The sequence below is a fragment of the Lepidochelys olivacea genome (assembly GCF_965140295.1).
Source record: "Lepidochelys olivacea isolate rLepOli2 genome assembly, chromosome: 6".
In the NCBI taxonomy this organism is placed as follows: Eukaryota; Metazoa; Chordata; order Testudines; family Cheloniidae; genus Lepidochelys; species Lepidochelys olivacea.
In genome coordinates, this window is record NC_140416.1 from 105,647,232 (window position 1) to 106,800,664 (window position 1,153,433).

Sequence of the window (1,153,433 nt, forward strand, 5' to 3'; positions counted from 1 at the left end):
TATATTGATGCAAGTGATTTTAGGTGATGAACTGAAAGCTCTTTCAAGATGCATTTCAGCAGGATCAACTCCAAAGGCTGTTCTGGAAAATATGTGGACAAATAAGATGAACACCCTCTTTCCAAATGCTTTTGTTGCTCTACGCATATTTCTAACACTTCCTGTAACCAGTGATGAGCTGCCAGAAGCTGAAGAACCAGTTCCTTCAGTCGCTCTGGGTCTTCGGCGGCATGTCCTTCAGTCGCTCCGGGTCTGCGGCGGCACTGAAGGACCTGCCACCGAAGGCTCAGAGTGCCGCTGGGTGAGTAAAAATTCACAGGGGAACCTCCCCAGCCGAGAGCTCAGGCGGGAAGGACAGGACGGTCCCGCGGGGGGCACATGTGGCCCACGAGCTGGAGTTTGACCACCCCTTTAACAACCGGTTCTAAACCGGCTTCAAAATTTAACAACCGGCTCCAGCTCACCACTGCCTATAACAGTTGCCAGTGGAAAATGCAGCTTCTCCAAGCTGAAGTTAATAAAACACATCTACGCTCCACAATGACACAGAGGCTGGTTGGCCTTGCAACCATCTCAATATAACATGAGCTGGCCCAGACTGTGGACCTTCAGGAAGCAGTTCAAATCTTTGCAACCAAGAAGGCATGGAAAGCACCACTTTGATTATTCAAACAGATAAAAATGCCAGTGTTTACTATGCAGACAAGAAAAGTTACATTTGCTGTTCAGGCGTTAAAGTTAAGTGTTACTTAAAATTTTTGAATGAGACATTTTAAGTTGTTCTCCTTTATTGGGGTAGGTAGCAGAGCAGTACCATGAGAGGAGTAGAACAGGAAGAAGGCAGAATTGAGACCTTTCAAAGTTTTGGCCCAAGCAAGTAGATATGGGGGGGTCATTTGAGCTCCCAGCCTCAGGTGCCAAAATGTTGTGGGCTGGCCCTGGATTTGGTAAGAGGCAGATATTTTGGTTGGCTGGGATGGCTCACCAGATAACTCCTCACACTGAAGAGCTCCTCCAGAATTTTCTCTGCCTTCAAAGGCACAGCAGGCTTAAGAGTCAGGTCCTCTGATTGTGCATAACCTGGTTAATTTTGTGATCTTTTTCTGAGGTTCCTTTTTTAACTCCACACTCCTCTCTTGCATGGGGGTTACTGGGTTTTTTTAAGGGCTGTGCAATTGAGGGCTTAAATCAAGTGATCCCCTCCAATTAGCTCTGATAATGGCTGAAAAAATATAACAGAAGGGGAAGGGCAGGTCTGTATCCTGTGCTCAACACTCTTAGGCTGAATGCATTGAAGGAGAAGTGTGTTCCTTTCATGCTCTCAACCTTGGTGCTACCACAGCTAGAAGGTAGGCTGTAGCACTGCTGAAAGTAGCAGCCTGCCCTATAGGACAGCACGTTGGCGGTTGCTAGCAAATGAGGGACCCAGTAAGTCAAGGTGCTGAAGGAAGAGCCCAGGAGAACTGGGCCCCATCCATAGCCACTGATTCAGACCTGGCCCCCACTGCTGGGTATTGCCCCACAGGAAGGTGCACTAAGGAGGTTCCAGTCAACAGAGCCAGCTTGTAAAACACCAGAGCCCCAGTCACCTTTCCTCCTCTCTTCCATCTGCCAAAGCATCGTGATGGGGTGAGACGTGTTTTTTTGTTGTTATGACCCTGCCAGCGGGTTTGCTATGGCCAGGACAACCCTTCAGTTTCTCCAGGATCCCAAACTGTTGGTGGCACAGAGAAATCAGTTTCCTGCCTCTGCCTCTTCCTCTTTTTTTGTAGCGAGGTCATGGCAGCCATTTTGGTGTCGGGAGCTCGTGTGCTACAGCCAGGAAGCCATTTTAGAACACGCTCCTGGCCTGTCTTTTCAGCAGCCATCTTAGAGTCCCCTCAGCAGAAGAGCAGAGGCATTTCTCTCCTTACTCCTAGGCCCCCTCTCCCGTTTGTCTTCCCTCTAAGTGGAGTAAAGGTCAGAAACGGAGACATTCTCCTATAGCACAGGGCGGGGTGTGCAGAGATAAAAACGACCCCTTTTGGGGGAGCACATTCTTTGCTCCTCCAGGGCCCCTGTACTTCTCCCTCCTAACTACTCCTGCCACGGGGTACTCTGTACTTCCTGCACCATCTCCCCCCTCAACTGATCCCTTCTTTCTCTGCCCCACACCCAGAGCCTCTGCTCACTGCCCCACTACTATTGGTTAGGAGGATTCTCTCTGTGTATCATGGAGTGGGTGAGCTCTGGAAAACACTGGCTCATGCAGGAGGGGATCCAGCTGCCCAGCGCTGCAGCTAAGAGTTCTGCCTAGGCGTGCACTGTGAGCAGACCTCCAGTACAAAAATTGGGGGACAGGTGCCCCCCACATCTGAGGGTCAAAACAGCTGTCCGCTCCCCCCACAGTTCCTAGGCTTGAGGAGCTCCCTCTACCCCTGCAGCTGCAGGCAGGGGAAGCTTTGTGCCCTTAATGATTATTGGGGGGGGGGGAGACTGTGTCCTAGGTTGTCTTCTCTTGTGCCCACCCCTGCAACAGGGTTAGGGGACAGAAATCTTCTAGGTCCTCCTTGATGGGCATTGGCTTTATTTAAAAAAAAAATCACCTCAAGCATTTTCTTTAGGCTTGGCTCTCCTAAAACTCTTGCCTTGGGTTTGCAAAAATTTCACCTAGAGCCTAAGCCACTCCCATCTCCCTTGTATGTCATTGAGGCTTCCTGCCTCTACATCTAGAAGAATGAGGTGTGTGTTGAACAAGTGTTAGCTAACATGTTTGGTAATCACACACCACTTAACATAGCTAACACTTCTTTGTCTACACTAACGCTTTAACAACTTATTTGGTTAACATGTTTGCTAAATACACCTCCCCTTTTTAGAGTCTAGACAGGACCCAATGAGTCATTAGAACCCACTTAACTCTTTCCCAGCATTATCAGTGCTTGCTAGTGGGGTGCAAATACTGACACCCTGTCACAAGCGACTATCTTGCCCTTTAACAAAAAGGCGTTCTGTACAGCAGTACAGGTTAAGGCCCTGATTTTACTACATGCAGCTTATCAAGCATTTTCTTATTGGAGGATCACATTTCAATATTCAGTCTCGTGAACAATTCGTAATCCCACAGACAGCCTTTCTCTCCACTTCCCTGTGTCATTGTTAGCAGTTGCTCAACTGAAAAAGTAATATTAGCAAAGTCACAGTGCCCTTCGAAAACAGGACCCTGGCTTTCCATGACACCCAATCTCGAAAGTTGGAGAAATACACCCCTCTGGCCAACACCCTGAGAGGGTGACGAGGTCCAAACTCACATGCTGATCATCGGAGCCATGGGTGCATGAGACCCCAGTAACGAGTGAGTGCTGAGAGAACGTGGAGTCGGTCAATGCTACACTCGGCTGTTGCGGCAACTTATGGTGTTGGATGCCATCAGGTGGTTGAGGGACATCTACACAGAACACCTCACCGGACATTGGCAATATCTGGAGGAATGACCTGGAGTGCCGTAAATTCATTCACCTACATTTGGGTTGTTGCTGATTATGTACGATATGTATCTTTTGACTTTAAAAACAAACTTTTTATTTGTGGATAATATAAGCACTATACCCAGATGTACAGACACTCTCTTCTCAACCTATGTATTATATAATTTTAACATTTGTTTTAATAAAATTTTTAAATCTGTTTCTAATTATAATTTTGCTTCTTTTTTCCAGGTGCTAAATTAGCGCCATGTTATCTACCAGCTTTCTGAGGACTGTTGGCCACAGTCCAAGACACTTAATGCTAGAGCAGTGCATGTTAGCAGACCACCAATTTTTTACCCTCTGGATTCCCAACAAAAGGCCCAAAAAACTCACCAGATAAACTTCAAAGTAAGTAGCTTGTACATTGGTGAGCTAGAACATGCTGCCAGGCTACTGGAGTGGGAATGTTTGGTTGTAGCCATTTTACCAAGCTAACACATTTTAATTCAGACCAGAGCAATTTATGTAACCATCCAGGAGTCTGAGGCCTGGTTGTGAAACTGAAAAACTACTAGTTCCCTGTCAGAGCAAATAACCGAGCACCAATGAGATGCCATTAGCTGGCATTAACGTGTGCTACATCAGAGGCTGTGATATCTGGGTTCACTGAAAGGAATGCTCGAACATGGAAGCCAAACTACTCTACTCTATTTCCACAGACCTTTGATAGGCAACTTCGTGGTATTTGGCTTTCAGCAAGGGAATCAATGTGAAACTGGAAAAATTGTTGCTTTCCCATGCTGTTCTCCCTTTGAGTGTTAAATGGGTATTTAAGGATCGTCCTTGCTATGGTTTGTACCTAATATTTAAGGTTAAGATTTTGTCATGGTAATTTTTAGTAAAAATCACTGAGGTCATGGGCAATAAACACATTCACAAGAGCCCTAACTTATCCATGACTTTTAGGGAATGACACCTGGACCTCCATAGGGGTGGAGGTTGACAGCCCCAGCCTTACTGCCATATAGGGAGGAGGGGGCGGCACAATCCTGTTCCAGACCCACTGAAGCCACAGGGCTGAGGCACTGCCCCAGCTTGGGCTGCAGCAGCGGGGCACAGAGAGGGGTACATGGCCCAGAGGCTGCTGACAATTGAAGCCAAAGTCCCAGAGGTCCAATAAAGAACTCAATCTCCACTTCTGGTCCCAAACTAGTTTGAAATAAGATGATTTTGCAATACTAGCTGACCAAACTTAACTGTGTGATATACTGATGTGAGGCTAGAATGGGAAACTTAAAACCCATCTACTCAGGGTTCATAACCCAGCCCTTGCATATGGCACCATACCACCATGGCAGTAAGTGCTGACCTATGCATGGTTATAAATAGTACATCGCCTCCTCTAAGTAATATGTTGAAAACCAGTCTTGAACTAGTTATACTATCAATCATTTTCACGAGAAAAGGAATCCTTGCCTGGTTCTGCCCAGTCTGTTACCTTACTTGTATTAGGTGAACAACACTTTTGTATTAGGTACACACTACTTTTGTTGTTTTTCATGCATTTTCAACACGAGCTGTACAAAATAACTGTAAGAGTACAATCTTAAGGACAAGGAGGAGATGAGGATGGCTATAGAGTAGTAGTGAATCCATGATATTTTGATGAAAGATCTGATAAGTGAGTAGAATTCAGCCAGGACATTCCACAGCTGACTGCCAAATGCTTCATGAAATATAGTACTTTAGGGTTCCATCAGTATTTTATTTTAGACAGGGTGACTTGTCTCAAAGAACTGTTATGTACAATTTCCAAATTAAACTGGTTTAAAAGACCTCATCTGTTAAGGTCTCTGGACAGACTGGTCTTTTTTTAGTCCCACCACCACTTTGGGTGATTCTCTTGCATTAACTGTAGGTACCTGTTGCTGTTGTATTCCATCAAAAACAATAGTAGTATCAAGGAACTGTTCTCTTGGGGGTTGGAGGAGAGGACTGGGAGTTGAGTCCTAGGTTTTATTTCTACCTCTGTTTGACTGCAGTGGGTCCTTGACACACAAGTGAAATGGGCTCTGCTTCTCCCCTTCCCACTGTAAAACAGGGATAATTACTTACCTATAGGCCAGGGGTAAGGAAGGAGGTCTGTTAGAGCACCTTAGAGCAGCTTTCATCTAAGGCTACCAATCTACACAGCAGTATATTCCCTAAACCCAATTTGAGATTTTACTGGGATAGAGAAACTTTTGAAGTAGAAATTTGTTAAAGTACTGCCCCAACACATGTTCTCATCCACCTCCTCTAAGAGCTACCTTTACAAGGGTTAAGGATCTGACATTTGTATTCCCTTTAAATAAGGAGCATCCCAACAATAAGTCATAAGACAAATGTGCCATTATATTTTGCTCAATAAGTAAAAATGGAAGTTGAGAGCACCCCATTATCTATAACAATGTTTGAGGGGGCCTGCTTGGCCTTTTTGATGTCCACTATTGGGTCTTGCTTACTTAAGAGTGTGTATCTGCCTTATGTTAAATGGCTGAAAGAAAGGAAATAATTCCAACAGTTGCATTCCCATGGAATGAGAGTATAGGGTTTCCTTTTAATTCAGTTTTGTATCCTAAACCAGTGCTTAAATTGTTCCCTTTCTTTCTTAAAAAGGGGGTCAGTAAGGTGCTAATGCTACTTATCTCCTCTATAAAGCACTTTGAGATCTACAGCTTAAACTCTATATAAAAAGGTAGGTGGTAGTATTTGCTTTAGTGGCCAAAACCTAAACTTATTTTAAATGGAAATTCTGTCCTCCCTCTCACCCATTTTGTTACACTAGGTTGCAAGGGAAAGCTAATAAAAATAGAAGAGAGAACTAGGGACAGTGTTCAACTACTAGGAACTGTTTATAGGGGAAAGATTAATTTACACACAATTCCAAGGACTCTTAGGGTTTCTTTTAAACAATTAGAGCAATGAGCTATATTCTGATGTAGACCTTGCATGGGCTTGCTGTTAACTGCTGGTGCATGTCTCCATCTCAGCTGGATGAAGGCACACAGTATGCTATAGGTGAGATGTGTGCTCAATTATCTAATAATCCTGATTTACTGCTTGGTATGTGAACACCTGACAGGAAAATGAAACCATTTGTGACACAAATACCATGAATCCCCTTGAGAGGACTTAAGCTGTTGCCTAACTTGCTTTAATAGCACAATGTTTGTCAAATAGCTACCCTTGTGTGCATTGTTGTAGTAGCCCTGATGGTCCTAGGACACTAGAGATAAAAGATATTACCTCATCCACCTGGTATTGAGCAAACTTTTGAACCTCCACAGAGCTGAAGAAAAGCAGCAAGGTTGAAAGCAGCACTCTCTCACCAACAGAAATTGGCACAGTAAATGGTATTACCTCACCCACTCTGTCAATTAACTGGCATTCAAGATGGATTGGCAACTGGTTTCACTGGAGCAAGATGGCTGCCTTCACCACCACAGTAGTAGCAGTATTACACTTTTTTTTTGGAGTTCTATTTCAGTTTTTATTCCTAGAGGGCTTTGCAAGTGTGTGGTTTGAGTAGAGTGGTATGCTGTCCCTTCAAACCACCTCCCTCTTGCTTCTTCCCTGCTACTTCCAAGGTGCTACTGCTGTGATAACTAAAGCAATATGGCAGCCTGGACAATAGTTCAAAGATCATGGCTGGTTCCTAGAGCAGTAAAGGGAAAGGAGGAGCAGTTCTAGTCAAACTGGTTAGTAATGAAAAGGAACAGTTAGTCTTCCCAACTACAGATGAATTGTGCTAAGCCAAATGTGACCCTCCCTTTGCCAAGCATCATGAAATATAAGGAAATGTGAACAGCCATGGAGATAACTCCATTGCTGGTAGGAATTATTAGATCATGTTCCTTTTATAGGTCAGATAACATACATCAGAAGCCTGCTCATCTCAAGAGGATCTCTTATCCTGCAACATCATGCCCTTTTTCATTTCCATGAATTGCAGCCTGTAGTCAGTCAGGTTTTTAGCCTGTAACCAGATCTATTTTTCCTTTAGATGAATGTAAAGAAGCTGTGCTGAGGCATTTTAATTATTATACCATTAAGTGTTGGGAGGAATCTCAGTAACAGCATGTTCTAACTGTATATATCCCTTTTAAACACAATTATTACTTCTGAAAAAGCAACATTACTGAGTTCTCAGTGTGTTTCTTCCATGAGTTTGCTTCACTTTACTAGAAAAGCTTTCACGCCCCCAAAAAATGACTAGCCCTGCACATGAATCTGGAAATCAAACTTATTTCTGGCTCACGCATCAATACCCCTGATTGCACAATCAGAACTTAACTCTGTTCATCAGCAAGCCTACATCGCTCTGGAGAATTAACACAGCTAACAAGACTAAGGAAATCAATAAAACACTGAACAGTAGGCCCAAAGCTGTTGTGTAAGGAGGTACTGTGTACCCAGTCACACTTGCTAACTAGTCACCCTACAGATGAGTGAAAGAATTGGGGGGTAGGGGGGAAGAAGAGAGATGGTGTAGCTGGATCTAAGATAAAGCCCTTAATATCAGGGCTTCTCGTCACCCTACTCTTCTGGCCATAAAGAAAAAGCAAAGTTAGTAAGCAGCTTGAAACACACCTTAAAATGTTGCTGTTTTAAAGAGATCAGTTTAGCTCATCTTTTACACTCATGCTGAAAACAGCAAAAGCTACGGCAATGGGCTATCAGTAGCATGTGTGGAAAATAGCTTCCTTCAGGCAGAAAAGTGCATCTTTTACTCCTTTTGGAAGCTAGGTATATTAGACACATCAAAAGGGTGTTTAAATACAGAAGTTAATAGAGGTTCACTTCTATTTATAAAAAGAGCAGAGGACTGGTGTCAAAATTAAAAAAACTTTTATTCCCTAAGTTTATTACAGTAAATACAGAATACTGTACAAAGGTGTAAATTGTCTTTGCTCTGAATTACGCATATACAGCTTAGACATGTTTCACATGGTTTGAATCTCAGTGCAAGTAGGCACCAAAACATCCAACATACCTCCAAGGTATAAAGAGACATACCAGTTTTACAGGTTTCTCCAGCATATTTTGTTACAGTACAAAATGCTATAAACTGAAAGTTTCTTCTTAAAAAAATAGAAATACATATTGCACCTGTCCCAAGTAGAAGTGTAACATGTTCAACATCCACTGAGCAAGCTTGATGCTTTTAACATGCTTCCCCTCCATCTGTTTGTGCCAAGCAATCGTGGTTATTATCCAACATGAATAGTTTTGTTTAAAGCAATCCCCTTTTGGGCACACTGCTATAAATATAACACTTGGTGAATGTTACAAAAGGTTCTCCAGAACCCTTTTCAGTATGACTTTATTCCAGTGTGCTGTAACCAAACACACAAAGTAAATCAGGACAGTGTAGTATAAGAACTTAATATAATACCATCAAACCCTAATCCCCTTTTAGGCATTTCAGCATAACACCTTTATCCATCACTGCATGGTGTGGAATGGAACCTCCACCTCTATGCCACTGTGTATTTTCACCACTATATATTTAAAAAAAAAGTGACTATATAAGTGATGACCCAACAGTTTAATACATGTAACAATTTGAGCAGTAACAAAGAATAGACTTTGTATTACACATCACTGACTGCCATATCGCCTGTTCTGAGAATGGCCAGCAGTGGCATGTAATTACATAAACCTCTCCAGAAGAATGAAAGTTGCTTGCACTAAAGCTAGTTAACACATTCCATGCACACACAAAAATGAATAAAGTTGAAGGTAAAAGCAAATCATGCCATCAAGCTCACTTGCCTTGAGTCTCCTTAACTCTGCAATTTAAAGAAACAAATGTAGGTGGGATTCAAATGCTCCTTTTAAGTACAATGAAAAAAGAAATACATGTGTGTATAGAAGGAAGGAAGTGAGAAGTTATGGAACAGATCAAGTTTTAATAAACTAGGCTGGCTACTTAAATAACTAAACTGAAATTTACAAAAGCCAAGGGGAAGAAAAAAAAAAAACCACAGCTAGCTGAAGGCTACTTCATGTCTTAAACATTTAAGCCTTATCTCTGTAACATCTCCAGCATAATAAACCATGACTTCTATGAAGGCTACAGGTGTCCCTGTCAAATAAAAAAATGCTCTTTTGTATTCAAATATGATCGACTTGGTCATTCAAAACACGATTGGAAGAAAACTTGGTTTCTGGTACTATAAGATTCTCCAGACCATAAGTAGCGATATAGCAGCACTGTCTGTACAGTATGTTTCTAAAGTCAGATCCCTACATTGCCTGGATTAACACATTTTGATCATTATAAAGGCAATAAGCTGCTTACAGGAGTGATGAGATGAAATTCTAAGTAACAGCCTTTATACAGATAAAATTTATTTACACAATTTCTATAGATAAAATGTTTACAAAAATAAGCCAAGTAAAATTAACTCCAGAAAATAAACATGCAACAGACGTGTTAAATCACTGAACAATGAATTCACAAGCTTGAAGGCTGCTGGATTGCTGGACCTGCCTCACAGTCACGTAGATTCTCCTCTGACCTCATATACATAAGAAACACCGTGACAGTGGCAAAAGTAGCTGCATTGACAGGGAAAGCTCGGAGAAGTGTAGAAGTAAGACCTCTTGTAAACACCTTCCAACCTTCCTCATGGTAACTCTTTCTAACGCAGTCCAGAATTCCATTGTATTGAACAACTCCTCTGACTCCATCTGCCTGAAGCCGGGACTTGATCACATCCACAGGATAGGTAGACAGCCAGGATACAATTCCTGACATGCCTCCAGCCAACAGCAATTTGGGGATGATGTAACTGTCCTCCACTTCACAGCCTAGGTATCTGGTCAAAGAGTCGTATGTCAGGAAGTAAAAGCCAAAGCTCGGGGTCTCTCTTAGGAATGTGGACACCATGCCCCTGTTGATACCTCTCAAACCTTCCTTTTGGTAGATTTTAAGCAAGCAATCTAGAGAATTCTTGTAATTCTTTGACTTTAGATTGTATTCACCTGTTCCCTGAAGTTGCATTCTTGTCTTAGCTAACTCCATAGGGCAGCAGATCACACACTGAATGGCTCCTGCTGCCGAACCTGCAAGAAACTGGTTTAGAGGAGTGTCTTTTCCGAGAGCACGAATTGTGTTTCCCTGAACGCCAAACACAAGTGCGTTAATGAAGGTAAGTCCCATCATTGGTGACCCAATACCTTTATAAAGTCCAAATGCCTAGGAAAAATTAAAAACAAAATGCTGTTTAAGAATAGCGTTAATGATTTTCTAAGAAAATAAGCTTCTCTTCAGCTCTTGTACAACTGTTGCTTTAACTCAGAGGTGGGCAAAGTACGGTCTGCGGGCCCTTGAGCTCCTGCCCAGCCCTTGAGCTCCTGGCTAGGGAGGCTAGCTCCCGGCCCCTCCCCTGCTGTCCCTCCTCCCCTGCAGTTATGCCACTGTGTAGGCAACATGGCTGACTCCGCTGGGGCTGCGAGCTCCTGCTGCTCTGAGCTGCATGATAAGGGGGCAGGGGGTTGAATAAGGGGCCGGGGGGGGAGTTAGGGGACAGGGGGGCAGTTGGATGGGGTGGAGGTTTGGGAGGGAGGGGGGGTTAGATGGGGGTGGGGTCCCCAGGGGCCTGTCAGGGGTGTGGATAGGGGGCAGGGCAGTCAGGGGACAGGGAGCAGAGGGGGTTGGATGGGTCGAGGGTTTTGAGGGGGGTGGGGGCCAGGCTGTTTGGGGAGGCACAGCCTTCCCTACCCGGCCCTCCATACAGTTTCACACCCCGATGTGGCCCTCGGGGCAAAAAGCTTGCCCACCCCTGCTCTAACCTCTCAACAAGGTGGCTGGTGGCAGACAGAGAGATTCCCTACGAAGTACAACATTTTCTGTTTGCATTAAGCAGTAATTTGATCAACAGCTAGAACTCCAAAAAGCATCTTTCAGCATAAGAACATGGTCAGTTAAATGTTTAAAGTTCTCGAATTTACTTAATGGTCGCAAGTACAATTATGATAATCTCATCTGATTTTCTGTATTATACATACCACACATTTCACGCCACTATTTTTGTATCCAGCCCAATAACTTGTGGTTGAATTAGAGCATCTTGCAGAAAGACATCATGTCTTGTTTAAAGACTGAGTCAGTGGTGTCCAAATTTTTCCTGTCACGCTCCCCCCCCTTACTAATAGTGGGCTCTGTCTACACCCACTCCATTAATGCAGCTGGCTCAGCAGAGGAGCTACACCTGGGGGCAGAGCAGAGCTGCAGTGGTCCCTCCGCACCATACTGTGGGGACTGGCCCAGAGGCCACAACATGCCTCCCTGAAGTTTCTCCATGCCCCACTAGGGGGCGCATGCCTTACAGTCTGGGGACCACTGCTCCTAGTGATTAACCCTCCACAGGGATTTAAAATGTTACAATTTTTAAAAAAGGAAATTAACAATTGATCTTATTTCCAAAGCGTTAACTTTGTTGACTTCAATTTCCAAGCACTGGATCTTGTTTATGCATTCGACATCTGGATTACAAACCATTTCAGGGCTTTGACAACCAGGTTTGAAAAGTTTTGGTGCAAATTCTTAACTGTTTGGAAGATCCAGAGATAAACCTGTCCTGATGTGAAACTCTCACATTTCATCTGGAGCTCAATTAAGATCAATGTAAAACACTATCATTTCATAGTTTTTCTAATCGCATTAAATACATTATTTATCCTTGTATAAAACAGCAATTAGCTACTTACTGATTCATGCTTTATGATAGACTGAAAGCAATGGTAGGTCCCACGGTAGAGAGGTTTCTCTACACTTTGTACTTGAAGACGCACCTACAAGAAGTTTAGTGAGAAGAAATTATTTGTATGGCAATATTGATGTAACTGGTACAGTAGTGTTGGTACCTATATATGGAGTTACATTATAGTAATGTCTACACAAAGCGCACAGTAAAGATTCCAGAATGCCATAACGGCAATGTAAAATTGTTTTAAAGAGATGTTCAGAGTTGATTGCTTTTGAGATGATGATAAAACCTGGGGGGAAGCATTCATTAAACTAAGTCCTTTTTACAAAACAAATGGGAAATATTTAGCCAATTTGAAAGTGCAATACAGTGAAAAGTGGCTATAGATTTAACCAACGCTAAAAACCAACGCTTTCTTAATCTAGATGTTAATGATTTGTCAACGCTTTGGGATGTAACGGAGAATTTTTATAACTGATCTACAAATTAGGCATGAAATGTGGCCAGTGACATACTAACAGTCCTCAAATGAACAATTTTAGAATGTCTGGATCAAGGTTTTCAAAAAGTGGCTAGTGTTTGTGGATGCCCAACTTAAGACACCTTAAGAAGGTCTGATTTTTCTCACAGGTGCTCAGCACTTTCTGAAAAATCAGGAACTGCTAAGGTGTCTCAAATTGGGCATACCCCCCCCCCCAAAAAAAAATCACAAGACTCTTTAAATCCTGGGCCTGCTTTTCTTTTTCTCCTCCTCTTTTTTTCCATAAAGGCAGAATGCTAACTTAAGATTTCAATAAGCTTTATAAAGCATATTTCTAAGCTACAGTGCTCTAAGTGATCTTTATTTACTCTGATTTGTATATATATATATATTCCCTATGTAACATGCACTTTACCCTTAGTATATTTTTGGTCAGGAAGATGCCACCATAACTGTGTGTGGAGTGAGATGGGGTAGGGTGTTAGAGGAAGGCCCCATATTCTCATGTATTTATAGGCCACTCCTTTAAGGCTTAAATTATGGGTGGAGTGGGGGGGATCAAATGTGTCTCCTGCACTTTAAAAACATTTTTAAACTCAGATACACACATGTAAAAAGCCATATTCCAGTAACTAACATTGATTCTGGCTAGAATGATAAAGCTAGAACTTTGTCTTTGTTTATCAGAGTGCAGGGTTGTGAGCATTTTGGGGAGGGGATACCTATAAGCTATCCAATATGCTGCAATTTCAAAGCAAAACATGCTTTTTAAAAGAAGTTTTAATTCTAGATACTGTAGTTCGCCAATTTGCATGATGGATTATTGACCCCCATAACTGTTCTCCCTATCTGCTTAAAGCTCCCACTGGTGTCAATGGAAGACCCATGCATACAGCAACAGCAGAATATCTATGATAGTGAAGGCAACATACGGGTCAGGAAAGGATATTGGCCTTGTTAGTTTTTTGTTCAAGTTTCATATTTAGTTTTCACTTTTAAAGAGACAGTAAAATTTACTTTCAAAGTTAAATATTAGTATTTTCCTCAAAGTAAATACTAGACCATGTAATATGCAAACTAAATGTCAAGGGTCACTTTTTAAAAACAAAAGATGGTTTGAACTATCTAAGCACAAGAATACCCTTTTTTGCCTGCCTTATGGCAAGACAACTCACTCCAGGGAAGAAACTGTTAAAATACTGCAGTACAGAGTGAGATATTGAACCAGTTACAAACCACCCTCAACTAAGTTTACAATGTGATTTAAAGAGATCATAGCCTCTTAATTTCCTACAGATTACTGAATAGGTGATAGTGTGGTATGAAGGATTTATCAGCCTGAGTTTGGGATTGTTAAAAGTAGCAGAGCTGTTAAGTGGGCTATGAAGCTCATTGCAAGCAGTGCCAATAAATTGTATACTTCACTATCATGAATAAGAGAGCAATCAGTTTAATTTTATTGGTTCTATTTTTCATATCCCCGGCTGTAAAGCCAAGTTGCCTTGTTTACAATGAGTCCCAACTGTATAGGCCTTGGAAGTAAAGAAAATAACTTAAGTTTAAGACCTTTCATTGCCCAATAACTTTTTTGTACGTAAGTGTTTGCAGTTAAAAGCTACCAAAAGCATGCTCTGTATCCAAGTTGGAACCCTTGGTATAAAGCTTCAGTTTCTAGCCCTAACTGTGAAATATTGGATCTTGAACCGATCACTGGACAGGACTGAATACTACCTCTCAAACCTTAGGCCAGTATAATTGGGCCTAAAAACACCAAATCTAGAGGTGAAGGGAGGGATTTTGTTTGTTTTTTAAATGGCAGCCTTTTAAAGACACTTCAATTGTTAATGTCAGAACTAGTCAGGGCAGAGATGTGTTAATTGGCATAGTGGAGGTAAATGCTTGATAAACTGCATTTATCTATGGCTCACTGCCACATTTTAATATTTTGAGCAGAAAATAAAGTTTGATGCTTTTATGCTATGTAATTTGGCTTAAAAAAGTCTGTGCAGAGGTGGATTTTATTACAAAATTATACTGTCATTAATTTGCTGATAAATTCTTCTCCTCCTCCTTCCTGTATCTGACAGTTCATGGTGATTTAAACAGGCTGGCCCAAGAGTAACTTCATTTCACAATTTCAAGTTACTGAAAATTTGTTTTAAGATACCAAAGAGTGAGCAGCAAAAAAAAGCGTGCAAATATTTAGTATGTACAAGTTTGGTGCATTTTAGATACGTCTAAGCTAAACATATGCCCTCCAAATTTAAGAAGCAGATGAAACAGATCAATTGAAAGTGTGCCCAAGATCCAGTTTCACAACCACTTTGTGCACAACCTTAAGCACCTGGTGAGAAATGCACACCAGAAAGTTTCAGAAGAAAACAAAAAAAAACTATAGACTTAAATGTTCCCATTAAAAAGGGATTCTCATACCCCACTCCCTCCAATTCAGAACACTAGTAATGGGACACATCAGTTTAAAAACTATATAAGGTTGTCTGTTTGAACTAATCATACATTTTGGAATAAATTAAGACTGAGAGAAACAGAAGTGTTCACCTGGTCTATACTTACTAGGTAACTCTCCAGTGATGAGGCTTATCTGTCATCTACAACAAAGTAACACTTTTGCTGTTAATGAAGACAGCCCCTAGCTCAGAAAGTAAAGGCAGTTAAAAGCAACAAAGCAATTTTACATATTACATCAACAAACCAGGGAAAGGGAGTTTGCCACTTTTGAGATTAGACTCAAAATCAGTTTGATTTGTTTTAGCATGATTTAGAAATTAAATTCTTTATCCTATGTGTTTCCACCATCCCCTCCCCCGCCATCCCACCTTCCCTCTCCCCCATGTTTTTGCCCTTATGAAGCATGATCACTGGCAAAAAGGTTGAAAAGTTGAGAAGGAAGCAGAATTCTGGCTCTACTGGAGCAGCTTCCTCATTTTGAAGCTACTGTATTAACACTTTAGTATAGTTAAAAATAAAATAAATAAATAAAAATAAATAAATAAAGGCAATCCAATTAATCATCTAATCCTCATCAGTCCTATAGAGTTAATCTCAGAACACACAAAAGACAGCATTTTATAAACAGTTCTCTTTTTAAAGATTGGTTACAAATTCTTAGTTTTCCCCACACTTTACTAGTGTTTACACTGGCTGATTATACAAATACTGGTTATATTGTATTCTCCAGCATGGAAAAGATAGGGAAGGCTATTTCCTTCTACCACTCAGAAAATAAATTACCCTGGATTTAATAAAGCAACAACTATTAAAACAATTACAGAAATTGACAATACTCCATTGAACTGTCATGCCAGTTAGTCTACGGCCAATCCAGCTCTCACTGTGCATTAAATAATGCTTAATTTAAAAAAATTACAATATTCAACACTAGAGCATCAATCCTTCAGACTTAAGCACTTGCTTAAGTCAGTGGAACTACTGAGAGGATATAAAAATTAAGCATCTCCCAAAACCTGAAGTTAAGCATGTATTTTAGTAGTTCCACTTTTGTCAATTAAACTAGACACAAGCCATAAATTTAAGCATGTGATTAAATCTTTGTAGGTGTGGGGCTGTAGTACTTTTCCTCTGGCACCAACTCTAAAAATAGTTGCAAATCCAAGTAATACAATCAATGAGAATGTGTTTAGTGAAATTCAGCTGACTCTCTTTAATAGCGAAGGTTAACATATCCTGAAGTATTTATATTAGAACAGCTTGCATTGGATTTATAGGAACTTAATACCCAGTAATATGAGAGCTTTTCAATAATAAATAACCATGTGGCTAAAATAGGGTGATGCACACCCTTAATAGCAGTCAGATATTTCCCTTATTTATTGCATTTAGATATCCAGCTTTGTCCTGAACTTAAAAAGTATAATGTTAGATGGCATGCTCTGTAGAGGAGAAAGTTATCAAGTACAGTATGTTAATTTAGTTCTGGGTACATCTTCTATTGGGAGACTATATTCTGCCTTTACAGGTGACTAGACAGAGTAAAGCTCTCAAAGTGCCTATATCCCATTTTGAAAAGTGACTTAGACACTTAGGGCAGGTCTTCACTACCTGCCAAATTGGCGGCTAGTGATCGATCTTTCGGGGATCGATTTATTGCATCTATCGATCCCCGAACACGCTCCCCATCGACTCCCGAACTCCAGCTCGCAAGAGGCGGAAGTGGAGTCGACAGGGGAGTGGCAGTGGTGGAGTCGCCACCGTCCTCACGGCCAGGTAAGTTGATCTAAGATACGCCGACTTCAGCTACGCTATTCACATAACTGTCGTCGAATCTCCCCCCCCATCCCCCAAGTGTAGACCAGGGCTAAGCCTCATTGACTTTTCAAGAGACATAGCCAATTCTGAAAATACTACCCTTTTATCTAGTATGTCTTCTATCTCAGCCTATCTGCATACAATACATACAGCTGATAATCATTAGTGTCTCAAAGGAAAATCAATTCTGGCTAGGAAAGGTAAAAGGATTCCTTGAAGAGGAAGAAAGAAAAAAAGCCCAAAACAATGTGTCAAATTGTGAAACTGCTGCTTCATGCAGATAATTGATTTTGTTCACTAATGATAGGACTATTGGCCAATATAACAAACAAATGAATGCTTTCAGTGAATAGGAAAGCTTTTTTTTTTTTTAAATGAAAAATTCCAGCCCATAACAAAATAAGTTTAAATTACAAGAGAGGGTACAGGCAGTTTTAGATGTCAGTGATAAACAGCTGCAGGGAAGCAAGCCTGGATCTAAATTCTTAAGTTTAAACCCTGTCCTGTTACTGGTTTTAATCTTACATTGAAATGATTTTCATTTGCTTTAAAGCTCTGGGACTTCAGCAAGTCTAGAAGAATACTTGAAAAGGATTATTTCAAGATTTGGACCATCAGGCTTACGCTTCTGAAATGCCGGTGTTTGCATTTTTTCCCTTGTAAATACTTTTGCACTACTTTCTGCCTGGAGTGTGCAGAAGTTAAACCTGTTTAAAATCAACCCACCTTAACAGTGTCAAATGGATGTCCTACTAGCACCCCAGCAGCACCTGCAACAAGATAAATGGCAGTTTTATGGTTGTACAAGCTAGTATTTTTTCCCCTTACAGCAATCCAATGCTATAGCAGATAACTCTAGGTATAACTTTAGGTACACTTTGTTACAGGCAAGCCACACATGGAACAAATTACCAGGGGAAGCAGTGGATTATCCATCTCTTGATGTTTTCAAATTAAGACTAGATAGCTTTCTGGAAAATATGCTTTAGTCAAACAAGTCACTGGACTAAAGAAAGGGTGAAATTCTGTGGTGTGCTACTCAGTAGGTCTGGTTATTTTATCTAATGATCCCTTCTGGTCTTAAAATCTACAGTCAGTCATCCCCAGCAGGCAAATATTGTGGTACCACAGGCATGTCCATGTAGAAGTGACTGTCTTGAAGTGGAAGGGACTGTCAGGTATATATGATCTTTACTGGGTAGGAGCAAAACTGAAACAAACATTCTTGTAAGAACAGGCTGACATTAGTCTTTCCAGATGTGGTGGAAAATAGTGCTGCAACACAGTACTCCTGACAGAATTTGCTTGAGTCCTAACTGAATGAAGTGAAGAGATCTCACTACAGCGTGATTAGGCCTGGGCATAAGGTTCCTTGCCTACTATTTTGAAGCACGTAAAGTATTTTTTTCATACTTCATCACCAGAAACAACTCAGCGACAAAGTTCTTTAAAAATGATTGATGGCTTTACCCTTACTCATCTAGTTACCATTAGACATTAAGGGCTTGCCTACACGTCAAATGCTCCTGCAGAGCAGGCATGGTGATAGTGAGTGTTGCCATGCCTAACCCGCAGGTACCTAGAAAGTCACTGGGATTCACAAAGCCTGAGCTTGGTGCCTAGGCTTCCTATGCAATGAATGGGGAGAGACAGGCGCCTAAGAATAGGAGTCACAAAAACCCAGCATACTAGGTGGCTCTTCACTTAACCTAGCCAAGGGCCAATCCGAAGCCAAGTGCCCTGTGATAAGCTCTGCCCCTTTCTTGGAGATAAGGGCCCAACTCTAGGCTGCAGTAAGACACCTCCCTTTGTTTGGGATTCTCAGCTGCCCTCTCTTGGTGTTAGGTGCCTATGCTGTTTTAGTAAGAAGCAAGGAGAGAGAACTTCCCTCATTACCTTAGCCACTGGGCTAAAAGTTCTCACCTGGAATGTGGGAGACCCCTGGTTCAAGTCCCCCTCCATCTGAGGGGGAAAAAAGAATTGAGAGATCTGCTACCTCTCAGGCGAATGCCCTAACCACTGGGTTACAGGACAGTCTGATGTGGGGCTACCTCTCACCTGTGGTAAGATATTCCATTGTGGATAAATATGAAAGAATCACTGGGTGAGAGAGAGAAAATATATGACTCTGTAGCCTGGTGGCCTTATTGGCAAAACCTGGGACGTGGGACCCTCACAATCCAGTCCCAAGCACTGATGAGTCTTTCAGTAGTTATCTACAGTGCAATAGCTTCACCAGAAGAGATGGAGGAAGCCCCACATCAGAATATACCCTAGGTCACTGACTAGAGCACTCACCTGAGAGGAGGGCAGATCCCTGTTCAAATACTTTCTCTAAGTGAAGGGGGACTTGACCTAGGGGTATCCCACAGCCCAGGTGGGTACCTAACCACTGGCCTAAAAAACCCTTGCTGTTTTGTGTAAGCTTCCCTATAGCGGCCGGACCTGGTAGACAAGGTCTGGGCATGCTTTACCAAATTAGGCCAGTGGCAATGTAGGATAGGAACATCTGCTGCTGGTCATAGCATTGCACTGAGGCTTAGGTGTCCAGGTGCCTTGGTGCAGCAAGCAAACACAAAGGCAAAAACATAGGCACCTAGAGAACTTTTACTGCAAAAAGTTAGGTGCTGACTCAGGGTGGATTTGATTTATATCAAACTGAAAATTCAATTTAATCATGGATTTCTACATAAAAGTGCATTGTTATACATATTCTTCACAACTCAGAGACAGAGGAGACCCAAACTGGGTCTCTTTTAAGCCCTGCTACCATTTTGGTTTTCCCTTCTAGTGAGAGAATCGTATGGTAGATCTCAAATAAATGAAGGCTACACTCAGAAAGACCTCAAGATTTCTGGAATATTCTGCTCAAACAGGTTTCAGAGTAACAGCCGTGTTAGTCTGTATTCGCAAAAAGAAAATTAGTACTTGTGGCACCTTAGAGACTAACCAATTTATTTGAGCATAAGCTTTCGTGAGCTACAGTTTATGCTCAAATAAACTGGTTAGTCTCTAAGGTGCCACAAGTACTCCTTTTCTGTCTGCTCAAACAGTTTCACTTTTGTTTCTACTGCCTGCCCCTCCCGTTTGTCCAGATCTATTCCGCCTCCAACAATCTTCTATTCATTGAACTTTTTGAAACTTTTCACTTTTAGAGAGGTAAGGGACTGACTCTGTACACAAATTTGCAGAGGGACAATAGGGTTGAGGTCTGTTATTTCTCACCTCTATATATTTAAAATAATTTTTGCTGTTAACAAGCATGTTATCTCTGGAGACACAAATCCAGAGTCTGAGAACTGCAAAACTAAGCATCTCAGATAGTATCTTCTAGACTTAGCACTGAATCCCAGTGGGTAGATAGAAAGATTAACATAAATAATCTATACAGAAACCCCTGGAACCTCCTAAGATTGGGTCCCTAATCCATGAACTATTGGAATTCATTTTCAAAAAATTTCTTAAACATTACATGAAGATATTGTCTCATATTATAGAATTAGAATTTATAATCCCCATTCTATGATGAGATATCTTTGAGTTATAATGGATCTTAATTAAAACCATCTCTAGATAGGTTTTTTCCTCAAAAGGCATTTTATCAAAAATTCAATTCAATAAAATAAAAAAACAAAACCACATTTTTTTTTAATAATTGATTTTTCTCCACCCTGAGTGCTGAGTAATTGTAGGCTGCTACAGGGTTAGGGGCCAGCTGAGCAGACATTTTGTGAATCCCACTGGAGCCTTGTTGTGGGTTAGGTGTTTAAGTCCTTTTGTGAATCTAACCCTAAGTATTTAAATCCTGTATAAAATTCTGATGTATAAAACAGGAGGTATGGTGCTAAATATCTAGCACATCCCCTACCGCATGACTATATACTTCATTTACAGAGCAGTGGATTCCAATAGTGTTTTCCCCTCCCATCTCTATGTTCTATGTAAAGGTTTTACTACCGTGAGTCAGCTAACCATTAAACATCCCTTCCAAGGGAGAAAGCTAAAGGTTACACTTGCACTGCTTTATTCAAACAGATGGCGCATTGATCCTTAGTCAACTTGTTAATGAAAAAGCCTCTATTCTTTCTTGCAGAGATAAGATCTCTTGCTCTCTGGAGTTCACAGCTATAGCCAGAGGCAGGCAAGCAACTCCCTGCACAGATGTTAGGGGCTGCGCACAACTGTGAAGAAACATAAGTACGGATTGGCAAGCGGGTGCCATACCCTACCCCCTTGCAGGGCCTCCCCCTTACATCCTCTCCTGGGGAAGTACTTAAGGTTAAGAAAGCATCTAATGCCACATCTAGGCACGTTTCCCATCAATGTGATGTAGCAGGAATGAGAGCTCCCTTTGTGTGCTTTGTACATGTGGTCAGGCAGTGGAAGAGCTACACGGGGTGTGTATCGCTCACAAGGAACACCTGCAGATTCAGCACAGGGGTTTGCACGTTGTGGGGTGGCTGGGAGGGAAGGGGGAGTGGTGGCCGTTCTGGGGGGGAAGGGAGGTGAGGGGACTCCTAGGACGTGCGCCAGAAGTGGTGACCGGGTTGGGGAGCAGCTCTGGAGAAGAGAGTGTGATGCTCAGTCCGCGGGGAGGGGACAGAAGTGCAGCTCATTGTTCGAGCTCCCCCCTTAGATCTTGGCGGCCCCTGGACGGAGCAGAACTCGCGTTTCCGCGAAGAAACCTGACTCCTGGGCGCTGACTCACAACCCTGCTCCTGCACCAGCTCCGCGCACGCTCCAGCCTGCAACCGCGGGCAGAGACAATGGCCCAGCCCGGCCCCTACAAAGAGCCGGAGCCATTCAGGGCGCGCGGAGCCAGCGGAGGCGTGAAGCTCCCGGCGCTGGCAGAGCGAAGCTGCCACGCCAGCAGCCTGCAGAGCGGGGGAAGGACCCGCCAGCGCTTGGAATCCTTCTCCCCAGCCGGCCCGGCCCGGCGCGGCGCGAGCCTGATCCACCCCCGCCTCCTGTGCGCCCCCATGCCCACCCACTGCTCTGCGCCCCGGGACCGGGCACGCTGCCCCAGCGCGTGGTCCCTTCGCTATGCGCCCCCGGCAGGGATCAGGCCCTAGCGCCCCTGGCTCGGTTCCTGCCCCTCGCTGCTGGCAGCCGCTTATGTAACCGGATCACTGCAGCAATCCTCGCGCGGAGCCCCAGCGCCGGGGGAGCCTCGCTCCTCTCTTACCGCCAACGCATCCCGCTAGGAAATCCAGCGCCATCCTGCTCTCCGCGGCCCCCCTGCTGCAGGCCCGGTGCGTGCGGCTGCCGCTCCCCCCTCGCTGCACCGGGCACCACAGCTGCCGCTCCGGCAGCTTCCTCGGGCCTCCCGAGTCCCTCGGGGTTGCAGGGGCTGGATGTGGGGGTCGGCGGCTCGAGATCAGGGACTCGCGAGGCCGCCCCCGGGCAGCGCTAGCAGCAGCGACCGGCCCCCGGCGCACGTTCCAGCCCTGCGCAGCGCAACCTCCTCCTCCCCAGCGCCGCTCTCGCCCTTTCTATTTCTGACGCCGCTGCTGCGAGGAGGGGGGAGATAAAGCCTTATGGGGAAGCGGAAGCCTCCAATCAGCGGCAGCGGGCGAGACAACACCCCTCCGGCCGAGCCCTCCGCCTGGCTGCCGATTGGCGGCTCCTCGGGGGTGGCTGATGCCTTGGGGAGGAGGGTGGAAGTGGCGGAGACAAAGAAGCCGAGAGGCTGGAGGGTGCTTCGTGTTCCCTCCTCTCCGGGCTGGGGCCCGGCGTTCAGCCTTGGGGCAGTGCCTCTCGCTGCCGTGCAAGATGCCAGCCGGGGCGGGCTGACAAAGGGCTTTTTTCAGGCTGGTCGTTCTTATACTAGTGCAGCAACTGCTCCGCCTTCGCCCCGCCTGCCCTTGAGTCGGCCAAGGCCGCGGTTCTCGAGCCTTATGCAGTCTGCTGATCACCACCCCGAATTGCGCGGGGGTATTAGACAACCTACGGGCTGGTAGTGGTTCACGCTTTTTAAAAATCTCTTGCGACTGTATTGGTTTAGGAACGGATACAGCTAAAGCAGTACGGCCCCCTAGTAGGGATGCTTTATACCAGTAGCGCATTCACCATGCCGGCACTAGAGGGCTGTACCGATTTAACTGGATTTGTATAAAATCACACCCCTAACCAAAAGATGGTGTAGACCAGGCCTACATGCAGAATCATTGGTTCCAGAGAATCAATGGCAGATTGTTATCATGACTTAGGCCCTGAAGGATGTGATATGTGTGTCTTTATAAAACACCATGCAGACATCTATGGTATATATCGGTATTAGCGATATGCTGCTGCGAATTGCCTCTGTAGTGCTCCTTCCGCTGCTATGCAGGTTTCAGAGTAGCAGCCGTGTTAGTCTGTATTCGTGTTAGTCTGTAGCTCACGAAAGCTTATACTCAAATAAATTCGTTAGTCTTCTAAGGTGCGACAAGTACTCCTTTTCACTTTTATACAGTTTTTCCTATTCAGATTCCTAGGGTTCTAGTCAATATATTTTTTCTGGGTAGAGAAGGAGGATTTATCTCGAGTTATGCACAATGATGTTTGCACAAGACCGAATCCCGTTAAAATGGCATAGCTTTTTAAAAAATTTGTTAAGCGTATTCAGTTTCCCTCTTCATCAAAATGTGGACTCTTATCTTGCAAGTGGGGCCAGAGAAAAGCCTCGCTAACGTCAGCTGGGGGGGTCTGTTCATGTGGTACATGCAGCTTCAGATAAAAATGTGATTTTTCAAATTGATAGCTGGCTATCTTAAAAAGGTTTCCTGCCTACATTGTTCAGCCCAGTCTTCCCTTCCCTTGTTTTTATAACTATTTTACAAGGCAATTACAGGTAAGGGCACTATTGAGACCTGGTACAATTCCATGCTCTGCCTTAGAATTCCTGTGTGGCCCTTGTCAAGTCACTTAGGCACTTCTGGAAATTTTACCTAAAAGTGACTTAGGAGCCTAAGGCCTTGTGTACGTGGTAGGGAAAAATGTGCTCTATGGAGGTGTGATTTCTAAAGCACACTAATATGTTGCACATCGGTTGGCCCTTGTAAATTCTGCTGGAGCACACTAAAAGTTCCTTAGTATGTTTCTTTAATGTAGTACTGTTTTAAATAGCACTATGTTAAAGTGCACTGGAAGGGTCTATGCCAACCAGTCACATGCATCCAATGAAGTGGGTATTCACCCACGAAAGCTTATGCTCCAATACGTCTGTTAGTCTATAAGGTGCCACAGGACTCTTTGCCACTTTAACCAATCACAGTGTGCTTTAGAAATCACACCCATGTAGAGTGCATTACTGCAGTGTGTGGACAAGCCCTTAGTCATGCTTGAAAATGAGATTTAGGGTCCTAGAAATGTTACCCTTTTTCTATGTCCTATCTGTTTCCCTATCTTACTGGGGTTTTGTGTGGATAAACAGATTAACAAGCTGCGCAGATACCATGGTAAGTGGGGCATTTAAGTACTAAGACAGATAGAAGATGGTACTATTGTGTACATTACAGGCATCTGGTAGTGATCACTGAAAAGGAAAGCGTTTTCTATACAATTGTTGTCTACTGGCATTAGTAATGTACTAGAGTGTAAATATCCTCAATTCCTAGTATAACTGTATGAATTTCTCAGTTTCACCTGGACCTGCAGACTGCTGTTCATAACAAACATACACCTGTTTACATGTAATACTTGTTATATATAACCTTTCTTTCATTTAACAGAAGAACCCTTCGCCCATGAAACCTGCTCTGTCGATGTATTCCCTGTGCTCTGAAGCTCTAGAAGGTAAGGTTCCCATTTGTTGGTGCACAGGGGGAAGAATGGCCAAGTTGCTGTTTCATCTGTATAAAGCTATTTATCTGGAATTCCAGGTGTACAGAAACTCCAAAGGGGAAGGAGCTCTCTGCCATCTGTTGATGAACGGGAGGGAAGTATGGCTACAGAAAGCTTCCTTTGAATAAGAATTCCTCCAGTGACACTTGAGGAGTCACCATAAAGATACACAGCTCAGAACTGGTTGGGTAGTAGAATTGAACTGAAAGAAGGGGAAAGGGCTCCTATCTTGTGTAATAGAAGGAAGGGAGCCTGGAGCACGGGTCTGGTGCAAGGCCTGATGCCTGAACCAAAGTCAGCAAGAACCATGCTATGAATTAAAATATGACCCTGTCATAAAGCAGATGCTTGCTTACAATTCACTGTCCGGTACATGAACGTGGCAAAAACACAGCTAGCGTTGCAAAAACATAGGCAGTCCTAAGAAGTACTAGGTACTGGATATTAATATAAATAGATTCCAGAAGGCTAGTATAGGGGTGACACTCTGTACCTCAAAATAGCACCCTGGAACCCCCACGTTCACCACTGTGATATGAGTATGGTATGTTTTGTACAAAATATGCCCTGTGAGGTATAATTTGAGAAGTCATGAGTAAGGCTGCAATTTAGTCACGGCAATCACGGATTCCATGACTTTACTGGACCTCCGTGACTTCTAGGGCTTCAGGAGGCGGAGGCAGAGGCAGGACTGTATGCTGCTGCACTGCAACTGAGGCTGGAACCAAGAGAACCCTGCAGCCCCTGCCCGGCGACTTCTGCCGCGGCTGTGCACCCCAGTTGTGTGGTGTCCAGGGCTTGGGGAGTGCAGGGCTGCAGCAGGGGCTGTGCGCCCTAGCCCCGCGGTCCCGGGCTTGGCGGGGGCTTCAGTCGGGGCCGCATTCCGCCAGGGGCCACTCACGGCTTCCCAGGGCCATGCGCCCCCCTCCCCCCCACACGTCTGGGGCTGCAGTGGGGCTGTGCACCCTTGTCTCGTAGCTGTGGTCAGATCCAGGGTGGGGTTGTGTGCCCCAGGGTGGCCTCTGTTGCTGGAGCCAGGGCTGTGCCCCCCCCACCATGGCGGCGGGCTCGGCTTGTCAGTCCCTCCCCATGGGACTCCATTCCCCCCCCTTACCTAATCCTGCCCCCCCTCCCCCACCCCCCGGTTATTTTTAGTAAAGTCAAGGACAGGGTACGGGCTCCATGAATTTTTGTTTATTTCCTGTGACCTGTCTGTGACTTTTACTAAAAATAACAGTGACTAAATCTTAGCGTTAGTCATGATCTGTTGAGCATTACTATCCTGTTGAATTATGTGTTACCATTGTATCTGAAATTATGAAGTTTTGCTATGGGTGTTCAACTGAAATATGTTGAGTCTGGGAGACGCCCATAGCTGGCCTTTCAATGGCAACAAAGCCAACGCCCTCAAGACAGATTTACAACAGAACTAGCTGGCCATCTGTTGATGGCCCATTAAGGAGAATCCATTCTCCCAGTGGGACCTTCCTGATGCACATAGACAATGGGGATTGCTTAACCCAGTGACTCAACAGGGGACATAGAACATGTGATCCCTGACTTGTTTAAACAATATCTTTCCATGCACATGGATTGGAATGTATAAATTGGAGTCTGTGACATCAGCCTTGGCCTCTCTCCTCCCTCACCTACTCTGAAGGCAACAAGAATGTTTGGAAGAAAAGACGTTGAACTGAGGAGATTCCAGGCTGATCAAAGAATTTAGCCCTTACCACCTGCAACATCCAGTGGGGTGAGAAAAGATGTTCGATTCAAATCTTCCTTAGTCTGATAAAGTTTAAAATTTAGACTGTGATTTTATTTTTATTTCTTATGCAACCAACTTTGACCTCCAACACTTATAGTCACTTAAAATCTATCTTTCTGTAGTTAATAAACGTATTTTAATGTTTTATCCTTACCAGTGAGTTTGTCTAAAGTGCATGGGGAATCTGCTCAGATTATAAAGGCTGGTGCATGTCCACTATCCTTTGATGAAGTGGCAAACTAATTAATGAGCATGCATTGTTCAAAAGAAGGTCTTGAGCAGTGTAAGATGGTACATTTCTGGGGTGCAAGGCTTGGAGCTAGGGGTATTTGCTGGTGTCTCTCTTATGTATAGTTCCTCAGTGGCTTACAGAGTATTCATGCCAATTAGCTGGGTGTGTCTCTGCATGCTCTTGGCTGAGAGATCACAGCACCAGGAGGGGTTTGCTGCTTGTCACTAGCATGACATTGTAAGGGACAGCCCAGGGAGGAGAGTTAAGGGAGCACAGCGGTCCCACAGTTCCAGGTTTTCCCCGGGGGTATGTCACAACAGGTAAACCCCAACATAAAGTTGTGGCATAAACACAACTCTGGGAGATGGTACAAGAACACTCCAACCCCGAGGAAGACAAGGATGGGAGGACAGGATGATGGATAGAGATGTTTTTGTTGGATCCATCAGGTACAAGGTGTAGGGTTGGTAGTTAACCATGTCAGAAATGTAATACATAACTTGTTTGTGTCAATAAATAAAAAAGAAATCAGAAGAGGGGTACCTTTCTCCAGCCAAGGGGACAGCAAAGAGTCCTGGTACCATTGTAACAAGCATACATGTGTGAGCTTACCCGTAGACAAGGAGCCAGCGAACTAGTACCACAATTCATTGACAATAAACCTGGCCAAGCGCCTTCGCCACTGATCTGTGTCGTGGTCTTTCTGGGTAGTACTGTCACTGTCTGCTAGGCCTAGCTGCACAGAGCTGGGACAGCACACAGAGAGAAAACACGCACACCAGCTGACAACACCTTGTAGCAAGAAATGCATCTCTAGTAGCAAAAACTCTGTGGAAAGATCCTGTATGCGTTTCCTCTTTCTCTTCCCCTCCCCCCTCCCGCGAGATTCTGTGCCATTAGGTGGATTCTTCAACGGGAGGTGAGGCAGGAATAGCTCTGACACAGACTGAGCGATGGCTCCTCAGCGGGGTGCAGGGCTGAAGCCAGGGAGGACAGCAACAGAGCTGAGTGAACGGCGATGAGACCCCCTCCTACCCAGCTTCTAAATAAAGCTGAATTCACCATAGCTAGTTTACCTGGTGGAGCCTGAGGATAGGAACAGGCGGTACTTCCCAAAGGACTGGAGACAGGCTTGCTTGAATGCACCTGAGAACGCTGGGAGTACACTACCCACTGGCATCAAACCATGAGTAGGGTTTAGCAGATGGGGAAGAGGGAAGTGATGTGATAAAGGGACATGTGCCTAGTATAGGATGTTCACTCTGGCAGGTGCTGATCTCAGGTAATGGACTACTGCCAAAGTTACTGTGGGGCAGTGTTTTTGTCTCCTTCATATAGATAGTGCTGCCGTGTTTTCCCAAACTGATCCTGTTTCTTTTTCCCCCTAAAAGTTTTCCTTGTTTCATACACACACACACACACTGCTTGCGGGAGGGGAAGTATGCCTGTTAAGAGAGCCCCGGGAAAGTATTGAGGGAAGTGATGTGATAAAGGGACATGTGCCTAGTATAGGATGTTCACTCTGGCAGGTGCTGATCTCAGGTAATGGACTACTGCCAAAGTTACTGTGGGGCAGTGTTTTTGTCTCCTTCATATAGATAGTGCTGCCGTGTTTTCCCAAACTGATCCTGTTTCTTTTTCCCCCTAAAAGTTTTCCTTGTTTCATACACACACACACACACTGCTTGCGGGAGGGGAAGTATGCCTGTTAAGAGAGCCCCGGGAAAGTATTTAGGGAACCCAGAAATTCTGGGTGTGGACATGAGCCAGTGATGTTTGTTTTAAGATGGACCCTGGGTATTTGAAGCTGGCCTTGCGTCTCTTGTGGGGGTGGGGTATAAAATAGCATGGAAAAAAGGTGAAAGGTGATTGGTAGAAAGAGTGACATTGTAGTGAAACCGGTTTAGTCTGTAGCCTTAAAACAAGCAGCGCCATATATGGGTATAGTCTGTCATGCTGAAACAAAACCTAACCCTATCCTGTGTTAATATTGGTTCAAAGCTGATTCATCTCTGAATTATGGCTGGGGAAAGCCTTTCTTCAAACCCCCAGTGCAGATGCAGTTATACGATTTAAAAGGGCCTATGCTGGTATATCTTTTTCCCTTGCCCATGCATTCCCTCTGTTTGGTGAAGTGTAAGGGTGCAGTGGAGTGCGAGTCAAAAGGGATGTGCTAATTCTTATATCTCTCAGGTTCTTTATAGTTATCTCAGCTGAAGGAATAGCACTTGTTGAACATGTTCATCTCCATTCTGCTAAATCAGATCAAACATAATCTATAACAAACTGGGACTAGCGTGTAGATAGGAAGTAGTAGCTTTCTCTGGCTTGGAATGAGGACAAGCCAGGTAAGACTAGAAGTGGAAGGAGTTAGTGCCAGTCTGGGAAGTTTCTGTGGTTCCCAGCCCTTCCTGTAGTTGGAGCAGTAACAGTAATACCACCTGATGGGAGGGAGGGGTGGAAAGTGTCCTTTCTTAAAGATCCTGTTCCCTCAACAGTTATGCCTTCCTTCTCAGGAAGAGGGGAAGAAAGAGCTTCCTTGTTGCTGACTAAGGAAGGGGGAAATCGAAGAGGAGATCCAGTTACAACCAGGGAAATTATTGAACTTCTCTTCACATTTTGAACCACTTGTTAAACCTGGGCCCAGTTCCAAATACCCATGAACAATGGAAAAGTCTGATATAGACCTGGCTCTTATCAGCAACCACCACCAAACTTTGGTTTAAAATTGGACTTTGTGGTTCAATTCCTCTCCAGTCTGGATGAATGTCACAGAAAGCTCTTAAGTCAGTTCCAAGGAAATATTTTAAATTTTGCCAGGCTGGGATTTAAATTCCATTAACCACAGAAAGCAACGTGGGGCTTGAGGAGCAAATGATCTTTCATTGCTTGGCTAATGACCTAAAACAGGATGAGACAATACATAATTTACATTGGTAGAATAATTGGGACTAAACATTAGAACAGTATAAAAGAAAAATGTACAAGTTGAGGGCCTATTGCTCAGCTGCTCTGTGGAAACTCTCATTGTCTTACCCCATAGATTCTTTTCTTCTCCAAGTGAATCACTGAGCGTCTTTAAGGAACCTCATTGTGTGAGTTTATACCCATTTTCCTAGATTTTCTAGCCTCTGTTGTATTTGTCACCCCTCTCAGCTTCATACCATTGGCCAATGCCCGGAAGATATGTCTGCACAGCATTTTGGAGTGAATGCGACTGAGCCTTCTGCCCGGGGCCAACAGTCTCAGGCTAGCAGGGCTTGGGCTAGTGCTTTGAAAACAGCTGTATAGACAGTGCTTTGAAATTGCTGCTTGGTGTAGAGCCCTGGCTCTGAAGCCCACCCACCTCCAGAGGCCGAGCTCCAGCCCAAGCTGCAACTTCTAAGTCCTGTCTGTGCAGCTATTTTTAGAGCACTAGCTGTCAACGTGGGCTCGGCAGCTTGCTTCTGCTCACCCCAAAATGCTGTGTAGACATACTTTTACTGTATTAGGTTTTATAGGTTAGAGCAGCCAATGCACAGTGAGACAGTACAGGTCTCTTTTGTCCATTGATTTGGTGACCCTAAATAGCCTCTGTGTGTTCACTGAAACCAATGGGACAATAAGATCGAAGTACCATATGACAAATATTGAAATTAGAAATGTTGAAATGCCTTGATAAGGCCAGGGTTTAAGAACCTGATGCTGCTTCACACAGCAAACTCCAGTGGAGGGCACGTCTCACTGAAACAGATTTTGTTTACAATCTTCATCCACAAGGACAAGGGAGGCAATGTTATAGCCTTTGCTAAGAGGTTAATCCTTGCAGAGGCAGCGTCATGCCCTTTAAATACATACTCCCTCCGTACTTTACCAATTGCCACGTTTGCAATGGAGAACTTCTGTAATGTCAGACAGGATTTCTATACATCCTGGTCTTTATGTAGTGTGAATGCAATCACTGATATTTGGCCTCCGTGGTCAGACAGAGACCCTATTTATCTGGCACCCACTTATCCCCAAATCCCAGCGATCTGTAATTGGACAATGCCCACAGAAATACGTCCTTCATGCTGAAATGTCTGTCCCTCCTTTATCTGACACTGTCTGTCTGAATAAATTCCAGGTCCCCTGTCATATTCAAATATATGGGCCCAGTCTATCCCGTCTGCTGTGTGACTTTAGATGGCAAGCTCTTTGGGAACGGGATTGTAGAGTGCTGAGCATGTCTTTGGTGCTAAATAAAAAGTTTATAATTCAACAGATTTTCACAAGTGACTAGTAGTTTTGAGTGTCCAACTGGAAACGCCTTAAAGGGACCTGCTTTTCAGAAAGTGCTGTGCCACCCACCCTCTGAAAATCAGGTCCTTTCAATGTGTTTAAAGTTGGGGACACCCAAAAATTTTAGGCACTTTGGCCACAGTTTTCCAAAGCAAAGGTTTGGGATTCATGAGATGTGGATTTTATTCCCAGTTCTGCCTCAGACTTCCTGTGTGACCTTAAGTGCTTACAATTTTGTTGCCCCAAGTTCCTTCTAGGCACAGTGACTGTAAGAGTCCTTTCCAGCCACACAGGAGTGGGTGAGACTTGAAAGATGTTTTTAAGAAGTTTAAAATACTCCAATTTGAAAGACATTAATCTTCAATTCTGTACATGTGGTTATATTCCTTTAAGCATCTGTTTTTCTTGTTAATGCACAATAGAATTCCAGTTGTTTTAATGTGCTAATTGCTATGGGAATTGAGTGCAATTCCCAGGGTTTTTTAATATCTTATAATTACATTCAAATTTTTAAAATGGAGAACAAACATATCTTAAGAAAATGATATAGAAAATGGTAATAAAATAAAATTTCAATCAAAAGCCTTGCCTTAAAGCCATGTGAGGAAAATTCCAACCTTCTTCTTTTGTATTAAAACATGATGTATCTTGCAAGTCTCTATTTTTAAAAGCAGTGTGACTTTGACTCTATGCAAAGATTGCACAATTCAGGGAGGATATTCTTGGGCAAACAGATCACGGGTATAAAATTCGTTATCACACCAACAGGTTTTGTTACATGAAAAAGGATATTTTAGGAGAGCAAAAGTAAAGTGTCTATAGATAACTAACATTTGATAGCCAAAGCTGTGATTTCTGAGGCTAAAAGTCAGAGAAACACCTTACAGAAAGGGAGTGGCTTAGTACTTTAGTAGAAGGTATTTTGTGAATAAAGCCGTCTGGGCTGTAAAATACTACAGTAAGTTTGAGAGCATTTAGGTTTGATTCCTACAACATGTACACCAATGAATGGGGAACAACTATAGTAGAGAGAGAGAGCATGGGGTCTGGTGAAAGGCCTAAGGCCTGAACCAATCAGCAAAAGCCAGGCTATGAGCAAAAGTCAGACCCTGTCGTAAAGCAGCTGCTTGCTTACAAGTTCACTGTCCAGTACGTAAACTTGGCAAAATCGTGGTGAATTTTGCTAAAACACAGGCACTCCTAAGAAGTACTAGGTATTGGGTATTCATGTGAACACATTCCAGAAGGCTATTGCAGGTCCACCCCAACATAAAGTTATGGCATAAATACAATCATGGAAGATGGCACAGGAACACACTGACCCCAAATAAGACAAGGGTAGGAGGACATGATCGTGACTGGAGATGTTTTGTTCGAACCAACAGATACAAGGGATAGGGTCGGTAACTACATCAGGAACATAATCCATCACTTGTTTGTATAAAAGAGGAATCATAGGATTTGTCACTTGTCCAGCCATGGGGGCATCAGAAAGCTCTGCTGTGGACTGAGCTGAGTCCATTGTCACAAGCAAATGTATTAGTGTACCTTTAGAGTCTAGGGGCACTAGTACCGTGCTTCATCGGCAATAAACCTAGCCGAGCGCCTTTGCCACCAAACTGAGTGTGTGGTCTTTCTGGATAGTACTGTTGAGGTCTGCTGGGCCAGCTATCTGAGCAGAGCAGGGACAGCACATGGAGAGAACACGCACATGCATGCCAACTGACAACAATCACAATCTTTTTTACGCAGGTCCCATTCCTTTCCTTTCTGTCCTTCTTCCTGTCCCTTCAGCTTCTCTTTCTTTTCCATTGTCACTAAATATAGATTTCTACCAATGGCAAAAAGGACATTTTAAGTTGAAGATAGCATTATATTTTATTCTGTGCTCTAAGCAGTGGTTCTTAACCTTTACTGCAGCCTGCACCCCTTTGGTTCTCAAAATATGTTCTCTCACCCCTTATCAAAAATCGTTGAAGTAGATCAGTTCTTTAAACCTAGATATATTTTTGTTTGTATATTACAGTAATCGTTAAAAATGTATAATGTTAATAAATACATAGGTTTGATGAAACAAAGTAGTTGTACTTACGTGCCTGTGCTTAATTTGTGTTTTCGATGATTTACCTTCTAAAAAAATCTGGCATGTCTCGCACTCCCAGAAAGGGCATCTCGCACCCCCAGGGGGTGCGTGCACCCCAGGTTAAGAACCACTGCTCTAAAGGTTCTTATCCCACCCTCATCACAGTAGTATCTGAGCAACTTCCAGTAGTTCAATAAGGGTAAGTGACTAACATTAGTCACATGGGGCTTGTGCTTTCTCTCTTCTCTCTAGGGAAGGAGAGAAATTCCAATTCATACTCAATTGTCTTACCTTGGTTTTTGTTTAATATGACTGTACCTTGCACACTGCTTGTACTCTCTAGGCTGGTGATCTCTGTACATTCCTGAGAGCTGGTAGGCAAACTCATTGGCTAGAGAGGTAGACTAAAGTTCTCAACCACCATCTAGTCAAAATCCTGTCTTCAAGCCTGTCTCTATTGTCACCTCTTCATTTTATGGCCAGGCCCCTGTGGCTGGTTTATGCCTCTGCCAGTGCGGTGGTCTAAAAGTAGAATACAGGCTCTTATACAGAGGGAGAGTTTTAAAATTAGGTTGTTCCCCTCTCACTTATGTATGGGCCCATTTTTTAGTCATTGCATTTTGGTAGGAGGATATTAATTTAACATAGATCCCCTCGTGTGGGAGTCCATTCCACTTGTTCCTCATTCTCTGTAAAATAAAACCTTCTTAAACGCTTTTGTAGAAAGCCCCTCTTTAGGTAAGCTCAGAATAATGCCAGTGCTTAGAAATATTTCCTTCTCCTGAAAGCATTTGTGAAAGGCTGCCTCTAAGTGCCTTTGCCACAATCTTTCCCATATGATAATGAACAAACTCTTGGAGAACAATGCTTTATAATTTCAGAGATGGGTTTCCTTCCAAATTTTCAGATGCTATGCTTGTCCCAGAGCCACAGGATTGGTGCTATGCCTTCAGTTCTGGAACAATCTTCTGTGTGCCAGGATCTGACTCTTCCTTCAGGTTAGGCCATGCAGCCTCAGTTCCTCCTTAGACTGACTCTCTGGGGCTTCATCACTCCTGCTTCACACCATAAACTCTGCTTAGCAAGTCCAACTGAGAGAGACTCCTGGTAGAGACTTGTACACTCTTCAGAGATCAACGCACCTCACTCAGTATTTGCAGGGACACTCAAGCAGTGTTTTCAAAACAGTCAGGTTTATTGATCAACTGGAGCATAGCATAGTCCTTAGGTTAGCATAAAGAAATAAAGATTAAAACATAATCAATTTGGGTCAGCCCGGAGAAGTTCACCAGCCAAGCTGTAGTGAACTCTATTTTCAGGCTCTGTCTCTCTCTCTCTGACTTCCTTCCTAGTCAGTTCGCAGGTGAGAGAGCCCAAACTTCTTCCACAGCCCACGTTTATCCCCCCACCTCACACCACACAGTCCTTTGCTCTCGAGCTGGAGGTCTCTGCTCAGATTCCCTGCTGAGAGGCAGGTAAATCCTTCACCCTCTGGGTCTTTAGTTGCTAGGTGTCAGTGTCCTGGTGATTGCTTTTTCCCTTGTCTTCTCGGATTTTCCATATGGGTGTGCCTTGGCCAGCTTATTAACGACTCTATTCATTCCACCCGTACAGTGTGGTGACGCACACTCCTAGGTCTCTTGGCCTGCTCTGAGAGCAAACGTAATCCTTCCCTCTGCCCCCCTCCCTCCTGGGTAGCAATGCAAAGCATGGGGGAAACTGAGCCACACATAAGATTAATAAAAAATTACAAAAAATTCCCACTTTATCTCAAAGCTTCAAGGGGATCTCAAGTTGATGGTTGTTGACACATCAACAGTTAAGGTGGGAAGATAGGATAGTCATCAGAATTATCTGATTTCAGGCATGAGCTCAGGAGATTTTTCAGTGGGCAGAGCAGGTGCACAGAATCATTTGAGTTTGAGCATGATACAGGAGGAGACAGAAAGTTATTGGAGTGACTGGAAGGGGAAAGCAAGGGGGTGAAAGCATTAAAAGAGCATCTTTGCTACGTGCTAATGGAGCTGCTGCTTCTTTAGCTCAGCTCGTAGAAAAAGCCTGTTTTTGGAGCTGAACATCCTGGATTCTATCCTGGTTGCTCACCTGGGGGCAAGGGCACTATATTTACATCCTGAAAGGCAGATCCAGTATGTATCCTCACCAGATGGAGAAACTGAGCCACAAGGATGACGATCTTGGCCAGAGGGAGTCAGTGTCAAAGCAGAATGTGGGAATTCTTGCCTCCCAAATCCTGTGCTCAGATCACTAGACCAGGCATACGCTTCCCACCGAGTGGTAAAATGTGTACTAGAAATGCTGGAAAACTGCCCAATTATTGTACTGTCAGATAACTGTCCTGACAGTCCTTCCCTGCAGGGCAGCCATCACTCCCTTTCAAAGTGTCAGTAATATAAAATCAAGACTCCTTAGAAAGAGTTAATTGAGGTGCTCCAGCATCCATTTCCCCTCTGTTTTTTAAATCTCAGTACAATAGATGCTGAGATTAAAAATGGTAGCAGGATTTAAAGGAGTAGTTTGAAATAAACCATGCAAATGACATCATCAAGGCATTTTCATATTTTTTAAAATACCTTTTCTTTTTGTTTCTCTGTAATACTTTGTACTCCCATATCACCTTCCACCTGAAGATCTGAAAGTGTTTCACAAACATTATTGGCTGCTGCAAGAATGAATCTAAGTTCACCCCCATTTTAACAGGTGGGCAATTGAGGCACACAGAGGTTAAGTGACTTGCTCTAAGTTATCCAAGAAGACTGTGCTGGAGCTAGGAACAGATCCCCTCATCTCTTGAAACATTCTATCACCATCCTTCCTCCCTTTGGGAGTGTGAGATCGGTGGCATAACATCAGGATAAAACATAAGAGCGCAGTCAGCTTTTTCTTTCTTTCTTGGCTTTGTTGTTTGTCCTGGCATACAGGCTCATAGGTTTGTCATTGTAGGGCTGGATTGTCAATATCTGGGCTCCTACCTTATTATATTTGTTTGTTTTTATTACTTAATTAAAGGAGAAATTAAGCCTTTTGTTTTGAAAAACCATTGCATGGACTTAGTAAAGAGATTCCACCCCCATCCATCCAGCTGCAAGCCAAGTTTTAGGCCTTGCCCAGGCCCACCGACAGCAATTCTGTGCCCCAGGGCAGAACAGGCAAAGGGGCTTCCACAGGCCTGCCCGGCTGCCTTTGCTGTCGCCAGTACCACCCCGTGTGCACCTAGGAGTCCTGTGGCCTGCCTGGGCAATTTAAAAGGGCATGGGGCTCCTGGCCACCACCGCCATTACCACAGCAGCGGAGGTGGTGGCAGCTGGGGGCCCCCTTTTAAATCGCTGGGCCCTGGGCAATTATCCGCTTCCCACCCCCCTGTCGGTGGCCTGGCCTTGCCAACTTGACGGCATCGCTGTAACTCTCACTTGTTCTGCATCTTGCAAACAGCATAATGACCTACTACTGGGCACGTTGTCTGGTATGTCTCTTCAATCAAGGAACTGCCAAAATAAAGTAGACAGAAATTAAACTGGTCTATGTATGCATCTGATTTTATCAAGCACAAAGGCCATAGAAAACTGGGAAAGTTTTCCCAGTGAAGCTGGCCTTGAAGCCCCAGCAGATAAGGCAGAGAGAGATCAGAGACTAAAACGTGCATGATGTTCTTTCTCTTTGCAGAGCGAATAATGGTGCTGGTATAGTGTCCTGGGAGTGGGGTTCTTCTTTCCTGGAAGAGCCTGGTGCACTCAAGTGCCTCTGACACATCTACATAATCCTGCCCATCCTCCAGCTGCTCTAGTGTCAGTTTATTCTCACCCATATCCCCTTTGCTCTATATGCTCTTCCTAATCTTCTCACCTTACTGCTGTCTTTGGCCTCTGATACTGCATGGTGCTCTTCCTAATCTTCTCACCTTACTGCTGTCTTTGGCCTCTGATACTGCATGGTGTGCTGCACCCACACTGCTCACACTGTTGCAATTAGTGCAGTGGTCTATTCTTCAGATCCAAGGCAGAATTGGGGCCTGTGTCTCTTTGTAAATTCTATCATCTTTCCCCTTCTGCCTGAAGCAGTCTCCCTGCCCAGTCTTCATCCGCCAAGCAAACTCCTTGCCTTCTCCTTAAAACCCTCCTCTTCCAAGCAAAAGACTTTTAAAAAAATTGACTGATGGTATTTACTGTAAGATGAGTTGTTGTTTCTAGTGAAATAATCTCCCTAGAGCAGGCTCAGCACATAAATTCCATGTGTCAGATTTCACTGAACAGATTTTTCACAAATCAGTAGAAAGCATAGGTACCGACTCTGTAGGTGCTCCGGGACTGGAGCACCCACAGAAAAAAAAAATAGTGGGTGCTCAGCACCCACTGGCAGCCCTGTGGATCAGCTCCCCCTACCCCCAGCACCTCCCGCCGATCAGCTCCTCCCTTTCACTCCCAGCATTGCCCACCTGCCACAATCAGCTGTTCAGTGGCATGCAGGAGGCACTGTGTGTGTGTGTGGGGGGGGGTGGAATGGGATGAGAAGAGGTGGGGCAGGGGTGGGAAGAGGGAGTGTGGAGGTTTGGGGGAATGGGTGGAGTGCGAGTGAGGCCTAAGGATATCCAGCACCCCTGGGGAAATCACAAAGTCAGCGCCTCTGGTAGAAAGGCAGGATTAACATCAGAACTGAAGGTATTTGAGCATTACAGCTATTCATTGCATAGACTTGAGCTGCTCCAGTCCTCTGCTAGAATCATAAGTAACAATCGTATCTATCCTTAGTACATAGTCTTTGCATACCATGTATGGAATGAAGTTATTAAAGTTTGATCAACTGCAGGACAAACTTGAAAATCTTCCCACAATTTTGAAACTTCTGTGTTTGTTTATTTTATAGTGTAGGGCAGGGAGGGGCTGGATTTCTGAAATGTTTCTAATGGGATGATGCCTGGGGCTCATAAATATTTGAAGCCCCAAAGAACAGAGAATATGACCAAGAAGACTGTGTGTGTGCGAGAAGGAGCTCAGGTCTTACAATGACTCCATGCTTCAGACATTTTTATGATGACCCCTGGGAGAGGCTGAGTCATTGGATCATGACCTCTTTCTCCTTTGGGGCCTATTTATATTGGGTATCTCTGGCAGTATAGCTACACTGTATCCATTTGATTTAGTTAGTGTTACTGAAATCTGGTGGGATGATTCACACAACTGGAATGTTAAAAGCAATCGTTATAACCTATTTAGAAAGGCTCAAGTGGAAAAGGAGCAGGGGGACTGGCACTCTGTCAAAAATGGCATTACCTGTTTCCAGGTCATCAGTAACTCTGAAGAAAATGATCTTGAATGCTTATGGATCAATGTGCTAAGATAAGGTACAAGATGGGGTACTAGTTGGTGTGTGCTATAACCCACAAAATCACACTTGGAAACAGGATGATCAGCTCCTTATGCACTTATCTACAATGTGTGGGGTGGGGAAAAACGGTATGTGATCATGGAGGACTTCAATTTGAGTGATATATCCTGTGGAGGTTTCATGTGGCCAATACTAAAACATACTTGGAATTTCTAAACATAACAGATGACAATTTTCTAACTCAAAACATTTTGCAGCCAACACAGGGGATTTCTATATTACAGCTTGTCTTGACAGATGAAGAGGAACTGATCATAGAACTAAAAATTAATGGTAGCTTAGATACAGATCTGACTTGTTCGCATTTATTATGTGCAAGCAGAATAAAGTCCAGAGCAGTCATATCTATCTATCTATCACAAAGCAAAAACAAATATGAGCCAAATCAGCGGGAGGAAGAATTTAAACAGAAAAATGTGAATGATAATTGGGAATCATTAAGAACATCATACTACATGCCCAAAAGCCACAGTTGAGGAAGAAGGCCGTGCTGGTTAAAAACCTGACTGGTTTAGAGGGGAAGTGAAGGCAGCTGTAAAAATAAATAAATAAATACAAATAAATAATATGTAACAATTGGAAGAAAGGGGAAGTTAATAGTAATGAATATAAATCAGAAGTTAGGAATTATAGAAAATTGAAAAGTGAAGCCAATGGATACAAGGAGAACTGTATGTCCAGCAGACTAAAAGACAATATGGAAAAGTTTTTTAAAATATATTAGGAACGAAAAGAATCCTGACAGTGATATTGGTCCATTAGATAGAAATTGTATAATTCTTATTAATAATTCAGAAAAGGCAGAAGTGTTTAATAAATATTTCTCTACCATATTTGGGAAAAACAGATTATATAGTCCCACCATATGGTGATGATAACGTGCTTTCCATTCCACTAGTATCTCTGGGCCCTGGTCTACACTAGGACTGTCGGTTGAATTTAGCAGCGTTAAATTGATGTAAACCTGCACTCGTCCACACGATGAAGCCCTTTATTTCGACTTAAAGGGCTCTTAAAATCGATTTCCTTACTCCACCCCTGACAAGTGGATTAGCGCTTAAATCGGCCTTGCCAGGTCGAATTTGGGGTACTATGGACACAATTCGACCTCCAGGAGCTATCCCAGAGTGCTCCATTGTGGACAGCACTCTCAACATCTGGACAGCACTCTCAACTCAGATGCACGATTGTTTGCCGTTGCTCTGAAGCAGGAAGGGGCGACCGACAACACGGCTTACAGGGTTGGCTTACAGGGAGTTAAAATCAACAAAGGGGGTGGCTTTACATCAAGGAGTCTTTCAGGCAGGACTTCATGGAGGGTTCCAATAAGAAATGGTGCACCTAAGTTATTGTTCTTATTGGAACAAGGAGATTAGTCTGGCCTCTGATTGATACATGGCTAGATTTACCTCGCTGCACCTTCTCTGTGAGTGACTGCAGTGTGACCTAGAGGAACGAGTCCCCTAGAAGGGGGGGGAGGGAGGGTTTGCAAATGAATACAAAACAGATCTGGTCTATTTCTTGTTTTGATCCACTCCATCTATCTTTTACATCTTTGGCTGGCAGCAGACGGTGCAGAAGGACTGCATGCCATCCACATCTCATGGCTGCTCGGCAGAAGATGGTACAGTAGGACTGCTAGCAATCCGTATCACCTGCCTGCTCACCATAAGATGGTTCAATAGGACTGACTGCAGGACTAAAGAGAATGACCTGATCAAGTCACTCCAAATTTAGTCCTTGCGCCCATGTCTGCCCAGGCGCTCCTGATCGACCTCACAGAGGCGACCAGGAGCACCTCGGACATGACGATGACGGCTACCAGTCCTATTGCACCGTCTGCTGCCACAAGGCAATGGGTTGCTGCTGCTGTGTAGCAATGCAGTACCGCGTCTGCCGGCACCCAGGAGACATATGGTGACAGTGAGCTGAGCGGGCTCCATGCTTGCCTTGGTATGGCGTCTGCACAGGTAACTCAGGAAGAAAGGCACAAAACGATTGTCTGCCCTTGCTTTCACGGAGGGAGGGAGGGAATGGGGCCCTGACGATATGTACCCAGAACCACCCGCGACAATGTTTTAGCCCCAGCAGGCATTGGGATCTCAACCCAGAATTCCAATGGGCAGCGGAGACTGTGGGAAGTGTGGGATAGCTACCCACAGTGCAACACTCCGGAAGTCGACTCTAGCCTCGGTACTGTGGAAGCACTCCGCCGAGTTAATGCACTTAATGCACTTAGAGCATTTTCTGTGGGGGGACACACACTCGAATATATAAAATCGATTTTTAAAAAACCAACTTCTATAAATTCAACCTAATTTCATAGTGTAGACATATCCTAGGGGACGTTAAACAGAAGCAATTAAAGTTACACACTTTTAAATCAGCAGGTCCAGATAAATTACATCCAAGAGTTTTACAAGAGCTGGCTGAGGAGCTTGTGGACTATTAATGTTGACTTTCAATAAGTCTCGGTCCACTGTGGAAGTTCAAGAAGATTGGAAAAAAGCTAATATTGTGCCAATATTTAAAAAGGGTAAACGGGATGACTCAGGTGATTATAGGCCTGTCAGTCTGACATCGATCCCGGGCAAGATAATGGAGTGGCTGATACGGGACTCAATAAAGAATTAAAAGGAGAGTGATGTAATTTATGGAAATCAACATGGGTTTTTGGAAAATGGATCTTGTCAAACTAACAGGATATCTTTTTTTTTGGTGAGATTACAAATCTGGCTGATAAAGGGAATAGTGTTGACACAATATACTTACACTTCTGTAAGGCATTTGACTTGTACTGCACGAGATTTTGATCAAAAAACTAGAATGATCTAAAATTAACATGGCACACATTAAATGGATTATAAACTGGCTAAGTGATAGGACTCAAAATGTAACTGTAAATGGGGAATCTCCAGTGGGGTCATGCAGGGAGTGGTTCTTGGCCCTATACTATTTAACATTTTTATCAATGACCTGGAAGAAAACATAAAATCATCACTAATAAAGTTTGCAGATGACACCAAAACTGGGGGAAGGGTAAATAAGGAAAAGGACAGGTCACTGATACAGAGAGATCTGGATTGCTTGGTAAACTGGGTGCAAGCAAATAATATGTGTTTTAATATTGCTAAATGTAAAGGTATACACCTAGGAAAAAATAATGTGTGCCATATTTACAGGACGGGAGACTCTATCCTGGGAAGCAGTGACTCTGAAAAAGATATGGGAGTCATGCTGGATAATCAGCTGAACATGAGCTCGCAGTGTGACTCTGCAAACAAAAGAGCGAATGTGATCCTGTGATGCATAAACAGGGGACGCTCCAGTGGGAGTAGACAGGTTTTTTATCTCTGTATTTGGCACTGGTATGACCACTGCTGTAATATTGTGTCCAGTTCTAGTGTCCACAATTCAAGAAGTATCTACAGGGGGAACAAATATTGTATAATGGGCTCTTCAATGTAGCAGAGAAAAGTATAACTTGATCCAATGGCTGGAAGTTGAAGCTAGACAAATTCAGACTGGAAATAAGGTGTAAATTTTTAACAGTGAGAGTAATTAACCACTGGAACACTTTCCCAAGGGTCGTGATGGATTCTCCATCACTGACAATTTTTAAATCAAGACTGGATGTTCGTCAAGTGATGTCCCCATGGGTGCTCCCCTGTAGGTGCGGCAGCACCCCCGTGCCTGTGATCAGAGATCTTTGGCAGCAGTGCCTCTCGGACCACACATGTGCACCTCCCGCATCGCAAGCCGTGAACGGGACATACGTATATAGCATTGTGTGGTACAGCCAGACCCCAGTTCCTTCTCTGCTACCTTTGGTCTGAGGTACAATCTGCAGCAGAGCCCACTTCTTTTTGACTAGATAGTGCCTTACCTGTCAGTTTTAGTTTAGTTAGTACTTCCTTCTTTTTCTTTCCTCTATGTTAAAAAAATGTTTTCACTTTACCCTACTCATTACTTCATAGGTTAGGTTTTCATTTCCCCCCTTCCTGCCGACCCGACCGGGAAGCTTTTTCCTTGCCCTTTTGCCCGGATTAAGAGGTGTGTCTCTTGCTAACTCACCTTCCCGGTAACAGATGGCTACCCACAGTATATTCGCTGTCTGACAGAAGGACAAAAATGTTCCCACTGCCACGACTTGACTGCCAGAGTTAGAAAAGACTGGGACATTCTCTTCATGGAGAAATAACTGCATCCAGCATTGGACCAGGGTTCAGACTATCCCCATATGCAATTTTCCTGCTTTGATGAGAAGAAATGAGCTTCCTCATCACTCCCTGAGGCACTGCCCGCTAGAACACCATTCCCTGCAAGGTCAGTCACCTAGACATCATTGGACAGGGGACATAGCTTCAGGGCCTGTCCAAATACCTCTAGTCCTGGAACAAAACAACAGTCTAAAGACCCTAACCGGGCAGACCTACAGCCCTTGGCACCGTCTGTCAGCTCTGGAGACCAAGACAGACCAACTTTGGGAACTAACTGTTGGCACTTATGAAGCCGTCGGCACTGGGCAAGTCTCCAGCTCCACCTGCTGGCTGCTTAAGAGACTGTATCTCTTCCTCCGCACTGATTCATGCATGAATGCGGATGATGTTGCTACCTCCTCCTCAGGAGTTCAGATGCCCTAAAAAGCTACTTGTATCTGACGTGCCTGAGTCACCACTGCTCAAACACGACCTCTACCACTTCCACCCTCCTCTCTGGGCTCATGACATTCTTTCCTTTTCTCTTTGAGGACTACAACTCCTTTCCCCAGTGAGAAGGAGGAAGAAGAGGAGGAGGAGTGCTCCATCACACCCTCTTGTTTGAGACCAGAACCCTGGTAGGGACCACTGTGGATGCAACCCCGAACATTCCACTTCCTCCACATTGGCCATATTGGTTCCCCTGGTCCATGTACAGAGCCCAGTTCAGGAAGCCTCCCCTGGAGCAAAGCCATTAACTTACACCTTTGCCTTCTCCACCAATTTCTCTTCAACCAGAGACCAAGCCTCCCCTAGTAACAGATGAAGAGGAAGAAAAGGAAGAGGAAGCTCCACTACATTTCTCATCTTCTTCCCTTGATGAGGCTCTCATGCCTTTGTCTCCTACTGCTGCTGATGATTTCAAGCATTTTCAAGAATTATTTCGCAGGATTGCAGACTCCCTCCAGATTCCTTTGGAGGAAGTGCAAGATCAGCAACATAAACTGCTCAATATCCTGCACACACCCTCCTCCACAATAGCCGTCCCAATTAATGATGCCCTTCTTGATCCCACTAAACTGCTTGGCAGACCCCGACATCCATCCCTCCGACCTGCAAATGGGCAGACAAAAAATATGATGTCCCCACAAAGGATATGGTTATTCAGTTACACAGGTGATGTCTGCAAGTGGGGCTACGTATAATATATGTCCCTCACAGACACAGCCTGCACAAACACTTATCCATGCCCAAGAAGTTCAAGGACTCACTACTGTGGTGGACACAGCCCAAGAATGTCTGTGTAAGGATTCCTTTCCATCAACCAGCACCCGCCGACCATGATTCCAACAACTTTATTCGGTTGGGGAGCACACCTTCACACTCATACAGTGCAGGGCAGATGGTCCTTAGTTGAACCCACCCTACACATCAACCTTCTAGAGCTATGAGCTGTCCTCATTTTCTCTCACTGATCTCACATTGCACCATCAGAGTCATGACGGATGGACAATTCATCTGCATGTTTTATATCAACAGGCAATGAGGAGTGAAGTCCCACTTTTTTTGGATGCACTGAAATTATGGAACTGGTGTATCCAACACGACATCACCATCTCAGCCACATACGTCCCTGGACACTGGGGAACAACACTGAAGGCTCACTGAACAGGAGATTCTTCCATGCTCATGAGTGGGAACTGGATATGCAAATCCTTCAGTTTATCTTCAACCACTGGGGATTCCTCACCATAGATGTTTTTGCCACACTGCAAAACGCCCACTGCCCTCAATTTGCTCCCAGGTGGGACTGGGACATGGATCTCTGGGAGACTCATTCCTCATCACATGGGATGTGCCACTACTCTATGCCTTCCCTCCCTTTCCCCTTCTGTTTCAAGTGCTCCACAAGAAACAGGAGCACTGAGCCCTTGTCATCCTTATAGCTCGGACATGGCCACGACACATCTGGTATACTTACCTCCTTCACATGATGAGATGCCCTCCGATCTCTCGCCATCTGAGTCCGTGACTCCTTTCACAGGTTGTGGGTTGCATCTTCCATCCCAATCCACAACTGCTCCACCTGAAAGCCTGGCTCCTTCATGATTCTGGGATTCGGAAATAATCTGTTCGGAAGCAGTTAAACAGGTACTCTTGAATAGCAGACGCGACACTACTAGACACACTAACTTCCAAAAATGGACTAGATTCCCATACTGGTGCGTCTCCCATCATGTCGATGCAACAAGTGCTCCATTACCACCTATCCTGGACTTTATTTTAAACCTTAAACAACTGGGATTATCCACTAGCTCCATCTGTGTGCATTTGGCTGCCATCACAACCGTCACTGCCACATAGACAGCTACTTTGTCTTCACACACCCACTCAAGAAAAGTTTCCTGAAGTGTCTTCAAAATCTTTACCCTCACATACAAGATCCAACCCTGGCCTGGGACCCTGGCCTTGTCTTACGCTCTCTTACTAGGCCTGTGTTTGAAACAATGGCAATGTGCTCCTACTTCACTTATCTATGAAAACAGCATTTCTTGTTGCTATTACCTGTGTCCAATGGACTGGTGAAATTGGAGCACTTATGACATGCCCCCCCGTATACACTTTTTTATAAAGACCAAGTTATGTTATGTCCTCACCCCAAATTTTTTACCCAAGATACCATCTGCTTTCCCTCTTAATCAATCTATCCACCTGACTTGCTTCTTTCCAAAGCCTCATAGCAACCAACAGGAGGCAGCGCTGCACACCATTAGCTTTCTACCTGGACAAAAAGAGAACTAAACCTTTCCGAAAATTGCCACACTTATTCCTTTTAAGGGCCAAAAGATCCAAGGGTGCAGCCATCTCTAAGCAACGCCTTTCCAAGTGGATCTTGCAGTGTATACATCTATCCTATCAACTACACAATTGACAATCTCCTCCTGGAACTAAAGCACGTTCCACTTGCCACTTCCGTTGCTTTTCTCAATAATGCCCCAACTGCTGACATTTGCAAAGCGGCCACATGGGCATGAGCAGGCACTTTTCCCCATCACTATGCCATCGCTCACACCGCCGCCACAGATACTGTCCTAGGGCACGCTGTCCTATCATCTGCAGGAAATGCTGCTCCAAAGCCCCAGCCTTCCTACTAGGGGCACTGCTTCCTAGTCACCTGCAGTCGAGCACTCAGAGGCCATCATTCGAAGAAGAAAAGAAGGTTGCTCACCGTGTGCAGTAATTGAGGTTCTTTTAGATGTGTGTCCCTATGGGTGCTCTAGTACCTGTCCTAGAATCATAGACTCATAGAATATCAGGGTTGGAAGGGACCCCAGAAGGTCATCTAGTCCAACCCCCTGCTCGAAGCAGGACCAATTCCCAGTTAAATCATCCCAGCAAGGGCTTTGTCAAGCCTGACCTTAAAAACCTCTAAGGAAGGAGATTCTACCACCTCCCTAGGTAACACATTCCAGTGTTTCACCACCCTCTTAGTGAAAAAGTTTTTCCTAATATCCAATCTAAACCTCCCCCACTGCAACTTGAGGCCATTACTCCTCGTTCTGTCCTCTGCTACCATTGAGAACAGTCTAGAGCCATCCTCTTTGGAACCCCCTTTCAGGTAGTTGAAAGCAGCTATCAAATCCCCCCTCATTCTTCTCTTCTGCAGGCTAAACAATCCCAGCTCCCTCAGCCTCTCCTCATAAGTCATGTGTTCCAGACCCCTAATAATTTTTGTTGCCCTTCGCTGGACTCTCTCCAATTTATCCACATCCTTCTTGTAGTGTGGGGCCCAAAACTGGACACAGTACTCCAGATGAGGCCTCACCAATGTTGAATAGAGGGGAACGATCACGTCCCTCGATCTGCTCGCTATGCCCCTACTTATACAAGTCCTCCTCCACTGTGCTTCGAAACTGAAACATAAGCTCAGCAGGAAGAAACTGGGTGGGGGTGGGAGGGGCGGTCAGGCTGCCCAGCACTAAAAATATATGTCCCGCTCACGATGTGAGATGAGGGAGGTGTGCATGTGAAGTCTGATGGCCACTGTTGCTGCTGATCTCCGATTCCAGGTGCACGGGTGCTGCTGCACCAACAGTGGAGCACCCGTAGAGAAACACATCTTGAGGAACCTCGGTTACTGACAGGGTGAGTAACCATCTCTTTTCTAAAAGCTCTGCTCTTGGGATTAAATTTGGGAAGTTCTACGGCCTGTGTTATACCAGAGGTCAGACTAGACGATCCTAATCAGAGGCGATGTGTGTGTGTGTGGGGGGGCATGCAGGGTCAAGTGCCCCTCGATTGGCCTGCTGGAGGTGGGGAAGGAGAGGAGGTCTGTTCTTCTCTCCCTGCACCTCTCCCTCCTCACGTTCAGCCGCTCTCCCTGGCAGCCGGGCAGGGAGCAGGATGGAGCCATTTCTGCCTGAGAGAGCCTGGCTGGGAGGCAGCGGCGGCCCGCACCCTGCCAGGGCTCTGCTGCTGGGGACAGGGGTTGAGCGAGCCGGAGCCCCCTGTCACCCACCTGGCATGCTCAGCCCCTGTCCCTGGCAACCGAGGGAAGGGGGGGGGGGCAGTTACATGTCCAGTATGGGGAGGCACCAGTCATCTATGCTCCTAATGGTCCGTTCTGGCCTTAGAATCTATGATTCAAGAATAAGCTGCAATGTTGCAGCTCCAGTTTACACCAGTTCAGTGTGTATACACTTGGAGTTTGCACCAGCATAGATGCTTTGGTATAGCTATGCCAGTACAAATATCTGTAGTCTGTCCTGCAGAAAGAGCTTCTTCTTGGGTAGCCTTTCCCAGCACTAGTGGACATTTTTCAAACCCTAAAGTAATTTTCTCTAAAAATGGCTTTTTTTCTTAACTGGATTTTTTTTTTGGGGGTGGAAAATTGTCAACCTTATAAAAATGTTCTTTTCTCATGATATTTGTTTTCTCAAAATGGTGAGTGAAAACCACTATCAGAATGGTTTTCAAAATTCTTTCATTTGTCATAGCCCTAGTTTCAATCACCATTTTAATAAACATTTTGATGAAAATGATTGCAAAAAATTCATGACAAAATAGGCCCATTTTTCACCCTGTGAGATGAGAACAGCTTCAACATTTTTCTTTGCCAGAGGACGTTGTGAAGGTCAAGACTATAATAGGGTTCAAAAAAGAACTAGATAAATTCATGGAGGATAGGTCCATCAATGGCTATTAGCCAGGATCAGCAGGGATGGTGTCCCTAGCCTGTTTGCCAGAAGCTGGGAATGAGCGACAGGATGGATCACCTGATAATTACCTGTTCTGTTCATTCCCTCTGGGGCACCTGGCACTGGCTACTGTCGGAAGACAGGATACTGGGCTAGATGGACCATTGGTCTGACCCAGTATAGCCATTTTATGTTCTTCTGTTTTCCTGAGAGGGAGAAATCACATTTTGACCATCTCTATTCACAGTTAATAAAGGTAAAAATCCTTGATTAGGCTTGTACAATTCAAGGGTGACATATTTGTTAGATCTAATATTGATGACTTGATATCTGAGAGTCAAAAAATTTCATTAGATAATATTCTCTCTCTCTTTGCTATTTCTAGGTGCTGATACTGCTTTCAAAATGGTGGCAGGGAGGTAAGTGACAGCTCTTTGATAGCAGGAATAGAGTGAATTTTTTCACTTGCCCCAGGCAGCTGCTTATGAAAGAATGATGGAAGGAATGCAAATGAAGACACCCTTTACCATACTTGGAAATGTTTGATTAATCACATGGACTGTGGGTGAAGCACTGTTAATAAATCATGTAGTGTTACTAAATATAAAAAGGGATGGCTACTGAATAACTCAGCACATGTGTAGCAGTTACATTGCTACTTCCCTAGGTAATATTTTACTTTTCTCTTTGCGTTCATGCTGTATTATATTGTGGAGTAAAAGTTCTCTTCTCGTTGGAAAATAATGGCCCATCTGACAAAAAATGTAAATTTGATATAAATCTTTTGAATAATCTTCAGTTCCCATCCACTCCCCACTTTCTGTAACCTATGATGCTACAAGGGGACATTGATAAGTATGTTTATCCAAACTATGTTCTTTGAAGTGAATTTGGTGCTTGTGAAAAGGATGAGAGCCATAGCACTGGGGACTAAAGCTCTCAGCTTACCAGTGAAACAGGTATGCCAGAAGGAGGGGCAGTGCAATTATCCCCTCAGGTGGGTCTGCCAATGGGTTGCCAATAGTCCCTTATTTTTTTCATTTCTGTACAGCAAGATCAGGAGTTGCTGAGTGCTGCAAAAAGCATCAGGAAATACCCCTGGAAGATGTAGGTGAGTAATGCTTATTATTAATTATTATTATTATTTATTGATAATAATGATAATAATAATACTCGGAGGAGAAGTGGGGTAGGGATGCTAAGAAAATAGTCACTTATTTTTGAAATACAGTGTTGGCAACCCTATGTGACCTGGTGCAATCTTTGTTAGAAATGTGTGATTCAGGCCTTGATTCAACAAAGCGCATAAATACATGTGCAGTCCTGTTGGCACAGCACATGCTTAAGTACTTCGCAGGATCAGGACTTAGGTTTCCATGATCATTCAAGAGGAAATCCAGCCCGCTCCTCCACAGGTATGGATGCCACCTGGGCCTCAGAACTGGTGCAGTTCTACTGTGCAAAACAGGAGGCTGTATTTGGGGATGTATCACATGAGCTGACCCCTCTCCCTCTTTGGTTTCCCCTTTCCCCTCCTGTAGTCTGAGGTCAGTCTTCCATGTATAGCACAGAACAGTCACCATCCATTCACAGGCTGTTACTTTTCCACTTCCAACTAACCTTATTGAACTGTTTACATTGACAATGTTTAGTGTTGGCTTCTCTTATCTCATTGAACTTTGCTAGCTATGGGTAAATTTTCAGAGATTAGCTCCCTTGGCCCCACAGTGTCTGGGCATGGAAAAATTACTGGCACCAGCATGCATCTTTATTAAAGCCACTCCTCCGTCTCCCCCCAAATTAAAATAATTGGAAAACAAACCAACCCAAACCCCAGAAAATATTCAAAGTGTCAAAAATGATAAACAATTAACTGACAGTAAAATTCAGTTTGCATTTTCTAGTTCAGAAAGGGCACTGGACCAAAGCTCCACTGTTTTGCCTGATTAAGCAGCTGATATCAGTGTTGTTACCTTTGATACAGTCTATTTGATCAGCCAAAATAGTCCAGGTTTGATTTGGGTTATGTTTGTTGGTTTGGAGGACTAGATGACTCGGGATCAGAAATGAGATACAAAATTAACCACCTCTAAGTCATAAACATCAATGTTGTCCAGGTAGGAAATAACTGGCAGTTTCTGTTACCTGCTGGCTCAGGGGCCTATCTGAAAAGAGCTGATGGTCTCAGTCCAGTTCCTACTGGACAGGTGTGCCTGTCGCAGTATAACCTACCAGCATTGCACCTGAGCTGACCCTTTACGCAGAACGGCAAAGGAATGGAGGATGGGTAACCAATTCCCTAGAGTTCTAGAGATGGATCCTCTACAATATGCTTTTGCAGTAAGAAGACATCCCCCCACTAAAACCTCCACTGACTGCTCATTTAAAATTCCTATGGTATGACTTGGGTTGCTTCCCATAGGGAATTCCTTTGATGGACATGCACAATTGGTCCCGCAGAAGCTGCTCCGGTTAGGTTGCCTGTGGTCAAACATTGTGTAATGGATCTCTTAGCTTGCTAGCCTAAATTCAGGCATAAATTTTACATATGGAAATGTCAATGCACCAGTCTCTCTGGATAGACCAGTCATACGGGATGTTATTTGGGAAGCAGAGAACAGACAAAACAGGCATCTTCGGTGGAGATGTTGAGTGTACTTAGCTGAAGGCCAACAGGGAATGAGATCACAGCACAGTTTGCATTGTGGTCCTAGTCTAGGTGAAAAGGTGTTCTAATTGGAATGCCTTAAGCTTCTATGCACTTGCAATGCTCTGTGCTTATATATGATAGGACATTTTACAAGCACTAGTTACAAGCTTGTTGCAACCCTTGTGCTAAGGAGCCAAATTTATCTCTAATGTAACTCAACTGACTTTTGATGAATTATGCTTGGGATGAGGTTGACCCAAGTTCCTTAGCTCAGATCCACCCAAACCAATGCAAATTTAATCTGTTTCTCCCCAACGTGGTCTGGAATCTGCAAGTGTTCTAGCTGCATCCACTGATCCTCTAAACCCCATCCCGTGATCTGCAGATTCATAGATTATAAATCCAGAAGAGACCACTGTAATCATCTAGTTTGACCTGCATAATACAGGCCATAGAACTTCTCTGAATTAATCCCTGTTTGAGTTAGAGCATAATTTTTAGAAAAGCATCCAATCTTGATTTTAAAATTACCAGTGATGGAGAATCTACCACACCCCTTGGTAAACTGTTCCGATAGTTAATTAGCCTCACCGTTAAAAATTGTGCTTTATTTCCTGTCTGAATTACGTTTAGCTTCAGCTTCCAGGCATTGGATCTTGTTATGCCTTGCTTTGTCTGCTAGACTGAAGAGGCCACTATAGGTACTTATGGTCTGGGATCGAGTCACTCCTTAGATTTCGCTTTGTTAAGCTAAATATATTGAGCTCCTTGAGTCTATCACTATAAGGCAGGTTTTACGATTCTTTAATTATCTTAGTTCTTCTCTAAACCCTCTCCAGTTTATCAACAGCCTTCTTGCATTGTGGACACCAGAACTGGATGCAGTGATGTAGTGCTGTTTGTGTGCACGCGTGTGTATGACCAACATTCAACAAGTCGTCCTGCAGATTTGGTTCCCTGCTCCCCAACAGGATGGGCAGGTTTGTGGGTGGGAGGGTGGCAGCTCAGGAACTGCTTCCATGGAGCTCAGGAACTGTGGAGCTCAGGAACTGCTTCCATGGAGATTCCTCCGTCCCATTCCTTCTCCCCTAGAGCTCCCACGTGAGAGGTCACCTCCTGTAGCTCCAGAGTGCTCCCCCTTTCCGAAGCTGAGCTCCCTGTGTTTATGAGCACCACTCAGCCATGGCCAATCCCTTCATATATAAGTGTATCCACCTCTGTTTTTAAGAGTTGGCAAGGATGAGTTAAGCGCTGTGCAAGGCTGAAGACCCAGGGTCGTAAGGAGGAAGGTCAGGATGAATGGCAAGGGAAGAGGGGGTGACATGCTTTGCCCTGGATTGGGAAGGGAGTCTACTTTGAAATAGTGCTTGTGGGGGACTCTCCCAAAATCTCCACTCCTCTGTGTGTGTGTGGATGTACCTGGGCGAGTTATGGAAGAGACCATCTCCTGCGGTTAATTCATACAACAGGGATGATGTGGCAGCTCCATGTTCAACATCATCATTGTTTTATAAGGCCGGTCACCTAGAGATTTGCAGGGTAAAAGGCACTGGAATAGAGGTTTCAGGTCAATGTTCTGGTTCACCTCTTCATGGGATTATTTATTCACAATATTCTTGGAACCAATTCAATCTTTGTCTCTCCCTGCACATGCATAGTTCATCAAATTTCCCCAGAGTACATAACCTCTGGAGGAAGGTGGAGTTAGCAGGGTTAGCCTTAATATATTACGAACTATATAATTTCCAAAGGACTGAAGCTGGCTTGTGCACGGAAAGGCTGAATTTTCCTCCTTGCCTCCTCTACAATCCCGACATTTGATCAGGCAGTCAAAGCAGCAGACTTTGTGCAGATGGATTTCATTGCTGGAGCCATTGGAGGTAAATAAAGAAATAAAATGGTGTATGATGAAAGCTGTTTTTCCTGTTAATTTAAAGGCAGCTCCTAATGCCACAAATGGCAATGCTATAGTTGAGGGTCTTTCAGTGATTTACTGAGAAATCTCTTTTTTTTTAAACTTATTCTAAATTAAGAACCAGCAAACTTACAGAGCTGTTAAATGAATATAGTTAAACATATGGTTAGCTAAAGTTATTGCTCTGCAATGCCCAGTCTAATTCCAAAAGTATTAAGCAAAACAACATGAAAACCCAGACGTGGAAGCAGGAGACAAGAAGATGGAACAAATTGAATGCAGATACTGGCAGACACTGCTGGTGTGGTACAGCTTCAGTTATCTGATATCCTAGGAGTACAGCTAGGCAGTAAGAGTAGGAAGAACTGAGGTCATTTTCAGTATAATTAATAGTGCGGAGAACTGACTGTTTCAATTAACAACAATTATCCAAGGAGGTTTGGATTAGTGACATTTGGATGACTTTAAGTTGATCTTTATTTGCAGTTTCAGGAGTTATTACAACGCAGACTTGTTGCATAGCAGAAGTTGATCTGGGAGCAAATTGTTTACCAATTTTTTTAAAAGGCACCACTTAGTTTTAGATTTTTTCAGAGTGCTTGTACATATGAAAGCTTGCTTTGTTTTAAACAATGAAATTCGGCAAGTGATCAGCAAAGAGTATGGTCTAATTACCTGGGAGATTTTGAAAGAGAAAAGCACTAAATGGCTAAGATTGATCAGAACTGGAGAAATGTAGTGTCATCTTTGCTAGCGAGGGTCAGACAAATTTGGCATATGGCTGAGACATATGCTACCAACAATTCCAACCAGGCTTCCAGATCCTCTGAACTTTGGCAGCCCTTTGCTGGTCAGTTCAGGAGAGGCTCATTGCCCATGTAGAGTTTTAAGTAGGAGAACATACTTAAGGTCTGCCTCTATGTGATAATTGGGAGGTACAGTGAGCCCTGGGTGGGATCCGGAATTACTGCAGGAGCAGGAGAGATGGATTCAGTCCCTTCATTGTGGTTCCCTTCCCTTCTCTGTACTCAGTCACCTCAGACTGTGTGATGGTTTGGGGAGCCTGGGCATTGGTTGACAATGACAAGTTGGGGCAAGGCTGTGAAAGAGATTCTTTAAGCTTTGGTTCTGACTGCCACATTGGGCAGCAGCTGTGCAGTAAGTGTATCTGTGGGAATGGGAATGGAAGGCACTCAGTACTTGTTGGATCCTGCCCTACGCAGATGCATTGCAGGAGTGGGCCATCCCTCTGAGGTTGTAATCAGAAATACTTTTGGTTATTTTAAATGCACCACATTGCTATGCATACAGAATCCTCCTAGCTGCTACCTAAGGCAAACTCACTGCTTTTCTATGATGTGCAATGCCTATAGAAAGCAAGTTCCTCTGAGATATTTTGTCCAGTACCCTAGAGAGTTTGAATGTAAGTCAGTGGGAATTTTGTCTGTGCAAGGACGTCAGGCATTGGCCCAATGCCCATCATTACCAGTCTGATGCGGATGATGCCATTATCTCTTTGAAGGGTGTTTTCCAGATTAGAGATTTCTTGGAGAACAGACATTTGTGGTTGACTTTCTCTGAGCCTTGCAGTTGGTGTATGGCTTGTGTTTGATTCTGACAAATGTTAAAGAGTTGAAGCAGTCTTGTCTTGTGTATTTTCACATTTCCAAATATGTTGCAAACCCAGACAATTTGCATCAAAACAACTAAATGGTGACACAGCGTTTCTGTTTAATTAACTGCACTCCTAAGACCTTGATGTGTTTTCGCTTTTTGGAGAAAACACTGCCTGGCTCCTATTGGAGAATAGCAAAGAGTCACAGCCCCCTTAAAATCCTGGCTGATGTCTATGTTGAAAATATTCAAGGTGATAAGTTATCTACAAGCACAAACATGCACAGAACTATTGTGCAGCTCCTCACATGTGCACACGCACACACACACACACACACACACACACACAACCTACTGCACAGCTCCTCCCACTGCTGTTGCTTCTAAATGTATCAGAATCAAGGGAAGCTTTGAGTGCACAGTGACACAGTGTGAGACATGCCTGAGAGAAATCAGAGGATGCACAATACCTGCACTTGTGACACCACACGTTGGCAACATGAAACCAATGTAAACATGTCCACTACTCAGAAAGATCTTCAGTAATCAGGACATGGGCTGGAGGTGCTAGAAAGCTTATCCCTTCATATATAAGAGGGTCCACCTCTGCTTTCTGGCCTGCATATTGCAGGTGCCCAGGCCAGGGTGGAGATGACGGAAAGGGCTCTTTTCTGCCTGAGGTATAGAGACCTACTGTTCTCTTAGGCAGAAGGCAAGCTGTGTCCACATTGCTCTGTAGCCTTCAGGGAAGTGTGACCAGTCAGCTGTGGACATGTCCTGGCTCCCCTGCCAACTGCTACCATCAATAGCTGGTGCTATATAAACCAACCACACGCTGCCCAGGGTTAGAAAAACTTCCCTTATGGGCAGGTTACTCTATAATTGTCCATAAAGATGATCAGCTGAACCAGGGGTCTGACCTGGTATAGCAATTCCTATGCTCTACTGCTCCTTTGCAGAGCAGCCAAAAGGAGTTCTTCAGAGCTTATCTTCCTTCCCCAGCACCCATGAGCCAGGGTGGTTGCTTCTCTATGTGCCTCGTGCTAGCAAGGCCAGGATTTCATGTATAGCTATTGCAGTCAGTTGTGTTACTATAATTATAATTTGTCTTCCACTATGTTATTTTTTCATTGAAGATTACCTGCACAGTTTGCTTCTTCTCGATCCATATCCTCACAGGCCCCCCAGCTATGTTTCATATCAGGAACTACTGGCACAGGGAAACACAAGCTGCTGTGATAACTGTGTACATCCAAAAAAAACCCCAAACAAAAAAACCAAAAAACCAGCCAAATTGGGCACAAAGACAGGAACTCAGAAGACCTGCGTTCTGTTCCTGGCTTGGCCACTGGGTGATATTAGGCAAGTCACTTCACTGCTCTGTTACTCAGTTTCCCCATATGTAAAATGAGCATAGTGATACTGGTCTCCTTTGTAATGCGCTTTGAGATCTACTGATGAAAAGCTCTATAAAAGAGCTAGGTATTATTAAAACCCAGATGGGTCCTTAACTTGATTTCACTCTTTATCTTCTATCCAATTTACAGCAGCCAGGCACCACCTTACTGAACAGAATATTTTTATAGGTTCTGCCTCCCTTATGTGTTCTATACAGAGCTGCTCTTGTTTGGTTCTGCTGTGTAAACCAGGGGTCTCAAACTCAAATGACCATGAGGGCCACATGAGGACAAGTACATTGGCCTGAGGGCCGCACCACTGACCATGTCCTCCCCGCCACTGCTGCTCTGGCTCCGCCCCCACTCCACCCCTTCCATGAGGCCCCGCCCCTGCCCTGCCTCTTCCTGTCCCTGCCCCCATTCCAACCCCTTCCCCGAAATCCACACCCCAACTCCGCCCCCTCCATGCCCCCAGGGGGTGCGGGGGGGTGCAGGGTGTGGCAGGGGGCTCAGGGCAGGGGGTCGGGGTGCAGGAGGGGTGTGGGATGCGGCAGGGGGCTCAGGGCAGGGGGTTGGGGTGCAGGAGGGGTGCGGCAGGGGGCTTAGGGCAGGGGGGCAGGATGTAGCAGGGGGCTCAGGGCAGGGGGTTCAGCTGCAGGAGGGATTTGGGGGGCAGGTCCGGCCCGGGAACGGGGAACCGTGGCCAATGGGAGCTTCGGGGGAGGCACCTGGAGGAGCAGCCAGGGCAACACGCAGACCCCTGGGCCCCCCGTTTCCCCAGGTCCCAGCCGCTTCCTGGAGCGGCGCGGGGGCAGGGCAGGCAGGCAGCTGGGTTGGAGCCGCTCTAGGTAAACACTGGGGAGGCAGGGGGATCGCAGGGAGCTGGCAGGCGGCAGAAAATAACCCCGCGGGCTGCGTGTTTGAGACCCCGGGTGTAAACAGTACAGCCAGCTCCTGCTATCGCTGTCCAGGGCTATTTATAGAAAGTGACAGTAGTTCACAGCATTGCAGCTTTCCACAGCCTTTGATAAACTTGACTGGACACCTCCGATGGGTAAAAGCTTCATGCCTTAGGTGCATAATCCCTTCTCAGGAGAATAAAAAGCACACCTGGAATTTGGTAGACTTTGGGGCTTGTGGCCAGGGCAGCAGTCACTCTGGCATTGAGGAAAAGCTCCCGGCCTTGCTCAGATTTGCAGGCCCGTCCCCCGGCTCCCTCCTCACCACACTCGGGTTCTGCGGCTCCTGGGCGTGTGAGCCACTGCTGCCGCTGCCCGTCCCGCTGCCTCAGCACCCTGCGCGGGAGGGGCTGTGCGTGCGGCAGCCGGGCAGCGTGTTTTGCCTCCACGTGGAGCCAGCATCTGACCGGCATGGGCATGGTAAGGGGGGTCCCGGCCGGGGGGCAGTCAGGGAGCGGGGGGGGGGGTGAGATGGGTTGGGAGTTCTGGGGGTCCTGTCAGGTGGCGGGGAGTGGTTGGATGGGGCGTGGGAGTCCCGGGGGTCTGTCTGGGGGCGGGGGTGTGGGTAAGGGTTGGGGCGGTCCGGGGACAGGTAGGGGGTAGGATCCTAGGGGGGAAGTTAGGGTGGGGGGGAGTCTCAGGAGGGGGCAGTCAGGGGACAAGGAACAGGGAGGCTTAGGTAGGAGGTGGCGTTCTGGGGGGCAGTTAGGGGCAGGGGTCCCAGGAGTGGGAAGTCAGGCGACAAGGAGCAGGGGGGGGGAAGTTGGGGGTTCTGGGAGAGGCAGTTAGGGGGTGGGAAGTGGGAGGGAGTGAATGGGGGCAGGTCTAGGGCGGGGCTCTCCCCCCATCCTCTTTTTTTGATTGTTGAAATATGGTAACCCTAGGCGAGGGGGGAGCCTGGGGGCGCATCCGCTGCAGCCTGCAGGAGCCCCCGGGGGGTAGGGACGGATGCCAGGCCGCAGCCTGGTCAGGAGGGGCGGCGCCTTTGCAGGGCTGCTGCCCCCTGCGCTGCGCTGGCTCCTCCATGGCTGGGGCTTGCCGCCGCCGCAAGCGGGACACTCTGGCTCTCCGGTGCCTCCAGAAGGCGGCTCCTCCCTGCCGAGCCGGGGCACCGCTTTTTGGCACCCCCAACCACTTGGTGCCCTAGGCAACCACCTAGTTTGCCTAGTGGTTGCACCGGCCCTGACTGCATTGGTTATATGTCAGGGAATATTTTCAAGCTTTTCTTACCAACCCTGACGGCTAGAAAATACTTTTTTTAAAAAACAAAAGCATAGATTATGATGTAATTACAGAACGCCAAGAGCTCTCAGACTAATAGTGTCTATGTCTTATTCTAGCCCAGGGCAGAAGGAGTCAAGGACCAACACAATATGTACCTAAACTTCAGCTTAATTTACAATGTATTTGCCATTGCTGCTGTTACTCAGAGGAGCGAAATAGGAGAGAGTTTATGAATGTTCCATGGCCTTGGAACAGCATGAGGGACTGTTGGGGGGTGGAGGTGGTGTTATGCAGAGCTGTCTCTTGTATATCCCTAGCTCCGTAACATTTGCAGGCCACTTCCTCTGTCAGTCCCTCAAGCTGTTTTATCCAGAGGGACATGTAGTAGTAACAGCCCTGTAAGAGGGTCTATGTGTCTGTTTTTTCATTCGGCATATTTTTATGTGTGACAAGGCTGATTAATCCCTATCAAGATGCTAAATATACCCAATATTAACCCAAATCCAAAAGGAAGGCAGGAATTCACTGGTCTCTGCCTGTGAGCCAAGAATGTATCACAAAGCAGCAGGGAGTTCTTCCTTCTTGAACGCAGTGGAGCAGCCAGAAGACTACGTTTTAGCTCTGCCACACACAAAGATCCCTTTCTTAAAAGGTCTTCCAGTAGCCACAAGTGCCACCTTAAACCACTGAGAAGCTTGCAACTCACATAAAGCCAAATCCTGCCCTTGATTGAGGACATGCTCCTGCATGGAGGGAACACTGGGTGTGAGTGAGGTCTGCACAGCAGAAGGGCACAGTAACATACTCACTGCCATGCCCTTGCTTTCCAGGAAACCCTTCTCCCCAGTTTAGTGATCTGCCATGGATACATTTGCAAGAGGCCAAGGCTGGAGGCTCTGTCAGTGAGCAGGAAAGCCAGGCTGGCTGGGGCATGTTTTCATTCTGTGCACACTCTGCTACCTAGACTGAATAAGCTCCTTTTTTCCCCCTAAACTCCATCTTTTGCCTGTGTATTTTTCTTTACTGCTCTAGATATTCCTTCCCCTTCCCACAATGTACTTTACTGTAGCTTTTACATACAAAAAGGTGTTTTCTGACCTATTTGTTACCGCCTATTGAGCTTTCCCACTGCACAGATTTGATGGAGAGTGTGGATGGACCGTGCATAGCAATTAAAATAGTTTTTTTTTGTTTTTTTTGGTAAGTGAGCAAGGATCATGTAAATCTTGTCCAGTATTGTCTACAATGCACTACAGGATTCGCTGCACTACAGGATTAGCTGTTGGGAACCTTGGTGACTCAGTCAAACAGATGCTGTTTACTTCACCATGTAGTAGGGCTAGTCAGTTACCAAGACGACCTTGTTATTTCAGGTGAAAAGTGTCTTGTGCAAACACTACAGCACCCAACACTAACTTTGTGAAAGAGCTAAATTACAAACACCTTTTAATTGGTGAACCTGTTGTACCAATAAAATAAAAACCAGCAGGATCTTATTAAAGGGAAAAAGGCAAAATACCACATTTATTGTGAATACAGAAAGAATCATAGTAAGCAGTTAGTTATAGCTATAACATTCCATTCAATCTCCTATTTATTCACACATTCATTCATACAAACACACACACACACATACACACCCACACACACAGGTTCTGCAAGGTTGTTATCATAGTTACCAGCCTTAGAGTTGCTCATGCCAAGTCACTGGCCAGGTGGCCTGGACATGAGGAGGGAGCAGGGCCTGTCAGATGCTCATCTGATGCTCCTGGAAGTTGGTTTGCAGAATCAGACCCCAAAGTTCTCACTTTCTAGAGTCCATTTTTATAGGAATTTCTTTCTATGCCAGTCTATGGGAATTGCTTCATCATGCTGTTGCTGAATCAATCAGCAGATAGCACATTCCTGACGGCTCCAAGATGTTATCTTGTTCTTTGGTTCTCCCATTCTTGAGGCTGTTGGGTGGATTCCAGTCTGCCCTCCGGGGGCGGGGTCCTCTGGTTATTTCCACTTGACTCCTTCTTCAGCCGATGGACACTGGATTCTTAGGCTGGCACCTCCCTGATCATTCAGTTATTATCCACACCAAGCATCCATCCACATACATCCTCTATCTCTATTTTAATCACAATTGTTAATACAACAAAAGGGCGGGGAGTCTCTGGGTACTGTTTCTGTTGTTAGAGTATTGCTTTGAGTCTCTCTCTCTGTGAATTGCTTTGAGAATAGACTCTGTCTTAGAATGTACTAACACAGTTAGCAGCTTGCAAGTTTCACACATAGAGGGAGAGAAACAGTACCAAAAACCAAGAGACCTCTTAATTAGTAATACCCTGGAATTTAAACTCTGGGGAATCAAACTCATTTGTGATTTTAATACAGAACTTCTTTAATATGATCCAACAAACCTCCAGGAAACAGATCTGTGTAATTTCCCTGCTCCCTGAAAGGGCTTATACAATACATTAAGACAACTAAATCTGCTTTCAAAACAACAGGACTGGCCGCTATAAATGTCCCCTTGTTAAGGCTCCATTGTTACTGAGCCAGATTTCCTTTGAGGTCACTTGCAGTTCATGTATTAACCAGAAGTTAGCCATTAGGTCAGCTGTAATATCAAAAAATACTTTGCATTAATGTAGTGTCATTTAACAGAGGAGTGAGACATTTAGAACCATTGGCTGAGAAATATGGTGGCCATAATGACAGTAATGAAAATCTATTTGTTTTTGTTAAGTAAAGAAACCTACATGAAAACGGTGTGTCTTGTCACTGCCCACCCTCCCAAATTGTGACAGCAACTTTGCCTCCTAGAATGATGGAGCTTCCATCTCTAGTGACTATTTTAAGATCTAGAAATGTTCCCGTGTGTCTATATTTGGGGCAGATAAATCCCTGTTGAATGTTAAAAGCAGTCTTTGCTGTCACACCATGGTAATAAAGGTCAGCTTGTGTCCAGACGAGCTTTGTTGACCAGCCTGACTTTGGGCATACCCCATCATTCGACTTTGGGCATACCCCATCATTCGTCCTCCTCAGTACTGTCACAGTGGGGTGACACTTTAAGCTTGCCAAAGGTGAAACAACAAGGGCAGTTTAGCCTAAGGTCAGCTCTGCCATGTTGATTTGCAAAGCAGACATTTGGCTTGTGTTCTATGTTGTACACAGCATTACTGCCCTGACATTGCATCACATCACAGTGCAGGGATTCTAAAATCAGCTTGGCTCCTTTTCAAGGGGTGTTTCCTGGTTAAGCATTAATCCTTTGTTTTTGTTCACCTTTCTTTGCAGTGTAGTGTATTTGTTCACTGCACATGTAAAACACACAAATGTGACTATTGCTTTATGGGCTCAATCCTGGAAGGTGTTGGGTGCCCTTAACTCCCATTGAGTAGTCTAGTCTAGGGCTTCATATGTAGCTCTTGAAGAGTGCCCAAAATGTGCTCCAACATTGCCCTATGAAGTTATAGAATGAAATCACTGGCTACCTCTGCTTAGATCAAGATGGCGTATTGCTGGCTGGAACCTGTAGCCTGCAAACCTCGGTTAATATCTGAATGGCTTCATTCGTTATTACTTACTACTTCTGCTACAGTAGAATCTAGAGGCTCCAGTAGGGGTTATTCAGTAACATCTAGAGGCCTAGATGTTGCCAATGAAGTGGAGCCACAGTGTGCTATGTATGAAGGCTTGATTCTTGCCCCAGAAAGCTTACAGTCTAAGATGAGAAAGGACATGCAAAAAGCAGGGGAGTAGGAAACAATCAACTATTTTCTTGACATGTGCTGTTAAAACTCCAGACACAACTAAAGTCCAATGTCAACAGGGCAGCCCACAACCCATGACATTAGCACTGTGCATGGCAACACTTGTTACTTTTTCGTTTATAAACCTGGCTTGCATTATGCTTCTGTTACCTCTGGGATGTTTCCTTTGCCACTCCAAAGTTTTTCTTTTGATTTCTCTCAGCTCTCTTTTTTGCAACTTGATCTTTGGCTTAGACTTTCTGGTTACCTACAAATTAGAAATATGGTATCAAAAACAACTTGACTTTCTGGAATTGAATTTCACTGAAATTCATTTAATGACTTCCTTTGCATAAGGAAATTGGTCCTGTAATTATGTACATTCTTAACCTTGTTTAATAAAATATCTGTTTCAGGTGGCTTAAGTGCTGTTGTGGGTTACCCACTGGATACAGTAAAGGTATTTGTTTTAACTTTACTTCTAAAACTTAATTTTTTGCTCTTGCCTGTTCCTCTACATTTCTCCCCATTTGGTAAATCAGTGATATAACTGGTTTCAGAGTAACAGCCGTGTTAGTCTGTATTCGCAAAAAGAAAAGGAGTACTTGTGGCACCTTAGAGACTAACCAATTTATTTGAGCATAAGCTTTCGTGAGCTACAGGTCACTTCATCGGATGCATACTGTGGAAACTGCAGAAGACATCATATACACAGAGACCATGAAACAATACCTCCTCCCACCCCACTCTCCTGCTGGTAATAGCTTATCTAAAGTGATCACTCTCCTTACAATGTGTATGATAATCAAGGTGGGCCATTTCCAGCACAAATCCAGGTTTTTCTCACCTGCCACCCCCATACACACACGAACTCACTCTCCTGCTGGTAATAGCTCATCCAAACTGACCACTCTCCTTACAATGTGCATGATAATCAAAGTGGGCCATTTCCAGCATAAATCCAAGTTTAACCAGAACATCTGGGGGGGGGGGGGGAGGAAAAAACAAGGGGAAATAGGCTACCTTGCATAATGACTTAGCCACTCCCAGTCTCTATTTAAGCCTAAATTAATAGTATCCAATTTGCAAATGAATTCCAATTCAGCAGTTTCTCGCTGGAGTCTGGATTTGAAGTTTTTTTGTTTTAAGATAACAACCTTCATGTCTGTAATTGCGTGACCAGAGAGATTGAAGTGTTCTCCGACTGTTTTATGAATGTTATAATTCTTGACATCTGATTTGTGTCCATTTATTCTTTTATGTAGAGACTGTCCAGTTTGACCAATGTACATGGCATTGCTGGCACATGATGGCATATATCACATTGGTGGATGTGCAGGTGAACGAGCCTCTGATAGTGTGGCTGATGTTATTAGGTCCTGTTATGGTGTCCCCTGAATAGATATGTGGGCACAGTTGGCAACGGACTTTGTTGCAAGGATAGGTTCCTGGGTTAGTGGTTCTGTTGTGTGGTATGTGGTTGTTGGTGAGTATTTGCTTCAGGTTGGGGGGAGAGTGAGTTTGTGTGTGTATGGGGGTGGGGGGTGAGAAAACCTGGATTTGTGCTGGAAATGGCCCAACTTGATTATCATACACATTGTAAGGAGAGTGATCACTTTGATAAGCTATTACCAGCAGGAGAGTGGGGTGGGAGGAGGTATTTGTTTCATGGTCTCTGTGTATATAATGTCTTCTGCAGTTTCCACAGTATGCATCCGATGAAGTGAGCTGTAGCTCACGAAAGCTTATGCTCAAATAAATTGGTTAGTCTCTAAGGTGCCACAAGTACTCCTTTTCTTTTAGTGATATAACTGAATGCTTTAAATTTTTCTTTCACATTCTTTATGCAAATATATTCTATAATTAATATCTGATAGTATCTGCTGTCTGCTTGAGAACAAGATTCTACTGCAAATAAAATGGTATGGTATTAATGTATTCATTAATATTTTCTGAATATGATGTCCTTTGTTGAAAGGTGAGAATTCAGACGGAGAGGAGCTATAATGGAATTTGGCACTGCATTCGAGAAACATACAAAGCAGAGAAAGTAAGCACATCTAGTTTAATACATTACATGTATCATAAAAGCGAGTGTAACAACCGGAATAATGATCCTGTGAACCCACTTGTTAGCAGGTGATGAACTGCTAAGTGTGTCTTGCTGATTCACATTGCAAGCAGCCCATCAATTCCACTCTAGGTAGAAGGGAGGAGAGATCTCAGAAGTGACCAAAGAAAACCGAGGGTCTGGACTGGCCAACCCTGAATGGGGACTGTACAAACAGCCAGCCCTGGGGAGAAGACTTAGGTTGAACTTAATTTTATTGTTAAATTGTTAAGAAAGCTAACTGCAGGCTGAGGGTGACTCTACAGTGAATGGATTGCATTTCAGAGCAGACTGGATAGGGCACTTGCATAAGTACAGGCTATTTCCTTTCTAATCCATTCTTTCTCTCTCTCTCTCTTTCAAACTAGGCATGGGGATTTTACAAAGGCATGTCACTGTCAGTCTCCACAGTGTCGCTTGTTTCTTCTTTTTCATTTGGAGCATACAGAAACTTCCTTTATAACATCTGCAGATTAAGATATGGCACTTCAGATGTGAAGCCATCAAAGGTGGATATTTCTCTTGCTGGATGTGCTACTGGTGCTGTTCGGGTAGGTAAATCACAAAAAAGACCACAAAGAAAGGTCCCAGTTCCATATATGTGAGGCTGGAAAGAGAGTGAATAGCTTTTGTTCAGTCCTTATAGGAAGGTCATTGGAACCCACTGTTTATAATAACCCTTTGGAATCTTGCAACAGAATTAAAAAAAAAAAAAAGTAGTTCTACTCTTCCTCTGTTGTGCCCACATGCTGGTTTGGTTTGGCTCAGTATCGCTGGGCACCTGACATTGTTTTTATTTTAGAGAAGAAGTTTAAAGTATTCAAAAAACACTTATCACGAGTTACATGTATATGTTTCCTTGCCCCATCTGGTGGACCATTCAGTAGATAATTTTTCATAGCAGATCACATTGTATAGAGCAATTTAATGCCCAGATTAATTCAGGCAAATCAAATAGCAAAGATTTCTCATCTCAGTTTAATTTCTAGTATTGTTTATGACAGTGGTTCCAGCCCACTGACACATGTACTAGGACTGGTATAATGTATTGTTAGCTTAGGATTCCCTCCTTTCTTCCCTAATGGCCTGACTGCTTGTTCCTATTCTCCTATGCCTCAGTGCACCGCTTTTGCCTGCCTCTCATTCCACTGTGTGCTCCTAACTCACGATTAGGCAGCTCCAAACTTTAGTCTTGCAATTGCTCTGTGATGATTCAGAGCATGCTCAGTTGAATTGGAGGCGGCTGGGACTGGCTAGCCTTAGGCTGTAAAACTGCTACTGTTACCTGGAAAAGTCAAGTGTGAGTGATTCATTGGCTCAGGAAGGATAATGATGTTAATCCAAACACTGTGAAAGTTTAAAAGTTATATTTTCTTTTAATTTCCCAGGTGGTGCTAATATCGCCTACCGAAATAGCTAAAGTTCGAATGCAAACTCAGAAGCAATCACATTACTCAGTTACGGCTCCTCATCTCCCCAAGCCGAAGTATCAAGGACCTGTGCATTGTCTGAGGATGATAGCAAAAGAGGAAGGTTTTGGGGGTCTGTACAAAGGTTGTTCTGCATTACTGTGCAGGGACTGCCACTCATTTGCAACGTATTTCCTAACCTATAATATCCTGTGTGATTGGTTTACTCCAGCTGGAAAAAATAAACCAGGTATGTGGAGAAAACAGTTCAGGATTGCCTACAAAAATAGCTTCATTTATATTGCATTAACAGGGAAGGTATATTTTGAGTATACATTCCTTTTATCTATCTCCTTGGAAATTTTGACTCATAAAAGGTCCTTATTATAGGCTGTTGTGCATTGGTTTTCAACCACAAAGCTTACAATTATTGCATTTACATAGTACCATTCATCCAAGTGGCTCCCAAAATGATTTACTTACTGAATGCACAAACTATACATAGTGAAATCTGTACGAGGTGACTATTTTAAAGTATCAACAAGTCTTTCAGTATAGTTTTGATCACCCTTTAATTAGACCCTGCAAGCTAAGCAAAGTAGGGTGGGATTCCTTGAATAAGTGACATGTAGTGGTTACCCAAAACAGGTTTCCCAGTCAATAGGAATCACATTGCTTAAGAATAAATTGCTTCAAGTTGCAGTGGGGGAGGTCTACGTTGGATATTAGGAAAAACTTTTTCACTAGGAGGGTGGTGAAGCACTGGAATGGGTTACCTAGGGAGGTGGTGGAATCTCCTTCCTTAGAAGTTTTTAAGGTCAGGCTTGACAAAGCCCTGGCTGGGATGATTTAGTTGGGGATTGGTTCTGCTTTGAGCAGGGGGTTGGACTAGATGACCTCCTGAGGTCCCTTCCAACCCTGATATTCTATGAAATGCAGCTACCTCTGGGATGAAACAGGACACAGTTTTAAAAATGCAAAACAATCTGACTAAAGTCGTTTAGGATAAGAAGCAAAGATTGTCATATTTATTTGAAGATGCAGAGGCTACTTACTATAAGAAGAATGGAACTGAAATTTGACTAAACATGTTGGGGATGACACCGCTACTCTTAGATAATATGCCGTGCAGTTTTTAATGACTGCCAGGGGTTGGAACCATTCAATTTATGGTAGCACAGTGTCCTGCAGTAATACATGGGGAACTGGTTCTGTACTAAGGGGTTAATCGTATGAGGTGCTGAGTGGCCTCAACTCTCATTTGAATAAACCCTTTAACAAAGGATTTAATTCAATCAGAGAGAGTGGCAGGCCCTCAGTCCCTTGAAAAATTGGGGTTTTAGAGAGAGGAGGGCCAGCTAGTGTATCATATCCACCACTTCTTGCAGGATATGAGTCTTCCTTAAGCAATTTCCCATCTGGGTGGTGTTGCCCTCAACACTGCTTGGATTGTGAAATCAGACCAACTTCATTAGGCGGTAATTATTCCATGCATAGCAATCTCTTCTGTACACTTGGAATGCTTCGTTCTCAAGCCAGGCACCTCCTCTTCAGATAGCGATGGGGAAGAATTCCAGCAAGTGAGACAGACCAAGCATTCCACAGCCCGCAGCACTGCAAGTGCGACGTGCCCAGGCTGCAGTTTGAAAACAAAGGCCTTTGAACTATCCCAGACACAGAAACAAAAAAAGTCTTAAGTTTCCTAATAGGCCAGTAACCCCAAGATGGCTACAAAATGCCTCCCACTTGGGCTAAGCCCTTCTGTGAGCAGTTTCAGCAAAGATTATTTTTGGTGAGACAGTTATATAAGCAATTGGAAACAGGTGGTGGGCTCCAGCTGCAGAGGAGCTGAACACCTTCAGTTGAGGGCATTCATCACCCTATAGTGGCAGGCTCCAGCTCAGCCTTAACTATAGTGTCTCAAAAACAAACGCCACATGAAAATAGGTAAGGTGGCCCGAGCCACCTGTCTTGTTGCTATATGAAAAAATCAATATGCTGTGAAATCAAAAGGTAGCACATTTAAAATATTGGAAACATTGGAACTATATAGAATATACAGGTGCTAGATATCCTGCAGAATTTACTGCTACAGGCATTACAGGGTAGCAGGATTGCGATCTAGAGAAAGACGTTACAAGGCACAGTTTTGTTAAGAACACAACTTTGTCTTTGGGCAGAAAGGAATTCCTTCTTCCCCTTCCTGAATTGCATAAATGGTCAGGTTCATTGTAGATTTGTTTCACTTTATTTCAGCATAAGGTCAAGCACTGGTCACACCTGGAGGCAGCATCTGAAACTTGATGGTGTGTCAAGAGTGCTGTTTGAATGGTTATACAGTGTAAATGGACTTGCATACTGTAGTGATGGGAACAATACAACCCCCTAGAATGGTCTGATATGGCATGACAAATCCAGTAGACTGGCTGAGGTTGCTAGAACTCTAGTTGAAGTTAATGAAAAGTCCGCATGAAGAGACTCTGAGCTCACTTATACGGTTGTAATGCTACGACATCAGTGGCGTTACTTCTGATTTGGACTGTTGTGAGGTCAGTCACGCTGTACAAAACTAATTTTTAGTAAAACAGTCTCTTTCTGCAGTTTTTCCCCTTCTCCTAAAACTGTTCACAGTGTTAGATTTGAACGAGTAGCTGGAAAAAGTCTCTCTGGAAATGCTTACTACTATATCATTACCATGCTCTGGTTAATTACTCCTACTATTGGTTCTCTTTTTGCAGACATATTGACTGTGCTTATTTCTGGTGGCTCTGCTGGCGTGTTTGGGTGGGCCGTAGCTACTCCTATGGATGTAATTAAATCACGGCTGCAAGTAGATAACTTGGGACAATGCAAATACAGAGGACTCATACACTGCATCCGAGTAAGTGTGAAAGAAGAAGGAATAAGAGTTCTTTTCAAAGGACTTGGATTAAACTGCATTCGTGCTTTTCCAGTGAACATGGTGGTGTTCGTAACATATGAAGGTGTAATGAGACTTGCAGACCATCTTATGAAGTAAAAGCATATTACATCACTCGGTTCTAAGGTGGCTGCTTCCTTTGAGAAGACTTTTCATATAACAGAACACTCAAACAACAGTCCACCAATGGAGGTCTTGGGTGAAATCAGTAGACTTATGGGGGCGTGATATACAGAATTGGAGAGAAGTAGCTGATTACTAATACATTTCGTCCATTTAGTTGTCTTGTCAAGTTGTCTCCTACTTTTGTACAAACTTGATCTAACTTGTGTAGCACCTCTCTTCACCTGGTTACCTGTTTTAGTGGAAATACCCTTATGGGTTTTGATGGACAGGCCTGTGTTTTTCTGGATCCTGCCTCAGCTCAGTAGGATGTAACTTCTGTATTCCCATATGAATTTATTTGGCGGTGCCTCCACCCCGCTTGCTTCTTCCTGGCAGGGCAGGGTCACCAGGGCAGCTTGGAAGTAAAATTCTAACCATGGGTAACCCCCACTTACTTGCCAACTCCCAAGAAATAACACAAACACACACAATATATTCAACACAGTAATTAGATTAAACAGGAAGTAAATATAACAGGGTAAAACACTACTCTCAGGGTCACCGGTGCCCACACTGATAATATCCGTCAATGTCCCCAGTCATGTGACCTGATACAGCAAATGTAAAATTAGCGGCCGGTTGGTACGCGCATTTTATAGGGGTCCTTGACCGCGATATTGTCTGTAGCAGCAATTAGCAACTTGGCTTAGTGCAGCCCAACAGACTCACACTTGGGATAAGGCACTAAGCTCCTCCACAGGTTAATAGGCAGAATTTTTCCCAACAAAGACCTCTAAACTGGGAGTTGCCTCGAAGAAGGGGCTAAACTGAGGGATTTTGCATCCAGGTCCTTAGAGACTGGATTCACCAGCTCCCCACACTGCGAGTTCTGCCCTTTTTGTGGCTGGCTCCAGACTGCTCCAACATAGCTCCTCCCTCCCCTTTCAGGGCTCCCAGGGGCAGGCATCTCCCTTGCTATTGGTGCAGCTAGTTATTCTTCCTGGGCTTGCACTTACCAGTCATTTGACTCTGCCGCCCTCCTTGCTCTCTGACACTGCCCCTCCTTGTCAGCAGGCACCCTGCTGTCCTCCCTGGGACAACAGGGGCCCTGGACACTCAGTGTCTCTCCTCTCTGTTGCCTAGCAAAATAAAAACTGGTCTTCACTTCACATGCGTGATTAATAAAACAACAAACAAACAAGCCCACTTTTGCTGTAAGTCTAACACTGTACACTATGTATGTACCACAGACACAGGTAAAATGCAAATACACCAAGCAAAGTGTTTTTGATGTGTGAATGCTGGGATCCAGGAATTGACTGTTCTGCTTTGCTTAATGTTGCCTTGACCATGAGCTATTAATTGCAACTTTAATTATCAGAGAACTATTTCTTCTGATAAATTATCCAGGCTGAAGGCCAGTCAGCACAAGGAAGACAACACATTTGCCATGCTGATTACCAAACACTTTTTGCCAGAAACTGCAGCTTTCTGTGTAAACAAGTCTCTTTTGTACCATGAAGTGAATGGCTTTACACTTAAAGCAGTGTTGTGATAGAGGGGCCAGTCTGTGGCATATATTTTTTGTCTTGCCTTTTACTTCCTGTTTCTGAGGCAATGTTCTCAGCTATTGCCATGTGGTTTCCAGGGTGCATCACACTAAGAAGTGAGGCAATTTAGCGAGGCTAGTCACAAGGAGTATTTGTCATTCTGAACCACCCTTCATTGCTGGAGAGCCATATTTCCATTTTTGAGTTCCTCTTGTTATACCAAACCTACTGAGACACTGTGGCAATAGCTTTGATAGCTTTCATACCTTTAACTGCCCCCACATAGTTCATCTGTAGATAGCTCTCTAGCTTTACTGCCCTGTTATGGGGTGCTGGAGACTAACTCTGAGCTCAGGTCCACCTGGCAGTATGCAGTGAGCAAAATCTCTTGGAGGAATCCTTAATTCACAGGAACTATAGAGGATCCAAACTTTTGGGGGCAACTTCAGGCCTTGCAGAGTTTGGACAAGCAGTATCTATGAGTGACTGATCCAGTCTTTGCAAGAACAGGGACAGGGGATAAAAGAAGTGTGATATGAAAGTAGATGCCCTTGTTAAGTACCGGGAGCTGAAAGAAGAAATTAAACGCAGACTTATGTCAACTTGATCCATATTTTTATTATACTGAGACGAACAAACTACCAGCAAGTCAATGTAAAGTTTGTCAGTTGATCATTATCTGACAAAAGCTCTCAAGGATTTTACTGAAACTTTTGAAGATTCTGTTCTCCCCTGACCTCTGGGATTTGTTGAGTGACATTTTCCAGTGGAAATTTGAGTTTGTCAGTCTTGTTCGGGAAATATTAATCTTGCTGTTGTTATATGTAAACTTCAGTTTTCAGAAACATTTTTTTGTAAGAAATTACTGCAGTACTTTATTAAAGCATTATATCAGCAAACATGTTTAATTCATTCTGTTTTCACATTCCTTTCTAGTAATCTCCAGCTGGATTTTAGATACTTAAATACAAAATAATTCTGTACATCTGAGTTAAAAGTTACAGAATTGCACACACTGTTCCTGTTCCTCCTACAGTAATGTAAGTTTGTTGAAACAAATTAGGACATATTGCTGCACTGCCTGGGAAATCTGCACAAACAGAAGAAATTTGCATTGGAAGTTCTTTAAAGAAATTAGAAAAATATCCATAAACCCATAATACCCTGCAATATTGAGAGTGTGGATCAAACATGGTTAAAGTTGGATTGTGGGAAGCTAGAAAGGTCACCATTAAAAAGTCCACATTAATCAAACAGTTAACGTCTCACGTACAGAGGCATAGTATTTCACCTTTCTCGTACAGGGAAATACTTTAACGTCTTTAAATAGGAGAGGATGGAAGTCAAGTTAGTTTGCCTGCAGCCTGGGAAGGAAGATAGATAGAGATTTAATTTTTAAATACTTGGTGGTGCTCGGATACTATGGTGATGTGATGGACTATATAAATGGGTAGCTGTTGGTAAAGTTGACTTCAGTGTACTAAACCCAGTGAGATTTTATCTGTGACATCAGGCCACCATATTTTAGGAGAAAAAACTAAGCACTTTGTTTTATAGCCTGTTTTGCTAACTCTTATAACCCTAGGTCAAAAGCACTTACGTTAACTATTTAGGCTTGATGCTAATGGATTACACCTCATACTTTTACAAATACTTATACACTTTATTTCCCCTACTTGCATTACAGCTTTATTTATTTTTATTATCAACATTTTTAAGCTTCTTAGTTTGATTTTAGGCATAAACCTCCCAAAATCAGGTCAGGGGTGAGAGGTCAATAGTTTTCAGCACATAAATAATGAAGTTTAAACAAGTGGTAGCAAGATCCCAACTTTAACAAGTTTCCTAATTAACCCCTGGTCCCAGGTGGACGTGTCCGTGTCATACTAAAAAACCATTCAACATACTCCTCAGCAGCAGCTGCCGCCAGTTGTGCCAAATTGTGAGACTGAAGGACCCGAGTGCATTGGCAGAATTCGGAGGATGGGAAGGGAGAAATTGTGCAGTGTCTGCTAGCTCTAAGCAGGATTATTGAATTAGTCCTTCATGTTCTTATGCATTAAGGGCCTGATTCAAGACCCATTTAAAGTTAATGGAAAAGCTCTCTTTGACTGCAATGGGGTTTGGATCAGATATTAAGTTCAGCCATTAAACATCTCCCTCCCTTCCCACAATAACCCACTGTGACAGGATCCACGGGGCGCAGCCTGAGGCTGTGGGACCGCTGTGCTCCCTGAACTCTCTCCAGCCTGGGCTGTCTCTCACAATGCTTGGCTAGTGACCAACAGCAAACCCCTCCAGGTGCTGTTTTCACTCAGCACAACCGCATGTGGCAACCCCACAGCCAGCTAGATTGCACGAATGCTCCCAGAGCCACTCATGAATCACACAGAGAAAGGCACCAGGGCTGAATCCCCCCCAGCTCCCAGTACTGTATCTCAGGAAAATAGCGTCTTGCACTGCTCAAGACTAGCAGTGCAAATTTATTAATTGGTTCACCACTTCATCAATGGAAAGTGGATATACACCAGCCTTTGCAAACCTGAGCAGATTCACCGGACACTTCATACAAACTCACTGGTAAAGATAAACAGTAAAAGAAATGTATTGACTACAAAAGATAGATTTTGTACTCCTCTGTCTAGTAAGGTATGAAAAAAGTTGGGAGTGTACCTTTACATAGGGAAAGGACTACTAGGGCACTGTTCACTGTACAAACACCACAGACTTTGGTTTGCATGTACCCTGGTTCTATCGTATAGAAGGCCTGGCAAATTGATTTTTCAGGGGTTCAAACTGCCTATCACCTTTCTTACCACATACACAGTTTATTGAATCAACCTCTAATGGATGGAATCTTACAAACAGTCCTAGCTACTTTCATTTCACTTTAAATGAATGTCAAATATTACAACATAACACTATTTTCTATCAAGTATCAGAGGGGTAGCCATGATAGTCTGTATCCACAAAAACAACAGGGAGTCTAGTGGCACCTTAAAGACTAACAGATTTATTGGGACATAAGCTTTCATGGGTAAAACACACTTCTTCAGCTGCTCAACTGTATTTCCAATTCTATCATCCAGACAGGTATGAGTTATAAATACACATACATTGTTATACTTTAGATCCAGTCTAACGAATAACGTTTTCAGCACTATCAAAAATGTCAGTTGCTTGTTTGTATGGCTACTGCATGTGTTGCACTACAGATTGTAATGGTCTGTTGCTTAAAGAAATTGGAGATGGAAATAGTTTATGGGGTATTTCAAGGAAGTAGATTTTGTAACAAATGCACAACTTAAAAAGAAATACCTTAGCATAGGAGGTTTCTTAGCATAATCTGAGGCATTTTAGATTCCGGTAACGGAAAAGTAATTCGCACTTCTATAGTGTCTTCCATTTGAGGATAAAAACTTTACAAACATTAGTGAACTTGGCCCAACTTTACAAACATTAGTGAACACTTACCTTGGGGAGGTAAGTATTACCACTCCATTGTTACAGATGTGGAAATGAAGGGAGAGGAGGTTCTATGACTTGCCAAAAGGCTGTGGCAGAGTCAGCGTGACTCCCAGTTCTCTGCTTTAGCAACAGAGATGTGTATTCTCCTTATCCATTTAACATCTGGAACATATTCCTGTACAATTTACCCTCTAAAACTCACCTACTATGTATGTGCAATATGTCCCTGAGCAGCCACCATTATAACCCAGTCCATTAAGCTGAGCACCACAGATAAAAAAAAGTTGGATCTACTAAGAATTTCATTTCTTTTTGAGATATGGACTCTTACTAGCATATCTAGAACAATTTATAAGTTAGACTTTGGCATTACAATAGAAATTTTATTATATTTTAGTATTTTCAACTTAAATACAGTAATAGGGTCCTCTGTTAACATGGTTCGCCATAGAATCTGGCAGCTCTGACATTTCTGTTACAATGAAACTGATACCTCGCCTAACAAGTTTTGGTTTTTTAAATACAGATCTGAATAATATCTTAACAATTCTTCCAAATAGTCACTAATTGTACACTGAAAATAACTTGTTAAAAGCAACATTCATAAAGCACTGATTGCAGCCTTTGCATAATTAAGGAGTGATGACATACAACAGAAAACAATTCAGTCTATTTCCTATCTATTGATAAATTACATCTACATTATTAAAAATCGAATGCCAGTTTCCGTGGAGTCATAAATTGTTTCACCATTTCATCTGTGATCTGTTTGCGTCTCTGCTGATGAGCTGCTATCAAGGGCTGCAGTGTTTCAATAAGCACCTTCTTTAGCTCTCCTGTGAGCAGTGCTCCGCTTGCGTAAGCCTGCCAAGAAAGTGTCAGTTGTTAAAAACTAATCCAGTAATATGGAAAAGAGCCTCAATGTTGAGCAGAATCTCTTTAAGAGCACAGCTCCTGGCAAATAAAGATTTGCACGTATACTAAAATTATATATGCCAGAAGACCACCTGATATCACACTGGTAGTGTAATCTGCAACATCACTCACTGATTTTTAAAGGGTTTATCAACACAGTACAGCAAGTTTTTTTTATTGAACATGCTTATGTGACTAAACTAAGTGAGCAGAGTTTTAACTTGAAAATCCAGTTACAGTAAAAGCTGTTTTATCTGGCAAGTTGGGGAAATTGTGGGGGGAGGAGGGGAGAGGCGGGGGTGCCAGTAAGTGAAAAATGCTCGTTAACTAAAAGGGAGGGAGTTTGGGTGCAGGAGGCAGTGAGGGGTTGGGGCACGGGCTCTGGGAGGGAGTTTGGGTGCAGGAGAGGGCTCGGTGCAGCAGGTAGGAGCACGGGAGGGGGTGCAGGGTGCCGGATCCTGGGGGGCGCTCATCTCGGGTGGCTCCACGCAAGCAGCGACCTGTTCCGGCTGCTCCTAGGCAGAGGTGTGGCAGGCGGCTCTGCGTGCTGCCTCTGCCCCCACGCGCTGCCCCCACAGCTCCAATTGGTCACAGTTCCCAGCCAATGGGAGCTGCGGAGCTAGTGCTCAGGGCAGGGTCGGGGGAAGTGCACGGAGCTGCCTGCCGTGCCTCCATCTAGGAGCAGCCGGGACAGGTCGCCGCTTGAGGGGAGATCTCCTCAATGACCATTTTTTGAAAGCCTCCGACTATCTCACTACAACTGGCCCAGTTCCATTTGTGCTAGGCTGGCTGAAGTATTTTTGCCACCGTGTTTTCTAACCTGGCTCTGAGACAGCGTGGTGGCAAAAATCCTAGCAGAAGGTCTACGCGTGCACTGGCCCTAGGAGAGCTGTGCTGTTGCTGATGCAGTGCTAGGAGATTTTCAGGAAACCACTCAGCCAGCGTGTCCCACTGTGCTCCTGGAACACACAAGGACTTGGCTGCAGTATTCCAAAAGGATCAACAACTTCCTCAACTCTGCTTCCTTCCCTGTTCAGGGAAAGTTGGGTGGGGAGAGATAAAGAGGAATTGGCAGCTCCTGATCTTTCTAACAGCTATTCTGAGTGGGGAAAGTCAACAAACTAGTCTTGGTCCAGTTGCTTTCAGTAGCGAGTGAAAGTACTGCTTTCCAAAGAACACATGTGCTGCTTAGACCCATCAATGACCCGTACGACCCTTACCCTGCCACCAATCCCAGGATGAGGAGTTCTTGCTAGATAGGTTTTAGAGGGAAATTACTTATATTAGTGAGATCTTTTGTGTGGACTTCATTGTATATAAATATAAACATGTCAAAAGTTGAGTTAGTCCATCACGACTATCAGCATATGAAATAAACTTCTCACTAGTGTTGCCGGCACCCAGTGCCGAGAGGCTGAACAACAGCTTGAGTTGGTTTGTTACCCGGTGTGCTGCACCCAATAATTACAACGGGGTGGAGAAGCAGAAAAGTTTATTTGAAGCTTCAAAAAGGTACAGGGAGATTTGAATTTTAAATTCTGTACAACAAAGCAGGAAATTACACAGGCTTTTATATATATATTTTTTTAGCATATTTATTTAATAGCAAGCTGCTTTAAGTATTTATATAGCCAGCCAATTTAGTTCCCAGCTAGTTCCCTGATTCTCTGTATTATTTGTTAAACTATACATAAAGCTGCTTTATTCAGCATTTTTTTTTAATATTTTTTTTGTTTGGCCTTGCTTAGTTTTAGGCAGTCTGACTTTGCAACATACTGTTGCAGACTTTCAGCATAACTGCTGTGTGTGCCTCCAGGCGGGGGGGCCAAGGACACTTGGGCCTAGCACGCAGAGCTGCTGCGAGTGCCTCCAGGCGGGGGGGGGGGGGGGGGGCAAGGACACCGGGGCCTAGTGCGAGGGGGCTTCATCGACACTCGTGGTCTTCCATCCCCTCGAGTTACCTAGTGGCCATGCCCCAGTGTTCCCAACACTAGCTTTAAAAGCTACAAAGGGTTTAGAGACATTGCACACTACACAAGTAGGGTTAATATGCACAATATACTTAAAACTTCATGAACACATATAAAGAAAAGCCAAACAAAGTAGCATAATTTAAAAAGGGGTAGAGGGAGGGAAGAGATCCTCCTACACAAGACCTCATGAAAATATAGGGGGTTGTCTTTCCCCACTTTTTAAAAAGAAAAAGAAAGTGGTACATGTGAGGAGAGAAAGCCACAACCATCACACACAAATCTTGATCATTTGCAGAGTTGAACTAGAATAGAGAAACCCTTATAAAGGGAGGATACAGCATTATATCATGGATATATTCCATAGGAGGTTCAAACAGGAGGCCTTGATTGTAGCTGGGTCCCTCCCCATGAAAAGATAAATAGTAATGATCTTTAAGTTGGCTCCTTACCTGCTTCATTTTTTCAAGTTTGTCATCATCTTCAAGGAAGAAGGTAAGATACATGTAAGAGACATCAACCTCACAGTTACCCCCATACTTCCGGTGTTCTTCAATAGTATCTTTACCTCCAGAGAAGGCATGCTTGTTGATCTAGAACAACATAATTATTTGATGGTATAACATCTGTCAAATGGGGATTACACTATAAACAGTTGATATGGAAGGGCCATAAGCACTTATATCAATATTACATACAAATATTACGAAAAAAAATCGGCCTTAAAGACTAGCGGAGGTGCAAGCAGGAGGAGACTTGTGCAGAGCCTTATGCAGAAGGTAATGGTGGGACATGACAAGGGGAGTGACAAGCTGTGAGCAGCAGGACAAGATGATGACGCACACAATCAACCCATAAACAGGTCCCTTAGGTCTAATTAAGTCGCATCAAGAATTTGCCCAGATTTTCATTAAGAAAACCTAGTCCTTTCTGCTGCAGTTGTCACCACTTGTAAGGAAGGCTATGTATTATTATTATTGCACAAAACTATCTTCATACAAACAACAGCAACATTGTTAGGTATATCCTATATTCACCTCACTGAGAAATTAACTTTGAAGGAGAATGGAGTGGAGCGGACAGATTTTAGAGAGGTCAGAGAGAGAATAAAACTGGTAGGATTTAGCAATTACCAAGAGCGACGAGAGAAGGAGAAGAGAGGAGCTGAAGACAACAATGGCCAAGGCTAGAAAGAGACAGTGTCCAGCACCTTCATTTTTGCTATTTGCCCTTTTTCATTTTCTTCTGTTTACAGATGAAATCCTGTTTGGGATTTACTGTATTTGCTCTAACTGGGTATTCTTAGTCATAAAAATATCTACATTTGAATGTAGAATGTCTACATTTGAATCTTGCTAAAATCTGGATCTTAAATGGTATCTTGGGGCAATGAGTTTCATGGGTTAATTATTCACTGTCTGAAAACTTAAAACATTTTTTTTAAAATCAATTTTGAATTTGTCACCTTCCAATTTCATGGAACGTCCCCTTGTTCTTGTGTTAGGAGACAGGCTGAACAGCCGCTCACAATCTGCCTTTTCTAGAACACTCATTATTTTATATATTTCTATCACGTCTCCACTCCTCTGCACCTGCACAGTAAGGCAAACTATTCCAGTCTTTTGACTCTTCAAATAAGAATTTTCTCATACTCTGAATTGTTCATGTTTTTAATCTCTGAATCTCATCTAATTGTGCAATATACTTGCTGAGAAGGGATGACTAGAACTGAAAGCAAAATTCCAGCTGAGGGCATACCATTGTTTCATATACTGATATATTCTGTATAATTCTTGCCCTCGTTTCTTAAGCATGCAAACATTGTGTTGTTTTTTTTTTGACTGCTTCTGCACATTGAGCAGAGGGTTTCATTGAGCTGTCCACAATGAAGAAGGTCTTTTTCCTGAGCTGATTAAGTTAATTTAAAATCCAGTTCGATGTATAAGTAGTTGAGATTATTATGCTATACATGTATCAGCAATTAATTTAATGTACCATAGTGTTGCCCATTCACCCAGCTTGGTTAGGTCCCTCTCAAGCTCCTCAGTCTTCCAATCTTGACTAATCTAATTAGCCTGTGCCATCTGCAAGTTTTACCACCTCACTGCTCATACCCTTTTCCATATCATTAATAAAATTATTAATAAAATTATTAAAAATCAGTTCTAGTAAAGAATCTTGTGGCACCCTGCTGTTAATCTTTTGCCATGTTGGAAATTTGCCATTTATTCCTACTCTGTTTTGTCTCCTAGCCACTTTTTGATCAACAGACAGTACTTCGCCTTTCTCTTCATGACTTCTTAATTGCCTCTTGGAATAGGCTTTTTCAAAGGCCTTTGAAAGTTTACATCAATATTAATTAGTTTTCCTTTATACAAGATTTTACTGACATGTTTAAAAAATTCTATTCCGATCCATAATTTTCCTTTGTAGAAGAAATGCCTATCATATTGTGATCTGGTGTTTATAATTCTACCTTTAATTATTGTTTCAACCAGTTTACTGGGTGCAGAAATAGGATTTATTGGCTTACAATACCTTGGATTGCCCCTAGAGTATATTTGATACCCTCCAAGAGACAGGAGGTAAACTACCAATATTGTATTTAAATGCATATCACTATTTTAAAGCAAGGGATTAGAATTTTTTTCCCTCTCCCAATAAAACAGAAGAGTTAATCTACCTACTTAAACCAAAACTCTGCATAATTGTGGAATTCTTCCCACACAAATGCAAGAGGACGCAATGCTGAAGTCGTAATTATAATTCTTAAACAAATACTGCTTCCTCAAGACACACCCAGAAGTTCACATGCAGGACACTAATTGTTCACAGAAAAAAACCATACCAGAGATCCTAGCTGCTACATTCCATGACAGTTTGTCAGACATGTTAGGAATGCTGCCTAACCAGCTATAAGACACAACAAATCTTTCCTCTGCTTTGACTGACAGTGATCCCCACCAATCAATACATGGGCTGAACGCTCCTTTGCTGCATACTTTCTAAATACAAGGAGGTTTACCTACATGTAGATACCCTTGATTTAGGGGTTGGGTATCGTATGCCTAGAAGTCAGGTTTCCTCTTGTCTAACTTCGTAATGTTTTCAGAATATTCTAAAGATGATTCATTCTTTATGCAAACTCCATAGTGCACATGTCACATGCAACAAACCTAGTCTAACTTAGTCTCTTGTCATTATGAATGCATGATTTTCTTTAGGATTAAGAGGAGTTATGGGGATGCACTGGAGAGGAGATAGATACTCTTTTTAAAACCAAAGAGAAGGTTAATGTAATATTTCTGTTCACAGACTAATTAGCTGGAGAAGTACATGGCAGTAGCAGATCCACTGAGCCGCAGTGAAAGCTTGGCCTGCCTAGCAACTGTCACTGTGTAACACGGTGGTATTCGGTGCCATGGAGTAGTCAATAAAGAACAAGAGCTCTTCTTTTGATTTACATCACAGGATCAGACTAGGTTAGTTATGTGTCTTACTCAGTCCAACTCTGAAAGTACATTAGAATAAATTATAAAAGGAAAAAGGATGTGGATTTGTTTAAAAAAAATGGTCAACAAAAACAAAACAAAACAAAAAGAGGGCTTATTGTAACACTCGGTTCTTACCTTTGTCTTGATCTGCTTGGGTGTGTCAGTGAGGAAGATGGAGGAGTTGGGGTCACTAGCACTCATTTTTGTCTGTGCTCCTTGCAGCGCTGGGAAGAAGATCGAATGCAATAAGGCTGGTTTAAGATATCCAATCCTTGGTGCTACATCCCTTGTCATTCTAAAATAAGGATCCTAGAACAACCACCAATAAAAGCCTTGAATAAAAGTGAATATACATAGTTCAGAACCGTTTGATTACAACTCATCTGGTTCAGATTCCAACCAGCGACAAAACGTCTCATAACCTATTTCCAATCTCCCTTGAAAAATCCCTTCTTATATCTCTGGTTTCTTTTTAGAGCCCATCCTTTCATAACAAACCATGAAGTTTATTTAAGAAGAAACCGTGTGAACTTGGCACTTATGAAAATGAAGTTTGACTGCTCAGGAGATGGAAGTCTGCTATTTATCAACAGGACACTAAGTTCTGGGCAAGAGCACTGTAAACTTCTTATCAAAAGTACCCTGAAAACATACACAGCTTGTAAATTAGAGAAACCTCCTCCAGGATAGAGTAGGTAGTGCTGCCTTCATGCCTGTTAGTTTCTTGATCTCTAACAAGACTTTCAACAAGGGAGCCAACAGCAGTGGTTTTACAATGTTGATGTGTGACACAGGGCCAGAAAAGCTTGCATAACTAGCAGGCTAATTGACCTAGATTCAACCTTTAAAGACATATTAGTAAATAATGTTTGTGTTTTGTGTGTCTTTACATATATATTGTTAGAGGTTGACAATGTAACCAAACGGTTCCTGTCTTTTGCTGTATTCTGTTGATTCGGAGAGCAAAAGTAGATGTTCACATTTAAATAAGCTGTGAATGTAGTGATATTATCGTCCTTATTTCTATTTGAAGTTTGTAGTAAATTACCTGTAAATGGCTGATGATGGGTAATTACCTTATGTTAGTCTATGTAGCTAATTACAGGTGGTGCTTAGGAAATAGGAGGTTACTTCAAAGACACCATTCTTCACCCAACGAACACCTGCTGTTAAGGGATCTATAAAAACTCTTGGGCCCTGATCCTTTCATCTCAGATCTACTTCAGCTTTATAAGGGGAAGTTTGAGTTGCAAGACTGAAGTCTCCAGTTCCATTCTAGATCACCCTGATATTGGACATTGGACTATAACCTGATGAACTGATTCTGGAAAGGACTCATTGCAACTCTAAAGCTCATAATCTCCACTAGAAACTGACCTAAGACGTCTATTCACACCTGTATATATAATGCTCTTTTAACCAATACTCACTCTCTTTTCTTTCTTAATAAATCTTAGTTTAGTTAATAAAATTGGCTGTAAGCGTGTATTTGGGTAAGATCGGAAATATTCATTAACCTGGTGGGTAATGTGCCTGATCCTTTGGGATTAGTAGAACTTTGTATATGATGCACAAGATTTTCAGTAATCCTCCTCATATCTGGCTTGGCTGTCTGGGTGGAGTTCCAAGCTGGGTTGCTTTAAGGCAGGGGCAGGCAAACTTTTTGGCCTGCTGGCCGCATCGGGTTAATGAAATTGTATGTAGGGCTGGTTAGCGGAGGTTGTGCCTCCCCAAACAGCCAGGCATGGCCAGGCTCCCGCACCCTATTCGACCCCCCCACCCACTTCTCAGCCCCTGACAGCCCCCGCAGGACTCCTGCCCCATCCAACCCCCTGTTCCCTGACGGCCCCCTGGGGACCTCTGCCCCATCCACCCCCCGCACTCTCTCCCCTGACCGCCCCCGGACCCCCACCCCTAACTGTCCCCCACCGCCCCATCCAACTCCCTCTCTCCTTCCTGACAGCCCCCCCTGCCACATCCAACCACCCCTTCTCCCTGTCCCCTGACTGCCCCCGGAACCCCTGCCCCTGAGTGCTGGCGTATCAAACTCACAATTTATATAGGCTACTGACCATCTCCAGAAAGGTCAAGAGTAAACAATTCATAGAGCATATTTTGATTGGAACATTTTTCAGTCCAAAAATTTAGACCAGTTCTAACTTTAGATTATAGGCATTTATAAGGCCATACTGTCCTTTACACCACTCTGGCAATGTAAAGGAGCCTAAAACTTTTACACCTGTTTTATACTCCTGGGGGAATTTGTTAAGAACACTGGGAACAATTGACTAAGCAGACAGTCTGTTACATTCTGCACTGCCTGAGGGGGACTGAGCCTGTCCCATGCCTACCTCCTCAGAAACACCCCGAAGCCTTGCCACCCATGCCAGGCATGCTATAATAGCAAGTAAGAGGGACAGAGCCTCTCTTGCTCGCCTGCATACACGCTCTCCCCGCCTCCCGCATGTGACTGACGTCTCCCCATGCATGCATACCAGCCCAGCCCCAGGGGTTATTTACATTTCCACTGGGTGCTCCGGGCACCCGAACTGACATGCCTGCTGGGGAGAGGGGCATGACCATTCTTGCAGTTTCCCTTTGCTTCCCCATCAGAAGACATTTTTCTGGAGGGGGACATTAATACTGCACATGTGCAGTGCTGCGGAATTCTCACCCATGAGTAATATATAGTGTGGCAGTGTGGTCTAGTGGAAAGACCACCAGACTAGAACTCAGGAGACATGAGTTCTATTCCAGGCTCTGCCACTGACATGCTAGGTGATCTTGGGGAAGTCACTTCCCTTTCCTGTAGCTCAGTTTTCCTACCTGTAAAACAGGGATAATGATACTGACTTTGTAGTGCTTTGAGATCTGTAAGAGCCACATGTTTCATGCAGCCATTATACATTCATGTACACTGGGGACTAGTCTGATACCATGACAGGGTCAAGATTTAATGGGAATCAGTATGAAATTAGTAAAGTGCCTACTGGGCTGATACAGCCTGTATTATTCCTATCAGGACACAGTTTAAGACCTATCAGTATCCTCAGAGGACTTCTGCCTGAGGAGATGGCCTGTGAGAAGGATGTTTTCTATTTTTTTGGTCACCTCATGAAAGTCTGATGGGTGCATTTTAAAAATCCCAAAATAAAATAAAATAAAATAATTTCTAACCTGATCAATGGCACATGGGATAAGACACTGAATGTCTTTCTTGTCCTTGAAGATTTGTGGAAATGATGAGCTAAAGGATGGAGCAGCTTGGATAGCAGGAAAACTGATCTTTCCTAGGAAAGAACACATTTTAGAACATTTTTATTTACCCCTTGCCAGTTCAATTACATCCAACACATGCGTCTTTAACACTACAGTAAGATAATTAAGAATTGTATTACAGAGATGTATTTAGTGTATCACCACATAGAAAAGTGCATTATTCAGTTCAGCAAGATGAGAATAGCGGTCTTTCTAAAAGATATGTTTTAAACCACCTTCTGTGAGCAATTCTGCAGCCTGTGTGAGGGTGGGGCGTTAGCCTGGACCCTTCTGGCCTTGGAATCTGTGAATCCCCCTGTTCATTCCCTTCTTTCACAGGCCATGGGGAGAACAGAAAGCTCTGTACTGCCATCAATATGCTCATTCTACATTAAGACAGTAACTATCATCAAATCTCATGCTTCAGACTCTTCCTTTTGCCCTCTACAGAAGGGGCACAGGAGATGGGGTGTATGACCTCCTTGCCCGTCCCCCATGACAGAGATTCATGGCCCAACTCCCTCTCCAAATTGAAGAAGGGCTATGGCGGATTTTCCCAAACTGGTTAAGAGTGCTCAGTGTCCCCACAGAGCATAAACAACAGTGGCTGTTTATAACAAACATGTTTTTTTTCTATCCAGAGCCCAGCCAGTATGTGGGAATCATATCCCAGAATGTAACAACATATTCTGAGAAGCTATAAGAGAGACCTGACCTAGTAGTTCAAGAACAGGGCTGGGAGCCAGGAACTCCTGAGTTCTAATCTCATATTTGAGCCCCAAGCCATTTTGAAGCTTATTGTGAGGGGAGTTAAGCATCTACAACTGTGTCAACAGACGCTGTGGCTGCTCAGCACCTCTGAAAATTAGGCCTTTAGGACTCTATTTTCCCATCTGAAAAATATAGATAGTATACCTATAATTTATCCTAAAAAACCAAATAAACCCAAAAAAGTAAGACTTGGAAAATGCATTTAAGGTAGAAAGTGCAATAAAAGTGTTATTATTAGGTATTAGTTGTAGCAGTAAATTACACAAAGAATTACTCTTTACACTGTGGACATTGCATGCAGGTCAACAACTCCTGTATTTCATAATTCATTGCCATCATGGCCATAAACAACAGCTCTTACACTGGGAAAACTTACAGTGGTAGCTAACGGTGTTCTGCCTGTGTAAAGACTCCAGGACTATGTCCTACGTGAGCAGTTTCAAAATATTAATATTTGTGCTTCTCCTGTCAGTTTTTCCAATGAGCAGCAGGTGCTAGTCTGTTTACACAGTCAAGGTGCCTTTGGTATCACACAAAGTGCAAACAGCAGTCCTTTCCAGTAACTCATATTCATGCTCTTACCAATGCAATCACTGTCTGTAAAGCCAAAGATTCCCTTCACTTGGTTAAATGTAACATGCTTCTGAATCTTTACAACATTCTTGTAGAATCCTGAACTTCTCCTGTAAAAAAGGGGGGAGGGAGTCAAAAGGGAGAGAATTTAGTGTTAAAGAGGGGAGACTACATTTCTGTAATAACATCTATACAACATGGGTATATTGTCATACCACCTTAAAAGCACTGCTTCCTGGTATTTATTAATAAATTTAGAACACAGTTTTTTAAAAAACAAGATTAAATAATTTTGGAAGTTTATATTTTTTTACACTTGGTCAGTAGGGCTGGTCAAAACTGTTCTGCCAAAACTGGTTTTCAATAGAAAATTGGGTTTTTAACAAAACGAAGCGTTTGAAATAGAAAATTTCAATTTTTTGTAAAAACCAAAACCAAAACCCAAATGTCTGAAAAATCAAAATATTTTGATTTGGAAATACTAGTGAGGGGCCTCATGGGAATTGAGGTTCAGTCACATCCTGTACCTGTTCTCCTCCATGGGCTGGGATTCCTGGCAGACTAAAGCTCCTATGATGCACCTTGGCCAGGGACTTCCATGATGCATCTCCTCCCTCTCCAAGAGGAAGACTGTGGTGTATCATGGGAGAGACCCCAAGTCAGGCTGGCCAATAGGGAAAAGGAGCTTGAGGCACCTGAACTACAACTCCCATGAAGCACTGCAGCAAGATACCCAGAGAGACCCTTCTGCAGGAGGACAGGCTTGGAAGTTCTTTTTGCTACAAGAAAAAAAACCCAAACCAACAAAAAAGAAACTCTTTTTCCTCCAGGGAAGCAGTAGGAGGTAAGGCTAGTGAAAACCTCCAACACGGTCCTCAAAGTCACCAAGCCCTCCCTGGACTATCATAGTTTTTAAATGTTAGTCATCATCACCATGGTACCTGAACACCTAACTGACACTTCTTCCCTAAGCATCCAAGCGTAGATTCTTCTTCTCTTGTGGAAGAAGATCTATATATCTGAATTAATTTTATTCAAAGTTGGCTTGATTTTCAGGTCTCATTAAGACATAAAACCTCAGGTTTCACTTGAAAATTGCACACTTCATTGTGTATAAGTTTGTGTAAGAAATTCAAGTTTGTGCTGTATTTACAAATAATTCTAGAAAGAGCGCCCATATTTTGCACAAGCACAGGGAGGGAGAGTTAGGCCATGTCTACACTAGCGAGCTTATAGTGACACAGGCATGCCAATGCAGCTGCACTGCTGTAAAATTACTCATTTAAGTTCTATTATAGTCATAGATCAACATGAAAGTAACTTGTTTATCCCTAACAGAAAAAGAATACAGCCCAAAAAAAACTAGGACATGAGACTATAAAGACATCTGAGGTTTTGATAGCATCCTAAAGAAATGAAGCTTCAGTCTTGACGTTACCAGGAGACCTATGTACTCAGTTATTTTTATAATATTCTCTTTATTACATACTCATATTTAATATATAAAATATTATGTATATTTTATATTGTTATAAATACACACCCACCCACCCACATGTTCATACATTGCAAAGATATATAAACATGGACAATACGGTACTGTGTGAAGTAGTGCAAAAATTGCCTGGAAGGTTTCAGATCTAGAGACATTAGTCAACTTGTTTATATTGCTAGCTGTTGCAAGATCACAGAGATTATCTGAAAACTTTTGATCATGAGGTTTTACAGACTCTTATAACCTTACCCCAAGTAGTCAAGATCAGAAAAGATAAAGGTTTTATTGATGTCAAAACCACAGGCTATGATGTCCTTTGCATTTTCTATAGCATATTCATAAGCTTTCTGAACGGTCAGCTCTTTCCACAAGAATTTCTCATCATCAGTCAACTGTATAACCAAGGGAACATTAAATACTTCTTGCAGCCATCTAATAGAAATAAAAATATTTTATTTTGTAGAACAACTTAAAGCAAATGGGTTGCACAGCCAAAATATTTAAATGAGTTCAGGCAGTATAAAAGTTAAGGGGCTTGATTCTCCACTGCTTTGTACATATGGTTATCTAAAATGGATGGAAAATTCTACCAAATCGGAGTTCTCCAGTCACTCGCCTCAGGATTAGTGTTTTACATGCATGTGCCACAGATGTAGATGGTTACCCAGGGCAGTGGAGAATCGGGCTCAAGGTTTCTGTTGCTATGTTAGGGACCATACTGTACTTTTTGCCTCTTTGATACCTATTTAACAAGAAAAAGAAGAATGGAGAATAATGTGTGTGCGCCATGTGAGAGAGGTAACAGTGGTGTAGGGACAGCAATAGACTTGCTTTAACCAGGCCACTGCAAGAGTTTCATTAAGAAGATTTTTGCATTTAATTTTATATGCAGCTGATATAACATAGATAGTGGGTATGATGTACAGTTTTTATAGCTTTAAATACTGTTCAATATTTCAGATGAAAATAATAATAATAAACTAGCAACCTAGAGGCAGAAGCTACTTACTTTGTGAAAATAAATGGGATAAGATGACCAACATGCATTGCCTCTGAGGAGGGGCCTCTACCTGTATAAAGGTAAAAGGACTTCTTATTTTCATACGCATCGAGAATTTGGTTCATATCTCTAGAAAATAAAACAGAGGAAACATGGTATGACTGATAGAATTTAACCAAAGACAACCAATGTAGGTAAATAAAGTAGCTCTAAAAAGGAACAGCTGGCAAGCTACAGCAAAAATTTTGAATAGAAAAGTGGAAGCTGAAGTTATTTTAAAAAGAGAAGGTTTATTAGCTGAGCACATTTAAAAGATTCAGTTTACAAAAAAGCAAAACAGAATTATTTAATAGAAAAATGTAGGTCCTGTATATGGACTGTATGATAATAAATTAAGGCCCCACATGTCTATTGGGATCAAATGATGTAGACTCATGTGTCTGTGTTGAGTCTCATTGAAGTCAACAGGGACTCTGCATGAGCATGGAGGTCTATGCCAGCAGATCCCAATACAGAACTGGGGCCTAAGCATACGGCCAGGTTTGGAAATTAAACTATGTTCAACACTTGAAAATGTTCACTCTTGGAATGATAACTCTTTCCTTCTACCAACAAACAAAAACACCACAACACAACAAAAACCCAGCCCCTTCCCCACCCCTCTCATTTCTAACAACCATACAAAGCTTTGAAAGAAAGTTATGTTGGAGCCCAAGCAGATTTATTTCTCCAGATAGTTTATAATGCTCCTCCTGAACCCAGTTCTGTTGTTGCTACATATGTGGAATGCTCAGTGAAGTCAAAGAGAAGTCAGTGCATGGGGAACCGCTGAATCAGACCCTTTGATACTGGCAAGCTTTTTGAACTGGCAAGCTTTTGAAACCCCCGCACTTCCTTGATTACTTAACATGGTCTAATTTAAAAAAAAAAAAAAGCACATTCTGGCTCACATTTTCCTTAATGACTAAAATGGATGCAAACAGTTTTTGTATAGGTAGATAATTTAAAAATCAACTCCTATCATGGCCATGAATCATGCTAAAATAAAAATGCAATTTACTTTTTAGAAAGCTTTTAACTTTTTAGTACCTAACTTCAAGAGGAAGTATGACCCTTCAGAACTTCTAGGATTTCTCCCTAGACTTCACATTTCAGAAGAAACTGTCCTTTGTTAAATCAGTGAGACGAAAGAGTACTCATACGCTTAACTGTATTTCCACTTGATATCTTCCATGTTATTCATTTATTCAATCACAAGTCCATACACAGAAAGTGCCCTTTCTCATAATACGAGGCTGAATGAGTAAGAGGATAAAACAGCAACGGTTCCCCATGCATTTTTCCCCCAAACTTCCCCTACCATTTTTTGGGCCAGGTTTTGCTCCCAGTGGTGATATTGTAAACTACGAATAACTTCATTAATTTCAAGCACTTTATTCTGGGTATTTATTGGTGTAAATGAGAGTAGAATACGGGTCTCTGTTGGACACAGGATGCTCCAGCTGAGATTAATGGAAACTGCATAGATCCTGATCCATATGTTTCTGTGTTTACTTGTCTCTGAGTATTACCAGAGGAACAAAAAGAAAACCTCACCCACCTGTGAGAAAAAAATATGCCTCTGCGCAGAAAGTGGTGAGGTGTTTTCCCAGTAACTCTCTCTATCCGATTGATTAGCTCTTTATCAATTTTACTGCTTCCAAATCGAACTGAAAGAACAAATGCACAACAAATTATACACACTGCTAGCTGAAACCCACTCATGGATTTAAACAGAACATATTGCTTAGACAAAATGGCAAAGAAATATAAAACCAGAAGCATCGATCAAAAAGAATCTGGACAGTGGTTAACTGATGTGCTTGTAAAGCATACAAACATTTGCTTGTTCTTGTCACTGTTAGCAGGCGAATGCACCTCTCACCTCTCCTGGTCACATCAAGTGCACCCTCTCCTAGGTCTCAGACCTCCAGCCACCACCTGGCTCCAAGTGGAATTGTGTGATTCTCCTACTTTCAGACTAGGCCCTGGGTTGCAGTCCCTGGTACTAACCATGATGACCTCAGCAGGCCTGACTTATCCTCAGTGCCCACAATTCTGTTCCCTCTGGGAGCAATGACAGCGGTTAATACAGTGACCAAGCAGCCTCCTTTAAGCCAGGTATTTATTTAGAACAAAAGCATTTCAAAGGAAACAGATCTTAAAAACAGTCAGATAAGACTGTAAACATATTAGGTGTTCCCTAAAGTTTACCATTCCCTGGCTCTAGAAAGGCCCAACTTCTTCTGACTCCCTCTGCAGTCTCTCTCTGTGCCAACCTGTCTCCCTAGACAGTTTCTGATAACTGACTGCCCTTTAGCTCCCTGAGAGGGCTTTTAGCTGTTTATTGTTCTTTTGATCTCCAGGCACCTTGTTTTAGCGAAAACAATTTATTGGGGACAGCATACAGGTTTCTTGAAGCTAACAGCATGCCCCATTTTCTTGCAAGTCTGTGCTTGAGGCTGTTTATCAAGATCTAGTGTGTGGCTTTCCTGTCTCTTCCCACAGTGCCCTTATTAAGTTAGATCAATGCATTCATACACCTGCCATGTTTATACAGTAACTTTACCTCACTAACCAGATTACTTACAGCATTCATGACATTATTACATATCAGTATTCATAGATTAATATATAGCATCTTCTCATCCTCCTTAAATTACAAATCCTACAGAAGCTTTCCTGCAAGGTGCTTCAGTGAAGAAAATCTTCATTCCTTCCTAGTAAGTGCCTTTGAAAACTGCATGTAGTTTCTACAGTTTGGCTATGCAAGTCTGTGCATATTCAAGACAACTATGTGAGAAAAAGGTTATTCCACTGAATTATACCTTATTTCTGGCACTTTTGTTTCTTCTGTCTAAAGTAAACATGAGTAGTATGTCCAGTTTTGGGTACCACAATTTATCAAGCATGTGGATAAACTGGAGAGAGTCCAGAGGAGAGCAACAAAAATGATCAAAGACATAGAAAACCTGCCCTATGAGGAAAGATTAAAAAAAAATACGTTTACTCCTGAGAAAAGACAACTAAAGGGCGACCTGATAAAAGTCTTCACATATATTAAGGGCTATTATAAAGAGAACAGAGCCCAATTGTTCTCCACACTTGACTTTATCTGTAGCAAGGAAGATCTAGGTTAGATATCGAAAAAAATGTCTAACTCTTAAGGATAGTTAAGCACTGGAATAGGCTTCAAGGAAAGAAGTTGTGGAATCCCTGTCAGTGGAGGTTTTGAACAACATGTTGGACAAACATCTGTCAGGGATGGTCACTCTAAAGTTTTTACTTGATGCTGCTTCAGAGTGCGGGGGAAGGACAAGATTACCACTCCAGGTCCCTTGCAGCCCTACATTTCTATGATGGGACTGGTGGCTATCTCCGATAGTGCTGAAGAATATAGATGTGACCGTATGCCCCCATATTCTTCTTAGAAATATTGTTATGATATGAATATGGCATAACGAAGATAGGTTTTATGCAAGATGGGTCATGTGAGTTATCATTGGAAAGGTTATAATTTACTGAATGTAATTATCCAATTTGTATGCATGTATCATTTCTGTTCCTGACTATGTAACAATTACAACTGTGTGTGTACTTGGGGAACGCCCACCAGACAGTATGTAATCAGCCTGAATGGGCCATAAAGGTCTTTGAAGATGCTAATCTTCCATCTTCCTGGAGTTCCTTCCTGTGGATGTTTCAAATAAACCTTGTCTCATGGTTGCTTTAATACAGCAAGGTCATGTGATGATGTCACCTGGTATGAAATACCATCTTGGACACTGCTGGTACTTTTCCACTGAAGAAGGGGGATGGGGATCAAGAAGGGAAACAAAAGATTCTATTTAAGGCTGGAGAGTGAGTTAATCAAGGTCACTGGTTCTTCATTGAATCCCCACCCAGGATAACTGCTATAAACACCTAAAGACTGATCTGGGGAGAAAGGACTGGAACCAGTCTGAGACAGAGGTCTAGCCTGTGAAGAGAAATACCTGGAACTCTAAGCTGTAGAAACTCTGCAACCTACCCAAAAGAACATTTAGAGTGAGAAATTACTATTTGTAACCAGTTTCTTTAGTGAATTAAGCTTAGGTTGCATGTTTGTTTATTTTGCTCAGTAATCTGCTTTTGTCCTGTTTGCTACCCCTTATAATCACTTCAAATTAATCCTTTGTAGTTAATAAACTTATTTTGTTTTCTAAAACCCCATTTGTGCAATTCATAATGGGGCGGGGGCAAAGAGCTGTGTGTATCTTCCTCCACATTGAGGGAGGGGGCGATTTTCATGAGCTTATGCTATATAGATCTCTATACAGTGCAAGACAATATAATTTTCACTCCAGAGGGTATGGGCACAAGAGTGCTGGGCAATCCCCTAGTTGAGTCCTCCCACAGAGACCTGATCGCAGACTGTATGATTCTACAGCTGGGCGTGTCCCTACCTGTGTGTGTGCTGGAAGGAGGTTTGAGAGCCTGACAAAGCAGCACAGAGTGGGGGGGACCGAGGCTGGTGGGCCAGGCGGGGTCAGTGGGACTCTAGCACACCAGGTGGCACCCCGGAAGGGGGGTCCAACCCGTCACAATAGACTTTTGAAATAGCACCAGAAATTCACTCTACCCTGAAGAGGGAAACTGCTTGTTATTAGAATCCTGGACATTACGATTTGTATAGAAAGGAGTAGCAGAAAGTTAATATGTATTAATATGTTAATACAAACTACCACCTTTTCATGGAGCGCTCAGTATTCTCATGAAGAAAAGCCCACACTGTTTCCAAGAAACTTAAAGGAAACTGCTCCCTCCCAATCTACAATTACAGTACGACAGGCCAAAAAATCAATGAGTGTGCATGTACACAATAAGCAGCTGAAGCAACACAAGCTAATTACATTGTTCTAATACTAAGCCCCATTATTCTTTAATATCACTCCTCATTTACAATATATTCAATGCCAGTCATTGTTATATCAGGCAACTGATACTCATAAATCAAGGGATTATGACAGTAGAGATCTCTTACCCTCCCCACTTCTCTATTTCCTCTCCTTGACCAGGCAAAGTGCTAAATAATATAAAACCACCACCTAGAGACAGCCCAGATGATATAAAAGGTCTTTCAATCTCTAGATTCTATTATTCCTTTCCTTTTTCTCTTTTCCACCTCACATCTCTCTCTTTATACCTCTCCCCTCCCAATTTAGAAATATATTCTCTCTCCTCTGCATCTTCCCATCCTTAGAGTTTATTTCCTCTGTAGGTTGCAGCTAGTAAAAATCAATACATAGGAGGATGGGCAGACTTGTAAAGCAACACACAAATGCTGGGTTAATGCAATGTTAAGGTTGCACAGTTAAAAAAGTAAGGAGATGCAAAATGTTAAATGGACACCATCACACCAGTTTCAAAAAGCAAGTTAAAAGCCTTTTCAGGTATTGCATGTACCCGTGGGTGCCCCCAGATGATTTTGTTTTTCCACAACCCCATTTTCCTATTTAAAATGTTTTTCTCTCTCATGTTTCTATGTGACAGACCCACATAAACAGGGAAACTAAATTGACTACACACAAAGTAAAGAAATATTTTTTCTCTAGCCTCTTTCAATTACTCTTATCTTACAAATTATAAAAATAAAAAGTAAAATGCTTTCAATTAGATGCACATTCTTTATACGGGCTGCATTCCTTCAATTCCAACAGTACTTAACCTGGCCATGGCTCATATACTCTCTGACAGTGCAACAGCATGATGACCTCGTTTCAGAGCCACTGTAACAGTGTTACATGGGCCCCTCTCTGTCCAAGTCCCAGGAATCAAGTTGGGGGTCAACTGAGGGCAGGGAAGACACTCAGGCATGGCCACAGCACACTCCATATGTTCTGAAAGTTATTACAAAACAGTGCAACCTCTTCAAAGCACTTTCTAATTACATAGTTCTCATAGGAAAATAACATGTACCACAGCACTTGTGTTAAAGAAATTAAATATATGAATGGGAAAGATAAGTTTAAAGGGGGGGGGGAGAATGGAAGGACTTTTGCTCAAATTTTAAAAAAAGAAATTCATAAAGTGGAGACCAACCCTTGAATGTTTTCAGGCCAAAAGACGAATGCTTCAGAAAGACACTAGCGTGTAAAGACACAATATAATGGAAACTGGTCCCTACCACCTCTCCCTGTTATATTTTACATTAATAGGTTCTTGTAAGTGACATTAATATCAAAGTGACACAAGTGAAACATCCTGGCAACATAGGCTCTATTTCAAAATGAGAAAATATATTAAAACATTTGCTATTTTTACAATCATTAGAATAGTCAGACTCATCTTACAGATGTTACATTTTACTAACGGTGCTTTTTAAAATGAGAGAGTAGAATACCTATAAGTTTGTCGTAGTCTACGCCTTTCGCATTGGATGTCTGCACCGTCCAAGGGTCTACAAAATCCTCATCCTGTGTAGTAGTTGGACCATTATTGCTTACTGGTGAGAAATCTACTGGAGGAGAACCAGCCTTGTAATCTTGTCCTGTTGCTGTTTTATAGGTCACTTTTAATGACAATAACAGCTTCACTGCTGCATCAATTTCATCCTGAGCAAAGTGAAAACAATTTGAAGATGGAATGTGCTTCAGACAAAGTGTGTTAGTACAGCCTTCCTCCTCCAACCACTTACACACATGCATTGACTTCAAGGGGCCTACTCATGTGCTTCAAGTTAAGCAGGATCAATGTCCAAGATAAAAGAATAGGAAATGGCAGGTGGGACAGTTTCTTAACACTCCCTGTACACAAATCATAAGAATTTACTGTATAAACTTGGGCAAATCACTCAAGGCATGCCCTATGCCTCACTTTTCCATTTGTAAAACAGGGACAAAGATATTTACCTGCCTCACAAGGAAATGGTGAGGCTTAATTCATTTAAGTATAAAGTTTGTAAATATGCTTAGATAGAAGGTGCTATAAAATTATTAGTTACTCTAGAAATACTCCTGTAGTAGTTATATTTAACATTTTGAGTTTGCAGGTAAGACTTGATAACTGTAACACCTTCTTTACTCCTCACATAGTTATTTTATGTTCTATATAATTTAATGTTATTGTAACAGCTCATACATGCACACAGTCCCATGTGATAAGATTTCTTATCGAAGTTTCACTTGAAAAACAAATCTTAAGAGCCAAAACCTGTAGCCAGTCCCCATGTAGCTCACCTACTGAAATTAATTCTATTTGCACACAGACTGATGACAGGATCAGGTATTTAGAGGCAAATGCTGATCCCACTTAAGTTAACAGAAAATTGCCAAATGACTTCCACAAGACTAGGAATTGGCCCTCAGTGCACATACACTGAAAACCACATTTCTAACAGGTATGATAATACTTTTATATAGTGCTTCGCATCCAAAGATCTCAAAATAGTTTAGAAAGGTCAGTATTACTATCTACATTTTAAAGATAAGAAAACCGAAATGCAACAAGACTAATTGACTTAAGCAAAGCAACGTAGCAAGTCAGTGGCAGAATTAGACCTTAAGTTTAGTGACTCCCAGTTCCTGCTCCAGGAAAAACAACTTTGGTCATTTTGAGTGAGGTAATATTAATAATTCCAAAGTTTGTATTTTGGACAACAAAACATTTTTAAAAGAAAAGATTCTTTTGCTACTGGAATATAAAACAGCATCTCAGGCCACAAAACTGTTCAATGTGTTAAAAGAGAACTAAGCTGCAAAATGGAAAGAGTTCAACAAATGAAATAAAATTACCGTTGATGCTTTCCCTGCTTTCAGTGATCTGACTTTTTCTCCTTGTGCAGTCACTCTTTCAAACAGCTCGAGTGGACTTGAAGAGCAAGAGTCACAGTTCTGAAAGTCTGCCATTTCACAATATAGAGTATTTTATCCAGCAGATTCAAAATAGCTGCAGCAACAGACTGGAGAAGGAGAACTGTAAAGAGATAACCAGGTCACATGTTTTATTTTATTGTAATTAAAACAATTTTAAAGACTTCTGTTCAAATTCTTATTCTACCCACCTGAAATAATATTATTTAGTTTGACCCATAGCAAGTAATAAGTTTGGAGAGTCCGTTTTTTCAGCACTGTTTTTCAGAAACCAAAGACAATGAAATAGTTTCATAGCAGGTGTTTAGATGTTTGTACTAGAAGATGGGCACTGCTCTGAAGGAAAAAAAATCAAAGGTTGATTCATAATACTATTCCTCTAAATATATGTATGTGCACTAACTAAACTATGCTGGCTCATTTTATGTTTCAATGTACGTTATAATTCTCCCATCAACACACCCAATCTTGCAACAACAACAAAAATAATTAAAAAAAAATCAACAAAATACATCATGAGTTCATCATATATCAGGTAAGGTTTTAGTTTTCTTTTTCTCCTAAATCTGTTCTTTGTCCCTTTTAATATTTATGTTTCCCTTTATTTAGCCGTAGTCCACAAAGGTACAAGGAAGGTGCTTTAACAATTTGCAAAAACAGACGTTCACATTGTGCTGGTTATACATTAAATTCTTAACTCCCACTTGGTTATATATTCTCTGTCTAAAGGACCACCTGAGCTGTAGGTGGTCTGGCCTTGTGGTCACAGCTGGGCTGAGGTCTGCCCACCAGGTATGGTTGCCAACCCTCTAGGATTGGCCTGGAGTCTCCCAGAATCAGCACTGATCTCCTGGTGACTATTGAAAGCAATCCAAGAGATTTTAATAGGATATTTTAAGAAAATGACATTATGTTATGTTGGGCGAAAAAAATCTCCCAGAATAGCTTCAGAGGTAGCACCAGATTAGAATTGAGAGGCAGGAATCAGGGTCAGAGTCAGGCTGGAGTCGGAGACTGGAGATCAGGAGACGAGGTGAAGTCTGGTATTGCAGCAGGCCAAAGTCTGTGTGGTTGCCCAGACAACTTACTGGGCTAATCCCTGAGGTTAAGTAGGGGCACACAGCCAATCAGAGGGCCATGGGGTACTGTCACTCTGGGTCTCTTGAACGGTACTTCCTGTGGTATCTGCTCTCCACAGTGCTCCCTGGCTGTGCCTCTCATGTGGCACTCTGGGAATATCAAATACCCCAGGCTCTGCAGACCCATGTTCCAGTCCCCACGTTCTGATGTCACCTTCTACTACTGGAATTTCTTCCATCTTTTAGGTTTTAGTCTTTAAAGACAATTTAATTAGAGTAACCTTTTTACAGGTGCTGCAGGATTGTTTATTCTAATAAAGGGTTTGCATTTATGACTAAGAAATGTGGCAACCTGTTATCCATTAGCCCAATTATAATGAAAACATGGTTGGGTTGTGGGGATAGAGCTTTTCCTATGTGATCCTGAAAGAATTGTTAATATTCAGGAAGGAATATAATAAGCAGATCCTCAAGCAAAAAATAGGTTAAGGTCATAAGAATGGCCGTACTGCGTCAGGCTAAAGGTCCGTCTAGCCCAGTATCCTGTCTTCTGACAGTGGCCAATGCCAGGTGCCCCAGAGGGAATGAACAGAACATGTAATCATCAAGTGATCCATCCCCTGTTGCCCATTCCCAGCAAATAGAATGCAAATAGCTTTTAAAATAGTAATGGTGGTTATGTGTAAAAATGCAAGCACACTAGTATAATCAATGTTCAGGCATCAATCAAGGATTTATTTAATCTTGTAACTTGATAGAGAAAAATAGAAGATTAAAAAAACCATGTTTACATTTACAGTGAGTTCTCAATATTGACAAAGAAAAAAGATTAGTGCATTGGAAAAAGAGGGGATGTCATAATTCAGAGAAAGCAACCTTATTGGGTGAGCTGTGATTGTCCCAAAGAAGACCTATCATACATCTGTGATGAACACAGCATGAGCGCAAGACACAGAGAGGGATTTCTAGCAGAGAGTGCTCGATTTGAAATGCACTTCATTCATATGTGATGGATACACAACAAATGGAAGACTAAATTAGCCTTGTAACAGTATAGCTACCATCAGTGGTCAGTTTGAAAGATGCACCTCACACCTTAAGTATCCCTTACCAGACTAAGACCCAGAAGCCCATTTGGCACCTCACTCACTTCAAAGGGACGCGTGGACATAGAGGTCTATCTGCATAGAACAATTTGCAGGATCAGGGACTAGAAGATTATCCCTAATGCTACTGAGGGGCAAATCTGCTTTGAAGATTGATCTTAACATGCATCCAACTATTCAAGAACTCTTAAAAAAACAAAAAGAAAAGGAGTACTAGTGGCACCTTAGAGAATAACCAATTTATTTGAGCATAAGCTTTCGTGAGCTACAGCTCACTTCATCGGATGCATTCCACTGAATGCATCCGATGAAGTGAGCTGTAGCTCACGAAAGCTTATGCTCAAATAAATTGGTTAGTATTTTCCACTGAATGCATCCGATGAAGTGAGCTGTAGCTCACGAAAGCTTATGCTCAAATAAATTGGTTAGTCTCTAAGGTGCCACTAGTACTCCTTTTCTTTTTGCAAATACAGACTAACACGGCTGCTACTCTGAAACCTATCTTAAAAAACAGATTCCTAAAAAGCTTATTGACGGAATTCTGTATAGGATGCATAATTAGAAATGGATTTACAAGACCTAACTTTAATTAATCCTAAAAGAAAGTTACAAAAAATCACCCACTTGATTTCACTGTTCCAGAGTTCCAAAAACAAAGCCTCAGTACTCACACTAGCTGTTCAACACTATATAGTCTTCTTCCTGCAAAGCAGTCTGATCACAACTTGGTTACAAAATATACATTTAGACTGTCACCATACTATGAGCCTTTTGCCTGCTTGGGAAACATAAAGAGGGATTGCCATGGTTAACTAAAATGTAGCTAACCATCAAGGTTCTGTTCCTTAACCAACTGCAATGTTTCCAGGTTATGGAACAGCTGAGCACCAACTACAGCTAATGTTATCATCTTATCAGCGCACTACTATATCAAATTCTTATTTTAAATAAAACTGTCCTGATTAAGGGTACATGCAGTTTGAATGGTCACTAGTTTTGATTGATTAGTTCAGTAACCCTGTAATAAGATGTTATTTAAATAACAGGCCATTTAGCCTTATTTCATTCAATTATGTTACGACTTATTTAACATTTAACAGTGTTTCTTCCATAAAGGGAAATTCTTTTACAAACTCCTACATAACTTATTTTCATATTCTATTTTGGAGTCTAGTATTTTCCTTGTTTCTTTGTAGGTAAAAAATGTTTGGCTGGATAAGGAAATGACATTATTAAACCACAAATCCAAAAAGGTTTTTATATAGTTTTTTTTATACAGCATCCTTATGTGGGGATACCATGGTTATATTATCTGGCTTCAAATTTTACAATGTATGAAGTTAAACACCAGCTTTTTGTATGAACCGTTAACATGGATGCGGAGTTTGAGCTAATTTAATTATTCTATTTGCCTCCCTATTTGCAGCACATCTCCATCCTGAAAGGTTGAAATGATACAGCCTGAAGCTAATGGGCTTCAGTAGTACACTAGAGAAGACCACTCCCTGTCTGAGAAAAGTAAAATCGGATGACTCTTGAAAGAGGACTAAAGTAGTGTTATGCTATTCAGCTGAGCAGAATTGCATAAAGAAGGTTGAATTTTTGGAGGAAGCAAAGGTAATGCAGTCAGTGCAGTGAAAGATGCAGGCAGTGAGAACTGCAGGTTGCAAAAAGTAACTCTCCAAAGCTAAAATCTAGTTGCCTGAGCTCAGGATGAAGTGGAGTGTGGCATCCAGCTGTGTTGATGAAATGGAGATTCAGGACACCACCACCACAAAGATGGACAGCATTCTTCACTGAGCTCTGAAGTTGAGGAGAACTATTATGTTGAATTATTCATAAGAAAGAACAGGATTTATCTCATATTTTGACCTGACACATTCTTTTGAATCCTTTTCAGGGTTAAGAATATAAATAGTCGCAAAACAGAGTGTAGGATAGGAATTTGTTTTGTGACTAAGAACATTCAAAACATCCTGATACCCATAACCAGGAATGTTTTCAGGAAAATAATATGCATTGGAGTTTGAAAACAGACTACCCAAGACATTTAGCCTTTGCTTCTGACAGTGGACAATGCCTGATGAGTCAGAGAAAAACAATAACCATTATTATACAAAGGCTTTAGCAAGCTGATAAGCCAACACTTTAGAAGATGAGGCTCATTTTCCTTTGAATCATAATTGCAAAATGCAATTGTCTTAATTTTCCATAAGCTCATTTGTATTAACTTTTTCTATGAAACGTTGAGCAATGACAAAGCTTCCAAGATGAAATGAAAAGAGAAAATAGAATATGGTAGTAATAAATTAGAACCTTTTTCAAGTGTAACTTTTGATCTCAGATGCAGCCAGAGAGTAACGGGTGCTATAACTATTTTTACAGTCACGGTCCAACAGCACTGGTCGCAGTACATATCCTTGGGGGACTCAACTATTCACCTCTCTCCACTGTGAAAACTGATCATTTATACCTACCCTTTGTTTCCCATCTTTTAACCAGTTACTGATCCATGAGAGGACCTTCCCTCTTACCCTATGACTGCCTACTTTGCTTAAGAGCCTTTGGTGGGGGACCTTGTGAAAGGCTTTCTGAAAGTCCAAGTACACTATATCTACTAGCAAAAAGAAAAGGAGTACTTGTGGCACCTTAGAGACTAACCAATTTATTTGAGCATAAAATTTATTTGAGCATAAGCTGTAGCTCACGAAAGCTTATGCTCAAATAAATTGGTTAGTCTCTAAGGTGCCACAAGTACTCCTTTTCTATATCTACTAGATCACCCTTGTCCACATTAGCTCTCCACCAGTCATCTGGTACAGAGGCTTACACAAAGTAAAACTATTTCCCTATGTTTATTCCCCCACACTGTTCCTCACACGTTCTTGTCAACTGCTGGAAATGGCTCACCTTGATTATCACTACAAAAGGTTTTTTTTTTTTTCTCCTGCTGGTAATAGCTCACCTTATCTGATCACTCTCCTTACAGTGTGTATGGCAACACCCATTGTTTCATGTTTTCAGTGTACATAAAATCCCCCTACTGTATTTTCCACTGTATGCATCCGATTAAGTGAGCTGTAGCTCACAAAAGCTTATGCTCAAAAAAATTTGTAAGTCTCTAAGATGCCACAAGTACTCCTTTTTTTTTTCCCCTCAGTATGCATCCGATGAAGTGAGCTGTAGCTCACGAAAACTTATGCTCAAATAAATTGGTTAGTCTCTAAGGTGCCACAAGTACTCCTTTTCTTTTTGCGAATACAGACTAACACGGCTGTTACTCTGAAACTTTTCTTTAGGCTGACTTAAGTGACAGGTTATATACCACAGTTAGGAGTTCTGTGATTTCATGTTTGATTTCCTTCAGAACATCTGATAAATTAAACAGTAATAAGTCAGCAGGACCAATCTGTTCCAAAACCTCTTTTACTGACACCTCAAATCTGGGACAGTTTCTCAGATTTGTCACCTAAGATGAACAGCTCAGGTGTGGGAATCTCCCTCATCTCATATACATTGAAGACCAAAGAAAATAATTCATTTAACTACTCTGCAATGGCCTTGTCTTCCTGGAGTGCTCCTTTAGCACCTCAATCATCCAGTTTCCCCACTTATTCTTTGGCAGGCTTCCTGCTTCTGATATCCTTGAAAAAAATGCTTGCTTTTAGTTTTTGAGTCTTTTACTAGTTGCTCTTCTAATTCTTTTTTGGCCTTCCTAATTATACTTTTACATTTGACTTGACTTTATGTTCCTTTCTATTTTCCTTAGTAGGATTTGACTTCCAATTTTTAAAATATGCCTTTTTCTCTTTAACCACCTTTTTTCAAAACTCTGTTTAGCTAATGTGGAGTTTTTTCGGTCCTCTTATTGTTTTTTTAATTTGGAATTTACATATCATTTGCAGCTTCTACTATCATGTTTTTAAAAAGTGTCCATGCAGCTTGCAGGGATTTCACTCTTGTGACTGTTCCTTTTAATTTCCATTTAACTAGCTTCCCCATTTTGTGTAGTTCTCCTTTTTGATGTTAAATGCTACTGTGGTTGGTTTCTTTGGAATATCCCCCCCTACAAGGATGTAAAATTCAATTACTTTATGGTCACTATTGCTGAGTGGGTCAGCTATATTCACCTCTTGGATCAGAATCTGTGCACTACTTAGGACTAAGTCAAGAATTACCTCACCCCTTGTGGGTTCCAGGACTAGCTGCTCCAGGAAGCAGTCATGAATAGTGTCCAGAAATTTTCTCTCTGCAACCCATCTTGAAGTGACTATATCAACTCAATATGGGGATAGTTGAAGTCCCTCATTATTATTGGGTTTTCTGTTTTTGTAGCCCCTCTAATCTCTCTCAATCATCATCACCATCCTGGTCAGGTTGTTGGTAGTATATTCCTGCTGCTGTACTCTTATTATTCAAAAGCATGGAATTTCTAGCCATAGAGATGCTATGGTATTGTTTGATTCATTTAAGTTTTTATTATATTGGACTCTATGCTTTTTTTTTCACATATAGTGCCACTTCTCCACCAGCGCAACTGACTCTGTCATTCCTATATATTTTGTACCCTGATATTAAGCGTCCCATTGATTATCATTGTTCCACCAAGTTTCTGTGATGCCTATTATATCAACATCCTTATTTAATACCAGACACTCTAGTTCACCCATCTTAGTATTCAAACTTCTTGCATTTGTATACAAATACTTATAAAATTTGTCAATATTTAGTTGTGTGTCTTCATGTGATGTAACTGAATGTGACTCTTTTGTTTGACAGATCCTCTTCAGTTGCTATCTGTACTCTGATGAACAGAACACAAGAACAGCCATAAGGGGTCAGATTAATGGTCCATTTAGCTCAGTATCCTGTCTGTGACAGTGACCAGTGCCAGATGCCTCAGAGAGAATTAGCAAAACAGGGCAATTTCAAGTGAGCCATCCCCTGTCATCCAGTTCCAGCTTCTGGCAGTTGGAAATTTATGGATACCTGGAGCATGGGGTTTCTCCCCTGACCATCTTTGTTAATAGTCATTGATGGTCCTATCCTCCATGAACTTATCTAATTCTTTTTTGAACCCAGTTACATTTTTGGCCTTCATCCCTGGCAATGAGTTACGAGTTTCACAGATTGACTCTGAATGATGCGAAGAAGTACTTCCTTTTGTTTGTTTTAAACGTGCTCCCTATTAATTTCATTGGGTGAGCCCTAGTTCTTGTGTTATGCTGAAAGTTAAATGACACTTCCCTATTCACTTTCTCCACACCATTCGTGATTTTATAAACCTCTATTATGTCCTCCCTTAATCAATTCTTTTCTAAGCTGAACATTGCAAGTCTTTTTAATCTCTATTCTCATAGAAGCTGTTTCATACCCCCAGTAATATTTGTTGCACCTTTTCCAATGCTAGTATATCTTTTTTGGATGTACAATGGATTTATATAGACACATTATCAGATTTTGTATTAACTATCCCTTTCCTAATGTTAGTGTTTTTGACTGCCACTGCACATTGAGCAGATATTTTCAGAATATGCCTGCATTGTACAGCTGCGTATGCAGAGCTGTTGCAGCTGTGTTAGCCGCAGGATATCAGAGAGATAAGGTAATCTCTTTTATTGGACCAACTCCTGTTGGTGAGAGAGACAACCTTTCCAGCTTACACAGATACCTGAAGAAGAGCTCTGAGTAATCTCGAAAGCTGGTCTCACCATCAAAAATTTGGCCAACACAAGCTATCAGCTCACCCTCCACACATGCACCCTGTCTCTACAAAGCTGGTGACAGCTTATGAGCCCTCCTTCTCAACAGGGGATAGATAGAGGTCTTCCAGGGGGTACATCAGCTCATCTAGATATTTGCCTAGTTTTACAACAGGCTACATAAAAAAGCACTACTGAAGTCAGTACAAACTAAACTTTCCTATGGACAAAATGAGACAGGAAGCGATTTTTCAGCAATAGAGTGCTATGACATTTTGTATGTTTGGGTCTGATTTGGTACGTTTTTAAAGGAGGTGAAACTTGGGGGTACGCAAGCCAAATCCAACTCCGCAGAGGGGTACAACAGCCTGGAAAGGCTGAGAACCACTGCTCCACAGCGTGTCCAGACAGCCTGTGCCAACGCTGGCCAGCTCCGACGGCTGATGGCAGCGCCCTGCGCAGCCACTCACCCCCCGCCCCGTGGCTGCAGCGGCCAGGGAGGCTGATGTCTCCCCGGCCGGGGACCGCACCAAAGGAAGTGTCGGGCCTCCGCTCCGAGGCGTGACTCTCCCAGGCCCCAAAAGGGCGATGGAGATGAATGAACATCCCGAGCGCCCACAGGGGGTGAACCCACACGAGAGCCCTCCCGCCCAAAGGCCATGGCCATCCCCACCGCCACCCCGGAGCCGCCGCCGCCGCCGCCCGAGCGCGGCTAGGCCCCCTGTCCCCTTACCCGAGCGAGGCCGGCTCCCCTTCTCAGCGCCTCCGCCACCGTCAGCACCGGGCACCCAGACCAGCGCCGGCTCGGCGCGTTGCTCAACCCTGCCCGGTCGGAAACGCGCACCCGGGCCGGAACCATTCGCTATCTGGGCAAGCAGGGCGGCCGGGCGCGCTTCCCCAGACCAGACGTGGAGTCGCCTGTCGTGGCGGACGCTTGACCACAGCGCTGGGGTGGCCTGTGGGGGATTTACACGCGGCCGGCCGCGCGCTGGGGCTGTTAGCAGAGCAGCCCCTGTTTCCAGCCGGCTCGCTTTGCGGGCGGACCCGCCGCCGGCTGCCTTGGAGTGTTTCTGGGAAAGGGCCTGGGGAGTTTCTTCCCTTCAGCTAACTGACGTGGGTTCCCCGCATAGGTAGGGCACGTGGGGCCCAGCCTCGCCAGCCTCAGGAGGGGCTTTCTCCATAGGAGGAGCTGCAGGGTCAGGCTGCCCCCGGGAACGAGCCGCCCCGTGTCCCTGGGGGGGGAGGCCGCCCCCGGGAACGAGCCGCCCCGTGTCCCTGGGGGGGGAGGCCGCCCCCGGGAACGAGCCGCCCCGTGTCCCTGGGGGGGGCTGAGGGGAGGCTGCCCCCGGGAACGAGCCGCCCCGTGTCCCTGGGGGGGAGGGGGGCTGAGGGGAGGCCGCCCCCGGGAACGAGCCGCCCCGTGTCCCTGGGGGGGAGGGGGGCTGAGGGGAGGCCGCCCCCGGGAACGAGCCGCCCCGTGTCCCTGGGGGGGCTGAGGGGAGGCCGCCCCCGGGAACGAGCCGCCCCGTGTCCCTGGGGGGGCTGAGGGGAGGCCGCCCCCGGGAACGAGCCGCCCCGTGTCCCTGGGGGGGCTGAGGGGAGGCCGCCCACGGGAACGAGCCGCCCCGTGTCCCTGGGGGGGCTGAGGGGAGGCCGCCCACGGGAACGAGCCGCCCCGTGTCCCTGGGGGGGCTGAGGGGAGGCCGCCCACGGGAACGAGCCGCCCCGTGTCCCTGGGGGGGCTGAGGGGAGGCCGCCCCCGGGAACGAGCCGCCCCGTGTCCCTGGGGGGGCTGAGGGGAGGCCGCCCCCGGGAACGAGCCGCCCCGTGTCCCTGGGGGGGCTGAGGGGAGGCCGCCCCCGGGAACGAGCCGCCCCGTGTCCCTGGGGGGGCTGAGGGGAGGCCGCCCCCGGGAACGAGCCGCCCCGTGTCCCTGGGGGGGCTGAGGGGAGGCCGCCCACGGGAACGAGCCGCCCCGTGTCCCTGGGGGGGCTGAGGGGAGGCCGCCCACGGGAACGAGCCGCCCCGTGTCCCTGGGGGGGCTGAGGGGAGGCCGCCCCCGGGAACGAGCCGCCCCGTGTCCCTGGGGGGGCTGAGGGGAGGCCGCCCCCGGGAACGAGCCGCCCCGTGTCGCTAGAGTGGAGTGAGGGGAGGCTGCCCATGGACTGAATTGCCCACGGCCTCAGGCACTGGGAGGGTGACCCCAGGTTGCAGTGAAGTGGAGGTTTCCCCCTTCACAAGCATTCTGGGTAGTTCACATTTAAGAAACTATTTTTGTTATCTTAGTGGGAGCTGGGGGGAAGAGGGGTTGGGGGATATGAAGGATTTTACTTTTTGTCTTTAACTGAAACATTAAAATAAAAAAAAAAAATTCTACCTCCTACCACTCTAAGCACCTTCAGAAGGAGAGTGTTCTGGATGGTTTTAATCTGCCTGTTGTCTAACACTGTCATTCTGAATCTGAGGTGCCTTTCTCTTTTATGGGCTGGGGTGAGTTGAACAAGGGGAGATTTTATCGAGTTAAAATGTGCACTGAGATTTTGAAGGGCCTGATTATCAAAGCTGAGAATGTGCAAACACACTAAGTGTTTGTGCAGGTGGCCCACTATGTGTCTTATTGGCCTTTTGTGTGTGCCCCATAACACAATTTGTATGCTGCTTCCTATCTCTCCAGAGTAATTAATGCTTATTCATTAGGTACGTGCAATACATATACTGAGTTTAGATGCTCAGTGTCTAGTTCTCATTAAAAAAACATGCAAGTAAACTTTCCTCATGAAAAAGAGACTGGAGAAATACTTAAGCTGCACTGTCAACTTAAAAATTGTATGTTGTCAACCCATGCTACAAATGCATAATGGTTGAAAAACCATTCTCCTAGAGTAATCATCAATGGTTCACTGTCAAATTGGGAGGATGTATCTGCTCGGGCCCTTCAGATGTCTGTCTTGGGTCTGATACTATTATATGTTTATGAATTGGATAATGGAGTGGAGAGTATGCTTATAAAATTGTGGATGAACCAAGCTGAGGGGGCTTGCAAGTACTCTGGAGGATAGGATTACAATTCAGGGTGACCTTGACAAATTAAAGACTTGGGCTGAAATCAACAAGATGAAATTCAATAAAGACAAGTGCAAAGTACTACATTAGAAAGTAGTACTAAAAATCATGTGCACCTACAAATAGGGAATAATTGACTAAGCAATAGTTCTGCTGAAAAGAAGTGGGCATGTTTAGTCTTGAGAAAAGAAGACTGAAGGGGGATCAGATAACAGTGTTTAAATATTGTAAAGGCTTGTTATAAAGAGAACAGTAGGGATGTAAAATGTTAACTGGTAAGCATTAGTTTTACCAGTTAACCCGCCTTAACTCCTGGGCAGCCCTGGCCCCAGCCCCAGTCCCAGCTGTGCCGGCCACCGGGTGGATTGGCCCAGGCCCTGTTTCAGCGCCTGTATAAGAGCATTTTAGATCAGTAAAAGTGAGAATTTGAAATCCGGTGGATTTATAACTGTTTTGTCTACTTTTTTGCACTTCTCTTCAGTTTTAACAATGAAAAATAAAGAGAGAGAATTTTGGGGAATATTTATTTGCTTAAAAACAGATGCTTTCACTGCAACCTCTAAACAAAATTTTGGAAACATTTCTATTATTTTCACAAAATGTAAGGCCTCAATCTTGCAATTGGCTGTGTGCAAGAGTAGGCATGCACACACTGTCAGTTTCGGGACTGGGGCCTAAACTTAGCCAAATTTAAGTTGACAGTGTCCTTTCAGTCCTTAAAAAGTGAGGTTTTTCTCCCAGTGGATGTGAATTGAGGCAGGTCCGTTTCACGCACTCAGTTGTGAAAGCATCTGTCTTCCACAGCCTTTGTTGTTGTTAGTTATAAAACAGAGTTATATTATAAAACAAAAATAAAATCTGGTTTTTTTGGTGGTTTTGTTTTGTTTTCAGGCCTATTACAACTGCTATCCCTTCAAGAAAAGTGTTTTTCTCTAACTTAAAAAGAAAATTCCCATCAGTAGTTTGGACATCCTATTTCAAGTAATCATATAAAGCCAATTTTTATCTTAGAGCACTAAATCAGTCTTTTAAAGTCTAACAAAATTACTTCTCTTTCCTCTCTCTTTCCCCCCTCCCCCCTTGTCTGTCCTCTCTGTTTATACTGTAAGCGTTTTAGGGCAGAGTCTGTGGCTTACTACACATTAGTTCAGTGCTTAGCGCAATGGAGCACCAGTCTTGGCTGGGGCCACTACTGTAAAACAAATAATTTAATATCTGTTCATTGTAGTTTCAGAGTAACAGCTGTGTTAGTCTGTATTCGCAAAAAGAAAAGGAGTACTTGTGGCACCTTAGAGACTAACCAATTTATTTGAGCATGAGCTTTCGTGAGCTACAGCTCACTTCATCAGATGCATACCGTGGAAACTGCAGAAGACATTATATGCACATTGTTGTTGTTACTTTTAGCAATGGCTCATAAGCAGCATTTTCATGCATGGATTTTTAGAACCCAAATGTTTGTGTCAGGAAAGAGCTACATTATCCACTCAGGGACTTTGTCTTTAAAGAAATTCAGTTATTAACTCTGATAAATTGACTTTTATAAGCGATATTACAAGTAAAAAGTGACCTGGATGAATTTTTATGACCCATTTTGTTTTGAACAGGATTTGATAGTCATGCTACCTTTTAAACGCTTTTCCAATTTTTCTTCTCTCCTTTGCACAGGTGGAATCCCATTTAAATCAACAGTGTTTCATGATGTAGCAGAAATGAGTTTGGCCCCTTCTTATCTGGTTTTGTTGTTGTTTATGAAATAGTCCCACTGTTTTATACTATGATAAACTTCAGATAAAGACATGGGTTGCCCTCTAGAGGGAGGATTTAATGTTTTTATACTTAGCTCTATGCTGCTTTTTTAAACTTCTGCTAAATATTTAGGTCACTCTCCTGCAAAGAGATTTGAAAGTATCAACCTGTAGTTCTGGATAGAGTCTTGTTTGCTTCAGTGGGACCCTGCTCAGGAGTAAGGGTTTGTGCTTGAGGATCCTATTGTAAAATAGAAGCACAACCTACAATGTAAAGTTCTTGTTGCTTGGAATAAAATGTGCATATTTGAGACTTGTTCTATTTATACCGGAGGTTTTCAAATTGTGAGGTGTGTTCCCCTAGAGGGGAACAGAGGAATGTTTGGCAGTGACATCAGGTGGGGCTTCCCCTCTCACCTCAGTAGGCCACCTAGTCTGTGGGTCAGTCTCAACAGCCACGGCAGCTGCGCCGATTTCCGCTCCCAGCACCCTCTGCACCCAGCGCTGGCTCCACTCTCAGAGATGGTTGCACGTTCCTTCCCCCACTCAGAAAACCCGAGGGGGGGCAGTATTATGTCTATTTTTATCTGGATTGGGGGTGGGGTGGGCCAACCAAAAATTGTAACTTGGGGCGGGGAGGGAACTCAGCTCAAAAAGTTTGAAAACCGCTGATTTATACTAAGGTCTGAATCCTGCAAACACTGAGTCCTGTGAGTAACTTTGTGCATCTAAGTAGTCCCATTGAATTCTAATGGACTGCTCACATGCATAAGTGTTAGTAGGACTGGGATATAAGCTGCTGATTCTGCAAATACTTGGGTATGTCCTTAACTCTACTACTGTGAGTAGTTCAATTTCCACTTTTTTTTCAATGTGACTTCGCAGAGTAATAAAGTTAAGCATCTGTGTAAGTGTTGGGAGGATAAGGGCCTAAGGTTGTAAGGGACACAGACCATATCTTCAAATATATGTGAAGTGCTATGCATATCCCTGGTGTCAATACACAGATGGATTATTATCAACCCCCAATTTCATGAGCATTCATGGCCCGCCATACAATTTCCATACCCAGATGTGGCCCTCGGGCCAAAAAGTTTGTCCTCCCCTGTGCTAGACCGATCTCAGCTTTTGTCATTGACTACATAAATGGCTAAAGTTAATCAAATCATATTTTTGTATGAAATAAGTAAAAGCATGTATGCTTTTATTTTCTAGAGATATTAACATGGTCAGTGATTATTATGGCTTAAATAAGCCTTTGATGTAAAACTGAAGATGATGCTGAATTTACTATGTGGGTGTGGTTAGATTTACAGATTGCACTTTTAACACATTCTGTGATCCACTTAGTAATTCTGTGGTTGTGTCTTTTTTCTTCTGTCACTTGGGCCACATTCATGCTCTTTTACAGTACCAATGTGGTGGAAGAAAGACTCTGTCATATTGGCTCCATTTGTAGTTGTTCCTCTGCATAAAGTTACACATCCCCAAGCTACAGCATAATTCTTATTATTCTGTCAGGATAGACCTGGTGGCAGGTCAGGTTAAAAGTGTGCTATCATAACTGCATGCATAAGTCTGTGCTTTCTTTGTTGTAATCCTTTGCATCAGTTTTGTGGAATGCAGCTTGTTATCTATGCAAAATGTAACTAATGTTTATAAAGTGCTGAGAGATCCCGAGATGAAAGATGCTCTAGAAGTGCAAGTATAGGTGTGTTGAATTAAAGATTAAATTGTGTGGGTAAATATTCATACAAGAGCATACTTATATTTGCAAAAACTATGTTTTTAAGTGATTAGAACCTTAAATATTTTAAAGTGAAACATCTTCTGAATTATTGATTCCTTTAATTGCAGATATTCATCATTTTGGAGGATTTCAGCACAGAGATTATTGGATTTTGCCATATCTGACCAGGATGAATTCATCATTGGTTGCTTATGATGATTCAGATTCTGACACTGAGACTGGAAAGACTGAAAATCTCAGTCTTCCTGGCAGAGAAACCAGACTTGCAAGTTCTGCTATGAATCCTATTCAGTATTTTGCACCCAGTGGATTAGGCACAAAATCTACATACAAAATGCAGACTGTTGAGAATACTGCCAGCACTGGGACAAGCATTATTTGTGAAGGTGCTCCTGCATATAAGGTACAGGCTAATAACAGGGATTTGGCAGCTGTTTATCCTTGGAAAGAATATTCTAACCAGGCTGAAACGCTTTCTGGAAATGGAAGCTTCTCTCAGAAGAGAGTACATCAGGACAAGATTGTTACCATAAAGGGAATTAGACCATATATCCCTAAAAGACTTCGACAAGAAAAAACTTCTAAAGTGTATGAAAAAAAAGAATCTGAAAAACAGAGAGAGAGTTGTGCAATACCAGGAGAGCAAATTTCCACAGAGGTTTCTGAATTTATTAAGCCATATTTAGCGTCTAAGTACAAATCAACTGAAATCCCAAGGAACTTGGTGTTTCAGATGTCCAAACACAGTGGTCCAGTTAATAAAGTCCAGTGGTGTCCTGTACAAGGATGGAGCCATATGCTTCTTTCCACTTCCATGGATAAAACTTTCAAGGTAATGTACTTATATAGTGGAATGTTTTGTGTTATGTAGCACTCACTTTAAATAGTAAAACAGATGGGAATGGGTTTTTAGTCTGCCTATATTTGATAATTGATCCCATGTGTGTAGTACCTACTAAGACCTTGATGAGATCCTTTGCCAGACCAGAGCCTATTGTAGGCCCCAATACTGCAAGCCTTCTCCATTTTTCCAGTGGATAATTAAGGATTGCAGGGAGGTTGTGGAATCTCCGTCACTGGAGGTTTTTAAGAGTAGGTTAGACAATCACCTGTCAGCGATGGTCTAGATGATACTTAGTCCTACCTTGAGTGCAGGGGATTGGACTAGACGACCTCTCCAGGTGTCTTCCAGTCCTATGAGTCTATGTTTCGTCCCTTTGCATATTATATACCAAAATAAAAGCTTGCGGAGATGATTTAGAATTCATATTTCTAAATCAATTAAGCTACTGAACGTAAGCTGTTTTAAAAGTCTATAGACTATGATAATGGTGCTTGTAGGACTTCTACTAATGTTGTTAGAATTTACAGAACAGTGCTTCTATATTAGACACACAATAATTTTTGTTTTTAATTGAAGAAGCCAAATACACAGTAGTCTGCCTATAGCTCTTGGTATGAAATAAGGAACAGATTTTGTATAAATTCTATTGCTCTTATATTTGATCTTTTAAAAAAAATTTTACTGTAATTTTCAATATATATATATATATATATATATATATATATATTTGTGGTAGAAGAATACATCTAAATCCTCATGTATATTAATGAAGGACTGTTGCCAGAAGCTGGGATTGGATGACAGGGGATAGATCACTTGATATTTACCTGTTCTGTTCATTCCCTCTGAAGCACTTGGCACTGGCCACTGTTGGAAGATAAGATATTGGGCTAGATCGACCTTTGGTCTGACCCAGTATTGCTGTTCTTATGACTGTGTATTCCAGAGAATATCCCAAAGAGATTTAAAAAAAAAATACTGGGGTGGATATTGGTTGTTTTTTAAAAAAAAAATCTTACATGTTTAGGGAAGGAAATGTTTAATGATTAGAAAGGATTTGGAGTTGGAATTCCTTAAATGGAAGTTGCTTGTTCCTACTAGTTGGGAGGGAAAACAATAGGCAACCCTGGCTTTTATTTTCAACTCTGATATTGATTCACAGTGTCATATGAAAGTCACTTAAATGTTGTAAGTCTGAGTTTACTAGTCTCTAAAATGAGTATAAAAATTCTCCCCATCTCGTGAGGGTGTTGTGAGGTTCTGAGGCTTGTAAAGCTCTTTGAAAACCCTCACATAAAATATGATACTGAAGTACATATTATTACTGTGGGGGGGATTTTCAACTAGATCACTATATTTTCAGCAGTTAATTATTTGTATTATTTTTTTGTTTGCATTTAGCTATCACCCAAAGACCCTAGTCTGGATGGGACTCCCATCATACTAGCACTGTACAAACACATAGGAAAAGACTATCTTTGCTCTGAAGAGCATTCAGCATAAGGCTTTGATCCTCCAAACTGCTCTGTGTGGTTGAACCCCTGTACCCGAACAGAGTCACACTGATTTTAGTTGGGCTACACATGGTGTTAGGGGTCTACCCTTGCAGAACTATTTGCGAGATCATGGTTCAAGGTTCCACTCCTGCAGTTGGATGTGCATGGACAGACCCTTAGATTGGCTATATGACTGTTAATGGGAAACATGACTGTTTACAGATGATACAAACACATAGGATGGAGAGGAAGTATTTAGTATGGCACGGTGGGGCATAAGTGAGAAAAATTAGATAAAATAAAGAAGGAAATATTTTCGGTTGACTTTCAGACTATAATCAAGAAAGAGGACAGCTTTTTAGTTAACATACCATCTGGTTCAGTGGTGCAGCAAAAATAATTAGAAATGAAAAAGCAATAGATAACTAAAGGAAAAAGGGGGAAATAGCAATCAATAGAAATTAGAAGTTATGAAGGCAGAAAATTGATAATTGAAGTTAAAAAGCAAAACGTTTGTGGCAGGCAAGGGCTTAGGACAATAAGGAGGTTAAGTATATTAGGAACAAAAGAAATCCTAGCAATTGTATCAGCTCATTAGTAGTTGGAGGTAAAATTATTAATAATGATGCGTAAAAGGCTGAGATGTTCAATAAATATTTCTGTTTTGTATTTGGAAAGGAGCAGAATGATGTACTTGTATCATATGAGGATGTGACATTAGTAGCTGAGGAGATGTAAGACAACAATGGCTGGAGCAGGGGTGGCCAACCTGTGGCTCTGGAGCCACATGCGGCTCTTCAGAGGTTAATATGCGGCTCCTTGTAGAGGCACCGACTCTGGGGCTGGAGCTACAGGCACCAACTTTCCAATGTGCCGGGGGGCGCTCACTGCTTGATCCCTGGCTATGCCGCAGGCCCTGCCCCCACTCCACCCCTTCCCGCCCCCTCCCCTGAGCCTGCCATGCCCTTGCTCCTTCCCCTCTCTCCCAGAGCCTCCTGCATGCCATGAAACAACTGATTGGGAGGTATGGGGAGGTAAGGGGAGGTGCTGATCTGCTGGGCTGCCGATGGGTGGGAGGTGCTGGGAGCAGGGCGGGGGAGCTGATGGGGGGGTTGCTGACGTATTACTGTGGCTCTTTGGCAATGTACATTGTTAAATTCTGGCACCTTCTCAGGCTCAGGTTGGCCACCCCCGTGCTAGAGATAAACATTTTTCAATCAGCACGCTCAGATAACTTGCACTCAAGAGTCCAGAAAGAATTTGCTGAGATTTATGGCCCTGTAATGTTCATTTTTAATAGATCTTGCAATACTGGGGAAATTCCAGAAGACTGGAGGAGTACTAATGTTGTGCCAATATTAAAAAAAGGGCAAGCTAGATGACCCAGGTAACTATAGTCCTATTAACCTGACAGCATTCCTGGGCAAAATAATGGAAGAGCTGAGATGGAATTCAGTTGATAAAGAATTAAATGATAGGAACAGAGCTGTCCCTTGGGTAGGGAAAATTGGGGCGACTGCTCCAAATCCCACGGGCCAGTGCGATTGGCTGGCATGGTCAGTCCTGGAAGACATAGGCACGGGAACTAGGGGCATGGGGGGTGCTGCGAAACCCCCGGGCTCCTGGCTGCCAGCTCTGCCTGCCCGGGGTATTGGCTCTAGGGGGCGAGGGGGAGACAGGGGTAAGGAGGCTGGGGCTTTCAGCACCCCCGCTATTAAAAATGTTCCAGCACCACTGCCAGAAGACGAATCCATCACTTCCGCAGGGCCCGCCATCTTGTTGGCAGTTAGCGGAGACAGTGCCTGGCTCGGCTGCCCACGTTTTGATGTAGTGAGTCCCCCGCCCCGGTTGGAACTCTGAGGTGCTGTGGCACTGTTGCTAACAATAGCCCTGCGGTAGATGCCAGCAACTGCCAGCAGCAGCAGGCTGCCCAGCACCATGCCAGATCCGTCCCACCAGCCCAGCCGCCAATACAGAGTGGGGGACCCGCAAGCCAGCGGGGGCTGATTTGTCCTGGGCCCTGCAACTCCCTAGGGATGGCCCTGGATAGGAATATAATTGATGCCAGTCAACTTGATTTTATGGAAAATAGGTCTTATCAAACAAACATGATTAAATTCTTTGAGAGTACCTTTATTAATCTAATTTTGTAGCTGCAAAGTCTACACTTAGGGTATGTCTACACTATGAAATTAGGTCAATTTTATAGAAGTTGATTTTTAGAAATTGATTTTATACAGTTGATTGCGTATGTCCCCACTAACTGCATTAAGTTGGAGGAGTGCGTCCTCACTACCGTGGCGAGCATCAACTTACAGAGCGGTGCACTGTGGGTAGCTATCTCACAGTTCCCGTAGTCTTCGCTGCCCATTGGAATTCTGGGTTAAGTTCCCAGTGCCTGATGGAGCAAAAACACTTCCCAGACCAGAAAATTACCATTGGGGATGTTGAAATGCTAATAGTTATCCTTATGGACCCAGCCTACCCCTTGCTCCCATGGCTCATGAAGCCTTACACAGGCAGCCTGAACAGAAGCAAGGAGCAGTTCAACTATAGGCTGAGCAAGTGCAGAATGGTGGTAGAATGTGCCTTGGACATTTAAACGTTCGTTGGCACTGTTTGCTGACTAGGTCAGCGCAACCAACATTCCCATTGTTATTGCTGCTTGCTGTGTGCTCCATAATGTCTGTGAGAGTAAGGGGGAGACGTTTATGGTGGGGTGGGAGGTTGAGGCAAATCGCCTAGCATCCAATTTTGAGCAGCCAGACACCAGGGTGATTAGAAGAGCCCAGCAAGGCATGCTGCACATCAGAGAGGCTTTGAAAACCAGTTTAACGACTGGCAAGGCTTCGGTGTGACAGTTGTGTGTGTTTGTCCTTGATGCAAACCCACCCCCTTTGTTGATTTTAATTCCCTGTAAGCCAACCACCCTCTCCCCTTTGAAATAAAGTAACTATTGTTTTGAAACCATGTATTCTTTCTTAATTGTTTTAAAAAATGAGATAATGGACAAGGTAGCCCGGGTGGGGTGGGGGAGGAGGGGAGGACGGACAAGGCCACGTTGTTTATTGTAGCCACACTAAAAATCAAACTGTTTGAATGACAGCCCTCTGTTGCTTGGGCGATCCTTTGGAGTGGACTGGCTGGGTGCCCAGAGCCTCCACCCCGTGTTCTTGGGTGTCTGGGTGAGGCGGATATGGAACTTGGGGAGGAGGGCATGCAGTTATACAGTGGATGCAGCGGGGATCTGTGCTCTTGTTGGCTTTCCTGCAGCTCCAATGGACGCTTCATCATGTGCGTTTGCTCCCCCATTAGCCTCAGCATTGTGTCCTGCCTCCGATCTTCATGCTCACTTAATTCTTTCCTGGCTTCTGCCACTGAATGCCTCCATGCATGAAGCTGTGCCGTATCAGTGCAGGAGGACTGCATGATCTCAGAAAAGATGTCATCATGAGTGCGTTTTTTTCACCTTCTAATCTACGATAACCTCAGGGACGGAGACGATGGGGGAGCGTAGAAACATTTGCATCTGGGGGGAGATAAAAAGGGAGAGTAAAATTTAAGATGATACATTTCTGAGAACAAAAGGGAGACTCTTTCACAGTGAATCAAGCAATTCACAGCAGAGAGCACATGTGCTTTAGGTACAAGGTCACATTTTGCCTTTTATATTGGGCACCTGCCATTATGGTGACACATCACACGCGGCTGGGCAACAGAATTCAGTTTCCAGGTAGCCATGGTAAGCCTTTTGGTACCCAGGGTTGGCTTCTTACATCTTCATAACATGTGGGAATGTTTTCAAACTGCAGCTCCCTCCTTTCCCAGAGCAAGCAATGGGTTGGGTTTCACATTTAAAAGGATCTGCAGCACACATCTACCCCCCACCCCCACCGCATGGCTATTCTCTGGGATGATTCTTTTTAGCCAAGCGCAAACAGCCCAGCATGAACGGGGTCCTTTTACTGTTCCCTTACAAAAATTCCCCTATTTCAACCAGGTGACCATGAATGATATCACTCTACTGAGGCTAACACAGAAAGATATAGACCGAATGTTGCTTGAATGTGACCAAAACCCAGGACCATTCGCTGTCATGTTTTGTGCTGCAATGATTCCAGACTACTTGCTACTGGCTTGGCGCGGTAAAGTGTCCTACCGTGGAGGACAAAATAAGGCAGCCCTCCCCAGAAATCTTCTGCAAAGGCTTTCAGAGTACCTTTCAGGAGAGCTTCATGGAATTGTCCCTGGAGGATTCCCACTCCATCCCCAGACATGTGAACAGACTTTTCCAGTAGCTGTACTGGCCACGAATGCATCCCAATTCTTCAGAGTAAATCAAACATTAAACACTATTGCTTTTAAACCTGTACTGTAGTTACAAATGTGCACTCACCAGAGATGTCTTCTCCGGCTTCAGGGTCGGGGATCCCGCCTTGGGACGGTATGGCTCCAGGTGATGAAAAGGTCCTGGCTGCCGGGGAGAACAGATTCATCGCTTGCCTGCTGCGCATTCTCTCCTCCTCCACAAAATCCTCCTCCCTGTTGCGTGAGACTCCCCCCTTGCAGGTGTCCATGGACAGTGGTGGGATAGTGGTAGGGTCCCCCCCTAGAATGCCATGCAGCTGATCATAGAAGTGGCATGTAGGGGGCTCTGACCCGGAGCGACGGTTTGCCTCCTTTGTCTTTTGGTAGGCTTGCCTGAGCTCCTTAACTTTCATGCTGCACTGCTGTGTGTCCCTGTTGTAGCCTCTGTCCAATGTGCCCTGTGAGATTTTGGCAAATATATTTGCATTTCTTCTTTTTGATCAGAGTTCAGCCTGCACAGATGCTTCTCCCCATACAGCAATCAGATCCAATGTCTCCCTTTCGGTCCATGCTGGAGCTCATTTGCGATTCTGGAGGGACTGCATGGTCACCTGTGCTGCTGAGTTCGCCCCGCTGACCAAACAGGAAATGAAATTCAAAAGTTCCCGGGGCTTTTCCTGTGTACCTGGCTAGTGCATCGGAGTTCAAAGTGCTGTCCAGAGCGGTCACAATGGAGCACTCTTGGGGGGAGGGATAGCTCAGTGGTTTGAGCATTGGCCTGCTAAACTCAGGGTTGTGAGTTCAATCCTTGAGGGGGCCATTTAGGGATCTGGGGCAAAAATTGGGGATTGGTCCTGCTTTGAGCAGGGGGTTGGACTAGATGACCTCCTGAGGTCCCTTCCAACCCTGATATTCTATGATAGCGCCCGGAGGCCAATACCATCGATTTGTGTCTGTAGTACCCCAAATTCGACCCAGCAAGGTCAATTTTAGCACTACTCCCCTCGTCAGGGAGGAGTACAGAAGTCATTTTTAAGAGCCCTTTAGGTGGATGGAACGGGGTTGGTTGTGTGGACGCAGTCATTTTTAAATCGACCTAACGCGGCTAAATGCAACTTAACTCCGTAGTGTAGACCAGGCCTTAGACTTTTGTAAGGCATTTTATTTAGTACCGCACTACATTGTGATTAAAAAATTAGCATTATACAAGATCAATTGAGCACACATTAAGCTGATTAAGAACTGACTAACTGATAGATCTCAAAAAGTAATTGTCAATGGAGTATCATCACTGAATAGTGGGGGTCCGAAGAGACTGGCAGTGGGCTCAGTGCTGTTCAATGTTTTTCATTAATTTTCTGAAAGTAAGTATAAAATAACTGCTGATAAAATTTTTGGATGACACAAAGATTGGTGGAGTGGTTGATGGTGTGGACAGGGCAATCACAGAGAGCGATTTGGATGGCTTGGTAAGCTTCGGCGCATTCAAACAAAATGTGTTTAAGTACACCCAAATGCAAAGTCATACATCATGGAACAAGGAATGCAGTCCATACCTATGGAATGGGAGACTATATCGTGGAAAGTAGAAACTCTGAAAAGGTTTTATTGTTCTAGAGGACAAGTAACTCATTGTGAGTTCCCAGTGTCATGCTGTGGGTAAAAGGGCTAATGTGATCCTTGGCTGTATAAACAGGAGAGTAGGGGTCTAGTTCTGGTGTCCACATTTTAAAAGGATGTTGAAAAATTGGAGAGTATTCAGAAAATAGCCTGTGGCAGGGCCTGCTTGCTCCTGCCCTTTGGGCCTTAAAGTCTATGAACAGAAATCAAACTGAGGATAACCCAATGACTTCCAGACAGTGAGATGTTGAATGGTCCACAAATAGCTGGTAAAACACCCATTGCAGTTTATTTACAATATGGGTTTCCACTACCATAGAATCATAGAATATCAGGGTTGGAAGGGACCTCAGGAGGTCATCCAGTCCAACCCCCTGCTCAAAGCAGGACCAATCCCCAATTAAATCATCCCAGCCAGGGCTTTGTCAAGCCTGACCTTAAAAACTTCTAAGGAAGGAGATTCTACCACCTCCCTAGGTAACGCATTCCAGTGTTTCACCACCCTCCTAGTGAAAAAGTTTTTCCTAATATCCAACCTAAACCTCCCCCACTGCAACTTGAGACCATTACTCCTTGTCCTGTCCTCTTCTACCACTGAGAATAGTCTAGAACCATCCTCTCCGGAACCACCTCTCAGGTAATTGAAAGCAGCTATCAAATCCCCCCTCATTCTTCTCTTCTGCAGACTAAACAATCCCAGTTCCCTCAGCCTCTCCTCATAAGTCATGTGTTCCAGTCCCCTAATCATTTTTGTTGCCCTTCGCTGGACTCTCTCCAATTTATCCACATCCTTCTTGTAGTGTGGGGCCCAAAACTGGATGTAGTACTCCAGATGAGGCCTCACCAATGTCGAATAGAGGGGAACGATCACGTCCCTCGATCTGCTCGCTATGCCCCTACTTATACATCCCAAAATGCCATTGGCCTTCTTGGCAACAAGGGCACACTGCTGACTCATATCCAGCTTCTCGTCCACTGTCACCCCTAGGTCCTTTTCCGCAGAACTGCTGCCTAGCCATTCGGTCCCTAGTCTGTAGCTGTGCATTGGGTTCTTCCGTCCTAAGTGCAGGACCCTGCACTTATCCTTATTGAACCTCATCAGATTTCTTTTGGCCCAATCCTCCAATTTGTCTAGGTCCCTCTGTATCCTATCCCTGCCCTCCAGCGTATCTACCACTCCTCCTAGTTTAGTATCATCCGCAAATTTGCTGAGAGTGCAATCCATACCATCCTCCAGATCATTTATGAAGATATTGAACAAAACCGGCCCTAGGACCGACCCTTGGGGCACTCCACTTGACACCGGCTGCCAACTAGACATGGAACCATTGATCACTACCCGTTGAGCCCGACAATCTAGCCAACTTTCTACCCACCTTATAGTGCATTCATCCAGCCCATACTTCTTTAACTTGCTGACAAGAATACTGCGGGAGACCGTGTCAAAAACTTTGCTAAAGTCAAGAAACAATACATCCACTGCTTTCCCTTCATCCACAGAACCAGTAATCTCATCATAGAAGGCGATTAGATTAGTCAGGCATGACCTTCCCTTGGTGAATACCCTACCCTTAGACCCTGTATAGCCTCACCCCTACTGTCCTAGGGAGCCCTCTGCTTCTGATGCAAGCATAGAAGAGCAGTCTCTCTCTTTCTGCTTCTTCCTCTTCCCACTTCCTACCTGTGCATTTTGCATAATCTGCCCGGTGGCCTAATTAGCAGCTTAGTTCTCCTCAGCCCATCAGTTAGGCCCAGCTCTTTTTAATGAGGTCTGTTCTGGAGTAATTAATTAGAGTTGCAATGAGCAGAGTCCTGGCTCAGCTGCTGTTGCCCAGCCCTCTGTCACAGAGCCCCAAAAATGATTTGAGAGCTGGAGAAAATGCCTAATGCTGAGAGACTTTAAGAGCTCAATCTGTTTAGTTGATCAAAAGAAGATGTGAGAGGTGGCTTGATTACAGTGTATATAAACCACCTTCTCCCCCTTATCCTATTGTCTGGGGTTGGGCTGTTGTATGAGCATCTACCATCTTCATCTGTCTAAGGTAGCACTAAAGTCCACCTACTTATTATTTTCTTTGATGCAATCCATCCATAGCTTCCTTGGCTTTCCTCAGAGTCTCTTTCTTACTAACCTCTCTTGCCATGCTAGCCTCACCAGCTTTCTCTTCATTCATCCTCTGTATGTGCCCAAACCAGCGAAGTCACACTTCCTGGATTTTGTCAGCCACATCATGGACTTTGTCTTCCATCCTAATGCTTTAATTTAGAAATCTTTCTCTTTGTGTACTCCTTTTATAGTGCAAAGACATTCCATCTTGAATACCCATAGGTGTTGAACCTGCCGTCTCTTTACAACCCATGCTTCTGCACCATACAGCATTGTGGCACGCACCGTTGTGCTATACAGATGGGATTTCAGTCTCAGTGACTTACACTTATCATGCATGACACCTGAGATGATATTCCACATTCTTCCAGTGCTCCCCAGTCTGGAATGCATCTCACATTTAAGGTCACTGTCTTCTGTAACCCCGCTGCCAAGGTATTTAAACTGGTATCCAGTTTCCCTGTGGCACCTCTACTGACCCTCATGATCTCAATTTTAGTCATGCTCATTTTCATCCCATACCTGCTGAGCTGGTCTTACCACGGGTTTACTATTTCCCATAGGCCTCCTTTTGAGGACAACCTTTTTGCTATGTCGTCTGCATAAAGTAGCTCTCCACCTTTTCACATTGGTATCTTCCTGGTGATGTAGTCCATCAGTGTGCTAAACTGCAACGGACTGATGGCCAACCCCTGACACAGTCCAACTTTCACTTCAGAGGGCTTGTCTTTCCAAAACATGTTCGGAACACTGTTTCAGGCAATCTGTATAGTACATTCACCAGAGTTATTAAATGCTCAGAAACTCCATGTTTCCTCAGCACTGATGTGAGCATTCTTCTATCCTCTTTATTTTATACCTTTTCTAGGTCTATAAAGACCCCCACATATCCTGTTGGTACTCTAGCTGCTTCTGTATCACTTGCCGAATTACAAATGTGGCATCTTTGGTTCTTCATCCTTTCCTAATGTCAAAGTATTCTTGTTCGAGGAGCGGTTCAACCATTCTCCTAATCTGAGCATCCATGATGCATTTCTGTATTTTCATCCATGGGATAGTAACTTTATCACTGGATAGTTTCCACATACATGGATGCTTCCCTCCTTATATATTGGGACCAAGATAGACTTGCACCAATATTCGGGGATTCTTTTGTCTTGCTATAAAGTTTTAACTATTCTGCCTCTCAATTTTATACCTCTCTTGCTTAAGACTTCCACCAGATCAGCTGTCATTTCATCAGGACTTGGTGCTTTACTACTTTTCATTTTTTGGTACTGTTTCTCACCTCCTTCTCTGTTTTGTCAGATTCAAGCACCACATTAGGATCACATGTTGGCAACTCTGCCCACTGGGATTTTGCCACATTTAAGAGACTCTGAAAGTATTGTTTCCTCCTCTCCTTCACTTGTTCAGGTGTTGATAGGCTCCCCATGTTACCATTTACAAATGATGTTGCAATACCAATCTCCTTCCCTATGCATCTCATTTTTTTGCAGTGCTGTAGATTTTTTTGCCAGCCAGCTGTAGGTGATTCAGAAACTCAGTGTACAGGTCATCTAGGGCATTCTCTTTTGCCTTCCTTCCTTGCAGCTTGCTTTGCATTCTTTCATTTGTACTTGGATTAATTTATTTTTCTTTAGGTGCCATTTCTTGTTTTGGATTGCTACCTGCACTTCATCCGTCCTCCATCACTAACCTCTCTCCTTTTGGTTTTCCCCATCTGCATTGTCCATAAACCTTTTCTGCAGCCGCAATCCACGTTATTTTCAGATAGTTCCACTCCTCTTCAGTCAATGCCAAATCTGTTTTCAGGTACTTATCCTCTACTGCTTGCACAAACTTCTTTGTGGCACTTCTCCTTGACTTCACATACTTTTAATCTTGTTTCTTTTGAGCTTAATTCCCTCCTTGTCCAATGTTCTACCATAATCTTTGCCACAACAGACTTTTGCTGCAGTTCTACCATCTCCTTAGTTATCACTTTGCAGTCCATAAATTGAGTCCACTGAGATTTCTTCACCAACATCGTGTCAATCTGGCTTTTGTTTCAACCAGTGATGTATGTGATCCAATGACTTATCCTCTTTTGAAAGCATGTATTGGCTACCATCCATTGGTTTGCAATACATGTCTAGTAATGCTTTCTCTTCCTCATTTATGGGGCTGGGGCTGAAATTTCCTAAGCACATTTCATATCCCTCGGGATTTTGCCTGTGTGTGCATTCATATTGCCAGCACCAACAACAGCTGTCTTCAAATTGCTGTTGGTGTAAACTCTCTGTCTCTCGTTTGTCATGTCCTTATTGAGATGCATACACAAACAGAGCATTCTGTTGGGTTCATACAGCCTGTCACTTCTCTAAAAACATCAATCACCACCTTCCTCAGTTCTCCTCTCACTTCCACCCCAACTCTATTATCCCCATTTTGTCACCTACATAGAAGAGTTTACAACCTAAATTCAACTCTTTTGCTGCATTCCTTGGCCATCATGTTTCCTATAGGCATAGAACATCCGTACCTCTCCTTACTATCATATCCGCTACTTCCTTTACAAGTCAAACTGGATACATTCGGTGTTGTTAAATTTATAATATGGGGTTTTTCTGGCTGTTCAGGTCACTGCTTTTCACCTGGCTTTTTGCTCTGACCACTAGTCCCCCTGATCCTGTAGAGGATAGCTCAGATTCTGGCCACCAGAAATCCTATTGGCCACCGGCTTGAGGTGTGCAAACTTCTAGCATGGTGCTGAGATGCCCTCCCTTCATTAGCAGTGGTCCCTGAAAAGTACAGCGATTGAGAAGCATCCATTCCACTCTTACCCTCACCCTTCTTACTACCAGTATTTACTACTGCTCTTTGGCAATGCTCCAAAAATACAAAATTGCTTGCACCAACATAGTCACCTTGCGCCAAAAAAAGTATAGTGTATCGCTTGGTATTCCTGACATACACCACAGTGAGAGGGCCTTTCTCCAGTTGAACTAAGTACATGCCTGCTGTCTTCCACATTGTCGTGGTAGATTTGACGGACCGTCAACAGGTGGTACTGGTATTGATGCTGCCCGATATTAGGCTTCATTTGACCCAGGGATGGAAGTTTGAAATCAGAGTTTTCCTTTTCCTGGGTAGGCTGGCTTCCTGGACTGAAGAGCCCCACTTGCCCTGAGCTGTCTGGTTATTTTTAAAAGGTGCCAGATACCTGCCTTTCACACACCTATTTTTAGTTTAAAAACCAAAACCAAAAACCTACACCTCTGCCACATGAAGGATATTTTGTTGGGAACTTTCATGGAGAGAAAATCTTGTGTACTGAAGGGCTTTTCAATTTAGTGGAGACAGGTATAACAAAAACCAGCAGCAGGAAGCTGAAGTCAGATAAATTTGTCAGAAATTAGGCACAGTTTTTTGGGTGTTTTTTAAACTGAGGGTGATTGTTCCGACGGTGACTCTACCAAGGGTACTGGTGGATTCTCCATCTCTTGATGTCTTCAGATCAAGACTGGATGACTTTCTGGAAGTTATGCTTTAGTTCAACACAAGTTCTTGGGGTCCATTCAGTGGTTAATGGGTGAAAATGGATGATGCACAGGAGATCAGTCTAGATGATCTAGTCCCTTTGGCCTTAAAGTCTATGAACAGCAATCAAACTGAGGATAACCCAATGACTTCCAGACAGTGAGATGTTGAATGGTCTTCCAGGAAAGTAGTAGAAGTGCCATCTATTGAGACCATTAATAGAGTGTGCAGAACAATATAAAATATACTTCAGGGAACAATCCTGCATGGACGGTGAGATGGAATGCATGATTATAGAAGGAATTTTCCATGGCTAATTTGTATGATTCTATACAAAGAGCACAACTTATGGTTGAGAGTCCCTTGTCCAGTTGAAGATTTGTACAGTATCCAGCTATGTTAAGTGTTTGTTAATAATTTTCTACCACTGAAACATATACTAGAACCGTACAGATGTAATATTTCTAACAATATCTTTGGAGAAATTTTGGATTACTAAATAAATCTGAAATAAATGTAAATGTTTCACAACGCTTTGACTGTTCTGTTTTCATAAAGAGAAAACAATTGGTGAATAACTCAAAAGGTTCAATGCTAAGGGCAATGAAACAAAAACACTTCATTTCAAAATAGTTTTACAATTGATCTTTCAATTTCTGATTTTTTTTATTTTTTGTTGTTTTTAATTCTATTTTTTTTAAAAAAACACCGATATGAAACTATCAATTTGGTCCCCAGTTATTGTGGCCTGTTATAACAGTGATTTCTTTTCCTTTTGTAAAAAGCCTGTCTCGCTGTATTGATTATAAACCATTGCTCACAAGATAACCTTATAATTAAAGCCCTTTAGATGTTTACTGTAATGACCTTGCCCAGAGTGATAAGGTTCTGGTGTAAGACTCCCCACAGTGCCGTGCTTCTCATTTCTTCTGCTAATTTTTCAAAATCAGTAGTTGAATACTTCATGTTTAGTCAATGTGATGTCTTGTTTTTACTTTCCCTAAGGAAATTGCGTATCTTCCCACAAGAGGGACGATCGCTTTCGTATGATTCACATTAGAAATTGCCACCTTGTATTAACCTTCCAGTTATTTAACTCGTTGTAATGATCAGTGCAAATGGCACTTCACCAATAGGTGATGCTGTATCTGTAATTTAGCAAAACAGGACAATTTTAAATTACTATGTTGTTGTCTTTGTTTAGGAGAGAGGAGATGATCTAGAAGGAGTTTAAGTCCTGCCTGTGTGTGCTGGAGTTACTTTCAGTGTTCCAATAAATCTTTCAGTGACTGTGCCACCACATACTTTGAGGCGATGTCATGTGCTATCAAAAAATAAAATACTAATCTCCAGCTGGTGTTTCTGCCTGTGGGCCTTTCAGGTCAAACTCTGTGAACTCCCAGGGCTTACTAGGATGGAGCATTTCCTCTAAAGGAGTTCTGCCATTCCTTTCTGATGCTTTACAGGTAAGTCAGGAAAGTACCTAGTACAGCCATGCCCAGCAAAAAAATCTGGAATCACAATTACATTAAAGAGGCAAGAAGAAAAACAGGGCAGTCTGCAAAGTGTCTTTGATGCCTGTATACCAATGCAAGGAGTATGGGGAACAAGCAGGATGAACTGGATGTTATGGTATATGAAGAAAATTGACTTAATTGGCAATACAGAGACTAAGTGGGACAACTCCCGTGATTGGAGTACCAGCATTGAGGGATTTCGCTTGTTCTGGAAGGACAGGTCTGGGGAAAAAGGAGGTGGTGGTGCACTGTATGTCAAGAATGTATATGCTTGCTCTGAGGTCCAAGAGGAAGTGAGCGACAAACCTACTGAGAGTCTCTGGGTGAGGACAAAAAAGGAAAAGAATGGTAACAATGTTATGGTGGGGGATCTATTATAGACCACCAAATCAAGAAAAGGCAGTGGAAGACACATTTTACAAGGAGGTAGCTAATTTTTTTAACACACATGGGCTAGTATTAATGGGGGATTTTAACTTCCCTGATACCCGTTGGAAGACTATTGCAGCAAAATGTAGTATGTCCTGCAAGTTCTTAGCATGTGTAGGGGAAAACTTTCTGATTCAGAAAGTTGAGGAAACAGCTAGGAGGTCATCTATTTTTGGATCTGTTTTTGACCAACAGGGATGAATTAGTTGTGAAGGTGGTTGGGAACTTGGGAGGAAATGATAATGATAAGTGCCACATTTCAGGAAAGATGTGGACAAACGGGAGAAAGTCCAGAGAAGAGCAACAAAAATGATGAAAGGTCTAGAAAACATGACCTATGAGGGAAGATTGAAAAAATTGGGTTTGTTTAGTCTGGAGAAGAGAAGACAGAGTGGGGACATAAACAGTTTTCAAGTACATAAAAGGTTGTTACAAGGACGAGGGAGAAAAATTGTTCTTCTTAACCTCTGAGGATAGGCAAGAAGCAATGGGCTTAAAGTGCAGCAAGGGTGGTTTAGGTTGGACATTAGGAAAAAATCCCTAACTGTCAGAGTGGTTAAGCACTGGAATAAATTGCCTAGGAAGGTTGTGGAATCTCCATCAAGGGGGATTATTAATAGAAGGTTGGACAAACACCTGTCAGGGATGGTATAGATAATACTTAGTCCTGCCTTGAGCACAGGGGACTGGACTAGATGACCTCTCGAGGTCCCTTCCAGTTCTATGATTCTATGATCCAATAGAATTCAAGATCATAAGGAAAGGAGGAAATGAGAACAGCAAAACAAGAACACTGGACTTCTGAAAGGCAGATTTCGACCAATTCAGGAAAATAGTAGGCAAGGTCTCATGGAAAGACCAGTTAGGAAGAAAAAGAGTTGAAGGGGCATGGAAGTTCCTAAAAGATGTAATAGTAGAGGCTCGATATCAAGTTATTCCAATTCAGAGGAAAGATAAGAAGAGCCACAAGTGGCCAATGTGGTTGCATAAGATGCATTTTAGCTATCTAAAAACCAAAAGAGATACATACAGGAAATGGAAGGAGGAGCATGTCACCAACGAAGTATACATAAGAATAGTGTGAGTATGTAGGGACAAAATCAGGAAAGCCAAGGTAAAGAATGAGTTATTGCTGAAATGTTGGCAACAACAAGAAAATGATTCTACAAATATGTCAGACAAAGATCAGGGATGGTGTGGGTCCACTGCTCAATGGAGAAGGTGAGCTGGTAATGGAAGATGATAGGAGGGCAGAGCTGCTCAATGCCTCTTTGCTTTAGTCTACTCACAAAAAATAACGTGACTAGACAACTAGTGAAGTTACCAAAGACAATAAAGGGAAAGGGATTCAGATCAGGCTAAGTAAAGAACATGTCAGTGAACTAACTTGACTGAATTCAAGTCAGCAGGGTCTGATGTTATTTGCCTGAGGGTATTGAAGGAATTAGCTGAAGAAATCTTGGAGCCACTGGCAATAATATTTACAAACTTGTGGATGACAGGAGAGGTCCTGGAAGACTGGAGAAGGGATAACATAGCACCTGTCTTTACAAACGGGGAAAAGGAGAAGCTGGGAACTATAGACCAGTCAGACTGACCTTGATACCTGGGAAGCTACTAGAGTAATGTATGAAACATTCAATTTGCAAATACCTGGAGGATGAAGGGGTAATCACTAGCAGCCAGCATGGATTTACTAAGAACAAATCATGCCAAACCTGCTTGATTTCCTTCTTTGGCAGGGTAACTGGTTTGGTGGATAGGAGGCATGTGATGGACATAATATACCTGGACTTTTAGCAAGGCTTTTGACATAGTCTCTAAGGTGCCACAAGTACTCCTTTTCTTTAGGCCATTAATAATTACTCGTTGCTTGCGGTTGTTTAATGAATTATGTAACAGCCTGCATTTCTCCAGTCTACTTATTAAAATGTCAGGTGGGACTAACACATTTATTTAAGCATAAGCTTTCGTGAGCTACAGCTCACTTCATCGGATACGAAGTGAGCTGTAGCTCACGAAAGCTCATGCTCAAATAAATTGGTTAGTCTCTAAGGCGCCACAAGTACTCCTTTTCTTTTTGCAAATACAGACTAACACAGCTGCTACTCTGAAACCTATTAATGGAATGATGTCAGATTGGAAGGAGGTCTCAAGTGGGATCCCACTATTCCAGGCCCGGTGTTGTTTAGCATCTTTATAAATGACCTCTATGTAAGAATAGAGAGCATATTGATCAAATTTGCAGATGACACAAAGCTGGTGGGGGTTGCAACCACTTTGGAGGATAGAGTTAAAATTCAAAGAGCTCTTGATAAATTGGAGAACTGGGCTATAGACAACAAACAGAAATTCAAAGACAAGTGTAAGGTGCTAAGGAAGAAAAAACAAATGTACAAATACAGAACGGGGGATAATTGGCTTGGCAGCAGCACTGTGGAGAAGGATCTGGGAGTTGTGGTGGATCACAACCTCAACATGAGTCAACAGTGTGATGCTGTTGCAAAAAAACAAATGCAGTTTTGGGTTGCATTAACAGAGGCACAGCATGCAAGTCCCGGGAGGTGAGAGTACTGCTGTGCTCGGTGCTGGTTAGGCCTCAGCTGGCATGGTGTATCCAATTCTGGTCACCAATGTATAGAAAGGATGTAGAGAAACTGGAACAGATCCAGAGGCAAGTGAGAGTGACAAAGATGAACAAAGGATGGAATGCAGGCCATATGAGCAAAGGCTGAAGGAACTGGGTATGTTTCATTTGGAAAAGAAGAGATTAAGGGGAGGACATGATAGCAGTCTTCAAATACTTGAAAGGCTGCCATAAAAAGATGGAGAAATGTTGTTCTCTCTTGCCACAGAGGGTAGGACAAGAGGCAGTGGGTTCAAACTATAGCATAGCGGATGTAGAGTAAGTCTTAGGAAAAACTTCCTAATTTTAAGAACAGTAGGACAATGGAACAGACTGCCTACAGAAGTCATGGAAGCTCCTTCCCTGGAGGTTTTCAAAAAGAGGCTGGATAACCATCTGTCTTGGATGGTTTAGACACACAAAATTCTGCATTTTGTCAGGGGTTTAGACTAGATAACCCTTGCAGTCCTTTCTAACCCTATGGTCCTATGATTCTAATGTGTCTCCTCAAGTCTCCATTGAGCTTTTCCACAATAACAATTAGGGATGTCCAAAATGATGTTGATTGTTGATCAGGCCATGCTCCATCAAGTGATTTATCTTCTTTTTCACTGCTGCCTGGCTTAAACACAATCTGTTGTTTCACCTCCTCATATCTCCCAAGCTCTTTATTGTTTTTGAAAATCACATTAGCATACTATAAGAGCAGCTGTTTTAATATGGCTGCTCCTATCAAGTCAACCCCAAGCTTTCACCGACTGGGATGCTTCACAGCTCTTTGTCTCTGACCCTGTGAGAGGTGTTGAGACACCAGCTACATTGAGCACTGTTCCTATGATCTGCTTTTTTCACTAAATGCTTTCACTGGTCAGTCACATTATTGGTTTGTATGCAGAACTCCCCCTTTGGTCCAGCTTGAAATAGAGTTCTGCTAAACAGCAATCCTGAGTGGATACTTGTTACATTCAAACACTCTTACAAGGGATACCAGCAAGAATAGAAGTCATGGAATTCCACTCATTAGTATGATTCTTAGCTTGTAATAGTGTAATTTTTCCAGGGCTCTGGGTTCAGATAATGTTCTTCTGGATTGGATTTGCACAGGAATGTATTTTTGATGGGAGAAATAAACTTCTAGAGAGAGCATACAATGTAATGTAGTATGTACTGTTATTCTAAAACTGCTCCTATTAAAATACAAGCCTTTGTTTTTGGTAAGTTACCTTTACAAAATGAAGAAGAAAGGCCAATATTTTGTAATGGATCATTTGAAAAGAAGAATACTGTAAAATAGGAAGAGCAGACTCTAGTACCCAGCATATTTCTAACAAGTTAAATCAGGGAAAGGAACTCCAAAACTGAGTTTGCATTTTCATTTCATTTGAGATTGTACTTTCATTAGAGTTAAGTTACTTACACAGGATTTATTAAAATTGGGATTTTGACCTTTTTAGCTACTTTCTTAAGCAAAAAGGAGGTCTGAAAACATTGGGTTTCTTTTTGTTTTTAAATTGTCCTTGTTTTTTGTCTTAAAAGCATCATGACCAGTCTGGTTTTACCTAGTTTTTCTGGAGGACTCTTTGGCATGTCATGAGATATGCATTGTGAGTTCTCAAACCTTCAGTGAAGCAGTGGGAGTCTTGAATCTTTGAGAAAAATATGTTTTCTTCTAAATGCCCATTAGGCATTGGTGTTTACAAACATAAAGAGAGCTTTAAACAGTTTGCCTAAAAATTGCTTCCCCTCTCAGTTGCTCAGTTTTGAGTATCTTATGCTGTAATAATATCACTAGTTGTCTAGTCACCATAGTCTTCCAAGCAGACAAAATTTGAATTCCTAATTTCAAAATGTCTTTTTGTCAAAATCCTTTAAGGTCTTCTTTATATAAGACGAAATGGAGACCACAAGCCAATATCACACCCCCCCCCCCCTTTGCAAGGCAGCTTTAACACTCTAAACAGGGTCAGCCCTGGTCAGTACTTGAAGGACAAGACTTCTAATGGAAACCTCGGAGTGCTTCAGGAAGTGCTGCTGGTTATTTTGGTAAAGTTAGCACTAAATCTGCCCCAGTATGAGTGGGGATGAGTCATTGGCATTGTGACGCTGGAGATGCTGATCAGTTTCAAATGGAAATAGTATTCTTCACTTCAGTTTAAAGTCAGATCTAATAAAACCAGTTTCAGCTCTAGTGTCTTCAAGAGGTCTAAATTTGACCTCTTGTCCTAAACTGTTGTGCCGTGTACTTAGTGGTTGAGTACTGCCCCAGAGTTGCATTTCAATGATGGGTGAAATGAATTATATACATATTAAGTTTGGTAAAGCACTTTGGGATGAAAGTTGTTATAGCCATGTAAGACTGTTATTAATATAAGATCTTAACAAAACTTGTCATGTTATCCATCTTGTCCTTTTAATAGAAAGAAAGGCTAAAGTTCTGGATATGGAGGGAAAAAACATAAAATCTAGAATCATCTTTCACCTGGAGCAATCTTAAAACACTAAGCTGGTATTTTCAAATGAGTTTAAGGGAGTTAGATGCCTAAATCCAATTGAAATTCAGTACAAAAAGGCCACATACTCCCTTAAGCACCTTTAAACATACCAGGCTAAATATTATCAAAATAATAATTTGACAGAAATGAAATTACTATGCAGAACAGAATTTTAAAAATGTTTTTAAAAAATGTGCAAAAGTGCTTTCCTGAATAGGGATGGACTTAATCATGTACTCAAGTGCTTTCCTGAATTGGGGCCACAGTGCCCAACCCATTTAATGACCAATAATGCAAAAAATGGTGTTCTTAGTAGCTCTGCAATAACAAATGCAAAATAAAATTGACACTATGAAGAGGTTATAAATATTTAAAATAAACCTGCCCCGGAGAAGAAAATTAAAATGTTCATTATAGAATAATTCTCAAATGTAATATTAAAAAAGAAAAACTCCAGTTGTGAAAGACTTCTGAAATATTTTAGATATTAAATATTTTAAAAAAACTGAAAAAAGTATTTCACAGTTATTCCTCAAAAGTAAATGCAGGTTTTTAATAGTATGTTAGGGTTGCCACCTCTGAGATGTTGAAAGCCTGGCCACTGACACCACCCCACCAGCAGAAACAGGCCATTCCCCTACCAACAAAAAGTGTCCTGGTGTCAGCTATAGCTAACTATTACTAAAATGTTTGAAATCCATTTTACACACACATGTGCCATATGTGTATTTTAATGTTGTTTTTCTCATTTTTCCTATCTTACCCTAACATGGTGCCAGTCCCAGACTACCAGGGTGTGAATTGTAGAGCACTCTAACATGTGCCAGGTGGGAACTGCCCTACCATTTCCCCAGCATATTAAATGTTTTAATCAACAAAGCAGTAAAAACACTGGCCAGGCCAGCTGAAAACCAGATAGGTGGCAACCCTATTATCTGTAACATCTTTAGCACTTACATACTTTCTTGTATGCATCCTTCAAGCCAGTAGGGGGCACAGTTAGATTAAATATGGGCATTATAGGGATCTGAGACTAATTCTATTAAGGTTTCACTGTCACAGGCCCATGAATCTCCAATCACTGTGGAAAGAGTACTTTGTAATTTTGGAAATCAGGTAATGGTGAACAGCTTAAGGAATTTCTTTCTTTCCACATACAAGTTTTTTGAAAAAGTATGTGACTGAAAATAGTGATTTGTGTTATAAAATGTGGATTTTTCTCACAGTGCCACTTTTCTTTGAAACTATGAGGTATCAAGAAGCATGTAAAGTGCTTATGAAAAGGTCGCATGTGAATATGAAGAAACATTTGAGATCTCTGTTAAAGGAGATACAGTGAGTATGTAACATGAAGAATAGACATCCAGAATGGATGATTTATTAATCTGAGCTTCAAGTTTGAAACATTTAGTCTTCTTGGAACCCCAGGTTTGAATCCTAGCAATGCTGACTCAGTCCTTTTTCCTTCAATGAGAGTATTCATGGTACTAAATAGACAATTTGTCTAATAGTAAATATTTGTAGGATTAAACCCATAGGCTTCAGTCGTGCAATCTGATCAACGCAGCCGCATCCTGGTGTTTGCATTGTCCCACTGAAGTCAGTAAGGCTTCATGTTAGCACGGGGTCCTGCCTGTGCAGATCAGATTGGCCATGGCTGATACTGCATCGTTTAGAAGGCTTTTTTTTTTTTTTAATGAAAATAACCATACGATCATAAAATACTACTATTATTTCAACTTCGTATCCTGTGAGAATCTGCAGGCACATAACTTTGCTGCATTATTTCCTAAATTAAACAATTTTACATCTTTTTTTTTTTTTTTTTTTTGATTCATGTACGCTTGAATACTCTGACCTTCTTAAATTGTTTTTCATCACAAACTAAGAATGTTCTACTTGGCTGCTTTGGGGAATGATCTATTTTATTAAGAAAAAATAAATGTATAGTACTTCCAAATTTTAGATCAGGCTTTATATGGGAAAAAAGAAAAATTGAATAAAGTGTCCTGTGTATTATATTCCACATAGGAATATATTCCTATAATATGCACATGGAACTTACTACTTTTGAAGTAATATGTGGAATGTGATATGCATTCTGTGTTTAATCAGGAACAAACACAGCCCACAGGTCATGCGGTTCCAATTTAAGGACCGTGCATGGTGTCCTTATCCACGTCACCCTTACAAATCAGTGTTAGAATCTACTACAAAATTTGTAAAGGTCAGGGGACAGTTTTCAACTGGCATTTCACAACAAAATAACAAAGCATCAGAGAGAGGAACTGTTTTGGGTAACGTATAAACATTTTGAATATTTAACAAGGGATGTTTTTCATTAAAAGTAGTTCATCTAGATAAACATTTGTTTGCTTTCTTTTATTTAGTAATAAGCAATCATTGATAATTACAGTACAACTTCATGGTTATAGTTCCTTTTTATAATCATTTCTACCAATAGGTGGGGCTATTCAGCACCTTAGAGAGTAAAACACGAATTAATATTCTGTGAAAGAAGAGAAAATGTGAAGGTTGCCTCCAATTTATATGTGAAAAGGCAAAATGAAAAATCTTTTGTTCATTTTTCTAGATAGAGTATGAAACAATTTGGAGGGAGAAAGAGCTCCAGGAAAAATAAAATGTCTAAGATTACATCTATATTTATGGTGTCATGTAAAGTAGATTTCAGAATAGCAGCCGTGTTAGTCTGTATTCGCAAAAAGAAAGGGAGTACTTGTGGCACCTTGGAGACTAACCAATTTATTTGAGCATGAGCTTTCGTGAGCTACAGCTCACTTCATCGGATGAAGAGATGTAGGGATACTGCACGCTCAGCTAGCACTGATATAAATAGCAGCATAGATGGTGAGACCCGTCCTACATGCCTCAACCCCCAGGGTATATACCTTACAAAGCTCTTTATGTGCCCAAGTCTATCTGCTATTTTTAGCTGTGTAGTGTTCTGCTGCCTCCGCACTGCCGGAGCCTTTCCCCACCACAGTGAAAAGCTTCAGCAGTGGGAAAGCCTCTGCCATTGAGGGAGACAGTGCGGAAAGGCTCTGGCAGTGGGGAGTTGGGGAATCTTTTCCTGCTGCCACCTGACTGCCCAAACCTTTCACTGCAGCATATAGCTACACACAGTAGAGCAAGTGTGGATGCAGCCTGACTTTCACTGCAGTGTGTAGCTATATATGTAGCGCCTGTACTCTACATGCTGCCATAAATTTAGACATAGTCTAATAAACCTTCACAGAGAACTGGAAGGAGGTTAGAACTTCACAAAGGAAAGTGATTTTAATGTGTATATTACAAATAACTTAATCAGTATAGTCATTTCCCCACTGTGGAGCATTCCAATTAAGAATGGCTATTCCATGCTGCTTTAAGAATGGCAGGGAATGCTGACAAATTTTAAAAAAAGGATATATGGCCCATAATTTAGTAACACTAAAGTGATGAGGGAAAGAGAAATAAATTGAAATGAATCAGGAAGGCCATTTAATCAGCATAGATGCATTGCATAACTACCAGATTACTGGGATGTGTATGACTTGTATTTTAGGAAACCATTCTCAATGTGACCATGGTATTTGTGATAGTCTCAAAGCCATGATACACTACCTTCATATGGCAGCTAACATGCTTTTGATTAAGGATATTGTGTAAAATACTTATGCCAGCCCCTGTAACTTGTTGTTTTAGGTTTATGCTGTATAAAGTTGGGTGGGAAAAATTTGTTCCTAGTATGAGTCCAAATATTCCAAATTTTAGAACAGAAGGATAATATTCCAAAATTTAATGTCAAAGTTCTATCTGACCAAAAAATAAGGAGGTTGTATTGAAGTCCCATCTCAACCTTAGGTAGAGTTACTGCATTGCTATGATAAGTATACAATTCCCCACCCTGTGTGGGAGGTTTCTTCATATTGTTAATGGAACCGTGCTCCATTTCCTCTTGTTTTAAGCATTCACCCTTTAGGTTCTCTATTGCAGGCTTTCAGCTGAGGAGTGGATAAGACTTCCTTTAGAGTCCACAACTGTTTTCTCTTAATTGGCCAGAAGAGCCAGTCCTGATTGTCAGAGTCACATCCTTCCTGCAGGCTCAGTTGCTGTTTTTGTAATACTGTACTTCTAATTCATGGAGCTAGAAGTGGGGCAGGAAGTTTAACTCAGGATGGGGGATGGAGAGTTGGAAGTTTTTCCCATGGCAGTACAGAACACTTTCACCTCCAATAAACCAGCTAAGTTTGTAAAGCAATATATACAGTCCCAATTTGGGGAGTATTTGTGTGAGGGATGTGGGGATGTGGACACACAATTGTCTCCCTGAACTGCTATAGTATGAAATCTCCCTTTCTTCCACTCTTTAGGTAATAACATTCTTATATATCCCTCATGTTGAATTTCTGCTTTATGTAAATTCTAGGAATGTGTGATATATTTAATATTAATGCCATGTATTTTTGCCTTAATCTTCTAAGCCCAGTAAAAGTGGCTGAGATTTTCAAAACTGAGTAGTAATTTTTGATGCCTCCATTTTTGGGGCCCAATTTGAGATCCTTTTAAGAGGCCTGATTTTCAAAGGGTGGAGGACGCTCAGCATTTTCTGAAAATTAGGCCCCATTGAGGTGATTCAAGTTGAGCAGCCAATAATCATAGAACCCCAAATCACTAGTCACTTTTGAAAATCTTGGGCATTGTCTCTATTTTAGGTGCCAGGATAGATGGAAATTGTTCCGTGAAAGATAGCCATTTTAACAGGTGTACTGAAAATACTTCTAATTCCAAAGCTTCGGTGTCTGTTAGCAGGAAAATGTCATAAACATACAGTACCATTGAAGAGTAGGTACCTTTTTGATAGTTTCTGATAGTTTCTGATGCTGTGCTGCCATTTTTTCTGGAACAAGTGTTGAACAAACAAACAGACCCACACAAAAACCCAACATTCCCACATTCTGTATTTCCTTCAAAATATTTCAGTCAACAAAATTAAATCAAGTTAATGTCTTTGCTATCCTTGTTTTTAAGTCTTTGGCCCTTATTCCTCATTTCCATCAATTTAGCCTGTTCTTCTTCATAGTGTTGGCAGCGACAGCAGCTGTGTTTCAGTTCTTGCAAAACACACTATTCCCTTTTGGTTTCTCCCATTTCTGAGCACATGGGACTGAGCCTAAGGAGTGCAAGAACTGTACGCTCCAATACATAAGCCATTCAAAATATACAGTAAATGAACTGGTGAAACAATAACAGTATATATGATAAACTGACTTTATTTCTGTTAATTTCTGATGACTTTTCATAATTCACAGAAATCGATCGTATTTTATATGCTCCATAGATGTATTGACTTTCCTTATTCTGGAGGGAGTATAATCGTGTTAGAACTGGTGACCTTGGAGTTGGGTTTTGTGTATTCTTTTCTTTTCTTTACTTTACTGAGATGCTGTGTGACTCTGGACAAGTCACTTAAACTCTTCATATCTATGTTTACCTATTTGTAGTACTGGTGTAATAATGCTAACCTCCTAAAGTACTGTGAGGTTTCATACTTGCAAAGCACCTGGAAATCACTGGATCAGAAGTTCTGTATTAAAAACATCATATTATTCATACCATCCAGATTTAATGTACAGGTTTCACAGCCTGCAGTACATTTAAGTACTATATGAAGCCATGTTTATATTCTGATTTACAAAACTTTGTTTTCCCTATCTGTCTATGCTGGAGAACAAAAATAGCAGACTAAGGCATATATCTCTAGAAGTTTATTCCTGTAGGACAAGCTTCCTGCCTAAATCCTTTTGTGTCAGACTGAAAGGAATGGAAACGGAAGTCTTCTGTTCATCTATATAACGAGTGTAGCATGGACAGTACCAATGCGAATTTCCTCAAGGCTGTGATTTTACCCTGTTCTGGAGGGATCGCTTCTAAAGTTATTTCAGTCTTGACGCCAATTCGGTGCTTGGTGTCTCTGATGAAATATCCAATATAAGTGATAATTCTGAGTATATGTTTGTGACATGGATATATGTTTACTAGGTAATGAACTGAGACTGCCAACTCATTTCACATAAGTCCGTGGACAGCTGTTAATTGGTATGACCTTGTCACTAGTGATCTGGGCTAGATTCAAACTGGTGATATAGTGGTGAGAACCTCTGTATCACATTGCCAGTCCTCTGAGCTGTCTACTTTCAGTCTCCTAGAGCAGATTCATTTTAAAGTCCAACAGTCTTGTCAGTATTCCTTTAACTGCTGCCAGAATATTTCTAAGATGGATGCTTGATGAGCTTTTTCTCAGAAAATTTCTATTACTTTAAATGTGAAAACTCTAAAAAAACAAAAAAACAAAACCAACCTTGTGGTCTGTGGAGGTCAATTTTTAATACTTCATTTCTAAAATAACAAGAAGTTGCATCCATCATGTCTTGCTTACAACACTCCTGGGATGTATTTGAAGGAGTGTTGTAAGCAAGACGTGAGAAGTAATTCTCCCACTTTACTCAGCGCTGGTAAGGCCTCAGCTGGGGTAATGTGTGCAGTTCTGAGCACCACACTTTGGGAGAGCAACAAAAATTATATAAGGTCTAGAAAACATGACCTGTGAAGAAAGATTGAAAACATTGGGATTGTTTAGTCTGGAGAAGAGAAGACTGTGTAAAAGATTGTTATAAAGAGGAGGGTAATTAATTGTTTTCCTTAATCACTGAGGATTGGACAAGAAGCAATGGGCTTGAATTGCAGCAGGGGAGATTTAGGTTAGACATTACAAAAAACTTCCTAATTGTCAGGGTAGTTAAGCACTGGAACAAATTACCTAGAGAGTTTTTGAATCTTCATCGCTGGAGGTTTTTAAGAACAGATTAGACAAAAACCTGACAGAGATGGTTGAGATAATACTTCGTCCTGCCTCAGTGCGGGGGACTGAACTAGATGACATACTGAAGTCCCTTCAAAAAGAAAAGGAGTACTTGTGGCATGCATCCGATGAAGTGAGCTGTAGCTCACGAAAGCTTATGCTCAAATAAATTTAGTCTCTAAGGTGCCACAAGTACTCCTTTTCTTTTTGCAAATACAGACTAACATGGCTGCTACTCTGAAAAGAGGTCCCTTCGAGTGCTACTTTTCTGTGATCATCAGGGGGCCAGAGGAAAACCACTCCTGATCCTGTTATTAGATGTGCATCTGATGGAGTGCTGCTTTACTGCTCTTGTGAAAATAGCACCATCTCCTTACCATCATTACAGAGTAGCATGGGAGGCTAGTGGCGGGCAAGCAGACTTTCAGAATGATTTTACAAGTGATAGAGAGGCAGGCTTCATCTCTTCCTAATGCTGAATAGAACTTCAATAAATAATCCTATTTAAATATCAATGAGCCTACTACTTGCCTGAGTAACTGCTCAACATATGTAAGGGTAGCAGACTTAAACACACATGAAGGCGGGGATTTAAATCTCTTCTTTGGAAAACTCTCCTTATGGGGAAGCCATAATCAATTTAAAAAAGATTGATAGCTGTGCTGTAGAATTCTGATGGATAATTAAAGAAACCTAAAGAAGAGATGTAATTCTGTACTGAATTCTATAGGTTTTTAGTGTGTTTTTTTGTAGAACCCTAGTGGCTTCATCTCCATAAATTCTATAATACTTTTCCACAAGTGTCAAGCTCTTTTTTAAAAAAAAAAAAAAATCCCTAAAAGTAAAAAACAAACAAACAATGGTCTTCTGTATCCCTACATAATTTTTTTTTTAAGGAGGGGAACAAATTTCCTCCCCTTTCTAAATCAAGCTCCACCACACTCGTCTCTGCACCCATCAAAGTGCATTTCAGTACTGTCCTTATTTCTTTCCTTCCAGTAGTGCGTTGTTAACAGAAGGGTAGGAACAACTCTGTGACATCAGTGCTCTACATTCCTATTGTTAGGGGAGGGGAATGCTGCCTATGCTGAGAGCTGGCATTACAAGGGTCTTGTGAATGTAATTACTTGGGCAATAAAAATACTTTGCTGCATGGCACTCAGAGTTGACACACAGGCTGTCAAAGTGATTAGCACACTACACTTCGATAAATAAAGCAGCATGTCAGAGACTCTGTCATAGAAAAGTAGGGCTAAAAGGGACCTCACGAGGTCATCTTGTTTATCTTCCCATGCTGAAGCAGGACTAAGTTTACCTAGACCATTCATGGAATGCCCATGCATGTACAGATGCAAGAAGGGCCAAGGACAGGGCACTTTAAAGAGAAGTCGACTTTACTAGTTCAGAGTAGTGAGTCTCGAATCCTATAGATCTATTTTTTATTTAGTTTTTTTTAACTTGGTAATTACTAATATATAGGCTCAATAATATTCAAGTTTATTTGTAGAAATGTGTATTAATACATATTTGCCAACCACTGAAAATGATGATTTTGTCCATATATTTGAAATTTTGCCATTTTAAAATCTGTTAAATGGGAAATATTCTTTTGAATACTCATTCTATCATATATAAAATGAGCATTGCGTAGGAAGGAATTTATTTGACAACCAAAACTTCTGACTTTACTGGTATCCAGATAATAATATTGGTCAAGACTTATAGTCAGTTGTTATAAAAGAAATTTTATAAAAGCCAATATACACGTCAGCAAAGTGTAGTTCTTGGGTGGTAAAGGTGCTTGGCTTTGGCCCACTTGTCACAGAAATGCTTGGAATGTACAGGTGTCTGCAGCTTCCTGTTATAGTATGTTACTGCTTAAATATATTTGAGATTTTTCTTACAAAGATTTACTTTTTAATTATTTTCTCAGTTGTTTCTGGCAATGTTGTTGTCAAGGAAACAAAAATTCTTGTAATGCCTTGCTCCACTGTCTATCATTCCTTGACTGGAGATGACTTGCATAGTATTTATCCTGATTTAAGTAATAGGCAAGTTCTTCTGCCTCTAAATGACCTTTTTGAAATGAGTTTGTTTCCTTGATTATGAATAGCATGAGCCTGACCTTTCCATTGATAGTAGGTAATTGTTCCTTTTTTTAAAGGATCAAATATTACACATGCTCTTTAGCCTCTAGAGCCCAAATTCATGTACGTTCCAGTATGCAGCCCAGCACAAAGACCAAGGTGGGGGGTGGGAAGCAGTGCACCTTCTCTGGCTTAGGAATATGCTAACATCTTACAAGCCTGTTGCGATGAAGACCTCATCTGTCTTGATACACCTCTGTAATGCCTCCAGGGTTGGGGCACCTGGGGGTTTGTAGAGCAACATGCCTATATATGGGCTATTCCGTGAGAAGCTGTATGGCTGCTTCATGGCCCATTTTTGATGGCATAGCTGTCACAAAAGGATTATAGGGCAATAATGGAGTGCTTCCTCTTTCTCCGCATAAAAGAGCTAGGAAGTGAAGAATTGCAAGAAAATAATGTGACAGAGTAAAAATATATTCTTCACTTCATTCACTTCATATACCAAAGAACATCCACTACATCATCCATGCAAAGGGATACCTGTGAGATACTTTTAAAGGTGGCCTGAAATGAGTGGTAGGGCCAAAAACCTGGATTATGTTTTTTTTATTTATGATATACAGAATAAAAGACTGCAAATAGGTGTGTATGTGGTTTAAAGTTTGATCTTCCTTGTTTCACTGGAGATCTCGATGGGAGCCCTCTCACCTCTTGCATCTCAGACTTGCTTGAGGGGATGATGGCATTAAGTTTTTACTAGAAGAAAGAGCTTTTCCTCTAGCTGTGTGCAAGATGTCTCAGTTAAATAGGTGTTAACAGAAACAAACAAAGAAAAATCTTATTGAACAGTTTGTATAAAAATAATTCCCCCTCTTAATTTATCAGATGTCACATCCCTGGTATCTGTGATGTCATAAACCTACTCGTTCTTCAGTTATCCATAGACTCTTTCAGGAAAATCAAAATTGACAAGATCTGAAAAAAAAGGAGAGGAAAATTTTATTTTTTGCAAAATCCTTTCAGACTTTCATGTAATCATGAAAAAATGAGATGCACACATCTCATTATATTTTCCTTTACAGGTCCGCTTCAAATCAAGTAACGTAGAACAGTCCAGGGGAAGAAAGTATATTGTTTTCTTTTTCCTTGTTCTGGAGACTTAAATAAGAGCTTCTTAGAAAGTGTCATGACTTTTAAGCTTTGAAAAAATAACACAGTCTGAAGGAATAGTTCTTCAAGTGCTGGCATATGTCCGTTTTACTGTTGGTGTGTGCTTGCCCTTGTGAACCGTTATCGGAGAGCTTCTTCCCTCAGCAGTACTCATCGGAGCAGATTGAGCTCCCTCTGCTGGCACAAACCACTGCATGCTGGCATAAGAGAGTGGGACTGCCCCCAACCCTCCCCCCCAAGTTCCTTCATACTGCCAGTGACAATTGTCAGAGCAATCTTACGGTAGTTACTGTGTTTCCCTGATTCCTTGTATATAGTACCATCTCTTGTTGTTTCTAGTTAGTTAAGCTAGATAGGATAGTTATCCTAGGTTCTTTGCACTAAAATTTTGTTCCTTGGTACTTGGCTCGGTACTGAAACTATGCCACGCTAACCAAGATTTAAGTCCTGCAACATTTGCACTAAACCCGTGCTCAGTGACTCACCCCCGACCTGTTTAAAGTGCTTGGGAGGATCCCATATTAATAACAAATGCCACATCTGCAAGGTATTTAAGTCCCACTCAAAGAGGGATAGAGTAGCAAGATTCAAGTGTTTATTCATGGAGGCAGCACTTCGGCCTCTGCCAGAATCCTCTCATGTGGAGAGCATCCTCAGTATTTTGGCTTTGGTGCAGAGCACACCAGAAATGTCTGTGCCTTCTTGGTCCAAATCATCAGTGCTTAAGAAAAGGCTTAGAGCTTTCTCAGGCTTGGTACCATGCTTGGCCAGGTCGATACCTAAGCCTGGTAGAGCCAGACACTCCAAGAAACACGCTGGAGAAAGTCTCTCAGTGGAGCAAGTTCCAGCTAAAAAGAGGAGTTTGCTACCTCCAGAACCTGTGCCGGTCCATTGAAGGCATCCCCAGAAAAGTCTCTGAGGGATGAACACAGCCCCGAGAGACCTGCTTTCCCTCTCCGTACCAGTCTCTCTGCTGGGGCAAGAAAGTTTGCATTCAGTACCATTGCATGCAGCTCCTATCTCACCATGTCAGGACATCACTGTACTGTTACCTACCAAGCCTATTCAAAGATCAATGCAGTCTAAGTGCAAGCCTATGAGGATTTCCCCAGTACCTCCTTTCCTGGGCTTGAAGTACTTGTCCCTGATACCGACTGGCTTTTTGCACTGTTTCCCTCTACCCCCTACCCCCCTGGATGTCTGATGGTTCTTACTCTTCATCCTCTGACTTAGAGGTATGTTTGCCTGTGTCCCCTCCAATATAGAAGTCGTACCCTTTGACTGACACTTGGGAGCTGTGGGCAGTGCAACAGTCTCAACACTGGCCTGCTCATACCTTCAAAGGACAATGGTCCAGTCAAGGTTGGGTTATCAGCAGCCTTTCTGGGCACTGTGGGGCATTCTTTCCCCCACTCAGTCTTCCTTGCAAGCTGCCTCGTTCCATCTCACCAAGACCTCTATGAGGTTACTGGCACAGAGAATATGATTCCGCAGTAGCTGGTACCGTCATGAGTACCAAACACCCAGCTGCATCTCAGACAGTTTCCCTGTCACACATCATGGAGCAGCCACCTGCCCAGAATCCTATGTGATCCTCTTCTTTGTCTCCACATGAAGAAATGCGGACAGTAAGCGATTCACCACTGCCAGAAGACCGCAGGGCTCACCAAGACCTATTGAGAAGGGTGGCTTCTGTTCTAGATATTCAAGCAGAGGAGTTGAATGAAAGATCACACAAGTTGGTGGACATTTTGGTATTGGCAGCCCCTTCCTGGGTGGATCTGCTGATCAATGAAGCCATCATGGAGCCAGTCAAAGCATTATTGCAGACACCATTTTTCTTGCTTCCCACAGCAAAGTGAATGGAGAGGAGGTATTATGTCCCCTCTAGAGGATATGCATATTTGTATTCCCACCCTTCCCCAGATTCCTTGTTGGTGGTGGCTCCTAATGAACAGGAGAGACAAGGACATCAGGCATCCTTCTCCCTGTGCTGGAAAACTCCCCAAGTGGACCTGTTTGCAACCAGGGTAAAGTTTCTGTCCTAACTCAAAATTTCTCTCCAAGGTAGTCTCTAATTTCCATGTCAATCAAGCAATCTACTTGCCCCATGCACATAGAATACAAGGAGAGGCTTCATTCACTGGATGTGAGAAGGGCTTTAGCTTTCTACCTGGACTGTACTTAGCACTTTAGAGCCTGAACTCAGTTGTTCATTGCAGTTATGGATGGGATTAAGGGCTAACCAATCTTGTCCTGGATCTCATGGTGCATTCGTTTATGCTGTCAGTTAACTGAAGTAACTCCACTACCATTGGTGCATTCTACTAGAGTGCATGCAACCTCAGCGGCCTTCTTCGCATACATGTCTATCCTGGATATTTTCAAAGCAGCAATGTAAAATCATAGAACCATAGGGTTAGAAGGAACCACAAGGGTCATCTAGTTTAATCACTTGCCAAGATGCAGGGTTTGTTTTGTCTAAACCACCCAAGACAGATGGCTGTACAGCCTCTTTTTGAAACCTCCAGCGAAGGAGCTTCCACAGCTTCCCTAGGCAATTTGTTTAATTGTCCTCTGTTTTTACAGTTAGGAAGTTTTTTCCCTCAGATTTAATCTAAATCTGCTATGCTGTAGTTTGAACGCATTGTCTAGTCTAGTCTCTAGTCTCGCCCTCTGTAGCAGGAGAGAGCAATGTTTCTCCATCTTTTTTATGGCAACCTTTCAAGTATTTGAAGACCACTATCACATCTCCCCCTCCCTTAATCTCCTCTTTTCCAAACTAAACATACCCAGTTCTTTCAGCCTTTGCTCATATGGCTTGCATTCCATCCTTTTGATCATCTTTGTCACTCACCTCTGGATTTTCCAGTTTCTCTACATCCTTTCTATGCAGCGGTGACAAAAATTGGACACTGTACTCTAACTGAGGCCTAACCAGCTCTGAGTAGAGTGGTACTGTTCACCTTCTGTGACTTGCATGCTGTGTCTCTGTAAATGCGATACAAAATTGAATTTGCTTCTTTTGCAATAGCATTGCATTATTGACACATGTTGAGGTTGTGATCCACCACGACTCCCAGATCCTTCTGAGCAGTGCTGCTGCCAAGCCAATTATCCTCTATTCTGTATTTATGCCTTTGTTTTTTCTTCCTAAGTGTAGCACCTTAAATTTGTCTCGTTCATCAGTACAAACTTTTGCTTCACATTATGCCATTCCCAGAGATGATGCTAGCTTCAGACAGGTTGTCTTATAATCACTATTCAAGTAGACTCCAAACCCACCTCCTTGCATGTTTTGCTTGTGAGTCAGAATTAAAAGTCGAAGAATTAAAAAAGTTACCTACCTTTCTGTAACGGTTGCTCTTCGAGATGTGATGTACATGTCCATTCCATAACCTACCCACTTCCCCTCTCTATCTGAATCTATACCAGGGGTCGGCAAACTGTGGCACGCGTGCCGATTTTTACTGGCACACTGCTGCCAGCCAGGGTCCCATTGGTTCTATTCACCCAGGCCAGCAGCGGCCAGGACCCCGGCTGGCAGGAGCCGGCGGAACCCCAGACCGGCAGCAGGTGAGCCGCTGCCGGTCTGGGGTTCTGTCTGCCACCCCGCTCAGCCTACTGATGGTCTGGGATTCCGGCCGCCAGCCCCCTGCCAGCCGGGGTCCTGGCCGCTGGCCTGCTCAGCCCGCTCCCAGTGTGGGGTTCCATCGGGGCCCGTGTAAATGAAAAATTTATTACTGGCATGCAAAACGTTAAATTAATGAAGACTTGGCAAGCCACTTCTCAAAGGTTGCCGACCCCTGTACATGTACAATACAAAGGAACTGAGAGGGGTTGGCTCTGCCCTTCTTTTCCAGCGTCCAGTGGCCTAGCCAGCAAAGGGAGCTCGAGCAACCCCATCGGATGCCACTGAGGGGAAATAAATTCTGATAACTGATCACGAGGGTGAGCACACACCTAATGTAAAATGGGCATAAGCAGCACATCTTGAAGAACAACAATTACAGAGAAGTAGGTCACTGTTTTTTTCTGTTCCTAATGTAAAGTAATACATTTCAAGAGTGCCTCACTTAAAATCTTTTACAGCAGTTGCAAAATTTCCAAAGGCTTTTTAAATATATATATACACACACACGTGTATGTGTATGTCATAAATGTAAAGGGAAGGGTAAACCCCTTTAAAATCCCTCCTGGCCAGAGGAAAAATCCTCTCACCTGTAAAGGGTTAAGAAGCTAAAGGTAACCTCGCTGGCACCTGACCAAAATGACCAATGAGGAGACAAGATACTTTCAAAAGCTGGGAGGAGGGAGAGAAACAAAGGGTCTGTGTCTGTTGGTATGCTGCTTTGCCAGGGATAGACCAGGAATGGAGTCTTAGAACTTTTAGTAAGTAATCTAGCTAGGTATGCATTAGATTATGATTTCTTTAAATGGCTGAGAAAAGAATTGTGCTGAATAGAATGACTATTTCTGTCTGTGTGTCTGTTTTGTAACTTAAGGTTTTGCCTAGAGGGATTCTCTATGTTTTGAATCTAATTACCCTGTAAGGTACCTACCATCCTGATTTTACAGGGGTGATTCCTTTACTCCTATTTACTTCTATTTCTATTAAAAGTCTTCTTGTAAGAAAACTGAATGCTTTTTCATTGATCTCAGATCCAAGGGTTTGGGTCTATGGTCACCTATGCAAATTGGTGAGGATTTTTCCCAAACCTTTCCCAGGAAGTGGGGTGCAAGGGTTGGGAGGATTTTGGGGGAAAAGACGTGTCCAAACTACGTTTCCCAGTAAACCCAGTTAGAGTTTGGTGGTGGCAGTGGTTATTCCAAGGACAAAGGATAAAATTAATTTGTACCTTGGGGAAGTTTTAACCTAAGCTGGTAAAAGTAAGCTTAGGAGGTTTTCATGCAGGTCCCCACATCTGTACCCTAGAGTTCAGAGTGGGGGAGGAACCTTGACAGTGTATATATATGCACATTTATAAAATCTGCTAAAAAGGTGCAATGTATTTTACACTTGAGTTTCTTTACCTCTCTGTCAGTGATGTTGTCAAGGAAACCCAAATCTTTGAGAAGCTTTGCTCTGCTTTTTTAGATTCCATATAAAAAGAGAGATTATTTCTATCCCAGTGTTAGTAACAGAAACAAATTTGCATTACGTTTCTGTTCTTTCTAATGTGTTCATGTACTTGCTTATTTTTTATTAGAAGCAGATTTTGTTTCTAGTGTAACATAAAATAACTACATAGTGAAGGTCATAGTCTATGGGAATATACTGAAGATGTTTAGTTAACGTTGGTTTCTTTGTATCAACTTTAGTGTAAGCAGCATTACCACACAAAAATATGTTTAAATGTCATTAAGGCAGAGCTAACCTTTGAGGTCTTGGGGAGCTGTTGTCTGCAGGTCCCCCTAATTTAGGGGAACAAGAAATGCAATGAAAAATTTCCACATTCATTAAAAAAAAAGTCTAGCCCCTTGTGAAGTTAGCCTTCAGAATACAAACCAATCATTAGAGTTGAAATCTTGTTCGTCATTTTTTCTAAAGATCATAGATTATTCAGTTTCCTTGCTGCTACGATAGAGAAAATACCTATTCATTCTGACTTTGAGTAGGAGTGGAAAAGGAAGCTACAGTACAAAGTCTTGCCGCAGTAATTCAGACTATTATAATTGGAAAATCTTATTTTGGTCCAGTGCTTGCCTGTGGCACAAGGAAGATGAGCAGAAGCATCCAGCATGGTTCATTCGCTGCCAGCATATGGAAGTGGTGCAGTTGAGCTGTTTGTAGTCTCCTTGCTTACTATACTACCTAGTATCTATGACAAACCTGGACCTGGTCCCTGAAATGCAGCTGTGCTCAGTCAGTCTACTGGCAGATTCACCAGCTCAGCTGGCTGGGCTGTGAGCTACGTGAGGAGTCCAATCTGCCAAGATTTTCAGAAAAAAGGACAAAACAGTTTCCTTTAATAGGAACAGGGACAGGCTCTGAAAACAGGGAAATATTGTAATCCTATATTTTGTAAAAATGAGATCTTGTTCATTCATCTTAATGGGCAATCTGTGATTTTGATACGAGGTGGGGGAGTAAGTAAAATATATATATATATATATATTGAAGGGGCAGGATGTGTGTGTGGAGTTAGTGGCCAAGTATTTCAGAGTTTTGACCCCCTCCCCCCAAATGCTAAGGTTGGTCCTTCTTTAAGGCCTTGAAAAACAAAAAAGGAAAAAAAGAAAAGAAATGATCTTGTTTGGTAGTTCTGAGATATTGGTAAGCATATGTGTTACCCTTGCACTGAGGTTATTCTGCTGCATAAGCTTCCAGTTACTATTGTTCGTTAGAGATCTGCTCCTGTTTGAAGTCCATGAGTGTTTCGTCATTGATTTCAATTGGATTTGGTCTATATACGGTATAGTTTATATAGTGCATTTCACCTAAGGCCTTTATGAGCAATTAAACCTGTCAACACTCTTGTGAGACAAATAAACAGTAGTATTCCCAGTTTAATGAAAGGGTGAATATTGATGCACAGGTCTGCTATTTGCCCAGGGTCACATAGTGAGTGAGTAGCAGAATCGTAAATAAAGCAGAGGACTCCTAGCTCAAGAACACAGCTCTAATCAGTAGACTACACTGTCTCCCATGTTTAAGTGACATTTCAAATTAATTTGGGCCATTAGGACAAACTGGTTATGTTTTTTAAAGAGTCAACCAATGGCATCTCCAGGATCTAACATTGGAGGTGACAAAGAATCCCCACTTCCCCCAGATAAGGTGATTTAACCATAATCAGATTTGATATCCAGTGTGCCACCAAAGCTAAAATGCTGCTATACATAGTACGCATAATTAGATAGCACCTTTTCCCCCATCCCATGAAAACAAAAGGAGAAAACTAAGGTAATATATAGTTATTCTCCCACTTGAAAATGGCTAAGACTATATTCTTTAGGAAGCAGAGCATAGATGCTAAGATTGTAACTACGCTCTGCATAAAATACTGAGTAGACCACTTTTGGTAGTATTTAGTGGCTAGATTCTGCAAGGTGTGAATACTTCCTTCAAGGTGCATATCCAATGAAATTACCAACTACTCAGTGAGGATTGAGGGCACTCTGGGCCTGGCTATGATAGGAACCAAGGCCCCCTTCCCAAATAGAAATAAACACAAGGTTTCCCTTATAAAGAAAACAGCTCTTTACTGAGAAGAAGACTTTTCCCTTTGCTGTACACTGACCTTCTACAGCTTTCTTCCCATCCCTCCTCTGTCTCTTGGAAGACTTTTTTAAAGGTCACAGGCTGCCTTTAGTTGTCCATAATTAACCTGAGGTAACCTCTTTCAGTTTATAGGAAAAAGGGCTTTAATTATTCTACAGAAGATATTCTACAACCTTTTCAGAACTGTCAAGTCTGACTTTGTCACGGGAGCTAATTAAACTTCCTTGGAGGACTCTTTTTTATTTCTTGTCCAAAAATATTCTGGCCACTGTTAGAGAGAGGATACTGGACTCAGTGGCCTACTGGCTTGATCCAATATTATATTTCCTATGCTTCTTTGTTCTTCAGGTTGCAAACGTCCTAAATGAACAACATGTATAAATTTATGAGGTACAACACTATGTCCATGATCTATGTAAACAGGCCAGGAGGCATCAGGTCATCCATTCTCCAAAAAGCCAAATGCCTATTGTCTGGAGCAGTGGTTCTCAACCTTTTTACAATATGTTATATGGGCTGCATCCAATACTACCTCTATGGCCATGAGGATATCAGAGGGGCTGCAGCTCTGTGCTGATTGGGCCGCAAGTGGCCCGTGGGCCACAGATTGAGAATCACTGGTCTGGAGCTACAAAAACCCTACATGCCAGGAGCTAAAGGAGCTCAAATATGAAACTGAAGAACTACTAACTGTAGTATGTAGCCTATCACTTAAATCAGCCTCTGTACCAGATGACTGGTGGATAGCTAACATCATGCTGGTTTTTAAAAAACGGGTCCAGTGTCTGGTAGATCTAACTTCAGTACCACGCAAATTGGCTGAAACTATAGTAAAGAACAGAATGATCAGACACACAGATGAAAACAATATGTTGGGGAAGAGTCAACAGCTTTCGTAAAGAGAAATCATGCCTCACCAATCTATTAGAATTCTTGAATGGGGTCAACAAGCATGGGCGATCCAGTTGATATAGCATACTTGGAATGTCAGGAAGTCTTTGACAGGATCCCAAGCCAAAGGCTCTTAAGTAAAGTAGGCAGCCACGGGGTAAGAGACAAGGTCATCTTATGGATCACTGACTGGTAAAAAGATAGGGAACAAAGAGTAGGAATAAATGGTCAGTTTTCACAGTGGAGAGAAGTAAATAATGAGGTCTCAAGAAGCTGTATGGGGACCAGTGTTGTTCAACATATTCATAAATGATCTGGAAAAAGAGGTAAACAGCGAGGTGACAAAGTTTGTAGATGATACAAAATTATTCAAGATTGTTAAATCCAAAGCTGACTGTCAAGAATTACAAACAGATCTCACAAAGCTGGATTATTGGACAAGAAAATCGCAGATGCGATTGTGTTAATAAATGCAAAGTAATGAACATTGGTGAACATAATCCCAACTATACATATGACATGATGGAGTCTAAATTAGCTGTTACCACTCAAGAAAGAGATCTTGGAGTGTTCTCTGAAAACATTTGCTCAGTGTGCAGCGGCAGTCAAAAAGCTGCCAGAACGATAGAAACCATTAGGAAAGGGAGAGCTAATAAGGCAGAAAAATATCTTAATGCCCCATCGATATCCATGGTATGCCCATAGCATGAATAGTACATGCAGTTCTGGTTGCTCCATCTCAGAAAAGATATATTAGAATTGGAAAAAGTACAAAGAAGGGAACAATAATAATTAGGGGCATATGAGGAGAGATTAAAAAGACTGGGACTGTTCATCTTAGAAAAGAGATGCCTGAGGGGGGATATGATGGAGGTCTATAAAATAATTAACGGTGTGAAGAAAGTGACTAAGGAAGTGTTATTTACCTCTTCACATACCACAAGAACCAGTGGTCACCCAATGAAATTAATAGGCAGCAGGTTTAAAACAAACATAAGGAAGTACTTTTTCGCACAAAGCAGTCAACCTGTGGAACTCATTGCCTGGGGATGTTGTGAAGGCCAAAAGTATAACTGGGTTCAAAAAAGAATTAGGTAAATTCATGGAGGATAGGCCCATCAGTGACTATTAGCTAAGATGGTGAGAGACACAACCTATGGTCCAGGTGTCCTTAAGCCTCTAACTGCCAGAAACTGGGACTCAAGGCCAGGGGATGGATCACTCAATAATTGTCCTGTTCTGTCATTCCCTATGAATCATATGGCATTGGCCACTGCTGGAAGACACGATACTGGGCTAGTTGACCAGTTTAGCCATTCTTATGTTCTTCTGATCAGAGTACGATATAGTAGAATTGGTTCAGCAGATGCACTTTAGGACCTATCAAATAGAGCTTAAACATATCAGTCTGCCACCTTCTATTCAGTTGCTCCAGTGATCAGTTTCTTAATTTCCAGGTGTCATAAAAATAAAGGGAAGGGTAACCACCTTTCTCTATACAGTGCTATAAAATCTCTCGTGGCCAGAGGCAAAACCCTTTCACCTGTAAAGGGTTAAGAAGCTAAGATAACCTCGCTGGCACCTGACCATAATGACCAATGAGGAGACAAGATACTTTCAAAGCTGGAGGGGGGGAAACAAAGGGTCTGTCTGTCTGTGTGATGCTTTTGCCAGAACAGATCAGGAATGCAGTCTCAGAACTTCTGTTAGTTAGTAAGTAATCTAGCTAGAAATGCGTTAGATTCCTTTTGTTTAATGGCTGGTAAAATAAGCTGTGCTGAATGGAATGTATATCCTGCTTTTTTGTCTTTTTGTAACGTAAGGTTTTGCCTAGAGGGATTCTCTATGTTTTGAATCCTATTACCCTGTAAGTTATTTACCATCCTGATTTTACAGAGGTGTTTCTTTTACCTTTTCTTTAATTAAAATTCTTCTTTTAAGAACCTGATTGATTTTTCATTGTTCTTAAGATCCAAGGGTTTGGGTCTGTGTTCACCTGTACCAATTAGTGAGGATTTTTATCAAGCCTTCCCCAGGAAAGGGGGTGTAGGGCGTGGGGGGATATTTTGGGGGAAGATGTCTCCAAGTGGGCTCTTTCCCTGTGCTTTGTTTAACACGCTTGGTGGTGGCAGCATACGGTTCAAGGACAAGGCAAAGTTTGTACCTTGGGGAAGTTTTTAACCTAAGCTGGTAAAAATAAGCTTAGGGGGTCTTTCATTCAGGTCCCCACATCTGTACCCTAGAGTTCAGAGTGGGGAAGGAACCTTGACATGGTGGCAGAGCGGTGGGATCATTTTGAGATCATTTTGAACCAGAAGCACAGCAGGATTTTAAAAGGTTTTGTAAAAGAGAATTGCAGCTGTACATTCTGTGTCTTTGCCTGGAGACAGAGGTGTTTTTTTATACAAAGGGATTTTTCTTTTTTGAGCTGGAGTTTTCTCTACCTAAAGGCAGGGTAGTTAACCTCCTGCAGGGAAATTCACAAGTTTTTCACAGACCTGAAGAGGTTTTTTTTTAAGCTGAGAGCAGCTAGAGGTTTTTCTGTCTATTTGCCTGGAGATAGAGGTGTGTGTTTTTTTTTTTTAAAACAAAGGATTTGTCTGTAGGCGGAGAATAGCTATCAGAGAACATAGGTATCATGTTACAGCACAATTTTACAAACCAGGTTTTTTGGTTTTGTTTTGTGGTTTTCTTTCTAACTCTCAGGTGTAAAGTTTGTTAAAAACAGAGAGGCTAGGATGACAGAAACCAAGGCACAATACAAACTGGAGTTAACCAGACTGGAGGCAGTGAAAGAGGCAGAAAAAGCCCACGAGGCTGCCCACAGGAGAGCTATGGAGGCAAGGGAAAAAGAACTGGAAGAAAAGGAAAAAGAGAGGAAGCATGCACTGGAGATGGAGAAGGCAAAGGCTCAACAGAATATACAGGATAACCCTAACAAGAGCAATGTTCATAATGAGCATATAACCAGTTTTCCCAGCCCCCGATTTATGCCTACCACATTGTTTATAGCATTATATTTGGGAAGAGGTATTATTGAGAAGAATTCCATCTTTGTGTTTATGTGATTTATTCATTCAAAAATGCAAATAAAAATAAATCTAAAAACTAATACAGATCTTTCCTGTGTGCATAAACTGTAGTACTATCAACTTCATTACTGGGGAAGATTTTAACAAAGTATCATGGCCATCAGCCGCCTGAATTTGAGAGCAACTGGTTAAGTGCAATTGGTTTAATTTTTATATCCACCTGTTGGTGGAGGAATTCACACCACAGAGTTGGAATTGAATAGGAGCAATCAGAAAAATTAAGGACCATTTTCTCTACTCAATGAGTAGGAGTCTCTCTACACAGTTACCTTTGGCATTAAGGGGAATTTCGTTGTGAAAACCTCTCACATAAGCTAGTATACATATCTCTATAAGAGCAGGTAAGCAAAGCCATCTTATTTTACAAAGCAACAAAATACTTGATTACAGGTCTAATGATAGTTTAAGAGGTGTTTTCAGATCTGCTGGAATCAAGGCCTTGCAGCAGATGAATGTAATTATCTTTGTGAATATGCACAGTCACATTATGTGCTTTAAATGTCACATTTGGAAATAGTGCCACGTTGCTAGTTAATTAACAATAATTACTAAAGGCAGTGGTTATGTTTCTGGAATTTCTTACCTACTGTGCAAAACATTTTTTGTATGTACAAATTTAGTCATTTAAAATCTAGAATTTTTAACCCATTCTTAAAGTACTTCTATTGCTTAGTCTCTGAGCATTTCATCTTTGGTTTCCTTACAAAGATAATCACAATAGTTAATAAATCGTAACATTTTACTTTGCCTTCTCTCTTTCAGATAGCCAACAGTTTCAATGGCTAAATCCCATAGTTTATAACTATTTTCTCTTATAAAATTCAAGTAGCAGAGCTACTTCAGCTGCTTTGAGACATTCACTCATTCAGAGTCAAGCCACTAGGAATTTTATACTCAACCTCTAGGACTGGAGATCTGAGCTAAATTCTGGCTACAACTCACAGTGCTGTTGTGGAGGCATGCTACCCAACTGGAACTCTGGCGGAGTGTGGCCACTGAGATGCTTCTCAGCTGCAAGAGGGCAGCTCACCTACACAGGACAATGGTTCCATCACACCTTCTCTCTTTTGGGGGTTTTAATGGTGTCGCCATCACAAGAGATCCAGTGTCCCTGAACTAAAGGAACAAAAGGTCAAGATTATGGCTCACTTCTTGCACAGGGCAATGGGAAAGGTTTCTTACACTCTTTCCCTCCTGTGCTCTGTATACTGATATAGGACCATTGTGGTGTTTTGGTTAAGGCATTGTCTTGTGAGTTGAAGGTCAGGGTTTTCTACCTGACTCTACAAGACACTTCCTGCATCACCCAGGGCAAGTCACTAACCTTTTGATGCCTCAGGTTTCCTCTTTTGTAAAATAAGGATAACACTTCCTTGTTGCTCTTGGGTGTTGTGGGTAAATTAATATACGTGGCATGCTCAGATAAAACTATGGTGTTGAGTGCCACAAAAAAGTCCATAATAGATAAAGTCTAGGCCAATATGATTTAGTTGTTGCCTTTTCTCCCTCCTCACCCCCCCCCCCAAAAAAAGAAAAGAGGTTGGGAAAGGTTTAAAATAACTAACAGATAGCCTTAAGCTAAGAAATTGTTAATTGGACTGAAATATACAGGCTGGCTGTTCTTTCCACCCTGGGGGGAGGAGAGGTTCTGAATTACCTGCATGAACAAGTAATTTCCATTGAAGTCTTAGCAACAACATGTTCACTGTACAAATTGTTTTCATAATCTGCTTATCTTTTAAAATATATGAATTGACTAACATTTACAGTAATTTTTTTATCTCAGATTATATCTGCAGCACATGAAATACATGATTAAATTAATAATGTTTGGGAATTGGAAAAAAATGAATTCAGAGGGGAGCAAGAAAAACTATTAAATGATTGGCGAGACTGAAGATTAATAGAACTATTTATGTATGCTTAGTACAATTGCAATTAATGGGGGTAATAGTAACTATATACAGGTATTTGAAGGCATAACACAGGGAGAGGTTTAGGATGGTACAAGAGGTTATAACTATGGAAATGAGGAATGAAATTTAAGATGAGTAATAGGAAATTGGAATCATTCTATCAATCAGATTGTGGAATAGTCTTCAATTTAATAGATGAAAAGCACAGTGGAAGTGCTAAGTATTGTATTGGAAAGAGCTTCCAAACAGTGAGTTTTGTTAGTCTTCAAGGAGAGTGATGGAAGGCCTTATTTCCTTCAAGTAATTTGGGCTTGAAAAAGCACAGGAGTCTATAATGTAGGAAACAATTCTGTATTAGAAAGAGTGGTGTAGAAGGGCAAATAGGACTTTTGTATGTCTAAACTCTGTTTTTTATGAAACTATAAATGGACTGACACTGAATAGAACTTTGTTAATTTCTTCTTTACACCAAAAGGACTAGATTTTTTCAAAAGTACCTCAGCAACCAAAAACTCCCATTTAGGTGTCTGAATACATAGCCAGATGTACCAAAATGCTTAGTAGCCAGCAGCTTCCATTGTTTTCAGTGACAACTTTTGAAACTGTGACCAACTCCATTTAGGAGCATAAAAGTAAGCTGAGATCTGAAAATCTGCCTTGAATTGTGGGTGTGGGCGCTGCTGAAACTCTGGTCCAGAAGGTTTAACTATTTTGCAAAATCCTTTGATTGGTGTTTTTCAGATACACACAAACTAGCTCAAAATAGTTGCAACATTGTTTGACTTTTAAAATTAGATATTTCATCCTGCTGTACCAAAGCCATAAAATAAGGTGAACTCAATTAGGATGAAGTAGTGCTTTTGAAATCCTAGGAACATCTGCTCTATAAATGTCATGGTGCTGTGAGAAACATTGAACCAAATTCTGCCCCAGATGTGTGCAAAAATTATTTTATTTAAACATTTATATTTTAGTAGCATCTAGAGGTCAAGCAGGATATTGCCCTGTTGTGGTAACCACTATTTAAACATAGTAAATGACAGTCCATGCCCCAAAGAACTTGCCAGTTGGCTTCAACAGATGATGTGTCCAAGTATGCATGCACATCAAGCCTTGTAAAAATGTAGTGCCTAATCCTGCAGACACACAAACACATGTACAATTTTGCTCACATCAGTAATACCATTATGTGCCAGGTGATATTGCATTTCCAGTTCTGTTATTGCCCACCAGCTGGTAACCCTTAATTGTTAGGGGTTCAGGACTTTATCAGTATCTTATCTCATAAAGCAATTTTTATTTGATGCCAAATCTTCAGCATCATTGCGTACTGTTTTGATTTTAGCCCTGAAGACATGAAGAATTCAGTTCCTATGTAACAGCTAAGGTTAAGATTTTGTCAGGTTTATATTTAGTAAAAGTCATGGACAGGTCATGGGCAATAAACAAAAATTCACGGAATCCCACGATGCCACCTGTCCATGACTTTAACTAAAAATAAAGGGGAGGGGAGGTGAGTTGACCAGAGGGACGACTGAAGCCCAAGACCTTGGTGGGGGATTAGAGCCATGAGGGGCGGGTTCCAGTGGTGGCTGACAGCTCTGGGGCCAGTGGCTTGGAGCTCTGGGGCTCCTGCCACCCACCGCAGTTCGGAGCTCTGGGCCCCTGTTACCCATGGCAGCTGAGAGCTCTGGAGAGGGTGGCTTGGAGCTCCAGGGTCCCCAACGCCCGCAGTGACTCAGAGCTCTGGGGCCAGCAGCTCAGACCTGCAGGAGCCCCGGTGACTGAGATCTCCATGGTCCCTGCTGTCTGTGGCAGGTGACAGCTCCAGGGCCGGTGGCTCAGAGCTGTGCGACCCCCGCTGCCCGGGGTGACTGAGCGGTCTGGGGCTGTTAGCTTGGAGTTCCAGGGTCCCTGCTATCCATGGTGATTTGGAGGTCTATTTTTATTTTTTGTTTTTTAAAAGCTACAGTAAAGAATAGTGAATCAGTAAATTGGTTTTATTCCTCCAGTGAAAGTCATAGTAATATTCTGGTGAGTCAGCATATTTTCTTTCAACCATTTGTCTCTCCAAAAATGTTTTAAAGGAAGACTGTCAAGGTTTAATATCTGCATTATTTGAACTTATAAATTTTAAATAAAAAAAACCCCCAAAATTCAACTATAGGACATTAGCAGTTGTGGAAGGTCAACATACATTCTTCAAAAACACAATTCACATTTTAAAAAAGTATATGAAAAGCAATCAAATTATTGTCCTTGAGTAAATTATAATATGATTAATCATGTCTGGTTTCATATGGAACCCTTTTTACTTGTGTAGAAACTCAGCTTTCTTCATGTGTATTTATATGGTATTTTAGGATGTAGTGAAGCACTTTCATTTTGTAAAAAACATTGTCTGTAATCCTGCAAACACTTATGCACATGCTTAACTTAAGCAGTTCCACTAATTTCACTGGATCTACATGTGTGCTAAAAATGAGGCACATGTCTAGGCCTGGGCTACACTTGGGGTGGTTTTGAACTAAGATATGCAACTTCAGCTATGCTATTTGCGTAGCTGAAGGCGAAGCATCTTAGTTTGACTTAACTGGCCATCCTCATGGTGGCAAGTCTACAGCGGCGGCTCCCCCGTCGACTCTGCTTACTCCTCCTGCCGAGGTGGAGTACAGGTGTCGATTCAGGGATCGATTTATTGCATCTAAACGAGATGTGATGAAATCGATCCCCGATAGATCGATCACTACTCGCCGATCCGGGTATTTGTAGTGTCAGGGCCCTTATCAGTGTGAGTTTGGAATGAAAACATAAAGGACTGGCTGGAAAACAATTCTGTTTCGTGAAAAATTTTGAGATTTCAAAATTTGTTTTTGGTCCAATGCAGAACAAAAATGAAACCCTTGGAAATTTTTTGTGGAAAAAACTGGAGAGACAAAGAACCACCCACCCCAGAATAGCTGATCACCCAGTAATTAAGGCACTCATTTGGGATGTGGGAGAGTCTGTTCCGAATCAGGTAGAGCAGGAGGATAGGCTAATCTGGGATTGGGTCTCTCCCTCTCCTCTCCCCACCCCTCCAGAAATTCTGTCCTGGACCTGAGAAACTCTCCTGCCTAGATTTTCATGAAAACTGATACGTTATGGAGTCAAACTATTTTTTACATTTCTCTGACTGTTAATCTCAGTTGTGAGTTCACTTAGGCAGGGCTCAGAAGAAACTAATACAGATTTCTGAAAATGTACAAAAAAAGCTCCTTCCTCTTGGATATTCTGTACTCATCCAGACTGATGCATTTCTCTATAATTCCTATATTTGAAAAATTAATATTTTTTCCCAACTGATGATAAGATTCTTTAGTAGAAAAAGATTTTTGACATGAGAATTTACTTGGAGTATCTTTATCTGTAATTATATGTAGGGGAAGACTAGTGAAGTAATGATCATGTAGGTCAAGGTGTCTTACAGCAGTTCTATAATACATTTTGTTTAATTTATTTGAGCATAAGCTTTCGTGAGCTACAGCTCACTTCATCGGATGCATTCAGTGGAAAATACAGTGGGGAGATTTATATACATAGAGAACATGAAACAATGGGTGTTACCGTACACACTGTAACGACAGTGATCACTTAAGGTGAGTTATTACCAGCAGGAGAGCGGGGGGGAAAAAACCTTTTGTAGTGATAATCAAGGTGGGCCATTTCCAGCAGTTGACAAGAACTTGTGAGGAACAGTGGGGAGTGGGGGGGGGAGGGTAAACAAGGGGAAATAATTTTACTTTGTGTAATGACCCATCCACTCCCAGTCTCTATTCAAGCCTAAGTTAATTGTATCCAGTTTGCAAATTAATTCCAATTCAGCAGTCTCTCATTGGAGTCTGTTTTTGAAGTTTTTTTGTTGAAGAATTGCAACTTTTAGGTCTGTAATCGAGTGACCAAAGAGATTGAAGTGTTCTCCGACTGGTTTTTGAATGTTATAATTCTTGACGTCTGATTTGTGTCCATTTATTCTTTTACATAGAGACTGACCAATGTACATGGTTTGACCAATGTACATGGCAGAGGGACGTTGCTGGCACATGATGGCATATATCACATTGGTAGATGTGCAGGTGAATGAGTCTCTGATAGTGTGGCTGATGTGATTAGGCCCTATGATGGTGTCCCCTGAATAGATATGTGGACATAGTTGGCAATGGGCTTTGTTGCAAGGATAGGTTCCTGGGTTAGTGGTTCTGTTGTGTGGTGTGTGGTTGCTCGTGAGTATTTGCTTCAGATTGGGGGGCTGTCTGTAAGCAAGGACTGGCCTGTCTCCCAAGATCTGTGAGCGTGATGGGTTGTGCTTCAGGATAGGTTGTAGATCCTTGATGATGCGCTGGAGAGGTTTTAGTTGGGGGCTGAAGGTGATGGCTAGTGACGTTCTGTTGTTTTCTTTGTTGGGCCTGTCCTGTAGTTGGTAACTTCTGGGTACTCTTCTGTTTCTTCGCTTCAGGAGGTGGGTATTGTAGTAGTAAGAACGCTTGATAGTGATCTTGTAGGTGTTTGTCTCTGTCTGAGGGGTTGGAGCAAATGCGGTTGTATCGTAGAGCTTGTCTTTAGACAATGGATCGTGTGGTGTGGTCTGGATGAAAGCTGGAGGACTGTAGGTAGGCATAGCGGTCAGTAGGTTTCCGGTATAGGGTGGTGTTTATGTGACCATCGCTTATTAGCACCATAGTGTCCAGGAAGTGGATCTCTTGTGTGGGCTGGTCCAGGTTGAGGTTTATGGTTGGATGGAAATTGTTGAAATCATGCTGGAATTCCTCAAGAGCTTCTTTTCCATGGGTCCAGATGATGAAGATGTCATCAATGTAGCGCAAGTAGAGTCCAGGGGCATTAGGGGATGAGAGCTGAGGAAGCGTTGTTCTAAGTCCGCCATAAAAATGTTGGCATACTGTGGGGCCATGTGGGTACCCATGGCAGTGCTGCTGATTTGAAGGTATACATTGTCCCCAAATGTGAAGTAGTTATGGGTGAGGACAAAGTCACAAAGTTCAGCCACCAGGTTTGCCGTGACATTATCGGGATGCTGTTCCTGACGGCTTGTAGTCCATCTTTGTGTGGAGTGTTGGTGTAGAGGGCTTCTACATCCACAGTCGCCAGGATGGGAGAACACTTCAATCTCTTTGGTCACTCGATTACAGACCTAAAAGTTGCAATTCTTCAACAAAAAAACTTCAAAAACAGACTCCAGCGAGAGACTGCTGAATTGGAATTAATTTGCAAACTGGATGCAATTAACTTAGGCTTGAATAGAGACTGGGAGCGGATGTGTCATTACACAAAGTAAAACTATTTCCCCTTGTTTATTCTCCCCCACCCCACACTGTTCCTCAGAGGTTCTTGTCAACTGCTGGAAATGGCCCACCTTGATTATCACTACAAAAGGCTTTTTTCCCTCCCGCTTTCCTGCTGGTAATAGCTCACCTTAAGTGATCACTCTCGTTACAGTGTGTATGGTAACAGCCATTATTTCATGTTCTCTATGTATATAAATCTCCCCACTGTATTTTCCACTGAATGCATCCGATGAAGTGAGCTGTAGCTCACGAAAGCTTATGCTCAAATAAATTTGTTAGTCTCTAAGGTGCCACAAGTACTCCTTTTCTTTTTGCGAATATAGACTAACACAGCTGCAAATCTGAAACCTTTGTTTAATTTGTGGAGGAATAACATATTTCAAAAGAAAAAAATAAAGTGATCTTTGAAGACTTAAATTTTATGAGGAGTTATTTTTGAAGGCAGCTATTAAGTATAATTTTCTACAATTTTCTTTGATTTAAAAAAAAATGGCCCAAATAATGCTTGGAATTGGAGGTCTTCTCAGTTATGTTAAAAGCTCTATACTGGAACACCGTAAGTCAGTAGTTTATGGTTGCAGGGTGGGAATTAATATAAACATTTTATTTAAAAACAGTGGAACCATAAAGATCAGTGCTTCAGTTGTGTTGTTTTATTTTTTAAAATAAAGACTGTGTGGTTATGGACCCTCCCAAATCCTCTTGTAATTAATAGTTTCCTCTTTCAGGTTTTAGCCTTTTACTTTTAGTATTAGGATTTCTGTCTATATGCGTTTGTCTTGTGCAACAGATTATTTATGTTGCGATGTTGCAATTTGCGTCCCCTTGTAATGATAGATGCTGACTTGTGCGACATCGTGAGTTACTGCGGCAGTGTCACAACGTACAGATGCCCGTGCAGAGTGAACATGCATGTAGCTCACTCCTAACACAGGTAAGCAGTAGCATAGGCGGGGGGAGCAGAACAGCTGTCTGGTCCCTTTGCTGTGCTGGAGCTGCAGGAGGAACAACCGGCTGAGAAGCTCTGCAGCTCATGCCAGGGACTGGCCCACAAGACAATGCCGCTCTGCCTGTCAGCCCAGTCCAGGCCTGTCAAATATTCATCTCACATTATTAGTTGCTGTTGAGATAAAAGTGGATTTGCGAATTAGAATCCCAGGACATTGAAACACAAACATTTATGAGAAGTCAATTGTTTAAGGACTCCTAAATGGCCCACAGATTTTTTCCCTAAAGATTTTTAGATAAAAATACAGCTGCATTGCCATCTGCAGAATACTTCCATTCTAGCCCCTAATTAAAACAAAATGCTTTGTAGTTAGCTTCCCTTTACATCAAATTTAAGGTAATATATATTTAATAAAAGGAGCTCTGGGATTTTTTGTTAAAGCATCTTGTTGGTTTTACCAGGACCAGATGCTATTCATCCAAGTTTTCTGAAGGAACTCAAATATAAACTTGCAGCATTATTATCTGTGGTATGAAAAGGAGTACTTGTGGCACCTTGGAGACTAACAAATTTATTTGAGCATAAGCTTTTGTGAGCTACAGCTCACTTCATCGGATGCATGCAGTGGAAAATACAGTGGGGAGATTTTATATACACAGAGAACATAAAACAATGGGTGTTACCATACAGACTGTAACAAGAGTGGTCAGCTATGGTGAGCTATTACCAGCAGGAGAGGAAAAACAAACAAACAAAAGCCTTTTGTAGTGATAATCAAGGTGGACCATTTCCAGCAGTTGACAAGAACCTCTGAGGAACAGTAGGGGGGAAAATAAACAAGGGGAAATAGTTTTACTTTGTGTAATGACACATCCACTCCCAGTCTTTATTCAAGCCTAATTTAATAGTGTCCAGTTTGCAAATTAATTCCAATTCAGCAGTCTCTCGTTGGAGTCTGTTTCTGAAGTTTTTTTGTTGAAGAATTGTAACTTTTAGGTCTGTAATCGAGTGACCAGAGAGATTGAAGTGTTCTCCGACTGGTTTTTGAATGTTATAATTCTTGCATCTGATATGTGTCCATTTATTCCTTTACATAGAGACTGTCCAGTTTGACCAATGTACATGGCAGAGGGGCATTGCTGGCACATGATGGCATATATCACATTGGTAGATGTGCAGGTGAATGAGTCTCTGATAGTGTGGCTGATGTGATTAGGCCCTATGATGGTGTCCCCTGAATAGATATGTGGACATAGTTGGCAACGGGCTTTGTTGCAAGGATAGGTTCCTGGGTTAGTGGTTCTGTTGTGTGGTGTGTGGTTGCTAGTGAGTATTTGCTTCAGGTTGTGGGGCTGTCTGTAAGCAAGGACTGGCCTGTCTCCCAAGATCTGTGAGAGTGATGGGTCGTCCTTCGGGATAGGTTGTAGATCCTTGATGATGCGCTGGAGAGGTTTTAATTGGGGGCTGAAAGTGATGGCTAGTGACGTTCTGTTATTTTCTTTGTTGGGCCTGTCCTGTAGTTGGTAACTTCTGGATTCTCTTCTGGCTCTGTCAGTTTGTTTCTTCACTTCAGGAGGTGGGTATTGTAGTTGTAAGAACGCTTGATAGAGATCTCGTAGGTGTTTGTCTCTGTCTGAGGGGTTGGAGCAAATGCGATTGTATCGTAAAGTTTGGCTGTAGACAATGGATCGTGTGGTGCGGGTTAGGAACCTATCCTTGCAACAAAGCCCATTGCCAACTGTGTCCACATATCTATTCAGGGGACATCATAATAGGGCCTAATCACATCAGCCACACTATCAGAGGCTCGTTCACCTGCAGATCTACCAATGTGATATATGCTATCATGTCCCAGCAATGCCCCTCTGCCGTGTACATTGGCCAAACCGGACAGTCTCTATGTAAAAGAATAAATGGACACAAATCAGACGTCAAGAATTATAACATACAAAAACCAGTTGGAGAACACTTCAGTCTCTCTGGTCACTCGATTACAGACCTAAAAATTGCAATTCTTCAACAAAAAAACTTCAAAAACAGACTCCAACGAGAGACTGCTGAATTGGAATTAATTTGCCAACTGGACACCATTACATTCGGCTTGAATAAAGACTGGGAGTGGATGTGTCATTACACAATGTAAAACTATTTCCCCAGGTTTATTTTCCCCGCCTACTGTTCCTCACACGTTCTTGTCAACTGCTGGAAATGGTCCACCTTGATTATCACTACAAAAGGTTTTTTTTGGGGGGGAGGTTTGTTTTTTTTCCCCTCTCCTGCTGGTAATAGTTCACCTTACCTGATTACTCTTGTTACAGTGTGTATGGTAACACCCATTGTTTCATGTTCTCTGTGTATATAAAATCTCCCCATTGTATTTTCCACTCCATGCATCCGATGAAGTGAGCTGTAGCTCATGAAAGCTTATGCTCAAATAAATTTGTTAGTCTCTAAGATACCACAAGTACTCCTTTTCTTTTGTGGATACAGACTAAATGGCTGCCACTCTGAAACCTATCTGTGGTAAATCAGCCTCTGTATCAGATGACTGGTGGATAATAATGTAACACTGATTTTTTAAAAAGGCTCCAGAAGTGATTCTGGCAATTACAGGCTAGTAAGTGTATCAGTATTGGGCAAATTGGTCGAAAGTATAGTGAAGAACAGAATGATCAGACGCATAGATGAACATAGTATTTTGGGGAAGAGTCAACAAGGCTTTTGTAAAGAGAAATCGTGCCTCACCAACCTATTAGAATTCTTTGAGGGCAGTCAACAGACATTTGGTCCAGCATGATCCAGTACATATAGCGTACTCAGACTTTCAAAAAGCCTTTGACAAGGCCCCTCACCAAAGACTCCTAAGTAAAGTAGGCAGTCATGGGATGAAGAGAGAAGGTCTTCCCATGGATTAGTAACTAATGGAAAGATAGGAAACAATAGTTAGGAATAAATGGTCAGTTTTCACAGTGGAGAGAGGTAAATAGTGGAGTCCTCCAAGGATTTCTACTGCGACCTGTGCTGTTCAACATATAAATGATCTGGAAAAATGGTAAACAATGAGGCAGCAAAGTTTGCAGATGATATAAAATTACTCAAGATAGTTAAGTCCAAAGCACACTGCAAAAAGTTACAAAGGGATCTCACTAAACTGGGTGACTGGGCTAGAAAATGGCAGATGAAATTCAGTGTTGATAAATGCAAAGTAATGCACATTGGAAAACATAATACTAATTATACATACAACATGATGGAGTCTAAATTAGCTGTTACACTCAAGAAAGAGATCTTGAAGTTTTCTTGGATTGTTCTCTGAAAACATCAGCTCAATGTGCAGTGGCAATCAAAAAAAACTACCAGAATGTTAGGAATCATGAGCAAGAAGATAGATCAGGGGTTGGCAACCTTTCAGAAGTGGTGTGCCGAGTCTTCATTTATTCACTCTAATTTAAGGTTTCATGTGCCAGTAATACATTTTAAGGTTTTTAGAAGGTCTCTTTTTATAAGTCTTTAATATATAACTAAACTATTGTTGTATGTAAAGTAAATAAGGTTTTCAAAATGTTTAAGAAGCTTCATTTATAATTAAATTAAAATGCAGAGCCCCCTGGACTGGTGGCCAGGACCTGGCCAGTGTAAGTGCCCCTGAAAATCAGCTCACGTGCCGCAGGTTGCCTACCCCTGGGATAGATAATAAGATAGAAAAATATCATAATGCCACTTTATAAATCCATAGTGTGCCCACACCTTGAATACCACGTGCAGTTTTGATTGCTCCCATCTTAAGATATATTAGAATTGGAAAAGTCCAGTGATTAGCGGGTATGGAACAGCTTCCATATAAGGAGAGATTTAAAACTCTGAGACTGTTCATTTTAGAAAAGAGATGATTTTGGGGGGATGTGATAGAGATCTATAAAAATGAATGGTGTGTGGAAAGTGAATAAGGAAGTGCTATTTGCCCCTTCACATAACACATGACCTAGCAATCACCCAATGAAATGAATAATGAGCAGGTTTAAAACAAACATAAGGAAGTACTTTTTCACAAAAAGTAGAGTCAACCTGTGGAACTCCTTACCAGGGGATGTTGTGAAGGCTAAAAGTATAACTGAGTTAAAAAAAGAATTAGATAAGTTCATGGAGGATAGGTCTATCAATGGCTATTATCCAAGATGGTCAGGGACGCAACCCCATGCTCTAGGTATCCCTAAACTTCTGACTTCTTGAGGCTGGAACTGGACGATGGGTTGGATTACTTGATAATTGCCCTGTTCTGTTCATTCCCTCCGAAGTATCTGGCCCTGGCTGTTATTGGAAGTCAGGATACTGGGCTAATTTGACCATTGGTCAGATCCAGTATGGCCATTCTTGTGTTTTTAGGTTCTAACGAAATGCAGGATTTTAATTTTATGTAGAACTTCAGTCCTTTGTGTACAAAGCAGGAAAAGAACTTTAGTTTAATGATCCTAGGTATATGTTCCCTTTTTGCAGTGAATGCTTTATGCTGTTGGTCTGTCATCCCCTATTATATATGTTTTGTTCTTCAATGTATTGTGAGATTTGCTGATTGTATAAGAAAAAGGAGAGCAAACCACATATACTGTAGTTTCTCATTTAGGCTAATGTGTCTGCCAGAACACGTTTTCAAAAGTAATCTTGCAAAATAAGTAATCTTGGCTGGTGTCCAAATATTTTTCTAAAGAGTGTGCTGTAGTACACTAATGGATGATATTGTACCAGTCTCTCTCACCTCACATATCTCCTGATCGTGTTTGCAAAAACTGTGATGTTGGCAGACCAGATATCAGCTTATGCAAGAGCCCCAGCCCAATTCACGTGTATGGTAGTATAGAGCAAAGCGATTGTTAAATGTATAAGAGTGTATTTGGCGTTTAACCTAGGGCTGTCAAATGATTAAAAATTTAATCACAAGTAATCATGAGATAAAAAAATAGTCACTATTAATTGCAGTTTTAATTGCACTGTTAATAATAGAATACCAACTTAAATTTATTATAAATATTTTGGATTTTTTTTTCCTTTTCAAATATACTACTTTCAATTACAACACAGAATACAAAGCATACAGTGCTCACTTTATTTTTGATTACAAATGTTTGCATTGTAAAAAAGTTAAACAAAAGAAATAGTATTTTTCAGTTCACCGCATACTTTAGTGCAATCTGTTTATCATGAAAGTGCAACTTACAATTGTAGAATTTTTTTTTTACATAACTGCACTCAAAAACAAAACAATGTAAAACTTTAGCGCCTACAAGTCGAATCTGAAGGGGCATACAAATGTTTAACATATCTGACACATAAATACCTTGCAACGCTGACTACAACAGTGCCATGCGAACTCCTGCTCTAACTTTCAAGTGACTTTGTAAATAAGAAATGGGCAGCATTATCTCCCATAAATGTAAACAAACTTGTTTTTCTTAGCGATGGGCTGAACTAGAAGTAGGACTGAGTGGACTTGTATGACGTGAATTGAAAAATACTTTTTCTTTTGTTTATCTTTTTACAGTGCAAATATCTGTAATAAAAATTATACTATAAAGTGAACACTATACACTTTGTATTCTGTATTGTAATTGAAATCAATATATTTGAAAATGTAAAAAAACATCCAAAAATATTTATAATACATTTAAATTGGTATGCTACTATTGTTTAACAGTGCGATTAAAACTGTAATTAATTGTGACAATTTTTTAATCTAGTTAATTTGTTTTGCGTTAATCGCATGCAGTAACTGTGATAAACTAGTTTAAACTTCATGAAAACTAATGGGATGTTCTTTGAATTGTTTTCACGTATCTGTATCCTGTTATAATGTAACAGCAAACATTTACGTTGTGTATAAACCTATAACTAAATAACCGATCAAACGAAAGAAGCCTTGTGGAATGCAAATGAAGAACTTTAGCAGAAAAGTGCTCAAAGACTCAAAGTGCATTCGTCACTTACCATAATCCAAGGAAAAGCCCACATGGGTAGTGACAGTGTCAGCTTGTTTTCTGGAGAAGAAGCTGTAATCATGGATTCAAGGAAAGATCCTGGATCTCTAGACAGGTTGGACTCTTACAGGGAAGTGACCAGATGTGAAGCGGAAATCTCCAGAGATAATCTGGGAACCCTGAAAAGACTTTTGGAAAACTGGCAGTTTACTACATCACCACCACCATTTGCAATTACAAACTGTGGCTCATCTGTACATATATTTTACCTGCTTTAACCTCTTAATAACTCTCATTTAGTTTTCTTAGCTAATATACCTTTAGTTAGTTTACTATAGAATTGTCTGGTATCGTTGTCTTTGGTGTAGGATCTGGAGTAGCAGCTGATCTGGGGTAAGTGACTGATCTCTTGGGACTGAAAGCAACCTGGTGTGGTGTGATTTTTGGTTTAAGTGACCTTTTATCACAAAGTTCAGGTTGTCAGGGTGGCAAGATAGACTAGAGAGTATAAGGGGACTGTCTGTGACTCCATGGTAAGATCGTTATGGGGATCCAGGAGTTCACATTTCTTACTGGCCTGGTGAAATATAATTACAGAACATACCACCAGTTTGGGGTGTCTGTCATGTTTTCTGACAGTCTACCCTGAGTTAGGCAGTCACAGTTGTGAACCACTCCAGACAGCGTGACAAAAACATTTATTCATACATTTTTGTTAAAATTCAAACCAGTTTACACTTCCATGTTGAAGTAATACTTGCCTTCTGAAGAAAGATTTAATAAGTGGACAACCCCTGGAAAGAGAAATATGCCCAGGTAGAAAGTTGAGTATCAATCTATTGTAGGAAGTGTGCATTAAAACATGCAAAAAGAAAAGGAGTACTTGTGGCACCTTAGAGACTAACCAATTTATTTGAGCATGAGCTTTCGGTTGCATCCGATGAAGTGAGCTGTAGCTCACGAAAGCTCATGCTCAAATAAATTGGTTAGTCTCTAAGGTGCCACAAGTACTCCTTTTCTTTTTGCGAATACAGACTAACACAGCTGATACTCTGAAACCTGTCATTAAAACATGTCAATTCATGGAAGAGTATTTTCAGACAATGCAGAGAATATGAAAACAGGTGCAAGGTTACATACATTACATGCAAATGAATTAGCACAAATGTATAGAAAAAGATGCTACATTAAATAGTTATGACCTTTGTATTGTTTGGAGAGAAACTGAATAATCAGTAACTTCACTGAAACCTGCTGGTGTTTCTGTGACATCCGTCGGCCTTGCACTGTGGACTTTCAGAAGGTCTTGTTTTTCAATTATTTTTTAATAATATTGTTCGGGGGTTATTTAAGTTATATTTGTCCTATGTGCTAAAAGCTAATGCTGTCAGCACTCTGACCCTTTTCTGTAAAATGAGCTGATGTGAGTGGTCAGCTTCCCAAAGTCAAATAATGCTTTTATGTTCTGTGATCCAGGTCAGAAATTTCAGACTAAATGTTATTTCACTATTGGGAACTTTTTCTGTATATAATAGGCTTTCATTTCTAAAGCTTCAGGATTGAGAGATATCAGCCTTTAAAACTGTTGCTGGTCCAAGCCTGAATATTGCATACCCTGTACCCCAGACAATGGTTGAAATGGTTTAAATATAATCAGAGTTAGGAATCTTTCATTTCAGCTGCTCATTTCCCGCTTCCATTTACATTGATAAGAGTTGTAAACATATAATGAGGGAAGAATATACCCCACTGCACTGCTTTTTCTTGAGGATATGTATATCCTAGATCAGGGATCGGCAACCTTTGGCACGTGGCCTTCCAGGGTAAGCCCCTGGTGGGCCGGGCTGGTTTGTTTACCTGCTGCATCCGCAGGTTCGGCTGATAGCAGCTCCCACTGGCCGCGGTTCGCTGTCCCAGGCCAATGGGAGCTGTGGGAAGGGGTGCGGGCTGAGGGATGTGCTGGCCGTCGCTTCCCACAGCCTCCATTGGCCTGGGATGGCGAACTGCAGACAGTGGGAGCTGCTATCGGCCAAACCTGCAGATGCGGCAGGTAAACAAACTGGCCCGGCCTGCCAGAGGGCTTACCCTGGTGGGCCGTGTGCCAAAGGTTGCTGATCCCTGTCCTAGGTTAAAGGGAAGAACGTGACTTACTCGGATGAAGTATAAATGAATGTGTAATAAGCAAGAAAGGGATATATTGACACATGTCCTTCCTTTTCTTATATTCCATCTATTTGTTTGCTTCCTTTGTCCCTTATAAATGTTGGCTGACTCTATTCCTTTCCACCATGGAGTCACACTTTCACTTCTGCTGCACCGTTTGTCTGGATATTTTCCATCCAGACCATTGAATCAATTCCTCACTTTGAATCACATCTTAAAACTTTCTTTTACTCTTCAGTCTACTATCAACTCTTTTTTTGCTGTAAATTGTTTTACTGTATTTCATTTTAAGGATGATTTATATAGAATTAAAATATATTGTGGAGTCAGTGTTTTCGGAAGGGGGTTCTGTACAATTCTCCCCTATTCAATCTGCAGTTGGTCGGAAAGGCTCCAGTGAAGGGAAGTTGGAACCAGCTCCCTTCAGAGCCCATAGGTATTTCTCCTTTGATTTGGAAGAGGGGTTGCTAGAGAGGCCTTTTGAAAACTAAACTCATTGCTTCCTCTGTGCTCTCAGCTGCTACCAGCTTGACCCTATGTTGCATTGCTACTGCACCAGTGACCAACATAGTGGCTCACACTGGAGCTTTCAAACAAAGGTTTGCCATGCTTCCCATGCATTATAGTTGCATGGGCTCATGAATGTTATTTTTGGGAAGCCACTGTGTTCTACTGGTTAGCATATGGGGCTGAGACTCTACCTTGTATTACTGACTTCTCCACTGTGTGGCCATGGAGAAATCATTTAACATCTCGGTGCTTAAAGTTCTCCATCAGTGAACTGGAGATAATACTTGTAAGTCACTTTGAGCTTTTTAGATGAAATGTGCTAAATAAGTACAAATTATTAGTCTTAATTATTCTTTATTTGTATTTTTGTAGTGCCTAGAAGCCCCATTCATGGACCAGAACCCCATTATGTTAGGTACTGTACAAACGCAGAACAAAAAGACAATTTCTTTCCCCAAAGAGATTAAAATCTATAAGACAAAAGACATGAGTTACACAAACGGGAATAACAAGGAAACAATGGGACAGTACTGGTCAGAATTATAGGCAGTGATCTCAGCAATGGTAAATATTACACGTACCTGGTTGTTCTTTGCAAGTAATAATATTTAGCACATATTCACTCAAGCAAAGCTGATTAGTGTAAGGAATATTTGGCCAGCTGTAGAAGGAAATGTTATAGTGGGCCATTTATACTGCATTATCTAGACATAAAAGCCAACATTTTCAAACTTGGATGCCTAGAATTAGTCACCTAAGTTTCTATTTGGTCACCTAACATAAAAACTCTAATTTTCAGAGGTATGGGACATTCAGAACACCCCTTGGCATTAATGACACTGGTAGGTGCACAGAACTTCTGAAAATCAGGCCACTTAAATTTAGATGCCTAAATAGGAACTCTAGGTGATTAACCTGGTGTAACCAAATTAAAGGTGTCAGTGAAAGGGTAAAGATGAGGTGCTGTGGTCGTCTTAATGTAGAATATCCTTGCTTTTGTGATAATTTATGATTAAGTCATTGTTTTTTAATAAGAAGGAGTCCGGTGGCACCTTAAAGACTAACAGATTTATTTGAGCATAAGCTTTTGTGGGTAAAAACCCCACTACTTCAGATGCATTGTTTAGCTTTTGTATTCCATTTTGTTTGTTTTTAAAATGATAATATGATTTATAATGAAAATAGTTTACTGTTGAAATTACACATCATAATGGTCCTTTAATGGCATCTTAATGGCATCCCCCAGGATTTACATTGAAATGGTTACTTCACAGTGGCTTGTAATGGCATCATTTACAAGTCTCCATAAATTTTGTATTGATTTAATTAATGTACCAATGATTTCTAAGTCTAAATTCCCATTCTTGGGAATAGAAAGAGAGCAGTGTTGGGAAAAACTGCTTGATATACATAGCATCTGTTTTTCAAACAAACATTTCAGCTGTCTCAGTATTAGTAAGATACTCAGTATTTATAAGATACTAATTTACATTTATAAGGATATTGTCAACATCAGTAGATCACCAAAATCCACGTGCATTAAGTTGATTTTCTTTCCAGTTAGGAAGATCAGAATTCCTTTTTATCATGACATTGCTGCAAGGTGTCCAGTATTACCATAAAATAATAACTTATTGCGCAACCTATGCTAATACAGTATGACAGTGTTAGAGGCTTTAAACTGTATTTAAGCCTATCACTATAACTTATGACTGTCTTTAAACCTATCACTACATTTATTTGAAGCAATTATGCACTATTTATAAAACTATCATAAGCCATTTTTGTAATTCAGTGCTAGATACTACAGTGATTGCTAATATATGGTAAAAATACTTAAGATAGATACTAATGCTGCCTTTATTTCAATGTGCTGGTGATAAAGCTGACAACAAGACTAAAAGTTACTATAATAAGAATACATGGTCTTCCCTCCGTCTGAGTTGCCCCTAGGGAATGACGAGGAGAGGGTCATGAGCATTCCTTCTTGCACTGGTCTGCAGGGCAGCCTAAACATGCCTTGGAGGGAGCAGATTGTACCATCTGAAGATGGATGCATCTCCCCAAGGCACAATATTTATCCAAGTGCTTGCTGAGCTAGTGCAGCTCTATATGACCTCAACACAAAATGTTTCTTAAAGGCACAGCTTCATTCTAAATAGACAAACCTATGGGTCTGGGTACAATTTATTCCATTGTTTGTATACAATTCCTGTGCCTAACAAATAATAAAAAAAAAGCCTACCTCTTACTTAAACTCTACCTTCAATTCTCAATGGGCTGGACTGATCCTTCAGCAGCATATGTAATAGCTGGTGTGCCACACAGTCCGATGTTTTGAGTTGTTGATGGTATGAAATAATTTTCCATATTATGAAATGAAACCTGGATCCAGATCCAGAACTGTATTCTGGCCAAAACCTCTAGATCCGAGGGATGTGCTGTCTGCTCTTCCTGCAGCCCCCACTGGCCTGGAACCAGTGGGAGCTGCGATCGGCGGAACCTGCGGATGCGGCAGGTAAACAAACCGTCCCGGCCCACCAGGGGCTTTCCCTGAACAAGCGGCAGCCCTAGTTTGAGAACCACTGCTCTAGATGGAAAAACCATGACTTGGGGCCATTATGGTACCAGTAAGGTTCTTTTAGTTATATCTGTCAGATTCTCTCTTTTATTGTATTTGAAGAGGATAATAGTGTCTACACTGGCAACTGAATGACAAATTTTTTGTCGTTCAGAGGGGTGAAACCAACACCCCCCCCCCCAGCCGCTGACAAAGCTACTAAAGCTCGTTGGGGGGGTGGAAGTTTGTTTTTGGCGGGAGAACTCTCTCCTGCCAACAAACAGCAGCTACACTGTGTGCCTTTTTGTGGCATGGGTATAGCAGCACAGCAGTGTCACTAAAAGGTGCATAGTGTAGACAAAGTCTAATAGACCAGGGTGTTGGAACAATTTGTATAGTGGGGGTGCTGAGAGCCATTGAACCAAACTGTAAACCCTGTATATAATGGAAACCATTTCAAGCCAGGGTGTGATGCAGCAACCCCTAGTATCCCTAGTTCCAGCACCTATGCTAATAGAGAACAACAGAGGATCAGGCAATGTAAAACTAAAGAAATTCTAGTGGCACCATACTGGACCAAAAATCATAGTTTTAAAATTGAGGGATGCATATTAACCATAAAACTGATTGGCAATGGCAGAAATATGGTATAAGCTTACTGGACTGGAAAAAGTCCAAAACCTTAAAGTTCAGTTCATTCAAGTAAAAACATTCTTTAAATTTCATCTGAATCTTGGCATTGTGTTGCCTCAAAATATTAAGTTATTAGAGACTAATCTATAGACAAGTTTGGTTTCCTGACTGAAAGAACACAAACAGTATATTTCTTTAAAGCCTGAGAAGAGGTGTTTTTTACTGTTGTGTCAACATTTCCATTATAACTACAGAAGTAGGAATAATGCCAAAGTAATAAAAAGAGAGCCATTTTCTTTCTTGAGAAAAAAAAACCGAATAAACAAACTTTATGAATAGATAAAAAGATTATTGTTCATAATTGAAATCATGTACTGTCACACTGTAAAGTAATATTTTCAAAGTAGCACCTTGAAGTGTGTGAGTTTAAGTTGTTAGCTAAGAAATTGAAAATCCAGTCCACTGTCATGGGATAAAAGAGCGAACTTAGTTTAAAAAAAACAAAACAAAAAAAACAAAACAAAGATGTTTCTGTGTTCCACCCAGTGATAATGCTGAGCATCTTAAAAGATTTAGAGTTTTGAAAGAATGTGGCGTGTGACACCTGCTTTAAAAATAGCTTTCTGTGTCAAAATAGGTAAAAGGAATCAAAGATAAATTCTTTCCAACTTTATAGCTTAGATTTGCATGATTGCATGGAATTCCATAAGATTAAATAGGTATTAATATATATGTATCAAGGAGTATGCATATCTCAGTCTCTATTTTTAATTGAGTCCTTATATTCCCCCCGATTTTTGTTCTTTTTATAGATTTTAATATGTAAAATCATGCTCCATATACAGGCAGAAAAAACTTTTCTCCCAAAACTTTGCCTGAAAAATGCAGATTCAGATTGACTGAAACATTACGTGAATTCGTGTTGAAAACTATCTCCAAAGAGCTTGACTTTTGGATATTTACGGATTCTGCTTTGTTCTACTCCGTTGCCTCAATTTTTGTTCTGTATATTATACTGCACTCATCACTGTAGTATTTTAATGAGATGTCTTCCTAGAAAAAACACTGGATATTCTGCTTGACGGGTTTGGAGCGCGCAAGATAATATTTTATTATAGGTAGTATGCTATGTAAAAATTAATATATAACTTATAAATCACATATCATATGCATAATACATTGTATTTTTATAGTATGGCAAAAGAAAAATCCCAACAATTCATTGTTTCGTAGCAAAAATTAATCGGAATAAACATTTGTAAATAAGTATATATATAAAAAAAGCAGTGTATTAAACAACATGACTAACATCTGTGATGTTTGTTCTCTAATCCTCTCCCCATGCATTCATTGGAGTCTCTTGTTTTGATAGGTTTTTTAAAAAAAATACTATGTATTGATGTTAGTGAAATGCATCTTGCACTGGAGCAGTAAGTGCTGTGGTTTGTGATAGCCCTTCATTGTGGGGGAGCTCATTCCACAGTTTTAGACCTGCCCCCAAGAATGTCCTGTCTCCTGGCATTGAAAATCAGTGGTTTGTGTTACATCCTTGCCCTGTACCCAGTCAGGCCCTACATGCTTCCAAGCCGACTGAATCTAGGTAGAGTCTAGTCACTGTTTCTAGCTCTGGGACTCTAGGACAGACTCCCAGGCTCAGACCTGGCTATGAAACCCTTCCTTGTGTGTCACTGCCATTCTAGACTCCAGAATCAGTGTCTGAGACCTCCTGAGTCCTACCGGTCCCTAGCACACACTCCCCCAGAGCTCCAGCTAAGCTGTGGGCACTCCAAACTTCTAGTTAAGCTCCTTTGAAGAAAACATGGTGGGAAAGGAAGGAACACAGGCTTAGCAAAGGAATTTCATAACCACAGAAACTTTATCCCTAAAACACTCGAGAGTTCCAGATCATTGAAAAGAAAACAAAAGTCATGAGACACACTTTCCCCTGGTCTGATCTCACCCCCTCTTGGGAGTCTAATGTTTGTCAGCTTTCAGGAATAGTCAGAGTACCTCCTGCTCTCTCACCCTCCTGCAAGTCTTTCATGTGGCGAGGGTTGATCCCCCTGTACAAAGCAGAATCCTACTCTTTAGTTAAGTCTCTCTTTCTCTGCCATGTCCTCCACGGGGAAGCTCCAACCCCCCTCAAGGCATGCTTACCCTAGCCCCCCATAAAGGCTGCTTAGTAGAAAGTCCATTGTCTCATTATCTCACAATAACCAGCCCCTCCCAATCAAAGTTGATGATTGCCGTCTTGATGGTTTCTTGGTGATAGTCCTTCAACGTGATGTCAAGCACCTTTCTCAGGTAGGACAGCTATCCAGAATGCAGTTCAATAAGTTGTATTTGGGCATGTCCAGACTTATGCAGTCACAGTATCCAATACTTCACACAGCAAACAAGATAGAGTTAATAATTTAACTCAGATATATCTCATTCTGTCACAGTTGGTCACGCATAGGGTGATCGGACATCCCGATAAAATCGGGACTGTCCTGATATTTAGTTCGTTGTCCTGTGTCCCGACTGATGCACGGTCGGGACGCCATTTGTCCTGATATTGCAGCTTTGACCGCTCCGGCCATTTTATTTATTTATTTATTTTTGCTTTGGCAACTCTGCTCTGGCGGGTTTTTTGTTGTTGTTGCTTCCCCCATGTGTCCTGATATTTTGTCTATTTCATCTGGTCACCCTAGTCACGCATGACTTTCAACCTCTGAATAGTTTACTATTCACATGGAAAGTGCACAACTAGTTTCCTTGGGCAGCCTTGCCTTGACTCGTGAACTCCAGGCTTGTTCCTTGATGCCCTTCTCTGTCAGTGGCTTACCTTAGTATTGTTTTTCATATGTATGACTACATCATTATAATTGGTGTTTTAGGGGTTCCCCATGATATCACTGGTCTCTTTGGTAGCCTCAGATTCTTGTAAACAATAGGCCATATTTTTCTTCTTCCACAGGCAAAGGCATGCTTACATTAAAACTGGTGAGTTCTTTTGGAAAAAAATGCAGCATGCTATCCTTCCCACAGCAGGGCAGAGAGCTGTGTCTAGCCAAAACCATGTAGGGAAGCGATTTGTAGGCAATTCTGGAACAAACCGTAAGGAATTTTGTTTGACATGGAACATCCCTTTCTGAGCCTTTCCTATCATTGCCCTACACATAACATTGACAACACTACCTGATCTATTGCCTTGCTTTTATTATGCGATCTCTACATTTTTTGAGCATCTCTTAAAGTTGGGTGTGAAGGCACAGTAGATGTTGAACCTATCAGCATTAACTAACAGCAACATCTCCTGCAAGATCGGGTTAATTTGCATAGGGTCATGCCTCCAAAAGCAACTGCATTCTAACTCCACCTCTCGTAACTGGCCACCTAACCCCTAAAAGACATATGTTCCAAATCAAACATTATTTAAGTTTGATGTGCTGCATCTGAAAGTGCTAAAGGAGTTGGCGGATGTGATTGCAGAGCCATTGGCCATTATCTTTGAAAACTCATGGACATCGGGGGAGGTCCCGGACGACTGGAAAAAGGCTAATGTAGTGCCCATCTTTAAAAAAGGGAAGGAGGAGGATCCGGGGAACTACAGGCCAGTCAGCCTCACCTCAGTCCCTGGAAAAATCATGGAGCAGGTCCCCAAGGAATCAATTCTGAAGCACTTAGAGGAGAGGAAAGTGATCAGGAACAGTCAGCATGGATTCACCAAGGGCAAGTCATGCCTGACTAATCTAATTGCCTTCTATGACGAGATAACTGGCTCTGTGGATGAGAGGAAAGCAGTGGACATGTTATTCCTTGACTTTAGCAAAGCTTTTGATATGGTCTTCCACAGTATTCTTGCCAGCAAGTTAAAGTAGTACGGGCAGGATGAATGGACTGTAAGGTGGATAGAAAGCTGGCTAGATTGTTGGGCTCAACGGGTAGTGATCAATGGGTCTATGTCTAGTTGGCAGCCGGTATGAAGTGGAGTGTCCCAAGGGTTGGTCCTGAGGCCGGTTTTGTTCAATATCTTCATTAAGGGTCTGGAGGATGGCGTGGATTGCACCCTCAGCAAGTTCGCAGATGACACTAAACTGGGAGGAGAGGTAGATACGCTGGAGGGTAAGGATAGGATACAGAGGGCCCAAGACAAATTAGAGGATTGGGCCAAAAGAAATCTGATGAGGTTCAATAAGGACAAGTGCAGGGTCCTGCACTTAGGATGGAAGAATCCTATGCACCACTCCAGACTAGGGACCGAATGGCTCAGCAGCAGTTCTGCAGAAAAGGATCTAGGGGTTACAGTGGACAAGAAGCTGGATATGAGTCAACCGCGTGCCCTTGTTGCCAAGAAGGCCAATGGCATTTTGGGATGTATAAGTAGGGGCATTGCCAGCAAATCGAGGGATGTGATTGTTCCCCTCTATTCGACATTGGTGAGGCCTCATCTGGAGTACTGTGTCCAGTTTTGGGCCCCAGACTACAAGAAGGATGTGAAAAAATTGGAAAACGTCCAGCGGAGGGCAACAAAAATGGTTAGGGGACTGGAACACATGACTTATGAGGAGAGGCTAAGGGAACTGCGATTGTTTAGTCTGCAGAAGAGAAGAATGAGGGGGGATTTGATAGCTGCTTTCAGCTACCTGAAAGGGGGTTCCAAAGAGGATGGATCTAGACGGTTCTCAGTGGTAGCAGATGACAGAACAAGGAGTGATGGTCTCAAGTTGCAGTGGGGGAGGTTTAGGTTGGATATTAGGAAAAACTTTTTCACTAGGAAGGTGGTGAAGCACTGGAATGTGTTACCTCAGGAGGTGGTGGAATCTCCTTCCTTTGAGGTTTTTAAGGTCAGGCTTGACTGGGATGATTTAGTTGGGGATTGGTCCTGCTTTGAGCAGGGGGTTGCACTAGATGACCTCCTGAGGTCCCTTCAAACCCTGATATTCTATGATTCTAAAGCAACTGACAGAAGCTTATGGGGTGGAAATGGAAAGGATGCCATTTAGTGATTTTTCTCTTTCACGCAGTCTGTAATGGTTTACATCCACAGGTGTAAAATGTTTGCTCCTTTCCATAAAATGGAGGAGAACATAAAGCACAATCTGTGTTAGAGAAAAATGTGTATTATACAGATTTTCTATTCTTAAACCTAAACCATGCAATGCTGTTGAAGCTTGTTTTACTTTTTCTTTCTTGAGGAAATTGATTTTTCATATTTAATCATTAAAACATGATCGGGACTTTTTTTTAAGCATTTACCACCTGTTTTTCCTTTCATCTTGATTCATTCAGTAGCTTCTTCATGCTAAAATAGCTCTTGGACATAATTAACTCCCTTTTTTGTATAGTAATGATTGTTAAAAGTTATTAAAGGATGATAGAAACTAATTTCCAAAAAGTATTTTAATATTTTTTTCTTGATTTCCCTGCTCATAGTTAGGGTAGAAAAGTTAGGATACAACTTTTGTGAAGCCTGCTTAAATGACCAATGGAGGAACTAACAATAATTGGTTGCTTATCAGAGTAAAATTATATTCAGTACATGATATGGGGATACTTTGAAGCAGTGTCATGAGACAGAATGTTGCCTGTGAAGAGTGGTCTGTTATACAGGTAATGTTGTCAACAAATCCTTCCCAGATAGTAACCCCTTCTAGTCCAGTAAAAAGAAAAAAATGGTGAAGGACATAAAAATAAATACCAAAACATTTTTCTTTTGCTGTTTTCTTCTTACAGCTCAGTGATCCTGGTCTACGCTGTAATTACAATGAAAAAGACAACCAGTCATGTGTTGACATTTGCAGCATTCATTTTGCCTTTAATACACATTTAATTGTTTTAAATATAGAACCATAATCAACTGTATCTTACTAATTAATAATTGAATTCAGTGGAGTTGCTTGGCTGTAAATAAGGGCAGAATCTGGCCCTCATGTTTCTTAGATAAGCTCTTTGAGGCACTGTCTCTTTTCTATGTTATGTAAATTGCTTAGCACTTTCAACCATTATATAAATAATAATACAGATCAAGATTTAGAAAATAAGTAGTTAATTAGGATAGGAAAAATAAAGACGGTCTTTGGTGAGCTCACAGGCAACTTTTGTTTGAAATATGCAGCAAGATTTAGGCTATGTCTACACGACAATCTTAAATCAACCTATTTTAGGTCGAGTTCCAGCCACCGCATTAGTTACTGCTGTGGCTGATGTCCACACTACCCTCCTTCTGTTGGTGGTGTGTGTCCTCACTAGGAGTTCTTCCACTTACTGAAGAGGGGCTGTGTGGGAGAGCTGGGAGTGGTAGGGGGGAGCCATCCAGGGCTTCTCGCCTTCGGCAGGGAGATCCACACCTGGAGTCCAGATGGCTGCCATGCTCCTGGCAGGGAGCCAGCACCCCAGGAGACAGTAGGGCTCTCAGCGGGGAGTAGGGAGCCCAGGCAGCAGCCAAAGCCAGGAGCCTGGGTGGCAGCCTGGCTTGGAGTGGAGACCCCAAAGCAACCTGCCTCAGGAGCTGAGAGCCAGTTTTCTTGTCAATTTCATGGCTCCAGTGGATAACAGCCAACAGCCAATGTAAGGACCCCAGTGTCTACACAGACGTGCCACCCTAACTACACTGAAATAAGCCCTATGCCTCTTGTTGAGGTGATTTTATTATGTTGGCATAGCATATATTACATTGCCAGGAAGAGCATTTCAGTGTGTACACCTCCCCTGTTTTATCGACAAAAGCTGACTGTTTAGTGTAGACGAGGCCTTAGTATGATGGTAATATATTGACAAACCACAAAGAGTCTTATTATTTCTGGTATAACTTTAAGCCATATACCATCTGTCTTTCAATTTTCAACCACAAATGCAATAAAATTGTTATCTAGCACCATTAAAACGTTGATCTTCTTGCACTACTAATACTGGCAGTGAAAACACATTGGGGTTCACTAGCAGCTAATTGTAGTATTTGACTAAAAGCCAGATAACTAGAAAAAATAGTTTTGCCTGAGACAAATAATAGATATAGCAATAAATGATATAGTCAGATTGTATAAGCCTGTGTTAATTGCAGCAGGATATTAATAATAAACAATAATATCAATAGTTAACCTAATCTCAAATCTGAACTTCCTAGACATTATTTTTCACATATAATTTAATAAATTTTGATTGTCATAATATATGATAAACTCTGCATATAGAATGTGTGCTTTTGATTAATGAGGTGTACTGCATATTTGATCACCCAAATCATAATTAAAAATAGTTAATAGTTGCTATAAATACCTTGTGACAACTACTTTGTTTCAGAAAATCATTACTTCTTCCTTTATCAAATAATTGTTTTTGTTTTTAGAATATGAACTAGATTAAGACATTCCAGAAAAGTTAAAGATTGAATACGCTTGTTTTTCCTAATGATTAAAAGATTTAAGGTAATCAGTAGAGGTGGGATTTTCAGAAATGTTCAGATTGGCCTAACTTTGCTCCAGTTGAAGCTAAAGAATGTACAGAGTTAGGCCAGTGCTGAGCACTTTAGAGAACCCTACCCAAGTCTCCATGACAATATTCATATCTAGCTCTTAAGCAAAGTTTGAGAGTGGCACAATGCTGCATGAAATTAGTATCTGCAAGACTGAAGAATCAGTCCTAGCCAACATATAGGCAGATCTCATGTCTGTAATCTGCCAGGGTTCTTGTTCACTACCAAATTGGGTTGATTACAGGTGAAGTATGTGGGAGAGAAACAAGAGGGAACAAACAGGAGTTGTTGGGGTTGTTTCTCACCATGGAAGGAGACGAGGGAATGGCAGTGGGAAGATCTGACATGAGCTGCCACTGAGAACAGTTTGTGAATTCTCAGGAAATTATGCCTGCCGCAAGAATGCTTATTGTCTTTATTCTCTTGCTAATAAGGCTTTTGACACAGTCCCTCGTGACATTCTTATAAGCAAACTAGGGACATGCGGTCGAGGTGAAATTACTGAAAAGGGGGTGCACAACTGGTTGAAACACCATATTCAAAGAGTAGTTATCAATGGCTTGCTATCAAACTGGGAGGGTGTATTTAGTGGGGTCCCACAGGGGTCAGTCCTGGGTCCAGTACTAGTCAATATTTTCATTATTGACTTGGATAATGAGTTGAGAATCTGTTTATAAAATTTGCAGATGACACCAAGTTGGGATGGATTGCAAGCACTTTGGAGGACAGGATTAGAATTCAAAATGACCTCGACAAATTGGAAAATTTGTCTGAATTCAACAAGATGAAATTCAGTGAAGATAAGTGTAAAATACTAGACTTAAGAGGAAAAATCAAATGCACAACTACAAAATGGGAAATAACTGGCTAGGTAGTAGTATTAGTGAAAGAAATCTGGGGGTTCTAGTGGATCACAAATTGAATATGAGTAAACAATGTGATGCTAATATAATTCTAGGATTTATTAACAGAAATGTTGTATGTAAGACACAGGAGGTAATTGTCCCACTGTACTCGATATTGATGAGGCCTCAGCGAGAGTACTGTGTCTGGGTGCCACACTTTAAGAAAAATGTGGACAAATTGGAAAGAGTCCAGAGGTGAGCAACAAACATGATAAAAGGTTTAGGGAACCTGACCTCTGAGGAGAGGTTATAAAAACTGGGCATGTTCATCTTCAAATCTGTTAAGGGTTGTTATAAAGAGGATGCGGATCAATTGTTCTCCATGTCCAGCACAAGAAGTAATGGGCCTAATCTGCAGCAAGAGAGATTTAGGTTGGATATTAGGAAAAATTTTCTAACTATCAGTGTAGTTAAGTTCTGAAATAGGCTTTGGGAGTTTGGGGAATGTCCATAATTGGAGGTTTTTAAAAACAGGTTGGACAAACATGTCAGGGATTGGTTTACTTGGTGCTCCTCAGTGCAGTGGACTGGACTAGCTGATTTCAAGATCTCTTCCAACCCTACATTTCTATGATTCTGTAAAAATATTTTCATAATTTAAGGGAGTGCAGTATTACTTTAATCCCATCCTCACTGCAAAATCAAATCTGTTAAAATATATGAAGCTTTCTCAGATGGGCTAATTGATTTGCTCTTTATCAGCAGGTTGAATAATTTATTTACTGGTATTTTTAAATTTATATTTATAACTGTCATTATGTTTCTTTTTAAGATATGGAATGCTGTAGATACAGGCTGTTGTTTAAAAACATACTCCTGTCACAGTTGTGCTGTTCGAACTGCTGAGTGGTCTTTGTGCGGAAGAAGAATTCTCAGTGGAGGCTTTGATTCTATGCTTCATTTAACAGATGTTGAAACAGGTAAATGTAATTTAAAGTTACATTTTTAACACTACTTTCCAGCTCCAGCCCGGATAGTGTGGCATGAGACTATTAGCCCAATTCTCCCATAAAAGTGGTTAAATCTCAAAATATCAAGGCCAAAATTCATACTTAAATGTAGTCAATTATATCCACATAGAATCATAGAATATCAGGGTTGGAAGGGACCTCAGGAGGTCATCTAGTCCAACCCCCTGCTCAAAGCAGGACCAATCCCCAATTAAATCATCCCAGCCAGGGCTTTGTCAAGCCTGACCTTAAAAACTTCTAAGGAAGGAGATTCTACCACCTCCCTAGGTAACGCATTCCAGTGTTTCACCACCCTCCTAGTGGAAAAGTTTTTCCTAATATCCAACCTAAACCTCCCTCACTGCAACTTGAGACCATTACTCCTTGTCCTGTCCTCTTCTACCACTGAGAATAGTCTGGAACCATCCTCTCTGGAACCCCCTTTCAGGTAGCTGAAAGCAACTATCAAATCCCCCCTCATTCTTCTCTTCTGCAGACTAAACAATCCCAGTTCCCGCAGCCTCTCCTCATAAGTCATGTGTTGCAGACCCCTAATCATTTTTGTTGCCCTTCGCTGGGCTCTCTCCAATTTATCCACATCCTTCTTGTAGTCTGGGGCCCAAAACTGGACGCAGTACTCCAGATGAGGCCTCACCAATGTCGAATAGAGGAGAACGATCACGTCCCTCGATCTGCTCGCTATGCCCCTACTTATACATCCCAAAATGCCATTGGCCTTCTTGGCAACAAGGGCACACTGCTGACTCATATCCAGCTTCTCGTCCACTGTCACCCCTAGGTCCTTTTCCGCAGAACTGCTGCCTAGCTGTTCGGTCCCTAGTCTGTAGCTGTGCATTGGGTTCTTCCGTCCTAAGTGCAGGACCCTGCACTTATCCTTATTGAACCTCATCAGATTTCTTTTGGCCCAATCCTCCAATTTGTCTAGGTCCCTCTGTATCCTATCCCTGCCCTCCAGCGTATCTACCACTCCTCCTAATTTAGTATCATCCGCAAATTTGCTGAGAGTGCAATCCACACCATCCTCCAGATCATTTATGAAGATATTGAACAAAACCGGCCCCAGGACCGACCCCTGGGGCACTCCACTTGACACCGGCTGCCAACTAGACATGGAGCCACTGATCACTACCCGTTGAGCCCGACAATCTAGCCAACTTTCTACCCACCTTATAGTGCATTCATCCAGCCCATACTTCTTTAACTTGCTGACAAGAATAGTGTGGGAGACCGTGTCAAAAGCTTTGCTAAAGTCAAGAAACAATACATCTACTGCTTTCTCTTCATCCACAGAACCAGTAATCTCATCTTAGAAGGCGATTAAATTAGTCAGGCATGACCTTCCCTTGGTGAATCCATGCTGACTGTTCCTGATCACTTTCCTCTCATGTAAGTGCTTCAGGATTGATTCTTTGAGGACCTGCTCCATGATGTTTCCGGGGACTGAGGTGAGGCTGACTGGCCTGTAGTTCCCAGGATCCTCCTTCTTCCCTTTTTTAAAGATTGGCACTACATTAGCCTTTTTCCAGTCATCTGGGACTTCCCCCGTTCACCACGAGTTTTCAAAGATAATGGCCAATGGCTCTGCAATCACAGCCGCCAATTCCTTTAGCACTCTCGGATGCAACTCGTCCGGCCCCATGGACTTGTGCATGTCCAGCTTTTCTAAATAGTCCCTAACCACCTCTTTCTCCACAGAGGGCTGGCCATCTATTCCCCATGTTGTGATGCCCAGCGTAGCAGTCTGGGAGCTGACCTTGTTAGTGAAGACAGAGGCAAAAAAAGCATTGAGTACATTAGCTTTTTCCACATCCTCTGTCACTATGTTGCCTCCCTCATTCATTAAGGGGCCCACACTTTCCTTGGCTTTCTTCTTGTTGGCAATGTACTTGAAGAAACCCTTCTTGTTACTCTTGACATCTCTTGCTAGCTGCAGCTCCAGGTGTGATTTGGCCCTCCTGATTTTATTCCTACATGCCCGAGCAATATTTTTATACTCTTCCCTGGTCATTTGTCCAACCTTTCACTTCTTGTAAGCTTCTTTTTTATGTTTAAGATCCGCTAGGATTTCACCGTTAAGCCAAGCTGGTCGCCTGCCATATTTACTATTCTTTTGACTCATCGGGATGGTTTGTCCCTGTAACCTCAACAGGGATTCCTTGAAATAGAGCCAGCTCTCCTGGACTCCTTTCCCCTTCATGTTAGTCCCCCAGGGGATCCTTCCCATCCGTTCCCTGAGGGAGTCGAAGTGTGCTTTCCTGAAGTCCAGGGTCCGTATCCTGCTGCTTACCTTTCTTCCCTGTGTCAGGATCCTGAACTCAACCAACTCATGGTCACTGCCTCCCAGAATCACATCCACTTTTGCTTCCCCCACTTATTCTTCCCGGTTTGTGAGCAGCAGGTCAAGAAAAGCTCCCCCCTAGTTGGCTCCTCTAGCACTTGCACCATGAAATTGTCCCCTACACTTTCCAAAAACTTCCTGGATTGTCTATGCACCGCTGTATTGCTCTCCCAGCAGATATCAGGAAAATTAAAGTCACCCATGAGAACCAGGGCGTGCGATCTAGTAGCTTATGCGAGTTGCCGGAAGAAAGCCTCATACACCTCATCCCCCTGGTCCAGTGTTCTATAGCAGATTTAGGACACTTAAATGAGTGTGCTAATTTTCAGATTTCAGAGTAACAGCCGTGTTAGTCTGTATTCACAAAAAGAAAAGGAGTACTTGTGGCACCTTAGAGACTAACCAATTTATTTGAGCATAAGCTTTCGTGAGCTACAGCTCACTTCAGAGGTATTGAACACCTAGAGCATATTATTTCATGTAGTTAGGGCTCCATTTCAACAAAGCACTGAAATAACGTATATAAGTCCATGCTTATTCAGCAGAGCATTAAGCATATGCTTAACTTTAAGGTTGACATCAGTGAGATTTACACATGTGATTAAGCATATGTTTAAGTGGTTTGCTAAGTAGGGATAGACTTAAGCAGGTGCTTACAGTTTATTAAGTAGATAATGTGCCTTGCTCAAGAGGTTCCTAAATATTGGATATAGATTCCTAACTTTAGGACTGAAAGTTTGAAATTTTTGACTTATTAAAAAGTGATTTGTAGAATCATGAACTTGAGGTTGGACTTCACTTTTGTTACCTCATTGCTCTGGTTGCTAAAATGCCATTTTTTCCCAGGCTGCTTCAAGAATTGGAAGGGCATATTTTGTGCATCTTCCAGATCTCCCCACATTCTTTGTTTAGTAATTATTTCATGAGTCCTGCAATGGCATCTATGCAGCTGAATCCTTGCACTTTAATGGAGGCCCATTGGCTTCAGTGGGCTCTGCATGAGTACAGGCATCCAACTGTGCCAATGAAATTTTGCAGGTTTTGGGCCTAAGATAGCACCTTGCCAGCTGAAGAGATACATTTTAATAAATCTTGGCCATTTAATCTACATTGAAATATATTTAACTGTTTTACAAAGTAATTTATTTTATGAGCATATAATTTTATATCTAAAAAGGTTATATTTATAAAGTAGCATTTATCTAGTAGGTTTGTTTCCTGATGTAAAATTAAAAATCATCTTGTAAAGTGAGGTCTGATGTCTTTTGGAGAGCAGAGTGGCTGCAGATTAAGCATGAAATGGTCCTCTTCTAATGAATTAGGAAGCTGCCCAAAAGACTGAGAAAACTGATCATACAAATGATTAAAGAGAAAGTTCCATTCCTTATCATAGGAATCGATTTCCCAAGATCTGTCATGCCATGTGATTTTAAATTCAGTCATGGCTATAAGTGGGTTGCTGTATGCCGAGACTGTAAAACACATATCTAGAACTGGAATATTGATGTTTCTGGAGTATTCAAGATTCACACTAGTATAAATGAATTTTCTTGGATGGCATTCTGTGGAGTTAATATACCAACTTTTTCATTTCAAATAGACTTTATTATGTCGTCTTTTTTTCCCCACAGTCTCATTTCAGTGTTATTTTAGTTTTCATTTTCATTCTAATTTGAAACTAACTCTGATTAAACCTAATGAGCTTAAATTCCGGTGCAATGCTCAGGAAGTTATGCACACAATGACTGCTATTGCTAATGGGAATTTGACATAAAGTACATTTATTCCAGTGTTCTAAATCAATATGGATGTAATCGCTGCGTTATAAAATGTCAATACAAATTCCTAAGAGATATAATTCTAAGATTATATAGTAATATTTTATGTCTTCTGGCTGCTTGACTTACAGAACTATCATGAATCAACATTTAAATATAATTCTTTCTTGGATTAATTATTTTTAGTATTTCCTTTGCCTCTAAGGGTAATTTTAATAATAAAATATTGCCAGCATTTTGGACTGTGGCAGCATGAGTGGCAAATGAGCTGATTTAGACCTCAGTATGCTAAGTGGAAATAGTATATGTCTAATCTGTTAAGATTTATGCATCTCTGGTATCTTTTAAGGGCCTCATTTTAAGAGGAGGATAGCTCCTGTTGATCTGTAGTGTTGGTACTCAGAACTTCTGAAAATACCAGGCCCAAGGTAATAAACCTCCAAAACAATACAGGTAATATGACCCCTTCCATGCACATCCAGCCCAAACTTCTCATTTTCCTGCAACTTGTAAAGGTACCCTCTTTCTCTCCTATATTTTCAGTAACTCTTTCAGAGAAACAGGGCAAGTAGTTTGCAGATGGAATCCAAATCAGGTTGATATAAAAAGCCTCATTTCCATTTGAAAATACAAAGCCAGTTACTAGAATCTGCATTAGTTCACTGAACCATTCACCCCACCCTACTCTTCATTACTTCTGAGATGATTTCATCTTTGATTAACTTCAGATAGATGTTACAACTATATCTTCATAAAAGTGACTCATTCTTTTTTGGGCTTTTGTTCTTAATTATCTTTCCTTGCTAGGCCGAACTCACTGTCACTACATTTAAATATAGTTAATGCACACCCGGGGTGCCATATAAATAATAATGCCATCTGCAATTAGTAGCTTAGCCCTCAACTCTGTTCCCTGTGCACTTTTTCCCAGCTATGTTTATTGAAATCTAATCTCGTCTGTCCTCATTTTCATTACAGTTTTTGTGTGTAAATTGCTAGGTTTATTTAGAGAATGGGAGTATAATAGTCCCAAATTACTTATATCATGTAGAATCCCTTTTAAAACTGTAGAAGAGAACTAGCTTTAAAAAAAAATCCAGCACATTAAAATTGTATTGATTCTTTGGAAATTTTTTTTATATATTTTATATATTTCTTTTTTCTTTCACCTAAAAAAAAGTATTAAGACTAAAATTCTGTGAATTCATATTTAGTACAAAATTCTTCTTTAGAAGGATATCTAAATTAGTCTATAATGAAAAAAAATAATTATATTCTTTAGTTTATTGAAACACAAATTTTATGTTTAAAAATATTTTGAGATGGGGCAAATGATTATTGATTATGGAGCAACAAGTATGTTGACAATCCTGTAACGTCCCTCCAAGACAAATATCTTTACCACATACAGTACCTTTATCTCTAAAAGTTGCTAAAGTAAACTTTTATGGTAATTTCCCAATTCAGTACTGGAGTATTATGTTACTATGGGCAAATTTAGGGTCAGATTTTAAAAAGCTGATGCCCTCTACTGGATGCAAAAATATATGCACACATGCAGTTGCAGTTGCATGTGCATTTTCTGCAAATGGGTGGAAAAATTGGTTAAATGCATGCAGAAAGCAACATAAACATCTAACTAGTCGTGTGTGCCTTGGTTTATTTGATCTCCAAGTACACAGAAGCAAAGTAATTACCTTGTGCGTGTGTGTTGTTTTGTTCATGGACCTCTGCTGCTACTCAGTTTGGGGATGGCTATAAAAACGATGTAACACTTGCAAAGTTGCAGAACTGTCTCTCTTTCCTCTCCTTTCTATGTTTTTTCTTTCTTTCTGTTAGTAATCTAGAAATTACGACACTGAATCAAAATTGTGCTCCCTGATTTTGTGCTAGCTGATTGTCCAGTCTTTGAAAATGGGTGGTATCAAATATTTCAAAGGAAAGTGTTAGAATACCTGGAATAAACAGTACTAGAATAACCTGTCTGTGACTGTGGGACCTCTTAATGTCAACAGGCAGTGTTCTTAAAGGTTAGCGGAATCCCTGGGTCTGGTATTTATATTCGGGTTCTCCAAAGAATGTCATGTGAGGTCTCTAATAAACGTCAATGTCACTCTGGATATCAGTATCATTGTGAAATGTATGTGTAGATACTATGTAAAGAGTTATGTATATATACACTGAAAATTATGCTCTTAAGGTGTGCAGCTGGAAAGGTGAAAAGGATGTTTTTTCAAGACTCAAAATGTTTATCCATATGTATGTATATTTATGTGTAAATTGAGTATTGTCTGGTTCACAGTGGGCAACCAAATGCTAATGAAGAGCTGGCAGGAACTTAAGAAGGAAACTAACAGGAAGAGGTAAATAGTGGAGGAGGGTGGAACCCTATCTTGAGGTGCACATCAAAAGTTTGTTCTGGTATATTTGGGGGACAAGGAAGACACCTTGTCATCGTTCAGTAGGAAGTAAACGGACAGCAAGGTGCTTCATGAAAGAGTGGTCTCAGCCAGGCTTGGTTGAAAATGCTGGAGACAACTTTGGGTGAGATATGCTTCTTTAGACAGGAGGATAACATGTTAGTTAAGTCTCTGGAAATCATGTTATGATTTTGATTTATATATAACCATTGATTTCCAGTATTCTTACTCACTGTCACTTGAATCTCTGGTCTTTGATAATAAACTTATTCTTGTTTTTGCTATATCTGTGTGTTTAGTAGAACTTTGTTCTAACTTATAACTAATAAGCTGGTGTTTACTGTTCCTTTGGGAACAGCAGGCCTGGTAAGTCTATGAGTGGCCAGTGGATGAGGGGCTAGACTCTACAGGGAATGCTCGGAACACTTGGGAGTTGATATGTGCCTATTGCGTACCAATATGGCGAGAGTGAGGATAGTGCTTATGTTGCCAAAGGCTGATGGTTTCAGGGAGCTGACCCACAGCAGGCAGACAAGTCTCGTCACGCTAAGAGCAGATGGTGGGAGAGGTGCCTCACAATCCTCAATACCCCTGGGGAGTGTCACTTTGTCCATAAGGGAAGTTTCTTCCTAATCCCTCTAAGTGTTATTGATTGGCTTATGCCCCAAAGCACGAGGGTTTATTAGTTATGGAGATACTGTATGTCACAGTTTTAAAATTTGTTTCTAAAATTATCTGCTACTTTTCAAATCTGAGGTTTTGCACATGCTAAAAACTCAGTTGTGTGTGTTCAAACTGCATTTGTGCATGCAAATTTAGTGTACTCACACAAATCAAAGTGACTTTACATGCCAAAACATTGATGTGGAAAATTGCAAACAGTTGTGGAGAGAATGTATTGACATTGCTTGGAAATTTGGCTTTGTGCATCTACAAGATGCATTATATTTAATAACCTACTTTAGGTTTTTCTTAGGTGCCTATCACCATGTACTTCTATACTAAATTCATAGTATTGATTAAGAGTGGATTTGAGGAGTCTGTTTGTGGAAGCCTAAAGGGAGAGTGGAGAAGAGAAGGAAAAGGCGAGAAAATAGTACACTAACTGATGCATTTTAATGTTATTAAAAGTAATTTGAGTTCTTGAGAGGAAAGTCACTGTACAGTATACAGTAAGTGCAAAGTATTATACATAGTACACTTGAAGGGGGTAGAAAGCTTTGCATTTGTTGACATAGAAATCCTCTGTACTTGCTTCAGGAAATGGAAATGACAGACATGAGATAATATATAGCCCAATCTTGCAGTCTTAATGCAAGCAAAACTCTCTCTACATTCAATGGAAGTTTTGCATGTGTAATGGTTATAGGATAGAGACCATGGGATGGAGAGGGAGGTTCAATTGATGAGATGCAAGGAAAGTCAGTGCAGAGATCAGTCCTGCTTTAGTGAGTTTCAAAATAGAGCATTTGCTTCAATTTTTTTTTTAACTCAGTCTGTCTAAAAGTTGTCCATTAGTCTGATGTCAAAATGATAGTCTCAGACTTTTAGTATGGCTTTCTTTAAAATTGTCATTCATATGCTGTAAAGTAAGGGCTTGGTCCCACAAGCCCTTAAATAGCAATTTATTTGAGTAGTCCCATTGACTTCTATGGGTATATTTGTGTGAGTAAAATTATCTGTGTACTTAAGCTATTGCAGGATGCGAGATTAATACTGTGCTGTAAATTTTAGATCTTTAATATTAGATCAAAAATACAGCTGAGCTGCTCTATTACTCTTTGTCAGTGTTTCTTAAATGCACTTTTGTCACCTTTCCAGATTTTTCAATGATATACAAAACCTACAAAAATGGTTATATACAAAAAAAGGCACTTCTGGGACAGCCATATACTTCCTGCAAAGTTGTTTTAAAACTTTACTGCTAACTTTCTGGAAACATAACCTTTGATGCAGTCATAGAATATGTGGCTATATCTATGTAAATTATGGATGAACTCAACTGTTAAGGGGAGGAACGAAAAATAGATACAAAATCTACAAAATCTCAAAGGTTCTTTATTGCTGTTTTTCACTGCCCTATTTTAGATATAATTTTTCATTATAAAAATGCAGCTCTTCTGTTTGCTATACTAATAATATCACATTTGTGAAACCTTTACATATTCTATGAATCAGTTAGAGAAAATGTTCTGGTTATTCAATCATTCCTTGCTGCTATCTACGTTTCTTTCCTCCCCTTAACAGTTGAGTTCATCCATAATTTACATAAATATAGCCACATATTCTATGACTGCATCAAAGGTTATGTTTCCAGAAAGTAAGCAGTAAAGTTTTAAAACAACTTTGCAGGAAGTATATGCCTGCTCCTATATATCACTTATTATTTACTCCTCATACACTTTTAAAACTACTGGCCATTATTTTTAATGTAATTCATATGCTCAGTAAACTTTAGTCATGTCTGTTTTTCTTTACATTTCTATATCTGTGTGTTTATGCACAGATATATATATATATATATATATAAATGAATATTTATATATTAGCACAAGTCATGAAAGGAATACTGCAATCACATATGTAGAATTCTAGCAAAGATAACATTATTTACATGCCATGGATACCATTCAGTCCTTCATATTATGGCAGAGACATTGCTCCAGGATCTTCGGGAGAATTTACTAAGTGCACTTCAAATTGCCTAACATAGCTATTACATTACAGCTCATTAATTTAATATGCACCTCCCTCATAAATACATTGGGTCACTTAATACCCTGGTTTGTGCTACTAAGATTACATCTAGCTTTAAAGGAAAATATAGATGACTTAAAGTAGTTCTTTAAATTTGATGGATTTTTTTTGCTTGTTTTATTTTATAAAGCCATGTAGAGTCCCTCAGTAGTAATACTTTGCACTGCCAAGTGGGGGACCTAGTATTGATTTCTTGTCTTGGTGGTCCTGCTGACATAGTTTATTATTATTTATTTTTTATTCGTAAGCGTGTCAGTTTTAGAAGTCACAGGTGATGATCCCAGCAGGCTTGATATAGCTCTCCATCTTCTTATGAAGACAGAATAGTGTGCAGTTTACTGTGTAGGAATCTTTCAGATGATACCTCAAGAAACAGCAGTGTGATTTTTGAAAAGGTACTCTGCGCCTTTGAAAATGAAGCCACAAGATTTTTAGTAGTAGGGTTTTGTCTAGGAGTCCTTGACAATTTTTTTTCCTCCCAGCCATTGTTGAGTACTGTTTATCTGTCACCCTCCACTTGAGATGTGACTGCCTTTCATTAGTTTTGTATACAAAGTGTGTAAAGTGCTTTGTGGAAAAAAAAGGATGAAAACCATGGAGTTATTCTGAAGGGTGTCCAGCTCCTCAGCTGGAAAAACTATAAAACATATCCAATATTCAAAATTTTAGGTTCATTTTAAAGGTTAAAAAGTTTTAATAATTTAAATCCAAATGGATAGCTGGACGATAAGCCTTTGTCCACATTTGGCAGGATTTTAAAGATGTACAGAATCTAAGACACATTACCTAGGAAGTATTTCCAAAAATGTTAAACTATTCTTCAGCAATGTAGTATGGCCATTTGAAATAACTCTCCAGAAGTGGGTTTTTCAAATATGCTGAGCCTCGGGCTAATTCTGCTCCCACTAAAGGCAATGAGACTTTTACCATTGATCTCAGTGGGAGCATGAATGTAAGAGAGTTCTCTGAAAACATCCACTCAATGTGCAGCGGCAGTCCAAAAAGCTAACAGAATGTTGGGAATAATTAGCTTTGCTAAAGTCAAGAAACAATACATCCACTGCTTTCCCTTCATCCAGGATCCCTAAATCAATTCAGGGAAGTCCTATAGTTTGTGCTATACAGCAGGTCAGACTAGGTGATCACAGGGATCCTTTCTGGCCTTATAATCTATGAATCTGTAAACCTGGGCCCATAAACTATTGAGCAATATAATAATTGGATTTCGTTTCCTACAGGGAAGGGAGGAGGGTACTGTCCTGACACAGGAAAAAAAAAGTCAGATGGCAGTCGAGACTGAGAGATCTACAGACATGAGGGAGGATCTTGGCAGTCTAAGAGGATGTGAATTGGGTCAGTTCCATTCCAGTAATTTAAGAGGAAAGCCTATCTACCTCAGCTTGTAGTGAAGCATAAGATTAGATGAGAGACCATTTATTTTGTTGTCAAAATGGGAGCTGAGTTCATTGAAAATTTTGGACATTATTGTTTATTATAATTCAGATTCTCATTATTGCATTCTCATAGAATCAACCAATATTTTTCCCAGAAGTACTTTTTAAAACTTTTTGGTTTTAGCAATAGTTAAATATTTAACAGTTTTGGAGACTAAAATCCTTTTTCTGCAAATATTAGTGGTGCAAGCTTTCCCCTTACTATTCTTCTAATGTGCTTCAGCCTGGATATGGAAGATCCCCATGGGAAGAGAAGCCAGTTCAGTTTCCTTGGTTTATTCCATTGTTGGCGCCTCCACTGAGACTACCAGAAGGGTGCCAGTTGTGATGGAGTGTTTGTTTTTTAATGTGAATACGAAGCAGTGTAGAGTTAGAACAGCGTGGAGGCAGGGCTAGAGGGTCAGGCTGGCAGGAGGACAGTGCAGTTTAGGACTACGCCACTGCCTTTCTATGAACATATTTCACATAGCTTGTCAAAGAACCATCAGGCTCCTTTCACTTTCAGTCACTGCTATTCTTTTTTGGATATGAATTAGAGACCTAGAAGCATTTGTATCATTTTACCAGTGCCCTGAGCCTTCCAGTCACCAATGAGTATAAGCAATTAGGAGAATCAGAAATACGTACTACAGATATTTTAAGCTTTCACTAGGCAGTTTTATACACACATTCATTGCATGGTCTCAATGTGACAATATATAACATGAGAAAACAATTTTCTTATTGCAAAAGCCTACTTTTACTTACTGTGTAGACATTTCATTTCTTGCAGGAAAATTGGTAGTTCATTTTTAATGCTCTCAATTTTGAACAAGAAAAGTTGGGAAGAAATACTTCTATATTCCAGAATATTCCCCCATCTCCTCCACTGTTGCACTTCAAAGTATATTTGAACAAAAATGCTTTACATTTCATTTATTCAAAAGCAGAATCCTTTTGAATTTTACAAACAGCCATTTTGCTGCTTATTAAATCTAAGAAACTTCATCTTAATAACAGCTTATATTTCTTTTATTTTAAAAAAGGCAGGAGACTTCCAAACTCTGCATTTGCTTTGTCATAAAAATACTGTAATAATTGTACTTGTGAACTGTTTAGTATAGGTAGATGAAATAGTCTCAATAAAGCTTGCCCTTATCTCAAAGAAGAATGTAGGTTTTCTCTGTGGAACATTACCAGAAATTGTGTCCCAGTTCAGCTAAGAAACAAATGACAAAATATCTTTGTTAGGGATCAACAAAGGAGATTAAAAAAACCCTTCTGCATTTGGTTTAACAAAAGACAACTTTTCTCCATATAGGTAGTGTATTATTTAGTAAAAGTTGGACTTGGGAAGAATGGAAATGAACTATATATCTTTTTCCCCCTGAAGTTGCTCATTTTGGGTATGAGATATGAAACCTTCATTGTAATATTGTATATTTTATTTTTATATTTTCATAGTCTTCTAAAATATAATTAACAAGATGTTGCTAGAAGTCACAAAATAACTGACCACAAATCGAAAACCTATTCTTAAAATTAGAGTGAAATGTTCCAAAAACAAAAGTTAAGTTGCCTATTGTATTTATGCAAAAAGTACACAAAATTGCATATAAAATGGAACAGAATTAAATAAAAATTCCCAACTCTTTTTGTTTATTTAGTTTCTTGTTTTAAACATATCTTAATAAAGTGAATATTTTGCAGGTTTCCTCTTCTTGTTTAACAAAAAAGTTCATATTCAACTTTTCCCACTTTTTAACCACTTTGAGATAAATTTCTTATTTTCCTTTTTTTGTTGTCTAATAATTTGCTTTGTGTTTTATATCTGACAACATTTTAGATATCTGATTATTAAATCATTGTGTATTTGTTTTATAGCAACAATGATCCACTCTTATTCAGCACATTTAACCGGAGTTGTTAGCTAGCTATTTTTCTTCCCATGTGTTGGAAGGTTCTGAACTCAAGATTCCACACTAATCAAGATCCTTCCGAGGCAGAAGGTCAAGCTGAGGGATGTAGCAGCTATTAGATCAAGATGATGGCCTAGATGAGAGTAATCTCCTGTTGGTACTGCTACTGTCCTCCTTACTTATGAGTATCTCTTCTTTTCCTTCTCCTGTCCATGGGACTATTGCAGGTTCCCAGGAGAAAAAGCCACTAGAGGTGGCATGTAACTTTGGAAGGAAGGACTGCTGGCCTGCTAACCACCCATTCTTTATTTTATTTTATTTTATTTTATTTTATTTTATTTTATTTTATTTTATTTTAAAAAAACTTTTGTAGGATGGATGCTCTCCCTGTCAGTGTTTGCAGGAGCCCTTACAAATTTTGAATTGACAATCTGTCAGGCAACAATATGCAGCCATCCAACCCCCGCAGCTGCAGCAGGGAGCAGCACATTTTGTTTTGCACTGTTTTGTTTTTTTCTGCTTTTCTGCTCTGGCTCTGAGTGAGCATGTGTAATGAAATCTCACTCTTTTTCAGAAAGTGACTCAGAATGGCTTCTTGTAAAACCTAATTATCATGTAAAATTGGCTAATCCAATGAGGGGGTCAGGATCAATTCCTATGTCAAAACCAACCAGATCAGCTCCAGAGTGAAGAAAGTAGTGTGAAAATTTATTACATTTTTACTTTCAACCTAATAGCAAAAAAGTGTTCACATCATGAATTTTTATAGAACAAAAAATTGTTCATTATTAAAGATAATTTGTCTGAAAGTCCGATTTGCTGTACAACTGGTGAGATGCACATTTTTAAGGTGTCCTCATCATATTTTAAGGTGCACAGGGGCCCTTGACTTACTCAGTGATCTGGTAAAGTGTGAAAACAGTGAAGTGGCAAAGTTTACAGACAATACAAAACTACTCATAGTTAAAGCCAAAGTTGACTGTGAAGAGTTACAAAGGGATCTCTCAAACCTGGGTGACTGGGCAACAAAATGGCAGATAAAATTCAATGTTGATAAGTGCAAAGTAATGCACACTGGAAAACATAAACCCAACTGTACATACACAATGACGGGGTCTAAATTAGCTGTTACTGCTCAAGAAAGAGATATTGTAGTTATCATGGAAACATCTGGTCAATGTGCAGTGCAGTCAAAAAAGCTACCAGAATGTTAGGAATCATTAGAAAAGGGATAGATAAGAGGATGGAAAATACCATAATGTCAGTATATAAATCCATGGTATGCCCCCACCTTGAATACTGGGTGAAGTTCTGGTCACCCCATCTCAAAAAAGATATATTAGAATAGGAAAAAGTACAGAGAAGGGCAACAAAAATGATGAGGGGTATGGAACAGCTTCTGTATGAGGCGAGAGTAAAAAGACTGGGACTGTTCAGCTTAGAAAGAGAGACGACTAAGGGGGGTATGATAGAGAGCTATAAAATCATGACTGGTGTGGAGAAAGTGAATAAGGAAGTGTTATTTATTCCTTCATGTAACACAAGTTCCAGGCGTCACCCAATGAAACGTCTTGATATAATGTACAGTCAACCTGTGGAACTCATTGCCAGGAGATGTTGTGAAGGCCAAAAGTATACCTGGGTTCAAAAAAGAATTAGATAGGTTCATGGAGGATAGCTTGGCTATTAGCCAAGATGGTCAGGGACACAACCCCATGCTCTGGGTGTCCCTAAACCTCTGATTGCCAGTAGCTGGGACTGGACAGCAGTAGATGGATCACTTGATAATTGCCCGGTTGTGTTCATTCCTTCTGAAGTATCTAACACCAGGCACTGTCAGAGGACAGGATGCTGGGCTGAATGGACCCTGTATGGGTTCTGACTCAGTATGGCTGTTCTTATGTTAGTGCACACCATATAATATATTCTCAATGTATGTGGTTGTTATATATTCTTGAATGCAGATACCATGTGTAATACAATAGAATATAAAATGTGAAATTGTGAAAACTTAAATGCATTTAGCTTAGAATATGTTGCTATTTCAGAATAGTATTGTAGTGAATGTACATTATAAATTTGATAAGTATAACAGCAATGAACTGAAGATAAAACCTACAAATTCATGTAGCTGAATTTCCTATGGTATTAATTTATGAATCATATAATTTGGAAGTGTTGTTTGCAAGCCAATTACTATTAAGCCACAGGATCCTTTGAAGATTATCATACACAATTAAATTTAGAGAACAGCGTATCCATGGGAACAGATATTGCCTTAGAATGAGAATATGCAAATTATTTTCTGTTGTAAGGGCAAAATTCACCGCTCCTCCACAAAATCCAAGCAAGCAAAATCCAAGCGAAAATGTATGTGGCTGGTCAGATGGAATTCCACTCCCTGCAACATGCATGCAGGCCACTGGGTTTCAATTCAGCCCCTTCTCTAGCTGCTGGAATAACTAGCACAGCTCCTCTGCACAGGAGTACCCATCCGTGGGATCTGCATATGTAACTCCTGCATGCTATCCTAACTGGGACCTTTGTCGAACCCCCATTCACAGTGTGCAAGTAACTCAGAAGTCTCTCTGCATATCCACTCTGCCCTGTTCTTGTCTGTGCAAGGGCACTGCCCAGCAAATGGCGTAGCAGGCCAGGAATAGGATGAATTTCACCTAAATGGAATAAAGTTAATTCAATTCCAGATTTTTTCAGTAAGGCAAAACAATCCCACATGTTTATGCTACCATTTACATATTGACTTTTGGCAACCTACATTTTATTTTAATATTTATTTGCTATATAAAAATGCAATATTCTATTTAATGAAAGTATTATTCATGTTCAAATTTTAACCCTGTTGTTTTCTTTGTATTTTAGGGACACAGGTATTTAGCAGCAACAATGAATTTAGGATCAGCACACTGAAGTTTCACCTTTCTGAGCCTAATATTTTTATTTGTGGAGGATTCAGCCCAGAAGTTAAAGCCTGGGATATAAGGAATTGTAAGGTAACAGATGTCTGATTCATTCCTTGTTCGTCAGATTATTTTAACTTGTCTAATATAGATGCATTCTGCAGGGTAGCGAGTTGGGTAGCTAATCAAACTTTGTTTTGGAGGGGTATGGGATTATTGGAAAATAAGAGCATGTTTTTGTCACTCATTCTTGCTGTATGTTAAAAGGGAACAATAAGTCAGTGTTCGTGCTCCGTCTTGAGCAAAATCATATGTTTAAAAAGCATTTCTTTAAAAGAGTCTTTTCTTGTTCTGAGAACTGTACAGTACAGTGGCTGTGTGAAGGCTGAACTGTCAGAAATTAATGAGTAATGCATTTTCACTAGTAACCATAGGGAAAGGCTGCCATCATAGCCTGTAATACCTATTAAGTTTTTTTAGTTGTTTTGTTTTCTCTTGAGTTGTGAGATCATTTACAAAAATCTATATTCCTGTCAGTATCTTTGATGAAGTTCGTAACTCTATTTTCTGTGTCATATTGTCATTCAAGTCACCTAGGATTTAGGATGTACCCGAAGTTGACATTTCTGTGCAGCATGAAAGGGATATAGTCCCTTGTGCCCATCTCTAGTGACTCTCCATTTGGAAGTTAAATGATACCCTTTTTACTCTCTTTGCAACACTGTTAGGGAAACTATGTATACAGTTAACCTGATATTTCTTACTTCTACCACTGTAGATAGTGTACAACTGAATTAAGCAGGGTCACCAGCTTGTTTGAAGGTAAGGTGGTAGTAATTTTTGAACCAATGGAAATCGTTTTATATGTATAAATAAAAATATAATGTCTGTCACGGAGGTCACATAAGTCAAAACATTTATTTTAATTAACCACTGTAAATTACTAACAGATCAATAGTTGAGTTTTTCTGTCATTTGAAATTTATATTCTGATGTCTCTGTTGTGGGATTCAGGCAATATTTATGTTTTCACTGCCTACGTAACCAATGGGGCTCTTTTAACTCTTCCATACACTGACTCAAACTGTGAGACATCATCAAGTGGGTCAGGAGGTGTTCATGTGCACCTGGACCAATGCTTGTTCTCATTTGAATTCCACCTTACAACCCAAGAGTGCTCAAGAGCCTTGCAGTATGAGCTTTTCCTTGGAGGCTGAGAATATTCCCACTGTGATGTTTCTAAGTACAAGTTCTGAAGTCCTTTGGTCTCACTTAATGTCTGATTTCCTAACAGGCAGCACATTTTACAGCCCACAATACTGGATACCATGAAGTTCACAATAGCTGAATGATGTATTTCTGTGTCATTAGCTGACCATATTTTTTTTTCACCAGTACTGGAGTTTCATGTTTAGAAGCTATTTTAAGTAACGTGTTGAACAATGAAGAGCTAAGAATTAGTACTCTTCATAGACTGATCCCGAGGCAAACCATAATAATTGTGAGAGATTTTGTGCACACCTTTTTTTTAGTAGTCTGGCTGTAATTAAGAGATAATATTACTCTCCCACCATGTTAACAGGCAGTAATCCAGTTCCCAGAAATCATTAGTTTATTGTAAAAAGGGAAATTAACTGTTGTAAAGCATTTTAAAAATTGGCATTCAGGTTTTAGGCTCAGAGGCACACCAGGACAAAGGAACTTGTCTACACCTGCTCCTAACAAGCACTGTTTTCAGATATGTTTATCTGCTTTGTTCTCTGAGACTTCATTAGATATGTGTGGAAGTTCTTCAGTCTGGAAGGCACCTGAATAAGCAATTTGTTAAAAATATCTCATTTTAACTTGGAACATGCAGCAGATAATCAGTGTTGAAAGTGTAAGGAGTGGCATGGGTCAGAAATGGATATTGAGCTTCCTGTTGGAATGTTTGTTTTAAAACCTAAGCTTTATGTTTATTGTCATTGATTAAAAAACAGCAATCTGTAGTTTACAGTCCTATTCGTGCAACGGTCCCAGAGTGGACCGTCATAGTTTCTTCTCTTTCCTATTGATTTTTAAATGTAGTGCTTTGAATTAGGGAAGAATGTATGTACTGGGTGATGTCTTGATTAATCACAACTGAATGGTGCCATGAGCAGTCTGAGAGAGGAAAAATCAGGGACGAGCTCTGTGTTTTTGATTGACAATGAGTAGGGCTCCATGTCGGTCACGGAGGTCACGGAAGTCATGGATTCCGTGACTTTCCACAACCTCCGTAACTTCTGCAGTGGCCAGTGTGGCTGACCCCAGGGCCGCCCAAGCAGCTGGCCCCAGGGACAGCCACACTGGCCGCTGCTGGAGCGTCTCTGCAGCCAGCTGCTTGGGCGGCTCCACAGCCAGCCACACCAGTGCTGCTGAAGTGGCCCCAGGGCCAGCTGCACCGGCCAGTGCTTGAGGGCTTCGGGCAGCTGGCCCTGGGGACCGCCTGAGCAGTGACTGGTGCGGCTGGCTCCAGGGACTGCCTGAGCAATGATGAATGGGTGGGAGCAATGGTGGATGGGTGGCCCTGGGGGTGGCCGGAGTAGCCACTGCTTGGTTGCCCCCCCCCCACAGCAGTGCTCCCCCGGAGCAGCACACCCTCCCAGCCCCCAGCTAAGATTTAGTCAGGGGTATTTAGTACAAGTCATGTACTAAAGAACCCATGACTAAATCGTAGCCTTAACTATGAGCTTCCACTTGTAGCATAATATCTAATGTCTAATAAATACAAATATAAGCATCATTGTTGCAAAGCCTCCAGTTACTTTTCAAAGTGCCAGTTTGCCATAAAACAGTCTGTTGATTAAACATGAATTATTAATATTTAATAAATCCTGCCCCATAACATTTGATATTTCAATACAGATTCCTTTTCACATATATTAGCTTCTTTATTATTCATGTGAGACAGTAAGCATACTCTCATTTTCTTTTCTGTCTTGTACTCTTATGATCTTATTCAAGATTGGATAAAGTGTCCTGCCCAGTATTTCACTTTTTGTTCTATTATAATATGTTCCATTTTGTCTTAATTAAAATAGGTGGCTGGAACCTCTTCCCACCTAGTTACAATTGTGATGCAAAGGTCCTGCAAATCTGTACAGAGTTTTCATTTTCATTCATTATAAGATCTTTCCATGGTATTCTTGGTCTTACAAATTTGCTGCAGCTTTGGTCCTATTTTGCCTCAAATTGTATCTTCAGGTATTTCAAATTGTCATTCAGCTTCAAGGAGCAGCTGATGGCTGTGTGGATGAAGAAATGATTTTTTTTTTTTAACGTTTCCTTCATTACATCCCTGATAGCCTTTCCAAGAAGAAATCTTTTGTCAACCTAGCCACTGCCTCTCAGAAAGGTAGTTTTACTACAGTGACAGAAAAACCTCTTCTGTTGTTGTAAGTGTCTACACTACAGCGATACAGCAATGTAACTACAGCTGTGCCACTGTAGTATTTGTAGTCTAGAATACCCATATTATACATTGGAAGCTCAGTTTTAGTGGTCATTCTTCAGAGCGTACTGTTTGTGTTTAATGTGCTGGCTTTTCCATTTATTTGCACATCTTAAACTTACATTTCCTGGGCCAAATAGCCATCTTATTTTGAATGTTCTTAACACAACCTGAAATTTATCTGACTCCTGCACCTGGAATTTTGTGTTGAGCTCTGGGAACATATTACAGGAAGAATACTGACACAGTGGAGGGTGTACAGAGAAGAGCAATTTATGAGGAAAATATTAGCTAAATAGGTGTATAATACATATGACAAAGGGATTGTCCTTTGTGAGAATAGCTTTAAATATGATTTATTATTAATTAATTGTCCAAGAATTAAAATTCGTCTTTTGGTATATATTAAGTTTTAGAAGTAGTAATATATAATGACAGGTTTGTTGCAGTCTTTCACACACTGAAACCTGGAGCAATAGATATCAAGCTGGCTAACTAGAAACAAAAATGTCAAATCTACGCTATATCAAAAAAAATATAAAACACTGAAGGACAGATTTTGCTGCTCTTGTGTATGTTGAGTAGTACCTTTCTCCACAAGGCATCTTATTGATTTTGAGTGTAGGGTAAGGTACTACTCAACATGAGTAAGGCTGGCAAAATCTGGCCTTTAGTTAATATGTTTTAAAGGCAACATAAAGTGAAAATCTTCAAAGTAGAGCCAACCACTGTTTCATAGAGAACTGCATGACTGCAGGCAGCAGCTTGTTTACTGCTTCATTAATGGTAAAGTATACACACACACACACCTCAGAAGTGCACAGGCTAGTTATCCAAGCTCATATAGTGAAGAAAGAACAAAGAGGTACTGATGCAGAAGTTAGAGAGTTAGTATACAGCTATTTCATTCTGCTGGTGTTGAACCAAGCTTTGTCTATGAAGAACCGATTTTTCAAATTACTGTATAAATTGTATAATGGGCTGATTAAATAAGGCTATGAAACCGTCGGAGAACTTATAAAGACTTCACACGGAGACTAGAACATTTCAAGATTAATTTTTTAAAATGAGCTGCCATGTCAGAAGGAACACAGAGCTGTGTTTTGTCAGCCAAGAAGACTACACCACACTGAACGAAATGGCCCGTCATGGAGTTTTCTGTTCACTTCTGGGATGCCTCCTTGTGGCTCTGTCTGGGGAATAGCTCTGCCTGGTCTGACACCCCTTTCTGTCTCTCTCTCACAGTGAGACTCATCTCACGCTCCAGGAGTGGCAGTGCCTTCTCTTCCTGACTCAGGAATGAGACACTCCCTCTTTATTGCTTTGCCCTCCAGCCAGGTCACTATAGTTTTTCCCTTCCCGGGGTATCAGAGTCTCTCTGTTCAAACTGTCTCAGGAAGTCTTCCAGTTCACTGCCTAGATTGCACCACTTCCCCAATGGCAAGTAGGGGAACCCAGGCCTGCCCATTATTCCCGGTTCCAGCTCAGGACCCTCAAATCAGCAGCCAAGGTCTGCACTGTCTCAAACCTTGCTGCTGTTTCTCTGAGCCTTTTCCTACCCCACCTCTCTCAAGCTTGCTTCTCCACCACTTCTCTGAGTATGACCTTCCCTCAGGGCCAGGATCCCAGAGCTTCTACTGTCCCCATGGGTTTTCTCTTTTTCCCTCTCTAAGCCCAGAGAGTGACTACAGGCTTCTATACTGCAACCTTCTTCTGCCCTCACTGCTTGGCCTTGTACCAGCCCTGGCTGCTCCTGCTCAGCTTGCTTCCATCCTCAGTCAGGGATTGCTTATCAAGCCTAATACTCCTTCAGGTGTGACCTAGAGGTTACGTAACCCCTTCTAAGCCAGACTAACCCTTTTTGGGCTAGCGTGGGATGAACATCATGTCACAGGCAACACAGGAGCTTTGCAAAGACCTCAGAGCTGAAGCTGCCAGAACAGAAGGTCCAGAAACCCCCTCTCCCCCACAAACATACAGTAATCCAAAGAGAATTTAAAATATAAAACCATTAGGCTTCCTGTTTCTTTACTTGGCTATGAAAAGGCGATTCAAGAAGCCCAGCTCACATGCCAGTTGGATTGCCTCATCTCCTTATAGGAAGCATACTCGATGTTCAGTGGTCCACCTATTTACTCTGACTAAAACTTGATATCATCACTGATCCATCTCACAGGCAGGAAACGCCTGGATAGAATAAGGGAGTGAGACCTGGGTACTTTGGCTCGGCTCCAAGGGCCCCTTTTATTCTCAACAGCAGACTTCTCACAGCTGGGTTAAATCTTTTTCTTTTAGGTTCCTGAGGGAACACAGTGATAATATCAGAACAACACTAGAGCTGTAATACCACTTTCAACTAACACTACTTTCAACTGAGCTGAAGTTTCCACCTATCTCGAGAGACCAGCCATTGTGAACGGTCAGACTGAGCTGAGGAATTTATTTACACACATTGGTTTCACTTGATAAGTAACAACAACTTTATACGTTGTCAGGTAGGAGAATCCCCACCCACCTCTAAGCAAAAGCTACACACTTGTTGTAGAGTCAGGAAGTCACTTCTTAATCCCAAGAAGTAATTCCTAAACAATGCTCCAAGAACTTCCCTGGGCCCAAGTAAGTGCAAGTGTATTTGTTTAAACTTTGTAAGAATTATCAAATAACTGTATTTTGTTTTCTGCAGTGTAGTTGTAGCTGTATCGGTCCGAGGATATTAGAGAGACAAGGTGGGTGAGATAATATCTTTTATTTGATCAATTTCTGTTAGTGAGAGAGACTTGTTTCGCTTACCAACAGAAGTTGGTCCAATAAAAGATATTTTGCATTTACCTGCTGTCTCTATTTTGTTTTCTGTAATTTCTCCCTTATCTTTAAATTCTAAGAAATGTTTATCTTTCTGTATGGCCATTGTGAATTGTGTGCCTCACAATGTATGCCTATTTGCATACTGAGCCAGATGCTGATTAAGAGATTGCAAAATCTACAAAGGCGTACACAGGAAAAGAACAACTGGCAGGGAGGCGCCCTGTTTATTCATAAGAACAATAGATTGTTCTGATATATCTGGGGTTGCAAACAGACATCCAGGATATTTCACTGAGGAGGCAAGCTGACAGTGTGACTTGTCTCATGAACAGAACATCCCAGCTAAGCTTGGCTGTAAACACTGGAAGGACTTTAGGTGAGCGTTGCTCTATAAGACATGAAAGTATCAAGTTAAGTAAGTTGAGTTTCTAGATTGAGTGTTATGATTTTATTGTATATGTAACCATTTGTTTCCAATAATTCTTCTACTTACAACTTGAATCTCTATAGTTTGTTAAATAAATGTTTAGTTTTTTGCACTATAAACATATCTAAGTGCTGTGTGTCAAGCAGAATGGTGATCTGAGGTGAAACTGCTCAGCTGGGGTGTATTGCCTCTTTTGAAGCAGTGACTCTGTGAATACTGTGAATGTCCAGTGGATCGTGGCTGGACACTCCAGAGAGACGGTCGGAGGGCTCAGGGGCTGGAGTGTGCCTATCACTAACCTGTAGAGAGAGAGAGCAAGGCCCGCGTAGGCTTCTGTTGCCCACGGCTGGAGGAGTTGTGGAGTTGACCCATGGCGGACACAGACAAGGCTTCCTTATGCTAAAGGGAAGTGATAGCGAAATTACCTCACAACCCTGGGTACTCTGGGAAGTGCCACAGTGGCACATTTATAAGAATTCTGAAGTTCTCTTAAGTAAACTGAAATTCAGTGAATTTGTGAGAAGCCTCATATAGTTAATAGGTCAATTGAATTACTTAACAATTGTGGGATAGCTTGCATTGAGTCCCTAACTATGATGGTGTATCAGTGCACCATCGCGGGGTCAGAAAGTCAGAGTTCTTTCAGGGCTCCCTGGCTCCATAGGAAGTGGAATAATTTGTTACATTCATTTAAAAGGTGTAGCATATTTCCCCCTAATGTTGCCAACCAACTCTGCTGACTAGTGTGTGGCCTTGTCTACTAGGGTTGCCAACCCTCCAGGATTGGCCTGGAGTCTCCCAGAGTCGGCATCCATCTCCTGGTGACTATTGAAAGCAATCCATGAGATTTTAATAGGATTTTTTAAGAAAATGACATTGCCATGTTGGGAAAAAAAAACCTCCTGGAATAGCTTCAGTCAGAGTTGGCAACTCTATCGCCCACACTTGTGGTGGCATGTAGGGTACATGCAGCAACACACTGCAATGAAAAGCAGCTTGAGTTCACACTGTGGTGTGTAGCTATGCATTGCAGTGAAAGGCTCTGGCAGTGGGGGGTAGAGAGGAAAGGCTTCAGCAGCAGGGAAGCATTGGGGACACTACACTGCTAAAAATAGCAGTGTAAATGTGGAAGGCACTGCCTGGGGCATGTAGAGAGCCATGTACAGTACATACCTTAAAGGTTATGGCATCCCTTTATTCTGCTTGCCTAAGCCATTCTTCACCATCTGTACTGCTCTTTATACCCATGCCAGGTGGCGTGTAGTGTCTGTACTCTATACGCTGCCTTAAGTGTACACATAGTCTGTGAATGTGGGTTAGTGCCTTGGCTTTGTCTACTTACATTCCTCTGGGAGCAACTGCGTGGTATCTGGTATAGAGCCTTCATGCTCCCACAACACCAGCCAAGCTTTATCCAGCCTTGCAATGATGAGGTGGAATCCTTCATCAGTCCCACTTCCCTGCATGGCCACATAAGCACTAGTCATAATCTAGCCCTGCATTTTGTATAATGTATATATCCTCATGTTCTTACAGTATATAGGAGCGTAACTAGAGTTAAAGGGATGAAATTCAGAGGGAATATTTAGGTTGAAATATATAATTCAAAAACTCTTTCTGATGGTAAAATGTTCTAGGCTGTAGAATAGTCTCTATAGAGAGATGGTGGAATCAGTAATGTTTGGGACTTTTAAAACTAGACTGAACACAATACTAGAAAATCTATGGAACAATGGGAACAATTCCCCATTAGCACAGGTATGGACGAAATAACAATAGAGCTTTTCTTTTCTATTTCTTTAGTCTTTGCTTCTATAAAATGATACATAGTTACACTTTTGAAGCTTAAGTCAAATAATCTATAGCTATATGTGCAAGAGAGAGAGATTATTCATAGCATATTGTTATTACAGTTCTCAGTGTTTGAATCTCATTAAAGGACTGTTAAAAGGTAATAAATTTATAATGTGCAAATGCAGTGCAGTTTCCTTGGAAACATTCTTGTACAATTGCTTTATGATGAACCATATTCATTTTAAGAAGTGTGTAGTTAGGAGCCTGTATAAACTGGTAGAGATGTTTGTACTTACTTTTATTTATGTGATACTTTGGGGGGGGAAATCCAAAGATTATTCCTCTTTCAGTGACATAAATCCTTACTGATTCTGTGGGTAAGATCTTCAAAGGAAGATGAAGCAGGGGCATTTGCTAATCAATAGTAGTATTTGTGTATAAGTGTCTTAATGTACCCAGTGATCCTTTCTGCATATGAAAATACATGTTTGTATTGGGTACAAAAGGTGCCTGCACAGCACTGAACTGTTTACTAGGAAAAGGGAGGGCAAATATGGTGGAGTAGCTTGCCGGATCAGAATCTTAGGGCTTGTCTACATATGGAGTTATTCAGTAGCTGTTCCTGAATAACTCCTTGTGTAAACAAGCCCTTAGTTATTAACGTCTTAAGATATAACTTGTAAAAATGCATAATGAAATGTTGCTTAATGGGTCCTCCGAAGGTTACAGCATTCTGTAATGCATCATTAACAGGGAAATAAAAATTTTCTTTCTCCCCCAGTTTCATTAGCCTTTCCAAAGACAGTGCTTAAAACATGCCATTTCAGGATCTTTATAGTGTCTCAACCAACTTGAAGTTTATCCATTTTTTCTTTGTCTCTGTAACCTTGAAACATTTCATGGTGAATGCCAGATTAAGCATTCAACATTTTATCAACATCTGCATATTTTTTAAAATGCCTCAGTAGTCAAGATTTTGTCTTTCAAAACAGAAGAGAATTAAGAACAGCAGCAAAGAGTGATCAGAACAGAAAAGAGAAAATAATGTATCTTCAGTGGCATACAGGAAAACCCACCCTGGGTTCATGGTGTCGTACTCTAACCCAAAGGAACATATTTTTGTGGAAGATAAAGCTATGGAGTTTCTGACCTTTCTGTCCGTGACATTACCATCTGTTTCAGTAATTAAAATCGCCATTAAAATGCGTTCGATTGAGAACAGAAAAATAAATGGATTTGTCATTTGTTCATTTGCTCTTATAAAGTGCTCCATTCTGGTCTTAAATGTGATGAAAGGTTAAGAAGGCAAATAGGGTTTTGCAGTCACAACAAAACATAGGAAAATTTAATGTTGGTCTAGCATATGATTGAAATGAAACATTTCACATTATGAGAATATATCATTTAAAATGTACTGAGGTAGCATTTCATTTATACTTAATCATTTGACACAAACGCGCCTATACTGTGCAATTTAACTTTCTTTTATGCTGAAATGCAGTTTCTTGTTTGTATGAGTGCAGCATCTAGAAGTCTCAACTGAGATTAGGGCCACATTGTGCTGGGCAATATACAAACACTAATTAAAAACAGTCATTTCCCCAAACTGCTTACAGTCTAAATGGACAAAACAAAGAGTTGAAAAAACTAATTTCCCTTTTTTACAAGTGGTGAATTGAGGAACAGAGAGATTAATCCTTAAGTGACTCACCCAAGGAGGCTGTGGTAGTGCTAGGATTTGAACCCAGATCTCTCCTAAGAACACCACAGAACCATTCTTCTTCCTCATCGCTTACATAAATCCTGAGTAATAAGACTTTATGAATGTGAAATGCACGTACGCTGTGGTGGTCACTCTGGGGCCAAGGTGTGGGGCATGACATGCAGTTCACTTTACTTGAGGCTTGGGCTTTTAAAAAATCAAATATCATTATATGTCATACACTGCCTGTACTTCATGCAAAGAAATGCTATGGACCATCAGTACAAAAATAAGACTCTTAAATTTAGCTTTACTAAATGCTATTCATATTACCAAGACCATTAGAATCTATTGGAAACTGCTTTCATTTGCTTAAATTACTTTTCTTGAGGAATGCCTGAACTCTGCCTTTGTAAAGGATTTTCATTATGCTAGATTTTGTTGACATCAGAAGCCATTATGACTGCCTTTGAATGCAGCTCTCTTTTATCCGGAAATGTTGAGACTGTGCTAGTGGACTGTACGTTTTCAAAGGCTTGTGTATAATAAACCTGCACATGGAAAAGCAGCAAAAGCTTTAATTAACAAATGACACATAGTAGGGTAGGCTAACTGACATTTTGCCTAAACAATGGGGTGTCCGTTGGCACCTTAAAGACTAACATTATTTGGGCATAAGCTTTTGTGGGTAAAAAGCCCACTTCTCAGCCACAAAAGTTTATGCCCAAATAAATCTGTTAGTCTTTAAGGTGCCACCGGACTCCTCGTTATTTTGCCTAAACTGGCATCCTTGAGCATGTCATAAATTAATGGTCTAAATTAGAACAAAACAAGTTTAATTATGAGTGCTCATCATAGCAATGATATTACAGTTATTTATTTTTGCAAAAGATGTTTGCAAAATGAAATTGAAATGTATATATACCTTGATCCCAATTACAAACCAAAATATTACTTCATTGGTTCTAGTGATTGAACAACACTTCTTAAAGTAAAAAAGCAGCTTTTTATTACATTTGTCTTTGTAGTCTGTCTTATAAAAAATTACATGCATATTTTGTATATTACTATATCCTATATTTCATAATTTCACTTTTTGGTTTGATATTTTTTAATCTGGGTGAAGAGGGTAATGTCCTTTCTCTGTGTTAGTAAGTGAAATCATTTTGATGTGAGGCACTAACCTGTTGCTCAGTGAGATGTAAATCCAGATTGCCTCCCCCTTTTCTGACCACTATTTATTGTTCAAGCCATTTAAAATAGTTGAAACTGGCCCTGACTGGTCAACCGAGAATTCCCCTGCCATAGGAAAGCTCCCAGCTGATGTAAAGCAGTGTAGCCTGCTCTTATGCCAACTACCCCCTGCCTCGGATATAGGGCATGTTGGGGGAGATTACAGGAGTGGGAGAGAGTTCCTGGGGAATGAATTTTGGCATGGCATTTGTCCTCAAAGATGAATGAATGTGATTTCCCAGAATAGTGTGGAGAGGAGGGGAAAATCTGGTCTGTTTGCAGCAGTAGCATGATGAGTTGGGAAAGGGAGCTGAAACACAGACAATTTTAGCAGGGCACACTTAAGGTGGTGGTATATGGTTTATGGTGATTGTTTTAATGGTGAGGTGTGTCCCTCTGGGAAGAGAGAAGGTATGTATTGTTAGATACCTTAATTTTTCATCTCTTTCCTTTTGTAGCTTTCCATTATGTATGTTATGTATAGATCAATCATAGCTGATACACAATGTAGTGCTTTTGTGGATTATTCTATATAGAATAGAAGTTAAAAGATAAAAGGGTCAAATAGAAAATATGTGTCCACTTCAAAATAAATTGACAGACAAAAGCAATATGGCAATTGCTCTGTTTCTTTCTGAAGCAGATACCTAAGATTACAACGCTGGAGAAGAAGTTAGCTCTGTAGCAAGAGATTTTGCTTTTGCAAATCCAGTTTGAAGAGCCATGTAAAACAGGAGATATCAAATAGCATTTGTCATTAAGCAACATACAGATGCATCTATTTTTAACATTCACCAATGAACATGTAAAAACTGATTAACAATTAATTAATAGGAGTGTAAACTAATTTTTGCCTAGATTTACAAATATGTGCATTTTAATTATTTGCCCACTTTTTGACCTTTCTAATCATTAAAGTGATGCTATCTTACTGTATGAGTCCCAAAAAGTATGTAAAGAAAATTCCATGTGGCTCCTCTGGAGTATGCTGTACTTATGTTCTGTGTAAATATGTATATATGTACATTACAAAGGCTTCAAACAAACATTGCGTTGCTGAGGACCGAAATGTATTTGAATTTAAGCCTAAAACACTTTAAAAAAATATAGAAAACTGCCTCTTTGGATTACTATTTAAGATTTTCATTCATTGTCCCCTTCTACACTGCATTAGCCTTTGCCCTTCCATGCAGCCTCTCTCCTTCCATGTCTCTGTTTTGTGCATCTCCATCCTCTGATCTTTCCAACTGTCATGGTTAGAATTGGACTCCTCTTTAATGATTCCTGTTGCTAGGTAACCATCTCATCCATTTCCTGTTCTATCTGGATGTTAGAGCGCCCCTTTTGCATTAATAGCATCTTGATTTTTCTGTTACATGATTTTCCCTTAGTTTAAATTATTCCAAGTTTTGCTGCAAGCCCTTGAGATTCCTTATATTTATCATTTCTCATTCAAAAGACAGCTATAGTATATAGGAGTTCTGAAAAATGGTTTGTTTCTTTTTTTACTCCTAACAGTTTACCTTCCTTTGTAACACTGTACAGAGTTATGCAGGTATAGTTTTCACAGAATTATAAAGCAAAGGCTATATATACAATTATCACTTCGGGCTTTAAAAAGTCTAATTGTTTTTTCTATTGTGCAAGATTCCTAGAAATTTAAGTTTGAAGGGAACACTCTTACTTTTTTGCCATCTAAAAAGGCAAGCGGATTGCTGAAAATTATGTAAATTTCGCAGACTTCAGGCTTATATCTTGTTGATTTTATTACAATGTGTGGGCACTACCTGCATGACCAAGGGTCTACAACTGATTGCAAGCATTACATTTCCAAACTGATGAGACAGGCAAAGCATGTGAACAATTGGAGTAACTGCTCACATATCTGTATGTAATGAGATGACAAGTATCCAGGCAGTCTCATAGTTTTTCAGGTGGAGGCAGTTTTATTCTGGGTATACTTGATTTTCACCATTTTGTTTAAAATGTGGTCAGAGATGGTTTAGCTGGAGGACTTGATTAATACTCGTCACATTATTTTCGAACATTTTAAAATCCTTGTTTTTAGATGTTCAATATCAAAGGAAACAGAGCATGTGTGTTGGTTGACCTACACCATCTGGGAGCAATACAGGGGCTAATCAGTTGAGTCACTGCTGTCATTCTAAATTTTCAGTTGGGGCATCATTCTCTGAGCAGTCAGGGCAGTAGTTTCGCTGTCCATTATTACAAAAATATTCAAAGTTAAGATGACAGTAAGGATCTTACTCAAAATCTGCTTTAGTTGCTTTATGTCTAACTGTATTCTTGACTCAGAGGTTTAGTGGGATTAGTTAAGAATGAAATAAGATACTTCCTTTGTTTTAGAGTAACAGCCGTGTTAGTCTGTATTCGCAAAAAGAAAAGGAGTACTTGTGGCACCTTAGAGACTAACCAATTTATTTGAGCATGAGCTTTCGTGAGCTACAGCTCACTTCATCGGATGCATACCGTGGAAACTGCTTTCCTTTGTTTTGAGACCCATTCCATCCTTCATTCTGAATTTCCTTGGTTTTATGAGTCAGCCCCCTAATATTATTCTATAGTAGTTTTTGAAATTGTTTTTAATAAGCCATAAATATGGTTAATGGGTCATAGCAGATTTTCACAGCTGATAGGATTGGAAGGCGCCTCCCTGGGCCATCTAGTCCAACTCCTTGTATTAGCACAAAGGATTCTACATTATGTTTTTCAGTTTTTAAATTATACATTTACATTTATATTGTTCATTTCAATCAGCCAACCAGTTCAAGAGTGAAGGAGGGAAAATTTGGGCAAAGACACAGCAGCAAACCCTTGTGAACAGTACCACATATCTTTAAGGTCAACAAAGAGCAGACCTAGACCTCAATGAAAGAGCCACCCACAGTGTTCAACTTAGCCACAGAAGGAGAAGGAGTTGAGGAGACCTTGCCTGGATTCAAACCTGTGGTACCATAGAGTCCAACTGTTTCACACTTGATGGCTAATTCCATATATCACCTCTCTTGCTTTTCATACCAATGCATTATAATGGTATGAAAAAGCAAGAGAGAGGTGGCATATAGGAGTAATGCATTGTAATGGAGTATTTTTTGTAGGTTTCTGACTCTACAAAACTTCCCTGCAGCTGGAGACAGGTTTTTAGATACCTTTACTGTGCTTCTCATTTCTGCTGGAGCACCTCTAATGAGTTTGCCTTAACTACCTCATAGGCAAACTATCCCACTGACTGTCATTACGGTCAGAAATTGTTTCTAGATAGCTAAGATAAGCTGAAAAATTTGAAGATTAACAAAATTATGCAATAACTAACTATTGGACTTCTTTGATATAGATTTTGTCTTGGAAGTGAGAAAAAACAATCTTTCTGTAAATGGAAAATCAATTCCATATCCCACAGATGCATAGCATGGCTCCTGATATATTTCTTTCCTCACAGAACATAATCAGTGTTGTAATTATTTTTTCAAGGTATATTTTACTTTTCAGTTCAGTTGCCGCAGTTCTGAAAGATACAGGTATTTCCTTTCTTACTATGAAGTAAGTAGTCTTCAAGCTGCTGTGCTGTTGGATTGAGGACCTTTGAATGAAAGTCTTACTCCAGAGCAATGGGACTATTCATCTAGAGTCTACCACATACCTTTCAGAAACGAGCAAGGAACAGTAGCATGAGACCAGTGGAGGTTAAAGGCTTAGGATAACTCTTCTGTGCACTGCCCTCAGAGTTGCGCATAAAGTTCCCAAGAGCAATTAAAAAGGTATCCCTTTGTTTCTCATAAATCCATTTTCATTTAAATTAGGTCTCTCATGCATCATATCCAAGAACTCTGGAAATAGTACTGTCGTATTGGATTTTTTAAATAATTTTTTCTGTGGGTTTCAGTACAAAATAGTGCTCTGATCACACAATCCATGATGTTTGCTTGTGTAGAAATTCATTACACTCTCATAGCAGCAGCAGCCTTTGGGCATATGTAACACATTTAAAACAGTTTAGCTACATATATACACAGTATTATTGGTGTGAGGTAGACACCAGTCTATGTCCCACCAATGGATTGAGAATAATTCCTGTTTTAATACTTTGCATGGTGACAGATTTCAGAGTGGTAGCTGTGTTAGTCTGTATCAGCAGAAAATACGAGGGTTTCACTTGTGGGTTTTAGCCCACAAAAGCTTATGCCCAAATAAATTTGTTAGTCTCTAAGGTGCCACAAGTACTCCTCATTTTTTTTGTTTTAATACTGTGGATCAAATTGTGGGCCTATGTCAAGATGCACTAAAGGTCATAGGAGCTGTTCACTTCCATGTATACTGGTTCTGCACTGGACTGACTAACCTTCACAACAGTTGGTCCCAGGGAATCAAAAGGGAGAAGGGTGGAAGGAGGGGACCCGGAGTATTTTTACCCCAGTGGGTTATTTCCTTGTCTTAACTGACAGCTGTCAGCCTCACTGTCTCCACAGGACTCATCAGTCTCCACAGAAATCACTTATTTGGGGAGCAGTTCAACCTGTTCCTTGGAAGGCGCTGTTTCTTTCGATGCCAGCTGTGAACTCCCTGGCTACCATATATGGTAGTTGGTAGGTGGAGTCACAGACACTGCTTCTTGGAAGAGGGCGTGGTTGGGCCAGCTTGAGAGGTTCTTGGCCCTCTGGACTAGTGTTGGATTCCACAGCTCCAGCTCTTGAATACTCTTTGATGCAGTAGCTAATGATATGGAATTTAACATTAATTTATAAAATAAAGTAGTGCATAAACTGGTGCTAACAAGTGTCCCTGTATCCTCGTTGCCATGACAAAGAGGCTAATTTCTTAAGGTGTTGGATAGAAGTTTATAAGAAGAAAATAGTGAAATAATACTTCCTTTTATATATTGTTTAATTTCCCACGGTGTGTCATTAAATAAATATCATGTGATGTTATAACAGTGCTTCTTTGGTAAAACAGATGTAATACTGCACCATTTAAAAATACTAGTGTGCTCTCTATTAATCATTTATCTATATTTAAAAATATGCTTTATGTGGCTTTAATGCAGCAGTGCCCAAACTTTTCCTGTCCTGCCCCCCCACTACCAGTAATGGAACCTGTCCATGCTTCCCCTCCATTATTGCACAGCCAAGGCTTCCTCAGCAGAGGTGCTTGGGCTGAAGGCAGAGCTGGGAGGCAGAATTGGGATGGGGTGGAGCTGAGGCTACCAGGTGGAGCTGGTCTGGGGGCGGAGAGGGAATGAGGGCAGAGCTGGGCTGGCGGTGGAGCAGGGGACAGAGTGGAGTTGGGGCTGGGTGGTGCTCCCCCCCTGCCCCTCATTGGGGGCTGGCCCAGGCCCCACCGTGCACCCCCCCAAACATTCCTCAGTCCGTCCCCCACGTGGGGGGCGTGCCCTACAGTTTGGGGACCACTGTTTTAATGAAATACATGAGTTTGTTATGATAATACAGTTGTCACAACTTCAAATGACCTCATTTACATTGTGAAATATAATCTGTCCCAACATAATGGGTGTTCTTGTTTCATAGGTGATAAAAGTCTATAAAGCAGCAGTACAACAGACCTTGGATGTCCTCTTCCTTCCTGAAGGAAAAGAATTTCTTACAAGCACGGATGCAGTAAGCCGGGACTCAGCTGACCGTACAATCATTGCATGGGATTTCCACAGCGCTGCAAAAATTTCCAATCAGATTTTTCATGTAAGGTTAACACTTACTATTATTAGAATGCTGATTTAGTATATTACATTGTGAGCAGAGTAAAAAGCTTTTGATTTTTCCTAAACCGCTGTGAGTTATTGATCAGTTTTGCTGCAAGTAGGGATGCATGCAGCTTATATTAAATTACAGTACTTCTGTATGATTTGAAATAAGCCATTATAATGTTACAGAGTAACAGCCGTGTTAGTCTGTATTCGCAAAAAGAAAAGGAGTACTTGTGGCACCTTAGAAACTAACCAATTTATTTGAGCATGAGCTTTCGTGAGCTACAGCTCACTTCATCAGATGCATGCCGTGGAAACTGCAGCAGACTTTATATATACACAGAGGAGGTATTTTTTCATATTCTCTGTGTATATATAAAGTCTGCTGCAGTTTCCACGGCATGCATCTGATGAAGTGAGCTGTAGCTCACGAAAGCTCATGCTCAAATAAATTGGTTAGTCTCTAAGGTGCCACAAGTACTCCTTTTCTTTTTATAATGTTACTGTGATTTGTAAAATGCTACTTACTAAAAAGCAAGAACTGTTTTTCTATTTTAGCAACCCTTACTTATTCTCTGTAACTATAAGTGTGAAGTGGCCTAGAGAATTGTGAGTGCCCTCCTTGGAAAAGTATTTCCGTTTCACTGCCTATTCACTGACATATGAGCTAGGTTTAGGCAGGTACACAGGTAGAAATGTCAGTGTGTCCTGCCAACTGTTTACCAAAGTATTTGTTACAGTATCACGTTTCCCGCTCCAGTACCTTTCCCAGGACAGCAGAAGTGATGTATTTGGGGTGATCACAGGTGAAGGATTTGAGCAATAGCATGGTATATTCATGTAAATACACAGCAAAGGAAATAGCAGAGGCAAAATGGTGCTGGCAAAAAAATTACTTTAGCAAACACAGGTGTAACATTCCTTACAATATGTAGCAGTCCAACCAAGTAATTCATTTACATGCTGAATTATCAGGAAAGGCTGGCAGCTTCACAGGACAGTTAGTGAGTTAGTCCTTGCTCCCTTAGGCTCCTTTGAAAATCCCAGCCTAATCGCTTATGTAAGTTAAAGAATGCATGAGTGAACTGGGTTCAGGTAGTTCTACGTTTTTACTGGAAAGAACTGTACTGGCAACAAGATGGAGTGGATGATCTAGTAAGACACTTGTATCTCTAATTTCCACAATGATGTCTTTGTTCAGTTTTGGAGCAGCACACATCCTGGGTATGCAGTTTGACAGCATGCTAGTCTTTTGCTCTGGAAAGAAAATGCTTCAGTGAATAAACAAACTGCAAAGCAGGCATGTTCAGTGTACTGAGAAGTTTTAACAAGACAATTCTTTTGGAAATAGAGCATCACTGAATGCGGCAGTTACTTCACTCTTTAATATGGGAAATAAGTACTCTTAGTTTTGTAATATTCAATTTCTAACCTTCAAGATGGGAGTGTCTGGACTTTACTACTATGCTAGAATGTGGATGAAAAACACATCATCTCACTACTCATGAATACACATTAAATAGGCCAAACTATCTATTTTTAATGTACTTTGTTCTGCAAAATAGCTGAACCCTTTTTGATCAAACTTTCTCCCAAAATTTGACTGGAAACGGGGTTCTCATTTTTCACTCCTACATCTTTTCTGCCCATTCTATCCTGTTTTACTATCATTTCCCAAGATTGCTTAAGTTTTTCTCCCTGTGCCTTTCTTTTGTGTTTCCTCTCTCTAATACTCTTTACTTAACCGAGGGTTTGTCTATGTGGAGATTTAGTGTGTGGTAAGCCTGGTTTAAATCTATAGCGCGCCTGGTTGCTGTACACTAACTGGTTGTGTAGATCCTGCTACTGTGCACTGAAAGTCCCATAGTGCAGAACTGTGGAACTTTTAGTGCTTGGTAGGAGGGTCCACATGGCCAGTTGGTGCACAGCAAGCTGGTGCATTGCAGATTGACACCCTAGCTTGCCATGCACTAAATCTCCATGTAGACAAGCCCTCAATCCCCTAAGACTTTTTTCCTCTTGTCCCATCTTCTACTTCCTAGTAATACTTCACCATTTCTCATTTGTAAATTTACCTTTAAGCTTTTATTTATCTTTTTGCTGTCCAACATTTGAAAGAACATAGCATTCCTTTTGCCCAACACAATAATCTCAGATGTTTTCACTGTGCATAAACTGTGATTTATATTGAAACATAAAGTTGTACATTAGAGCTAGAGATGAGCTAAAATCAGAACCTCTATTCCAATCGCCCTCCTCCTTAGAATTTCAGGGGTGGGAAGTTTGTATTTGTATCCCTGGATCTCAACCTGCCCCTGTGACTTTGGCTCGATTATGAAATCAGAGGAGGCCCTTTTTCTCACTTTGGTTTGGATTTGGCTCATAAAGTTACCATCATTCACAATTCTAAATACTGGCCTAAGGCTAATGTGGATCCAAAAGTCACCTCCTTAGTCTCCATCTCTTCCTACAGCTGAACATTTTGAACTGAAAATAGTCGTGTTGAAAATTGACATCATTTGTGACTTCTGACGTCAGTAGGCTTAGAAAGATCAGTTGTAATTAACAAACTGTTTTCTTCATGATACAAGTAGCAACAAAGAGGTATTTCGTACTAGGGGGTAAATCTTGCCCCTGCCTCTGTAACCAGAGTAGATTCTCTGGCAGCAGAACTGGGAGGGTTTAGGGAGTTAAACTTGGACTATGGAAGGGGCGTGGGAGTAGGACTAGACGACCCACTGCTACATGGAACCTTTAGTCTTCCTCAGGCCCCAGAAGCTGTTTGAGTGCTTTTGGGCTGAAACTGCCTTTTTAAAGGGGAGAAAGGGAATATTCCTTCCCTATGCATTTGCCCAGCTCCTGCTCAGCCCAGCTAATTAGGGTAGATACCAGATTTAATATTTGCACCATGTGAACTTTCAGGAGAATGTGTTGAGCAAAGTGGACATGGATTCCTTTTAAGTTTCTTCATGGTTACATATCTAAAATACGTCAGTTCTCACCCATCTTCTAATCATTCAGATATGTTAGATCTACAAAAGATTGCCTGATTAATTTGAACAAGACTGTATTTCAGGCAACAAAAATATAGGAATGTTAATCTTCTCAACTATTTTTTAGGAGCGTTATACCTGTCCGAGTCTGACTCTGCACCCGAGAGAACCTGCATTTGTTGCTCAAACAAATGGAAACTACATGGCATTGTTTTCTATCCAACGACCATACAGAATCAACAAAAAGAAAAGATATGAAGGGCATAAGGTATTATTCTTCACCGGAAACTTAAAGTATTCAAGACTATAAGTAATATAACCAATTTCTCTTCTGTTAATGTGTCTGCTGATACTTTTGATTTATAAACCAGGGTAGATATTAATTGACTTACTTCTTTTCCTGTCTGGTTTCCTGTAATGTAGTTAATTTAGAACGATACACATTATGAAGACAATGGAGATTAAAATAATGGAAGACTTTGTGAATTGTTAATAGCTTCACCAATTATTGATTGACTTGTGCTAACAATTTAAAGTCGTAATAAGTCTGTCTTAATAAACACTTGGGGAAATAATTAGAGCATATTGTGTAAAAGAGATATTTTTAGTACATTAATGCATTTTCAGGAGGTTACATTAAATTTCCCTAATTAGCATATTGATTTACTCTTATTCTTGACTCTTTACAGGTGGAAGGATTTGCAGTGGGCTGTGAATTTTCTCCAGATGGAACACTTCTAGTGACAGGAAGTTCAGAGGGCAAAATATTTTTCTATAACTATCACACTGCTAGAATTATTCACACTTTGTCTGCACATAACCAGGCTTGTGTGAGTGCAACCTTTCATCCAGTCCTTCCGTCAGTTCTTGCAACATGTGACTGGGCTGGAGATATCAAGATCTGGCAATAATAAAACAGGGTTCCCTTTCAGAGTGAATCCAGTTAGTCCACATTAAAGACACGGATGCTGGTGTTTCATCATAAATAAACCAGTGTATGCAATTTGAATTTTTCTTATGAATATGAGGGAATCTGTTGTCATTTTGTATCTTCCATCCAAGCCTTCTAAAAGTAGGATTTTCAAAAGTCCTTCGAGCTGGTTTAAGTCTGGAAGTCAATAAGAGTTAGGCTAACACTGCGTGTTTTTGAAAATATCATCTAAGCTTTAAGCCTAAATTTGTTTTTTATCAGTTGATGCCTAATGGGGGTAAAAAGGAGGCTTAGTGGTAAATATTAAATTATACCAAAAATTAAAAAAAGACTGCAGCTTGCTGCTCTTAGTTATCTTAACATTAGGGTCAGTGTTCAGTTAATATAATAATATTTTACATTTATAACATCATTTTTCAACCCAAAAGATCTCTACTTCCATGCAGTTCAGGATCACCATGCAGAAGAAATCTTCTCCTAAAGTGCAAAGGAAAAGGATCTCGTTTTCTACAGACCTCTGTTAATTATTTAAGATCCATATGACCAATTATATGGTTCTTCTTCTTTAACTGGTATAAATTGTCATAGCACCATTGAAGTCAATAGAGCTATAGTAATTTAGACCAGCTAAAGATCTCTCCAAAATATTTTTACATAGTCAATTGTGTGTACGAGAGAGAGAAAGAAAATTCATCTTGTGCCTTTTAGTGTCAACTTTGACTCACAAGATATACTAACTCTTTAAACATATACATAGATTATTTAGAAGTTGTCTTTATATTGTGATGATTATGTTGAAAAGATAAATATGTCTCGTGTGTCAGAGTAAAGACTGCTGCCAGAATGTGTGAGATGAATTTTCACATATCCGTATTCTGGTTAATTGATTTTAATGAACTACAGGTGTTACCGAATATTTATGTCCATTTTAACTGAATATTTCCAGATTTTTTTAACTAGTATTTTTTATGACAAAGCTGTTGTTTGCAGATGCATTATTCTGTGATCTAACTCTAAATTAAGGAAGCATTTTGTTTGAGACTATCAACTAGAATAGAAGAGAGCATGTGCCACAGAAATGAAAGGGGGGAATCCTTGTTCTAATGAGACAAAGACCTGAATTTCAAACATGTGGTGGTCAGAACTGTAGGATAGTTAAGCCACATATCCACATTTTGCTATGGACTAACTAGAAAAAAGAAAGTAAAAAGAGATGGGAAGGGGAGCATCCCATCACTTTTTGCCTCTAATTTGTTTGCTGCCATCATTGGCATATCAAAGCTAGTTCTCTCCCTATTAATTCCATTATAGTATTTCAGTCTATGAAAAAGAACTTTATTCAGATACTGGTAATATTGTAGCTCCATATTAACCCATGTATATTGCTATATCATAGAATCATAGAAATGTAGGGCTGGAACGGACCTTGAGAGGTCACCTTGTCCAGCCCCCTTTGTGCTGAGGCAGGACCAAGAAAACCTCAACTATTCCTGACAGGTGTTTGTCTAAGATGGTTTTAAAAACCTCCAATGACAGGTATTCCACAACTTCCCTGGAAGCCTATTCTAGTGCTTAACTACCCTGATAGTTAGAAAGCTTTTTCTAATATCTAAGCTAAATCTCCCTTACTGCAGCTTAAGCCCATTATTTCTCTTTTCTTCAGTGGATGTGGAGAGCAACTGATCAATCCCCCTTATAACAACCCTTAACGTTTTTGAAGACAGTTATCAGGTCCCCCCTCAGTCCTCTTTTCTCAAGACTAAACATGTCCAGTTTTTTTTAACCTTTCGTCATAGTTCGGGGTGTCTAAACCTTTTATCGTTTTTGTTGCTGTCCTCTGGACTCTCTCCAATTTGTCCACATCTTTTGTTTTAAAGTGTGTTGGACATAGGCGCTGACTCCATGGGTGCTTCAGGGCTGGAGCACCCACGGGGAAAAAATGGTGGGTGCTGAGCACACACTGGCAGTCCCCCATCAGCTGTCTCCCACCCCATCCCCCAGCACCTTCAGCCCCCTAGACCCCATGGATCAGCATCTCCCCCTCTCTCCCTGCACCTCCCACCCACCGCAACCAGCTGTTTCGCAGCATTCAGGAGGCTGGGAGGGAGGAGTGAGGACGCAACGCATTCGGGGGAGGGGCTGGAACTGGTGGGAAGAGGTGGGTCGAGGTGAAGCGGGGGTGGGAGGAGGCGGGTCAAGGGTGGGGTGGGAAGAGGTGGGACATTGGGGGAAGGGGTGGAGTGGGGGTAGGCTGACCAGCAAATGTGAAAAATCGGGACGGGGGTGGGGGTTAATTGGCGCCTACATAAGAAAAAGCCCCAAATATTGGGACTGTCCCGATAAAATCGGGACATCTGGTCACCCTAAGTGGGGGCAGGGTCTGGGTTGGAGCCGGGGGTCAAGCACCCCCCCGGCACTTTGAAAAGTCGGTGCCTGTGATGGTGGCCAAAACTGGAGATATATATCTTTTAATGTAGGTACATATGATATATGTTTGTAACCTACCTGGGTCTAAAAAAAGTAAATATATAAATAGTGTATATATATTTATGTATTTAAATGCCCTGACACAAAATAAGACTTCGTGTATGATATGTATTCATTCAAATAGCAAATCATCTACTTACAGAGAGAAGCTAAATAAAATGAAAACCCAACCACAGCCTCTGAACTGGTAAATAGAGAGCTGCACAGATATAAAATTTGGATAAACATCCATCTGCAATCCGCAAACATGGTCCAAGGATATCTGCAGATATAAAGCAGATATCTGCAGGTTTGCAGGGCTCTACTGATGAAATATTAAATTCTTAAATCATTAAAAACCACCACCCTCTTGTTGAGCTCTATTGGAATCAAGGTGAGCTGAAATGCTTTTTAAATACATATAAAATCTGATTCATTAAGCACCAAGTCCTCCTTATCTTTAGTCACGCAGGTAGTGCTTTGGGAGTCAATGGGATGACTCACTTGAGTCAGACAAGTAAGATTTAGCCATCAGATAATATATGGTTAGAATTAAGAATTACAAATAAATGCTTCTATTATAAAATATAATTATTTAAAAATAATGTATCCTTTTATTTTTCCACCTTGGATTGAGTGCAGGGTTCTGTGTTTCAAATGCAAGAGTTGATGTCATCACTATCACCTATAGTGTGCACAGCTTTATTCATATGTCTTTACCTGAGACGTTTGTAATATGCCCGTCACCAGAGCTGATGGAGTTAAGGCTAGCACCAACTTTTGCAGTCAAGGCCGTGGTTTACTTTTAAAACGCATTAATTTATAATAGTAATCTTGTGCCTGTATTTTCTTGAGCCATAGTGCTCCAAAATGATCCAGGCCTGTGCAGAGTCCCACTAATTTCAGAAGGACTCCACATGTGCTTTGCAAGATCAGGACTGTAGGGCCTTAACCTGCACCACAGAAGTCAACAGGATTTTATGTCCAAAACAGTTGATAGTATTCAGTTTTATAGAGCAGTTCAGTACCATCTTTAAGGTTTGTTTCGGCTGTTGGTCTTGAGAGTCTGTTTATTCATGTTTGTGTTGTATATTTACAAATAGAGTGTTAAGGTTCCCAGAGCAATTTAACACTCTTCTTTGTGTTGGTAATTTGAATAAAAAGAAAACAAATTAATCCATAGAGTTATCTTTGGGCGTCTTATTTTGGACATGATATTTCCATCATTCTTCCTATTTGCTTAGAATGTTGCATATCTTCTTTATTCTTCATGACTCTATAGTTAAGGCTGAGTTCCATTTTGCACTTAAAGAAGAGATTTATCCTCTTGTTGTTCATCTAAAATATTGTGTATCCTCTCCAAACTTATAGCATTTACTATTTGAGTAAAGAATGAATATTCTGAGAATTTACAAATAAATCCGTTACTTTGAGTTTGTTAGTTTTAAAATAATTCCTTTGAGAAATTTAGCCTGTCAGTCTTTTTGACCTGAATGATCTTAATAATGGAACAACAGACTCAGACTTTCAAAATCTTGTGCATATGCTGTATTTGAAAATAGGCTGTAATGAAGCTAAGTTATTAATAATAGTTGTAGCTAATGGTTAACTCAAATAGGCTAAAATAGGGTTCAACAATTCAGGTAGGGGTATTGTAACATCAGAGGTAATTCAACCAGTCATCACTCTTCCTCTGTAACTAATTTGCATGCAATAGCTATATTAGTTGTAATGAGTAAGTGGTATGAGGGACACTGGAGATGTGTCAAGAATTCTAATTGGCAGATGCACTGCTGCCTCAGCTCCTCTGTGCACTAAGGCAGCCCTGCTGGGAAACTGAGAAGAGTGCATGGATGGCCAGAGTCATTGGGACCCAAGGAATGGGTTCCCCTCACCACTTCACATAGCTCTCAGTAACAGCTCTCTAAACCAATACATTGATGGCAAATTAACGACCCAATTCATCAGTACACTAAAGTTGCTTTGTGTTGCTCTGGTGTACTGGTGAATCTGCCCTCTAAAGTTCAATAAATATATTAATTACTTAAGGTTGATACAAAATACCCAAAATCAGTAGAAACATTGCACAATAACATTCGTTTTGGGTCTCTTGTTTGCGTCTATGTATGACATTTTTAATAATTTTTGAAAACCAAGGAAATTTTCACACAACAAACTGCATTAATATCAAATTAAGGTTGAGAATACATGTTAGTAATTTAAGAATACAAATAATTACAGATATGTTATAATTATACCAAACCTAGGCATTATAAACTCAGGAAGTTCAAAGTTAAAGTGACACAAAAAATATTCAAATATTTGAGGTACGGAATACACAAGAAAGGTACCCAGGCAACTTCAAATCTATCCTGTAGGCACACCATGAAAAGAAAAAATATAGGGAAATGTCATTAAAATCAGTTTAATCTAATCTGGACCAGAAACACTAAAATGCCTTAGTTTTTATGCAGTGCAGCTAAGATTGTTTGGGTGCCTTAAATGTGCATTTCCATACCATTTCTTTGAAGTGTAATCTTAACGCTGAATTTCCTGTGTTTGTGTTACTTGGTTTTGGGACCCTAGCTCCATGTTAGCATAATTTTTTGCCTTTGAATAAGGATTGTGAATTTGGTTTGCATCTGTCAGATTAGGAAAGTATTTCAAATAATGCGTGATCATTTTGCACAGTAAATTGTCTCTCTCAAAAATACTGATGCCAAATCCATAATGCATGTATAACAGTAATTGTTTTTCACATGTAGCCGTGTTTTATTCTGCTGATTCAATCCTCCTTGACACAAATATAACAGTTCATTACCATTCTTAAAAGGCTGTATGAGAAGCATCTGTCCATTGTAACATTCCAGTGAATGGCAGATTTGAATCAAGAAAATCACAAAAAACAGAAGATGGTATTTTAGCAAGCAAAATCAGTTATTTTTATTTGCAGTTCAGAACCATACTTGAGGTCAAAACACTCCAGAATTTTTAGACTATTTGAAATCTGGATCCAAATTTTGTGGACTAAGATCTTCTATAGCTTTAATTTGCTTGCCAGCAGTACCAACAAATGGTTTGCAAATTGAACCAAGGGGCTTGAATTTGAGCAGACCAGACAACATATAGTAACAAGCAATTGTTCAGAGTTTTCTCAATTTCGTGCTGCTTTTTAGTGCAAGCCATTTCACAGTGGCATGGATTTTTAATTTCTTTAGAAATTTTATCAATGTGCCACCATATCACAGGGAAGATTGGTCCAGCCCCAGCTCTGACTAATTCACTGCTTCCCAGCTGAGGTGTGGGGTTAGGATGTCAGGTGATAGCCATCAAGAGTTTAGTTGAGCTGAAGAGCTGCAGGGAGCAGGTAGGCTCCTGTAGTAGGCTGTGGAGCAGGGGAAAGAACCCTGCTACAAGGTACAGTGGAGAGTGAGAACTGCAGGGAGATTCCAGTGTGTTGACCTTGGACCAGAATAAGGACTGGAGGAGCAGAGAGAAGATGTGGAAAAGCCCCTGGGAATGGTAGCCCATGTTGGGCAGAGGAACTAATTTATTTTGTCTAAGTTTCTGCATAATCCATAAGGCCCTGAAGCAAGGGCCTGAAATGGACTGGGGAGCTAGCTAGTAAGTGTATACCCCATTTTGACAATGTATGGAAAATGGTTTAAATCTTTTCAAAGGCAGCATCCGATTTATCTACTGTAGCTTAATCTATGTTCTTTTAAGAAATGAAATATCAAAATGTAGATTACATTGGCATCAGGTCTCCAAGAATGGCTGGAGTTTTTGATTCTTGTAAGAACTGTGTTACATTATCTGATCTTTTGACTGGTTATGTTCACAACATTATCTTGTGAACATCTTTACTAATTTGGAACTGAAATTTGATGATTGAATATATCTTAGCACTGTGACGTCAATTAAGTTGTCAATATGAACCAAAGACAAGTTCTCTAATCAACTCACATTCTGATCGATCCATCTCTCGGGTAAAAAGTACTATCTGGGCTGCAAACAAGGATTGATGTGATCAGCTGAAGCTTTTGAAACACAGTGAATTGTTAGTGAATTTATTTTATTCATAATACAGTAATCCAGTGTTTCCCAAATTTGGGACACCACTTGTTCAGGGAAAGCCCCTGGCGGGCTGGACTGGTTTGTTTATCTGCTGCGTCCGCAGGTTCGGCCAATCACGGCTCCCACTGGCTGTGGTTCACCGCTGAAGGCCAATGGGGGCTGTGGGAAGTGGCACGGTCCGAGGGACGTACTGGCTGCCGCTTCCCACAGCCCCCATTGGCCTGCAGCGGCAAATGGAGCCGCAATCGGCCGAACTTGCGGACACAGCAGGTAAACAAACCAGCCCGGCCCGCCAGTGGCTTTCCCTGAACAAGTGGCATTCCAAGTTTGGGACACACTGCAGTAATCAATACAGGTCTTAAAGGTGGCTGTGGGAGAGATTCCGGTTTACTAGGAAGATCTACAGAGTATTATGCATTACTGCCAAACCAGATGATCTATTGTATCTAAAAGGAAAGTAGCTGTACACTGTGATTAAATTAGCAAAAGTTTGAAGTGACCAACACTGTGTGGATAAAACAAGCCCACCTCTTCATATTTTTATTGCTTTATTTCCATGTTTTTTTAAAAGAACAAATGATGATTGCATTCTCTGTTAACAAAGGCATCATTTAACACAAGGGTGACAAAGGAGCTACACCATTCAGATCCTCTTATTCTTCTCCCTCTGTCTTTGAAGACTGGGAGATGGTCACTAGGATTCGGTAGCCCACTCCAGCCCTTCAGGTGCAATATTGACTATGGAGGTGTTCTGCCTCAACTCTGCAGCCTGGATTGGAATAATAATGCACGTATTCACATTGCAATGACTGTGTTTCACAGCAGAAAACAAAGATTGTTTAAAATGTGAAGACTATTGCAGAACAAAGCAAAACCAGCACATGCCAAAATCATGGAATCTGTAGTTTTCTCTTATCCTGATGATAAGACAGGATTTGTTTTATGAGAATTTTGGAATGTTTTAATGAGACATTTACAGTTTCATTCAGCTAGGCCTTCAGTTTGAAGTATCTGTCCTGGTTTCCTGAGCTAATCCCTCCTGCGCATCACTCTTGTTTCATCCTCAGTGTCTTCTTCATTGTCCTCTTTCATTACCTTCCTCTCTGCATTAAAACACATCATAGTCTTCTACATCATCTTCACTAGATTATACTTGCCTCGCATCCCTCCTTCTCAGTAGCTTTGTACTCAAATGACATGACTACTCACACTGTATTCATTCTCTCTCCAGTAACTCTCTCCTTGATTCCCTTCAGTCTGGTTTTTGCCACTTTCATTCTATTGAAACTGTCATTACCGAGATAGTCAAATCACAAAGCATCTTGCTCTATCTGCCACCTCTAATATGGTTGATCACGACCTCCTTCTGCAAATTCTTCTCTTTTTGTTTTCTAAACTCTCTTAGTGGGGACCAATATCAAATCCGGAACTCGTTGGAATTTTCCCCCCTGCAAAATATTTTGTCAAAAAACAAATATTGAAAAAATTCAACCATAAACTGAAAAATGTTTGGTTTGGCAGATTTTGGTTTTCCAATGAAAAATCAAAAATTTTCAAGGTAAACAGAAACTTCCCACAAAAAGTTTTGTTTAATCAAAACCCCAAAATTCAACCATAAGAATGGCCATAGCTCAGTGGTTTGAGCATTGGCCTGCTTAAACCCAGGGTTGTGAGTTCAATCCTGGAGGGGCCATTTAGGGATCTGGGGCAAAAATTGGGGATTGGTCCTGCTTTGAGCTGGGGGTGGGACTAAATGACCTCCTGAGGTCCCTTCCAACCCGGATATTCTATGATTTCATAGAGTCTAAACACATTGTTATAAGTTCAATACCCATCTTAACCATACTAAGACACAGGTGAAACAGACTGGTTTCTAGCAATGAATTTGTTGGTGCTTGGCTGAGGCCTAAAGAGCTGGCACCTGCTCTGCCAGCACCACATCATGCTTAAAAGATTAAACATTTTTATAGTAGTGCACAGAGAACCTTGCATAGAGAGTGGAGCTGCTCAATGTAATTTATGAATTTGCTGATCTGGTTATCATAGGACTGTAAGGGACCTTGAGAGGTCATCTAGTCCAGTCCCCTGCCTCGTGGCAGGACTAAGTATTATCTAGACAATTCCTGACAGGTGTTTGTCTAACTTGCTCTTAAAAATCTCCAATGATGGAGATTCCACCACCTCGCTAGGCAATTTATTCCAGTGCTTAACCACCTTGACAATTAGGAAGATTTTCCTAATGTCCAACCTAAACCTCCCTTACTGCAATTTAAGCCCATTGCTTCTTGTCCTATCCTCCCTCCCCAATTTTTCTCCCTCCTCCTTGTAACAACCTTTTACGTACTTGAAAACTGTTATCATGTCCCCTCTGAGTCTTCTCTTTTTCCAGACTAAACAAACCCAGTTTTTTCAATCTTCCCTCATAGGTCATGTTTTAATCATTTTTGTTGCTCTTCTCTGGACTTTCAATTTGCCCACATCCTTCCTGAAATGTGGTGCCCAGAACTGGACACAATACACCAGTTGAGGCCTAATCAGTGCAGAGTAGAGCGGAAGCATTACTTCTCGTGACTTGCTTATGATACTCCTGCTAATACATCCCAGAATGATGTTTGCTTTATTTGCAACAGCGTTACCCTGTTGACTCATATTTAGCTTGTGGTTCACTATGATCCCCAGATCCCTTTCCGCAGTACTCCTTCCTTGGTAGCCATTTCCCATTTTGTATGTGTGCAACTGATTGTTCCTTCCGAAGTGGAGTACTTTGCATTTGTCCTTATTAAATTTCATACTATTTACTTCAGACCATTTCTCCAGTTTGTCCAGATCATTTTAAATTTTAATCCTATCCTCCAATGCACTTGCAACCCCTCCCAGCTTGGTATTGTCCGCAAACTTTATAAGTGTACTCTGTATGCCATTATCTAAATCAGTGATGAAGATATTGAACAGAACTAGACCCAGAACCGATCCCTGCAGGAGCCCATTCGTTATGCCCTTCCAACGTGACTGTGAACCACTGATAACTACTCTCTGGGAACAGTTTTCCAGCCAGTTTTGCACTCACCTTATAGTAGCTCCATTTAGGTTGCATTTTCCTAATTTATTTATGAGGTCATGCGAGACAGAATCAAAAGCTTTACTAAGGTCAAGATATACCATGTTTACTGCTTCCCCCCATCTACAAGTCTTGTTACCCTGTCAAAGAAAGCTCTCAGGTTGGTTTGACATGATTTGTTTTTGACAAATCCATGCTGACTGTTACTTATCATCTTATTATGTTCTAAATGTTTGCAAATTGATTGCTTAATTGCTCCATAATCTTTCCGGGTGCAGAAGTTAAGCTGACTGGTCTGTAATTCCCTGGGTTGTCCTTATTTCCCTTTTTATAGATTGGCACTATATATATATATATGGACTCTTTATTTTCTTCCTGCTTGTTTTTCCTTACAGCTCCCTATTAAACGAAATTAATATATAATATTATATATCTATATCTATAGATATATAGATATATAATATATATTAATTTAGTTTAATAAGGAGCTGTAAGGAAAAACAAGTAGGAAGAAAATAAAAGCTCAAGATAAGATACAGCTCAGCAAACAGTTGAGGGTTCTTAAGGATCAGTGCCAGACCCATTGGCTCTGAGGACTTTGGACCCAATGGCTTTCTGAGCCTACAGGACTGGCTTGAACCAGAGGGCCAAAGGCTGTGAGCACAGAAGAACAAAAAGCTGTGACAGTTTAAAAAATCTCTCTCCTCAAGAAAGTGGGTAGCTGTTCAGGGGCTGAGACACAGGTGTCTGCTGGGTGTCTGAAGAAGGTAGGCCTGCCTAGGCTGCCTCAGGGCATGGTAAGCCGTTAGGTAAGATGGACATGTGTGTAGACTGTTTTGTTTTAAAATCCTTTTTCTCTAAATGCATTATTCTTTGTGTTAAAATAAATGGTACTTTTGGTTTCAGAAGGCTGTCTGGTCACTAGTTACCAGTGGTCGCAAACTCCCAAAGGCGAGAATCCCAGGTCTCCAACTCAGTCAGACCTGCCAGCTGGAAAGCATGGTTGGTACACAGGGTGCTTTAGCCCAGGGTCTGGTCTAAGACAGTGGTTTTCAAACTTTTTTTCCGGGGACGCAGTTGAAGAAATTGTTGATGCCTGCGACCCAACAGAGCTGGGGCTGAGGGGTTTGGGATATGGGAGGAGCTCAGGGCTGGGGCAGAGGATTGGGGTGTGGGGGTTAGGGCTGTGGGGTGGGACTGGGAATGAGGGGTTCAGGGTGTGGAAGGGGCCTCTGGGCTGGGCAGGGGGTTGGGGTGCAGGAGGGGGTCAGGGCTCTAGGCTGGGGGTGCAGGCTCTGGGGTGGGGCCAGGGATGAGGGGCTTGGGGTGCAGGAAGGGGTTCTGGGTTTGGGGGGCCTCAGGGCTGGGGAAGTGGGTTGGGGTGTGGGAAGGGGTCAGGGCTCTAGGCTGGGGATGCAGGCTCTGAGGCGGCGCTGGGGATGAGGGGTTTGGGGTCCAGGAAGGGATTCCAGGTTTTGGGGGGCATGGGGTTGGGGCACGGACTTATCTCCTGCCACTCCCAGTCAGGGGTTTAGAGGCAAGCTTCCTGCCTGTCTTGCACTGCGGACCACACTGCACCCCAGAAGCGGCCAACAGCAGGTCTGGCTCCTAGGTGGAGGCACGTAAGCGGCTCTGCACAACTCTCGCCTGCAGCGCGCGAAGCCCCGTGGCCCCCCCCACCTCAGAGTCGGACCCGCTGATGACCACTTCTATAGTGTAGCGTGGAAAAGGTGGGCACTAGCCTGCCTTAGCTGGGCAGCACTGCCGATGGGACTTTTAACATCCCAGTTGGTGGTGCTGACCAGAGCAATGTGACCCAACGCCTTACATGCCATGACCTAGTAGTGGGTCGTGACCCACAGTTTGAAAAATACTGGTCTAAGAGTGGAAGACTCATGGAATTCCACCCAAGAGATCAGATTGATCAGGAAGAGGATAACCATGACAAACCCATTCAAGATCAGGACCCTACTGTGCCAAGCACTGTATAATTGTTTTGTATGGGACAATCCCTTCCTTGATGAGCTTACAACAGTAAATAAACTAAAGATGCAAGAATTATCCCCCTTTTACAGAGAGGGAACTGAGATGCAGAGAGACGTGACTTGTCCGAGGTCACAGAGGAAGTCTGTAGCAGGCAGTGGGAATTAAACCCACATCTTCTGGGTCTCAAATCTCATTTCTTAATCACAAGATCATCCTTCTTCTTTGTAGAATAGGAGAAATTCAAAGCTCAGTGGAGAGTTCTCTTAGACATTTTAAGTAAATATATTCTGAAACATGTATTTGTCAGGTTCAAGGTTCTGGTGTCCCTGGCAATAGCTGCCTGTATTAGTAATAGCTAAAGTAAAAGAAACAATACAGCTTCCTGCTGTCTGTTTACTGGCCCAGGGAGTGTTAACAAAGCTATCAACTGGCATGACAATAATACAGACCCCAAAACTCAAGGTCTTGGCAGGTGAGTGTGTTTTTGAGGTCACCTTTAATAAGCAAACAGCAGTAAAGCAGATAGATGAGCTTACCAAGAGCACAAACAAGAAATCAAGTTTATTTGGCACTATCTGCAATGCTAACAAATGTATTTCATCCGCAGCAGCCACTGAGTTAGGGAGCCAAAGTAGTTCAGGGTCTTTCTGAAGTGTGATTTCATGTACGTTATTGTGTTTCCGCACCACAGGCGATGGCTTTATGGACACTGAGATCACAGTAATGAGCTATCTACAGATAGATTCTTTCAATTAGGCTGTTCCTCCATGATTAACAACGGCTCTTCTCTCCTGCTATAATGATTCAGTCTTTGGGATTTTTTTCCCCTCCCGTGACAAATGTCAGGTCATTGCAGGAGAGACTGACACACTCTAACCTTAGCAAAAGCCACAGCGTTGTTGCTTTTGTTACATTATTTTTTCTTCCCAATACAGAATTGTATTTTTTAAGAGAAGGCAAACAAAGGAACACAGGTATTTGCGTTGCTAAATGCTCTTTTCCAGAAGCGTTTCTCTGATGTGGTTTAAAGAGCAGGGTGACACAATAAATATTGTTGACTATATTATAGTGATGCTGCAACTATAGTCCTGGGTGCAACTATAGTCCTGGGTCTGCTTCTGTGCCATTGTCAACTACTATAACTTGTCAGGAAAAATCAGACTGGCTCAAAATAATAATCCACAAGGTCTCAGCTGGGGAGCAATTATTTTTGTTCTCAAAGCAAACTTTGAAATAAAACCAGCTGTTTTTTATTATGAGCACAAACTTTGTAGAAATGTTAGTGATTCAGATGCTTTTATGTGTTGATGCATTTTTGTGAATTCTTGTTCTTCTAGTTCCCAATCTAGTCTTCCTTAATCTCAGATGTCCATGGGGATGTAGGACTGGAAGGAGCCTCCTGGGTCATCAGGTCCAATTCTCTGCTACTGAAAGAACCTCATCGTATTATCCTATTCATGAACTTATCAAGTCCATCTTAAAACCAGTTAGGTGTAGTGGGGGCAAACAACCTGTCAGAAGGCTGTTCCAGAACTTCTCCCCATGATGGTTAGTAATACATATAGTATATTATCATAAAGGCTCTCTAAGAAAGAGGGACTTCTGTATGGCAGTGTAGGAGGAAGGATGGTCCAGTATTTATGGTACTAGCCTGGAGGACCTGGGTTTGATTCCCTGCTTCTCCAAATGCTTCCTGTTTGACCTTGGGTAAGTCACTTGCTCTGTTCCCCATCTGTAAAATAGGCATAGCAGCACTGCCCTATTTCACAGTGTTGGTGAGAAGATAAATACATTAGAGATTGTGAGGTGCTCAGATACTGTGATGGTGAGGGCTATATTTAGGTAGAACAACCAAAGCACAGTCCAGTGAGTCATGTACCCTGATTTGGCTCCCATCCATTAAAGATTGCTTCTGCATTAGTGGGTATATCGCTAGTCCTCTGTCAAGAATGCCCCTATCTCATTCACCATCAGGTCAGGGAGTCTCCTCCAGATATGAGATCTAGATGGTGACTGGAACCTTGACAGATGGTGTCCCCATCTCAACCTATGGCAGAAAGCTTATTTACTGAATAATATGAGCTAAAGTAGCACCATACCAGCCTCCCTGCCACAGCCACCAGCCTGGCACAATTTAAATCTTCTTGCGCAACATTCCAGCCAGTTGGTGTGCATTCTGTGAGGCTCTCTTACACATTGCCTCTGAATTTAGCCCAGTGCCTGATCCAGAGGGCTCTTTGAGTATGTTTACACTGCAATGTAAGCCTAGAGTCAAGTTAGTAGACTCTGGGTTTGTTAACCTAGGTTTGAGAGTCTACATTCATTGGTAACCCTGGGTCCAGCATTTAAACTGATTATGTGGGCTTGAGTCCAACCACCTATATCCCAGACTTCCTAGTGTCTTCCCAAAACATGGCCACTCGAGTCCTTTGTTCATGGTGCAGTGTGAGAAAATTTGATTGTCCAGAGGACAACGAAAAGTTGACCCCATGAGAATCTTTTGGCAGATTCTCAGAGCACAAGTCCACCAGGGCTGTGTCCACATTACAAAGCAATAGGGCTTGAACCCTGGGTCCTGACTTTACTCAGGCTCAGACCCTCCACCCCCAGGGGGTTCTGGGACCATGGTCTGAGCCCTAGATTAGTTCAATTTGTGCATAGTTCGAACCCTGGCCTTTGTGACATTCCCCTCTGGTGTTATCTGGATCAGTGATCTGCTAGGCCACTCCAATCCTTGACTCTGGGAGCCAGCCTTACCCTGCTCTGCTGTGAGAACCCCCACTCCTGGGCTGTTCATGCACAGCCTCTGGCATGTAAGCTGCTCCCAGCTACTTGGAAGCGAATGATACTAGCCAATATCTCCGGTCCCAGACACAACCCTAGGAACCTCCATCTTGCAGTGCCCAGTTCTGCCTGCTGGACCCTGCAAGCTTATATGAGTTCGCCAATTTAACAAAGAAATTGATATGTACCAGGCTTGCTATCCCAAGAGAAACCTCTGACATACTTCAAACCAAGCACACTGCTTCAGATAGAACAAACAAATAAATTTATTAACTATAAAGATAGATTAAGTAATTATAAGTCAAAGCACAACAAGTCAGATTTAGTCAAATGAAATAAAAGCAAAACACATTCTAAGATGATCTTAACACTTTCAGTGTCCTTACAAACTTAGATGCTTCTCACCACAGGCTGGCTGGTTGCCCTTCAGCCAGGCTCTCCCCTTTAATCAGTGCTTCAGTCGCTTGGTGGTGGGTTCTGTAGATGTAGGTGGAAGAGAGAGGAAGAGCATGGCAAACGTCTCTTCCTTCTATTATGTCCTTTCCTCCCTCTTGGCTTTGGCCCCCCCTGCTTCAGAGTCAGGTGAGCATTACTGAGTCTCTACAAGCAAGGTTGAGCAAATCCCCTGGTGTGGCCTCATGTAGGTGAGTCACTGCATTGTCGCTCCCTTGCTGGACAATGGCTGTTGATGGGTTGTTTGACACCCTGCCTGGGCGTTGGTTACTTTCATAGAATCATAGAATATCAGGGTTGGAAGGGACCTCAGGAGGTCGTCTAGTCCAACCCCTTGCTCAAAGCAGGACCAATCCCCAACTAAATCATCCCAGTCAAGCCTGACCTTAAAAACCTCAAAGGAAGGAGATTCCACCACCTCCCTAGGTAATGCATTCCAGTGCTTCACCACCTTCCTAGTGGAAAAAGTTTTTCCTAATATCCAACCTAAACCTCCCCCACTGCAACTTGAGACCATTACTCCTCGTTCTGTCATCTGCTACCACTGAGAACAGTCTAGATCCATCCTCTTTGGAACCCCCTTTCAGGTAATTGAAAGCAGCTACCAAATCCCACCTCATTCTTCTCTTCCTAATCATTTTTGTTACCCTCCACTGGAAGTTTTCCAATTTTTCCACTACTTCTTGTAGTGTGAGGCCCAAAACTGGACACAGTACTCCAGATGAGGCCTTACCAACATCGAATAGAGGGGAACGATCACGTCCCTCAATCTGCTGGCAATGTCCCTACTTATACATCCCAAAATGCCATTGGCCTTCTTGGCAACAAGGGCACACTGTTGACTCATATCCAGCTTCTCGTCCACTGTAACCCCAAGGTCCTTTTCTGCAGAACTGCTACCTATTCGGTCCCTAGGCTGTAGCGGTGCATGGGATTCTTGCGTCCTAAGTGCAGGACTCTGCACTTGTCCTTTTTGAACCTCATCAGATTTCTTTTGGCCCAATCCTCTACCTCTCCTCCCAGTTTAGTGTCATCTGCAAACTTGCTGAGGGTGCAATCCACGCCACCCTCCAGATCATTAATGAAGATATTGAACAAAACCAGCCCCAGGACCGACCCTTGTGGCACTCCACTTGATACTGGCTGCCAACTAGACATGGAACCATTGATCACTACTCATTGAGCCCGACAATCTAGCCAGCTTTCTATCCACCTTATAGTCCATTCGTCCAGCCCATACTTCTTTAACTTGCTGGCAAGAATACTGTTGGAGACTGTGTCAAAAGCTTTGTTAAAGTCAAGGAATAACACGTCCACTGCTTTTCCCTCATCCACAGAGCCAGTTATCTCGTCATAGAAGGCAATTAGATTAGTCAGGTATGACTTGCCCTTGGTGAATCCATGCTGACTGTTCCTGATCACTTTCCTCTCCTCTAAGTGTTTGAGAATTGATTCCTTGAGGACCTGCTCCATGATTTTTCCAGGGACTGAAGTGAGGCTGACTGGCCTATAGTTGGATCCTCCTCCTTCCCTTTTTTAAAGATGGGCACTACATTAGCCTTTTTCCAGTCATCCGGGACCTCCCCCAATCGCTATGAGTTTTCAAAGATAATGGCCAATGGCTCTGCAATCACATCCGCCAACTCCTTTAGCACTCTTGAATGCAGCGCATCCGGCCCCATGGACTTGTACACGTCCAGCTTTTCTAAATAGTCCCGAGCCACTTCTTTCTCCACAGAGGGCTGGTCACCACCTCCTCCCCATGCTGTGCTGCCCAATGCAGTAGTCTGGGAGCTGACCTTGTTCATGAAGGCAGAGGCAAAAAAAGCATTGAGTACATTAGCTTTTTCCACATCCTCTGTCACTAGGTTGCCTCCCTCATTCAGTAAGGGGCCCACACTTTTTTTGACTTTCCTCTTGTTGCTAACATACCTGAAGAAACCCTTCTTGTTACTCTTAACATCTCTTGCTAGCTGCAACTCCAGGTGTGATATGGCCTTCCTGATTTCACTCCTGCATGCCTGAGCAATATTTTTATACTCTTCCCTGGTCATTTGTCCAATCTTCCACTTCTTGTAAGCTTCCTTTTTGTGTTTAAGATCAGCAAGGATTTCACTGTTAAGCCAAGCTGGTCGCCTGCCATATTTACTATTCTTTCTACATATCGGGATGGTTTGTCCCTGTAACCTCAATAAGGATTCTTTAAAATACAGCCATCTCTCCTGGACTCCTTTCCCCCTCATATTATTCTCCCAGGGGATCCTGCCCATCAGTTCCCTGAGGAAGTCAAAGTCTGCTTTTCTGAAGTTCAGGGTCCGTATTCTGCTGCTCTCCTTCCTTCCTTGTGTCAGGATCCTGAACTCGACCATCTCATGGTCACTGCCTCCCAGGTTCCCATCCACTTTTGCTTCCCCTATTAATTCTTCCCAGTTTGTGAGCAGCAGGTCAAGAAGAGCTCTTCCCCTAGTTGGTTTCTCAAGCACTTGCACCAGGAAATTGTCCCCTACACTTTTCAAAAACTTCCTGGATTGTCTGTGCACCGCTGTATTGCTCTCCCAGCAGATATCGGGGTGATTGAAGTCTCCCATGAGAACCAGGGCCTGTGATGTAGTAACTTCTGTTAGTTGCCGGAAGAATGCCTCATCCACCTCATCCCCCTGGTCCGGTGGTCTATAGCAGACTCCCACCATGACATCACCCTTGTTGCTCACACTTCTAAACTTAATCCAGAGACTCTCAGGTTTTTCTGCAGTTTCATACCGGAGCTCTGAGCAGCCATACTGCTCTCTTACTGCTTTCCTTGCTGTTGCTTCTGGGGAACTAATATCTGGTTGATTCCTGCAACTTACAGTGTGTTTTTGTGACCACCATACTACACAATTCTCATAACTTCCTATGCATTAATGATACACATATATGGAGAGAGAAATGACTTTCAGAAGATCATAACCTTTCCCTTGATGCCTTACACGTAAGATCACGATTATATGAAAATGAGGAATATGGGGGTTACAGCACGCTCCCTCAAGGTATAGAATGTCACAGCCTCCCACTGTATTGTAGACATTCAAAACATGCCACAAGGGTGTGTTGGTGTGGCATAACAGGTAGCTGGGGGATGGTAGGGGCTGATGACAGCCATTGGTGAGGAGAATAATTAGTCTAGGACCTGCTGCTGTTTCTATTTTTAAATCCTAGAACTGTCATTGTTAAGCTGGGTTTAGCAGTTGGGAGAAATATCATTGCAGCTCAGTAGTTCGGATGCATCTGCTCAGATGTGTAAATTACAAGGAAAAAAGCTAGTTGAATGGATGAGATTAGCTATAAATTCATTAATGTTAAGTTTTTTTTTTAAACCAGAAGAACCATATGCATGATGATGAGTATAGTACGGTATTAACTATAGCTAATTAGGCCTAAAGCCACACACTGAACAATGAGGATAAAACAAAATATTGAATAGCTGCTCATTTATTGAGCACTGTCCATCCTGTGCACTGAATGAGGCAGGGGTCCTGTGGAAAATAATATGTGGTCGTGTAATTAAAGACTGTATCATAAGGCTACTCACAAAGGAGCCAAGTTAAGCTTGCACAAGCAACCTTAATTCTTTTAGATATAACTGGGTTTTTCCAAAAAAAGGGGGAGAACAAAACCCCCCAAAGACAAAAAGCACAGAAAAATGAAGGGAGAGAAAAGAAGGTGGGGCAGGGTGCTGAAAGGAGAGTGATATCTCAGTTACCATCCGCTAAGAGTTAATAAAAGATTTCTAAAAAGTCAGTCCAAATCTGTTCAAATTTGTCTGAAGTCCCGCTTCTCTAAAACATTACTCGCTCTTCAGCTGCCAGGTCAGCCAAATTGCTGTGCCAAGCTTGCGTCCCGGAAAGGAGTCTGCTCTTCCATCTGCAATATAAGTCGTTTGTCTACAAGTGCTGCTTTAAAAAACCAAGCTTTCCATGAGGTAGAGAGTTTCCAAGCTGATGGGATATATTCCAAAACACAGTTCTGGGAAGTAATTTTTAAGGAGGTATCCATTATCCTATTAACCCTCCCACCTGCTTCTACTCAGCCACCTGCTGTTTGAGACAGAGCGATGGTATGTCCAGGGATTCTCAGCTTTCTGCCTCTTACACAGCAATTTTTTTCTTAGTTTTTCTTTCCTTTTGTTATTTTATTTGTTCTTTAGTCTCAGTTGTGTTTGTTTGGAAAGGGTGTTAAACCCCACCCCCCATAAAACCCCTATTTTGGGGGCATTACCACCCTGGATTATGCTGAAGACCCCAGGGTTTAAGCTCTGCCAGACCTGCTACAGGTCTATTCCCTGTAGTGACAGGCATTAGAGCGGCCTTCACTGCCTCAGAGACACCCATGTCTTGTCTAACTGTAAGGTGAGTACAGCGTTTAAAGGCAGGTCTCAGAAAGGCTAGACTGAAGCACCTTCTAAAGGAGTGTTCATTAGCCCCAGTGGTGTCCGCTTCCCTCTCCCCACCCACCCTCATACATCGGCCTCAACATCCCAGGCTGCCCCCCATGGCAGAACCTCTGGTACCTAGGACTTCTAAAAAGAAGAAGCCTCTCTCTCCTTTTGGAGAGCCTAAGAAGAGGGGGCGGTCATCCCACAAATCCCACTTTAAGGAGACCTCCTGTCCAACAAGGGGAACATTTGAGGCTCCATCTGTGCATGGTACTGAGCCAGCACTACTGCACATGAAGCACTGTGTAGACAAGTCTTCTAGCTGACAGCACAGGGAGGAGCCTGCCTCGGCACCAACTGACAATTCCAGGCACTGAGAGATGCACAGACCTCCTTTGCAAGCCCCAGTACCGTCATCTACCTTTCAACAGGGATTCAAGGTTAGAGAAGCTCTACAAGCCTCGCTGGTACCATATTCACCATCTTGGTACTGCCAAGCCTCGGTCCTGACTCAGTCTTCTGGATACCATAGCCCTCCAGATTTGTTTTCGTGGAGGACCTCCTTATATTGGAGCATAATAGAGCTGGACTCACCTGGCGGCGCCTCCTGCTCGTTGTCCTTGGGAATTAGCTCGTCAGCCTCTGGAGCGCTGTCTGGTGATCCGCCTTACCGCCGGCCCCAGTCCCTCCCAGGACCCGATGCCTCCTCCCACTGGGGTGTTGCCCCCTGGCAGTAAACCCCAACAATCCCTGAGGGTCTGCCCTCCCCGGGGAACCCCCACCCACTACCCCCACCTTGCCTCAGGCTTGGCTACTGCCAGTCATCGCTTAGCCCTGCTCCCTGGGGCAGACTGCAGTGTATCAGCCACTCATCACAGGCAAGGGGGTTTGGACCTGCTGCCTCTGTCTACCCATGGGCTGCCCCCTTGCAACACCAGTACCTAATAGGCCCTAATCTAGGCCTCGCAGCCTGGGGGTTTCCAGCTCCCCTGGCCTTTCCCCCTCAGCCCGGCTCCACTCTAGGTATTCCCTTAGGTCCCTGCACCAGGCCTTTCCCTCTCTGAACGCAGAGAGAGAGACTGGCTAAGCTTCAGCCTAGCAGCCCCTTCATAGGCCCAGCTGCGGCCATCTCCCCAATCAGCCTAGCTTTTCTTACCCTTAGCCCTGGCTGTCTCCCAGGGATGGCTTTTAAGCTCCACAGGGCAGGAGCGGGTAACTACCCTGCTACATGGAGGCACCAGAGTCTATCCTTCAACTGCCTTCTATGAGGGCCCATTCCCTGGTATGGCCTAAATGGATTGAGCCCCATTTGGACCTCCAGTCTTCAGTACTAGTGCCTATCTCTGAAGTTTCCCCTCTTCTACCCAGGGGAAGATTCTTCTTCAGACTGAGGTCTTGGTACAGGGCTCCTTTTTAGCACCTCACCACTGCACTCCACTGAGCCAGTACTCTGAAGAAGCTCTTCCAGACCCCACCAGATGTCCTACAGTTAGGGTCTATCACTATCTATGGGGACCCTTTCCCTATCCACCCACCCTGCAAACGCTTCTTATGCAACTAGGCACTGAACACTACCAGTCCTTCCCTTTGGAGTCTCCAGGGCTCCAAAGGTCTTTACAAAGCTTCTCTCAGCAGTGGTGTCCCATTTATGTCAAAGGGGAATAGCAGTATTACCTGCTCTGGATGATTGACTCCTCAGGGTTGATCAACTCTAGAGATCCAGTCAGCAGTCTCTAGGGCTCTAGTCCTATTTCAGTCTCTGGATCAATGCACCAACCAAATCTACATTGACCCCAATCCAAAGATAGGCTTCATCAGAACCACTCTAGACTCCCTAATCACCAGATCCTATCTCCCCAAGGAGAGCTTCTCCACTCTGTCCAGTCTAATCTCGACAATACAACACTACCTGCAAACAATTGCAAGGACTTGCCTACAGCTCATGGGCCATGTGTTGGCCTCCATAATGTCACACTTCACATGGGACTGCACCTAAGGTGTCTACAGACATGGCTAAGGTCTGTGTACACCCCAAACAGACAGTCTTTTCAACAAGTCACGGTACCTCAGAAGGTTCTGGACTCTCTGAAGTGGTGAAAGGACCCTCTGAACGTCTGTGTGGGAACCCCGTTCTCACATCCCCCACCCTCTCAGACCCTCACAACAGATGCTTCTTTTTTGGATGTGAGGCGGCTCACCTCCAAGGGGCAAACAGCCCTGGGCAAGTGGTCTGTACAAGAGATCACGCTCCACATCAGTATTCTGGATCTGAGAGCAGTTTGTTATGCTTGCCAACACTTCCTTCACAGCATACAGAGCCACTCCATCAGGGTGATGCTGGACAGTAGGGCTGCAATGTATTACATCAACTGATAGGATGGAGCAAGATCCCAGTCCTTATGAGTAGAGTAGCTAAAGCTGTGGAACTGGTGCATTTCCCATCAGATGTACATCTCAACTGTGTATCTTCTAGGCCTCCAGAATACAGTCGCAGATTCCCTGAGCAGACACTTCCTTCAGGACCATGAAAGGGAGCTCAGTTATTCTGTCTTCCACAGCATCTGCCTGACCTGAGGTTTCCCAGAAACAGACCTCTTTGCCATCCTAAACAATGTGAAACGCCGTCCTTTCTGCTCCAAGGGAGGACATGGCTGTAACTCATTGGGAGATGCCCTGATAATGCTGTGGCGCCATACCCTGCTGTATGCTCACCCACCTCTACTTCTGATCCTCAAGATCTTACTCAAACTACATCAGGAACGAGCAAGGGTTATCCTCATAGTGCTGCCCTGGCCCAGACAAGTGTGGTACTTGAACATTATTCACCTCTCTGTGACAGCACTTTTCCATGACAGCACCTCTCCAACTTCCTCTCAAGAGGCATCTCCTGTCACAAAACTCGGGGACTTTGATCCATCCCAACCTCTCCTCCTTGAACCTCAGAGCATGGTTCCTAGATGGTTCTTAATCATGGAGCTAACCTGTTTGGCTCAGGTCCAATCAGTTCTCCTATCTAGCAAGAAACATAGTATTCGCAAAACTTACCTTCAGAAGTGGAAATGCTTCCACTCCTGGTTTTCTCTTCACTCTTCCCATGCCTCGGAGGTTTATCTTTCAAAAATCCTGGACTACCTGTTGGATTTAAAAACACAAGCTCTGTATATAAGCTCAAGCCAGACATTTGGCCACCATTGCAGCGTTCCACTCACCTACTGAAAGCTTCTCAGTCTTTGCCCACCTTACTACAGCTAGATTTCTCAAGAGCTTACATAGTTAGTTTCCACCTGTACAGAACCTGGCCCTTCAGTGGGACCTCAGTTTGATTCTCGATGCTCTGAGGAACTGATGGCTACCTGCTCTCTCCTGCACCTCTCCCTCAGGACTTCATTCCTGATAGCCATCACTTCAGTTAGATGAATGGAAGAGCTCGGTGCTATTATGGCTGACCTACCGTATACCATCTTTTGTAAAGACAAAATTCCCATCCTTGCTTCCTCCTGTAGGTCTCTTTGGAATATCACATTAATCAAGTGATTCGCCTGCCCATGTTCTACCCAAAACCTCATGCTTCCAGAGAGGAAACCAGCCTCCGTATACTAGTTGTCAGAAAGGCCCTCACCTTCCACCATGAGAGGACTAAGACCTTGCAGGCCTCTCCAAGGCTATTTATGTCATTTGCAGAGAGAACAAAGGGTCAGCCTATTTCCACTTAGACTGTCAAAGTGGGCTCCAGGTGGCATCATAGCCAGCTATGTATCCACTGGGATGCAGCACCCTCTCAGATTTTACACAACATTCCACAAGAGGTCAGTCCACATCCATGGCTCTGCTGAAGGACAGTCATAACAGAAATTTGTAGGACTGAACTTGATCTTCCATGTATACCTTTGCCAAGCAATACACCATCTTACCTGCTTGCAGAGATCATACTGCCCTGGTCTTGCCTCCTCAGCACCCACCTCCTCATGGAGTTACTGCTAGGGAGTCTCTTACAGTGGAGCACCCATAGGGGCATATACTCGAGAAGGAGAGGTTATTTACTTACAGTAACTTGCATTCTACAAGCTGTTTTGTCCCTCTGGGTGCTTCACCTTCCATCCTCCTTCCCCTTGGCTGTGGTGGCTCTGTTTTGTGACCAAGAGAAAACTTAGTGGCAGCAGGCCTGGGCCTCCCTATAGGCCCTTAATTAGAAGCACGTGCAGGCCCAGGTCAATGGACACTGCTTTGCATGCTGTGGTTGAGAGCGCACGCACCTGTGCACCTGCTACCATGCAGCACCCACAGGGACAAAACGTCTTAAAGTCAAGTTACTGTCAGGTATGTAATGTCTCCTCAAGCAGGTGACAGGAAGAAAGACAACAGTAAAATATCCCTTTGAAGAAATTGGTAACTGATCTCTGTCCAAGCCTTTGTTATCAAGAATTTAAAACTCTGCAAGGGTGATCTTTGTAACCAGTGTCAGAGTCAAGAAGGCATCCCGAGTTCTGTACTGATGCTTAAATGTTTAATACTGTCTTTATTTTGTAGAGAGGAACAGTTTCTTTTTGTTAATCAGTGTTGCTAGCAAATCTGAAGCTGTTATCTGCTGAAATGCATTTCGAGTAGCAGATAAAAGGAAATGGAAGAACCCTAAAGGCATTCTAAACCAAATGAGAGGGCAAGCCAAAATAAAAGAGCTGTAATACTCTGCTCTCACCTCAGGTCCATTAGGACAGTGAAATGCAAGTGGAAATCATGAGAAGACAGCCTTTTATTACAATCTCTTTTGACGCCGTTTATCTGCTGCATCTTAAAAATAATGCAACTTCTACTCTTCCAGTCAGTGGTAAAGATAACTTTGCAATCTAGGTTTTGAGGCTGAAGCTAAGTAATTTAATCACAGATTCTGCTGGAATAGAGTTTACTGAAATGCTGTACCCAGATTATTCACTCATATCAACAGCTGGCATCAATAGTGACAACACTCCACTGCACAAGCTGGAGCATTGACTCCCAGTGGGCCTAATTCTCTTCTGCACGCTGGACCCTCTCTACCATGTAGAGAGCAAGAGAGGGAGTGGATCTGGTCTCAGGAAAATACTCCTCTGTGTAAGGTAGTTCTCCAGCCACTGTAAAGCTACCAGAATGGCTGTACACTGGCTGCACTGCCAGATCCAGCATAAGTGGCAGGGACGTGATGAGAGAAGGGGTGAGTCTTTGCACTTTGTCTATTCTCAGCTGGCATAGAGGACCTTTATAGGCACAACATGAAGTAGTATACCCCCAGGGGTGCTCTAACTCATGCTGGGGACCAGGCAGGCCCTTTCAATGATACAGTTTGGCAGTTGCAAAGATAGTTTGGTGAGTACAGGAACAAAGGAAGGAGAATTGGGGACATTATCTGTATGACTGTAGCTTGTGAGCTCACTGTCTGCTACCCTTGCATGCTGTGGCATGGACTCCACAGCCCTGCTGCAAGCTGTCCCAGTTGTGGAGAAGGTGTGGCTCAGCCAGACAACTGTCTTAGGTTGCAGGGATTAATTTACAGCCAGTAGCTCAGGAAGGCACTATCAGATGGGAAATTATTAGATGCAGCTGTTTTGGCTCAAGACCTTAAAATATCTTCATAAATGATCTGGAGGATGGTGTGGATTGCACCCTCAGCAAGTTTGCAGATGACACTAAACTGGGAGGAGAGGTAGATACGCTGGAGGGTAGGGATAGGATACAGAGGGCCCTAGACAAATTAGAGGATTGGGCCAAAAGAAATCTGATGAGGTTTAACAAGAGTCCTGCACCTAGGACAGAAGAATCACATGCACCGCTCCAGACTAGGGACCGAATGGCTCGGCAGCAGTTCTGCAGAAAAGGATCTAGGGGTTACAGTGGACGAGAAGCTGGATATGAGTCAACAGTGTGCCCTTGTTGCCAAGAAGGCCAATGGCATTTTGGGCTGTATAAGTAGGGGCATTACCAGCAGATCGAGGGATGTGATCGCCCCCCTCTATTTGACATTGGTGAGGCCTCATCTGGAGTACTGTGTCCAGTTTTGGGCCCCACACTACAAGAAGGATGTGGAAAAATTGGAAAGAGTCCAGCAGAGGGCAACAAAAATGATTAGGGGACTGGAACACATGACTTATGAGGAGAGGCTGAGGGAACTGGGATTGTTTAGTCTGCGGAAGAGAATAATGAGGGGGGAGTTGATAGCTGCTTTCAACTACCTGAAAGGGGGTTCCAAAGAGGATAGATCTAGACTATTCTCAGTGGTAGCAGATGACAGAACAAGGAGTAATGTTCTCAAGTTGTAGTGGGGGAGGTTTAGGTTGGATATTAGGAAAAACTTTTTCACTAGGAGGGTGGTGAAACACTGGAATGCGTTACCTAGGGTGGTGATGGAATCTCCTTCCTTAGAAGTTTTTAAGGTCAGGCTTGACAAAGCCCTGGCTGGGATGATTTAGTTGGGGATTGGTCCTGCTTTGAGCAGGGGGTTGGACTAGATGACCTCCTGAGATCCCTTCCAACCCTGATATTCTATGATTCTATGACAGAGAAGGGGGTGTTCTCCCCCAGGCTGGTGAGAGACAGGGAGCAGTTATGGAAAAGCTGCTGGGAAAAGATGCATCTGATCAAAGGGTAAAGACACCTCGCCCAGAAAGCACAGATCACAGCCCTCTAGGGGGCAGGAAAGGGCTCTGTGCTGGGATGGGGGAGGGGGAAACACAGGGTAACCCCAAAAGGGGAGCTGGATTTTCTGCATATGTACAGTCCTGGGGTTGGAGATTACCCTGCAAAGGGGAAGGCAATGTGCAGGATCCCCCTGAAGACCTATCTTGCTGGACCCTGAGGCACCAAAGTTCCAGAAATATGATTAAATTAAGAGCCCACAGAGAGGGGAACACTGGAGGGAAAGAAAAGCCAGTGATTGATTACATGGGAGAGAGTCAAAGGAAACCATGGGTAATGAACAAACTAACCTCAAACAAGAGACGTATGATGTTCTGTACCTCGTGGGAACACCCTACACCCCCATGTTCATCCTTGTAAAATGATTGGGTGGTATCCAATGCAAAGTTTGTCATGTTGGGTGTCTTCAGAAGGCTTATGATGCACTGAGCATTGTTGTTATAGTGATGTTATAGTAATTGTTGTTACAGTAATGTTATAGGTTGTAATGTCATGTATATAGTTATGAGGCTGAAAATGTGTCCACATGGCTTAAAACAGGCCCAGAGCAGAGGGGCAGTTCACACCTCATCAGAGCATGTGTGTGACAAATCCAGCCTAGCCTCACAGGAACAAAGGACACTGGCCTAGGTAGCAACAAAGGATCTGTTGGACACTCGAGTGAGTCACCCCCCTTTCTTTGGTCAGTAGGGACTACAATGATGTAATGCTCACCTGACCGTGAACAAAGCCAAGAGGGAGGAAGGAACATGATAAAAGGGAGACTGTTTATTCTGCTCTTCCTCTCTCTTCCACCTCCATCTACAGAGATCGCCAGCAAGTGACTGAAGCGGTGATCAAAGGGGAGAGCCTGGCTGAAGGGCAATCAGCCAGCCTCTGGTGAGAAGCATATAAGCTTGTAAGGGCACTGAAAGTGTTAAGACGAGCTTAGAATGCATTTTTCTTTTTATTTCATTTGACCAAATCCAACTTGTTGTGCTTTGACTTGTAATCTCTTAAAATCTATCTTTGTAGGTAATAAATCTGTTTGTCTATTCTACCGAAAGCAGCGTGTTTGGTTTGAAGCATGTCAGAGGCTCCCCTTGGGATAACAAGCCTGGTACATATCAATTTCTTTGCTAAACTGATGAACTCATATAAGCTTGCAGTGTCCAGTGGGCATAACTGGACACTGCAAGATGGAGGTTCCTAAGGCTGTGTCTGGGACTGGAGATATTGACTAGTATCATTCGCTTCCAAGTAGCTGGGAGCAGCTTACATGCCAGAGGCTGTGCATGAACAGCCCAGGAGTGGGGGTTCTCACAGCAGAGCAGGGTAAGGCTGGCTCCCAGAGTCAAGGATTAGAGTGGCCTAGCAGATCACTGGTCCAGATAACATAAAAGGGGAACGTCACAGGGATGGAATGTTGTTTTTTTTTTGATGTCATGAAAATTTTGGCTGGATGAGAAAATCATTTCCCATCAAGCTCTTATAGTCTTCCAGCATAAAGGGAAGAGACTGTCCCTATAGCTATGCTTTTACTTCATCCAGCACACTGAGGCCTGGATCCTGTTTGTGGACTTCAGGCCCTGCTATAATATAAATGTTTGTTAATGACAATAATGAGGTAATTGGTGCAAAGAAATTTGAGTAATTTAAATCTGCACATGGCAAAGTAGTGGGCAACATATTGTAGGGAACAATCCAGCAACGATCCTCAGGAGATGGACCGGATGAGTAAATAAGTGACAATTTGAGACTCTGCTGGGGAGACAATTAGAGCTTGGTGGGAAATGATTTTCTCATCCTGCATAAATTTTCATGACATCAAATAATGCACAGCAGTCTCAGATATATGCCCCAGCATATATACATACAGAGGGTGAAACAGGAATTTAGCCTCTTGAGGCCTGATCCAAAGCCCAATGAAATCAATATGAATCTTTTCATTGACTTCAGTGGGCTTTGGGATTGGGCCTTTGGAAGCTACTGCAGAGGACTTGAATGGCCTGAAACAATGGAACTGGATAAGAAGGCTCACAACCAGACTAGTTCTGCTCTGCTGGCTGAATGACAACAGGACTGGTGTGGCTCAGTGCTTGATGCACTCCAACAATGGGTTCCATTATTAGTTTGCAATTTAGCTCATAGTAAGGGGCAGTACATTGTTGCACTGCCCTGGGAGCAGCCTGGGAGGAGGACTGTCACTTGGGGAATCATAGGCTCCCTTCTGGTCTTCCTGCTGCTCCAGGGAGGGAATCAACTGTGAGGGGTCTATTGTAGTGTATGCCACCTGATGTCTTGGTGTAGCAATGCTGCTGGGTGCAATATGGAAGGTGGAGTCAAGGCGCCACCCACTCCCTGCCTCCTCTTTTCCCTTCCCACCAGCTCTGCAGAACCTGCTTCCTCCATGCACAGGAAGAGGTGGTGTGGTGCACTGGTGCTAGACAGTAATGAGGCACCTTTCACCCTTTCTACTTCCTTTTGCCAGTGGACAGGATGGACCACTATCCAACCCAATGATAGCTGTAAAAATATAAAGAAAAAGAGGGAGACCTCTCTGCAACTATATTGATGGAAGATTTTCAGGATACACATTTTTAAAGTCATTAACATACAAGATGCAGTGGTTGCCATTAAAAAGTCAACATTTCCCAAGAGTTACTTACCACACAGTGTAATCTGAAATTGTCACAGTTTCCCTCTAAATTTAGAACTGGTGATGTCTCAGTAAGGTTCCTGTATGGTAAAGACGGTCTACCCACACCCTGCTCCTCCCAACCACTGGTTAATTTTAACAGGTAAATGGATGAGCTAGGCAGCCACTGTACTGTGTCTGAATTTCCATCTACCATACGTTAGTTAACTGAAATCTTCTCACTATCATTTGACACATTTAGCATACTGTGCTTAAATCCTTTAAGAGCATTTGTTCTTTTTGACAATCTCATTTCGCTGCACAGATTTTTATTTTCCCTATAATTCATTTGACATCTCTGCCTTCATATTTGTAGTTAACCTTTTGGATGCCAGTATAAATCTATTTGTCTTACTGGGGTGTTTCTTATTTCTCAGGTGGATTTCTGTTTTCTTAACTACTTTGAGCACACGTTTTCTTGTAACCCACTTTTGGTTCATTCCAGTCCTCTGTGAGTCTTGTACTTATTAGTGTCCTGCCCCATTAACTGCTTTGGCTTCAATTTCCATTTGCCATGATGGCTTTTTTGCATGTCCTGCTCTACTACACTGTTGAACGCTCCAATTTGTTTCTCCTCCATTATCGCCTGTGGTGATTTGAAAGTATTAATCAAAGTGAAAAGCCTGATCTATGTACATACAAGTCTTTCATGCAAGCTTGAATTCCCTGAACCTTTGCCATAAAAGAGTCTGTGCTGTTTGATGGTTTCCCACATTAGCAATTCTATTTCCTGTGGTAGAAAATTAGGTTCATTCCTAGCTTGGAAGGAGCCACTTTGGAGCAAATCCTCTGCTACTGGACTTCAACAGAGCTATGTATGTACACAATGTACACCAGCTGAGGAGCTGCCCCTTTGTGTCTCTGGATTCACATGATCTTGCAGTTGTAGCAGGAACACCATGCCCAACAAAAATACCAGTCAAAATCTGATTTGCAATAATAAAAGGATGAAAATAAGATGCTTCAGGAGTTATTCTTTTTTTAGAGACCATCCTGACTTGTAAGTGTCCTTGAGAGAGCGAGCATTACATGTATTGTGGACCCTGTTTATAGCAAACTAGTTGAATATCCATTTAAATTCAATATGAGGAGATACACCATGACCTCACAAAGTACTAAGCATGCACCTCTCATAGCTTACTCTATTTTAGCTAGTGTTAAAAATACTTAGCCTTCTAAACCCTTAGCAGCTCTTAGGTCTACACTTAAGTCATGTTCTTTGTGTGATGAGAAAGCACAGCATTGCTAATATCATAGAGCATCTGATGAACTGAGTAATTAATCTGTAGCAAAACCTAAGAAGAAAGAGTTTTGAAAGCAGCATAAAGAAAGTTGTTCAGTTACCTTTAGTGACCTCTAACTGCATACACCAACGATCTGTTCATTGATAAGGGGTTCTCAGGTGATTTGATTCCAAGCTAAAATAAATAAGAAGTGAAAATATGCAAAAAACAAAACAAACAAATGAACATAAAGAAAAACCACCAAGCAGGCATTTACTGGCATCCCAACCTTCTTACATCTTTGACCTGTCATGGATCAATTGCTAGAGAAGGGAACCTCTTAGTCAAAACTAGAGTTGGTAGAAAAATGAAAAAATAGTTTCATGAAAAAAATGCAATTTTTGACGAGTTTGAAATCAACCCATTTTATATTAAAAAAGTTACTGAATTTTTAATTTTGTTCTCAATTTTTTTATTTAAAATTTGATCAAAATGGTTATCAACATTTTCTATTTACTAAAAATCTGGTTTTCAAGAAATGAAAAATGGCAGGAAACTTTTTGGCAACATTTTTGATATACGTTTGATAAATTCAGCTGAAAATACCAGAATTTTGTTTTTGCAAAAATAAGAAAAATGTTGATAGTACTGACAATTTTGCATGAAAACATTTGTTTTAAGAAAAAAGGTTATTTTATAATGAAAAAAATATTTTGTTCAAAATACGTAGTCCAAAACTAGTCTACAGTCTTGCATACTAGCATGTATAAACCGTGACCAAATATGTTGGAGGCTCCTATAACACATTTGAATGAGGTATGTAAGCAAGCATTGACACCGTATTAGAGTGAAAGCATAGTAAAATCTTTTAAACAAGCAGGCACATAAAAGCTTGCATAGCATAAACCTAATTGTCCATAAATTGCTAAGGGTAGTAGTTACATAAGTATCAAATGAGGAATGATAGTAATGAGGAATTAATAAACTCCTGGCTTCTGATTCAGTGAACATGAAGATTTATTGGCCTGAGAATTAAATATTGACTTGACACAATGTAGAGGTCAATTTTTACCTCTTGCACTAAATCTTCATATTCACTGAACCAAGAAATCAATATATTGTCTCATTCAAATATGTTATCACCATTTTTAAAGACTGGCTGCAATCCTATATCTCTGAATGAGCTCGCAGTAAGAATTTTTTTCAGTTTCCATTAGCCTTTTAAGGTTAGAGGGTTAGAAAACTTATTATTCACCTTGGGCCTAAGTTTGTCACACTTATTCATACTGGTCACAGGGTACATTATGCCATGAGCAATTCGGTGGACTTCAATAGGTCTATTCTCAGAATAAGGTGCTACTCAATATGAGTAAAGGTGGCAAGATATGACAGCCCCCAACAGCAATATTCTTGACCTTCAAAGAACAATGGGAACTTAGTGCCAGATTTTCTAAAGAGCTCAGCAAATACTTAGGCACATAAATAAGGGGCAGTTTTATAGAGCTGAGAACACAGAGAACAATGAGGTCTGTTGGTGCTGCCTGCTTGAAAACCTGGCCTTGAGTGACTCATCAGTTTTCAGCCAGCCGAGACAATATTTTCTTCTAGTATGTAATATGAATTACATCCGATGAAGTGAGCTGTAGCTCACGAAAGCTCATGCTCAAATAAATTGGTTAGTCTCTAAGGTGCCACAAGTACTCCTTTTCTTTTTGCGAATACAGACTAACACGGCTGTTACTCTGAAACCCATCATTAGTTAAGTTACCCGAGAAGTATTTTAGCTTTCCACTCTTAGCACATTGGGTATTGGGCCTATATTACACTAAATAAGGGTCCTCTATTCAGGGGCACCATAAAAGTGTGTGGGGTTATAAACCATATGAGATGAAGTCTGTGGATATGACTGGTTGACATAAGGACATAGAGCCATATTCTGCCACCCTTACTACAGCATCGAGTCATATCTTATTCCATGAGTACTTCCATTAAAGATGAAGGTGAAGTCCATGGGACCCACTTTCATGAATCCTTTTCCTCTTCTTGTTTCTTCTATCTCCCTTCTGCTACTCTATGAACAGTACATTGTTAAGTGGAGGGATTGCAACAAAAAGAAAATTCTTAGGGACAAATGCAAAAATTACGAGTGAAATCCTGGCTCCATTGAAGTCAATGGCAAAACTCCCATTGACTTCAATGAGCCAGGATTTTACTGTATGTCTTTAAATGTTTCTATCTTTGAAAAATACTGAACCACACAAGAAAAAAATATTACCTTTGGGTTGCATCCAGTCATGGAACATGCCATCCCCAAAGGAATTGGTTTGAGAAAGTCGTAATTACTGAAGTAGGTGTTTGAAGGGGGGGGCGGGGTTGGTTTTCACCACTAACTCATTATCAGTGCACACTGCACTATCCATCAAATCCTATTTGTACAATTCAAATGAATATTAAGGACCAAATTCTCCTCCTCAGCGTGTACATCCTCTCCCACAGCTGTTTTGTCTTGTCCTCTTTCAGGCCGTTTTCTGCTGCTTATAATGAAATCACCCTTGCTGCAGTCATCCCTATTTTGTGGAATAACTCATCTGTGCCTGAGATTTTCATTCTTATAATTAAAAAAGGAAAACAAAGAGAGAGTGCCACAAAAGCAACTGGTGAGGCATACATTTATTGGATTTTATATTATCTGGAGATTTTCCTTCTTTAGGGTTAAATAGGGCCTGATTCTCTGATACTTTAAGGTATTGAGTAACCCCAGCAGGGTGCTGGGTGCCCTCAACTCCCACTGAATTTAGTGGGGAACCCCTTTCAGGATTGATCCCACAGAGAACAACTGTGAATAATTGCATCCCCCAGGATATATTTTAAAGAGGACAAAATCAAAATATTTCCACTGGTGTCTTTTATTAAGTAATGCAAAATACAGTACTAATTATGACACTTCATGCATTTTAGACAATATAAATGCAAGCCTACAGAAAATATGTGACCAAGAAACCCTCAATTACTTTGAGGTAGTATACAAGGGAAAGTAGGAAAGCAGAAACACAATGGAATAAAAGAAGAAAATAACTGTATTATTTTGTGTGTACATTTTTCACTCAAATACATTTGTATGAAAGAACTTAGGGTTCATTTCTGTTCTCATTTAAAAATATACTTCTTTAAATTCACCATTTTCATACACTTCAGCTTCACTTGACACAGAGTTGATGGTATCTTATCGAGTGGGTTTGACTTTTGTCATCACAAGGATGATTTTACCCTCTTCCTCCAAGAGTACAGGCACTGATGGCCTCATGCACAAAAATAAATAAGAAACCTGCTTGAAGGAAAAAGGTTGCTGCTCAAATAGCTTAGATTAAGGATAATCTAATAAATACCATTTTGATTATAAAAATATTTCAGGTTTATAAAAGGGGGGAAAGGATGATCTTCCAGGGGGAAAGGATGTTGTGTGAAAAATGCTGTGCAATGGTTTTGTACAGATTGTTGTTTTAAACATACAGTACCATTTTGAATATATACTTTATAATAATCCTGTTTCTTAGAACCCTGTCATTCAAAAGAAATGTCAAACGTTGTTTGTTTTTTTCTTATTGCAGTTTTGGAAGCTATTTAATTTAGAAGGGTTCCATATAACTGTGCTTTTGTAAGACTGTCCTTCCGACTCAAACCCGTACTCCCAGTCCGTTGAAACTGCTGCTGTTTGCTGTGAAGACCTGAATGGCTTCCTTGCTCCTTGGAAGACTGATGGATCTCTGAAGCCTCCATTGAACTCTGATTGAGGGATTCTGCTGAGCTGTTTGGGCTTACATCAACGTATTCTCTTTTCAACACGGGGCTACTCTCGATATTTTTGCTACTGCACAACTGCATTGTGATCCTGTCATTTTTTGGGTCTCTTGGTTCTTTTGTTTTGTAAGTGGGCAACTTGTCCTGTTTACAGCTAGTGCAGATGTCAATGTTCAGGCCACTGTCTGTTCTGAGGAAGCAAGAATCCACAAGTCTATTTGGACAGATATCTTCTCCCTCTGAGAAGCTATCTCCTTTGTAACCAGCATAGATGGGGCTTGTTCGGCTCTCTGTTTTTTTTACAGGGCTGCTGTAGTACTGCTCCGAAAAGCTACAGGGTGATAGTCTGCCAGCGTTCCTATAAGAATATGCACCAATGTCCTCTACGCTCAGCTGCCTCCACCGCCCGGGTAAGTCTTCTTCTGAAAGATGGGTGCTCATGCAGTCGTTACGCATTTTCTGAGTTGCCAATGCCTGTTGCGTCGTTATGGCTGAGAAATGAAAAGGCTCATTAGCATAAGGTGGCAGAGTCCTAGTAAAAGTGGGAGAGTTCTCATTGTTATCAGCAAGTTCCATTTGCTGTACGGACTTCGACTTGGCAAACCTAGGACTTCCCTGATGTTCATAACTAGAACATGACTTTCTTTCAAACATTTCATCTCTGCTGCCCAGGTAGATTGCTTGCTGGGAGGCAGTCAGAGTGCTGGCCTGGGCATTCTCTTTTTCCTCAGAGGTAACGCTGAAACTGGAGTAGGAGCTTGAGGTTGGTAAAGAGGTAACATATTCCGGGAAGGCTTCGTGAGAGAAGCTAGAATGGAAGCCATCTTCTTCTACAGTGCTGTCAGTAGAGTTCTGGGACCTCAAAAACCCCACATCTTTTACTTGCATATCAACACTTTGTCTCCTCTCCCTCCTCCTCTCCTCAGGGCAATAAAGGGCAGTGTCACTGCAGTAGATGTCAGACTTATATTGGGGCCTTTGGCCAAGCTTCCCAACAGAATCTTGAAAAGAGTGATCCCTTGCAGATGTACTTGACAAATGTGAAGACAAGCTGTTTGGGTCTGGTTTCTCCAGTACCTTAGCGATGACGCAAGTTGGTATGTTGTCAGCAAATGATGTGTGACACAAGGGTACAGAAAGGCTGCATCCGTGCTTTTCCAGATGGAGGCTGACTCTCTCCTGAAAGTCAGATGGCAGCTGTAACATAGAGAAGTGGTAGGGGGAAGGAAAATAGGAAGAAAGTCATTAATGGTGTCTAGCTGCGCTTATGGAACACAGGTGAATGAGTGGACTAGACAGTATTATTTATTTCAGTGTGTACAAGGTGTAAATCATTGTAGCTCCATTGATGTCAATGAGCTGTGCCAGTTTATACCAACTAAGAATCTAGCCCTTGGATTCGTACTTGACCCCCAAACACTGAACCTTTTGAGATTCACCCATCACTATTCACCCATACTTTTTTACAACCACGACCAAATACCAGAAATAAAATTCTTCTGCTCCTTTATATCAGTTATACAGTGGTCACTCTTAAAAGCTTACCAGTTGCATTATATCATTACATAAGATCATTACTAAATAAATAGCTGTATTTCCTACAGTAGCATAAAGAGTACTGCAAATATTGAAGTAAGCATCCCTATTACTCTATGGCAAAAAGCTTTTAAGAGTGAGCACTGTGGATAATGATTCCACATTGTATAATATATGGTTCCTCATTTTCCAGCTTCACTTGTGAGCTTTTATACTTGGTTTAACCCAGAGACCTTAAAGCATTCAAAATATGATGTGATGTGAAATGGCAAGCCTGTTAGTTTGGCGTAAGATGACCGTCCTTTTTAATCTATACACCTTCCATGATATTTTAAGTTAATTCACATGTTGTTAATTTAATGCATGTATCCTCCATTTGAAATAAGGTCTGTAATATTGCTGTTACTCTGGCAGATAGAAATATTAGTAATAATAATTACAGATGCAACAAAGATTGAAAGAACAAGTTGTAAAATAAGATCATGTAAATCACCATAAAGGTGTGGTTACTATTGCAAAATAAATGGATCATTTAGCGTGAAACTACTATGCTGGATAGGTGCCATTTTTGTGAGAGCATACTGCAATAATTACACTACTGTTTGATCTATTTTATGCATTATTTATATATTTATATCCTGAAGTATTTTAAGGAAAAAAAGAACTATTGACCCCTTTTTGGCTATCATTCACTGAGGCTGGAATTACTAAAACGGTATTGATATCATGTTAGTGGTACGCCATACCACAGCTCACATTCTTGTGTCATCTAAAATTGCTTGTTCATGGATTTGTCAAGGTATTCAATGTTTTGCAATGAATCCACTTATTTCATCTTTTTAAAGAAATAATTGTTCCTCACAATATACTCAGAGTTGCTGAGTAATAAATGCTTGCAGTGATAAATGGAATATTTGCCTCTTCAGCTGAATAGATGACAGAGCTTTTGGAAACTAGGAGGGAAAAAACAAACAAAAACCCAACTAACCAACCAACAAAGCCTCCACCACAACACACCACCCTGGATACTTTTCAGTAAGTGTTGGGTATATGTGGGGCCCAGACCTGGAAATGCTTGGGACCATATACAGTGCTTACCACATTGTTCTCAGCTGCAATCATTTGCAGGATCAGGACATTGGAGAATTTGGAAGCTCTGCCTCTGTTCCAATAAATCATTGTCCTTATTGACCAGGCAGCCTCAGTTACCAGATGTATTTAATATCTGTCAGCATTATACTGATATTGAAATAGTGAGTACATTTAGTATTTAGTTTTGCGCTAGTCTATCAAAGAACTGCATAAATGAGGCAATTTGAGAGCACTGTGCTAATGAAACTGCTAGAAGAAGTTGGTGTGTTAGTAGCAATAACGTCTGCCATACAAACATACATCTTGGCGGTGCTGCCCAGTGTAAGACCGTTCCAAAAGTTGGTCTAGAAAAAGACCAATCTCCTGCATTGAGAAACCCATCCATAAGAATGAAGAATAGACCGGTAAGTGCCTGATCCAGTGCCTGTTAAATCCCATTGATCTCAGTGAGAGTAGGATCAGGCCGACAGTGTCTCAGAGGTCATGAGATGATTTAAAACCCTGGGGTGAAATCCTGTCACCACTGAAGTCAATGACAATCTCATTGACTTTAGTGATTGGGGCCAGGATTTCACCTTAGGTTGTGGGCATGTGGCTAAATGTTCATATTTTTTTCCTTATGTTTTGCTATGATTTGTTCCATGCCATGACACAAATACAGCCCTAATCATGATTTTTTAAACCATTTGCCTCAACTTGAAAGGGTCAGTTTCTCTAACTTCTGCTGCTTGGAAAGTTTAGGGATAAGTCTAATTTAACCAAAGTTTACACTCTGGAAATCAAAGAGGGTTTTCTGTTTGCCTTAGAAAAAGATATCCTTTCCCATTAGCTTGTTTTAAAATTGATTTTTGGAATATAGTTGCAGGTGCTGGGAAATAGCTTAATGGGGAAAACTGATCCTGGAAAGACACCTTGATGGAAAGACACCTTGATGCCAGCAGGATCTCATTGTTTCTTTTATCATTTTACATTATAGTGGCCTGAACATTCTTAGCGCTTTGATTATGCTAACATTTTTCTTTTTGCACAAGATCAATGCAGGCCCATTCCAATCCATACCAGCGCTTTCGGAAAAGAATATATCATCCATTTCATCTGAAGCTGGGATTTTGTTAACAATTCCCTCAGCTGAAGTGGTGTTGGAACAATTTGTATAGTGGGGGTGCTGAGAGCCATTGAACAAAACTGTAAATCCTGTATATGATGGAAACCACTTCAAGCCAGGGGGTGCTGCCGTGCCTTCAGCACCATTAGTTCCAGCACCTCTGCTCAGCTGTACAGAAAACCGACAGATATATACATCCCTTTCTGTTTCTTAAAGGAGAAAAAAATCAGAGCTATAAAGGCAAACAGGTTTGGGGATTGATCACGCATGAATATTCTGTTTTCCAAGAAACATTATTTCTTTGTATATTCATTAAGTTTGATCACATTACCTCAGAAAGCTTATGTGCCCTGTCGTAATTCTTGCTGCCCTGGAGCAGCTGAGCAGCTAAATTGCAGTCCTTTCTATAGAGCTCCTAAAAAACAAAAAAAGCCTGATTTTTATGGCTTGCAACTAACCTAAGGCTTTGATTCTTGTTCCCATTTCTGGACAAACTTTGTATGTTTTACCCTGGGAAAATGCAGAGCACATTTTATTTTTCTAATTCATTAGGTTTCTGTTTTTCTTACATGCTCCTGAAATGTTGCTTTACTGGTTGTCAAAGGAAATGTTGGAGGGAAAAATGGACCAGAAAGAGAAATTTTAAACTGTATTACTTAAAAAACACTAGTCTGCAACTTAGCGTATTGGGTGAATACTTACCATGGGGAACTCAGCATTACATAGTAAGCATGCCTGAGAGACTGAGTTCTATAATAAAGGTGAACTCTACAATGAAAAGGAAATTTGACCTAAGCATAAATATTCTGTACTGAATATCCCTCCAAATCACTTACATACCATTTTAGAGATACTTAGAATAGTCTCATCAGGTTGTAGGGGGGAATTCATCATAGATATTGTTTTAACGTTTTTTTAAAATTTTTGTTGTCTCTTTCTTCCTTGTGTGAATTCCCCTTGGTACTTCCTGGTTCACTAAAGATATCCCAAAATGCCTCATTTGGTGACATCAAATACTATGGCTTGCAATGAGACTTAAGATATTTGCAATTTCGTTGCATTCTGCACTACATTTAATGAACCAGGAAGTAGCAAGAGGATTTCACACTGAGGAGAAATAAATGGGTTAGTTATGTTCTTTCTGTGCTGATTGGCTCGTTCAGCCTGTTTAGTGGGGGAATCCAGAACAGAAATCTGTGCTTAACTCCATATTCAGTCTTGCTTTGTACTATTTTAGCACACGACTATCCTCTGATGCAGCATCTATAGGGCCACTGATATACAACCTATGCAATGTTCCACTCTGTTAAGGTGTGATTACTGATGAAGCTTATTTTCAGAAGTAAGCCTTATAGTTGTGCAAAGATGTGTCACAGAAAGGATTAAGAACCCTACAGACGCCAGGCCATGTAAAACTTGTAAACATTTTATAATGTTTAGAGAGAAAACATATTTGTGACTAAAACAGCTTCATTTGTTTTTCTGGGTGCTAATTCTGTAATTTCATTGCACGCAGACTTCTCCTTTTTATTTATTCTCTTAAAAAAACGTCAATTTTCTATAAAAGAACAAGGGGGAAAAGTCTCTTTTCTGAATACCTCTTTTGAGAAAATATAGCTAATATGCAGAATCAGTTCCACAAGAAGCTCCTGGGATCACCTTGCTATGAATGTGGGAAAAGCCAAAGTAGATTTTCTTTGGTCCTGTTGGATCTACATTGGCAGACTCAAATGCCCTTAAACAATATTTGCAAACTATGATGCTTTATTTTATTTTATTTTATTTGGCTTTCTATATACCTCTCACTTTCTACCTCAATATATATATATATATATATATATATATATATATATATATGAGTAAACAACAGTTACCAGGTAATTCTGTTTTTAATTGGATGTTAGTGACTCAGACCCTGACTCTGGAAAACAGATGCAAACAGTAGGAATCCAAACATTTAATTTAAAAACAAAATCTCTGTTGCATGTGCATATGGTTCTGGCAAATTTTACGTACGTATCATACTTCCAGCATATTGCTGCACAATATAAAACCAAAGACAGCTACTTTAGATTCCTAATGGCACAATTTGGCACTCAAGAATTAAATCATTCCTATGTCTCATCCCTTATTTCAAGACTGGCTGCTTTACTGTCTATGAAGACATGGCCATAGAAAGTGTAGAACACATTTTTGAGACTTTTTTTTATATTAAACATCTTCAAAAAAAATGTATGAAGAATGTATGTAGAAAATTGCATTAGTTGAATGTAGTGGATGTACCTTATCCCCAGCATGATGGGATACACTATCTGACTGGGATCAATCATCTCTTTGAACACAATATTAATCTGGATGCGAACAAGCCAAGAGTGCAGCAAGTAGAGCAATAATCAATAAGTGGCATCGGAGGGTGTCTCATATTCCATCACATATTTTCTGAATTTAAGGTATTGTTCACTAGTGATCCCCATAGTGTGGGGGGAAATATCATCCATTTAAGAAATGTCAGCAGGGCAAGGATATGCTCTTTGTCTCATAAGGTGCTCAACAGCTTCTCTAGTTAACAATTATGTATAATATGGAAGATCTATGTGGTAGTTCTTGAGCACAGTACACTGGACCAAATTCATCCCTGAGGTTCACCAATGCAGCTCCATTATCAGAGGGCAGGATTTTGCCCAACGTGACTCCTCAGGTATGAGGAGATGAGTACAGGCCTCAGTCTTGTCTGGGGCCTATAGGCTCTGATATAATACAAATACTGAATAATAATAGTGATAACAACAACAACAGCTTCTTGGAGGATGCTCCATATTCTAGTTCAATCCAATATGACTATTTTTAAATCACCACAATTGAAAACTGCAATTGGTTCACATGTGGGATCAAATCCTGCTCTCATGCAATCCCATGGATGTCAGTGGAGTTGCAGGGGTATAACTGTGGGCAGATGTTTACCCAATTTCATTTATACCAGTGTAAATCTGGAAAAATTCCATTGACTTCAGTGGAATTACACCATATTTACATCACTATACTTGTAACCAGAATTAAGCCTATTGCACTTACAGGGTTCTTTTAGTTACAGGTATTAGAATAGTGGGAATAACAAATGTATTCCATTTTTCTGATACCCTTATTGCGGTACAAATTAAGGGCCACATTTTGAACTCCTTGCTCCCATTAGTAAGATGTTACTTGTATGAGTGCTCCTATTAAACTTAATGGGGCTATTTGTGGAATAAGATACTCTCAAATATGACTAAGGGTTCATAAGTACACATATGGGACCATACAAGAATGTCCTAAAAAGACTAGAATGCCTTCTCTAGTATAAGTATTTTTTTTAATATCTCCATCTGGGGAGTGGGATTATAATGAACTAAACACATGCAATCTGTCTGTCTCTGCCAGATACTTTGAAGTTTGTACAGGAGAACAATTTCATGAGCTTGTTTGCCAGTTTCAAAATGCATGATAATTTTCAGCAATATTTAATGAGATGCATGACAGTTGCAAAGGACATTTCATGTTTCATTTCATACAGAGATAGGTACAACACTACACCATGAGCTAGCAGGGGAAAACCTAAATTCTGGGTCTAAGGTGGGTCAGTCCTGCAACCATTCCTTGTGCGAACAGCGCTTACTAATGCTAGGAGTCCCATTCCAATGAGTAAGGATTGGCTGATCTGATCCCTTTTGTGAGATGAAAAGATCAAATGAAAGGTAGCAACATTTAGGGCCATATATCGAGACCATAATCATCTGTAGAATTCTCTTTGATGCTCATGTGCAATGCAGGACCTTCACCATACAGTACCAAGGGACATATGCTTCCATCAGTCTGCCCAGTGACCTCCGCTGAATCTTACATAAAACCCAATAGCAGAATAACACCTTTTAAAAGTATTTAGAAAGCTGCATTATAGCTTTGTTTAAATTTAGTGTCCCTAAATCCTTATAATTTTTTGCATAGAGGAAAAACCTGAAGGAACAGTCACACCAACACAGTAACTGAATTGTAAGAAAAGCTAAAATTATACAGTGAAAGAAATTCCAAACATAGTAATGTTTCTGATCCTAGAATTGACAAGTCACATTTACTGTAAATAATAGGTAATGATTCTATAATTACATATAAAATGTATTGCCTAATTCACTTTCACACATAATCTTGAGACGTATCCATAATTAAATACTTACATTATCTTCTGATAACTTATCTATTGTCACCTTGGCTTCTATTAAATGATTATTGAGCGCTATTATTTCATGGCTTAAAGCCCTTTTTTCCTCTTCGTAATGTTGACCCTGTGTATAAAAAATGGATTGGTCAGTATTTTTCCCCCTGTGATATAATTCCTGAAAAATACTCATAGCATGACGCCATTTTCAAAGCCAGAGGGATGCACAGCATAAACCAAGTATGTTCCCTACTGGCTGCCAGATAAGCTGCTACTTTCACTCAGCACACTAGGTGATCTGCTGTGTAAATATGAAGGCCAAATGTATTCAGAAAAAAAAATTTAGACAATGGGAAATAAATTGCAAATGAAAGACTATCTGGATTGATCATCCTCTACTATCCATAGGTTGCACTTGGGTTTCCAACCTGGAGAGGTGGATCAACCCTGGCTTTCACGCTAACAAATTCTCCAAAAAAAATGTTCCAATCACACCATTTTCTTCCATCTTCACCAAGCAGGAGGAGCAAATAGTCACAGAAAATAACAGGACCATTTACTTTTCTGGGAGGTCCCAGAGATAGACAGATCAGGTTGTTTGTTTCTAAAGTTCATTTCCAAGGTGAGTGGTTTACCTGATGAGCGGAGAGTGGAACATCTGGAGTAAGAGAAAAAAATTTGAAATGATGGGAACTTTTTTCTCCCCACTTTCTTTTCTGCTCACTGGGCTGATCACATTGCAAGGATACCCATGATGTTTATAGCAACATTTTGTGATTGAAAACAAATCAGCACAAAAGATGAGGTGTAACTGGCCCGTAACCTATTGTGTCACCTCTTAATACTTCAGCATTTCTTCTACTATGTAGAATAAAAATACTATCTTAATTCTATAGATGGGGCACACAGATTAAGTGACTTGCCCAAAGCCACATAGATTCTGTGGCAGAGATGGTAACTGTGAACTCAGATTTCTGAGTCCCAGTCCAGTGGGCCTTTCGTCCTTCCTCACTAAGGCTCTGAGTCAAAGCCCACTCAAGGCAATATAGGTATGTCTTCACTGCATCAGGAGTGAGCCTTCCAGCCCGGGCCCACAGACTTGTGCTAACGGGGCTTGCACTAGTGTGCAAAAATAGCTGTACAGATGGTGCTTTGACACTGCAGCTTGGGCTCTGAAGCACATCCTCCCTCTCCCTCCCCGCCTCCAGACTTCAGAGCCCAAACTCCAGCCCGAGCCACAACAGCTACACACCTATTTTTAGCTCACTGGACTGAGTCCTGTTAGCACAAGTCTGTGGAGCTGGGCTGGGAGACTTTCCCTTGACTTCAATAGACTATGGATCAGACTCTAACTCAGACAAAACTGACTTCAAAGTGAGCTTCGCCTGTGTAAGGACTGCTAGGTTAGGCTCTTGAAGTGGTGGGGTGAGAGATTCCAATCACAGGAAGTTAGCTCTTTTGTTGTGATCCCTTCAGCATAGCTGCCTGGGAGAAACATGCAAGACAAACCTGAGATGTTGGGTTGGGGAAACTGCTCCTTCACCAAAATACTGCTCACAGCAATTATCTAGTAAGATCTTTTTTAAAAAGCCACACAGCAAATCAGAATACCAAGCAAGTTAACCATTGACCTACTTCTTTTCTGCTTTGACTCCTCACTCTAGCCATGGGTCCAGGACCTGACTTTTCACTCTAGATTTCTTTTAAAAAGTTGTGAAGGATTTTCTCCAACAGGCAAACTGTATTAGATAGTTAAATTTCCCAAGTGCCGTGTGTGTCAGTGTGACAGAGTCAAGGAAAAAAGAAAAGGAGTACTTGTGGCACCTTAGAGACTAACCAATTTATTTGAGCATAAGCTTTCGTGAGCTACAGCTCACTTCATTGGATGCATACTGTGGAAAGTGTACAAGATCTTTTTATATACACACACAGCATGAAAAAATACCTCCTTCCACCCCACTCTCCTGCTGGTAATAGCTTATCTAAAGTGATCACTCTCCTTACAATGTGTATGATAATCAAGTTGGGCCATTTCCAGCACAAATCTAGGTTTTCTCACCCCCTCTCCCCCCCCCCCACACAAATCAAATCCGCACAGACACACCCCTGGAACCCCGACCTGGGATATTCTATCTACTACCCAAGATCCATAAACCTGGAAATCCTGGGTGCCCCATCATCTCAGGCATTGGCACCCTGACAGCAGGATTGTCTGGCTATGTAGACTCCCTCCTCAGGCCCTACGCTACCAGCACTCCCAGCTATCTTCGAGACACCACTGACTTCCTGAGGAAATTACAATCCATCAGTGATCTTCCTGATAACACCATCCTGGCCACTATGGATGTAGAAGCCCTCTACACCAACATTCCACACAAAGATGGACTACAAGCCGTCAAGAACACTATCCCCGATAATGTCACGGCTAACCTGGTGGCTGAACTTTGTGACTTTGTCCTTACCCATAACTATTTTACATTTGGGAACAATGTATACCTTCAGATCAGCGGCACTGCTATGGGTACCCGCATGGCTCCACAGTATGCCAACATTTTTATGGCTGATTTAGAACAACGCTTCCTCAGCTCTCGTCCCCTAACGCCCCTACTCTACTTGCACTTCATTGATGACATCTTCATCATCTGGACCCATGGAAAAGAAGCCCTTGAGGAATTCCACCATGATTTCAACAATTTCCATCCCACCATCAACCTCAGCCTGGTCCAGTCCACACAAGAGATCCACTTGCTGGACACTACAGTGCTAATAAACGATGGTCACAAACACCACTCTATACCGGAAACCTACTGACCGCTATTCCTACCTACATGCCTCCAGCTTTCACCCTGACCACACCACACGATTCATCGTCTACAGCCAAGCTCTGCGATACAACCGCATTTCCTCCAACCCCTCAGACAGAGAGAAACACCTACAAGATCTCTATCAAGCATTCTTACAACTACAATACCCACCTGCGGAAGTGAAGAAACAGATTGATAGAGCCAGAAGAGTTCCCAGAAGTCTCCTACTACAGGACAGGCCTAACAAAGAAAATAACAGAACGCCACTAGCCGTCACCTTCAGCCCCCAACTAAAACCCCTCCAACGCATTATTAAGATTTTCTACAACCTATCCTGAAGGATGACCCAACACTCTCACAAATCTTGGGAGACAGGCCAGTCCTTGCCTACAGACAGCCCCCACAATCTGAAGCAAATACTCACCAGCAACCACATACCACACAACAGAACCACTAACCCAGGAACCTATCCTTGCAACAAAGCCCGTTGCCAACTGTGCCCACATATCTATTCAGGGGACACCATCACAGGGCCTAATAACATCAGCCACACTATCAGAGGCTCGTTCACCTGCACATCCACCAATGTGATATATGCCATCATGTGCCAGCAATGCCCCTCTGCCATGTACATTGGTCAAACTGGACAGTCTCTACATAAAAGAATAAATGGACACAAATCAGATGTCAAGAATTATAACATTCATAAACCAGTCGGAGAACACTTCAATCTCTCTGGTCACACGATTTCAGACATGAAAGTTGCTATATTACAACAAAAAAACTTCAAATCCAGACTCCAGCAAGAAACTGTTGAATTGGAATTCATTTGCAAATTGGATATAATTAACTAAAGCTTGAATAGAGACTGGGAATGGCTAAGTCATTATGCAAGGTAACCTATTTCCCCTTGTTTTTTCCTACCCCCTTACCCCCTCAGACGTTCTTGTTAAACCCTGGATTTGTGCTGGAAATGGCCCACCTTGATTATCATACACATTGTAAGGAGAATGGTCACTTTAGATAAGCTATTACTAGCAGGACAGTGGGTTTGTGTGTGTGTGTGGTGGGGAGGGGGGGGGAGTGAGAAAACCTGGATTTGTGCTGGAAATGGCCCAACTTGATTATCATACACATTGTAAGGAGAGTGATCACTTTAGCTAAGCTATTACCAGCAGGAGAGTGGGGTGGGAGGAGGTATTTTTTCATGCTTTGTGTGTATATAAAAAGATCTTCTACACTTTCCACAGTATGCATCCGATGAAGTGAGCTGTAGCTCACGAAAGCTCATGCTCAAATAAATTGGTTAGTCTCTAAGGTGCCACAAGTACTCCTTTTCTTTTTGCAAATACAGACTAACACGGCTGTTACTCTGAAACAGAGTAAAAGGAAAAGGAAAAGGCTTCCATCACTACAGGCTCCGCGTTGTCTGATAATTGACAGCAGTGGGAGTTAGGTGTCCTGAGGGCACCGAACAAATAGCAAGGTTAATTATCTGGTTGTGGAGCAGGTGGCTACCATAAAAAGAGCTTATAAAAGCAGAGAGTGGCGAACTTTACATACTAAGCAGCGCTTCAAAGAAAAGCACATTCTAAAATCATCAAAGGGAACTTGGTTCTTGTTTTAAAAAATGTCAGGCTGACTGAAGCTCCCTTCTTATCAACAAACAGGGACAGGACAGGCAACGAGAGTCCAAGAGTCTCCAGATTGTGTCGGCTTCTTCAGACTTCTTCTTCGGAAGAACCCAATGCACAGCTACAGACTAGGGACCGAATGGCTAGGCAGCAGTTCTGCGGAAAAGGACGTAGGGGTGACAGTGGACGAGAAGCTGGATATGAGTCAGCAGTGTGCCCTTGTTGCCAAGAAGGCCAATGGCATTTTGGGATGTATAAGTAGGGGCATAGCGAGCAGATCGAGGGACGTGATCGTTCCCCTCTATTCGACATTGGTGAGGCCTCATCTGGAGTATTGTGTCCAGTTTTGGGCCCACACTTCAAGAAGGATGTGGATAAATTGGAGAGAGTCCAGCGAAGGGCAACAAAAATGATTAGGGGACTGGAACACATGAGTTATGAGGAGAGGCTGAGGGAGCTGGGATTGTTTAGCCTGCAGAAGAGAAGAATGAGGGGGGATTTGATAGCTGCTTTCAACTACCTGAAAGGGGGTTCCAAAGAGGATGGATCTAGACTGTTCTCAATGGTAGCAGATGACAGAACGAGGAGTAATGGTTTCAAGTTGCAGTGGGGGAGGTTTAGATTGGATATTAGGAAAAACTTTTTCACTAAGAGGGTGGTGAAACACTGGAATGCGTTACCTAGGGAGGTGGTAGAATCTCCTTCCTTAGAGGTTTTTAAGGTCAGGCTTGACAAAGCCCTGGCTGGGATGATTTAACTGGGAACTGGTCCTGCTTCGAGCAGGGGGTTGGACTAGATGACCTTCTGGGGTCCCTTCCAACCCTGATATTCTATGATTCTATGATTCTATGACTGTCCCATCCCCCTGACCTGGAATGGTCATTTATGGGTAAAAAAGGGTAGTTCAGTCTCCAGGACCATTCTGGCCTTGGCCTCGCCGAGCAGACCGCCAGTCAGACCGGCAACTAGTGCCAGTGTTGGTGATGGCTTGTACATATGCCGTGGAAAAGCCAAAGGATAAAAAGCTCCTACATCTTATTTTTCAAAAGAGACTAAGGCCGGTAGGAGCCTGAGTCCCACTGCCTTTTCATTAGTCGTAGGCTCCTAAGGGACAGATTTTAAAAGCTATTTAGGTGCCTAGCTCAACGGAAGCATGGTGCCTAGGTGCTTTTGTAAATCCCACTAAGTACCTTTACAGATCTGGTTCTTAGTCACTTTAGGATTAGATTTTCAAAGACATTTAGGTGTCTAAAGATGCATTAGGCATCTGGTGGAACTTGCAAATCTGACCAGAAAATCAATGGGAGTGAAGTGCCTAACCTGCTTTGGCATTTTTTAAAATCACAGTAGGTGCCTATCTGCATTTTTAGGCATCTAAATACCTTTGAAAATCTGGCCTTTGGCTCCTAAGTCACTTAGGTGCTTTTGAAAATTTTACCCAAGGTCTATTGTATGCAGATTTAATTTTTAAGATATCCCAGTATACTATAGACACATTGCACTGAATACCGCTTGCAGCTGATGAATTCTCAACCAGCTGCGTTTCCATTTGCTCTCAGTCTCCCTGAATTCAGTAGTTGTTACTTCTGTGCAACAGAACTGAATTGGGCCCCATTATATTTTCCAATGTTGGAAGGTTGTGGACAAACTAGGATTTATATCCTGTATCGATGGCTGCATATGAAAAGGACTGGCAGATTAAAGTGGTCTGGCAGCAATACCTTCCACTACATTGAATAATACTGAATATGGTTGAATAAAGGTTTCCATTTTAATTTAGTTACTGATAGCTTGTCACTCTGACATTTTCCAGCCTTGGTGTCTGCCCAAATGCGACTGATTTATTAAAAAAGTTTCATAGATTCTCATAATTAGAAATGACATAATTAATGTCAGCAGTCCTGAGGCAGAGAGATAGGGACAAATTCTCTGCTGGTGTCAGTTGGCACAGCTCTATTGAAGTCAATGGTGTTTACACTAAAAGGGGATTTGGTCCATAATATCAACACAACACAGTGTCAAGGTTAGCAAAGAGGTGTGAGGTGCGGTGTTTTAAGTATGCTGATGACACCAAATCCTGCATGTCTGACTTGGACAATGCAGTTCAGTGCCTCAGCCAGCATCCAGCTGTGATTGGGGCATGAATAAAAACAAGCTGATTGAAGCTCAATCCCGACAAGACTGAAGTGATGCTGGTACCACTGGAAGAGATGGTGGAGGTATTATCAAAGCCTTTGACTGAGAGAGTATGTCCACTATTTGTTACGGCAAGTTGCAACTTAGTGGTGATTTCAGACCCCCAGTAACGCAATCAGCTTTTTACCACTGAATCTAGTTAAGAGATTGTGACTTTTCCTTTCAGACATGGACCTTGCCACTGGTATCCAGGCCCTTCATAGAATCATAGAAGATTAGAGTTGGAAGAGACCTCAGGAGGTCATCTAGTCCAACCCCATGCTCAAAGCAGGACCCACCCCAACTAACTCATCCAAGCCAGGGCATTGTCAAGCTGAGTGTTACAAACCTCTAAAGATTCCACCACCTCCCTAGGTAACCCATTCCAGTGCCTCACCACCTTCCTAGTGAAATAGTTTTTCCTAATATCCAACCTAAATCTCCCCCACTGCAACTTGAGACCATTACTCCTTGTTCTGACATCTGCCACCACTGAGAACAGCTGAGCTCCATCCTCTCTGGAACCCCCCTTCAGGTAGTTGAAGGCTGCTATCAAATTCCCCCTCACTCTTCTCTTCTGCAGACTAAATAAGTCCAGTTCCCTCAGCCTATCCTCATAAGTCATGTGCCCCAGCCCCCTAATCATTTTCTTTGCCCTCCGCTGGAATCTCCAGTTTGTCCACATCCTTTCTGTAGTGGGAGCCCAAAACTGGATGTAATACTCCAGATGTGGCCACACCAGTGCCAAATAGAGGCAAATAATCACTTTCATCGATCTGCTGGCAATGCTCCTACTAATGCAGCTCAATATGCCATTAGCCTTCTTGGCAACAAGGGCACACTGCTGACTCATATCCAGCTTCTTGTCCACTGTACCCTCAGGTCCTTTTCTGCAGAACTGCTGCTTAGCCAGTTGATCCCCAGCCTGTAGCAGTGCATGGGATTCTTCCATCCTAAGTGCAGAACTCTGCACTTGTCCTTGTTGAAGCTCATCAGATTTCTTTTGGCCCAATCCTCCAATTTGTCTAGGTTACTCTGGACCCTAATCCCTACCCTCCAGGGTATCTACCTCTTCCCCCAGTTTAGTGTCATCTGCAAACTTGCTGAGGGTGCAATCCATCTCATTATCCAGATCATTAATGAAGATGTTGATCAAAACCGGCCCCAGGACTGACCTCTGGGGCACTCCGCTTGATACCGGCTGCCAACTTGACATTGAGCCATTGATCATTACCCATTGAGCCCGACGATCTAGCCAGCTATCTATCCACCTTATAGTCCAGTCATCCAATCCATACTTTTTCAACTTGCTGGCAAGAATACTATAGGAGACCATATCAAAATCTTTGCTAAAGTCAAGGTATATCACGTCCACTGCTTTCCCCATATCCACAGAGCCAGTTATCTCATCATAGAAGGCAATCAGGTTGGTCAGGCATGACTTGCCCATGATGAATCCATGTTGACTGTTCCTTATCACCTTCCAGTGCTTCAAAATGGATTCCTTGAGGACCTGCACCATGATTTTTCCAGGGACAGAGGTGAGGCTGACTGGTCTGTAGTTCCCTTTTTTAAAGATGGGCACTATATTTGCCTTTTCCCAATCATCTGGAACCTCCCCCGATTGTCACGAGTATTCAGAGATAATGGCCAATGGCTCTGCAATCACATTATCCAACTCCATCAGCGCCCTCAAATGCTTTGCATCCGGCCCCATGGACTTGTGCATGTTCAGCTTTTCTAAATAGTCCTTAACCTGTTCTTTCACCACTGAGGGCTGCTCACCACCTCCCCATACTGTGCTGCCCAGTGCAGCAGTCTGGGAGCTGATCTTGTCTGTGAAGACCAAGGCAAAAAAAGCATTGAGTACTTCAGCTTTTTCCACATCATCTGTCACTAGGTTGCATCCCCCATTCATTAAGGGTCCCACACTTCCCCTGACCTTTTTCTTGTTGCTAACATACCTGTAGAAACCCTTCTTGTTACCGTTCACGTGCCATGCTAGCTGCAACTCCAATTGTGCTTTGGCCTTCCCCATCCCTGCATGTTTGAGCAATATTTTTATATTCCTCCCTAGACATCTATCCAAATTTCCACTTCTTGTAAGCTTCCTTTTTGTGTTTAAGCTCACTGAAGATTTCTCTGTTAAGCCAGGCTGGTCTCCTGCCATATTTGCTATTCTTTCTGCACATCGGGATGGTTTGTTCCTGCGCCCTCAATAAGGCTTCTTTAAAATACAGTCAGCTCTCCTGGACTCCTTCCCCCTCATAATAGCCTCCCGGGACTCTGCCCATCAGTTCCCTGAGGGAGCCAAAGTCTGCTTTTCTGAAGTCCAGGGTCCGTATTCTGCTGCTCTCCTTTCTTCCTTTTGTCAGGATCCTGAACTTGACCATCTCGTGGTCACTGCTACCCAGGTTGCCACCCACTTCTACTTCTCCTACCAATTCTTCCCTGTTTGTGAGCAGCAGGTCAAGAGGAGCATGGCCCCTAGTTGGTTCCTCCAGCACTTGTACCAGGAAGTTGTCCCAAACACTCTCCAGAAACTTCCTGGATTGTCTGTGCATTGCTGTATTGCTCTCCCAGCAGATGTCAGGGTGATTGAAGTCCCCCATGAGAACCAGGGCCTGTGATCTGGAAACTTCTGTTAGTTGTCCAAAGAAAGCCTCTCTTACCTCATCCTCCTCACCTGGTGGTCTATAGAAGATGCCCACCACGACACCACTCTTGTTGCTCTCGCCTCTAAACTTTGGGTTATTTACTCTAACCCAAAGACTCTCAACAGGCTTTTCTCCAGTTTCATACTGGAGCTCTGAGCAATCATACTGCTCTCTTACATACAGTGCAGATCCTCCATCTTTTCTCCTCTGCCTGTCCTTCCTGAACAGTTTATACCCATCCATGACAGTGCTCCAGTCATGTGAGTTATCCCACCAAGTCTCTGTTATTCCAGTCACATCACAGTTATATCAAGAGTATCCTACTGCACTGCACTTTCATGGGTCCATTCCTTTAAATCATTTGGAGGTTCAGGCTGATGCAGAACTCAGTGGGTTGTTTCTTGAGTGGGACACTTCACTGGGAACATGACACCAGTGCTCTGGGACCTGCACTGGCTGCCTATTGGTGTCTGGGTAGAAGTTATGGTGTTGGTTATGACCTATAAAGTCCTAAAATGGCCTAGGGATGGCCTCCCTGTGCCATAATGCCACTGCTGCCATCAGCACGGGTGTTCAAATTGCATCCCTTTTATTAAAAAAAGGGAAGGGGTAGCTGGCAAATCATTCTTGGTGAGGGTGCCGAGACTCTGGAACTTGCTTCTTCTTGGTCCAAAATAGAGAGAATTTGGTACCCCTGTTGGCATGCTGCAAAAGACACCTGTTCCATAGGGTTTTTGAAAGGGCTTTCCCTAACAATAAAGGGGTGGAAATGAGTTTCTGTAGGTGTCTGACTGGCTGAGTTCATCACATTGTATAATTAGCAAAGGTGCTAAAGTGCCTAGAGCCGAGGATAGGCATCTTATTTTTTAATAAAAAATAGTTTAAAATCCAAATAAATAAAAATCATTCTTCCAAGTATGGAGCTGGTCAGTCTACTGTCATGGCCTGGAGGTTCCCGTTCTCAGCTCTTAATTCTTCTGCTCCTGACCAGCAGCTTCAGTCTTCTGATTTGGAGAGCTGAGGAGATGCCCTAGGTAAGGGGTTGCTCTAGGCAGGATTTCTATGGTTACAGCCTGAGACCCCAACCGAGAGGGTTCTAAATCATAGTCTCCCAAATCACCCATGGCCATAGACTCAGAGCTATGCCTGGAGCAGCATCGGACAGTGTTCTGGCCATGGGGAACCTATGACCAGTAACGATGAGTCAGCAACCAGAGACTCACCCCACCCAAGGGATAGCAGGCAGGGGAGCCAGAGCCCTCATCACCAGAAATCAAGGGGCAAGAAGCAGCCAGAACTTGACCCTCTTAGAATCTGGCAGCCCAGCCAGAGCATCCTCGGCAGATGACAGGATGCAGCCAGATCCCCCTTCCAACCCAGAGCAAGCAGCAGGCAGTACAAGGGCTAGCAATCTGACTGCAGTCCTCCACCCAGTGCAGGACAAGGAACAATCAAGGGCAGAGTCTCAAAGAGCAGCCTGAGTTATCAGGGCACCAACCCAAAGAGATTGCAGAGTCAACCAGGAACACCACATTTCCTGTGTCTCTAAAGCTTGTTTCATGGCGCAGCCATGTCAGACTTAAATTCTGCTATCTAGGACATTTGCTGTCACTTACATAAATGAGGCAGTGCATAATAATAAAACATGCAAATTTTCAAATTAAGGCATTGAGTCATTTGCATATAATCTCCAGATTTCTGGACCCTGAGCCTTAATAGGTATGAAAATACACTTTGTGAGGCAGAAGTACAACATACCACATCCTTGTTATAGTTTGATAGATTGTTATAGTATATGGTGGGAATTTCAAAAACACTCACCATTAGCCTCATTATGCAGTGGGAGCAAAGATAGATCAGTTTTGAGAGTTTTTGAAAATCTTATCCATATTATTCATAGGATATGAAGTGGCCAATTAATTATGTAAATGGAAAGCAAACCTTAATAGACATATAACTGTCAGTCATTGTGCAGCAGAGACCTTAGACTACAAAGGGACTGGAACCACTTCAGGTTATAAATAAGCAGGAACCTTCAGGTCAAAGCCCAGCTCACAGTATGTGCAAGGCAACCTCACAACTACCAGTGAACATTAAATCTGGCTTCTAGCATCACTGTGCAGTGCATAAATGATTATGGCAAATAAAAAACCCCAAAACAGTGTTTGGGTTTGTCTTCAGATTAATGAACCATTTATGTTTGGTGGGTTAGAATAAGGACCACCATATTTAGACTATCTGCTTCTGGCTTTTCATGTGCATAACTGTGAACGGGCATAAAGAATTCAAGGGATTAAGAATATAAATGAGTATCAAAAGCTGAACAAAATGACCTACTTAATACTCTAATTGCTTGTCAGTGGATCTGTGAAGGCTCATACTATTGTCCTTCAAAGTCAGCCAAAAAGTTATCTCTTTGATACTAACTTTTAGACTCACTTCAGTGCTTTGAAGGACAATGATTTCAGCTGTTGGAGGAATTCCTCCAATAAAGTTCTGTCATCCTCAGAGTCAAGATCACTTGCTGACTTCCTTGCCATCCATGGAGAGCTTTGAGGTGTGCACAGACCCTTTGAAATCAGTCTCATTGATGCAAATGAAAGGGCTTGCTTGTGGAAATGTCACATTCAGTTTGGCAGGTATGAAAATCCTGTTCTTGATGTTCCCTTAAGGGGATCATGTTGCAAACCTCATTTGTGCAGGCATTCTATCATCTCTCAAAACTGAGCAGTGATTGATGATGTCCAAAGCTTGCTAAAACTTTAACGGCATAAAATGAGATGAAGAAAGGCAGCTGGTCAACAGCCTGCTCTTTAGCCTAGTGCTTAGGTAAACTGGGTCAATCGTTGTGGATTTCTTCTGAAGCATTTGAACATTTTCTTAAAAACAGCTTGGGGTTTGGACTGTAAGACGTTAGAATGAGCTGGCCATCACTACATAACAATCTATGATTGGCTTTTCCAGAGGGTGACAGGTTGAACCCTGATAAATCTTGTTGTGTGTTATTAATACTCAATTACTTTTATATTGCACATAGAGATGGTATTAGGTAACTACTACACGGAATGAGTCTTTGTAGGAGGAAATTTGCAGAGGCAGATGACAGATAAGCATCTTAACTCTAATTGACTTTCAAGGGGAATTAAATACCTAACTGCCTTTTGTCTTGAAAATCTCCAGCATAATTATTAATAGGGGTAAAACACTTTGTTCGTGCAAATAATTTGCAGTAATGTTTAGAAAGTGAAAAAACAGTCTCTAGCAAGTAAGTACCAATCAATTCACTTAGGGCCAGTTTCTAATACATTTACTTATACTTTGAAGTTAATGGGTCTTGCACTCTTAAGACACTTAGGCACTTCTGAAAATCCCACACTTTGGTGCCTTCAGAGCCTAAGTACAAGCATGGACTTCAGAGCCTAAGTACAAGGCTCCTTTTTTGAAAAATTTGGCTGATGAATACATGGAATAAGTTTGTGGCTGAATATGAGTGAGGGTCTAAGTTGTGATGATGTCTAGCAGGTTGCCTGTGTTAGATCAGTTCAAAGGGAATGTTAATGGCATTGTCTTCACTTATCTATAAATCTGTTGATTGCCATCACATTACATTATGTATAAAGAAAAGGAGTACTTGTGGCACCTTAGAGACTAACAGATTTATTTGAGCATAAGCTTTCATGAGCTACAGCTCACGATGCATTCAGACATTACATTATGTATGTCCCTGGACTTAAATAACCCTAGATCCAAATGTGAGTATATTCAGGTGTTAGAACTTCATAGAATACTAATGAATGACAGTCGAATTGCTTCACTTATCTATCCCTCTTATAATGTATTGGCAGGCAATTGCATTATGTATATCACTGTAAATAAATTACTTGTGAATGCCAGAGAAAAGAACACTAACTTCAAAGCCAGGGTCGTTGTGTGAAATTCACAGACTCAATCTGCAATTGCTATTCATCAAAACCCATGTGGCTAAAGACACTGTTCAGATTCTAGATTATGGAGCAGGAACTATAAATACTGGTTTAAGGGAATTATCCTGCATCTCTGGACTGATGGATTCTGACAGGGTGGAATACTGAGCAAGTGGACAGAGATCCCCAAGGTTATTTTGGGTAGCCCTGAGAGACTTATGGAAAACTAGCAGATCACTACATTTCTGCTATCATAGTGGATTTATAAACTTTGACTCACCTGTTAAGGTATTTTATCTGCGGTAGCCTCTCAATAACTTTCATTTCTTTTTCTTAGTTAATAAACCTTTAGTTAGTTTACTAGAGAAATTGACTGTCAGCGTTTTCTTTGATGTCAGATCCAGAGTATCTATTGACCTGGGGAAAATGACTGACCCTTTGGGGTTGGAAGTAACCTAATGTGAGGTGATTTTTGGTTTTAATAAGCTTTCATCACAAAGCCTAGTTCGTCCAGGTAGTAAAGAGGGGTTGAAGAGCTTAAGGGGATTGTCTGTGTCTCCATGGTAAGACTAATAAAGTAATCCAGGAGCACACATTTGTTACTGGCTTGGTGAAATCTAATTATAGAATATACCAGCAGTTTGGAGTGTCTGCCCTGTTTTCTGACAGTCTGACCTGAGATTGGCACTCTTGGGTAAGCCATACCAGTGTGACATAAGTATTGGGCCCTTTCTGAGCAATGCTTCTATTTACTGCATGATATTTAGATGCACTGACTTACAAATGGCAGCATTACTTTAATTAAATAATAAAAATGGATCAACAAATTTTCAGTTATGTTTTTTAACATTAAGTAATTTTTAGGAAGCACAGTTAAACAACAATAGAATTGTTTTACTTTGCCTCCGTGGCTATGAATCACTAATATTTTAGTGTAGTTGTACATTTGTAGGCGATAACTAAATGCCCCATTCCCACCCTCCACTCCTAAATATTTTCAAATTTCAGCAGTTACTCCCTAGTTTCAGGTGTCAAATAGTCCGCAGAAGCATATGAAGTATATTAAATTAACCTACTGTTCTTTCACCTCTAGAGACCTGGATTTGACCTTAAGTCCAGATCTTGAATTTATTTACCACCAGTCAATGGGACTATTTATAGTATTAAGAACTATGCCTGGTAGCAAATGTCTGTAGAATCAAGCCCTTGGTTAACAAAGGGAAATTGTTTGTCAGCTGGCATTAATAACCCCTCCCTTTTATATGCACTATGGGTCTGATCCTAGTCTCATTGAAGTTGTTTGCAAAACTCTTATTGACTTCATGGAAGTAGGACTAAGCCATAAATATAACAATGTTACTTAGAACTGAGTGCTTTCATCCTAAGACCTCAGACAAAAGTGAGGAAGTACCATTATCCCCATTTTACTGAAGCAGAAACTGTGATGCAGAGAGGTTCAGTGAATTCCCTCAGACCACACAGCGAGTCAGTGGCAGAGCTGGGACACTTAACTCCCATTCCCTTGCCCTTCCAAGTGGACCATTCAAAAGGAACAACAACAAAATGTCCATATTTTTGTGGAAATTATGATCAATTTTCAAGGAGACCTAATCTGGTGTCATCTGAACCAGCCATTCATTGCGGATTGGATTGCACAGGGTCACCCATAGTCAGTCACTACCTGGGCCATTCAAACTTTTTGCCACTCCCACAGGGCATGTCACAATATAATTTCTGTGGAAGGAGGAATCTGGGATATCAATTTGGGAGATCTGTGGGACTTCATATGTGATATTCAAAGGATCTTTATAGTATTTCCACAGTTCACTCATCAGCCCTTTTGTTGAAATCATCCTCAATCCAGCCATCTGTTTTTATGGAAAAATATGGGCTCTCCTTCTCACTCTGCTCTGTATTATATTTTAGTGCAGTGATTGTAGCAACTAAAATAGCCTCCTCTTTGAATAGTTACTATTTTCGTATTTAAATTCTATTTAAGGAGCCCTTTAAGTGGGATATAAGGTGACAGAGCAATAGCTTCATTTCCTGAAATACAGACTGAGCAAGGAAATCTGTGAATTTGTTGTAATAAATATGCCAACCTCCTGGAAGCATTTGCCAACATCTCACTGAACGGGGGGATGGATTAGTAGAGAGTTGGGAGTACATATATTAGTCATAGGAACATTATAAAAGCAACATTACATCAGACAAAATATATTGTAGATGCACTGCGTGAAATCCTGGCCTGACAGAAGTCAATGGATATTTTACCACTGATTTTAATAGGCAGAGATTTCACTATGGGTCTGTGCAAAGTCAGGTCATAGGAATTTGTGTGAACTCTTTTTTCCTTTTTTGTTTGCATGGTTTTGCAATCGTTGAGTTATGCTTAGACTTTAAGGGATTGACTACACTGGGAAATCACATTGTGTTAGACCACAGCCTTAAGCAGTCATGGTAGCTAACCCTGTGTCAAATATTCAGTGTAAACAAGGACTCAGATGGCCATGATTAACCTGAATTCTTAAGAGGACAATGTTAAGCATGAGAACACTCAGTGTTGACAGGGACTGAATCACGTTTAATATTGTGCTACATACCATAATTCTCAGGTTTGTGTTCTAACATGATGCAAATTTTCCAGTGTAGACAAGTCCCTAGATTCATATAAAATCCTGCTTCATTCAGACTTTCAAAAGAAAACAAATAGCCAGTATTCTGTCTGGTGTGGAAACCAGAAAAAAACATTGAGTTTCATGTAATTTCTACTTGGAAACATAAATCAATCCAAAATCCCCCTAATCAAATGCCAAACTCTCTGGGCCTGGTATCTTATTGGGCCTCTTTCTTTGAGACTATAGGTGCAGAAAAGACTGTCAGGTGGTAACAATTGTTAAAGTGCACTGGGATGAAAAAGTTTCTGATCACCTTATCTAATATAAAACTGGACCTAATATAATTCCTACTAATATAGATTTAAAAACATTCTTGGCAAGATCCTTCGCTCGTATAATTTGACATAGCTCAATTAAAGTTAATGGAAATACACCAGTTTACAGCAGCTGAGAATTGGGCCCCCATATTTAAAGTATGAATATGAAATAAAGCTGGAAACAGCTTGATGACATCTATCAAGTCTGGACATCAGACACGGGAGACAAAGGGAACAGAAGGAGTTTTCAGCAGCTCTTTTTAGATAAGCTCTGTATTTTTTTCTGTGGTTTAAAAAGATATCATTTTAGTATGTATGTTCATCTTGTGAAAACCAGATGTTCAAGGGTAACCAAAAGAGCTGTAGAAAAATCCTGCTAATCTCCATGTGTCTGATTTTAGCTCTGATCTTCCTGCTCTGATATACACCATCAAAGTGTACTTCCTGTTGCTATTATCATAAAAATGGCAGCCATGGGGATTACACAGCTGCCCAACTCATATTAATAGAGCTTTTGAAACATTTTCAGGGAATTTTAAACACTGTTTTGAAGTTTCTTTGTTCAGTTTACATATCCTGAATAAGTACAATTTTCTGTAGCTACCGAGAAGGAAGAACTAAAAATCACTGTACTGACTCACTAACCTAATTCATTAGGACAATGGGAGAGTCACTCAATGATTTTAAGGTTAGCCCTTCTATGGGGATCCTCCCTTGCTTAAACTCAATATAACTTGTAGCAATACAAGTGTGTCTTTACTCATTTTCCTTGTGGTTGTTGATGCCTCTGCATGCTACATAATACACATAATGACCACTGAGGCAAATCAACAGCATTCCTGCTAATAGCCACAAAAAGCACTAAGCAGATGTAGTTCTTTCCAGGGGAGAGAGATACACAAGCTTTGACAAAAAGTATAGTCCATGTCGCCTTCATGTAATATGTACCCTGCAACCTGCACATGCTGGCAGAACTAGTATCACTTACTTGATGGGGAATGTAAGTGGGATTCTTTTTTTGGCCTTCACTATTAAGAAAGAACGAAGCTCTGACAGAAGAACTGTTCCCTAAAGGCAACATTTTAAAAACTGTGTGTACATTTTTAGCATGTTTCCCATTAAAATCATGGAGACTGTGAAGGACCTAGAGAGAGCTGCTCTGTAATGTTTTATGAACATGATATATGACTTTACTATTGGGATAGTAACTGTATGGCTATATGGGGTCATTGGGATGTTTACTGTATGCATTTTTTGGTTTAGTTTAATGCAGGCAGTTGGCAACTAATGGCTACAGATAAAATACCTCCCAGTAACCACTTCAAGGGTTAAGAGAGAAAAGCCTGAGCTATTAACTGTGAAGACTCTACTTCTTTGGCTCCAGCCACCTTACAGAGCTTATTTTGCTGAGACTGGGAACCAAAAGATAAGGACAATAAAGAGTTAAAGACTCCCTCTGACCAGAGGTCAAGCAGTTTTTTGGGAGACATTCATGGGAAACATGAGGCACAAAGACCATGCTAGAGAATCTGGAGCCGGTAGGCTTTCCTAAGCTTCCAGCACTGGGGGATGGTAAGCCTCAGGTAAGTAAGACTTGCATATTGATTATTTATTGTTAAAATCTTTTTTCTCTTATGCTATACTTTGTTCCTGCTACTAAGATTAAACAATACTTTGGGCTAAGGGGCTGTTGCTTAGAAGCTTCCGAAGGGAAGAACTGCAGGTGCAAACACAGTTGATCCAAAGGGTACAGTAGCCCAGGGCCGGGTCTAAGAGTGGGAGAATTGTGGAATTCCAGCCTGAGAAAGGTACAGACATGGGCCTGAGGGGATGTGCTGAGAGAGACTCTAGAGGAATCAGTGCGGCTGCTAGCCCTGTAACACGATAGGGACTTTTGACACAAAGACAGAACAATTTACCTGTAGGAGAACTAGATGCAGCTATAATTATGCAAAATAAGTACTCAATGTGTAAGAAATAAACCTTACAATCCAAATGAGGTGGATTTATTTTTGCACAGAGAATAAATGTGTGGTATATATGGAATAAACACGAGATGAATTTGTTCCTGATGTAATGCCCTGGACTTCAAACAGCTAATGAGTGCAAGGGAGTGTAGCTCCTCTGGGTCAGTGGAATTGCACCTAATTACTGTTAACTATGAATTTGGCTCCAAGACTACACACAGTGTTCACTGTAATCACAAAAGCCAGAGATAAGTGCAATACCTAGAAGGAAAGAAAGGATGGGTCTCCTAGCCAGTGTGCATCCTCATCTGTTCTGTGTTGACTATTCAGTGATACATTTTCAGTGTTCTGTGGAGATTTAATTTTCTTTTTTTTTATAGATGCTGTTAATACAGCTCTCTCTTATCAAGGTGAAATCTAAAGGAAACCAGTAATCACTCAGTGAATTGTCCATTGGTAGAGTATATGTGTGCTCTCTCACAAGCTCCACCCACCAGATTTGTATACATTCCAAAAGTGTGTGGGGGGGGCAATAAAGTAGTTCAGTTCAAACTTGTGCACCCTCTAATTCCCATCCAGGTGCACCATAATCTCAGTCTGAGCACAGCACAACTTTGAAATGCTCTGCTTGAATCAAGGGACAGCCTAGCTAACTGGCAAAGACTTAAAAACAAACAGAGAAGGGGAAAAAAAATAGAAAAGAAAAGAAACAGGCAGGCCAGGGGCATATCTTGCAATCTAAACAGAACAAGAACAAAATCTAGTGGTGGAAATAAAACCTCTTTTTATTGTAACTCTTTAAGTTAACAGAGATTCTATTCACGATGCTTCCCTAAAGGCCACACGCCTAGTGTATGTGTTACTATTTTACGCATAATCAAAATATTGTTTAGATTTGTATATTTTACTGAGTATTCACTGCAGTAATTCAGTTTTACTGGGTATTTGCTGCAGTAAGTCAGTTTATACCAGTTGAGGATCTAGCGCTGAATATCCCCCCACCCTATACACCCAGAAATTGTAATAAAAATATGGTGACCTGAGAGACTGAAACCAACAAATAATGACACAAGTATTTTTAATGAACATCGGAGTTATGTCAATTTATACCAGCTAGCGATCTGGCTCTTGGAATGTGAGATTCAGTATTGGTCATTTATACACTGACATTCAAAAAGCATTTTTTTACTTCTTTGTCTAATATTTTTCTATGGGGTTTCAGCAAAATTGGTACCCAGAAAATCTGTGTATTTACAAGTGCATTCAACCAGCAGGGGTCTAGTTAAAGAATACACATCTTAACTGGCAATTGAAAAAACATAGTCAAATTGGTCTATTCATTTACTGGGTATTTGTCAAGTTACAAACAGCAAAGCGAGAACTTGTAGAGACCGGTACACAGAACGTGACAGCCTCATGATTGCGCTTTTTGATGTATCACTGTGTCATCTTGGTTTCCCCCTGCAATAATTCCCAGGACATTGATCCTTATTTCAACACCTCTTCATAATGCTAATAAAGCCTGGCTTTCAGAAATACCATTACAATTACGGCAAAGAGTGATTAGTAATTCATTATATTTGTTCTGCGGCATATCAGATATTTGTTTGAAGTGGTTTACTATTTTCAGACTGCCAAAGCCACAGGCAAGGCTGTATTCTGTGGAGACAAATTTACACCATTAAAGATGTTAAAATATTCACTTTCTGGGAGGGTCAGAGAAAATAAATTGTTAATCTGTCTTGTGCCAGAGGGCCCTACCTATTGCAGAAACTGAGTTTTTCCACTTAAAGACGACAGGGGCAAGAACTGTGTTTCAAGATAAACAGTCTTTGTTGTAAGCTTTCGTGAGCTACAGCTCACTTCATCGGATGCATACTGTGGAAAGTGTAGAAGATCTTTTTATATACACACAAAGCATGAAAAAATACCTCCTCCCACCCCACCCTCCTGCTGGTAATAGCTTATCTAAAGTGATCACTCTCCTTGCAATGTGTATGATAATCAAGTTGGGCCATTTCCAGCACAAATCCAGGTTTTCTCACCCCCCCTCCCCCACCACACACACAAACCCACTCTCCTGCTGGTAATAGCTTATCTAAAGTGACCACTCTCCTTACAATGTGTATGATAATCAAGGTGGGCCATTTCCAGCACAAATCCAGAGTTTAACAAGAACGTGTGTGTGGGGGGAGGGGGTAGGAAAAAACAAGGGGAAATAGGTTACCTTGCATAATGACTTAGCCACTCCCAGTCTCTATTCAAGCCTAAGTTAATTGTATCAAATTTGCAAATGAATTCCAATTCAACAGTTTCTCGCTGGAGTCTGGATTTGAAGTTTTTTTGTTGTAATATCACAACTTTCATGTCTGTAGTTGCGTGACCAGAGAGATTGAAGTGTTCTCCGACTGGTTTATGAATGTTATAATTCTTGACATCTGATTTGTGTCCATTTATTCTTTTATGTAGAGACTGTCTAGTTTGACCAATGTACATGGCAGAGGGGCATTGCTGGCACATGATGGCATATATCACATTGGTGGATGTGCAGGTGAACGAGCCTCTGATAGTGTGGCTGATGTTATTAGGCCCTGTGATGGTGTCCCCTGAATAGATATGTGGGCACAGTTGGCAACGGGCTTTGTTGCAAGGATAGGTTCCTGGGTTAGTGGTTCTGTTGTGTGGTATATGGTTGCTGGTGAGTATTTGCTTCAGATTGGGGGGGCTGTCTGTAGGCAAGGACTGGCCTGTTTCCCAAGATTTGTGAGAGTGTTGGGTCATCCTTCAGGATAGGTTGTAGAAAATCTTAATAATGCGTTGGAGGGGTTTTAGTTGGGGGCTGAAGGTGACGGCTAGTGGCGTTCTGTTATTTTCTTTGTTAGGCCTGTCCTGTAGTAGGAGACTTCTGGGAACTCTTCTGGCTCTATCAATCTGTTTCTTCACTTCCGCAGGTGGGTATTGTAGTTGTAAGAATGCTTGATAGAGATCTTGTAGGTGTTTGTCTCTGTCTGAGGGGTTGGAGGAAATGCGGTTGTATCGCAGAGCTTGGCTGTAGACGATGGATCGTGTGGTGTGGTCAGGGTGAAAGCTGGAGGCTTGTAGGTAGGAATAGCGGTCAGTAGGTTTCCAGTATAGGGTGGTGTTTGTGACCATCGTTTATTAGCACTGTGGTGTCCAGGAAGTGGATCTCTTGTGTGGACTGGACCAGGCTGAGGTTGATGGTGGGATGGAAATTGTTGAAATCATGGTGGAATTCCTCAAGGGCTTCTTTTCCATGGGTCCAGATGATGAAGATGTCATCAATAAAGCGCAAGTAGAGTAGGGGCGTTAGAGAACGAGAGCTGAGGAAGCGTTGTTCTAAGTCAGTCATAAAAATGTTGGCATACTGTGGGGCCATGCGGGTACCCATAGCAGTGCCGCTGATCTGAAGGTATACATTGTCCCCAAATGTAAAATAGTTATGGGTAAGGACAAAGTCACAAAGTTCAGCCACCAGGTTAGCTGTGACATTATCGGGGATAGTGTTCTTGACGGCTTGTAGTCCATCTTTGTGTGGAATGTTGGTGTAGAGGGCTTCTACATCCATAGTGGCCAGGATGGTGTTATCAGGAAGATCACTGATGGATTGTAATTTCCTCAGGAAGTCAGTGGTGTCTCGAAGATAGCTGGGAGTGCTGGTAGCGTAGGGCCTGAGGAGGGAGTCTACATAGCCAGACAATCCTGCTGTCAGGGTGCCAATGCCTGAGATGATGGGGCGCCCAGGATTTCCAGGTTTATGGATCTTGGGTAGTAGATAGAATATCCCAGGTCGGGGTTCCAGGGGTGTGTCTGTGCGGATTTGATCTTGTGCTTTTTCAGGGAGTTTCTTGAGCAAATGCTGTAGTTTCTTTTGGTAACTCTCAGTGGGATCAGAGGGTAATGGCTTGTAGAAAGTGGTGTTGGAGAGCTGCCGAGCAGCCTCTTGTTCATATTCCGACTTATTCATGATGACAACAGCACCTCCTTTGTCAGCCTTTTTGATTATGATGTCAGAATTGTTTCTGAGGCTGTGGATGGCATTGTGTTCCACACGGCTGAGGTTGTGGGGCAAGTGATGCTGCTTTTCCACAATTTCAGCCCGTGCACGTTGGCGGAAGCACTCTATGTAGAAGTCCAGTCTGCTGTTTCGACCTTCAGGAGGAGTCCACCTAGAATCCTTCTTTTTTGTAGTATTGGTAGGGAGGTCTCTGTGGATTAGTATGTTGTTCAGAGGTATGTTGGAAATATTCCTTGAGTCAGAGACATCGAAAATAGGATTCTAGGTTACCACAGAACTGTATCATGTTCATGGGGATGGAGGGGCAGAAGGAGAGGCCCCGAGATAGGACAGCTGCTTCTGCTGGGCTGAGAGTATAGTTGGATAGGTTAACAATATTGCTGGGTGGGTTGAGGGAACCATTGCTGTGGCCCCTTGTGGCATGTAGTAGTTTAGAAAGTTTAGTGTCCTTTTTCTTTTGTAGAGAAGCAAAGTGTGTGTTGTAAATGGCTTGTCTAGTTTTAGTAAATTCCAGCCACGAGGAAGTTTGTGTGGAAGGTTGGTTTTTTATGAGAGTATCCATTTTTGAGAGCTCATTCTTAATCTTTCCCTGTTTGCTGTAGAGGATGTTGATCAGGTGATTCCGCAGTTTCTTTGAGAGCGTGTGGCACAAGCTGTCAGCATAGTCTGTGTGGTATGTAGATTGTAATGGATTTTTTACCTTCAGTCCTTTTGGTACGATGTCCATCTGTTTGCATTTGGAAAGGAAGATGATGTTTTTCATGCTTTGTGTGTATAGAAAAAGATCTTCTACACTTTCCACAGTATGCATCCGATGAAGTGAGCTGTAGCTCACGAAAGCTTATGCTCAAATAAATTGGTTAGTCTCTAAGGTGCCACAAGTACTCCTTTTCTTTTTGCGAATACAGACTAACACGGCTGTTACTCTGAAACCAGTCTTTGTTGTGATAGGGAGATGCCAGGGCAAACAGGTGAAGGGAGAGATGGCAGCCATATCTGAACTGGATGGGCTGAGATGAGATGTGCTTGCTGTTTGTTTTTCTTTGGATTTTCAACAGTGTACCCATCCAATGTTCAATAGCTAAATATACTTACATGGCTATAGTCAAATGAATATAGTTCTCTGTGTGTGGCTCTTTGAACAGACCAAAGTAAGTTATAACTATTATGCTTTTTTCCTACTTTATGTTTAATAAAGTCAAAAACCTGTGCACAGTTTAGCTTCACTTTGATGGATGGCATGGCTGGAAGATTCCGGGGGCTAGGGCTGAAGTTGGTTCTTCCAAAACGCCAAGAAAATAGGTCTCCAAGTCCACTATAGCTGGGCAGGAAACAATTTTCCCATTCTGCAAAAGTTTTTGAGATTTCAAAGATTTTCCCATTCCACATCAGAACCTTTAAAAATTTTGATAACATGCTGAATCAAGGACTTGAACCTGGTCTCCCACATCCTAGGTGAATACCCTTACCATTGAACTATCAGGTATTCTGGGGTGTGGCTTCTCCCCCTCCCTTGTTTTGTTAGAAAATTCCCAACCATTTCTACTATGCACCCTGCCAGGCATCTTGGGTATCTGCCCTTAGTATTATCTTCAGGGGGAAGGTCTGGTGGCCTGACAACCACTAATAGTTGTCTGCTGGGGCTGGGAGCTTCTGAAGATGAAAGACGGATTCATGCCCAATTTTCATTCCATCTACCAGCCAGCTAACTGGAGTCTTGTTTGAATACAGCCCATTTAACTGAGCCCTGCAACTCACAGTTCCTTGTGTAGTACACATCCTCTTTCTTATTATAAAATATGTTGTCATGGCAATGAACAGAAAAAAAGGAGAGAGTGAGTACTACACCGGGCTACTGCAGGGTCTGCACATCCACATTTGCAGCTTTAACTTTATATAATGGCTGAATTACCAAAAATGTGGGGTTCAGCTACAGAGTTACATCTGACAAGTTTGGGAGTCCTTGCAGCTGAGGTTTTGGCTTGAGACTTTGCTTATGTGGGGATGTGGAGAGACATTTGGCCGTTTCTCTGAATAAAGAAGTGAATGAATTCGGAAGGAACTGTGAAATACTGAACTTTGGAACTTGCAATTCATTAATATTTATCACAGATCTTGTTAATATGCAAATGCATTTTAATTAGATTCAGCTACAACAACAAGGGTCAACCTCCCATTCTAACTAAACAAAACCAAACCCAGAATATTTACCACACTTTGTTCTGCTGTGCGGTTGTTTGGATACTCATTTCCCAGCCCCTTTTTGACATATATTTTTACTAAGCAGGTGGGCAGCGGGCAAATAAAGCTCTCCCCTGATTTTTCCTCTAACTGCTGCCTCAAAATAGACTGTTTAGCTGAACGCTCTCTTTGATGAGCAGAGATATTTATTGTTCAGCAAGCACTTTTCTCTTGTGCTATGACTGATGCCAATCTGCAGTAGATCCCATGCTGAAATTTCCTCCCCATCTATGGACTCTCTCTACATCCAAACTCAAAGGGCCACTGTTAGAAGAAGAAGGATGATCTTGTGGATAAGGCATTGCATGGTACCTGGGAGATCTAAGTTCATATTCTTGATTCTGCCACAGACTTCCTGTGTGATCTTGGGCAAGTTAATCACTCTCTGCCTCAGTTCCTTGCATATAAGATGAGAATAATAGTGCTTCCTTTCTTCCACCATCTACATTGTAACCTCTTCAAGGCAGGGACTAGCTGTTACTATGTATATGTGTACAGCATGCTAGCATGAAACTGCTAGGTGCTGTTGCAATATTATTATCAAGTTGTTTATTTCTGCCTTTAGACGACACATAAATACACCTTCAGAAACCATCCTTTCTTGAAACAGGCTCATATGCATATGTATAAACCTTTGCATGTGCCAATATCACCCATGTATTTAATATAAATTTGAATATCCAGTGGAAAGATTTCAAATCTAGTTTACATATTAGCAGTGTGAATGGATGTAGAATCTCCAGGCTGCTTAGTACAGGGAACATGCTAGATGCATTTATGAGTCTTTTCTGTGTGAATTAGCCCCTCAAGTTTTATTTTTGTTTTTTCCAATCTCAGTTATCTATTTTGAACAGCCTCACTTCAGATAGTACTGTTTAAGATCCCCCCCATCAACTTAAGCTCCTTAGAATACATAGAAGAAATCCCCATAACCAGTTGTTTTTCAGTGGAGAGCAAGGAAAGTTCATTAAGGTAAACTGCTCCATTGAAACCTCCAGGCTCCGCCAGACCCTTCTAAACATAGTAGCTTTTTTTTAGCAGTGCTCCCATTCAAACCTCCTATTGCCAAGTGTAATAATGTTAAATAACTAATGTGGAATGTAACAGTGTAAAAAAGGAAAAAGCCTCATTATGTAAATTGCTTGAGTGTAGAGAGAATTTTGCTCTGAAGTCTGTTTATACATTACCCATGTCTCATTTTCTTCCTAATTCAGCTTTCCCCAGAGCTGTTTCAGATTTAGCTGTCTGTAATATTTTTCCATGGCTTTAATGCTGGCACTTAGCTGCTGCTGGGTGGATGGACTGATTAAACCAATCTCACAGAAGACTGATGATATAGATTAGGTTATCAGTCACATGGGGCTTTGCTGGATATAGCAATACAGTAACATTGCAGCCACATTTCAGGGTCACTGCTTTTGCTGAATGCTATTCTTGTATAAATGTGTTCTTCTTATCCTAAAGGAAAGTTGCAGAATTGGACACTCGGTAGGTTAAGTCTTGCTACAAAGAAAACAGAACATGATTTCTGGCCTGAATACTGGAACCCAAGTCCAGAGAAAACAAAATGCTGGATCCATTTATGCATAGGTTTGCATTGCATGTGGAAGCCAATTTTCATATCTGCTCCTAAAGTTATATAGACCAACACCTAGTTCTGTCTACTCTTTGGGCAGTTGTCTGAATTTCTTATAAAAGCTTTTTACTTTGACAGAGCTGTGACTTAGGAATACCTTCCTCTCTGTGTTTTTCCCCCTTTCCTTTGCCACAATGACTTGTAACTGTGTTGAAATGGGGTGGAATGAAGATTTAGCTGCATTTATTTGTGCATCTGACCATAAGAACACAAGAACAGCCATACTGGGTCAGACCAAAGATCCATCTAGCCCAGTATCCTGTCTTCTGACAGTGGCCAATGCCAGGTGCTTCCAGAGGGAATGAACAGAACAGGTAATCATCAAGTGATCCATTCCCTGTCGCTCATTCCCAGCTTCTGGCAAAGAGGCTAGGGACACCATCCCTGATCATCCTGGCTAATAGCCATTGATGGACCTATCCTCTATGAATTTATCTAGTTCTTTTTTGAACCCTGTTACAGTCTTGGCCTTCACAACATCCTCTGGCAAAGAGTTCCACAGGTGGACTGTATGTTGTGTGAAGAAATACTTCCTGCTGCCTATTAATTTCATTTGGAGATCCCGAGTTCTTGTGTTATGAGAAGGAGTAAATAATACTTCCTTATTTACTTTCTCCACACCAGTCATGATTTTATAGACCTCTATCATATCCCCCCTTAGTTGTCTCTTTTCCAAGGTGAAAAGTCTTATTAATCTCTCCTCATATGGAAGCTGTTTCATACCCCTAATAATTTTTGGTGCCCTTTTCTGTACCTTTTCCAATTCCAGTATATCTTTTTTGAGATGGGGCGACCACATCTGCATGCAGTAGTCAAGATGTGGGCATACCATGGATTTATATAGAGGCAATATGATATTTTCTGTCCTATTATCTATCCGTTTCCTAATGATTCCCAGCTTTCTGTTAGCTTTTTTGACTGCCTCTACACATTGAGTAGATGTTTTCAGAGAACTATCCAAAATGACTCCAAGATCTCTTTCTTGAGTGGTAACGGCTAATTTAGACCCCATCATTTTATATGTATAGTTGGGATTATGTTTTCCAATGCGCATTACTTTGCATTTATCAACACTGAATTTCATCTGCCATTTTGTTGCCCAGTCATCCAGTTTTGTAAGATCCCTTTGTAACTCTTTGCAGTCTGCTTTGGACTTAACTATCTTGAGTAATTTTGTATCATCTGAAAATTTTCCTACCTCACTGTTTACTCCTTTTCCCAGATCATTTATCAATATGTTGAACAGTACTAGTCCCAGTAGAGACCCCTGTGGGACACCGCTATTAAATGCTCTCCATTCTGAAAACTGACCATTTATTCCCCCCCCCCACACCCCATGGGATGTTAGATTTAATAATGTTATGACCACTATTACCAAGTGGTTCAGCTATATTCACCTCTTGGACCAGAACCTGTGCTCCATTTAGGACTAAACGTAGAATTGTCTCTCCTCTTGTGAGTTCCATAAATAGCTGCCCCAAAAAGCAGTCATTTGAGGTGTCCAGAAACTTTATTTCTGTATCTTGTTGTGACGGGGTAGTTGCCCCTCACTGGCAGAAAAGGGATTAAAAGCAGCTCTAGGGAGGCTGTGCAAGGGGCAGCCAATCAGGACCAAGCAGGCCCATATAAAAAGGGAGATGCAAGGCAGAGGAGTTCAATTCTCTGCTGGGAGCCCAGGGAGGAAGGACTGTGTCTCTGGAGGGTTGAGAGAACTGCCAGCACCCTGGATAGAGCAGTGCTGCTAGCAGGGACCGGGGGAGTGAGAGACAGCTCCTGGCTGGCTGTTGGGGTTTGCAGGCAGAGGCCCTGAGGAAGGGCAAAGAGGATGCTGGGGCCACGAGGAAGTGGCCAGACAACTTGCTGCAGTAGCCACTAAGGGAAATGATTGAACAATGGACTGCAGGTCCCCGGGAAGGGGGGAGCACATTGTGTGGCATGGCCGGAGTGCTGTGTTGCTGAAAAGGACACCACGGTCCTTGGAGAGACCTGGGTCCTAGAGCAGGAGTGATGGCAGCGAGGCACTACCCAAAGAGGGTGCACTAAAACGTAGAGCTAATTCGCAAGACAGCCAGCAGGAGGTGCCACAGTGGTGAGTGAACCCTGTTACACCTGTCCTGAGGTGACATGTATGCAGTCAATATGGGTATAGTTCAAATCCCCCATTATTTTTGAGTTTTTTATTTTAGTAGCCTCTCTAATCTCCCTGAGCATTTCACACTCAGTATCACTATCCTGGTCAGGTGGTCGGTAATATATCCTTACTGTTATATTTTTATTATTAAAGCACAGAAATACTATCCATGGAGATTCTTTAGTACAGTTTGGTTCATTTAAGATTTTTACTTCATTTGACTCTATGCTTTCTTTCACGTATAGTGCCACTCCCCCATTAGCATGACCTGTTCTGTCCTTCCAGTATATTTTGTACCCTGGTATTACTGTGTCCCAGTGATTATCCTCATTCCACCAAGTTTCTGTGACACCTATTATGTCAATATTCTCATTTAATATGAGGCACTCAAGTTCACACATCTTACTATTTAGGCTTCTAGCATTTGTATATAAGCAGAGTCCGAATGAGCTCTCCCCTGACATGTAGTGATGACCTGTGGAAGAAGACTTCAGGAGCTGATCTCATTTGCATGGGCACACCCACCCTGTCTAGATGCTCAGTATGATGGGATTGCTTGCCCAAATAATCACTGGTGTTGGATCCCCAGTCTCCTTTGTTACTGAGGCAGAAGTAATAAAGTATTGTTATCCTTGTTGTGTGGCTCAAGGGCAGTAGGATTGTACTTGGCACATCCTGATTAAGGGACTCATCCTCAACTAAATGACACTCGCTAGGTAGGGGACATGGGTTCCAAACCCCAGTGAGCTGAGAGAGGATGGGCCTTGCCTAAGGGTTCCAGACACCATTTGGCCCATCCCCTCATCACTATATAATAACAGAGCTAATTTAGACTCAATTGAGAGTCTTGTTACCCACCGCAGAGCTGAAATCACTGATACCGGCAGCATAGGTGCAGGAACTAGGTGTGCAGGGAGGTGCTGCAGCACTCCCAGGCCTCCACTTCCCAGACCAGATCTTGGGTCCTGCTCCCAGGGGCCCAGCCACTGGCCCTGCAGCTTGGGCTCTGCTACTGGCCTTGCATGCGGGGTCCTGGCTGCGGGCCCCGTGTCTGGGTCTCTGCTCCTGGCCCTGTGCCCATCCTCAGCCTTTGCCCCCTTACTCCTCTCTGTGTCCCCCCTCCTAGAGACACGGCACTGCTTCCAGGCCCAGCTGGGTGGGGGTTGCGGACAGGGATAAGGGAGCTGGCATTCAGTACTCCCACTATTAAAAGGGTTCTAGCACCACTGCCCGGCAGGGCAGCTGGCGAAGGGGAGTGCCTACCGAGTGTCTGGGCAGTGGAGCAAGTAAGATGCCTTCTTACCTCCCCACTCCACGAGGGCGGGAGGTGAACTCTGCAGATGCACCTCTGGGTCTGCACTGACCAAAGACAACAACTGTGAGTGGGGTTCAGAGAAGGGACAGGCATGTTAAAAGGACTTTTGGTTGCTGGATTTAAGAACCTGAGCGAACAGGACATTGCCCATCTTACTTGAGGGTGAGTCTTTTGCTCACGGCTTTTGAACCCTGTTTGTGGTGTTTTCACAAATTAATGCTGCGTTACTTCCATCCTTTTATTAAAAGTTTCTTTTCTACACTCAGACTCTGCTTACAAGAGGGGAAGTATTGCCTCTTAGAGACACCCAGGAACCAATCCCTGTAACAAACCCCGTTGCCTACTCTGTCCCCATATCTACTCTAGCGACACCCTCAGAGGACCCAACGACATGAGCCACACCATCAGGGGCTCATTCACCTTCACATTCACAATGTGACATATGTCATCATGTGCCAGCAATGCCCCTCTGCCGTGTACTTTGTACTTTGGTATTTCAACAAAAAAACTTCAAAAACAGACTTCAAAGAGAAACTGCAGAGCTACAATTCATATGCAAATTTAACACCATTAATTTGGGCTTAAATAGGGACTGGGAGTGGCTGGCTCACTGCAAAAGCAATTTTCCCTCTCTTGGTATTGACACCTCCTCATCAGCTATTGGGAGTGGACCACATCCACCCTGCCTGAATTGGCCCTGTCAACACTGGTTCTCCACCTGTAAGGTAACTCCCTTCTCTTCAGTATATTTATACTTGCATCTGTAGTTTTCACTCCATGCATCTGAAGAAGTGGGTTTTTTACCCATGAAAGCTTATGCCCAAATAAATCTGTTAGTTTTTAAGGTGCCATCGGACTCCTCATTGTTTTTCCAGGGTGTGTGTGTAATTGCCCCAGGTTACTGAGTGGGGGCTCAATCTGTTTTTGTGTTGTATTGTTGAAGAGGAACCCCTAGATATTGAAACCAGCCCTTGTTGCTGCCAATTCCAACGGGCAGAAGGGTTTCATGAAAATAAGCACTTTAAAAAATTGTCACTTTTTGCTGTCTGCCATCTGAGTTTGATTTGATTAATAGCTGTACTTGAAAGGGAGCTGTTTTAGAATCAAACAATAGTATTATTGACAGTTTAAATCCAGCATGAAGGGAATAAAATCTCCTAGATCTATTATTTAGTTGGCAGATCTGACAGTGTCTTTGTAAGCTGGTGGGCTATATCGCAAACCTAGGAAAGTACCAGTACTATTCCTGCATCCATTTCAGGGCCTTACAGCAGGGCTCAATTTATTGTTTAACTTATAAGTTGCACAAAACTTATAAGTTGCACAAAACCAAAGAGATTCCCTTGCACAGAGGCTATTCCCCTTGCCTCTCTCCTCCATGGAACGAGGACCTGCCCCATCTTTAAATCCTCCGCTGAGGCATGTGTGGGGAAGGTAGCCTTTAACCTTTTTCTATATGCTTTATCCTGCCATTTTCTCTCAGTAAAAAAGCCATTTATCTGTTTTAAATCTAGAGCTGGTCATTACCGTTCTATTCTCCTCATTGCAGTGATATGAATAGAGCATGTGCCTGAGCCAGTATTATTGAATGGGATTTGAAAAACATCCTTTTTACAGAAAACTAAGGGGTTTCAATGCACTGGTATGGGTGTGTTCACCTTGGAACCATTGTTGGGCGGCTATCAGCAGGGGAAGCAAAGAAAGCAGAGTGGGCAATTCAGCAGTGTATCTTCTAGAATAGCGGTTCTCAACCGGGGATCTGCAGCCCCCTGTGGCTCCATGAGCCCTTTCAAGGCAGCTGCAGGGCCCTGCGGGGCTGAAGCCCCGATCCCTGGCGTCCCCCTGTGTGACTGAAGCTGGGAAGCACGGGGCTAAAACCTGGAGCCCCAAGCCCTGGTGCTCCCCCTCCCTGAGGTACTCCCCTGCCTGCACACAGCCCCTAATACCCCTCTCCCTACATGCTGAGCTACCCCCTGCCTCCACACAGCCCCTAGCCACTTTCCTCCCTGCACCCTGAGCTACCCCCCAGCCCACACACAGCCCCCGCTACCCCCCCGTATCCTGAGCTACCCCCATGCCTGCACACAGCTTCTAGCCCACCCCCTCCTTGCACCCACAGCCACCCCTGTATGTGCACAGAGCCCCAGCTACCCCCTCCATGCACCCTAAGCTGTTTTCAAACTTTTTGAGCTAAGTTCCTCACCTGAGTTATAATTTTTAGTTGTGGCCCCACCCCCCAAACCAGACAGGCAGGTGGCCTGCTGAGGTGAGTCAGGGTGTGGAGCTGGTACTCCCGCCCTGGACCCCACCATGTGGAGGTGGCTCAAGTCCTGCTGGCCCCCGCCCAATAGAAGTCAAACCACACCTATGCCTAAGGCCCCTGCCGGGCCCTGGAGTTTTTATATCATGTCAAGGGGGGCCTCAGAGAGAAAAGTTGAGAACCCCTGTTCTAGAAAAGGTTCAGGATTCGGTCAGTAGAGATGTGGGGTTCCTCCTTTGAGCAGCACACACGCCTTCCCCAAAACAAGCTTATGAGGATGCAGGTAACTGGAGAGGTCAAAGAGAGAACAGGGATCCTGGTCCATCTTCCCTATTTGATGCTCAACAAAGTGTGTGCATTAGTATCTGTCACAAGCTGCCCAAAAAATACTGTGACAAGGTACCTTCTCGGCCTCATCAGCCTCAACTATTTTTACCCTGGTGAGATGGGCTTGGGTAAAACAGTCCTCCTAAGAGGCACAGGGGCAGTCCGTTCCTTCTCTCAGCCAGTCTTTTGGGCTTGTTTTTCTTCCCTTATGGGAGGGAATGCAGCCTCCCCTCCTGGTGAGGCTTGATGTCTTGCTGCTCCTAACCTGCTGGCAGCTTGACTCCATCTCTCTCTCATCCTCCCCTCTTCTCCCAACAGGGGAGGGTTTAAAAAGGTCTCAGGCAGCCCTTAGTTGGAATCAGCTGATCGTAATTGACCTTAGGTAACTCACTCTCAGCTGATTTTAATTGATTCTCTGGTAACCCCTTCTCAGCTGTACCTGATTGACCTGTAGTCACTCCTCCTCAGTTGATAGGGAGGAGGGCCTTTTAACCTTCTGGGACTGTTTTCTACCTGCCCCTCCCTTGCAGCTGTCTGTCCTGAGTTTATCACATATCCCTGCCCCCAGAGTTGGGCTACTTGGGTCAGCAAACAGTGCACCCTCGACAGGCCATCTGCGTTTCCATGCTTGATTCCGGACCTATGTTGTACTCTGAAGTGGAAGTGTTGTAGCGACAAGAACCACCTTGTTACTTTTGTATTTCTTTCTTTGTTCTTGTGCATCCACTTCAGAGGGGCATGGACTGTGACGAGGGTAAACCTCCATCCGCGTAGGTAGTAGCGAAGGCTTTCTACAGCCCACTTTACTGCCAGGCATTCCTTCTCTACTATGGCATATTTACATTCCCTGGGCAGGAGTTTCCTACTGAGGAATAGGACTCGGTGGTGGTCTTCTCTGACCATTTGTGAAAGAACCACTCCCAACCCAACCTCAGAGGCATCGGTTTGCAAGATAAATTTTCTCCCAGTCTGAAGCTATCGGCACTGGGTCGGTGCAGAGGGTGGTCTGCAGATCTGCAAAAGCCTCCTCGGCCACTCTGGTCCATCTTACTATGTCTGGGCCACGGGCTTTTATTAGGTCTGTTAACTGGCATGCCCTGGTGGCAAAGTGGGGGATGAACCGCCTATAGTATCCAACTAGTGCCAGGAATGCTCTGACCTGTTTCTTCCGGACTGGTCGGGGCCAATTCTGTATTGCCTCTAACATGTTGAGGTGGGGCTTCACCACGCCCCTCCCCACTATGTACCCAAGGTACTTGGCTTCTGCTAGCCCAATCGCACATTTGGAGGGATTTGCAGTCAGCCCCGCATTCCTCAGGGTGTCCAGGACTGCTTCCACCTTCTCCAAATGTCTCCCCCAGTCTGGGCTATGTATAAAGACGTCGTTGAGATAGGCAGCCGCATACTTGCCATGTGGACGCAACAGTTTGTCCATGAGTCATTGGAGAGATACGGGAGCCCCATGTAAACCAAAAGGGAGGACAGTGTACTGATACAGTCCCTCTGGTGCTGAAAAGGCTGTCTTCTCTTTGTTGGCCAATAACCCTTGGTCAGGTCAAGGGTGAACAAAAATCATGCTTTTCCCGATCGCTCAATTAGCTCATCTATCCGGGGTATAGGGTACGCATCAAATTGGGACACTTCATTCAGCTTCCGGAAGTCACTGCAGAACCTCATACTGCCATCAGGCTTAGGTACTAGGACAATTGGACTTGACCATTGGCTATGAGATTCTTCAATGACTCCTAACTTCAGCATTTTCCTGACTTCTATCTTGATCTCTTCTCTTTTTGCCTCCAGGATCCGGTATGGCTTGACATTCACCTTCACTCCAGGCTCTGTGAGGATGTGATGGTGAACCTCAGTAGTCCTGCCTGGCTTTTCTGAGAATACATCCTAGTTGCGTTTGATCATGTTGATCACTTCAGTTCGTTGTTCAGGGGGTCAATTCTGGGGATATTCCCACTTGGCCGGGACGGTTGCTTTTGGGAGTTGGCAACCCTAGGAAGACCACATGAGCTTCTCTGTCTTGCCAAGGTTTCAACAGGTTTATATGATAGATCTGTTCCAGCTTCCGGTGACCAAGCTGTTGGACCTTGTAGTCGACTTCTCCAATGGCTTCTATTATTTCATGTGGCCCCTGACACTGGCCAGGAGCTTGCTCTCCACTGTGGGTAAGAGCACCATTACCTGGTCTCCCACCTGGAATTTTAAGATTGTTGCTTGGCGATTGTAGCATGTCTGTTGGGCCCCTTGTGCCCTTGCCACGTGTTCCTGCACTATGGAAGGACTTGGGCTATCCTGTCTTTCATCTGCAACACGTGCTCGATGATGTTTCTCCCTGGGTTCGGCTGTTCTTCCCAATGCTCTTTGGCAGTGTCCAGTATGCCACGGGGGTGGCGACCATATAACAGGTTGAATGGGGAAAACCCATTTGAAGTCTGAGGAACCTCCCTTATAGCAAACATTAGGTATGGCAACAGGGCATCCCAGTTCTTTCCATCCTGGTTCACCACCTTTCGTGTCACGTTCTTTAATGTTCTATTAAAGCGTTCGACAAGGCCATCGGTCTGCAGCTGATAGACTGACGTCCTTATGGTCCATATGTGGAGCATTGCACATAAATCCTTCATTAATTTAGACACAAAGGGGGTTCCTTGATCTCTCAGGATCTCTTTGGGTATCCCCACTCTAGAAAAAATTTGAATTAATTCCTTAGCTATGGTCTTGGACATAGTTTTCCGTAGGGGTACGGCTTTGGGGTATCGGGTGGCATAATCTAGCACAACCAGTATGTGCTGATGGCCCAGGGCTGATTTCTCCAGTGGCCCTACTAGGTCCATAGCTATTTGCTCGAATGGGATTTCAATAATCGGCAGAGGTACCAAAGGGGCCCTTAGGTGTGGCTGGAGGCCATGTAATTGGCATTCAGGATAGGAGGCACAATATCGTCGGACTGCCGCATAAATTCCGGGCCAGAAAAACCTCTGCAGAATTCGATTGAGGGTTTTATCTCCCCCTAAATGCCCCCCGAACAGATGGCTGTGGGCTAGATCCATCATGCCCCTCTGATGCTTCTGCGGTACTAAGAGCTGTTGCACAACTTGCTCTTGGACCCGGACTACTCTGCATAGCAGATCCCTCTTTATCATATAGTATGGCCCTGGGCTCTTGACTCTCCCTTCCACAGGGACCCCATTCACCTCAACTACTTCTTTGCAAATATTGTTATATATTGGATCATTGGCCTGATCCTGCCCAAAATTCTCCAGTGAAGGTCCAATTTGCCCAAACTCAGGGGGATCTGTTTCTATCTCTCTCTCGGGGGGATTCCCGGGGAAACTGGGTCCGGCTGTGGGTTCATTGACCGCCTGCATAGTCCCATTGTCAGTTGGGCCAACTCTTTCCCCTACAAGTGTAGGCTTCTGGTTCTGGGCCAAGATTCTCGTTCCCCTCCTCTTATCTGGCCTCCTTTCTTGCCGAGTCCTCCTGGGCTTCCCAGGAGGAGAGAACAAAGCCTGGGCAAATTCATGGAAGACCGGGGGCATGCTAACTATTGGGGTCATCCCATTGCTCTTGGGGTTATCACCTTGTTCTGACTCCTCTCCGGGGAGTAGGCTGCCAAACCCTGGAAAGTCTCGTCCTATGAGGACTGGATAGGGGAGTTTCGAGGCTACTCCCACCGTCACCTTAGTGGGGTTTCCCAGGACTTCTATTTTTACTGGGATAGTCGGGTAGTAATTGACATCCCCATGTACATAGGATATTCCTGTGTGCTTGGCCCAAGATAGTTTGTCTTGCCCGATCAGCTTTCCCGAGACCAGAGTGACTGCACTTCCTGAGTCCACTAACATGGTGGTCTCTATGCCATTCATTTTAACTGGTCTAGTATATCTATGAGACACCATCGCAACCCTTACTAGATTTATTAGGTCGCATGGTCCTCCTATATCTCCTAGGTTGCATTGCATGGTCTCTTCTAGGTTTGGGCATTGGGCAGCTATATGCCCTATTTCCTCACATGCATAACATCTGTACCCTGCTTGGGGCAGCCCCCTATTTTTTGGGCTGTTGGGCCTTACCCCCTGAGTCTTTCTCCCCTGGTCCCCAAGTCTCTCCATGATCTCTGGCTGCTCTTCAGCCTCCTTCCTCCCCTCCATAGTTCTGCCCGGGGCGATGGCAACCCGGGCCCTCAGTGCAAAGGCTTGCATCCTATTCTGGCGCCTTCCTTCCCCAGGGATCCGAGAAAGTTCTTGGGCTGCTAGGTGTCTCTCTACGACGGCATCTAGCTCATCATAGGAGGGGAGGGATCATTTTGACTGACCCATCCTTGTATGTCTGGTGATAGCCCTCTCATATACCTGTCCAAAACTATGATTTCTATAATTTTCTCCGGGCAGTGGGTCTCAGGGCACAGCCGCTTCCGGGCTAGGTGGATCAGGTCAAACAGCTGGGACCTCGGTGCTTTGCTGTCCTAGTATTTCCACTCTTGGAACCGCTGGGCCCTTATGGCTGCCATCACATCAGACCTTGCCAGGATCTCCGCCTTCAGCGGGGGGTAATCTGTAGTTGTTTCTGTTGTCATGTCAAAATACTCTTTCTGGGCCTCCCCACAAAGAAAAGGAGCAAGGATACTTGCCCACTGGTCTGGGGGCCAGGCCTCCCGTAGGGCCGTTCTCTCAAACACGAGGAGATATGCCTCTACGTCATCGTCCATTGTCATCTTCTGTAAGTAGTTGCTTGCCCGCAGGGGCCGGGTCCCAGGGAGGCTGTCTATCCAAGTGGTCAGGGCCTTTAGCTGCTTCACAACCTCATGCCGGGTGGCTCGATCCTGGGCCGCCTGGCTCAACAGTAATTGATTTGTCTCCTGCTATATTTGCACTGACTCCTGCTGGGTAGCCATCTGAACCCTGGTAGCCTCTTGTTGGGCTGCAGTGGCCTGCACCAATGCCTTCATTACCTCCTCCATTTTTTCTTCTTCTTCTTGTGGGTGATTTACCCTGCCCTGATATGGTTTGCCACGAAGTCTTGCTCACATATCCCAGCCAGGACACCACATGTGGCAAGGTACCTTCTCAGTCTCACCAGTCTCAGCTGTTTTTACCCTGGTGAGATGGGCTTGGGTAAAACAGTCCTTCTAAGATGCACAGGGGCAGTCCGTTCCTTCTCTCAGCCAGTCTTTTGGGCTTGTTTTTCTTCCCTTTTGGGAGGGAATGCAGCCACCCCTCTTGGTGAGGTTTGCTGTCTTGCTGCTCCTAGCCTACTGGCAGCTTGACTCCTTCTCTCTCTCATCCTCTCCTCTTCTTCCAAAAGGGGAGGGTTTAAAAAGGTCTCAGACAGCCCTTAGTTCGAATCAGCTGATCCTAACTGACCTCCGGTAACTCCCTCGCAGCTGATTCTAATTGATTTTCTGGTAACCCCCTTTCAGCTGTACCTGATTGACCTGTAGTTACCCCTCCTCAGTTGATGGGGAGGAGGGCCTTTTAACCTTCTGGGACTGTTTTCTACCTGCCCCTCCCTTGCAGCTGTCTGTCCTGAGTTTATCACAATACCCATATGTCAATCCCACAGCCCATCTGGCTTCAGGTCTTGATGTTTTCTGTCTTGGTCAGTATAAATGCTTTAGTGACATATTTTATTAGTTGAGGAAAGTTCATAGGCCTCAGGTTCCTCTTTCTCCATCTCAGCTTCCATTCAAACAAGAGGGGAAAGCCTTAAAATTTTCCTCCAGGACACTGGATAGGAAGATTTCCATGTTCCAACTCTCCCCCTGTGTCCGATGACTCCTGCTGACATCAGTGGAAGTGAGCCTGCAGTGGGGGGATATCCCATCCCCTTTCACACATTTCCCAAAGTGTCCTGAAATTACTTCAGATCCTGGGCCAAGGGTTTTAGAACGCTCCAGGATATAAAACAATGTTCGCCTTATCTACATTTTTAACTTGGCCCCTCTCATTCTGGTTGGAAATATATTTAACCAGCACAAAAACAGTTGCAGCACCAGTATTCATAGTGGTTTGGGTTAGAATAAAAGCATTCTGTTTGTGACATCTGATGTAGACCTTTTGATTTTTATCTTCATTTCATGGTTCACTAAGTGTGTTAGTCACGTCCCTGCCTCACTAATAAATTTATGCAACTTGCACTGGTCACATCATTGTTTCTTTGTGCTTGTTAGCCAGTTAAAAAAAACGAGTTCAAAGAAACTAAAAGGGGAACAAAGAGAGAGACAGTAAATGCTCCTAGTGAAGAGCTGCTGCCAATTAACTGTGCATTTTGCATAATGTGTAGGAATAACCCTCTAATTTCTGGATGGCTTCTAGACCTTGAGCCTATAGAATGAACTTTTTAAGGATGACCAGTAGTATGGTAAGAAGTGGAGGTTTATGAACCCATCCCTTTGGGAGTGTGCTCATTTTTGGAGCACACAAAGGCAACACTGCAAAATGTCAAGTCTTATCTATGAGGTTTGCAGCTAGAAGATTCGAGGTGCTCCGTGGAGTCAGTCCAATGATGCCCTATAGGCCATACCTGAGACCCAAGGATGAGCTATGTGGGTGGACCTTGGAATAGGTTAACCAATGTGTATCTAAGAAGGTCTATCTGAGACAATGTAGTGAGCCTTAAATGGATTGATTGGCAGTAGCCCTGATGTTTCTTGAGGCTGAGACTCTTTTATCTCTCACAAGGGTTATTCTGAGACAACCTGGTCTGATAAATCTCTCTCGCCTGCCCTTTTATTGAACAGTGGGAGCCTGATGGATCCATACACCTTCCTGTGTTGGACCACAACTGACAGCAAAAGAGAAATCGGTCTCCAGAAGGGAGTGTCCCAAGAACTCTACCTTTTCATTGCAATGAGTAGACTATATCTGCCTGACATATGTGGAGAGTGAGATTCTCACCCACACTCCAGCCGATGTACACCAGGTAAAGGGGATGGAGTGTTGTAGGGGAGATCAAAAAGCCCCAGATCTGTCTGACAGAGAATATCCCTAGCATAGGAACTGAGCAAGTTAGTGGCAAGCAGTCTCTGAAGTCAGTCAGGCAGTGGGTACGTCTGAGTGGGAGTTGGCAGGGCCACAGCACATAGAGCTGCAGAAATTTCAGGTGAAATTATTGGGGCTTCTCAGTGCTGTAGCAGTAGTGTGCTAGGTGTACTGTGATGCAGAGGCAAATGCGATAGGTGATTCAGCAGCTAGGCCTTGCATGCACTAGCCCTGGTGGGTTCCAGTAGCCACTCAAATGCATGGCTAAGAGAGAGGGTATTTTACTAAGGTTGGCAGGAAAAGGATAGGTTGCAAATACCCTTGGATACAAAGGCTTAAAAAGTTATAGTTCAAAGTGAGCCGTAGCTGTTAGACTTCTATAGGACATTTGATTTTTGTACCTCACAGCACCTTGATTAAAAAAACTAGAATGATATAAAATTAACATGGCACCTGTTAAATGGATTAAAAACCATCTAACTGATAGGTCTCAAAATTAATTGTGAAAAGGGAATCGTCACTGGGTGGATGTAATTCCAGTGGAGTCCTGCAGGGGTCAGTTCTTGGTCCTATGCTATTTAACATTTTTATCAATGACCTGCAAGAAAACATAAAATAATCACTGAAAGTTTGAATATGATATAAAAATTGGGGGAGGGGTAAATAAGGAAGAGGCCTGATCACTGATTCAGAGTTATCTGGATCTCTTGGTAAACTGGGCACAAGCTAACAATATGTGTTTTAATATGGCTAAATATAAACGTACAACAAAGAATGTAGGCCTACTAATAGGATGGGCGGGGGGACACTATCTTGGGAAGCAGTAATTTGAAAAAGATTTGGAGGTTGTGGTGGATAATCAGCTGAACATGATCTCCCGGTGTGACCCTGTGGCCAAAATGGCTAATGTGATCCTAGGATGCATAAACAGGGGAGTCTCAAGTAGGAATCGAGAGGTTAATTTACCTTTATATTTGGCACGGAGCACTATTAGTCTAGTTCTTGTGCCCACAATTCAAGAAGGATGTTCATAAATTGGCGAGGATTCAGAGAAGAGCCATGAGACTGATAAGAAAACAAGCCTTATGGTGATAGACTCAAAGAGGTTAGTCTGTTTAGCTTAATTGTGAGATTACAGTCTATAAGAATCTACATGGGGAGCAAATATTTAATAATGGCCTCCTCAATCTAGCAGAAAAAGGTATAACATGATCCAGTGACTGGAAGTTGAAGACAGACAAATTCAGACTGAAAATAAGGCGTAAACTTTTAATGGTGAGAGTAATTAACCACTGGAACAATTTACCAAGGGTCATGGTGAATTCTCCATCACTGACCATTTTTAAAATCAAGACTGGATGTTTTTTTAAAATCTGCTCTAGGAATTCTTTTGGGGAAGTTCTATGGCTTGTGTTATGCAGGAGGTCAGACTAAATGATCACAAGGGTCCCTTCTGGCTTTGGAATCTATGAATTAATTCTTGTTTGGACTCTACTCAAAAGTCAGGGGTCTTCAGGCACAGTGCCTCGGGTGCCCTCTTCAGTCCTATCTCTATTGTGGCAAAATGGAGCTTCAAGGTTTCTGAGTCAGGCTCAGTTAGTGTCTCTCACTGGGGCTTTCTGCACCGTCTCTCCACTGCTGCACCCCCAACGCCTCAGGCAGACCTGCACCCAGCTGTTATGTCCAGCAACCACAACCAGTTCCACAGGCAGCTCTGCATACAGTTTCTGGGAGATCCTCTGTGTAGTTTCTGCCTTACTATCTGGTTGCTGCTTTCCAACAGAGCTCAGCCTCTTCCTGGTTCAGGACCTTTCCCTTGCCTGGCCAGAGAAAGGGGAAGTGCAGTGGGGTGGTGCTGTTGGGACCTGTAGTCCCCTGCTTAGCAAAACCACCACACTGTTGTTGTTGTTGCCCATAGCCAGCCAGGGACCCCAATACTACAAGGATCTTGTAAGTCTCCACTGTGAAGTGTATAATGTACTTTCAATATATGTCTCTGCGAAGCATAGAAGAGATCATGGAAACCATATTTATAATAAGCTTTTCACTATCATTTTTATATTCATGAATTCTTCTTTAACCACAGTGTGTGTTTAGTGACATCACTCTGAGGGTTAATTACTGCTTTCAGCTGATTCATTTATTTCCAGACAGCTCTTCGGGGGAGGTGGGAGGGAATGTAACTTCCCAGGTATATACACTGTGTTAATTGAATTGTTGTTCATTTGTTCTCAGTGTAATCTGTTGTTTCCTTTCTGTACAGTACATGCACTTCAGTTACAAATGCTCAAATCATTTAACAGATTCTCTCTCTTCCTACAGAGGTAAGGCGAGGCTGCATGTAGGCTGTAGTATATCCTCTGGCTTCTGGAAAATGCAGTTTAGATACAATAATCACCCCAGAGAAAAGTCCAGGCTGTTGAAAATAAAACCTGTTTAGAAAATTGCTTACTGAAATATGTAAGTACTGTAAGAGCTATCAATCATGGAAAAGGTAGGAAAGCTTTGTTGAATTGGCTTGACAGAAAATCTTGCAGTTAAGAAATGCTTTGGTAGCTGTCTATGGTTTTACTCTCAGTACAAAAGTGCACATAAACTCTGCTTAGTGTGAGCTATTCTAATGATGATGTTTTGGGGAAAATGATTGAATATAAAAAAGGCAAGTTTTTGAGCTAGTCAGTGTAAATTGCCACAGGTTCGTTGGAGTCAATGAGCTACCCTGATATATAACAACTGGGGTCTGGCCCTGCAAATGAAAACCCTACATTTCTCATAAAAGGGGCTGCCCAGATATAGCAAATCCTGCACAGTTTTTCACAGGAAAGGAAGCCTTTAGGGGTAGTGCTCTTGCTTACTGTTTGAAGTCCACCTGTCACCCTATGAGTGTCTGCACTTCACTGAGGTGTGGAGTGATCCCTGTATGTTGCTTGAAATCAACTTTGTGGACAAAAGACATTATTCTAGTGTCAAGTTATTATTAATAAGTGAAGTGCTGTGTGTTTGTGTTCATGTTAGATGCCAGCTACAGGCTCTTAACTTATTATCCCTTTTTGAGATCCCACCTCGGGGTGCCAAGAGCTGAAGGAGGAGGGTCATAGCAGAGCTTTGGAGCTCCTATATGTGCTTTTTGTTAGCAATATCTCCCGATTCCCTTCCACGGTATGGGTTGGCTATGTGCAGCTCTTGAGAAACCTAGAGCCTTAGTCTTAACCTCAGCCATACCCTGGTATCTAATCCAATCTGTCTGGCTTCATATACCTCACCCATTAGCAGTATGTCATAGGTAGACTGCAGTATCCGTTATCCTTCCTTTATCCCTCTGTATTGTGGGCTGGGTATATGCATCTCTTTGGAAACACAGAGACATTGAGCTCAGGTAAACCTTATTATCTAATCTAATCTAATCTAATCAATCTGGCTTCTCCCATCACCTTGGCATCTGTCTGCCTGCTATGGCTTCTTTTCCTCTGCCTCTTTGTACTTTCAAAATGGTCAGTCTTGGGGTGGGATGTGCCAGCTTGTGCAGCCTGGAATGCTGCATTCTATTTTCGTACCCAGAGGTTGTATCCAGTTTATGGGTCCTTTTTCTGGCTTCTTGTAATTTAATTTCCTGTCTAAAGTGCTGAGACACCATTTGCTTTTCAGCCTTTCAAATCTCTGTATTGAAGTAAATGTGCTAGTGTGGAGGGGTGTTTAAGCACTGTAATGATTGTGACTTGTCATAAGTAATTTGTGTGACAAGGGTTTAGGCAGTCATCGATTGTCAAATCTATTATTTTATTCTTCTGTCAGCTACATCTGAGAATCCTACCTTATGTCCTATTCTAGTCTGTCACTCTAAATAAGAGAGTGAATACATTCTACATGTGTGGATATATTTATCAGGTGAATGAGAGGCTAACCTCCAGATGACCTAACAGCGTAGGAGCAACAATGCATGTTGCTGCACAGGTGCCAAGGTTCAGGAGCAGCCATAGGTCTCACTATCAGGGCTATTGGGTTGTCAAGTGTGGTCTGGATCAAAACAAGTTTAAATGTCACTCAAACACTTGAAGTCCTGCAGTGTCTGGCTGCCCTGAGTTACATGATGCAAATTCTGTTGCATTATGTCACATAAAGTGGTTTGGGGCAATCAACGACAATATGTTCCTCTTTCCTTCTTACCTCACATGCTATTGCTTTAGGTAAAAATAAGCTAATATAGATTTTTTTTTGTTCATTGTGGGCTGGGAGGGAGTGTCACCCTAGGTGTAATCCATAGCTTACGGTATCCATATGCCTTCAGGGGTCTAGTTTGAGCTGCTTGCTGCAGTGAGGCTAGGCTATGCAGTGAGATGCCATGGGCATTTTCTTCCAGAAACATTTTCTTCTTTTGTCTGGTTTCTTTCAATGTGGGCATTGATTTCAAAACCCATACTTTCCAGTTGGTTGAAAACACCAGGATGATTTTGAAATAATGGCCTAATTGTCGTAGGAAACACAAAAGGAATGCAACTTGTGAACAAATCACGGAAGTCTGGGTTAGATTTAGGACCTCTTGACCCCTCTGGCACAGAAATCCACCTTTCAGGGATATTTTGGAATGAAACCTCTCACTTTTTAGAGATCTAGTAACAAGAAGACGTTGGGCTTGTTTTTCACAATTTTTGTTTTTAAGGGCAGAAGGGACTGTTGTAATCGTCCAGTCTGAGCTTCTGCATAACACAGGCCATGGAATGTTACCCAGGTACTCCTGTAGTGGAGGCATTCGTTCTTCCCTGACAATGCTGAGGATCCTTGTAAGTTAGAAACTGATCTGACATTTCATCAGGAGGTTGTTACCACCCCGAAGGCAGATCCTATATCTGCATATTCAGGGTGCAGATGCAATAAGCTGTGTTTCTCTGTGTGAGTAGCTGAAGATGGTCATCTGAACACCTTGTGCTCCTTGGGCTGGGTATGCTGTGAAAGTGGGGCACGTAGCCTCTCTGTAGAATAGAACTCTTTGGTTGCTTGAGGGACCCCCCTCTGATCATCCTTTGGAAAAGCTTTCAGAGGTGCCAGAAGACAGACAGGTTATCATGAAGCAGGGCCCTAAATGAGATCAACAATGGAGTGGGGAATGGGAGTGGAGGGGAGGGAGAAGAGGGGAAATGGAGCTGAGACATGATAGTTATGTAGAAAGGTGTCTAAATACATGTTAATTTTCACTATTCATCACCACTGAGTGATCACAGACTTGCTACAGATTCAGAATTGAGAGCCTGAAAGCCTTCTCTGTAGGAACAAAAGCAGTTGAATAGTGCCGCAGTCTAAATGGTTCCTTCCACAATTGACTCTCTTTTGCTATTCATTACATAAAGGGACCTATGATATCAGCCTGCTAGTATACAATCATAATCTATACTGACCTATTTAATTTGAGTTTTTACAAATCCCTAATTAGAATTGGTAACCTCTGGGAACAGCCATTCCTAAGGCACTTTAGCAGCGATGCTCATCTACATCTAAGCTTGTGGCCCCCGTCAGCAGCCCATTAAATGTACATCAGAAAAGATGGCAGCTGATTTTTAATTTTGGATAATGAACATTAGAATCGTATTTGCATGACTAATTTAAGTAATGACATTTCAAGAGCATCTGAGCTCTACTTTACGGAATTGTCTCAAAGAGCTGGAGCAGAGTCAGACCTGCAGGTTAAGAAGCTGTTCAAGTGTTCTGTGAGTAGGAAAGGATAGATCAGACCAGCACAATACGAAGACCTTGATCAGCTGCTAAAAGAGACCAGGCTTCATCCCTGTCAACATTTAAATAGAACTGTGATTTTGTAACCAGCTTGTGGCACCCATGTAACCCAGATACAAGAAATGTGGTTGAGTTGTGGCCACGCAGCAGACTGTTTTCACAACACCACCATATAGCTACTGTGCCTTCTGCAACACTGAGGGCTTTTTTCAAGCTATGGAAGTTTTGTGCTTCTTTTTCCTGTAGCTAGCCAGGTTTAAAAAAATGTGGTCAGAACGTTTAACAGTGAGAAGGCTCCTACCCTCTTTGCACTCTACTTGTCCATAATGCAAAAACAGCTGAAGAGATTTTGCTCAAACTTCTAAAAGCTTCCTTTCAGGTAGAGAATAAACATGAAAAACTGCAGGTCCAAGGATGAATGTTTCAAAAAGTTACGAGCAGGCAAAACAGGGGACAATGGTAGGATCAGTTTTGCAAACTTAACTTTAGAGGGGACTAGTAAGTGCCTGCTATACAAACTAGTTGCACAGCACTTCTTTGAAAGAGAATTACTTAAAAAAACCCTCCACTGTAAGTACTAAAATGTCACTGCACAGATAGTGAGTAAACTAACTTATCAAGCCTGTTCTTTTGAAAATGAACAGGATTTTTCAAATAAACATGCAGTAGAAATAAAACTTATACAAGATGATATATAAACACACACACGCCTATATACAGAATATATGCATGTGACATTGTGTTCAATCCCCACACACTGATGTGCTGCATTCACACTTGTTCTCCCAGTGGCCATGATTCAGGAAAGCACTCAAGCATGTACTTAAGTCTATCTTTATTGAGCAAAGCACTTAAGCACAGGATTGAGACCCAGTCAGACGTAAGCATATGCCTAAAGTTAAGCATGTGCTTAAGTGTGTTGCTGGATAGCAAGGGACTGCTAAATTGGGGGTAGTGTGAATATAGCCCTGTGATGCTAGCATTAGTCCTACAGATATTTTTTAGCATTGGAGGTAATGAGAGCAGAGAGGCAGAAAAGTATGAATGGCGATAGTGCAGCGGCATAGTAATGGGAAGAGAAGCTCTTGACTGACATTTTAAAATTTCACTTTGGCCCTTCGCATCTTTCATCTACGCAGATCCCAAATGGAAAAATAGGCAACTCTTAACCAAAAAGCAGGTAAGCCTGCTCACAGCAGAGACGGAAATCCAAACTGATCTAGCTCGCCTCTGTACCACATTGATATATATGAATCCTCTCTCAGTTGTAGCTCTCATGGAGGGCCAGGAACCCCATGGTTCTAGAACAAGCCATAGCATCAGGGGAAGATCCATTGCCCGCCCCTTACATGAACATGTGTGTCACAGTGGAGCACACAAACCTGCTCACGAAAATACCAATGTTCAGATACCTGCCTAAGACCTGTAATATGAACCGATACTAAATGGCGGGAACTAATGTCATCTGTTGAGGGTGAGGAACCCCAGTGGGCCACTCAAGTCCCTTGGTCCACCAGGGCTATCAGCTGGTGGCTCCTCAGTGGAGCCGTGAACATGGGGATGTATTTTGTGCAGTTCACTCCTGTCCCTGAAACCTGCCCCTTCTGCAGCATGAGGGAGACTCTGGTGCACGTTTACCTTGAGTGCGCCAGGTTGCAGCCCCTTTTCCAGCTCTTCCTCGACCTCCTTTCATGTTTTTTGCTGCACTTCTCCCTCCACCTCCTTATATACGCACACCCTATCCATGGCCCCACAAAGTTGTGGGACCTCCTCGTCAACTTCCTCCTAGCGATGGCCAAGGTAGGCATCTATAACACCAGGGAGAGGAGATTGGCTGAGGGGGTTCTCTGCAACTTTGGAGTCTATTTCTGATCCTCCCTCCATTCACGCATCCAGGCAGAGTTCCTCTGGGCGGCGTCCACTGGCTCCCTTGACACTTTTGAGGAGCAGTGGCACTGTCCGGGGTTCTCTGCTTGGTGCCCCCTTCAGGTTCCCTATTTTTGACCTTTTGACCTTCACACCCATCCTTGTTGGGTTTTTTTCATTGTCCCCATAATTTCTTGAATTTTCAGGCTCTGTGGATTATCCCCATAGGCTGGGGGAGGGTCCTTTAGCTTGTGGCCGCCCACCTCCTTGGAACCCAATAGGACCTGAAATATGAAATGATGTAGTTCAGTATGGGATGTTGCTTTCTCCCTTTATCTTCTGTTCTTTTGACATCACTTAAGCAAGGAAGGCTCCAACTGTAGCTGTGTATCAGGGACAATATTTGAGTTTTACGCAGGAATAGTTGCCAGCAACAAAGCCTCTTTTCGGACCAAAGACTTCCATGAAATTACAAAAACCACCCGTGTCCTTTGAAAACCAGGGAGCATGTGAGAGCTGCAATGGGGGATACCAACCCCAAACTGAGCCAGCAAGGGTTAACAAGCTGCTGTAGGTCTACTCAGCTGTGCCCTGCTACACCGGGACTTGCTGTCAGGTGATGAAGGGGCAGTTAAAAAAGGGAAGAGAGCAGCTCTCTAGTTGGTAGATGGTTGAGTAGAAAGGAGAACAAACCTTTTATTCCTCCTTTCCTGGGGGAAAGGATCAGCTTAGAAGATCTGCAGAGACTGCTTGCTGCCTGAGCCCCTCTGGAGAAAGGTAGGCCTGGCACTAGATGGTTGAGTTTGTTTTCTGCATGGGACTTTTTCTGTATTTTATTATAAAAAGACTATAGGGCTTCCTGGGAGAGCCCTGAGGAGCCTAATCAGCCCGTTACAAGGAACCCCTGCCCAGGGTAGGTGTGGGGCACTCCCACAGTAAACTCTGTGGACTCCTGTACTCTACTCAAGTCTCCTCTTAGTTTGTCTGGACCCTGAAGAGCATGGTCACACAACCGTGGGAACCCGTTTCCTCATCAACAAAGTTACCACTGTCCCGAACAGTGGGAGACAGTCTGCAGTAGTATGGCACAGGCAATAAAATACAATAACCTGTGGAGATGAAACACTGTTCTAAATAAAAAGGCGTTTATGAAGTGCTCTTGCACTTAGACCTCAAATAGAAAAACACAATGTATGTGAATGAGTAGGAAGGCGACAGCAAGGACAAAAATAGGATTCAAGATTCTATTCTACATGGCACCCAGATCTGAACTAAATTTCCATCAGTATCACTCATGGATGGGTGGCATTTCTCAGGTCATTGTCCAGATAACTGCTTATATCTAGAGGAGGTTGATAAGCAATTTTGCCAAAGGTTTACAAATTGTTTCCATTTCACAAGGTTTAAACTAGATCCATTTCCCATTTTGACAATTTCCATGACCTTTTAACTGTAAAGTTAACCAATACTTCTATTGAAATCACTTAAACTTTGTTTCCCAAACTGTCTTCCAGTGAGAAAACACTGGTTTTAGTAAATAAAAAATTTCAATTAAAATAAGGGTAAAATTTTTGATAAAAAACGAAGCAGAAAAATTCCCCAGAAGCTGAACCCTTTAATAATGTCAAGATTCTTTTTCTAAAGTTTTTTTGGAAAAAGGTCACTTTTTATGACATCCCTCAAACAAATACTCGCTGCCCCATTTTTCAAAAGAATAGTTGAATAGGTATTTCCTTTAGACTGTTATACAAGCTTCTGCTTGAACGTATGGGAACTTGAGTGACATAGTCTTGGATTGCTGTGATGGAAAAGGTTAGTGCTTCTTAAACCTCTTTTCCGAAAACTGGTGCTTATATGAAATCAAGACAATTAAAATTCTCACTCTGCCTTTTGGAAAGCTTAAAATAATGCCAGTAATGATCAAAAATGCAAACTCAGAAAAAATACAGATACAATAGAGTGTTGCAGCCCTGCAGGTGCAGTATGGGTCTGATCCAAAACTCACTGAACTTAATAGGAAAACTCCCACTGACTTATTCTTTTATTGTTTATTTGTATTGCAGTAGTACCTAGAAGCCTCAGTGATGGTCTAGGACCCATTGTCCTAGGATCTGTAAAAACACAGCAAAAGAGATGGTCTCTGCCCTAAAGAGCTTGCCATTGGTTTTGGATCTGGCTCTAAATCACTCATAATATGTATGTTGGAGGGAGGGTTACATGTAAATTACTCTTTTGCTAAAATTAAAAACCTTTCAAATCCTCTTTTGCTGTTTTTGTTTACTGAATCTATGTGGCACTCCCTACACCTAGAACAGCTTTTCTAACACCGGTCTATCTTCTTCCCCTTCAAATTCCTCCTTAAAACGCACTTCTGCCCAAAAAACAGTAAGCTCTTGTCCTTTCCATAAAAAAGTGTAAGTGTTAACAAAACATCACACAGAACTCAAAAATTAAAACAACATATGAATAAAAGCCATGTAACTTTTTATGAGACGTGCTAAATCTGACCACTCAATTGCTTTGCTTTTCATTGCATCCCTACCCCCATGTTTCCGCAGCATGCTGTTTAGATTGTAAGCTCTTTGGGGCAGGGACTGTATCTTTTTTACTGATGCTCTGGGCCTGATTTTCAGCACACACAATCAGGGCTAGATTTTCAAAAAAGATCAGCCCGCATATAGACCCCAAAATGTAGAGCCATATTTTCCAAAGAGCTTAGCACACTGGTAATAGAGGGCAGGGAGGGGGCAGAGTTGGGGTGGGGACTTTGGGGAAGAGGTTGGAATGGGGGCAGCGAAGGGGTGGGGGGGGGCAGGGTCAGCATGGGGGGTGTGTGTCAATGATGTGGCCCTCGGGCCAATGTACTAGTCCTCATGTGGCCCTCATGGTGATTTGAGTTTGAGATCCCTGCACCAGACAATAAACTGGGGATCTCTGGAGCTGAGAGCCTGAGGTGGAGAAGCAGGCCCTGTAGTTAGGGTTATACCTCCTCCAAGGACACACACTGACCAGTGATTGTTACATATAGTCAGTTGGGATTATTTAGATCAGAGGTGGGCAAACTATGGCCCGCGGGACCGTCCTGCCTGGCCCCTGAGCTCCTGGCTGGGGAGGCTACCCCCGGTCCCTCCCCCGCTGTCCCCCCTTCCCTGCAGCCTCAGCACACCACGCTGCCAGTGCTCTGGCCCGCCGCTCCTGCTGCTCTGAGTGGCATGGTAAGAGAGTGGGGAGAGGGGGAGTTGGATAAGGGGCAGGGGGTACTAGGGGGCAGTCAGCGGACAGGGAGCAGGGGGCAGTTGGATGGGGTGGAGGTTGGGGGGGAGTCAGGGTACGGGGAACAGGGGGCGTTGGATAGGTGTGGGAATCCCGGGGTGGGGGGCTGTCAGGGGGTGGGGGTGAGGATAGGGGTCAGGGCAGTCAGGGTACAGGGAGCAGGGGGGGTTGGATAGAGGGTGAGGTGCTGGGGACGGTTAGGGGCAGGGATCCTGGATGGGGGTGGTCAGGGGACAAGGAGCGGGGGGTGGGGTTGGATGAGTTGGCAGTTCTGAAGGGGGCAGTCAGGAGATGGGAAGTAGGAGGGGGCGGGGGCCAGCTGTTTGGGGAGGCACATCCGTCCCTACCCAGCCCTCCATACAGTTTTGCAACCCCAATGAGGCCCTTGGGCCAAAAAGTTTGCCCATCCCTGATTTAGATGCTTAAAACAAGGCATGAGCCGGAGTACTTTGTTGACTGTAGAATCATAGGGTTAGAAGGGACTGCAAGAGTCATCTAGTTTCTAGTCTATTCCCCTGCCAAGATGCAGGGTTGTTGTGTCTAAACCACAGAAGACAGATGGCTATCCAGCCTCCTTTCGAAAACCTTCAGTGAAAGTGAGCTTTCACAACCTCCCTAGGCAGTCTGTTCCATTGTCCCAGTTATTACAGTTAAGAAGTTTTAACTACTGACAAGCTCACCATTCCTTCTTTCTTACCACAGATGGTAAAGCAGCACCTTGGAGGCTTCTCCTTCATAGTGTAGGATTAGCTAAACCTGAATGAGACCTTTTTTCCCTCTCACCATATTCTGAGCTGGTTTGCTGAAGGTAATTTTTAGCTGGTTGTACCATATTAAAACAGTACTGGGACTCCAACTAGCTTTATAGGAACTAATTAACAGGCAGTGTTTCATAAACATGCCACTGAAAGCAAATATTTATCCTTAACTTTGTTTCTTTGACAAAATTTTCTTTTATCCTGATTGTGGGGGGAGGAGGGAGATTCAGTTACTAACTGATTCCCTGCATCTCTTAATTAGGCTTCTAAAGGTTTAGATCAAAAGCATTCTGTTCCACAGTACAGTCTATAGGGATTCATCAAGATGAGATTAAACCTTCTACGGATAACTAGCAGCACTAGCTTTGAGGCTTGTAATGAAGGATGATCTCTTAAACTACCTGGAAAATTCCCTAAAGAGATGCTTCACAATCTGAGGATTAATTTGGACCGCATATTTCAAGCCCACTTGAATTCTTTAACCCTTTGCTCACCAGACTAGATAATAACTTTCTGTTCAATTAAGGGGCCACATAATAACACACTTTAAAATTAGGCACTTCCCTCATTTGGAGGGCCTTTACAGTTCTTTTACAGCCTCTGTGGGCTTCAAGCTCATAGGAACTTATGTACAGTACAATCTGGTAGTTTAAGTAGGGTTGTGGGAATAGTGGTGGGAAAGACTGAACAAATAAAATGGAACTAGTTCGTTCATCAGTTTAATAGCACTTATCTTGCCTCATAAAGAAAACTGCAGCTTTTATTGCTCAGCAGAGAACTTATGCCATTGTTAAAGATGGATGCTTCAGCTGCTTCCTCTATCTACTGCGGATTGCAGGGAAAACTTCAGTGTCCTGTATTCTATTTACTACCTTCTTGGTACCATCTAAATACTAACTGAGAGAGCAAAGGGTAAGGGCAATGTTTGGAAACAGGAATTTTAATATTTAAAATGTGCTGATAGAAAAGGGACTGTGCATAACGGCACCTTCTTGCTCAGCAAGTCTGGCTCCTGTATGTCTTTTGAGCCAAAGGTCCCACTTAGGATAAGGGTTTCATTGTACCTGGTTTTGTACAAACTAAGATATGAGCACTACTGTGAAAAGCTTATCAACTAAATGGATAATGCAGACAAACAATAGTGGACAACATATAAACAAAATATCAGTGAAATATCTTGTTACTTACATTCCTTCCCCAATCCCTCTGCCTATGTGCCTCAGCAAAAATGCTGCCCTGGTTTTTAACTTGCCCTCCGTACACAAATAGATTCAGGGTCAATGTTGTGGGGGTGGAGGAAAAAAAAAAAGAAAACCAAGAACTTTGGGCTGAAAACTTTAAATTTAAAACTTTCACTTCAGACATGCCGGTGTGGTGCCTTCTGGGAACTGCAGTTCAAATGCCACAAGCTGCCATTCTCTTCCATGAATTGGGCTCCAGGGCTGGAGTACATCTCCCATGGTGCACTATGATATCCCTTGCCGAGCTACTGCAGTGCATCATGGGACACCTTGGTCATGGTGCATCATGGGAGATGTAGTTCAGCTGGGGAACCCAGCCAATTGAGGAGAATGGGGGGCGTGACACACCCAAAGAATTCCACTGAGGCACAGTGGTGGGATTTTTTGATTCAAAAGTTTTTTTGGTTTTCAGCTGAAAATAAAAATCTTGTTGGCTTTGGGGTGTTTGATTTTTTTTTTCTTAAAAAGTTGAAAGTTTCCTGGAAAGTGGATACCTTTTGCAAACATTTTCAAATAGGAAATTTTTGACAAAAGGAAAAACACTTTAGACAGAATTTTTTTCACCAGGCCTACTAAAGGTCTCATGGCCTCTCCTGCCCTTCCGCAGTGTTTAGTAGGGGGAAGCACAGAGGCAGTTGCTAGGGAGTGGCGGGGGATGGGGAAAGGCAGTTCCCTGGGTTGCTTCCTGGCATAGCCTCTCCTGACCCTCTGCAAACCTTACTGGTACATGCACCTTTTCTCTATCTCTGAAGGAGCTAGTGTGGTTCCAAATTCCATTGTGAGGGCTACCATGGTCCGTAGTAGGGACTAGCATGGCCTCTGCTGTCCTTGCCAGCAGGTCCAGCCTCTCTTCCTCCCCATCCCCACTCCTCCCCATGTAGGGGTGGAGACTCCCATCTCAGCCCTTCTTAGCTTGTGGATCTTTTTCAGGCTTGTGCATCAACAGAATTTGTGAAATTCCCCTGGTATATTTTCTTATAGCAAAGTCTTTTTTTTGAATGTAAGGTGCCAAATGAAGGGGTGATTGTGGTGGATGTAGCTATAGGTATGACTTCATTTTCTCTGTATTGGTTCCTTGCATTTCTAAGGAGTGTCTGCATGGAAATTTATCATGATGTAAGGCAGAGTTGGTGGAGCACATTAGAGGAGAGACATGCATGGTGCTCTCTCGTACAGGTTTAAATTTCCTGTTCTTATTTTCCCATAAGAATGGCCATACTGGGTCAGACCAATAGCCCATCTAGCCTCGTATCCCATTTTTCAACAGAGGCCAGTGCCAGATGCTTCAGAGGAAATTAACAGAATGGGGCAATTTCGAGTGATCCACCCCATGTCATCCAGTCGCACCTTCAGGCAGTTGGAGGTTTAGGGACACCAAGAGCATCGGGTTGCATCCCTGATCCTGTTGCCTAATAGCCACCGATGGACCTATCCTCCATGATTTTATCTAAGGCATTGGCTACGCTACAGCTTCAATCGGCATAACTTATTTCACTCCGGAGTGTGAATCAACCATCCCCCTGAGCAACGTAAGTTACACTGACATAAGTGCTAGTGTGGACAGTGCTATGGCAGTGGGAGAGCTGTCTCCTGTTGGCTTAGAGCAGCTACATTAGAGAGCTTGCAGTGGCAACTCTCTAGTGTAGCGTGCCCTAATTCTTTTTTGAACTCAGTTATACTTTCGGCCTTCACAGCATCCCTTGGAATCAAGTTGCACAGATTGATTTTGTGTTGTGTGAAGTATTTCCTTATGTTAATTTTAAACCTTCTGCCTATTAATTTCATTTGGTGAACCCCAGTTTTTGTGTTATGTGAAGGGGTAGGTAACACTTCCCTGTTCCTTTTTTCCAGATCAGATTTTTATAGACCTCTATCATATCACTCCTTAGTCATCTCTTTTCTAAGTAGAACAATCCTAGTCGTCTTAGGGCATGTTTTAGTCTCTCCTTGTATGGAAGATCAGGCCTTAGTCTCTCCTTGTATGGAAGCTGTTCCATACCCATAATCACTTTCATTGCCTTTGTCTGTATCTTTTCCAGTTCTAATACCTCTTTTTGAAATGGGGCAATGAGAACTGCATGCAGTATTCAAGGTGTAGGCATACCATGGATTTACTTATTGGCATGATGATATTTCATTATCTGTCCTTTTCCTAATGGTTCCTAAGATTCTGTTAGCTTTTTTGACTGCTGCTGAGTGGATGTTTTCAGAGAACTATCCATGATGACTCCAAGATCTTTCTTGAGTGGTAACAGCTAACTTAGACCCCATTGTTTTGTATGTATAGCTGGGATTGTTTTTTCTGGTATGCATTACTTTGTATTTATCAACATTGATTTTCATCTGTCATTTTGTTGCCCAGTCACCCAGTTTAGGAAGATCCCTTTGTGACTGTTTATAGTCTGCTTTGGACTTAACTATCTTGAATAATTTTGTATCATCTGAAGTCTCAAGAGAGTAAGGTTGTGCGAGGAAAAGCAACCAAGGGAGCAAAGAGTCTCTTCTACAGCTCCTGTTGCTTAGTTTTCCTGATTAATCCCCTTTGGCATGCAAGTTATCCAGCTTGTGCTTACTGGGCTAAACCTTTGTCCATTGAAGTTGGGGAGTTTTGGCATTGGCTTAAATGGGAACAGGATTTGGCTCAGTGGCACCAATTTACTGATACAACATGTATCATCATTTATACCACACTGTACATTTAACCCCAAAACTTTAAGTTCCCTATAGCATTGGACAAATTATTAGAGTTCAGCAAATGTATAATAATACCTAACTGGAGAATCTCTATTATGGGTGATGACGGGACGGAGCCAGAAAGGACACACCTTGGCCTTCAGATCACAGGTTGGGTTTGCAGGGCTGGCAGTTAGAAAAAATACACCTTAGACTGAGAAAATTAGTCTAGAAACCACTTAAAGTTAGTGACGATTAAGCCCCAGGATGTTATTTTTAAATGTTTTCCCATTAGTTGAAAAATTACAAATTTCATTTTGTAGGAAAGGTGTGAGGCTACCTCTGGCTTCATAGGTCAAGACCAACTTGTTTAAACTCCACCTGGAAGTCAGCTGGCTGCCAGTGCAGGTCCTGGGGGCGAGAGGGGGTTGGTCCCAGAGTCATGAGCTTCATTGAAGACTGCAAAGAAGAGATGTGTACACCTAACTTCCATTCCTTTTTTGATGGTTTTAATTTTCATTTTCACTTAATATTGGGAAAATGAACAAATGGCAATAAGAAACTTATAACACACCTTGCCCTTTAGGGACCGGTGTATACATTCATAGGCTCACTTCCCATGGTTGATAGCGCAGGCTAATCTAGCCAAGCTGATTTTCAGTGGAAGCTTCTTTTTAGGTTAGAAATCTTCCTGTGAGAGGAAAAAATAATGAAGCCTAAGCAATTAGGATGATATTCACCCCAGGGCAAAGAGCATGCACAAGGTTCTACTTAGCACTTAAGCTCCTGAATTAATGACTTACAGGGTTATTAATGGTGCACAGGGCTTTGTTTGGACTCTCTCTATATAGTGCTGAATTATCCCCATTAAGCGTGTGAGTGCTTGCATTGCACTACAGAGCTCTTGAATCATATAACAGACATTTCCTGTACCAGAATAGCTGATGGCATCATCTCGGTTCCTGATGATATGAAACTTTTTAGGAACAAGGAATGGATTAGCTGTGGAGTATTGAAGTTCAGAGGTTTATAAGACTGTGCAATAATTCCATTTAAAAAAAAACTTTCTCCTTTAATTTTTTTCTTAAACATTGGGTAAGCACGGTAGCTGAGAGATGATGGAGAATCAAAGGCTTTTAAAAATTAGCTGCACAGTGAAAAACCCCATGGGAATCAATATACTACTGGGACTTTCCTCTTAGTATTTTAATATCTTAAGTAATGGAAGCTTCTTCCATTAGCCCGTACTTCTACTACAAAAGCTACTTCACACTCAGTCACTTGAGGGTTTTGTAAAGTTTCACAGAAAATTTTTGCATGTGTTACTAAAATTCACCATAATCACTTGTTTGTCTTTCTCACTGTGTGTGCTAAAAAGTCAGTGCACAAACTAAACTAATTCTCCGTTTAGGTTTGTATTAGCGGTGGCTTGAAGGGTTTCAGACAATGAGTCCTATAATATTCTATAAAAAGAAAAGGAGGACTTGTGGCACCTTGGAGACTAACAAATTCATTTGAGCATAAGCTTTCGTGAGCTACAGCTCACTTCATCGGATGCATTCAGTGGAAAATACAGTAGGGGGATTTTATATACACAGAGAACATGAAATAATGGGTGTTACCATACACACTGTAAGGAGAGTGATCAGGTAAGGTGAGCTATTACCAGCAGGAGAGCGGGGCGGGGGGGGGAACCTTTTGTAGTGATAATCAAGGTGGGCCATTTCCAGCAGTTGACAAGAACGTCTGAGGAACAGCAGCGGGGAGCAGAATTGGCACCCTGACAGCAGGATTGTCTGGCTATGTAGACTTCCTCCTCAGGCCCTACGCTACCAGCGCTCCCAGCTATCTTCGAGACACCACTGACTTCCTGAGGAAACTACAATCCATCGGTGATCTGAAAACACCATCCTAGCCACTATGAATGTAGAAGCCCTCTACACCAACATTCCACACAAAGATGGACTACAAGCCATCAGGAACAGTATCCCGATAATATCACGGCAAACCTGGTGGCTGAACTTTGTGACTTTGTCCTCACCCATAACTACTTCACATTTGGGGACAATGTATACCTTCAGATCAGCGGCACTGCTATGGGTACCCACATAGCCCCACAGTATGCCAACATTTTTATGGCTGATTTAGAACAATGCTTCTTCAGCTCGCATCCCCTAATGCCCCTACTCTATTTGCACTATATTGATGACATCTTCATCATCTAGACCCATGGAAAAGAAGCTCTTGAGGAATTCCACCATGATTTCAACAATTTCCATCCCACCATCAACCTCAGCCTGGACCAGTCCACACAAGAGATCCACTTTCTGGACACTACGGTGTTACCAACTACAGGATAGGCCCAGAAAGAAAACAACAGAATGCCACTAGCCAACGCCTTCAGCCCCCAACTAAAACCTCTCCAACGCATCATCAAGGATCTACACCCTATCCTGAAGGATGACCCATTACTCTCACAGATCTTGGGAGATAGGCCAGTCCTTGCTTACTGAAGCAAAAACTCACCAGCAACCATATACCACACAACAAAAACACTAACCCAGGAACCTATCCTTGCAACAAAGCCCCTTGCCAACTGTGTCCACATATCTATTCAGGAGACACCATCATAGGGCCTAATCACATCAGCCACACTATCAGAGGCTCGTTCACCTGCACATCTACCAATGTGATATGTGCCAGCAATGCCCCTCTGCCATGTACATTGGCCAAACTGGACAATCTCTACGTAAAAGAATAAATGACACAAATCAGACATCAAGAATTATAACATTCAAAAACCAGTCGGAGAACACTTCAATCTCTTTGATCACTCGATTACAGACCTAAAAGTGGCAATTCTTCAACAAAAAAAACTTCAAAAACAGACTCCAACGAGAGACTGCTGAATTGGAATTAATTTGCAAACTGGATACAATTAACTTAGGCTTGAATAAAGACTGGGAGTGGATGGGTCATTACACAAAGTAAAACTGTTTCCCCATGTTTATCCCCCCTCCCCCCGCTGTTCCTCAGACGTTCTTGTCAACTGCTGGGAATGGCCCACCTTGATTATCACTGCAAAAGGTTTTTTCCCCCCTGCTCTCCTGCTGGTAATAGCTCACCTTACCTGATCACTCTCCTTACAGTGTGTATGGTAACACCCATTGTTTCATGTTCTCTGTGTATATAAATCTCCCCACTGTATTTTCCACTGAATGCATCCAATGAAGTGAGCTGTAGCTCACAAAAGCTTATAGAATCATAGAATATCAGGGTTGGAAGGGACCCCAGAAGGTCATCTAGTCCAACCCCCTGCTCAAAGCAGGACCAATTCCCAGTTAAATCATCCCAGCCAGGGCTTTGTCAAGCCTGACCTTAAAAACCTCTAAGGAAGGAGATTCTACCACCTCCCTAGGTAACGCATTCCAGTGTTTCACCACCCTCTTAGTGAAAAAGTTTTTCCTAATATCCAATCTAAACCTCCCCCACTGCAACTTGAGACCATTACTCCTCGTTCTGTCATCTGCTACCATTGAGAACAGTTTAGAGCCATCCTCTTTGGAACCCCCTTTCAGGTTGTTGAAAGCAGCTATCAAATCCCCCCTCATTCTTCTCTTCTGCAGGCTAAACAATCCCAGCTCCCTCAGCCTCTCCTCATAACTCATGTGTTCCAGTCCCCTAATCATTTTTGTTGCCCTTCGCTGGACTCTCTCCAATTTATCCACATCCTTCTTGAAGTGTGGGGCCCAAAACTGGACACAATACTCCAGATGAGGCCTCACCAATGTCGAATAGAGGGGAACGATCACGTCCCTCGATCTGCTCGCTATGCCCCTACTTATACATCCCAAAATGCCATTGGCCTTCTTGGCAACAAGGGCACACTGCTGACTCATATCCAGCTTCTCGTCCACTGTCACCCCTAGGTCCTTTTCCGCAGAACTGCTGCCTAGCCATTCGGTCCCTAGTCTGTAGCTGTGCATTGGGTTCTTCCGTCCTAAGTGCAGGACCCTGCACTTATCCTTATTGAACCTCATCAGATTTCTTTTGGCCCAATCCTCCAATTTGTCTAGGTCCTTCTGTATCCTATCCCTCCCCTCCAACGTATCTACCACTCCTCCCAGTTTAGTATCATCCGCAAATTTGCTGAGAGTGCAATCCACACCATCCTCCAGATCATTTATGAAGATATTGAATAAAACCGGCCCCAGGACCGACCCTTGGGGCACTCCACTTGATACCGGCTGCCAACTAGACATGGAGCCATTGATCACTACCCGTTGAGCCCGACAATCTAGCCAGCTTTCTACCCACCTTATAGTGCATTCATCCAGCCCATACTTCCTTAACTTGCTGACAAGAATACTGTGGGAGACCGTGTCAAAAGCTTTGCTAAAGTCAAGAAACAAATGCTCAAATAAATTTGTTGGTCTCTAAGGTGCCACAAGTCGTCCTTTTCTTTTTGTGGATACAGACTAACACAGCTGCTACTCTGAAACCTGTCATCATATTCTGTGCAACCAACCTCTTTCTTTATGAGCAAGACTAAGCACAAGGTTATTCAACTGAAGGTTGTAATTTCTGGAGAACTCCATCCACAGAGAAATTTGTCATCTATAAAGGAAGACTGAAATGTAAGCAAATATTTGGGTTGTGTGCATTTATTTTTTATTTTAAAAAATATAAAATTAAATATAATGAGGTCTTTTGGCCTTAAAGTCTATAGTCTGATTTCCTGTAAAAGATAGGCTATAAAATTTCAACCCTGTATTGAGCCCAATAACTTGTGTCTGACTCAAGCATATCTAAACTATATGCAAAATGTGTTATGCCTCTGTCAAGATGTTAGAGTGGCTCTTGGTGTCCCAAAGTATGTTCCAGGCAATATGTCCCTGAGCTTGTTCCCGTTGAAGTCAATGGTGACAATCCTATTTACTTCAACAGAGCAGGATCGGGCCCTATGAGAATAACAATATTGCTGATTTACGTTCAGTCACTTACCTCCTCCATACACAATTTTGTTTGTAATTGAATGTGCACCAATTTCCCTGGACCATGGATAGTCCTTTTGGAAGCTTCAGTTTTAGCAAGACTTAAAGCTTATATTCACTTGCATTCCTGGAGTTGCGTTTCCAATTATGTCTGTCCTCTCTCTTTCACCTACCCCCTCAATATCTTTTCATGGAGGAAAAAATAAATTATGCACCTCTACAGTGTGTGAATTCCAGTTAGCTATATTTTTAAATTCCTTTATATGGTGCCACTCTTCAACTAATGTTCTCTTTCTGAGACCGATACGTGGGAGGTTAGTGGCAGGGGTCAGGAATCAGAGCTGAGGGTCAGAGCCACATTACTGGAGTGAGGCAAGGCAGGAGAAGGGCTGGAACAAGCAGACACAGGAGATATTGCAGCTGGTGAACAACTCCTGCTGCTTTTTATATTTTATGGCAAAGCAGACTCATCATGGGGAGGGATAGCTCAGTGGTTTGAGCATTGGCCCGCTAAACCCAGGGTTGTGAGTTCAATCCTTGAGGGGGCCATTTAGGGATCAGGGCAAAAATTGGGGATTGGTCCAGCTTTGAGCAGGGGGTTGGACTAGATGACCTCCTGTGGTCCCTTCCAACCATGATATTCTATGATTCTATGATCTACTGCATCGATAACTGCCTCCGACTATATTCTTCGAACATTCATCTCACTACACTCTCACCCTGCTCTAGGCCCTTAAAAATACAATAGACCTTTTTTTAAATTTTACCACACTTTCCAGATACTCTCACTAAACTTCTTATAGTATATTCTGTCACCTTAAAGTATCTAAATTGCATAACAAGGATATCTTTCCTGGGAATACTCCCTGCATTCTCATATCAGGTGATCAACATTTTTTTTTTAACCTTACATATGTCTCATAACTAAGGCTAAGATTTTGTCATGCATATTTTTAGTAAAAATCACAGACAGGTCACAGGCAGTAAAGAAAAATTCACAGAAGCCCTGTGACCGATCCATGACTTTTACTAAAAATATGCATGACTATCCCTGGGGGCCTGGCTCTGAGCTGCGGGGCATCCCCACCACTCATGGCTCCGAGTTGCAGGACACCCCCGCTGACTGCTGCGGCCAGGGGACACCGGCTGGGAACTGCAGAGCACTCCTAGGGCACTCTCTCCCCAGACTGCGGCAGCTATGAGCTCAGGGTCCCACAATTCCCGGCCACTATGGGCAATGGGGGAACCCTGCAGCTCCCAGCCGCTGCAGGCTCAGGTCATGGAGGTCTCTGGAAGTCATGGATTCTGTGACCTCTGTGACAAAATCATAGCCCTATTCATAACGCATCTTTGTGCCTATTCAATCAATATAAATTATTATGCAAACACAATGACCAGTTAAGTCTAAATATGAGCACTTCTCTGATCCTTTTATAGCTTTGGAGTAGTGCATCTTCCTCTATTTTGGGGCATATTTTGTAGAATCTTCTTCCTCTTTTCTCCTTAGTCCACAATTCTTGCCATTCCTTTTAAAATCCTTTTAAAACTAAACTTCTAAGTTCCTGTGTACTCAAAGGAATCTTTATATCAACTTCATTTTTTTAAAAAGCATTTTTCGCTTCCTTATCGACCATTTCATTGCCAAGTATCCCAGTATATGCTGGAATCCAGGCTAGTACTATGATCACAGCCGAGCATACTAACTCTGTTGTCAAAAACCGTGTTTCATTGATTAGAGCACTCCTGCTTTCTGAGGCACCCCTTGTAATTGTCAGTAGAACTGATAATGAATCCAAAAAGATATTCGCTGTGGTAGGCTGTATATCCCTCCTCTAGTTCAGTTCTAACATTATTTCCACCAATTCAGCTGTCATAATGGCTACGCAATTAGATATTCTTCTAACTCCCATCTCAGGGATGCAAAAGCCTGCTCCCACTCTACCTGTTTTTTCATCTTTAGATCTGTCAGTATATATTTGGCAATGGTGACTCTATTTACCATATATAAACCTTATCTGTCATATAGGATGACTTTCTTTCCCTTCATTTTATTATACAATTCTAAATCCACGTCCAGAGAGACTATTTTCCAGGTATAATTTACTGTCCCATAACCATAAATTTTAGTCTCTTCTAGTTCTTCCTCTTCAGTTAAGACTTTTTGTTAAAACCCACCCACATTTTAACCCTAAGAGCATGAGGGACTTTATTGTGCCTGGCTATGTTTTGCTTGCTTAATTCCCAACATTCCTCATATACCTGTCCAATATTCTTGTCTCCACTATTTCCTTTGACTTTAGCCCAGAATGTCAGATCTAACGTTTATGCTCTTAAATTGATAGGCGTTTCTCTGGAAGCTACCTGCATTACACTCAATGGTGTCATAAGAAATGCACCACATGCCATCTGTAGCACTTGAGCATGAATTGATTAAGCTCCAGTCTGGATTCAGAACTAAAGGCTTGAGACCCATAATCTATGACTGATCTCTCTAACGCTGTACATGCTTTACTGCTGGGCTTAAGAGCTGGTTTGCTGACTCTGGCTGCACTACCTGATTAGTAGCAAATCAGGCAGCCTACAGGTTAGCTGTGCTCATTAGGTTGCCTAGAGACTGGTTTTGCTGCAGACCCTGATTCCTGACATTGTTCTGTCAATGCACTAGTTCTGCTGTTTATGGGAGGGATACAGTCGAGGCTGAATGTATGCTATAGGCTTTCTGCACAGGGGGATACAGAGTAAACTATACATTTGTTGACACCACTGAATTCAACAGGGTTCAGATACCACAGAAGAGCTCTGTGAAAGCTCAAAAGCTTGTATCTCTCACCAACAGAAGTTGGTCCTATAAAAGATATTGCCTCACCAACCTTGTCTCTGTAGATATGTTCCTAGACCAGGGGTGGCCAACCTCTGGCCCCGGAGCCACATGCGGCTCTTCAGAAGTTAATATGCGGCTCCTTGTATATCCTTGCGACTCTGGGGCTGGAGCTACCGGTGCCAACTTTCCAATGTGCCGGGGGGTGCTCACTGCTCAACCCCTGGCTCTGCCCCAGGCCCTGCCCCCACTCCACCCCTTCCCGCCCCCTCCCCTGAGCCTGCCGTACCCTCACTTTTCCCCCCTTCCCCCCAGAGCCTCCTGCATGCCATGAAACAGCTGATCAGGAGGTGTGGGGAGGAAGGGGGAGGCACTGATTGGCGCGGCTGGTGGGCGGGAGGCACTGGGAGCGGGGGTGGCGGGGAGCTGATGGGGGGCTGCTCACATATTACTGTGGCTCTTTGGCAATGTACATTGGTAAATTCTGGCTCCTTCTCAGGCTCAGGTTGGCCACCCCTGTCCTAGACTTTCTTCCTCCTCCTGCCTAAGTTGGGAGCTACAGTGATGATTCATGCTTTGATCACTTCAGGGCTTCATTATCATCATTACTAATTTTACAGGCTTCCGAAAAGAGGTCAGTCCAGACTGCATCCTGTATACAATGTTGCCTTGAATGTTTCCTACTGATTATTAGCATTTCCAAGATATTTCTCTAGTCCTGCAGTTCTTGCATTGACTCTGCCAATCCCTATAATAACCGTATATGTATTTAAAAATCTCAGCACCCCCAAATTCACTATCATTCAGAATTTCTTATGTACTCTAATGAGTCCTGCTTTAATGTCTAATTATATTGGCCTTTGGTGATCCTTAACACTAGTGATTAAGTCTTTTTGGTCAAGAGCTTTTATCCCAAGACTCAAAATTCCTTCTTGTGTAGCACAATCCTCCTGAGAAGCTTATGATTTAAATCCTCTGTTCAATTTGACTCTTATGTAAATATTTGTGCTGTTGAATTTTAATTCTTTGTACAGTATCTTGCCTGAAAGACATTGTAGAGCGGTAATCTGAATGATTCATTTGGCTTCTATAAAATTGCCATACACAAATGTTTTATATAAAATTCTAAGAGAACCTGTTATGATCATATTAAATTGTCCTGGTTTCTTCAACAAAATCATGTCAAAAATTGACAGTAATTAAACACATTAGAACTACAAGATAACAAAAATTAGCATGTTCTCTTCCCCTTGGCACCTTTCTTTGGGATAGGATGGGGTTCAGATTATGGCTGATGCCCATATCAGGAATTTTAGCAAACCCATGCCAACAGACCCTGACCACATTCTTCAATTTCACCATCATAAAACTGTAGAGCATATACAGCAGTTTATAACATCATTCTGTTCCTGCCTCATTCCTACTGGCAATTCCCTGCCTTTCCAACTTTCCTTCAAATTCCCAATCTGTTGTGCTTTTCCCCCACTTGAGACCAGCCTTCCTGCTAACAAACTTAGTGTGGACATCTTTTCATGGCAAAACTATTGCCTATTTCCTTTGTGGCCATCATTCCTCCATGTTGGAGGGTAATATGTGTGACGCTGGCAAACCAGGGGCCAACTCATGTCAAGGACTTTAGGTCTCAACTGAACGCTTTAGGTCTCAACTGAACAAATGCATAGCTGGAAACCAGCCTGTCTGACCTGTGTGCTAGTATTATTAAGATAGGTACTGGACTTATATCAATGTGTTTATGTAACCCACACACCTCCTGGGTGTGGTGTTCTGTCCCATCTAGTGGTGGGGGGAGGGAGAGAGAGGCGGAGGGAAGAGAGAGAAGAAAAAAAATCTGCTCTACAACCTTAGCTAACAGCCAGTTGGCTTTGAGCTCATGCGGTAGAGGCTCATGCACTAAGCTCCAGAGGTCCCCGGTTCGATCCTGCCCACTGATGACCAGGGTCTGTTGGCATTACATTTAGACTTTATGAAATGCTTGTAAATTGCTGCATGCATGAATGTCACTTAAAACCTCTCTATCCCATGCTATAAAGTAATAATTAAATGTTTGTTCTATAACTGTAAAATGTTTGTTCTGAAACTAAGTAACTCACCAAACAGGAAAAAAAAACAAACTTCACCTAATGCAACATACTGGATTCCTACAGAAAGTGTGATCTCCTGCCCATCAGGAAGGATTACTGAATCCAAATGGGCCTTTGTGGAACCAACACTTTGTTGATTGCTTTGACCAGAACCCTGCAGAGGTTATGTACTCACGCCCTCTTCCCATCACAGCTTGAATGCTGCGGGAAGAGAATAAAAATGCCTGTTAAGGAGAATGTATCATTCCTATGCTGTTGAACCCTGAGGGGCTAGGATTTCTAAGCATAAGCAGGGAGTCCCCAACTGTTTAGCTTGGGTCAGCCCTAAAAAACAGATAGAGTTTGCTTATTATAAAAATTTCTATTATTATTTGGAATGTAAGACTGTAACTCATTTGTGTGTGTGTTGCCTGCTTTAATCTTGTAAATAACTCCTTATTTCCTAGTTAATAAAGCTTTGTTAGCTTGTTACAGGATTGGCTACTATCCTTGTCTTTAAGCTGTCTAGGTACAAATTGACCTGGGGTAAGTGACTGGTCCTTTGGGGCTGGGAGCAACCTGAATATAGTTGTATGCAGTGTTGTTGTATCCATGTTGGTCCCAGGATATTAGAGAAACAAGGACAAATTTCTGTTTGTGAGACAAGCTTTTGAGTAGTTCAGAGGCACAGAAACTCTCTAAGGAGATCTTTTCAGGGATTGTCTCCTTCTGAGCTCCCTCCTGAAGGTTTACCCATGGGAGAGGATGATCCAGGCCCTAGACCACTTGCAAATCAGAGCTCATCAGATTTTCCTTTACAAACCACAGGGCCTGACTACTTTCAGTTTCATGCCACTGAGTCACCTTCCAAGTTCTGCAGAGCCTTTGTACAATTAGAGTTAAGTCTGATCTCTCCTTTAATAATGGAACAAAGATTTTTATACTCCCAGATCTAGCTACAGTAGCTTTTTTTACTTTAAAAGCCCTGCTGGAATTACATACAGGAGGCAAAGCATGGGATTTTGCACCCTGCTAAGTTGAAAGTGACTTTTAGTAATGATACTCGTGTACTCACAGTTCTGTGGCCCTATACTCTTACCCAGAGGTGGAAGTAAGCCCCGGTACGGCATACCGGCAAGAGCCAGTGCACCCTACTGGGACCGCCTTTCCCAGACGGCGATTTAAAGCCCTGGGGTAGCAGCGGCGGCGCTCTGGGGGGGATTTAAAGGGCCCGGGAGCTCCAGCTGCTGCTACTGCCCTGACCCTTTAAATCCCCTCTGGAGCCCTGCTGCCAAAGCCCTGGGGTAGCGGCGGTGGGGCTCCAGAGGGGATTTAAAGGGCTGGCGGCGGCTGGAGCCCTGGGGCCCTTTAAATTCCTGACAGACCCCGGGCGCCGCTACCCCAGGGCTCGGGCAGCAGGGCTCAGGCGGGGATTTAAAGGGCTCGGGGCTCCAGCAGACACTACCGCAGTGGAGCCTCAGGCCTTTTAAAGCTCTGCCAGAGCCCTGGGGTAGCCGTGGCAGCCAGGAGCCCCCAGGGCTCCTCAGTGATTTAAAGGGCCCAGGGCTCCACTGTGGGAGCAGCAGCTGGAGCCCTGGGCCCTTTAAATCACCTCCAAGCCTTGGGGCTCCCAGCCGCCTCTGCAGCTGGTAGCTCGGGGGTGATTTAAAGGGCCCGGGGCTCCCAGCCGCCACTACCGCAGCTGGAGCCCCGGGCCCTTTAAATCAAGATTTAAAAGGCCCAGGGATTTAAGGCCCTGCCTCTTCCGGTTCAGGCCATGCCTCTTCTGGTTCAGGCCATGCCCCCTGCTCAGGACTCCGGTGTACTGGTAAGTCCTTTAACTTACTTTCACCCCTGCTCTTACCACAGGGTACTACCCTGTAGCGACTCTTATTGAGGTCAGTAGGAGCTACTCATACCTCCAGAGATGGATATTGCCCATTGTACAAGCACAAATATTTAGACAAACTGTATAAAGAAAAAACTACTCCCCTCTCACCATGAGCAATATTGGCTCACAGAAAGAACAGCTCGTTATCTTCATACAGCTTCTGATTTAATAGTGCTTGACTGTCCAGTAAATACAAAAAACATATTGTAGGAAAAGGAGAGACAGTTCTGTCCTTTGACGAAAGTTGGCATCCTCTGCCTGCACGTTTTGATAATGATTCTTAGATTGGGAAATATTTTAGAGTAATTATTAAAAACAATTTAATTACATTGGTTAGGACTAAAGTTACAATCAGTCTTTTCTTCTCAAACTATCAACCAATAACTATATTTTGAACACGTCTTGGATACCACTAGATATTTAGCTGAGTAGTTTGTTTGAATCATCTTAATATCCAGAAGCTTCAGAGTAGACATGTGGGGTGGAATATTTCCAAAGACCTCAGTCAATGGTAAAACTCCCAGTGATATGAGGTCAACATTGAGCCCTTTTGATAATCCCAATCCAGCTCTTCATAATAATACCTGGCTCTTATATAGCACTTTTCATCAGTAGCTCTCAAAGTGCTTTTCAAAATAGGTTAGTATCATTATCTCTATATTACAGATGGGGAAACTGAGGCAGGGGCAGTAATGTGAATTGCCCATGGTCACCCAGAAGGCCAGGGGCAGAGCCAGGAATAGAATGCAGTTCTCCTGAATCTTAGTCCAATGTGCTTTCCACTAGGCCAAAACTTCCGCAGATAACCAAAGACCATTTTCTTAAAAACATAGAGGCACACGATTGTGTGCCTAAAACAAAGTGTGTATTTCAGACCTCCTTTTGAGAAAAAGCCCTTGGTGTCTAGTCTAGTCCTCTTGGTAGCCATCTCATTAAGGGTTTACATAAGTTATAACTGGGCTGGAATCTCAGCTGGTGTAAATCAGGAAGTCAGTGAAGCTATGAGAAAAGGAGGACTTGTGGCACCTTAGAGACTAACAAATTTATTTGAGCATAAGTTTTCGTGAGCTACAGCTCACTTCGTCGGATGCATGCAGTGGAAAATACAGTAGGGGGATTTTATATACACAAAGAACATGAAACAATGGGTGTTACCATACACACTGTAAGGAGAGTGATCAGTGAAAGAAAAAAAGCCTTTTGTAGTGATGATCAAGGTGGGCCATTTCCAGCAGTTGACAAGAACGTGTGAGGAACAGTGGGGCCGGGAGAACATGGGGCAGCTGAGATTCTCTTCCCTGTGCAGTGTCTGCTGTACAGAACACATATTAACTATCTGATGCTTGAACCTCATTTCTCTTGCTTTGCACATCATGTTAGACTCCTGTTTGACAGAACACACTGCTTTGAGTTAGGAAGAGAATATGTATTAAAAATTCATCAGCTAGATCATGCCAAAAAAAAAAAAAGCCTTACTCTTCTATTCAACCCCTTGGCTATGGAGTTAAAAATGCATCTGCACACATATAAAGCCACTCTCTGTGGCTTGCTCTTTGTCCTCGCCTGTCTTTTGGTCCAATTAGCTCTTGTGTTTAGAATTTTTCAAATGCTGGAAGTCTTTGGGTTTTTACCCTTTTGAGTTGGCAGTGTGCAAGGAAACGGATCCAATTCATTTGTTAGAGTCAAAGCTTCCAAGCTTTCCTCCTCCAAAAGTGTAAGCTCATTCTTCATTTCCTTAGCACATTAAGATTTTGCTTCCTGCAATATACTTCAGTGCTTCAAAATATGAGTGATTTTTTTTAAAGAGGATGTTCATAATGCTATAGCATTTTGTAACTTGTGTAGCGTTGGGTGTTCATTACAACGGGGCAAATCCCTCCCTGGCACTAAGCGTGGGTAGCTAGGTTTAATATGAGGAAGACCGATGAGGCTTAGGGTTGCCAATTTTTTTGGATGTATTCCTGGAGATTTCATCACATGACATAAGCTTTAATTAAAGACTAATCTTTAATTCCTGGACACTCCAGATCAATCCCAGAGGACTGGCAACCCTAATGAGATTTGAGAGATAAACCACTCTCCTCCCAGGTCCAGTCAGAACTATTTTGGGATTTTAACTAAATTTCTAGGCTGCAGTGATACTTGCAGCACCAGTGTACCTTACATGGTGGAGAATGACCAGCAAATTCCTGAGGTCAGACACTCCCCTAATTCCGCGCTGTGGCTATGAACAGGAAGCCTTAGTGGAGCTGAGCTCCTTGCTGCACATGTGACACCTTGTACACGCTACCATTCGTGTCGGTATAACTTATATCACACAGAGGTGCGAATAGGCCACACCCCCTGAGTGATGTAAATTACACCAACCTAAGCACCGGTATGGACAGCACTATGTCTGCGGGAGAGTTTTTCCCACTGATGTGGCTACCACCTCTCGTGGACAGGAGAGCTCTCTCCTGTTGGCAGAGCATCTTCACCAGACTGGCTGCACTTCTAGTGTAGACTAGCCCTAACACAGACCCTCTTAATGGAAAAATCTAATCCTGTCTCCCAACCTTGTGCAGCAGAGGAGCACTGACTGGTTTTAGTGCAGTCAGAGTCCTGCAAGAAAGCAGGATACTAATCTGTTTTCAGACAATCCAATGAAGAGGTAGGTAATGTATCAAATCCTCCTTATTTCTATTCTCTTCATCCTTATAATTGCACTAAATCAACTCAAAGGAGAGTAAATTTAGAAACTCAATATGTACATGAACTGTCACTAGTGGAAATAGCTAGCAAATCTACATCCCTCTTGCAGTCTGACCAATATATGCTGAGCTAATATCTATCTGTCACATTATCAATATGTATTATTCACACCTCATATAGTAATATGCATTAAGCACATAATATCAATATAAATGTGGTGTGTGTGTATATATATATATATATATATATATATTTCTAGCAGTTACATGGCCTGAATTGGCCTATGTCTTTCTATAATCCTGTTCACTTATGCTAAGCATCCCATAACACATTGCAAAGCTGAAGTCAACTTTGGTATTAGAAAATAAGAAACTTGTCAAAGTCAAAATACATTTAATGTTCTGCCCCAGTACAAGATGGGGAGGTACCTTCAAAGACCTGCAGCTGGAATGCATGTGTTCAAATCAAAGAGATAAGGTATAAACCGGGGTCCAATAGAAAGAAGGCAGAAAGATATTTGGTTAAATCTAGCCCCAGATGATGCATTCAGTACTTTGTTACTTATAAACAGGTTGGGTGTAAAAAGGCTAGATTTATGGGTGTATGTCTGGAAGCACAACTCCTGCATAAGGTGAATTTAACAATGCTACATAAGACTGCTTCCTGGAAATTGATTTTTCCTGTACTACACTGTGGTCAAGCATCTGACTACAGAATTTACCAACAAGTCTTTTCTCGAGGGCTCCTGGCTCCTTTTTTCTTTTCCACATGGAGCATTTTCTAGCTCTTGTTTTTTCATCTTTGGCTATTTATTCAGAGGGGTGAATTTGTAGAAGCTGAGAAAGAGGAAGCCTGAAGTAAGGGTTTCATCAAAACCTTATTTGAAGAGAGAAAACCAATTGCTTTTTTCATCAGCAGGTAAAACAAGCCTCATTCAGAGGAATATCCTGTCTCATAATGTTCCTTTTAAAAAATGGTACTTTCCACTGCTAAAATGACGGTGAGAACTCGTAGTAAAACAAAACAGGCCCCAGTGGGGAGGCCTCTGACAGGGGACACTTCTCCAATTGTGAATGAGCAAGGGGGCAGCGTTTATCCTTGGCCTAAGTGCCTTTGAGCTAGGTCTGTTGGTGCCTTTCATTTGGCTCTTACCATTGCAGGCACCAGCAGCAGGATATTCCCCATGCCCACTCCTCTCACGCATGTCCAAAGAGGACATATGTAGGCAATAGGAGACGAGTGGATGAGCTGAGACACTCGGTCTAAGAGTGGAGCAGGGCATGTGCTTTTATCCTTAGCCTGGCTAAGGATCAAAAGCTCCTCCCCTGCTCCACTCTCACTGTGGAGCCATGGGAGTGGCATTGATGTGGCCCTCACACCTTGCACCAGTGGTGCCAGAAGGAGGCTGCAGCCAATATTCCAGCCATAGACTGGAGTAATGCTGCATCTGGTCCTAGTTGGAGTAGATGGTTTTTACCTCTCTTGCACTTCATCGGCATAAAGCTAGATTACTTGAGCTTTATGTGGAGGAAACAAATGTTACCATAAAACATTCACCATGGCAATCCTTTCCTATGTCATTGTTCTAAAGAGATTGTTGCCTGTATTGTGGATAAAGCAGAAATCCCCTCTTCCCGTGACAATGTGTGTGTCATAAAAATAAAGGGAAGGGTAAACACCTTTAAAATCCCTCCTGGCCAGAGGAAAAACCCTTTCACCTGTAAAGGGTTAAGAAGCTAGGATAACCTTGCTGGCACCTGACCAAAATGACCAATGAGGAGACAAGATACTTTCAAAGCTGGAGGGGGGAGAAACAAAGGTTCTCTCTGTCTGTATGATGCTTTTGCTGGGAGCAGAAAAGGAATGGAGTCTTAGAACTTAGTAAGTAATCTAGCTAGATATGCATTAGATTCTGTTTTGTTTAAATGGCTGATAAAATAAGTTGTGCTGAACGGAATGTATATTCCTGTTTTTGTAACTTAAGGTTTTGCCTAGAGGGATTCTCTATGTTTTGAATCTGATTACCCTGTAAGGTATTTACCATCCTGATTTTATAGAGGTGATTCTTTTATTTTTTCTTCAATTAAAATTCTTCTTTTAAGAACCTGATTGCTTTTTCATTGTTCTTAAGAGCCAAGGGTTTGGGTCTGTGTTCACCTATGCAAATTGGTGAGGATTTTTATCAAGCCTTCTCCAGGAAAGGGGGTGTAGGGTTTGGGGGGATTTTTGGGGGGAAGACATTTCCAAGTGGGCTCTTTCCCTGTTATATATTTGTTAGACGCTTGGTGGTGGCAGCAATAAAGTTCAAGGGCAAAAGGTAAAATAGTTTGTACCTTGGGGAAGTTTTAACCTAAGCTGGTAAAAATAAGCTTAGGGGGTTTTCATGCAGGTCCCCACATCTGTATCCTAGAGTTCAGAGTGGGGAAGGAACCTTGACAGTGTGACTCTCTGATCCCAGGAGATTAGTATATATGCAATGGTGTCCCCTCAGCTTCTTACTGTTCAACAGACTCAGATGTCTAGGCTGCCCTATAAACATTTCTGAAATTCAACCAGTTCTTTCCTTCTCACTTAATTTTCTGGGGGGAAAAAATCTGCGAAACATACAAATGGTGCGTTTCAGTACTGCCAGTTGGTCTGTGTATCCAGTGGTGTTCCCAGGATATTAGACACCCAAGGTGGGTGAAGTAATATCTTTTACTGGACCAGCTTCTGTTGGTGAGAGAGACAAGCTTTCGAGAGTCACAGAGCTCTTCTTCAGATCTGGGAAATTAAATCAGAGTGACACAGCTAAATACAAAGTAGAACACCTTGTTTAGCATAAGTAGTTAACACAATTCAAGGGACCATTCTAGGTAAAGTGGCCTGTTAGCACCCTTCCAGTCAGGGGGAGGAAACTGGGGGGGGGGTTTGTAAGTGGCTACAGATTTTTGTAATAAGCCATAAATCCAGTTTCTCTGTTCAGTCCATAATTTTTAGTGTCTAGCAAAGTGATAGAGTGCTGCGGTCTGACAGGTGGGTTGGCATGCTGATTACTGAAGCCTCAATTAGCTTCTCCAGTGACTGCCAACTGAGCAATGAGCTAATCAGTAGGAGAGGCTGGGGAGGTAAGGAACTAATTAGCCCTCTGCTGGCTAACCTGATAAAAGCCAGGAAGGAAGCATGATAAGCGGGGAGCACAAGGCTAGCTGAGTCTACCAAAAGAGCCCAGGCTAGAAAGATCTTTAGGCTAGGGCACTAGTAAAGAAGGACTGAGTGATGTAGGGATTTAAAACTGTGAGGCACTGGTGGAAGGGTTTGGCATAAAATGCAGACTGAACCCTACAAGAAAGTGGGTCTGAGCAGTTTCTGGAGTATCAGAGGATGGGGACTGAGCACTGCCACATCCCAGTCTGACTGGGATACTTAATGGGACTTGTTTAGGGGAGGTGGCTCAAGGGCCTGATTCCCCCTGTAACATTTCTTATATGAATTGAGCCAAGGGTGGTGCTAGTCAGGAGATTGGTAGAGCTGAAGATCCTCTAAATGTTAGCTGGTGTGAGACTTCAATGTCCCCATGATGGATTGCTGTAGTGTGTTGCCTCCTGCAGTGGGAGAGACTCAAACTAGAAGAAAACCTTAGTTTGCCTAATCCCACGAGTGTATTTCCTGCAGAAGTGTTTGGGGCATGTTGGGACCAGGATGAGGGTTTGAGGGCAAAACCCTAAAGTGGGTAATTAGGGCTATTGGTACCTAGAAGTTTAGGCCTGCATTTTCAAAAATGTTTAATGCTGACTACCTTGATTTTTTTTGGATGCCCAGTTTGATATATCGAGTCTTCAACAATGTTAATCAGCATAATTCCAGCTGGAGTTCTTCAAGCCTGAGATAGCTGAAGCATCCCAAATCTGGAGCAACCAACGTCAGTGGCAACTTTTGAAGACTTAGACACTTGCTTCCCCTTCGCTCCCACAAAATATGAAATCATCTCTTCCTCTAATTACCTTTAAAAATAGATAGGCCCGATAGATAGACCCAGCAAACCTTGACCATAGTCTTTTTTTTTTCTTTTTTAATTTAATTTAATTTTATTTAAATGTCTCAAGAATTTGTGGCCCTGATCATTGAGTCCATCTGAAGTGTGGTTGGCGTAGAACCCTGGTGTGTTGATGGGAGGCTGGAAGGAACACACAGTTGATTTTACGCTATCTTCCTCCTCTTTCAATCGCTGGGTTGCCAGGAGCAGAGAGCTCCCCAGCATAATTCAGAGCACCCTGAGACTCACAGGAGGCTGCAGGCTCTGGGGATTCCTAGCAGCTTCAGCCAGACCACAGAATGTACCACAAGCCAGGGACTATGGGGAAAGGTAGGGTGTGGCTCTACATCCCCAAGAGAGTTCCTGTGTCATGGGAATTTCAATGGAACTGTCTAAACTGGTTTTTAGACTACTTTGCACTGCTGGAGCAGAGTTCATTTAGCCCCATCTCTTTATTTTTGGAGATCTAATAAAACTGAAATCATCCTTCTGTCTGCTCATTAGTGATCTGATTAGGGGATTGATTCCACCTTATTTAAAGGAATTTAATAGTAAATTCATTTGATAACTTGAACATCTTTGATAGCATTTGATCTGCTTTCCTTACATCTTGTGTAGGAATGATATTTTTACTTCATTTGATGTCTCTTATTTTTGCATGCACTCATGTTTCTGTATACTTGCTCTGTGAAATTGAAAGAAAATCATTAGAATTAAATAGAAAATTATGCAAACTTTTTAAAAAGTAGTGTTTAAATATCAGGACAGAACAAGTGTCAGTTACATTGTGCCATATTAAGTTCAGTTTGTTCTGCAAAATGTAACATTAACTTTTGTGGCAAAACAACCAATAACTGCTAGTTAGATCACCTAATATTAGGGTAAGAGTTTTATACAACCCGCTAGTGCATAAGATTCATTCTGTAAATAAATTTCAGTTTACATCTTCTATTGAGAGACCTGAGCTAAATTTGTTAGGTATTTTCATTGATTTTTTTTTGGTCAGTACTTGGATAGCTTCTTTATGGTTATGTATGTATTTGATGCTTACACACTTGACTGACACCCACTAATGTGTTTTTGATTTAATAATCACATCATCCTTAATTGAATTTTATTTAGTCAGACAGAACATATAATTAAATCATGTCTTTTCTGATCCCCATCCTGCCAGATGGTGCTGTGCTATGTTTACAAAGGTAGAGTCAAAAAATATAAGCCCCCAGTAAACTGGTTCAAGTTAATTAATCTTTAAGTCCTCCATTATATTGTGAGTTCTTTTAGGATGAATTTGGAATCACTACCATACATTTCTTTGAACATGGGTTTTCATTCTGAAAACGACTGTTGAACTTTTGGGATATACTTACTTATTTATCAAAATAAAGAGAATATTTTCACTTGAGTATGCCCTGCAATGATTAGGAAGTGCAGCATTGCTGCAAATAGGAAGGCAAAGATTTTGAGACTGCCAATACACAGCTGCTTGTGAAATCAATATACTCCATGACCACAAAATAATTAGGCAAGTTACTTTAGATGTGATTCAGAAAGGGAAGTAATTCTAGGAGTTGTTGAGATGAGTGGGGATAGTATGGAGATATGTTAGGGGGATTTAACCATTGTAGTTTTGAGTTGTACAGTGTCTTGGTCAGGGGTGGGCAAACCCCTTGGCCCGAGGGCCACATCTGGCTAGGGAAATTGTATAGTGGGCCAAGAATGATCACGAAATAGGGGTTGGGGTGTGGGAGAGGGTGAGGGCTCCGGCTGGGGGTGTGGGCTCTGGGGTGGGGCCAGAAATTAGGAGTTCAGGGTGCAGGAGAGGGCTCTGGGCTGGGGCAGGGTGTTGGGGTGTGACGGAGGGGGCTCTGGGCTGGAACCAAGCAGTCTGAAGGGCGGGAGGGGGATCAGGGCTGGGGCAAGGGGTTGGGGCATGGGAGAAGGCCAGGGGTGCAGGCTCCGGTTGGCGTTTACCTCAAGCAGCTCCCGGAAGCAGCAGCATGTCCCCCCTCTGGCTCCTGTATGAAGGTATGGCCAGGTGGCTCTGCATGCTGCCCTGTCCACAGGTGCCACCCCTGCAGCTCCCATTGGCTGTGTTTCCAGGTCAATGGGAGGTGTGGGTGCAGCGCTTGGGGCGGGGGCAGCATGTAGAGCCCCCTGGCTGCCCCTACGCATAGGAGCTAGAGGGGGGACATGCCACTGCTTCCGGGAGCCACACAGAGCCACAGCACGTGCGGAGTGGGGCAAGCCCCTGACCCCATTCCCTGGTTGAAGCTCGAGGGCCATATTAAAAGGTCTGATGGGCCACATGTGGCCCACAGGCTGTAGTTTGCCCACCCCTGGTCTATATCCTTAAGAAAGAGAAACAAATGGCTGTGTGCATGGGCTTTCAATAACCATTGTATTAGGGAACCATACTGTAGCTTGAAAATGTTACTTGGATGATCTCACGTGTGTAAGCAGCGTCAGGATGAGCTCCACCCTGACATCTGGTGGTGAGGTGTGGCAAGTTGTGGAAAAGAACTTCAGGGGCCAATCTCATTTGCATAGGCACACCCACCACGCCTAGAATGAGACCATAGCTGCCCAAATGGTCACTTTGGCTGCTGTGGGATCCCCAGTGTCTCTGTTATTGGGGCAGGAAGAATAAATTGTTATTACCCTGATTATGGGAACTGTGCTTGGAACTGCATGTGGCCTTTTGTTATGATGGAGGGATTCACCATCAACTAAGTAGCACTCGCTAGGCAAGGGTCATGGGTTCCAAAACTGTGTGAATGGAGAGAGGCTGGGGACAAGTATTAATACTTGGTGGCATGGGCCCCTTGGTGAGGGCCTTACATGCTAATTGCTCTTCCTCCTCTCTCCACTGTGGAATATCAGAGCTAATTTTGATTTCATTAGAAGTCTAGTTATAGGCTGCTGAGCTCACTTTGGGCTGACAGTGCACCAGCACTGGGGCTCCCCTATTATAAGCTGAATTCACCTAAGAGCTGAAATCACTGAGTGTTGTGTTAAGTAGTGGGGGAGCCTGAAGATATATGGTGGAGCAGTTTGCGGGACGGCTGGTGAAGCAGTTCGACGCGGCGCAGTGTGTGGATGGCAGGAGCTGCTTGTGGGCCATGGAGCTGAGTGAAGGAGTTCGTGGGGCGGCTGGCGGAGCGGAGCGCAGCTGAGCGAAGGAGTTTGTGGGGCGGCTGGCGGAGTGGAGTGCCGCTATGGAGCTATGGGGCGGTCAGCTTCAGATCACGTAAGGTGCCTCTTACCCCTGTCCCATTTCCACCCAGGTTGGGAGGTAAAGCTCCGCAGATAAACTTTCGAACTCTGGGGCTGCCCTGACCAGGGACAGAGACTTTTGGGGCATTGGACTTTTGGGACTTTGGGTGATTTGGGGTTGCTGGACTCAAGAACCAAAGGGAAAAGGGCATGCCCCAATTTGCCTGGGGTGGGTTTTTTTTGCTCATGGGTTGTGTTATGAATCCTGTTGGTGGTGTTTCCCCAACATAATGCCACATTGTTTCTCTCTGTTATTAAAAGACTTTTGCTACACTCAGACTATGTGCTTGCGAGAGGGGAAGTATTGCCTCTTGGAGGCGCCCAGCGGGGGTGGTATATATTTGTCCCAGGTCACTGGGTGGGGGCTCGAGCCGGTTTGCATTGTGTTATTGGAATGGAACCCCTAGATATTGAACCCGGCCCTTGTTGCTGCCAACTCTGACGGGCAGAAGGGTTACACGTGTAAACACTGGTAACTTCTTATTCAAAAGAGAATGCTAGCAATTTCAACAGAATTGCTCTCTGAAGGCCACTTTTTTTAAACCCTTGCACAAGGGGTCAGTGCACTTCCCATTGCATAGGAATAAATCTGTATTTAAGCAAGTAAATCAGGTAAATGCAAGTGCAAATACGTAGTTGTCCATACAATTTGCACAGCTCATCTGATAGCTTTAAAATCTGTTTTCCTTAATGTTATACAGCAGCATGGAGTTATTGAACTACTTGTCCAAATCTGCATTCCTTAGAGATTCAAGCTACAAAGTTGGAATTCTGATCTAGAGTCAAAACCCCATGGAGTATGGGCATGTTCAGGTGTACCATACTTGAAAATCTTTATTAACAATAGGAGGACCTGGATGGAGTAGATTTGATGCAAGTTCACTTTCTATATCCCTAACACATACTATTTTGCAACATAGGGACATGTAAACAAAGAGGGAAATAATGCCTCAAATCTGAGTTACTGACCCAATCTAATTGTGGGACAGGGTGAGTGAGGTAATCTCTTATTGGACCAGCATCTGTTCGTGAGAGAGAGAAACTGCAAGCTCAAAATCTGGTCTCTCACCAACAGACATTGGTTCAATTAAAGTGATTACCTCACCTACCTTGATTCTAATATCCTGGGACCGACACAGCTACAACAACACTGCATACACCAATCTAATTGTGTCCATCAGAGTTAAATTATAGAATTTAATCTTCTTAATAATAACCAGTATGTCATTTCTTTAAAAATGACCTTGGGCACAGTCGGATTTATGTTCTCTATATCTAAACAGTACAGCATTATTTAAAGGTATCTTGGAAGGGTCTTAGTGATTTATCTAAGGCTTTGGCTCTCATGCTCTGACACTTTTTAGTGGAAGAATTACTTGCTCTTCACTTCATATTTAACTACATACTAGAAAAGGCCTCAAAGGTTTGTTTCCTTGACTACCAAATGTCACAGATTCAAAGGTTAATTTGCATGGTGTATGGTTAAAAAAATTGTGTATAATTAATAACATATCACAGAAAGAAATGGTGTTATGGAAGTGCTAAGATGCAGCTTGTTAAGCAAGGAGCTTGAATAATATTGAGTCACTCTTTGTTTGCCCTTGTTCTGTAGAAAAGTAGTGGTGTTAAGTGTTCGGTATTTTTCCCATAGGGTGCAAGCCTGCTTGTACTGAAGTCCAATAGGAGCTTTGTCATTCAGGAGTAGGATCTGGTCCTCGTAGTTTAGTTCAGTTACAGAGAAATAATCCTAATTTAATGTTACACTGATCTCATCAGGAAAATAGAAATATTTCATGTTAGGTCAGGTCTGCTTGAATTGAAACATTTTCTTTTGTCATCTCTTCTCAGGCCATCCAGAGTTTGGGTGTGCAAGACAAAGTAGGCCCTGTACCCTGTTTTCTCTACTTCCTGTGGGCCAGTTGTCTCCACCTCCTGGAGAAGGATATGTGGAAAGGTGATGTAGAACAAGCAGCAATTAAATGGTGCAAAATAAGGAAACGTGTGCACCCACTGAAAGTCCACTGGAGGTTGGTTTTTTTGTTTCTTTTTTCTACACTCTTCTGTTTTTCCCCAGTCCTAGATTAAGACTGTAGCATTCTGTTAAAAGTTCCTTTCCTGTTTATAACTGTTTTGGCCTGTTCTCACAGGGCTATTTCTCTGCAGAACTAGCTGTTTCCAGCTTTAGTTATGTTTATAACTGGATGTAATTCTATTTTCTATCCTACATAATTTTTTATACCACACGTATCACTGTGGTATCTGGGTGCCTTCCAATACTGCATTAAGCAACCTGACAACACATCTGGAATGTCTTTCTCCTATCTTTTATTGGACCAACTTCTGTTTGGGGAAAGACAAGATTGCCTCTCTCACCAGCAGAAGCTGGTCTAATAAAAGATATTACCTCACTCATCTTGACTCATATCCTGAGACCAACCCAGTGACAAAGTACTGCAAATACCTTTCTTGTCTCCTCCTCTCTCCAGAAAGAGAAGCATGTGTCTTATTTTGATTTTTTTTTCTTTTGCATGCAAACTATACCTACTGCCATGTGCTTATAGTACAGAAAGAAAGGTCAAATTGCCTAACCTTGCCTTTAGCCACACCATCCAGATAAAACCATCATATAGTCTTCATCTGACACCACTTTCCCACCATTGTTACTCTGCTTGAAGAAAGACATACTCTAATTTTCATCTTATTAGTAAGAGTCTTTTCTTGAACCAGCTGGTCTACCTCCTGGTCTATGCGGCCACTGCTTCTAATTACAAGCAAATTTTGTTAATTTCATTTAAATCTCCCTGCATATCAGTGAATTTAAATGAACAGCCTGGATTCCGAGGGTAGAGCAGTGTTGGGTGGTAATGTACTAAATACATTTTAGCTGGAGGGACGAGAGATGGTGCTGATCCATGATAATCCCCTTGTGTCAATTTAATAACATCTTCCGAGAATGTTGCAATGACACTAGCTTGAAAGAAGAAATATTTGTTTCCTGTAAAAGAGGCAAGTAACTAAGTCTATAGTGAACAGAGAGGATGCTGCTGGAGACAGTCACTGTAATAATAAAACTGACAAATGTCATAACAATAATGATTCTATATACGATTCTGAGTGTACAGGATTCAATTATTAGAGGTCCAATATTCAAGCTAACCTTTCTCCCTCTTTTTTTATATGTGCCTCCCCAAGTCATTATCTTCTTCCTATCTCGATTAATTTCATACTCCCTCCTGCGCAGTCAAAATTACATTGTTTTGAACTCTGTAGCTGCTAGGCTGTCTGTTTCTGTGAGGTGTTTCTTCTTTCATTGAAAAATAGATTTTTTGGAAACAATTGGTAGAAACCACTTCTAGAGACAGGGAACCAGACTAAATGGATTCCATTCAGGTATGTTCTTAGGCTATGACAAACACTGCCTGTCTATTTTTCATCTGTATTTTAAAAAAAGTAGGGATAAAAACTGGTGGAAAGCTGTCTCATCTCCAACTGTGCCTGTCATCTATCAATATCCTATGTGGTCCAGTAGATAGGACACTGGACTGGGACTCAGGAGACATGATTTATATTCCCAGTTCTGTCACTGGACTGCTGGGTGACCTTGGTCAATTCACTTCACCTTCCTGAATCTTAGTTTCCACATCTGTAAAAACTGGGTTGCTGATTCTTGTCTTCCTTTGTGAAGCATTTGAGATGACAAGTGCTACATTAGAACTAGGTATTATTCTTAGGTTTTATTCTGGGATGAGGTGCACAAACATTTGCTGGCAGCCAATCTCCTCCTAGTCAAGAACAATGGGCAAACATCCATACTCTGGGATTTTTCTGAGCTCTAGAGGGGGTCAGCAGTTACCCATTCAGTTGGTTATAATCCTTCAGCAGAGGCTGACCCTGGATGATCACAATGGGCAAACACATCTTTGCCTCCAGAACTCTCACTCCTGGAATCCCACAAGACTCCATTCGCTCCCTCATATAATTCAATGTGTACATCAAACTACTGGACATGGTGACTGTAAGACATCAAAGCCTTTAACATCAGCTATATTCATGTGGCAGCCATCACTTTAAATGCAAGCACCAGGTCCATGAATGAAAACAGAACCTGGATGATGAGTACTGGCTGAAGGTAAAGCTAGGTAAGACACAGGTGATCCTAGCAGGAAGAGGAAACCTAATATCACTTTCACTAAAGAGTATTTGCCCCCTTTCCTTTATCAAAATGTTATGCAGCCTAGAGGTCTTCCTGGACTCCTCACTAATAATGCATTCACAAATAATGACAATGGACCCAGGTTGGTGTTTTTAAAGGAGCCTAAGCGTGTTAGGTGCCTAACCCCTATTTCATGGGATTTGAACACATAACTCTCTCATGCTTCTTTTGGAAATTCCAGCTGAAATTACCTTCCACCTGCTGGCCAGGAGACAGGCCCTGTATTCTGACACAGACAGACATGGACATGGAAATTCAGGTACCAGGATGAAATGGATGGCTTGAAAAACTCAGTAAACAGGAACATATCCCAGGATATTTAAAAACAACTGTTACTAGAATATTCCCTGAAAATTGGAACCGTCTGGTCATTTTACCTGGAAGCAGAGAGAGTCCAAAACCCAGGCAGATGCTTAGTAAATATAGAGCAATCACAAACTGGAAATAGAAACCAGGAGACATGCAGCATGTTGGAAAGCAAGGAGGACCTACTCTGTTACAAAAAGAAAATTGAAAGTGAGATGTCTTCTGTCGCCATACAAAACAGGGTGATGAGAGAGGTTCTGTACGTCCTCAGGCTGTCAGAATTAGTGAAAGATTTCCTACTGGGGATGGGGAGAGGAAGAAAAGTTCTGACTTTGGCAGAAAGGAAGGAGACTTTAGAAACAGCCTCCCATTTTGTTATTTTCAGCCACTGAGTCAGAACTAGCAAGTGCTGCAATATGAAATGGACATGTGGGATCAATCCATCTACTGTGTCCAGTTTTGGGCCCCACACTACAAGAAGGATGTGGAAAAATTGGAAAACGTCCAGCAGAGTGCAACAAAAATGATTAGGGGACTGGAACACATGACTTATGAGGAGAGGCTGAGGGAACTGGGATTGTTTAGTCTGTGGAAGAGAAGAATGAGGGGGGATTTGATAGCTGCTTTCAACTACCTGAAAGGGGGTTCCAAAGAGGATGGATCTAGACTGTTTTCAGTGGTAACAGATGACAAAACAAAGAGTAATGGTCTCAAGTTGCAGTGTGGGAGGTTTAGGTTGGATATTAGGAAAAAACATTTTCACTAGGAGGGTGGTGAAGCACTGGAATGCGTTACCTAGGGAGGTGGTGGAATCTCCTTCCTTAGATGTTTTTAAGGTCAGGCTTGACAAAGCCCGATTTTAGTTGGGGATTGGTCCTGCTTTGAGCAGGGGGTTGGACTAGATGACCTCCTGAGGTCCCTTCCAACCCTGATATTCTATGATTCATCTATGCCATTACTAGTGGAAAACTAACTCCTGTACACAAACACACAGAATGAAAAATGAATCTGTGCCTGTTCAAATCATGTGCACAGAACAGCTGATGTGTACGCAAGTCTCAGATTTGTGCATGGATATGCATTTACATCTCCACAATGCTGACAAGTGCATGCAGCTTGGGCCTGGGTAATTCATGTGTGCAAAAATGCAATTTCGGGCCTGGGCTTTTAAAATTTTGGTCTTGTGTGTATTCATCTTTGGCAACCAGGGCCGGTTCCAGGCACCAGCTAAGGAAGCACATGCCTGGGGTGGCCCCTGTGAAGGGGCGGCACTTCGGCAGCTCACCGGCCACCTTTTTTTTTTTTTTTTTTTTGGCTTGGGGTGGCAAAAAAGCTTGAGCCAGTCCTGTTGGCAACAGCTGAATACTTTGTCATGCTGGTGAGGTTACTGAAAAGGATTTGGACAGAAAAAAACTGAATGTAGAGTGAATTTGTGGAGGGAAGAAGGTGTGTGAGAGCAATAGCTAGACATGGGTTTTGGGAGTAAAGAAAAGTGGCTCTAAGATAAAAAGAAAAGGTCTTAAAACATCTAGGAAATTAGATTTTTCAATAGCTATTTTTATAAATTACTTGGCATTTCGAGTAATTTTGTCCCAAAAAGAAGATTTTTAGGAATTTTTCTTGGCTCTCAGAAACACACTTTCTCTGGATTCTGCCCTGACTGACTATCCCTCTAAATGTCTCTGAAAAATTCACAACTGTCCTCACTGAATGTGAGAAAATGAGCCTGTCAGGTAGCGCTGACTCTAAATTTTCTTGTCTTTGGGATGCAAATCCCTTAAAGTATATTTAGGTCACCTCCATTTCACTTTCATCAGGCATTCAGCAAAAAGAAAAAATGCAAGTGCTTCTTAGTGCAGAAAAAAGAGGTGCTCTAAATCACTCCAACTGCTCAAAGTCACCTTCAAAGTCTTCATTCTTTATGCAGGAGCAAAATCACATGCTGGGTTTTCGGAGTCCTTAGGTATAAGTCAGAAATAGCCTGACATTTCCTAGTTGTATCCATCTTCCACGTTTTTTATCTAAATACTAATGGCTGATTGGTAGCTGTCATGGGAAAACCAGGTACAGATTTTTATTCTAAAGTCCATGCCTTGGCTCACGCAGAGAGACAAGGTAGGTGAAGTAATAATACTTTTTTACTGGTTTATTGCCTTGGTTGAATCCGTTTGTTAGACGTTTATGAAAAACTGAGGTTTCCAACCAGATTCACCAACCCTTCCCCCAACTCTTCAGTTCCATTGCCCTGGCCTCTCACAAGTTGAGCAGTTTTGGGGATTCTCTGGCAATTCTCAAAAACTGGGGGCGGGGGGGGGCGAGGAAATCATTTCAGGTCAAATGAAATGTTGAATGCTTTATTTTTGACTATTTAAAAGCATTTAATTTAGTTTTTAAAAACTAAAAGGAAATGTTGAAATGAATTGTTTTGAACTGAAAATTGAAATGCTTTATTTAAAAAAAGTCAACTTCTTCTAACTTTTTTTCATTTTTTCTCCCAACTGAAACGATTCTGTGAAACCAGAGCTGTAACTAGGCATTTTGGTGTTCTGGGTGAACAAGCATATTTGCACCCACTACTGTTTTTTTTGAGTTAGGATATTATAGAGTAATAACGCATTTATTTTTGCGTATTGGTACAGTAGGTAGACAATAAAAGCTACTGTATGATTCTTTTAGGTGCCACATTCATTTTCACATCCTTTAACATCCTTATAGCATCCTATATATCCTGTAAGTAAACTCATTGTTAGGCACCGAAAAACAACATGGACTGAAAATAATCATAACATAAATATGGATTCTGCAATGACTTAATAGCATAAAACATATTCAGAAAGACAAAAAGTTGCTTTTCTGCTTATAAAAGAAGCGATACTGGTGGTTTTCCATCACCCTGCAGTGAGACTGTGGCTAGAATAAACAGCCACTTCTCTCAGTGACACAGTGGAGAATAAAAGGGGCTCAAGAGTAAACAAAGAATGAATCTACCATGGAGGAGGATTATCTAGCAATTGAATTCCCACCATAGCATCTGACTCTGTATAAGCAGAAGCCATCCTTTCTCTGGCCTTTATATGATGGAGTCAGCCATTTTAGGGTGGGGGAGGTTATAAGATTTGCTTTTTACCTTTTGCATTGTGATTTTATTTTTCAAGAAGAGTATTGATTATTGTTTGCTTCCTAGTACAATATTATGGTTGGTTTATACCTGATCATTTCTCCTGCTGAATCCTGCCAAGCAAATTGTGATTGTCCCTTTAAAGGTAAAGGATTATAGCAGCATGGCTTGTTTGTATAAGGCCAGTGTGGGAAGTAGCATTTAGTTGCGGAAGCTAAGTTGTGATAGCTGATAAGAGGCATCATACATCCTGCATCTTGGCAAGAGGTTAGATTAGATGACCGTTTAGGGTCCCTTCTAACCCTATGGTTCTATGGCATTTAAATTCTGGCCAGGCAAGGCCCCTCACACCTAAGTGTGGGGACAGAAGAGAGTATATGGCTGTGGTGATTGTGAAATCAGATTATACGGTGCTTCAGTGTGAGACCATGCCAATGCCATGGTATAGCGGGGTGGTCACCTGCTCCGGGCCTGAAAGGATTACAGCCAGCCCTGGGAGAGGGCTGGGGCTGTGAGCCAAAGACTAGGCTGATGGGGAAGGCAGCCACAGCTGGGGCCATGCCCCAATGAGGCCACAGCTGGCCCTATAAAAGGCTGAGAGCCAGGCACTCAGGCAGTCTCTTTCTAACTGTGGAGAGAGGTGGGACTGGCTGCTTGGGAGCTCACCAGGGTACCTAGAGTGAAGCAGGGCTGGGGAAAGGCCTGGGGAGCTCCAGGCTGGAAAACCCCCAGCCTGCAGGCCTTGCTGAAGGCTTAAAGCAGGTATTGGGGTTGCAGAGGGGCAGCCTGAGGGTAGGCAAAGGCAGCAGGTCCAAACCCTCCTTGCTGATGATGAGTGGTACAGACTGCAGTGTGTGGGGGCTAGATGAGAACTGGCAGTAGCCGCTGAGGCATGGTGGGGATTCCCCGGGGCGGGGAGACCCAGAGACTGCCAGGAGACTGCAGAGGGCAGAACACTGAGGGAAGGGGCACCAGGGTCTGGGAGGGACACTGGGGCCTGAAGCAAGTGGGACACCAGCCTGCAGAGGGCACTCTGGAGGCTGGAGAGCTAATTCCCAGGATGACCAGCGGGAGGCACTGTGCTGGTGAGTCATATCTTGCCACACATGGTTATAGTGAGTAGATGGACATATCACCAAGGTGATGGCCCTGGTCTAATAGAGAAGGGTGTCAGGAACAGACTGGCTGGATCACAGCCTAGAATGCTCCAAGGACCGGTCACAGTGGACCTGTTCCTTTGCTAGTGCATATCTCACCAGCAGCCCCAATTCAGATTTGCACCTAGTGCAGATTTCCCTGTTGGTCTCTTCACCTGTGCAGTGAATGGCCTGCATTTTTATCTGTCCGGGCACAACTGAAAATTGTCCATAGCCCAAAAGTAGAGACCTTCTAAAAGAAAAGCCAAGGTGTGTTCAGCATCCTTGACCAGTTTGCCCTGAAGGTGTCAATTCCCTGATGTGTGAGTGCACCTTGCTGGCCAGGGGATGGAGCATTATAACAATGGGTCAGAGGGAGGCTTCTTATTCTGTTCTCTGTAATAACAATTGAATCAGGCTGGGGCAGCAACAGGTAAGGGTAGGTCACAGTAACAGGAAAACACAGCTCAAGGAGGGAGCAGGGCATGTTTTACTTGTGCAGTGTTTACTTTCTTTGTTTCTACTGTTGCTTCCCCTAACTGCAAATCACAAGTGGCCCAGGAGGTCTTCGTTTTTCTTGTCTGAACATTTTCTCCTAAGCATGGAAGGTCCCCTCTCTCCTCCCTCCCCTTTTTTGCCAAGCAGGGAAGGTGGCTCATCCCACCGGGGTAACTGATACCCGCTCTGCCCCATCCTGTGCTGGGGCTTCGTCCTCTGCCACCATGTGGCAGTGCCTCACCCCAGATGAACTCTGGCTCCTAACCCCTGTTATTTTGCTCCTTTGCCCCTCCCCTGCCTCTACTTCCAGCTGTTTGCTCCCCCACCCCCATGCAGTCAGTTTCCACCCCCTGCTCAGACTCTACCTACCCCCGCATTTGCTCCCTTTGCCCCCCTTTAACTTTTTAAATCCCCAGTGAGGGCAGCGGCTTCAGCAGACGTTACTGTGCAATGAGCATGCTCCATAGGAGCCAAGCAACACTCAGCGCACTGCCTGCCTGCCACCCTGCCCAGGGTCCTAGTGCCTGGGAGCCTGATCCAGCCGGGATCACTGGGCCCGCAACCTTGCGGGCAGAGGAGGCCCTGAGCATCCTTGGCTCCAGCCAGACGCTGCTGGGCCCAATCCTATGGGGGGCCCTGATGCTGCTGGGCCTGATCCTGTGGGCTGCCCCATTTCGTGCCCCTGGCAGCTCAGCGCCCTGGTCAGCTGCCCCACTCACCTTGCCCTAATTATGGCCCTGTATGAAACTGACACTAATTTGCAAAATGTTGCAGTATCACAGAATCTACTTTTTTGACATGAAACTTCTTCCAAAAATTTTTGCCCAACGAGACCTGTTTCTTTTAAGTGATATCTCCATGACAGACTCACCTATCCTTGAGCTCTGGACATTGCTAAACTGTAGTCCTATTTCATTCATCTGAAGGTTCCCCTGTTGGAGATGTTGGAGAATGAATTATGGACATGAGACTAGATAAGCCCCAAAACATGCGAGATTTGAATAAAGTAGTGTCTGGAACCCCAGAGCTCTGCTCCTCACTCATAGACAGGAATCAGAATAACCACCAGTGGAGTGCTCAAGTGTCTTAACACATTTTGTGGCCTGACATTCATTTATACTGATCTCTCTTTACAATGGGTATAAATGTAACTTCTCTCTATTTTACATTGCAACAGTGGCCATAATATAAATGAGAATCGGGTCCTCCTGGCATACTAGTACCTGAAACCCTAACCCCGTTCCCTGAAAATGGCTGAGAACTTAAAAATTGGACAGAAGCAGACTGCAGTTCCCACTGATGATTGAATCTGGTGATATTCTGAACCAGTGTTTCCCAAACTTGGGACGCCACATGTTCAGGGAAAGCCCCTAGTGGGCCGGGCCAGTTTGTTTACGTGGTGCGTCCGCAGGTTTGGCCGATCGCGGCTCCCACTGGCCGCAGTTCGCAGTGCCCGGCCAATGGGGGTTGTGGGAAGTGGCGGCCAGTACGTCCCTCGGCCTGCGCCACTTCCCGCTGTGCCCGGCCAATGGGGGCTGCGGGAAGTAGCGCAGGCCGAGGGACGTACTGGCCGCCACTTCCCACAACCCCCATTGGCCGGGCACTGCGAACTGCGGCCAGTAGGAGCCGCGATCGGCCGAACCTGCGGACGTACCAAGTAAACAAATCGGCCCGGCCCATCAGGGGCTTTCCCTGAACAAGTGGCGTCCCAAGTTTGGGAAACACTCTTCTAAACAAAAAGAGCTCTCAGTTATGCTTGTAGCTGTCCTCAGTGCTTCACACCAATTCAACAGATATTCTAGGTTTCAGGGTGATGTTTCGGATTATTGCATATTCTGTGTGGGTATTTGTGTGGAGGGTGTGTGTGTGCTGGGAGATTTGTGTTGATTTGTGCAGGTGGACCAAGTAATCCACCTGTGCTATCTCCTTCATACAACCAGTGAAATTGTTGCATGCAAATTTGCTGTAGATTAAGGGTGTTGGTTGGTTGAGTTTCCTCTGATATCCCAATGTATGGCATAGATAGATACATGCCTTGCTATAGCTGTAGACCACATGGGTGTAATTTCTGAAGTCAAAATGGTGAAGAACTTAAAAATTGGACAATAAAGACTGAAAATCCCAATGATTTGAACCTTGTGATATTGTTTGTATTTTACTTCTCTACAAGTTGATGATGACAGGAGCATGCAAATCTTCTCCAAATCCAGATCTTGACTATGCTATGAACAGACGTTTGTAGCAGCAGAAGCTGAAGTTCTTAATCTGTTAGCTTCTGGTGTAACATGAATTTAGTATGGTAGTGCTTATTTAGACCATACTAACATTGATTTTTTTTATCTGAATAAGGACCGCATGTTTCAACCTTTAGCCATGTTCAGCAGGGATAGTATGGATTACATTTTGGTTTTGGACTTTCAGTTGGGCAACAATACTTGGCTAGAGTCACAAGGTTGTTAAAGTTTTTTTTTAAAAAAATGTTTTATAGGTCAGTATTTAAAAGCAGGCACAGATTAGGAGAAAAACAACCGATACACAAAGAAAAATCTCAGTTTTTTTTTCTATTTAATGGAACTAATTTTTACGCCACTTTTAACAGTAGGCACAAGTGAATTTAAAATTCCAGATTCCTCCAAAATAGGGCAGTTACTAGATTTGGGTTTTTTTGCCTTGTCCACCTAATATTTTTCTTTTCTGTTTTTTTTTTTGGGGGGGGGAGGATAGATGCAAAAACAAAGCAAATTTAGGCCCCAATCCTGCACCAGCAGAGAAGCATTCAGGGCCCTTTGTCTGAGCAGCATTCCTTTAACTTCAATGGGACTCCGCCTGCAGACACGCTGTTGTAGGACTAGAACTGTAAAAGTATTGCCTTTGTTCCCCAACCTCCTCCCTGTTCATTCCATTTGGATATGTTAACTGTTCAGTACCCAAATATGAACCAAAATATATAGGCAAAGGTAAAGCAAGGCTTGCATGAGTTTGTTTTTTGCCTATTTTTAAAGTTTATTGGGATTTCTATAAAACAGCACCATCCATCCAGAGGCTTTAAATGCTTTTGAAATACAGTGAAACACAAACTGACCTAGACAACAAAAATCCGTCCCGCTGCTTCCCCAACACAGAAAGTGGGGGGAGAAAGACCTCTGTGATCCTAGCCTACAATAATAGCCAGCTCAGCTTTTAATTCACCCCACTCTTCCGAAAAGCTTGGGCTTTGCAATGTGCGCTGAAAATCAAATGATTTGGGCCATTTGAATCAAGCATGGCACCCTATCTGCTATAATCCTCCTTGTTTTTATTAGTTTCCATTTGATTTTGTCTGGTTTTGCCAACAGGTTCTCCTGTCTCAATGTTCAGAAGACAAAGCAACTCTGAGATTAAGTGCTCCATAAAGCCTTGGAGATCCTCTTCAGTTCCTGTGAATCAGTCTTCACTTCCTCTCATGCTGGAAGGAATAAAGAAAGGTGAGGGTCTCCACTGGGACCATGTCCTGTTCCACTCATTGTGAGATTCTCTTCTCCTGCTTTAAAGCACAGATTCTCTTGTGGGTCTGAGAGCTCATGTTTATTTCGAAGTATCTGGTATGACCTAGAAAACTGACTTTCTATGAGTGCCTGGAGTTACCCCTTTCTTTCTTTTTGTTTACCAATTGGAATTTTGAAGTGTCATTATTTAGTTGCACTGTGGTCGCAATGACAGCATGCTAGATGCTATCCGAACACAGCTGGAGACACAATCCCTGTTCCAAGGATCTTACAATAAAAGAAGAAATGAGCATATCATGGGTGGGGGACAAGGATATAATCAAATATATATAACTTAAAAACAAATCTGCTCACTGTCTCCATCATTGCTCCTCACTTTATCAATTGTTTTCCAGTTACTAATGTCTTGATGTTTTATTAACTATGGATCACATCTTGCATCCTTTATTTGCACAAAATTCCTGGGATATGAATGGGTCCAAGGATATTTGGAGCCTGGAGGAGAAATCTTCAGATTTTAAGGTTCTGTTTCCAATTTTCGGTTTAGGGCTGGGGGTGGGGAGGAGGGCTTTAAATTGTGCATTCCTGGATTCCCTCCCTATTTCACCCTCCAATGTCTAACAATCCATTTCCTGTCGTCCTTTTTTTCTAAATCTGAAATTCCCTCATCTTCATCAGGCACATTGTCAAGCCCAGTTTGTTTTGCATAGCTCCAGTCTGCCTCTCCATTCAACTGTTATATGCTATTCTGTGCAATATGCCCCAGGTGTTGCACTAGCATCCTTAAAGGGCTGTGTCAGCGTTAAGTATGTATGTGCATGCATGAGGGATTGTTAAAGGACCAGAAAGGAAGGTGCGTTGGGAATGGATGGTTACAAGGTTGATGTGAAGGGTCCAGGAAGGGTAAAGACCTGAAGACTTTCTGAGATCCAGGCACTGCAAGAGAATTCCTCACAACACAATGTTTACAATTGTTGTTCCATGCATATCCCTCCTCAACATCACACCCACATTTCTCTTTAAAATCTTCCTAGAAATGAATATTATGTTAAAAGTGCATTAACAAATAAGCATCCCCACTGATGAAATTCCAGGGTATTTTTACAGCTCCAAGCAGAGTGTGACTGTATGTTCATGTGATTTATTCATAATGCTTATAAACCTAGAGGCCCATACCTGGTGCAATAATTTCTCCCCTCTTAGTTACTAACTGGCCTATGGCAGTAGGACCAATGTTGACACAGAAATGAATATACTGAGACTGACTGATAGTTATGACAGAATATGAAAACTCTCCAAGCTCAATTAAATCACTTGATAAAGCTGAATGAATGTACCAAAGAGCCATGAAAAAATTTTCAGTTTGGTCATTTGGATTGCCTCATTTAAATCTTTTTTTCTTAATTAAAACCTAAATATTACAAACCTAAGGAAAAAGAAGATATTAACCAAATTAACCAGAATTCTTTTAAAGCCAAACTTGTCCAGCCAGATCATCAACTGATATAAATTGACACATCTTTGTTGAAGTTAATAGAACTATGCAGATATACGCCAGCTACAGGGCTGGCTCATTAGATTAAGTCATGCTCCCTGGTTTAGTATCCCCTTGTGTACAGCACAAGCTTAATCATACCAGTTATGCAGCCATTTGTCCTGTAACTTAAGAACCATAAAAATATATTTAATTTTTAAAAAAAAACTTACCATCCTGTAAAGTTTATCTTCCAAGTCCTGATTAATTCTTTGTAAGGCTAGGTAATTGTTTTGTATCCTAAAACAAAGATGAGATGATATAATTAGAAGGTTTGCATATTTCTTTTTACCTGTATTTTTGCACCTCAGCATAAACTTGGGCTCCCATTTAATATTAAAGTATATTTACTTCTGCTGCTTATCAATAGTTAGGAGTTTAATGACTGGAAGATAGCTAATGTAACCCCAAAGGGCTCTAGAGATGATCCCCAGCAATTACAGACCAGTAAGTCTAATGTCCGTACTGGGAAAATTTAGTTGAAACAATAGTAAAGAATAAAATTGTCAGACACATAGAAGAACATAAATTGTTGGGCAAAAGTCAAAATGGTTTGTGTAAAGGGAAATCATGTCTTACTAATCTATTAGAGTTCTTTGAAGGGGTCAACAAACGGGTGGACAAGGGGGATCCAGTGGACATAGTGTACTTAGATTTCCAGAAAGCCTTTGACAAGGTCCCCCACCAAAGGCTCTTATGTAAATGAAGTTGTCATGGGATAAGAGGGAAGATCCTTTCATGGATTGAGAACTGGTTAAAAGACAGCGAACAAAGGGTAGGAATAAATGGTAAATTTTCAGAATGGAGAGGGGTAACCAGTGGCGTTCCCCAAGGGTCAGTCCTAGGACCAATCCTATTCAACTTATTCATAATTGATCTGGAGAAAGGGGTAAACAGTGAGGTGGCAAAGTTTGCAGATGATACTAAACTGCTCAAGATAGTTAAGACCAAAGCAGACTGTGAAGATCTTCAAAAAGATCTCACAAAACTAAGTGATTGGGCAACAAAATGGCAAAAGAAATTTAATGTGGATAAATGTAAAGTAATGCACACTGGAAAAAATAACCTCAACTATACATACAATATGATAGGAGCTAGTTTAGTTACAACTAATCAGGAAAGAGATCTTGGAGTCATCGTGGATAGTTCTCTGAAGACGTCCACACAGTGTGCAGCAGCAGTCAAAAAAACAAACAGGATGTTAGGAATCATTAAAAAAGGTATAGAGAATAAGATGGAGAATATCTTATTGCCCTTATATAAATCCATGGTATGCCCACATCTTGAGTACTGTGTACAGATGTGGTCTCCTCATCTCAAAAAAGATATACTGGCATTAGAATAGGTTCAGAGAAGGGCAACTAAAATGATTATGGGTTTGGAATGGTCCCATATGAGGAGAGATTAAAGAGGCTAGGACTTTTCATCTTGGAAAAGAGGAGACTAAGGGGGATATGACAGAGGTATATAAAATCATGAGTGGTGTGGAGAAAGTGAATAAAGAAAAGTTATTTACTTGTTCCCATAATATAAGAACTAGGGGCCACCAAATGAAATTAATGGGCAGCAGGGTTAAAACAAATAAAAGGAAGTTCTTCTTCACACAGAGCACAGTCAACCTGTGGAACTCCTTGCCTGAGGAGGTTGTGAAGGCTAGGACTATGACAGGGTTTAAAAGAGACTAGATAAATTCATGGAGATTAAGTCCATTAATGGCTATTAGCCAGGATGGGTAAGGAATGGTGTCCCTAGCCCCTGTTTGTCAGAGGGTGGAGCTGGATGGCAGGAGAGAGATCACTCGATCGTTATCTGTTGGGTTCACTCCCTCTGGGGCATCTGGCATTGGCCGCTGTCAGCAGACAGGATGGACCTTTGGTCTGATCCAGTATGGCCATTCTTATGTTAAAGCCCAAGGCTTTAGCAATATATTTACCATCCACTTCTTGAGACAACCACTTTGTCATACTTTCTTACTATATTTAGAGGCAAATTGTGCCAGAAGCCCCGAAAGCACAAGAGCCAGTGCCATTCCCAGGCATAAGTATGCATAGAGCACCAGAATGTGAGAACCTGAACAGAGGGACTGTATCCTGTGCACCATGCTAAGGAATTTTGGTGGTGGAGCTGGGGGAGAGGCATGGTCTGCAGATTATCAACTGCATGGATTCACAAACTTTTCAAACCTGAACATTAAGTTCCCAATGGCCCCTACCTGCATACAGAAGGGGCCACTGGCAACTTAATGTTCAGGTTTGAAAAGTTAATCTAAATGCTTCTCAAATCTCTGCATTGGACATCTTATGGGAACAGACCTAAGGCCTTCTTCACTATGATGTCCTAGGCAATGGACCCTGCTAATAGTGAACTTGGATGTAATGAACAACTGGGCCTAGGCTGAGAAGTTTGAATCTGAATTCAGCTTCCCCAAAGTACAGTGGGCCTAGAACCAATGGTTTTGGTTTGACCGATTCTAGAGATAGGGAAAAGCTTTGAAATGAGGACTGAACTATGGATTCAAACTGCCCTAGAATTGGGTGAGGGGATGATCAGGCCTATCTCTGATTTAGAATGAAATAGAATGGCATCTCAGACCTATTTCCACTGCTTTGTGCTGTAAAGATTTTCCTTCCAATTATATGGCAAAATTCCCCATTTAGAGACTGCACCAGCAGATCATAATTCTGGGATTTCGCTTTCCCTATCTGCGCAGAATTATTCTGGGGTTGCAGGGTAGGGAGAATGGAATCTAGGTGTTAAGATCTGTGAGGAAAAATTTTGCCCCTAGTAAAGCTGTGGAAAAAGGAGGACTTCCCTTTGGGTGAAACTCCCACCGGGGAGGAGGGGTCAACTCAAGGCCCTTGAGCCCTATTTTGAGAGCCTAAAGAGGGCTAAGATGCTGTACTGAACTTTTGCTGGACAACTACACAGAGGTGAACTTCACCCTAGAAAAGGGCTCTGTGGTAATGCTGTCTGCCAAGTGGATGACCAAATTGGTGAGAGAGCGTGTACAACGAGCCCTTGTACAGGACTAGAGGTCAGTTCATGAAATCACCAGCTGAACTGATTACATCTCTTGATGTCATTGTTACAAATTTCTAGGTGATTAAATGGCTTGGCTGGAGTTCACAGATCTCTGTATCTTCTCTATTCCTATCACATGCAGCAATTCATATTAAGCCTCCATATAGATGTCTGCTTCTGCAGCCACTATATATGCTGTCACTGCTGCCAGATTCAGCATGACAAAGAAAAGTCTGAGGCTGTATTACACCCTACCCACCTTCCTCCAGCAAAAGCAATAGAAGAGAGAGAGAACAAATGCTACAGGTATGTCTACATAGCAAAGAGAAATCTGTGGTTGGCCTGTGCCAGCCGACTTGGGTTTGGACTGCGGAGCTGTTTCATTGCTGTGTAGACTTCCAGGTTCAGGCTGGAGCCGAAGCCCTAGGACCCTCCCATCCTGCAGGGTCCTAGAGCCCAGGCTCCGTCCCGAGCCCAGAAGTCTACACAGCAATGAAACAGCCCAGCAACCCGAGCTTGAGTCAGCTGACATGGGTTTTTCTTTACTGTGTAGACATACCCTATGAGGCTGCCTGTCTACACCCTTAAGAAAGTTGCAGGCATAGAACATGACCTAATGCTTCTCTAGCTTGTTAGTTATCTATGCTGTTCAGATGGGGGCATACGATGGAGAGTAGCTGATCCCTGGGGCTTTGCTCCTAATCGAGCACAGGCCTGATTCTGCACTGTTTTGCTATTGACTTCAAAGAGCACAGGAGCACATTAACACAACTCTTCCTGTGACACATAATAGCCTCCTGTGGGCTGTAATATTTTGGTCTAATTTTAGTTGTTGAGCTTAGTGTGGATGCTGGGTAGTGTTGGTGGTCTGTGATATACAGGAGGTCAGCATAGGGCCTGGTCTACACTAGGAATTGACACTTCTGAGCAATGCACTTAAACCAACCTAACCCTCCGGGGTAGGCAGTGTTAGGCCGACAGGAGAATTCTCCCATCGACCGAGCTACTGTCTCTCGGGGAGGTGGATTGCCTACGCTGACGGGAGGGTTTCTCCTGTTGGTGTAGAGTCTTCACTGGAGCATAGAGGCACTGCTGTGCCTATAGAGGCACTGCTGTGGTCGCACCACGGTGCTGCAGTAGCGGTTTCTGTGTAGACAAGCCCTAGGTGATCTGGTGGGCCCTTCTAATATTAAACTCTTCACTCTGACAGTGCCCCCACTCCATGGGGTTCAGTAGGCATGTGCCATGGGCCACTGCTCCCTGCTTCTCCTACTCTTAACTCCCTATTTCATTTCCATCCAGTTTTGCTCTATCCACATGAGTTTGTGGCCTGTAGCATATAAACCCTAGCTCTCTGAAGTACTCCTTTTCAAATCAAATTTTTAGAAAATTAACAAAGCTCACTAAACAAGAGCCAAACCTCAACAAAACAGTGACAGCTGAGGTGTTTAATGCCAATTTTGTTCAGTCTTCACTAAAAAGATAAACTGTGACTAGATAATTAACACAATTAATGTTAATGACAAGGGGGAAGGAACACTAACCTGTTCCTTTCCTGTTTTGGCTTAAGGATACTTAGATAAGTGAGATGTATTCGAGTCAACAAGGCCTGATGAAATTCACCCAAAGGTATTTGAAGGAACTAACTGAAACAATTTTAGAATCATTAGTGACGATCTATGAAAGCTCATGGAGGATGCGTGAAGTCCCTGAGGACTGGAGAAAGGTACTTAAAAAGGGGAACCAAGAGCATCTGGAGAAGTATAGACCAGTAAGCCTAACTTCGATGCCTGGAAAGATACTGGAACAAATTATTAAACAATCATTTTGTCAAGTCCTAGAGGATCATAGGACTATAAATAAAAGCCAACATGGATTTGTCAAGAAGAAATCATACCAAACCACTTTAATTTCCTTCTTTTGCAGGATTACTAGCGAGTGGATGGGGGAAAGCAAGAGATGTGATACATTTTTATTTTAGTAAAGCTTTTGACAGGGGACACATGAACTTCTCATAAGCAAATTAGGGAAATGTGGTTTAGATAAAATTACTATAAGGAAGGTGCATAACTGGTTGAAAGACCAGAGTAATTATCAAGAGTTCACCAGCAAACTGTGGGAATGTGTCCGGGGTTGGGAAGGGGGCTTGCCGAGGTCTGTCCTTGGTCTGGTACAATTCAGTGCTTCTACTCATGACTTGAATAATGGAGTAGAGATTATGCTTATGAAATCTATGGAAGACATCAAGCTGGAAAGGGTTGCAAGCACTTTGGAGGACAGGATTAGAATTCAAAACAACCAATGAGAACTTAGAGAACTAGTCTGAAATCAACATTATGAAATTGAATAAGGTGCAGAATACTGTACTTTGGAAGGAAAAATCAAACACACAACTACAAAAAGGGGAATAATTGGCTAGGCAGTAGTGCTAAAAAGTATCTGGGATCACAAATTGCATATGAGTGAATATTGTGATGCAATTCTGAAAAAAGGCTAATATAATTCTGGGGTGTATTAACAGAGTGTTGTATGTAAGACATGGGAGGTAATTATCTTGCTCTATTTGACACTGGTGAAGTCTCAGCTGGAATACTGTGTCCAGTTCTGGGAACCACACTTTAGAAAAGATGTAGACAAATTGGAGAGTTCAGAGGAAGAGATACAAAAATGATAAAAGGTTTAGAAAGTCTGACCGATAAAGAAATGATAAAAACACTGGACATGTTTAGTCTTGAGAAAAGAAGATGGACTGGGGGAGAGGACGAACCTAATAACAGTCTTCACATATGTTCCCTATGTCCACAGAAGGTAGGATAAGAAGTGATTTGGAATAATCTTAATCAAAGGAGATTTCCCTAATATCTAAGATAAAACTTTCTATCTATAAGGATAGTTAAATACTGGAATAAGCTTCTAAGGGAGGTTGTGGAATCCCCATCACTGGAGGTTTTTAAGAAGAGGTCAGAAAAATACCTGTCAGGGTAGTGTAGGTCCTGCCTCAGTGAAGAGGGCTGGACTAGATGACCTCTCAAGGTCTCTTCCAGCCTTACATTTTTATGAAAACCCCCACAATATAGAAGGAGCTGAGCTTCAGAAAGAGTTTCTATTGAGAACTGTATGCAAAGGTAGTCAAAATAAAGTAGATAAACACACGCACGCACAAAACCCAAACTGGAAAAATAAAAGACCCACGGGGCCAAAAGAAGTGTCAGTACTGTGAATGGGGAAGGGGAAATGGACCCAGAAATATATATGGAAAAAAGCATTAAAGGTATGAAAGGAAAAGAATATAATATTAAATAAAATCTTTTGGCAATACATTTAAAAATAAAGCAAGAGTGGGGAAAATTAATCTGAGCTGCAATGAACAAATGGTAACATAACCCCACTTGTAGAAAAAGCATTCACCCAGATTGTCTGTCTGAATTTTGCAGTGCCTAAGACTTTCAAATTGTAAATCTGGCAGCTTTGTAAATTTCAGTGGTAATTGGGTTGACTGAGCTGTGAATTGCCTTTTACAAAGAATGAATTATTTGATGTGACCCTGTTCATTTATTATGTTTTTGGTGCCTTCTCTGTGTCCTGTAGTAAATTCAAATTGTACGGCCCCGTTGTGCTCTGTATGTGTGGGTATGTGCACCCATGCAGTGCAACTGCTCATGTTTCTGAGGGTCTAACAAAAAGAATTCTGATCATCACTACCATTAAATATCTATGTGGTCTAATGTAGCAGAAAATACCTTCCCCTTGCAAGATAAAATTTACCCCTGTGCAGAGAGCTCATACAAAGCATGTGCACTGAGACCTCAAAATGTTGGTTAAATGGAGCATAGGCCTTGTTCCTCTGCGCAGGAGGAAATTTCACCTAGATAGCAATGCTGCTTTGAAGAGTGACTGTACAAATGGCACCTTCTTATTCAACAGGTTTGTTCCTGGTCTGTTCTCTAAAGTTTTATCTACTTTCTTACAAATATAAGATGCTTTTTCTCCTACTAGCGCTGCAGAGGAGCCAACACAGCTGTGAGGCCCCTGTTCAGGAACCCACTTAAATACAGGCGGAAGTCCATCCCCCTATAGTGAAGCACTTAAACACACATGTTTAAGTGGATTTTACTCCTTGTGCAGCAACAGAATTCTATTCTAAATTCCAACTGGAGATGATGGGTTTTGCACAGTTGTTACTGAAGACATAATCTGAGAGTTGTACAGGTGTGGGCGTGGGCCTAATTTGACCAGCAGAACCTTTATTACTGTTTGGAGTACAAAAGAAGGAATGATTCCAGCAGGGCTCCTTGAGCTCAGTTTGAGTTTTCAGGACTGGTAGTCGAAATGCATGGTGTGCTTTTTTTTTTTTTTTACTCTTAAACTGAGCACGCTCTTAAACACAACACAGATTAGATATTGGGAAAACCTTTCTAACTATAAGGGTAGTTAAGCTCTGGAATAGGCTTTCAAGGGAGGTAATGGAGTTCCCATCATTGGAAGCTTTTAGAAACAAGTTGGACAAACACCTCTCAGGGATGGTCAAGGTTTACTTGGTCCTGCCATGGCACAAGGGGCTGGACTTGATGACTTCTCGAGGTCCCTTCCAGCCCTACATTTCTATGATTCTGATATGGAAATCATTGCGAGGCACACGGAACCCCGCAATGCCATTTCAGCCACTTTTCAAAGCAGAACTATAGTTTAAGGGTGGGAATTTCAAAATTGCTCAGCACTGGCTAAACCCCGCTCCCTCTGATGTCAATGGAAGTTTTACCATTGAATTCAGTGGGAGCAGTTTAGGTCAACATGGTGTGCTTAGAAAATCCTACTCCTTTAGAGAATGATAGGTAACCAAATCATCTAAATGTACCCTCCCTAAACAGGAGATCGTTGTGTTTAAAACAAACAAAAAAGACAGTTTGTTTTGGCATTACTATAGATTAAATGAAGGGTGTGGGAGGCTTTTGAAGCAATGGCTAATGGAGCTTCCAGCCTTCAAGGAGAATGCTGCTCAGAGCAGCAGTACGAGTTTAATGACTGAAATGTTTTTTAGTGTACAAGTGGGACCATGTTACTCTGTGCTTATCTAGAACAGTTGTTCGCATTTACCTTTCTCTTCCTTTAGAAATGAACAACGTGGGAGATAAATTCTTGGTGGTGTTATATTGCTCTTACTGTTCTTTACACACTGATCTTCATACAGTTATTTTTACATGTTGCTGACACTCTTTTGGATCATACTTTTGATTAAAATGTTTGTTTCCAGTTTGGGGATTTCTAGGTGTTTATCTTGCCTCATTTTTTTTATGTTTTTGCTATTCTCAATAGAAACGATTTTTAAAGCTCACCTTGTAAAGTATTTTGGGCTTTCCACATGATAAGTCTTCGGAGGAGAAAGCACCTGCCTGGAACATAATTTTTTTTGCATAAATTTTCTTCGTAATAAAAAACCAACTACCAAGTAGAGTATTAGAAAAGCTCTTAGTCATTTGATTTTAATACTTTCATTTATTGCAAAGAACATTATCAATGGAAACACTTTATGGGCCTGATTTTCAGAGGTTCTGAACATCCACAGCATCCACTGAACCTGATCCATTGTGCACTGATGTCAACAGCAGTCTTTCTACTGATTTCAACAGGCACTGGATCTGGCTCATTGACCTGAACTGAAGTACTAGGTGCTCAGTGTGACCTTACACCCCATATCCTTCATAGAAATATTGTTATGATATGAATATGGCATAACTAAGATGTTCTATGCAAGATGAGTCATGCAAGGTATCATTGGAAAGGTTATGATTTACTGAATGTGATTATCCAATTTGTATGCATGTATCATTTACGTATCTGAAGTTAGAAATATTGACTATTTAATAATTACAACTGTGTTTTCACCTAGGGAATGCCCACCAGAAATATGCAAACAGCCTGGATGGGCCATTAGAAAGGATAATAGGACTTTGAAGATACTAATCTCCCTCCTTCCTGAGAAGTTTCCTGGGATGCTGCTTTGACACTGCAGGGTCATGTGATCATGTCACCTGGTACAGGATACCATTCTGACATGCTGGTACTTTTTCATGGGAAGGGGGTGGGAGTCAAACTGGGAAACAAAGGATTCCTGCCATATACAAATCCTATTTAAGTCTCAGGAGTGAGTTAATCTAGACTCTTCTCCACTGCCTCCTCACCCAAGAAGGAAGACTGCTGAAAACACCTGAAACAACAAAGGAATTAAGCTGGGGGAGTCAGGCGCTGAGCACAAGGAAGAAAGGTCAGCCTGTGAAGGGTATACCTGGAGATTTAAACTGCAAGCGGTGCAGTTTACCTTCAAGAAACTCTGCAACCTGCCTAAAACAACATTTAGGGTGAGAAATTACTTTCTGTAGCCAATTTCTTTAATGGATTCAGTCTAGTTTGCGTGTTTTGTTCTATTTGCTCAGTAATGTGCGTTCTCTTTGCTATACCTTATCACTTAAAATTTACCTTTTGTAGTTAATAAACTTGTTTTTTGTTTGTTCTAAAACCCACTTTGTGCAATTCATAATTGGAGGGGCAAAAAACTGTGCATATCTTCCTCCACATTGAGGGAAGGGGCGAATTTCATGAGCTTACAATGTATAGATCTCTATACAATGCAAGACACTATAATTTTGGGTACACACTCCAGAGCAGTAGTGGGCAACCTGCTATCCATGGGCCGCATGCAATCCATCAGGGTAATCCACTGGCAGGCCCCCAGACAGTTTGTTTAAATTTGAATGGCTGACCGCAGCTCCCAGTTTGCCATTCCCAGCCCATGGGAGCTGTGGGAAGTGGTGTGGGCCACAGGGATGGGCTGGCCGCCACTTCCCGCAGCTCCTATTGGCCAGGAATGGTGAACCACAGCCACTGGGAACTGCGGGTGGCCGTACAAATATAAACAGTCTGTCTGGCGACCCGCCAATGAATTACCCTGATGGGTCGCATGTGGCCCACCACTGCTCCAGAGGGTATGCGCACAGGAGTGTGGGGCAAGCTGAGTCCTCCCACACAGAGCTGATTGCAGACTGTGTGATTCTACAGCTGGGTGTCTCCCTACCTGTGTGTGTGCTGGAAGGAGGCTTGAGAGCCTGTTACAGCAGCACAGAGTAAGGAGCACCCAGGCTGGTGGGACAGGCAGGCTCAGTGAGCCCCCAGTACATCAGCTGGTGGCCTAGAAGGGGGGTCCAACCCATCACACTCAGAACTTCTGAAAATCAGACCCTACCTATATAAACAACCTGTCTACAGACCTAATATTGCAGTTTTTACTCTAGCAAAACTCCCACTGACTGCATGATTAGTCTTTTTATAATGTTCATGGCTCCTTCTGAGATCCAAATGTATATTATAAATAAGCAGAGATGGTAGGGAAGAAATTATATAGTCCTGATGGAAGGTTTATTGCACATTTTCTAAAAGGCAAAGTTGAAGCGGGTTTTATGGCAGAAGATGGTTACTATGCTTAAATACAGAGGCATGTTCCTATAAGTATTCCAAGCATAGTGAACGAGTTACCTGGATGCGCTTTTAAAAGTTGTATCAAAAGGGAGCATCTCTGATTAATTTCAAGTCTGAATACACATTTTGTGGGAGTTTTTTATAACATGACTGAAATATCTGACTTACACTTTAAGCAGGATGTGCCTGAAGTAAAATATTATTTCAAATCCAGAAAGTCCCAAATATTCCCTGTTCTATACCTGCGCCTTTCACTTGCCCTGCAAAATGTACTTCTTCAGGAAAAGTAATTTAATGTACAGTCAGAAGGATGGTTAACATGGCAATTTATTGGAAAACAGTGTGAAAGGGTTTGGAGAAAACTGTACTGAGAATGGAGTTACTTTGAACAGCTCCGATGTAAATGAAGCAATAGGAGAGAGGGGGAAAAATGTGCTGTAGACAGAAGTAGTGTGGACAGCTGACTGCCTGCTCTATGTAGAAGCCAGTAGATGGCAAAATCATGTAAAGCAGTCTATGCTGTATCTCTTGATTTAGGCCTTGATTCAGGAAACCATTTTTCTTAATTTTAAGCATGTGCTAACCTGATTTCCTGTACTGGTGTCTTAAAATTCAACCTGTTAAAAATTCTTTATTTATAGCAATTACCTGTTATCACTTTTATTAATGCTACAGTCCAATTAAGAAACGTTATGCACGATTTCTGTTTCTACTTGGAAAGGTACTTTTGTACCTGCATTAGGTGTGATTCACTGTCCATTTTCCTACATGATGATGCCTTCAGGAAAAGTTCAACTGCATTTTTTCATAAATAAATGAATCTTTTGGTTCAGAGTTTTTCAAAAGTAATGATTTTAAGAGTCATGTACACACTTAAGGCTAGAGCCTGCTCCCTTTTAAGTCAATGGGGACTAGATTATTACGATTATTTATACTGATTGGGCCCTAAATTTAGAACAGGCCTGTGCCTTATTTTCTGCACAGTTTGTATTATTTTTAAATAGAAGGCTTTTTGTTTCACGTCATACTTTTTGGAAGTAAATGTAACATGTTTTACCATGCCATGATATGAAACTACATAACATTTCATACATTGAACATAAATTTTTCTCACCTTTGAAAAACAGGGCCTAATTCTGCTCTCACCAACGTAAATGCAGCATAACTCAACTAATGTCAATGCAGTTACACTGTATTTACTAAAGAGAATATAAATATCCTTTGTGTTTATGATAGGTGTGTGTGTATATAATAATACACACACACACACACACACAATGTATATGTCATTAATTATATAAAGATTATATAACATACAATACACACTATGCACACACAAATATACACACATGTGTGTGTGTGTGTAACACACATAGACATATCTATATATATATATGTGGTATGTAACAAATATGTGTGTGTGCAATGTGTACTATAAACATGTTTATATAATGAATGGAGTGCATATCTATACATTGTTAAGTACAATAGTTTGTATATTCCCAATACAGTTTATTTATTAAAAAAAAATACCTTCTCAATTTTTCGGTTACTTTTTCAAGTTCTTCCTGAGCACGTCTCAGTTCAATTTCAAGATATTGGCGTGTAGAATCAAATTCTGTCTCAAGCATTTCCAGTTTGTGGGTAGTGTAGGATAGGCGCTTCCGTAATTCCCCCTTCTGTTCTTGCAAAGTACTGGAAGAACAAACACGGCAGTTATAGCATTTAGAAGTTCTGGAAGACTCTTTAATGATCCACTATTTTCAAGTGGCCTCATTATCCATATTTCCAAAAAAATTATGGCTTTTGTAGCAAGAAAGAGAACAGTATTTATTCATTTGTTAACTAATTTTTGTTATAATTTTATTTAAAATAATCATGTTGACATAGAATCATAGAATATCAGGGTTGGAAGGGACCCCTGAAGGTCATCTAGTCCAACCCCCTGAAATCTCTCTCCATCCATCCTTTCTAGCCAAATGCCATCACCGGACATCATTGGTAGCCAAATGCCATCACCGGACATTTTGTGGAAGTATCCTCAATAAAAATATAATACATTTTAGAATACATTAAAAACCAAATTTTGGTTTTATGTGATGTCTTTCATTCTGAAATGATTTAAAACTACTTTACGTAATGCTATGTACAAACAGCTTCAATTCCCCATCTGTAAAACAATAATAATAATAATAATTTGGCTTTGTCTATTTAGATTACAAACTCTTCATGTCAGGGATTGTCTCTTACTTTGTCTGTACGGCGTACAGCAAAATGAGGTCCCGATAAAAAGTTGTTATGCCTAGCTGCAACTGTAATGTAATAATAATACAGACTCTGCTAGTACTTCATTGCTATGTTGGCTTTGAGCATGAGCTCAGGTCCTGATATGGTACTTGAATACATACACTATGACATAGTGGCATGAATGTTACCAAATGAATCACATTGTCACCGTAATAAGGCATCTTGCCCCTTTAAGAGCCCAGAGCCCTTGGGCCAGTCAGCCCTGTTCAATCAGCCCTGCTCTGCTACACCTGCACTAGGTGTTGGAGGTAAGAGGAAGGAAGCCCAGCAGTGGGAAACAAACTGGAGAAGAGTGCAGAAGGCAGGCAGAGGCCTGTGGAGGACTCCAGGTAAGGAAGCCTAGGAATGGGTCCTCAAGAAAGAGCAGGGAGTAACCTGAAGGAGCCCAGGGGGCCTGAGGGCAGAGAGGGTAAGCTGCCCACGCAGGACAAAAGCTGAGCACAGAGGGTGGGCAGAAAAGTGAGCCCTGTACAGTCACCTTGCTTACTTTTGATATATGCTAAATATAACATTTGATAAAATAAGGGCCAAATCCTGATTCCTTTGACGTCAATGGCAAAACTACCATGGATGTCAAAGGAGCAAGGTTTTGAATGTAAACACAGCTTATGCCTGTACCTAAACTTAGTGTGCTGGGGCCTGAAACAATGTCAAGGGGCTACATACCATTGGTTAAAGGCCACATATAGAATTACCAGTCTCAAGAGAACAGAATCACCCAAAATCACGAGAGTGGGGCCCAAAATTTTGATTTTAAAAGCTATCAAATCATGTTTTTTAGGCTGTCTTTTGACTTTTTTTTTTAAACTCCCCTCCAGTCCTCTGCTAATGTGTCTAAGATGATTTAGGTTGAAAAGTCAACCTTAACGGTGTACAAAAATGTGTCTCCTGGTTGGTCGGTCAGATGGAGACTCCACTTACCCTCTCCTCACCCCTGAGGTTGGGGACCCACCATCTGCTATCAATCCCACTCCAAGCTTATTTCTTTGGGGAAAAAATGGGCTGGCTTGAGACAAACTGACCTAATATGAGTCACACTCACACAGAGAATTTGTTAATGTGTAGGGTTGATGAGTTACATATACACAGATTAAAGAACTTTTTAATTTATATCAATCACTCATAAGTGATAATGTCTCAATAGAGAGACAAGATGAGTGAGGTAATTTTACTGGACCAACTCCTGTTGGTGAGAGAGACAAGCTTTTGAGCTTACACAGAGCTCTTCTTCAAGTCAGGTTAAAAGAAAAGGAGGACTTGTGGCACCTTAGAGACTAACAAATTCATATGAGCATAAGCTTTCGTGAGCTACAGCTTGTTTAGCACAAGTAGTTCACTCGTATTTCATGGGACCATTCAAGATGAAGTGGCCCATTAACTTCCTTACAGTCATGGGTGGGGAAGGAAAGGAGGCATTGGAAAGGCAGCTGTGGGAGGACTTGGAGGGTTGTTACTGGGTTATAGAGTGTTGTAATAGGTGATAAATCCAGTCTCTGTTCTGTCCATGATTTTTAGTGTCTAGTAAAGTTATGAATTTAAGATCCCAGGCTTGTCTTTTGAAAGTGTTGTGCAGGTTTCCTTGAGGATGGGGACTGATAGGTCAGATATGGAATGATTGCTTTGTGAATAGTAAAGGAGTACTTGTGGCACCTTAGAGACTAACTAACAAATTTATTTGAGCTCAAATAAATTTGTTAGTCTCTAAGGTGCCACAAGTACTCCTTTTCTTTTTGCGAATACAGACTAACATGGCTGCTACTCTGAAATTTGTGAATAGTGTTCACCCACAGGTGATATTGTGTTCAAGCACACTATGGCTTTGTTATGGGATTGGGTCAGCTTTTGCAAGAAGCAACAATTCCCTGAATCTCCCCGCTACTACTTCTCTGCCCAAGACTGGGCAGTTCTCTCTGCCTCCCACCCACCCCTAATCTCCACCCCTCCCTACTGCCCCTGACATCCCCTGCAACCCATTCCCCTGTAACTCCTAAATTGCCTCCTGTTCCCCCATGCCAACCCTCTCTCACTTGTCCCATCCACCTTTCATAGTATCCATGCTGCTCCTCACAGTCTATGTCCCGTCAAGCCCCCTGAACCAAGAGGCAGCCATTTTGCCTGTGGGTGTGTCTTCAATCTCATTGAAAATAGAGGGGGGTGGCAGCCTCACTTCCACAAACAGGTAGACAGTAGGGAACAATGGCCATCTTCAGCCCCGTTGGCAGTAATAGGAGATGGTGGCCAAACTAAATCAAGGAAAATTCATGAGTTGGTGCCTTTCATCATATTTTCATGAGACAGGTAAAATCTATTCCAGAATTGCTAGAGTCCAGATAAAATTTTGAGAGTTGGCAATATGATACTTATTTGACTTGTCTTTAATACACTGGCTCTCATTAGTATCTCTTCTTTTTGTTACAAAAAGAACCTACGTATATTAAAGGAAAAAGCTTTAAAATTCCTGCTTACTGTAACAGAGTAACCTAGACCTTGGAAATAGCCTAATGTTTTGCCAACACTGTTTCTGTTTTTATTACTTTTTTTTTGCACGATTACAGTTGTACTTGGCTTACCTCTAGTAGTTACTTTATTTTAAAAATAATATATCTTAATTCAGAGAACAAATGCTTCTCGGCTTAACACAGTGGTTAATTTGATTTCTATTTTTCCACTTCTTACTAAAGGATCAGTACCTTGAAGGAACTATAAGCCAAAGATAGGGCTGGATCCAAAGTGCATAGTGAATCTATCCATGGACTCCAGTGCATTTTGGAACAGGTCCATAGTGGTTGCTTATAGGAAAGTATCTTTAGAAATATGCATACAGTTATAGTCGGCCTTATAATTATTACTATGATACATTACTCTATGAGCATGTTAGGAAGGCGAAAGGAGAAGAAGCAGGAATACTGTGTTAAATGGAGACCCATTTGTTGCTTATGGCCTCAGTTCAGCAAAGCATTCAAACATGTGCTTAATTTTTTGGCAGATGCTTTAGTCCCCAAGAAGTCAGCTTTGAAGGGTATAAGTACTTACGTGCTTTGCCAAATAGGGTGGGTTATTCACCTGCTTAAAGTTAAGTACATGCTTGAATGCTTGGCTGACTTAGCACCATAGGCAACAACTATAACTATGTAAAATTGAATAGAAAGTGTTGATAGAACATATTTAAGCTACTTTCAAGACCAGGGTTACTCTGTTTCAGTAAGCAGTGATTCTGAAACGTGGGGCTGTCCATATACTGAGAAAAGGAGAGGACCATTTCTAGAGACGTAACCCAGTGACCACCTTTTTGACTAGAAAGACAAAATTGTCCAACATTTACCTTCTAGTATCAACATTTAAAAATGAATTAAAAATTAACAACTCCTATTTAACATCCATTTTAACTCATTCTGATAGATAAACTGGATTGTTTTTTAAGTTTCTTTTTAAGAGTTAAAAAGTATACAAGAGAGTTTACTTTAGTAACATGCAGTATATAATATATTACATTCAGGTTAAAAAATTGATGATAGGGTCAAAGGTGTGTGTGTAAAATATATATATAATTTAAAATAAAATCTATTAATAAAAACTTACAAAAAGTTTGAAAGCTGAGAAATATAGAAATAAGATTTGGGGGTGGGTGGGCAGGAAGAGAGGGAAGGGAAGAGAGAGAAAGAGTGGGAATGCTGAAAACCAGGAAACTCTGCCAAATGTTCACAAACAAATACACCAATAAAGCCCCAATTCAGGAAAGCACTTGAGCATGTGATTAAGTCTATCCTGATTCAGGACAACACAATGTACATAACTTTAAGTGTGTGCTTAAGTCCTATTGATTTCAATGGGATTTAAACACTTTCTTAATTCTCTTGAATAGGGATTTTTTTCCTGAATCGGGGTCTAATAAATCTCCAGTATTGGGATTAATAATGAAAGCAGTGATGGATCCGAACGTATGGTAGCATGGAGAAGGATTATCTCTGGCTGTATATTTGTGCATGAATGAATCACCATACACACACCTTACCAGTTTCAAGTAAAGGCCATTGCTTTTTTTTTTTTTTTTGGCTGATTACATGCAGGCTTTACTTTGCTTCCGGTTGTCCATGGAAAAACACAGGAAGCAACGGTAAAACAACAAGAGACAGAAACAACGCTAGATAAGGGAAGAATATTTTCTTTCAGAAAGAAAATGTAATAGGTCAAGTTCAGAACTCACATAACTCCAAGAGAGTCAGTGGAGTTCAGGGATGAATTTGGCACAAATTTTCTTTTTCACAATTTTAAGAATACTTGACATGCTTTCCTGCATTCTACATATGGGGTGCAGCTCTGAAACCATTTCCCCTCACTACTGAGCACTTATAATCCTACACAGTTTACTGCTATAATTCTTTTCCCTTCTGCTTGGTGATATAATGTTTTTGCTCTACAAATCTGGTGTCTATAAAAATAAATGTATCTTTTTGGATAGTTTCCATGGTGTATCGCTCTGATTTTTTTTTGAATGGTAATCCATACAATGTTGGAAAGGGTTCACTCTGTTTTGATATAGCACTGTCAAGAAGGTATGAGAGAGAGATTGATCAAAGGTGGATTTTCAAGCAGTCATGTCAATTACGTTGCATTTTTTCTTTCCTCCTAAACAATGACCTTCCAAAAGCTCTTCCATTTAATACAAAACTGCCTTTCTTTTCCAGTTGTCATACACCAATTCTGCAGAGGCATGATGACCATACCCTCTTAACTCTAGAGAATCACTACATTTTAATTCAGGATTTACTATTGCCAACATGCATTCACAGTTCTTCATCACATGGCATATATTCTATATTATAATTAAAAACACAGGAAAATGATTTAGTGGGGAAAATAATTGAATGGACTTATCTCTTTCTCTCCCCCCCCCACTTACATTAAAGCATCAGGACAAAGATTTAAAAAAAGAAAAGGCAGGAAAGGCACATTTGCTAACAACTTCAAAGACCATGACCATGTTTACACTACAAAATTATGTTGACCTAAGTTACCTCAGCATACAGCTGCTACACTTATTAAATCACTTGTGTGTGTGTGCGAACTTGGCTCCTTGAGTTGGCAGCATGCTTCCTTACCAGGAACACTTGCATCAATGCAGAATGCAGTGCAGTGTGGGTAGGTATCCCACTGTGCAATTTGCCATATTCCAGAGCAACTTTTGGGAAGTTCTTGCAATGCCTGATGGGGCCAAAATGAGTTGCACAGGGGTGACTGGGAGCATGGGGTCAATTTCCCATAATACACTGTTCTCCATCCCATAATTTCATCTGCCACCCATAATATTTCATGCTTTCTTTTCAAAGTCCCACAAACCCGCACATCTGTCTTTGCTGTCCACCATCTCTGACAGGAGTACTATTGTCATAAGTGTTGCAAGCACAGGGCACCTGATCCTGCAGTATTTGCAGAGCTGTAAGAGGAACTGCGGGAAACATAATGACTCCTTGGAGGCTAGATTGCTGTGGGACATAGGAAAAAACAATACAAGGCTGTTGGTGGCATTCATGAAGCAGCTGGAGATGGTGGAGCACTGGTTCTGGGCTCAAGAAACAAGCCCCGACTGGTGGGATTGCATTGTCATGCAGGTTTGGGATGACAAGCAGTGGCTGCAGGACTTTTGGGCGCACAGGCCATATTCCTGGGTCCGTTTGTCAAACTTGCCCCAGTCCTCCAGTGCAGGGACACCAAAATGAGAGCTGCACTGACCGCTGAGAAGCGAGTGCTGATTGCACTGTGGAAACTTGCAATGCCAGAGTCGGGAATCAATTTGGAGTTGGAAATCCACCCCATGGGCTGTTGTCATTCACGTGTGCAGGGCCATTAATCACCTCCTGCTACACAGGACTCTGACTCTGGGCTATGTGTAGGACATAGTGGATGGTTCTGAAGTAATGAGGTTCCTGAACTAGGGTGGGGAGGAGTGATAGATGGCACACATATCCCTATTTTAGCACCATACCACCTTGCCACAGAGTACATTAACAGAAAGGCTTCTTTTCTATGGTTATGCACATGCTGGTGGATCACTGGGGATGCTTTTACCAACATCATTGTGGGCTGGTCAGCAAAGGTGCATGACACGTGTCTTTACAAACACAGGACTGTTCAGAAAGCTGCAAGCAGGAACTTTCTTTCCCAACTGGCAGATTACCATGGGGAACGTTGAAATGCCAGTAGTGACCTTGGGGGACCCAGCCTAACCCTTGTTCCCCTGGTTTATGAAGCCATACACCAGCCATCTCGACAGCACCAAGGAGCGCTTCAACTGCAGGCTCAGCAGGTGCAGAATGACAGTTGAATATGCCTTTGGTCATTTGAAGGGTCATTGGCATTGTTTACTTAAAAGGTTGGACCTCAGTGAGAAAAATATTTCAACGGTTATAGTTGCCTGCTGTGTCCTGCATAATATATGTGAAGCAAAAGGGGAAAAGTTTCTGCTGGGGTGCAGGGCAGAGGTGGAGCGGCTGTCTGCTGAATTTGAACAGCCAGATACAAGGGCTATGCGAAGAGCTCAACATGGAGCTATATGGCTCAGGGAAGCTTTGAAAGACCATTTTTATAGTGAGCCAGAGGATTGTGTGTTGCTGTAGTGTGCTCTACCTGGCCTTGCTCTTTTGTGGCCCAGAATAAATTGTGTAGGGATTGTTATGTATGTAGGAATCTAACATTGTCAATACACCTATTAATATTGTTTGTGAATGATGTTATGAGTTCTGTGACACCGTGCAGTAACAGGAAATTGATCACTGTCAGACCTGCTCCTCACCAGCCAGCATATGTTGTGAACTAATGAAGATGAATTGTGTTCCAAAAAAATAGACTTTTATTGTGTAACATGAACCAGGCAAATAAAAAAGACACTTAGCACTTAATAAATTAAGTAAACAGAACTTACGAAGGGGAAAGAACAGTCTTTTTCATTTCAGGTACAAAAAACAAGCTGTGTCTTTCACAGTAATGTCTGTAAAGCTGTTATTTTCTTTAGTGTCCCCCTGGGTGGAGGCAAGCCAGCTTACGTCAACCTAGCTGTGGAAGTGTCTTCACATAAATTGCACAAACCCCTTATGCCACATGGAATGTTGAGGGGGTGTATAAGGAGGTCCCAATGCAGAGTTTTATATGGGCTGCAGAGGAAGGTGACCGTGGCATTTTTGAACCTGCAGGTCTAACAGAGTCTGAAGCATCTCTCTTTTCTGTCTGAGAAGCGCAAGCATCTCCTGCTGAGTGTCTCTCTCCTTTTCCTGAACCTTTCTCCTCTCCACCCTCTTTGTTCAGGCTTTTCTGCAAGGATGATCCTCCAGGCCCTGTGCTTGTTCTCTGATGTAGCACTGGTTTTCAGGATCTCCTGGAACATGTCATCCTGAGTCCTTTTCTTTCTCCTCCTTATCTGGCTCAAGTGTTCTGCAGGTGTAGAGAGGGAGATCCTGACTACCGCAATGGCAGCAGCTGCAGATACAACACACTGATGTACCATTGTCAGTGTATTCACACTGGAAATCAAAATTTAAGATGCTGATCTCACTCCCCTTGTTCCTCAAAATGTAAACACTACATTTTCACTTCTGCTTGGGACTGATAGAGCATAGTGTCAGTCACAGCACCAGCCATGGTAAGTATGGCCTATCAGGGGGTGAGGGAAATGTAGGGTGAATAGCTTGCTAGCATGATTATAGTTGTATAGGGCAATGGCACTGAATACTGGCACCATTTTCCACCGGTGGTGGTGATTTTAGCTGGTATCTCGCTCCTGAGGGTAACAGAGGCAGAGAGAGCACAGCTGCTGCTGGTGTCCCAATGCCGCCTGTGCTCATATGCTGCTAGCCTGTGTATGGCAATGGTGCCTGCTGAAGTTATTGCTGAGTGGCTTGGGAAGGTGTCCTACAGTGGAGGAAGATATAAGGCAACCCTCCCCAGAAACCTTCGGCAGAGGATTGCAGAGTCCTTCCATGGAAGTTTCTTCGAGATCTCTACGGAGGATTCACGGGGCATTCCACTGCATATAAACAAACTGCTCCATGTAGCTCCCACTGCCTTACTCTAGAGGGGAATGAAAAGCAAATAGCAACTCTATCTCTCGGTTGTTTCACTACCTCTTCTAGCACAGGTTAAAATGGGCAAATCAAAAGATGTGTCCTGCTACTTTGGGGGTGCCATCCCTGTAATTTCAAAATAAACAGCACACTTACCAGAGGTTCCTTCCCTGGCATCAGACTCACCAATGCTCGACTGTCAGGACAGGCTGGATTGTGGTGGTGTCAAGAACAGGTCCTGGTTTGCTGCACAGCTGGATTTTCCAGTCACCTGTCCTCCATACTCCTCCTCCACCCCCTCCTCCTTGCTGTTCATGGCAGGGGCCTGGGACTCAGGCTCCTCAGAAGAATCTATGGTGCTCTTGGAGGTAGTGGTAGTGTCTCTGCCAAGGATGGCACGTAGGTTTTTGTAAAAGTGGCAGGTCTGCGGTTCTGTACCAGATCGATTGTTGGCCTTCTGGTATTCCGGCCACAGCACCTTGGCTTTCACTCAGCGCTGATGCTGGTCCCTGTTGTAGCCCTTTTTCCTGCATCCCCTGAGCAATCCGCTCATAGATGTCAGCGTTTCTATGGCTGGTGCGAGCTCTGTCTGCAAAGCCTCTTCTCCCTACAGGTCCAGGAGATCCAACGCCTCCTGTGTACTCCAGGCAGGAGCGCCTCTGGAGCATGTAGCAGGCATGGTCAGGTGGGCAGTTCCACTCAACAGTGGAGAACTGTTAGGTGTGCTTGCCAAGCCAGGCAACCAGGAAAAGGAATTTCAAAAATTTGCAGGGCTTTAAAGGGGAGGGGAGCTTCCTGTCTACCTGGCCAGTGAAGTACATAATGGTGACCGAAGCGGTCAGTATGGGACATTGTGGGACAGCTCCTGGAGGCCAGTAACAGTCGATGTAAGTAATGCAGTGTCTACACTGGCACTGTGGCAATCTAATTACATTGACCCTGACTCTCTGCCACTCGAGGAGATGATGGTATTAAGTTGGCATAGCAGGGCATTTACGTTGGCGGGAGCCAGATTTATGTGAAGACACTTCCAGAGCTAGGTTGATGTAAGCTGCCTTGCATTGAGCTAACCATGTAGTGCAGACCAGGCCTAAGTGGAAATATGTAGCCCCTTGTGCAGTACAGCTCAGAAAGGGTCTAATCCTGCATTTCCTCACTTCTCAAAACTCACATCTTCTTCAGTAATAAGTTTCAAAGGAGCAAGGAATGGCAGGATAGGACCCAAAATCCAACAAAGAAATAACTTTTGCATCAGTGGTTCTTCATTTCTTCTAATGATCTCTAAAGCACTTCTGCTGTGATAACTAATGGTTTTTAAGCTATTATTAATTTTGATTAACTAAAATCTCTCTCTAAAAATATGAACAGTCAATAAGATTCTAAATATTTATCCTATCTTCAGGGAACCTCTCACTGCGGGATGTTTTCACTTTGCCTCATTAAAAATGTGTTTGCAGACCTTTTATCATGTTGTTCTCTGCAAATTGATCTGTTCCAAAATTTAATACATATTTTATTGGTTTGCTTATATGACTGTAAAGCAGACATGAAAAACTACTTTAGCACTGTCATGTGTGTCCATAAACAGTGTGACTACCTATACTTGGCCAGTATTGGACCAGGCCTTTTGGGTACCCTAGAGGAGACAATGAATCATAGAATATCTGGGTTGGAAGGGACCTCAGGAGGTCATCTAGTCCAACACCCTGCTCAAAGCAGGACCAATCCCCAATTTTTGCCCCAGATCCCTAAATGGCCCCCTCAAGGATTGAACTCACAACCCTGGGTTTAGCAGGCCAATGCTCAAACCACTGAGCTCTGCCATTCTCCTCTCCAATATCTGCCAAGTCATACTATTGCCTGTTGTTTCACAGGTTAATTCCTAGCCAAGATCCTGAGGCAACTCAAGGACGCAATAACGACTGGGAACTGACTGCGTAGAAGGCTGTCTTACTCTAGAGGAGAAAGACGAGGGTTGTACAGACCATGGCAGAAAGCTCTGAGGGAATGCAGGAGCTGCTGTATGGTCTCTACTTGTCTGGTGGTTACATTTTTAAATGTTCTGCTTGCAAAGCTAATGCCAATCTGGGTTAAGCCCACTCGGGGACATAAACTGGTAGCTCCTTCATAGGGACATGAACACATGCATGGTGTTGGCATGGTTCATGGAGTCCCAACATTTGCCTCTTCTGTGGCATGGGAAAGCCATGGTGCACATCTGCCAAGAGTTGAAGCCCCTTTTCCTGTGCCTCCAGAATCTCATATTCTGGCTGCACTTTCCCCCACATCTCTGTATTTACGCACAGCCTACCTGTGGCCCCACAACATTGCAACCCCCCTTTGTGAACTTCCTGCTAGTGCTGGCTGAGATGACTATCCATCAATTGAGGAGGAAAAGACTCAACAGGGTGGGGAGGAGTGCTGTGTGACTGTGGGGCCTGCTTCTGTTTCCCTATTGTTTCATGCATCTGTGAGCTAAAATGCGAACCAGTCACAGGGGAACTGGATAGTGAGACACAAACTACCAACCAGCACAGGAAGACTGCAGACCAGCAAGGGGAAACTGAGGTAGAGGAAAGCCTGACTAATGAGAGGGAAAAGCAAATGCCTACAGTGCCTATCCTAATACAAATATTAAACAGCCCAAATGGGGGCAGTGTAGCCATTCAAGCCTGAGGTGGTGAAGAGAAAACCTCTGACTGGGATCAGAGATGTGCCAGTGCATTCTGGTTGTATTGGGAACAGGGGCATTCTGGCTGTGTCAGCAACACAACATTGTTGAGAACTTTACTCTGAAAGAAAACGCTCAAGATTTTTCCAAACGTTCTTCAAGTTATTAAAAAGGTCCCAAATGAAACAGCAATTGTATTACTGTGTTGGGCAGGTTTTTTTGGGAATAGAATATCCTATCTCACCAAGTATCAAATGATCAAGATGTTATTTTGGATAGTAAGGGGAAAACTTGCAAAAGGGGAATGCAAAAACCAAGCTGCGACGTCTGCACTTTTGTGAACAAACTGATTTGTGCACATGTTAAGTGGAGAGATGGACCCAAACTGCAAAGTTTGGATCCACATCTGAACTTTGCCTCATTCAGGAGGATTTAGGTATGGGATTCGTTTCAGCCCATTCTAGAAACAGAGGACTACTGTAGTTTAGATCTGGAACCCAATCCATACATCCCCAAAGATTTGAGGTGTTCAGATTAGGTTGTTTGGACCCAAGTATAATTAACTGCATGCTCAAATTGGTATTTGAACAGGTAAATATCCAGTATGCCCCCTACCGCCTCAGACCTGAATGTTGGTGTGCACAGACTTGAGCTCCTCACAAATTCAGTCCTTGATGATGGAGGGCCTTTTCCTACATATGACCTTGTGACAATCAGGCTCCAGACACCCTGAGTGGAGAACAGGGGGGTCTGAACTTCAAAGAGGAAGCAATTTTATACAACCAATTGATTCGATGTTTGTGTATATAAAAATAGGTCAAGTAAGTCTTTTATGAAAGCTTGTCATGCGCTGAACTTGATGGTCATTACGAGATGTATACAGACAGTATTTATGTGGATATAAAACTGTGCTCATAATTTGTGCTGCAACAGTCAGCTCCACCTCACAACAGCGAGCTGGTCAGAGAGGCAGGGAGGGGTTGCCTCCCCAACCAGCTCCAAGCCCCTAGCATTGTACATACCCAGGAAGAGACAAACCACGAGCTGTTGGTGGTAATGGGAAAACATTAAGACATCCTGGCTAGAATTTTCCTACCCTAAATAATGATGAGTTGCCATACCAGGCAAAAATAAAATAAAAGGGAAAAAAGCTCATGAGGGAGACTTGAAACTGACCTTATTTGACATATTTTACACACAATAACACTGTATACATCCAGGTTTCAGAGTAACAGCCGTGTTAGTCTGTATTCGCAAAAAAGAAAAGGAGGACTTGTGGCACCTTAGAGACTAACCAATTTATTTGAGCATGAGCTTTCGTGAGCTACAGCTCACTTCATCGGATGCATGCCGTGGAAACTGCAGCAGACTTTATTTATACACAGAGAATATGAAACAATACCTCCTCCCACCCCACTGTCCTGCTGGTAATAGCTTATCTAAAGTGATCATCAGGTGGGCCATTTCCAGCACAAATCCAGGTTTTCTCACCCTCCACCCCCCCACACAAATTCACTCTCCTGCTGGTGATAGCCCATCCAAAGTGACAACTCTTTACACAATGTGCATGATAATTAAGTTGGGCCATTTCCTGCACAAATCCAGGTTCTCTCACCCCCCTCCCAAAAACCACACACACAAACTCACTATCCTGCTGGTAATAGCTCATCCAAAGTGACCATTCTCCCTACAATGTGCATAACTAAGGTGGGCCATTTCCAGCACAAATCCAGGTTTTCTCACATCCCCCCCACCCCCATACACACACAAATTCACTCTCCTGCTGGTAATAGCTCATCCAAACTGACCACTCTCCAAGTTTAAATCCAAGTTAAACCAGAACATCTGGGGGGGGAGGGGGGTAGGAAAAAACAAGAGGAAATAGGCTACCTTGCATAATGACTTAGCCACTCCCAGTCTCTATTTAAGCCTAAATTAATAGTATCTAATTTGCAAATGAATTCCAATTCAGCAGTTTCTCGCTGGAGTCTGGATTTGAAGTTTTTTTGTTTTAAGATAGCGACCTTCATGTCTGTGATTGCGTGACCAGAGAGATTGAAGTGGTCTCCGACTGGTTTATGAATGTTATAATTCTTGACATCTGATTTGTGTCCATTTATTCTTTTACGTAGAGACTGTCCAGTTTGACCAATGTACATGGCAGAGGGGCATTGCTGGCACATGATGGCATATATCACATTGGTGGATGTGCAGGTATACGAGCCTCTGATAGTGTGGCTGATGTTATTAGGCCCTGTGATGGTGTCCCCTGAATAGATATGTGGGCACAATTGGCAACGGGCTTTGTTGCAAGGATAAGTTCCTGGGTTAGTGGTTCTGTTGTGTGGTATGTGGTTGTTGGTGAGTATTTGCTTCAGGTTGCGGGGCTGTCTGTAGGCAAGGACTGGCCTGTCTCCCAAGATTTGTGAGAGTGTTGGGTCATCCTTTAGGATAGGTTGTAGATCCTTAATAATGCGTTGGAGGGGTTTTAGTTGGGGGCTGAAGGTGACGGCTAGTGGCGTTCTGTTATTTTCTTTGTTAGGCCTGTCCTGTAGTAGGTAACTTCTGGGAACTCTTCTGGCTCTATCAATCTGTTTCTTTACTTCAGCAGGTGGGTATTGTAGTTGTAAGAAAGCTTGACAGAGATCTTGTAGGTGTTTGTCTCTGTCTGAGGGGTTGGAGCAAATGCGGTTGTATCGCAGAGCTTGGCTGTAGACGATGGATCGTGTGGTGTGGTCAGGGTGAAAGCTGGAGGCATGCAGGTAGGAATAGCGGTCAGTAGGTTTCCGGTATAGGGTGGTGTTTATGTGACCATTGTTTATTAGCACTGTAGTGTCCAGGAAGTGGATCTCTTGTGTGGACTGGACCAGGCTGAGGTTGGTGGTGGGATGGAAATTGTTGAAATCATGGTGGAAATGGCCCAACTTAATTATCATGCACATTGTGTAAAGAGTTGTCACTTTGGATGGGCTATCACCAGCAGGAGAGTGAATTTGTGTGGGGGGGTGAAGGGTGAGAAAACCTGGATTTGTGCTGGAAATGGCCCACCTGATGATCACTTTAGATAAGCTATTACCAGCAGGACAGTGGGGTGGGAGGAGGTATTTTTTCATATTCTCTGTGTATAAATAAAGTCTGCTGCAGTTTCCACGGCATGCATCCGATGAAGTGAGCTGTAGCTCACGAAAGCTCATGCTCAAATAAATTGGTTAGTCTCTAAGGTGCCACAAGTCCTCCTCTTCTTTTTTGTATACATCCAGTTGATTCAATTGCTTACTCTTTGGGGTTCAGACTCCCTGTTCTTTTCCTAGGGTGTCTGGACCCTAATTGTCATAGGCCCTTCTTTGTCCAGTCTGATAGGCCTATGTTTTTCAAAGGGTTTGAGCATCAGAGAGTGTATTGTGCATTTGATGAATTACGTGCTGATTTTTCCATTCATGTATGGAAAGCTGCTGACAAGTGAGTGTTTGTGTGGGTGGGAGGAAATGTATGTGCTTTAGAATAAATGCTTGAATGAGCTAGATTTGGATGTCAAGTTGCTTTTATAGCTCCCAGTCCCCATCCATACACACACACAAATGGAAGGGGTCCCTGATTGTAGTTCCAACTATACCTAAAGAGCTCAAGCTAGCGTACCAACAGCCATCAAACACTAAGGGGTCACATGAAAGGGGAGACAGAAAGGAGAGCAAGAGATCTTTTTATTTATTTATATCTATAAGTACTATAGTATTTATGGTCCTAAACACTATGAGCCAGATGTAAATGGTCCCACTTATGTGAGTTGAAGATCTGGACCAATATCTTACAATAGGACTACTGCAGCATTGGGGTGATTACTTTACTTTTGTTCTTTGTCCCCCAGGGTACAGACAACTAATGCAGAATTTCTCTTTCTGGGTTATAATTGTGTTAATTCTGCTAAATATACCTGTCTGAACCGGGCTGAAATCATGGACTAGCTCATACGAGGGCAGAACCGTTGCATCCCCTAACTTAAAATAGCTTGAAGTCACGTTTTGACTGCATCAGCCTAACAGTCTCTGGATTGAATGGGAATTATTCCTATTCCAGGATACAGAGGCAATGCGGGGGAGGGAGGGAAGGTGTGGAAGGGTGGAGGTGGCTTGTGGGGTCACATCCTCCTCCCAGATTTCTGCCAGGGTTTGCTGGCCATATTCAAACACTTGGTGCAGCCAGGCCCCCTCCCTGCATGGTAGCTGCTGGAGTCAACAAGCTACGAGCTGCGCCCAATGGGGAGAGGCAGGAGCAACAGCTGGGAGCTGCAGGGAGGCGCCGTGCGTTCCAGGAGGGGAAACTGAGGGTAAGTGGAGGGGCTGTCGTGGGGGGGGGGGGCATGACTGAAGCTGTTCTGGGGGTGGCTGAACCTTTAAATTGTGCCCCCTGAACTATCAGCAGGTATGGGTCATCTCTGCTGTGGCAAGTGTGTGAGGGCCGCAATATGCAGGTTAGTGGAGAGAACATAAATTCTGAAAGCCTAGAACTTCCCAACACATTGAATTCAATACAAATATCATATGAAAAGATGATATGAAGATGAATAGCTAACCTTAGATGTGCAAAAAGTCCTTAGAGGATCAGCTGCCAGCTGTTATGTGCAGTGAATGCCATTATTCTCAGTAGAAAATGGTGTGTTTCTTGGCATATGTTCATACTATGGCTATACAACATCTCCTCTCTTCCAGTGGTATCCAACCTTTTCTCTGCCGCGGCGCACCTCACATTCCAGAGGCTCTTTCCCCCTGCCCCCCGCTAGTGGCTGCAAGAGGGAAGGGGAGGGGCAGAGGAGCTGACCCCCTGGCTCACACAGGAGGGGCGGGGGAGAAGAAAGGGCGATTGAGCTCTGACCGGTCGCTCTGCCTCTGGAGGAGGCGGGGCAGTACGGCAGATGGCCAATCAGAAAGCAGCTTTCCTCCCCTTGTTCTCAAATGTACTTTTCAAAAAATTCCATGGCACACCTGTTCAGGCCGGACAGCACACCAATGTGTCAAGGCACACTGGTTGGGAATCACTGCTCTATTCTGAATGTACTATCAGTAACCAAAGGCTCTTTTTGGGTCAAATTGAAACATAATGAATAAAATTACAGCTTTCAGGAATAGATTAAAACTCCCGAGTTATTAAATGAAGTCTCTTCACCAGGCAGTCAGGTTTCCCTGAGGTGCTGAAAACTGCAGAGACATGACTTACCCAAATAACTGTGAACAGTGGGGAATCCAAACCTCTATTTTGGGGAATATTCTATTCTGCCGAACACGAGGAATCCAGGATGCAGCATAGTTGATGGGAAGGAAATAACTTATTGCTATAAATCAGGATACCCATACTGTAACATAAGCAGCACTGCTAGCTATGCCAACCTCTGCAGTTTATATAATTCTCCTGCATAGAAAATCTCAGTCAGATCTCTGAAGAGTGATTTAATATTTCTGTTAACTTGATTTGTATCCGGAGTCTTCAAAATGCATTTGCAGCTCTTATTAACAAGATAGCCAATTTTGCTGAAGAGACACTTTTGAGGGGTAAAAAGAAAAGGAGTACTTGTGGCACCTTAGAGACTAACCAATTTATTTGAGCATAAGCTTTCGTGAGCTACAGCTCGATGAGGCTATACATATGAGAGAGAAAAATAAATGTGCCACACACAAAAATCAGAAGGCTAGTGGCTTAAGCCAAAAGCGACTAAAGACATCTAATTAGAGAGACAAAGTGGGTGAGGTAATATTTTTATTGGACCAGCTTCTGTTGGGAAAGAGACAAGCTTTCAAGCTTTCTTTTGAAGAAGAGCTCTGTGTAGCAAAGCTGCTCTCTTTTCCCTGTGTGACAGGGTATACAAACACCACAGTAGGAGTAAAAGGGTCAAGGATCAACTCTAGGCCTAAACAACCCCACCCCACCGTCCCTGCTGAGCATGCTCCAGGTGGAGGTGGGGCTTAAAAGGCACCCAGACAGCTCAGAAGGCAGGGAGAAGGACCCTCCCTGGGAGCTTCTGAGGAAGGACACAGAAGCTGCTCCTCTAAGCCCTGGTCTACACTGGGGGGATCGATCTAAGTTATGCAACTTCAGCTACGTGAATAACATAGCTGAAGTCGACGTAATTAGATCGACTTACCGTGGTGTCTTTACCACGGTGAGTCGACTGCTGCTGCTTCCATATTCTGACTCTGCCTGCACCTCTCATGGCGCTGGAGTACAGGAGAGCACTTGTGGGGGGTCGATTTATCGCATCTAGACTAGACGCAATAAATCGATCCCCGCTGGATTGATCGCTGCCCGCCGATTTGGTGGGTAGTGAAGACATACCCAAGAAGAGAGGAACTGCTCCGCTAGAAGCCAGACTGACTTAAGGCACTATGTTTGTTCTACATTATTTTGGTTACAGACTGAAAAAGCTTGAATTATAGAGTGGAGGGGTAAGAAGTGGTCCAGGGAGGACTGTCTTAAGGTGCTCAAGGGTGCCTGACCTTGGCTACCCCCACAGGGCTCTGGGCCAAATCCTGATGGAGTAGGAGAGCCTAAGCTCCCATACCACTCTCTAACCACTAGCTGCCACTCCTGCCAAGTGCCAGCCATTGCACCCCAACAGAAGTTGATCCAATAAAATATATTACCTCACTCACTTTGTCGCTAATCTCCTGGGATCAACACAGCTACAACAACACTGCAAACAATAAGGAAGTCTTAGTCAGTATAGAGGAAGTCTAAACTATCATAATCTATACTTTCTTTTGCCCTCCCTCCCCCCCCCCCGCCAAGCTATCCTAATTAGATTCTCTTTCGAGTCTAGACTGACTTACTTATCTAGATGCAGCAATTTTTAGAGCAACTGACATATTTAAATAGACATTAGCAAAGGGTTGTAAGTAGAGCGGGTCAAACTTTCTATCAAATGTGAAACTTGATGGAAACTTTTTTCCACCAAAAATGCTATTATGTCAAAACTGAAATGTTTTGTGGAAACATTTAGATTTCAGTGGAGACATTGCTGAGCTCCAGGATGGAATTTCTTTAGGGAAGGTGTGAAGAGACTATTCTACTGCAGAGTAGCCAATAGCCTAGTGTACCTGGCTGAGAACTGGAAGACCCATGTTCAAGTCCCTGTCCTCCCTGATTAGGAGCAGGGCCTTTAATTTGATTTCCCACATTGCAAGTGAGAACCTTAACCACCAGGCTATTTGCTATTCTGAGATCTCTCTCTTGCTTTTTCATGAAAAATGTCAAAAGCTCTTGTTTTTGTTCCACATTGGAATAAAACTGTATTGCAAAACCTAGATATTTCTCATGAAATGGAATTGTTTCCTAATTACACATAGGTCTAATAGAGTTTGAGTAAAGGCGTTTAATTTATATCACTTTTGAATTTGTCTGTGTGTTTGGGGAAAACATAAGGGTGAACAGCTAGAAAAGATGCAAGAGAAGAACAAAATGCAGAGCAAAGAGGTGAGCCTGCTTCCTATCTCTTACTAACACTCTCTGAACATGCATTCAGATTGTGAGTGGTTGTTTGTTTTGCCCATTTGCAAATATTTGTGTAACTGGAGAACGACTACACTTTGTTCATGTGTGATATTGGGTTTTGTACAAAGGTATTCTCTTCTTGTTGTTTACTCTTCTCTATTCTCCTGTCTTAAAAGTTCCAGTCATCCAATCAGGGAGAAAAAAATATCCATGTGACTTAGATGACCAATCACACACTGAGCATCACAACTGTTCACTTCAGTTATTTGCTAATATACCAAAGGCTGATATGTGTTTGCATAAACTATTTAGTAAAAGCATGTGAAAAACAAAAATACATTTGCAGTCATAAGCATGATTCAGAAAAAGGTCAGATCATTTATTTGTAACAAATAGTTCAACTTGCCTAACAAAGACTGTTGAGAAGTTGCCTGTCAGTGTAGCAAGTCAGTTTAAGTTGTGGCAAGAACATTGACTACTTTTTATATCCTGCAATGTCAGAAAAAGACCCAATGATCTGCCCTCTATTTTTCTAGGGAATCCAGGCTAGTAAGTCATGAATAATAATAAAAAAATATCAAGGGAATAAGAAATGGGGATAGCAAAATTAGAGGTAGACCTCTATTTTACCACTACAGTTTGGAAGCAAAGTGGAAGCTCGCTAGGCAGTTCATAAAGCATCCCTAAATCACACCAGATCACCTTAACACAACTTCTGGGAGGGGGGGAGAGGGGGTGTCAATGATTGCTTTGGCTTGCAGTTAAGAATAAGTACTTCCTCCACTCCCTCAGGCTATTACTAAGGAAGACCTGCCACATCAGCTCTCATACATATAACAGGTTTCAGAGTAGCAGCCGTTAGTCTGTATTTGCAAAAAGAAAAGGAGGACTTGTGGCACCTTAGAGACTAGCTTATGCTCAAGTAAATTGGTTAGTCTCTAAGGTGCCACAAGTACTCCTTTTCTTCATACATATAACACTATATTCTAATAATGTTAATGGTTCCTGCTTCTTCATCTACTTTCTTTTCTTTTTTGTTTATTCTTGATCCATCTAGAATAGCTTGACAGCCACATTCAAACACTATTATGGCTTTGCTAAGAGGAAGCTCATTTGATCACCCACACACTGCCCCATTTTGTTTTGTGCCTGTCTTAAATGTTCATTTTCAGTATCAGAAAGGTGCGTGGCTGTCAGAATACAGCACATAGTAAGGATCAGTGAAGTGCCATGTACAGAGGCACATTGAATCTTTTTTTATCACTTCCTTTAAAAGGACAAGGAAGACCTATGGAAAGATGATGTGGCATAAGGAAAGAGAATCAGTTCCTGTCCTACTTCAGATAAAGCAGTCAGATTCAAAGAACCTGCTAGATGGAGGGGTACAATCTCTCTCTTCACATTTGGCAACTTCTTTCCCCTCTGTTTTTTTCTCCTTCTTGTTCCTGCTTTCTTTCTTTTGGTTTAAAGCTCACCTGCATTGGGCTGTTTCTCTAGGAGCTGTTGGTTTCATGACAAAATGGGTGAGGTCATATCTTTTATTGGACCAGCTTCTGTTGGTAAGAGACAAGCTGTGGAGCTTACACAGAGCTCTTCTTCAGGTCTGGGAAACGTTCTCACTGTCCAGACTCGAAGAAGAGCTCTGTGTAAGCTCAAAAGCTTGTCTCTGTCACCAACAGAAGTTGGTCCAATAAGATATTACCTGACCCACCTTGTCTCTCTAATAGCCTGGTACCAACACAGCTACAATGACACTGCATACAACAATGGAAGATATCAAATTTTGTTTCATGCCAGGCATTTACAGAGGGTTTGTGTTAACTGAATGGAACAACTATGTATATATTCTTCTGGCTCTGGGAGAAGACATCTTAGGTTGGTTCTGGAAGGAGGAGTTAGAAAGAGCAATGTTTCCCCCTCCCTATACTCTGTATGTAGTGTATATCTATATATTAACAAGTTTCATTAACTGATTGTCCTTTTTTTATGCACACTTGCACTCTGGTCATCTTTCATGGCAAAAGTCACACAAGCAATTTGTGTTGTACCCAAAATGGGAATATACAGGGGCCAACCTTTAGAAAGTAAACATCTGCCAACAGTAATGGGATCAGAGACAATACAGCTGTTACCTATAATGGGAAATAGCAGTGGCATTTCAGATACCTTCGGTGGTAACTGCTGAAATTCTACTGGCAGCTGCTATAGGACTGTTCTTTGACATTCTATACTGTCTATCACACAATGGCTGTGTTCTATAGTCAGAGCAGCATGCTGTGAGAAAGAGGATGAATAATAATAGGGATTTTTGTGCAAGGTTTTTGGCAACACAATATATCTCCAGTGTGTAGATGCCAGGAACACCAACGCTTGATGGGGTGAGTTAAAGAACATCATTTAGCCTGAACAATCTATGTCCTGTAAATGTAATTCAGATTCCTTGGGAACTAATGCTGCTCTCAGTTACATGTGCACGATACTTATTGAGTGGAATGGGAGTACTGAGAGCTTTACCTGAGGGCAGAAATGGCCCCTAATGTTACCTGAATGAAATTTGTGTAGCTGAGTATTTAAAAATATCTTCAGTTTCCTGACATTTGCAAATGATTTTCAGCTGGGTGATTAACTTGCTATTATGGCAAATCAGATATGTGCTGTCGTCATTAGCTCTTTATTTTGATCCTCACCTCTTTGTTTTAGATGCTGCGCGGCACTATTTTAGGACTTGCAAACTGAGAAGTTTCCTATTCCGCAAGAATCTAAATGAGTACACCTCTAGCAAGTCTGCCATTGCTCAGCATGTTGTGAAATCAGTTCAAACAACTGTTCTCCCAGTTCCAGTGTCATGACTTATTAGCTGAGCAGAGGGTGGTTTTATTCTACACGCTCAGCTGGCTTTTCAGCATAGGGCTAAATTCTGTCTTCTCCTTTGTGGGTACACTAGGGAGAAGGAGGAGCAGGAAACCTCCTCTCCTGCCCCCAAAACTCCTACACAGGGACTCGTCAATAGCTCTCCCTTAGCAGTGCAGAGAGCCAGGCTAGGAGCAGGGGATTGTTGTACAGCATCAGAAGGGCTAACATCTGGCAGCAGATGCTCAGGTGAGCACCTGCAGCACTGTTCAGCAGCAGCTGTGAAAAGCACAGTACAACAAGCTCCTGCGCAGGGATTCTGTCTGCATCAGCCCTGCACAGCCAGCGGCTTCAAGAACTCATTTACGGATTAAAGTGGCTTTAATTTTTTTAACAGGTTTTTATTAGAGACTGACTGAAATGGCCTGAATTTGCCTTTTGCAAAGAGATACTTACTACTTAAGTGCAGCCTACAGTACTGAACCCAGTACAGGGGCCACTTTTATGGTCTCTGAAGTGAGAAAGAGATTTTTCTTTATGAAGTGACTGGAGTGGGGTTTTTTTTTTTTTTAAAAATCATGGAGGAACCAGGTTGGATAAAATTCAATCTGCCCACATTTTATATTTTCTGAAAACTTTTATAGGCAGTATCTTTCATTTTCACACACCTGTGCACTTCCTGGTCCCACCCAGAAGCAGAACTCCTAAAATACAACCAGAAAGCCAATTCTGGTGAGATTTCCAGATATGTTTTGAAGAACTAAGAATTTTGAACAGTTTGCATATGGTTTGGGTGTATTTACCTTGGAACTCATAATTATTTTTAGGTTTTATCATCACAAAATTATTTTTGCATGGTTGGTTCATTTTGCAGTTCTTTTTCAGCTGCTCATGCAATAATATTAGCATAATCTTTTAAGCTTACTCTGCTCCATTTAAAAGTTGGTAAACATTTTTGCAGGAACTAGTAATGCCTGATCCAAAATTCAGGATCTGAATACCCTAAAACTTTGGAGTGTTTGAAATCCAGCCGATATTTTTTCCCTAAATGCAAGCTCATTTTTATTAGGAACTAAGGACTACAAATGGACAGTGAATGAATTTCAGGTGTGCTTAGCAGGCATTACAAGAATAAAACCATTTAGAATCATAGAATATCAGGGTTGGAAGGGACCTCAGGAGGTCATCTAGTCCAACCCCCTGCTCAAAGCAGGACCAATCCCCAATTAAATCATCCCAGCCACGGCTTTGTCAAGCCTGACCTTAAAAACTTCTAAGGAAGGAGATTCTACCACCTCCCTAGGTAACGCATTCCCGTGTTTCACCACCCTCCTAGTGAAAAAGTTTTTCCTAATATTCAACCTAAACCTCCCCCACTGCAACTTGAGACCATTACTCCTTGTCCTGTCCTCTTCTACCACTGAGAATAGTCTAGATCCATCCTCTCTGGAACCACCTCTCAGGTAGTTGAAAGCAGCTATCAAATCCCCCCTCATTCTTCTCTTCTGCAGACTAAACAATCCCAGTTCCCTCAGCCTCTCCTCATAAGTCATGTGTTCCAGACCCCTAATCATTTTTGTTGCCCTTCGCTGGACTCCCTCCAATTTATCCACATCATTCTTGTAGTGTGGGGCCCAAAACTGGACACAGTACTCCAGATGAGGCCTCACCAATGTTGAATAGAGGGGGACGATCACATCCCTTGATCTGCTCGCTATGCCCCTACTTATACATCCCAAAATGCCATTGGCCTTCTTGGCAACAAGGGCACACTGCTGACTCATATCCAGCTTCTCGTCCACTGTCACCCCTAGGTCCTTTTCCACAGAACTGCTGCCTAGCCATTCGGTCCCTAGTCTGTAGCTGTGCATTGGGTTCTTCCGTCCTAAGTGTAGGACCCTGCACTTATCCTTATTGAACCTCATCAGATTTCTTTTGGCCCAATCCTCCAATTTGTCTAGGTCCCTCTGTATCCTATCCCTGCCCTCCAGCGTATCTACCACTCCTCCCAGTTTAGTATCATCCGCAAATTTGCTGAGAGTGCAATCCACACCATCCTCCAGATCATTTATGAAGATACTGAACAAAACCGGCCCCAGGACCGACCCCTGGGGCACTCCACTTGACACCGGCTGCCAACTAGACATGGAGCCATTGATCACTACCCGTTGAGCCCGACAATCTAGCCAACTTTCTACCCACCTTATAGTGTATTCATCCAGTCCATACCTCTTTAACTTGCTGACAAGAATACTGTGGGAGACGTGTCAAAAGCTTTGCTAAAGTCAAGACACAATACATCCACTGCTTTCCCTTCATCCACAGAACCAGTAATCTCATCCTAGAAGGCGATTAGATTAGTCAGGCATGACCTTCCCTTGGTGAATCCATGCTGATTGTTCCTGATCACTTTCCTCTCATGTAAGTGCTTCAGGATTGAATCTTTGAGGACCTGCTCCATGATTTTTCCGGGGACTGAGGTGAGGCTGACTGGCCTGTAGTTCCCAGGATCCTCCTTCTTCCCTTTTTTAAAGATTGGCACTACATTAGCCTTTTTCCTGTCATCTGGGACTTCCCCCATTCGCCACGAGTTTTCAAAGATAATGGCCAATGGCTCTGCAATCACAGCCGCCAATTCCTTTAGCACTCTTGGATGCAACTCGTCCGGCCCCATGGACTTGTGTACGTCCAGCTTTTCTAAATAGTCCCTAACCACCTTTTTCTCCACAGAGGGCTGGCCATATATTCCCCATGACCATTTAGCTGGTCATAAACCAAGACTACTATATATTGTACCTTATACCATAGTCAAGCCCTCCAAACTCCATGATAGTAATCCATTTAAAAAGAAACACAGGTAAGATCACACTGAATGGTTACACTATGGGAGGGCAAACTAGTTCTGATTAAAATGAATTCCCAAACATCAAGCCAAATTGAAACGCAAACTCTTTTTGTAAGGGTGGAAATATATTGCTTTATCTTGGTTCCATTGGTCACTTCCTGGTTTCAGCCAGGACAGGAAGCAGAGATGCCATGAAGCAAAGATATTCTCATATCTGGACCATGGTAAAAATAGAAGTCATTTGCAGTTAATTTAAGGATTAGAAAATATGTACTGTAATTTAAACCACTTTCCCAGTACATGACATGTCCGCTGCTCATGGAAGTCTACTTCTCTCCAAATGTCGAATGGCTCGTCCCCCTCTTCAGCACACTCTGTAATATACAGTGTGCCAAGAAGTATCTGAAGAATCCTATATATATATATATTTTCTTTCTTGTACTAAGATCTCTGTAAGGGTGGGAAACCACAACACTTCTCGGAGGAAAATCTGCATATTGCAACAAGACACCCTAAGGGCAAGCCTACCGTTATTTTGTTGTCTTATGAATTTTCCACTTTGAATATTTGTCCCAGTGAAAATTTTATTGGATGAGTGAACAGTATCACTTCTAGGTACCTGCAACTTTTAATGATGTTGGGTGGATACCAGCAAAAGGAACAAAGGAGAAATCCGTGGAGATAGTAGGAGAAAATGAAAGACAAGTATGGGGAAAAAATGGAAAAAGTCATTAGTTTAGTTTACTTTGTACTACGTTCTACATAGGAACATCAAGCTAAAATTAATCATGACTGTTCCATGTAAGCCTGTCTCCAGCATATCCTTTCATCATCTATGCACCTATTACTTTGAGAGAACCTGATTCATGGAGCCCAAGGAAAAAAAGACCAAAAGAGATCTAGAAATATATAAACATTGGCAATTAAGAAATGTAACCTGGTCAAATTACTGTTACATCAATAATGGGTGAAATGTGTATGTATTTTCATAACCACACTGACTGAAAAGCTAACAACTAATAGGAATCTGAAAATACTGCAGCTTTTATACATACTGGTAATAATTACTACAAGCTGCCACAAGACAATCATCTAGAATACTATCAAATAGATTTGCTGCTACTTCCCTGATTCAGAAATATTGTATAGCATTGTATAGATGTGAGTAACTAAAGACTGATGTGAAGAATAGAAACAAATGATTGACATGAGAAAGTTAGAAAGAAAGCATAACTTAACAAAACATCAGTTTTTAATTACCTGTCCCAGAGGGTAGGTGAAGATTTTGCGAGCCTGCCCTGGAGAATTCTAGGTTGCCATAGGCAGGTTGGCACCCAGGAATTTCGTACCCTGCAGCATGAATAGAGGATAAACCATGGCTAGGTATGGCTCATAAGACATCTGAGTGGAAACCTAGCTAGACAACCTGGCTTACTAGCAGGTTACGACATAATTTAGATATTCAAGTAATGTATTGAAATTCACACTATATTACTTTAAAGCAATACTAAATCTACACACAAGATGTTGTTTCAACCCACATCTTTGTTGGTTATCTTACATGAGACCTGTTGTAGGTCACAAAAAAGATTTGTAGGACCAAACTCACCCTGGGTCTAAATGGGTGCATCCTCATTGACTTCACTAGAGCAGCACCCGCTCAGTAATTAGGTCTTTATAGTTGCACTGTACCACATCAAGTTAAACAGATTTATATTTAGTATCAATTGGGCCAACAAAGTAACTTTTGTGCACTGTGGCAGTAGTACGTTTAATTAAATCTGGGCTGAGATTCAAGTTCTGCATTCCATGTACTGTGCACATCCAACAGCAGCAGAAAAATAGCTGTAAAATGTTTGCTGAAAATGAAAAACACAAAAGCAAATAAACCCGAACAAGCAACATAAACCATAATTAACACTCAGCAGAAGTGGACTCAGAGCCAACAAAAGGATAACAGATAGGCATATCATCAACAGGAACTCCTGTACAATATTTAATCACTGCCCAACATTAACATCAAGCAGTACTGGGAAGACTGGATATTTCCCAGAATTCTATTCAGTCCTTGTTTAGGCAAATTCCTACTCAAGTCAATGGCAGGTTTTCCTGAGTAACATCTGAGTAAGAACTATTGGCTCTGGCCCTACAAGCTGAATCCAGATTGTTTTCCCGCATGCCTTAAAAATGCAGCCTAATACTTCTTGGCATGGAAACAAATACCGTAATTTTGTTCACCTAATTACTATTCATATTTAACAACCAAGAATGTTTATATAGCTTGTAATGTATCTGATGGCTAATGACAACGTGTACAGGATATCCTACTTTCCAGTGTTCATAATTAATGAGTACTTAGTCTTATAAGGAACAACCCATCAGCATGTGTTTGTACAGGCTTCTCTAGACATAGTGGGATGCATATTCAGAACAGGGTGTAATTGCTGCACCTGCATAACCCTGCACTGAGAATATCTGAACAGAACTGGAACAATGATGTAAAGGACAACCTTACTGATTGCTGCAGTTACGGTAAAGTGAAGTTGGCAACAGCTACATCTCAAAAGCAAGGGATACCTAGATGATGCACTTTGAATACCCTGAGGAACAGCATTGTGTAAGTGCACTTTATTATTGTAGTAGTAGCTTTGTGCCAAATCCTGAGGATCTAAACCCTTCCTCAGATAACTCCCAATGAGGACCACAGCAAAATTTTGCTCAGTCAAGTCAGTGAAATCATTCCAGATTAACGTAGATATATCTGAGAACAGAATTTGGCCCAACGGGATGTTGCCAAAGCAAATAATATAATTAAAGAAAATAATCCCTCTGGATTATAATACCCATTAAAGATACTACTATAAGATTTACCCACATTGACTAATACCCTATGATAATAATAATAATTAATACCCATTGTTTGAGTGTTTGGGTAGCAGAATGATGCCTTTACTTGGGAAAATAAGGGCCACAGCCTGCCATTTAACTTAGAATTTAAATGAAAATTCCCCTTTTGAAATTGAAGAATTATGCAAAACATCTGTTAACCCCTATACAAAAATGCCAACTATGCATCACCATTTACAAGAATCCGATCGGAGAGTGCTTTAAAAGAACCCTGAAAAATCTATATGATCCATAGATGAGGGAATAATCTTACTGATGTTCTAATGTAACCTATACACCACAGGACAGGTTTATATGCACCTCACAATTAACAACTGATAGCAAAACTACAAGCGGTTTCTTCAATCTTGTGATGAGGTCTGGTCTGCTTCCAATACTCTAGCATCTTAATGAATAATAACTCAAATGATGCCTTGCTGGAGTGTTAAAAATTAAATACCCTAGTGTAAATAAGAGAAGAGCTTATTAGTTTCTAGATATCATCATGCTTCAGCTGTTGATTAATCATTGAGAAGTTTATCATTTTAGAAGATCAGCTGAGGTTTCTTGTTTGAGATAAGTGTTGGGGTGCTATGGCTTAGCCACCAGTAACGCATTTCAGGCAAACTTTCCTATTTCTCTGAAATCTTGTTGTGATTAGTTAGGGATAGATGATGCTTTAGGCACAGCCGTGAGCAGATGGTGATACATAAGCTGCTCTACCCCAGGATTGACTAGCACTGGAGGTCTTGTACCTCAGAGACATCCCTCTGAGGCACAATTGAACCCTGCCCCCCTCTTGTTCTGAAAGGGGAGGGGACTGAGGAGAAAGAGCGGAAATGGGGTAAATTACAGCAGCCTTTGAAAGGGTGTAATTTACATTCCTTCCCTCTCCTCTCTGCACATGGCTGGACATCTACTCTGGCCAGCAAGAGGGTGGAGCCACAGGAATGTCCCCTCTCCACCTCTTTGCTCAAAAAAGGAAGTATTCAAGACTTATGCACTGGTTCTGCACCAGACCCAAGATCAGGGTATGTCTGTCTTGGCTGAGCAGGATTGTATGTATGCTGGAGAGGGGGCATATATACCTTGTTTCCCTGCTCAACTGAGTAGGAGACGGGCACAGTCTACTACTTACTTGACAGTAACAGGGTTTATAAAAAGAGCAAAGCTCACCGCCTCTGAGAAGCTTGTTTTCTCTCAGTTTGGCATCTGACATGGATCACGTGTGGGCAGATATCCATGAGGATGTAAAAATAAGGGATAGGCTGAGATTCAGTGGATTTTTCTCCATCACACTAACTTACAGGTTAGATAAACCTGAAAATTAAAAAAGGAGGCAAGGAAAAATGTCTAATTTCTACTGTACATTTGTGCTGAGTGCTTTTTTAGTGAGCTGTCAATCTTATGTTTGATAGTTTCTGTCCTTGCCTTCCTGCTGTGATTATCCAGCCCATTCTGTGCCTCTTAACATATGTGTAATTAATTACTTTATATACACCAACACTTATGGTTCTTCTTTCTGTGCTCACCTTCTTATCAAGTGGTGACTGGAAAAAAAAAACCTGTAGAAGTACAAATTAACTTCCTGAATTTCAAAGAGGTCTCAGTGCAACCTCCATTTTGTATCTGCAGATCTATAGGTACATAACTGGAGACTGCATCTAAATAACTAGCTCCTTAATGTCTTCCAAAGGCAACAAAGAGAATTCAGTCAAAGATTTTTCCAAAACTAGTGAAACTTGTTAAAACCAATGAGTTTAATAAAAAAACAACAACCCAACAAAACCAAGCAAAAAACCCCACAAACGTTTTTCTAATGAAAGAGCAAGTCTTGCAAGCTTCACAAGGGATCACAGAAAAGCAATGGGCTGGATTCTCCAGTTCACAAAGTGAACTTAAATTAGCCAGAGATTCAGACTGGAGAATTCTCCCTGAGTAGGGAATCCCCTCGCCTGCCTCAATGGGTGGCGGAACTCAGTGAGGCTGGCGGTGAAAGGGGGACAGCCTCAGCAGTGAGGGAAGAAGACACTTGCTGTGGGACATCAGACAGCATAGGGCAGGGGAGGAGTGTGGAATGGCTAGTATTACTTAACTCCTAGCATTACCTAGCTCCCAGGTGCCACGTGGAACTTCTTCTGGCTGTCAGTAACCATGGGAAAGGCTCCTTCTCCAATTAAGAGACGGGTTATGGAATTTGTTACTGAACCACCCCAACAAAAAAGATGCAACTTATTTATAAAATGGATTTTTTGTCTGGTTTTCAAATCTTATGTGGGAATGAGGTGCCATTGCAGGGCAGAGAACTTGAAGTCCATTAAAGGCTTTGAGCATATCATAAGGGCAGAGAGAACCACAGAAGTGGCAGCAGGAAGAGTGATAGGCCCCTTCTCAGGCTGGAATTGTGCATATCTCCCCGAGGTATGGTACTGAAGAAGGTGAAGGGGGAATACAGGTTTATTCACTACTTGTCTTACCCTTGGGGCTTATTGGTAAATCACTATATAGACTCCCAACTGTGTTGGATGAGCTACTTCTCATCTTATACAGCGGTAGCCACAGTCAAGGTATGTGGCGCTGGGGTGACGTTAGCTAAATGCGACATCAAGTCTCCATTCAGGTTGCTTCCAGTGCATCTCAGAGACTGTAATTTGCTTGGGTTTCAGGTTGAAGGTGATTACTATTTTGATAAAGCCATGCCCATGAGGTGCACAGTGTCACGCGCTGCTTACAAAAGAGACATCTCCATGTTGGAGTGGGCAATTGTATACAAGATTGGCCTGAATCACGTAGTGCACTATCTCAATTACTTATTATTTGCAGGAAAACTTGGGACAGACAATGGTGAGTGCATGCTTCAGGCATTTCTGAACCTAGCTGAGTGCCTCAGGGTTCCCCCGTCACCACTGAAAAAACAGAAGTTGTAACATACCTGGGCATTGAACTGGACATAGTTTGTTGTGTTTCTAGGTTCCCTGCAGAGAAGCTGGAATCGGTCAGGGCACTGATAGAGGCTCTTAAAGAGGCAAAAGAAATTACACTGACGGAACTTCAGGTGGTCATGAGGCCACCTGAGCTTTGTGTTCTGGGTAGTGGCTTCTGGTTATATGTCGCAATTTAGGGCAACTGCACCTATATTTCCCTTTAGGAGTTCAGCAAGGGGACCCACACCTAGGTTTCTGGTTCCACAGTCATTGCCTCTCTTGGGTGGAGTGTCTCACTCCATTTGGACTGGGATATAGTCTGGCTGATCAGTTCCCTGCCTTCACTGTGTTACTTCTGGCAGAGACAGGCTGCTGAAACAGACTTGCTTGAAGCAGACGCTTTTCCCTCGGTACTTTGTGGGAAATCCACTTCACACATATTGTTCCAAAGAGTCATTTGGGGTTCCTCACACTTACATTAGGCAAGTCCATAAGGCTGGCTTGGATATAGCAGGATCACTGTCAGACTGATGCATCACCTCCCCTACAGCAGTGGGTGTAACTAGGGTGCTGATCGGCATCCTAGGGAAACACACTGACTTATTGCCTAGACAGGTTTATTCTCTGGATAGCCCTTCTGCCATTACCTTTCATAAATTTATATGTCAACTATGCACTGGGTAAACATTCTGCTAGCAATCCAGTACACATCCTTCAAAAATCCATACAAAGTCATTTTAACCTATGGAACTGAGCTTTTACATGCCCCCTTCCTCCCCCGCAGCTACCTCATTACAACCCAAAATATTTGGGTGTAAACTTGAGACTTGGTTCTCCCACTCCCATCTCCCTCCCAGTTTCTAGGGAGTGTGTTTGTGGTATCCCCGTGGCCCCAGGGGGTTAGCTGCCTCCATGATGAATTGAGCCCTGTTCACCCTAGGATACTACAAGCAGCCATTCTTTGGCACAAAAGAAGAAATATGTCTGGGCTGCCTCCCTGTGGAACAGCTCTCAACCATGCATGGATCCATGGTCCATATTCTAAATAGACAGTTGGCTAACTTGGGTAAGGAGGCCTCCATTTTACACTGACTCTGTTTTAACATCCTTTTTCTTGCAATTGCCCGTCCCAGGAGTGGATAATGGTATCTGCCGATGCTTCGTCTTGATTTCAGATTGACAGATTCTGGGGGCTCACCCAGTTGTCAATAGGGATCTGCTTGTGATGGCCCCAACAAGTCTGTAACCCTGGCTTGTGACAGCTGAAGGACTAACTGTGGGCTTGGTAGCCCCTTGTAGTAGGCCCTCCGAGTCTGATTTGCCTGGCGTGCATTTGTCAAATGGAGGTGCTGTCATATGGGGATGGAATGTGTGGGAAAGGAATGGGCAGGAATTGTGATACCAGGTGGCTGGTTAGGGGTGTGTGTGACCAAGCTAGATGCTGGTGCCCCCTTTTGGCCAGTTCACAATGTGGTTAAAAGGATAAAATAAATGGTTCCCAGAAATAAAAGAACTGGGATTTTGCTGAGGGGCCTTAGGCTCATGAGATTGGGTGAGACCTCATGGCCCTTGCGGGCTTGGGTGAGACCTTGGAGCCCTCATGGGCTGAGGTCACCATCTTTCTGGCTGCGGGGAGGGTGGCAGGACTCAGAACAAGGTGGGTTCTGGGGTGTAGGCTGAGGAGAGCCTACCCTGAGTTATGGGTTATATGGTAGGCGCCCTGTCTCCCTTGCATGAGTTACAGGTTATATGATAGGAACCCTGTAACCCCCAAACTAGTTATGGGTTATATGGTAGGACCCTGTAACTCCCAACATAGTTACGGGTTATATGGTAGGTCCCTGTAACTCCTAATCTAGTTACAGGTTATATGGTAGGAGCCCTGTAACCCTTGTACTGGAACCACCTAAACGCTTGGTATAGGAGATTAGAGGTGATGGACAGGTAGTGCCCCTCTCCTGTATTTAAATTTAATAAAAGTTGCAGCCTGCCGCTTAAAATTCATCCATGTGTCTGCATGAAAGCTGCTATGCCAGTGTATGGAACAGTCATGCTGGGATGCTGGGGTGGGATTGGGACAGAGGCGTGGTGAAACAGAGCTCTACTATGCCTGCTCCCCAGGTGACCCTGTGCCTGCCCTTGGAGTTTATGCCTGCAGGGAAAGTTAGACTAACTTCCGCTGTGGCTGGGTAACCGATGATCAGACGGCTATAACTGGCTTGCTGCATCCTCCTGTGCTTGAATGCAGTGGAGAACTGGGGTATGACACGGTGTTCAAACCCCACATTGACAGGGAAGAGGCTAGGGAGGCGCTATGTGCTGAGGTCACCCCACCCCTCCAGTCCTGCCAGTTGTGCTTGGTAGGGAGGAGGGCTTTAGAAAGAGGAAGCTGCAGTGCACAAAATATGGAAACCCTGAGCAGGGAGAAATTAGAATGGCTCCTGACACAGCAGGAGGAACCCTCATGCCAGGAACCACCCCAGCTCTGCGAGGAGTCCAGCAACTGCAGGGGCAAGCCCAATGGGATGGGGCTGACTTGGTTAACCAGCCATAAGGATGCCAACAAAGCTGCTGCTGAGGCACCCTTGAAGTAAGGCAGTGTCTTGGACTTTTTTTGCCTTTCTATTGACCCCAGGAGGGGCTTGGTTTGCGTTGATCTGAACGTTTGCTTTCCCCTAACCCAGAAGTAAAGTAAGCAGCCCCACAAAGGCGAGGCCACTATTATGACTAAGAGGTTGTGGCCTGTACTAGGTCAACCCTGTGGTGGAAAGTGGGTGCAGGGAGGAGTCCCAGCCCAGCTAGGGAGGTGCCCCAGAAGGACTCTTTTCACAAAGTGATGGAGAGTGCAGGCAGTTGGTTGGCCCTGCTGAAGGGGAAAAGGGGGAGGGGAAAGAGGTTCAAAGTTGAGAGGTGCCTGACCAAAACAACCTTAGAATGGATCTGGAACAACTATTTCAATGGCTCAGAGAAAACTAGCAGCAGCAGGCCACCCAGCCACAGCTGGTACAGCAGCAGCAACTGATGATGACGGAATTAGCCGTGCACCAACAGGCATAACAACAGAACCTGGTGTAACAGATGCAACAGTGCTTCAGCCCCAAGGGACACTTAGGGTTCAGAGGCCGTGAACTCTGCCCCCCCACCCCGCATGCCCATAGCTCTGAAGCTGGCTAAGATGGGCACCCTGATTGAATCTAAGGCACTTCTCACTGCTTTTGAGCAGAAGTCTTCCTCTGCAGGAGCACTGGGCCACACTATTCGCAACCCAGCTGTTGGGATCCATTCAAGCTGCATACTGTGAACTTGACTCAGCAGGGGTGCAGGATTATATGAGGGTCAAAGAGCCATACTCAGATACTTAGATATATCCCAGGAGACTCACCATAGGCATTCCCAGGAGGAGAGGTACTCACTGGGCATATGCCCTCGGGCGATAGCCCAGAAGTTAAAGGACCACTGCTGGCAGTAGCTGAGGCTGGAGTTCCGGATGGGAGAATAGGTGGTGGAATTCATTCTCACTGAGCAAGACCTTGCCTGCTTCAGGTTGGGTGTTAAGGCATAGGCCTGAGACCTTGAAGGAGGCAGTGGGTCTTATGGAGAATTATCTAGTTGCTGATAACCCTACTGAGACACCCAGAGGCTGAACGTTGGCAGACAAAGGAACTCACTGTGAGACAGTGATGTGTTGCATAAGACCCGACTCACCCCCACTAGGATCCAGATTCCCGGAAAGGAGGCTGGGTCCCCACAGCAGGACAGCAAGGAAGGGAGACAATCTGAGAAGGAATCCCCCTCCCTTGGCCCTATAGTCTCTGCCCAGTAGGGATCATGTTGAGACGCAAGCGAAGTCAGGCTGACAGAAGAGCTTCCCGCAGTGCCCGCCTCCAACGTCTGCACTGTCAGGTGGGAAGTGTTTGTCCTGTGGATAGGCAGGTCATTGCTGCAGAGACTGCCCCAGCATGTAGTATGACTGGGGGAAGCATGGACTGCAGAGGCTAGGGCATGCAAGAAAAGCCCCACTAAAGTAGTGGTCCCAATGTGGGTAGATGGAAAGGAGGTGATGGGACTGGTGTTCTTGGGATTTAGCCAATGTTGGTGAGCTCCCAGTCCAAGTTATTGGCCCAATGGCAAGGGGTTTTTAGGTACTGTGTCAGATAGGCCCCGTAGATTATGAGGTATGGCACCCAGGGAAAAGGAGAGAAATCCAAATCTATCATGTCAACTTACTCAAGGTCTGGCATGATAGGGAGGCCCTTTTTATCACTCCCCTTGCCACAGACCCTGAGTTATGCCCTGAGATCCCAACAATGGTAAAGACCAGCTCTGTTGAGATTGGGGAGACACTAGGGACAAGCCAACTCAAGACACTCAGCTGGACCAGCTGACAGAAGCAGTGTTCTCAAGTCTACTGTGATACAGTCACTTGACATATCATTATACTGAGATACAACCTGGACAAACAGTAAGACAGACTGCTTGACCCTTACGGGAGGATGTGGGACACTGTCAAGACTGAACTCTGAACTATGCTGGTCCTGGGTGTGGTGGAGGAGTCACTCAGTGAGTGTTGAAGCCCCACAGTTCTCATCCCAAAACCTGATGGCATAATGAGATTTTGCATGGATTTCCATAAAGTCAATGCAATTTCCAAGTTTGATGTATATTCCATGCCTACGATAGATAAGCTACTGGAATGTCTCGGGGCAGCAAGGTACATATCTACATTTGATTTTGCAAAAGGGTACTGGTAGATTCCTTTCATTCCGGACTCCAGAGAGAAGACTGCATTCACCACACCATTCAAGCTGTATTACTTTTGAATGATGTGTTCAGGCTGCATCGTGTGGCAGTGATCTTTCAAAGACTAATAGACCGGGTTCTCCTTCTGCATGGGCGATACTCTGCTGCCTATTTAGGTGACATAGTTATATATAAAACCAAGATTGGGATAGTCATCCCAGCCACATTACCACAGTAGTACAGTTCATCACCAGCACCAGCCTAACTACCAACCCAGTTTAGTGCAGGACCGGAAACCATGAAGCTACATACTTGGGATACATGGTGGGAGGTGGGCAGACAAGGTGCAGGCTTTGGCCAATTACTTGATGCCCATGAGCAAGAAGCAAGATAGACAGTTCCTGGGTTTGGCTAGGTAACACAGTGCTTAATGCCAAACTTCGCAACTATTGCAGCCCCTCTTACTGACCACATGAAGGATGGAAGACAATGGAAGGTACAGTGGTCTGATGCTTGTAATAAGGCCTTGTGAACATTAAAAGAGAGCTTATGTTGTGAACCAGTGCTCTGCAACCCCCACTTTTCAAAGAAGTCCGTACTCCAGACAGGCACATCAGATGTGGGGCTTGGGGCTGTACTCACAGACCTTCAAAGGAGAGGAACACCACATCTTGTATCTGTGTTGAAAATGATTGCTGTGTGAAAAGGCATACTCAGTAATAGAAAAGGAAGTGGATGCGAGGATCATGCACTGGTACCTACCTCTACAACCATACAGGTTCTAGGTGTCCCACAGAGTCAGCAAGACCCATAAAAACGCCTGTTTCTTTTCTCAGAGGGCAGACACTACAGCTGCCAAGGACAGCATGCCCACCACAGAACACAACTCTCTGGGGTCATTTTTGAGGGGCAGGGTATGTGATGAGGTATTTAAACCCAGCACTGACTGGGAAGGAGCTTGGGAGATTCTGTGGGCTGAGGTAGCCCTGCAAATCATGCATGGTAAGAAGGAAGGCTTTAAAAGGAGGAAGCTGCAGTATGCAAGGCGGAGAAGCCCTGAGAAGGGAGTGACTAGAGTGGCTCCTGAAACAGCAGGAGGAATCCTTATGCCAGAAACCACCCCCGTTTTGTGAGGAGTCCAGCGAACCCAAGGGGCAAGCCACATACAGAGGGACTGACTTGGCTATCCAGCCATAAGGACTCCAGCAAAGCTGCTACCCAGGCATCCCTGAAGTAAGGTGGTGCCTTGCAGTTGTTGACCCCAGGAGGGGCTTGGTTTATGTTGACCTATACTTTTTCTTTTCCCCCACTCAGAAGCAAAGTAAGGAGACCCACAAAGGCGAGGCCACTACCACAGGTAGGAGGCTGTGGCTTGTACTAGGCCAACCCTATGGTGGAAACTGGGCATAGCGAGGGGCCCCAGCCCAGCTAGGGAGGCGCTCCAGAGGGACACTCTTTACATGGGGCCTTTGAGTTTTGCAATTCATATGAACCCAAAACTCGGAAAAATCTGACTGCCAGAAATCTATCTATATAGCTAAAATGCACTGGTAAGTTTTGCCAAACCTGGTGTAAAATGAAAGTGATGTAGCATTAGCATCCATGTGGGAAGATATCCTACCCTAGGAATGCTACGTCCATGCATTCTGTACTGCATACAGCTAGCAGTTTTCATGCAGATATGCTTGCCAAAGCATATTAAGGAAATAAGCAAATTAATATTCTGGTACACAATGGAGAAATATTAATTTTACTCTCTCTCTATTGCTTCTCAGTGCCTGTTGTTTCTTGCTTTGCTAGTAAGTCCTCATATACAAGTTAATATAGAGAAATGCTCTCTGCTCCAAATATGACAGATCTCAGCTTACAAAACTCCCCAAAAGGGATTTAATAACATCCTGTCTCAGATAATCAGTGTCAGTTGTAGTCACTCTAATCCAATTCGCAAGTGCAAGGTTGAGAGATAATGAGTGATTATACAATTTATTTATTTGCCTGGCATATAAATATGAAAATGAATTTAGCAGCATTCCTGACTTACGTGGGAAATTGTGTGCTCTTCTAGTCTGCCAGTGATAACACATACATATGTTTTCTGTCATGCATTAGAAATTATAATGTGGGGGGGAATGGAAAATGTTATCAGTTCAGTGACCATTTTTTTCTCCATAAAGGACTAGCTGCTAAAACAATATAACCAGCATGGCCTGCTTAAAAGTAATATTTTTATAGTTATAATATACAGCCAGTGTTATTTCCTGCATGAAAAATGTCCTCCTCTATAAATAGCCTGATTAAATGCCGATAAAACCTCCTGATTGCTGTTTTGGAATACTGTATTATTATACTGTATGCTGACAATATCATTCATCTTTCTGAGCTTTCTCTTTTTTCATATCTTTATTGATTCTTAATGTTTTCAGGCTCTTCCACACAACAGTTTCCTTAGCATCCTGCTCTGTGGGTGATGGAACGGAAACAAATTCTGATGTCAAGTGAGGTCTTACTCCATGCATACTACTGTAATAACCTTTTTTCACTTATTCTACAAGGCAAACTATTGGCCTGGTATATTCAATATATTACTTTGAATTTAGTCTCCAACCAAGCTGTCAGGAACCACACTTACTTTGAGACCAATAGTCACTTTGCAAACAAGTCCAAGATATTTGCTCGTTAACTATGCACAATACATCAATTCACTGTCCTGCAAGAACAAATAGCTGCTTTTCCGTTTATTGAGGGTGGCAGATGACAGATCCTTTTATGACTGGGACAGATGCAGAAGAGCTGCTTTGCAACTAGCATATTTAAGTAATAATGTTTTGGGAGAGGAAAACACAGTGGAAAAGAAAAAGAAATCCCCAGTTTTTGCAGATGGGTAAAAGCTGAAGCAAAAGCGGAGGCTTCTGCTAAGCATAAATTTGGCTCATACACTCTTCTTCCAAAAACACTATTCCTGGTATACAAGAAGAGATGTGAAGATTTTTACAAGCCAGAGTGAAGATGATAGATAGTGTTTCTCCTGCCTCCTGAGGGTTGGACATTTCACAGCTGTTGCTTTCTCAGACTTTCCAAGGCTTAGGTGAATAACTGTTTGAGCAGACATACCCAAAATGAATAATACTTGGCCTGATTTTGCCACCCTTGCTCTTGCTCTTGAAAGGAATAGGGAAGTAAGGTACTAGTCACCAGGAGTAAAGATGTCAAAATCAGGCCGTATATTAGGGCAGGGTTAAACTGACTAGCTTTTTGAAGAGTGTCTTGAAATGAAGGGGCTCTGAATGGACACATACATTATCGGGAAACATCTGCTACTAGGATTATCCAAGCTCTGACATTGTTATTTATATACTTTTTATACAGCACTATTTATGTCCTGTAAGACAAGTTAAAGCATAATTTCTGCCATTTTTGCTTTAACTAACACTGGTCTGCTACTTTAAGTGCATTTATTCAATTTGATAAAGCATGTTAGATCTGTTTCCAAATTTTAATACAAACTTGAATCTTAAAATGACTTAAATAGTAGATATGCCAAGTTGTGGACACCTAGGCCCAGATTCACAAAGGTTTCAATGGAAATTAGGAGACCAACTACCTTTCTGGATCTGGGCCCTAGTTTCAAGTGTTAATGTTTGTTCTGTTTTCTGGAGCTTTCTGAAAGCTATGAAAGTAGAATAGTTTAGTTTAAGATCAAAGGTCTTCTGAGGTGTTATGGGGAAAGCTATTGTGATGAATTTGCTGAGCTGTAATGAGTCACCAGCAGGCAATGTGGTAAATTTGCTAATGCTGAATATGCTTGTTTCCTCCTGCGAGGAGGGTTCTGAGTTGTGAGGTACAGAGGATTCCAGGGAAGTTGCGAGAAATGGTACTTAGCATTTTTCTAGTACTGTATATTGTTCATAGCACAGCACCAACTAACTTCAGTTGCAGTTGTGAGCGCTCAGCACTTCTGCCGATCTGGTCCCAGGTGTCTCACATTGTGCACCCAGAAAACAAAGACCATTCAGTTTAGTGACCTGCTGTGGAAGATTTTGGTTTAAAGGCTCAGCTTAAGTGGTTATGTTCAGAATCTTATAAGAACTCTGTGGCAGGGATAGAATCCAATTCTCCAGCACGGCAGTCAACTGCCTTAACTATCCTTTCTCTTCCTGTAGCGTCTTGCCTCATTCGCTACATGCCTTCCAAGTGTCACTGTGTCTATGGCCGATCAGCAAGAATTCCTGGGCAGCAAGTTCCCTTCTGCCTGGAGCTCGATTGGAGTGTGTCTCCAAGCCCCAGTCAGACAACTGCTTCGTGTGAAGTCAACCAGTCCAGTTCCAACAAGATTGTTTGAATGTAGATTGTAGTTATGGACAGATTTGGGTAGCCAAATCCAGAGCCTGCAAGAGGGGATCGGAGAAACTGGTGGTTCTGGTATAGGTTAATGGGGTCAGTGTCCAAAACTTAATAGACGTGGGCTGTAGTCAGACAATGGTCAGAGAGAGCTGGGGTGAGAAAGAACCTTTGGGCACTATACTCCTTCAGTACATCCATGGGGATGTACATCCATACGCACAAGCTAAGTCCAGGTAATGATACAGAACCATACAGCTACCACTCACATACAGGTGGCCCTGAATTTAGTCTACCCGGTGATAACTGGGCGAGACTGGCAGTTCTTCTGGGAACTGATGGGATTAGGATGAGAGGAGAGGTCCCAGAGGGGAAAGAAGGGGGAGGGATAGCTCAGGGGTTTGAGCATTGGCCTGCTAAACACAGGGTTGTGAGTTCAATCCTTGAGGGGGCCATTTAGGGATCTGGGGCAAAAACCGGGGATTGGTCCTGCTTTGAGCAGGGGGTTGGACTAGATGACCTCCTGTGTTCCCTTCCAACCCTGATATTCTATGATTCTATGAAGAGGGAGAAGCAGATGACACAATGAGAGGATGCCCTCAGCTTTGGTGGACACAATGACCCCGGGGAAGTAATATCAACGTCCTCAGGTAATGGTCCCACGTCACCAGTCAATGACCCTGCTCATGTCCTGCAGTGGCTTGAGCTAAGGACCAGCATACTCCACCCCCGACACAGACCTGCTTTTTGAGCCAACCTGACTTCATCGCCGAGTAACAAAGTGATTTGACATTGAGTCAGGCCTACGAACAGCTCACGCAGGTCAGTGATGAAGTACAAGACCCATGATTATTGAAACAATGGCCACACTTTAAATTACAAAGTAAAAAAATCTACCAGGTGATGAAAGACCCACAGACAGGGCAAGTTTGGATGTAACTCCTTATTCCCCAAAAGTTTTGAAGGGAGGTGTTAAAGCTGGCCCATGTGATACTCTGTGGAGGACATCTTGGGTGGGGAAAATCATTGGAAAGGGTGACCCTAAGATTCTATTGGTATGATGTCCACCAGGAAGCGTGGGACTAGTGCGCTTCAGGCCCCAAATGTCAGTGGAAAAGCCGGAGGAAGGTCTCTTAGGCCCCTCTAGTACTTCTTCCCTATGGTAGGTCCCCATTCAAAAGAGTAGGAATGGATTTAATAGGCCGTTTGAAAAAAAAGCATAGCAGGATACCAAATATCTTAGTGATAATGCACTATACTACACACTACCCTTAGGTGATACCTCTCCACTCCACGAAGGTGGCAGTCATCACCACCGAGTTGATGAAAGTATTCACTAGGATAGAGTTTGCTAAAGGAATAATCACATACCAGGGAATCAATTTTATCTCACGATTACTGAAGAAGCTATGCAACTTGCTGAAGGTGAAACCCCTAAGAACATCTGTTTATCACCCACAGATTGCCAAGCTGGTGGAGCACTTTTAATAAAACTTAAAAGTGATGCTAAATAAGTTCATGACCTTCCATCCTTGTTTTTGGGATCAGCTCCTAACCTCCTTTCTGTTCTCCATACAGGAAGATTGCCATGCTTCTACAGGATTTTCCCCGTTTGAGTTTTTGTATGGGAGACAACCCTGGGAAATATTAGATCTGATTTGTTAAATGTGGGAGGGGCAGGAGTCAAAGTCCACCAACTCAATACAGTATGTATTACGATTCAGAGAGAAGCTAAAATCCCTGGGCGAGTTTGCAAAGGAGAACTTGCTGAAGGAGCAACCCAACAAGAAGAAGAATTACAACAAAGGCGCCTTATCTGAGAATTCCAACTGGGGGACCAAGAGCTATTTCTGCTACCTACCGCTGAATCCAAGCTGTTGGCCCACTTTGAAATAGTGAAGTTATAAACTTTGCCAGCCTCGGAAGAGGAAAGCAACCCAAATATATCATGTCAGCTTACTGAAGGTATGGAAAGAATGGGAGGGACTCTTCATCATTCCATTCCCTCCTGAGCCTGAATGTGGCCCCTGTGCCATGATGGTTTCTCAGTTGGGGGACCAAATCAACTGGGTAAGGCTTATGACCTTAGCAGGAAGAGAAGATACACAAACTCATCAGCACGTTCATCTCTGCGTTTTTGGCAACTACCAGGCCACATGTACCCAGTGTCCCACTGTATAGAGACTGAACGCAGCCAGAAAGTGCAAGAAAGCATGCAACCATTAACCAGAAAAACGGTGGGAGACTGTGTGACAAGAGCTACGGAACATGTTCGTCACGGGGATCATCGAGGAGTCACACAGTGAGTGGCAAAGTCTGATAGTGCTCGTGCCCAAACAGGATGGCTCAATGTGGGTCTGCATTGACTTTTGAAAAATGAATACAATATCCAAATTCAACCCCTATGCTGTGCCACAGGTCGATGAATTGCTGGAGAGTCTGGAGGCTACCCAGGCACATATCCACCCTTGACCTAACCTGAGGGGAACTGGCAGAGCCCCCTTGCTCCTGAATCCAGGGAAAAGATGACCTTCTCTAGCCCTGGGGCTTATTCAAGTTTAGAATCACGCCCTGCAGTCTGCATGGGTCGCGGCTACATTTCAGAGGTTAATGGATAAGGTATTGTGCCAACCTAGCATGCAGCTGCTTGTGTTGATGATACCATCATCTACAGTGGGACATGGGTCAACCACATAAAACACCTCACAGCAGTTCTACAAGCATTCTACGAGGCTGGGCTGATGGCTAACCCAGATAAATGTCAATTAGCCAACTGGGAAGTGAACTACCTGGGATACACCATGGGTGGGGCAGGGCGACACCTATTAGTAGAGAAGGTAAAAGGCCTTGTCAAAATACCCGATCCCCTCTGTAAAGAAACAAGTATGATGCTTCTGGGGCTAGTGGGGCATTATAGGTGGTTCATATCCAATTTTGCCACCATAGCCACACCCTTGATGATCTAGTAAAATATGTTTCACTTGGACAGATCTGGTGGACCAAGGCCTGTGCCAAGACCTTCCAGGGATTAAAAAAACACAGCTGATGAAGGAACCCGTTTTATTTCACCCCGACTTTTCAGAACTTTTCACTTTACAATGGACACATTGGATGTCGGCCTTGGAGCCATACTATTGCAAGAAATAGGGGGAGAGGAACATCCCATCCTATATCTCAGCAAGAAGCTGTTGTCCCTGAAGATGCCTATTCGGTGTCAGAGAATAAGGCTCTTGTGGTAAAGTGGGCTGTGGAGACCTTACATTATTCCCTGTGGGGCCAACCATTCCAGCTAGTGACAGATCACATGCCCCCACAATGGCTACAGTCCATGAAGGACCATAACCCCTGAGTCATCTGGTGGTATTGGTCCCTGCAGCCATACTACTTTGAAGTACTGCATCAAGCCAATAAAGACCATACAAATGTGGACTTCTTTTCACGAGACCGGGGGGGACTGTCAACCCAAGTAGACCTGGTGACTCGGAAACTGAGTGGGAGGGTGTGAGATGGGGTCTAGAGGCCCTGCACTGAACCAGGGCTGGGCTAAGAAGGCCCCACCTTTCAACAGGTGCAGGGCATGCTCCTTGTGGAGGAACAGTTTAAAAGAACACTGGGAGGCCAGGAAAAGGGGGGGCAGGAATGAGCTGCATATGGCACTGGGAAGCAAGGTTGATGCTGAGAGCTGTGCCAGGAGCGGCAACAGCTTTGTAAAGGCTGCTCTAGCAGGAGAGACTTGATAGCTTTGCTAGCTGGAAACCCTAAATGAGATTGATTGAACAGGACACTAAAAGTATGTTTCCTTCCCCACCAAACACATACATCTACACGGGGATAAAAGACCTGTGACACAGCCGCAGCTGGCCCGGGTGAGATGACTTGGGTTTGTGGGGCTAAAAAACTGCTGTATTGATGTTCGGACTTGGGCTGGAGCCTGAGCTCTGGGACCCTTCACCAGCGCAGGGTCACAGACCTTGATCTCCAGCCCAAGCCTGAACATCTACAAAGTGATTTATCAGCTACAAACCCTGAGCCTCATGAGCCCAAGTCAGCAGGCCCAGGCCATACGTGGATCTTTTTATCCCTATGTAGACATACCATAAGAGACCCAGGAGAATTTACTAAGCCAATGACCACACCCCAAACTGAGGCATTCCAGACTGGTAGGAAGTGTCCCAGGGAAAAACATAATTTGGAGTAGTTCAATAACTGAGTTGGACGGGCGGAATGGATGGGCTTGAGTCACGCTGCCCCACCTCCACCTGGTAGTGACCAAACCTCTGGAGGAGCAATCAGAGCACATGGGGTTGATTCAGGGGCCCTCTCTGAGATGTCTAGCTTGGTAGAAACTGTAAATCCACGACCTGACAACTAGGCCAGTTGGTCATTGGACCTTCTGACCAAACATCCAATCTCGATTTTAAAATTTCCACTAGTGGAGAATCCACCACAACTCTTGGATAGTTGTTCCAATAGTTAATTACCTTCACTTTTAACAATTTGCACCTTATTTTCAGTCTGAATTGTCTTGCTTCAAATTCTAGTACTTGGATATGTTATACATTTGTCTGCTAGACTGAAGAGCAAATTATCTAATTTCTGTTCCGCATGTAGGTACTTATAGACTGTGATCAAGTCACCCCTAACTTTCTCTTTGGTAGATTGAGGGTGTGATCCACCAAGGTACTTAGGCACCTAAGTCATGTTTTTAGGCACCATTGTGATCCACAAAACTCCTGGCTGGCTGCCTCCTCACCATGTAGGTGCCTAAATTAATTAAGCACTGCTTTTTTTCCTCTGGGCATTTGCATTCCAGCCTTTCTCTAGGCACCCAGCCACCTATCTCCAGCCTGAGTATGTGCAGTGCTGCCTCGTGATAGGCATCCAGATGCCTATCTGCCGCCTAAAGCCCAGAGCAATTCGCAAACCGGGAAAGACAGGCATTCATCCGCCTCAGTTGTGTACAGGGGCCTGATCCGCAGTGTGGCCTCTGAGAATGCCTATGGGATCAGGCACCTCAGGTGAGCCTACATGAAACAACCAATGAGGGGAGAGAGAAAAGAGAAGGAGGACCCCCCCAACCTTTCACCTACTGGGTTAGGGTATTCACCCAGGATGTGGGAAACCACAGTTCAAGTCTTCTCCTGAGATGGAGAAGGGAGTTGAACAGGTATCAGTCACTTTATAGGTAAGTGCCCTAACCAGTAAATGATGGAATAGTCTGATGTGAGGCTCTGTCATTCTCTCCTACTGAAATTCTTTCACTTTAATTAGATAATTACATATTAATTGAGCCAGTGAAAGAGTTAGAAGGACTCTATAGCTTAGTGGTTAGGGCACTTACCGAAGAGGTAGCATGTTGCCTGTTCATACCCATTCTCTCCCTGAGACAGCAGGGGGACTTAACCTGGGGGCCTCCCACACTCTAAGTGAGTACCACAACCACTGGGCTAAAGGTCATAAGGGAATTGCTCCTTCCTGCCCCTTTTGTTTTGTGCCTCACATGAAACATAGGTGGCTGAGCACCTGCTTTCCTGCAGTTCATGGATAGCTAGCAAAGCTAGGTGCCTCCCTGCAGCCTGGACTTAGGTGCCTATCTCCAAAAGAGGGGGAGGCTTAGAAAACTCCTCTGGTTAGCATCTCCCATTGCCTAGTTTAGGCAGGTCCCCACCTAGGGTGCTGGCCTTGTAGATTACAGTCTAAGGCATCTACTTCTCCCCATTCATTGTATAGGGATCCTAACAGCCTAATTCAAGTTTTGTGGTGCAGAGTTGTTCCTGTGACCTTTGTATATCCCACGCTGAGCTCCTTGAGTCTTTCATGATAAGGTATGTGTGGTAGGGTGTGTAAACCCCACACTCGTTAATCAGGGTCTAACAAGTGCCTGAGTACAATTAGGCCACTGGGAGGCACAGGGAAGGGGTGGTAGGCATAATTAGTGATGAAACACAGCTGGAGAGGAGTTGGGACTTCTTAAAGGAAGGAGCAGAGGGTAATGGGAAAAAGAAGGCCAGGAAGGTGATCCTAGAAAGCAGGTTTTGGTCCTTAAGCTAAAGGTAGAGCGATGCCTGGGAGGCCTGGTATTAGAACTGGAGGGTTTTGCGCCAGGAGGCCACCTCAGAACAGTGAAGCCTGTGGGTGGAGGAAGGTTGGTGTGAGGTAGTAGGAAGCTGGAAGTGGTGATGCTCAACAGTGAGTGACAGTAAAGTCCAAGGAGTCTTTGGGCTAGAGTTTTAGGGACTGCAGGGAGAGATGTGTACCTAGTCAATGTCTGGTGCCCTGTGTATGTTCCAGTTGGGAGTAGAAATTAGTGGTAATTAAGCATTTTTTTTATGTAGCTTTGCTTAATTTCAAAAAATGTACCAGATCTTTTCTCTGAATGCAGAAGAACTCAAATAGCAGGAGACAACTTATTTTGCTCCCAACATCAAGAGCACACTCTTCAGCCTGCATCCCTGACACAAAACCTTCCCCCTAGGTTTCTTCCAGGGTACTGTGCTTTTAGCTACTCCTTTTGGCACGTGTATGTGTGCATGCCCTCTCTCCTGTCTCTTCTCAGTTTCTTTGTTATGCCTGCACAAACGCTCCTATCCAAAACAATACTCAGCAAAAACTCCTGGGTGGGATCACACAGCCCTTTTGTCTTAGAGGCGGTTCATGCTTACAGTTATGTTAGGTATGAACTCACTCTTCAATTATCAGTCTTAATCCTATAACAAGGTTTAACCTAACTCATAAGAGAGGGAAGAACTCTGCTGTCCCTCTCTTGGCCCTAGAAAGCAGAGATACCTGGAAGGTGCAGGACTGGAGAAAGCTCCTGACACAAGAATAGGAAGCAGACCTCTGGGCAGAAGCCCTGGGAGGTGCTACTTGTTACAAAGAGCCCAGGAAGGGACTGGGGGAAAAGGCCTGAAGAAAGACTAATGGTAGGCAAGAGTCCAGGTGGGCTAGTGGCAAGGCATGTGATAAGCAGACCTTACCTGCTGCTTCGAGAGTCACTGGAGAGGAACATATTGTCAAAGGTGGGCCTGGGTTCCCCTACCAGCTAATGGGAAGTCCCCTAATAAGAGGGGATAAGGGAAATTCAGAGCCCAGAGAGAAGGGTGTAAGGACTTTGGGGGCTGGAGACCTGATGCAAGGCCTGAGAAAGTCCAACAAATAATTCTGTCCCCCTAGAAGTAGAGAGATTTTAAAGTGACCTGACCTGGAGGGCTGAATCATGAGAACAGGCAGACCACCACGGACCAGAGTGACCTTGACATGAGGTGCTGGACAGGAAAGAGCTGCTATGCTATGACTGGTCTGAGGGGTGCACCAGTAGAGAGTCCACCATTCTATAGCATGTTTTGCAATCCTTTAATATTACTTTTGGCTCTTCTCTGAACTCTCTCCAATTTTTCAATATCCTTGAATTGTGGACACAGGAATTGGACACAGTATTCCTGTAGTGTCTGCACTAGTGCCTGATACAGAGAGAATGTAACCTCTCTCCTACTCAAGATTTCTCTGTTCACGCATCTAAGGATTATATTAACCCTTTCGGGCACAGTGTCACAGTGAAAACTCATGTTCAGCTGATTAATCAACATGAGCCCCAAATCTCCTTGAGAATCACTGCTTTCCAGGATAATCTCCTATCCTGTAAGTATAGCCTACACTCCTTAGATTTAGCTTGAGCAAAATGCATATTGTTTGATTGTACCCAGCATGCCAAATGATCCAGATTTCTCTGTATCAGTGACCTCTGTCATCTTCATTTATTACTCTCTCCATCTTTGTGTTGTCTATAAAGTTTCTCAGTAATGAATTTTTGTCCCAGGTCACTGATAAAAAAAATTTGAATACCGTAATAGCCCTGCTTTGAAACTTGCTAGAGGTTATCATTAGGGTAACCAGGTGTCCAGTTTTTGACAGGAACACCTGGTCGAAAATGGATCCTGGTGGCTTCGGTCAGCACTGCTGACTGGACTGTTGACTGTCCGGTTGGTGCAGCAGGGCTGGCAGACTCCCTGCTAGCCTTGGTGCCATGGCACAGCTCCTAGGATGCAGCTGGCATGTTGTGTTCCCCCCCCCTCCAGCTCCCGCTCCTATGCGTGGGGTAACCAGGGAGCTCTGCACCCTGCCCCTGCCCCAAGCGCCACCTCCGCAGCCCCCATTGGCCAGGAACCGTGGCCAATGGGAGCTGTGGGGGCGGCGCCTGCAGATGGGGCAGGGTGTGGAGCTGCCTGTCTGTGCCTCCATGTAGGAGCCAGAGGGGGCACATGCCACTGCTTCTGGGAGCTACTTAAGGTAAGTGTCGCCTGGAGCCTGCACCCCTGACCCCCTCCTGGGCCCCAACCCTCTGCCACAGCCCTGATCCCCCCCCCCACCCTCCAAACCCCTCGGTCCCAGCCCAGAGTACCCTCCTGCACCCCAAACCCCCTATCACTCCCCCCTGCACTCCAACAGCCTGCCTCAGCCCTGATCCCCCTCCGTACCCCTCAGTCCCAGCCCAGAGCACCCTCCTGTATCCCAAACCCCTTATCCCCAGCCCCACCCCAGAGTCTGCATCCCCAGTCAGAGCCCTCACACTCCAATCCCCTGCCCCAGCCCAGAGCCCCCTCCTGCACCTCAAACCTCTCACCCCAGAGCCCACACCCCCAAGCTGGAACCATCACCCCCTCCCACACCCCAGCCCCCTGAGCCAGCCTGGTGAAAGTGAGTGAGCGTGCGGAGAGCAAGTGACAGAGGGAGGGGAGATGGAGTAAGGTGGGTGGGGCAGGGCAAGGGCGTTCGGTTTTGTGTGAGTAGAAAGTTGGCAACCCTAGTTATCACTATGCATCAGGACTGGGGCACACTGGTAGGGAGATGTGGAGCGCTTAGGGACACACCCTGAACCTTTTTCTATGGCTAAATAGGTTCCAGGTTGTCCATCTGGAACCTTTAGGTGCACCAGATTTACTAGCAGACCTGAAGAGAAGTGGAATTTAACAGCTAGCTGAGTACAATTTGATTAAATTTGGAGGAAAAGAAACAAGTTCAGAAAACCATGCAGCTATAGAAAAATGTGGTGAAAACCCTAGTCATACCCTGTATCTGATTATTTCTAGGCAGATACTATTAATATTCTCTTTTGAGTATTGTACTTGTAAAGCTGATCTTTTGCATACTATGAAAAGCAATAGCTGGTTCACTTTGCTTACAGCAAAGAAGCCTTTATTTTATACTTGCTGGCACTGTGGAGTAAGGATCTCCAGTCTCTTAAGTAATCATAGATCATTTCAGAGCTATCTTTTCAACAAGACACTGTACTCTTGACAGTTCACTTAAGCCAGTGGTGGGCAACCTATGGCCCGTCAGGGTAATTCGCTGGCTGGGCCATGAGACAGTTTGTTTACATTGACCATTGGCAGGCACAGCCGGCCACTGGGAGCTGCAGGCGGCCATGCCTGCGGACGGTCAATGTAAACAAACTGTCTCGTGGCCCACGAGCAGATTACCCTGATGGGTGGCAGGTTGCCCACCACTGACGTAAGCAGTTAATTCTTAGACTCAATACTAAATAATATATCTTAATGGTTATCTAGAACCCTACAGTAACACTTAAGAAATACTCTATTGTGACAAAGAAATAACAATGTTAATTATATAATACTGAGCTATTTTTTTATTACTCAGATTTTACTTTTACTTCAGCAAAATCTCAACTGAATAATCATTTTGGGATTTAATCTATTTGCTGGTTACAGCCTGTTCACATATTATTTGTGCTGTTTTAATATTCTCAGTAATTTCTTGTGAGTAGCATATTGTTGGTGCTGTAGTTAAAATACTGTAGGGGTGTGTGTGTGTGATCTGTGGACAAGTTCCACTGGAATTGCACTTAGGTGTTTGATACCTCCTCAAAATCTTTCACACTTTCTATATATATAAGTGGGTATGTGGGTAGTTTGTAAGCTCTTCTGGACAGGGCCTCTTTTTGGTTTGTTTGTCCCCTAGCACAATGGGACTCTTGCTCAAGATTGGGCACTCATAGGTGCTACTGCAATGCATAACACAAATAACTGCTAAAGATCTGTTTTTAAAACACTAGTTTTAAAATTTAGCTAATATTTGAGGCTGGAACCATATGCCACCCAAACAAATGGAGATAGCTTTAAGTTAGCAGGGTCTGTTTCCTGTGGAAGGTTTTTAATTTGAAAATCAGTTTATTGTCCCTTGATTGCATAGAGTATAGAATGATTGATATCTGTTTTCTGGGTAGTAACAGTAAGTTTGTTTTTTATAAGTCCAACTATAACCATCTGCAATCCACTCTTAATACACTTGACCTGCCGTGTAGCCTTGGGCAAGACATTTCACCTCTGTATCCTCTCCCACCTTTTGTTTGTCTTGACTATTTAAATTGTAAATTCATCAGGGCAAGGACCCTGTCTCACCAGGTGTTGTGACATATGGTTTTTCATACTGCACAGTCTCAGTTGGAGACTCTGGCTACTATGATATAAAGAAATAATTACACAGGAAAAAGTTCTAGAAGAGTCACTGTGATGTGTGGGAGACAGATTCTTCTGAGGAAGCAGTGAGCAAAGCTAGATTGGAGAACATCTGAGAGAGGGTGGTCCTGGAGATGTCTAGGGGGAAAAGTTTTGGAAGCATCATGGGTCAAATTGATCCCCAAGGAGCATGAAGACTGGGTAGTGGAGGAATTTGAAATGATTCTGGATACTTTCCTAAACTAGATGAAGTGGTTGGTGGTGGATGTATTCAGATGAATAACAAGCCTGTAGGCCACTTATATCAGGGGCTGAACCACTTACTGTATCTGGATAAAGGCCAATACTCTCTGAAAGAACTTCAGCAAAAACTTTCACAAAAAACTACCACATGTGAGCAATCAGTGCACAATTAAATCTATTATGAACTGCCCGAATTATCTGCCTTTTTTAAAAAAAAAATCCAAACAAACCAGCTGTTGTGGAACACCTCTTATTTAGCAATTACAAAAAATCTTTGGTCAAGTGGGACTTACTACTGCTTGGTTAACTCCTGTCATGCTGATTTGTAAGCTATCTTGAACAACAGAACTATATTTGCAGTAGAAAAGAGTTTCAATCTTTATCTTGATATAAATTGTGGAGCTCATGGATGGCAGGCAGTTTATTCTGTTTGGACAATATCTAACTAAAACTACATTAAGATGTAAACTGTTAAAATATTTAAACACACCTTTCCAACAGCAGCTGCCAAAGATTAAATGTTAGGTGCTATTTTAGGTACAACACGCTATTATTAACAAAACTTACATTTTAGAGAGAATCTTTAAATGTGAAGGATTTCCGGAGCACGCTACTAACTACACTTCAGGGTAGCATATGCCATGGGAGTTTGGATCCTGCAAAGTGCTGAGCACCACTCAGGAGAAGCTCAGCCATTTATATGCTCAGGCCCTAAACTCAGATTGAGTTTTCAGGATGCTGAGCATTGGTCTAACTCTTGCTTCCATTGAAGCCAATGGCACTTCTTACTGTTGACTTCACTGGGAGCATATTTAGGCCAACACTGAACACTACTGAAGACCCCATCCTTAAATTCCATACTGCTGCCCCTTCATGCTTTTTAGTTCCTTGGCTTTCTCCAACACACTCAGTTTGCTCTGAAATTCTTCAGGTTTTGCCTCAGTCCGAAGATTTTGAAAAAAAACTGGGTTCAGCTGCTAATGTATTCACACATGAAGATAATACACTGCTCCAAATGACATTTTTGCAGTCCAATAACTCAAAAGAATGGCTGTAGTTGGAAACATCAAAACGGGCTTGCTCTTTTACCCTCTTTCAGAAAAGAGAAAAGTTTAACGTCAGAAGAAAATTTGTTTAGTGTTTTTAAAAGGTACTAATCTCTGAGATCAGGGTTATAACTGACGCCCTGCAGAGTGGGTTGTAGTACATCAGCCCCCAGTAGGTGTCTGGTAGCATGCTCAGAGGCAAGTGCTGTAGATGTTCTAAGTGTAACCTCCACTTCTGGAACTCTGGACTGAGCCTCTCGGGGGGTCTTATGGATTACAACAGTACCAACTAACAGAACCATCTGACACCATTTCCCAGCATGCTTGGAGTCAGGAGTGAGGACAGAATGGACCAGAAACACGTGCAGAGTCCAGTAGGGAGGCTTCTGCATTGTATGATATGGACAAGCAGTTTACTGGGCCAATGATGAGCCAGGGCTGCTCAGCCCCTCAGTGGTAGGGGACAGCCTGACTCAAATTAAACCTTGTCTGTGTCTGAGTTTGGAGTGGAGAGGAAGCTGAACAGCTCAGGGAGTCTGTCTGACTCCCCACAAAGTGAGTCTGGGAACTGCTGTGGGATCTAGTGCTTGGGCCAGGCAGTTGGGCTACCGAGAGCCACAGATCTCCAAACCAGGGAGACAGGAGAGGACGCTGCTTCAGCCAGGGCCAAAGATTCTGTAAGAGGACCCCTTTTTTTTGTTTAAGCTGGCTGATGTTCACAGTGCTGCAACACTCATCTCTGAACTCATCCTGAGCCTACCATGTGCCTGGGAAGATGCCAGACAGGGAGCTGGTGGCTGGGAAGAGTTGTGAGCAGTGAGAAATTTGTTCAGGTTTTAGTACTTATTAGTTAACACTAACTCTGTCCTTATTGGGAGCAGGAAGATAGAATTTTGGTAATAATTTCTTCGCTGGGACTTTTGTTGATGTACCCTGTTTTGTATGTACTGGATTTTATACTCCTTGTCAGGAGTGGTAGTATTACTCACTTCCCAAGGGACAGTATCCCTTGTGTCTTGGACACAGAGAGGCATCACCTTGGGTGGAGGCACCTGATGCTGCACAAGAACCCAGGACCCAGCAAAGGGGAGAAGCCACTCCAAATAACATGCACTGGGAAGGAGACTTGAGCCACACCATGGGGAGAGGCTGCACAAGCACTAACGGTCAGATTTTTAATGGTATCTAGGTGCCTAACTCCCACTGAAGTCGGGAGTTTAAATATTTTTGAGGATCTGGGCCTAGATCCTTTTCTTTCAACTCAGCTGTGATTAAGAGAAGGTATGCACTAACAAACCAGCAGGTTTATTACTGTATGTTTAAGCTCACATCTTAAAAATATAGTCTGCTATATGGTGTAGTTCTTAAAGTTAGTATTAGAGTTAACAAATGGCAAAAACAATTTTGATACTATTTCCATTTCATAGATTTTAAAATGAAACACTTTTTTCACTTATTCTTGGGGAACTTTACATGAAATAGTTGAGACAATCTAAAATTTTGAAGTGTTGTCATTTCCTCCTGTTTTGCTAGTAAATGCAATAAGATAGGTGGGGTCCTGACTGTATGTATTTTTACACCTCCCTGTCCCCTTCCTTTCTGCAACTCTGTTTCCAATCATCTCCACGTTTGGGAAAGGTAGAATGGGAAAGTTGGTGTTTCATTCCTCCAGTCTGTCACTTTTTTCAAAGACGGACAATTTTAAAAATGTACAAAGTGAAAAGAGGAAAAATGAGAGAAAACAGTGTCTGGGGGAAGGCATTAGACATGCAATCTATAGCGCATTCAGTAGCAACAAACAAAAGCTTTTCAAAAACCAAAATAAATTTCAAATTTGAAACACAACTTGAAAATTATCATTTTTTCCCCGTGGGAAAAATTTAATTTGGAAATGTTTTTTCAGTGTTCAGACTCTGCAACCTCTCACCCCCACTTTCCCTATGTGAGTTCTTAGTCCCAGCCAGACTGCATGGGAGAAGGAGTAATCAGCAATGACTCCCACATTGCAGTCCTGAGTTGCAGTGAAGATAGGGTGGTGGTAGACATGAAAAGACCCCTCCCTACTATCCAGCCTCCTTAGGAAGAAACATCACATTTGCTAGGCTTTCCAAAGGTGCTCAACTCTGGGGTGCGTCAGACCAAAGGAGGAAGTGAGAAGAGAGTTCAGGGCCCTCTGAGAATGCTGACTCAAGTACGCAAATGTAGAAAGCGTAAGTCTTCAGTTATGTAGTTGTTATAGAGTAGTTTTTGCCATGCATTAAACGTTAGTTTTCCAATAATCCAGTAGATTGCATTTCTGTTCTGGAAAGAGTATCTGGAGGCGGTGGGTTACCCCTCTTCCCCAGTTTCTCAGACTTTGGTAGTGTGCTATATATGATGGATACAAATAATTCCTATTTTTGGCTTACAATATCCTGTGACCTCTTACGTTTTGTTTAAAAATGCTCCTATAAGACTGAGTGACCTAACTTTCATCTGTCCTCTCACGTTATGCCTAAACTATATAGGAAGGATCAGAGTTTTCCACACCGTTGTAAGTCTGTTGCTGTTCAGGCAATGAATTCTGGCACAGTGTAAAATGTTACAATAGCCATTTTAGGAACCTCATTGTTATGACAGGTTTCAGAGTAACAGCCGTGTTAGTCTGTATTCGCAAGAAGAAAAGGAGTACTTGTGGCACCTTAGAGACTAACCAATTTATTTGAGCATAAACTTTCGTGAGTTACATCCGCATGCATCCGATGAAGTGAGCTGTAGCTCACGAAAGCTTATGCTCAAATAAATTGGTTAGTCTCTAAGGTGCCACAAGTACTCCTTTTCTTATTGTTATGACAGATGCTGCTGTCAAGGGGACTTCTCTGTGAGAAGCCAAGTGTAAAGCAGGGGAATAGTCCTGCTCTTGGGCGGAACTTTCCTGGCTTCTGCACTATCCTGGTGAAGTGGGCTAGCGAAAGGATCTGAGTCCTCGCTCCCACTTCCTTTACTCAGTGGCCTCCCTGCCCTTGAGGACTCCCCTTCCACTCTCCTGTCTGGCAGAGTCCTCGTAACCCCAACAAGGCTGGACCCAGGATTCCTGGGGGCCTCGACCCCCAACCCTGCTGTGGTCACCTAGGACAGGGGCTAGGGTGTCCCCACTCCGGGGTACTCTCTCTGCACTGGGCACTTCTCTGATCCACTGACCGTTACATACAAGTTAAAGCAAATGCAAGTTATTTAATCAACAATTAAATTTAAAAAGAATAAGAAAAAATGGGAAAGGTTAAAGGAAACACATCACCCCGCTCTGTGGCAGGGAGCATCACAAACAGTGTCTCTGGAATGTCAGGGCAGTTCACAGTCTGTTCCTGGTAAGTCCCAGGCCACCTTCTCAGGCCCTGGCTTTGCTGCAGGGACGCTGTGGGTTGGACACTTGCTCTGGTGGTGGCCACATGCTCTCAGGCTCTAAGTGGTAGGACCCTTCTTCCCAGTGTCGCCCCCGCCCTGTCGGGGTTACGATCCAAGCCTGGCCTGCAGAGCCTCTTGGCTGAGGCGTCTCCCTGTGCTGGGCCTGCTGCCCAGGGTCCCCCTCGCTCTCCCCAGCTGCTCACCACACCCAGCTCCAGACTGCTCCCGCCCTAGCTCCACCACTCTGTCTCTGCTGCTGCTCTGCTGCCAGCTCCTTGGGCGGCTGCTTTGGCCCCTCTACCTCTGGTTGCTACAGCTCTGCTCCCAGGACAGGTCCGCTCTGCAGGCTGCTTCTGTGACTCTGCTCCCAGCACTGACCTGCTTCCTGGGCTGCTTTTCTGGCCCCTCTGGCTCTGGTTGCTGCAGCTCTGCTCCCAGGGCAAGTCTGCTCTCTCTGGGCTGTGCCTCTGGCTTTGGGGCTGCAGCTCTGCTCCCAGCACAGGGGCTGCTCTCTCTGGGCTGTTTTTCTGGTCCCTCTGGATCCAGCACAGCTCTGCTCCCCAGCTCAGCTTGAGCCCCTGGTTTCTCCTTAGCTCGGCCCCACTCTGTGTGACCCAGGCAATTCCAGCTCACGCAGAGGACGGGACCTCCCTGGCCTCCTGACTCCCTGATTAGCCTGCCCGCCCTGTCATTCAGGCTGACCTAGAGCATTGGCCTCTCCCCATTGTTCCTGGGGTCTGTCAGTCTCAGGGTCCTGATTCCCCATTGACCCTTCCCCCTTTTTAGTACTGGGAGCCAGCCAATCAAAACACCCCCACTGAACAGTCCCCTTACACAAGCACCCTCTCTTGCCACTGAAGTCAGTGGGAGATGAAGGTGCTAAGCACCTTGTGGGATCAAGCCCCAAGTGAAATATCCTTTTGATTTACTCACATCACATTAGGGTATTGATAGCTCAGGCTGGGAAAGTTCCTTTGTCAGAAGGCAAACCACTGCGAAATGTGATTGAAATGAAGGTGAATTAAAACCAGCATTTCTGAGTCTCTTGCTGATAACTGCAATCTTGCTGAGAAGTGACATCCATGTGTGGTACAGGGCTCAGTGTCCATGTCAAGGTTCCTCCCCCACTCTGAACTCTAGGGTACAGATGTGGGGACCTGCATGAAAAACCTCCTAAGCTTATCTTTACCAGCTTAGGTCAAAACTTCCCCAAGGTACAAAATATTACACCCGTTATCCTTGGACTGGCCGCTACCACCACCAAACTAATACTGGTTACTGGGGAAGAGCTGTTTGGACGCGTCCTTCCCCCCCAAAATACTTCCCAAAACCTTGCACCCCACTTCCTGGACAAAGTTTGGTAAAAAGCCTCACCAATTTGCCTAGGTGACTACAGACCCAGACCCTTGGATCTTAAGAACAATGAACAAACCTCCCAACACTTGCACCCCCCCTTTCCTGGGAAATGTTGGATAAAAAGCCTCACCAATTTGCATAGGTGATCACAGACCCAAACCCTTGGATCTGAGAACAATGAAAAAGCATTCAGTGTTTTACAAGAAGACTTTTAATAAAAAATAGAAGTAAATAGAAATAAAGAAATTCCCCCTGTAAAATCAGGATGGTAGATATCTTACAGGGTAATTAGATTCAAAAACATAGAGAACCCCTCTAGGCAAAACCTTAAGTTACAAAAAAGATACACAGACAGAAATAGTTATTCTATTCAGCACAATTCTTTTCTCAGCCATTTAAAGAAATCATAATCTAACACATACCTAGCTAGATTACTTACTAAAAGTTCTAAGGCTCCATTCCTGGTCTATCCCTGGCAGAAACCAGCATACAGACTGACACAGACCCTTTGTTTTTCTCCCTCCTCCCAGCTTTTGAAAGTATCTTGTCTCCTCATTGGTCATTTTGGTCAGGTGCCAGCGAGGTTACCTTTAGCTTCTTAACCCTTTACAGGTGAGAGGAGCTTTCCCCTGGCCAGGAGGGATTTCAAAGGGGTTTACCCTTCCCTTTATATTTATGACACGCCCCCCAAATCTCAGCTAGGGTGAAACACTGGCTGGGATTTCTTCCTGGAGCTCTAGGAAAAACGGAGTTAATAAGACACATGCATCTCTAAATATACTACCAAGTACATAAAGACTAACAATATTTTCCACATCTCAAGGACGATTTTAACCAGTTGATTCTGGGAAATTTTCACGGGAGAGTGCATCAGCCACTTTGTTAGAAGCTCCTGAGATGTGTTGGATGTCGAAATCAAAATCTTGGAGAGCTAAACTCCACCGAAGAAGTTTTTTGTTAGTTTCCTTGACGGTGTGAAGCCACTTCAGTGCAGCATGGTCGGTTTGCAGGTGGAAACGCCGTCCCCAAACATATGGGCGTAGCTTTTCCAGAGCGTAGACAATGGCGTAACATTCTTTTTCAGTGACTGACCAGTTGCTTTCCCTCTCACAGTTTTTTGCTGAGAAACACTACAGGGTGGAATTCTTGATCAGGTCCTTTCTGCATTAAAACTGCTCCCACACCACGCTCGGATGCATCTGTGGTTACTAGGAACGGTTTGTCAAAGTCTGGGGCCCTTAGTACAGGGTCAGACATGAGTGTCGCTTTAAGCTTGTTAAAGGCCTTCTGACACTTTCCGGTCCACTGAACAGCATTTGGCTGTTTCTTTTTGGTTAGGTCTGTCAATGGGGCAGCGATTTGGCTGTATTGCGGTACAAATCGTCTGTAATAACCGGCCAAGCCTAAGAAGGATTGAACCTGTTTCTTTGACTTTGGGACAGGCCACTTTTGGATAGCATCCACTTTGGCCTGTAGGGGGCTGATAGTTCCTTGACCCACCTGGTGTCCAAGGTAAGTCACTCTGTTTAGGCCTATTTGACACTTCTTAGCCTTAACAGTTAGTCCTGCCTCCCTTATGCGCTCAAGGACTTTTTGTAGATGTTCCAGGTGGTCTGCCCAGGAATCCGAAAATATGGCCACATCGTCAAGGTAGGCGACTGCATATTCTCCTAATCCCGCTAGGAGACCATCTACAAGTCTTTGGAAAGTGGCGGGTGCATTTCGCAGCCCGAAAGGGAGTACATTAAATTCATACAGCCCGAGATGTGTGATGAAGGCTGACCTTTCCTTGGCAGATTCATCTAGCGGTACCTGCCAGTACCCCTTGGTTAAGTCCAAGGTAGAGATGAACTGGGCCCATCCCAGTTTCTCTAATAGTTCATCTGTGCGTGGCATTGGATAGTTGTCTGGGCGAGTTACAGCATTTAGCTTACGGTAGTCCACGCAAAAACGTATTTCCCCATCTGGTTTGGGAACTAGAACCACTGGAGATGCCCATGCACTTTCAGAGGGGCGGATTACACCCATCTGTAACATATCCTGGATCTCCCGTTCTATAGCAGTTTTAGCTTGAGGAGACACCCGGTAAGGGTGGACCCTAATTGGGTGAGCATTACCTGTGTCAATGGAGTGGTATGCCCGTTCAGTCAGTCCTGGGGTGGCTGAGAACGTTGGCGCGTAGCTAGTGCACAGCTCCTGGATCTGCTGTCGCTGCATACGCCCAAGGGTCATGGAGAGGTTCACCTCTTCCACACCACCAGCACATTTCCCTTCGTAGTAGACACCTTCAGGCCACTCAGCGTCGTCTCCTCCCTGGGCTGTATACTGACAAACCTTTAATTCTCTGGAATAAAAGGGCTTTAGAGAATTAATATGGTACACCTTAGGCTTTCGGTTGGAGGTGGGGAATGCTATGAGATAATTAACAGCTCCCAGGCGCTCCTGGACCATGAATGGCCCTTCCCACGATGCTTCCATTTTATGGGCCTGCAGCGCCTTTAAGACCATGACCTGGTCTCCTACTTTGAAGGAACGCTCTCTGGCATGTTTATCATACCAGGCTTTTTGCTCTTTTTGAGCATCCTGTAAGTTTTCTCTAGCAAGGGCTAAAGAGGTTCGGAGGGTGTTTTGTAGGTTGGTTACAAAGTCCAGAATGTTAGTTCCTGGAGAAGGTGTAAATCCCTCCCATTGCTGCTTCACCAACTGCAATGGCCCCTTAACCTCACGGCCATATACAAGTTCAAATGGGGAAAACCCTAAACTGGGATGTGGTACAGCTCTGTAGGCAAAGAGCAACTGCTGCAACACTAGGTCCCAATCATTGGAGTGCTCATTTACGAATTTACGTATCATGGCCCCCAAAGTTCCATTAAACTTCTCCACCATGCCATTTGTTTGATGATGGTAAGGAGTGGCAACCAAGTGATTGACCCCATGAGCTTCCCAAAGGTTTTTCATAGTTCCTGCCAGGAAATTAGTCCCTGCATCTGTGAGGATGTCGGAGGGCCAACCTACCCTGGCAAAAATGTCTGCTAGTGCCTGGCACACACTTTTAGCCCTGGTGTTGCTTAGAGCTACTGCTTCCGGCCATCGGGTGGCAAAATCCATGAAAGTCAGTATGTACTGCTTTCCTCTGGGTGTCTTTTTTGGAAAAGGACCCAGAATATCCACAGCTACTCGCTGAAATGGAACTTCAATGATGGGGAGTGGCTGGAGAGGGGCTTTGACCTGGTCTTGGGGTTTTCCCACTCTTTGGCACACCTCACAAGACTGGACATAGGTAGAAACATCCTTGCCCATTCCCTCCCAGTGGAATGATCCCCCCAAACGGTCTTTGGTCCTGTTCACCCCAGCGTGGCCACTAGGGTGATCATGGGCTAAGCTCAAGAGCTTGGCCCGGTATTTAGTTGGAACTACCAACTGTCTCTGAGGATGCCAGTCTTCCTGGTGTCCACCAGAAAGAGTTTCCTTGTATAAAAGTCCTCTTTCTACAACAAACCTGGATCGATTAGAAGAGCTGAGAGGCGGTGGGTTGCTCCGTGCCGCCGTCCAAGCTCTCTGGAGGCTTTCATCTGCTTCCTGTTCGGTCTGGAACTGTTCCCTTGATGCTGGAGACATCAGTTCCTCATGGGATTGTGGACCTAGGCTTGGTCCCTCTGGAAGCGATATAGGGGATGGAGCTGTTTCTATTGACTGTGAACCGCTCTCCGCTGGTGCACTATGTTGGGATTCAGGCTCCGGCTGAGCCTCTTGTGTAGGGTTATCGGCTGCTGCCAGTTCAGGTTCAGTGGGGCCCTCTGGTGTTGAGGTTGCAAGTATTGGATTCAGTGCTGACACTGGGTCTGGTGTTGGTTGTTCGGCTGGTTCCGGTTCTGGGACTGGTTCCGTCTGGGTCTCTGGAACTGGATCCACTACTGCTGTTGCAGACATTGGCCTGGGGTCCGGGTCCATCACCTCTGACTGGGTCCTGATAGAAGTTTCCGGAACAGAGCTAGGCCTCATGGCTTGTTTAGCCTGGCTGCGGGTGACCGTTCCCACCCTCTTGGCCTGCTTCACATGATTGGCCAAGTCTTCCCCCAACAGCATGGGGATAGGATAATCATCATAGACTGCAAAAGTCCACATTCCTGACCATACTTGTACTGGACAGACAACTTGGCTGTAGGCAAATTGAAAGAGTTGGACTTGAAGGGTTGAATCGTCACTTGGATCTCTAGGTTGATTAAATTGGGGTCCACTAAGGAAGCATGGATAGCTGACACTTGTGCTCCGGTGTCCCTCCACGTGGTGACCTTCTTCCCACCCACACTCACAGTTTCCCTCCGCTCCAAGGGTATCTGGGAGGTATCTGGGCCTGTGGACCTCTGGTGTGATTCCGGTGCAATGAACTGTAATCTGTTGGGGTTCTTGGGGCAGTTGGCCTTTACATGCCCCAGCTCGTTACACTTAAAACATCGTCCAGCTGACGGGTCACTGGGGCGAGGAGGGTTGCTGGAGAACGGGGTGGTGGGACGATAAGGGGTCTGGAGGGTTCTTTGGGAGGTAGGTGGGGCTTTGGGCGGCCCCCGGTAATAGGGTGTGGTCTGGGGTGGTCCCTTCTGGTCTCCGCTCCAACTGCGACCAGTTTTCTTCTTCTCTGCCACCTCCACCCATCTGGCTCCAATCTCTCCTGCCTCGATTACAGTTTTGGGTTTCCCATCTAGGATGTATCTTTCTATTTCCTCAGGAACACCCTCTAAGAATTGTTCCATTTGCATTAGGAAGGGCAAATTTACTGGAGATTCAACACTTGCTCCTGATATCCAGGCATCCCAATGTTTCACAATGTGGTAGGCATGTCGGGTAAATGACATGTCTGGTTTCCACCTTAGGGCTCTGAACCTCCGACGAGACTGCTCGGGTGTTATCCCCATTCTGACTCTCGCCTTGGATTTAAACAGTTCATACTTGTTCATGTGTTCTTTAGGCATTTCAGCTGCCACCTCAGCTAAGGGTCCACTGAGCTGCGGCCTCAGCTCTACCATGTATTGGTCAGTAGAGATGTTGTACCCAAGGCAGGCCCTTTCGAAGTTTTCTAAGAAGGCCTCAGTATCATTACCTGCCTTGTAGGTGGGGAACTTTCTGGGATGGGAAGTGGTACCTGGAGAAGGATTGCTAGGGTTTGTTGGTATATTCTGCTGGGCCTTTATCCTCTCCACCTCCTCCACATGCTTCCTCTCTTTTTCCTTCTCCTCCAGTTCTTTGTCCCTCACTTCCATAGCTCTCCTGTGAGCAGCCGCTTGGTGTTGTTCTGCCTCCCTTTCTTGTTCCTTCTTCAGCTGCATGAGTTCTATCTGTCTTTCATGTTCCCTTTGTCTTTCCTCAGCCTGAAATTTGGCTAATTCGAGCTGTAGTCGAGCCGCGGATTTTGCCATTCTAACCTCTCTGTTTTTACTAACTTTACACCCGAGGTTTAGAAATAAAACAACAAAACTTGGCTGTAAAATTTTGCTGTGCTGGAATAGAATACCTATTCTCTGATAGTGATTGTCAGCCTACAGAAAAAGACAATTCCCTTGTCTCTGCTCTGGGCCCAAATTAAAGCAAAAAACCTCCAACTACTTGGAAACCTGCTTACCCAGCCCAAAGAAAAAAAAATTCCTTTTCAAACCTGTGCTCCTTGTAAAACAAAAAAAAATCAAAATCCTAAAAAAAAAAAACCCTGCCACTTTTGTCTCCAGGCAAATGGGTAGAGCACCCCCCCCCCCCTATTTACTTTTAGGAAGAAAAGAAAAAAAAAACTCTGGGTTGAAAAACTGTGAATTTCCCTGCAGGAGTTAAGTACCCTGCCTCCAGGCAAGAAAACCTGCAATTCACAAGATAATCCCCTTTTGTCTCTGCTTGGCCACAAAGCAGAGAGAAACCAAGCTGCTTTCAGTTTCAAAGCTGCTTTCTGGATTTCCTAAAAATTCCTTTTTAAAATCTGTATTTCTAGTTCAAAAAATCTCAACTGGATCTCAAAATGATTTCAGGTTAATCCCACCACTGTGCCACCATGTCAAGGTTCCTCCCCCACTCTGAACTCTAGGGTACAGATGTGGGGACCTGCATGAAAAACCTCCTAAGCTTATCTTTACCAGCTTAGGTCAAAACTTCCCCAAGGTACAAAATATTACACCTGTTATCCTTGGACTGGCCGCTACCACCACCAAACTAATACTGGTTACTGGGGAAGAGCTGTTTGGACGCGTCCTTCCCTCCCAAAATATTTCCCAAAACCTTGCACCCCACTTCCTGGACAAGGTTTGGTAAAAAGCCTCACCAATTTGCCTAGGTGACTACAGACCCAGACCCTTGGATCTTAAGAACAATGAACAAACCTCCCAACACTTGCACCCCCCTTTCCTGGGAAATGTTGGATAAAAAGCCTCACCAATTTGCATAGGTGACCACAGACCCAAACCCTTGGATCTGAGAACAATGAAAAAGCATTCAGTGTTTTACAAGAAGACTTTTAATAAAAAATAGAAGTAAATAGAAATAAAGAAATCCCCCCTGTAAAATCAGGATGGTAGATATCTTACAGGGTAATTAGATTCAAAAACATAGAGAACCCCTCTAGGCAAAACCTTAAATTACAAAAAAGATACACAGACAGAAATAGTTATTCTATTCAGCACAATTCTTTTCTCAGCCATTTAAAGAAATCATAATCTAACACATACCTAGCTAGATTACTTACTAAAAGTTCTAAGGCTCCATTCCTGGTCTATCCCTGGCAGAAACCAGCATACAGACTGACACAGACCCTTTGTTTCTCTCCCTCCTCCCAGCTTTTGAAAGTATCTTGTCTCCTCATTGGTCATTTTGGTCAGGTGCCAGCGAGGTTACCTTTAGCTTCTTAACCCTTTACAGGTGAGAGGAGCTTTCCCCTGGCCAGGAGGGATTTCAAAGGGGTTTACCCTTCCCTTTATATTTATGTCAGTCCACTTGTCCTGTTCCTATGTGATCCATTTTAACTGTCAGAATCAAATTGGCAGCAAGACAGAGCCTAGCTCTGAATCCAGTGCATACGTGTCTTGGCTTTGTCTAATTGTGCCCTTGTGCTTCATGGGTGAGCAATTTGGGGGAGGGTGCAAGAAACCCCCTCTGTTCTCTACCTTCCTTTTCCCATTAAGCTCCCATACAGCAGCCAGCTACAACTAATTCCTGAACTCCCTTGAACATAGAGACTGCTCCCTCCATGTACACCCTGGTGTGCAAAATGCTCCGTGCAGTCAGGGAGAATACAGGGTGAGAGCCCTCCCTCTACTATACAACACTGGCCACCATTCTGGGGAACTCTGGAAAGAATTCTGCATTTAGGATCTATAACTGGCATTACATTGGCCTGTGCCTTAAAGGTGTAATTGAAGCGATAGGGTAAAATCCTGGCTCTAGGGAGGTCAGTGACAAAACTCCCATTGACTTCAATCTGTCAGGATTTCACCCTTGACTTTTATTTCTTTCAGTCCCTGTGTGACTTTGAAACAGAGCTATAATCACTCTCAGAAGGTTTCCTCGCTTATATTTTTGATAATTGGTCAAATTATAATTTGATAATTTGATAAACTGTCCTCTCAACCTACAAGGATCACTTCTTTCAACTCTTATTCCCAATTAGAAACTGCTTTTTCTTTTCCCCCCATTTCTTGCTCCACCAACCCAGCCAGCATCCGTGAGGCCAATCCTGGAGGTTCCCAGCACTCTCACCTCCTTCCTTTGTGATGTATTGAAAACTGTTTAATATTACAGCTATCACTTTAAGAGTAAGGGGGTTCCTGGTCCTGCTTACAGCAAGGGCTCTGCAGGGAAATATATGATCAAAGTCAGTCTACAGAGAGCCAGCATAGAGTAAGGTGGAGTGGAGTTGTAGCTTTCTGTTTCAAAGAGTAGCCTGCTTTGTCTCTTTCTGCTTTGAAGTTCTTGTGTGGTGGTCTGAATTCTAAGAAATAAAGTAGTTACATCCAGCCTTTCAGATGGAATATTCTACATTTTTATCTAACTTCTGTTTGTATGCTAAGAACACAAGATCAACCAGGCCCCATATTGCTAAAAGAAACATCTGAATTGTCACTGAGGTTGATGTCATGCGGAACGTTGATATTTTTAGACGGGGAAAACAAAATCGAAAGGTTTTCAGCCCAAGCTCTTGTCTTAGAATCAGGCTAAGAAGGATTAGAGATAAAAGTCAAGGAGATGGAGGGAGGGGGACTAATTGATGGGAGAGGAAAACTAAATAACATTTAATGAAGTGTTCAGCTGATCATTAGCTTCACACAGTTCTAGTTTAAAGTGAGTTTCAAAGTTGAAGATCAATGCCTTGTGTTGTAGTAGGGAGCAGGAATAGCTCAGAATACACAAGCCTGTATTCTGTAAATCTTCTAAAATGCTGTGCTGTCATTTCAAGCATCACTAAATATTTCATTAAATTTTATGTACATACAAATAGAAATGAAATGTTGAGAAAGTTTATCCTCCTTATACTAGAAGGCTTTTTATTTCAGAGTGGTCTGTCTTGTCAATTTCGATGGCTAGGGTGAAAGCACTGATATAATTCTTCCTTTTTGCCTCCAATGTTCAACTTCAGGTTCTTTTCAGTACTTTTTTAAAAGAAGACAGTAATTTGCTGCAGGAGTTCTTACCAAGCTGATGTCAGTCAGGTTACAATTAACCATATGTCTTTCTCTGGGGGATGAATGGAGACAGCACAAGTGAATACACAGGTTTAAAACAAGCTGAGGTCTCACTAAGATCCTGTAAATACAAGGTTCATTCTGGGAAGCTCGGTGGCAATTTTACCAAGTGTTCCACCACTTTTCTGGTCATTTTGACCTGGCAAGGTAAACAAGGATTAAAAATCAAACAGGAAATATACAAGAACATTTGTAATCACCCAGCCTTATTGAGCACAGTTGATAGGGCTGGAATGATGTTTGTTTGTTTGTTTGTTTGTTTGTTTGTTTAAAGTCCATTCTGTTCAGGCGTGCCATGATACATCTCCCAAGGTCCATATAAATGAATAAAAGAGCAAGACCTTTCTTCACTGTGTATGGGAACAGTGTATCCTAAAACTAGTTTGCCTGTTGCAATGCAGATGATCATGTACATTGAAGAGCTCACTCTTTCAAGTGAATTTAGATATCAGCTGAAATTGACAGTCCTCTTAGTTCAGAGAACAGCAGTGCAAAGCTTTTCAAAGCTCTATCCTTACCTGGAGAGGTGACTGTTTTTAGGAATGGGAAGATAGGTCACCACACATGTTCTGCAGCCCTTGGCCTCTGCTTAATTATGTGTGGGCACCTCCTGGGGAACTCTGTTGTGCATGCACAGTCCTACCGTTGTCATCCTCTGGTGACGGGAGTGGGGCTTATTATAACTGTTCGGTTTGGGAAGGCTCAAAGCTGGATACAGGGACAGGCAGGCTGTGGGGGTCAGGGAGACAGTGCTCAAAGAGAGCATGTATGGGGAGAGGGAGCTGGAGGAAGCCTGTAATGGATACAGTATCAGCAGCTGCTGGAGGGGAAAAGTAGCCTGGAAGAAGCCCCTGGCAAAGGCTATGAAAGCCAGGGGAAATAGGAAGGGCCTGGAGAGCTGAGCTGCTGCTGGGAAGAGGGGAGGGCTCAGAGAAGGCAGCTGAAAGGGGTGATAGTAGCCTCAGCATCCTAGATGAGTGCCTTGTGTGTGCGCAGTTGGTGAGAGAGAGGGTAGGCAGTTGGTGAGTGAGAAGATCCCTATGGGACACACAAACATTAAGGGAGGGGAGCCATGACCTGAAAAGGAAAGGAGAGCTCAGATACCCAACCCATCAACATTTCACTAGGTACTTATGCTCCTCATATGCTATGGTGGGGTATTCACAGCACAGGGCACTCTAGACAGCCAGCGAACTCCAGATGACTCCACGTGTGATGTGGAGAGTGAGCAGCAGGTGCACAGAGCTCTCATTCTCTCTACCTCCCTGCAAGGGATCCCACCAAAGGAAGGCCCCTGCAACTGTAGGGTGTCAGAACTAGCATTGTTCAATTCCTCTCAGCATGAGATGCTATGAGCCATATCCTCAGCTGGTGTAAATGGCTCCATTGGAGTCCATGGTATTGTGCACCATTTAGAAATATGAAGGGGCCAGGTAGCCCCACCTCTGCCACTGATTTTGTGCAGAAGAAATCAACACAAAGCATGGGGAAACAATTCAGCTATGTGAGGTTGTATAGAAGTTCTTGGGGAGGAGCGCAAGGCAGGAAGAATTCGTGGGAGGAAGTGGGTTTTAAGGAGAAATTTGAAAAAAGAGGGTGCTTGGAAAACCTGAAATTTGACTTCCCCCCTCACCTCTTATTTACACCAGTGTAAGCGAGGAATACATTCTTTGTAATTGGGGTTACAGCAGTAGATGAGGTAATTCAGGCCCATGAAGCGAAAGCATAGGGAAAGCACAAAGCCAGGAAAACAGGAGCGATTGAAGGAGTGAAGGGAGCAAGAACAGTGATTTGGTGGGGGGTCAGTTCATGAAGGGCTTTGCTGGTGTGTGTGTGTGTGAGAGCTTGAATGTGAAGAGAGGAGAGGCAAGAAGCCAACAGAAGGATTCTAGAAGGGATGTGTGAGGCATAATCAGAGCGAAGGAGTTCTCTACCGAGAATACTGACCTTTTCTATTTGGGATCCAGGAATTAGCTGCTCACTGGAAGTAGAATATGTAGGATATACATATATCTCTTTGCTGGAAAATCAGCAGTTTTGGTAGCTTTTACTCAAGGTTTTCGTACAACATTTTTCATCTTCAGAACACACTAGAGAAATTAACTCATTCATTCTCCCAATACCAATATGATGTAAGTTTTAAAAAAAAATCTTCTCCATATACAGATGAGGGAACCAAGGCAGAAATATTCCCTGACTTGGCAAGGCCACTGTCAGACCCAGGATAAGAATGAAAGCCCAGATCCTCAGAGGTATCTAGGTGCCTAACTCTCATTAATTTCAAATGGCGTTGGGTGCCTAGTACCTTTGAGGATCTGGACCTAAAACTTCCTGCCCCCCAGTCCTGTATTCAGCCCTGGGACACTCCTTTTCCTAGCCATTCTTCTTTGTCATGCTTTGCAAGTAGGCCTGGAGGCCAGCCACAGTGAAGTTCTGTCTGTTTTAAAAAGGCATCTCATAGAAATTATTCCCCTTAGCCTGTAACACATCCTCTGTACCACAAGCCCAAGTGCTCACACAAAGGACAGATGGGGAAATGTATTCACTTTTTAGGTTGTGTGTGTGTGTTTAGTTACAGTTATTTAAAGTTTTAGTTTAATGAAGGAGGTAGCAGCACAGAACAAACTCATATTGCATCTCCTATGAGGTTTTATGCTTTACTCTTGATAAATACACAATACATTTACAGCACAGGGTTCAACTTGTATAACTTGAAGGTAGGTGGGTTGGGTGAGGACCTCAGAAGAGGGGCCTCGGGCATGGCCCCTGCAAAAAAGCTTCTGAAAGTAATTCCCACTTGATTATAAACCAGTCCAATCCAAGGTAAAACTCTGATCTCCTGAAGTATTTTTGGGAGCCCCAGAGATTGATTAATCTCTGATGATAATGCTGTAGCAGAATCAAGACAGGCGGATTCAAACACAGAGAAATCATCCCGATCCTTCTTTACGTTTGCTGTTGCAATTCTAACAAAGGAGATTTCATGGAACCTCTCTAGCACAACACTGGCATGGCCAGAGTTTCCTTGGTCACTGGGAATGCCTGGGGGTCTGTGGGGTGTGCTCTGGCAGTCATGGAGTGTAGTTATTTGTTCCCAGCAGTTTCACTGATTGCTAGGGTTTATTGACAAGATGTTCTCTCCAGTCAATGCCTGTTATTTTTAGACTGATCTTTGAATCTCAGTGGGCTTGTTTTGACAGTACATTTCATAATGCATGTGCGCAGAAGCTTGTAGTAATGTTATTACAGGGTAAAACACTTATGTCTCCACTTCACCTACTGTAAGGTGAATTTAGAATCAGGATTTTCTGGATTATGGAAATAAAACTTTTCTCATTCTTGGAAAAAGGCAGTTTTCTATTAAGGCATAAGAGCAGATTGGATCCACAGTAAACTAAATCCACATTAAGACTTGATCAAAGGAAAAGATTCTACCATCCTAGGCTTTCCTTGAAGGGGAGCATTGATTGGTGTCATGGAGGGAGTTGAAATGAATAGTTGGGGGATTTTTTTTCTCATCCTCTCATACATTGACTTAGTGTCACATTTGTGTGTATTTTCTAAAGCATATTAGATGCCTAGACTTCCAGATTGGGCACTCTTCATAAACTGAAGTGCATCTTAAAAAATACAAGAGACAAAATAGGAGGAGGGTAAGAAGACACAGCTATGGAAGTCGACATTTGTGTTGCAAGGCTTATTGCCTAAATAATGTATTTAGTTCAGTGTTAAATCTTTTCGCACTTTGTGCAGGCTGTCTTGTAACCCTGACTTGGCAGGTTCTTGCCTGTACATCTGGGTAACAATTACTTGAAGTAACATTGCATGCTGCTGTTAATGATTTTACATGGACTTTATACACTGCTTGGTGTGGGAGATGTATTTTACAGTATAAACTCCTTGAAGATCCTCCCTGTTCTATAATGGTACGGTGATGAATATCCCTTCCCTTGGTAATGGTGGCAAAATGTTAGTGTTAGCAGAAGTGACAGAAGAAAAGGAGGAACATCTCATATGTAGGAGAACAAGAGAGGATAATGTCACTGAGTTCCAAACAATAAACTATTCCATGCAACTGCATGTCATAGCAATTAAATTTCTATCTCGCTCTCAGTTCTGTCTAACCTATTTATCTAACATATGCCAGTTGTAATGCAACTATTGCTGTAAGTGTTTAAACACTAATACTGCATAACAGAATGACGAGGTCATATTATGTTTCCTGCAATTTAAACACTTCCGATTTTCAAATTGGTACGAACTGAGAAAGGTCTGTTTGTTTAGCTAATTGAATGAAAATACAAAAAGCTCAACAACTATAAACCAAAGAGGGTAAAAATAAATTAGTAGAAGAGTAGCACAAAGTGCTGGAATAACAAAGTTTGAAGTGAAGTTTCAACAATGATGCACTGGGGTTCCTGTTGAGTAATTATATTCAATAAAGGTGATTTAATACAATTTAGACAATATTTAGTAGAATACAATGAATTCAAGGGCACATCATGATATGCTGCCACTTTTTTTTTAATACAAGAGGCTCCCACAAAAATGCTAACCATAGATTATGGTAAGGTGCTTATGCAGGTGCAGAGGAGAGGTGGGAGTTGGGAATCTAGTTGCTCTTCAGTAACGTTTTTATGACTCAACAATAAGCCATCTCTGGCAGGAATAACTTACAGTATCCAGAGACGGGATGACTCCATCTGAGCTGGGAAATTGCACCAGCCCTCTGCATTTTTGTCTAAGAACCTTAACCAGTGGCTTCTAGAAGCTCTCAACTCCTTTTACTCCTCCACCCCACATCCAAGCAGCTGATCATCCTGGGTTTGATCCAAAATCCAGTGAAGTCAGAGAGGCTCCCAAAATACCTATTCTGGGGAGAAATGACACTCTGCTTAATTCTCATATGACTGAACTTCACCGCTCTATTCAGAATAACATGGAGATAAGATTGAAAGCTGTATTTCGATTTAAGAGGAAACATCCCGGCAAAAAGGCTTGTGTTGCAGCATACATTTTTGTCTTGTTCAGCTCCTTCTTGCCTTTGTATCCCTGAAGAGGATCTTCCCCTGTTGGCACTGGGTATAGGTAGGGGAAGCTCGCAGGCCCCAAGAGGACTTTCTGCCTAAGATGCAGGAAGCAGAGCAGATGCCCTGCAATGGTGGAGAAGAAGAGGGTATGTATCTAGAGTGCTGCATAGTAGAGGAGAAACCAACTAGCCAGAGAGGCATGTGCCTACCCTGGAGCAGACTGGCCCCACTGTCCTCTTACACAAGTGGCATTGTAATTAAGGAATCAACCTATGGTTGTAAGAAAGCTCCCAGAGTATGCCTAAATGTACTGAGTTCAACTGTATTGTCCCTTTATAGGATCACCTCTGCTAAGCAACCCACTCTTTGATTTCTTGAGAGAACAGTTAGACAGATTTAACTAATTGCTTTTGTGTTTAGTTATTGGGGCCATATTCTGGTCTTAGTTGCACCCATACAACTTGATTGACTTTGGTGTGGTTATGGATGTCCTCAAAACCAGAATTTGGTTCTTCATATTTATACGATGAAACTGGAATTTTATTTAATACACATCTCAAGAACGAAATCCTTATCATAAAGATTAACCTTTATTTAAAATGAGTGAATGTACCAGCATGATTGGGCACAGAAATCTGCCTGTTACTGTGCACCAAATGGGTAATGAGACACACAACTGGCCATGTGCACAAGCAAATATTTGTGCATGCATTTGTATTTGTGTGTTCAAATTTAGCAGTACACTTGTATCTGCCCATCCCTGACAGTCCTGCCCATAATGTCTCAAAAGGTTCTAAATGAAACTAGAAAAGCCCATCACAGTTTTCTAGATGGAAACACTTTATTTCTTTCTCAAGACCAGTTTTAATAAAATGAAATATGATTATAGTTTTTTGGTAACACTTATTGAACTGGATGTTTGTCAGAAATTACTCTGGATGGAAACTTTTGGCACAAAAAATCATAAATATCTGTGTCCTAAATAGAATTCTATAACATAAATTGGATCAAATCTTTGGTTCATCCAAGGCTCTATCCTGTAACCTCAGGACACCCGCTGAAGTCATTCGGAGCTCCAGTCCATAAAAGGCTCATGGGATTGGGTCTCTAGTTCAGTATCTAGATTCTGACTGTGGCCAAGAACAGAATTAGAGCTGGTCAAATAAATTATATAATTATTTTTTGCAGGAATTTTTACAGAGGCTACAAACTTTCTCATGTCAAATTTCTGATTAGTTCTATACCTAGTCAAAAACACCTGCAAATGTTTTAAATTTTTTTCTTACTCTCAGGTTTTTCAGTTGAAAATTGAACTTCCAAGGAAAAAAAATTCAAACTCAAAATATGGAAATTGTTGACCTACTCTCATTAGACCCTTTAGAAGATGAGGTAAAACTTCAGTGATGCATCCAGAATAAATGTGCAAAACTATATCATGGGGGTGCATTTCTGAGCCCAGCTGATGATCGTGTGTCATAATAACTCTTATAGTAGCCGTCTAAGTGCAACTTTTGGACCAGTCAAGGAGAACACGTTTACTACTATCCTCCAATCTTGAGCTGTTTGTTTAGTTCCTCACTCAGTGTGGCTGCAGGATTTATTCGTTCTCCTTCTTGGTTCCATCTCTTTCAACTTCTTAACTGGCTGCAGTGTTGATCACGTGCACTTGTTGCTGATGTGTCTCCCGCTAGAGCAAAACACTACATGCACACAAGGAGCCAGCCTATTAAAAAACAAGGGTTGATGCTAGCAGAGCTGAACTGCACTCACACCAATCATTCCATATTGGACTGCCCCAGAAAGACACTTCTCCCATCCCACCATTTAAGAGGTGGTGGGGCAGGGCTCCCTGCTAGTGCTGCAGAACTAGACACCGGAATGCCGGCTGTTGCTCTGCACTCTGGCTTTGAAGTGGGCTTGGGGGATCTCTTTCAAAAATGTATTTTTAAAGGAGCCTGGAGGCAGTTAGAAATGGAGGGATGTGTGTATGATACATCTCTACTTGTGACCTCATCTTGGTATCCAATGAGAATCCAGGAATGTCTACCTTGAAGTCAAAAATTTTAGGATACAAGTAGGTGTCTTTACGGAAAACAGCTGAAGGTTGGGAGGGGCTGGGTATGTACACACATGGGAAGGGAGGTTGCAGTGTCACTCTTCAGTGGGTCCTTAGAGCAGCAACCGTGTTCTTACAGGCTGGTCCCCTATGGATGCAGGGTTCTGTCTACCAGCAGTGACAGCACCTTGCGTGGAACTACCATATATATACTGTACAGTCAATCTAGTTTTTAGGTTAATCCAGGCCAGTGCAACTGCAGATACTGCTCTAATTCATATAAATGTGCAATGCTATTTTTGTTTTAAATTCCATGCCTAAAATGCTCCATTTTGAATCTGTTCCAGGCAAACTTACCAAGACTAATTTCCTAAAATGGCAACTGATATCCTTTTATTTTAGAATTAGCACTCAAACAGTATTGCTGTCTGGCTGAAGAGTCCCTTGAACCATCAGAACGCCTATATATTGGAGTACCATATCAATAATGGCTTTTGATCTTTCTGTATATCTCACTCCTGTTCTTGAACATTTCTTGGAATTTTTAAGAAGTTCTCTATTGTATGCAACAATCAGAGTAAAGCTTATAGTTTCTCAACTAAGTATGTGTAAGAAGAGAACTCATAGCTCAAACCTACTTTGTCGGTGTATGGAGTGCAGAGAGCATTGTGATATTTCTCACAGATATAACATCATTATATATGTTACATCAGTATAATGTGCCATCCTCACTTAATGATGCAATGTAATAGCCTAAATGTTAGGTCATTGTACCATGACTATTTAGATTCTTATGCCACACCCATGTATCTAAGATATTTATATGACCGCTATGACTGTAGCATGAGAGTGACTCCCAAACTTTAATGTATTTCTTCTCACAACACCCCTATGAGGAAGGGAAGTGCTATTATCTTCATTTTATAGATAGTCTCTGTGCCTCAATTCCCCAAATGACTTGTCTAAGGCCACACAGGAAGAAGGGGGTAGAGTCAGGAATTGAACCCATGTCTCCCACTGCCCAGATTAACACCCTAAATACTGGGTCATCCTTCCTCTCTGCCACCCATTGACCACCATAACTGTCTTCTCTTCTTAGCTGGCTAGCATCAGACTTCAGCGGAATTGCTTAGGCCCCTAGGACTGAATTCAAATTCTGCACCACAGCTGTGAATGATACGTGTCCCATAGCTGTGGTGCTGCAGCTAAGAGAGTGCCCTCAGGTAGAATATATGAGGGGACATGGAGTCACACAAGTCAGATCAAAACCATTTGTTGAAGGTCCCCATTGTCCACATCCATTTAAGTCAGGGGAATCAAAAGTAGATCGGAAGAATTGTTAACAATTTGACATGTGACTATTTTTTTCAAATGGGCTCCATCCAAACTTCCTGCTGGGATAGGATGTTTTTAGATGTTTAGCCCATCTAATGTTCTTGAGAGGATGGAAGGCTGCTGGGTAGATCTTCCTCCTGTAAGCTGAGACAATGGTTCCCAGTGAGGAATTCCTCAGGGCAGGGAGTAACTGACCAGTGGGGCTCTCCACATTGCCAGCATCTCCATGGGGAGCTCTGCCTGATATGATGTCATATCTGCCATGTACATGATATAATGCACAGGTTAACCACTATTGTAAGTTGTTGGTGTTCCTCTTTTGCCCCAAAGAGAATCAACACACATAGTATTAGTCCCGCACCCCCTTCCTGGGGTTTGGCTTTGTTGAGAAATGAAATAAAAACCTCAGCCTAACCTTTCGTCCCTAGCTTGGCTGTTTCTAGAGGTTTCCCTGAAGACATCTGTACCAAGCCCTCATTCCCATTGACCAAACAGCTCCTCCCTCCTGTCTTATATGCAGCGTGGAGTTAATGAGCCATATGTGTCACAGTGAGTCAGCATTTTCTGCAAGATTTCAATGCCTTTTTAAAGGGTAGCATGCTCCAACGGTGCAACCCCAGTGCAGCTGCAGTCTCCTGTTACTGTAGGAGAGCCCTGCCCTACCTTGTTACACAATCTAAATCTACATCCTACCTGTCACCCTCTATTGAAGAAGGCATGATGATGAAAGTTGCATTTTATTAATATCTTAGTCCGCCCAGCAGTCCTTTATCATTGGCTCCTCTTGGAGCAGCCCATGTCATCTAGCTCCTGTCACTAACAATTATCCACTTTCCTAGGAATGGATCAATAGACTAGATAAGCTTCAAAATTTGTCTTTTGTCCAAATTTTTAACCAATAACCCTGGCCGTTCAGCACCCCAGTGGCTGAGAAGTTAAGGTTTTGTTTAATATGCACTTGCAAATTAAACCTTTGGATGGTGTGCGGCTCTAACATGTTGAAATATCTTAAGCCCTAAACACACAAAAATCTAGAGACAGTTCACGCAGCTGTTGCTGCTGCTTGAATGTGGGGTCAGGATCATGGTAGAGACAAGCCGTGTGCTGCCAGACACACCAGCAATTAGAGAGGTATAAATACATCAGGGAGAGAGGAGTATGGAAAAGGGATAGCTTGAGCAGGGCAATTCTAATTTTTTGAAGTGATATGAAAGGAAAGTGTATGTAACTACACTCATAACATTACATCACCTTCATCACATGCTATTTCTTCTATTCCCTGATTGGTTGACTATAAATTTAGTACACAGGAAGAGGCAGGAATAAATCCTTAGGGCTTCAGCTGTGTTAGAGAGCGAGAGGGTGCCTAATTCACCACTGAAATAAACAGGAGTAACTTTATTGGCATTAGTAGCATAGTGCCCATTGACATCAGCAACTTGGCCCTTTGAAAAACTACAGAATAGTTATGAGCTTTCCCATTAAACAGTTGAGCCTAGTCCTGTATTCCTTACAGCTGTGAGTAGCCCTTACTCTTACAAGGGTTCCCAGGGACTACTCACCCCCAGGGATGGATTAAGGAAGGGTGTGTGCACCTGGGCCTTGGCTGAAGGAGTGCCAGTAACCCACAACATTTGGAAACAAAGATCAATGGGGAGGAGCCTATTGCCATAAGAAAGTGTTGGAGTCTGTCATGAGGACTGGGGAAAGGAGCCAGGAATGCCAAGAGCATTATTATTTACTCTTAGGGGAAGCTTTGTTTGGTGTGGGTCTGAGCTCTATTTACCAGCGTAATGTGGCACTGCTCATTTCAGTAAGGATTACTCTCATTAGTAAGGTTGGATTTTTATTTCTCTCCTTCAGATACAGTGGTAGTGAAGTTAGAACCAGAAACTCCTGAATTCTAATCTTGGGTCTGACCCAAACTCCCTGTATGATCTTGGGCAAGTCACTTAAATCTTCTCTGCCTCAGTTTCCCTATCTTTAAAATGGAGGAAAATAAGTGCATGAGTCAGAGAGGAGTCTTGAGGGGTGGCTGACGGTTTTTAAAGTGTCATGAAAGTTTCTAAATAAGTGCTAAACATTATTGTGTCTACCAAACAATCCAAACCATGCTGCATATTTATTTAAAATTGCAACGGCAATACTTCATGTAACATCTACACTTAAATATCATACTTCGTACTTATTCTGCTACGATTCTGCATGCTGATCTAGCATCTTTCATCTGATGACTGTCAAAGCACTTTACCAGCATTGATTAGGTAAGCTTCCCATCACCCTTGTATTGTATGTAAGTTTTATCTACACAGTAGGGGTGGATAAACTGAACACAACAGCTGACTGGGCTTTAGAATCCTTAATAACTTGACCTTGCTGTCTTTTGTTCATACACCTGAATCTGATATGTTGAAAAGTCAATAAGGAAAAAATGTAGCACTGTTCTGTTAGTGCTCCATTTCAACAGAATAAACTACAAGAAGTATTTCAGTAATTCACTGTGGTAAATGTTCTCAACAGCTCCCATATTTGAGCTATTTTGTGCTCCAGAACGAATATAATTATCTCACTAATTTGTCTTTGGACTATTAAAAATAAAACTCTGTTAGACACTCTTCGACTAGTCATGGAATGAACCTTCACAAAAAGGTCTGTCCAACATTTCCCAGAAACAGATTTTTTTTTCCTGTTAGTTTTCCCCCCCAGAAACCCCTGAATGAATGGGATCAGGTGGTGATGGGGGTGGGAACGCAAGGAGATTCTCTCAACTCTTTTATAGCCCTCAGTAGTAGGTGGCTGGAATCCTCTTAGCAATAATAGTTCCCATTGCTTCCTAATATCTCTCTGGGTAGCCATGCAAAATCAGGCAGGGTGAGACATGGTCTGAGTTGTACAAATAGGAAACTAATGAACCACTTCCTCAGAGCTGGATTCCTTTCTCCCTTTCCAACAAGCCTCAGAATGCTTGTAAAGGTGTATAAGGTAAGAAGATTAGGAACAGTGCTGAGTAATGGGAGGTGATGAGGGTAGTGAACGTTCGCCTTTGAAGTTTGATTACAATGAACCCTAGTTAGAGTTCCATGAACTACCAGTGCTAGGCTTGCAAATTTCTACTCTAGTTTGTTTCAATGGCATTACAGTGGCACAGAACAGAAGTAATAAAGCAGCGAATCCAGACCCATTGTTCAAAAATATAATTCCCGCTTTTATTCACAATTAGAAATATCTTGCAGTTTTGAGCTTTCAGAGTGCTAGGCTGTGCATAATGGCTCCACTTTTCCTTTCAAACAATTCCTGTATGCACTATAGTTCTACCAGTCAAGGTTGGTGGTTCTTCTTTTTTGACTACAAACAAGTTTTACGTCCATTTACATGATTTAAACTACAAGTAGGAGCTTTGCTACCTTTAGTTAGCAGATCCAAATCCCATTGTACTTCCAGGTTGTAAATACAAGTTTTGAAGACATGCTCATGGCAAGGACTTTTGCTGGTTACCATGGCAATATGTTAAAATGTCAGATGCAGAATTAACAATTCAGAAAAAACACAATTATAGATAATATTTGCACTTTGACAGAGCTTTCCATTCAAAGATCTGCAAGTGCTTTAAAAGCATTGATGGATTTAAGGCTCTTCAGTGCCCCAGTGAAGTTGGTAAATGTTTTCACCTGGAGAAACATACAGAATTTTTGTGACTTGCCTGAGGTTGCACAAATTTTTTTTGCCAGAACTTGGGAGTGAATCCCAATCACCTGACTGCTAGTATTTTGCTTTAACCACAAAACCATCGTAGTCTTTACAGTATAAAACATTGGTTCACGTTTTCCAGTGTCCAGCTGAAGTCAATGGGTCCTGTGGATCCTCAGCACCTATGAAAATCAGGCCCTAAGTGATTAAAGTGGGCAAACTCAGTGGACATTTTGCTTATACTAGCATCCTTTACACTTTTTTGCTATTACATGATTGGTCTTAATTTCAGTAATTAAAGCACGACCGCAAGCCAATGCCCTAATGTGCCAGTGCTGAAGAAAACTGGCAGAGTAAGAATGGAAAGTGCAACCAATTGCTTTATGTAAAAGAGCTTCCCCAAGTAAATGGATGGCATCTCCTCTGTTTGCTGATTCTGCCTGCTGGCTATAAGGTCTTCTGTCTTAGTTCACTTTAATTTAACTAACCTCTAGATAAATCTGGTGACCAATAACAAAGAAATTAGTTAACTATGGTCTTGAGAGTGCATAAATTATTTAGCAAAGACTTGCCATACAAAACTCAGATTGGTTTGGGCATACTTTAGTGTGAGTTCCAATTCATACATACACTTAACAGGCAAGACTTCAAACTGAACAGCCGTTACAGATACAGACGACAGAATTACTATATAGAAACGAATACTCTTTATTTTTGTATTTTTAGACAGTGATATCACACTGAATCCTCAGATTTGTAGTAACTTTTCTTTTAGATTAGGAAATAACTTGGTTTCTGGAGTCCTTTTCACCTTATGTTCTGCACAACTGTAGTTGCTGATCTCAAATTAATTTTGTGTGGTCTGCACAAGTCAATACTTTGTTTGTTTGTTTGTTTTTTTAGCTAATTTGTACATAATGAGCTAGATATCCCATGACAAGTAGCTGTCATTCTAGGAAATAATGCGGAAGGCATCTGAGGATGTGGGAATGATGAATCATGATTCTACTATTTTGAATACAGCACGGTCAGGATACCAATATATAATAAAAGATAAATAAGGAGCAGGGACACTTTCAATCCACATTGGCATCTGAGTCAGAAATGCTAGCTCTGCCTGTCATCATTATTAGCTCACAGCTGTAGGAACTACAAACAGAAAAACATTGGCAAATCTCATTTTTATATTGTAGCGAGATTTAGGGATTATTTCATGGGATGGAGATGGGAATGCAAAGACTCAATAAGGTAGGTCAGGTCCACCCAGCATTTCCAGAAGTGCATTCAATGGAATTTTAACTACAAAACTATTGCCAAAGTCGATTTACAGTCACAATATCTACAATCTTACTTGAGGGTTTCCTTCTAGTCGCATCAACCAGTGACAATTAACTGTTGTCTGCCACGTGTTTCTGGATTATAATGATTTTTTTTAGCTAACCTTTTTCTTCACTGTTTTAAACACCTGTACAACAGATTTCAGTTTCTGAAGGAAAATGCTTCCAGAGTGGAAATCCACAGCAATATACATACAGTTCCGCTAAAAAGGGATAGGCACCTTTTTGTGATGAAAGCTCCAACACCACCACAGAAGATATGCCAGAGTTAAGGAGACATCTGTCCTGAGGAATGCTTTCATTTTTATATTTAGACAGATAACATGCAGCTTTATAGTCTATGAAGGAAAACCTTTAGAAACTCCTGGCATGTAAAAACAATCTGTGTTTTCCTAACTAAATGTCTTGAGACTTTGCCAAGTTTACAAGTAGGCTACGGTAAAAGGCTAGCAAATGAGTCTATGGTTACAGAAACAGGAACATCAAACTGTAAAAGGATACATTCCTATTAACAGGATGTACCTATTACCCAGAATTGCTTGTAATATATAGAATATGCAAGACCCACTACTTCTTAGCTGGGGCTGATCTAGATGGATGGCACTTATTAGCAGTATCCCTCTTAAGTGCTGTAGCCTCATATGTATTTGCTTTCCCTGGAAAGGATATTGAGCTACAGTTTCTCTTGTGGGCTCAGTGCAGGAAAGCATGGAGGGAGTAGGGGTTTATGAGCCAGCTGTAACTCTAATACCCTAGGCTAGTCTGTACTGGCCCTGGCTTGGAGTTAGGGGTTTTTCTAAGTTACTCCAACTGCATATAGTCCCTAAATGGCCATACACCAACTGAGAATCAAGGAGCCCTGCCCTGCCTGCTGTCTTCCCCAACACACTCCTTAAGCGCGGTGTAGGAGCCAGCTCCACCACCTCCGCACCAAATGACAGCTGTGCTTACTGGGAAGTTCCAGATCTGGCTCCTCTACACCACCTAAGCTGTGCAAAGGAGTGTGATCAAAAACGAGAATCTGGTCCAAAACATCAAATTAATTCATCTCCTCCCTCACAGACGAGCCATGACATTTGAGTTTGGCTGTTCCCTCCCCATCGCATGGGAGCTGTGATAAAATGCTCAACAATATTATACTGGCAGGTTTCAGAGTAGCAGCCATGTTAGTCTGTATTCACAAAAAGAAAAGGAGTACTTGTGGCACCTTAGAGACTAACCAATTTATTTGAGCATAAGCTTTCGTGAGCTACAGCTCGCTTCATCGGAAAATTTACTCAGGAACACTGACAGTCCTCTCACAAGGGACTTACAATCACCATCAACCCCTCTGAGCTGAAGTCACCTGACAGCCCTGACTAGCCCTTGAGGTATTCTGAACTGCATGAGCCAGTTCACCACAGAAACAACTTAAAGACAAATCTTTGCATTCAGAGTTCAGCAAAACTCCTGAAGGGAAGACGACTCAGATTTTTTTCTAATGTTGGAACAATAGTACTCCTCTCTAAAGTGGTCAGGCATAAAGTGAGTAGCCAAACTGGATAAAAAGCCCCCTACCCAAGCTTACAAACACTTTTTCAACAGACATCACTTGGAGAACTTCTGGCTCTAGAATCTGGTGACTGCTTTGTGTCACACTGGATGGAGGAAAAAGGATAGAGAACTCCAGCTGTTTTAAAGAAAAATAATTAGTCGTACAGATCATATGACCTTTGAGACAGACAGTGGAAAGTTCAACAGAAACAGTCGACATTGACAGTTTGTTCTTCAGAAAAAACAGTCAACAGAGAACTTTACAAGTGGCTGATGCAGGAAAAAAAAGATGACTCAAAGATTTCAAGCCAGCCACAGCCAGTTGTAATGAATGGGCAGCCAAATGACCAAGTTGTTAGACGTTTGGGTTATATAATTAGAAAACCAATATGTTTCAGAGATGCATAACAGACTGAATCATACTGAACTTCAAAGATAGTGGGATAGTTAAGTTTTACATTCCTACTATTTATAAAATTTAAAGGGCGAGATGTAATGCTAAACTGTTTTGTACTGTTCCACCATTAGGTGGAACAGTGTGCAACATGCTTTACCTGATCTGGTAATAGCTGGAGTGATGAGTACATTGTCTTAAAGAGAATACACCTTCATGCATGTCTCTGGGGCAGGAGCTCTGTAATCAGTCCATATCCAGTACATGACAGGAACACTAGATCTCTCACATCAGGACTGATTCTGATACTTCCCTGCTATAGGTTTGTCTGGTAGGAAGATTAAAAAGATTCCAAGGTGAATGGGTCAACAGAAAGGGGAACAACAAATAGCTCACAGTTGCTCTGCAACTTGAGAAGAGAAAAGCTACGATGGGGCTGGGACAGCACAGGGGTGTGCTGCAAGAGAATTGACAAGAAGGTGGGAATGTCTGTCTAGGTCAGTGGTTTTCAGCCTGTGTCCACTTGCATTTGAAAATTTTTAGGGGTGCTCAAATGAAAAAAGGTTGAAAACCATTAGTCTAAGTACCTGTGGCCCCCATTTCCATAGCCCATAAGCACCTCACAAACTTTGATCCATTTTTCCTCAACACCCATGTGTGAGGTAGCAAAGTAGTATGATTCCTATTTTACAAATGGGAAAGGGAGAGACACAGAGATTAAGGACCAGATTTTTAAAGCTATTTAGGCTTCTGAAGATGCAGATGGGTGCTTTTGAAAATCCCACTAGGCACCTAGGTGTCCACTCCCATTGGGAGTTTGAAATCCGACTATGAGCCTATTGGCATCTTTAAAAATGCCTTTGAAAAATCTGCTCCTCAGCACTTTGCTGAAGGTCACACAAGAAAGAACAGAACCCTGGTCTCCTGAGACCCAGCGCCTTAACCACAGAACCACCCTTCTCTCTCAATGGTATTCAACTTGTCACTGTTGAAAGCACGTGTGTTAAGGGAGCCTGTCAACATAGTGAAGAACCTGCAGGTGATAAAATCCTTCAGAGGACCAGGAGCACAGAATACAGTTGAACTGCTGTACGGGAGGAAGGACTGAGAAGAGGAGAGCTCATGCACTGCTTATGGAAGGGATCTCAAACTCAGATTACCAGGAGGGCCGCATGAAGACTAATATATTGGCCCAAGGGCCGCACCACTGACACTGCCCTGCTGCCCCTGGCCCTGCCCCCGCTCCATCCCTTCCATGAGGCCCTGCCCCCATTCCAACCCCTTCCCCAAAGTCCCCACCCCAACTCCCCCCCTCCCTGCCCCTATTCCAACTCCTTCCCCAAATCCCCGCCCCTGCCCCACCTCTTCTCCTCCTCCTCCCCTGAGCACGTGGCTCCCCGCTCCTCCCTCCTGGAAACTGCTAAGTGCCACCAAACAGCTGTTTGGCAGCGGGAAGCGCCTGGAGGTAGGTAGAGGAGCAGGGATGAGGCATGCTGGGGGGGCAGTGGGGGAAGGGAGCTTGGCGGCTGCAGGAAATAACTGGGGGGGTGCAGGGAGCTTGGCGGGCCACAGCAAATAGCTCTGCCCGCGGCCCACGTGTTTGAGACCCTTGGCTTATGGTCTGCTGAGGACTGTGTTGGAATTCCAATCGATCACTTTGTGTGGGAGGGTTTCCTTGTCTTGCTTGCAGGTTAGGAGGCTCTGGAGCAAGGTGTGCTAGCAGAGTCAGTCTGCAAAGAGTCATCTTAAAGAAAGGTAGCGTGAATTATGCCTTAGAGAGCAGCCTGCATTATCATTTTCATTTCTAAGAAATAAAGTAGAGTTAGATTGCAACCTTCCAGGAAGAGTATTTCTGTTTTTATCTAACTTGTGTGTGCTCTGAACATAACAGTGCTATCTATGTGCTGAGGAGCTAAACTCTGCAGTGGCTCTGTACAGGAGTGTGGATGGAAGACAGTGGGAACACTACAGGATGGTGAGATTGGGGCCAAGTACAGCACAGAGCTTCTGGCCTAAACCTTGTATAGAAAGGAAGTAGACTAGAAATTATTTTTATCATCACTTATCCCTGGGTGGGACAAGGGCTTGGTCCAGCAATGTAACTCATGTCAGTGAATCCCTACATCCGTGTAAAGGCCCCACTGATTTCAAAAGGACTGCAAAGAGGTGCACCCATACATTGCAGGTTCTGGGCCTTGGATTTCATACGTAGCGTTCTCATGGGGAAAATGTGGTTGTCCCAGCTTTTAAGCTGTGGTCTCATTTCCCCTGAGTAAGTCAATGTGAGAGATGATTGCCTCCATGGCTTGGATTATTATACCAGTGTTTCTCATTTTTATTCTCCTGCTTTCAGTGTGTCTGGCTCTCACTTGATCTTTCATATTTAGGTTTGCCCTCATGTCAATGTAAATCAAAACGATAAAGTGCCATTACTGATAGCAGTCTGAGACTGTGAATCAAAACTGAGAATATGTAACTTATTTAAAATCAATGAAAATCTCCCCACTTTAATAACACTCTGGATTATAGCATCATAGAAATGTAGGGCTGGAAGGGACCTCAAGAGGTCATCTAGTGCACTGAGGCACTAGACCTAAGTGTACCTAGACCTTCCCTGACAGCTATTTGTCCAACCTGTTCTTAAAAACCTCCAATGATGGGGGATTACACAACTTCCCCTTGAATCCTCTTCCAGTACTTAACTAGCCTTATAGTTAACTTTCCACCCCCTGATATCTAACCTAAATCTCCCTTGCCGCAGATTAAGCCTATTACTTCTCCTCCACCTTCAGTGGACATGAAGGGTAATTGATCATCATCCTCATTGTAACAGTACTTAACATATTTGAAGACTATTAAGTGTGATTAGATGCAGCAACTTCCTGTAATATCCTTTGCAAGGCCTTATTGGATTGTGGGCTGGGATTGTAGGTAACCTCTCTAGGGGGCAGAGGTGATAGATGTGAGATCTGAGTTCAAAAGACTATATGGAAAATGTGCCAGACCAGTATGCGTTAAGGGACAGTGAGTGTTAAGTGGACTTTCTGGGGAATCTCTATGGAGAAGTTAATGCAAATTCTCCAACTTTGACTATGCAATAACCCAGCCTTTTGAAGCTCTACCTTGAGGAGAGGGCCATTGTCTGCTGATTACCTGTTACAGGAGGCCAAGATTCAAGGCCCGAGCAGTATAAAGATATGGGTGATCTGCCCAGTCTCTGGTCTGGTTCTGGATCTAAGACAGAAGAATTTGTAACCATGGAGGAAACCGAGTTGGGGGTTTTGAAGGACTAAAGTCTACCACAGCCCTAGGCTGGAGTTGGGAATGATCTTGGGTAAACTGTCTAGCTTGCATGTAGGTTCTTTTATTATTTAAATGTTTTCTTTGTAATACTTCTACCTTAAGAGAAAATGTGCTTGCTTAGAAGAACCTGTGTGGTGACTTATAGCTACATTGGTCATGGCCCTCAGAGAGAAAGCAAAGTGAAGGCATTAGCCATTTTAGGCAGCCTGGCTTGCTGAGGATATCACAATGTAAGGCAGAGAGCTGTGTAGCCATAAGATTTCTGGTCAGGCAGGAGAGACACACAGATCTCCACCCAAGAGAGGTGACAGCTGGGAGCTGGAAACCTAAAGTGGATGCCCTTAGTGGACCTCGGTGGGGAGTACAGCTGCAGTTGCCCTGAAACTGTGACAATCAGGTTTCCCCCCTCAATCTTTTCTCAAGACTAAACGTGCCCAGTTTTTTAACCTTTCCTCATAGGCCAGGTTTTTTAAACCTTTATTTTTGTTGCTCTCTTCTGGACTTTCTCCAGTTTGTCCACATCTTTCCTAAAGTGTGGTGCCTAGAACTGGACACAGTATTCCAGCTGAGGCCTCACCAGTACTGAATACAGAAATACAATTACTCACTGTGTCTTACATACAACATTTCTGTTAATATACCCCAGAATATTAGCCTTTTTAACAACTGCATCACATTGCTGACTCATACTCAATTTGTGATCCACTATAATCCCCAGATCCCTTTCAGCTGCACTACCACCTAGCCAGTTATTCCCCATTTTGTAGTTGTGCATTTTATTTTTCCCCTTAACTTTGAACCTTATTTAATTTCATCTTGATTTCAGACCAATTCTCAAATTTGTCAAGCTCGCTCTGCATTCTAATCTTGTCCTTCAGCATGCTATCAACCCTACCAATCTTAGTGTCACCCACACATTTTATTAGCATACTACTCCCTCCATTATCCAAGTCATTAATGAATATATTAAATAGTACTATACCAAGGACAGACTCCTGCTGGACCCCATTAGATACATCCTCCCAGTTTGACAGCCAACTGTTGATAACTACAACGATATAGTCTTTCAACCAGTTTATGCATTCCATTTAAGTTTTATATCCATCCACTTTGAAATCTAGCTCTGATCATGCAAAACAGTCCTTGCCTAAGTCCTCCACTACTGTTGCTTGCTATTGGGTACTCACTGTGCCTGGGTTCATGAATAATTTATTTTTTTTTTTACTACTCCCACTTCTGGTCACTAGAGAATAATCCAGTGGGGTTGTAAAGCATTTATACTTGGGTTGTCCACATACATCTGTATGAAATCTTGGAATATGCTTTGTGTGTATGTGTATGCGCTTGTTTTTTATTAAATTCATTGTGGAAAAACCCATGTTCTACAACTTCATTGCTACAGAATGAGAACCATATTTATACCATGAGTAATGCATCCTGATGGGCAGGTGTCCTGGTGGTTAGAAATTCTGTTTAAAGATACATGTGTAATGTCCTTTCTAGTGCATCTGAGTGCCTCTGAAGTTGTATTTAAAAGCTACCACTGATGTAGCACTTTCTCATCTTCCTCCTTACTTATTATCTATGTTAAGTGGCCTAGCAAATTGTCTGTGTACTTTACTGTAACTGCTCAATGTTCTCTATCTTGTAGACCACTCTGGAATCTAAGCTTGGAAGCCAGGTTAATGTTGGCTATAGCCTAGAAAATCTAGCATCTACATGTTAAATGCTACATTAAGCATAAAGTTGTGGGGGGGGGGTTTCCTGCAGATTTGTCGCTAAAACCCCATAAATAATGTTTAGCCCTTCAAATTTCCCATACCTAAAGCTAATTTTTGAGAAGGAAGAAAGGACCAGGATTGCCATTCAGTACTGCATGGCACCTTCTAGCTTTTACAACATCTCTAAGAAGAGATAATCTTCTTAAGATAGAGACATCTGTCAAAATGGTGATAAACTCCATCATGAAGTAAAACATGCTCACCAATTTGCCTGTTTGAATCTCCGAAGAACGCCCCTAAATTAAGCTACTTCCTGACTCAGTTACTGCAATATGGTGGTTCCAAATGGAGGACTGCCAAATGATCATTTTTGATACATGGTAGATACCTTTGAGGCATGTATTTTCAGAGCTATCAGCAAAAGCTTGAAGATAGCATAGTATTTTGGGACTTAAATGGTAAAATTTAAATGGTTCAAAATAAATTCCAACTTTTAAAGGTATAGTCTTTTGAGATCAGAATAGCAAGCCCAACTTATAGTTGATGAACTTCACAAATTCCACTTGTGGAGTGTCTTGTTCAAACTTGACCTTTATGCCACTTCACGTGGCAGTCAAGAAGGGCTCTTCAGCTAAATTCAGATCAATCAGTTTTCATTTGAGCTTTTCTCCCTAGATCACCAGCACTCCTAAGTGGTTTCCTGTCTTTTGTATACTAGCCACCCCCGATTCCAAGTATATAGCAACAGAGTACAAGTCCCATTTTGCACAAATCTGATGTAAGCTGATTCTTGGTCAGCTATAGAGCTGTCAGTGGATCCATCAGCAAGTGCAGTAAGAAACCTAAGAACCTTTGAAAATGCTTTTATAAAGAATTTCACACCATGAGTTAGTATACAGTGATCTGAGATGAAGGCCATTTTTAGCTGGTTAGCAGTAAGACTGTAGAACTAAAATCATGAGTGGTGTTAAACAAGTTGGAAAAACCTTTTGGTATCCTTATTTTTAGAGTAATGTAGTAACAAGAGCTTTGTCTGGCCAAAGTGACACACACCACCTGAGCAGCAGAATGGTCACATACTTGCAGGGAATCAACTTTAAAGGTCCTATAGCCACTTACAAGAGTGCTGCCCTTAGTGAAAAAAACATTTCATGCTTTGTTCAGTTTTACACACACTATTTCATCTTTCAGACATAAATTCTGGAAAGTGTGTCTATACCTGATTCCTTAGAATATTCTCCTGTGCTGTGTACTATACCCTTATTTGGCCTTGAGCCTTCATTATAACCTTAAATAATTTCAGTCCTGTTTGGATTTTATTTTAACCCTCCCCCACCCCAAAAAATGGGGGTGGGTGGCAGGTTGCTGTATTCTGGACTAAAAAAAAAAAAAAAAAAGTCAGTCCAAGTGGACATATTCAACTGTATTTGAATAGTTGGTCTGTAAATCACAGATCAATTTGCAAATTGAATTGCCTAACCCTTGCCAGTGACAACTAGAACCATGTCTACACTGCTCCTCCACAGTTCAGATTTTGGGAGTGTGAACAGCAATGCGCAGCAAAGTGCTGCATTGTAACTCCCTCGTGTGGACACTGTGAGTGCAAATGAAAAGTTTCCTAGCTCACATTAATGGAGTCTGGTTTGAAGAGGATTCCGTTAATGCGAACTAGGAACCTTTTTAGTTTGTGCTGGCAGCATCTGCTCACGGGACTTACAGCACAATACTCTGGTGAGTGCTGCTATTCACATGCCCATAGAGCAAACTGTGGGGTAGCATAGAGGTGCTTTTAAAGTTGCAAATGTCGATGGCTGTAACAAAGTAGTAGAGCCTCTCCCTCTTCTAATCAAATTGTTTTGTAGCAGCAACAAGTAATTACATCATCGTTAATAGTATAACAGCCTACTTTGTCTTGGTTAGCAAACTGGACTGTTACTGCCTTTGAACTGACTGTGGGCCAGAGTTTGCAATTTTTTCCTTAATAATGTTCAGTTGTGGAATAATGTACCTTCCCACTCCTCTATCCCCAGGCATTACCTGTAAGGCTGTATCAAGGAGGCACACCCCTTTCCTCTGTGACTCACTGTAGTGCTCCACTTGATAGGAGATTAGCAGTACAAAGCTCACCCCTGAATCAGTTCAGTTCTTTGTTCTACTCCTAGTCATTTCCTGTGGCCACCCTCCCCTGTTCTACCTGGTATCATTCAACCAGGCCCCATCCTGTCCTGTTCTCCTGCTGGACGCTTTTAATTCCCTTTCATCACTTCTGCTTGTTCCATGTTTCCGGGCAATAGGATTTTTCCCAGCCATAGAGCAACAAACTGCAACTGCTATCTCAGCAGAGAGGGTAACTAACCATTTGAAAAATTTGTCAGTCCTGGAGAATCCACGATCCTCGGTGATTTTTAAATCCAGATTGGGTGTTTTTTTTCTAAAAGCTGTGCTCTAGGAATCATTTGGGGGAAGCTCTATGGCCCGTGTTCTACAGGACCTTGGGCTTAGATGATCAAAATCATCCCTTCTGGCCTTGGAGTCTATGGGAAGAAAAACTATCTGCAGCAGTGACCGTGTAACAGCTTAATACATTCTGTTCCTTCATCCCTGTGAGGCTTTCCCCGAGCTCTCAGCCTGTTTAATGTCTGTCATGTCTCCTTGAGGATTTGGTTATAAGGGGGATAGTTGTGTCAGGGATGAGACTGAGAGAACGGAGTAGTTCAGAACTCCGGTGAGCAGGATTAAATGACAGCATTAGGAACACCAGTGGCTTCAGAAGCTTGTCTACACTAGGTCTCTTACTGTCGCTATTGCTGCTGGTGCTGCCCGATGGGAAAATTCTTATTGTTTTTAAAAAAATGAGGGGGGGAGGTGGGAGAAAGAGCAAACCATAGAGGAGTCAAGGCAGACTGGAAGGAACTTAGTGGCAGGCAGGCGTATGCATTACCATGTGAAGAGAGCTGTAACAAGTGCTGGGAATGCAGTGGACATGCATGTGTGTTCAGTTTTTTTACTCAACTACAATAACAGCGTTCCTCCAGTGCTCTGGGTGTCTTTGCCTATCTTTTAAAATTGCACTAATCAATAAGCAGACCCATCAGTTATCCCAGATCAGCTCAAATATCCAGCTACAAAGCACAGTATGAGAATTCAAGAGAGAGGTTCTATCACCAAGTGTGAACTTTGGGCAAATCCGTTCATCTCATTTTTGTCATCTTTAACATGAGGATCAGACCTGCTCCCATCACAGGGTTGTCAAGACTTTTGGCAGTTTACAGAAATGACTTACTTGAGTTCCTCTGATGAATTGTCACAGAAGTCCTATTACTTTTATAATTATTACAACTAACACTAAAGAGAATGTAAACACCTCAATAGGGAACCAACCACTGCTCCATGCACTATGATTAAACTAATTACTTGTCATGATCTTGCTATACCACTGATGTGAATAGGAGATGCAAAAAAGGAATTAGCAGGGGGAGTCATCTATTTAAACTTCCATATAGGGAGATACAATAAATCCTGTTTCTGCATTGTGTGGGTCTAGAACTGATTCCTGGTATGTCTGGATTGCCATTTTAAATTTAGGGATATACTTTGATATTTTTACTCAGTTGAACAGAACCCGACTGAACAAATAGTCCTATTGACCTCACTAGGATTACCTGGAGAGAAAAATAGCTTTTCCCACACGGGATAGTATCAAAAACTGAGTTAGGGTTGAAAACAGATAAAATAACTTTGTATTCTGAGGTGGTCATCTTCTATCCAAGGATCTGAAAGGACTTTTTAGACTCAACTTCACAACCATTTCCTTGCAAAGTAGGAAAATATTATTACCCTATAATTTGAAGGGGGATGAATCTGTAGCTTACTAGGCAGTAGAACCCCCAAGTCCTGGCTCCCTGTCCTGGTCATACTTTCTATCAGTTTTGACCTCTGGATCTGCGTGCACAATCTTCAGAGTGGCCACATTTTGGTGCATCAAAAAACATGGATGTGCAAGGCTGGAAGCATGAAAAAACCAACTAAGTAATGCTAAATAACATTGTATTTAATTTATGCTAAATTTTCTAGATCACCCGAAAAATCTGGCACTCAGCTCCCATATCAGTAACCTAAATAGAACAGAACATAATGTACATTTCAAAACTCTACTTTGTTACATACCATAGGTCTGAAATTTTCATCCCTTCTTGGTAGACACATTTGAGCAATGAATCCAAAAACTGTGCTTTAAAAGGTTGTATTCAGTAGTAATTAATGTTTTAAAGTGTCTGGATAAACATGCACACCCAACCTAGATAAATGCTGATCCCCAAGAGGTTTGTGATTAGTAGTTAGCCTTAATTCCTGCCTAATATATTGGTACCTCTAGCTATTGTAAACACTACTCTATACTGCTAAGAATTAGTCACAGCATGAAGATTTCATTTAGCAATTATTTTTCTAGCTGAAATTTTACAGAAAAATAGCATGCTTCTATTTCTGTAGGAAGTTCTCCACATGCCAGAATAAATTCTGAAAATCTCCCACTCTCCCCTCCTCCTCCCCCTGTGCAAAAGGACTCTGGAACACCACTGCTAGTCAAGTGCTCTGGGCCAACAGAACACCGCAATAATTCCAAAGTGTGGTAGATCCCTGGGTCAGCAGTTGTCTGTCTTATGGAACCTACTGCACCATTCCTCAAGGCCACTTCAGATGCATCGGGTTTGCTCAAATACAGTAGGACTTCTATAAGAACAGGTTTTAAAATCTTCAGATATTTGGCCCTGTGGCGTCCCAAGCGCTGCTGTTTGAGTGGGCCATATGAAATGTGGAGTCCCTGTGCTTATTTTTGATACTTAAAAGGCTCATTTTTTAAATGGAGAACAGAATGCAAGAACCTTTTTTAACCTTTAGCTCTCACCCTGTGGAAGCTCAGACAGATGAGATCCAGATGAATGTGATTCTCTCTCTGTGTCCTGGTGTAAGCCCCTTCCTCCTGCTTTCTCAAGTCTTAGCTCTGTCTCAGTCACCCTAGTTCCAAAAAAGTGCAAGTGGCCTGAGGCTCTTATTCTCTTCACTTGCCTTATCTCAGCTGCTGTTCACATGGCCACCAGCCCTTCCCAGCTGCTGATGTGTATGACACCTCCCTCTGCAGCTTACCACCCAGTGGATGTGGCAGGAGCTGGTAGCAGAAGATACAGAGCACATCGAGAGTTCAGTGTGTGCACAAGCCAGACAGGATAGGAATGGCTCCCACCATGATACTGTACTTTTCCCCACATGCCAGCCATCAGAAACCCTCCCAGCTACAAGCAGTACTGCCTTGTAGTCCTGAGGAAACCAAGGGCACTGGCCTTAAGGTGTTGAGCACACTCCACACTCTCTGTGAGAGAGACTTTTACAGCTCCTGAAGGCAAGATCTTACAGGGCTTGTGAGTTCACCAAACCTTTAAAGTGATGGTACTGTAGTATTTTAATGTTTCATTTTTCAAAATGCTGAAGGTGGATTTAGTTTGTGTTCAGGTGTGAGACAACTATGATTGGCATGAGCCAAGCAATGTTCAGGTTGCAGTAGTGCAGCTTACCCCCAAGTAGCTCTGCCAATGACCACCTATCTTGGCCTACTGTTCTACTCCTGAGCCCCTCTTGGGCAGAGAGTGCTTATGATGAGATATGGAATGGGAACAAATGTCTGCTTTGTAAAATACTGTATACAGCAAGTGTAAACAACAAGCTATAAATATCAAGATGCTAGCATACAGGCTGACCCTGTTCCCACTGAAGTCAATAGTAAAACACCCATTTACTTCAGTGGGGTGACATTGGGCTGCTACGGTTTGACTTTGTAGCAGATCCATGCACAGAGTAACTAACTTCAGTGGAGTCTATGTGGATAGCAGCTGCAACATCCGTTCCCCAAATGTTTATATCCTTATGTTAATATTTTCTAGTCAGCTGCTAAGTATCTCTTGTCAAAGCAAAATTTTGCCCTTGTTGCATATATTTCTGAATTCATTCTTCTCCTAGGCTCCACAGCCTATTATTGCAAATACAGCCAGAGCTGTGTTTGTTAAAAGCAGACACCAAGATCACTGGGGGGGGATATTTGTAGAGGTTCCCATATCTGTGCACACAAGTACATAAACAATTATTTGCTTGCACTGTGAACCAAGTTGTGCATGAAAATATGGGTGTGCATAGTCACAGATGTTTGTTTCAATATAGTCAAAGTTTTGTTTAATACTGGGCCAAATCCCAAGGTTCTTACTCAGTCTTTACTCAGGCCAAACTCGCATTGACTTGAGGATTTGTGCCGTTTATTTATATTCTTTTGTATACAAATAACCCCACTATATCACAAGTGTCTTATCAAGCTGATAAATTATACCACTTTGATTCTCATGAGACAATACTGCATAGAAATGTAAAATCAGCACTAACTTAATTAATAAATTATACCAGGAACTTCCAAAACGTGCATCTTGATCAAGTGTACTGTAAGAGTTAATCCTTCCCACTCTTTTCCAACTAAACTCCAGCAAGGGACTTGTTTGTGGTTCCTGCCCAGAAGTCTCCAAATGCTAACTTCAAACCTCTGGGTTCTCTTACAACTGAGCACTACTGCCTTTCCCTAGCTGTTCCCAGAGTACTGCAACTTCCCTTCATTTGCTTAACAAACTTAGTAGCCTTTTTAAAGTTAATAAATCTAAGATTTGTGCTTTATCAGTTAGCCCTGCTGTTCAAACTGCCTCAGTAGGTCCTGAGAAGGAATTTGGGCTTGCTAACTGAAAATAAATTGAGAGTCTAGTAGATATAACTGGACATGAAAATAAGCCTTATAAAAATACTTTAAGGATAATCAATAGTTAAGCATTTCCATATATCGGTTGATATGGTTTGTGGATTGTATTTAGCAGACTGTATTTGATTAAAAATGGCTACAATTCATGCTCTTTTTTCTTTGCAACATGTACAAAAGCAATATCCCCCCCAAAGCAGGCTTACACTCAGACATGAGATGGGGCTACTTATGTATTTATAAAAGCCATCTCCCTTTGCTTAAAGCAGAGAGCTGTGCTCAGAAACTGTACAGTATAGCAACATTTGAAACACAGAAGACACCAGATTTATCTGGGTAGTCAAGAAATGAAATGAACACCACTATTACAGCATTACACAGAAACAAACCACAGTAATTAGATGCTTTGAATTCAAGCCTATGTTTTCTTTAGATTTTTCATAAATTATTGATCCACCTTTCTCATGAAAACAGAATGGCATACTTTTGCAGTAAATGGACAAGTGACTACAACATTTATATAATCAAATATACTCTGCATTTGATAATGAAAACATGTTTGTGTGTAGAATACCCCTTCTGAATTAACATGTCTGCAAAACAAATTTACTAGCCAAACCACATTCACTTCCTATTGTCTCTAAACCACGGCTCTCCTCTGCCACATCATCATGCAATCCAATATTTCACACCCATCATATTAAGCAAAATATTTTTTCAAGACCCTATATCACCTACTGTGCAATAGAATATTTCTTGACTATAATGAGATGTACATAAACTGTCTGACTTACCTTATTTTCTCCATTTCTGTCGCAGAGGCCTACAAGAAATCAAATAATAGGAGCAAATGAATAAAGGAAAACATTCACTGTGCAGATTTATGCATAGTTTAGGCTTTCCAAATGGCTTTTGACAAGTGTCTACAAAGCATCAGAAAGCGAACCCCGCAACTGCATTAGCAGAAAATAACGTGGACGGATTAACTCAGATATAATGCAGCACGCTGCAGAAACACTGTATACCCAGGAGCCATAGGCAACAGAATGACTCAGTTGTAGCGCTGAGGCAGAAAATGAAAAAGCAAGTAACAGGTTACTGTGCCTATTGGATTTCATAGGAAAAAGTTGAAATGCAGAGCTAGTCTGTGCATGGTAAGCACTATGGAAGGATTCTGCTGGCTGTTGAAATCAAGTGATTTAATCTTACGCTAATTTGAGTTCAATTAATCTGTTTCACAGATATCTTGCCAGATGGAATGGCCACAAGCATAGCATCCTTAGCAGGAGTTTTGGGTAATCAAATTAGTTTTTCCAAGTAATATTCTGTCTTTACAATTAGCAGCTCCGTACATGTATCTTGGACATTAACCCTTTCATACCTGCTGATAACGCCTAACCCTTTCATACCTGCTGATAACGCCTTTGATTCCCATTTACCATATTTCTAGCACAGAATTCTATTAACCCTTTGATTTCTCTGTACCATAGCTGTAGCATATAACCTGTTTGTTAACCCTTTGATTCCTGCTTACCATATCTGTAGCCTTGAACCATATAAAAATGTGATTCATGCTTACTACATCAGTAGCCTATAATTTCATTAACCCTTTTGATTTCTGTTTACAATATATATGCTCTAGGACATTGTTAACCCTTTGACTCCTGTTTATTCATAGCATAGAATCTCATTAACCTCTGATTTCTTTTATTGTCTATAGCATAGAATGTCATTAGCCCTCTGGTTTTCTAGTCATCATTATCTAGTATTAGACCCTCAATAACTGCTTTGAATCCTACTTGCCATACCAATAGCACTGAACCTCATTAACCCTTTGGGCTCATGTTTATTGTAGCTAGGGAATGAAAACTCAGAGCAGTTCTGCAATCCTAAGTTTCTGAGATTAATTTTACTTAAATTTCAGTATCCTAAAATTTCACACTGAAAGCATTACCTATTAATCATGAGTTCTTTAAACATTACTGAGTAACCGTTGTATTAAATATAAAATGGGTAAATGCAAATGTAACGGTTAAATGGATTTACTTGTCAAATAGCCAGGAAAACATTCAAAGTGGCAAACTGTTGGTTACTCTGTGTTACTCCCCCCCCCCCCGCTCATATACTTTTGATTTGCCCATTACATGAAGCCATTAGTCATGTCCATGGATACATAATAATCTCTGATGAAATGTATGAAGAATCATAGCGAATCCAATGATTCATTCTTGACTATATCCTGGTGTACAAGATGCCAGCTGCAGGAAAAGCCCTTTCTAGCTAAATTCTCATGGATGTAATGCACATAATGCAATCACAGCATGTTTCCTGGAAGCCTGGGACAGTCAGTGGTAAATCCCAAATTGTGAGATTAAAAAATTACCTTGGGGTCCAGAATTGCTTTTTTGTAATCATATCTTATTAATAGCCCTATGATTTTTCAGTTTGCAAGAACTGGGTAGTTTAAGTGGCACTGGTTTAAAGATTAACCTCTGGAGTTTTTCTTTGGGTGTGGAATGCTGGTGTATGGGGTGGTGTCATATGGGGTATCACTTGATTTCCCACACCACTACCTCAAAAGAAGACCCTGCAGACAAGGGAGACTGGACGCAGCTCCTTTCAGGGCTATTCAGTGCTGCTGTGAGTGTGAGCTGGAAGGGTCACTGCATGCCACCAGGGGCTGAGTTCATTGCTTCCATTATGCTTCTAGTTTTTGCCGGCATCAGAGGAAAATGACTGACCTTCAGACACTTGTCTGGTACTTTGTTTTCTAGTTTTATTCAAGAGGCTGGGGGGATGGTTTGTGTAGTTTAAAATGAAGGACTGAAAATAAAGAGTTCTGGGCTCTCTTTCTGGCTGTGCTACTGAGCTAATGTGTGAATTTAGGTGAGAGACTTACTTACTTTGTTGTGTCCCAGTTTCCCTTATCTGTAAAGTGGGAATAATTACATTACATTTAGAACATAAGAGCATCCATACTGGGTCACAAAGGTCCATCTAGCCCAGTATCCTGTCTTCCGACTGGCCAATGCCAGGTGCCCCAGAGGGAATGAACAAAACAGGTAATGATCAAGTGATTCATCCCCTGTCGTCCATTCCCAGCTTCTGGCTAACAGAGGCTAGGGACACATCCCTGCCCATCCTGGCTAATAGCTGATGGACCTATCCTCCATGATCTTTAGTTCTTTTTTTAACCCTGTTATAGTCTTGGTCTTCACAACATCCTGGCAAAGAGTTCCACAGACTGACTGCGTTGTGTGGGAAAAATACTTCCTTTTGTTTTTTAAACCTTCTGCCTATTAACTTTATTTGGTGACCCCTAGTTCTTGTGTTATGAGAAGGACTAAATAATACTTCCTTATTTACTTTCTCCACACCAGTCGTCATGATTTTATAGACTTCAATCATATCCCCTCTTAGTCGTCTCTTTTCCAAGCTGAAAAGTCCCAGTCTTATTAATCTCTCCTTATATGGAGGTTGTTCCATACGCCTTATAGTTTTTGTTGCCCTTTTCTGAACCTTTTCCAATTCCAATGTACCTTTTTTGAGATGAAGCAACCACATCTGCACACAGTATTCAAGATGTGGGCGTACCATGGATTTATATATTTCTGTCTTTTTATCTATCCCTTTCTTAATGATTCCCAACATTCTGTTTGCTTTTTTGACTGCCGCTGCACACTGAGTGGATGTGTCAGAGAACTATCCACAATGACTCCAAGATCTCTTTCTTGAATGGTAACTGCTAATTTAGCCCCCATCATTTTATACATATAGTTGAGATTGTTTTCCTCTGTGCATTGCTTTGCATTTATCAACGTTGAATTTCATCTGCCATTTTGTTGCCACCTCACTATTTACCCCCCTTTTCCAGATCATTTATGAATATGTTGAATAGGGCTGGGCACAGTACAGACCCATGGGGGAACACTAGTGTTTACCTCTCTGCTTTCTGAAAACTGACCATTTATTCCGACCCTTTGTTTCCTATCTTTTAACCAGTTACCAATCCATGAGAGGACCTTTTCTCCTGTGACAGCTTACTTACTATCCCCTAAGGCTTAATCTGATACTTCTGTGAGCCAGTTTTGAGATGCTCAGACGGAAGGGAACAGAAAAAGCACCAAGTATGTATGTATGTATGTATGTATTTATTTATTACGATGGATTTCAAATTACATAGTAAACTTTGTGAATTCATGTCCCCTCGTGTATTTGTATAATGTCAACCACAACTGTCCCTGATACTGACTTCTGGAGCTGTGGTTGCTACCACATTACTACTGGTGAGAATAGTAGTCATCATTTAAATCCAAATGGTTGAAAAGCTTTTGTGCATGGAAATTAGGGCGGGTTGCTGCAGACCTTCCATGTTAGCAAGGAGGTTTGTATTAGAAGGTCAATAACAAAGATGACGTTTAGGTTAGACTATTGCAATGTCCGCTGCATGGAGCTAAACATTAAATTGATTGGCAAGTTAGAACTGATGCAGAATATGGTTGCCCCCAAAGGAGCCTGATAGAGAACACACAACACCTATGTTTAAGGACCTGCACTGGTTACCTGTGAGTGCCTGTGAGGTAGGTTTTAAGATGTTGGTTTTCAGTTAGAAGGCCTGAGTCCTCAGCATTGCAATGCCTAACTTCTAGGCACCTAGGAAATCACAGGAATAAAATCGCGATACAAAAAGCCTGATTTAGGTGCCTAAACTCCTACAATAAATGGCGACTAAGAATGGGAGATCCACAAAAGGCAGCACACTCGGTGTGGAAACTGCCCAACTAGCCAATGGGCGATGTGGACCACACAGCTGGGTGCTAAACCCCAGCCCCTCACAGAGTTGGGTGTCTGTCTCTGCTTGTAAATCCAGAGCTGGGAACCCCTCTATTGTAGTCAGGCAGCTTAGGTTGTATGTAGGTGTGTACGTTCCGCATTGGTGCCACTGCAATCTACAACAATACTGCTGGGCTGCCGCCTAACCCTGTAGGTGCCTAAACTCACTTGGCACCTACATTTTCACTGTCAAAGTTCCCTAGATGCCTAAATTTCTGCCTCTGGGCATGCACGCTGCAGCCTCATTCTAGGCATCTGGACACCTTATCTCCTGCCTAAGCTCCAGAGCGATCTAGGTAGGCGAATGCCTATCTCACCCAGTTTCCACGCTATGTATCCGATGAAGTGAGCTGTAGCTCACGAAAGCTCATGCTCAAATAAATTGGTTAGTCTCTAAGGTGCCACAAGTACTCCTTTTCTTTTTGCGAAGACAGACTAACACGGCTGTTACTCTGAAACCTATCTCACCCATGTTGCTCAGAAGCTGCCTAGCAGGGTCCCTGCCAGATTTTGAATGTAGGAGGAGGTGCCCACCTTATTACTTCATGGCTAGATCACTTCCTGTGAGGCCTACATTCAATTCCCTCCTCAGGCAGAGGGCCATTTTGGGCCACCTTTTCATCTGAATGTGGCATCTCACTGTAGGACTGGGAGAGGAGGAGAAGTGGGGAGGAGGAGATATTCTCTTTTGGGTGGGAGAGAGGGATAATATAGGGCATAACTGAAGTCCATGGGGGAAAAACTCCCTTTCCAATTTAAGGGACATAAGATCACGGATATAGTCTGAGTTGCTGCCTAAGTGACAAGAGCACAACGCTGGGGGGAAGAGGGAGAGAAACTCCCTTAAATGGGCCAGTATTTGTCTGATGGTTTTTTTCCTTTTTGTTGTTGTTGTTTGTTGAGGAGGACACTGGATTTTATTTCTGTGATGGTGAGAGTAGTAAACAAGGTGCCACTGACAGACCTTCCTGGCACATCATCTGTTAGGATGTTAAACCTGTGGGCGACTATCAATTTAATTTCAGCATTTCCATTGTGCTCATAGTCGGAATAAAGATTTAGAGAAGCCAGTGTAGCCTTTTTTTTTAGTTTTGTTTCTATGGGGCATTAGTGTCACAAGGTTTAACCCTATCTGATTATAGACAGTCTGTGTATTGTGTATATATCAATTTCCAGAGAATTATCTATTCAGACTACAAAGTACCATTCAAAATGTCCTCAGGACTAGACTGAACTTTAATCCATGTTAATTTTAATAGAACCAGATGAAGTATACAGTTGCATTTGGTTGGTCTCACCATACTGAATGCAATGGATGAATCTGTACCACAGAAAAAGTATTCCCATGAGATTTTCAAGGGAAAATATTAAGAAAATTCAGCTTTTAAATGTGATATTTTGGGCACATCCAACAAGAATTGATTTCTTCATCTCTTTGTGAGCTAGGAGATATCACATTGTATAAGAATTCTTTGCCACCAAAAGTTTATTTCTGTTATGACTGAATAATTTAAGGATCGAATTCCTCTCCTAAGAGAAAACCGAGGATATCTGAAGCTTTCCTCTTGAAACTTGGGAAGGTCTAGGAATTCCCACAGCATCATAAGGTAAAAATGAATTTCCAGTATAATTCTCACTTTATAAACCTTTCTGTCTTCCAAACCAAGTACCTCAAATCTATATGAGTGTCAAAGAAATCCGAAGGGAGATCATCAATATTTTTCAAATGTAACCTACGGTTCTCCCCCCGAATACCTAGAAAAACTGTAACATTTTCAGGTTGTTTTAGCGCATAATGTTCTCAGGATTTTTGTCTTGCTTTCTTAATGGAACATCATCTGGATGGGATAAATTGACCCCCGAGCACTCTCCTGTCGACTCCTGAACTCCACTGCCTACGAGAAGCGCAGGCGGAGTCGACTGGGGAGTGGCAGCAGCCGACTCACCGCGGTGAAGACACCACGGTAAGTCGATCTAGGTACATCCACTTCAGCTACGTTATTCACGTAGCTGAAGTTACGTAACTTAGATCAATTTCCCTCTTCCCCCTCCACCCCCCCAAGTGTAGACCAGGGCTTTAAGTCTCAGGGCCAGATCATCAGCAGGTATATATCAATATAGCTCCTGTGAAGTTGAGCTTTGCTGATCTATGCCAGCTGAGGGTCTGCTCAGTGGTGACTCACTCAGTGAGTTCAACTCATTCCCTTGTTACACTGTACTCTCACTTTTCCTCATTGTTTTCAATCTGGGTTATTACCGAGCAGATCCTCAGCTGGTGTAAATTGTGCTCCATTGACTTCAGTTAAACTATATGCCAATTTATGCTAGCTGAGGATCTGCCCCTGTGTTTCTGGTTTTACTTAGCAAACAATCCAGGGAAACCTGCACAAGAGGCAACCCATATTAGACAATCAGCAAATAGTGCCCTCTTAGGAGGCCACTTTAGGGGCCCCAAAGGTTTTGAGTACAATTATGCTTCACCTTATAAGCAGACCATCTCAGTTAATCAGCTTTTATACATGCTGTACACTCTCTTCCCAAACTCAGACTTCATCTGTGCTGTATTTGCCTCCTCTGGCTTGTTAATCATTTATTATTTGGATTACACTAGCACCAAGAGGGCCCGGTTGAGACTGGTGCCCCACTGTGCTAGGAGGTGTACAAACATCGAGTAAGAGGTATTTCCTTCCCTGAAGAGCTTGTAATCTAAAATGTAACCACAAACAGATGTACACTTACACTGTTTTCACTTTCTTTACCATGCTGGGATACAACAACAGAGCTTGCATTTGGTTTGTTTATTGTCATTCAGTGTCCTCCTATGCTCCAGGACTACAAAAGGCTAAAACCAAAAGGTGTAACAGCATTACATATCCCAGTCACCATTCTACAGTGCATTTGCAGCAAGCTTGGTTTCAGATTGACCCCACAAGGTACAATGCATCTGAAAATATTGTGAGTAGATGCCAAGGAGCAAGAAGGAAATGAAATCAAATAGACCACTTGAAGTACTTATCTCTTAAGCTAGTACTTGACATTATTTACCTACATTGCTAATATAGTTGTGTGGTTGTATATAATATATACATTGTTAACCCAGAAGTGAAGTCTATAATTACATCAAGGTATTTCAGCACAGCAGTTTAAAACATTTTAAAAGTTTGCATTTGTCAGAAGGTGTACAAAGAGGTGTCTGAGAAGTGACTAGGAAGTAACTATGGCATTGCAAGTACCACTGTGCAGTAACTCTTGGCAGATATTGACTTTATGGATGGCCATTATAATATCCTCTGTGAGCAAAGTCTGAGTGAAGCATAGCAACATATGAGTCCTAAGATCGCTGAAATAAACTCATTTATGTACATGTACATATATATGATTACATACTGGAGATGAATATAATGGAATAACTTATTTTCCCTATTTGTAGATAGCACTACAAAAATTCGGAACCCTATATTCTTAAATTCTTGGCTAATACGAAGTGTACATTTTCTTATTTATCTATAAGTGTACTCACATCATAGTATTGTTATGGCATGAGTCACTACGTGCTGCTGTTGAACATAGTCTAAAAAGTTATTTTTCTTAGCACATGAACACTGTTCAGTCTTTGAAGAAATAATAGTATTGTTTTGTAATGTTCGTTTTGGGGGGAAGCTGTGGCAAGCAGCAAGAGAATTTGTTTTTTGACTTAAATTCCTAATCAGAATCCGTTCTCAAGGCAAAGTAGCTTCCAGGGAACTGTGCAGCGGTGTTTTAGCTGAGATTCCTGGAAGAGGGGGATTGCCTGTGGGCTATTTGTGATACACCTGTTCAAGGACTAGTGTTTATAGTGCAATATAAACAACTTGCACTAATAATATATCTGGATGCTATGTCACTGATGTCTCCTCTAAAAGGAATCTGACGTGCAAGGACACAACACCTGCTGTCGCACAGCAGAGGGGTAACAATATGCATTTGATTCACATTCTCTTTATCCCAGTCCCAACCAACATTTATCATACTTCAAAGCCACGCCAATGATGCTATGCTTATTTCTGGAGCAGTGGGTGCTCTATTTAATTAAAAAGCCATTGGCCTGTGATACACCATTTGGTTTGTTCCTGCAATTTTTTAAGAAAAAACCTTACCTAACAGATGAAAGAATGAGATCAGAGATTTAATATTAAGGAGATCTTTGATCTTCTTCGTCCAATCAGTCTCTGCTGGTGGTGGTGTGTTTTGTTTGGTTTTTTTGTTTGTTTGTTTAGATATGCTCTAGTTCAAAAGGAATCATTTTGGGGAAGTACTATAGCCTGCGTTTGTATGGGAAATTAGACTAGACAATCATAATGGGCCCTTCTGGCCCTGGAATCTACAAAGGGAACAGCATTATTGTCCAGACATTATGGAAGAGATTTAAAACAAAAAACCTCTCCAATTCTGCAATTAACTGGGAGGCAGAAGTGCTAGGTTACCTTAATTAAGGGAAATGGTTCAAATTACCTCTCTGGCAAATGTGTCGGTAGCATGAGGTAAAAAACAGAGGATCGAATTTCTAGAAGTGCTGTCAATTGATGCCAGCACTGTTTTCACTTGTAGAAGTCAATTCTCTTATGTATATGGTTGCCTGCGGAAGCCGGGGACTGGACTCAATAACCCAGAAGTCCCTTCCAGTCCTGTGTCCCTCTGTTTTGTACATGTAATCCCCATTAACATTAAAGAGAGTAGATGTGTGCAAAAAGGAGAGAACAGGCTGGTTGTTCATTAAGATGGTTAATATGATATTTGTAGTCTTAAAACTATGTGAGTAACATCCAGTGTTAAAACTTGAAACTTCAAAACTCATTTGGAGGCTTTATAGCAAGACTAGGTCTGCCTGGTTCTATTTTGGACTCTGCCACTGACTAACAATTTGAATGTGTGTAACCACACTGGGCCCAATTCAGCATACCACCCCTATTTAGAAAAACTTTAAACCTATTCAAATCAATGGGACTTAAGCATGTGCTTAGTTCTGCAAGTATGTGGGCTTCTGTGCCTTGGTATACTCAGTTGTAAAATAGGTTTTAATAATACCCACCTCAGTGGGTCGTTGATGCTCATAAGACCGATTAACTAAAGTTTGTAAAGTGTCTTTCCCTACCCACTTGAAGGTGTCTGGATGCCTAGGGAACATATAGCTACTTATAGGACTCCATTGCTGTAGAGTCTGAGCACCTCACAATCTTTACAGTATTGTTCCTCACTACACTCCTGCGAGGTAGGGAAGTGCTCTTATTCCCATTTTACAGATGGGGAGCTGTGGCACAGAGAGGCTAAGTGACTTTCCCAGGGTCATACAGGAAGCCTGTAGCAGAGAAGGGACATGAAGCTAGGTCTCCCAAATCTTAAACTAGTGTCTTGATCACTGGACCATCCTTTCTCTTCATCTCACTTTAGGTAGGCTGTGCAAGTGAGAGATGGTCTTCCTGCCCTCTTCCCCATGCACTCTCTCTCAAGGGTCAGCCACAATCTAGCCCTAATGTTCTAGTAAATAATGTGCTATCTGTTTAGAATGCACAAAAGTCTGAAAGTCGCACACATTAATTACCAAGGATTTTTGGTCTTTTGCAAAACTGCAAGGCTAGTCATTGAGTCCTGTAGTGTCTTTGTGAAATGTTTGAGTAAGGTGAGCTCTGTGCTGGACTTAGATGGTATCTTAATTACTACAAGGTCATAAGAGGTCTTTTCTCTTCATATTCAGTATGTTCTGCATCAATGTTCTTCAGTGGTGCTTTTTTCCTGTAAGTTTAAAGGAGTCTGTTCTTACTCTTACACTCGAGTTGTTAAGTTTTATTGTGGATACATGAAATCAGACTCTGGAGATTCCTTTGTCAAAAAGGAAGCTGTATTGTTAAAATTACATCTGGTTTCTCACACATGTCATGTTTCTCAGGAACATTTAGCCAGTATTATCTAGCAGTTTCACTTGCCTGTCTTTCCTTATGCACCGCTATTTTTGGATAGTTTTGATCCAGTTAGATTTAAATAGTCTAGTTTTCAAGGCAAGAAAAAGAAGATGATTAAGGTTGAATTTGTCAATGATTCAGCCATGCTTGTTGTCACTAATGCTATTCACAGTCCCCACAGTGCGGGACAGATTGCACATTCAGAATGAGGGACACAGCTGTAGTATAATAGTTGTATTGTACTATGGGATTTGAGAACTAAATATATATCCAATATAATTATAAACCAGCCAGGATCATTAACTGTTTGAGAGGCATTGTCAAGTGAGTTTCTCTGAATACTGTGAGGAAAATCTTGCCTCCTTTGCAGTCAGTGACAAAATTCCCATTGACGTCAATGGGGTCAGGATTTTATCTCATATCACATTTTTCATTCAGCTTCAGAGTTTTTTGCATCTAACAAGCATAAAACTACGTGAGTAACTTAAAATAAGCACAGTAACTTAAGATAAGCACAGTATCCAGGGCCCAATCCAAAGCCTAAAGATAGGAAGTCAATGGAAAGACTGACCTCATTGGGTTTTGGATGGTGTGAAATCATAGAATATCAGGGTTGGAAGGGACCTCAGGAGGTCATCTAGTCCAACCCCCTGCTCAAAGCAGGACCAATCCCCAACTAAATCATCCCAGCCAGGGCTTTGTCAAGCCTGACCTTAAAAACTTCTAAGGAAGGAGATTATGTTGAGAAATCAAAAAGTCTAACTCCTAGAGTAATAAAAGCTCTTTTATGCCTTTCTGGTCCATGTGGAACAAAGAACCTTCACCACTGCCTTCCTTCTTTGGTGGTCTCCTGCTGCAGTCCTAGCTTCTTCCTGGGTCATTTTGATAGTTTTCAAATATGCTTTTATTGTGCATTTCCATGTCATTCTTGGTCTTATTGCCTCTTGCCCTCAGGGTTCCAGTCTAATCATTGTCTTACTATGTTGTTCAGATCTTTCCTCCATACATGTCCAAGCCATCCCCATTTTCGTTCTGTAATTCTCTGTCTTATCAGTTTCTGTTTTGTCCTCCTCCAAAATTCTTCATTTGTGATTTTTTTTCTGGACATCTGATATTGAGGATTTGTCTAAGGCAGCTGTTTATGAGAACATAGAGTTTAGATAGTAACGTCTTAATAAGTCTCCAAGTTTCAGTGCCATATAGTAAGACCGACTTTACAATGGAGTTAAATATTCAAAACTTTGTTTGGAGGGCAAGATTTCTGTTTCTCCAGATTGGCTTTAGAGTTGCGAAGGCATGTCTGGCTTTCACTATTCTGGCTTTAATATCTTCATCCGTTCCCTCTGTTGTACTTACAATGCTGCCAAGATAAGTGAACTATCAGACCTCTTTCATGCCAGTCCCAGATAGTGTTCTTGGTGGGTCTTGTCGGTGTGTTGATTCTCACTGTTTTAGTTTTCTTGGTGTTGATTTTTTCCATCCTGGAGATCATTTGTTTTAGCTTGGATGTCTCTCTGGGTATGGGATAGCATGATGACGTCATCTGCAAAGTCAAGATCCTCAGACTTCTCTGTGGAAGGCCATTGTATGCCCTTTGGTTGTTCTGTACTCTCTCATTATCCAATCTATTACCAGTAAACAGATCATGGGTGACATAAGATGTCTGACACTGTAGTAGCATCAAATGGCTTAGTCAGTTCACTGTTATGTATTACTTGGCATGTTTATATTTTCATAGAAGCACTGAATGATGTTCACAAATGTAGGAGTGATTTCATGCAGTGTAGCAACTTCCATAAAACTGTTCTATCCCCTGTATCAGAGGCTTTTTGGAAATATATAAAATTCATATAAAGCTATTGGTTTGACAGTCCTGTGATGATACGTAGGGTTAGTATTTGATCTATGCATGATTTCTCATGTCTGAACCCTGCCTGTTCTTGTCATAACCTTGAATCTATCACTTTCTTTTTGTCTAGAATAATATGTATAAATATGTTACTTGGGATAGACAGCAATTGAATGCCCCTCCAGTTTTTACACTGACAAAGGTCGTCTTTCTTTGGCAGCTTCACTATGATGCTTTTCCTTCTTCCCATATCTTTTGTAAGAGACCTATCAAATGTCTACTTAAGTTTGCTTTAAGAACCTCCACTGAAATATTATCTGGATCTTTCCAGACTCCTAGAGAAATAAATGCTCTATGTCCCTTATTAGATAAAGAACGCATTATCTACATCATTAACATATAGGCCTCCAAAGTAGTCCTAAAGTCACAGTACAGCACATAGGCACATGCATAACTTTTGAGCACATGAGTTGTGCCACTGAAGTTAATGAGTTCTCATGTTTAGCACAATTTGTCAGAGTCACAAAGAACACATCATCATCAGAAACCTAGCATCAAATCTTAAACATGAATTCTGAGGGGAAAAAAAAATCTTTGTGATTAAGGGAACCAGGTAATAGAAAGCTCTGATTTAGAAGGCATTTGACTCCACTACTTCAGCGAAGCTAAAAAATAGGAAACGTGGTCAGTTAGAGCACAGAGCTCCATAATGGCAACTGAAAACATTTCAGTGGCATTAGTCTGCATATGCTAGGACCTGTATCTGCATGGAAAGAAATGCATTTACTGCCTTGGTGGTAATAACTAGCGAGGCACATTGAATCTTGCAATGAGCTCTGTGTGGGTGAACCCCCTGCAGGATCAGGGCCATGGTATGTAACATGGGATTTGATATTGCAATTCTGATGCAGGTGAAACTCTCATTGAAGCCAGTTGCTCCTAGCTGACTTCAGTGGGACTCTGTCTCCATGAGTACTGCAGAATCCAGCTCAATATGCTTAAACAAAGCTTGCTCCGCCTCGCTAAATCAAGTATCAGTGAAGAAACGAATAATAGTCAAGTATGGACCATTTAAAGAATGTAAACAAATATGCACTTGGTGAAATTAAACTAATCTGGCATTTGTAGAATGCCTGTTTGTTAAAGTTACTCTTCTAGTTCTGCCAGACTTGAGTCTAATTTTTTTTGCCAGGGTATTATATGCAACCTGGAAGATTTACAGGATTGAAGTAACAGTCTCCTAGCAACAACATGTCCTCTGACTCTCTTCTTTGATAACCATTAAAATATATGTTAATGGCACTAGATATTACAAAATGAAATGTTGAGTTCCATAACTAATGAAATGAAGAATTTTGATTTACATCTTCAGTTCAGAATAACAATGCATTGGGCTGGAACTACAACATGGTTACTAAGATACCTCCATGTAGTTTATGTTGCCAGCAATTTGCTTAGTTACTCATTACTGGGTCCCAATACTGCAAACACTTTCAGGCACCTAAGTACACACATGAGGAGCCCCATTGAACTTGGCAAGACTACTCATGTGTTTAAGTGTTTGGAGAATTAGGGTCTTAATGTCTGCACGTTGGCTTGTATGCATTCTAAACCTCCCCCCCACCCCGCCTCTCTTAATAGGAAATCCTTTTTTGACAACCTGAGAACAGGGAGTCAAAGAATTTAAATCCTAATGGCAAAATTCTGTGCTCAGATCCTCATGGGAAATTTTGACTGATATAATGCTCTCCCCTGGAATTCACAGGAGTGCCTCAACCCTATGAAGTGCAGTATATCACTCAAAATGCAGCTATGAGATCAGGAGTGCAGAAAAGAAGGAACAGACATGTTAACTGAAAAAAAAAATCTGCAAACTAAGTCAGTCTATACAAGGAGCAGCTATAGTAGCTTGCCAGTCGATTTCAAAAGGGGTGCACAGATGTAAGCCAGCACAGAATGCAGGACTCTGCATTTAGGGTAGGATCAAAAGAGCATGATGAATTACTGTTTTTAATAGGGTGAAGCAAGAAGGCCCATGACTCGAGAGAGTACTGGTCAAAATGTTTTGAAATCAAAGATTGACACCCCTCCCAAAAAAAAAAGTGGGTGAGGGGGGAGAAAGGAGAGGGGAAGTTTTCTTCATGAAAACTTCAGCAAAGATTTTTCTTCTGTATTTTGACCATCTATTTCTAACTGAGGAGCCCAGACAAGGAAGTACTGAAAGGAAGAAACAAAAGAAAATAAGGTTTTCATAAGTGTAGATTTTAGAAAAATTGATTATTCCTGTGGAAAAGGGCTACAGAACTTAAAATAAAATATCTGCTATAGAATTGTATAGGAGGTTTCCAAAAATTATTCAAAAGGTACCACAGAGAGGAAGGATGGTCCAGGTCTAGGCAATAGCTGATTGCCATATTTGGGGTCGGGAAGGAATTTTCCTCCAGGGCAGATTGGAAGAGGCCCTGAAGGTTTTGTGTCTTCCTCCATAGCATGGGGCACGGGTCACTTGCTGGAGGATTCTCTGCTCCTTGAAGTCTTTAAACCATGATTTGAAGACTTCAATAGCTCAGACATAGGTGAGAGGTTTATCGCAGGAGTGGGTGGGTGAGATTCTGTGGCCTGCGTTGTGCAGGTCGTCAGACTAGATGATCACAATGGTCCCTTCTCACCTTAATATCTATGAGTCTATGAATAGCCTAGGATCTAGGAGATTCATGTTCAAGTCCCTGCTCCATCACAGACTTTCTAGGTAACTTTGGGTAAGTCACTTAATCTATCTGTGCCTCAGTTTCCCATCTGTAAAATGGGGGATAATAGGACTTCCCTACCTCACAGGGGTGTTGGAAGGATAATTAAGAACATAAGAATGGCCATACAATGACAGACTAATGGTCCATCAAGCCCTGTCTTCCGACAGTGGCTGCTGCCAGATGCTTGAGAGGGAATGAACAGAACTGGGCAATTTATCATGTGATCCATCACCTATCATTCAGTCTCACCTGCTAGTAATCAGAGGTTTAGGGACACCCAGAACATGGAGTTGCATCCCTGACCATCTTGACTAATAGCCATTGATAGACCTATCCTCCAGGAACTTCTCTAATTCGTTTTTGAATCGAGTTATACTTTTGGCTTTCACAACATCCCCTGGCAATGAGCTCCACATGTTGACTGTGTGTTGTGTAAAGAAGTACTTTGTTTATTTTAAACCTGCTCCATATTAATTTCACAGGGTGACCCCTGGTTTGTGTGTTCTAGGAAGGATTAAATAGCACTTCCTTGTTCACTTTCTCCGCACCACTCATGATTTTATAGCCCTCTCTCATATTTCCCCTCGGTCATCTCTTTTCTAAGTTCAACAGTCCCCATCTTTTTAATTTCTCCTGTGTGGAAGCTGTTTCATACCCCTAGTCATTTTTGTTGCCCTTGTCTATACTTTTTCCAATTCTAATTATCTTTTTTTTGAGATGGGTCGACCAGAACTGCATGCAGTACTCAAGGTGTGGATTCATATAGCAGCATTATGATATTTTCTGTCTTATCTATTCCTTTCCTAATGGTCCCTAATATTCTGTTAGCTTTTTTGACCACTGCTGCATCTAAATACCTAAGATAGATTCTATAGGTTTTAGAGTAATTTTTACAGAACCCCATTAAGTATCTGCAGAGACCCGTAAGGTTCATCCTTATTAAATTCTGTAGGACTTTTTTTTTCTGTGAGGAGCTGTCCTGCAAAGAAGATGGATCTGTTGTTTTTCTTACACAGAAAGAGTAACCATACGTTTTTGGTCAGAAAAGACAGAGCAAATGTAAAGTCTCCATGAGAGAGCACAATTTGTTTGCCCCAGAGTGGGCTGCGTCTGACCACAAAATGACAGCTGCCTCAGCAGCAGGTATTTAAAGGTGCAGTATATAGAAAAGAGTCTGAACTGAGTTATACACACTGCAATGTACATAATTAGTAAGTGTGGTACAAGTAAAATGGACTGGTATTATCCAAGCAAACAAAGTCCAATAAAATGTCTAATAGAGGTATGTCATTATTGTTCTGCTATAGGTAGGTCCTAGAAAGATCACAAGCACATCTACACTGCCAAAAAAACCCACCACCAACCCTAAACAAATCACAGCAGCAAGTCTGAGACCAGGTCAATTGATTCGGGCAGGTGCTAAGGGGCAAAAATAGCAGTGTAGATATTCCTGCTTGAGCTCTGAGACCTGCCCCCTCCCGGCAGTTTTCAGAGCCTAAGCTCCAGCCCAAGCTGGAACGTTTCCAATGCTTAGCCCCATAGCATGAGTCTGAGTCAGTGGACACGTGCTCTGAGACCCACTGCCGTGTGTGGGTTGTTGGGTTTTTTTTTTCTCACAGTGTAGACGTGCCAGATCCTTACCACCGTAAAGAAGTAGAGTACCTATGTCTGATCATGTGCTGGCAGGGCATTTTGCCATTCAATATCCTGTTACAATAAAATTGTAAGGGAAAGTAAATTTTCCTTTCATCAGCTCTTTTGAGTATGCTGTCAATAGACTCAGCCTGCCAACCGCTTACTGTAATAGTGTAAGAGGAAAGCTACTTACAAATTGGATTTGTAGGTATTAAAACAAGACCATAAACAGGCCTAAAATGTTCCTGACTCTGTATCCTACTGCTAAAATAGCTAAAATGATGGAATTCCATGACTTTGAGCAAGTTCTTTTCTTCCCCATTCAGAGATTCTTCCCTCCTTTAATGCCTATACCATTATTTGATTCAAAAGTAAGATTTGTTTCTGCATCATGGAAGCAGTGTGATTTCTTTAGCTACATCGTTAGTCACATGCCAGACACTATGCACACACTCTCCTTTGGGTCTCTGCCTTACCTAGACTTTGAGTGACATCTGAGCCACAGACCATATGTGAATCGATGCAGGTGCAAGAGATCGTTCTTCCATTCACATCTCACAGGGCTGCAATAGAGAGAACTGGAACAGAAGGCTGAAACTTAAGTAGAGGCCATAAGGAGGCTATGGAGAGAAGAATGGGAAATTTCATACGATGACATCCTATACCAGAAACTAACGTTCTGTTGTGCTTGTGAACTGTGTGTGTTAGTGTTACGTTAGCCCCTTAGTGACGCATCTCCCAGCACCTTGTTGGGCTAATGGATTCTGATGTGTGCCAGCTTTGGCATGGAATGTGGCGTGAGAGGATCTGCACTTGCTGCAGGGATAGGAGCTGCAAAACCATTGGAAGGGAAGGATTCTGGGAGTTGCTCTGCATGAAGTCGATGGCCCCCAACCCCCAAACGGGCCTTTATATCCTAACCCTCTTTCCCTCCTCCTGAAATTGCAGAAGGTTCTGCCATAATCCCATTATCGCTCCTTTTGTGGTGAGTGAGAGGGACTGGAGTGCACTCCCTGAAGTTGTTTATTTGTAAGGAGGGGAGAGGGCGTGGTGTCACTGGAATTGTTTTTCTCCCACAGCGAGCTGCTCCTCGCTGCTTATTGAGGATGGGCTCCGGTTTGGTTCAATCCTGTGAGCTCTCTTATTGGAGTTGTCAGCAGGGGGTTGCTCTCTGGGTGATGGCTTCAATGTGGCCCATATGATCTCCTCAGTTGCTACTCCAATAGGAAGGAACCTGTCCCCTCTGCCAACACATTATAGAGTCACTTCCTCTCGTGTCAGCATGGGCTGGGGCCCTAAGTGCAATATAGCAGCTGGTAGGATGGAGTCACAGAGGAGATGAGGATGGGTGTCTGCACACTTCTGAGCACCTGATCAGGATCTGTGCAGGCATTCACATCTGCAGTGCCTATTTTACAGATGGGGAACGGAGGCACAGAAAGGCTAAGTGACTGGCCCAAGGTCACACAGGAAGTCTGTGGCAGAACTGAGAATTGAACCAGGTTTCCCACAGGCAGATTTGATGGAGGAGAGACATTAAATTAGGTTAGATCTGAGAAAATGGTTTTCTCTCTATTAAATATTGTTGGATAGCAATTCAATATCTTCATAGAAACTACTCTCAATTACTATTGAATTTAGTAGAGGATGGGCTCATGGCTTTTTGGACCATCCTGTATAATCTGACAACATGGCAATCTCTCGTACATTCTGTAGGATACTTCTAAAAGAGACCTATTAGAATGATTATTGTTTCCTATTAAATTCCATAGGGCCTTTCCACAATGATATTGTACCTCTAGAAATTTAAGGACATTAATGTGAAAAATACCTGGATATTTTCAGAACAGGCCCTGACCTAGTGCCATTGACTTCAGTGGTGCAGGGTCAGACACTTGGCTTGGACAACACAGCTGCTTTCATTTGGAGGGGTGGTGAATATCTTTAGAACTGTACTGTATTCAGCATCACCACGAGACTGGCTCTGGGCATCAAAACAATAGGTGCGCACAGAAGAACAGGAATAACTCGTTCCCAAGATCCCAGCACAATGCACAGGTTTGGGGAATAGGCAATGTTTGACTGGGAAGCTAGTAAGCTAATAAATATTTAAGAAACACTGTTTATTTTTTGTTGCCACTCACTTTCAATTAAAGGTGAAAACAAGGAATGTTTAAAACAAAAGTTTCTCATTTGAGAACCAAAATTGGAGGAAGAATCAGAGGATGGTCCTATGGCTAAGGCAGCACAGAGGCTCAAGAATCTGGGTTCAGTTCTTGGATCTTCCCCAGATCTCCTATGTGATCTCTAGCACCCCAATCCTGCCAACACTTATGTATATGCTTAACTTTACTCACATGAGAGGTCTCACTGAAGTTAAGTGTTTGCTGGTCGAGGCCTTACTCTGTACCGCAGTTCCCCATCTGTAAGATGGGATACTCCCTCTCTCCTGCCCTTTCTTTTATATTTACCTGCCCCAAATAGTTTGCAGTCTCTTACTATAGGCTTATAAAGCATCTTGCACAACGGTGCCCCAATCTCACTCCTTAGAGCAGTGTGTAGATTACATACACTGCATGCTCCCCTGGCATGGTTATAAGCAGCAGCATAGGCCGTGAGGCAGTGCTTGGGCAAGTAAAGATACACCTGAACACTGTGGAGGACATACCCTACATGGCTCTCCACACACCCAAACAGTGCCTCCCCTGTCTGCACCGTGTAGTGTCAGCTCCCTGCTGCCAGAGCCTTTCCCCACTGCCTCCCAACTGCTAGAGTTTTTCACTGATGCATCTGGCTACAGACCATAGTGTTGCACAGATTACTTTTCACTGTGGCATGTAGCTATATGTACCCACCAGTGGTATGCAGTGTAGACATACCTTCAGTTAAACTACTGTAATAATAATTTGAGGTCAGATTCCAAGAGGAATGATGGTCCAGTAGTTCATATCCCTGCTCCACCTGGTTTCAATTTCCTGCTCTGCCACAGATTTCCTATGTAACCTTGGGAAAGTCATCAAGTCTTTCTGTCTCAGTTCCCCATTTGTAAAATGGGGATAACAGTACTTACCTACCTTCCAGGGGAGTAATGAGGATAAATACTTTTAAAGATTGTGAGACAGGAATGTCATATAAATATTTCAGATAGATTCACTAAGCCTCCTTTTACACTACTCCAGCATGGTAAAGGGACCTTAATTTGGGTGTAAAGTACATTGAAGGCCCCTTTACAATACCAGAGGCATGTAAGGATCCTTAGTGTAAATAAGAATCAAGCCCTGAATCTCAAACAGTGAAATATAATTAGTTTGCTCCTGCACTAAAATAAACAAAGTGCATTAATTTGCTGAACAATTTGTATCAAAGCTACAAAGGATCAAACTGAAGTTCAATGCTGAAAAACTCACTGACAAATGAATCAGCCTTCTAAAGCAGGAAATGCAGGCTGCAGACAATAAATAAGTAAAACAGATACGCAACCATGTAATACATGATTATATTTACATTAAATTCTTTTGCTGGTGTCCAAACCCAGGAACAGAGAGCGGAAGCCCAAGATGGAATTTAGTCATATAGTTCAGCTGTGAAATCTGTTGTTCATTTTAACAATAGGTGTGTGAGGCACTGAAGCACAGCACCAGGGAGATCAGAGTTGTCACCAACATGACAAGATAATGAATCCAGCAAGACACAAAGTTTCAGGTGAAGGTTAAAAGTAAGGGAGAGAAACAAATGGAAACAAGAGAACTCAAATAGTCAAAGAAAAAAAGACACGCAGATTTTCCATGAGTAAGCCAGAAAAAAGACTTATGGCAGTCAGTGCTGATTATACATACATATATATATATGTAGGGCTGGAACATATCCTGATTCTTTGACCTCTGTGGGGCCAGGATTTCACCCTACAAATTTAGGGCCCTCCCCAGTTGTCAATATGAGTTTTACCATTGACTGCTGTAGAGCTGGACTTCACCACCAGTACATAGGAACTTCCTCCTTCTAGGCCACTTCCTGGAGGGATGGACATGATTTAGCCATCCCTATGCAGTCTCACATTCAAACAAACATACTCCTATACAACTGAGGTAGGGAGGAGTACTGCTGGCTCCTAACATCTCACTTGCTATTAGTATAAAGTAAAATGTAATAATAATGTACATACTTGGTACTTTAATAGGGCCAATTTCACCACGTTGAAAACAATTGAGCCAAATCAGCTGGGAGGGAGAATTTAGCCAGAAAAATGTGAATGATGACTGGGAATCATTTAAGAACACTTTATTAGATGCCACAGTCCCACAACAGAAGAAAACTGTACTGGTTAAAAAAACAATCTGGTTTGAAGGGGAAGTGAAGACCGCTGTAATTTTTTTTTTTTTTTTTTTTTTTTACAAATGTAACAAATGGAAGAAAGGGGATTTCTTCCATTTGTTACATTTGTAAAATGTTACATCTGATAGTAATGAATACAAATCAGAAGTTAGGAATTGCAGAAAATTGCTAAAGGAAGTAAAGGGACATGAGGAGAAATCTAGGCCCAGCAGACTTAAAGACTATAAGTAAAAAGTTTTAAAAAATATATTGGGAACAAAAGAATCCTGACAATGGTATTGGTCCATTACTAGATGGAAATTATAGAATTAGCAATAACAATATAGAAAAGGCAAACCTGTTCAATAAATATTTCTGTTCTATATATCATATGGTGATAAAACTCTTTCTGTTCCATTAGTATGGCTGGAGCATGTTAAACAGAAGCTACTAAAGTTAGACATTTTAAAATCAGCAGGTCCGGATCACTTGCATCCAAGGTTTTAAAAGAGCTGGTTGAGGAGCTTGCTGGACCATTAACGTTGATCTTTTTTCAGTAAGTCTTGGTGTGGTGGGGAAGTTCCAGAAGACTGGAAGAAAGCTAACGTTGTGCCAATTTTTTAAGAAGGGTAAATGAGATTAGTCAGGTAATTAAAGGCCTGTCAGCCTGACATCGATCCTAGGCAAGATGGTGGAGCTGCTGATACAGGACCTGATTAATAAAAATTAAAGGAGAATATTGTAATTAATGCAAATCAACATGGGTTTATGAAAAACTGATCCTGTCAAAGTAACTTTATCTTTTTTTTTGGATGAGATTACAAGTTTGTTGATAAAGGCAATAGTGTTGATGTAGCATACTTAGACTTATGTAGGACCTTTGTCTGGAACATACCATTAATTTATAGAGTTACATAAGACCAGATAGTGACTTTCTTACTTCATGAGAGGTCCCACTGAAATCAACAAGACAACTTGCAGAGTAAGAGACTATGCAACATAAATAAGGATACCAAAAGCTGGCTCATGGTGTCTTTCATATTATACTTCCCCCTTTTTTAGTACAGCTGAATATCTTTTTAATTCCTCGTGACTGCCTTGTGAGAAGATGGTTTAGAGGAGACAAGAAAGGATGCCATAGAAGTATACAAATCAATTAACAACATACAGGGTGATCTGTTGGTGACCAACTTGGTAACCCTGGTTCTGCAGCCTTCAGTGCTTTATGTGCCTATAGTTAAACAACCAATTTATAAGCAAGTTATAGAACAACCACCAGGTTAAGATCCATGCCACGCTGAATCACACCATCTAAACCCGTCTCCCAGAATGGTCTATACTAGATGTGTCAGGAAAGTACAAGAAATGCTGTAGTGAATGTGTGGAAGACCTTTTCCATGAGGAATGTTTCTTCTTAACTTGTCAGTCCACAGCTGGCTTATGGTTTGAGGGTATGTATTCCTTCTAAACAAACATTTTAGTCTATCTACCATAAATGTGGATTTTTTCATCCTCCAAATAAATGCCCAATTGTGTTCTATATCCTACTAATCTCATTGGTCTCCATATTATATTGTGGCAGAGAGTTCCACGGGGAAGTTATACATTGAATAAAATGGTTCCTTTTAGCAGTTTTAAATTTAGTGCCTTTCAGTTTTACTGAAGGTTTCATTATGCTTGTATTATAAGAGTCTAAAGTGGAGCACCTTATTTACCAGCTCTAAACCATTCATTGTTTTCTATCCCACTCTGATATTTCCTCTAAATTAAACAGTCTCAACCCCATCAGTCTCTCCCCAAACAGAAGTCTTTCTAAACTTTTACTAGGTTTCATTGCTCATATCTGAAATCTATTTCTGCACTGCCATTTTTGAAATAAGGTGACCAAAACATACCCAGTGTCAAGACTGGGAGGTGGGCAATTTGACCTAATGGTGAGATCAGGGATGGTCAGAGCCAGAGTCAGGAAGCAAGAATCAAGCAAGACTCAGGTCCAGTGCAGCTGCCAGTCAGGAAGTGTCTCAGGCATTCAGACAACTTCCCGTGCCTCCTTTTAGCTTAAATAATATGGTTAGGCCAATCAGTAGAGCTGGTCATCATCCCAATCAGGATCATCATGGGCGATACCTCTGGGAGGGGGGGGGGTCAGATTTCTGCTAGCTCATCACTTCCAGTAGTTCTGGATGAGTTGCCCAGTGGTGGCCAGGGTGTGATGGCTGCCTGGGAACCTGGGGGCCCTTACACCAGATATTCTAGGTGAGGGTGAACCACTGACTTATAGAATATTGTCAGTATATTTTCCATCCTAAACTTTATATGTAGTAAGTAACATGTTCTCTACTTTTCTGACTACCCCACCATGTTGAGTGGCATGGTTTCCATTGAGGTGTCCACAAAGATATTCTGGTCTATTCCCTGCATTTTTTTTCCAGTTAATTTAGAGCACAGCTGAAATTATTCTTTCCAACATGTTACTTTGCATTTGTAAACAGTGAGTTTCATCTGCCATTCTGCTACCCTTTCACCTAGCTTTGTTAGTTCCCTTTGAAGCTTCTCATGGTCTTCTCTAGTCTAACCCAAACAGCTTTGTGCCTTCTTCAAATATTGGTACTTCTTTCTTTACCCCATTTTTCCACATCATCATTTGAAGCCCTTCTCTATGCCCAATCTTCTCACCTACACATTGATACCACAGAGTTTCCCTTGTCTAGCTGGCCGTATGCATGGTACTGGAGATATTTCAAAGAAAGCTACCACAGGTGCCCTAAAAAGACATCTTTGCTCTAGTAATCGAAACTCTGCTTCCAGGACCTCTCTTCTGTATATTCACCATGGCCACTGCTTCATCCACAGCACACTCTGGAAGTCTCGTGAGCGCTACCAGTTTACACCTCATAGGCAAGCTACTGAATATGTTCTCATGAACGTTATATGCCCAGCTATTAGAATTTCTGATGTTCATATCACCTGTCACCACAGCTTGTCTACATCTAACAACTGTAGCCCCATCTCTTGGAGAGTCATCTTCTCAGAATGGGAGGAGCCTTCAGCTTCCTTAAGGCACTTATTCAGACATCATCAATATATATGAGTTGTTTAGAGTTCATTGTTCTTGTCTGCACTGAACTCCCTCAGCCAGCATGGAATACAAGAAACTTATTTAGTCAGAACTACTGATAGGCAACAGCATGTTTGCTTTTTAACACAAGGATCAGTATCAGTTACAGCATCTACTTCCCTCAGTTTTTTGTAACCATGTGACTTTTATACTGTGGGATACCTGTAATAACAATATGCATTTGAACAGGCCAGGAGGCATCTTCAGTTAAATAAGAAACAAAATATTTGAGTTCAGAGTGGAAAGTTATTCTAAGGATGGCAGGTTGTTTTAATCTAATAGAGATAGGTAAGGCAGAAAGGCTAAGGGATGGCTATTTCACAGCCATTGAGAAAGATTACACTACTAAATATTATTTGTGACAATAGAGAGGAATCGTAGAGTAGACAGCCATGGCATTTCCAGTGGGGCAGAATAAGGTTAAATCAATAGGCCATTACACCTAATGTTAAATCAATACTCTCTTATCAACTTCTCTTCTTATTTTTTGGCCAACTAGAATAAATCCTGCTAAAAACACATTAAGAACAGGAACAACTAAAACAGCTATTGATTGGATTGTTAAAAAGTTGAAGTTTGTTGCAATTATAAACACTGCAATATGTTTTCCAGGAACACTACTCATGCCAAATGGGCAAACCCCCATAAACTAATAAGGCCAAGATTTAAAAAAAGTATCCAGTGATTGTGGTTGCTTCAATTTTTGGGTACTCAACTTGAGACACTGTAAGGTACTGCGGAAGACTTTGTTACAGCCTAGCTAGGGAACTTCCGCTTTCTCGAGGCCGCCCGGTCACTGGAGGACTTGGAGAACCAACTCAAACCGGTTTTAGGCGGTTTTGTCTGCCTTACATGGCCCATTGCCAGGTAGCGGAAAGCCCCCTTAGGAAAGTACCTAATTATATATTTATGAGCTGTTTCTGTGCACTGCTTATTATGGCTCGCTGATCGCCCCTTCGTTGGACTCCATCCCAGGCAAAGCTCCAGTGTGCTGGGTTCTCCGCCTCCGTTACAGCAACGCTTGGAGTCCCCGTTGCGGGTGTGTCACTAACCTTCAATAAAGCCAATAACTCGCTGCTTAGCTGCGTGTGGGTCTTGTTTTTCAGAGTGCCTCTGCCGGCCTGTGGTGCTTCGAACACCTTGGCCCAGAACAGACACATTAAAGGGGTCTTATTTTCACAAATTGCTGAGCATACATCTATCCTCTGAAAATCAGGTCCCTTTAGTGTGTCTGAAGATGGGTGCTCAAATATTGGGATATCTAAAATCATTCATCCCTTTTGAAAAATTTGGCCTGAATGGGAATGGGGAAAAGCAGAACATTTCACATAAAAGTTGCTGAGCTTTGATACAATAGTGAAAACAGACATTTGCTTTTCAATAATTTGTCCCTACCTCCCACTCCTTACAGCGATTCAAAGGGATTCCCATTGGGAATGAGTAATTGCAACCTGTAGGCAATGTACATCAAGGCACAATGTAACAATAAATAAATAATTTAAAAACTACCCAATTAAACATGAAGCCAAGTCAGAAGGAAAAGAGGGCAGAAAATGTTGCTCCATTTGATCAACAGCCTGAAGATAAAATCCTCTAAAGGAGAAACTGCTGCACAGCTTCCATTCAGAATTCTTGAGGAAACAACTTACTTGAAATTATAGCAAATAGAGATCCCATAAAAGCAAAAGTGCATAAAGGAAAGAGGCATTTTCATGTGACTATAGAAAAGAAAATGGTAACATGACTGCTTGTTAAAAAACAAAGTGATTAAGCATGGTTCTTTGAAATGTTAAAAAAATCCTTTTATAGAAAGATATTACAAATCAGGTCAAATTAATAACTTATGCAGATGGAATTTTAAACAAGCTGTTGCTTTGAAGAAATTGCTACCTGTATACTAAGTAGTTGAGTTAAATAAATTATCATGTGTGAGGCTTTGAAGTTTTGAAAATTTATCAAACTATATTTAAAATCAGGCCTGGGCAAACTATTAATAAACCAGACAGCCACAGAAACAAATTATTTATAACTAAAGACAATTGTTGGCATTCTTCGTTATCAGAAATGTAGCAGTCTAGTTCTTGGTAAAAATTAATGCAGTATATTTTGTCCATGTAAGTTGTCATCAAGCTATGATTTTTCCCAAAGCTTCAAAATAGGGAAGCTAAATAATTTCCTGTTAAGAAAATAAAGGGCCAAATCATCAAAAATTGGTACCACAAAATGTGGATGGGTAAATTCTGTGTTTCCTGTGTACATTCCACATGTGTGCAAAAAGAATCCACAATAGGCATATGCCAATATGGCATATGCAACTATTTGCTAGTGCACACTGTTCCTACATGTTTGTTACTTTCAGTTTGGCTACTCACAATAATAAGCACTGTGCAACAGAGTAAGTGTTTCCAGGATTACATTCTAAGACCCACTACTCTGACCTTGACTTCAGGTTCTCCGTAAAGAGCAGCTCCAAAGTGCACATAATATTGTATTTTACCTTAGTGACAACAACAGCAAAAGAATCTCCAGTCTAATCCCTGTTCATGGAAACCATCATCATCTTCAAACTGTGTTTCTTCCAAAAGTGAGGAAGTAGCTGTTTATTCAGACCCATTAAACTTAAAACTCAGTGGTTACCTCAGTTGTACATTTTTGCTAACAGCATGCATTCAAAACCCCCCGCTCCCCAAAATAATGAGATTGTCTTAATAATCATGAGATTTTAAAAAAAAGTACATTTCAGATTATGTTTGCCTTCTGCTTTCTGAGCCTTTTGGGGGCATTCACTTAATGTTTTCAAGCTTTTCTCCACAATAATGATGGCTAGAAATATACTTCTTTCTAATGAAAGCTAAGATTCTTATGTACTCTCTTGATCCAGCAGCTGAGGCTTTAAGAAAAACATCTAAATATTGCAAGTGTTGGTAACTCTGTTTTGTAGTTAGTGTGGAGCATTAAGAGAGGAAATAAATTAGTGTAGCAAGAAGACAACGACAATGATGAGTTACATTAAGAATGAAGTTGGCCAGCTGCTTAACAGTTCTTTAAACACTCACTTGATTGGAGCCCCTCTTCATTGCCACTTAAAATCCTCTTCCACAACAGAATCAATGAAGTCTGAGTTACAGCCTCCTTAATTAATTATGCATGTACTGCTGGGAGTCCAGGACTGGCAGAAGTCACAGCACACAATATGTGCAGGGATCCCTATGTTCTGTTTCTGTGGTGCTAATCAGAATTAGCTGCAATGAGGCCGATTATCTCTGCTCTGTGCTGACTGTCTATCCGGAGAACACCTTCAGCTCCTGCCCTTCTTGGAGTCCCTTGGTGGCAGAAGGGGTTCTGTACCTTGCACTGCATAAGCCTCTTAAAGATAATGCACAGCATCTCAGTGTCACTGTCTACTGGGGCATTATTCGCTCCATCACACCCAAATAACCAGTTACCCCAATGAATACTGCTGAAATTTTTTTAAATGTTCTAAACTTCCCTATACAATATTTCTGTGTACTTCTTTCACAGTTACCAGGATAACTACACCTCTGATCTGACCCCCGCACACACCCTGTCTCTCCAGTTCTCTCTCTCTCTCTCTCTCTCTCAGACAGTGCCTGGGGCTGCAGTACTGTGGTACTACTTGTAATTTTCTTAGCAGGTTTGTCTTAGGCGCAGAGCCTGCAGTTCTGTTCCCCCTGGGAGCAATGACAGTGATATCTAGACACCAGAGAGATTTCTTAAAGCCAAGTATTGTTTATTTAGAACAAAAGCATGTAAGAGAAAATATCTTAAAAACAATAAGCCAGTCTATACATATGCCAGCCTTTCCCTAAGGCTTACCACTCCCTGGATTTAGGAAGGCCCAACTTCTTTAGACTCCCTCCGTGTCATCCTGTCTTCCTACACCAGTGGTTTTCAGCCTGTAGTCTGCAGACCACCGGTGGTCAACAGACTATGTTTTAGATCAGCATTTCTCAATCTGGGGTCTGTGGACCCCTGGGGTCTACAAGGGTACTCCAGGGGGTCCATGGACCCCACTGATCAACTCCTCTCTCTCCCTCCCTCCCAGCGCTTCCTGCTCACCAGGGAACAGCTGTTCAGTGGCATGCAGGAGGCACTGGGAAGGAGCGGGGAGGAGGAACGGGGATGGAGTGCACTTGAGGGAGGGGGCGGAATCCTGTCCAGGGTCACCAGCCCTGCTGATCAACTCCTCCTCTTCCCTCCCAGTGCCTCCTGCAGGCCAGGGAACAGCTGTTCAGCGGCATGCAGGAGATGCTGGGAGGGAGGGGGAGCAGTAGGGATGGGGCGGAAAGAGGAGGAGAAGAGGGGGGAAGGGGTGGGAAGAGGTGGAATGGGGGTGGAGTGGGGGCAGGGCCTGGGGCTGAACAGGGCACTTGAGGGTCTGTGGAAATTTTAAAATCAAAATGGGGGTCCTCGGGTTGCTAAAGTTTGAAACCCGCTGTCTTAGATTTCCAAAGGGGTCTATACCTCAATTGGAAATTTTTTAGGGGACTGCAAATGAAAAAAAGATTGAAAACCACTGCCCTAGGCAGTTTCTGACAAGTGACCACCACCTCCTTCAAAAGTTGTTTTTTAACTGTTCAGTGTTCTTTTGATCCCTTCATTCCCAGCATTAGCAAAACAGCTAAGTCATTTCAGCCTGGGGCCTGGAAGCATGCCATTGCCCTGTAATTGCCTTCCCAATATTTGCTGAGGTTGCTTATAGGTTGCTTATCACTCATTATTGCATTGCTTCTCTGGCTGTTATTCCTGTAGCCCCTTATTAAGCTAGAACAATACAGTCACATAGGAAAGTCTTATAACCCCATATACAATAACTTCATCTCACTGACCAGGTCACGTACAACGTTCATAAAATTATTACATCTCAGTGTTCTTAAATAATTACATTGCATTTCCACATCCACCACAACTTCCTTTTCTACTATACAGTTAAAAACAAAGGTACAGTATTGACAATTTCAGGCTATATCACAAATGTTTTGAACAGACCCCAAATAAGATAGAACCATTTAGTATGAAAGTCAGAATCAGAATACTCCTAGGAAACAATAAAGCCAGATATTTTGGTTTGCTTTTCAATAAGGCATCCACAATGGATTCAATAACAAATTACTTTGTGTGATAAAATAAGGTAGTGAAACTGTGATTTAGGGAATAGGCTGATCCCCACATGGGTCAGGAATTGCAGATTTATTGGGTATGTTATACAATAGGCACTCACATTGCACTTTTTATGTGAAGATCTCCAAGCACTTTACAAAAATTTTTATCCCTATTTTATAAATGGAGAAACTGAGGCAGAGAGATTAGAGCCCAGATTTTTAAATTTAATCCAGTTGAATCTAATTCCAGTTGAAATCAAAGTCACATGGCAAATAGGTGGAGGGAGCAGAGAATAAAACCCAGTCTGATGTCCTGTTCCCTAACGTAGACCATCTGATTATGGGAAGGATTTGCCTTCCTCTGATGCTTCCTCATATGCTCTCCACTGTAGGATACCAGAATTCATGGACTGATGTCTGATATGAAATGGAAAATTGTATATTTCTACAACCAGTCTGAGCTACATTTGACAACAAAGCTTTCCCATAAAGCAAGATTAAAAGAATAATCAGCAGTGAAGCAGCTAACAATTGCTTCTCAACAGAAAGAAAGGATTTAAAAGCTGACTGCTTGCTAGCTCTGTCTTCTTGTCACATTAAAGCAACACACGTATACCTTTGTAAAATTCCATTACAGCTAAAAGGACACACAGTAACATTTATTACCACTATAATGGATTCATAGTTTTGAGAAATGCATAGAGCAAAGCGCTGATCTATTGTACTTAAATAGCCAAGTCACCAGTAGAGGTGACCAATAGCTTTCCTTCTGCTACTAGAAGTCCAATTAGAGTGGAAAATACCTATTATCTAATTGTCATGATGTCTAATTAATTATTATGTTATTAAATAATGACTCAGCTATAGGTGTTTTTTTTTGTTTGATTCCCTTTCATGGGAGAGGAACATTAGCTGTTTTGCAAAGTGAGAAATAAAACTTTCTTCCCAGCATCACACCAGTTGTCTGTAACATTTCCTTTTCTTTTTTTATGGCAAAGCAGACTTGACTCAATAGTCTATAGCCTCCACCAACTATAATTCCTCAGTACTTAGAAGTTTAGGTCCTCTCCTTCTGGCCTGTGTTGTTCAGGTAAAGTAACAGCATCTTTTAATAAGTCTCCATTTTCCCCAATGGTTTTACTAAATCACATAATGTAATTTTTTTGCCTTGACATTTGAATTTCTCAAAAATCTTTCCCCTTTCTTTATCAAAGCTCTTGCACACCCATAAAAGGTGGTCAATTATTTCTTCCACCTTACAGAGTGCAAATAGTCTGTTTTTGTGTCTTTTTACTGGAAAAATATTTTTGTTTAAGCCACAGTGGCCAGTTAGTACACCAAACAAAAGCACCTCATTCGTGTTATCTGGTCCCTGAAGTATGTCGTAATCCTCAACTCTAGGGCAAAAAGATCTTTTTTGCATAAATCTATTTTTTTTTTGTTATTCCTCTTTTACATTTTTCTGTACTAGGCTTTTGAATTCCTGTTGACTCAAGGGCATGTCTATGTCAATCCTTGCATTTCTTACAGCACTTTTAGCTGCTTTGTGTGCCATTTTGTTCCCTGTTCTCCCAATATGCGCTGGGATCCAAGCTAATGCTACATGTATCCACATCTGCACTAAGTCTGTTATTAGAAATTTAACTTCTCTGATTAAATCACTTCTACATACTGAGACACCCTTTTTGATCACCGTAAACCCTGAGATTGAATCAGAAAAAATAACTGCTGCTGCTGGGCGTACATCCCAGATCCAATTTAATGCTAGCATTATTGCTACTAGTTCGGCTGCCATGTCAGCTAGCTAATCAGATATTCTTTCAGATATACTAATTCCCAATTTTGGTATACAGTATGTCTTCCCTGCTCTTCCTGGTTTTTTCTTTTTTAGACCCGTCTGTATATATTTGACAAAACTGGCTCAACTTTTTAGCTATATATGGTACACTTCATTTTTAATACCTACTGTCTCTTTTTTACCCCAAAGTTTATAAAAGAAGTCTAAATCCACGTTTAGACATGCAACTTCCCATCCATAACTGGTTTTCCCATGATTAGAAATGTTTTGACTTCATTCAGCTTTGCCTTATCTTTCAACTCCTGCATCCACTTTAACTTGAATGGCATGTGGAGTTCTAATGTTGTGTGCTACAGTTCACCTATAAAATTCCCAACAATCCTCATGAATTTGTTTGATACTTTCAGCATTGTAATTCCTATTAACTTTTGCCTGGAAAGTTAGGTTCAGTAGTTTTTCATAGTGTAACTGGCATTTCACTAGAAGCGACCAGTAGTGCACCTATAAGTGTTGTAACAAATGCACCACACGCAATTTGTAGTGCCTGGGCTTGTATTAAACATACTTTTTTATTTCTGATTTTGATGCTGACCCAAAAGCTTGGCAGCCATAGTTAATAACTGGTCTGATTAAAGCTGGGTGTACCATCAGCAGTGTTTTCTTATTTGTCCTCAAGTCCCACCAAGACTTTTAAGCAGGTTAATCCTTCCTGTACATTTATCTTTAACATAGTTTATATGATCTTTCCAAAGTAATTCAGTATCAAATATAACCCCTAAGAATTTGACCCTTTTAAACTATATCTATTATTCTCCATACAGATACAGTTTACATTCCTTTGTAGCTTTCTTTCTTGTAAAGATCAGTCCTTTGATTTTTAGTAATGGATTTCCCCATGCATTTCCACAGTCAGGGGTCTTTTGTAATGCTTTGTTGATTCTCTTTTCTGCCACCTCAATATTCCTACTCCTAACCCACAGAGCACAATCGTGTGACACTTATCCCAGCACTTATTTGATTTAGGAGATCATTTATTATAATTTTAAATAAGGTTGAGTTGATACTTCCCTGTGGTGTACCATTTTAAATATATATAAAGACATAACTTTTCCAACCTGCATGGTCCTTTCACTCAAAAATTCTGTATTCCTTCCAGACATTCTTCCCCTTAGCCCCTGTGCACCTACATTGTACAATAAGCCTTCCCTCCATAGCATGTCATATGCCTGTTCAATATCTAGAAAGACAGCTGTCATGAAACCCTCGTGCCTCATACGTCTTTGTATTTCAGTTTCTAATTTAGCAATGTGATCAATGATGTGTCTTCCTCTCCTAAAACCACTCTGCACCTTATTTATAATACCATTGTTTTCCAAATAGGCAGACATCTTTCATTCACCATTCTCTCCACAATTTTACACAAGCAGGACATAAGGGCAATTGGTCTATAGGCATCCATTTTTGTGGCTAGTTTGCCTGGCTTTTGTAATGAAATTACTACTGCATGGTTCCACCCTACTGGTATCACTCCTTTTCCCCCATATAGTGTTAAATATTTCCACGATAACCCTCAAACTGCTGTCAGAGAGAGATTTAAACATTATGTTACACATATTATCTTTACGTGGGGATGTATTCTTGCTAATATCAATAGCTTTCTCAAGTTCTTGCATACAAAACCATTAATTCAGTGTAGTATCTTCATGTTTACCCAAGCTACGTAATAGATCATGATTCTCTTCAATGAATTGTCTTTTAATTTAGTGGAAAACTTCACTTTGGTTTTCATCATTACATGTTCCTCGGAAAGGTTTTGTCAAACTTCTGCTTTCACGTTATCAGAAGTTCCCACTATGTTGTCAATCCCAATAGGACCCGGGATGTGGTTATTCTTAGTCTGAATTCCGTTCATTCTTCCAATTGGCCTTTATATTTCGGATGTCTTGGTGTCTCTGTTTATGCACTCACAGTACTTCCTCCTACTCACTTTCTTTGCTTTTTTCTTTTTTTTTCTTTTATAATTCTTTGTGCTATTCCCTTATTTTGGTTATACTTCATTAGGTCTTTACAATTCATTGTACTTTTCACTTTTTTATAGACTTTGTTCCATTCCTTAACAGCCATTTCCCACTCCTCATTACACATGGAAGTGAATTTTTAGTTTTGGGGTACTTCAGTATCTAGCTACAGTAGCTGCTGCTATTAATCCCTTTGTTGCATTGTCATTGGAATTCTCTATGTGATCACTCACACAATGGTTGTTCACTAATTCAGTACATTTACTTGTAAATAGCTCCCAGTTAGCTTTCTTAAAATTCCAGGAGGGTAATTTTCCCTTACCTTCAATCTTACCTTGCCCTTAAAAAGTAATGTATATTCCTTATATATTTCCCAGTTTCATTTACTTGTTATAATTCCCAGGACTAAGCACAAAAAGCTACCATCTGCTGCATTAAATCTAGCTGTGGTGCTATCATTTAAAATGAGTAGATTGTTTTCATCAATGAACTTCTCTAAGCATGCACCATTTTAATCAGTTATCTGTCTTCCGCACAATTTATTATGACTGTTTAGGTCACTGCATATAATATATGGTCTTTTAGCATTTTTCACTATTTCTTGTAGCTCTGAACTTCCTGAATTCCCATGTGGGTTATAGATATTGTAAATCCCTAAAGAAATATTACTCTTCTGCATTGGGCTCTAAACAGCATTATATTCTAGGTGTCCTTCTTCATTCTCTACGGCAGGGGCTCAAACTCAGTTTACCTTAGGGCCAGTGCCAGTCCTCAAATCCTCCCAGCGGGCCAATAATGTCACTGAAGATGGTGTTCAGAAAAGAAAACGTTTATATTGTATTTTTTATTTCGAATTTCTTAGAAATAATAAAACTGTTGTACAAGTTTATACCATTCTTCGCCTGCCAGAGAGATTTTAGTGTTCGCCGGACACCTGGCAACGCTTCAGTTCCGTCAGTTTGTTGATGTTTGGCTGCAGGGACTAAGCAGTTGAAACCTTCAGGATTGCAGCCAGGTGTGCATCAGATAGTTGTGTTCGGTATTTTCACTTGTTTATAGGCATCACTTTTTTCCACAATGACGCCTCCATGGCTGACTCTGCCTGGCAACTAATAATGCTGCCTCCATGGCTGACTCTGCCCAGTGACTAGTGATGGTACCTCTGTCCCTCTCCCCCAGCCAATGGGAGCTGCGGGGGGTGGTATCTGCAGCCAACAGTGGGCAGCGTATCTGCATGCGTCTCTCCTCTGTGGGCCAGAGTGGGGAGGTTCCTGGGTCGCAGATGGCCCGCGGGCCGGGACTTTGAGACCCCTGCTCTACGGCTATGTAGTTTAATCTTTCCCTTATGCTGCCTCTTCATCCTGTTTTTTAGTCTTGCCTCAAGGGAATATGCCCTGGAATTTTAAACGTGAGCTTTTCAACCAACCTTATTTCCAGGATGTATGTACATCTGGTTTAGTTTTCATTGCCAGGATATTTTCTTTTAGTTTTTGACCACGTGCTATCAGACTGTGTGCATTCCAACTCCAGACTGAGATCCCCATACCAGTCGTATTTCACCATTAACGTCATTCAAAATTGCTTGAATACGGTCCATTGGCAAACTGCTAATATACAAGTAATTTTCTGCTGCATTTGTTTTAATTTCAATTTTTTTTGCTTTTTGCCCAGTTTATAATGTACAATTTAACACTTCTATCAAAAATGCAATAAATCTTTCTTTTTTGTGACTGGTAGATCACCTATTCTTTCTGCAGTGTTACTCATATTCTTTATAGAATGAGGCTACGCCTGCCGTTCCCCTTTTCCTTTGCTGATTGTATCTCCTTCTCCAATTGATGCTTTGAGAGTTGCTTTATAGCTTCTGCATAAGTCATGTTGTTAACAATTTTTTTCTTTTGTATCTCTTTAGCTTGCTTTGCCACAATACACCCTCTATATACCCGATTGTGGTTACAACTGCAGTTCTACATTTGACTTCTGTCCCTTCTATACAATTTTCATAGGAATGCTCTCCCCCACATTTGCCACATCTTGTTTTCCCTTTACAAACAGCTGCTACATGCCCATACTGTTGGCACTTATAACATCTTAAGGGAGAGGGGGATATATGGCTTGGTTCTGAGTATGTGAAACTCTAGTGGTACTTTCTCGGGTACAGTCCCTCCCTTAAATGACCTCAGTACAGCAGCTGATGGCTTGCTTTCTCTTCTTCTTTTATTAATTAGTCTCTTACTACTAAAACTTCATCTTCACCTGTGCTTTTTAGTGCTCTCATCATTGGTGAGCTCTAATGGCACTCTATATATTACCCCCTATAGTTCAGTCAAGCAGTTTGTTAGCTGGCAACTTATTTTAACTTTCCATAGCATTTTACTTTTTATCAGTTTATCAGCTTGCTCTTCGTTTTTACATTCAACTAAAACAGGGGTTCTCAAACTTCATTGCACCGCGAGCCCCTTCTGACAACAAAAATTACTACATGACCCCAGGAGGGGGACCAAAGCCTGAGCCCACTTGAGCCTCATTGCCCCAAGTGTGGGGACCAAAGCCAAAGCCTAAGCCCCACTACCCTGGGTGGGTGGGGAAGCAAAGCCCAAGGACTTCAGCCCCAGGCAGGGGAACTGTAACCTGACCCCTGAAGCCCTCGGGCTTTGGCTTCAGCCCCGTGTGATGGGGCTCAGGCATCAGCAAGTCTAAGCCAACCCTGGTGACCCCATTAAATTGAGGTCCCGACCCACAGTTTGAGAACTGCTGAACTAAAAGATCACCATCTTGCAGCCTCCCAGCTCTTACACTAACCCCCATGCTTTTTTTCAATCCAGGCAGCTACTTTCACAGGGTTAACATCACTTAATCTTATTTCTTTGGCTAGAGAGCGTACAATTATAACATTTTGCTTTATTTCCTTCCACAGCTTTGCTTTTTTGCTGATATCATCATCATCATCTGATTCTGCTTCTACTCTGCATTGGCTTACTGTCCATTTTCCATTTGCCACTAAAAGACAGTGAAAGAGATCAGACCTCAACATAACAAAATGTGAATAAGAGTTGTGTATGCAATACAACTGAAGAGTCTAATCCCCATTAGAGCTCCACAGCTAAATACAGACACTTGGGGGGAGTTTCAGTACAGTCTCTGTTATCTCACCCTTTCATGTAAATCCCTAATGAGCAGGGACTTTTTGAGGCTTTTCATTTTTTTGTAGCATAATGATTCTCAAATTCCTCTTTAAAAAAAAACAAAACACACTTCCAAGTACATTTCCTGGCCTAGTTGTCTAGGGAGAGGACTATAAGAATTTTGCTGCTAGAGTGGTAGAAAGAGATGATTACCTGGGGAAGAAAGGGCCTTTATCCAGACTGCTTGCTTATGATCCCTCGTTTTTGATTTGTATTGATAAAGATTCTCTAATGCTGAGCATGTCTTGCTGCTAGTTGCTATGTTTTGTTTCTGCTCAGTCATCCCACCAGTTTCTTGTTGCCTGACTATGGTTCAGCTTTGGATCTCCAGAAATAGGCTGTGTCTAGTACACTGTGTGAGTTTCTGCTGCAAAGAAAGTTGGTTGACTTCTGCAAAAGTAAAGGTTTGTAGGCACTAGTATGAATTCTGAAAGGCTATTCAGTTGGATCATGTTCACACTATCGGTTTTTGTGAGTACAAATATCAGGAATAGCTATTTTTGGGGTGAGCGTCTTTATTCTCAGGGGGAATAAAAGAGTATGTGTGTTGGAACAAGACTCTTATTTATTTGTTCAGTATTCTCATTTAAAAAGCTGCAGGTAGCCAGTCAGGGAGAGCCTACCATGAGACTTAAGGGACTAATCTCACACCTCCAGTGTTGAACATCAAAAAACACACAGTTCATGAACACTGCATAGGCTGACATTTGTTTAAATAATCTGTTTAGCAAACGCTTGCAAATAACTAATGCAGTCTCAGAAATCAAGAACCATTTGCAAAATACTTGCAAACAGAAATTTGTTAGCTAGCTTATTGGTGAAGACTAATTAAACTCTGTTAGACACTATTTATCTGAGGCTTTGTCACTTTAAATTCCAACAAGTTCTGAAATGCTCTTTGTGGTAGAGAACAGCAAAGACTTGGTTATAATACTACAATAACTTTTTTCTTTTCCTATTTTTATTCAGGCTGCAGGTAACCCTGTACTTACTGGTTCTTAAACACAGCTTATTACCATAGAAAGTTCTTCCTTATGGCTTTCCTAGACTCCCCTTCTGTGACTGTTTCCTAAATCACACCTCCTTTATATTATTTAGACTGAAGGCTAGATGCATAAGGAGGAATGAGGTGCATAAATTCAACATCTAGGTGGCACTGCTATTCACAGAGCTCCCACACATCTGCTACTTAGGCACCTAATTTTCTGCCAGTGGGCAAGCGCAAAGCCACCTAATTCCTGGCAGTGCCAAGCTGCTAGGCACCTAGCTCACAGCTAAAAGTTCCCCTACCTATTTCACCTGTGGGGCCTGATCCCATAGGCATGCTCAGAGCACACCCAACTCACTTGAAAGACTGCCAGGAGGAATAGGTGGTAGTGGGGGTGCACCCCCCCATTTTACTGAATATCCCAGAGATTAGAGCAGTCACCCAGGATGTGGGAGACCTCTGTTCAAATCCCCATCTTACCTGATTCACAGAGACATGACCCCCAGGTTTCCCATCTCCCAGGTGAATGCCCTAACCACTGAACTATTGAGGATAAGGGGGTGCTCCACAATCTTATAATTGTTTTTCATGAAAAATGACTGACCTGGCTTAGACCCCTAAATCCACAAGAAGATTTGCAGACATTTCTCCAAATGGGAGACAAACGTGGGTGCTGGAACAATTTTTATAGCAGGAGTGCTGATGATGGAAACCATGTATTTGGTTTTTATTACTACTTCCAGCTAGCACCCCCATACTCCTAGTTCCAGCACCACTGGAGATGAATGCTAAGTACATCTGAGTGACAGGGCTTAGGCCACTCCCTTCTCCTTGGCATCGTCTATTGGTTACCATAGACAGCTTCCCACTCAGTGCGCTGGCTTCAGTGAATCCCTCTTTTAGGCATCTGAGACTCCCCATGCGTTGTATAGGGAGCCTGGATTCCTAACTCGGGGCTGTGGGTGTCAGGGTTAGATGTTGCAATGTTCACTATTACCCTAAGTCCTCCTTATGACTCTAGCCCTAAATTATAAGCTGCTGTGCGTCCATCTTCACCTTGTGCATTCACTCGCTCCCCACAAGCTCCAGGAGGTTTCCTTTCCTTGTTTTGAGAAGGTTAAACAATTTCCTTCCAATCAAAATAATGAATGGGTTTTGTTTCTTTGATATGTGGTTCTGGGCAGCAGTTGCAGAAGAGCTGGTCTCTTCCACTTTTCTGCTGGCTACAGTAGAGAGACCTCTGACACTGGAGGCAAACTCCCCTCTGGATCTAGAAGCACAGGAGAGGCCAACAGTACCTGCTTATTGCTGGGAGATACTCTTTGGGAATTGCGTGTGTGTGTGGGGAGAGGGAATGTAGCTCTTCATAGCATTGCAAAGTGATAAAAATATAGTATTGTAGTTACCCATCAAGACAAAAAGGAAATGGAAAATTTAGGCTTGTGCATCTTTCCTCCTTTACTTCTGATTTCTGCTCTTGTGGAGACACCATTACCAGCTGTCCACAGAGACAATAACCAGACAGGTTATGGAGGTTTTTTTGCTTGACCGATGAAACCCGAGAAAATAAGAACGGAAAAATGAAAGGGGTTAATTGGCTGAAAACATATGCAAGCACAGCCAGGGGCCCTGTAGCGGGGCAGTTACCCCACTCGGGTGGAAAAAGGCTAGGCTGATTGGGGAAGCAGCCACAGCTGGGCCACGCCCCAATCAGGCCACACCTGGCCCCGTTATAAGGGCTCAGGGAGGTACTGGGTCAGTCTCTCTCCAGCCTTGGAGGGAGAAGGACTTAGCTGCCTGGGAATAGGGTACCTGAAGCGGAGCAGGGCTGGGGAAAGGCAAGGGGAACTCTAGCCTGGCAACTTCCCAGGCTGTCGGCCTTGTTAAAGGCCCAAGGCAGGTACTGGGGCTAAAGAGGTGTAGCCTGGGAATAGGCAGAGGCAGCTGGTCCTACCCCTTGCCAATGATGAGTGGCCATCACAGACTGCAGTTTGCCCCAGTGCCCCAGTTTGCCCCAGGGCTAGATGACAACTAGATGACATCTAGCCCAGTGCAGTTTGCCCCAGGGCTAGATGACAACTGGCAGTAGCCACTTGAGGCAAGGTGGGCATAGGAGGAGGGGATTCCCCTGAGAGGGGAGACCCAGAGTGGGATACTGCTGCAGCAGAACCCCAAGGCAAAGGGCACCGGGGTCCGGGAGGGACATGGGGGGGCCTGAGGGAGGTGAGACACTGGCCAGCAGAGGGCGCTCCGAGGCTGGAAAAGTGCTAATTCCCACGACGACAGCGGTGCCAGTGAGTCTTTGCTTTGTTACAGGCCTATAAACCTGCAATGTAATCCTAGCCCTGCAAAACTCCTGTTGACCTCAGTATTGTCAGGTTTTTATCTGTTTCAGAGTGTCATAAATATAAAGGGAAGGGTAAACCCCTTTGAAATCCCTCCTGGCCAGGGGAAAGCTCCTCTCACCTGTAAAGGGTTAAGAAGCTAAAGGTAACCTCGCTGGCACCTGACCAAAATGACCAATGAGGAGACAAGATACTTTCAAAAGCTGGGAGGAGGGAGAGAAACAAAGGGTTTGGGTGTCTGTCTGTAGTCGTCTTGGCCGGGGACAGAACAGGAATGGAGTCTTAGAACTTTTAGTAAGTAATCTAGCTAGGTATGTGTTAGATTATGATTTCTTTAAATGGCTGAGAAAAGAATTGTGCTGAATAGAATAACTATTTCTGTCTGTGTATCTTTTTTGTAACTTAAGGTTTTGCCTAGAGGGGTTCTCTATGTTTTTGAATCTAATTACCCTGTAAGATATATACCATCCTGATTTTACAGGGGGGATTTCTTTATTTCTATTTACTTCTATTTTTTATTAAAAGTCTTCTTGTAAAACACTGAATGCTTTTTCATTGTTCTCAGATCCAAGGGTTTGGGTTTGTGGTCACCTATGCAAATTGGTGAGGCTTTTTATCCAACATTTCCCAGGAAAGGGGGGGGTGCAAGTGTTGGGAGGATTGTTCATTGTTCTTAAGATCCAAGGGTCTGGGTCTGTAGTCACCTAGGCAAATTGGTGAGGCTTTTTACCAAACCTTGTCCAGGGAGTGGGGTGCAAGGTTTTGGGAAGTATTTTGGGGGGAAGGACGCGTCCAAACAGCTCTTCCCCAGTAACCAGTATTAGTTTGGTGGTGGTAGCGGCCATTCCAAGGATAACGGGGGTAATATTTGTTACCTTGGGGAAGTTTTGACCTAAGCTGGTAAAGATAAGCTTAGGAGGTTTTTCATGCAGGTCCCCACATCTGTACCCTAGAGTTCAGAGTGGGGGAGGAACCTTGACATGGTGGCACAGTGGTGGGATTAACCTGAAATCATTTTGAGATCCAGTTGAGATTTTTTGAACTAGAAATACAGATTTTAAAAAGGAATTTTTAGGAAGTCCAGAAGGCAGCTTTGAAACTGAAAGCAGCTTGGTTTCTCTCTGCTTTGTGGCCAAGCAGAGACAAAAGGGGATTATCTTGTGAATTGCAGGTTTTCTTGCCTGGAGGCAGGGTACTTAACTCCTGCAGGGACATTCACAGTCTTCCAACCCAGAGGTTTTTTTTTTTTTTTTCTTTTCTTCCTAAAAGTAAATAGGGGGTGTGTGCTCTACCCATTTGCCTGGAGACAAAAGTGGCAGGGTTTTTTTTTTAGGATTTTGATTTTTTTTTTTTGTTTGTTTTACAAGGAGCACAGGTTTGAAAAGAAATTTTTTTTTTTTCTTTGGGCTGGGTAAGCAGTTTTCCAAGTAGTTGGAGGTTTTTTGCTTTAATTTGGGCCCAGAGCAGAGACAAGGGAATTGTCTTTTTCTGTAGGCTGACAATCACTATCAGAGAATAGGTACTCTATTCCAGCACAGCAAAAGTTTACAGCCAAGTTTTGTTTGTTTATTTCTAAACCTCGGGTGTAAAGTTAGTTAAAAACAGAGAGGTTAGAATGGCCAAATCCTCAGCTCGACTACAGCTGGAATTAGCCAAATTTCAGGCTGAGGAAAAACAAAGGGAACATGAAAGACAGATAGAACTCATGCGGCTGGAGAAGGAGGTACAGGAGGCTGCCCACAAGAGGGAAATGGAGGCAAGGAAGCATGTGGAGGAGATGGAGAGGATAAAGGCCCAGCAGAATATACCAACAAACCCTAGCAATCCTTCTCCAGGTACCACTTCCCATCCCAGAAAGTTCCCCACCTACAAGGCAGGTGATGATACTGAGGCCTTCTTAGAAAACTTCGAAAGGGCCTGCCTTGGGTACAACATCTCCACTGACCAATACATGGTAGAGCTGAGGCCGCAGCTCAGTGGACCCTTAGCTGAGGTGGCAGCTGAAATGCCTAAAGAACACATGAACAAGTATGAACTGTTTAAATCCAAGGCGAGAGTCAGAATGGGGATAACACCCGAGCAGTCTCGTCGGAGGTTCAGAGCCCTAAGGTGGAAACCAGACATGTCATTTACCCGACATGCCTACCACATTGTAAAACATTGGGATGCCTGGATATCAGGAGCAAGTGTTGAATCTCCAGTAAATTTGCCCTTCCTAATGCAAATGGAACAATTCTTAGAGGGTGTTCCTGAGGAAATAGAAAGATACATCCTAGATGGGAAACCCAAAACTGTAATTGAGGCAGGAGAGATTGGAGCCAGATGGGTGGAGGTGGCAGAGAAGAAGAAAACTGGTCGCAGTTGGAGCGGAGACCAGAAGGGACCACCCCAGACCACACCCTATTACCGGGGGCCGCCCAAAGCCCCACCTACCTCCCAAAGAACCCTCCAGACCCCTTATCGTCCCACCACCCCGTTCTCCAGCAACCCACCTCGCCCCGGTGACCCGTCAGCTGGACGATGTTTTAAATGTAACGAGCTGGGGCATGTAAAGGCCAACTGCCCCAAGAACCCCAACAGGTTACAGTTCATTGCACCGGAATCACACCAGAGGTCCACAGGCCCAGATACCTCCCAGATACCCTTGGAGCGGAGGGAAACTGTGAGTGTGGGTGGGAAGAAGGTCACCGCGTGGAGGGACACCGGAGCACAAGTGTCAGCTATCCATGCTTCCTTATTGGACCCCAATTTAATCAACCCAGAGATCCAAGTGACGATTCAACCCTTCAAGTCCCACTCTTTCAATTTGCCTACAGCCAAGTTGCCTGTCCAGTACAAGGGCTGGTCAGGAATGTGGACTTTTGCAGTCTATGATGATTATCCCATCTCCATGCTGTTGGGGGAAGACTTGGCCAATCATGTGAAGCAGGCCAAGAGGGTGGGAATGGTCACCCGCAACCAGGCTAAACAAGCCGTGAGGCCTAGCTCTGTTCCGGAAACTTCTATCAGGACCCAGTCAGAGGTGATGGACCTGGACCCCAGGCCAATGTCTGCAACAGCAGTAGTGGATCCAGTCCCAGAGACCCAGACGGAACCAGTCCCAGAACCGGAACCAGCCAAACAACCAACACCAGACCCCGTGCCAGCACTGAATCCAGTACTTGCAACCTCAACACCAGAGGGCCCCACCGAACCTGAACTGGCAGCAGCCGATAACCCTACACAAGAGGCTCAGCCGGAGCCTGAATCCCAACATAGTGCACCAGCGGAGAGCGGTTCACAGTCAACAGAAACAGCTCCATCCCCTATATCGCTTCCAGAGGGACCAAGCCTAGGTCCACAATCCCATGAGGAACTGATGTCTCCAGCATCAAGGGAACAGTTCCAGACCGAACAGGAAGCAGATGAAAGCCTCCAGAGAGCTTGGACGGCGGCACGGAGCAACCCACCGCCTCTCAGCTCTTCTAATAGATCCAGGTTTGTTGTAGAAAGAGGACTTTTATACAAGGAAACTCTTTCTGGGGGACACCAGGAAGACTGGCATCCTCAGAGACAGTTGGTAGTTCCAACTAAATACCGGGCCAAGCTCTTGAGCTTAGCCCATGATCACCCTAGTGGCCATGCTGGGGTGAACAGGACCAAAGACCGTTTGGGGGGGTCATTCCACTGGGAGGGAATGGGCAAGGATGTTTCTACCTATGTCCAGTCTTGTGAGGTGTGCCAAAGAGTGGGAAAACCCCAAGACCAGGTCAAAGCTCCTCTCCAGCCACTCCCCATCATTGAAGTTCCATTTCAGCGAGTAGCTGTGGATATTCTGGGTCCTTTTCCGAAAAAGACACCCAGAGGAAAGCAGTACATACTGACTTTCATGGATTTTGCCACCCGATGGCCGGAAGCAGTAGCTCTAAGCAACACCAGGGCTAAAAGTGTGTGCCAGGCACTAGCAGACATTTTTGCCAGGGTAGGTTGGCCCTCCGACATCCTCACAGATGCAGGGACTAATTTCCTGGCAGGAACTATGAAAAACCTTTGGGAAGCTCATGGGGTAAATCACTTGGTTGCCACTCCTTACCATCATCAAACAAATGGCATGGTGGAGAAGTTTAATGGAACTTTGGGGGCCATGATACGTAAATTCGTAAATGAGCACTCCAATTATTGGGACCTAGTATTGCAGCAGTTGCTCTTTGCCTACAGAGCTGTACCACATCCCAGTTTAGGGTTTTCTCCATTTGAACTTGTATATGGCCGTGAGGTTAAGGGGCCATTGCAGTTGGTGAAGCAGCAATGGGAGGGATTTACACCTTCTCCAGGAACTAACATTCTGGACTTTGTAACCAACCTACAAAACACCCTCCGAACCTCTTTAGCCCTTGCTAGAGAAAACTTACAGGATGCTCAAAAAGAGCAAAAAGCCTGGTATGATAAACATGCCAGAGAGCGTTCCTTCAAAGTAGGAGACCAGGTCATGGTCTTAAAGGCGCTCCAGGCCCATAAAATGGAAGCATCGTGGGAAGGGCCATTCGTGGTCCAGGAGCGCCTGGGAGCTGTTAATTATCTCATAGCATTCCCCACCTCCAACCGAAAGCCTAAGGTGTATCATATTAATTCTCTAAAGCCCTTTTATTCCAGAGAATTAAAGGTTTGTCAGTTTACAGCCCAGGGAGGAGACGACGCTGAGTGGCCTGAAGGTGTCTACTACGAAGGGAAATGTGCTGGTGGTGTGGAAGAGGTGAACCTCTCCATGACCCTTGGGCGTATGCAGCGACAGCAGATCCAGGAGCTGTGCACTAGCTACGCGCCAACGTTCTCAGCCACCCCAGGACTGACTGAACGGGCATACCACTCCATTGACACAGGTAATGCTCACCCAATTAGGGTCCAACCTTACCGGGTGTCTCCTCAAGCTAAAACTGCTATAGAACGGGAGATCCAGGATATGTTACAGATGGGTGTAATCCGCCCCTCTGAAAGTGCATGGGCATCTCCAGTGGTTCTAGTTCCCAAACCAGATGGGGAAATACGTTTTTGCGTGGACTACCGTAAGCTAAATGCTGTAACTCGCCCAGACAATTATCCAATGCCACGCACTGATGAACTATTAGAGAAACTGGGACGGGCCCAGTTCATCTCTACCTTGGACTTAACCAAGGGGTACTGGCAGGTACCGCTAGATGAATCTGCCAAGGAAAGGTCAGCCTTCATCACACATCTCGGGCTGTATGAATTTAATGTACTCCCTTTCGGGCTGCGAAATGCACCCGCCACTTTCCAAAGACTTGTAGATGGTCTCCTAGCGGGATTAGGAGAATATGCAGTTGCCTACCTTGACGATGTGGCCATATTTTCGGATTCCTGGGCAGACCACCTGGAACATCTACAAAAAGTCCTTGAGCGCATAAGGGAGGCAGGACTAACTGTTAAGGCTAAGAAGTGTCAAATAGGCCTAAACAGAGTGACTTACCTTGAACACCAGGTGGGTCAAGGAACTATCAGCCCCCTACAGGCCAAAGTGGATGCTATCCAAAAGTGGCCTGTCCCAAAGTCAAAGAAACAGGTTCAATCCTTCTTAGGCTTGGCCGGTTATTACAGACGATTTGTACCGCACTACAGCCAAATCGCTGCCCCACTGACAGACCTAACCAAAAAGAAACAGCCAAATGCTGTTCAGTGGACCGGAAAGTGTCAGAAGGCCTTTAACAAGCTTAAAGCGACACTCATGTCTGACCCTGTACTAAGGGCCCCAGACTTTGACAAACCGTTCCTAGTAACCACAGATGCATCCGAGCGTGGTGTGGGAGCAGTTTTAATGCAGAAAGGACTTGATCAAGAATTCCACCCTGTAGTGTTTCTCAGCAAAAAACTGTCTGAGAGGGAAAGCAACTGGTCAGTCACTGAAAAAGAATGTTATGCCATTGTCTACGCTCTGGAAAAGCTACGCCCATATGTTTGGGGACGGCGTTTCCACCTGCAAACCGACCATGCTGCACTAAAGTGGCTTCACACCGTCAAAGAAACTAACAGAAAACTTCTTCGGTGGAGTTTAGCTCTCCAAGATTTTGATTTCGACATCCAACACATCTCAGGAGCTTCTAACAAAGTGGCTGATGCACTCTCCCGTGAAAGTTTCCCAGAATCAACTGGTTAAAATCGTCCTTGAGATGTGGAAAATATTGTTAGTCTTTATGTACTTGGTAGTATATTTAGAGATGCATGTGTCTTATTAACTCTGTTTTCCTAGAGCTCCAGGAAGAAATCCCAGCCAGTGTTTCACCCTAGCTGAGATTTGGGGGGCGTGTCATAAATATAAAGGGAAGGGTAAACCCCTTTGAAATCCCTCCTGGCCAGGGGAAAGCTCCTCTCACCTGTAAAGGGTTAAGAAGCTAAAGGTAACCTCGCTGGCACCTGACCAAAATGACCAATGAGGAGACAAGATACTTTCAAAAGCTGGGAGGAGGGAGAGAAACAAAGGGTTTGGGTGTCTGTCTGTAGTCGTCTTGGCCGGGGACAGAACAGGAATGGAGTCTTAGAACTTTTAGTAAGTAATCTAGCTAGGTATGTGTTAGATTATGATTTCTTTAAATGGCTGAGAAAAGAATTGTGCTGAATAGAATAACTATTTCTGTCTGTGTATCTTTTTTGTAACTTAAGGTTTTGCCTAGAGGGGTTCTCTATGTTTTTGAATCTAATTACCCTGTAAGATATATACCATCCTGATTTTACAGGGGGGATTTCTTTATTTCTATTTACTTCTATTTTTTATTAAAAGTCTTCTTGTAAAACACTGAATGCTTTTTCATTGTTCTCAGATCCAAGGGTTTGGGTTTGTGGTCACCTATGCAAATTGGTGAGGCTTTTTATCCAACATTTCCCAGGAAAGGGGGGGGTGCAAGTGTTGGGAGGATTGTTCATTGTTCTTAAGATCCAAGGGTCTGGGTCTGTAGTCACCTAGGCAAATTGGTGAGGCTTTTTACCAAACCTTGTCCAGGGAGTGGGGTGCAAGGTTTTGGGAAGTATTTTGGGGGGAAGGACGCGTCCAAACAGCTCTTCCCCAGTAACCAGTATTAGTTTGGTGGTGGTAGCGGCCATTCCAAGGATAACGGGGGTAATATTTGTTACCTTGGGGAAGTTTTGACCTAAGCTGGTAAAGATAAGCTTAGGAGGTTTTTCATGCAGGTCCCCACATCTGTACCCTAGAGTTCAGAGTGGGGGAGGAACCTTGACACAGAGTAACAGCCGTGTTAGTCTGTATTCGCAAAAAGAAAAGGAGTACTTGTGGCACCTTAGAGACTAACCAATTTATTTGAGCATGAGCTTTCGTGAGCTACAGCTCACTTCATCGGATGTGAAAGCTCATGCTCAAATAAATTGGTTAGTCTCTAAGGTGCCACAAGTACTCCTTTTCTTTTTGTTTTTATCTGTGAATGCTAAGTCTTAAGCAAGGTCCTTTAGAATCGAGATGGTGTCAATTCAGAGCTCCTAAGCAAAGGGATGCTTGCTGAAACAAATGCCTGAGCTTGGCTGTGGCTATTCCATCCCCTTCTGATAGAACTGAATATAAAAAGCATCCTTTTAAAATACCAAATGGTCTCTCTCCTGCTCCCTCCTCCCATACCAAGCCATCCAAAGACTACATCCCCATGATTCCTATGCTGTAATAATAATGCAACAAGGTGTTGGGGAGTGCAGGAGGGAAGGTAGGGAGCATGGTTGGTGTCAGAATTATCCACACTTTATATAATCACTCCAGTCTCTAGCCTAACTCCTCACGGCTTCTGCTCTTGAACTGTCAATGCTTCATTGAGCATTAGAGTTTTAAGACTAAGGTTTCCTATACAATTCTGAAATCTACACAGCACTGAGGCCTTGATGTGTCAGACTACAGAGAAGATGGATTACTTAAAATCCAACTGTTGCTGAAAGTACAGGAGTATCGATCTCTCTCTCTCCCCCTGATTCTCCACAAATACCTTTTGTGATGGATTCAGGTTTGGAAGTAAACCTTTATTTTGCTCATGGAGGAATGGTAAGAAGTTACTTCTATATTTCTGTTAATTGCATTCAGTAAGACACTGATTGGAATTCTTAAAATTCTAATAGCCAGAGAATGAGTTGGACAAAAAAGTCAATACCTCATATGAACGGCACAACGGAGTGAGCTTTCCCTCTGGGGATTTCCCTTGCACTCTGAACAAGAAGAGTGCCACCTCTGCACCACTCGGAGGTTTTCGCTATGCAGGCCAGGGTAAGTTATTGTGATAATGATTCCCTCTGGTCCTAACAGATTCATCACACGCTGCAATCCATCTGCTTGTGTGTACCAAATGGCCATACCATAGTAGGATAAGATGTTAACTCAGTCACTGAATGTTAGGATATAGATATTCAGGCCTGTCTGTAAAGGCCTATACTCTAAGAATTTAGGTGTATTCTTATCACTTGGCTAGTGATAGAGGTATAAAAGAAAGAATCAAAACCACTGTCTGCCAGTGTAAGGGCCTTCTCTTACTGTGACAGTTTGTGGCCCTGTGCTTAGGCTCAGGCCTTTGGCTAAGCAGCAGAGGCAGCCATAAGCTGGGAAGCGAACGGTCACATCCTCACATTCCAAACTAGTCACATTGAAATAAGGTGCTATTGGGCTGTTAGGCACTATCAGGACAGGATTGTATTCCTATCACCTCCAGAGAAAGGGAAGTGCCTAGAAAATGTAAAAGGAAACTTAGTTTGATAGCATCCTGTCTGGCAAGAACTCACTTATCAATAGCTGGGATGTGAAATCCTCACTTCTGTATTGTTTTGTCATTATAGTTCCCACTTTGCTGTTGTTTGTCTGCATAATCTCTGTCTGGTTCTGTGATTGTTCCTGTCTGCTGTATAATTAATTTTGCTGGGTGTAAACTAATTGAGGTGGTGGGATATAATTGGTTACATAATCATGTTACAATATGTTAAGATTGGTTAGTTAAATTTCAGGAAAATGATTGGTTAAGGTATAGCTAAGCAGAACTCAAGTTTTACTATATAATCTGTAGTCAATGAGGAAGTGACTGGGTGTGGGTGTGGGTGGGGGTGGGCATGTGGGTGTGTGAGATGGGAACAGGGGTAAGAAAATTGGAATCATGTTTTGCTAAAGAGGGAAATGGGAACAGGGAATGGGAGTAAGGAAGTTGGAATCATGTTTGGCTAAGGGTAGGAATGGGAACAGGGACACAGGTGTAAGGCTCTGTGGTGTCAGAGCTGGGAAGGAAGATACTAAGGAAGGAAACTGGAATCATTCTTGCTGGAAGTTCACCCCAATAAACATCGAATTGTTTGCACCTTTGGACTTCGGGTATTGTTGCTCTCTGGTCATGCGAGAAGGACCAGGGAAGTAAGTGGGTGAAGGAATAAGCCCCCTAACACTGAATATGCGCTGAAAGTGGGTAGTGACATCTTCAAAAACTGTTCTCTCTCGTAAGTTATACAGGAAAGTTTTTACACAAAAGAGGAAAATCTGAGCTGGAGAATACTGATCAGTATTCCTTCTGTATCTGATCAGTATCAAAAATCAACGATTCATCATATTTGCTGTCCCATCCCTCCTTCCTATCTTCCTTTGGTTAGCTGTCTCTTCAGTTTGCAGAGAGACCAGGTGGGTACATGGTTACACCAACACTGCATATCTTCAGTTTGCAGTCATGTCTGGCAACAGTCAGCTACACAGGCCAGTAGCGCTTATTTTGCTATAAAAGTACAGCACCATCTCAAAAGTATATGCACCATCTCAGCCAAAGGCAAACTACACAATTGGGAAATGCTTGTCAGTAAGAGGTGGGCTAAATATCATTAACAAAATAGCAGTAGACTCCCACCAAACGTAGGTTCTCATTACATTGCTTTCCTGAGATCTAGATGTTTAGAGATACTGAAATCAATGTGAATTGTAAGGGCTTGGTATCACTCAATCTAGTGCAAGATTTTCCCTTTACTAAGTGCCCCTCTGGAGCTAAACATTAGACCTAGTAGGAAAATGGTTTGTTTTCTCTCCCCCCTCCCCCCAATTTAGTTAAGTCAAAACTCCAATTTTTGATTGCCAAGCATCTTAGACAGAGAACTTCTTGGCCAGCATCAGGAAATTGCCCACTATGCTGTGTACTGGCTTATAGCAATCCACGCATTTTAGAATAGCTGCTGATCTAGTCTTTATCTGACAGCCAGATAAACTATAATTGACCACATACATCTTATTGTGAATCCCTCAGCTTTTTGCATTGTAGTCAGGTAGGCACAGTTCCGTTAGTAAACAACAGAGAGGTTTTAGAGCAGCCAAGGAGAACTCTCAAAACACAATCTGTTTATCTTGTGTCTTTGTAAAACTGGGCCACATCTGCTGCTCTAAAAACTTTACATTGGTATCTCCTGCAATGCATGATGGTTGCACTCTTCTTGACAACGGGCAAAGGAGCTGATTCTGGCTTTATCATGACAAGAGGAATTGGTTTAACTCTATTCCTCAAAAGATGGAATTGCACATAGGCTGCATGGCAGCGCCAGCACTTACGTCACCATTGTCACAGACAAAGCAATAGGAGATGATCTAGTGCTCCGTATTTGAGTCATGCTTAGAAGTGCAAGGGTGGCGGGAGTTTAACAACTACCTGTTCAGTTAAATAGGAACAGAAAACAATCAGTCACGGGTTTGGTTTCATAGCTAGCAAGTGAGTCACTGAGAGGTTACAGAGCAGGAATCCCTACTTTTGGTCATAAGTTCCTATAACTCATGGTATTGTGCTCTAGGCCCTCCTACCATAAGGCCTTGTGTATAAAGTTAACCTGTATATACCTGAGGTCACAAGAGACTATATTGTGAATGCATAAGATATGTGGAAAACTATTCATTAGTGCTTCATTGGGTATTAGCCATATCATACTGGCAGTTTCACAGGGAGCACTGTAGGGAAAACACTGATTAGAGAAAACAGTTCAAAATTTTCTGATTCTGCACTTACTTACAATGCTGAAGATTGTTAGGTCAGTGGGATCAGGCCATAAGTTCAGATGCATAACTTTAAGCACCCAAATTTGATGATTTTGACATATGGCTCTTGTGTGATATTACAGGACCATGTAAGATAATATTGTACAGTATGCATGGATAGGCAGATGAAGTGACTATAATACCATATCAAAGGCTGAGGCATTGTGCATCAAATTCATTGTCTTAAGAGGACAACAAAGATGCCAATTTTGACAAAATTGGAAAGGTGGTGTCAATTCCTATATTGTGAAGGGCATCAGCCATTTCCTTTTTACACTGTAGTATTTGACAGAAGGAAGAAGCCACAATCCTGCATTCACTGATCTGTGTTTTGACAAAGCTAGAAATTACCAAGAGCCCTGTGGTCACCTCTGAGAGATGAAGCAGAGGGGAGCAAAACTCTCTGCAATTTACCACCAAAATAATATGATAGGAAAGAGGCCGGGATGTTAGAGAGAGAGAGAGAGAGGATTGTCATAAATATAAAGGGAAGAGTAAACCCCTTTGAAATCCCTCCTGGCCAGGGGAAAGCTCCTCTCACCTGTAAAGGGTTAAGAAGCTAAAGGTAACCTCGCTGGCACCTGACCAAAATGACCAATGAGGAGACAAGATACTTTCAAAAGCTGGGAGGAGGGAGAGAAACAAAGGGTCTGTGTGTCTGTCTATATTCTGTCTTTGTCGGGGATAGACCAGGAATGGAGTCTTAGAACTTTTAGTAAGTAATCTAGCTAGGTACGTGTTAGATTATGATTTCTTTAAATGGCTGAGAAAAGAACTGTGCTGAATAGAATAACTATTTCTGTCTGTGTATCTTTTTTGTAACTTAAGATTTTGCCTAGAGGGGTTCTCTATGTTTTGAATCTAATTACCCTGTAAGGTATCTACCATCCTGATTTTACAGGGGGGATTTCTTTATTTCTATTTACTTCTATTTTTATTAAAAGTCTTCTTGTAAGAAAACTGAATGCTTTTTCATTGTTCTCAGATCCAAGGGTTTGGGTCTGTGGTCACCTATGCAAATTGGTGAGGCTTTTTATCCAACATTTCCCAGGAAAGAGGGGGTGCAAGTGTTGGGAGGATTGTTCTTAAGATCCAAGGGTCTAGGTCTGTAGTCACCTATGCAAATTGGTGAGGCTTTTTACCAAACCTTGTCCAGGAAGTGGGGTGCAAGGTTTTGGGAAGTATTTTGGGGGGAAAGACGCGTCCAAACAGCTCTTCCCCAGTAACCAGTATTAGTTTGGTGGTGGTAGCGGCCAATCCAAGGAAGAAGGGTGGAATATTCTGTACCTTGGGGAAGTTTTGACCTAAGCTGGTAAAGATAAGCTTAGGAGGTTTTTCATGCAGGTCCCCACATCTGTACCCTAGAGTTCAGAGTGGGGGAGGAACCTTGACAAGGATAATGCCATGTAACTACCTATCACCGCTTACATGATTAAGAATTAGAAATTTTATGTGACAGACTTGAGGAGCTCAATCTATTTAGCTTAACAAAGTGATGGTTAAGGGGTGACTTGATTCTTTGGCTATCCCTCGATGCGAGGATGATGTCTGCCAATTGGGTTCATTGGTGGGTTTTTAAGTGGCTGAGGAGCCCAATTCGTGCTCTGCAGATTTTCCCACAGAAGTGACAGGTGTAATCTTGGAGGAGACATAGTTGTTGTCTGGACTGTTGTGCCCTTTCTTTCCTCCTTTGTCACTTCTCTGTCTCATGAGCACGTCTGTTCTCCTCAAAGCGAGCTGTGGCTTGGTGTATGATATTGTGCCGCTGTGTTCTATTCCGCGTTGAGTCCTCCCAGTTTGTTGGGTTGATGCCTCCCTTTTTAAGGTGTACTTCCAGTATGTCTTTGAAGCGCTTCCACAGCCCCCTGCAAGCCTCTCTTCCCTCACTTAACTGAGAGAAGAGCACTTGCCTTAGGAGGCGAGTGTCTGGCATATGTACACAGTGCCCAGCCCAGCTGAGTTGGTGTTTCATGACTAGTGCTAATATGGCTACCACTCTGTAACCTGATGTTAGTGCGTCGGTCTTCCCGGTTGATCCTGAGAATCCTCCTGAGGCAATGCTGTTGGAACCACTCCAGCCACTTGAGGTATCATCTATAGGTTACTAACACACAGAGAGAAGGGTAAGGATGACAGCTGCCTTGTAAACCAAGATCTTGGTGCCTATTTGCAGATCCCTTTAATTGAAGACTCATTTGAGTAGTCTTCCAAAGGATGTGCCAGCACAGTGGATTCTGTATTCAATTTCTGTGTCAATGCTGGCTGTTTGGGAGAGGTGGCCACCAAGATAAGGAAAATGGTCCACATTTTCTAGGGGTTCTCCGCTGATGGTGATTTGTGGAGTATGAAGAGTAGTTTGTGTAGGTGAGGACTGGTAGAGTATCTTGGTTTTCCCAATGTTGAGAGAGAGACCCAGGCTATGATAGGGAGCTGCAAAAAGATTTAGGGTGGTGTGCAAGTTGGCCTGTGTGTGTGTGTGAGAATTACACAGTCATCTGCATACTGAAGGTCAGTGATGCCAATTCTCGTGATCTTAGATTTTGTTTGGAGACATCGGAGGTGTGTTAAGGAAAAGTTAGCATATGTGCATATGTGACTCCATTTTGGTTTGTGGCCCACCATTGTCTGAAATTAAACACATCATGCACCAGGAGGAGTGTTCCTTAGATACTGCATTCCTGTGAAATCCTCCCCCCCACCCCTTGTTTTCCAGCCTGTCTCGACTCCCGGTTTCTGTTCTTTGTCTGTTCCTAACTCCCTGCCTCCTGGCCTTGATGTGAGCCTCCCATACTAATGAGAAAGGCTACTGGTGCATTGCTTTAGGACCATGTTGTGTAGTTGAAGTAATGGTTTAGCACGGGGGATGCACTTAGCAGGGATAGGTGGTAGATAAGGGAAGGGTTTGTCTATTGGCTAAGGTTTCCGATGCACGAGGGCAACATGCTTTGCTAAAAGGTATATAATCTCTGTATAACCTGCATTTGGGATCCCCTCCTGTTTAGCAGGGGGGCACCACGCTCGAGTGTAATAAACTTAGTATCTTTGGGAACTCTGCAGTTGTGGACTTTGTTCGTGTGCCTCAGTCTAGACTCGAACTGTGCTTGACCTGTCGGGTATAATTCGCAGCAGTTCTTGTGCCTGACCTGTCGGGTATAATTCGCAGCAGTTCTTGTGCCTGACCTGTCGGGTATAATTCGTAACAGGTGTATGGATGGTCCACTTCTCAGATACTCAATCCTGATTCCATCAGGAAGACAGACACGGATGAGAATCAGGATCACGGCAAGGTAAAGGGAGAAGAGTGTTGGAGCAGTGATGCAACCCTGCTTGACACCAGTGTGAATGATGAATGGTTCAGTCTCTGTGCCGTTGCACAGAATGGTGGCAGTAATCCCATCACGGACTAGTCTGATGATGGAAATGAATTTCTGTGGACTGCCAAACCTACATAGCACCTTCCATAGGGCATCACGATTGATAGAGTCAAAGGCCTTGGTTAGATCAATGAATGCCATGAACAGTTCCTGGTGTCGCTCTCTGCACGTCTTCTGAATCTCTCATGCCACAAAGATCATGTCAGTTGTGCCTCGGGATGGCCTGAAGCCACACTGATTCGAGGAGGAGTTCCTTGACAAGGGGGAGAAGGCGGTTTAGTAGGATCTGGGCAAGGATCTTCAGTGTGATGAAGAGGAGGGCAATACCTCTGTAGTTCCCGCACAAAGACTTGTCCCCTTCCTTGAATATTGTAAAAGTGTTGGTGTTCTTAAAGTCAGATGGAAGAAAGTCAAGCAGCTCCAGATTTTGTCGAGGAGTTGGTAAAGTTTGTGCTGGAGCATTGTTCCACCAGCTTTAGAAACCTCAGCTGGGATGCCATCTGGGCCTGGTGCCTTGTGATTTTTTTTTAATTTGTCTGGATGATGGCATGCCAGACTTGATTACAGTCTATAAGTATCTACTTGGGGAACAAATATTTTTGATAATGGGCTCTTTGGTCTACCAGAGAAAGGTGTAAACACGATCCACTGGCTTGAAATTCAAGCTAAATCAATTCAGACTGGAAAGAAGGCTCAAATTTTTAACAGTGAGGGTAATTAACCATTGGTACAATTCACCAAGGCACATGGTGGATTCTCTGTCACTGACAATTTTAAAATCAAGATTGGATTTTTTTTTTCTAAAAGATTCTGCTCTAGGAATTTGTTTTGGAGAAGTGCTGTGGCCTGTGTTCTCCTGGAGGTCAGACTAGATGATCACAATGGTTCCTTCTGGCCTTAGAATCGTATGAATTTCTAAACACAACTATAGAATTTAAATGTTGTCCATGTAAATATCTCTTATTGGTTATAATTCTTTCAGCTGTTAAAACATTTTAATCTTTTTCAGGGGGATTGGAAGGGGCACGATAGTCTAATTCATACTTCACTAAGGTGTACCCCCTTTGCTTATTTATTTATTTATTTTTAAAGTTGCAGATACTGCTTCTTCACCTATCACAACAGAAAAGGAATGTTCTATTGTACACACTAATTGAAGTCTTGGTCAAGAATGTATTTAAACATGCACTGCTCTTCCTACAAAGTGTGTGCTTTCTAACTAATTGGTTTTCTCACCAAGCTGAATTCCCTTCTCTTTCATGACTGAGGAGGTGATCACTGTACAGTACAGACTGAGGAGGAAGACAAGGCATTTTTTGGAGATGTCACTCTACAAAGCTGGCACTAAGCTCTTCTCTCTCCAGATTCCGTGTCACTATGTCACACAAAGCCCTACGCCCCACCACTTGCTGAACTTCAGTTTGGTTGGTTGTGCCCCTATTTCTGGGTCCTTTCTTCTTTCCCCAACTTCCAGTCATTTTCATTTTTGCAGCTGCACACCCTTTCAAAATCTTACTATAAACATGAATTGAGGGAGTTTTAGTGCTCTTCATAGGAGAAGGCACTCAACAGAATGGATTGGCAAGAGCCCAAGATGTGTTTTGAACCAACCTTGTCTATACCCATGCAATATTTCAATTTTATAGGGATAGACTTTTCATCTCAGACCCCACTTTCATGCATTCGCACTTGTAACCACAACTATTCCTGTGTACAAAAGTAGGCATGCTCCTATTGTGGCATGCACAACGTGCATTTTCGAAATCCACCACAGAATGTTGTGGAGCTCTCTTTCCCATTTGTGGAGAGCAGCACGCCTGCTTCTTCCTTCTGAGAACTGTTCCTTTCCCTGCAGTAGAAACATGCTGCCAATGGCTGTGATTTCTGGGATGGAGTTAAGAACATAAGAACAGCCATACTGGGTGAGACCAAAGGGCCATCTTGCCCAGTATCCTGTCTTCCAATAGTGGCCAATGCCATGTGTCCCAGAGGGAATGAACAGAAGAGGTAATCATTGTCCATTCCCAGCTTCTGGCAAACAGAGGCTAGGGACACCATCCCTGTCTATCCTGGCTAATAGCCATTGAGGGACCTATCCTCCATGAACATATCTAGTTCTTTTTTGAACCCTGTTATAGTCTTGCCCTTCACAATGTCCTCTGGCAAGGAGTTCCGCAGGTTGACTGTGTGTTGTGTGGAAAAAATACTTCCTTTTCTTTGTTTTAAACCTGCTGCCTATTAATTTCATTTGGTGAGCCCTAGTTCTTGAGATATGAGAAGGAGTAAATAACACTTCCTTATTTACTTTCTCCACACCAGTCATGATTTCATAGACCTCTATCATATCCCCCCTTAGTCGTCTCTTTTCCAAGCTGAAAAGTCCCTGACTTTATTAATCTCTCCTCATATGGCAGCTGTTCCATACCCCTAATCATTTTCTTGCCCTTTTCTGAACCTTTTCCAATTCCAAGATAGTTGGTTTCAATATCACTTTCCTTTATTATTGGCTTCATCATTATATTATTGCTTGCAGCTACATCCTGTGGAATTCTGCCATATCCCCTGCAGCTGTGACATTATCAGATCTTACAAACTAAACAAGATTATGCTGGCTCAATGCATGGATGGGAGGACCTCTAAGGAAAACCCAAGTTGTTCCAGGGGGAAGAATGTCACCTACTGAGTTGGTACCAAACTGTTGCCCCACCTTGGTGTTTAGGATGCAGTGGTACCACAAATGTGTTTTAAAATAAAATATACAAGTGTGTGTGTGTGTGTGGGAATTAAACATCCCATGACACTTTCTGCAAGAGATGGGATGTTAACACTGTACCTAGATATCACAGTCACTGGGTGAACTGCATCTCTTACCCTTTCTGGTTTCTTCATGTGCATCCCCTCTCAGCCCTCTAGCTGTCACCTGTCTCAGGCTGGAATCATTCTATCTTCCAACTCTCAGACCAGGTCTTGGGCTTCAGTCTCCTGTGATTGCAAACTGCTGAGGTAGTTAGTTCCTGCAGTTCTGATCCACCTGAGAGCAGTGATAGTGGTAACCATGTTACCAAACAGCCTTCTTAAAGCAAAGTATTTATTTAAAACAAAAGCACTTCAGAGAACACAGATCACAAAAAACAACAAATCAGTCTGTCTGCCTGTCTGCCTCTCCCTAAGTCTTACCATTTCCTGAATCTGGGAAAGGATCCAACTCTTTCAGACTCCTCCTCAGGCCCTCTCTCTGTGTCTACCATGCCCCTCTTACATTCTGAGTTAGTTTCCCAGACCTGAAGAAGAGCTCTATTTAAGCTTGAAAGTTTGTCTCGCTCCAACAAAAGTTGGTCCAATAAAAGATACTACAGGAGAGTGGGGTGGGGGGAGAGAAAATCTTTTGAAGTGATAAACATCCATTTTTTCATGATCTGTGTGTATAAAAACATCCTCACTGCATTTCCCACTTTTATGCATCCGATGAAGTGAGCTGTAGCTCACGAAAGCTTATGCTCAAATAAATTGGTTAGTCTCTAAGGTGCCACAAGTACTCCTTTTCTTCTCACCCACCTTGTCACTCTAATATCCTGGGACCAATGTGGCTACAACACTGCATGCAACCTATGCCCCTGACAATTGTGCACCTCCTTCTCCTCCCCCCCCCTCCACTTCTGTCCAGAGAAGTGCTTTTTAATTGTTTGTAGCCCTCTGATCCGTTGTTTCCTAGCCTGGCAAAACAGCTACGTCACTTCAGCCTTGGAAGTATACTATTGTCTCGCAAGGTTTACTTATTGTGTTGCTTTCCTGCAAGTTTGTCTAATAGCCCCATATTAAATTACAGCAATATATTCAGTTAGGAAATTCTAATAACCCACCATAGTTATACAGTAACTTTATCTCACATGAAAGCCCCAGTCCAGTGAATGGGGTTGTATGTAAGGTTTTTCCTCCCCCACCATTCCTTTCTTTTCACATATGGATCTTTTCAGGCTGGAGCATGGCTTGCTGCTATAAGATGCACGTTAAACTTTAAATGACTAGATTTAGAACAGGCTGATGCTTAAATTGAATAATTAAAATGTAAAGTAGGCTGATGCTTACATTAACTGATTGGAATTATAAAGCACTCAACGAACATTTAGTCAGTCATACCTCTCGGTTGGCTGAACGTTCCTAGCCTCTCAGGTCTGTACAGAGCGTGGTTTTGTGCAGTGGAAAAGATGATGTGACAAGTGGCTAATTGAACCCGCAAAGAAAACATGATTCCTGCAATAGAACCGGATCTGAGGCCCAGTGAGGTTACCTCTATTCATGAGAAGGTGCTTGCGTTTTCTGTGTAGGGGTTGTGACCTGCGACGGAACATGCAGCTTCTCTTTGTTTCATTATCTCCCACTCCTCAGGCCCTCTTTGATAGACAGTAGATAGATAACATCCAAGGGCACCCTATAAAATCCTTAGCCTGGGTTGCTGATACTTACGTTAAATGACCAGAGTTAGAACGAGCGCATAGGGAAGCACAGGGGGGTGTTGTCCGCTGCATGGAATAAGCAGACCTACTGTATTCGTCAAATGCGAGCCTCTTGTGAACAACACTTGATCTGAAAGTGATCTTTTGAGAGCACATTGCTTTAATAGCTGTCTTTACGTAAAGTCACAGCTTGGAGATCTGTGTGTTTAAAAAGTACAGTCTCTGGGCTAATGTTTTTAGCAGGCCCACAATTAATAATCCTGGAGCATAACTATTTTATGGATCGGTTCAGAGTTCTGCAACATAAGATGCCTGACAACTTTATGCAATGACAATAATAATAATTAAAAAGCTACTGCAACCAAGATTTAAAAATTAGACATTACATAAATTTAATTTGTTGCCAGTGAGTGTCAAGAGCCTCAGCCCAGAGCAATTTCCCTCCCTGTTCTTAATCTAGCTTTTAAAAATAGCCAGATAGGAATCTCTTCTGCTAGACCTGTTAATGCCAGACACTTAACCCTAGGGAGGTTTTCAGATGATAGGATCTGCCACAAAGGTATAAACATACTGAATTTTGTATCACCCAGTCCTGCTTTCAGAGAGTGGCTGAGGAAAGGGTTGGTAGGATGCATAGTGTCTTCACTGTCTTTCCCCCTACCCCCACCCCGTATTTCTTGTAGATAGTGCCTTCAGCTTCTGAAAAAGAAACCTCTATTGGTATGTCTCCAATGCAGCAGGAAGTGACCCTCCCGTCCTGGGTAGACGGACTTGTGCAAGCATCCCTGGGTCAGTGCTGAAGTGGCTAGCCCGAGTTGCAACATCCACACCGCTGAGGTTTGCTCCCTGCTGCAGTGTAGACATACCCTATGTCTTGCTCTACTTGGGTGATAAGGTTCTGTATACAATTAGGGCCCACCCAAGGGAGACAATTACCATAGTCATATCAATATTCAGTACTGCTAAATCTACATAGCCAAAAGAATTGGTTTGAGAGAGGCTCACCGTGCTTGTACTTCGAGGTAGAGAAGCAGACTTTCCGGCCGCCATCTCACTGATTTGAGAAATCCTGGTTTCTGCAGGCAGGACAGGACTTCTACATGAGACACCATTGCCAAACGGTCCTGTATCCAGAGACAAAGACTTCTCTAACTTGAGTATTCGTGCCCCACCCACAGCGTCATCACTTCTTAAGCTTTCTAGGTCTGTCTTCTGAAGGCCTTTCCTGACTAATGTGTTCTCTTTCCAGCTTTCAGGAGACTTCTTAATACGTAAGTCTTCCAGGCTTCTCCCACCGGCCACACAGGTGTTTTTCAGCTTAGCAGCTCTAAACGCCCTCATGCTCATGGGATCGAGCACTCTGAGAGTAACTTCATTAAGAAACTGAGAGAACTTGAGCTTCGCTTCAATTTTTTCTTCCACGATAGAGACAGAGCTCAATGATCCTTGACTCACAACACTCAAGTCAGATGCAGATGAGCTGCTTTTGGTTTGCACCTTCCTCCGCCTATGGCACTTTTGGCTGGTGTTTCCCACTGGATATAGAGAAGAGTGCTCCCAACCAGGGTTTTTTTCACCCCCCTTCTGACAGTGCTTTAATCGATGGGATCGATAGCCTTCAGCCTTATTTTTGCTGTTAACAAAGTTTTCAGTTTCTGACCTGGTGCTGCTCTGTAACTCAAAGCTTTCCTCGCTGGAGCTGCGGGGTTTAGCGTAACTGTCCGTTAAAACTCCCGAGCATCTCCCCTCAGGGTCGCTTCCTGCTCCAGGTGCATGTGCAAAGGCAGAGGCACAGCATGCTCTTTCTTCGGCCATCGCTCCAGGCCCCTCCTGCTTAGTGGGTCTGCCATGCGCAAAGCTTTCTGAACCCTTTGACAATGCCTCCATTTCTCTTTATGCATTGGTGTGTAAGCTGTCACCAGTAAAGGGACAGTCCCCTACATCCTTGCCTAGCCACACAAAACAGAAGCCTCTCTGTGACCCACACAGCCATCCAGCCTCCACAGTTTATCACACATACTTCAGAACTGGATCAATAGCACATTTGCATTGTTTTAATTAGTCCTGCTGATCAACTAAATCTATAGCACATATAAATTTTCAAGGGTATTGAGTGCATGGGCTCTCATTGATCCAGAGTAGCACATGATATATTCCTGTTTGTTGAACTGTGAACCAATCTACAATGATGTAAATCAATTCTTATCAAGTAAGATCTGGAGTGATTCTGTTGGAGGGCTTTTTAAAATCAGATAACAGAAGGTCATGGTATAGTTCCCCCGTCCTAATACTATTAAAGTGCTCTGTTCCATTAGAAAGCCAGTCGCAGATCTGTAAGGGTCCCTAACGGCAAAGAGAGAAAGGTATTCTTAATTTTCTGCCTGCTTTCCCTCTAGATTAAAATTTAATGGCCCTTTATTTTTAAATAAAAACATTAAAGGCAAGGTTCCATATTGTGAACAGGAGAGGAGGTAATAGAAGAATTGGCACTTTTAGAGCACGTTTCACTTGAGGCTCTAAGTTCTTTTACAGATGTTCACAATTTATGGAAGTCTGAATAGCCCCGGGAAGAAGGGAAGCGTGATGCTGATTTTTACATATGTGCAAACGGAGGTTAAGGGCTATGTTCTAACCTTATAATCTGCCCTAAGTATGTCAGTTCAGAAGCACTTCTTCTCCCTACCATTTCAAGATGAAATGTGCTGGTTTGGTGGAAAGGCTAGAGAACTTCTTACTGTTGACAGTAGTACAATCATTTTCATGACACTTTCAGCAGCATTTCCTATTAGAGATGAGATAACTCAATATGCAACCTAAATTATCTACTAACACAGATCTCTGCATATTTATTGTGGTCCACTAGAGGAAGTGGGAGCGTCCAAAGCTTCAGAGGTCTGGCCTAATGCATCCCAGCACTTCTGAGTCTCAGGTTCCATTAGTGTCTGACAAAATGGAAGTTCTGGTCTGCTGCAATTTAAAACATTTATTTACCTATTAGTTCCAAAAATGGAGCAAAACTCTCACTCATGATGGACTCTTTAACAGCAGCTCACGTGTGTTTGGAGAGGAGCTGTTATTCATGTGGGATTGAGACCCTTGCTCATGCATGACAGTGATCTGCATGAGAAGCACTAATTCAACTATCCATAGTGTGAATGTGGAAAAAGCTGTTAACAACCAACAAACTTAAGTGATCTTTCTCCCTTCCTCAGTCACAAAGGAGCCCATTTGCTTTGCAATCTGTGGCCATGTCTGAAGTCAGATATAATGTTCTTTGTGTGTGCAAAAGAGAGCAGGAAAAGATGTTGGGGTTCCTAAAGGTTTGTAGTCCTGCTTATCACCTGACTTATTTCCCTAAACTGCTCCCCATCTTGTCTCTGAGAAATTCAACATCCCAATGACTTCTTCAGGCACTGCTTCTTTGATAAAAGTTACCTTGTCCAATCAGAAAAGAGTCCCCACATCATGTGACCTGGTGGCCAGCTGCACAGAACAAATGTTCAGTTTTGAATATTCTGTAGACTACTAGCTACAAGCTGTTCATTAAAATCCAACAGATTCAAATATGTTGTTAGTAGTATTTTGCAATTACAAATAACACATTCATGCTTGATCGATGGACAGCCCTAGACAGGGAAAAGGGACAAATACAAAGAATAAAATGTTTGCTACTTTGCTTCTGACAATTTGGCCTGATCTGCATTGGGTTGAATGGGTCTTTAGCATTTCATACCAGGACAGAGGTCCTTTGAAATGACAGACGACTTTTACTTGAGTGGCACTGGAATGGCTTGGGAATTCATAAGACAGATCTTTTCACATCCACCCGCCTAAAATTCTGGCTAAGTCAGCTTTTACCCAAAGGTGACACCATACAATGACTTTCCACGTGAAATCAGTTTCTCAGTCAAGTCCCTCCTGAGCAAGTATCTGCATCACAAAAACAATTGCAACCAGTGACACTCCACATAGAGAAGCCCAATATTAAATTAGCATGTGCATAAGTGCCTGCAGGATTGAACCCTTATCCTGTTTCACACTATCATAATGGAATAACTTCAGTTACTTAATTTCCATACGGTACATGATCTTTTCTCTAAAGCGTTCTGCTCTTAATGCCATATAGAGTTAAATCTTCATAAGCATTTGAATGCCTTTGAAGACTTTGCTCATAAAGAGGATTTCTTTCTCCTGTGCAAGTGGATACATCTGTGAATAGTAATGTGTTGTTGTAGCAATCCAGGCAATATTTTCAAAAGAAATAACATCAGAGAGCTCTATTAACAGTTTAAATGTTGTACTATTTCTTGTTCCAATATTCCTTTGCTAGAGGGATGATTGCCTGGTTTCTAATAGCTTTAGAATAGCTCGTATAGAGATCTCAGTAAGTGCAGACAATATTTTAAGTGAGAACTGAAGGTATCACTCTTAATTCACTTTCAGATGCTGGAGCTAAATTCTCAGTTGCTGTATGTTAGTGTAGCCCTGTTGACATCAGTTGGCTGGGATGATTTAGTTAGAGATTGGTCCTGCTTTGAGCAGGGAGTTGGACTAGATGACCTCCTGAGGTCCCTTCCAACCCTGATATTCTATGATTCTATGAATCACTGCGTAAGTTGGAAGCCATGTGGGCTAAGTGGAACAGGAATGCACTGGGAATAAAAAGACATGTTTTCTACTCCCAGTTCTGCCACTGATCTGCTGTGTGACCTTGGCCATGTCACTTCACCTCTTTCTCCTGCCACCCATTGTTTGTCTTAACGATTTAGGTGGTGGTATATCTGGGGCAGACACTCTTGTTATGTGCTGGTACAGAGCCCTGTGCAATGGTGGCCTAATCTCAATGGTGGCCTTTAGGCACTATTGTAATGCAAATAGTACCGATAACTGAAATACTGAACCGGGCTCAGGTGTGTCCAGTTTGTATCTTAGCTATGGAGTTGTTTAAACTTTCGGTTTTTTTCCCTTTTATATTCACAAAATGAGTGTAAATAAGGCAGGGGTGGCCAACTTGTGGCTTCGGAGCCCCATGCGGCTCTTCAGAAGTTTAATATGCGGCTCCTTGTATCGGCCCCGACTCCAGGACTGGAGTTACAGGTGCCAACTTTCTAATGTGCCGGGAGGGTGCCCACTGCTCAGCCCCTGGCTCTGCCCCAGCTCCATCCCTTCACGTCCCCTCCCCTTAGTCTGCCGTGCCCTCAATCCTCCCACTCCCCCGCCTAGCCTCCTGCACACCATGAAACAGCTGATCGGGGGTGTGGGAGGGATGGGGAGGCGCTGATCTGCAGGGCTGCCGGTGGGCGGGAGGCACTGGGACCGGAGGGAGGGGGAGCTGATGGGGGGCTGCTGACGTATTACTGTGGCTCTTTGGCACTGTACATTGGTAAACTCTGGCTCCTTCTCAGGCTCAGGTTGCCTACCCCGATATAAGGCAACGCTTAGCTATCTTTCTTTCATACCGGTTTCTAATGCACCATTCACTGTAGTAGCTGAGGTTTGTTTGTTTTTTTTAAATGAGCCTCTCAAAATTAGATATTCTATTGGACTAGTCTGATATCTCAGATGCCCCAGAATAATGACTTCTGGAGCACATCTAGTGAACCTGTTATGAGCAGAAGGGCTTAGCAAGGCATATTAATTTTTTTTGATAAAGGTTAATTTACGCTTATTTATGTGGTGAATGCCATTTTACCCAGACACTTTGCACACCTGCAGGTTTTGGATGAAGGTAGAGCAGGACAGAGTAGCTATCTCAAAGATTAATTGATTCAGAGTAAATCTCTAAAGACCACAGTTCAAAGAGCTGGAAATGGAAATCTCATTTTTATTTGAGAATTTTTTTCTACGTGTGTGTGTGTGTATATATATATATTTAAACAAAAGTAATGGTTTTTTAACCTTCGGGAGGCTTTATTTTCCTGCTAATGGTATCAAAAGCCAATGGAAGTTCTCCTTTGTAGCAGTACTAAAAGAACTGCAGCAGGTTGTTATGACAACTGGAAGTTTCTCAGAGTAGCGGTCAGAAAAATGTTTTCATTTTGGGGTCTCAGCTGTTAAATGTTGTTTCCATTAACTCTTGTGGGATTCTTATTTGATCTTTAGCACCACAAAGGTTGTGCATGCTTGAAACTATGCATTTTTAGTGCCTGATTAAAAATATTCTCTATCAGACAACATTTTTTTGTGTGTAAACAAATCTAAAAGTTTCACTGGTAACAAGTTGCTAAGAAATACTGCATTGATTCATGTGATTAAGTTTTTTAAACAGGTTATAAACAATAACTGATTTTTTTTCATTCCAAATAAAGTAACTCAATGCACGATACCATATGCTGGTGATTTCCTCTCTGTAGAGTACTCGTCCCCGCTAATAGGATCCAGGGAAAAAGGACAGGGACTTAAATAAAACTACTAGGAGTTCCTTCCTGTTACTGCAACCTGAGCCTGTAGCCTTCAGAATTTTAGTATGTCCAGTGCCATCAGCATCACTTTTCTCCTTTTTTATTTCATCTGAGGCATCAGCACAATATTTCTTGCCTCTCACCAAACTCTCCGCTCTTTCTCCAGTGCCACCAACTACCCTTTACTGTCCTTCAATTGTCTGTCTGTTTTCCTTTTCTCTCCATCTCTGCTCTTATGATCTGTACATCTTTCTATTCCTATCCTTCTGCATCCTTGTCCTTATCTCCTGCTCACGCATGCTTTCCCCCCTCTTTTCCCGGTCTACTCTTCCAACCTGCTACATTCAATGTAATGAACTGAAGGTTACAGTGAACAAATATCTTCATATTTACTCTACTGCACACTACACCCCACTAAGGCTGCTTGAAGGCTGATCCCCTGAAATTCCTTAGACTTCAGGGCTCTGGATCAGATCCTAAATGCACCATTCTTTGAGGCAACTGTCAGTAGAACTATGCAGTTCTTCCCATCGCACAATTAAGCATGCCCCTCCAAGTAATACAGATGTTCCTCTTCTATTGCCCTGGGTTTGGGGATGGTTTCTTGCTCTAATGGCTTCCAAAATACTGATGTGCATTTAGACAAGAAAGCTTTGTATTAATTTCTTAAACTATGCCGGGTTGGCATAAAAACTCATCAGCCTGGTTTCCTTTTAACATCTTTTTGGAAAGTATTCCCATTTGCTTGTTAATGAGAGACAACTCCTGTTTCTAGGCAGGCTAGATATTACATGGCATAAATTCCACACCACTAAAATCTAACCATCTTTTATAGAGCAGGTATTCATAATGGACAGGATATGCAATGAACTTCAGCTGTGGTCATCTACCAAAAAGCATCATAATTCACTACCCTCTTACTGAAAGTCTTTAATCCCTAATGAAAACTCCAATACACCTTGGTCACTTTCTCATTATTTTACAGGGTCCCGTAGACCTCTGAACCAATATAATGGTAGACTTGTTGATCTCTTCCAAAGCTGGGCTGCCAAATAGAACCAGTTAACATGTTAAACTGGAATTTCCTTTAGGGACATGAATTGTTGATAGTTAGTATTTGCTAGAATGAAAAAATAGAAAATTGTCACTGATAATGAATGAAACCATCCTGGATTCTGAAAATTACTGATATGCAAATTAAATGACTCCATATATAGAAGACACTCAACCATGGGTTGTAATATACTTCTTCCATACTTGCATCGAGGCCTGGCAGGATTCAATTTAAATCGATACATGTTGGTAACAGCTGGCAGGAGTGCAGCTTTCCCCCCTCTCTGCCCCTGTCTTGCCAGTGTGGGGACTGAGTGTTACTGGCTCTGCAGCAGCTCAGGTCTTAGCCCTGGCTGGGGTTTCTGCACTGCCCCACCAGGACTTCAGTCTTCCCTGCACCTTGCATCTGCAAGGCTCAGGTCATCAGCTCTACAGCCACGCGGGGAGCCCTCTGCAGCTGTGCTGTCATAGCCCTGCTTCCTCATTCACCAGCTAGGGATGTGGGAACCGTGCCTGGGCAAGAACTGTTCAGCAGCACCCTGTTGTCAGGGGCTCATCCTCCTCCTTGCATTCCTGGTAGGGGATCTCTGCTCCATGGGGCCGGGACCACAGCCTCCCTTGCTCCTTGTGCCCTGGTGTCTTAGGGCCCCACTGTCAGTGCTAGGAGACCCTCTGCAGCTCCAGTGTCCATGCTGTCCAAATGCCAATCCTATCCCCTCATCCTTAATTTCCAGAAACTGTAAAAATCATAAAAGATAAAAATAAAAAAATTCTTAAATAAAAATCGAAATCAAAATTAGGAAAAAAAATGAAAATTAAATTCTGCCAAGTCTGCTTACATCCTAGTAGATGAAAATGGACTGGGTGTGCGGGCTTTCAACAGCCATCCATCCTAAGAATGTAGAATCTTAATTGTTTGGTCAATAATTGATCCATTTAGCTATTTTTCTCCATTCATATTAGTCATTCTGAATCTGACAGAGGTTAAACTGGCTAAATGTACCTGCCATGGTCTCTGAAAGCACAGAATACCATCAGTGTTGTGAGGCGCACATTATATAAAATTCTGTACAATCCTAGATAAATGACAAACTTGCAATTCAATTATGAAAAGGCTTCTCACAGCCCCAACTTTTCAACGTGTTCATTGGTGCACGAATAGCACGCCACTCAAACAAACAAATCATAGCAGGGGAAAGCAATCTAAGTCTGACTTTTCCACACTGCTTTAATTATAGTAATGATGGAACAAATTGCAGGTCTTGAAGAAGGGGGCCTGACCTACTTGCCTGTTCACTCAGTCTCAAGCAGACACTGATGTGCAAGTCATGGTCCATTTCATATGACTACCCCAGTCAGTATCTGTATAAATTGATAGCCAGTTATGTTGTTTGAAGTATATTATAATTTTGCTTAGAAAGAAAATTTCAGGGATGAGTTACTCTTTTGTCTGCTTCCTGAATGTACTTTGAGTATTTTTAGTACTGAACACTAAAACTAGCTTCAGTATCTTCTGAACTTAAATGCCTTTGGTAAAGGTGTAGCCCACTTCCCAACCACAATAATGAAAATGTTACAGAGGAATGAGGTAGGGGCCTAAAAAAGTTGCGGTACTACATAGCTGAGCAGAGTAATTTTAGAAATGTTTGCTTCACAGTTAGGAATCTGCACAATTAATATTCTCTTTGCTCTGCCCTAAAACCCAACCTTCACGTTCTGCATAGAATCAGGCCCACTGTACGTTATACTGTCTTTGGTAGAGCCGGCCATGGGGACAGTGGCTCCTTAAAGGCAGTATAAAGATTTTCCCTGTGCTACAGGGATTCTGCATTGTGCAGATTATACTGGAGCAAAGAAGCCAGTTTCTCTGTGCAGGGGACAGGCCTATCTACTCCCCAGATGCACCTTCTGCTGCAGCCTCCACTCCTTGGCACAGACTTCGCAGTCAATCAAGTACTACTTTCTGTAGCTGCTGCTGGCCCTTCCTAGCTTCCCTCCGTTCACAAGGGTACAGAACACACAGGCAAATATTTCTGTGCCTCACCACAACTCCATGGAGACCAAATCCAGTGTCATCTTGTGTGCGCAAGCAAAACCATCTCCCTCATTTCATTTATTATCTATATCTTTGCACAATACTTAAACACATGCGGTATGCTCATTCCCAGAAGCCAGGCTGGGATGGTGTGATGGCTGCTTTCTGGCAAATATTAGAGCTGCAGCAGGGCTGCATCTGAATTACGTGGAAACCTATTGAAAGCCACTTGTTTGTTGCAGGGCTTGGCTTTAGAGTTGGTCAAAAAAGTTGAATGAAAAAATGTTTGAAAATTTTCCTTTTTTTTGTTTAAATTGTATGTATATATATTATAGTCATAAACATACAGCTAAGGGTAGCATAAAATCCCTCCTTTACCTGTAAAGGGTTAAGAAACTCAGATAATCTGATTTGAACCTGACCAAAAGAACCAATAAGGGGAGAAGATACTTTTCAAATGTTTGTTTTGTTTTGTGTTTCTTTGTGTTCTCTCTGGGACAGTGAGGAACCAGAGCAGGGAAAATACATCTACTAAAGCCATACCTAAACGAAGCATCTAAGATTACAAATTGTAAGTAATAGGAAGGAAATGCGTTCGAGTATCTTTTGTTTTAGCTTGTGAATTTTCCCTAGGCTAAGAGGGAGGTTTATTCCTGTTTTTTTTTTAACTTTAAAGTTTTGCTAAGAGAGGAATCCTCTGTGTTTTGAATCTGATTACCCTGTCAAATTACCTTCCATCCTGATTTTACAGAGGTTCTTCTTTTACTTTTTCTTTATTATAAAGTTCTGCTTTTAAGAACCTGATTGGTTTTTAGTGTCCAAGGGCCTGGTCTGTGCTCACCTTGTTTACTCTGAAGCCTCCCCAGGAAAGGGGGTGAAGGGGCTTGGTGGGGGGATATTTTGGGGAAACAGGAACTCCAAGTGGTCCTTTTCCTAAATCTTTGTCTAACTCACTTGGTGGTGGCAGCGATACGGTTCCAAGGACGAGGAAGAATTTGTGCCTTGGGGAAGTTTTTAACCTAAGCTGGTAGAGATAAGCTGAGGGGGTCTTTCTTTCATGTGGGTCCCCACATCTGTTCTCTAGAGTTCAGAGTGGGGAGGGAACCCTGACATAATATATATATTTTTTAAATTTGGTATATCATTCATTTTTTCTTATCTTTCCAACACCTTTGTCTCCATCTTCTCTTGTTTTCCCCCTACTGCCCAACACTTATTTTCATTAATGAAATGAGGGGGAAAAAAGAGGAGGGAAGTGGCTGGCTGAGGGGCTGGGAGGGAAAAAAGGAGGAGGATGGATGGGTGGGTGAGAGGGATAAAAAACACTTAAAAGGAAACAACTATTCAAAAATGAAAATTTGAAATCAAAACTTCTTGATGGATTTTTGTGTACATTTTTGCATAAATCATTTTCTCCAATGCCTGTGGGGTGTTAAATCTTTGTAACAGTTGTCCACTGTTTGAGCTCTACATATTACCATGGATACTCCTTCTTTCCTATCCACACCCACTTTTTTCCTGTGCTGAGGTTCTCCCATGGTAACTCTACAACTGTCCAGTCTAGATGACCTGCAGAATCAGCACTACAGACCACTTAATGTACAGACCTGCAAAAGGAACCTATTTTATTATGTGAATCTGTCTTAACAATGAAATTAACATGACCTGGATCTAGTCCAGTGACTTTTGGAAACTATTATAGACATTCAGTATATCCTCTTTATTTTTTAATGTTTCCGTACTTCTTTACAACTGCAAAAATCAGTAAGTCCAACAATTAAATATTTCAGGACAGGGATATCTGTCAAAGGCAGAAGCCACAAAAGAATAAGATGTCACTACAATACTCTTATTTTGACTGAGTCCATTCAAATTAATACAAGCATGTGTTCTAAAGCCTGTTATCCATAGTCATCCATGAATGTCGTGTAACGACTCAAAACCATTTGTGCCATATCAAGTCACTGTGGGACTTTAACCGTTAACTCTAAAAAATACAATTGACCTGGGGGGCCTCACTGTAATCTAGCCTATAGGGTGGGGACAGAAAATTCTGTAAGACAAAGCTCGTAGAGTTTAATTTACTTGTTTCCATCAGAGGAGATGGCTTTTGGGGGCTGAAAAGGAAGCAGAAAGCTTGGGCCTTAAAATACAGGGAACTCTTCTCCCCACCCCTTGATCCTGGAGCCTCCAGGCGCATTGGGGTGGAGGGAGTCCTTCCACCCCAGCAACCTTGTTCTCAAATGCCCCTCCCCCTCAAAAAATTACCCCAACCATTTAGCAGTTACTTCAGAGGCCAAGCTACCATGTGGTGCTTTCCCCTGTGGCTAAATGGCAAAGGCCATGGAGAAGACCATGGAGGGGGGCATGCTGCTTTAAATGTATTTAATTCCTGTTTGTATATCTATTTGGGTGTAGTGGGGAACATGCCACAAGTTTCCATTGCTTCCTGGACCCATTGATCCCACCCAGAATTTTCATAAGTCCTTGTCTCCAGGGAGCATGTGATGAGCCAAGCAGCAGTTGAGCATGTTCAGAAGTGGGGTTTGTGTGTGTGTGTGAGAGAGAGCTGGTATGTCACTTCTAATTTACCTGTCCTGAAGAAAATGGAGGGTAGGACAGGAGGCTATGTACAATAACTGCTAATACCCCAGAATTAATTTTATGCCAACAAAAGGAATAACAACAGTTCCAAGCTGGGGATGGAAACTGCAACACACTTGAGCCTGTCTCCTACAGCGAGGAGATTAAAATATATTATAATTGGCACTGTGGATAAATTTTAATAATGAATACAAATAGAATGTGTCTTCTGGCACCATGCAATGCAGTTACCTTACAGTGAAACCACTCAGCTAACATCTCTCATAAAACAATAAATAGCTAGAAAGGCTGACACCCATCTCAAGGCTCTACCAAAGGTTTTTTCAAAATCTTGAGCCCTAATTAACAATAACACACAATTCTCAAGCCCATCTGAGGTCAGAAGGCTGGGTGTTCTTCTGAAGCAAAACTCTGTGTTCCCAAGTAAAACCTCATGATAATTCATGCTTTCCTTTAAGCTCCAGCTCCTGCAGTCATGCTGACTATGTGAGAATCTCTACTTTCTACTTTTTTAAATGAAAGTTTCTAGCCCTCTTAATCGCAGAGAAAAGCATGGAAATGTGTCCTACATGCATCTGAAAGACACAGAAATCATGAGGCAAATAAAAATGCCAGTGTTTTTCTTATTTTTAAAAGTCTCACAATGTTTTGGAAGAATGATCATTTTTGACCAACCTGGGTTGGTGATACCATGTTATTTGCCTACAAGACTCCCAGGTGTAGAAAGGCAGTTTCTTCTGACTGAAAAGGAATGGCAATACGAATAACAGAAATGCAATGCCTATATGCCACCTGAGATTGTAATACCTTCTCTTGGCTGTCTTATCACACTGAAATTGCATGTCCTGAGTCTAATTTATGTTGAACTATCAGCAGCTGAGAGAACCCCTGTGGCACAGCTGTCAGAGTTCTGCCCATTTGTGTGCTATCATAGGGTTAACTCAAACTCTTGTCAAAATTTCTCTTATCCCAAGAATTCACTACAGACCCTAATTTTCTAATCCCAGGATGCTTGTTCTTGTTTCCAGAGGAAATAGGTATTGTTCACCAAAGTCCTATGCCGGTGGTTTTGTTCCTCCTCTTCACATGTATTCATTATCTCTCTGTGCATAATCCTCCAAAGATTTTCCATCTCTATTATACAATAAATAAGGAAATGGCTGCTCTAGTTCCATTCTTCAGCATATTCTGAAAAAAGGTGCTCAAAAGCATGTCTGCATATAAATGAGTTGGCCTGATGTTGTGTGTCTCTTAAAAAGGTTTTGTTATGAACAATCTGAAAATAACCCAGAGAAATACATGTACCTCTTTCCTATTGGTCTTGCAGTAGGTTAGGGGGCTGGCTGGAATCAGAAGAAAGTATTTGGATATTTTCCCTATGACAAACGAGTTATTTGAATAGTTGACTTATACAGGTAATATATTTTCCCATACATAAAATGTTGTGTTGCTGAAGGATGGTGGAAGAAAATGTTGTGTTAAAAGTGTAATTGGACATTACTAGCAGAGACGCAGCATGTTGTATGCTTATGTAGTTACAGTGAATTTCTACACTACACATATTGCTCATTCACTGTTGGTGGATCACGTGCTATGTTAATGGAACCTAAGCAGCTTGTAAAGCAGCTACTAAGTGAAGAAGTATGTGTATGTTACAGCAATCGTATGTAGAGACCCTTGGGCTATCCGCTGCAAGGACCTCCTTTCTTAACTTCCCCCTACAACGGTTGTGACTTAAACAGTAAAAACTGCTCCTTTTCCCTTTATCTTTCCTGACCCCGCTCACTTCATCAGGTCCTGATGAACATGTCTGGTGAACTGTACAAATACTCTTGAGAAAGGCAGGCTACCATACGTGCCATTTGTTTTGGCAAGTGGAATAGGATTTATGCTATCTCGCATACAAATAAGTTCTTTGATACATGAAAGCTAATGTTAAGATTTAGCAACAATTGACTAATATCTTGTATAATTCAACAATCATCCACTATAAACATTCTCCTCCAATATTTAGTACAAATCACTAAGTATTGCTTAATATGTATGCATCAGCTTTAGTATTATTTGGGTAGAATGCCAGAATGACTTTTTTCCCTTTTGCAGATAAAAAAATCACTTTCCTAATTTCATACTTGATGGCCAGCAGCATATTCTTGATGCACATTCCATTTATCATAAGAGCAAATAGGCTTGTTCCATGATGTGCATTATGCAAATGAAAGGTGAATTCTTTTTTTCCCCAAAAAACCTATTATGACAGTCAAGTATAAATCATTCAATTAGCTTTCTAGCATTGCAGCTCTGGGCAGCTGCACCCATGTAATTTGCCATCTTGCCCCATAATATATTAAATGTTTCCTTTTTTAAAGGCAGTAATGTCTGCCAAATTAACAACAGGATACATTAAATCACATTAAAACAGGAAATTCAGATATCAGATTGCAGCATGATGGGTCTTGTGCTGAAGAGTTTGGCTGCCTGTTATACATTTTAAATGAAGAAATAGGCATGCTGTACATTAAAGGAAAAGACTTACTTGAGAAGGATTCTGCAGCTTCTGGTCTGCTAGTCCACAGACTGAAATGATGAAGCCAGATTTAGAAGTAGCTTATTAAGTGCATGCTGCTTCAACAGTTGCAGCTTTTTTCTTAAACTGAAAGACAGGATCACTTTGTTTTAAGGAAACCAGCTGAGAACGAATTCCTGTGAGTGCTGCAGAGCCAAATCAGCAATCTCCAAAGCACTTAAGTCATTCCCAATTTGCTGGTTGGGGCTTTCCTATGTTGTCACAAACTTTAATGGCATCAAGCAGGGTCACAGCATACCACCAATGAAAGAAATCACTAGTTAATCACATACAAGCGAGACTGACACTGAGTCAATGCCATATATGACTTTAATTGGATAATTGTATAAAGTTTAATCTTTCAGTCCTTACATAGTCAAAATACCCATTGACTAAGTGTTGAGATCTTGGTTCTTAGTGGAAGTGGTTCTGGCTGGGCACTTGGATACTTATCCAGATCAGACCTTGAGCAAACAATACAGGAACTGCCCTATCAAGATTATATTACTGTATACCGCATGTGGAACACAATTAAGAGACACAGCATCCTGCTGCATCTTCCATCTTCAGGGGTGAAATTTTTCAATGGCCTCAGTCCAGCCTCTGTTGTACATGCATAAATCATTTGTACACACGACTTTGCAGTTCATATGCAAACCCAACTGTGCTTTAATTGTATCCACAACATAACATTTGCCTGTGTAATTTGTTAACCACACATAAGTACACAAAAACGGACATCACACTCCAGTGACTTGGACTTCAGAGGGAGCGAAAGAACAACAGATTTATTGAGTGATTCATCCCCTGTCATCCAGTTCCAGCTTCTAGCAGTCAGAGGTTTAGGGACACCTAGAGCATGGGGTTGTGTCCCCGACCATCTTGGCTAATAGCCATTGATGGACCTATCCTCCATGAACCTATCTAATTCTTTTGTTTGTTTTGAACCCAGTTATAATTTTGGCCTTCACATCATCCCTTGACAACGAGTTCCATAGGTTGACTCTGTGATATGTAAAGGAGTACTTCCTTATGTTTGTTTTAAACCCTCTGCCTATTAATTTCATTGGGTGACCCATGATTCTTATGTTACGGGCTAAATAACACTTCTCTACACCATTCATGATTTTATAGACTTCTATCATATCCCCACTCAGTCATCTCTTTTCTAATCCGAATAGTCCTGTTTTTTTAAATGTCTCCTTATAGCTGCCCCTAATCATTTGGTTGTCCTTCTCTGTAACTTTTCCAATTCTAGTAGATCTTTTCTGAAACAAGCAGTACTCAAGGTGTGGGCATACTGTAGATTTATATAGTATGATATAGTAGATTTATATCATGTTTTCTGTCTGATTAGCTATCCCTTTTCTAACAGTTCCTAACATTCTGTTAGCTTTTGTTGATTGGTGCTGCACATTTAGCAGGTGTTTTCAGAGAACTATCCACATCTCCAAGATCTCTTCCTTGAGTGGTAACAGCTAATTTAGGCCCCATCATTTTGTATATTTTACAATGCGCATTACTTTGAACTTATCAACAACTGAATTTCTTCTGCCATTTTCTTGCCCAGTCACCAGTTTAGTGAGATCCCTTTGAAACTCTTCACAGTCAGCTTTGGACTTAACTATCTTGAGTAATTTTGTATCATCTGCAAACTTTGCTAACTCACTGTTCATCCCTTTTTCTACATCATTTATGAACATGTTGAACAGCACAGGTCCCAATACAGATCCTTGGGCGACTCTGCTATTTACCCCTCTCCATTGTGAGAACTGACCATTTATTCCTACCCTTTGTTTTCTATCTTTTAACCAGTCAGTGATCCATAAAAGGACCTTCACTCTTTCTCACGATTGCTTATGTTGCTTAAGAACCTTTGGTGTGGGACCTTATCAAAGGCTTTCTGAAAGTACAAATACACTATATCCACTGGATCACCCTGGTCCACATGTCTGCTGACCCCCGCAAAGAATTCTAGTAGATCGCTGAGGCATGATTTCCCTTTACAAATGCTGTGTTGATTCTTCCCCAACATATTATGTTCTCTATGTGTCTGGTCATTCTGTTCTTTACTATAGTTTCAATCAATTTACCTGGTACTGAAGTTAGGCTTACCAACCTGTATTTGCCAGGATTGCCTCTTGAGACTTTTTAAAAAAATTGGTGTGTACATTAGCTACCCTCCAGTCGTCTGGTCCAGAAACTGATTTAAGTGATAGGTTACATACCACAGTTAGTAGCTCTGCAATTTCCTACGTGAGTTCCTTCAGAACACTTGGGTGAATACCATCTGTACCTGGTGACTTATTACTGTTTAATTTATCAATTTGTTCCAAAACCACCTCTACTGACACCTCAATCAGGGACAGTTCCTCAGACCTGTCACCTTAAAAACTGATCAGGTGTGGGGATCTCCAATATCTGCTGGAGTGAAGATCGATGCAAAGAATTCATTTAACTTCTCTGCAATGGTCTTGTCTTCCTTGAGTGGTCTTTTAGCGTCTTGACCCCACTGATTTGTTTGCCAGGCTTCCTGCTTCTGATGTACTTTAAAAATTGCTATTAGGTTTTGTGTGTTTTGCTAGCTGCTTTTTGGCCTGCCTAATTATACTTTCATACTTGACTTGCTAGACTTTATTCTTTCTAGTTTCCTCACTAGGATTTGACTTCCGATATTTAAAGAGTGCCTTTGTGCCTCTTACACCTCTTTTACTCTGTTTAGCCATGGTAGCACTTCCCCTCCCCCCTTCACATTTGGAGTACACATTTAGTTTCAGACTCTATTATGGTGTTTTAACTTGTTTCCACGCAGCTTGCAGGCATTCACTTGTGTGACTGTTCCTTTTAATTTCCATTTAATTCCACAGTAGCTCTGATTAAAGAAGCATCTCATGTAGACCTCAGTTGGACCTGGGCTGGGGAGACCCCTCCTGTAAAATGGCCTCAGTCAGTGGGCAGTGCCTCTCCATGCACAAACTCAGGAGCTGAGGCCAGAACAAAGAATTTGTTTCTGAGGGCATCTGATGAGAGTAAAGGCCACTGTCTCAAACTCAAGGACAGATCTTCTAAACTGCTCAGAGATTAAAAGATCCCTCCCTGATTCCACCCAAGTCAGATGAGTCCTCATGTGTTGTCCCTAAGGGCTTAGGTGCTCTCAAACCTCCTGAACATGAAGGTATGATGCAACTAAGTAAGGATCTGTCAGTACTGAATTCAGTTCCAACTCATAAGCCCAAGGATCGGCACCTGCTGATACCATCTAGAGTTCCAGGCTAGACTCTGCTCTGGACCAGTCTGCCCCCACAACGATTCACCATCCATGATAACCAGGGATGCATCAGATATGTTGGTCCAAACTACCTGGATGCACTGAAACCTACACCTCTGGAGACTCTTTGCCCTACCTTACCCACAATCTCCTTTTCTTTTGGGTCCAACCTTGCTTGGGGACATTGCGACACCAGAAGAAGAAACCAACTTGAGGAGACGGGAATGTTCCCCTGTCCCATCCTGCCGGATCATTCATTGACTGAGACTGACAGTTCCAAAAGGGGTATCCTTCTCCTTGCTAGATGAGGCAATTGCCCATCTTTGCTATCCCCATCTGATGACCACAGACAGTACCAAGAGCTCCTGCAGAGGCTGAAGACTGAGTTTCAGATCCAACTTAAGGAGGTCCTGGATACTCAGCATCGACTACTGGATATTCTACAACCTTCTGGTACTAGAAGAGTGGTCCTTCCAGTGAACAAGGCCGTTATGCAACCAGCCAGGGTAGTTTAGCATACTCCTGCATCCACACCCCCAGAAAGGTCTTAGAGATGTTATTTTGTACAAGCCAAGGGAATGGCGCTCCTGTTTATACACCCATCACCCAACTTCCTGGTGGTCCAAGCAGTCACGGAGAGGTCTAGCTACAACATGCCAAGTTAACACCCATGGATGACAGTGCTAAAAGCCTTGACCTCTTAGGGAGAAAGGTATTTTCTTCCACGAGCTTTCAGTTTTGAATCGATAACTACCAGGCCCTGTTAACAAAGTACAGTTTCACCAACTACTCCAAATTCTTAGACTCTAAGAACAAAGTCCCTCGGAAGGACTGGGCCCAATTCCAAGTTCTGATTGATGAGTGAAGACTGGTAGATAAAACATCTCTTCAAGCTGTAGTGGATGTTGCTGATACTGCCTTGAGAGGGACAGCTATAGCAATTGTAAGGAGGTGCTGGTTCTGGTCCTTGGGGTTCCCCAGGGAGGTACAAAATACCATTGAGGCCGCACCTTTAGACGAGGCTAAATTATTCAGTGGAAAAACTGTTGCATCCCTTTACTCAGTCAAAGACACCAGAACAACCCCCCTGTTCCCTGGTTATTTTTACCCTTGCTCCATAGAGGAAACACCACAAACAAGTGTAGTGGTCAAGACCATCCCCATAACCATTGTATCACAAGTGCTGTTATGAACTGCCGTACAAATTGCAGAGGGTAAAAAGACTCAGGTACTTGGCCTCCTCCACCTCTACTGTCACTGCTCAGCTCCACCCACCACCTGGGGGCTACTACTGATGAGGATGTTTGAGAACCATGTTCCTATATTGATGTCATCCTACACTCCCCCCACATTTTGGTGGCCACCTCACCCACTTCACTCACAACTGGAGGGCAGTAACAATGGACAAGAGGGTGCTAGAGATCATTCACTCTACACAGTCACGTTTTTCTCACCTCCACATTACAAACCTTCTTTCTGCCCCTCTTCAGGGACTACTCTCATGAGGACAGCCTCTGTCAGGAGGTAGACTCTTTCTTTGAGCAAGGGGCTATAGAGCAAGTGCTACCTCAGCAACAAAGGGGAAAGGCTTTTACTTCCCATATTTCTTAGTCCTAGGAAAAATGGAGGATGGAAGCCAATTTTCAATCTATGCCCACTGAATGTCTTTATTCAAAAATTGGCATCAATCCACTTTCTGCAGGAGGGTGGCTATACTGTCTTTCTGTATCTGGAGCACTGGCTCCAGATTGGATCTCCTTGCTGGTTCTGCCTGTCAGTGACCCTGTTCCTGCTGTGTCTGCTAACTTCCTTGTGAATCTGTGTCAACAAAGAAAAATCCACTTTGACTCCCAGAGATCATATAGGAGTGACCCTAGTCTCGACTGCAGCATGACCTGCATTCCTAGGGAAAGATTCCAAACCATGAACTTGATAAGACAGGTTATCCTCAGAGCACAGTCAAGATCTGTCTTTCCCTATTGGGCTACATGTACTCACATAACACCATTTGACAAGCTTCATCTCTATTGCCTACAGGCCTAGCTCTGGCCTGTTTGCTTACCCTGGTATTCTTCTTGTCTGTCTGGTAACAATTCTCACCGGAGTCATGGCTTCTTTTGTTTGGCAGATGAACCGGGAACAAATGCATGTGGGAGTCCCTTTTACATCCATGCCCGACATGACCAGTAGCATGGACACGTCCCTCACAGGATGGGGAGCCCACCAGGACGGTCACACTGCACAGGGCACTTGAACTCTTTGAGAGACCAGGATTCACATTAGCCTACTAGGACTCAGAGCCGTCTGTCTAGCCTGCAGTGCATTCCTCCCACTCATTCGGTCCTGCCATATCCAGATAATGTCAGACAACAGGACTGCCTTTACACAGAAAGGAAGGTATTTTGCTCCATCCCATTTGGGCAGAAAACAATCCGCTTATAGAGCTGGTGCATCAGGAACAACGTAACACTCTTGGTGACGTACCTACCGGGTGTGCGGAACTCTCTGGTGGACAATCTCAGCAGGCCCTTCTCCACAGATCACGAATGCGAGACGCACAATTCAGCTCTGAACAAGATATTCACCCAGTGGGGAACACTATCCTGGGACCTGTTCACTTCCCACACAAGAAATTTCCCATGTAGTGCTCCAGAGCAGCTCTAGGCCAGGGGTCCATGGGTGATGCTCTTTTGCTACATTGGACAGACCACCTCAGGTATGTCTTCGCTCCCACCTCACTGCTACCACACGTTCTGTGAAAGATATGTCATGACAAAACTCAGATCATTCCCATACAATTCTGGTTTCCAGATCTTCTATGAATGTGTGAGGTGACACAGCTGCACTTCTTAAGGGTCTTGAGTGCATGCTCCCCTCTCCAGTCAGCTGATGGGGGAAGAAGTGTGAACATGGGCCATTTTGGAGCTCTTGCTCTAGCCAGGAGCCATACTCAAATTCAGGGGGAATATGGACTGAAACTGTAGCCAGTCCCCTGTACACGTACTCTTCCTTCCTTGTGCTCCTGCGCAGGGGGCAGCCAGACTCTGGGTTCTTAGTGAACAATTCTGTTAACATGTAATGAAGTGAAGCAAAACAAATAACTTCTCTGGGACTAATAAATCAAAAGCACTGCAATTAACCAACAATAAACAACTCCTCCCTCTGCCGCTTTTATACTTCCACCTTCTCTTCTCACCTTGTTTTCCCATTTGCAGGGAGCCAAGGCTTTTCAGCTCGGACCCAGACAAGGATTCTTTCACTTTGTGCCTTTCCCTGCACACATTCATTCCACTGTAAATGCCTGTGCAGGAAACATGAAGCAATTCAAAGGGTGTAAAGTGAATAGTTTGCACAGCCAGTGAGCTGGGGAAAGCTTTACAATTTACGATCACTAGCCTGGCTGAACAAACTGCAATATGATTGATTCTAAATATATCTTGCAGAGCACAGCCGTCTAACCATTCATTGCTTCTCATTTCCCTCTCCACATGTTCCTCTTGTCTCAATCAAATAATCACTAACAATAGTCCCAAGTAGCAGTAGGAAGTGAAAATGTAGGTGAGCCCCACTCTTTATTTTCAATAATAATGCAACTAGAATCATAACTCTTGTCCACTCAAAAAAATTAAAATTTAGTGTGTGAGTTAAAATGTCCCCTTTAAAGGGAGGTTGGTGGGACTGGATGATTCAGGGGACTGATCGCATGGAGCATTTAATCTGTAATGACCCCAGCCTGCTCTCACTGAGGTCAATAGCAAAACCTTAAGCCCAGACTGATATTCTTATTCACATTGAGTAGTTGTGAAGTTCTGAAGTTAATAGGATGATTAGTGGAGTAATTTACTACCAAATGTGAATAAGGGTATTGCAATATGATGTTTCCTGACCCCAATGGGAGAAGGAATGAACGTTGGATCATGTGCTGAAGTTCAGCATGCTGTTGCTAATAAACAAAAGTTATAATTTAAAGACTGTGAGCAGGAAATTAGTTAGAGATCTTAGTTCAATTCCTTGTGAAGAAGTGAGCACATCACTTATTACTGGTGACTGGTTGAGTCTTGTGATGCTCCTGTTAAATCTGCGAGTCATACTGTTTAGAAAAATAGTAGAAGTTTTGGAATCTTTAATATTTATTAATAGAGTTTGCTTTGGTGTTTGGTATTGGAAGTCTGTACTATAGTAACACTGGCTTCAAACCCAAATGTAGACATATAAAGATCCAATGGCTAGAAGCTAAGGTTAGGAAAACATTCAACTCCACATGAGCTCCAACTTTTTAACAGTAAATGGATTAACCATGGAAGAATTGACTAAAGGATGCGGTAAATTCTCCATCACCTGGAGTCTTCAAGTTAAGACTGGATATTTTTCTAAAAAATATCATCTAGTTCAGCCACAAGATTACTGGGCCTTGTGCAGGAAGTACTAGGTTGTGTTGCACTGAACATCAGACTATGTGATCATAATGGTGCCATCTGGTCTTGGAAATCTATTAATTAGTTTTAAGAAACACTGTTGTGAAGTGATGAGTAGCTCCTGTGCAAGGCTCCCACCAATTCACAAGCCAGGAACTGGTTTGGTGACACGCAGGGCAGGTATATAAGCCCCATGAGAGGAACAGCAGCTCAGTTTGCTCAGTTACACTCCAGGGCTTACCCTCTCTCCTGCCTGACAGTGGTTGCAAACTCCTCAAGCCTTGCTCTTGTTCCTGCCTTGCTCCAATCCCTCTATGGACTCCTGATTCTGGCTCTGACCCCATGGCTCCAACCACTAGGCCTGACTGCCATGGCTCCAACCACTAGCCCTGACCATCCCCATGATGGCTTCTGACAACTGACATAAAATTATTAGCTTGTCTGCAGAACTGCCTTCATTTATACTGCATGTAACTGGAGTGAAAAACTCCCCTGCCTCTGACCTGTGCTTACTTTTGAGACTAGGTGCTTGTTTTCACTGCAGTGTTAGCTTGAGATGTTGCTTAACTGTTGCCAGGGGTGCTGGAACAATTTATATAGTGGGGGTGCTGAGAGCCATTGAACCAACCTGTAAACCCTGTATATGATGGAAACCACTTCAAGTCAGGGGGTGCGGTAGCACCTATGATTGTTACTCCCAACCTGATTCCCGTCCACACGCACAAATTGCTAGCTTCAGTTAGGTGGTGCTTTAAACTCAAGCTAGCTGGCCCATTGGGATGGGAAGCTGAAGCTCAAGTGCTGCTGGCACTGATGGAGCTCGCAGTGCAGTGGGGATGCAGCAGCTTGAGTTGCAACATGTTAATTGCAAATCCAATCGCTCTGTGCTTCTGAGCAAATCACTTGGTAGCTTGAGTGGTGGTTCCCTGCGTAGCTGCTCTCACTCAAGAAGCTAGCTCAAGTGCAGAAATGTTCCTTACCAAGCCCTATTCATGAAAATAGGGAGAAGATTCAGTGCTTAGACATCAAGGGGATTAGGCACCTTTTTAAAACCAAAGTCACCATGACCATCTCCAGTCACTGCTGACTATTGTGCCAGGGCTTGTCTTCAAGGCAGCAGTTAGCTCAGGTTAGTACACTTGAGTTTTCTTGCCATTTATTCCTATGCCATGTGAAGCATGTTTTAAATGAAAACGAGGGGTTATTTATATTTAACCCCCAACTCCCAACTTTAGGACTAGTCGCCAAATCTTAAGGTGAAACTCACTTCAGTGCATGAGGCCGTCTGCACACTGAAGCACTGCTCATGCCCTTAATGCAAGGCTTAGAGCCTTGTGCTAGATGTGTGCACTGGGTGAGTTTCATCCAGGAGACTAAGATTTGAATTCTGCACATGGTTTCACTTATTCTCTCCACATGGGATGGCAGAAGCTGGGAGTGTGGAGGAGGAAGATGACTCAACCGGTGGGTCTGGAAGGGTTTTCTATTGCTAAACATGTTTATGCAAGACTTAAATAAGGCGGCAGTAAAGTAGGGAAATAGGGGTGGGAGGCACTGGAGCACCTTCAGAAATTGTAGATTTTTCTGAGGAGAAACTTGAAAAAACCCTCAGTGTTTGGAGAGCTATACTGCAAGCAGCGTTTTTTTTCCCCATTGGTTCTCGCTGTTTTACACTTAGTTTTATGTTACCTTTATATCACAAAAATCCATTAAAAAATCACTTTTTGGCATCAGCGGAATGAATGGGTTCCACTGTGTGACACTTGGCATCACATAAACACAAGAGCTGCATGAAATTCACTGACCTTTTTATGAAGCATTCAGCTGTAGGTTTTGTCCAAACCTGAAAACTTAATTTCTAAGGATTCACCTGTGTAACCCCCATCCAAGGTGGCAGAGTGTCTTGTTCTTGCCTCCTCAGGGACTCTCTGAACCCTCCCCGCCACCTTAGGACCAATGGGCTTGGGTCAGTTTCAGGCCCTTTTACCAGGAAAGTCCCAAAATGGCTGCCTCTCTTTCTGCTGAGGAGAGCTATCCTCTACCTCCTCCTCCCCCCAAGGGGCTTTGCAGGGGACAGCCCGGCATGCCAATCAAGTTCCTGGGTGTGGTAGTTACGGCATACTGCAGACAATGTATAACAAGCTACCATTCACATGTGGACTAATCCTTTCCTCCCCTGTATTTATCATTCTCCACACATAGCCTGCTATCTCCACATCAGTCACACTCAACTTTTAGCAGCTTGGCTGTTGTACACCTACACACAACTTCCCACAGTTTTCATTCATTTCACATATGTACCAGAATCTAAACAACTCTGTGAACATTACAGAGTACACAAGAAACAAGTTATTTATGAAAGCAGTTGTTAGGAGGCCTTTGGTTTTTTGGGGTAGTATCATTCTTTACCCCAGAAGTTTAGGGCCTGGCTTTTGATATATATTGGTTAATTACCTGGGTTGTTTTGCTGCTGTTGCCACCGCCACCTCCAGCTTTGAAGATATACATATTTTATTAAAAGCAATACAAAGTGAGCTCACTGGTGTCCAACCAAATCTACAGAAACTTGTGAAAAATGGGAGATATGGAAAAAACCACACTAAAGCAATTGATTTGGAAAAACTTGGACCCAAAAGGACTTGACTTGTGTTCAGTTCTGCCAGCCATGTGTCCTCTTACTTATCTCCACCTTGCATGTTAAATAGAGTAGGTTAACGCTGGAAATAAACCTGTTAAGGAAACTGGTATGATTATATAATCTATGAACTATTTATCTTATACAGTCTTTTATTTGTTGTTTTAAGACTTTATGGCTATTCAACCAGATTGTACTCCTTCCACCATCTGTAACAAACTCTCTACTCAATATGTTGTGAGCTTTTCTGGCGCTTTCTCCAGAAATGTAACAGTATCTCTTTTAATTTTACACCTCAGTATAAAAAGCTTCAAATTCTTGAGTAGGCTAGGCATGTCTAAGACTACTTCCCCAGAATGTTAGCTGGTATTTGGTAAGAAGAGCAACTGAATAATTGACTCTACCAATGCCAACTCTATTTTCACAAAGGGGTATGCCTTCCTGCTTCTACCCAGTCTCTTCCGAAGCCAAGTTGACATGATGTTATAAAAGCTTGACTCAAGGAAAAGCAAGCTCTCCCTTTTTCTAGCCATCTTGAGATTGGATAGGTGCATGTGTGGGTATGCACCATGTCAGATGAAGCGAGAGAACAAGATGTCCAAGCCGTACATGTGTATTTTGGTTATAACGGGAGGAAACATATGCAGTAAATATGGTATTTCATGGACTATTGCCATTCTAATTACATTAATCCTACTCAGAGAGAGAAGGAAGAACCACCTGAAGAGGCCCTCTTTGATTTTCTTAAACAGAAAAATTTGTAATAGTGTGAAGACCAGAATGTTAACTTGGGCTGTAGACCCAAAGATAGTAGAACAACTCCCTAGAATCATGAGAAGAAGAAAATGACTCACTGGGTCAGGGGATCCCAGGAGATTGGCCAGCTAATGCTTAGGTATCCAAGCTAATTTTGAAACCTGAAAGTTGATCAGTTTGGTTGATTTTGAGAAAATTAAATTTGAGATGGAAGTTTCAGGAGAAGATTAAAAACTAGCATCACACTAGCATTTTAAAGACATCTTTTGAGCAACCTCATGTCTTTCAGTGCCTAGAATGGAATATGAAGAGCAAACTGCTTCCACTAGGAGTGTTAACTCCCTAAACCTTTGAAAACCCCAACCTTGTTCATCTCTTCCCTCCAGTCCAGGATCAGAATGCAGATACAGTTCACAAATCCATTCAGTGGGATAGAAGTTTGAAAGATCTGCGCTGAACAGATTTTTTTATAAAGATCCAAAGGAAGCATTGTTGGTTTTTAAATATTATTTTTAGATCTCCGATCTTTTGTGCTATCTGCAGGGATTAATGTAGGTGCAGTACAGCCCTGAGCCTACTTTGCTAACAATCTCCCTGGAGTATTACCTTCTTGGAATAAAATCTGTGTCTAGCTGGAACTAATCTATTTGGAGCTCCCTCTGTCAATCAGAGCATTAAATCTCAGCCTGGTGGCATGTAGATTGTCTTTGATGTGTAAATTGAGCCAAGTTCTTTTTATCAAGTTCTAAAAGACTCTTGTTTAGTTCATGTTTTGGAGAGGGATGCAAAATTATAGATCCTTTCTGAAATATCTTGTCTTCCAGATAGAGGAGGTTGCTGTCACTAACAGGGTTTGTCCCTGCAAGCACTTTGTACTGTTGTTTCTTTTTCTAAATAAGCTTTGGAATGAAAAGCTTCAATTTTCCCTCCAGAGTGGGTTGTTCCCCCTGAGTTTTTATTTTAGATAAAGTAACTGAAAGTGCAGCCTGGTCTGAATTGCCCATTATGCGCATCAACCACTTGGTGAACTAAAGCCCTTGACATAAAAATATAGTATATTAACTAAAAAGAATGACAAGGGAATGGGGGTGGCGGACAAAAAGGTTATTGGTAGGACTGCCGATTAATTGCAGTTAACTCATGCAATCAACTCAAAAAAAGTAATCACAATTAAAAAAATTAATCATGATTAATCACACGATTAATTAATAGATTACCAATTGAAATTATTAAACATTTTTGGATGTTTTTCTACATTTTCAAGTACACTGATTTCTATTACAACACAGAATACAAAGTATACAGTGCTCACTTTAGATTATTTTTATTACAAATATTTGCACTATAAAAATAATAAAAGAAATAGTATTTTTCAATTCACCTCATACAAGTACTGTAGTACAATCTGTTTATTGTGAAAGTGTAACTTACAAATGTAGATTTTTTTTATTTATTTTTTGTTACATAACTACACTCAAAAACAAAACAATGTAAAACTTTAGAGACTACAAGTCCACTCGGTCCTACTTCTTATTCAGCCAGTCACTAAGAGAAACAAGTTTGTTTACATTTACAGGAGATACTGCTGCCTGCTTCTTATTTATAATGTGAGAAAGTGAGAACAGGCGTTTGCATGACACTTTTGTGGCTGGCTTGGTAAGGTATTTACATGCCAGATATGCTAAACATTGTACGCCCCTTCATGCTTCGGCCACAATTCCAGAGGACGTGCCTCTATGCAGATAATACTCATTAGAAAAATAATGAATTAATTAAATTTGTGAGAGAGAATTGTATGTCCTTGGGATCCTTGGGAGAGAATTGTATGTCCCCTTCTCTGTTTTACCCGCATTCTGTCATAAATTTCGTGTTATAGCAAGCTCAGATGATGACCTAGCAAATGTTCATTTTAAGAACACTTTCACAGCAGATTTGACAAAACGCAAAGAAGGTACCAATGTGAGATTTCTAAAAATAGCTACAGCACTCAACCCAAGGTTTACGAATCTGAAGTGCCCTCCAAAATCTGAGAGGGATGAGGAGCAACAAAAGAGCAACACTCCAAAGCGGAAACTACAGAACCCTAGCCAGCAAAAAAGAAAATCAGCCTTCTTCTGGTGGCATCTGATGCAGATGACGAAAATGAACATGCTTTGGATCAGTATCCAGCAGAACCCATCATCAGCACAGACGCATGTCCTCTGGAATGGTGATTGAAGCATGAAGGGGCATATGAATCTTTAGTGCATCTGGCACGTAAATTTCTTGTGACGCTGGCTACAACAGTGCCATGCGAACACCCTGTTCTCACTTTCAGGTGACTTTGTAAACAAGAAGGGGGCAGCATTATCTCCTGCAAATTGCAACCAAACTTGTTTTGTCTGAGAGATTGGCTAAAGTAGGACTGAGTGGACTTTGTTTTATTTTTGAATGCGGTTATTTTTGGTACATAAGTCTACATTTGTAAGTTCAACTTTTGTGATAGAGATTGCACTACAGTACTTGTAATGGGGGAATTGAAAAATACTATTTATTTTGGTTTTTTTACAAAGCAAATATATGAAATAAAAATAATGTGAGCACTGTAGACTTTGTATTCTGTGTTGTAATTGCAATCAATATATTTGAAAATGTAGAAAACATCCAAAAATATTTAAAGAAATGGTATTCTATTCTTGTTTAACAGCTCGATTAAAAGCTTAAAAAGATTAATCGCGCGCTTGATAGCTCTAGTTATTGGTAATCCTTTTAACTGTCAGAGAGTCCACTAGTTTAAAGTCTTGATTGAGCTCATTAGAGGCTTTCCTGAGTGCTCTTAAGGCTGGAGGACCTATGCATGAAGGTGACTTTACATTGTTAAAGTCATCCTCTAGGACAATATGCACAGTGACTGATGTACCAACTGGGTCATTCTCTTCTGCGAACTCTCCTGTGAGCTGCACTGCATCACTAGCTTTGGACTGTTTCTGAATCTTTTTCTTGAGCTGCCAACCAGATTTCACCAATCTTGGAAGTTGGTATCAGTCCAAGTACATACTTTGCTTGATAATTATTTCTGATTACCACCAGATGTAATTAAAAATCCTTTTTTAAACACACAGGATTTGAGGTTGAATTTGGGCTGTGAAGTCCTGCATTCTATGTTAGGTGCCCCTCTTAATTTGATGCTATTGCAACTGAGGTTCCACAGAGAGAATAGGACAAAAGCAAAACAACCTCAGACATAAATGATGAAAGCTCTTGCAATCTCTTGTTCTGTGGTCCTGAGGCTATTCTGCTGCTGGTGGTGGTTGGGGGCAAGGAAGGGAATGTTATGGCTTTTGCTGTGGTAGGAGGTTGGGTGCACTGAGAAACTCTGCTTCCAGATGCTGACACTGGTTCTGAGGCTCCTCTGCTAACAGATGTAGGGTCTATATTTTCATCTTTTGTCTAGAAAAGGCAACTAAGTCATTTTTAGTAGAATCCAGGATGAGTGGATCTTCCAGGGTGAATTGGCTGACATCCAACATTGATTCTCTTCTTGTTGAGGGTAATCATATGCAATACTCTTTATCATGTTTAGGGTCCACAGTCATTTCACACCACCTCAGTGGTATCTGTCTGCTGACAGATCTAAAATATTGAACTTGGATCTTCTGGAAAGGAATTGGCAGGATGATCTCCTTTGTCCGTCCATAGGAGGAAGTCTCTTTATTATCCAGCAATAGCACTGCATGTGTATCTACACCCTTCAGGATGCAAACATGCTTGACAAAGATTAAGGAAATCTAAAGAAACCTGGTGCTTGCCTTGCTACCACCTCCTCAGTGACTTTATCTTGGAAACAGGGCAACATAAGCACAGTCATCAGCTTCAAAAATATGGGTTGAAATGCTGTTTCAGGGGTTCTTTACCTGTGGGTTGCAACCTTCAGGGGAGCACAAACTTTTGTCAGAGGGTCACCCTGCCTCAAACATATTACTGTGTAGGAAGGGTTGTCTGCTAGATCCTGGCTAGATGAGAGGCGAGATGCAGGATGGTTCTGGTGTGTGGAAAAGCTGAGTCAATGGGCTATTTATTTGAAGAAAACTGGCATCCTGCTTTCCTTTAGGAAGTGTTAAATTATCTCTGTCAGCAGTGGACACAGTCATCATCCTTTGATACGCTGTTGCCAATTTTCATGATAAAATCATGAGTCGCTCGATACTGGTAATTCCTCTTTGGGCTAGGAATTGTTTATCATATATACGTATAAAGCCTAGCACAATGGGGCCCAATCTGTGGCCTATAAATGCTACCACACTATAAATGTTTAATAATGTACACGTTTTTCTTAAAGCCCTCCTCCCTCCCGCTCTAAAGACTCAAAATATAGATGGCAAATAAAAAAAAATCCAAAATGTATTTTAAAGCCTCGGGATTTTGTGGGGCCTGACTCATAACAGTACTGGTATCACTAGTTGTAAGGGGCACCATGTCCAAGTCACAGTCCTAACCTCGTCTGGGACATCAAGTAAAGAAATTGGCTGCAATTTAGCAAGACACAATACGGTCTGACTCCAAATATAGACCTGGTCCTTTGGAAGCGGCTAATCAGGGCGGCTTCCAATCAACCTGAGTGATGATTTGATCTAGTTATTAACTAGTTCTATTGAAGGAAAAAAGATTGGATCTGTGGCAATAAGTCATTCAAATAATCCTCCAAAGCATAAGTTCTGTGTCATCCATAATGGACATGGGCCTGAGCAAAACAAACTGGAATTTTCAAAGCGGCCTGTCATAAATATAAAGGGAAGGGTAAACCCCTTTGAAATCCCTCCTGGCCAGGGGAAGCTCCTCTCACCTGTAAAGGGTTAAGAAGCTAAAGGTAACCTCGCTGGCACCTGACCAAAATGACCAATGAGGAGACAAGATACTTTCAAAAGCTGGGAGGAGGGAGAGAAACAAAGGGTTTGTGTGTCTGTCTGTAGTCGTCTTGGCCGGGGACAGAACAGGAATGGAGTCTTAGAACTTTTAGTAAGTAATCTAGCTAGGTATGTGTTAGATTATGATTTCTTTAAATGGCTGAGAAAAGAATTGTGCTGAATAGAATAACTATTTCTGTCTGTGTATCTTTTTTGTAACTTAAGGTTTTGCCTAGAGGGGTTCTCTATGTTTTTGAATCTAATTACCCTGTAAGATATATATACCATCCTGATTTTACAGGGGGGATTTCTTTATTTCTATTTACTTCTATTTTTTATTAAAAGTCTTCTTGTAAAACACTGAATGCTTTTTCATTGTTCTCAGATCCAAGGGTTTGGGTTTGTGGTCACCTATGCAAATTGGTGAGGCTTTTTATCCAACATTTCCCAGGAAAGGGGGAGTGCAAGTGTTGGGAGGATTGTTCATTGTTCTTAAGATCCAAGGGTCTGGGTCTGTAGTCACCTAGGCAAATTGGTGAGGCTTTTTACCAAACCTTGTCCAGGAAGTGGGGTGCAAGGTTTTGGGAAGTATTTTGGGGGGAAGGACGCGTCCAAACAGCTCTTCCCCAGTAACCAGTATTAGTTTGGTGGTGGTAGCGGCCATTCCAAGGATAACGGGGGTAATATTTTGTACCTTGGGGAAGTTTTGACCTAAGCTGGTAAAGATAAGCTTAGGAGGTTTTTTCATGCAGGTCCCCACATCTGTACCCTAGAGTTCAGAGTGGGGGAGGAACCTTGACATGGTGGCACAGTGGTGGGATTAACCTGAAATCATTTTGAGATCCAGTTGAGATTTTTTGAACTAGAAATACAGATTTTAAAAAGGAATTTTTAGGAAGTCCAGAAGGCAGCTTTGAAACTGAAAGCAGCTTGGTTTCTCTCTTGCTTTGTGGCCAAGCAGAGACAAAAGGGGATTATCTTGTGAATTGCAGGTTTTCTTTGCCTGGAGGCAGGGTACTTAACTCCTGCAGGGAAATTCACAGTCTTCCAACCCAGAGGTTTTTTTTTTTTTTTCTTTTCTTCCTAAAAGTAAATAGGGGGTGTGTGCTCTACCCATTTGCCTGGAGACAAAAGTGGCAGGGTTTTTTTTAGGATTTTGATTTTTTTTTTGTTTTACAAGGAGCACAGGTTTGAAAAGAAATTTTTTTTCTTCTTTGGGCTGGGTAAGCAGGTTTCCAAGTAGTTGGAGGTTTTTTGCTTTAATTTGGGCCCAGAGCAGAGACAAGGGAATTGTCTTTTTCTGTAGGCTGACAATCACTATCAGAGAATAGGTATTCTATTCCAGCACAGCAAAATTTTACAGCCAAGTTTTGTTTGTTTATTTCTAAACCTCGGGTGTAAAGTTAGTTAAAAACAGAGAGGTTAGAATGGCCAAATCCTCAGCTCGACTACAGCTGGAATTAGCCAAATTTCAGGCTGAGGAAAAACAAAGGGAACATGAAAGACAGATAGAACTCATGCAGCTGAAGAAGGAACAAGAAAGGGAGGCAGAACAACACCAAGAGGCTGCCCACAAGAGGGAAATGGAGGCAAGGAAGCATGTGGAGGAGGAGAGGGAAAAAGAGAGGAAGCATGTGGAGGAGATGGAGAGGATAAAGGCCCAGCAGAATATACCAACAAACCCTAGCAATCCTTCTCCAGGTACCACTTCCCATCCCAGAAAGTTCCCCACCTACAAGGCAGGTGATGATACTGAGGCCTTCTTAGAAAACTTCGAAAGGGCCTGCCTTGGGTACAACATCTCTACTGACCAATACATGGTAGAGCTGAGGCCGCAGCTCAGTGGACCCTTAGCTGAGGTGGCAGCTGAAATGCCTAAAGAACACATGAACAAGTATGAACTGTTTAAATCCAAGGCGAGAGTCAGAATGGGGATAACACCCGAGCAGTCTCGTCGGAGGTTCAGAGCCCTAAGGTGGAAACCAGACATGTCATTTACCCGACATGCCTACCACATTGTAAAACATTGGGATGCCTGGATATCAGGAGCAAGTGTTGAATCTCCAGTAAATTTGCCCTTCCTAATGCAAATGGAACAATTCTTAGAGGGTGTTCCTGAGGAAATAGAAAGATACATCCTAGATGGGAAACCCAAAACTGTAATTGAGGCAGGAGAGATTGGAGCCAGATGGGTGGAGGTGGCAGAGAAGAAGAAAACTGGTCGCAGTTGGAGCGGAGACCAGAAGGGACCACCCCAGACCACACCCTATTACCGGGGGCCGCCCAAAGCCCCACCTACCTCCCAAAGAACCCTCCAGACCCCTTATCGTCCCACCACCCCGTTCTCCAGCAACCCTCCTCGCCCCAGTGACCCGTCAGCTGGACGATGTTTTAAGTGTAACGAGCTGGGGCATGTAAAGGCCAACTGCCCCAAGAACCCCAACAGATTACAGTTCATTGCACCGGAATCACACCAGAGGTCCACAGGCCCAGATACCTCCCAGATACCCTTGGAGCGGAGGGAAACTGTGAGTGTGGGTGGGAAGAAGGTCACCGCGTGGAGGGACACCGGAGCACAAGTGTCAGCTATCCATGCTTCCTTAGTGGACCCCAATTTAATCAACCCAGAGATCCAAGTGACGATTCAACCCTTCAAGTCCAACTCTTTCAATTTGCCTACAGCCAAGTTGCCTGTCCAGTACAAGGGCTGGTCAGGAATGTGGACTTTTGCAGTCTATGATGATTATCCCATCCCCATGCTGTTGGGGGAAGACTTGGCCAATCATGTGAAGCAGGCCAAGAGGGTGGGAATGGTCACCCGCAACCAGGCTAAACAAGCCGTGAGGCCTAGCTCTGTTCCGGAAACTTCTATCAGGACCCAGTCAGAGGTGATGGACCTGGACCCCAGGCCAATGTCTGCAACAGCAGTAGTGGATCCAGTCCCAGAGACCCAGACGGAACCAGTCCCAGAACCGGAACCAGCCGAACAACCAACACCAGACCCCGTGTCAGCACTGAATCCAGTACTTGCAACCTCAACACCAGAGGGCCCCACCGAACCTGAACTGGCAGCAGCCGATAACCCTACACAAGAGGCTCAGCCGGAGCCTGAATCCCAACATAGTGCACCAGCGGAGAGCGGTTCACAGTCAACAGAAACAGCTCCATCCCCTATATCGCTTCCAGAGGGACCAAGCCTAGGTCCACAATCCCATGAGGAACTGATGTCTCCAGCATCAAGGGAACAGTTCCAGACCGAACAGGAAGCAGATGAAAGCCTCCAGAGAGCTTGGACGGCGGCACGGAGCAACCCACCGCCTCTCAGCTCTTCTAATCGATCCAGGTTTGTTGTAGAAAGAGGACTTTTATACAAGGAAACTCTTTCTGGGGGACACCAGGAAGACTGGCATCCTCAGAGACAGTTGGTAGTTCCAACTAAATACCGGGCCAAGCTCTTGAGCTTAGCCCATGATCACCCTAGTGGCCATGCTGGGGTGAACAGGACCAAAGACCGTTTGGGGGGGTCATTCCACTGGGAGGGAATGGGCAAGGATGTTTCTACCTATGTCCAGTCTTGTGAGGTGTGCCAAAGAGTGGGAAAACCCCAAGACCAGGTCAAAGCTCCTCTCCAGCCACTCCCCATCATTGAAGTTCCATTTCAGCGAGTAGCTGTGGATATTCTGGGTCCTTTTCCGAAAAAGACACCCAGAGGAAAGCAGTACATACTGACTTTCATGGATTTTGCCACCCGATGGCCGGAAGCAGTAGCTCTAAGCAACACCAGGGCTAAAAGTGTGTGCCAGGCACTAGCAGACATTTTTGCCAGGGTAGGTTGGCCCTCCGACATCCTCACAGATGCAGGGACTAATTTCCTGGCAGGAACTATGAAAAACCTTTGGGAAGCTCATGGGGTAAATCACTTGGTTGCCACTCCTTACCATCATCAAACAAATGGCATGGTGGAGAAGTTTAATGGAACTTTGGGGGCCATGATACGTAAATTCGTAAATGAGCACTCCAATGATTGGGACCTAGTATTGCAGCAGTTGCTCTTTGCCTACAGAGCTGTACCACATCCCAGTTTAGGGTTTTCCCCATTTGAACTTGTATATGGCCGTGAGGTTAAGGGGCCATTGCAGTTGGTGAAGCAGCAATGGGAGGGATTTACACCTTCTCCAGGAACTAACATTCTGGACTTTGTAACCAACCTACAAAACACCCTCCGAACCTCTTTAGCCCTTGCTAGAGAAAACTTACAGGATGCTCAAAAAGAGCAAAAAGCCTGGTATGATAAACATGCCAGAGAGCGTTCCTTCAAAGTAGGAGACCAGGTCATGGTCTTAAAGGCGCTCCAGGCCCATAAAATGGAAGCATCGTGGGAAGGGCCATTCGTGGTCCAGGAGCGCCTGGGAGCTGTTAATTATCTCATAGCATTCCCCACCTCCAACCGAAAGCCTAAGGTGTATCATATTAATTCTCTAAAGCCCTTTTATTCCAGAGAATTAAAGGTTTGTCAGTTTACAGCCCAGGGAGGAGACGACGCTGAGTGGCCTGAAGGTGTCTACTACGAAGGGAAATGTGCTGGTGGTGTGGAAGAGGTGAACCTCTCCATGACCCTTGGGCGTATGCAGCGATAGCAGATCCAGGAGCTGTGCACTAGCTACGCGCCAACGTTCTCAGCCACCCCAGGACTGACTGAACGGGCATACCACTCCATTGACACAGGTAATGCTCACCCAATTAGGGTCCAACCTTACCGGGTGTCTCCTCAAGCTAAAACTGCTATAGAACGGGAGATCCAGGATATGGTACAGATGGGTGTAATCCGCCCCTCTGAAAGTGCATGGGCATCTCCAGTGGTTCTAATTCCCAAACCAGATGGGGAAATACGTTTTTGCGTGGACTACCGTAAGCTAAATGCTGTAACTCGCCCAGACAACTATCCCATGCCACGCACAGATGAACTATTAGAGAAACTGGGAAGGGCCCAGTTCATCTCTACCTTGGACTTAACCAAGGGGTACTGGCAGGTACCGCTAGATGAATCTGCCAAGGAAAGGTCAGCCTTCATCACACATCTCGGGCTGTATGAATTTAATGTACTCCCTTTCGGGCTGCGAAATGCACCCGCCACTTTCCAAAGACTTGTAGATGGTCTCCTAGCGGGATTAGGAGAATATGCAGTCGCCTACCTTGACGATGTGGCCATATTTTCGGATTCCTGGGCAGACCACCTGGAACATCTACAAAAAGTCCTTGAGCGCATAAGGGAGGCAGGACTAACTGTTAAGGCTAAGAAGTGTCAAATAGGCCTAAACAGAGTGACTTACCTTGGACACCAGGTGGGTCAAGGAACTATCAGCCCCCTACAGGCCAAAGTGGATGCTATCCAAAAGTGGCCTGTCCCAAAGTCAAAGAAACGGGTTCAATCCTTCTTAGGCTTGGCCGGTTATTACAGACGATTTGTACCGCACTACAGCCAAATCGCTGCCCCACTGACAGACCTAACCAAAAAGAAACAGCCAAATGCTGTTCAGTGGACCGGAAAGTGTCAGAAGGCCTTTAACAAGCTTAAAGCGACACTCATGTCTGACCCTGTACTAAGGGCCCCAGACTTTGACAAACCGTTCCTAGTAACCACAGATGCATCCGAGCGTGGTGTGGGAGCAGTTTTAATGCAGAAAGGACCTGATCAAGAATTCCACCCTGTAGTGTTTCTCAGCAAAAAACTGTCTGAGAGGGAAAGCAACTGGTCAGTCACTGAAAAAGAATGTTATGCCATTGTCTACGCTCTGGAAAAGCTACGCCCATATGTTTGGGGATGGCGTTTCCACCTGCAAACCGACCATGCTGCACTAAAGTGGCTTCACACCATCAAAGAAACTAACAGAAAACTTCTTTGGTGGAGTTTAGCTCTCCAAGATTTTGATTTCGACATCCAACACATCTCAGGAGCTTCTAACAAAGTGGCTGATGCACTCTCCCGTGAAAGTTTCCCAGAATCAACTGGTTAAAATCGTCCTTGAGATGTGGAAAATATTGTTAGTCTTTATGTACTTGGTAGTATATTTAGAGATGCATGTGTCTTATTAACTCTGTTTTCCTAGAGCTCCAGGAAGAAATCCCAGCCAGTGTTTCACCCTAGCTGAGATTTGGGGGGCGTGTCATAAATATAAAGGGAAGGGTAAACCCCTTTGAAATCCCTCCTGGCCAGGGGAAGCTCCTCTCACCTGTAAAGGGTTAAGAAGCTAAAGGTAACCTCGCTGGCACCTGACCAAAATGACCAATGAGGAGACAAGATACTTTCAAAAGCTGGGAGGAGGGAGAGAAACAAAGGGTTTGTGTGTCTGTCTGTAGTCGTCTTGGCCGGGGACAGAACAGGAATGGAGTCTTAGAACTTTTAGTAAGTAATCTAGCTAGGTATGTGTTAGATTATGATTTCTTTAAATGGCTGAGAAAAGAATTGTGCTGAATAGAATAACTATTTCTGTCTGTGTATCTTTTTTGTAACTTAAGGTTTTGCCTAGAGGGGTTCTCTATGTTTTTGAATCTAATTACCCTGTAAGATATATATACCATCCTGATTTTACAGGGGGGATTTCTTTATTTCTATTTACTTCTATTTTTTATTAAAAGTCTTCTTGTAAAACACTGAATGCTTTTTCATTGTTCTCAGATCCAAGGGTTTGGGTTTGTGGTCACCTATGCAAATTGGTGAGGCTTTTTATCCAACATTTCCCAGGAAAGGGGGAGTGCAAGTGTTGGGAGGATTGTTCATTGTTCTTAAGATCCAAGGGTCTGGGTCTGTAGTCACCTAGGCAAATTGGTGAGGCTTTTTACCAAACCTTGTCCAGGAAGTGGGGTGCAAGGTTTTGGGAAGTATTTTGGGGGGAAGGACGCGTCCAAACAGCTCTTCCCCAGTAACCAGTATTAGTTTGGTGGTGGTAGCGGCCATTCCAAGGATAACGGGGGTAATATTTTGTACCTTGGGGAAGTTTTGACCTAAGCTGGTAAAGATAAGCTTAGGAGGTTTTTTCATGCAGGTCCCCACATCTGTACCCTAGAGTTCAGAGTGGGGGAGGAACCTTGACACGGCCTAAGGCAATAAGGTGTCCTGAAAATCCCCACCCAAAGTTTGGATCCAGATCTGAACCTTGGCAGTAAAGGCAGGCTGTGATGATCAGATTTGGATTTGAACCTTCCCCAATGTTGGAGGGTGTTTATATTTGGGGGCATTCCATCCTTAGTCTGTACCTTGGATTTATTGTCAAATATCCCGTCAATACGACTTGAACATTCTATTTTTCTCAAGACATTTTAGAATATTACAGCAATCTCTTCCTCCACACAGGCTGCCATTTCAGACTTCCATATGGGTCTTAGTAAAGCTGCACTTCACAGTATATTTCCACAGCTATATTTTTCAGATCTTAGCCACTGGAGACAGAGTATTGCTTCTCTCATCCTAGCTGAATTTCCCTTTAGAAATCTATTATTTGGAGAAGATTTTTTCTTAAGGAATAAATATTTTTTTCTGTAGGCTAATAAAACCACCTAATTCTCTATTGTCAAGGGGATTATAATGCGGCTAACTGCACTAAAAGATGCAGAACAGAAATTCAGAATCAGGGTGGCAAAAGCAAGGGCATATGTTGATGTTGGTGAAGTAGGAAGGGTAGATGAGTAGTTACTGCTCTATTGGTCCAGCCATGACCATGCCATGAAAGTTATTCATGCTACACAAATATGGTATGGCTGTTGAGGTGCTTTATATGTTGAGGTGCTTTACTAAAGTTCTCCAGTTTAGAACAATACCACCTTCAGAGAGGTCATTTTGTTACTGCTCATTTAACAATAGCAAACGAGGAGTCCTACAAAGGTAGGGAACTGGAAGCATATGAAAAGCCAACAGGAAATATAACTAGGTGAATGATGATGATTTTGTGGTAAATGACAGGTCAAATAATGCTTTTATTTGTTTTGCTACTTTTTTAAAAGCAGCTTTAAAATTCACATTCTATGTAGTGAGTTGTTAGCCTTTTTAAAATTAAGCTTTACTGTGCAATAACAAAGAGGATTGGAAAATTATAGACAAGTCAGCCTAACTTTGATATCTGGATGATACTGGAACAAATTCTCAATCAGTTTGTAAGCACCTACAGCATAATACGGTTTAAGGAACAACCAGCATGGATTTGTCAAAAACAAATTATGCTAAACCAACATAATTTCCTTCTTTGTCAGGGTTACTCAGCTAGTGGATATGGGAGATGCAGTAGATGTGATTATATCGTGATTTTAGTAAGGCTTTTGATATAGTCCTACATGACATTCTTATGAACAAACTGGAGAAATGTGGCCTAGTAGAATAAATCACTGTAAAGTTGGGTGTACATCTGATTGAAAGACAGCACTCAGACTCGTTATCAATGGTTTGCTGTCAAACTGGAAGGGTGTGTCTAGTGGGGTCCTGCAGGGATTAGTTCTGGGTCTGGTACCATTCAATATTGTCATTAGTGGATAATGGAGTGGAGAGTATGCTCATAAAATTTACAGATGACACCAATGGGAGATGTTGCAAGCACTTTGGAGGACAGGATTAGAATTCAAAATGACCTTGATAAATTGGAGACTTGGTCTGAATTCAACAAGATGAAATTCAGTAAAGACAAGTGCAAAGTACTTCACTTAGGAAGCAAAAGTCAAATGCACAACTATAAAATGTGAATAACTGGCTAGACGGTGGTATTGCTGAACAGGATCCGGGGGTTCTAGTGAATCACAAATTGAATATGAATTAACAATGTGATGCCGTTGCAAAAAAGGCTAATGTCATTCTGGGTGTATTAACAGAAGTGTTGTGTGTAAAACAAGGGAGGTAATTGTCCACTCCACTCAGCCCTGGTGAGTACTCCCCATTTATACTGCCTGCTCATCCAAATCATGAGGCTATCAGAAAACTTCAGAGAGAAAAGAGATCTTATATTCGTAGCAGACATTTAGATCTATGCGCTAATATAATGCTCTAGAAAGGGTTAATGATCTCTGAATTCATTGCTAGTGTGATAATTAAAACACCTACTTCTATCTTGATTGAGTAAAGGTGCCGGAACACAGACCAAGCAGTAAATAGTTGCAAATAATTTTCTGTCTAGGACCTGTGTTTAATTATATTAATCTGTTTTTTTTTTCTGAGAGCAGACAAAGATCTACCCAGCAATGAACTGAAGACAGGATACAGGAGATATTTTGATCTCTCCTACAGTAGAATATCCTTTCTATGTTTTAAATACATTTTGTTAGAAAATCCCAGTGGGCGCTTTGATTCTTCAGTACACAATGCTATATCTATTTAAAAGAGAGAGAGGGAGGGAGCGAGCAAGCTTAGGGATGGTGTGACCATGATCTTAAAAGTAGTCCTTTCAACTCATGCAGGGAACATTAAGCATTTTATATGAGAGGACAAGACTTACCAGATCATGTAGCTGCTATGGTGACAGGCACCTAGAGAACAGAATAAGAAATATATTGACAAGTCTATATATTTCAGATTAACTGTCTTCAAAATTCCATTTGCTTTAAATCACCCAATGAGCCAAAGTCATGACGTAATGAGAAGAGAGGAGAACTTACTGCAACCTATCTCTAGTCAGTGTGGGTTTTTTGTCCCCGACTAGTGGCTTGGCCACGTATTGAGTCAGCTTCTGCCTCTAAGCCGATTTATCTATTTAGCTCAAGCAGTGGAGACATAGGTATTTAAATCCAGAGTTCACTATTACAGTCCTTTCAAATGACCCAGCCAGAGGCATTGTCACGTTCACACAGTGTCTCTGGTTTTGATTTAATTCTATTTCCCCCGGTAATATACTGTTATAAAAACATGTTTAATTATGACAAGACACAACCTATGCACAGTACTGTACATTTCCTATATTGGTTGATGGTATTATTATTACTGTTATGTATTGGGTTACATAATTTGCAGCTCTATTAAAGAGGCATGTACTGTATATGGATTTTGGGAGAGTGGGGAATGAACACTCAGAATGCTAATAAAGTAAACTACTCATTCAAAAATCAATTATTTCAGTTACTCCATAAAGGATGTAGTTAGCAGTTACCATTTTCTCTCTTTCTCCCTAGTATCTGTTAAAGATAAATTTAAGAAATAGATGGTTAAAAGGAAGGGTGAGAAAGCTGGAGGCAAATTGGAACTGCACAGAAGGATTAATATAGGTGGGTTGTAATTTTGTGTTTAAAGACAACAAAGGCCAAGGACAGTTGATTTGTGGAGCCAATGAATGACATGATGCATAAATGTTGGTCAAATCTAATGTACTTATGTGGTTTTTTTGAATTTCTTAAATTTTTTGCATGAGATCTATTGCTAGGATATGAAAGTAAGTTTTAAAGTGTCTTGTACAGCTATATGAAAATATCACATGGTGATTTTTCAGGTGTGCTCAGTACTGGCTTAACTCTGCTCCCACTGAAGCCCAATGAGAATTTAATATTCTTGTGGTAATGCCCAGGAGTCCCAGTCATAGACCAAGTCCCCGTTGTGCTAGGTGCTGTACAAATACAGAACAAAATGACTGTCCTGTTGACCAGCCGGCACAGAGTTAGGCCAATACAGGCCTACTGAAAATCCTACAATTGGGACCCTAAATTTTATGATATAAACTGATGTCAATCTGCATTTTGTAACTAAATTAGGGCTGTTAATTAATTGCAGTTAACACCTGCAATTAATGCAAAACAAATTAATGCTTTTTTAATTAGCATTAATCGCACACGAGTGTGCTGTACTTGGGGGGCACCACTGCATGGCTCCAAGACAGGGATTCCATTGCTGCTCCTGCCTCCACCCATGGAGCAGCCCCTGGCCAAGCTGCTTTGGACTGGGAGCCTCCTGTCTGCTGCACAGAGCGGAGGCGGGGCTAGGGAGGGCTGATATTGGGGTGAACCCCTTCCACCACCCATGTAGCCGGTCTTTGCTGAGCCACACCCCTTCCACCCAAGGTCCTGCCCCCCACACTCTGGAGCCCCGAAAGCCCCCTCTCACCCTGTAAAAGGAGAAGCCCTGACTCTGAGGAGCCCTGCGACTGGCGGAGCCCTGGCCCGCCCACCCCAGCCACATCGGGCTGAGCCACCACGGCTGGCCCCCCTGATCCCCTCCCCACCAAGCGCCAGGCCAACCCGCTGGCCCCCCACTCCTGATGGTCTCCTTCCCAAGTGCAGGCGTGGCTCTACCAATTTTGCCACCCCAAGCAGTCGCCACTGAATTGCTTGGGCGGAGCTGCCGCCCAAAAGCTGCCGTGGCGGGAAGAGCAGCGGAGCTGCCGCCAAATTGCTGCCGTGGGACATGGGCTGCTGCCCCATTCTAAATGCTGCCCCAAGCACCTGCTTGGAAAGCTGGCGCCTGGAGCCGGCCCTGCCCAAGCGCCAGGCCAAGCAGCCGCCCTTCCCACCCCTAACGCAACCACCTCCTCCCCTCGCCAGCATTGGGCCGGCCCTGAGCACCTGGCCGAGCTGCCGGCCTCCCCCAGCGCAAGCTCCTCCTGTCCCTGAATGCCCCATCTCCCCTGCCGAGCTACCAGCCCCAGCACCCGGCTGAGCCTCCTCAGTCCACCAGCTGCTGGCCCTCTGCGTCCCTCCTCACTCCCCTGTCCCGAGAAGGAGGGACGCAGCAAGCAGTGGGGACCTGGGGGTGGAGTGGAGGAGGCAGTAGGGGTCTCAGGGAAGGGCTGGGGCCACCGCAGCCCAGGTCCAATTATACCCGCTGCCCATGGTGGGGTCCCTGGCCAAGCTGCTCAGGACCAGGAGCCTCTGGTCACTCTCACACACTCCCCCAACACACACACACTCTATCTCTCTCACACATATGCGCACTCTGTCTGTCTGTCTCTCTCTCTCTCGCACACACTCCCCCAACATACTCTCACACACTTCCTACCTAACATCCACAAATATTTAAATAAATTGTATTCTATTATTGTTTAACAGTGTGATTAAAACTGTGATTAGTCGCAACTTTTTTTAATCTCATGATTAATTTTTGTAATAATTTGACAGCCCTAAACTAAATCAAGGGTTTTTAATCTGTCACACTAGAGGGCAATGTCTTTAAATGTAATCCAGAAAAATGCTAGTACACTGTTATTTTGAATGTGTTGGTAATGCAGAAAGAGCTCACTAAACTCTACTGAACGTGAGGCTATTAAATTCAGCTCGGCACAACTGTATTATTTCTGCTCAGTACACAAACCGAATATTATACAGTGATAAATTAGCTATCAGAATATTAACCTGCACTTTCATATTTACAGACTGGTAGCCCAAAAAGCTTAGTGTTATATTTTTAGAAAAACTACACAATATGTTACCATTGTGTGCAGAAATAATGTCAATGTTAAAAAGACCAAATCCTCATGCTTCAGGCAAGTAGAGCTCTGCACACGCATCTACTCTAACTGTCTGCTCTGAAATCTCGTGATGTTTTGATTAACCTAGCATAAGGTGGTTTGCAGAGTTAATAACAATAATAAGCCTATAGACTACCAGTGGCAATTTAAATAAGCTGGAGTGTGTGATTTGATACTTCCAAGTCTAAAAAACATAGTTTCTGACCCCCTAAGCCTTATATGCCAGATTTACACCAAAACTGTTCTGATTGGCACATTCCCATGGCATCCTGGCTTCACAGATTAAAGCTGCCACTCCCCTGGAGGAACAGATATGAAGGTCAGTGGTGAGAGTACTACTTGCCCTTGAGGAGAGGCAAATGTCCATATTGGGGCAGCTGTCCCATTTTGTACAGAGGGTAAAAAACTCCTTTTGGAGGAAGGATGATCCAGTGTAGGGGTTAGGGGCCTTGGGAAACTCCCTTTCAATTCTTGCTCTGTGTGACTCTGGGCAAATCATTTAGCCTCTCAGTGCCTCATCTGTAAATTGGGGATAACAGAACTTATCCCTCACAACACCCCCTTTGAGGTAGATAAATGTATTCAAGATTATGAGGTGCTTGATGGTACATTGAAGGGTCCATAGAGATAATATAGATAAGAATATACTCCCATGGGACCATGCGGGGTTAACTGTGTCCAGTAAGTCTGGGTCAGAATTTATTTTTAAAAAACCTGCCAAAGAAGGGATAAAAGAATTGATATTAATAACTCTTTTGTTACCAATTATGCCATGTCACATTGCTGTACTCAGATACACTATGGGTGAGGTTCTGAGCCCTGCTCTGGCCACTTTACAGCAGGGAGAATTCTCTCAGAGCAGGAACGGAGGTAGACAGACACAGGCTCTTTTCTAAGGACTCCCTGAGAAGCCTTTGCATAAGAGAGTCTCAGGGAAGAATAAACATGGGGAAATAGTTTTACTTTGTGTAATGACAACAAAGTAAAACTAATTTCCCCATGTTTATTCTTCCTCCTACTGTTCCTCACACGTTCTTGTCAACTGCTGGAAATGGCCCACCTTGATTATCACTACAAAAGGTTTTTTTTCTCTCCTGCTGGTAATAGCTCACCTTAACTGACACTCTCCTTATAGTGTGCATAGTAACACCCATTGTTTCATGTTCTCTGTGTCTATAAAATTGTCCTACTGTATTTTTCACTGCATGCATCCGATGAAGTAGGCTGTAGCCCATGAAAGCTTATGCTCAAATAAATTTGTTAGTCTCTTAGGTGCCATAAGTATTCCTGTTCTTTTTTCTCTAGATAGAGGCACCATTCACTTATTTTCCTATGTGTAGGGCTGGTTGGAAAATGCTGAGTATTTTCCATTAAAATGTTGAAGAAAATGAAGAGAAAATTGTATTTTTAAAAAATTTCCATACACCGAAATGTATTGAAATGAAAACTTTTCAATATTTGTTGTTTTTTTTAATAATAATTCAATGTCCATTTTGATCCAAATTGAAATGAGAAATTTTTGAACAATATGGAAATCAATTGTGAAAACTTCTGTACTGTTCCAATAAGCTGTCTATTCACAGATAAAGCTTTTCATTGAAAAACATTTTGACCAGCTCTACTCTTAGGAATTTTTGATTTTTATCTTTTTCTAAAATCAGAAAATGCCACAGAGTATTCCAGAATGATCCCCACTGGACATGTGAGCTATTGGCAAATCCTTTAAAACTGGCAAAGATCTGCATTTCAAAGCTTATAATGTTCTTTTTCTAAGCTTTGTGCTCAACTATGCCAAATTCTCATAGCCAAAGTAAAGGTCATGGAAGGTCCCAAATGCAGTGGAACCAGTATAATTCCGCTGCATTATGTGGGTGGATAGGATATGTAGATCCTCCAGAAGAGGTCTGTACTCCCTGAATACTGTTTGTCTCTGTGTCAACAGTGTGCCCTTGTTGCCAAGAAGGCCAATGGCATTTTGGGCTGTATAAGTAGGGGCATTGCCAGCAGATCGAGGGATGTGATCATTCCCCTCTATTCGACACTGGTGAGGCCTCATCTGGAGTACTGTGTCCAGTTTTGGGCCCCACATTACAAGAAGGATGTGGAAAAATTGGAAAGAGTCCAGCGGAGGGCAACAAAAATGATTGGGGGACTGGAACACATGAGTTATGAGGAGAGGCTGAGGGAACTGGGGATGTTTAGTCTGCGGAAGAGAAGAATGAGGGGGGATTTGATAGCTGCTTTCAACTACCTGAAAGGGGGTTCCAAAGAGGATGGCTCTAGACTGTTCTCAGTGGTAGCAGATGACAGAACAAGGAGTAATGGTCTCAAGTTGCAGTGGGGGGATTTAGGTTGGATATTAGGAAAAACTTTTTCATTAGGGGGGTGGTGAGAAACACTGGAATGCGTTACCTAGGGAGGTGGTGGAATCTCCTTCCTTAGAAGTTTTTAAGGTCAGGCTTGACAAAGCCCTGGCTGGGATGATTTAATTGGGGATCGGTCCTGCTTTGAGCCGGGTTGGACTAGATGACCTCCTGAGGTCCCTTCCAACCCTGATATTCTATGATTCTATGTGTGTCATTTGTTCATGCATAGAATACTCCTGAGATACTTCTGTGCCAAAAAATTAAAAAGGTTGTAAACAATATTTTAAAATTCTGCATATTTTTTGTCAAAATAACACAACGTAATCACGTCAGCCACGTGGTGGCTGGGGCTCCTGCCTGAGGCTGCCAGCAGGCTGCCTGCAGGCTGCCAGCAGGCTGGGCTGTCATTATTTTTTCATGCAGAAATCACAAATTCTGTGGGGGGGGGAATCGGTGGAGAAAATTAATTCTGTGCAAATTCTGCATTGCACAGTGGTGCAGAATTCTAGCAGAAGTAGTAGAAGGCTGAGGGGCAGAACAATGGAACTATACTATGGTATATCTTAGTTGCAGAGTTAACCTGGGTGACTGGCAGTCAGGTCTAGGTTGGCCTAGCTCGGGTATGAGCAGCCACACTGCAAAGTCATACCTGAGTTACTATGTCCTCACTGGTGCTGCACTCCCCTCTGTTTGTCGCTGTGATGTCTGGAGGCATATTCCACAGTTCTTTGTGCTGAAATAAGCTGGTTGGTTCTGCTCCTTTCCCAATGACTTGTGGGAGAACCAGTCTGTCCTTTTGGGCACATGGGAGGGCATTGTGGGATGGCATTGGAGGACTATCAGCATCTTCATTGCAAAGTGGGCAGGTTACCAGCCTGAATGAAAACAGCACCTTGGTATTAGCCTATGGCTCCAGACAAGTCAGTTAGCCCAGATGGAAAGCACCACCAAAATCGGGTGAGACTGTCTTGTGAGTGGATTGGAGGAGGGTTAGTGGTAACATCCAAGTAAGAGACTGGATTAACAATCTGTGAAGACATTCCATATGGATGTATATTCACAGCAAAAGCTGGGTGTGGGTCAGCTTACATGAGATAGCTTGAATCTAGCTAGGGTGGGTAACCACAACCGTGAAGACCGTGTAGCATGGGCTTTTCAGAGCAGGTAGTAAAGCCCGGAATGGGCCTTGGGTATGTACATGGCTTGCTAGCCCACTCAGCCAGTGTTGCACTGTCTTCACTGCTACTGTTACCCCACACTGGCTGGATTCTAGCTAGCTCAGGTCATCTAACCTGTACAGTGCACTGCATGGGTAGGCTAGCCCATGCATTGCTTTTGCTGTGCAGACACACCCTGTGACTCTCTGCATCCACTGGTGAAAGACCACTGCGTGTATAGGAGAGAGGCATAACAGCCATGGAGACTACTGCACCACTGAGGATGATGCTGGTCATGGAGTCACTCCATCACCATTCCACAACCTGGGAAGAGGAGGAAGGATTGCATCTCTCTTGGTTTGGAATTGTGAGCCCTCTCACCATGCTTACTGAGCATACTTCAGAGTGAGGAAGAGGATATAGTCCCTCAAGCAATATGTTTCTCTAGTCTGTCTGAGCCCATGAAGTCTGTCTTATACACCAGAGCCTGTTTTTAATTTATGGCGAAGGGTTACATAAGGCTGTACCAGGTCAGCACCTAATCTTATGATTTTTATAAATCCAGATATGAATTATTCTGTTGACTATTACATAACATTCTGCTGTGCTAGAAAAATTCTGGTAATGGTTCTGTTTGTAATGGGTGCCAAGTAAGTACAATGTGAGGGGTAGGGAGGTGGGGAAGGAGGGAAGAGCCTGAGTTTTTCCGGAACGCAGACTATTCCATGTGTGCACTTACCAGCAGGAGAAAAAGCCCTCAGTCATAGCATGAGAGACAGAAAAACAAGAGTACTAATTATTGGAGCCACATACTACATTCAGAACATGAAGAATATGATTGCAAGAAGACTGGTTCATCAAGCAGTCTCACCAGGAATCATTTAGGTTAATCCTGATGTCATGATCAAATTCCAATGAGGGTCAGTTCATTTTGCCTGTGTAAAACTTTTCCTTTCTAATTTCAGTTTAATAAGGAATTGCTTGGATAGTGCTGTGCTGTTTAACAGTTGCTGCATTCTATCTCCCAGGTGCCTGCATTGAAGTGATGGATGAAATGATCTCTATATTAAAAAAAGGTGTATTTTAGTGTATAAACTGGCTTGGGATCCTTATTAATTGAGTGCCATCACTGGCTCAACACAATATAAACATACATTTTGTTCCAAAGGAATGAAAGCCATTAATATAAAAGCAAGATGCTGTTGTTACTGTCTTGAGCTAATAAGTGGCTCTAACCACACCTTTTACTGTTCTTTCACCAGTCCATCTCTGGCCTCCATTATCATTTGGCAGCACACCCTGTCTCCCTACAGGGAACAGTCTTTGGCCAATAATTAATGTTGCACTCTCCTGCATATCTTTATTTATCATATTTTGTGAAATGGGCTCTGCTGTCACGGTTCTGGGTGTTTGGAGCTCCTCTACATGGTCTCTGTTTACAGCTTCTTCTTGCCTGGCATGGATACACTTCAGCAATCCTGTCGATGGTGTCCCAAACAAATTCCTTCTTCCCCTCAGCCTATGCACAAGATCAAGACAGGTCAGATCAAAGCAAAGGATGAATTGTTGTTATATTAACTAGCTGCCACTTGATTAAGCTACTGTAAGTAAGTTTATTACAAAACATGGCCTTCCCTTTTCTGGGTGTTTGCACCTCTTGAAATGTTATACCATATGGAGGAATCTATCTAACCTATATATATATATATATATATTCCATAGCCTTGAGTTATTAAAATTCCTAGGAAATCAGGATCCCTCTCAAAAACCTACTTCACTGAAATCCCGATTCAGGCTTCTTTTAATGATGCAGTTATGGCACATTACTCAACCCCATCTAGGTAAACCCTTGACATACAATCACAGAAAATGGCTCCTTCACAAATCTGTTTTATATCATGCTCCACAAGACCATCCCCAAGTCTCAGACACACACAGGTCCAGATCCTACTTTCATTGAAGTAATGAGCAAAGCAAGACAGATAAACCTTCTTAGAAGGTCATTTGTTATGACTACATCTTGATGTATACCAAAAGCCACAGGAGTCCTACTCAGTCACATTTCAGTCTCCTCTCTGAGGCAGTACAGCTATCAAAACCTGACTGGAGTAACAGCTTTGTAGTTATCATTAAATGTTGTTTTTTTTCCCCAGTAAACATCCCATTGCAACCTGTTTTCATTATTCTTGAGTCTTGGATAATCAATAGGCTTTTGTACAGAATCAAAAGCCGTTTTTCATTTTTCTCTTCTTTGCTGACCTAATTTAGCTTAGATACAATCCCATGCTCCAACAAATTAGGCCCCTATGAGTGTTGTTTTCCTGAGCTCCAAGAAGGAAAAAGATTATCTGAGTATTTCTTCCCTGAGTGGCCTTTTAGAGCTCATAAGAACAGCCATACTGGGTCAGACCAAAGGGCCATCTAGCCCAGTATCCTGTCTTCGACAGTGGCCAATGCCAGGTGCCCCAGAGGGAATGAACAGAACAGGTAATCATCAAGTGATCCATCCCCTGTTGCTCATTCCCAGCTTCTGGCAAACAGGCTTGGGACACCATCCCTGCCCATCCTAGCTAATAGCCATTGATGGACCTATCCTCCATGAATGGACCTATCCTAGCATGTAATATTACCCCCCCCCCCCGCCCAGTAAATACCATTACCTCAAATATCTTAAATGCTTTTGAAGGAATAATTTCATCTCCTCCCCCCCATTTTGTGTTCTGTTCTGTTTTTCATTTTGCCTTATATTTAAAATCAGACCTCTTTTATTTAAGATCCTTCGTATGGATTAGGAATATGGATTGAATATTTTGGCTTTCTAGGTAGCATAAACCATGCCTAGAGACATAGAGTAGTATGCAACAGCAGTGATAAGTGGAGCTTGACAAATCACTCTACAGTTTGGATGTTGATATGAATCTCATGGGACTGAAAAAATAGGCTGGACCTCTCAAGACTACTGGCCTCCTTATGAAGTGTTCAGGGTTCTTGCTTCCATTCTCAGCCAGAAAAGTTATATTCTCACTGCAATTTAAGGGTGAATGAATTCTAGGATGTATGCATGTAGGCTAAACTGAAGTTCATTGCCTTTATTTTGCAAATACTTGTGTCATTGCTTAATGTTAAGCATGCAAGTGATCGCGGAGATGTTTGCAGGACTGGTGCCTACAGGAGCGGCTCTGCTTACATTTGCTAGAGGTTGATGAGGTCACTGAAAAGTGAAAGTTGTCGGCATCTTTTTTTACTCCTCTCTCCATTATACTAGTCTGAACCAGTTTCAGCTGGAAATCTGTTTCTGTTACAGCATGTGTATGACAGAGAGCTTTGTAGTTCAGGTTACAAAAACAGTTTCAAATATAATCCTGTTTTCAGTCACTCATAACTATATGAAAAATTCTCCCTTGGGGCTGAAATTTGATGATTAGCCATTAGCCTAGTTTAAAGTTATATAAAATGGGAAATAATCTTTTCTACAGGGAAAAATACTGCCGCACCTACAGTAATTTCACACAGGTAACTCAACAGTGTCAGAACTTTTGAAACTCTGCCCCTGATCCATCAGCTGACTATGGAGCTGATTAATTGATTTCAGTCATGCTTTGTGGGAACAGGGGTCCAGCTGCATGGAGCCCAGGTACAGGACTGGTGCCTTGGTTTGTAAATGGTGCTCATTTTGGATTATATCCATGGGCAAGGTTGTAAAATATTAGTAGATAATACAATATTACCATCCCTAAGCACTGAAAAATCACGAGATTGCCTTAATAACCATGAGATTTTCCAACTTTAGGCTGTTCTTAGTTGCCTTCTGGTTTTTGAGCCTTTAGCCTTCACATTTCCAAGCTTTCCTCTGCAACCCTTTGGGCTAAACACTTACTTTTCATTTTCAGATGAAAGCTGAGTTTTTCACAAAATCACAAGACTCGTGAGGACAGAGCTTTAAGAAAATACCAGAGTTTGCAAAGCTTTCCATAAAACAGTGAAAGTTGGTAGCACTGATTAATAAGGAAAGCAATTTAAAAATGTGTTTCAACCTGGCCAATGAGTACCAGCCAAGATTATTAGCAGAATCAGTTCAGCATTTTCTGACTGAAAACTGTTTTGTCAGAAAATTTTGATTGAACAGTCTAAATATTCTTCAGGAACATGTTGATCCTGTTAGATGCTGGCTGACTGGTAGCCTGCTTGGTTTCATGCCAGTTTGGCCACCCATCTCCCCAGGAGGCCCCAACTCCTCAGCAGTCTGAATTTTTGGCAGCACACCTGAAGGTCTACTTCGACTCTCAGCCTCCACAGGCTACTTGTCTGGTAGGCAACCAGGGGGTGCCACAACCGGGCAGCCCTCTTGCTTGTCAGGTGGTCTGTCATGGAGCCAAAATACTCCATTTAGATCCTCGCCAAATGAAATTTTTCTCGCCTTTCCTTCCTGTCTCCTCATCCCCCCAATTAACAACAATCAAGATTATGAAAATTGGAAACAAACCATTTTTTTTTCTGTTCCAATTTGGAATTTTTTTTTCTAAAAGCCCAATTTTTTTGTGGGCTGGCAAATCCTGTTCCCACACAGCTCTGATGTAAAGAGATTTTAAATGTCTGTTTGAAGCAGGGTTTGTCTACATGCAGTTTTTGTGCAACTTTAACTGGTTTTGAAACCGCTGATGTTGAAACAGTACAATGCCCCTGGTGTGGACACAATTTTACCAGTATAAAAGTGCTATGTATACTGGTGTAACTGGGGATTGTGCTGTTTGAACTATATTAGTAAAAATTCATGCCCCAACCAAAATAGCTAAATTGGTACAAAAAGCATGTCTGTGATCTGAGCTACACACAGCACAATCTTCCAAAAAATCAGGAACAAGATAAAATTGTAGGCGGAGAGAAAATTGTAGGTGGGGGAGAAAAATCTGTGGATCCCAGGAATGCAGGGTCTCTCCACAACCTCTGCTGCGTTCTTTATTATGCAAATTTGATGTTTTCTTTTACTAATCATTAAGTTTCTCCTTTTTTTGGTTGCCAAGATAGTGTTTGCCTAATGTCCTGTTAACCCAGACTTGTAGAAAAATATTTCCAGCTACATAATAGCAATGGCAAAAGTGTAAACACACCCTTACCCAATTCCATTTTCCTCCCATGAGGAAGGAACTTCAGTTCAGTGCATGCTAACGTGAATAGTCATGGGAAATTTAACTCCCCCCCTTTTTTTTTAAAAGAGGGAAGATGTGGGGGAGGGGGAGAGGGAGAGGTATCATGCCTATTATGTATGTGGATCTACCCCCTTCTTTCATGAGAAGTTTCAGAGTAACAGCCATGTTAGTCTGTATTCGCACAAAGAAAAGGAGGACTTGTGGCACCTTAGAGACTAACCAATTTATTTGAGCATAAGCTTTCGTGAGCTACAGCTCACTTCATCGGATGCATACTGTGGAAACTGCTGTTACTCTGAAACCTGTCATTATGCAAGACGCTGCATTTAGCCGTATGGAGTGGAAATCTATCTGGATTTGTGCTGGAAATGGCCCAACTTGATTATCATACACATTGTAAGGAGAGTGATCACTTTAGATAAGCTATTACCAGCAGGAGAGTGGGGTGGGAGGAGGTATTGTTTCATGGTCTCTGTGTATATAATGTCTTCTGCAGTTTCCACAGTATGCATCCGATGAAGTGAGCTGTAGCTCACGAAAGCTTATGCTCAAATAAATTGGTTAGTCTCTAAGGTGCCACAAGTACTCCTTTTCTTTCATGAGAAGGTGACTCAGATATCTCAGTGGCATCTCCCCCATGCCCCTCCTGTTGACCCTCTGGAATCCCTTCCAAGGAATTAGATATCCATATGGGGGAAGGGGACAGGGAATGGCTGGGGCAGGGAAAGGCAGGAATACACATTGTCTCCCTTTGGAGATGAGGCAGAAAAAGTTACACAGCTTAGGGCGTTAGGATCCAAAGTTTTGGATCCACCTTCTATAGAAATAGGAACATAGGAATTGCCATAATGAATCAAAACAATGGTCCGAGACAAGTAGCCTGATTTGACAGTAACCAATACACCTGGAGTTTCAGAGAAAGGTGCAGGAAGCTTGATAATGGATGAGTATGGAATAATGTGCCAATAGGAGAAGTTTTATCCTAGCCCACCTTCCCGTCACTTAGTGTTTGGCTTAGTAGAAAATGACCATCAAGTTCATATCCAGATCTGAACATCCTGAAGGCTTGGGGGTATCTGAGTCCAAAGTTTTGATTTGGGTCCATCTCTAGTAATTAATTTGGACCCATCTTGCTAATTAATATACTTATTGCATGTGTTGCACTGTGTTTAGTACAGCAATTTGTGCCTCATAGTTACATATTTCTCCAAGGAGGAATGGGGTTGTTATTGATCAGCCAAAGTTAAAGGTGCTTATTTGTCATTTGATAAAATGCAAAAATGAATGGCTTCTCACTGTAGCTCCTGAACTTTTCAGAAAGGTCTCTTATTGCAAGGGAAATATTTTCCCTTCAGTCAAACCATCTCCCTGTCCTGCCTTGATTTATAACTGATGATTGTGAGCACCATCTGGAAATGACAAATAATACAATGCCATAAAGCTTTTACTAGAAGTGTACAGAATAAAATGACGCCCATTACTGCTGACAGGAAGACAGACTGATCTGTGAATAAAAGCATCATAACTGATCAAGAGCTCTCGTTTTACAGCCAGTACCAAAGAGGCTTCTCAAAATACTTTTTCTCTTTGTGGTTACTTACTTTATTCCACTATATTACTTGCAAAAAGTCTTCAATGGTTCAGGGGGAAAAGCTAAGGTCAGTAACATAACCAAACCCAATTTCTCAGCTCTGGCAAGAAAATTGACATTGGAGAGATTTGGAAAAAAGATAATGTGAGACAGGGGAAGTAATAAGCCCTTTCAAGCTTCCAGGGAGCATGAAGGAGGAAGAGAAGGTGAGATCAAGAGAAGTGAAGGAAGCAGTTAGCAATGGAGATGAAGGGTGGTCTATTGGTTAAGCTGCCATTAGCCTAGGACTTGAGACTGCCACAGACTTCCTTTGTGACCCTAAGGCAAGTCACTTAGGCGTAGATTTTTAAGTATCTGGGTGTTGCTGCACTCTGCATTGCAATGCCTAACTGATTTAGGAGCCAAAATCTCATTTTCAAAAGGGATTTAGGCAGTTAAGAACGATTTAGGCTCTTAAATCTATTATGCATTGCAATGATGAGCACAGCAACACCTAAATACCTTTTAAAAACCTGGGCCTTAGCCTCTCTGTGCCTCCATTCCCCATCTGGGGGTAACTGCACTTCCCTACCTCACAGAGGAGTGATGAGGATAAATACATTAGAGATTGTGAGGCTCTGATACCATGGTGATGGGCATCATGTAACTACCTAGGATCGATAAATATAGTGGAGTATAAAGCATGGAATGGAAGAGTGTGCGGTAGACTGAGATTAGAGATGTAGGAAGAAGCAGAGGATTATTATTTATGATTATTTTATTATAGGTTCTCTTGATTTATTATTCATTGTAAGAGGGAAGAAACCTAATGAGCAAGTATGTATGCTGTCTGCATATTGTCCATGTATATTTCTAGTGTGCCAACCAGTTGTAACTACGTGCCTAAATATAGATAATGTTAACATTTTAAAAGGGAAAATCTGAGATAAAATCAGTGTATGTCGTTAATTTTCAGAGCAGTGTGGGATTTTAGCTGGTAGGCACTCATTGACTTTAATAGAATTCATGTTGGTAAAAACACTGCACAACATTTTAAAAATGTACCCCTGATTGGAAATACTGTGAACACTTGGCTGCCCACATAATCCTGTATCTCTACAGCACTGTATCCAACCCAATAAAACATCCTGGATCCAGGATGAGTGTATGCACAGCCCATTTGGAATGGACAAAACCACCACATAAGTGTCAAAACTCACTCAGGTCTCACTCCCAAAAGTCACTCCATCAATCAGTGGTGATTTCCACTAAAGGCCACATTTCCCAAATGTTGTCGGAGTATTTTAACAATTTCATTACCATTCATTTCATTCTCGGTAAGATTCTGATACTATATTCCAGGGATCAGCAACCTTTGGCACGTGGCCTGTCAGGGAAATCCCCTGGCAGGCTGGGACGATTTGTTTACCTGCAGCTTCCGCAGGTTTGGCCGATCGCAGCTCCCACTGGCCGCGATTCACCGCTCCAGGCCAATGGGGGCTGCAGGAAGCGGCGTGGGCTGAGGGATGTGCTGGCCGCTGCTTCCCGCAGCCCCCATTGGCCTGGAACCACAGCCAATGGGAGCTGTGATCGGCCGAATCTGCGGTTGCTGCAGGTAAACAAACTGTCCCGGCCCGCCAGCGGATTTCCCTGACGGGCCGCGTTCCAAAGGTTGCGATCCCTGCATAATACATGTAGTCACACATGACTGGGGCTATTGGTGGAGTAAGGCAGTACTGTGAAACATGAGTTAGGGTATCCAAATCCATCTCCCAGGAATAAGTTAAAGCTCTGGATTCTAAAATGAGCTGAATATTCTTAACTCCCACTAAGGTCAATGGGAGCTGGGGATGTTCAGAATCTTTGAATCTTTGGCCCAATTCTGCTTCCATTAATTTCGATGAGATCAAGACAGGGTCCCAAGTAGATGTGTAGTTTGCTTTTGATCTGATACTGCTTCCACAGACTGGAATTCTGGCCTGGATCTGTATCCTATATAGTTCCCCCCTCCCCACAAAGTTTGGGAGTGTTTGGGTCTGGGCTTCTCATTCATACCAAATTATATTATAAATATTGGCAAAGAACCCTGGTCCTTTTCCTGACTCTGTCACTGACTAGCTGTGTGACCCAGGGCTAATGAATTATCCCATCTGTAAAATGGAGATGAGGGCTCTTACTCACCTCTGCAAAGTGCTTTGAGATCTATGGATCAGATTTGCCATATAAATGTGCATTGTTTTTAGTGTCTGATTCCCAAGCAAGCAAGTGCAAGAGGACAAACTCTAGCATCCTCCTTTATAGCATGATTCTGTCATGTCCTCCAGCACAGAACAAAGGGTCAGCAGGCTTTTTACATGACAATAAAATACCAGCAGTATGGGAAGGTCTCCTTACACCCTGGCTTTGGAAGAGGAAAAAGGGACCTGCCATGATTAAAATCAATGTCAGGTATCCAAGCTGTCTTCCTTCCAATGTTTATTCAGGATGCATTTTCAGTGCAGCTGGGAAAGCAGTTACTCACTGATGAAAAAGGCTGGCTGTACGTTGAAAAAATAGATGATTTGACAGACTTAGCTTCAAATACGGATAATTTTTATCCAGAAGGTGCAGTTGATGATACAAATGCTGACAGAAAATCCGACATCGTGATGATGGCTTGGTAATGACAGCTCATGATGAGGGGCTGCAATATGGTGAAATTCAGTCTTCTGAACATGAATTCTTTGGAACAAAAGTAGCACTTAAAACTCCACCTTCTTTGATTTGAAGAAGACAACCAATAGGCCAGGCAACAATGATACTACTATAGAGTAAAAATGGTTATCTAGCTTTATTTTAAGCTATTACTTTAAAACTTTCTTTTTGGGTTGAGGAAATGCTTCCCATTATGGCTAGAAAGAAGAAAGTGGCTAGACAGAGCTTTGCAAATGTAGGGGAAGATATTATAACTGAATTTCTGTGTGCTGCACTTACAAACTTTGTCTCCCTGCTTGCCAGCTCAGAGACAGTTCTATGACTCAGTTCAAAATGAAGGGTTTTGTACGTTTGTGCTCTGTTTAATTTAATTTAAAGATCCGTGTAACCTAGACTGAAAATGCATGTTTGATTTCTTGGGTAGGGTGTCCAGGTGTCCAGTTTTCGACCAGAAAGTCCAGTCGAAAAAAGGACCTGATGGTGTCTGGTCATATCTACTGACCGGACACCCAAAATCTGGTTACTGCAGGTGCGGGAGGTGGGGAGGCACTGAGTCATCACCTGTGCCAGTCCCTACTCAGCTAGGGCCGCCCCCTACCTGCATGGGGTGGCTCCAGCTCTGGCTGTGCAGGCAAGTCCCTCCCGACCCACACAGGGAGTGGGCGAGAGGGGAAGAGCAGCAAGCGATGGGTGGAGAGGGAAAGAGGACCGAGAGGGACGGTGGGGTCTCAGGGGGAACAAGGTGGGACAGGGGGCGGGGCAGGGCAGGAGAGGTTCCGGCATTCCTGCTGAAGTGTCCGGTTTTTATAGATTATGAAGTTCGCAACCCTAGTGTTTGAAAACTAACAGGAGGGGGAGAATTTTATCCTAGGACACTTAGGAGGGGATTATGTTTGGTATTCTTGCTGTAAACTTTACCAAAAGTGTCTGTACATGCTCTCAGCTTGCATTTACAAATGATCATACTTTATTTATACAATACAAGATGCATAGCTGGACACTAATTCTTCTGATTCTTGACAGTCCTACAATGACACTGAAACACATGAGCTATTTACAGGACTGGAAAAGTGCTACATGAAAGTGGAGTTATCAACACCCTGACTTTCTTGGGGTTGAAAAGCTCAGTGACATGACTTTAATGTAAGTGATGCAGTGATGTCTGCCTGAGTCTGTGGACAGCCTCAAACGACACCTCTTATATAAACTCTCATTCATCTCAATGGGATGTTAACTCTAGATTGCATTGTTCAGGGCAGCTCCCCTCTCTCCCCCCATGAGAGGAGAAAAGAGCAGTAGGCTGGTCCATCCATCTATCCATCCATCCACCCACCCACCCAAGCAGGTACATCCTGGCTTATTGGGTGAGTGCTGGGACCTCTCACCCATGCTGCTGACTAACATTACCTGTCCCGATTCCCTCAAGGGGAGAAGGGCCCTGCTGCTACTCCTGGGAGGGAAAAGAAAGCTCATGCCACTTATTCTGCTTCTCTGGGTGAGAGGGCCCCTGAGTCACCATCACTCAAAAGTTCAGGGTGGAGCTGCAGCAGGAGGGGCCTGTGCTACAGTGTACCTCAGGCCTCAGTTTGACTTAGTACATACAAGAAAAGTGGGCTAGGTGTTATGACGGAGGATTATTGCATGTAAAACTCTTATTGTGGGATGTTTGAAGAAGAGTACCGTTAGCTCCCCTTCTAGGTTGGCTGGGAGATGCTGGTAGTACTGAAAAGTGATGGGATTAGGACAAACAGATTGCCTTGGGAGGTCTTGGAAGCTCCTTCATTGGAGGTTTTCAAAAGGAGGCTGGAGAGCCATCTGTCCTGGATGGCTTAGACACAACAAATCCTGCATCTTGGCAGGATTAATTAGACTAGATGACCCTTGCAGTCCCTGCTAACCCATGGTTCTATGATGTTTTTGCCATTTGTTGCTGGTATTCACCATGCTGGCAGGGCCAAATGGCACTAGTTTTGCTTGGCTGACTGCTCCACCTCAACCCAGAGTTGGCAGAGAAAGCTTGTGCTACGACCACAAGAAACCTTAGAGGGTGAAAACATCTGGAAAATATGAAATTATATTTTTTTCTGTAATCTATTATAGAACATGTAGGTGTGATGTATTATTTACATAGTAGCAAAATACAGGATTCCCTGGAGCCTGAATTCTGATGCTGTCATTATAGCATCTCTTGAACTACTACATTACGTTTCATTGGTATGCAAACATTGTCCTGAGCAGCTACTTAAAGGTCCCAGTTATTCCTCATTGGCTCTGTAACATGAGCTGTCATTAAAAGCTCAATACTCTAGTGTCCAATTGGAGATCCTGGGTTTCATTATTCATTTATGACTGTCTTTTTTTTTTTTTTTTTTTTTGGGACACTGGCAGAGAGTGATATATGTTGGCCCTTTCACAATATCATTGGAAAAAGAAATTGGACTATATACATTCCTCGATCCTAACACTTGGATTCTTAGAGCTGAATTAACTTGATGGTAATTGCTATGTGGTGATGGCATTATGTAGAAAAGGAGGCATATATTTGTTTTCAGGCAGTTGGTTTGAAGAAACATTTTGTTGTTACTTTATATATAATATTTAAGGTAGAAAAACTGCAATTCCCAGTATTACCTCTAATTATCAGCAGCAAAAATAGAATTCTCACCTAAAGCTTTGTATTTAAGTTGACATACAGTAGCCTAGGTAATCTCTGCTTTAGCAACAATAATTCCTTGGTTCTCAAATATAGAGTGCTACAGGCAGAGCCGGTAGTACCACCGATTTAGTATTAAGGTTGATCGACATTTCCCATTAGAAGACTCTGGTTTCAATTGCTTATAGCTCTGCCACACTTTAGGTGTCTGTGTCATGTTGAACTTTTTTAGAAAATGTAATCTAAAATGGTTCTGAGCAGAAAACTAGGGGAAATATGTTCTTCTTTGGGTGATGGTCCCCATGTGGGTATGCATGCCCCTGCGTCTGGAGATTTTTAGTAAGCAGTATACTCGGTTGTTCTGCTCATGCTCTGAACTGAGGTTATAATGGGCAGTGTAGACCAGAGCCTCTCCACTTCCTTTTTACCACTGCATGGTCTGAGTTGGAATCTTCTGTATCCACAACTTTGTCCTTCAGCTGATTCAATCTGTAAATCTATTGTACACAGTCTTTATATTTTACTCTCCTAGTCTTAAGTGCTAGTGTAGTTAGTCAGTTAGTTGTTGTTTTTTTCCCCCTGCCCTGGTGAAATCTTCCCAGGAAGGTAGGATTGTGCCCAGAATCCTGGGGTTCAAGAATAGCTTTTCCTGCCCCTGCTCCTTTTCAGTGAGTGACAAATCCCAGTGCTGCCTTTACTGCCTAGGTGAGGCTCACATCTTGGCCAAGTGAAGCATTTGCCCCCCCTTCCCTCTCAGAGCACTTGAGGGTCAAGAGCTGAGACTTAAAAAACATCTAATGGAGAAGGTCATGAGGCCCTGATCAAATCTGGGTTGGGGAGACCACCTGTACATCAGCATCAATCAACAGATAGGATCCTCCGATCAGGAGGCAAGTCTAAGGGGAAGACTTCTCATGAGTGTAAGGAGCACGCTCACAAGCATAGAGACAAATCATGTTCTTCTAAAGCTGCCCTGAATAAAACAGATCCCACCGTGACTCCTACCAAGTTGGGACAGTCCTCACGCATGAGTCCTAAAGAACTAGGCCTGAGTAAGCCTCCTCTGTAAGTTGCACAAAGGAGCATGGATCAGTTGGTTCTGATAAACAAACTGAAAGATAGACATCCACCTCCTCTCCCTTTGACATCCAGAACACACCTTCTGCCAACATTGTCACAGAACTAGAGGGATCAGACTTCCACTGTGACCAGGGAGTTTCTGGATCCAACAGTTCCACCAACTGACTCATCCAGTACCCTGGGGCAGTCCAAAACCTGTCTCTCTGGAGGACATTTTTGCTCTCCCCTGTTCTCACTCGCCTTAGGTCTGTCTTTATTCTGAGACTTAGTTACTCCGGAGGAGGAAGCTATTCAGAGGACACGGAGCTGCTCTCCTCTCTCACCTGTGAGTCTGGGTACCCAACCATTGGTACCATCAGTTCTGCTATTAGTTTGGGTTTCAGCTTTCGCATCCAATGAGTCAGAGATTCCAGAGGAGTCCCTGCACTACTGTACAGAAATGGGTCTGGACAGAAGCCCTAAGAGATTGGGGTTTTGTCCTCTTACCAGATATGACTTTTCAAGAGGCAGGTGGTATCCAATTCCATGAGGTCCTAGTCAGCCTGTTGATCTCTCATACTGGAGTTATTGGGGCCCTTCGAATCTCTACCAGGATCAGTACATGACCCTTACTTACCATCTCCTGGTAAACACCAACCAGCTTCATTAGAGTATGTGGAAACCAAAGTTGAGCTAGATCTGACAGTTTGGGGAGCAATTTCTTCAACTTTCCCGGATGAGGCAGTAATCCCATCTTCACTAGCTCTACCTGATGACTACAGTCACTATCAGGAGTGGTGTCTGAGATCCAGATTCAGTTGGAAGAGGTTCAGGAGTCCCAAAATAGATTGCTGCACATCTTGCAACTCTTGGGTCCTAGTCAAGTGGCACTTCCAACCAACAAGGTCATCTGGTTCCAGCTAGAAATGTGTGGCATACTCATCCTTTTTGTACTCCTACCCCAAAGAGGGCTCAGAAGTGCTCTTTTGTTCCATCTAAGGGGTCAGAGTTTTTATTCCTTTCTCTGGGCTACAGTAGATGCTGCAGACTCTGAATCCAGCGGGATGGCTATAGCCATTGTCATGAGGAGAAATTTTTGGTTACAATCCTGAGGTTTCCCTAGAGAGGTGCAGAGTACCATTCAAGACCTGCTCTTTGATTCAGTTAACCTGTTCAATGAAATGACTGGATGAATCTCTCCCCTTTCTCAAGGACTCAAGGATAATGCTTTGTTCTTTTGGTATCTATCCCAGCTTGTGATGATTCCTCTTAGGGGAAGGGGTATAAAGAGCAAGACCATCTCGTCAACCATTTTACAGCCAAAACTCCCAAGAACTACCACACAAACAGAGGGTACAAAGGCCTAGGTATACAGCTCTTATGCCATCCACTGCCACACCTCACTCTAACCCACAGCCAAGAATTTCTTTTGATGGGACTGTCAAGACCTGCATCACTTTACTGATGCCACATCATCCTGCTCCTCAGTTTTTTTGGAGGTCACCATACCCAATTTGCCCACAACTGAAGTGCTTTAACAACAGACAGATGGGTGCTGAAAATTATTCACTATCGTCATTCTGTCAACCCCTACCAAGAAACCTCTTCCTGGTTCCTTTTCAGAATCTCTGGAAATCCTGCATCAAGAAGTCAACCCCTTTCTCCACCAGGAGCCATAGAAAGAGTTCTACCTCACCATTCTTCTGCTGTGAGCAAAGATCTGTGAAACTCACTGGCAAAATATCCCATCACTTTCTAGTGCAGGTCACAAAGAAGATGACAACCTATTATTACTATCAGTTACTCCATTTGCTTAAATGGCTCAGATCTGTGTGGTGGATCTCAAGGTTCCAACACTGCTGATGAACCATGTGGTTGTCAATATGTGCCACATGGTGGAATTTCTGTTTTTGTTTTTGTCTTCAGTTTATGTGTAACTTCCTGGTTTTTGTTGTTCTTGTTTTTTTGTTTAATACTCTGTCTAAAAGAACATTAAGGTTGCTGAGTCAAAGACTCAAAAGTTAGGAAATGCCAGAATTAATTTGGCCCCCTTATGTGTATGTATTATGATATGGTCTTTAATTACATGATCACATACCATGTTTTTCCACAGAAACCCAGCCTCATTCAGTGCACAAGATGGATGGTGCTCACTTAATGAACAGCTATTCAATATTTTGTTTTATCCCCATTGTTGAATGCATGGTCCCAGGCCTTATTCAAACCCTGCTCTGAAGACTGAATTAATTTCCTCAGAGGCTTTTCTATTGCGCTCATCACTATGGTATGTGTAAAATGGGAACTGAGACACAGAGAGACTGAGGCTAGAAGTATTCACTCATTTTGAGTGCCCAACTTGAGATGCTTAGGACTTGATTTTTCAGAGTACTTAGTGTTTTATAGCACTTTATGTGGTCCAGGCACAGCTCCCATTGACTTCATTTGCAGCTAGGAGTACTTAGCACTTCTGCAAATCAGACCCCAGTGTATCATGTTGGGCACTTGGAAAATGAGGAACACCTGTGAAAAGTTTGGTTTAAGTGACTTATCCAGGCTCACATTGCAACTCTCTGTCAGAGGCAGGAATAGAAGACAGTTGTTCAGGGAAGCATTCATCTGCTTTAAATCTGAGGCCATCCTTCTTGCAATCCTCTGCCCTCATTCACTATACATCATCCAACTCCTGCAACAAATGCTGCAGGGGTCCTACAAACAACAGCCTCCTTTACTACATAACCCTGGTTCCTGTGCACTGCTTCCCTTTGCAGGGGATTTGCCTGGCGCGGGGGACCAAAGAGGCCAGTGCACTGAATGAGGCAGGATTCTGTGGGGAATAATACTATGTGATTATGCAATTAAAGACTATATTGTACTGCATACACACACGGAGGATGAATTAAGGTTGCACAGGCCACTTTAATTATAGCACTCTGAGTACCAGTTCCTCAACTGGGATAAACTAGTACAGTTTCACTGAAGTCCAGTGGAGCTTGGCTAGGTTATACCAGCTGAGGATCTGGCCATATGCAATTACCACTCCATGGGAACTGCACTACCATGGTATATCTTAAGTATAATTACTACAGGCATCTGGAGAGGTAAATATTGGGTTCTTCAAATGATGGTCCCTATGTGTATGCATGGATGCTGCTCTGATAATACTGGTTCCCATCACCACAATACATCAGGTTTCAGAGTAACAGCCGTGTTAGTCTGTATTCGCAAAAAGAAAAGGAGTACTTGTGGCACCTTAGAGACTAACCAATTTATTTGAGCATGAGCTTTCGTGAGCTACAGCTCACTTCATCGGATGCATACCGTGGAAACTGCAGCAGACTTTATATATACACAGAGAATATGAAACAATACCTCCTCCCACCCCACTGGGATTCTAGGTGGACTCCTCCTGAAGGTCGAAACAGCAGACTGGACTTCTACATAGAGTGCTTCCGCCGACGTGCACGGGCTGACATTGTGGAAAAGCAGCATCACTTGCCCCATAACCTCAGCCATGCGGAACGCAATGCCATCCACAGCCTCAGAAACAACTCTGACATCATAATCAAAAAGGCTGACAAAGGAGGTGCTGTTGTCATCATGAATAGGTCGGAATATGAACAAGAGGCTGCTCGGCAGCTCTCCAACACCACTTTCTACAAGCCATTACCCTATGATCCCACTGAGAGTTACCAAAAGCAACTACAGCATTTGCTCAAGAAACTTCCTGAAAAAGCACAAGATCAAATCCGCACAGACACACCCCTGGAACTCCAACCTGGGATATTCTATCTACTACCCAAGATCCATAAACCTGGAAATCCTGGGCGCCCCATCATCTCAGGCATTGGCACCCTGACAGCAGGATTGTCTGGCTATGTAGACTCCCTCCTCAGGCCCTACGCTACCAGCACTCCCAGCTACCTTCGAGACACCACTGACTTCCTGAGGAAACTTCAATCCATCGGTGATCTTCCTGATAACACCTTCCTGGCCACTATGGATGTAGAAGCCCTCTACACCAACATTCCACACAAAGATGGACTACAAGCCGTCAAGAACACTATCCCCTATAATGTCACGGCTAACCTGGTGGCTGAACTTTGTGACTTTGTCCTTACCCATAACTATTTCACATTTGGGGACAATGTATACCTTCAGATCAGCGGCACTGCTATGGGTACCCGCATGGCCCCACAGTATGCCAACATTTTTATGGCTGATTTAGAACAACGCTTCCTCAGCTCTCATCCCCTAAAGCCCCTACTCTACTTGCGCTATATTGATGACATCTTCATCATCTGGACCCATGGAAAAGAAGCCGTTGAGGAATTCCACCATGATTTCAACAATTTCCATCCCACCACCAACCTCAGCCTGGTCCAGTCCACACAAGAGATCCACTTCCTGGACACTACAGTGCTAATAAACAATGGTCACATAAACACCACCCTATACCGGAAACCTACTGACCGCTATTCCTACCTGCATGCCTCCAGCTTTCACCCTGACCACACCACACGATCCATCGTCTACAGCCAAGCTCTGCGATACAACCGCATTTGCTCCAACCCCTCAGACAGAGACAAACACCTACAAGATCTCTGTCAAGGTTTCTTACAACTACAATACCCACCTGCAGAAGTAAAGAAACAGATTGATAGAGCCAGCAGAGTTCCCAGAAGTTACCTACTACAGGACAGGCCTAACAAAGAAAATAACAGAACGCCACTAGCCGTCACCTTCAGCCCCCAACTAAAACCCCTCCAATGCATTATTAAGGATCTACAACCTATTCTAAAGGATGACCCAACACTCTCACAAATCTTGGGAGACAGGCCAGTCCTTGCCTACAGACAGCCCCGCAACCTGAAGCAAATACTCACCAACAACCACATACCACACAACAGAACCACTAACCCAGGAACCTATCCTTGCAACAAAGCCTGTTGCCAACTGTGTCCACATATCTATTCAGGGGACATCATCACAGGGCCTAATAACATCAGCCACACTATCAGAGGCTCGTTCACCTGTACATCCACTAATGTGATATATGCCATCATGTGCCAGCAATGCCCCTCTGCCATGTACATTGGTCAAACTGGACAGTCTCTACGTAAAAGAATAAATGGACACAAATCAGATGTCAAGAATTATAACATTCATAAACCAGTCGGAGAACACTTCAATCTCTCTGGTCACGCAATCACAGACATGAAGGTCGCTATCTTAAAACAAAAAAACTTCAAATCCAGACTCCAGCGAGAAACTGCTGAATTGGAATTCATTTGCAAATTGGATACTATTAATTTAGGCTTAAATAGAGACTGGGAGTGGCTAAGTCATTATGCAAGGTAGCCTATTTCCTCTTGTTTTTTCCTCCCCCCCCCAGATGTTCTGGTTTAACTTGGATTTAAACTTGGAGAGTGGTCAGTTTGGATGAGCTATTACCAGCAGGAGAGTGAGTTTGTGTGTGTATGGGGGTGGGGGGATGTGAGAAAACCTGGATTTGTGCAGGAAATAGCCCAACTTGATTATCATGCACATTGTGTAAAGAGTTGTCACTTTGGATGGGCTATCACCAGCAGGAGAGTGAATTTGTGGGGGGGGGGGGTGGAGGGTGAGAAAACCTGGATTTGTGCTGGAAATGGCCCAACCTGATGATCACTTTAGATAAGCTATTACCAGCAGGACAGTGGGGTGGGAGGAGGTATTGTTTCATATTCTCTGTGTATATATAAAGTCTGCTGCAGTTTCCACGGTATGCATCCGATGAAGTGAGCTGTAGCTCACGAAAGCTCATGCTCAAATAAATTGGTTAGTCTCTAAGGTGCCACAAGTACTCCTTTTCTTTTCACAATACATCAGTGATGTTTGTAAGGGAACCTGGCTGGCTTGGTTTATTTTTTAGCTGCTCTCTGTTCTTATTTGAAACTTTGAGAGTATTAAGACCTAAATGTTTCCTCTGTTACCTGTAGGACTGAGGTCAGTCTATTATTCACTTGTTTTAATCCTGAAGCTCTTCCAACCCTATTATTTGCTTGGATCTATATGTTGCTGTAACTTCTGTCAGTATTCTTCAACTATTTCTTTTCTACACTTTCCCATGGCTTTCTGAAAATTATCTTCTGTTATATGATGTTTATATATAGATAATTAATGATGTCTGGAAACTTTTCTTTTCATTTCTTTGGTTTAAGTTTGGTTATCTTCAGCAATGATAAAGATGGTATACAGTAGCATCTTCATATCTGCTGGTCTCAAGTGCTTGACAACATTTAATGAGCTTCGTCTCATAACACCTCTGTGATGCAGACAAGTATATTATTATACCCACTGCTTATGTTAGCAAACCACAGCACAGAGAGACTAAGTGACTTTGTCTAGGTCACATATGAGTCAGTGGCAGAGATAGAAATTAATACTTGGAGCATACCTAAGCGATAAATCTGACTGGTAAAAAAAACCCAGGGCTGTTCTGATCCCTCCATGAAGATGCAGTCTATTTGTGATTAAGACACAGGACTGGTTAATTTCTATTTCTAGGCGACATATGATGAAAGATACTCCCCTTTTCCCCATCTCATCTATCACATACTTTGTGATATTCTCTGTTCTCACCTATCTGAAAATCAGGCACCTTTAAATGTGTCACAGGTTGGGGCATTCAAAATCATTAGCCATTTTTTGAAAATCTTGGACCCAAACTTTATTTCCTGGCTACATTCTCATAGCCTGGGACAGGGTGCCAAATGTAATTACCCCTATTAAATGACTTGGTCAGTGTCCACTGACCTCAGAAGCGAACCCTGAAGTTTTATTTTTAAAACTGAATTTGGTCTCCTAAGTGTTAACCAATGTTATGGTCTCTCTCTATAGCTATGTCCATGGGCAGTGGGTATCATAAGCCAGGGGAGGCTAAGCCTCCCCTAACCCAGGCCTGATCCCGTACACACTCTGCCCTGAGGCCCCGCCTTTACGCTCCCTCTCCCCAGAAGTCGGTGAGGGCTCAGCTTGAGCCAGCGGACTGGAGCTCACGGCTCAGGCCATTGGCGGGCTTGGGCCTGGGGGTGGCGTAAGCCGACCAGCAGCCCAGGGGAAGCCAGGAGTGGCTTAGGGGTTGGGCCAGTGCTCGGGGCTGGCTGGCAGCCCGGGGCTCAGGGCATTTTGACTGGGGCTTCTCTGGCCATGGTGCGGGAGAAATGGGGGCAGAAGGGGTGAAGCAAGGCCTCGGACGGAAGGGGCAGGGCCGGGAGGTTAATGCACCGCTCATGTCCATATCTGGCTCAGATTTGTATAGTATCTTGAATCCTCTGAAAGCAATATTTTGGCTTTATGCAAACTTTTTAATGGGAAAGAGCTGTTCAGTTCCAATAATGGACAAATTATATTGTTCTGCCATTAATATTCATGATGATCCAAAGAACAAACAGCTAAATTGTTTTCTTTACGATATCTAGCAGAGTATGATTAGCTAAGGAATGATTCATAAACACTTGAAGGTTTTGTTTTGCCATGAAATGCTGACATGACTCTGCCTCCCCCCCCCTTTTTAATCTGCCTACTCTGTTTTTTTATAATAAATGAGGTTGCATATTGTACACATTTTACAAAATGACAGAGTCACTGAATAGGAAAATTAACTCCAATATCTAGTGCAAAATGACATCCAAATTTTGATATCTTTGCAGACTGCTATGGGCTTGCAGGTTGGTTTGCAGAAGGATAGACCGTGAGATGCCCTGGCCCATCCACACAGTTGTGAGTCAGAAGCCCCATTACCCCTCTTCCTTACTTTCAGCAGGACATTGACATTTTATTATACAAGTCCCTGCCCTCACTGAAGGAAGCAAGCTGGTAAAAATGCGGGATCAGTGGGAAGGGGAATCAAGGCCTTCTTGAATTGGCCTGTGGAGAAGGAGTGGTATGCTGGTGGCAGTGAGAAGCAATCAGTTCCATTCTAATGGATGGAATGGACTGATTAGCCTGGTGAGAATTGTTATAATGGTCATGCATATGTTTGGACACACCGAGACAATGTTTGGCCTAATTTGCAGATTGCTTGACATGAGCAAAATGTTATCTTAAATGATCTTGTTATCGAGTAAACTTGCTTGTAACAGCTGCATAAGACAGAGGATGTCTTTAAATTGAAGATCTCCAGATGTGCTGCCAAGAGCCAATTAGAGAAAAACAGGCAAAAAGTCCCCGTGCAGAGAAACATGTCAAAGTGACCTGGCCAGATGTGCACAATTAGTGCATAATCAGTGGTAATAAACCAATCAGAAAAGAGGAATAATGACATAAAAATAGCTTGGACAGCAAAGATTATGCCAATTACATTTCACATGTAGATATTATGAGTTACATAAGATACTTAATATTCATGATACTGAATGGTGATTGGAAGAGAACTAATGAATATATAATTTGGACGTGTAATAAAATATGGTAGAGTGTAAAGGGTAGTCCGAGTTTTATAGGAGAAATCCATCATGACCCTCCTATGCTCCTTCTCCTTACTGTTTTCTGCATGTCTGTTGTTCTTATTTCATAGTAATTGTATTGGAAAGGAATGCTTTTGGTTAAAATAAAGGTTTGAATTAATAACCTGAGTGTCTTGGACCCAAGTGTGTCCATTCTCACCCACACCACCACCATTACCCAGGAGCAGCACTGGAGAGACTGTAGCTAGCTGAGGTATACTCTTTCTGGTGCTGCTCCTGGGCTATTGTAGCTCGACACTGCCCCCTACTCAGGGTCTGGGTTAATAGGCACAATCAAGCCCTAAGAAAGAATCATAAGGGCAGAATCTCTGCTTTACAGCCTATTTGTGCTGCTCAGCTGGCAAATAAACAAGCAGGAAGCTCTCCTGTGACCGAAACAAATGCTGCTCGGCAAGCGGGCTGCAGCTGGGCCCTGTGTATCTTCACTTACAGCCCAGTATAGAGGCTCTGTGGGTGGGCTGGGGGTCATGTGGCAGACCAGAGTTCCACTGTGCCAAGCCTAAGCCTACAGGCAAAATTTAGATCAGCCTGAGGGTTTCTCTAAGTGGAACCAAGGTTGGAGCTGGACTGAGAATCAAATAGCTATAACCAGCTTCCTCTCACCTCCACCTCCTGCTGAGAGTGGAGCTTAGGCACGGGAGAGAATCTTGCCCAGAAGTTATAAATCAACATCTGGCTCTGATTACACCCATGCTACACCTGTCTGTTCATTCCCTTTGGGGCACCTGCCATTGGCCACTGTCAGAGGACAGGATACTGGGCTTGATGGACCTTTGGTCTGACCCAGTATAGCCATTCTTATGTATCCCATGTTGCCAATGCCCATTCAAACAGATTGGCTTTACAGTATGCCCCAGAAGGTCAGCAAATTTGGGTTAATTCAGCCCTTGGAGATGCAGAGCATTCCAAAGGAAGGGGCCTGTACAGACAGCACTCTGCCAGCAGCCCCTTCATTTTTATCATGAGAGGGATACAGTTCAAGAGCTTCTGTTGATCTCTTCCACATGCCATGCTACCACAGTTGCAATCAGATTAAGCAGCTTTGAGACTGAGGTCCCCGTATACCAAATACTGTCAAATAGAAATGTACTAAGGATTCATAATAGTAGGCCTTAGAGAGATTGTCTTTACATTGACTCCTGCTGAGAGAGACAAATGGACAGACGGCAGTTGGAACTTTGCCTGAATGAGGATTGAGTGAGGGCTTGTGTGTGTGTGTGTGGTGGTGGTGGGATCAGATACTTAGGGGCACAGGGCATGTTTGAAGCTGTGTCCCCCCTGAGTCAGCAGGAGGCTCATGACTGTCAGGCATTGAAATAAAGTTGCTTGGAGCCAATGGATGCTTTATTTGTGATGTAAAACTTAATTGATGGGTGGGCACAAAGAGGTGAAGCAATTCTGAGGACTAGCTTAGAAATGTAGAAAGAATGATTTTTATAGCAGCAGATGTAATATTTGGGGTGGCGGAGGTATGGAAGAACGCTGAGGTGGAGGCTGAAAGATGCTTTTTATGTTGCATGAAAACATTTGGCAATGAACCAAACCTACGTTTGGGGTGGGCTGGGGGGGTGTTTTCTTTTTAAGAGGTAGGTGGGGATCTATAGAAACAGAAATGGTAAACGGGTGGCTTGTATGGGAATGAGGTCAAAAACAGTGCTTTGAATATGCTAATTAAGCAGCTCTAGCAGCATGTCTGTAAGCCAGGATGGACAAGCAGGCCATAATTTCTCATCAATAGGGCAAGAAACAGTGTTGGGAGGTGAATGGTGGAAATGTGAAGATGTTATAGCAGTGGCCCATGGAAAGGTATCCTTGTGAGCTAAACCAGCTCTGAAGATTGCAGTGTAAGTAGCTGGATAAATCTATGCAAGCATTATGTGATGGGTGCTATTCAGGGCAGGGACCATCTTCAGCTGGTGCTTGTAATCATCATGGCACATCCCAAAGAGACATAGCTTCTTTGCGAGTCAAGCACGCCCCCTGCAACGGTTCAGGTCAGTCCTTAAGATGGTTGGGCTGGATAGTCAGTCTACGTCCATCAGCTTTCGGTGCTTGTAGTGTTGCCATCCGTGTAGTGGCACACCTTGATGGACTCACACTATTGTTGCATGCTGCTGCAATTGAAATACTTAATCTAAACATGGGGATGATGATTTGTTTGGCATCTTCTCCATGGTGCTCTCCTTTATTCCTCCCCCACATGCTTATTAAGAAGACCAAAGCATCTGTAAAGAGGCAGTTGCAATGTGGGGAGCCACTTGAGAATAGGGACTCCGACTCCACTGCCACAGACGTGGGGGCCCGTTTGTTCTTTGAACTGTTGCTAAAAATAAGATAAAAGGAGTGAAATTGCCCTCGCTCTCTCCATGCTCTTTTACAGATCAAATTAGCAGGATGAGCATCTTACCTCGTTAGTCATTCTTTCCCCGTTTGTTTTTTTCCCCTGGTTAGTAACATGAACTGAACTTATTTTGCGTGAAGCTAGAAGAATAGGCATCTCAGAATTGGCAAGAAACACGGCAAACAATACTTGTTTTAAAGTATCTTTGGAACAGGTATCCCAGAATTAGCACTGGGGTCACCATTTCTCAGTCTGTTCAGCTACAGTTTGGCAATTTTTTTTTACAGCCAATCAGAGGTGATACGTGTGTGTGGGGGGCATATGGGGGCCCATGCCCCCCATGATTTTTATCAGGGTGGGAGTCAGGCTGAGTGTGGCTGAGGGGGATGTGCCTGGGAAAGGCACCAGCACCTAGTGCTCCCGCTGAGCACCACTAGGAGGCGCACGGAGCAGGGAAGAGAGCCTGGGCTGGCAGCGCAGCTTCACCAGAGTAGAAACAGGGTAGCCCACTGAATCCTGTGCCTTCCTTGCTTGCAGCCGCAGTAGGTGGCTGGAACCTGCTCTGGCCTGCGCCACTCCCACAGTGGGGAGGTGATGGGAGAAGTGGGAAAGGAGCTGTGAGAGGAGTGGGGGCAAGATGGTGCTGGCTTGGAGCAGGTCTGGGAAGTGTGGGGGGAATGGGAAAGGGACCAGAGGTGATTCGTGGGGTACATGCCCACCCCCCCGAACCTTTAAATGGTGCCCCTCCCCCACTACCAAGAGTCATGTGTTGCTTCTGCAGACAGTAAAGAATATTAAAATCTTCCAGGCCAAATGGTCAGCCCCAACCTCCAATTCGATGCTCTTGCATTTGCCTGCATTTTGCTGATGCAGAGAGTCATTTCTGCCGTCAGTCAAGCCCAGCTGCTCATTTTTGGCCTTATCCTGAAAGGTGCAGAGCAGCAGCTGAGCACTGAAAACTGGGAAAGGGCCCAATTCCGGGCAACTGGAGTTTGGCCATTGGCTTCAATTGGTAAAAGAGACATTGGTGCGTTGGCTTCCGTGGGAGGTGCGTTTGTTCAGTTCTGTGCAGGATTAGTCCATTTCTGTGTACAAATAGCATTATATGTCTACAAAATGGGTGCAAGTCCAGTTTAGTAAGGGGCAAAGCTGGGTCCACAAAACTGGAGGTCAGTTCACCCTCCCTATATTTGCCATGACTTTTACAATATCTTAAGGGGTATTTTTAATCTTTAGATCATGATCTTAAAAAAGAACTCTGGATGGGTTCTGTGGCATACCAAAATTTGAGCAATTCTGAAATTAGACTACTTCTGAAGCCAACTGGAAATACATTCTTGCATTTTGCCCATTTTTGTTACTCAAAAATAGGTTTATATATGAGTGTAGCTCGTAGGTCTTTGAAAAGCATCAGTAATATGACCTGCCATCCATTTCTCTTGCTGATTTTTTTCTCTAAACCCCCTGTTTAAAACTCCATGACTGAAGTGCTGTATGAGAACATTTAGTTTCAATACTCAGTGTGAACCACTTATTTTAACTGTATTTTTAAAATGTTCCTATCTGTATAGTCTACTTATTTTATTTTAAATTATCAACAGGCTTAAAAGGGTGCCTATTCATGTGCTGTAGGTGTCCTTAATGTAACATAGCTTAAAAGTGCACACTAAACCCCGCATTCCGAGCTGACCTATCACAAATTCCCCACCTACCTGCTCAAACAATTCCACATCCTTACAATTAACGTTATAATTCTCCATGTTCAAATGTCTGGGGGTGGGGGGAATGAGCCTTGCATGTCCTGAAGGTCTTCTGATTTGAGGCTGTTTCAGACCAAGGCTCTAGATGAATGTAGGTGAAAAGCCAAGATTTCTAAAAGAGCTCAAGATCTGTTTTCTTTTGTTTTTGTTTTCATTCGCAGCTGGGGCTAGATTTTCAAAAGTACCCAGCAGCAATCATTATGACATTCGTGGCCTACGTTCTCAAAAGAGCATGCTGAGTTCTTTTGAAAATCTAACTCTAAACAATATTGTTATAAGCTGGTTAAATCATATGTGATGAGTTGAAACTGTGTAGAGATTGATCAGTGTGAACACACCCGTCAATTAAATAGCCGTGAGGATAGCCTCGCCCGGGAGTTTTGGAATGAGTGCGTGGATGGGCTTTGTTGTGTATTGTCTGGTTTACACTTAAAAGGCTGCATCAGCGCAGTTGCAGCATTTCAGTGAAGACTCTCCCTACACCGCCAGGATAGCTTCTCCCATTGGCATAGTTAATCCACCTCACTGAGAGGTGGTAGAAGCTCTCCAGTCGACATAGCAGTGTCTACATGGGGAGGGAAGCCTAGGTCGGTATAATTATGTTGCTTAGGGATGTGGAATTTTCACACACTTGAGTGACATTGATATACAAATATAGGTCTGTAGTGTAGACCTGGCTAGTGTGCAGGTGAGGAAAGGCAGAATAGAGAGAAACTAAGAGACACAGGTAGCTTGAAGGAGCAGCAAACTGAAAGCATGATGTATGACCCTGCAAGAACTAGGTTCACCGGGGGAAGGAGACCAAAGCCCTGAGGTAAGTGGGGAAGTGGGATACCGGGAGGAAGCACGAGCACACGAGAGGGCAGGGCTCCTGCATCATACTGAGAAAGAGGGATGATCAGCGAGTTATCTCAAGTGCCTATACACAAATGCAAGAAGCCTGGGAAACAAGCAGGGAGAACTTGAAGTCCTGGCACAGTCAAGGAATTATGATGTGATTGGAGTAACAGAGACTCAGTGGGATAACTCACATGACTGGAGTACTGTCATGGATGGATATAAACTGTTCAGGAAGGACAGGCAGGGCAGAAAAGGTGGGGGGGTTACACTGTATGTAAGGGAGCAGTATGACTGCTCAGAGCTCTGGTATGAAACTGCAGAAAAACCTGAGTGTCTCTGGATTAAGTTTAGAAGTGTGAGCAACAAGGGTGATGTCGTGGTGGGAGTCTGCTATAGACCACCGGACCAGGGGGATGAGGTGGACGAGGCTTTCTTCCGGCAACTAACAGAAGTTACTAGATCACAGGCCCTGGTTCTCATGGGAGACTTCAGTCACCCTGATATCTGTTGGGAGAGCAATACAGCGGTGCACAGACAATCCAGGAAGTTTTTGGAAAGCATAGGGGACAATTTCCTGGTGCAAGTGCTGGAGGAACCAACTAGGGGCAGAGCTCTTCTTAACCTGCTGCTCACAAACCGGGAAGAATTAGTAGGGGAAGCAAAAGTGGATGGGAACCTGGGAGGCGGTGACCATGAGATGGTCGAGTTCAGGATCCTGACACAGGGAAGACAGGAGAGCAGCAGAATACGGACCCTGAACTTCAGAAAAGCAGACTTTGACTCGCTCAGCGAACTGATGGGCAGGATCCCCTGGGAGAATAACATGAGGGGGAAAGGAGTCCAGGAGAGCTGGCTGTATTTTTAAAGAATCCTTATTGAGGTTACAAGGACAAACCATCCCGATGTGTAGAAAGAATAGTAAATATGGCAGGTGACCAGCTTGGCTTAACAGTGAAATCCTTGCTGATCTCGAACATAAAAAAAAAGCTTACAAGAAGTGGAAGATTGGACAAATGACCACGGAAGAGTATAAAAATATTGCTCAGGGATGCAGGAGTGAAATCAGGAAGGCCAAATCACACCTGGAGTTGCAGCTAGCAAGAGATGTTAAGAGTAACAAGAAGGGTTTCTTCAGGTATGTTAGCAACAAGAAGAAAGTCAAGGAAAGTGTGGGCCCCTTACTGAATGAGGGAGGCAACCTAGTGACAGAGGATGTGGGAAAAGCTAATGTACTCAGTGCTTTTTTTGCCTCTGTCTTCATGAAGAAGGTCAGCTCCCAGACTACTGCACTGGAGAGCACAGCATGGGGAGGAGGTGACCAGCCCTCTGTGGAGAAAGAAGTGGTTCAGGACTATTTAGAAAAGCTGGACGAGCACAAGTCCATGGGGCCGGATGCGCTGTATCCGAGAGTGCTAAAAGAGTTGGCGGATGTGATTGCAGAGCCATAGGCCATTATCTTTGAAAACTCATGGCGATCTGGGGAAGTCCTGGACGACTGGAAAAAGGCTAATGTAGTGCCCATCTTTAAAAAGGGAAGAAGAAGGATCCGGGGAACTACAGGCCAGTCAGCCTCACCTCAGTCCCTGGAAAAATCATGGAGCAGGTCCCCAAGGAATCAATTCTGAAGCGCTTAGAGGAGAGGAAAGTGATCAGGAACAGTCAGCATGGATACACCAAGGGCAAGTCGTGCCTGACTAATCTAATTGCCTTCTACGACGAGATAACTGGCTCTGTGGATGAGGGGAAAGCGGTGGACGTGTTGTTCCTTGACTTTAGTAAAGCTTTTGACACGGTCTCCCACAATATTCTTGCCAGCAAGTTAAAGAAGTATGGGCTGAATGAATAGACTATAAGGTGCATAGAAAGTTAGCTAGATTGTCGGGCTCAACGGGTAGTGATCAATGGCTCCATGTCTAGTTGGCAGCCAGTATCAAGTGGAGTGTCCCAAGGGTTGGTCCTCGGGCCAGTTTTGTTCAATATTTTCATAAATGATCTGGAGGATGGCATGGATTGCACCCTCAGCAAGTTTGCAGATGACACTAAACTGGTAGGAGAGGTAGATACGTTGGAGGGTAGGGATGGGATACAGAGGGACCTAGACAAATTAAAGGATTGGGCCAAAAGAAATCTGATGAGGTTCAACAAGGACAAGTGCAGAGTCCTGCACTTAGGATGGAAGAATCCCATGCATCACTACAGACTAGGGACCGAATGGCTCGGCAGCAGTTCTGCAGAGAAGCACCTAGGGGTTACAGTGGGCGAGAAGCTGGATATGAGTCAACAGTGTGCCCTTGTTGTCAAGAAGGCCACTGGCATTTTGGGCTGTATAAGTAGGGGCATTGCCAGCATATCGAGGGACGTGATCATTCCCCTCTGTTCGACATTGGTGAGGCCTCATCTGGAGTACTGTGTTCAGTTTTGGGCCCTACACTACAGGAAGGATGTGGAAAAATTGGAAAGAGTCCAGCAGAGGGCAACAAAAATGATTAGGGGACTGGAACACATGACTTATGAGGAGAGGCTGAGGGAACTGGGGATGTTTAATCTGCGGAAGAGAAGAATGAGGGGGGATTTGATAGCTGTTTTCAACTACCTGAAAGGGGGTTCCAAAGAGGATGGATCTAGACTGTTCTCAGTGGTAGCTGATGACAGAACAAGGAGTAATGGTCTCAAGTTGCGGTGGGGGAGGTTTAGGTTGGATATTAGGAAAAACTTTTTCACTAGGAGGGTGGTGAAACACTGGAATGCATTACCTAGGGAGGTGGTGGAATCTCCTTGCTTTGAGGTTTTTAAGGTCGGCTTGACAAAGCCCTGGCTGGGATGATTTAGCTGGGGATTGGTCCTGCTTTGAGCAGGGGGTTGGACTAGTTGACCTCCTGAGGTCCCTTCCAACCCTGATATTCTATGATTCTATGAAGAAACCTGAGGAGAGGTTTTTTGGGTTGGGGTGCAGACTGAAAAGTGTGTTCTGGGGGCTGTGAACAAATGACCTGTTTTCTGCTATTTGATTCCTTCTGTGTTTGGAGGCATAGGACTTCATAAATTCTTTGTAAATAAACAAAACTGCATTTAACAACCCCCCACCCCACCCCCCTCAAAAAAACAGACTCACCACTTTCTTCTAACTGGGAAAAAAACCTCTACTAGACCATGAATTTTTGGCTAGCAGCTCAGGTGAAAACGAATAACAATACCATATTTTACCAAAATAGATCTTCCTGCATCTCTTGCCAGTAAAAGGAGTTATTGGTTTGAAAACTGACATAGCAAAGCAAATTCTGGATCTTTAAATCACAGGAAAATGAGGCTAGAAACCTCCACTACGAAGTGGGTAAAGAGCCTTTTCCAGGTGGCTCATTGTGACTTCCATTTTTGCATATCACACTTGTTATTGGGTCCCCCCCATTTTGGTATAGATATATTGCTTCCTTATTAAATGAGCAAATACAAGACTGTTCCTACATGCAATCAGTGAGTGTGTAATCACCACCGTCACTGATCATTCTATTCTGGTCCTATTCTAAAGCAGTCAATTAAAATCGTTACAAAGAAGCCAAAATCAGCTTGGAAGAAGCCTGCGGAGAAAAGTGTGTGTGTGTGTGTGTTGTTGTTTTTTAATAATGACATTTTTGTGTGAATTAAGGACATAAATAGATTCTAGTCCAAGTCAGCATTCAGACAGAGAGCAAGTATATAATCCCCACTGAGACAGTGGTTCATTAGATCAAATTAAGATGCACACCATAGGTTTCACATGGAATGCTGCATTTGGGCACCACTCATAGGTCTTCAGGATGAAAGCCCTGATGGGCACTGTGACACAGCTGGAAAAGGGAGAATTAGAAGGGAGAATGATGTTTATTATCAATCTATTTCCTACATTCTATCTTTAAAACATGACACTCATAAACCAGGTAATATCCTGAGATCCTTACATAATTTGTGCCTTATACTTACGCAGGAAAGCACTCCATGAAGTCAATGAAACCTCAGAATTCAGCCCAGATTGTGCAGTCTAGTGACCATGTGCAGCAGGTATGAAGGAAATGCCCCTGCAAATCCACTGATTTCGATTTGGAGGGTGCCATGAAAACTTACATGTTATGCAAGTAATTTTAAAATAATGATAAATGACATGAGAGCCATGGGTAATCAGAAAGATATACTGTTTCAGATCCCTGGCTGTGTAGTGCAGAAGCTGACAGCAATGGTAAAAAAGAATTAACTGGTATTGTTTCAGGGAATGTGCGTATACCTATTTGACTAACAAAATATATTTTACACCTGATTTATGGTAACAGTCCTTTGAGCGCAGCCAGGGGCACTGTCGATATGTAATAATTAACTGCACAGTTGTTCCTGCTAAGGGCAGCCCTGAATGAGGGGCAATGCTGAGCTGCACTGACCCAGTGGAAGCAAAAGAGAAGTCATGCCTCCAGTGGGTACAGTCCCTTCCAGAGCGCCTCTGCAAAGAGGGCAACCACTCACTATCCATTGCTACTCCACTAACAGAGGTGCTCTGCTGAGCACCTGGCCAGCTCCATCAGCTCTTGGGAAGCTGCTTTCTCTCAAGCACGTGTGGGGTGGCGAGTGCCTGCAAGGGCATATGTGCCCTGAGGCCATGTGCAGGGTGTGAACGGGAGAAGGCTTCTAGAGCCCAGTAATTGGATTAAGGTAATATGAGCTGCACCTGGAGCCTAATATCCTCATCTGCACACCATGGCCAGCCCTTCATTGGGGTGGCAGCGGAAAGGACTGCTTATGCTGTCTGATGGGCTAGTTTAAGACCTGCTGTTGCCTATCTTGGGCAGGCCAGGGCCACCATTCTCTGTCTTCACGCAGTCTATCCTCTGCTCTGGAAGAGAGAATTTAGCCCTCACCCAGGTGAGCACAGGACTGTGTGCGTGTGTGCCCATCCTGCAAATCTATGATGGAGTGGCAGCAGTGAGCCCCAACCCCATACCTACACCTGCAGCCCTTTGCTGGGTGGTGAGGTGGGTTTTAGAGATAACGGCCCAGTAAGATGCATGGGGCAGCTCACCTCTCTGAGCTATTTTTGCAGGTTCTCTGCAGATTTGGCCAGACCCTGTTGCATTGGTTCAACTCAAGCCTCACTTTCAACTTTTTCTTTGCAACTATGGGGACTAGAAACATAAGTATTTTTTTAAATGAAAGCCAAGATTATGGTCTCATCATGTGACCGTTGGAGCTGGGACTGTAGTCTTAGATGCCTGTTCCTTAATCCAGACCCTCCCAACCGTAGGTGCTGGAACTAGGGGTGTGGGAGATGCTACCACACCCTCTGGCTTGAAGTGGTTTCCATTATATACAAAGTTTACAGTTTGGTTCAATGGCTCCCAGTACCCGCATTGTATAAATTGTTCCAGCACCCCTGCTCCCAACCCTATGTATTTGAGTATGTCAATGAACTATACTACTTGGATCTCCTGGTTGCACTGGAAATCAGAGAAATGATGACCCACCAGATGTTCTTTATCTCATTTCAGGAGAACTGAAAAAGCCAGTGGATAGCCAAGTGGAAGGCAAATGCATGCTGTAAGACTACAGCCATAGAAAGAACTTGAAATCAGAGCCGAGCAAACGAGCAACTTGGGTTCAGGGGGCCGAACCCAACAATCTGGGAAAAAAAAAACAGTTTGGTATCAACTGAAAAAGATTTTTTGTTTGTTTTGGTTTTAATCCTTAACAAAATGACCCCCCTCCCACCCGCCAATTTTTGTTTCTGGTCAAACAAAATATTTTGTTCAACTCCCACCCCCAAATTATATCGGGGCACTTTTTATTTCAGGTGTTTCACCTTCCATTTTTTGTTAAAAATTAGCTAAATTGAATCTGGATTAGACCTTTAATAAATAAATTAAGTTTTGCCAAGCCAGATGATGTTTCCCAAGCAATATTTCTTTGGCTCATAGCTATAAAAATGTTGGAATCAACATGGGGAAGAGGCAGATGGGTGCTGACAGCAGATAGGCTGCAAAAAATCTCACAGAGTGAAGAAACAAGATCTCTGTCTGCTTTTTGTACAAGAAAGTGTGGGTGGGCTTAGATGGGGGTAAGGAAGAAAAGGTACTTTTTATTAATCAGTTTGTGAAGAATCTGTATTTGATACACAAACCAGAATAGCTAATAGGCACAAACCAGCAAAATGGGTCAAAAATAAAACTGTGTGTGTGTGTGAGAGAGAGAGATTCCTCCCCTCCTCCCCAAATGTGGTAAGATTGTGATATGAAGCTTGAATGGTTTTGATAATCAGAATCAGACTAGTTCGATCTCAGAGTGTGAATTTTGGATCATCACAAAGATTGTTTATTGTCCTGAGGGTGAAGATGGAATCTGTCAGTGTGATTGGATTCAGCCCATCAACTTAATGATGCATCAAGGGAGCTACAGGGTCCTTCTTGCCAGTGTTTTAGGCTCTCGCGGCTTGCTGGGGGGCAACACACTCTGCCTGGCCTCCAGGCTTGGGGTGGAAAACTCTGCCTGGGGCTATACAATGTTATTACCAGATATTCATGTATTTGCTGTTAGGCATCGGGGGAGGCTCTATTTTTATTAAGTAGGGCGGAAGGAAAATGAAATCTGTATTATTAGTCTTATTTATCAGAGACTGATTAACATCGCCTCCCTGAGGGAGAATGAACAGAAAATTTGTAAGCCCAGAACACACACACAGGGCATTTAATTGCCTTTAGTTAATTTCTTTGAGATTTCTCAATCCAGCAGCACTTCTGGACTGGCAAATTTACAGCCAGCAAATGACTAACCAAAGCCCAGAAAAGTCAGTACACCAAAAATAACTTTCCCAACTTCTCAGAGCTCTGGGGCCAGAGCTCAAGGGACACACCTACTATCAGTTAAAGTGCCTTTATTTAATTAAATGATTAAAGCAGGAATATTCAAAGGAGTCAGCAAGTGCCCAGCTCCTACTGAATCTTAATGGGATTTGGGCAACTAACTCCTTTAGGCTTCTTTGAAATTCCCAGCAAAAAAAAAAAAAAAAAAAAAATTAGATTACTGTGCCCCTCAGTTATGCCCTGGGTTTCCTACCATATTCTTAGCATTCTGGAACCTCACATGCCATCAAGACCTTAATAGTACAGGCCAAGAAGTAAAGTATATGTGTGCATGTACATAGATGGACAGGGCCTCCCCTCCTGAGGTATTTGGTTAGATACATTGTTCCTGTAGCACGCACTGCAGCAGAATCTAAGCAAAGCAGTATAATCTAAAGCAGTTTTCAATCCTCTTGAAAGCCTGAGTCTATCAAAGTAACGTCAACAATATTTTCCAAACCAGTAATTCTGAAAAGGGACTTGACTTCTGTGCCCTTCTGGTGTGGTCAAGAATATGGGATTTGCATGAATTAAATACCAAGGCATGTATCTAACTTTTGGGTTAAATGATTGAGTTAATTTGTCTTTAATTTGAAGCAGAGATGCTCGATGCATATGTTAGAGAAGCTGCTCCATTGCCATTTTTCCCTTCTATAATGCTCCTTTTAGTTGTTCTTTAAAATTGCCAGGCATGCTTGAATATTTCCATGTAAACCCCAGTATTTAGCTCAATTACTAGATTAGACAGTTAAGGATTTTCCTTGTTTTCATTATGACTTTCCCTACAGTAGCACAGTTCTCCACCTGACTCACCAGGGCTGCGGGTAGGGAATGATCCCAATGGGACCATAAAAACATTTTTGTTTGTTTGGTTCTTGGTCACTTGGCACAGAGAAACTGCTACAGAACCCGTGAGAGGACAGCTGGGAGTCATGTCAATACCAAGGACAGTAGATCTCCCTGAGGTGATTTCAGGATCAGTTTGTTCTGTCCTCCCTACGTTCAGGCCCACAGTGTACAAAGCATGATACCTACTGACGTAAGACTAGATGTTTTTGAGGCTAACCAATGAGGTCTACTTTTCTTTGAAACTGACATATTTTCTAGGACAAGCCATCCCTCTGTACCAGCACTGCTCCACAATTGCCACCACAGACCTCTTGGCAGAGGAGTACTTCTGTTTGTATGCACAGGAGGTGCCAGAACAGGTCAAGCAATGACAACAATACATGTTATTTCCCTTGTTCTAATATTCTCCTCAGCGCGGCATTCTTTTCATGAAAATATGCCTTGATAAAATGAGAGTTGCTTTCACCCTTCAGTCATTTGCCCTTTCTGCTTCTCAGAGGAATGAAGAAGAACAGTGAATTTCCAAGAATATCAAATGCATTCCAGGAGGACTATAGAAAGACTTTTAAAGCGTACTTTAAACAAGAACATTATACATGTATTTTCCAGATGCTACCCTGACCCCGTTAAAGCCTAAATTTTCAGGAGCGCCCAAGTTTTTGTGTCCAACTTGAGATGTCTCAAAAGGGTTTTTGTGCGGGGGCGGGGGAGAGGGGATGCTCACCACTTTTTGGAAATCAGATCGATACTTTAAATTGTCTCAGTCAGGGAACCCCAAAACCCAGGCATCCCAAATCATCAGTAATTTATGAAAATGTAGGCCTCTGTTTGGAGATGGTCTCCTTTTAGAGGGTCCCTATCATTAATATGCAAATTGTCTCCCTGCTAATACTTTGGAAGTCTGCTGCTTTGGATTACTCCTAGGTTAAAATCACTTTGTTAGGAGAGACTTAGATATTTGCTTTAGCTGGTGCTGCACAATATCTTAACTTGTTTGTTTCAAAAGTTATTGTGCCCCACTGGGGAATGGCCCGATTTTAGATATCGGCTTGCCCTCCTGGACCTCCAACCTGGGAGCCTTAGCAGATTCATAGAACTGGCCAAAACAAATCTACAGATGACTGAGTTTTCTACTCTCTGCCGCTTGCATTCTATTTTTTAAAAAAAGACTAACATTTACTCACAGCATTTTACTTCTCATGTCAATGAACTCTATATGTCATTCACTGGAAAAACTCCAGTATCCTCTCATGCTTCTAGGCAAATGCTTCCTTTCTCTAGCCCTTTCTTGGCTATTTTGGAAGTCTTCCAAATGGAAGACTTATTCAGCACAAAACAGTGACCTTGTGTGTCTACTGACCAGACCCAAAGAGAGCCCTTTGATTTTCCAATTAGACAATGAGCCAACATTAAAGTTCAGATGCAGATTAAAATACAAACTTTCTCCAAACCCATGTGTTCAGATCTAGGGTATGTTTTAGAGCTAACTTGGTTCCTTTTGTCTATTTACACCAGTTGTGGATATCGCCCCTTGAATTTGACTCACTCCATTGATTCCAGAACAAATACAGTTGGCATAGTAGTGGGTCCTAATAAGGAGTTTGCTTCCATACTGAAGCTGCTAAGGACAGACAAGAGCAAGTGAGACCATCTTAATGTTCTCAATCTGTCAGTGGTCTGTCAATGGGCACAAAGCAATGTCTGTATAATACATTCATATTGTTGTCCATTGATTCAATGGCACTAGGCTTGATTTATACTGACTGGGGATCAGGCCCAAGGTTCATAAATGAACATTGTATGTAATAACTTCTGAATTCCTTTTCCATTCACTTTTTCTGTGTTCACAGATTTCACACTAGACTTGTTGAAGGATCATTATGTCTGCAAGGAATTTAAAATAAAGGATAAGTGTTATCACTCTGCCAATGTTCCAGCAGCAGCTGGGAAGAAACAGAATTCAGAACAAAGAACCATGCTGTCGTGTTCCATTGTACTTTCTTGAGAAATCTTAATCCTAGACTGCTAATACAGAGATACTGATATGAATTTAAGCAAAGTAGGCCAAATTCAGCCCAGGTGTCAAAAGGTGCAACCCTACTGAATTCAGTGTTGCTACACCTGTTTATACCAGAGCCAAATTTGGCCAAGTATATCTTACTTAAAACTGAATACATAGTGGAGTTTATAAAACTGCAATCCTCGCCTTTCCTGAAAGCCAAAACAAGTGAAATTCTATTATTTATAAGACTCAACTCCCACAAGCATAAAACAAAAAGTTTTATGTCAAGTAAAATGAATCCTGAATAGAAAAGGGAATTTAAAAAATAAGTTGCACCTAATTGTGCATGAACTGCAAAGTATATTTAAAAATTAATTTTTTATGTCCCCTTAGTATTTCTGATCCTTATGGTGCTTGCAAACCTAATTTATGACATTGTCAGCATTGGAGGTCAGTCCTACAGACTGTAAACTGGTTCAGATATGCTTTTTACAAACAAGTATGGAGAAAATCATTTGAGTGAAGAGACTTTCTTTCAACAGAAGAATGAGTCCAGGAGAGCTGGTTGTATTTTAAAGAATCCTTATTGAGGTTACAGGAACAAACCATCCCGATGTGTAGAAAGAATAGTAAATATGGCAGGTGACCAGCTTGGCTTAACAGTGAAATCCTTCCTGATCTTGAACACAAAAAAGAAGCTTACAAGACGTGGAAGATTGGACAAATGACCAGGGAAGAGTATAAAAATATTGCTCAGGCATGCAGGAATGAAATCAGGAAGGCCAAATCACACTTGGAGTAGCAGCTAGCAAGTGATGTTAAGAGGAACAAGAAGGGTTTCTTCAGGCATGTTCGCAATAATAGGAAAGTCAAGGAAAGTGTGGGCCCCTTACTGAATGAGGGAGGCAACCTAGTGACAGAGGATGTGGGAAAAGCTAATGTACTCAATGCTTTTTTTGCCACTGCCTTCACGAACAAGGTCAGCTCCCAGACTGCTGCACTGGACAGCACTGCATAGGGAGGAGGCGACCAGCCCTCTGTGAAGAAAGAAGTGGTTCAGGACTATTTAGAAAAGCTGGACGAGCACCAGATGAGCTGCATCCGAGAGTGCTAAAAGAGTTGGCGGATGTGATTGCAGAGCCATTGGCCATTATCTTTGAAAACTCATGGCGATTGGGGGATGTCCCGGAAGACTGGAAAAAGGCCAATGTAGTACTCATCTTTAAAAAAGGGAAGAAGGAGGATCCGGGGAACTACAGGCCAGTCATCCTCACCTCAGTCCCTGGAAAAATCATGGAGCAGGTCCTCAAGGAATCAATTCTGAAGTGCTAAGAGGAGAGGAAACTGATCAGGAACAGTCAGAATGGATTCACCAAAGGCAAGTCATACCTGACTAATCTAATTGCCTTCTGTGACAAGATAGCTGGTTCTGTGGATGAGGGGAAAGCAGTGGACATGTTATTCCTTGACTTTAGCAAAGCTTTTGTTACGGTTTCCCACAGTATTCTTGCCAGCAAGTTAAAGAAGTATGGGCTGGATGAATGGACTATAAGGTGGATAGAAAGCTGGCTAGATCATTGGGCTCAACGGGTAGTGATCAATGGGTCTATGTCTAGTTGGCAGCCGGTATGAAGCAGAGTGTCCCAAGGGTCCATCCTGGGGCCGGTTTTGTTCAGTATCTTCATTAATGATCTTGAGGATGGCGTGGACTGCACCCTCAGCAAGTTTGCAGATGACACTAAACTGGGAGGAGTGGTAGATATGCTGGATGGTAGGGATAGGATACAGAGGGACCTAGACAAATTAGAGGATTGGGCCAAAAGAAATCTGATGAGGTTCAACAAAGACAAGTGCAGAGTCCTGCACTTAGGACGGAAGAATCCCATGCACTGCTACAGACTGAATGGCTCGGCAGCAGTTCTGCAGAAAAGGACCTAGGGGTTACAGTGGATGAGAAGCTGGATATGAGTCAACAGTGTGCCCTTGTTGCCAAGAAGGCCACTGGCATTTTGGGCTGTATAAGTAGGGGCATTGCCAGCAGATCGAGGTACGTGATCGTTCCCCTCTATTCGACACTGATGAGGCCACATCTGGAGTACTGTGTCCAGTTTTGGGCCCCACACTACAAGAAGGATGTGGATAAATTGGAGAGAGTCCAGCGAAGGGCAACAAAAATTATTAGGGGTCTAGAACACATGACTTATGAGGAGAGGCTGAGGGAGCTGGGATTGTTTAGCCTGTAGAAGAGAAGAATGAGGGGGGATTTGATAGCTGCTTTCAACTACCTGAAAGGGGGTTCCAAAGAGGATGGATCTAGACTGTTCTCAGTGGTAGCAGATGACAGAACGAGGAGTAATGGTCTCAAGTTACAGTGGGGAGGTTTAGGTTGGATATTAGGAAAAGCTTTTTCACTAGGAGGGTGGTGAAGCACTGGAATGCGTTACCTAGGGAGGTGGTGGAATCTCCTTGCTTTGAGGTTTTTAAGGTCAGTCTTGACAAAGTCCTGCCTGGGATGATTTAGTTGGGGATTGGTCCTGCTTTGAGCAGGGGATTAGACTAGATGACCTCCTGAGGTCCCTTCCAACCCTGATATTCTCTGATATTGACCAGAATTTGTGTCACTGTTCTAACTTGATGGCTGCATATGCACTCACACATGCATTTTTGGGCACTTTGAGCCTAGGAAATTATGACGCCATCTAGGTGCATCCCTTCATCTGGTGCAAATTTACAACTTACCCCAGTTGAGGATCTGCCTCCCTTGTGCTTTTATGACAAGTTATCAAAGTGTTACGTGACCCCTTTCCCCATTGGTTTCCCACTGTTAATATAGGGCTGATCTCTAATGTGTAGCCCATAGGGCTAGCCTGTGTGCTTGGTAATATACCTTTTCTTATGGGTTTGATTGTTTGTTTTATTATGATAGATTTACAGATTGGCAATAATGCAAGGAACCTATAGGCCACATCCTGTATGTTGAGCTAAAACAAGTTAGAGCACATATGTTCTGAACCTTTACCCTAGATAAGTGATGATGAGTTAAAGCAAATTAGGCCTTTGGCATAGATAGATGGCTACCTAAGTTCATGCCTTCTTTAAACTTAATAGGCACACAACAAAGAACATGGAAAAAGCTGGTTAGGCCAGAAATGACAGATGTGAGACTGAACCAATGGTCATTGATACGTCTGAACATGCCAGCCTATAGAGTAAGCATGCCCTGATATTTTGTGGGTGAGGAAATTGTTTGGACAAGGAAGGTGGGCACATAGAGCTCAGGCTCTATAAGAGCGGCAACCCACCATGTTAGTTAGTTTTAGTCAGGCTTTAAGTTAGCCTTTATCATCTTTCTATAGCTTTTAGCTCTCTAGCTTCTCCTAAATTCTGCACCTCCCACTCGAGAATTGAGGAACCTGGATCATCAGACTCTTTTGGCATGCCAGAGGACAGGCTGATCCTTTGTCTCTTACCACCAGGTTATCAAGGAAGGGTGTGACATGTACTTCTAGAACAATACTATTTCCTTTGTAATTCTTATTAATTACTTTTCCATTTGATTATTATTCCATTTCTCTATAAAAGTTTTTAAGACCGTATTTTGTCATCGGTGTGAATGTCCTCATCATACATCCCAAGGGTCCTTGCAAAACTCTATGTAGCCTGATTCTGGCAAAAGAACCTTTACTCTCTTCTGATCAGATTAATTGGTGAGCCTATAACCCATATTATATAACAATAATATGAATGTCTTGAAATCAGGCAACATTCTCCTATCTATCTATATTAACATAGATTGTCAAATAGTCTGTTTGTAGATACAATGCTTGTTGGGCCTAAATCACAAAATTTGGATCTGGAATAGGATTGAAATCCAAATGTCCCCAGTGTTTTGAGGCAGAGGGTTACTTGGCTCTGGTGCTTAAGTTCAGGCCCATCTTTTGTTTGAAAATCGACCCTTAAAAGTCCAATTATTTTTAAACGAATCTCAGCTGAGCTTCTGTGTGGTTGCAGATGATCAGATTTAGGTATCAACCTGCCTGAATTACAGATGTAACGAAAAAGTTAGAGTCAGCGAGTGGAATTAAAGCCTATGCAGAGGGCCTGGGTAATGACCAGTGCAACATATAAAATTTAAGGTCCATACATCTGTACTATGATGAGTTTTATTTTCTATAAACAAAATTTCTGGGCCAAATTCATCCCTGGTGTAAAAAGATACAACTCCACTGATTTCTGTGGCGTTAAACCAGTGATGAAATTGACCCCATTGTTTTAAATCAGAACTATAAGGCTGGTATGAAATTTTTAAATGAAACTAAAGTTAGAAATTATACTTGCTACTAACAGAATTTTCACTTCTAGGATAACCACTTATTAGTTGTCTCAGTTCTACCTTTTTTATTTGGCTAACTTTCTCTCCTGATTTTGTGTGTGTGTCTGTGTGTGTCTCAATTCTCAAAAAGAAATGCAATCCATCGGATGCATGAAGTGAGCTGTAGCTCACGAAAGCTCATGCTCAAATAAATTGGTTAGTCTCTAAGGTGCCACAAGTACTCCTTTTCTTTTTGCGAATACAGACTAACACGGCTGAAACCTCTCAATTCTCACTCGCCTAGGACAAAGAAAAGCAGTTTTTCATTGTGTGACTATAAAGAGTCCTACAGTCCTACTGTCCTTATCCAGGCAAAACTCCTATTGGCTTCAAAATACATTTCATTGGGCCCAAATTTCACTGTTTGTTTAATTGTTTAGTTAAACATCTGTTAGAGTGATAATAGCACTGAGATTATCAATAAAGAGATTTTCAGCACCTCTTTAGAGAGAAATCTAATCCCCAGCCTAAAACATACACTAGCAGAAACTAGTCTCCAGTGCCACCTGATTCTGTCTTCCGGGCCCCTTTCAGGCCTTGTCTTCACTAGTGGGAAAGGAGAAAAGGTTTGTTCTTTACTAACTAACATTAGGTAACACTAGGTAACTTCACTGCAAACACAGTGAGGACAAGGAAGTCTGCAGGTTTCATGTGAGTCAGCAGATCAAAGTAACTACCCACTAACAACCTACTAACTTGTGTGAAACTGCAAACTATCTTGTCTTCAAGATATCTAATTTGAACTAAGAACACCATTCCTCCCCACCCCTCCCCAGTATAGTCACTGCCTCAGTCAGGTTTCAGAGCTGGGTATGGCACAGATACTTGTTGCTCTGATGGAGAACCTCTTCCTATCTATAGACAAGGAAAACACAACCATCTCACTTGCCCCACAACCTCAGCCGTGCAGAACACAATGCCATCCACAGCCTCAGAAACAACTCTGACATCATAATCAAAAAGGCTGACAAAGGAGGTGCTGTTGTCATCATGAATAGGTCGGAATATGAACAAGAGGCTGCTCGGCAGCTCTCCAACACCACTTTCTACAAGCCATTACCCTCTGCTCTCACTGAGAGTTACCGAAAGAAACTATAGCATTTGCTCAAGAAACTCCCTGAAAAAGCACAAGATCAAATCCGCACAGACACACCCCTGGAACCCCGACCTGGGATATTCTATCTACTACCCAAGATCCATAAACCTGGAAATCCTGGGCACCCCATCATCTCAGGCATTGGCACCCTGACAGCAAGATTGTCTGGCTATGTAGACTCCCTCCTCAGGCCCTACGCTACCAGCACTCCCAGCTATCTTTGAGACACCACTGACTTCCTGAGGAAACTACAATCCAACAGTGATCTTCCTGATAACACCATCCTGGCCACTATGGATGTAGAAGCCCTCTACACCAACATTCCACACAAAGATGGACTACAAGCCGTCAAGAACACTGTCCCCGATAATGTCACGGCTAACCTGGTGGCTGAACTTTGTGACTTTGTCCTTACCCATAACTATTTTACATTTGGGGACAATGTATACCTTCAAATCAGCGGCACTGCTATGGGTACCCGCATGGCCCCACAGTATGCCAACATTTTTATGGCTGACTTAGAACAACGCTTCCTCAGCTCTCATCCCCTAACGTCCCTACTCTACTTGCGCTATATTGATGACATCTTCATCATCTGGACCCATGGAAAAGAAGCCCTTGAGGAATTCCACCATGATTTCAACAATTTCCATCCCACCATCAACCTCAGCCTTGTCCAGTCCACACAAGAAATCCACTTCCTGGACACCACAGTGCTAATAAACGATGGTCACATAAACACCACCCTATATCGGAAACCTACTGACCGCTATTCCTACCTACATCTCTCCAGCTTTCACCCTGACCACACCACATGATCCATTGTCTACAGTGCCAAGCTCTGTGATACAACCGCATTTGCTCCAACCCCTCAGACAGAGACGAACACCTACAAGATCTCTATCAAGCATTCTTACAACTACAATACCCACCTGCGGAAGTGAAGAAACAAATTGATAGAGCCAGAAGAGTTCCCAGAAGTCACCTACTACAGGACAGGCCTAACAAAGAAAATAACAGAACGCCACTAGCCGTCACCTTCAGCCCCCAACTAAAACCCCTCCAACGCATTATCAAGGATCTACAACCTATCCTGAAGGATGACCCAACACTCTCACAAATCTTGGGAGACAGGCCAGTCCTTGCCTACAGACAGCCCCCCAATCTGAAGTGAATACTCACCAGCAACCGCATACCACACAACAGAACCACTAACCCAGGAACCTATCCTTGCCACAAAGCCTGTTGCCAACTGTGTCCACATATCTATTCGGGGACACCATCACAGGGCCTAATAACATCAGCCACACTATCAGAGGCTCGTTCACCTGCACATCCACCAATGTGATATATGCCATCATGTGCCAGCAATGCCCCTCTGCCATGTACATTGGTCAAACTGGACAGTCTCTATGTAAAAGAATAAATGGACACAAATCAGATGTCAAGAATTATAACATTCATAAACCAGTCAGAGAACACTTCAATCTCTCTGGTCACGCGATTACAGACATGAAAGTTGCGATATTCCAACAGAAAAACTTCAAATCCAGACTCCAGCGAGAAACTGTTGAATTGGAATTAATTTGCAAATTGGATACAATTAACTTAGGCTTCAATAGAGACTGGGAGTGGCTAAGTCATTATGCAAGGTAACCTATGCAAGGCAACCCTTGTTTTCCAACCCGCCCCCCCTCCCCCTTCCTCAGACGTTCCTGTTAAACCCTGGATTTGTGCTGGAAATGGCCCACCTTGATTATCATACACATTGTAAGGAGAGTGATCTCTTTAGATAAGCTATTACCAACAGGAGAGTGGGTTTGTGGGGGGGAGGGGGGGAGAAAACCTGGATTTGTGCTGGAAATGGCCCGACTTGATTATCATACACATTGTAAGGAGAGTGATCACTTTAGATAAGCTATTACCAGCAGGAGAGTGGGGTGGGGGGAGAGAAAACCTTTTGTAGTGGTAAACACCCATTTTTTCATGGTTTGTGTGTATAAAAAGATCTTCTGTACTTTCCACAGTATGCATCCAATGAAGTGAGCTGTAGCTCACGAAAGCTTATGCTCAAATAAATTGGTTAGTCTCTAAGGTGCCACAAGTACTCCTTTTCTTTATATTCATCTTGCTGAGCCTCATTGTAGCAGCTGATGCCACTGATTGCCAAATACTCCTCTGCCACCTCCAAGAAACATGAGCCCTGAATGGAAACATTCAGGAATGGGTCGGGTCTTTTCTTTTGCTGAATACACCGTACCATTGTGGTAGATGTTCCTTCACCTCTAGGGCCCTTCCCTGAAGAGTTCCTCGGGCTCAGTCTTCACCTCCATATCATTCAACATATATATGAGGTTGTTGGCTGAAGTGGAAGACAACATGGGGTGAAGTGCAAGCAGTGTACAGATGATGTGCATCGATGCCTGGCTAGAAGATTGTGTCCCATTATTTTGTACTCAGACCAGGTCATAGGGACCCACACATTCATGATCTCCAGTTTTCATTGCTGCAACTTATTATTTCTGTGAACGAAGTTACACACCCTGAAAAAAGCTCCACCTGACACAAAATGCAGCAACTCATCTGCTTAGCAACACAGGGCATATAACCCTGCTGCTCCACCCTCTGCCTTTGGCCCCATTTTGAATGAATACAAAGTCCAATCTAAGGTCTCCATCCTGCTATTCAAAACCCTAGATAGATAGAATTTATTTTGCCACTTGCTGAAACTCAGTGTGCAAACTGCAGATGGAAGACAGTAGTATCCATGGAAACGTCACCTAAACATATGGGTTTGCAGTTTCTTTTCTAGTCCTCTGATTAGAATTTTAGCCATTCTATAGCACAGGTGTTTCTATAATTGTGATACATATGGGAAATTCACTGTGTTCCGATGGTGATTGTGGAATTTGTTAATGTGCTGCATCACAATTAAAGAAACATCTGTGCTAAACAGCTATTGCTAGTTCACTATTAAAATCCCAGTTCAGAATGCCAAAATGGGCTCATCTTGTACCTTGTACTCATAGACATTTAGGTCAGAAGGGACCATTATGATCATCTAGTCTGACCTCCTGCACAATTCAGGCCACAGAATCTCACCCACCCACTCCTGCAATAAACCTCTCACCTATGTCCTCAAATCATGGTTTAAAGACTTCAAGGTGCAGAGAATCCTCCAGCAAGTGACCCCTGCCCCATGCTGCAGAGGAAGGCGAAAAACCCCCAGGGCCTCTTCCAATCTTTCCTGACCCCAAATATGGTGATCAGCTGACCCCTGAGCATGTGGGCAAGATTCACCAGCCAGATACCCAGGAAAGAATTCTCTGTAGTAACTCAGATCCCACCCCATCTAACATCCCATCATGGGACATTGGGCCTATGTCATAAATATAAAGGGAAGGGTAAACACCTTTAAATCCCTCCTGACCAGAGGAAAAACCCTTTCACCTGTAAAGGGTTAAGAAGCTAAGACAACCTCGCTGGCACCTGACCAAAATGACCAATGAGGACACAAGATACTTTCAAAGCTGGAGGGGGGGGGGAAACAAAGGGTTCTCTGTCTGTGTGTGTGTTGGTTTTTGCCGGGACCAGAGCAGGAATTCAGGTCAGAACTCCTGTAAAGAGTTAGTAAGCAATCTAGTTAGATATGCATTAGATTCTGTTTTGTTTAAAAGGCTGATAAAATAAGTTGTGCTGAATGGAATGTATATTCCTGTTTTTGTGTCTTTTTGTAACTTAAGGTTTTGCATAGAGGGATTCTCTGTGTTTTGAATCTGATTACCCTGTAAGGTATTTACCATCCTGATTTTACAGAGGTGATTCTTTTACTTCAATTAAAATTCTTCTTTTAAGAACCTGATTGCTTTTTCATTGTCCTTAAGATTCAAGGGTTTGGGTTTGTGTTCACCTATACCAATTGGCGAGGATTATTATCAAGCCTTCCCCAGGAAAGGGGGTGTAGGACTTGGGGGGATATTTTGGGGGAAGATGTCTCCAAGTGGGGCTCTTTCCCTGTTATATTTGCTAGATGCTTGGTGGTGGCAGCAATGAAGTCCAGGGACAAAAGGAAAAATAGTTTGTACCTTGGGGAAGTTTTAACCTAAGCTGGTAAAAATAAGCTTAGGGGATTTTTCATGCAGGTCCCCACATCTGTACCCTAGAGTTCAGAATGGGGAAGGAACCTTGACAGCCTATTTACCATGAATAGATAAAGATCAATTAATTGCCAAAATCATGTTATCCCATCATACCATCTCCTCCATAAACTTATCAAGTTTAATCTTGAAGCCAGATAGGTCTTTTGTCCCCACTGCTTCCCTTGGAAGGTTCCAGAACTTCACTCCTCTGATGGTTAAAAACCTTCGTCTAATTTCAAATCTAAACTTCCTGGTGGCCAGTTTATATCCATTTGTTCTTGTGTCCACGTTGGTACTGAGTTTAAATAATTCCTCTCCCTCTCTGGTATTTATCCCTCTGATATAATTATAGAGAGCAATCATATCTCCCCTCAGCCTTCTTTTGGTTAGGCTAAACAAGCCAAGCTCCTTGAGTCTCCTTTCATAAGACAGGTTTTCCATTCCTCGGATCATCCTAGTAGCCCTTCTCTGTACCTGTTCCAGTTTGAATTCATCTTTCTTAAACATGGGAGACCAGAACTGCACACAGTATTCCAGATTAGGTCTCACCAGTGCCTTGTATAACGGTACTAATACCTCCTTATCTCTACTGGAAATACCTCGCCTGATGCATCCCAAGACCGCATTAGCTTTTTTCATGGCCATATCACATTGGCGGCTCATAGTCATCCTATGATCAACCAATACTCCAAGGTCCTTCTCCTCCTCCGTTACTTCTAATTGATGCGTCCACAGCTTATAACTAAAATTCTTGTTATTAATCCCTGACTTTACACTTCTCACTATTAAATTTCATCCTATTACTATTACTCCAGTTTACAAGGTCATCCAGATCCTCCTGTAGGATATCCCTGTCCTTCTCTAAATTGGCAATACCTCCCAGCTTTGTATCATCTGCAAACTTTATTAGCACACTCCCACTTTTTGTGCCGAGGTTAGTAATAAAAAGATTAAATAAGATTGGTCCCAAAACCAATCCCTGAGGAACTCCACTGGTAACCTCCCTCCAGCCTGACAGTTCACCTTTCAGTATGTCCTGCTGTAGTCTCCCCTTAACCAATTCCTTATCCACCTTTCAATTTTCCCATGTGGCACTGTATCACCTAATAATTCCCCATGTGGCACCAGTATCAAATGCCTTACTGAAATCTAGGTAAATTAGATCCACTGTATTTCCTGTGTCTAAAAAATCTGTTACTTTCTCAAAGAAGGAGATCAGGTTGGTTTGGCACAATGTACCTTTTATAAAACCATGTTGTATTTTGTCCCATTTACCATTGACCTCAATGTCCTTAACTACTTCCTCCTTCAAATTTTTTTCCAAGACCTTGCATACTACAGATGTCAAACTAACAGGCCTGTAGTTACCCGGATCACCTTTTTTTCCTTTCTTAAAAATAGGAACTATGTTAGCAATTCTCCAGTCATACAGTATAACCCCTGAGTTTACAGATTCATTAAAAATTCTTGCCAATAGGCTTGCAATTTCATGTGCCAATTCCTTTAATATTCTTGGATGAAGATTGTCTGGGCCCCCCGATTTAGTCCCATTAAGCTGTTCGAGTTTTGCTTCTACCTCAGATATGGTAATATCTACCTCCATATCCTCATTCCCATTTGTCATTCTACCATTATCCCTAAGATCCTCATTAGTCTCATTAAAGACTGAGGCAAAGTATTTATTTAGATATTGGGCCATGCCTAGATTATTTTTAACCTCCACTCCATCCTCAGTGTTTAGCGGTCCCACTTCTTCTTTCTCTGTTTTCTTCTTATTTATATGGCTATAGAACCTTTTACTATTGGTTTTAATTCTCTTTGCAAGGTCCAACTCTGCTTAACTTTTAGCCTTTCTCACTTTATCCCTACATGTTCTGATCTCAATAAGGTAGCTTTCCTTGCTGATCCCTCCCATCTTCCACTCCCTGTATGCTTTCTGCTTTTTCTTAATCACCTTTCTGAGATGCTTGCTCATCCAGCTTGGTCTACAACTCTTGCCTATGAATTTTTCCCCCTTTCTTGGGATGCAGGCTTCTGATAGCTTCTGCAGCTTTGACTTGAAGTAATTCCAGGCCTCCTCCAACTTCAGATCCATAAGTTCTTCAGTCCAATCCACTTCCCTAACTAATTTCCTTAATTTTTGAAAGTCAGCCCTTTTGAGATCAAAAACCCTAGTCGCAGATTTATTTTTGTTTATCCTTCCGTTCAGTTTGAACTGAATTAGCTCATGATCACTTGAACCAAGGTTGTCCCCTACAACCATTTCTTCTATGAGGTCCTCACTACTCACCAAAACCAAATCTAAAATGGCACCCCCTCTTGTCGGTTCAGCAACTACTTGATGAAGGAATCCATCAGCTATCGCATCTAGGAAAATCTGAGCCCTATTATTATTACTAGCATTTGTCCTCCAGTCTATATCTGGGAAGATAAAGTCTCCCATGATGACGCAGTTTCCATTAGTATTTACTTCATTAAAAACATTAAAGAGGGCTCTATCCATATCCAAATTAGATCCTGGCGGTCTATAGCACACCCCAAGCACTATTACAGGGGAGGCTCTTGTAGTTTTCTTCCCCAATGTGATTTTTGCCCAGATGGACTCTGTCTTATCCATTCCATTGCTTCTTATTTCTTTACATTCTACCTCATCATTGATATACAATGCTACTCCACCACCTTTACCTTTATTTCTGTCTTTCCTAAACAGCACATACCCTTCAATATCTGTAGTCCAGTCATGACGACTATTCCACCATGTTTCTGTTATCTCTATAATATCTGGTTTCACTTCCTGCACCAGTAGCTCTAGTTCCTCCATTTCATTACCTAGGCTCCTCGCATTGGCGTACAAACATCTTAATTTTTGCTGTTTGGCCTCGGTCACATTCTTTACCCAATTAGGCACAGACATTCTACCGCCAGTATGACCTATTAGACTGGTATCCACACTGCCCTTCCTCCTTATGTGCATTCTCCTACCCACGGCTGTATCCTTTCTTACTTTGTTTTCTTCCCTCTCAATGTTAAAATCCAGCGTGGAGATTACCTGGACATCTCCCAACCATCTCCCCCAGATTCCTAGTTTAAAGCTCTCTTAATCAGTTGTGCCATCCTCCATCCTAGAAGTCTATTTCCTTCCCTACTCAGATGAAGTCCATCCTGAGAGAACTGTCCTCCCAGTGGCCATACATCTCAAAGCCTCCCTTATAGCACCACTGCCTGAGCCATCTGTTGATAGTCATAATTTTGCCCTTCTCTAGGAACAGGCAGAATCCCACTGAAGATCACCTGAGCCTCGATTTCCCTAAGTGTCTTCCCCAGCCTGGCATAGTCTCCCCTGATACGTTCCAGTGAGAATCTACCTGTATCATTTGTTCCCACATGAAGGACGATCAGTGCATTCTTTCCCACTCCCTTTAGGATCCTCTTCAACCTCAGGTCCACATCCCATATCTTAGCACCTGGTAGACAGCACACCCTTCTATTTTCTGGATCAGCTCTGGTTACAGGCCTGTCTATTCTTCTCAGTAAGGAGTCCCCGATCACATAGACCTGCCTTTTCCTGGTGACAGTGTGATTCTCTGGTCTATCCCCTGTTCCCTCTGGCTGCAAGTTCTTTCCATTCCTATTCTCCCTTTTAATCCTCTTCAACGCTATTCTGTATCCTCCTGGGGCTCATATTTGGTGTAGTCTCCATTGACTTCCCCTTTTCCTTTAGGACTAGCTGCTCTTCTCTTCTTCCTTGCCCTTCCACCTTCAGTGACCACCTGCTGAGCCCCTTCTTCATTTTCCAACTCTGAAAACCTATTCTTGAGCTCTATTTCTCCTTCACTAGCCTATCTTTTCCTCTGCCTGGTTCTCTTAGTCACATGTTTCCACTGTCCATTTTCTTCACCCAGCAGTCCCCCCTCAGAGTTCTTCGGTCCTGCTTCCATCTGCAAGTCTGAGCTTTTCCCTTCAGCCGCCTCATGTCTTTGCTCCATAATCTGCTCGAACCCCCTTCTAAACTCAACCAGACTTTCCACCTGCATCTCCAATCCTCGGATCTTTTCTTCCATCAGCTCTATCAGGCGGCACTTCATGCAGATGAAACTCTTTCCAGGTACCCCCTCAAGGATCATGTACATACTGCAGCTTCCACATCCAGTCATCTTCACTGTGTCTTCTACTATCACTGTTGCCTCTGTATCTGTCATAGCCTTCCCACCTAAATCCTGTTAATCTGGGAAACAGAAGCCACACCAAAACACCACCACCCACAGCAAAAACAAACCCCAAACGAGCACCGCAATACAAACTCCCCTGTCACACTCCTACTCAAACTCCCCTGCTTACAGCTCTGTCTGCTTGCTCCTGTGCCGCTGTGGCTCTCATTGAATTCAGGTACGTAAGCATAGCTGATTGCTACAAGTTATCCAGACCGTTTAGTCAATGAATTTTGACGATGTCCATGGATAGCATTTTTCAAATGTGTTCATTGTTCAAAATGATTGAATAGTTCTTTGTCTATATTTTAAGTTAATTGAGAGTGTGTGTGATCCACTGAGCTGGGATGTACAAGGCCTGGGTTCTATTCTCACTTCTGCTGCTAGCCTTCTGTGTCTCCTTGGGCAAGTCACTTCGCTTCTCTGTGCCTCCATTTCCCCAGCTATAAAATGAGGATAGTGGGACTTGCCTTGAGAGCAGGATGGGAAATGGTTTTCCCATCCTGCCAAATTTTTAAAGACTTTAAAAAAAAAAAAGAGGGAAAAAAAACAACCCAGTTCTGCTTTAGGTCAAAACAGAGAGTTCCTGAAAATTTTCACAAAAATTAGACACCCCCCTCATGCATGGCTAGGCTGTGGCTCCGAGACTCCATGCCTCAGCTGGAGCCAGGTTGGATTGGAGTAAGAGTCACGGAGGCAGCTGTGGGAAGCTGGCATGGACCCTGCACCTCCGCCTGCCCTGGGCTGGGCTGGGTGGGCAGGCAGCCCGGGGGCTGGGGACACAGGCAGGGGGCTGCTTTCAGCCCCCTGCCACTCCGGGCATGGGGGGGTCTGTGCAACTCCCACAAACGCACAGGCTCGCTGGCCAGGTTCCACTAGCTGCTGGCTTGGCTGAGGGGTGAGGCCTCGGGGGGAAGAGGAGAGGAAGGGGGCCGGGTCCGCCATGGCGAAAAGTGGACAGGCCAGGCCCGTCCACTTTCAAAAGGAGGGAAGTCCAGCCTCCCCTCCCCGTTCCAGCACCACTGACTGAATGAGAGCTAATACAAGTATATCTGCTCAAACTGGGAGTCACACCCCTAACTCCAAGTGTACACAGTCTTATCCTGAATCTGTATGATACAGGAGTGTGGACACTAGCTCCCTCTACTCCAGCAGCAACCTGGTGTTCCCAATGCAGTACGTAGTAATGATGCTGCTGGTTTGGGTTTGCATTGCATTGCCTTGGAACATACAGTGATTTTCAACAGGCTGCTAACATTTTCCTCAGGAACTCAAGTGAGAGATGGGAAATACTTTATACCTTGGCTAAAGCTGAATGGCATTTCATGGGTCAAAGGGGGATTCCCTATGCTGAATATCAGAGGCCTGCTGCAAACAATGGAGGTGTGAAGGCATGTCAGAAAAAAGCTCCCAAGAATCTTCTTGTTATGGAAAGAGTGAGGCAATCTAAAAACAGGTTTGTTACCAGATGCACCTATAATTAAGGTCCTTCCATGGATTCCAATGACTTCAATGGGGCTCTGTGAGGGTGCAAGGAGTTCATTGCTGGGATAGGGCGTGTATTTGCATTATTAAACATGGTCCAGTTGGCAGAGACATGTCTAACATACATTGTTACAAACTTGCATCTTTCCCTGTAAAATATATAATTAATTTGAATTTTAATAACACAAAACCCACAGTGTTCACAAGGATGAAATTATAGAAGATTTCTTTTTCTTCTATTTTTGTCTCCAAGGCTTTTTCAGTAGACTGGTATCATTCTAACTTAAACTGCCTACTGTACTTCCAGTGAATATTATGATTAAGATTTACAGCTAAAATCAATTTATTTGATACATAATCTTTCATAGCTCAATGTGTTGATTCAGATCTAAAATTAGAGCAAAAATAAAAACAGGCTAAAATTGTAAAATTTTGAATTAATAAACATGATACACGTAACTATAACAACTGTGGACAAATGCTGTCATTAAATGTAACTGCACGAATAACCCATTGGGTGTATTCCTGGCTTGGTTTTCTTTATCTCTTTATTATTGTACAACACATAAGAAAATAATATTTCATTAAAATATGCAGTCAGAATTAAAGTATGGAATTTCTACAGTGAGAAGTCATGCAATTATGATTCCCTCTAACATAAGGTATAACTCTGTTAGGACTGAATTGTGAAATTTGATGAATAGGAAAGAAGACTGCGTAGGGCACTTATTTGTAGATTTTGTACAGTGCTTTATTATCCTCGGGAACTCCTGGCCAACTCAAGAATTTTAGGTTTCAGAGTAACAGCCATGTTAGTCTGTATTCGCAAAAAGAAAAGGGGTACTTGTGGCACCTTAGAGACTAACCAATTTATTTGAGCATAAGCTTTCGTGAGATTGGTTAGTCTCTAAGGTGCCACAAGTACTCCTTTTCTTTTTTCCAAGAGTTTTAGAACTCCTTTTGCCATAGCCTGAAAAGATGGTAAAGGAATCACTAGAAACAGCAGAAAGAATAAGACGTAAAGGTTTGCTGCTATATAACCCTTCTTATTAATGAGAAATTGAATGGTTCATTTTGGCTGCAGGGGTTCATCTACATCCTGATTCTGAATTAGATGCTGAAAATGCTCAGCAGTGCAATTATAGAACTCAACCTTTGGGTAATTCTGCCTTGACTATTACAGATCAAGAATTCACTTCTCTTCAGGGGTGTAATTCAGACCCTATTGCAATCAATAGGAATTTTGTCACATACTTCAATGGGGCCAAAATTTCACCCCTGGTAATCATCGAGTTAGAAACCGAGGTGTTTTTTAAACTCACACTAGGCACCTAAATACATTAAAAAGTCTGGCCTTGGGTGCCCAGTTATGCTATTTTAAGCACATTTTTGTGTTGGGGTTGCCCTAAAGTCAGGTTGGCTGGTCCCAGGAGAATTGCCCTAGTGTAGCGGGATTCAATGTCTCCCACTCAGGAAAGGAGGAACTGTGTTACTGGTTGCTTTTTACAGCAGCAACTACACTGTCTGCATTCAATATATGAAATAAACGATAATGATAACAACTGTAAAGCCATGTGATACTGCTTTCCTGTACCTCACAGTTAGCATTGCGAGACCCATAAAGTGATACAATAAATGGAGAACACACTTTAACTAAATTTTGAATGAAAAAAATACATTCTTAGAAGGGAGCACAAATCTAAGGTGGTAACATGCATTGAGTCTTCCCCAATATAGCCCCATCGTATTGCGTGCGATCCTGCTCCACCTTTACTAAAAGGCCTAGTTTTTTCAGTCCCTGAATAGGCATTGAAAATGGGTTTCATTTGTGATTTTTTTTTCTATAAAGGTTTTTGAACAAGTAAATTGAAAGCACTAATATAGAATGAACTTTAATGTAAGATGTGCTGTAGCCAAAAGCTTTTTGGGAGCCAGTTTTGCATGTTGCATACTGGACCCTGTGAATTCCACAGCTAAAGATTTGCCTCCAGCCCCACTAAAGTCAGTTTTTATGCTTGCTTAGTGGTGTGTGAACCCCTCAGGAGGATAGAACGCCAAACTCTGAAACATTTCACGTTCAGTCAAGTACACCAAGGAGTGCTGAGTTAATGGTGTGATACCCAGAATCCCGTATATCTTCATTTCTCCTCAGTAGAGCTGGTCAAATAACAAAAGTACTGTTGACAAATCATTTACCAGCTGACAGAAAATTCCTAATAATTTCCTTGGAAGGTTATTTCTTTGATTTAAATTATTTGACCACCTATGGAGCATCTGTAGTTGCATAAATGACAAACCTTTTGTAAATTAAACTCTTCTGGAATATTAGTAAGTCAGTTCTATCCCTCATCCTCAAAGAACTTCCTCACAGTAATTCTTCCTCCTGCAGAAATGGGCTGGCTACTACATCTGGGCAAGAACTGGATTTTCCATTAGGCAGGAAAATCCACTATTTTGAAACTTGTTCCATTCTGAAATGCAACAAATTCAAAACATTTTGGAATTTCCACCAAAATGAAAATAATTAATAAATACATTCATTTGGAGCCAATCAAAACTTTTCATTCTATTTCAACCTTCTTAAACTTTTTCAAAATGAATGTCTTTCAAAAATTAATTTTGAAATAAAAATCAAATGTTCTGAAAATATCAAAATTTTGACACAGTCAAAATGCTTTTTTTTTTCAACTAAAATTTAATTGAAATCCACACATCTTCTGAAAGATTTAGATTTAAATGAAAAATGTATTTTTTGGGTAAAAAAAAAACATTTTGGTAAAAAAATCCTAACTAGCTCTGCGACTACCTCACCTTCCAGAGCCCATTAATGCTTCTGGAGGTGTCACTACAGAAGGGAAATATAATGTCTCTGAGCTGCCTGTGCAGTGTTGTACCCACCCTCTTTTAACTCAGCATAAATCTGGTAGGAGGATTGAAATATGGTATAATACAGGTTAGCATTCTGTTAAAACTCCCCCTTTAAGTTCTACATTCCTACCATTTACAATATTTACACTATCACCCTGTTTTTGAAATTCAGTATGTATCAGTCTAAGTGTCTTTGAAACATACTGGTTTTCTAATTATACGACCCAAACGTTTAACAGCTTGGTCATCTGGCTGTCCATCAGTTGCAGCGACTGGCTGTGGTTGGTTTGTAATTCTTGTCTGTCATCTTGTTCTGCATCTGGCATCTGTAGAGTTTGCTGTGTTGATTGTTCTTTCTGAGGAACAAACTGTAGATGTTGGACAATTTCTATTGAACTCTCCACTGTCAGTCTTCTGGATCACATCGCTGAGTTCTTTTCTTTATGACAGTTAGTTATTCATTCTTTTACTCCATCCAATTTGACATGAACATGGTCACCTGGTTCTAGTCCTGATAGTTCTCTGAGTGTCATTTTATGAACACTTTTACAACCGCTCTTTTTGTCTTTTTATCCAATTCGGCAATTCTCATCATGTCTGGCCACTTTAGAGTAGATTCTTTTCCAAAGTTTCAGTTCTGAGTTGCCTTCCCATCAGGAGCTGTGCAGGACTATATCCAGTAGCTGCTATTGGTGTTGATCTGTAAATCAGAAGAGTAAGGAAAGGGGTTTCCTGCTATAGAATTTTCTTGGCTGTCTGTACAGCTCTCTCCACCTCTCCATTGCTTGTGGGTATTGTGGGCTGCTAGTAATATGATCAAAATAATATTTTGTTTGGAATTACTTAAATTCTGCTGTAGTGAATTGAGGTCTGTTGTCTGTCTGGGACACTGGATTGAGCATGAACGCACTTTAATTTCTTGATAACATTGAAACGTTATGTCTTCCAAGTATGTTACTTCTTTATACCTGAAAAAAATAGTCCTCAATGACCAGGAAATGATGTCATCTGAATATGCATACATCTGCAGCTAGTCTCTTCCAAGGTCTTTGTGGTAGAGGTGTTTGTACACTGTATGGTTCAGCATTGTCTCTTAAACTGATTTGTACTGGATCTCCTTTCAAAAGTCCAGTGTCACCAAATCTTCCTATGAGTTCTTCCACCTTTCTCTCTAGGCCCATCATGGCCGCTAAACTGAAGCTGAAAAGGTTGTTGGCCTGTGGTTCTCTGAATGCAGAGTTTTTATCTTTGTAAGTTGTTTCTGTAGTGAATTGGCCCATGAAGTTCAGAAGACCTCCAAAGGTGGTCAGAGCTGTGTCAAGTTTGGGAGGGGCTGAAGGTGATTACAAGTCCCTTCTGAGATGACTGTGATGTCAGATCCTGAGTCAATTTTAAAGGTAAGAGTCTTGCCATAAATACTCAGTTTCACTTTCCAGGCAGATTCTATATCATCACAAGTGATAAATCCCAGAAACAATGGCTCTTGATTGTCTGCAATATGAGTCAACTCCCTGATCATTTTGATGTGACAAACAGCTGCAAAATGCCCATATTTTTTGCAGTTGTCACACTGTGTGCCTCTGGCTGGACATGCACCAGCTCTTGGGGTATGACTTTTTCCACACCTTGTCATGTAGGCTGAAATTTGTCTCGCTTAGCCTGGGAGTTCTATCTCCTTGTCTCAGGGGTTTTATGATCACTTTTAACACTCAAGTGTCTATTTACAGTTTCTAAGATAGTTTCAGATTTTTCAAGTTTGTCAAGTTATTTCCCCCTGAGAACCCAGACAGAATGGAGGATGACATTTTGAAGAGAAAAATAGTGTCCTCCACACAGCATGACCTAGCATGCATCATATGTCTGAGACGGGTTCCTTGGCGTGCAACCTGAAACTGAGGTACCGCTGAGCCCTCTGTCTTATTAACTTTGGCTCCCTCTCACACTGAGATGTTGTGGCAAGTTGCAAACCCCTCCAGGTTCTGCACTTAGACAGACATCCACAGTCAGGGACACACCCAGCTGAATTACATGAATGCTTCTCCTAGCCCCTCATGAACCAAAAATAGAGAGGCTTCAGCCAGTTCCCCAGCTCCCCAGCCTAGGTCCCCAGGCCTGTACCATCCTGCCCTGATCGGAAGCCTGCGCAGTGTAAATTTATTACCCAATCCACCACTTCTATAAAGGAAAGTGGATATGTACCAGTTTTTGTACACTGAGCAAATTCCTGAAGCACTTCAAGCAAAACACACTGTTTTAGGTAAAATATAAAACAGATTTATTAACTACAGAAAGATAGATTGTAAGTGATTTTAAGTAGTAAGCGTACAGATCAAAGTTGGTTACCCAAGAAATAAAAAGTAAAACTGCAATCTGAGTTCTAAGAACTAGAAAGGATTTGAATCAAGCAGTGTCTTACCCTGATAGACAATACAAGCGGGTCACAGATTTTCTATACACAGGTGGAAATCCCCTTCAGCCTGGGACCACCTCAGTCTTTGTTCTCCAGACATGTCTCCAGGTGTTGAGTTGTGAGGGGAAGTGAAGCCAAATGATGATGTCACTTGCCCTTATTTATAGGTTCCTCCAGCTTGCTGAAAAGAACTTTCGCTATCACATGAATCAAACAGTGTCCATTGTCTACATGCTCCCCCTGAGAAGCCTTCATTGGACACAGATCATGTGACAGTCCTTGGTAGTATGGATTCCCCTTAATGGACCATCCGCACTTTCTGGCTTCTCCATTGTTGCACCTGAAAGGCTGGTTGTGGGTGTTCCCAGCCTCACAACATATTTCAGTAACACGCACATAGCAAAACTTTGTAACTTCCCATAAAATGATAGCACATACAATCCAACAGGATATTAATATTCAATGGATCAAGATTTTTAAAATGATACCTCACAAGGCATACTTTGTACAAAACATATCATAATTATATGACAGTGGTGAAAATGGGGGTTCTAGGATGCTGCTATCAGGCACAGAATGCCACAACGTCACACTCTGCAGATCAAAATGGCATCTTCTGCATACTATGGATCTCTAAAACCCCATCTGCTGATGATGTGACCCCACTTGGGATCGCAAACCACAGCTTGGGAATAGCTGGAATAGGGTTCAATCTCTCTTCAATTGTAGCTGCTGTGAAAGGTTTTTATCTGTTAACCCAATAGCCAACCTGCCTCTGATATTTTTATGTTTTGCATTCCCAGAATCACAGTTTTCATCCAAAGTGTACAGAGCTTTCATAAAACATTCAACATTTTCTCCTGGTACTTGAATTCTCTTGTGAAAACATGCTCTTTTATAAACCCCATTTCTCTGAGGTATAAAGTATGCATCAAACATAGTCTGAAGCCTTTCAGAATCATCTTTGTGACTGTCTTCAGTAAAAGTAAAAAGGATTAAAAAACATGCTCTGCTTGCTTCCCTATGGCATAAATTAAAAAATATACCTGTATATCATCAGTTTCCTTATGGAACTTGGTAGCAATGCAAAATCTTTCTTGCTTCTAGTCTGTCCAGTCTGAATGTTTGTCAAAGCTGAAGTTTTGTAGGTCATTGAAGAGTAGTATGTTGATGAGATCCTGTAATCTTTGTTGCTTTGTTCCTTCTGTTTGCAGCCTTTGTTGCTACAGTACTTTTCTTCTGTCTCTGTTCTTAATCCCACTGATGCCACCATGTCATGTTCTTTCTATACCTGATATGGACTGGTCACAGCTTGCTTATACACACCAGAGGCATTCATCAAAAGATCTTTTAATAAGTTTCATGCTCTCCCAGCTATGGCTGAGGTTAGTTTAAATAAGGTATTTTACATACAGTGCCACCTAGTGTCTGAGCAGTATAATACAATTTAACATTCCACTACAGATATCACACAGGAACATGCAGGCTCCCACTAAAGACTTTGGCATAAGGCTTGGCCCTTTTTTAGATCGAGTTTTCATGGCTGTCTTCCTTAAAGTGTTTATAATCTTTATTGATAGCTGCTTTCTATTCAGATCTGTCTGTGTTCAAAGTTATCGATATTGCAGCATGAGGTGAAATTCTGCTTAAGGATGTCAAGCATTTTGTTTTCTGCTCCTCCTGCACTTTCTGAGTTCTAGTTTGTCATAGAAACCTTTTTTTCAGGAGTCTATTATCACCCATTCTGATGACATGACCTGTTCAGCTAAGCTAAGCTTTGATGATCATTGCCTTGATGCTAGTTGGTTTTGGTCTTTCAAGGTTGTTAACGTTTGAGATTTTGTCTTGCACGTGGACCTTCAGCATAGAGCAGAGACAGCACATGTGAGATTTTTCATGTTGCTTAATGTCTCTGTGGTAAACTGTCCATGTTTCAGTATGAATTATATGTATGTTAGATACTCATCAAATAATGTTCTTCTGTGGAATTAATGTGATTACTGACTTCCAGCCTCTGCTTACTAATAAAAAAAAGGAAATGTTTGTTGTAAATGTCATTCTGACAGCAGGTAGGTGTTCTCTGAAACTGTCAAGGACTACACGTACATTTGTTTTTAGTCTAGAGTGGTAACTATGGATATATCAGGAAAAATTCTGTTATTAGTTACACTGATTGAACCCAAAGTATCTTCACTGAAGTCAGTTGAGTTACTCCAAATTTACACCTGGGTAACTGAGAGCAGAATTTCTCATCACTGTTTGTGTTGGGTCCTTACAGCTTAGACATATTTTTTATATTTCCAGTGTTGGTGTTTGATACTGCTAATAACTGTATTGATTTGATCTAGTATTTGGAATTTCTGTATTAAGTTCTTTGGTCACAATCTTAGCTTCACACAATATGTTTGCTAGCTATTGTCAGAGAGAGAGAGAGAGAATTCACTTTAGATTTATGGCATCAACTGTAGGTGGCCTGTCATCATTCAGAACCTGGAATGTGCTCATCAAACCTTTGACAGTCTATAGCCCAAGAGGACACCTGAAAAACCTGGCAGTATTTGTAGACTTTTCATTAACGGTTTGCAATGAAACCGTCCAAGTATTTTTTCACACGTTCTGTCACCCTAATTAATTCAGAACATACTGATGGCAAAATATGCAGCTCCACTCAGAATATTCAGTGTATGAGTACAACAGTGGACACTAATTGCTTGTTTAACTCTGCCTCCACTCTTGTAACAATCCTATCACAACACTACCCAGTAATACACTTGAGATCACGTTTCCAGTGCAAGAGTTCATGAACAATGAAGTTGTAAATTGATTAATCTTTTAGTTTTTTTGGAAATGGAAACCATCTAGGTAATTTTGCTAAATTGCATGTGACTGCACAAGAGGGTGTAATTGTTTTTTTTTCTAGATGTCTTTCGAGTCAGTCATGTCATAAGAAAAAAATAAACCATACCTTCACATTAGAAAACTTCCAGTGCTTTCTTCTGAGGACTCATTAAAGGCTGGGATTCCCAAAGAGAGAGGTGCACAACTGCTATTAAAAGTCAATGGAAGTTGGATGGCTAACTGCCTTGATTGCTTTTAGAAAATCTCAGACTTAAAATTCTGAAGTGAATGTGATGCTCGTATGAGCTGTAATGTAAGTGCCCTGTAGCTTTTGGTAAGTTTAGGTTGCACAAGTTACTAATAACTTTTTTTTTAACTGAGGTGGCTATGTAAGATTATTATTCAGTAAGATTGGTGTATCACACAAATAGAAACATGAAGACTTTACTTAAAATTCACATAAATCCAGGCATAAGTTTAAAAATACAAAAACAGATACATATAACAAAACACCCCCCAGGGCTGATATACAACCTTATGTAGACCATTAGAAATAAAGATGAAGAGAAGAATAATTTGAGAGCAGCATAAGTGCCAACAATGCCCTTCTGCCATGTACATTGGCCAAACCGGACAATCTCTACGCAAAAGAATAAATGGACACAAATCAGATATCAAGAATTATAACAGTCAAAAACCAGTTGGAGAACACTGGTCACTCAATTTCAGATCTAAAAGTCGCAATTCTACAACAAAAAAAACCTTCAGAAACAGACTCCAGTTAGAAACTGCAGAATTGGAATTAATTTGAAAACGGGACACCATTAAATTAGGCTTGAATAAAGACTGGGAGTGGATGGGTCATTATATAAAATAAAAACTATTTCCCCATGCTAATTTTTTCCCCTACTGTTACTCACACCTTCTTGTCAACTATTGGAAATGGGCCATCCTGATTATCATTACAAACGTGTTTTTTTTTCTTTCTCCTGCTGATAATAGCCCACCTTAATTGATTGGTCTCATTAGAGTTGGTATGGCAATACCCATTTTTCATGTTCTCTGTGTATGTATATCGTCCTACTGTATTTTCCACTGCATGCATCTGATAAAGTGGGTTTTAGCCCACAAAAGCTTATGCCCAAATAAATATGTTAGTCTCTAAGGTGCCACAAGTCCTCCTTGTTCTTTTTGACTGATACAGACTAACACGGCTGCCACTCTGAAATAAGTGCATTTGATGGTAATGAGGCTTCCTGTTTTCTGTCACCCCTCATGTCCCAGCTAAGGGTTGGTCTGACAATCTTCTATAACTTTTTTCCCTTACATCCCTACACACGTCCAGGACCATATTTGATTTAGGTCACATGTATGGTATTCCGGGGAACCATATTTAGGTTTCCAGCTTGCTAGCATACAGTTATTTGTGTCACTTCATTTCCCAGTAGTTTCTATATGTACATGTGGTTTCTCCATGGTTACATGTACCAAAAAACCCCTAGAAATCCATTAGTTTAAACTCAGACTGTTCTTTTGTGGTCATGTGTTTATCACAACGTATGTATTGCTAAAGCTTCTATAAACCTTGCAACCCTACATCAAATAATTATGCTACTTGCCAGGCCTTGCTAGGCCTCATGCTAATCATTATATCTTACTAGACCTTAATTAAGCTTATGGCAAACCTATTTTATTTACTTATTATATTTCTGTTTCCCTGCTTATATTATAGCATTTCTTAAGCAGTTTAATTTATAACATATAGATTGACATTTATTTTCACATATGGACCTTCCAAGATCAGGTCAGAGACTAAAGGTCAGCGATCCACTTTAAATATATTGTACTTCCTTTAGAAGAAGTCATACCCTCTTTAAATATATTCCTAAAGTTTGGCTGAATTAAGCTACCAGTCAATATAATCCCTAGCAGTGTTTTTATTTCTATGTGGATCTAAAAAATGTACTTGAGAAAGCAATAATTTGTCTTTCAACAGACCATGGACACTTCGAATAATATTTGACACTATGTAGTTATACAATGTCTTCCATATGTTGGCAGACTTTTACTGTGCAGGAAAGGTCAGTGGATTGGAACTAGTGCATGACAAGGACAGAAGAGCAGAATGTGAGACAGAATTCTACATGTTTGACAGCAGTGGTTGTCGGAACTCTTGAAAAGGCCAATATTCAACTCACTGATTCTTCCAGGTTGTGACTTGTATGTTAAAGCATAATAATGACTGGGAAGCTGTCTCAATCTATAACAAAGAATAAACAGAGAAGTGATGTTTTAAAGAGGTGAAATAGCCATGAGGCAAAATGATAACGGAAAAGACTTAATTAAAGCTAGAACTGTCGATGAAGTGTTTAGAGAAAGAGGGCCAAACTAATTCCGGGTCCGATTGCATTGTCATTGCTCAGACGTAGGTGCTGATCACCCAAGAGTGAAGACATTCATACCCTTAGCTGCTTCTGAAAACTTTAGTCCCAGGCTGTGCATACATAAGGCCTTTTGGAGAACGAAGGGCCATATTTACAAAGGTATTAAGTGCCTAAAGATGAAAGTTGATGTCTAATAGGATTTACAAAACCATCTAAGCAAATTAGGTGCTTAACTGACTTGGGCATTTTTGTAAATCCCAATAGGCTCCAACCTACATCTTTCGGTTCCTAAATACCTTTGTAAATCTGGCCCCAACACAATGCATCTCCAGGTCTTGCACCTGGCAGTTATTTTTATCACTATGCAGCTGCATGAGGCTTGGTCCTGAACTCCTTATTGAAACATTAATTTCAGGATATGATTTACTTCCTGTATTGTACTCATATAGTGTTTTTGTTGCAGGTTGCTTTTAAACAGCTGCTCTGTTTCACCTTCATGGTGGCAGCATTCCATCATTTGGCGAAGGATTCATAAAGAGGGCATTTTGCAACATTTTGCCCTGGTTTACAAACACTTTGGGAGCCTTTGGGATGAAATTTCATACAGATGCAAATCATTACCATGAGTCATATGGAATAAGAGGTGAATACCAAAGTATTTGGGTCTGGTTTGTAGAATCATCCAGATTAAATCTAGATGTTTTCCAGAAGCTTTTCTTAACTTATCTGAATTTGTCGGGCTGGGGATGCAACTTGTTCGTACTTTCTGATTTGGGGTGTTTTTTTAAAAATGAAAAGAACAACACTTCTTTCAACACTACAGTATTTCTGCTTCCTGCACAGCCTCAAACCAAGAACCGCAAGTATGTTAGAATTCTAATTTAAAGCAAAAGGTAACCATTTTTCAGGTACTAAAAGATTTGAATTCAGTTTGGTTCATGTGTCAGGTAATGGCTTGGGCTGACACTTATTTTATCCAAACATATTTACTCATCTCACATAAGAAAGCAATTTTCTGGTGTCTGTGAAAGCTGGCAGAGAGCGTGATTACAGCACCCTGTGGCATGCTCAGACCCATTCAGTCTCTCTTATTTCAAGCAGGCAACTCACAAGTTTTAGACTGATATAAATAGAGGTTCTGAGACCATTCCAGTGCTAGGGGCTACACAAGCAATAAGACATTCAGGAGTTAGAAAGATAGTAGATACCTGAATTCAGTGCCTGAAGTAGGATATTTTGTTAGGCCTTGTCAACAGAGGAATATTTGCAACCACCTGCACAAGTGTAAAATTAACTAAAAAGCAAAAATGATATTTTGACATGTGCATGCAGTTGTGTCTAACTGGCCTTTTGTATTTGAAAATGCCTGATTCATACATACAATCATGGTGCTTGTACACTCAAATTAGGGGTGCACAGCTGATTACTACCATCTTTGAAAATCAGAACTTTGGCTTAAAACCAACATAAAGAAGTACTTCTTCACACAACGCACAGTCTATGTGTGGAACTCGTTTTCAGGGTTTGTTATGAAGGCGAACAGTGTAACTGGATTCAGGAAAGAACTAGATAAGTTCATGGAGGATAGATCCATCAAGGACTATTAGCAAGATGGGCAGGGACACAACCCCATGTGTTGGGTGCCCCTAAATCTCCAACGACCAGAAGCTGGAACTGCACAACAGGATAGATCACTCAATACTTGTCTAGTCCTGTTCATTCCCTCTGAAGCACCTGCCACTGGCCACTGTCAGAGGACAGGATGCTGGGTTGAATGGACCATTGTTCTGACCCAGTATGGCCATTCTTATATTCTTTTATTATATTAATGCTTGTGCAGTAGGCATTCCAAACATGCCACCTGTGACCTAATGGCTTCAGATATGGAATAAATCAAGTTTTTTTAAAAAATGAAGAAAAATGGTGCCCCTCCACCCCCTGGCAGATAATTATGTGAGGGGCACCTATAAGTGTTTCCTAGCCTTGGATCCAAAGAAAATGAAGTTGTTAAAGCATGGCGATGTGAAACAGAGAGAATTGTGTTCTATTCTGATTAATTATATTTCCCTGTGACCAGTGGTGCTACTTTCAGCCTCATTCTTCTTTGTTTAGTTTTTTCAGTAGTTTGTATGAATCTGTATTACCCACCATGACTGATAATCAATAAGGCCAAACGGAGTTTAATTAAACTTGCATTTCCTATTATTTCATTGAGTTTCAGGTGGCATTCTCACTGGAAACTACATTCTACCTGAAAGAAACATATACCAAGTCCTTGAATTCACTCCAAGATGATTGAAAAAAGATGTTCTTTTATTCCAAGTGTTTTCTGACCTCAGAGGCAATGGTAGGAGTAAATCTGCCTCTGTGGATTAGATTATTCAATAGTTGGGAACACTGGAAAAAAGTAAGCAATTTTTCATAGGTTCATAAATTGCTACAGCCAGAAGGGACCGTTAGATGTGTAATCTGATCTCTTGTATAACAGACTATTACATTTACCCAGTTAAACTGGCATTGAGTCCAGTGACAGTGTTTGGCAAAGGCATTCCATCTTAGTTCAAAGACATCAACAGATGGAAAATTCACCACTTCCCTGATAGAGTCTTGCAGTGGTTAATCTCCCTTACTGTTAAAAATTGTGTCTTATTTCCAGTTTTAATTTGTCTCGCTTCAGCTTCCAGCCATTTGTTCTTGTCTTTCTCTTCTGGATTAAAGAGCCCTTTAGTACCCAGAATTTTCTCCTTGTGACGTTTCTTATGCACTGTAAAGAAGCCACCTCTCAATCCTCTTTTTGATAACCTAAACAGATTGAACTTCTCCTAATCAATTGTGCATAATTCTCCTCCGTTTTGGCAATTAGCCCTTTGGAAGCACTGTTTGGGAATGACCTGTGTTTGCACTATTGAATGTAATCAGGTCATGATCCCAGGACAACCACCAACTTCCAGTTCAGTGATTACTTCATCTTTATCTGTCACAATGAGGTCCAAAATAATTACCTCATGTTGGTACGATACTGTTTGTGTTAGAAGATTACCCTCTCGAGTTTCTAAAAATTATAAATATATTTTACTACTTGGATGCACAGGACCACCAGCATATGTCTCCCAAATTGAAGGCCCCAATAACACAATCTTTCTTCTCACACATTACAGATAGGTGCTTAAGGAGTAACTCGTTGTGTTGTCTGGTTTGATTTACTGGTCTGTAACAGATGCCTTCTGGAGTTTCTTATTTAGCATATTAATCCCTATGCATTCAAGATCCTGTGGTTAACAATAACTCTAAAACAAGGTTGCCCCCCATGCCTGTTTTACCCAGTCAATAGTTCCAATCATGTAAACAGCTATTTGTGTCACTTCATTTCCCAGTAGTTTCTTATATGTACATGTGGTTTCTCCATGGTTACATGTACCAAAAAACCCCTAGAAATCCATTAGTTTAAACTCAAACTGTTCTTCTGTGGTCATGTGTTTATCACAACATATGTATTGCTAAAGCTCCTATAAACCTTGCAACCCTACATCAAATAATTATGCTACTTGCCAGGCCTTGCCAGGCCTCATGTTAATCACTATATCTTACTAGACCTTGCAATATTACAACAAAAAGACTTCAAAAACAGACTCCAATGAGAGACTGCTGAATTGGAATTAATTTGCAAACTGGATACAATTAACTTAGGCTTGAATAGAGACTGGGAGTGGATGTGTCATTACATAAAGTAAATCTATTTCCCCTTGTTTATTTCCCCCCTCCCATCCCCCACTGCTCCTCGGACGTTCCTGTTAACTGCTGGAAATGGCCCACCTTGATTATCACTACAAAAGGTTTTCTACCCCCCCACTCTCTTGCTGGTAATAGCTCATCTTAAGTGATCACTCTTCTTATAGTGTGTATGATAACACCCATTTTTTCATGTTCTGTGTGCATATAAATCTCCTCACTGTATTTTCCACTGAATGCATCCGATGAAGTGAGCTGTAGCTCACGAAAGCTTATGCTCAAATAAATTGGTTAGTCTCTAAGGTGCCACTAGTACTCCTTTTCTTTTTCCCTTCTTAGGTGGTTGGTAGCTACTTGCTTCATACTGCAAAGATGACTGTCATGTATGTTCCCTATAGCTCTCTGTTCAATTCCTCCAGAGACCAGTACTTGGTGAGTATCTGATAATGATTCAAAATGCCTAGCCAGGTTGAATGCCTGCTGGTTTTATTTTTCTAGTATTAAAAAAAGAACTGGTTGTTTTTAATTTTGTGAGAGGGCTTCGTTCAGTTTTGAGGGTCTGGTTTTTACGGGACAAACTGAGGTAAATCAGGAGTGCCGCCCTTGAAGGCAATGGACCTTATTCTCTTTTCACTTTAGAAAGTTTTCTGTTGTTGTAACTCCACTGACCTCAAAAGAGTTTCTGTTTGTTTACACCAGAGTCAGCAAGAGGAAAATCAGGCCCCATGTATGTTGTCAGAGATACTACAAAGCAGAATGAGACTAATGAGTGCATTTACCTTTCCCCATAAGCAGGGCCATCCCTAGGGGTGTGCGGCGCCCGGGTCAAATCAGCCTCCCCTCTAATCTCCTCGCCATCTATCCAGCATGCCCCCCCGACTGCCACTCTCCTCCTTGCCAGCCTCCCCACCCGACTTCTGCCTGCCACTCCCCTCCCCTTTTGCCTCTCACCCCGCTTGCCCTCCCGTCTCACCTCCCCGCCTGCCTCCTCACCTGAATATTGGGACAAATGGTGCCCCGATCATACATCGGTCAGGACGTGGGACAAAGGGCTAAATATCAGGACAGTCCCAATTTTATCAAAGCGCAGGGCCCCCCACAGTGTGAGGCCTGGGGTTGTCGCCTGGATTTGCCCTACCCAAGGGATGGCTCTGTCCATAAGTGCACAGTCTTGGAACAGATGACTAGTTGGAAGCTTGTGGCTGCATTTCCTGATGCTTTTACACACACTCATTGGTTCCTTGTTTGTGCAAATCCATTTAGCAAAGAGAGCACTATACACAGACACATTGCATTAGAAGAGAAGCCTGCAGCAAACAATAGAAACAGGGGGATAAGTTCATCCACAGATTTATTCAGGAGGATGAACTCAAAGCTTAAGTTGAGAACTCACCATGAGAAATGAGCAACCTGCCACAGGCATATACACTTGTCTATGGCAACAACATTATAAACAAGTGTAAGCAGTGTCAGGATGAGCTCCACCCTGACATCTGGTGGTGAGGTGTGGCAAGTTGTGGAAAAGAACTTCAGGGGCTGATCTCATTTGCATAGGCACACCCACCACGCCTAGAATGAGACCATAGCTGCCCAAATGGTCACTTTGGCTGCTATGGGATCCCCAGTGTCTCTGTTATTGGGGCAGGAAGAATAAATTGTTATTACCTTGATTATGGGAACTGTGCTTGGAACTGTACGTGGCCTTTTGTTATGATGGAGGGATTCACCATCAACTAAGTAGCACTCGCTAGGCAAGGGTCATGGGTTCCAAAACTGTGTGAATGGAGAGAGGCTGGGGACAAGTATTAATACTTGGTGGCATGGGCCCCTTGGTGAGGGCCTTACATGCTGATTGCACTTCCTCCTCTCTCCACTGTGGAATATCAGAGCTAATTTTGATTTCATTAGAAGTCTAGTTATAGGCTGCTGAGCTCACTTTGGGCTGACAGTGCACCAGCACTGGGGCTCCCCTACTATAAGCTGAATTCACCTAAGAGCTGAAATCACTGAGTGTTGTGGTAAGTAGTGGGGGAGCCTGAAGATATATTGTGGAGCAGTTTGCGGGACGGCTGGTGAAGCAGTTCGACGCGGAGCAGTGTGTGGATGGCAGGAGCTGCTTGTGGGCCATGGAGCTGAGTGAAGGAGTTCGTGGGGCGGCTGGTGGAGCGGAGCGCAGCTGAGCGAAGGAGTTCGTGGGGCGGCTGGCGGAGCGGAGCGCAGCTGAGCGAAGGAGTTTGTGGGGCGGCTGGTGGAGCGGAGCGCAGCTGAGCGAAGGAGTTTTGTGGGGCGGCTGGCGGAGCGGAGCGCCGCTATGGAGCTATGGGGCGGTCAGCTTCAGATCACGTAAGGTGCCTCTTACCCCGTCCCATTTCCACCCAGGTTGGGAGGTAAAGCTCCGCCGATAAACTTTCGAACTCTGGGACTGCCCTGACCAGGGACAGAGACTTTTGGGGCATTGGACTTTGGGTGATTTGGGGTTGCTGGACTCAAGAACCAAAGGGAAAAGGGCATGCCCCAATTTGCCTGGGGTGGGGTTGTTTTTGCTCATGGGTTGTGTTATGAATCCGGTTGGTGGTGTTTCCCCACATAATGCCACATTGTTTCTCTCTGTTATTAAAAGACTTTTGCTACACTCAGACTATGTGCTTGCGAGAGGGGAAGTATTGCCTCTTGGAGGCGCCCAGCGGGGGTGGTATATATTTGTCCCAGGTCACTGGGTGGGGGCTCGAGCCGGTTTGCATTGTGTTATTGGAATGGAACCCCTAGATATTGAACCCGGCCCTTGTTGCTGCCAACTCTGACGGGCAGAAGGGTTACACAAGGAAGAGGTAACAGAGAGACTGTGCAAATGTTCATAGAATAGAATATGAGGGTTGGAAGGGACCTCAGGAGGTCATCTAGTCCGACCCCCTGCTCAAAGCAGGACCAATCCCCAATTTTTGCCCCAGATCCCTAAATGGCCCCCTCAAGGGGTGAACTCACAACCCTGGGTTTAGCAGGCTAATGCTCAAACCACTGAGCTATCCCTTCCACCTCTACTGAGCTATTCTTCATATTAAACACTTGATGGGTCAAGCCATACAGTGGACAAAGATCAAAGCATAGCAAATTCATATGATCCCAGGTCTCTTAGACCTCATCTATGCTAGCATTTTCCTTCAAATTTCCCATGCTGCAGCAGTACCACTTATAGCAATAGTGGGAGTGTTGATGTAGACGGGCTGCTGATGGTTGTCAGCAATTTAACTGCCTTGTCCTCTGTTCTGGGCAGAGTTATCTCACTGGCTGGATAACACATCCATATTGCTGTGTAAGGCATGGAATATTCCTGAACTGGAATCACTACAATGTTTGTATTACCGTTAGCAAATTTGAGTAAGAAATAGCTTTCTTGAAAAGTCACATCTGTTTTGATAGGTATGAAACTGACAGGGTTCTCTAAATTACTCTTAAAAACATTTGAGGCATTAAATAAAGAATGAGCTAGCTTCTGCCCCTGACCATAGCATCTGAGCTCCTTACATGAAAACTCCATAGTAGTGCATGGAGTCTCTAGTTCTCTCTTTTTGGGGTGAAAACTCTGCTGGGGCTGTTTTGGTTTTTATGTTTATACAGGGTCTCATTAATTTTTGGGGGTAGCTGTTTGGGCAGATGAAGCTATCGTTGTGAATGTCATCCTTGTTATGATGGAAAAGGATTTTATGGAAAAGGCGGCTTTGCAGAATCTCCTTAAAAACAATGGAGGGATAATTGCTATGAATAGTCATTTTAATTCAAAGATAAACATTGGTTCAGCTGCATTCATGACAACATCTATGTGATTGCTTTCCACCCGTGTTTGAAATCATGAGCTTTTCTATCTGGAATCCTCACAAAAAGTGCAATGAATGTTCACTGAATGAGAATTTTGAATCGACACCTGACTGTAATATTCACAGTTTCAACTGAGTGTCATAATTGCTTCAGTGCCCAGGGCAATGGGAGCTGACTGCCCGAAGCTGAGAGAAGCTGCCATCGGGTAGGCAGGGGAGGTGATGATGGACTTAGAGAACAGTATCATTTCAGCCACATCCAGGGCTGCCAACCGCCAGCAGTATCCTGGGACAGGGTGACACTGCCTGGGACTGTCTCATCCAAACCAGGACTGTTGTCAGCTCTGATCTTTAGATTCCAAGGTCACCAGTCCAGCCCCTTTCGTCAACATTTAAATTTAAAGTGGATAAAGAAGAGAAATGTATGATTGAACTTAGGTGTGACATGGCTAGAATGATATTTGACTCTATTACCCTTATTTATAAATGTGTGTTGGATGTATAGATGCTGTGCTGATGAGCCTGGTATAAGGATTTATACTGAATAGATTATCATGGAATATATTTTCTCCTGGTTAGTGTACCTTATACACTGTTTAACCATTTGGGCTAAATACACCTGCCATGGTTCCACACAGAGAGCTGCAACTTAATTCTGCTGGTATTTTGTGCAAAACTCCATGTCAGAATTTGGCACTTAGAACTGCAAAAGGGCAGGGGACAGGGAGGGAGGGGAACACATCAGTGAAGGAGGACTTCATTTGCAGAATCATCTAACAGCTGTATATTGTCCTGGATGCTGCAGGAAGAAAGACAAGGCACCAGGAATGTGGTTTAACTAGGCATCAACTTTATTAAGTAGCACACTTGGGAACTGTCTGGTAATACCTCATACAGTTCAGGTCACCCTTCCTGTGTAATCCATTCCACCTGCTGGAGGGCTGCCAACAGCCACCCAGCCTGTTAATCTGGTCCAAGAAGCATTGCTGAGACCCCCTCCGCTCTCCTTCATCTGAGGGTTGAGGGGGTTGTCTCCTTGCTGTACCAGATGCTAGGAACTCCAATGCCATTTCCCACCTCCTTTAGGAGATGCCTTCTCTCAATCAGCTTCCAGCTCTGGTTTATCAGGGAACTAGAAGCCTTATTGAACAATTATCTGCACTGGGTACCTGCCAAGTTGCCACAAAATTGAATTTTGCAACTTAACCTACCCTTCGGGTCCCTGGATTGCTGAAAGGAAGGAAAACCTCTCAACTACCTAGGTTAATCTTGCAACAAAGAAAAATTCCTTCCCAGCCCCCAAAACATGACTAGTGGGATGCCCGAGCAAAGACCAAAAGATCCAATCCTACTCTAATCCCAAAGGAAGGAGGAGGAGAACTTTCCTTTCTGCATAGAATGACCCTACTAGAGCAGAGAGAATGTTTTATCATTCCTCCCATTAAGTGCATGGGAGCCAACGGGTTTTTGTTGTGTCCTTGTGTCCTACCAATTAGCACAGAGCATTTCTCTCCTCAAGACCATGAAGGGACTGCATGCACCCATGCAGTGGAGCATGGGATGTTCTCCTTGAAAAGGGGCCAAGGATTTTCTTTCCCCTGCTGGCCCAGACAAAGACCCCAGCCAACTTCTAAGGCTGTGGGAAGGCAGGGTGCATTGTCTATAGCTCCACTCAGACAACACTTTCCGCCAGTGTAAACTGACACCATTGGCAAAGTGCTGTGTTGAGATGTGACTGCTTTCTGAAAAATTACTAAATTCAGAGTAACAGCAGTAAAACAATGCAAAAATAAAACCGTGAGTATTAGTAATCTTTATAATAGAGGGACCCCCTAGGGACCCCCCAATCAAGGATCAGAGTCCCATTGTATGGCTCTGTGCAAACATAGAGTTTTGTTTTGTTTAGTATTTTTAAAGGCTGAAATCATGGCCTCACGTAAGTCAATGGGGCCAAGATTTCACCCACAGCCCTTACCCAGAGAGTTTACAAGGTTTATGACAAGACACGCAAGGTGGATGAAACAGAAAAGTAGGTGGAGAGAGAGTGAAGATGGAGCAATGGTAAAACAAGCATGTCTTGGTGTAATAATTAGCATGCTCCAGTTGCCCCTGCCTAGCCTTTGTCATAGTAGTTGATTAGTAAGAAATGCACTTACATTTTATGTGACAGAACCATGGCTCCATTGATTTAATATAAGGTTTTACCCGTAGTGTACCAATATCATCCCTGATACAATGGGATATATACCAAGAATGTATTCAATGCCTTAATTTTAAGAATGCAATTAGCTTCTTATTTAAGCTGCAAGGTAATCTAAGTTACTGTGGTGCTAGGCAGGGGGTATTTACAAATATAGGTGAAAAATAGGGGTTAGCATTGTTGAGACTAACCATGACTGTGTATTTACATAATTTCTGCAATATACCATGAGGTGTGCCACAATCAACAATGTATATCAACACTGCCCCTCTTGAAAGCTCTGTATTGAATGCTGCAGAACTTCAGGGCAAATATGTTTCTTACACTTTTGCGTGTGTGTGTGCTTTTGAATGAAGTCTTAAATGATTTACTGAAAGGTTATGAATTCTTGCCCATGTGGGTATTGTGCAGCTCAGAACACAGGAAGTCAGGGGTGGCTGCATGGGGCAGGGAATTTAGCGGCTCTTAAATTATGGCCCCTTGGAAAAGTTGCTCTGATGGGCATCTGCCACTAGGAACTGTGGAGCATCTTTATGGATCATGGTCTAAGAGTGTGGACTGAGCCATAGTCTGTACACACAGCTCCCAAAAGGGTGATTATTTCTCTCAGTATGAACTGATTGCGTGAGGAGCATGCATGGTTTGGGATATAACACAGGTACTCACTCATACTGCCTTTGTAGTATGTAATTTAACCCTTTTGGGGCTCTGTTATGTGGCAGCTAAAACATTGCCCTCTAAATGGAAAGTGCAGTATTTTTATGGTTGTTTCTCTAAGCATGGCAAATAATCATGTTCGCAGAGAAAGGAATAGGAAAGAGTGGTACTACTGAGATAAATGCATCCGGCAAGGTGAGAGAACGAATTCACTGCCATCTACGTTTAAAGCGTGCCACCCATCAGGTGGCTGTTACAGAAAGCATGGTGACGAGCAGTTCAAGGGCTGTAAAACACTGGGAAAGTTTGAGTAAAGGTTCAGGAGTCCTACCCTATCCATGGCTGCCTCTTCACCTATGATCATCAAGTTCTGTGGGAATACTATCTTTCTCTGCACAATGAATAAATGATCAAATAGTGCTCCATTTAAAATATAATGTAGGAAGAACTGATTAAATCTGCTGGACAACATAGTGGGAGCAAATTCTAAGCAGGGAAGTAAGTTTCTGATGTTTCTCAAGTGTTTTTTCTGAAGGTGAAAAGTTGTGTCCAGGGAGTAATGAGCATTCTACCCCTTTCCAGTGTCATGTGCTGCAGGACATGAAACATTTATTCTTCCCAATCTTCTAGGAATTTGTAATCAAATTCCAAATCCAGGCATTCAAATGTGGTGGCTCTTTCAATAAAACACTAGCTCTTCAATATTTCATTAAATAAAACATTAGCTTATCAATATTTCATTAACCCCCAGCATTTCTATGCCAGCTAGACTAGCAGGAGGTATTGTGTTGTACTGCCATGATACTGTATAGAAGAGTCCGTATGTAACTGGAGCAGTTTGTTCAGCGGCAAAGAGATCTGCATGAACAATTTCTCTGTGATGTTTATTGGTTTCCTCTCTCTGAATGTGTGGGTGTGATGGGGAGAGAGAAAACATGCTCTGTCTTGAGCTGATGGCTTAATTTAGGGACACTCTGTAGGACTGGTGCACACCCCTAGATTTTTGTTGACCCTCAGCAGGGTTCTGACTGACTGAGCTAAACTGCAAAGGGCAGTTGGACAGAGACCAATCCTGCTTATGCACAGCCTGCACCCTGCACTTTCTTATGTTGTGCGTTCATGGCTAAAATCCGAAAGACTTAGTTAATACGTCTAATCTGCTGGGCCCACTCCATGGCTGGTGTGGAGGCAGGGTTGGACCCTTAGGGAGTTCTGAGGCGGTGGCCTCCATGCTCCTTCAGCACAGGGACAGGAGAAGGCTTTTTGCACTCTCACACCCCCAAACATGCTAAGTTCACGCTATGAGAACTGGACTCAGAGAAGCGAACACAATTTATGCGTAATGAAAATACTTTTGGAAAGCAGGATGTTGTTTTTCAAAGGCCGTGTGCCCTCAGAAAAACCCTTCTAGGGCATGGGACCAGGGGAATCTTCCCAGCGGAAGTGCTGTGTCCTGTCAGCTGGCAGCCTATGTAGGTTTTGATTTGGGTATGTGTTACTGGTTCTGTTCTACAGCGGTATGCTCTAGCGATGATTGTGGCACCTGCAGGGCGTAACACATGGCAGTAGAAATGGAAACTGACAGTGAACTGTGGAATATTTTATAAGCCAACACTTCTGTTGTAGCCATGGGTGGCTGGGTAGACAACAAAGCTATCAGAACCAGGATAGGGTCTGTAGCCAGCCCATTCCCAGACATCAGTATTATGAGTATGGTTCTGCTCAAGGAAAATGTATCTTTCAGATTATCAGGTGGAAAATCCAGCTTCTAGTCTGTGCCAGTGTGAAAATAATGTATTTTTGCTCAAGCCATCAGTTCAGGGGTTAAGTTTATGGATGTAATTAGAAAGGCATGGATTGCAAGAAATGTCTCATCCAAGCTGGGTGTGTTTCTGGGATACTAGTTTATGCAGCAGATTAAATCTTATGCGATGCAAAGAGTTGCATGGATATTATTTTCTGCTCGCCTATAAGATGCTGTGATGGACGGTACTGCATGCCCAGCTAACTCCACAATAAGAAGCGGCATACTCATATGTGTAATGATGGGCTCTAACGGATTTAACTCTTCTTTGTACTAACATGCCTTCAACACAGTGGCAATTCAAGGGTGAAGTCACTGTAATTAGGCATGTGGTGGAGATGGCCAAGCCTCCCTCAGCTCCTGCGTGGTTGCTGTTCAGCTTACTCTTATTCTCCCCCCACAGAGTCCCAGTGGTATATTCTCTTCAGTGTTCACTGGAATTTCAGTTGGCTGACAGGAAAGTTCAGTCATAGAAGGAGAGCTAGGGTTAGCACCTCTGAAACTGCGGGAAGGTGTGGGGAAATTGGAATTTGGATACTGTAGGGGTGCTCAGATAGTTCAGGCAGAGGGCAATGGGTGGTGCTCATAACTTGCCTTACCGTAGTGCCCAGAGGCTCCAGTCATGACTGAGATCTTATTTCACTAGGCACAATAAGTACAGGCAGTGCCTGCCCTAAAGAGCTGGCTTAATGGGTCCCGAGAGAGTGCAGGAAGAGAAGGAGGGGGAGAGCAGCAGTGAACTATCTGTCATGACTTGATGAAACCATCAGCAAATCCAAAATATAACTTTCTCTAAACTCAAAAAGCAAAGCACGGAGAGCTTCTTAACTGTTCACTTAGGGCCTAGTTTCAGGCAGGGAAACTGCAGAATCCCACTGAAGCTCAGAGACCAAAAACATGGCTAAGATAGTTTTTGCTCTATTGAGTTTTGCAGGGTGGTGGCTCTGTTAGAGAGTCATTAACTGTTTCATTAATGTCAGCTACTAAGGTATCTCAACAACTGGTGATGTCAATATAAACAAAAGACTGGATTGCGTCTTGGACAGATGCACCCATGCGAAGGAGTAAGAATTCTCCCTTTAGGCGCCTCCATGGGCTGTCTCCAACTTCGGTCCAGCCACAAAGGAATAAAAGGGAGCTTCATGCCCGTTTAGTCTTCTTGGAACAGATAGGCAGGGAATGGGTAGATTTAAGGCCTTATGTAATGATGGAAGTAAACTTTAATACTTCTTTCCCCTCCCCTTCTACCAGGTCAGCATGCTGAAGAAAGCGCCCAAGGTGACCTTATTTGTTACTGATACGGGCTACCAGCAAACAAATCTGCCTGGAAGCAAGGGAAAGCAGGGTAGTAATTGTGCATCCAGGGGTGCCTCTGAGTCACAAGGCTTCTTGGGGTGCTACAGTTAACACACCTAAAGTCACAATCTAGACTAAAATAAATTAGAGTTGAAATTTAGAAGTCTACAAAGAATCCATAGTAGTAGGTGAGTTTTTAATTTGCTAATCTTCTCGACTCTTTTTATGGAAGCTGATCTATTCTTACCAATAACTACAATGGAGTCATTGTGTATGTGCTAAAATTATTTCAAAGAGATGTTCAAAGCATTGTACAGGAGAGCAGCACACATTAAACACCTGCTAACATCTCATGGAAAATCTTTCTTTCTTATGAAAATCTTTCTGATTCAAAATAATACTGCTTATGTACCATATTTTCTCTATTTCCTTCCCCTGTTCTTTATGACTAGGGACAGTTGCGAGGTAGCAGGAGATTTTTTACTTAAAGTTGATCTGTTCTCATTGCATATTCCTCAGCTGAAGTCAATCCACCTTTAGTGATGATTAGTTGCTGCAGGGATGATTGATGTTGCAGACAGAGCTTTGTGTCTTCAAAAGAAAATAAGTAGTAGTAGATCAAGACTCCTTCAGACTCCTCCTCAAGACTCACTTCTTTCAGTGAACGCTCAAACACTGACCTTCTCTCCAATGCTCCTGCCCTCCAGAAAGTTATTTCTCCTACCAATTATAAATACAACATATTAATATATAATTATCCATATGCAGAGAGCAAATGGGTATTTCAGCTGAATGATTTTAACTTGAGATCAACAAGATAGAACAAAAGTAAAGTCTTTATGAAAGAGCATGATGTGTGCATCTCTACTATGACTGTCTGCTCTGATATGAACACAAAATGGCTGCCTTTCTAGACAGTAGATTCCTTAGAGATTTCAAGATGCAGCACATAGAAAGCAAAGTCAGAACATTTTTCATCATTAAACACACTATGATATATGGAAAAGGAAACAAATAAATAGCTAAATAACAAATCACATTTTAAAAAAATGTTTCCAAGCAATAAAAGTCATACCAGAACACCACTATCTAGTAATGAAAAAAAGGAAAGAGAACTCATATAATCCATAAGCAGAGCTATCTCTAAAATTATGATTTTCCCAAAAAGTTTTCCATCCAGCACCAGCAGCAATTTAAACACTGGTGGCTAATAAGGTTTAGTATGTTTCTGTCACATAATATAATACTTTGAAAATTTAACCTTTAGAGTAGAAATAATAAGCCTTTTATGTCTTCCTGTGAAATGAAAAGTAAGGAAAAGAGAGCGACATTACATTTGATTTAGCTGAACAGTTCAAATAAATATATCCAAGCCCACTGAAGGAGTTTGAAATGGAAATTTTAAGACTAATAGACAGCTACTGTTTATTTATCCCCTCCTTATGTCTACATTGCTGGCGGTGTAGGTAGGCAGTTGTAGTTATACCCATAAGAAAGTAATAATTATGAGATTTATCTTTTAAAAACAAGAGATACAAATAGTTGCAGGAGCAAGTACTTTGTGTGAAATAAGCATAGGGAATACAGGCGCTCATGGTAAAGAAGTGTGCAGGGCTTTTCATTTATCACACTGACAAACAGCTGCGCAAGCAAACTGCATCACAATGCTTTATCTAATCGAAAAAGATGCCTGTTTCTTTTTTTGCATCTGTTCTTAAATGGCCCATTTGTATTCATTTAAAAAGCCACTATCATGCTACTTGCTTGGTGTAGTTATTTAGAGGAATTTACAGGTTTCCATAGAGGTCAGTACATTAGACTGAGAACTAAGTGGTTATATTGATGATTATAGTGGGAGCTCCATTTTTTCATTTCAACCATGCTCTGGCATATTTTAGCAATGTGAAAGAATATTGACTTCAGATGAAAACTTTCAGGTGTAAATGAGCATTAATTATACAGTGGAAGGTGCGTGGAGGTATAGTGAGTTCTTTTGTGGGTTTTTTTTTTAAGTCATTGCTATTGGCTGATGCAAAATTGCTTATGATGCTAACTAGATATTTAGGGAAATTATTTGGCTCTTTTGAAATTATTAGCCATAATGTCAGTGTTTATGTGGTATGGGGCATATGGCTCTGGTGTATATTAGAGTTATATCAGCTAAATTCATGTAACTTTTTAAATTGAAAGTATAATCAAATATTAAAAATCATAGGAATTTTAGGGGAAAAACCACTTCAATAAGTTTTTCTATAAATATTTCTGTTCTGTATTGGGGGAAAATAATATGACTAAATGTAAATGTATATATCTAGGAACAAAGAATTTAGGCCATTCTTACAGAATGGGGGACTCTATCCTGGAAAGTAGTTACTATGAAAAAGATTTGGGGGTTGTGGTCGATATTCAGCTGAACATGAGCTCCCAATGTGATGCCATGGCCAAAAGAGCTAATGTTATCCTGGTATACATAAACAAGGGAATCTCGAGTAGGAGTAGTGAGATTATTTTATCTCTGTACTTGTCACTGGTGCAACCACTTCTGGAATACTGTGTCCAGTTTGGGTGCCCACAATTCAAGAAAGATGTTGATGAATTGGAGATGGTTCAGAGAAGAGCCATAAGAATGATTAAGGGATTAGAAAACATGCCTTACAGTGATAGACCGAAAGAGGTCAATTTAAGCTTAATCTTAACAAAGAGAAGCTTACGGGGGTGACTCGATTAGTCTGAAAGTATCTAAATGGGGAGCAAATATTTAATAATGGGCTCTTCCATCTAGCAGAGAAAAGTATGGCATGATCCAATGGCTGGAATTTGAAGCTACACAAATTCAGACTGGAAAAAAGGCATACATTTTTAGCAGTGATTGTAATTAACCACTGGAACAATTTATTAACGGTCATGGTGGATTCTCCACCACTGACCATTTTTAACTCAAGATTGGATGTTTTTCTAAAAGCTATACTCTAGGGATTAGTTTGGGAAAGTTCTAGGATCTGTGTTATACAGGAGGTCAGACTAGATGATCACATTGGTCATTTCTAACCTTGGAATCTATTAAATGACTGTGCAATGTCCCTGAAATTTTGTTCCAGCACAATTTTTGGCATAATAGAGGCCTGGAATGACTTCCATATAGAGAAGATTAGGACAATTTATTTCATAGAGGAGACAAGTAAGAATTGACATGACGGAGGTATACAAAATAAAGAATAGTAAAGAATCACTCCAATTTACCTTTTTGCATAATGCAAGAGCAGGGGACAGATCACGAAACTGAATGGCAATAGATTTAAAAGTGCTAAAAGGAGATACTACTTTCCATGATTTGTAATTAACCTGTGAAACTCACTGCCACATGGTATCAAAATATTCTACAAATACATTAGAAGCAAGAGGAAGACCAAGGACAGGTAGGCCTATTACTTAATGGGGTGGGCAGGGGGAAGAGAAAAAATAACAGAACATGTGGAAATGGCAGAAATTCTAAATGACTTTTTGTTTCAGTTTTCACCAAAAGGGTTAGAAGTGATTGGATGTCTAATATAGTGAATGCCAGTGAAATTGAGGCTAAAATAGTGAAAGAACAAGTTAAAAATTACTTAGACAAGTTGGATGTCTTCAAGTCACTTGGGCCTGGTGAAATACATCCTAGAATACACAAGGAGATGACCGAGGAGATATCTGAGACATTAGCGATTATCTTTAAAAAGTCATGGAAGACTGGAGAGATTCCAGAGGTCTGGAAAAGGGCAAATATAGTGCCAATCTATAAAAAGGGAAATAAGGACAACCCGAGGAATTACAGACCAGTCTGCTTAACTTCAGTACCCGGAAAGATAACGGAGATAATAATAAAGCAATCAATTTGCAGACATCTATAGGAGAATAAGATAATAAGTAACAGTCAGCATGGATTTGTCAAGAACAAATTGTGTCAGATCAACCTAATAGCTTTCTTTGACAGGGTAACAAGCCTTGTGAATAGGGGAGAGGTGGTAGGTAATATATCTTGAGTTCAGTAAGGCTTTTGACATTGTCTCTCATGACCTCATAAACAAACTTGGGAAATATAACCTAGATGGAGCTACAATTAGGTGGATGCATAACTGGTTGGAAAACTGTTCCCAGAGAGTGGTTATCAGTGGTTCACAGTCATGCTGGAAGGGTATATCAAATGGGGTCCCACAAGGATCTGTTCTGGGTCCGGTTCTATTCAATATCTTCATCAATGATTTAGATAATGGCATAGAGAGTACACTTATAAAGTTTGTGCACGATACCAGGCTGGGAGGGGTTGCAAGTGCTGTGGAGGATAGGATTAAAATTCAAAATGATCTCGACAAACTGAAGAAATGGTCTGAAGTAAATAGAATTAAATTCTATAAGGACAAATGCAACGTACTCCACTTAAGAAGGAACAATCAATTGCACACACACAAAATGGGAAATGTACTGCAGAAAGGGATCTGTGGTGCACAGTGGATCACAAGCTAAATATGAGTCAACAGTGTAACACTATTGCAAAAAAAGCAAATATCATTCTGGGATGTATTAGAAGGAGTGTAGTAAGGAAGACACAAGAAGTAATTCTTCTGCTCTACTCCAGTTGAGGTCTAATCAGCATGAGTATTGTGTCCAGTTCTGGGTGCCACATTTCAGGAAAGATGTGGACAAATTGGAGAAAGTCCTGAGAGGAGCAACAAAAATGATTAAAGGTCTAGAAAACATGACCTATGAGGGAAGATTGAAAAAACTGGGTTTATTTAGTCTGGAGAAGAGAAGACTGAGGGGGGACATGATAACAATTTCCAAGTACATAAAAGGTTGTTATAAGGAGGAAGGAGAGAAATTGTTCTCCTTAACCTCTGAGGATAGGACAAGAAGCAATGGGCTTAAATTGCAGCAAGGGAGGTTTAGGTTGGACGTTAGGAAAAACTTCCTCACTGTCAGGGTGGTTAAGCACTGGCATACATTGCCTTGAGAGGTAGTGGAATCTCCATCATTGGATATTTTTAAGAGCAGGTTGGACAAACACTTGTCAGGGATGGTCTAGATAATACTTAGTCCTGCCATGAGTGCAGGGGACTGGACTGGGTGACCTCTCGAGGTCCCTTCCAGTCCTATGATTCTATGATCATTGAGGGGAAAAATCTTCCTGCATGCAAAAACAAACAAACAACCCTACTCATTAAGTAAAAGAGTAAAACATCCATCGTTACATAAGACAGAATATAACCTTGCTTTTTTCCTAAGGACATAAAACAACCATCAATTCACTGTGTTTAAAGAGAAACTTCCTTTATGAACAGGCTATTCCAAACTTTTCCATTCTGGGAATTCTCAAACCTTTCTTTGAAGTATCTGAACCTGGCCAGAGTTTCAGAGAGAATACCAGGTTAGAAGAACAACTGGAGTGATCCACTATGGCAATTTAAGGCATTACGAACCTGGAGCAATACTTGGTGGCACATATTGTCGAGTTACTAAACATAAATATAAATGGTACATTAGGATCAGTGTGTTGTTAGAAGGTGCATTGTTGGTTAGGCCGGGCCAGTGTAGTGTCTCCATCTTGGATTTCTTCTGTTTAATAATGTTCTGTCCCTTTATCCTTTGCCCCTGTCTGTTTCCTATCTACTCTAATGTAATGCTCCCAGTACAGTTGTGTCTGGGCTCTTCCTAGATACTCGCAGCATCCACTGGGCGTACTGGAGATTGGGCCTGGATGCTATGTCATATCTCCATAATCCCTTTCATCAGCTTGATACTATCCTCCTGATGTGCTTTCCACTTCAAAATTCGGAGAGGACACTTTACCCTGCACATGCTCCATAAATGTAGGGGACCAGCGTTCCCTCAGAATTTAATTATGGGACATAGGGACAAATTCACCCCAAGCTCATGCTGATGAAAACAGTGGAAAAAAGCACCAATGACATTCTGTGCAGGTTGAGGCAGGGAAAGCAACCACAACTTCAGTTATATAGTAAGATGGAGTCTCCAGGGTCCAGTACAGCCTGAAAAATGCCTAATCTAACAGGGAAGGGGATAGCCTGGAAATCAGCAGATGCAGCCACCTCCCTTTAGAGGTTCCTTAGGGTTCCTATGGAACCACCATGAAAGTTAAAGCTGTCACCTGTCCCCAGTAGAGGCAAAAATAAATTTCCTCTCCCTCAGCCTCAGAGCACAGCCGCTTATCGGCATAGCAGGGTTCACTTTATACCTTTCTGCACCAGTTTTGCTGAGTTTGCGCCCCCCCCCAATTGAAATGGGAAAGGAAGGGAAAGGCTCCTCCAATAGCACTAGAAGAGTATAAATTCCTCCTTGAGATTTTCTGAAGTGACACACTGAGAATGGCATCAAATCTGTGGCTGTTGATATGCAGATGTTAGTTTTCATCCTGATACAGTGAAGAATGGCTGCATTTCCATGTCTATTTGTTTTGCACATAAATATGTATATTACTTATCCCAGTGCCCCTGCTCTCCTTCCCAAAATGATAGCAATTGATGTTCAAATAAGGCATGCAATATGAGACAAAAACCCAGATGAATCATGCTTGTGCAGTATTCTCTTCCTCTTTCTTCCCTTTCTCTGTTTCTGACTTCCTTCTTTTTATTTATTTATTTATTTATTTGCTGCATACAAAGCTCAGTCCAAGCAGAATCTCTCTTGCTATATGTGTGGGCGGCCAATCTGGTTTTCTCCCAAGGTGACAGCTGCTTGCTTTTCATTAAGGAATATGACTGCCCTCACCTGGTGAGAACAACACTTGAAAAATTGCCATTACAGTGATCTACTGAATACAAGTGTTACTGTCCAACATGACACTTGAATGACGGCTTCAGAATAGAGGGTCACCCATTGCACATGAGCGCAGTTGCTAAAAGCAGCACTTTAAAATAGCTCCTGCTGTGTAAGACTTTTTTTACAAAAAAGTCTCTGGGTTTGATTTTCATAGAATCATAGAATCATAGAATATCAGGGTTGGAAGGGACCCCAGAAGGTCATCTAGTCCAACCCCCTGCTCAAAGCAGGACCAATTCCCAGTTAAATCATCCCAGCCAGGGCTTTGTCAAGCCTGACCTTAAAAACCTCTAAGGAAGGAGATTCTACCACCTCCCTAGGTAACGCATTCCAGTGTTTCACCACCCTCTTAGTGAAAAAGTTTTTCCTAATATCCAATCTAAACCTCCCCCACTGCAACTTGAGACCATTACTCCTCGTTCTGTCATCTGCTACCATTGAGAACAGTCTAGAGCCATCCTCTTTGGAACCTCCTTTCAGGTAGTTGAAAGCAGCTATCAAATCCCCCCTCATTCTTCTCTTCTGCAGGCTAAACAATCCCAGCTCCCTCAGCCTCTCCTCATAAGTCATGTGTTCCAGTCCCCTAATCATTTTTGTTGCCCTTCGCTGGACTCTCTCCAATTTATCCACATCCTTCTTGAAGTGTGGGGCCCAAAACTGGACACAGTACTCCAGATGAGGCCTCACCAATGTCGAATAGAGGGGAACGATCACGTCCCTCGATCTGCTTGCTATGCCCCTACTTATACATCCCAAAATGCCATTGGCCTTCTTGGCAACAAGGGCACACTGCTGACTCATATCCAGCTTCTCGTCCACTGTCACCCCTAGGTCCTTTTCTGCAGAACTGCTGCCTAGCCATTCGGTCCCTAGTCTGTAGCTGTGCATTGGGTTCTTCCGTCCTAAGTGCAGGACCCTGCACTTATCCTTATTGAACCTCATCAGATTCCTTTTGGCCCAATCTTCCAATTGGTCTAGGTCCTTCTGTATCCTATCCCTCCCCTCCAGCGTATCTACCACTCCTCCCATTTTACTTGGTTCAATTAAAAAAAAACAAAAACCCTGCTCCAGACATTGTTTGTTTGTGACTAATCTAAATGCATTTACTATCTACATTTTATTTTTCATATTTCAGTATGTGTTTACAATTATTGATAAATAGTCATGACTCTGAGGAGAGCTAGTTGGAGAAATTTTGATGGAACCATATTCTGTCAGAAAATGGAATTACCTGTGTATATGTTCCTGTTCTAGAATAGCCAATAGGCTGGTCGCTAGGCAGAGTAGGGACTTGAAGCTGGGTCGCTAAAATTCCAGGTGAGTGCCCTAACGCTTGGACAATTGGCTATTGTGGGCTAGGGATGGCTCTCTTTCTCTTCTTTCGTGGGGGAAAAAGAAAATTCTTGGATTCATTCCAACGTGACATGAAAACAAATATCAAAACCTCAACATTTTTGGGGAAAAAGGGTTCTTGTTTTTCTGGTCAGCCCTAGTTATAATAAAATACAACATTTTTAAAAGGTCAAAATCACAACAAAACATTTTGATTTTGTCAAAACAAAATGTTATGATTGATCCCATATCAGTTTTTCCCCCTCAGAATTTTATATCTCAGGGAATTTTCAAATTTTTGGTTTCCATTCTGATTTGGAACAAAGCCAGATTTTGAAATCTCAAAAATCCTTTGTGAACTGGCACTTTCATTCTATGCTTAGTTCTAGTCCTGAATACTGTATGATGTCAAAGATTTGAACCGTTCATTTGGATGACACTTTAATTTCCCAAACACATATAGTGAATTAAAATGATTCAGTATTATGTGAGAGATCTTCTGCTTTGGCATAGTATGGCTTTTGAATCACCTTGTCGATAACTGCTGTGCAGAATGGAATACTGAAGGAATCCCATTCTTCTTTGAACATTGGAATTGCTGAAATTGCACTCCTGGGAATGTTACAGAGCAGAAGTGGGCAAACTACAGCCCACGTGCTGGATCTGACAGGTCAGGACTTTCAATCTGGCTTGCAGGATTGCCAGCCCTGTGGCACAGCAGGGCTAAGGCAGGCTCCCTGCCTGCCATGGCCCCATGCCGCTCCCAGAAGGGACTGGGACCATGTCCCAGCGGCCCCTGGCGGGGGGAAGGAGGAGGGGCAGAGGGCTCCATGAGCTGCCCTCACCTGCAGGCACCACCCCCGCAGCTCCCATTGGCCGGGAACAGGGAACCACAGCCAATGGGAGCTTCAGAGGGGTACCCACAGGCGAGGGCAGCGCACAGTGGAGCTGCCTGCTCCACCCCATCCCCAGGAGCCACTGCCGGACATGCTGGCCACTTCCGGGAGCGGTGCAGGGCCAGGGCAGGCAGGGAATCATAGAATATCAGGGTTGGAAGGGCCCTCAAGAGGTCATCTAGTCCAACTCCCTGCTCAAAGCAGGACCAATCCCTAACTAAATCATTCCAGCCAGGGCTTTGTCAAGCCTGACCTTAAAAACCTCAAAGGAAGGTCATATCCAATGAAGTGAGCTGTAGCTCATGAAAGCTTATACTCACATAAATTGTTAGTCTCTAAGGTGCCACAAGTACTCCTTTTCTTTTTGCAGATACAGACTAACACGGCTGCTACTCTGAAAGGAAGGAGATTCCGCCACCTCCCTAGGTAACGCATTCCAGTGCTTCACCACCCTCCTAGTGAAAAAGCTTTTCCTAATATCCAACCTAAACCTCCCCCACTGCAACTTGAGACCATTACTCCTCCTTCTGCCATCTGCTACCACTGAGAACAGTCTAGATTCATCCTCTTTGGAACCCCCTTTCAGGTAATTGAAAGCAGCTATCAAATCTCCCCTCATTCTTCTCTTCTGCAGACTAAAAAAATCCCAGTTCCCTCAGCCTCTCCTCATAAGTTATGTGTTCCAGTCCCCTAATCATTTTTGCTGCCCTCTGCTGGACGCTTTCCAATTTTTCCACATCCTTCTTGTAGTATGGGGCTGAAAACTGGACACAGTACTCCAGATGAGGCCTCACCAATGTCGAATAGAGGGGAACGATCACGTCCCTCAATCTGCTGGCAATGCCCCTATTTATACAGCCTCAAATGCCATTAGCCTTCTTGGCAACAAGGGCACACTGTACTTAATGCACCAAAGTCTGATGAGAGGAGGCGGCGGCTATGAACCAGATTCTGATCTCAGTTCCTCTAGTGTAAATCCTGAGTAACTCCACTGATGCAAACGGATCTACTCAACATTTACATCCAGGGACAGATTTTTAATGAGGTACCTGTAATTTCTTTCAGAGTATTGGGAAACTCATTTCTGAAAACATAATAGTTGCCTCTTGATTTTTAACTTCCTTTTGAAGTTAAAACACAAGGCTATGTCTCCTACAGATCTCAAATATATCTTCATTCAACATGGTATGCTCTTTAAAAATCACATAAATTATAGTGCTTTTGAATGGTGCCAAACTAATAGCTGTGGAGACAAAGTTCCTCTTTATCTACAGAACAAGTACAGAATAAGCAGGATCAGTGCAAACTTCCCCACCAACATGCCTCAGGCCTGACTTGGAAGGATCACCCATATGTATACAGGCCTTAGTCCATCTAGAGAAAATGTCAATTATTGATTATTCCAATAGTTCATTTAACATATCACAGACCGCATCACAGCCAACAGAGGATGACAATGTTTTGTCACCACCAATCAGAGTTAGATTTGCACCAATGACAATGAGCTACAAATTCCAATATCCTGTTCACATTCTCCCAAGATGGCTACTTCCTGTGTGTTGCATTTTCCTGGTGTTTTCTGCCTCCAGCTTTCAGAGTACTGGGAAACCTATTTCTGAAAATATAACAGGTACCTCCTTATTTTTAACATCCTTCTGGGAGAGAATTATCCAGAGTTCTGGGAGAGTTCCTGCCAGGCCTGTTTTCCAGATTCTTGCACATCTTCTAAGTTTTTAAAGCTCAGTTAAGATGTGTTCCCTTTGGGCCTGATCTAACACCCATTTAAATCGAGGGCAGTCTGTTCACTCATTTCAGTTAGCAATAGATCAAGCCCCTTTCGCAGTGTTTCCATTTCCTTTCCTGTTACAGGAGTTTCATTTTCTGTGCGTCATTAAATCTCATCTATTTTCAAACCTCCTCTAACACCATCTCTTTTTCCCCCCACCACTGCCTTTTACCTCTTAACATTTTTCCCACAGACTCTGGTTTTATTTTTAACTTCATAATTGCAGCTGTGGTGTTTAAATCTGTAAAGTGTTCAGGAAACCAGCTTTTATAAGAGGTATTTTGGCAAATAAAATTATATAGGACACTAGTTCATTCTTGGTTGTATATCAGACCCTTTTAAATACATTTTGTTGTTGGCCAGATTTTGCAAATGTCACGCAAGTTTGCATGTACAATCGACTGTGCGCACAAAATGTACAGGCCACTCTGTTGTAACCTGAGAACTCCCAAGCTGCTGGAAGGTAGTTCAGTGAGCAAGCTATGAGCATGTGGATCAGGTTGCTAGAGATCTGCAAATAAAAAGCAATAACCGTGTATGTGTGTGTATTTACTTTGTTAGCCTGTTCTGTCTGTCCGTATGTAGCCAGAACTCCATTGCTATCATAGGTGCTGGAACTACGGCTGCAGGGAGTGCTGTAGCACCCCCTGGCTTGAAGTGGTTTCCATCATATACAGGGTTTACAGTTTGGTTCAATGGCTCTCAGCACCCCCACTATAAAAATTGTTCCAGCACTCCTGATTGCTATCCTCTTTTCAACCTTCCCCCTGGCAAATTTCTGGACAATATTTCAAACCCCAGTTGTATTTGGGACAAATGATTTTGTCACCTGTGGGCTGCATGCACTACATTTAACAGAAATTGACTAGATTTGTAAATGGAGCACATTTACCCCTTCCCCCACACAGTTCACCATTTCCAGGTGGCTCATCAGACTTTTGAGGGGTTACAGGGTGATGTACTTACAAGCCTGGCAATGTAAGTTTGTTATTTTTAAGAAACAGGAATGGCCCTAGCAAAAATCTGTGTAAATCCAGTAAAAATTTTTACTGTTTGTATTTCCTGGTCCCTATCTTGAACTCCACATGGCGGGGAAGGGGAGAAGGGAGCAGGGGAATGCCAAGGCACTGGCATACAGTCTGCCATTAGTGGATACATGCTGCTAGTCGGGGCCTCTCATAACTTTTGCATTGGTTCATAGAACAGAAATCGTTCCCATTCCTATATTAATACACTTTGGAATGGAGCTGAAACTTAGCAGGCTCCGGGGCAGCTTCTGTCCCTGGCATGTCTGCTGCCAGTTCTGCAGCAAGCCATTCCTCCGGGCATCAAAAGCTGCTCTGAGTATGGCCCCAGGATGTGCTGCTGCTCCTGTGGCAAAGCCTCCTCTGGGACCGATTTCAGCAATGGAGTCACTTCGCTGGCCTCACTCAGAGCCTGCTGCTGGCTCCCAGCAGTCCCCAGGCTGGATTGTGGGGCCAGCAGGCAGCTATCCTAGCTGACTTGGTCATTGCGTACTACCGCTGGCTCCCTGCTTGGAACGTAACTCAGCACCTGGTCAAACTCCTCAGATGGTGGGCATGATGTTGGCGAGTTACATGCGGTGTAGTTCTGGTTCCTGGTTTTCTGATACTTGGTCTTGAGATGCTTAATCTGTTCACTACGCTGGTAGCCAGTCCAGTAAATTTCCAATGCTGCCAGCTTCTCTGCTATTTGCTGGCATTGCGTGGTCATTCCTGGTACTCTTACTAAAGTCCACTGTCTTCCTGGCCTCATGCCGGAGATTAACCAAAATCTGGTTGTGCTCCTGTGACCATGAAGCAGCATACTTTGCAAAGGACTTCTTCCCGCCAGTCTCTGTTGCAAACACAGAAGGTTTTCTGAAGGTGTGTTTGCAGCTCAGAGGTCAGAAAACAATGGACAGGCTGAACACTGACTTGCCGAGCTGCTGCACTACTACAAGGAGGGTTGCTTCCAGTTCTCTGAAGTTGATTGTCGACTCTTGTGATATAGAGGACAAAGGAAGTTGGCCCATGGGATTGTAGGATACATTTGGCAGACTCCCAGGACTCCAGCTGGGGGTGGGGGCTGCATCTACATTGCAAAACAATAGGGCTTAAACCCTGGGTCCCGACCTGACTTGGGCTTGAACTCTCCACCCCTGCGGGATCCTAGGACTCTGGGTCCGAGCCCAAATCTGAGATATTTGAATGTAAATGGAGATAAGGTGGGGGATTGGCCTTGAGCCTGAGTCTGAGCCAACGCTTACATTGCAATGTAGAGAAACCATAAGATCCTTGAATATAAAGGGTGTGGTTTCACGATGGATATGGAACTAGATGGGGGAGCTCAGGAGCTCCGAGTGATGTGCTCGTATTTGAACGTCTGAGTGAGAAGACATGTCTGTGTCCTAAGCAGACTGGTGTTTGTGCGTGGCTGGCTCTGGGGATGTACAGAGGAGGGAGTTGCAGTGATCAAGGCAATAAATGACAAGTCTAGGGATAAGTGACTCAGCACGTATGCTGAAGTAACAGCAGAAGTGGGCTATCCTGTGGAGGTGACAGTAGGCTGTCTTGTACAGAATAGCAGTGTGAGTCACTAATGTGAGGTAAAGGGTCAAGGATGACTCCAAGATATTGGAACTCAGAGGAGATAAGAGTTGAGGCAGTTACAGACTTAACTGGATGTATTTCTTTTGCCAACTAGGTATCAATGACAATCAGATGAGGAGATGGAGCCAGGTGTTGATGTGTATGAGACAGGTGGAATAGGAGTCAAAGGACGGGGGATGTATTGAGAGATTTAAAGGTAACTGGGTACCATCAATACAGAAGAGGCAGTTGAAGGTCCCTGGGTTAACTGAAAAATAGAGTTGGGATGAGAAAGAACCACAGAGATATAAATACAGAAGCAAATAACTATCTGGCCCCAAGCCATGTTCTTTCTTTGAGCAAAACTACAGTAGGTTGACAATTATATAAAAATACCATGAGGCATAGCCAAGAATGCTGATCTGTAGATCACAGGTATGCACCATCCAGACCTATATGTGGCCCCCTGTAAGACTGACAATACGTAGGGTGTTTGTCTGACTAAGATCCCACCTTATATTTCATCATGAATGTTCTTTGAATGGACGCCATCCAGCAGTAGTCCGATGTCTCCATGGGCTACCTTCCAGACATGGCCAGGGAGAGAAGGTATAATTTCATGCTACTCAAGGGATGCAGCTAAAGCCCAAAGTTCAGAAATATATTATTAGAAAATGGGTGGAGACAAACACTCCAGCTCTGGAGGAGTGGCTTAACGAATCTTATCAGTGCTACTCTTTGGAGGAGAGAGTTTCCGCAACTTGGAAGGAAAGGAACACTCACTTTCCTATTTGGCTTCTATTCACAGCTCCCTGGGAATCATTAATACATACATTCAAATATTTAGATGCCGATGACCTGGGTGATTAAACTTTGAAAACATTAGGATTAATTAACTCCTGTATATATCTCCTCATACAAGCTGTAGCTGTTGTACAGTCTGCTGCTGCAGACTATTGTGGAACCAAATCCATTTCAGCAGTAGGGTGAAGTGACCTGTCTGTGACTCATCCTTGAGAGACCTCTGAATCAAAACTGTTTACATCAATGCACAGAATTATGAAGCTATTGTGGGTCAGATTGTGGAGTTTGACCTCTCAGTTATTCATAGTAGTCCCACTGAGTGGCAGATTTCCACAGCACTACTCACAAGAGCAAATGTTCACCAGTATGAGTAAGAGCACCTCAGTCTGTCTCTGTATTTTCCTGTTCATCTAATCATAATTTTTATTATTAAAGTAAGTACAAGCTTACCATAGAATTTTGACTTTTTTTATTTGTAACATGGGCACCTCACTGAACAGTTAGGCATGGCCTGAAGAATTTACAGTCTAGAGTTTGGCCAGGACATAACAAGTGAGGGTGAGAACAAACAAGGAGGGGAATGAGAACAGGCTGGACAGGGTTAGATCATGCAGTGACTTAGGTCACATGCACTTGTTTTTGATAAACAAAGGTGAGAATTTTTTTACTCTATTTGATTTAGTTCACTTCTGATATATTCTCCTATGAAGCTTCTACACATTCAGGGCCACATTGTGATACCTCTTACTCACACTGAGTAGTACTTGACTCCAAGCATAGTTCATTGAAATCAAAACTGATCCATTTCCTTCAATGGGCAATATATACATTTTTTACATTCCCTCTTCTGTATTTTTGTAATTTATAATACTTGGCGTTAGCTCACTTCCTAGTCTAAGCAAGTATAGTGCATTGTCCAAAATGTATTGTTTAAGGTCTTGAACCTGGAAAAATTTATATACTTTTTAACTTTATATACCGTGAGTCGTTCTATGGATTTGCATGGGATTACTAATAGTGCATAAAGTTAAGCAGGTGTCTAAGCATTTGCAGAATTTAACTGAAATATTGTTAGCATAGCAAATCATAAGTTTTGTACTGTTTTCAATTTTGCTCATAAAACATGACATTTCTCATTTTAGTAATATGATGGAATTGGGTTATACCAGTCTTTAACAGGTAATTAACATCCTCTGAATATGTCAAAACCAAAACCAAAGAAAGAAGAAATCCTGGGGAGGTATAACTGAGAATTTTAGATACACTCTTCCATTTACGTAATACATTATAAAGGTACAAGTCTGTCCTCTTGGTGTAAAATAAAATAATCTTTGCGAGAAAACATATTTTTCCACTTGATGCTAAAGTAAATCTAGTTGTTCCTGGTTTCAAGTACTAAAGACTTGCAATTGCTTCCAGGTTCAGCCATCTTGGAAATTAATGAAAGTATAAAACAGACACATGATATGTACACAATTGTTATAGAAATGTTTGATTTTTCCTAAGGAGAAAACTACTGTAAAGACCTTTGAAAAATGCTTAATAAATAGATTTTATAAATAATTAAAAATGTAATGATAGTGTAGCTCATTTAGGTTTCCAGTACTGGAACACTTATTAAGCATATGAGTAGTCCCATTACAGTCACAGCTTCTTCAGGGAAAATCCATGTCCTCTGGTAAATTATTCAATAAATACTGTTAACTGCTGAGTTCACTAGGGCCCCTCACATGCTTAAAATTGAGCAAGTGTGTCAGCACCTACAGAATTTGGGCATTTTTCTTTAAATATTCACAAGTATATATCTAGGGATATTGTCTTTTCAAAGGTTTCAGAGTAGCAGCCATGTTAGTCTGTATTTGCAAAAAGAAAAGGAGGACTTGTTGCACCTTAGAGACTAACAAATTTATTTGAGCATAAGCTTTTGTGAGCTACAGCTCACTTCATCGGATGCATTCAGTGGAAAATACAGTGAATGCATCCGATGAAGTGAATTGTAGCTCACAAAAGCTTATGCTCAAATAAATTTGTTAGTGAGCTGTAGCTCACAAAAGCTTATGCTCAAATAAATTTGTTAGTCTCTAAGGTGCCTCAAGTACTCCTTTTCTTTTTGTCTTCTCAAAGAAAGAAAACCCATATCTTCCTATTTATGACAGAGCTCAAGATTTGTTTGACAAGTTTAACCATGATTGTGAATGATTTATCATTTTGTGTAGTTATTTTGGCATAGTTATCTTGTTTCACTACAATTTTGTTTTTGCACACATGTTACAGAGCACTTTTGGAAAGAATGCAAACATAAGAGTTTGGAGTAAAGATGTACTAAAACAACTAAGGAGAAAAGGTTCGTTTTTCATGGTACATATATTTTGGAACCTGAACTGATAAGCAGTATCTCTTGAATAATTTATCAAAGGACAAAGATTTTCTCTGCACAAATACCATGTCAATAAAACCAGTTTTTTGTTCACATAGTCATTTCACTGGTCAACCAGTTATTTCATACTCCATGTGCTAAGTGTTCAAAAACAATTACTGTCCTAGGCCATATGGTACATGTCATTAGTTTCTGCAGTCAATCAAACCACATTTTGGAATGCACAAACTATTCCCTTGCATTCACACTTGTTACATTTTATCCCACCTTTTTGGCACTTCTGTTGAATCTACCACTTGACATTTTCCAGGTGAAAGAGCAGATTTACAATATTTGTGATCTATTGTGATCTATATTGGCTTTGTATCAAAATTTGATCACGTTTGCAGTGCAGCAAAAATAATACAAAATAAATTATATAACTGATGTTCCAAGAGGCCTATTTTATCTGTGCAAGTTCTGCAATTTTAAAATCTCCTAACACCACTGAAATACAAAGTCAGATCCTTATCAGTGTAAGTTGATGTAGCTTTGTTCGTGTCAAAACAAAGCTACATCAACATTGATTTAGCTGAGTATTTGATTTAGCTGAGTATCTGGCCTGTAATTTTTTATATATAATTAACCACGTAGTTGTGACATTATAATCTATATTGCAACATCTGAACCTGAAAGGCCTATGCAGAATGTAAATGCACCCCACCTTAAGCACTGTGTAAATATGAGCCAGACCATATTGTATACAGTCTATAATTTATGTAGTAGGTAATCATAATTTATTATATATTTGCTCATTTTAGAAAACCCTCCGCCAGGATCTGTCAGCACTTACACATTACTACCACATAGCTGAAGCTATTAATTATTTCCACTTGCATCAGACTGAAAAAAACTTCCTATCAGTACTTCTTAAAGGGGACTAAAGACTGTTGTTGTTTTTCCTCTCATGAACTAAAAATGGAAACATCACCCATTTAAAATTGAAATGCTGCTACTTGTACAGGTTCAATATGCAATTTTCATGACTGATTACCCTTTCATTTACACTCGTGTAAGCGAAGAGTAATTCCTGTCATAGCCATGGAATTATACTCCTGAAAAACTAGTGTGAGGGGAGATTCAGGCCCATTGTTTTTATTTCAAGATGTATATATTATAACCAAAATCTAAATTTGGATATGAACCAAAACGACACACCTGAGCATGCCCGAAACTCATGGTAGAGGGGCAGAGGAAATTGGAGGGACATGATTTGGACTGGACTCTTGACCAACATGACCAACATGTCCATAATAAGCCAAACCAGAACCCCAACTCAGAAGTCCCCCAAATTTGTCTGTACATGAACTCAGATCTGACCTTTACAGGCCTATTTCTAGCTAAATCAATTGATTTCAGTAGCATCGTGCTGTACTGAGGATTAAATTGCAGTGATCTAAATAACATTTTTACACATTGACTTGATATTCCATTGTGGGTATTTTGCACATTTTCAGCAGGACTATGACAAGACAGACAACTTTCATTGGATTATTTTCTAGTTGTTATTAAGTTTGAGACCATTGTCGGTCCCTTTCTCACAAAAATAAGCAGTTACTACCCAAGTACTCCCATTGGAATCACTCGTGTAAAGCCTGGTCGACATTAGAAAATTAGGTCTATTTAATGACATTGGCAAGGGGTGTGAAAAATACACACCTCTGAGCAGCATTGTTAAGGTGATCTAAATCCTCATGTAGACAGTGCTAGTTCACTGGAAGAATTCTTCCGGCGGCCTAGCTACCACCTCTCAGGAAGGTGGATTATCTATGCCAATGGGAGAAGCCCTCCCACCCACGTAGGTAGTGTCTACACTGCAGCATTTTAAGTCTAGACATGCCCTAAGTAAGGCATTTACAGTTTGACCCACACCCTTTATATAACATATCTGTGCATACAATTTAGGTCTGATGTAAGCTTGAATCTATTAGAAACAGGATGACACATCCCATCCTGGAAAAAAAAATGGAGAAAATTCCCAGGGTGGAAAAATAATTAAATGTTAATAGACCTCACTAGAACAAAGGATGTTGGCTTAAACACTATCCAGAGGTAGATATACTTTTTTGGACATAATAACAGATGGTAATAAAAGCATCTGTTCAAAATAACTCTTTGAAATGTTTGGCACATACTTGAAGGAACAGATCAACTTGTGAATTAAAAGCTTGTACAAAGGTGGTCTAATATAAAGATACCTCTGTAACGGTCGGTTACGTGTACACTGCAATCTGAGGGTATGTCTGCACTGCAATTAGATGCCCCTGGCCGGCCTGTGCCACCTGACTTGGGCTAAGGGGCTTTTTAATTGTGGTGTAGATGTTCGGATTCGGGACCCACCCATGTCTCAGGGTCCTAGAGCCTGGGCTCGAACGTCTATACTGCAATTAATCAGCTCCTTAGCCCGAGTCCTGCAAGCCTGAATCAGCTGGCATGGGCTTGCTGCAAGTTTTTAATTGCAGTATAGAGACACTTTTGGTGAAACAGCCGGCATAAATCTAAACTTGCTACCATCATTGTGGTTTCCCTCAAAGGAGGAGCTGGATATTAAAAAGAAAGCTGAGAAAAATTTAAGTTTCTTCTCTCATGTAACAGTTGTAGCTACTGATCTTGAACATTTTTTAGAGAGTCTTAGAGCTTGTGCTCGTGAAGGTTTTTGCAACCTGTGAAAAAACTAGACAAAAGTGTTTTATAGGTCCTGATCCAAAGCTCATTGAATACAGTGGAAAGACTTACATTACCTTTAACAGGCTTTGGATCAGACCCATAATGTTTTCCTGCATTTTTATGTTTCTTCCCTATATTTTTGTTTAACCTAAATTTGATGATTTAACTGGGAATTGGTCCTGCTTTGAGCAGGGGGTTGGACTAGATGACCTTCTGGGGTCCCTTCCAACCCTGATATTCTATGATTCTATGATTCTATGATTGCATTGATGCTGTTAACACTAGAGAATACGTGCTGACTGATCATTCGGCGTCTGAGACAGATACTACGATTAAGGGAGTAAGAGAAAACAAGTGGCGTTCATTGGTCCACAGTTAATGGCATAAGAAGGAAACTTGGCAGGGCTGCACCACAGAGATGTTATAGAGGATGAAATGGAGTTTGTGAATGCATAAAGGGAGCCCTTAGAACTTAAGGATGCCAGGATACAGTGATGCACTGCTGCAAAAACGAATTGACTCAATGTGATGTCCACATTTATTGATGTATTTGATTATTTTTAAAGAATGGGTTTCCTCTATTCCTCTCTTGCTTTTTTGCTGTTTTATTTTAAAATTAACACTCTGTACTACATTCAGTTACATTGATGTTATGATTATTAACAAGAGGTCTGAGTTAAATTGGATTATCAATGATCATCATTTTATTTCACCAGGCCAGGAGAGATTCTTTTGTGCATTAGTCAGATTAACTTAACCACATAAAGACTGTTACAGCAAATGTGAATAATACTTACCAGATTCTTTTGTGTCATTTTTGTAGCTGCTCCTTTAGCTCAGCTGGCAGAGCATCAAATTTTAGTCTCCCACGCCCAATTTCTCTCAAATGTTTATGCATTTATCATTCATAATTACCTGCTATAGTGCATATTTACTGTAGTATGTTCCAGCCTTTACTGGTGTGCACGCTGTCAAGGTTCCTTCCCCACTCTGAACTCTAGGGTACAGATGTGGGGACCTGCATGAAAGACCCCCTAAGCTTATTCTTACCAGCTTAGGTTAAAAACTTCCCCAAGGTACAAACTTTGCTTTGTCCTTGAACCGTGTGCTGCACCTCCAAGCATTTTAAACAAAGAATAGGGAAAGAGCCCACTTGGAGACGTCTTCCCCCAAAATATCCCCCCAAGCCCTATACTCCCTTTCCTGGGGAAAGCTTGATAATAATCCTCACCAATTGGTACAGGTGAACACAGACCCAAACCCTTGGATCTTAAGAACAATGAAAAATCAATCAGGTTCTTAAAAGAATTTTAATTAAAGAAAAGGTAAAAGAATCACCTCTGTAAAATCAGGATGATAAATACCTTACAGGGTAATCAGATTCAAAACATAAGGTTTTGCCTACAGGGATTCTCTAAGTTACAAAAAGACACAAAAACAGGAATATACATTCCATCCATCACATTATTTTACCAGCCATTAAACAAAAGAAAATCTAATGCATGTTCTAGCTAGATTAGTTACTAATTTAACAGGAGTTGTAAGGCTGCATTCCTGATCTGTTCCTGGCAAAAGCATCACACAGACAGACAGAACCCTTTGCGCCCCCCCCCCTTTGAAAATATCTTGTCCCCTCATTGGTCATTTTGGGTCAGGTGCCAGCGAGGTTACCTTAGCTTCTCAACCCTTTACAGGTGAAAGGGTTTTGCCTCTGGCCAGGAGGGATTTTATAGCACTGTATACAGACAGGTGGTTACCCTTCCCTTTATATTTATGACACAAGCATACACAAAAAAGTATCCGGTTTCAGAGTAACAGCCGTGTTAGTCTGTATTCGCAAAAAGAAAAGGAGTACTTGTGGCACCTTAGAGACTAACCAATTTATTTGAGCATGAGCTTTCGTGAGCTACAGCTCAGTATCTAAAGGAGACGCTTGAAGAGCAAAACAGGAGCTACAGAAATCTTTATTCATATATCTGTTGTACTACTGGTGTGAGCAAGATGAGCAGCATTTCCTCAATATTTATCATATTGCATATGATTGCATTATGATAGTAGCTTTGGGTAAAATTAATCCCTGTGCCCACATTCTATGTACTACTTCAGTTCTATTTAAGCTGTATTTTGAGATCTTAAGTGGGCCCAAAGTAGTCCATAGACATTCTTTGAGCTCTCTGCACAGGAGTAAATAGCATTCTGTGGTAGCATATGCTGAAGTAAAGGTTGCATAACAGAATTTTAAGTCTTTGCTTTTACTCACTCCATGTTTGGTCTCAAACAGAAGGTGAATTTTATTTAGAAAATTTAAAGAAAAATCATTCAGTTGTTTGAGTTGTATGAAATTGGGGGGGTATACACTTTTCTTAATCTTTAAAATATTGCTCCACTTATTTTTCATTCAGATCTCTTTAACACATTTGAACTCTGAAATTTAAAACCTTGATCTCTAAATAGTGCTCATTTTGGTGTAGGTCCACAGTTTTACTATCTTCTAACTGGAAGGAAAACTTGGAAAACAGCAAAAGCATGAAAAGCAAGGCTTCCCCCTCTCCACTTCTTACCTTTTCTAAACCTTTTCAGTGCGGGAAAAAGGAAGGAAATGTCCATAAATAACTTTTGAAAGAATGGGGAGGGTTGCTCAACAATTAAAACTGGAACACTTGAATTTTTCCAGTTTTCAAAAACTGAAACAAAATTACATTTTAAGTCGAAACGAAAAAAAACTTTTTGTCCTGAAATGTCAATTTCAAGCAAAACTTTTCATTTTTGAATTTTCTGATAAGAAAAAAGAAAAGTTTAATTGACATTAATATTTTCCCATGTAGTATTTTGATGTAAATGACACCATGTTTTTTTGACAGTAAACAACTTTCATTAAAAAAATGTCAGCAATCTTTAGTTACCAGGACTCCGCCAACAAAATGTAATCCAGTGTATGCTGCGCCATTAACTCAAACCTGCAGAAAACTGTGTCAAGCAGCCAGTCAAACATGGACTCCTTTTCTTAACTCAGTTCACGTCATTATAATTACGGTGGGGCTGGTAGCACCCTCTATTATTAAAGTAGCCAGACACTTCCCATTATGAAACCCTGTTTTCAGTTGCTTATAACTTTGCCAGAATTAAACCATTTGGGCTGAAATGTGTCTACCTCAGGCTGACTTTTTGTGTGTGTGTCGGGTGGGGTGGAGGGGTGGGTTGAGAATTTTAGCCAAACCTGTTCAGCCATTTCCAGAAATTAGGCTAGGGAAAAACACGTATTGCCCAAGTTAAAAAAAAATTCTGAAGACCTTTTCTTTGGGAAGATTTAGTGCCCCCGTGCTTTGAAATAGGAACTTGAAATTTGGGAGTAGGGAAGACTTTGTGTCAGGATTGTGCTTTTTTCCACCCCCATGAAATTTTCCTGAATTTGGCCAAGTTATTAGCCTTTGAAAAATCACAGTTTGCACGTGGTCAGTAAAGACTTGTTAGATCTTAGCAGTTAATATCTCCAAAGATTCCATCCCCACCGAGCGTGCTCTTACTCCTAGTGCTAACCAGACTGCATGTCCACTCTCCCATAGAATGATAACATGTTCTAGCCAAGGGCTACAGTCGATCAGAAGGACTTTTCCTGTCAGTGCTGCTCAGGGAAGGTGGGGCCAGGTACCAGAAATAAGAACAAGGAGCCTGTCTCTCCTGTTGGCACTCAGGGAGCATGGAAGAGGAAGACACCTGATTTGAATGCAGAGGGAACAAAAGCTGAATCAGAGGGATGGGGAAAGGAGTAGATTGGGACGAAGAGTCTGCTGAGACAGGCTGCAGGGGTGGAAGAGAAACTGTGACTTGGAGTCGGAGGAGGGAAACTGGGACTGGTTGGGCAAGGAGGATGGAACTGGGAGCTGTGTGTATGGGGGCAGTGGGAGAGATGGACTAGGAGCTGGTGAGGAACGGGAAAAATATCACGTGATCATTTAATGAAAAACTGTATCAATAATGTATACCTACAAGGAGCAAGATTAAGGTTACACAGGCAACCTTAATTCTGGCATTTCCAAACTTTTGAATGCTTGGCTTTGCAACCTTAATAAAGTTTTTAACATAGTTTTTTGTGTGTAATATATTTATATAGTGCCAGTAGCCTATCTTAGTAAGAGAGGCAGGAACTTTGTCACCCCTATGCTCTTAGTCATTTTAAGATAAACCCTTTCTGGGAAATGTTGTCAAATGAAGGCAGTTTCCAGTAGCTAAGTTTGAGGTTTATATTTGGAATCACTTGATGCCCTCATGCAGAATGATTTAGCTGCTTATGAGCTGACTGGAATATCAATTTGGTCTTGAATAGCAAATGCACATAAAAGGACAATACCCTCAAATTACTCCGTGTTCTTATTTCATTCTGTTAGCTGTAGAAATATTGGCTCTTTTTGTGCCACATATAAAGAATAGACTCTTGGCTCCTCCATCTGGTTACTAACCACACACCATGAAGGGATATTCTCCACAAAGGATGATCTTCAGACAGAATATATGTGCCGTGTAAAGCATGTCTCACTGCTTTTTCCTTGGCTCATCTTTATTTTTGAGCCAGTGCTGAGCTATTCTGCACTGTGATAGTCTAATGCATTTCACAGAGCTTCTGTAGCAAAAAGTTAGTGAAACAATAACACTGTCTGACTACATGTTTCTGTTTGCTAGTCTGCTCTATCAGTTAAACAGCACACGGCTTTACCAGGGCCGTGTTGGCAGAAGGGACATCAGTCCTCGAGGGGGTCCATTAGTAAAAGCACTGTGGAAATGGAACAGTTGCCCTCTTGACTGACACAGTGAGGAATGAGTGGGGGACCTTCAGTGCTAAAAGCATGAGCTGCTACAGCTTGAGCTAAAGAGCCAATGCGCTGTAAACGGGCTGTAACAATTTATATCGTCTGGGGATCAGCACAGAGGGGAAACCTCTAACACACACTCACCAGTGTGTTACAGAAAGTTGGCACTGTGTTCATTACCTTAAAAGGATTGTGGGACAAGTGGTGCTGAAACCATTTTTATAGTGAGGGTGCTGAAAGCCGGAAACCATGTATTTGGGTTGTTATTAGCACCCCCAGCACCCCTAGTTCCAGCACCTCTGCCTGGAACAGAGCTGTGATGTACTGGGTATGGTAAATATGCTTTCTCAATTTTCTTTTCTGAAAGATTTCTCTTTTACAAGAATCATATCTGGGAAATGGAATAAAACAAAGCCATATGTTTGAATAGTGCAGAGAATGGGATGCTGCTGCAAACTGAAAGATGCCAAGAAGACACACATGTAGACTGCCACTCCTTGATTAAACTCATGTCATTGGCCCCTTTATTTTCATGCCACCATGAATTAGCCAGTAGCGTCAGGCTTAACTGAATTTTCTTTCAGCATGTGCCACAATGTGACTTTATTTAATCACATTAGAAAAGCTATTGTATATTATGTGGTGATATGGGGTTTCTTTTGTCTGAGTTAGATACTGTTCATAAGATTTTGCTGGGTGACTGTTACCATATATCCCAGCTGTCCAGACACGTGATGATGAAGCTGTTTGATAAATAAATTTGTTAGTCTCTAAGGTGCCACAAGTCCTCCTTTTCTGTTTGATAATGAATTCCTTTTTCACTATGAAAAGATGGAGAAAGGGTAGGCAGCATGTGAAGCATGCTCTTGTGCTTGTGTAACCCACACACCTCCTGGGTGTGGGGTTCTGTCCCATCTAGTGGCACCAGGACCACTTAGAGAGAGAGATAAAATGAGCCTGCTCTGCAGCCTTAGCTGACAGCCAGTTGGCTGTTAGCTCATACAGTCGAGGCTCATGCACTAAGCTCCAGAGGTCCCCAGTTCGATTGTGCCTGCCGCCGACTGGGATCTGTTGGCATTACACTTGCAAAGGAATAGAGGCCCATCTCCTCTGGAACCAACTGATCTGGCTGGGTTCTGTGCAAGTTCAGAGCAGAATGGCAACGGTGTCTTTATATCATCTTTGTGTTTCCCTGGTCTAAGGACTTTCAGTCCCCTCAGTTGATCTCTAGTGTAAACTGGAGCTAATCTATCTGAGCTGCCCATAGCCAAAAGAGACCATTTCAGCAGCCATCGATCATGAGAATGCTTTAGTCACGCCCCTGGGACTTTGGGCTAGGGGAGAGGGCACTGGCTTAGACGCTGCAGGGGGATCCTCCACTAGCTCATTAAAGGGGCTCTCAGGCCCCTTTGCGTAGCAAATATGCCTCATCAGAGGGCAGAATCTGGCCCATAGAATGTAGCCATAAAAAAGCAGGTATCGGCTAGTTCTAGATAGAGCACTTCTCTAATGCACTGAGCTTTTCTTTGCTATGTCTGCATTTTGAAAACTTTATTTGAATTTTGGACCTGATTTGCAGGCCAGTCGCAACCCCGCCTTTTTTTTTCTGCATGTAATTTTGTGGGTGTAACTAGTGACATTCTGGAGGTTGTACTAGCTGATCTGCAGGCACAAACATGTAGTAAGAACTTCAGGGGACATGAATGATGCCAAAACCATTTGCATGAGCCAAAGTGGCACCATCATTTATGGTGCCAGCCACGTGCTGTGCAGAATGGGAGAGAGGCTTTATAAATCTGTCCCTCCACCCAGAACTCTTGGCGCTGATTTAGGGGGATTTGAGGGGGGTGGATGGGACAAATAGTATTTCCACATTGTTCCTTTTAGTCATTTTATCAACAGTGAGGTGTTGATATTGTTAATTGAAATTTTAGTTTTTAAAAATACATTTATAACTTAAAATACATTCAGAGGTGACAGAGTCCAGTTAAAGACTGTTGCCTGGAAAAGGCACCGCCACCAACTCAATAAACGAAGTATGCCACAGCAGTAATTACAGGTTTCAGAGTAGCAGCCGTGTTAGTCTGTATTCGCAAAAAGAAAAGGAGTACTTGTGGCACCTTAGAGACTAACCAATTTATTTGAGCATGAGCTTTCGTGAGCTACAGCTCACTTCATCAGATGCATATCGTGGAAACTGCTGCAGACTTTATATATACACAGAGAATATGAACCAATACCTCCTCCCACCCCACTGTCCTGCTGGTAATAGCTTATCTAAAGTGATCATCAGGTGGGCCATTTCCAGCACAAATCCAGGTTTTCTCACCCTCCACCCCCCCACACAAATTCACTCTCCTGCTGGTGATAGCCCATCCAAAGTGACAACTCTTTAATTGGAGTTCACAAACTGCAGTTCACAAACTGGAACTACTATTCTAGGAATAAAATGAGTGAATAATTTCTTCTGTGTTGAAGGTCCTACTATAGGATGGAGTAATAGAATAGTAAGGGTCTTCTGCTGCTACAAATGCCTAAGCAGGATATATTGGTCCTGGGTCAATGTCCTATGACAAAGGCATTATTTCTGTAATGCTATAACAATACTGTGACTCCTTAGAACTCCATGTTTGTCATCCTGCTTTTCACCATGACCACTAAGAAAATGGGAAATCAGCAAAATAGAAAATCAGATCATTCTGCTTCCAATGCAAATGCCCTCTACTACTTGAGTTAAAAGCCAATTCCCATCAGCTTTCATCAGTCTGAGATTTTGCCACAGTTTAGCAGTGAATACATTTGGCAGAAGGTAGTGGTACACACAGAGGACATTAGTACTCACCAAGGGAAGCTTTCCATTGACTTCAGTGGTAGCTTGGTTGGGTCCCAAGTTCATTCCTTACAATACCAGAGATGATTAATATACATTTAGCCAGTCCAATCTGATTGAAATTGGTGCATTAGAGTGAGAGTAGCATGCTGTACCATTACTGACCTGCTACATTCTGGCTGAGTTAAAATAGAACCTCATGGCTATTGCTAATCAGTTTATATGTAATAGTTCAAAACTCCAGGCTTTTTAAAAGGTTGAATAATGTGGTTTCTGATATTTTTTTCTTTCACTTTTTATTAATGCATTACTTATTATTAATGAATAAACCAGGGATCTTGCTGGCTGACATGCTGTGATTTCAGTTTTGTCTCATAATTTGTAATTGTTTTGCATTACATATTTAGAACTCAGTCCTGCTCTCAGCTATCCAGGAACACAAGTGAATAGTCTTATCGCAGTAAGTGTTCTAAGTGAGTAGACTTATAGCAGCAGCAGGGGATGTTGGAATCCATTGTAGGTGACATTCACCCCATGCAGAGGGCCTGTATGAGCCCTAAGCACCATTGAAGTCCCTCTTAAGTCCTGTTGTGAGGATTTGTGTGGTTCAGTGACTGCGTACCAGCCCTGTGTGTGGTATGAATTGAATCGATAGTGCATCACATGAAAGAAATGTCCTTCATGCATGTTGTATTTTAATTTTTTCAAACTTTTCTAAGAAAGGGTCACAATATAACAGGCCTAAACCCAAATCCTGCAACTATACACCCACAAGCTTTGGGAAAGTTCAGAATGAGATCTAAATCCAAATACTGCAGTTGCTGTCTTCTCTATAATCTGCCAAATCAAAATGCTAGGGCTGAACACCTGGAATGTTGGAAGAAGAATTTGGACCCTGCTTCTGAACTTTGCAGCTAAATGGAATAGAACTGTTCAGAAAAGTTCTCTGCAGTCCTTGCTCAGGCCCCAATTCAGCAAAGCCCTTAAGCATGTGAATAGTACCATTAGCTTCAGTGGACATTTTGCCTGAGTAACGGTTGAGTAAGGGCTCTGGGACATGACCCATGTCAGTTACCCGTAGCAATATTTTTTCAGGTAAAAGTCTATGATCTAAAACTGCATTCTGATCTTACTAGCACTGGTCTAAGTGAGAAGTATGTTCATTGAATTCAGTGGAGTTACCCGACTGCAGCTTGTTTAACTTGGTTGCTACTATGTTTTACCCTATGTTTTTATGGATGCTTATAATACATGCAAATACCTGTTCACCACCTTTCACTTACCTTACATCTGTTTAGTTTAGTTTACAGTGCAATGTTTTCAAAAAGATATTATATCATTTTTCTCTGCAATGTAAGATAGTGAACTGTTTTTGGAGATTTTTGTGTTCTTATATGAAAATGATTGTTCAGTACTATGTGGAGAAATCGTTATTTAAAAATTACATATCCCAGTTGTTTCTATGGAAACACTTTGTCACCTTATGCAAATGAAACAGGAGCTATGGAAAAAATAAAGATTTTTTTTCTTTTAGCATGGAAAACCGTAGTATTGGAAGAGTAATTCTCTGCAGATTTTTGCAAAAAGTTCAGAAGTAATATTTGGCCAAATTCATTCTTGGCACAACTTCAGACCTGGGATGCATTTGTCCCATTGTGCAATGAAGTTCCAGAAGCTAGATGGTGTACTGTGATTATAAAACATGCATACTGTTAACTAGCAACAACATGATAAATTAATAGCTTTTCTAACCCAGGCACAGGCCCACATGATGAGTTTCCTGTTTAATTTCTTTATGGTTTTTGTTCTCACCTTGTCTAATATAGTGCGGTTAAAATAATTTATAGTGGATGCTTCTTTCTCCACCCTCACCTTACCCAAAAACACTGAGGGCTGACATATCAGTAGGGTATTGCAGACTGATTCAGATTTGCATGTTTCCCTAGAAAGATCCGTAGCCTGCAAGCGAGACCAGGAAACCCCTTAAAATTACAAGCTATCACTTTAAGTGTAACAATTTTCCATACACCACAGTTCTGTTTCCAAGTTCTGCCACCAATTTAAGGCCTCACTCTGCTCTTCTTCCTTTGACTTCAGGTGTGCAGGATCAGGCCTTTGTTGCATAAGTTGGATCTGTGCAGTCCTCTGAGGTGGGTCCAGTGAAGAAGTGACAGAGAGAAGCACTGAAGCTGTAGCTGCTCAGAGGATGGTCAATTCGTCTTCATCCAGACTCATTTTATCCATCACAGAATCTACTGCAGCCCTGTGGTAGTAGTAACCCAGTCAATGTGCCCAGTGTGGAGATGGACTCAGTGCGGGGGTCCCTGAACTGCCCTACTTCACTATACTGTTGTGTCTTTTGTAGGGGATGGCTTGGGGTCTGTAAGGGAAAGTATGTGTTTTTTTTTTCCTCTCTTCTTTTCCTACCACCTGCCCTGATGGGGTATGTAGAGGGGAGGCGAGATGGAGCAACCAGGATCTCATGCAGTGTAGAGGGGTAGTAGACTGGGACTCAGGACACCTGGGATCTATTCTTGGCTCTGCCCCTGGCCTTAGAGGTGACACTGGACAAGTCATTTCACCTCTCTGAGCCTCTGTTTCCCCTCCCACCTTTTGTCTGTCTTGTCTATTTTGACTGCATGTTTTTTGGGGGAACGGCTGCCTCTTCTTATGTACAGCATCTTGCACCTGTTCTTGGTTGAGTCCTTTAGGCATTACTGTAATATAAATAGTAAGTATTGCTAATAACTAGCCTGACAGATCTCCTGCTGGAGCTGGTTGAAAAATGCCAATTTTTTTAGTGGGAAATCTTTTAAAAATTTCTCATGATTTTTTTTGGTCAAAAAGTTCAAACCTAAAATAAAAATCAGTTTTCACAAGCAAATTGGGGGGGGGGGGGACACAAAAATTTCAGTTATCAAAAATACTTTTATCCCGCTTCCAGTTTTTTGTTAAATTTCCAGAAAAGTTTGACCAGAATAATTATTTTCCATGTAAATTCTCTTTTTGTTCATAAATCCATTTTGATCAGATCTAGTTCTGACTCACAGGTCCTCTTCAGAGCTCCCAATGGACGATATAACTTACTATAGTGAGGAATGCATTCCCTCACTTGAATCAGCAAGGCACTATGTGTAATCAGTGCTTCTCTGTCATCCTCTTCAATTATAATGATAGTAGGTCCTTTCAAGTGCCCTCCACAATACACTTAATATATTAATCTGCTTTCATGTGCACACACTTATGATGTACCAGTGCTTTTTGGAAAATCACTCTAATGCTTACTTTCCATAACATGGGGGGCTAATGGAAACTGTGAGCTACTTTTTTCTATCATGGGCACAACAGGTGCAACGAAGAGAACTCTGCATTTGTGCAAACAGCTCTAGCAATTGAAGTGCTTATTTGAAAGTGGCATTATACATTTTGTGTGTGTGAATGCATGGAAATACATATCCAAGTGTGTGCCTCTCTCACTGCTATTTGTGGAATTTAACTAAAACCAAGCAAACTATTCTGACATGAGATTCATTGTGCATATGCTATATAATAGGAAATTAGTTTAATCTATCACTTTCCTGCAGGTACACTGGTTCATAACATTGATATCAGAGAAAAATATACAGATACAATGCAGTTAAACTATATATCCTTCTATGTGAGTACAATACTATTACATGTATTTGGAAAATACAGTTTAAACTATTTTGTGAAAATTACATTCTCTTGCTATTTACATAAAAATAACTTCAGGAGAGTGCACTGCCATATGTGTGCACGGGTGTCCTATTTTTATTTAAGAGCAAACCAGGTAATAGAAAAAAGAATATATCCAGTTCTCACTAAGAATGGGCTGACTCATTAGAGAGGTTTGAATCTCTGCTGAGCTGTGGATATTTAAGGTATAGAGTAGTAGCTCCTGAAGTAGTAACCATGAGATGGTCACATAAGAAATTTAAAATAGTAAGTTACTGCTGGATGCCACTACAGGTTTAACTTACACCCTGCAGTAACTGTTAATCATAAAAACCCCAAGCTGGTATGTTGAAAACATCAATACATAGAAAAAGGTCTAACACTGAAATTAAAACGGCTATACAGAGAATTCTATTCACAGAAAACAATTTACTGAGTGCTTTGCATCCTGTAATACTATTTTAGGGTAAAAGAAAAGGAGGACTTGTGGCACCTTAGAGACTAACAGATTTATCTGAGCATAAGCTTTCGTGAGCTACAGCTCACTTCATAGGATGAATGTATCCGATGAAGTGAGCTGTAGCTCACGAAAGCTTATGCTCAGATAAATTGGTTAGTCTCTAAGGTGCCACAAGTCCTCCTTTTCTTTTGCGAATACAGACTAACACAGCTGCTCCTCTGAAACCTGTTATTTTAGGGTAAGTAATTCTTGTAGTATTACTAGCATGATTATTCGTGTAATTGATTTTAACAGATCCAAGCTATCCTTTACTGTTGATAAGGTAAACAGCCAATGTGATCAATAGCTTATTTGAGTACTATTGTACCACAGAATTCTTTTCAATCATCAAATACGGAAGGAAAGTCACCCTGAAATTGTGAAATGGACACACAGCAGGAGTTTCAGAAGTCTGTCTTTATTTGCTTTTAATCTCACTCAGCCTGATCATTTATTGTTATTTCAGCTCTTGCTGCCACCCACCGCCAGCTGTGTCTATATGAGTTCTTAAATTGGCAACGGGTTAGAAAGGTAAAGATGTCTGGGAGAAAATTTAATGTGGTAATGGACTTCTCATTTTAAAAAAAGTAACCAAGTATTGACTTACAGCGTATGGCTTTTCTAGGTTTGGAGTGTTAGTAGCAGCTGTTACTTTTGTCTCTGAGTTTTCTCTTTCCATATACTGTGTTTATGTTATGAGTATGTATACTTTGAGAAACTTGCACTTGGGTTCAAAAAATGTGTGAAATATGATTTTATGGCCTGAGGCCCTGGCTGCAGCAGTTCCCAAATGTAAAGCTCCTTGCAAGAGTTTGTTGTTGTTAGTTTAAGTCCACAAGTGATCACGTCCTTCAGTCCCATATTAATCTAGATAATAGTTATGTGGAATGCTAAGAAATCAAGGGACAGGCTGAAGTCAGTGAAATTGCTCCAGATTTCCATGCAACTGAGTTTCAAAATCTGGATCTAAATGTAGGGAGCTTAAAAGGATAATAAATAGCACAGAATGGTGCATGATTTGTAACAGAGGTCCATGCTGGTGGCTTTCCAGAAATTTGAGGATTGCACCTATTCCTACATTTCATGAATTTTATTTAAAAAAAACAAACAAACAGTAACTGCACACAACCCCAGCATTTTCCTTGCCCTTTTCCTGTATTTGCTTTCATAACGTAAGAGAAATTGCTTGTTGTTTTGAGTTCACCAGAAATAAAAGCCTGCTGTTAGTTGGTCTGGTTTACCCTCGGCCTGCAATTGCATAGAAAGGGTCTCATTTTAGGACTATGGAGGGTAGGGCTGACACTTTGGCCACAATTTGGTTACCATCAGGTATTATTTCGCCTTTCTGTGAAACAGTAATTTTGGTAAGACTCACTTGCTTTAGGAAGACAGAACTTAAGCACAGACACATACCTACATGCATTAAAAAAAAATGCAGGACCTGGCATGAAAATGGAAAAAAGGGCTGATTACAAAATATCACAGGGTTTGTAACCAATAGTCCTCTTTAGCTAGTGTCGCTGGGCAGCCTGTTAATATTTCCACAGCACATTTCCTCTTCAAAGCCCTTTACAGACATTTGGTTTAATCTTTTCTATACTCCTGTGAGATGGGGAAAATAATCTTCCTGCTTCCATTTTAAGTGATTTCTCCAAGGCCTCAGAGGGCATTTGTGTCAGAGATATCTGTGTTCAGAATCCATGTCTTCCTGACTTTCAGTCCTGTTCACTGGTCACAAAACTGCCTTCCCTTTACCCTACTTACCCTCATCTTTATTGCTGTACATGTTGCTCCTCCTTTCTCTTCCTACATCATTGTACTTATTTTCTTCTTTTAAATGATTCATTTGAACAAGACACAGTTCTGCATGGGGAGCCCAGGTAATTTAACCATTCCAAACAATGGGCCCAGTAGATTTCAAAGTGAGCTACACCAGGGATATGCTTGGCCTGGGGTGACTGTACAGTTTCAGCAGGAACATGTCCCCTTTAATTTTAAGGCCTTATATTCAAGGAACTATGGTAGTTTGATATTCTGCTTTGACCTTTAGATTTCTCTATACAGAATGTGAATTGGTTGGCCATCTGGTTCTCTGTTCACATACTCTCAAACCTGTGGCCCAAGGAGTGGGATTATAAACTTGCATGAAAAAGGTCAGTATGGTGCATGATTAGCATGTGCACTGGGGCATTGTGACAAGATGGCCAATGTTAGTCTGGTGGGTCCTGTACTTTTCTTGGCAGGGAGCTAAGATGCCACCCTTTGCCCATGCTCTTGGAGCATCAATGGCCCCGCTAGTGGCCCAGGAAGGTGGTAAGCAGTCTGGGTTTGCTCCTCACTCTGAGCCCAAGCCCCTCTCAACTCCTGCAGGTTCTTACCCTCTGCGGTGGGGTACCTATAGTCCTTAGATGCTGGGGAAGGAAGTCTCCCTCCCTTACTGGGTAGGGTCCCCCTTACTTCAGTTCTCTGATTTTTCCAAGTCTCCTAGCACACCTCCCAGCTTCAGTTCTCTCTCATTCCTCCTCTATCTACCTGAAGCAGGGGGTTTTATTAGGTTCCTAACAGGGCCTTAATTGACTGCAGGTGCTCCAATTAACCTGCAGCCACCTTCCCTTGTCTACAGGGAACCACACCTTAATTAGCCTTGAGCTTATATATTTCCCCTCTAGCGCTCTCCCTGGCCTCCCTGTATCACAGGCATATATAAATGTATATATTTATAAGCACTTAAGAGTTGGTATGCCAGGCTGTTGAGGTACAGCTTGGTGTAAAAGCAGCACGGCTCCTGTAGAAGTGTAACATTGCACGAGGAATATGATTTGTTCTCTGTCTTTGGCAGAAAAAAGTAAGAAGCAGAAATCTTCTGTTTCTTTAAGTAATAAGTATCCATTCTGGGGGTTTTACCAGTTAAATAGTGACTTTACAAAAGAGGTAATGTCCTAAAGGAAAGTTTTCCATTATTCTGATTTCAGCTCTGCTTTAAATTTTTAATTCAAAATAATCCAGATAAAGATAAGACAAGGATGGAACCTCCAATCCATATTGCTTCAGCTTTTAGGTTGAGAGGGAAAAGTATTAGATTCATTTCCCCAGATCTGAAGAAGCCCTTACAATTTTGAGTCCAGGTTGAATCTAAAACTGGAAGAGTCCTGTTCTCCTGCTCCACTTCAGACATGGCCAAAATCTCAGAAGAGCCATTCCTGTGAGATTCTTGGCCCAAAATGATGGAAATCTGTTAAGTTTATGAAATCATGTGAGATTTCCACCATTCTGGGTCAAAAGTCTCTTGAAGATGTAAGTATCATCTAATCAAAATATGAGCCCTGGATCTGATTTGGTCATGAATCCTAAATCCAAATCCTAATCTAAATTTTGGATATGAACATCCTCTAAGGGTTTATCTACATGGGGACGGTTTAGCCGTATCAGATAGGGTGTGAATTTAAAGTGCTGTAGCTATATGGGTATAATTCCCCATGTAGACACTTTTATTATAGGATACCTGTGTCTTTTTCTAGTTTTAGCTTTGTCACAGAGCCCCAAAAGGGGCTGGGAACAGGACCAAGAGGGTAGGTTGAATAGAAGTCTCTAAAGGCAGAGGAACCTTTTTGTTTGTTAAGGACTTTTTAGTTTGGACTCTTGGTACATGGGAAGGGGTTATGTATGTTTGTGATAAGGCTGAAGGGCTAAGTTGCATCTCCAGCACAAGACTGGTGTGTAAAGAGCCATGGAGACCCACCTCAGGGAGGGAAACTGAGGCAAGGAGTGTTGGCAGAACCATGCTCGGACACAGGGGGTACTACAGAGCAACCATATCCCTACGATAAATTGGTACACAGGGTGGGATCATGAAACTCCCTCCCATCAAGGGAAGATTATGGGGCAGAGGGGTACAGATGCTTTCTTTGACTGGGTAACATTCACTTTCCTTGATTGGTGTATGGAGGGGAAGGATGTATCTGGTGAACCCCTTCTAGAAAAAACTAAAGGAATGGAAGATATTCTTTGCCTGCTGGTGTCACAACAAAGGCAGACACAGGCTATCCTCCTGCAGCTCTTACAGGACGAACAAAACCAGCAGTATTAGGGAGACCCCAGTTCCAGCCAGTGAGAAACTCCTGGTCTGCTTTAGGTGCAGAAAGATAGGGCACATAAAGAGGGTCTTCCCCTTGAAGAGGAGAGTGAACAAGTCCCTTCGGCTGGAATGCTTCTCATGTGTGAAGACAAGCTATATTAAAAGGGTCTGTCCCACTAAGAGCTTGAATTTTTGGGAAAAAGGACTGTAGCACACAGATATCTGAGGGCCTGGGAATAAGATGCAGAAGCTGAGCCTTGAAACCTAGTTAAGGTAGATGGAGGCAGAGAGGAGCCACTTTAAGGAGGTACTGACTCAAGAACGGGAGGCAAAGAAGGATCTGGAGAACCAGATTTCTGCCCTTCCCCAGAAGATAGTGGCTCTGGAGAAAAAGTTCAGGTTTCGACTTTTAAGTTTGTTGTGACTTGTGCAGAGTGCTAAGCCACATCTCCAGGACAGACCAATGTGTGGAGAACCAAGGAGACCACCTTACGGAGAGAAATGGAGGCAGGGAGTGCTGGCAGCACTACACCTCAGTCAACAGGTAGCACTAGGGGGCAGCCACGCCCCTATGACAAGCTTATGTTGCTTTGGAAACAATTTAACAAAACCTAAAAAGCCATTTTTGTTCTGGAATAAGTGTGCCCATACAAGGGAACTAAGTGAGTACAGCTAGAGTGATTTAATTACACCGGTATAACTGGAAAAATCACCCATGTAGACAAGCTCCAATTCTAAGGTCCTTTCTAGCATTGTTCTCTCCTTAGAAGTACAGTACCATACCATAACAGAAAGAAGTTGAGTGAACAAGTCAGTAATGACACTGTATGTCCCTAACAGATATTGATTAGAGGTAGGCAAATACAACAAAAGCACATTCCATGGGTATGCACTCAAACCTGAAGGTGTATTTGTTTGACCAGAACATAAAAAGATGTATTTGATTGAATTTTACTTACACTGTTCATGGAGAAAGAAAAGGAGGACTTGTGGCACCTTAGAGACTAACCAATTTATTAGAGCATCCCACTGAGAGTTACCAAAAGCAACTACAGCATTTGCTCAAGAAACTTCCTGAAAAAGCACAAGATCAAATCCGCACAGACACACCCCTGGAACCCCGACCTGGGATATTCTATCTACTACCCAAGATCCATAAACCTGGAAATCCTGGGCGCCCCATCATCTCAGGCATTGGCACCCTGACAGCAGGATTGTCTGGCTATGTAGACTCCCTCCTCAGGCCCTACGCTACCAGCACTCCCAGCTACCTTCGAGACACCACTGACTTCCTGAGGAAACTACAATCCATCGGTGATCTTCCTGATAACACCATCCTGGCCACTATGGATGTAGAAGCCCTCTACACCAACATTCCACACAAAGATGGACTACAAGCCGTCAAGAACACTATCCCCGATAATGTCACGGCTAACCTGGTGGCTGAACTTTGTGACTTTGTCCTTACCCATAACTACTTCACATTTGGGGACAATGTATACCTTCAGATCAGCGGCACTGCTATGGGTACCCGCATGGCCCCACAGTATGCCAACATTTTTATGGCTGATTTAGAACAACGCTTCCTCAGCTCTCGTCCCCTAAAGCCCCTACTCTACTTGCGCTATATTGATGACATCTTCAAAATCTGGACCCATGGAAAAGAAGCCCTTGAGGAATTCCACCATGATTTCAACAATTTCCATCCCACCACCAACCTCAGCCTGGTCCAGTCCACACAAGAGATCCACTTCCTGGACACTACAGTGCTAATAAACAATGGTCACATAAACACCACCCTATACCGGAAACCTACTGACCGCTATTCCTACCTGCATGCCTCCAGCTTTCACCCTGACCACACCACACGATCCATCGTCTACAGCCAAGCTCTGCGATACAACCGCATTTGCTCCAACCCCTCAGACAGAGACAAACACCTACAAGATCTCTGTCAAGCTTTCTTACAACTACAATACCCACCTGCAGAAGTAAAGAAACAGATTGATAGAGCCAGAAGAGTTCCCAGAAGTTACCTACTACAGGACAGGCCTAACAAAGAAAATAACAGAACGCCACTAGCCGTCACCTTCAGCCCCCAACTAAAACCCCTCCAACGCATTATTAAGGATCTACAACCTATCCTAAAGGATGACCCAACACTCTCACAAATCTTGGGAGACAGGCCAGTCCTTGCCTACAGACAGCCCCGCAACCTGAAGCAAATACTCACCAACAACCACATACCACACAACAGAACCACTAACCCAGGAACTTATCCTTGCAACAAAGCCCGTTGCCAACTGTGCCCACATATCTATTCAGGGGACACCATCACAGGGCCTAATAACATCAGCCACACTATCAGAGGCTCGTTCACCTGCACATCCACCAATGTGATATATGCCATCATGTGCCAGCAATGCCCCTCTGCCATGTACATTGGTCAAACTGGACAGTCTCTACGTAAAAGAATAAATGGACACAAATCAGATGTCAAGAATTGTAACATTCATAAACCAGTCGGAGAACACTTCAATCTCTCTGGTCACGCGATCACAGACATGAAGGTCGCTATCTTAAAACAAAAAAACTTCAAATCCAGACTCCAGCGAGAAACTGCTGAATTGGAATTCATTTGCAAATTGGATACTATTAATTTAGGCTTAAATAGAGACTTGGAGTGGCTAAGTCATTATGCAAGGTAGCCTGTTTCCTCTTGTTTTTTCCTACCCCCCCCCCCCAGATGTTCTGGTTTAACTTGGATTTTAACTTGAAGAGTGGTCAGTTTGGATGAGCTATTACCAGCAGGAGAGTGAGTTTGTGTGTGTATGGGGGTGGGGGGATGTGAGAACCTGGATTTATGCAGGAAATAGCCCAGCTTGATTGTCATGCACATTGTGTAAAGAGTTGTCACTTTGGATGGGCTATCACCAGCAGGAGAGTGAATTTGTGTGGGGGGTGGAGGGTGAGAAAACCTGGATTTGTGCTGGAAATCACTTTAGATAAGCTATTACCAGCAGGACAGTGGGGTGGGAATAGGTATTGTTTCATATTCTCTGTGTATATATAAAGCCTGCTGCAGTTTCCACGATATGCATCTGAGGAAGTGAGCTGTAGCTCACGAAAGCTTATGCTCTAATAAATTGGTTAGTCTCTAAGGTGCCACAAGTCCTCCTTTTCTTTTTGCGAATACAGACTAACACGGCTGCTACTCTGAAACCTGTTCATGGAGAGTTAACTTGAAACTGAATGGTGAATTTTAAGCAGAAAGTAAATGTTAAACTCACCTTTGCATGTTTTTGCACTGGAGGGGGCGTATTTTAAAAGAGACAGGACATAGCAAGGGGGAAATGGTACAAGCCCTCCTGGCACTGAAGCAGTTAAATCAGTGGTTCCCAAACTAGGGACACCGCTTATTCAGGAAAATCCGCTGGCAGTCCAGACCAGTTTGTTCACCTGCAACGTCTGAGGTGCAGCTGATTGCAGCTCCCAGTGGCCGCAGTTCGCTGTTCCAGGCCAATGGGAGCTGCGGGAAGGGTGGCCAGCATGTCCCTTGGCCTGTGCCACTTTCTGCAGCTCCCTTTGGCCGAGAGCAGTGAACCACGGCCACTGGGAGCTGCGATTGGCTGAATCTGCGGACACGGCAGGTAAACAAACCAGCCCGGCCCACCAGGGCTTTCCCTGAACAAGCGGCACCCCTAGTTTGGGAACCACTGAGTTAAATGAACCGGACAAGCTCTTACTGGCTGCTTTGCAACTTGGCTTTTGCATGTGTTCACAATTAACTTCTGTGCCTGTGCTGAAAGAAAATGTAAATTTAAAACTCTGAACTCAACCAATAAATTTGCCTACATTTTCTAGGAATGATGCCTCAGCAAAAATCCATGTGCCTTTTTCAGAAATGAAAAAGTTTAAAATGTCCCATTCCTTCTTACGTAATACTTAGAGACTGAAAGGTCATGTGGCTTATGCTCATCCAGTCAAGGAGCAGAAACAATACCCTGAGGCTTGAGTGACCAGTCACTAACCAATACAATTTGACTTTGCCATCTAGAGTTTTACCTGGTCATGATTAATTCATGAAGGATAAAGCAAAAACTCACTGTTGGGGGTGGGGAGAGGAGAGAGGGGTTGGAATAAAAATATATTTGGCATCACAATCTGTTTAGGCATTGCATTACAGGGGTTAAACCCCTTATAAATAATTTGCTGCCAATTATTCTTTGTTATATTACTGATATTAGAATGGAGCAAATTAAGAGTTCTGTTAATAGTGAATATCTAAAATGGATGGACACTAAACTCAGCAAATGTTGTTTCTAATTTGAATAGCAAAAATAAAAAATAAAATACTATCAATTTACGAATTCATGTGCAGCTTCATTTGTTGCTGCATGCTGTGCCAGGCTGCTCAGTATGCTGCGCCAGCCTACAGTAATTGGAAGCTGGTATAAGGTAGGGTGTGAATGCATGAGCAGGGGACCATGTGGTTGTTAATTAATCATGTATACGCCCCACATTCATGGCTCTGACAAAATGAGCCACCAATTACTCTTGCCCATTCTTAGACCTAAACTCAAATAAAATGGTTTTCAAAGGTTTGGGAAAGTTTGTTTTATCTTTGACCCTCTCGCCATCTTCCTTTCTCTTAACAGAAGGTGGAAAGGTTTAACAATCCTCATCTTCCTCTTTCCCCAAGGATACGTGACTCTCCCACCTTTTTCAAAGAACTCTCCCCGCCAAAAAAGCCCGTGCACCTCCTTCATTGTGTGCTGTATTCTGCAGACTTCTAAACCACCAGGTAGCAAAAGAGCAGTGATAGCCCAACTCTTAGCTGTAGAGTATTAATGGAACAGTGAGACAATGCTATATCTGAGGACTTAGGAAGCAGGATGTCTATTGGTCTGGCCCCAAAGAAGCAGGAAGAGGGAATGGTCCCTCATGTCACCATATGAAGAGTGAGGAACAGGGAGGAGCTGATTGTTGGATGAAGATGGTAGAAAGAGGAGAAAAGGGCACCAGGCCTTCTCTGCCATGAAGGAGCACATGGTAGGTGGTGAGGAGAGCAGGTCTTTTGATGTTAAGTAGGTGTCATGCTGAGTAGGGTCCTTGGATGCCTGGTCAAAACTTCTGAGCAAAGCTCTCAGTTTCTGATCTGGGACTTTCCTTTTAAAGGATATTCCCCTCTCCTTGCATAACTGTTCAAGACTTTTGTTTCAAGACCATCATATGACTGCAGTCTACTCATTTTGTCTATTCTTTAACCCTTAAATTTTTTCAATATCACGATTAAACTTTTAACAGTGCTAGGTTATGATCAGTACAGCCAATTGACTTGTAGCATGTGAATCCTGCCGACTACGCCAAATGTCACACTGGAGTGGCTCATGAGCAAGAGTACCAACCTCAGGGCAGACTGTTAAGAAGCAGGGTACAAACCTTAAACTGGTTGTGAGTTCTATACTTAGATTTTGCCAATCAAGTAACAAGTGTAAACTCCTCAGGCACTATAACAGCCTTAACATGGAGTCATAGACAGTCCTCTTGGGCATTGCGATCTATCTTGCCACCCAGGTAACCTTGACTCTGTGATAGATGGTCACTTTACACCAAAGATCACAAAATATTCAGAAAAACAACAAGGAGTCCTGTAGCACCTTAAAGACTAACAGATTTATTTGAGCATAAGCTTTCGTGGGTAAAAACCCCACTTCTTCAGATGCACGGAGTGAAAATTACAGATGCGGACATAAATATACTGACACATGAAGAGAAAGGAGTTACCTCACAAGTGGATAACCAGTGTTGACAGGGCCAATTCGATCAGGGTGGATGTAGTCCACTTCCAATAATAGGTGAGGAGGTGTCAATTCCAGGAGAGGCAACGGTGCTTTTGTAATGAGCCAGCCACTTCCAGTCCCTATTCAAGCCCAAATTAATGGTGTTAAATTTGCAAAGGAATTTTAGTTTTGCTGTTTCTCTTTGAAGTCTGTTTCTGAAGTTTTTTTGTTCCGGTTACTCCAATAGTAAATGAACTGACGATTTATTAACTAAGAAAAAGAAATGAGAGTTATTTACAAGGTTAAAACAGGTAAACACACACACAAATGAGTTGCAGACTTAGGTTTCAGATGGTTGATGGAGCTGCTAAAATATGACAGTTCCTTTGGGGCTAACCCAGGTTAATCCTGGGGATCTTTTGCTTATGTTTAGGAATGTTTGCCCTTAGAATCCAAACAGCATAAAAAGACCTTAATTCCTTCGGATCATACATTTTTATCCCCATCTCCCTAGAATACAAGCAGATGAGATGAGTGCTCCTGCACTCCCCCCTCTTCATAAGTCCTTGTTCTTTGATGGGTTACAAAGGCCCATTTGGACTCAATAGGCCTTCCTGATGGGCTGGAGATAACCCCTCCTTCTGGGCATATATCAGTATTTCACGCTCGGTGATGTTTCTTTCCTGACTGGATTTACAGTTTCACAGCAAACATTTTTAGAGTTACAGAACAAACAATTAAGTGTTACGTTATAGCATGGGTTACAGATATTATAAGCGAGATTAATGCACGTAGTAGCTTACAAGCATGTCATAAAATTTAGACACGTTGTTACAAGTCTAATACCTACTTTAGCAATACTAACACACAGGTGAGTCAAACGGATTTCCAGCTATGCATTTGATAGTGTTCACATGAGGCCTAGGGACCTTGGCATGAGCTGGCACCTGGTCTGCCAGCATTACAGAAGGATTGGGGTGGAAAAGAGGAAAGGGCTTATGTAAGTGGAGGAGGTCACTTTGTTGAGGTCAAGGCTCTAAAGTTTCCGATAAACATCCAAGCTTCTTGGTGCTTACTGGAACCAAACCTGAATGCTGATTTTGCTGAGGTTTGAAACAAAATACCAGTAGCAATGCGCTGTGAGATAGGGCTAGAGGGGAAGTCTGGATGGGTGAAATTACATGTCTTCAAAAACAGGAGAACCACACACATACATCATCCCAGCTTTGATACCAAAGAAATATTTTCTGTCATTGTTTAATGTTGGGGGGGGGGGGAGGAGGGAAATAAATTCAAATTCACTTACATTTTATCTGCTTATCAGTATGAGTATTAGTACATGTGACATTTTTGTTTATGCATTTCATTCAGCATCCCAGCTCTCACCTGTCTGAAATGAAGAATTAATGTGGCACAGACACAGAAGACAATTGTTCATGAAAATACATTAACATCCCTCAAGCTCTAATTTATTTATTGGAGCTATGTAATTTCTAGTCAGGTACTGAGATTGAGGTAATTTATTCTACTTGCTTACTTTATATCTGCCATGTCATGACAAACGTGCACTTATTGCCAGCATCCTAATAGGAGAATTAATGAATATGCAAAACGTACTGGTATTGTTTATAGCCATGAGCAATGAACATCTTGTAAATCACACTGTGATGGCTGGTCTTGTTTATCTGACTTCAGTTGCTGTATTACTGAGATTATTTTGTGTTATCCTCACACTGTAATTTATGTTTGTCTTGTTCTGAAGGTCTCTCATATAACTGCTGTGTATATCTGTTGATATTAAATTACAAGTCATGATGCATCAAATGTGGTCATTACTTTAGTACAGATGTCTGGTAATAAAAGAGAATGTGTTTCTCACAATTCAATGGGAAAGACAAAGTTTAGAAATTGCATAGTGTGTTCAAAGCTGGACAGCAAAACGTGAATAGATATATGATGTGATAATTGATTTTTTGCACTTTTGTAACCTAAAAGAGTTTTGTTTATTTGTTTTATTTCTGGGTGTTTATTTCAAATTGCTTGTAATCCAGTGAGAGAGTCTCTGTCCCTTTCTTGTAACTTGATCTTCTTTTTATAAAATGTGATAAAGGATTGTTTACACATAATGGTCAAGATTTTCAAGCGTGATTTTGAATGTCTGTCTTGACACATTTTAAATAGGCCTGTTTTACAGAGTTAAGTTCCCTTAATGGATAATCCTTGGTTTTGCCTTGACTACCAAATTTGGGCCCCACTCTGATGCTATCCTAGTCTGCAAATTCTTCCTGAATCTCCCAAATGTTGTACAGCCTTATTTAATTCTTTGGTACTCAAATCTGTCTGTTGACTTTTTACCCCAGCTCTAGATAAGATGATTTCTTTTTCATGGAAGTCAACCTTTTAAGCTCATGCAATCCTCCTCTTCCCACATAATTTGTCTTATTTGGGGATTGACTTTGGACCAGAAATCTTCAGATTCAATTTCATTCTTAACTATGGCATCTACTTTAGTCTCCAAGTCATCTTACAGAAGTTACTTGGTCCTCTTCACTCCTCACCCTGAAGGTGTCTACAAGCTGTCTAATGCTATAATTGTTCTTTATATTTTTAGTCAAGGATCATACACCCTGTGACATTACTGACATAATCTGGGACCATATAGATCATTGTTGCAGCCAAGGTCCTGTAGTGGCACCAAATTGTGTATAAAGGGGGTCAAATAAGGTGTCTAAAACAAGGTTATGGTTTGCTGGTTATGATTATGCTGTCTATATGAGAGTATCATTTTTGTGGTTAAAGTTATGAATATTGGCTCTAAACTGTCTGTATTTCAAATTTATGCTGTGCTTCTGGGTGACACCAGACAAGTTGGTGTCAGCTCTGCCTAGCCTGCTTGATGGCCCATTAAGGACCATCAGCTATACAACTGACACATTGAGAGAAGGCAGATACGCCTTGTGACTCAGCAAAGTATTTAGGGACTTGCCCATGTGACTCCAAACTCCATTTTGCTGTAATTTTCCACAGTAAGAACTAAGAGGTGTTCTTATACCTAGAAAAGACTATAAAAGGCTGATGCCTCATCTCCATCTGGTCTTCAATCCTGCTTCATACCTCTGGAGGAACTTTGCTATACTGAAGCTTTGAACCAAGGACTGAAAGACCCATCCCAGGTGTGGATGTACTCCAGAGACTTGATTTGAACCTGCAGTTTATTTCTTCACTGCTACAAGCCTGAACTAAGAACTTTGCCATTACTGTATGTAATTGATTCCATTTAACCAATTCTAGCTCTCATCTATATCTTTTTCCTTTCATGAATAAACCTTTAGATTTAGATTCTAAACGATTGGCAACAGCGTGATTTGTGAGTAAGATCTGATTTGTACATTGACCTGGGTCTGGGGCTTGGTCCTTTGGGATTGAGAGAACCTTTTTTCTTTTACTGAGGTATTGGTTTTCATAACCATTCATCCCCATAATGCGTGGCACTGGTGGAGATGATGGGAAACTGGAGTGTCTAAGGAAATTGCTTGTGTGACTTGTGGTTAGCCAGTGGGGTAAAACCAAAGACCTATCTGTCTGGCTGGTTTGGTTTGCCTTAGAGGTGGAAAAACCCCAGCCTTGGGCTGTAACTGCCCTGCTTTAAGCAATTTGTCCTGAATTGGCACTCTCAGTTGGGTCCCACCAGAACCAGCATTGTTACACACCCATACACAGCCTTTCATTTTGTAAGATCCCAGAAGGCTTTACAAACTTAAACTGGATATGATGGATATGAAGGGTATGATCTGTGATGGTATGAGTGGAATAGTTCCATTAGAAGTCCAAAGTGTCATTTGGAAAAATTCCACCCGAACTGAAAGAGAATTACAATCCTGGGGGGAAATGGTGAATTTGACCTATAACAGAGAGTCAGGAGAGATCACAGTTTTTGTTCTGCTAATGTCAGAAGCAGAAATAAAATGGGGTTTCCTCATTGCAGCTTTAGGCTTTACTGTCAATCAGACTGTGATGGAGCCTATGGATCAGAGAGTGTGGGTTGTGAAAGATGCCCAGGAATGGTAAACAGTGGCACTGGGAGCCTGTTTAGAGGAACTTGGAATTGGATATGAGTGCAACAAGAATGCTCTGCAGTCATAGAATGTGTGTTTGAAAACAGCCGAAGGGAAATGTTGTTATGTTATTAACTCATTTGCAAATGGTTGTAGATATAGGTAAGAATTGTTTATGTCTTAGAAGCTGGTGTCCGGTGCTCATAATCCACAAGGAAACAACCGTTTTTGCCACATTATAGCTATTGAAGGATGTTATTTTAAATTTTAAGTGTTTGAGTTAAAATCTAGCCAATTAAGAGTGAAATACACATTGTTCTCAAATGTAATACTTGTATCCATTGGAATGAATTTGATTGTTTTAAAGATATTGCTTGGGTACTCCCATTTAAGGAATTATTTACATGATGCTAAATAGGAAGCATGAAGAGTCATGGTCACTGTCCATTACTCCACCCACAAGATTAAAGAAGTCATTGAGAAAGTTAGCAAGGATTTGGAACACAAATGGTGGGAGACATTGTTGGGATGGTCCACCACAGCAACAGGGATTTTTAATTTGGCCTTATATTCAATTGTGGTGATCCTGATGTTTCAGGTTGTGGTCGTGGTTTTATTCTTGGCACTGATGTGCTGGGTAGTAAAGAAAATCAATCATCTGCAAAACTTGCACTTTTATATACGATGGGCCTTTCCTGAGGAAGACTATATAAAGCCTAGCCAATAATGAGGCAAGACTGGGGTGAAAGTTAAGGGCACCAGTGGGAAAATCTTTGTTCAGTCTCAATTGAGAGCCCTGAGCCTAGGGTGGGCCGCCTCACTAGTAACCTACTAAACTCATTATAAGTGAAGGTCTTCACGTTATGCAACCTCCAAGGAGGGGATTATTAAGGGAAACATTGTGACTGTAGCAAAATGCCCAGGCCACTGCCAGTAACGGGAAGTTACATTTATTTCCAAAAGCAGCTAAGCTGTAAGGCCTTTGAAACAGCCCTAGCACAACTAGGCAAGCCAGGTGGGGAGGGGGAATAACCATGATAATTGAGCATGACCCTGCGCCATCCTGTTGGGCTTTCTTTTAAACTGCTGAAGTATGCGGTTTTGAAAGACAGGAAGTCTATCTATATTTGACTTATGCTGTGTTTTTGTTGGGGCCCATGAGACCGTAGACTCTGCAAAAACACATTATAACGAACAGCTCGAAAGTTCTTGCTTAACAAATTGCTTGCTCAGCGGTTATAAGTGATTGGCAAGCTATGTGACACTTTGAGCATAAAAAGGAGAAAGAGGTATGGGTCAAGTGGACTCTGCTGTGAACCCACCTTAAGGTCCCAAACAGCAGACAGAACACTGGCCACCGGAAGGCTATTCTTGATCACTTGAGACCACTCCAGACCTTTGGGGTGCTCTGTAACCTATTGTGTTTGATGGGCTTGAGACTAAATAAAGTAGACACTTTAAGTGAAAGCACTCTTGTGGGGGGTGATAAAGACTAATAAGCAAAGGCTTTAAGTGAAAGCACTCTTGTGTTTTACTGCTTGTGCCAACAATGTATCAGACGGATGTGCTGTGCCCCCATTGATTTATTTCCTGACACTGACTCGCAAAGACTAAAGTTACCAAGAGCTTTGGTAACAATCCATTCCCACCTACTCCCCTCCCACTTTCTTGCACAGGAGAAATACTGAACACACAATGCCTGCTTTTCTTCCTGCATCTGGAACTTTGATCCTATACAGCAAGCAAGGGGATGGAGGCAGGACCTCACTCCTCATTCCCACACATTGTTTCATGTACCACATGCTGAGTAATAACAGGAAAAGATTCCATGCTTCTAAAACTAAACAGGCTCTTTATTAATAGAACTACCCATAGAGGTGTCCCAACTCAGCTAGCATTCCAGCCACGTGCACTCAAAGAGTTTTCCTGCTGCCTTTTTTAAAGTCTTCCCTCCTGCAACATGTGCTCCTCCAACTAAGTTCCATGCAGGTTGCTACACACATGGCCATAGTCTAACCCTTAATGTTTATCCACATTTATAAATCCCCTGTGGCAACTACTTGCCCAACCTTTGTGATAACACCATTGTTCTGGTAGGCTGAAGATTAATAAACAATTATGGTGAGAGGCATGAAATTGATCTCAAAGTATAAGACAGAGGTTGAGCAGGGCAGTGGAGGAGGGAATGAAATAGTCAGAAGTGACAGGCAGAAGATTAAACTTCTTTAACTTCTTTTATTATATCCAGGAACTGTAAGAACAGAGACAGGAGGAACAAACAAAGACAGATAAATGGGAAATAGAAGTGTGTAATTAATTCATCAAGGAAAATTTAGAACCAATGTATGACACAGTTGAGAGACTTCATATATAATACTTATAAATAATACAGATGGAAGTCCTTATAAGTTCGTGATTAAACTGAATAGGGGGAAAAATCATATGTTGGAACTAAAGGGCAGAGTTAATTAACACCCCATTTGAACTCACTGATTGAATAAGAGTATTTTAATTCTCTCTCTCAGGGGTTTGGCTGGCTGGTTCTTGCTTGCATGCTAAAGGTCAAACTTTATGGCTATATGTGGGGTCAGGAAGGAATTTTCCCCCAGGTCAGATTGGCACTGACCTTGAGGGTAGTTTGCCTTCCTCTGCAGCATGTGGGTTCACTTTCCAGGATTATCTGGCTATATCTCACGTAATCATTTTGTTGCTTTGGGCACTGGTGCACCTCAGTCCCTCCTACTCTCCGCTTGTGGCACATATCTAGTCTTCTGTGGGCTGTAACAGTTTTGTTTAATTTTGGTTGTTTGGGTTTCATGTTTTCTCTCTGTTTTCTCCCACCTGGTGCTAGTGGGAAGATGAAAGTCTACATGCTGCTGCAGCAAATCTGGTGAAAATGCTCTATGCTGATGAGAGGTTTCAGAGTAACAGCCGTGTTAGTCTGTATTCGCAAAAAGAAAAGGAGTACTTGTGGCACCTTAGAGACTAACCAATTTATTAGAGCATAAGCTTTCGTGAGCTACAGCTCACTTCATCAGATGCATATCGTGGAAACTGCAGCAGACTTTATATATACACAGAGAATATGAACCAATACCTCCTCCCACCCCACTCCCGTTGGCATAATAAAACCACCTCTGTGAGTGGCGGTAGCTATGTTAGCAGGAGAAGCTCTTCCATCGACATAGCACTGTGCACATGAGCGCTTATGTCTGCATCAGTTATGTTGCTCAGTGGGGTTGTTTATTCACACCCCTGAGTGACATAAATTATGCTGACATAAACTGTATGATAACACTCATTTTTTCATGTTCTGTGTGTATATAAATCTCCTCACTGTATTTTCCACTGAATGCATCCGATGAAGTAAGCTGTAGCTCACGAAAGCTTATGCTCAAATAAATTGGTTAGTCTCTAAGGTGCCATAAGTACTCCTTTTCTTTTTGCGAATACAGACTAACATGGCTGCTACTCTATAAACTGTAGTGTAGACACAGCCTTAGGCTTTGTTTTAGGTGTGGCTCCTTAATTGATTCTTACAACAGTCTTAAATTGGGCAATCATTCACACATCCTTTTGAATGAGGTTTCAATGCAATCATACAAAGGTTTCACTCAGCTTGTAACAGTATTTAATGGTTTCAAAGGGTATTAACATTGTATTTGTGGCTTTTTCCACTGTGTACATTAGTTTAGATTACAGTTACTGACACACACTTCCTAACGTTAGGTCATTTTGATTAAACAAACAACATGGACCAAGGAAATTTAATAAGCATGTGTCTAAGTTGGCATCTAAGTTTTAAAAATGATGAATTATTCACAAATCAAGATGAAATGGGGAATCTTCTAACTTGTGCTTTTGAAGTGTCATTGCATTAATTTAGGCAATTCTATGCACTGCTATAGACTTTTAATCTCTGGAAATCTACTGTAAGCATGGTGAGTTCATGTCACTTAATTCTTATTGGCAAAGCCAGACTGTCAAGAAATAAGTACTTTAAAATTTGCAGTTTATTACTATTGTACTTCAATTAAAATGTAATATTCCTAAGGGGGTTTTACGAGGTTGTGAATTTTATGCTCATTTTTATTTTTTGAGACTTTGTGGCTTCCATCATTTATTCAGTCATTTCATTGCACATTTGCTAGCTTAATATTCAGTTTATGTTTCCATAATACTCAGTGTTACCCATTTAAAACTTTGAATTTTTCCTCACCCAGGCAACTTGAACATAATTTTATCTTATTTAGAAAATTAAGAACTCAGTGATGGGGCTAAACCAAGATCTGAACACTTCCAAATGCTGGAAAAGTTCAGCTCCAGATGTAAATTTTGTAGCCACCCACTATTTTGGTGATGGGCTGAACAAATATCTTGGATCCAAATATTAGATATTTGGATTGGGGTTCAAACATTGAAGCTCCTCTATTAGAGAATGAGTTATGTTGTTGGTCTCAAAGATCCAAATAATGAGCTTCTGTTTGATTGGTGTCCCCAGGATAGGATCAAAAATTCTTCATCTTAATGATACAGTGAATACTTTTATAAAAGAGCATTTTGTTTATAAGACTCGTGACAAAATTGGAGAGTTGAATTAATATGTGAGAGTATTTTGTCTTTTACATAAAAAAACAACAAAAAATAAATATGTGAATGAGATTGCTAGGGAGAAATGAGATGAGGGAGTTATATAGCTGTCTAGGATTTTGTTTTGGGGAAGAATTTTTGATCTGTATGGAAGAGCTTTTGGTTATCTAGGGTGGGATTTTCAAAGGCACTCAGGATTGGCCCAACTCTTCTCTGAGTGAAATCAATGGCAGTTTTACCTATGACTTCAACAGAAGCAGAGTTAGGCCAGAGCCTAGTACTTTTGAAAACCACTTCCTCAGTATATAGTTTTGTATCTTTGCAGTAAAATCAATAAAAGGCATAATTTACAGCATGAAACAAAAGGTCCTATAAATACAAATGTTGCAATACAGAATCTACAGTGTTGCCACATTTCATGATTTTTATTATGAGGATCATGATATTTGGTGTTTTTCTAAAGCCTCAGATCTTGTAGTTTTGTTATTTTGTGAGAATCTCATTTTTTTTAAAAGTAAATGTCTAGACCTCATGATTGCTTACAAAATATTGAAAAAGTGATCCAATTGCACCCTAAAGTTTCAAAAATAAGAGGCAAATGAAAAGTAATCAAAATTTATATTTATTTTTAAAGAAATCATTATTATTATTATTTATTATTAAGCAAATCTCAATTCTTTTGGATCCTGATTCATGATTTTTTTTAATGCTTGGGATTGGCAATAATTGAATCAGAGGTGGAGTCTGAGTAGCAATGGAAAAGAAATCTAAATTGTGTTAATGACAATAAAATCTTAACCAGGAGTCAAGTAACCTGTGTTTATGAAGTTCATTTTAGGGCTCCCCCATGGCCCTTTTACAACAGGTCAACTTAAGCTAAAGGAGTAACTGCTTTAGATGGCAGCTGCAGTAGGCTCTTTCTCTCCCATGTTCGGGACTGCTTCAGGGGCCAGACACCCATGGTCACCTAGGGGGGTTTACACAAGCATCTTGATAGCCTTGGGTAGCTAATGGATTGTTTTGGGACTTTTTAAAACTCTTTGTAAATTGATGACTTTAGTAAGTATCTATTACCTTAATTTTATAGCCTATGGCAGAGAAAAATCACACCCTCACTAAGCGTGTAGCCACGTAAAATAATTTGGAGAGAGGAGGTTAGGGCGAGGACCAGGGATGAAAATGCATTGAATATAGCCATGTTGACAGGAAATGTGGTTTGAAAGCATTGAGGTGGACATGGTCCCTCTTTATGACCCCCAAGATCTGTATTGATTCATCTCTGCTGACTTTCCCTGAGTAGCTAATACAGGTTAAAACAGCAGTGCAGACAAGGCAACTTAAATTGGCAGCTCGAGGGGCAGCCTAGGGTTGAATTCAAGCTGCTAACCTGAATTAAAAGCAGAGTTGCTGTGACTTCACTGCTATTTTAACCCAAGCTAGCTAATGCAGGTTAGCTAATCTGAATTAAGGACACCTTTTTTGCAGTATAGACATACCCAAAGTGGCAGAGGCAGAAGTGTCTCACAGTAATATTCAATGCCAAACAAATGCATCAGAGAAGCTCAACATACAGTTGCAAACTCCTTACTGATGTATAGGGCTTTTAGGCATATTTCTGGCATTGATAATTTTTAGTATTTTATATTGCAGCAGTGCCCAAAATGTCCTAAGCATGTTGCAAAGAGAGGAAGACAGTCTTCACCCCAGAGAGAAACACAGCAACATAAGATTAGATAGGAATCCATGGGCCAGATTCTTCTCTCAGATGGCTGGGTTTAACACCACTGTGACCCAATAGAGTTCAGCTGGATTACCCCTGAAATACACTGATGAGAGAGGAGAATCAGGCCCCTTACATTTTATAAGCATGCAAGAGACAGATTTTACCCTGCTTGGACTGTATGAATCCTGCTGTCTGGAGTGTGTGTGTGTAAGCAATCACGATGATCCATTTGCTGTAGTGGGCAATGAGCCAGCCTATGACAGAATGCTTGGAGGTTCAATTTAGGGTAACGTTTATCTCTTGCAGCCATAGAACATGTGTATTCCTGTCAATGCAAGTAAAGTTCAGTGTTACCTAGATTTGTGGGTTGGGAGCAACTCAGGCTAACTTGCTCGTCAGTGCCAAAAATTCCACTGTACGTCTTCGTTACCATTTTGCACCAGATGATTCAGGTTTTATGCATTTATTAAGTTATAACTGCAAGTCTGTTTTGACTACAAGTCGGTAGACAAAATAACACAAATGATGCAAAACAAATACAGACTAAGAGTTTTATTCATTAGAAACGATCTATCGTATTTTATAGGCTAATGATGAAAATCTTTTCTCTATACCTAGCAGGCCTATTCACCTGAAATGTTGACATGGAATAGAGGATTTTTTTGCTGTGTGCATCACTAGCAGACAGTTAATATAACATATATTGTACATGGTTGTGCGACTGAGAAGAACAGTTAATAAAACAGTATTTTTGTAAGACAACAGGGACTGAATCTTCTCACTAAGCCCTTCTTCTTTGTTTGGAGTTTACTTTCTATGAAGATTTCTGAGGGCAAGTGAGAAGTGACAAGATGCTGGCAAGATGTGGTTATTCACATTCATAGTCAGAATTTTGTCCATTAAAAGAAGATAACCAGGTTTTCAATCTGGTTTTCAATCTGCTTCTGCTTGACACCAAATTAAAATAAATAACTTCTACTCACTTTGAATTTAGGATATCATGCTCCCTTAAAGGTCTTCATAATAATGTATTTACCAGTTTGTAAATTGATAATGCTCATTTTTTTCATAATTTTAAATATACCATTTTTTAATGCTAAACAGAGGAAAGGGTCAGTGTGCCTTAGCTGTACAAAATGTAAGATGGATTTGACCACAGCCAGGTTTTTTTGAGTCTCTATTTATCAGCAGATGGTTAAGCATAGCTTAAAGTGATTTTTTAAACTGTGAAAAAATATTTTGCATTTCTATAGCTCCTTCCCTCCAAAGATTGCTAAATACTTTACAAATGCAAATGAATTAAGCCTCACAGCTTTCATTTGAAATAATAGCTAAGTATTGTTCAACCTTTTACATATGGAAAACCTGAGTCATAGATAGAATGGTTAAATGACTGGCCTGAGTCATGCAGGAAATCTGTGACTGAGCTGGGAATGGAGTCCAGAACTCTTGACTGTCCATAGCTGTGGAAAGAAAAGGAGGACTTGTGGCACCTTAGAGACTAACAAATTTATTTGAGCATAAGCTTGCATCCGATGAAGTAAGCTGTAGCTCATGAAAGCTTATGCTCAAATAAATTTGTTAGTCTCTAAGGTGCCACAAGTCCTCCTTTTCTTTTTGAGGATACAGACTAACACGGCTGCTACTCTGAAACCTGTCATAGCTGTGGAGTGTCTCCAAAATGCCTTTCATGCTCTTCCATTTTTCTTGGTTACTATGTATATGACATTCCATTTCTAGCCCAGTAATTGAGCATTTTGTATTACCTTTAGTTGTGTTTAGTTTGGTTGATTCAGGCTGATCTGAGAGAAGAGAGAATGATTCCATTTTAAATTAATCTAAGATGTTGTTTTTATATTTTAGTCTAAAAAACTAGTAAATGGAGGGAAAATGTGTCTGTGATAGGGTGCATACCCCACACAGGCCCTGAAAGGGTTAATGTGGGCCTGGAGGGCCAATTAGGGAACCTGGCTGCACCTGGAGGCAGACCCAGGCTTATCTGAACAAGAGGCTCAGCTGTGCCAGAGTTGTCTAGACTATAAAGCCAGGAAGTTTGCAGCAGAAGGAGGCTTCAGCATAGGTGCTTGAACTAGGGGTGCTGGTAGGGTGACCAGATAGCAACTGTGAAAAAACTGGACAGGGGGTGGGGTGTAATAGGTGCCTATATAAGAAAAAGCCCCCAAAATGGGACTGTCCCTATAAAAAAGGGACATCTGGTTACCCTAGGTGCTGGGGATGCTGCCACGTCCCCTGAATTGAAGTAGTAATAACAACCCAAATACATGGGTTCTGCCTTTAGCATCCCCACTATAAAAATTGTTCCAGCACCATTAAGCTTCAGGGAGAGAGTCTGCAGTCATTCTCTGGGACCAGAGATGAGGGGAGGTGAAAACCCAGGAGGAAAAATAAGCCCTAGAAGAAGGATCAACACCAGAGGAGTTGTGGGGAAAAGAAGCTGGGGTGGGGAGGGGGTAGGAAGAAGCCCAGGAAACAGCAGCAAGAGCCAGGACTGTACAGACCTTGGATGCTTGTTTTTTAAGGTCCCTGGGCTGTAACCCAGTGTAGAGGGTGGGCCTGCACCCCTGCAGGAGCATTGGAGACACCAACTAGACAGCTGGTCTGGAGAGACTTTGTTACCCCGGAATGGTAGGGTTATAGTGACGTGGCCAGAGGGTCTGAGTCACAAAGAAGGAGCGCCCCAAGTCCTGCATAGAGAGGGGCCACAGTGCGAGGAAGGGGATGTCAAACCTGAGTGGAGCTAATCCCCAGATGTGGCCACATGGAATCGCCCCTCATGGTGAGTGAACCCCATCACAGTGTCTGTAAAAGTAAAATGTATATAGCTTATGTAATAAGTACAGATTGTATGACTTTTTATTCAACAATGTAACCTTTAGAGCTCTCATTTAAATTGTGCGAACATGTTGCCTCAGAGACTAAATCCTTTTTAGGACCTGGTACCATTAAGTACTCCGCTTAAATAGCGTTAACACAAACAAACAGTGAAATCATGGTTACCTAGAACTGGGCATGTTATATAAGGAATATAAATATTCGTTAAATATAATTAGCAGAGTGCTCTGGTGATCTGGATTTGGGATTGGCTTCCATTCCACATTTCTGTGCCAGCAGAGGCCTGGAATAATGTTAACAACAACATTGCGCACTTCAATAGCACCTTTCATCCAACAATGTTAAAAGGCTTTACAAAAGTAGATAAATAATATTTTCTGCATTTGCAATAAATGGCATAGAAAGGCCAAGTGGCCTACGACCACACTGAAAGTCAGTCACAATCAGAATAAGATCCTAGGCCTGAGTACCATTCCTCTTCTTTAACCATTTGACCTTGGTGCATAGTGCTGTGGCCACACAGTGAAGACCCAAGGGGACATGAGTGCTTTGCATTACTTTTGCGTGAACATTCAAGCGACCCCAGGAGCATTGGTGTTAGCTCCACTGGTCCTTTAAGGCAGCTTAGCACTAATCTTCTGGAGCAAAGCAGCCCTAAAGATGGACTATCTTTATAAAATGAACCCTCCTTGAGTAGCTGAATCTTCAGGTGGCATCAGGGGTGCTGGAACAATTTGTATAGCGGGTGTGCTGAGAGCCATTGAACCAAACTGTAAACCTTGTATATGACGGAAATCACTTCAAGCCATGGGTATGGCAGCATCCCTCGCACCCTTAGTTTCAGCACTGTGGGTGGCATAGAGCGACCATAGAGATTCCTATATCATGCTGGCCAAAGATTGGGTGTGGAGGAGCAGGAAGGTGGCATAATAGAATCTTTGTTTACACCCTTTTCCGGTTATTTGCCAAGCAAGATTATTTCTGGACTGGACAATCTGGCCCTATGTGTAGCACCTTTGTTTGAAAAGATTCTATGGTCCCATATAAGGCAAATGAAGAGAGGAATTACGTGCAAACACTGGAAAATCCAAAGGATCTTCCCTTTTCCCACATAATAAAGTCTACAGCTTAGTTTTTTATATACAGTAGCAAGTATTAAATAATAAAATGAAATAACTTATGCTGAGATTTTATAAGTGAAAAAACTCACAGTTCCAAGTGTGTATCCTAGCATGATCAGACCTTAAGATTAAGGAAATCACCAACATACTAAGGGCTAGATTCTGACCCCCTTGCTCATGTTGCTAAGAGAGGGAAAACAGGTAAGACGAAATGCTACTGAAGCTAGTGGGAGTTTTGGTGGGGTCAGGATTTCATCCATGGCCAAAAAAAAAACAACCACTTCTTGAGAGTGAGATCTACTAGAATGTGAAATAGGTATTTTGCTTCTTTATCTTATGATATGGCCAGGGATGAAGTTTTTTCAAAAAATTTGCGAAGATATATAGAAACAGTAACGTAGCAGATTATTTTGAGCCTAAAACATCCCCATGCAGCTTTGCATCAGCTCTAAAATAGAACTGAGAAGAGTGAGGCTGTCAAGAGTGAAATGTGAGACGAGGAGCTTCATCTGGCTGCCGACCAGGGTGAATTATGAGGTCTGCCATTGTGAAATATATATGTAATATATTACACACACACACAAACCTATGTTAAAAGAAGGTTAGCAAGGTTGTGAATCAAACACTCAAAAAGTTAGGAAATGCCAAAATGAAGGTTGCCTGTGTAATCATAATTTGGCCCCCTTGTGTATTTGCATTATGATACAGTCTTTAACTACACAATCACATACTCTTTTCCACAGTAACCATGTCTCATTCTGGGTGCAGGATGGATGGTACTCATTTACTGAGCAGCTTTTCAATATTTTGTTTTTTCCATGTTGTTCAATGTGTGACTGCAGGCCTTATTCACTGAATGCTATTCAAAACTTGTGCTGAAGACAGAATTATTAATTTTCTCATAGGCTTTTCTATGGTGCTTGTCTCTATGGTATCTAAGTGCTTCCCAAACAGTTAATCTTCACAACACCCCTGTGAAGTGACAGGGTGGTATTGTCCTCATTTTACAGATGGGCACAGAGATTAAAGTCAGAAGTGTCCACTAAGGTTTCTAGGCGTCCGGTTTTCAATTGGAACACCCGGTCAAAAAGGGAACCTATAGGCTCCGGTTGGCACTGCTTACCGGGCCATTAAAAGTCCGGTCGGTGGCGCAGCAGGGGGGCTTCCTACCTGCCCTGACTCCACGTGGCTCCTGGAAGCGGCCACCGAGTCCCTCCGGCCCCTAGGCACATGGGTGGCCAGGGAGGCTCCGTGTGCTGCCCCCACCCGAGTGCTGGCTCCACAGCTTCCATTGGCCTGGAACCTCGACCAGTGGGAGCTGCAGGGGTGGTGCCTGCAGGCATGAGGGCAGCGCATGGAGCCTTCCTGGCTGCCCATGCAACTAGGGGCCGCAGGGACCTGGGGGCTGCTCTCTGGGAGCTGTGGTAAGTGCTGCCGGCACCCCGCACCCTGACCCCCCTCCAGTACCCCAAGCCTCTGCCCCAGAATGGAGTCCTCTCCTGCACCCAAATTCCCTCCCAGTACCCACACCCCAACCCCCTCCCCCAGCCCTGAACCCCCTCGTGCACCCCAAACCCCTCATCCCCAGCCAGAGCCCTCACCCCACCCACACCCCAACCCCCTGCCCCAGCCCAGAGCTCCCTCCTGCACCCCAAACTCCTCATCTCCGGCCTCACCCGAGAGCCCATACTCTTAGCTGGAGCCCTCACTCCCCAACCCCCACCCCAGCCTGGTGAAAGTGAGCGAGGGTTGGGGAGAGTGAGCAACAGACGGAGGGGGGCTAAAGCAAGCAGGGGGCATAACAGGTGAGGCAGGGGTGTTCAGTTTTGTGTGATTAGAAAGTTGGCAATCCTAGTGTCCACTAATTTGGGGGGCCCAGTTTGAGATACCTAGGATCTGATTTTTCAGAGTACTTAGCATTATATAGCACTCTATATATTCAAAGCACAGCTCTCATTGACTTCAGTTGCAGCTGAGAATGCTCAGCACTTCTGCAAGGTACAGCCCCCAAAGTTCTCAAGCCAGGGACACAGAAAATGAGGAATACCCAACTAGTGACTATAACGATCTTGGGGTTCATTAAATAACAAACCAGTGAATGAGAAAGGACTAAAATTTTAATAAAACAAACTGGAGAGCTTCTGTAGTGAGCTGCTGTACACAGCCATGCAGTGTTCCCAACCCCCACCTCCAGGGCACATCTCCAAATTCCTGTGTTCATAATACTGTCCCTTATGAGGGAGCATCTCTGCATTATATTCTTCTGCAAACATCTGTACCTCTTTCCTCTTAAAGAAACACAAATTAGCTGTTATATTTTATATATCTGAGTTAACTATCTAATAACACATGCATTACATTCTCAATCTATGCAGTGCATTTCATAAACCCAATGTGTCAACTACCTAGAGAGGAGAGGTTACCAGCACATCACTCTCAAGTGAGTACTTACCACTTATTTTCCTCAAATACCCCTTCTTCAGGCAGGTTAGCAAGTCTGAGTCTTCTCAGTATCATACTTTCATTAGAGTCCGAGTTGTTCTCTTGTTCCTTGACAGTTTCTCCTTTATGAGTTGATGATAAAGCATCAGTCAGATGGGAAATGCCAGAGTCCACATCAGCTGTCAATGTGTTGAAACTTTCTGGGATTACTTGTAGATCCCTTTGATTATGTCAAAATGTGTCCTTCTGTCTGTTTGGATTACATAAAACCTTTGATACAGCTGTTCTTTAATGGTGCCCCTTTGGCCCCAAGTATTAGTGTCTCTCAGGAATCACACCTCTATCATCTGGTTTAAGAGATGGGAGATCACAGGCCCTTTTGTCAAAATAATATTTCTGTTTCCACTTCTGATTTTCTTTCATCTTCTGCATGGTTTCATTGTTATGAGATTTCAACAAGTTCTCAGTAAATGGTAAATTAGATCTGATCCTTCTTCCCATTAACAGCTGAGGTGGTGAAAGCCATTCTCCAGAGATGTACTTTGGTAAATCAATAAATAATTTATACAAATCACCCCCACTGTCAAAAGTCCTCCATGAGGTTCTTTATGGTCCGTTTAGACCTTCCCACAAGTCCATTTGATTGGCAAATTGCCTAAAATGTGCACTGGAAAATTCCAGTTCTTTATCATGAAAGACTTCATCTGGAATTCCATGTCTGGAGAAGATTCCCTACATGTCAGCTATCACTGACTTACTATTAGTACTGTGCAGTGTACAAATTTCTGGATACAGCGAATAATAATCTGTAACTATTAAATAATGCTTTGATTGCCAGGTAAATATGTCAGTACTGACCTTTGCATAAGGCCTTTGTGGAACTGGATGAGGTCTCAGTGACCCTGCTTGTTGGCATGGCTTTTATTTCAAGCATGAAAGCAGTTTCCTACTACATTAGTGATGTTGTGATTGATCCATAGTATTAAATATGCCTAGTGTTGAGCTTTCTTTGGGTAATTTTAGCTTCCAAAAACCGAGAATGCATCCAGTTTACTGAAATATTGAGCCATAATCTCTTCTTTGGTTGGTAGTTTGAAAATTTCTCTTTTTACAGCTTTATTGAGGTCCCAGGGATCTAAGCATATGTGTAGCTGACTGTTACTTTTCTCCATGATGACTAGGGAGCTCACCCATTCTGTTGGCTCCTCAATTTTTTGAATTACTTGTATTGCTTCCATCCTTGCAAGCTCAGCTTTGAGTTTATCACAGAATGCAAATGCACCTTTCTACATGGATGGATAACTGGAGAGATCTGCTTGTTTATCTGGATTATATGTTCACCCTTCAAGCAACCCAACCCTTGAAACAAGTTATGATATTCCTGAAGGAGTGCCTCATAGCCAGTTCAGTATGATCTTGTAATGAGAGTATCCATTTTACCAGATAGTTTCTCATATGTAGCCAGGCCTAAAATCGGTATCACCTCTTTTGGCACTACAATGAAGAGGAGCCTTTACATGGTGTTTTATGGTTGCTACTAACAATGCACCTCCCCTTCACTGGTATATTTGTTCCAGAATAACCAGTTACTTTTATTTTGTAGGACCCAGTTTTGGTTTATTTTTAGTCTTTCATAATCTTGTTTTGACATAATATAAACCTGAGCTCCTGTGTCAAGTTTCAGTGGAATAATTCTTCCATTCACTGTCAGAGGCAGTATCCAATCCCTCTCAAATGGTGTGGTAGATCCCAGTATGTCTATGAAAAACTCCTCACTCTGATTTTCTTTAACTGCATTCATTTGACTTTTCTGCATTTGGGATCTGCAGCATTTTACAGAATGATCATTTCCCCCATATCTATGTCAGTTTCCCCAAAGGCAACCATTCTTTGTTTGGGGCCATGCTATGATCCACACCTTCCATATAACCATCTGTACCCAGTCTTCTTCCTAGCAGTGGTTTTCATAATAAGTGGTTCTACTTTCTGATTTGACCTATTCTGGCTATATTTTTCAGTAGTTAGTATATGGATCACCCTTGCTGGTGAATTCATCTCTTTGGCTTGTGCTTTCATAGTTTCTGCTGCCCTGCATATTTGGAGAGCTTTTTCTAAAGTTATATCTCCTTCACAGAGCAGTCTCTCTCTTAACACATGGTCTTTAATGCCACAAATCATTCTATCTCTGACCAGAGACTTGGTCAACAAATGAAGGTCACCAGTTTTACTGAGTTTCCTTAATTCTGTGATGTGGTGTTCTATGGTGCCACCAGTTTTTTGGAAGCATGTAAAAATGTGTCTCTCAAAGGTCTCATTTCTTTTTGGCAGGTAATGTTCCTCAAATTTAGGCAGTATTTTATTTAACTTCATGCTTTCATCTTATTAAAACTTAAAGTTGTTATAAATATCTAATGCTTCCTCCCCAACAACATGCCAAAAGATTGATTATTTCACTTTATCATTTTTCCCCTCTGCCCAATAACTGCTAAATACAGTTCAAATCTGTCTAAATTTTTTCCAGGTCTCTGCAACATTGCCTGACAATTGCAGACTGGAAGGAGGTTGCAACACCTCCATTTTTGGCTCAACCCCACCCTCCGCTCCTTTTCTTCAGTTAAGCAAGCTACTATTGTGCTCACCAAATACATCAAAAGCTTCTGTGCCTGGTGCTCCCCATGCTTCTCTGGACTTTCCATTTGTCTCTGCTTTCAGTTGCAAACACAGGAGTTAACTTCACTGCAGTTTCTTCTCATTCAGCACTTCTGACACCATGTAATGATCTTGGGGTTCATTAAATAACCAGTGAATGAGAAAGGTCTACAACTTTAATAAAACAAAGTGGAGATCTTCTGTAGCGAGCTGCTGCACGCCCTCATGTGGTGGTCCCAACCCTTGCCTCTAGGGCACATCTCCAAATTCCAATGTTCATAATACGGCCCCTTATGAGGGAGCATCTCTAAATTATAACCTACAAACATCTCTACAGTGACCACCTGTGAAAAGTGATTTGCTCAGCATTACCTAGGATCTCTGTGGCGAAGACAGTTCTGCAGGGCAATATTCAACTGCCTTAATCATGAGACTATTCTTTCTCTTCTGGCAATCCTCTGCCTCCTTCATTACATTAAGTAAATCATTTGTTGCCAAGCCTTTGCTTATCATAAGCGTTGCTTATTCTATTTTATCCATTTTGTTAGTATCTTCACATAACTTTGGAGCAGGATAGGACAGACAAGATTAGATTCTCTGAGCCCAACTTTTTGTATCCAATAAGTCCAATTGAGGAAATTACTTTTATTTTGTAGGGCAGTCTTCCCTCTCCCCCTTCAACCTGTGCACACAATTTTTATATAATGACCAGGAACAGTAACTTAGATCCATGATTATTCTGGATATTCTAAGAACTGTTTGTATTTTAAAGTAGCAAGCACTTTTGTGAAGCCATGGTGGTTTCTTCCTTTTGGGGGAGTGGGAGGGGGAGAGGAATCATAGAATATCAGGGTTGGAAGGGACCTCAGGAGGTCATCTAGTCCAACCCCCTGCTCAAAAGCAGGACCCATCCCCAATTAAATCATCCCAGCCAAAGCTTTGTCAAGCCTGACCTTAAACTTCTAAGGAAGGAGATTCCACCACCTCCCTAGGCAACGCATTCCAGTGTTTCACCACCCTCCTAGTGAAAAAGTTTTTCCTAATATCCAACCTAAACCTCCTCCACTGCAACTTGAGACCATTACTCCTTGTCCTGTCCTCTTCCACCACTGAGAATAGTCTAGAACCATCCTCTCTGGAACTACCTCTCAGGTAGTTGAAAGCAGCTATCAAATCCCCCCTCATTCTTCTCTCCTGCAGACTAAACAATCCCAGTTCCCTCAGCCTCTCCTCATAAGTCATGTGTTCCAGACCCCTAATCATTTTTGTTGCCCTTCGCTGGACTCTCTCCAATTTATCCACATCCTTCTTGTAGTGTGGGGCCCAAAACTGGACACAGTATTCCAGATGAGGCCTCACCAATGTCGAATAGAGGGGGACGATCACGTCCCTCGATCTGCTCGCTATGCCCCTACTTATACATCCCAAAATGCCATTGGCCTTCTTGGCAACAAGGGCACACTGCTGACTCATATCCAGCTTCTCGTCCACTGTCACCCCTAGGTCCTTTTCCGCAGAACTGCTGCCTAGCCATTCGGTCCCTAGTCTGTAGCTGTGCATTGGGTTCTTCCGTCCTAAGTGCAGGACCCTGCACTTATCCTTATTGAACCTCATCAGATTTCTTTTGGCCCAATCCTCCAATTTGTCTAGATCCCTCTGTATCCTATCCCTGCCCTCCAGCGTATCTACCACTTCTCCCAGTTTAGTATCATCCGCAAATTTGCTGAGTGCAATCCACACCATCCTCCAGATCATTTATGAAGATACTGAACAAAACCGGCCCCAGGACCGACCCCTGGGGCACTCCACTTGACACCGGCTGCCAACTAGACATGGAGCCATTGATCACTAACCGTTGAGCCCGCCAACCTAGCCAACTTTCTACCCACCTTATAGTGCATTCATCCAGCCCATACTTTAACTTGCTGACAAGAATACTGTGGGAGACCGTGTCAAAAGCTTTGCTAAAGTCAAGATACAATACATCCACTGCTTTCCCTTCATCCACAGAACCAGTAATCTCATCATAGAAGGCGATTAGATTAGTCAGGAGGGGTGAACAGTTGCAGTGTTGTAACATTTGGCCCAGTCCTGCAATCTGATCCACATGAGCAGACCCTTGTGACCACGCAGAGTCCTACTGAAGTCATTGTGGCTCCGTACAGATACGGGGATCCACACTTGTGGATCAGATGTCAGGATCAGGGTCTTGGTTCTCTTTTGTAAAACTGTCTATAATGCCTTAGTTAAGCTTCTCCTACCAGATCCATGTATCCTGTGTGTAGTTTAGTTCCAAAAGGTGAATCTGCTGCATTCTGTTTTCTGCACTTTTTTGTTTAGCTGAGCTAATCAGCAGAATCATGAATGCTGCCCTGAACCTGCAAAGTGTTGAGTATCATCATTTCCTATTGGCTTCATAGCAGCAGAGGTAGCTCAGCATTTCATAGGAGGTATTCAGTAGTACCTTGCAAGATAAGGGCCTTAAGCATAATCCTCTAATAAGGACATGAGTAATACTAGAATTGTCAAGATCTGGCCAATGGATTGTTAACCTTAAAGTAACTAGAAATGAAGAAAATTTTTATGCCAACCCCACCCCCAGGACATAACAGATTTGAATCTTTTATTTTGATTTCACATGCCCTGGAATCCTGCCATTCAGTTCCTTCAAAACAGCATAATCTTTTCATTGGGACTACTCACCTGCTTAGAGCCAAGCATATGTCTAAATGCTTTCCTGTCTGGGTTCTTCTGAGTCTTCTTGGGACTTTGCTGTGCTCCAGCAGGACTTCCCAATAGCTGTGTATCAAGTGGAGCAGAATTTGGCACTGAAATCAGGCCTGAAATTATATAAGAAAAGTATACAATGAATTGTACTATTTACTTCTTTAAAAAAAAAAAATTCCAAGTAGGGATGGTCAGAACCCAGAATTCATGTTCTGCAGACAATTCAATTAAAAGTCCATTTCAGAATTTCCCATGGAATGAAGGAAATCCAAAATTTTCATTTAAGAAAAATTGAAATGACATTGTTTTAACTCTTTTGAAACCAAATGAATAAGGGTCCCCAACAGGGTGACCAGATAGCAAGTGTGGAAAATCAGGGCAGGGAAGGACAGTTAATAGGAACCTATATAGGACAGTCTTGAATATTGGGACTGTCCCTATAAAATTGGGACATCTGGTCACCCTAGTCCCAAAGCTGCCCAGCGCTGTGGCTGCTCACCTGATGAGCTGCCAGGAAACCAGGAGCCTGGAAGTCCCTGACAGTCCTGGCTTGACCTGGGGCTGCCAGGCTCTGGTTTCATGGCAAGGCACCTTGAGTACTTGGCTTGAGTCAGGGCTTCCTGGGTCCCAGCTCTGCAGCAGCCCATGAATACTTGAGAGAATTCATTCATTCCCACAGAATGTTTAGATTTTGACAAATCGCCACTTTTTGACAGAAGTGTTCCTTCGGGAAATATTCAACTAGCTCCAATAGCAAGGCGTTGGATTTATAAAAGCAAAACCACATGCTTGGTCATGAGCTGTGAATTTCCTCTTTTTTTGTGAAAAAAGAAAGACCTGAAAGATATTTGTTACTGTATTGTAGCATTTATTTTGTATAATGATATGCATCATGTTGTGTTCCCAGGAACAGGGCTAAACATAGTACAGTATCTTTGTCCTAATATGTGATGAGAAAAACTATGAAGAATGGCTTTGATACGTTCTTCTTCAGAATCTTGCTTTAACTCCAGCATGACAGTACTGCTTCTCAAAGAGCCACTTAGGCATCAGGCGAAGGATATTTCTATACTCAAATCTCAAGGTGTGTTAGCAGCTTGAGTACATCTGCATGAGCTAGCTTTAATCCAGCTAGCTCAGGTACTGGAGCAGTGAAGCCATGGCAACGAGGGCTTCACAGTGTGGGCTGTGCAAGCCTACCTGGAGCCCTGTGCAATTACTCTCAGGGCTAGCCTGTGCTGAAGCATGTTCTGTGCTGGATGAAAGCTAGCTTGGGTACTTGTACATGAGCTGAAATCACATCCCCAGTGACTGCAGTGTAAACATACCCAAAGGCAGAAGTACGAAATCATGTAATTATTATTGATTGAAATATAGTGAGTTTGATTAGGTTAACATATGATTCCTAGGAGCCAATGCCTGGTGGTCTGCAACAGAGCCATTGGTCAGTGACATGCCAGTAGTCTCTGGAAAGGGACTCCTAACCTCATCACATTAATGACTGTAAATGTGTGTGGTGGGGGAGGTGTTGTTTGTTTTTACTTTAAGCCCGCTCCCTCACCCACACACACTTTTTGCACTAGTTAAGTTTTGACTTCTGTGTGCAGGGGAGGAAATGAGTGCTGATACGTCTAGTTTAATGTCTTGAAGCCTTACAGTAACAGGGCACATGCATGTAGGTAGATGACTAGGGAAACTAGATAGTTTGGAAAGACCAGGGTGCCTGATTCTTCCTTGAGTTGCATTGCTAAGCAGACAAATAGGATAGACAAGTAGAGGAGGGGGGAAAAATCAGGATACCTGTTCCTCCCTGAGTTATACTAGCTTTAAAATGATATGACATTGACTTTAATAGACTTATATATAACACCAAAAGCTGAGGGATACCTGATTTTGAAAAGGAAAATGGGACAGTGTTCTCTTGCATCTGGTCCCAATTCCTCTTAACCCCAAAACAAATGTTTGTAATCTAACAATTCATACACTGATGAAACCAGCCACATTTCCTGCCGCAACTGCCATATTGAAGTCATGATGTTGCATGTCTCCTCGCATACCCAGGAAAAGCACAACATGTAGGGCCTCTGGTTGAATATCACTGAACTAAGCCATAAATAAATTCATATTATAACGTACTCAACCCCCCTCTTGAGCCATGAGCTCGCTTGATGTGAATGGCCACAGGTTCCATGAAGCCAATACAGTGATAACAGGGGTAAATTTGATCCACATAGAGTGATATAAATTATGGAATGGAACAGTTTTTTAACTCTGCAGATATTGCCACCAGTATGCAGAACCCAGTGTTTGTCATGCATCCGCTAGGAGCCCAAGATATTACCTTGTCTCCTATGTCAGAGGAATCTGCAAAGGTAAAACCTGTAACTCAGGGACTCGTTATTAAAGCAATGAATTGTGATCCATTTTTATCAATAATACATTTCTGCATCAAGGTTAACTTGATTTATGATCTCTCTAGGGTCTCTACTGGAATAGAAATAAACCTATTACAGTGAATATTATTGCCTTATACTTTTTACATTTTTATTGACTCATGCTAGTGTGCATAAGCTTCTGTATATTTGATTGCATTTAATACTTATCTCTTATCTTGGAGAAAAGTAATCCAGAACAGATATTCAATGAGAGGAAAAGATACATTGAAAAGGGAAATGTCAAAGCAAGTCCCTCTCCATGCAGCACTGGTGAGAGCACACCTATGACAGTTCTGAACAGCTCAACTGGAGATGGCTATTAAATAGCTGGAGAGAACTCAAAGTAGTAGTAAAATAATTAATGATCAACCACTTCCAGAACATCTGCCTTTTGGGGAGATATCAATAATGAAGGTGAAGGCTGAATGATTCCCAGGGACTTCTGGAGGGTTGGGGACTCATATTTTCTAGTCTTGTTTCATGCCCTGGAACAATGTGGAGATTATGTTAATTTGTGCAATAGGGTGGTCTCTGAATGAGGAATTTGTGATAGCTTTCCACAATAAATGCTCAAATAAATTGGTTAGTCTCTAAGGTGCCACAAGTACTCCTTTTCTTTTTACGAATACAGACTAACACGGCTGTTACTCTGAAACCTTTCCACAATAGTTTATTTCATCAGCTGGTTTTTAATACTATAAATTGCAGGATGTTATTGACATTATTTCAGGGTCTAACTGAATGTATGGAGTTGTTTTAGAGTGGTTCTACTAATTTATTTTGAGTACAAATGCTCTCTTGTATTCAGCCTTGCAGGAACTGATCTTGTCACCACTTTATGCATTAAACCACTGTTTTTATGTAGACAGTAAAGTACTGAATGTCAGCACAGATAAATACTATATGTATGAAGCCACTTAGAGCAGCATAGTTTTCAAATATCCCCAGTACTCTGAAAGCTAGATGTTATATTACCATCTCAGCCAGCCAAGGCAATCCCATCTCAGCCCTGTCCTGTTAACTGATTATCACGTTCCCCATGGAATGTTACTGGTAGCAGCTCTACCAACATAGGATAGACCTACTGAGGAAGTGTCTGGATTTTTCTGATAGCTCTATCTATTAATGAGAAGATCCACCTTTGGTTGAAGATGTTTGAAACTGGGGGACTGTCATAGGGCAGCCCTGACTTGGGTGCCCTCTGCAGCATGACAAGCATACCTGCCCCAGTTTCCCCTTTCTGAATCCCTAAATCCACTTCAAGTTTTCTTACTTCAATAATGCCCTTCCTTGGCCAGTTTATTTTCAAAAGCATACATAAATAGTCCAAAACATAATCCATTTCCCACAACAAGTGGATATAATCCTTAAAACCCCACTCTTCCCAGTCGGCACACCCACCAGTGTCTCTGCTGGGACTCCTTCCATACCATACCCCAGGGCCCTTCAACCACAACTGGACTCAGTCCGTAATCTTCTGTCCCTGGACTGCCACCCTAGCCCTTCCAACTGGAGTGCAACCCTGCTCTCCCCAGCAAGATCCCCCACAACCTGTCTGCTGGAAGTCATCCTTTGTAGGGGAGCATCCCTCACACCCCTGGCCCTCTTACTGTTCCCCCGGGTCCAGCCCTCCAGTGTGAGCATCTGTTTCTCCCCCTTCCTTCAGCCCTCTACAGCCCATAGCTCCAGCTTAGGGCCAGCAGGCAACTCACTCCGCTGCTGTTGCTCCTCCTGCCTTCAGCCCTCTGGTCCTGACTCAGCTATGCCAGTCAGCAAACCCTTCTTGCCACTCTGCTGCCTTCAGCGTTCTCCCCGGAACGACCTTCTGCTTCCTTCCCAGACTCCTCCAGTCTCTTGTTCTCTGCCAGCTCTCACCTGCCCTTCCTGACAGAACCAGCCTGCTCTAAGGCATATTAAAACAACAGCTCCTCCCCCTGATATTTTATAGCCCCTAGGTGCTGCCCCACCCACCTAATTGGCCAAATGGGAGCACCAGCTCTGACGCAGGCAAGCTGGAACTCCTTCACTTACTGGGGCCAGCCACCCTATGACAGGAACCATTAACAGATACCTGATTTTGCAATCCCATGTTTTCAGCAAACTGTCTTTTCTCCATCACCAAAATGTTTGAAAGTTGTGATGATTTGATCCAGATGCGGAGCTTACTAGAGCCATCTATGCCTTTGTAACCTCTAGGATGGCTTGTTGTAAGCGGTTGTGTTTGGGGCTACCCTTAAAACCCACTTGCAAATCATAACCGCTGTTGCAGCGTGATTGCTCAAGGTCCTTCACCTCCATGCATTGGTGATGTCCATGCTCTGTCTAGGTTGTTATATTGTGCCCATTGTGATTGTATTTCAGCACTCAAAGTTGCAATAGCTGCGTGCTATTCTGCAAGTGTGCTTCAATTATCATTAGTATTTAATATCATTAGTATTTAGATAGTTCTTTGAGTAGGTGGATCCTGTCTCCTCCGTGATGTCAAATCAAAGAATAAAGACCAGTAGCGTCTTTCAAAGAAAATGGGGGGCAGACCTTTTTTATATCAATTATTATTGTAATTTGCATGCGTATATGCAAAACTTGTCACAACAACCAGAAATGATGATTGGCATTGAGATGTTATAAATATACAATATGGACAGTACAAATTTCATTCCCATGTATTTCTGCTGCATGGAGAAGGGCAAGCAGTGCATTCACTACCATCTTCACTAGTTTTAATGGAGGAAGGTAGCTTTATAATCTGTTCAGAGCCCTGCCAGCAAAGGCTGCCTAGGAAGGCAAAAATTCAACACATCACCTGCCACTGCCTCACACTGGGATGAGTTTTGGGATTGCATGCACAGATTCCAGGACCCCCAGCTTATATCTCTGTGCCTGGCAGACTTTCCGCTGTTGTTGTGCATTTTACAGATGGTAGCTGGAGGAAAATCAGGTAGTGAAGTGGGCACTTTCCTTGTGTTTAGTACAAAAGTATTGTTTGGTTTGTTTTAAACTATTGTTTTAAGAACAAGTAATCATTGTCATTAAAGACAGTAATAATTTGGTCTGGCTTTTTTTGGACCACAAAACTTGGTTGCGGATGAATGAAAGTCACAGCAAAATAGCTACTGCACCTCATAGTGAAATCCTTCTTAAGGGTTATCTAAGAAATTATATGGCGATTATAAAACTACCCATTTGTTTGTACCTATCACAGGACATGTTTATTAGGCAAAATCTCTCCTTGCTCAAGCTGGAGCCGGAGACAGAGAGGCTGTATCAATAAGCTTTTATTTCACAAATCATAAAAATAACAAACTGTGCCTGTTTCCCTGTCTGCACTGGATTTTCAAGTCGGAAAGTCTGTCGGTTTGTGGTGTCCCATGTGAATTACTCATTAAAGTGAGACTGAGATCTTGCAGTGTGGAGACATTTCAGACAGTTTGTCAGACTGTTTTCAGACAATGCTCAGGATAATAAATGGCCTCAAAGAAGGTATCAGTGATCTACTTTAGTGCTCCAACACAGACTGGGATCAATCCTGAAATCCATATTCAACCAACATACCCATTGCCTGTTCATCATCAACTAGTTATTGTTTAAAACAGAAGATGATCTTGGTTACCCTCCAAACTTGTGCCCCAAATCACAAACTGTAACATTCACAAGGCCAAATTCAGCCTTGAGGTAAAATTTCTCTGAAGTCACTGAAGTTTCTTCTTAGTTGAAGTGGGTTAAAAGGCCTGCTTTGAGGCTGATACTGGTCTGTATCAGCTTGTAAATGGGCAAGCATAGGTGCTGGAGCTAGGGGTGCTTCTACACTCCCTGGCTTGAAGTGGTTTCCATCTTATGTAGGGTTTACAGTTTGGTTCAATGGCTCTCAGCATCCCTGTGAGTATACCAATGCTTTCAGGTGTAGGCAAATTTCCAGTCGCCCCAATAAGCATAAAGAAAATTGTAGGAAAGATTTAGCCTGTGGATCCCTATGCCTCTTCCTAACAGGCTGTGAATACAAATGAAGATTAGTCATATTTCCACCAAGTCAGTTTCCCTAGAATGAAAGGGTGGCAAGGACAGATCAGCTAGCCTTGAAAGGCTAGCTAAAACTGGATTTACACCAGGTAGGGGGTAAAAGTGCAGTAACACCACACTGAGTGAAATCCTGGCAAAACTTCTACTGATTTCAATAGAGGCAGAATTTTACCCATTTACTCTAACCTAAAGCAGACCCATGTTTGCAGTGTTATTGTAGCTGTGTTGGTCTCCTTAGAGTACGAAGCACACATCAAAAATAGCAATAGTCTAGAGCGCCCCAGATATAGTTACCCAAGGTCTGAGAAGGTGTTGCGTGTTCAGCATCTGAGCTGTGGTGTCCAGCCTTCCTCCTGACGGCTGGGGAGGTAGTTGTCGGATTCCAAACTCGTAGAAAGCTTCTCAAAAGAACTTCTCCAAAGCCTCTCCAAAATGCACACACTAATACTCATACCTTTTTTATAGGTAACTCAAAACAAAGCATAACTCAAAGTAACCCCTAATGGGCTGACCATTTCCCTAGCAACAGCAAAGAAACCAGTAAAACAAGTTCTAACAAGAACTTGACTCAAGGTCAACTATCCACACTCCATTTCTATTCTCATGAATCTGTCACTTTACTTTATCTATCCTTGTTAGTAACGCTGCAGCTGTGCAGTTGTTTTTGTGTGCCTAAGCAAGGCTGCATTCCTTCTGACTACGTGGGGTCCTCGCTTCCAGCTTATGGTGGCTAAGTGCACAAGATGGCTGAGGGTTATGACAAGTCCAGGTTATGTTAAGTCCAGTTCTCTCAGAACAAAAGAACCTACAGAAACATATGATCTTTTGACACACTCTCCTCATCAGTCACTAAATAGACAAAAGAATATATTTTAGTACTTATTTTCTTTTTCAGACTGCTAGGCAGAGATTTCAGATGCTTCAATGAGCCTTAGAAAAAAGCAGTGATTGGAAAGAGCAGTTTAATATGTGCGTTTTTTTTTTTTTTTTTACATTTTATCACCAAAGGTTTTGTAATACTTGTAGACCAAAAAGTACAAATAAGACAGCCTAATGATTGATGATCAAATGTACATCCCACAGCATTTTTGACAGCTGTCACTTCCATTTGTTCAAGAGAAGTTATTTCATTTAATGACTTTCCAAAGCTCTTCACATTTCCAAACATTCTTGCAGGATTTGTACAGGATTTCAGTCCACTGATATGCAACATTTGTATATACTGTGTTAAATGCCTTAATCAGTGTGTTTAAATGCCTTAATAAATGGGAAGTACCCAACAAATAAGAGTGCATATAAAACCTACATGGGGGTCAGTACAAAAAAAATGAGGCCAAGAGACGTGGGGCCAAATCCTAGGTCCAGGTTAAGTCCCTAAGTACTAATCCAGCGCACTACGCTGGCCTAGCTAACCACAATATTTTAAAAGTAGTAAATGGGATGACCAAGTAACTATAGGCTTGTCAGTCTGACATCAATTCCATCAAGACAATGGAGAGGCCGATATAAGACTCAATTAATAAAGAATTAAAGGAGGGTAACCAACATAGATTTATGGAAAATAGATCCTGTCAAACTAATTTGATATATTTTTTATGAGATTACAAGTTTGGTTGTTGAGGTAATATACTTAGACTTCTGTAAGACATTTTGATTTATACTGCATGACATCTTGATTTAAAAAAATAGAAAGAGATCAAAGTAACATGGTGTCGTCGGACCAGATCACAGGCAATCATGTCTAGTGGTCAGAGTCCGAACACAAGAGCCAATGGTTGAGACAATCGGAATCATGAGTCAGAGCCAAGGGTCAGACTCAGATTACCAGGAGTCAGGGAAGGCAGGAGCAGGGCTGGAATAGGATGGGCAGGATCTGGGCTGGAGCTATGGAGAAGCAGAGCTGGAGCAGGGCTTGGAGAGACAAGTCCATGGGCGTGTGCATTGAGCAGCCAATGAGGAGGAGCTGCTGCTAGGTTTAAGAACTGGCCTGCTGGCTTCCTCAGCCAATCAGGCAGGTCAGTCTGTCATGCAGACTATCTGGCTTGTTAGGACTTCAGAAATACTGAGTAGGCACAGCTGAGGGCCTTACTCCTGACAGTACCCCTCCCCCCACCATTTGAGGGAGCACTCTAGGTGCCCTTGGGTCTACTTTCTCTGGGTATGGGAGGTGCATTCTGACATGTCAGGAGTTGAGGATTTGCCAAACTATATACTCATCATGTCATTGGACAGTTACATGGGGATGAAGGTGGAGGAGGGCTCGAGCAATGTGGGAAGGGGTCCTTTGTGTAGTGCTTCAGAAGGAAGACATGAAATATGGGAGGTTTCAGAGTAACAGCCGTGTTAGTCTGTATTCACAAAAAGAAAAGGAGTACTTGTGGCACCTTAGAGACTAACCAATTTATTTGAGCATAAGCTTTCGTGAGCTACAGCTCACTTCAGCTCACGAAAGCTTATGCTCAAATAAATTGGTTAGTCTCTAAGGTGCCACAAGTACTCCTTTTCTTTTTATGAAATATGGGGTGGATCTTCAGGGATTTGGGTAATTGCAATCTGAATGTTACTGTGTTGACTTGTATTTCAATCTTGAAAGGGCCCAGATATTGGTGGCCCAGTTTGGCTGAGGGTTGAGTAGATTTTAAGATGGCAGGTAGACAGCTGGACTTTGTCTCCTATGGCAAGGTTGGGGGTGGCTTGGTGGTCCCAGTCAGAATGACATTTATATGCTTCCTTGGCTGTTTATAAGTGCACTTTGAGATCCTGATATAACTGGTGGAGATGGGTAGCTAATTCTGTGACAGCTGGTACTGGAGAGTTTGTGGGGATGTCCAGAAGAAAGCAGGGTAAAAACCATAGTTGGGGAAAATGGACTTTGCTGGATAGAGACGTGTGTGGCATTATTGTAAGCAAACTCAGCACATGGGAGCACAGACAACTAGTTGTCCTGGTGATAGTTCAAGAAGCAGTACAGGAATTGGTCAAAAATCTGGTTGACCTACTCCATTTGTCCACTACTGTGTGGATGGTAGACAGCTGAGAGAAGGGGCTCAATCTCCAGAAGTTTTAGAAATTCCTGCCGGAACTGAGAAATGAACTGAGAACCATGGTCTGATATGATGCTTGATAGCAATCCATGGAGTTGAAAAATCTTTTCCAGGAAGAGGCAAGCAGGAGGGTGAAGTGACATTTTGGGAAAGAGCTCGACCACACCCAGAATCATAGTATGTACCTGGGAGGGTGGCAGCTCCACAGTAAAGTCAACAGAAATGGTAGCCCATGGTTGAGTTGGAATGGGCTTGGGCTGGAGAAGGCAGAGTGGTTTTGAGCAGGTTTTGGTCCGGGCACACAGTTCACAGGATCTTATGTAGCTTTTGATTGAGGTGTGCAAGTGTGGCCACCAGAAACTCTTTGTGATTAGGCTTCAGGCAGCTGAAGTGACCTGCAAGGAGTGCATCGTGACATAACTTAAGAACCTACAGCCATGGTTGCCCCTTCAGGACATAGATGCAATCCTTATAGTAGATGTCCTCATCTTGGAAGCTGAAACTGGGGCTGGTGGGCCCTCAGTATTCTCCAGAGTCTGGTGGATCTAAGCAGTGAAAGGGGTCATTCGGTAACATGGTACAAATTGACTCCATTAAGCTGTTGTCTAATCTGCCTTGAAGTTAGATGCCTTGAGAATCATAGAGGGAGTTTTCTCACCCAGTTCCAAAAAGAAAAGGAGTACTTGTGGCACCTTAGAGACTAACCAATTTATTTGAGCATAAGCTTTCATGAGCTACAGCTCACTTCAGCTCACGAAAGCTTATGCTCAAATAAATTGGTTAGTCTCTAAGGTGCCACAAGTACTCCTTTTCTTTTTATGAAATATGGGGTGGATCTTCAGGGATTTGGGTAATTGCAATCTGAATGTTACTGTGTTGACTTGTATTTCAATCTTGAAAGGGCCCAGATATTGGTGGCCCAGTTTGGCTGAGGGTTGAGTAGATTTTAAGATGGCAGGTAGAAAGCTGGACTTTGTCTCCTATGGCAAGGTTGGGGGTTGCCTGGTGGTCCCGGTCAGAATGACATTTATATGCTTCCTTGGCTGTTTATAAGTGCACTTTGAGATCCTGATATAACTGGTGGAGATGGGTAGCTAGTTCTGTGACAGCTGGTACTGGAGAGTTTGTGGGGATGTCCAGAAGAAAGCAGGGTAAAAACCATAGTTGGGGGAAATGGACTTCGCTGGGTAGAGACGTGTGTAGCATTATTGTAAGCAAACTCGGCAGCACCCAGTTCCAGATACTCGACCTTACAAGACAGGGCATCAGCCTTCCCATTTTTTTGCTCCTGGGCAGTAGGTAACTATGAAGCCAAATCCGGTGAAGAAAAGGGACCAACAGATCTGTCATTGGTTGAGGTGTCTGGCTGTTCGAAGATGTTCTGGGTTCTTGTGAAATGTAAGCACTTGGACAGGGTACCTACCCTACTCTCCCCCAGTAGATGCCACCATTCTTCAAATGCTGTCTTGATAGCTAAGAGTTCCTTATCTCATATATCATAATTCTTCTCTGCAGGGGCTAGCTTGCGAGAGTAATAGGCACATGGGTGAAGTCGACTGACTGGACCCACCAGTTGGGACAGTACTGCACCCAGGGTGAAATTGGATGTGTTGGCCTCTACTGTGAATGGTTTAGGGGGGTCTGGGTGAACCAAGATGGGTGCTGTGGTTAATTTCTCTTTTAGCTGATTGAAGGCAGTTAGATCTTCCAAGGACCAAGTGAACCAGACTCCTTTTCACAGAAGGGTGGTCAGAGAAGCAATTGGGCTGGAAAAGCCCTCAATGAATTGCCAGTTAAAGTTAGTGAAATTTAGGAATCATTGGATCCTATGGGAGTCCTTTGGTGTAGCCTAGTCAGACTTGGCCACCATATTGTGTGGGTCCATAGTTAATCCCTTGGATGAGATAATGTAACCAAGGAATTCTATTGTACTGTATCCTGGTCAAACTCACATTTTTTTGGGCTTCATGTATAGATGATGTTGGCAAAGTCTTTCTAGGATGCTGCAGACATGCTGATCATGAGAAGCCTGTCAGAAAAGATGAGGATGTCATCCAGATAAATGACTACATAGCAGTATAACACATCCCTGAAGATATTGTTCATGAAGTGCTGGAATGTTGCTGGGGCATTGCACAGGCCAAATGGTATGATCTGGTCAAAGTGTCCTTACTGTGTATAAGCGGTCTTCGGCTCATCTTCCTCTCTAATCCAGACCAAGGTATAGGTCCCATGAAGGTCCAACTTAATAAAAACGTTTGCAAAGCAGAGTCTTTCAAAAAGCTCATTAATGAGAAAGAGAGGGTATCAATTTCAAATTGTGACTGTTTAATGCCTGATAGTCAATTCAGGGCTTTAGCAATCCGTCTTTTTTTCTTTACAGAGAAAATTGAAGCCCCAGCTGAAGAGATGGAAGGACAGATAAACCCCTTTTGTAGATTTTGCTGGAGGTAGTCATGGAGAGCCTGAAATTCTGTCTCCAAAACGGAGTAGATGTGACCAAAAGGGACTTCTTCTCTCAGCTGTAGGTTGATGGGACAGACATAGCTGTGGTGGAATGGAAGAGTGTCCACATTCTTTTTGTCAAACACATTGGCAAAATCCTTATACTTAAGTGGTAACATGGTGGGGAATAGACTGGACTGCAGAGGGTAACAAGACTTCCTGAGGATTAAGCTGTTCAGACTCAGAATCTTGAGGAAGGCAGGTTGAACCGTGAAGGGTTCCCAGTCTATGGTCCCCACAATCAGGTTTCAGGAGACAGAATTGTTGGTAATGTGGGGATCAGAACTGTATCATGCCTACCCTCTAATGAATACATGGGTCATGGATAGTGAGCCGGGTCATGGGTAGTGAGCCAGGTCATGCCGAGAACTACTGGAAAGTGTAGTACTTGGATAATAAACCCTAATTGAAGGGTCTGTTGGTAACTTTGGAGAGTCACAGTTTCTAGGGGTTCAGTCTGGTGGGTAACCAGGCCTCGTGAGAGAAGCAAGCCATTGATAGACTCCACCAAGTCTGGAGTGTCCTTGCATTGAGTGGGGATGTGATGTACTCATGCAAAGTCCTGATCTATGAAGTTGCCTAAGGCACCTGAATCCACGAATGCTCCAAGGCGGACCTCTGAGATGGAGGGACGTTGGATGTGCAGAGGGAGTTTGAATTCAAGAACTAGGGGTCACCAAATGAAATTAATGGGCTGCAGGTTTAAAACAAACAAAAGTAAGTACTTCTTCATACAACACACAGTCAACCTATGGAACTCTTTGCCAGAGGATGTTGTGAAGGCCAAGATTATAACAGGGGTCGAAAAAGAACTAGATAAATTCATGGAGGATAGGTCCATCAATGGCTATTAGCCAGGTTGAGCAAGGATGGTGTCCCTAGCCTCTGCTTGCCAGAATCTGGGAATGAGAGACAAGGAATGGATCACTTGATGATTACATGTTCTGTTCATTCCTTCTGGGGCACCTGGCATTGGCCACTGTTGGAAGACGGGATACTGGGCTAGATGGACCTTTGGTCTGACCCATATGGCCGTTCTTATGATGTTTCAGGACCCACCCATTCATGGCCCCGGTATCTGCAGAGAGGTACTGAGGCTGGGTACTGATGAGAGGCAGGGATGCCACCCAAGCCCAGACTCCCCTATCAGGGCCTGGGGTTTGGCCTTCCCTGACCAGGGTGCAAATTGGGGCTTAGGAGGGCAGTCTGACACAAAGTGTTCTGGTCTTCCACAATATTAGCATAGCCCCGATGCCTGACACCACCTTCTCTCTGCATTGATGAGGTGGGGCTGGACTTGGTCAAGCTTCATGAGTTTGGGTGGTGGGGAAGGCGCCCAGGGTTGGTGGGCTGGAGATGCCACTTCTGGCAGGAGTCAGGAAGCTCTTGGTGGAGTTTCATCAGGCAGTTGTCAGTCTTGATTCTGAGGTCAATCAAGGCATCCAGAGTGGGCAGGGAGTCCACTCAGACCAGTTCATGTTTGAGGTCATCATTTAGGCCGAAGTGCAAATAACAATGCTGCTCGGCCATGTTCCATTTAGTATCCCCTACCAAGTGGTGGAACTCTGCTGCATATTTAGCAACAGATTGACATCCCTGCCGCAACGCCCGAAGGGTGGCCTTGGCTGTACGCTCACAACTAGGGTAGTTGAAGATCACAGGCATGGTTTGAATGAAGTCTTCAGCCATGCCAGGAGTAGGGTTGCTTTCTCTAGGAGTGAGGATGCCCAGACCAGAGCCTCCCCAGTCAGTAGGCTGATAGCCCGACCCTGTATTGGTCAGTGGGGAACGACTACAGGTGCTGGCATTGATAAAGAAACCCCCCACATGTGCCCCCATCACCATTAAACTTACCAGGCAGGGGAATCTTTGGCTCACGCAGAATGGGGGGTGGAGTTGAGGGTGATGCTGCCTGCCTGTGCAGTGCTGGGTTCTATGCCTGTAGGGCAGCAACCTGGCATGCAGCATGGTGACCTGGGCCTGCAGGGTCTGCAAAGTACCCCATATTTCTATCAGGGGAATACTGGCGAGGGAGGGATCCATAGAAGCTGCTGGTCTGGATCCCTTGTCATCTTAGTTCTCCTCTATTTACCTGGGCCGCTCAAACCATGAGGAGACCGGGTCGTAGGCAGTCAGGTCTAGTGGTCAGAGTCCAAATGCCAGAGCCAAGCATTTAAAAACATGCTTAATCTCATTGATTTTAATGGGACTTAAGGACATAGTTAAAGTTGAAAATGTGCTTTGCTGAATTGGGATGGTGTGTTGAATTGGGGCCTTATCCAGTGCTCAAAACTACAGCAGTTGTTATTCTTTGCCAGCATTAGAAGTCAGATTTCCTGTCCCCCAGCAAGTGTTCAGAGCACTAGAACATGCCTTTTGTTAAAGTGAAGATTAGTTTTGTTATTACAAAAAATACTTTTATTGGGGTAACAAATTAGAATAAGGATGACTGGGCATGAAAGAAAAAGGTTTCATGATTGAGTTTAATGCCTCAGTTGTTTTAGTTCCATCAGTAATTTACCTTTATTATGAAATCAAAGGGATATCATGTTTTATAGAATGATTATTTTTCTTCTGGTTTTATTGCTACAAGGGTTATATTTAATTATTTTTATTGTTGAACTCTAGTAACCATATCTGTGTTATACTTACCGGTTTTTAAATCAATAAAGCCAACGTAGGAGTATTGCTTAATGCCCCAGGTATGCGTAAGTACCTCCTGGTTTTATAGAACTTGAATATAGTAGGTAGAAAAAACTCCTGTCCCAGATCATATACAGAGAGTAACTTTCATCTCTGTTTTAGGTAGGATTCAATTAATCTTAATTCAATTTGAATAAGATCCCCAAAATGATGGTTATTTTTGTCCAACAATTACTGTGTATCATACTTAGCCCCTATGGCTAAAACCCAGGATGTAATAGTGATACTATGAGTCTGCACTGCTACAGTACCTACTATCCGAGAGGTCCAAGTGCTTTACATACACTAAATGAATCAAGACTTGCAAAACCCTGAGAGAAGAGGGTGGGTGGAAGTGGGGGGACTGAAGTACAGACCAGTGCCAGCAAAAGTACAAGTATTGCTCATGGATAATGCATGCAAGGATGAATTATTCAAGATTTAGGGATCTAATTAAGGACATTTGCATATCCCATGTGTCCTTACATCATGCACATGGAATTCTTACACTTTTGCCAATGTAGACAGAGATTAGGGCCATAATTCAGCAAAGCATTTAAGCACATTCGTAAATCGATTCCTATTCAGCAAAGCACTTAAGGACATGTTTAAGTATTGGGACTTAAGTGACTTGCCCAAGGTCACAAAATAAGTCTGTGTCACCACCAGGAATGGATTTGAGTTGTCCTGATGGTCCCTCCTTTCACCACAAAACCACCCTTCTCTGTAGGAGAGTAATCTTTCTATGTTTCCTATATGATTTCTGTTTCATAAGGAACCCTGCACATTAGTTGGATTATGATTAAAGGGATTATTGTACTTTTTGCATTAATACCCAGGAAATGCATCTCTTACCTTGACTATTTGTCTAATTTTTGTGTCACTGCATACTGTACCACAAAGTAATAGACATAATGTGGCATAGTGTGACATAAAAGTGATTTGTGATTTTCAGAATTCTTACTAAGAGTATGATGGTCATAGTCACCGAGAGCATGAGATGAACCTAAAAGAATTAATAGTGTTTTCCTGTGCCATTTCAATTTCTAATGTACTGAGTTACTTCGGAAAACGGACAGCAAATACATTCCTTAGCACAATTTTTTGCAGTATGCTTTGTTGAGTGAATGAAGTTATTACACATCATGTTCCACGGGTAGCAAAATGACCATCCAGTTAGAGAGACAGTCTGCTCCATTTTTGTTCAACTGTGGCTAAATCAGTTTGTGGGCCAGCTGACAAGCTTCTAAGTAGAGCATTGGTAAAGAGGGACATGAGGGAAATGTATAAGAATAGATTATGTTCTTATGCAGGTGAATCAAACAGAAGAATACTGGTAATATATTGCTGACCCATGTTTTTCAGTTCACATTGTTTTAACAAATGAAAGTGGGGAAAAGAACTTCTAATTTTTAAAAGTTCAGAAGAAAGTACATCTTTTGTATCAGATAGGCCCTGCTTTGGCAAAGCACTTAAGCACATGTTTAGCTTTAAACATGTGAGCATCCAGTGGAAATTCTCAGGTCAAGCACATGATAAGGACCACAATCTTCTGGGTATGTGCAGGGCTGGATTTACACCTTGCATGCCCCTAGGCACAGCATCTTCAGCGCCTCCCCTGCCTACTGCTGACCTTCATTTTGGACACCATTTTAGAGAGATAATGCACCCCTAGAGTGCCGGTGCCCCTAGGCACGTCCCTACTGTGCCTAATTGGAAATCCAGTCCTGGGTATGTGTTTTAATTTTGCTTTGGTGATGTGCCTCACATTGCATATACTAAGGAACGGGGTAATGGGTTTATTTTATGTGAGTGCAGAATTCCTTGTAATAGTTGCCAGCCAAAACAGGTGCACCATATTAATGAGAACACATGGAAGTAGTGGTGTTTGAATCTTTTAAATGCCTGTCACAGATTGAATTGATTGAGTAAAACTCAAAAAAGAAACCAGACCTGCTCCCTCCCCCAAAATGTCATTGCTGTCTTATGAAATAGTAGCTTGTTTTTCCCCAATTTTTTTTATAGAACTGGTCCATATTTATTCACTAAATATGCTGTTAGACAAATATTTTCACTATTCATCAAATAATTTAGATGATTCGTTTTCTCAGTGTTTAGCCAGATGAGCAAATACTAGAAGTCAAATAAAACATTTGATGACTAATGTTAATATTTGCTGAGTAACTCACTTGAATTTTTTTCAACTATATCTAATTATTTATACTAATATTAATGCTCAGACTGGATCATGTAAACAGTGACTTCTTAGGTAGTTAAACAGTACATGATGCACATTGCCATGTACATCTAGCTAAGTAATGCCTACCATATTGTTGATCTATTGCTTAATTCAGAAGAAGAATGGGAAGAAAAGAATTTATGAGAGCCTTGGAACCCATTTGTTTCAAATAATTCTTCAGGATCTAATCCAACTTCCTCATGGAAAAACTTGCATTAACTTCATGGGGAGCTGGTTTGGGCCCTCTATTATTTACCATTTTAAAGAACTAATGACTGTAGAGCTAAAACATATGGAGGTTAATCAAGATGGAAGATGACTGAAGCAATTGATATCAAAAGACACTTGGATTTGCTTCTGGAGAAAGTACTGATGAAAAAGTAGGAAGGTGGGATTAGGATAGGCAAAAGGACAGGCATGTTGGGTTGGATGCCCTTTCTACTTTCTCAGTCCAATTTTTCAGCCAGCCTGAACACAGATGCCAATTTTGTGTACACAACTGATTACTCCTGCAAAACACAGCTGGCTGACTTTCAGATGCAAGTGGATGTGCGTGCAAAACAGGATTCAAGCCCATTTTGGATCTCTCAGCCGTTAATGCAGGCCAAGTAGGGGGAACACAAACTGAGATGTGAGGGCTGAAGATCAGACAGAGCAAAACAGCATGAAAGAGTTAGAGGAGAATTCTTCAATTTAGAGAGATCGTGGGGTCTCTAATGAGAGTTTTGCCATTGACTTCACTGGGGCCATTGTTTCACTCCATAAATGTATCAATATAGTCTTCAGGTAGTAAATTCTGGTGTGCGTGCACAGAGAGAGAGAGGGAGACTGGAAATGAATTAGTAGCCCAAAGTAATATTATGAGCTGGGCAGCAACACCAGAAGAGAAATCTCTTATTATCAGTCTTCTGTGCTATAAACTATCTGAGTGATTTGAAAAATGCTGCTATGGCAAGGGTGCCGGGTGGTTTGCCATGTGTATTCAGAGTTTAGATTGGCAACAGAGTGGGCAATCTGAGGTTTGTTTAAGAATGGCTGACACAGAAGTCACAATTCGTAATTTCCCAACCTGTTGCTTTGCATGAAATGTTTTTGGAATGTAAAATGTATGGTAGATAAGCAAATCCAAACTAATATTCAGATGGGAAAGTCAGGATAAAGGTCAATGATCCTTCTAAATTATTAATGCTGCAAAGCATTTTCTGGTATTACATGAATTTCTAATGAGCATTTGTTGGATGTGTTGTACTCTCACTGGGCTTGACTCTGCAAGGCCCTGAGCTCTCAGGCCCTCATCCAGCAAGACATTTAAGCATATGCTTTTCTTTAAGCATCTAGCAAGGCCTTATTGAAGTCAGTGGAACAACTCACATGCTTAAGTGCTGTAGTAGGGCCAGAACCTGGCAGGATAGGACCCATTTTTTTTTTTTAACTTCACATCTGATATAGGAAAAATAAGTGACTTTTCAGCCAGTTTTGAAAAATAACAGCAACTCAGAGCAGCTCTTTTTATATAATACTGTGGTCAACTATTCCACAGCAATGATTTATACTTCAGGAAACATATGGGAAAGTTTGACTATGATGGAAAGTGAGTTATCATTTTATCAAGCAATATAAGTACCTCAGCAATAAATAGGAAGCAAACCTTCCTGTTATGTGAACATGTGAATGTTTGATATTAGTGGTGGGTGAAACGCAAAATGAGGAGGCAATGCAAATTTTTGTGTTTTTTTTTAACTAAGATGAGGTGCTTCCTAACTTTTGAGTGATGAATCATGTAAACCTCCATGTTCCCTTAATGCCACTTTTCACATTTATATTTACAATATTTTGCCATCATTGAAAGGGTTAAACAGTACACAAGGCCATGGAAAGAGCTGATGGAAGCTAGAGTAAGACCTTGTGCTTGTGGGCAGGCTACTGGTGTCCAGGAATTCAACCACAGCTGCACAACATAAAGGACCACAAGGTTAGATGGCAGGTGTTGACAGAACCCCACACTGGTGTGGGTGATCCCCAAAACATCACAAACACATTGTGCAAGTTCTGTTGTTTTTGCTACCTGTCACAACTTTTCATCTTTTGATAATTGAGTCACAATGGTGAGTAAGACTTTGTTGCTCAATCTCTTTTCTCAGATTGGTTACAAGCACAATATTTCACCATTGTATGCTTGTAGCTAGTGTCAGAACAAAACTGTGTCTGCCAGGCATGTGATTGTTTGCTGTTTTGTTATATCCAAGGTTATTTAGAGCAGTGGTTCTCAGTCGGTCCGCCACTTGTTCAGGGAAAGCCCCTGGCATGCTGCACCAGTTTGTTTACCTGCCGCGTCCACAGGTTCAGCCGATCACGGCTCCCACTGGCCACGGTTCGCCACTCCAGGCCAATGGGGTCTGCGGGAAGGGCGGCCAGGACCACTGATTTAGAGAGTTTGTGACTGTTGTACAAAGAAAGGAAAAGTTCTCAGCCTCATATGTTGATATCGATGTTGTGTCCTGGGTTACCCCCAGAGACAGAGATATGGATAACCAGCACATATTCCCTTTCTTTTTCATTTAGCATTTTCTCCTTTGAGTTTTTCTTCCCAATGGGATAAACCAAGAACAATATGTTTTGTCTTCTCCTCTGCCACTGCTGCAGTCTTGGATTCAGATAGCTCAGACTCAGTGTCTTGGATATACTGTGTGGAAAAAGTCTTGTACCACTTGCAAAAAGGAACGTTTGCAGTGGATTGATGAAAAGTAAAAAATGTTCCATTTTTGGAACCCCACCATGTTATTGAAGGGCAGTCTTCCAGAAGTCAAACTGTCTTTTCAGCTGGCTTAAAACTTCTACTAAGGCCTATGATGGGGTGGACTAGGCTGTGAGGCCCGCTGCTGGAGACTTTGTGGCCCAGCCACACCCCGCCCCAGAAAAGGGCAGTGGAGAGGGTCTTCCAAGTTGCCTAAAGAGGCACATGGGACACAGCCAATCAGGAAATGGGATGCAGCGAGCTGCCAATCATGGCCCAGCAGGCTCGTCTAAAAGTAACTGCAGGACCAGAGTGAGATCAGTCTGCTTGCAGGGACCAGGGGAGAAAGAGGTGCTCCCAGCTAGCTGCAGGGGCTGAAATGATTGGACAGATCAGTTTCTGGCAGGGACTGGGGGTGTGAGGAAGGTGTGATGTTGTAGGGAATATGAGTGACCATTTATAATATTATTGATACCAATATTACAAAATTGCAATGAATCTTACAAGATATGCTGTGTTAGGTATCAGTGGAAATGTTATGATTTGATAAGTTTGATAATCATGTTTATATGTATGTATCATCTTTGTACTGGGAGTTATAAATATGAGTGATATATTTCTATATCAAACTTGTGCTGTGTTTCTGGGTGACACCCCCAGACAGATTGGCATCAGCACTAGCCAGTCTGTTTAATGGCCTATCCAGGGCAATTAGCTATACAACGTACCCATTGAGAGAAGGCAGGGTCCACACCTCCACACCACAGGTAGGGACAGTCCTGTGGACAGGGGACTCCAACTGCTTTTCCATGCCCGTGTGCTGTGAGCTGGTATTTGGGACAAAAGATGTACAAGCCACATGGCAAAGGATATAAAAGGCAGCTGCAGCTTCTCCATTTTGTCTTCAGTCCTGCTTCTCACCTCTGGAGTAACTTTTCTACCAACTGAAACTCTGAACAAAGGACTGAATGACCCATCCAAACATTGGATGTGTTCCAGAGGAACTCTACAAGCCAGCAAACTCACCAATGCTGCTAAGAACCTGATATATGGACTCTATAGTCTTATGTATATATCTGATTGCTATGACCATTTAACAACTCTCTTCTCTTTCTAATCTTTTATAATAAAACCTTTAGTTTTAGATATGAAAGGATTGGGGGGTAGCATGGTATTTTGGGTAAGATCCAAACTAGCATTGATCTGGCAATGTGGCTGGCTCTTTGGGGATCAGAATAACATTTTGTATAATGAGCAGAGTTTTAAATAATTCCTCACCTTCCTGGATCTGTTTGCATCTTGGGAGCCAGAGAACTGGAATTCAATAAAAGGGGCTCTGTGATTTCTTTTCTTTTCTTTTCTTTCTTTTTTTTAGCTTCTTGATAACTAGTGTGGGGGACCAGGAGCACTGTTTGTGGCTGGTTGGTGAATCATCTAACTACAGCGTTAACCACCAGTTTTGGGAGACTCTGCTCTCCTTTTGCAGCCTGCCCTGACCTTAGCATTTTTAGTGTGGGCTACCCTAGGCACCTCAGGTCTCAGAAGGAGCTTCTGGCTGGCTACTGGGACTCAACTAAGACAGGCTGTCAAGGTTCCTTCCCCACTCTGAACTCCAGGGTACAGATGTGGGGACCTGCATGAAAACCTCCTATGCTTACTTTTACCAGCTTAGGTTAAAACTTCCCCAAGGTACAAACTATTTTACCTTTTGCCCTTAGACTTCCACTGCCGCCACCACCAAACGTCTAACCGGGTTTATTTTTGAGAAAGCGTCATTTGGAACTGTCTTTCCCCGCAAAATCCTCACCAAAACCTTGCACCCCCTTTCCTGGGGAAGACTTGATAAAAATTCTCACCAGTTTGCATAGGTGACCACAGACCCAAACCCTTGGATCTTAAGAACAATGAAAATATCATTCAGTTTCTTACAAGAAGAATTTTAATAGAAGAAACAGTAAAAAGAATCACCTCTGTAAAATCAGGATGGTAAATATCTTACAGGGTAATTAGATTCAAAACATAGAGAATCCCTCTAGGCAAAACCTTAAGTTACAAAAAGCCACAAAGGCAGGAATATCCATTCTATTCAGCACAGCTTATTTTCTCAGCCATTTAAAGAAATCATAATCTAACGCATATCTAGCTAGATTATTTACTAAATTCTAAGACTCCATTCCTGTTCTGTCCCTGGAAAAAGCATCACACAGACAGACCCTTTGTTTCTCCCTCCCTCCAGCTTTGGAAAGTATCTTGTCTCCCCATTGGTCATTTTGGTAAAGTGCCACTGAGGTTATCCTAGCTTCTTAACCCTTTACAGGTGAAAGGGTTTTTCCTCTGGCCGGGAGGGATTTTAAAGGTGTTTACCCTTCCCTTTATATTTATGACACAGGCTACAGGGAAGTTGTCCAGGGAAATGTAGAGCAGCAATTAGTAAAGGGGCACAGCATGAGGTTGCTATCCTTGTTGGGACCAGGAGATGTGGGTGGGACCATCCTCTCCACCAGCCAGTGGGGAAAGTAAGGAAGGGAATTAGAACTGTGGTTCCCCAGGGAAGGGGGGCCGCACTACTGGGACTGACTCAGTGGGGGGCTGTCATCAGTGAACTGACTCCAAGAGGGGTGGCTCAGCAGGAAGGCTGGGGTCATCGAGGACTTAAGTAGAGGCAAGGAGTCCTCAGGGAAAAAGCCCTCAGGGCATTGCTCAATATCAGAGTAGGAACCATGCAACCTAGGTGGACCAACCAAGGCTACTATGATGGGTAAAGACTGAGCCCAGGGAGGGCTGCAGGACATTTTGGCTTGTCTACTCCCAATGGGGTTTGTTTGTTTTGCGCACACACTGTGTGTGACTTGGCCGGAGAGGTGAGTCACCAAAGACCGGCCTGATGAGCACAGCAGCTGATGGGGCATCATGAACAGGGGGGAAAAAACCTGCAGGCATGCACACACTCGACCAGGGGATGCTTGCGTGAGGTGAGGTGCACCCCATTACAGGGCCCTTTGTGAGGAGGCTACATAATAGGGACTACTTAGTTTCAATTTAATAAGATAAAAAAATCAAACCTTTGTAGCTAAATTAAGAAATGTCAAATAGTCAACAAACCCCCCTCTGCTCACATCTCTCACAGTAAAATATACATTAAAATGCACCCTCATTGACACTAAATAGGTGTAAATGAGAACAACATTTGGCCTTAAGCTTTTAAGGATCTTGTTATTTTTAATTGTTTTTTCTCCTACCTCTCTGTCAGTTCCTATGCTAATCTTCAGGTTGTCTTTAGGCTAGGCAATCTTTGTCCCCCTGATCAGCATGAATGCGGGGGCAAGAAAACTCTGCTGCCCTCCAGCCCCACTCTGTACTGTAACTCCCACATTATCTTCTAATGCCCTGCATTGGTAAACTACCACCTCATATAAACTCCATAGCTCAATATTTTCATAATAAAATGTCCAGGGAAAGATTTTCTACAGCTCTTTGATGTTCTTCACCTCTGCATTGCAGTGAGCTACCCCATTTTACCCAGGAGGATGTGAGACCCATACTTGCCCTTCATTGCAGCATGTGCAGTTCCATTGAAATTTGAGCCTTATTCTGTAAAAGTTTAATGTAAAATCTGCTTCAGTACAGAGTGCTCTTGTAAGGCTTTATGTCCAGCTTAAGCCCCATTTAACATGGTGTGAAGGGACTAAATGGGGCATAAATAATGCACAGAGGACATGTGCAAGAGAGACTGCGAATGGTGGGAAAGGAAAATGATTTCCCCCTTTATCTGTAAAACTGAGAAAATATCAAGAAATGGTTTTGGGGTTTTGATTGAATGGGGCCATAAACACCTAACATCTGTGCTGCTTTCTTTGCTGTCTGCCATTCAAACATGAAAATAGAGAAGGCTTGACCATATAATATTCAGACTGCATTAACTTCTTGGCAGATTCCACAAAAGGAAGGAATCAACATGCATTTCTCCCCTGGCCCTGCCCAGCCTCATTATCTCTCCAGCTATGAATCCTCAAGTCTGCGTAGGACCTGGGTCAGAGAAGTCTGTGTTGCATAGACAATTGACTCTCCTCTTCTTCTGTGCAGAACGACTTTCACCCTCTATGAATCTGTATAGGCTTTTTGGGAGGCTGATAGTCCCAATTCTATAAAAATGCCAAAAGAAAAATTGTGTGTAGTGTTGTTGTAGCCGGGTGGGTCCCAGGATATGAAAGAGACAAGGTAGGCAAGGCAATAACTTTTTATTGGACCAACTTCTGTGGGTGGAAGGTACATAGTTTTGAGCTATGTAGCTTGAAAGCATGTACATTCCACCAACACGCAATTTTTCTTTTGGCATTTTTATAGAATTGGGACTATCAGCCTTCCAAAAAGCAGATTCATAGAGGGTGAAAGTCATTCTGCACCGAATGTACCTTTCAAAAGAAAAATTGTGAGGAGGCAGAAAGGCAAATACTGTATTCTGGGAAGACGAGAGAGTTTTAAACTTGCAGACATCTGAATTTGTCTGGGTTAGTTGATCCCCCTTTGCCAAATGGCTGACCAAGAGTAAACAACTTCATTGACTAATTAAATCTTTTTCTTTAGTTTCCTGGGTAAAGTCCAATATGAAAGCAAAGAACACTCCACTGGGTTTGATTTATTAGGCAAACATTTGGCACATCCCATCTTGGCCTCTGTGTATGTGCATGTTCAATCAAATTAAAAGTGCTGAAATTCAGAAGACAGGGTTAAAGTATAAATGACCCAAGTCTTGCTTTCAGCAGGCATCTCCTTCTGAGACTAAAATCTGAGCGTAAGCGACACTTCTTAGCCATATTAGGGGATCAATTCAGCAGATTCTCATTGATTTCCCCAGGCATTGCATCAGGCCCAATCTCTACCAAAATTACTTTAAAAAATTGCCATACAAAACTTTCTGAAGAGTTAAGATGCTGTAAATAGAGAAAAGCAACAAGAGAAATGTCTTCATAGGTTTCCACTTTCATTGTCACACAGTGATTCTGTTTCTGTATCAGATTTCCTCAGTTCACAAATACAGAGATTGTCTGTTTGTTTTCTAACTGCCAGCTCTGCAAACTGCACCTGGGATTAGAGAATCCAAACTGGATTATTTCTGGTTGGTGTGTTAACATGGGGGGAAAACATTCAGCAGTCAGAACTTGCTTAACAATTCTGTAACTGATGCTTGAGCCAGAAGAGCATCAAACTCACTGTCCCATAGTTTTATTGGCTCTGCAGTTCTTAAAGTCAGTAAAATAAGCAACATGACTCTGAATGCACATTATCCGTGGACCAGATCTTTTGATCATGAATTTAGGATTTATACTTAACCATTATTCTGATCGTAAGTGCACTTCAAAACACCATTGGTTGCAAGTTGCAGTTATAATAATGCAAATGTTTTAAAGGCAGGAAATTAGAACACTATGTCAATAGTAAAGAATGTATGTAAGAAAGTCTGGAAAGACTCAGTGAACGATGGACACCAACCTTGACTCAGCCCCCGATTCTTAACCCATTTTATTTCCCATTCACTAGTAAGAGAACTGTAGTGGAACTCGCAGATGTGGAAAAAAGTTGACCTTTGGTCTGTATCTGGAATTTGGGTTCTCTGACCAATATTAGGACAATTAATGGGATACCATAAGGTATCAATGCGTAATAGAGTAGTTGCAGCGATTCTCAAACTGTGGGTCAGGACCCCAACATGAGTCACAACCCCATTTTAATGGGGTCGCAAGGGCTGGTGTTAAACTTGCTGGGGGGTCCAGGGCCAAAGCCCAAGGCCTGGGACTGAGCCACCACCATCTTGGGTGGTGGGTCTCAGGCTTCAAATTCAGCCCTGAACAGCAGGGCTCAGATTACAGGCCACTGACCTGGGGGTGAAGCCCTTGGGCTTTTGTCCCTCTGCTCAGGGCAGCAGGGCTCGAGCGGGCTCAGACTTTGGTTTCCCCCCCACCACCCCTCCGGAATCATGTAGTAATTTTTGTTTTCAGAAGGGGATTGCGCTGCAATGAAGTTTGAGAACCTCTAGAGCAGTGGATGGAGGCAGGATATCATTTTAACGATCTGTGGAGAATAATATGTCAATGCTGTGTCAGTTTTTCCACATGGTGTAGGCAAGGGCGGGTTTCGTCTTCAGCTTCTGTTTATTAGGTAGGTTTGCATTTTACAGACCAGCATACAGAGAGTGTCTGTGTGTAGAAATTGAAAGTTAGCTGGAGGAGGAGGATCAGGGCAAGCAATTATTAAGATGCCCCAAGAAGATAATTCCAGTTTAATCTATGACACTGTTCACACACTTACCCAGAACTATGCAAAAATATACAATAACACATGTAAACACAGTTCCTCCTTGCCAACTCTTGGGCACGAAAGTGAAGCATTACTTTCATTAAAACCTGTAACTGCTAGGAATGTCATTTATGCAATTATATATATTGTCTAATACGTATGGGCAAAATCCGATAACCCTAACACAGACAAAAGTCCCAATGCATCCAGCAGGAGTCTGTCACAGTAAGAGCTGCCAGATTTGATCCAGGACAAATTTTAGTATAATATATTTATACAATTTTTACTTCTACGTTAAAAATAAAAGCTATTGAAAGCCTCTAATGCCTCCATGGCTCTGAAACTTCTAAAACTGTTTATATAATGAAATACAGTTTATGAAACTTGTACAAAAAATCCTATCTGCCATGACTTTGATTTATTGCAGTTACATAATCAAAGAATCATACAATATCAGGGTTGGAAGGGACCTCAGGAGGTCATCTAGTCCAACCCCCTACTCAAAGCAGGACCAATCCGCAACTAAATCATCCCAGGCAGGGCTTCGTCAAGTCTGACCTTAAAAACTTCTAAGGAAAGAGATTCCATCACCTCCCTAGGTAACACATTCCAGTGTTTCACCACCCTCCTAGTGAAAAAGTTTTTCCTAATATCCAACCTAAACCTCCCCCACTGCAACTTGAGACCATTACTCCTCGTTCTGTCATCTGCTACCACTGAGAACAGTCTAGATCCATCCTCTTTGGAACCCCCTTTCAGGTAGTAATAAGACTATTACATTTAATCATGTAGTAAATTATTTAAATTGAAAATTTATAGAATTATAACTTTTTTGTCAAAGAACTTCTTTAGGAAGTAAGAGAGTAACTAAGAGAATCTGTGATTAGTGGAAAGAAAAGGAGGACTTGTGGCACCTTAGAGACTAACCAATTTATTAGAGCATAAGCTTTCGTGAGCTAAGGACAGAAAAGGAGGGTGAATGTTTAAATGTAAGTCCAAAGTGTTGATTTCTTATGGTTTCTATCTGTAGATTTCCTGTTGCTTTTTTTCACTGTGAAAACACAATGAATTATGTTTTTATTTTTTCAGTCACATAACATCATACAGTTTCATTTAATTGTTCTGGAGTGTACAGTAAATACCCAAACTTGTTCCCATTAAAGGCCTTGACAAAACTATTGATTTCAGCAGGGTTGGGCATGGGATCAGTATTTACTGTATAAAAGAAATAAGTTAATGATAAAATACCTTCCCTTTAAATCCCCTTGAGACACACTACTAAGTAGTTTGCTGCACATCAAGTGTGGTATCTGAGCTGCATTTGAGCAGGCAAATCTTCTGGGAGCTGTAGCTCACGAAAGCTTATGCTCAAATAAATTGGTTAGTCTCTAAGGTGCCACAAGTACTCCTTTTCTTCTTCCAGGGTGTGTAGCTCAGGCTAAATGAGAATCACACAATGAGACAAATTAAACTCGGTGTAACTTCAATGAAAATGTACCGATTAACTCTAAAGCTGAAACTGGTTATTTAACATGAATTCCATTTTTAATTTTAAACAAAACAAAAAAAAGGAAAAATGATCCAATAAGTAAATTAGAAAGAGAGAGAGATGAGCCCTGATCTTTCCACACCACATAGAATCATAGAATATCAGGGTTGGAAGGGACCTCAGGAGGTCATCTAGTCCAACCCCCTGCTCAAAAGCAGGACCGATCCCCAATTAAATCATCCCAGCCAGGGCTTTGTCAAGCCTGACCTTAAAAACTTCTAAGGAAGGAGATTCCACCACCTCCCTACGCAACGCATTCCAGTGTTTCACCACCCTCCTAGTGAAAAAGTTTTTCCTAATATCCAACCTAAACCTCCCCCACTGCAACTTGAGACCATTACTCCTTGTCCTGTCCTCTTCCACCACTGAGAATAGTCTAGAACCATCCTCTCTGGAACCACCTCTCAGGTAGTTGAAAGCAGCTATCAAATCCCCCCTCATTCTTCTCTTCCGCAGACTAAACAATCCCAGTTCCCTCAGCCTCTCCTCATAAGTCATGTGTTCCAGACCACTAATCATTTTTGTTGCCCTTCGCTGGACTCTTTCCAATTTATCCACATCCTTCTTGTAGTGTGGGGCCCAAAACTGGACACAGTACTCCAGATGAGGCCTCACCAATGTCGAATAGAGGGGGACGATCACGTCCCTCGATCTGCTCGCTATGCCCCTACTTATACATCCCAAAATGCCATTGGCCTTCTTGGCAACAAGGGCACACTGCTGACTCATATCCAGCTTCTCGTCCACTGTCACCCCTAGGTCCTTTTCCGCAGAACTGCTGCCTAGCCATTCGGACCCTAGTCTGTAGCTGTGCATTGGGTTCTTCCGTCCTAAGTGCAGGACCCTGCACTTATCCTTATTGAACCTCATCAGATTTCTTTTGGCCCAATCCTCCAATTTGTCTAGGTCCCTCTGTATCCTATCCCTGCCCTCCAGCGTATCTACCACTCCTCCCAGTTTAGTATCATCCGCAAATTTGCTGAGAGTGCAATCCACACCATCCTCCAGATCGTTTATGAAGATATTGAACAAAACCGGCCCCAGGACCGACCCCTGGGGCACTCCACTTGACACCGGCTGCCAACTAGACATGGAGCCATTGATCACTACCCGTTGAGCCCAACAATCTAGCCAAATTTCTACCCACCTTATAGTGCATTCATCCAGTCCATACCTCTTTAACTTGCTGACAAGAATACTGTGGGAGACCGTGTCAAAAGCTTTGCTAAAGTCAAGATACAATACATCCACTGCTTTCCCTTCATCCACAGAACCAGTAATCTCATCATAGAAGGTGATTAGATTTGTCAGGCATGACCTTCCCTTGGTGAATCCATGCTGACTGTTCCTGATCACTTTCCTCTCATATAAGTGCTTCAGGATTGATTCTTTGAGGACCTGCTCCATGATTTTTCCAGGGACTGAGGTGAGGCTGACTGGCCTGTAGTTCCCAGGATCCTCCTTCTTCCCTTTTTTAAAGATTGGCACTACATTAGCCTTTTTCCAGTCATCCGGGACTTCTCCCGTTCGCCATGAGTTTTCAAAGATAATGGCCAATGGCTCTGCAATCACAGCCGCCAGTTCCTTTAGCACTCTCGGATGCAACTCGTCCGGCCCCATGGACTTGTGCACGTCCAGCTTTTCTAAATAGTCCCTAACCACCTCTTTCTCCACAGAGGGCTGGCCATCTATTCCCCATGTTGTGATGCCCAGCGCAGCAGTCTGGGAGCTGACCTTGTTCGTGAAGACAGAGGCAAAAAAAGCATTGAGTACATTAGCTTTTTCCACATCCTCTGTCACTAGGTTGCTTCCCTCATTCATTAAGGGGCCCACACTTTCCTTGGCTTTCTTCTTGTTGCCAACATACCTGAAGAAACCCTTCTTGTTACTCTTAACATCTCTCGCTAGCTGCAGCTCCAGGTGCGATTTGGCTCTCCTAATTTCATTCCTACATGCCCGAGCAATATTTTTATACTCTTCCCAGATCATATGTCCAACCTTCCACTTCTTGTAAGCTTCTTTTTTATGCTTAAGATCCGCTAGGATTTCACCGTTAAGCCAAGCTGGTCGCCTGCCATATTTACTATTCTTTTGACACATTGGGATGGTTTGTCCCTGTAACCTCAACTGGGATTCCTTGAAATACAGCCAGCTCTCCTGGACTCCTTTCCCCTTCATGTTAGTCCCCCAGGGGAACCTACCCATCCGTTCCCTGAGGGAGTCGAAGTTTGCTTTCCTGAAGTCCAGGGTCCTTATCCTGCTGCTTACCTTTCTTCCCTGTGTCAGGATCCTGAACTCAACCAACTCATGGTCACTGCCTCCCCGATTCCCATCCACTTTTGCTTCCCCTACTAATTCTTCCCGGTTTGTGAGCAGCAGGTCAAGAAAAGCTCCCTCCCAGTTGGTTCCTCTAGCACTTGCACCAGGAAATTGTCCCCTATGCTTTCCAAAAACTTCCTGGATTGTCTATGCACCGCTGTATTGCTCTCCCAGCAGATATCAGGAAAATTAAAGTCACCCATGAGAACCAGGGCATGCGATCTAGTAGCTTCCGCGAGCTGCCGGAAGAAAGCCTCATCCACCTCATCCCCCTGGTCTGGTGGTCTATAGCAGACTCCCACCACTACATCACTCCTGTTGCTCACACTTCTAAACTTAATCCAGAGACACTCAGGTTTTTCTGCAGTTTCATACCGGAGCTCTGAGCAGTCATACTGCTCCCTTACATACAGTGCTACTCCCCCACCTTTTCTGCCCTGCCTGTCCTTCCTGAACAGTTTATAACCATCCATGACAGTACTCCAGTCATGTGAGTTATCCCACCAAGTCTCTGTTATTCCAATCACGTCATAATTCCTTGACATCACCAGGACCTCCAGTTCTCCCTGCTTGTTTCCAAGGCTTTGTGCATTTGTATATAAGCACTTGAGATAACCTGCTGATCACCCCTCATTCTCAGTATGAGGCAGGAGCCCTCCCCTCACAGACATTCCTGCCTGTGCTTCCTCCCGGTATCCCGCTTTCCCACTTACCTCAGGGCTTTGGTCTCCTTCCTCCGGTGAACCTAGTTTAAAGCCCTCCTCACTAGGTTAGCCAGCCTGCTCGCAAAGATGCTCTTCCCTCTCTTCGTAAGGTGGAGCCTGTCTCTGCCCAGCACTCCTCCTTCATGGAACACCATCCCATGGTCAAAGAAACCAAAGCCTTCTCTCCGACACCACCTGCGTAGCCATTCGTTGACTTCCACAATTTGACGGTCCCTACCCAGCCCTACATAAGGTGCTGCAAGCCTGAAAGTCTTGTGTTATCTGACTAAGCCCAACCAAGGGGACAGTTCACATCACTAAGTAAGGATGCTTATGCGTTATGGAAACAAACATGGAAAGAACAAATTTTAAGTAAATGTTCAGGAATATTCACAGAAAGTGAATGCTGAACTTGTAAACACTAGAAACTGAATTTCTAGTGTATTCCCACTAGAAACTGAATCCTAAAATCCCATCTTTACTGTAAGCATTTAGCTGAACCAGTGACCTTAAGTTACAAGTAACATTGTTCAGTGTGTGTCCACAAAGCAGCTTTTCTGCCATCACAACCGTTTTCTGTGCAGCTGCATCTACTGTGCTGCCTAACATTGTTTGTGTCAGTGCATTCTGGGAAAATCTGGGCAGCTATCCCAGAGTGCATCGGCAGAGGATAGCGGGCATACAGACAGAATGACGTGAGCGGCAGATGAGGGAATGCACTTGGGGAGTCCTAATGCACTGAGCTGGGAAGAAGGAGGGCCCACCAAACCATTAACACAAGCCTGGTGAGGGGGTCCTGTCCACCCTGAACAAAGCAAACAGTCTGCTGAACCAGTTACAGCAAGGCACTTTGTTCTCACTTATGTTCATCTTCTACATTTTGCCTCCAGTAGTTGCTTCTGTGAGAGGGAGAACCAATAAATGCCGATAGAGTTTGTGACACCGGCATGGATTTATTGAGGAACTGGCTGGGAAAGACTTTGTTTTGTTGTTTTCATAGTTAGGTTAAATTGTTTTTTGGGAGTGGCAGTAATTTTAATTATGTCTGCTTGAGGGATGACTGATGATCTAGTTGGCTGGGGCGGAGGATCCGTATTTCTGTTTTAGTTGAAGGAGTCAACCAAAAGCTTACTGTCAATATATTCACTCTGCTGTTAGAAGGTGGGCACTCTGCCACTATCCCTACTGCCCCAGCCACGAGCTGGCTCATTGCATTGCCCATATTCTACCACCTTCCATCAAAAATAACAGGCTTCCAATGGACTGGGAGATGTGTGTCTGTGCTCAGCAGTTCTGCTCAGTGCTGAGGGGCTCTAAGGAAGCTGAATGGCTTCATTATTACAGCTAAACAGCTTCTTTTTGGGGGGGTGCTAAATATTGGTGTTTTACTGAGACTTGGTGTCTTGCCAACTTCAGTTACTGTCTATATGTTGATTAATTTGTCTTTGGGCTATTGCGTGTTATACTCTGTAATGTTTAATTTTGAAAGTCTAGTGATCAGCTATAACTACTAAGAAGTGTCCCAAAAGCATTCTTTGACTATATTCTACAGATCTGACCCAGTGTACTAGGAGGCACCATAGGTGACCAAATGCATTGGTATTGCATCATCTCTTGCAAACTCTTTGTATTAATGGTCAAAAAGGATGCATTTTTCAATTGTGTTAGGTCAATCCGAGTTAGCTGAGCACAACTGAAGAATCCCATTAAAATGCAGGCTGGCATGTCTGAAGCTGTGGTAGCCGGCTGTGTGGTAACTTAAGGGGCAGCCTTATCTGCACAGCTTTTGGAATCAGTAAAACTTGCTCAGATTCTAAATCAAAATGGAGCAAATTTTGTGAATGTTCCTAGCCGTATTTAAAATCCTATTGTGATGCAGCTGGTCCAGCAAATGAAGTAGATCCAGCCCCCTTTGTGCCAGAACAGGTGCTCCCACTTGGCCAATGAAGAGGGCAGGGCAACACCTGGGGTTATAAAGGAAGAGACATGAGGGGATCTGGTGACTCAGAGCTGCCTGACTGAGAATGAGGAAAGGCTGATGAGAGGTGTTAGAGGCAGAAGGTGTTTACTTAGGGAAGGCTGAAGGCAAGAAGAGCAGCAGGAGGGGTTTTCTGGATGTCATTCCCAAGCCTGAAGGTAGGGTTGGAGGCAGGAGGACTAGAGAATATGCTTTCATGGAATTATTGGGGACTCTGAAAGGGTAAATTGAGGCAAGCTTGCCTTTCATGATGTGGTCTGCCTCATCAGGCTGCCTCAGGTGGGGCTACAATACATTCAATGACGTCTATCAAAGAAGGTAAGTGATCAGTTGAGAAGATTAAGGTAGCTGCTCAGTCCTAATAAAAACACTGAGTAGGATCATGAATAGCATGGGCATGTTGTTTAAAATTTCCTCACTTAATCCTGCCTCTGTGCACTCCAGTTCTGGCCTGTGTCATCCTTAAGTGTAGAGAGTTACTAAATCGTGTGGCCAAATGGCTGCAGGGGGCTGTAGCTCCATTTCTGAAAAACCCTTTTTGCATGGAGTCTCAACAGGATGGCGCACAGGTGAAGGGGTCGATGCAGGCAGAGCCCTTTGGTGCCTAACCTGTGACCAGCAGACTCACTTCCAACTGTGCCTTAGTCAGGAATTGGAGCTGGTCCTCCATGAGTGAGAGACTAGTGCAACAACCCACTGTTCCATCTGGGCTGAGAACTCCATGTAACTAAAATCAATCCTACACCAGTGCCCTCTTGACCACAGGTGTTGGTGACATAGTGAGAGAAAAAGGGGGCATGGCTGGGGCACCATCGTCCTCTGCTATCAGCCTCATGGAGAAATACCTGCACAATTTCTCTCTGAGGTTAGAAATTTTCTTCCTTAGTATCTGGAACATTCCAGGCACAGTCTTCTCTCTAGGGGCTTGACTTTCTCTCTGTTTGGCTTGGCAGCTAGCACATTAACTTCATGCTTCAAGCAGATCCAGGTGATGAAATAACCTAATTACTTTGCTGTTTTAAACAATAAAATTAAAAAGTTCACCTATTTTAATTGTCACCTATCACTAGGCCCCAGTGAGATGGCTGCCCCCACTCACTCAAGCACAACCCCTTTTCTTATATCTTAACTCCAGCTTTGTGGCAGACCCATAAACTATTTTTGAAATCCAATCCATTACAGCGGCACCTAAGTGAATATAAATATGCCAGATCTCAAATACCTTTTACTTGCTATTTGCAATTAAAGTCAGTTGCCCTTCTCCCTTCTTTGTCTGGCAAGTATAGTCCTGTGTGGATAATTAAGTGAGAAGAGATCTGCTAATCACACACCCCAAAGTACAATATTTATTGCCAGTGACACATACAGTGGTTTAGAAGTAAAAATACCACAAGAGAAGGGGGGGGGGGGGGGAAGCTTGGGTTTTTTTAACTGTTGCTTCAGAAACACACAGGACCCAATTTGCTGAAATGTCATCCATTTACCTCAGCAGAAAAGTGAATAGAACTGCACCCATTTGCACAGTAGAGAATTTAGCCCAGAAAAACTTCCTGTAGTTTAGTATATTTTGTTTGTCACCTTTATGTGGCACGGTGCAATGTAACACAATACCAATCAACACTTTGCAAGACAAATTATTCTTATTGGAATTGAAATTCTTTCCCCAATAATATATACATTTTCCCCCACCCACACAAACACACATTCTCCCATATATATATGACTTAGCATATGACAGCCCATCCATCAAGCACCAAAAGGGACTACTGGTAGGGAACTTCTCAGCAACATTTCTGTTATGGACAGAAATTGATTCTCTACCAGTAGTCTCTATTGGTGCTTGATGGATGGGCTGTCATATGCTAAATCTTTATATAGTATCTGCAGTATCAAACATCTTGCTCTTAACTTCAGTTTTTTATCAAATTAACAAGGGAATATCAAATTAACATGGGAAAGATGCACAAATCTGTAAGACACTGTAGATACTAAAACCCTGATACACTTCTCTTCCTGGCCCTGTGTTTTTATTGATTTTTTTTTTAAACAATCCCATTGTTTGCAGGTTGTCAGTGTTTCATATTTCATCTGGTCTTGCTTTCAGTGCTTAGGAGAGTTTCCAGGTTTTCACAAAACTTTCCTTGCAATCAAATTAGGTGTTAAAACAGGGGTGGGCAAACTTTTTGGCCTGAGGGCAACATTGGGGTATGGAAATTGTATGGCGGGCCATGAATGCTCATGAAATTGAGGGAAGGGGTGTGGGATGGGATGAGGGCTCCAGCTGGGGGTGCAGGCTGTGGGGTGGGGCCAGAAATGAGGAGTTCAGGGTGCAGGAGGGGCCTCTGGGGTGGGGCTGGAGAGGTTGGGGTGCAGGAGGGTGCTCTGGGCTGGGGCTGAGGGATTTGGAGGGTGGGAGGGGGATCAGGGATGGGGCAGGCTGTTGAGGCATGGGGGAGGGCTCTGGCTGGGGGTGTGGGCTCTGGGGTGGGGCTGGGGATGAGGGGCTTAGGGTACAAGAGGGGGCTCTGGGCTGAGAGTCTGGGACCAAGGGGTTCGCAGGGTGGGTTTGACCGGGATCTGTGGCCAATGGGAGCTGCAGGGATGGCGCCAGCGGACAGGGCAGCATGCAGAGACACCTGGCCATGCCTCCGCATATTACGTTGGAGCTGGAGGGAGGTCATGCTGGCGGCTTCCTGGGAGCTGTGTGGAGTGGGGCAAGCCCCTGACCCTGCTCCCCAGCTGGAGCTGAGGGCCGGATTAAATGGTCTGATGGGCTGGATGTGGCCTGTGGGACGTAGTTTGCCCACTCCCGTGTTAAAAGGTGGTGCTTTTAGGGGGGAGAGATGGGAGTTGTTTGGGGGCTAAAGGAGGCAAATTAGGCTCATGGGGTATGAGGGAATTTAGGGTAAAATTCACACCCCCTACACTCACTCCCATGGGCCTTTTGTGGGAATTTATGTACATGTATTTGTCCTCCATGCAACCTGACTGCTGGCTTATGTGAAAGTTTTGGCCATTGTATCCATGTATTTTGAAGATTCAATTTTTTTCCAAAACAAAATTTTGTCAAAATTGACATGTTCCTGAAGTTTTGATAGTATGTTTTTCCATCAGAATGTTTTTGACCAGTCTATTTGATCCTGTTCTGTCTGGCTCCAGACTTGGGCATGATGCAGCGACTTGTCTAGACTTGTGGGTTGGTGATCTCCTCCTAGGAAGGGATAAAGTTCAGGTGTCCATGCTGTTTCTTTGAGATCTGTCTGCAGCCTAGGAACTATACCATTGTCCTTGAGATTTGTTGACTTGTCTGAAGACTCTAGCTGGGGTAGAAAGTTTTGTGTGGGCCTATTCTTTCCTTTCTGAGAGCATTGTTTTCTGTTATCTGTTTTTTGTAGGAATCTGCAAGGTTCTATTTTATCATCGCTCCTGTTCATCTTGTATGTGACTCAACAATGGAGATGGTATAATGCTTTGAGCTGATTATTTCATCAGTTTGAGAGTGACCTACACACCTCTGTGTCTCATTTGTATCCAATTCAGATGGTGCAGTGTCCTTGCTTTCCCAATGTCTGGCTGTAGGAGTGAGGCAGAGGCAGGCACAATGATCTGGATTCTCTCTTCTGTTAAAGCTGCTACGTCTTAACTATTTAAGATCACGGACTGGACAGGCAGCTGGCGGCCTCAGGACTGGGGAAATGCAAAGGTGGTTTAAAACCATTTTTACCCCTCAACACAGATGTGTATTGTACCCTTCCTCCCACTGCCTAGTGCTAGCTTCTAGGTACTAGTTGTGCAGCTCCCTGGCCATGTTTTCAAAATGCCCTTAAAACAAGACTCGGCTTTTCAAGGGGACCTTTATTTATTCTAGGAATTCAAATCCTTTTCTTTAGGAGCTCCTTGTAGACCGAGGCCACAGCCATGCCCAGCTACAAGCCAGCCTCGTCTTTCACCAGCAGCAGTGCACACTCTGAACACTCCAGCCCCTGAAAGGGCTCACTCACCATGTACCCGTCCTATTCTTAATGGAGCAGATCCCATTTCTCTTATTACATAATGTATGTCACCATTAACCAAAGCAACAGTAAACAAATCTTCAAGATTGTTATTAAATATAAACCATATGAACATACTTCTAAACCATCTATTCTAGGACCCTCACGCCGGTGGTGCTGGTGAACCTATGTAAAGAGGGAGTACAGCTCCATTATCAATACTTTCTTGCATGGGTGTAATTGCCTATTAGGGTTTTATGATGGCCATCGTGGTATCTGAACACTTAGAGCTAAGGGGCTTCCTCTGTCTCCTCATCCATCTAGTTCACTACACTGGGGCAGCCGCAATTTGGCCTTTAATTCTATTCCTATGATTGCAACATTTACATCACAATACGACAGACAGAGACCATGGACAAGCAAGGCAAGGTCACTAGGGACAAAATAATCTGGAAAGTTCCCACCCAAGTTTCTAAATGTCTTCTGTTTCTTTCTGTCTTTGGCAGGCTTAATGCCCCCCTCCATGCCACGACCAGAATTAGCTCTCTGAGACAACATAATGCAGAAAGCAGAAGTGGCGTTTAGCTCTGTTCTTTCACTGTGAAGCACATACATTACCGGCCACTGTTACTTATAGCCTATGGCGGGGGTGGCCAACCTGTGGCTCCGGAGCCACATGCGGCTCTTCAGAAGTGAATATGCGGCTCCTTGTATCGGCACCGACTCCGGGGCTGGAGTTACAGGCGCCAACTTTCCAATGTGCTGGAGGGTGCTCACTGCTCAACTCCAACTCCACCCCTTCCTGCCCCCTCCCCTGAGCCTGCCGTGCCCTCGCTCCTCCCACTCCCCCTCCTAGCCTCCTGCACACCACGGAACAGCTGATTGGGAGGTGCAGTGAGGGAAGGGGAGGTGCTGATTGATGGGGCTGCTGGTGGGCGGGAGGCGCTGGGAGTGGGCAGAGTGAGCTGCTGACGTATTACTGTGGCTCTTTGGCAATGTACATTGGTAAATTCTGGCTCCTTCTCAGGCTCAGGTTGGCCACCCCTGGCCTATGGACTGTACATCTGGCAGGGAAGATCCATTTATCATCTTCTCATGCAACTGGAGACTCTACTACCTTTCTGATATTTTCTTCCTCAGTCTGAGAAACCCTCCCAGATCTGGAGAGACCATGCCTGGCTCCAAACAAATTGGACCCAAATGAACTAAGAGCATGAGGGCATATGGTTCTTCTGTTCAGGATGTATGGCTATGAAGAGGCTACCCAGTAGGAATCTGCAGTTTCCTGCCCACCATTTAGTCAAGCTCCTTGGAACCCACTGAACAGGAGTTCACAGTGAGGTTGTTTGTGGTTGGCTATTAAAATGGCAGGGACATCATCACTACTAGCAACTGCAAAGATCCACTAACTATAAACACCACACAGATGTGGACTCGGAAATCCAGAGCCTACGGAATCCAGCTGGAAGGGTCTAGGTGATGCCTTCAGTAAGGAAGTTAACTAGTGGACTTTTGTCACTTGCAGAGCTCTGGAAACAGCCCTGTCCCAGTCTTCACTTGACCCTGTCAGAGAGAGCTGGGTTTACTCCAGAGTCTGTGTGAGTGATGGTTCTTTCATCCAATATGCATAAATGCTGTATCTTTCTATCTACTCCTCTTTTGCTCACTTTGGTTTGGTGGGATTAGTTATCTCTTAGCACAGGAAAAATAAGTATTGGTCCCTATGGCAAAATTTGCAAACATGCATGAAGTAGGGAAGTGGATTTTTATTTGCCTATGGATGAAATCAATGAAAAGTCAAGGTTTGCTTGTTTTCTAGTTCTCTGTATGAAATTCTACACACACTTCTAACTCAAAAAGAAAAGGAGTACTTGTGGCAACTTAGAGACTAACCAATTTATTTGAGCATAAGCTTTCGTGAGCTACAGCTCACTTCATCGGATGCATACTGTGGAAAGTGTAGAAGATCCTTTTTATACACACAAAGCATGAAAAAATACGTCCCCACACCCCACTCTCCTGCTGGTAATAGCTTATCTAAAGTGATCACTCTCCTTACAATGTGTATGATAATCAAGGTGGGCCATTTCCAGCACAAATCCAGGGTTTAACAAGAACATCTGTGGGGAGGAGGGAGAGGGGGGTTGGAAAACAAGGGGAAATAGGTTACCTTGCATAATGCCTTAGCCACTCCCAGTCTCTATTCAAGCCTAAGTTAATTGTATCCAATTTGCAAATGAATTCCAATTCAGCAGTCTCTCGCTGGAGTCTGGATTTGAAGTTTTTCTGTTGTAATATCGCAATTTTCATGTCTGTAATCGCGTGACCAGAGAGATTGAAGCGTTCTCTGACTGGTTTATGAATGTTATAATTCTTGACATCTGATTTGTGTCCATTTATTCTTTTACGTAGAGACTGTCCAATTTGACCAATGTACATGGCAGAGGGGCATTGCTGGCACATGATGGCATATATCACATTGGTGGATGTGCAGGTGAACGAGCCTCTGATAGTGTGGCTGATGTTGTTAGGCCCTGTGATGGTGTCCCCTGAATAGATATGTGGGCCCAATTGGCAACAGGCTTTGTTGCAAGGATAGGTTCCTGGGTTAGTGGTTCTGTTGTGTGGTATGTGGTTGCTGGTGAGTATTTGCTTCAGGTTGGGGGCCTGTCTGTAGGCAAGGACTGGCCTGTTTCCCAAGATTTGTGAGAGTGTTGGGTCATCCTTCAGGATAAGTTGTAGATCCTTAATAATGCATGGGGGGGGGGGGGTTAGTTGGGGGCTGAAAGTGAGGGCTAGTAGTGTTCTGTTATTTTCTTTGTTAGGCCTGTCCTGTAGTAGGTGACTTCTGGGAACTCTTCTGGCTCTATCAATCTGTTTCTTCACTTCCGCAGGTGTGTATTGTAGTTGTAAGAATGCTTGATAGAGATCTTGTAGGTGTTTGTCTCTGTCTGAGGGGTTGGAGCTCGGCAGCTCTCCAACACCACTTTCTGCAAGCCATTACCCTCTGATCCCACTGAGAGTTACCGAAAGAAACTACAGCATTTGCTCAAGAAACTCCCTGAAAAAGCACAAGATCAAATCCGCACAGACACACCCCTGGAACCCCGACCTGGGATATTCTATCTACTACCCAAGATCCATAAACCTGGAAATCCTGGGTGCCCCATCATCTCAGGCATTGGCACCCTGACAGCAGGATTGTCTGGCTATGTAGACTCCCTCCTCAGGCACTACGCTACCAGCACTCCCAGCTACCTTCGAGACACCACTGACTTCCTGAGGAAACTACAATCCATCGGTGATCTTCCTGATAACACCATCCTGGCCACTATGGATGCAGAAGCCCTCTACGCCAACATTCTACACAAAGATGGACACAAAGTTGCGATATTACAACAGAAAAACTTCAAATCCAGACTCCAGCGCGAGACTGCTGAATTGGAATTCATTTGCAAATTGGATACAATTAACTTAGGCTTGAATAGAGACTGGGAGTGGCTAAGGCATTATGCAAGGTAACCTATTTCCCCTTGTTTTCCAACCCCCCTCTCCCTCCTCCCCACAGATGTTCTTGTTAAACCCTGGATTTGTGCTGGAAATGGCCCACCTTGATTATCATACACATTGTAAGGAGAGTGGTCACTTTAGATAAGCTATTACCAGCAGGAGAGTGGGGTGTGGGGAGGTATTTTTTCATGCTTTGTGTGTATAAAAAGATCTTCTACACTTTCCACAGCATGCATCCGATGAAGTGAGCTGTAGCTCACGAAAGCTTGTGCTCAAATAAATTGGTTAGTCTCTAAGGTGCCATAAGTACTCCTTTTCTTTTTGTGAATACAGACTAACACGGCTGTTACTCTGAAACTTCTAACACACTCTGTGTATTTATGTACTTTCATTTCGTAAGCCCCGGAGGAGTATAGGTTGCTAGTGTCTTCTTGCAAAATATTTATTGCTTTAGGAAGCTTCATAACCTCTACCTGCAATGCCTCACACATGAGTTCTCAGTGACAGCTACGTGACTGAAAGATTATCTTTAGAAAATGTTGGTTGTATGTATTATATTTTATTTGAAAGAGAACATAGTCACTATTTCAAAGCTGTTTATTTCAATCAAGGAAACTATTTATTTTATTAACTCTGTGTCAAAACTTACATATTGAAGGCCAAAGTTTTTAAAAGGGTGCCCAACTTGGGACCACAACTTGTGCCTGCCAAGTTTGCCCCCACTTCTTGTAGCTGCAAGTCTATTGGATCAGTCTGAATTTTTGCATGACTAACTATCTGATTGTAAGTGTACATCAGGCAGTTGGTGATGCACCTACTCAGATTTATACCTGCAATTCATTGCTATGGGCAAAACTTTTGTTGATACAAATTGTATCTGCAAAATAGAACCTGGTCTCAGCTCTATGGGAACTTACTTCTGTGTTTTTTATTACCTCTAAATACTGCTGCTCCCATTTTGAAACAGACTGTACTATTAGAAATAATAATTATCTACAGTCCTATTTTTTTATCGAATTCTGCATTTTGGGGGACAACTTCTGCTTAATTACAACCACATAACTTGGACTGTGCAACTGTAACTGAGAGCAGAATTTGGCCCTTTTAACTTTCCATGTATCTTTAAATAACTCACTATAATTATGATCACCTTGCTAGTTGGAGGCCATGTCTTTCTGCAACTACAGTTTATAGCTGAGAAGGATTAGTTAGAACTGTGTCTATAGGGCAGTCTGGTAACATGCAACTTCTTTTGAAGGTTTCTGTATTTGGATGACCAAATTCTGAGATCTGTGAACACAGGGTTTGATCACTCGTTGAATCAGGTGAGAAGCATCAACAAATGGAAGTGGGCTGTGTTATGTACCCTCAGGCCTCATTAAAACAGGCTTATTGATAGAGATGTGGGGACATGAGCCAGCCTAATGCCCTACCGAAAGCACACCAATCAGAGCTGGGTAACTCAGACACAGAAAAATATCAAGCAAATTCATACAACTTAAATCTAAAAAAGGCAAACAGGAATACTCTTGCAGTGGCTATTGTAGCCTTAACTATAGTTCTTGGTTACTTTAACCAATTATCTACCCCAAGGTGAGGTTTTACACCTACTTTAATCTTAGAGTTTAGCCCCCAAGGTCAACTACACTGGAGAGGTTATCAAAAGAAGGACCCCATGGTGCACAACAGAGGCTACCTACTGCTCTTTCTATAACAATTACTATTATTAACCAACAAAACAATATACACACTGCAATCTGGTAAAGGAGAGAGACCAATACAGAATGCATAATATTTGCATTACTCACACTATGCCCTGTGGAAAAACTGGATGTGTTAGTCCTCATCCTCACCATCATCAGTGGCTGTCATCCTGGCATCTTCCCCACCACCACTCAAAGGCCAGGATACAACTTTTATAATGTTAGTGGGGTTCATACATTTATCTACTGGGGTTCATACATTTATGAAGATTTTAACTTTTTTTCTTTGAACTTCCACACCCGACTACTTTGGGGGTGCCCCGTTTTTGATAGGTTAACTTGTTAGTTTCCCTTACACTCATTAACATTTGTCACCTTATAACCATAGTAACAGGTAGATAAGGACGTCTCTACCATTTCACCTCTGCTACCAATGGTCATCTTGTGGTGTCTACTGTCTACTCAGACATTATTCAAACCAAGCAACTTTCAAAACATCAGCATATCACAACACAAACACAAGGTCAGCAGATTTATTACTTATGCTAACTTATCCTAAGGCCTAATTTGGCTAAACTAAGTGTCTTACAGGCCTGGGGTCTGTAGCTCCTATGTTGCAACATGAATTAATACTTATAGTTCACCTCTATATATCCTAAATATACCTGATACTTTTTATCCTTAGCTACACTGTACACTGGCTGCTCTTCAGCAAAATGCTTAGACATGCTTAACTTTAAGCATGTACTTCCAGTCCCTCCCTCTTCAGAAAAACACTTAAGCACATATTTGAGCATGTGCTTAAGTGTTTTTCTGAAGAGGGATGGACTGGAAGTACTTGCTTAACTTTAAGCATGTCTAAGCATTTTGCTGAAGTCCCATGGACTTCAATTGAACTTCAGCATGTGCTTAAATATTTGCTGAATTGATGCCAAAATGATTATCAAGGCCAAATGATCTAAGGCTCTGTTCCATCATTAGCAGTGTTTGTGTTGTGGTAGCACCTAGAGGCCCTATCAAGGTTCAGGGTTCGATGTTTAAACATAACATTATAGTAGTTCCTGCCCAAGAGATGTTAGTCTTCTATTTGTTTCTTAATATGTTATGTCAACATTATAAAAATGACTGAAATGAAAATAATATCATTTATTTAGGGTTCTTTAGCTAGTTTGAACTCAAGTTATCTTACAAACAATGGGGCCATGTTCATACCTCATCCTGGGCCATATATACCTCATTTTGCCCATGGAGCACCCATGTAGGGTAATTAGAATCTGGCATGAAGATGAGTAGAGCATGGTTTGGATTTTCAAAATCCCATGTGATTTACAACCTAATGGAAGAGTATTTCATGAAGAAAGCTAGGTGTTCCTCAAGTATTTAGATAATAAATTAGCTACCTTTATAGGACCAGGTTTCAGTACAGCCACACCATTGATTATGACTCATATTCTGAGACAATGGAATTTAACCCCAAGCAAGAGTTTGTGCACAAAGAATTTATAAGGGAAATTCTGCAGCAAAGCACTCTCTCTGGTACTCAGCTGTTAGAGGTCTCTATCTCTATTGGTGGCAATAACTGATGTCAGACAAGGAATTAATAAAGGACTATCAAACAATGAGGCAGTGCTGAGGGAACTAGTCTGGCTATGGTTTGCTAAGAGGAGGTCATTGTGGCAACCAGGTAATATTTAGTCTTAACTTAAACCTATCTATTTCTGTGGCTTGTTTTTATCTTGATCAGTCTTTTTTATTATTTTGTGATCTAGTGAACAGCTGCTTTTAGCCAACAAGACTAGTACTTGCAAGCCTCTTCAACTCCCAATGCAATTGAAACAGCAGGGGGCGTGTTAGGTAGTCAGAATGTAGTTACCCAGGAATTGGCCAGGACAGTGATGCTCATCCCACTTGTCCTGTGGACAATGATCAGCTTTTGTGTGACCCTGAGTAGTCACAATTTTTGTTCCTTATATGGGGCCAGTAGACTTACTCCTGAGACAAATGAATGTGTGCATGGAACAGGGTGGCCTGCCCCTCTAAGGGCCGGGAGCCATTGGGCCACTCTGTGCTGTTCATTTATCCCTGCCTGCTACATCTGTGCTGGGGTGTGGGATTTAAGAGGAAGACAGCCCAGTGGTTAGTCTGGCTGGGGAGGAGTGCGGATGGGCTGACTGAGAAGGAAAGCCCCACCCTTGAGTACTGGCTGGGGAAGGAGAATGGTAGCCTGCTTTGGTGTGAGATGAGAAGCTGGGCTCAAGCTAGGAACTAGCTGTGGGTTGCCAGAGGCCCTTGGTAGAAGGGTTGACCTGACATAGATGATTGGAATCCAGGAGCTGGCAGTGAGACGGATTGCTGAGAGCCTGCCCTTTGGGTAGGGGGCTGAAAGCTGAGCCTGGTGGGACTGAAAACTTTTGTGTTGATGTATTGAACTTGGGCTAAGGGACTCTGTTACCCCAGAAAGTGTTGAACTCTCTAAAGTGCCTTGGCTCAAGGGCCAAGTCACCCCCATGGCTAAAATAGGCCAAATATTGTTGTTTGCAAACTGAGATTGGGCATCACATGCTGGGTGTTATTGCAAGGGGGTGCTCTGAAACATCCCCTTCCTCTTCCAAAACAAAACTCTTCCTTATTGCTTCCTTATAGCTCACCTATTGTTTCTGCTTTTACATTTAACTCACTGTTGCTTTGTAAAAGGGCCTGAGGTGCAAAATTCTGATCCAGACTCCAAACACACTAGTGTTTGGATGTGAGTTTTTGGGCTAGGCCCATCTTTATTCCATATGTTACACACCTAAGCATTTCCAGATGTAGCATCAATTCTAGACTCTGTTAAAGAATGTAAATGGCTGTACAAAGAATATACAATAAATACGGTCCTACCAGCTGAAATGTTTACTTGATTCAGATGTGGTAAGTTGATATGGGCCTATTTTGTTCACTACTTAATGCTACTGTTTATATAGTGTTATGGTTATGTATAGTGCACTGGTGCCTTACAAATTTAAAAAAGACAATATCCCTGTTCCTTTGAGCTTACAATCCTGTAACAATTTCCTGTATTCCTGGGAACTGAAGACCCAATTAAACACCAAGCTGTCCAAAGGAATACAGGAAATTAACTCTCTATAAAATATGCCTTCCTGGTAGTCTTTTAATCAAGGCAGAGCTCCATCACAGTTATAACAGGGCTTTTAGCTTAACTTGTTGGGTTTTTCCTCTTGCTCCTCTTATTGTAACCAATGTACCTTCAACTTTGAAAACAAAGCCTCAGGAAGAAAAATGTCTGATTTTGTTGCTGGAACAGCTGATTGCTGTGCAAAATATTGCTATCCTGCAATGAATGACAAAGAATAGGTTAAAAACTGCTAAGCATTTAGAGAGTTTTAAGGTAATCTTTTTACGAAAGAGATGAATTACAAAGCTCTTTGAAATCATAGTACAGTAGCCCTTCTGTCAGCGTGCTGTAACTGAGTCCTATAATGAAGGTGTAATTAGATTATATGTATTCATATGCTTAACAGCATTAAGACAAGTATAATTATAGCATGTGTTTAACCTCCATTTGAAAAGTGTTTGAAATATATTTGGTGAAGGCAGTAACTGGCAGAAAGCTTTTGTTACTGGTTGGTGTCTTTCTCTTGTTTATGCAACAGAGTAAGAATACAAATTCCAAAAACTTTATCTTGCAGGAAAGATTGCTAACTTCATTTCAAAAGAAGCAGTACCATTCAACACATTGGAGGGGGAACACTATGGAAATCACAAGCTAAAGAATTCTGCCACCAACCTCAACATCCAGCTTCTATATGCAAATGATTAAACTTCAGTATCCAAACAGCCTTCACTCTGTCCCTAGGTTTGTTACTATTTTAGAGCTTTACTCTAACTTCCACTGAAGTCCATAGTAATTTTTTCTTTTACTGTACTGGGATTTGAATCAAGCCATTTTATACCCCTTTTAACATTTTCTGAATGGGGATAATTGAATGCATATTTGTTCTGCAGTATCAGATTAATGGTTCAATACAACCTGAACAATTCCTGATTTTAATTTAATGGACCTGCTGTAAATTATGTTTAATTTGTATTCATAGCATAGTCTCTAATTATATTGCTCAATTAGATGTACATTATATGGAACTATTTTGCCCAGTAGGAAAAGACTGCCATTTTGATGTGCTTGTATTGTTTCATGATGGGTGCTAAAGACCACCTTAGACTACATAATAATTAAGGTGCTTAGGATTATGTGGATTGTTTGATTTATTCATAAAGATATTGAAGTTTTTGTGTCGAGCTCTGAGAGAAAGCTGCTGATATGTCATGGACAAATAAGGTCCATTTCCATTTTGTAATTGAGTGTTTTTACCACTCAGAGTTAAGGTTATTTCCTTGCTGTTCAGACAGTGTTTCTGTTTAGGGGGCAGTGTGTTTGGAAGTACCCTTGTTTATAATTATGATGTCTAGCTCCTGCTGCTTTTATGTGAAAAGCTCTGCACTCTGTCTGGTGAAAGCAGGGCATACAATATTTTATACTGATTTTGATACAATTTAACTAGTTATCTTGTCCTGCAACCAACCAGCCCAGCGCTCCAACCCCTCAGAGTATGTCTTCATTATAGAAGTAACTTGGGTGATTGGCACCTGGATATGAGCACCCACTTAGCCTAGCTTGGGTGTGAGCAGCCACACTGCAAAGCCAAACCTGAGCTACTGTGTTCTCACGGGGCTGCGCTCCCCTCTGTCTTGCCATGATGTCTGCGGGCATATTCCATGGTTCTCTGTGCGGCAGTAAACTGAGTGGCCGTATGATTCCTTCTCAGTGGGAGAACTTGTCTGTCCTTCTGAGCTCCAGGGGGATTGTGGAAAGACACTGGAGAACTACCACCACTATAGTAGCCTACCCTCCATCCTCTCTGCAAAGTGGGCAGGTTACCAGACTGACTGAAAGCAGCACCCAGGCTTTAGCCCAAGGGCCACATCTGGGTGGGGAAATTGTATGCAGAGCCATGAATGTAGGGCAGGGGTTGGGGTGTGGGTGGGAATGCGGGGTGTAGGAGGGGGTGTGGTGTGCCAGAAGGGGCTCAGGGCAAGGGGTTGGGGTGCAGAAGGGGTGTGGGGTGCAGGGGGGGCTCAGGGCAGAGGGTGAGGGTGCAGAAGGGAGCTCAAGGCAGGGGGTTAGGGGGATCAGGGCAGGGGGCTGGGGTGCAGGAGCACCACTTACCTCAAGTGGCTCCGGGGTGGCAGTGGCACACAGCAGGGCGCAGGCAGGCAGGTTGCTGGCGCAGGCAGGCAGGTTGCTGGCGCAGGCAGGCAGGTTGCTGGCGCAGGCAGGCAGGTTGCCGGCGCAGGCCCCGCGCTGCTCCCAGAAGTGGCCAGCACATCCGGCAGTGGCTCCTGGGGATGGGGTTGGGCAGGCAGCTCTGCCACGCACTGCCCTTGCCTGCAGGTACCACCCCCAAAGCTCCCATTGGCCATGGTTCCCCATTCCTGGCCAGTGGGAGCTGTGGGAGGCAGTGCCTGCAGGCAAGGGCAGTGCACGGAGCCCTCTCCCCCCAGGGGCTGCAGAGATGTGGTGCTGGCTGCTTCCAGGAGAGCACAGGGCCAGAGCAGGCAGGGAGCCTGCCTTAGCCCCGTTGTGCCATGGGCTGGTAATCCATAGGCTGGATTGAAAGCCCTGATGGGCCAGATCCAGCCCATAGGCCATAGTTTGCCCATCCCTGCTTTAGCCTATAACTCCAGCTGAGCCAACTCACTTGAGTTGAAAGCATCCCTAAACTTAGTTCAGAGTTGTTTTTGTGTGTGCATGGGGATAGGTGGTTAGAGATAACACCTACTAGAGTAAGAGCCTGAGTTAATTTTGAAGTGAAGACAAGCCCCAGTCTTGGTTCTTCAGCCAGCTCTTACTGCCAGGCCTTGTTCCCTGTCTGCAGCCCCACCCTTTGGTTCCAAGTCCCAACCAGGATCACGCCATGGCCCAATCCCCGCCCTGATTCCAAAGACTGCCCTACTTTGTCACCAGCATGCCCATTGCCCTGACTGCCTCCATGCCAGGACACCAGACCACTCTCATTTCCTTTACTAAAGTCTACAAAACCCTGCTCCATTGCACCTTAGCAAGTTTGTCAGTTATGAAAGATGTCTGCATATGAGAGTTTGGAGCCTCCTTCCTTCTCTGGCTGTTTCCTCCTCTCTGGCCCTACGGTTCAGTGCTCCCTCATGACCCATCTACCTCTGCACACACAAGTGCTAATTGCTTTGTAATGAAAGCTTTAATCATCAGGTTATTAAAATTTTACTCAATAAGCAACTTGTCAGAGAAGTAGGCAACAATTCTGAAGATTGGTTAATTTTTATAACTGCTTTTCTGTGGGAACTAACTTCTTTTCAAGGGGGGGAGAGGCCAATATCCATGTGTGATACTTGGCATTCTTAAGTATTTTCTATACTGCGAAAAAAGATATGTGAAGAACTGAGATACTGTTAAATTTGATATCACCTATTTGTGATTTAATCCCTTGTGAAAAAGTTCTAATCCTAACTTGTTTTTATCACATAATGTTCTGAAGAATCTTTTCCTTCAATCAAAAGTTAGAGCGGGTGAGAAAATACAGCATATAATGGAAATCTGGGTACAACCTCACTTTCAGGTATGGTGTCGCTTATATGATTCCGTACTACTTTGCTAGTGCTTATATGTTCTGAAAATCCACATTCTGGATATGTACATGTGTGATTTAGACATACCTGCATATTACAAGAGTTCGTATGATTTCTGACCGACCAGATCATTACTTCATAGTAGAGTTCTGAATGGCATAGTACATCTAGCTAGGCACCAGAGCACCAAGGGCCAGCTGCTGGCCTTTCTTCTCACCCTTGGTAAATATTGTGCAATAGTTGCTTTTCTGCCTTTGTGGTGCATGTACCTACATAACAATTGACTCTCTCTGTACTGCAGAATTCTAAATTCTGTGCTGTCATTTTGTGTTGTGTTCAGCACAGATTGTTAGATGGGGGAGACACACAAACACTGGTCTCTCATGGGGACTTTACTTTTTATCCTTTTGTGTTTTTGATCTCTTAATCTAACATAAGTCACATAGACTGAAAGGCTATTGTTGGTCTCTGTATGGGTTGGGGGTGGGGAACCAATTTCTGAAATGGGAGCCATAGGAGAGGCATTACATGGTGTGGACTGAGGGGAGAAGGAGACGGCAGAGGGCTTGGTCTGCATGTTTACATGAACAATTGTCTCAGTACACTGTTTCTCTCACCTTGCCAATTGGAATAGTCTACACAGGGACTGTCTTTTACTGGACAAACTTCTATTGGTGAGAGAGACAAGCTTTCAGACTAACACGGCTTTTTAAACTGCTTATAGATTTGGACTACAAGCAACATGAGTGGAGAAGAATGGATGGATTTTAGAGATGTTTTAATGTTTGTCAGCATTAAGGGACAAATCCTGAGGCTGGCTTGTGCAGCCATAAGGTGAGACACAGCTTTAAATAGCTACACTAAGGACTTGTCTTCACTACGGGGAGATCAATGCTGCTACAATCGATGCAGCAGAGGGTTGATTTAGCAGGTCTAGTGAAGACCTGCTAAATCAACAGCAGAGCACTCTCCAGTCTACTCTGGTACTCCAACTCGCCAAGAAGAGTAAAGGAAGTCGATCAGAGACCATCTCCCGTTGACTCAGTGCAGTGAAGACACTGGGGTAAGTCGATCTAAGCTACATTGAGTCCAGCTAAGTTATTCATGTAGCTGGAGTAGCGTAACTTAGGTCGACTTACCCTTGTAGTGAAGGTAAGCCCTAAGTACTCTACATCACCAAACCATCGACTCCTAAGCACAAGGAGTCTGGAATGTAGAAGGTTGAAGAGGGGATCACATGCCCATCTAAGGATGCTGTAGACCACACCACTTGCAAATAGAGAGGAAAAGGCTCATACCCATAGAAAAAACTCCCTATTTTAATTATCTAAATGTAAAACATTTGCTGGCCCTAAGCATGAACATTATTTGAACATGGCCTTCAGGATCTGGAGACGTTACTGTTGAAAAATAACAGCTGTTTGTTCACTGTGAATATATTGTTCCTATCCAAAGGATGCATGAAATGTAAATGAGCGAGTCTCAGTAGACTAAGCAGGGGTTTAGGCAGCTAATTTATGATCACTTTTTCCAGTATGCAAATGCATAAAGAAAAATACTTGCTAGAAGAGAGAAGTGCATCAGAATGAGAAATGAGAGAAGTCACTTGTATTATCACTCTGATTCTCTGCCATTAGGCCCCTTATTTTAAAGGGATTGTGTGTCCTATATTTAGAATCATGACTATTGATCAGGGGAGGAGCTTCTTCCCCACTCTTCACTGGTCTCTCTATTCACGGTGGCCCAAAGCAGCAATAACCAAATTCCAGTGCTGGCATGGCCAGTTGGCACCAAAAGCATTGCTCCCATGTAGTGCTCAGCAGCCTCTTGCCATATGAGTCTGCTCTGTTCAGACTCTCAACTATGTCTGAACAGTGAAATATAGTCTCCTCTGCTACCTAGCCAGCAGCACAAATGTCAGCGTGCCACAAGGATTTGGGAATCAGCCAGCCAAGTGGGAGCTGTGGGGTTTTAGAGCCAGCCAATACGGAGAAGAACAAAGAGGCCATGGGAATCGGCTGGAGGTGGGGAAAGCAAGAGAGCAGAAGAAAATAGTGTGAGCATTTGAGCAAGGGGAACGAGCATAAGGAAGAGAGTGGAAGAAATACAGTAATGAGCGGGTGGAGGAAAGTGGGAGATAGTTCAACCCAGCAGCGACAGAACGGGGTTCCTAATGCTAAGAGTCCTCTGAGGAAAGGTAATTGACTACCGTAGCCCCAAGTGAGTGTGACTGCCAGTGGGGGAACAGGGGCCTGGAGTTAACCAAGTTGAAGAGAGGAGGCTACAGAGAGGAAAAATATCTGTGTGGGATGTGAAGGTCTGTCCCTGGGGAACTTTGAACAGCCAGGAGCAATCTCCTTCAGTTCAAAGGACCTTAAAATATTTCAGAAAATGAAGTTGAGGCCACAGAATTAAGCCCCTGTGGCATTTAATATGGAGTTCTCTACTAGTACCGCTCAGCATGAGAATGAACTGCCAGTATAGGAACATTGTGTTAAAATGCTAATAAGTGAGCACCAAACTCAACAAAACCATAGGGCCTCCCTAGCACCTTTCCATATTATCTTTGGAACTTGCTGCCTTCTTTGGCCCATAGCAGCCCTAGTTTAACCCTCAGGGCATGCTGTAAGTCCATTCTCTTCTGCATGGTCATTTAGTGAGTTGAGTGGAGGGGGATACCAGTATTGATTGCTGCAGAACTGTAACAGGGTTCAAGATTACTTTGGACTCCTCTGATCTATAACACTGAATCGTGTTTATCTTCTCACCTTCAAACGTCCCCACCCTCACCTGCTACTGTCCCATTCTGGTCAGTACTGAGAACCAGGACAGGAAGCAGCCAGCAGGGGAAGAGGCAAAGAGGAACCAGCTTCAGGGTGGGAAAACCCTTTTCAGTGCTGGGAGCTGATTCTGGGGAAACTGAGAAGAGTGAGAAAGTGACACCCCCCCCTTCCCCACTTGCCTCTTTGTGGTGATATTTATGGCCCTGTGAGGGCTCAATCAGGCCTCCATTTGGCTGCACCTGATAGCCTGTGGCACTTGCTTCTCCTTTTTCACAGCCCAGTCTAACTCCCATTCCAGTTAAGGAAGATCTTCATTGACTTAAGTGAGAATTGATTAAGGCCTAGAGGAGGAATAAGGTTCATGTTGTGCATTTCTCCATCCATAAGCCAAGTTGTCCCACACTAGAATCTATGCAACAGCTGAAACACTTCCCTTCCCCACTCCCTTCCCTCAAAGCAGCTCTCACGCATAAGGCAGGTCCATGGACCTTGGTGTGAAATACTGAAATCACATCCCCACAAGTAGACCTCTGCACCTATGTCTAGTCTCAGGACCCACATGCATGGATATGATTTCAGGAATGGGGCCTAACCAGACCCACTTTATGGATTTGGTTTAGCACATCTCTTATGCTAGAGACACGTATACATGGCATGTAGACTTTTCTGCAGAACCAATGAAATGATGTATGTAAGAAAATACAATTTTTGCAGCCCCAGTAAGGAAGTATGGAATTAATATTTCCATAATTAGTTATCAAATCTATTTGCGCATGTTGCTAGGTGGGAGATATTCAGAAAATTCCATACAGATTGTGAGCGCCATGTAATGAATTACAAAATACTCGGGTTTTTTCTGCTTTTCAAAACTCTCCTAACACTAATTTTACCTGTTCCTTAGACCAGCACATCTAATGGTAGGCGTTAGCCCTTGAGATCAACTGATATGTACACATATGCATCCATCCATACAGCATGGGGGGGTATTAAAAGATGAGGTGTGGAGTTGCAGTATTCACTCATCAGCAGACAAGCTCTGCGAATAACATTCTGGATTTCCTTCAGAAACACAGAGCCAGTGTTCTCCTTGGATTTGTATGGTTATTAAGAGCTCCAACAAAGTAATATGTTTCTGCATCAATAGAGCTTTGAGTCTTTTGTGTTTTTGCTTTATATTTCTTTAGAATTTGTGAGTAGGGTAAGCTCATCTATGTTACTGCTCCCCAAATTGTTTCTGCTACTGCTTTACAGGATACAATTTCAACTCTTTTAGACCAGATTACATACCCAGTAAAGACAGTATTTACTTCAGTTCAGATCATCTAGATTCACAGGTATGTATAAATAAATATAGGACCATCTTGGTTAAGTAAACTGCAAAAGGAGCTGACACCTACCTAAATCCTGCATTCTGAAGATACCCATGATGTAGGCGAATTCTTGGCTGGCATCCAGTGTTGCCGGGTTTAAATCTCGCTCACTTTGACCCTACTTAATGTAGGGGGCATTCCAGCACAGTGAGGGGGCCAGCCAGAATTGAAGGGCCTGGGTCTGGAATATGATGCACATAGGCACCATTTTACCAACCCAGGATCACCAAAGACCCTTCCAGCTCACGCAAATTAGAGCAGCCACTTGCACCTGGAGCCATATTGATCATCACATACATCCTGAGTAGTGGAGAAGGCAGATGAGTGACTTAGAGCTATCTTTATCTGCCCCCCTTTCCCAAACCCACACTAAGTCAAGACTGAGCTTGACGCAGACCAGAAATCAGCCCCTAGTCACTTGTATCTATTGCTTTCCCCATCCTAAACTGGGTCGGTGATAGACTTTGTCTGCACAGCACTTCTGTGCAAGCCTTGGAAGAGCTGGCTGACATCAAAAAGTTCACTATTTCTCTTTCTCTGACCACAGTGAGTCAGTTGCTCACATTAAAAGCAACACCTGCTGTGAAACAGAGAATGTTGAATAACTTCAGGAATTTCTCAAAGATACTGTACCAATCAATTTGATACCTGTGGCTTCCCACTGAAAGCAAATGACATTTCACAGTGGCTCACTTGGAGCACAGGGATGTATAAATTAAACAAAATGCTGTTTATTCATCTCTCACTGTTAAGCGACCATATTGTGTGCATAAAAATGAAAGGGAAATTTTTTTTAAAGCAAAACTGTTGAAAGCAACATGGGAATCTTCTATGGAATAAAACAGGGTTATTTTTCTATTTAAAAAGTAAATTGTTGCTTTAGTAATTCTTAAAAGATATCGTATTTGGACTGAATTTTTGTTGTGGAAAATAACTGTTTCCTGGGTGACTAGATTTAAAATGTGGTCACCTGGGTAGCTAAAGCTTTAATACCATCTGGACATGGTCACTGAACAAATTAACACCTCTTAAATCAGAGTTGTCTTCATCATTAGGAAGAGGGCCAGCTGATGAGTAATTTCTAGTGTAGGGACTCCAGTTTTTGAAGCATGTGAATTCAGGAACTCTGAAAGCACAATCTATTTGAGAAGTGCTAATTTAATAGTAGGTGTAGGTGATAACCACTATTTGTGTGTGTGTGTGTGGTCAAAGTATCCTGAGACTAGATAGAGGTGGGGGTTGACCCAATACTGTGGAATGAGTTCCCCTAGGAACGATCAGAAACGTCACCACCTTCTGCTCCAAGTACAAGGGGCATTTCTTTGATTTTTGCCTTCTCTAAAATTAATACATAACACTGTGGTTCCTAAAATCTTCTCCCCAGCTCATTATTAGATGTCAGGGAAGAGCTTATTCAGACTCTCCATACAACTGTTTCCATCACAAAGTGAACCGTAGCATTCTTTTTATGTTTTTGCTATATCCCTTGTATATTTATCCTTTTCATTGTCCTTCTTATATGCAATTTATACCACTTTACTTCCTAGGATGTTTTGGATTCAGACGGAATGATGACACCATTTACTTTTATTGGCAGAATGTTATGCTGAGTTTGGGAATAACTGTTTACTCTTCCATATGTTAACCACGATTGCACTCTCAAATAGAGCCCCTTCTTACTCACCAAAATTAATTTTTTTCAGTATTTTCTGTATTGAGAATCACTGACCTATTTTTTTTCAGTGATTACTGATGTCTTTATTTTTCAAAGGCCTTTTTGATTAAGTGTCAGATTAATGAGCTCTGGAGCTGCCCATCACCTTTTTTCACAGACTGAGGGGATATATTGGCCTAGCTCCATTTATTCAAAGGAGTTAGGCTGATTTACACCAGGTTAAGATCTAGTCTCTGTTCATATTTCAGGGGAAAAAAGTAGAGAAGTTATGTGCCCACAGACATGTTTCTAAAACTGCACTTCATAGCAAACACTTGTGAGTACATGGGTCTTGATCCTCAGACATGGCTGAGATCACCCATCTCAGCCTCACTGGGGTGTGACAAAGATGGCATCACTAAGCCACATCTGTGGCTCCCCAGTCCTGCCACTGGCTGGGAGCCATTTCAGATCCTCCCATAACTCAGAGCAATCTCAAGGCTGCTCTAACCTATGCCCAACTGCCCATAGCTCCAAGAGATCTTTCCTATCTCCAGGAATAGATGGTGTAAAAAATATTTTACTCATATCCTCTTCCCTCCAACCCACAGAGGGCTGTTACTTGTCATACGCTGAAATCCTTTGATGGATCAGGGTCTTGACCAGCATCAGGATGAGAAACATGCCTCTTTCTAAAATGTCCTTGAATATCTATGTAATATCAGCAATGCTTTCTGGACAAAAACTCACAAGATGAAATATGCTATACAGCAAAGCAATAAAAGATGTAAGAGAAAAATGGATAACAGATGAAAATCCATGATGTATGATACCTCGAGGACTGATGAAACTAAAAAATAAATGAGCTGAAGAAGCAGAATGATAAAAATTAGTGCATCTTAATGATGGAATGAAACCCAGTGAATAGTAAGAAATAGCCTCTAGCAGCTGAGACAGAGAGATGAATTGGTAGACTTAGTAGTAGTGATGCGATTCATAAATTCCAACACCAGAAGGGACCATTGCGATCATCTAGTCTAGCCTCCTCTATAACTGTCAGTGTACAGCACCTTAGTAAATCAGTCCCCTAACTCTGTCTTTGAAAAGTGAGGATGATGATACTGATTTACATGCCTTGTAGGACTGCTATGAAGATTAGTTAGTGTGAAGCAGAAGAGTGATATTACAGTACATATTAGTAGCCTGCTGTTTGTGTATATATTGAACAATACACTACATAGAGGATTTACCCTTTTACTCTAATTTTCAAAACTTTGATATTTTATTGGAAGTTATTACTGAAGGAATTGAAGCAATTTATAGTATAGGAGTTAAGATTTTAGTTGATTTTAACTAAGGGACGCATAGCCGCAATGGAACATCACTTGTGTTCTTTAAGTGGTAAATAAACAAATAATTTCTAGTGCCCTACAAGCCATTTTAGAACTTTAATCATGAGAACAAACATGCTCATTACCTAAGTTTCCTTTAGAAGATTTTAATGAATGGGTGAATACATATTCATTTTATTGGGCCAAAGTTTGTCCTTTGTTTCCAATTTTCCACATACAACTGATCAAGCTCTCAAAAGTACACTCACAAAATCAGAGGATGCCTGAAAAGGGCGCTATAAAAATAGTTTCTGTTGTACCACACCCATCATCTTTTGGGAATTGAACAGAGGTTGCTCCCAGGATTAGCTCTTGTACATCTGGTGAGAGCAGGGAGAGATGAAATACTGCTCTGGCAATGAGTATGGTGGGTAGTCCATGGAACTGCAAATGACTGGGTGAAAGGTGAAGATTCCCAATTGCATTAACAGCCAAGGTAAATCAGTAGGAATTCTCTCTGACTCATTGAGGCACCCAGCAACAAAAGCTAGGGGTGAGTTCATATATTCATAGTTCCCAAGACCAGAAGAGACTGTTGTGATCATCTAGTCTGACCTCCTGTATAACACAGGTCATGCAACTTCCCCCAAAATAATTAATAGAGCATACCTTTTTGGATGTTTTTCTATCTTGATTTAAAAATTGTCAGTGTTGGAGAATCCACTACAATCCTTGGTAAATTGTTCCAATGGTTAATTATTTTCACTATTAAAAATCTACACCTTATTTCTGGTCTGAATTTGTCTAGCTTCAAATTCCAACCATTGGATCATATTGATTGAAGAGCCTATTAATATTTATTATCCACATAGATACTTATAAACTAATCAAGTGACTCCTTAACTTTCTCTTTGTCAAGCTAAATAGATTGAGCTCCTTGAGTCTATTGCTATAAGACAGGTTTTCTAAGCCTTGTAATCATTCTCATGGCTCTTCACTGAACCCTTCCCAGTGTTTCAACATCCTTCTTGAATTGTGACTACCATAGCTGGACGCAATATTCCAGCGGGAGTCATGCCAGTGCCACGTACAGAGGTAAAATAATCTCTCCATTCCTTCTCAAGATTTCCCTGTTTATGCATGCAAGGATTGTATTAGTTTTTTTGGCCACAGCATCACATTGGAAGATCCTATTCAGCTGATTGTCCACCTTGACCCCCCCAAATCTTTTTCAGAATCACTACTTCCCAGGCTAGAGTCCCTGATCACGTAATTATGGCCTACATTCTTTGTTCTTAGACGTATACGTTTACATTTAGCCATACTAAAACACATGTTGTTTGCTTGTACCCAGTTTACCAATTGATCCATATTGCTCTATATCAGCAACATGTCCTCTTCATTATTTACAATTTTTGTATCATCTGCACACTTTATCAATGATTTTATTTTCTTCCAGGTCATTGATAAAAATATTAGATAGCACAGGGCCAAAACCAGACCCCTGCAGGACTCCATTAGAAACATGCCCACTAGATGATGATGATTCCCTGTTTACAGTTACATTTTGAGAGTTATCAATTAACCATCTTTTATTCCATTTAATGTATGTCAGGTTAATTTTATGTCATTCTAGTGGAACCAAGTCAAACGCCATACAGAAGTCTAAGTATATTACATCAACACTCTTACCTTTATCTACCAGACTGGAAATCTCATCAAAAAAGTATCAAGTTAGTTTGACAGGATCTATTTTACATAAGTCCATGTTGATTGTAACTAATGATATTACCTTCCTTTAATTATTTGAGTCCCATATCAGCCACTCCATTATCTTGCCTGGGATTGATATCAGACTGACAGGCCTATAATTACCTAGGTCATCCTATTTACTCTTTTTAAATATTGGAACAACATTAGCTTTCTTCCAGTCTTTCAGAACTTCCCGGGTTCCAAGACTTATTGAAAATCAACATTAATGGTCAAGTGAGTTCCTCAGCCAGCATTTTTTTTTAAAGTTTTGGATATAAATTATTTGGGCCTGCTTATTTTAAGTGTCTAATTTTAGTCTTTGCTGTTTAACATCCCTCTGAGATACTAGTGGAATGGAAAGAGTGTTATCGCCATATAATGAAACTATCATCTGTTTTTTTCCCCAAATACGAAACAGAAATATTTATTGAACTCTTCTGCCATTTCTGTGTTATTGATGATGTTGCCATTTCCATCTACCAATGGACCAATACTATTGTCAGGATTCTTTTGTCAGGATCTAAGTTAGCTTTTACCACTCAAAGAGATCTTGGAGTCATTGTGGATAGTTCTCTGAAAACATCCACTCAGTGTGCAGTGGCAGTCAAAAAAGCTAAAAATGTTGGGAATCATTAAGAAAGGGATAGATAATAAGACAGAAAATATCATTCTGCCTCTATATAAATCCATGGTAAGCCCACATCTTGAATACTACGTGCAGATGTGGTCGCCCCATCTCAAAAAAGATATATTGGAATTAGAAAAAGTTCAGGAAAGTACAACAAAAATGATTAGGGGTATGGAACGGTTTCCATATGAAGAGAGATTAATAAAACTGGGACTTTTCAGCTTGGAAAAGAGATTACTAAGGGAGGATATGATTGAGGACTATAAAATCATGACTAGTGTGGAGAAGGTAAATAAAGAAGTGTTATTTACTCCTTCTCATAACACGAGAACTAAGGGTCATCAAATGAAATTTATAGGCAACAGGTTTAAAGCAAACGAAAGGAAGTATTTCTTCACACAACACAGTAAACCTATGGAACTCTTTGCCAGAGGATGTTGTGAAGGCCAAGACTATAACAGGGTTCAAAAAAAGAACTAGATAAATTCATGGAGGATTGGTCCATCAATGGCTATTAGCCAGGATGGCAGGAATGGTGTCCCTACCCTCTGTTTGCCAGAAGCTGGGAATGGGCGACACGGGATGGATCACTTGATTGCCTGTTCTATTCATTCCCTCTGGGGCATCTGGCATTGGCTACTGTTGGAAAATAGGATACTGGGCTAGATGGTCCTTTGGTCTGACCCAGTATGGCCGTTCTTATGCTAAACCTAGATTGCGCAACTCACTCTCACAAGAGATAAAAGGATGCTGAGGGAACTAATCACTTTCAGGCCTAAATATAACATTTGTCTCCTTGACTTTGCTATCCTTCAATAATTTCTTTACATATATACACATCACACCTACTCATTCACATACACAAACAAACCCCTATAAACTAATTAAGCTATTTCTCCAACAGGCTGAGAAGGCAGAGAGTGAGAAAAAGATTAGTTCTATTTTTAAATACTTGGGAGCTGCACAAATACTGTGGTGATGGGGATTATGTAATAACTTAGGTGAAAGGAAAGAAGAAAGTTCAACAGGGGAATGGAGGGACAAATTCCATGCATTGGGACACGCATTCCCATAGAAAGAGAAGAGGTTATCATTCATCACATAACAAGGAGCTCGCTCCTGGAGATGGGGTTACATTTATGAGATATAGACTGTGGTGATAGGAGATCTGAGCATTAGAAATGTCAATAGCTGGGTAGTTGACTATTTGACAACTTTTCTACTAGGTGTGAAGGTGGCAGATCTGACCAGACCACTAGACAGTTCACCAGACCACTAGATACCACTTCTGTTGAGTGCTGGGATGGAGTCAGTGGACATGGTATTTAGTGGAACTAATAACATTAGGGAGGAGAGGTCCTAGAAACTAAATTTAGATTACTAGGAAAAAATCTTAGGTTGAGAGTTCCTGTGGTAGCTTTCTATGAAACGCTTCAAGTTCCAGCCACAAAGGCAGTTAGACAAGGAGAATGTTAGTGTCTCAAGGTGTAGATGTGATGATGGTGTAAAGAGAGGCAAGGGTTATGTTTATTCGGTATTGGGCAACTTTATAAGGAAAGGAGAGCATATATGGTAGGGATGGGCTCCTATTTAACCAAAGTAGAACCAGACTCCTGGGACAGAAAATAGACAAGACTTGAGGGGGTTGTTTGTACTAAGAACTGGGGAAAGCAAATGTGCTGAGGAACCCCAGGCTCAGACATGGACAGCTGATAGGAATGTGGTGGGGAATGCGGGAGTTCTGTATTATTTTTTATAAATATCATAAGCACCACAGTTTACCTGTCTGATATTATCTTGCTTGGCTGCATGGAGTTGAATCACAGGAAGTGGATGGGTGGGAAGCAAACAAGAAATGAAACAATGACAAAGAGCTCTTTAATGGGGGATATTAATATTAATTGAGGAATGCCCCTGCCTAGCGTCAACCAGTCAAGGTTTACTTTTCCCAGGCCTAAACCTAGGACCAAAGGGAAAACTAAAACTTTAAAGAGGCCGGTCTAGTCAGGAAGGGTGAGGAGTGAAATTGTTTTGGAAGGGTGTTGTGAACTGACTGAGGCTGACCCCCAGGGCGACCTGAGGCACACCAGGGGAGAGAGTCACAGAGAGCATGCTGCACAGAGAGACGTTCTCTCCCAGCCCCAGAGATGGAGGTAGCTGGGATGAATGGAATTTACCAAAACTTGCAAAGAAAGATTAAGTTGTAGGTAAGGAGAAACATGCACATAGGCCTTTATTTCTAACCCTTTACTTTGTGTGCCATGTACCTTTGGGTGAATGAATAAATAATTCTTTATTTTGAAGAAGCTGTTTTTGAGTCAGTTTAATCAGCTCCTTTGCCAAAGGTCCCTGGAGGAAAAGCACTTACAAGGTACCAAACCCAGTTGTGCCTGTCAAGGTAATAGAGGAGGAGGCTGTAGCCCAGAGTTCCTGCATGCTTCCACCACGGGTGAAGTGCAGTAAACCAGGCCTATCACCTGAGGGGTGCACTCATGAGGGACTGAATGGGATCTAAAGCACAGCTTGCCCTAATTGTGACAAGTGTCATTTAATAAAAGGCAGCTCAATGTCTTATAAAGGTTAGGCCAGAAATTACAGCTGGGCTAAAGGGACAGGTTTAAAGGGACTCACCGAGGTAAATTCCAGAAAAGCTACAGGATATCAGACAAAGGATTTAAATAAAAAAGTAGGCAAATAGGTACAATGCCTAGCAGGTTGTGGTCTGATCCTTGACTCGGTTCCTACGAGCTACCACCATACAAACAAATAATAATAAATGTCTGTATATTAATGTGATAAAGTAAAAGTCTCAAACTAATCCTCTCGCTCTTGTGACAACCTGAAAGATTTGGGGAGTGCATAAAATTCCCCCAAGAGTCTGAAAAGCCCTCCAGGATACATACACAGGGTGATCTAAATCTCTGTGAGAGGCAAAGATTTTCTGAAGAAATGAGGCAAAGTGATCTTTTTGTAAAGTATTTTCCCGTATGTAGAAACAAATAGAAGCTTCTCATGCTTCTAGACAAAGAATGCATTGCTTCCCCTCTTCTGCGTCAGATACAGAACAATCTTTACCCACTGCTTTAAATCAGGTGTGGGGCATATCTACATGTTTCTTAATGCCTAACCACTTTCAGATGTCAGCAGCTACCACTGTACTCTAAGTATTTTTCCTCCTGCTACAATGTTCATAAAGTTCAGCTTTTGTTTCTGTAATCCCCTGTTGCTTTTCTGCATATATTTTGATTTCAGTGTTATGTTAATTTTAAGGGTAATTTAAAAAACCCACCTAGTTCAGCCAATCTCTGCTCAAATAAACACTTACTGCATTTTGATCCTTTGTCTGTCTAAATGTGTCAGACACCTACATTACTGTAAGGGACGTCAATGCAACTGCTGGTACAATGACAATGGAAGATTCATTGAAATTATTGTTTTATTTAAGATATCCCCAGCCCACAACTGCTTAGTGGCAAGGCTGCTCTGAACCAGTGTTCCCTGCATGGTAACACATTGTCATAGCAACCAAACAAATGGGTCATCCTACTCTGGCTCCATTTCATTGTTACACAGAGTACAAGAGAAATTGCAGCAAAAGTGTGAATGTGTGTTTGTTACTGTTGGAGAATAGGCCAGATTCCACTCTGGGGGTACCACATACCCTCTGCAGGTGTTGGGTACCAACTCACATGCACACCCTGAGCTACGTTGGCTTGGAGGAGGAAAAACAGTGATCCTCCTAAACCACAAAAAAGCATCAGAAACTGCACATACCATAACAACTGGCTAAACAAAACAGACTACAAAGACTGGCTGGCAAAATGTGCTGATAAAACTAATGCACATTTGTTATCAATGATCTCAAAACATATAGTTAAGATTATCTCTCTAGATACTAAAAGTGGCTGTTGGGAGAGGGAGTTATGGACTTGCCTTGTGGTTGCGGGTTAGGGTTGAGGCAGTCTTGCCCTGTGGGGGTTGGGGGTGCCAGATTTTTTGCATTTCAAAGGTGGTAACCCTAGGTGTCATGCCACTCGGGCTTGTGTCTTTTTGTTTTTTGTTTCCCTCATCCACACCAGGAGGCACCAAAAACATCTTGCACCCTGGCTGGCAAAATGCCTAGGGCAGTTCCTTGGCAGCAGCATGGCTGTGGGGTAGGAGGAAGCTGTGGGGCAGGGGTGGATAGAGGCCCAGCGAGGACAGTAGAGTAGCAGCAGCACAGGGGTGTGGATGATGCCCTGCCAGGAGTAGTGAGCTCTAGTGGGGAGGACTCTGTGCCTAGTGGCTATTTCTTCTGACCTTCTATCCCCCTAAGCCCACTACTCGACTCTGGGGCAGGAACCACTGGGCTCAGGCCACAAGTGATTGCTTGGGACAATGAAGGAGAAAACAGGAATGGGAGTGAGGTCAAAGGTTGAAAATGAGGGAACCAGAAGGGGACACTGAGCAGGGAACCCCTGACAGTGTCCACTGCTACTCAAAAGGGTATAGCAAGTCAGTGGACAATGCCCAGAGGAACTCTGCCTGGAGGTGTGATTGGACAAGGGACCAGAAATAGGCCCCACAGTCATAGTATATCCTCTTGGAAGGTGTGTAGTGAATGAGGCAGCAGACTGGAGAAATAGAAAGGCTGATATGGTTATGGGACTTGAATGCAGCCCTGGCAAACTGGATTCTATCCCTCCCTGAGACGCAGAGTTCCTGTGTGATGCTTGGCAGGTCACTTCCACCAAATTTTTCATAGGTGGTCACTAATTGTGTTTCTCATTTTCTGGGGGCCTCATTTGCAATGTTTCCTCTAATTTTTTACATCCAGATGCAGAATGAATTTTGTTATGTGCACCAATATGGAGGTGATGTCCGGCGGGGAGTGGGGCTAAGGGGTTTGGAGTGTGGGAGGGGGCTCAGGACTGGGGCAGAGGGTTGGAGTGCAGGGGGGTGCAGACTCTGGGGTGGGGCTGGGAGATTGAGGGTGTGGGAGGGGGCTCAGGGCTTGGGCAGAGGATTAGGGTTTGGGGGTGTGTGAGCTCTGGGGTGGGGGCAGGGATGAGGGGTTGGGGGGCAGGAGGGGGCTCAGGGCTGGGGAAGAGGGTTGAGGTGCGGGGGTGGGGTGTGAGGACTCCAGCTGGGGATGCAGACTCTGGGGTGGAGCTGGGGATGAGGGGTTTGGGGTGCAGGCTGCCCCAGAGCTATGATGGGGAGAGAGCACTCTCCACAGCTCTCTCTCACCACAGCAGCTCCAGGGCTGGGGCTGGGTGATAGTTGCCTCTCCCTGCCACAGCCCTGCATGCCCCGTACCTCTCTAGTCCAGGCCCCTGTGGCTGCATGCCTGCATGGCCTTTGATAGCTTGTTGTGTGGCCGCAAGTCCACGCAGCTTAGCGGGCACTTGGCTTGAGACCCTGGCCTTTGATTTGCAGAAGTGCTGAGCACTGACACTGATGTCAAGGGGAGCTGTGCTATGAACATATATAGTGCTTTATATTGCTAGGAATTCTGAAAAATCAAGTCATAGATGTCTCAAATCGGGCACCCCAAATTTCTGGAAAATTTTGATCTGAACATGTTTGTGCCTCATAAAAAAATTGTGTTTGTGAAGCATTTAAATACTAATACGATGAGTGCCATAAAAAGCCCATGAGGACATAGTTCTGTCTTCAGAGCAGGGTATGAATTCAGAACAGTAAATAAGACATGCAACCACACATATTTGAATAGCAGCTCGTTAAATATGCACTGAATTGGGCTAGGGTCCTGTGGGAAAAAAGAGTACCTGATCATGTAATCAAAGACTGCATCATACTGTATATGCACAAGGGGGTTAAATTAAGGTTCCATAGGTAATCTTAATTCTGGCATTTCCTAACTTTTGAGTTCTTAACTTAACAGCTTTAATAATGTTCTTCTAACAGTTTTATGTGTGTATGAGTTTTTTATTATACATCGCTCCACCATAAAAAACAAACCAAACTCCATTGAGCTATCTTACTTCTTGCCAGCCATCACCATAATTGCTTTACTATGATTTTGTTGTATCCCTTCCCATCACCCATCTCTGATTTTTCTGTCTGTTTCTTGTAGATTGAAATCTCTTTGGGCCAAGGTTGGTGTCTTTATATATGTTTGCAGAGTGCTTAGAACAAGCCTGATTGGGGGGCCTCTGGATTATTACAATACAAATATTAAATTATTTATTTGTAGTGTAGTAGTGCATAGGCACCTTAGTCATGAACCAGGACCCCACTGTGCTAGGTGCTGTACAAACACAGAACAAAGACTATCTTCTCCCAAAAGATTACATTCAAAGCATAAGACAAGAGAAAACAGAAGGATACAGTAGTTAGATGTTTTATATATTCCATCAATGATTTAGATAATGGCATAGAGAGTACACTTATAAAGTTTGCAAACGATACCAAGCTGGGAGGGGTTGCAAGTGCTTTGGAGGATAGGATTATAATTCAAAATGATCTGGAGAAATGGTCTGAAGTAAACAGGATGAAATTCAATAAGGACAAATGCAAAGTACTCCACTTAGGAAGGAACAATCAGTTGCACACGTACAAAATGGAAAATGATTGCCTAGGAAGGAGTACTGCGGGAAGGGATCCGGGGGTCATAGTCGGGACCACAAGCTAAATATGAGTCAACAGTGTAACACTGTTGCGAAAAAGTGAACATCGTTCTCGGATGTATTAGCCGGAGTGTTGTAAGCAAGACACGAGAAGTAATTCTTCCGATCTACTCCGTGCTGATTAGGTCTCAGCTGGAGTACTGTGTCCAGTTCTGGGTGCCATATTTCAGGAAAGATGTGGACAAATTGGAAAAAGTCCAGAGAAGAGCAACAAAAATGATTAAAGGTTTAGAAACATGACTTATGAGGGAAGATTGAAAAAATTGGGTTTGTTTAGTCTGGAAAAGAGAAGACCGAGAGGGAACATAAGTTTTCAAGTACATAAAAGGTTGTTACAAGAAGGAGGGAGAAAAATTGTTCTTCTTAACCTCTGAGGATAGGACAAGAAGGAATGGGCTTAAATTGCAGCAAGAGAGGTTTAGGTTGGACATTAGGAAAAACTTCTTAACTGTCAGGGTGGTTAAGCACTGGAATAAATTGTCTAGGGAGGTTGTGGAATCTCCATCATTGGAGATTTTTAAGAGCAGTAGACAAACACCTATTAGGGATGGTCTAGATAATACTTCGTCTTGTCATGAGTGCAGGGGATTGGACTAGATTACCTCTCGAGGTCCCTTTTATGCTATCTAAAAATAAAATATAAGAATAGTTACACCACTGTAAATCAGGAATTTGTCTCTGGATTTGTACCAGTGTAACTGGTAGGACATTCTTATGTCCTGTCAGTCATGGGAAACATTTTTATTCATATCCAGGTCATTAAATTGCTTTTGGTTGTTACAGACAGGAAGCAACATTTGAACCAGTGATCTAGTGCGTGACAGATTCTCTGTTCCATTTCCAGTCTCTGAAGCACTGCACTCCTCCATTGAATTTCTCCCACCAAGGTTTCCTTTAGAAATTACCTCTCTGAAAACTGGAGAACTGATCAAAATACAAATGTCTGCAACAGAGAAAAGCACCATATCGGAAAAACTGAACTGCTCACTGTTACTGCATTATGCATGAGAACATGCCCAGGAGCTTTATAACACATTTCTATTTGAAGATGGGAGGGGGAAATCAGTTTTGATCAAAATGCCTGAGGATTATTACTCTCAGAGAAATATCACCTTTGAGCATGTGTTCAACATTCGCAAACAACATGTAGATGAAACATTTAATTAGTTTAAATGCAAGTACTCTCGAAACTGTGAATATGAATAGCTTATAGATGGTATGATTCCTGATAGCAGGGAAGAGGAAATTATAAAAGATGAAACTCCAAAATGATTATTAAAGGAGTATATGGAGATGGACCTTTCAGGAGAGGATCAATGGCTTAGCCTCAGGGAGCTGAGAATAGGTCCACTTGTAATATGAACAGCAAGGTCTCCTCTGCCAGAACCAGCCCGGGCTGGGTATAGGTGATGCAACTAAACTTTGTATTCTATTCCAATTATATACTGACATGAAATGAATAGTTCTTCTTTGAGTATATGTCCCTATGGGTGCTCCACCATTGGATGTGTGTGTGCCTGTGTGCTCTCGACTGGAGAGTGCAAAGCAATGTCCATGAGCAGGGCTGGCAGATGAGACTGAAACGCCTCCTAAAGGAATGTTCCCTGGCTCAAGAAGGTCCGCTTCCCATGCACTGCCCCCCACTATTGGTCTTGACATTTCAGGTGTCTGCTGGAACTTTCTCAGTGGCCCATAGACCAAGACCTCCAGGAAAAGGAAGCATACTTCCCTGAAAAGGGAAATGAAGAGGGGTAGGTCACCCCATACAAATCACTCTCAGGAGAACTTGCATCCCTGAGAAGGTACCACTGAGGATTTGTCTGTACCCAGTACCAAAGTGGTGGTGCCAAATAATAAGTACTGCATGCACAAGCCCTCTGCTCCCAGAGACCAACTCAGTTGGTACTCTGTGACACCTCTTGGCACCTCAGCACATGCAGACCTACCCCACATGCTCTAGTAGCATCATCTTACCACAGCTCTGGGGGTCAGAGAAGATTCAGAAACCTCTTCAGTCCTGTATTCACCATCTTCTTGCTGATTCACATTCCCAGGTCTGGTACCAACCTTGGCTTTGGCCATTGGCGAACATAGCCCTCCACTGCCTTCCAGATTCCCTTCCTACTCCCCCTTCCCAGTGGGCTTACTGGAACCCATTGGGTCATTTCAGAGAACAATTCCACAGGATACCATTCAAAAAGAAACACTGATATCCAACGGTACCATATAACCCTCCGGTACCACATACTTCCGTGGTATTGGATGATTCACAAGAGGAGCAAGAACCACAGACTAAAGAGGTCTCACCTCCTTCAGCCAAGTCCTCTTCCTCCAGCTGAGGCAGTAATGCCACCACTGCCATCCTATTCCAATGACTTCAGGGCCTTTCAAGACCTCGTGAAACACCTGGCAGATTCGCTACAAATCCAGCTAGAAGAGGTCGAGGAGTCCCAGCACTCTTTGGTGGATATTTTGAATACCAGCCCCCAGGGAAAGATAGCGGTGCCTCATTAATTGGAAGGGCTACCTCCTGTTTACACTTGGTGGTAAATACCCACCACAAATCTGGCCATCTATAAGCGGGCAGATACAAAATTATTATATTCCACTGAAAGAAATGGAGCACTTCTTCTCCCATCCCACCTCTAATTATCTAGTGGTAGATGCAGCCAATGAAAGGAACCATCAAGCTCACTCTAAACTTTCTCACCTGCACAAGGAGTCCGAACAGTTGGACTTACTGAGCAGGAAGAGCTACTCATCAAGTTCTCTTCAATTTAGAATTGCCAACTAGCAGGCCCTAATGACAAAATATGATTTCAACAACTATTTGAAATTCACACACTTATTGAACTCCTGCTATGAGACCAAAGATCAATTTCAGTCCCTCATCTCAGAAGGCCAGTTAGCTGATAAAGTCTCCCTGCAGGCCACTCTAGATGCTGCTGACAGCCTCCAGATCCATGGGTAGGGCCATGGTTATGAGAAAAGCATCTTGGCTTCAACCTTCTGGCCTCCTGAAAAATGTGCAGAACACTGTCAAAGACCTTGCTTTTGAAGAGCGAACGATCTTCAGTGAGCACACTGACGACTCTCTCCACACCCTTAAAGACTACAGGGCAAATCTGCGATCTTTGGGAATTTATGTTCCTGCAATGAAAAGATGTTATAGCAGGTCTCAAACCGCACAACAATTCAGGCCATTTCAATACCATCCCACCTTCCCCAAACCCTCCAAGTCCTTCAGAAGGAGACCTAAACCTCAAAAGAGAGGTCCACCCTCCTCTACGAACACCCAGTCTAATCTACAAACACCCAGTCTGCACCTCCCTATAAGAGGCAGTTTTGATGCCTTGGTCGAGGGCATCAAGCAAACGCCTCCACCAGATTCTATGCTGTGCAATTGTTCCATCCAACCCACCTTTGGAAACTGCCTGTCGCAACTCCTACCTGCCTGGGACACATCACCTCAGACAAATGGATTTTGAGGTTGTCACTGGATTACTCCATACACCACTCTACCCCCCCATCTCATCTCAACTCCCTGTTCCTCTTCAGGAACCATCTTACAAGGAGCTCCTACAACAGGAGGTAGTCTCTTTCAATATTGGAAGTGATTGAACCGGTTCCACCCGCATTTGTTGGAAGAGGATTCTATTCCGTCTATATTTCCTACTCCCCAAGAGGGCCAGAGGGTGAAGACCAATCCTCAACCTCAGGAATTTGAACAACTTTGTCCTTGCACAGCATTTCAGAATGAAGACTCTAGGGACAATAATTCTATCCCTAGATCCAGAAGACTGATTTGTTGCCCTCAACCTACAAGATGCCTACTCTCATGTAGCCATTCACCCTTCCCACAAGCATTTCCTACACTTTGTAATAGGATCACCTCACTACCAACATTGAGTCTTCCCATGGCCCCAGGGGTCTTTACAAAGATCCTCAGTGGTATTAGCTTGCCTTCATCAGTTGGCATTACAGTCTTCCTGTATTTGGACAACTAGCTGATCAGAGGCTTGCCTAAACTCACAAAGTGTTTGGTTCACTGGCATGTTGCAAGGGAAGCAGTGCACTCAGAGTAGGAAACTGGGAGCCAGGAGACCAGGATTCAGTCCCTCTCTACCACAAGCACATTGTGAGATCTTGCACAAGTTACATCACCTGTCTGTGCCTCAATTTATCCCTCTGTGAAAAATGGTATGAACATATACTTTTGCAAAGCACTTTGAGATCCTCAAATGAAAAACGCTATTTGCATGTAAAGTTATTTGTTTGTCTTTGCTTTGCAAAACTCTGCTGGTGGGGATTGATTTTGTAAAACCAAAACCAGCAGTAATTCAGATCTGGCTGCAGCCTGTACCCAAAACTTGAAGCTCAGATGATGGAGATATATCTATATCTTAATTCCATATGAACCATCTCTACTTAAGACTTTTTTCCCCACCTCCTCTGTAAAAACTCCTTTTATATAATTTTAATTGTATATCAATATACACCCTTTTCAATGGAATACTAGTTCTGTCTGAAGCTTGACAAATTCAGGCAGAAAATAAGGAGCACTTTTTTAATCGTGAGTTTACTTAACCCTTGAAACAACTTAACAAAGCATGTGGTGGATTCACTATCACTTGAAGTCTTTTTAAATCACGATTGCCTTCCTAAAAGATATGCTTGAGCTTGACACGACATTTTGGGCTTGATGCAGGTGAAATTTTATGGCCTGTGTTATGTCAGAGCCCAAACTAGATGATCACAATGGTCCCTTCTAGCCTTGAAATTAATTAATCTATGAATACAGTAACTTTTTAGTTGGTTTATTTGGAAGTTTATCCTTTATTGGCAGTTTTAGGTAATATAGTTTTGTGAGAAGGAATTCTGGGACATTATCATATGAAGGAGTGGAATTTTGACAGACTCCTTTATTGCTAGCTTGGGTGATGGAAAGAGAAGATAGTTCCACAGCTAGGAGAGATCGTATGTAAATGTTGTATTTTATTACCACACTTCATTTTCTGTATTTTCCCCCTGTTTTTCATGCAGTGAATTCTTATGACACTTCTTGTTATAAAATATTAACTTTGCATTTACACATTCAGGTAATTTTAAGTGACTGGAAAAATGCTTAGGTGTTTAGGCAGAAATAACTGAGGAAACGTTCTTGTTGTGGGTGGAACCAGATCTCCATAAGCAAGTACCCATACATGGGTATATATACAACAAAAAAATGCTTCATGTGAAAAAAATAAACTTAGTTTTTTAGTCCATAAACTCTATATCCAGAGCTACAAACACCCATGGTGAACACTGAGAATGAAAATATAGTCTTGCTTCTGTAGTTAGAGTAGTAAGCGAACAAAATCCAGTTGAAACAGACAAATACCAGAACGCCAGAGTCTGACAACTGTGACTGGACGAAAAAGGTTTTTGGGTTGGGTTTTTGTTTTTGTATTTTGCCCAACCACTGCCTTCTCCCCTGAGTTACTGCAAGCATCTCCAGCCTCAGACATGGCTACCTTAAAGATCTAAAAATACAATATGTTGAAAGATTTCAGTACTACTACAGCTCAGAGAGCAGGCTGAAACTGCCAGTATCTTCTGATACCGGAGATTTTAGGGTCTTAAGGTTTATAACTGAACTTTTCATCTTGATATGTTTGTCTCAAAGCAAACTGCATGCATGTTCATTTTTCCTTATTAATACCCCTTTTAGTAAATAGAATAATTTACTCTAAATTCAGGTAAACGTGAACATGGTGCTTAATTTTAATATATTTAATAATCTCTTTCTCTATCTCTCTCCATTGAAATGAAGGCTCAGATCTAGTTAGAAGAAACACAGAGAGTAAACTGACTTGACTGGTCTCGGGAATGCACTTAAAATACTTTTTAAAATGTAATAATAGTAAAGTGGTAACAAAAGTATCACACATACTGATTGACTATTCAGAGTCTAGCTATATACACAGTACCCAATTCATAACCCTGAAAAAGAAGAGGTAAGGAGGTGGTGTACTTTACAAATGGAGCATCGGCTTCTGCTGAAAATGACTAAAACATCTGGGACTTGATGGGTTTTTTTTATTATATGAATTTCCTAGTTATCACTGGTACTTCTCAGAATGCTCAGCACGTTTTTTAAAACTCATGCTTTGTAAAGTAGTAATTTGAAGGAAACATTTTCTAGCACTGAAAGATATTATAAATGATGGCTTTGAAAGGGAGATCGTGGATAAACTAATCCAAACACCTGCTTCAAGCACTGAGTGTCTTATATTACTCTTTCCATAAATGTTCTTAACCTTTCCTTAAAGACATCCAATTATTTTGCCTTCTCTTCATTTGGCAAACAGTCCCACTGTTTGATTGACCTTACTGGTAAAGAGGGTTTATATATATCTAAGCTAAATTAATCTTTCTTTCTACTTTATTTCTGGCTATTACATCAGTCCACCATGAACACTTCTTTTCCCACTTCTGTCTTTTTCCCTTTATATATTCACAGAGACAATATGCTCCCACCTTTGTGTTTCTCTTGTTTTTAAGCTAAACAAATGTTGTTCCTTCATTCTCATAAGACCTGGAAATACATATTGCCTTTTGTTGAACCTCTCTGCATCATTAGACCTCTCTTGAACAAAAGAGCCCAGAAATGTTTTCAGTATTCCTATGTACAGATTTACCAGTACAGCATAAATGACGATAAAATCTTCCTAGCTCTCCAAAAGATGCCTTTCTACATACATCCTAGAAAGGAGTGAGCCTTTCTGTAACATCAACTACTAAGGTCTTGGTTTTTGTTTTGTAGTAGATTATTTCTTTCTTGAGTATGTTTATTAGTTTCCTAATTTATATTTGCAGGAGTGTATTATTCTCTCAGTGGATTTTTCTTCCATTTCTTGACCATTTCTTCAGTTGATAAACTACTATGTGAGAAATCATATGGGGTTGGTTTTTTTTGTGTTAATTCCTTGATCACATTTGTTGGTTGAGCCTTTCTGTCAGTGAAAGAGACTGGGCGAAATCCTGGCCGCACTGAAGTCAATGGTAGGTTTCCCACTGGGGCCAGGATTTCATCGGATGAGTTTACAGAAATGGCCAACAGTATTTTCTGGCCTGAATTAACTGACTGATGGGTGGCACTGCTGTTTGTCATCGGCTAGTGTGTGAGGTTAAAGTTTGTGCTGGGAGTTGAGGGGCAGCATTTTGTTTCAGCTACAGTTTCTTCAGTTAAAAGAAAAGGAGTACTTGTGGCACCTTAGAGACTAACCAATTTATTTGAGCATGAGCTTTCGTGAGCTACAGCTCACTTCATCGGATGCATCCAATGAAGTGAGCTGTAGCTCACGAAAGCTCATGCTCAAATAAATTGGTTAGTCTCTAAGGTGCCACAAGTACTCCTTTTCTTTTTGTGAATACAGACTAACACGGCTGTTACTCTGAAACCTGTCAGTTTCTTCAGTTGTTTCTGTTCTGATGGGGAAACAATTATCCTGTCCAAAATACTTTGGCAGTTTGGAGGTAATAAATAAGGTCTGCCATTTCCATGTATTTTTGTAGGTTTTCTTTGTTTTGCAGAGAGGCACATTCTGTTTGTATCTAATCGTGTTTAAAAGCAGTAGCTTGCAGCCTGATGCTGCACCATTGAAGTCAGTGGGAGTCCTGCTATTGACTTGAGCAAGAACAGAACCAAGCCCCAGGAGAGGGGAGCGAAGAGGTACTGTTGCCTGATGGGAGAGGAGTAAGGTGGATCAGCCTGAGCTCGAGTGTAGAATGGTTCTGGTGGGTTCAAATTGGCCTCAATCTTTATTGGAGCAACTTTTCTTTATTGACAACACTGGTCACAGGTTATAGAGTATAATATTAAATACCATCTTTTACTGTGGTTCAAACCAGCAAGTTATCGGTCAATATATCCCCCAGAGAAGCTGTGTGTCCGTGTGTGTTTGTATTAATATCATCTCTGGCTGAGGAGCTCCTAGTGATGGATAAAGGTAAGGTGTACACACTGATATTATTAGAGCTGTCAGCTGTCTTTGATGCCATTGTTCACAAGGCACTGCTGACTTGTCAGTGAGATGGGACTGCTTTAGAATTGATTTTTCCTTTCCTTTAGAGAGCTGTTGAGTGAATTTTCATTTTCTCCTTTCCCAGGGCTCCCATATGTGATCCCCCATATGGCTACTTCTTGTTACCTCTCAATTTAATATATGTAAACAGAGACTATTAATGAGGTCTTTGGGAGCTGTAGTATCATTGACATGCTGATGATGATCTGCTGGCTCCTTTTCACTGAACCCAGATTCTGTAGTCTCTAGAGTCTTACAGTATCTGAATGAAATTGGGAGCTGACCAAAGACAAATTGCCTGAATCTCCCTCCAGACAAGACATAAGTGATATGTGACAGGATCCAAGGGCACTCCTGAGACCAGACTCCAAAGGGTTAATGCTGCAGCCACTTAACCCTAACCTATTAGAGGACCAAGGAAAATACAAAGAGGGTGCCTCAGAGGCTGAGGTTGTGGAAACAGCTGGAGCCCTGCCTACAGGTTTGTATGTGGAAACTGTTGGTTGTATTTCCTGTCTTTGTTTTACTACTGCTGATGTTGTACAGTTTGGACTCATTATAAATTCTCATAAAGGTGGCGCTGGGAAGAAAGGACCACAGTGGAATGAAGGCTGCCTGTTCTATTTTGTGGGCTGAGAAATCAGTGCACCAACCCCCAGACATTAAAGGAACTGCTAAAGGAACTGGTGGCTGTGATTGCAGAGCCATTGGCCATTATCTTTGAAAACTCGTGGCGAACGGGGAAAGTCCCGGATGACTGGAAAAAGGCTAATGTAGTGCTGATCTTTAAAAAAGGGAAGAAGGAAGATCCTGGGAACTACAGGCCAGTCAGCCTCACTTCAGTCCCCGGAAAAATCATGGAGCAGGTCCTCAAAGAATCAATCCTGAAGCACTTACATGAGAGGAAAGTGATCAGGAACAGTCAGCATGGATTCACCAAGGGAAGGTCATGCCTGACTAATCTAATCGCCTTCTATGATGAGATTACTGGTTCTGTGGATGAAGGGAAAGCAGTGGATGTATTGTTTCTTGACTTTAGCAAAGCTTTTGACACGGTCTCCCACAGTATTCTTGTCAGCAAGTTAAAGAAGTACAGGCTGGATGAATGCACTATAAGGTGGGTAGAAAGTTGGCTAGATTGTCGGGCTCAACGGGTAGTGATCAATGGCTCCATGTCTAGTTGGCAGCTGGTGTCAAGTGGAGTGCCCCAGGGGTCGGTCCTGGGGCCGGTTTTGTTCAATATCTTCATAAACGATCTGGAGGATGGTGTGGATTGCAATCTCAGCAAATTTGCGGATGATACTAAACTGGGAGGAGTGGTAGATACGCTGGAGGGCAGGGATAGGATACAGAGGGACCTGGACAAATTGGAGGATTGGGCCAAAAGAAATCTGATGAGGTTCAATAAGGATAAGTGCAGGGTCCTGCACTTAGGACGGAAGAACCCAATGCACAGCTACAGACTAGGGACCGAATGGCTAGGCAGCAGTTCTGCGGAAAAGGACCTAGGGGTGACAGTGGACGAGAAGCTCGATATGAGTCAGCAGTGTGCCCTTGTTGCCAAGAAGGCATTTTGGGATGTATAAGTAGGGGCATTGCGAGCAGATCGAGGGACGTGATCGTCCCCCTCTATTCGACATTGGTGAGGCCTCATCTGGAGTACTGTGTCCAGTTTTGGGCCCCACACTACAAGAAGGATGTGGATAAATTGGAAAGAGTCCAGCGAAGGGCAACAAAAATGATTAGGGGTCTGGAACACATGAGTTATGAGGAGAGGCTGAGGGAACTGGGATTGTTTAGTCTGCAGAAGAGAAGAATGAGGGGGGATTTGATAGCTGCTTTCAACTACCTGCGAGGTGGTTCCAGAGAGGATGGTTCTAGACTATTCTCAGTGTTAGAAGAGGACAGGACAAGGAGTAATGGTCTCAAGTTGCAGTGGGGGAGGTTTAGGTTGGATATTAGGAAAAACTTTTTCACTAGGAGGGTGGTGAAACACTGGAATGCGTTGCGTAGGGAGGTGGTGGAATCTCCTTCCTTAGAAGTTTTTAAGGTCAGGCTTGACAAAGCCCTGGCTGGGATGATTTAATTGGGTATGGGTCCTGCTTTTGAGCAGGGGGTTGGACTAGATGACCTCCTGAGGTCCCTTCCAACCCTGATATTCTATGATTCTATGATTACTGGGCAGAGGAGGCACCTGGAGGAGTGGATGGACACATCCACAATGGCAGTTCACAGCTTCAAGGCTTTAGTGGATCCTTTGCTGCTTTTGGATTCTCAGTTTCTGAAAGTGAGCCTTAGCACCCATTTATGCATGTTACTGGTAAAGAGGTTGAGGAATTTCCTGTCCTATCTTGACTCAGCTCCTGTAATCTTTGCCTTTGACCACTCTGTGCTGGATTGCCATAGTTTAAGGAAACTTCTGAAGGCCAGACAGAAGTTTCTGCTAGTTCTCAGGGCAACTATCCATCTCCTAAAACTGGTGGGATGTTGAGACTTTCAAAAAGGTTATTCATTAATTTCTAGGTGCTGGTTCTGGGTGTGGGGTACAATCGTTAAAACCTTAAATGGTCTGAGATCTAGATACCTGACAAACAACCACTTAGTTAGTTTCTTGTTATGTTGGCAAAGATTAGGTGAGGTGCTTTTGCTTCCAGATCTTAGAGTAAACCTTTCTAGGATCACCAATGGGGTATTCTTAGGGGAACTCACTAAGATTTGCCAGAACCCAAGTCTGACAGTTTTCAGTGAATGTGGAAAAGACTACAGAGGGCTGGGTGAGAGTGTTTCTGACAGGTGGATGTAATTATTGAGCTGAGTGACAATGATTTGCTGTTTGATTGCATATTATGTCAGGTGGCATAATATAGAGAGGAGAACTATTTTGGATTCATAGAACATTGGAACTTCTGTGTTGAAAATTTGTTCGGATTTAACAGTCTCCACTTAAGCAGGAGGGATTCTGACCTCCTAGATTTAAAACTGGCAGGATTATTTCAGGAGATCTTTAAACTAAAGACAGAGAAAGGGACTTATTTCCTAATTCAGCTAATCAGAGAGGCACATCTGACATACAATGTAATAAAAAGATGGAGTTGCTGTGAAAAATAGAGAGCATTTGTGCACTAAAGCATCTGCATACACACATAAAAACACGGGACGCAAGATTAAAAACATATTAAGTGAGAGTGAGTGTTATACAGTATGTGTAACCAAAACCTGGTAACAAAATTCTCATAAATGTCAAATATCAGTATGGATAAATGCAGTCTGTATTCAATAGCAGAGATAGAAAGAGAGGGGGAGGAATGTCATGTCAAAAGTGTTTTCAGTACCAATGAGATCATATAAATTGACAGTTATGAGTGTGGTGGTAAAATCTATGAATTATCATACTGGTAATGACAAATAACAGTTACTATAGGTGTCTTTTGCAGACTATCAGGACTGGAGGAGAGAGAGAATAAAATCTTCCTGGACTAACTATCAGAGTATTTGAAACCACAGGATATCATACTTATGGGGGTTTTAACTACCCAGATTATCTGTTGTGTAAGAAATATAGCCAAACATGCAGCATAAAAGATGTTTCTAAATTACATAGACAATTTTTGATCTATAATATCTAAATTCAAGGATAAGCCATCCTGCATATACTTCTGACTGGTTGAATGTGTGAGGAAAAACAGAAAGCTTGGCCTGAGTTACTGGTCTTCATTTTAGTAATGAATGGGTTCACAGAATAAGAGTATATGGGTACTGCCCTGTGTCTTCCCTTCTCTCAGGAGGGAATTCTGCAATTCCTATATTCTTAGAGCAGGTACCTGGTCTTATAGCATCCCCTGTGCCATCTGTGATTCCTGACTGGGTATGGAGTCTGCAAGTTTTCCCTTCAGGAGCTGGGACCAAAAGTCTTTTCCAAACAAAGTATTGTTTAATCTCAATAGTATAAACAAAGCATAACAAGGGAGAAGGGTTCTTAACTCAAGGGTTCTGTACACACTTCTCTCTTACCTATAGGTTAGGTAGGCCCAGTTTACCCAAGCCACCCAAACTGCTGCAGACAGAGACTGCTTCAGAGCAGACTGAACCCGTGTCTCACTCTTCCATGTTCTTCAGGGGTTGTAGTTTATACACCCCAAAGTTATTTGTTCCAGCTTTTCCCACTTGGTTCCCTACTGATGAACTCAGCATGGTTGGGAGTAAAACATGATATCTGATTTGTCTTTAAGAACCAATAAACAATCTGCCTAAAGCTATTGTCCCCTTTCCTGCATATGTGCAAGTAACCCCTGGTTGAATTAATCCCTGGTGAGCCTATAACAACCAAACAGTTAATAAACTATTACTGGCAGCTCCCCTGTACTTCACATAAATGTTGACAAATTAGCAAATAAGGTCTGAGGGAAAGAAGCATTAATCAACAAGTGAGGAAAAAGTGGGCTGGGGAATCCTAAAAGACACTAATTAAAACATAACAGACAATAATTTCTTTAAAGGAGGACTGCAAACAACAAGAATTAGCCAATCTGGCTCTAAATCGGGTAGCTGAAATCACAGGCACTCCTGTGCTACAACTGGAAAAGTAGAGGGAGGGACAATCGCAGAAAAATACACAATCAGTTGAAGGTGACCCTTCAAGGGGAAAGGAGGTTTGTCTTTTTATTTTTTGTTGTTGTTCTTTATTGATAAATAATGAAGGACTGAAAAGTTTTTAACCTTAGAAATATCACATATTAAATTTTGTCTTCCCTGTTTTTGTTGGAGCCTTCCTTGGAAGACTAGAAACCTAGCATTGGAGCTTTCTCTGCCCTTACCTGAGGGATAGAGGTTACAGCTTCCCCAAAGAAAGCATCTAGCCAACTATGTGGAAGCAGTTAGGATTAAATACCTGGTAACAAACACAATAGTTTAAACCACTCTAACTAAAACTCCCTGCTACTAGAGTTGCCCAGATTTCATTTTCTTGTCCCTTGTAATGTCATAATTCCACTAGTTCTTCAGGTTTTAGAGTAGCAGCTGTGTTAATCTGTATCCACAAAAAGAAAAGGAGGACTTGGGGCACCTTAGAGACCAACAAATTTATTTGAGCATAAGCTTTCCTGAACTACAGCTCACTTCTTCAGTCATCCACAGAGTCCACCAGCAAAAACAGGCCAGACAAAACCTGCTAGTTGTAGTGGAAAAGAAAACAGAGGCTGGGAAAAAGTGTTTTTTCTTCTCAACCTCTCTCCCATCTCCAGAATTATTGAAAGCTGCCTTTGAGCATAATAAATAATCCAGAAAGGGGGTGGAGGTATATTTTTTTCCTTTGCAGGGTCCTTTTCAATGTTGCAGGGGAAAGACAAAGAAATCTAAACAACAGGGCCAACATTTTCAAAAGCAGCCAGAGATTCAGGGTGCTACAATTTTGCACCCCAAAAGTGGCAGCCACTCTGGAAAATGTGGATCTAACCATCTAGGGGGACTCCTGGTCGGGTTATTTTGTAAGTGGCCTGCCTGGGTGCCCAGAGGCCGTTAGTCAGTGGAGAAAGTGATGAGGGACTGGACCTTGCCTGGCCAATAAACCCATGTAAGGAAAACCCACCTACGCACTTTGAAATCCAGGGACGGGTGGCCACCCTGGGGCGCGGATCTCGCTCAATCGGTGCGTGGGGCTGCCCGCTGCTCAGCCCCCTCGCCTGCCGCTGGGCAAGGGACCGGACACTAGCAGAGGGAGCCCGGCTGCAGCCGGCCGCCCTGCCCCGTCTGTGCAGTGAAGCAAGCGGGGAAGGGCGCAGGACAGGATCCCCCTGCTCTGCTCCGACCTCTGGCTCCCCAGTGCCGGGATAGCCCCCGCTAGCTCCGCGGAGCGGCACAACCCACGCTGCGGACGAGCCACCCCCGAAACAAAGTTAATCCCTGGCGACCCCTTCCCTGCCCACGAGCGGGGTGGGGGATGCAGATGCGACGCCCCCCCCCGCGGAGGGGGGCAGGGGAGGCTGGAGGGACTGGGGAAGGGGAGAGGCCTCTTCTCCCCCCCCCCAACACTTCCCTTCACCTTTCACGCCGAAGTTTAATTATAAGCCGGATCCTGACTGTGCCAGCGGATCCGCTGTGAGCTCTGCCAAGGCTAGGGGGGAGCTTTCGCTCGCTCTGCAGCAAAGACGGAGTCTCCCCGCCCGCTGCTGCAGAGGGGCGGTGCAGACACCCCCGGAGGTGCCAAGGGAGCTAGCGGAGCAGCCACCCCGGAGCTGGCGGGGGGCCGGGTGCCAGATCCCCTCTCCGGGCTGGTGGGGGAGCAGCCCGGCGCCCTGCTGCCACGGGCATGTGCCCGTCGTCGTAGGTGGGGAGCGCGCCCCTGGTATGCGGGGTGATGGATTTCCAGGCTGCAGCTTTACTCTGCTGCTGCTGCTTCTTTCCCCTCATCCTGCCCGTTACCCCAGGTAAGAGCGCGCGGGGGCCGGAGCCGGGGCCGCCCGGCGGGAGGCTGCGGCTGGCCCCAGCCTGGACAAGTTCATGGCACTTTTGTCACGGGCGGAAAGTTCTGCTGCGGGCGGCGGGCGGCGGGGGGCGGGGGGCGGGGGGGGGCGGCTTTGGTTCCTCACCCGTTCGGCTGCGGCTGCTCCCAGCTCCTGTCTGTGCGCTCGGAGAGACTTTCTTCAGCTTCTCTTCGGTCTCGCCGCAGAGAGGGAGAAGGCGGTGCGGGGACGTGAGTCCCTGTGTCCCGGCGCGGGACGCACACACGCTGCGAGCCAGAGGCGGTGGGGAGCGTTACTCGGTCCCACAAGCGCACCCGCACCCGCCATGTTCCGGGAAGCGGGTCCTGGGAAGCCGCCGCTGAGCGGGTAGACGACAATGCAGAAGACCCAGTGTTTCCTCTTGTCATCTTGGTGTGCAGTGGCTGGCGTGAACGGGAAGAACTTGCCACCTTAACGCAAGTAAACGGGTTTAAAAACTTCCCAGAGGTCGTCTCACGCTGATTTTTTTTTTTTTTAATGCCACTGTTGAAGAACTGAGTATTTCTCTACCCTACGCGTGTTTTTCTAGTTCAAGTTCCTCCCAAGTTCTCATTTTCTCTTATGGATTTTAGAGTGGCGCTTTTCTTCCCGCTGAGTGCGAGCAGGGATTTCTCTTGCAATGTCATTATTTCAAACGTTAATGATTGCACGTGAGATTACGATTATTTAACAGATTAAAATATTTACATTCAGTTGTCTGCAAAGAAAACGTGCCTGTTGCTCTTTAACTTTTGCTATTCTCGTACACTTTAATCAAAATTTAGTGTTTCTTCATAACGCAGCCTTGTCGAATGGATTCAACATGTGTACTATCAAATTTTTAGAATGCAAATTATTTCTGACTAAAGGTACTTTTGTATAAATAAAAATATAATAGTATCTGTGATGTGCAAAACGACTTAGACCCTTTTATGTCATTTTCAATTTTATGTAAATTGATATTAATATTGCAAAAAATGTGCGTGTGCCAAAGTGGTTTAACTTGTACAGTTCTGAGGAACCTCCATTCCAGGTGTCTAACAGCTGAATTGCTAGGAGATATGTTTATTTAAAGTTACATTTTGTTTTTAGAATGAGAACAAATCTAAATTTTATACATTTTTGGATAGTTTTAAAGCATCTATAATCTATATAGAATGTGAGGATATGGTTCTGTTTAGTACTGACACTTTACAAATCTCTCTCCTAGATGTTGTTTGTAAATCTGGCTGCCACCCAGTGAATGGATTTTGTGAAAGTCCTAGTGAATGCAGGTAAAGAGATCTACCAGCTGAGGTTATTAGTGAAGGGACTGATTATTCTTGTAAAAAAAAAAAAAAAAAGACAGAAATTAGAACAATTTGCCCGCTGAAAATGTGATGCCATAAGGACACAGCTCTCCACTAACAGACTGTAACTAGAATTGTATAGCATATTAAAGAAACCTGGATGCCTCTGAGAATTAGAATATTTCTTTTAAAATATCCTAGGAGCACCTATAGAAAGATACTTAAGAGGGCTAAGTTATTTTAGGTTTAAAATATTTGTTTTTCTTGCACCTAAAGTGAACCGTTTTTCTTTAATTCTTTCCCCAGTATTTTATAAACATTGAAAGTCTTTTTTTCCAAATGCATTACATGTAGCAGTGTTATCTTTGCAAATTCAGTTTTTTGTGCCTTTTAAAAGGAGAACAGCCTGGTAATTATTTTAAAAAACCTCTGTATCTTGTCTTGCATCTATTTCAGGTGTCAACCTGGGTGGCAAGGAGCTCTCTGTTATCAGTGTGTTCCTTTTCCTGGTTGTGTGCATGGCAGCTGTGCCAAACCATGGCAATGTGTCTGTGAAGAAGGATGGGTTGGCAGCCTTTGTGACATAGGTTTGCAAATACTTTCCTTTAATAGAGCAACATAATGACAGGTTTCAGAGTAACAGCCGTGCATGCATCCGATGAAGTGAGCTGTAGCTCACGAAAGCTCATGCTCAGATAAATTGGTTAGTCTCTAAGGTGCCACAAGTACTCCTTTTCTTTTAGAGCAACATAGTTTCCCAGAGATTAAATGAAGTGATTACAGCTCCATCTGGTGTTAGAAATATGCAAAAGTTTTTCCCTAGATGTTTTCTTTCTAAAATGAATATTTGACCGAAAACACGAAGAGACATGAATTTTTTTGGGGGGGGGAGCGAGGGCGGTGAAGGGGGGAGAGAAAAAAAAAGCCCTATGCATTCACATTTTAGGTGAAAACACAATATCTTGTATAATATAGTTCTGGATATTGTTAGAATTATGTATAAAACCCTAATTCCATTTTTAACTATGATTGTCACATGCAGATGGTAAATAACAAATTCTACACTGGTTCCGTAAATGTAAGAAGTCCCCGTGGGTGTGTTCAATCAGTTGAAATAATTCATTATTCAACATCATGTGCAGATGATAGTATAAGTTGAAATAAACACATGAGTTTGGTGCTTGACTAAATATTTTCTAGCAAAGGATTTGAATGGAACTATTAGAAGGTATAGCATTTAATTCTTCCCTCATTCAAACCACTGTAGATCAAAAGAAATTCCAGTGATTCAATGGAGTTACATTGGTGTTAAACCAGTAGAAAAGGAGAAGTGGGCTCATATTTTTGCCAGTCTTCTGGGTTTCATCATCTTCTAGTTTATCAAAAGTTAGTTTGTTGCTGTGTTCTGTAACTTGATGTTCAAGAAATCCTTCTTATTCATTAGGCAATTCTCATTGAATAACATTTTCAAAGTCTCCTATGTGACTTAGAGCCTAAATCCCATCATCTTTGAATTAAACTTGGGTTTTTATGGTCCAGATTTTCAAAGGTATTTAGACACCAAAGATGCAGATAGGTACCTAGAGAGATTTCAGAAACACTTAAGTAGATTAGATACTTTTTTGTTTTTAAATCCCACTAGGCACCTATCTGCATCTTTAGGAACCTAAATACCATTGAAAATCTGTCACTTTTAAAAATGGAACTTAGTCACTTGAAATCAATGGGCGTTAGAAACTTGATCTGGTTTGACACTTCTGAAAATAACACAAGTTTCCGATCTAGATCTCTAGGCACCTAAATACTTTGAAAATCTGGTCCTAAGTCACTAAGTCCCTTTTGAAAATAACTTGGGTAGATTTGAAAATATTACCTATTATCTCTATATTTAGTAATACCAAGCATGCTCTACAGACATCCAAAAATTATTTCACTCACCACTAGGAGTCAGTTTTTGCAAACTTGAATCCAGGGCCTGCTAAGGACATGTCAAGAATAATCAGAATGATAGAATTAGCTGTTTGTCTGATGTCGGGGTATATCAGGTATATTGAAAATCATGCCAGTCCAATGGATTTAGCTAGTCTGGACATGTTCTCTAATTCATATTGGGTCAGCAGAGAGAAGCTTCCTCCCTGTTATTGGATGGCCTTTACCCGTGATTGTCATGATCCAATAAAGCAATATAGCATGACATGGAGCAACTGCTCAGTCATTGGATTGGACCTTCCTCTGCTAGGAAGATGGTTGTATAAAGTTGTGTTGAATTGCTATAACTCATTAACACATACCACTAATCCAGATTTGATCAGGTTAGGAAGAAAGAGGAAATTCCACAGGACAAATAGGAGGCTTCTGCCCAATTTGGGATGGTTAGCATGTATGAATAACTGACTTCCATATGGAAACACTAAATCCAATACAGTACCTCAGTATAAAATACTAGACTCCTACCTATAAAGGAATCCCCCTTAACATTTTATCTTTGCATGTGAGAAGTGGAGACAACCACTGTTACATTTTCACAAGCGAATGGACCTAAACTGGCATTTTTAGCTCCTCAGGCAGTCTATAGCTATGAGTGTACACCAGATCAAAACATACATTTACTATGTTGCTCTAAAGAATCAAGAAAGTTCCTAAGTAATGCACCTTTTTATGGGAATTTGTTGCACTTCCTCAATGTCCTCCATTTTTGCAACTTTTAAAGACTGTATATGTTTGCCAAGGTGTTTCTGTATGCAGCCACTGTTTGGCGATATTCAGATGTGGGGGTTGGTGCAGCCTTGTTATGAGGAAATGGGCCAGCAGTGGTGATATTATTGTTGGTAAGGGGCTCCAGTCCATGCCTGAATATCTACACACCAATTTTTAAGCTCCAGGGCCCAAGCCTGTTGAACCTGAGTCAGCTGACCTGGGAAAGTTGCAGGTTTTTTAATCCCCTTGTAGACATACCCTGAGTTATTTAATCACATGCTTGAAGATGAGTACATGCTTGAGCACTTTACCGGATCAAGGCAAGAGGGTAGAGCACTTTGCAGGATCCAACCCCATATTTAAAACCCATACACATGTGTCAGGGTGTAACCAGGTTGGCCACTTCTCATGCACCCCCTTTTGGCCTAGGGTCAGGCTACAGGCAGACTACCTCAGTTTCCCCACTTGGACTGTTCAAATAAAACTTCCCTTCAAGCTTTTTCTTGGTCAAAATATAAAATAAACTGCAAATAAAACTCAAAATCCCCAAACAAGGTCCTCCTAAATCCACACAACATAAGATTTCTTTTCCTTCTCCCAGGCCTTCCTGCCTGGGGCAACTCCCCCTGGTCTCTGGGTCGTCACTGCAGGAGCCTTTCCTCACTTTCTCTCAACGCTGCCACAGCTTCCTAGGTTTCTCCCTTTATTGCACCCTCCTGCTCCTTTTACAGCAAAATCACTTGATTGCTCTCAGGTGAGACTCATGCTATGATCAGGGTTGGCTTAGCCCCAGCCTGTGGTGAAAGCCACCCTGTTACAGAGGGTTTCTCTTTCTTGAGCTAGCTTTGTGACATGCCACAGAGGGTGTATGTACCACACAGAATAACTTTCAAAACAGAGGGGAAAACCAGTGTGGCTGGTTTGTTCTATGGAAACCAAGGCGAAAAGCCCACAAAATTAGTGCCATTATAGTAACTATGGTGTTCAGAATATGTGCTTGGTATCTTAATGACAGCTCATTTGGAACATAGGAGTCTCCACAGCAGATCAAATCAATGGTCCAGCTAATGGTCTCTGATACTGAGCAGTGCCAGACGTTTAAGAGGAAGGTGCAAGAAACCCGCCAGTGAACTGCTACTGGGGAATTTGCTTCCTAATACAAACAATTAGTGATTGCTGAAACATGAGGGTTTAACTCTTTGTACCTCCTATTTTAATTCTATGTAAAGCAACTGTAGATATTCTCATCCATGTAAATGGCTAATCCTTTTCTGAATTCTCTTAAGCTCTGGGCCTCAGTTATCTCTGGTGGTAAGAAATTCCACAGCTCATCCGTCATTTGAGAGAAGGGTGGGGGGAAATTCAAGAATAATGTTGGGTTTTTTTTAAAGTAGAGAATTTATTCCTATAGGCTCAAGGATTGTGTCATTTTCCTAGCTAGTGAGCTGTTATATGCCTTATTTTCTTTCCTTCCTTATTTTTTTCTTATACATTTCTTATTTAATGTTATTAAATGTGTGTCTATTGCAGGGTATCTCCTTTCTCCTGTATCAGGGTTGTGTTTGGTTAGCTCCCCTTAAGGCTTGCCAAAATGGGCACACAACAGTGCTGCGAAATGCGGTCGAGGCTATTTTGGTCCTTGTGGAAACCACCGTTTACACACAAAAGTTCACATAAAGTGGTAGTGTGGCAATCGGGACAGACTAAGATAGTGGAAAATAGGCCCCTATACAGGGGGAAGAGCATTTTACTGTAATTGTAACTGGACAACGTTTATAGTTATGGTTAATATTTTACATTGCTTCATGATATTCCTCTGGGTTCACATTATCCTGTGGGTTTAGGTGGGAAGTAGAATTTAATATTCATCACATCCTTATTTATCACTTTAGAAAAAGGTATACGCACAGTGCTGTCACTCAAAATGCGTGTGTGAGCTTGCAAGACCTCGCAGCAAGTTGCAAGACCTCACAGCAGCTGCCATGTTATCTTGGTTCATTTATTTATTTATTTATTTCATTTTAAATCTTCAATAGTTGCTCTGGAGGAGACTCAGTCTAAGAGAGTAATTGTGAAAGATTACGTGCGTGACTTACCAGGCAAAAATATAACAGGGTGCACTCTTCTGGCACCATCATGTAAGAGGTAAATGCCAACCAGCAAAGACTATACCACAGAGAGAGGAACAAGTTGAAGTTCAAAGGTGGTTTCTAGAGCTGGGCTGGAAACAGTTTTCCCATCCCACAAAAATTTTCCCATTCTGCATCGGGATGAAACTGAGACCTTTCAAAGTTTTTCAGGTAAACAAGAAGCCCTCCACAGTAGCCAATAGTCTAATAAGGGCATCTACCTGCAATTTGAAGGACACAAGTTCAAGTCCTTGCATCACCCACATCTCAGGTGAGCCACCGAGCTACACAGTCACTCTCTCTGTCTGGCCCAATGAATATGTAATTGAGATAGACACCATGATGCCAGAATAGTAAAGATGGTGATTAGGGATGTTGGAAGACCCAGGCTCATGTCCCTGCACAAGATCAGGCAGAACAAGGACTTGACCCTGGGTTCTCCACATTGCAGATGTGCCCAGAATTTCCAACCAGGACCCAAGTAACCTTTCCAATGAATTTTCATTGAAACCAACCCTCTCCTAAGAAAAGTTTCAGTTTCAACCAAATTGGCATTTGCTGACACCCTCCCTGCCCAAGAAAATCTAAATTCCTAAACAGCTCCTGTGTTTTGTTACTTACAAATACCAGTTGTCTCTTTTAAAACGTAAAATGCTTTTGTGTAGGACTTGAAACATCAGGCAATCTGGAGAAATTTGTAAATATACCATTTTTAGATTGCACATTGCTTTATCTGACTTACATGCATGAAGTAGTTGGGAATATGAGGTGGTGTTTATAGTAATCAGTAGCTCTCCCCCCACCTCTAACTTTTTATTGTTAATATTACTTATTCATAGAGAGAAGCAATCCAAGTGTATTTCACAAAGTGAGAGCTAATGGGTGGGGAACAAGCTGACTGACTATGAAGTAACTGAACAATCTGCCCTCCATTAGAGAGAAGAATAAATCAAAATATATGCAATGCAGGATGAAGGACCTTTAAAAATGCACTTAGTCTTTTTGTATTGTTTACTATTTCATGACTTTTATATGATAAAGTAGACCCTGATTTCTCATGTGCTAAATATTTAACATTACGACTAATGGTTTTTGATGTAACAAAACTGTCTGTTTTTGTTAACACAGATATTCACCCATGTTCTTCAAAACCCTGCACCAATAATTCAACATGCATAGAGACTGGAGATGGAGGATATATTTGTTTGTGTGCCAAGGGATTTACAGGAAAAAACTGCCATCTGAAAAAAGGGCCCTGCATTATTAATGGGTAAATATTGATTTCTGATATAAATATACAATCCTACTAAATTTTTCTCTGGTTTTCTTTCTTAAATCATAAAATGTTTGATATGTAACACATAACTTTTCCGCCGACATGGTAGTTTAGTTTCTAGCCTATTTGTTTCTAGACTCAAATTGACTAATTCTGATCTATTCCTATTATATAAATCTGATCAGATTTTTAGCATGAGTCTGTGTGCATAATTTGAACCTCAAATATTCAAAATTGCACATATTGTAGTAATATTATGTTTGGGTTTTTTTTACAGTTTCAATAGATAAACGTCAAAAGTACGTTCTAGGTGCTCTTAACAAATAATTAAAAATACAATCCAATTAAGACCAAAAGAGCAGTAGCCAACCAGCAACCTCCTTTAGCACAAAAGAACCCTGTCTGCAACACCAAGGTATTTGAACTCCCATAAAACTCTACACCCAGTGTAGTAGTTAAATAAGGGGAGACATTGGGTGGGAGGGATAGCTCAGTGGTTTGAGCATTGGCCTTGCTAAATCCAGGGTTGTGAGTTCAATTGTTGAGGGGGCCATTTAGGGATCTGGGGCAAAAATTGGGGATTGGTCCTGCTTTGAGCAGGGAGTTAGACTAGATGACCTCCTGATATTCTATGATTCTCATTAAATCAGCAGAGAAGGGGCGGGGGTTTGTGCTGCTTCCTTGGGCCACAGAGCGGAGAGGGAGTTTCTTTCTTCTCGCCACCCACATTCCAAGTAGCCCCTGCCTTTATGGTCAGCTAAACCCACCAAACCTCAGGCTTCCCGAAATGCCTGTCCAAATGGACGAGCTTGGCAGCATGCTGTAAGGGTATGTCGACACTGCAGCTGGGCGTGTGCGTCCCAGCTTGAGCAGACAGATATGTGTTAGTTTTGCTTGAACTAATGTTCTCAAAATAGTAGGGTTGCTGGGGATAGCACAGGCAGCAGCTTGGCTCGCTGCTTGAGTACAAACCATCTGGTCTCCCTGAGTGTGAACTCAGGCGGCTAGCCCGAGACACTGCCTCTGCTACCCCTGGCCACGTGGCTATTTTTAGCACATTCGCTCAAGCAGACCTAGCAGTGTTGAAAGACCTAAAAGTCAACAAATTGGATTAGCGGGATGGGACTGGACAGAGGAGAGGGTTGTGTTTGATAGTGAAGGCCTCTTGCGCAGAACAGCCTTCCAGCGGCTCCTTCTCCTCTGTACAAAGGCATCCCCAGCTCAAGCACCTCCATTAACCTCTGTAGCTGGCATCCAAGTGGCCATTTATTTATTCACATTTGTAAAAACTGCCTTTCTGATATGTATTGGGCCTGATCCAAAGCCCAACAAAACCCAGGGAAAGAATTCCCTTGACTTAAGTTTCAGAGTAGCAGCCGTGTTAGTCTGTATTTGCAAAAAGAAAAGGAGGACTTGTGGCACCTTAGAGACTAACCAATTTATTAGAGCATAAGCTTTCGTGAGCTACAGAAGTGGATTCCCTTTCTGAAGTACTTAACTAACTGGCTGTTTGGAAGATTTTCTCATGCTGTCACATTAAGCATGCATAAAACTGTCCAGTCATGTGTCTAATTAGTCATTTGTATGCTCATAACTGAATATGCAGTCACAATATCTGCATGTACAAGTTAGGCATATGTCTGACAGCATGGCCCATAAAGTAGATATGTAGACAACTGGCAGGTGTTTACATGCAAAATATTAACTATTCCTTAGACCTGTACTGTAAGGTAAATCATCTATAATGTACAAATTAAAGGAAATTAGTACCAGTAAATGAAATCAATTAAGGATATAATGTCTGAAATATGGATATTGTTTTAATTAAGCATGTAACAAAAGATTTGGACAGACAAACATTAAGAGGCTGAAACAGCAACAAGGGATTAGAAGGAATATAATTTAGTGAAATTCAAGCTTTTATTCATTGATGAAGGCTGGCAGTATTCTGATACAATAAACTCTACATGCAATATTACATTAATGGCTGAACTCAGATTACTATGGGGAAAATAGACTTTAAGGTTTGAACCTATTAATTAAGAAACCTATTCCCTATGAGTCTTGTGTTATGATGGCTTTTTGGCTGCACATTTTGTCCATGACTCAGTTGTCACTAGGTTTTAATAATATAGCTGGGAACAGAACTGTCTGAAAAATGATGAAAAAAATGTGAATAATTTTTTAATTAAATTTGAAAAAATCCAGCCAGCTCTAGATTCTTAGGAGGAATCTCTTCTGTTCTATCAAGGGTCTTCTCACATTCTCCTAGTATCTGAAGTCCTTTAATCCTCGTGCATTTTATTATGATAAAGCAGGAGCTTCACTACGGTTAAGGCTGCTACCAGCTTACATTATAAAATGCTGTTTTAGCTTCCCTAGAGCTTTGGTTTGGAAAATTGTCTTAGCCTGAAAATTGGCAGATTTCCCCTGAGGTTGAAGCAGAATATTTCTGCAAAGCTTGAAGAAAATTAATCAATTTCTGTGTTATAAATCACTTTAAAAATAATTATCCTGATTTGAAACATTGACTTTTGTCTAAGGTTTCCTTGTCTCCCTTTAGTTCAACAATGGTTTGTTACAACCCTTTCAGCCTTTCCATGTAGTTAAATCTCCTTGGAAACTTCTGCACTCATTATATTTGATGAAAATGGGTTGTAATTGAGCAAACAAATATTTATTTTGTATAAGGCTGTTGCCCAAACATGCTCTCACTGACTTCAAGCTGGAGATTCTTGCTGAAATACTCAGGGTTCAACTGGTCAACGTATTTGGGGTTGGGAAGGAATTTTCCCCTGGGTCAGATTGGCAGAGACCCTGGGAGTTTTTTGCCTTTCTCTGCAGCAGGGGGCTCTCGCAGGTTTAAACTATTGTAAATGGTGGATTCTCTGTAACTTGAAGTCTTTAAATAATTATTTGAGGACTTCAGTAACTCAGCCAAAGGTTATGGGTCTATTACATGATTGGGTGGGTGAAGTTCTGTGGCCTGTAAAGTGCAGGAGGCCAAAGTAGATGATAATGAAGGTCCCTTCTGACCTTAAAGTCTATGAGTCTATGACTTTGTTCCAAACCTGTGCTCTGTTATGTCAGTGGAAGATTTTTGCCATTGACTTCAGTGGGGCCAGGTTGGGTAATTTGTGTACATGTGAGTTATTTTACCCTCATTGGTTGGTTGCAGTTTACAGTGTAAGGATGGCTGATGTTCAGTGCTCGGTAAGGGAATTGGTGGCATAACAAAGGCCTAACAGAAATCTTCCTTTAACTCAGACAGTAGAGGTTTGGCTTTTAGGAATTGCAGGGACACAATTCCAGTCACTGCTCTGCAGGTATGTGTTTTGTTATGGAGGGGCGATAGCCCGTCTCCTATTTATGTGTTTTGTACAGCACCTGCTACACTGGGGCTCTGATCTGATTGGAGTCTCCGTCGTGGTTCAGGGCTAATTGCACCTTTGAGTGTACCCTAACACCTTTGAGTGTACCCCCACAGGTGTTAGGCCTCATGCCCTTACCTTTTTCTGGTGTGAAACCCACATTTCTCCCACTCTTGAACTTCAGCACCATGTGGCCTGACTGGGTTTTGCACCAGCAAGTCTTCCCTTTGAGGGCTTGTGATCAGTGCTAACTAGAAGAACTAGACAGCTTTCTTAAACAAAGTCTTGTTTAATCTTAACAGAAAGAACAAAGAAAGCATAAGAGAAAATGGATTTTAAACCAAGAAAAGGGCTACACACATCTGTCTTACTTAATGCATAGGAAGGCCTAACTTCTTTAGAACCCCAAGTAGGTGTCCGTGTTTTTGTCAGCCTGTACCCTGTGAACAGCTCCCTGACAATTGCCTGATCTCCGGAGAAGGAGACTTTTTACCTTGTCTGTGCTCCTTTTGATTTCTTCAATCCCAGCCCTGGCAAAACAAGACTTCTGACTTGGCTCTAGCCTGAAAGTAGCATCTTCACAGCTAATAGTTCAGGCATTCTGTCTTACTGACCCCCAATATGCTTATTTGGAGCCATCATGTAGCCTTTCTGCTTGTTAACAACCTTGCTATTAAAGATTTCAGAGTAGCAGCCGTGTTAGTCTGTATTCGCAAAAAGAAAAGGAGGACTTGTGGCACCTTAGAGACTAACAAATTTATTTGAGCATAAGCTTTCGTGAGCTACAGCTCACTTCATCGGATACATTCAGTGGAAAATACAGTGGGGAAATTTATATACACAGAGAACATGAAACAATGGGTGTTACCATACACACTGTAACGACAGTGATCAGGTAAGTTGAGCTATTACCAGCTATTACTTCAATCTCTCTGGTCACTCGATTACAGATCTAAAAGTGGCAATACTTCAACAAAAAAACTTCAAAAACAGACTCCAATGAGAGACTGCTGAATTGGAATTAATTTGCAAACTGGGTACAATTAACTTAGGCTTGAATAGAGACTGGGAGTGGATGGGTCATTACACAAAGTAAAACTATTTCCCCATGTTTATCCCCCCCCCACTCCCCACTGTTCCTCAGATGTTCTTGTCAACTGCTGGAAATGGCCCACCTTGATTATCACTACAAAAGGTTCCCCCCACCTCCTGCTCTCCTGCTGGTAATAGCTCACCTTACCTGATCATTCTCGTTACAGTGTGTATGGTAACACCCATTGTTTCATGTTCTCTGTGTATATAAATCTCCCCACTGTATTTTCCACTGAATGCATCTGATGAAGTGAGCTGTAGCCTGCTATTAAAGTAAACCAACATATGCATGCAGTGAGGGTGACCAGATATCAAGTGTGAAAAATTGGGACAGGGGGTTGGGGGGGTAATAGGTGCCTATATAAGAAAAAGAAAAAAAATATTGGGACTGTCCCTATAAAATCGGAACATCTGATCACCCTACATGCAATAAATATTCCAGTAACTATCCCAATAACTAGGTCACATACAGTGTTCATAAATTATTACAGATGAGCTCCTGACCTTCACAAAAATATTCCTGAATGCCACCTACTGGATCTGGCCCTGTGTCCTGGGGAAATTATTGTTTTCATATGCTGGCTTGGAAGTCGTGTCCTGTTTCCTAACGTTCCTTAAAGCGTGTTTTCCAAATGTTAGAATGCTGAGACTCCTTCAGGAATATTAAACAAATTGCAACTCCCCTTCAACTCTGTGTTGTTAAAGATCTGCCCAGTTTAATTTATACATCTTCCGCACCCACTGCCTTCTAGCCCTTTGTCCCCCCTTTGGGTGGGGGCGCACCCCACTTTTTGGGAATTACTGATGTAGATCTTTATGACTTTTTTATTCTTTCTTACATGCCTGGATGGAACAGTTATCAGTGTTGATGTTGTCAAGTGTCATCACGGGCATCTGAGTTAACACTTGATATGAATAGGACAGTTCGCACATCAGAGCTATTATTTCAGCTTATTGGCAAACTCAGGCAGATATCACTGTATCAGTTACACTTGGATCAAGTGCTGAAAATATTCTTCACAATCATAACAGCTAGAGCCAACTTTTTTTTTAAATGAGAGCAGAGTCCTGGGAGAACAATGGAGTGGCCATATCCACTTGGCTGGTAGTTCATACACCACTTTTTGTGAAACACTGTCTTAAAACATGAGTGTTTAATACAGTAGAATTGCTGCTGTGTTCTTAGAGAATTAACTTTAATATATTACTTATTTTAATCATATACTTAACCTTATGTGAATAATAATAAAGGTGTTCTTAAAATTCCCCATGATTCCTCTAAATTTTGTTCTGCTTTGTTTTACACATATTCAATATTCAGATGATGATCATAAAATCATAGCACTGGAAGGGACCTCGAGAGGTCATCTAGTCCAGTCCCCTGCATTCGCGGCAGGACTAAGTATTATTCAGACCATCCCTGACAGGTGTTTGTCTAACCTGCTCTTAAAAATCTCCAATGATGTAGATTCCACAGTCTCCCTAGGCAATTTGTTCCAGTGCTTAACCACCCTGACAGTTAGAAAAATTTTCCTAATGTCCAACCTAAACCTCCCCTGCTGCAATTTAAGCCCACTGCTTCTTGTCCTCAGGGGTTAAGAACAACAATTTTTCTAGACCTTTAATCATGATCTTACACCCCTTCTTATTCTCTCTCCAACTTTCATCCCAATTCCCAAAGAAATTGGTGAATTATCCCATTCCAAACACAAGGGCTCAAATCCCCCCCTCCCCATAACAAAGGGTTTTGACTGATTTTTTCCTAACACCATAAATCTTACTTTGAGCCAAGAGAGGTTGCCGGACTCTTCGAGGCACCTGCTCACCACCCAGTTTCCAGTGGACCACAGGACAATTAATCCTGTCATCCTCTGTTTTAACCAGACAGTATAGTCTGGCTTGTAATCTGCCTTCTGGCTCTCATAATTACCACCACCCCAAACGTCACCAATCTCCCTTTACTAACTGTACTTTACTTCTGCGAAATCCTGAAAGAGTATAAAAACCCACTCTTCTTTCCAGACCCCATCACTGCAAACTCCCAATTCCAGGCTTGCAGGAGCTTTCCTCCCAACTCCCAGCTACAGTGGGAGATGTTCAGGGAGTCACCAATAGTTTATTTCACTTGGTGGAAACAAAGAACAACCAGCCTACTCCTCTACCATAATAGGCAGGTACTTCTGGGGAGCCCCTCAATGCTTCACTCCCCCATGAAACCTAGGACTCCAGTATCCACACTGGAGTACGCAGACCTGGGTCAAACCATCGTATCCCAGGCTTCCTAGCACACTTCCCAGCTGTGGCCATTCATGCCCCTGGTTCATAATTCACTGTGAGGAAACTTGACAGTCCACCTCGCACATTACTGGAAGTTGTTGCAGCCCTTCAAATTCCAGACAGATCCTGCTGAGCTATCTTTCATAGAATCATAGAAGATTAGGGCTGGAAGAAACCTCAGGAGGTCATCTAGTCCAGCCCCCTGCTCAAAGCAGGACCAACCCCAACTAAATCATCCCAGCCAGGGTTTTGTCAACCAGGTCTTAAAAACCTCTAAAGATGGAGTTTCTACCACCTCCCTAGTAAACCCATTCCAGTGCTTCACCACACTCCTAGTGAAATAGTTCTTCCTAATAACCCACCTAGACCTCCCCCACTGCAACTTGAGACCATTGCTTCTTGTTCTGTCATCTGCCACCACTGAGAACAACCTAATTCCATCTTCTCTGGAACCCCCCTTCAGGCAGTTGAAGGCTGCTATCAAATCCGCCCTCACTCTTCCCAGCCCCCTAATTATTTTCATTGCCCTCCGCTGGACTCTCTCCAATTTGTCCACATTCTTTCTGTAGTGGGGAGCCCGAAACTGGATGCAGTACTTCAGATGTGGCCTCACCAGTGCTGAATAGAGGGGAATAATCACTTCTCTTGATCTGCTGGCAATGCTCATACTAATGGAGTCCAATCTCTTGTCAGCCTTCTTGGTAACAAGGGCACACTGTTGACTCATATCCAGCTTCTCGTCCACTGTAATCCCCATGTCCTTTTCTGCAGAACTGCTGCTTAGCCAGTCGGTCCCCAGCCTGTAGCAGTGCATGGGATTCTTCCATCCTAAGTGCAGGACTCTGTGCTTTTGTTGTTGAACCTCATCAGATTTCACTCTGAACCCTATCCCTCCCCTCCAGTGTATCTACCTCTCCCCACAGCTTAGTGTCATCTGTGAACTTGCTGAGGGTGCAATCCATCCCATCATCCAGATCATTATTGAAGATATTGAACAAAACCGGCCCCAGGACCAACCCCTGGGGCACTCTGCTTGATACTGGCTGCCAACTAGACATGGAGCCATTGATCACTACCCGTTAAGCCTGATGATCTAGCCAGTTTTCTATCCACCTTATTGTCCATTCATCCAGTCCTTATTTTTTTAACTTCCTGGCAAGAATACTATGGGAGTCTGTATCAAAAGCTTTGCTAAACTCAGGGTATATCACATCCACTGCTTTCCCCATATCCACAGAGCCATTATCTCATCATAGAAGGCAATCAGGTTGGTCAGGTATGACTTGCCCTTGGTGATCCATGCTGACTGTTCCTGATCACCTTCCTATCCTCCAAGTGTTTCAAAATGGTTTCCTTGAGGACCTGCTCCATGGTTTTTCCAGGGACTGAGGTGAGGCTGACTGATCTCTAGTTTCCCGGATTCTCTTTATTCCCTTTTTTAAAGATGGGCACTATATTTGCCTTTCCCCAATCGTCCGGGACTTCCCCCGATCACCACAGTTTTTCGAAGATAATGGCCAATGGCTGTAGAATCACATCAGCCAACTCTCTCAGCGCTCTCTGATACATTTGATCCAGCCCCATAGACTTGTACAAGTCCAGCTTTTCTAAATAGTCCTTAACCTGTTCTTTCACCACTGAGGGCTTCCCCCCTCCTCCTCATACTGTGCTGCCCAGTGCAGCAGTCTGGGAGCTGATCTTGTCTGTTAAGACTAAGGCAAGAAGAGTATTGAGTACTTCAGCTTTTTCCATATCATCTATCACTAGGTTGCCTCCCCCATTTGGTAAAGGTCCCACACTTTCCCTGAGCTTCTTCTTGTTGCTAACATACCTGTAGAAACCCTTCTTGTTACCTTTCACATCCCTTGCTAGCTGCAACTCCAATTGTGCTTTAGCCTTCCTGATTACACCCTTGCATGCTTGAGCAATATTTTCATACTCCTCCCTAGTCATCCCTCCAAGTTTCCACTTCTCGTAAACTTCCTTTTTGTGTTTAAGCTCACCAAAGATTTCTCTGTTAAGCCAAGCTGGTCTGTATCTTTCGGGTCTGTCTGCTCCCAGTCTGGAACCAGCAGTATGAAGGAGACACCATTTGAAGACCTTCGCTTGCTTGCACTTTCACTTCCGTTTCAGTAAACGGGCATTACATCCATGATATGCTGGTGGACATTCCAGTGGCAGTTTCTGACCTACTGAAGGTGCCTGACAGAGGAGGAGGATATAGACCTGGAAGAATGGAACTTGCTAATGCTGCTTGCAACTCTCAGTGTAGCCACTGATTCCCTATTAGACCAGTGCTTCTGGAGCCAGGCCTCAAGCACAAACTGGTGGGATCACATCATCACAGGGACCTGAAATGACCAGCAGCAGATCCAGAACTTTTGCATGAAGAAAGCTATATTTTTGTGAGCAGCTTGCCCCAAGACTCCAGCACCATGACATGCATGAGGGTAGCAGTATCAGTCCAGAAGCATTGATGGGACTCACATGCCCATTGATGGGACTCACATGCGCATGATTTGGTCTCCTCACGGAGGGCATGAGTACATAAACTGCAAAGAGTACTGCTCCATTACTAGGCAGACCCTTGTGGACCTCTGAAGATGATTTTTGGATGCCAGCATGGGCTGCACTGGAAAAGTTCATAATGCCAGGGTTTCTCAATGATTGGGAGTCTACATTCAAGGACAGGCTGGGACAATATTCCCACCAAATGATTGTCATAAATGGAGTTACTGTCTACACTATTACCCTGGTGGACCCTATGTATCCCCTTTTGCCTTGGCTTATGAAATCATATTCTGATCTCAGAGGGCCTGGCAAAAGACAATTCAATTACACTCTCAGCAGGCACAGAACAGTGGTTGAATGTTCATTTGGCAGACTGAAATCCCACTAGTGCTGTTTGCAAACACGTTTGGATGCCTGTGTTATCTGTATTTTTGTAGCTTGCTGTTTTCTTCATAATCTGGGTGAAGCCAAAGTTGTGCCATTTGCCCCTGAATGGACCTTCGCAGTAATGGATTGCTGTACCAGTACACGCAAACAGAAAGTGCACTTATTGCAGTTGGGACAGAATGTAACCTAGCAACACAAATCAGGGAATCTATGTTCCCACATTCTGGATTTGCATGATCCAATGGAAAGGGACAATAGTAGGTTTATGAATGTTCTTGTACAGTCTTTACAGTAAAAGAAGTACTGTCACATCACACATGAAATACGTGTGTGTGTGCGGCGTGGGATTGCCATACATTGTAGTTATGAATGACATGACTGCTTATGAACTGGCAAGAACTGTGGATTTAGTGTATGGCTCAGTGTAGACAAATGTATTGAGAAATAGTGTTTGCATGCAGCTTCCCAGCTGTTCCTTAGCATTTGTACACAATAAATTCCCAGAGATGTGGTTCTTATCCCTGGCTTTTCAGTAGTCAGGCTTGAGTCACTTAATCTGCTCCCTGCACCAGTTCGTGGTCTGGTGAACAGTGCTGCCAGCTTCTTTGCTATTAGCTGGAATATGTGGCTAATTCTGGAACTCTTGCTGAAGTTGAACTGTTTGCTCGCCTTGCCTCAGAGATTAACCAAAATCTGGCTGTGCTCCCATGACTAGCTAGCGGCATGTTTGGCAGATGATTCCTTTGTTTTGGCGGCCATTACAAATGCAGGAGAAGGTTCACTCTGCTTGCAGCTCAATGGTCAGAACAAAATGGAAGGGTTAAATGTCAAGCAGCTGTACTTGAACCAGGTGCGTTGCTTCCATTTCCTGGGAGTCGATTAGCCAGACTTGAGATAGAAAGGTCAAAGGATGCTGTCCCAGAGGATTGTGGGATACCATTTGTGGGCTCTCAGGACCTGAGTCTGGGAGTCTTGGACCTGAGCTGTGCCCACATTGCACTATGATGGATTTTGGGCCTGAGCCCATTTGGGACTCAGGCTCAAACCCTCTACTTCTGCAGGATCCTGGGACCTGGGTCTATGTTAGATAGAATTGTGTGTAGATAGAAGGGTTTGAGTCTGAGTCTGGACTTACATTGCAATGTAGATATACCTTGAAAGTCTGGGAAGCGGGGCCATTCCAGCTCCAGAGATATGGGGTACTAGGGGAACATCCACCACCTGCTCATTCCTCTGAAGCTTATGCTTCTGATGCAGTCCAAACCACAGTTATCAGTAGATCTCCTAAGGCACCCAAGTCCCAGTGTGGGAATCCATAATGGGCAGGTCATTTAGCCAGTTGCAAATATTAACTATGTGTGTGCATGTAGCTGGAGCATGAGAGTAGTGATGTTCAATTCCCTACTAGTCTTTGGGTCTCCCACTATAAGTGCAATATTTTTAAATAACTATTTGAGTAATCTTTTCATGTACTGGCAGGTACTATGCTATATGCCTTCAGGAATATGGAATGATTGAGTCCTGTCAAGGTTAATGTTCTTTCAGTGTATCATAGAATCATAGAACATCAGGGTTGGAAGGGACCTCAGGAGGTCATCTAGTCCAACCCCCTGCTCAAAGCAGGACCAATCCCCAATTAAATCATCCCAGCCAGGGCTTTGTCAAGCCTGACCTTAAAAACTTCTAAGGAAGGAGATTTTACCACCTCCCTAGGTAACGCATTCTAGTGTTTCACCACCCTCCTAGTGAAAAAGTTTTTCCTAATATCCAACCTAAACCTCCCCCACTGCAACTTGAGTCCATTACTCCTTGTCCTGTCATCTTCTACCACTGAGAATAGTCTAGAACCATCCTCTTTGGAACCACCTCTCAGGTAGTTGAAAGCAGCTATCAAATCCCCCCTCATTCTTCTCTTCTGCAGACTAAACAATCCCAGTTCCCTCAGCCTCTCCTCATAAGTCATGTGTTCCAGTTCCCTAATCATTTTTGTTGCCCTTCGCTGGACTCTCTCCAATTTTTCCACATCCTTCTTGTAGTGTGAGGCCCAAAACTGGACACAGTACTCCAGATGTGGCCTCACCAATGTCGAATAGAGGGGAACGATCACGTCCCTCGATCTGCTGGCTATGCCCCTACGTACACATCCCAAAATGCCATTGGCCTTCTTGGCAACAAGGGCACACTGTTGACTCATGTATGAAGTTTTGCTGCTGCATGTAAAATTATCATGAAAGTAAGATGGAAATTCATTTGCAACCTCTTGCACGAGATTCCTGTTCTGCCACAGTGCAAGTAATGGACCGAATTATGCTGTAAATAACAACCCCATTGATTTTGCAAAATGTGGCCCACTGTCATGTATGGTCCTGTCTCTTGGCAGCTCTCTCTGGAATACTAATGTAGTCCAAATTAGGAAAGACATGTTTCTGTAATAAACGTAGTGGGTTCTGTTCAATATGTAAGTCAGTGACGCATCAAATAGTAATCTCAAACGGGTTTATTAAGTCAGATTTCTCTAACTACAAATAGAACAGCATGTAACAGAAAGGTGGTACTCACCAACCAGTTGGGGGGGGGGGGTGCGTGTCAGTCTGCATCTCACCCTTTCCCAGAATGATTTACATTTCCATCGGTTTTATAGATTCATTATCAAATGAGTTATGCCCTATATTTCTATCATAATAACTTTAACCTCCTTAACAATAAAGCATAGCATGAGTTAAAACAACTCTTAACCAGTCATTTCACTGTGTCCTTTGTGGTTTGGAATGTTTTAATAAATTGGCCAATCATATGGTAATGTCATGTTGTGGTTATACACAAGGTAAATAATATTCTTCTTAAATGCTTCCATCCTACATGCCCTTTCTTGTGGTTTCGGTTACAACTTCATAACTTCTTGTTCACACAGCATAGACAAATACAAGGCACAAAACAACCTTAAGCAGTTGTAAAAATAGGTCATACTCTTAAGCTTATTTCTACTCTATAAGCAATTTAACTTGTAGCTGTTAGTAATATCTATTGTTTCTCTGACATAACTTTTGCAAGGCCTCATGGTACTCTTGCCTACATATTAACAATCTCTCACCATAACTAGGAGGGATGTTTGGAGCTTGTAGGTTAAATGCTAACATTTCTGAATTAACTTATTTAACTTTAAATGGTTTGTGACAATATTTAAATTCTGATGGGATATTCAGGGTTACATTAGGGATCAGCAAATAAAAATACTTCTGGAAGAAAAATTCGTGAAACAAGTCATTGTGAATGTTTTCAGTGTTGACTATATTGATTCAATCTGAGTAGCTGATAGCGCTCTGCTTTTGCACAACTTCTCTATTACTCTCACTTATCTGGCTGCCACCCTATCTGCTGAGTCCTCTGAGATTGCACTTAGTACAATCTTCCTTTAATAGTTATTGAGTGAATTTAATACCAATGAAATATGCTGACTTGATATCCCTGGAGGATGAAGTCCTCTTCCCTTCCACAGAAAGGGTGTAGCAAAACAACCCGTGTTTCCTAGCCCTGATGTGTATGAACCACCTCTAGAACTGAGAGAATTATCTTGTTTCCATGCCGTTGGCTTTTCTGTGAAGACTATTAAGGAGGATGCTGACTGGGCTGGATTTTGCACTGTGAACACTTATCTAGTAGGAACTGGAATAAGGTAATTTCACACAGGCAACCAAGCAGCCATGAGGTGGTTCCAACCTTTGAACACTACTGACTTGGGTCCTTTCAAATTTGGGACCTAGATGTGAAAAGTTTGGTATCCTTATTACCAGTCTCCTGAGCTACCGCCTTGCCAATCCTTTTGAAATAACAATTTTGATTGCATATGATTTCTTTTGACAAAATTATTCTCACTTAATGTAGTTATGCAAATAAAAATGAAAATGTATTGTTTTCAATGCTTTGAGGTTTCAAAGTGCCACAAATTCTTCCAGCCTCTCAAATGTACAGGGTATGACTATGCTATAGCCATACAATAAAAATAACTGTCTCCACATCAGCTGTTACGCTTGTTGATATTTTATACTGAATATATAATACCTAGATTGTGTTTTGACTAATTACTGAGGAAAAACTAAGCCATGCTGGCAATATCTTTGCTCACTCTGGTCTGAATACCTACTCAACCATTCCTCAGATCACTAGATCTAACCAGACAAGCACATTGGGCTGCTTAATTTCAAAAACAGTTTTAAATCTCTTCAGATAGGATTTGTACATTAGGATGTGCAGAAGAGATTGGAATCAATGCTGGAATATTAGGGGGACCGCGTATATTGATAAAGATGTTGGACAAAATTCATTCTTGATGCAACTCCATGGACGTCAATGACATTCCACCAGGAACTGACATGGCTCATTATCTAATATAGAAAATTACCCCTTTTTAATTATCTGAAATGTTGCATATCTGCTTATTTCACTTACATTTTCTTTAAACTCCCATCTGTTTTGTCTTGCGTTCCAGCTCTCCTTGTCAGAATGGGGGAACATGTGTTGATGACAATGGATTTGCGCCTCATGCCTCCTGTTCGTGCCTTCCGAGTTTTGCTGGCAATTTTTGCGAAATAGATGTAGATGACTGTGAACCTAACCCATGTGAAAATGGAGGAACGTGCACGGATATTGGTGGAGGTTTCAACTGTCATTGCCCTATTGGCTATATGGGCAAATCCTGCAGCAGCCGTGTCCTATTCTGTGCTAGCAGCCCATGTGAGAATGGAGGAACATGTCATGAGCATCCTGAAGGAGGATTTGAATGCGTATGTAAGCCGGAATTTGTTGGTGTAACCTGCACATATCTCAGCAGAAACACAAGTCTCCATGGTGTGAATACAGAGGCCAAACACGGGCACAGTTATAATCTACCCCCAAATGCTCGTCCGAAGTCAGTGTCTCACCAAGAACATAAAGTCTTGAAGATAACAATGAAAGAAACAATCCAAAACACAGACCCCTTGCTTAATAAAAGTCAGGTCATATGTTTCATTGTTCTGGGCTTGCTTACATGTCTTGTTGTGTTGGGTACAACTGCGATTGTATTTTTTTCCAAATGTGAAATGTGGCTTGCTAATGCCAAATATAGCCATCTACTACGCAAGAAAAAGAATTGTTTTCTTCAGTCTAACAATGGGGAAAACCTTTCAGTTAACATAATTTTCCCAGAGAAGATCAAACTCACTAACTACACCAAGAACTATACTGCCATCTAGACTCCTTGAAAGCCTTGCAGCAACTTCTAGAGTTTTGTAGCAATATGTAAAGTTTTTTGAACTTGTTACCTGTGCCTGGCTTTGATGTTTTGTGCATACATTTGCTGTAATTTGTGCTGGGAAGTACAGAAGAAATATGTTGTATCTGTGTTGCCAAGTGAATTTCTCATTCCCAAAATAAAACTTTAACATAATCAGATTACAGAGCAAGGAATGTTCATTTGATGTTTTTTTAATGCAGCTATATTTTGTAAAATAAAAGAAATTTGCCACAAGAGCAGTTTTCAGCTTTATTGGATTGTGTAAGCTTGTTTGGCAAATATGGTCCTTATAAATTACTTGCCAATGCTCATTTTTTAATAAACAGTAATTGAGGGCTGTACAGGCTTATTTACTAGTTTTGTGAATTCTAGCATGCTATGGTAAATGTACCACAGGCATTAATATGTAGTACTTCCTCTCACTGTGAGAGTCTTTAGAAACTGATCACAATCTGGCCCATTATTTTGAAACTTTCATCTATTGTACAAATGGTGCCAGTGTATTAAATAAATAGAGGAGGGGGGAAAAACCCTCAAATTGTTATGTTTCAGAGTAGCAGCCATGTTAGTCTGGATCCTCAAAAAGAAAAGGAGGACTTGTGGCACCTTGGAGACTAACAAATTTATTTGAGCATTAATTTTCGTGAGCTACAGCTCACTTCATCAGATGCATTCAGTGGAAAATACAGTGGGGAGATTTATATACACAGAGAAAATGAAACAATGGATGTTACCATACACACTGTAACAAGAGTGATCAGGTAAGGTGAGCTATTACCAGCAGGAGAGCTGGGGGGAAAAAGCCTTAAGAATGTCTGAGGAACAGCGGGCGGGTGGGGGGGAGAATAAACATAGGGAAATAGTTTTACTTTGTGTAATGACCCATCCACTCCCAGTCTTTATTCAAGCCTAATTTAATTGTATCCAATTTGCAAATTAATTCCAATTCAGCAGTCTCTCATTGGAGTCTGTTTTTGAAGTTTTTTTGTTGAAGAATTGCCACTTGTAGGTCTGTAATCAAGTGACCAAAGAGATTGAAGTGTTCGCCGACTGGTTTTTGAATGTTATAATTCTTGACATCTGATTTGTGTCCATTTATTCTTTTACGTAGAAACTGTCCAGTTTGGCCAATGTACATGGCAGAGGGGCATTGCTGGCACATGATGGCATATATCACATTGGTGGATGTGCAGGTGAACGAGCCTCTGATAGTGTGGCTGATGTGATTAAGCCCTATGATGGTGTCCCCTGAATAGATATGTGGACAGAGTTGGCAACGGGCTTTGTTGCAAGGATAGGTTCCCGGGTTAGTGGTTCTGTTGTGTGGTGTGTGGTTGCTGGTGAGCATTTGCTTCAGGTTGGGGGGCTGTCTGTAAGCAAGGACTGGCCTGTCTCCCAAGATCTGTGAGAGTGATGGGTCATCCTTCAGGATAGGGTGTAGATCCTTGATGATGCATTGGAGAGGTTTTAGTTGGGGGCTGAAGGTGATGCCTAGTGGCGTTCTGTTATTTTCTTTGTTGGGCCTGTCCTGTAGTAGGTAACTTCTGGGTACTCTTCTGGCTCTGTCAATCTGTTTCTTCACTTCAGCAGGTGGGTATTGTAGGTTCTTGTCAACTGCTGGAAATGGCCCACGTTGATTATCACTACAAAAGTTTCCCCCCCACCTCCTGCTGGTAATAGCTCACCTTACCTGATCATTCTCGTTACAGTGTGTATGGTAAAACCCATTGTTTCCTGTTCTCTGTGTATATAAATCTCCCCACTGTATTTTCCACTGAATGCATCCAGTGAAGTGAGCTGTAGCTCACGAAAGCTTATGCTCAAATAAATTTGTTAGTCTCTAAGGTGCCACAAGTCCTCCTTTTCAAATTATGTGCAGATGAAAATTTTGCTTTTGTGCTTAAGACCACCATTTGACCATTCATGGACAGACAACCTTTACACAGTGCTTTGTCGTCCACTGTAGTGCCACCCTATATAAAAAGGACAAACTTTGACTGGTGCCATACCTGCCAACAGCAAATTACTTCATCTGTCCACAGCCCAGAGTTCTCTGGAGGCAAAGCAATGTAGCCAGTGGGACAAGCTGGTCTCAACAGCTTTATAAGCCATACTCTGCCTGTAGAGACTACCGCTATGCTGCCACCCACTGGTTTAATGCATGGGAGACATGATTGGATCTATAAGGTGCTGGCCAGCTTTAGAATGAAAGGGGGAGTGTACTCAGGGATAGGGCCCTCTTCCCCATGGCTGTGCTACTGTCCATTGGCCAGCCAGATATATGTGAGCTGATTGGCTCTTGCTTCTCACAATTATTACTTTAAATTTCCTGGGGCTTCTCAAGCCTCCGGCCCCACTTTATTGGAACTCACCTTTCTTCCCCTATTTATATATTATGATTACCATTTTTTTAGGTGGTTGTGCGTCTGCCTGATCACCTGCTCATTGTGTCAGGAAAGAATTTTTCCTATCAGGCCAAATTGGCTGATGCCTGATAGGTTTTCTTCCCCTTTACCCATTGCATCATGGAGACACAGTTAGGTTAAATAGGAATAGGAGTTAGAAATTTAATATTAGAAACTGTATGAATGTTTACTTGGTCTCAACTTGCAGCCAGTGTCCTGTGCAGATCAAAAGGTGGGAAAATGGGAGAGCTGAAGTCTTTGCAGACCAAGGTCCCTCACTGGTATCTTTTGTCTCCTTCATGCGGGGATGGGGAGAGTGTGTGTGTGAGAGATTTCCACAGAGCAAGCTTAAGTTTAAGTTAGTTGTGGCTTGCGGCTTAAACTTTATCCCTGTGTCTGTCCTTGTTCATTTGCATGTCTTGAACAAGGAGCCTCTGCTACACTAGTTTCAGGCTAAAGGTCTCCCTAGTTTAATGCCTGTGGTTATCCCCCTTGTTTTGGGTATACAGTCTATTTGTGTAACTCTCCACTGTATGCTCGATCCAATGACAGTAACATATGGCTTTCATCAGCCAAATGTATGAGAACTTGCTCAGCATCTTTGTCAGCCCTTCTCTCTATAGACACCACCCAGACCTAAGTGAATCTTTTACTGGCTTCTCTTTAAATACTCCACTCAGTGCTTGAACGAAGCCTACAGGAGCTAAACTTTCTGTGTTCAGCCATAGTGCTTACCATACATTCAAATATGCCTTTAAATCTGTATTTCAATAAGCCACAGAGATTGAAAAGATGGCCTTATGTGACCTGGAGGACAGCAGCTTTGCATCAAGCAATTTTTATTCCCCATACAAGCTTCTTTGCTCTTTTTCTTCATCCAGTAAGGGATCAGATTTTCCAGGATCAAAAGCAACATGGTAAATGTGTACAGGGTTGTGAAGGATGAGAGATTACTTTTTTAACTGATTTCCTAAGGATGTCTTTAGGAGCCATTACCTAACAATTCATTTCCCCTCCACCCCCAGATAACAATTGTTTAACTTCTTCCAAGCAGTCTAATAATTACCCTATTCACAAATCTACTAACTCTACTAGGCTCAGAATGCCTGTTTAAAAATACAGTTCCTTATTCATATATTTAAATAAATGTTAGCTTGCTACCACAGGATTTTTCTGTTGGGATCATGTCTGTTAATTGCTCTGAAGTGCATAACAGGCATTCAGCTATTCCCAATATTTACGTATACTTTGGCATTACTCTAGTGCAAAGACTAGAAAAGATAGGAAAATCAAGGGAGTGCTTCTGCAGAAAATTTTGATTTTGTCAATAGATTGAAAATGTCAAGGCCAGCAACTTTCCTCAAATAGTTTTGCTTGGTCAAAAACCCTATTTTCAGTTGAAAAAAGTTGCTGTGGAAATTTTTTGACAAACCTTAGCAAAGATGGCAAGAAGCAGATGACATTAGAGGTGCAAACAAAGCACCAAAGCATGACTAAAGTGATAAAAGAGCAAGTGGTTGACAATTTATTTTTAAACGTTATACAATATAGTATATTCCAATATGTGATCTACTCAGTAACACAAATGCATTAACAGGAAATCAGTTTGTGGCATTAAATGGAGATGGGCCTCAGCAAAGGTGTTGGATTTAGAACTAAATCTCCACCCAGCTGAGAGGGTTTGGATCCAGTAAAACGGTTTAGATCCATCTTATAAAGCTGGGTCTAAACTGAGAATTTCTGGTTGGAATCTAGAGTCAAGCCATGTTTGAGGGACTTCAGCTTTGGTATTCAAGTTCCAATTCTAGCATTAAACCTAGCAGACTGCTCTAATGAGCCAGAAGCAAAGAAGAGATTTATATCTGTTCTTGCATTCTTGGCAATAGAATTAACAGGTAGTGGTGGGGTTTGGTATGTGAAGCATGTTTTCTGATTAGAGCTGCTGTCTGCATGTGGCAGTGCATCTGTTTCCCATCGTATCTTTCTTTCTCATTACATTTGTTGCCAGAATTTCCTCTTAATAAATCTAACTGCTGTCAAAAGTCATTTTTTCACTGTTTGAAAGTTCTTTTCTTTCCACTCCAAATAACAAAAGGGGGTGGGGTTTTCTCTGTGATAGATTTCACAAGGAAATTTAGTTCTGTCTTTGAATTTCAAGTTCCTTAGTTGTTCCGCAGGCTGAGCTCTCCTGTCCAGGAGCACTTGGTATATTAGCTCTAAGTGTGATGCCTGCGTGAAGGGGGTTTGTGACACTAGTGAGCTTGATCAGTTAGGCATATACCACAGTAATTTGCAAAAAGAAAACAGAACCAGAAAACCTATCTCACACTGCTTTTATGCTAGTGAATGTCCATTCGCCTCAATGGAATCATGTCTCATTAATACCTGTGTAAAAGATCAGGCCCTCCATTTAATCACACATGGACTGAGTTTTTATATTTCTTTTCTGCTCCTGAGATAGTTAGAAATACTTATTCTCCAAGTGGAAATGGAAAAGTGGGGGGAGGGGGGGAGGTGGCCGTAACTGATGTAGCACTTTCTTTCGGCAAATATCCTTCCAAGATACATGTGGAAGGAAAGTATATAGGGCAATACAGCATATCAGACCAATTGGGTACATTCTCCTTGTTGAAGCATGGGGCTGATTATAGAGGCATTTCTCTTATCTTTCAACACTTCTTGTCCTTTGAATTCACTCTCCTTTTGTATATTTTCGATAAAGTACTAGCAGGTACAGTGCAAGTGACAAATTCAGGTGTATAATTGCTTTCCCAAGCATTCACTAGAAAGAAGGGCAAATAAGGTACAGTATATATATATTTGGCTAGACTGTGACTTTAGGCATAGTCCTGAGCAATGTGGGGTGGGAATGTATGTGTTTAAATTTCTCCACTCCAGGAATAGTTCTGGGAGGCATTGTGCTTCAGACACACCCTTTGGGGTACAGGTCACGCTTCCTGTTTCCCTCTTGTTCTTAGGACAGAGTTTCCTGTTGGCCTGGCTATACCAGCTGCAAATTGTGACACCAATCTCTCCCACCTCTGCTGTGGTGGGTGGTATGTGGGTTGAGAGGGAAGAGCCAACCCTCCCTCCCCCACAGTACCTGTCAGCCTCCATGACTCTGCTCTGTAGTGGTGGCTGCAGGAAGTAAGTGACTATGATTCTGAACACACAAAAGGAAGAGATCTGCTGTGTAAAAGGTCCCACTTTCACTGGAGCTGGTCAGGAACAGCCTGTGGTTCCTACAGGAAAATGTCAATTTTTACCCAAAGTTCAGCTGCTGGAAAATTAAAAATAAATCTCTTTTTTTTTCATTTCAGGCTGGAGTGAGTAACCATGAATGTTTGCATCCACCTAAACCACTGTGGTGCTTCTTGAGAGGCATGGTTTGGATTCCTCAGGCCCCCATTCTCCTCTACAGACCAGGCTCTCTGGCCAGACTATATCTCCCATCATGCACTGCAATGAATCTGCCAAAGGAGAGGCTGCAGTACATCACAGGAGAGAGATTCTGGCTGGGGATCCTGGCCCACAGGGGGAGAATAAGAGCATGAAGTACCAAAACTTCAACTCCCATGAGGTATCGCACTGGCTCCAATGTTTCTAAATCAGTGTTTTTTCTGCAAAAAGCTTTGATATTCCACTTTCTTCCCAATTTGGGAGGAAAACCAATGTCAAAATGTTGGAATTTCCTATGCAGTGGAAATTCTGTTTTTTGATCAGTTCTAATTTTTGTATGATCACTTTTCAGAGCAGACCACCATTGAAGTGCTGCCTGTGAAACTTGCCATCCTTCTCCATCAAGAATGTTAAGTTCTTAATGGGGTGGGGAAAGAAAAACAATTTAGTAATTGAAGAGAACTCTGAACTTGGAACCCCTTAGGCAGAGCAGTGCCCAGTGAGGTTTGGGGCTTTGCAGGCCCTTGAGAACATACTGAATATTTCTACAAGCTTAAATTCTATAGTACATGAGTTTATCTTTCACCGGAAGAGTCTAAATAGTGGATTATGGCTTCTTCAATAATGAGAACACATGCTCTGATACCTACTCTGGGAAGGAATAGAGTGGAGAGAGCAGAGTGAAATACCAATATTAAACATTAACAGATGTTTGTATTTTAAAAAATGGAATGATAAGACTTAAACTGTTAGATAATTCCTTAACTTCCATTAATGTTTTCTCAATAACAAGTAAATTCACTAATGTTAAAATTTAGATGTTTATTATTATTATTTAATATTTGTATCATCGTAGCACCAAGAAGCCCCAGTCACAATCAAGGCCCATTGTGTTAGGGGTGGTACAACTACATGCAAAGGACAATTCCTTCCTTGAAGAGTTTACCTGTGCAGAGTTTGCTGAAATCAATGGGTTGCTGAAAAGGCATATAGGTCTACTCATACAGATAAAACTGCAAGAACAGGGACTAAAAAGCCTGAAGGAGAGAGGGATAAAAATCAAGTATACACAATTGTATACAGATTAATACATTTATGGGGATTTTGCTATTCTTAAAAAAATAAAGTGCTAACTAGCCCAATCTGCTTCTCAACCTAGTAATCAATTGGCAGTTTACTTACAGATATTGCAGTGGGGACTGCAGGTGATCCAGAGTTGTTGTTCCAGGCATAAGGGACAGCACTGAAGAAGGCATAGAAACTTTTGTGTTGCATGCGGCCAAATGGATAAACAAGGCTAGCATCACTGGCAACATGTGCAGTAACTACATTTCTTTATGCTGTCTATCTCATTAGTGATGAAGAAAGGATCAATAGCAACAATATAAAGGGTATAAATGCTTTGTTTATGTTTTATCATTTCATCAGAGTTTCTGTATAGATACATCTGGCAGAAGTAGACTATTTTATCATTTCAATGGATAATATCAAAGTGTATTTTTCCAGCACTTTTTTTCTATTTTAATTGACTGATTTTTCCAAAGCTGCAGAAAATGGGGCTGAGGTGCCCGCCAATAATTATTTAATGACGATAGATGTTGAGATTCAAAAAGTGAAAAGCTTTACAATCATGAATACACCAAGTGTCAACATCACATGCAAAATGTACCAAGTAAATATCCTTAAACCAAACTAAAATTCTCAAGCAGCATTTTTCTTACTTTGCTTACCTGTGAATTTCCATTATCATCAAAATAAATATTTTTGCATTAGTCTGTGTGTGTTTACTGATTTTTATCAATAAAAATCTAATCCTTACAAGCCTAAGCATAAACCTTATTGTAGAAAAATTACATTTGAGAGACCTGCCCATTGAGATCTTTCAAAATACTGACGTTTTCATGACTTTACATCTTTTCATCATGCCAGTTCTCTGTGATTTATCTATGGTCAGGTTTCAGAGCTGTTCACCATAGTGACACTTGAAATGTTACAGGAGGGAAAAAAAGTTGTTTTCTCTGTTCCAAAAAGAATTGAACATGAAGACCTGGCAGACATAGTTTTTGCCAGTCCTGCATGTTTGAGCGTAAAGTTTACTCTTTGAGGGAATAGAAGAAATAGACTCTGTGACAATCCCCTAATACTCTGTGCTATCTATCCATGACTAGAGGGATACTGGCAGGTACGATCTTTGTTCCTTGAATGTTGCACCATCATTGACCTTCTCTCTAGAGACACTATTGTTTCTAATGATGAGGAACTACAATCTGTAGGAGGGGAGACTTGCCAACTAGTCCACAGTGTTCTAATTTATGGATGATAATTTCATGATGTGGACTATAATCTCTGATGTTCTTTATTTAAAAAACACACACATTATTACTTAAAACCTCATCATGAGTTCTTCTACAAACTACCTTGACTAAATGAAGAGAAGTAAGGCTAGTATCTTCTCAGTGCATCGAACTACACCCAAGAACTCTTGAAGCATGTGAAAGAGCAGTTAATATGCCACATTTCAAGCCAATATTATATTGCTTGTAAAAATAGCTGGCTTGGTAGCTCTGGAGATTTAAGTAATCTGTTTATCTACAGAACAGGTACATTATCAAGAGGGGAAGAGCAATTTGCCTTAGGCTCACCAATCTTCATCAACCCTAAGAGATCAGACCACATCCTAAGGGTCTAAGATTACCTAAAATGGTAATTCAGTTTCCATCCCTATTCAGTCCTTGGGAACTCTGATGAGGCTGCCAGTACAGATGTGAAACTGAGTTTTGTGATGCAGAATAGATTCATATTTATAAATGTTAAGGCCAGAAGGGACCATTACATCATCTAATCTGACTTTGTGTGTAACACAGGCCATAGTATTTCACTCAGTGATTCCTGTAGTTCCAATAACTTGTGCTTGATTAAAGCATATCTTCTAAAACATCTGGCCTGACCTTAACTGCTCATTTCACATACTCCACTGAGGAGCCATCAGATGGCAACAGTTAGTCTCTGCAATGTGATATGTTCTGGACTGATGGGCACTGATGACAGATTAAAAAGATGCCACATGGCCACTTCTCTTTATTTTAATTGTTGATCATTCTAACCGGTAGCAATAACATATGTCCCTGCTCATAATATAGTCATAGATACGCTTCTCTGAGCAATTACTGTACTGTTCGCAAACATGTAACAGAGTTCACTCCCCACTAGGTGCCCCTTTGTGGCCAGGCATAGTACCACAGCTCTCGCAGGGCCCTGCTGATGGTCACTCCAAAACTATAATGATTCTCTGCCAGTTACTCATCCAGTGACTCAGCTCTCCGGGCAGGTCACAGTTCTCTAAACTAAAAATCCCCTGAATGTCTTTAACACAAAACAAACCATTCCACCCACTCTCAGGCTCTCCTTCAGTCAGTCCTTGGTTCAGCCTGCTGCCCCCTTGCTAGCCTCGACAGCCATCGTGGAGGGCTTGTACACTCTCTCCTTTGGGCTGTAATGGGGCCAGCTCCCACACTGGCCCTAAAAAGGTTGAATTAGGCCAGGCAGGCCCAATTAACCAATTAAACAGCAAATGGGAGAGATTTAGAGGAGGAGGAGGCTGCTAATTGGAAGCAAGTTCACCTGTGGGAGAATAGGCAGGGCTCACATAAACTGAAGAGACTGGAAACAGAGAAAGGCTGTAGGGTGAAGAGTAACAGCTGCCCTCTCTGAGGTAAGGTCTGAGTTGTTTCCATGCACTAGTAATCTTCATTTGTCAGAATAGCCCCTTAAGGGCTGGGCGCTGATAGCATAAGGCTGCTCTAATTTGTACTGGGGCCTCATGACTGTGCAAATTGAATCTAGCTTTGGGGGCTCACAAAAGTAACATCAAGCCATCTTTATCCCTCCTGCCCAGTCTTGTACTGAAGGGCATAGCTGGCTCATTGCATCTGGCCCAATATCTCTGCTGCTCATTAAGTATTTTCCTCTTGTCTGCGACAACTAAAATCTTTTCTATGGTGTAGTGTCCCTTTCTGGAAGTAAATAAGTATACATGCTACTTTTAAAACTTTACAAGAGATGGAAACATGATCCCATTTAAGAAGTTTATGGAAAAAGTGGAAGTATTACAGTATCAAATATATAGTACATATATATAGTCACTGCTCTGGGATCTGAGCAGAATATTAAAACCATATTGTTCAATGTCAGATATCATAAAGCGATATCCCTCACTGCTCTGCATATATGCTCTTCCCTGAAAGAAAATATTCTCCTTGTGAGAGTGAAGGCCACACAGCTTGGGCTCCAGCCTGAGCCTCAATGTCTACGCTTGGGAGACAGGCCAGTCCTTGCTTACAGACAGCCCCCCAACCTGAAGCAAATGCTCACCAGCAACCACACAACAGAACCACTAACCCAGGAACATATCCTTGCAACAAAGCCCGTTGCCAACTCTGTCCACATATCTATTCAGGGGACACCATCATGGGGCCCAATCACATCAGCCACACTATCAGAGGCTCGTTCACCTGCGCATCTACCAATGTGATATATGCCATCATGTGCCAGCAATGCCCCTCTGCCATGTACATTGGCCAAACTGGACAGTCTCTACGTAAAAGAATAAATGGACACAAATCAGATGTCAAGAATTATAACATTCAAAAACCAGTCAGAGAACACTTCAATCTCCCTGGTCACTCGATTACAGACCTAAAACTCACAATATTACAACAACAAAACTTCAAAAACAGACTCCAACGAGAGACTACTGAATTGGAATTAATTTGCAAACTGGACACCATTGAATTAGGCTTGAATAAAGACTGGGAATGGATGGGTCATTACACAAAGTAAAACTATTTCCCCATGCTTATTCCCCCCCCCCCCCCACTGTTACTCTCACCTTCTTGTCAACTGTTGGAAATGGAAACTGATTATCACTACAAAAGGTTTTTTTCTCCTGCTGATAATAGCTCACCTTAATTGATCACTCTCATTATAGTGGGGATGGCAACACCCATTTTTTCATGTTCTCTGTGTATATACATATATCTCCCTACTATATTTTCCACTGCATACATCCGATGAAGTGGGTTTTAGCCCATGGAAGCTTATGCTCAAATAAATTTGTTAGTCTCTAAGGTGCCACAAGTACTCGTTGTTCTTTTTGCTGATACAGACTAACACGGCTACCACTCTGAAATGTCTGCACACCGATATTTAGCCCTGCTGCCAGAGTCAGCTAGCCTAGACCAGCTGTGGCCATGCCATGGGTCTTTTATCACTGTGCAGACATACTGTAAGCCTTACTCCTGTTAGAAAAGGGTAACCTGGCAAACACTAGAGCTGAGAAAATAATGTTTGTTTTTGTTTTGTTTGGGAGGCCAAACTGAAAAGCTGGGAGGAGAGGGGTGTTGAACTGAAATACACTTTTATTGAAAATGAATTTTTAAATTTTTTTATAATGTTGACCAAACACGTCAGTCAACTAAAAATGCATTTTTTCTCAAGTCTTTTGTTTTGATACAGTAGTTTTATCAAGCCACCTCTTATTTTATGCATTTATCTTTAAATTGTCCAAATTTGAAACCGATATGCTGTTTTGAATCAAAGGCTCAACAAAATGGTTCCTCTTTTTTTCAAAATGTTTTCTTTTAACCAAAATCCTATTTTCAGTTCTCCCCAAATTCAGCAAAGACGTTTGGGCCCTAAAAAGTGTGTGTTTCAGTGAAGAAGCAATTAGTCAAAACATTTTGCCCAGCTCTAGCAGCTGCACAATAATGCTCTCACATTAATTGATAATCGCATTCCTTTTCATTTCCCTGTCTTGATCATCCCTTTGCCTTACACTAGTATGCACCTACACACACTATGCAAAGTCAGAGTCTGCTGAGAAAATGTAACATTTCTTAACTATCTGAACAGTCTCACTGGTTACCATATAGCCTTCTGTTTATTTAAAACGCTTCATTTAAAAAAAATATATAGTGGCCCTAAAATATAAAGTCAACATGCTACAAGGAAGACAGCCTGAAGCAGTGTGGTTAGAATTATATTTTTGTGCACCAGGCTTTTGGCTAGGGCAAGTATTATATTCTCATTATCACTAAACAAGTATATTGCCCTCAACTGCAGACACCTCAGTTTATATTACCTTACAATGAAACCACTGGTTTACTCTCTCTCTAAAAATCAAATACATATAGACAGTTTATGTCCACTAGATGGCAGTATTTGAACATGAAACTATTTGCAATCCCATCAGCACTGTCCTCTGCTGCACTTTTTCTCTAGGTAGGACGATTTAAACCTACCTAAGCAAACCGTTGTGTAGCCCAGCTGTGGTGGAAGGGACAATCAGAGTCTGATTTTAAATATCTTAGTTTTCATTTACATATAATTCCCATTCATCACTTGGCCAGCGATATCAAAACCGAAATTGGACCCACCTTGACACAAGTAGCCAGCACACTTCCCTCTCTGCATCATTGTAGTTCTGATGGAAATATCTCTGAACAGGGGCTTGCTTAATCAGGTATAAACGGAGACATAAAACGGTGGAATTAATAACAGCACTAAAAACTTACCAGAATAATAGTTTATAATGTGAGCCTCCTGTCATCCTACTTTAATGTATATATTTACAGTAAGAGTAATGCAGGATTTTGTTATGCAATTACTCTGTTCTTTAACAGCAATAAGTAACAACCCTAGTCATTCCACCAGCAGAAGTTTTCAGCATGTAAACAGATTCTGACACCTCAAACCCCAAATTATGCATCTTAAAAAAGAAATGGTATGAACAAAGACAGCTCAAATGTACGCCCAGGGAAGGGAAATGGAGAAACAATAAAGTGGGAACAGAAGAGAGACCACCTCCATTTACACTGCTTCTAGAACAGGCAAAAGTTTTTCCTACATGTTTCTTCCTCACCCACAGTCTCTCAGCATTGGCTGGGATCTATTTCACCTTTTCAGGAATTGCACAGCCAAGTATTTTATACTGTCTGGAGTTATTTCCATTCTACACTCCAGAGGTTAAATCACTGGAAAATTATCAAGAATTTTGGGGACTTTACCATGGGGATGATCTTGGACCTTTAAGGGATTCAAGTCAAGCTCTCAGGTAGCCTTCTAAATAATGGGACTTGGAGAATTAAGATTGTGACTGGGAGCCAGGCCTGCTGGGAGATGTAACAGACAACCTGTTCCCAGTGGGAATATGCTAGAGTGGCTCTTGTAAACTGAGGTCTGGGAAAGAAATAGTGATGATTCCTTGTTGAGGGAGGCAAAAGCCCAGGACTGTCTGGGAGCCTCTCCATTAGAAAGCATGAGGGGAAAGCATAAGGCTTTGTGAACGGGCTGACTTGATGGGAGGGAGTCCAAGCCTTGGTGGGAGGGAGCTCAGTGTGTACAAAAACTGGACTATAGATACAAATTAATTTATGACCTTGCAGGGGAGAATTTATTTTGATCTTTAAAATATGGGGTGCATGCTTCACACAGCATTCATCTTTGGGGATAATGCATACCCATGATTCCCATTGTTCTTAAATAAAAAAAAACAGTTGAAGATCCCAGCAACTCTGAGTAGACCTTCACCATTTCCCAGGGTCAGGCTCTTCTTTCAGAACGTGCAACACCATTGTCTTTATTCTGCCTCATATTTTGCTCATTAGAGTTCTGATTCTGTATTAAGTAGTATCATACTTGGCCAGTAATATTTTTTCCCCTTCCTAATCAATGTAAATGAGAGTAGGAAAATCAGACTTATGAGGCTAAATCCTAAACCAGTGAGTCTTAAGTGCAGCTTCACCCCAAAAGCCTAAGGAAAAAGTTGACTAGCATACCTATAAGGGTAACAAAACCACACACCAATGGGCAAGAGAATTACAAAGATAAAGACCCCTCAATGAGAACATTCTGCCAGCACTCATATTCATAGTGTGTAAGGTCCAGTTTTAGCATCCCTGCAGATCTCAGTTGCATCCATGTGGTATCAAGACAGAAGTGATCTTGCAGGTAACCAGGTCCCAAATGATTTCATGCTTTATAGGTCAACACCTTGAACCCACCCATCAGTTGGTCTAATTGCATACTAATGTACTAGGAGCATGAATAAGAGTGGCAGAATTAAGCCCTCAGTGTGCTAGTGGATATCTATGTATGTGTTTAGGTGAGAGGAACGGTCCATTGTATTGTATATACCCGGAGCATAGTGTGGCACCTATAGAGAATCGTATCAATCTACATGAATGAAATAATGGAGCAAAATCAACCTGGTGTCATGCCACTGAAGTCTTCAACAAAGTCCCACATAGGATGAATTTGGCCCATTCTGTGCACTCAGGTTATTTTCCTCTCATCCTCTCTCTCTTTACCAATTTTAACAGAGCAGTGGGACTACAAGTCCAAGCATTTTCTCAAAGATCTAAAGAAAGCTATCGTAACATAATGCAATTCACCACTGTTGTCACTGAGTATCTCTTTCCCCCGTTGTCTTCATCAGCCAAAGAACGGCGAAGCTTTTCAACTTTTGTGATGTAGAAACGTGAGGCCATTGAGCAGTCAGTCTAACCAGATCTTCTGACCAAGTCATGTAACACTGATATTTAAATTTGCTCAGACCTTCTATTACAGAAATAAGTTTACAATTAGGGTGGTTAAAAATGTCACAGCTAAGCTCATGTGAAAGCCCTACCCAAGGACATTTAAGTCCCTCTTAAAAGAGTCACTTATGTGAAGTGGGTTACAGTGAATCACGCTCATTTTTGTGTATGAATTGCCTCTTGTTGTTCCCCTTCCTCTAAATCAGTGGTGGACAACCTGCGGCCCATCAGGGTAATCTGCTGGCGGGCCGCAAGACAGTTTGTTTACATTGACCGTCTGCAGGCATGGCCACCTGCAGCTCCCAGTGGCCACGGTTTGCCACTGCCAGCCAATGGGAACTGTGGGAAGCGACGGCCAGCACGTCCTTGTGGCCCACACCTCTTCCCGCAGCTCCCATTGGCTGGGAATGGTGAACCGCGGCCACTGGGAGATGCAGGTGGCCAATGTAAACAAACTCTCGCGGCCCACCAGCGGATTACCCTGATGGGCCACAGGTTGCCCAACGCTGCTCTAAATTCTTTCTCCTTGTCCATTTTTCACTAGATCATCAGCAACTTGGAGCTTAGACCATCCCTTCTTGATGTTTGGAAAGTGCCTAGCACATTATGGGTGCTACTGTAAGTAAATGACTTCTAGCCCTGTGTCACTGGTCAGATGGTAAATTATACCTCCTAACACCCACCAATGTCACCTGTAGCCCCAGTAAACTTTCTTTAAACACCGATAAATCCTCATGTTTGTAGGCAGCAGTGTTAGACTCCCATACAGTAACTGAGGCTACATGTACACTTGGAGAGTGAGGTTTGAGTCCCAACTTATGAAGACTTGTGCAAGCTCTCACTGAGCTAGTGAGTTAAATATAGTACGGTAGCTGTGGTAGCACAGGCAGATGGAGCAGCAGCCCGCACTAGCCACCCCACATACAAATCTGCCTGGACTCCAGCTGTGTCCCCTCAGTTCTCCAGCCTGGGATGCTTTTTACACTGCTTTACTGTGAGAGCTACCACTCCTGGTCTGCTTTCACACAGTCTACAGCATGTAAATTACTCCCAGTTATATTGTATGAGAGCTATAACCAGCCACCCTTGAATTACACTGCAGAGGAACACCAGCAAATTCCCAGTCCCACACTTTCCCCAGAAATGTACATCTTGTACTGTCTTGCTTTCTCCTGGACAGTACAAGCTCATATAAAGTCTGACATTGTATTAATAGAAAATGATATGTACATGCCTTGTTATCCCAAATGGAGTTTCCCAAACACTTTAATCCAAACACACTAGATAAAACAAATTTATTAACTAGAGAAGGATAGACTTTAAATGACTACAAATAATGAGGCATAAAAGTCAGAACTGATTACAAGAAAATAACAAATCATGCCAAACCAACCTAATTTCCTTCTTTGATAGGTGATAGGTTTACTGGCCTAGTGGATAGAGGGAAGCTGTAGATGTGATACATCCTGATGTTATAAAGCTTTTGACATAATCTCACATTATTTTCTCATAAACCAGCTAAGGAAGTAGTAGTTATCAATTCCTTGTCATCAAACTGAGAGGATGTATCCTGCAGGCATCAGTCCTGAATCCAGTACTTGTCAATATTTCCATTAATGACTTGGCTAATGGAATGGAGAGTGTGCTTTTAAAATGTATATGACACCAAGCTGGGAGGGGGTGCAAACACTTTGGAAGACAAGATTAGAATTCAAAATGACCTTGATAAATTGGAAAATTGGTCTAAAATCAACATGATGAAATTCAATAAAGACAAGTGCAAAGTACTGTGCTTGGGAAGGAAAAATCAAATGCACAAGGGGGAATAACTGGCTAGGTAATAGTTCTGCAGGAAAGGATCTGGAGAGTATAGTGGATTGTAAATTGAACATGAGTCAACAATGTGATGCAGTTGAGAAAAAGGCTAATATCATTCTGGGGTGTATTAACAGGAGTGTCCTAGGTAAGCCACGGAAGTAATTGTGCTGCTCTACTCAACACTGGTGAGGCCTCAGCTGGAGTAGTGTGTCCAGTTCTGGCTATCAAACTTTAGAAATGATGTGGATAAATTGGAGTGATGTGGATAAATTGGAGTGAGCTCAAAGGAGACCTTAAAAAATGATAAAAGATTTATAAAACCTGACCTATAAGAAAGTTGTTGGTGTTTTTTTTTTTAAATGGGCATGTTTAATCTTGAGAGAGAAGATTAAACTATGTTAATGGTTGTTATAAAGAGGATGGTAATCAATTGTTCTCAATATCCACTGAAGGTAGGACAAGAAGTAATGGATTTAATCTGCACAAGGGAGATTTAGATTAGATATTAGGGAAAACTTTCTAATGATAAGGATCATTAAAATCTGGAATAAGCTTCCAAGGAAGATTGTGGAATCCCCATTATAGGAGGTGTTTAAGAACAGGTGAGATGAACATCTGTCGGGGATGGTCTAGGGTACACTAGGTCCTGCCTCAGTGCAGGAGGGTGAACTAAATGACCTCTCAAGGTCCTTTCCATCCCTGCATTTATATGATTCTAGGTTTCCTTTGTTCTGAACCCTTGACATGCAAGTTGAATTCTTATGTACAGTTCCACCCAGTGGGCCTGATTCACACCTGATATGTAAAGGTAAATCTGAAAATCTGTGAAGAAATCTGTTCACAGGTACTGGAATCAAGAAAAAATGTGAAGTAAGACATATCTGTTTTGGCTGCCAATGGACTGCCTTCGCCTACATGATAAGACTTCTTGATTCAGCAAACTGGGAGGAAAGTGTATTTTAGCAAGTGTTGGTGGACCGGACTACTGTCTGAGAGGACTCCATCGGTTAATAATCACAAAAGTGAACAGGAGAGCTTTGTTGAACATAAAGGTGGAGGTGAATCAGTATACACTGATTGTATAAAAATATTTTGTCAGTGAATAGTAAAGAGATATAAGATAAGAGCAATGAAATAAACTGACGAATATTGGTTCATTCACATGACGCCTGCACAGTGAGAACTCAGTTCTGCACTCTTTATCTAAACACAACTTCTGTTAGTTTTAGTTCATAGTAAAAAATACAGTATTGTTAGTAGAGTTCAGTGAATAATTGATTTTGCAGTTCGGTGGTCAAAGTGAAAAATTCAGGAAAAAAGTCATTTTTGTTTGATCTGAAAACACAAATTTTTTTTTTCACTAAACCAAAAAAAATTTTTTTTCTGGTCAAACAAAATGTTTTATTTTGCTTTGGAGTGTGTTTGACCCTGTTTTTTTGTTTTTTAGCTAAATTTCAAAATGAAAGAATGTTTCAAAATGAAAAGCTGAAAAATTCAAAATATTTCAACAATTGTTTTCTGTATTTATTTATGGGATTTTTTTTTTGACCAAATTCATGAACAGTTTCGGTCAAACCAGAACTGCATTTTTCAGCTAATAGACTTGGCTGAAAAAAATTCATGCAGCTCTAATTGTTTGTTCTCCCCTGTGACCAACCAGAAAAATTATCTAATAAAAATATAATATACTAGTGACAAGAAAGAAAGACAGAGAATGTAAATAAATGTCTGTAGCCTTTGTTCTGTCTCATAAGTCATCAGAGAGCTCAATGTACAAAGGGTTTACAGGATCAGGTCCAAGATGTAATGATGGCAAAGCTGTTCATAGGTGTGTGTGTTTGTTTTTTTAAGGCCAGAAGGGACCATTGTGATCATCTAATCCAGGAATCGGCAACCTTTGGCATGCGGCCCACCAGGGAAATCCGCTGGGGGGCTAGGACGGTTTGTTTACCTGCAGAGTCTGCCATGCCAGGCCAATGGGGGCTGTGGGAAGTGGTGGCCAGCACATCCCTCATCCCAGGCCACTTCCTGCAGCCCCCATTGGCCTGGCACAGTGAAGCACAGTCAGTGGGAGCTGTGATTGGGCAAACCTGTGGACGCCGCAGGTAAACAAACCATCCCGGCCCGCCAGCGAATTTCCCTGGTGGGCCATGTGCCAAAGGTTGCCGATCCCTGATCTAATCTGATCTCACGGAGAACACAGGCCATAGAACTTCCCCAAAACAATTTCTAGGACAGATCTTTCAGAAAAACATCCCATCCTAATTAAAAATTGTCAGTAACAGAGAATCCACTAGGACCCTTGGTAAATTGCTCCAATGGTTAATTCCCATTAAAAATTTTCACCCCTTTTTCAAGTCTGAATTTGTCTAGCATCAACTTCCAGCCACTGGATCATGTTATACCTTTCTCTGCTAGACTGAAGATCTCGTTATTAAATACTTGTTCCCCATGACAATACTTACAGACAATAAACAAATCCCCCTTAACCTTCTCTTTGTTAAGCTAAATAGACAGTATCACTGGGAGCTCATGTTCAGCTGATTATTCACCACGACCCCCAAATCTTTTTTTCACTGTCACTGCTTCCCAGGATAGAGTCCCCCATTCTGTCAGTATGGCCTACATTCTTTGTTCCTAGATGTAGACATTTACAGTTAGCTATATTAAAACACATTGTTTGCTTGCACCAATTACCAAGCAATCTGGAGTGATCTGAAACAGTGAGCTGTCGACTTCATTCTTTACCACTCCTCCAATTTTTGCGTCATCTGCAGACTTTCAGTGATTTTGTTTTCTTCCATGTCATGGATCAAGGTGTTAAATAGCATAGGGGCAAGAACAGATTCTGGTATGACTGTACTGGAAACATACCCGCTCAATGATAATTCCCCTTTTTTGAGACCAATCAGTTAACCAGTGTTTAATCCATTTTCCATGTGCAATGTTAATTTTATAGCAATCTAGGTTTTTTTTAAATCAAAATGTTGTGTTACTAAGTCAAACCCCTTACAGGAATCTCAGTATATTATGTCAACACTCTTATCTTTATCTACCAAACTTGCATTCTCACCAAAAACAAGATATCAGGTTAGTCTGACAGGATCTATTTTCCATAAATCCATGTTGATCTGTATTAGTGATATTACCCTCCTTTAGTTTTCTATTAATGAAGTCCCGTATCAGCTGCTCCATTACCTTGTTCAGGATTGATAAGCTGCCAGGCCAATAATTACCCAGGTCACTCAGCTTATCCATTTTAAAAAATTGATACAGCATTAGCTTTCTTCCAGTCTTCCGGAACTACCCCAGTGTTCCAAGACTTATTGAAAATCAACATTAACAGTCTAGCAAGCTCCTCAGCCAGCTCTTTTAGAACTCTGGGTTGCAAGTTATGTGGACCTGCACATTCACAAAATGTCTAACTTTAGTACCCTGTTTAACATCATGCAAAGATACCAGCGAATCGTAAATAGGAATAGAAACAGTGTTTTCAACTTTGTGAAACTGACCCTAGTAAAGCAATTTGTGTATGTATATTATTGGTCTTCTTGTTATTCTGCTTGAACATTTATAATGTGTAATCAAGTCAAGATTACTTGTACGTAAGCTACCATTAACTTTTAGTTCTATGATCAGTTCCTCTTTATCTATTAGGACAAGGCCTAACACAGAATTCCCCTGTATTGGCTGCGATACTTTTGAGTTAGGAAATTGTCATTATAATGTTTAGAACTATTCCAAGGATATTTTTAGTAGTGGAAGCATGAGACCTCCAGGATATGTTCCTCAGATTGAAGGCCCCCAGGATCCCACAGGTTTTGTTCTCTATAGGGTACATATGCACGTGTAGGGATGGGAATATCAGTTGAGACAAAATTCACCCAGAGCTTGACCTGAACCTTTTTTGAGTTCTCTTTACTCACTTTTCTCATTGTTTCATTCTGAACACAACTGGAAGTGGAAATCCCAAACCCCAGCCTGAAAATCTGTTTTAGGGAGATCTTCATTTTGCTTTTGTAGACCAAAGTTTTCAATACAAATCCAAACTGGGTGCTTTTTAAGTGGCCTTCTGATGTTCTCCAGCCACTTATACTGTAAAATGATTTATGATGGGCTGAAGCACCTAAGCACACTTTTGGGTGTAGTATAAATTATAATAGCAGCACTAAATTGTAAATTGACTGTATTTATTCTATCAATAAATGTTGTCATTAATCTGAACAATTGTCTTTGCTGTCTTCATGTCATTTTGTATAAAGTCTCATTAAATTGGATGTGCTCCACCAGAATATATTATCTGTGTTTCTAATGAGTCAAAACTTTGCTTTTGCTTAAACTTTGACCTTGCTTAGCTGCTTTTTTTTTTTTTTTTTGGCAAGGGGCTAACATGTCTTGTGGATCAGGTTTAGTAACTGTACACATGCAATGAGCAAAAATCCGCAATGAAAAGAATCTTTGCTAATGATTACTCTTATCAGGTAGATTGCGAAGTTTGTGTGGCTGTTTCAGCATTCTGCATTTCTTATTATATTCAGAACTCCATGGCAACATGCTTCTCCTGTGGATCCCAGTGGGAAAAAAACAGACTAGTTAACTGATTTCCACAGCACGCAGTTTAATCATGATAAAATATGGTCAGACATAGAAATGTGTTGGTTGGCCTACTTGAGGTTCGGCATATCTATATTTTTATTTTTAGTGTACAATTATGCCAAAGACATGCTTCACTAAGCAAAGGCAATGCCTAACGTATTTTGCTGGGCAAAGTTTTGCTGTATTAGTACCACCATGAAAACCTTTTCTGTTAGAAAAGTGATTTATGGCCTTTAATTCATCCTATCTGCTTGGGAAAAGATTAATAGACTAGAAATCTAAGCCAGAAAAACATAAAACCTCATTGCTTGGTGGAAGAAACCTAACTGTACATATAAGTAGTGTAGGATGTACGACCAGTGTATACATAAGATGCCTGCTCTGATTTCACATAGATCAGACCAAAGCACACTTTTCATTTTTTTTTCTCCTTCATATTCTAGAAACCTCAAACCACTATGAGAACAATCTACAGGTGTTTGTACATACCTGAGAGCAACCAGGATAAACTTAGCCAGATAACTAATTAAATAATAAGTAGACTAACCTTGTTCAAGTCCCCAAATTATACTCCTTATCTGAGGAAAGGGCTCATGTCCTAATTTCAGACCAAAACACAAGGCCCTCTGGATCTTCTATGCTACAGACAAATATGGGATTTACACACTGCTGGCCTACTCACCAGGAAATTAGTTGGCCTAGAGAAAGCAATTTTTATCCTCTAACTGGCCCAGACTAAAAGAAATACATGAAGCAGTCCAGAAAGTGAAGATTTATGCAACTGGGCTATCCCTGCTCCCTCAAACCACCACTCTCCATATTTATAGTTATAGATCCTTCCCCATGTCTGTTGCTGAATTTTTCATCCCAGGGCTGGAGTATTTCCTATTTTTCCTTACATTGTGGCTGATCCTGAGAATGCAAGAGTTCCAGGGGCCCATCTCACTGATGTCTCTGTTTTAAAAGCCCCTGTTTGTCTAGACAGAGTTGGGCATTTAATTCTAACTTCTATTTGAGGGTTTAATAGTCCTTGAGTTGGTTTCTATCTTGCTGGCAGCTTAGGTGCCACTTGTCACTATAAATCCTGCTCCTGACAGGTCCCTTCTTTACATTAGTCAGATGAAGCTATAGCTCCCTGTAATAGAAGAACAGCAAGAGGAGTGTCTGCAGTACAGAATGTTCCCTTGGGTGACTTCAGGAATGCACATGTCATCTAGGGACAATTCAAGACCGAACACCCAGGTTAAAACCCTAGGGAAGCTTCCTGTACAGTCACTGTGGGACCCATTTAATGTCAAGAGATCATCTAGTCCCTCCCCACCAATTAGGCAAGGAGGAGCCATATGACTTCACACTGTGAGAAGGGAACACAGGATCCCTGATGCAGCATTGATGGTGACTGATGGGGGGGGGGGTTCATTTTATATTTGGGGCTGTGACTGCAAAGCTAAGAAAAGTTGCAGAAGCAGCCATGGGAGCTATGTGTTGGTTTTGGTTTTGGTTTTTTTAAATTAAACAGGACCCCAGGATTTTTTTAAGCTAAGCAGCAGAGGCAAACCACATTCAGATTTCCTTTAAATGCTAGTTCACTCACCTCCCTGTATTTCAGTAAGAAAACCTAGGTACAATTTTCAAAGACTGAACTTTTGTAAACCACAAATCTTCTGTCATAAATTTAGACAGACTAGAAATGTGCTTGAGAATTTGTAGCTATTCATGCCATCTGGCATCTGTTGGCTTTCTCTATTCCCTTCCCCCTTGCTAATGCAACACACAGAAACTGGACCTTTCGTATTTTGTTACGGGAAATGTTTAAAAAGTTGGTGTCTGGAGTTTCTTATAAAACTGTTAAAAAGCCAAAACATTGCACTATTAAAGTGCCAGCATCTCAGGATCTCAAAGCACTTAGCGAACATTAATAATGATGATTGCACCCTGTGTGGTCCAGATTATCCTCCCTCCCTAAAGTCTTCCATGAGACAGTGCAACTCTTTGTGGCCTCTAAGACCAGTGGCTAAATGTCAGAAATTGGCCCTGTACATTTCTTAAAAGGGAATTCAAATATAATCAGTGCTTATCTAACATGGAGGCACTTATGAAATACAACTTAGTGAAATCACCTTTTTATTGTCTGACTGGAATTTGGGGATATCATTTTCTCTGAGGGGGACAATAACTATTTTTGTCTGGAAGCATTTATGACCATTCTAGAACCTTGTGACTTTTTTTTTTTCCTTTGAAATTTTGCTGCTTAGTTAGCCTAGCAATGTAACTAGCTCCACGTGTGCAGCAAAATGCAATAGAAACAAAAGAAGAGATTCCACTCCCGGTGTCGATCAGTACAAGCATAGAAACATGGCCAAATATTGGTTAGTTCTTAGCTGAAGGACTGTGTAAGATGTACCGAGAGCATTTAGAACAATGTAAACCTGATGATGGTATAAAGAAATGTGTGCGAGCAACTGTACAGAATGTTTCCCCCATATGTTTGGGAACATCACTGCTTGCCACAGGGGCCTAATTCTTCTCTCTGGGAGACCAGTGTAAATCTAGAACAATGCCATTGAATTCAATGGAGTGAATTCAGATTTCCACCTATTTCACTTAGTGGTGGAGAGTCTTCAGTTCCTATTAATATCAACAACCTTCCCAGTAGGTGTACAGGAACTTGGAAGAATACATCGTTAGAGCAAAACTTGGCTTTGTATAATAGGGGCAGAAAAGTGAAACTTAACAGACCTTTTCCCTGTGCATATTCCAAACACCAGGTCAGAAAAAGGATCCTAGTAACTTTCAGTATAAGCAGGTCAAGAAAGACCTAGCTGGGTGACTATTCAAGTCCTGGTGCTGGTTAGTGGACAGGGTAATGTAATGTATCAGCCTTATGATGGAGCTTTTGTGCCTCCCAGATTTTAACTAGCTCTCATGGAGTCCTCCTGAGTGATGAGAGGTTTTCTGACACAATCTATCTTAGTTCTGTAAGTATTCACAGCAGGGGATTCAGTTGCCACTCCAACATTGTCAGCTTCAGATGGCTAGTGGGGGGTGCTGCAAATCACACTTTTTACAGTCCAAAAGAATAGCAAATCAACTGGAAAAGTTATGTGCTAAAGCTCTGAAACTTTTAAACACTCAAAAGGCAATAGCAACAAACCGCATGCGAAAGTTACATCTTCAGGATTCAAAGAGATTTTCCTCTGCAGCAGTTGCCAAATGTCTACATGGTTCTGGCTTTTCAAGTTCCTCCTCTACCCTTCTCCTTGGTTCCATTTTACCAGTACCCTTTTCCTCTGCACTCCAAGTTACTACTCCACCTATTGTTTAGGTGTTTCACCATTTTCCTTTGCTACTTGCTTTCTGGATGGCTAAAGGGTTTTTATTTATTTATTTATTTATTTAATAGCTATGTAGGGCTGGAAGAGTCAACAGGTCATCTTATCCATCCACCTCTTCCCCTTTCCCCATAATATGTAGCATCTAGAGACAGTCCCTGCCCTACTGAACTTACAATCTAAATAGACAAAACTGTAGAGGGTGGGAAAGAGGAAGCATTATGTCCCTTCTACAGATGGGGGTCTGGGGAACATAGAGAAAAGTGACTTACCCAAGGTCACATGAGGCATCTATGGCTGTGCTGGAAATTGAATTCAGACATTTGTTGCTTTTACCCAAGGACCATCCCTCATCTTCCAAAGTGAACTCATCTAAACGTTTTCTTAGTGCGATTATACAGGTTTCCTCATAGAGCAAGCAAAAGTATGATATGATCAGAATCTTCTTTTCAGCAATCAATCATGGCAGCTCTGTGTGAATCTGTTTGACCCAACCAGTGTGCCAACACTGTCCCAACACAGATTCTAAACCCAAGGCTCCCACATGATAGACATCATTGCACTGAGCCTCTTACTAAACTTTGTTTTTTTTTCAAAAGTAGAAATCAAAAGTACCTATGTCTGGAGATAAGATTCTGCCTGATAAAAACAGTTTTGTTCTGTTTTATATGTTCATAACTTTTAGCTCCAAGAATCTGTTCACTGTGTTAAAAATGAAACCACTACAGATGGATATTTCTTTCAATTACTGTAAAAACATGTAACAAATCCTCTGGCATGCCAAGAACCAGGCATCAAAGTGCTTACATATTCTATTAAGTGGTTTAATATTGTAGAGAGAAGAAGAAAAATACAATGGTTTGTCCCCCATGGCTGCCTTAAGGAGACCTCAGGGGGTTGACAGGTTGTATTTTTCCTGGTCTCCCCTCTTCAGTACTAAACCACTGAATAAAATATGTAAGAGTTTGAGCTCTGATCCCTTGGCATGCAAAGTTCTTGGCATGCAAAGGATTTCTTGATGATTTGGAGTGAGCTATTACACTTCCCTCCTATTGAAAAGGCACATGTGGTACAAACTTAGAATCATTGAAGATTGGGGTTGGAAGAGACCATCTAGTCCAACCCTCTGCTCAAAGCAGGACCAGCACCAACTAAATCGTATAAACTTGGTATATAAACTTTTCTCTTCATTTTGGTATACAGAAGTTGATACTTCTTTCCATTGCTTTGTTTCTTCCTGTTATCTCCAAAACTTTGAGTGAAACTAAACACAGGTGTTACTGAAGAGGATGCAGGTGTCAGGTCTTTTATTCTGCCAAAAGGACTCTGTCATTTACATGTTCTCATTCTGGGCTTCATCCTTGGTTCCAGCTGATCCTCATTCAGCATAAGTTGAGGGTGCAAAGAGGGCTTTACACTGCCTCAGTCCTTGGGGCTAGCTGGGGCCACTGCAAGTTAGAACAATCTCAGATGCTCTCGTGCTGAGCCAGGGAGCCATTTACGAGCCACAGATAAATGGAGCACAGCAGCCCTCCTCCTATATCAGCTACACCTCCCTATACCACATGATAATTCCCTTATGTTGAAGCAATGCAAAGGCACCCAGGATGTAGCCCTTTGATTCTCAGTTCTTCACTTTCAGATGAATCCACACATAAGCTCTAGACCAGGGGTGGCCAACCTGTGGCTCCGGAGCCACGTGCGGCTCTTCAGACGTGAATACGCGGCTCCTTGTATCGGCCCCGACTCCAGGGCTGGAGCTACAGGCACCAACTTTCCAATGTGCCGGGGGGCGCTCACGGCTCAGCCCCTGGCTCTGCCCCAGGCCCTGCCCCCCACTCCACCCCTTCCCGCCCCCTCCCCTGAGCCTGCCGTGCCCCCGCTTCCTCCCCCCCATCCACCGAGCTTCCTGCAGGCCACGAAACAGGTGATCGGGAGGGAGGGGGAGGCACTGATCGGCAGAGCTGCCGGTGGGCTGGAGGCGTGGGCAGGGCCGGCTCTAGGCACCAGCAAAACAAGCAGGTGCTTGGGGCGACACATTTCTCGGGGCAGCATTCTGACGCTGGCCATGCCGCCCCTAGAAATGTGCCCCCGCCACCCCAGCTCGCCTCCGCTCCACCGCCCCCTGCTCCCCTGAGCATGCCGCTGCCGCTCCACTTCTCCCCCCTCCGTCCCAGGCTTGCCACGCGCAAAAGCCTGGGAGGGAGGGAGGAGAAGCCGAGCGGCAGCGCGCTTAGGGGAGGTGGTGGTGGAGCGGAGGCGAGCTGGGGCAGGGAGCGGTTCCTCTACGCCCCCACCCTCGCTTGCCTCCGCTCTGCCTGCTCCCCTGAATGCACCGCCTCTCCCTCGCCTGAGAGGGAGGGGGGAGAAGTGGTGCGGCGGCGTGTTCACGGGAGCAGGCGGAGTGGAGGTGAGCTAGGGCAGGGGGTTGCGGGGGGGAGCCGCGGGAAGCAATGGAGTGGGGGCGGAAATGTGGCACGCCCGGGGGAGGAGGCAGGGCCGGAGATTTGGGAAGGGGTTGGGAAAGGCAGAGCTGGGGCGGAGCTGGGGGCGGGGGAGGCACGAAAAAAAAGTGGGGGCAGCCAAAAATGTTTTTGCTTGGGGCAGCAAAAATCCTAGAGCTGGCCCTGGGTGTGGGGTGGGGGGGAGCTGAGGGGGGGCTGCTGACGTATTACTGTGGCTCTTTAGCAATGTACATTGGCAAATTCTGCCTCCTTCTCAGGCTCAGGTTGGCCACTCCTGCTCTAGATGCTGCCTCCCTGAACTTTGAAGATGTTTGAAACTGAAGTCCAAATGTTGTGACTCTAGCTGCTCTCTTCTTTCAGGGTCTGACCCTTCTCTCACTTACACCAGTTTTGTACCAGTGAGATTTGAGTGGAGTTACTTCACCTGATTTGGTCCTGGGTAACGGGCAAAACATACTCTGCTGTCTCTTATTTCTGAAGAAAACTGCCAGTCACAGGTACTTCAAATGGAAGAAACTGCAGACATATTGTTGAAAGCTTCTGTTTTTCAACATTTGTCTCAGATGTCTCAAAAACAGTCTCTTTTCAAATATGCACTGGTTATAATAATGAGACATTGGTGGCTTAGGTACTGGATGGGAAACACGTTCTTAAGCCCTGGTTCTAATTTTAGAGTAGAGATTTATTCTCTGCTCATTTAAAACTTTACTCTCAATAGCATTATAAAAGGTTCTTGAAAGAGGTCACTGAACGTTCAGCCCAGCTTTGATAAAACCTGTGTTTGCCTCATTAACATGTATGCACTCACTGTTTGCTGAGTTTCTTTTCTTCATACTCCGAAGTACAGTTTTGGCCAGTGCTCAGCCTGCGAGTGTGTTGATTGGGAAGAGCTTTTAACTACACCATTGATTATACACAACAACAGCAACCATTCAGACCCTCACCCTCCATCTCTACAGGAGCTCTTTTCTCTTCTAAATATTTGCAGTCAAAATTTGGTGCATGCCAGAAAATCTACAGACCAAAGGGGGGAACAAGAAGTTTAGTCTCCTGTGGGCTGTAATACTTTGGTCTAATTTTGATTGTTGGGTTACTTTGTGAGTTCTGGATGGTGTTGGTGGCCTGTGATATACAGGAGGTCAGACTAGATGATCTGGTGGTCCCTTCTGGCCCTAAACCCTATAACTCTGTTCCTGCAATGATTCTGGCTCCTGCTAAAACCTACAAATACAAACTCTCCATGGCTCTGATCCCAAGTGAGAGACTAACATTCAATGTGTTTAGTTAAGTCATGTCAAGGTTCCTCCCCCACTCTGAACTCTAGGGTACAGATGTGGGGACCTGCATGAAAAACCTCCTAAGCTTATCTTTACCAGCTTAGGTCAAAACTTCCCCAAGGTACAAAATATTACACCTTGGACAGGCCGCTACCACCACCAAACTAATACTGGTTACTGGGGAAGAGCTGTTTGGACGCGTCCTTCCCCCCAAAATACTTCCCAAAACCTTGCACCCCACTTCCTGGACAAGGTTTGGTAAAAAGCCTCACCAATTTGTCTAGGTGACTACAGACCCAGACCCTTGGATCTTAAGAACAATGAACAATCCTCCCAACACTTGCACCCCCCCTTTCCTGGGAAATGTTGGATAAAAAAGCCTCACCAATTTGCATAGGTGACCACAAACCCAAACCCTTGGATCTGAGAACAATGAAAAAGCATTCAGTGTTTTACAAGAAGACTTTTAATAAAAAAATAGAAGTAAATAGAAATAAAGAAATCCCCCCTGTAAAATCAGGATGGTATATATCTTACAGGGTAATTAGATTCAAAAACATAGAGAACCCCTCTAGGCAAAACCTTAAGTTACAAAAAAGATACACAGACAGAAATAGTTATTCTATTCAGCACAATTCTTTTCTCAGCCATTTAAAGAAATCATAATCTAACACATACCTAGCTAGATTACTTACTAAAAGTTCTAAGACTCCATTCCTGTTCTGTCCCCGGCCAAGACGACTACAGACAGACACAGACCCTTTGTTTCTCTCCCTCCTCCCAGCTTTTGAAAGTATCTTGTCTCCTCATTGGTCATTTTGGTCAGGTGCCAGCGAGGTTACCTTTAGCTTCTTAACCCTTTACAGGTGAGAGGAGCTTTCCCCTGGCCAGGAGGGATTTCAAAGGGGTTTACCCTTCCCTTTATATTTATGACACGCCCCCCAAATCTCAGCTAGGGTGAAACACTGGCTGGGATTTCTTCCTGGAGCTCTAGGAAAACAGAGTTAATAAGACACATGCATCTCTAAATATACTACCAAGTACATAAAGACTAACAATATTTTCCACATCTCAAGGACGATTTTAACCAGTTGATTCTGGGAAACTTTCACGGGAGAGTGCATCAGCCACTTTGTTAGAAGCTCCTGAGATGTGTTGGATGTCGAAATCAAAATCTTGGAGAGCTAAACTCCACCGAAGAAGTTTTTTGTTAGTTTCTTTGACGGTGTGAAGCCACTTTAGTGCAGCATGGTCGGTTTGCAGGTGGAAACGCCGTCCCCAAACATATGGGCGTAGCTTTTCCAGAGCGTAGACAATGGCATAACATTCTTTTTCAGTGACTGACCAGTTGCTTTCCCTCTCAGACAGTTTTTTGCTGAGAAACACTACAGGGTGGAATTCTTGATCAGGTCCTTTCTGCATTAAAACTGCTCCTACACCACGCTCGGATGCATCTGTGGTTACTAGGAACGGTTTGTCAAAGTCTGGGGCCCTTAGTACAGGGTCAGACATGAGTGTCGCTTTAAGCTTGTTAAAGGCCTTCTGACACTTTCCGGTCCACTGAACAGCATTTGGCTGTTTCTTTTTGGTTAGGTCTGTCAGTGGGGCAGCGATTTGGCTGTAGTGCGGTACAAATCGTCTGTAATAACCGGCCAAGCCTAAGAAGGATTGAACCTGTTTCTTTGACTTTGGGACAGGCCACTTTTGGATAGCATCCACTTTGGCCTGTAGGGGGCTGATAGTTCCTTGACCCACCTGGTGTCCAAGGTAAGTCGCTCTGTTTAGGCCTATTTGACACTTCTTAGCCTTAACAGTTAGTCCTGCCTCCCTTATGCGCTCAAGGACTTTTTGTAGATGTTCCAGGTGGTCTGCCCAGGAATCCGAAAATATGGCCACATCGTCAAGGTAGGCGACTGCATATTCTCCTAATCCCGCTAGGAGACCATCTACAAGTCTTTGGAAAGTGGCGGGTGCATTTCGCAGCCTGAAAGGGAGTACATTAAATTCATACAGCCCGAGATGTGTGATGAAGGCTGACCTTTCCTTGGCAGATTCATCTAGCGGTACCTGCCAGTACCCCTTGGTTAAGTCCAAGGTAGAGATGAACTGGGCCCTTCCCAGTTTCTCTAATAGTTCATCTGTGCGTGGCATGGGATAGTTGTCTGGGCGAGTTACAGCATTTAGCTTACTGTAGTCCACGCAAAAACGTATTTCCCCATCTGGTTTGGGAACTAGAACCACTGGAGATGCCCATGCACTTTCAGAGGGGCGGATTACACCCATCTGTAACATATCCTGGATCTCCCGTTCTATAGCAGTTTTAGCTTGAGGAGACACCCGGTAAGGTTGGACCCTAATTGGGTGAGCATTACCTGTGTCAATGGAGTGGTATGCCCGTTCAGTCAGTCCTGGGGTGGCTGAGAACGTTGGCGCGTAGCTAGTGCACAGCTCCTGGATCTGCTGTCGCTGCATACGCCCAAGGGTCATGGAGAGGTTCACCTCTTCCACACCACCAGCACATTTCCCTTCGTAGTAGACACCTTCAGGCCACTCAGCGTCGTCTCCTCCCTGGGCTGTAAACTGACAAACCTTTAATTCTCTGGAATAAAAGGGCTTTAGAGAATTAATATGATACACCTTAGGCTTTCGGTTGGAGGTGGGGAATGCTATGAGATAATTAACAGCTCCCAGGCGCTCCTGGACCACGAATGGCCCTTCCCACGATGCTTCCATTTTATGGGCCTGGAGCGCCTTTAAGACCATGACCTGGTCTCCTACTTTGAAGGAACGCTCTCTGGCATGTTTATCATACCAGGCTTTTTGCTCTTTTTGAGCATCCTGTAAGTTTTCTCTAGCAAGGGCTAAAGAGGTTCGGAGGGTGTTTTGTAGGTTGGTTACAAAGTCCAGAATGTTAGTTCCTGGAGAAGGTGTAAATCCCTCCCATTGCTGCTTCACCAACTGCAATGGCCCCTTAACCTCACGGCCATATACAAGTTCAAATGGGGAAAACCCTAAACTGGGATGTGGTACAGCTCTGTAGGCAAAGAGCAACTGCTGCAATACTAGGTCCCAATCATTGGAGTGCTCATTTACGAATTTACGTATCATGGCCCCCAAAGTTCCATTAAACTTCTCCACCATGCCATTTGTTTGATGATGGTAAGGAGTGGCAACCAAGTGATTTACCCCATGAGCTTCCCAAAGGTTTTTCATAGTTCCTGCCAGGAAATTAGTCCCTGCATCTGTGAGGATGTCGGAGGGCCAACCTACCCTGGCAAAAATGTCTGCTAGTGCCTGGCACACACTTTTAGCCCTGGTGTTGCTTAGAGCTACTGCTTCCGGCCATCGGGTGGCAAAATCCATGAAAGTCAGTATGTACTGCTTTCCTCTGGGTGTCTTTTTCGGAAAAGGACCCAGAATATCCACAGCTACTCGCTGAAATGGAACTTCAATGATGGGGAGTGGCTGGAGAGGAGCTTTGACCTGGTCTTGGGGTTTTCCCACTCTTTGGCACACCTCACAAGACTGGACATAGGTAGAAACATCCTTGCCCATTCCCTCCCAGTGGAATGACCCCCCCAAACGGTCTTTGGTCCTGTTCACCCCAGCATGGCCACTAGGGTGATCATGGGCTAAGCTCAAGAGCTTGGCCCGGTATTTAGTTGGAACTACCAACTGTCTCTGAGGATGCCAGTCTTCCTGGTGTCCCCCAGAAAGAGTTTCCTTGTATAAAAGTCCTCTTTCTACAACAAACCTGGATCGATTAGAAGAGCTGAGAGGCGGTGGGTTGCTCCGTGCCGCCGTCCAAGCTCTCTGGAGGCTTTCATCTGCTTCCTGTTCGGTCTGGAACTGTTCCCTTGATGCTGGAGACATCAGTTCCTCATGGGATTGTGGACCTAGGCTTGGTCCCTCTGGAAGCGATATAGGGGATGGAGCTGTTTCTGTTGACTGTGAACCGCTCTCCGCTGGTGCACTATGTTGGGATGCAGGCTCCGGCTGAGCCTCTTGTGTAGGGTTATCGGCTGCTGCCAGTTCAGGTTCGGTGGGGCCCTCTGGTGTTGAGGTTGCAAGTACTGGATTCAGTGCTGACATGGGGTCTGGTGTTGGTTGTTCGGCTGGTTCCGGTTCTGGGACTGGTTCCGTCTGGGTCTCTGGGACTGGATCCACTACTGCTGTTGCAGACATTGGCCTGGGGTCCAGGTCCATCACCTCTGACTGGGTCCTGATAGAAGTTTCCGGAAAAGAGCTAGGCCTCACGGCTTGTTTAGCCTGGTTGCGGGTGACCATTCCCACCCTCTTGGCCTGCTTCACATGATTGGCCAAGTCTTCCCCCAACAGCATGGGGATGGGATAATCATCATAGACTGCAAAAGTCCACATTCCTGACCAGCCCTTGTACTGGACAGGCAACTTGGCTGTAGGCAAATTGAAAGAGTTGGACTTGAAGGGTTGAATCGTCACTTGGATCTCTGGGTTGATTAAATTGGGGTCCACTAAGGAAGCATGGATAGCTGACACTTGTGCTCCGGTGTCCCTCCACGCGGTGACCTTCTTCCCACCCACACTCACAGTTTCCCTCCGCTCCAAGGGTATCTGGGAGGTATCTGGGCCTGTGGACCTCTGGTGTGATTCCGGTGCAATGAACTGTAATCTGTTGGGGTTCTTGGGGCAGTTGGCCTTTACATGCCCCAGCTCGTTACACTTAAAACATCGTCCAGCTGACGGGTCACTGGGGCGAGGAGGGTTGCTGGAGAACGGGGTGGTGGGACGATAAGGGGTCTGGAGGGTTCTTTGGGAGGTAGGTGGGGCTTTGGGCGGCCCCCGGTAATAGGGTGTGGTCTGGGGTGGTCCCTTCTGGTCTCCGCTCCAACTGCGACCAGTTTTCTTCTTCTCTGCCACCTCCACCCATCTGGCTCCAATCTCTCCTGCCTCAATTACAGTTTTGGGTTTCCCATCTAGGATGTATCTTTCTATTTCCTCAGGAACACCCTCTAAGAATTGTTCCATTTGCATTAGGAAGGGCAAATTTACTGGAGATTCAACACTTGCTCCTGATATCCAGGCATCCCAATGTTTTACAATGTGGTAGGCATGTCGGGTAAATGACATGTCTGGTTTCCACCTTAGGGCTCTGAACCTCCGACGAGACTGCTCGGGTGTTATCCCCATTCTGACTCTCGCCTTGGATTTAAACAGTTCATACTTGTTCATGTGTTCTTTAGGCATTTCAGCTGCCACCTCAGCTAAGGGTCCACTGAGCTGCGGCCTCAGCTCTACCATGTATTGGTCAGTAGAGATGTTGTACCCAAGGCAGGCCCTTTCGAAGTTTTCTAAGAAGGCCTCAGTATCATCACCTGCCTTGTAGGTGGGGAACTTTCTGGGATGGGAAGTGGTACCTGGAGAAGGATTGCTAGGGTTTGTTGGTATATTCTGCTGGGCCTTTATCCTCTCCATCTCCTCCACATGCTTCCTCTCTTTTTCCTTCTCCTCCTCCTTCAGCCGCATGAGTTCTATCTGTCTTTCATGTTCCCTTTGTTTTTCCTCAGCCTGAAATTTGGCTAATTCCAGCTGTAGTCGAGCCGAGGATTTGGCCATTCTAACCTCTCTGTTTTTAACTAACTTTACACCCGAGGTTTAGAAATAAACAAACAAAACTTGGCTGTAAAATTTTGATGTGCTGGAATAGAATACCTATTCTCTGATAGTGATTGTCAGCCTACAGAAAAAGACAATTCCCTTGTCTCTGCTCTGGGCCCAAATTAAAGCAAAAAACCTCCAACTACTTGGAAACCTGCTTACCCAGCCCAAAGAAGAAAAAAAAATTTCTTTTCAAACCTGTGCTCCTTGTAAAACAAAAAAAAAATCAAAATCCTAAAAAAAAACCCTGCCACTTTTGTCTCCAGGCAAATGGGTAGAGCACACACCCCCTATTTACTTTTAGGAAGAAAAGAAAAAAAAAAAACCTCTGCGTTGGAAGACTGTGAATTTCCCTGCAGGAGTTAAGTACCCTGCCTCCAGGCAAAGAAAACCTGCAATTCACAAGATAATCCCCTTTTGTCTCTGCTTGGCCACAAAGCAGAGAGAAACCAAGCTGCTTTCAGTTTCAAAGCTGCCTTCTGGACTTCCTAAAAATTCCTTTTTAAAATCTGTATTTCTAGTTCAAAAAATCTCAACTGGATCTCAAAATGATTTCAGGTTAATCCCACCACTGTGCCACCATGTCAAGGTTCCTCCCCCACTCTGAACTCTAGGGTACAGATGTGGGGACCTGCATGAAAAACCTCCTAAGCTTATCTTTACCAGCTTAGGTCAAAACTTCCCCAAGGTACAAAATATTACACCTTGGACAGGCCGCTACCACCACCAAACTAATACTGGTTACTGGGGAAGAGCTGTTTGGACGCGTCCTTCCCCCCAAAATACTTCCCAAAACCTTGCACCCCACTTCCTGGACAAGGTTTGGTAAAAAGCCTCACCAATTTGTCTAGGTGACTACAGACCCAGACCCTTGGATCTTAAGAACAATGAACAATCCTCCCAACACTTGCACCCCCCCTTTCCTGGGAAATGTTGGATAAAAAAGCCTCACCAATTTGCATAGGTGACCACAAACCCAAACCCTTGGATCTGAGAACAATGAAAAAGCATTCAGTGTTTTACAAGAAGACTTTTAATAAAAAAATAGAAGTAAATAGAAATAAAGAAATCCCCCCTGTAAAATCAGGATGGTATATATCTTACAGGGTAATTAGATTCAAAAACATAGAGAACCCCTCTAGGCAAAACCTTAAGTTACAAAAAAGATACACAGACAGAAATAGTTATTCTATTCAGCACAATTCTTTTCTCAGCCATTTAAAGAAATCATAATCTAACACATACCTAGCTAGATTACTTACTAAAAGTTCTAAGACTCCATTCCTGTTCTGTCCCCGGCCAAGACGACTACAGACAGACACAGACCCTTTGTTTCTCTCCCTCCTCCCAGCTTTTGAAAGTATCTTGTCTCCTCATTGGTCATTTTGGTCAGGTGCCAGCGAGGTTACCTTTAGCTTCTTAACCCTTTACAGGTGAGAGGAGCTTTCCCCTGGCCAGGAGGGATTTCAAAGGGGTTTACCCTTCCCTTTATATTTATGACAAGTCAAGAGAAGGGTAAGAAGTGGCTTGATCACAGTCTACAAGTACCTACACAGGAAGAGGTTTTTGATAGTAGATGGCTCTTTAATCTAGCAGAAAAAAATCATAATGAGATCCAATGATTGGAAACTGAAGCTAGACAAATTATGGCTAGAAATAAGGCACAGTTTTTTAACAGTGAAGGTAATTAGCCATTGGATCAGCTTACCAAGGGAGTCTCCATCACTTGAAGTCTTTATGTTAAGAGGATAGCTTTTTATAAGAGATGTGATAGCCCCATCAAAAGTTATGGGTTTAATGCAGAAATTATTGGGTGAAGCACTACGTCCTGTGTTATGAAGGAGGTCAGACTAGATTAAAATGGTCCCTTCTGGTCTTAACATCTATGCACATACGAAAAAGCCCATTTAAATCTTATGAATGTTAGATCAGGCCCTATGAGATGGGTCTCCGTGGGCTGCTCTCTGCTAGCCTATTGGTGTTTGTGGTCTATATACACTGTTTGGTCTGACACCGGGAGCTACACACATATACTCCAAGCACATTCTTCATGCTCGAATAGCCTTATCTGTTGCCCACTGAAGTCAAGGAGAGTATTCCATTGACATGGGCATAGGATCAGGTTCCAAACTGGAATAACTGTTATGGAGGAATTGGCTGCGCTCTTTGCCATTGCTGATCTACATCAGGATGTGCAGTGACACTATCTGGGCAGTATCTAGATGTCCCTACATTGGTGGCAGTTTCATAGCTGAGGCAGAAGTGGGCACCCATGAGTGCCTAGTAATAGAGTTTCAGAGTAGCAGCCGTGTTAGTCTGTATTCGCAAAAAGAAAAGGAGGACTTGTGGCACCTTTGTTAGTCTCTAAGGTGCCACAAGTACTCCTTTTCTTTTTTAGTAATAGAGTGAAATAATAAACCACATCCCTTTTAAAGTTATGCATGAATAAATTAGAATCCACAAGAGAGTCAGTCTATGGATTTAGTGCTAATCATGTCAAAAGGTAATTTCTGCACTCTATTATAACTGAAATTTCAATGTATTAAAATGGATAAGCATCAGTGGAGGGCAGGGTTCTTATTCTAATTTAGCTTGGGGGTGTTTTTACTTTGTTTTACCTTCTTCACAGACATAACATGCTAGCGCCTTTTTATTAATAATTTGCAATTATACACCCCTTTCCATAGAGGGTCTCAAAGCACTTCATAAACAGCAGTTCACAAAACCCCTGTGGGTAGGGGTTATTCTTACCACCCTGAGATGGGGAGACTAAGGCACAGAGAAATTAAATAACCTGCCTTGGGTGATTGGCAGAGCCTGGAACATAATCTGGGGATTCATAATTCTGGTCCTTGTTCTAGTTATTAGACAATGTTTCCTCCCATTTTAACACATCCATTATTAGTCTTGGCTCTTTGCACCCCCGGGAGAAACTAGTCAAAAAGGAAAAATTGTTTTCATTCTTAAGAGAACAGTGAGAGAGAGGTTTTACATTAACTATCAGTGCGCCCAACAGGGCATTATAGGCACATTAGTATGAAAATATAACGGAACTCCAGAAGGATATCTCATAAATCAATTATTCCCATCCCTTAATTGTATTTTCTTGCTCTTCTGTGACTTCCGTACAGTCTGACATCATCTCTCTGACCCTGAGATCTCCAGAACTGTATGAAATATCCCCGATGGGATGGGGAGTAAAGAATTTTGGCTTCCCTGGCCTCTGACCGGATGCCTCTTTTGTATGCAATTCAGAACTCTTTGCAGCTATGCAAAGCTCCCTCACCTCTCATCCACAGTTTTCATTGGTGTTTTTTTTATACCCCCTTTTCCAGTTTATTTAATGAAAAGTAGGAAATAAAACCTGCTTGATCTTCCCTAGTACAGAAGTATACCTATTTCTGCTTACACTCTTTGCCATCCTAGATTTTGTTCCCGTAAGCAGAGTCAGGATGAGCTCCACCCTGACATCTTGTGGTGAGTTGTGGCAAGTTGTGGAAAAGAACTTCAGGGGCTGATCTCATTTGCATAGGCACACCCACCCCGCCTAGCATGAGCCCATAGCTGCCCAAATGATCACTTTGGCTGCTGTGGGATCCCCAGTTTGTCTGTTATTGGGGCAGGAAGAATAAATTGTTATTATCCTGATTATGTGAATCAAGGACAGTGGAACTGTACTTGGCCTTTTGTTATGATGGAGGGACTCGCCATCAATGAAGTAGCACTCGCTAGGCAAGGGACATGGGTTCCAAAACCCAGTGAATTGATGGACTCTCTCCCCCCCCGTGAGGGTATTATTTGCTAATTGCACTTCCTCCTCTCTTCACTGTGGAATATCAGAGCTAATTTTGATTGTATTAGGAGTCTAGTTGCAGGCTGCAGAGCTGAATTTGCTTTGGGCCAATGGTGCACCAGCACTGAGGCTCCCCTACTACAAGCTGAAATCACAAAAGAGCTAAACTTACTAAGAGCTGAAATCACTGAGTGTTGTGTTAAGTAGTGGGGGAGCCTGAAGATATATTGCAGAGCAGTTCGTGGGATGGCTGGAGTGGCTCATGGGATGGCTGGCAGAGTAGAGCAGCTGGTGGAGTGCAGCAGTTTGTGGGACAGCTGGAGCGGCTCATGGGGGCGACTGGCAGAGTGGAGCGATTCGTGGGCCGGCTGGTGGAGCAGAGACCCATGGAGAGGTGGGGCAATCGGCTTTTGGACCACATAAGGTGCCCCTTAAACCCTCCCCCCATCTCCACCCAGGTTGGGAGGTAAAATTCTGCAGATAAACTTTCGAACTCTGGCGCTGCACTGACCAGGGACAGAGACTTTTGGGTTGTTGGGCTTTTGGGACTTTGGGTGACTTTGGATTGCTGAACTCAAGAACCAAAGGGAAAGGACACGGCCCAATTTGCTTGGGGTGGGTTTTTTGCTCATGGGTTGTGTTATGAATCCTGTTGGTGGTGTTTCCTCAACATAATGCCACATTGTTTCTCTCTGTTATTAAAAGGCTTTTTGCTACACTCAGACTCTGTGCTTCCGAGAGGGGAAGTATTGCCTCTTGGAGGCGCCCAGCAAGGATGGTGTATATTTGTCCCAGGTCACTGGGTGGGGGCTCGAGCCGGTTTTGCATTGTGTTATTGGAATGGAACCCCTAGATACTGAACCCGGCCCTTGTTGCTGCCAACTCTGATGGGCAGAAGGGTCACATTCCTATTTGGGATGCCTTCTCTGAATATAATTTGTACACTAACAAAGACCAGAAGGTTAATCTAAGAGGATTCAATCATCAGTGGTCAAGAACCAGCTCTGTAAGTGCAGCTTCCTACTAGAGACAGGCAATGATGCAGTTTGCACAAGTGGAGTTTACTCCTCTTTGAAACTAAGTTAACTTCAACTGTTGCAAACCTTGTCTTTCCTTGTCTAAAATGGGAATTTGTATCTGTGCAGATACACCGTTGTTGGCCACTAATAGGTAAATCAGGACTAATCTCACATGTAGACAAGGCACTAAGGTGCTCTGTCATATTTTTGACCCTATATAAGTTCTTGTCTTTTATTCTGCTCTATTGTGACCCTTCTCAGTGTCCTATTGATCTTTCTTGGTTAATTAGTGTAGGTTTGTACAGATAAGGTCCCATGTAACTGCTGACTGTTGTTAATTTTTCTTATTCTTTTACTAAGATGTGCTCTTCTCTAAGGCAGTTACATCATTATACCTGATCTTGTTGCTCTCTTTAGTATCTCCTTTTTCTCTTTCAGCTTTTCAAGATCAGGACTCGAAACCGAGATAATATTTTGGACTGCATTGTGCCTGGCTCTACCTGAGTGTCCAGGGAATAAAGTGTGGGGAAAGAACTTGCAGGGCAAGTCGAACTAAGTTATGCAACTCGAACTTCATGACTAATGTAGCTGGAGTCGACGTACCTTAGGTCTACTCATTGCACTGTCTACACCGCGCTGGATCAACGGGAGAAACTCTTCCGTTGACTTACCTTGGGTAAGTTGGGTTGGGTAATGAAACAATGTTGGGTAATCCCAAACTTCAGAGAAATACCTAAAAATCTGATACTGAATCCACTGTATTGACTGTAACTATTTTTTTTTATTTACTAAGTGCCAAGCAGTTCACAGAACAAAGAGAACACATGTGCCCAGCCCCAAAGAGACAGATTTTGCCCTCCATACTCGTGTTGTCTAGTATCCTAGGGACAGATCCACAAAGGTAGGTAGGCGTTGCAAAGCTCAGCATTGCAATGTGTAACCCGTAGGTGCTCTGTCACCTAGTGGAATTCTCAGCCCCTGAGTTAGATGCCCAAGCTTCCCATACATTTTATGGAGAGAGTCAGATGCCCAAGTAAGGGAACCTCAGAAGCCAGTGAGCTGAGTGAGGAGCTACCTAAGCTAGCTAGGAACAAAATACAGAGGAATGAAGTAAGTTTTGGACCAAATCCTGAAAGGTATTTATGTGCCCAGCTCCCACTGATCTAGGCCTTAGGCACTTGACTGACAGGCCAGAGATAGGCACCGCCCTCTGCTCCAGGTCCTCCGCTGTGAACCTGCTCTTAGCTTTACACACCCAAGCCACGTCAGCCCTTTCTCATGAAAAATCAGAGAGAGACAGCAAACCTCCCCAGAATACCTAATATTCTAATGGTTGGGGCATTTACCTGGGAGGTGGGGAAAGTTGTTTTCAAATCTCTGCTCCATGTGAGGCAGAGCAGGGAGTTGAACTTGGGTGTCCCAAATCCCATGTTAATGACCTAAGCATCAGGATAGATGGAGATATCTGCATACCCTGCTTGTCTTTTGTAACACACATCAGGTCTTAGGCATGCCTCCGGGTTCAGGCCCTGCTGGTGTTCCACCACCTACTTAGAGAATCCTGCTCTGGGGCTTTGGCTTGAGCCAGGGTTTCAAGAAGCTTGTTGTCCATGGGGCAGCATCAGCACTTAGGCAGATTTGCAAATACTGACTGATGGAAATGTAGGTGCCAGCAGGGTTAGGCAGTAGCTGAGTGGGGGTTTTGAGAATAGCAGTGGCCCATAAAGAGTGGACTTAGGCACCTGAAGAGACAGTTAGGCACCTAAATACACTTATGCATCTGGGCCTTATTCCCCAAGTATCACCATGGAAATCAATGTAAGAGGGACAGCATCTGGCCATAACATTAATGAAAAACAATAATGTGGCACATCTAGTCTACACATTTAATTGGGTACCCTGCCCTCTGACAGAGGCTAGGTTCTGAAGTGTTCTGATTATATTATCATATAACTCATTCTGTGTTAGCTCTATGCAGTACCCACTCATGCCTTTATAACGTAAGCTGTCCAGGACAGGGACATGTTAACGGTTTGGTAATGTTCGCTTATTGCACAGTGCTGTGTATGCTTACATCACTGTAATAAATAATAATAATAGTGATGCTGGAAGGTCTTGGGTCAGATCCAGGTTTGAGTCCACGTTGTGCCACAGACTTCCTCTCCAACCATGGGCAAGTCACTTAATCTCTCTGTGCGTCACATCTCCATTTGTAAAATGTGGGTAATAATATTTCCTTTGACCCACTCTTTCGTTGCCTTGCCTATTTAGATTGTAAGCTGTTCTCTTACTATACGTATGTGCAGCACCTAGCACAGTTGGACTCCATCTTGTTTGGGGCCTCTAGACTGGTATAATATGAATACTTTATTATTATTATTATTATTATTATGCTTCAGAAGAAGGTACTCAAAGAGCTTGTGGGGGAGAAATAAATATTTCCCAGCCCACAGAGGTGGTAAGTTCACTGTACACATTTGGTAGTGGTCTTATTTCAGAGTGTAATAACTTTTGTTCTTTTAGATTCATAGAGTTTCAGGCCAGAAGGCACCACCAGATCATATAGCCTGACCTCCTGTATATCGCAGGCCATCAAACGCCACCCGACCATCCCAACACCAAACCCAGCAACCAGAATTAGACCAAAATATTACAGCCCTCCAGAGAGTAAACTATTGTTTGCCACAGACAGAGAATAGGAGGGACTGAAGTGCACCAGTGCCCGAGGCTCATGCAATGGCAGGGAACTGATTTAGTGACATATACCCAGATGATCCCAGCAAGTGACCCACACGCCACACTGCAGAAGGTGAAAACCTTCTTCACTGCCAATCTGAGCTGGGGAAAATTCCTTTCTGACCCCTCATATGGTGATCAGTTAGACCCTGAACATGTAAGCAAAATTCACGAGCCAAACACATGAAAAAGAATTCTCCTTACCACTTCAGAGCACTGGTCCATCCCATCCAGTGTTCCATTTCCTGTAAGGGCAATCTCTGATGCTTCAGATAAAGAAGACAAAAAACAAAACAAACAAACAAAAATACACCGAATACAGTGAGGAAAAAAATCTTATCCTGACATCTACAGGTGAAGCCCTGAAGCATGTTGAACACAAGACATGAAGTGGAAGGGACCCTAGAGCTGTTGATCCCAGCCTCCCACTACCCCAGGTAATCCCATCATATAAACCCACTCATAAATGTATCTAGCTCTTAATATTCTACTTACACAATAAACTTCTTGGGGCAGGGATCATGTCTTATGCTTTATCTCGATACAATATCAAGACCCCTGTTCGTACATATACTAAATAATGACAATGCTCTTACTTTGACCAATCCACTGACCCCAAATTTGTCACACCTACTCAACACCTTTTAATAGCCTGCAAAGTTTACTACAGATTGTAATGTATACTGGATGTGCATAAATAAGTAAATTTATTTATAAAATAAGTGTATACTGGAATTGAATGCATAGCAGAGGCATAATCAAAGTGAGAGGCAAGAAAGTAGATTTTCTTGGAAGCATTTTGGATGGATTGGAGAAGGGTCATGTTAGTATCAGGAAGATCTGGGAGATGGAGATTATGGTATTTGAGTCAGGAGATAAATGAGTGATTTGAACCTTTACTTATGTAAAGGAAGAGGTGGATTTTTTACACATTATAGAAGAAATCAAGACAGGATTTGGTCACAACCTGAATATAAGGATTGAATGAGGGGGAAGTTAGGTTACGCTTTTCTGAACTTGTCTCTCATTTATCTTCAATATCCATCTAAAATGGACTTTATAAATGTCCAGTAAGTCCATTAAATATCATGACTGTTATCTAGTGATGAACAAATCATATGCATAAAATGTTGCAAGCATCACACACAGCTATTATGGTGTGTTAAAACTTTGTTACATGACCTTGGTTGCTACAGTACCTGCCAGCAGAAATAAAACATAGAAATCCTGCCAGCTTCAATTAGACTTGCAAGCTATTTCTTTCCCAAGGCTGTTCAGCCACTTTATATATTAACATAAAACAAAAACCAAAGGGTTATTGATAATTCTGACTAATTATCTTTTTCTGCACTGAAGAGGTGAAAATCTGGAAAGAATTTAAACTTATCATTATTAACATACCTAAAAATAGAAAACAAAAATACTTGATTTTAAAAGATCCCCAATTATCTGGCTACTTCTAGAAATGGAATCTTAAGCTGCAGGGACTCATGAAACACAAAGGTTCCAGAGATTAGCTTTGTAAAGCACTTGAATTTGTTAGGAACAAAGGCATGAGGGGATTTTTGGCAAGGAAATGCAACATGCTTTTCTTTATTTAACAGGTAGGAAGCATGTGATCTCATGCTAGGCTTGCTATTTCTGTCAACTATGTGCTCTATTTCTTGTCAAATAAGACATTTTAATAAAAGTAATCCTTTAAAACCCTCCAAATCTAAACTTTCAAACATTTGTTTGTATGAAAGAGAGGCCAGCTTAATTATGTATGTCTTTGTCAAATAGTAAATATTTTAATCTCTTGGAGATTTTTTGTGTTAGGATTTATAATCCATTTGACCCTTTCTGAATAATATTACTGATACCAAAGTGTTGAGGTAAGGCATAAAACCCTAGGTTCAAACTGGACAGCATTCATGCATTTGTCAGGACAGATATATTGGTCTTTTTCCAGCAAGACTAGTGAAATGTATTATTCCTGATGTTAGAAAGAGACATATCCTTCCCCTTCCTTTAATTATTCCATTTCATTACAGAATTTTTATTTATTTTATACTAATTATAGTACAAAAAAGGAATAAATGAGCTGGGGGGGTGAATTGCAGGGTCAAGTAACAGCTCTGCAAGCTCTCTGGGAAGCATTGTGCCTCAGGGCTTGTCTACACTTAGCAGGGGATTGACGAGCAGTGATCAATGCATCGGTGGTTGATTTAGCGGGTGTCAACCGTCAATCACTCTCCCGTCAACTCCTGTATGCCACCAGATTGAGAAGAGTAGGGGGAGTCAACGGGAGAGCGTCTCCCATTGACGTTGCGTAATGTGGACCCCATGGTAAGTAGATCTAAGCTACATCGATTTGAGTTATGCTATTCACGTAAATCAAATTGCATAACTTAGATTGAATTTCCCCTGTAGTGTAGACAAGGCCTCAGAGAGCTATACAGTTGTTAGGTAGACTGTTCACAGGCAATTCATTGTGACTTCATCAATATTCAAAATTCAGACTAGCATGGTTAATTTTTATTGGGGTTTAGGTCACTTGACATTGCTTCTGCTTCCTGAGCATGAGTGCATCTCCTAGAATGAGAAATCTCTGGTGCAAATGCTGACATTTCTAAGTTAAGCATTCCCTTTCCATGGATATTATTATTTAATATTTTCTTAAAATTTAATATTTCTACAAACATTCTTACCAGTAAAATTGTTCACCAGTCTAGAACTCCCCAAATTGTGGTTCATGGAACACTTGCTGAAGCTCTTCCACAGAGAATTCTTCCTCTTTGTTTCCAGCTGTCAAATTGCATCACATAAAGTTAAAAATACATTAACCATGCTATGATTCTCACTTTTCCATGTACACAGTTGCTGTAGTTGCCACAGGCATATTATCTGAAAGGAGAGATAATCCATGTAATCACAATTGGTGGGGGAAGATGCTCTGAGACAATCTTTCTGATAAGATGTAGTCAATTCTATGACAAAGTTGGTGAACTTCTGCATTAAAAAGCAAGTTCATTGGTTCTAAATATAATTCCCTTTAATTTCATCATATTCCCTACCTTGAGCCTATATTATGGCACAGAGTGAAAGGAAGGGACTGATCTATTTCTATTATGCAACATACTTACTATACAAAGAATTTGGGACCCCAGCTATATTGTTGGAAACCAACCATTTCAATGGGCAAATTTGTGTTCTTTAAAACTGATTATTAGCACTAACAAATTGCTACATTGTTTCAGGTTAAGAAGTAAGGTAAACTCTTTCTGTATTGTTTGAGAATCAAAAGCGTGAACATAAAAATATTAGAATGGCCATACTGGTCAGGCCAATGGGCCATCTAGCCCAGTATCTTGTCTTCTAACAGTGGCTGGTGCCAGATACTTCAGAGGGAGTGAACAGAACAGGGCAATTTATCAAGTGACCCATCCCCTGACATCTAGTCCCACCTTGTAGCAGTCAGAAATTTAGGGATACTCAGAGCATAGGGTAGTGTCCCTGACCATTTTGGCTAGTAACCACTGATAGACCTATCCTCCATTAACTTATCTAATTTTTTAACTCAGTTATACTTTTGGCCTTCACAACATCCTCTGGCAAGGAGTTCCATAGGTTGACTGTGCATTGTGTGAAGTACTGCCTTATGTTTGTTTTAAACCTGCTGCCTATTAATTTCATCAGGTGACCTCTACTTCTTGTGTTATGTGAATGAGTAAATGCACTTCCCTATTAACTTTATCCACACCATTCATGATTTTACAGAACTTTATCATATTCCCCCTTCAGTTCTCTCTTTTCTAAATTTAACAGTTCCAGTCTTTTTAATCTCTCCTCATATGGAAGCTGTTCCATACCTCTAATAATTTCTGTTGCCCTTCTCCATACTTCTTGCAATTCTAATATATCTTTCTGAGATGAGGCACTTACTATTCAAGGTGTGTGTGTTTCATGGGTTTCTAAAGCAGCATTATATTTTCCGTTTTATTATCTATCCCTTTCCTAATGGCTCCTAACATTCTATTAGTGGTTTTGACAGGTGCTGCACATTGAGCAGATGTTTTTAGAGAATTATCCACGATGACTCCAAGTTGTCTTTCTTAACTGGTAATAACTAATTTAGACCCCATCATTTTGTATGTACACTTGGGATTATGTTTTCCCAGGTTCATTACTTTGCATTTATCAACATTGAATTTCATCTGCCATGTTCTTGCCCAGTCACCCAGTTTTGTGAGATCCCTTTGTAACTCTTTGCAGTCAGCTTTGGACTTAACTATCTTGAGTAATTTTGTACCATCTGCAAACTTTGCCACGTCACTGTTTAACCCTTTTTCCAGATCATTTATGAATATGTGAACAGCACTGGTCTCAGTTCAGATCCTTTGGGGACTCCACTATTTAACTCTCTCCTCAGTGAAAACTGACCATTTATTCCTACCCTCTGTTTCCTATCTTTTAACCCGTTACTGATCCATGAGAGGATCTTGTCGGTTAACCCATGACTGCTTATTTTCATAGAATATCAGGGTTGGAAAGGACCTCAGGAGGTCATTTTGTCCAACCCCCTGCTCAAAGCAGGACCAATCCCCAATTTTTGCCTCAGATCCCTAAATGGCCCCCTCAAGGAGTGAACTCACAACCCTGGGTTTAGCAGGCCAATGCTCAAACCACTGAGCTATCCCTCCCCTCTTTGCTTAAGAACCTTTTGGTGACAAACTTTGTGAAAGGCTTTCTGAAAGTACACTATATCCACTAGATCACCCATGTTCACATGTTTGTTGAACCCTCAAAGAATTCTAATAGATTGGTGAGGCATGAGTTCCCCTTACCAAAGCTGTGTTGACTCTTCCCCAACATATTGTATTAATCTGTGTGTCTAATAATTCTGTTCTCTACTATAGTTTCAACCAGTTTGCCTGGATTGCCGCTGTAGACTTTTTAAAACATTGGCATCACATTAGCTGTCCACCACGAAAGCTCATGCTCAAATAAATTGGTTAGTCTCTAAGGTGCCACAAGTACTCCTTTTCTTTTTGCGAATACAGACTAACACGGCTGTTACTCTGAAACCTCCTATAGAGGCTGATTTAAGTGCTAGATTACATACCACAGAGTGACTATATATATTATACCGCTGATATATATAGCAGCGGTATAATAATTAATCAGTTCCCTAGAAACAGGATCTGAGCTCTTATTTAGCAGAGAACATGTTTAATCTATATATGAGATTCATATAACTAATATTTTGTTAAAACAAATTTTTATAATCTTTTTCAACAATGTGTTTCCATCAAGATGGCAGCTGGCTGTTTACTGCATTGACCTGACTGCTGCTTCAGCAACCTTGCCTACTTGGCTGCTTCACAAATTTGTTTCTATTTGGGTGAAAAACTGAAAATTCCAAAGGATGTTCAGTATTTTTCTTTTCTTTTCACATATTCCCTATAGTTCAGCCATCTGTGCAAAATTAACAGTACTGTAGTTGCTTATTAGTGATTTTCTTTTCTTGATTAAAATTTTCATATTTATTAGTCTCTCTTTATTTCTAAAGTATGGGTAAAATGTTCAAAACTGCTTGAGTGACTTAGAGCTAAGTTTCACAGAAAGATTGACTAAGTTTTACAGAAAGTCAATGGCCCTTTGCATCCAGACACACAGGAGTAAGCAGGCTATTTTTATTTATTTATTTATTTAACATTTATATTGTGGTAAAACGTAGAGGCTTCAACCAGATCAGTGCCTTATTGTGATAGGAGCTGTACAAATATATATTACATGATAGTCCTTCTCTTAGGCCTTACAGTCTGCATTCCCACTACTTTCCCAATAGAGCCAGTGAGTGGGGAGGCAATTCCACAGTAGTCTATTCCCAACTGGTGCAACCACTCCTGGGATACAGTGTCCAGTTCTGGTGTCCACAATTAAAGTACGGTGTTGATAAATAAGAGAAGATTCAGAGAAGAGCCACGCAAATAATGAAAGGATTGGAAGACATGCCTTGTAGAGATAGATTGAACTCCTTGAGTCTATTTAGCTTAACAAAGAGAAGGTTAAGGGATGATTTGATCACAGTCTATAAGTACCTACATGGGGAACCAAATATTTGATAACCAGCTCATCAGTCCAGCAGACAGAGGTATAACAAGATCCAAAGACCGGAAGTTGAAGCTAGACAAATTCAGATGGGAAATAAAGCAAAAATATTTAACAGTGAAGGTAATCAACCACTGCAACAACTTACTAAAGGTTGTGATTGATTTTCCATCACTGGCAAATTTTGAGCCAAAAAGGATTTTTTAAAAGAATATATAAATATGCTGTAGTTCAAAAAGGAATTATTTGGGGGAAGGTCTCTGACCTGTGTTGTACAGGAGGTCAGACAAGATGATTACAATGATCCCTTCTGTCCTTGGAATTCATGAATCCGTGAGCTGTACACAGACTCGCTATGTGACGTTGGGGAAGCCACATTAAATACAAGGTTTCAGAGTAACAGCCGTGTTAGTCTGTATTCGCAAAAAGAAAAGGAGTACTTGTGGCACCTTAGAGACTAACCAATCCATTTGAGCATGAGCTTTCGTGAGCTACAGCTCACTTCATCGGATGCATGCCGTGGAAACTGCAGCAGACTTTATTTATACACAGAGAATATGAAAAAATACCTCCTCCCACCCCACTGTCCTGCTGGTAATAGCTTATCTAAAGTGATCATCAGGTGGGCCATTTCCAGCACAAATCCAGGTTTTCTCACCCTCCACCCCCCCACACAAATTCACTCTCCTGCTGGTGATAGCCCATCCAAAGTGACAACTCTTTACACAATGTGCATGATAATAAAGTTGGGCCATTTCCTGCACAAATCCAGGTTCTCTCACCCCCTCACCCCCCTCCCAAAAACCACACACACAAACTCACTATCCTGCTGGTAATAGCTCATCCAAAGTGACCATTCTCCCTACAATGTGCATAATTAAGGTGGGCCATTTCCAGCACAAATCCAGGTTTTCTCACATCCCCCCCACCCCCATACACACACAAACTCACTCTCCTGCTGGTAATAGCTCATCCAAACTGACCACTCTCCAAGTTTCTTTTTTGTTGTTGTTCAGAGGCATTTTGGAAATATTCCTTGAGCTATTACCAGCAGGATAGTGAGTTTGTGTGTGTGGTTTTTGGGAGGGGGGTGAGGGGGTGAGAGAACCTGGATTTGTGCAGGAAATGGCCCAACTTTATTATCATGCACATTGTGTAAAGAGTTGTCACTTTGGATGGGCTATCACCAGCAGGAGAGTGAATTTGTGTGTGGGGGTGGAGGGTGAGAAAACCTGGATTTGTGCTGGAAATGGCCCACCTGATGATCACTTTAGATAAGCTATTACCAGCAGGACAGTGGGGTGGGAGGAGGTATTTTTTCACAGTCTCTGTGTATAAATAAAGTCTGCTGCAGTTTCCACGGCATGCATCCGATGAAGTGAGCTGTAGCTCAGGAAAGCTCATGCTCAAATGGATTGGTTAGTCTCTAAGGTGCCACAAGTACTCCTTTTATTAAATACAAGGTCACACACTGAATTAGTGGCCGAGTCAGGAACAGCCAATAACAGAATTTCCTCATGTACAGTTGGAACATCTATTTAGGCCTGAGGCATTAGTAGCAAGCAGGTGAGTTTCAGAGAGCCTGCTCCTCAGTCTCTGGTATTGAAATAAGTCAGTCAGGCCAAACCATTAAGAGTTAAAGCAAAAAATAAAAAACAACAACATTTAAATCCAAGAAAAGTGGGAGCAGCCTCTCAGAGCTTCCTTGTGAGCCCTGCTGCTCCACAGAGGCCTGAGGCCTGGCCCACACTTTAATCTTCAATAGAGATGTGTGATCCACAGAGGTGCAGGTTCAACATGCAACCCTTCATCCTCCTGCTAAGAACACTGGCCTAAAGGGTCTTGTAGACTCTGAATAAGCTGGCATTACCTGAACTTTATAGAAGACTGCTGTGCAGCTGGAAGGAAGATCAGACTCAGAGTAATATATGGGCATTGAAGGAAATAAGGCACAGAGCAACTAAAAGCAATTTTTTTTTTTTTGGTAGGCCAACTTGAGACACCTTGGGCCTGATTTCAGAAGTGCTCAGTACTTGCAACTCCAAGGAAAGTCAATAGGCTCAATGACAAGTTGTGGAAAAGATCCATTTCTGAGAAGGTAATGACAAAATCCCTTCTCTGGACTCACTTCAAGTCCATTGTATGCCCACATCTTGAATACTGAATGCAGTTTTGGTGGCCCTATCTCAAAAAATATATTAGAATTGCAAAAAGCATGGAGAAGGGCAACAAAAATTATTAGAGATATGGAACTGCTTCGATATGAGGAGAGATTAAAAAGACTGGGACTGTTAGCTTTGGAAAGAGATGATGAAAGGAGATATGATAAAGTTCTATAAAATCATGAATGGTATGTAGAAAGTTAATAGGGAATTGTTATTTACCTATTCAGATAACACAAGCATTAGAGGTCACCCAATTAAATTAATACGGAGCAGGTTGAAAAACAAACAAGGAAGTATTTCCACACACAATGTGCAGACAACCTGTGGAACTCATTGTCAGGGGATGTTGTGGCGGCCAAAAGTATAACTAAGTTAAAAAAGAATTAGATAAATTCAGGGGAATAGGTCCATCAATGTGTATTAGACAAGATGGTAAGGGACACAACCCTATGCTTTGTGTCTCCCTGAACCTCCAACTGCGAGAAGCTGGGACTGAATTACAGGGGATGGATCACTCAAAATTGCCCTGTTCTGTTTACTTCCTCTGAAGCATTTGGCACTAGCCACTGTCAGAGACAGGATACTGTGCTAGATGGACCATTGGTCTGACCTAGTACTGCTGTTCTTATGTTCTAAAGCTGCTGTCCCAAGACTTTTAATCATGTGCACATTTATAATATTTCAACTGTTACCAACATTTCTAAGAATATAAAATATATTGTTTGGAATGCAATGAGGAGCCAAAAATACTACACAACAGCAAAGTCAAAGAGGACAAAGAATATAGATATAAATCTATTTCCTGATGAAGGAAAGGGCATGGAGAAAATATATTTGTTAACACAATTTGAAACAATTTGCAAAATTTGGTCAAGAAAATAAATAGTGAACCATGGATGTCTCCGCCCAAACTATGTGCTCCTCCTCCTTTGGCATTCCCCCAGCCCCTAGTTTAAAAATTCTTGACAACTTTTTAAATTTTACATACCAGCAGTCTGGTTTTGATTTAGGTGAGGCCCATCCTTCTTGTATAGACACCTGCCTTCCCCAAAGGTTACCCAGTTCCTAATAAATTGAAAACCCTCCTCCCAACACCATCATCCACATGTTCAGACCCTGAAGTTCTGCCTACCTTTCTGCCTTGTGCGTGGAACAGGAAGCATTTCAGAGAATGCTACCATGTTGGTTCTGGACCTTAATCGGTTACCTACCAGCTTAAATGTGGCCTCCAGGAACTCTGTCCTACTTTTGTTATGTCACTGGTAGCTATGAGTACCATGACCACTGACTCCTCCCCAGCACTGAATATCCATCTGTCTAGATGTCTTGTGAGATCCACAACCTTTATAGCCACCAGGCAATTCACCATGCAGTTCTCCGATCATCACAAACCCAGCTATCAACATTTATAATAATCAAATCCCCCATCATTACTACCTGTCTCTTCCTAATAACTGGGGTCCCTCCCCCAGGGGGTATCCTCAATACACGAGAGTACTGTGACATCATTGGGAAAGGCAGTCTCAACTATGAGATTATTCCATTTGGCTCCAGCTTGATGTTCTCCTTCCCTTAGACTGTCATCCTCTTTAACAGCACAGAGGCTGGCACACTGGGAGTGGGGCCGCTGAATTATGTCCCTGAAAGTCTCCTCTGAGTCACCTCTTTGTCTCCCTTAGCTCCTCCACTTCAGCCAATCTGGCCTCAAGAGCCTGTACTGTATCTCCATGGGCCCTGAGCTGCTTGCACTGAATGCACATGTATACCACCAACCGGACATACTACATTCAGTGCAATACTCTGAGTAGCTCCCACTCTGATGCTGGAGTCGTGCTTGCATTATTTTTACTTTTGGAAGATTTTTGTTTTGTTTTTGTGGGGGGTTATTGGCCTAAATTTAGGTGTATGTGGCTCTCACATGCCCTCCTTCACCTGGAGAACTCTGTCACAAAACTCCCCTCTGTGCTCCTCCTGTTAACTAGCTTCTCTGGTCACTTAGGAGCTGGCGTTTTAAACCCCTGTTCAAGCTGAGTTAGCGCCCTTCAAAATTATTTTCAATCAGAAAAAGCAGGATTCATTAGCTTTCAAATGACCTAGCTAGATTTTTCTGAGTGTCTGATTGCTATCAGGCATCCAAGGAACAATCTAACCAAGCTACACAATAATCCCACAGAGTGAAGGATGTAAAAAAGTGCATAATCTATGGGGGAAAATATAACATGCTAAAGAGGTCAAATAGACTGGTGAAATCATCTGGAAAGTCATTTAAATTTAGCCAAAAAAATGTATTAGCAAAAGTTAGAACCTGACAACAGAGCCTGAGTAGCAGAAACACAGCAGAATAAGATAAGGTTGTTGACAGTTGTGCAGTTATTGGCAACAGTAATTGTAGAAGACTTCAGCGTCCAGTACAGTGTATGATGTTGTTGGAATACCTGATACCTTGTGTCAGTGATAGCATTACCTTGGCTGGCTGTCCAAAAGTTAAAAAATGTTCTGTGGTTTGTATTTTTATATCTTTGAAGTATTTTTAACATTAAAGTTATATAGTTAAATGTACAAAGGTCAGGAAATGAGAATATGCTATTTCTCACACTAGCATTTTCACACTGTGCACTCAGCACGTGCTCTCCTGACCAGAGTTAGCTTTAGTAACTGTGATTTCTTCCTATCCTCACAAAATGAGATGCTATGGGACTGTCACTGACGGCCTGAGGAGTTCCCTGTGTGTAGCGGTTTATATTAGTATATGGATTCAATCCTACAGCTGGTGGGAACATTTATGGCAAAATTCCATTTAGTCAAAACTGAAACATTTCGGGAGGAGAGGCTCCCAGACTCTATAGTCTGACATTTGGGGCCTTGGCCTACTATGTGGGAGACCCACGTTCAAGTCTCTGCTCTGTTTGATTCCGAGTGAGCTGGGATGAAAAACTCGGACTAAAAATGGAGTCAGAACTTCAAGATTTGGTCCATTTTTGAGCTGCTGAAGATTCTCCATATGTGACTACCTCTTGCCCAAGCCCAACACTTGTCTATATGTGTTTCTTAGGTACTTGGCTCAGCCGCTGACTCTACTAATGTGTGACCTTTCACAAGTCACGTCCTCTTTCCTGGCATCAGTTCCTCCCGCTGTAAAATGGGGACGATGATATTTTGTTTTTCTTTGTAAAGCTATGGATGGAAAGTACGACATAAGTTAACTGATTCTTATTTCTTATTTATTTACTGAAAAGCATGCTCCTTCCGAAGGTGATGCAGAAAACCGAGGGACTTGAACATTTTGTATTGGTACCCTTAGTAACCCTCTGTTGAAATATGAAGTTCATGGAGGATAGGTCCATCTGTGGCTATCAGCCGGGATGGGCAGGGATGCAAAACCATGCTCTGAAGCAGGGGGTGGCCAACCTGTGGCTCCAGAGCCACATGCGGATCTTCAAAGCATTGGTCACTGTTGGAAGACGGGATACTGGGCTAGATGGACCATTGGTCTGACCCAGTAGGGCCGTTCTTATGAAGCTTTATGGGATTTTACTGGTGTCTAAATCATCCATAATGACTGTTTTCTGGTCTCTCCCAACTGGAGGTGAGGGGTATGGCTATGCTATTCTTCTAACTACACCATAGGATACTGATTATGCCAAATCTTGAGGGAGGAAATTTAGGACCAGTATCTGGATAACCTTATTGCAGCCTCTTCGCTCCCAGCCCCAGTGTCTCAGACAGCATGAGCAGTTTGTCTGCTGTAGTGGGAAATAGGACATTAGAGTAGGAAATCCTTGCAGACAGCCACCACAACAGCAAAGGATCAACCCATGCTTCTCCTTCTCGGCCACATCAGTCCACCTGCCCTTCTGCTCTCCCTCCGCCACTCGCTCATGGCCATATTTTCAGCATCCTCACCCATTTCAGGATCTGGTAAGGACTCCTCTCTACAATTTGAGAGACGGGTATTCAGAGAAGAGCTTTCAGAGCTCTATCCTTTACGGTGCTTAGCAGGGAGGCAGCCCAATAGCTAGCACAGAATGGAGAGGAATGTCAATAGCTAGCACAGACTGTCTAGTGGTCAAATCACAGTGCTGGGAATCTCTCATCCTGGCTTTGCCACAGATTTGCTTTCTGACTGTGGAGAAATCCCTTAATTACTGGATGCCTCAGCTTCACCACTTTTAAAATGGGATTAATGTCCCCCACACACAGGGATGTTGGAAGACTTCGTTCAGAATACTGGGAGAAGCCTCAACTGGAAAATAATCCCAAACTGCAGAGTGGTAGTATTATGACAGGTAGATGCTCCCGGCACAGCCAGATGGTTAGAGAGCGGAGCAGTGGAAAGTTGCTCTGAGTCACTGAGCAGCAAGCTGAAAAAGTCAAGGTCAGAGGAGATTCATCAGGAAACTGGGTCAGTACACTGTCTGCTCTCAGTAAGTACAAAACTCCTTGTACACTGTGACTGAGTGGATTAAGAGATTGGCCTTTTTTTCCTGGGCTAGATGGTGCTTTTAGGCACAGGCCTCTTATGAGAGGAGTCTAAAAGAGCTTGTCTTGTTTAGTCTAGCAAAATGAAGGCTGAAAGGGGATACTGTTCTATGTAAGTACATCAGGGGGTAAACACCAGGAAGAGAGAAGAGCTAGTTAAGGACAATGTTGGCACAAGAAAAAACGGGGATAAACTGGCCATGAAAAAAATTAGGCTGGAAATTGTAAGGTTTGTAACCATTAGTGGAGTGAGGTTGGGAAAATAAGAGCAGTGGGAGCAAACAGCCTAACTAGTTCTAAGGTGGAACTTGATGTGTTTGTAAGCTCCTTGGGAAGGAACTATGCATTGCTTCAGTTTTGGAAGGTACTAATCACTACTTTGGTGCACTTAGGAATAATAATAACTATGTCTGTGAAGTGTAACCTTAATACCTTAGTAGGTGCAAGGTGGGTGAACTAGTTCTAAGATGGAGCCTGATACATTTATGAATGGGATTATATGATGGGTGGCCTGTGCTAGCAGGGAACTGACTTCATTACCCAGGAGGTCACTTCCATTTCTATGTTCCTAAGAGAGAGCCTATGAGTTGAACCACTCCAGGAGTAGACCCAAGAGCATTGTGATTGACTTCTTTCCAGCTTGTTCCTAGGAGCAGTTAGGGAAGGTGGTAATTTACTGCTTGTATATCTCTGCTTTGGGGCCATTAGAAATGGAGGGGCAATGTTCTGCAACAAAATAGAATTTGGAAAGAGAGAATTCATGCAGACCAGCAGTAAATTACGAACTTCTGCCAGGGAACAAAGAGTTGCCCTTCTATTTTAAACACCCTCAAATGGGGTGTACAAACAGTAAATTACTACCAGCCAACCACTAACTATACAGGGCTGGGAAGCAGCCAGCTCATCCTATGGACCTATTATTTTCTCAGTGGAGAATCATGCACCTTCTTGTGAATCATCAGGTGCTTGCCATGATTAGAGACAGGATACTGGACTAGATGGACCATTGTAAAGTTGAAAAGGTTTAAATTTATAATAGGTCTTGAAAGGTCAGAGGCAGGTATTTCACAGGGAGTGGGGGCCTTCTTGAAGGCCCCAGTTTCACTGGTAAGGAGAGACTTGGCAAGACAGTGAGGCTATGGCTCTAGAAACATAAGCGAGTTACTCTTTTGTAGCCTCAGGAATCATAATGTCAACAGTGCCAGACCCCGATTTGTTTTTTGGGGGGTTGAGAGATTGACTGTTGTTTGGGAGCTGTGTGAGAATGGAGGGAGAGAGAATTGAGTGGGGGGCTAAGTTAACGGCTGGTTCTGGTTGCACTTTCATAGTCCCAGACTGCAGAGAGATACCTGATCAATGGACTTTCTGCCTCTTTTGCCTCACAACTACAGGGAACCATCACTTCCCCCTGAACAGCAGCCAAGAGAGCAAGAGGATCCATGAAGCTGCAATGGCCTCTCAGGCCTATGTGGGTCAGGTGCCTGTGAGTTGGGGGGTCTTGGCATCTGAGGCAGTTGTGGAGATTGCAGGTATTTTTTAATTATTAATAATGGCAGGTAGAGGGCCATCTGGGACTAGTTGATATTGAAGAAGGGAATGAACTAAGTTAACAAAATAAAATAGGCAGCAAGCCCAGGGGTTGCATTTTTGCAGGGACTCAGAGGACAGGGATGTTCAGGGGTTATAGTTCTAGGGGACATTTTAAAATAACTATTAAAAACAACATTTCAGTTCTTTGGAACCACCCAGTCTGTGCATATTTTTTGTGTGCCTGTGTGGGCTCATAATATGATTAACATGATCACATTCCTCCATCCTCATTACTCCCTGGTTTGTTCCCTTTGCTTGTCTCTGGTCTTTTAATTAGACTTTACACAAATTGTGATGGTGACAATGTCTTCCTATATATTTGTACAGTTCCTACCCACAGTGGGGCCCCGATCCAGTCTGAGACCTTTAGACACCACCATCATAGTAAATCAATTAACTCAAATGACTAGGGACGAGGATCTATGCACTGTCTTGGGCAACATGTGTTCATCAGCTTCACAACAAACAGCCACAATGGGCCTTTGTAAATGGCATTGATGTAGTTCAGCCACAAGTTGCTGGGAGAGGTGCAAAAATTCCTTGGATGAAATTACATGACCTGAGTTATGCAGGAAGTCAGACTTGATGACCACAGTGGTGCCTTCTAGCATTAAAATCTATGAATCTCTGAAGTGGTTGAAACATCAAAAGTAGTTTCCTTTGCTTTGGGGATCATGAGTTGGCTGAGCTATCTGATCTGAACCAGTTCACCCATCCCCACTATGTGAAGCAGCAGAATTACACAGTTTACTCCCTTTTAATCCCATGGGACAGTCCTTACTCTGACAAAACTCCCATTGACTAGCAATTGAATGGAGCCATGTGGAATATCTGTTTTCTCTCTTTTTGGATTTGTCATGTAATATCTGTGTTGAATTTTACAAGTTCCCCATATTTCATAGCCCAAAAGAAACCCTCAACACACTACAAATTAAGAACAAATACATACTGTACATCACTCAGATACATCCTTCATCCTGTGGTTTTGCAGTGCTTTGGAATTCATTGGCAGTGAATAACAATGACTGCAATGGAAATACTGCCTGAGTAAGGGCTTCAGGATCACAACTGTTGTCAATAACTGGAGTCACCCAATATATTCCCCAGGCATTGACTCTGAATTGCTCAAACAGGTTTCCTGCTGTACTCCCCATGCATGGATTCTAAATATCTCAGACAGGTTTCCTACAACTCAATGGGGATAGAGCCAATATTAAAATCAGACAGCTTTCTGAGACTGAAAAACTAGACCCCAAATTGTTTCTATTTGAAGACTGTAACCCAATATGACTTTCACAAATCTATGCCACATATAACTGAGACAGCCCTGATTGTGCTCCCGCTGAGCTCAGTGGGGAACTTTTGCTATTGACCTCAACAGGAGATGACATGAAATGTCTTAATTTTAGCCTTTTTGACACTTAGAAATGCAGAGAGAGAGAGGAAAGAATTATTCTACAATCCATAAGGTTCTGACACGAGGTACAGTGTAGCCAAGTAGCAAAGGAAATAATACACTGTAATTCAAGTGTTTTGTATACACTGACAGTTCACCCATTTCAAATGTCAGCATGTCCTGTGGTAACCCTAAAAATTTTGCCTTAGATAATATCTTGGGTAACTTAATAACTTACTTCAGTACATGGAGTATTCAAGGTATTATCTTTTCAACAGGTACTGAGATGTACAAGAGAACACTGCACATATTAAGATAATCATAGCTATTTATCTAAGGTACAATTGCAAGCTTTTAAGGGTGACCAATTTATTTATTCTTATATTTTATTAACTAATTATGGTATGGTTAATTATTATGCATCACTTGATGATTACTTGTTCTGTTCATTCCTTCTGGGGCACCTGGCATTGGTCACTGTCAGAAGACAGGATACTGGGCTAGATGGACCTTTGGTCTGACCCAGTATGGCTGTTCTCATTATGCAATTACTGGTATGTCATTGTCTCATTGATAGTGCTAGCTGCCCACATTTCAATGTCAAGGTTGACCTTATGAGAAAAGTAAACTGACTCTTTAGTTAGAAGCTATGGAATCCAATCCTCCTCAGGTCAGCTGGAGGAATACTGCAAAAGAGAGTTCGAAGGTAATTGTCCAAAGTGAACACTTGGGGGTTTGTTGGAAAAGTGTGTATTTGTTTTCTGTGAACATTCAGATGAGTGGTGGTGTTCATGGAAAGTGAAAGCCTCGTTTTTTTGTGTGACAGTTTATAGCAGAAGCACTGGGTGTGGGCATCTTGCAAGCTCTTTCAAAAGTTTGTCATCCAGTCAGAGAGCAGAAACAATAACATGTGACTAAGTTGTCCAATCAAACACCATTATAAATATTGCATAACAAAGGCGAATAAGTCCTGAACAGCCTATATTCTCCTGTTTTAGCTATGAGGCAGTGTGGATTTGGCCCTGGACTCAGGGTACTGGAACAATTTTTATAGTGGGGGGTGCTGAGAGCCATTGGACCAAACTGTAAACCCTGCATATGATGGAAACTACTTCAAGCCAGGCAGTGCTGCAGCACTCCCAGCACCCCTAGTTCCAACATCTATGCCTGGACTAGAACGCAAGATACCTGATTTTGCTTCTCAGCTGTGCCACTGAGCTGCTGTGCAGCCTTGGGCAAGTCACTTGACCTCCATCTGCTTCTGTGAACCTTCCTTGCCCTTGTCTATTTACGTTACAAATGTTTTGTCATTCCCAATGCGTTTGTATAGTGCCTAGGACAATGGGGCCCTGATCTTGGGTGGGGCCTATTGCTATCCAAATATTAAATCAAACATTTTCAATAATTAGTGATTTTGTACAAATCATAGTTTGATTGGAGATAATTTGTGAACATAAAAAAAGAATGGATTAAATTTGTCAAATAAATTATTCATTACTCAAATAAATTATTCATTACTCATGTGTGTAGTCCCACCCACATGAATGACAATGGACAGGGGTGGACCCTAAATCCTAAAAATCCCTGCATACCTAATCTAAGGGAAATTTTCCCTTCTAAATAAATACATAGTTCACAAAACTAACCAGCAGAGAGCAGCACTATTTAAGTTTGAGTTTATCTTGACAAACGTTAGTTATTGGCTTACTGTGCATAAAACTGTAATGTATTGTACATAAAATGTATGACTGTTACAGTAGTCACTATGATTCACTGCCAACGCATTTTAATGTAAACGCAACACCGAAAAGAAATGTATTTGAATGATTTACGTATTTGTTTTTAATTTGCAGTATGTTGAGGGTTTCTTTTGGGCTGTGATATATGGCGAACTTGTAAAAATTCAACACAGATGTTATATGATTTCAAACAGAGAATTTAATTACATGCCTTTAACAAGGAACTCATTCAATTAAATATTTCCCTCTCGCCACCTAAAATGGTATTTCACCCGGCCAGCACAGTCAGAATTAAATCAGACAACCTGCAGAGGTCATTTCATGCGAATGAGAATACCTTTATCTAAGAGCCATTATTTTTGGTTGCCTTTACAAGGCAGCTCATGAGGGTTTTTTTCAGTCTAGCATTACTTCAGCTCATCTTTTTCTGGTGACCACTGCTCTATTGTATTGGATTTAAGCAGTCCTCCTGTTTTAAGCAAGTTGACTGACATGACTGTGGTGAGGATAACCAGGAGACCAAAGAGAATCTGCCTATCTATGACATTATGGCCAATTATTCCCCAGATTGTAGTCCTTCCTCATCTCCCCTCTTGCTACCTCCAGTGGAGGGACCAGCTTCAAGTGAGGTCCTTAAGCTGTCCTGAGCATGGTACCTGCTCTTTGCTAGCGATTCCTGGGCAACAATCCTCCCCAAATTAGATAGGGAAGACACAGGGTCATAACTCACCCTACCTCATCTCCACACTGGCCAGCAGAGACAGCTGGTCATGGAGAGGAGTCCACGCTGTGCCCTGAGGCGATACAGCCATTGTACTCCCCTACTGTTCTGAGAAGAACAGGCATATAAGGTATCTTTGTGTTCTCATTAGGGTAGAGCATATCTGCACTACTCCCTACTCAGGATTGTGCCTAGACGGCATGATCTGGCCCTCAGTAAGTCTAGTGTCCTGCACTAGGGAGATCATGGGACGTGTTCTCTTGGGGAAAATATTCCAATTGGGGATGGGGCATGTTATAAGGTGGCACTTTTTGCAGTGGTATCTTGGAAGTGAAAAGTGAGTCATGAATGGCTGTACAGGAGAATTTCTGCACAGACTGCGCATACAATATTTGCACCACAATGGATTTTTCCAATCCCTGTTCCAATCTTTGTTAGTTTAACATTGTGCCTCAAATGAGAGCTCATCAAAAGTGATGCCATGGGCTGAAAATAAAAATTGGTTTCATAGCTCACACTCCATCAAAGGGCAAGAAGTAAAAAAGTAAAAATCTTGCCCCAGCCCCCTCTACCTAATTAAAGAGCCATCCTGTGGGCCATAATGTAATGCACAACCAAGTCAAATGAAAACAAACATGGAAATCTTTACTGTATGTACTGTAAGGCCTTATTTCGTTCTTCATTTGACCCATGGGAGTTGCCCTTAGCCTTGAGCACATCTGGTTCCTTGGTAAATGCATTACTACAAGTTAGAACTAGGTGAATTCTGCAACACATTTGCCAGGAGTATTCTTTTTACTATTTAAATGAAATGGTTTTGAATGAGCTCATGCTCCTTTAGTGCTTGCTTTCTTGTGAATATTCTGGCAATCAGGTGAATAAGTAGGAAAGTTTCACATCAAAATAGCAGGTTTTAATTAAATTTAGCTGAAGTTTGAATTTGAAATTCACTTTTTGGGAGTATTCAAGTGTTCACACCAGTAATCTGATCCTAGGAGTTATGCTCATCCAGGTAGGAAAAAGGAACAATACTATGTATGCAGTCAAAACAGGACAAATTACAAACATCCAGTGCTCACAATGAATGGCATGCAGAAGATTTGCAGATCAAGAGTCAGTGGCTGATTATCTGGGGAATAAATCTGAATAACAAATCAATCTCAGAGAATTCCAGCCTATTCACAGACAACTTGCAAAACAGAATTTCATTGAATAAATGGTTTGTTACAAACAAGTTCTGCTGCCAATAATTCTCCTCCCAGGTCCACAGATGTAAATGACAATGGAGGGAATCTGGTATCATGATTAGAGCCAGGGCCTGGGACTCAGAATTCCTGGGGTTTCGTTCATGGTGAGCTACCATTCAGCTAATGCAGAATGCAATAACACGGGGAGTAGGCAAAAGGGCTACTGCCTACCCAGGGCCATTGTGTTCACGTGGCTGGCTGCCTATGTGAGCATAGACTAAGACTGCAAAAACAACTTCATAAGGTTCTTCTGGCCTAAGGTTAACTGAATGATCTTGAGTGATAAGTTACTGTTCAAGTAATTTGTTCTGATTGTTTGGCTTCAAATGTGGCAGCTCAGTATTGTATTGTCTCTCACAATGTAGAGAAACGTCATCATGTATACACAGACAGGGGTGCTAAAAGCCATTGAACCAAACTGTAAGCCCTATATATGATGAAAACAACTTCAAGCCTGGGGGTGCTGCCACCCCCCCACCCCCGCACCCCTAGTTGTAGCACCTATCCACAGACAATATGTATAAACAGCTTCTGCTTCATTTCCCTATTACATGCAACTCATTCTTCTCTGCCTTAACAATATCCTCATCCTCCTATCCCCCACCCCTCTTTCCTCCACCACTGTATCTTCAGACACAGGGTATGGATGTACAGACGGGACTTGAATCTGCATACCACAGGTGTCGCATGCTGCAAATAGAAACTCAAGCTAAAAAGCGATGAGTGTTGAGGCAGGACAGGAAGTGCAAAGGAACCTGAAATAACGAGAGCACTTTTGCACAGCAGGCCAAGTTGAAAGACCTAAGGGAGACACAAAGTGAAGCACCTCATTAGCCTGAGGACGAGAATGCTTACGCTGTGTCACCTCAAAAAATGCACCCATTCTCTACTCATACGTCATCTCTCTCTTTTAATGGCACTATTGAGAGTAACGGAACCAGCACACAAGGAGCCTGAGATTTATTTCTGCACAGTGCAGGGAACTATGTCTAGCAGTCAGGCTGATTTGTGCCAATGTATAGCCTTGGCTCACACTTGCTCTGGAGTTTAATAGTCTTTTGTTCTATCTAATCTAATCTATCTGTGTACTCATATGGCCTCCATTACCATGGCATCTGAGTCGCTTGCAACCATTAATGTATTTATCCTCACAATGCCTCTGTGAGATAAGGAAATACTATTAGGCATATGCTAGTACTGTATGCCATGTCAGATCAAGGCAAGGATGACACATTTATATTATCCCATCATAAATCTAAACCGCATCTTCAGCACCCCAAATATGCATTCAGTTGTAATACAGACCACCTTGTCTGCCTCACTGTAGACTTGTTCCTCATCAACCTGAAGAGTCATAAAAACATAAGAACGGCCATACTGGGTCAGACCAATGGTCCATCTAGCCCAGTATCTTGTCTCTGACAGTGGTCAGTGCCAGTTGGAGGTTTAGGGACATTTAGAGCATGAAGTTCTATCCCTGACCATCTTGGCTAATAGCCATTCATCCATCGACCTATCCTCCATGAAATATACCCCACAGAAGAAGAACATATGGTCTTCCCTGGGCATGGAGATCAGATGAGCAGATTGTGATGCATGCTATAGATGCTTATAGCAGCAGATTATTTGACCAAGCACTGTTTCTTGGATGTGCATCTTATACGAGGTATAGTTTTTCTCCATATCACAGTGCATTTACTCATTATTTGATACATGTGGAGGACTAATAGCAGTGATATGCATGTATCACAGCAATATCATGTATGGCGCCTGTGATTCTCACTAAAAATATGTTTTGTGGTCTTCCAGCATTCAGTAAATGACTGACAATACATGAAATTTGTTGGATTTCTGTTTGTGACACGCCAGCCAGGATATTACATGCCATTAGTTAGCTGTGGCCTGGCAAGTGGCTCCAGCTAAATGGTATGTACATTTCTTTTCCATTCACTGTCATGCCTGGCACATGTAACTGAATGTGGCAGGAAACTGTTACATTGCTGATGATATGTATCATACTGGTGGGTCCTGACTTACATAGGGCTCGACTGTTCTTCAGACTACTACCCTCTTTTTCTTGCTTGCTGCGGTGTGAATGTTGTAGGGAGCAATCCCATGTTAAGATGTCATGAGTGTGTCTCTGAGCAGTGTTGTGAGAAACTTTCTCTAGACGTTGAAAATGAGACATACTGATGCATAGTGACGTCTTCCATGAGTTGGCAACCAGTTTTGGAAGGTGTGGAAAGGTACATTCCTCAGGGATGGTTTTCTCTGTGACCTTAGTGTCAGGAAATTAATATGTAAGTATAGACTGTGTGACTACCCATGCAACTGTCTAGTATCACTTAATAAGTAGAGGATGCTGGGCAAGCATTAAATCCACCTAACAGTCTTTTCTGAGAGAGATTGTCTTTTTTTCCCCACAAATTTCAAGACAACAGAATCTCTGTGATGGTACCTCAGTTAAAAATTGCCCCTTTATGACTGAACCATGTCCCTCTTTGGAGACCGTCGAGAAAAAATATGGAAGGGTCATGAGAGCTCTGTTTGGAGGATAGAAGCATCAGGGCAAAAAAAAGCTACCTTTCCTACCAGATAATTTGACATATCTGCTAATCTACCTTGTGAGTTTCTTATAAGGATATGACCCTCTGTTATCAAACAGCTAGGGATGTTAGCTAGCCAATGGTGGTTGTGTTTTCACCTACATATCTAAACAGGAAATGTCATGTAAAATGGAAGTTCAGGCACATCACTCCCGGTCAAGAAGCTGGCACATGGAAGAAATGAACAGCAATTTTAAGAGTTGGGTTTTGGTGTAGTGTGGAGACTCTCTGCTTGAAATAATAGCAGCCAAGTTAGGTGACTTGGAATACAGTGTGGTGGAATACTGGTGCACATGTGAGGGGTACAAGCCATTGTGTCTATCGGTTGTACAGCAAATCTGGTAAACCTATGAAATTACAGGGTGTTCTCCTTGAAAAACAGAATTGCATAATATGTTGTTTTTACTACTGCACGTAGTAAAAAATCATTCTTAGGTCCCAAAGCCAGAAAAAACAACACATGAAAGGACAAACTGACTACAAGTTCACTGCTTTGGATATAAAAAGGTATCTGGCAGGATGCTGTCATTTTTAGTCCATGTGTTTTTAATTTGAATTAGTTCATGTAAGGTTATTTCAAGGGGAGAAAAAATAATGTGATAAATCTCCTTAGGAATTAGAACTGTGCGAGCTTGGGAAACTCGCTGGGCAAGCCAGCTTGTTTTGTCCGCCAAATTCTAGGGGCTCAAGAGTCTAATGAGAGCTTAATTAAAATCAATGTGAAAAAATTAAGCACTTTAAAAATATTGTTTGGGGGATCGCAAAAACTCAGGTCACGCAAAGTTACTCATTTATTGCTCTGAAAGTTTGTTCTGTGAACATTTTTTTCTCTCCATCTGTAGGCCCCTCTTGCGATCTCTTCTGTCTCCATATAAAAGGCAACACACCAATGAAAGTGCTGTTTGGAGAGGCTTCATCAAGGCTTTTCTCAGCTCCTCTTCTCTTTCCTCAGTTTCCCTGTTGCTGTTAGAAACAGGATTTAAGTGATAATGTCAGACTGAGGTGCTCTTTCCCACTCAGAAATCAATGGAAGTCTTTCCATGGATTTCAACAGGCTTTGAATCAGGTCCACTAGCATCATATCCTGAGAGGTGCTGAGCACCCAGAAGTCCCACTGAAGTCAGTAGGAGTTCAATGTGCTCCGCATCTTTTAGTATCAGGCTTTATGCAGAGATTCTCCCTTGCCATTCGAGTCTTGGACTTCCCTTCCACTCAGTAAACCTAACCCTCTTGTTCCAAACAACTTCCCCATCTAGTGGCTTGTTCTGAATCTGAGTATTTATCTTTCACATCAGCAATTCCCTTAGCGCATCTGTTCGGACTCCTATAAACTCAGTGACGCAGCTGTGGGGCGTTGTTTTGTGTACTAGTATTCACTGTAGGCCTGATTGTGCTCTACAATACACCACTGTAAATAAAGAGTACGTCAGTGGAAGTCAATGGAGTTACACCAGTGTTAACAACATAAGCGTGACTAGAGTCAGTTCTTATGAGAACAACATGTGGAATGGTATCACACAGCGAACGCAACAGCCCCTTGAGAGGTATCACTGTCTATAGGCTTCCTACTGGAACTCCAGTCATCTTCAATTAATTTATATCTATTTTTGCATGAACAACTGTGTCCCAGATAGAACAGAAATGTTTATGATCTGTTAACAAATGACTTGTTTGCTTGTTTGTTTCTTTTTTCTTTCTTTGCCAAGAGAAGCTAAAATAAAGTATAAAAATACTGCTTGGGGTAGGGAAAAAAACCACTTCCTGGAGAGTTTAATCCTGAACACAGATTGTCATGAACCCAGTTTTGTTCTACTATAACTTTATTTTGTAAACCGAGTAGAAACAACAAGCTGACAGATGACATGCAGTGCTCAACTCTTTTACTCGTAAATGAAGCTGTTCTAATTAGCGATTGAATCAGCCAGGCCAATGGGTGTCAGATACCTCTGAAGGTGGATTACTTTTCCTCTCCATGGATAATTTCTATGTTTGATGGATGAATCTACCTTCTGGACAGCACAGCAGAGCTGTGTTCTTGGAAATCATTCTCTGAGAAACCATAATGTAAGCAGAACTTCCACAACAGGAGGCTGGCCCAGCCAGAATGCTAACTGGCTGCAGGATGATGCCATGCACAGAAATACCACTTTTTGTTCTTGTTCAAAAGTGTTACGCTGTCCTGGAATCTTAAGATCCCATCATCCTGCAGAGGATTTCCTTGTCTTCATGGTGAATTCCAGTGAATAACCATGAGCCTGCTTCTGTACTTACTTGCATCCATTTTACAGTGCTGTAAAGTCCATTACAGTCAATGGGGTTCACTTGAAACTTACAGCACGGTGACTGAGAGGTGCATTTGGCCCACTGAATTCCTGTAAAGAAGACACTTCCTTCATGCAGGGCCAGTAGAACATTAAAGCTCCAGTATTGCATATAAATGCAACGTTTTATTGTTTATATTTAGCCCTCTCTCTCCTGCTCCTTTGTACCAGAGTTAGATTCCTTCACTCCCCCCGCTGATGAGGGAGAAAGGATTTGAAGAGAGGTTTCCCACCTCTCAGAAGAGAGCTCTAACTACTGGGCTATGGGATACTCTGATGTGCGTCTGCCTCAATCTCTACTGTTGAAACTGTTACACTCTGGATAAATAATTAAAAATAATCAAAGCAGGGGGACTGGATCCTGGGTCACCCACCTCCCAGGTGCGTTCTCTCTCTCTCTTTCTACTCCAATGACATTGTAGAGGTGACAAAATCTTCCTCTTTAAGCGACAATACCAGATGCAGTGGGGCTTGTTACCTAGCTCTGAGTCAATATTATGTGTTGTTTACCCTACTTTTCCCAAATACTATTAATCAAAATATTTGTAAATACACTACTTGTTTCTGGGGGGGGGCGGGGGGGAGCCACCCACGGTTGAGACTTTCATTTTACATAGAACTTTCAGGGGTTGAGTGGATGGTGGGTTTTTTCCATTGTTTTTGTTACTAGCCTTCATTTTTAAGCAAAGCTGTTATGTTTTCTGTAAGGCTTGGCTGAGGAAATCCAGCCAGCCAGCCACTCTTCGGAGAGTTCAGTCACATACTCACATCAGTTCAGGGTAACTAACGGCAGTCTTATTGTATTTCTTAAACAATAAACAATGACTCCATCTCTTTTTGAATTGCCTCGAAAACAAATCTTTTCTCCTTTGCCTATAATTCTTCATTGCTCTCTCTCCCTCTCTCTCCCGCTATTATTTATTATTTAACTCTGTGAAGATGCTATACCAAGTGAGACCCTGAGTATGGGGACACACATAGTCTCTGACAGCGTGAATCACTGCAGAATATAATCGGAAGGGCCAAAATTTACTCTGTTATACCTTGAGCCACCATATTTCTTTGGAAATACACAGAACCTGATAACCTTGTACTGACCTCTTAAGTAGGCAGGGTGTAATGGGCTGAAGCTCTGTGGAGCCAGGAGTTGAGTGGAAAAAGAGTTGGGCTGTCAATCATCCAGAGAAACATGGGAGGGGCTTCCCTTCCACACAAAGAGTTCCGTGTAGGGAAGCCATCTATAAAATTCTCTGATTTCCAGCCGGCAAAATCTGGGAATGGGCGACAGGGGATGGATCACTTGGTGATTACCTGTTCTGTTTATTCCCTCTGAGGTACCTGGCATATGCCATTGTTGGAAGACAGGATACTGGGCTAGATGGACCTTTGGTCTGACCCAGTATGGCCATTCTTATGTTCTTATGAGCAGTACCTAGTGCTGTTGGCCTATGTGGACTGAAGCAGACAGACAGGGAGAACCACCTCATAGCACCGTGACATTGCAATGTGCCCTATTAAGCTTTTGTTTTGGTTTTTGTTAGTTACAGCTTTACTTTTCTTTGAAATGGTATAGGGCATGATCTATCTCCGAATAAAGTAAATGGGTAGACACCCATTGACTGTAAAGGGAGCTAGATTGGGCCCATGCAGGGCGAATTCTTGTCCATACAACAGTGCTTTAAGTGACTACAGAATTACACATTCTCATACATATCTGATTTCAAAGACATTAACTGAAGAAGACAGTGTAATGAGATGAGGAAGCAAAGAATCCCTCTGATAATCACTTTAACCTGAGTATCAGTTTTGTTGAGACAAATGTTATCCATAAATATAGAAGTGAATCTGCTATGGAGGGATCTCTAAGGGCGTAAGATGGAGTGATATCTGAGGAGAATAAAAGAAGAGAGACAGTGTTGTGGGAGAGAGTGGTGCAGGATCTCCACCAACGCCCATGCCTGGGACATCCGTTTGTCATCTTCTTTCCAGGAAAAATGTTTTCAAAGCCTTTAAAGTTAGCTGTATTTATTGGAGGTTTTGTTGTGGCATTTATGTGCATTTATGTAACTTCTGTAAATCTGTTGCTAATTGTTGTATTTGCTTTATTATTCCATTGTCCGATGCCCTCTGGCTACTTTTAATAAAATGCCACATTATGACTAAAGTTTACCGTCTTCCCCCCCTCTCCCCCCCCCCGCCCAGAGGCGCCTTTGTCTCACAATTAAAGAAGGTTTTCCAACCAGGAGTCCAACCCAGCATTTCTTGTGCACCCAAACTGCCCATAAAGTCTATGGGACATTTGAGTCTGCTAGGATGCAGGACTGGCCTTAAGTCACTCTAATGTTGGACTGAGCACACTAGGAGAACAGAATGGTGCACACATGTGAGGGACATTGGAGGGGGATTGTGCCCCTGGGGCATAAAGCTCTGCACTGCCACTTACTCAGAGCGGTGATCAGACATAACAATGGCAATATTGTATCAAACCAGTGGTCCATCAAGCCCAGTGTCCTGTCTTCTGGCAGTGACCAGTGCTTTAGAGGAAATGAACAGAACAGGGAAACTTCAAGCGATCCATCCCCTGTCATGCAGTCCCAGCTTCTGTCAGTTGGAGATTTAGGGACACTTGGAGCATGGGGTTGCATCCCTGACTATTTAGGCTAATAGCCACTGATGGATCTATCCTCCACAAACTTATCTAATTCTTTTTTGAACCCGCTTATATTTTGGCCTTCACAACACTCCCTGGCAACAAGTTCCACAGGTTGACTGTGTGTTGACTGTTACCACAATTTGCTTGATATTGAAGTTAGGCTTACTGGCCTGTAATTGCCAGGATACCTGCTGATACCTTTTTAAAAAAAATGGTGTTGCATTAGTTACCCTCCAGTCATCTGGTACAGAGGCTGATTTAAGCGATAAGTTACATACCACAGCCAATAGTTGTGCAATTTCATATTTGAGTTTCTTCAGAACTCTTGCATGAATATCATCTAGTCCTCATGACTTATTACTGTTTAATTTATCAGTTTGTTCCAAAACCGCCTGTATTCACACCTCAGTGTGGGACAGTGCCTCAAATGTATCACCTAAAAAGAATGGCTCAGGTGTGGGGATCTCCCCCACATCCTCTGCAGGAAAGACCAAAGCAAAGAATTCATTTAGCTTCTCCAAAATGGTCTTGTCTTTCTTGAATGCTCCTTTAGCACCTTAATAGTCTAGTGGCCCCATTGACGGTTTGACAGGCTTCCTGCTTCTGAGGTACTTAATATTTTGCTGTTATTTTGTGTGTCCTTAGCCGGTTGCTCTTCAAATTCTTCTTTTTTCTGCTGTATTATACTTTTACACTTGACTTGCCAGAGTTTATATTCCTTTCTATTTTCCTGACTAGGATTGACTTCCAATTTTTAAAAGATTCCTTTCTGCCTCTAAGTGCCTGTTTTATTCAGCTCTTTGGCCATTATGGCATTTTTGGTTGTCTTACTGTTTGTTTTTTAATTGGGGTATACATTTAATTTGAGCCTCTATTATGGTGTTCTTAATAGTTGCCTTGCAGTTTGCAGGCATTTCACCCTTGTGACTGTTCCTTTTAATATTCATTTAACTAGCTTCCTCATTTTTGTGCAGTTCCTCTTTTTGAAGTTAAATACTACTGTGGTGGGCTTCTTTGGCATTTTCCCCCCTACAGGGATGTTATATTTAATACATTATGGTCGCTGTTAGTGAGCAGTTCAGCTGTATTCAACTCTGAGACCATATCTGTGCACCACTTAGGACTAAATCGAGAATTGCCTCTCCCCTTGTGGGTTCCAGTAGTAGCTGCTCCACGAAGTGTTGACATTTATGGCATCTAGAAATTTTATCTCTGCATTCCTTTCTGAGGTGATGTGTTCCCTGTCAACATGAGGATAGTTGAAATCCCCCTTATTATTGCATTTTCTGCCTTTGTAGCCTCTCTAATCTCACTGAGTAGTTCACAATGAGCATCCTATCTGGGCAGACAGTCGTTAGTATATTCCTACAGCTATACTCTTATTGTTCAAGCACGGAATTTCTATCCAGAGAGATTCTATGGTGCAGTTTGATTCATTTGTTTTTTTAATTTATTAGACTCTATGCTTTCTTTCAATTTAGTGCCATTCCCGCACCACTGTGACCTACTCTGTTATTCCTACACATTTTGTACACTGGTATTACCTTTCTCATTGATTATCTTCATTGCACCAAGTTTCTGTGATGCCTTTTATATCTATATCCTAATTAAATGCCAACTACACTAGTTCCCCCATCTTAGTATTTAGCATTTATACACATTTACATATTCATATATATACATTATGTATTCTAGCATTTATATACAAGCACTTGTATGTTTTGTAAATATTTAGTTGCTTGCCTTCATGTGTTTTATTTAAATGGGACTCTTTTACATTTGACTGTTCCTCACTAGGTCCTACTTGTACGTTACCAACTTCTTTCCCTAGCCTCTTCACTAGGGTATAGAGTTCACCCTTCAATAAATTCTTCCTAAGGAATGTCTCTGTCTAAACCATGTGCTCCTCCACATGTCAGCTTTCCCTCAGCCCTTAGTTTAAAAATCCTCTACAACATTTTTAATTTTATATACCCGCAATCTGGTTCCATTTTGGTTTAGGTGGAGCCCATCCTTCCTGTGTAGGTTCCTCCTTTCCCAAAAGATTTCTCAATTCTTAATCTAAATCCCTCCTCCCAGCACCTTTGTCTCATCCATGCATTGATACCCTGCAGTTCTGCCTGTCTTTCTGGCCCAGCATGTGGAACTGGAAGTATTTTGGAGAATGCTACCATGGAGGTCTTGGACTTTAATGTCTTACCGAGCAGTCTAAATGTGATATCCAGGACATCTCTTCTATCTTTCCTTGTCATTAGTTCCTATATGTACCATGACCACCAGCTCCTCTCCAGCACCATACATTAGTCTATCTAGAGGCCTTGTGAGATCTGCAACCTTCACCTGGTAGGCAATTCACCATGCAGTTGTCCAGTCATCACAACCCAGCTATCAATATTTCTAATAACTGAATTCCTGATTGCTTTTCCTGATAACCGGGGTTCCCTCTCCAGAAGGGGTATCCTCAGTGCGAGTGGATATTGTGACATCATCTGGAAAGAGGGCCGCAACTATGGGATTGTTTCCCTCCATTCCAGCTTGATGTTCTCCTCCTCTGAGACTTTAACCCTCCTTTACAGCACAGAGGCTGGCAGACTGGGCGGGGGAATGGGGGCGGGAACGGGACTGCTCTATTGTGTCCCTAAAAGTCTCCTTTATATCCTCTCTGTTTCCCTTAGCTCCTCCACTTCAGTCACTTGGGTCTCTAGAGCCCATACTGTGTCTCTGAGGGCCATAAGATGTTTGCATCATATGCACACATATACCACCTGCCCACGAGGCAGGTAATTGTACACACTGCGTTCAACTTAGATGCAGCCCAGATCTGGCACATAGTATTAGACCTGTTCATAATTACAACTGAAAAGAAAAAGCAATTCTCTATGGAGGCCAACACCAGCACTTCAATTCTCTCCTCCTATGGTAGAAAGGTCTCTCCCTGGCCCTTGGGGGAGGGCCTTATGGTCTGATCATGCAATGCTTCAGAGGAACCTGACTTTCCAGTGAATCATAGAATATCAGGGTTGGAAGGGACCCCAGAAGGTCATCTAGTCCAACCCCCTGCTCGAAGCAGGACCAATTCCCAGTTAAATCATCCCAGCCAGGGCTTTGTCAAGCCTGACCTTAAAAACCTCTAAGGAAGGAGATTCTACCACCTCCCTAGGTAACGCATTCCAGTGTTTCACCACCCTCATAGTGAAAAAGTTTTTCTTAATATCCAATCTAAACCTCCCCCACTGCAACTTGAGACCATTACTCCTCGTTCTGTCATCTGCTACCATTGAGAACAGTCTAGAGCCATCCTCTTTGGAACCCCCTTTCAGGTAGTTGAAAGCAGCTATCAAATCCCCCCTCATTCTTCTCTTCTGCAAACTAAACAATCCCAGCTCCCTCAGACTCTCCTCATAAGTCATGTGTTCTAGACCCCTAATCATTTTTGTTGCCCTTCGCTGGACTCTCTCCAATTTATCCACATCCTTCTTGTAGTGTGGGGCCCAAAACTGGACACAGTACTCCAGATGAGGCCTCACCAATGTCGAATAGAGGGGAACGATCACGTCCCTCGATCTGCTCGCTATGCCCCTACTTATACATCCCAAAATGCCATTGGCCTTCTTGGCAACAAGGGCACACTGCTGACTCATATCCAGCTTCTCGTCCACTGTCACCCTTAGGTCCTTTTCCACATAACTGCTGCCTAGCCATTCGGCCCCTAGTCTGTAGCGGTGCATTGGATTCTTCCGTCCTAAGTGCAGGACCCTGCACTTATCCTTATTGAACCTCATCAGATTTCTTTTGGCCCAATCCTCCAATTTGTCTAGGTCCTTCTGTATCCTATCCCTCCCCTCCAGCGTATCTACCACTCCTCCCAGTTTAGTATCATCCGCAAATTTGCTGAGAGTGCAATCTACACCATCCTCCAGATCATTTATGAAGATATTGAACAAAACCGGCCCCAGGACCGACCCCTGGGGCACTCCACTTGACACCGGCTGCCAACTAGACATGGAGCCATTGATCACTACCCGTTGAGCCCAACAATCTAGCCAGCTTTCTACCCACCTTATAGTGCATTCATCCAGCCCATACTTCCTTAACTTGCTGACAAGAATACTGTGGGAGACCGTGTCAAAAGCTTTGCTAAAGTCAAGAAACAATACATCCACTGCTTTCCCTTCATCCACAGAACCAGTAATCTCATCATAAAAGGCGATTAGATTAGTCAGGCATGACCTTCCCTTAGTGAATCCATGCTGGCTGTTCCTGATCACTTTCCTCTCATGCAAGTGCTTCAGGATTGATTCTTTGAGGACCTGCTCCATGATTTTTCCAGGGACTGAGGTGAGGCTGACTGGCCTGTAGTTCCCAGGATCCTCCTTCTTCCCTTTTTTAAAGCTTGGCACTACATTAGCCTTTTTCCAGTCATCCGGGACTTCCCCCGTTCGCCACGAGTTTTCAAAGATAATGGCCAATGGCTCTGCAATCACAGCCGCCAATTCCTTCAGCACTCTCGGATGCAATTCATCCGGCCCCATGGACTTGAGCACGTCCAGCTTTTCTAAATAGTCCCTAACCACCTCTATCTCCACAGAGGGCTGGCCATCTCTTCCCCATTTTGTGATGCCCAGCGCAGCAGTCTGGGAGCTGACCTTGTTAGTGAAGACAGAGGCAAAAAAAGCATTGAGTACATTAGCTTTTTCCACATCCTCTGTCACTAGGTTGCCTCCCTCATTCAGTAAGGGGCCCACACTTTCCTTGGCTTTCTTCTTGTTGCCAACATACCTGAAGAAACCCTTCTTGTTACTCTTGATATCTCTTGCTAGCTGCAGCTCCAGGTGCGATTTGGCCCTCCTGATATCATTCCTACATGCCCGAGCAATATTTTTATACTCTTCCCTGGTCATATGTCCAACCTTCCACTTCTTGTAAGCTTTTTTTTATGTTTAAGATCCGCTAGGATTTCACCAGTAAGCCAAGCTGGTCGCCTGCCATATTTACTATTCTTTCGACTCATCGGGATGGTTTGTCCCTGTAACCTCAACAGGGATTCCTTGAAATACAGCCAGCTCTCCTGGACTCCTTTCCCCTTCATGTTAGTCCCCCAGGGGATCCTGGCCATCCGTTCCCTGAGGGAGTCAAAGTCTGCTTTCCTGAAGTCCAGGGTCCGTATCCTGCTGCTTACCTTTCTTCCCTGCGTCAGAATCCTGAACTCAACCAACTCATGGTCACTGCCTCCCAGATTCCCATCCACTTTTGCTTCCCCCACTAATTCTACCTGGTTTGTGAGCAGCAGGTCAAGAAAAGCGCCCCCCCTAGTTGGCTCCTCTAGCACTTGCGCCAGGAAATTGTCCCCTATGCTTTCCAAAAACTTCCTGGATTGTCTATGCACTGCTGTATTGCTCTCCCAGCAGATATCAGGAAAATTAAAGTCACCCATGAGAATCAGGGCATGCGATCTAGTAGCTTCCGTGAGCTGCCGGAAGAAAGCCTCATCTACCTCATCCCCCTGGTCCGGTGGTCTATAGCAGACTCCCACCACTACATCACTCTTGTTGCACACACTTCTAAACTAAATCCAGAGACACTCAGGTTTTTCTACAGTTTCGTACCGGAGCTCTGAGCAGTCATACTGCTCCCTTACATACAGTGCTACTCCCCCACCTTTTCTGCCGTGCCTGTCCTTCCTGAACAGTTTATAACCATCCATGACAGTACTCCAGTCATGTGAGTTATCTCACCAACTCTCTGTTATTCCAATCACGTCATAGTTCCTTGACATCACCAGGACCTCCAGTTCTCCCTGCTTGTTTCCAAGGCTTTGTGCATTCGTATATAAGCACTTGAGATAACCTGTTGATCGCCCCTCATTCCCAGTATGAGGCAGGAGCCCTCCCTTCATGGAACACCATCCCATGGTCAAAGAATCCAAAGCCTTCTCTCCGACACCACCTGCGTAGCCATTCGTTGACTTCGACAATTCGACGGTCCCTACCCAGGTCTTTTCCTTCCACGGGAAGGATGGACGAGAAGACCACTTGCGCCTCCAACTCCATTGAAGCCAATGGCTGGGAGATAAAGTGGTGAGCACTTCTGGGAGACAGTTTTGCCATCCCTAAGCATTCAAAAAATCATGAGTTTGGCTTAAAAATCACTTTGGCGCTCTCTTCATTTAGCCGTTGGGTTTTTTATGCTTCACATTTTCAAACTTTTGTTCATAACCAGGAGGGTTAGAAACTTTTTTTAAATGAAGGCTGAGATTCTCATGCCTCCAGGAGCTGGGACTTTAAGAAAAACACCAAACACTCCCAATAAAAAATCGCAATGAATTAGCAATACTGAGGATGCGCTCACAGATTTGGGCCCTAATGCAGTAAAGAGAAAATGGGAAATTCTCCCTTTGACCACAGTAATAGAATACTATAAATTAATCATTAACATTTGAGGAAATGTACCATTCATTAAAACACATTAAACAGCTAAAACTTTGGAAAACTCCTCACACGTTAAGTGAATTGAAATGCTTTAAAATAGCTTATCTACGGGACGAGATTGTAACTTTTTTAGACATAGCCCTGTGCAATAGATGGAGCACCATCCATTAACGCATTAAGCAACATGACTAACATCTGTTATGTGTGGTCCATTCTCACTCCCATCCTTCCCCAGTGGAGAGTATTGTTTGGGTAGGTTTTGGTTTTTGTTCTAATTGTACATGCTGCTGTGTGTTTATATTAGAGAAGGCCAAGTCAAAGAAGTGCCTCCTTCCACTTATAGTAAAGATGTTTATGAGGGTCCTCAAGTTCTGTGGGAGTTTTTTCCCACAATCTGGGACCAGACCCCAAGAAAGCTCGGTCTCCTGCACAGACAAGCTTTACCCTTTTGGGGAAAGTTCCATTGTGCCTGAGGAGTGGTGCTGTCGAATACAGTCTTCATCTCAGCGCTTTAGACAATCTTTTAGAAATCCCAGGCCACTGAGTTCCTTGAGGATAAGGACAGAGATCTTGAAATTCATTTGATATTGTTTAGGAAGTTGCTGTAGAGAATGGAAGCACTGGTAGGACAGATTTGATGTGCTATGGGTAGTTCATGTTGTTAATGAGATACCCTGCATAGTTCTGCACTAATTGGAGTTTCCTAAGGGCTGATGGTTTCATGCCAAGGTATATTGCTTTCATGGAGTCCAGATGGGAGACAAACCCCAGGTCTGTGGAGATGTAGGAGGCCGTAAAAAGTGAAATTCTGTTGCACCAACAAAAAAAGGATCCATACTTGCTCTGCTTTAGGTGATGGTTTTGCAGGAGAAACACAGAACTCTTGGCATTTAAAGCCCTTCATTTCTCACTAACATGGTATTAAGATCACATAGAGGGTTGCCAGACATCCGGTTTTAGACCAGAGTGCCCAGTCAAAAAGGGGACCACGGCGGCTCCGGTCAGCACTGCCGACCGGGCTGTTAAAAGTCCAGTTGGCGGCGCAGCAGGGGCCTGGGGCTAAGGCAGGCTCCCTGCCTGCCCTAGCTCCATGTGGCTCCTGGAAACAGCCGCCAGGTCCCTGTAGCCCCTAGACGCATGGGTGGTAAGGGAGGCTCCGCGTGCTGCCCCCGCCCCGAGGGCTGGCTCTGCAGCCCCCCATTGGCCGGGAACCACAATCAGTGGGGGCTGCAGGGGCAATGCCTGTGGGCACAAGGGCAGCATGCGGAGCCTCCCTGGCTGCCTATTTGTCATGGAGCTGCAGGGACCTGGAGGCTGCTTCCCAGGCACGGCGATAAGTGCTGCTGAGATCCCACACCCCTCCTGCACCCCAAACCCTTGCTCCAGCCTTGAGTGCCCGCAGCCCTCCCATACCCAAACTCCTGCCCCAGCCCGGCGCCCCCTCCTATACCCCAAACCCCTCATCCCCGGCCCCAGCCAGAGCCCTCAACTGCACGCTGAACCTCTCATCCCCAGCCCAGAGCCCCCTCCTTGACCTCAAACTCCCCATTTCTGGCCCCACCAGGAGCCTGCACTCCCAGCCCAGAGCCCATACCCCCTTACCCCAACCTGGAGTCCTCATCCCCTGTCCCACCCCAGAGCCCGTGCCCCCAGCCGGAGCCCTCAACCCCTCCCACACCCCATCCCCCTGCCCCAGCCTGGTGAAAGTGAGTGAGGGTGGGGGAGAGCGAGCAACATAGGGAGGGGGGATGGAGTGAGTGGGGTGGGGCCTTGGAGAAGGGGAGGGGAGGGCTCTCAGGGGCTGGTCAGGGGTGTTCAGTTTTGTGCAATTAGAAAGTTGGCAACCCTAATCATATACGTGTTCTAGTAGGGACAAATTCTGCTCTCAATTTCATCAGTATAAAATATACTTTTTTATTTATTATTTGTACGACAGCACAACTAAGATTCGGGGGGGCCCAGTGTTGTGGGCACTGTACATACACATAGAATGACACAGACTCTGCCCTGAAGAGCTTACAATCCGAATTGACAAAGGGGTAGGATGAGACTCAGAAGTGAATTGCCAAGGTCACACAACAGATCGGTGGCAGAATCAAGAATAGAATCTAGGCCTCCTGACTCTCAGTGGTCTTTCTGTAAGACTACACTGCTTCCCCGTGAAGTCAATAGAAATATTCTGGATTTGGACTAGTGTAAATGAGAGTAGACTGGTGCCTTTAATGATTTGGATTTTAAGCAATTTTTAAATGACCTTATTTTTCAAAGCAATTAATTTCACTTTTAAATGACTGTATGTTTACTTTCAAGGATACTGTCTGAGAAGCGCGGTTAGAACCAGAAGAGGGTCTGTCAGCTACTCTGTGAGAAACACGGGACATTGAAATGACAGTGAGCAAGAAAACAAACAAGCCTTTTTAAGACCAGGACACGCCCATTTCCACCTCTCTTTTGGCTGCTGGCTACATAACTCACTTGCACGCAGAGGAAAGAGTTTTATGAATCGTGCAGAGTACAGATGTACTTTATTTGGAACGATGTGTGATCAAGTGAATTTACATAAACAACATAAAAGACTTGCAATATAATATGTTCATGATGAATTTCATGCCCCAATATTGTGACAAGTGATGATGGTTCTTTGATGGCATTTTCCCCACATTTAACAGTTATTCATAAAGATGTATGGAGTCTTTGAATATGTTGAAACCTCCTGTAATAAATGAAATTGTACCTACCAACATACTTAAGACTCCGGGCTTTACTGGTAGAGACAGAAAACATTTAAATAATAAGCATATACCAAAAATGCTGGGGGAGAGGTTGCACTGGTTAAGAAATAAAAAAGGACAAATCCAAATAGAGAAAAAAAGGAACATATTGACATGCTGATTGAAAGTAAAGCTGGAGTTAACCTGACCAGACACCACCAGAAACATTCTAAACATGGCAAACAGTCTAAAACCAATTGCTCAAACAGTAAGACTAATGAAGGCCGTAATTATTTGTTTTAACTCGGTACTTGTTTTGTTTTTCTTGCCTGCTTAAAATAGAAATGAACTAACATGGTTTCTGAATTTGGAGGAAGGCTGGGAAAAATAAAAGGAAGTACAGAGATCAAAATATTTACTTATATCCATTTGTCACAGCCCATCGCTTTCCTCTGATCATTTAGGTGCTTATCTTCAGGGAACATCTGAGCTTCTTGTGGTTAACTTAGCATTAGTTGAAAGTGCACTGGATAATAAGTTGTGTCATGAAGTGATTTGCATCACTTCTGTGTCAATGGCCCACCATGAGATCGGTGAAAACAAAGTGATGCAATATCTGGACTTATCATGCCAGAAACATTTGAAACAGAATAGTTTTACTAATCTCTTATTAACACATTTTGGTTAAAATCCTGGACACACTAAATAAATGGGAGTTTTGCCACTGACTTCAGAGGGCCCAGGATTTCACCCTCTATCTTTCCACAGTAGCTTTTTGTTAATCCCAAATACTATAACTCTTTGTTGTGCTATTATTATTGTTTTTATTGCGCCAGCACCCAGAGTATTATGCAGTGTATAAACATAGAGGCAGTCACAGTCCCAGCCTCATAGAGCTTAGCCTCTCCCTCACACTCTCTTTATTAAGGCTTGTATTTATTTTTACTTTTCAATACAAACAGAAAATGTAGAATTATAAATTTAAAATTATCATCTGTAACACTCAGCAGAGCGGCAAAATACATAAGCAAAAACTATTTTAACAACCTTAAGAATAAACTATATAATCAAAGAAATCAATACTTTGCAGCTAACAGGGGGACAACACAGACAAGCAGGGGTGCTGGAACAATTTGTATAGTGGGGGCGCTGAGAGCTATTGAACCAAACTGTGAACCCTGTATATGTTGGAAACCACTTCAAGCCAGGGGGTGCTCCAGCACCCCGAGTTCCAGCACATATGCAGACAAGGCAGGGAGGGGATGTAAGAAAGAAGGGCAGGAAATAGAGAGGAGGAGGACAAAGGTCTGGGCCGACCACTGGGCCTTCAGGTGTTCCTTAGTTAAATGCCTCGAAAAATGAAGCCCAGATATCTCCAAACTCATGTAGTTGATCCCTGCGGCAAAAGATGGCCTTTTCTTTGGCCCTAGGGCACTGAGGTCAGAATACCATTGCTTTACTCTGTGCACTGATTTACTTTTCCACCTCTGTAAAAATACTCGCTTTGTGATCATGGCTGCTCTTGGAAACCATGAGTGCTGTGCTGATGCAAGGCCTAAATCAGGATACGTAGCTCTTGACCAATGTTTGCTAAAGCCAAGACTCATTTAAATACTAGGGTCAAATTCTTCCCACATCATGTGCAGAAGTGTTCTTATTCCACTATGCCAGCATGTACTCAAAGGAGGGTATGTCTACACTACGGAATAAGGTCGAATTTATAGAAGTCGGTTTTTTAGAAATCGGTTTTATATATTCGAGTGTGTGTGTCCCCACAGAAAATGCTCTAAGTGCATTAAGTGCATTAACTCGGCGGAGTGCTTCCACACTACCGAGGCTAGAGTCGCCTTCCAGAGCGTTGCACTGTGGGTAGCTATCCCACAGTTCCCGCAGTCTCCGCTGCCCATTGGAATTCTGGGTTGAGATCCCAATGCCTGATGGGGCTAAAACATTGTCGTGGGTGGTTCTGGGTACATATCGTCAGGCCCCCGTTCCCTCCCTCCCTCCGTGAAAGCAAGGGCAGACAATCATTTCGCACCTTTTTTCCTGAGTTACCTGTGCAGACGCCATACCACTGCAAGCATGGAGCCCGCTCAGGTAACCGTCACCCTATGTCTCCTGGGTGCTGGCAGACGTGGTACGGCATTGCTACACAGTAGCAGCAACCCATTGCCTTGTGGCAGCAGATGGTACAGTACGACTGGTAGCCGTCATCGTCATGTCCGAGGTGCTCCTGGCCACGTCGGCTGGGAGCGCCTGGGCAGACATGGGTGCAGGGACTAAATTTGGAGTGACTTGACCAGGTCATTCTCTTTAGTCCTGCAGTCAGTCCCATTGAACCGTCTTATGGTGAGCGGGCAGGCGATACGGACTGCTAGCAGTCGTACTGTACCATCTTCTGCCGAGCAGCCATGAGATGTGGATGGCATGCAGTCCTTCTGCACCGTCTGCTGCTAGCCAAAGATGTAAAAGATAGATGGAGTGGACCAAAACAAGAAATAGACCAGATTTGTTTTGTACTCATTTGCTCCCCCCCCACCCCGTCTAGGGGACTCATTCTTCTAGATCACACTGCAGTCACTCACAGAGAAGGTGCAGCGAGGTAAATCTAGCCATGTATCAATCAGAGGCCAGGCTAACCTTCTTGTTCCAATAAGGACAATAACTTAGGTGCACCATTTCTTATTGGAACCCTCCGTGAAGTCCTGCCTGAAATACTCCTTGATGTAAAGCCACCCCCTTTGTTGATTTTAGCTCCCTGAAGCCAACCCTGTAAGCCGTGTCCTCAGTCGCCCCTCCCAGCGTCAGAGCAACGGCAAACAATCGGGCATCTGAGAGTGCTGTCCAGAGCAGTCACAATGGAGCACTATGATGGGGCTAAAACATTGTCGCGGGTGGTTCTGGGTACGTATCGTCAGGCCCCCGTTCCCTCCCTCCCTCCGTGAAAGCAAGGGCAGACAATCATTTTGCGCCTTTTTTCCTGAGTTACCTGTGCAGACGCCATACCACTGCAAGCATGGAGCCCGCTCAGGTAACCGTCACCCTATGTCTCCTGGGTGCTGGCAGACGCGGTACGGCTTTGCTGCACAGTAGCAGCAACCCATTGCCTTCTGGCAGCAGACGGTGCAATACGACTGGTAGTCGTCCTCGTCGTGTCCGAGGTGCTCCTGGCCACATCGGCTGGGAGCGCCTGGGCAGACATGGGCGCAGGGACTAAATTTGGAGTGACTTGACCAGGTCATTCTCTTTAGTCCTGCAGTCAGTCCTATTGAACCGTCTTATGGTGAGCGGGCAGGCGATACGGACTGCTAGCAGTCGTACTGTACCATCTTCTGCCAGGCAGGCAAGAGATGAGGATTGCTAGCAGTCGTACTGTACCATCTTTTGCCGAGCAGCCATGAGATGTGGATGGCATGCAGTCCTTCTGCACCGTCTGCTGCCAGCCAAAGATGTAAAAGATAGATGGAGTGGGTCAAAACAAGAAATAGACCAGATTTGTTTTGTATTCATTTGCCTCCTCCCCTGTCTAGGGGACTCATTCCTCTAGATCACACTGCAGTCACTCACAGAGAAGGTGCAGCGAGGTAAATCTAGCCATGTATCAATCAGAGGCCAGGCTAACCTCCTTGTTCCAATAAGAACGATAACTTAGGTGCACCATTTCTTATTGGAACCCTCCGTGCAGTCCTGCCTGAAATACTCCTTGATGTACAGGCACCCCCTTTGTTGATTTTAGCTCCCTGAAGCCAACCCTGTAAGCCGTGTCCTCAGTCGCCCCTCCCTCCGTCAGAGCAATGGCAGACAATCGTTCCTCGCCTTTTTTCTGTGCGGACGCCATACCAAGGCAAGCATGGAGGCCACTCAGCTCACTTTGGCAATTAGGAGCACATTAAACACCACACGCATTATCCAGCAGTATATGCAGCACCAGAACCTGGCAAAGCGATACCGGGTGAGGAGGCGACGTCAGCGCGGTCACGTGAGTGATCAGGACATGGACACAGATTTCTCTGAAAGCATGGGCCCTGCCAATGCATGCATCATGGTGCTAATGGGGCAGGTTCATGCTGTGGAACGCCGATTCTGGGCTCGGGAAACAAGCACAGACTGGTGGGACCGCATAGTGTTGCAGGTCTGGGACGATTCCCAGTGGCTGTGAAACTTTCGCATGCGCAAGGGCACTTTCATGGAACTTTGTGACTTGCTTTCCCCTGCCCTGAGGCGCATGAATACCAAGATGAGAGCAGCCCTCACAGTTGAGAAGCGAGTGGCGATAGCCCTGTGGAAGCTTGCAACGCCAGACAGCTACCGGTCAGTTGGGAATCAATTTGGAGTGGGCAAATCTACTGTGGGGGCTGCTGTGATGCAAGTAGCCCACGCAATCAAAGATCTGCTGATATCAAGGGTAGTGACCCTGGGAAATGTGCAGGTCATAGTGGATGGCTTTGCTGCAATGGGATTCCCTAACTGTGGTGGGGCTATAGACGGAACCCAAATCCCTATCTTGGCACCGGAGCACCAAGCCGCCGAGTACATAAACCGCAAGGGGTACTTTTCAGTAGTGCTGCAAGCTCTGGTGGATCACAAGGGACGTTTCACCAACATCAACGTGGGATGGCCGGGAAAGGTGCATGATGCTCGCATCTTCAGGAACTCTGGTCTGTTTCAAAAGCTGCAGGAAGGGACTTTATTCCCAGACCAGAAAATAACTGTTGGGGATGTTGAAATGCCTATATGTATCCTTGGGGACCCAGCCTACCCCTTAATGCCATGGCTCATGAAGCCGTACACAGGCAGCCTGGACAGTAGTCAGGAGCTGTTCAACTACAGGCTGAGCAAGTGCAGAATGGTGGTAGAATGTGCATTTGGACGTTTAAAGGCGCGCTGGCGCAGTTTACTGACTCGCTTAGACCGCAGCGAAACCAATATTCCCACTGTTATTACTGCTTGCTGTGTGCTCCACAATATCTGTGAGAGTAAGGGGGAGACGTTTATGGCGGGGTGGGAGGTTGAGGCAAATCGCCTGGCTGCTGGTTACGCGCAGCCAGACACCAGGGTGGTTAGAAGAGCACAGGAGGGCGCGGTACGCATCAGAGAAGCTTTGAAAACCAGTTTCATGACTGGGCAGGCTACGCTGTGAAAGTTCTGTTTGTTTCTCCTTGATGAAACCCCCCGCCCCTTGGTTCACTCTACTTCCCTGTAAGCTAACCACCCGCCCCTCCTCCCTTCAATCACCGCTTGCAGAGGCAATAAAGTCATTGTTGCTTCACATTCATGCATTCTTTATTCATTCATCACACAAATAGGGGGATGACTACCAAGTTAGCCCAGGAGGGGTGGTGGAGGAGGGAAGGAAAATGCCACACAGCACTTTAAGCACAGCACTTTAAAAGTTTACAACTTTAAAATTTATTGAATGACAGCCTTCTTTTTTTGGGCAATCCTCTGTGGTGGAGTGGCTGGTTGGCCGGAGGCCCCCCCACCGCGTTCTTGGGTGTCTGGGTGTGGAGGCTATGGAACTTGGGGAGGAGGGCGGTTGGTTACAGAGGGGCAGCAGTGGCAGTCTGTGCTCCAGCTGCCTTTGCTGCAGCTCAACCATACACTGGAGCATACTGGTTTGCTCCTGCAGCAGCCTCAGCATTGAATCCTGCCTCCTCTCATCACACTGCCGCCACATTTGAGCTTCAGCCCTGTCTTCAGCCCACCACTTACTCTCTTCAGCCCGCCACTTACTCTCTTCAGCCCGCCACCTCTCCTCCCGGTCATTTTGTGCTTTCCTGCACTCTGACATTATTTGCCTCCACGCATTCGTCTGTGCTCTGTCAGTGTGGGAGAACAGCATGAGCTCGGAGAACATTTCATCGCGAGTGCGTGTTTTTTTCTTTCTAAGCTTCACTAGCCTCTGGGAAGGAGAAGATCCTGTGATCATTGAAACACATGCAGCTGGTGGAGAAAAAAAAAGGGACAGCGGTATTTAAAAAGACACATTTTATAAAACAGTGGCTACACACTTTCAGGGTAAACCTTGCTGTTAACATTACATACATAGCACATGTGCTTTCGTTACAAGGTCGCATTTTGCCTCCTCCCACCGCGTGACTACCCCCTCAACCTTCCCCCCTCCCTGTGGCTAACAGCGGGGAACATTTCTGTTTAGCCACAGGCAAACAGCCCAGCAGGAATGGGCTCCTCTGAGTGTCCCCTGAAGAAAAGCACTCTATTTCAACCAGGTGACCATGAATTATATCTCACTCTCCTGAGGATAACACAGAGAGATAAAGAACGGATGTTGTTTGAATGCCAGCAAACATACACTGCAATGCTTTGTTCTACAATGATTCCCGAGTACGTGTTACTGGCCTGGAGTGGTAAAGTGTCCTACCATGAAGGACGCAATAAGGCTGCCCTCCCCAGAAACCTTTTGCAAAGGCTTTAGGACTACATCTAGGAGAACCGCAAATGCCAGGGCAAAGTAATCCTTTCACATGCTTGCTTTTAAACCATGTATAGTATTTTAAAAGGTACACTCACCAGAGGTCCCTTCTCCGCCTGCTGGGTCCAGGAGGCAGCCTTGGGTGGGTTCGGGGGGTACTGGCTCCAGGTCTAGGGTGAGAAACAGTTCCTGGCTGTCGGGAAAACCGGTTTCTCCGCTTGCTTGCTGTGAGCTATCTACAACCTCCTCCTCATCATCATCTTCTTCGTCCCCAAAACCTGCTTCCGTATTGCCTCCATCTCCATTGAAGGAGTCAAACAACATGGCTGGGGTAGTGGTGGCTGAACCCCCTAAAATGGCATGCAGCTCATCATAGAAGTGGCATGTTTGGGGCTCTGACCCAGAGCGGCTGTTCGCCTCTCTGGTTTTCTGGTAGGCTTGCCTCAGCTCCTTCAGTTTCACGCGGCACTGCTTCGGGTCCCTGTTATGGCCTCTGTCCTTCATGCCCTGGGAGATTTTCACAAAGGTTTTGGCATTTCGAAAACTGGAACGGAGTTCTGATAGCACGGATTCCTCTCCCCAAACAGCGATCAGATCCCGTACCTCCCGTTCGGTCCATGCTGGAGCTCTTTTGCGATTCTGGGACTCCATCATGGTCACCTGTGCTGATGAGCTCTGCATGGTCACCTGCAGCTTGCCACGCTGGCCAAACAGGAAATGAGATTCAAAAGTTCGCGGTTCTTTTCCTGTCTACCTGGCCAGTGCATCTGAGTTGAGAGTGCTGTCCAGAGCGGTCATAATGGAGCACTCTGGGATAGCTCCTGGAGGCCAATACCATCGAATTGTGTCCACAGTACCCCAAATTCGAGCCGGCAACGTCGATTTAAGCGCTAATCCACTTGTCAGGGGTAGAGTAAGGAAATCGATTTTAAGATCCCTTTAAGTCGAAATAAAGGGCTTCATTGTGTGGACGGGTGCAGGTTTACATCAATTTAACGCTGCTAAATTCGACCTAAAGTCCTAGTGTAGACCAGGGCTTAGGCTGCTAGGTGAGCAATTCACCTCATACAAGTACTGTAGTGCAATCTCTTTATTGTGAAAGTGGAACTTAGAAATTTTTTTTACTCAAAAACAAAACACTGTAAAACTTTTAGGGAGAGGGAAGCTATGGGTGAGACGTTCACCCCAGGGTCCTTGACTGGAGAGCAAGACCTGGTGAGGGCCCTTATTAGCGGACCCCCAAAGGAAGAGACTCAGGCCCCGTTGGATGAGCATGGGGAACAGGAAGCCTTGAGTGCCCAGGAGGAGACTGGGATCAATCCCAAACCCCCAAAGGGATGTGGGGGAACACCCAAGGGGCTGTGAATGGTGTGAGGACCTATGGGTCACGGCGGAGCTGTGGGGCATCCACCCCCTACACTATGTACTTTCTGTGGATGGGAGATGAAGGAAACCCACATGGAAACCCCTGGGATTGACCCAAAAGAGGAAAAAGACTCCCCCATAGGGCCCCCGCCAGGAGAGGGTGCAGAGGGGTGAACCTGACAGTTCGAGAGGGGGGGAGGTGTGTGACAGGGTGCTGGGCAAGGGGTTGCAGATTCAGCCCTCTGTCAGGCATGCTCCTCGTTAGGGGGAGTCACCCAATGAAATTAATAGGCAATAGGTTTAAAACAAACATAAGGACTTACTTCTTCACACAATATACTGTCAACCTGTGTAACTCATTGCCAGGAGAGGTTGTGAAGGTCAAAAGTATAACTGGGCTCAAAAAAGAATTGGATACATTCATGGAAGATAGGTCCATCTTTGTGTATTAGTCAGGATGGTCAGGGACGCACCTCATGCTCTGGGTGTTCCTAAACCTTTAACTGCCAGTAGCTGATGCTGGATGACAGGGGATGGATCATTTGATAAAGGGTCTTGTTCTGTACATACCATCTGAAGCATCTGACACCGGCCACTGTTGGATGACAGGATACTGGGCTAGATGGACTGGTCTGACCCAGGATGGTCATTTTTATGTTCTTATGTAGTGTTTGCAGTGTTCATTACATACTAAATTTTTGTTGTTGATTAATTAAACATAAACATGTGTAATACAATTGCCATTCACGAGCCTTTGAAGAACGTTCCAGCTCTTTAGCCCAGGTTCCAGCAATATCTTCAAGACACAGAGTCCTTTTTATTGAAAAAGCCATATATGGATGACATGGGTTGAGGGAGTTTGTGGAGTATCTCTACTACACCCTGTACTTCATGGGTTTCAGTCCAGAGCATCCAGGTTAAGGTGATATGTCAATAAATGCTTCAGCTGTATATGTGGTCAGGAGGTTATCCTGATCTTGTAGGAACTGGAATATAACTATCCCTGCATCATCAATTGAAAGCGGTATATAATGCTTCTCTTCTCTACCCATTCGCTCAGTATGATTTAGTGGCTGCTAATCTGTAGCTCAGAATTATCCCAGATAGTGATTTTTTTTTATATAGCATTGGAGATGAAAATGGAATCTGTTGGCCAAAATGATTCATACTTTTCTGGTGCCCAATGCAGAGGGCACTGTTTTTCTCTGCAGGGTAGGATGACGAGCCCAGGAGTCCTATTAAGGGGCCAATTAATTCCCTTCCAATCCACATCCATAAAAATGAGTTATTATTTGCATTGGAACCAGTGAGAGGCCTGAGACATAGGCAGAGACAATATAATAATTCTGAAAGTCTAGAAATGAGAAACTGAAGTTTCCACCAAGATAGCCCGGTGCTTTGCCCCAGGCCCTATATAAATGTCTTGATAATTTTATTTAATCTCTTAAAATAAAATGGTGAGATGACGACAGGTAGCCCACTCAAAATGTACAACTATGTATGTAAGGCATTTGTCTTAACTATGTTAATTTTCCTCCAGAGCTCAAAGAAAGTGCTCACCACAGATTGTCTTCTATAAGCTGTAAAAAGGTGCATTCTAAAACCATTTGTACAATTTTTTTCAAGATTGCTTGGTACTGTCCCCAAGTATTTAATTGCCTCTGACTGGCTATCAAAGTTTGCCTGGGAGAAAGCCCCACTACAAGGCAGCTAAGTGATTTAAAGTAGTTCCAGCTTTGCCGAATGCTATAGCCTGAAATTGAATCACAATCTTGGATTAATGCTAGAAGGGCTGGGATTGTGGGTTTGGGTTTCATTATAAACAAAAGAGCATCACTGGCATTTAATATAAAACAGTACTCCAGTGGGCCAATCTGGACAGCAGGAATATTTGGGTCAGAGTTGGGCGATGGGCTATAGGAGCAGACTGAACAAGAGAGGAGCCAATGGACAAACCCTGTCTGCTGCCTTTGAGGAGGCTCAATTAATCTGAAATTAGGCCATAAATCTCCAGAGGGGATATAGTATGTATTCTCAGTTCACTTAATCAAAGGCCTTGGTTGCATCCAAGGCGAGAAGTGTTTAGGGATCAGGGACATCAAACCACACTGCTATTATATCTGCTAACTGTGTTAAACTATCCAAGCCATGCTGGGCTTCAATAAATCCCATCTGGTTTAGATGTATGATATTGGGCACAGCTTCTTCAGTCTACCTCCAAAACTTTGTGCCAATATTTTCACATCACTATTAATTAGGGAGATTGCTCAGGATCTCATGTCATGCTCTATCCAGAGAGGAAATAACTTGAAATTAAGGCCTCCCTCACGGTACAGGGAAAGAGTACCCTCCTGCAGGGACTTGTGGAATAGGGTAAGCAGATTGCCTGCAAGGGGTTCAGAAAAATATTAACAAAACTTAACAGGGAAGCCATCTGGGCTGGGAGCCTTACCCACTTTCATTAATTTCAGGGCTTCAACAATCTCAGCTGATGATGTGGCATCCAAGTTCCCCTGCTGGGCCAGATTGTTGGGGCATTTGTATTTTAGCAAAGAAAGTTTCCAGCACCTTGTGTGAAGGGACAGAATCAGAACTGCATAGATTGTTGTAAAAATATTAAAGATGTGTTTGTTTATATCGTTGCGTGCAGAACATATTAAATTATGCTTACTGTGACGGGTTGGATCCCAGAAAAGCCCTTGGGAACTTCCAGCTGATGTGCTGAGACTACTTCTAGTCTGCCAGCCTGGGACTCCAAAACCTTGCCAGTTTGAGCCAGACACACTAGCCTGTTACAAACCCAGACCCAGGTCTGAACCAGGTCCCCCTAAACAGCTGCAGGCTTAACTGAAAACAGCTTAAGAAGTGTTCCTGTCTCTAACACTCAGATGCCCAGCTTCCAATGGGGCCCAAACCCGAAATAAATCCATTTTACCCTTAATAAAGCTTATAGAGGGTGAACAATTTATGAGTTTATCCGATATAACACTGATAGAGAGATATGCACAGCTGTTTGACCCCCCCCCCCGCCAGGTATTAATACATACTCTGGGTTAATTAATAAGTAAAAAGTGATTTTATTAAATATAAAAAGTAGTATTTAAGTGGTTCCAAGTAATAACAGATAGAACAAAGTGAATTACCAAGTAAAATAAAATAAAACACACAAGTCTAAACCTGATACAGTAAGAAAGTGATTACAGATGACATCTCACCCTCAGAGATGTTCCAGTAAGCTTTTTTTACAGACTAGGCTCCTTCTAGTCTGGGTCCAGCAACACTCGCACCCCTGTGGTTACTGTCCTTTGTTCCAGTTTCTTTCAGGTATCCTTTGGGGGTGGAGAGGCTATCTCTTAAGCCAGCTGAAGACAAAATGGAGGGGTTTACCAGGGGCTTAAATGGTCCCCTCCCTCCACCTGTGTAGAATCCCAGCTACAAGATGGAGTTTTGGAGTCACATGAGCTAGTCACATGTCCATACATGACTCAGAATTTTACAGGTGGCAGCCATTGTTCACATGCTACCTTGAATATCCTCAGGTAGACTTCTTATGTGGATTGGAGTCCTCCAAGATCCATTGTCCAGTAAGTGTTTCTTGATTGGGCACTTAACTTGCAAATTACTTTCTAAAGAAGCTGACCAAATGCCTTACTAAGGCTACTTAAAATCAAACAAGTACACAGCCAATATTTATAACTTTGAATACAAAAATGATACATGCATACAAATAGGATAAATATATTCAGTAGAACATAACCTTTGCAGAGATATGTTCCACAGCATATGTAGCATAAAATATATTCCAGTTATGCTTATGAATGTAAATATGACATATTTCCATAAAGTATTATGGGGTGTAACATCACACTGACCTCAGGTTCCATTGATTCCCATGGCTGTTCTTTGTCGTAGACAATATGCTAGCAGTCTACCTTCTCCAATTGCCAGAAGTCTTGTCTTAAGTAAAAAGATTACGAAAAAGCTTATTGAGCTCATGCCTGTTTCTAGTCAGAGTGTGTAGGAATTCTGAGGAAGGATTCCTGGTCCAGCTCCTTGACTTTTCTTTCAAGGAACACCATGTTTTCCTTCTGTTCCCTTTTTTTTTTAGCTTCAGTAAAGCTAATAATTCTACTTCTAAGAACAGCCTTTAAAGTTTCCCAAAAAAAAAGCTTGCTTGAGGGATTTGAGGGCTCATTGGTATCCAAGAAGACGCTCATTTGCTTCTTCATACACATCTTGAAATGGAGGTCTAAAAGCAGCCAGGTATTAGAAGTAAATTGTAGGGCAATGGGAACATGGTCAAAGATCACCATTGCACCAATTGAAGAGTTGCATACTGATTGGACCAGCTCCCCTGAGATTAGAAAAAAGTTAATCCATGAATATGTATTAAGGGCAGGGGAGAAAAATATGTAATGTCTTCCTACTGGATTCACGAGCCTCCACACATCACACAGTTCTGTATCCATTATCCTGGATTCCAGTACTCTTCTGTACCTGGTTTGCTTATAATTACTATGGGATGAGCAAACTATTGGCTCTAGAACCTCATTAAAGTCACCTGCATTTATGATGGGGATGCATCTCTGTGCAGCACAGCAAAGAATCTATGAAAAATCTCAAACTCATCCATATAGCTGGCATTCCTGAAATTAACTACAAATAAAATTTTACTTATTTATTTATCTATCTTAACTAACACTGTGCACCAGGAATATTTGCTTTAGGCCCTAATTCAAGAAAGCATTTAAGCATGTGCTTAAATGCTTTCCTGAATCAGGACCTTAGTAACTAACATGGAGAAATATAGCCTTCTTTTTAAGCTCCCATCTACCCACCCATCTGTCTCTCTCTCTCTCTTTCCATCCATTTGTTTCTAGTGCACCCATCACCAAGGTATTTTAAGCAAGATGATCAGCTTAGGACTCATTGTACCTCTGGTGGGTCATCAATGATAAAGCATCAAAATATTTCCAGCATAATAATTTCATATAAATTGTGCACTGTATAACCCAAAAGAGGAAACTTAGGTGACTCTTCTTCCATCTTTCCCTTCCTCATATTACTGACAGAAAATGTCTCTTCACAGACATTGTCTAAAATCCTCCTACTGTAACATTTACCGTCATTCCAAAGTACGTACCAAGTTGATAGGTTTTTTTTAAATGGCTGAAGCAAATTTTCCCACATTGTACATGTTACGTTGCTAAGTGACACTTGGCAATGCATATTAAATGTTGCTGCTGCTTCTCTGAGCTGGCAACATTTTGTTTGCTACATTCCAGATGTCAGTGCAGATGGATGTCATCCTGTAAGGATGTGCATTTGAACTACAAGAAACCAAATGACTGGTAATAACTTATACAGTGTTGTAGTCATGTCAGTCCTAGGATATTACAGCAACGAGGGTAAGGTAATATCTTTTATTGGACTAAATTCTGTTGGTGAGAAAGACAAGCTTTCAAGCTTACACAGAAGTCTTCTCACCCACTTTGTCTCCCTGGCAATATCTTAGGCAGTTTTATTAATATCAAAACTTTGACAAGTTATTAGCAAGGTTAAATTTTTTGTCAATTATTTTTAGTAAAAGTCACGGAAAGGTCGCAGGCAATAAGGATCTCAAAAGTGTAGGTCACTGTGTAACCCGTCCTCCCCACCCCCTCCCTGCCTGAGTTCAAGAGAGATGTACTGGTGCTAAACTGGGTTGCAGCTCCCTGTCACCCCAGTCTGTTAGCTACCCCAGCCACACTTCTCACGACTCTGCCAACCTTTTACTTTGCCTTTCAGGTAACACTTGGTGAACCCAAGTTCCCAAGCGTCCTGGAAGAGCGTTCTCTTGGAGTATCAAGACCTTGTCACTGGACAGTCACAGAACTTAGCAAGTTTGCTATCTCCAAAGCAACCGTGTACACACACACTAGCTTCTCTGTTTCAACTAAGAATACCCACGTTGCTTAATATTACAGCACTGAGATCTACTTATGATAAAACAAAGCTAGATAAAGAGCTAAGTGATACTGAGTAAAGATAGTGGAAATGGTATATGTTATATGTTTGTTTGTTTGTAACCATATCTAAGAGACTAAATGTAACTTTAGCAAGCGACAATCCTTTGGCTAACATAGTTTTCTCACTCTCAAAGGTTTTCTGTACAGCTTGTTGATTTTCAATCCAACAAGGATCTGGATTTCCATGCCCTATTAGTATTGTTGAAGCTAATCATATAACCATAGAATCATAGAAGATTAGGATTGGAAAAGACCTCAGGAGGTCATCTAGTCCAATCCCCTGCTCAAAGCAGGACCAATCCCCAACTAAATCATTCCAGCCAGGGCTTTGTCAAGCTGGGCCTTAAAAACCGCTAAGAATGGAGATTCCACCACCTCTCTAGGTAACCCATTCCAGTGCTTCACCTCCCTCCTTGTGAAATAGTGTTCCCTAATATCCAACCTAGACCTCTCCCACTGCAACTTGAGACCATTATGCCTTGTTCTGTCACCTGCCACCACCGAGAACAGCCGAGCTCCATGCTCTTTGGAACCCCCCTTCAGGTAGTTGAAGGCTGCTATGAAATCCCCCCACTCTTCTCTTCTACAGACTAAACAAGCCCAGTCCCCTCAGCCTGTCCTCATAAGTCATGTGCTCCAGCCCCCTGGTCATTTTTGTTGTCCTCCACTGGACTTTCTCGAATTTGTCCACATCCTTTCTGTAGTGGGGGGAGGACTCAAAACTGGACATAATACTCCAGATGTGGCCTTACCAGTGCCAAATAGAGAGGAATAATAATTTCCCTCAATCTTCTGGCAATGCTCTTACTAATGCAGCCCAATATGCCATTGGCCTTCTTGGCAACAAGGGCACACTGCTCACTCATATCCAGCTTCTCATCCACTGTAATCCCCAGGTCCTTTTCTGCAGAACTGCTGCTTAGCCAGTCAGTCCCCAGCCTGTAGTGGTGCATAGAATTCTTCCCTCCTAAGTGCAGAACTCTGCACTTGTCCTTGTTGAACCTCATGAGATTTCTTTTGGCTGTGGCAAATTGCTGGCACAATTATGATGGGTCCCGCGCTTCCTCGTCTTGTGGCGGGGTGGGGTTCAGGGTGCAGTTTCCTGCCCCTGAAGTAGGGTTCTACTGTCCCACTAGTAACTCAGGGAAGGATAGTGGATAGGGAGGGACCTGGGCCCTCCCTCTACTCTGGGTCCCAGCCCAGGGGCCCTAGGGATAGTGGCAAACCACTTGAACTAGTGCTTCCTTCCCCTGGGCTACTTCCCTCTCCTGCTCTTCAGCTTGCGAGGCTTCCTGCCTTCTCTCTCTCTGCACAAGCCGGGTATCTCTTTACCTAGGGTCTTGGTCTTTTAGCCAGCCACGGCACTTTTCCAAACTCTCCTCTATTACAACTCCTTCAAACTGCTCTCTGCTCCAACTTCAAATGCCTCTGCTCCAGCTCCTTTCCCTGGCTGACTGAAGCAGGGGTTTTTTATCAGGTGACTGGCTTCAGGTGCTTTTAATTAATCTATAGAAACCTTTCTTCCGTCTACAGGGAATAAAGCTTCTCCTCATCCTGGGACTTACATATCTCTCCTATATCACTCTCCTGCTGCCTTCTGGCCATGCTGTATCACACGGCCCAATCCTCCAATTTGTCTAGGTCACTCTGGACCCTATCCCTACCCTCCCGTGTATCTACCTTTCACCCCAGCATAGTGTCATCTACAAACTTGCTGAGGATGCAATCCATTCCATCATCCAGGTCATTAATAAAGATGTTGAACAAAACCCACCCCAGGACCGACCCCTGGAGCACTCCACTTGATACCAGCTGCCAACTAAACATCGAGCCGTTGATAACTACCCATTAAGCCTGACAAGCTAGCCAGTTTTCTATCCATCTTATAGTCCATTCAGCCAATCCATACTTTTTTAACTTGCTGGAACGAATACTGTGGGAGACCGTACCAAAAGCTTTGCTAAAGTCAAGATCTAGCACATCCACTGCTTTCCCCATATCCACAGAGCCAGTTATCTCATCATAGAAGGCATTTTAAGTTGGTCAGGCATGATTTGCCCTTGATGAATCCATGTTGACTGTTCCTGATCACCTTCCTCTCCTCCAAGTCTTCAAAATGGATTCCTTGAGGACCTGCTCCATGACTTTTCCAGGGACTGAGGTGAGGCTGACCAATCTGTGGTTCCCTGGGTTCTCCTTCTTCCCTTTTTAAAAGATGGGCACTACATTAGCCTTTTTTCAATCACCCGGGACCTCTTCTGATTGCCACAAGTTTTCAAAGATAATGGTCAGTGGCTCTACAATCACACCAGACAGTTCCCTCAGCACCCTCGGATGCTTTTTCCCCTGGGAAGCATGGGAATAGGCTCCTTCATTCTCTTTGCTGGCACTTCCACCTCAGCTGCACCAACACTCCCTCCCCCATCCTCCCCCCCCGCCCCAACTATGTCCTCTTAGGGCTAGGACCCCCAATCAGCATAGGGAAAGGAGATGGGTCAGAGATGGAGATGTTCAGGGACATGGGATGCACATGGACAGCTTACTTCACTAACATCTAATACTTTACATCTAATACTACCAGTTTACTTCACTTCGCACTTTTGTCAATAATTATATGTGGCCATGCCTGCAATGATTTTAATACTTATTTTTCTGTTCATACTTTCGGTTTCATTAATAAATTGGTTTTGTTGCATGGTACATTGGTGTGTGAGCATTTGGAAAAGAAGGAAGAATCAGGAAGTTGTATCCATGGATTTGGAAAAAGTATCTTATCACGTAATGCCAATAACAAACACTAATAAATCGGGTAATAGGTATACAACAGTAAACACTCTTCCAGCCCTTTATTGTAGCAGCACATCTCCTCATCTATATCAGCCTGGAATGCTAGGGTGAACTTTCACAAGCCATTCCTTATTTCTCATTCCTACCGGGACACAGCCTCAGTGAAAAGAGGCGCACTCCCTGTTTTCTGCACTGGACCTGCAAACCAGCAGCATCCGGAGACCACTTCATGTGAAACATTTTGCCTTTAGCCCCACAGGTGTTGCATAGAACAATGCATGCCAAGAGCATATGGATGGCAGTGGCCACTCTGGCCAAGGGTGGCAGATGAAGCTTCCCCTGGGGAAGGCTAGCCCTCTTCCCCACCTCTTCTGGCTAAGGCCCCACCCCTGCTCTCTGCTCTTGGCCCCTCCCCCACCATGGCCCTGTCAGGGGTGGGGGACTGAGAGTTTGGCTGGTGCCATAGGAAGCAGGGCTGAGAGCTCAGCTCCAGCCAGGGTTGAGCTCTCAGCCCCAGCTGGGAGCATGGCGGCACTCTCTCCGCCCTGGCTAGAGCCTGGAACGCCTTCCACCCGCAACCCCTCTCCAATTCTGCCCATGGCCCCAGCCCCCACCCCCATTCTGCCTCTTCACCCCTGAGGCCCTTCCCCACATCTCTTCCCCCAGTTCCAGGGGGCCAAAATCCACCACACCTTCCCCACCCCCTCAGCAGCAGCAAGAAGTTTGTGGAGGCTTAGCCACCTCTGGCCTCCATTACATGCTGCCTATGACTCAGACATCCAAATTGTTTGTAGGCATCTTGCCTTCAGCCTACAAATGGACTCTCCAGCACCATACCACAACTGCTATGTGTAATTGAGCCTTCCTCTACCAAGTGCTTTGTGGTCAGTGTACTCTTCCATTTGCCATAGCAGGAGAGGGAGAGCAGGGTCCCCCTAAAATAACAGTGGGTACAGACACCCCATCAATAATAATGTCATTTGGCAAGAATAGGGTCTCTGCGTCTCCAATGAGGGAAGGCTTAGATCTCCTCAGCACCCTGGGCTCATGCACGTTGCCTGTACCTCCCATGCAGGGCTGGCCTTAAGCCACCTGGGCAGCAATCCAGGAGCACGATGGTCAAGGGGAGGCACGGTGCAGCAATGTGGAGTCACAAGGTGCTCCCAGTGAAGCGCCGCATGGTTTCTCCCTGTTTCTTCCCAGTGGAGGAACATGGCTGGGGAAGGTGAGCAGTGACACACAGATACTGCTCCCCAACCCCTGACTGGTCCCCTGTGCAGGAGGAGATGCAGGGATTAGGGCACAGGAGGTGGTTACAGGGGCAAAGGGGGCACAGAACAGTGGTTAGAGGTACAGGAGGGTCAGGGTTTGGGTGAAGGGGACACAGTGAAGGGGTTGGGGTGCTGGAGGGAGGTGCAGGGGTTGGGGAAAAGTTGGCACAGTGCAAGAGGGGGTGGGGAGCCCACAGGTGTCAGGGGCACTGGAGGGGCACCCACAGAGGCCAGGGTTGCCATATCCATAGGGCTTAGGGATGTGAAAAACCAAGTTCACCCAGGGAGCCACTTTCCCTAAGGCCAGGCCTGTTCCCATGCTGGCATTCATAAACTTGCTGCCTCTATAGTCACCTAAGGCCTGGAGCAGTTCTCTTTACAATGACACATTCACTTTGGGCAAACAATGCGCAAGAGTGCAATTGATGGCCCCAGCATAGTTTGGGAAGCTCATTCTCTGAACGCCAGCTATTATGTCAAGATCACTGGTAAAGAATGGTATTAATCGCCTCACAAACCACCACCACTGCAGCACTGGTGAGCTGTGGAGCTGCAGCAGTCTGGGGTATCTGGGCTCCAGATGGTAATTGTCTATCCTGCTGCATAAACACTTTGGCCAAAAGTCAGACTAGCAGCTACACACTGTCATACCCTGAAAGGTAACCAGGCTTCTCATAAATTCTGTGTACCTGAACTAAAATGCTAAGGTGGCCCTGGCTTCCATTCCAATGCCAAAGGATTCAATTGTTTTAATGTTTTGCAGCTTGGGGCAGTATTTGTTTCTATTTCTATTAGCAGCTTCATTCAGATAGATTGATAGATGCCATCCCCCAGGGTACAATATGGACTGTTGAACCACTGTGTGCCCAGGGTGCCTTTTACAATACTTTGCTGATGAAAAGCAGCCTCTCCAGGCTCTGCTTACACAGCCATTAGCATGTAAAGGCACACCCAGCAAAGTTACATGAATGCTCTTTCAGCCACTCATGAACTATACACAGGATGACACCTGCATATTCTTGGCCTCAGCCTTGCACTCCAGAAATGTGCATCTTGCACTGTCCAGCACACTTCTGCACAGAGCAATAGTTCATCATTAATAATTCATCATTTTATCAAAGAAAAAGAATATGCCCCAGCGTTTGTTATCCTGAGAGGGGATTCCCTAAACACTTCAATAAAAACATACTGGTTTACATAAAAGAATAAAACAAGTTTATTAACTATAGAAAGGTAGATTTTAAGTGTTAAGGCATAAAAGACAGAATTGGTTACCAAAGAAATAAAAGACAAAACCACAATCTAATTCCTAAACTTTACCAAGCTAAATAAGATTACAAAGTGTGTCTCACCCAAAAATTTTCAGCCATCCATGCTAACTGGAAAGACGTCCCCCCACCCCCTACACACAGTTCAATAATGGTTCTTTGTCTTCCAAGTGATCTTGCAGCCATCAGTAGGAATGGGGAGGAGATGTAAAGGGGAAGCCATTGTCTCTTATTTTATAACCTCCACTTCTCCTTGAGGAATACCCCCCCACTGGGGTGCAGACAATCCGTCTGTGGCATACATGTGGCTCAAAGCATCTTTCAAGTGAATTACAAATTTCTTGTTCACACCTTCTATGTAAGTGAGGTTTCAGACACCTTTGGGGATGACATGCAAATCTTTTGTTTATAGTACCCCCAATTGTGAATGGTTGCTTCAGCAGCTAATAGTTTTCGAACACCTGTGATCAGTGCTTTGTTGACATTGAGGTTTTATGTTTCAGTAACAAATATAAAACAAAATCTCATAACTACATATACAATGTTGCTACACACATTTTAATGGGACAATGATGTTCAGCAGATTATGATGTTTCAAATGATACCTCACAAGGCATATTTTGTACAAAATATATAATTAACATATACAAGTGGTGAACAGGATGTCACAATATATATTCAAAGAACATGTAAAAATGCCAGGACTCCAATATGTCTGCTGTGATTTTCCCAATGTTCTCCTTGTCAATGCCACTGCTTAAGTTCATAAAAAAGATACACCTCTCACCCACCTTTCTTGGACTTGACTGTGAAGTTACCACAAACCCTGTGGAGGATCTAGTTGGGTTGCTCAAGGAGCAGACCAAAGACTAATCCATGACTCAGTGAACATTCAGCCCCTGGCTCTCCCCTTGCTGCAGGGGAAAGTAATTTGCACCATACCATTGCCCAGTGAAGATTATTTCCCTCTCTGAACTGACTCAGCTAAAGCTGCACCTGCCCCTGGCACATCCATACACCTGCACAGAAGCAGGAATAGCCCCACGGGGGCAGCGCTCCTGCTCAAGCTGAAACTCATGATGCACTAGTCCACACAGGAAAAATAAAGGGGTACCTGATGCCCTCTTACTCCTTTGCACAGTCACATAGGACAAGCCACAATCTTGCCCTTCATTGATAAATATGGGCCTGATCCTGTGACCATTATTTGGTCAAATCTCCCACTAAGGTCAGGATCAGCCCCCAATCCTGCAAAAATGTACACATGTGCTTAACTTTGTGAGCTGAGAGCAGGTCCAGTGAAGTTAATGTGACTTCTCACAGGGCATAACGTTAAGCACATGAATGTTATGCGTGTTTCCGGGATGAGGGCCTTTTCCTGTAACCTAGCTGAATATATATAAATAAGAGTAAATATCCTCTTGCCAAATGTGTTGTGGAACCTTCATTTCCTTATGTTGTATCTAGATTTGTAACAGATGACAAACAGCTTCCACATCACTTTGATCATTACAAAAATAAATGCATTGGTCCAAAACCTATTATAGGGCAATAAAAGAGTATTTTAAATGTACTCCCTTCAAAATCTTATCATGCAGGAAAGTGGAATGGATCATTCACTGCATGATCTTATTTTGCTATAAAATGTAATATTCATGGAGAGAAACTGCTTAAGAGAGCAAGACCATACATAAATTGACTAATTTAGCAGCACGTTTTTCGTAGCAGGGATGCAATAAGGAACTCTTAATCTCCTGATCTAATAAGAAAGAAAATATTCTGTTTTCCTGGAAGAGGAACAATATAATTTAAGTGAAGAGAACACAAGTTAACTGTTTAAGAAAAAAATGGAAAGGGGATTTACAAAACTGTGTAATTGTTGTTATAGATTAAATATTTCTATTTTAAAATATTTAGCTAATATACTCACAATTGTATGAAAAGCTCATGTAACTAATGCATTTTAATTTCTCTAGGTGTTCTAGTCCAAATATTTCTGAGAAGACATAGCTGTGTCCAAAATGCTGACTGGTTGCAGTCATTGTATTTTCAGTGTGACATCAATGCTGATAGGTTGCTGCTATACTATAGTTCTGACTACCTCAAGTTTGAAATTTTGGGTACAAACTAGGATAACTCACTGGTCAGTGTCTGTTTTATGTCCTCTGCTCATCCCTGTCTTTAGAAGATAGGAGGGTGTTAAATCCAACAGCTAGAAAACCTGCCTCCTTAGCTCAAGCTTGTTACGGTTTGATTCAATTTAATAAAAAAGATGTCAAATAGCTAGGCTTAATCAACTTTATTAATCAAAGATTATTAGTAAAAGATTAAGAGAGCCTAATATGGTATGTTTCCAATCCATCTGGAAAGCAGCAGTGCTGTGGTCAGACTGCCTCAAAATTTGAGCTTTACTTTAGTTCTGTATATACTAGGGTTATTTACAACAGATGCGGGTTTCACCCTCTCTTTCCAATATATTATTCTTCTTTTTACATGTTTTCGGAAACTTTTTGCTAGGCTTGGATAGACTATGCAGTAAACAGGACAGAGATTGTAACTAGTTTATTACCTTGTTTTGACCATAGCATTCCAAAATTCAGCAAAACTTTATAAACATCCTTCACCAGGTATAGCTTGGTACAGAGGGCATGTTAGCTAAGCATTAACAAAATTGTTTGTCTTGTCTTTTCCTCAGTACCTAACTCTGAAATTACACTAATTTACATCTTCCCTTCGTTAAACAGCTTAACATAAGCAAAAAACATTGTGGGAAAAGCTGAATATGAATAAAATTCATAGTTATATAAAAACACACATGATATTATATATAATAGTTCAATTATATTGGTTAACACTATAAACCTTACAGACTCTCTCTTATCTAGCTCCATACATATTTTGTAAGACACAGAGGGTCTGCAGTATAGCTGAGTATAGCAGACTACCAAGAGGCTGCCAGGTTGAGTGAATTTCTCAAGCCTTGTATTTTCTTGCTATGTACTGCAAGGATCATGCAAAGGCTACTGCGCCCAACCATAATACAGTTTTAGAGTTATATAATTCAGCATTCTAAATATAATGTACTATACTTATTCACTATTGGCTACTCTCTTATTTTGGTTACATAACATCTCCTTGTTTAATCACATGTATAGTTACAGCAACAAACAGTCCATGATTTGATTAATACATTTTGCTTGTGAGTTGAATACATCTATTTTCTATTAGTTAGCAACAAGCAAGTTACCTTCCTGTTAAATAATTCTGTTATGAGAGCTGTTTTCCCAAAATATTTTGTTTACAAGAAGCATTTACACAAACCTTGACAAAGTCCATTCCTCATCTGATACCCATCTGTAGCCCTTAGCAAGGCATGTAATTAAAAATTTGCAAGCTGGGTTTTTCCATTTTGCCATAGTGCCTTGGCTTAGTTCAGTCAACAAGCTGTAGAAAGTCATAGGTTTTTTTGTTTGTTTTTTTGGGGGTTTTTTTGCTCAGGTGGTTCACCAAAACAAGCCATGGTGTCAGCTAAGAAAGTGTCTTCCTGAAATATAATAATTACTGAGTGACCACTGAGTACCTTCAGATGGACAGATGTCACCACACATGAGAGTGCCCTATAACCAGGTGACAGCTATCACCACAGGCTCACTGGTATTTTGCGGGGCCTGCATCTACTTTAAGACAGTCCCCTGGTTTATAACTTTCTAATGGCAACCTGCACTATAAATATAGCCTAGGACCATGCCAAGTTGTTTGAATTAATGGATTTTGCTCTGCTCTATGAAATAAGGCCACCTGCCACTTTTAAAGATTGGGTGAAAAAAACAATTTCATAATCTGTGCTCATGACAGTAGACAGTGAGAGAGACAATAAGTGAGACCTGAAGAAGAGCTCTGTGTAGTTCAAAAGCTTGTATCTACCACCAAGAGAATAAAAGAATAAAATGGTCCAATAAAAGCTATTACTTCACCTACCTTCTCTCTCTCCTATCCTGGGACCAAGAGGTAATTGCAGGTGCCTACAACAACACCTCAAACAACTATGGGAGATATCAAATTTTGCAGTTTAAAATGGAAACTTCACAACATGAAGAAGAAGGAAGCCAGACTAAACAGTGACATCAACTTCCTGAGCAAATACAAGAACAAGACCTAAAGTAGAGCTCTGTGTAGCTTGACCAAGACCTAAAGTAGAGCTTCTATGTTCCATCAACAGAAGTTGCTCCAATAAAAGATATCTCATCTACCTGGTCTCTCACATACCATGGTTAAAACAATACTGTAGAGAATGAGCAAGATTATAACATCATTAGCCTGTAAATGAATTTGGCTGATAACTTATCTGCCAATTAGCATTTTATGATGAAACATTTAATTTTAAATCCTGTTCCTTACCCTTCTGTGAGTGTGTAGGTCCCCAGATGTTTCAGACTAGTGAGGTTCCACTGCATAAAGGTGCGAACTGGGACGAGCAAGCTTTAGAAATCCTCTGGAGAAACTGCACCTCCTATGCATCCAAAGCATAGCTCTGTGGAGGCTCCAACTGTGGGAGAGAGAGTCTTTTGGGGACAGGCCAAAGGCTGTGGCAAGGGCATAGTCAGTGGATCCATGACCACAAGGATAACCACTCTTCCATGAAGGTGAGGAGCTCAGTTGGGTAAGGAGCTTAACAGAGTTCAAAGTCTGTTGTAGAGCCTCTGGTTCTGTTGATGCTCTATAGCTTGTGAAGGATGGTCCCATCTGCCAGTTCCCCACTGGCGCCATAGCACAAGTTCTATTTATTTAGGCTTTGCACTGGAACAAAGGATTTGGTCAAAAGCTGGAGTTGATGGTGAGGAGCTGTGATAAGAAACTAACTTGTGCTCCAGCTCTTGTTTCTAAGAAAGAATTTTAAATGAATCATTTTAATGTGTTTTTCAGGCTTAATAACTAATGCATTATACTGTATTTGAATTTTATTAATGTTATTTAAATAATCACTGGAAGAGAATGCTTACAGCTTGCTATAAATATTGTTTTAAGAAATGCCTCTTTCTTAAACAAAAAGACATAAATCGTTGGGACACCTTCTGAGTCAATTCAGTAAGTAACAATGCTTGCAGCCTAGATGTTCGTTATTTGTAGAATGCAGCTTTTCCTTTCTTTGAGGTACCCATTTCCACATCCTAAATCATAATCATCAAACACACATCAACAGCTTATTCTTTATATATACCCTTCATTCCTTCAATACTGAGAAAAAGAACATTGCTTCAAAGCTGAGCCAGAAAACAGAACTGCACATGTTCCAAATGTGAAGTGAGGGAAATAGATTCTTATTCAGGAACTTGTCCAAGATGAATTGAACGTGGTACAGCTGCAACACAATAAAAAGAAATGTTGGAATCCATGGCCAGCCTTTCCTCTGTATCACAGCCTATGCCAGAGTTCTTAACTCTTCACGTGCTTCTTGTGAGAGTCGGTAAACTTCCCATCCAGCCCGTGCACCTCAGAAACCAACAGGAGGTTAATAGCTCCAAAAACACTGGACTAGATCCTCAGCTCCATGGATCTGCTATCGCTCCATTGAATTCAAGCATAGACCAATGAAGTCAGTGGAGCAACACCAATTTATATCAACATACGTTCCTCTGTTTTTGGAGGATCTTCCACAGCATTAAAGTCAGACTCTCCCAGAAACTAACTTCAAGGATAGCAACAGACAGCAGTTTTGTGTGAGTTTCAGAATAATACAAAGTGACTGATTGACATCCCTGGGTATGGCCCGTGTTACAACACAGGTAAAACATGAGGCTAAGCTTCCTCACCTTGAGGACCAATGGGTTTTATTCCCTACTTGGTACAAATTACCCTGAATCTGTTTACTGTGTAGGGAATGCTGCAAAGCCCACCTGGTTTCCTAGACATTTGGGAAGGGTAAGAAGAGAGAGAGGGGGGGGGGGGCTTTGAGGTGGAATGGGGTGTTGGCTTCCTTGTTCTGTGCCTTTGGTTATACCAATTTAGTTAAGGCATCAGACGCTTTGGCTGGATTTTCTGTGAAGTGCAGTTATTATGGGAAAGCTAAGCCAAATACAGCTCTGACTTTGTTCCCAAAGGTGATGAGGTGTGTGGTGCATCATTCTGATGCTCTCTCAGAGTGAGTTCCCCAGCTCTGTCCACCACACTCATGAGTCTCAGGGACAGACTAGAATGAAAAAAAAAATGCCTACAGTTTTGCAAAGGGTTATAAGGAGAGTGAAACTCTAGAATTAATTTCTTCTGTGGATAGGCCATTTCCTTAATTACATCTTGAAAATATTTGTTAATCTCTATAAATTTTTATCTACACTTTTGGTATCTTGTTTTCAGTTATAATTAAGGGTACAGTTTAGTCACAGAGGTCAGTAACACGTGACTTCCAGTAACCTCCGTGACTTCAGCCTGCAGTGGTTGGGAGCTGCAAGGTCCCTCACCACCCACGAGGGCAAAGAGCTGTGGGGTACCCCCACTGCTTCTGGCAGCCCCCAGAGCTACCCCCAAGCTCCCAGCCGATGCAGGTGGCAGGGGAACCCCTGGAGCTCCTGGCCACTGTGGGTGGCGGGGGAACCCCTGAGCTTGGGGGCCCCTCAAGATGCCAGCAGCGGGGAACCCCCCAGCTCCTGGCCCACACAGGCAGCTGGGAGACCTCCCTGGAGTTGCAGGCGGCAGGGGTACCGTGCAGTCCCCAGCTGCTGCAGGCGGCTCCTAGTCCCTGCGCAGCTGCCCCGCTTCAGGCGGTGCGGGGACCAGTAGATCCCCATTTTGTCACAGATATTTTTAGTAAAAGTCACAAATGGGTCACAGCCCCCATGAATTTTTCTTTTTTGCCCATGACCTGTCTAACTTTTACTGAAAATATCCATGACAAAATCTTAGCCTTAGTTATGACATTTTTGTGGCAATTCTTTAAATTTATGACACTAAAATGAAAGAGTTGTGCTGTAAGAATTTCTTCTAATATTAGGCAGTGTTGGGCCAAAAATAACTGGCATACCCATGAAAAAAGTCTGCTCTGAGGAATGACTACAGTGATTTACAGCTAAGCATCCAGATGCCCCAAACAGCGTTGGGGTCTCATTGTGTTAGGTTCTGCACAAACAAAGTAAGAGACAAGTCATTACTCAGAAGAGCTTGCAGTCTAATTTGTACATGACCGTGGGCTGGCTAAAAGGGGGCCTATTTCAATGAATGTTGCAAAAGAGCTGTATATAGATCAGGAGATATGGAAACATTTTGAGCCTAGGTTTCAGAAGTAGGTAATGTACCTCACTGAAAAGGCACCTCAAAGGGTTATGGAATAGAAATCATGGGGCATAGGACTGGAAGAGGCCTCCTGGGTCACTGAGTCTAATCCGCTGATACTCCATGCAATCCCATTCTTAAATTTATCAAGCTTCATTTTAAAACCAGTTAAGTTGTTTGGCTCCACTACTCCTATTAGAAGGCTGTTCTACAACCTCACTCATCTAGTGGTTAGAAACCTTCTTCTAATTTCCAGCCCAAATTTATTCATGGTCACTTCATATCCATTTGTTCTTGTATCAACATTGTGCTTTAATTTAAATAGTTCTTCTCTCTCCCTGGTGTTTACCCCCTGGATGTATTTATAGAGAACAAGCAGAACCCCTCTCAGCCTTCAATTTGCTAGGCTAGAAGCCAAGCTCTCTCTGTCAATCTTCTTTTGTAAGATAAACTCTCCATTCCCTTGATCCTCCTAGCAGCTTTTCTCTGCACCTGTTCCAGTTTGAATTCATCTTTCTTGAACCTAGCTGACTAGAATTGTACACAGTATTCTAGATGAGGTCTTACCAGAGCCCTGTACAATGGCATTCATAGTTCCTTCTCTCTACTGGAAATATCTTACCTGATATATCCTAGGATTGCATTTGCTTTTTTTACAGCCACATCATATTGGTGGCTCATAGTCATTCTGTGATCAACTAGTATACCCAGATCTTTTTCCTCCTCTTCCTCTTATTTCCAACTAATGAGCTCCAAGTTTATAGCAGAAATTCTTGTTATTAATCCGTAGGTGCATGACTATTAAATTTCATCCCACTTCTACTACTCCAGTCCTCCAATTTTTCTTATATAACATTCCAGTTCTCTGGTGTATTGACAATGCCTTCCAACTTTGCGTCATCAGCAAATATCATTAGCACATTCCTACTTTTTGTGCCAAAGTCATTAATGAAAATATTAAATAAATCCCAAGACAGATCCTTGAGGAACTAGTAACCTCCCTCCAGACTGATAGTTCTCTGTTCAACACCCACTGTTGTCTCCCCTTTAGCCAGGTCCTTATCCCCTTTACAGTTCTTGTACTAATTCCCATCTGCTCCATCTTAACTAATAATTTTTCATGTAGTACCAATTCAAATGCTTTACTGATGTTCAGATGGATTTCATCTACTGAATTTTCATTGTCTAAGAAATTAGTTATCAGACAAAGATATGTTTGTCTGGCATGATTTACCTTTGGTAAACTCATGTTGCATTTTCCATTTACCTCAATGTCATATTATTCTTTACTTCAGAATTTGTACTAAAGCCCTGCATACTCTTGAGGCCACACTAACATGACTGTGGTTGTGCAGTTCACGTCCCCCCTCCCCTTCCTTAAATATAGGTGTGTTGTTAGCTAGTCTTCAGTCAGACTCTCTCAGCCCACCCCTGCCAATTTGATAGGTTTATTTAAAATCCTTCCTACTTGCCTTGCATTTTCAAGTGCCAATTCTTTAAGTCTTCTGGGATGGAGATTATCCTGTTCCCCTGACTGGAGCACATTCAGTTCTCAGAATTTTGTTTCTCCCTCAGATGTGGTAATTTCCATTTCTATACACTCATTCCCATAAGCCATGCGGCCTTTGCCCCCATGTTCTGCATCATCCTTATTGAAACAGGCAAAGTATTCATTTAGTTTCGGGGACCATATCTAGATTAGCCATATAAACAAAAAGAGAACAAGAAGAGAAGAAGTGGGACCACCATGCAGCCAGGATAGGCTAGAGATTAAGGATAAAAAAATCTTTACCTATTCTTTTAATTTCCCTTGCAAGATATAACTCAGCCTGACTTTTGGCAGTTCTCACTTTATTCCTTCACTCTTTGACCTCCAAGAGGTAGCTTTCCATGATGATCCCCTGCATCCATTCCTTTTATGCTCTCTGCTTTCTCCTAATAGCCTTTCTGAGGTGGTTATTCATCCATTTAGGTCTAGAACCTTTCTCTACAATTTTCTGCCTTTGCTTGGAATGCAAATTCCAGATAGTTTTTGAAGTTTAAAGAAATCCCAAGCTTCTTCCACATTTAAGTCCCAGAGTTCTTCAGTTCAGTTGGTCAAAACATACGCAAGCTTTGATCTTGACAGCTGCTAAGGAATAGGTGAGTGGAGTTGAGGAGTACCACATTCTCCTCAGGTTTGGATAAATTTCCTTTGAGATCAGTAACCCTGCCTCATCCTCCAAAGTTGGGTTTTGGTGGAGAAACCAAGCTGCCATTGAAGAGGAAGTCTGCAGATAAATGCTGTCACAAGGCTGCATACACACTTCTCTGCTTCCAAGCTTCCCAATCATGCAGGCACTCTCATTGTCTTAGGCTTTCTACTGGTTAGAGTGTGGGCTTCCAGTATGTCCTATCGGAGGAGACTGGACTCCCCACCAAATGAGATGAGAGTGTGAGTCGACTCTGTGAATGGAGACACAAAGAGTTCCCTAAACAATAAAACAGGAAAACCCATATACATTAGGATAACAACATGCAGCTGAACACCAGGAAAGGCTATAGCCGTCTATTTGACCTTTGGGTCATAAATATTATAACAGTTGTCCTGCATCTGCCTATTGCAATAAGCATATCAGTCATCAGCTTTATTATTATTTGTATTACTGTAGCATTCTAGGATTCCCAATTAAGGATCATGTCTCCACTATGCTGGGCAAGGTACCAATAAGTAACTAAGGGAACAGCCCCTTCTCCAGAGAGTTTCTGACCTAGGGCCCAGATCCTACAATAAGATGTGTACAGGTGGACTGTTATGCTTGCAAGAAGTCAGTGGGGCTTCATGTGAATGCAAGGATCAGGGCCTAGCTGAAAGAGTTTACCATGTAGGAACCTGATTCATGAAATCCCTTAATGTACATGCTTACAATCCCTGCTCAGGACAGCACTTAACTTTAAACACATTCTTGTGTGCTGTCTTGGATAGGGAAGCTTTCCTGAATGTGGTCAGATGATTTGTTTCTTTAGCATATAGACACAAAAAAACCCCAAACCCACCTTTCCAGTCAAACACATTACTCAATACTATGCCAAAGCCTGACTTATTAGTATGTTACACTTGAAGCTGACAGGAGTAAACTGACACCAACTTTGCAGCAATATTGTACAAAGGCTTCGTTACAACGTTCAGCAACTTCTATAAAACATGAAACTTCATTTATTTCAAATGTTTTCCATAAGAATTCTTTTAACAGACTAAATATCTCCCCTGAATAGCCACTTGATTTTTTTATTTGACCCTCTTTACCCATATAAACAATCTGTCCTCAAAGCTTCCTTTGTTGTGGTTTTCTAAATTGTATTTTAAAATCAAATGTAAAATAAAAACTTGTGTGTGCATGATAACAAATCAATAACAAACATCTTCCATTAAGCAAAAAAAAAAAAAGTATTGTGCAAATTTCATATGCCCCAGAATTAACTCCTTTTTTATGGTACCCTTTAGTTAAGAGAAATGGTCAACCCATCCAAAATGTAAAGTGTTGTGGGGATTACAGGAACATGTTAAGGCCGAGAGCAGCAACAGAGGATTAATGTCTGTAAAGGTGCAAATGGTCTTTTTATCCAAGATAATTACCTCTTAAAACTTTTGATTGTGACTATTCTATAGCTTTGCTTGCCAAAAGTTTGAACTCCTGGCAAACAAATATCCTCCAAGAACACAGGCTCTGTGTGTATGTGTGTGCGCGCGCGTGCATTTTAATTAAAAAATATACATCTTAGTCAATTTAAAATTATGTAAACAAATGTTATCAAATTTCTCAGTCCCTTGTCCTTATTGTGGCCTATCCATGTGCCAAGCCTGAAGCTAGAATCTTCAACCGGTTTCTTGTTGGTTTTTTTTTAATTGTTTATTCCCTCTCATGTTCAAAAACTTTTGACTGCGACTTTTATGCAGAGATGCTGCTCATAAAGATCTGAACTCTTGGCAAACAGAGTTCTTCCAAGAATGCTTACTCACTGCCATTTGTCCATTAGGCTCGCAAGGAGGACTGAGCAAATATCGTGCCACTAAATCGATGGGCCAATAGAATCTTTCAGACAGTTCCAACTGCAAGAGCTAATTGAGCTGTTGAAAGCATAAGGTAACACTAGACTTGAAATAACTACATTATATGACCTCATGCTGAATGTGGGTGTTTTATTTATTTAGTTTTTGGGGGAGGGTTGGAATGTGTTTAAGCCAAGACTTGATTATCAGGGACAAAGGTGGGGGAAAGGATGGGGATAGCATGGATAGAACCCCAAAGGAGTATGTTTAAATAGAGAGGAGTCAAGATCAAATATTTTACATGCCTTTAATTTTCTCTAGGGAATCAAGAAGGCTGGAAGTGGAAGTGGGTGAGAAAGGAAAGATCACACCCTCAAAAAAGTAAATTTCAGTCTTATTTCTCCTGAGTAGTATGGCGACAGAGGGTGAACTCTCCATTGACTTTATTCAGGCTCTCCCTTGGCTTATAAGATTGGCAACTTCTTCTATTTTTAAAAATCAGACTGCTTTTCAGGCAGGTTTTCTCAACGTTTTCTTGTTTTATGTGTTTTGGAGAAATATCCTGGCTAGAGATGTCCAGAAGAAAGTGTTTGCAGTCTTTGGAGGTTAATAATTCCTGGAAAAAACTTCTGGCAAACTCCACCTCATTGAAATTTCACAGAAAATGTTTGTTTGAATTTGACTAGTTTAAATGAGTTTCTTGTGTTGGTGTCTTTACCTAGTGGAAGTATGAATTGTGTGTTGGTTTTTACACATAAAGTCAAGCAACATTGCCAACACATACAGCACTTTTCTCTCTGAAATATTTTATTTATTTACTCTGGAGTTTGAAGACAGCTTAGAGACATGTCTCTTGCCAGTGTATTTTGCAGTGGTATTTGTAGAGTTGTCCTCTCATTTTAGACTGGATTTGTATTTATTTCCTAGGCTCATGCAGAGATGTAATTTTCAGTAATACCGCTCTTAAACATATTTAATATTGCTGCCATTCTTCTGCATGGTAACTAACCTGGCTAGCAATCTTCAATGGAAGAGGTCTTACAAGACTGCAATGTATGGCAAGCCCAACACCTACAAATTTAAACAGGAATTTACTGTTATAAAAAAATCTTTGGTTAAAAATAGAGCAACAACCTACTGCTTCACCTGTGGCAAGCTGGCTTCCACAGGTGAAGCAGTAGGTTCTGCCATGTGCAGTTTCTGAAAAGGCAATTAACAGTAAGTGAGAGTACCCAACATGATACATGTGTACGATTTGTAGAAAGGGTCCAAAGAATATCCAGATCCCATTCAAACCTGATCATTATTTACTTTGCGGTCGGGACCGTGTTTTTATTCTGTTTGTATACAGCATCTAGCACAGTGAGGTTCTGGTCCATGACTGGGGCTCCTAGGTGCAGCTGCAATACAAATGAATAAGGAATAACAACAGATTCAGGATTTGGTCTGACCTATTACTGAAGTAAGGTCCCACCATCAAGTTCAGCCCAGATTTCGACTTCTTCTATATCCTGGGGCATCAGCTCTGGACTACTGATGCAGATACATCTCTAGTGTGAATATATTTCATACGCAATATAGAAACACAGAAATGTAGGACTGAAAGTGACCTCGATAGGTCTTCTGGTCCAGTCCCCATCACTGAGACAGGACTAAGTATTATCTCATCCATCCCTGACAAGTGTTTGCCTAACTGGTTCTTAAAAACCTTCAATGATGGAGATTCCACAGTCTCCCTAGGTAATTTGTTCCATTGCTTAACTACTTTACAGTTAGGAAGTTTTTCCTAATGTCTAAGCAAAATCTCCCTTGGTGCAATACAAGCCCATTATTTCTTGTCCTGTCCTCAGTGGATAAAGAGAACAATTTATCACCCTGCTCTATAACAACTGTTATCATCTCCCCCCTCAGTCTTCTCTTCTCCAGACTAAACAAACCCAGTTTTTTCACTCTTTCCTCATAGGTCATGTTTTCTCGACCTGTAATCATTTGTGTTGCTCTCCCCTAGACTTTCTCCAATTTGTCCGCATCTTCCCCGAAGTGTGCTGCCCAGAACTGTATACACTACTCCATCCGATGTCTTATCAGTGATGAGTAGAGTGGAAGAATTACTTCTTGAGTCTTGCTTACAAACACAAAATATATGTATAGAACTTCTCATAAGTTACAGTTTGACTGACTGGTAAGTTTTAGTTTTTGAAAGACAATGAACCTACAGTGGCAGGGTTTCACCGAAAAAAAATTAATTACATCAGCAATGCTTTCTTTTCCCCAAATGTATTATAAAAAGTATGCTAACTGCCATATACCACTCATAAAAAAAAGTGGGTTCAAAACAAAAAAGAAAACCCAAACATACTGTCTTGACACATCCACTTCACACTGTAGCAGTTAGTTGTTTGGAAAACACAACATCACTCTATAATTTACTAGCACTCAACACTTTAAGAAATGGTTGTAATTAGGGCTGTCAATTAATCACAGCTAACTCATGCGATTAACTCAAAAAAATTAATTGTGATTAAAAAAATTAATCGCACTGTTAAACAATAGAATACCAACTGAAAATTATTAAATATTTTTGGATGTTCTCAATGGTAGCAGATGACAGAACGAGGAATAATGGTCTCAAGTTGCAGTGGGGGAGGTTTAGATTGGATATTAGGAAAAACTTTTTCACTAAGATGGTGGTGAAACACTGGAATGCGTTACCTAGGGAGGTGGTAGAATCTCCTTCTTTAGAGGTTTCAGAGTAACAGCCGTGTTAGTCTGTATTCGCAAAAAGAAAAGGAGTACTTGTGGCACCTTAGAGACTAACCAATTTATTAGAGCATAAGCTTTCGTGAGCTACAGCTCACTTCATCGGATGCATACTGTGGAAACTGCAGCAGACTTTATATATACACAGAGAATATGAACCAATACCTCCTCCCACCCCACTGTCCTGCTGGTAATAGCTTATCTAAAGTGATCATCAGGTGGGCCATTTCCAGCACAAATCCAGGTTTTCTCACCCTCCAGCCCCCCACACAAATTCACTCTCCTGCTGGTGATAGCCCATCCAAAGTGACAACTCTTTACACAATGTGCATGACAATCAAGTTGGGCTATTTCCTGCACAAATCCAGGTTTTCTCACATTCCCCCCACCCCCATACATACACAAACTCACTCTCCTGCTGGTAATAGCTCATCCAAACTGACCACTCTTCAAGTTTAAATCCAAGTTAAACCAGAACATCTGGGGGGGGGGGGAGGGTAGGAAAAAACAAGAGGAAACAGGCTACCTTGCATAATGACTTAGCCACTCCAAGTCTCTATTTAAGCCTAAATTAATAGTATCCAATTTGCAAATGAATTCCAATTCAGCAGTTTCTCGCTGGAGTCTAGATTTGAAGTTTTTTTGTTTTAAGATAGCGACCTTCATGTCTGTGATTGCGTGACCAGAGAGATTGAAGTGTTCTCCGACTGGTTTATGAATGTTATAATTCTTGACATCTGATTTCACCTGCACATCCACCAATGTGATATATGCCATCATGTGCCAGCAATGCCCCTCTGCCATGTACATTGGTCAAACTGGACAGTCTCTACGTAAAAGAATAAATGGACACAAATCAGATGTCAAGAATTATAACATTCATAACCCAGTCGGAGAACACTTTCCTCTTGTTTCCTCTTGTTTTTTCCTACCCTTTTTTTTTGAAAGCAAGTGTGATCTCATAAGACAGTAGCTCAGTACCAGAAGAATGAATCGTACCAACAACAAAAATAAAAAGGAAAAAAAAATCCAACTTTACAAGGAGAAAATGAGACATTCCTAAAGCATTTCAGGATAACCACATACCAAGTGAAAAAGTGAAGCCATTTCAGAAAGTATTGCCCAACACAAAGGATAATACTGCTCAGCAGAACACTAGTTCTACCCCCTTGTATTAAAAACAACCCACCAATCAATCAACACAACTTAAACTACGCTACGCTAAGTATTTTCCCATCATTTATCAAGTTTTTCAAAACGTCAAGACATAGTACAAGCCAAATAGAAAATCTAATATGTTGTGTGAATGTTATATATACACACAAACACACATCTGACAGCATTTCACAGTAACATGCTAACATTTTCCCTTTTGAGAAGAATAAGGCTCACAAGTTTGAACACCAGCCCTCTGACTATTTCTATCCTATTTAATCTATTAATCACAATACTGTCTTATTTTTAACCTTCAGCAGAAAGCTATGGCATATGTGCTTTTTACTTTTTTCCCTCTCATGCTTCTTACTGTCTCTACATATCAAAATGTGATTGATTCAGACATTTATAAAATCTTCTGAATTAACAACAGCATATTCTGGCTAGCACATAAACGTATGTACAGTGAGAATGGTGACCCTGATACCATGTTCATCTCAGATTAAACCTATTAGATATGTGAAAGACCATTTTGCAGCATGGTGAAAAAAAGTCTAAAAGACAATGTTGCACAAGAAAGAACACTGCAATTATGAAGTCAAAGATTTTAGTCTGAAACCAAAAGTATATTACAGCATGTTTATATATGGCGTTATGCCATTTCTTAGCAATTGAGTTGTTTTGTGATTTATGATATCTTTAGCTCCCTGAATGCAATTGAAGATATCTCCAGTTGTTTTTACAATGATATTTTTCCTGTTTTAAGTACTGAATGTTAATGTATTTTAATGTTGTTCTTTTACTTTTAATTGCCTCTTAAGTCAGCATTCTCAACCAGAGGTAGGTAGACTGCTGTACTCATGGTCAGAATGGTGGACATTAATAATCTGATATTTTTAAACCCATAGCACCTTTTAGGATGAAATGCAGAAGCTCTTTGATGGTATCTGGATTAGAACAGAAAGTGAAGAATAACTTTTCCAATTTTACTGCAGGGGAAATTTAGGTAAACAAAATGTAACTACTTGAGATGAAATATGGACAGGAGAACAAGGTGAAACCCCCCCTACTTATGAAGGATGCCATAGAATCTTTTAGTGACGACTGATGATCAGTACCTCAGCTTTGTGACTCCTGCAAAAGGCTCGTGCTGGTGGTGTAATGCAGCCACAAAGCCAGTTTAATTAGTTACCCAAGTTTTTCCCCAGTATGGGGTTCTGTCCCATAATCTCCAGTAGCACAATGCAAGATCAACAAAGACACTCCTGGCATCTCACTGCAGCCCCTGGAAATTGGAATGCAATTCATGCCATATCTATCCACAGTTAATGAAATACTCCACAGCAGTTTAAAAGATATATCTTCTGGGTATGAACATAAAGTAGCTTGGTCTGTGTTTTACAATTTAACAGTGTATTTTTCATTGTTTACTTCCAACTCCATAATGTAAGCTGGCCTGCCTGGAAGCTAGATTCCAAGTCAGACAGTCAGTCTTTACACGCACGCTGCAAGGAAAGAGTTGCCCTAGCAACAGAAATCACGTGAGGCTCTGAGATCAGATTCCCCACCCTCCACCCCACTTCAAGAGTCCTTTCACATAGGCTCATAGGGAGAAGTGGACACCTAGTGTCCAGTTTGAATTTATGGAAAGAATTGAAGTGAGGACAACGGAGCAAGGCTTGTCCTGTTGCTCACTAGCCAGTGAGCGTCCCAAACTTTCCTCTCTTCAAAGTATGGGATAGGGAGGGCATAGATGAACAAGTGAGGGGAAAAGTGCGACCAAAACCATAATAAAATATATAGGAGGAGCTATATATATAATGCCATGATGGTAGGCATGGTTGGGATGTGAGGAAACAGCTGACCTTTCATTAGTGAGGGTCATGTGGGATGTTATATTTATATATGTTTAGTTTAGGGTGACCAGATAGCAAGTGGGAAAAATCAGGGGTGGCCCAGAATGTCAGCACTGTCCCTATAAAACCAGGATTTCTAATCATCCTAGTTTAGTTGTTAAGTTAATAAAAGCAGACCTCAAGAGTGGTATGTTTTGACACATATCCAGTGGGCTTACTATCTTTGGAGAAAGATAGTACTGATTTACTAGCATCATCTTGTTCTTCAGTATAAATAATTTACTAAAATAGCTGCAGTCTGAATATTCAAATTTATGAAAAGATAACAACATGTATGTGTATTGTAGATGACTGTCAAATATCAGTAACATCTGTTAAAAATATTAAGCATCATCATATGTTATTTCACTTTATACCGTAAGACTGGCAATATTTCAAAGGGGACCCATAAGGTATGTGTCTGTGAAGGTCACACACAAAGTCCTACCTTCTTTTTGGGGGCATGTCTGTAACTTAATTTTTTTTGAATGTTTGTTATGAGGAAAAAAAATAAAATGTTAATATATGTTTATTCTAAAACACCAAAGAATGTATAAACCAAGTTTTGTCCTCACATACAAGGTTTAATTCCTTTGTGTCTGTCAGAAAAGAATTGGACCCATCTGTTTTTAGGAAACAGAAGGAAGTGAAACTGAGCAATTTTTCAACAACTGAAAGCCATCTTGACAGAATGAGGAAAAATAATGCAACCACCACAACAAACCCAACAGTTGTTACGTCATCTCACTAGTTATTATCTCACCAATAATGGTCAAAGTCCATATATCATTGCTTAAGCAACATGATAAAACTAGAGTCTGGAAAATATCATTGCTTGATCTATTTGGTAAACTTTCAAATATTTCTTTTAGATGATCTGCCAGGCAAAGAATGTAGTATAACATTTAGTTGTGTTTAATTTGTGTTTTATTGCATTTGATTTTAAGTTGTAAGAAATAGATGATTAAAAAGAAGTACAACTGAACAAAGGTACAAGGCTTCCATTAGAGAAAGCTGAGATAGGCTGATGGTGAAAAATGTGGATCTTCTCTCACTGCACACTTGCCCAAGGGCAAGAATAATCTCCATGATAATAGGCATGGTTGGGATGTGAGGAAACAGCTGACCTTTCATTAGTGAGGGTCATATGGGCTGTCAGTATCCTCTACCTCCAATGTCCACGGGGGTGGTACGGATTCCTTAGATTGTTGGCCCTTTTTTCCCTTCCTTGCTGACAGCTCCATTTCTAAAGTTGTGGCCTGGATTCCCTTTCTTTACTAATTAAATCAAAGATGGTGGCCATATTGCAGTGAGACTTTTTTCCCCATGGTTCATTGCAACCAGGTTTTAGAAAAATACAGGGATTTTTGCATTCTTATTGTTTTCTAGGTTGCTGATTAGCTGAGAACGCTCTTCCAACCTTGCCCCTCCTAATATATATATAACATGCCTTCTGTAATTCTTTATCAGAGCTGCATACTTTCAACACTACTTTATAGTGCAGAGTGCTGGGGAATGAGAAAGTATATCATGTCTAAACAGTCTTTATTCCATACAACTTGCCTCAGAAAAATCCTCCGTATCTTTTGGTCCAGAACAATCTCAAACCAAGATCTATTGATACAGTGCAGCCAAGAGGATCTGAGCACCATCATTGCCAGGAAGCATTGGAGATGGATTGGTCATGTGCTTCGGATGGCAACTGATTCCATCACCAGAGTAGCAACTATTGAAAGACTTTCCAGAAACAGACAGGCATGGAGGAGCTTCGTCACTGCCCTAAACACCAGAGGCATAATAGGAACATGATGATGATGAACAGGATTCTGTAATTCTATGATTTGTTTAGTTATCCTTTTTAAACTTTTATTTTGGTAGTGGAAAAACACAACTAGAAGATTTTGTTGCCTGGATTTTTCTTTCCTATTAATTGCTCTGAGAAAAATAAAATCATATCATACCAACTAAAGAAGGTCTTTATAGCAAATAAAAGAGATGCACCCACAACATGCTTCTGCACATTGGTAAAAGCAAAAGATGGGCTCAAACCAGAGTACCCTGAAGTCATTTATTTGGGGCACAGCTCCAAGTTCAAATTTCATGATTCTGAACTGAGATAATGAGTCAGTCAAAACATGCACAAGCTTTGGGGAAGTATAGATTTAGGTTCTGTGGCAGAGCTCCGACCTTGTCCCAGTGGGTCCCACGCTTCCAGGCAGTTTATGCTAGCCTCAGAGGCTCACTGCAACCCTCCACATAGCCCTTCTCTCTCTAGGGCCAGGGTTAGAGTCTACAGAGCTCTTTTCATCATAAGCCAGCAAGAAGATTGATGTGAACTCCCACAGTCTCTGTTGTCCCTACAGTCTTAGTCCATAATAGTTTAGCCTCCTGTCCTCACAGGGGCCTATCACAGAAGATGTTTCTGTAGTGGTGGATTGGGGGGAACCCAGGCCCACACTCTACTATGGGTTCCAGCCCAGGGACCCTAATGGCAGCAGCTGACCTTTCACTGCCAGAGTTGCTACATTTCTCTAGGCCACTTCCCCCACAGCTCTCCCCCTTCTGTCTTCTTTGCTTTTACCATAGGGCTCCCTTACCAATAGCTTGAGGATGTCTTCATTACTCAGCCTTTTAGCCATACTTGCTCTCCTCAGTCTGACTGGAGTGAGCCCTTTTATAGTATCAAAAGGGCCTTAATTAGAGTCAGCTGTTCACATTAACTTAATGGCCTCACCTGACTCTTTGCAGGTTAATTGGAGTCAGGTGTTCTCATTAGCTTGGAGCAGCCTCTGCTCTGGTCAGTCAGGGAATAGAAAACTGCTAATCCCGGGGCCAGAAGCTTTGCCTCTGACTCCTCTCCTATAGCCCTCTGGCCTGGAAGGAGATGAGAGGCTGCTACTGTACTCTAGGCTATTGCTGCTGCTACTCCAGCTGCTCCCCTGGCTAGGCCAGACACGACCCACTCCTTCTCTGCTACCTGGTTGCTGGCTGGCTGCTGGATCCCCCCACCCTTGGTTACTGCTGGTGCTCTAGCTACACAGCCCCTTGGGGGGCCTGCTGGCCCCCTCCCTAGAGGAGGGGAGTGAGGAACCCCAGCCAGTGCTGCTGTGGACACCACCACCTGTGAGGGGACCTTCCTGCCTGGCCACCAGACTGCTGCCTGGAGCTGCTAGAGCCCTGAGGAGGAGGAGAAGAAGAAGGAGGGGACCATCTGCCATTGGGGAAGCATGTAGAGACTCTGGAGACTACCGTGGAGGGGGCCTCTAAGACTGAGTAATTTTCAACCTGTGCTCTTGTGGTGGGGGTTTTTACGTTCTTTGTGAGGACACAGGGGGTGTGGTGTGGAGCCTGCCCCCTGGTCCATCCTCATGTCCCCCTTTGTCCCCACCACTACCACCATCGCTGCCGCCTCCACCACTCCCCAATAGATACTTACCATCTGCCTCAAGCTCCAGCCTCTGAGACTCAGCTGCTCACCTGGCTTGCCACGCCCTTTCACCACCTTTTGGGCCTGAAGCAGCAGCCAGCCCAAACTGACTTTTGCAAGCGCACATGGGCACACGTTCTTGGACTGATCCTCCCCCTCCCCCCAGCAAACCCCCAGCTTTGCCCCTTGCTACCTGCCCCATTTGCTCCTTGCAGCCTTTTGCCCCTCCCCTTTCCCCCAGGCCCCCTCACTAGCTTCAGTTTGTCTGCCCCGCCCATTTCCCTCTGCTCCTCTGTTTGTCCCGCTCCAGCCTCTGAAGCTAGCCCCTGGGTCTCCTTGTCCTATCTCCAACCTGGTTGTTTCCCTCCCCCCACGGTCCCCGCTGTCCTGATTAGCCCCTTGCTCTGTGCGCCCATGCCCCCCTCCCATGCACTTGTGCTGCTCCCGTTTTAGATGACCCTCATATCACTGCACCCCCCCCCAATGCTATTATAACCCCCCTCCTCTAGTGCAGCTAGAGGAGCCGGAATCCTATCCTGAGTTGGTGACAGACCCCCCACCCCCCACGTCCTTGATAGCCCCCCACACGCCATTCAGCCCTACCCTTCCGGTGCCCTCCTCCCCTGCCTGCAGCCTAGCGGGGAGGAGTGATCGACCTGTTCCCCTTTTTTCCCCCCCTCCAGTGTTTATTATGGTGGGTGAGGAGGCAGGTGGGATCCCTCCGGGCGACCCCGCTGCCCCTCCTCCACCTACCTCCCCGTCACTCTCCCAGCCCCTACCTCAACCGCCACTGCCAAACCATGTGCTACTGCCCCCTGCTGAGGCAGCGGCGGGCAATGGAGTGACTTCCGCTGCTGCCAAGTCCCTTGCCCCCTCCAATTCTGGGGGAGCCCCCCAAGCCGGCGGGAAGGGCCAGGACAAGAAGAAGGGTAAGGACCCCGCTAAAAAGTCTAGGCCTTCCATGGCAGGGGCTGCCCCCCACCACGACCCCATCACAGGCCGCAGCATCCCCCCCACTGCTCCCTCCACCAGCTCTGCAGGTGCCCCTACCCTGGCCCCCAGGGCGCAAACCCAGGTGGCGGCAGCTCCCCCGCCTGCCGCTACATCATCTCTTCTGGCCACCACCCCTATTACTATCTCTAGCAGCCGGGGCCCCTTACCCACCTTGACCAGGAAGCACGGCGTCCATTGCCTCCTGGTGCCCACCTCACCCCATGTGGAGACCTACGTGTTGGTGAGGGTGGTGGGGCCCACTGCCATCATAGCAGACTCCAAGATGTATGAAAAGGTCATGTTCTTCCTTGCATCGGAGGCTGCCGCCCAAGAGGAGGTGGAGAAGGGCCTGGTTGTTGGGGGGCGTGTTCATCCCCTTGGAGCCGCTGGAGGACCTGGGCTTCCGAGTGGTCCTTACCGCCATCCCTCCTTTCCTTCCCAATGCCGCCCTGTTACCCACTCTCTGTACCCTGGGGAAACCCAGCTCCATTATCAGCCCTCTCCCACTGGGATGCAAAGACCCCACCCTCCTTCATGTCCTCTCGTTCTGCCAGCAGGTGCAGTTCAACTGCCACCATGGCGTGTGATGGAGAGGAGCTCGAGGGGGCCTGCTGCCGGGTGCATTATTCCATGGGGGAGGCCTGGTGCTACCTCTGCCGGGTGATGGGGCATGTCCGGAGGGACTGCCCCTTGACCCGGCACAAAGGAGCGTCCGGGACCCCCGAGCCCTGGCAGGGCGCCGGCCCCATCATCGCCGGCGCCCCTGGCTGCCTGGCACCCAGAGCCGCCCCTCCTCCTTCCCAGCCCACCACTGCTCCCCCTCGGGTCCAAGGGGTACCTCCCCCAGTATGCCCAGACTAGCGGGAGAGCCCCGCCTCTGCTTCCTGAAATCTGGTGGGGCCTGTGGAGGAGGGTGCGCCTGGGATACTGCCAGGCATGGGGAATCTTCCCTCCCTCGTGCTGCCCCACCATTACCTCCCTGAGCCATCGCCCCTGCCCCTCGACCCGACCCCTGTTAGCCAGCCCCCACATGATCCCCTGGACTAGAGCCCAGCCCTCCATGGCAAGTGGGGCAAGCAGAAAGCTTGAGCTCCGCTCCTTCCATCCAGCGTGGAGGCCACCCGGAAGACCAGGAAGGGGGGCACTGATGCCAAGCCTTCCGCCTTGCCCATGGGTGTATTCCATCCACAGGTGCCAGCTGGGGAAGACATGGCAACACCGGAGAGAAGTGCTGTCCTCCACTGGAGTCCCTTCCCACAGAGGCCCCCGATGAAGCCCCTCCTGCCCCTTTAACATCTGAAGCCCCTGCGAGCCCCGAGGCAAGTGTCGCTTTGGGCGCTGATGGGGAGAACCCCGGGGTGGTGGAAGGTGATCTCCCTTCTAACTACGAGGAGATCGAGGACCTGGGTCTGACCACAGTCATCCAGGGGGAGGATGACCTTCTGCCAGCGGGCCTCGATCTGGGCAACCTCACGCCAGCCCCCCTTTCCCCATCCTCCCTCCCCCTAACCGCTGCTTCTGCTCCTGCCTCTGAGGGTCCCCTGAATTCTTCCATCTGCCCGGCCACAGGTAGCACCCTGTTGATGGCTGCCGAGCCTACTGAGGCGAAGGCCAGTGCCTCGCGGCTGGGACCCGAGTCACCAGGGGCATCCCTCGTTGGCGCGGGGCAACCAACCTCCTTCCTGGGTGGTGGCCCCACCGAAGATCGTCCACGTCCTGATGCTGTGCCTGTCACACCCACCATAAGCCTGAGCCTAACATCACTGGGGACCCCCTTCCCACCCCCCAGGCCCCTGAGCCAGACCGAGAGGGGCCACCTCCCAGCGGCCTGGCTACTGGGGCCCAGGATCCCATCCCTGCCCCTCTTCCTGACCCTGTTCCTGACCCCTGCCCTGACCCCTGTCCTGCCCCTACTCCTGATGCTGACCCTGTCCCTATCCCATCCACTTCCAGCAATGCTATTACCGCCCCTGGGGCTGTCTTCTTCTCTTTCCCAGAGGATGATCCCCAGGGAGTAGCCTTTGTGTTTCCCTGTCCTGACCCACTAGGGGCTGCTATTCCCTCAGCCGTCCCACATTGAGCCGGGGTCTGAGGCAGGCTGGTGCCACATGGCCCATCAGGCGCCATGTCAGGGGTCTGCCCCATGTCTGCCCGTCTCGGTGGGCCACAGAGCTGTGCTGGGAGCCCCTCTGGAGGAAGGCCGGGGGCCAGTGATTCCCCCCCACACACCCCCCCATGCTGTGAGAGGAACTGTGGGAGTTTCTGGAAGACGTCAGTGGCTCCCGCAACAAGGTGCAGCTTGCTCTCCAGCAATGGGGACATTTTCATCAAATCCTCCGCGCTGCAAGGGCCCTCATGGGGTAGGGTAAAAGGCCCAGGAAGCAGGCCATTGCAGCCTACCAGCGGGTCCTCGGCTTCCGTGACTCCTTGCTCACCTATGGGGTAGGTTATGGTTTGCTGCGCGGCGCAATGGGGGCCGTGAGCATCCCTGCTGGCAAGGATCCCCCCCAGTCCTCCTCATGGAACCCATCATCTTTGCAACATTGAACACCCAGGGCTGTAGGATGGGTCTCCACTGGTGCCAGGTACTCTCCTTTCTTCAGGAGGGGGGGTACTCTGTAGTTTTCCTGCAGGACACCCATACGGATCCGGCTGCCGAAGATAGCTGGTGGCTGGAATGAGGGGACAGGGTTTACTTTAGCCACCTCACAATTCATACAGCTGGAGTGGCTACCCTGTTCTCCCCCAACCTACAGCCCGAGGTGCTGGGGGTTGCCAAGGCTGTGCCGGGCTGCCTGCTGCACCTCTGGGCCCATATGGAACAGCTCGTGGTGAACCTTGTCAACGTCTATGCCCCAGCATCAGGTCTGGAGTGGCTGCATTTCTATCAGCAGGTGTCCACCTTCCTTGGCTCCTTGGATCCTCACAAGTGCCTGGACCTGGGCAGGGACTTTAACACCACCCTTGAGGAGCGGGACCGCTTGGGGACCAAGCAGTGCCCGTCTGCCACTGACGTCCTCTGGGAGATTGTCAACCATCACTCCCTGGTGGACGTCTGGTGCGACACCATCTGGAGGACGTCTCGACGTTCACCTTTGTCCGGGTGGAGGCCCATCAGTCGCACCACCCCCGGTTGGACCACATCTACTTGTCACGCTTCCACCTTTCGCAGGGCCACTCCTCCAGCATCCATCCAGTCCTGTTTTCTGATCACCATCTAGCCACCATGACGGCCTCTCTCTGTGCGGAGAGGCCAGGGCCGGCCTATTGGCATTTCAACAACAGCTTGTTAGAGGATGTGGGCTTCATGGCATCCTTCCAGGAGTTCTGGCTGGCCTGGTGACGGCAGTGGGGCGCCTTTCCCTGGGCGCAGCAGTAGTGGGACATGGAGAAGATGCGTGCCTGGCTCTTCTTCTGTGACTACACCTGACAGAGGGATGCAGCGATAGAGCAGTTGGAATGGGAGGTCTTAGAGCTGAAGAGGCATATGGCTGCCAGCCCCGAGGATCCATCCCTCTGCAGAGCATGCTAAGAGAAGCAGGAGGAGCTCCGGGCCCTTGAAGACGATCGGGCCCGGGGTGCCTTTGTTCGATCCCACATCCACCTCCTTCAGGAGATGGATCATTGGCTCCCGCTTCTTCTCACGGATCCGGCAGAGACATGCGGGAGGGCCAGGATCTTCTATGCAGGCCTTTTCTCCCTGGATCCGTCCAATCCTAAAGCTTGTAGAGTGCTCTGGGACGGACTCCCGACGGTCAGCGTGGGCGACCGAGACCAGCTAGAGCTGCCTCTCACTCTGGCCGAGTTCTCAGAAGACCTTCGCCACATGCCCACCAATAAATCTCCAGCCATGGACGGGCTGAGCGTGGAGTTCTACCGCGTGTTCTGGGACATCCTCGGCCCAGACCTAGTTACCATCTGGGCCAAGTCTTTGGAGAGCGGGGTCCTCCCCCTCTCGTGCAGGCGAGCAGTGCTCACCTTATTGCTGAAGAAGGGGGACTGCCGCAACCTATGGAATCGGTGTCCAGTCTCACTCCTCAGCATAGACTACAAAGTCATAGTGAAGGGCATCTTACTGCGGCTGGGGTCCGTGCTGGCAGACGTGGTCCACCCGGACCAGACCTACACTGTCCCGAGCCTTACCATCTTTGATAACCTGTATCTGGTCTGGGATTTCTTGGAGCTTGGGTGTAGGGATGGTCTGTTATTCGCCCTCCTGTCCCTGGATCAGGAGAAGGTGTTCAACAGGGTGGACCATGGGTATCTTCTGGGCACTCTGAGTGCCAGGCTTCGGACCCCAGTTTGTGGGCTTTCTCCAGGTGCTGTACACCTCTGCAGAGTGTCTGGTCAGGCTCAACTGGACCCTGACAGAGCCGGTCAGCTTTGGGCAGGGAGTACGGCAGGGATGCCCCCTCTGGAGCCAGCTGTACACTCTGGTGATCGAGTCTTTCCTCCGTCAGACGTTGACGGGGTTGGTGCTGTGAGAGCCAGAGCTGCGGCTGGTCCTGTCACCGTATGCTGACAACGTGCTTCTCATGGTCCAGGACCTGGGCAACTTGGTGTGGGTAGAGGCTTGCCAGGCAGTCTACTTGGCAGCCTCCTCCACCCGGGTCAACTGGGTCAAGAGCTCTAGCCTGGTGGTCGGGGATGGGTGGCAGGCGAGCTCCCTCCCACCTGTGCTTCAGGCCATCCGGTGGAGCACGGGTCCACTGCTCTATCTGGGCGTTTACCTTTCTGCCAAGCAACCGTCTCTGCCAGAGAACTGGCACAGTTTAGAGGGCAGGGTGACAGAGCGGCTCTGGAAATGGACAGGACTACTTTGGTGCCTCTCCCTTCGAGGTAGGGCCCTGGTGCTCGATCAATTAGTCCTGTCCATGCTCTGGTACCGGCTCAGCACCCTAGTCCTGACCCCAGGCTTCCTGGCCAACCCCTGGACGGCAATTCTGGTGTTCTTTTGGCCAGGAGTGCTCTGGGTCTCTGCAGGGGTCCTGCCTCTGGAGAAGAGAGGGCAGGGCCTGAAGTGCCTACACACTCAGGTTCAGGTCTTCCACCTTCAGGCCCTTCAGAGGCTCCTTTATGGTGCAGGTAGTCCGGCATGGAGAGTACTGGCGCACGCTTTCCTCCACCGCTTCTGAGGGCTCCGATATGACGGACAGCTCCTTTATCTCCATCCGAGAGGTCTTCCGTGAGACCTCTCTGGGCTCACGGTCTTCTACCAAGACCTCCTCCAGACCTGGAAACTGTTCTCGGTGACCAGGCCCATAGCAGCCACCAAGGGGGCAGATCTCCTCGTGGAGCCCCTGTTACACAGCTCCCCAGTTCCGTGTGCAGGTGGCGGAGTCCCTCTCGGTGCCCCAGAGGTTCATCCTGGCAGAAGTCACCAGAGTAGGAGACCTCCTGGACTACGATTGGGGAGACTGGCTGGACTCCCTGAGCTCACAGCATGGGGCTCTCCTGACCTCCTACTCCCTGGCGCATACTTCAGGAGGTGAGGGCCACTTTACCACCCACTGCTCAGGCCTACCTCGACCAGGTCCTGGGAGAGGGCACGTCCCACCCACCCTCCACCCCAGGCCCTCCAGACCTTTTCATCAGACCCCTGCCCTGTGGACCCAACCGCCCCCCCCCACCCCTCCCTTTACTGCGAGCCTGCTGCATGACTTGCAGCTGGTTCGGTTCCAGACTGCGACAAGAAAACAGCTATACACACTTGTGTTCCATACCCTTCATGTCCTCACCCTCGCGTTCTGTCCCATCACAAACTGGCAGGACCTCTTGCCGCCTCTGGAGGGTGAGGAGCCCCAGTGGGCCAGACTATATTCCACCCTGGTCCCGAGGCCCGCCAGGGACATCAGCTGGCAGCTCCTTCATGGAGCCATGAGCACGGGCATGTACTTGGTTCGGTTCACTCCCCTCCTGGACACCTGCCCCTTCTGTGGCATGAGGGAGACTCTGGCGTACATGTACCTGGAGTGCGCCAGGTTGCAGCCCCTGTTCCGGCTCCTCCTATATATAGTATGCACTCCCTTAACAGAGTATGGCTGTTCCTCAGTTTTCCCTGAGGGCCCTTTCTGACCTTTCTCCTAGTTTCCTGGCCCTGAGGACATTCAAACCCTTTTATGTACATGGCTTGCAGCAAACAGGACTCTGACATCAGGCAAAATCAGGAGTTAATTTTGACCACACACTCTGATGTCAGAGTCCTATCTGCTATGAGCTTCAAGCAAACTCCTTCAGGACAAACTCCTTTTTAGTGAACAAAGTTTCTAAATAGGATTCTGGAACCTTCCTCCTGTTACAATACATCACAAAGGAGCCTTTGCTCTTAAGACAATGGGTGTCATAAATTCTGTACCAAGAGCAAAATGTGCTATTCATTTTCTGCCTGAATCCTAAAATGATTACATTATGTGATATTTCAACGCTGTAAAATCCAAACTCAAACTCTAGCCCTGATTTGGCTTCAGACAAGCCTAAATCTATTCCAGAATGAAACACTGCCTCATCATCCATTTTAATAACTATAGAAAGTGACTGTTGAGAATACCACATTACCAGAGCAAGGAGAAGCCATCCATCATAAAACCAAGCAGGATTCCTCAGAGTTCTTGTATATCCAAGGAGTAATTTTCCTTTGCTCTCACATCTCTATTTGTTGGCGGGAGCACCTCTCCTGGTCTATGCATGAGACCCCAATGAGTTGTCATGAGGTGGAATGAATGTGATGTCACTGTATTTCCAAGAATCCACTTAAAGGAGCTTGTCTTGAAGGAGCTATTATTTGGAATCTCAGGGACCAAAAATAAGTAAACTACAACACTGATTTACTGTTCAAATGTCATGTTTATCAATCCAAGTTCATTTTTTATAGGATGTCAATTTTTTTACCTTGTCTTGTGATGCCTCTCCCCAGAAGTGTTCATTTCCCCTGACTAAGTAAATCTTGTGTAATATAAAACCTCTTGGAAGAGATACTCAGCTGCAAACTTAGGATGGAAAAAGACCATAAGGCTAAACCATCACTGGATTACCATCTCTAATGACTGACTAATAATAGACGTAAGAAATTATTCTCTTCCGGTTTGAACAATTATGATTGCTGGAATAAATGAGACTTTACACTAAAGACCAGAATGACATCTTTGGTTTTATCATCCAGGAGAAGCCTGGGTGTCTTTATTTAAAAAAAAAACAAACAAAAAACCAAAAAACCATGTACAGAACAGCAAAGGCTTGTAATACTCTTTTAAAGCCTCCTGTCTAAATACATCATATGTGCCAGCATTTGCTGTCATTTAGATGTCTGAACCTGACTTGTAGTTGCAGGTAAGTACAAAGCTGTCCAAATTACCTAGACTGCTGGGGCAAAACTGGGCTTCACATATATAAAACAGGAAGCTGGGTAGAAAGTTTGGGTCATAATACTGTACATATTTGAAAAGCAGATATGGTTTATTTGGAGATGTGTCAGATTTATCTTTGTTCTGTTCTTTTAGGTAGGTTTAAAAACTAAGGTGTGGAAAATGAACCTTAAACATTAATTAAAGAATTTAAAATAATAATAAATAGTACTTTGCACTTACATTTTGTTACATCTCTTTAGTACTACATAGAGGAGTTTCTTAAATCACGGTGCAATCAGGAATCATTTCATTGGTCCATGGAGCAGAGTGCTGAATTCAATGGAAGTTTTGCCTGAGTGAGTACTGAGGCACCAATCCTGCAACAGCATCTGCCAGTGCAGACCTCGGGGCCCGTTCAGATCAGGCACAGACATCAAAGCTAGCAGATCCCAGGACAGGATCAGGGCTTCAGTAAATTCTTCACATTTGGAATTAATCCTCACAAGTTCCACCCTCACAGTTCTTATTAGGTACTGTAGATGAGGACTACAAGTGAGCCACAGGGAGGTTATGTTATTTGCATAAGGCAACACAGCATGTCATTGATAGAGTGGGGCTAGAACTCTGGAGACCTTGGCTACCAACCCTATGTCAGACCACTAGAATGCACAGCTTCTGAAGTGGTTAGGAAATAAGCCAACAAAACAAAGATGTTTTAGGATAAATTGGCACCATGATTCCCATGAAGTTTTTTACAATTATTTTATTATGTTTTGAGTGGTGTACCAGAATATTCTATTTTGGAAGGATATAAAGTAGCCACATACATTCACATGTATTTTTACAGCTCTGACTAACAGTCTGAAAAATTGGCAGTTAAAAGAAACTTTTAAAACTTTCACAAAGTAAATTAAAGTTTTTAAAACAATTTTTAAAATTCCATATTCCACAGCAAGCAATATGTTGTTACGTAACATGTTTCATATTACACTCTCTCTCTGCATATTGAGACCACATATACGCTCAACAATAAATCTGGCTAAGCAAACGGTAGCAGATACCCTTTATTCTGCTGTCCAAGCTATTTTAAAAAGTCCCACAAAGAAAGGGAAATTACTCTAAAAATTTTCACATGGTCATCAACTCTCAGGACAAAAACAATTCATTGATATCTATTCCACGTGTTATTCTATGGGAGGCAAGACGTCTGTGAAGAAAACAGGATAAAAAAATTTTCTTGGAAAAAAAAAATCCCAGGAAAATCTATTTCATGTTGACAATATTAAGTTCTGGGTAGCGTTTTGTGGCCTGGGACTCTTGGAGAACTGTGTAAAAGCTTGAAACGGGGCCTCTGGCTCCCTAGTGGCAGAGTTAGTGTAAAGTTATAGGAATGTTGGTGTTTTCTGAACAAAAGATTTCAGCGCCTGATCATTGTTCCCCTTCCCTCTCCATTGTTCTTTATTCTGCAGAAATGTCATTTACTTAATCAGAATTAATAGGCTACATTCAGCATTTGACCCAAATATGCAACATAACTATATTTGGACGTGCTCTCAAGCACAAAATCAGCATGCCCATGCTTAGAAAATATTAACTTTGGAGCGTTGGACTGTTGGGATCCCAAGCACTGCTGGGGCATTTGGGGCAGGATGGACTGGGATGAGTAGAAGTGTGCTGACAAAAGCCAGGGACTAAACGCTATGCTCCAAAGAACAACAGGGGGAGCACAAGGTCAGAAAAGTGTCCCTGCACAAAATAGCAGCCAATAACTCAGTGAGGGAAAGATATAAACAATGGGTAACTAAGGCAGCAGACAGGTATACCCAAAAAGGATAGTCAAAGAGTTGAACAACTCCTAGGAGGATGGACACAACTTTATTTTATTCTAGAGGGTCGAGATTTTTCCAAAATGATTTTGACTGCCTCAATTTTTGGGTGTCCAAATTGGTACATCTTAAAGGGGGTCTGAGATTCAAAAGTACTGAACTCTTTAAGAGTCTCTTTTAAAATCTGGCCTCTTTAAGGTGTCTCAAATTGAGCCCCAAAATGGAGGCATCCAAAATTACTAGTCAATTTTGAAACTCTTGCCCTAAATGTGACAGGACCAACCACACCAAAGAGATCCAGATCCCAAACTGGATTGCTCCTCCTTCAGGCAGGCTCTCTGTCCTGGGAAGGACTTTTTTACTCTAAGGCTGAGCTAAAGGGATACCTAATATGTCAATTGTTTGAAGTTACTATTAATAATTTCACATTACCGGCTATCAAGCTTCGATATCTCTTATGTGAAAAGAGAGAAAAAAACAACTTCTAAGCCATAAAGAAAGGGTAAAAGCCAGTTTTTGGCTCCTCAAGCAAATGGGAAACTTAATTTTGTCAAATTTAGAACCAACTCTAAAATCAGGAGCGAGAGCAGAACTTAAACCAATAGAGGCTCAGGTTTCTTTGCATGCAGTAATATGAGTTCTAGGCTGCAGCAGGTTTTTTTTAGTTTTGTTTTGTTATAATTGTATTCCTCTCATAATCCCAAAAGCAAGGCAAGAATTAATTTCAGACAAGGATCATTATTGTTTGCATAGCTCTGTCTTCTATTTAGTTAGAAAAACATGTTTGTTTTTTACATTTAATTTTTCTTGAGAAACAATGGTTTAAATTAAAGGGAAATGTTTTGCAAAACTCAAAAGTTTTGTTGAACCTTAAACTTTTATTTTTGTCTTTATTTTTGAAAATATTTCTTAAATACTATGAAGTTTTTTCCCTTTTAAAAAAAAGTTCAAGGACTAAAATCAAACATGGTAGGTGGCTATGTGCAGAAGAGTCCAGTTATTATTCTGGACTAGATCTACAAACAGACTTAGGTGTCTGACTGCCATTTGTGGTGCCTAAATCCTACATTTAGGCACCACTGAGAGTCTCAAAACCCCCACTAAGCTGCTGCCTAATTCTGTAGGCACCTAAAGGCACTACACTGCAGTGTCTACACTGCAATTAGACACAAGCAACTGGCCTGAGCCAGCTGACTCAGGCTCATGGGGCTTGAGCTGAGGGGCTGTTTGTGGTGTAGATGTTCAAGCCTAGGCTACCATTCGAGCTCTGGGACCCTCCCACCTTGCAGGATCGTAGCACCCAGGCCCTTGCACCGCAATTAAACAGTCCCGCCAGTCCAAGCCCCACCAGCCTGAGTCAGCTGGCACAGGCCAGCCAGAGGTTTTTAATTGCAGTGCAGGCATACCTGCAGTTCTGCTGCGGGCATGGACAAAACCACCTAAACTCTGATGCTGCTAAGCAGCTCTGCACTCTAGCTAACAACCAAGCCATGCCAGGATTCTCACCTCGCTTGAGGGTCCTGATCTACTAGGCATTCTCAGAACACACCTCCCTGACTGGGCCTTGCACAAAAGACAGCTGCGGGGCATTCAGATCAGGAATCTTGGGGGCTGGGCTGGGCTGGAGTGTGCATTGGTGCTGGAACAATTTTTATAGTGGGGTGCTGAAGGTGAAACCAATATATTTGGGTTGTTCAAGCCATAGGGTGTGGCAGCACCACTAGTTCCAGCACCTACGGGTGAGTGTCCCCCCTGAATACCCCATAACCCAGTTGTTAGAGCACTCACTTGAAACATGGGAGACTGGGTTTCAAATTCAAACTCTTCCTGACTAGGAGCAGAGACTTAAACCCACTTCGGAAGTAGATTAATTCATAATAAGGCACCCGTATTTGGGAGTAAGAGTATCTATACATGGAGATGAAAAAGTATAGTTAATCCTCACTAACGTCACACCTTACCTTATTCCCAAATATCATTCATGTGTCGACAAACCCTAAGGAATCTACTCATTTTTTTATCATTTAAACAAAACCATTTTCTTATGGCCAAAGAAAAAGGCAACAATTGTCAAAAAACAATTTTGTATGAAGCTGCACTTTACTGGAAATGGTTTGTTCCTGAAAAAAAATACAGAGAATACTGATAGACTATGCAAAGCACAATTTATATAATTAAGGGGGGGGGGTTGGAAAAGGAAGATGATGTAGATGTGAGTACCCTCGGGAAATTTCATGGAAATACCTTCCATTCAGGTGCAATCAGTTCCATTCCAATGTTTGATTTTTTCAAAAGAAATGTTATGAGCCGCAAGGATAAATCATCTCTGGCCAGGATGAATTAGCAAAATCCAAAGAACAAGGTGACAAGAAAAGCACCACAGCCTCCCATTCAGTTTTCTGGGGTTCTGGCATGCTCTGATAGCCCTCTTGAGAACCTGCTGACAGCTATAATACCATTGGTTTAGATGACTAACCATACATCACAAGAAGGAGCAACAGATACCTGAAACAATCAGTTAGTGAATAATCCATAATCTGAATTATTTTCTAAAACTACTTACAGTTAACACCTATATTCAAGGGCAATCACTAATACTTCAAAACTAATTAACTAACCACAAAAGAGACTACATTTGTAACAGATAATGGCCTGGATCTGCATCGATTGATGTCTGCTCTTGTGTGGATCCCCAGGGACTTCATAATCTATGGTGTGAATGTAAAGCCCCTTTACTCATTTCAGTCATAATGCAGGTCTTATATACAAAATATTTTAAACGTATGGAACCAAAGCAAATCTTGGAGGAACGTGGCACTGAATCTGATGTAGTCACATTTGAGGATACTTTAGATGAAACATCTGAGAACAACAATATCCCAGCCATTGTGTAGTCACATATCCTCAAAGATATTAACTTCAGTGGAAGTTAGACCTTAAATAAGTGTAAAGATCTGTGCCTTACTGCTCAAAGACAAAGCTTCAAGGAGTGAAATCTTGGCTCCACTGAAGTCAATAGGAGTTTTGCCATTGACTTCAGTGGGGCCTGGATTTCCACCTAGGTATACAATATTTGCTTTTTTAGGAGTATGTTTGTCAAGGTTCCTTCCCCACTCTGAACTCTAGGGTACAGATGTGGGGACCTGCATGAAAAAACCCCTAAGCTTATTTTTACCAGCTTAGGTTAAAACTTCCCCAAGGTACAAACTATTTTACCTTTTGCCCTTTGACTTTATTGCTGCCACCACCAAGCGTCCAATAAATATACAACAGGGAAAGAGCCCGCTTGGAAACGTCTTTCCCCGCAAAATCCTCCCAAGCCCTACACCCCCTTTCCTGGGGAAGGCTTGATAAAAATCCTCACCAATTTGCATAGGTGAACACAGACCCAAACCCTTGGATCTTAAAAAGAATGAAAAAGCAATCAGGTTCTTAAAAGAAGAATTTTAATTAAAGAAAAAGTAAAAGAATCACCTCTGTAAAATCAGGATGGTAAATACCTTTCAGGGTAATCAGACTCAAAACATAGAGAATCCCTCTAGGCAAAACCTTAAATTACAAAAAGATACAAAAACAGGAATATACATTCCATTCAGCACAACTTATTTTATCAGCCATGTAAACAAAACCAAAAGGAGTACTTGTGGCACCTTAGAGACTAACCAATTTATTTGAGCATGAGCTTTCGTGAGCTCACAGCTCACTTCATCGGCTGTAGCTCACGAAAGCTCATGCTCAAATAAATTGGTTAGTCTCTAAGGTGCCACAAGTACCCCTTTTCTTTTTGCGAATACAGACTAACACGGCTGTTACTCTGAAACCTGTCATTAAACAAAACCGAATCTAACGCATATCTAACTAGATTAATTACTAAGTTCTAAGACTCCATTCCTTTCCTGTTCCTGGCAAAAAACAACACAGACTGAGAGAACCTTTGTTTCTCCCCCCCTCCAGCTTTGAAAGTATCTTGTCTCCTCATTGGTCATTTTGGTCAGGTGCCAGCGAGGTTATCCTAGCTTCTTAACCCTTTACAGGTGAAAGGGTTTTTCCTCTGGCCAGGAGGGATTTTAAAGGTGTTTACCCTTCCCTTTATATTTATGACAATGTTTCATATGGAATAAATTGCATTGATGAATGGTGGTCCTTCTGGAGGGGACTCAATGTTTGTGGCTTCATCTGAGAAGTTTCTCATATATCATAACCCTGAGAGGGTGCCAGATAGAAAGTGCCTGATATGAACTCAATGGAAAGACTCACATTGACTTCAAGGGGCTTTGGAACAGGGCCAGAGCTGGGTGATTACTGAAAGAGATGATTGTTCAACCCTTTTATTCAAAAATATGTATGAAATTCATCAAATAAGTTTTGATGAGTAACTTTGTTAGAACTGGGCAAGTAGTCCAAAACACTATTCACAAGCACCGGTTTGTATTTAAAAGGCAAATACAAACATTTTTGTGAAGAAAATATTCATCATATATTTTACTTGAAAATTTTCAAGAATTCATTGAAAAATTTATTCAGCTGATAAATTCACAAATTATTTACTCAGTTCTAATTATTTACTAATTAGAAATTACTAATCTATTTACTAAAAATTTACTAGAAATGTACTAATCTAAATTATTTACTCAGTTCTAATATTGGTGATTTATTCACCCCATCTAAATTAAGTGGGAGAATAACTGTGGAGGTGAGGAATAAGCAAATAATTTACTCACATAACATATCTCAAATAGATCACACCATTGGTTGAATAAATATTTTGACAAATATCATTTGCCCAGCTCCAGTGCAGAGCCAGTACTTGGGCCCAGTTCCGCTAGGTACATCAGCACATGCCTGCCTTTAAGGGCATGAGTAGTTAGGCTGACCAGATAGCAAGTGTCAAAAATCGGGACAGGAGGTGGGGGGTAATAGATGCCTATGTGAGAAAAAGACCCCAAAATTGGGACTGTCCCTATAAAATTGGGACATCTGATCACCCTGTGAGTAGTCCTGTAGACATCAATGGATCTATTTATGTGTACTTAAAGTTACACACATGTATAAGTAAGTTCCTTGCTGAATCTGGGCTTTAGGAATTGAGCATAAACACAAAGCAATGCTGTGACTCATGGTTGGAATGATAAACATTTGATACTAAGCTCTACATAGCACTCTATATCAGCAGCTCTTAAAGCACTTTACAAAGGAGGGCAGGATCATTATCCCTATTCTAGAGACTTGCCCAAGGTCACCATGCACATCCTTCGTTCTCGTCTATCTTCTCAGGGGGATATGCCAGTGACTCCTTGAACTTTGCCTCCATTGGAGCCCTATGATGACCTAAATTAAATATGATGTACTGTGTGGAAAACATTCCCTCCACTTGGTCCTCCCCTATTCCTCACTTCTAATTTATTAGCCACCCACCCCTCTTTTCTTTTTGTTGTTGTCCAAATTTTCCCATTTCCATCATGTTTTCAGATTAAAAAACACTTATTTGGCAGAGAGTATAAACACTGTACCTCAACAGATGTTTTTAGTGTCAGTACAAGAAACGGCCACACGCTGATGTGGTTCTGCTTGGCACCGTTTCTTGTCTGGCGAGACTGATGCTGCATGAATATATTCATTCGACTGCTGTTTTGTTTTGTCATGGTTTTTCTTTTCTTCAATCCCCTCTCATGACACTGGTAATTTTATACAACTCACCCATTCTTTGCTTATGACTCTGTTTAGACTCCTCTTGGGCTCATTCTGAGGACTCAGTTGACCTGATTTTACCTTACAGCTCTTCTCCCTACACACTAGATTCCAACGTACTGTTTACCAGGAATGCATTCCCAGGATCACTCTAGCATTTACCAACTCTTTCCATGTGTCTCAATATCACTACCTCTCTCCAAAATGTAGTGCAATGCAGGCATATGTATTAAAATAGTTTAGGGCCTCAATGAGTAATATGCACAAGCTCAACAGTTTTTCTATTTACTCAGCTGGTCATGCTCTTGTATGAGTTTTTTTGGAGTGGTGCTTGAAACAGGGAACAGGTTATATAATGGTAAAATAAAAACATGCCTTTTTTGAAGGCACACAGGCTTGATCCTGAAGAACCTCCCTTTCCAAATTTCCTTTCTTCTTTGCACATCTCAGATTCCATAATCTGAACAGATTCTTCTGGTTTTCAGTTGGCAGGTGCTCCCCCAGGTGATCATGCCAGAGGGAAGCTGTGTGAGGTCAGCGAAACCTAGCACTAGAAGGGAGCAGATAAACTGCAAGTTAACTGCTGGTGGTCTTCAGTGCTCGCCCGTTACAAAAATCACCATTGGCTAACAGTTATCAAATGGTGGTCTCTGAGATACCACAGCATTTCCCTAGGCTGGCGTCAGGAAATAACTGTGGTACTCTGGATACTGTGATGCGGCAGCTGCTAGTAAATGTTGACTTTTTAACTGGCAGTTGCCATACATGATGGATTGTTGGGGGCTTTTTGTTTTTATTTACCTCAAAACAGAACATATTTATGTGAGCTGCACAAGGGGGGAAGCCAAGAATCCAGCAAATCTGTCTTGGACAAGCAAGTTACATTTGGGCTGATTTTCAGAGCAGTTGAGTACCTGCAGCGCCCGTGGAGTGTGAGTGCTCAGCAGCTCTGAAAAATCAGCCCCACCGTTTCTTGAACAGAGACTTTTGCCCTTATATCCGCCCCCACTGTATGCCAAAGAGGGGACCAAATCAAAGTGCAATGAGGCAAAAAATCCGCTCAAGACAGTAGAAAATCTGGAAGGGAACAAACACCACATACTTCCTAGCACAAGAATGCAATGGGGACTCAGGCCTTCGCCCTTAGCCATAGACAAGGAGGGAAAGGCAGGTTCTGGGTCACTCTAGTGGTAGCGAAGGGGGAGAGGGGTCCTGGCAGATCTCTCTCACCCAGAGACCATCTACTTATCAGACCCTGCTCCCCACTTCCCAGAATCCTGTGTGCCATAGATAGCTGGTGGCTAAGGCTAGAGATGGCTTAGAATCCTCCCCCCCCCCAAAAAATCTATTTTCTGAGCTATCCCACCACCTGTAGCTTTGCCCAACTCGGCAGGTGAAGCCCCATGTCAGGTGGTACCAGGGCCAGGAAGGAGAGGGAGTGGATCATGATGGGGAGCGGGCCCTGCCTGCACGCTGTATTCCTGGCAGTGGAGCTAGATTCCTTGGTGCCAGCAGGGGGTGTTGGCTACTGAGCACCGTTTCCTGGCAAGGTTCACTGGGAATCTTGGGGAAAGTGGGGAGATCCTAAAGGGATTAGAGGGGGGAGAAGGGGAGTCTCAGGAGAGGTAATCTGGGCCCCCTAATTAGTAAAATTCTGGTTGCACCCTTTCCCTTGGAATTTAGGAGTGTCACTCAGTGTTAACTCTGCTCCTACAGGGCTTGTCTGGAGGGATTCCAGCAGGGGCAGAAAGAGGTAAAGCTGAGAATGTGTTACCTCAATACCAGTAGCTAAATCAGAAGGAAATGCTGCCTAGAGATGCACTGCCACCTTCCTATGGTTAATGGAAGTATGGCTTTTTGGAGAGCAACACTGCCAAGTCGCAGGGGATAATGCAGAGAACATCTCAGAGGGGCAGCCCTGCTGCAGGGCCAGACCTTCACTTCCTGTGGGGAGTCAGAGTTCTGTGAGGTTTATAGGTTGCACCTCTGCCTCCTCAGTGGGACCCTAAGCCTGTTCTCACTGAGGGGAGCACTTTGGGAATTTCTGGGCTGTGACTCTCCACCTCCCTCATACCCTTGCTGTATGAGGGTACAATATTCTGAGGCCTTAGACATTATTTAAAAGGCTGGGGTGTAAAAGTACAGGCTGACCTGTGTAGCATTCTGAAGTGAGGCTTATCTCCAATGTAACAGGCACAAACATGCTATCCTTCACTGTCAAGCATACATGTCTCATTGTTCCAGCTGTTTTTCTCTCAAACAAATATTTATTTTGGAGAAAGCCAGGAAAAGCCAATTCTCCACTTGTGGTTTTGTTTCCTTTTGTCTGTTTCCTGTTCTGCTAAGAAAGTGATGCACTGCAGCTTCTTTTTCAAGCCTATGCCTGGCTCATTGGGAAGGTGGGTAACGAGGCTGTTGGAAGTCACCAAAAACAACTGATAATGTTTAATAACCTTCTGTCCGCTAGCTATTGAAATACATTTCCTCTTATTTCTGGTGGCCAGATTCTAAGATGTTGCTGAGCACCAGCAAATCAAGGAGAGCACCTCTCAATATTTAGTTTAGGAAAGGATCCAGAGAGTCTCTTTTGCCCATCCCCAAAAAGGCTGCAGTAACACTGCCCCCAGAGAATGGTGAGGCAACTGTCCCCAGGGCATTAGAAAGAGACTGCATCAGGGCCATTAACAGGAGCAGTAATTCTCCCACACTAAGAGCCAGACCTGATCCCTGAGCAAAGCCAAAGTAAACAGAACCTCCATGGAGGACCTATGCCAAGGAGTCAGACTATTCCCCCACACCCTACTGATAAAATGAAGAGTCCCAGCACAGCTGCCTTACTGCCAATATTAAGTTTTCACCATGAAGCAGCATTGGCACACAACCTCATCCATTGGCGGCTTTTGACAATTGGTCCCATATAGATGTGAAGTCACAGGCAATATTGTGAACTTTCATGAAGTATGCCACAACAAATTTCCCCTCAGCATCATGCTGGGGCAGCAGAGTCAGCTGCATTCTCACTTCAATAACAATCCCGCCACTGATATCCTAGCTTTTGTAGGAGAGGATGGCAAAGAACAAGTGACAGACAAAACAAATAAACAAATCATTGTCAGTCTGGAGGGAGGAGGATGTGATCAATGACAGTTGATCTCCAGGCCCTCAAGAATGGCAGCTGGCTACTGACTGATATCATAGACATCATAGAGTATCAGAGTTGGAAGGGATCTCAGGAGGTCATCTAGTCCAATCCCCTGCTCAAAGCAGGACCAATCCCCAATTTTTTTTGCCGAATTTCCCTAAATGGCCCCCTCAGGGATTGAACTCACAATCCTACTGATGTCAAACAACATAAATGCAAATTATTATAAATGTAGAAGGTTTTCACGGTGTAGTTAGGCACCCAGCTCCCATGAATTTCAGTGGTTGCTCTCCCATTATGATTATCCTAGCACTCCCAGCTGCCAATCAGAGTCAGGGTATCATTATACTAGGTATGCCATGGACTTATATAAAGACAGAGTTCCTTCCCCTTGGCCAATAACTGAATGTCAGGGTTTATCCCATTTAAGTGGGTGAGTATCAGGTTTAATAATCATGTAGTTCAATGTAGTTAGATCTATTGGAAATGCACCATTTGAATGAATTAATCGCGTTGATTTATTAAAAATAAAGTTCAGAAATTTTACTTAGTACTAACATGTCAGACAATAGTATAAAAATCAAATGTACTAACAGTACAGACTATTAGGAAGGCAAGACAAAGCTAAGCAAATGTTGGAAAACAGGTGTGCTTGCGCTTACTAAGAGGTCATTGTGGTTATGTCTGCTGAAGATTCCCAAATACAGTAATTTAAAAAAAATGCTTCATGAATGCAAATATTAAATATGTTAATTGTTACATCCAGTGTCAGAGGCTTTTTATTTAAGTCATTTTCACAAAGCATCTTCCAGTAGAAATGTGCTATTTTTGGCAAGGAGTTCAAGTCCAGGTGAATGCATATATAATAATTTTATTGGGGTCAGAAATGAATAATAAAATAGTTTCAGATGATTACATTATTTGCCAAGGCAAATATTAGATCACATGGGTTAGGAATATTGTAACAGTTTTTATGTACAGAAGAAGCAGAAATGGAACAATTAGAACAAACAATAAAACTTCAGGAAGGAGAAAATTTGGTGGTTTGCTAATCCAGCATCTTTTCTCGGTTTAAGTAATGAAGGGTAGCCAAATGTCCAAGTACTTGTATGTGTCATTTTTAAGGCTAGTCATTTTTTCCATAGTTAAACTGTTTCAAAGTTTGGTAAGAAATCTGTCCAGTGTCTCAGTACTCAGCTCTAATAGCATCTGTAGAGCGCAAACATTTTACAAAGAAGGATAAGTATCATTCAACCCATTTTTATATAATCTGTATTTTCTGAATAGAGATTTCAAGATAATAATCTGGAGTGGAGTGAACAGAAGTACTTTCTCTTTACACTGGTGTAACAAAAATCAGAATCTGGCCTCCATCTTTAAACTTAACAGATAACTTACAATATCCATGTCTCTGAAAAGAGAAAACAATGGCTATATACATTCTAAAAGAACCTGGGATATTTTTATATTACTGTAGCTTGGAAATCAAGTTACATTTTGATTTTATGTAAGAGGTCACGCTCCGACAAAAATTGAATCACTTGTTTATAGCTTGGTCTTTATTAACTTAGTGCATTTGATACTTTCTGTTCCAAGTTTGCCAGTCCTTGAATCTGGACTGAAAGCTCTGTAGTGTGCTGCTCTGGAAAAATGCTGTCCAACCTCTGATGAAAGCTGAAATGTTTTTATATTTTTAAAACATTAATAATCTGGAAGATCGGAAATATACTGAAAAGAAGTGCTAATTGTTACATATTATCACCATGAAGCAAACCCTTGGCAAAGCATTAATTACAATAGTCAAATTAATGCCAGATTTGTGTTTTACATTTACTTAGCCCTTTATTTATTTGCATTTATTTCAAAATTATGGACTGCACCCATCAAAGGACTAGCAGGCACATATACAAAAATGTCAAGCAATATCCAGAACTCATTGACAAGTGTCAACCCAAATAGATTATGTTGTGATAGTAGGCTGTGGCCAGCGTTTCCATCACTGGGTGTCCTAATGTTAGGTCTTCACCATATTCATGTTTAGCCTTCCCAGGCCACTTGTTTAGATGTCTTCATTTAAATGATTAAATTTCAGCACCCAGTTTAAAATGCTTGCCACACATATTTACTAAATAGTCTTAAAAGGAGCCTGCTGAAACCAGTGAGAATTTAGCCATTGAATTCCATGGGGACAGGACTGGTCCCAAAGAATAGATGGTTAGCAGGTTTTGTTCTGAGGTTAGGTTCTTTTCCTCAGTAAAAGACTGAAAACAAAAGTTAATAAATTCTCCTCTGATCAAGCCATTTGCCCAAATTAGAACAATTAATGTTGGGACCAAAGAAAGCTGAAAAGAAACACAAATATAACTAGAAAAGAAACAAAGACAAAGCAAGTTTATGGAAAACCAGATGGATTCTGTCTCTAACTGTCAATTTGTCTCCTTTACTCTTTATCTAAGCCAAGTCAGCTCTTCCTCGAGAAGGAAATCAGAAGGAGGTTACCCCCCTCATAAGCCCAGTGATTAAAGCACTCAACCAGGCTCTGATAAATGCAGGTTCAAATCCCCTGTGCCTGCTGTAAAGCAGGGATTTGAACCTAGTCTCCTACATCACTAATGAATGCCCCAACCACTGGGCTATTGGGACAGAGCTTTCTCAAGGTACCTGTTGAAGCTCTTCCTCTTTGTATTAAATACTTAAATAGCTATGGGAGCAGCAACTGGAACCTGGGTGTTCCAGGTGAGTAAATCCTACTAGATTATAGAGTTATTCTCGCACTCACTGTGCCCAATGACTTGAAGAATGTTACATAAAGTGAAACAGCTTTAACAGATGAGACTGAGAGAACCCCACCTCAGAATAGTCCAGTGATTCGGGCACTTGTCTAGAAGGTGGAAGACCTGGATTCAAGTTTCTACTCTGAATAAGACAGAGGAGGGATTTGAACCCAGCTCTTCTGCATGCATGTTCTAACCAATGGGTTACAGGAAGGCCACAAAAGGAGGAAACACAACCACCACAACAATTTTTGTGGAAGTTCGTTATGTTCTGACCACATGTACCAGATTGGGCCCTACCGGTGAGATAAATGGTGGAATACCTAGTTTGTGACTCCCACCAGGGTTTAGGTGTGAGCAGGGTTGGAGTTACACCTTACACGCCCCTAGGCATTGCATCTTCAGTGCCCCCCCCCCCGCCTACGGCTGACCTTCATGTTGCACACAGTTTTAGAGAGGGAAGGCACCCTTAGAACACCGGTGCCCTTAGGCACGTGCCTACTGTTCCTAATTGGAAATCCAGCCCTGGCACAAAGCTATTTGGAGCTACCCAGGACTTACGTGGCTGTGCACATGCTCACCAGCAGAACTTTAGGCATCTGCAGGATTAGCCAGCAGCTGAGCAGTGGTTTTGTGAATGCCGGTAGTGCCTAAATGTTGGAATTAGGTGCCTAAAATGGCAGGTAGGTGCCTACATTCCCGTTCTTAATCTAGCCCCTATGCTTCATTTCTGGGTAGTGGCGATTGTTACACATTAGATCCTGCACCCTTGAAATAAAGGGAACTTTGCCATTCATTTTAAGGGGAGCAGAATCAGGGCCTATTTTTGGTGGTTCCATGACTGTTTGACTGCCCAGTGTAATGCACAAAGCATACACTTGGCTTCTGATGCATCCTATATTAGAATAATGGCATAATAAACAGTGCCTTAGAAGAGCGCCATCCCTTTTACGTGTAATGTATTATGTTTTCAGACTGAAAATGCAAAGAGGAAAGTATTGCTGCCAGTGCAGCTACACAACCTTCTTTGGAATAGACAGAATTAAAGGTGAAAATTAACTTTGCATTCTTCAGTATTTCCAATGGAAGCCACCTAAAAACTAGCAAAGGCATCCGGGATAAACAAGTGCTGGCTTGCGAAGTTGGGCAGCTTGTGAAAAGCCATGCAGAATTTTATGCTTCTTTGGGAATATTTTTAAAAAATCATCTCCGGGTAGCAAATATTTAGCATCATCAATGTTCCAACTCATTTTTAAATAAAAAAAGGCACAAAACATTATTCCCTCTAGGGTCGTCCCTGAATAAAATCAAAACTGCTGTTTTTGTCAATGTCTGAGAAAAATATAGCCTCTGTAGACAACGCAAAAAGAATTAAAGTTTTTACATTACTGTTTTTCATTTCCACTTTTCCATCTCCCCTCCAGGTGCCAATAACTGAAAATTTATCCGATGATTGTAAAACACAGTGTATTCTGAAACACATGGGGGTGAGTGACAACAAGAAATCCTTTGTTAGCTTATGCATTTTTCCATACATTAATCATTACCCTATGGTGCAATGTACATAATTTAAATCTATAATGATCTAGCTATGAGTATGTGATTGTCTAATTGGACACAGCAGGCTCTTTGCTTTTGTCTACTCACTATTTAAACTGTATGTTATAAACACAGAACACTTGTGCTTAAATAATAATTTTGGAAAAAGAAATGTTAATATAATTGGATCCATTCTCACCATTCCCAGCCCCCTCCCCTACTTCTTTCTCAATTACTCCTTGCAAACCTCAGATTAATTAAAATAGGAAATATCATAGCTTCAGCTCATTTGCTGCAACACATACAACGTGTGTCAATCAACTACAATTATATACCATATGCATTGGCCCAAATCTTGTCCTCAGTTCTGTTTTTCCCATCATCATTAGAACCATGCAGCATTGCCTTCAGAAACACATGTGCTTTTTGGATAAAGTCTTGCTTTTCTCAACATTAGGCCCCAGTCTTGCAAATGGTTCTGCATGGGGGGGGGACCCTCATGATAGCATATAAGTCAGTGGGCCTCCACTTGGCCATAGATATCCACCCACATGGAACAGATTACAGGATTGGAGCATTAGGCCAAGATTTTCAAAAGTAACTAGTGACTTTGCGTGCCTTGCTTTCTGGGTGCCTGGACTGAGACACCTTAAATGGGGACTGATTTTCAGAAATGCTGAGCACCCATCTGGTGAAACATAAGGCCAAGGTCCAGCTGGTTGGCACCCAAATATAATGTTACCTAAACAGAGTTTAGTTTTGCTAGTTTTGAAAAGCTGGCCTTAGTCTCCTTCATTAGCAGGCTCAAGCCAACAGGGCAAAATAATTTAAGGCAGCATGTGTATGTTATAAATACATAGATGATTAACACACACACACACACACACACAGAGTGTTGTATGGTATGGCATGGCATAAGAGTTTTATCAGCAGGAGTTTGAGGTGATAGGATTATTCACAAGTGGTGGGTAAAGCCACAAGTGAATTAAGGACGTCATCCCAAACAATTGCTGATATGAGGTCACACCATCATGTAATTGGCATATGCCACCTATGTTACAGGAACACTAATTTGGAAGTATTTGCTATAGTTGTAAAATAATGGGTTAGTGTTATTTTTGTACCCTTCCACATGTAAAGCCAGGTATCTTCATTACTGTGTTTCAGATAGTGCCTCCAAAAATCATCTTAAAAAGCTTTATATCATCATAGCATAGCATCCGATACATGCACAGTGTGACCCCTGTTAATCTCCCACTGTAACTAACCATGGGAGAGACCAAATCTGATAATACACATCAAGACCACAATAGAAGACATAGACATAGGTGTCAACATAAATGGCCCCTTTTAGGGCCTCAGCCAAAGATGGCACTCAAAATTATCAGTTTCAACACGGTGGAATTTTCTGCAGAGAAGGCTGACATTATATCTGGCATGAAAGCAAATGTGTGTTTACAAGAGTTACAAAAAAGACACACAGACAGAAATAGTCATTCTATTCAGCACAATTCTTTTCTCAGCCATTTAAAGAAATCATAATCTAACACATACCTAGCTAGATTACTTACTAAAAGTTCTAAGACTCCTGGTCTATCCCCGGCAAAAGCAGCATACTGACAGACACAGACCCTTTGTTTCTCTCCCTCCTCCCAGCTTTTGAAAGTATCTTGTCTCCTCATTGGTCATTTTGGTCAGGTGCCAGCGAGGTTACCTTTAGCTTCTTAACCCTTTACAGGTGAGAGGATTTTCCTCTGGCCAAGAGGGATTTTAAAGGGGTTTACCCTTCCCTTTATATTTATGACACCTCCTCCATCCCTGCTCTGTCGATTACTGGCTCTCCGTCCTTGTTCTTCAATGCTGTTACGCTCAATATATATTGTGTCAATTCCTGCTTGCATGTCCTGAGGCTCTTGCGTGATTCAGCTGTTTTGAGGAGCTTTTCTTTCCAGAAGTTCTCAAAGACGTCCTTCAGTTTTCACCGTATAAGCTTGCACAGAATGGAGTATTTGAGGTTGTTATCGGAGCTCCTTTTCATGTTTCTCCGCTTCTCCAACAAGCTTTTTATTTCATTCAAGATTCTTCCCTTCACCTTTTTCAGCTTTTCAATTTCAGCTGCTTTTATGCAACGTCTCAGTTTGTCAGCAAAGATACTATAGCCCTCATCACACTTTCCGTCTGGGTCCCGTCAAACCCAGAAATTGCTTTCTTCAGCTTTGCTTCATTGAATGTCTTCGGCCACTGTTTCCTGTTTGCCATCTGTAACACCTTCTTTTCCACCACTTCGTCGAAAACAACTTCGCTCTAAGCAGGTGATGGTCACTGCCGGCGTTGAAAGGCTGCACCACCGAGATGTCTTGAATGATGCACCTTTTATTGACTAAAATATAGTTGATTTCATTCTTGCTTTTCACGTTTGGCACAATCCACTTCCACCTTTGTACCAGGTGTTTGCCACGTACAGTTCTTTCATTTCTGCCATCGCTACTAGCCTTTCTCCTCTTTCATTTGTTTCACCACTGCCGTATTTCCCTATGAACTTTTCGCCAGCTTTCCCTCACCCGACCTTGGTGTTGAAATCTCCCATCATGACAGTGTAAGTGGACTTTCGAGCTCTCGGTAGAATTCTTCCACTTCTTCATCCTCACTTCCACTTGTGGGAGCGTAGGCCTGGATGACCTTGAGGGTAGCTTTTGACTCCATCTGAAGATGCAGCACACCAATACGTGATGATATTAGCAGGTATGATATGACTTTCAAACACCAATCCTCACTGACGATAAATCCAACTCCTTCAACATTTCTAGCACCATCTCCCTTTCTGAGCCTCACAGCGCTTCCATCCTTCCAGTTGACTTCCAACTCCTCCTTTCATTGGGTTTCGCAGACACCGAGGATATCGCATCTTGTCCTTTTCTTCTCCTCCATCAGATTGTTTAACGTTTCCTCCCTTGCCAGTGACCTACAATTGAAAGTACACACAGCGAGGGTTGTCTTTTTCCATGTTGGCCTAACACCTGACATTTTTAGCAACCTCTCTTCACTCAATTTCTGCTCCACCACCGTAGAACGGTTCAAAGATGCGCAAGGAACTAAGACCCATTTACTCGTGTTGTTTTAGCTGTTAACTTCAAGCCATCCCACTGGCGGGCAGGCATGCATACCTCCTCAAGCTTAGCTAGCCTTCAACCTCTAAGGAGAAGGAAAACCGCTCTTTCCTCTGAGAGAGCAATCCCCCTCCCTGGATTGGATAGTCCAACACCCTTGTAGCAGGGTTAGACCATAGCTGTCAGATGGCCAGGGTCACCGCTGCGCCACGATGAGGCGCTGAGGTAGGATTTTGCAATATCTCATATTTTACGGAATCCTGAGGATAGTTCAAATTTGCACTAGCTTATAATAGCCCCATGGTACTTTTATGCCAGTTGGGACTGTTTGAGCACAGTGATCTCCAGCCATGCCCCCTTTCACCTCTGGAGTGGTTTAATCAGCATCTTTTTTTACCCGTTACCCATGATTTCCTTCCTTTACCTTATAACCCAACTTTCATAGGCAGCAAAACCTCTGCCTTTTATATACTTGGCCTATTTTTATTTTAACAAAAACTCTTACATTTCACAGCTGAATCAGAGTGCTAATAAACTTGCGCCTTTTCTGGCACAAGCTAGTTCTTAATTCAGTACAATTTATCCTTAAGGAAGAAAGTAGAAAATTGGAAAACAATCTGAAATAGATTAATTACATCTGACTCCTTATTTTGTTGAGTTCTTAATACTTTTTTTAGCTCAGTACTTGTGGATATTAATTTTTCACTGTGTAAAATTTGGATGGATCAGTATATAATTGGATGTATGTGACAGAAATGTCAATATTGAAAAGGTCTTGTGAGGTATCTGTTTGAATTGAACAATTCAACAATTGCAATCGTTTTTTTTCCTCTGGTGAAAATATAGGTTTCCATGTTTGAAACCCCATTACAAGAACGCACCAGCCTTTCATAAGGCTGAGAAAGAGATATAAATGACTGTGATAAATATGGCAAAATGATTCTTTTAATTGTTACCAGTGGCATTTGGAACAGCAACAGTGAAGACTATGCTCAAATAAATGTGTTAGTCTCTAAGGTGCCACAAGGACTCCTGTTCTTTTTGCGGATACAGACTAACACGGCTGCTACTCTGAAATCAGTGAAGACCATGTTTCCATGCAGAACTATGTAGTGGCAGTGATGTGTCAGGGAAACTGAACTGGGGGAAATTATATGCTGAAGCATTAGATCAAAGCAAAAGTACTCAAAATATGTTCACATCTCGGCTACCAAATTGTGTTAGGTTCCAGGTTTTACACCACTCAGGAAACAGAAAAAATATCATGTTATTTAGTGACCAATCACAAACCATATTCCAAGAATAAGTTGCTGCAAACAAGGTAAGGTAATCCTTAAGTGAGTGACAAATTTGTAATGGCCACCTTCTTCCAAATAGTTCTAGAGCCAGATAATGCCATTTATCTCAACCATAGCAAGCTGCCTTCAAATATGTGTAGATTCTAGACAATATGAGCCAGCCACATCCCCTGCAACAGACAATCTGGCTTTACACATTCTAGGTGAGAATACTGAGCCACTGTAGGTAGAAAACTTTTGACAGGGTGGAGGTAAATCCCCTAGGAATTCCTCCATTTGAAAAAGTTAATTTAAAAGCATAGAATGGCCACCCCTAAGACAGTTATTAGTGCAGTAAACCTGTAAAAAAAAACAAAAAACATATTTTCTTTGTACTTTCCTTGTATATTACTACAGAACAAATGGATCATTATAAATGCATACATGTTTGTTGCACAGCTGTCTGGGGGTAATTCAGGCTTATAAGGGCGTATGTGCCACTCACTAAACTGCAGTCTGACTAAAAACCTTGCTGCTGCAGCTGGTTTGAAGCATCTAAGAGCCTGGGAACTGTGGGCAAGTTATATTAAAAAGACAGTAATCATAGCATCCTGTACAGTTTAATTGGAAAGAGTAATTTCATGATTGCAGTTAGCTTGAGTGAGGCACATTGCTCCAATTATGTGTATCATCAGTGCACACGCAAAGACTAAAAACTACCTGTATAATCAGGACAATTCAAAATATTCCTGACTTCCATGATTACAATTAGTCTGTGTGAATTATTTGCCAACCATAAGATTACCTAACATCATAAAGTAAGGAACAGCTATTTTAAAGGTGAAATAGGTTCATAGATTTTAAGGCATTGTGATCATCTGGCCTCACCTCCTCTATAACACAAGCCATAAGAATCATAGGAATGATGGATGATGACCAAATATGTGGAGGAATTTATGTTCTGCCTCAATGAAATTTTGTTTTTTAAATACTGCCCAGCTACAGCTGCATTATTATCATTTTTATTGTTCAGTGTGTCATTGATGGGGATGCTACACATGTTAGTGGTTGGGACATATTCTCTCTGGAAAGGTCATTGAACAATTATGTTAATCTGAGCATATAACGGCTGTAAATTAGTTGTAAATATAGTTTTAAAACAAATTGTGTTTGAGCTACAATTTTCCGTGCTTCATCTCAGTCCAGTGTCTTTTTTTTTTAATTGAAGTTTGGGCACAATCAGTTATGTCCTTAGGAATGTATGGGGAAATTGCATTTTTTCCTCATAATTCCAAAGTGCTAATATAACTCAAAAAGGCTGAAGCTAAAAACTTCAAATTTGAATTGCTTTGCTGCCCTCAACAAGGATGGGGGAAACAATTCAGGTTTAAAACCACTTAAAATTGGCAAGTTTGGACCTGACCATATATATGTATATACACCCCCCCCCCTTAGAGCAATACAAAATGTTGATTATTTGCAGATAAGGACATGTTTGTTAAAGAAGCCTCACTTAAGGTCCTTTCTACTAAGGACAACTAACATTAAGTATATCTCAGTTAAAGATGTCCACATTTATTTCTCCCTCTCTCTCTTTTTCTTTTAAAAAAAAACCTGAGGGAAATTAAGAACCTGATTCTGCAAGGCACTGAGCAGCTCCTGGAATGACGAAGTCAATGGGAGCTGAAGGTACTCTGTACCTTGCAGAAGTAGGCCCAGTGGGAAATCAAGAACATAAAAATAAGTAGATCAATTGCCTGTCTGGAAACACCTCTTTGCTTGTAACACTTTGAGCTAAGCTCACAATGTGAACAGCTAATGAAATAGCTTCTTTTTCACTTGTGCAAATAGTATAATATTGAACTTGAATGAATGTTAAGAAGCGTCTCAAAACTCTGAAATAATTTGGATCTGAAGCCAAACTATGCAACTGGCCTATCTTTGGGAAACTTCAGATTTGGAACCATATTCAGATGTGGCTCCAAACTTTGTAACTCCATCTTTACCTTTTGTAAATTGTCTCTTCCATCCTATTAGGTGTTTGCATATTCCTGCCAGTAATATCATTTAAAGAATTTCACAATTTATACCAGAATTCTATGATTGATTATTGATATGCAGAGTATGTTTTCCACAGTACTTGCTTTCTGTACCTTTAAAAAAAAAATCTACATCTGTGCTGTTGTTTTATTTCCAAACTTTTATTTCAACTCACCTGGGCATTTCAAATTTCAGTGAAGAAAATATTTCTTAGAACTACAAAAAATATTAATTTTGGTGTGCTTTGTTTGCATCCATTCAGGTGGCTGCTTAGCCAAATACTTTATAAAAGTATTGTGCTTAATTTACAAAAAGCTTTATTCAATGAAACAGCAGAGTGCCCTGTTGGCCTGCTCAGTTGTATACATATCAGACATCTGGAAAAATGCTCTAATTCAATACTGCAAAATAGCCTAGGAAAATCAGAAGTTCTTCTCTCTCCAGGCAGTTATAAGCCAGAGTGACACCATTCAGTAGATCCTTGATGCTAGCTTAATTACTTAGTCTGTTTACAGTTGAAGAGCTCCTTTTCTCACTTCCACCTGGCATACCCATTTTGTTAGAGTCAGAGTTTCAGCAAGTACTCCCTTCTAAATCCAGGAAAAGTGTCTCTAGGTCAACTTCCAGTTGTTCATTCTGTAGGTATTTATTTTATTTACCAACACAAAAAATAGATTCATCGTGGGTTTGTTTCCTCTCACGCTGTCTTGTGCTGATTTTTTTTCCTACCATGGGGCCACCTTGTCCTTATTTAACATGATTATGTTTAAATTTCAGTCTATAACCTTTATAACCATTGTTTTTTCTTAATAGAAAAAAGATGCTGCACTATTACGGTGGCGTCATTTTCCATTGAAACCATTCAAATTTAGTGTGGCTCCATAGTTAATATACTTGAGATTGCCTAAGATTTTTTTTCCCCTGACAAATGAAAGAGAAAAATATTGATTAAAATATGAAGTATAAAGATCTGTTACTGTCAATATTTGACTCTGTATATAAAGTTGGCAGTTGTTTAACAGTTATTCCACTTTATAACGATTACCACTGGAAATGTAATATTTTTTTTCTCCCTGCCTTTCCCAAATATATTCCATATGTAACTAACAATTCCATATGTTTATCTCATACACTCAGATTTCTTGCAGCCCTGCTTCCTCTGTGTAAAAGAGGGGTCTCTACTGCTCAAAAGACCTGGTGGTTTCTGAATTTTATACATGCTCTCAGTTACAGCCATTCAGCAACAATGAAATCAATAATTCTGAAGAAATCCAGGCTTTCATTTGGATCACATATTGCAGACCAGACCGGAGAATATATTTATAATAACTAGTTTAATATTTACTTATATTGGTCAACAGACGGTAAAACAGCATAAAAAGAAACACTTAGAACAGTTTTGCACAGAAAAAATGTCTACATTAATTTATGCCATCACTAAATCTAAAGTCAGGAAAGTACATGATTTTCAAAAGTTACAGAAATATATTTTGTTTTGCCTAATCATGCTAGAGATCGGACATTTTCTCTCTTGTGTTTCTCTGTCTCAGAGCTGAAAAGTAGATTTTTGATTAATCTCTCCGTCACCTGACCAATGCCCCTCTATCAGTGGTGTCAGATACCACTGTGATAGGCACGAATATGTAGACAGACAGAAGCAACACATCTTCTTGTCAGAGCAGTCTCCTTGGAGCAGCCCTACCCTGGTCATGCGTCCCCACAGGAGCAAACAGCAGAGCAGGGAGTGTCTCCCAATTATTTATGCTCCTGTTGGTGTCTCCCTCAGGACTAAAGCATTCGCACTCCTGGGCCCCCACCCTCCCAAACGCCATTGTACCACCACTTCCGGCAAACATATTTTTTTCTCACTTCCTGAGTAGGCTGGTTAATATTTGGTTGTCCTCTCCAAGTACACCAGTGCTCATTGGCGGCTTCAAAAACACATTTACTCTCAGCTGCAAACTTCACTATCTGACTGATCAATTTTTGCCCTCAGTAACACCTGCATATCCTTTTGGACATATATGGAATACCATTAATATCATTTACCCCAAAGTACTACACGGCAACCCTATCCGCAGACTCAAATTTTGTGGATTCTTCTTGGCAGAAAGCAGTATTTTTGGTAATGCAAATTTCCTTGATTTCAGCCAGCATGGCACAGCTACTTCCCAGCAGGGTAGATATATTTTCTGTGATCCTGCTGTAACCAAAATAAAGGAATAACTCAAACTGGCCTTCCCAATCATTTCTTTCATCTGGAAAGGGGGGTCTGTCAGAAATCATACTTTATATTGCATGACCCAGTTTAAAGAATATTTTCCTCTAAAAACTATGGCACCATGGGACCCAGAATTTATAAGAACTCGAAAATCCATTGACGAGGGAACTCAACTTGTGTTGAAATGTACTGTGTATAAATTATATCCCTGTCAGCTACTTCTTGGAAAACCATCAGAACGAGGCTCTCTAAATTGCATTGTTAACCATTTTGTCCTCTCACAACTTGGTACCCATTTATGGGATCATGGCCAGGTTTAAGAGATGTTAGCATATTAAGAGGGTAGCTGAAAACACATAGAAATGGGAAGATCTGGGTAAGGAAAACAAGTTTTATGTATGTTGCTCTCTCAACCGCAGTGCATAAAATCAAGTTGTTTGTAATCAGCAGTAAGGGTTACACTAATCTTTTTCATGACTCATAGCCTCATCTATTGACCCCAGCCGTGTTATGTAATGACAATTCTCTTCATCTTACTGCATGTTCCTTGGGACAATTTACTACAGATGTGGAAGAAAACGTCAGCCCAGCATGAAAACAAAGACTTGTTTAATAATTATTTTAAGCATTCATTTGAAATTACAAAGCATATATGTGGTCTGTTTCTGAACTATTTTATGTCTATCATAATTCTTAAACTCATCAAAAGCTAATTAGGAAGAAAGACTTCACAAATGAAGAGTAGGGTGACTAAAAATGTAGACCCTCTTTTGTTGTGACACTATCTGCAAAATGTAAAATTATATTGAAGAGATGGGCTGAAATCAAAACCTTTGTTTGGACCAACTCTGAACTACTGGAGTGTCCAAAATCCAAACATGAGCTTGCAACCTGTTGTCTGCTTCATCTATTTAGATTGTAAACTCTTCAGGTGAGGAAAAATCTCTTATATGTACATCACTTATCACAACGGGACCTTAATCGGGGTTGGGGCTTCTAGACAACAACTTTGCCACCACTAGCAAAAATTTTTTCCTACCATTGTTGTGTTGATTAGCAACCATTAACTGGAGTTGTTTAAAATGTTAATATACACAGCAATGCATATTTTTATCCTGCATTCTAAAAGGAGAATCTATTGGTATCCAGACCGCTCAACTGACCTGGGTTGCATGTGACTGTCCTGCTTTGATCCCTTTCCCAACATCCTTGTCCCCGATGAAGCAGAACATTTCCCAAATTCAGAGACATCAAAAGGGGTGATGGGGGAGAAAAGGGGCAATTTGCCCTGGGCCCCCAAACCAAGTTCTGTTGTCATCTGGTGCACGGGGTCACAGCACTACTCAAGTTTTGCCCAGCTACGCCTCTGTTTCTGTATATCAAGGGGCAGCCCAACCAAATTTGAGTGGCATTGAGACCCCTTGTACTAGGTTGCAATGCCAATCAAATTTTGCCCATCCACCCTTCCATTTCCACCTATGGAGATGCAGACAGACCAAATCTGACATGCAGATGGACCAAATCTGAGTGGCGTTGCACGCCACTTTAGCCACTTGAGCTGTTGGGAGATATGGGTCACTGCATAGAAAAAGTTACTGACAGCAATAAGGGTTTGACAGTGGTGCGCTGTAATACAAGTGTATGTGTAATCATAGCTCACTCTAGAGGCTTGCCCACATACAGAGTAAGAGCCTGCTATCAGTACCACCTAAAGAGTTACTACTTTAGCTCAGGGGGTAGAAAGCGGTGGTTTGGGGGCTAAAGGTTTTATCCCTGCAGCTGACTCATGGTGGAGGGTTGTTACAAATCAACCCCAGCAGAGAAAGAAACAATAGCCCTAGTGAAGTAGTCCCACAGGACATAAAAGTTTATCCCTTGTGATTCATTACAAAGAAGTACGGATAAAAGAAGTTCCATACTAGATTGTAAGCTCTTTGGGAGGGAAATGTTCTTTTGTTTTGTGTTTACATAGCACCTTGGGTTGCTGGTCCAAAATTGAGTCTGCTAGGCATTACTGCAATGCAAATAATAAATAACAACAAATTAATAATCTGGTAGAAATCAGAAATAAACTTCAGGGACAATGAACGGTAATTCCATCCACTTAGCAAAGTCCACGCAATTCCCATTTCAAGGAAGGTAAAATAATAATCACACAGAGCAGAGAATTAACTGGAGTGTTTTCATTTCTAAGAAAAGCCAATCTAGAAGAGGCAGAGGCTCTTGTCAACTTTGTTGCTAGTTGGTTGCACCAAAAAAATCACAGTTGTTTGGAAATGAGGAGAGGAATTGTCAAGTGTGCAATTGACAAGATGCAGCAATAGCACCTTCATCTGTTGTGAAATAACATGAGCAAACTTGTACCACAAAATCAGTTTCCCAGAGTGCTGATAATAGCTATGTATAATATTTACACTGCTTTTCTCTTTCAAAAAAGAGTTCTACCAAGCTCGATATAAAGACATTAAGAGTTATATTTTGCTTATTTTCTTTTGTACATCTGGTATCTTCTTGTAGCCAATTTTCCTTGAAAAATTGATGTTTTGTTGAAGCACATCCAGTAGCTGCACAGCTGGTGCTGCTGTGCCGATTAACAATCTATTACTCAACACTCAGAGTACAGTATAAACCTTGGGAAAGTGGGTGGATCATGCCTCCAAATATCAAGAGCATCTGAACAAACCCACTATCCCTGCAGGTTTTTTTTACAAACTCAGAGCAGAAAAACAGAAACTCACCCACTTTTCGTAGTGCAGCGATACAATAATATACATTCCCTTCTCACTTGTTTTGGTTTACCCTCCCAGACAATCCATAGAAGCTACAACTAAATTAACATTCAGAAATGATCCCCTTTCAAGGGATAACATTGCCACAAATGATTATCTAAAAATCTTTGTTGTGCATTTTGTTAACTTGAGCAAAGACATATTAAGGTTATTTATATTAATATCCAAAATACAATTTTAGCAAACTACCATATAAATTAAATCTAAGATGATCTTGCCGGATAATAGCCCTTGAGATGGGAGTAAAATCTTTTGCAGAGTTAATACCTTATTGGTGTTCTTTCCATTTAATCACCCTTTTGTTTCTGCTGGACAGCCTCTGCTACTTTATTTTCCCAAATCCTACTCCAGACCACAGGTGAACCAAAATGGGTGCATTCTTTGGAAGCGGACATGGAAATCACTGCACTATTTGTGTTAAATTTTCCTTCACTCTTCTAGAGGGAAAAGTTCACCCTAAACATTTACATAGGAAATAAGAACGGCTTATCACTGCTGTTACCAAAGTTCTGGAATAGAATCTACATAGAATAATAGAAATGTGAGCTGGAAGAGACCTCAAGAAGTCATCAAGTCCAGCCCCCTGTGCTGAGGCAGGACCCATTAAAACTAGACCATCCTTGACAAGTGTTTGTCCAACCTGTTTTTAAAAACCTGCAATGATGGATATTCCACAACCTCCCTTGGAAGCCCATTCCAGAGCTTATTATCCTTAGAGTTAGAAAGTTCTCTAATATCCAACCTAAATATCCCTTGCTGTGGATTAAGCCCATTACTTCTTGCCCTGCCTTCGGTGGGCATAGAAAACAACTGATCACAGCCCTTTTTATAACAGCCCTTAACATATTTGAAAACTATTAACAGATCCCCTCTCAGTCTTCTTTTCTCAACATGCCCGGGTTTTTTTTAGCCTTTCCTTATAGGTCAGGTTTTCTAAACCTTTCGTCATTTTTTTGCTCTCCCCTGGACTTTCTCCATTCTCTACTGACTGTGAATAGTCCATGTTCCTGCTATTCTGCAGCTGCCACCTCAAGAACTCCACAACTCATGCACTTCCCTTGTGTCTGTCCCTTCCCTCCATGTCATATTCCACCAGCAATTGCTGAAAAGGTGGAATCTTTGCCAGACCTTTCATGTTTGTCTAGCCTTCACCTCCACCACACAATCCTTTCACCAGACATTTTCCAGGCTCACTCTTCTGGTCCAGAACACACTTTCTTTATGAGAAATTTCCCTGAAACTGAGCTTCCCCACTGGCTTAGGATATAGGGATAAGGTTCCAGTACGTTTTTTCCCCTCTTATAGCTGTATTGGTGACATATGCATATTCCCCGTCACAGGATATGTGCTGCACACCTCAGATTCCCCTCCCTGAGCTAGCACACTAGCACAGATTTCAAGAAGGAACTGAAAATCTGTTCCAGATAGTTTGTAATGAATCATCTAGTATATGTACGTGTAGCACAGCTCTCTACTCCATGGAATGCCAGTGATTGCGACTCTATGTCCCCTTTAGCAGCTGGCCCACCCAGGAGTATCTGCTATAGATAGTATTTTGGGGGCATAGATTCTCTGTAGGTCAGCCATTTGAATGAGACATAGTCACAAGCACACGAGCAGTTCTGATACTCCATCCAGTAAAGGGTAGCAATGTGTGCCCACACATTGGTCAATACAAGTTCCGCTCCAGATTATCACTGATTGGAGGAGGGGGGGGGAAGGGAAAGAAAAGATGACTTAGGCCAGCATTTTCAGAAGTGGCCACTAATTCTGAGTGACCACTTTTGAAGTGCCCAACTTGAGACATTTTAACGGTGTGCCAAGTTGGGCCTCCAAAAATGGAGACGCAAATTCGGAGGTTGCTTATGAAATTTTGGACAGAGTGTATTAGCAAGATGAGGTTATGGCAGCAGTTCAATTTATAATTCAGTTATAATTCAGGAAGGTTTTATATTCTCTTTGGGAAAAATGCTGATGACCAGGTAGCACCAGAATATCTTAGAGGTTGTTAAATTGGTGGCAGTAGTAAAATCATAGTTGGAAGACTCATAGTTTATCCTAATAATAATAAAAACTTTAAGACTAACCTTAGTAATATTCTGGACTGAAAAGTCTTATTAGGAGTATATTATGTGTTTTTAAAGTAGCTACTTAAATCTGTCCTAGTTAGTTTACATATATGACAAGACAGGTAGAATCACAAAGGAACTTAGTTGTGGTGAAGCTCAGCATTGCCATACCTAACTTTTAGGCGCTAGAGTTGCAAAAGGATGTTGGTGCCTAACTGCTACTTTTGGTACCTAAATCCCAGAATCAGGCACCACTGGGATTCACAAAACCCCTGCTCAGTGCCTCAAACTGCTTGGCATCTAAATTTTTGCAGTAAAGGTTCCCTAGGCACCTATGTTTCAGCTATGAGCACGTGTATGCTGCCCCATGCCAGGCACCTGGACGTCTAAGCCCCCCTGTGATGCATGAACTGGGGGAAGATATATGTTCCTCTGCCTAAAATCACCTGCAGGTCCTGATTTGATAAGCATGCTCAGACCTCACCAGCTCGACTGGGGCCCAGTCCACCTATAGGCAAGCTTACACAGAGCAGCCAAGAGGGAGGAAGCCCTCCCTCATAACTTTTATCCCAGTGGTTACGGTACCCACCTCAGACGTGGGAAACCCCCGGTTCAAGTTTCCTCATCCACCTGAGGTGGAGGAGGGATTTGAACAGGGACCTGCATCTCTGAAGTGAGTGGCATAACCACTGGGTTATAGGATATTCTGATGTGGGGCTCTTGGTTTCTTCTGCTGAAATTGTTTTACTGTGGATAGTAAATAAAAAATGCCTGTGGAGCAGGAGGACTGGATCCTGGTCTTCCACCTCCCACGTGAGTGCTCATGCATGTTTGTGTTCTCTTTCTCTCCCACTCTCCACTCCCCTACTCCCCCCAAATTATTTTCAAAGGCACAAATGTCAGTTAGGCACCTAACTCTCATTTTTGCCTCCCACTTGGGTCCCTGTATCTCATTTCCTTATCTGTGAAATTAGGATAATAATACTTCCTTTCTCCCTTCCTTTGTCTGTCTAGACTGTAAGTTCCTCAGGGCAGGGGCTGACTGTTACAACATTGTGTTGTGTTATATACGTGTTAGAGCATCTATGGGGCCCCCAATCTCAGTTAGGACCTTGAGGTGCGACCATCATTATATAAATGATAAATAATCATTATAACTTGAATGAAAACACTACGCAAACTCTTAGCAGTGGCGGAGAGCTGTATCAGAAGTATTCTAATTACAGCAGAGGAAAGCCCTAGGACTGATCTGGCCAGGAGGGAGAGCCACATCACAGGAGGCAGTTGCTGCCCTGAGAGAGAGGAAGATACCATGCTACATGCAGCTGCCAGAAGGTACTTTGTGGTGAGCAGATACCATGCATGCTGCCTTAACCCAGAGGGTAACCTTGGGACAGTTGCAGGAGGGGATAGGAAGTGGCCTGGGGAAGGCAGCCTTTAGCGCCCCTGTCTGTCAGATCACTGATAGTCCTCAAAGGGCCCTAGGTTGGAGCCTGGTGAACTGGGCGGGTCTGGGCTCCCCTACCAATCACTGCCCCTGCAAGTCGTGGGCCTAAACCCCTGCCCAGCAGGTGATGCTCCCCTATCAACTAGCCTCTGAGCGAGGACTGTCACACCATCATATATTCCTTTACCTACTAAACCTGTATTTCTACATATCATTAAAATAAAGGGAGAGTACATCCATAGTAAATGAGACAAAAATCTTTATAAATTAGCTACAGGGTTCCTGTGTCACCAGGTTTAATTCTGGAACAATAGCAGCATTTGAGAAGTTCTATAAAAGTATTCTAATTACAGAAGAAACCCAAGGAAATCATTCAGATCCTATCTGTGTTCCTCTAATATTCTTCTTGTATTTTTAATTTTTTTTTTTTTTAAAAAAAGCCTTTTTTAAAAGGCACATCTTGTGTTGTCAGTTTTGTGCAGCTCCCTCTCCTGTTCAGGCTGCATAATTCACAAGATGTAATAGGAGGAAGGAAATTTTGTGTAAATTATTTTTTACATTTTAAAACAACACAGTAGGGAGATTAAAAACTGGATCCCTTTCTGATTTGCTTTACCTTGCAAAAGCAGAACAAGCCTAAAATTTCCAATCTGTAATACTCCATGTTTTTAAAATTACAGGCCTGAGAGGTTTGTTTGGCATGAAATGAAAACCACTAACAAATTGCTAGTGGTAAAACATTGCATGAACATTGTTTCTTGCAAAATATTGGAAATAACTATTGTAGCATTACTCAACAGTTAAGCAACCTCTGTTTACTGTAAGTATTAGCTGCTTGAACAACGTGTACTGCAGACGTATATTCACTCCCTCTGGATCCAAACTCCTAAATGGTCACATGAACCATAAAAGCAAAACAAAAACTCAGCAAACAAGTCCTTTTTCTAACTGGCCTGATGTCTGTAGTTGGAAAGCACTGCTAACTTCCAGAGTCACTAAACAGAACCATGTTTATTTTTTAAAGTATACAAAACAGTTTGAAAGGATACATCTCATTTAGAGGAAAAGAATGATTTGGTTATGCTTGCTATTTGAGGCGTTCAGCCAAATTGTGCATAATGGTATGTACAAAGCCATCATGCATTTATTTAGGTCCTCACAGGAAACAATTAGACCTACTCCTTGTGGAATGGTCCTACAACTCCTTGTGTGAGAATGCCACACATTTGAGGTTGGAAAAACATGTATGACCCCTCTTCCTCAGGGCAGAAAGTGAAGAATTTAAAGAAATTGAAGAAGTCCCCCATGAATGAAAGAATTCAGTGTAGTTCAGTGCAATGATAGGAAAAGATAAACTCACTTGGCCTTTTACCCATTTACTTTATATAGGGCCTGATCTTGTAGGTTCTGGGTGACTCCAGTTCCCACTGGCTTCAGTGGGAGTTTGGGATGCTCAGGGCTTCTCAGGAAGTGTTCAGAACTTACCAGGACTGGTTCCATATTTTCTCTGGTATACTTCTATAGGACCACATGGTAATTAGAGAGTGACATGATTTGTAACCATAAGTCCAAACTCCTCCAGGTTTTCTTTGATTTATTATTTATTTTTGGAGGGGGTCAGTGTGGAGGTGGGGAAGGTTTTCAGATTTGATTCCCCCCCATTTCAAATCTGCTTCTCCAATTTTGGTTCCAGTTGGAATCTAAAACTAAAAGGGTCTATTTCCCAAATCCAGTGCTGTTGCAGCCCAAGATGCAGAGACACAGCAAAAACCGCCCATCACTTGATTTTGAGGCAAAATCTTACAAGGATGGATCACAAGTTCTTGATGCCATCAAGCCTAAACACAAAGCATAACCATGGTTCATCTTGAATTTGAACCACAGCATAAACCTAGTCTGGATCCAAACATGTCCTCTTTGGACCATCTGCCACTGCTGTGTATAATGCTACTTCTATGCAACATCTAGAAAAATAGTATTTCAATGTATTTCAAAGGTACCAGGAGCCAAATTCTTTTCTGAGTTACACCAGTGAAACTGAACATAATTTCAGGTTTCAGAGTAGCAGCCGTGTTAGTCTGTATTCGCAAAAAGAAAAGGAGGACTTGTGGCACCTTAGAGACTAACAGATTTATTTGAGCATAAGCTTTCGTGAGCTACAGCTCACGTCATCAGATGCATTCAGTGGAAAATACAGTGGGGAGATTTATATACATAGAGAACATGAAACAATGGGTGTTACCATACACACTGTAACCAGAGTGATCACTTAAGGTGAGCTATTACCAGCAGGAGAGTGAGGTGGGGGGAGAGAAAACCTGGATTTGTCCTGGAAATGGCCCACCTTGATTATCATACACATTGTAAGGAGAGTGATCACTTTAGATAAGCTATTACCAGCAGGAGAGTGGGGTGGGGGGAGAGAAAACCTTTTGAAGTGATACACACCTATTTTTTCATGGTCTGTGTGTATAAAAATATCCTCACTGCATTTTCCACTTTTATGCATCCGATGAAGTGAGCTGTAGCTCACAAAAGCTTATGCTCAAATAGATTCATAGATATTTAGGTCAGAAGGGACCATTATGATCATCTAGTCTGACCTCCTGCACAACGCAGGCCACAGAATTTCACCCACCACTCCTACAAGAAAACCTCACACCTATATCTGTGCTATTGAAGTCCTCAAATCATGGTTTAAAGACTTCAAGGAGCAGAGAATCCTCCAGCAAGTGACCCGTGCCCTATGCTACAGAGGAAGGCGAAAAACCTCCAGGGCCTCTTCCAATCTGCCCTGGAGGAAAATTCCTTCCTGACCCCAAATATGGCGATCAGCTAAACCCTGAGCATATGGGCAAGATTCATCAGCCAGATACTACAGAAAATTCTTTCCTGGGTAACTCGGATCTCACCCCATCTAATAGCCCATCACAGGCCATTGGGCCTATTTACCATGAATATTTAATTACCAAAACCATGTTATTCCATCATACCATCTCCTCCATAAACTGATAGAGTTTAATCTTAAAGCTAGATTGATCTTTTGCCCCCACTGCTTCCCTTGGAAGGCTATTCCAAAACTTCACTCCTCTGATGGTTAAAAACCTTCGTCTAATTTCTAGTCTAAATTTCCTAGTGGCCAGTTTATGTCCATTTGTTCTTGTGTCCACATTGGCACTGAGCTTAAATAATTCCTCTCCGGTATTTATCCCTCTGATATATTTATAGAGAGCAATCATATCTCCCCTCAGCCTTCTTTTAGTTAGGCTAAACAAGCCAAGCTCCTTGAGTCTCCTTTCATAAGACAAGTTTTCCATTCCTCGGATCATCCTAGTAGCCCTTCTCTGTACCTGTTCCAGTCTGAATTCATCCTTCTTAAACACAGGAGACCAGAACTGCACACAGTATTCCAGGTGAGGTCTCACCAGTGCCTTGTATAACGGTACTAAAACCTCCTTATCCCTACTGGAAATACCTCTCCTGATGCATCCCAAGACCGCATTAGCTTTTTTCACAGCCATATCACACTGGCGGCTCATAGTCATCCTATGATCAACCAATACTCCAAGGTCCTTTTCCTCCTCCGTTACTTCTAATTGATGCGTCCCTAGCCTATAACTAAAATTCTTGTTATTAATCCCTAAATGCATGACCTTACACTTCTCACTATTAAATTTCATCCTATTACTATTACTCCAGTTTACAAGGTCATCCAGATCCTCCCGTAGGGTATCCCTGTCCTTCTCTAAATTGGCAATACCTCCCAGCTTTGTATCATCCGCAAACTTTATTAGCACACTCCCACTTTTTGTGCCAAGGTCAGTAATAAAAAGATTAAATAAGATTGGTCCCAAAACCGATCCTTGAGGAACTCCACTGGTAACCTCCCTCCAGCCTGACAGTTCACCTTTCAGTAGGACCCATTGTAGTCTCCCCTTTAACCAATTCCTTATCCAATTTTCCTATTGATCCCCATCTTATCCAATTTAAATAAATTGGTTAGTCTCTAAGGTGCCACAAGTACTCCTTTTCTTTTCGTTGGAGTCTGTTTTTGAAGTTTTTTTTGTTGAAGTATTGCCACTTTTAGGTCTGTAATTGAGTGACCAGAGAGAATGAAGTGTTCTCCAACTGGTTTTTGAATGTTATAATTCTTGACGTCTGATTTGTGTCCATTTATTCTTTTATGTAGAGACTGTCCAGTTTGACCAATGTACATGGCAGAGGGGCATTGCTGGCACATGATGGCATATATCACATTGGTAGATGTGCAGGTGAACGAGGCACACTTCCTGAGAAGCCACACTACCACCCACCCCCCACTGTTCCTCAGACATTCTTGTCAACTGCTGGAACTGGCCCACCTTGATTATCACTACAAAAGGTCATCTGTCCCCACCCCGCTTCCCTTCAGTGATCACTCTGGTTACAGTGTGTATGGTAACACCCATTGTTTCATGTTCTCTATGTATATAAATCTCCCCACTGTATTTTCCACTGAATGCATCCGATGAAGTGAGCTGTAGCTCACGAAAGCTTATGCTCAAATAAATTTCGTAGTCTCTAAGGTGCCACAAGTACTCCTTTTCTTTTTGAACATAATTTAGTTCTTGTACAATAATTTAAATTAAATGCATTTCCCTGAATTTTGTTAATGTGTGTGAAATACCCTCTTACATGCTGAAGACTAAATTGTCTATGACACGTTTGTCTTTCATAATTTGAACAAGTATTGATTATTTCATTCTTTTTTCAGTGGAACTGAAATTAACATGGATCTTTTGGGTTACATTTGGATTCTGGTGATTCCTTCCTCATTTCCAAACTTTTAATTTTGACAAATACACTTGGAGAAGGGATTTCATAAAAATGTGCTTGACATTTTTTCCTTACTTTTTGATCAACTTTACATGCATTCATCAATAAAAAGAAACCAGCTCTCAGAATGAAAGTTTGTTGTTTAACAACTTCCCTCACTGCTGGTTGGCTGACTCTGCAACCTCAGTGCAGAAAATATTACAGGTCCTATATAAACATAGCAAGAATTATACTTCCATGAATTTTCTGGAAGGTAGGAAGTAATACAATGGGTTTAAACTGTAAACTAAGGCACAGAATGTGTCACAATATATTCAGCAAATGATAATGCAAACTGCAGTAAAATGGAGATGGGGGAATTGCATCTGGTTGAGAAATTACTGAATACTTAGAACCAGGAACAAGAATACAGAAAATTGAGGGTTGGCAGGTGGGTGAATTCCCTACTAGACTAAACCAGATTTAAAGTAGGTCAGATTTTCCCTTTTGAGAATGAGGATAAGGAACATAACTCTGTGTGACATGTGATCCATTATATTTAATTTTCTTCATTTCCATCCTCTCCCAGGAGCCTTGCCGATTGAAAATCTTGGGTTTTACAACTATGGCAATTATCTAAACTAATACTATAGAGTTACCTACAATCATTGTTATTATACTTTAAGGATCTGTTAACATTTTTGTTAGGGGTCCCCTTTCCCCCCTTGATTTAAAATTTGGCTGCTAAAATTAGCTCCAGCTAAAACTTGGAACGCACACCCTCGCAGACAAGCTTTAGCGAAAATATGTCCTGGACCTGTCTGCAACTTTACTTGTGTAACTCTTCTGTCAGGTGGTGTTGGCAGGAACAAGGGCTGGGATCAAATAGCGAGGGGTTCCTCTTAAGAGTAACAAAATACCACTGGCTCAAACTCTCACCAAAAAAACCTGGGCTCACTAAATATCCTCCTTGGGTGCACTTAATAAGCAATACTTCCCCACCCACAAACACTGAGTCTGTGCATGAAACAAGAAACTTTTTCTTAGGGGAAACGGGAACAGTCGGCATCAAACTGGGAAAACACAGCGACAACAGACCAACACTTATATTAAGAATAATATTATGCTGGGGGTTGGGTGAAATCTAATTGAAGCCGGGGGGGGGGGTGTCATAATAGACACCCTTCATTCAGGATAAATGTAAAAAGCAATTAAGCTTCTTTATGGACTAGATCGCTGAAACAACAAGAGCCTCCACCCAAAACACAAGCCATGCAGCTTGGGGTTTTTCCCTGTGGTCAGCATGCAAATACATGGTATTACAGGCTGGGAATTGTTAGATGGAGCTATTATGTTGCACTCCATATGTTTATGGAAATATGCTTATAAGTGTAAATATAATGTAACTGGAATATGCTTTATGCAAAAGATCTCTTGTAAGGTATCATTACAAAGCTTATAATCTACTGAGTGTGTTCATCCTATTTGTATAAATGTATCATTCTTGTATCTGAAACTAGAAATATGAAGTATTACTCTGAAGTCCTATTGTAACTATGCAAAGTGTGGGCCATTAATGGTGGCTTAGAATCTTAATGGCTCCTATTGACCAGGACAATTGGTTGTAAATGGCTCTGTTTACTTGTAAGCCTTCCTCTGTTCCTGGGAGTCAGGCCGGAAAGAATGGAGACTTGGGGTCTCACAGGACATGTGACCATGTCACCTGGTACTGGAATACATCTTAAACCTGGTGCTTTTCCATTTAGAAGGAGGGGTGGGGATCCAGAGAGACAAAAGTTTCCCCCCTTGTGACAAAGCCATAAAAGGGAGTGGAACAGAACAAAGGGGGCTGCCAATCCTGAGAAATCTCCTAGTTACCATTTGAACTGGAACTAACAAGAACTGTACCAGGAGAAAGGATTGGGCCCAGACTAAGAAGGAGTCTAGTCTGTGAAAGAAGCTTTTTGGAACATCTCTGAGGGTGAAATTTATCTCTATTCAGTTTCTTAAATGTATTAGGCTTAGACTTGCATGTTTTGTGTTATTTTGCTTGGTAACTTACTTTGTTCTCTCTGTTATTACTTGAAACCCCTTAATTCCTACTTTTTATACTTAATAAAATCACTTTATTAATCGTCCCAGAGTAAGTGATTAATACCTAGGGGAGCAAACAGCTGTGCATATCTCTCTATCACTGTTATAGAGGGCAGACAATTTATGAGTTTACCCTGTATAAGCTTTATGCAGAGTAAAACAGATTTATTTGGGGTTTGGATCCCATTGGGAGCTGGGTGTCTGAGTGCTGGAGATAGGTAACTTGCTGAGCAGTTTTTAGTTAAAGTTTGCAGCTTTGGGGGTGTGTACCAGACCTGGATCTGTGTTGCAGCAGACTAGCATGTCTGGCTCAACAAGGCAGGGTTCTGGAATCCCAAGCTGGCATTGGAAAACGGGCTCAGAGGTAATTCTAGCACGTCAGATGACAGCCTCAAGGGGGTGTCTGTGACCGAACCTGCCACACAAGCATTCTGAGTGTGTGTGGTGGGGGTATTGTTTGATGGAGCACTCTGTTTGTATGTGTATAAGAGAAGAAGGGGCAGAAACCGCAGAGAAGCACACAGAATAAGCAGCAGTGAAATGTCAGAGACAGCCAGAGAAGCACTTGTAGCATGACCCTGAAAAAGAAAGACCCCAAGAAAGAGATTTTGGGTAGAGTGCTTGCTGGTAAAAGGCTTAGAAGGGTGAGCAAAATAACTGTCTCCTGCTGTTTGATTCTTACTGTGTTCAGGGGAACAGGACTTTGTATAAATTTTTTGTCTATACAATTGCATCAAAGCTGTACCTGCCTTCATCATCAATTTCTCCCTCTAACAGACAGAACCTGTAAGATCCTGCATGTTGGCTAATCACTCTGGTCAAAAGGGATAACAAAAGTAAAATACACACACAGTAACTTTGGCAATAGTCCTTTACCTCAGTTCCTTGCCTGTCAGTGTGAATATCCAATAGGCAGGTATCCCTTTAGCGACTTTAGGACTTCCTACTTCCTCCTCTATCACACCACACTCATGGTTTGGTGTCAGTGGGTAGTCAGAGAGTTCAGGAGTGCACTCAGGCAGCCTGTCTCCAGCCCCTTGGGGAAGTGCTGCCTGGTCTGTTCCTGAGGCTCCACCACCTCACACAGCTATGGTAATTTCAGCTTTACTGGTGCTGGATAGGGGGAGCCCCTCAGTAGAGCACACTCAGCTCTGCCTTGCTGCTGAGCTCTGCAGCTTCAGCAAAGAGCTGTCCCTGTGCCATTGCCTCTGCCTAAGTCAGTGGAGGGAGATCATATAGGATGCTTAATCAGAGTTCTTGTTACTAGAGATTTACTCCTTGCCACAAGATAGGAACCCTTTTTCACTCTCTCTTCTCAGTTCAGTCCCACTGCCTCATCAATTCAGTGTTCATGTACAGTTTTAGTGACTCCTCAAAGTGTCATTTTGAGGACTTCTGGGTAGAAAGTTTATGAAAACGAGCTCTCTGTGGCCTTACTTTCCCTTGTTCAACAATAAATGGTGGCAGAGTGCTCCTTCCTCTATGAAGCTTTTGTCCGCTCTTTCCCCTGTTGTAGCAAGTGCCCTCCTGTAGCAACCTGCATGGAACTTTGAGGGAGGAGCATAGGTTGCAGGAGGCAAGATTTTGGAGGAGGCATAGGAAGTCAGTCTGCGCACACATGGCTAGAATGATAGCTGCACTTGCGTCATCTCTGTAAACAGTTCTGTTAATAAACAGCCAGATTAATTTTAGGAACATACAGTCTTCTCATGTTATTACCCAGCATGCGGTATGTGTAACATCTACCCTCTATAGCAGTGGTGGGCAACCTGTGGCCCACGGGCTGCACGTGGTCTGTCAGGGTAATCCACTGGCAGGCTGCAAGACATTTTGTTTACACTGACTGTCCACAGGCACAGCTGCCCGGAGCAACCAGTGGCTGCGGTTCACCATTCCCAGCCAATGGGAGCTGCACGAAGTGGCACGGGTTGCAGGGACATGCTGGATGCCACTTCCCACAGCTCCCATTGGCCGGGAATGGTGAACCACGGCCACTGGGAGCTGTGGGTGGCCATGCAGGTGGACAGTCAACATAAGCAAAATGTCTTGCAGTCTGCCAGCAGATTACCTTGACGGGCCGCGTGCGGCCCGTAGGCCACAGGTTGCCCACTTCTGCTCTATAGCTAGAGGACACAGGGCTAACACTTGTTATCTGGGCACCAATTTAGGCATGTTAACACATACAAAAATTGAAGTGTCATAGGGAGAGAAAACAATTCGCCATGCCGTCTAATTTGGTTCTCTTGAAATGGTCTGGGAACTCTGAATGAGAGATGGAAAAAGGATTTCTAGGGACTGTACAATTAAAGGCTACCTGTGCTGAAACTCTGGGGCCCGTTGAGCAAGGGTGACAGAACTGGGCTCATGGTACCTGCCAGGCTCCTGGAACTGGATGTGAACTGACAGAGACAGAAGCCTACGTGCAAGGAGACTGACTTGAATCTCTAAAAAGAAATTCACACAATGGGCCCCTCCCTCCACACAGGTAGCTCTATATGACCTCAAGGGACCCTCTTAGAAAAAAAAATACCAGGATCCTCAGCAAGCTCTCAGATGCCTCTGTTGAGACCTGAGTTCTACACTCAACCAGGTGTAAAGGGTAACATGGAACTGCTCTGCCCAAGGAGCAGCCCCAGGGAGGAATTATGACACAGAATGTCATAATTCCTTTCCTATTTCCCTTTTGCTCCAGGGTCAGGCAGTGGAGTAAGTTACTGCAGCCCTTGAAAGCATGCAGTTTGCTTACGTCCAAGCTGGCCAACAAGTGAAAGTGCAGAACCAAGGCTCCACCTACTCTTCACCTTGTCGCCCATTTGCTCACAGAGTATCTAGGCCTCAAGGGCTACAATCCACACCCAAACTGAACTCAAGATCCAGGTAGGCCAAGCAAGGGGATAGGGTGGGGTTGAACTTCACTGCCTCTCACTCCCCAGCACAACTGAGTGAGACAAAGAGTCTCAGGGCTACACAGACAGAGCATGGGAAGCCATCAGGGAGGAGGGAGATCCATTGCCTTCCCAGCTGAGCATACAAATTCCGTCCATGGTTGGCAAACTACTGCAATCAGGGAGTGAGGTTCACAAATACACAAAACCTTGAATTCAATATTCAGCTTGAGTGGGCTTGAAATTAAATGCAAATACTCGTATGCAAGCAGAAACCAGTTCCCACACCACCACCAGAGTATTGAATTTGGAATTGTGTATAGATGGATATAGCTCTATCCAGCAACCCCGGCCCCTCCAGCACCAAGAATCTCTTGTAGTTTTACTGTATAATACTCTGAATTCATGTTTAAATTCTGATACCACAATTTACAAAGGCTTTCATAACATACTGTAGTAACCTGATGGGAGGAGGCTATTTAAACCACCTAGGTCTATCCACTACTGCACCTTTGCTTTTATTGGAAGTGATGGTATTTCGTGCAAAAAACCCTCAATCTTGCTAACTCATGTAGTGGTTTTGATACTAAATTTTTTTAAAAAAAGTACAACCAGCATTTTAAAAATGGAGGGCCTGATTCTCAGGTGGGTAAATTGGCATAGCTCCAGCAAAGACAATGTATTGAGTCAAATCCTCCAAAATCATGAGGCTGGTTTACATTTATTTTTTTAAAACTCCTGGTGTCAGTCATAAGGTTTCACGTTTTCAGACTTCACCCTGCAACCTGGAGGTTGGACAGATACTTTTTATTAAAAAATGAAAGCTGAGATTCTCATGTTATCACATGCCTCCAGGAGCTGGGGCTTTAAGAAAAGCAATAAATATAAGACTTGTAGTAAAATCATAAGAGTTGGCAATGCTGCCAATCTAACTGAAATCTGAATCTGGTCCTCTTTATCATCCTTATATCTGAATTTCTTTGTTCCTAATTTGTCCGACTTTTAAATGATATATCATTTGTAATTTCCCCCTCTCTTTTCCTTCTCTTATTACAGGTTCTCCCTTAAAATTTTTAATACAATCTCCTTGCCCTCACGGGATTTTGAATGTAAGCTCTGTGCTCTTGTATCATGAAGCACTACCAATAGTACATGCATTTTTCTGGAGCCCTGAGGAGATAAACTGGGTGAGAGTGGGAAGCTATTTTCCATCTATAATCATGTGTAACGGATGACAACCATGTGAATACACACTCATAATTCACTCCTAGGACTTCACTGCTGTTCAAACATTTCTTGAGTAGCCTCACAAGTGATAAACACGTGTTATAAGCAGGCAAAGCCAGCTAGATCACAGGCTATTACAGAATCCCAGTTATACCACAACAGCCTCAGAGGTTTGGCAGATTAGTAGTACTTGTATATTACACTATCTTCTTCTGAAACAGATTTGCAGCAATTCCTCACTGTGGCGTAAGGTTCTGAGCACCTAAAGTGATATTTACACCTATCAGTGATCCATTATTTTGCTTCTCAGTGCCAGTCTAGCCACTAATTCCATGAAGCAATCAGCAGTTGCCCTCCTCCCCAGCCAGTAATCACATTACCCAGGGGCATGAAAGCAACAGAAAGAGGTGTAAGACCTTTATCCAAGACCATTCTGCTGTCATTTCTCTTGTGAGTTCTTTGTTCAAAATGAGCTTCCTTTTGAAGTGATGCATTAAATACAGAAAAAAAGTGATAATGTAGCTGTTGCTGTTGGGTTTTTTGTTTTTTTAAACCAAAACTTGTGCCTTCCGCTCCCCAATCTGTTGTACAAAAGTCACAGAGCTGCTGAGGCACATATTGTTGTCGATTTATACAGTCGAGTCCAGATGACTGATACAATGACTCCTGAAATCCAAGGGAAGGGCCGCGGGGAGAAGGGGCAGCACAAGAGGTGGGGCCATGGTTTGGGCACCCGTGGCCCCCCACTTTTAGGGAGTTTCTGCCCCTCCTGGCTATAATCACTGTTGAAGCAAGTTTGTAACTTTCATTATCACTGGAGAAATTTTTGAACCAGCTGCAAGAGCTTGCCAGGGTGGACAGAACAGCTTGTCACTGGGTGTGTTTTTTCCAAGAGGTCCAGGAGAGTACAGCTCATAAGCATACTGTAGGACTCCATCCTTTCATGCCTTCCATTTGAAGTCCATATTAAACAACAATGGGATCTCACAGAAGCATAGAAATGTAGGAAGGGACCTTGAGAAGTTAGCAAGTCCAGCCCCCTGCACTATGGCGGGACCAAGTAAACACAGACCATCCTTGATGCGTGTTTGTCCAACCTGTTCTTAAACACCTCCTGTAATGGGGATTCTACAACTTTCCTTGGAAGTCTATTCCAGTGCTTAACTACCCTTACAGTTAGAAAGCTTTTCTTAATATCTAACCTACATCTCCCGTGCTGCAGATTACACCCATCACTTCTTGTCCTACCCTCAGTGGATATAGACAACTATAGAGCACAGTCCTCTTTATAACAGTCCTTAGCAGATCTGAAGACTGTTATTTCCCCACTCAATCTTCTCTTCTCCAGACTAAACAAACCCAGTTTTTTCAATCATTCCTCGTAGATCATGTTTTCCAGATCTTTAATCTTTTTTGTTGCTCTCCTTTGAACTTCCTCAAATTTGTCCACATTTTTCCTAAAGTGTGGCACCCAGAACTGGACACAGTACTCCAGCAGAGGCCTCATCAGTGCAGAGTAGAGCTAGACAATTACCTCCCATGTCTTACATACAGCATTCCTGTTAATACACCGCAGAATGATATTAGCCTTTTTTCCAACTGCATCAAATTGTTGACTCATACTCAATTTGTGATCCACTATAACCCCCAGATCCTTTTAATCAGTACTGCCACCAATGTTCCCTCTAATTTTTGACAGGTTGTGTGAGCAAAAAATTGCTTCTGTGCAAATTTTTGTGTGCATGGTGTTTCGCCATGTGTGCAGGGTTTAGGATCTGTGTGCACGCGCGTACACCCACACAGCTTAGAGGGAACAGTGACTGCCACCTAGGCAATTATTCCCCATTTTGTAGCTCTGTATTTGATTTTTTTTCCTTCCTAAACATAGTACTTTGCACTTGTCTTTACTGAACTTCATCTTGTTGAATTCAGACAAGTTCTCCAATTTGTCAAGGTCCTTTTGAATTTGAATTCTGTCCTCCAAAGTGCTTGTAACACCTTCCAGTGTGGTGTCATCTGCAAATTTTAAAAGCATACTCTCCACTCCATTTTCTGAGTCATTAATGAAAACATTGGATAGTAGCAGACAAAGGACTCCCCATGCAGGACTCCACTGTATAAGCCAACCCAGTGAACTACTGATATGGTCTTTCAATCAGTTGTGCACCCACCTTATAGTAATTCCATCTAGACCACATTTCCCTATTGCTTATGAAAATGTCATGTCGGACTAAGTCAGAAGCATTACTAAAATAAAAATATATCACATCTACTGCTTCTCCCCTATTCAGTGGGTCAGTAACCCTGTTGAAGGAGGAAATTAGGCTGGTTTGACATGATTTGTTCCTGACAAATCCATGCTGGCTATTCCTTATAATTCTATTATCCTCCAGGTGCTTACAAATTAATTGTTTAATAATTTATTCCAATATCTTTCCAGGTATCAAAGTTAGGCTTTGTCACGGTTCCTCCCCCACTCTGAACTCTAGGGTACAGATGTGGGGACCTGCATGAAAAACCTCCTAAGCTTATCTTTACCAGCTTAGGTCAAAACTTCCCCAAGGTACAAAATATTACACCTTGGACTGGCCGCTACCACCACCAAACTAATACTGGTTACTGGGGAAGAGCTGTTTGGACGCGTCCTTCCCCCCAAAATACTTCCCAAAACCTTGCACCCCACTTCCTGGACAAGGTTTGGTAAAAAGCCTCACCAATTTGCCTAGGTGACTACAGACCCAGACCCTTGGATCTTAAGAATAATGAACAATCCTCCCAACACTTGCACCCCCCCCTTTCCTGGGAAATGTTGGATAAAAAGCCTCACCAATTTGCATAGGTGACCACAGACCCAAACCCTTGGATCTGAGAACAATGAAAAAGCATTCAGTGTTTTACAAGAAGACTTTTAATAAAAAATAGAAGTAAATAGAAATAAAGAAATCCCCCCTGTAAAATCAGGATGGTAGATATCTTACAGGGTAATTAGATTCAAAAACATAGAGAACCCCTCTAGGCAAAACCTTAAGTTACAAAAAAGATACACAGACAGAAGTAGTTATTCTATTCAGCACAATTCTTTTCTCAGCCATTTAAAGAAATCATAATCTAACACATACCTAGCTAGATTACTTACTAAAAGTTCTAAGACTCCATTCCTGGTCTATCCCTGGCAAGCGCAGCATACAGACAGACACAGACCCTTTGTTTCTCTCCCTCCTCCCAGCTTTTGAAAGTATCTTGTCTCCTCATTGGTCATTTTGGTCAGGTGCCAGCGAGGTTACCTTTAGCTTCTTAACCCTTTACAGGTGAGAGGAGCTTTCCCCTGGCCAGGAGGGATTTCAAAGGGGTTTACCCTTCCCTTTATATTTATGACAGGCTTATTGGTCTATAATTCCCCAGCTCCTCTCTGTTCCCCTTCTCTAGTCTTCTGGGACTTCACCTGTTCTCTAAGAGTTCTCAAAGGTAATTGCTAACAATGCTGAGATTGCTTCAGCTAGTTCCTTAAGTACCCTATGATAGATTTCAGTAGGCCCTGCCAACTTGAATACATCTGAGTTATCTAATATTCTTTAACCTATTCTTTCCCTATTTTTGACTTGCAGTCTTTCCCCCCTCACTGTTAATATTACTTGTGTTGAGAGTCTGGTAACCATTAATCTTTTCAGTGAAGACTGAAGCAAAATAGACATTAAGCACCTCAGCTTTCTTGATGTCATAAGTTATTCGCTCTCCTTTCCCACTAAGTAGAGGACCAACACGTTCCTTCACTTTTCTCTTTTTCCTAATGTATTTAAAGAACCTCTTCTTATTGCCTTTTGTGTCCCTGGCTAGGTGTAACTCATTTTGTGCCTTGGCCTTTCCAATTTTGTTCCTAAATGGCTTCACTGGTTGGGCTGCAGTGTCAGAATATGCCACTGATATTCAATTCTCTGTCTGCTTTGGATTCTACAGTCTTGTTGCTGTCCCAGACCCAAATTCATCTAACATTGCTGACATCAATAACACCAGACTAGAGATAAATTTGCCACCCAAGTATAGAGGCAGGGATCAGGATGAAAATAAACTGGCTACAACTCAGCGCAGATAGGAGAAGATGTGACAGGGGGAAACAGTTACAGGCATGGATGCAGGACATCTATTGCACCTTTCATCAAAGCAGAGTTAGTCATGTATTGGATCTACCACTAAACCTGGATTTCCAGATAGCAGTAGTGCTTTACATTAAATACTGCAGGCCAGGGGACTGTTACTCTTCCTCTCTAATGTAATATCACATTGCCCACCCACACATTTGTCTCCTCCTGCCTCAACTACTGTAAATCATAGAATATCAGGGTTGGAAGGGACCCCAGAAGGTCATCTAGTCCAACCCCCTGCTCGAAGCAGGACCAATTCCCAGTTAAATCATCCCAGCCAGGGCTTTGTCAAGCCTGACCTTAAAAACCTCTAAGGAAGGAGATTCTACCACCTCCCTAGGTAACGCATTCCAGTGTTTCACCACCCTCTTAGTGAAAAAGTTTTTCCTAATATCCAATCTAAACCTCTCCCACTGCAACTTGAGACCATTACTCCTCGTTCTGTCATCTGCTACCATTGAGAACAGTCTAGAGCCATCCTCTTTGGAACCCCCTTTCAGGTAGTTGAAAGCAACTATCAAATCCCCCCTCATTCTTCTCTTCTGCAGGCTAAACAATCCCAGGTCCCTCAGCCTCTCCTCATAACTTATGTGTCCCTCTAGTTAGGAAGAGTCTGAAAGCCCCAGTTAGTGCAGACCAAATTGCCTGCCTTCTGAGTGTGGCACTCTGCTCTGAGCATTTTGTATTTGTTCCCAGGTCTCTGCCCTAGCTACCTATTTGCTCCTAAGTGCAATGCAGCATACCACATCGTCAGGTGCTGTAAATCAGCATTGCTCCCAGGGCTTAATTTGTGCCAGGGCTGAGACCCGGCACTTCTAGCGTGACAGTTCATATCCCTGGCACCTCTGGGCTTACTGCATCAGTTATGAAAGTAAAAAAGTTGCTTGAGTACCAGCACCTCTTTCATTGCAAATTGAGCACTGATTGCTCTCCTGTAATCAATCAGTTCAAGTGACTTCATTAGAACTTCCCCTGATTTACACCAACCAAGGAACTGGCCCAAAGTGTCAATAATGAATTTTTAAATTGTGACTGGTCTGTCACCTGCTTAGCTGGGAAATCATTCTGGACAATTCATTCTGTTCACAATAAAAGCAGTTAAGGACAGCTGAGAGTCAGTCCCTACCCTGAAATGCTCCTTGGCTGCAGACAAGGGTGTCTCATTTGAGAGACCACACCTTTAGGATCTGTTCCCAAGAGGGCTCATCAGCACTGCCATTTAGCTATTTTGAGCCTTCAGTTAATTGCTTTTTGCTCTCATTTTTTGGATTTTTAGAGGGAGTTGTGAAAATGGCATGTACTTTGTGCCATTATCTTTGTAATTCAGTATCTAGCTGCTTCGAAGATGTGGTCCTTTGCGTTGCACTTAGAAAGTCATAATTAAGTCAAGTCAGGGATTCTGCATGTTTTTCAGGGTGCATCATATCTTAACAGAGAGGGTGCCTCCCATTTACAATCATGTAACATCACTGGAGCAACTTTAACAATTTTACATGCATGAAAAAAGCAACATTGGGAAAATAAACCATGTCATTTTAGCTATCTTTAATCTGCTAAGCATTTGGTCCTTTTTTAAAAAAAAGTTACTGACTTAGGAGCCCGTCCCATTTGAAAAGTGATGTAGACACTTAACCCCCCTTTTTTAAAGGCATTTTTAAAGACATTGCTCCACTCAGCATTGCAAGACCTAAGTGACTTGCACTATTGTCTACACTACAGCTTATGTGGGCATAATTTATGTCGCTCATGGGTGTGAATAAACCACCCCCCAAAGCGACATAAGTTACACCAACATAAGCACCGGTGTGGACAGCGAAACCACCCCCCAAAGCGACATAAGTTACACCAACATAAGCACCGGTGTGGACAGCGCTGTGTTGAGTATCTAGTCACCATTAACCTTTCAGTGAAGACTGAAGCAAAATAGGCATTAAACACCTCAGCTTTCTTGATGTCACCAGTTATTAGCTCTCCCGCCGACATACCTACCGCTGCTTGCGGGGCCTGGACTAGTTAAGCCAATGGGAGAGCTCTCTCCCGTCAGCTTAGAGCACCTATATGAGAGTGTAGCCATAGCCTTAGACAGTTAAGTACCATCTTCAAAAGGGAAAGGCAATTAGGGGCCAGATGTTTAAAGGTATTTAGGCACCTAACTCCCATTGAAATCAATGAGAGTTAGGCACATAATACCTTTGAGGATTTGGGCCTCAGGAGCTTAAGTCTCTTTGGCTTGGTCTACCCTACCAAATTAGGTCAACATAAGCAAGCACTGACATAGCTGTGCATGTGTCTACACTGAAATCTGTCGCCCACTGATGTAAGCTCTCCACCATGCTGACATAGTAACACCACCAAGCAGCATCAAGCTGTGGTCAATGTACTGTGTTACTGATCTTGAACCTAACAGTTCTCCAGCAACCGTCCCACAATACCGGACACTGACCGCTTGGGTCACAACGGTGAATTCCAGGGATCACGGAAACCGGAAGCCCCCCTTTAAAACTTCACACATTTTTGAAATGCTTTTTTGTAATTGTCCATCTTGCTGAGGACACCAAGCAGCTCTCCATTGTGTGTGCAACCGTCCAGCTGACCATGCCAGCTACACCCTCCAGATGCACTGTAGCCTGGCATAGGCAGGAGACGTTGGATCTCCGGGGCCCATGGAGAGAAGACACCGTGCAAGCCCAGCTTCAGACCATCTGTAGAAACATGCAGGAGAAGGGGTATGACAGGGATCGGCAGCAGTGCCACATGAAGGCAAAAGAACTGAGGAAGGCATATCAGAAGACCAGAGAGGCCAACAGTTAATCCAGTGCTGAGCTGCAGATCGGCTGTTTTTACGAAGAGCTTCATGCCATACAGGCCAGAGATATCACCACGACCGGACACACCACCATGGATACCTGAGGAGCCTGAGTTACAGGTCCCTGACATGAACAGCAAAGAAGTGGTGGAGGAGGGGCACACAAGCAGGTAGTCCAGCTCTGCCATGATCCAGGACCTGTTTGAGACTCCACCACAGTCCAGTCAGTCCCAGCAGTCAAGCACAGGTGAGCCTCATGCAAGGGAAGGACCCTGGAATAAGTGTGTAAATTTATTTCCTATGACAGTGATGGAACCCCCAACTTAGCGTGACACAGCTATCGACTTTCCATAAATTTCCTTGTGCTACAAGATGTAGCGGTACAACAAATAGGTAGAGTCGTTTATCGGCTTTTTCATCCCCCTGTACAGTTGAGGAGGGGGCGGCATGTGGAGCACTTTGTTTATGTCCCTTGAATCATCCTCAGAGATCTATCTCAATGAAACTTTCACAGAGGTGCTCTGCAATCCTCTCCCTAAGGTTTCTAGGGGCGGCAGCCTTATTTCTTCCTCTGTGGGAGGACGCTTTCCCATGCCAGTCAGTGATAACTTCAGCAGGCACCATTGCAGTACACAGGCTAGCAGCATACGGGCCTGGGTGGCTTCGGGATACCAGTAGCAGCTGTGCTCTCTGTGCCATTGTTACCCTCAGGAATGTGAGATCAGCTAAAATCTCCATTGTCTGGAGCCAATGCTTTCACTATTCAGTACCATTGCCCTATACTTGTTGTTTCATGCAACCGAGCAATTCCTGCCTCATTTCCATCACCCCTGGAAGGCCATGCTCACTATGGCTGGTGCTGTGAGTGGTGCCGTGCACAAGCACTGTGAAGCAGAAGTGTCAATAAGAAGGTCTTGTTTAAAGCTTTAGGGGAGCAAGGGAAGGGAGTTCTGAATCTTAAGTGTCACTTTCCCTTGTGACTATACTGACAGTGGTACCTCTGTGTGCTTTAGCTGTAGCTGCTTCCATTGTGGCCTTGAGAGGTTTCCCACCCTGGAATGCCTGAGCCAGATAAGGAGGAGAAAGAAGAGGACTCAGGATGACATGTTCAGTGAAATCCTGCAAGCCTGTGCTGCATCAGACCATGAATAGAGGGCCTGGAGAATGAATACTGCAGATTGTATGGAGAAGGAAAGAGTAGACAGTAGAAAGGCCAAGGTGTTCCATCAGGAAAAGGAGAGTGAGATGCATTAGGAGATAATGGGGCTTCTGTGACAGCAAACAGATGCTGCAGACTCTTGTGGACCTACAAGCTCAACAATCCCAGGCTTGCCTCCCTTTTCCATGGAGAACTCTAGTGTAGCAACTCCTTACCCACCCCACAACATTCCCAGTGGCATTAGGGGCTGCATCCCTACCCCTACCACTCAACATTGAGAGACATAAGGACAACAACAGCTTCATGTGCACTGACATGAGAGAGCCAGGGTTGATGTATGTGTAGCTAAAATGGACATGAATGTTCCTTCTGCTTCTTTAAGCTGTTCCGTAAATTGTTTAACTTGCATAGAATTTTTAAGTGTTTATGTTACTCAATAAAACTCTATTGTTTGGAAAATAATTCATCTTTATTAGTTCCAAGCTGCAGAATGTCTGGTAGTACTGAAAGCATCCATTTGGTTATTATTTTACACTGTGACACAGCTCTCAGGATCAGTGACAAACACAGTGTAACAATTATAAGTATACAGCAAGCATCACAAAATTAATAGGTGCATTGTCAGTGTTATTTTCATAGATGTGCACCAAGCACAATGCAATTCCAAACAGACCCCCGAAATTGCAGGGCCTGTAAAGCACAGTCCATACCACATTACTGTGGCTTGCTGTTAAAGTGCTCTTTCAAAGCCTCCCTGAGCTTTATAACTCCACGTTGAGCTCTTCCAATAGCCCTTGTGTCTGGCTGTTCAAACTCAGCAGACAGCTGGTCCACTTTCACCTCCACCCCGACAGCATCTTTTCCCCCTTTGCTTCACAAATATGATGCAGTACACAGCAGGCACCTATAATCATTGGGATATTTTTCTCACTGAGATCCAATCCAAACAACGCCAGCATCCCTTCAGTACACTAAAAGCACATTCAACTGATATTCTGCACCTGCTGAGCCAGTAGGTGAATCTTTCCTTTCTGTTGATGTACTCTGTGGCAAGGTGGTTTGGTGCCAAAATAGGGATATGCGTGCCATCCATCATTTCCCACCACTGTTCAGGAATCCCATTGCTGAAAATTCATTGCCAAGAATCATAGTCCTGCATAGTAGGAGGCAATCAATGGCCCTGAACACTTGCATGACATTGGCCCCCACCATGGACTTTCCAACTCCAAATAATTTCTCACTGACAGGTAGCAATCTGATTTTGCAAGTTTCCACAGTGCAATCATCATTCGCGTCTCCATTATCAGTGAAGCTCTCATTCTGGTGACCTTCCACTAGAGGACTGGGGTGAACTAAGTACCAGATCCAGGAATGTGACCTCATGCATTCAAAAGTTCTGCAGCCACTCCTTGTCATCCCAAGCCTGCATTACGATGTGATCCCACCAATCAATGCTTGTTTCTTGGGCCCAGAAGAGATGCTTCATCGTTTGCAGCTGATCCATGAATGCCACCAACAGTCTTGGATTGGTTCTCGCTTTGTCCCACAGCGATCTGCCCTGCAGGAAATAGTCATGTTCCCTGCAGCTGTTCTTGCAGCTCTGCAAAGACCAGAGGATTGTGTTTCCATGACAGTAGTGCAGAGCTGTGCAGGCTCCATGCTTCTGTCAGAGATGGCCAACAGCGACAAGTCCTCTGTGAGTTAGTGGTATTTTCAAAATAGGCATGAAAATTATGGGATAAAGTAGCATGATGGGAACTTGAACCCGCAGGCCCAGTCACCCCTGCACAACTCATTTCTGCCCCATCAGGCATTGCCAAAACTACCCAAAAGACCCTCCGCTATACAGTGTTGAGTTGCAGAGGCGGATTAAGGTTTCCTGGGGCCCTGGGCCACAGCAAGTGGGGGGGCCCCTCCCCATCCTTCTGCCTGCGGCCCTGCCCCCATTCCGCCGCTGCTGCCTGTGACCCTGCCCACAGCCCCACCCTTTTTGCCCCTTCCCCTGGGGTGGGTTCTGCCCCTGTTCCACCCGGGACCCCCCCCCATTCCACCCGCCGCTGCAGCCTCGCAACCCTTTTGCTCGTTTCAGCCCCCCCCCCCCCCACCACCACCGTGGCCCCAAGACCAGAGAAGCTCTGTTCCCATGCCACAGCCCTGAGGCCACAGCAGATAGCGAGAGCTCCTCCAGTCTCAGGGCTGCAGCGGGGGTCCGGGTGTTGGGGCTTCCCCTGCCACCCCCTGCACTTCTGCAGGGGACAAGGGTCGGGGCGCTGCGGCTTCTCTCTCCTTCTCTCTCGCTGCCCATCTCTCCCCCGGCACTTCTGTCGGATAGGTGCCTAGTAGGATCTTCAAAAGTACCTAGGCTCCCTAGGCACCTAAGTGCTTTTGAAAATCCCACGAGGTGTCTAAATATCTTTAAAATTCTGGCCCTTGGGCCTTGCAATACTGAACAGAGCAATTCTTATATACCTTTAAAAATCTGGTCTTTAGGGACCTAAATTCCATTGACTTTCAAAGAGACTTAAGTTCTTAAGGGGCATAAATCCTCAAAGGTATTTAGGTACCTATCGCCTGTGCCAACTGCTGAAGTCACTTTTGAAAATAGAACATAGAAGGTTTGGGAGATTTTACCCATTGTCTAGATTTGCCCTTCATTTAATTTCCCTCTCCATTTATTTTGTTTCTCTCAGATAGAAAAAAATAGGAGATTTCTCTAGCAGGTCTCCACAGATCACCACTATGTGCTCTGTGGATAATGCATGATACAGCTCAGAACCATAGTTGCCAACTTTCACACGGTAAATAAGCACCCCGACTTTCACAATAAGCCAAAAATCAAGCTAATCCCATTTCAAAACAAGGCCAAAACAAGCCAATCCCTAAGAACCCCAAGGTCTCTATGTGACTAGATCCCCCCAGTACGCAGTCTGGGACTGTGGTGGGCCTGTTGTGCACGCCTAACTTTGCACCTCTTATGCCTGCTGGGCCCTTGCCCCTGCTTGCCTCCCCTTGCCCTGCTCACTGGGAGCCGAACAAAAAAAAGAAGCAAAAAGCTACAAGCCAAAAACTAGCCAACAAGTAACTCACAAGCCAATTAAGCCAAAAACAAGCCCAATTTCTGTGGGTTTTTTTTTTTTTTTTTTGCAGGTTTGGCATGTCTGCTCAGAACAGCTCAGGAACCACTGAACTAAAGCATAAAGACTTATCTGAAGAGCTGAAGCAAAATTGGGAGAACAAGATTTACACATCTTGTCTCTGCAGGGTGCTTTTTTAAAAACAAGGGAATATTAATTTTTATTATTAATTTTTCAAACACTGACGATATGCTTCACACTGAACAAAACACAAATAAGGCTAATGCTTACCATAAAAAAAGTATTGTCTAAAAGAAACTCTGATAAGACAGGATGCAATGGGAGATGCAGAAGAAGATTAAAAGACTATAAGGCCAGAAGAGACCGCTTTGATCATCTAATCTGACCTTCAGCATAATATAGACAACAGAACTTCTCCAAAATAACTCCTAGTATCATATCTTTTAAAAAAACATGCAATCTTGATTGAAAAATTGCTAGTGATGGAGAATCCACCAAAACCATTGGTTAGTTGTTCCAACGGTCAGTTACCCTTATCTACAATTTATTTAAACCTGATTTTGTCTAGATTCAACTTCTAGCCCTTGGATCTTGTTAAATCTTTGTCTCCTAGATTGAATAACCCTTTATCAAATATTTGTTCCCCATGCAGGTATTTATATACTGTAATCAAGTCACCTCTTAAACTTCTTTTTTGTTAAGGTAAATAGATTGAGTTCCTTAAGTCTATCCCTCTAAGGTATGTTTCAATCATTTAATCATTCTCATGATTCTTCTCTGAACTCTCTCTAATTTATCAACATCCTTCTTGAATTGTATACATCAGAACTGGACACAGTATTCCCGTAGCAGTAGCACTAGTGCCAAATATGGAAGTGATATAATCTCTCTAGTCCTACTTGAGATTCCACTCTTTCAACATTCAAGGGTTGCTTTTGCCCTTGTGGCCACAGCACCACACTGGGAAGACATGTCCAGATGATCCCCAAATCTTTTTCAGAATCACTGCTTCCCAGGATAGAGTCCCTCATCTTGTAAGTACAATCTACATTCTTTGTTCCTAAAATGACAGGTTTCAGAGTAACAGCAGTGTTAGTCTGTATTCGCAAAAAGAAAAGGAGTACTTGTGGCATCTTAGAGACTAACCAATTTATCTGAGCATAAGCTTTCGTGAGCTACAGCTCACTTCATCGGATGCATACTGTGGAAAATACAGAAGATGTTTGTTTTTATACACACAAATCATGAAAAAATGGGTGTTTATCACTACAAAAGGTTTTCTCTCCCCCCACCCCACTCTCCTGCTGGTAATAGCTTATGTAAAGTGATCACTCTCCTTACAGAAATGTACGTTTACTTTTGGCTGTATTAAAATGCACATTGTTTGCTTGTGCCCAGCTTACTAAGTGATCCAAATCACTCTATATCAGTGCCCTGTCCTCTTTGTTATTTACCACTCTCACAATTTGTGTTATTTGCAAACTAATGTTAATTTGTAACTTAATTTGATTGCATTTAATAAAATGCTGGGGACATAAGTGGTAATTGACTGGCGTACGTTAGTATTTATGGGCCTCATGGTAGGAGGAAATTTGAATGAGAAGGTATGGTCTGGTGCACTGGGATTCAGAGGTTGCTCTAAGCATAGGAAGTAGAATGGAAGAAGGTCCAGAGATGAGAATGGAAGTGCTACAGTATGTGAGATGGCTTATTTGTGTAACTTCTCAGCATATGTAAAAATATACACATGTTGTTCAGCAACATATTTATGGCTTTGTTACATGCACAGCAACCTCTCTACTCCATTCCTGCACTACATACAGTACAGTGGTGACGTGAGTTATTCACACAGTGGCTTCATGATACTGCCTCCTATTTTATTTAAATTGTGTAGTAACTACACTGTAACTCTACTGAAAACATTAGCATTAGAAAACATTGACACAGTGGGCCAAATTTTTAAAGGGGCCCTAAACAAGGCTCTAAAATTGTATCACAGACAATTGCAGGAGAAATTTTGGAAGCCGTCTTATGAAAATGTGGCCAGTAAATTATACAATCACTACTGCATATTATCTCAGATAACTACCCAGTTTAAGAAACTACATAAATTAAACAGAAATATGCAAAAAACGAATGTTATCTCTCCAGAAGTCACTTTTCCTGTTTGGAAAACAAAATCAGCATTTTTCCTACAAATAGATTGCCATGTTTAGTATCAAATTGCTATAATCTGGGATACTTCTGAACACTAAAGCCAGAGTCAATTAAAAAAAATCTGCCCAGCTTTCCTGCATTGAAACAATGAACGTGCTCCAAAAAGAACAGCTTCTGCTACCTTATGTGGAGTGAAAGATAAAACAGGGAGCATAACCTTGTCTTTCAATGGTGAGTGGTTAGGATTTTGTGGCTTTCATCCACAGGTTAAAAATAATTCTAAAGCACTCCGCACTGTTGCTAGGGGAAAAATTATGCATTTGGCAAAGAAATGTTAGTGGCAGTCACAGAGTTCCGAAAATAAAACAGGTTTGGTTTATGGCTCTTAGTAAATTTTTTAAAATGAATTGCAGTATAATTAGTATCCAATTAGCTATTGGCATAACACAAAGTATCATATGGCACAAACCTCAAACACACACAAGCAGATGAGGAGTTACATACTTTCTTTAGATCACTTTATCTTACAATGGGTCATATTTATTTAACTGCCATACATAACATTTTAAAATCCTTGCACAAATGTATCCTATGCAGCTTCCACTTAGTTTTTGGATTGCAATAATAGCTTCCAACAGCTCCCATATGCCTGTTTGCCACCTATTCAACTGCACTAGAATTGCTCCTGGGGGAAATGAAATGAGAATCAGGCCCAGCTAGTCTCATTTGATGGAAGGATGTGACTAAAAACTGATTCTCCGGCTTCTATAATCCTGTGAAACCATTTCTAAAACTGAAAAGTGTTGGCAGATAATATGTAGTCTTGGTGTTTGGAAGGGTGGGTGAGAACAATGCAGTGTCACTAAGTTACTCTGTCTCATTTAGAACTGCAATGAAAATATAAAAGAGATTAAATGAATGAATCTGCAGTTAGGTCCTGATCCAGCAAAGCACTTAAGCACTTGGTGACCTGTGTGCCCATGAGTAGTCCCATGGACTTCACTGGGACCACGTAAGCACTTAATGTGTTTGTTATTTTGCTAGACGGGAACCCTACACAGCACTCTATATCTCAAGAGCAGCCCTTTAACTGGGGTCTCAGTAGGAATGGCTCAGGCAGCCTCTTGCATTCTTCCAGCATTATATACAAATTCTTAATGTTTTTCTGTAAACGTTGCTTTCGGTGCAAAACGATTACGAAACTGTTAATAGAAAGAGCTGAGTATTGCCTGGGATTTTCATGCACTCAGATGCCAAAGTTCTTTAAGAACCTGTGCATTAGTTGTAGACATGACCTCAGCTAACCCAAGAAAAGCCACAGGCACGTCTCCTTTCCCTATTGGCAGCTACTTTAATTGGCAGGTTCACAATGAACGCTTTTGTTTGCATCCTCAACATGCAGAACACAATTAAAATGTTTGATACTTTCATCTTGAGAGTGCAGCAATTAATACCATTTTATATAAGCCAAGTCTGTTACACATTTAAAAAGCAACAGTCAAGTGCTTAAGGAAAGTGTTTTGCAGGGATTCATGAGGTTCCCTTTTTAAAAGAAATAAGGAACTGGTTTTGTTTTAAAATAGAAATTCTGTTTATGTTCCACTGCATTGCTCTACTATATTGCTATTCTTTGGCAAAAATTACTATGTGTATATTCTACTGTCCTCTGCTGGATGGAATCAAAATTGCTTAATTGCACACCATAGATCATATACTGCCAACACCTAATGGTGATTTTCCTTTACCTCAAAGGCATGATGGGATCTGTGCTCCATGGAGCAAGAGGATCTGAATTCTATTAATGGTGTCACATGACATTCCTAGTGGCACTGGTTTGGACCATGTTGACAGCTGTGAAGTATTAGACTGTTACAAGAAGGAAATGGAATAGAATAGATTTTGGCTTTACATAGTGCATATTATCATGTTCCCAGAGCACTTAGAAGTGCTTTGCAGAGCAATAAGTCAGATCCTGGTGGTGCAGTAACTATGCACAGGCAACTGTGTTTTCAGTAACTATCCACACGTAGCAAAGGAGCAATGTGGTAGTATGTGATTTATTGGCAATAAGCATGTTGGGCAGCCACCAAGTCACACTGAAAGTCTCTAAACCTATGTGAGAAACATTTGAACGTACAACTGTTTACTAGGACAAACCCTTCATTTACCTGATAGGATTGAAAATTGAGATGAAGAGACCTGTGCAGGTGGACTTCTAATATCCACTACACTCAGCCTTTTGCAGCACTGTGTGTAAGTGCAGCAACACTAATCCTTCCTACCTGATTTGTGCATGAAAAATAGACAAATGCAGTTTGCACTTCCCAATAGCTGTATGGGCAAATTTGGCACAAGCAGCTTCAGAAGCCAGAGCTAATCCTTTCTCCTTCATCTTATGTGGTAAGTAATTTGGCCGTGAATGATCTTCTTTTTTCAATGGCACTAGTCATGTTAAAATAAAAGAAATGAGTCAAATTATATGCTCAACAGCGTTTCCTTTTCCATTGCAGTTTATAGATTTAATACAAAATATTCAAACATGGGTGTACCCAGGCTCTTCCGCTTAGCTCACTAGCCTGGCAAGTGGGTGGGCTGGTTGGCTCCGTGGCTGGCTAGTTCCCTGGTTGCCAGCCTGGAGGATGGGCACACAGCCTGGCTCCTCTGAAGTTTTTGAAACATTTCACTCAAGTTTTCCCAAAACGGATTTTTTTTCAAAAATTCAGTTTCACAGAAAATTTCAACATTCTGACTTTTCAGTCCAATTAGAAGCGAAAAACATTCAAAATTGCAACATGTTCTGTGGCATGGATGTTCCAGTCCCCACATAAATTACTTCCCATTGATTCCAAGGGAAGTTTGTAAGTGCTGGCCAATAGGTTTACTATCTTTTAAAAAAAGAAAAGGAGTACTTGTGGCACCTTAGAGACTAACCAGTAAATAAATACGCAATAAATTGGTTAGTCTCTAAGGTGCCACAAGTACTCCTTTTCTTTTTGCAAATACAGACTAACATGACTGTTACTCTGAAACCTATCTTTTAAAAAGCACATTATCCCCACATTAAACCATAGCACCCTTTGAAAGCCACTTGTCTGTTAATTGCTATGTGCTGGATTGTAACCCTACCATCCAACACCAATAAGGGTCACTGCAAAGCTGTACTACCCAGAGCAGGACAGGAAATGGATTGTTACTTCAAGAATCAATGTGGTCCCTACTTCTCCCTTGTTCCAGGAGGAACAGATCATGCCCCAGCTCTGGTACACGGGTCAGCACATTGGAGTTAATATTCTGTCCACACACCAGCCGTACTTTGCCCACTCATCTACATGGGAAGGGGAGTAGCAGCCTAGCGGTACCTGCTTTCCTCCCCATGCAGGTTATATGGGTAGCCCATACGGGGGCATAAAAGGACCACTTGCATCTCCTTACTCCCTTTTATGCGCGCATATCTGGGTTTACAATTGAACCCTATATTAATAATCTCCATTGGTCTTACCAATCCTTTTTCTGTCTGAGGGCAAATCATCACCTCTCTTATCTTATCTTCAGATCCATCTGTAAAAGGCTTGGCACACTGCTGGCTTAGCTCAAACATTTCTGAAAATGCCAGATGTGAATTTCCACAAATGCTATGTAACAGATCCATAGCTGCTGTAAACAGTATAAAGGCTCATTGTTTAAAGTTGCCAAGTGAATTTACACGAGTGAACTGTAAACGCTTTAAAAGAAGGGTTATAGGCCCCAATCTTGCAGACACTTACGCACATGTTTAACATTAAGCAGGTCAGCAGTCCCATTGTCTTCAACAAAGTTACTCAGGGGTTTAAAATTAAGTATGAGCAAAAGTGTTTGTAGGATTGAAGTCAGTCTTCTTGGTAATTCTTATTCTGAAAAATGCTTAGTATCTAGACCTTAGGTATGCTTGTCACAATACGCAAATCAGACACTTCCATGCAGATATTTTGTTTTATTTTTAATGAAAAATTTAAGAACAAATCAGATGCAGACACAATTAAATTAAGATGATATGAGATTTAATTAAATCTAGAAAGGCAAGTGGGATTAGCATCAAGGCTAAAAGTCCATCTTTAAACTACCCTCTGGGCTTGGCTACAGGAAGAAGAGGTGTTATATGTGAAAAAGCAAACACTACTTATAGACCCCCTTCAAAACCCAGGGTGCTTCATGCATCTATGCTCTGACCCGAAGCTCATAGTAGTTGACAAAGATTTTCATTGAATTCACAGGCTTTGGATCAGGCACTGACAGTTTACATGGCACTATACACAAGAGTAGACACTGTCTCTGCCCCTGGGAGCCTACATTCTAAATAGAAAGACAACAAAAATACAATGAGAGACCCACAGTGTTTTAGAGCATTTTAAAATAACTAATGGATCAATAAATTAGTAAATTAGTAAATCAGTAAATGTTGCTTAAGAAATTACTGAGTTTGGGAGACATATTTGAAAGGAGAAACGATATGACTGACATACTGGGGTAGAGAGAATGTTCTAGTCTCCAGAAAGCTGGGGAAAAGGCTGCATGAAAGAAATGACTGAGTGAGAGAGAGGAAAAAACAATCCACAAATGGAGATATAATGAGGGATTTGGTGATGTAGCAGAATGACTGGGGAGTAGCAAGAATTCTGAATTCAGTATTTTTGTAATTAATTTCGTTATTAACATTGTTTTCTGTTTTGTGAGTGTGGCTGAATAAAGTAACATTTATATTTGTTCCCAGAAAACCCTTATGTAAATAAATCAGTTTCATTCCATCACTTCCTGAACATACTAACATGAGATCTATGGAACTAAACTTAAGGGACAGCGAGAAACAAAAACCTTATTTCACAATAAGTCAAACTCTCCTTCTGGTTTTCTGTTCCGATATAATGAAGTAACAACAAAAAAAGAATATCTGCAAACATATTACCAGCAGTGTAATAAATAGCATGTGCAAAATGTACAGTATAGTAAGTATGCTGCAGGGACTATATACAGAGTCTCTTCCAATCCATAATCATCATCAACTGTCTGCTGTGGTTTGGCACATCAAATATTTGCTACAGACGTTACCATTTTAATAGCACTGACACCACTGGCTCAACACCAAGACAATACTGTACATTACTTGTCAATCTTACTGTTGCCTTCTAAACCCTGTTTTTGACCTTATCTTCCCCTACAGTCCAATATGTAGAAATGCCAATATAATACACAACATTAATTTCAAATGTCTTTCAAAAATATTATTAAATAGGTAGAAGCAAACTTTCTGGAAAACTGATAGGAAATATGATGTATAAAAATGCTTTTTGACAGCATATAATGTAAAATCAGAGCTGGGAACTGAAATTCTGTTCAGAGCATGATTTTCCCTGTTTTTTCCCCCCTCTTCCTTTTGTTTAGTTTATCTTTCCACTTAAGAAGGGATGGTTTTGTCTTTTATGACATACAGTGATACTAAGGGAATAGGCACCTCATAAACCCCTAAAATAGTTAGAGAGATAGATAGACAATGTTTAACAAGCAGTGATAAGGGAGGTCTCTGCTAGCCAATGCATATACCAATTTTCTATAAAGGTTAGAACTCCCTATTGTTGGACTACTCTTGATTATATCAATGGCTGAAGTTCAGTAAAGTACTTATCTCAAACAAAATTGGTATTAGATAGGAAATACCATGAGAGATGCACCTATGGAAGGACTGTAGTATGAGATCCTTATTTGTTAGTATATCATGATCATGTTGACAGCTCATCACGATTTTTTTAAATTATTTAATACAATGCCTGTCCCCCAGAGTGTCATCACAGAGGGCTTTATTTTTACAAAAATAAAATAAAATAATTATTTTAATCGTGTTGTCAAGGTTCCTCCCCCACTCTGAACTCTAGGGTACAGATGTGGGGACCTGCATGAAAAACCTCCTAAGCTTATCTTTACCAGCTTAGGTCAAAACTTCCCCAAGGTACAAAATATTCCACCCGTTGTCCTTGGACTGGCCGCTACCACCACCAAACTAATACTGGTTACTGGGGAAGAGCTGTTTGGACGCGTCTTTCCCCCCAAAATACTTCCCAAAACCTTGCACCCCACTTCCTGGACAAGGTTTGGTAAAAAGCCTCACCAATTTGCCTAGGTGACTACAGACCCAGACCCTTGGATCTTAAGAACAATGAACAATCCTCCCAACACTTGCACCCCCCCTTTCCTGGGAAATGTTGGATAAAAAGCCTCACCAATTTGCATAGGTGACCACAGACCCAAACCCTTGGATCTGAGAACAATGAAAAAGCATTCAGTTTCTTACAAGAAGACTTTTAATAAAAATAGAAGTAAATAGAAATGAAGAAATCCCCCCTGTAAAATCAGGATGGTAGATATCTTACAGGGTAATTAGATTCAAAAACATAGAGAACCCCTCTAGGCAAAACCTTAAGTTACAAAAAAGATACACAGACAGAAATAGTTTTTCTATTCAGCACAATTCTTTTCTCAGCCATTTAAAGAAATCATAATCTAACACATACGTAGCTAGATTACTTACTAAAAGTTCTAAGACTCCATTCCTGGTCTATCCCTGGCAGAAACAGCATCAGACAGACAGACAGACCCTTTGTTTCTCTCCCTCCTCCCAGCTTTTGAAAGTATCTTGTCTCCTCATTGGTCATTTTGGTCAGGTGCCAGCAAGGTTACCTTTAGCTTCTTAACCCTTTACAGGTGAGAGGAGCTTTCCCCTGGCCAGGAGGGATTTCAAAGGGGTTTACCCTTCCCTTTATATTTATGACACATGTATAAATAAATTATAATTTATAAAAAATCAAAAATAGTCATTAAATTATTTCCAAAATATTATTTTAACATATTAAAATGTCAGAGCAAAAATTTAATCATTTGAAAATGTAAATAAATGTTCTGCCAATAAAGACCAATCTTTCCTTTGACACAGAAAACAAAAAGTGGCTATCAGAGGGATTAACTCAGCTCACATGAAGATTGTGTCTTCCTAGCCTAACAAAAATCCTGAAATATTAAGTAAAGTTTGTAAAAAGGCAGCACGACCTGGTAGTTAGAAAGGGACAAACTAGAACTCCTGGGTTCTAGCCACTGTCTCACGTTAGTAGCTTATTCATATATTCATAGATATTTAAGACCTGAAGGGATCAATATGATCATCTATTCTGACCTTATCCCTAAAACAGACCATAGTTTTCTCCAAGTGATTCCTGTAACTAGACCATCTTGAGCAAGCCACTTAGATCCAATTTCTAAGTTCATGCATGCAAAAGTGCAAGCACACTTTTATGTGTGTAACTGGAGGATTTGTGCCCCTGTAACACACACTGGCCAAGTGGGTGTCACATCCCTCGCTACTAGATAACAACCTACTACTGCTAGCAGTTAATGGACCTACCCCTTAATCTACATGTTAGAGGTCAGTGTTGTGCTGATGATTCCAGTTTGAACCTTACTGACCACTGACATGCCTCTGAGTAACTCTGACTTATCCACACACATTAGACATTTCTGCATAGTCAACTGAGGATGTTCAAAAGTGTAAGCACTCTTTTAAAAAAAATGTAGACCTTGACTTCTGTGCTTCAGTTCCCCATGCTTAATATGGGTACAAAATTTGACCAATCTCACAGGGAGCTTGGAGCACTTTGAGATCCTAGTATGAAAGGTGCTATTTAAATGCAAAATATTCTTATTTTAGAGGAGGTCTTCTATAGGGATTTAGACACTAGCTTCTCCTCAAGATAAGCAATGTTCAGACCTTATATTAGTAGAGGAACTCCTCTTTTGAAATGCTGACAAACAATAGGATTGCTGCGCTTTCAGAAGGCTAGGAGAAAGCCTGTACTATTATGAGACAAGGACTTTATGGCTGTCTCTGAGCGACATCTCAATCTAAAGAACATTTTTACAAGCTGCATTAGTGTATGTAGCATTATTATGTGAAGAAAAATAAAATACTGGTCTGGACTTCTATGCAATAGCAAAAGCACAAGGGAAATTTATGGAAACATTAAACATACCACTGAGGAATACACAAAAAGGACCACATTCATCTCACAAGTGACAGGGGAGAAATTTACCCTGTAGGGGCCACTGTCATCACCCTCTCTCAGGAGTCTGGCAAGAAGAAGGTAGGCTCAAAATCCAGGCTCTACAGGATGACCCACTGATAAACCTGAATTGGTGCAACTCCTGGTTAGCCTGGCTATCAGTATAGAATCATTGAATATAAGGGTCGGAAGAGACCTCAGGTGGTCATCTAGTCCAACCCCCTGCTAAAAGCAGGACCAACACCAACTAAATCATCCCAGCCAAGGTTTTCTCAAGCTGGGCCTTAAAAACCTCTAAGGATGGAGATTCCACCACCTCCCTAGGTAACCCATTTCAGTGCTTCACTACCCTCCTAGTGAAATAGCGTTTCCTCATATCCAACCTAGATCTCCGCCACTGCAACTTGAGACCATTTCCTCTTGTTCTGTCATCTGCCACCACTGAGAACAGCTTAGCTCCATCCTCTTTGGAACCCTCCTTCAGTTTTTACCAGCTCAGGATCTGGTTGTCAACTGGTTTGGTTGTCACCACTTTTGAAATTTTCTCACTAGTTCTGGTAGACCTTCTCTGCTGACCGGGGCTGGATTCAAGCCTGTGACCTTGCTTAAGACCAACACCCCAAACTCTCTAGTCTCCATTCTTTCATTTTTACAGTAAGATTTCTGCATTAAATTAAAAGTAGAAGAAAGGGGGATGGGGAAGCCGAGGGGGATGAATGTCTACAGCTAGAAAATAAAAGTTTGAAAGGAGAAAGTATACTATAGCTTTTATTCTGAAAAAATGTGATGAAAAAATCTGAGCCTACACAGCACACATAAGGACTTTATCAGAGCTAAGTCTTATTGTTATTCTATGCCAGTCAATGTGTCCCTAAAGAACTTGGTAGTGCTCATAGATTTGAGTTCCTATGGTAACTGCTTTTATTATTAAGTATTAGTTTAAAAAAATAGTTATTTAATATATTCCAGGTTGTTTTAGGTCATTTCTCCTCGGAAATCTTTTCCTATCCAGTGATATCTGTTCCCTTTGCCTAAGAGTAAACAAGTTCAAGGTGTTGTGTTACCTTTAGAAATAGGACATTTCTAAGAACTGAATCTGCAGCCACCCACCCTCCTAAAATACTCTTGGGTCTCTAGAGCACCTGCGGATTGCTATGCCAGCCCCACTCCCTCTTTTCCATAGAGAGTGGTATTCCCTATTTCTGAAACATTCCTGAAGCACTAAAATTAAGCTTGACCTACCCGGGAAACCTCCTTGAGTTCCTGCACATGGTCAGCTGACTTTCTGCAGATCAATTGAAATTTTAAGGCCCCAAGTCTGTATTTAGACCTCCATAGCTAATTGTATATATATACACAAGTAAATCCTTGTCAATGTGTGGGCTTGATAACTGCACACCAGGAAATAAGAGCTAGCTCATATTTCTAGTTTCAATTGTTTTACTCTAGCAAAGTCGCCACACTGTTCCTCTGCTGTAAGCAAATTCATTACAAAAGGCCTGATGTGGGTGTTGAACTGGGCCAGCCGGAAGTTGCTCACCAACCCAGGGTATTTCTTTTTGGAGACAGAGTGTTCTGCCCTGGCACCTACGTTTCATTTACAAATTTTAACTCTCTAACACTCACTGTTGCAAAGATAAACTTCAAACTGTGAACCAAGCGTAAACAGATGCTTAAAGCGTAAACAGCCTGATCAATAGTGATCAACCTACTCAATTCAGAGCTCAGTGAGTTAACTTGGAATCCTACTAACGGTAATTAAAAAGTTAACATTATTTAGTACATCCCTGATAATCAAAGCACACGTCAAAAAGGCAGTGATCCTAGGAAGATCTTTGCAATATTCTGTAAATGGTTTTTCGTTTTGGTGCCTCACTGTGTCATGTATTATTAATGATTGGTATTAGTATTCTGGTAGCTCCCAGAGACCCTCCCATAAGAATCAGAGCCTGAATCTGTTATATGCTGTACTAATACCCAGAAGGACATGGCCTGTATCCAAAACAGACCAGCAACCACCATTAGGTCACATAGTCTAACCTCCTGTATAACAGAGGCCACAGATCTCATCCAGTTACTCTGGTACTGAGCCCAATAACACGTCTTTGACAAAAGCTTATCTTCCAGAAAGGCAATCAGTCTTGATCTGAAGACTTCAAGAGATGGAGAATCCAGTGATAAGAACAGGTTGCTACTTAGGCTAACAATGTGCATAAACTGATGGCTATAAGATATTGCATAATGAATAAATAAATCTTTATCAGAAAACCCTGCTTATTCTCCACCATACCATTGCCAATTAGTGTCACACAGACATCCGGGTAGATGTGAGTATTGAGAAAGGATCTGGAAGAGGATAGGGCAGTAGCTTTCTGGACTCTGGGTATGGAGCAGCGTTGAAGAAAGCCCAGAGATACTTGTGAAAGAACTGGACAGTCAGGCCATTGATGCTGGTACAGCATGGGGAGGGTGTGGAGGCTCATCATAGTACAAGACACTCTTCCCTCACTCAGTGAAACTCCTCTCATCTCCTTCAAACTGCCATCTATCTCATCTAAGTGTGCTTATTTCCATTGTCTCTCCCTAATACTTTCCTAATATCACTTCCTTTTAGGTTACGAAGCACTACATTTTTAGCATGGATGTCATGGTGTATTATGCTGGTGGTGGGAAGGTCTCTTCTAAATTGGGTCACAAGATGAACAATAAAGGAACCATTGTTAAAATACATTTGTTGGATGTTTCATCACAACTGATGAATCCAAACAAGCTCTTGGGGATGGAAAACCCCCAGAATCAATCACAGGTCTGGAGATGGAGCAGGAAGTACTGGCCACTGGCTCAGAGCTATTGCTGAATCCAGCGATTCCTTCTGATATTCACTGTGGGCCTTCCCTAAGCTGGTGGAAAAGACATTGGCTCCCCTGCATAGAAACACAGTAGCAGCTCCCACACCAGACCCCAGGTTCAGCGTAGTATAGAGGACGGAGAGATGAGGCACAGCCCAGAGGTTGGGCAACATGTGGAAGGTGTGGGAGTTGCAGTACAGGGGAGCAGGAAACAGGAGAAGGTATAATGGGATTGTGTGTGAAATTACTTTAAAAACCTATATAAGAGAGTGCTCTCCTTCGTACGGGTTACTTGCACCATCCTATAGGAGGGATACAGTTATTTATCCTATTGAATTCTACAGGATGGTCCAGAACTTGTATAGATCTGTCTCTGTGAAATGCTATAGAACTTTGTCATAAAGTGTACCAGGAGATGATGTGTGAGGCAAGTGAATAGGGGAGAAGAAGGTATTTGAGTACTGGCTCCACTCTGTCTGCCATGGAAATGGCCATCATTAAGCATTTCTGACACTACTCATAAAATTGTCTCTGCTGAGAATAAAAACACCTGGAGATAGAGGTTTATCAGTTTAGCTTCCACTCTGGTGAGCACAGCTCCAAGGTAGGTTCCAGTGGCTCTTGCATAGAGCACATTACTTTTTCCCATGCAACACAACAGTCACACTTAAAGTCTTTTCTTATTTTGTGTTGACCTTTTACTACATTTTGATACTGCGATGTTGAATGAATGTAAAACAAATGTGTTGAACTCTAGCAGTTTTTGTCTTTAAACACCAGATGGCAGAGTGAAATTCAGTAACAGTGTTTTAGGTCAAGAACCAGCTGTTTTGGTTATGTCCAGCTTATGCAGCCACATGTGAAACCTTCACTAATGTTACTTTTCTCTTAAGTTTCCAACCCCTAGAATCTGTGGTTCTTATATAGCCCCACCAAGTTGGTTTCTTCTCTTCCCCCTGTCTTTGATGCTCCAGCTTTAACCTGGCCCACTGTACCAAGCCACAAATTGATTAAGAGAGGTTTTGGAGTTTGGAGGGAGGATGGGACTTTGAGAGCAGAGAGGGTCTGCTCCTTGACAACATTTCCCCCGCCCCCTTTTGGCTATAGGCCCAAAATACAGTGTTTGGGGCCACAACAGAAGAATGTTACCTTTCCCCCCTCTTTATCAGTAGGCCTATGCTGCAATATTTGGATCCATATAGAAATTACACAAAGTCCATCAGTGTTTGTGTGATGGTTGCCACTTGGCCGACACTGGAGGTTGCAGAACTAAAAGCGTTGTTGCTAAAGCTTTGAGCTAAAGAGCCAGGCTGAGAACTGTAACAGACACACATTCTTTGTGGATTGGGCATGGAGGAGGATGTATAACACACTGACTACTGGGTTACGTTTGGCTCTAAAATTTTGGTCCAGGTCCATCTCAAAATAAAGTTTTTAATGAAAGCATTAACAAGCTACCTAACAAGAAGAGACTTATAGACCTTGGCTTGTTTAGCCTTACAAATGAAGGATCGGGGAGATAATTTATGATGATTTAACTTTATGATGATATAATGATTTAACTGGGAATTGGTCCTGCTTGGAGCAGGGGGTTGGACTAGATGACCTTCTGGGGTCCCTTCCAACCCTGATATTCTATGATTCTATGATTCTATGAGATATGATTATCCCTCTGATATATTTATGCAGAGCAAACACCAGGAAGGGAGAGGAGTTATTTAAGTTAAAAAGTAATGATGGCACAAGAACAAATGGATATAAACTGACCATCAATAAATTTAGGCAGGAAATTAGATGGAGGTTTCTAACCATCAGAGGAGTGAAATTCTGGAACAGCCTTCCAATGGCAGCAGTGGGGGCAAAAAAAAAAAACACACAAAAACCCCACTTAACTTGTTTTAAGACTGATCTTGATTAGTTTATGGAGGGGATGATGAGATTGCCTACGTGGCATATGATCCATCCGTGACTGCTATTAGCAAATATCTCCATCAGCCAGAGATAGGACATTAGATGTGAAGGGTCCTGAGTTACTATAGTGAATTATTTCCCAGGTGTCTGGCTGGTGGATCTTGCCCACATGCTCAGAGTCTAACTGATCGCTATATTTGTCATTGGGAAGGAATTTTCCCCCATGTCAGATTGACAGTGACCGTGGGGGGGGAGGTTGCCTTCCTCTGCAACTTGGGGCAGGAGTCACTTGATGGTTTGAACTAGAGTAAAAGGTGGATTCTCTGTTACTTGAAGTCTTTAAATCAAGATTTGGGAACGTCACTAACTTAGCCAGACATTATGGGCCTACTACAGGAGTAGGTGGGTGAGGTTCTGTGGCCAGGGATCTGCAGGAGGTCAGACTAGATAATTATGATGGTCCCTTTTGACCTTAAAGTCGATGAGTAAACTCCCATCTGTGGGCAAGATCCTGGCTCACCCTGTCTATTCACATACGCAAACTAGGAGTCATACGGCATTTCCTTAAACCTCTGGACAGGCTTACCCACATCACAGGCCACAGTGCAAGACCATGAGCAGCACTCATAGAGCAACTACTCCCTTACCAGCATATGTAAGTGAGGTGTGGGCAGAGCCTTGACTCCACCCCAAAGTACTAGCCAAGAGAGCCATGCATGCATACTATTGCTATCTGAATCATAATTCCCTCCCTGATCGGCTCCTGGGGCAGAAGACCTACATGCTGCAACTAGCTATGGGCTGGCAATTGTCAATCCAGTCCTCAGGTGATGCTACTGTGGAATGTTTATGTTAAGTAATATGCTAAGAGAGAAGATTAAATAAACCCACTTTTGCAATAAGACATATTCCTTGCTGGGGGATGCCTCCTTACATGGATTTAACATTTTTTTATAGTAAAAATGTTGGAATTATTGTATGACGTTTAAAGAGAGTCATCTGTCTGTCTCCCTTACTGCACACTGCCCTTGACTGATTTTAAATCTTCTCTGTACCAATAATATCTGATTATTTTTTCAAATGCCCTGTTAAAATAAGATCATTTAGGCCAGTTTGAAAATTCTCATTAAATTCTTTAGCATCCCAGAACAGTTATTCTATCCCACAGAAGCCAGATAACTTGACACTACAAGGACATGCAACTATTATAACATCAACTTGTTTTGGACACGTGCAGTGTACAAGTACATAGAAAATCTGGCCCTATGTCTAAAGCTTATTAGTGTTCTTCCTCTCAGAAATACAAATCAGTCTTCACAAAAAAAACAACAACAACCTACCACCACACAAGATTAATGATTATTCTCTTAGTTTAAACTGTTCACATTCTCTACTGAAGAGGAACAATTTACAGCTAGCAATTAATCTGCACTCTGGTTCAAGGACACAATTATTTACTTACAGTCTTGGAATGCAGGATATTGAGAACACATTATTGTCAGGATAGTAACAAAAATGAGGGGGTGTTTGAGGTCCAAAGAACTAAGGTGAACCTCTTAAAATAGTCTCCATAAACTGTGTAAGATTTTTCCTCTCATTAACTAACACTGACATGGTCACTGCTTTTCCAGGAGGGCCTAAAAGGGTCTCTCACCTTAAATAAACTTACAGTTCTCCCACAAAGTATTGTTTCCTTTTGAAGCCATCCCATGTCTGCCATTAATACTTTACTCACATGTATCTAGCGGAGAATGCAATATGTCCCTTCATGTGGTTAGAATGGAAATCTATTCTTCCAAGGAACATTTTTTCTAACTAGATATTTTAGAGACCCTGCACTCATCCTCTGGAAAGAAACAAAGTCTCTAATTTGCTGGTGACTATATAATTGTATATTAACATTGCACTTCAGTCTTTCCAGATTGCTAATTCCTATTTTAAGAACATTTTGTTTTTATTTGCCATATAGAGCATTTGCTCAGAAAAGCTAACACCACAGGAGAAAGAAAATTCTCCCAGCACCACAATTACAGCAAAAAGTTATAAACAAATTACTGGGCCAGGAATTTGGGCCCCTATTGTCTTGCTGGCAAGCAGAGACAGATTTTGTAGTGACCTCAAAATTCAGTCCTTGATCTGGTAAAGAATTTAGGCACAAGATGGAAACTCAGACTCTCTTCTTATTTTTTTGTCACACAGGACATTAACCCTCCTGACCAAAGTAAAGTGCTATCTTTCTAGCAGAGAAGGAATGATGGGATGTTTGAGGAAAGGCTCACAAGTGTATTAAGGTAAGACTCTAGTCTCATAAATTATTTGTGAATCCAAAGCTCCCAGTGATTTCAGCAGGATTTGTTGGAACACAATGACTATGGGATCAAGCCCTTAACCTATTCCCTAATCTTTTTTCATGCACTTGGAGATTTAAGAACCTGGTATAGCCAAGCAACATTCAGCACAGGATCAAATGAGAGGAGCAAAAGTGATATTATGCCACTTTTGCAGTTCCCCAGTCCTGAGGATACCCAGCTGCATGTAACATTGGCCACGTCCCCTATGTTATGGGATGCCCACTTGGGGTTTTCTTCATAAAATGGAATTCCTCTCACACAATCGGCTATCCAGCTGCTTTGCTCTACAGGTGCAGTGCAAAGCAACTGGACTGTAGGGGAGAACTGGGGCCAAAATGTTCAGCTGATGTTGTATATGCTCTGAAAACTTGAAGAAAGAACCCATTCCAAGAGTCTCATGAACTACAAAGCAGCACATTTCATCCTGCAGGAAATTCCAGTGTTTCAACCTTCATTTTTAATCCCAGATCAGGACAAAAAGTTGAAATATGTAACTTTTTTGCAGAATGAAATATTCTAAAAATTTTGATTTGGAGATGTTGCAACATTTCATTTTGATATTCCTCATCAAACCAGAAAATCAAAATCCCCTAACTTAAATGTTTCATTTTAGTTTGTTGAACATTAAACTGTATGTACTTATGATGCCACATTACCTCATAGTTGTAGTTCAAAAGATTGATGCCTCCTTCTCCCTTATGGGCCGGACTCCCTGACCAGTCTACATTTCCCATGATGCGACAACAGTCATATGATTCTCATGATAAACCATGCAGCTCGGTCAACAGGGAGTCCACATGGTATCATGGAAGATTTAGTATGCCAGGAAGTCCAGCCCATAGGAGAGAATGGGGGCCTGATATGTAACTCCAGTGATGCAATGTAGCACAATGGGGGAAATGTAGTTTAATGTTCAACTGACTTGAAACGAAACAGTTTGGATCAGTTCAACAAACCAAAATATTCTGATTCAGGTCAAGCTGACTCAAACCAAAAAAAATTTCATTAGATTTTAAACGTTTTTGAAAAAAATCAGAAAATATTGATTTTGCAGAAACTGTATTTTCCTTAAAAAAAATCATCCTAACAGAAACATCTCAACCAGCTCTACAATGAGGAGATATATGTCCAAACCCCTCCTGATGTCAATGAGAGCTTTGGTATGGAATTCCATGAGAACAGGATTCAGACCTAATTCACGTCACTCATATGCCTGGCTAAATACTTCACAAGTTATCTTCTACTACTCACTCTGATCTTTTTAAATGAATTTGCCTTAGCCATCCTTGTACCCTGCTTGTGTCCACTTTCCTCAAGCAATCAAGTTTGACTGGCATACATGTTCAAAGCAAGCAAATTTCAGAATTGCGCAAACATGTATTCATAGAAACCGTATTTTAACCCTACAGGATTAAAAAATAGCACCAAGAGCACTCAAACTCATCCAAATCAATGAGCAGAAACAGCGCTATGTACCAAAAACTGACCAATTACCAATTAAACATCACCACCCCACTTTCAAATATCAAGTATACTATCAATACTTAGAGAATTTTTTGCAAACATTCAATCTTTACAGTATAATTTGTTGTAAAAGTTGGCTAAATCATAATAATGAATAATTCACAGGAATTGAAATCTACACAGACATACAGCAAGCAGCCAGAGCCTAATTTGTCAAGTAAATTATTCACTGCAAGTTATTCACTCTGTTCTGCTAATATGCATCATAAACAAATTATGGTTCGAGAAGAAACCTGTCTGATCTTAGCTTTGAATTTCAGCATAATCACTTGGTCAAAAGAAGTGAGCACTTCTGAGGCTGTCACTTGGATAATATAACCTGCTTAAGAAAATTAATTTTCTCTAAGCTAATTTTTGGAGAATTGGCTTAACCTAAACAATACATCTCAAAAAAATCAAACGACCTAAAAAAACAAGTGACAGGACACTATCAAAATAATGGGAAGTTTTGGAAGGAAAAGGTTATTGTAATTGTTGAACAAATAAATGTTTATTGCAGAGTGTAAATACTGCAGGCACAGCACTGTTGCAAATTGATCTAAAATGTTGCAAAGAAGTTGAGAAGAGAAATATGGACATATTTAGATCTCTAATTCAGATCTGAGCCTGAGTTTTGAGAACTGTGCAACAAAGAATCTTGAACTACTAATGCTTTGAATTCTTTAGTCTTGTTCAAGCACATCTCATGAGCCAGATTCATCAGTACTCTTGACCCATAACTGAGTTGATTCAATACTATTTTGGATAGTATTATTTCCAACCAACTCAGGTCACTAAAGAGTGAATATGGCAGTCAGAATGATTTTTCAGATCATAGGACATCATTAAGGATTTCTGACATTTTTAAACAGCAGTAGACCATTACTTATTTGGAGCTTGATATAATTAACAGCTGTTGTCCATTTCACTTGTTTTTTAGACCAATTTAATTTTAAAAAATTAAAGACTTTGTCCAAAACCAACCACAGACCATGTCTTGGACCTATGAAAGAGAGACACTAAAAATCAATGGTTTATTAATTACATAAACAGCCACTATTTCCTGTAGACGTACATTCATTAATTAGTTAAATTCATTACTGTATCATTGTTGCCAATTTATGAGTCTCATGATAGTTCGTGTTCTTCTTAAAGCCCCATGTGCTGGAGACAACTGATTACTTAAGAATCTCAGCTTTCATTTTTTTAAAAAAAGGAGTTTCTACCCTTCTTGGTTGTGGAGAAAAGCCAAAAAACATGAAACAAGTTCATCTTAATTGCTCAGAAACCAGAAGGCAATAAAAGGAATCCCTTTAAATTTATTTACTTTTAAATTCATGATTTTGGGCTTAATATCATAATGTTGGGGGAGCTGATTCATGATTTTTTTATGTTTGGAGATTACAATATTGTTATAAATTTTGCCACCTTTCCATTGACTCAAGAATAACTTATGAAAACTTAACAAGCAGTTCATAAATTGCAAGTTCAACAAAAAGCAGTACAAATATCAGTAACCTACACAAGTTAGTCTCTTGTACAAGTCTCCTGACCATTCAGTGGTTTTGTTTTAACCACAAAGTTAATTCAGGCTCTTACTCAAGTGTTGCACCTAACCTGAGTCTTGCCCATATACAAAAACCTCTCTCTCTCGAGCCGGGTGGTGCTTCACAGCCCAGTGAGCTGACTCATCAGGAGCTATAGTCTAAAGCCCTAGTGCTTTACACTTAGCTGCGAGTACAACCATTCTGCAGGGTGGAAGCAGGCAAGTCTGATGTTAATGTCAGAAGTTATGAAGCCTTGTGCAGTATATGAACAATAACTTTATTGAATTTAAAAACTGAAGAAAAATATTACATATTCCAATGCCAGTGGATACCCCCTTCATATTAAGGCCAATTTCTGCCACCGTTACCCACACCAAGTATTGCCTTATTCTGCAAGTAATCCCATTGAAATGAATGGAACACTCAATGTGTGAAATCCTGGCCCCAGTGAAATCAACCAGAGTTTTGCCATTGACTTCCATGGGGCCAGGATTTCACCTAGTGACAGTGAGGGTTACAGAGTCAGTCCCTAACTGACGTATATATTTCTGTATATACTGTGTTCTTGTGAACTTTGCTAACATCTGAAAGTTTGTTGTGCTAGAAAAGGAACTGTTCTATTTCAACTCTATCTTGTCTGTCCTGGGTAACTAAAAATGAAAGCTGAAAAAACTGATCAGCATAGACCATGAATTTCTTGAGATTCATGTGATAAAAAGACATTTAAAGTTCTTAATCAGCTTTGAGAGTTTAAATATACACAGTTAAAACACTGGGCTTGGATGAAGAGAGAATAAACTGTGAAAAATAAGAGACCAAGGAATTTTTTTAAAATTGTAGAATATCCAAAGTTATATATTCCTAGGTGAATGAACAGAGGCAAGAAAATGTGATGGAGGTATGAACTTTTAGAAACACTGCACTACAATGTGTACAATAGGTTCCCTTGGGCCTGTCAGAGTGTATAAAGAACAAGCAGCGACCATAAGTCCAAAAATGGCTTATTGACAGGACATGGAATTGTGTTATAGTTGAATTGGACTAAACACTGATCAGAGAACTTACTCGGGGGAGCTGAAAATGTTTGGAAGTTTGCTGAGGAAATTGACTAGGACAGTTCAAAAATATTTTAAAATAATTTCTCTCTGGAGTCAAAAAAAACAAATAACTGGAAGGAATAATCAACAGTGACAAGGGGCGGAAGAAAAACACTAAAGCTATTGATATTGTGTCAAACCAATGTATTCACTATGAAGATGATGGCCCTGAAATGAAAAAAGTGTCAGGCAAAGTCTGGCTCTTCAGGAACCAGCTGTGTTGTTCATAGCTTCTGTTCCCTTTCAGTGTTTTCTTACTTTAAACATTTGGGATAGGTCCTTAGCTGGCGTGAGCAGGCATAGCTGCAATGACACAAAGTCCTCCTTTAGCTAAATTGTTGACTAGTGACTTTTCTTTGTCGTTTGTCTATCAAGAGAAATATGATGGGCAACTAGAACAAGACAGTGAGTAGCTCTCTAAACTAGTGATTGTGAGGTGCTACTCTCCTGATAGGATGAGAGGCCTGTTTTGATGGTTGAATAACAGTAGTCGATGGAGCCTGAGAATTTCATGAGGGAGAATATTTTTCTGCTGGATTTTGGTAGACTTTATAACTATCTTTTGTCCTTTACCATCCATAGGGCAGCAACTAGGCTTCTTCTTTCCCTCCTTTATCCTCCCAGATCACCCTGGTTCATGGACAGCTCTTGCCAAAGGCAGTAGGAAGGAACCATAGTGGAAGAGCAGCAATGCAGAAGACTCATGTCAAATCTCATTGCTGGCAGCATAATGCTTAAAAAACTCTTACCCTGTAGCTGTGTGGGAAATATTTCTTTGCTTCCATCTTAGCATTCACAAAATCTCAGAGGGCAGATTTGTTTGGGGCCATAGATAGCCTGGTTAATCCGGGCTGTCTCTGCTGAGTGGCTGATCTGAATTCCTCCTGTTGTGAGGAAATTTCTTGTTATTTTGGAGATAAAAATCAAGCGGATTTGGAACAAGCTGTCTGTGTCTAAGGGGGCAGAGCAATATTTTGAGAGGGCAAATGCCAATAATTCTCTGCTTCACTTTTGGCCAATGTTACTCACTGAGCCACTAAACAAAGTGTTGGGAGAACTTCATGGTTTTGGATTAATATGCACTTCAAATTTATTTCTGTCCTGGTGGGTGATGGGCTATTAAGGAAATGCTAATTCCACTGCTTCTAGAGATTATCCCTGCCTCTCTTAGGGAAGGGAGGCTACATTTTGCCTTTGTACAAAGAACCATCACTTGACAATCTGTCCAGTTATGATCCTGATCCAGTCTCTCATTCTTGGCCAAGGTCATTAAAAAAGTTGAGCAGAAACAACTCTCATAGTAGGTAGATCCAAGTTGGGAGGGTTATCACAGAGACAGCATTGGTTGTTTTGGTCAATGATATCCTCCTGGTGATGGATGAAGCATTGATATTAGCTATGTCAGCAGCTACTGATACCATTGATCATGAGTAAGACTACGTTTTAGTCATGGGTATTTTTAGTAAAAGTCAGACAGGTCATGGGCAGTAAACAAAAATTCACAGCCTGTGACCTGTCCATGACTTTTACTATATACTCTGACTAAAACTTGTGGGGCTTCCTGGGGGCGCTATGGGTGCTGGGAAGGATGGGCAGCGGCCTGCAGCCCAGGCCCCCCACTGGTGCTGGGGGTGGGGTTGGTGGGGCAGGCAGGTTCCCTACCTGGCTCCATGCCTCTCACTCCCCAGCAGCAGCAGAGTTTGAGTGTGGGAGGGGGCAGGGGATTGGGGAATGGGATGGGGTGAGGTGGGCTCTGGGCAGCGCTTTCCTGGGGGGCTCCCCGGAAGCAGCAACATCCCCCTCGCTCAGCTCCGAGGGGCAGGTATGGCCAGGCAGTTCTGTGTGCTGCCTCCACCCAGAGTTCTGGCTTCAGAGCTTCCATTTGGCTGGGAAACATGGCCAATGGGAACTGCAGGGGCAGTGCCTGCAGGTTGTAACCCCAGATTATGTGAACGTGGCTTCAGCCTCTACTGGTAGAGGACAGAGATGATCTTAGATGGCTTCGTTCTTTGCTCTGAGAGATTGCAGAGGATGATAGTGGCCAATTGCTCCTCACCCTCAAGAAATCTCAAATGTGGGGTACCAAAGGTTTCCGTCTTGTCAGTCCTCTCATTTGACTTCTTATAGATGGACCACAGGTTTGAGATATTTTCGGTGTGCAGATGCATAGCACCCCCCACCTCTATTTCTTTCTCATCCAACCCACATGATGCAGTCAAATGTTTTACCCAGTCCCTGGCTAGTATAAGGGTCTGGATGAGAGAAAGATGGTTAAGGATCAATCCAAAGAAAAGCTGATGACAATGTGTTGGGGGAAAGAACCAGTGAAAATGGTAGAAGTTATAATCAGCCTATTTTTTGTTGGTTTGTTTGAGGGCATCTGTCCACCATATGCTACCAGAATTCACACCTCAGGAATGCTAGGTACCCAGGGAGAAGTGATATTTTATTTAAATAGTAAAAATAATATAATAAAGTGTTAATTAACTTCAGTGGAAGCTGACAACATTCAGCAACTCACAGGATCAGGACCTTAAGATTATCTTCACAGCAAGTTACTGCATGGCAAGTCAGGGCATGAATCTACAGTGCTCCATCTTACTGTGCGATAACATCCCATCTGAACACTGCTACAGTGCATTGAAAGTGTCAAAGTGCAATACAAGGAACACAGCTTGTTCTACTGTATGTTTTACAAAGGACTAAGTACATTTTTAATGCTACGGACAGGCTGGATTGCCACCGCCCTTCCTTGGCCACCTCCTGTCACTCTCCTTAATCCCCTCTGGTCACTCCTCCAGCGGTGACACTAGCTACTGAAAGGAGAACAGGGCCTGCTGACCTAAGTTCTCCACCCTGTGAGCATGTGGGCATGGAGGGGACATGCAGCAGCAAGGCCTGGGAGAAGCCCTGGCTCAATCCCCCCTGCCCACTAGCCCAAGTAGCTGGCCGGGCACAAAGGGGGAATTGTTCCACTAAAAAAGTGGGTAAAGCAGCTTTCTCCTCCTGCAGAGCAAGGGTCGCAAACGAGGAATCTGTACCTCTCTGGGTTACAGCTCATCCTCTGGTCAGCTCCTGGGGCAGTGCAGCAACACTCTGCCATTCAGTCAGGGGCAGATTGTAGCATTACGATCTAGCCCTGGGTGATTAGTACCAAAAACTACACTGTAGGGCATCAAAATGAAAAACAACAATCCCCCAGACAGAGACTGAACAGGAATTTCTTAGAGCATCTCACATCTGAGTAGGAAATAACAGAGCTATCTTTGAAAGCGCTGAACAGCAAAAGATCCAGAGATATAACCCCTGTAAACATAATAAAGCTTTTCAGAACAGGAGAAAGGGTGGGAGGAACAGTACAGCTTTTGCTGTTTTGACTGGCATTACTGCATCTCTCACTGACAGGTCACTAGGTTAGGGGTTTGTTTTGAATCAGTCATTTCCCCTTAAACAGTGGCAACTTCTCTGTTACTATTAGCAAGAACAGAATCAAAGACAATGACTTCAAAGCAAAATATTTTTAATCAGCAGCTTTTTCCACAATATGCTAATTCTAGGAAGCAGCCAGCATCCAGGGATTTAGTAATAAACACAATGGAAAAGTAGTTGCAGTTGGTGGGCTCATGTCAACAAAAGGATTGTCCTACACCAGTGGTTTTCAACCCATGGTCCACAGACCCCTGAGGGTTCGCAGACTATGTCTAAGATTTCCCAAGGGTCTGCACCTCCATTTCAAATTTTTGGGGGGGGTCCACAAATGAAAAGAGATTGAAAACCACTGTCCTAAACAAACGTTATTATCCTAGACAAGAAGCCACTGAATACTTTATGGTTGTCCACCAGACCTAACCCTAGAAATGTGAAAGTATGAGGATTATTTGCTTCTTTGTGCTACAGGGATCAAAATCAGCCTTGTGACTGAACCATGATTACACCTTTAGCTACGCAAGGTGCACACCTGTACTGGAACTCTGATTCTCTCGCTGCAAAACAGACTATTACCATCTGAGCTGAAGAAAAGTTTTTCTGGCTACCAGCTGCAGCAATTCTGTTCCATTTTTGTTAGGCTTCAACCAGCCAATAGAGGGCAAAATACTCACACACGCTGAGCCCTATCTTGCTCCCACTGAAGTAAACGGCAAAAAGCTCTTATTCTCATTGGGAGCAACACTGTGCTCAGAACTAACCACAATAAAATTTGTCAATAACTTTGTTTCATTTTCTTCCAATATGGCTAGCACATGAGATTTCAAAGAGATATGACAGTACAGAAAGTTTTTGAAGTAGAGCAACACCACAAAGCATTAAACAATGAACATTTCCAGTCAGAAAAAAATGTGCGATGCCCAGCAACTCAAAAACTATTTCTTGAAACTCTGCAGAAACATTCTGCTTTGCCTTCAGGATAAATCTGGCAATTTTCAGGTCCAATCAACTTTCCAAAGAAAGGTTATAGGAGGGACTAAAACATGGCTTTATAATTAGACTTGGTAGGATTTGACTTTTATTTTTTTTAAATAATTTCTACTGATAATATCAATGTTTATTTTTAAATATATTAATAGATTTAAATTTTCACAGTTGTGTAACATTATAGGTTTTAAGCATTTTTTCTAATTTTTATAGATTTAAATTTTCAAAGTTGTGGGAAATCACGGGGTGGTCAGACAATTATTTAATGAATCAGAAAGTTAAAGCATTAAAACACAATTTGTGAACATCACGTGAAAATATACAAAGTAAATATCCTTAAACCAAACTCTAATAAGTTCTCAAGTAGCATTTTTCTTATTTTGTCTATTTGCAAAGGTCAATTATTATCAATGGAAATAGCTTTTTTATGTGTGTGTGTGCGTAGTGAAATTGATGTTTACCAATAAAAATCAAATCCTTCCAAGCCTATTTATAATGGAAGCTGCTTGCACAGCCCGAACTATGAAGAGGCTTCTGCTTTTTCATAATTCTACATCAATTGCAAAATAGTCTGTGGACTATTAATGCTGATGGAGCACCATTGAACCAATAGGTTCCTTACCATAATCAGTTACAAAGATATCATGTGGAAAAGAGAGGTTTCCAAGATTATTTGTGTGTGTATGGGGGTGGGGGGGGATGTGAGAAAACCTGGATTTGTGCAGGAAATAGCCCAACTTGATTATCATGCATATTGTGTAAAGAGTTGTCACTTTGGATGGGCTATCACCAGCAGGAGAGTGAATTTGTGTGGGGGGTGGAGGGTGAGAAAACCTGGATTTGTGCTGGAAATGGCCCACCTGATGATCACTTTAGATAAGCTATTACCAGCAGGACAGTGGGGTGGGAGGAGGTATTGTTTCATATTCTCTGTGTATATATAAAGTCTGCTGCAGTTTCCACAGTATGCATCCGATGAAGTGAGCTGTAGCTCACGAAAGCTCATGCTCAAATAAATTGGTTAGTCTCTAAGGTGCCACAAGTACTCCTTTTCTTTTTGCGAATACAGACTAACACGGCTGTTACTCTGAAACAAGATTATTTTGTTTTCCTAATTATTAAAAGAAAAACTCCACAGAGATGGCTATGTCTTTCAGATAAGATATGTTTTGCCTATTTCATGGATTTGTAAACCTCTCTAAATCTGAGGAAATAGAATCACAGAAATAAAAGAAATCTCTGTGAATATTGATACCTTGGTGACAGAATCAGGTGATCACTGAGTATGATATGCAATTCACTGAATAAACTGTGTAGACTATCTGAACCTGTATTAATAAGGTGCATCCGGTAAACATATTTAACTCTTAGGGACATAGCTAAAGGGGTTGGGAGTACAGTACCTATATGGTCTTCTGGGTCTAGAACACCTAAAGTCTTCACTGGTCTCATGGTACAGTCACTGGGTGATGTTTTACTAACAGCTTGTATTTTTAAAAGGTCCTCCGGAAGGACCCCACTGACTTTCAAGGGGAAATGACTGCCTAAATCCCCTAGTTCCTTTGAAAATATTAACTGACAGCTTTAAAAAATAGAGGTTGTGGCCGAGGAGTCTAGATTAGGAGCATACATTCTACAAGATTCATTTCAGAACCATTGTTTGGCCTTAAAAAGAACCTGCTCCCAATTTGATCAAACAGTCTTATAATGCTTGAATGGGTTGTTTGGTTTTTTGTTAATGAGAATTAACACCCCCCTTTTTAATGACAATTCAGATAACTTATCCATTTAGTATGTTTTGGTCAAATAAATTTCCCATAATGAAATAAATTCTTGGTTTATTTATTTATTTATTATTGTAAAGTAGTTGAGCAATTGTTTGTTTTATACAGTGATTCATTCCCTTAATATTAATAGAATCCTGTTTATATTTATGAGACTTGGCTTACATTGTGAAAAAAGGATGAAGGGGACCAGAACATGAAGAAATTTTAGCTATCATCAGTGTGGTCCTAACAAGGTTTCCTTTAGAGCACCATGGTAACAATTCATAATGTAAATATAGCAGTGAAATCCACTGAAGAGAAACATTTCCAATAAGAATTCAGATCACTGATTGTAAATAGGACATTCATGGTCGGAAAGAACAATCCTCAGTTCCTGTACAATGTAATTTGGAAAGAGTAAGTCACAAGCTGGGGCGGGGGGAAATAGAAAACACAATGATAGTAAAACTAACCCCATATTGACACAGTTCAATGCTACAGTAATGGGGCTGTCCCAGTAAGAGTTACCAGCCCGTTTTAATAAATGATTGGACATTTCTCATGGGCAGATGATTTGTGTAGGCAAGGAAATCATTGCCAGCTGTGTTTCAGCTGGCTAATGGGACAAGCCATTGAGAAAAGTGAGTGGGAAGTGGAATTTAAAGGAAAAGAATGTAGCAGAAAGGACCAGTCCCTACTTACCTCAAAGAAAGCAATGCTGAGGGATCTCTTTTTTCTAAGCATTGCTATGAAATTCCACACCCCCACCACTCTCACCTCCAGTGGTTTGCTCTGCGAGCTCCATCAGGAGAGAAAGAGGTGGAGGACCACAGGGAAAAATCAGAGGAGGAACAAGTGGAGGAATATAAGATAGAATTTAAAATGTGTATGTGGGGGGAAACCACAACTGAAACCTGGTAAGAATGCTTTCATTTTTAAAGGTTTTTCAACTGGTTATTTAATTGATTAATAAACTGGGGAGGAATGAGTTTTTATTGACCGTAAGTTGGTATAATTAATGTATGTTACATCAGCAGGTTCTGAGCAATGAATGAGGTAAAGCAAGTTATTGAAAAAAGAAAAACTATATAGATTTTTGGGACTGAAGTTTTAGTATCTTTTTCATGTAAAACTGTTCCACAAAATAAAACCTGAGACTTTTCTTCATAATTATTAAGACCTAACATTACATAGCACATTCTATCCGAAAGACTCCAATAATGCAACATAAACTATACCTAAATAGTGTGACGAAGGTCCTCCTCTGCCTTGGTGGGTCCTGTGCTTATTGGTGGATTTGCTCGCCTCAGAGGTTCATGGCAGCCCTCAGTTTGGCCCCCTTCGTGGCTCAAATCTGCCATTTACTCAATTAGCCTCATCACTGGCCAGCATGGGGAAAAGGAAGAAGAACAATCCCCGCAGTCTCTGCTGATCCACCTAGTGGATCGGGGAACAGGCCAGAGACCTTCCCCTCTGATGGAACCCACAGTGCAGGTCAGCTCCTCCGGTATCAAGTAGGGAGTTGGGGGAATGGAGGGATGGGGGGAACCCGGGCCCACCCTCTACTCTGGGTTCCAGCCCAGGGCCCTGTGGATTGCAGCTGTCTACAGTGGCTCCTGTAACAGCTGTGTGACAGCTACAACTCGCTGGGCTACTTCCCCATGGCCTCCTCCCAACACCTTCTTTATTTTCACCACAGGACCTTCCTCCTGATGTCTGATAATGCTTATACTTCCCAGTCTTCCAGTAGTATGCTTTCTCACTCTCAGCTTCTTGCCCCTCTTGCTCCCAGCTCCTCGCACGCACACCACAAACTGAAGTAAGCTCCTTTTAAAACCCAGATGCCCTGATTAGCCTGCCTGTCTTAATTGATCCCAGAAAGTTCCTGATTGTTCTGGAACGTTCTCTGTTACCTTACCATGGGAAAAGGGACCTACTTAACCTGGGGCTAATATATCTGCCTTCTATCACTCTCCTGTAGCAATCTGGCCTGACCCTGTCACAATAGGAATCACTTTACCCCATCTGTGAAATACTTGCACCTCTAAAGTGAAACAAGGCAGCTGGTTTAACTGTGATCTACACCTCTAGAAAAGGCAGTGAAAAATACCCTTGCCAATTGAAACTGCAAACGCTATTTTGGCCAACAGAATGTGAATACACATATTGTAATTTGGCCAGGATATTGGATTGCGGTGGGGGTAAGGGGGGGAATCTCTCTAGACTTACAAAAAGTGCTAAGGGATATCTAAGGCCAAATTTTCAAAAGTTAGAAGCCCACTTAAGCATATAAAAACATGTGCATAAATTGTGACCACACTTGCCAAAATGGCAGATGTACATGGGCGGTTTGCATACAACAGCTGCTAGTTTGCATTCTCAGTGGCCCTCTGAGCATGGAAAAACCCAGTGTTTGGGCTCAGTGGAAATAGTGGTGTGCCTACATTTGCATGCACAAATCTATTCTTTAAAAATTTGGTCTATAGTGACCACAAGTTGTCAGGATCTCAGTTTTATGTCTCATCCTAAGAGAGTACCTGCAACAGCAAAACCTCCTAACACCATGATGGATTATTCGTGAAGTACTGACTCAGAGAAGAGTAAAACCAGCACCACTTCTTGCAGAACTTGGATTGGATGGCAGCCATCCAAATATTCTAAAGAGTTGGGACAATAGAAACCTGTGGAGCTGAATCTGGATTTAGGAGGTGAAATGATACATGCATCTTAGCTTTCATTTCACCTTTGTCCATGCTTTAGTGGACCTTCTAGACCTTCCCAAACCCACTAAATGGAATATTGCTACACCAAAAGACATCTGGTGGTCTTCATTAAAACATGTTCATAGTGTTCAATGACATCCACTCTGCAGGGAATCATTTGCTGAGGCTGTTCACAACAAGCCAGCTGTTGGCCCAGCTGGAGTCAGCATTCAGAAATGTCTTTGAAGAAACCAAAAAAGGTGATAAATGCATGTTTCCCTCAGATGAGTCAAGAAGGGCCTTAGCTGGCAGAAAGCCAGGCTTTCAAAAAGAAGTGGGAAAGAAAGTGTTGCCAGCTGAAGACTGCATGTGTATGTAGTTGGCTGTTCAAAATTATTTCCATGGGACCATTTTTGGATCAGGGAGGTGGCAAGGGGAAGATCTGTCAGCATAAACTCTCCATCCCCAAGCAGCTCTCTTCTAGAAGCAGCAGCCAAAATAGTTCCATGGCTTGCATAAGATTTATGTGGATAATTCTATCAGGTGCCAAACCAAGATTCTTGACTTTGTACAGCCTCCATATTACAGGGAGCTGTGCTCTTTGAAGATGAGAGGGAGGCAGCGTTTTGTTGTTTTTCTTTGTATACATTTCTATTGTTAATTAGACCATTTTTACAAAGAATTTACTACAGGAGCAACTCCCTTACCAGAGAAAATAATCGTAATGATTCAGCTTTGATGATTATACTCCAGCAAAGATTATATCAGATCCATGCACACATAACAACTGAACATTAAAAAGTTATGTTTTTAGGTGTAGCTCCCCATTCTCTAGAATTACCACCTGATCTTCAATCAATCTACACAGACAATACAGTTATTATAGTTAAAACTTAGCACTTATTTAATGCTTTACATGTTCTAAGTGATATAGAAATAATGGCTGATTTATCCTCTTAATACTCTTGTGAAATAATTAAGGGTCAGTTTCTGATGCCCTCACTAACACTAAGTAGTCCCTTACTCCATAAATTGTGTTGTTGAAGTCAATGGGACTGCTTGTGGAGTAACATGCTATTCAACATGAGGCACAATATAAAATCTGGAGCCTACAGTTATTTACAGATGAAGATGCTGAGACAAAGAGGTTAAGGTGCACAGTTTTAAAAAGTGGCTTCTAGTGATGCAACAGGAGTTCTGGGGGCTCCCCATCTCTGAAAATCAAGTTCTTCCTCGCTCTGCACCCATCAAATTTTCCCCTTGGGTGCTCCAGGGCTGGAGCACCCATGGAGTCGGCACCTAAGGTGCCACTTTTGGCCGGTTAAATTTAGAAGCCCATTTAGAACTGGTTGTCCCTCGCGGAACAACCGGTTCTAGCGAACCGGTGGGAACCAGCTCCAGCTCACCACTACTCTCGTTACAGTGTGTATGGTAACACCCATTGTTTCATGTTCTCTGTGTATATAAATCTCCCCACTGTATTTTCCACAGACATCCGATGAAGTGAGCTGTAGCTCACAAAAGCTTATGCTCAAATAAATTTGTTAGTCTCTAAGGTGGCACAAGTCCTCCTTTTCTTTAATCAATTAATAGAAGAGCTGGAATTAAAACTCAAGAGCCCAATGTCTTCTAGAACAGTGGTTCTCAACCACGGGTACATGTACCCTTCAGGTTACACAGAGGTCTTGCAGGCATACATCAGTTCATCTAGATATTTGCCTAGTTTTACAACAGGCTACATTTAAAAAGCACTAGCGAAATAAGGACAAACTAAAATTTTATACAGACAATGCACTTGTTTACGCTACTCTATATACCATATCCTGAAATGTAAGTACAATATTTATATTCCAATTGTTTTATAATTATATGGTAAATAAGAAAGTAAGCAATTTTTCAGTAATAACGTGCTATGACATTTTTGTATTTTTATGTCTGATTTTAAGTGAGGTGAAACTTTGGGGGTATGCAAGACAAATCAGACTCCTGAAAGGAGTACAGTAGCCTGGAAAGGTTGAGAGGCACAATTCTAGAATATACAGTGTACCTCCACACAGAAACAGAGTGAGAAGTCAGAGTGATTATTATTTAGTGGTGGGTAAAATGACAGTAATTCTTTATGTCCCCTCATCTTTGTTACATTCTGTACCTTACATTTTTGAGGCATTGTTCAGGTTTTCATCTGTGTAACTTTCATTGCTGTTAATGGGACTCACACAGCCAGAACTATTGGAAAATTTACAGGTAATATGATGTAACTCTATGTAAGACCAAATAAGTACAAAAAATGGTCTTGTCTATAAATGTAGTACATTTGATTTTTAATTAATCCTTTTTTCTTCCAGTACAAAATATGGGAACAAAGGAATATTCAAATAAATTTAAGGCATTAAATTGAGAACCAATTAAAAATATTTTTGTTCTGATAGGTATCAGTCTAAGATAGGTTACAAACGTATCTACAAACAGGGTGTGCCTCTTCTCTCTCCTGAAACCAAGTCAGTTACTCTTAATGCAACTCCATATCCATGTAATTTTGCCTTTGGGTTCTTGTTCTAGTGAAATGTCAAACAACTGTATTTGTAACAAAAAACCCAAATCCTTCATTGTGTTATCCATGGTGAATTTATGGAATGTACTTCTGCAGGAGGTCATTGAGTCAAATACTATGGCTGGGCTTTTAAGAGGAATGAATCATTTCATGACCACTAATAATTTCTGTAGCTATGCAAGTTAGAACAATGAGTTGTGCAATGAAATTGCACTTTGGGGGGGAAATAAGTTGATTGCTTGAGGATTAAGGTTCAAAAAACATTTTTTCTTCATTCATGGCTTTTCATAATTGCCTAGATGCATTATGGGATATTCCCACTTTCTTCTAAAGTATTGGTATTAGCTACTGTTGGAGCCAGGATAGTGGACAGCGCCCTTATCCAGTATGAGCTATTTCTATTGCCTTCCACATGAGGCTGGATTCTTCGCTCATATTCACTAGTGTAAGTCAGGAGTAACTCTGGTGAAATCAATGGAGATCATTCATTTTACATCAGTGTAACTGAAAGGAGAACCAAGCCCATAATCTTCATACAAATAAAAGAGGGCATAGCCTCTTGAGGCATCACTTGTGCAGATATCAGCTTGTAGCACTGTCAGTGACTTGTAACGAGATTTCCTGGCTAGTGACAGAAAGACTCCATAGCTTGTCTGCCTTCCACCACTCCAACTGCAATTAGAAATAGATAACAATTTATATATAAATTCCTCTTCTCTAGTCTATAAGAGAAATAGTTTGATTAGTTTCTACGGTTTGTTAGTATATAGGATGTATGAAACTCATTGAGAGAAGGCTAAGATGAAGAGAGTATTGCTTAGTACTTGCATCATGCAAGGGCAAATTCATTGTTAGAAGCACAGTTATTCTGATTTGCATTCACAAAACAGAGAGAGAGAGAATCCCAAGTACTCATCCACACAAATAGCCACATTTTTTTCAAGTCAGCTTCCAAATTTATGCATCCAAGTTTTTGTGTTCCAATCTCAGGCTACTACTATCTGCATATTTGACACACAGCTCTGACCAGCACATGGAGCTACAGTTTCCATGCACAAATGGCACTCTGGAGTGCATAACATCATGAATAGCAATAACTGGAGTGAAAATTGCTGCTTCTCTGAAAATGAAAATCAAAGTCGAGCTGTGTGCCATCAGGATACTTTTCAATGTACTTAAAGTAAACTATAAAGATGCTTTTTTTCCTTATGAGGAGATACTGTTAGCAAACATTATTGTTAATAAATATCCCAAGCCACAAGGTAGGGATGGGGTTGCATTACCCCATCTATGCTAATTCTGCACAGCATGAACATAATCCATACCACAGCCTCTCTTTGCCAGAAATAGTTTTGGTCTATCGGCCTGGGTCTGGCCTTTTCAAGCAACACTCTGTGCTGTTCTCACTTGAAAGAGACAGAAGGACCTTCCGCTGATTTAAGGCGTGTAAGGGCTAGACACCATGAAATGGTGCAGAATGCTGTACATAGTCAGGTCTGTCATAATCAGGGCACCCAGCCTACACAACTTGACGCTGGGCTTGTTTCCATAATTGCAGCTAGTCTGTGTGTGGTACATGTGCTAATGTTTTGAGTCATGTGCTCATATTGTGACTAGTGATGCAAAGCATTTTCAGATTGGAATCATGGGTAGATTGTTTTGGGTGCAGCTGCCCATCTGGAAGTTTCAGACTTTGTGCATTTATTTTCACAGGGATTTTTACACATCAAATGTTAGTGGTTTAAAAAAATGCTCATGTGTATTTTGAATATATAGTAGTTATGTAAATACTTGTCAAGTGCTAAATACCAAACCAAAACAAGCTTTTGAGCCTAGTTATTCCAACAGTTACATTATTTACAGATAGGGGAACAGATTGTCAAGTAGTAGGCAAATACCCGCTACTTAAAGGGACTGCAATAGAAGTATTACCATCTCTGTAATACGCAAGGGGAAACAATGCAAGTAGTGTATAACAATACGGCAACTAATCTTCCTGTCAAAACCTAAGATTGCAGAAGCAACAGCAGAGGCCACTCCAATGGTTTTCACACACTTCATCCTGGAACAGTGGTGGGCAGTATAGATTTTTCTTTAATGGCAAATAGATCAAATTTTCTTTTAAAAATGTTTGGGTAGAAGGATAACAGATAGCTGAGGGAAGGAGTACTTGTGGCACCTTACAGACTAACCAATTTATTTGAGCATAAGCTTTCGTGAGCTACAGCTCACTTCATCAGATGAGCTTATGCTCAAATAAATTGGTTAATCTCTAAGATGCCACAAGTACTCCTTTTCTTTTTGTGAATACAGACTAACATGGCTGCTACTCTGAAACCTGTCAGATAGCTGAGAGGAGGTTACCTTTAACTAGTTGAACTAGAGATGGGCTGAGGTGGTTTTCAGATCTGCACCCAGACTCAGTTTAGACTGGGGTTCAGAGCTCATGTTCAAGAGCAAATTGGAGCAAAGGTTTGAGTTAGATGGCACCAAAATCATGCAAGCTACTCTTGTGAAATTTCAGCCCCAACAGTTAGAAGTCCCTTGCAATCAGCTGTTTTCACCCTCCTGGGTTCATACAAGATTTACTCTGGAACCAAAGGGTAACTTGACAATAGGTTCCTTTTTATTTGAATCCATCCCAGAACCAAAACAGTAGCTGCAGGTTCAGATCAGGGAAATCAAATTCAAATCCTTCTAAATTTGGAATGGCTTCACACATTCGGCTGTCCAGTTTTGGCCCATCTCTAGTTTTAACAGTTCTTCTCAATTAAATCTAAGCCTTTGCAAATCAAAATATAACTATCTTTTACGGCTCATTATTCAAAAATATACTTTTTGATGCTTAGAACTGGGCACAGCTCTGAACTTCAGTCCCATTCAAATGGAGCCTTGGGTTGGAGGCTGCCTGGGTTGATGAACCTCAGCCCATGCACATGAAGTGTGGGATAAGATTATCCATACAGCCAGCATGCTGTTAAAATTCTCTCCACCCCAGCTGGCCTCCCTTATTCTGTCAGCAAGTCCTGCCCACTCCCGAAGTCATCTTAGGGAATCAGAGTTCCAGGGCTTGTTGAGGGAGAGGGGAGAGATGAAGCTGCAGTGGGTCTGGTTCACTTCCAAATGCTGCAGACCAAACTGCAGCGTTCATTTCACCCTGTGGAAACCGAAACACTCAGGGTTCAGGAAAGCCGAATTATCACCTCCATTACATGTGGGTAGGGTGACCAGACAGCAAGTGTGAAAAATCGGGATGAGGGTGGGGGGTAATAGGCTTCTATATAAGAAAAAGCCTCAAATATTGGGACTGTCCCTATAAAATCGGGACATCTGGTCACCCTACATGTGGGTAAGCAGGGAAGGCCTTCGTATTTATTTATTTATATTTATTTTTAGACACACAAAATGCATGCATCACATTTCTCTAAGTGCTGCTTCACAGCACATTGTAAGAACAGCACAATAAACAAACAGACCTGATGTCAGTTAAGAGACTCAACCCTACACCCAGTTTAAAGGGCTCAGTTAAAATGCTATGGAGGGGAAGGAGGGTGATATCCCTACCCTTTCCAAACTACCCTACTGGCAAAACGGTGAGCAAATACATGGGCCCTTCAGTGTGACCTGTAGATTAACAATCCCAGGCCCTTTCAGACCAGTGAGTTAATTCAGTATCTGAGGACCCTGCACTAAGAATGCCCTACTAGCAGAGCTCTAATGGTTAGACCTGGAGGCTGTTAATTCAAATATCCCAGCTGAGCTCACCTGCTAGGGAAGGACATGAAGGCCCCGATCCTCTGCTACATTCTGACAGCTCTGGGCCATTCCACAAGCACAGCTGACCGTGGGCGGGGGAGGGGAGGCAATCATCCTAATGTGGGGTGGTATGCATAATAGGTCCTATCCCAGTCCCTTTCAGGGCTACTGGAGTAGGAGTGTAGTCAGGAGAAAGAGGCATGGCTGGAGTTTCCTTGAGCCACCTTTACATCCCTTCTAGTGAACTGTGCTTTTTATTCCTTGGCCACAGCCAAAAGTCAGAGCCCTGGGCTCTAAGATAGGAAGAGCCCAAAGCGTAAAAGGCTTCATAAATTAAAACCAGTGCTTAAACATGACCCAGCAGTTAACTGCAGCTATTGCAGAGTACAGTGATAATATGTTCACTGCAAAAAACAGAATCTGCACCAGCAGGATTTCCAAGTGATCTGCATGTATAGCCCCAAGTAAAGCACATTGCAGCAAACCAGTTGTCAAGGTTCCTCCCCCACTCTGAACTCTAGGGTACAGATGTGGGGACCTGCATGAAAAACCTCCTAAGCTTATCTTTACCAGCTTAGGTCAAAACTTCCCCAAGGTACAAAATATTCCACCCGTTGTCCTTGGACTGGCCGCTACCACCACCAAACAAATACTGGTTACTGGGAAAGAGCTGTTTGGACACGTCTTTCCCCCCAAAATACTTCCCAAAACCTTGCACCCCACTTTCTGGACAAGGTTTGGTAAAAAGCCTCACCAATTTGCATAGGTGACTACAGACCCAAACCCTTGGATCTGAGAACAATGAAAAAGCATTCAGTTTTCGTACAAGAAGACTTTTAATAGAAATAGAAGTAAATAGAAATCACCTCTGTAAAATCAGGATGGTAGATACCTTACAGGGTAATTAGATTCAAAACATAGAGAACCCCTCTAGGCAAAACCTTAAGTTACAAAAAAGATACACAGACAGAAATAGTTATTCTATTCAGCACAATTCTTTTCTCAGCCATTTAAAGAAATCATAATCTAATGCATACCTAGCTAGATTACTTACTAAAAGTTCTAAGACTCCATTCCTGGTCTATCCCTGGCAGAAACAGCATCAGACAGACAGACAGACCCTTTGTTTCTCTCCCTCCTCCCAGCTTTTGAAAGTATCTTGTCTCCCCATTGGTCATTTTGGTCAGGTGCCAGCGAGGTTACCTTTAGCTTCTTAACCCTTTACAGGTGAGAGGAGTTTTTCCTCTGGCCAGGAGGGATTTTAAAGGGGTTTACCCTTCCCTTTATATTTATGACACCAGTCTTGGAGTGACAAAGGAATGGATTGTGGTGACGAGGTGCTTGTTGGAAAAGAAAAGTTGCAATTGTCTACCAAGTACACATTGAAAAACCTTTGTTGGCTACAAGTCTACATGTTAATTTAAACTCAGACTAGGATCCAGTAGCACATTGAGGGCTTGTCCACGAGGCAGGGCAATGCACTCTATGGGGCGGGAGGGGGAGGGGGATTTTTAAAGTGCGCTAATGTGTTGCACATTAATTTGTCTGTGTACACCCTGCTGGTGCGCTTCAATGTAGTGTTGCTTGAAACAGAACCCAGGCTCCCAGCCATGTCTACATTACACCAGCCTGGAGTCTCTCTAGAGCTATCCATTCACTTGCTTATTCAGACTCACACCCACAAACCAGTGTACTTAGCATGCCTCCGAAGTCTTACACACCACTTCTGAGTTTAGTTCAGCTGAGAAGCTGGCCACCTAGCAGCAAAGGGATTAACAAAATGATTAATTTTACATTACGTTTATTCCTGAAAGCTCTGCCACAAATTACGCTGTGGTGTACTAGCCAAGAGGCATAAAGGTAACTGTGTTTATGTCTCCCATATGTTAAGCCAAATCTTACTTCAGACCATATGATTTGGCTTTACAGTGGCATCATATCAGCTAAACCATAAACGGGTTCAATATTAAAACTGTATAGCATGAAAAATAAAGAAGAGCTTTATTCGCAAATTCAGTATGTTCAATAGCTATTTTATAGAGGGAGTTTTAGTGGGTGGGAGGAGGGTCTTGTTTGCTCTTACAACAAAAAGGATGCAAGAATCCTTCCTTTCACCCCATTACTCTAAGAAAGGGTATTTGCCATTGTCAAGGAGGCAGTTAAGACAGCAACTTAGTGGTCTTGGCAAGGATTTCACTCACTTCTTCATTCCTGGCAGTATCTTGCCAATCCAAAGTCATAAAAATACTACTGTATTCTACTGTGATAGCCCCACAACACTAGACCATCTGTAATGTAACCTGCACCATTTGGGATCATTACTTGCAGAACTTTTTTCAAAGGGAAGAGTCATCCCGTTACAGATTAAGAGCTGGATCACCCAGCATGCCATGACTGATTTAAGTAGCTCTGGTAGCACAAGGAAGCTGGCCTAACAAGAGATCTGGGGAATCTCTGGGAGGCATAGAGTTACTGTTGTGGTTCATACACCATCAGATGTCATGGTGAAGGAAAGGGGACAGGATGGGAGCATTCCTAAACCCCAACAATTCTCAGATGCTGGAACAGTCCACTGGCATACTGCCAGACATAAATTAGAGCAATCCTAATGTTGTTCTAAAACTACACTGTGACCAAAACCACCACCAATTCTCACCTGCCCTTTGGTCTTTTAGATTTTCCCCTTGTGTTCATGCATCATAGCATGATAACAAGAGAACTTACTGGGAGAGTACACCTTTTTCCAGGCCCCTGATTGAGACTGACAGGAAGGTATAGGTTCCAGAAATTTTCACCCTTCAACATCTCTCCTTCGTGGTGATGGGTCTCATCTCTTTGAGGACATGAAATTACCCGACAACAGTAATCCTAACCAAAACCAAGTTTTGTTAAAATAGAGGGAAAATGTAATCAAAACAAAAGTTGTTTGCTGAACGGGGTTGACTTAAGTACATGCTTCAATGCTTTGCTGAACTAGGGTCTCAATGACTGCATAAGGTGCCAGCAAAGCAATGCAGAACCAAGCACCTAACCTTCATGTATCAAAACAGAGAGAGAGAAAACCCAATGCTGGAAAATGTTCAACGAAGTTGACATATATAGTGTTGCTGATAATAGCATATATACATTCTTACAATTCTTGTTCATAACACCTCTTATAATATACGGTTAAATCAAAAGACACTCTGTAGGACACACAGTAACAGAACATATCCCTGAGGACATTCTGACATTGCAACCTCCTCAAGGATAGGGATAGTTGACTTACTGTGTGTTCTGTACAGCTGCGAGAGAACTCTTAGAACATAATGAGCGATAAATGATAATAAAGGTGACAGCTTTGCATCAACATGAGTCAAACCTATCTCTACCTCTACTGATGACATCCCATTGACACAAATCTTCACCTGTATCAGTATACAGGAGACAACAAAATATTCAAGAAATGTATACACAACAGTAACTTTTTTCTTTAACAACAAAATCCTTAAAGTATTCGTCTCATATGCCCTAGTTCAGCAATTACTTCAATGGGACTAATCATGTGCTTACATAAATATATTGATTATGATTGATTCCAGGTAATTGCTGTACAGACATTGTACCACCATGACTCAACCCTCACTATTTTCACTGGGGCTTAAGGAAGTCATTAAATACCATACAATTTCTACCACATTCTCAGTCTTTGTAATATTGCTTATTCATGGGAGTCCTGGGATTCATGACCTGTGTTTTAACAAATGCAGAAGCCTCTCCCAAGGTCTCATACAAGACACATACTGACTTCCACATTCGAAGGAAAGCTTTTCTGGATGTCGTCCCATAGATTTGAATCTTTGTTTAAATACTGGATAAAGCATCCACTTACCAAAAGACTGGAGGTATAATCATTGTATACACTGAGCTCTGCTTTATCCATCACACAGAGTGATTTCAGAGTTTGGTTATGAAGCTGTAAAATAGGACACCAAACAGCGCTGGATTGGGAAAACAGATTCCAAAAGTCTGGCAGACAACCCCATGGGCATTTCAAGAAAGATTAAATTTACAGTTTTTTCAGGGCGAAATAACTTGGCTAATGACTTGTCTACACACACACAGCATCAACCCACAGCTCTAAGACCATTTCACCCTTAGGTGCAGCTGAAATGATCAGGGTGGCAGACTAGGTTATTTTCTAAATCCACAGCTCCACTATCCTACCTTTGCATTTTCGCCTTCATCTTGTTTTCAGTCATAGTCAAAGCGTACAATCCTGACCCCATTGAAGCCAGTGTCCCCAAGCCATTGACTTCAATATAAGAAGGTGTCATAAATATAAAGGGAAGGGTAAACCCCTTTGAAATCCCTCCTGGCCAGGGGAAAGCTCCTCTCACCTGTAAAGGGTTAAGAAGCTAAAGGTAACTTCGCTGGCACCTGACCAAAATAACCAATGAGGAGACAAGATACTTTCAAAAGCTGGGAGGAGGGAGAGAAACAAAGGGTCTGTGGGTCTGTCTATATTCTGTCTTTGTCGGGGATAGACCAGGAATGGAGTCTTAGAACTTTTAGTAAGTAATCTCGCTAGGTATGTGTTAGATTATGATTTCTTTAAATGGCTGAGAAAAGAATTGTGCTGAATAGAATAACTATTTCTGTCTGTGTATCTTTTTTGTAACTTAAGGTTTTGCCTAGAGGGGTTCTCCATGTTTTTGAATCTAATTACCCTGTAAGATATCTACCATCCTGATTTTACAGGGGGGATTTCTTTATTTCTATTTACTTCTATTTTTATTAAAAGTCTCCTTGTAAGAAACTGAATGCTTTTTCATTGTTCTCAGATCCAAGGGTTTGGGTCTGTGGTCACCTATGCAAATTGGTGAGACTTTTTATCCAACATTTCCCAGGAAAGGGGGGGTGCAAGTGTTGGGAGGATTGTTCATTGTTCTTAAGATCCAAGGGTCTGGGTCTGTAGTCACCTAGGCAAATTGGTGAGGCTTTTTACCAAACCTTGTCCAGGAAGTGGGGTGCAAGGTTTTGGGAAGTATTTTGGGGGGAAAGACGTGTCCAAACAGCTCTTCCCCAGTAACCAGTATTAGTTTGGTGGTGGTAGCGGCCAATCCAAGGACAAAGGGTGGAATATTTTGTACCTTGGGGAAGTTTTGACCTAAGCTGGTAAAGAGAAGCTTAGGAGGTTTTTCATGCAGGTCCCCACATCTGTACCCTAGAGTTCAGAGTGTGGGAGGAACCTTGACAGAAGGTTTAGGCCTAATGAGAGTGGTGCCACACCTGAACTTTTGCATAGTTAGGGTGACCAGATGTCCCATTCTTAAAGGGACAGTCCCGTATTTAGCGGGTCCTGCTACTGGCCTGTCTGCCAGTGGGGGTGGGGGGGGTTCAGTGGCCGACAATGGGGGTTGAGTGTGCAAGGCTGGTGGTGGGGCAAAGCTGCAGCACAGGGGGTTGGCCGCTCCATCTGCTGGTCCCTCAGTGCAGCGCCATCTGCATGCTGGCTCTCGGCCAGCAGGGCACCACCCCCGTCCCATTACTGGCTGGCACTGGTTGCAGGCTGCGAGCTGCAATGGCTGGTGCATGCAGGTAGGCGCCAGGCGGCAGCCAGTGACACGTCGCCTCTGCTGTCCACCCATCAGCCCTTTACGTGCTCCCCCTCTCGCTGTCCTCTCCCTGCTTTACAACTTTACACACACACTCAGCCATGCTGCTCCTCCATATCCCCCCAGCAAGGGCGCGTTCCGCTCCCGGGGGGTGCAGAGAACCAGCCCCTGGTTGGAGTGCTCAGCTCACCAACAGCCTGGCCAGCAGGCTCCTTCCTTCCCCCATTGCCTCTGGCTGGGCCAGCACCCCGGGAAAGCCCAAGACATCCTGGCCTGGGGCGCTGACCAGGAGGAGCTGAGCCCTGCATGTGCCGAAGCCCCGCACAGCACTGGTACGGGGAAGCCTCTCCGCCCCTCAGCTAAGCTCTGGAGTGGTGGGGGGAAGCAATTTCCAGCCTGTTCACACCCTGAACCTTCAGGCTTCACAGCAGCCCTCTGGGCAGGGGCTTAGCATCCTCTCCACCCACCCTCCTCCCACCCTGGGTCCTGCCCCTGGAGCAGGGGCTGCTCCGTCCCCTGGACACCCTCCCCTGCTGAGCTACCTCTCTGGCCGGGTTCTCTGAAGCCCCTGCTGTCAGGTTCCCTGGGCCCTGGTGCACAATGCATCCTTAGGGCTTAACACCTTCCTGCCCACGCTGTAGCCAGGGAACAGGAGGTGGCTGGGTTATGTCTGTGGCCAGCAGCAGCCTGGAGGTGTTAGATGCCCTTCGACACTGTGTAGGCACGAAAGGACAAACTGTTTCCAGCCACAGGGGACTGGAGGTGGGGAGGGGGAGAAGAGATAAGCTCTGCAAAAACACGGTCCAGATCATCCCCCCTTCCCCTCGCCCACCCACGGCAGGAAGCAGCTCCCATCTCTTCTCTCCTGCACAGTGCCAAAAGGCTGCTGCTTGCCATATTCTGGTATGAACCCTGGCAAAAACCTGGGGAGGCAGGGCATGTGACCCTGCATGCCCCCCCCACATGTTGCCTTGAGAAGACGCGGCACCAGATACCAGGAGAGGCGGGTCCATCCCAGGGGCCCAGCCAGACCTGGAGGGCGGAAAGCGCTGGGCAGGGAGTATCAGGTCAGTTGGTCACCCCCGCTGTGTGAGAGAGGTGTATGGGAGTGTGTGTCTCACCTCTCCCTGTGTGTGGGGTAGGGGGTAGGAGTGTGTGTGTCACCCCTCCCCATGTGAGCCCTAAAGCCTTTAAAGATAAGAAGATAAATAAAAATAATCCAACTAGGCAGTATTTCTTTTTAACTGGGGCTCAGTCACCTTGATGTTAATTTGAACATTTGTAGTGCATAGTTCTAATTGATTGCCATTGAACTTGCTTGAATAAAAGTAATTTTACCAGGTGTCCTGTATTCAGCATAGGGAAATATGGTCACCGTAAGCATACTCTGTTCAAGCTCTGTAAAATTGCCTCTTTTAAATATCTGTCCCCTGGCCACGCCTACATGAAAAACAATCACCCTGAAACCATCTCTAGTTGTCTGTCTACATGAGATGAAGAACTCATCTATGGAAGCATCAGACTAACCTTTGGGCATAACCAATAGTCCAGGCAACCTCTTAAGAAGCCAGGGACATTAAACAGCAAACATTTTCTGCAAAGACTTCTGTACTTCTCATTTTAAAGCTGAAACAGGAGTCAGTCATAGAGCCAAGGAGAGCATATGTTCTTCACCAGCTCATGCACGTGCAACCCCATAAAAATGGTGTTTGACAAGGATATTCCAGCCTTAACTTTAAAAAAAAATATTTGGGCACAATTTTGAACCTGCAATGAAAGGAGGGTGCAGAATTGCAGGCACAGTTTTTATGGACACATTTGCACCATTTAGTCACCTAATTATCTCACCTACTCCCCAAACACAGAGTTAGGTACCTTCAGTAAATGGATGCAATTACAGGAACAAATAACTGTGCCTATGCTTAACTGCAAAGGCAAACTTGTACCTACTGTATTGGATGAAGACCCAGGCTAAAATTCAGGGACTCTGTCAAAACTCATTTTTACTATGACATTTTGTACCATAACTGCTGTACTTTTATGTGCTTTTGGTTTGGTTACAAATATGTATAAAGTAGAGCTGGTTGGAATATGGGGTTTTTTCCACCACAGAAAATTGTTGTTTTTTTTAATCAAAAATCCAAACCCTTTTTGGTATTTGGCAACCAAAAACCAAACTTTTTTGCCAAAAAAAGTAGTTTTGGGCTTTTAAATATTTTCAAGGAAAGTAGACACTTTCTATGAAAAATTTTGGTTGGTGAAAACCCCAATTTTTCATCAAAAAAGGTTGTGATGGAAAGAGTTTGACTAACCAGTTGCCCTAGTTTGCCTTTTTTTTAAAATTCTTCCTTATTTAGTCAATTAAGTTATATGAATCTACCATCATTGTAAATTGGACTTATTAAGTTCTACATTCAAAAAATTATCAGCACTGACATAGCTAAAACTAGGGGACAGGGGAGTCACTGGAATCTCTGAAAACAAACAGACATGTGCCCCTGGGATTTTTCACATTGCCTAATGTATCAAAGTGCAGCGTTCAAAATTCTCAGTTACTTACCCATATACTGGTGAGTACTTACACTGCATCAATCACCATGATATAAGTCCACTAGCTGTGCCAAAGGACCTGGGTATTACACCACTGTTCCCAATACTTGTGAAACTTCTTGTACAGCAAATGGATCCCTAATGATGTGTAAATTCTATCCATATATGTACTAAATCTTTGGGTAACATTTTCAAAAGCACCTGATTTAGGAGCCTAAATCCCATTTTCAGAAGTGATTTAGGCAAGTAGTGCCAGATTTTTAAAGGTATTTGAGCACCTAACTCCCACTAATATCTTTTAAAAAATCTGGGCTGTAGGAGCCTACACCCCAATGCAAGTCAAAGTGATTTAGGAACTTTTGAAAATTTAACTCTGGGTCTGTCCAAATGTAGTTGATGGAATTGAAACTATGTAACTGTCCATTGAATACACACAAAAGCTGGCCTGAACATCTAAAAGAGATTTGGACACCACATTAGGATGTCTAGACTATGTAGAATGGATGTTTGAGAAGGATCTCTGTCAATTACCTCTTCTCCTTTGTACTGCTTATTAATTTCAGATTTTCACAAGTATGCATGTCATTATACTCAAGGAAGGGTGGTTTTGTTGGAATGGGAAAAAGCAAACTTTACTTGGTTTTTACAATAAATGCACAGAAAGCTAATATAAAGAGGATTAAAATGTTATTAATAAAGCCCTCAGAAACTATTATTCCACCTCCCAAGACCACATTTACAAACAGAATTGGAACACGTGAGTTAGTGTGAGATTTGATATTTTTCCATTCAAAACCCATTTTGAAAAATGCACCCTAGACTACTATTTACTTTAGTGTCTGCTTGAATGACACTTCAGTATTGGCACAATAATGCCTCAGTGTTTGCTGATCCATGCGAATAAATTTCCTAGCGTTTTACGTTTCACTGAAGAAAATGAGAACTCTGAAGGCCTGTCCTTCTTCAAATTCTGGGCCACATAAAGCCACAAAGGCTTGCCTTATATGGCTACAGAAAATGCTGTTGTTGGCACAGGTCTTCCATAAATAGCTCAGTAGTGATTTCAAATAAAAATGTTTATGTGTGATAGTTTGCTGAAAACAACATGGAGGAAGAAATTTCTAAAGACACCAACATGTTGTCATGGGCCAAGCTCTTTATTCTGGAACCACAGTCTTTGCCCACTAATTTATGCCTACTTGCCTGGCATTCCCATGAAGGCCTTTTTCTCAGTGAGGCCTTTTTCCTCAGTCTCTGGGGATCCTTACCAACAGTAACTCCTGTTCTCCAAATGCATTGCCCCCACAGAGCCACTCCATAACAGTTGTACATCTACCCATACATCCCATTTTGAGCATTAGTTGGCTGTTCCGGGTTCCACACTCTTCTGTCAATCACAGCATTACATGTAGGAATATTAGGATGGCCATACTAGGTCAGGCCAATGGTTCATCTAGCCCAATATACTATCTTCCAACTGTGGCCCATGCCAGATGCTTCAGAGGGAATGAACAGAACAGGGCAATTTATTGACAGATCCATATGTTAGGATATACATATTCAGGCTTGTCTGTAAAGGCCTATACGCTAAGAATTTAGGTGTATTCTTATCACTTAGCTAGTTATAGAGGTATAAAAGAAAAGTATCAAAATCACTGTCTGACTGTATAAGGCCTTTTCTCACTGTGACAGTCTGAGGCCCTGTTCTTAGGCTAAGATCTCTGGCTAAGCAGCAGAGGCAGCCATAAATTGGGAAGCGAATGGTCACATCCTTACATTCCAAACTAGTCACATTGAAATAAGGTGCTATTGGGCTGGTAGGAGTATAATCCTGTCCGGATAATGCCTATCACCTCCAGAGAAAGGGAAGTGCCTAGAAAATGTAAAAGGAAACTTAGTTTGATAGCATCCTGTCTGGCAAGAACTCACTTATCAATAGACACAGCTGGGAAATCCTTATGTCTTTATAGATGTAGTTGTGAAATCCTCATTTCTGTGTTGTCCTATCATTGTAGTCCCCATTTCCCTATTGTTTGTCTGTATAATCTCTGTCTGGTTCTGTGATTGTTTATGTCTGCTGTATAATTAATTTTGCTGGGTGTAAACTAATTAAGGTGGTGGGATATAATTGGTTACATAATCATGTTACAATATGTTAGGACTGGTTAGTTAAATTTCAGGAAAATGATTGGCTAAGGTATAGCTGAGCAGAACTCAAGTTTTACTATATAGTCTGCAGTCAATCAGGAAGTAAGGGGGGGGAAATGGGAACAGGGAATAGGAGTGGGGAATTGGAATCATGTTTTGCTAAGCGGGGGGAATGGGAACAAGGAATGGGGGTGGGGAAATTGGAAACCTGTTTTGCTAAGGGGGGGGAATGGGAACAGGGACACAGGTAAGGCTCTGTGGTGTCAAGGAAGGAAACTGGAATCATGCTTGCTGGAAGTTCACCCCAATAAACATTGAATTGTTTGCACCTTTGGACTTCGGGTATTGTTGCTCTCTGTTCATGCGAGCGGGACCAGGGAAGTAAGCGGGTAAAGGAATAAGCCCCCTAACACCATACCATCACCTAGTCCCAGCTTCTGGCAGTCAGGAGTTTAGGACACCAAGTACATGGAGCTGCATCACAGACCTTGTTGGTTAATTGCTATTGATGGACCTATCCTCCATGAAGTTATCTAATTCATTTTTTACTCCAGTTATATTTTTGGCCTTCATAACATCCCTTGTCAATGAGTTCCAAGATTGACTCTGCATTGTGTAGTGCTTTCTTATGTTTGTTTTAAACCTGCTGCCTATTAATTTTATTGAGTGACCCCTGGTTCTTTGGTTATGTGAAAGGGTAACAAACACTTCCTTATTCACTTTCTCTAGCACCATTCATGATTTTATAGACTTCTATCATATCCCCTCTTAGTCATCTCTTTTCTAAGATGGCCAGTTCCAGTCTTTTTAATCTCTGTTCATATGGAACCCTAATAATCTTTGTTGCCCTTCTCTGTACTTTTCCCAGTTCCAGTATATGACTTTTTAGATGGGGCAACCAGAACTGCATACAGTATTCAAGGTATGGGCATACCATGGATTTATATAGTGGCATTATGATATTTTCTGTTTTATTATCCATCCCTTTCCTAATGCTTCTTAAAATTCTGATAGCTTTTTTGACTGTCACTGCACATTGAGCAGATGTTTTCAGGGAACTATCCACAATGACCCCAAGATCTCTTTCTTGAGTGGTAACAGCTAATTTAGACCCCATAATTTTGCGTATATATATATATATATATATTGTGATTATGTTCTGCAATGTGCATTTCTTTGCATTTATCAACATTAGTAATTTCATCTGCAATTTTGTAGCCCAGTCACCCAGTTTTGTTATATCCTTTTGTAGCACTTCACAGTCAGCTTTGTATCATCTGCAGACTTTGCTACCTCACTGTTTATCCCCTTTTCCAAATTATTTATGACTAAGTTGAACAGCACTGGTCCCAGTACAGATCCTTGGGGAACCCTACTATTTATCTCTCTCCACTGTGAGAACTGACCATTTGTCCCTACCCTTTGTTTCCTACCTTTTAACCAGTTACTGATCCATGAGAGGTCCTTCCCTCTTATCCTATGACTACTTTGTTTTCTGAAGAGCCTTTGGTAAGGGGCCTTGTGAAAGGCTTACACAGTATCCACTGGATCACCCTTGTTCACATGTTTGTTGACTCCCCTCAAAGAATTCTAATAGATTGATGAGGCATGATTTCTCTTTACAAAAGCCTCATTGACTTTTCCCAACATATTGTGTTCATGTATGTGTCTGATCATTCTCTTCTTTACTATAGTTTCAACCAATTAATCTAGTACTGAAGTTAGCCTGTAATTACCAGGATTGCCTCTGGAGGCATTCTGAAAATTGGTGTGACATTAGCTAGCCTCCGGTCATCCGGTAAAGAAGCTGATTTAAGTGATAGGTTATATACCATAATTAATAGTTCTGCAATTTCACATTTGAATTCCTTCAGAATTCTTGCGTGAAAGCCATCTGGTCCTGGTGACTTATTATTGTTTAATTTTTCAATTTGTTCCAAAACTTCCTCTATTGAAACCTCAATCTGAGACAGTTCCTCAGATTTGTAACCTAAAAAGAATGGCTCATGCGTGGGAATTTCCCTCTCATCCTCTTCAGTGAAGACCGATGAATAGAAATTAGCCTCTCCTCAATGGTCTTGTCTTTCTTGAATGCTCCATTTAAAGCACCTTGATCATCCAATGTCCGCACTGTTTGTTTGGCAGGCTTCCTGCTTCTGATGTACTTTTTTAAAAATAGCTGTTATTTTTTGAGTCTTTTGCTAGTTGCTCTTCAAATTTTTTTTTAGCCTCCTCATTACACTTTTACATTTGACTTGCCAGAGTTTATGCACACAGCCTCCCAAAGAGAGCACCCTATAACCTTCAAACAAGCAGGCACATGGCAAGCAAGCAAACAACAAACAAACAGACCACAAACTCACTCCCAGGGTCACATAGTCGCTCCTCTTTACCTGGAGGACTCCCTTGCCAAACTCTCCTGTGTGCTGCTCCTGTGAGCTCGACAAATGGCAAGGGTGTGAAATACCTCAGCCCTTTTAACTACCCTTCAGTTCCCCTTTTCTCTAGAAATCTTATTTGTAGCTGGGCCCCAAAAAAGAGGGGACGAGGAAGCATCAGTGTGGCTCTGTAGAGGCAGTACATTCAGAGAACGAGATCCCATCTCTGATTCATCACTGCCTCTCTCCAGTTGTACACAGGGGTAATTCCATTGACTCAAATGGAGTCACCCCAGAGTAGAACTGGTGTCACGTAATGGTCAGTCAGGCTCACGGCCCGTGATTAACCCCTTTGTCTCCTTCCTGACACTGACTCTACAGAACCCTGCTGAAGGATATGAGCTAGCAGTGACCTCTCTGAGGAACCCTGATAACTGAACAGTAATTGGAGCACTGTCCTGCCAAAAGCAGCATGCCATACTAGTCCCACAGACAGATTGCCTCCTGACAGAAGGGGCTGAGCTCCCCACTTTCTGCTCAGATCACACACTGCAACCATATTGTTTCTGAGAATCTGTACCAATTGTCCTCTAATCTGTACAAAAGGATTTAAGCATCAACTTTATGGCCCTAAGTTTAAGCAAATTTTATGTGGCATCTTGAATCTGGAAGCATCCCAATATCATAGAAGTTAGAGACCCTTAGTGTCCTCCCCAAACTAGACTGATCATAACATTGTCTGAGGTGCATGGTAAGAGAAAAACATCCCCTTCAAGACATTCTCTGGTAGTGTCCACCACAGGAGGGGATCTTTGACCTGCTGGAGGAAAGGAATACTATTGTGTCTAAACGGTGACCCTGTTGATCATATACCAGATTCCACCATCTTTGCCAGGTGTGACGGGGTCACGACCCACCACCGCTGGCGCCTCCTGCTGGCTGTTCTGGGAATTAGCTCATCAGCTTTGGAGCACGCCCTGTGCATGGTGTCTTGCCCGTTGTCTGTTCTGCTGATTTGGAAATCACCTTGCTCCCCACTTGGCGGTGTCAGCCTCAGGACACTGCCCTCCGGCAGCACCAACTACTTCCTTCTAACTCCCTTCTGGGGGGTGAGGGCAGGGAGTGCATAACGACAGTCCTTCAGCTTGCACCTGCCTCAGTGGCCAACCACAACCCCAAAGTCTAGCCCTTCACCTCAGAGCAAGTTGCAGTCTGTCTCGGCCACACTCCTCTGTGGCCAGGTGCAGTATAAGGGAGGAAAGGGGGGGACCCACGCCCACCAGCTACTCTGGGTCCCAACCCAGGGACCCTCTAGTGACAGCCTCTCTCTGCCCTCCTTCTCTCCCCTCTTGTCCGCCTATCTTCCCTGGGCCATTTCCCCTTTGGCCCCATGCACCTTCTCAACCCTTTTTAGCAGGGGCCGTGTCATAAATGTAAAGGGAAGGGTAAACCCCTTTAAAATCCCTCCTGGCCAGAGGAAAACTCCTCTCACCTGTAAAGGGTTAAGAAGCTACAGGTAACCTCGCTGGCACCTGACCAAAATGACCAATGAGGAGACAAGATACTTTCAAAAGCTGGGAGGACGGAGAGAAACAAAGGGTCTGTGTCTGTTGGTATGCTGCTTTGCCGGGGATAGAATAGGAATGGAGTCTTAGAACTTTTAGTAAGTAATCTAGTTAGGTATGCGTTAGATTATGATTTCTTTAAATGGCTGAGAAAAGAATTGTGCTGAATAGAATGACTATTTCTGTCTGTGTGTCTTTTTTGTAACTTAAGGTTTTGCCTAGAGGGATTCTCTATGTTTTGAATCTAATTACCCTGTAAGGTACCTACCATCCTGATTTTACAGGGGTGATTCCTTTACTCCTGTTTACTTCTATTTCTATTAAAAGTCTTCCTGTAAGAAAACTGAATGCTTTTTCATCGTTCTCAGATCTAAGGGTTTGGGTCTGTGGTCACCTATGCAGATTGGTGAGGATTTTTACCAAACCTTTCCCAGGAAGTGGGGTGCAAGGGTTGGGAGGATTTTGGGGGGAAAGACGTGTCCAAACTACATTTCCCAGTAAACCCAGTTAGAGTTTGGTGGTGGCAGTGGTTATTCCAAGGACAAAGGATAAAATTAATCTGTACCTTGGGGAAGTTTTAACCTAAGCTGGTAAAAGTAAGCTTAGGAGGTTTTCATGCAGGTCCCCACATCTGTACCCTAGAGTTCAGAGTTGGGGAGGAACCTTGACATGGTGGCAGAGTGGTGGGATTAACCTGAAATCATTTTGAGATCAATTTGAGATTTTTTAAACCAGAAATACAGATTTTAAAAAGGATTTTTTTTTTCCTTTGGGGCTGCTGGAAAAGAGGTCCAGAAAGCAGCTGAAACTGAAAGCAGCTTGTTTTTTCTCTGCTTTGGAGCCAGAGGAGAGACAAAAGGGGATTATCTTTGTGAATTGCAGGTTTTCTTTGCCTGGAGGCAGGGTACTTAACTCCTGCAGGGAAATTCACAGTCTTTCAAACCAGAAGGGGTTTTTTTTCCCTAAAAGTAAATAGGGGGGATGTTCTACCCATTTGCCTGGAGACAAAAGTGGCAGGGGCTTTTTATTTTATTTTATTATTTTTTTAGGATTTTGATTTTTTTTTACAAGGAGCACAAGTTTGAAAAGGAATTTTTTTTTCCTTTGGACTGCTGGTAAGCAGGTTTCCAAGTAGTTGGAGGTTTTTTGCTTTGATTTGGGGCCAGAGCAGAGACAAGGGAATTGTCTTTTTCTGTAGGCTGACAATTACTATCAGAGAATAGGTATTCTATTCCAGCACAGCAAAATTTTACAGCCAAGTTTTGTTTGTTTATTTCTAAACCTTGGGTGTAAAGTTAGTTAAAAAACAGAGAGGTTAGGATGACAAAATCCATGGCTCGACAAAAGCTGGATTTAGCCAGATTTCAGGCTAAGAAAAAATAAAGGGAACATGAAAGACAGATAGAACTCATGCGGCTGAAGAAGGAGGAGAAGGAAGAAGAGAGGAAGCATGTGGAAGAAGAGAGGAAGCATGTGGAGGAGGAGAGGGAAAAAGAGAGGAAGCATGCACTGGAGATGGAGAAGGTAAAGGCTCAGCAGAATATACCAACAAACCCTAGCAATCCTTCTCCAGGTACTGCTCCCCATCCCAGAAAGTTCCCCACCTACAAGGTAGGCGATGATACTGAGGCCTTCCTAGAAAACTTCGAAAGGGCCTGCCTTGGGTACAACATCTCTACTGACCAATACATGGTAGAGCTGAGGCCGCAGCTCAGTGGACCCTTAGCTGAGGTGGCAGCTGAAATGCCGAAAGAACACATGAACAAGTATGAACTGTTTAAATCCAAGGCGAGAGTCAGAATGGGGATAACACCCGAGCAGTCTCGTCAAGGTTCAGAGCCCTAAGGTGGAAACCAGACGTGTCATTTACCCGACATGCCTACCACATTGTGAAACATTGGGATGCCTGGATATCAGGAACAAGTGTTGAATCTCCAGTAAATTTGCCCTTCCTAATGCAAATGGAACAATTCTTAGAGGGTGTTCCTGAGGAAATAGAAAGATACATCCTAGATGGGAAGCCCAAAACTGTAATCGAGGCAGGAGAGATTGGAGCCAGATGGGTGGAGGTGGCCGAGAAGAAGAAAACTGGTCGCAGTTGGAGCGGAGACCAGAAGGGACAACCCCAGACCACACCCTATTACCGGGGGCTGTCCAAAGCCCCACCTACCTCCCAAAGAACCCTCCAGACCCCTTATCGTCCCACCTCCCCATTCTCCAGCAACCCACCTCGCCCCAGTGACCTGTCAGCTGGACGATGTTTTAAATGTAATGAGCTGGGGCATGTAAAGGCCAACTGCCCGAAGAACCCCAACAGATTATAGTTCATTGCACCGGGATCACACAGAGGTCCGCAGACCCAGATACCTCCCAGATACCCTTGGAGCAGAGGGAAACTGTGACTGTAAGCAGGAAGACAGTCACTGCATGGAGGGACACCGGAGCACAAATGTCAGCTATCCATGCTTCCTTAGTGGACCCCAATTTAATCAACCCAGAGATCCAAGTGACGATTCAACCCTTCAAGTCCAACTCTTTCAATTTGCCTACAGCCAAATTACCTGTCCAATACCAGGGCTGGTCAGGAATGTGGACTTTTGCAGTCTATGATGATTATCCCATCCCCATGCTGTTGGGGGAAGACTTGGCCAATCATGTGAAGCGGGCCAAGAGGAGGGAATGGTCACCCATAGCCAGGCTAAACAAGCCGTGAGGCCTAGCTCTATTCCAGAAACTTGTATCAGGACCCAGTCAGAGGTGATGGACCCGGACCCCAGGCCAATGTCTGCAACAGCAGTAGTGGATCCAGTCCCAGAGACCCAGACGGAACCAATCCCAGAACTGGAACCAGCCGAACAACCAACACCAGACACATTGCCAGCACTGAATCCAGTATTTGCAACCTCAACACCAGAGGGCCCCACCGAAGCTGAACTGGCAGCAGCCGGTAACCCTACACAAGAGGCTCAGCTGGAGCCTGAATCCCAACATAGTGCACCTGCGGAAAGCGGTTCACAGTCATAGAATCATAGAATATCAGGGTTGGAAGGGACCCCAGAAGGTCATCTAGTCCAAGCCCCTACTCGAAGCAGGACCAATTCCCAGTTAAATCATCCCAGCCAGGGCTTTGTCAAGCCTGACCTTAAAAACCTCTAAGGAAGGAGATTCTACTACCTCCCTAGGTAATGCATTCCAGTGTTTCACCACCCTCTTAGTGAAAACGTTTTTCCTAATATCCAATCTAAACCTCCCCCACTGCAACTTGAGACCATTACTCCTCGTTCTGTCATCTGCTACCATTGAGAACAGTCTAGAGCCATCCTCTTTGGAACCCCCTTTCAGGTAGTTGAAAGCAGCTATCAAATCCCCCCTCATTCTTCTCTTCTGCAGGCTAAACAATCCCAGCTCCCTCAGCCTCTCCTCATAAGTCATGTGCTCTAGACCTCTAATCATTTTTGTTGCCCTTCGCTGGACTCTCTCCAATTTATCCACATCCTTCTTGTAGTGTGGGGCCCAAAACTGGACACAGTACTCCAGATGAGACCTCACCAATGTCGAATAGAGGGGAACGATCACGTCCCTCGATCTGCTCGCTATGCCCCTACTTATACATCCCAAAATGCCATTGGCCTTCTTGGCAACAAGGGCACACTGCTGACTCATATCCAGCTTCTCGTCCACTGTCACCCCTAGGTCCTTTTCCGCAGAACTGCTGCCTAGCCATTCGGTCCCTAGTCTGTAGCGGTGCATTGGATTCTTCCGTCCTAAGTGCAGGACCCTGCACTTATCCTTATTGAACCTCATCAGATTTCTTTTGGCCCAATCCTCCAACTTGTCTAGGTCCTTCTGTATCCTATCCCTCCCCTCCAGCGTATCTACCACTCCTCCCAGTTTAGTATCATCCGCAAATTTGCTGAGAGTGCAATCCACACCATCCTCCAGATCATTTATGAAGATATTGAACAAAACCGGCCCCAGGACCGACCCTTGGGGCACTCCACTTGATACCGGCTGCCAACTAGACATGGAGCCATTGGTCACTACCCGTTGAGCCCGACAATCTAGCCAGCTTTCTACCCACCTTATAGTGCATTCATCCAGCACATACTTCCTTAACTTGCTGACAAGAATACTGTGGGAGACCGTGTCAAAAGCTTTGCTAAAGTCAAGAAACAATACATCCACTGCTTTCCCTTCATCCACAGAACCAGTAATCTCATCATAAAAGGCGATTAGATTAGTCAGACATGACCTTCCCTTGGTGAATCCATGCTGGCTGTTCCTGATCACTTTCCTCTTATGTAAGTGCTTCAGGATTGATTCTTTGAGGACCTGCTCCATGATTTTTCCAGGGACTGAGGTGAGGCTGACTGGCCTGTAGTTCCCTGGATCCTCCTTCTTCCCTTTTTTAAAGATTGGCACTACATTAGCCTTTTTCCAGTCATCCGGGACTTCCCCCGTTCGCCACGAGTTTTCAAAGATAATGGCCAATGGCTCTGCAATCACAGCCGCCAATTCCTTCAGCACTCTCGGATGCAACTCGTCCGGCCCCATGGACTTGTGCACGTCCAGCTTTTCTAAATAGTCCCTAACCACCTCTATCTCCACAGAGTCAACGGAAACAGCCCCATCCCCTACATTACTTCCAGAGGGACCAAGCATAGGTGCACAATCCAATGAGGAACTGATGTCTCCAGCATCAAGGGAACAGTTCCAGACTGAACAGGAAGCAGATGAAAGCCTCCAGAGAGCTTGGACGGCGGCACGGAGCAACCCACCGCCTCTCAGCTCTTCTAATAGATCCAGGTTTGTTGTAGAAAGAGGACTTTTATACAAGGAAACTCTTTCTGGTGGACACCAGGAAGACTGGCATCCTCAGAGACAGTTGGTAGTTCCAACTAAATACCGGGCCAAGCTCTTGAGCTTAGCCCATGATCACCCTAGTGGCCATGCTGGGGTGAACAGGACCAAAGACCATTTGGGGGGGTCATTCCACTGGGAGGGAATGGGCAAGGATGTTTCTACCTATGTCCCATCTTGTGAAGTATGCCAAAGAGTGGGAAAACCCCAAGACCAGGTCAAAGCCCCTCTCCAGCCACTCCCCATCATTGAAGTTCCATTTCAGCGAGTAGCTGTGGATATTCTGGGTCCTTTTCCGAAAAAGACACCCAGAGGAAAGCAGTACATACTGACTTTCATGGATTTTGCCACCCGATGGCCAGAAGCAGTAGCTCTAAGCAACACCAGGGCTAAAAGTGTGTGCCAGGCACTAGCAGACATTTTTGCCAGGGTAGGTTGGCCCTCCGACATCCTCACAGATGCAGAGACTAATTTCCTGGCAGGAACCATGGAAAACCTTTGGGAAGCTCATGGGGTAAATCACTTGGTTGCCACTCCTTACCACCATCAAACAAATGGCATGGTGGAGAAGTTTAATGGAACTTTGGGGGCCATGATATGTAAATTCGTAAATGAGCACTCCAATGATTGGGACCTAGTGTTGCAGCAGTTGATCTTTCCCTACAGAGCTGTACCACATCCCAGTTTAGGGTTTTCCCCATTTGAACTTGTATATGGCCATGAGGTTAAGAGGCCATTACAGTTGGTGAAGCAGCAATGGGAGGGATTTACACCTTCTCCAGGAACTAACATTCTGGACTTTGTAACCAACCTACAAAACACCCTCCAAACCTCTTTAGCCCTTGCTAAAGAAAACTTACAGGATGCTCAAAAAGAGCAAAAAACCTGGTATGATAAACATGCCAGAGAGCGTTCCTTCAAAGTAGGGGACCAGGTCATGGTCTTAAAGGTGCTCCAGGCCCATAAAATGGGAGCATCGTGGGAAGGGCCATTCATGGTCCAGGAGCGCCTGGGAGCTGTTAATTATCTCATAGCATTCCCCACCTCCAACCGAAAGCCTAAGGTGTACCATATTAATTCTCTAAAGCCCTTTTTTTCCAGAGAATTAAAGGTTTGTCAGTTTACAGCCCAGGGAGGAGATGACGCTGAGTGGCCTGAAGGTGTCTACTACAAAGGGAAAAGTGCTGGTGGTGTGGAAGAGGTGAACCTCTCCATGATCCTTGAGCGTATGCAGCGACAGCATATCAAGGAGCTGTGCACTAGGTACGCGCCAATGTTCTCAACCACCCCAGGACTGACTGAACGGGCAGGTAATGCTCGCCCAATTAAAGTCCAACCTTACCGGGTGTCTCCTCAAGCTAAAACTGCTATAGAACGGGAGATCCAGGATATGTTACAGATGGGTGTAATCCGCCCCTCTGGAAGTGCATGGGCATCTCCAGTGGTTCTAGTTCCCAAATCAGATGGGGAAATACGTTTTTGCGTGGTCTACCGTAAGCTAAATGCTGTAACTCGCCCAGACAACTATCCAATGCCATGCACAGATGAACTGTTAGAGAAACTGGGATGGGCCCAGTTCATCTCTACCTTGGACTTAACCAAGGGGTACTGGCAGATGAATCTGCCAAGGAAAGGTCAGGCATCACCACACATCTCGGGCTGTATGAATTTAATGTACTCCCTTTCGGGCTGCGAAATGCACCCGCCACCTTCCAAAGACTTGTAGATGGTCTCCTAGCAGGATTAGGAGAATATGCAGTCGCCTACCTTGATGATGTGGCCATATTTTCGGATTCCTGGGCAGACCACCTGGAACATCTACAAAAAGTCCTTGAGCGCATAAGGGAGGCAGGACTAACTGTTAAGGCTAAGAAGTGTCAAATAGGCCTAAACAGAGTGACTTACCTTGGACACCAGGTGGGTCAGGGAACTATCAGCCCCCTACTGGCCAAAGTGGATGCTATCCAAAAGTGGCCTGTCCCAAAGTCAAAGAAACAGGTTCAATCCTTCTTAGGCTTGGCCGGTTATTACAGATGATTTGTACCGCAATACAGCCAAATCGCTGCCCCACTGACAGACCTAACCAAAAAGAAACAGCCAAATGCCGTTCAGTGGACCGAAAAGTGTCAGAAGACCTTTAACAAGCTTAAAGCGACACTCATGTCTGACCCTGTACTAAGGGCCCCAGACTTTGACAAACCGTTCCTAGTAACCACAGATGCGTCTGAGCGTGGTGTGGGAGCAGTTTTAATGCAGAAAGGACCTGATCAAGAATTCCACCCTGTAGTGTTTCTCAGCAAAAAACTGTCTGAGAGGGAAAGCAACTGGTCAGTCAGTGAAAAAGAATGTTACGCCATTGTCTACGCTCTGGAAAAGCTACGCCCATATGTTTGGGGATGGCGTTTCCACCTGCAAACCGACCATGCTGCACTGAAGTGGCTTCACACTGTCAAAGAAAATAACAAAAAACTTCTTCGGTGGAGTTTAGCTCTCCAAGATTTTGATTTCGACATCCAACACATCTCAGGAGCTTCTAACAAAGTGGCTGATGCACTCTCCCGTGAAAGTTTCCCAGAATCAACTGGTTAAAATCGTCCTTGAGATGTGGAAAATATTGTTAGTCTTTATGTACTTGGTAGTATATTTAGAGATGCATGTGTCTTATTAACCCTGTTTTTCCTAGAGCTCCAGGAAGAAATCCCAGCCAGTGTTTCACCCTAGCTGAGATTTGCGGGGCGTGTCATAAATGTAAAGGGAAGGGTAAACCCCTTTAAAATCCCTCCTGGCCAGAGGAAAACTCCTCTCACCTGTAAAGGGTTAAGAAGCTACAGGTAACCTCGCTGGCACCTGACCAAAATGACCAATGAGGAGACAAGATACTTTCAAAAGCTGGGAGGACGGAGAGAAACAAAGGGTCTGTGTCTGTTGGTATGCTGCTTTGCCGGGGATAGACCAGGAATGGAGTCTTAGAACTTTTAGTAAGTAATCTAGTTACGTATGCGTTAGATTATGATTTCTTTAAATGGCTGAGAAAAGAATTGTGCTGAATAGAATGACTATTTCTGTCTGTGTGTCTTTTTTATAACTTAAGGTTTTGCCTAGAGGGATTCTCTATGTTTTGAATCTAATTACCCTGTAAGGTACCTACCATCCTGATTTTACAGGGGTGATTCCTTTACTCCTATTTACTTCTATTTCTTTTAAAAGTCTTCTTGTAAGAAAACTGAATGCTTTTTCATCGTTCTCAGATCTAAGGGTTTGGGTCTGTGGTCACCTATGCAAATTGGTGAGGATTTTTACCAAACCTTTCCCAGGAAGTGGGGTGCAAGGGTTGGGAGGATTTTGGGGGGAAAGACGTGTCCAAACTACATTTCCCAGTAAACCCAGTTAGAGTTTGGTGGTGGCAGTGATTATTCCAAGGACAAAGGATAAAATTAATTTGTACCTTGGGAAAGTTTTAACCTAAGTTGGTAAAAGTAAGTTTAGGAGGTTTTCATGCAGGTCCCCATATCTGTACCCTAGAGTTCAGAGTGGGGTAGGAACCTTGACAGGCCACAACCTCCCAGGTAATTGGGCCAGAGCTCTCCTCTGCTCCCCCGAGCCTGCCCAGCACTGCTCTGTCCAAGGTGCTACCTCCTTACCTCAGGAGTCAGTCCTCCTCTCCTTTGCTAGACAGCCTTTATATAGGACCCAGCCCAGCCCTGATTGGCTGCCTCTTCCTTTTCCCTGATTGGCTCTCCACAGGTCGTTGCTGATTGGCTGCTGGTCTGCGCAGCCTCTCTGGCCTATTCCAGCCCCTTTTTCTCATGGAGTGGGGCAGCCTTCTCATTACACCAGGATCACATCCGTAACCTTGCAAGGAGGGTGTCAAAGACGCAGGCCATCACCAGGATGAACACTCACAGGTAAAATTCCAGTGCCTATGTCCACTGCTTGGATTCGATCTTGAAACCTCATCGGAGATAAAGCCTCTGTGGAATCTTGGGTGGCCCCGCTGAAGGTTAGATTCTAATTGGTTAACTCTCAGACCAAGACATTGGAAGAGGAAACCAGTCTCCTACACAGGATCATGAACAGGTTAAAGAATATTTAGATAAATTAGATATATTCTAGTCAATAGGGCTGTGATGGGGTGTTGACCCAACACAAGGCCAGACAAGGTAAAAAGGACCAGTTAACCCCATTGCAGGCTACACCTGGAGGAGAGTCAGGGCTGATAAACCTAATGGCTGATGAAGCCCAGCTAGGGGAGGAGCTGGGCTAAGCATAAAAGGAAGAAGTTGGTGGTATGAGAGGGCTGTAGGGAGGAACTCAGTAGTCACTCCCTACAGAGGATGGGACTTAGCAACAGAAAAGGAGGTGTTAGCCCTGAGAGCCTGCCTTGGAATACAGACTCTGGCAAGAACTTGAGATGGGGCGAAATAGCCACAGGGAGCAGAGGAAGCTCCAAGGTAACCCAGAGAGAGGTCAGAAGATAGGAATGAAATGTACAAAGGAGCCCAGGGAAACAGCAATAAGGTCAGAGCTTGAGCAGACAGGTTGCTGGGCATAGGGTCCTTGAGCTGGAACCTGAAGTAGTAGGTGGACCCAGGCTTCCCTACTAGCCACTGGAGACATGGCACAGACTGGGAAATAGAGCATAAAGCTGCCTGAGACAGTTTGTCCAGTAGGACTTTGATACTCCAGAAGGGGAGGACTATAGTGAGGTGGCCAGAGGGACAAGCCGCAAAGAGGGAGCACCCTGAGTGATGGAGTAGTCTAACTCCAGAGGGAGGAAGCAAGTCCACAGGATGAGAAACTGAACGACAGGGTGTCAGACTGCTCAAGAACTAATCCCCAGATGCAGCAACAAGGAAGTGCTACAGCAGTGAGTAGAAAACCCCATGACAAAGGCTTTATGAAATGCACTTTAGGGTAGCTGAAGTAATCTCAGAACCAATGTCCCCTCTAATTTTTAACAGGCCATGTGAGCAAAAAATTTCTTCTGTGGTGCCGCCGAAGCAAAACAAAATAAAAAAAGGCTGCCACCGAAGCTGGAGTGCGTGCGGTGTTTAAGATCTGTGTGCGCGTGCACAGCTTAGAGAGAATAGTGCTCAGAACCATTAGTGAGATTATCTTTCAGAAACGCTTGAAGGATGGGAGAGCTCCTGGAGGACTGGAGAAAGGTATTATGTTTTTCCATCTTTAAAAGGAGGAACAAGTCACTCAGATTTAGATCAATCCCCCCAACACTGATACCCAGATAGATACAACAAATTATGAAACAATCAATTTGTAAGCACCTACTGGATAATAGGGTTAAGTAATAGCCCACATGGATTTGTCAAGCACAAATCATGCCAGACTATACTAATTTCCTACTGACCTAGTGGATGGGGGGAAGTAGTAGATGTGATATATATTGATTTTAGTAAGGCTTTTGACACAGTCCCACATGAGTTTCATAAGGAAACTAGGGAAATGTGGTCTAGACCGGAGTGGATGGGTGAGATTCTGTGGCCTGCGTTGTGCAGGAGGTCGTACCAGATGATCATGATGGTCCCTTCTACCTTAATATCTATGCATCTAGACTAAGTTACTATACGGTGGGTGCAAAACTGGTTGAAAGACCATATTCAAAGAGTCGCCACTGATGGTTTGCTATCAAACTGGGAGGGACGGGGGAGACATGTCTAGTGGGGTACCACGGAGCTCAGTCCTAGGTCTGCTACTAGTCAATATTTTCTTTAATGACTTGGGTAAAGGAGTGGAGGGTAGGCTTGTAATGTGGTTGATTTACCACTAGGGCGACACCTCCTGGCTGCTCTGGGATTAGCTCCTTCTGGTCTGACACCCACTTTCATCACTCATTCATGCACCCCACAGCCTCTCTCTCTGACGGAGGAGCTCTCTTCATGGCTCGGTTGCTGTCTTTTCATGGCTTGGCCTTCCACCCAGGTCACTGTATTTTCCTCCTTCTGGGGTATCAAAGTCTCACTGGACTAATTGTGTCAGGCAGTCTTCAACTTCATTGCCCAGACCATGCCACTTCCACAGGGACTTGTAGGGAAACCTGGGCCCACCTTCTACTCTACTTCCAGCTCAGGGACCCTCTAATTAGCAGCTATGGTCTGCAACGTCCCACCTTGTTCTGGTTTCCCTGAACATTTTCCTACTCTGCCTCTCTCATCCTTCTGGGTAAACCCTTCCTTCAGGGCCTGGATCTTCCCCAGCTGGGCTTCATCAGCCATTCGTCATTCTCAATCATTCTCAAACCAGACTCTCAACCTTACAGGGGACACCTGGTGAATTGGCCCCATCCACACCATCTTAATCCCATCAGCCTCTTAATTTGTCAATGTTCTATTTTCCTTCATTTGCATGTAGCCCAGGAATAGCATTAGCATCTAAAATAAATCCATGGATCTCTATTTATTCTGTATGTTTATTTATTTCTTTTCCTCCTTCTTTGTGGAGATTGCTTTATTTTTTTTAAAGTAGTAATAGACACTGCAAGTAGAATGTAATTGCCTTCAGAGCATGCAACTCAGTTTTATGGACACTTCATATGACCACAGATTGGCAAATCTAAATACTTATCTTTATTTTAAGTTGATGACAGCAAAAAACCCAAATGCATTCTCCTTTATGATGCTGCCTCCACAGAGCCCAGCTGTAGGAGCCCATAGCCCTAGATTATACATACCCTTCCCTTCTCAATGGTCTTGCCCATATTTTCCTGATCATTGGGATGATGCACCATGCGGTGTTCAGCACTATGGTCCTCTGCCTCCAGCATCACTGGTATTTTCAATGAGGTTTGGTGACAAAAGACCAAGGCCTCCTTCCCCCGTACATGAAATCACTTCCTCCAAAACAGGCAAAGTCTCCTTCATCTGAGACTCTTGGACCATCTGTCTGATGCAAAGACAGACTGGCCTTTTCTCTGTCTCTCTCTGAGTAAGAACTGATGGGATAATCCACAGAGGTGCCCTTCTGTACCTCATCTCCAAACTGAAGTTGTCCTCACTTCTTCCTCCTGTGTGCTGAGCGAAGCCAGGGCCTTTTAGGATAAGGTGGACTGTATGTCCATGGCTCTTAATATTCACTTATCAGCTTTACCTAGGTAACTACACAAACTACTGACATCATGAAGAAAGAGAACAATCCTATCACTGAGAGTTTCTTGGGTTAAAGAGGCCTGCAATACTCCTGCCTCTTTCTTTCTCAAGGAAATCTAAATCTTTATACCAGGTCTCCAAGGAAGGATCTGATTTATTTTTCCAGCATCCTACCTTAAGATCACTTGTGACTTCTGATGCAAATGAGAAGCCTAGAGTTGGGAAGGTGTCATCAAATAAATTACTGTATGTGTTTGGAAGAAAGGCTTATTTCTTTGGCTGACCTGATGTTGAGAGCTGCCAATTATTAGGCAATTATGGCCAGACACAGTTTTTCGCTCTGGTCCAAAGCTGCCTCTTTCTTGGGCCCCCTACATGACTGAAAATAAAACCCAGGAATTTCGGGAGGAATTCAAGGAAGGTCAGGAGGCGTCCAAACGTTTCCTCAGAGTATATTTTGCTGTCTTGGACACTACTGCTAGGTCTTTGGCTACAGCTGTCTCCTTCAGAAGGCATTCTTGGCTCAGGAATTCTGGTCTTTTCTCTGAGGTCCAGGCTAAAGTTATGGCTTTGCTTTTTGAAGACAAATACCCCTTCAGCTCCAAGACAGACAAGATCTTGAAAAAGATAAAATCTATAAATCCCAAGGCCAGTCAGGTTTCTGGCCTTGATTCAGGTTGTTTTCCACAAGAAATCTTTATTTGGATTCCATAAGGGACAATTACAACAGTCCTCCTTGGGACCTGGATACCAGCAAAGACCCACACAACTTGGGAAGCCCTTCTGTTCCTGTCTGAGGAGACCCAACTCTTCCTCCTCAGCATTCTCAGTTACTGGCCAGGTTGCATGTAGCCAGCTAGTCAGAGGAAACAGCAGAGGACTCAGATCTAGGTTTGGAGTATCCATTTTGCTCTATGTCTTCCTTTATTACCTCACCTTTTAGGCACCACTTGTCTCAAATTTTTGAGGCCTGCCAAGCCATTTCTTTGGATCATTGGGTACTAGAGGTTTTTGAACTGGGATATCATGTCCATTTCAAAGTTATGCCGAAACCTAACTACATCTCTCCTTCTTACAGCCGTGTCTTGTGAATAGAGAAGAGGTCTGAGCCTCATTGAGAAAAGGAGACACAGAGTGATACCAAAGGTTTACCAGGGCCTGCAAGTCTATCTATATGTGGACAATCTTACAATGTGTAGTTCATGCCCTGGCTGGGCCACCACTGTGCACCAAGAGGAGGCAATCTGCAGCTCCAGAGGCATTCTGCACCATCCCCAATGCTATACCTGAAAGGTACCGTCTAGCCCTTTATAATTACCACTATTCCATGGGGCTCTTGTAATTTGCAACAGCCCAGCATGGTTGTCTCTGGGCTGCTCCACAATCCAGAATAGCCAAAGTGTAGACCACTCCAGGCATTCTCCCTCCTAACCCCAGGAGGGAGCTCTTAGAACTACTTCACAGCCCCTTTGCACCAAAATCTGGCTCTGATGTATAAATTACATTTATTTTGCATACTCACTGAATACCAATTTAGTGCAAGTCCTGCGACCTTACTACTCACAGTGTGCAAATTAGCACAGAATGTGGCTTCCAGTCTCTTTAAACTAGGCTTTTCTTACTCTTGTTCTGTCTTGAGAATAGAAATGTTAACTGATTTACACCTCATCTGCAATTTACCATGCACCATAATTTAAGTCACTAATGAATTTATCCCAGGAATTTCCAGGGGAATTGCCTTGGAATGGCCCTTGAAGCCTTTTTCATTAGATGTCCATGTGGTCTACTTTGATGTCCATGTGGTCTACTTATTTGGAAATAAGATTATTTTATTTGCAAGATCGTATACCTAACTTGGCAGTGCTGAAATGTGGCCAGGAATTGATGACCAGCAATATTTACCAATAGATCTGAAAAACTAAGCATGTCATTCTAGCCAGTGTATCTTAATTGCAGTTAGTCTGACACACAGCAATTTGCCTCTGTTCCAGTGCAGCTGTAAACTATTATCTACAACAAAGGGTTTGATTTTTAAACCAATAAATATGACGACTATTATGAAAGCTTTACCATTATCGCATGATGTGCAGTCTTTAAATTCACTCCCTGCTGTGTGGCTGAACTTTTATTTGGGGATGGGGAAGGTTATGTGAGGACAGAAAATCTCTTAGTCAGAGTGTATAATGCCTAAAACTATTCCACCTCTCATCTAAGTCCTAAGAATTTGAGAGACCAGCAAGCTGTACTTAATGCATACTGCTGCATATATAATTCAGTTCTGCTTGACAATGATAAAAGCATGCTTTCACCCTTCCCACATTCATAGCACCAAAAACGTTTTCTGGACCTCTAGATAATCGACCAGTTCATGAGTAGTGGGATCTTCTTACGCAGGAGGTATTCAGAATGACACACACAACCTGTAGCCTACACATATTCTGAACTGAAGTTATGCAAGCAAAGCATGGGGAAAGCCAGCTGTCAATCTGATGTCTATATAGAGAGGGGAAATTAAATCTCTGGCTTTCTGTGAGAGCACAGCTATGTACTTGAGTAGTTTATAAAGTGGAATGCTGTAAGCAGTGTAATCATGCATAATAAATCATGTGCAGATTATTGTATGTAAAGTAAGATTTAAACCAATAAAACCCATAGTTTATATACCTTCCCTTTTGTGGTTTCTTTTCCCAGTGCCATATGATGGAATGTATTTTAATACTAGAAGCTGTAATCATAACTGTTCAATAAAAATAATCAATACCCTCTGGCTTCTCTTTTCAATCATCTCCTTTCTCCCCACTGCTGTGGGAGAAACCTTCACCCTCTGGCAGAAGAGCTGTGTCAAAACCCACAAAGGGGCTGGATCAGTCAGAGAAGGGGGTGAGCCTAGCCATTTTACATAACAAATTCATCTGCATGAAAAAATAACCAACAGCTTCCCAAATGTATCCCTTCAGTCCGAGTCCCAGGACAATTATAACACATGCTCTCATGATTTACACCCACATTTTCCAGAGGAATTAGCCCACCACTTGATAACCAGTACAGTAACAAACTAATGAAACTAAAATGCACTCACAAACACTTATTGTTAGACCTACTACTTACTACTATGCGTAATCTTGGGGATATAGTTGGGCTACTTAATGGCAAGTGTTTGCAGGACTGGGCCCTAAATCATGGCCTGATTCTGCAACCCATAGTCACACAAGGCGAGCCATGGATTTAAGTAGGAATATGCACATAAGCACTACCAAATATTAGTAAAGATTTCAGGATAAGGTCCTCAATAATGTGCTAGCATTAGGACCTGGGAGGAAGCTAGCTCCTCGGATTAGCTCATGAAAAAATAAAGCTTACAAAACAGACAGCTTTTTCATGAGCAGCCACGTTTCCTCTGTTCCATTTTCTACTTCACAAACATGAGTGCACTGAGACACTTGTCACTATATAGAATTGACAAAATTGAATTACAACCAAAAGCGCTTTCCAGATTTTTGAAGTTATGCTTTATATAGGCTGTACTAAGTAGATCTGACACTCACATGCATTACAGTTATTATTATTATTTTAGCACCTGCAGCCAAGATTGTGGCCCTATTTTTCTAAGCACTGCATAAATCCATAGTAAGAGACAATCCCTGCCGTGAAGCACTTACAATCAAGATAGAAAAGACAGACAGTTGTGGCCTCTATGCACTACCATAATTAATAATAACATCTTCTTGCATAGGATAGGATAAATGAGATTTGGCCCATTATGTGAACTATTCTAATTGTGTCCAAAATGAATCTTCATGTCTTTTTCAATTACCTATTTCAGACTCCCTTTAAAAACCATCTGTGCCTGTATTTCCTGAGATAAATATCCTGTCCTGAATATTCCCTGTATTTCAGAACAGTAAACTTGAACAAACCAGTTACTCTCAGTGTAAGGAGTTGAGGGATATTAATATCCTGTTGAATATCTGAAACTCACAGCCTTTCATGTCCTATAAGATAGTTATCTGGGAAATTGGCATCCTTGTTATGTCTTTGCTGGGCAGCCAGAGTTACAGTTTATCAGAATTTCAGAACACTGGATGAAAAAGGCTGTCTGGATACAAGATATTGCTAGATTCCTGTTGAAATACTCAAGCTTCTGATACTCCCACCTGGAGTAATTTTTTGTTTGTTTGTTTGAGTTGGATAGAGATGTGTGAGTTCTTTCACATTTAGGAGTTAAGTAAGGTGACCAAAACTTCAGAATTGTTTTGTCATATTATTTGTCTCTTCTGCAGACGATAAATCCTGTTACATTAAAGTCAATTAGAGACTAGAGTGGCTCTCAAAGACATTCCCACATTTTTCAGCAATGTAGCTGTAACTCAGACTGTATCCAAAGAGAAAGGAGTAGCATTTGATCTTGAAAGCAGCCAGACAGTCTGGAGGACATACATTTTGATGATTTTATTGATGGCCTTCTGAAAAAGACAGCTATGATCTAACTTGGAAGGCCAACAGGCACTTGGGTTGTGGGGGTTAAATCTAATTTGTATCCAGTGAGTTATTAGCCATAATATTTGAGAAATAGAAATTGCAGTGTATTTATGATTACAGCAATCCTAGTTTTCTTACATTTCCCATTCCAAATGATGGCTTCTCAGACTCCAACTATTGCTCCCATTTACCTGAGAAAGCGAATTATGACTCATAACTTTCAGGAAACACTAGACAAAGGCCTTCTTATCAAATGGGCAGTGGAGCAAGTGTGCCAAAAGGGCAAGGTTATTTGAACACAAATTAGTGAATCTGAGAAACTATTACCAAGTAGCCTTTTCAAACTCAAAGGGCCATACTCTGCCCTGACTCACAACCCATGGTTAAGTTCCACTGTGCTCAGAGCATTCAATGTCCCTTATTTGGACTGGAAGATTTCATCCTTTTAATAAATATATATATATATATACACACTAGGCTGGGTAAAGAATCAGGGAGTTGTAACCAGCTCAGCTCAGCCTCCCCTTTTGCTTCAGTGAACATAAACGTGGGGGACCAGATAATCTGGCCTTCAGTTTTTACCTTGCTCATACCCAACGGTTGTACAAATGTAGCTAAGCCCACAACAGGCCCCCCTATACCCAGTGAGGTTGGTCAGGAGCTACCTATACCCCTGACACTACCTCACGCTACATCAGAGCAATCCCTAGTTAGTTAATTACCCTACCAGGAGCCAGTATGTTCTGTTCAAAGTAATGGTATTCAAGTAATTAAACACCGTGACAGTCACCAGTAGGAAAGCTGGAGTCTAATCACAGTGTTCTATTATCTTTTTAATAACCAATTTTATAATCTGTATGCCTAATACAGTAAACTCTATTTCTCACTTGGATAACTGCAAACCCAGTAGTTCTCACTAACAGCCTGGCAGTCGGTCCCTAATGATTCAGTAGCGGAGTGTGGTATTGAGTTCTCAGGTTATGAAAACATGTGTGGGTCAGGTTCCCTCCTGGTGTAAATTGGCATAGGTGAACTGAGCTAAGTGGAGCTACTCTGATTTACAGCAGCTGAGGATCTGCCCTTACCACTTTTACAATGTAAACTAATGTTTATTTGGTAGGATACTAAGAAAGAGATGGGCTTGAATTGTGAAATGAAGACCTGCCTCCGAACTTGCACAAAGTGTGCAAGAGTAAAAATCCAGGGTTTTGGTTCAGCCCATTGCAGAGGCAGGAGGCAGCCATAAAGTTGGTATCTTCCCCAACAGTTAAGTCTGCTCAGGTCCATCTTTGACATTAAGCAAGTAATCAAAACTAACTGACACTTGGTTCAGTCCTCCCAGTCCCAGGGAGAGCTCAGCTAGTTGTGAAGGTAGCTGGCCTTGATACTTCACTTCCTGCACCTGCAGAACTCCCACTGGTTTCAATAGGAAATTTCAATATTTCAATCTGGACTAGAAGAATGGAATGTTGGACCTTTTACCCAGAAGGCTGGAGCCGCACTGAAAATCAGTGTCTGCAGAAGGCAACACCCAGATGTAAGAGTGACTCATTCACAGCCATGACGTTTGAGGGACAAACAGAACGATTTTAATCAGACATTTCCATTTGGTTAATAAAGCTCAGTAAAAACAGATGAGCCTCCTAGATTATAACAGTTGCTATTAATCTAACAAATATAATGAGCCACTGCCATAGTTAGGAAGACAGAATACATTGTTTTAGCTAATTTGTTTAGAGAACAGAAGGTGGCATTGGAATTAATATTCCTGAGGCCAAAGACTAAATAATTGTTTAAATGTTCCTGAGTTTTATTAAGTAGCAGTCTTTGAAAATACAGAGACACAGAAAATAGCTAGAATGGGTAATATTTTCAAAAGTGCCTGAGTCCCATTTCCAAAGTAACTTAAGCACTTAGGAGCCACTCCCATTGTCTTTGAAAATGGGACGTAGGTGCTGAAAGTCATTTAGATGCTTGTAAAAATGTTCCCTGAATTCTGCTTATTATGCTGTCAAATTATGAAAAGACATTGTGGCTGAGACTTTTTCAAGCTGCTATTAATTCTAATGGCAACTGCACATTTATTCAGCCTTGAAAATCTCAGTTTATAATGTCAAGATGCTACATAACCATCACCCTTAAGCTGTGCAAACAGCATGATTATAATTTATTATTTCCATGGCAATTGCATCTAGGAGTCCCAACCAGGATCAGAGCCTTATTGTCCAAGGTGCTGTATAACCAAGTAAAAAGAGACAATCTCTGTTCCAAAAAGATCATATACTCCTTCCAGATATTAATATATATCATACTAAGATACAAACACATTCGGAAGCTAGTAAACACTCAGGAGATCTCAATATTGCCTTGTCTTTGCTTTCTTTCTTGCTAAGTTCTTCACCCTCTTCTGTCTTAGTCAACGGTAAAGAAATGGAGATGATCAAAGCAGAGAGACCTCAGAGTATCTGTGACACTATCATTTGTGTTGTTCATGTCTCCCTCCACTGGCTGGACCAAGTAACTACCCAGTCTATTACTACCTCCTGGTCCAAAGAGTTTTCTCTTAGCTCAAATTGTGAAGGCCTGTGTCTTTGGAGCTAAATAGCCCAAGTATTGGTCCACATCTTGAAGACTGTGGTGTCAGCATGTGTGACTAGCTATAGTTTGTTGCATGTGGTACATTGTTTATTTGCAGCACTGAGAGGTGGGTGACACATGATGCCTCCTACTTATTTTCATAATCAGAGCATAATAAATGTTATTCGGTATCTTGGGAATAATAGGACAGATGGAATCCATCACTGGGAAAAGGGAGCAGTATATGAGCTGCTTTCAGTGTTTTAATGTTTGCTGCACATACACGCATACTCTCTGTCAATCAGAAGCCAGTGGAGTTGCTCCAGGTTTACAATGGTGTGCCTCAGAGCAGAATTTGGCCCTCAATGTCTCTCTGGCACAGATTTATTTATTTTTTGATTTATTAAAACTTCGTGCTTCATAACCTCTGGGAACGTTCACAATCAGTATAAAACAGCAATTAAAACAACCCACAATTGACTAAAACAGCTCAGAAATCCCCTCCTGCTCACAAATAAAAGTCCACCCAGGCAAACTACCAGCCTCAGACAAAAGCCTCCATGAATAGATAAATCCTTGCAATAGATCCTGAAGGTTAATGACTTTGGATTTTTCTTGACGTGAATTGTAATTCCACCCCCTGGAAAGGCCCTCTTATTAGTCATCCTCCTCTTCCATCACAGCATTCAAATCTGGAAACTGTTAGCAAAAATTCTTCCATTGATCTCAACTGCTGGGAGATTTCTCCCCAGTCCAGCCTTGAGCCCATCTCATACACATGAAAATAAACTTCTGAAATTAAACATACTAAGACTGATGTAAACACATCTCATGCTTCAGGGCATGGACCAATAACCTGCCACGATCAGGAAGTAACACAAGCATACACAAAGCAGCATTGTATAATCGGTGAGGTATACTTTGGGGTGTGGAATTTGAGTTCCTCTAAGAACCATCAATCATTGTCCATAACCAAATACCGTATGCATGTCACGATGGACCAGTTAGGATGCATTTGGTTTACTTTAAACCGTACCTTTCATTTCAGTCATTCATAACAGCTCAGGAGTCATAGCTCTTTGAATCAGCTGGCTCCCTGCATCAGATGGCATTTTTATGGCTCTTCAGCACCACCCCTGACTACATAATTTATTGTGATCCTGTTAGGTGCCACAATTATCAAGATAAGGAAAATGTCACAAATACCATGATTTTCCTGTTTGTCCATGACTTGTCTTTGTGTCCATGATTTTAATAAACTCATCCCACAGTGGCGGCTGCTGCCATGAAGCTGGTTCCAGCTCCCTGCTCCAGGCATTGCAACCTGGCACATGTGATTTAAGTGCTGCTCAGGTTTGGCCCATGACTGTTCCATGATTTGTGATTAAGAACTGCTGCGACAAATCTGCAGCCAGAGACACAAACTTTTAGGGTATGGCTACACTGCACAAAAACAAAAAATACGCCATGGCAGCGAGTCTCCGAGCCCAGCTCTACCATCTCAGGTTTGTGCTATGGCACTAAAATTAGCAGTGTATATGTACCTGCTTGGGCTGGAGCTTGGGCTTTGTCACCCGTTCCACTCACTGGGTTTCAGAGCCCAAGTGGGAACATCTACACTGCTCTTTGTAGTGCCATAGCGTGAGCACCACAAGCCAAAGTCTGTATACCTAGGCTCTGGGACTCGCTGCCGTGGGGTGCAGGGCATTGTGGTGTAGACACACCCTTAGCAATCTGGGCACCAGACGTATAAAATGCTAAGGAGAAGCCATTATACTCAGGAGAAACATTTTCTCACAGCAAGGTGGAGACTTCATAAAACATAATTAAAGGCTCAATGCTGCATTGCACTCAGAGAGAATACAAAGATCAAATGCACGACTAAAGATCAGTGGGAGCAGTGGCAGCAACCCCCTGGCAAGTTAAAAATCTCTCCACATGGGTGAATCATGACCTATTCCTACATGCCCTGCTGCACAGCACTTAACAGGGTGAGGATTAGGCATTCCTGGGGCCATGGAGCTGAGCTGTGATCTTATAGTGGGGTGATGAGTTGCTCAGTAGCCATAGCTCAGGAAAACCAGTGCTCCCAGCAGGAGCAAGAAAAGTGCTGTCCCCACTGCTCCACTGCCTACCTCCCAGAATGCTAAGCAGCATAGCGCTGAAGTGAGCGCCCCTAGTGACTCTCCCCTCTATTCTCATGTAAGATGGAGCCCTGAATAGATAAAAAGAATAACTGAGCTTCCAGTTAGTTGATCCTGAACTCCTCAAGAATGTTAAGTTGGAGGATATTTTGTAGACTTCTAACTAACATTGGAAAGACCCAAATAACAATCCGATTAATCTCAACACAATAAAGCCTTTAATCTAACATATCAGCAAATTCCTATTTCTCCATTTTCTAACAAAAATAACAACACTTTTGTTGCCAGTGCATTAATAAGATCCTATTTCTGCTCAGGGACTGAATCAAACCTTTGTTCTTCACAGCGAAGGATTAAGAAGGTTGCTATTTTGGTAATGAGATGGGGTAGAGGTACTTACATTGCAGCTGAGAACCAGGCTGGGTGCCTGAGAAGGGAATAAACTCTGTTACCTCACATGAACTTTATTCTTCTAATCAGTATATCAAACTCTGTTAGTGTGATGCATATAATTAACAGTAAAAGAGTGACTGTTCATGAATAATTACAATTTGATAGAGTGTTTAAGCTCATTTGCAAAATGTACCCTATGTTGTGTAGAAAGTCATGAATACAGATTACGAGATGACAAAAAAAACCAGAATAAAGTTGCTTACTTTCTAGGTAGTTTTATTGGTCAGCTTTTTTTTTCATGCCAAACCTAATTTCTTCAGGATGTCTCACCTCATTAACGGCATGTAATGGAAAAAATTGTCAGAAGAACAGTGCAGAAAAAAAGGTGGCAGAAAAACAGCACATGGGCAAGGACACTCAGCAAACACTCCAGAAGGAATAGCAAATCATGGAGCACAGATCCAAATCTTAGGGCACCTCCTAGATGCCCAAACTGATTGAGCAAACTTTGTGAGGCTGGAGAAGGAGGCAGTGACCTGTGAAAATGAAAGCAACTCTATGAAAAAATTAGTCATGTCAAAAATATGTTGTTTATAGTTATCATAACATTTTTGTGCTTGGTTAAACAAACATATTTGGTATATGAAATCGTTGCAAGTAAAACATTTTCCAAAGGGTTGGGGTGCAACCATAGGTATGACAGTGTGGTTGGAAGTTGGCACAAATTTAAAATTACATCAGGATTCACACTTCTTGCACTTGGAAATATTTAGATGTGGGGTACACATAAGAAATTCTAACTAAAATGTTGCAACAGAATCTGGGAGGAGCATCTCTGAAATGACAAAAGCAGACAGGAGCAGATACCAGCCTCAATATTTTACTCACATTCTGCCACTTGGTGGGCTGTTGTCATTACAACGGGCACTGTAAATAGGATAGAAATGCAACAATTTGCTAAATTACATCCCGTAGCTAATAGTGCAATGCATTCTAATAATTTTTTTTTTGAAAAGCCCAACATAATGAAAAGCAGCAATCCCAGAAATGGGCAGTATGTCAAAAACAGATTGACCCACTGGTCATTTCTGACATCCGGTGGAAATTTTCATAGAATCCTAGAACTGAAAGGGGCCTTGAGAAGTCATCTAGTCCAGTCCCCTGCACTCAAGGCAGGACTAAGTATTATCTAGACCATCCCTGACAGGTGCTTGTCCACCCTGCTCTTAAAAATCCCCAATGATGGAGATTCCACCACCTGCCTAGGGAATTTATTCCAGTGCTTAACCACTCTGACAGTTAGGAAGTTTTTCCTAATATCCAACCTAAAATGCCCTTGATGCAATTTAAGCCCATTGCTTCTTGTCCTATCCTCAGAGGTTAAGAAGAACAATTTTTCTCCCTCCTCCTTGTAACAAACTTTTATGTACTTGAAAACTGTTATCATGTCCCCTCTCAGTCTTCTCTTCTCCAGACTAAACAAACCCAATTTTTTCAATCTTCACTCATAAGTCATGTTTTCTAGACCTTTAACCATTTTTGTTGCTCTTCTCTGGACTTTCTCCAATTTGGCCACATCTTTCCTGAGTGTGGCACCCAGAACTGGACACAATACTCCAGTTGAGGCCTAATCAGCACGGAGTAGAGCAGAAGAATTACTTCTCATGTCTTGCTTGCAAAACTCCTGCTAATACATCCCAGAATGATGTTTGCTTTTTTTTGCAAACAAGTTACACTGTTGACTCATATTTAGCTTGTGATCTACTATGACCCCCAATCCCTTTCCGCAGCACTCCTTCCTAGGTAGTCATTTCCCATTTTGAATGTGTGCAACTGATTGTTCCCTCCTAAATGGAGTACTTTGCATTTGTTCTTATTGAATTTCATCATATTTACTTCAGACCATTTCTCCAGTTTGTCCAGATCATTTTGAATTTTAATCCTATCCTCCAAAGCACTTGCAACCACTCCCAGCTTGGTATCATCCGCAAACTTTATAAGTGTACTATCTAAATCATTCATGAAGATATTGAACAGAACTGGACCCAGAACCAATCCCTGCGGGATCCCACTCATTATGCCCTTCCAGCATGACTGTGAACCAATGATAACTACTCTCTGGGAATGATTTTCCAACCAGTTATGCATCCACCTTATAGTAGCTCCATCTAGGTTGTATTTTCTTTGTTTGTTTATGAAAAGGTCATGCGAGACAGTATCAAAAGCCTTACTAAAGTCAAGATATACCACATCTACCACTTCCCATCTATCCACAAGGTTTGTTACCCTGTCAAAGAAAGCTATCAGGTTGTTTTGACACAATTTGTTCTTGACAAATCCATGCTGACTGTTATTTATCACCTTATTATTTTCTAGGTGTTTGCAAATTGATTGCTTAATTATTTGCTCCATTATCTTTCTGGGTACAGACATTAAGCTGACTGGTCTGTAATTCCCCGGGTTGTCCTTATTTCCCTTTTGAGAGATGGGCACTATATTTGCCCTTTTCCAGTCTTCTGGAATGCCTCCTGTCTTCCATGACTTGTCAAAGATAATTGCTAATGGCTCAGATATCTCCTCAGTCAGCGACTTGAGTATTCTAGGATGCATTTCATCACACCCCAGTGATTTGAAGACATCTAACTTGTCTAAGTAATTTTTGACTTGTTCTTTCCCTATTTTAGACTCTGATCCTACCTCATTTTCACTGGCATTCACTATGTTAGACATCCAATCGCCACCAACCTTCTTGATGAAAACCGAAACAAAGATGTCTTTAAGCACCTCTGCCATTTCCACATTTTCTCTTATTGTCTTTCCCCCCCTCATTGAGTAACAGGCTTACTCTGTCATAGAATCATAGCATATCAAGGTTGGAAGGGACTTCAGGAGGTCATCTAGTCCAACCTCCTGCTGAAAGCAGGACCAATCCCCAACTAAATCATCCCAGCCAGGGCTTTGTCAAGCTTGACCTTAAAAACCTCTAAGGAAGGAGATTCCACCACCTCCCTAGGTAACCCATTCCAGTGCTTCACCAGCCTCCTAGTGAAAAAGTTTTTCCTAACATCCAACGTAAACCTCCCCCACTGCAACTTGAGACCATTACTCCTCGTTCTGTCATCTGCTACCACTGAGAACAGTCTAGATCCATCCTCTTGTGACGGAGAGATAAAGGAGTTTGAGGCGCAAGTGGTGTTCTCGTCCATCCTCCCCGTGGAAGGAAAAGGCCTGGGTAGGGACCGTCGAATCGTGGAAGTCAACGAATGGCTACGCAGGTGGTGTCGGAGAGAAGGCTTTGGATTCTTTGACCATAGGATGGTGTTCCATGAAAGAGGAGTGCTGGGCAGAGACGGGCTCCACCTTACGAAGAGAGGGAAGAGCATCTATGCGAGCAGGCTGGCTAACCTAGTGAGGAGGACTTTAAACTAGGTTCACCGGGGGAAGGAGACCAAAGCCCTGAGGTAAGTGGGAAAGCGGGATACCGGGAGGAAGCACAGGCAGGAACATCTGTGAGGGGAGGGCTCCTGCCTCATACTGAGAATGAGGGGAGATAAGCACGTTATCTCAAGTGCTTATATACAAATGCACAAAGCCTTGGAAACAAGCAGGGAGAACTGGAGGTCCTGGTGATGTCAAGGAATTATGACGTGATTGGAATAACAGAGAGTTGGTGGGATAACTCACATGACTGGAGTACTGTCATGGATGGTTATAAACTGTTCAGGAAGGACAGGCAGGGCAGAAAAGGTGGGGGAGTAGCACTGTATGTAAGGGAACAGTATGACTGCTCAGAGCTCCGGTACGAAACTGCAGAAAAACCTGAGTGTCTCTGAATTAAGTTTAGAAGTGTGAGCAACAGGAGTGATGTAGTGGTGGGAGTCTGCTATAGACCACCGGACCAGGGGGATGAGGTGGATGAGGCTTTCTTCCGGCAGCTCACAGAAGCTACTAGATCGCATGCCCTGGTTCTCATGGGTGACTTTAATTTTCCTGATATCTGCTGGGAGAGCAATACAGCGGTGCATAGACAATCCAGGAAGTTTTTGGAAAGCATAGGGGACAATTTCCTGGTGCAAGTGCTAGACGAGCCAACTGGAGGGGAGCTTTTCTTAACCTGCTGCTCACAAACTGGGAAGAATTAGTGGGGGAAGCAAAAGTGGATGGGAATTTGGGAGGCAGTGACCATGAGTTGGTTGAGTTCAGGATCCTGACACAGGGAAGAAAGGTAAGCAGCAGGATACGGACCCTGGACTTCAGGAAAGCAGACTTCAACTCCCTCAGGGAATGGATGGGTAGGATCCCCTGGGGGACTAACATGAAGGGGAAAGGAGTCCAGGAGAGCTGGCTGTATTTCAAGGAATCCCTGTTGAGGTTACAGGGACAAACCATCCCGATGTGTCGAAAGAATAGTAAATATGGCAGGCGACCAGCTTGGCTTAATGGTGAAATCCTAGAGGATCTTAAACATAAAAAAGAAGCTTACAAAAAGTGGAAGGTTGGACATATGACCAGGGAAGAGTATAAAAATATTGCTCGGGCATGTAGGAATGAAATCAGGAGGGCCAAATCGCACCTGGAGCTGCAGCTAGCAAGAGATGTCAAGAGTAACAAGAAGGGTTTCTTCAGGTATGTTGGCAACAAGAAGAAAGCCAAGGAAAGTGTGGGCCTCTTACTGAATGAGGGAGGCAACATAGTGACAGAGGATGTGGAAAAAGCTAATGTACTCAATGCTTTTTTTGCCTCTGTCTTCACTAACAAGGTCAGCTCCCAGACTGCTGCGCTGGGCATCACAGCATGGGGAGTAGATGGCCAGCCCTCTGTAGAGAAAGAGGTGGTTAGGGACTATTTAGAAAAGCTGGACGTGCACAAGTCCATGGGGCCGGACAAGTTGCATCCGAGAGCGCTAAAGGAATTAGTGGCTGTGACTGCAGAGCTATTGGCCATTATCTTTGAAAACTCGTGGTGAATGGGGGAAGTCCCAGATGACTGGAAAAAGGCTAATGTAGTGCCAATCTTTAAAAAAGGGAAGAAGGAGGATCCTGGGAACTACAGGCCAGTCAGCCTCACCTCAGTCCCCAGAAAAATCATGGAGCAGGTCCTCAAGGAATCAATCCTGAAGCACTTACATGGGAGGAAAGTGATCAGGAACAGTCAGCATGGATTCACCAAGGGAAGGTCATGTATGACTAATCTAATCGCCTTTTATGATGAGATTACTGGTTCTGTGGATGAAGGGAAAGCAGTGGATGTATTGTTTCTTGACTTTAGCAAAGCTTTTGACACGGTCTCCCACAGTATTCTTGTCAGCAAGTTAAAGAAGTATGGGCTGGATGAATGCACTATAAGGTGGGTAGAAAGTTGGCTAGATTGTCGGGCTCAACGGGTAGTGATCAATGGCTCCATGTCTAGCTGGCAGCTGGTGTCAAGTGGAGTGCCCCAGGGGTAGGTTCTGGGGCCGGTTTTGTTCAATATCTTCATAAATGATCTGGAGGATGGTGTGGATTGCACTCTCAGCAAATTTGTGGATGATACTAAACTGGGAGGAGTGGTAGATATGCTGGAGGGCAGGGATAGGATACAGAGGGACCTAGACAAATTGGAGGATTGGGCCAAAAGAAATCTGATGAGGTTCAATAAGGATAAGTGTAGGGTCCTGCACTTAGGACGGAAGAACCCAATGCACCGCTACAGACTAGGGACCGAATGGCTAGGCAGCAGTTCTGCGGAAAAGGACCTAGGGGTGACAGTGGACGAGAAGCTGGATATGAGTCAGCAGTGTGCCCTTGTTGCCAAGAAGGCCAATGGCATTTTGGGATGTATAAGTAGGGGCATAGCGAGCAGATCGAGGAACGTGATCATTCCCCTCTATTCGACATTGGTGAGGCCCTCATCTGGAGTACTGTGTCCAGTTTTGGGCCCCACACTACAAGAAGGATGTGGATAAATTGGAGAGAGTCCAGCGAAGGGCAACAAAAATGATTAGGGGTCTGGAACACATGACTTATGAGGAGAGGCTGAGGGAACTGGGATTGTTTAGTCTGCAGAAGAGAAGAATGAGGGGGGATTTGATAGCTGCTTTCAACTACCTGCGAGGTGGTTCCAGAGAGGGTGGTTCTAGACTATTCTCAATGGTAGAAAAGGACAGGACAAGGAGTAATGGTCTCAAGTTGCAGTGAGGGAGGTTTAGGTTGGATATTAGGAAAAACTTTTTCACTAGGAGGGTGGTGAAACACTGGAATGTGTTACCTTGGGAGGTGGTAGAATCTCCTTCCTTAGAAGTTTTTAAGGTCAGGCTTGACAAAGCCCTGGCTGGGATGATTTAATTGGGGATTGGTCCTGCTTTGAGCAGGGGGTTGGACTAGATGACCTCCTGAGGTCCCTTCTAACCCTGATATTCTATGATTCTATGATTCTTTGGAACCCCCTTTTAGGTAGCTGAAAGCAGCTATCAAATCCCCCCTCATTCTTCTCTTCTGTAAACTAAATAATCCCAGTTCCCTCAGCTTCTCCTCATAAGTCATGTGCTCCAGCCCCCTAATCATTTTTATAGATTTTACAGATTTACAGAGTGAGAAGGGTACCCAGAAATCACCTACTGCAGGACAGACCTAACAAGGAATATAACAAAACACCACTGGCCATCACGTACAGCCCCCGGCTAAAATCTCTCCAGCATATTATCAATGATCTACAACCTATCCTGGAAAACAATACCTCACTCTCACTGACCTTGGGAAGCAGGCCAGTCCTCGCTTACAGATAGCCCCCCAACCCGAAGCAAATACTTACCAGCAACTACACACCACACCACAGAAACACTAACCCAGGAACTAATCCCTGTAGCAAACCTCGTTGCCTACTTTGTCCCCATATCTTCTCTAGCGACACCATCAGAGGACCCAACCACATCAGCCACACCTTCAGAGGCTCATTCACCACCATGTGTGCTAATGTTATATATGCCATCACGTGCCAGCAATGCCCCTCTGCCATGTACATTGGCCAGACTGGACAGTCCCTATGTAAAAGAATAAATGGACACAAATCGGACATCAGGAATGGTAACATACAAAAGCCAGTAGGAGAACGCTTCAGTCTTCCTGGACATTCTGTAACAGATTTAAAAGTAGCTATACTTGAACAAAAAAACTTCAGAAACAGACTTCAAAGAGAAACAGCAGAACTAAAATTCATTTGCAAATTTAACACCATTAATTTGGGTTTGAAAAGGTACTGGGAGTGGCTGGCTCATTACAAAAGTAGCTTTGCCTCTCCTGGAATTGACACCTCCTCATCTATTATTGGGAGTGGACTACATCCACCTTCATCAAATTGGCCCTGTCAACACTGGTTCTCCACTTGTGAGGTAACTCCCTTCTCTTCATGTGTCATTATATGTGCCTGCATCTGTAATTTTCACTCCATGCATCTGAAGAAGTGGCTTTTTACCCACGAAAGCTTATGCCCAAATAAATCTGTTAGTCTTTTAAGGTGCCACCGGACTCCTTGTTGTTTTTGTGGATACAGACTAACACAGCTACCCCCTGATACCTAATCATTTTTGTTGCCCTCTGCTGGACTCTTTCCAATTTTCCACATCCTTCTTGTAGCGTGGGGCCCAAAACCGGACACAGTACTCCAGATGAGGCCTCACCAATGCCAAATAGAGAGGAATGATCACGCCCCTCGAGCTGCTGGCAATGCTCCAACTTATACAGCCCAAAATGCCATTAGCCTTCTTGGCAACAAGGGCACACTGTTGACTCATATTTAGCTTCTCGTCCACTGTAACCCCTAGATCCTTTTCTGTAGAACTGCTGCCTAGCCATTTGGTCCCTAGTCTGTAGCGGTGCATGGGATTCTTCTGTCCTAAGTGCAGGACTCTGCACTTGTCCTTGTTGAACCTCATCAGATTTCTTTTGGCCCAATCCTCTAATTTGTCTAGGTCTTCCTCTTGGTCTTCCTCTTGCTTCTAACATATTTATAGAATGTTTTCTTGTTTCCTTTTATGTCCCTAGGTAGTTTGATCTAGATTTATATCTGTTGAAGCTCTCCCTCCTCTCTTAATCGAACAAAGCGTTGACCAATAACAAGGATAGGGTACCAAAAAATTTGGTATTTAGATATCTGTGGCATTACTGGAACTGGGCTGTTGCATTCTTTTCTAAAGGAACCACAGGGGAGGGGAAGTTATGCTTATAAGCTTACAAGTTATGCTTTAGTCAATCACAGGATATTTGCCTCAATACAGAGGTAAGTGGATGAAATGTAATGGCCTGTGATATAAAGGTCAGAAAAGATGATCTTCTGCACTTTGACTCCAATAGCTTCATTCCTCTTTCTTCCTATAGTGCTTTGTAGCAAGGTGGAGCCATAAGGGAGAAATTGGCAGCCTTCAGAGGTCCTTTATACTGTGTTAAAAGTATGGCTTCTTTAATGTTTCCTTTTTCAAAAGTGGCAGTATAAACTAACTGAGTGTGCTCTTAGGAGAGCTTTTGGCAGAGGTATCTGACAATCTGGTGCCAAACCTCTTCTTTGGCATGTAGGAAGAGACAGACTTTGGTTCTACATAAAGACAAGACTTTTGGAAAGGGTTTTGAATACTTCTCAGAACTAGGAGAGCGGGAGAATTATCTTGAAATTAAGAATACCCTCCAGAATTGCAATCCAACCTGAAAATATCTTAACCTAATTTAATTGTGAACTGAGTTTCTTGATCAAAGTATTAAAAACAATTAAATAGTCAAGGCAGGATATGCCCCAATTCTAAACTATCATCCACATTAAGGTAATAATACATAGCATTTTCATATTACTTCATATGTTCAGAGCACTGTACAGACATTAATAACTAATACTCAAAACACCCCTGTGTGAGGTACATATATAGGTACATGATTATTATCATATGGGGAAACTGAGAAAGAAAGACAACGTGATTTGCCCAAGGAATAAGTGACGGAGCCAGGATTAGAACTCAGGACCTCCTGACTCCCTACCCTGTGCTCCTTGAGCATGCTGCCTTCCAATAAGAAACACAGTATTCGCATGGCTAGGAAAGAAAATTCAGTCCTGTATTTTATTTTTAAGATGAGTCCTTTAATGTTTAATAGAATCATTAAAAAGGAGAAGCTACTCCAGATAATATTGATTATACAGAAGATTCAGGAGGAAATAGCCAGTAATGTATAAGAGACACCACAGTTAAAATTTAATGATGCTATCACCTCTCAACTGCTTAGCAGTTCAAAAAAAGATGCTCTAGCTAAATTCTGAAGTAAGAAGGGTTTCTCGATGCCCAAAAAAGTGGTATCTTAACATTGTTTTGGTTTATTAACTGAAACACTGCTGAGGCCTTATAAAATATTTTGCATTTTCACAAGCTTAATAAACGACAATGCATTTCAGTTGTTATATATGATCTTCACTGTCATTGTGCTTATGTGTGACAACATAGAGAGTAAACATCCAAAATGTGCAACTCTGCTTTTCCAATACACACAGAATGAGGTGGCATTTACAAACTATAATTAGTATGATTAGAAGAAATTAAATGGATTATGAGAATAATTTTAAATTTTTTTTGTTTTGTTTTGGGGAGGGAAGGAGATTATTCTTTTTCTCTGATCATTTTTTACTTCTAGATTTGTTTTCAGGTTCCTGTTTGGTTTTATCTAACTCCTGATCCGCCTCACCCCCCCAGTGATTCTTTTTCTCTTTGACTCCCTTGTTCTGTTCCCCTCTAGTTTGTCTTTTGTTCCTTTTTGCCTCCTCGCATTTGGCATGTCTTTTTGCCGCATAATGAAGACAAGTCTTCTGATACCCAGAGTCCTCTGTGGGAGTGTCAGCAGGTTACACAGTTAACAACCCAGTAGGATGGATGAGGCAGTTCACACCTCTCAGAGCTATTGTGTCAGGCTCTTTGATAATTCAGGCAGAAAAAAACAATGGTTACACTCCAGTCACATTTTCAAGTTTTTCTTCATAACCATGAAGACTAGAAACTTTTTTAAAATACTGATATCATCATGTGACTACAGGAACTAGAGCTTTGAGACCCAGGCTTCTGCCTTAATCCAGCCCTGGACACTAGCAATGTAGTCACTCTGAGAAGGAGGACATACCTCTGCTCAATTACTTGTCCCTCCAGCAAAACTGAATAGTTGAAAATTTTTCAAGAACATCACTGCAATTAACAGTGGTTAAACGCAAAGGGTGCAGTATTTCACTAAAGAATGTACCAGTATCTGGTTATATAAAGGACCTTGGTTAAAGTGTACAGAAACTCCAAGTACTGTTTAGGTTCAGGAGGTTGGATGTTTTGTTTTGAGTTTTGGAATTTGAGTCCCAATCTGATTCTGAAAAAAAAGAAAACAAAAACAAAACAAAAAAAGGTCTTGGTGCACTAATAACTCTGTGCCACATCCTATCATGCCATGAAAGTAAATAGAAGTTATGTGTAAGAATCAAAAGGCAGGTTCTCTAGCCCCCAGTCATCAGTCAGCCATTCTGCTGCATTTCTTCAAATGGTGTCCAGCTTAAAATACACTGCAGCCTTTCCCAGTGGCTACACCTCATTTTCCAAGTCTAAACCTAACCAGTGATCACAAAAAAAGAACATTTCCAATCAAAATTTCAATGATGTTGCCCAGCAAAGTTGAATCTCCTATTTGCAGGGGTGGGAAATAATTCTGCAAAGTTGGCAGAACACCTGGATAGATAGGACCCTTTACATTCTAGCTCAAGTACAATACATGGATGGGACGACAGTTCAGGCACAGGAAGTTGCAGAGACAAAGAGAGTTGCTGAAGAAGCCTTCATGGACGAAGTGCTCATTTAAAAGGGATTTAAAAGACAAGACAGAGAAGTGAGAGGCTGTCCTAAGGGTAGGTGTCACAAGAAGGCACAAAGCCAGAAGTAGGGGAAGGATGTAAAGGGTGTAGTTAGGAGGTAGAATAGTGAGATAAAATGGGGTTAAAGAATGAAACAAGTGCAGAGACAGGAGGAGGAATAAAACTGGAAGAGATTGTAATGTCAGGACAAGCAAATGGAATTTATTGTGGAAAAGGGGAAAGCCATTAAAATACTTCAGAGAGGTGACAAAGGACCTAATCCAAAACCCAGTGAAGCCAATGGAAAGACTCCTATTGACTTTTTGGCTTTAGATCAGGCCTTAAATTCAGAAGAACTAAAACCAAAGCTCTAGGGGGGAAATCCTGACTCCAGTGAAGTTAACAGGAGAATTCTTGTTGTTTTTGGGGAGGCATTTATGTACATATATAAATACAAACAAAGTGCAAGAGGATATTTTAAAATCGCTACTTGAGAAGGAGAAGTTGCTTTTTACTAATGCTTCAATATATAGTGTGACAATTAATTGAACACAACAATGTCATCATAAACATTAATTTTCTCTATAGAACCACATAAAATACTGTTAGAAATACACAACTAAATATAGCCAATCTGGGGCAAACCTACTGTAAGCAGTGTGTAAGCAGCAAAATGCCCACACTGGGGTATAGCTGGGTGAATCCTGCATTCACTCTAGGCATCCTGTTCTCCTTCATCTATGTTTAATTTAGCCCACAGTAACATCTGAGTTTTTAATTCCCACGCAGACTATTTAGATGGGGTTTGGGTTTTACTACTTTACCAAAGAAGGAACATTCACAATTTTTACAGGAGGAAAAAGGTTTATCCTCTTTTATGTAGACTTATTTGCTTAGCAGGGGATTAAAAACACATTTGAAAAAACTTTTGTCTTCTATTTTAAAAAAGATCAGCAGATGCTTTTTGGATGAGCTACATTGTTTGTTGTTTGCCTAAGATGTCCAAAACACAAAACTCATTTAACCCCCAGAGAAGTGACATAGAATTGACAATGACGTACACCACGCATCAAACAAATGGTCACTCCTGCTGCTCTTTAGACATCTGGGGCCTAATTTGCAATTATTTGCATTTGCAGAGCACAGCTATACAACAGAAATGTGGGCTTTAATGGGAGAAAATCTTCTAAGTTGATGCGGAATTAATTTTCAAAGGGTGACATGCACCATACATCCTATTGCATGATTACTATAAACATGCGAACAAAAGGATGAGAAAGAGCGTTGTCTGCTAATGGATGTGAAGTTATGAATTTCAATTGTTACAACATGTGATTAATTTACATGTTCAAATTAAGTCTTCATTTTTGCATGTTTAATTTTGAAGTTTTTGAAAGGGTGAGTGTGCTCAATCATAAGCAGCATTTGGGGAAAAGCTTGGCACTTGTAACTTGCTTGTCCTTGTTTAAAAGGTTCTCATTACTCATGGAACAAAAAAGTTAGAGGAAGGAAAGTCTCTTTTCCCAGCTAACAGTGCGCACAAGTCAAGAACTCTCCTCTTTTTCACATAGAATCATAGAATCATAGAATATCAGGGTTGGAAGGGACCTCAGGAGGTCATCTAGTCCAACCCCCTGCTCAAAGCAGGACCAGTCCCCAATTTTTGCCCCAGATCCCTAAATGGCCCCCTGAAGGATTGAACTCACAACTCGGGGTTTAGCAGGCCAAAACTCAAACCACTGAGCTATCCCTCCCATGCACAAGTGCATCAGAGGTCTCTCTTTGACAAGCAAACTATATGGAAAATCTGTGAGGTCTAGAGAGTGAATCTGGAGAGTCCAAGGCTACACTCACAGTGGTGTTCAATATTTAAACACAGTTTTAGGATTCCTGCCATTAGAATCCTTTCCAACCACTTCAAAAGACAGCCCCACTATTAGTTAAGGTTCCACTTCAGAATGCATTCATGGGGTTTGTTGATATGCAGCTCAACAGTACTAATCAATCTGTTATAGTTTCCTCTCAGAAAAGCGGCCCCAACTGCAGAGGGACATATTGTTTGACACTACAAACTGGGCAGTGTGATAGAAATTGTACACCCATTTCTTTATTAGACAAGTGGTTCCAACTGAAAATTTTCACTTTTAATGATTCAACAGACATGATTCTACAAAAGTAATAGTAAAAAGCTTCTCTGTATTAGCAAGGAGAAACAGTTGTATGTCTGTATAGTTTCAGCACAACCCTTGATTTGTTTCACCTTTCAATTGTGCTGTTCCTGTTCAGTTATGGGATCATCTGAAATTTGCAATATTTTTGAACATTTCAAGTATTTTCATATTAGATCTGTTGGTGCATCACATGATATACAGCTGTGTTAACATATTTTGGTTTGGGTTACTTATAGGTTCTTGCATTCTGGAGTATTATTTATCCACTCTTAAATTTGAGGATTACTGATTGATTAATTGATTGATTTTACCACAGAGTTAGAGGTTGTGGGGGGAAAAAGAAGAACTAAATAGGTACAGTGTCTCACCTTTGTTTTTCATGTGTTGCCTGTCAGCAGTAGGATTAGGGAGATAAAGCAAGTTTTCTTCTATGAAATTGCAAATAATCCAGTCACAAGCTCACAAACATGTCCAAGTCATTTGCTCATTGCCCACACATGTGCTTTACACATCAAGGAAGATGTGCAAAACACATGGCAAAGAGCTCTAAACAGCCTCACTAGTGGATTATCAGGAGGGGCTTCCAAAGGACCTCTCCACCCTTACAGTGCTGAAAAAATTACAAGGGAAACGTTCCCCGATGCTGATGGCCTGATTTAACTCAAGCAAATTTGTACCACTTTCCAGAAATGCCGATAAATACAAAGCATAACCTAGACAGGTGGTAGATGATAGAGAGATACTTCTCTCTGAAGGTACATGAGAGCAACACTAAACAAATGAAATATGTTTCTTACATTTAAAACTCTACTGATTGTTAATTCAGCTGATTTGCATGGCCCTCCTCTGATTTATTTTTGTTTTAAAATAATGACATCAACTGAGATGGTGTAATGTAATGAAATGTGGTATAAATAAACTCTCCGGCAGGAGAGATATTACATGAAAAATTGCAACACCGATTTCTTTTAGCATGAATCTGCAATGAGATCTATAAAGGAGACAGAATATACAATTGTAGTTAACTATATTAGGAACTATATCTAAAGTTATATTTGACAGCACTTCACTTAAATGTGAAATTAGCAACATTACATTGGGATTGGTTCATAATGGTTGTTGAAAGTTAATCTTTTAATAAAAACAGGATGAGGTAGTTCATTGGCTTTGCCTTAGGCGATAGTTCTGCAAAGGTTATTTTGAGGAGTTTGGAAAACTATCAGTATTGTGGGTTAGATACTCAGCTCACTTAACTTCAGTGCAGCCATGACAAATTACACCAGCTGAGTCTCTGACCCAATGTGCCCATATCAAAAGATGAACAGGTCCCCTGCTGATGATTACATTGCCATGACTGCCTTCTGACAAAATGGCATCAGCATGAATTCAATAGAGGAAAATGGCTCCTCTGTAGATGCCTCTCCTTGAAGTCTGGTAGTGTGACATAGGACATGAAGTACATTATTAAATCAAGTATGTTTCTCTTGATTAGAAACAGGAAGTGAGACTAAAATATCGTTTCACCAACAAAGTATGTGCCTCTAAGGGCATGCAACATTGACTCTAACTTCAATTAATCAAAGAGACCACAGAGTAATAAAAAAAATAGGATTGCCCTTTTAAACCAAATCTGAATTAAGAGAGTCATAAACAACGCTGCTTCTATGGCCCTATCTTCACTGACGAAAAAAAAAAAAGCAAGATAATTTGCTCAATAACTAACTGCTGATAACTAACATGTTAGCCATACCCCTGTAAAAACATGGTGAAAACAAGGCTTTTTAATGTTACTGCGAGGTAAACTAGGTGAGATCAACCCCAGGGAAGGAGTGTAGTGCTGATTTTGCCTAATGTAGTGCAGCATTGCGTCAAATGCTGTAAGTGCCCTGTCTATACCTAGGATTGATTTTGCAGCAAGATAACTATCGTGTTTGTTATCTCACTGTAAAAAAAAACAACAACCAACAACAAAAAGCCACCATTGTGTCAGTGAAGACAATGACTGAGAGAGAAACTGAGGGTGAGACATCTTTGAGTAACTTCATGATGTCGATTTTCTTTTCTTTAACACTATTCAGATAGCATAAGGACCTTGTCTGCTCATTTGTGAGATACTCACAGTAACGACTGCATTTTCTTCCATGTTGCCCCCTGAACTGCACACCTACTGCACTATATCTCCTCCAGACCCACCTCTGTTGTGATGCCTATCAGAAACCTGCCAATCAGGGACGCTTAGGTTGAGGGATATATGGGGATTCCTGTTTTGTAACAAAATATGTTCAAATGTATATAAAAGCTGTGTATATTTGTTTCCTTTTCTCCACTTCTTCTTTGGTATGGCACATCTCTTCTTGGATTGTAAGCTCTTTGGGGTAGGAGGAGTGTATTCCTCTCTGCTATACAGCACCAAGGGGGCCTTGATACCAGTGGTGGCTTCAGGGCACCACTGTAATAATAATAACTATGGAGGCACCGAGTAGAGACTCCAGAGTAGGGTTGTGTTCTGAGCTCAAAATGGGGGGTGGGAGATCCTGTTTTTCTTTCAAAGTAATTGGTCAATGGCTGTGAAATTTCACCGAGGTTTAGTTTTTATGGCCCTTGAATTTTCTATGTAGTATTTGTTTTGTTTCTCTTCCTAGATTTTTAAAAAGAAGCCTTTGAATTTGAGCTCCGGCTGAAGTTTTTCCTCGGCAGTCCTGGTATTTCATTGTTGCCCATTATCTCTTAAAAAACGTTGTCTATCTACACAAAACTCAATAAAGAGGTGGATCCTGCCCAGAACTGGTATAACTGGGAGCTTATTTTTCAATGGAGGTAGGGTACTTTTTGTCCATTATTCATATTATAATTGAAAATGTATGGGCTGTGTATGAATGCCTGTCTGATTGATGGGGGGCCTGAAACACAAAACTGTCTCCATCAGGCTCTCTACTTTCCATCAGATTTTATACTACAACAAAGAAGGATTCATTGCACAGCTGATGAGACAGAAAATATTCTCCATCAGCAGCTGCACTTCTGCCCTTTCCCAAGTCTGACCCCAGTCAAACCTCCCCTCCCAATTAAGCATTAAAAACACCTGTGGAAACTAATACAAAAATGCTTTGTTGAGAAGCCAGCAGGGTTGCTAACATGCAGGATGCCATACACACACACCCACCAAATCAAGGAAATGAAAATGTAAGCCACCGCAAAGGACATACCCTTGGCTCCTCCACCCAGAAGCACCTTATTATTAGCACCACTATCACACACCACAGACTGTGCACTGGCTCTTTTCCACCTGGGAAATTCCCCTGACATGCTCAGAGAGCTGTTAAATTGACTATCTGCTTTGCACTGCTCCTGGGGGTGTGAACATGTCAAGGAGACATGGCTGAGGAGTCCCTCTGCCCTGGTAATGCCCAGCAGCTGGAACAGATCCTTGGGATTTTGGGCTACTGGGAAGAAGATAAAGCAGACCAAGGGCTGCTCTAATTTAGGAACAAACATCAGGGAACAGAGCTATCAGCAGGACTCACCCTAACAGCAGGTGAGGAGCCAAGAACTGTCAGTGGGAGTGAAGTCATCAGCAGGAGAAGGAAACGAAGCTGCACCTAATGGAGAGATGAGCAGAGGGGACCAGGCAGCAGAGAAGCATGAGCCAGGGAGCAGCAGCAAAGAAGAATGGAACAGATGGGAGGAGATAAAATGAAGAGCAATGCTACAATGTGTGATTAAAAGAGCAATGTGTGATTAGCGTTTGTTCAGAAAGTACATAACATTAATACATTAGAGACTGCTAAAACCAACTTTCTTTTCTAATATTCTGTCCCATGTTCACCACAAGGGGAAATCATGCACTTGGGAACATATGGAGCAATCCCAGATGGGAAGGGAGGATGGGCCATGCAATAGCAAATGAGGGTGGGGGCTGTCTACCACATGGCCTTTTCATTTAGATGTGCTTCCCACTAGGAAGTATTTGAGAGGCCTGGGCTACAGTATCAAACTGGAGTAACTGTTTTTGCCTCTGATATCTAATGACTTCTGTACAGCAATGGACCTGCTGTTGGTACAGTATATTATGTGATATGCAGACAGCCTTTTTAATCAATTATCCTCACTTTTAATGAGTCCATTTACAAATGGTCATCTCCAGGATGCAAGAATTAGACATTCACCTTTAAAATGCCAAAGCAGCATAACAAATGACATTGTGATAGAACACATCTAATCCCTTTACACACCATACTCTTGTCAAGTGGGGGCCAAGTTACAAAATAGCATCAATAAAAATAGGTGCATTATCCCCTGCAAATGACAAAGATGATCCTAATTTACTCATTACATGGCCATCACCAGTTTGTTTTGGATTGAGGAATGGCAATTTGTTAGAGTGAGCAGCCTGGAATAAATTAGTTTGGGTTTCACATCCCACTATCCTGACTGTACATTCAAAGTGTTTACAATGCAGTCATGTTTGGCAGTGATATTACTGTATGACACTTATCTGTGTGCAATCATGTAAACCTCCCCAACATTCACCTTCTCCTGCAAATCCAGGATTCATTCTTTCACTTGGAAGTCAAGGGTATTAAGTGTTAACCATAGCAAATAAAGAAAGTCAGAACCGTAAAGCACCATCTCATGTTAACAGACATCCCACACTAGTTCAGAGGCCAAGTACTGAACACTTCCATTGCACTGGAGGAATCAAATATCCAAGTCACAACAGCTGCTGGGGAAACCAGCCAGTACACTGGTAAATATATGGTTGGTGCTACATACTGCCTGAATACTTCTACTATACCACAGCTTCCTGCCTCTGTGCTACACAGTGTGCCTCTAGGAGGCACTAAAGCCATGAAAGTGCACGCCAGGGCATCTGGGACATTTGGAAAAGCAGCCACTCTCATAAATCTTGTCTTCCAATGTTGTTGTTCCTCTGCTCACTGTGGGAAGGTGATTTATGTTTGGGATGGTGGCCTGCTAGCAAGAAAGCCTCAAAACATCTTGTCAAGGAGAGTTACATTTGTGTTAAGTCATCTACTACCCACTAAGAAAACCTAGTGTCTAGAACTGACAGAGGCAAGTAGTGGGTGTAAAAGTACTGACACCCTCTCTGGCATTATGAAGGCCATTATGGGCTAGGAAATACAGCTCCAACACAGCCTCTCTGTTTAGCTGAAACTTTCCAATGCATTCTTCCTTAGACATATGTTCAGAGTGCTATGATTCTCCACACCAATACACCTCCACACTGTGTAGCACAGAGGCAGGAAGCTGTGGTATAGTAGAAGTATTCAGGCAGTATGTAGCACCAACTGTATATTTACCAGTGTACTGGCTGGTTTCCCCAGCAGCTGTTGTGACTTGGATATTTGATTCCTCCAGTGCAATGGAAGTGTTCAGTACTTGGCCTTTGAACTAGTGTGGGATGTCTGTTAACATGAGATGGTGCTTTACGGTTCTGACTTTCTTTATTTGCTATGGTTAACACTTAATACCCTTGACTTCCAAGTGAAAGAATGAATCCTGGATTTGCAGGAGAAGGTGAATGTTGGGGAGGTTTACATGATTGTCCAGATTCTTCTTTCTGATCTGGCCCCTTTGTGCCACTCATGTGGTTTCCAAACAGCTGGATTCAAGCCATATAAGAACCTTCCCTGCTCCCGCTACCCTTCCCCAACACCTGCTCAGAAAGCTGAGCTTTGCAGTGTGCCCTGAAGGTCAATAAGTTCAGGCTTACTTGGATCTTGCCCAGAACCAAGCAGTTACCATGGCTTATCTCTCTTATCATATTTGGTGGATGATATTAATTACAGGATAATTAAGGAATGAGACTGCCTTGCTTGGACAATTACCCCAACACCAGTTGATAAGCAGAAGGTAGTTGTCAAAGGGTATATATATCCTGTTCTCCATTAAAGCTGGGCAAATAATAGATTTTGGGAGTTGCTCACAATTCTGAAAAAAAATCAGGGGACAAAAATCATGTCAGGTGGAACAAAATGTTTCATATTGATTTAGAGTATTTATAATGTTTCTAATTTTTTAAAAATAAAATTAAAGATAATTTCTATATAAATAGTCATTTCAAATCCAAAAATGTGAACTATTTCATTTGGAAAATGCTGTAACAAAACTTTGATTTTTTTTTTTTAGAATTTCTTTTACGGTTTTTGGTTTTCCAAAACAATTCAGTGAAATCTACATGAATTTGCTAAATGTTTCAGTGTTGCCAAATCTGTATTTTTATCAGAAAAGAAGTTTGGGTCCAAGCAATTTTGCTCAGCTCTCCTCTCCATTGGCACTGATCTTGTGTTCCTCAATAGCCATCATGACAGGGGGGAAATATAACCAAGATCATCGAAATCTGAACCCTATTAATTTATCTTAAGTGGGGCTGGTCAAAAATGTTGCATCAAGTTACGTTTTTGATGAAAAATTGGCTATTTGACAAAAATCTTAGTTTTTGCCTGCTCCCCTAAATGAAAAATCCACTGTGTTTTTTTGGTTGGAGAACTAAAAATGTGACAGCTAAAAATGTTCAGTTTTCCAGCAATTTTTGACAAAAATATTTTAAGTTTTTGGCAGTTTTCAAGTGACTTCTGGGTAATGGCAGTTTTCAGTCAACAATTTTCAGCTTATAATTTTTCAAAAAAGGAATAAAATGTTCTGTGAGGGGGGAGAGAATTTCCAGTGAGTTTTAGTGTGAAATACTAGATTTTTAAGTAGATTTACATTTCTTGCTCCATAGCCTTTCATTTGTAGCCGTGATAGGATTTTATTGTACCAGGTTAGATAGACCACTCGCTAATTGGCTGCTCTCTCTTTGATGAATACTTTGGGTCTTTAGCAAAACACTGAGGGAAAGATTCTGTGCTGTACCTCCTGAGAGGGAAAGCACTGAAGCCATCCATAATCCTGAGCAGCAGGGACCAAACCGAGCTTTGAGCCACCTCTGTGCACTGCCTGGATTCTGAACTACTGCAAAGGCTGAAACAGCCTCTGGCATAAATTTCTGCACTCTCCCTATGCTGTCCCTGCACCAGCAGTCTCCCTGGCCACTTGTGGAACATTTATAGCTTCTATAAGCCATCAGACTGGGGGCTAGAATCAGTTCCTAAGACTTCCAGATAATAGTGTTTGATGGCTAATTATTGGGAGACTCATCACACCATCAAGTGGCCTAAGCAAAATTCTTTGCAATAAGATAAATCACTTTCCTGAGGCTCTTACTGCAAATAAAAAATAAAGATAGCACTAAGGTGTGCAATGTAATGTGTCTTATGGTTTGTAATATTAATGAAGAGAAGTGAACAGTCAATACTGGCTGAGAAAGACTGTTCTGAGCTATAATAATGAATACTTGGTTTGTTAAGCAACAGGATTAATTGTCTCATCTGCAGTGATTCTACACTAAACACATTTATACGGCAACTTGTTTCAATTTTCATATCAATAATTATGTTATGTGCTTCAAAACATCTTTCTGTCTGGTTTGATGAATGTAAAGCCACCTCGTCTGTGGATAGGTATCTAAATATAGGCATTTACAGGATCACAAAAACAGATATAGGGACAAAATCAAGAAAAGATCAGGCAAAAAAAGCATGAAGGGACAAAATCAAAAAGGCTAAGGCACAAAATGAGGCCTACACTTTCAAGGACATGCATGGCAATAAGAAGAAGTTTTATGAATACATTACGAGGAAGAAAAAGATGAAGAAGTGTAGGTCCACTACTTAGCAGGGAAAAAGAGCTATAATAATGGATGACATCAAGAAGACTGAAGTGTTTAATGCCTATTTTGCTTCAGTCTTCACAAAACAGGTAAATTGTAACTAGATGTTTAACACAATATGAACAACAAGGGAGAAGAATCGATTAAAGAATATTTAGGTAAATTACATGTTTTTAATCAGAAGGGTCTTGTGAAATTCATCCTAGGCTACTTAAGGAACTAGCTGAAGCGATCTTGGAACCATTAGCAATTATTTTTGAGAAGTCATGGAGGGTGGGTGAGGTCCCAGAGGACTGGAGAAGGGCAAACATAATATTTATCTTTAAAAAGGGAAACAAAGAGAACCCAAGAATTATAGACCAGTCACCCATACTTTAATTTCTGGAAAGATACTGGAAAGAATTATTAAACAATAAATGTGTAAGCACGTAGAGAACGATGAAGAGATAAGTAATAGTCAACATGGATTTGTCAAGAACAAATCAGACCAAAGCAACTAAATTTCCTTCTTTGATAGGTTTATTGCCCCAGTGGATAAGGGAGAAACCAAAAGATGTGATATATCTTGATTTTAGTAAGGCTTTTGGCGCAGTCCTATATCACATTCTCATAAGCAAACTAAGGAAACGTGGTTAAATGAAATTACTATCAGGTGGGTGTACAACTGGGGTTGAAAAACCACACTCAAAGAATAGCTATCAATAGTTTGCTATCAAACTGGGGGGGAACATATCTAGTGGGGTCCTGTACAGGTCTGTTCTGGGTCTGAAACTATTCAATAGTTTCATTAATAACTTGATAATGAAGTGGAGAGTATGCTTTTAAAATTTATGGATGACACCAAGCTGGGATGGGATGCAAGCACTTTGGAGGACAGGATTAGAATTCAAAACGATCTGGACAAATTATAGAATTGGTCTGAAATCAACAAGATGAAATTCAGTAAAGACAAGTGCAAAATGCTACACTTAGGAAAGAAAAATCAAATGCACGACTCCAAAATGGGGTACAATTGGCTAGGTAGTAGTACTGCAGAAAAGGACCTGGGGGTTATAGTGGATCACAAATTGAATATGAGCCAACAATGTGATGTATTTGTAAAATAAAGGTACTATTCTGGGGTGTATTAGCGGGAGTGTTGTATGTAACACATGGAAGTTAATTTTTCCACTGTAGTTGGCACTGGTGAGGCATCAGCTGGAGTATTGTGTCCAGTTTTTGGCACCACACTTTAAAAAAGATGTGGATAAATAGGTGAGTCCAGACGAGGGCAACAAAAATGATAAAAGGTTTAGAAAACTTGACCTATGAGGAAATGTTAAAAAAATGGGCAAGTTTAATTTTGAGGCAAGAAGTTTGAGGGGGGGCCTGATAACAGTCTTCTTGTATGTTCAGAGCTGTTATAAACAGGATGGTGATCAACTGTTCTCCATGTTCACTGAAGGTAGGACAAAAAGTAATCAGCCTAATCTGCAGTAAGAGAGATTTAGCTTGGATATTAGATAAACTTTCCAACTATAACAATAGTTAAGTACTTGAATAGTTTACCAAGGGAGATTGTAGAATCCTCATTATTGAAGGTTTATACGAACAGGTTGGACAAACACTTGTTAGGGATGGTCTAAGTATACTTGGTCCTGCCTCAGCATAGGGGGCTGGACTAGATGACCACTCAAAGTCCCCTCCAGCCCTACATTTCTATGATTCTATGATTTATGGTATCAGCTTTTGTTTTTCTGAAATTTTTGCAGGAGGTCAAACTAGATTATCATAATAGTCCCTTTTGGCCTGAACATCTAGGACTGTATGATTTGTATTGACCTCCCAATGCCAAACAAAAGGATTATTGCAAAAATTACTACATACATTTTCTCCGAAAGCTTCTGAAATACACATAACAGAGATAGGAGTGAGCAGCCTCTGCACAGGTATGCAGAATAGCATATTGCTGAAGGCATGCTGCCCACACTTTGTTGCATGTAATCTGATCCTCTTAACCAGTGGTCCCCAAACGGTGGGGCGGGCCCCCTGGGAGGGGGTATGGAGGGACATTCATGGGGCATGCCCCAGGCCAGCCCCCATGGAGGGGCAGGGTGGGGACGCCACACAGCCCTGCTCTACACCAAGCTCCACTCTGTCCCCAGCCGCAGCTCCAGCCCCACTCCTGACTGCGGCCCCCAGCTCCCAGCTTTGGCTCCTGAAAGATGGTAATGGGCGCAGACCAGGTGGGGGGATACAACCAAAAAGGTTGTGGATCACTGCTTTTAACCAAGGTGGAAGGAGTACTCTCAGCAGCAATTTGCACCAGCAGACATGGCTAATGTGGCCATGTTGTTTTTCAAAGAAAAGAATCACATATTACTTGGATCCAAGGGTGTTTGTGGCTGGCCATTTGCAGAAGGTTGTTTGCAAGAGTGCTGCTTCATGTGGGGCCCCAGGCACATGCCAGCCAGTCCTTAACTAAGTCAGCAAAGCTAAAAACCCTGCAATGCATTTGGGTGATTTTTTTTCTTCAGCGTTAAAAAGCTACATGCTGCATGAGGTACGAACTAGGGAATGGAGGTTGTTCATAACTCTGAACAAAACATTATGGTTGTTCTTTCAAAAGTTTACAGCTGAACATTGACTTAACACAGCTTTGAAATTTTACTATGCAGAAGAAAAATGCTGCTTTCCATTTTTTTTAGTAGTTTTCATTTAACATACCACTGTATTGCATTTGCTTTGCTTTGCTTTTTCTTTTTTCTTTCTTTTTTTTTTGTCTCTGCTGCTGCCTGACTGTGTACTTCTGGTTCCAAATGAGGTGTGTGGTTGACTGGCCAGTTGCTAACTCTGATGTTCATAACTCTGAGGTTCTTCTATACTTTGGCCACATCCTCAGTTAATTCACTCCTTCCAGGGTTATGAAGTTCAACAGGACCACTGTCCAAATGCTTTCTCTGGACAATGTTCAGCCCCAGGTCAGGGCTCTGTGACACTACTCTAGTGACTAGCAGGGGAACCTGGACCCCCCTGCTATACCGGTTCCAGCCCAGGGAACCTATAACCAGCAATGCAGGTCTGCTGAGTCCCCATCCCTGTTTCCCTGGGCTCTTCGAACCCAGCCTCGCTTTCTTCCCTTGCCTGTTTCTGGGTTTACCAGAGGAGCCTACTCTACTCCCCATGCCTACTTCACCCTCTCCTTGTCTCTTGCTAGACTCCTGACTCCAGGGCAGGATCTCAAGGATTACTTGCCCCCTGAACTTCCTCCTTGCCCCCAGGGCCAGCCTTACAGGTGGGCAACATGGGCAACTGCCCAACGTGCCATGGTCAGAGGGGCGCCGTGGTCAAGAGTCAAGGAGCAGAGCGGGCCTGGGGTGCATAGCCTCGGATGGGAGCTCGGGGCAATGTGGGGGGAGACAGTGGGGCCCAGGGGCGATGGGCATGGTCAGGAGCCTGGGGAGGCAGTGGGGCCAGAGGCAATGGGAAGATGGGTGGAAAGCCCAGGGAGGCAGTGGGGGACTGGGTGAATGGGTGGGGAGCCCAGGGAGGCAGCGGGGGCTGAGGGCAATGGGTGGAAAGGTAGCAGGGGCCAGGGACACCAAAATTCTTTCTGTGTAATTCTCCCTGCATTGCCACAGCAGATGTTCCATTGTTTCTTGGATTTTGCATGTGTCCCACAACCTGTCTCTGTGCTTATTTAGTAAATATAAATTACCATACAGATCAAAGTGACCTGTTAGCATTCTAAATATAGTTACTTTGCTTCTTCTGTCATAGCTATTAAGTTTTCCATTATCCTCAAGTTAGGATTTATTTCACAGAACCTTCATCCTTTTTTTTCTTTGGTCCATCATTCTTGCCATTCCTTTTATGTTCTCTCTTAACCAAACTTTTGAAGTCCTCTTTACTCAGAGGGATCTTTATATCAACCTCCCCATTTTAAGGCATATTTAGCTGCTTTATCTGCCATTTCATTGCCCAGTATCCAGACATGCACCAGAATCCACATTCTTACTGTAGGTATACTGTTGTATCAACCAGGCAAGGTACTAACAAGCTTCAACAGGACTTTATTTTGACTTTATTTTCAAAATGGAAACCTCTTTACCAAGCTGCTGCTGCACCCTCTGTAGCTTTCTCCCAGCCTCTCAACTCCTCCCCACTCTTCCCTGTTTCCTGTCCTTTCAGACTCCCAACAGCCAGTGCTCCCAATTCTAACAATCACAAGCAACATCTAAACACCACATTCCCTCCTCTCTTAAGAAACTCTCCCAATTAAAATAAACATTATTGTTCTAACCACAGGAACAAATATGAAACAAGACACTATACTGCTGGCAGAAATATTACACTGAAAACACTGTAGATACTACATAACATAGTCTCTAATCCAGACAGGTGGTCGTCTGGGTCTGACAAGCAGTTTCTTAAGCCCCGGGTCCAGTACAATGTCTTTTTGTGTTGGTACTACGGTGAAGTCATCCAATGCAGACTGGGTGTTGGCATAATCTCCTCTTGGTGCATAGGCAGGTGCAAGATAATAAGCATTCCATACCCTCCCATCAGAAGGTCGATAGGTGTAAGGTCCCTTCTTCTCTATGATTTTAAGAGGAGCTGTGAATTTATGGTCCCTTTTTTGCGTAAAATTCCAGGGTTTTGTATTCTAACGAAGGAACCACACTCAAACTTTTGTTCCTTAGCACCCTGCTGCTTGTCTGTGAAAGCCTTAGACTTTGCTTGGTTCTGTTCAACTGTTTTTCTCACATCATCCTTGTTTGGGGCATCAGGTCATGCCTTTAACAATCCAGCAATGTTCAGTTTAGTATTCATCTGTTTCCCATGCAGAAACTCTGAGGGTGATCTTTGCATTGTGGCATGTCGTGTAGCCCAGTATGCTTGCAAGAAATCAGTACTGAAGGATATCCACAATCACCCTTCCAGTATAGCGGTTTGCAAACTCTCTTTCAAACTTCTGTTAAACCGTTCAATTTCCCCATTGGTTTAGGGTAATGGAGGGATGACCTTCTGTGTAAAATGTTCCTCTGTGCTAGAAAAGTTTCAAACTCCAAGGAAGTAAATTGACTACCATTATGTGAAACCAGTTCTTTGGGGTTACCTTCCCTGTTAAAAACTGAACAGAGGAACTTAATTACTGTAGCAGAAGAGATTTGCTATGTAAACGCTACCTCAGGCCATTTACTGAAATAGTCTATTAAAGTGATGGCATAATGGCAGTCAATTGGAGCAGTATCAAAGGGTCCTACAATGTCAATCACCACTTTTTTCCATGCAGATTCAGGAAGAGGAACAGGCTGTAATGAAGGGGTACATGTCACTGCTGTCTTATCATGCATTTGGCAAGTGACACAGAATTTTATGAGTGCTTCAGTTTGAGAGTCCATCCCTGGCCACCAATACAGACCCCAAAGTCGTAGTTTGGTTCGGACAATTCCTTAATGAGAATCGTGTGCCAGGAGTATGAGTTTTGACTGTAATTCTTCTGGCACAAGGAGCCGATTTGTACCTCATAGCACACAGCCATCAAACAAAGTTCATTCCGAACTCTAAAATAAGGCAGCAAAACTGGGTCGAGGTTTTTAGGGTGACTGGGCCATCTCTTTGTCAGAAATTCCCGTAGTTTTTGTTGAATTGGACACGCTGAACAAGCAGCTTGAAATTGTTCTCTTGTAACTGCAGTGAGAGGGCTTGTAATAAGTGCAACCACTACATCCTCATCCTCTGGTGGACCATCTGGTGAAGGCAAAGGCAGGCGAGAAAGGCAATCAACGACCACATTTTGGTTTCCAGGCTTATATTCCAGTTCATAATTGAAAGAGAATAGTTTTCCAGACCATCAAGCAATCCGGTATCCTGCTCTTCCCAGTCCTTTCGTGGTGAGCAACGTCGTCAAAGGGGTGTGGTCTGTGCGCAACTTGAAAGTGCAGCCCCACAGGTAAGTTCTCCATTTTTCAGTAGCCCAGACACAAGCAAGTGCTTCTTTTTCAACTGTAGAATCTCTCAGCATTACTTAGTGTCCATGAAGCAAATGCAACAGTCCTCTCTGTGTTGTCCTCATGCAGTTGTGTGAGAACAGCCCCAAGTCCATAATCAGAAGCATCAGTAGTTACAATTGTGGGCAATGCAGGACTGAATAGTCCAAGTACTGAACTATGTACAATCAAGTTTTTCACCGTTTCAAAAGTAGCTTGTGCATCTGTTGTCCACACTAAGGTTGAACTTCTCTGTAGTAATTCCCGTAACGGTTCAAATGACAGAAGCATAACTGGGAATGAATTTTGCATACTAGAAGTTAAGACCCAAGAAGGAACGTAAGGTTTGCAAATCTGTTGGAGGAGGACCATTTGAAATTGCCAGGATATGATCTGGCTCAGGTTTTAGTCCAGCCTGTGAAATTGTATGCCCCAGAAAGGAGAATTCATTTTGTCTAAATTTGCATTTGGACCTCTTGAGCTGGTGGCCTGCTGTGCTGATGCAGTTTAGTACAGACTGCAGGTTATTGTCATGCTCCTCAGAAGTATTTCCAAACATGATAATATCATCCAGATATCACTGAACTCCATGTTGACTCTTCAGAATCAATGACATCATTTTTGAAAGGCACTTGGGGCAGATGCGAGACTGTATGGAACACGTTTAAAACTAAATAGTCCCTCATGTGTAATAAATGCTGTGAGGTCTCTGCTATCTTCATGCAACATAACCTCGTGGTATGCGCTCTGCAAATCAAGAGTAGAAAACATCTTTGCTCCACGGAGTTCTGCAAATACTCCTTCTATGTGAGGAAGAGGATGGCTGTCAATCACAATAGCTTTATTTGGCTCCCTTAAGTCCACACAAAGGTGAATGCCTCCACCCTTCTTCTGCGTCACTACTATAGGTGAAACCCATTCCGAGGAGTCGATCTCTTCAATAATGTCCTTTTGAACAAGTTTTCTAAGTTCTTCTGAAACAGCTTCCCTGACTGAAAATGGTAAGTGCCGTAACTTCTGTTGTACAGGCATCACATTATTCCTCATTTTAACTTTATGCAGAAACCCATAAGCACAGCCGAGTTTCTCCTCAACTTGGTGTTGGGTCCCAGCTGAAACTGGTGTGTGTACCTCAAGAGTGCTTTGCTGAGGAAGATCAATTTGTCCATTAACTACCCTGAGATTTAAAGTGGCCAATAAATCTCTGCCAAGGATAGGAGTTCCTTTGTGGACAATGTAGAACTCAGCAGTTACACAGCAATCACCAAAAGTAACTATTACTGGCAGGCAGCCATGTACTGGAATATGGTTTTGCAAATAGCACACCAAGTGAAGTCTGGGTTCAGTAAGAGGCACTTCTTTAAAGTAATGCAGATAGACGGAATCAGGTAGTATAGATACTGCTGAGCCAGTGTCCAACATTAGCTGAATAGAGTGTGGTTTGCCTGAGGGTATGACGGAAACGTTTACAGTGCACTTTATCTGTTCTGGAATATGTGCAGTAGCGATTTTGTCCACGCTCAGCACAGTAACATCTGGTATTGTAACTGCATGCACCTGCTGATTGAATTGGCTACTGCAACATACTTTAGCAAAACGTCCAATCTTTTTGCAATGATTGCACTGAGCTACTTTTGCTGGACATCCTGTGTAGCTTGCAAGGTGTTGTGGGGATCCACAGCAAAAACATGCTTTTACTGTATTTTGAATTTACTGATTCAGTGGTTTTTCATTAGTTTTCCTCTTGAAATTGTGTGTCTGCAGTGGTAGTGAACTTTTCTGCAAAGGAGTCACAGCCTGGACTTGTGCCTCCTTATCCATGCTCATTATTTTGGCTTCAGCTGTAGCAGACTCAATCTGAGTAGCAATGGTTATTGCTTTTCCTAGTGTAAGTTGTGGTTCTAGAAGTAAGCGTTCTCTTACATGAAGCATGGTTGTTTTCTCAATGAGCTGGTCTCTAATCATCTCATCTGCCATATTCCCAAAGTCACAAATTACAATCAGACTTCTCAAGGAAGCAATATACTGCATTATAGTTTCCCCTGGTTTCTGCTCATGCTGGTGAAATCTGAAGCGATTAGCTACTACATTCACTTTTGGAACAAAAAAATTCTTTAATGCAGTCAGTGCAGTCTCATATTTATCATCTGCAAGGGCAAAAGTGTAAAATATATGCACTGCCCTTCTGCTCCAAGGCAGTGGATTAGCAGAGCACACTTTCTTACTTCAGAAATCTCTGTAGCACTGTTTGCAAACAGATAAGTCTCAAACATATGGATCCAGGTAGTAAAAGCAATTGGAGGCTCGCCTGGGCTTTGCAGAAAGGATGCAGGTGGGTTCAGAGGCAGAAGATCCATCCTCGTCACCAAAATGTTGTATCAACCAGGCAAGGTACTAACAAGGTACTAACAACAGGACTTTATTTTGACTTTATTTTCAAAGGGAAACCTCTTTACCAAGCTGCTGCTGCACCCTCTGTAGCTTTCTCCCAACCTCTCTACTCCTCCCCCTCCTTCCTGTTTCCTGTCCTTTCAGACTCCCAACAGCCAGTGCTCCCAATTCTAACAATCACAAGCAACATCTAAACACCACATATACCTAACTGTACTATTTCCATAGTTAAGAACAATATTTCATTGATTAAGTCATTCCTGCTTTCTGAGACTTTCTTTCTAATTGCCATTATACCCAATAACGAATCAGGCAGGATAGCAGCCATGGTTGGCACAAATCTGGATAAGGGATGTATGCCCAACAAAATGCCCATCAATTCATCCATCATAATGGCCACTAAATTGGACAGTCGTATAGATCTCCTAATTCCAAATGTAGGGGTACAAAAAACTGATCTCATTCTACCTTTGCTGTCATCTCAAGAGCCCTCAGTATAGATTTGGCAATGCTGACCCCATTTGCCATGTATAAACTCATAATTCATAACCGTCATATTTGACTGTCCTGCTCTTCTCATTGTTTTATCGTATAATTCCAAATCCACACCTGGAGAGACAACTGTCCAGCTACAGTTTGATTTCTTCCAGACCTTCCTCTTCACCAATCTTTTGACTCAGTTAGCATGTGGGAATCTGAGGTGCCCAGTTGCTTCTTGTCTATTTAATTCCCAGCAGTCCTTATATATTTGTTTAGTGCTCTTATTTTCACTATTTCCATTTCCCAAAATGTTAAATCTAACAATTTGGTCCTTAAATGTATAGGCGTTTCTCCGGTTGCTACCTGCAGCACACATAACAGAGTTGTAATACTTGCACCATATGCAAGTCAACACCTTTCTGCTTTCAGCCTCCTGGCTTTATCATGCTGTCCCAGCCCCTTCCCAGCTAGGCTTCATCTTAATTAACCCTGATCCTCCCTCTCGCAAGGGATGCCAGGTACCCTAATTGTCTCTCAGGCCCTTGTAAACCTATCGGGCTTGCATGGGGTGCACACACCATCACAGGGTCCTTAATTACTGGGGTGTGATTTGAAATTTTGAGTGAGTTCAGGGGCCAAAAGTGAAGAATATGCTCATGCAAAGTGAACCCAGAAAGTTAACATAGCTCTAGTGGATATATGTGTGACCTTTTCAACAATGTTAGTGAATCAAGCCCTTGTGCTGCCTACTGCAGCCCCCTTATTGCCATGTTTTTAAATGTGGTTTTCTTTAAATTGCAGTATAACTTCCTGAGATGACTGTTTATTGCTGTTTCCTTTGCAGCCCTTATCCATTGAGTAACGCCACTGAAATCAGCTTGTATGATCTTTGCAACACTTGTAATAGTCCATCCTTTAGATACTGAAATCGAATGAAAGAATGAAAACCTGCATAAAAGACCAGCCTTTCACATGCAAGTAGCCCCATTAGAGTCAATGAATTTACTCACATAACTGAGGCAAGAACTTTTTGTTCAAACGTTTTAGTAGAAGACCACAATGAAAAAAAATATAGCAAACTCTTGCTAATGTACAAGATCTGAGACAGTTGAATATAACATTATATAACCTTTAGAGCTGCAGGATCAGACCAGTTAATGATATGCTCAAATTTAATCACAAGTTATCGGGCTTGAATCAATATTATTGGATGAGCATTATACAGGAGATCAGACTAGATGATCATAAAGGTCCCTTCAGATGTCAACATAGATGAATCTATTAAAATATTATGCCCAATTGTCTTTTTTTTGTGCATATTAACATCAGTTTGCAAACTGGATACCATCAGATTAGGCCTGAATAGATACTGGGAGTGGTTGGGTCATTATAAATCCTAAACTTAATTTCTCCAATACTAATTTCTCCCTACTGTTACTCACACCTTCTTGTCAACTGTCTGTAATGGGCCACGCTCTTACCACTTCAAAAGTTATTTTTCTTCCCTTGGTATCCTGCTGTTAATTGATTTATCTTGTTAGACTGACCTCACACTTGGTAAAGCAACCCCCATCCTTTCATGTATTTATACCTGCTCCTGTATTTTCACTCCATGCATCTGATGAAGTGGGTTCTAACCCATGAAAGCTTATGCCCAAATAAATGTATTAGTCTCTAAGGTGCCACAAGGACTCCTCATTAGTTTTGCTGATACAGACTAACACAGCTACCACTCTGAAACCTATCAGTTTGGTGTATTTCCTTTTAACTTCATTTCCCTCAAACTCTTTGTGCCAAACCCTATGTGACTGACTCAGGAAAATCATCCCCATTGATCTTAACAGGGGTAATCAAGGAAATAAGGCCAGCAGGATTTGGCCATTTATGCAAGTGTCCATTCCACTTCGGTTTGTAGGAGAAAGGTTGCTATAACTCCTGTGCTGACTGAGTTTAGGTTAAAGTAGTGATGAAAATTAACTTGCTTTTGTCACAATAAGTCTGACAGTGAATATTATTTTAACATAGAATTTTGGAATTCGTGGTTTTATATTTTCCCCTGGAAAACTGTTTTCAGTAAGACCACAGAATTATTGATTAATGGTGCTGCTTCTGTAGCAAAAAGAATGAGGATTTTTCACTGTTGAAAACTTTAGGATGGAGGAGGATACACTTTATTATAGGATTTATAGAACCAATTCTCAGATTAGACTTTTTCCAGTTAAGCAAATTTGGCCTAGAAAAAAATACAGGGAGAGTCAATGGTGAGTAATAACCATACTACCTCCTCATTAGACCATGTTTGCAATGTTTTCTGGGATGCTCTACTTTACTGTATTAGGACAATTTTCTTGTTTTTTCCAGCTCCAAAACAGAACAATAATGACAGTATTGTCCAAAAAAAAAAGTTTCTTATGATTAACTAAGTTGTGTAACGTTACCAGGATATCAGGAAAAAGGCCAAAGTATTTCACATTGTAAAACTGGGCATATCATCAGATATAGCAATTTTGATCACATCTTCAGACTAGCCTGATTTTATAAGTTTCCCCAAGCCTCTTTCAGCCAAAAGTCTTTGGGATGCCATCTGGTTCTAATGATACAAAACTAAAATATTCAGTCTCCTTTTCACTACACTACATTAAAGTTTTAAAACATTAACAGAACAAAGTCCATTCTTTTTATATCATACCAGTGACATTTTTATTATTTTGGCTAATTTAAAGTGTTTATTTTTTATAAATACCAATGGATATACAATACTTAAATGAGGCTGTATTGCATGATATGGTGGACTTGACCCTCAGCTCAGTTACTCCTGATTCACAGCCTATGAAAGTTTATCCATTGACATAAATGGATTTTGGATCAGGCCCTTATTGTGTGTGAGACTGGAATTTGGCCCATAGAGCACAGTGTGTTAAAGAATTTATAAGATTCCAATACATATTCCAAAGGGGAAAGATTCAAATTATACTTACAGTAGCTACTATTAACAACAAACAAGATCCAATCTTGCATTCCTTGCATACTCAATATCCAAACAGAAGTTAATTGGAGTTTTGGCTCTGTAAGGAATGCAACATCAAGTTTTTTGGTAAAGAAATACTTTAAAGTAAATAGGTTTTTATAAAAGATACAATCCGTATCCATTACAGCTATCTGTAAATATGCTATTTCGGTGCAATTTTCAGAAGTGCCTATACGAATTAGTCTATGTCTACACGTCCCTGCAATTCAGACTGTGAGGAGGATATGAATTGCAACATGCACTCTCATGCTGCACTGTAACTCCCCCATGTGTACACTGCATGGGCGAACTAAAAGGTACCTAAGTTTGTGTTAACGTAGTCCTCTTTAAACAGGACTAAGTTAATGAGAATTAGGTACTTTTAGTTCATGCCTGCAGCATCCTCACGGGGGGAGTTACAGCATAGCATGCAGCAATTCCCACCCCCGTAGTCTGAACTGCAGGGCCATGCAGATAAGCCAATTTCCAGCAGCAATTAAAAGTCATGGAAGTTGGACACCTAGGTTACCTACCTTTACGAACTTTTCAAAGTCTCATCCTCTAAATATAGTTCATCATTTCTGAACTCAGCAACTACACCACTTCCAGTTCCTTAACTTTCTTTGTTGATCTTATAAAGATGGCAGGTAGCAACAGAGGCCAACATATTCAAAAATGGATAACTAGAGTCAGGCTCTAAAGTCCACAAACACCTAAATAAAAGGCCAGATTTTGAAAGTGCTGAGCAACACTGATGTCAAGCCACATATTCAGGTGCATAAACATGGATTTAGGAGTCCAGCTTTAGGAACCCATATTTGAAAATCTTGGCCAAAGTGCTGTGTACTATATGGATATTTATGTAGCTTGCTAGATCATTATTTCAATATTTTATTAAGTATTGTTATTATTATTCATTATGTTAGCTCCAAACAGCATCAGGAACCCATTGTGTGAGGCACTGTACACACATCAAATAAAGGGTCAGTCCCTGCTTCGAAGAGCTAAAATCATGCACAACACCTACAGAAAAGCAACAGAAAATACAACTTCCTGTTAGTAAAAACAAGATTAGTTTGACTCCAGTACGTGATCATTGCCTTCTGTACATCTACCTTAGTTTTCTCAATCATTTCTATTGCTACACTGTAGGGGTTAAATCCTGACCCTACTGATATCAATAGCAAGACTCCCATTGGCTTCAAAGGGGCCAGAGGTATTTAAATAAGGTAACTGAGATCCATAAGGTATTCTCCAAAGTTGATTTCACAGTGTATTCTGCTCTGTACCTCCTCCAGGTTCTAAGAGTTCTTGTAGGATAGATTTGATTGTGTTTCTTCTTTGTTTTGTTTTTCCCCTCCCTCTGCATGGTAGTTTTCCACCTTACTATTACAAAATGGTTAATACGTATAGTTACAAATCCTACATTCCCTGCTCAGTCCCTTTCAACAGGAGTTTTGCCTGAGTAAGAATGGTCCGAAAGAGTACCGTAGGAATTGGCCCATACGGAGTTACATGCTAGCTGTTGTTGTTGTTCTCCAAGAGTGCATTTAAGGTTTTGGGAACAAACAATAAAGCGAACAGCTGAACAACTTTAATCATGGCCCAGTTCCTAGTTACAATTATTTTTAAGCTATCCCACCATCAGCTAGTCTCTGAATTTCTTCCCAATGAAAAAAAACCCATGCAAAACTAAAAGGAATATTCTTGTTAAATAAATGGTTTTCAAATGTGACCTGCCATGGCATCTGATCCGAATTCAGGAGTATCTGCTCCCTGTAATTTATGTGTTAGCTGCACATACACAGCCATAATTTTGAAGTTGTCACATGCTCCATATACTCCTCTGGAAGCAGGTTCTATAGCAAAATATATTTTATCTGGCTCACCAGCAACAGAATATAAGACTACTCCAATAGCCAAGCCACTCAGTTGGAGAGAGGTCTGAACACAAACAATGTTTCTATACTCATGAAAGGTATACACCATCCAGTCCACATTTCAGAATACTTGTAGTGTGTGTTGTGGGGAATAGTCAAATAAGCTCTGAACTTTCCTAGATACCTCTCTGTAACTTGGCATTAAGGCACTACTCACAAAACGAATGATGTGCAGCTGCATGCAACTTAACCAGCATGCCTGCCGAGCTCCCCCACCGCCCACCCCATTCCTTTCTTCCTGACAGGTAAGTGAACGCTCGAGATGGAGTTGCCCCTAAGATGCTAGGACATTAGGACAGACTGTCAATCAGGAAAAACAACCTATTTTTCTCATAAGATCCCTTCTTCATTCAGGCCCTCATCCAAAACCCACTGGAGTCACTATGCAGACTCCTGTGGACTTAAACATTTATTGTTATTGTTGTTCATTATTTGTATTACAGTAGCACCTAGTGGTCGCAACCAAGATCATGGCCCATTGTGCTAGGCCCTGTACAAACACACAGTAGGTGATAGTCCCTACACTAAACAGCTTACAATCAAAAAAGGCAATACAGACATAACATGGCAGGGGAAATAGAGAAATAAAATGACTAGTGCAAGGTTGCAAAGCGGGACAGAAGCAGAGACAGGAAGAGAACCCAGGTGGGAAGGTATAAAGGATACCATTCTTCTGGGGTCAGAGGCCTGCAGCTGGCTGATTAGCCCAGCCTGCTGCACCTGGGCAAAGAGCTGGAACTTAATTGCCTGATCCTCATAAAAGAAGGCACCAGGGAAATGGATGGGGGGAGATAGCAATAACCTCCAGAAAGCTGAGTGGCCTGTGGCTATGTGCCTAATGGATGCTGCTGAAGCAGCTGCAGAGAAGAATTGCTCCAGGAACCAAATGGACAGAAGGGAGACTGTGTGAAGTCCTTTTATTATGGAGGCTCTGAGGTAAGAGCCAGGGAATTTTGGGCTGCTGAGCTTACGGTGTGAGGGACAGACTTGGGGAAGGGACTACTTGGCCTGCACAGACTTTAAGGGAAGAGTTTGGGTGATTTTGATTTGTTTTGTTAAAGAGGCTTGAAATAAAAACAACTAATCCTGCTGGAAACTGCTTCACTGTAGTCTGTGAGGGAGCTTCAGACAGAATTACCCCAGGGAGTGAGCTGGCTCAGCAAGAGCAAAACCTGGTCTGGCAGGAGGAGGGTACTATAAGTCCCAATCCTTTACACCAGGTCTCCAGATTCCTAGTCTAAGGCCTTATCCATCATGGTGCCTGCCAATGGACTTTAGGCCATACCCTCACTGTACAAGATGGATGATGTGTAGTGAATGAAGCCATGGTCCACTCACTGAACCGTAATGAGCAGCTACCTCAGTGATTTCACATCATCCAAACTGCACACTGTGGCTGAGGGCCAGAACAAGGCCTATGAACAATTTACATTCTACTTAAGTGCTCATCCTGAATGACGAAGGAGTCCTGCAAAAAAAATTGTGTACATTAAGGCTATAGCAGAATGCAAATGCACCTGGGGGGCAGACTTAAGGCCACGAGGGCAAACAACTCTGCCATTTCCTGACTTTTGAATGCTTCACTTCGCAATATTTTCCTTTTAATTTAGCTTTTCCTTTTTTAATCACTATTTCTTTGGCTAGCACCAACAGTGTGATAAATGCCTTAGAAACAAGTATGAACATTAGGTCCCTGCTCTCACTGATTTTTTTTTCCTTTAATAAAAATTACCTATGTTTTCATCACTGATAATGGCTGCAGAGTCAGTGGTCCTGCCATGAGGATGTATAAGCGTTCTGTGCAGACGTCCCAAGATCCACACTTTGGACACAGATCCTTGGGTTTCATGCTGGCACTCCTCCTCCATTCCACACCATCTGTCCAGCACATTTTTCAGTGGAACTGTTCCATTCCTCAGTATTTGCAATGCAAGGAGATGATTTACCCTCATGCCATTCTATTATTGGTATCCAGACCTCAACTCTGCACGACCCCCGACTCCTTGGGGTGTGGAGGCTGTGGATTGATATTGCACTTAATTCATAGATTCATAAAGTTTAAAGCCAGAAGGTACCACTAGATTATCTGTTCTCCTGTATGTTGCCTGCCATTCAATTTCACCCAGCTACCCTGGCATTGAGCCCAATAACTTGCATTTGGCTAAAGCATATTTTCCAGACTAGCATCCAATCTTGATTTGAAGACATGGAGAGATGGAGAATCCACCACTTCCCTAGGTAGCGTGTTGCAATGGTTAATCATCCTCTCTGCTAAAAAATTGTGCCCAGTTTCTACTTTGAATCTGTCTGGCTTCAGCTTCCTGCCATTGCATAGGCCATGGAGTGGACACCTGGGCTATGGTCCAACCACATTTTGGGCAGGCCAAACCTGAACAGTCACAGCAACGTTCACTCAAATTTGGAGGGAGTGGGTGTATGGGCTCTTGGGTCATGGGGCGAGGTGGAGAAGGGGGCATCTGAGAAGAGAAGAGGAGGGGCAAGGGGAGAGGGGGGTGAACAAATCTGTGCCCCCCGCCTCCCAACTTTAAATGGCGCTCCACGGCCCCTGAATCAGTTCTTATTATACCTTTCTCTGCTAGATGAAACAGCCCTTTAGCATCTGGTATATTCTCACTATGAAGATACTTCAACACTAATCAAGTCACCTCTAATCTTCTTTTTGATGAGATAAACAGACTGAGCTCTTTAAGGCATTTTCTCCAGCCCTTGAGTCATTTTTGTGGCTCTTCAATTCTCCAATTTTTCAACATCCTTTTTAAAATGTTGACACCAAAACTGGATGGACTTTTCCAGAACTGATCTCACCAATGCCATATGCACTGGTAAAATCACCTCACTACCCCTGCCTAGCACTCCCCTGTTTATACATCCAAGGACGGCATTAGCCCTTTTTGTCACAATATCACACTAAGAGCTTCTGTTGAGTTGCTTGTCCATTTTGACCCCTAAATCCTTTTCAGAGTCACCACTTTCTAAGATACTGTCGCCCATTCAGTAGGTATGATCTGTATTCCTTGTTCCTAGGCATATAACTAATCCTGAGGCTCTGAGAAGCAATAGCTGCCATGGAAATTTTCACTGGATGCTCTAGGGGATTGCCAGAGCACTCTGCTGCCTTGGGAATCAATCCTGCTCCTATTCTAATCACTGGGAAAACTCCTGTTGACTTCCATGGGAGCTGAATCAGGCCCTAAAACAGAGGCTCCCTCAATCCACCATCCCTCTGCAGCAGGCCAGAATAACGCAAAGCCCAAATACATACTATCCATGAAGAGAGGCTATTGCTGGCATTGGGTGGGATGTGGAGTTTGCCCATGTAAGCTCTGCTGGGGAGTAGCTTTTACACTAGATGAACATGTGGCCAGTATTTACACATGTTTTCAACCTTGTGGGACAAAAACGTTTATGCCCCTCTTATTAATATATCTCTTAGATTTTTAAACACAAAAGAGTGTGGAACAATTTTAAACACAAGTGATTACAATGTTTACAACTTTCACTCAGGGTGCTCAATTTTTTGCATTTCACTCAATTTGGAGAGAGAAATCTGACCATTTGGTTTTGCTTTTCTGTTTTTAGGTTGAAATTTTCACAGTGAGATGTGTCTATATCTCCTAGACTGCTTTGAACATTTCAACCAGTCACTACACTGCATTGTAAAGACACCGTGTAATATTTAAATAGCAATATGCATTTCTTTTATTTTTTAATTATTCATAACACAGTTCTGTTCACAATACGGTTTGTAAATCTTTTCCCCACTGCATCTCAACCCAAAAAACTCTCTAATTACTTAATAATGTCCCTTTAACTACAATGTCCCTTTAACTACCTTTTAACTATTTGAAAATAAGAGATCATGAACTAAACTCCGGGCAACAGGACAAGACCATAAACAATTCAGGCAGTTTCTTTATACAAAGTTTGCTTGTAATATTGAACAAACTGCCAAAAGTTATGCAGCCAACAGTAAAAGTAAGTTGTGTACTTTAATTCAAGAAAGAGTTGGATGATGTTTTGGAAAAGAAGGAAATACTGTGGTACAGCAGTCACTAGCTCTGTTTTGTTGTGAGATGATGATTAGAGCATTTTAAGTATTTCATTAACACAACAAAATTAGCAAACTTTGTCTTCTCAATGGGTCTGACCCCGGAGATTGATCCTTTTGGGCATAAGAATCAGACCAGACAAATCTATTTGCAAAACTGTGGCCATGTTTTTGCTCTCTCTCTCTCTCTCTCTCCCTCTCTCGAGCTTGGCAAGGCAGATTAGAAAGATTAGATAATATAGGTAAGACATTTTGATGGATGGATGGATGGATGGATAATTAGATGGCTAATGGTGGAACAGAAATTCCAAGTTGAAGGCGGTACTCACATGATCACCAGCAATCTCACCACCCACACACAACACAGAGGCTATTGCAGAGGATAAATAGTGAAGGAACGAAACAAAATAAAAAGGAAAGTGCAAACTAACTTTGCACAAACAGACTCTTGTGCTACAATAAAGCCAATACAAAATGATTTCTCTCAGGGTTGTTCTTGTTCGCAAGAGATGCAGAAGGACAAAATGTTCATCCACAGCTAACGGGGAAAGACGCAAAGAAAATATAATATGCTGAAATCTCAAACATTTCCTGTTTGAAGATGGAGAATCAAGGGGCTTGAGGATTTATGGCAGCAGTAACATTCCATCCTTCAGGTGAGCTGTCTTCCCCTTCTGCCATCATCTTGGTGTTCAGTGCCAAGAACAGAAGCAATGGTGCTGACAAATTTCATCATGCAATCAGAAAAACACTAGCAAATGGTGACAGACAATAGTAGAATCACAGATGTTGGAGATGGGAAAGAGCTATTACCATCCAGTTCATTTCTCTACCAATACACATTGTTTCTCACAGCACATTTTCTGGTGTTCTGTCCAATTTAGTTTTAAATGTCTCAAGGGATACAGCTTCTACCACTATCTTTCTTGGGTTACTTTTCCATAAACTAATAGAGCAATAGAAATGATATTGGCCAACATGGTCAAGAAGAAGGTGGTATAGCATTATGCATTGCTAAAACCTTAAGTCCTCCTTTCCCCCAGAATTCAGTAGTAACTCCTGGGGAAAGCAAGAGGACAAAATTGAAGATGAAGCAAACAGAACTCTTTCTACCAGACCAAACAGCATGTAATCAGTAGATAAACCAGAATCAGAACCAGACAAAATCCAATATGCAACTGGACTGTTATATCATCAAATTATATGGCATATCCTGGAGATAAAAAACATGATATTTAAACTAAGCCATGAAGTGGATTTACCAGAAGATTTTTTTTCTTAATTCAAACGTTTATCGTCATTTTAGAATTAGCTGCTGAAGGTCATCCTACATAATGATAAATTATGACTAGGTGACACTGGCCTGGGCTGCCTTTTATTTCACTAACAGCTGCAGTCACTTGATCTTTGAAGGAACAAGATTAAAATCAAATCAAGAAGTGTTCTTACTGTGTGGCTTGTAAGAATGCAGGGCCTTTATGCTAAACCAGTGGTTCTCAAACAGGGTTACACAGAGGTCTTTCAGGGTATACATCAATTCTTCTAGATATTTGCCTAGTTTTACAACAGGCTACATAAAAAGCACTAGCAAAGTCAGTACAAACTAAAATTTCATACAACTTGTTTACACTGTTCTATATACTATACACTGAAATGCAAGTACAATATTTATATTCTAATAGATATATTTTTGATTATATGGTAAAAATGAGAAAGCAAGCAATTTTGCAGTAATAGTGAGCTGTGACGCTTTTGTATTTTTATGTTTGATTTTGTAAGCAAATAGTTCAAGCGAGGTGAAACTTTGGGTATGCAAGACAAATCAGACACCTGAAAAGGGTATAGTAGTCTGGAAAGGTTGAGAACCACTGCTCTAAACAAGGGGTGGTAGAGCACCCCAAAAACAAGACCCTCTACTCTTGGAAGAGGAAAAGGAAAAGAGCTATTAGGCTCGAAGGTACCTAAGGTCATACCAAAGGGGCTTGTGATGGGCTGAGGTCTCTGTGCACAAAGGTGCCACAGATGACAATTTGAGATTCATGCTGGCATAAGAATATGCTAACAGACTTTTGAAGTGCCAAGGAGCAAGGACTCAAGATATTATTAAAAGAAGCAGAGACCCAGAGGAAAATGGAGGTCAAATATTAAACTGGAGGTAAGGATCACAGAAAGACAGCAAGCACATAAAGCAGAAAGGCCCAGAGATAACATCTGTAAATAGTGCTAGCGATGAGGGACAATGGGAGGAGGATGGTGCCTGCACACATTTATTATTGCCAAATAGCCTGAAAAGAAAACCAACATCATTGCTATGGTATTTTCTCCACTAGATCTAAAGGACAGCAGCAACTGAATCGGCTGTTTGTGTTAAAGTGTCAATAGAGGAAAGAACAAAGTCATGGGAACATCTGCTTTGAGAAGCCACTTGAAAAATAATTATGCAATAACATGTGAAAACCATCTGTTAAACATGCTGCTGTCCACCAGTCATGTAGAAAGGAGACAGAAAATAAAAATATAAGGAAGACCAGGAGACCATTGTGGCAGGCTTACTTCTAGCAGACCAGCCATTACCCCAATCTAAGCATGAAGCCAAGTGTACAATGAGCAGGGGAAGCATGTGATAGGAACAGAAGCAAGCAGGAGGATACAGTAAACAAGTTACCCAACAGAAGGTATAACTACCATTAAATAATCAATAAAAACTACATCAGAAACCATGCTTAGCCTGTGTACTCATCCTAAGTACAAACAAATGCTTCCTCTCATGAGTAGAAACAAAGGGTCCTGGGGCCTTCTGTTCTAACCTGGCAATTCTATTGTAGCACCAGAACCCACTTGGCCACTACTCAGTGGAGTCCCAGATTTGTGTAAATCTCTTCACACAGCAGTATACAACGCTCTGAGATTATGTGAACGAAGGAAAATACATTGAACCATTAATATGGAGAATCCATGGCTGAAATCCTGGCCCCATTGACACCAATGGAGCCAGGATTTTACCCCATTACTAGAGGTCTGATCCTGCAAAGCACTGAACGCCTTCATCGCCCAAAGACTCCAGTATTGAATACTCTCATCTGCTATGGCCTCCCAGAATTGGGCCCCAAGGGTGTGAAATTATTCCCTGAAGGCTACTGTACATTTCCAAAGAATTTTGAAGTTTCAAACGAGCAACTCTCTGATTCTGTATCCCTGTTTGTTCCTATGAACTCTACCTCAGCAATAAACAGTAAATTTCTCCTCTTCAAGCAGCATTTTACTGACATCCTTTCTCCCATCTGTCCTGGATTCATTGCCTCTAATAATAGTATTAGTTTAGGGTGTACTATCAAAGAGTGCTTACCCATGTGTTGTCATGTTTTGCACATTTGCTAAGTTCTCTGCTACTTACATATACATTCTACATTCTCTTGTGCCCTTCCTTTGCCACTCCTCACATGCTAAGGGCATTGTTTGCCCCATGTTACACAAGAGCAACCTTTCTGGTGCAATATTTCACTTTGGATAGGCAAGACAGCTTTTCACAAAGATGCAGAACGGTGAGGAAGGGTCATTCCTAACTGGTCACCTTTCCAGTGAAATCTTGTGATAAGCATGCATACCATTCAGAGACCATGCAGCGGACAGCATCAATCAGATCATCTTTCTAGAGGAAAGGAGCTTAAAAAAGAAAAATGGTTACTAGCCTTCTGGTAACTGTTGTTCTTCGAAATGTGTTGTTTACGTCAATTCCAATCAGTAGTGCGCACGCTGCATGCACGGTCGTTGGAAATCTTTTCCCTCAGCAGCTCCCATTGGGTCGGCTGTGGAGCCCCTGGAGTGGCGCCTTTATGGCACTCAATATATGACCCTGCGAACCCAATCCCCCTTCAGTTCCTGCTTGCCAGGTACTCCAACAGAGGGGAAGGAAGGTGGGTATTGGAATTATGATAACACCACATCTCAAAGAACAAGTTAGGAGAAGGTGAGTAACCGTTTTTTTCTTCTTCGAGTGCTTGTTCACATTGATTCCAATCAGGAGACTGCCAAGTTCTACCCTAGAGGTGGGGTCGGAGTTAAGGAATCGCTGATTGGGGCACCACTCTGCCAAATGCTGCATCATCTCTGGCATGTTGGGTGATAGCATAGTGAGAGTATGCACCGATGACCAAGTTGCTGCCCTGCAGATCTCTTGTATTGGGACCTTGACCAGGAACACATCTGATGAGGCTTGTGCCCTGTGGAATGTGCCGTAAGAGTTACGGCTGGGACCTTGGCCAACTTGTAACATGTGCAGAAGCAAGATGTGATCTGGTCTCATCTTAAAGAATATCTTCCTGGAAGTCCTTTCATCTGGTCTGCTACTGCCATGAACAGTTGGTTCAACTTCCTAAACGGCTTTGTGCACTCGATGTAGAATGCTAGCGCTCGCCGAACATCCAGTGAGTGCAGCCTCTGCTCTTGGGTACCAGTGTGAGGCTTAAGGTAGAAGACAGGTAGAAAAATGTCTTGACCAGTGAGGAATTGTGACACTACTTTGGGAAGGAAGGCTGGGTGAGGCCTAAGCTGCACCTTGTCCTTGTGAAAGACCGTATAGGGTGGGCCAGAGGTCAGAGCCTTTAACTCAGACACCCGCCTAGCTGATGTGATGGTAACCAAGCAGGCCACCTTCCACGACAAATAGAGCAGGGAGCAAGATGCCAGCGGTTCAAAAGGAGGCCCCATGAGCCTGGCGAGAACCAGATTATGGTCCTATGTGGGAACCAGTTGTCTGATGTCTGGATATAGGGGTTCCAAGCCCTTGAGGAAATGTCCTACCATAGGGTTAGCGAATATGCACTCCCGAATGGAAGGCTGAGATAGCAGCAAGGTGCACCTTGACAGATGCTGCTGCTAGGCCCTTCTGTTTGAGATGCAGAAGGTACTCCAAAATGAGTGGTATAGATGCCTGGAGTGGAGGTGTGTGCTGCTGGGCAAACCAGCAAGTGAATCTCTTCCACTTGGCTAAATAAGTGGCCCTGGTGGATGGTTTCCTGAAGCCGAGTAGAACCTCCCTTACCAGCTCCGAGCATAGGAGCTCCACGGGGTTTAACCATGAAGTTTCCAGGCCACGAGGTAGAGGGACTGGAGGTCTGGGTGGTGGAGGTGACCATGGTCCTGAGTGACCAGATTGGGGCAGAGTGGTAGCACGATCAGGGTGTCCACTAACAACTCCAGAAGAGTGGTGTACCAATGTTGATGGGGCCATGCGGGGGCCAGTAGAATCCCCTCTGCTTTGTCTCAGCAGATCTTGAGCAGCACCTTGTGCACAAGTGGGGTGGGTGGGAAGGCATACATGAGGCAGTCTCCCCAGGGTAGCAGAAACGCGTCCATGAATGAACCCGGGCTGTGTTTCTGGAAGGAGCAGAACATTGGGCACTTCCTGTTGCTCCAAGTGGCGAATAGATTGACCTGGGGAAATCCTCACCTTTGGAAGATGGGATGAAGTACATCCGGACAGATGGACCATTCGTGGTTGCAGAACGATCTGCTGAGGTGATCCACTAGATCGTTCTGCGCTCCTGGGAGGTAGGACGCCTCCAGGTGAATGGAGTGGGCTATGCAGAACTCCCATAGCCATAGGGCTTCTCAACATAGAGGGGAGGAACGGTCTCCACCCTGCTTGTTGATGTAAAACATGGCAGTGGTGTTGTCCGTCATCACTGCCACACTTTGGCCTTGCAGCCAGGACTGGAAAGTTTTGTATGCTAGTCTCAATGCTCTGTGCTCCCTGATATTGATGAGAAGGGAGAGCTTGTCCTGCGACCATAGGCCCTGTATTTGGAGGTCTCCCAGATGTGCTCCCCAACCATCTGATGCGTCCGTTACTAGGGACAAGGAAGACTGTGGACTGTTGAAGGGAACACCTTCGCATACCATCTAGGGGTTGAACCTCCAATGTAGGGACTTGAGTATGTGTGCTGGCACCAACCCTACCAAGTCCAGCCTGTCAAGCCCTGGGCAGTATATCGGCGCAAGCCACATTTGAAGGGGTCTGAGCCTCATTCTGGCATGCCTGACTACGTAAGTGCAGGCCGCCATGTGTCCGAAGAGACTCAGGCATCCCTTTGCGGTAGTGGTTGGGTATCGCCTGAGGCTTTGAATAATGTCTGTCATGGCCTGGAAACGGGTCTCTGGCAGGAACGCCCTTGCCTTACTGAGTCCAGCACCACTCCAGGACTTCTGGGAGCTGCTTCCGGGAGCCGCCCTCCAAACCCCTCAATCGCAGCCCAGAGCACCCTCCTGCACCCCCACCCCCTCATCCCCATCCTGGAGCCCCCTCCCACACCCTGAACTCCTCCTTTTTGGCCCTACCCCAGAGCCCACACCCCCAGCCACAGCCCTCACCCCCTCCAATTTCGTGAGCATTCATGGCCCACCATACAATTTCCATACCCAGATGTGGCACTTGGGCCAAAAAGTTTGCCCATTCCTTCTCTAGATGGTATCGGTACCGGAGGTTTGTCCCTCAGGGCCAGGGGCTGTGAAGCCATCATTTCAATTTGGTCTCTGGCAGCTTCAAAAGTGTCCAGGGTGGAGGGTGTCTCCAACTCCTCCACCGGCACTGCCCTTGCGGCAAGTTGCTGCGTGCCAGACTCAATGGTCCCTTCCAGGAAGCTGAAGTCAACAGCATGGGTCTCTTATACTAGAGTTCTTCTTCTGCGCCATGTCGGGCACCGATGTCAGAGCACTCTGTACTGACACGCTCAGTGCCCGGTCCTGGCGGTCCACAGCAGGCTGGGGGTGCAGAGCAGATTCCATGAGCAGTGGTTTGAGGCAAAAATCTCACTCCTTCTTGGTTCTTGGATGAAAAGCCCTGCAGATTTTGCACCTCTCAGAATGGAGCACCTCCCACAGACACTTTCAGCAAGAGTTGTGGAGGTCGCTAATGGGCTTGGGCTTGTTGCAAGCAATGCAGGGCCTAAAGCCCTGGGCTCATGGCATGCCCCGGAGCCTGAGAGGGGGTTAGCGGTCAGGGAGAGAGCCCTCTCCCAACCCTCAGTATCTAACTATGAAAACTAAAACAGGGAACTGGAGTAAGGAGAGCACTTGCTGAGCAAGCGAACGCTGTTCTAATGGCCGTCACAGACGGTAAGAAGGAACTGAAGGGGGGTCGGGTCAGCAGGGTCATATATTGAGCGCCATGAAGACACCACTCCAGGGGACTCCACAGCCGACCCAACGGGAGCTGCCAAAGGAAAACTTTCCAACGACCAGGCACGCAGCGCACGCACACCTGATTAGAATCGACGTGAACCTGCACTCGAAGAAGTAGTTTTAAATTCCTTTGTTGCATGGAATGTAATGAATAGCATGTTAGCCACTGTGAAAGAGGGCCTTCATGTAAGGCTGTTTGAGAAACTAGAGGGACTGCATGGACAAAAGCACACTTCTCAGTCCTTTCAAAGCTATCTAAAATATTTAATGTAACTAATTCCTTCAGGTTCAATTGCATAAGATATTCTTCACTTCCTGCAAGAGAGTCTCATCTCTGAAATCAATGGGAGATCTCCCCATAGCCTTTAAAAGGTAAATATATCATTGCCATGTGCTGCTAAATGGCTGCTACATTTTGCCCCAGAGGTGGGCATATTTCAGTAATGAGTGAAGTGATTCCTTTATATGCAGTATAGTTTGTAAAGTGCTCTGAGATCCCTTATGTTGAAGGACGCTATAAGAATTACTAGGATATTATATCCATAAAACAATAATCCAAAAATATAGCTACATTGGTGCTTCAGCTGTCAACAGAAGAAATAAAGGAAAAACAAAAAGATTTTAAACAGTTTGAGAAGAACTTACAGGCAGCTTTTTTATTCGCTCCGAATGTCTCAGGAAATTGTCTTTTCAAAACAAAGGCTTGTTATAAGATTCATCTCTATTTCGCTTTTGCTTATTTTTACAAATAAAGAATTCTTTATGAAACAATTCAACCCACTGCTTGTCTCAGTCCTTTCCTGAAGTATCAACAGTGACTAATTTGGCTGATTTACTGAATGTTTTCATTTCTTTGTGTATTTTTAAAGGATCATTTAAATGAGCAAAAAACTCAATCCCAATCATAAGGGTTTGGTAAAAGCCATGCTTTGCCTTCTAAAACTGTTTTCAGATGAGAAGCTGTCAAGGTTCCTCCCCCACTCTGAACTCTAGGGTACAGATGTGGGGACCTGCATGAAAAACCTCCTAAGCTTATCTTTACCAGCTTAGGTCAAAACTTCCCCAAGGTACAAAATATTCCACCCGTTGTCCTTGGACTGGCCGCTACCACCACCAAACTAATACTGGTTACTGGGGAAGAGCTGTTTGGACGCGTCCTTCCCCCCCAAAATACTTCCCAAAACCTTGCACCCCACTTCCTGGACAAGGTTTGGTAAAAAGCCTCACCAATTTGCCTAGGTGACTACAGACCCAGACCCTTGGATCTTAAGAACAATGAACAATCCTCCCAACACTTGCACCCCCCCTTTCCTGGGAAATGTTGGATAAAAAGCCTCACCAATTTGCATAGGTGACCACAGACCCAAACCCTTGGATCTGAGAACAATGAAAAAGCATTCAGTTTCTTACAAGAAGACTTTTAATAAAAATAGAAGTAAATAGAAATAAAGAAATCCCCCCTGTAAAATCAGGATGGTAGATATCTTACAGGGTAATTAGATTCAGAACATAGAGAACCCCTCTAGGCAAAACCTTAAGTTACAAAAAAGATACACAGACAGAAATAGTTATTCTATTCAGCACAATTCTTTTCTCAGCCATTTAAAGAAATCATAATCTAACACATACCTAGCTAGATTACTTACTAAAAGTTCTAAGACTCCATTCCTGGTCTATCCCCGACAAAGACCAGCATATAGACAGACAGACAGACCCTTTGTTTCTCTCCCTCCTCCCAGCTTTTGAAAGTATCTTGTCTCCTCATTGGTCATTTTGGTCAGGTGCCAGCGAGGTTACCTTTAGCTTCTTAACCCTTTACAGGTGAGAGGAGCTTTCCCCTGGCCAGGAGGGATTTCAAAGGGGTTTACCCTTCCCTTTATATTTATGACAGAAGCAAAAACCCAAATCTCTCAGACTGTATGGAGTTTGTAGCGGGGGAGGAGGGGAGGAGGAACATGAGTATGTCGCACATATCCTCCTAAGGTGTTCCAAAATAAGATGAGTGAGCCAGATCTTAAACCTTCTCTTGCTGTAGTGTGCAGCAAAGCTCTCACTTCAGCCTCAAGGAAGAAAATATGCTAAAAGGTGGGGACATTAAAAATAATACAATAAAGGAAGATCTTGTACTATCTAGCTGTTCTGACTCCTACCAGCCTTCTGAGTAAAAACATCCCCTTCTAGTTTCCCAGTGTCCACTTTTAGAAAGTGCAAGGAAGACCAATGGCAACTCGAAGATAAACAGCCTTTAATTGTTACTATCCATTTCCACTCAAAAATCCTCTAGGAATTTCAAACTTGTCCAATTATCATGTTTTGACCTTTTCCAGCAGAGAGCAAGGAAAGAGCCCAACAACCCCTATGGCTTTCAAGAACAAACCCTTTGCCTGCCAAATTTTCATGTTGTGTCCTAGTCACCCAACCACTATTCAGGCCACTCAGAATAAATTACATTTCTTACAATTAATTCAACCAATGCAAGGGCAAATGTTGTAGCTCCTCATTTAGGGGAGTGGGCTGCTTATCTGGGGTATTGTAATGATCACTGCAGACAGCACCTCCACCAATAGATAGTGTTGTATCTTCACCTTAGCATTAAGTTGTCTTGTTTTGATATTATGTTGTTGTCTTGGTTGAGGGTTCTAGGAAGAAGTTAAGTCCTGCCAGTGTGTGCTGGAGTTGTTACTTACAGTGGTCCAATAAACCATTTGATTTTCATATACAAGTATTACAACTGGTGGCAGCAGCTTCAAGATGGCAAAAGCACTTTTGCCTGAGAAGAAATTTACTAGACAGGCAGATGAGACTGGAATCTGTGAGTACTTGACAGACTTTGAGCTGCTGCTCTCTGTGAATGAGTGGACTGATGAGAAAGCAGCACAGAACCTAGAGGGTCTTTGGATGGTGATGCCAAAGCCTTTTACAAACAGCTTCCTGGTGCAGAAAGACAGTTGCGCAAAGATTTGTATAAAGAAAAGGAGTACTTGTGGCACCTTAGAGACTAACCAATTTATTTGAGCATGAGCTTTCGTGAGCCACAGCTTGCTCATGCTCAAATAAATTGGTTAGTCTCTAAGGTGCCACAAGTACTCCTTTTATTTTTGCGAATACAGACTAACACGGCTGTTACTCTGAAACCTGTCAAAGATTTGTATGTTTGCTATAAGCAGGGATTGGTCCTTTAGAAATACACGAAGTACGTACACCCCATAACACTTCTTATATTTAAAACAATTACAGAATGCTAAGATTGAATACACTGGCACTGAAAATTCCAAGGGAAACCTTAAAAGTCATCTAAGTGCAGTTTTCAAAATTATGTTTCACACATGCCATTTAAAACCATCTTGCCATCACTATATTAAGATGCAAATTATTATTGCTAATTGTTGTTGTGGGCACAGACAAAGAATTTGACTAATAAAGTTTGTTTGATTTGTGGCTGTAAACGAACCCTGCCTTTGGAAAAGACAATAATATTAAGACAATACAGTTAAATTGTGTCCATTTCCTGCACAGACCGTTCAACAACACTGATGCCCAAAGAGGCATTCCTCACAAACTCATCCTCAAACCACTTTCCTCATCAGTGGGGAATGAACTTGAGTTTTCAACAACAAAAGTACAGGCCTCTTCCTCTGGACCCAAAAGAATAACTGTGTTAGCCAACAGAAGTAGCAGGCTCTTATCCTTTATGGACCAGCCATTAGATAAAATGGCACACTCCTCTAACTTCAGAGATTTTTAAGGCCAGAAGGATCCATTATGACCATCTAGTCTAACCTCCTGCATAGCACAGGCTACAAAATTTCACCCAGTAATTTCTGCATCAAGCCTATAAGTTCTGTTTTAGTTATAGCCTATCTTTTAGAAAACTATCCAATTCTGATTTAAAGGCTTCAAGTTATGGAAAATCTAGCACTTCCCTAGTAAGTTTTTTCACTGGTTAATTATCTTCACTGTTAAAAATTTGCACCTTATTTCTAGTCTGAATTTGTCTAGCTTCAGTTTCCAACCACTGTCTCTCTTTTTCTGATAGATTAAGAGCAGACTACCATAAGCAATCTCTTCATATGGGTACTTGTTGAATGTGATCAAGAGTCACACCTTAACTTTGCCTTGGGTAAACTAAATAGCTAGAGCTCAGGGTCACTGGAACAGAGGGAGCGAGGGGGACATGGTCCCAGCACTTTTAAAAGTGGAAGGGAAGAGGTGGCCTGGAAGCAGGGCCTCGGAGGAAGAGGCGGCACATGGGTGGGGCCTAAGGAGAAGGGGCAGCATGAGGATGGGGTGTCGGGGGAAATGGGTGGTGTGTGGGTGGGACTTCAGCCTCAGGAGGAAGAGGCGACACAAGGGGGCAGGGCCACGGTTCAGGTGCCAGTGGCTTCCCCACTTTTAGGGAGCTTCCACCACTCCTGATAGACCTTCTTAAGTCTCTCACTGTAAATCATGTTTTCCAAACCTCATGTCATTCTTATAGCTCTTTTCTGAATCTTTTCCAACTTTTCAACATCCTTTTTGAAGTGTGGGCACCAGAACTGGACATAGATTACAATAATGGTCTTACCAATACCATACACAGAGGTAACACCACTTTCCTACTCCTACTTGATATTCCGCTGCTTATACATCCACCAAGGATCATGTTAGCCCTTTTCAGCTATGACATCATACTCATGTTCAACTGCTTACCACTGTCCCTTAGTCCTTTTTAGCACAACTGCATTCCATGACACAGTCCCCCATCTTGTAAGTGTGACCCACATTCTTTGTTCCTGGATGTATGACCTCGCCTTTGACTGTGTTAAAATACATGTTGTTCAAATGACCCCATTTTACTGATTTATCAGTCTGTATTCCTGACCTGTTCCTGTCATTTACCACTCCACCTATTTTGTGCTTTCTGTATATTTTACCAGTAATTATTTTATATTTCCTTCCCAAGCATTGGGCCAAGAATGGATCTCTCTGGGACTCCACTAGAAACACCAGTATTGGCTGACAGTTCCCCCTTTAAAATTACTTTTGTGATCTATCAATTAATTCATTTTTAATCCATTTAATACAGGCTATCTTGATTTTGTATAGTCCTTTTTATAAAAAAAAATCCTAAGGGTATGTGGGGCTAAGTCCAATGCCTTACAGAAATCTAAGTATGCTACGTGAACATTTATCAACCAAATCTAGTGTCCTACACATTCATCTCTTACAAGGGAAGTTCATCCTGAGTATCTGAGGGCCACAGAAATTCAAATTATTTGCACAAATTATTTGCACCACTTTGCAACAAACCTCCACTACAGGTAGACAGCAGGAATACAACCCTAGATTTTCACTGCCAAAACCACAAGTCTCTGCTATGCGAGCTAAATGACTAGTCTGCACCATGTTTGTTTGTTAGAGAATATCTGCTTTCACTTCTTCATTGTTACAGAGTGTTTATTTGTAGTAAACTAATTTGATTAAGTAAAGTATACAGCTGGGCCCAGGCATTGGGTAGGCTGCAATGGACTTACTCCATCTCATACAGTGCTAAGTTGGTTTCAAGAAGACTATATGGAGGCTATTATTGTACAGTGGGGTCAGTGACAGAAGTTTGTCTGTTAACACCATATATAATATGTTGTGGAGATGAGTATCATTTTATTACCCTCTGAATGCCTCTGCTATCCTCCCAGTATCTCTCAGCACACTGATTACCACACTACTATCCTGATTACCTCTGACTATACCTTTTTTTGTATTGATATTAAACTAAGACCATTCAAAGCTTTAATGGGATCACAGATAGTGTGGGTGGGCTCCACTAATTCATGTAAAAATGTTTGTCATGTGTAAGAACACCACATACACAATTAATAAAGAACTCTGAAATGTTTCCCTTAAGTTCTGTGGTATCTGTCTATTTTTCTGAAAATGTATCTACAGTTGATGAGAAAAAGGCAGGCACCAGTGCAGATATTTTTATGAAAGATTTATTTCCCAGACATATTTGTGCCGGCTTCTCTCCTAAACCACTGAAAATAGGCTCAATTTTTATAAAATACCAGCATCCACAACAGTGAAAATGTAGTAAGCCAAGGCTGCCCATAATTCTTCAGAGCAGACTCAACCGGCACTTTGCCATTTATAGAACACACACATTAATAAAGTTCTGAAACAAAAAGGTAGTTAAAGTCTGGCCCCAGCCTGCATCTCACATTTATTCTAGGACAACCAAGATTCATTATAGAACCATCTTACCTCACCTCACAAAAATATGTAAGCAAAGCACTAACTATGAAGGAAACTTGGTCTCCTTTCTTTTAGGGATAAAGGCTGGGAGCACCATGGATTGGGGGCTCTTATTACTACAGTAAAGATAGGGGGTGCTTCACATCAATCCAAAGTCTTCCTCCAGCAATTCTGGAAGTCTGTTGATGGACTCTAGGGGGCTGATATCCATCTCTCTAACCTAATTCAAGGATTTCTGAGGATATGACAGAGGAGATCAAAGAAAAAAGGGGGAGGGGACTCCATCAGCCTCTGAGATGAGCTCACAGAACTTTCCTTTGGGGGCTGAGGAAGCATGTCTTTTCTTGCTATACAGAAACAAAAGCCCAGATCCTCAAATGTATTTAGGCTCCTAAGTTCCACTGATTTCAGTAGAAGTTAGGAGCCTAAATACTTCTGAGGATCTGGACCAAAGTCCCATTACACTTGTCTTTAAAACCACCTGAACATACTGAGTCAAATCCAATCCCTGGCGCAACTGTATTGATTACCTCAGAGATTAATTTTAACCATTTTTTTCCAGTTTGCTGTAAGAGGAAAAATTAATTTTGATTTGCACGTTATTCTCTCTCTAAACCACCCCAGAGCTACATGTGGATAAATACAATAAGCAGAGTCCTCCTTTCAGAGGCTCAGGATGTTATAAATGAAACAGATTTAGAAGCTGAAGCTGGACGTAAGGGATGGTGAACCTGATTCCCTTCTCTCTGAAACCCACAGAAACAGGATAACTGGATAACTCAACTAATGCCAATGGAATTAAACTAGTGTAAATGAGAGGCAAGTCAGGCTGGATCTTTCTTAGAGTTGGACCAGGCTCAATTCTGATCTCAGTTTAGACAAGTGTAAATGAAGAATAATTCCACTGAGTTCAATGAAATTACCCCAGATTTACACTGTTGTAATTGAGAACAGATTAACTCCCAGACAACACATTGAAAGAAAGGTAATCACTTTAAAAATCTTCTGTATCAGCTTTTAACAAAGTTAAATTATTTGAATGCAGAATGGCTGACTCTGTTTAGATAGAGATCTTCTTGTTTCTGATGCCGGCAAATGGTTCAAATCCAGTTCAAGCCCAAATCAGTAGCAATTGAAGTGAACAATCCTGTGACAGGAGTTTGGTATCCCATGTCAAATTATCTGGTATTCTCAGTCCACAGCTGTATGGACAGGTAACTACTATTACAACAGACTCTCTTACTAGTAGTCCAGATAGATATGCTAACTGTTCAATGGGCTGCGAGACTCTTACCCCCACAGTGTCTTTCCAAGGCAGTGTTGAGAAACTTGGTAAGTTATCATGAAGAAGGTTTCACTTCCAGTACCTGTTCTGTAAATAAGCAGATGATTTCTGAATCCAGACTTGCTAATCTGATACCTTTCCTGGGCACTAAGGCCCTGATTCTCAGTGGTATTTAGGCATCTAACTCCCATTGGGCCTAAAGTCTTATTCACCAGAACCCTTTCTTAGTACCTCCGTGAGTTTATCCAGCAGCCATAAGACCATGAGCTGTTTTTGCTAATGAACAGGAAAGAAAAACAGTATTTGTGGGATTTTTAATAAATTGCAGAAGAAAACACATCTGCAAAGTGAACCTAATGCATTGAGCTGTCTGTGTGAGTAATTACTTTTTAATAAAATAAATATGTAGCCATTTCTAAGGTCTACTGATGCGGATCATAAAAACCATTGCATCATTATTGTTATTAACAAATGTGTAAATATACATCATTAAACAATTTACTGTGCATTAGCCTCAGTTACCCTGCACCAGGGCATGGAAATGCTTTAAAAGAAACTCAAAGTGCTTGCAAGATCCTCCATGCCCAGTTTAAAACCCACAGTGAGGCAGTCCGGCAGCCATACAGGAAAACCTTCATGCCTCTTGTGCACCATAACTAGGGTTTCTACATGGGTAAAACAGAGGCTGCATGGGATACTGGGATAGGCACAGGATCCAAGCTATGCCACTGATTCATTGTGTAGCCTTAGGAAAAACATTTAAATTCTTTGCTTCAGTTTCTACATCTGTAAAATGGAGGCAATAAGTACCTACCTCACAGGATTGTTTGTAAAGTGCTATACAAATGGTAAGAACTATCAGGCTTGAATGTTGATGGGACGAGGGTGGGATGTGTCCATGGGATCCTGATATAATGTGTATAAAGAACCAGCCACTAGAGGGAGTAGGCAGATAGTTAAACAAGGAAATATGTTGCTGTTCCACAGTTGTGTTGTCCATTGTTGGCAACTGCGGAAAGTGTGGGTCTGTGGAGCTATTGCCAGGTTATATGCATGTTGCCTGAATAAAAAGATTGTTAATACACTAAGAAGTTGGAGTATGGCTTACACTACAACATAGGGTGACAAGGTGGAGCTGAACTAGAAAGAAAGAAAGAAAGAAAGAAAGAAAGAAAGAAAGAAAGAAAGAAAGAAAGAAAGAAAGAAAGAAAGAAAGAAAGAAAGAAAGAAAGAAAGAAAGAAAGAAAGAAAGAAAGGTAGGTAGGTAGGTAGGTAGGTCTCGGAATTCCCCTGTAAATAAGGCCTACAAAATTATAAACACAGAGGAAATGGCTGCAACATCTGGGACTAGTTCACCGTTTAATCAGCAACACCAAATGTGGTAAGAATACTTCAAAATATTATTGTATTTTTTCATTGCTAATAATATTACAGATGAAGGTAAGAAGCACAGAAGCGTAGGGGCCAAGATTTACAGTTTAACTAGATGAAGGCCATGCTACAAATGCCATTATCCAGAATCTAGAGTTAGGAAGTGACATTAAGAGCCTGTGAATATATTGTTGTTTACAAAGCTGGTATGAATTTGGGAAATGAAAACACTTTAAGCCATTTCCTTTAGCAGAGACATATAAAAAAGACAAAAGTGAAGAGAGAGTGTTCCTAAGGGACTACCTCGATACATCTCCAGTGACAGCATTACAGGTAAAATCATGGATTGGTAAAAATCCAGTACTCACAAATGTTAGAGAGTTTGTGCTAAGGGCATGGCCCCAGCCCAAAGCTGATCAGAAACTCACACCTTATTATAAGCAATACAGTGAAGTTAGTGCACAAGATGGGGGTGTATAATGGGGAGCACTAGTCATCAATCCAAAGCAAGGACATAAACTAATAATGGATGAACTCCATCAGACCCACACAGGAACTAACCGGAGTTACAGGTGGTGGCCAAAGATAGATACTGATATTGAGAGTAAAATACAGTCCTGTTCTATCTGTCAAGACAGTTGCAAAGCTCTTACTGTGATTTCACTCCTCCTTGGGCATGGCCAAGAGGTCTTGCAGGAGAGTACGTTTTGATTATGTTGGACCATTCCTGAGAAAAATGTTTTTAGTACTTGTAGACATCTATCCCATGAATAAATCCACTACCGAAGCCACCACAGAAAAATTAAGGACCAGTTTTAGTATCCATTTATGCTTGCATCAGATAATGGAAGTTCTTGTGCTAGCATGGAATTTCAAAGATTTTTGAAGCAAAACAGCATCAGCACTTTACCATCCAACATCAAACGGGTTATCTGAATTTGCAATTTAGTTATTTAGATTAAAAGAATACCTGGGGGTACTATAGATAGGAAAATGTCTTATTGCCTGTTTAATTGACAGATAACACCACAATCAACTACAGGACTGTCCCCAGAAGACATGTTAATAGGAAGGAAACAAAGGTCAAGGTTAGGCCTTATCCATCCATACTTAATGGGAAAAATATAGCAAAAACAACAGAAGCAAAAGCAGCAACATGACAAACATGCTAAATAATGTTGTTTGACTATTAGAATGCCCAGCTGGGTTCAGCACCAATTTCTGGAAGTCTGGAGAGGCAGCTGCCAGACACAATACCAACTGTTACAGATAGACATCATGGACAGACTGTTCAAGTTGCCACATTGCAGAATGACAGTTTTGAACGAAATTTTGTTCCTGAAAATGCAACATTGATGGCTGAATTCAACTTTGGTACCTTTTGTTGAATTGAGGCATTCTATATGGGAGAAATGTCCATCTATCTATTTAAAGGATTATGCTATGTAACAATGACTGAGGGCCTATTTAGTTTATTTTCATTATTATGTGCAATTTGAAATGCATTACTATTATTGTCGATTTGGTAAATTGTGTAATTACTTGAAAGGGGGAAATGTTATAATGTGTATACGAAACCATCCACTAGGGGGAGTAGGCAGATAGTTAGACATCAAAATGTGTTTCCTGCCTGTTCCAGGGTTGTGTTGTGCATTGTTGGCACAACAATGATGCGGGGGGGGGGGGTGGAAGGGTCTGTGGAGCTACTGCCAAGTTATGTGTGTTGCCTGAATAACAAGACTGTTAATACTCTAAAAAGTTGAGTGTCTGGTTTACACTGCAACAGTCTATATTTACATGGTCCCGGTGACCCTTTACTAGCTGACCCATAGGAAATATAAGGAACCTGCTACTACCATTTCCTATGCTGCAAGATTCTCCATTTCTCAGAGTGGCTGTGCCCATGTAAAATATGTATCTTGGGAAATCAAAGAGTTTGTCTCCATTCGACAGCCCACCCTGGCTGTCTCCTCCCTGCTGTAGTTTTCCTACGGGTTCAAAATGTGTTCTTTTTCAGACTGGAGGGAAGAATCAAGACAAACAGGGAAGCCAAGCCAAGCCAAATTAAGATCACAAATTCATGCAGCCTTCGCAGGGGCTCGTTGATCTCCCAGGAAGCAGAATTTCAGACCTTACTTGGATTTCTTAATAAACAAACTCCCATGAGTTTTCAATGCATAAAGATTGCCAACTTTCCTTTTTTAAAATGTTTCTTCAGAAAGGGAGCAGACTGATCCCTTGGAGAGATAGTGCTTTTTATCTACAGGGATTTTGTAAACAAATTGATCCAGATGTTTTGCTTCGGAAATCTCCAGACGCAGTTAATTAATCTTCGCTACATCAACACTTCATTTCCTCCTTTGCAGCTAACACATCAAAACAGCCCATTTTTAAAAAGATAAATAATTGAAATGTTACATTAGCATTAACGAGATCATTCCAAGGTTTTCCTTAATAAAAAATCTCCTTCCTATACATGCATAAATTCAGTGCCATACAAGTTTCCAGAAAGGATAAGATCAAATATATTAAGAATGCATTTGGATTTTTTTTAGTAAGCCACTGAAAAGTTATGAAATAAATTTTCAGATTATCATTTTTTCCCTTCCTTTATTATATGATTTGAAGCATTTATCTTTTTTTTTAAACATACATGTGGAATTGTAGTGGACTCCGAGTTATATGTAAAAAAAAAAAAATCTAGTCTGCCATTAAGGTAAAAATAAAAGGAGAGACAGAGGTAGCAAAAATCCCCACATTTAAATAATTATTGAGTCAGTAACACCTGAACCTTCATACCCAGTAAGATGCTTCTCAAAACTTAACAGTATGAAAAAGTATATAGTATAATTATTTAGCTGAGAGCCAGTGTTGAACAAAACATCTATTAACTTTAAAGATGTAATGGATTTTCAGACAGAAGGATGACATCAATATAGAGATCTGTAAAAGGAGAAGCCCTTGAGAAATATCATAATAACTTCTAAGTACATATACTGCATCAAATGACATTTCAGCTGAGTTCAGTTGATTTTCTTTACATTTGTTGATTCCATTTTAAAATGCCATGCCCATAACCTGTCAGTTTCTCAGTGGTATCAAAGTAATCTGTCATAATTATAGGCTTTCTGAGGGTCACATGCTGAGAAATATAGCAAAAGTTTTGCTCTCTACATTCTCTGAATTAAAATATATGCTTTAAAATGAAGTCATCTAATACAGCTGCAGTTTTCCAGTTACTATAAGGACTGTGGGATCAACTGAGTTCACAGCAACAGCTTACAAAGCAGGTGGCTTGAGGTTAACTCTAAACAGTATCCTCATGTAGCTTTCTAAAGTGGGATGCAGATAACTCCTCTAATGAGTTTGAAAGACTGTCTGGTCACTTGGTTGTACACAAGGTTTACCAGGTCAGGGTCTAGGATCACAGCTTTTAATTACAATCTATTAAATAATCTTTAGTTGTTGAAGATGTAACCTACCAGGGCTATTGCATCTAATTATTAAACAATTGTGCCCAAACCCTCTCATTACGACCTGTAAAATCCATGATAAGACACTTCAAGAGGAGAAGAGACAGATGAAAAAGAGGTGAATCTGAGGACACAGCAGAAAAATCGAGGTCATGTTTCTATATCACATTCCCCGTGTAAAACAAGCATTTGAAACTCCTAGCCTATTGAATCAACTGGCATTTGGCAGTAGCAGTTTTAACATTTAGCTAAACAATTTAGGAGGCAGATTTGGAAAAGGTTTAAATGCAAAATGAACAAATAATGAAATAAACATTTTGATACTTATTTCATGACCTGTATTTGTTGCAAACATGTATCAGTGAGCAGTTACCCTAAAAAACGCTAGTAAAATGGGGAAAATAACATGACTGAAATTAGTTTGTGCTTTTTATTTCCCTGAAATAGAAGTTCTTATAAAAGCTCTTGTGGGTATGGTGATATTGTGCTGTTGCTGACTGCCAGAGCAGGATTTAGAGAGGCACCCACACAGAGACTGGTTTGCTGGTATTCTGGGTATTGCCCTTTGTACTCCATTCTAGGCCACTAGCACAGAGAGCACCTCGCAGTTGTAAGTTGCGTTATGACCAGAACTGAGCCAGCAGAGGTCCAAGTGTGTAACAGGCTCAGTTTCTGGCAGAAAGGCAATGGCCACCCACAAACAGCTTAAAACATCAGTACTGAACCGGGTCATAAGGTTTACATTTCAGGGCAAGGAATAATAGAATGTGATGCTAAACACTAAGCTAGCATAAATGGCACAATCCTACTCTGCAGAGTCAAGAGATGGATTCCTGAGGTTCCCTTTAAATATAACCCCAATGTGGTGGGATAACCCCAATAGGCTTTAAGATTTTTTCTCCCCACTTGAAGCACCCCAAAATTCAGGTGCCCTCTGAAGCACAGTCAAACTTTTTGGATCCACAACCAGCTTTGGAGAATGAAAGTCTCTCAGGAGCTACAAAAAGAACAGGATTTCTTTTGAGCTTTCTGATGCATCTTGCTTGTTTCCAACCCAAAAATTACCTGGGCAACAACCTTTCCTGTAGTATTTTAGCACTGCTGCTTCCAGTCCTACAGGAATCAGGAAATGCATGGCCACAAAAATGCAAAAGGAATTAATCAAACTTTTCTGAACCTCAAAAAGATTCAAGTTTTGAGCAAGGGTTTACGGAGAGAGGTGATTTTATCTGAACCCAGTTGCCCATGCCTTGCTGACAGATAATTGAAGCATTTTCTTTATTCTCTTGATTCTCACCAGCTGGAATGAAATTAAGTGATGGAGTTACAGGTACCAGAGCCTCCTCTCCACTGCCTTCTTTGCAGGTTGATCATATTTTCAAAGCAACAAGCAAACACTGATCAGGGGTATCACGTGGAAGTATTTTGGTGGGGGGATAAGGGAAAGTGTGAAGGAAAAGGGCTGCCCTCTTCCCATTCTCACTCCTTTCGCCCTTTCAGGATGAAAAACAGAGATACTTTACAGTAAAGAGCAAAGTGGGGAAAAAAATTTATTCCACTGTTTTATCTCCATCTAGCTCTTACCCACCTGTCTTCCCACCACCAACACATAGCAGCTCACCTTCACCTTTCTTCACTAATTGATTACCATCCAATATCCCCAGCCTCAGAACCCTACTCCCCATATCTCTACACTGGCTCAGAAACTCCCCTCCTCCCAAACTTGTCCGTCTGGGGCCTGGTTAAGCAGCAGCAGAGGCCACAGGAAGCAACTGTAGCAGGGAGCATGTGCAAGGGGAAACTATACCCTGTCTCTGTGAAGCAAAAGTAGCCCCACAGACCTTTCTGATTGCTACTGTTACCTAGTCTCTCTACTGCCTGGGGCCACTGTGCAGCAGGGTGTTCAGGGTGGGGAGCAGCATGTAAGATGTTCCCACTTCCTATTCCCTGGTTCTGTGGGGCTAATCAGGATTAGCCCTATAGAGGCTGGTATTCATGGCTGTATGCCTGCTGCCTATGTGCTTCAGATGAGGACTTCAACTGGGACCAGTACTCCAGTCACACCACAAGTCCCCTAGTGGCAACAGATGCTTCAGTCTGGAGTACATCAGCAACATTGCAGACTCTACAGCATCTCTAATGTAGCTACCTGCTGGGGCACTGTTGGTGCGACCTAATCCTGTCATCCATGAATGACCACTTGCCCCTGCTCCCCACTATACCATGTCCTTGTTCTTTCATACCTTAGCAGCTTCATTTTCTGTTCCATAACTCCCTTATATACCTTTACACTACGGGACATGGAGCTGGGTTTGCAATATGCCTCTAACCAAGAACGGAGGTGAAGGGACATGTCAGAAGAAAAATGGAGCTCTTAATCCATTGGTTGTTGCTCACTAATTAGGATTTATGCACTGGAAAAATCCAATTCCCGGCACTGAGGAGTTAATAAAGACATCCTGAGAAATGTCTGGAAAACTGGAAAAAGTGGTATAATTGTCTAAATAAGAAAACTAGGACAGCTGGTCGTTTCCCCAAGGATTGTTATTATACACCACAATCATTTCAGCAGGAGGCAAGCTGGGGAAGAAGGAAGGCAGTACTAAAATGAAGGAAAGCAGTAGAAGAATAACACTGTTTTTAAGTTTCCAACGTTCTGGTGCTGACTCCTGAGAGAAAGCAGACTTGCCTCAGGGCAGGCTAGACAACTTTACTGTGCGCTTCTTAAAAGTGTGATTTATAATGATTAAACTGGGGCTGACTAAATCCACGAAGGGTGCTATAGCTGCAATGCTAAAATATCAGTGTCCTGGTTCTCTTTTGCATAGTCATTCACACCAGTGTAAAGTGGATATAAAATACTACCATTCTGACTTGGCTGCATTTTACACCCTCTTGGCAGTGGAGTACACGGGTACACAAGGTGAGGGCAAGAGAGAATCAGCCTCCAGCACTGCAGTGCATATAACACATAGGTGTATGGAAGAGGAGGAGTCCCCAACATATTTGTGTCACCTAGACAATCTCCAAAGCACACCAGGAAATTGGATGAGCCATGTCCTTCTTTCACTGGCAATTGTATGAGATGTGGAAGAAAAAATTCTCACAAAGTGAGGTATCAGTTAACATTTGTATTTTGTTTGTTTCATGTTGTGGATCAGGCACCAATGGAGTTCACTAAACCCCCACTCAGCTGCTGCTGAACCCTGTAGGTGCCTACATTTCTGCTGTGAAAGTTCCATACACACCTGTATTTGTGTCTCCAAGCCGTTTGTGCTCCATTCTAGGCCTCCAGACACCTAAGCCCCAGTGCAATGGACAAACCAGTGGAAGATAGGCATGCCTCTGTCTAACTTGCCTGAGGAACCCAATTCAGTAGGCAAGCTCAGAGCCCACTCACTACACTGAGAGGTGGGGAGGGCCCCACAGCATAACTTTCAGCCCAGCAGTTAGAGTATTCACCTAGGATGTGGGAGACACCAGTTGAGGGCCACACTCTGCCTGAGAGAGAAGAAGGGACTTGACCAGGGATCTTCCACCTCTCTGGTGTGTGCCCTAGCCATGGGGCTATGGTACAGTCTGAAATTGGTCTCTCTCCTCTTGAAGCTGTTCCGTTTTGGATTTACATAATTAAAGAGTCATTGGGCCAAAGAGAGAGAGAGAGAACAAGCCTGTGAATGACTCTAGACTACAGACTGCAGCACTCACCCAGGATGTGGGTGACCCCAGATCCAGTCCCCCTGCTCCAGTGACTCTTCAATTAGTTACTTAAAGAGGAACAGCTTCAACAGAAGAGAGTGAGGGGGCCCAATGTCAGGATATCCCATACCCGGGTGGTTAAGGGCAATTACCTCAGAGATGGCAGATCCCTATTCAAAATCCTTCTTCCCCTGTCCATGTGAAGGGGGGATTTTAACTGGGGGTCTCCTACATGCCAGTGGAGTACCCTAATCACTGGGCTAAAAGTTATGAGGCAGGTGGTCCTCCTCCTGGGTTCATAGATCACAATCCCAAGCAGTGATAGGTGCCTCCTTCCAGCTTAGGCTCTTAACTCCCTGAGAGGGGTGGGGTTTAGGACACCCCCCTTTCCTGGATGGCTCCCTGCCTAGTGTGCTGGCTAGCTTTTGTGAATCCCATTTTAGGCTCCTGTTCCCTCTATTCATTGTGTAAGAAGCGCTTTGTGAATTCCAGTGATTTCCTAGGTGTTAGAGCACTCAGAATCACAGCGCCTAAGCTGCTTTGTGAATCTAGCCCATTGTAATTACAGTAATGTTTGAATATTTATATCAATAATTACTACTAAATCATAAAGTTGGAAGCCTAACTTAAAGCCTGGATTACTTAGAACTAACCCCTTGGTCTCAGATTTAATTCAGATTTTTTTAGAAACCTAGTCTATTCACTGCATGGTAGTTATACTAGAATTATTCTGAAGTTAAACTATGTGATACATATAGTACTACAAAATCCTGAGATCAAAAACTTACCTATCCTGCTGAATTACCATATTTCAAAGTAAACCCTTCTTGCTGTGTTACTCCTAACTGATCCCTGTACTCACATCTGCAATGGGGCTATATAGCCAAGATATTCAAAATGACTAGTGACATGAGATGCCTCAGCTCTTGGATGCACAACCTGAGACACCCGCATCTCCCATCTCTTTAGTACTCTGTGAAAAGAAGTATTGTGAAGGGACAATGCTCTCATTACAAATCTTTGTAATCCCTCATTTGTGTTACTAATAACAATTTAGATTACAATAATTGACAGCATTTTAAACATCCAATTTGCTTTTCACCATTTATGGCATTTGTTTACCTTATGCACTTCACTCACCTTGGACAATGAAAACTGACCAGATTTGTTCCACTTTTGCTTACAGAAGGAGGCAAATCCTGCTTGCCTGATTCACAGGAGAATAGTGATGCCTAGCACTTTTCATCCATCCATCTCAGTGCACTTGACAAAGGAAACTAGGTATCATTATCCACATTTTACATATGGAAAAACAGGCTTAAAGAAGTGAGGTGACTCACCAAAGTCACAAAGCAAGTCATTTGGAAAGCTGGGTATATAAACCTTGTCTCCTAGTTCCCAATCCAGTGCCCTATCCACTAAGCTGTCCCTGTCTCCTCTTTTTCTACTTGTTTTTAACATTAAAAATTCCTGTCTTAACTACTCTAGATGACTCTCTGGTGACTAGTTAGTCAAACGATATCATAACAGTCAAGAGAGTGAAAGCTAAACAACTGAGAGAGAAAAGGATCCATACTCAGGGTATTTAAAATCCTTTGCTTTTATTTATTAGGGTTTTTTTGTTTATTTTTAATGTCAATTTGCCTTCAATGACTAAGGAAAGCTTTGAATAAAAATAGTCATTGTTAAAGATTCAACATCTTCACCCCTTCAATTATGGTGTGAGAGAAATCAACACATATCTTCTGAGATGTGCAGGAAGTCCTCCAGCAAAACTGTAACAAAGCAGATTTGGCATTTCTGATATTTCTAAATTCAAGCAGAAAATCAAAGTTAAAAAACTGTAACCCATTATTTATATGTTGTACAACAGCAAAAAAAGGGCACTTAGCAAATTAAAAAAAAAAAAACGTTGCAAGTGTCCTTTAAAGCAGCATCATTAACTTGGAATCTGGTTAGGTTTGTTTGGTTTTGTTCTTTTTAAGAGCTAAAAGTACTTGACCTTATGACCAGTTTTGTAGTTTTACACCACATTTAACTGTTGGGGTGTAGGGGTTGTTGTTGGGGGTTTTTTTTGGTAAGTTCTTATTTCTTCCCTAGTATCATGAGATGGATTGGATGAATGGACTATAAGGTGGATAGAAAGCTGGCTAGATCATCGGACTCAACAGGTAGGAATCAATCGCTCGATGCCTAGTTGGCAGCTGGTATCAAGCGGAGTGCCCGAGGGCCAGTTTTGTTCGACATCTTCATTAATGATCTGGATGATGGGATGGATTGCACCCTCCGCAAGTTCACGGATGACACTAAGATCGGGGGGAGAGGTAGATATGCTGGATAGGGTCCAGAGTGACCTAGACAAATTGGAGGATTAGGCCAAAAGAAATCTGATGAGCTTCAACAAGGACAAGTACAGAGTCCTGCACTTAGGACGGAAGAATCCCATGCACTGCTACAGGCTGGGAACCGACTGGCTACGCAGCAGTTCTGCAGAAAAGGACCTGGAGATTACAGTGGACGAGAAACTGGATATGAGTCAGCAGTGTGCCCTTGTTGTCAAGAAGGCTAACAGCATATTGGGCTGCAGTAGTAGAAGCATTGCCAGCAGATCAAGGGAAGTGATTATTCCCCTCCATTCAGCACTCGTGAGGCCAATCTAGAATATTGCATCCAGTTTTGGGCCCCCCAATACAGAAAGGATGTGGACAAACTGGAGAGTCCAGTGGAGGTCAATGAAAATGATTAAGGGCCTGGGGCACATGACTTATGAGGAGAAGCTGAGGGAACTGGGATTATTTAGTCTGCAGAAGAGAAGAGTGAGGTGGGATTTGATAGCAGCCTTCAACTACCTGAAGGGGGTTCCAAAGAGGATGGAGCTCAGCTGTTCTAAGTGATGGCAGATGACAGAACAAGGAGTAATGGTCTCAAGTTGCAGTGGGGAAGGTCTACGTTGGACATTAGGAAAAACTATTTCCCTAGGAGGATGGTGAAGCACTGGAATGGGATACCTAGCGAGGTGGTGGAAACTCCATCTTTAGAGGTTTTTAAGGCCCTACTTGACAAAGCCCTGGCTGGGATGATTTAGTTGGGGTTGGCCCTGCTTTGAGCAGGGGGTTGGACTAGATGACCTCCTGAGGGCTCTTCCAACCCTGACCTTCTATGATTCTATGATCATGTACAAGACCTGCATGATCAACAAGGAAAACTAATGATACACGGCATATAGCGAAACTCACTGTTCACGCTGGATGTAATTCACTCCTCCCACATAAAACCCTATGCATGAGGAGCACTGAGGGGTTGAAGAACTGGAATCCATGCTCAACAACTGTGCCTATACATTGTGTCGCTGTAAATATGGATTCACAGCCCCCCTCGCCGGACGCCTTACTGCGGTCTTCTTGCCTGCCTATGTGAGGCTAGCACAGAGACCCTATCAACGACGTGTAGGCGGTGCGCAGGTACCCATGTGACCACCCTTTCTGCAGTGCCCAAAATACCCTCCCCCTTCTCTAACAGAGCCCCTATCCAGGGCTTAAACAGTGCAGAGGGCACCACACCAAGTAGGAATTTCGCCCAAGTGCAGTTAAATGCATAAAGTAACAAGCCAGGGAGCTGGCCGGGGGGGGGGGCAGAGGAATCAGAGTATTTGTTTCTTATCTCCTCCCTTTCATTTATAGCACAGCAGGTAAAACATTTCCAAAAAGAAGCCAGATGTACAAATTGCTGGTGTCCCTTTAGAACTGGCTTATATGCATGTTTACCACTGCCCTCTACTGGACAGAACCAGACCTGTTCGTGTGTGTCAGTTTGTAAATGTCTTCTGCTCTGGTTCCCAGTAATGACAGCTAGTAGGGAACCTGAAGCAATAAGGGCCTGTGTTTTTAACACAGCAGTCTGTGAGTTCAGCAGCCTAGAATGGGGGTGGGGGAATAGTGAGTTCAGTATTAATGGTTTTTTGTTCTTAAAATCCTCAGAAAGAGACAAGGTTTTGTTTGATGGGCTTTTCGAGCCCTGAAGTGACAGCTGCTAATGTGCGAAGTCTTGGCTTGTTTCACAGTGGGGGAGAGGACCCCATCTCTCTCTTAGTCTAATTATTTTATAACTTTCTTTGTGGTTTTCTATACAGCTACCTACAGGAGTTTGAAATGAAGGGCTAAATTGTCCCTGACCCTGTGCATTTGGGAGGGGACGGTGAAAGGAGCTTTCCCTCTGCCACTTACCTATACTCCTGACACAGGAGCCAATTATGATCACAGATCACTCCGGAGATCACCAGGGGCAGAGAGGAAAGAAGTGGAGCCCTAGCTCTACATCAGTTAGCAGACCTGGCTACACACACAGGCGTGAACACACTGCACACTCCCTCTGTGCACTAGGAAGCTCAAAGATAGTATGATCAAACCCCAGAACAACCCTTGGTGCAATGTGATTCAATACTACCCTTCATTCAGGGCTGTATAATTACAATCCCTAGCTTTTATCTGGTACTTTTCATCAGCAGATCTCAAATGCTTTACAAAGGAAGTCAGTATGTAAATTACACATTCTAACTGAAGTGTGGAAAGCGTCACACCATTGGGTGGAATCTGAATTGCTGACAGTTTCCAGTAAGATTCCATTTTTTGAGGATACTAATAAAGCATTTTTTAGCTTAAGGGTCTGATCCTTCAGGATGCTGATCACTCTAAGCCCCCAAAAAAGGCACTAAGCCCCTCTCAGAAGATGCTCGGGCCCTAAGGGTCTCTCAGTTAAGTGACAAGCTAGGATAAGCTGTATCATTAGGATTGTTTATGCTTTCCATACTCAAGGAGGGATCTAACTAAGGGCTTTCCTACACTGCCCCACAGTTTAGACCACCAGGGTAAGAACTGCAGTGCACATCGAAGTGCTGCACTGTAACTCCCTCGTGTGGCTGCTGCGGGCACAAAGTACAGGGTTCCTAGTTCACATTAATGTAGTACATTCATTTATGTAGTACAGCAATTTATATATCACTCTTCTTTCTGGAAGCATAGTATATTAGTGTGAACTAGGAACCTTTCAGTTCGTGCCCACAGCATCCACACGGGAGAGTTACAGCGCAACACTTTGGCGCTCAGTGCTATTCACACCCCAAACTACAAGGCAATGTAGACATAGCCTTAGATGAACGTAGTTTGCAAATAATTCGTTGTTTTATAACATGTTTTATAGCTGTTTACCCCTCAAGGCCACGAAGAAATTTATGACACTAATAAAAACAGAGTGAAAATAAATAAAAGAAGCTTTAAATTAAAGGAGCTTAAATTTTACAAATGTGTTATAAACCAGATAAACATGTACAGGTTTTGCAAGTTTGGGTTTAGGGTATCCTTCTTCCATATTTTATAGTATTCTTAATGTATTTTAAATGTAAGCAATCTGTTTTATTCTTAAACATTATGCTCTTTGTTCCACAATTTGGTAAAACAAATTTCCCTTTAAGCCATTGCTTTTCCTGACCACAAAAAAAAAAGACAGTAGTATGTGCTCTGAACATAGTATGTCACTGCTTAGCAGCCTGCCTGTATATTTTGTACCCGCATGTAGAAATGGAGAAATCCTTAGGGATTTTGCCCTGAAGAACTAAGGTTAAGTAAAGGAGAATGGGGATGACTTGCAGTAATTTACCCATATCACAAAATCATAATTGTGCCATTTGAAAGATATCAATAGGACATTTGAAGAGCAAAATACGGCCACACCCCTTCCCTGTCTTTCATCATCATCCATCTCTGTCTGGTATTGGCTCCCTTCCCTCTGCATTCAGGCCTTCCATTGTATCTCCTCTGCTCAAGAAACTATCACTAACGGCACCTGTCTTTCTAACTACTGTTTTATCTCCCTTATTCCTTTCATCTCGGTACCTCTTGGCCATGCTCTTTATTCTCAGTGTTTCAATATCCTCTCCTCTACTTCACTCCTTGATCCCATTCAGTCTGCTGACACCCTCTCCACTTCACTAAATTTGGCCGCACTGAAATAAATATAAACTCCTTGGCATCAATTTGCTCCCCACTCACTCAGTGGAGAGCTTTTATGCACATGTGGGCACATGGTTGATTGGTGCAGAATTGTTAAACTTGGATAGGGATGCAAGTATTATTTATTCAGTATAGGCAAAATCCTGAAGTCCATACTTAGACAAAATTCCCATTTGTAGCCTTAATTGGAGTTTTGCCTGCTTAAGGACTGACCAAAAAAATGAGTGAGTGCTTTAAGATTTGGTGCCATATAATTAAGAGATTGACATCTTCCTAGATTTAGTGCAGTGTAACTTGAGCTTCCTGTTTACCTTTGTTCCTGGCATGGTACAAGTTGCTCATTGGCTAAATAACAGGATTGTCTAATCCTAATTGTAATCTGTTCTATCTCAGATTTGTTTATACGTTTTAGCCATGTTGTTTTGGAGGATTTCTCTTTTAATGCTGTGGTGGCTGCTGCTGTTAATATTCTCCCTGCTGTTTTGTAATTTCAAGTCAATGTCTCCTACAGGGCCCACAACATAATAGGCTCGGATTTCATCAAAATGTGTCTCAAAAAGTGTTCTGTAAGCTTTTGTGGGTACGTCTACAGTGAAAAGGAAAAGCCACAGCCCCTCGACATGGGCTTGCAGGATTTGCTTTACAGGGCTAAAAATAGTAGTGGAGCTTTTTCTTCTGCTCAGGGCGGAGCTCAGGCTTGAGACGCACCCCACTCACCAGGTTTCAGAGCCCAAACTCCAGGCTGAGCGGGAAAATCTACACCGGTATTTTTAGCCCTGGAGCACAAGCCCCCCGACACGGACTCTATAGACCCAAGTTCTGAGACTCACTATCGTGGGGTTTTTTCAGTATAGATATACTCTTTGTATGTTTCTCCAAAAAGTTTAGATTTGAAGATAGCCCCGTAAAACTTTTGTGGTGACCTACTTGCTCACACCCTCTCTTGCAGAAGTTGAGGCTGTTTGAGTGCATTCTGTTGATGTTCACTGGAATTCTCTCCCAGCTGATGAAAAGGTAGTGAGTGTTGTGTGCTTTCTGAAGGATAGCTGCCCAGAAATTGTCGTCATTGGTGCCCTGAAATTTTCTGAGGTGTGTGACTTATATTAATTAAACACTATTATTATTATTAATTATTTGTATTAATGTAGCACATAGGTGCCCTAGTCATGGACCAGAACCCCACTGTGCTAGGTGCTGTTCAAACACAGAACTAAAAGATAGTCCCTGATGCAAAGAGGTAGATATGGGACTTATCAGCATAGAAATGGTAGTTTAATTCAGTGATACACAGGGAATGGCAATTGTACTTTAGATCTGAATTTTTACAGTTAATTAATATATACAATTCTAAAATTGCCATTATCATTGTTCATTTTCTAATTTGTATTAGTTTCCATCGAGCTGTGGTTTCAAGGAAGATACAAAAGGGTGAAGTCTGCTGCAAGGAATATTTTGTAGACTAGACAGGGACGTTTTGATATCCCAGAACCAGAGCCTTAGCTAACGTAAATCAGCAGATCTCCACTGACTTGAGTGAAGCACTTCCAGTTTATGCCAGATGAGGAGCTGACCCCCAGTTTATTTATATGTTTCCAAATAAATACAGTATTTCTAACACAAAGGTTATCTGGGGTTTGTGCTTTGATCTTTGCAGAATCCATAAAAATTATTGATTTCATTCTTTTCTCCATGCTCAGCAATGTGTATGGAATCAGATAACCATGTATTATAGACATTAAGCAGACTGCCTGATAGTATGTGGTGAAATGTGGCAGAGACAGAAGCTTGCATTTGATTCTTCTTCTCTCCTCCAAATGCCTGCCATCATATAGAGTAAAATCTAGGGCCTGCTTAAAGCAATATAGAGAAAGGGCACAAAATAAAAGGGAAATTAGATTATTTTTAATTTGAATTTCTACTAGTTCTTCTGTAGTGATCAAAAGGTGCTGTATCCTGGAGTAAACTTTAAAAAAAAAAAAACAGTAAGGAAGCAGTTACAGTTCCTGGCTCTACTACTGGTTTCTCTAAGTATCTGTGAAGGCAAGTCCTCTCATTAGATTGTTTGGCATTTTCAGACCTTCATCTTCTGAATGCCTAGCAGAAATTCTCTTTAAAGTAGAGTTTGGGACACAAAACATGAGAGCAATCTTTGGTCAGTGTATGTACATTGAGTAAAGAAATCTGTCTCCCTTCTGTTTCTTTGAGCGCTAAGATTCTTCTACTCAAATCATCCAACTAAGTGATGAGCTAATTGAGGGGTGTATTTCATTCATTTCCCCAGATACGTGGCCTACTCCAGAGAACTCCCTGCAGTGTTTACAGTGATTTTTGAAGGAACATGGTTGAATTACATCTCTAGCCAAAAGTAATGTGCTGGCATAGCATCTATGTGACTGAAAATAATAAGAGTAACCAAAAAAAGAAAGTGTATTATAGCACAGATTACCAGGGACTCTAAAAACACTGTGGACCTGATACTCCACAGCCCTGCACTTTGTGCAGTCATTTACACCTGTACAAAAAGAATGTCAAGTTTTCCAATCAGACCAGTACAACCACTTTGCCCAAAAGCAAATTACTATACAGGGGTTCAAGGCAGTAGAAAATCAAGCCTCCTTTCTCCAAGTCACCCTACTTGACTGTTCAGTTGATGTTTAACGTGGGCCGCTCTCCCAACAAGTCCACTGCACTTGTAAGAAGACAATATGAAAAACACATTCCTTGATGACATTGTACTTAAAAAGGCTCAAAACAAATAAATCAACTTAGTATGTTATGAAAGAATTTTAAAAAAATACCAACAGATTTTACTGTTTTCATTACAACTATTTTTTTCCTTGTTGGCCTGCTTTATTTGCTTTTTGCCAAAATTAAAGATGGCCCCAGAAAACAGCACAATAAATCCTCTGATTATTTATGTGAATGACAATTGTCATTTCCAAGCAAACGATTGATGGAGGCCACTTTGCTAATTAACAATCAGAAGCAAAACTCTAATTTTTTTAAATAAATATTTCTTTAACAAACATTAAAATTCTTGTTATGATTGTTTAGCCAGTTTTTAAAAAATGAGCAACTTAAAAAAGAAGATTTTATTACCCACTAAGGCTTTGAGGGGCTTCTAATCCATATAAGTTTAGAGAATAATAAAAGGCAATTATATTCCTTTTAAGTTGCCGTGGTGATTTGTTACTGATTTAAGAGCACTCTCAGCACTACTACATATTTTTGGGATAGCTCTGAGTTTGTGGCCCCTGGAAAGGAAACACAGGTTCTGAGATGCACCTTATTAGCTGGAATCATGCCTGTTGAATTCTTATTCTAAAAGCACAAGCCTGGTTGTTTTCTAAGGCCCAGATCCTACAATGAGCTCTGCATTTTGTCCCCACATGGAGCCCCAGACAACTGAGCTTCACAGCAGGGACAGAGGTCTGCGTGCATAGCACTCATTGCAGGACTAGGGCCTAAGCCTGTAGTAAAACAGTCGGGAAACATATTGGATGAAATCCTGGGCCCACTGAAATGGCAAAACTCTTACTGACTTTAATAGGGTCAAGATTTCATTCATTAAGTAATCTCCTCCATAGGGGTGCCACTTTGCTAGAATCGCTACTTTTTTGGTACGCTGTTCCACCTGATTTACCAGCTGAGAATGGCCAATCCATTAGATAGTAGATTAAAGGGGCTTCTGGCCTTTTAAATTTTCCTGCACTGAGTAAAATGGGTGCATATTGGTTTTAAAGAAGCAGAAAATGGATTGGCTTGGAACTGTAGAATCCGTATAGTGTGTTGATGGGAATCTGAATCAGTCAAAGAAATGCATTAGAGTGTTTTTGGATTTGTGTTTTGTTTTTTTTTCCACTGAGCAGGCCCACACTGAGCACCTTTCAACAACAGAGTTCCATCAGTGTGTATTGAAATGTGAACTGTCTGACGGAAATACTAGTTGCAAATACATTTGTACTTTGTTCTCCAATTACACTTCGGTTCCTGTGTTGTGCCATTGAGAAAAGGCAGCCTTGACAGTATAGTTAATATTTTACCCAGGGTGACTCTGGGAAACAGAAGGCTGGGTATAATTGTTCCTCTAGAACAACATCGGAGTTACATTTGTTGTATAATGAATATAAAGTAATCATTTTTCTCAGAACCGCAGGAAACTAATTGTTCTTTTTTCCTGGCATACTAGGAGTGCGGATCCTACATTTTCTTACTTTGATTAAAGTCAAGAGCTGCTGCCTACAGCCAAGTACAAATGAGGATAAAAAGCAAAATAAAGTATTATTGGGAAAGGGTAATAGCATGAGTTGGTGCATGTGTCTGGTAGCTCATGCCAACAAAATTGAGTCTTTGTCCTGGTAAAGACTTATTCCAGGATAATGTTTACATGGGCCAAATTCTTCTTTCATTATCTTGTGTTCTTACTGAGGGTAAAAAATGCTACAGTGGTGTTAATAGGGGAAGTAGAGCCAGTGTGTTAAATCTATAGTTGTAACAGTCTACCTTTGTGTTTTTGTTGTACAGGATGCACAATGGTGATCGGATACAAAGAAATACATGAAACAGAAGGGAGAATATCCTCAAAAGAAGACCTGCATTTGTTCAACTTGAATATATTTGAGGCAGTTCTACAACATAATGCCAATATTAAATACATTTGCTGTGCAGTAAAAAGATTCATTCATAAAGCAAACCCCTTGTGACTACACACCATGTAGTTACAAACTCACGTTTCAAGTGAAAAAAAATAATTTTAAAATATCCAACATTTTGTGTTCAGTGTAAGAGTGAAATTAATTTTGTAAAACCAAAGAACTTTGCCAAGCTACGTATCAATAATGAAATTCAATTTTCTTTTAGGTGCAACTCCTGCTTTGACAAAATAAGCTAAAAAACTCACTACGCTTATTTTCCTACATCAGGAGCGTCTTAGCTTATTCTTCAAATTTTTCAGCTTTTATTCTATTTATTTTGATTTCTCCCAGAACAGATCCTAACCCCTTTTAATACCTGAATTTGATCCAGTTTCTAGTGTTGGCAATCCAAGTCAGATTCAAAACTGGGAAAGGCCTCTTTTCCAGTTCTGGTCTGGAGATGAATGAACTTTCATGAAAATGGCAGAAATGGGTATAAAGCACATTGGCCATCGCTTCACAGAAACACATAAAGGAGAGTCATATCATAGATCATAAGGCCAGAAGGGACCATTGTGATCATCTAGTCTGACATCCTGTAAAACACAGATCATACATCCCTGAATTAATTCCTGTTTCAAGTCCAAAAACAGTGGCTGAACTAGATTATATCTTTAAAAAAAATCAAATCTTGATTTTCAAATTGCCAGTGATAGAGAATCCACCTTGGGGAGTTGTTCCAAGAACTGGTCCCTGTGGGTTAGTAGATGCTGTTTAGCATCCTCCTGTTGGAGCGAAAAATATTTCATCAGCATATGTTGACTATATCATGTGGCTTTTACCCAAATATAGAACACACATATTTATTGAACACTTTTGCCTTTTCTGCATTACAGACAATTCTACTATTTCCACCTAGTAATAGACCAATGCCATTGTTAGGATTCTTTTTGTTCCTAATATACTTTTAAAAACCTCTTTTTATTGCCCTTAATGCTGCAGGCAATAAATTATTCCTTGTGACCTTTGGCTTCCCTTATCTATTTTCTACTATTCCTAGCTTTTGAGTTATCGTCATTAATTTCAACTTCCTCTTTCTTCCATCTGTTATATAAATTATGTTTATAGCAACTTTTGTTTTCCCCCTCAGGCAGGTTGGTTATTAACCAAAGTGGCCTTCTTTCTCTATTATGAAGTTATGAAGATTTCCTTCTTGCCTAACGCTTTCTGTGTTGTTTATGTGCTTATCTTCTGAGGTCTTCAGACCTAACACTGTGGGCCTAGTCTACACTACAAAGTTAAGTTAACGAAAGCCACCTTGCGGCAACCTAGTAAAGCATGTGTCTACACTTAAATTTGTCTCCCACTGATGTAAGTGCCCCCTTACACTAATACAGTAGCACCACCTGCCTGAGCAGCGTTGAACCATGGTCACTGTATTGAGTCAACGCAGCATGACTGTAAACACTGTGTTGTCTATGTTGACCTCAACAATCCTCCAGCAGCTTTCCCACAATGCCAGACACTGACCGCTCTGGTTACAGAACCCCCCTGCATAGGGGTCACATATATTGGAAGGCCTCCTTCACACTGAAATCCCTGCACATTTTTGTTATGCCTTTTTCTGATTGTCAAGTGTGGAGAGCACAAGTAGCAGCTCTCCATTGTTGTGTGCAACTGTCCAGCTGAGCATGCCAGCTACACACTCCAGACATGCTCCAGTTCGGAGCAGGCAGGAGATGTTAGACCTGCCGGGTCTGTAGGGAGAAGATGTTATGCTGACACTGCTACAGACCAGCCACAGAAACACAGACATCCACAAGCAGAGTGCACAGGGGATGCAGGAAAAGGGGTACGACAGGGACCAGCAGCAATGCGACGTCAAAGCAAAGGAACTGGAGCAGCCATACCACAAGGACAGGGAGGCCAACAGTCAATCTGGTGCCAAGCTGTAAATCTGCCACTTTTACAAAGAGCTACATGCCATATTTGGAGGAGACTCCATTGCCACCCTACAGACCACTGTCGATACCCCTGAGAAGTCTGAGCCACAGGCGCCTGGCTTGAACAGCAAGGATGAGGAAGAGATAGAGAAGGATGGGTAACCAGGTCCAGCTGTGCCATGAGCCAGCACCTCTTTGAGACTCCACCGCATCCAGGCAGTCCCAGCAGTTGAGCACGGGTGAGCCTGATGAGGGGAAGAATCCTCAAGAAAGCATGTAAATTTATTTCCCATTACACTGATGGTGCCCCCAACTTAACAGGACACAGTTATCGACTTTCATTAATTTACTTGTCCTAGAAGAGGTAGTGGTGCAACAAGGAGAGGCACAGTTGCTATCAGCTTTTCATTCCACTATAGAGTTAGGCAAGGAGGGCCATGTGGAGCAGTTTGTTTATGTGTAGTGGGATGTTCTTTGAATCCTGCTGAGAGATCTCACTGAAACTTTCATGGAGGTACCCTACAATCCTCTGCTGAAAGTTTCTAGGGATGGCAGCCTCATTTCTTCCTCTGCGGTAGGACATTTCCTATGCCAGTCAGCAATAACATTGGCAGGCATCATTGCAGTACACAAGCTAGCAGCATACAGGCCCAGGCAGCTTCAGGATGCCAGCAGCAGCTGTGTTCTCTCTGCTTTTTTCCCTGCCTCAGGAGTGAGATACCAGCTAAAATCACCACTGTCTGTGGAAAATAGAGCCGGTTTTCAGAGCCATTGCCCTATACTCATAGTTTCATGCAACCAAGCAATTCCCTCCTCATTTCCATCATCCCTGGCAGGCCATATTCACCATGGCTGGTGCTGTGAGTGTCGCCGGGCAGAAGCACTCCCAAGCAGATGTATCAATAAGCAGGCCTTGTTTAAAACTTCAGGGGAGCAAGTGAAGGGAGTTCTAAATCTTGATTTTCACTTTCTCTTGTGACTGTACTGACCATGGCACCTCAGTGTGTTTTATCTGCACTTGCTGCCATTGCAGCCTTAAGGGATTCCCCCTTCACACCCGCCAAACCTAGAGCCAGATGTGGAGGAGAAAGAAGAGGACTCAGGATGACATGTTCAATAAAAGCCTTCAAGGCAGTTCTGCATCAGACCGTGAGCACAAACCCTGTATGGTGTACTTTACAAACAGCCTTGAAAAAGAAAGAGTGGAGAGGAGAAAGGTGCAGGAAAAGGAGAGTGAGATGCACCTGGACATAATGGGACTTCTCCAGCAGCAAACACAAATGCTGCAGACTCTTGTGGACCTACAGGCTCAACAATCCCAGGCTTACCTCCCTCTACAGTCCCTGGAGAACTCCATTTCAGTGCCTGCCCCCCCCCACACCCCCACTCCCACAAATACACACACACACACCTGGCATCAGGGGCCTCATCACTATCACTCTACCCCAGGGGACATTAAAAACAACCACACCTTCACATACTCAGACCTGTGAAAGCCAGGGCTGGTGTATGTGTAGCTAAAATGGACATGAATGTTCTTTACCCTTCATAAGTTCTGTTCTATTAATTTATTACGTGGATAGAAAGCTGACTAGATCGTAAGGCTCAACGGATAGTGATCAATGGCTCCATGTCTAGTTGGCAGCCGGTATCAAGCAGAGTGCCCCAAGGGTCAGTCCTAGAGCCGGTTTTGTTCAATATCTTCATTAATGATCTGGAGGATGGCGTGGACTGCACCCTCAGCAAGTTTGCTGATGACACTAAACTGAGAGGAGTGATAGATACGATGGAGGATAGGGATAGGATACAGAGGGACCTAGACAAATTAGAGGATTGAGCCAAAAGAAATCTGATGAGGTTCAACAAGGACAAGTGCAGAGTCCTGCACTGAAGACGGAAGAACCCAATGCACCGCTACAGATTAGGGACCGAATGGCTCGGCAGCAGTTCTGCAGAAAAGGACCTAGGAGTTATAGTGGACAAGAAGCTGGATATGAGTCAACAGTGTGCCCTTGTTGCCAAGAAGGCCAATGGCATTTTGGGCTGAATAAGTAGTGGCATTGCCAGCAGATCAAGGGACGTGATCCTTCCCCTCTATTCGACATTGGTGAGGCCTCATCTGGAGTACTGTGTTCAGTTTTGGGCCCCACACTACAAGAAGGATGTGGAAAAATTGGAACGCGTCCAGTGGAGGGCAACAAAAATGATTAGGGAACTGGAACACATGACTTATGAGGAGAGGCTGAGGGAACTGGGATTGTTTAGTCTGCAGAAGAGAAGAATAAGGGGGGATTTGATAGCTGCTTTCAACTACGTGAAAGGGGATTCTAAAGAGGATGGATCTAGACTATTCTCAGTGGTAGCAGATGACAGAACAAGGAGTAATGGTCTCAAGTTGCAGTGGGGAGGTTTACGTTGGGTATTAGGAAAAACTTTTTCACTAGGATGATGGTGAAGCACTGGAATGCATTACCTAGGGAGGTGGTGGAATCTCCTTCCTTTGAGATTTTTAAGGTCAGGCTTGATAAAGCCCTGGCTGGGATGGTTTAGTTGGGGATTGGTCCTGCTTTGAGCAGGGGGTTGGACTAGATGACCTCCTGAGGTCCCTTCCAACCCTGATATTCTATGAGTCTATGATTCTATTATATTTTTAATGTATTTGCTTTAAAATTGCACTGATTTTTCTTTTCACTGCTTCTGTGACAGAACAAAATTCCATTATTTGGCACGTAATTCATCTTTATTATTTCACAACATATGCTGCAGAGTGCCTAGCAGTTCTGAAAGCAACCACTTACTTGTTATTGTACAATGTGACACAACTCATACAATCTGTGACAAACACAGTGTAATAATCATACATGCACACCAAGCACCACACAATTCTTAACAGGCTCCGAAACAGCCAGGCCAGTCAGAGCACAGTATACAACAATGCATTACTGTGGCTCAGTGTTAAAGTGCTCTTTCAAAACCTCCCTGAACTGTATAGCTCCAGGCTGATAGCCCTTGTGTCTGGCTGTTTATACTCAGCAGACAGCCACTCCAACTCCACCCCAGCAGCAACTTTTCCCCCTTTGCTTCACAGATCTTATGGGAGGACACAGCAGGCAGCTATAACCATTAGGATATTCTTCTCACTGAGGTGCAATCTTATGAGTAAACAACACCAGTGCCCCTTCAATCAACCAAAAGCAGATTCAACTATCATTCTGCACCAGCTGAGCTGGTAATTGGATCTTTCCTTGATGCTGCTGAGGTGGCCGGTGTACGCTTTCATGAGCCAAGGAAGCAAAGGGTAGGCTGGTTCCCCTAGGATCACTACTGGTATTTCAATATTGCCAATGGTAATCCGCCAATCAGGAAAGAAAATCCCTGCTTTCATCATTCAGAACAGTCCTGTGTTCTTAAAGATGTGAGAATCATGCACCTTCCCTTACCAGCCCACACTAATGTCAGTGAAGCATCCCCAGTGAGCCACTAATGCTTGCATAACTACAGAATAGTAGCCCTTTCTGATGATGTACTCTATGGCAAGGTGGTCTGGTGCCAAACAGGGATATGCGTGCCGTCTGTTGCTCCACTGTAGAACCCCATTGCTGCAGATCCATCCGCTATGCCCTGCACAGTGCCCAGAGTTACAGTCCTGCATAACAGGAGGCAAATAATGGCCCTGCACATTTGCATGACAACAGACCTTCCAGTGGATTTCCAACTCCAAAATGATTTCCCACTGACTGGTAGTGAACTGGCATTGCAAGTTTCCACAGTACAATCGCCACTCACTTCTCCACTGTCAGTGCAGCTCTCATTTTGGTGTCCCTGCTGGGGTGAGCTCAGCACACAGACCCAAGAATGTGCCCTTGAGCATCTGAAAGTTCTGCAGCCACTGGTCATCATCCCAAGTCTGCGTTACAATGTGATCCCACCAGTCAGTGCTCATTTCTTGGGCCCAGAAGCAGTGCTCCATCATCTGGAGCTGCTCCACGAATGCCACCAACTTGAATTGGTTCTCGCTATGTCCCACAACAATCTGTCCTCCATGAAATCTGTTCCCCACTGATTTGGTTCTTCTTGCAGCTCTGGAAATACCAGAAGACTGTGCATCCTGTGGTTGCAACACTTAACGACAATAGTCCAGAGCTGTGCTGGCTCCATGCTTCTGTCAGAGGGCTGCGCAGGTTTATGTGATTTTGAAAAAAGGCACAAATATTATGGGATATAGATGACACTATGGGATGGAATCAGTTGCATGCTGGGAACTTGACCCCTTGCTCTCAGTTACCCCAGAACGACTTATTTCAGTCCCACCATGTGTTGCCAAAACTTCCTCTGGATGGTGGCAGGTTGCACACTGGGATACCTACCCATGGTGCACTGCACTATGCACCAATACAAGCACTCCTGGTGAGTACACACACCGCAGACACGAGAAGCCAAGTATGCACGTGTACAAGCGATATACTAACTGCATCAGCTTTATGTCGACGTAGCTTGCATTGACCAAAGTTTGTAGTGTAGACCTGCCTTGAGTTTCATTATATGTTAGGAAAGTACTGATCACACTGTACAAAATAGCATAACCTAAGTCAGTGGTTCCCAGACACGCCAGCCAGTACGCCCCTCAGCCCGCACCGCTTCCAGCAGCTCCCATTGGCCTGGGGCAGCGAACCGCGGCCACTGGGAGCCACGATCGGCCGAAACCGCAGACGCGGCAGGTAAACAAACCAGCCCGGCCCACCAGCAGCTTTCGCTGAACAAGTGGCGGAACAAGTTTGGGAACCACTGACCTAAGTCATAAATAATAATAAACTGACACTTCTCTGGGTTCCATACACGGTGGGAAGTGTAAAAATAAAGCAAAAAAATCTGTTTTAATGGTCACTTCTGTCAGGGACAAGAAACAGAAGTTGCATAAGACTCTTGGGAAAGTCTGTCCACACACTTAATTAACAGCCCTGTTTTGCAAATCCAGTAATATATGCACATCACAAACAAACCAACAAATACAAAATGTTTGCATTGGAGGGACTTGGGGAGAAGAAATTACGTGTATTGGGAGTCCCAGAAAAACACAGGAGTAGCAACAGATGTAGAGGTGGCCCCTCTAGATGGAGCTGAGGTCATGGAAGGGGATTTGCATATAGAGCGTGCTCCAAAGCCATGAGCATTTACCCTTGATGTAGCACAGGTGATGTGTGCCCACATTCTTGGACCAGTGCTTCAAAAACACCACAACTGCTCTCTTGCCCAGAGGAAAGAAGGACCTTAATAAAAGGGAATGTTCATTTACATTGTGGTTGGGAGCTGGGCAGAGTTTCAGCCCAGTGGCAATAGAGCCATGCAGAAAAGGAGAGCTGGCCATATCTCAGAACTTGACAGCAGCACAGCACAAGATGAAAAGTCCCTTTGAAACAGCTTGGAGAACTTTGAACATTTGTGTGATGCTCAGGGGTACCAGGAATCTGCAGAAAATGGGACCTCCAAGGGTATGTCTACACTGCAATAAAATACCCACAGCTGGCCCATGTCAGCTGACTCGGGCTCGCGGGGCTTGGGCTGTGGGGCTATACTATTGTAGTGTAGACATTTGGCTTGGTCTGCAGCCCAGGCTCTGGGACCCTGGGGAAAGAAGCGTTCCAGAGCCCGGGCTCCAGCCCAAGCCAGAATGTCTACACTGCAATTTTATAGCACTGCAGCCCAAGGCCGGTGAGACCAAGTCAGTTGATACAGGCCAGCTTCGGGTATTTTATTGCAGTGTACCCTAAAATGTTTTGCCCCTGAAGGATCACTGCTACCTTTAAATTTTCTCTTTTCTGTTGCTCCCAAGGATAAACTTGGATCACTTGATGATTTCCTGTTCTGATCATTCCTTATGGGGCACCTGGAATTGGCCACTGTCGAAAGACAGGATACTAGGCTAGATGGACCTTTAGATGGTCTGACCCAGTATGGCCATTCTTATGTTCTTATGACCTTTTTCCTCCCTGTTGCTACCATCCTTCCATTAGTACAAAATGTAGCACAGATGTCTGGGAAATTCAATAACAAGAACTATAAAGACCCAGGTTCCCAACTAGTGTAAATTAGCATAGCTCTGGCATTTCTGTTTCTGGTTCCTGGAAGAAGTTACCATTGAAATAGTCGATAGAGTTATGTTGATTTATACCAATTTTCTTTATTAAGTTTTATATACTTTAATGAAACTATTGATATGCTACTACTGTTAAACAGTGGAGAAATACTGTAAAAACTCAGTGGAGCTACCCCAGTTGACACCAATTTGGACTCTTCCTCTAAGAGCCTTGAGCCATTCTAATTGGGCAGAATTCTACGCAGACCTTGCAGAGACATATATGACCGTACACTGCTCAAGACAGTGGAGAGTCAGGCCTTAGGTGTAATTCCACTGGGATATAAACAAACACTTCCACAACTGTGAGCGGGTGAATCTCCAATTAGGATAAAAGGTAGCATGCCATGCAGACTGAACAAGATGCTGGGTTAAATATTCAGATGATCACTGGGAGATGGTGTTTTAATGGTGGTTGCTCTCATTGATTCAACAATCTGATGACGGAAAAACAACAACCTAAACCGAAAATCTGCATTTTAAAAAGGCATTGGACAGGAGAGGCACACAAACAATTGGCTAGAGAGAAATCTGTAGTGGATATGGCTGCATAATGGAAGCCAGCTTTTCCTAAGAAAAAGACAGCAAAAGTGAGCAATGTAGTGTGTCTCATATACATGCCATTCCTTGTAGCTGAGGTTCCAGTTTGAAGACTATCAGCATCACTTTCCTCCCCAAGGCTCATCTAGGTCATTATAACCTTTGCTAAGCAGAAGTACTACAGCTTGTGATAAAAAGGAGATTACAAGTATATTTGTTGCACAGAGTTTAGAATGAAAGGAATCAAAATTTCACAGGGCTGTAACCATGATTGCAGTTAATTTAATTGATTGTTCAGAGCCATTCTTCTTTGGTCTAGACAGGTGATTTGTATGATTCATACCAAAAATTAAGTTACATTTTGTAGAGACTACGCCCATCACATTACAGAATCTGGAATATCAGCCACCTGTTTACCAAACTAAAAGTCCTGGGAAAATTGTGCCTAATTCTTCAAACTTGTCCTCATTTGACCAAACTTCACAATGGATTCATGCACTATCCCTTCATGCACATTTAAAGAGCCTGGTTTAAATCTGGCTTCAGGCAAATAAGTTTGTTGGTCTAAATTTAGCCTCTAGTAAAAGTTTATCCACATAAAAAAAAACCCACCACACAATTATGCACATGCCAGTGTAATTGGCAGACTCTGCTCAATAGAACATGAGACTGGAATAGCAGGGGTGGTGCAGGTCAGTGTCAGGGGGACTGGCAGTCCAAAGTGGGAAACATACACAGTGCCTGGTTCTCACCAGTGTCATCATCCTTCCCTCACTTTGAGGAACACTTACCCCTACAGTTTCAAAGCAGTGCATGCGGATTTAGCCACATAACAACACCTCTGAGTACTTTCTTTGAACAGTGCAGGAGTAACCATCGTGAAACATTTGTCTGTTCAAAAAAAATGCAGTTTACCTTCAACCAATACTATAAAGCAAAGCCTGGGCTTTATCCACTTAATCCAAAGGTCAAATGATATAGAAAGTACAGGGTGAAAATAATGAGACTGTAAAACGAGCCTTAGTGTTTGGCTCAATCAAAGGTATTGATAACAATTTATGTTAGAAAGAAGAAGCCATGCTAGTTATTGAGAGCTGTGATTTTTCAGGTGTCGTTACTCATGTTTAGTCATCATTTATTGTCACTGTTATGTATGCTTTGAAATACTCCTCAGATTTTGCTTGGTCGTCATTCAGGGAAAACCCAGAGATTTCAGTGGAAGTTTTGCATGCCTAAGGACTGAGTATACACAGAAGCCCGTCTTCTGAAAACTTCTCTCACTTTGGGTAGCACCATGAGAGGTCCCACGGAAGTCAGTTGGACTATTCATGGAGTAAAGCACTCTCCAGAGGGCTGGACCAGCACTTTGCAATGCAGTCCACATAAGCAGTAAACAGAGCTGTCCCAAGAGCAGGGCAGGGACCGAACTGTGACTCAGCATCACAGTTCAGCTCCTGCTTCCCTCTTGTCCCATGAGGGAATTCATCTGCCCACGTCCTTTCCATGACATAGTTTCCTACTTTCCCATCTACGCCAGCTCAGCTCTGCTGGTCAGCAAAGGATGTGGGGATGAGGTGGATAGAGGCATCATAGCAGCCCACCAACAATTTCTGCCCCCACCACACTGGGTCTAGCAAGGTGGGCCGCCTAGGCTGAGGAGTAAACAAGTTCCTTATTCCTTTGTGTGGGTATACAGTGGGGTCACAACTGAGCCCACAACAAGAAAAGCGTTCAGAATCCCGTGTCACTGTAATTTCCCAGTTGCGTTGTTTCTCTTGGCCATGTTACCCATTTCCTGATGCTGGTATTACTTATGACACTTCTACATGCAATTGCCACCAAATCTGTCCATTTCTATCTTCCATTATTTCTATTGTTACTTCCACTTCTATTATTTCTCTTGTCCATAAAGATACTCTAGGTTCTGTTCTTTTTGCAGTTGGTGTCAAAGTCCTCTTTACATTCTGTTGTTTCAAGATACCTCTGTCTCTCGGTGCAGTTTCTATTGTCCATGTCAGTATCCTTTCTAGGTTGCATTGTTTCTACTTTAGCTACTATGGCACAGGACTGAAACAATCAAGTTCTGCCTGACACCAGAGAAAAAGATGTAAGAAATCGAGAAGTGGGTATATTTTTCGTATCACAAAATGAGGTTTCAACAATAACAAATGTTTTGAAATGTTTTTATGTTCACCAAAATTTGTCAGTTTGTGATGGTGTGATAAATGAAAAAAAAATCCCAAAATAATTTCAAAATGTTCCCATTTGGAATTGTGGGGAAAATCCCACTTTTCAATATTTTACTTTTCACCCAGTAAAGTAGAGGGGGGAGGAAGAAGAGAAGGGGAGGGTTGTTTTTAAAGTGAGAGAAAGTGGGATTTTTCCCATCAAATGTAAACAAAAAAACAGAACGTATTTCATTTAGAATTTTTTTCCTTCAAAAAAACAAAAACAAAAAAGGTCATTAAGTATTTCAATTGAAATGAAAAAACTCTTATTTTTAAAAAATTATGAAACAAACTTACTTTTTTACCTGCTCTACCTAGCATATCAATGCATAGAAATTTTAATAAGTGTTGCATATTACAAGTGGAATAGCATAATAGATTCTCAAATTTCATAGTACATATGCATTTTACTTGGGTGGCAGCCATGCACAAACATATCGTGAATCCTGACAGAAGAGATTTATAAAGATGCTGCGCTTAATACATATATACACACACACCTACATGCACACACAACATGGAAAGGAGCTATAGAAAAAAGCAGGAGCAGCTTCCAAAGAGTTTTGTTCTTTAATCTACTTAAAGAACAATTGTTAAAAAATATGACTGTTGAAAATAATCAACTGCTGCCAAGGCAAACTGCCAACTCCATAGAATTCCAAATGTGTCCAGGAACATATGTGATGGAGAGGGAGTAAAGGATTACTTTTTGCACAGGGAATAATCTGCAGAATCTGCCCCATTTTTTGTGGTTACTAATCAAGTAACAATATATTAAAATATTTTACTTTTTTCATTAATACACTTATTGTCTGCAAACAACACGGAGTATTGACTAAAAAAATGTTATCTACCTACTATATTCCTACACTGGGAAACAATGTTCATTAAAAAATTCCATGGAGCTAGTGATAAACTAGGTCTTCAAAGGAGCATGTGAAGAAGAAATCCATAAATACAGACATAAATTCATTTCAGATTTTTTGACAATATTAGATTTGTGTAAAATAAATTTGCTAATAAATTTTCAGTTCAAAGTTGCATTACTGAAGCTGTTTCTACGTCTTTAAATACTTGGAGAGGTTTGTTCTTGGCTAACCATTTGAATCATACATCACACCAGAGCTTTGCATAAACAATTATCAAAACAGACTGGAAGAGTAATGAGGAAATGGCTAAACAACAGAAAGAAAGGATAATGATGAAATGTTGATTTGCCCCTGTGTGGCAAGCTTAAGAAACCTGTACAGAGAGGATGTCACCTTTTTTTTTTTTTTAAATCAATGCATGTACCAGAATTTGCTTTTGGCAAACATTGCTTAACTGCTGCTGTTTTCTATGAAGTCAATGAAGACTGAGTTAGATAATGAGCTGGCATGCACTTTTGAAATGTTTACTGTGTTCTTTAAAGTAAGGGGACATGCTGGTTCTTAAACTAATTTGGGTTTTTGTTGTTGGCTCCCCTGGCTGCTACTCCCCCCTTCTCCCTTGTCTTTGGAATAAACAAAATATTTTTTTAATGTATCAAAAGATTCAGTTATACAATTGTATACTCAATTGTATATTCCAAATGGCAAACAAATTGGTACATGTCAATAGCCATATTAATTTCATCTGTTTTCTCTGTAGTTTACACTGAAAGAAAAAAAATCTGTCTACTCGGGGTAAATGTAGCAGAAATATATTGTCTGAATGACAAGATATTCCACAGACAATGTAATCTTTTACTTCTGGGTTTTTTGTTCGTTTGTTTTGAGGGGGGTTGGGGGGGGAGGGGGGGATAGTAGCAGCAATTCCTCATAAGGGGAAGCTGCACCCACCTTGCTCAATGCAGCGTTCAGGAAGGTTATATATGGGAATTTCCCACCATTTGTTAACTAGGAATTTGATCTGAAAATGCAGTTTTTAATTCAAATTGGCATTTCCCGGCTTCATGCTGACATGCACTATCTTGTTAAACAGTGAGCTCATTTGTGATTCCAGCAGTGTCCAATCTCATTGTCAGAGGTGATAAACCAGTTCCCATCCCACTTTCTTTGTGCCAAATCATGCACTATGTACTCAAGACTTGAGCCTGATCCTTTTGTAGCAAATAGGAGATTTGCCTGTATGAGGACTAAGAAAGGAATGCAGGATTTGGCCTTGTTCTGAGAAGAATCTATAGGATTCGGTCTTAAATACTTTTAAAGTTTTATTTAGAGATCAAAGTTCCTGTACAAAGTTCTTGCCAAACTCTACTCTCTGTCACTTGCCTTCAATGTAACTACATATGTGAGTATACCAGATAGTATACCAGATAGTGAGTATACCAGACAGTGGTAAGAACCTAGAATGGTTGCACTTTGAAAGTCCATTCTGTTTTTGAAAGGTTCTACCATTTCCTGAGAATATGCTGCTGGAAATAGGAATCGCTCTACCAGCAGAATGAACTTTTTAAGTGCAACCATTGTAGATGGATAAATATACATAGTTAATGAAGCAAGATTTTGTCCTATGGTATTAACAGATCTTATGTGACTAACAGTGTTGCTTGACTCATTCACTTATACACCCATTATTTTAATTAAAATGCCTTTGAGATATAATTAAGCTGCCATTTTATTCCAGTTTGGGGGTTTCAGAGTTAAGCATACACTCAAACTCCCATTTAAGACAATGGTAAAATTCACATTGACTTCATTAGGTGAGAAATCAGACCCTATGGCTGAAAGAGATTTTCACAATTAGTTCTATTTTGATCTTCTTTTTTCTTTTTTTAGGATGGTGCTTGAGAGAAAAGAAAAATCATCAGTTGCTTACAATTTCACATACTCTGATAGCTTTTGTTTAAAAATATAGCATTGCTACCTTTTAAAAATCAAAGGAGGTTATGTGCCATGCAAGGAACCCTAAATAAGAATTCATTCCATTTGCCAATATAAGTAAGAGAAGATGCAAAACATGTAGAGATTTTGATGAAAATGCTGAATTCAGGTTAATGGCTAGCTACCAGTGATTTCACTGTTCAGTCAATCAAGCAGTTGTTGGCTTTTGAAAGCTAGTGAACAATCAACTTTATCAAAAGGAAATTCACATGCTACATCTCCAATAAATGGCCAGCCAGAGCCCAACCACAGGAGGACAAATTCATGTATTCATACAAAACAGAATTCTGTGTATAAATTAAGGTAGTTACCAAAGCTAAACAATCTTTTATTAAAAATCTGCTGCATGCAATCCCAGTGCAGGACTTCAGTCCTCCTAAATCATTGCAGTTTGGTGCCTTTTGCAGACTGATGTTTCAGCATCAGTAAATCAGTGTTTCTGGCCTTCTAATGTTATTCCAAGAAATACTTTCTTTCAAAGGCTACATTTAAGGGAATGAAATGCATCTCGAGACAACTGCACTAGGTCGCTGTACTCTGCCTTATGTCTCCTACTGTCCTGAACAGAACCACGTCAGTTCCACTCTGTTCAAAGCACTCTATGGCTCTTCCTGGGGCTGAAGGACTTTGTCCTAAGAAGAAAACTGAAGAAAAATGTATTTACTGAGGGACAACCTACCCTAAATTCTCAGTTAATGAGGGACTCATTGCTATATTTGCTTTCCAAAAGTTACTCTAAGTATAACCTTTCATGAGTGATGTACCCAAACATTTGGATACTAATACTTTAACTGTATCGCTGAATCTATTAACTTTATTTGAGGATATTGCAGATTACTTACTATATGTATTTTATTACTTTCAAACCAAACTTTGTACTTTTGGATAAGCATTTACCCAGATGTACAGACACTCTCTCCTTAACCTGTGCATTATATAATTTTACCATGAGCTTTAATAAAAAATTAAATCTCAAGTTACTGAGATCTTCTTGAATTCCTCCAAATCTTGATATTGAGGGAAGCATCTCGAAGTTTTACTGAACATATCTACATTGCATGGGTTAACAATACTAGCTGAACTTTGAATGTCTTGTCCCAAGGTACAACAGAACCCAGTGCAAAACCTGGATACATTCTTTTGGTAGCTGTCTCTTCTTCAGTTTCCCCCAAAGTGCAGGTCAGCAATTTGAAGAGGAACTCTTCAAGAAATTACAAGCTTGATTATGGACATTCTTTTTTCAGTGAACTGCTTGCTCATTTGATTAATACTCCAGATTACTCAACTGTATACCTCTATACATTGGGCCAGACTTGATTCACCATATGTGCCCTGTTCTGGAGACTTTATACTGGCTTCTTCCAGTAAAGATTTTGTGTTGATTTTAGAAGATCCTGGTAGTGACTTTAAAGGCAGGTTCATGGATTCATATTCTGCATTTCTTCTGTGCTTGAGTCTCACTTCCTCCCTCTGCTCTGAGCAGTTGTTGTTACCCATTTCATTATTTAACTTCAAGTCTTACAGGAACAAGCCTTTTCTGGATCCTTACTTGTGCTCCTGTACTGGGAAGTCCTGCACTAGGATTACTGACATACAGCAGATTTTTAACTCTTTGCCTTCTGATCTCAGGAAATTTGAAAGTCTCTGCTTTCAAATATGGATGAAAGATTTCTCTTTAGTGTCACACTCCACTAACCCTTTCATTTTGGTCTGTGAGACACCTTGTGTGAAGAGCACTATATCAATTTTCATTGCATGGCTCTGTATTTATTAAAAGAAAACATTGGGGCTTCTCAGAATCCCACCACACTACCCTGCACTAGAAGATATTTTACTCAGCTGCTGCTGTCTGCTGTCTTTTACATCTCAGCAAACAAAACATATGCATTGCAAGGGTGGGGGATGTATTGCAAGGAGGAGGGGGAGGAAACTATGTTAAAATGGAATTAAGATTGAGAAAATGTATCAGAAACTTATAAACACTACAGGGCTGTTGTGTTTATCTCCAATTTTCTGGGTTTAATTTAAAAGAAATCCTAACATGTTAAAGTAAGGAAATGTACAGATAAGGAACCCAAATAACATTAACTCCACCCTTTAGTGACACCATGCAATCACCATATAATTATGATTAATATTCATAGTCCCAAATTAGATAAATGGATTTATAAAGGCAGTTTTCTTTCATATCCCTCTTCCCCCTTAATGTAACTATACAGAGCTTCAACCCAACCCCAAGCATCACAAGCCAAGCATAAAATTAAGAGAGGTGCATGCAGCCCATCAGAAGCCATGGAGATCCATATTACTCAGGGGAAAATGATAACAGACACTAGACAGGCAATTTCTACTGTGGCATGCGATGCTGGATGGTGGGTAGTTGCCAGCAAGTGTGTCTGATCTATAGGCAGTCACAAACTTTCTTGAAACTGTTGAGCATGAGAACCCCCTTAAATTCAGACTACACAAGGGAGCCGTTAAATGTCCCTCTCTTTAATGACAATTATAGAAACCACAGCCCAACAACAGAAGCCACCATCCAAATCATGGAGTAGCATGGCAAGCCTGGTAGGAGCTGGACCATGCTGTCTGAGGGCTTTTCCCTTGGGTGTGAATGCACATGCAGGGGCTGGATAGTGTTTGGTGGAACCGTCTGTGTCTGTGAGTCAGAAGTAGCCAGAAGGAAACAGCCAACAGGAAAGCCAACTGGAAAGCCAATAGGCAACAAGTGAAGCCTTGTGAGAAAGCCAAAAGATCTTTTGGGTAGAGTGTTGGCTGGAAAGAAGCCTGGAATTGTGAGCAAAGACACTGACTTCTGTTTGATTCCTGCTGTGTTCAGGGAATCAGGAATTTGTTTTCATTATTTGTAAATAAACAGGATTGCATCAAAGAAATACCTGACTTCATCATAAATTTCTCCTCCTAATGGGAACAACCTGCAACCTTGAACAATGGTAACTACTCAAGCTAAAAAGAGGTAACATGAAGGAGGAGAACATTTTGGGCCTCTATATTGCAATTTGTTGTGTGCAGATGCACTGCTGTGCCCACATAGGCTCCCCACAGAGATTAATGGGGAAAAGTGTGGGTACTACAATCCATCTGTATGCAACAAACTGAAGACTAATGGCCTTCATGATTATTAAGATGATTCGAACCTTTTTATCACATCCCCTACTGGAAAATTGATTTTCTTTAAAAGCATGATTCCTAATACAAGTGAGCTCACAACAATGTTATTGAGAGATCAAGGTGGGTGAGATAATGTCTTTTATTGGACTAACTTCTGTTAATGAAAGAGACAAGCTTTCAAGTTCCACAAAGCTCTTTCTCAGAACCCTCCCCAGATGTGAAGAAGAACTCTGTGGAGCTCAAAAGTTTGTCTCGTTCACCAACAGAAGTTGGTCCAATAAAAGATATTACCCCAACCACCTTGTCTCCTTCATACACTCATACGACTACAACAACACTGCAAACAACAATATTACTGTTAAGTGGAGTTTGTTGAAATTCAGGAACAACAGTTGAACATTTCCAATGACAGTTTTCCCTCTTTATCAACCTCTTCTGTTGTGAAATACAGCACCATCACCTGTTCATTCAGTCACAGCAGGTATGTATCCAGAAGAACACCATCACCTAGCCTTTTTTGGTCTCAACCCCGTAAGTGACTAAAAGAAAATCAGTGGGTCATTTGAAAGAATTATATATTTTACAGGAACTTTAATAAGGAGTGGATGGTGGCTTTGCAAAACTTGTTAGGGAGAGACATGGTGTGGAGAGAATCCAGCTGAAGTGAATAGGAACCATGTTCCTGCCACTCACAGGAGAAACTGATCCTTAACGGCCAATTTAACAAACCATGCAAGTTTTGAATTCAGAATATGGAGAATCCCTTTGGTTGAGTAAAAACTGGCCAATCCAAAGAGTTGATTCTGATGGGAAGGTATGCTGAATCATATATGGGCAACCTATGCTTTTAGAGAAGTCATTGGTTACTACAACTTTAGCTAATTTTTTTACTAATTTGAATCAGGTAAATAAGACATTATAGAGATGGTATAAAATAGTTATTTATTAATAACAATTTGACTTGAAACATATGCTCATTTATTACATCAGTACATTGTGAAAAATATTTTTAAATTTCCAGTAGAAACACAGATGAAGTTTTTTAAAGGCAAGCAGAATTTGGTATGAATTTAGTTTTATACAGTTAGGCCCTGATCCAATTTGAAAGACTTCCACTTACTTGAGTGCAGTTTGGATCAAACCCTGAATTGAGTATGAACTGAGTAAAGACTTCAAGGTTTGACCACCATATTTTTTTTAAAGAGGGTCCCATGTTTGTGCACAAATATCAGGGCTACAAAAAAATAAACAAGACCAGCTGCAAGTGATACTACCTGTGCTACTGAAGTCTATCCTAGAAGTGAGCATAACTGAAATTCGGGAGGAGTCTCCCAACTTGAATGTTACAGTGGATACAGTCTATTCAAGAGAGAGAGAAAGTATTTTACAAGATCAGTGAGATACACTCTTATCCTGTTGTATCTTGGAAAGGCTTGGGTTAAGGATACAGTCAGTTTCAAAACAAAAGAGAGAATATACTGGACATCTACAACCCTGAGGGTTCAAGGTCAAGAAAACTAAAGATCCTGGGACCAGCTATTGAAGAGTTTGAAATCCCAGTTTACTGTACTCATGAGGGATTTTAAACGGTCAGGTGTTTGTTTAGTAATTAATACAGCCAGACCTGGACAATCTAAAAGAGTTCTAAGTTATAGTAAACAGTGAAGTGTGTGACCCAGAAAGCAGAGAATTCCACCAGAGGGGAAGCCATTGACTGCCGCCTCAGGGTAATAGAAGCTTGGTCGATAATTATGATGCAAAATTTCAAATCAAGCTACTGAAAAGTAGGTTAATAAAACACAGCAGTACAATGATAGTAGAGTTCAACCAAGCACCTATTGAGCTTTAGGACAAAATTTTCAAACATAACTACGGATCCTGGGTGTTCAACCTGACCCAACTTAAAGGGGCCTGATTCTCAGAGGATCGACGCTTCCTGGAAACCAGGCTTCCTCTAAGGTGATCTCAAGGCAGGCACCCACTAGATTTTTTTTTAAAGTCTGGCTCTCCTGGGTATTCAGCAAGTGGAGTAGTATTACAATTCCTGAAGGAGGAAGAAGGCTAGAGCAGAGATGGTAAATGATTTCCACCAGGTCACTCAAGCAGTCAATGACTAGACATCGAACCCCGAGGGATGACTGTGGTCTGCTATAACCACTTGTCAACATACCCTCCCATTTAATTTAACATTCTACAGCACCAAGTATATTTTTAAATATTTAATTGTGTGCTGAATAATACTTTCCTCAGATCCAAGCATAATTAATCTTTTTAATATTGGGTCTATCTCTTTCATAAGCTCCTCATAAGACAGCAGCAAAATATTGCTAATAATTTTGAGTTAATATGTGTTTAGAAGGTCATGTAAGGCTATTGCTGGGAGGATTAAAAGATTTTCTTTCATCCAGAGCCCCCTTTGTTGTAAGAAACCAAGGTAATTTAAATCAAGGATTTAGTCAGTCGAACCGGGACAAATCAACGGAGTAGAGATCTGAGAACTTGAAGCAAGAACACATTAGGCCAGCACGTTTACAAAGGAAAGGTTCTCCAAACTCACCAGGCCACTGACACAAAGTTAAGTTGAATGTTTAAAATTCTTCATTCTTTTAAATTAAGGGCAACAGTGGACATCTTGTTTCTTAATTATTCAGCAGACATTCTCTTATGGATACCTTCTTAAAGCATCATGGGTAAAGTATGGTAGCTGGCAAGTCACTTGAGTCACTAACACCTCAAGGTGTTTCTGACACACGTGTGCTTGATTTTGTACTTAATAACTAGCCAGATTTTGAGGGGGGTGAATGAGAGAGATTTCACTGGTTACTGCTCAGAAATAGTTGTCCATTGATATTAATGACAGAATTAATTCTTCCCTCTAACAAGTGTTTGTTAATTATTTGTGTGTGGGAATACATATGAAAGACACACAATATGGTTCTCTATCCTCCTTAGAGCTGACTGAATAATTGATTTTTCTAGTCAGGGACCAAGCCAAAAAAAAACCCCTCCCCCCAAAAAATTTTTGTTTCCCTCTGAACCAAAATTGATTTTTCCCCCTCACCAAAACTATCCAAAAATTGTAAAAAATTCATTTGGGGGAGTTTGTTTTGTTTTGGGTTGCTTTCATGTGTTTTTCACCTTTTTTTGTGTTTGTTTTTGAACAAATTAGCTAAATTTCAAAATGAAAAATCAAAACATTTTGAAACAAAATAGCCAAAATGAACACTTCTGACATTCTCAAAAAAGTTTCCCTTTTTTTCTTTTAGAATTATTCACTGAATTCTCTGAATTCTACCCAATTTTGTAAATAGTTTAGGTGCCCTGAAAAATGCACTTGTCAGTGAATTTACTATTTACCAAAAAAAAAAAAGCACCCAATCCTCCTCTAGTAGCCAGAACAGAGTCTGCTACTGGTTTTGAGCTGACAAAGTTGGGTCTTTTAGCTCAAACAGTAGGGTCCCACTTTCAGAGCCAGAGGTTCTAGCTTCCATTTCTTCTGCCAACAACCCACCCAGGGGTGTCACATTTCAAGAGGTGGCCTGGAGGGAGGAGTAAGCTGTGATGGATCTCTGAAATTGAGGATCCACCCGGGGCACCACATTATACATACATGCATAGGGCTTAATCCTGTCCTGGCTGGGTTAGTGAAAGGGTCTGGAGACACTGCTCAGTGTGTCCTCTGCTAAAGGAATCTTGTGAACAGGACAGGCTGGGGAGTATGCACTGTGATACACCTATGGCTGCTTGCATCTGAGCACAGAATACGCACTAACTGCAGATCATGCCTGCCTTGGGAAGAAGTGAATAGGCGCGTGTATTAACTGCCTTCTCTCCTAACTCTCTCTCAAGTGCTATGGACAGGTCTTGATATATTTGCTTGGGAAGAAAAGGCATCCTCTTACCCCTTCCCCCCCGTGCAGCACAGAGCAGGACTTTATACTGCATGATGTGCAGAGAAGAACATAGCACATTTTAAAACATATATGCAAATTCCAGCCAACGTGATAAACATCTCAAGGATTCCTGAACTGAAGTTCTCCTAAATTCATGCAGTTACAAGTGACTATAAAAGCCTATTGCGTCAATAATCCACAAAGAAGTTTATAATACACCTCATTAGAATCATCATAGAATCTTGTGCTAAAAGCGTTGCTAGAATCCTTGTACCAATGATCCACAGATTATAAGAGGGACCTATAGACTTTCATTAACATTTTTAATCATTGTCTGGAAAAAATGCAAAAGAATTTGACATATTAAAGTCTATATTAATGTAAAGTGTGACAATGAGGTTCAATTTAGAGCCCTAGCCTGCAGTCATTCAAGGTAATTAATTCCCACTGAAATCAGTGAAATGTAAGTGTGAACTGGTTGCTGATCCCAAAATGCTCAGCTATTAAGAAATTCAACATTTACGCCTCTTATCCATCTTTGTGTCTAGATCACACCCCCATACATTGATCACAAACCCCAGTAATACCTAGATACAGTGGATATTATGAAGACTGAATGGAAGCAATTAACTTGGTGTTGCCTTAAGTCAGGTCCTAATTATTATTTGTGTGTAGTTTGAGTGTTAGTAAGTTACTGCTATAGGGAATAGCATTAACAATAACAGGGTGAACTGAATATCAACCAAATGATCTTGCCCTCTGAATGAATCATGTTAAAATTAGAATAAGGCAGCATCTAAGCTGTGACTGTGTTTGTTCCAAAGTTCATTGCTAATAATACAACTTATATTGGAATAAATCAAAACCTAATAAATCTTGTCCTTAATATAGCCTTCGGTCCTGTGACATTTTCTGTCACTCTCAAACCTTAAAACTGACCTCTAAAATACACAAACTGCAGCTTTTTTTCTGTATGCCCCCCAATCTAACAGAGCACTTTAGCATATGAGCAGTCCCATTGAACAAGGATTATTAAAGCTAACTCAGTGTGGTCTTCAAATGCTACAGCAAATTGTCATTTGAACAAGTGAAGTCAATGGGAGTATTTACATGCTTAAAACTTAAGTACATACTTAAATGATGTGCTGGATCAAGGACTATATATTTAGACCATTTCCAAATGAGTTAGCTTTGCCGTAATGAAACTGCTGGAAAAAAATGGAAACAAATCTGCGTACAGTGCCTATAACCACAATTAAAGAGATTCAGAAATTGGATCTAGCCAATGTGTGGCTTTACCCTAGTAAACCATACTGCCACCTTAGATACTGCAACTTTGTGAACAGATGTTTTGAAGCATTATCAATAGGATTACTGTAGAATTTACTCATCATAAATCAGCATACTGCAGTGGCATTCCTGCTGGGCAGCTAATATAGCCTGCTCCTAATGTTCAGTCCGTACAGTAGTTCACATGAGGATGAGTGTGCTCACTACTCTTTGACATGACAGTTTGATGCAGCCTTTCAAGGCCATGTTGGCTTAACCTAACTTGCCCTTGTTCAAGGTCACACACCAACCAGTCCCAGTGAGCTGTGAGTGTTGCATACTTGGAACATTGGAACAATCAGAAGACACGTTTGTTAGACCCAATTTAAAACCATTTATCACTTGCATTAAAATAATAATCATTATCTATCAAGTACCAACACTGTGTTTGATGTGGTGCAGGCATATACAACAATGAAGTCCCTGCATAAAAAATGATGGCCTTGGTCAGTCATAGACAAAACACCTAAGACATAATACACTGGTACAACAGAACAAGCTTGAAGTAGTGAAAAAAAAATCTCAATGTCAAGACTGTTAGCGAAGTTGTTATCATTTTTACCCAGCACTGTACTTTAGAGCCTGTCTGGTACCATATACCTCCACTAAGAAATGAGGCTCAGCCATACCAAATCCATTAACATCCACTAGAACAGCTGGCACAAAATGATATTAGATGGGCTCACTAGCAGCATCTTCCAGAGAGCAGTTATATAACCACAGGTATTGTAAACAAGAAATGCTTCGGAGAGGGAGTGAAATGGTGAAATGGAAGATAACTGTGTGAATTCCAGCAAACAAAAAGCATTTGTGTGCATCCACTTCTTATTTTTGACTAGTCCCTTATGGGGAAAGAGCTCTGACTTCAGGTTGGAATTTTCCCCTTGGTTATATAAGCTTTCCCCTTTTCAATCATTCTCCACAGCAGAAATTGTGTCAGTTGACATCAACCAGATATTTCCCAGAAACTCAGAGCAACCAATCTTGATGACCTCTCCATTACTAGGTTTCTTTCTTTCTTTAAATCATAATCATGAACAGGGAATCCCAAGCCAAGCGACTGTCTGCACACCCAGCTCTGCGACACTGAGGCACTCATGGACAGATTGTCAAAAGAGGTCATCATGTTCTGAGTGCTGAGCGCTTAGGAAAAGCTGGCCTATGCCCAGGTGCTTAGAAGGGAGTTAGTTGTTCTGACTCAATTATAGAAAAGCTTTTTGACTTGCAGTGCAAGAGCTTGAAAACTTGGGGTTCTCCCCCAAAGATCAAGGGCAAGCAAGGTGGAAGGACACCAACATTCCAAACATCTCATCAAGAACCCAGCTGAAGAACCCAGTGGCTTTTTCATTCTCATGGAAAATATGATCCACTTTGAATTGCATCCATACAGCACATGGCAGATGCAGCTACCTTCTCCATAAATGGGGACTAAAACAAACTCCTATTTGAGACTGGGGAGACAGACTTCAAATTATGGAACGCCTCATCAATCAATGTCCTAAACAATCATATCCTGCTAGTATTTCTGCCATCTACTCTGCGTCACCTGAAGCAGTTAATTGGATTGCCAACTTGGACAGCTTGGACATCTGACATTGCTGTTTCTATGCCCCATGAAAGAAGGACAATGAGAACTGAGCTCTTCTGAAAAAATTTGACCCTTAGTTACTAAGTTCTAATACCCTCATTATTGAAGACCAAGGGACCTGGTGTAAATTGTCATGGCTCCACTGAAGTCAACATATCTGACAGTTTACACCAGCTGAGGATCTACCCCCAGATGGCATGTATCTGCATGGGTATACAAAAGAAAGGAGAAGAAACAACCTGCCCTTCTTTCCAGCCCCTTTCTTTCCCTGTGCAGGGACTAGTTACATCTGCAGTCCCTTTGCTCGCCTAATTTCAGACTGTTCCCTACTAGTGCCCACAACAAAAGGAGTTCCAGGGCCACAGTCCATTGTCCGTGCTGGCTGGATGTACAGTAACTCCTCACTTAAAGTCATCCTGGTTAACATTGTTTCGTTATTAGGTTGCTGGTCTATTAGAGAACATACTCATTTAAAGTCACGCAATGTTCCATTATAAAGTTGTTTGGCTCGCCCCACTCCACCTGCCCGCCCGGTGCTCCTGCCGGGGAGCAGGGTTGGGGAGTCGGAGCTTGCCCCATTCCGCCCATCTGGCGTTCCAGCTGGGGAGCAGGGTCGGAGCATGGAGGCTTATCCCACTCCGCCCGCCCAGCATTCCAGCCGGGGAGTGGGCAAGCGCCCAACCCCGCTCCCCAGCAGGAGCGCCGGACAGGCAGAGTGGAGCAAGCCCCCGTGCCCTGACCCCACTACGCCCTGCCTCAACCAAGCTTCACAGTCATCATTGGTGAGTACAGTATTAAATAGTTTGTTTAAAATTATTTAAAACTTATACTGTATATGTATATAATGTCTTTTGTCTGGTGAAAAAAAATTCCCTAAAACCTAACCCACCCATTTACATTAATTCTTATGGGGAAATTGGATTCGCTTAACATTATTTCGCTTAAAGTAGCATTTTTCAGGAACATAACTACAACGTTAAGCGAGGAGTTACTGTACTGGGAAGCAAATACATGCTGTGTCCTGATAAGGGGTAATGCAGCAGGCAGATTCCCTGGCATGCTGTGGTGCCCCACCGAGGGATTGTACTTTGTTGAGACACAATGTCTGTAAAAGCCCCCCTGAGGTGACTGAACACCACCCACACCAAGAAGTATGGTTCAGTTCAGATAATGTTCCCACAAGTTCACATACTTATAGAAACGTATGGAAGATTCACCCATCCCTTCTTCCCCTTCTGTGTACTGATCACTTCTATTCTCTGGATGAAATCAGCAGCTGTGAGAGCCAGAGAAGAAAGGGGCAATATTTTTTCTATTATGAAAATTCCTTCTCTTCACGCCGTTGGGCAGCTGTGAGAACAATACCCCTCTCCATCACCAGTCAGCTTTTGCAGTTGCTGTGTCTTACTCTTTGGAACCACACATATTATATACAATGTAAAAGTCAACCAAAGTCTACAAATTCTAAATTAAAGCTCTTTAAACAGATGTGTACTTAGAAACAGAGCTATAATCATGTACTGTACGTTGTGTGCTTAAATAGTGCACGTAATATAGTTCACTGTAATAACTACTCAATACTCAGGTTTCTAGCACGTTTGGAGGATACAGACAGGAATTAAATTTCAGTCCTGGAACTAGTACTGGAATACAGCCAGTCCCATATGATTCATAAAAATTCCCCTGTCAGAATGATGTGTCCTGCTGTCTTGATGCCTTGACCAAGTTTCCTGAAGTTCTTGTTATTATTAAGGTCCTGAGTGTTAACAAACTTAAGCTGAAAGTATTTTAATCTAGCACCATCCATACTGAAGCTCCAGTTATAACCTTTGAAGTTGTTTCTCCATCATGCATATCATTTAATGTCATCTCTGTTTGTATTTTTAGTCTTCTGCTCTATAAAAATGAATAAGGCAATTTTAAAATAGATAACGGAAAAGTACAAATTTATAACAAAATGGCAACCATTACCATCCCATCAAATTACACTTGTTAGCTGTAACCCAGTGTTGAGAACCATAATTGGGTAACTATTATTTTTAGCCTATTTCTAAATACTCTTCAATTCTACAGTTCTCTAAAAAAAAAACCTACAGTTCTCTACAAATTATATTAACTTCCCTCAATATACATCCTCAAGCTTCTCTGTTTCCATTCATGTTTCCCAGCTGTCCTTGAAACTGAACTGAGGTCATCCATGTTTGTTCTTATTTATGGATTTGCTGGCTTTTTTGTGTTTGTTTTTTACTTTCCCCTAGTTATTCTGTGTGGTAGTATCCGAGTGACAATATGTCAGAGCATTGGGAACAAAGATGGTCAGAAAAAGTGGAATTTTTGAGTGTTTTGCATTTTCATAAAGTCCCTTCTAATTTTCTAGACAGCTATTGAAAGAATAAGAAATATTAATCCCTATTATAAAGTAGTAAATCTTTTTAGGATTATTAAGTAGTCTCTACGCTCTCATGGAAATATTGGTCCCCCTTACTTCAGCCGTAAGCTTTAGCCAGCAGATGGTGAATGCTCCCCTCACTCAGACAATCTGCAAAGCGTATTACACAGCATGGTTCTCCTGCCACCCCCATATAATATAGTCCTATCCTGGCAGTATTCTTGTGGAAGAGGATGTACCAGACAGCATCTGTGATTTCCCCTTCTTGCACTGACAGGGCAGGATTTGGTCCAGGAAAAGGGAAACATGTGTTCGGAGACCCTACGTTCATTAGGGTATGTCTACACTGCTCTTAAACACCCACATCTGGCCCATGTCAGCTGACTCAGGCTTGTGGGGCTCAGACTACTGGGCAGTTTAATTCTGATGTAAATGTTTGGGCTCAGGCTGGAGTCCAAGCTCTGGGACTCCATGAAGGGGGGAGGGTCCCAGAGCCCAGACTCTAGCCCAAGGCCTAATGTCTACGCTGCAATTAAACAGTCCCTTAACCCAAGCCCCACAAGCCTGAGTCAGCTGACATGTATCAGCCACAGGTGTTTCTGTGCGCACTGTAGGTATACCCTTTGAGATTGAATGCACCATAGATGTGAGGGCTGATATTTTCAAAGCCGTCCTTAAATTATTTGAAATAATTCCCTTAAAAGCGGTATCAGCTGGATGTACCAATCATAGAATATCAGGGTTGGAAGGGACCTCAGGAGGTCATCTAGTCCAACCCCCTGCTCAAAGCAGGGCCAATCCCCAATTTTTGCCCCAGATCCCTAAATGGCCCCCTCAAGGATTGAACTCACAACCCTGGGTTTAGCAGGCCAATGCTAAAACCACTGAGCTATCCCTCGCCCCTCCCTTAGTAAGTAAGTGTCCAACCAAACCTGCCCCTACTATCCCCACCTCTTTGGCTAACACAGCTGATGCAATTTTTGAGAAGGATATGGTGCAAGAAGAAGGGCACTTGCTGGAAGGAGACCAGAACTTAAGTGTTGTGTCTCTGCAGTCTGAATTCTAGTTTAAAAGTCAGGTTCCTCAATAAGCTTCAAAGAGGTAAAACAGCCAAAAAATCACCTTAACCAGTTAAACCAGGTGGATGGCTGCTTTGTTTCTCCAGCGGGGCTCAAAGAAGGGAAGTTTACCAGTGCATCTGGCTCAAAAAGTGTTGAGAAGGAAGAAAAATCCACATTTTCAATAATAACATATTTATTTCTCCAAAGACTCATTTATTGTTTCAGAGAAACTATCATGCTTCACTCTGGCGATAATGTGATCTTACTCAGACAATAATAAAAATGATCTAATCTGATTTTATGATTGCTCTTTTTTTGCTGTATTTAAGCAACACCAAACCACCACACAGACATTATAAAATCAAGCTGCTTTTCCATGGGGTTTTTTATTCCATTTTACAGCTGAATTGACTGAGATACAAGAAAGACAAGTTACTTGCCCTGGACCATGCAGGGTGAGGTTTGTGTCTGTGCACAGGGGTGAATTCTTAGTGCACATTTGGGTCCAGATCCTGTATTCCTTGCACAACCAGTTCTCCCACAGACTTCACTGTGTGTTTAACTGGCCTGACTTTAGTGGGAGACTTGTGGGTTTCCCAGGAATGAAAGATCAGGTCTTCAAAGACAGACCTCTCTTGCAGCTTTCATTACTAGAGCGCATGCTGCCTCTTGCATAAGCCACTCTTCTTAGGAGTTTTAAAAGTCACACTTGACTGAAATATTGCATTTAAGTTCTCTGTCCTGAAGCCTAATTTTTCACGTTTGAATCCTTACTACTTTAAAAATAAAAATAACAACATTATACCAGGGCAAATAAATTAAAATGAACATTTTCCAATGTTCCCTAATGTGGAAAAAGTCCAGTCTTTTCATGCCAAAAATTTGTCATGTGAACCAGAGGATTTGGATGCATTCAGAGGAGGCTGGTGACATGTGCAAGCAGGTAAGGAAAACAGTCATGGGATCGTCAGATCAGACCCAAATCATGGCAGAGTCACATTCTGTCAGCTGGATATTGTTGGAGGCCATTGGATCTTTTGACCATAAAAACGAATATCTAACAAGTTATTTTCTTTAGGAAATTCCATCTAGCTCGCTCTTCAAAATTAACTTTGCAGGAGGGTGCTTAATCTATGAGCCTGGGTGTAACTGGATGCACATCAACAATTTGAATTGCAAAGAGTCCCTGAACACTTGCTTTCTTGAAAGGCTGTTATGAGGATTAACTATTATGGCCCAAATTATAGCCAGCCCTTGCATGGGTGCATGGTGAGGGGGAAGGTGCAATGAACATTCACCCATTGTCATTAATTGCCATTAATGAAGAACTGTTTATAGGCTCCCTGGCACAGGGACGGCTTGTACCGCACCTAGCACAATGAAGCTAGCCACATATCCAGACTGCGCCCTCCACAGAGCAAAAAAGAGACTGCTCCCCTTTCAATCTGTGGAGGGCAAGTGGCCTCAAAAAGTGGTGGGGGAGTAGGTATGCCAAGGAGAGCGGAGCCTGCTGGCTGTGGTGGGGAGCACAGGTTGTATCTTCCTAGGGAATTGCACAAGTTCTCTCCACCCCACATGCCAGGAAGCTCCTGAATGCATAAGCCCTGCTAGAATTCCCCCTAGGGGATGCAACCACATGCTGTCCCTAGTGCACGTGGTCCCTTAATGATATCGCCTGGCCCTTAATGGGTTGTGTTTGAACTTAGTTGAATTTAGGTGCTATCATAAAATACTTATTATCTTGCTTGTTACTGGACAACTAAAGGAAAGGGTCAGACTGTCAGCTGGTGTAAATTGGCATAGCTCCTGCAAGGACAACTGAGCTGCTCCAATTTGCCCCAGCTGAGATTCTGGTCTAAGTCTCTATAGACTCAATACACAGCACTGGCTCCCTAGGAACTCTTCACAGTCTATTAGATTAGAATCCTAATATCTGAAGGTGAGATTTTCAAAGGCTCTTAAATGAATTAATACTTGGGCTCCTAAATCACTTAGATTCTTAAAAATCACATCTTTATAGGAAATTAAATCCCTATTGCACACAACAGATTGTAAGATTAAAAAAATACACATTTGAATAGTCCCTAAAAATGGCTGAAATATATATTTACATAAGAGAATACAGTGGCAGCATATACTTGTCAGATAAAGTATTTATTATAGCTGTTTCATCTCTGATAAATAAAATCTCCATAAAAGAGTTGCTTAAATAGTTAAACTAATTTGTTAGGGCCCCATTCAGGAAAGCACTTACGCACATGCTTATCTTTAAATGTGTGTTTAAATGCCATTTACTTCAGTGGTACTCACACAGTTGTTTAACTGTTGTTCTGAACAGGGGGGTTTCCATGAATTGGAAATTCACGTGAATATCTAAAAATAATTTTAGAGAATGAGGCCCTACATGCAAGAATATCTGTAAATGGGAAAAGTATAGCTGATGGGCTGAAAGACAGTCAGCTTTCTTAATGCAGGGATTAATAAAAGAGAAAGTTTTTATACAAAAAGTCCTGGTTTAGGACATTTTTTGTACACATATATTGTCTGTTTCTTAATAGAGGTCTCAGTCCTGCATTCCTTGCACAGCAAAAACTCCCACTGATCTCTTTAGGAGATTTAGTTGCAGTAGTAAGTTAGGACTGGGCCTAAAGGGGAAAAAAGGGTTAGCAATGTGTTAGAAACATTTTAAGGTTTATTAATGAACACAACACAAACTTCAGAGTCAGAACCAAGTGAACATTCTGAGAAACTCCTATTGGGGAGTAGTGTTCGTGATGGCATGCAGAAAAAAATATATAGTGCAGGAAATCCTGACCCCAATGGGAGTTTTCTCAGTGACTTCAGTGGAGTCAGGACTTCACCCAGCAAGAGATCTGAATGCCTGTTCTTGTAAAGGATGGAAGGAAACAGTTCAAGAGACATATGAGAAGGGAGGGTACAGATGGAGGAAATAAAAGCCAATTGCAAAGGCTTAAGGCAACATTTAAGAAAAGGCAAAATAGGTTGCGATAGAAGCGGCTAACAGAATTTTAACACCTCCCAACCAAAAGGCAGTGTGCTTATAGGCAGCAGCGAAAGAGTCAGTCAAAATGTCATTGCTCACTATATTTTCTATTATCTGTGTTTAGCTAAGATAACCTTTTATCTTGTGTCTCGGTTACTGCAACATCCTTCTCTCTGGCCTTGACAAATACAAACTTGCCCCACTCATATCCCTTCACAATGTTGCTGCAAAGATCATTTTCCTAGCCTGTCCCTGTGACCATGTCACCCCTCTCTTTGCATCCCTTCGCTGGAACCGCTTCTCTATTGCATCAATCATAAGCTACTTGATTCACTTCCAAGGCCCATCATGACTTAGCCCCACCCTACTTATCATTTCTTGTTCAGTATCAAAAGGTTGACTCTCACCTCCAGTTGGCCCATTATCCTACCCTCCATCATCCCTTGTTAAAACTGTCAAACAGGCACCTTCATGTTTTCTCCCATGCCACCCCTTGCACCTGGGAGAAGCCACCTGTAAGCATCCTCAAAGCTACCTCAGTGCCCTCCTTCACATCACTCTATAAAACTCTCCTTTGCCGTAAGGTCTACAAAAACTTGACAATAGTTAGGCTGCTGGTGTGCTGATGCCATAGCCTAGCATGCTAACCAATGCAGTCTCATCACTTCCTTGTACTCCCCCATCCATCTGTCTGTAACCACCTGTTTCCTCTTCTCTTATACTCAGATTGTCAGCTCTTTGAGGCAGAGAATGTTCTTTTGTTGTGTGTTTGTACAGCTCCTAGCACAATGGGCTCCTAGGTGCTACTGTAATACAAACAAATAATAAAAGGAAGAAGAAGAATGCTCAGTTTGCAGCCAACACTAATGCAACAACTATGTACATTAAACTACGTTAACATTCCCTCAGCACACATATGCTAAGGCATAGGTGAGCGCTAGTTTTAGAAGGATTAGATTTTTATCTGTAAATGTTAGTAGATGTAGATTTCACTGTGCACACACAAGCCGATGACAAAATAGAGATTTACAGATAGGCAAAGTAAGAAAAAGGCACTTGAGAACTTACTAGAGTTTCATTTCAGAATACTTAACTTTGTATATTTTGAAACGGAATGTTGACAATTTGTGTTTTAATGGCTACAAAACTTTAACTTTTTGATTCTCAATGTCCACTATCATTAAATTATTGTCTGAACACACACTCCTCCCCCCACACACACATAATTCCCTGCAACTGTGAAAATTTAGATCGATAAAAAATGAAAAAAATACTTAAAAATAAACATCAATGTTATCCATTGAAATTATTTTTTTTAATAAAAACTAATTCTCCTAAGCCTAACTGCAGCCATCTCTAAACCACCTGCAGGTGCCCCTTTGCCAGAGGTCAGCTAGGCCCGTTTTCCCCAACTGGAGAGGGACAGAGTAGACAGTGCATGAGAAATTAGGATCTGGCCCTCAGCATTTTCCACCAGTTACCATGCAGCGACCTGTGAAATTATCCCAGCTTTCTCCAAGAAATAGTAGGTAAATGTGTGGTAGCTAAATCTGGCTGGGAAATAGCTTTTGTTCCCACAAAAAAATGACAAACATGAAAAAGGTTTTCTTTGGATCAAAATTTTTCTTCAAAAAAGAATGTCTTTAAAAATTTTTAGCCAAAAACTGAACAATTTTCAGTTTTCTTATGGATAAAAACCTGAAATTGAATTTGAATATTTGATACTTCCTGTGGAAATTTCTGTTTGGGCAAAAAGCAATTTTACATGGAAAGATACCAGCCAACTCCAGTGACAGTTACTGGCCACTGTTGACTTTTTAATTTGGACCACTCTGCATTGTTACAAGTTTTTCAGACTGACATCCTTCTTCAACTTTAATGGTCCCCAGCCAACATGTCACCAGTGCTAGCCCATCTCTAGTCATGCTCCTGCCTTCATCTGATATTGGAGTAGGTCCCCAGATTGGACTCCATTGACCACTAGGCTGATCCAGTACAGCAGTTCCTGTTGTATCCTTTTCCTCTTTTCCCTGTTGCTTCATAATTTTGTGTTCTCAGCTATTCATCCTTTCTTATCCATCTTTATTAGCATTAGCTGTCCTAGAGCAGAGCATATCTCAAGGATAGGAGTGAAGAATTCTGAAAACCCTCCAAGTTCTCCGTTGAACAGTTTTGTATCCAAGGGAACGAAGTCCTGAAATTAGAAGTTTCATTTAATTGGGGGGAGGGAGGGAGAAGGGGAAAATGGAAACTACATCATGCATCATAAACCCAACTTTGACACTTCTCAATGCAACATTTTATTGCCTAAATACTATATTATTATGACTCATGTCACAATAATCATTATTAAATCTGGGTCAAAAACTAAATGAACCATTTTAAAATGACTTCAAAATCTCTACAGAAAACAA

At 42.4% G+C, this 1,153,433-nt stretch overlaps 7 protein-coding genes and 1 long non-coding RNA gene across 14 annotated transcripts; 5 read left to right on the top strand and 3 right to left on the bottom strand.

The window, feature by feature from the left end:
• Positions 1-8,322: 8,322 nt before the first annotated feature.
• SLC25A29 (solute carrier family 25 member 29) lies at positions 8,323-22,445 on the bottom strand. Its single transcript, XM_084632387.1, has 4 exons — positions 22,162-22,445; positions 17,703-17,746; positions 12,210-12,293; positions 8,323-10,695 (listed from the first exon to the last, which is right to left on the bottom strand). Exons 1-4 carry the CDS (start codon positions 22,193-22,195, stop codon positions 9,952-9,954), a joined length of 906 nt encoding a protein of 301 aa, XP_084488513.1. The 5' UTR covers positions 22,196-22,445; the 3' UTR covers positions 8,323-9,951.
• Positions 22,446-22,625: 180 nt separating this feature from the next.
• Positions 22,626-25,900, top strand: LOC311522851. The gene is made up of 3 exons (XR_014712194.1): positions 22,626-22,932; positions 24,689-24,752; positions 24,839-25,900. It is a non-coding gene; the product is annotated as an uncharacterized lncRNA (long non-coding RNA).
• A 26,351-nt stretch (positions 25,901-52,251) lies between these two features.
• Positions 52,252-70,443, top strand: SLC25A47 (solute carrier family 25 member 47). The gene is made up of 6 exons (XM_084632039.1): positions 52,252-52,470; positions 61,862-61,905; positions 63,424-63,495; positions 63,924-64,106; positions 64,944-65,214; positions 67,703-70,443. The coding sequence occupies exons 1-6, from the start codon at positions 52,443-52,445 to the stop codon at positions 67,981-67,983; spliced, it is 879 nt and encodes a 292-aa protein (XP_084488165.1). The 5' UTR covers positions 52,252-52,442; the 3' UTR covers positions 67,984-70,443.
• A 2,089-nt stretch (positions 70,444-72,532) lies between these two features.
• Positions 72,533-103,123, bottom strand: WARS1 (tryptophanyl-tRNA synthetase 1). Of its 2 annotated transcripts, XM_084632035.1 has the most exons (12): positions 102,993-103,112; positions 94,564-94,708; positions 94,295-94,475; positions 92,905-93,115; positions 88,084-88,192; positions 86,493-86,612; positions 85,733-85,915; positions 83,998-84,098; positions 82,564-82,676; positions 79,522-79,695; positions 76,345-76,485; positions 72,533-73,871 (listed from the first exon to the last, which is right to left on the bottom strand). In XM_084632035.1, the coding sequence occupies exons 3-12, from the start codon at positions 94,406-94,408 to the stop codon at positions 73,713-73,715; spliced, it is 1,425 nt and encodes a 474-aa protein (XP_084488161.1). In that variant the 5' UTR covers positions 94,409-94,475; positions 94,564-94,708; positions 102,993-103,112; the 3' UTR covers positions 72,533-73,712. The 2 variants fall into 2 exon arrangements, with proteins under 2 accessions (XP_084488161.1, XP_084488160.1); XM_084632034.1 differs by lacking the exon at positions 94,564-94,708 and having other exon boundaries at positions 102,993-103,123.
• A 163-nt stretch (positions 103,124-103,286) lies between these two features.
• On the top strand, positions 103,287-219,297 carry WDR25 (WD repeat domain 25). 2 transcript variants are annotated; one of them, XM_084632031.1, is made up of 7 exons: positions 103,287-103,389; positions 108,928-109,652; positions 180,287-180,434; positions 196,011-196,141; positions 213,025-213,195; positions 216,321-216,461; positions 216,883-219,297. In XM_084632031.1, the coding sequence occupies exons 2-7, from the start codon at positions 108,990-108,992 to the stop codon at positions 217,102-217,104; spliced, it is 1,476 nt and encodes a 491-aa protein (XP_084488157.1). In that variant the 5' UTR covers positions 103,287-103,389; positions 108,928-108,989; the 3' UTR covers positions 217,105-219,297. The 2 variants fall into 2 exon arrangements, with proteins under 2 accessions (XP_084488157.1, XP_084488158.1); XM_084632032.1 differs by having other exon boundaries at positions 103,297-103,372.
• Positions 219,298-249,904: 30,607 nt separating this feature from the next.
• On the bottom strand, positions 249,905-776,770 carry BEGAIN (brain enriched guanylate kinase associated). Of its 3 annotated transcripts, XM_084632028.1 has the most exons (11): positions 776,443-776,770; positions 697,251-697,387; positions 552,073-552,103; positions 454,044-454,072; positions 387,227-387,316; positions 361,294-361,455; positions 357,624-357,680; positions 349,443-349,509; positions 258,668-258,775; positions 254,791-254,874; positions 249,909-251,923 (listed from the first exon to the last, which is right to left on the bottom strand). In XM_084632028.1, the coding sequence occupies exons 4-11, from the start codon at positions 454,055-454,057 to the stop codon at positions 250,550-250,552; spliced, it is 1,956 nt and encodes a 651-aa protein (XP_084488154.1). In that variant the 5' UTR covers positions 454,058-454,072; positions 552,073-552,103; positions 697,251-697,387; positions 776,443-776,770; the 3' UTR covers positions 249,909-250,549. The 3 variants fall into 3 exon arrangements, with proteins under 3 accessions (XP_084488156.1, XP_084488154.1, XP_084488155.1); XM_084632030.1 differs by lacking the exon at positions 552,073-552,103 and having other exon boundaries at positions 249,905-251,923; positions 776,443-776,595; XM_084632029.1 differs by lacking the exons at positions 387,227-387,316; positions 552,073-552,103 and having other exon boundaries at positions 249,910-251,923.
• On the top strand, positions 499,560-590,738 carry LOC311522593 (uncharacterized protein; the record flags this gene model as incomplete). The annotated part of the gene is made up of 4 exons (XM_084632065.1): positions 499,560-499,676; positions 501,239-501,383; positions 589,080-589,153; positions 590,626-590,738. The coding sequence occupies 4 exons, from the start codon at positions 499,560-499,562 to the stop codon at positions 590,632-590,634; spliced, it is 345 nt and encodes a 114-aa protein (XP_084488191.1). The 3' UTR covers positions 590,635-590,738.
• DLK1 (delta like non-canonical Notch ligand 1) lies at positions 775,875-798,793 on the top strand. Of its 3 annotated transcripts, none has more exons than XM_084632036.1 (5): positions 775,875-776,280; positions 777,545-777,608; positions 778,080-778,210; positions 783,578-783,719; positions 797,850-798,793. In XM_084632036.1, the coding sequence occupies exons 1-5, from the start codon at positions 776,211-776,213 to the stop codon at positions 798,592-798,594; spliced, it is 1,152 nt and encodes a 383-aa protein (XP_084488162.1). In that variant the 5' UTR covers positions 775,875-776,210; the 3' UTR covers positions 798,595-798,793. The 3 variants fall into 3 exon arrangements, with proteins under 3 accessions (XP_084488162.1, XP_084488164.1, XP_084488163.1); XM_084632038.1 differs by lacking the exon at positions 775,875-776,280 and adding an exon at positions 776,981-777,005; XM_084632037.1 differs by lacking the exon at positions 775,875-776,280 and adding an exon at positions 777,143-777,203.
• Positions 798,794-1,153,433: the final 354,640 nt, after the last annotated feature.

Excerpts from the sequence above, each read along its gene's own strand:
- SLC25A29 (XM_084632387.1), bottom strand. The coding sequence starts at position 22,195 with ATGGCGCTGGATTTCCTAGCGGGATGCGTTGGCG. Across the intron at positions 17,747-22,161 it reads CCTAGCGGGATGCGTTGGCG|GTGCTGCTGGGGTGCTAGTA; the intron begins GTAAGAGAGGAG and ends ATCTTGTTGCAG. Across the intron at positions 12,294-17,702 it reads ATCCATTTGACACTGTTAAG|GTGCGTCTTCAAGTACAAAG; the intron begins GTGGGTTGATTT and ends AACTTCTTGTAG.
- SLC25A47 (XM_084632039.1), top strand. The coding sequence starts at position 52,443 with ATGGATTTCATTGCTGGAGCCATTGGAG. Across the intron at positions 52,471-61,861 it reads CATTGCTGGAGCCATTGGAG|GTGGCTTAAGTGCTGTTGTG; the intron begins GTAAATAAAGAA and ends TATCTGTTTCAG. Across the intron at positions 63,496-63,923 it reads AAACATACAAAGCAGAGAAA|GCATGGGGATTTTACAAAGG; the intron begins GTAAGCACATCT and ends CTTTCAAACTAG.
- WARS1 (XM_084632034.1), bottom strand. The coding sequence starts at position 94,408 with ATGGCAGACTTTCAGAACTGTGACTCTTGCTCTTCAAGTCCACTCGAG. Across the intron at positions 85,916-86,492 it reads ATCCCATTTATTTTCACAAA|ATGGCTGCAAGAAGTATTTA; the intron begins GTAAGTAGCTTC and ends TATTTCTATTAG. Across the intron at positions 82,677-83,997 it reads TACAGACAGTGATTGCATTG|GAAAGATCAGTTTTCCTGCT; the intron begins GTAAGAGCATGA and ends GTTCTTTCCTAG.
- WDR25 (XM_084632031.1), top strand. The coding sequence starts at position 108,990 with ATGAATTCATCATTGGTTGCTTATGATGATTCAGATTCTGACACTGAG. Across the intron at positions 180,435-196,010 it reads TTTAACAGATGTTGAAACAG|GGACACAGGTATTTAGCAGC; the intron begins GTAAATGTAATT and ends TTTGTATTTTAG. Across the intron at positions 213,196-216,320 it reads TTTCCAATCAGATTTTTCAT|GAGCGTTATACCTGTCCGAG; the intron begins GTAAGGTTAACA and ends ACTATTTTTTAG.
- BEGAIN (XM_084632030.1), bottom strand. Across the intron at positions 387,317-454,043 it reads ACAGAAATGGAGAAAATAAG|GGTACGAAATTCCTGGGTGC; the intron begins GTAAGTCAGACA and ends TTCATGCTGCAG. Across the intron at positions 254,875-258,667 it reads ATAAGTTATCAGAAGATAAT|GAGCTCTATAGAAAGGACTG; the intron begins GTAAGTATTTAA and ends TTTGTTTTTTAG.
- DLK1 (XM_084632036.1), top strand. The coding sequence starts at position 776,211 with ATGGATTTCCAGGCTGCAGCTTTACTCTGCTGCTGCTGCTTCTTTCCC. Across the intron at positions 776,281-777,544 it reads CATCCTGCCCGTTACCCCAG|ATGTTGTTTGTAAATCTGGC; the intron begins GTAAGAGCGCGC and ends TCTCTCTCCTAG. Across the intron at positions 783,720-797,849 it reads GGGCCCTGCATTATTAATGG|CTCTCCTTGTCAGAATGGGG; the intron begins GTAAATATTGAT and ends CTTGCGTTCCAG.